We start from the raw sequence: 1,153,433 nt of genomic DNA, 5'->3' as shown, positions 1-1,153,433 counted from the left end.
CAGAGAACCCAGAGAACCCAGAGAACTAGAGACGACTAAAAGAGTCAAAACTGCCTTTCTCATTCATCACTGGACAAAATGATCATCAGGACACATTGTGGACAGCACTTGAGAGACCCCTGTCCCCATATCAACTCAAAACATCTGATATAGGCATCATTATGAAGCAGTGAGGACAGCAACAAAAACTGTGCCTTAAAAATAAAAAATAAAAAATCAATCTCAATGAATGGCTTCTTATTATGATAATGGCTATTCTTCCAAACATCATTCCCATAATATGAAGTCATTCATTGAGATTGATTTTTTTTTTTTAAGGCACAATTTTTGTTGCCAAGATAGCAATCTAGGGTTAAACTAGCTGAATGCATTCATTATATTCATTCATTAGACTTTTTATTGTAAAGCCATAGTGTTTTAAACTGTATCTACAATATACTATAGTACATCATCTGTTAAAGCTATAACACACTTACAGGGGTTGGACAAAACTGGAAGCTGAAACACCTGTCATTTTAGTGTGGGAGGTTTCACGGCTAAATTGGAGCAGCCTGGTGGCCAATCTTCATTAATTGCACATTGCACCAGTAAGAGCAGAGTGTGAAGGTTCAATTAGCAGGATAAGAGCACAGTTTTGCTCAAAATATTCCAAAGCACACAACATTATGAGTGACACACCAGAGTTCAAAAGAGGACTAATTGTTGGTGCACGTCTTGCTGGCACATCTCTGACCAAGATAGCAAGTCTTTGTGATGTATCAAGAGCCACGGTATCCAGGGTAATGTCATCATATCACCGAGAAGGACAAACCACATCCAACAGGATTAACTGTGGACGCTGTAAGAGGAAGCTGTCTGAAAGGGATGTTCGGGTGCTAACCTGGATGTATCCAAAAAACATAAAACCACGGCTGAACAAATCACAGCAGAATTCAATGTGCACCTCAACTCTCCTGTTTCCACCAGAACTGTCCGTCGGGACAATAAATTATTGTGGTCTAAATGTTTATCCTATTAGTAAGAAAGTATGAAAAAAGGCAAAAACAGTTCACAGCAATACAAAATAACCATGTGCTGAACTTTTCCAGAATTCCCAGTGTCCTACCTGCTGTCTGGACGCAACATGTCGGCCCAGTTCCAGTTCCAGCTCATCCCGAAACAGAACCTTTATCACCGCTTTCATTCCTGCACCCAGCCACAGGGAGCCAGCCTCACGATGGCCACTCCACACAAGCGTGCACAGCATGCACACACATACACACACACACTCAAACACACACACGCATACTAAGCCGTTCAGCAGATGGATCTGGAAGCCGCTTTAAGTGATCACATTATGGAGACCGAATGTTTTAACTTCCTTCAGACCACAGACTCCCACTGGAGAGTGGTGAGACAGCATGTTACATGTCCAACACACCACACACACACACACACACACACACATCTCTTTTTGAAAGTTCATAGTTCAAGTAAGTAAGAAATTTGATAGAAATACTAAAAACATATAATACAAAAAAGTGCTATAAGCAATTATTACTTGATAGTTACATAAGTCTCAAGCATCCAGTGCAAAACTAAAGACATAACATAAAGTATATTACAGTATGACTCTATATAGAGTATATCTATACTGATCAACTGCATTCAGAGTCAAAGGAAAACTAAGTGTATAAACCTGATTTTTCCCAGTTTTCAGGCAGGGTACACTCAAACTCAGAAATGAACCCAGCCCTGCAGTAAAACGGATACTTTAGCATCTTGATAGTTAAGCCAGACTAGGCTGAATTACTGTTTTCTCCCTCCGCATGCAGTTTGATGCCAGCGACAGGCAGCTTAGCTTACCATAATTAGAGGAAATCTACAAGCCTGGCTAGCCAGCAAATGCAGCACTGACATCTTACGCCATCTTCAAAATACGAGCAGAGGGAGCAAAACGACAACTTGTTACAGGTTAATAGGAGTAAAACACACTGTGTTTCTTTCTGTGTTACAGATCACTTTCATTTTTATTTAACCACAGACAGTATGACGGCAAGATATTCCATTCCATTTTGTCTGATCAACTTTTAAAATTTTATTTAATATTATAAATCCATTCTTTACTAGAGACCTGGACCCTCTTTTTCTCCAGCCACCCAAGCTTTGCAAAGTATGCAACACCCAGTTTTGCATTGTCTTGTTAAAAGAAAATGCATGGAAGGAAACATTAATTTTGCAATTTTAAAGGGCAACATGACCGACCATGCCTTTTTTTTCTTGCTCTTGCTGATAACAGTGCTCCTGCACTTTATGTTGTCTATTGCTTGTTGTTCTATGTTGCACCATGGTTCCGGAGGAACGTAATTTCATCACACTGTGTACCTGTACTCAGATGTAATGACAATAAAAGCCTCTTGACTTGACTTGAACAGTATGGATGGTCTTTTTGTCTTTGGTTCAAAGAGCACATATTTTGTATTTCTTTCAAAGAAACGTTGACAGCAATTCTCGGAGTGGTTAACATAAGGCTCCTGTAAGTGGAAATGATTGTCAATATAACTTCAAGTAAAAAGTTATTTTGGGTTGGTGTGACTAAGTGGATAACACCACTCCCTGACACTCATGTGAAAGACTGGGAGACTGGGGTTCAATTCCTGTTCTGTGTGACTATGCTGTACTTCACTAATAGAGTGATTGGACTTTTAAGACTCCTAACACTACATTAGCAACTTTCATTTCTGTAATAAAAATAACTTCAGCTAAATGATGTAAACCTAAATGTAAATGTAAATGTAAATGTAAATGCAAAGTAATTTCTTGACCATTTGATGGCACCCACCCTGTCCTGGATGAACCCCTCCAGCACTCACTACAGTTCTATAGGTGAACGATCTGTTCCATTTAAGAGAATGCTGTGCACAACTGTCTGTCGCTTCTAGCCAGTGTGGATTGGTCTGTTGAGTGCTGAGTGTGGAGTATTGATTGTAAAGTTTCCTTGGTTGTTAGAAAGGCACTGTATAAGCATAAAGTCCTGTTCAGCGTGACTATGCTGTGCTGCACTTATAAGAGTTCTTAGGCAAGACTCAAGTCACATGCACATAGAATGTAAATGTAAAGTAATTCATTATCTACTCAATGAAGTTCTTCAGGTTCTTTATTGTCTGTTGCTTCTGGCCAGTGTGTATTATACTGGTTGAGTGCTGAGTGTAGAGTAATGAATGTAAAGCATCCTTGGGTGTTAGAAGGGATGTAAAGGTGTAACGTTCATTCATTCATTTATTTATTTATTTATTCATTCACAAACTCTAGATCTAAATCTAGAGCGTGTCTGTGTCTGTGTGGGTGTAGGTGTGTGTCTATGTGTGTGTGTGAGTCTAGCTTCTTTCAGAAAGGAAACGCACCTGATAAGGCAGTGCCCGTAGTGAATACTGTAGTTCCAGCCGCTGGCACTGCTTCAGGTCGATAGTACAGGGTGTTTGTCTGCAGTTCAATCACAAAGTATTTGGCTCAAGTGTGGAACAGTTCTGGTACAGGATGATACTCCTCCACCAAAATGTTCCCAAAACAGGTGGGTGCAGGAAAAAACAGAAAGCTCTGTGCTTTCTAAGCAAAATGTCACTGAACTGCTGAACTCTGGAAACTGGCTTCCTGAATGTACCATATATATAAAATGCTGACGAAGGGCTGCAAAGCCAAAAATCCGACCTGAGTGACCCTACCTGACTGCAAAAGTGCCAAAGCTTGATCTCTACTAGCAGCTCCGCAAGTTTCAAGTACAGTTGGACCTGATCCAGATACATACAGAAAATATACTTGTGAGATACATACTGAAAATACTACTGTAACAATCCTATCCGGATGGAATTCGTTTTTTAGGGGGACCTCTGTAAAAAAAAATATCCGGACTGCAACTGAAAAAAACACAAGAGGTCCAGTGACTTTTTTGGCTTTCTCAGTCACGTGACATCGCGTTCAGTAGCTTCTCCATTTCCACTCGCTGCTGTGTTTACATGGATCTCCGTGGAAGGAGTATTTTTAGTGCCCTCAGGATACCAAAGACACAGGACACGCCCTAAATCCAGCTGCGCGTTCCACAATTGACAAGTGCACTAAAGATCACTAAAATAGGGACCAATGATTCATCATAGGTGATCTGAAGACTTTCTGAACCAACTGTAAATGCGTCTCAAATTCACTTATCCACTAATCTCCATAAAGTTATGTATCAGTTTCAATCTAAAAAAAAGATTTTATAATGTGTCACTCTCAGGCTGTTTGGTCAGGATGTGAAAAAGATATTAGTTTTTACCTCTTTAATCATAAAACCTAAACAACATATTGATTTGTTTGGCCAAACAAATTTCGGCTTTACATTCAAACTAAATTGAAGCTTCTCAATCGAATCAGCGTTCTTATTCATTCATTTTCTGCTTTTTAACCTCTGTCAACAGCACGAGTGGGTGATTCCAGCATGCCAGATTAAAAATTGATTTAAAGTAATGAAAGAAGAGGAGGAGAATAAAGAAAAGAGAAGAAATACAGCAGAGGGAAATACTGGACACAGTGGGAGGAGGGATGCAAAACCCCCAAACTTTTCTTTAACCTGTTGCTATAATGTGGGATTCACTTTTCTACAATACCAGATCACCTCCCAATATCCAGTTATCAGAGGTGGAAAAAGTACTGAAAAAATGTAATTAAGTAAAAGTACATTTACTTTGTTTAAATTCTACTCAAGTAAAAGTAAAAGTACCCATATAAAAATCTACTCGAGTAAAAGTAAAAAAAGTACTAAATTTAAAATGTACTTTGAGTAAAAGTTACATAGTTACTTTTAATAAATTGATGTAAAAAAAAGTAGAGCAACGCCGGTATGTGTATTTTTTTCCCAGCATTTTATTTTTTACTCAGTAACGGGGAGTTTTCCACTAAATTAGTAAACAAGTAAATTACTTGTGTCAAAATGTACTTGAGTAAAAGTAAAATTACTTATTTTAAAAACTACTTTAAAAATGACAAATTACTCATAAAATCTACTTAATTACAGTAACGTGAGTAAATGTAATTCGTTACTTTCCACCTCTGCCAGTTATACATGGAGCTTTTCTTTCCAAGTCATCAAACCAAGCTGAACTGCTTTTTTGCACCAGGAGTAAAGGCATAAAGTTATCCAAAAGCAGTGTGTAAGACTGGTGCAGGAGAACATGCCAAGATGCATGAAAACTGTGATTAAAAACCAGGGTTATTCCACCAAATATTGATTTCTGAATTCTTAAAACTTTATGAACATGAACTTGTTTTCTTTGCATTGTTTGATTATTTGTCTGAAAGCTCTGCATCTTTTTTATTATTTCAGCCGTTTCTCATTTTCTGCAAATAAATGCTTTAAATAACAATATTTTTATTTGGATTTGAAATGTCCGTAGTTTATAAAATAAAACAACAATGTATATATATAAATAGCAAAATCAGAGCAACTGATTCAGAAATTGAAGTGGTCTCAAGTGTATGCATACTCTATGTGTCAGTATGTGTGTACATATGTGTAACTCTACATACCAATGTGTGTATGGGCATGTGAGCATGGGCATGCTTGTAAGTGTGTCTGTACACGTGCATCTGTGTGTGCGCATGTGCGTTTGCTGCAGTGTGTGAGCAGTGAAGGCATCAGCACTGTGTGTGTGTGTGTGTGTGTGTGTGCGAATGTGTGTGTGTGGGCGAGAGGTGGCAATTACTGAAGATCTACACGCCTTCCAGTAAAGAGTAGAACTACAGAGAACAATCCAAGCACACACACACACATATGCACACAAGTTCACACACACAGCGCAATCCTCAATCATTAGCAACACACTAATAGCACAGACTGCAGCCTCCCAACAAGAGGCATCAGTTACACTGCTGGGCCTTGTGTCAATACGAGTCACTTTCTTAGGATCCACACAGAGTATCAGCACACTAATTACAGTGCATTCTCTCTCTCTCTGTCTCTTTCTCTCTTTCACACACACACACACACACACACACACACACACAAAGACAACATGCCGTCCTCTTGTGTCTTCCCCGGCCAAAGACATCCAAATTGTTACATTGTACTCATCAAGAGGAAGATGGATGATCACAAGCAAGCCGAACTGCTTGAATTTTTGTACCAGGAGTGTAAAGCATAAAGTTCTCCAAAAGCAGTGTGTAAGACTGGTGGAGGAGAACATGATGCCAAGATGCATGAAACTGTGATTAGAAAACCAGGGTTTTTCCATTAAATATTGATTTCTGAACTCTTAAAACTTTATGAACATGAACTTGTTTTCTTCGCATTCATTATTCGAAAGTTCTGCATCATTTTTGTTATTTCAGCCCTTTCTCAATTTCTGCAAATAAATGCTTTATATGACAATAATTTAATTGGAATTTGGGAGACATGTTGTCTGTAGTTTATAGATAAATAAAACAACAATGTTCATTTTACTCAAACAAACACCTATGAATAGCAAAATCAGAGAAACTGATTCAGAAACTGAAGTGGTCTCTTATTTAAAAAAAAAATAATTCCAGAGCTATATGTCATAATTCCATTATGCCTACATCCATCAGCAAACAAGGTTCCAACAGGACAATGCTCATCCACATAATTGATGCCATCTCAAGAGCTTCCCTTGAAGACAGAGATGCGATGCCATTGACAGTTGCATAGACCTATGTCCAAAACTAACCCCTGACCGAAAATGTTTAATGGTATCTGACACGCTATCATCATATGCACATACTGTAAGTTTGCCGGAGCGTATTTCTAAGTAAGTTAAATTATCACTCTCTGCTTTAATCAAGAAGACGAGAGAGAGGGTGCTTTTCATGGCGGGGATTCTGAATTCGGCACAACACTGACAAAACCCACTGAGCAGTAGATGACTTATAAGTGCTCGGGCACGGATTGTTTAAACGCAATGTGAGTGCAGTCTTCCCTAAACAGAGACATCCCATGGTTTAGATTGTACGCTATACTTTATCATATGTACGTAATGTCATAATTCCAATAAGCCTATATCCACCAGCAAACAAGAATGTAAATAGGATAATGCTCATTCACATATCTGATGTCATCTTAAGAGCTAGCCTTGAAGACACAGATGCTATCTATCATTAGCAATACGCTACTAGCACAAACCGCAGTCAATACAAGCCACTTTCTTAGGATCCACACAGTCTATCAGCTCACTAATTACAGTGCATTCTTTTTTTCTCTCTCTCTCTCTTTCTTTCTCCCTCTCTCTTTCTCTCTCTCTCTCTCTCTCTTTCTCTCTCCTATCTCACACAAACATACAATCACACAATATGCAGTCCTCCCAAAACAAAGACCTCCCAATATTTATATTGCATGCTGTGCTTTATCATTTTACGTTATGTCATCAGTCCATTATGCCTGCATCCGTCAGCATTCACTGCTGTTCAATACCAGTCAAAAACTGTCATTTTGCAATAGAAACAAACACCAAACACAAAAGGAAACAGGATAAAGTGAGGCTCTGGACACAACACGTGCCGTGCCTGCGGCATGACAGCAATTAAGGCATTTGCTTGATAATCATCAGAGCAAAAACAACGATCCGCCCACACCTGCAAGACAGGAGATAAACAACGAGCTGTTAGAGCCGAGGCAGATGTTTAAACGAGGAGAACGAGAGGGAATGCTGAATCCTCTGAATCTGGAGCACTTGTTTGTGCCTCTGCACGCTCCACAGGCCTGCTGCTGACGACACGCTGCGTAGTGTCCAGTAATTAACAGAGTTCAGTGTGAGGATGAGTGTTAGAGTGTGTGTGTATGAGTGAGTTTGTGTGAGAGTGTGAGATGGAAAGATATGAACAAGAAAAGGAAAGAGAGAGAGAGCAAGCAAAATGAAAAAAATAATATACACTTTGGGAACACTTTGCCTGTGTAAATACCTACAAGATGTGACTCACTCTAAGACGATGCATATTTAATATACACTTATCAGTCATAACATTAAAACACTCGCAGGTAAAGTGAACAACATTGATTAGCTACTTACTGTATAATGGACCCTGATAGGGGTGGGGGGGGGGGGGGGGGTTGGGATTATACAGCTCTGGAAAAAATTAAGAGAATCAGTTTCTCTGATTTTGCTATTGCAAGCTTTCAGACCTCAAATAATGCGAACAAGAACAAGTTCATATTCATAAAGTTTTAAGAGTCCAGAAATCAATATTTGCTGGAATAAGCCTGGTTTTTAATCACAGTTTTCATGCATCTTGGCATGTTCTCCTCCACCAGTCTTACACACTGCTTTTGGATAACTTTATGCCTGCACTCCCGGTGCAGAAATTAGAGCAGTTCAGCTTGGTTTGATGGCTTGTGATCATCCATCTTCCTCTTGATTATATTCCAGAGGTTTTCAATTTGGTCAAATCAAAAAGAAACTCATTTTTAGGTGGTGTCTTATTTTTTTCCAGAGCTGAACAAAAAAAATACCCTTTTTTAACTCTCTTTTTATGTGATTTAGCTAATAGTGTAGGGTAATGAGCTCTGCAAGTAACAAGAATTTACCAGTGTAAAAAAGTTGGATTACTACTTCAGGAACATCAAAGTGTATTCCTGGTATGAGGAGCAGCTTTTTATAATGACTTGACATTTTCCTGCTCCACACTACTGATAAAAGCCTGTATTGGAAATCCTTTGCCCCAGAGGTGTTTTAAACAGATTAAAGGTCTGAGTGCTGATAAGTGCTGACATTACAAAAAAAGAGGATGAAAGGCTAGAGATGGGGCATTACTGGGTCTCAATTTATATGGACAGTACACTTTAGCGCCGGATAGATTACCTGCCGAAGTTTAAAATCTTATACTATCTGGAAACAGTTAAGCTTAAAATTAGGACCAAAATGAGGGTTAGGTATAGCCTTAAGGCTGTGGATAATTTAGGCCAAAAAGAAACCACAATAACAACAGCCTAGCAACCACCATAGCTACACCCTAGCAACCAACAGCTTAAGTGTAGCACACCTAAGCAAACACTAATGGCTCTATCGTACACCTTGCGCAAGGCGCGTTGCGGTGCTCTTTGCTATCTTACATCCTGTCAACAGTCTATTTTTACAGCCATTAAAAAGTTTAGGAGTTTAGGAACAATTTCCACTGATGGTCGTGAGGTGTGAGGTGAGTTCAGGTACATTTCTGGCATGTTGCTATTTTGGCAGCGGAAAACACAGGTGCGCCACTGACTGAAATGAACCTAGACAACAGTCAATTATCAGTCTGTAGGTGCACCCAGTATGTGTACACCCCTCCTGCTTCTTAAACACACACACGGACACACTGCAGAGCGTAAACCCAATTTTTAACTCAACAATAAACAGAATAGTATCCTCTGCTGAGACACACAAAGCTCCAAGCTGCTAAAATATCAGCACACCAAAGTCAGAGCTCACCTGCCTCTTAAAGGAAATGGCAAGTGACACACTGATTTGTTTATTTCACTTTATGCCCAAAACACAAACATCCTTATGATTAATTAAGAGAATGAATACATGTCTTTTAGATGTTTTGAGCTGCGCAAGGCATTTTTTTTGCACTCTTACGATGCCAAAGACACATTAACATGTCAATTGACTGGGCCTCTATAGATCAATTAAAACAGGGTCCTAAGGGTGTTTCCACACCCTTTTTTGGTGTTTTGGTTTCACACTGCAGTTTAGTAAGAGGACTAAAGAACTTTACTATATCCTGTCATCATCCACTATGTGGGCTGCGTCTCTCTATACTTCATATTAGTTGGCTTGTAGAATGTTAGTTATGTCTGAGTTTGGCGAGTTGCTTTGCCAGGTGTTGTGACAAATTTTAGCTCTTTGTCAGAATCTGACTACCCTTTGCGTACAAGTGTAATATAGAAGATTATTCTCAGATTTCTTTTATTTCTGTTTATAAATAAGGTTCGAACCAAAACCATCTGCAGACAATCAGGACCATGGTTCAGTAGATCCGGACTGAGACCACCTCTTTTGGTTGGACCAAACTCTGGTTCTTTGTTCTGGACCATGGAAGCCCCTTTTACACCTGCTACTTTGTTTCAGACCAAACTGAAAATCCAAAAGTCCAAACAAGGTAGGTGTAAAAGCTACCTAGCAACACCTTAGCAACCACCAAGCAACACCTTTGCAACAGCTATACCATAGCAGCACCTTCTTTGCAACCACTTAGCAATACCTAAGTAGCCAACAGCTATACATAGCAACAATTTAGCAGCCATTTTTAGAAATTGCAATTTTATTAACTGCACCCAACCATCTGACCATAAACATGTGCATCGCATGTGCAATCAACTGCAAAAAAAATGCTGAAGAAAGCATCCAAATAGGACTAAAACCTCTTCTCTCATTCAATAAACACAAACAGAAAAAAAAACAGAAGGAAGAAAGCAGCATCTGGAGGAACATCTCTGACTGCTTCGCCAAGGCTTCTCCACTGTAAACACTGCAGAGGCTCACAATCTGCTCCTTTCAGCCGAGGTGCGAAGCCTTCTACGTACTTATCAGCAATCATATGTGTATGTGTTGTGCATATATTAGGGTGGTGATAATGATGATGCAGCAGTCTTCACTCTTCACAGTCTTCAGCTCTAGCACTCAGCTCTCGTATGGGACTTATACTATTGCCCCCCAGCGAAGATCAGCAAATAACACTCACCTCTGCATTTGTGCTGCTGTCGGCTGCCGACTCCTCCACACTCAGCTCCACATGGCTCTTCTCCATCACCTGCGCAAACACAGAGAACAACACATATCTTTATATAGAAATCTTCTATAAAAATACTGAATGCTGAAAATACAGCTCTGAAAAAAATAAGAGAGCACTTAAAAATTATGAGTTTCTTTGATTTTACCAAGTTAAAAACCTCTGGAATATAATCAAGAGGAAGATGAATAATCACGAGTCATTTCACCAAGCTGAACTGCTTGAACTTTTGCACCAGGAGTTTCATAAAGTTATCCAAAAGCAGTGTGTAAGACTGGTGGAGGAGAACATGCCAAGATGCATAAAAATACTGTGATTAAAAACCAGGTTAATTCCACCAAATATTGATTTCTGAACTCTTAAAACTTGAACTTGTTTTATGTGCATTATTTGAGGTCTGAAAGCTGATAAAGGCATACCTGATTTAGTTTTGTTATGTTATTTCTGGAACGTTGCACACCGTTTACAATTTTACCAAAAAAGTTTAATGAATTAAAACTGTGAATTTATTGGTAACACTTTATTTTAAGGAACACAAATTAGGCGCTTATTAATGCCTTATTATTTGCTTAATAAAGCCTTAATTAGACATTTGTAAATGATTTATTCACTACTTATTAGGCTTTATTCTGTGTAAGTGCTATTGGTGCTTAATTATGGATCTGTGATTGATTAAATATTTAATAAATTATTTTTAGTGTCTAATTAGTGACGAACAGAAGCTCACTTTAGAATATGGTACACATCTTGGTCTATTAGTGAGTTATTAACCCGGTATTAACTCAATAAACTCCAGCACAGCCATAACCGTACCAAACTCACATATAGATCAAACTGCTGCCAATTATAATAACACTAATAACATGTACATTTAGCCCATACTTAAGGCTTAATGATCTGCTTAAAAGGGTGCTAACATAACTGTTTATTGTGCACTATAAGAACTAATACAGCCACTATTAATCATTTCCACATAACAGACCCCACCAATTAAGCACCAATAACACTTACACAGAATAAATATATTAATAAATAATAAATAGTGAATAAATCATTTACTAATGTCTAATTAAGGCTTTATTAAGCAAATAACAAGACATGAATAAGTGCCTAATTTGTGTTCCTTAAAATAAATTGTTACTATTTTTTTTAATAAGTTGAATCAGGTGTCATCTTCATTGTCTTTACTGTCTGTTTGTTAGTAAATGTATTAAACAACATCAAGCTGACTTTAAAATGATTATTTGGCAATCGAGAAATTAATAATCCAAAAATTCTAGTATTCGTTTCAGTAATGAAAATAGTTGTTTGTTGCAGCTCTACTATCCAATGTTGTATCAGTCATAAAGGCAGTGTTTCTGTGTGAAACTAAAACAAAAGTTTAAACCGTTTAATGCCAGGTTAAATGGTTCTTTACTAAATCCTGTAGTTAATTTGGATGAAACTTAAGAAGCTTTAAAAGCTCAAAAAAATGAGATTAAGACTAAAAAAAACTAAAATACGATTACTACAGCAATTTAGTATGGGTTGAAGCAAGTGTGATGATTTACACAGTGTTTCATGGATCTAATGAATGTAGTAGATCCACTGCATAACCAAATATACAAACTCCAGACACTGTCTTGGTTTACTAACTACAACTGTACATTTTAGAAACCATTATCATATAATATAGTGTTTATTAGGTACAGTACTGGAAGCCTGTTGGTCACTGTGACTTAACTAATCTCCTCATTGGTTTTGCATGAGAATAGTAAACACTTGGCTCTGCTACATGACCATAAAGACATCTGACAGGCATAACAATTGAGGAAAAAGCCTGCTGATGTGAGCATGGCAGTTATGGGGACATCGGGAGTGTGGCCTGCCTACAGCATCATTTAAATTTTATTCTGCACCAAGAGGCAGAGTACAGCTTTGCAATGCTAAGTAGTAGGTTTACTAGAATGCACCCGTGGAGGACTCATATTTCCTCTAAATGAATCAGACATGCTTGATGTCTTAACCCTTGTGTGGTGTTCGGGTCTATGGGACCCGTTTTCATTTTTCATCAAATGATACTAAAAAAATATTTTTTCTAACTCAAACTCATTGGCATTGGCTCATTTTTGTGAAAAACATATATCAAAACACATTTTCGATAAACACACACTGTACACCCCCCCCCCCCCCCCCCCTCCTACACATTTATATTACATACAGTATGTTTGGCCAAGGGCTAATAAACATTGCTTCACTTGTAAATTTGAAACTAAACAAATTTTCTACTCATATCTTGAGTTTAATTCATTTTCTTTTACATTTTATTAAAAAACTAATAAAAAAAAGAGTAGCACTTTTTAAAAGAAATGTAACACAAGAAAGGTAAAGGGCAAATATTAACCATGTAAGCTGTTTATATTGCTTGCAATTTAGGTGAAGCAAGCATGTGTAAAGCATTTTAATGTAAAATTGCTTAATTTTGCTGAATTAAATACAAGTAACAAAGTAAACGAGTAACAAAAATATAAACACCACACAAGGGTTAAGGTTACATACAGAGTGTTGAGTTTTAGTCAGTCTTAGGTCCTCAGCAAAACAGTTTCTTCAGCGTATATAGTTTTATTTACATTTTCTCAATTGAAACATGCAAAATTAAATTTATCTTTAATTTATCAAGTGCTGATGTTACATGATTCTGAAATGTGCACCTTATTGTATGGAATGGAGACATGCCTTGTAACATGTTTAATATAAAAAAAAAAAATGAAGATGTAGGTATGGTATGGGCAACACCAAGGCACAGAGGGTTAACATGGTATTTAAGGGGCATCGAGTGGTCCAGCGGTCTAAAGCGCTGCCGCTATGACCTGGAGATCACTTTTTCGAATCCTGGTCATGCAGCTTGCCAGTAGCTGCTGGAGCCCTGGCCTTTCTCTTTTTGGGTGGGTAGATGGCACTCTTTCCCCTCCCCTTATCACTCCAAAGGGTGATGTCGATCAGCACAAGGCATCTGTGAGCTTAAGTATCGAAACCAAGCACGCTGTGATGCTACTCGGCAATGTTACATCAGCAGCAGTTTAAAAAGAGGCGGTGGCTGACTTCACATGTGCTAGTCTTCACCCTTCTTGTGTTTTGGCATCACCATTGATGAGGGATATACAGCTGACTAGCAGCTAAATTGGTGTGAGCTAAATTAGGAGAAAACAGGAAAAAATCAAACTAAACTAAACATGGTATTTAATTAAAATGCTTCTATCCTGTTTATAACCACTTTATAACCATGAACATATCAATTTCTTTCTAAAGGCTGTTTATGTAACAGATTGGAGTCAGGGTCCCAGAATACATATGCCTGATTGACAGCCTGTAAAACTTGCATTTGTGGGATTTCAACAGATTTCCTTTAGTTTTTGACACTGTATGACATACATATGAACAAAAATGCAACATACCAGAAATACATTAGCCACACCTTTGTTTTGGGTAAATTAAATATTGTTGCATTGATTTATTTTCTGCTATCTTGATTTAATTCACTTCCATGCATTTAGTTTTTTTTTAATATATAAAATATTTAGAATATGAGTATTTCTAAGCCATTATCAAAACAACTGCTAGGAAACACATTATGGGTCTGCTGGGACTGATATGCTCATATCTAAACATGAGAAAATAAATAATTTGTGAGATAAATGCTTAGAAATGACTTGCCATGGTGTGATTTGTACAGAACCAAACAGAATTTAGCATCTACAAAAATAAACTAATGCTGGTAAACATTATGCATAATGTATAAAGCAAACTGCACACATGGAACATAAATTTACAGTCATATATATATGAGACCAGACAGCCTTGAACCTGCTCTAACATAACACACACACACACACACACACACACACACACGCTTCTTACATAACATGCCAGGTGATGGCAAGCCATCTTAGCACACGCGTCCACATACAAGCGAATGATTAGGCTTACTCAGGTCACCTGTCTCCTCTGATCTTAGAGCCAGGAACACAACAGACAGGGGCGGGGCAAAGAGGAGCAGAGAGTGACTCCTTATTGGACTGGTGAGCATCAACATACCTGCCCAGGTGACCCCATTCCAGGCCAGCAATCAGCCCTGATCTACTGCTGAGCCACGCTTACTAAACTCATTTGTCGCTCTGGCTCGTGGGCTATTTTTACCCAGCATGCATGGCCTGGTTAACACAGAGCAGACATGCAGACGGCGAGCCCGACCTCCATTAAAAAACCCCGCCATTATAGTCCTCTGACAGGTACAATAATGGGGGTCATTTGGGCCATGGCTTGACCTATTTTTTTAACATAAATAAATTATGTTTTAATAGCCAATCACTACATACAGTGTGTGCCACACATTATATACACACACACATCACTGTCCCACACAACATATTCACACAGTATATTCTTGTTAGGAGTAAAACATATTTCATATTTTTTTACTTTCCATATTACATTTGTTTTTATTCTGCAGAGCAGTACCTACAGCCCTGGAAAAAAATAAAGAGACCATTTCAGTTTTTAAATCAGTTTCTCTGATTTTGCTATTTATAGGTATATATTTGAGTAAAGTGAACATTGTTGTTTTATTCTATAAACTACAGACAACATTTCTCCCAAATTGCAAATAAAAATATTGTCATTAAGAGAATTTATGTGCAGAAAATGAGAAATGGCTGAAATAACAAAAAAATGCAGAGAAGTTTTAAAAGTTCAGAAAGCAATATTTGGTGGAATAAACCTGGTTTTTAATCACAGTTTTCATGCATGTTAGCATGTTCTCCTCCACCAGTCTTACACACTGCTTTTGGATAACTTTATGCCTTTAAATATACTTTAGCTTTTAAATATTGTTAATCACTGTATTTTACGTAGAGACCCAAGGTGCCCATAAAATGCTTTACCTCAGGCTGCCATGCTCTATAGTTTAATACTAAGATCACAGTGGATGCCATACTTTAAAGAAGTCATCAAAAGATGACAAGATACTGTATAATCTTCTGACAGGGAGTGTGAGCTTGTGCTAGAGTGAGCGGTGTGCTCACACAGACCTAGCCCCCCCTAGTGGATGAAAAAAACATGATCTGACACAAATGAGTCAACAAATAATGCTAGAGCTGGGCTTTATAACAATGATATTCCTAACATTTCCTCCATTCAAAGTCATTTTAGCAAAGCTTTCTCTCAATGTAAATCTGTTGCCGCATCATAAGAACGAAGGTTTAGTTACGATGCACTGTAATGAAGGTCCTCAAAAGCCTGAATTAATTAAGCAGCGAAGATCTAAGCTGGTCCTGATAATTAAAGAAGCATCAATATATTTATGACAAGCAAAAAAAAAAAAAACACAGTGACCTACATTAATGTGGGTCTGATCTTACCGTGTTTCAACACTCCTCCATGTATCAAACTAAAACCAGACCTTTTTATAGCTTACTGTCCCATAGGAGACTAATTACATTAATCACGGGAGCACCTCGCTTAATCACAGCTTAAAAAAGCTGTAAAAAGCAGGATGCATCTCAGCTGATAGTAACTATGTTTACATGCACAGCAAAGGGCTAGCCGAATATACTGTAAGTCTCATTTCTAAGAAGCATACAACAGGGTAAGGGGTTTGGACCCTCATATCATATAGTGTAGTTCTTCTTTTAAAATATGCAAAAATCATATGTAAATATTATATGTAGAAATGTACTGGAATTGTGGAGCTCTTTAAAATATCTATATAAGAAATATGCAACACAAACTAGAACAAAACAGGCACAAAAGTTATACTTTTAAGTCACATCATATTGACTACCATAATTTAAGGCACACTATCAATAAACGTCTATTTTCATACATAAGGTGCACTGGATTATAAAGCGCATTATTTGACACTAGTAAGGAACTAGGGTGTCGCCACAGTTTCCTTCTAATTCAGTAAACAAAACTGTAATTCTTAAAAAATAAAACGAGCATTGGATGTTAATCCACACAGATTTTCCCCCTGAAAACTGTTTATTTGGGTGAGTAAAGCGCTTCCGTTTATTAACAGTAAAATTAGATTTCCAGATTTCCACTAAGGCTAGGTGCAGCAATATTATCATTAGCAGCAAACCGATAGCACAAGCCGAGATTAGCGGATAATGCTGCCTGACCATGCTACACTGAGGAAACCTAAGCATTCCAACCAGGAAACCAGGGGGATATTAGCTAGTGATTTTTCCCACGTAGCTTGTTTTAACATGGTAAACGTGCAGGCTACAGTTCAATATACTCGCTTCTTAACACCAAAAGAGCTAACTTATAGCATGGTTAATGCTAATGCTGCTCCAGTGGTGCTAGCCAGGGTTAGCAGCAGACTATGGTCAGATATACTCGCCTTTGAATGACAAAAGAGCTAGCGCTTAGTGCGGTCAGTGGTTAATGCTAATGCTGCTCCAGCAGTGCTTACCAGGGTTAGCAGCAGGCTACAGCCTGATATACTCACCTCTGAACGGATTTATCCATAAAAAGCAAGGCCAATTGTGCTCTCTCGGACTCTCGGGCTGCTGAAGGCAAGCAGCATGATCTGCGATTCGAACCAATGATCCTTGAAGCAACACCACAGTAACTGCCTACATACTACTTAGTAACACCGTAACAACCACCTGAGATTACATAGCAACATTACAGGCACCTAGCCACATAATAATAATAGCATCCACCTAAAGCTGCTATGCAATATGCCTTTCAGTACAGAGAGAGTAAATAAATCCTGTTAAATTGAATCATGTGCAGCACAATTTTATATAAATCACTGTACTATGCATTAAAGTATATGCATATGTTTTTTTAAGAGTCTGGTACTTCTGGTGCATTTCATATCGATATTGACAATAATTATAACATATATCAGGATAGAAATATTTGCCATTTCGTCCAGAACTACATTCAGCTAGTCACACCACAGCAACCACCTAATACATCACAATGCTTAGCAACTATCTGGTTACCATATACCATATATATACCATAACTTATAACTCTAGTAGGTCTAGTAGCCTATTAACTTCTGGGTTTTTTTTACATCGGCAGGCAACAAGCATTTCATCTTGTTTTATATATTTTGTTATATATATTTTATATTGTGTTAACAAAATTAACAGCATACATGCATAATCTTACATGATTAATATTGTAAGTTAACCTATTCTGAAATGCAGACAAACAGGACATACGTCTTATATAATATAAGGTTGAGTAAATGTTGGCCATGCCATCAGAAAGTAGTCTATAAGTGTGCTGTGAGAACAGGCAGTGTTATTTAGCAGTACTGTCAGGTTTACAGATGAAGCCATTTATATTCCTCACAAAGCCTATGCTGCTTCTGTTTCCCTTAATTAGAATGTTGTCTTCCTGCTTTCTGAACATGCATCACTGCCGACAACAGACTCACACACACACACACACACACACAGAGTCTAAAGTCTAAAAGGCTTTAGCATTACCTCAAGAAGCCGACAAGACTATAAATTACCAAAGGTTAAAGGTCACTGTGCTGAATATGTGATGGTGGGAATGAAAGCAGAAGCTGTGAGGATGCAGAAGCTATGGCAGAGACAGGCAGCAGATGACAGAATCTGCTCCCAGCTGCTTCAGGCTGTTGTTGTTCCTCTGGGGTCAGAAGACAAACTCTTGAATGAAAAATTGGACCGTGCAGAAGCATCTTCCCTCTCAACCAGCCTGAACGGCTACAGCTCTAAGAAAAACAGCATCACTGCCGAAGCCACAAACTCAACAATTCCGTATACAATTAAGTATTCAGTATAAAATTACACTTCAGTCAATGCTGATTCATTTCTGTCATTTACTAACAGAAAATAAAAATGAGAAGATAGTGTAAAGGAAGGTTCATTTATTTAGCTACATAGCTTCCAATACTGAAAGCAGATAACAGGATAAAAATGGGGAAATGTATTAAATTAGCCACTTGTCTCTATGACATGATTTTTGATTTTCATTTTTTGAACATCACTACACTACATTACCAATCAATAAAACAGTGAAAGTGTAAACATTGCCTTTTAATATTTATTATAAAAATTATGTTGCTTTTAGCTAATTCAATTTAGCTAGGCCAAATGCCCCACCCATTCAGCTGCTACTCAACTGTATATCTCCCATGACTAGTGATGCCACAGCACTTCCTCCGCTACATGTAATGTAAGCCACCGCCTCTTTTTTTTCAAACTGCTGCTGCGGAGGAAAGTGCAGCGACTTGGTTCCAATACATCAGCTCAAAGACGCCTTGTGCTAAGCGACATCACTCTAGGAGTAATGAGGAGAAAGAGCATCATCTACCCACTCAGAGAGAGCAAGGCCAATTGTGCTTTCTCAGGGCTCCAGCAGTTGATGGCAAGCTGCATAAACAGGATTTAAACCAGCAATCTCCAAATCACAGTGGCAGTGCAGACGCCCATAATTTATTTAAGAGAGTTAAGACCCTTAAAGGCCAACTGTGCTCTATCTCTCGGACTCTGGCTGCTGATGGCAAGGAGCATGGATCATGATTCGAACCGCCAATTCTTTTGAATCATTTAAAAAAGTGCATCAGGGTCAAGAATGTTTTTTATTGGTCATTTTTTTAACTGGCAGCATCTTGTCCAAAAGTGTCAATTCAAACAGACAAGACAAACAAACTCCCTCAAAAATCACATACACATTTAATGCAGGAGAATCCACAAGCATATACTGCAGGACAGGACTGCATTTACAGCATTCTTGGCTAAGTCATGTAGTTCCTGACAGGAACTATGATTGTAGTTCCTGTCACATGACATCTGGCATGTCAGTGTATAAATTACCCTACACTCTTAGATACTTACATACAGTGCAAACAAATGCATATTTACACCTTTTACTGCGGGACATTAGAGTACACTAGCATCTGTGCACATATGAGCCTAACCAATCATTTCCGGGAATTCCAGGGCTGTGAAAGTGTCAGTGTTTCTGGGATTTTGACTCACAGTCACAGTTAATCCCATCTGGATTAATTACCACTTCATTCCCACGAAAAAGTGCATAACTGGAAAGAGCTGCTGTTCTCGATGTATCATCATTTATTCATGTGGAAATGATGTGCACATTTAAATGAAGTACATTTAATGCACTGCTCTCCATCTCTGCACACAGTGAGTCAGACATCTGCATGGCCATATGATGAAATCAAGCATATAGTGAGAGTGTAAAGTAAGTAATGCACAGATAACAGGCTGCAGCTGAATTAGGGTGGATGAACGTAGGCCTGCTGTGGGGATCACAGAGGTGCCTCTGTGCAGCCCCATGAGAACTGCCTCAATCTCCATCTGCTGTATGTGTAATCTGTGTGTACGGACCAGGCCGTATGTGTCGTGTGTTGGGTGCGTTGTGCTCCCTGTTTCTCACCTCTGGCTGTGCGCATGCTGGCTGCGGGTGCGTGGTCGGAGAGTCAGTGGTCGAGTGCTCCCACTGCTCGGCCATGTGGTTTACCTCCTCCAGCTTTTGCTCACAGCTCTTTTGTGTGTTCAACAGGGTCACCTCATAAAACTCCTGGATATCTGTGAAGAGAGAGTGAGAAAGACGATACAGAAAGTAATTTTCTTATTAAAAACGTAATTAAATTAACATACGTACTATGACAAACGTAAGGACTCCTTTATGATCAGTGTTAAATGTGGATATGAATAATATTTCATCCATATTGGTGTATACAGCACTGAAAAAATGAAGAGACCACTTTAGTTTCTGAATCAGTTTCTCTGATTTTGCTATTTATAGGTTTATGTTTGAGTAAAATGAACATTGTTGTTTTATTCTATAAACTACAGACAACATTTCTACCCAATTTCAAATAAATATGTGTCATTTAGAGCATTTATTTCCAGAAAATAAATAATCATAATGGCTGAAATAACAAAAAAGATGTAGAGCTTTAAGACCTCATATAATGCAAAGAAAACAAAGTTCATATTCATAAAGTTTTGAGAGATCAGAAATCAATATTTGGTGGAATAACCCTGGTTTTTAATCACAGTTTTCATGCATTTTGGCATGTTCTCCTCCACCAGTCTTACTCACAGATTTTGGATAACTTTATGCCACTCCTGGCGGAAAAGTTCAAGCAGTTCAGCTGGTTTTTTTTTATTTGATAAAATCCAAGAAACCCATCATTTTTAAGTGGTCTCTTATTTTTCCAGAGCTGTATTTCATGAAAGCTTATCAATACATATGGCACAAATCAATACCACTGGAAATCATGGGTGCCAATATATAGCCAATAGTTCAAACCACAGCTAAACCACACAGTCAACGCCGTAGCTCGATATGTACCTCCCTGGAAATACGCAGTAACTATGCATCGAACCATGCGGACAGTCATAGCTGTGATTGGTCCCCTGGGCCTCGTGTTCCCACCCACACATTCCCGTCTTCTTGGTTTAAACTGCAGAGCGATGCAGAGCCACTGATATGCGCACGCAGAAGTATAAACGTGCTCTGCTGCGTAGTAGGGCACTCTCGCTAGATATGTGTCTATATCTATTCATTCAATAAATTCATAGGTTCGACGCAGAAGTATTCAAAAGCCTTAACACACCACCACCATGCCAGTGTAAAAGCAGGGCTGAGAATGACCCACCACCCAAATTATACCAGCTATCTGGAGGTTCTGTGAGGTCCTGACATTGAAAGACAGATAATAAAGTATGCAGAGAAAGAGAGGAAGTATTGTCTGTAGAACTATAAAGTGCTTTCATGGGGCATTGTCATGGGACACAAGTCCTGACAATAGTTCCTGTATAAAGTGTATAAAGTGCTAAAATAAAGCCTGACCAGACTTATTCTCTAGCATGTTCTTTCTCAAATTTACTGAAATCCTATTTATTCTCTTTGATTATAACCAGTTTAAATAATTAAAGCATGAGATGAAAAAATAGACCCATATATAAAAGTTAATAATAACAATAAATTCATGAAGGAGAACAAAAGACAAGAGAAAGAGAGAGAAAGAGAGAGAGAAAGAGAGAGAGAGAGAGAGAGAGAGAGACAGAGACACTTCCCGTTCCAGTTTTCACACTGCACACTGTTGTACGTAACTGGACTTTCGGATTAACAACCACAATAATCCCCTCACTGGCAACACACCAAATTAAATGCAGGGAATTTGTTAGATTGATTTGTTGGTGTCTGGGAAAAAAAAAAACATTTCTGGTACGGGAGAGAGAGAGAGAGAGAGAGAGAGAGAGAGAGAGAGAGAGAGAGAAAGCACAGAAGCCTGGAGATTGGAGATTTAGCCACAGCAGAGCAGAGCGGCAGATTAATTTGAGCACTTCTGTCAGAAGTGTGATTAGAAATACATTTCTAGCAAGCTCATCCGAGCACTTTCAGCTAACCACATTTACAGTCAGGGAATATAAGCTGCATCACAGCACATACTTCTAACACTCTGGACCACACAGGCTGTTACATTTGTTCCAGTACAAGTCAAAAATGTCTTAACATTTTATATAGACAGAATTGAATTACATTGTTCTTTTTCTATTTGTTTTTATACACTATAGTTTCATTTCTATCTTTTTATTTACTATAAATAAGTGTTAGTATTCTTAATGATCCAGTTCTTATTTTGTTTATTTTTCAGTAGTTTCCATTTACTTTTTTCCATGTACAATAGATGTTTAATTTTTCACATTTAATCACTAGCCTATATTATTTAGGGCTTAAGTTCTGTGTGGTGGGAGTTGGGACAGAGCTAAAATATACCAAAATTCACAGAACTTTAATATCAGTAGTGCTGATAAACATCAGGTTAAATTTCATTTTAAGTGTTTTATTAAATGACATAAAGCATTCAGTATCATGTATTACAATAATTCAGTTTACTAGCTACCTACTTAAAAACGCTCTGTTTTCCACCTGAAAGATATGAGCTGTACAGGGATAGAAAAGTAGCTAATGTTAGCTGATTCAACATAGTTTTAGTATTTGTTTGTTTAACCAAAAAAAACCTTACACCAGTGCTGGGTGGTATACCGGTTCTGTGGAATCAAGAATCTAGAGAAAAATGAGAACACCCCTTTATCTGAGGAGCCCCTGTTGCTGTTCCTTGCATTATGAGTTATTCAGTTCATACATGCTCAAAGTGAACAGTTCACGATTAAAGTTCACAATTTTAATTCTGAACTAGTTCAAAGTTCAGTTAATTTGACTTTTTTCATGAGATATTCAAATAAATACTTTTTTTCACACTATAAGCTAGAAATCACTATATGTTCTCTGAAACTGCTCATTGTAGACATTTGCTCATGACACTGCAATTGTGGGTTTCTTACCAGATGATGAAAATGTTCATAAGGAGAATCAGTGTCTGTCTCCGTGCATCACTTCCACTAGCCATTTTTTTTTTTATTGCAGCGCTTTCTCTCACTCTCGTCATTGGTCTCTCTCTCTCTCTCTGTATCTCTCTGTATCTCTCTCTCTCTCTCTCTCTCTGTGTATCTCTTTCTCTCTCTCTCGCACTCACGCTCCGCGCTCTCCGCGTTGTTGCCAGTATGTTATTAACTAGCCAACGTTCATTTACAGGGATGTCTGCCATTCATGACACATACTGTGAACTAATTCACGTTCAAATTCTTTATTAAAAAATGTGTTGCGTTCAGTTCAACGTTCACGAAAAATGAGCGTGTTCAATGAACAACATTGGATATATATATTTGAATCTAGTACTGTCAAAATGTTTTTCGTGGTGCACTGAAGAATTGCACAGTGCTCAAAGTCATGAAGTGCCTATGTGCATTTGTGTGCAGTCCTGGCATGCAATGGGCCTTAGATTAAATTGTAAAGAATCTCAAACAAATTACATTTTTAACAAATTACAACAAATCTAAAGCCCTCTGCAAAAAATGTTGTAAAAGCAATTTCATTATGTTTTATAAAATTCTGAAGCAACAGCAGGCCACTGCTGAAAAATGGAAAAATGCATGTAGCAGAAACCTTGTATCAAATTTCATATCCACAGAGAATCTGTCTACAAAGCATATTGTGCTACTATGTGTCTGACAGGCTGCTCTAATGAGGGCTTGCATGTCTAAAAGGTGCATAAATCACCACTCTCAAACTCCCCAGCTCCCAACAGCAATGACACTCTTAACTTTGGCAGATTCTGAGTCAGGAAGGCCCAGTCGTTTCTGAGGAGATAAACAATAGAAACTGAGCAGATAAAAAAAAAAATATTGTCAGAAATGCAGCCATATGGTTTAATTTCTTAGTTGCTTTTTTGACTTCCACTTCAGCAGAAATGAAAATAATAAATAAATAAATAAATAAATAATGCACCATGAGCTTTTAATGATTCTCTGCTAACGGAACTATTTATTTCTAACCCATTTAGCATCCCGGTTACTGTAGACTGTAATCTGCCACAGTTCTACTAAGAAAAACACTCAGCAAAGCCCAGAGAACCAGATCCATATTTAAACAAGACAGCAGGCCGGTGCACAGAGCATCTGGAAAGCACTGTTTCGCAATATAAACACAGATGCAAAAAGCGACAGTTATGTTAAGCCACAAAGTCAGCCACCCTGCCTCAAATCCAGGCCCCATATGTCACACCTCCTGTAGGCCCTGCGAGGACACACGCAAAGCTCGGCCTGTGCTGAGACGCGCAGCGACAGAGGTGTCAGTGGGATCAAAAATCTGTGGTTTAGGGAGCAAATAATTCCGGGGCCAGTTCGCATTTCAGTATTTGTTGTGGAAATATGAGAACACAGCCACAGAAACCACAGTTTCTTGCTGTACCCAGGACTGTATTACATGAACAAAACATCCCTGCAGCTCTACTGCAGCATACTGAATTACAATCTATCTTGAAATTAGAAGTGAGAATGGAAGAATTCCAAGAAATTCATAATTTGCTTTGAAGTGATGTTTTGTGTTTTTTAATACAGCAAAAATAACAAGTGCCTGGAAATGCAGAAAAACTTTCAAACTTACTGCCAATAATTATTCTTCTTTAATTCCTTCTTTGGTCACTGAGCTTTTTAGGCTGTGTAGCAGCTATGGTTTAAGCTGAACCAGCCCGCTTGCTAGCTTCCATGCTGCAGCACTGCTCGCATGCTGTTGTGTACCGTACTGGCAACCTCGAGGGTGGAGTTAGCGTTGGGGAATGAGAAGCAGGTGAGGTCAGAGGCCAAAACAAACACAGATACCCATGAAGCACTGCACAATGCAAAAATCTGCCAGCGCTTTAACTCAGCATATTTCCTTAATATAAAAAAAACACATCCTGATCAGTTTATCAATTACTACTGAAAATATAGAGTTCATTGTGAGTGAGGGACGGGGGACACGCCCCCCCAGCTGTCATACATCCAAACTTCCATGTTAAAATATGGTTGTATAAGTAATGTCTGCTGTTGTTTTTCCAATGTTGAAACGATGTTGAAATAAAATTGAATGAAAAATGGTTTTGCAAACATTGAAATTTTAACACTGAATCAACATAATGTCCTCAACCTTCTGCCTTTTAAATGAGCCATTTACGTTTACATTTCATCACAGTACAATAAAAAAAAGAAACGGTTGGGTGGAGGGATGAAAAAGTGATTTTACTTCCATTTGCAGTAATTGCATTTTAAATAAGAGAGAGAATAAAAATAAAATTGTTAATTTTTCATCAAGGCATACAGTTCTTTTTGAGCATCCCAAAATGTGAGCTATGGTTTATTAAAAGTTGAACGTACAACGTTGAAATGAAGTTGCCATATCAATGGTGATGCACTTTTCAAAATTATGCAAATAACTGATGGCTGGAGCCAACAGGAAATATGTGAACAAACTATTGAACAAACAGCATTATGAATACTGAGGAACTCACCAGACAGATCATAGAGTTAACGTTGTGGAGAAGTTTGAAGCTTCTTTAGCACTACTTTTTTTTACACTTTATGTGTAATGTACTATGAAAAGTCAGGTAGACATTGCCTTAGGTTTATGTAGGGTGACCAAACACCCGTATTTCCCAGGACATGTCCGTATTTCATGTCCTGTCAACACTTACAGTAACCGTGAGGTCCTGGTTTACCAAAAATGAAAATATGGTCACCCTAGTTTAGGAAATAGTTATCTGTCCTCTTGCACAAAATTTACTCCTTTTACTCCAGATTATCTGACTCAAATTAGCTCAAATTTGCTGGGACTACAATATGCAAAATACCAAAGCCACAATCAAAAACTGAAAAATGCAACCAAATTAGCTACATAATTCAATCCATTAGAAATGCGTGAGGATTCTGCTTTGGTGAGATGAGAGTAAAGCTGTTTGGAGGTCAGAACCTTATTGCATTTGCAGCAGAACACAAGCAGCCATTCTGCCTTCAACAATATGAGCATGTCTGCAGCCAGAAGCCTGAGCCATCGCAGACAGAGAGAGAAAGACAGAGAGAAAGAGCATTCATTTGCATTTAAATACAGCCCAATGACATCCATCTAGCCGCTTTTCCCGCGAACGCTCGGCTGGTCCAGAAAACTCAGTGTGCAGGATGTGCTTCACATATCAACAGCCAGCAGTAAACACGGGGCTATCACTGTTTACCCGAGACTCTGCGGAAACTTTAATGTGCTACACGAATAAAAGTCCAAGCGTTGTTTACTTTCAATGAACAAACCCAAACTAGAAGAGACAAGCACCAAATGTGACTAGCAAAGACTGCAATTTATGCAAATCCCCTGCTCTTGGAGAATCGTGGGAGATACAATGGTGGTAACAAAATAAATAAATAAATAAATAAATAAATAAATACATAAATAAAAGCAAAGAACACAATAAAAAAAGCTAATTTCAACAAGTACTAAATAACACACTTTCTAGCGCCATTGTGAGCCTGATTCTGACTCAAGCAACAACATTTCTCCATTATAGACAAAGTTCAAAATGTAATTTAAATAATTTCTACTCAACTTACAGTGCAGCAAAACTCCTCTGGTCTCCATGGACATGTTGAGTGGAGTGTGCTCACTGAAGCAGTACAATCCTGCGAGTGTGTATGCAACCGTGTGTGTGTGTGTGTGTGTGTGTGTGTGTGTGTGTGTGTGTGTTTGTGTGCCAGATGCCTGAGCTAGCAGCATGTGAGCAGCCCGCTCTTAATCCTCCCAGAGGCCTCCTGTTCCCTACAATTCAGACAATGACCTTACGCCCGACATGGGCACACACATACACAGCATTGTGCTGATCTTTAGTTCAGATGCTCCATCTGCGGATGCACTTAATATGGTTAGAATGATGAAGCCCTCTTCATTCGTCTTCATCCCCAGGCTCATATAAACACGCATGGGAACTAGAGCGAGGCTGCAACTGGTGCTTCGAATGTCTGTTTAACTCCAAACTTAACTAGACTTATTACCTCAAGGTACAGATGCATGAAGACAGAACCTATTGATAAACTGTCTGGAAATTTCTGCAAAAAAAAACTAATTTAAAGAGATGCAAATAAAATGATTTAGAGAGGTTTGGTGTGAAATGATCCATTCTAGAGAACTTTATTGATTCATAATTGTTTAAAACAGTGGAATAGTAACCTGTAGACATTTGCACATCCGGAAAAAAAGTCTGATCATAGCATAACCTTCTTTTCGTTTGAGTTTATAAACTACCAAAATGTTTTAATGTAAGACTCATAAGTTATGAGCAAAAGGAAAACAAAAGACACCTCAGTTTGAGTTGGCAAATGAATCCCCTTTTAAGATACATAAACCCCCCTAAAATATGCGTCCATTCTAATTGTAAAAACGTTTTGGCATTCCTTTGACTGTTTCAGGCTCAAACTCCAAACATACAAAACATATCTGTAGAATGTGTAAAACTAACGCACCTCTAATGAAGGTAGAACAGTAAAGCCTTCAAACGCAACTAACTGGATTTCCCTCTTGAGAGTGCATCACTCAGCCCTGTACCTTGAGTATCAGGGCATAACAAAGTGAACAAACATCACCACAACCACACAAAACAAAAGCAAACAGAAAAGACCACATTTTACAGTCGAAAAGCTAAAGGAATCTTTTTTTTTTTTTTAAAGCAAGCAGTTCCTTTCAATTTTACAAGCAATTTTAGACATTCCTGCTCTTCCAACCAGTTTATGAGCACTTTCAACCAATGTGTGTCAATGTATTAGAGGGGGCCGGTAGTGGGCTCTAAGTGTATTTCAAGTGGCAGCTCAGAAAATACATCAATTTTACACAGAGTTCCCCATACCCTTGGTGTCTAAAGAGAATTTTTGTCCAACTGTGCTCAACAAGGACTTTTTTTTTGTAATTAACTACACTGAGTGTAAATGAAGATTGATATCAGCCCTGAAGCAAACACTTTAACCAAAAACCATCATAGCACCCCATACCAGTTTAACCATCCTCCAATAATGCAATCCTGCAGTGATCACTATTCACAGCCATGACTAATGATGCCATGGCAGCCACAAAAATGAAAAAAAAAAAAACCTGCACAAAGATCCACCGCTGCACAGCTTAAACTTTAGCAAATGCATCAAACTGCAGATTTGCTTGGTACTAATAATATTGGTCTGAAGAGACAATACGTCCCTGTGGCTGGCTGACTATGGTCACGTCAAAGACAATGAGATCCTTTATGAAAGAAAACACATTAATCTCCATGAAATCATGAGGCTGCGTGCCTTGCGACGTATGCAGCATCCTGCCCAGACCTTTTGTGCTTTGCTAACTGAAAAAAAGCTGCACCAGAACAGCTGCTCAATAAAGAGCAAGCAATCTAATGCAATGCTTTCTAAATGTGGAGTCCAATTTTATTAAAATCCAAACAAAACAAAACAATATAAAATCCCACTGGACATTTTTATTCCTTAACTGTTGCTTCTTTAGCCTGACATTAACTTTCCAACATCTTTTCACCTGTCAGGGTTGTTGCAGATGCAAATGCAAGTAATTTTTTACAAAAAACAGAAAAACACAATAACAAAACAGAAATAAAACGAAATAAAACTAGCTAACCAAACCATAGAAACAATGAAAACACAAAGACTAGGAACTAAGGAAAATCACCAACCCAGCAGACATAGAAACGTATAGGAACCAAAAAAAGAAAATAGGAAACGCTGGGGTATAAATACAGACACAAGGTGGGAAAGGAAACTAGGAACACCTGAAGACAGGTGAGGGGGGGGAGCATTGGAGGAACACAGAGGACCACATGGGGCATGACACAGGCACAGAGGAGGAAAGATAAACAAAAAGAGAGAGACCAGTAAAATCACGGAGACACTTAATTTAATTTAATTCCTAACTGTTTCATGTTCTGGTAAAATTTCCTTGATAACTGATCTACCATTGAACATATTGCAGGGTGAATTCCTATCATTATATAAAGCAATTTGATTGTTATATTGTTGCAGGTGAGAAATATGATTATATAGTACTGTTATCATGTTAAATTTGGCTTTTCTGACAAACAAAATGTTTTTCTTTGCATACAATGAAAATCACTTGCATTTAAGGAACACTGACCAGCTATATGTTTATTACACAATTATACATGTTAAATTTGATAGAAGAACAGAAAGAAATCTGTCATTAATACTGACAAAATACTGTGATATATACAGAAAAAGGTTTGGACACAACTTCTCATTTAAATTTTTTATTTTTGAATTTTTCTACATTGTAAATTAATACTGAATTGATATGAATATAAAGGAACACATAAGAAATCATTTAGTAACTTAAAAGTGTTAAACAAACCAAAATACATTTAGGTGGCTCCTATCTGGGGTTCACTTGAGGTGTCTGGGGTTGGTAATGCTGATAAACTTATCCTGTGCAACAGAGGTGGTCCTTCCTCTTGGGCTTCCTTTCCTGGGGTGGTCCTGATGAGTGCCAGTTTCATCATAACGTTTGATGTTTTTTTTGCTACTGCACTTGAGGGTACTGTCAAAGTTCTGATTGACTCGTATTTCTGAGGATTTTCTTTTACTATCTACTGCAGACAGTGGAGGCTAAAGAACAGTTTCATGTACAGCATCATATACAACTCAGAGAGACCTATAGTATTTCACAAAGAACAAGAAAAAGTGGATTTTAGGTAACCTTTAAATAATGAAAAACTGGTGTTGGATATTGTGTTATTTTAATGTATATTATGTTCATGTTTTGAACAACCCTAGAACAGGAAAGGTTGGGGCATTATGAAATATTCAAAGACATTCAAAGACACTGTGTTTCTTACATTGACTTTTATTTGATTGCAGACTGCACAATCCAAAAATATATATTTATTGTATGTAAAAAAGAAAAAAAATAATATATAAAAGCATGGGAAATGTTTGAAATCTTATTGAAAAACAATGTACCTCAAAGAAAAATTAAAAGTTATTTAATTCAAGAAATCAGGTGGAATGTCTAATCTGAACTCCTGTGATCGCTGATCCTTCAGACAGCACTGCATCAAGGATCATAATTCTAAAATCTTTACCATAACGTCAAACCTATAAAAATTGAATTGCTGTACATGAGATCTAACTCTATTGGAAAATGAATGTCTAAAATGTGAAACTCCTGTTCTAAGATATGTGTGTGTTTGTGTGTGTGTGGTCTAGGCAGGACGGTAATCTCCTGTGTTAGTGGAGGCAGAGTTTACCCAGGGTTAGTATTACAGAGGTGGGCACGGTGAGAGGATTATTCTCCTGGCAAAGATGGGACAGCAGGATGTAGGCCAGCACGCATGCCAAACTCCTCACTGTGTTACAACCTACCAGCACACCCAGTAAAATTGCACCAAAACCAGTGGGAAACATTAAAAGAAAAAATAAATTTATCAACCAAAAATAAGCTTCACAAGCTAATAAACACATTATAAACATTATTATTAATATTAATACTTAATATACTGGACTCTTTTTATCCCAGCAAATTAATCCAGATTAACAACACATTCAGCAACAACTGCTAACAAGAGCCTTCCTAGAAAGTCAGTGCTACTCTAGAATCTGCTTATTTAGGCAAGTGTGATTTGCTAATTGGTTGATTTAAAGAGCTAGACAGCATGCTTCACTATGAACACTGCCAAACATCAGCTAGAGGGCTCCCAATGTTTTTTTGTTTTTGTTTTTTGGAACGTCTTGCACGCCTGAAAAGCAGGAATGAATGTACATTAAATAAATGAAATGACAGTTGACAAAATAAAACATGAAATGTCTTGAATTTTATCTGTCTGTAATTAAATAAAAATCAGAGTAAATGTAAACAACACTGCATTTTTTTCTATATTTTTTATATCATCTTCCAGACTATCCCAACCTCTTCTTGTTTTGCTAGTAATTCTATTTTCATATGCATTGTGCATTTTTCAGGCTGTTACAATTCTATGCTCAATTTGTACAAATAACTAATACACATACATTTAATTTTAAAACTAATTGTCTCATTTGGTAAAGCAAAATGCTTTGATAACCTCAAAAAGCTAGCTCAGCCAATAGGATTGCTGATAACATAAAAACAACACTTAAACCAGACAATGGTGCTGTTTTGGCCAAAACCAAAAACAGAAAAAATTATAATAATAGTAATAATGTCACAGACTAAAGAATGAGAAAACTGATATAAACCTTAATAAACAAACTAGATAAATAAAGCAAAACAGAAACACGGGTAACAATAGCGCAAAACAAGAACAAATAACAAACAAGAGTAGGAATAACTAAATTCCACAGACCAGAACAAAGATTAAACAAAACTAACTAAATACTGGATAAACAGTAGGATCTAACATCAAACATCTGATTAGGAACACAAAGCAAACACACAGCACACATAGCACACAAAAGACTCGAGCAGGAACAGTCAAACAAAGGGGATTATGTACACAAAGAGGGTGAGGAACACCAGGGGAAGGAATCAAGAGGGCGGGTTTAAAAATGAGACAGGAAGGATTACAGATGACAGGGCGGGGCTTAGACAGAGACAAGGCCAAAAACAAAACAGAGCCATTTGCTGAAGGAGCACATGAGGAGAAAATCAAAACAAGAGAACAGAGGACAGGAGCAGGAAGGACCAAAAAAAGGAAAAACACAAAACAGACACAGGCTAAGGTGCAACAAATAATTTGGCCAAAGCCAAATATCGCATACCAAACTTATACAAAACACAGTATACAAAACAAAAGTTTTTCTGAAGGTTTTTATTCATAATTTTCACCACTGAATGAATTACATCACCTTAATGTATGGATTTTCAACAAAAAAAGCCATTAACTATAAAGCTATTGAACACAAAATATTTTTAACATCCCAGCAGACAAACCAACAAAATACGTCTACCTCATATTTAATAGGTTTACCTCAGCAATTTTGATAGCTAGCTACCTCACAAGTCCAATTTGAATCATAAAAGTACCTCAGTAGTGCTGCTTAAGTCACATGTGAGTAAAATGCACACAGAGAAAGGCAGTCTGTCTTTTGATAAACAAAGAAATGCTAAAGCTAAATTAGCATGGCTAGTGTTACTATCCTAGCTCTATACAGCTCATATATTTAAGATGGAAAACAGAGTAAACTGAAAACAAGAATGCTAAGTGAGGCTATTTCATTTATTTCACTTTATTTCATTTAATTTCGGTGTGTGGAGTGTAAAATAAACTTAAAACTGATGTTTTTCGTCTCTTTTCCACACTGTACATAGTAGGAATTTTGCAGTGCTCAGGAGACTAGGGCAGAGGGAGTCGTGGGCCTGCAATATGACACTGCATTATGACTGAATAAATTAATCATTGTTCAGTATAAGTTATTTGGTCTTTTCGCTTTTAAGTTGCCAAATATTTGGTGCATTACTAGATAATATCTTTACTTCCTAAACACATAGCCACACATAGCCCAAACATATATGCACTGAGATAGATTATACTGGGTTCCAACTGCAGTGCATACAGAAGCTGCTGGTTCTCAGGCACATTAAAACTGCCTTAAGGACACTTGTGCATTTCTGCAGCTCCCTCTCCTGGTTTGCCCTGGAGGTCAGTGTAAGTGAGCTACTCTTGAGGAGGCACTCATGTTTTCCTATTCCCTGCTATCAGTTTTAAGAGCGGCCGGATTTCTAAGCCACAAATTCAGCAAAGACGAAGAATGCACAGGACATAGAACGAGAATTTATCCTCTGTGTTTCCAAGGCAACCACAATGTAGAACTGGAAAAAGATTTACATTCGAAATCAACACATCAGCCTAAGCATGATCCTCTGTCTCTCTCTTACACAGAGGCTGAAGTTCAGCAGTTTCTCGGCTCTTATGTAACAGGTGGGTGGAGTGGGCTTGTGGCACTAATCTCAGCTCTTCTCCAGGGAGAGATTATACCAGCTTCTTTTGCTGTCCACCAATTTGCGCACACACACACATACACACACAAACACATACATCACAAACAACCTCCAGCTCGAGCACATTCATAAAACTGTTCCATCTCTGATCTCTGATCCCTCACTCCTCTGCAGACACAGTCCTTAAACTGCATACATATCATACATATATAACTTGCAACAATACAACGAGCAACAAAAACAGCACAGAACCAACTGTTTCGGAAAAAAGATTTAGAAGATCTTGTGAGACTTTCGAATCATCATACACCATCGTTCAAAATGCACAAAAGACATGTACTAATTCTCTTAAATAATCATGAGTGTGTCACTTGCCACACATTCCCTTTAAGAGCCAGGTGAGCTCTGACTTTGGCGCATTCGCATCTTAACAGCGTAGCGCTTTTGTGCACCTCAGCAGAAAATACTGACCTGTGCGTTCACACTGTGAAGGTGCGCCAGCAGCTAATTTAAGGGAAAAGCAATGATATTGTATTTTTTATTCTGTTTGTTGTTAATGTAAAAGTCAGGTTTGCTCAATGCAGCGTGTCTGTGTGTGTGTTTAACTGGCAACCTATGAGTGATTTACTTAGTACTGCTTTTTAATGCCTAGTAACGCTTATTAAAAATGGTTACATAGTAATGCTTATTAATACATTCTTTTAAAATGTGGCAATGTTGTCATGTTGTTACATAAGTGAGTAGGGATGGACATAAGTGCAGAAATATATATTTAATAAAATAAACTAACTAATAAACTAACAAACAAACATGATAAACAAAAGTATTACTGAAAACAAACTGAAAGCAAACGTATAGGGAAACGTAAAACAAAATTAAACAATACAAAAATAACTAAACTATGAAAACTAGACAAGGAATACAAAACTCAAAAAGACTAAACTAGAAAACAGGAACCTAACTACAAGCAGCATGAGACACAAAACAAACCTGACAAGACTACGGACACCAAACAAACCAACAAAAGACTAGACAAAGAAGGCTTGAAACAAAGGGGCTTATATACACGAGGAGGGAACAGGAAACTGGAAACACCTGGGGATCAATCAAGAGGGGGCGGGGTTACAAATAAGACACAAGGTGAGAACACTAATTGCTAGGGCAGGGCTAGGGCAGAGCTAGGGCGGAGACAGGTACAAAAACACAACAGTAGCACATGGCTGGAAACACATGCCAGGAAAACAGAGGGGCAGGAGCGCGAGACACAAAGGGAGAAACACAAGACAGACATGGGCTAAGCTGTGACACATGTCATGTTGACAAACACAGATCTGAGATGTGAGGTCAGATTTGTCAACTCTCATTTAGAAACATTTGGGGACAAAACATTCTGATCTCAGATCAGCTGTTTGCACTTTCCTTGGTGCAGACCTAAATGTGCAAAAAGAATCGTGATTTTTACAAAACCGTGTGACGTAACAAAACCTGTTTTGTGACAGTCACATGGATTTTTTCATTTTGATACAGACTTTGAAGAAATGTATCAACATACTGTGATTCAAACGATTTACTTTGAATCTGAGCTTCGAGTTTGATAGCACTACAAATAGAATTATTTTTGTTTCTCTCGTGTAAAAGAGTTAACACATTACCATTACCAGCAAAAAAATAAACCAATATAAGTGTTGACATTTTATATTGTTCTGCACCTTCTTTACTGGTATGTACACACATTTATTAACACAGTACTTGCACTTATAACCGTAGGGTTTCTTTAAAAAAGATAATGAGTGTAAGTGTGGTTAATCTGAGAAGGTTGGGAACACAATGATACCTGCAACATAATCATTACAGTAGACTACTACTGCTAGGTTAACGTGTTCACTGTTTACCCAGTGAACAGAATTCTGGGTAAGTGCATGAAGGCAGTGGCTAAATCTTAGGGTGTACTTTGTGCATGCATACTGGTAGCCCACAAGATCAACATTATTCTGAGTAGAAAGCAGTTAAGTAATTACATTTCCTGAGGCATTAAAAGTTGATATTTTACAGACAGACCGAGACAACTAACAGAAGACCAGAAGAGTCTTATTCACTGAATATCCTCTATCAAAGAGCCCACATGCGCATTTCCATATTAGAAGTGGTCGCTTTAGATCAGAGAGCTAAATTGCCGACGCTCTTCCACCAAGATGGCTCAAAAGTGACAGGAAAAGTGTTCTGCTTCTCTTGCGTCTGACAAAGCAGCTGTGATGGCCTTCCAGTGCTAACCCCACTTAACGCGCTGGAGCTATCATATGAGCTTTTGGATTTATGACAGGATTCAATTGTGACTGTCTCATAGCGTTCTGGCAAAAATAGCAATTATTGAGCATCATTAAGTGCTGGATGTGGTCTGACTCACAGATTCATTCTCAGATCCTTTTCGAAAAAACTGAAACATTCTGAATCACAGCTTATTAGACAAATGTTTCCAACAGGTCTGTAGCATCCAAGCTCATTTTAGTGTTTGTTCCATTAACTGGGTATTCAAATAAGGCACATAGTTAAAAAGAAGGTTTCAATTGTAAAATTACCACAAAAAAAAAAGCTGCGATGAGAGTGATGATCCTCATTATTAGCATAGTCTGCTTATGATATACAGTAAATTCATAGATTGATGCTTTAAATTCTTGGTCAAATACATACACACATTTTAGTTATATATATATATATATATAGTTTAGCCTGAAGGTTTGTTTTATTATAGTTAAATGTAAAACGTTTAAGCCTAATGCTACTAATCATTGGTCTAAAGCTATACAGTTTAATCTAGTGGATTAAATTTGTGGTTATATTTTATAAATTTGATTGTAATGCTATAAATCCTAGTGTTATACATTTTTGGCTAATGCTATACATTTTAGTCTATTACAATAAATCTGTGGCCTCTCTAAAGCAGGGGTGTCCAAACTTTCTTTTTTGGGGGCCAGAAGGAGAAATATATTTGAAGTCACGGGCCACAGACTCTATAATAAAACAAATAATGAAATATACCACTTTAAGTAATACATTTCCCTGATTACTTCCATTTACACACCATTTTACTTGACTTACTATCTTTATCTATCTTTGACAGTGTTGTGTAAATCGACAATCAATTTTTTCAAATTGATGTTTAATTTCACGATATATAAAACTCCAATTACAGCAACTTTTAGACTCTTTTGCCCGTTTTTCTGCGCTACAACTGAACACTCTCGCCACTTTTAGACTCTTTGGCCTGTTTTTCTGCGCTACAACTGCGCAACCTCTCCACTTTTGGACTCTTTGGTCAGTTTTTTCTGCACTACAATTGCGCACCCTCTCCGCTTTTAGACTCTTTGGCCCGTTTTTCTGCGCTAGAAATGCGCACCCTCTCCGCTTTTAGACTCTTTGGCCCGTTTTTCTGCGCTAGAAATGCGCACTCTCTCTGCTTTTAGACTCTTTGGCCCGTTTTTCTGCACTAGAAATGCGCACTCTCTCCGCTTTTAAACTCTTTGGCCCGTTTTTCTGCGCTTCAACTTCACTCTCTCCGCTTTTAGACTCTTTGGCCCGTTTCTGACACCTAGTGTTCAAACTTTGAATCTCACATTATAAAAACCTGCGTAACAGCGGGCCAACTTTCATTCCATTTCTAAAATACGGGTTGTAGTTTGGACACCCCCTGCTCTAAAGTTTCTCTAAATATGATTCTGATTTTAAAATTTATAAGAAATGTATTAAGCTTCTAGGTCTAACCTCTTAAATGTCTGGTCTAGTGTAGGGGTGCTGAAAAATATAGATATTGCAATATAATTTATGCTTTTTGTTTGCAATACATTAGTCAGTATTGTATTGGAACACATAGGTGTTCTAAACTCTCCCGCAATTTGACATATAAATAGGGTAAACCTGCAGTGAAGAATATTGGTTATTAAATTCTATGAAACTGACAACAGTAAGTCATAATCATAATACCTGGTATTTATTTATTTAAAAGTATTTATCCTCTTCAGTAATTCAGATGCCGTGAAATATTGGAAAGAATTGTCTTTAAATATATCAAGTTAAATTATTGTGATATTGTTCCCATATGCAACATACTGTGAATATATATGTTATTGTGAGACTCACTGTTATTTCTGATGCTACACATGTTAAATCTTAGCCCATATTTCTTGTGTTTCTTTTCTTGGTCCTTTCTGTTCCTGTCTTGTGTTTTTGCTTCTCTTCCTTAGTCTGCTTGTTTTCCTTACCATGTTCTCTGTAGCACATGGTTCTGTTTTGTTTCGCTCTTGTCTCTGCCCAAGCCCTGTCTTGTCATTAATGTTCCCACCTGTGTCATTTGGGACCTAGCCCCCCTCGTTATCTTCCCCAGGTGTTTCTTGACTGTGTGTATATACACCCCATGTTCTTTGTTGTGCTTTTTGACCCAGTGTCGTGCTATGTTCGGTTGTGTTACTGGTTTGTTATCTTTATTTTGTTTGTTTGTTGGTTTGACTTCTCTTTATGTTAGTCCTTGCTTTTCAAGCTGGTTCTTTGTTTTGTAGTCGTATTGTTTCTTTCTTTCTTTGGTTTTTAACGTTTTTCAGTTGAATACTATAAATTCTTGGTAAAATTTTAGGCCATTGTTATAATTTTCAGTCTTACATTGTACATTCTAGGTATAATGCTACACATTATTGCTGTGTTATAAATATATATGATATGACTTGATGTTATAATAATGTTATAATACCATACTATATATACTATACTTTTATATAATGTGTACACTGTTATAAATGGGAAAATAAATATGCACAATATGAAGAAACCTGCTGTCAGTATCTGGTTGCCTAGTTGTATAGAATCTTTGAGGGGCGGATAGGCCAGGTATAGCCTATTTATGGGGGGGGAAATGCAGCATTACATTTTTAGTGTTACTTGAATTCTAAGTGATAAATAGTCAAGTTTTTCCTTGTCTGTTTCCTAAGTTACTTCACAATATTGCAAATGCTAGTGAATGAGTAAAATCTAAACACAGCAAAACTTCCATAAAGTTTTGTGGCAGTGGAGGCAAAGCTCATCAGCTGATTACAGCTCTATAGTAGTGCCTGGAGACCTGCTGACTCAAAACAACTGGATCAGTTGGTGCTCTCACCCCCTGATCATGGCTGTTGTGCTTCTGAGCAAAGCATTAACCTCATTTTTCCTCCAATGTGCTGCACCACAGTCTGGTGGCAGCCTGGATCAGTGGGTAATTTACCCTGCACCCTTTTCCACCAGTGGAAGATGGCTTTCAAAAGAACACTGTATTATTCCAGTAGTTATTGATAGTAGGGCTGTTCAGAGGTCTAGAACAAACTCAGGGAACTTCTGGGCACCCCTTCCCCTGATAATCACAGGTTTAAATACAAGACATAATGGAAGAGGGTGGCACGGCTACTCAAAACACCAGCACACACACGCTGGCCGATGTGCGGATCATGTCCACTAATCACTCGAGCTGCAGCGGCCTCCAGCTGTTCTAATCTTAGAGCTGCGTGAAAAGAAATGGAAGAGGCAGAATTAAGCTGCAGTCACTCACTCGTTTATTTTCTTTAAATAGGATGAGTCGGAGCTGCAGAGTGCAGCCCCGCTCGCTGTGACACGGTGCTCCTGTCAGCCCAATGCCTGCGTTACCATGGAGACCAGCGCAGACTGCACCTCTCCAGTGACTTATCTTTCAGGGTTGTGGCAGGTACACACTGGGGCCAGAGTGTAGTGGTCATCATTTATTGTGGACAAAACCTGAAAATAGGTTAAATGATAAAGTGATAGAATAGCAGAGTGCATAAGTTTAGCCTGACAGCTTTTCATTAGCTGGTATTATTGAAAAACTATGAATAAAACAATAGACCTAATGATGATGTAATGGAGTTGCCTGAAATAACCAAAATCAGAATATATAAAGGTCTCTGATTTCAGAAACTGACAGAAAAACTCCTTTACTAAAGGAGTTCCCCGAGTGTGACTACACAGAAGACCACAGTGTCATCTGCTGGCAGATAGACGACACTGCAGCAACTTGTGCTACAATAAAAAAAAAGTTTCTGAGGATGGTAAGTAACTCTGATGAACATATCCTGTGCAACAGAGGTAACTCTTGGTCTTCCTTTCCTGGGGTGGTCCTGATAAGAGCCAGTTTCATTCAAAGTTCTTAAAAACCAGTTGGCCTGACGTTCATTTCTTAAAGTATTTTTTTATTTTTTTAGATGAGTAATTATTGCGATAATATGGATTAGAACATTAAACAAACAGGGCTATTCACTGTATATCAACTCTATCAACCTCTTCACATCTTTACAACTGATGCTCCCAAACACATTAAGATGACAAGAAATTCAAGTTATTATCTCTTGCAAAGCACAGCTTTAACTGAAAGCCTGAATTCCAGGTGACTCTACCTCATAAAGCTGACTGAGAAAATCCAGCCAAGATGTGCAAAACTGTCATCCAAGCAAGAAGTGCAACTTTGAAAAATCTAAAATATGAACTATATTCTGGTTGTTTACCAATTTTTGGTTTTTAAACAATTGCATGTTTTTTTGTTTTTTTTAATGCTTTAAAAGTTTGAATCATGTTAGTATTAGTAACGCAATGCAGAAGATTTTGAATAAATGAAAAAACACTGAATTTAACATCAAAATCAAATGCAACATTCACTATGGTAGTTAAGAGCTGGTAAGATAGACCCAGATTTCTAGTTTTCCAACCACTTAGCTGAACCTGAGCTGGCATTTTCAGCAGGGTAATTCTGTGCAAATACCAGATAGGTTTCTAGTACATATCTACCAAAGTTAACCCAAAAGAACCCTTAGTGACATATGTGTCACAGACCCTTTAAAAGTTCTGTAAAGTTTTTTACTTAGTTATTTCCGAGTGGTCCTGCGGGCTAAGTGCTGCCACTATGATCAGGAGATCGCTGGTTCGAATCCTGTTCATGTAGCTTACCATCGGCTACCGGAGCCCAGAGAGAGCACAATTGGCCTTGCTCTCTCTGGGTGGGTTGATGGCGCTCTCTCCCCACATCATGATGTTGATCAGCACGATGCATCTGTGAGCTGATGTATTGGAAACCAAGTCACTACTGTATCAGCAGCAGTTTGAAAAGAAGCGGCGGCTGACTTTACATGTGTCGGAGAAGGCATGTGCTAGTCTTTACCCTCCTGGTGTTGGGGCATTACTAGTCATAGGGGGAGTCCTAATGAGTGGGTTTGGTTATTGACCGTGTAAATTCGGGAATAAATAGAAAAGAAAATATAAATAAATTTATTTAAAAAAAAAACTATTGACATGTTTGTGGGTTTGATACCTGCCAGTGTTTGGACCTTTGAGCAAGGCCCTAAACTCTCAAAGCTCTCTGTGTGTCAGCCTGAAGACTGCTCAATGCCCGAGCCACATGCAATCATTTGTGTGTATGTGTGTGTTCACTGCATGGATGGTTTGAAGGTGGAGGTCACATTCCATCAGCCTGAAATACAGTACAAGCAATGTTGATGTCAATATTTATTTAAACAAAGATCTACTGATAATGAGGTCTACATATCTGAGTGTATGTCGTGCTTGATTTGCTGAAAGTTATTTACCATATATTTCTCATATATAAACACACAATTGAGGAGACCTTAATGCTGGATCCAGGAAGGATGTTTCAACTGTCTCAACTGTGCTGAATTTGTCTACCAGTCTATGCTGTATAGCCATACTGTATAGTACTAAAGAAAGTATTATATCAAAAAGGCCGCAATAACATACAAAATCAGCAGAATTCTGGCACCTAGCTCCCTAGCTGACATTCTCCTTATGTTCCACAAGGTGGCAACATTTTCCAAGAAGAATTAAACATCAGTAAACAGTGACTGTGTTAATTAATGGCAGGTCCAGAGCAGGTCAGCACTTTGTGTATGCTAGAGCTCAGGAGGTAAAGGCTTCGTAAGGGAAACTGCTGCTGGTCATAACTGCTGGTCAGCATTCACCTCAAAGCAGTACAGGCCTTTTCTAACATGCTACAATAATATAAAACAGAGCAGGGTGTTAATTAGAGGTTGCCTTGATTTCAGAAATTTAACATTGACACCAAGTGTAATGAGACATATTTGATTAGTGCAATAATATGGGTAAATAGAGAAATAAAAAAACACAATGTACCCTTTCATTATGATGCTAACTTTTTAATAACACATGAAATTACATTGCCTAGTATAAAAGCAAGCAAATAAAAATCAAGGTAAAATGTTCCTACAGTCAGTTAGTAATGTACACGTGTGCATATAATTCATGTATATATTTCATGTTGCATAAAACATGCTATACTATTAAAGTGTTAAACTATTACTTTTATTATAACATACTCACTGATACTGCACCATAAGGGACTGCTACTTGTGAAATAATGATAAGGAGCTGTGTAAAGCTCTCTGTAGGTGAAAGCTTAATGGATAATGATCTTTGTGGGTGATACTAAACTGTAGGCTCATGCCAAATGACCCCATTAGCATTTAAACATCAGAGATCTCACAGATAATAACTCTGACATAACGGCATTGACAACATAAGAGCAGGAATATGTGCCATATTTAATGATACAACAATTATAATTGACCCAAGATCAAGACCATAAAACTTAAACTAAGCTTTTGAATAAAGGGTCCATCATATGGTTCTTCAGTGACGCTAGTTTATATATATATAGCTCTGAAAGACTTCAGTTTTTGAATCAGGTTATCTGATTCTGCTATTTATAGGTGTATGTTTGAGTAAAATGAACATTGCTGTTTTATTCTATAAACTTCAGACAACATTTCTCTCAAATTCCCAAAAACATTTAAAGCATTAATTTGCAGAAAATGAGAAATGGCTGAAATAACAAAAACGTTTTTAGAGTTCAGAAATCAATATTTGGTGGAATAACCCTGTTTTTTCATCACAATTCTCATACATCTTGGCATGTTCTTCCCCACAAGTCTTTCACACTGCTTTTGGATAACTTTAGGTGTGTGTGGTGCAAAATCTCAAACATTTCAGCTTGGTTTGATGGCTCGTGATCATTCATCTTCCTCGATTATATTCCAGAGGTTTTTAATTTGGTAAAATTAAACAAACCCATAATTTTTTAGTGGTTTCTTTTTTTCCAGAGCTGTATATGAAAATTATATATGGATCCCTAAATGGATATCTAAATTGCCCTGGTTCTTTAAAAATCTTGGCTGGCACTTCATAGCAAGTGTCGACTGTCATTAGGAGTCAAATAACACCTTTGTACGATGAGGAATTATTTAAATTTAATCATAACAACCTTTAGGTACAAATGTAATGTAATCAAAAGTGGTACACAAATGACTAAGTTTCTATTCTTGTATTTTAAACATAGTTAAAACAGAGTTACTGCCTCACAAATCAGTCTAAATAGTAGACACATTTTGATTTGATGTTACTTAGCAGTGTTACTTAACAGTGACACTTCTATGGTAGCATGGAGTAATTTACATTAATGCACCTACAAACCAGAGTTCTACTCTCAGTCATGAAGTTCACAAACCACCACTGACCTGAAATCCTTGCCTCAAGTGTCCATTCACCAAACGTCCAGCATCAACAAAACTTCTATCAGGTCACCCAGAGCAAAGAATTATAGTCCAAGTGTCCAATCCAGTCCTCCAGCAAAGGACACAAACTCCATTAAACAAAGGAACCAAACTCCATCCACAAGAACAGCCAAGCAAGGGAACCAGACTAAAAAAGGCCAGAGCAGGAGTGAGTATAGAGAGAGTGAGACAGAGAGAGTGGTGAAGGTAGGAGAGAGGATTCCCACTGTGATGTGAGTTAGAAGTGAGATTATACAAACAAACCGGAAGGCCACCAGATTATTCCAGGTCAGGTAAGAACTGTGTGGCATGCAGGAATCACCACCTCTAATCCCATTCAACCTGCAGCCTAACAAAATCCTCACACACCAGAAGTGTAAATCTCTGCCCTAACAACATTTCAATTTCATTACTCTGTAGTCTGTAGGAAATGATTCAGTGCATCACGAACTTTCAAATGTTCTGGTATGATTCAGATTTATATAAATAAAAAAAACATGGAGCACACGAGCAATGATTTTCACAGTACTGGAATACAGGCAGGTCAACTAATACACCAACTAATCCAGAATGAAAATAAGAGCATTATTTTATTTCAAACTGTTATGAACGATTTTAAATTTCAGAACTGATTCAGATGAATCGCCACCTTCAATATTATGTGTCGTTCATATTTACACCCCCACTACACACAGTGACATACGCTCACTGACACTCACAGGGGACCATATTCATTCATTCACACCCACAGACAAGCTGCCTGGAGTGTTTTGAAAAACACACACACACACACACACACTCACTACTCAAACGAAGCAACATGGCATCACTATGAAGGTTGTGATGCACGGCCCTTTGGTACAAAGTATTCAGCATTCCCACTTGACCAGATTTTCTCACACTGTAAAATGTGATAAGTTGATCTTACCGGTTGCCTTGAAAAAGTTAATCAATTATAACTGTTATTTTCAAGTTAAGTTCACTTTATGCTTGCTATTTAAGTGTACTCAAATCATAGTTAAATCTACACAGTTTAATTAAGTTGTTTCTACTTTAAATAGCCTGTAAATGCAAGTTGGTTTTTTTAAGTGCGTAAAACCCGATAAGTTGACTAAATTCAAAACTTTTGTTGTAACTGATTACCTAATAAATTTTAAGTTCATGTAATATAATTTTTAAGTACAGTGAACATAACAAATACATATATATTTTAAATGAATATTTTCCTGAACTTCTTTTTAGTCTTCTTTCTGGTTTCTTTCAACTATTTTTTTAAATACTGAAAGAAAACAGTAAAGAATTAAAAGTACTGAGAGCACAGCGAGAACACAGAGTTACTGCAGCTCAGTAAATGATGCTTGTTCTTACAGCCAACAACACAAAGACCAAGCATTTAATTATAATATGTGATCTACAAGTTTACCTTACCTAGCTTGGGCGGAATCACTACACACTGTTGGTGAGTGCCAGAAATTGGAGGACACACCCAGTATGCAAATAGATTGTGACAGAATCCAATGGACAAGATGCTGCCAATGGCAACAGACTAAACTCAGTTATTATAAGTTGATTCAACTCAAAGATCTCAGTGTAAGTGTATATGATGTGCCCACGAATGTTCAACTAACTCAAAATAGTTGAGTATTGTTTAGAAATCTCCAATTGTATGTAAAACAGACTAAATTTATTTGAGGTCAAACATATTCTGGGATTACAGTGCACATTTTATAGTTTTTTTATAAAAACAATGAGCATTTCTAACATTCTTGAACAGTCCGTTTTCTAATATTGTACTGCAGCACTGAAGAACAGAGAGCTTTTCTGACTATAGAACTGAAAAACTTTTTATGGTGTTTGGTTCATTAATTACATGCCCTATCACATTCATCACTCTTTGTTAAGAAAGTATGTTAAACTGCACAATTCAAATAGATTTTAGCAAAGAAGCAAAAGAATGAGCTTATGAAGTAACTGGAATAAAGACATAAAATACCACAAATTTTAGCATTAAGAAATATACAGAGGAACACCATTAAGTGGGGCAAACAAAGCTGTTTCGTTCGCCTCCATTATGTTATAGTGAACGGAACTGTAGTGCCAGGTTAAAGGGCACCAAGGAAGAACCAGGTAGAAAAGCCTATTTTTTTTAAGTCTTTTTTTTTAAGTCTTTTTTTTTTACATTCTACAATAGTGAGTTTTTCTGACATTTAACAAATGAAATTTTTATGATAAATGAAGAACATGGGTTCTTAACCTGGGCGTCACCGCCCGCAAGGGGGTCTTGACACACTTCCTGGAGTGTCATGACTGTGATGCTACAGTGTGTGTGTGTGTGTGTGACTAGAGCTCTTGAAGCTCATTAGAGTGCAATTCAAACATTCAAACAATGATAAACAACAACTCGAATAGTCATCTTTTTTACATTTTAGAACTTCTTTTTAAAACCCACATTCTCCATGTCTAGTACTTAATTCTGGATTTCTGATGGAAGCGATATATATCTCTCTTCTTCTTTCTGCTGCTGTCGGGGACAGCCATCCCACGAGAGGAATGATTTAATTACAGTTTAGCAGTAGAGAAAAAAAAGCCCTCCTCGTGGGACGGACTCTCTGTGAAACACGAGCACAGAGCCATGCCTGCACTATTAAAGAGGGCACCGTCCAACCTTGTTCATCTGACAGTGACAAATGGGGCCCATTAAAGATCTCTGTGGAAAGAATTGGCAGACTGTGGTTGGTTTCCCGATTGGGCTGCAATGGCTCTGTATCAAAATGATCCGCATGAACAGGAACGATAATGGATACTTAGCAAATGAGTCTTATAAAGAAGGCCGGCTCTGAAGATAGACATGTCCAGAGTCTGGACTCAAAACTAAAAAAAAATTAGGCAGCTTTCCAGTTACTCACCCACTGCAATGTATAGTTATAATGTGTTCTATCCTGTACAGTGTAGCTCTATTCATCTTGTTATTTTGTAGCTTACCCAGATAGTTTGGGACAAGCCAGGCTGCATTCTTAATGGACAGAAAGAAGTGTAGAGTAGATGGATGGATGGATGGATGAATGGATGGATGGAGTGATAGCTTGATGGATGGATAGATAAAAAGAGAGCAAAGTTTATTAAGAAAACTGTGAACTGGACTACAGGACTGTGTGATTTAATAGTAAATCAAACAAATAAACATTTACACAAAGAGCACTTTATAAAATATTTGAAACAACTTAAAATCTGATTAGTAACTTCACATAACTCTCAACTGCAGCAACACATACTGACCCAAATAATATGTTGATAAGTGTTTCCATGCTGTCAGATCAATGTCAGATGCAATGAACAGTGTAATGCTGACAATTGTGACACTAATAGCTTGTTAATTAAGTTAATTCTGGTGATGGATATGGATTACTACAGCTGGGCAATATATCATAAATATTGATATGTTAAAAACAATCTTATACAAGAATCTATTAAGATTATACTTTCTTAAGGCTTTCATCACACTGTATATGATGTGGCATGATATAATTAGTAAAAAAATAAATAGTTTTAGTCATTTCTCAGCCCAGCATATATAAACCTATATAAACTTTAAATAATGATATAACACACATGTAGCTCACTCAGTAACTTTAACAGGAAGGTCAGAATATATATAAACACATTTACTCTCACTATTACTCATGTTCACTCAAGAGTATATCCTTTTTTAGTCATTGAAATATATGTGTGTAACTTACACTGATTTAATGTGTGTTGACATAGGCTATCCTCCTCTAAAACAAATGTAACAGTATGAATACCAGCTATAGCTATGCTGTTATGGCAGGAATTGTACTAAGAGTTATTAAAGACATTTAATACAAAGTGAGAAAGACAATTTTGTCCAGTATGGGACTGTTTTACCCCCATGGCTCTAATTCATCTGATAATCTGAAACACAGTGCTGTTGAGGGCCAGTAGAATTTGCCTCTGCAAAATCAATTCCCTAACTCAGACCTGAAGCTAAAAGCAATCAAGTGGCAGTGTAGAGAACATGTGCAGCAAATGTCACATGAGCTTCCACACACACATTCATTTAAAGATACATTCAGTCATTTTCATATCGTCACTGTACAATGAAAAACAAGTATCTCAATTTTTGTTGATGTTTAGTTTACAATGCAATTTAAACAGACAAACAGTCCCTAATAGAAACTATTTTAAAATGACCTGAAAGAAACTCTTTTTACATTGACTTCCATTAAAAGTTCAGAAAGTTTTTTCTTTCTCCTGTAAAGTTGCTGTTTTGGAGATACTTCTTTTTCATTGGACAGCAACGATATACACAGTGGCTTCCTGGATTACTGGCATCCATAACCTGAATAAAAAAAAAGTCTATCTTTCCACTGACAACATGTTTTATTCATGCTCATTTGTAGTGGCTAACAAGAAGGACGCTCCCAATAATTCTGGAGGTTAAACAGAGTGCATGTGGCCTACACAGTGATCATGCATAATATTATGGCCTTTATGCATATCATGATGTCCTTGTCTCTACACCCATTATCTATTATTTTCAGCTCCTCTGATCCTATAGTAGCATTTTAGTTCTACACTATATTTACAGACTGTAGTCCTTCTGTTTTTCTCTGCATACTTTATTATCCTCCTTTAACCCTGTTATTTAATGGTCAAAAGCCAGCAGGACTCCCACAGAGCATGTGTGTTTATTTGTGAGCTTTGTGCTGGGATGTGTGGATCAGACAGCAGTGCTGCTATAGTTTTTAAACACCTCAGGGTCCTCAGTGTCATGTGGGCAGCATTCTGTGACCACTGATAAAAGACTAACTGTGCACCAACAGATTCAGAGCTTTTTTATCTGACTTTACATCTATAATGTGGAGCAGCTAGTTAGGAGGTGTCTAATAGAGTGGACAGTGTTTAAAAACTTAAGCAGCACTGCAGTGTCTGATACACTTATACCAGCTCTATACATACTACTAACGCACCACCATCATGTCAGTGTTACTGCAGTGCTGAGAATGATCCACCACATAAATAATACCTGCTGTGTTGTGGTTCTGTGTTGTGCTAACCATTGAAGAACAGGATGAAAGGAGGATAATGACGTATGTAAAGAAAAAAAAACTACAGTACCATGTTTTTTGCACTATAGCATTAGCATTAGCGCCTAAACACTAGCGATTAGTGGCTAATGCCGCCCGACAGTGCTACACTGAGTAACCCTGAGTGCTCTGGTAAGCCAGGTCAATATTAGCTAGAGATTCATCACACATAGCTTGTTTTAACACTATAAAAACGCAGACTACAGTCCAATATACTCCCCTCTGAACGGCGAAAGAGCTAGCGCATTTAGGGACTAATGCCAATGCTGCTCCAGCAGGGCTAGCCGGGGTTAGGAGCAGGCTACAGGCCGATAATACTCACCTCTGAACAGTGAAAGGGCTAGTGCTCAGTGTGGTTAGTTGGCAATGCTAATGCTGCTCCAGTCCAGCAGGGCAAGCCCGGGTTAGCAGCAGGGTACAGGTTCATAATACTCACCTCTAAATGAGGAAAATAGCAGTTAGCTGCTAATGCTAATGCTACTCCAGCCCCTCCTGAATAACTAAACTAAAACTCCTGTATAATTCTGTACTTTAGTGGAGTGGCTTTACTGCTCCTTACAACCTGACTGAAAAAAAATCATACAGAAGGTTAACTGGATTAAAAGTAATTACAGAACTTCAAATTCTTACATTTGACCAGTGTACATGCTAAATATATTTATTCCCTTATACCCACAGCACTTACTCATACAGTAATAGTAAACAGGACAGTCATTTAACCCTGACTCACCACTCTCATGTGTAGGAGCATATGTGTGTGTGTGTGTGTGTGTGTGCATCAGAAAACACTATGTGCATGTGCGCATGTGTATAACAGACTTGTCCAGTGTTAAACAAGTGTACTGTATTCATGTGTCATTGAATGAGCTCTCAAAGCGTAAGTGTGTGTGTGTGTGTGTGTGTGTGGTGAATGGCTTTAGTGGCTAAGCAGCAGCTCCACTTTAGTTGTGATGGGGCTTCATCAGTGCACACCCTGACCAGATTACACTGCCTCTAATGCCTCATAAGATGATTACTGCTATTTCAGGAAGCACTACTGACCCATTATTGTTTAATGGAGCTTTTTTGACAATCAATAAGTACGGGTTCACTGTCAGACAGATCTAGAAAATCTTTAACACAGTTCTAAAGATGCTTCTTTAAAGGTCGATGAGAAGCAACCCAGCTTAAGGAGCCACTTGTTCTCAAAAAGACACAATGTGGTGGCGATACTTCGGACAGTCATACGTCCAGATCAACATGCTGGATTATTCTCTCTTCACCTTAGCACAGTGTAATCTGCCGAACAGATGACAGTCCAAAGAAAATCTTCCAGCAGAATGAATGTGTTACATAAATTAAAGCTTAACACAAGAATCCACAATCAAATCTGTACCACATCAACAACAGAGTAGGATTTGCATTAAACAAGATACAATACTTTTCTTGTAAAACCGATTATCACTCAACAATTGCCACATTCATAGAGATTATTGAGCATTTTATTATAAAGTTCTGATGGTGCTTCAAATGGTTCTTCAAATGTGTTGCTTAGAGAACCATTTAAAGTAGCTTTACACTAGGGGTGTAAGAAAATAATAATGTCGTTTTTGTATTACGATATTTTGTTTTGCAATACTGTACCAATTTTCCAAAACACTGTTTTGGTTTTTAATTCTTAGTTTACATGTAACGATTTATGTCAGATAGGGTTTGCTGGATAGCTTAACATAGTACTCTGTTGTTAGATCCTGATATTATTGCTATAACTGCATTTTTTAAAATTTAAATTAGATTAATTAATATAAACAATATAATCTATTTTTTTCTCAAAAATAGATTAAAACAAATGAAATATGTCACCTTGCTTACAGTATCACAATATTTTGCAATATACTAAATGGAAAGAACTATATCATGATATATATCATGGCTCCAAGTTTTGGCCCTAATTTACACCTGTTCAATTTTTAACTAATATCTAGATTGTATTGTGATAAGATTTTAGTCTGGTAGATAAACGGGTCTCCATTTAGTCAGACTATCAGTTTAGATTGCTGTGCTGGGTGCTTTTGGCTTTAAATGTGTCGTGGAGGCATGAATGCGTTTACACTGCTATAATATGTGGCTCAAATGTGTGTCATACCTCTGGAAGTGGTTTAAGTGATTAGATTTTTATCTGTTTTAAATGAGTCTTGGACGTTTTTACACTTGCATTTTATGTAAATTGGCCTTATCCAGATATAATCCTGCTACTCAATACGAATATAGTGAACAGCTGTCCAGCAAAAAGTCAAAATGCATACAATTGTATTTAATAATGTGCAAAACAAATACAAATCAAATCACTCAAACCACTTCAGGAGATGATCTGATGAGAAACACATCCATTTCTCCAAGACACATTTCACAGCCAAAACCACTCTCCAAATCAAATAAAACACCAGTAATACATGCTGGTTAATGACTGAATTTCCATATTCCATCCTACACATCAATCGTATTTCAGTCTGACTAACCTGAGACGAATTTGGCCACCAAGTGTTGTATGTAAACGAATCATATCAGGATACAATCCAGATACTAGTCACATGACTAGTGCCCAGGTGTAAATGTTGTTTTTTTAAACCTGTACTAAAATCCAATACATTGCAGCACAATAACACTGTATTTTATCCATATGATGTAGAGGCATCAATCTCCATAGGCCATCAACAAAAAAGATCAAGCATTGGAAAATACAGTTCTTAATGTGCAATCTTTATTATATAGTATGTTAATAATCGTTGGCATGTTTTCACATATGTATATCACATATGTTCAGTTACATAATTTAAATATATGTCTACTATATACTGTAACATCTGCTGAAACATTATAGACATTTCATGAGTCATATCAGAAGCGTAATCTCCTTTTTAAAAAACTTTAAGGCCTCTCATATCACAATGCATTAACAGTATTGCAGCTTCCACTGCAGTATATAAGCTTCTGGCATTATCTCTACTTTAATTCCAGAAAGAGTTCCTGAAACATATAGACTATCTTGCAGGCCAGATTTTACAGGTTACCTGCTAAGAATAGTACACATGTATGTATGCACACTTGCACAGCACTCAATCGTATGCATGTAGGCCAGTAGATTTCACACTAACTAAACTAAGCTGGTAGAGAACAGACCTTTACCGCACCTACCAGATGCAGTGATGTTTTTGTGCTTGTTGGATTACTAATATCATGGTTGAATCTTGAATAAAGAGTACAGGAGAAAGAGGCTGAGCCTCTCTGCCCCAATCACAAGACCTGTTAGATAAGAAAGGTCATATCTTTAGGCACTGCCATTCCGGTCCCACCAGAACTGAATGTTTCATTGTTCAAATGAAGCTCATTCTGCACAGGACCAGAGATTACGATAAGGGCTGGAAGTGAGTCATATTCAATTAGAAACTCTAAATGAGTCTGACAGCACAGCGAGGCAGCTTGTCAGAGAAATGACAATAACATTCTCAACTCCAAGGCTTCTCACTGAATAATCAGTCCAGAGACCACTGCTTGCATCTGTGTCTTCAATTTCAAGAAACGGGTCACCTAATTAGTCGTATTTATATAAATGAATCTGTTCTTCTGTCCGCTAAACCAGCAAGTGACATCCCGATGTAGTACCAAAGATCTTGCCCCAGGCTAGGTAAAGGCTTAGCCTGGGTGGAGGAAGCCCCAGCTTGGGAAGAAGTTAGCTAACTAGTTAGCAAGGGCAGTTCTTTAGGGGTATCATTTTTGAGGGCAATTTAGAATTACCCTTATCTCCATGTGAAACCAGAATTTCTGGAGTATACAAACATGGACAGAACATGGCTCAATTCCACAACTCCACTCAGATAGGGAGTATTGTTTGATTAGGTGGTCTATAACTACTGTAGTCTTGTTTGTCCCTTCTGCCCTTTTTATCTTCACATCTTTCAATTTGTAATGACAAATATTTCACTGATCTCCTGTCCGATTCTGTTTTAAACATCTTATTTAAAGCAATTATAAAATCATGGTGGATTGGACAAGGTCAATGTGACAATGTGTTTTTTAGTGTTTGTGGAAATACACTAAGCATGCTTAATTAATACACTACAGGTTGTATTGCTACTTTGGGGGTGGGGCTACACTTGTTTTGTTTTTTATTGTTGTACCATACTCCTACCGAACCATAAGGTCCAAACTGGGTGCTAATTTGTTACTTATTTGCACTAACAAAGTGTTTTAGCTAGCTAATGTCACTCTAAGCCTAACCCTATATACTTTGAAGGAAATTTAGAATTGCTATTATGGTTGGGGACGTAATTACCCATAACCTTTACCAATTTACCTAGCATTAATGAGAGATCACTTATCTATGTAGCTAGTTCTGTTTTTATTCTAGTGGATATATTGCTTTACCCAAGCTGAAGTTTTTTCTGTTCAAACTAAGGCATTTCCCATTCTTGGGCTTGGTGTGGAAAACTGACATATAGATATAAAACTCAGCTGCCTCTTTCTTCTTTTTAGTATAGTAAGTGCATTATTACAACCTTCTAAACTGTCGAAATGTTTGTCTCTACTCAACTGCCATTTACTAGATGTAAAGCTTGGGGAGAGTGGGGAGAGTGATGGTTACAATGTGATGTTATAAATAAGCTAGAAATAATGTGAGTATAAATAATCAATAATACATAAGCTGATGCAGCTGGTCCAGGTAATGAGGGGACTAGGGGTGGGCGATATGGCTCTAATATAATATCGCGATATGTCATGGTATTTTTACGATAACGATATTTTTGGCGATATGACAATTATTAAATAAATTATTTAGAATTTTATTATTGCAATATGATATGGCTAACTAAGATATTAAAAAAAAAGAATTTTATCAGATTTGTCAGATGTCAGTGATCCAGAATGTCATGATACTTGTAATGCACTCCAAATATCTACATATATTCAGGATTAAAGTAAGATAAATGATACCAGACAGATATAATCTGTCTCTAGTAGATATATAATGAGTAATTAGAACAGTGTGAATTTTTCTTTTGCTAAATTAGGTAATTAGGGGTGGGTAATATGGCACGATACTTCAGGGTATAATGACGTTCACGATATTTACATTTTTTGCCGATATTATCACTTTCAATACGATATGGCACACCCCTAGAGGGGACCTTCAAGAACATCTAAATATTCAAGCCAGATGTATAGGATCTGAACTCCCCAGGGGCAGTACTGGGGACCCCCATGCTTGGGCAATGACACAACTTCAACTTCTAATGACTTTATAAAAATAAATTTAACTGAGTCAAACAAATATTCAGGCAAAAGTCTCACAACTGACTAAATAGATTCAACAGTAATCACTGAACATATAGGGCATCATTCCTCATGAGCTTTATCCCAATGAAGGCCTATGAAAGAAAGACTTAGAGAAGCATGTGAAAAAAGACCAGAGACTCGGCACCCTATCTCCTGCCACATCAGCAAGGCTAAAAATAACAGAAGAAAAGCCCAAACCTGCAGAAAGAGCCCATTGCTCCAGAATGAACTAACTGTGCCCAGAGCAAATGTGACAATGGTAAACATAACACTGATAGAATCAATACAGGAATGAGACAATTCTCCCTTCTAACAAACCGAAGAATACGCATTGTTACATAAAGCACTGGATGAAAAACCACACACCAAAATCAATAAGAGAAGCATTAGAGCACTGATCCCATTACGTCCCCTTACCCCATTTCTCCTGAAAACAAAAACACCTCAAAATATTTAAGTGAGTACTTGAATGTAGCATACATGTGTAAAGACTCACCTATAAGAGCCTGAAAGAGGCTGCTCCTGAAGATGCCCACCACTCGCTGAATAGCAGATTTCAGCTGCTGTTCCTCTGGCTTCTTCAGCTTGGAGCAGTAGTCTTCCAGCAACCCTAAAGCTCGGGTCGTATCTGCTAGGACAGACACAACAGTTGAGGATCACTTAGAGGATTAAACATACACAACTAAATAAAGCTGCCAAAAAGGTGTTTTGGGCATTACTGTAAACAAATTACTTCCCTGAATATCCTAACACCCAGGTCTTCACATCTTGACCCCAAATAACCTGCCCATGTGTGGTCTAACTGAGTAGCCCAACTGGTAAACAGAAATGTTTTCCATGTGGCTCTTTATAATAATATTCATAGAAGCATTTTGTCAGACTTTGGCAGAATCAAAATAATCCTTTCTTCGGGCATTAACATTTTTAAAATGGCATTAAATACTCCAGAAAATGTGTCCAGATAGCATTAAGAATTGCCCCAAGCTTGGCTGATCAGCACAAGCCATTGGGATTGGTTCTAATAATGTTTATACTCATCAACAAAAGAGTTGACAAACGAAGCTCAGGACAATCCCATATTATACTCTGCAACTGGTCTGTTGGTAAAAGCAGCTCAGGGCGATTCCTATATTACACTCAGCAACTGGGGTGTTGGCATATGGGCCTATTACTGTATTTTACTTGGCAACCTGGGGTGCTGGCACACAATGAGAGCCATGTGAGTATTTGAGCCAGAACTGGGCCTAGATTTGAACTGGAGCCGGGCTGATGCAGCTCAGCATGTGGTATAAGTGATTTTTGCTATCTGGGTCATGCAGGCATATATTGAACAGATATGCTTTCAGATAATCAAAGAAGCAGCATATTAGTACATTTTAGACATGATTTGTGTTGACTGTGGACAGCTTGGTAGCATGATTTTGTCAGATCTTCGAGGCTCTAAGCAGTTTTTCTACATTTTAGATGGTTGCAAAAAAAAAAATAAAACTTTTTATTGTGTATGGGCCCATCATGGAAGCTCATAGAGATTTCCATTTTCTCTTCCTTTAACTATAACAAATGCAGTCCTGATATTTGAGACAAGGAGTTCATCACCCAACTGAAACCTGACAAGCAGTAAAGTGTGTTGCATGTTAGTCTGCGACATAAGTGCAGCATAACTGAGACCATCTGAGGACACACAGCAACACATTCCATGTTTCAATCCATTTATTCTAACTATACTAACTAGACTGTAGCCTATAATTAATTTATGAACTCCATTACTGCATGTGTATCACATAAATGTAATTATGAGTCCCATAATTGCTCTACAGTACAATTATTCCCTATTACTGAAGTACTGATGATACACTATATGGTCGAAAGTATTGGAACACCTGCTCATTCACTGTTTTTTTTTTTTTTTTTTTTTTTTTTTTACAAAATCAAGGGTTTAAAAAAAAGGGTTTGTTGGAGTAACTGTTCTCACTGTCCAAGAAAGCGCTTTTACTTGATTTTAGAGTATTACTCTGAAGATCTGATAGCAGTCAATGACAAGAGAAACAAGAACATTAGTGAGGTCAAGATGTTGAATGATCATCACCCAATTCCTTCCCCATCACCCTATCACCTATCTGCCATTTGATTTGCACTTCTTCTCTACAGAAACTGGACAAGATGTGTGTGTACAGTATGTGTGCATTTGCACATATGTGTCAGCAATGGGTGTAACTTGAAGTAGATGAATGCATTTATGACAAGGAGAGTCAAAACATTTGGATATTTAGTGCATTTTGATGTCCAAGATATGCTCATTGATGTACAATAAATACCGTTATCTTGCCCAACCAACTAAACATTCCACAAATGTGCTTTACAAATGTGCTTTAAGGTCTAGGAAATGTTAATGACATCAATTTAACGTTTTTCATTTTTGACAGATAATATTTAAAAAGGGATCCATAGCATTAAGACCCGAAGTTGAGTAAAAGCAACCCAGTAACAAGAGACCCTCACCTCTTTTTCTTAAAGGCATTCTTGCTTCTCTAAATCCGTGTGGGACTGCCAACACGCAAACAATCCCGCTTCATCTAAGATTCTCCGGGAGGAAAAAAATGTCCTGTAAAACTGCTAAATCCGTGTCTTACTGGCCATTTAGCTCTCCAGCGCCAGCTTGCAGCATCAAAATCCAAGGGGCCAAAGCAGAGGAGCCGTCATAACAGCAGTGGACGAGGCTTAGAAAAGCAACCTCAGGTGGCTCAGACAAGGGCTCCACATGACTGCTGAGTATCAGCTTTGAGCAAAAGGAACTCATAATCCGATATGCAGGACGATCCACCTGTGTGTGTGTGTGTGTGTGTGCTTGCATGTGTGTGAGTCAGTGTGTGAAAGTGAAGCATACTTGATTAAGGAAAACAGACCATTGTGTTTCCAACCCGCAACTGGGGTGGACTTGGTAAAGGCATAGTAGAGTGTCACACTGCCAGCTTTCACCACGTGTTGGGCAAAGTGCTCGTTCCTTTGTTTAATTTGCTGTTTTTTTTTTTTGTGTTGTATTTTGTTTATAGCACTTCAGCTTTTAAACAGTACTCTTTCATTCTTTCATAATCTCCAACAAACATCCACAAGGCCTCTGGTTTTTCTTTGCTTCGCAAAATGTCTGTAATTTTTAAGGCAGACAAGAGTCCAACACCTCCTCGGTCATACATGCATTATAGCACATAATGAAAAGACATTTAAAATGGAAAGTAGTCACAATTGAAAGCAACATTAGCTAAACACTAACTCCAAGTGCAGGGAGATCAGGACATGTTGGAGTCATTTTTTCTACATGTTTTATTTGATTTAAGACATTTTAACTGACAACTTTAGTATAATACATGAACATAACCTTTGCTGACCTCAATACTGCACATTGCAATATCGCAGCTTTCAGTGTGAATAAGCCTGTGTTTTGCTATTTTGTATATTTAAGCATTTTATATCCTAATTCCAATTTCATTCAAATGTCTGAATATTATTAATGAAATGCAAATCCAAAGTTCTTTGAACTTTTAAAGAGTGGAATAGCATTGTTATTATTATGTTATTATTAGCAGATTCATTAAAGGGTCCTAAAATGACAATAATATCCTTTATTATTTACTGATATTATTGTACTTATTTGCATGACATTATTTTGGGATTAGAAAATGGATTTATGAAAATGATCTGTAATAACTAATAGAAATAGTATTTTTTCTGTACCTCTTATTGAGTTCTTTTTAATGTAAAGTTTAAAATGTAAAGTTTACTAAAGACTTCTAGTTGATTAGCTACATAAGAAGATTACTATAACAGATATCTGAAACAACGTGACATACAGGGCTATGTTTCTACATGGTAAAAATATATAAATATACTATTTTAGCTATATAAAGCTAGTTAAAGCACACAAGTTTCTTGTTGGTCAGCAAAGTAAATTTCATATACTAGCTAGCTAACTAATATTTGTCTATTTGTTTGTCTAGTTTAACTACACAATTTGCTAAATTTGAAAAATAACCAAGCTAAGTTAACTAGTTAGCTAGCTAACTAATATTCTGCAAACAATTAACTAACTACTACTGAATGTCAAGACCTTTTTAGTTAGTAAGCTGGCTACAATAACCCCAAATAATTAATAAACAGCAATAACAGCTGACTTTGTTTGTCTAGGTGTTTGACTACTACAAATTGCTGATCTACTAAATAACCCAGCTCTATCTAACTAGGTTATTTAGTTAGCTAGGTTAGCTAACTAGCTAATAAACAGCAAACTATAATTAACTGAAAAATGTAAAGGCATAAACCATTGGCCACATGGCTTATAGTAGCTAGCTATATAGGTTAGTTATTTATTTAGCTGGCTAATCCAAACTAGGGCTGCAACGATTAGTCGATATGAGCGACAATGTCGATTAATTAAATTTGTCGACTATAAATTTCATTGTTGACTAATTGTTCATTTGTAACAGTCCTGCATTACACAAACTGCTAGGGACAGAAAGGCAATGGGAGATGGGTAAATGTCTGACTCACACAGTTTATACTCAACTCCAAAAGTATCCAAACACAACAGATTACATATTTACTCACTAAATATCTAAACATTTAAATGTATTTTAAATCATATCCAGCTGTTTCCATTGTTCTTAGAGGTGGAGAACATGGCAGAAATAATCGTTGACTAATCGACTAGTAGAATAGAATAGTCCAGTACCAAAATAGTCCAGTACCAAAATAATCATCAGTTGCAGCCCCAATATAAACTATTAACAAGCAGCAATAACAAAATATTTTTTGTGATCAAAGAAAAGAAGCCAACCCTGTATTTTTTAAAGAAATGTATCAGAGTAGACTTTACTCACAGCCTCTGTGGACACTCCAAATTCACTATAGCCTTCATTCTGAGTGTTTATGTATAGAGAGATGTAGAGAGCAGGCTAATTTCAGATAATGTCAGATAACAGCAGTATAGTTAAGCATTATAGCTAACACAGGACAAAAACAGTGGGTTCCCAAGTTAAAACACCCAAAGTACTGCATCGAGCGAGGAGTAAAAAGAGCTTAAAGCCTAAATCTGTATCCCAAAAGCTGAATTATTCACGCATTTTTGCTGTTCCTGGCTAATTCAGCGAGCTTGTCGGTGCGACGCCTGTCGGAAAACACCTGCAAGTTGATGCTCTAGCGGAGTGAAGACGCGTGGCCCTCTGCTCTCCAAAAACGCTCCTCAATTCAAGTCATTCCGAGCAGTTCTCACAAACAAACCACTCTGAAAACGTCCGCTGACTGAGATTCACTTCAGCCGAGTCCCCTCACACTGCTGTCTGTCTGTGGCTGCAGGGCATCATCTATCCCTGTGCAGGCTGCTGTGAGACTCTGGAGCTACGGCGAGTGCAGCAGCTTCAGCAGCAGCAGCAACAGCAGTTTCGCCTTAGCAACCGGAGGGTGGGCCGCAACACGCCCGACCTGATTGACAGAAGCAACCTCCAATGATCTGTGGCCATTCCACTTGCTTGTGCAAAAATTGACCAATCACACGCATCCTTTCCGTTCCTGAGTCTCGCAGGGTGAAGGTTCACGGGAACATGTGGTTAGACATGGCTGCGCTCTGGTCGTGTTTATCAGCGGGGTATTGAGGGAAAGGAGGGTTACAGCGAGCTTTACAGACCTTTACGTTGTGAAGAAACTGCAAGGTAGGTTTAGTGAGAGTATAACGAATCATATCACGGTGTTTTTTTGTAAAGGAGACGAGTTTAAGGCGGAACCTGTGCAGTGTTTTTGGTGTCTGTAACTACGCTGCGTTCTCGCCTCTGTTGTAGGTCATTTGTTTAGGTTGCATTTATGATAAGCGTTTTTATAGTTTGTGTACAAGTAGTCACAATCCAGTATCTGTGTAATGTACTTTAGGTTTGTTTTTATCAGTACAAACTCTTTTTTTCTGCTTAGCTAACTTACTTGGAAGACTCTAAAGTAAGTTACACTTTGCAAAACGTTGTTGGACCGCTTTTAGCTTTGATTTGTTTTTGATTCGCTTCTGCAATGTCACAAGATTTATTTAAATCCAGTGTTACGTTATTTTTTGTCCAGCACATCCCAAATATTCATAATGGAGTTAAGGTTTAGACTCTGTGGCGGCCAATCCATGTGTTCCTCTTTCATAATTCCAGCCTGATAAATCCTGGCATTGTCATCTTGAAATATGAGCGTGCCATCAGGGAAGAAAAAAATCCATTGATTGAATAACCTTGTCTACCCCAGATAATTTGCTTAGTTAAATCCAGGTATAGATTTTATAACAAAAAAAACGTTATAATAAACTTTATAATAATAACACTAATTGTTAATACTATTGTTATTATTAATATTTGTGGGGCTCAAAGGCGTCAAAAGTATTTACATTCATTATTTAGGTAGAAGTATAGCTACTAGGGTTTGAAATACTTCTGTGGAACTTTTTACTCAAGTAAAAATACTGGTTTCAAAACGACTTAAATTATAATAGTAAAAGTAATGTAAGGGCAAAAAATGTTATTAAAGGCAAAAGCTTAGTGCACGTAACCCCATTAGGCTTTGATGTCAGATGTGGATCTCTTGGTATTTTAATCTCAGTCTTCATGAGGTAGGTCACCTGCAATACTTTCTCAGCGTCTTAAAGGAGTTCCTGGAGGTGCTGAACAGCAGTTGCTGCTTTTTCTTTTACGCTGTGAAGCTCCAGTTCATCCCAAATCACCATCTCAGTTCGGTTTAGGTCAGGGGATTGTGTATTCGTACCCATTTTGAGATACTTTGAATTATTATTTTTACTAGACAAATATATTAATGGATCTGTTGATTTTGGGAACTAGAGAATAAAAAAAGTTATGTTACTAAAAATTGTACTGGTAAACATGTAACTGTATGTAAAAGAGTGAATTTTAATTGTAAATCGATAGAAAACATGACTAGTCAATATTACATTACAGATATATCACGATTTTTTTTATAAGTTTACCTGTATTATTGTTAACATTTTATTTTAAAACGGCTTCCCATTGCTTTTATACTAATAGTTTATATCGTGTGTGTGTGTTCAATGTTTGCTCATATGTTGCCAAGTAGCTTATTTCTTCCCTTCTCTTTTTTGTTCCACAGAACACAAAGACACAGACAAAATGTCAGACACAGGTCAATACCAGCTGGTCCCCAGATGTTCCATAATGGAAATGATCGCCAAAAAATTTGAAAAGCTGCCGGAATTTGACAGGTAGCTAGAGACCTGAAATATCATGCTGCTTTAGCTGTTAAATTAAGTGAATTCATAAAAGGTCATTTTACTTAATAGTGAGTCTGTCAAATTAATCGCGTTATCAATTTATTGTACATATGGACATGTGCTTGTTTACTTAAAAATAACAAACTGGGTAAAAAATAAAAAATCACTGTTAAAAATATGAAGCAAATGTTTGCCATTATTTAGTCAAAAATAATTTGCCACAATATTATAAATTATTATATAGGTGCCATACAAAGACAACAATTTTATGGGCCCATTCACCATTTTAAATGAACAAAGAATGTCTTTAGTTTTTTTCTTTGCAGTGTTAATATTCACTTTGCATTTTTTTTCATCAGGAAACTGTTTCTATATGGCCCATTCTATCTTGGTGGTAACGCTGGCCTTGCTGGTTTGATTGCAAATAGTCTTTATCGGCGTGCACTTAACGTCTCCCAAGGACAAGTCACTTCAAGTATTCCTATGGCCGTTATACCTTTTCTAACAACTGTGGCACTATACAACGCAACAGTCAGCAATCCTTTGTTAGCAGGTAAAAAATCTATATATAGAATTTGAAACCATATTATAGTGGTTTTTTTTAATACACTGCTTTCATTGTTACAGGAGACTTAAACTGTCCAACTTGTGTCCTCATTAGAGGGGCTCTGGTGGGTGTAGTTGGTGGTGGTGTTTACCCCATTTTGTTGGCATTACCTGTGAACGCTGGGCTTGCATCCAGGTATGTGTTTGGTCTCTACTACAGTCTGTATTTTTGCAGCAGCACTTTAAATATGAAGCCAACATTAATGCTGTAACACTTACTTAAAATATTTTTTGATTGTGCTTTCAGGTACAAAAGCAGTCCAATGCCTGAAAAGGGAAACATAATAGTCTTCTGGAAAAACCTGACCACACCCATTGTGAGGAAAATGTATGCTGTACTGATACTTCAGACTCTGTTTGGTCTTTACTTGAGTTCAAAAAATTTTGACAGCTATCTGAAGCTTCTAAAAATACCTCTGGATGAGGAGCTTCATGATTAAGCCAAAACCTGGTCTCTAATCTACTGCCAATGGAATCTTCTCAAAGGCAAGCTTTAATCAGTCTGGTAAACAGACCTTAAAATGTATACTAAAAGTGTACACAATAGTTCATGGTTGTAATTACTTTTTTTGTTTGCTGATTGCTGGTTTTTGATATCATATTCCATTAAAAAAGTTCCAACAAATAGTACTTTCTCTGTCCTACATAATACATTAAGCATAATGATAATCTTCAGAGATGGAAATGAGGATTGGCCACCATACCCACAAAGAGAAAGGCTAATAGTACATTTTGTGACTGGTGGCTGTAGAATTACTAGTGATCTGCTGATGCAATCAAAGCTTAAAGCAGCTGCACAACTGTGGCCTGTAATCTTTATTTCCTCGGTTACTTTTCATTCAATATCTGTTTGTTTAGAGAACATTTTATGAACAAATATGGTACACTTAAAAAAAGTGGTGCAAATGTTTAAGTGTATTTATATTGAATGACTTTTCAGTACCTCAGAGAATGAAAAATAGATTTCGGTTACACAATAAAGTGAACTTTCTCAGTATTTCTAAATATTCAAATTAAACAAAGTTGATTCAGAGCACATCCTATACAAAGTTCAAAACCTTTTTTACATCAAATATAATTAAAGCTACATAAATAGAGAATTATGTAAATAATAATGTAATTCTACTTGTAGATAAAAATCCCATAAGAATACAGTCATTTTTAAAGATTCTCTAGAATGGAAAATGCAATGTAGTACATGGATAACACACCATAAACCTTAAACTTTATTGTGTCGTTATTGAAAAAGAAGACTAAAAGCAAGTCATTTTAATTCTTAAAAGTAAGTAACTTTTAATGCAGGGGGGAAATAATAAATGGCACCTAACTCTGAATTAACAACTACACTTTCGAATGGCCAGTCAAAGATGTTTTGTCCAAAATTGCCCATTGGTCAAACTGTAAACAGATACAAAGAATTTAAAATGTACCACTTAAGGGTTGGGGCAATCACTACAGCGGCTGAGGCTTAGAAACCTGTAGGTTACCGTTAGGAACAAGAAGAAACCAACCTGTAGTACAAAAATAGGTTATTTTGTTACTTCCACTGTGACTGAAGCACACACATTCCATACGCAAGGTTTCTCCTTCCTTAACTGCACAACACACAGCAATACAGGGGTGTTTGTGAATCCTTTAAGATTTATAAATCTGAAATGTATAAAAGTAGATAAAGAGAACCATTTTAAACAAGAGCTAGAAATGTTTGACTTGATCATTTATTTATTGAGAAAAATAATGCATAAGCTGCAAAAGTGTGTCACGTGTCAAAGAATATTTGTTTGATTTGTGTGTTCTTCAGACACAAAAAACTCAATCAGCTAGCTAGCAACACCACAAGTGGAGGCTGGTCCAAATTACACCAGTTATTGTGGGTGGTGGATCATGATGTCAATCAAATGAGGAGTTTTAAGGTCACTGGCTTTAAAACTCAAGCGCTCAATTCCCATAAAATTAAAAACGGCGCCACTTCCTGGGCAACGGCGGGAACTGCGCTTTTACAACGAGTACGTATAGTCTTACTGTGTAAGAGTACTGGTGACTGGATGACTAACAAACCTTACTCTTATTTTTTCCCAGTTAGAACAGCAGAGAAAAATGAATTAGTATAATAAAGAAATAAACGATAATGTACTTTGACTTGCTTGATATGTGCAGCCAATAAAATATTATAACAATGGTCTTATATACTGCTAATATTAAAACCCAAATGTGCTGCATTTGTTTATAACTGATTGTTACAACAATCGACAACTGACCAAAATAGATAACTTGAAAGATCAATGAACTATTGAGTTTAATATTTGCAAAATAAATAAATAAATAAAAAAATCTGCTCTTACTACTCAAATACGCAAGCATGCACTTTTAAATAGTTTATAAATAACATTATATTAAATAAAACATTTTGACTGAAAGCTTCTGGGTGGGACAGCTTTAATAAAAACTATTAGTCATTTGGCCAAAGAAAGTTTCAAGAATAAGTGTTTGTTTTAGAATTGCCAGGTCAATCTCCTAACCTTAATCAAATAAAAAATTCATTTAAAATTCTGAAGCAACAGCTCATGGGGAAAAAAGAAAAACTAACATTACAGATGGAGCAGTTACAAAGAAAAAAAGCAAAAAATTTATTCTTGGCGGTGTGATGGAATGTTACTGGAAATGTGTAGAAGCTGTTACTGCTGCACACAAGGGTCATACAAAATATCTCTCTTGCCACTAACAACTATAATATTGGACGACTTTTCTCAATAAATAAATGAGAAAGTATTATATTGCTGTCTAATTTAATTTGACTTGCTTCATTTACTTTTATCCAATCTCTCTTTTACCCGAAATGTAAGCAAATCTATAAAAAAACTGTAAAGGGTTAGCAAAACTTTAACCACCGCAGTATTTCAGGAGTATTAGTTTCTGAAATAAGGCAGACGCATTACCACTCTTTATCCACTTAGAAAAGAGGGGGGATTAGACACTGGCAGAGAATGAAGAAACTGCTGTTTGAAAAGAGAAGAGGAGAATGGTTAACAAAGCAATATACATTACCCAAAAGATTTGATAAAAATATTATTTATTTCCAGATACTGATAATCATGTTTCTCCTGAACAGTCTTTGGATTCTAAACACTCACACAATGCATCTCTTAACAAAACACAAAAGGACAACCTTTCTCAACATTTTTTTTGCTTTATGATAAAGCTGAAATACTTCTGTTACAGTAACTGTACAATCATGTTTGCTGTATTGTTACACAGATACATAAAATGTGGCTTAATTATAAAGAATGGAATAGATCTACATATTAAACTGACTGCAGTGTAATGAAAATACCAGTAAAAGCTTGAACTTACACTCCTTTGTACTACCTTTTTAAATTTAGAAGGCCATGATGCAAGCTGCTGGTCCCGATTCTTCAGCTTTCCCCACAGCAAATCCACTTTAGCATAAAGAAAAATAAGGGGGCTACATGAAAAACATCCTCCAAAAAAATAGTGACATTTCACAAAGGGTTTTTTTTTTCTTTCCTTTTCAACAAAGTGTGAACAAACTACTCTGACGTAATCATTCGGCTACACTGCCGATTGTAACTGCTTCTGTCTAAAACACCCTTTGTGAAACCTCACTTTTTTACATAATTTGAAAACATTTTTCAACAATTACTAATTTGCCCTCTATAGTTTAAACTCAAAGAATCTACCATCCTATGCATTTTCCCAAAATTGACAAAACAAAGACAAAACTTTCTCTCCATCATGTTAAAAAAAAAAGTCTATTTACAAGTTCATTTAGTGCCGTGAACTGGCAGAGATCACTTCAGAACATCAAAGGAGAGATTGATTTCTGAGCAGTCTTCAAGATCTTGATCCTTACCATGGATTCAGGTGGTCATGGTGTTCTGAGACCCACTCATCCCGCAGGGCAGACCAAGCACCTGGAAGAAAACTGTCAACAAGTTTAGCAGTAACTTGCATTAAAAGCAGATCTTAGATTTAATGTATACATGCAATTTAAGTGTCCTTATTCAATCTGCTAACTCAACATTTGACAATTACTGTTGTGATGTCCCTTTGATGTTCATTACATCATGTATTTAGTTCAGTCTCAGCAAATGCTGAAAAAAGTAAGATACTTGACCCTACATTTTATGTGAAGAGCTTGCACTCTCTGCACATTTAGTGCAGAATTCCACAGAGACATGGTCTTTGTCCACGTGCAGACAGATACCGCCTGCTGCATCTTTGTCGTCCACCTTCACTCTCTTCCTTGGCATGGCATAATCGTGGTCGTTCTCATTGGCCTCCTGGAAAAGCGAGGTAGAGAATTTCATGCCGTTCACACCGCTTAATCTGGACAACAGCTGAGCCAACATACTTTCATTGGCCAACACAGCTCTTAAGTACCTAGTCTCATTCTCCAATTCTTCCACTCGCTTGTTAAGGTTGCTGTTCTCCTGCTTCAGAAGTCGGTTCTCTGACGTTAATGATCCCACACGCTGCTCCAAACCATGCAGATACTGTTTCTTCTTTAGACGATTCATTCTTGCTGCCATGGCATTCTTGTTGACTCCACCAGGGGCATCTTGCAGTTTCTGCCTGTGCGCTGAACCTCTGACTTGGGAATTGGGCACGTTAGAAGTCTGCTCCGTAGTGTTGTCAGCACTTAGAATGGGATCTTGCAATCCGACGTCTGGAAATGCCACAAGATCATCGTTGTCTAAAGCCCAGTTGAAATCTGAGTTTAACAGGTCATCCAGTCCCCAGTCATTTGAATCACTTTCTGGAGAGGTTTGTACACTTGTGCCACTTTCAGATGTGACTTTTACAATATGGTCAAATTCCCTCAGAGGACTTGAAAATGAGGTGTCTGTGCTGTTACTGACAACTCTTCCTCTTTTTCTGGTGATCATCGTTGCTTTGTGAGTTGTAGCTACTTGCCCTCTCCACTGAAGGAGGACAGACAATCTGTAAAAAAAAAAAAAGAAAAGAAAAAAAAAAAAAAAAAGTTAGTTATAACTTTATAACTAGAGTTACTTATGGCAAATTGTCTTAGCCTACAATTTTGGCAAAAAACACATAACTGAAATGCACAATTTTACTAGTAGCATTACTTTTATACCAGTACATTGTGCACTGTGGACAAAAATAAAACTACAATCCTACTATAATGTTTACTAGTAAATCAATAACTAAGATATAGCTAGATAAGGTAGCAAGATTAAATGCAAAATAACGGTAGCTAACAAACGAGCTATATTAAGCTACAGCTATATTAACAATATGACGTCTTAACACGTCTAGTCAGAACGAAGATCTGATTAAAAGAGCTAGAGTAATGTAACCTATATATTTCAGACCTAACATCTTAAATGAGAGTAGAATTGTGCCATATTGTATCATACGCAATATGATCGGCAAAAATTGACAATAGAAAACAAATAAAAACATTTATTTTGTTGCAGTAGTACATTCTTGAAATTAATGTAAAGAAAGGTGTTTTATGAACTCGTTTAGAATACCACTATTGCAAAAACATCCTACAATATCGGAATATTTTATATTTATATAAGTAGCAAAACAGTTTTTAGCTAGCTAGTTACAGTAGCTATAATAGGTTAACCAGCCAGCGAAAACCGGGCCTTTTTCAACTGGTCAAAATTTGTTACCAGAAAAATAGTAACTGAAGACGACCAACATTTTGATAACATAAAATTAATAAGAGCCGTATATTAACGTTAACTGCAGAAGAGATGACTAACCATATTTGAGTACTTTTTAGTTTTAAGGCTACATAAGTTGAACAACACATCCAGCGCGCCAAACAGCTCGTCAGACAACGTTAGGTTAGCGCACATAGCCATTTATAGCAAGCTAAGCTAACGTTTAAATGACCAGCCCAATACTAGAGCTAAACACCTGAAACCTACAAAAAACATTTAAACTATCGTAATTCATAATCCAGAAATCGAAACATCAGTCTATACCTACAGAAAACGGAACTTTACACGAAATTATTTAAAACATTCGTCCTGTTAGCCTAGCTAAAAGCTACACGAGTTTAGCAGGCTGTGTAGGCCGCGCGCTCAGCGCCATGATCCGAATGATACAGCACTTTTCCGTAACACGCAGTAGGTTTCGTTAAATAAACAACACTGCGCTTCTTCGCCATTATTATTAAAGTCAGACTTACCGTGCGTGTTTCAGTTAACCGCACATCAGCCTGCAGCTCGCCAAATGCGGTAAATAACGAAGTCTGTTCTGAGGGTAAAGTTTCGTGCGTCTCTCCGGAGCAGCTCCACAAAGTCAACGTAGCGGGAACGCAAAAAACAAAACGGCGCGAGAACTTCACTTCTCGCAGGATTTGGACGACGTGTGAGCAGAGCCCGTGTTCTGCCGAGTTGTGCTACCCCGTGAAATCGTGCTACCCTAGTTCATATTTAAACGTGAAGATGGCAGAAAAGGTCCCATATTTGAAAATGCTCTAAATAGTATATTTGGAAAGACTCAATCAATATATCAGGATACAGTTTAGGGTTATTAGGTGTGATTATAATCCGTATTTTTTCATCGCTCACTTATTTTTACTGTTATTATTCTAAACTGTCATTGACACATTCCTAACACTCAAACAAAAATGGCAAGGTGCTCTGGTTATTTAATACATCCAAGTAGAACAAAATTAACATTAAAAAATAAAAAATGTAGATCCGCGCGTGCGCACTGGTGTGGAGAAGCACATGTCGATGGGTAGCACAACTTGACAGAACACCGCTTCATTGAGAGCCTGTGCATAGTGCCATTTGAAAGGGTATTCTCTAAGGCTATGGAGATGTTATATATAATATAATGCTATATTTGTCCCTTTCCCCATACTGCTCTGCTGCAGTTTATTTTTCCTTCACTTTCCGTTTCATAAGCATTATTGTATTCAGTGTCAGTCTACAACACTTAACTAATAGTATTTCCATGCAAAACATATTTTTATATTCAATAAGACAGAGTGGCAAAAATATTTTGTTTTATACACAGGCGTTCAAGGACTCTGGCCCAGGATTCATTTAATCTGTGATATAACCCTTTGCCCAGCAGGTGCCACTGTTGAGAACGATTCAATGAGGCTTCGGGTAATGAACCTTTTGGTGAACCTTTGGGGCACTGGTAAATGAAACCTCGTTTTGCCTTTACTACCTGTTAATTTAAAACTTTTTAAAGCAGTAGACCATAATGTATGGAAGCCCATTTCCGCCACCTGAAGAAAAAAAAACGTCCTCAACTAAGTCATAATTATGAGACAGAAAAGTCATAATTATGGGATAGTAAGTCATAATTATGAGATAGTAAGTCATAATTATGAGATAAAAAAGTCATAATTATGAGATAGTAAGGCATAATTATGAGATAAAAAAGTAATAATTATGAGATAGTAAGTCATATTTATGAGATAAAAAGTCATCTCATAATTATGACTTAGTATCTCATAATTATGACTTTCTATCTCATAATTATGACTTTCTATCTCATAATTATGACTTAGTATCTCATAATTATGACTTTTTCTCTCATAAATATGACTTATTATCTCATAATTATGACTTTTTTTATCTCATAATTATGACTTACTATCTCATAATTATGACTTAGTATCTCATAATTATGACTTACTATCTCATAATTATGACTTACTATCTCATAATTATGACTTAGTATCTCATAATTATGACTTACTATCTCATAATTATGACTTACTATCTCATAATTATGACTTACTATCCCATAATTATGACTTTTCTATCTCATAATTATGACTTAGTTGAGGACGTTTTTTTTCTTCAGGTGGCGGAAATGGGCTTCCATAATAATGGCTGGGGGCTTCTTATTTAAACATTTGTGCTTTCTCTCCTTCTCACATTTTAAGCTCCCTTTTTCTCTAATACCTAATAGTCTACAAGTGTGCTTGCTGAGCCAAACAAAACTCTTTGTGCTGATTGGTTGGACATGTGTTGGACAGTGGTTTATAAGTCGACCAGCTACATCCAGATTTCTTTTGCCTTTCCATTACTATAACATGACCAGCCAGGGGGGTGAAGAGACCCCTGAGACTAGTATCTTTGTCTCTATGATCTGGTGGGTTGAGGTTTGGGTATGTAGTGCCTAGGCTTTATACATTATAGTGTGGTAGTTAAGTAGTGTTAAGGCTCTTTTCTTTGAGTTTTAGAATTGGATTAATCAGGTGGGAAAATAAGTTCTTATATTTACAAATGGCTATCGAGTTCAAACTAATCTAATAAGTAGTAATTAAGAGTAAATAAAAAAAATCTAATTTCTACATTTACAGTTTAATTTCATTATGAAAATTAATTGCAAATAGTCAAACAGAAAAAAAAACCTTATACATTTTTACATTTGAACCTGGTAGTTCTTTAAATGGTCCATTTCATGATAAATAGCCCAAAACACTGATTTCCATGGAATGACTTCGTAATAGAACACCGTGTTACTTGGACCTGGGTGCAAGTACACAACTACACTGGGAAAATGACTGCACAACGCCAGAGGGAGCCCGCGAGTGAGTCCTCAATTAATGGGGTGACTGGAGATAAATGGCTAAAAACAATTTATACATACATAGTAGTTCACTGCTTGTCTATGGTATTAATTTAATTCTGAAATACATATATACTCGACCTTTTATACAGCAAACTATTTTCTGTGCTGACTGGTGAGCTGCGGTTACAACGGAGTTTAAAAAAAGGTTTAAAATATGTATGCAGTACATCATTTGTACTTTTAAAATGTTTTGTATATAAAATTCTGAAAACTAACTACTTTGCTTGAATGCTCCTCATTAATCCGTTCATTTTTGAATCACTCTGGCTATGATGGCTCTGATGCTGAAACAATCCCAGAAGAGACTGTTTGCATTTATTCTTCACAATGAGTTCTCTTGAGATTCTCTGTTCACAGAGGAACAGACAAGTTTGATTCAGTCAACCAAAACGATTCTGTTGAAATTCTACCACTAAGCTAAAACGGATGCTCTCACTGGTGCGGAAAGTTCCACAATGTCTGAACCTGCAACAAAAAAAAAATAAAATTATTTTCTAAGCATAATCACAGGTGAACCGATTATATCTGAAATGATTTAGTGATGTGAAGCTTTTGATGCCTGTCTCCACGCTGCCATCTAGTGTCCATTTAAGTTTAGTTCATTGGGTTTTTTTTTTCAGATTGTCATGTTTTAACTGGTGTGTTCACAAAAAATAAACCTTATTTACAACACAATGTATCTTTAATGTTTTGAACATGAAGAATAAATATAGTACTGGAGTGATTCTCAACCATATTCATCTTGGGCAAATAAGTGTTTAGTGTCTGTATTGATCTGCCCTGTTGAGTTAAAAAGAATCCATCATCTCTCAAAGAAGCCACATCCTAAAGTAGCCAGAACAATATATGAAATGACTTGGAGCACCTAACATTCCATCTAAAATTGCATATTTAAGCACTGTTGGGAAGCTCATTTGAGTTTTGCTAATTTGAGAATGTTAGAGTTAGAAAAATGTTAACAGAGCACCGTTTCATACTCTACTATGACAGTTAGGAGCCTTAAGCCTAATAACAACAGAAGTCACCAGGCCACTGCTGTGCAGCTAATGCACATATGTTCATAAACTTTCAGTCAGTGCTGCCAACTATATATATATATATATATATATAATTTAGTTTATGTAAATAAATGTATGTATTTATATTTATATAAACTAAAAACATATAACAACATAAACATGATACTACATATATAAACTAAATAATGCTTACACATATATATATATATATATATATATATATATATATATATATATATATATAAACTAGATAATATACATGATATATAAATAATATTTAGAATATCTATAAGTATTTATATATCTATAAACTACATAATACTACATATACTACATAATACAGCTGACTCCTCTGCTGACTCCGCCCTTTTTGCGCTGAAATAAACCGACGCGCAATGAATCTTGGGATACTCTAGGCTGCGAAGGATACACCCAGTGCATCCTTCGTTTCCGAGGAAAAGAAGGCTGCATTCGTACTTTAATTTTGTATGGAAAAATAAATGTCATTATATTAGAAGAGAAGATATGGTTAAAAACTATGAGGAAGGTGGTGTTAAAGTAATTGATTTCAGCTCCATGAATGGTGTTCTAAAACTTAATTGGCTGAGAGCATTTTGTAATGATTCACAGTCTTTCTGGTGTATCATTCCTAATGTTGTTTTTCAGAATGTAGGGGGAATTGATTTTCTCTTAAGATGTGATTTTGACTATAATAAGTTACCCATCAAGCTGTCAGATTTTCATCAACAGGTCCTGCTTTATTGGAAACTCTTGTATAAACATAATTTCACACCACATAATTCTCCTGTCTGGAACAACAGATATATTTTGTTGAACAGAAAATCAGTTTTTTATGAGAACCTGTTTTCGAAAGGAATTTGGGCCATATCACACTTTATGGATGACAATGGGGATATGTTATCGTTCAAAGACTTTTGTTTGAAATTTAATGTTGTTTTTGATGGGAAGAGTTACAACAAATTGATAAATGCTTTCCCAGCTGTTCTTAAATCTATGGTTAAAGAAGATGTGAGTCAACTCTATATAGAAGATACAGACTTTAATAGTGAAAAGATGACTAACAGGTTCATTCGGAGAGTGTTACAGAAAGAGTTGTATCCTGGTCAGGTTAAGCGGCAATATATTGTTAATGACTATGGTCTTGATATAATCTATAAAATTAGAACTAAATATATTTATTTTCCTCTTCCTCCTAAAGTAAAGGAAGTCCATTTTAAAATTCTAAATGACATTTATCCGACTAAGTATTTTATAAAGTCTAGATTTAAATTAGAGACTGATGGATGCATATTCTGCAGTGATGAAGAGGAGGATTTAGATCATCTTTTTTTTCAGTGTCACGTCATCCAAGATTTCTGGTGCAGTTTGTGGGATAGGCTCCACGATCAAGGATTTGATTTGCCAGCTTTGAATTCAAAAATAATCAAATTTGGTAGTTATTCTCAGAACCCCAAGACAGAATTTTTGATAAATAATTTAATTTTATTGGGAAAGTTTTTCATTCATAAATGTAGATTTTTTAAAACTAACCCTAATGTATACCATTTTAAAAATTACCTTAAGAATTTTTTGGAGTCTCTTAATTTAGTTAAAAACAAGTCTGCTGAAAAACTTTGTTTTTTAATTAAAAATGTGATCTGATGTAAATCTCTAAATATATATATATATATATATATATATATATATATATATATATATATATATATATATATATATATATTTTTTTTTTTTTTTTTTTTTTTTTATTATTTTATTTTATTTTATTTATTTTTTTTTTTTGTACACATGTTACTCAACTCGGTGATGCTGATGCCTTGTATTACTATTGGTGCCTTGTTTTTGTTTGTAAGTTGATATTGTAAAATAAAGGGAAAAAAAAAAAAAAAAAGAAGGCTGCATTCGTCGGCCGCATTCGAAGGAGTCTTTGAAATGGGACAGACTAGTCGCACCGCGGTGACGTAATCGGCCTTCAAATGAGTCCTTCGAAGGATGCAGCCCCTGAATTGAGACACAGCAAGTGAGAGCTTACACACCGCTCCACCAACACCGTGCCCTCAGCCGCCGCTGACTGAACCCGCCCCGTATTTACAGATCAGGATGTAAATATAACTGTCTTCAGTGTGACACGAAAGAAATATTGAATTTAACTCACACAGTCTCAGTCAGTCACTCACCTCCTCCACAGTGTCTGCCTCTTTGTAAAAAGCTAAATATCTATTGAACCATTGAACAATTTGTCTATGATAGCTTTAAAAATAAAGAAAACGTAAAAAAAATAATAAAATAAAACAAACAAAAACCCTAAAAAAAAAACGTAAATTAACATTTCTGGCTAACTCCTGCTATTATAATAACATTTAAAAACACGTCAAAAAAACTCATTTATGTGATTCACGTAAAAATGAAGTTACTGTAAAAAGTGACGGCCTATTTAAAAAGCAACAGAAGTTGTTCATTTGTAACATTTCTAACATATTGTGGCGTGGAAGAGGAAGGAAGACCCGTGAGACTGAATGCTCATCAGCTCCTTTTATTGAACCGGCTTGCCACTTACTTACAGTTTTTAACAAGACTAGGAGAGCTAAACCATAAAACCACAGAGTTAAATAGCCCAAAGGCCACCAACCCAGCTGTGTGTCTCCCAGATGGCAGATCCAGAGTGGTGCCCACCCTCTCTGCATAACCCCTCCCAAGGGAGATGCCCCACCCCTGTCATCCTCGCACACAGGAGAACAGAAACATGCCTGCAGGCAGCCACACACACAACCCAGAGCCGCCACAATATTTAGGATGTTTTTTACACACACTTTTCACTCCCACAACCTTAATCCTTTACATCTTAAAAAACACGTATTATGCAAATTAGGTGTTGACGTCATTTAGCGACCCTTAACTGACTGCAGGCCTCATAGCTTAATACTGTAAGCAGGCCAGAGTGAAGCCTTTAGGCTAGAATTCTAATCATCACTACGGCAACAGCATACTGTGATGTCACAGTGGCTGGACGGAATGTTACATAGAATCATCACTATAAAACACAGAGCAGAACAGGGTCAGTTCATTTGGGTCACCGTCCAGTGTAGTGGTAGAAGCTATAACTAAAACTCTGTAGTTTATTGTATAGAGTGTACTGTAGTGTACAGGTGCTGGTCAACGAATTAGAATAATTTGAAATAGTGCAATCATGAAATTCTTTGAATGCATTTTTTGTGCAGAAAGCAAATCAGGTGTTCACCGCACCTGTCCTACTCGTTAGACTAATCACAGAACTCGTTACCTGGAAAAAAAATTTGCTCAGCTGAGCTTTCCAAAAGGCCCATTTAGGCCATTTAACTGTGACACTGTTGTTTTATTGAATTAGAATAATGGAGAAACCGTTTCATTGAATTAGAATAAATGCTCGAATTTTTGTTTTCTGTGAAGAGTGTTCACTGTGCAGTATAAAGTCAGGGTTGAGTAGAATTTCTAAGTTGTAAAATCAATCATGGGTAAGCAGCGCGACCTCTCAACCGGAATAGTGGCTCAAATTCAAGCCCTTCGCCAACAAGGCTTGACCCAAACTAAAATTGCTGAGCAGCTCAGCATCAGCCAGTCTTCCGTCTGCAAAGCTCTCAAGAAAAACTGCAGCAAGCGCACCAACTGTTCCGGCGTCCGAAAAACTTCTGCTTGCGACAACAAGCAGCTGAGAAAGACCGCAGTCAGCAACCGGTTCAAGTCCACTTCCGAGCTCACCGACTTGTGGAACAAGCAGACCGGCGCTGACGTCTCCAGATCAACCACTTACCGTCGTCTGCGCAAACTCGGCTTCAAATCTCGCGTTCCAGCAGTAAAACCGATGCTGAACAAGAAACAAATGGAGAAACGGCTGAAGTGGGCCAAAGAACACGGCGAGTGGACTGCTGAAGACTGGCAGAAGGTGGTCTTCAGTGACTAATCACGCTTCTGCATCTCCTTCGGTGACCAAGGTCCTCGTGTCTGGCGTCGTGGTGGCGAAACCTACAACCACGAGTGCGTGAAAAGATCCGTCAAGTTTCCCCAGAGCGTTATGGTCTGGGGATGCATGTCCGCTCGAGGTGTAGGGAAACTCTGCTTCCTCAAGAAGACTGTCAATGCTGCCGTATATCAAGATGTTCTGGAAACGTTCCTGATTCCGACTGTTGAGGAACAGTTCGGCGAAGAAGACTTCATATTTCAACAGGATCTTGCACCGGCTCATGCGGCAAAGTCGACCAAAGATTGGTTCACTAAAAAACAGCTTGAAGTTTTGGCATGGCGGGCCAACTCGCCTGACCTCAATGTCATTGAAAACCTTTGGGCCATCGTCAAGCGGAAAATTCGCGACAGAAAGCCTACTACGCTGGACCAACTGAAGCAGAACATCGCCACTGCCTGGGAAGCTGTGAGTGCGGAAACTTGCGACAAGCTGGTCAAATCGATGCCACGGAGACTTCAGGCAGTCATACAAGCCAAGGGGGCAGCCACAAAATACTGAGAAAGTGATGATTGTAATTATAATAAAAATTATTCTAATTCAATGAAACGGTTTCTCCATTATTCTAATTCAATAAAACAACAGTGTCACAGTTAAATGGCCTAAATGGGCCTTTTGGAAAGCTCAGCTGAGCAAATTTTTTTCCAGGTAACGAGTTCTGTGATTAGTCTAACGAGTAGGACAGGTGCGGTGAACACCTGATTTGCTTTCTGCACAAAAAATGCATTCAAAGAATTTCATGATTGCACTATTTCAAATTATTCTAATTCGTTGACCAGCACCTGTAGTGTGTAGTGAACACAGTAGAAGACGATGGATCAGCGTTCAGAGCTCGCAGGTGATTCTGTGTTTTTAATGGGTTTTAGAGTCATTAAGTTATAGTAATTAAGTTATAGTCTTAATGACTTAATGAATAAAATGTTTTTTACACTGACTTTTATTGAAAGTTAAGGATTTTGCCATTTTGGACACATAAGCGTGGGTTGTTCATCTACAATGATATACACAGTGCGTCTACAGTTTATTCAGCTAATGTTCAGTAAAATTATATTAATTAATCAGTTAATCACCCTGTACTCAGTCACAAAGCCAGGTCAGTGTAGTGACAAGACCACTGCCCATGAATGATCTAAAGAGGCCTAAAGTCTCTCTGCTTCTCTGTTTTCCACAGAAACCTTTGCCTCCAGTTATGCTGTTGGAGAGCAACTCGGCCAAGGATGCTTTGGCTCGTTCTTAAAGGGAAGACGCATTTCAGACGGCCTGCAGGTTCTGTATCTGTCTAAGATCACAGATTAATGACTGTTATTTCCCTTGTCAATGTTTTAGTTTTAGTAATGTTACTTACTTTTGTCTTTGTTTGTAGGTGGCAGTGAAGATTGTCGCAAAGCAGAAAAGTCACAGATATTTTCAGAACGTATGTGCACCAATAACTAGCAACAACACATGGTGGTCCCACCTTCTTCTCACTGTTCTTCACTGATAGTTCCTCACCATCTAACTCTTTAACTAATTATTTTCCTGTAGTCTGATTGGACCAAAACCATTCCTGCAGAGGTTGCTCTGATGCAGATGGTGAACCAGCCACCCACCTGCCCAAACATCATCCAGCTGATCGAATGGTTTGATGAGCCTGACCATTACATCCTGGTTCTGGAGCTCCCTAACAACTGCAGGGACCTGTGGGGTTACCTTGACCTCTTTGGTGGATCAGTGAAAGAAGACATAGCCCGAAAAATAATGCTTCAGGCAGTACAGGCTGCATCCCAGTGCCTAAAGCAAGGAGTTCTGCATCAGGACATCAAGCTTCAGAACTTTCTCATTAACATGGACACTTCGGAGGTCAAGCTGATTGATTTTGGATGTGCAGACAAGATCAATAGGGCTGAATATGTCTGTTCCTCAGGTGACCGTAGTTTTTAGTAGTTACTTTATTTTTGCAGGCTGTACTTTATATTAAAACACTTACAATAGTGGCTGAATGATAAATAAGTTCAACTGCTCTTTCTTTTCCTTTCACAGAGGAGGATTCACTAAAGAGGAAGTATAAGGCCGGCCCTGCAACAGCATGGGAATTGGGTATACTTCTGTACAGAATGGTGTATGGATGCCGTACTTTTGCAGGAATGCCCCTCTGCAGTATTCTTATGAAACCAAGCTTATCCACCGTTAAGATAAGTGGAAGTATCCTGCAAAACAGCACAATTTTTAAGTTGTGTTTGAAGCTTTTATCTAAGTACGAAAACTTGTACAAAAAAGTTTTACAAAAACTGAAAGCTGAGATTAGAGCTAGAAGAAATGAAACATGAGGGTTTTCAAGATGGCATCTATGTTCCAGACATAGCCAAAAAGATAGTTAGGACCTTACGCATTATGACTCATTACCCTCATTACTTGCAGAGGTATTACATTTCTTAAATGCAAGAGTTTCCTGCGACTTTTGACTCACCATGTAGACATTTATAACGCTGTGTTTTGTTGTAGTTAAACCCCCTATAAAACCTAAAAATTAAACATCTCTTTTTTTATCCAAATATTTTGCACAGCTTGCCACAGTTTGATCAGTTGGTGTCTGCAGTTAAAGGCAGATGAGAGACCGAGCATTGAGGAGATCCTGCAGCATGCCTGGTTTCAATAAAGAATTTCCATCTAACATCAGGTATTCCAGGGAGGAGAATCAGTTAGTCCTAGCCAGTCTAAACCAAATTTTATAATAGAAAAATCGGCTTTACTTGACATTAGTCTTCTAATAGAACTGGCTTTAGCAAAATCCGACGCCTCGGTCGGATTCTGTGTGATGTTGAAATATAACAAACATATTACAAATGGGGAGAAAAAAGGAGAGGAGAAAAGGAGAAGAGAAGAAAAGACTGAAGACTGAAGGAATTGGCTAAAATGGTGTTTTGGTTTTAAAAGCCATTTTAAATAGAGCAAGGCACATTTTTTGGGTCCCACCAGTAGAGCCTTGGTTCCTCCCAAGGTTTCTTCCTCCAAATGTGAGGGAGTTTTTCCTTGCCACTGTCGCTCACTGGGGGTTCTATGTTCTATGTTTCAGGTTTTATGGGCTATATCAATAAATTTGAGTTGATTGGAAGTTACACACAGTTGTTGGTCTTCTTTCAAACCTTTATAACTAGAATGCAGCTGGATTACAAGATTACACTGGATAAGTGTCCAGTGTAATCTTGCAAAAGTCAAAAGACTTTAAAGAGGCTGTGCACACCACTCTGAATAATATGTGATCAACAAATATGGCAGAATAACTTTATAGAAGGGCCAAGGTATTCTGTGAAGAAAACAACATGGATGAAACATCTGAACCCTGAAAAAATCAACCATAAGTAATGTATGGTTTTATTGTGTAAATCCTTGTGTTGACAAAGCACACGGGTGTGTAGATCTTAGAAGAAGGCCCTTTCCTTGAATATCCATTGATCAAATACTGGTATCCAATGACTTTTGGCATGTCAGTGTATAATTTGAATAGATGTGCAAATAATTCAATGTGGTATGTTGTGTTTAGATGTGTACATTACATGACATTACACTACATTACATTTGGCAGACGCTTTTGTCCAAAGCGACTTACAATAGTGAAGTACAAAAGTAATAGAATTTTTAGATATGGCTTAAAGGAGGTCAAAGGGAAATAATGGGATAGAGAAGTGAAGGAGGGGAAAAAGGAAATGAGGTTAGAAGTAGTTAGTGTGTTAGAGGTGTTAAGAGAGTAAGTGCTCTTTGAAGAGCTCTGTCTTCAGGAGTTTCTTAAATATAGTGTACATTTCAACTGCTTAAAATATAACTTCAACCAGCCTAGGATTATAAAACATAGTACATAGATATTAAATAAAAAGTTTGAACTTACATACATTTAACTGATTTAGAAAGATGTACAGCTGATCAGGCATGATTTAATGAACACTGATGAACACTGTACTTTTGATTTATTTTCAAATTATTATATTTTTTGGCCAAATATTGCCTTAAATGGGAAATTTTATTCCTCTTTTTACACAAGGTAAAATTGGTCTGTGGTCTATACAAAACATATTCATGAAGTTCTTTTCACAAAATCACTCTCACATGAAGCAAAGATCTCACCAGCTCTATTCTTGCCAGTTTTAGCCCCTTTCAGAATGAAACATATAAGCTCGGTCACTTTTACGAAAATATGCTATTGTCAGCCACACCATTTATACACTGAGCAGTTACAACACATTCGTGTTTGCTTGTGCTAAATGAGAAAACACAAACAAGCTAGTTCTTGTTAAAGTGTGCTGGACCACAAAACTAATTTTTTTAAAAGTACTTTTGTCTCCTTCATTTGCTGACTTGCCATAGATTCCTAATCCTGTTGTAATGTCTGAGCTTCTCCAAAATGACCACAATGGTGGAGCTTCAATTAATCTAGTGGGTGGGACTGGGTGATGGTGAAGTAAAAACAATTATGAAAATGTACTTTTCTATGGCTTAATTATACAATCATGAAAGACGTTTAAAAATATATTTATTTAACTTAATTACCAGGTAAAGTTTACAGTATTATTTTAGGATGCTTAAGCATATAATTTTAATTGCATTTGTTTTCATAAAATAATCCAAAAATAAGTAGAACATCCTCCTCTGCATCCCCTTAAAAGATCATCAGGTTCATTTAGATAATTAACACCAGAATCAAACCCAGGATTGAGTTGTAAAACTTCTCTAGTTATTGGGCAAAATACAGAAAATATGTTTATTTTACAAGAATAGATGAAATATACATGTTTTCTTATCTAGTGTTAGTATTTAACTTCATCCCAAATTAGGTAGGCTATATCTGTCTGCCTTTCGAACATCCTGCGATTTGGTCAGTCTTTTTTTTTTTTTTTAATAGGTTCAATACTATTTGGACACAGTTCTTGCCATAATCAGCATTCTCAAAGGAATTACATCTTCCACCCATTCATTCTGTGATTCAGTCATTCTTTTCCACAGCCCAGCTTCAGCAGTATTAGAGTCCATCCAGTCCACCTCAGAACCATAACTTTTTCCTGGAAAAAGTCAAACAAAATACAGAACATGTATGAATTTACTACTCGAATATTGTTAGATACAGTCATGGTCAAAAGTCTTGGCCTCCCTGACATTTCTCCCGGAAATGTATTGCAATTACACATTATGTAATACACTTGTTCATATCTTTAGTTTTTATATTTAGTTTAATATTTGAAGGACGTCTTCTCCCAACAGCAAATTTAGGATGTCTGGATGCTTTTTGAAGTATTGTTTGAGGTCACTGTCCTGCTGGAAGACCCATGACCTAAGATGCAAACTCAGCTTTCTGTGCCATATATTGCAATCCAAAAAAAATAAACACTATGGTAATCTTTAGATTTTATGATGCTTTGAACACAGTCAAGGCACCCAGTGCCAGAGGCAGCAAAACACCCCAAAACAACTTTGACCCTTCACCATATTTGACTGTGTTGATGGTACTGTGTTCTTGTCTTAAATTTCAGCTTAAATTTCTTTGGAATTTTATTGTGGCTGCTTATTCGCCATCTGGACAATCCTGCATTTCAACCTTTTATCAATTTTTTCCCTCTGTCCATGTCCATGAAGATTAGCTATATATAGTCCCATGGGCTGTAAACTTCTTGATTATGTTGCTTCCCATTGAAAAATGTTATGCTATTTTTTGTATTTATTTAAGTCCCTAAGACTAAGAGGGTGAAGACTAGTACATGCCTCCTCTAACACATGTAAAGTCAGCTGATACATCAGCTAACAAGTTCATGTCCTGACCATCAGGACCACTGTGCTCTCTCAGAGTCCGGCTGCTGATGCCGAGAAGCATGATGTGGGATTAAAACCAGCAATTCTCAGAGCCTCAGGCCTTTAAGAGACTTAGGCCTCTTGGACGATTCAGAGCACCTAAAATAATGCCATTTAGAGTTTGAATGGAGGCCAGATTTAATATAGTTGTACTAAACCAGTAGTATTGTAGTATAACAATAATGGTCTTATTGACTGTACAATAGCGCACTTCCAGTAAGAACATTAATTCAATAGAATTATAACTATTATAACTGCTTTACACCTAGATGGCTGTATATCTCACCTGTTCCAAGACCGAGCCTCAAGCCCCCTATGAAGTGATTACTGAGCCGGTCATGGTCCCACACAGTGAGCTCCACACAGGCCTCTCTCAGGTCCTCTGGTCTGAGGCCATCATAAACCATGGTGTGATTAAACACTGGGTTTGCCGTCCTTTTCACCACACGAGTCTTTTGCCTACCTTTACGGGCGGTGTCTGGGAGCACTGCACTAAAATACACAAAATGCAAGGGTTGTGAGGAACAATAACTAATTCAGAGATCAACCTGTTTGAATATGCAATGCAAAACAGACATACCACTTGATAAAGGGGTCTATGGTGCCCCTTCTGGCCGGCAGATTCTTACATTCCTTTACCCAGATTTGTACCTCACCATTTTGGGGTGTCTTTTTACCTGCAATCAACAAAACATGTATGTATTTTTGTTTTGAACGCACTTTTAAATCTTTCAATAGATCCATGAATTTTATTGCAGTTGTACTCACAGTACACCCACTGGTTACTTACTTTGAGTTGTCTGTGTAAGGAAACGCAAAGCTACCCTCATCTCCCCACTCAGTTCCAACGTTTGGCTGACATGCTTTGGACTTGACTGGACTGGAACCTGAGAAAAATGAATTAAGAATAAAAGGTGAAATTTAAAATAATAAGTACTATTGATCAATACCATAAAATAACTACTTTCTTTAGGATTTTAATGAAATAAAACAAAGAATCTGCACATCATGTAATGGTTCTAAACTAGGCCTTAGCGATTCTTAAAGACATTTTCACTATATATTATATTATATATTTTTATGCAGAAACGTTTAACCAGTAGCAGCAGAATTGGAAAAAAAAATTAAATATGCTCAAAATGCACTGCACTTACTCGTCCTTTCAGGGCATAGTCCATCATGTGTGAGTTACTGAAGTCCCACTCTGAAAGATCCACATCCACCTCACCAAGAAAGCTGTTCTTTCCAAATGTGTCATTGTGCCACACGGACAGGTTTAAAGTGTGAGATTTCAGATTATCCAATGTTATCTTAAACTGCAGACAAAGCAAAACATTCTGGGTAGTATCAAACTTATGTCGGCCATAAAATAGTAATTTTAAAGTTGATAGCGATAACAAAATTCATGTGGATATGATAAAAAACCTGAAAAAATATTTAATTAATTTTAAGAAAACCCAACTATAACAAAATAAACATTTTATGTAGTTTTCAGACCTTATATACCTTTTAGAAATCTGTAAAATAAATATATATATATATATTTGTAACGTTATGAATAAATCTATTACAATATACAAGTCCAGAATATTTAGTGCATGTATATAATCTGCAAATATAAAGAATTATACAAAATTACCCTCAAAGCTTTACAGAAAACAGCCAAAAAAATACAAAATAGACTTATTTTCAGACAATAGACTGATTTTGAACAATAATATATGACACGCCCATAACTCATACCCTTAAGATTTCATTGTAAGTGGGATTCAGAGTCTTCTTCTTTACTGACGTTTTCCTTTTCCCCAGTTTTTCTTTATCAGGTAAGAGGTAACATTTAACATACCTAAACCATAGAGAGGCAGATACAACACTGGATTAGTACAGCTTAGTTTTAGTACAAGCCTAAATATCCCAACAGTAACACTACTATACTAAACTGAATCAAATTAGCTTGAATGTGGTATACAATATTAGTTATCTGTCTAAAAAAAACATTTCCTTATCTAATTTATATAAAGGTTTTGGGATTCATTTTCACCTTTAAAACAACAATATGGGCAAATTATTTGTGTCATGGATACTGAATTACTTTTCAAGAACATTGCAGGATTATAGTTAAGGATAAGGTAAATGGAAAATGTATGCTGGACTGTATGTATACATGTTGTGTTTCCTCACAGCAGTGCTCTAAAATCTAGTAAACTGCTGTCCCTGGACTATAGAGACAGATACTCCAACAAAAGCAGGATACATTCTTTTCATAAAAAAAAATCCCTTTATAAAAAAAAACAATAAAGGTGTCCCAATACGTTTGTCTATATAATGCAGCACATATCCGGCTAAGCATGTACTAAATCACTTACGGATCAGAACGGTTCCTTTTAGGCTCCGCCACTGCCAGGTCTCTGCACTGGACAATGAAGATGTGGAACTCTGCTAGTTTTTGCACATAGTTAATGGCGAACTGGATGGTCCCCTTGACCTCCACGTTGCCAAAGTCAGTGCCATAAATGCTCATCACACTGCCGCTGACCTTTTATAAATACAACATAAGCAGCATAATAAAACATTAATCACTGAAGTAACAGGACAACTATTACATATTTAAATTATTTATAATATAATAAATATACTTCACACTATACACATTTTTCCAGCTTAATCATTTTTTTTCACTTGCATGCATTTGTCCACTCTGTTAAGGCAAGCTTCATAACAACGTGGACAATTTTAGTGAAAATTGGCATTTGATGAAAACGTGGTTGACCTAGAGTTGCAAACTTTAACTTGAACTTAAATTGTTTGTGGTGATCTTGCTCTTTTTCAAAGATATATTCTATTTTATTTATTTATATTACTTTAATTACTCTGGTATTTAAAAAAATACTAGATAGACAGCTAGTAAAAATCATTCAAATATAAAAAAAACTTTTAGAAAACACCTAAGGAGTGTTATTTAACCTTTAAAAGAACTTCAAGCATCAATGTGGAAAAAAAAATTGTGATTATTTTTCGCACTGGATTATAAGGCGCACTATCAATGAACATCTATTTTCCAGTCTATTTTTCCGCTAAGCTATGTTAGGTTACATAAAAAAAACTGTGATTCTCTTTTTTTCAAATTGCTTCCATTTATTTACAGTAAGCTTTGATTTCTAATATTTTGTCTAAGGCTGGGTGCAGCAGCATTAGCATAAGCAGCAGGCTATAGGCCAATAATGCCGATACTGCTCCAGCCCCGGTGCTGGAGAACTAAACTGAAACTCTTGCATAAGGCTGTACTTCAATGACATTGCTTTAATGCTTCTTAATACCTGACTGGTAAAATTTGTACATAAGGCACACTGGTGAATTTTGGGAAAATTAAAGGATTTTTAGTGTGCCTTATACTTTAAGAATATTTTATAGTTTTACCACTGATTTGCTTTCTTTTAAAATCTTGTTTTATTGTACAGCACTTTGGTCGACACTTGATGTATTTTAAATGTACTTTATAAATAAATTGACTTGACTTGACTTATAGTGCAAAAAATACGGTAAATATTGTATCTGTATGCAGACACAGATGCTGCAGACACAACAGACACGTTACTGTATACTGATACTAACACAAAAAATGAGGTAAGCAAAAACATTTAGTAAAATTAATCATGGCATGCATAGGTGTGTTAACATAAAGAATTAGAAGGCAGAAATAATTAGCTTGTTGGACATGGAGTTAGGAGTGTGTAACACATACAGAATACGGTGCGAGGTCAGAAGAGCTGCTAAGGTTAGTATAGGTGCTGTCTTTCCTCTGTCTTTCAGAGTAGAAACTGTTGACCGAGGTACTGTCGCTTTCTCTGCCACTTCTCTAAAAGACAAAAAGTGCAAGGATGGACCTGAGCAAGAAAGTTTAACACAACAGCGTGCTGCACATGCTGCAATGGCTGCTTGTGGGGTTACAAACATGTTAAATACAGTTAAAGGCATCATTAAACATATTTATGATCAATACACATTATATAACATGTATAACATATATAACACTAACACAAACATGAACATGCTGCCATGCGTTTCACTGACAGTTTATTAGTGGTTTTATAAAATACAGAGTATCACAGTGTTATGTTTTGGAATACTGTATTAAGATAAGAAATATTGTTATAATACTTACAATAAGTGGAGGAGCCTTTATAACAAAGCAAGTTAAATTTAATTTTAATTTAACATATGCAAAACTTTCACTACGTACTGCAACTGAGGTGTGTGTTTACCTGCTGCTGTATGAAGGCTGGCACAGACACACTCAGCATCTTCATCTGCTCTGGGTCTGAAACAGAGGGGCCGGGAACGTGCAGGCCTGCAGACACTGATCCAGGAACAGCAAATACAGTGAGCGCAATAAGACAGATGAGTCAATGTCTTAGATCTATAAGACACTGTCAAAATCTAGCACAGACAGTGGAGATACCTAGTCCAGTAAATGCAGGGTAAGCACTTTTTAATACCCTTAATTTCAGAAGAAACTGTGAATAATTAGCCTTTTAACCTTATATTTGCGAATATAGTTTGTTGTGGGAGAAAAGGAGGGATTGTGAACTCTAGGTGCTTTTAAACTCCCAACCTTGGGGACAGGCATGATACCACTGTACCACTAGAAATGTATGTAGTGGCTGTGAAATTATGGCCTTTAAAATGTCAGGTAGATCTTTTTTTTTAAGATCTTGTTTTTTGCTTTCTTTTGAGACCTTTTTTTCTCTCTTTCTCTCCCCCCCCCCCATTTCTTCCCAATTTACTCAGACAATTACCCAACTCACACATTAGGACTCCCCCTATCACTAGGGATGCCCCAACACCAGGAGGGTAAAGACTAGCATATGCCTCCTCTAATACATGTGAAGTCAGCCACCGCCTCTTTTTTGAAACTGCTGCTGATGCAGCATTGCCAAGTAGCATCACAGCGCGCTCGGAGGAAAGCGCAGCGACTCAGTTCTGATACATCAGCTCACAAACGTCTTGTGCTGATCAACATCATCCTTTGGAGTGATGAGTGATATGGGGAGAGAGTACCATCTACCCACCCAGAGAGAGCAAGGCCAATTGTGCGCTCTCAGGGCTCCTGTAGCCGATGGCAAGCTACATGAACAGGATTTGAACTGGCAATCTCCTGATCATAGCGGCAGCGCTTAGCCTGCTGGACCACTCAGAGCCTCTTTCTCTTTTTTTCATTACCCATTGTTACTGGTTACCCCTCTACAAAGATGCAACAGAGAACTGAGGTTTGACTGGGGTTTTTATGCTGTGTCTCACAGCTGAGCCTGGCCAGTGTTGATAACTGATGGGGATTCTGGGACTTGGAGTTTTGTTTTTAGCTCAGATCCACCAGCTTTTCCACTGCAGCGTCCTGGCCTCTGCTGGTGGTTGGCAGTACACACTGCTTTCTTACACTTTCAGGCTTATTGTTACAATATGCTATACTAAAAAGTAAAAAAAACAAAAAAGATATTTACCATCCTCCACGCTCACTGTTATATCACTCCTTGACTCAATTTTTCGCCTTTCTTCACCTTGTTAAAAAAAATTACATTTGTAAAGTCAATTATGGAATAATGTATGGACAATTTACATATATATTACACATTCTTCAACCTAGATCTAAAACTTTCTTTACATGCTTCTTTAAAAAATATATTTTTACATTTCTAGTACTTATTGAAAAGAGGGCAATTTTAAACTGTTAAACAAATGTAGGGTAAATCCCAGGATTTTATGGTACTCACGTGATGGCAGACTCGCCAGGTTCTCTAAGCTCTTGGATATAGAAATGGGTCTGACATTTGCTTGCTTCAAGACTGCTCTTACAGGACTGGGTTCCACGCTGCCACCTATCAGAATTTACCACAAACAGCATTGCATTACACAATAAAATTGAATTGCAGGAAATATGATTTATTTAAATTTAAGGGTAACTTTACATCTAAAAACCTACTTACTCATGTAAGTATTGCCTGATGGATTCTGAAAAGCTTGATTTGCAGGTTGTGTTTTAAGTAAATGGTTTACAAAATCAAGCAATGTCCCAGCAGAGCTATATTAATTGGGGATTTGCTTAAAATAATTTAGATATGTGTTATATCTGCTACGTGATTATTGTATTTTAACATGTATTTTAATTAAACTATTGACAATTAATTATTATGATAAAGGTAATGTAGGTCTTCTGTCAATGATAAAGTAATGAAATTTCACTTAAAGGGCTATTCATATTTTTTGGTTTAGTTTATTTCTTCACACATACACAGACAAAGTTAGAGAGATGCTGATCATGTAGAAGCAACGTTTTTTATAATTGTATAAATGCATATTGATAATTTAAACAGGACAGAAAAATGAACACACCTAAAGTGACAAACTGAACATCTGGATGACCTCTTCTCTATCTGTCTTCATGAACTCAACAGCTCAAACAGTAACAGACCTTAGGCCTTAAACGCTGGTGTAGAATGTTTCAAGATTTAAACCAATGACCCTAAGGAAGTTTCCAAATTTTACGAAAGTAAAATTGAATGAATCATTGCTTCTACTAATCGGCAAATTGTTAAAGACAGACAAATAAATCAAAGCAATTTTTTGCTGAACTCCGATTGGACCAAGTAAAGAAGTGCTCACAGACTGAACTTGTCCGAGACTGAAGCCAGGCTTCGGGCGAGGCACTCCTAGAGGAATCAAAGGTGATCTCCTCCGACTCAGGCTGGGAGCATCGAGAGGGCGAGCTCTCATTGCTCACCCTACCCTGGAACACCTCAGCAGAACTCTCCCCTAACTCTACTCTCAGCCACTCCTGCTTCTCTGGCTGGTCTGAGCGTGCAGATTTGTTAGTAGACTCAGGCAGGCCCAGGTAATACTGATAACTCAGAGGAATGTAAGATCTGGCTAGACGAATACTTGGATGCAGGTCAATCCACTGCTTTTTATCTCTGATCATGATAGGTGATCCGTCAGTACCTTGATCTGATAACTTTCTGTGGTGTTCAGGTGAGGTCATTTGGTGGGCGGATGTTTGACCATGAGATTTAGGTGAAGAATGAAATGGAGTGATTCCACTTATATTACCTAACTTGGTTCCTCCTGGGGTTTGGAACCTCCCTAGAGATGATGGAGACTGTTGCGAAGTAATAAGCTGGTACTGTGGATTTGGTTCAGATGTCTCTCCTGAAATGGGCATGACATGCTCCTCAGGGTGCTTAGTATGGCTCTTCTTGTCACTGATGGGACCAGAATGATCTATGAGTGACTTCACAGAGGGAAACTCTACACTAGGTCTCTTGTTTTCCAGAAAGTCCACTGGTGTTTTCTCAGTTGGGTTTATATCAATACTAAAGGCTCTCAATGGGGAGCCATTCTTTCTAGACTCTTTGACTGGGTATACATCTCTTGGTGGCACCTTGGGTTGGTTCTTTGGGCTTGTAGTTTTGGACTGAGATGGACTGAGTTGAACTTTGTTGAGGTTTTCATCTGCAGACTGATGATCCTGAACATCAGAGCTGACATTTCTGATGGGGGATAATCGTGGACTGAGCTTCTTGCCTTTTTCTGAAACTGACTTGGGCGGCTTAAATGGAGAAACATGGTCGGGGCTGTGGGACATCCCACGAAGAGGACTCTTCGCACGAACTCTGCCGGGACTTTGCTTTCTCTGACTTTTTTCTATCTTTTCCTTCAAAGAAAGCATAATCTTCTCAGCTTCTCTGGTCAGAGAGGACTTCCTTCTTTTAGGATCTTGCACTGGATCAGGACTAGGAGGTGCCACATTCAGGTGAGTCTCGTTGACACTTTTAGAATTATTGTCTAGAGACTCCACATCACTGATGTCTTGTACATCGTGTACAGCTTGTACACACTCAGTGGTGCTGATAAGTATTTTAGGACCACTTTTCTCTTTCTCCCACAAGGACTTAAGGTTGCTGAAGGTGACAGGTTCTGTGTTCTCCTGAGTTGGGAACTTTCTGATTGATGGCACAGGCGGAAGAATTTCATCCTTCTGTTCTTTCTGTTTAACTGGTGAACTTTGGGACTCCTCTGCTGTTGTCTGGCTCTTACATGGTTCCTGTGGGATCTGATCAATTTCAAAAGTTGGTGATTGTTCCTCATGAGATGGTAAAAAAGAAGAATCAGCTCCTTGTCTGATAATTTTATCTGATTCCAAAGAATCGACATATGTGTACAACATCTCGTCTGGTGCTTCACTGCTCTCAGAAAGGGTTTTTACTGTTGATGGGCTGATAGGAACCTCTGGTGGCTTGAGGTCCATGGCTTTGTTTTCATCTTCACTCATATTAGGCATCTCACTATGATTTGAATCTGTACTTTTTTTGATGCTTAAAATTTTTGGTCCTTTGTTTCCTCGCTCCCAGAAAGATTTCAGGCTGTCAAGTCGATTTGGTGATCTTTCACCTTGGTCTAGACCTTCTTTCTGCTTGGTGATTTCATCGGATTCCTTGTCTAAATTAGCACTGTCTTCTGTTTTTAAAAGTAGTGGACTTGTCTCTTGTTCTGTAACAACATTCAGCTTTAAAGAACTCTGTAAATCTGATATATCATCAGCCTCAGAGTTTGGAGGTGTCTGAGGAAGTTTGGACTCTTGAGAAATTATGTTTTCAGAGTTGGATACCACATCTTCTTGAGTTGCCACATTTTTGGGACTCTCAACTTTTGCCTCCGTTCTTGAAAACAGTGCAAGTAGCCCCCGCCTAGGCTTTGGCGATGGCTTCGCCTTTGCTTCTTCTTGTGTGGGGGATGCAGTGTCTGTGACTTGAGTATCAAGACTCTCAGGAACCTCTTTGTTAGCATCCTCTGGAGAAGCAGGTTTTTCCTTTACTTTGCTGCTGTCTTTAGAAACCCTTCCGAACCACTCAAGTACCTTAACAATGGAGTTGCCTTCCTCCTCTGTTAGCGTATGAGCCTGGCCCTCTGGGCTAAGGTGAATGGCCTTACCTTTCTCCACAGGAGTAGAATAGGGCTTAGGCACCTGCAAGGAATGAGGCTCAGCATGGTTGCCATGATGATCTGTAGAACATATACAGACACATATGAGTAAGATATTTACAAAGAATAGTTATAATAAGAGTGTGGATTCAGGATCAGAGTACTCATAGTTCCCTCTTAAATATCATAAGGAAGAAAAAACTAAAATCCAGGATCAACATAACCTCAAATCATAAAAAATTGGGGCAGTATGGAAAATGCACATAAAAGAAAATACAGTGCTTCTCATATTTACTTTGACTGTTATTTCACTACAGACATTATGAACCTATATTATTTGTCATTTGTAAATATACAGTCATTCCTGCATTTTAGGCCTGAAACACATTCCAAAAAAGTCTGGACAGGGACAATTTAGGTCCAGTTAGTGTTTATAGGTCCCAACACTGTCTGTAAATATTTATTACCCAAATTTTACCAAACAAAACAAAACAATAGTGGTGTACAGGTTGTTCCAATAAATTGTAGATATGGATAGTCTTGTCTCCCTGATGACTTTGTCCCTGATTACTTTGGCTTCTCATGACCACCCAGGACCTATGATAAATATTTTTTCGTCAGAGAACTCTTTTGAAGTTTGAAGATCCTTTGAAGCTGGAGGTCAGTTAACAGCATTAGTCACCCACATCTGAGAAAAATGAGGGTGCTGTGTGGTCATTCATATATTATGTTTATTAAAGCATTGTTGATCCTGGATCTGAAACCCCTTTAGAAACTTGACAAGGTTTCGATATTCTAGTTACAGGACATTCTTGTGAGACCCTATAAAGACTAAACCCTATGAGATTGGTCAACATATGGCTTTGTTTAGCATTCTCGAGCACACAATCAACCCACAGTTAAGCCGACGAAGCAACATCCGAAAAACTCCATCGCTTGGCATCCTTTGTGCCAAAACCTATTTTCTTTTCAAAGAATGGCAATATTATAAATTGGTAAACATGTTGCAGGCCTGAAATGCAGAACTGCTTCAAGTTAACAAATGAAATGAAGATGAAATAAAATACCTTGGGTATTTAAAAATGTCAAACCAAGTAAACCATGTTTCCCATACTGTTCCCAATTTTTCAGATTTGAGTTTTGAGTAAATATAGTATGTTATCTAAAATAATTGTATGGTGTTACAATTAGTAAGCAATTCAAAGTAATTCCTTAAGTAGATTTATATATATGCATTTTCAATTCAGTTTCATACACCAAAATAGATACATGTATCCTTGCAGTGCCAATTTACCAATCACCATTTGTAAGCTTTGGCATCATACATGCATAAGCAATGCTATGCATGTACAGTCAGATTCATAAGTATTTGGACAGTGACACATTTTTTAATTACTTGCATTTGCACATTGAAATTAATCAGTTTAAAATGAAATGACTTTTATTCATTGCATCAACAGTTTAGGAATGTCATTTTCGCACAAGTTCAGAAGTAATATAATTTATCATATTTTTCAGACAACAAAACTCGCTTAAAATACTTTAATGTTTTACAAAAATCAACAGTGCATCTTATAATCCAGTATGTGTTAGTATGAATTTTACCAGTCAGGTTGTAAGGAGCAGTAAAGCCACTCTGTTGAAGTACAACATTATACAGGAGATTCAGTGACATCTCTTCAGTGCTGATGCTGGAGCAGTATTAGCATTAGCCGCTAACCACAACGCTAGCACATTGTTCCTGTTCAGAGGTGAGTATATCGGACTGTAGTCTGCTGTTTACCGTATTAAAGCAAGCTACATGGGATGAACCGCTAGCTAGCGCTGCTAACCCAGCTGGCTAGCGCTGCTGCAAACCGCAGCTGGCTAAGCGCTTGCTAATCTCAGCTAGCCCTCACCCTTGGACAAAATACTGTAATTCTACACTTACTGTAAATAAACGGAAGCACTTTACTCACCCAAATAAACAGTTTTTAGGAGATAAATATGTGTAGATTAACATCCAGTGCTCGTTTTACTTTGAGATAAAAAGTTTTTTTTTAAGAATTACATTTTTGTTTACTAAGGTGCCTCCCCATTAGAAGGGAAACATGGTGACCCCCTTGTTCACTTCAAATGCATTCTTATTAGTGTCGCTTAATGTGCCCTAAAATCTGGTGCGCTTTATAGCCCAAAAATACAATAATGGGAAAAATACAATATTGGGATTCCTGGCTTTCGTTTGTCTTTAATTAGTCACATAGTGGGAAAATGCTCATATAGATTAAGGTCAGGGTTAAACATTGCGGTACTTTTTAAACATTTTAAGGAAAACTACTGTATTAATTAAAGCTAAAAGTATACAATTCAATATTCAGTCTTGATTTCATATCCACAAATGTGGTATACAACATTGTCAAAATTATTTCAAAAACATGTCACTGTCCAAAAACCTACCCAACTGTATGTGTTTTGTAGCATGCACAGGTAAGCTGTTAGTGTGATGAACAGATTTTGGGAGATGGATTGTTAAACTTGTTAACACTGTTAGTTTACCACTGTAGCTGATGTGTCTTGAAAATAGGAAATTAAGCTTTGTTGCAGGTCTTGTTTGGTTTGCACTAATTCACTACTTCATTTACTATGATTACTTGATTTATTTGTAGGTTAATTGGTCTGGTGCTGATTGATTAAATGACTGATCAGTTGATCTGGAAACTGGAAAATGTTTAGTTCCTTACCAAAGGGGATCTGGGTGGTTGACCTACTTGTTGTAAAGGCAGCACTGCCATCACTCCAGCTTCCACTAGCAAGGAACTCACCTACTTTTTCACAGCTCAGAACAGAGGACTCAGGAGGGGTTGAGTCAGGCTTATCTATGGGATTGGGCTGTGTACTGATCTGAGGACCTGGCTGAGACCCCACTAGGCTGTTCTCTGTGTTTTCTGGCAGAGTGCTTGTGTTTGCAGTTTCAGCTGCAAATTTAACCATATCTGGCTCCCCCTCCTGGTTATAGATTGGACTGGCGTCCTGGTCCAGCAGGCCATGCTCACCATGCTCTTTGGTGTCCTGGGCCTCCAGGCTCCCAGTGTCTCTGGCCTGGACAATGGGAGAGAAGCGTACCTGCTTCCTATCTAGACACCCTGACGAGGACAAATCTGAGCTGGGGGACAGAGGTGGGCTGTGGGAGTTGTCTGAGCTTTCAGGGCTAAGAGGAGATGTGGGTTGAGAGCTACAGCTGTTTCGGAGGGAGAGAGAGTCAGTGAAGCTACCGCTGGAGCTGCTGTGCTTCAGAATGCCTCGTGGGGATGGGGACATGTCCTGTCTGGAGACAGGGTCACTGGTGGTGTTCAGCACAGAGTCATGAGAAAAATAGAGCAGCAGCTTCTTTTTTGCCAATTGCCTGGTTGCGCTTGGGGTGCTTTTGGGGGAGTCTGTGTTTTGAGAAGTGTTAAGGGGAACAGCTGATGGAGGCAACTCTGGAAAAAATTAGGAAAACAATAAAAGGGTGGATAATAAAGCAGAGCAAACATAAAGGACACTGAAATAACAAGAGAGGACACTGAAATAAGATGAAATATGAATTCAAATTATGATTGAATTCATATGGATGAGCACAAACAACAGCATGACAAAAGAATTAGATAACATACATTAGATGAGTTTTTGATACACACTGTAAACATCAAACGTCTGTAACTTCTTTGAGTTCGGTGAACATTTGCTGCCAATGTATGTATTATATTAAGAGACTTTTTGAGCGATTGGCAACCTCTTTTCTATTGGCTGCTGTCGCCGTCAATTAGCAAACTTTGTGTGTCCTCCAGTCACTGCCTCACACTGCCACTGAACCTCAGTGTGTAGTCATTCCCCCAGGCAATGTTAGGTAAACTTGTAGTTCATATATATGACTAACTGTTATATGAAATCAAAACCAAAACTGAAAAAAAAAAATCAGTTTTGTTCACCTAATTGTACAATTTGAACTAGAATTATTGTGCAAAGAAACTGATATAAAAAAACTTTTAAGTTCAATTGGCTCAAATGTAGACACAAGAAACTGTATGGTTTTAGAAACAAAAGAATTATTGGATCTATTGGATTTTCCTAATCCCTCAGCATACGATATAAAATGACAGATAGATAGAAAAACACTGACTTACTGAAAGACACAATAAGTATAAGTCAATGGGATGATGCTGAAATGTCCAGTTCATTGGTTGAAATGCCTTTTTATCAGACCGCAGAGAGTTTTTAAACAGTGACTCACTATTTACCAATTTACCAATCAGATTTTCCATGGAAAAACCTGAATAGCGCTTTCATAACAACATCGGCTTCCCTGGAAAATTGGGAGCTGACATTAGCAGATAAACATTCCATCAGTGGACTATGCTGTATAGCCTGGTCATGCATGGCAGCTTAGTGCTTTCGTGCAGAACTACACAGCTGACTATATAATCCCTTCACTACTTGGCAGCTTACACTGCAATTTTCCCACAAAAAACATCAACAGGGACAACCTCACTACTTTTTTCAAGATATGAATGCACTGTTTACATTAATAAGATTTTATAGAATCTAATGGAACTGTATAAGATTGTTCTCAGTTTTGGGTTTTTAGTCAGAGTCAGATTAACAGGGCGAGGTGAAACACGTATCATGCAAAGCTTAACAGGCCATGCTTGAGTTAAACAGCCAACACCGAAAGCCCAGGCGGGGTTCACACGCTGCACTGAATGGAGATCAGTCAATCAGACTTACTGTGTGTGCATGGAAAATGCTTTGACTGCCTGATCTCCGCGTCGTCCACTCCAGTAAAAGCACAACACATTCATTATGTACATGAAAGTATGTATGTATAACCTACAGTGTTTGGGCTTTGGCTCAAACAGTGCAAATTACAAAATCGACAAAATCTGACCATGTGACCTGCAGGATTCATACAACATCTGACACATGTTGCATAGATGGGACCCATGTGAGGTTAAGCTGGTCTATAACACACATGGGTCCCAGTAACAACACATGTATATACCCATTTAGAGCCCATGCCCACCGGAAACACACCTAGTGCTACATAAGTGTGTTGGCTGGGATCATGTCTTAGTAAAGCATTGTTAGCAGTGGATTTGTTGTACCAGAACAAGATGGTTTTGTAGTACTGATGGTTCTGTAATACTGACTGGGTTTGACTTGACCATTTATACAGGATAATACGTAATATTTTATTATTTTGTAATATTTCATATTCTCAAAGATAACCTAAATGTACCCAGATGAAGTTAGTGTAACAGGCACCACACGCAGGTTTTTTTTATATATTATGTAACTATGAGGTCAGAACTAGTTCTTAAACTTATTTTAGTATAGAGTTCTATACATAATACATAAGGCTCCAAGAAAAAAAAACGTACGGTATTAAAAACAATTTCACCACATTTTTTTCAGAAGTTAATAAAGCTAAATGTCTTATGATATTAATAATGTAATTTGTGTATAGCAGAATGGAGTAAAAATAAATTATATTGGACAGACATAATTGTCCTCTGGTAGATGTGCTATGTAAAATAAGAGGCATAAAGAGACAAAATTTCCTTTTTTTTGTCAAGCAAATTGTATCATGACAGTGATGTTTTACTTTGCCTAACAGGATTATTGCTGGTTGTAATGGTAAAAATGTTCTCACAATATTTAAAGACATTTTTACAATATATAATATTTATTCTTAAACTGGACTAATTATGCTCCTTGTAATGAAATGATGGGCCACTGTTCTTTAAACACTGATGACATCCTCGATATGCTTAAAAAAAGTATACTGTAGATATGTATAACAATACAATAAAATATCATTTTACAGCCCACATCTGTGTGAAAACTGCTTGCTGATAATTCTGAAAAATCATATTTTGCAGCCCCACTACTTTAGGACTAATATCACACTAAGTAAGCTTTATATTCAAAAGCTTGCTGATCATTTTTCAGCTGTCCAGATTTATTATGGTCACACTTTATTAATGTAAATCCAACCTATTTCACCTTGGCTCAGATTGAGAAGATTAATACCATATTAAATTATGATTTCATAATGCTTACTTAATACTATAAATCATATAAAGGTGCTACAAATAGTTCTTTCATAATGCCAGCAGAGAACCACTTTTACTGAAATAAACAAAATGTGCACATGTAGCAACTTTACTTTTAAAAAGGTAACACATAAAATACCTATTTTATGCTAAGAAGATTTTGAGAAATGCAGTCTTAAACTGTAGAATCTGAATTTCATAAACGCACACATCTTTATCTAGCAGGTTACGAGTGATAAGTGATTGGTCCTTACCCTGAGCAGGTGTCTGGCCTGACTCAGATGCAGATGTTTGGTCTAATTTTGTAGGTGTTGTGTGTGGTCCTGCAGCTGGCTGCTGTTGCTGTGATGCAGTTATCAGAAGTGTGTCTTTTGGTGTCTGGTTCAAAGTTGCAGGTACCAGGTGGGTCTCCTCAGCTCCGCTGGTCTTTTTTGGAGATCCAGCACTTAAAAGCTTACTGTTGAAAGGGTTCAGTCTAGGCTGCAAAAGCAAAGTAATACGAACAACTTCAGTAATTATACAACTTAAAAAAAATAAAGTTAATGTGTATTGCATTGAAAATGAACCCTAACATGAGTAAATCAAGGTACCTTGATTTGAGGCTGTGCTGTAGGCGAGCATGTGTTTTGTTGAGTTTCTGCCAACTGATAGTGATCCTCTCTATTAAAAAATAAAAATGCATGATTAACATTCATGAGGCACAATGTACAGAGGATATATATACAGCTCTGGAAAAAAAATTGAGACCACTTAAAAATGATGAGTTTCTTTGATTTAACCAAATTGAAAACCTCTGGAATATAATCAAGAGGAAGATGGATGATCACAAGCCATCAAACCAAGCTGAACTGCATGAACTTTTGCACCAGGAGTGGTATAAAATTAGCCAAAAGCAGTGTGCAAAACTGGTGGAGGAGAACATGCCAAGATGAATGGTCCACATGAAACAAAGTAAACTTTTAAGCTGTTTTGAACCATTTTTTGTCTGTACAATAAAAAATGTAAAATAAAATAAATAAATGTCAGTCAATGTTTTTTATTCTGCGGTATACAACTCTGGAAAAAAATAAGAGACCCCTAAAAATAATGAGTTTCTTTGGTTTTACCAAATTGAAAACCTCTGGAATATATACCTATACTTAGCAAAACCAGAGAAACTGATTCAGAAACTAAAGTGGTCTCTTAATTCTTTCCAGAGCTGATTGTTTTGAAATATACAAAAATAGAATTCACTAGACATCAATGATCCAACATGTTCTTTCAAGATTGAAGTTAAATGAATTAAATTGGGCTGATAGAAACTGCCTCATGAAAAAAAGAGAACTGTGGAATTTTTGAAAAAGCTGTAACATGAATTAAGTAATTAAAACTTTAATTTGTGAATATTGTGCATGCCCACATTGCCGATTTGCTTTACTTTTTTTTATTAAATAGGGATATAAGGCTTTGTCCAGGCAGCTATCATATGTAAATATTTGCATATCAGGCAAGCCAAAAGAAGTACATTAGCAAATTGCATCATGTAACTCCTGACATCCACCAAAGCCTGGGAAAGTTCTGCACTTCCCCAGCTGATCTGTAAAGAACAGCTGATCTTCAGCACATATTCCACTCCCCACTGGGGTCCTCACAAGAATTTCCAAACATGAAGAAAACTAAAGGAGATTAAATTCTTTCTCTGTCACATGCCAAATCCGAACCCTGGGAAGGGGCCTTTTATGTGCATTACAGACCTATATACCACGTGACAAAAAATGTAGAAAGACCTTAACGTTTTTCTTGAGTTTTCCTTCGATGAAAATCATGTGACTTTTAGACAGGACATGGATAACAGGGAATTTGAAATATTGTTGGGCTTTTTTGTTAAAATGCCAACATCCTTAGCTTCATTAGTGGCAGGATGTTGTGTCTGTTGGAGTGAAAGGGTGAGGTGCTGAATGATTTTCCAGGGAAACACATTTTGGAGGCACTGTACTTGAATTGTAAAGGAAAGCAAAGAAAAGGAAAAGTGTTTTGGGGTGTAGAATTTTTAAGTGATATCTGGTCAAAGGTAAACTTGGTAAACTTTCCCAATTTAAAATAATGTATAGATAGTATTAGACACCCTGCTGACTATGTAAATATGTCTCATAAACAATGACTGCTGAGGGGCACAAATTTGTTGCAGTCGTTTTGGAAGAGGTGTTAAAAGAGCTGGTCAACCAGAAATAAAAAAACTTACCAGGTTTCGCCACTGTTATGTTTACTACACAACAGAGATTTGGTAAAACAAATAAACAACATTTAATTTAAAATTTTGATTACAGCTTTAGTAACCAGTGTAAAAAGAATGGATGAATTTAATGACAGAAACCGCTGCTTGTGAAAGTATGTTAGCTGGAATGTCTGGACAAGGCACAACAAGAAATAAGACCTGGCAAAACTTTGACTGAGAATTAAAATAGCAAGTGTAACACAAGCTGACAACGCCCTTATTTCTTCCCAGTCTGTTCTCGTATTATTTCTTATTTCCTGTCACACTTGACTACATGGATATACAGACACATATGTATCTGCCTTTGATTTTTAACATGTATATACAGCTCTGGAACAAAATAAGGGACCACTTAAAAATGATGAGTTTCTTTGATTTTACCAAACTGAAAACCTCTGGAATATAATTAAGAGGAAAATGGATGATCACAAGCCATCAAACCAAACTGAACTGCTTGAATCTGAGGCATAAGGTTATCCAAAAGTAGTGTGCAGGGCTGGTGGAGGAGAACATGTCAAGATGCATGAAAACTGTGATTACACCAAATAAAATTTCTAATCTCTTAAAACTTTATGAATATGAACTTGTTTTCTTTGTATTATTTGAGGTCTGAAAGCTCTGCATCTATTTTTGTTATTTCAGCCACTTCTCATTTTCTGCAAATAAAAGCTCTAAATATTTTTATTTGGCATTTGGGAGAAATGTTGTCCGTAGTTTATAGAATAAAACAACAATGTTCATTTTACTCAAACATAAACCTATAAATAGCCAAATCAGAGAAACTGATTCAGAAACTGAAGTGGTCTCTTAATTTTTTTTTTCCAGAGCTGTATACATATGATTTTTTTTTCACTGTACCTGATGATTTGCCTTATGTCACAATTTATTGTATAATGTATGATGAAAGTGTGTAATAAAAAAAACTTTAATTACAAAAGTATACATGTTTTTCTGTTAATTAGTGTGTTAATATATATGTTTTACCTTTTATCACATGATGGGAAGTCTTCTAAAATTCCACAGAGTTCTGGTGGGATAAAGACATCCTTGCTCTTGCTGTTTAAAAAGCTAGGCTTCTCTGGACAGATTTCAGAAAGCTCCACTGTAACACACACCCACACATTCACAAAGAGTCAGAGAGATATAAAGTATGCACACACTCACATACCGAAGCACACAAGCTAAACCAACCATCCAAACAAACGCCACATCAAGAAACCAATGAAGTGCAAGTCTTCACATAAACATTTCAGCAGAGCCACGAAATTAAAACACACTCAGTGGTATCCAACCAGCAGAATACACTCTACTCTCTCCAGAAAGAAACAAAGTTGAGATTTTGTCTTGTTAAACAAACGCAAAATAAGATTAATTAACCCTATAAGCCCTGTATGTAAGCCTACATTTTTCACTTTCATAGTTTTATTGCAGTCATAGCTCCATAGGTCCAACAGTTGAACCCTGAGGGACTTCACAAAATACTAACCAAATAAATAACCAAATAATTAATTTTGTATTTCCTGTAGTTACTGATTTACTGAACGATAAACCTAGGGTATTCAGATTGTTACATATGTTGTTGTAGGCCAAAGATCAACAGCTTTGTTTCAGTAGAATGGCAGCCATAAACTTTGCCTTTCCATGTAAGTAAACATACTACTGCTAATGTAAATGAAACATGACCATGAATCAACCCCTTAAATAAGCAAAAGTCTAATCAGGCACAATAAATGTCGTGCATGCTCTTGGAAGACAATGCAACCTGGCATATGCAACATTATGAAGGGGTATACCTACCAATATCTTCCTTATAAACTTCTCTGTGGTTTTAGTTACATTCATACTACCAATCGTGTAAGTTATTGACAAAATATAGCTAGCTAGTGAAAACTGAACACTTTCATTGATTTTGTAAGTACATAATAAAACACAGAGATAACTAGAAGCTCTAAATATTCATTAATTAGCTAATTTCCAGATGTTTACTTTTGCTGGATCCCACTTCTGTCTTGGAATTCTGTTTCAGATTCTGCTTTGGAATTTCGACATGGAGTCCCCCTCAAAATTCAGACATAAGCCCTATCTGGATGGGATTAGTTTCTCAGGGGTCCTGGGTAATTTTCTCTTTTATAGGGGGTGTTTTGTAATTTAATTTAATTACACTTTGGGCACGCATGTGCCTTGGAGATCCACGTTAACACAATAGCGAGTGGAAATGGAGGAGCTACTGAATAAGATGTCATGTGACCAAGAAAGCAAAAAAAACCTTACTGGTCCTCCTGTTTTTTCAATTGCAGTCCAGATGCAAGAGTTTTATCAATGAATAAAAGTGTGAAATATTTTTCAAAGATGTCCCCCTGAGAAACGAACCCTTTCTGGATAGGGCTATGGTTGAGAGTTTGTTGAAATTCTGAGACTTACGAGGTATGCTCCTCGTTAGTTGCTACTATTGGAAATCATTTTTGTAATTAACATTATAATACACATATATATATATATTTATATATGTATATATATATATATATATATATATATATATATATATATATATATATATATATATATATTTTTTTTTTTTTTTTTTTTTTTTTTTTCCACAGGACATGGAGAATGTTTTGTAAATATTAACTTTTTAAAAAATATTAAGTCAAATAATATGACATACATTACATTAAAGTAATTCATCTAACTTCAATATTGGCTATGCATTACCTATTTACTTATTTAGCAATTGATCTTAACTGAAACTACATGAATGTACTGGTAAAAATATTTGAGAGTGCATTCAAGTAAGGATGGAAGTAAAGGAGGCAGCATGTGACCGTACAATGGCCAGTTTCCCAGCGCTAATGAACTGTCAGTAATAAGAGAATTGGCCGGGTTATCTAACGTGTGAGTCCAGTCAGCTGGCACACTCACGTATGGTCACAGGTTGGCTGTGTCTCATTGAGGCTCTAATGATGTCGGAGCCGTGGATCCTGTCTCTGTGCCGGTTGGACTTGGTCTCGTAAAACCACTCTCCAGTCAGATACTTCAGCTTGCGCTTGTCTCCCTCCGTTTTCTGCAGCTTCCTGTGTTTAGGGACATAAAAAACATGTTTCAACTGATTTGCGGAGTCTTTATCACAGTTTTGGTGTTTGGTGTAAAGAAAGCCATTGTCATAGTGAAGCAACGTACAGATCAAATTACACAGCCTTTTCTAGCCCTGCTCTGCTATTTGTAGGCATTTTAACCCGCACCCCTGTGTTGGCTGAGGAAGAAACCCATTAGATTCACAACAACATGCAAATGAGTGTTTGTTTTAAAAGCATCTAAATCAACATATTGTTCCAATTTAAATTGACCTAATTGGCCTAAATTTACTAAACATAAACATATATAGTGCACTAATACAAATAATGTAAAATATTTGGACAGGATTACTTATTTCTGGCCCTCTAGATCTACCACCTTGGTGAGTTTACATCCCCCCTTAATCTCACATATCTGATCCAGGTTATTAAGGCTTTAAGAGACATGTTGAACATTCTAGACTTAGGTGTGTTGTATCTGAAATCTACATGGTGGTAGATCTTCAGGACCCTTGTGTTCGAATATGGAATATCTATAAGCCATCTATAAGCCATTATTTTGTTCGGTTTCAAGATTCACATGCAGCTTTTTTAAGGAATTGGATAATTTTCAGATTGTTTATGTGACATAATCACATCTTGTTGCACTGCAATTAGTTCACACACATGTTATGTCTGAAATCATCACTAACTTGTCAAATTCTGTTTCCTATACTAGTGCTCTCTAGTGTTCTGGATTATCCTATATAGAGAACACTGAATATGGTACAGTTTTCAAAGACAGATGGAATTCTCCCTCAAACTCCAAGGTGGAAATTCAAGGCGGTGTCTGAGTTGGGCCTCTAAGTTAGACTGTGAGTTAAAATTTTGACTCAAAGTCTCAGTCAAAGTTTTGAGGTGGATTCTAGGTCAGAATTGTGAGATGGGTTACAAATTGGAATTCCAAGTCAGACTCCGAGTTAGATTTCTAAGGTGATCTTGAAAGTTGGACTTCCAAGTTGGACTCCAGGTCTGAATTCTGAGATGGGCTCCAAGTTGGAGTTCCAAATCAGACTACTGGGATTAGATTTTTGAGGTGGTCTCGAAGTTGGAAATTCAAGTCAGACTACAGGTTGAAATTCTGAGATGAGCTCCAAGCTGTAATTCAGAGTCAGACTCCAGGTTAGATTTCTGAGGTGGTCTCAAAGGTGGAATTCAAAGTTGGACTCCAGGTCGGAATTTTTTGGTGGGCTCCAAGTCGGATTTCTAAATTAGACTATGGGTCAGATTTCTGAGGTGGTCTCAAAGTTGGAATTCTAAGTTGGACTCCAGGTCGGAAGTCCGAGATATGCTCCAAGTTGAAATTCCAAATCAGACTCCAGGTTAGATTTCTGAGGTGGTCTCAAAGTTGGAATTCAAAGTTGAACCCAGGTCGGAATTTTGAGGTGGGCTCCAAGTCGGAATTCTAAATCAGAGTACGGGTCAGATTTCTGAGGTGGTCTCAAAGTTGGAATTTCAGGTCAACTCCAGGTTGGAATTCTGAAATGGGCTCCAAGGCCACGATTCCAGGTCAGATTTCTGAGGTTGACGCAGAGTGGAAATTCAGAGTGTTCTCCCAAGGCAGAACTCTGAGTAATAGTTGGATTTTCAGGTCGGACTCCAGTTCAGAGGCAGACTCAGAGCTGAAATTCCAAGTCAGGCTTCAGGTCAGAATTATAGTGTTATAGAATTATCAGGGTCCAGGGCAGACTCAGATTGGGAATTCCATGTCAGATCCCGAGGCAGAATCCTAAGGTGGAAGCCTGAGGCAGACTCCTTATTTGGAAATCTGAGTTGGACAGAAATTGAGCTGGAATTCAAATTGGAGTCTGCCTTGGAATTCAGAGTCTATTTGAGCGCATTGTTTCTGTGATATCACGTACATTGGTTAGTCTGCTTTTCCAATAAGGCAAAATAAAAGGCATCAAGTTAGATCATTAACATATACATATATATATTGGTTTTAAAGGGCCAATAACAAAAAGCACATATTATTCTATATGTAATAACTGCATCCAGTCCGCTCATTGACTCACTTTCTCACTCATTTTGCTTCCCACATGGATGAATGAAGAAAATGCAGTTGTTAAGTATCTGATTCCCGGAGATTAACCTCTAACTTAATAAGGCGATTTTACAGTGACATCTGCACAGAGAAATTCCGTACATTCTTTGCAGTGCAGAACAATTACCCAAGACACAACTTGAACATGAGAACGTTTAAGAAAATTTAACAGTGTGAGGGAATGAGAAACAGAGAGACTGTTTTAGAAAACAAGACTCTACTCGACTTTACACTCCTAAATCCACAAACACTCAGTCCAGAAATCCACAATCCACAGCTAAACTGGAAAGAGCTGAACTGACTTCATGCTTCAGAGGTAAACAACACCAACCATGCAGGTAAAATAGAAAAACAAGGAAGTTCCTAATTTAAATTAGGGAAACGCACACACACGCACAAACATTTGAGTGCAGTTATTTCTAAGCCAAACTTTGGTAAACACAATAATCTTTAAATGCATTACACTGCCAGACACCTAGAAAAAGGCATATGACAATTACAATTAATTGCAATTAATCATCATTACACCACGTTTACATCACATTAGTAGAATTACTTCTGGAAACAAATAACATATGTAGCCAACGAATAATGTGTAAAATTTCAGGATTAATCGTTTCCAAAATAATAACTGAACGCTATAATTCCTGAAAGTTTACACATAATTTTTTTTTATCAAATTAATTACTTTAAGGGTGGCCACAATTAACTACAATTCACTGCTTTAACAGGTGTAATATAGCTTTACTAATAATATGTAATTAAATAACTGAACAATTGCTAAATTAGGTAATGAAATAAATTTACATAAAAATATGTAAAAAGACAACTATATTTTTCACAATATAAAGAATAACAATCTATACCCTCTTCCACTTATAAATATAAATGGAAAGAAATCAGAATATGTCCTTATAAATTTATAAATTGAAATAAAAGTGTATAAAAATGTATTGAAAACTTATCTCTAAGTATCTCTCTTACTTGATTCGCTGCTCCTCTTTTTTTTTCAGCTCGTTATCTCGTTTCAGCACCGTCCTGATCATCTCCTGCTCCTCCTCTGTCAGGTAGCTCAGGTCAATCATGATGCTGGTTGAGTTTTAGGCCCAGGATTCAGATCAGATGGCCAGTCGGTGGCTCTGGTTCTGCATGCAGGTTAATGCTGTTCGCCCACTGCTCTGGGACCAGTCTCCAGAAGGTGATGGTGATTAGATCAGCATCAGATGCAACAGCATCACTTAGGCTGAGGAGCACCCTGGGGGCTGGCGCCGAGTCCTTTTGCGCTGCACATGTGTGTCTGGATGATGTGGAAAATCAAGAGGGACGTCCACCAGCTACAAAACAACACACACAGCAAAGGCTAATATTACAAGCAGCCTGGCAAACATGGCATACTGGTTCCACTGTACTGACTATAAACTATTTCAGCTTTTCCGACTATCACATGAATGAAATTAAAAGCAATGGCCTTTTGAAAGAGCCAGCATCAATCAGCAGCGATAATGTGATGCCGATTTGCAATAACATGCCATTTTCCTTCATATCAGCCATACAACGGGCACTTGTCAGAACGCTCTCATGTCAGACCAAACGGAGCATGTGATGGGCTATTGTCAGCTGACTATCAGAGGATACGGCCTTGGCCGCCTCCGAAGCACCAGAGCCAGACCACTGTGAAAGAGACCTTTTATTCGAAAATTAAATTAAGCCTAATTTAAATTAGGTGCCAGCAAACAACTGGTTCCCATTTTAACAGACTGTTTATATGTGTGTCAGAAGTGAACAGCGAGTATAAGTAAGCCACTCATTGTTAAAAAGACACACCAAAGAAGAACGTCCAAACATATATGACTGAAAAGAAAAACTATAAATCAAGCTGTTTTTAATGTTTTTAATTTTGCGTTTTTTTTCTTTATGTTTGTCCTGAATAAATAAGTCCACACCCAGGACCTATTGGGCAAGGGGCTCGTTATTTCTGGTTTGTTTTCACACACAAGAACCGAATCGGAACTGTGTATTGATTGGGCAATTCAATGCAGCACTTTTCTGTGTGCAGATTCGCAAAACTAATCACAGGGAGCAAGCAGTCCCAAATTCGGGAAAAATGCTAGTGTGAAAATGCCCTAAGACCAACACTTACCAATATATGCATATATATGTATCCACTGATTTAGCATTTTACCTTCACCAATGTTATAAAAACTGTTACATCTAAACTGCTATTTGAAGTTCATTTCCATTCAGTAACAATCAACCAACCCAGCTTGGACACGTCTTCTCATTCAATGCTCGTTCTACTCTGTAGATTAATATTAAAGACTATTTAAACTATGAAAGAATATGGAATTATATAGAAAGGAACTAAGTTTTTTAGCCCACACATTCACCCAATCTAAACCTGACAGGATGGTTTGGGATAAATTGGAGCACAGAGTGAACAAAAAGCAGCCAACACGTGTTCAGCACCTCTGGGAACTCCTTTAAGACCATGGTAATTTAGGCTAATGGTTGAAGAAAAAACACTCCAGGTGACTATGAAACTTGTTACAAATACTGAAATCTTTAACATGAATCTACAATATATAAAATAATACAAATAAAAACGAAAAAAATAAAATAAAATAAAAGAGTTCTGGTGTTTGACTGTTACTGTATATCAGTCTCAAAGGCAACCACTTGTTTCATTCTACTGGGAAAAAAAGCTGGACATTGTCTAACAGATAATGATCATGCATAAAATCTAGGGATGTGATGAGACAAAATGTTTAAAAAATTTAACACTTGACCAAATACCAAATACTGAATGCCGCAGGTTTTCATTAACTTCTTAAAAATCAAAAAAAAATTTGAGTGATTTTTTTTAGTGATTTTCTGGCACATGCTTCTACATAGCCCATGGTTTGCTGCATTTACCGGAGTAAAGAGCCTTTTTATTGCGATTCCATTGCAAATACATGTAAAATACATATATTATATATATATATAAAATACATATATATTTCAAAGTAACAACTGATTCTTTTTTGTTTGTTTGTTTTTTTACTTTCATCCTAATAGAATATTATGTAGATGCATTGCATGTTTTGCATTTTTTTTGTAAAATCTCAATAAATATATATTTAAAAAAAAGATTATTTTTACCTAAAGTCAGAACATCGAATGTGCTTTTTTGCCATTTCAGACGTATATTTTTACCTGCTGTATATTCAGTGCATCCCAAATAAAATCTTACTAAAGTAAAATAATAAGCTGATAATTTTCTTATTTTCTCCATTTAAAACCAAAACAAGGTCTGTTGAGATACTCACTCACAGCTTGGTGCCTGATCCTCTGAGGCCAATTTGAAAGATAAATCAGGTTATAGGGTGAGCAGAGCCAATCACAAAAACATTCATTTGCTTGTTTTAATGACACTTAGCAAAACTGCCTGTACCGCACACCAAAAACAAACAAATTTACAGCAGTTATGTGTTTTTTTATGGAACAAGGCTGCATTCCTGCTCTGAAGGAAGTGTATATATAATCACTGTCCCGTTGCTAATCACGTTTTTCCTGTGATCATTCCCTGATTGACTCACTTCCGTAACCTCAACATGCTGGGCTTGGCAACAGCTGTAATGTAACACAAGCACTTCAGTTATTCCCCTTCTAACCCCATATTACACAAAGCTGTGCTGGTTAGACAGCCCTATATAACAAAATTGGATTAGTCTATTTTAAAAATAAGTTTTGGGTTTAGATAAGCTTGTGATCATTACTAAAAAATAAACATATATGTTTTACATGATAAGAAGGCATAATGGATAAGTGAAAAAACAGAATGCTGTGTATTTAATTGCAAAACAGACAGGTGTTGAATATGCAATGTAGAGCTGGGTGAATAAAAAATAATATATGTGCAATAGTCAATTGTGATTTCCATATTTTTAATTCTTATTCTCTACAATAGCTAAAAAATCTCTTTTTGTATGTAGATGTGCCATAGTAGTAACAAACAGCACAATCTAAAGCGATGAACTATGCAAATTAAATTTCCTTTTACATTTTTTTAATCCAAATGAGTGAAAAAAAACATGCAATCACACTCAAACATGTATGAAACCAATATAAAAACAAATGATCTGCTATTTAGCTATTTTTGAAAAATATCAAACTGCTCTTTTTAATCATACAAATAATTTTTTTTATTGAAGAAAGTGCAGAAATAACCTCCATATATTTAAGTTAAGGAAGAGGACAAAACATATTAGTCATTCCTACATAAAATCTGCTGAGATGCTCTGTGGAATGTTTTATTTGTATAGATGTACGATCTCAATACATATACCATATATACATTTTTTTAAACCAGTCATCAAATGAACTTGATTAATCTCCCAGCCCTAATTACTAATATGTAACAGTTTGGATTGAGGAATTATAAATGCCCACACAACTTCAGAACCTCACTCACAAGATAACACCTCACTATCACTGAGGCTATTTTATGCGCTCTTGGGCCACAGCTATGGATGTTTCCCTAATATTTAAATATTTTGTATTAAGGCTGGACAATATTGGGGATAATTACATTGTAATATAGTTTTTTTCTTATACATATAGTGCAATATTAAAAATAAAGGAATTTTCATCAGATTATATTAGAACTCCTTTGTATTTCTTTTGAATCTAGCAGAAACAAGTTGTAGCATCACGCTTTTATTTAATTTGACCATGTGTGTGAAATTACCTGTTCTGCGATGTGAAGATTGTGCATATGAACATTGCTAGGATGATGCTGAGACAATATATCATGCAGCCCTTATATTACTGCCAAAGGCTTTTACACAGTGCTGCATATTTCTGCACTTCTGCATATGTGCAAAAACACTGAAAACAGCAGAGGCTTGTTGGAAACAAAGCAACCCTACAGTAGCAACCCCTCTATATATAAATTACAACCTTTACATGCATTTTTAACTGTTTTTATTAGTACTAAGATAAGCACACTGAGAATGATCTACATGCCCTGGCAGAGGTTTATGACCAAGAGGTTTAATAGCCGCTGTAGTTTTAACTTGAGCTCTATCTGTTTAAGAAAGGAGTAGGTCCTCTTAGTCAACGCTATGCCTTGCTCTCTTTTTCATTCTCACCATCTGGTTCGCCTGAGTAAAGCACAGCTTCATCAGTCATATCATCATACTCATCATCATCATCAGGCTTGTCAAGTTTGCACATGTTTAATCATCCTGAGGCAGCTACTGCAAAATAGTCCAGCCTTCCTTTGAGATACAACAACAAAGGTGAACCCTTAAATGCCCTAAATCTATACGTTTTTAGAGTAGAAAACCTAATCGTTGTCTACTCATTATTTGTATACTGCAGAAAAAAAGCAGAAAAGTATTCTTAAGTTAAAAAGCCTTAAAAAGTTTAAATAACTGATCAAACGTGTTTTAAATACACAAGTTACATGTCAAAATAAAATAATTATCTTTCTCTAAATACATTAATTGTACAATTACCATAGATAGACCTGACATTCAATTTAAAACTACAGTATCATCTCAAATTTGGATACATACTTTTGCAGTATTTACACACACAAAAAAATCATTCTGCCACGCCCCCAAATGCCTATATCTCAGCTTAGTTTCCATTATGACATCCATTCCTTAATACTTAAAACTACCCAAAAAGATCCAGAAAACCACACTAAATTGTTTTTTCTAGAACATTAAAGAACACAAAATGAAACAAATGACAAAAACACTACTAAAAGTAATATATTTCTCAAAATACTTTAAAATAAACAAATATAATGGTTACAGAAAATGTCTGTAAAAGAACAAACAGTGACTTTCTGGAATAAAGAGTGCTGGAAATTACCACTTTTTTTGAATAATTACTTTTTTCTTCATTTTTTTAAACAAAGCACCTTTAAAAGACTTTTCTGTTGTTTTTTTTACATTATGTCATATGGGGTTTTTATTAACATAATTAACATAATCTATGTCAGTGTTCACTTTTTCTACAGATAATTCAGAATACCTTACACAACTGCTTAAGATGTATGTAGTGTAAATTCCTGCACTTTTTGTATTTCCAAAGTTTTGTAGGATTTTAACTTTCAACAAATTCTTTCTTTACATAATTATGTTGCCCAATTTGTTTCCTTAAAACATTAGTGCAGACAGAATATTAAAAATCCATGTAAAACGGATTATAGAGTGATATAGCTATAGTGTTATAGAAGGTATAGGTTTATAGTTTATATCTTACATAAAATGTATTTAAATAAACTTTTCTTTAAGCAATGCTGAGACACAAGTTTTTTTTTTTTTTTTAATAAAAGTGAAATGGTTTGTTGTAACTGGAAATCACCTACCTGTTGAAACATGACTCCCTGGTCTTGTTAAGGCATGCTGCATATTTGAGAGTGAAAGGCACCAGAATCTTGGAGCAGCCTGAGAAAAGAATAAGTAAACTCTAATCTCCTTAATCTTGTACAACCCAGTAGATTATAGTCGTAAACAGAATTAGAGAGAAAGGGTTACCTTGGGATCTCCCTTGGCTCAGTAAAAGTGACGGACAATGAAAAATAGAAAATAATAGTAATAAAAGAATAAAGGTTATAAAAGAAAAAAAAAGAGTGGGATTGAGCTGAGATTTAATGTATCTCTGATCGCCCCCTGTATTCCCCTGCAGCTTCAGACCGAGCAGCGGTACGGTATTCCTCTGAGCATCAAAAACATCTCTTTTCTTATGAGAAACTTGGAGCTGAGACTCCAGACTCCAGATCAGACACTTCAGGGCGAACTGATCTCAGATCAGCGTTAAAGCGCAGCCTGGCCGTGCCTTCTCTCAGATCCGCCCCTCAGCGCTGATTGGCTCTGCTTTTTAGCGCTGATCTAAGATCAGTGTGCCTCTACCGTGCGACATTTCAAAATAAAGCCCTGACATAAAAAGCAGACAAATAATGACTTTGATTCCACGTACATAGACAAAGAGACTGAAACACAAAAAGACACCAGAGTAGTTATTGAAGTTATACTGTACCATAATTCAATAAGGTAATTAATAGTGTTGAACCAATACTAATACAATATTGGCATTGATGCCAGTACTGGCACTTGGCCACAGTATGGTATTGACAATAGAAAGCGATACAGATACATGCTTGACTAAAGCCAGCAGCATCTTCACGGTGTGGTATTATAATGCTTTCCTGCTTGCACATTTTATTGGATTTTGGAAATGTTTATTCTTTGGACACACTTTCAATTCTGCAGGGTAGATTTTAAATGTATCCAAACTATAAAAAAAAGCATATGGAATTATTTAATAAACGAAAAATGTTAAACAAACATATAACATATTTTAGATTTTAGGACCATCCCCTAAAAAGCAAGACCAAAGCTGCATTTAAAACTGCACCTTATTACAGAAATAGTGCACTGAATAATGTGTCGGTCATGTTGTAGTGCTGTTTAAAATCTCTGGAAAAAAAATAAGAGGCCACTTAAAAACGATGAGTTTCTTTGATTCTACCAAATTGAAAACCTCTGGAGTATAATTAAGAGGAAGATGAATGATCACAAACTATCAAATTAAAATGAACTGCTTGAATTTTTGTACCAGGAGTGGCATAAAGTTATCCAAAAGCAGTGTGTAAGGCTGGTGGTGGAGAACATGCCATGATGCATGAAAACTTTATTCCACCAAATGTTGATTTCTGAACTCTGAAAAATGAATATAAACTTGTTTTTTTTTTGCATTATTTGAGATCTGAAAGCTCTGCATCTATTTTTTTATTTTAACAATTTCTTTTTCTTTTTTTTTGCAAATTAAGGCTCTAAATTGCAGTGTTTTTATTTGGAATTTGGGAGAAATGTTGTCTGTAGTTTATAGAATTAAACAACAGTGTTCATTTTACTCAAACATATACCTATAAATAGCAAAAGCAGATAAACTGATTCAGAAAATGAAGTGGTCTCTTTATTTTTCCCAGAGCTGTATTGCTATATAGTAAAGTTACAAAGGTTGTTGCTTATTTTGTAATTATTGCTGTTTTTTACATTTACGAATGTATTTATTTTTTTATTTATTTGATTTTATCGTATTTGTTGATGTAGATATAGATATGTGAATCTAATGGAAATTTATATATATTTAAAATCCAGTAGTTTAAATGTGTGAGTGTGAGTTGTATTATGGAGGGTGTTGTGTACAGCAGCGCTGCGGACTGCGCTGTTTCCGCTCCGCACAGCTGCTCGTCGTCGCTGGCGGGTCTGGGTCTGGCGGAGCCGCTGCTGCTGCTGCTAAAATAGCGATAGATGTGTTTTACTGCACGACCTCACGATTAAGCGCTACAGGTTCCCGATCGTCTGACGTCCACATTCTCCCTGGATATGGGGGACAAGGCGGGCACGCGGTGAGTGTTGGGTCGCGGGGTCTGTGCTGGACTCTGTCCCTCCCTTTTCCTGTTACTAACACATTAACTAACGTTAGCCAAGTTAGCTAGCCAAGCTAGCGGTCCACACTCAGACACCCTGTTAAAGCTATATGGCTAGTTAGCTGCTAGCTAGCTAACCTAGGTTAGCCAGCTGTTGTGGTATTAGGCCAGCTAACGTAACGTTAACTAACTAGAAATAATGAAACACTAACACTGCACACAGCTGCACAGAGGGTGTGGGTGATTTATTTAAAACCCTGCAGGGTCTGAGTGAGATTTTACCTAGCTAGAGTTAGGTTTTAATGTTAATAATAAGATAATAATAAACATCAGATCCGTTTTAGCTGCTAACATTTTCATATAGCTAGTTAGCTAGGTTAGCACTCAGTCTTAACTACAGACTGCAGGTGAGTCGTGTTGTTCATAATATTATGCAGGTGTGTGCGATAGTAGAATAACGTGTTATATACCTATCTAGCTAAGGATATATATTAAAACATTTATAAATGCAGGGTTTTACCGCGGACACCATCAGCTGTCACTGAAACAGTTAAAGTTCGCCCTTTAAGCAGCGGTTTATTTCTGCCTGTGGGCGTGTTTCTGTCGGTTTAACGTTTAACAGTTCAATTTTCTCACTAAACTTATATTTTTTCTCATCCTGTTTAAAGTTAAAGTTCGCCCTTTAAGCAGCGGTTTATTTCTGCCTGTGGGCGTGTTTCTGTCGGTTTAACGTTTAACAGTTCAATTTTCTCACTAAACTTATATTTTTTCTCATCCTGTAACCTAAATGACCTGTTTACTACTAAGCACCTAAGTTTAAAGCCTAAACTTGTGTTTATTGCCTGTATTCAGCGTGTAATAACGTTATTATTAGCAGTATTACTCCATTAAAAATAATTATAGTAATCACGACAGAATGTTGTGACTAATCACGATTAACCTCTTAATAAGCCAGGATTTTCATCAATTGTCTGCCTGACATTACACTAGTAAATTTCTATTCAAGCAGTACATATAAAGCTTTCATGTTTGATAAGGGACATTACTGAAAAGCGTAATTGTAATATAAAGTATTTAAAAATATATATTTAAGTAAATCTGCTAATGTCAAAAAATAATGAATAAAATCATAAAATTAGCTTTTTCCTGAACTTCATTTCGAAATCAATACAAATCAAACAGTTCATGTCCTCCAAACGTTTAGTTTCATTATGTTTGTCTTTTGTTAAGGTCTATTTTTAAATATGCAGAATTTGGGTTGATTTGGGTAGAAAGAAGACGACAGAATAATGGTATAGTGTGATTTACACCTGAGTAGATTCATTTTTTTCTGTATTATAATTATCTCAGGGTAGCTTAATGCATACTAATATTTTAGGGTAGATTTACTGTTGTAAGTTGTTAGACTTGAGAGAATAGGTATTTCAATTTAGCAAGTGATATATTAAATTGAGTAAGCAGATTGGTAAGATTAGTACTTTTGATTGTAATGTATTTTACTGCATATTAACATCTTACCCCATGCAGCGATGCATGATCACTAGACCTATATAAACCTGCATTTTTGCACTTTGTCATTTGGTTTACATTTAAATTTGTTGTCTTTTTAAAGGGTATTCAAAAAGTCCAGTCCGAATTGCAAGGTAAATTTTACTGCATATTTCCAGTTTTCTTTGAGCATCTGTCTTTATTTCTGTTTGTTATTGTGTTCATAATGCATGAATTAATAATGCACTCTGTGCTCTTTCAGATCACAGTATATTTGGGGAAAAGAGATTTTGTGGATCATTTAGATCAAGTGGACCCTGTCGGTAAGTGTGGTTCACATCTGATTTTATAGACCTCTTAATTTGAGTTTTTGATTAAAATTCTCTTTGTCTTCTCCTTTCCAGATGGGGTCATTCTGGTTGACCCTGAATATCTCAAAGATCGAAAAGGTAAATTGGCACATATTTACATCTAAAAACTGGTTCAGTCATTTGTTATATTTAGATTGAAGCAGCAAAATCACTACAGTTTTTTTTGTTGTATTTTCTTTTGTAATATTTATTTATTTATTTATTTTTAATTTCACCAATACAGCCCAGCCACTGTTCACAATATATAGCAGAGATTTAATGTAGTTGAACTGTTTTTTTTTTTCACAAAGCTACAGTTTGGTTCTCAATTTTACATATTACTTTAAAAGTTACAGACAGCAAATACTTAAAAAAATCTAATCATTTCCACAATTTCTTTGTTTTGTTTGTTTTCTTGTACCGTTTCTAATTCTTGCTTTTCAGAATCCAACATTTAATATATAATATATAAGTGTGCAGAGCAGAGTAGTTCATTCAGTGCAGCTGAGATGCATAAAACTGTATTTGTGAGTGAGGTTTGTGTTTACAGTAGATGATGAGGCAGAACACTGGTATTTAAACCAACTAAAGCTACTCAAACTCTTTCCTGCATCTGTCTAATTTGTCCCTTGAGCCAATCACTGGGTCACCGAAATCGAAGAGCCAACTCCAAGTATTTAGAATTTTGAAGCCATTGGCCAAAATTCGACCTTGACTTCCAGGCATGAATCAACTTGTTTGGCATTGACTGACTGTAATTGCTTGCTTAATTGACAATCTTACTACTGCTTGACAAACATCTCCTCTCTTGTTATTTTTTTCCTCCAGTGTTTGTGACTCTAACCTGTGCCTTCCGCTATGGCCGTGAAGACCTGGATGTTCTTGGTCTTTCTTTCCGGAAAGATCTTTACATATCAACGTTTCAAGCCTTCCCACCCATACAGGAAGAGCGTAAGCCAAACAGTCGCCTTCAGGAGAGACTTTTGAAGAAACTGGGACAGCAGGCTCATCCTTTTCATTTTACTGTAAGTTAAGATAATTGCTTACATAACTTAAGTGTGTTGTTTTGAATACTTATGCTGTTAATGCTGATCAAATGCTGCAATCCATTTATCTCTGAAGTTGGATGTTGGAGCTAAGAATAATGTCATACTTTTGGCTATGAATTACAGCAAATCCAACCAGATTATGGCCCCCATCTTATATATTACTTTATCATAGTGGTGCCAGTTTAGAGACACATCGTGCAGTAATTTTCACATCCAAACACCATTAAAAATGTGCACTTAAAGGATTCAGACAGTACTGTGTGTATGACTTAATGATTTATGATTTAATGACACATATAGATTGAAGTGATAGTTAACTGTAATAAAAACTACTGTTTTTACTACTGTTAATGTGTGGTGCAACCATCTTGCATAATACATTCTGGGTTGATAAGACACTTGCAACTTTCAGAGTAGAGAATCAGAGTTCAGAGTAGATTTGTGGATGCCTTCCAGTTTAAATTTTGTACTTAGGACCCTGGCATTTGAGTTTAAATGGAACACAGCATTATTCTAGAGGCACTGGTAAGCAGCAGTGAAAAAGAGTAATTGTAAATTCTTAAGAATATATTGTACATGTTGAATATTACTGTGTTTCAGATCCCTCAGAACCTGCCATGCTCAGTTACCTTACAGCCTGGTCCTGAAGACACTGGAAAGGTAATTAATTTTACCTTTTATACACTGTTGCATTTTTTACAGGGACTCTGCAAGAATTGTACAGTAACTGATTAAAAAGTGGTTAGTCTGGAACTTGGAGTGATTCAGAACAAGTGTGGCTGTATAAATTGCTGTAAATATCACCTCTCCATTTTTCTGCCATCTGTGCTGACATTAAGATTCCTAAGCTTTCCCTGGGACATGTTGCAGTCCCTAGCTTGATATATTGGTAGATTATGCAGCATGCAGCACTTTATCAGATTGTTTTAGACCTGATGCTTCTTCACCTCACAGCCTTGCACAGGCCTTTACAGAGGTTAATTGTTCAACATGTATGATCTTATCTTATCTGATGGTTTTTAGCTTGGCAGGTCCTCAGCTCACTGGTGTCTATCTCTGTTATACACAGGCCTGTGGGGTAGATTACGAGATCAGAGCTTTCTGTGCCAGGTCTGTGGAGGAGAAGATTCATAAACGGTAAGCTGACTGACACTTTTATTTTTTGGTATATTTAAACTATGTGGGACTGTAACACAAAGGTAATACATATACATACAGCTCTGAAAAAAAATAGAGACCACTTGAAAATTATGAGTTTCTTTGATTTTACTAAATTTAAAACCTCTGGAATATAATCAAGAGGAAGATGGATGATCACAAGCCATCAAACCAAACTGAACTGCTTGAATTTTTGCACCAGGAGTGGTATAAAGTTATCCAAAAGCAGTGTGTAAGACTGGTGGAAGAGAACATGCCAAGATGCATGAAAACTGTGATTAAAAAACATTTTATTTTTCTGCAAATAAATGCTTGATAAATTCCACATTTTTTTAGTAGAAATTTTGGAGAAATGTTGTCCGTAGTTTATAGAGTAAAACAACAATGTTAATTTTACTTAAACATAGTAGTAAAATCAGAGAAACTGATTCAGAAACTGGAGTGGTCTCTTAATTTTTTCCAGAGCTATGTATACTGGCATGGCAAATGTCATGAACTATTGTGTCACATTACTTTCTGCACTGAAGGTTCTTGCTTTGATGTACATTTCTTTCAGGAATTCTGTCCGATTGGTGATTCGTAAGGTCCAGTATGCGCCTGAGAAACCTGGTCCCCAGCCAATGGTGGAGACAACAAGGAGCTTCTTAATGTCTGACCGGTCTCTGCATCTAGAAGCTTCTCTGGACAAAGAGGTGACTGTCAAACTCAATATTTAACGAACACATGAATGTGCTCAACACATTACCATTCAGTACTTTAATTCGTGAAAATACTGGTGTGTCCTGTGTGTACAGCTGTATTATCATGGGGAACCCATAAGTGTGAATGTGCATGTGACCAACAACTCAACCAAGACTGTCAAAAGAGTCAAAATATCAGGTGAGATCTTCTCTATATATATGTTTTTTTTTAATTACTTGTGCCAACAGGCTCAGTTGTAGGATGTGTATATGTGATGTCTATAATAACCGTTCTTTCTTTTTCTCTTCAGTGCGGCAGTATGCTGATATATGTCTGTTCAGCACAGCGCAGTATAAATGTCCGGTGGCTCAGATTGAGGCAGAGTAAGAATCTCTTTTTTTTTTTTTTTTTTTTTTTTTTGTAATTTTTTATCAGTAATATTCAATCAGTAAATAATTCTACAGTGTAGGGCTGCCCAAAATGTTGTTAGGTAATTTCTGCCTTTGTAAAATAATAACTGCACTATGTATGGTTTTGTTATTGCATGCTCTCAGAATCCTGAGATGTTTGAGCAACCTCAAATTCTTGTGGGCACTTAGTATCATCAAGGTGTCCATGTGATCCAACCATTAAATAATTGTGGTCCAAACAATGCAGGCAAATATTTAAACTTGTCATATTACTACTAGTGAAGTCAAAAGGTTAACAGTATGTGTTACATATACTACTACTACTACTACTACTACTAGCACATTAAAATATAATATAATATCGTTATCACTCCAAGATCTCCAAGATACATTTTAATTCACTTTCATCTAATCATAATCAGATTTCTGCAGTTATCTGTTTATTCAAGTGGTCATGTCTGCAGCTTTTAGAAACCATAAAAAAATTAATCTATATTTGGGCCATGTAGATCTAAAACATCAGGATGTTTGAAGTCTACATTACATGGTTCTGTGAGATTATTGACTGGTTGCAAAGTAGAAATCAAATTGTTGTCTGACTCATATAACCCATAATCTTCCCATTATCTGCATGCAAGTGCATGTAAACTCATTGATCAGATTACTGACAAAATCAGATTTTCTGCAGTTATTAGATAATAAAGTACATTTATATACATTCACTGGAAACAGTTTATTCCAAGTCAGCTTGAAGCATTTCTATTGGTCCATTGAACAGGACATTTTGGTACATTTGTAAAGAACAACTGTCAGATTCACATTATTTAAAAACCACCTCTTATCCATTTTATTTTGTTCTGTCAGTGACCAGGTGTCCTCCAGCTCCACGTTCTGTAAGGTGTACACACTCACGCCCACTTTGAACAATAACAGAGAGAAGCGAGGGCTTGCATTAGATGGCAAACTGAAACATGAAGACACCAACCTGGCCTCCAGCACCATGTAAGTGTTTTTTCTTTCTTTCTTTTTTTGTAACTATTTAAAATCTCTTTAAAATAAATACAGAGTGATTTGTACCTGTACACTGACATGCCAAATGTCATGGGACAGGAAATTATGTGACATTCTATTCACATGGACAATTCTAGCCAGATGCCACTGGTCATGATTACGTCTTAATGGTACATACTAGGGGTGGGCAATATGGCACTGAAATAATATCATGGTATTTCATGGTATTTTCACGATAACGATACTCTTGGTGATATACATTTTTGGCTATTTTTCTTGGCGATAATTTTTTTTTCCCCCCCAAGAATTCACTACTGCAGCAAAATGAAAATTTAATTTTACTTTTGTATACACTATGTTATGGCACACTCCTCATTTAGATATTAAAAATATCTGATTTGTAACAAAACCCCTGGTACACACTTGACACTGTTGACAGAGGAATGTCCACAAATGCCTGTACAACTAAGTTGAAGCCAAATGGATAGAACAATCAGGTCTGGCTTGAGCTCTGGTAAAACATGCCGCCTTGCCATGACACTGGCACACTGGCCAGCAGTGTTCAGCCTCACTCACAAGATAACACCTCACAACTTATATTGGTATGGGTGTCCCCAAGCCGCTTGTTACCCTGCTGTTTAAGCAGATTCTTCACAATCAAGTAGCACACTGCTATCCCATGACTTTTGGCATGTCTGTGTGTAATGTAGGAGACTATAGATAGCAACCGGTATTTTTGTCTTACACCTTTTGTTTTTCTGGGCTTTTTTTTTTTGAAGTGTTAAGGAAGGATGTAACAAGGAGGTTCTTGGAGTTCTGGTGTCGTATCGAGTCAAAGTCAAACTCGTTGTCTCCCGCGGAGGGTGAGTCACCAGCTCCTCTGACACACTCCCATCTTCCAAACGCAGTTATACCGTAGCAGGGTGCATTTGCAGTCTGGCATTTACTCTCTCCGCAGGGTCTGGATAACTGTTATTTGAGCTATTACAATTCATGCGTCAGAGGACTTCTGCAAGTACACTTTACATAAATCCATTTTTGATTAGTTATATGATTCATAGCTTTGATCTTTTGTAGCTCGGTGAGCATGCATACACAGAGCAGGGGACTTTCTATCTGGATTTAACTTTATATGTTCTTTACACATTTTTTATTTTAGTTTAAATGACCAATTACAATGTGCGTTTTAATGAGCAATATGTACATAGAGCTCTGTCCTACAGCTTAGACTGTAAGTAGCAGTAGGGAGGTCCACATTCTTCTGTTCATAGTGTAACTATGAATAGTATTGTAACGCCCACATTTGGGTTTGTTTATTTCTATTTATAAAATGCTCTAAAATATATTTGATATATGTGATTTTAGACATAATTTGGAATGTTTTTTTCTGGTATACTGTTTGACCTGGAATATAAAATGGTCCCATTAGTCCTGGAAAATCTGGTATTTACAGGGGGATTTGCATTTTACAGAGAATAATTGCATTTACTATTACTTATAATTATGTGTATAAAACCAGTTTATACTGAGAGCCTTTTAAAATGCTCATTGGGCCTTATTCATGAAACATGAGTAGAATAGATTTGCACTTAAATAGTTCGTAGCCAAAGTGTTTGTAGTCTGAGAACATTTATCAGTACAAGCTAAATTTACATGTGTAAAGTGTGCACAACATCCAAAAAACACTTATTTTACGATACATAGTCCAACCGTCAAATGAAGCCTGGATTATGGTAGGATCATTGCAATGAAATGCTTATGCCTACCCAATTTGCAACCATTGGTACATTTACATTAAAACCTTCTACTAACATGTTTTTATGAAGGTTTCATGAATGAGGCCCAATTTGTGTGTTTGTTGTGTATGGAAGTCTCAAAAAATCTCACCTGTAAAAATCCTCAAATGTTTTCCTTAAAAGAATGGGGACCCTGGTTAGTTTAAATTAGTTTACTATCATGATGCAGAAACTACAGTACCTATTGTATTTTCAATGTTTGCTTGAGTTGTGTTCTCTGTTAAGAGCTATTTTCCTTACTGTAAATTTTATTAGACAGTTACAGTGACAATACAGTGCTATAGTGTGTTTTTAAAAATGATAGTTCTATTTTCCAGCACTGAGTAGGTGGCAGACACTTTCCCCCTATAACCTCCATGTCTTTTTGTAATACTCTTTGGTTGTAGTGGGTCATTTGAGTTTTCACATCATTCTGTTCTCTGCTGGTGTTTCATCTTTTTCTCTGTGTATCTGTTCCCCCTCATCTGTCTGTTAACTCCCCCCTGCGTTGCATCAGGCTTTTAAGCAGCTTACTGGAGAGGTAAATATACATTGTGCATCCACACTGGTTTCCTGATTTGCCTGTCCAGGTTTGCAGTGAAGCTTGCCCTCTTTGCTACTCATCTGTTTGTTGTTTTGTTGGCCTTGCCATAAATTGTGTCCAGATAACCAGCCATGTTTACCCAGCAGATTAGCTGTGCTTTACAGTGCCAACACCAATCTGAATCCTTCTGAATCGACCATTGTTTTGTTTGTGCCTCTCACAGGGACGTCTCAGTGGAGCTGCCCTTTGTTTTAATGCATCCCAAACCCATAGATCTCTCCACCTCTCGACCAGCCTCAGGTATACCTGCACTTACCTGCCTAATGTTCAGAATCGAGTATAGGACACTCACACGGCAAGAGGTTTAGGCTCCGGAGTCTCACCAAGTCCTGCTGGAAAATGAAATGGTTTGGAGAGTCATCGGCTGGTGTTGGTTCACTGTGTTTTATCAAGTCCAAAGTCAGTGCAGTTTTTTTCTGGAAAATCTTACAGCCATCTATGCTTCCCTCTGCGGACAACATTTATTGAGATTTGGATTTCATTTTCCAGCAGGACTTGGCACACTGCCCACACTGCCAAAACTACCAGTTGGGACACAGATTTTTGGGTTTTCGTTGGCTGTAAGCCATAATCATCAAAAATATGATACATGATACAACTGTGTGGGTTAATTAAACACATTTAAACATACAAGCATATTTTCATTTCCAGTGCTTGCATCGGTATTGGTTTCATACATTCAAATAAATAAAGAGCTGTGTTGCACATAAAGGCAACTGTCTATTTAGCACAACGAGTCATGCGTAATTATAGTTTCACATTGCAAATCTGTGATACAAGAGCATCCACCTAGCAACAACATAAAACCACCTGGAGTATGATTGGAACAGCATAGCAACTGCCAGGATGAGGGAGCCACTTTTAACTGTGCAACCCTTCTTGTTTTTTTCTGGAAATTCACTTTTGAGTTAGGATATGACATTTTGGTACAGATGTAGCAGCAACATTTACGGAACACAGCACATGTGCTTACTTAGGACACAGAGAAAAAAATAATTAACTGGCTGATTTTAAATAGTTTGTTTGGCCTAATAATTTGATAATTCTTTTCTTGGTATTCTGAAGCGCTTATGTAGACTAATAACCAGTCTGTGCATAATGGTCTAAATTAACAACCAGTGTGTAGCAACTGCATAGTAGCAAACAGCTACATGGTCCTGGGTTTTATTTATTTGTTTTTAAACCAATTAGATTGAACTTTTTCTCTTAAACAGTTGCAAATAATATGTATAAACTCTGCTCTTTAATTTACAATAATAAATAAATAACGTGTATTATTGTTATGGCTTTTTTACAAAAAAGTGTTCACTGTTTTTGTGAATCTGTTGTATTTTTGTTATATACTTGTTTTGTATTTATATAGTTTTTGTCATATTGACTTTGCCTATTCCATATTAGGACAGGGGAAGTAAGTGGTTTGCAATGGGGAAACTACTATTGAGTAGTGTTTTGGTCTTGAAATGCATTGTACATATTCTGTCTCTGAAACAGCTTATAATGAATGATTGTGAACATATCGTTTAACAGCTGTACCAGAGGTGGATCCTCCTATTGACACTAACCTCATAGAGTTTGAAACAAAGTAAGTTTTCTTTTTCAAGTAAATTAAAATCTTGAAAAGTTAAAAAAAAAACAACTGTATTATACTGAATCCTGATCCTGTTTTAATCATTTATCTGTTTCTCCCTTTATAATAGCAGCTTCGCCCAGGATGATGACCTGGTGTTTGAAGACTTTGCCCGTCTGCGGTTAAAAGGAACCACTGAGGACAAGGATGAGGACTGCTGAGCCATTCCTTCTATCACATGTTCTTTATCCCCCCTTCTATTCGAACCAGAAACTCACAAAATCCACTAACTAGCTAACCCACTCAAATGAACAATATCGCTCATTATCAAACTCTATTCTAAGCTTCATTGCATCATCCCTTTGGTGAAGCAGTATTTTACACACTTCTTGACCGTATTGTTCAGAAGAAAAGAGCACTTTTTTAAAGAGTTGCTGAACATTTTCTACTGTTATAAATGATGACATGAAAATCTGAGGAAAGGTGCTAAATCTTAGAAATCTTTGAAAACGGGGGGGAAAATGCCACAGAAATTTCAAATCTCATCTCATAAGTGAATTGTGAGCTTACGTGCTGCTTCTGCCAACCTTCAGTGGAAAATAAGCAGGTAACAGATTTGGAAAGATGATCCAAATTGAAAGAACCTATGCTATTTTGTTGTTCTGTGATCTTCTAAAGTTGATTATTTTGAAATGCCTTTTTAAAAGCTTAATTTCCATGTGTGTGTAAACATTAGTAAACATTAGTGAAGAGTTCTTGATCACCAGTTATAACAAATAAACATAAGCAGCTGATCATCATTGGGCATCGCGGGCAGAACAGTGTCGTACAGCCTCATCGCCCTTACACAATGTTTTACAAATACAAAGCCTTTTTAAACAGCTAAGCAGTTCCGCATGGTTTAATACTAATGTGACTTTTGTTTGTGTTATCCATGGCATACTCATACTGTATCCAGTCCTCAGGTATACAGGCTCCTTCACTCACTTATCCAATCACTTACATATTCATTCATTCATTTATATCAGTGCTGATATGGAGTGTGCTACGTTGGTGCTGTAAAGACCGTCTATGGCTGTGTTTGCATATGAAGGGTGGTTTTTACATTGCCATTCAGCACCGTCTGGTGTAAATAAAAGTGCTGCTTTTGGTTAAAATGAAAACTTTCTGCCTGATAAATAGAGATTGTCTCAGATTAAAAAGAAGAAAAAGTATAGTCTTCATCTTCATGTTAATACAGGTTTAATAATTGTGAAAAGCATTGTTTTCCATTTACATTTTTTTGAATTTCAGAATTTATTTAATTTTTTTAATAAAATTGAAAATAATCCAACACCTGCCTTCTCTTATTGAATGACACACAAAGTTTTTTTTTGTTTATTTTATTGTACAATACAACTGACAAGAATTATATTTTCACAGTACATTTGCAGTAAAAGTACAGACCTGCTTATGAAGACAAATTCCATACAAGCCAAGACACTATAGCAAAATGCAGGAGATACACATTCTTAATAAACTGAATAGAATTAAATAAATACTCATTCACTTATGTCTGGCAGAGGCTGATCAGCTGAATGTCTCTGTGTGATTCTTGGGCAATTTGTAGCTGCTGCACACTTCTGTCGACAACATCCTCCACTGTGACGTTTTTTAAGTCGACCAGCAAAACGATTCCATCTGACAGGGAAAGAGCACAGATTGCATATTAAACACCTGGATCAATCAGATGAATGACATTAAGTTTATATCTCTTAAAATTAAGATGATTCCTTATGTATAAACATTTGTTACAGTTCTAAATCTTTACGTTTTTTTATAATGCTTAAAATCCTCTCTATAAATGGCTAATTTAAATGTTTAACTTAAAATATTATAAAACACACTGTCTGGAATTGAGGCTTGATTAGGCTTATTCTGCCTTGTTTAGCCTATTATATGGCGAGCCCCTAATCAAAGTTAAAAGGGAAATGTGGTTCAACACTAGGCCTAAACTATAAACTGCTCTTAACTAATTTACACATTTAATAGAGTCTCAGAATCCTTATCAGTTGAAGACTATATGTTCGTTTCAAATAAAAAATATCCATTCAGAACACCAGGGGCGAAACTGCAACTAAACAAACAGTTCCCGTCATGATCCATCTCTAAATGAGCTAGTGTATAATTCAAAATTAAGCTTTTTTTTTTTTTTTTTTTTTTTAATAAATAAATAAATATTAATAATTTAACGTAAATATAAAAAATTGATCTAAAAACAATCTATTTTTAAACAAATGAAAGTTATTTATTTCACTTACTTGAAATAAGCCTTGAAATTTTACTTTCTTTTCTTTCCTTTTCTTTAATTTTATCCGAATTTTCTCCCCAGTTTAGCAACGTCAATTACCCCACCCTCTCAGCTGCACCCCCATATCAGCAGCCATGTCCCAACACCAAGCAGGTGAAGACTGCCACATACTGACACACTCTGATATCTACCTTTCCAGAGAGAGCAAAGCCAAGTGCTCCCTCAGGATTACAAAGAGTTTTATGATCTTCTTTTGGTAGTTGCAGTTCAGAGCTAAAAGCTCAATAGTTTTTCAGAAAATAAGTATTTTTCCAGATTATGAGGCGCACTATCAATAAATATCTATTTTCTGGTCTATTTTCATACATAAAGCACACCTGATTTTAACACGCATTAAGTGACACTAGTAAGAATGCATACTTGAAGTGAACAAGGGTGTCGCCATATTTCCCTTCTATTGAGAAAGCTCTGTGAAGCACCTAACTAAACAAAACTGTAATTCTTTTAAAAAATATATATTTCAAAGTTAAACAAGTGCTGGATATTATCCTACACTGATTTCTCTCCTGAAACCAGTTTATTTTGGTGAGTAAAGCGCTTCAATTTATTTACAGAAAGCTTTGAACAACACGACACGGAACAACCCTGAGTGTTCCGGTAAGCCAGGGTGCTATTTAACCTAGCGGGTCATCCCACGTACCTTGTTTTAACACAGTAAACACGCAGGTTACGGTCCAATATATTCACCTCTGAACAGTGAAAGACCTAGTGCTTAGTGTGGTTAGCGGCTAATGCTAATGCTGCTCCAGCCTTAGTGCTGGAGAAAAACTTTACTTAAACTCATTTATGATGCTAAACTTCATCAGAGTGGCTTTACTGCTCATTACAACCGTACTGGTTGAATTCTTACATAGAGCACATTTTAAATTTTTAGGAAAATTAAAGGATTTTAAGGGCACCTGTTTTTAAAATAAGCGGCTTACATTTAGCTTCTCCTCTACAATTACCGTTATTCTTGGACAGTGTAAAACTAAATTTTAGATGAACTAAAATCTATAAAAACTAAGATATTTACCTCTCTAGAGTAGCATTGTGTTTATTAAGACGCTCCGCCTCTTCTTTCTTCTCTTCTAACCAGCGCTCAAGCAGCTCCTCCCTTTCCTGACGCGTAACCGCTAGATCCTCCTTCAGATTCTTGTGCTCCAGCCTCAATGCTGCCAACTCCTTAGACTGACACTCCAGTTTATACTGATACTCCGACAGATCATCCTTCAGTAAGGACGCTCCTTTAGCCAGCAGAACGGCTTCGCTGCGGAATCGGGCGACTCTACAGCAAATGGGAGACACAATGTAAATCAAAGGAATTGATATTGTGAATAGTGTGAGAATATGTCTGACCTGTGGCTTTACTCACTGTGAGTGACAGTACTGCAGCTCTGCTTCTTTGAGGTAAAGAACACTGGTGAGGTCTGAGACTTTCTGTATCAGCTAGAAAGAGAATTATTTGTCTTTATTATTAACATTTATACAAAAGAACCAAAATGATTCGGCAATGTATGTAGTATTACTTATATTACTTTTATGCTAGAAGTCATAGGATAGCAGTATGTAAACTTGTACATTATTAGCTCAGAGGATGGCTTGGGAATGCCCACACCTAAATAAGTTATGAGGTCTTATCTTGTGAGTGAGGTTGAACATTGACTGGCGCATTCATGGCAAGTCAGCGTGAATTATCAGAGTTTGAGCTAGGCCTAATAGTGGGTGCATTTAATTTCTAAGGTTTTGCCAGCATGTAACATTTTCTCAATCAACAGTGCCATGTGTGTACCATGAATACAAAAATAGAAGGTACTACTATCTACACTGGGAAACACAGTGGGTGGTAATGATTATGATCAGCAGCATCTGGCTAGAATTGTCCATGCAAACAGACAAGTGACACATAGACAGGGTCCTGTATGTAAAAGTCATAGGACATGATACATGTTCCTGTCGCTTGACATGTGGCATGTCAGTGTGAAGCAGTCTGGTATTTTGCTTTTCTTTTTTAGCAATATGTTGAGCACCATCTTTGCTAGAATATGAGTAATATATTCAACAATTTTATATTTTGGGTTATTTTAATTCCTTTTTATGTATTTTACGCAAAAAAATAATAAATCACAAGCTTCTTACCTAACATGTGATCATCAAATTTGATAAATGTTTACAATTAGATATTAAGCTCAGTAAACAAATGTGAAAAACAGTCAAAAACAGCTATATATTTTAGCATAGAATCCTAGTATTCAGAAAACAATGTCACCTATCCCAATTCAAAGGTATTATAAGCTACTAAAAAGCAATAATATTATCAATGATGTGTCAATAAATGATACATATCATACATTATTACTTATATCTTTAAAACAATTTTATATTATAGTATTATGGTTAAAGGTTATAGTTTCCTAATGTACTACTAAACCTGTTTCTATATTTGTGATTCATTCAGTAAGACTATGTTGTAATGTTGTTAAATGCAATACAGAGTTAAATATAAATATGAAATAAAGTTTAATAAAAAGTTTACTTAAGACACTTATAATTTGCTATATTATTTAAAAGTTTTCATGTAGAATTTAAAACATACCTCTTCTCTGTCATGCTGGGCCTCTCTTAACTCCAGACACAGTTTTGGAGGGGCTTCTTCTTCAACCTGCTTTTTTATTCCATTTTGATTTGAACTAAAGAAAAAAAAGGAGAAAAACTAGATGTGAACACTATTCAACATTACCATAATATTTTTTAAAAATAGTGCGCCGCTTCATCATTACAATATCTTCTTTATTTACCTGTTTCTTTCCAAGTCCTCCAATAAACTCACGTGCAGATTTAGCATGTCTTCTAACCTGGACACTAAGAATAAATTAAAAATGTGATTATTTTTCAGTAATACTAATAATTACAATAAAAGGTGTAAAATATTTCATTAAATACAAATTTTAGATCATTGATTAGTCAGTGTTTGGAAGACACTGTCAACCAGCAATTAATTAATTAATTAATTAATTAATCAATTAATAACTGATTCCTTTAAACATTCAGGCTCAGAACTGAATGTTGCACATATTTCAATTGAAATTCAGGGATATATTTATAATAACATTTTTTTTGTGGGTAGTTAATGAGACCTTTTGATTGTCAGTGATTTTCATTTTGTATTTCAATTAGGGCTCTGCTTTGCTAAAATATATGCTACTAAAAGTTTTTTTTCCCCTATATTTTAACACAAAATGTTGAAAATGATTGGAAAAGTGATTATCATTATAACTCTAAATAATTACCAACAAAATATACATATAAAGAATAATACATAAATATTCTTATTTAAACACGTATAAAAACTATATATAGCTTCATTTCAATAATATAAGTTTCTCTGATTTTACTATTTATAGATATACTATGTTTGACCACCACTTTTGAAAAGTTGCTTTATTTCAGAAAATCAGTTCAAAATGGGAAACTCATTTATTATATAGATGTATTACACACAGATTTATCTATTTTAAGTGTTTATTTCTTTTATTGTTGGTAATTACGGCTTACAGCAAATGAAAGCCCAAAAACCAGTTTCCCAGAAAATTAGAATATTATATATGAACTATTTGTACTTTTGGCAGTGTGCCAAGTCCTGCTGGAATATGAAATCTGTATCTCATAAAAGTTGTCAGTAGCAGAGGGAAGCATGAAGTGCTGTAAGATTTTGTGGGAAAACAAAACTGTCCAAAGTCAGTGCAGTGTTTTCCTTAAAAATCTTACAGCATTTTATCTTTCCCTCTGCTGACAACTTTTATGGAGATGCGGATTTCATTTTCCATCAGGACTTGGCACACTGCCAAAAGTACCAGTTGGTTTTATATAATATTCTAATTTTTTGTGATGCTGATTGTTTTTTTTTTATTATCATCAACAATAAATATAACAAAAATAAACACATTTCAAATAGATAATTCTGTGTGCAATACATCTATATAATGTGTGAATTTCGTATATTGACTAAATTGCTGAAATAAACAAAAATTTCAATTATATATATTTTTTTTAAATAATTTTTTTAGATGCACTAGTATTAGTAGAAGAGCCAGTTTGTCTATCTTACCTTTATTAAAGAGTCCAGAGAAGGGCTCTCTCTGTAAACAGTCCCTCTGAAACAGCTTGGCCCGCACGTGACTTTTCCACGGCACCATAATCATAATCTCACACAGCTCCCTGTTTAATTCCCCTTACCACTCTCACGTTATTCCTAAGGAAATCTAAACAGGGCGATCTCCGGACTAACCTGACTCCCTAACGCCTCTTTAAACCCTCAGACTGACTTTACTACTGTAGTTAACTCACAGCACACCTCCCCTCTCCATCCTCGATCTACTGCAGCGGTTTTCGCCTTTTTTTGAAGCGCAAACTGTCCCTCTAGGCTCTCCGTCGCAAGATTGACCACTTCAGTGTATCCAGCTATGTTGTTGCCACAGCTGGTTTATAGCAAGCCTGCCCACTTTCTAGCTTCCCCGTTATATCGTAAAAGGACTGACAACCGCTAGAGGGAGCCCGCGAGGGAGTACAAAATTAATGTAAGTGAATCAAGCTAAACGGCTAAAAACTAAAATAAATAAAATAAAATTAGTAAATAAATACATGTCTGTAATATTCCTTTAATTTTACTACATTTCTTTGCTAAAAGGAAAGAAAACGTACCTGTATGTTTCTATTTTTCAACAGTGAAGGATTTATGGACAAGAGAGCCATGCTAGAGTGAACTAGTTGGACTGGTTGGTGAGCTGATGTGTGTAGATACAGCTTTTAAAAAAAGTTTTAGGACCACACATTTTTTAGTTGTCCAGTAGCAGTGCTGTATTAAACATTCAGGCTACTTTTGTTTTCTTAGCAATGACTTCATTACTGCACTTCACCTGTCAGACCTCTAAATCTTCACTCTCTTTACTGCTGAGACTTTTAGAGACATAGGCTGTGTTCACATTACAAGCCACATTGCCTGACTCCAATTTCTTGACGTTTCACATGCACAAATGTAAGTGATCTGTATCTGGGTGTAATGTGAATTAATCTGTCCCTGTAACGTCTCACATGCGCACATTGATATGTGTATAAACGTCACCTTCTTCACCAACAATTAATAACCTTATATTTGAGAGACAACTTGTAGCTTTATAAAGGGAAATGGATGCTTTAGCAGCTTATATGTGGAGTATCTTTTGCTGGAGTGGAGAGCAAACAGCTTGTCTAAAATACATGCTCGGGTTGAGGAGTAAAAAAAAGCCAGGTGGTGTGCTTTTGCTGTTTTTGCAGCTATAGCTGCACAGCTGCACCAGAATATGTGTGGGTACAAGAGAGAAGCACGTAGCGCATGCGTAAAAGCAAACATTACATACGTTCATATTGCATGTCCATGGATCGGATTCAAATCCAAATTTAGGACCACATATGTAAGTGGCTTAAATCTGATTTGATAAAAAAAAAAAGATCTGAGACAAATCTGATGAGTCACTTGAGTCACTTCAGCCTGGTAATGTGAACATAGCCCAAGCTCTCTTGCTTCATCTGTGATTTCTCTAATGAAAATACTTATATTTTTAAAAGTTGCAATACTAACATTACTTTTTTCAGTTCATTTGTTTTTCTTAAAGGCCCTGGAAGCTTACTGCAAGATTTTGTACACATGATTTTCCGGTTATTTACTGGACTTGAAAAGCCTAAATGGGACATATCCAGAGGGACTTACAAGTATATTCCTGTTGGGCCAATGTAATATTAGGAGTCTTGCCCAAGGACTCTTATTGGTGTAGCACAGCATTCAGTCACCCAGATCTGGAACTGAAACCCAGTCTCCCTCATGATGTGGTGGTTAGGCCACTGGCAGGGATTGGTGCGCCACTGCGCCACACTATCCACCATCCAGAAAAGCAAAAATAATGGTGGGAAAAAATGGGGGTGTTTTAAAACTTTGATTGGTAGTGTGTGCAATGCTGAAACACTTGATATTGTTCTATGTTTCAGTATAAAAATGATTAAACTTTTATTACACTGATAAATTGATTTTGGTCAGCTGTTCCACATAAAACCATTTATTATGGTCTCACTCAGGAGCGCCCTCTAGTGTCTGAAAAAAAAACGGAATTCAAATTATTAAGTGGGTATTCTCCTCTGTAGAGGTTCTTTGTTGCTGTTTTGTTAGCTGGCTGGTTACCTGTAAGGTTTATTTACGAAGCGTTTGTAATAATTATAAGTTCATACAAATTTAATTTTTTGAGTAATTGAGTAAGACAGGAGCTGTTTGGTGCTCAGCTAAAGCTAAAGCTCTGTTTAACACTGGAGTGTGGGGGGCTGTTGCCAGCTAGCTAGGCTAACTGTGCTGATGTAGCGTTTTTTCTTTATCGTTACTTTTTTAAAGGAATATAAGTCGTATCTTAAGCCTATCTAAGATAAATAAAATGGCAAACGACAGACTGAGAGCTCTGGAGGACGTGGAGAAGGAGATCGCCGTCGTTCTTCAGTGTGCAGGTCTGGGTTTCGACACTACTCCTTCAGCTAAAATAAGTGCAAATCCAATCCAGGTGCAAAAAGTAAAAATCCAAACCAGGGTTTTGGACCAACTTCCTGGGCGGCTTTGTGCTGCAGCAGAACTTTACAAGCAGTTGGTACAAAAGCCTGGGTTGGATTTTTACTTTCTGGACCTGGGTTACCCACCTCTACTAACTAGTTAACTAACCTAACAGCCTATTAACCTAACCTAAGGTACTGTGACTATCAGCTTAAACTTTAAATCTTTTGATTTAAATGATCAGTATCCAGCGTTTCTTATTTGGTACATATAATAAATAGTGTGGGTTTATGTATTAAAATCTGTCACCACTTAAATAAAACTACATAACCTTTCTTTATCGATTATTCTTAAACAAACTGTATTGTTAACTCTGTTGATATATTTCTCTGAAAAAAATGAGACCACTTAAAACGACGAGTTTCGAAGATTTGACCAAATCGAAAACCTGTAATATAATCAAGAGAAAGATGTATGATCACAAGCCATCAAACCAAACAGAACTGCTTGAATTTTTGCACCAGGAGTGGCATGAAGTTATCCAAAAGCAGTATGTAAGACTGGTGGAGGAGAACATGCCAAGATGCATGAAAACTGTGATTAAAAACCAGAGCTATTCCACCAAATATATATATAAAAAAAAATTAAAACGTTATGCTCTAAAAGACAATATTTTTATTTGGAATTTGAAAGACATGTTGTCCGTAGTTTATAGAATAAAACAACAATGTTCATTTTATTTAAACATATACCTATAAATAGCAAAATCAGAAAAACTGATTCAGAAACTAAAGTGGTCTCTTAATTTTTTCCAGAGCTGTATGTAAATGATATCTGCTCTGATTGGCTGTGCAGAATTTTGTCATGTTCTAAAAGTAGTCTGAACTGAAGCATTCCTTTTAACTTCATGATAATCGTGTAGATCTTTAAAAAAACAAATGTTATAAATTGTTAGTGTATCAAGTTTATTTGCCACAAATTAAATAGGTTTAGGGGTTGGTGATAATAATCATTTAGTATCAGTAAAACAGTACTATTTTGGACACACCTTCTCATTAATTATTTCTTTATTTATTTTCTACATTGTAGATTAATTGTAAATACACCAAAATAATTAAGGGACACATAATCAGTTTACCAAAAAACAAGCTTATGTGAAAACAATACCAGTTAAACTTTTGGACAATCCTCATTTAATGTTTTTTTTTTATTTCTTTTTCTTTTAATGTATTTTCTACATTGTAGATTAATAGTAAATGCACAAAAAACAATTAAAGGGCACACAATTAATGGATTAATGTGTAACAAACAAAAAAAGTTATTGGTCTCCACAATCCCCTGACCTAAATCTGATCGACTGAGATGGTGATTTGATGATTTTGGATGAGCTGGAGCTTTACAGTGTGAGGGAAAAGCAGCAACTGTTCAGCACCTCCAGGAACTCCTTTAAGATGCTGAGAAAACTTTTCCAGGTGACTTTCCCCTCATAAAGACCAATAGTGTGCAGATCCATCCTCAAAGCTAAATGTGGCTTTTGAAAAGAATCTAACGTATAAAACATTCTGGTTTGTTTAAAACTTTTTCTGTCATTCACAAAATAATTTCCTATGTGTTCCTGTATAGCTTTAACATAATGGTCAATATGAAACGTACAAAGTGAAAAATTATAAAAACAAAGAAAGCACATAGAACGAGAAAAGGTGTATCCAAACATTTGACTGATACTGTATAGCATGACAAATATTTAAGAGTGATATGACTTTTAAACACATTTCTATGTAGTGATTTGGATTTTAACATGTAGGAAATTAAATGAATAGAGGGCACAGTTTTAGAGATGGCTATTTATGATTCTAACACATTTTATTTTTCCCCCTTTATTCAGGAACCATAATACTGGAGCTTTCAAAAGAGAAGCACAATGCAAGTCTCCTGGATCGTCAGCTCAACCAGTTCCAGACTTCCCTTAACAGAGTGGAGAGTGAGCTCAGCTCACAGATCCGCTATCTTACACAGGTTGGTGTTTTAAGCCACTTACATAGATTCATACAAGCAAACGTAATGCTGATAAAACAATTTCAGTAGTCATTTTAATGAATGCATGCTTGAATTTTGATGTTCTATGCTGGAAGAAGGTTATTATAAGGGAAAATGTATGTTGTAAAATGTGTAATGTGTAAGTAGAATTTACACAGTGTTAACCAGGCAGAAAAACAAACCAACAGCCACTTCCCCTTTCTGCCAGACCACTGGTATATATCACCCTACACTGTCTACATTCTACAGTTAGTGGTTTTATTATCTATTGCTCTTACAATTTCTGTAGATGTGATGAGTCACAGATTTTTTTTAACAGTTTACTTAATTTTTTACTTAGTTTTAAAAAAAGTATTCATCTTACCAGCTGTGTATACACAAATATACTTGTTACTTTTAAGCCTTTATTTCCATGCAAAAGAAAATGAACTTGCATTTCACAAAGGAATGTAACACCTTTGTGTGATATCAGCAGTGATACATTGACTAGTTGTGTGAATCACAAGAGACATCAATCCACCACCATTGCAGTTTGTTGACTTTCTCTTTTTCTCTCTAATTTGAGTGTAGGTGGCGACAGGGCAGCCTCATGAAGGCTCGACGTACTCAGCCCGAAAGGACTGTCAGATGGCCCTGAACCGTGCAGAGTATGCCCGCGTAAAACTGGGAGAACTAGGGCGTACCTGCGAGTTAATGCTTGACCCACAGACCTGATTCACTTGCATTAACATTTTAACAACCCAATGGACGGAAGTACTTCAAAACCCCCTGTTTAAGGATGTATTTGACAGTCTTATGAGGAACAAGACTTGGCAGTTTTGACACTATGGTGCTCATCTAGCTGCAATCTGCAAAAAGCACAGCTTGTGTTTCAGGAACGAACTAGCAAAGTAAAGTCTTTGTTTTTTTTTTTCCCCCACCCACAAAACATCTTATCACACTGGTTATCTGACATGTTTTTTTAATAAACAATAAAAGTGAAAAGTGTTGAAACAATGGACCTTTTTATTTCCACTTCACATGTTATTCACAATGCAATCACAATCACAAACAGCACTTTCATAATGTAACAGAAACCACATCAAGTAAACCAACAAGGGAGGAACACAAAATAAATAAAAGTAGTTAATAAATTAGAACATGACATGAACAATGAATCAGTGTATTAAATAGTGCATTAAATAAACACCATTATTAAATAAAGCACATGTATTCTTTTAGTGTATGGCTTATCATTAACTGTGTTTACTGTGGTCCACTCAGTTCAATTATCATTCTTTACTTTTTTTCTTTCACTAGGAATGTATTTCTTTCTCAAAACATGACACTAGTAGTGCTCAGTGGGTTTCAAAAAGACACAGTCACATACATGCATATGAACATAGTAACTGATAACTGAATAACAGTTATTTGATCAGGGCTGGATTTCCCAAAACCATCTTAGCATAAGGATTTTACACGTAGAACAAGAATCACTATCTGTTAAGATGATCTTAAAACCTAGACATTTTTGGGAAATTAGGCCCAAATAATTTGTCTCTGTGTATATATTTGTCAATATTTCTTAAGAGGGTAAGCATAAACTTTCTACTGGAATCACTCCAATATAATAAATAGAATACTAATCCACAGGTCTTCACATTAACCACCTTCAAATAAATAATGATTGGATGATTAGAACACATTCAATTCTATGAACGTGTGTAGCTTATGTGACCATGTACTCCTGACGTTTGTTCAGGCGAACTTGGCACAGAGACACAGCGCCAACACCGACGTAGATGGCCGCAGCAATGAAACAGTTGATGCCTACTTGGTTGTACAGTGCATAAACGTTCTGGGGTGGACTTTTGCTGCAGAAAATAAAACAAACAGGAAAAAAACGATTAGTCAAACGCATCACAGCGTGCTAGTGTTACATGTACCCAGACATATTAAGCACAATTCATCAGCTCATTAATCTAAGGGGTTATATTTAGGGATGCATAATGATATTGGAACTATATTGTATCTGCCTTTTTTTCCCCTCATCAGCCAATTTTTCAAGCTTCAAGCCTTGCTGACATTTATTATAAGCTGGAAAAAGAACAAGTGATGCTGGCTGTGCTACTACAATTGGCTACACTACTTGTTTTTGATTTAAACTCATTTTTATTATTTTTCAGGTTATGCACTTAAGGGTGTGCACTCTCTGCAAATTTTAAATAAATGTGTTTAACAGCACTGGCTCTGGCATCGCCAGATACATACATGTAATATTAGATACGTATATAAAAATGACAATAAATATAAAGATATTGTCTACTCACTCATTTCGGATGTCTTCCTCAGTGAAGGGAACGTCCTCAATCAGCACAGCAGATTTCGAACAAAAGAAGATACCTAGCATTGCCTGGGAAAATTAAAACATTTACAAAATGTTAGTGTATTGGTTCTCATTTCCCATTAAATAATTATTATAACTGTCCAGTATCTAGACCCGTCACAATAAATGCTGTACAATATATTTGCCACTGGTTTTATTTTATTACATTTTATTTATATATTATGCATATATAGTATTTATTATGACTCTTAAACAAGCTCTTATTTCAGAGGATCCAGTGATGCTCATGAGAAAAATTTACACAGAAAAAAAAAACAGGTTTCTTAACATACTTATCACAGAATGTAATAAAGGCGATATTTAAAAAGCTCATTCATTAATTTCTCCCACAGATAAATTCAGCCTAAAAATAGAACACCAAATATGGGCATTGACAACATGACTGCATGATTACAACAGGACTGCAGAGGTCTATATCGGCAAATGCAGTTTAATATTCACCTTATAGCAGTATTATAGCAGTAACGTTAGTGTGTTTTTATTCATTTTTTTATTCAATGTTTAGTCATGTCTGCAAGAATACTGTAAAAATATAAACACCCAGAAATATCTCGACATAGGTTAATATTTTATGGTCATGTCGCCCAGCACTAGTAACCTAGGCTACATTATTCTACAAACTGGACTGAAAAGTAGCTAGCAACCCTGGTTAGCAAGCTAATAATACAGATAGCCTAGGTTAGCGTTCAGCGTTCATTTTAAAGGGTTTTCGATTTTTAAAAAAGCAAATTCCTCTCGCAATCACACAGCGTTAAATAAGCTAAGCTAAGGTTGACGTTATTCAGTTACCCAGTTAAAAGGCAGCTAATGCTAGATAGGCTAACCTACCTACGTTAGCTGGTTATTTAGCTATAGCTTATCACCCTAGCAATGTCACGAAGCCAAGGCGCGCGCTTACCAGCATTATGACTCCCCACACGCTGAGCACAATCCCGCAGGCCGCCAGTTTGGGGCCACAAAACAAAAGAGACGGCATCGTTTCCGAACTGCTGGACCCAGTAAAGACGATGCAGCTTCACAAACGACTGTCAGTCACCGTCCGCTCCAGCAAACGGCTGAAAATGGTCGCAGGCCGCTTCGGCTATCTTCGATTTTCTTCGGCTGGGTTCGTTCTCTGGTTCGTTTTTTCCTCAGGAGCCAATCACAAGCCAACACTTTCTCGCAGTGCATTCCGGGCTATCAGTTTATTGCCCAGTTAAAGATAGTTTATAGGGAGCCTGCCCACTTCTCCACTTTCTATTTGCTAGTCACCTAGCAAATAGTGACCGCTAGGGGGAGCCAAAGAGTGAGCGCTCAATGAATTGGGGTGAATAGAGCTAAACGATTAAAAGTCAAATTAAAAACAGTGTATAATGCATTGTCTTAAGTATTGCTTTATTATACTACTTTGGAAGGTATGCTAAAGTATTGAGCAAAGAAAGCAAAGAATAAAGCAAACGATTTTGGGACAAAAAATTGCAGTATTGAGCAGGGCCGTGCAGAGACCTTCAGAGGGCAGGTGCTTAAAGTCAAAAGGGGGCAAGTTAAACATTACATATGTAGTTGTTTCTAAGCTAGCTAATTCCAAAATTAAGTTAACTGACTATCACAATCTGCATTTTATTTAGCAAACAGTGGGTTTGATCTGTGTGCTTTTATTCGTGTCTTTTTAACCAGCTATTAGACAGCTCCAGAAACAATGTCAGCACAGTTTACATGGATGGATACTGTTACTTTTTTGGTTTAGAAAAATCGTTGAATGTCCAGATTAGTTTTAACCTCAGCTATTTCCAACCCGCTCCAGCAACCTCGATATATGTTACAATACATATCTATGTCAATAAGATGCAAAGGTGGGTTAAATAAGACGCAAAGGTGGATTCAATAAGACGCAAAGGTGGGTCATAAATACAAATATTTGGGTTTTTTTATGCCTTTGCCAACATTATAGAAGTAGACTTGATTATGATAAGATAAACAGTTATTCTCAATTTGTAACAAAAATATAGTTCATGCCATAGAAGATCAAACATTTAAAAACTCAGGTTTTGCTCAATCTCTCCATTTAAACCCTATTCATTTTGGACTTACCCGAGAGCTCCTCTGGTGGCCCCACAAACCTGGAACACGTTCTTAAAGTGGGAAGTCTCCTTTATAGAGGTTCTTTGGTAGCATCTCGTAGCCCTGCTAGCGTTAGCTAGCTTAGCTATAAGTGTTTATGAAATATTGATTAGCTAGATAGACGAGTTTGTAAAAGGAAAACTAGCACATAGCAGTATAACCTGGGCGGGTCTGTGTTTTTAACAGTGAAATTATTATTTATACAGTAGTTTATTTGGTCAGGCAAGCATTATCTTGCTAGCTAAGCTGGGCTAAGGTAATTTAGTAGCTAGTTAGCCAAGCTAGCGGAGTTAACGTTCGCTAGCTAGCGCAGGTTAGCTAGTTGGGTTCAGTAGCTCGGAGTTTTGGGTTTCTGTGTGATTTCTCAGCTTCGCAACCCCTGTAGAATGACTTCGGCTTCCACTAAAGTAAGAAGAGGGGGCTGTGAGGGTTGTGGCAGATGGTATACAGCCAAATTAACTTATATTGTGTAGGTTAGTTAGTTAATATGGTTGTTTAGTTAGTGACTGTATCTGTCTGTCTGTGTGAATTAGGTGGGTGAAATCTTCTCGGCTGCAGGCGCTGCCTTCAGTAAACTGGGGGAACTGACCATGCAGCTGCATCCTGTGGCTGATTCCTCTCCAGCTGGGTGAGAAGAAGTTCATCACCTCTGTTATAACAGTGTAACACATTGAACTAAAGCTGTTTCAGAAAACTGTGTTTAAAAAGTGCTTTGAACTGTAAAACTGCGGGTATTTAGTCTTCTTTAGGGTAGGATTTGTTATGTTTTATTTTTTTATGGAGCTTCTAAGGTTTAAAGAGTCACTAAACCATGTTGAAATGTGTTCCAGTCTTGCTTAAATTTGTATAAACATTTTCTAACCTCATTTAATCATTTTAAAACTCATTTTAAAATGTCTAGTTGTGTTCTTTAGTATGAATGAATGTCATGTGAGCCGTTTTTTGTTGAAAAAAAAGTGCTCAGGTGTTTTTTATTAAGTCCTGCTTAATTTCTGTATAACTGGTCTCTAAAGACAGGATTTCTTCTCTTGCTTATGAATATTCATACATGCATACAATATATAACTTCTGATTGGCTAACAGCACTGCAGCAGAGAAAGCGACCTGACCCACCAGACACAGTCCAAAACTCAAAGGACAAAATGTTTTCAGAGATACAGCCTTAGGTGTAAAGATATTGCACTGAGTGCTGGGTGAAGTTATCCAGCTCTACCCCCTTCTGTGAGAAAAAAATAGGAAAATAATCAATAATGATTGTTTTTTAATTTTTTATTGATATTTGAGTCATGTGCTTTACTGTCTTTTCTACACTTCTTTCCAGAGCTAAATGGACAGAGACTGAAATTGAAATGCTGCGGTCGGCTGTAAGGCGTTTTGGAGATGATTTAAACAATATCAGCTCAGTCATTAAGGAACGAACAGTGTAAGTTTTAACAGGATAACCACACTGAACACTGTCTGACCAAAAAAGGTCACACACTGTAATATATCATTGAACTGCCTTAAGCTTTGATTGTGGCACACATTCGCTGTGGCATTGTTTCAATAAGCTTCTGCAGTGTCACAAGATTTATTTAAATCCAGTGTTGCATTAATTTTTTTTACCAAGATCTTGCATTAATAGTGATAGAATCTGACCGCACAAAGCCTTCTTCAGCACATCCCAAAGATTCTCAATGGGGTTAAGGTCTGGACTCTGTGATGATCAATCCAATGATGATCTCATGCTCTCTTAACCACTCTAACAATTCCAGCCCGATGAATCCTGGCATTATCATCTTGGAATATGGTCGTGCCATCAGGGAAGAAAATAATTAATTGATGGAGTAACCTGGTCTATATTCAGTATATTCAGGTAGTCAGCAGACCTCATTCTTTCAGCACATACTGTTGCTGAACCCAGACTTGACCAACTGCTGCAACTCCAGATCATTTACCCAGGTGGTGACTTTTTTTTTGGCCAGGCAGTGTATTTAGATGACACATTTAATTAGTTGTTTTCACACTTTTACCTTAAGCATTCATTGCAATTTGAAAAAGTACACATTTTCATTTTAAAGTGAATGCCCTATTGTATATTTTTCATGTGTACATCATGCATGGAATGAATGTACCTGTAGTATTTCTTTATACCTACCTAACTTGCCAGTATCTGTTAGTTGGTAGACATCATAAACTTAGTCTTAATTCATTCAGGTCATGCCCTCTGAAGTCATGTTATAACAAAATATTCTTTTCTGTCTTTATGCACAGTGCTCAGATTAAGAGCACAGTGAAGCGGAAGCTCTATGAGGACAACCGTGTTCCCCTCTCAATAGAGCCCCCTAAAAAAACTGTAAAGAAAACTACCGTGGCGGCAACCGCGTCACCAATGGCATCAACCGTTATTTCCGTTCCAACGTCGCAGGTTGTCGTGACATCAGGCCTCCAAAGTGCTACAATCAAGAAAGCAAAAACAGCAGGTGACTAGTGTAAAAAATTCAACTGCATTGATTTCATTTTAACCGAACAGATATTGATTTGACTGTGTGCTGGGTCTCGTCAGATGTTACACTCAGCGCACTAAATGACTCAGATGTCAATAGCGACTTGGTGGCTATTGAAGGACTTGGAGAGGGTTCTACCAAAAGGCCCAACTTTGATCAGGGTAAGACTGCACAAATGTTTCACTGATTGTATGCTAAAAATGATAGAAAATTATTTCACAATATTTTGCACAGGATCAGCTTATACTGAAGTATGATTAAAATTATGATGATATTATTATGTGTGCTACTTATTTCAGCTATACTTTATCATCATATGACTATAAAAAAGAACATACACTATATGGATGAAAGTATTGGGTCACCTGCTCATTTGCTTATTTATTGTTTTTCTTCTGGGATCAATGGTATTGAAAATGAGTATGAGTAATTTCCCTTTACAGTAAACTCTAACTTTATGTTAGAGTGTAGAGCATTGCTGTAAAGTTTTGATTACATTCAGGATGTCAGGATGATCACCACCACACCTCATTCCCAACTATTTTTTGGGGTTTAAATATTCATTAAATATTTTGTTTCTTTCTTCTCCAGAGAGTCTCAGTTTGGATTCCAGTCTCATAATGAACTCTGGTGATTTGCCTCTACTTTCACGATGAACGTCATAAATGGCTTCTTGTCAGGATGGATCAATTCTGCATGTGGATGTACAGATACATATTTACTGCTCTTTTAGTGATGCTCTGATCTTGTCTGTTTCTGCAAGTTTGTACAGTTTGGGATTGTTTTCTCTGCTTGGATTCTCACAAACATGTTTCACATGTCATATTTTGCTAGTTTGGTATCGATTCCTCATGTTACTAGATAAGTCCATTCAAAGTGGAGACAAGGTCTATGCTTATTGGCTAGCTCAATTTAAGCTTATACAGAAGATACCATAGTTTTGTAGTTGTGATTTTTATCATATTTTTAAATGTTTATTTTCTCAGAGATGTGACTGTGTATGTAAATAGTGTGCACATTTACCACTTAAGCATATTACCATACTAACTGGTCATGTAATGATAATCTTTTATCATGTGAACCTTTTTGGAAAAAGTGGACCCTGATGTGTAATTTAGTATCGAATAAAGACCCATTTTTTAAATACAGTATTCTTTTATTGTCATGTTCATCTTTATATACAATGTAATATACATATTCAAATGTGAACAGCACTTCCTATCCACTAGAAATGAGACTTTAGCAGGTGCTGTATGTGATATTCAGAGGGAATGAATATGCCTTTGTTGCCTCTGTTTTATATTACACTTACATAAAAATACATTATCTTCTTTTCTTTGTGGCAACTGGAACATATTTACATCTTGAACACAAGTGGCAAGAACTACAGTCAGCCATATTGTAGAATGTTCTGTGTGCTTAAAAACATTATCTTCATTGAAGGCCTCCCAACTGACATCTCAGCCAAATTTGTAACAATCAAAAATCACTTTAAAGCTCTTCCCTTCTTTCTTCTTTTTTTACAGATTACTTATGATGGTTAAATGGGGCTGTCCTCCCATTTAAATGAGTAATAAAATAAAGAAACAAAAAAGAAATCAAATGAAACACAATATTTGGACTAAATTGTCCAAATTATTTTTGTTCTTCAACTGAAATAATGAAGTATTCCAAGTAAGTCCAGGTTACTAGAGGACACTATCACAGAAATAAATAGACTATTTCTGGCCTTAAAGTAAACCTGCCGTTCTTAAAAAAAGGAAATGGGAGATGAATTAACTGAATAATGAATTAACAGGACCAATGCGTTGGTTGAAATTAAAAAAAGAAACATACAGATCATGGGGAATTACTTCAAAACATAATCAATCCTACTCTGTGGTGTATTTCAGTCTATATTGCACATTCCTCTTGAAGACCCAACATAGGTAAGCATTGATATCAATCTTTGATAAATCGCACTAAACATACTAGAGACTGGAAGTGACAACATATGCAAGTGTCTTTGGAATTACTCAAACAAGGCGTTTCATTGTACCAGCAATAAAGCTTATGGAAGAAAAAAAAAGAAAAACAACATGACAAACTGAAAGTAAAGGCAATTACATTTTTAAAAACTGCTGAAAATGTTCCTTCTTCGCTCGTTGAGCTCATCGGAATCACAACACGATCAACATTTTTTGGACTAAAATTCCGATATAAGTGAAGTGCTGTGGGCACCGTCTGCTGTGCACATCTAGATCCACAACAGCCATACATAGAGTTCTGTTGCATGATTTCTCCAAGCATCATAACGCAAGTCTGTAATGACGTCTGCCATCAAAAATACTGTACATCTGTTAGTTTGTACATTCAATCTCCCCTACTCACACTCAAATAAACCAACAAAACAAAAACGTAAATATGATCCCATTCACGTAACAGCAATGCTGATTAACTCTGATAATGTCCAACACTGTGCAAACAAAATAAAAGACAAAAAAAGATATTCATCAAATTAAACCATGTCTGAAATAAGACATTTTACATAGAAAGGAGAATTATTATTATACATTATACTTTACACATGCAGCTTGTCTTTTTTCTTTTTCACATGGTTTGCAAGCTAAGGGTCACAAGGGTGTGGCTACATAAATGCAGCATTAAAATACATATGGCAAATGCTGGTAAATGCTTTTGGCTTTCATGTGGTGCGAAAATGCTCTGGTCACATGTTCATTTTTTAAAGTGGAATATCTAAGCAAAGTGCTAAAATCATCCTCAATTACGGTACCCATATACTGTGATCTAGAGAACAAGCTGACTCTGGTTTTCAGAGTGAAACCCACTCAGTGTCAGTCCATAAAAGGGTTCTTTTCACACTTCATGTCTTTTTTGTGAAAACAATTATCATAAAATCTTAAATCATAAGAAGAACAATTTAAAACAAGACAAAAGAAAAAACATACACCTTTTTTGTTGTTTTACATACTGAGCATACATATAAACAGCGTTGTGGCCTAAAAAGCCCACTGATCTCAGAATCCTTCAAGCTAGCTGTCTTAACACTGAGTATTTCAAATCTGGATAATTACATTTTGGAAGACCTCTTTGGATCACATCAACTGTTGCAGACATTAAGAACAGATGTTCTGCCACTGCTTAAAAAAATAAAGCAAAAAAGGCAAATAACTGAAACAAAGTCTTGTCTATTTGCACGCTTAAAATAGGCAAATACAAAAAGATATACTTTGTAAGGGCCACAGATCCTTGCCTTGGTGCAAATGAACTATTATACTATTACAAGTTTTATAATGGACAATACCGTGCCAACACTGGCACAATTAAACCTTTTCTCTTCAGCTCTCCTCTTCAAACATATATCCAGCTTTCTTCCATTTTCAAAGGTCCTTTCAGATAAGTTTCTTCAGAAGTTGTGTAGAAGAGAAAAAACCCACACTCCTCCAAAGCACCATGTAGTAATGAAGAACTGACACAGATTTCGGCACAGGGTCACTTACTGAAAGAGGGCTGAAAGCATGAGAAGCAGTGAAGACAGAGACATTGTTTTTTTTACTCTGATAGTCCATTCAACCTCAGTTCCCAGTCCAGGCCTCTAAGGATGGTCTAAGATGGTCTCGCTAAAATGAAAGATGCTGAGTGCGTAAAGCTCAATGTCGTTGGTTTAGATGCTGGGGTGGTGAGAGGTGAAAGGTGGTGGAGGGGAGAGCGAAAGAGGGCTGCTCTGAGGGCTTGAACATATGGGCATAGCTCCTGAGGAAGAGTCCACAGACTGGGAAACACTGTGAAGGGAAACAATACGAAACCTAAGTTCAGACCCAATCCCAGGGGTGTTCCATTCACCCTTTTATTCATAAATGTACAAAGAAAATATATTAAATAACATGTATGATACAAATGCAACAGATAAAGATTAGGCCTAGAAGTTATAAACTATTAATTGAACTCAATGAAAAAAGCCTTACCTGACAGTGCAGCTAGTTATATGGGCAGGATCTGCAACTCCAGCAACAAAGAGCTTCTTTGGTGGGCCATCAGATTCCACTCCACCTGAATGGCAGGTCAAAAGCAACCATAAAAAAAAATACAAGAAACATTAAGACCACCACCCATATATCTACACTCACTGCCCACTGTCAGCTTCACAGATCATATGTTTCTTTGCATACTTTATTAATCTGTGGGGTCCCGACCATTCAAAAACAGGGTGATAAGAAATGATAATCCTACCTTTTCGTTTTAAAGGTGCAACCACCGGCCATCTAACAGCTGGACTCACTGACCCCCTACCAAAAATATGCTATTAGAACAGATGTGTTGTGAACAGATACAGAAGTTCATTTATTACTAGTACAATGACATTTACCCCCGGAACCTTCTTGTTGGACTGGGTGAAGAATTAGGAGTGACACCAGAGTCCTGGGAATGGAATCCCTGAAAAAGAGACAAGGTAGAGGAAGTTATATATCAATTCCTATTTATTACTGTCAATTTATAAGTAAGATTAAAAGGAAATTAAAATAAAATAAAGAGAGCAAAATATCTAACTCACTGGTGACAGATGCTCATGCCAGTGTCCTGCAGGAGGTAAAGGGACTGCAGCTGAGGCACTAGAGAAAAAAAAGATGGGATACTGAATAAATTCGTCACATATCATGCCTGCATATTTTTTAATGTGCATTAATGTAAAATGCAATAAATTACCTTAATCTCTGCAAACTCCCTCTGAGAGTGAGTTCCATATTCTCCATCTATATAGAAAAACATTAATAAGTGCAATCAGTGTTTGTGTACTAAATGCAATTTTAAAGTTTAGACTTAAACATCACCAAAACATCACCACCAAATCAGACTAGCCATCTCTGACTAATAGCAACACTTTATTCTTACCGGACGCCTGTGCTCTGGCCTCTCATTGGGCAAGGAGAACGGGGAAAGAGGGAGGGTCTGTGACAAAAAGCCAAAACAGTGACTTTATCTTTGCAACTGACCATTGGCAACAACAGCTTACTTCAAAGCCTACGTTTCAGATAGCCACTCACCCTAGAAGGGCAGCTTGGGTTTACTGACACACTGCTCCGCCGATACCGAGCTGAGCTGTTAGAGCTGAACACGGTCATCCCATCACTGTTGAAAAGAAAGGTGAAATAAAAATTGTTACATAGTTTTTAAAACGAATTAATGCATACTCTCATACTCTCAGACAACATATGACAGTGGATCTCAATCATGGTCCCTTTTTGACATAGTTTAGTATTTCTCCTGCTTTATGAATGGTTCTTAGGGCAATATTACAGAAAAGTGACTAATTATGGGACATTTAAAGTGGTAACTTTAAAAGATTCAGCTACTGTCTGGAAAAAAAAGGTGTAATACGATCTAATACATCAAGTCGGATATGTGCCATAGGTATTCAACTGGGGAACGATCTGGCCACTGTAAAGGCTGTAATGCAATTTTAATAATAGTATAAAATACACAGAAGGTCTAAAATAAAGCCACAGCCCCCTCAAGCATTTAGATTGCGCTGTTCTCTTGATGTGCATCACACATGCACTTGCAATCCTGTGGAGACCACTTTTGTCCACAAGTTTGTAGACCAGAGCCTGTGGTGTTTACTGAACTCTTTTATGTATGTTCCTCTTTGTACGGTAATAAGGGGGTTATGTGCTTTACACCCAAATATCATACAATTTAGTATGTTGTTATAAACAGACTGTTTCGTGTTAACAGTCTGATCACGCCCTGTGTTGTCACCTACAGAATGGCTGCTCTTTGTTCTTCTTTAACTGAGTTCATTGTTGGGATACAGTTGTAAGAGTTGCAGTCAGTTCTCTTATGCCGACTTAACACCTAACGATTTTCAAACGATTTCACTGATCGTTCAGTGTAAGGTGGTTAGGACTTAAAGTTTTAATCAGTATTTTTCTCGTTCTGGCGCTCCGATAAAATCAACCGTGTTTAATATTATTGTAAGTCTAGAGACTTGGCTCACGCAAGTAGTGACGTAAACAAACAACCAATAGGAGAGCTACGGAAAGCCGCGAGACAAGAATATTTTACGAGACTGTTTACAAACGATTTGAAAAAGAACACATTTTGCAGTTGATATGCCTTATACGGTTCCTACTTTAATATGTACAGTATTTTAAACACAGGTAGCACATTGTATTTAAAGTTATTTTATTTTGCAATACTTTGTCTTATTATGCAGTGTTATTTTTATTACAAACAAGTTTAATAAATACACATTTTGCAAGAATGATGCTCTTCATTGCAATTATTCAATGCAAATGTTGAGCAGTGAAACTGATTCTTTGCTATACAAGGTTGTAGCAAAAAAGGGGGAGGGGGGAGCTTATAGGCAGAGTTGAACACAAAATGTATTCTATTAAAAAATATGAACTAACAATGTGGCAGAAGATAAACTGTTGACGGGAACAAAAGTTATAAGTATCTGATCAATCACAGTATTTATATACACATTAGCTGTAATTTAATATGTAATATGTAACGTATGTGAACTCCATCAGAAGCATAATGGGGAATTATCTCAGTAAGAATATGGTTGCAGTCTTGCAGATAGTGATCCCCAGTCTTTGCTAAATCGTTGTGACAAAATAATCTGTGTCTAGTCCTTAGTTGTGAGAGGGTGTCAGACGTTAGTGTGTTAAAAGTCTTTTCAGAGTCTTTTTAAAGTCGTGTATGGACAGCATTACCTGACATTAGTGATCATGGGGGCGCTGTTGGACCGCCGCAGAGCACCGCCTCCGCCAGCTGCGCCTGCGCACTGGTCCACCTCCATCCTCTCCATGGCTCTTCGGCGAACCCGAGTGTGGCTGGTAGAGGCGGCCGGGCAGAGCGCGCTCTAGTGCGGCTTGAGCCCCAAATCGAACGCGGCGAAAGCCTGACCAGCAGGCCGCACGCCAAACTGTTCGAGCCAATGCAAAGCCGCCCAGAAAAACGCCCCGGCGTTATATCCCGTGGTCTCGACTCTGTCGCATATTTCTGTCCTAAGTGAAAAGCTCTGAACGCGAGAATCAGTTTTAACTCTCGGTAAAACTCCCTATAGACAGACAGCGGGACGCTGGAGTGAAGTTATGGAGCAGCTCCGACAGGTTTAGTGTGAACAGCCGCCAGCACACACACACTCACAGACTGGGTCCAACTAGTTATCCCAGTCACACAAACTTTTCTTTAAACTCTTCACTTCAGCCCCACCGTCCACTTAGAGCGAGAAGAGCTGATAAATACGAGTCGCCACAGTTTGGTGAAAGCCGAGGTTAGCCAGTTAGCTACCTAGCTAGCTATTTTTCAAGTTTACCTGCTACTTTGTAAAACAGCCGGATAACGCCGTTACGCGATCCGTGGCGCAAATCCACGGGAATAAGTTGTCCGGGTGGATGCATTCTTCCCTCGGGCATCACCAGGTTCGCGTTTCAGATCATTCGTGCGAGTCGAGGTAGTCGAGAAGTTTGTCAGTCTTTCATTAATTTTGAAAATAAAAAATATTACCCGCAACCAAATAGTGATAGTCTTTCTGCCTGAATAACAGCACCTCGCTCAGGCCACAGAGGGAACTGCAGGCTGAACTGAGTGCAGTGGACACCTTTGATCTCACAGCCATGTTTCAAGACTGCATGTATGACTGAAACAAATAGAAAATCATTAAAAAGTTACTTTATTTCAGTAATTCAATTCAATGTGAAACTCATATTATATAGATGTATTACACACAGAGTGCTCTATTTTAAGCCTTTATTTATTTTATTGCTGATGATTATGGCGTACAGCCAATGAAAAAACACTTTTGGCAGTGTGCCAAGTCCTGCTGGAAAATGAAATTTGCCTCTCTTTAAAAGATGTCAACAGTGGGAAGCATGAAGTGCTGTAAGATTTTTGAAAAAACACTGCACTGACTTTGGACTTGATATAACACAATGGACCAACACCAGCAGATGGCATGGCTCTCCAAACCATTTTTAACTTAAATAGTATAAATAGTATTTTTCTAACTTCATATATTAAATAATATATAATATAATATAATATATATTATATTAAACTAAAAGTGAGCTGACTAGCATGTATGTAAATTACTTTTCTGAACAAACGATGGCCTGTTGCCTGCATGTTACCTAATAACAGTAAATAGTTCAGTAGAGTTCAGGTTTATTAAAAGTTCATTCCCACAATAAATATGAACATATATGAACATGCTCAGCAGTACATCTATGACTATTAGCTTGTAGGTTTGTGCCAAATGTTCATAAGTAATCATAAGCAATTACCTTTCTTATGCAACACAAATAGTCAAGTGAAATATTGTGGAACTATATAGCTTCTCTGTGGGGAGGACCTCTCGTTTATTATGGTCATTATTTAGTCACAGCAGTTTTGTCGGTATGTACTGGAAGAGTACTAGTAATACATATATGTCAGCACAAAGCGAGGAAAGACGAATGGTTCATCTTTGCTCATACATTACATTCTGTAAATTAGTAACATTGCTTCCTGTATTTATTGACACATTGTTCCAGGTCAGTCTAATCAACAATTTAATTACATCCTATCAGCCACAGGAAACCTGACTCATAGCTAAATGTTTTTTTTTATTTACACTTCTTATTAATGAATTGAAAGTTATAAGTATACACCAATCAACCATCTTATTAAAACAATGTTAAGGGCTAGGATTTATTTGTCAGCAAATGAACAGTCAAGTTGATGAGTTGGAAGTCTAGATGACTGAGTCAGACAATCTACTCTATTAAGAGCATCTCCAAAACAGCAGGTCTTGTGGCATGGTCCCAATATACAGTTTTAGAACATTTCAAAAGGGGTCATTGATGGTCTAGCCTGTCTGTTCTGACCCCATATAAGATTTTCATGGATTGGTCACCAGATCTGAACCCCTTTAAGAAAGACTTTGCACAATGGTCCAAAGTCTTCCAGAATCAATACAGATCTTAGGGAACAAATGGACAAAATAAGTGTTATAACATTGCAGAGGCTTATGGAAATTATGCCATGAAGAATGATTGCTGTAATCAAAGCTAAAGCTTGTCCAATCAACTATAATAATGTGTGAACTGTTTAAATCCAATTCAGTTTGACTGAGTAAACTGCCAGAATGCAATACATATATACATACACACAAAATAATAATTTAGTATCTATATAGCTTTTTAAAAATGGCTTAACGAGTTTACAGGTTTGAATGGAACGGACACATAAAAAAAGAAAATAGAAATGTTACTCTGGTCAGGGTATAATTAAGTAAATTGTTAGCACCCATTTCATACTGGTGTCTAATTTCCCCAAAGATTACGATTAATTCATACATCACAAATCACTACTAATAGAAAAAAATTAGACACCAAATTGTTTTTTGCACCCTTGTCCATTTTTTAAATATATGCTTTTTATTCACGGCATGGTATAATACAGATGGATTCATGTGATCACATATAATTCACATTATGCAACATATTAACTTGTAACCATTTTGCATGTGTAATGTATGTGAGTTTCCTGTAATCAGTATAACTGTAAATAGGGAAAGAGCTTGTTACAGCCCCCATATAGACATTGGATATGAAAATACAATTGCTCTTCTTGAACAGAATAAATATAATGCATAATATTCAAACTCAAGCATGGGCATTTGAAAACTATTTACATTCACAGAGGTAAGTTAGAAAATAAATCTCACTGATAGTAACATCATTTTGGCTTAAACCTGCATGCCAAAAATATTTAATCACTTAATCTAGTTAATCTAGTTGTTAGACTAGTGGTTAAGTGGTGGGTCAGATCTGACAGCATAGCAGACATCTATAGTAACAATTGTAATAATTATTATTATCATAATTGTTAAAATATAATTAGTTTTATTTCAGTCATTATGCCAAATGGTACTGTTTATGTATTATAATGACGACTTGTATTTTTTATTCAGCAGATAAATTCAAAGCGATATAAAGGGGTTCCACATCTGGCCAACTTCTGGTATGTGGGCCACCAGAATATGCCAGATGTGGCCCAGGTTTAAGCCAAATTAATGTTGCTATCAAGGAAAGGTTCCTAAACCTTAGATCCTAAATCTTAGATGTAAAACACTAAGAAAAACATTCATTATCACAGATGCTACATTTTGTAGAGGTACTTTGAACTATTTTTCATGGTTGCATCTTATTTACAAAACCTATTCCTTTGAACTGCCCTTTGTAAGACTATTTAGGAATGGAACTGCTTCAAAGAATTTTTTTTTTGTGTAGGCAGAACCTTTGAGGATTCTGGGTCGTTCTCATGTTTGCGCTTTGCATGACTTTCCCTGTTGTTCTCCCACTTCTCGCTCTTTCTGTCCTCCAAAAATCCTCAACAGCCATCGGGGACGTGTGGAATGACTGCCTCCCGCACATCTGCAGCACGGCATTGCTTTGTCCCCAGTCAGGAAGTAGAGCAGAGCGTTGAGCCAAGAGTTGCAGGATGCTAGGGGTCGGGTGATCTTGTAGCAGACAGAGATGGTTTGCAAGGTTTGGCACCCTGCGTTCCTCTTTTTGAGGATGAGGAACAGTGTTCGGGTGATGTGGAATGGTAGGAAACACAGCGCAAACAGGAAGGTGATGGTGAGGATGGTTTTGATGGATTTACGCCGCCTGCTTAAGTGTGGGCCAAACTGAGAGCTGGCGATGGAAACGGAAGTTCTGTATCTGTCCTCACTGGGACCTGCCTCTGTATCGCCAACATCCTGGACATACGGCTGGGTGTGCAGGGTCTGAAAGATGGTCCTGACCACCTGTGAGTAACACCAGGCAATGATGATGAAGGGAACGAAGAAGCCGAGCAGGTGGAGAACAATTCCGTACGGGACGTAGTCTGAAAATTCACTGTCTGTTGCAACATCAAAGCAGTTCTTATACGTCTCCAATCCTGATCTACTGAGCTTCTGCTTTAACCCTAAATCTGTGTCCCCAAATTCTCCATCTCCATCTTCCTTTGCTCTTGAAACAATGCCAGTTTGGGCAAAGCGGAAGATGGGGCAGGTAAGTAGGAACACCACCACCCACACCATAGCACAAATGCTCTTCACAGCACGCTTGCTCTCCAGAGCAATAGTCCTGATGGGGTGGCAGATGCCCATGTATCGGTGCACAGAGATGCAGGTGAGGAAAAAAATGCTGCAGTAGAGATTGAAGTAGAAAAGGAAGCGCACCAACCTGCACATGAAGTCCCCAAACACCCAGTTGTCATGCATAACATAGCTAGCCACCAGGAGTGGCAGGGACAGACTGTACATCAAGTCAGTAGAGGCCAGGTTGACCATGTAAATTAATGAGGCGTTCCACCGCTGGGCACCGCGGTACGAGCGTAGCAGAACAGTGGAGTTCAGGATGATGCTGAGCAGGAATGTAATCGAGTAACACAGAGGCAGCACCACGTACTTGTAGCCCTCATTGTTGCTACAGTTTAAAAGTTCTGTCAGAGTAGAAGCTGTGTGGTTGTTGGAGACGCTGGAGTTGGTGGCCACAAAAGCACTTTCCATGTCTCTGGAGGAAGCAGAGGTCTTCATTCTCAGCTGAGAAAGAACCTCATCCTAATCCTTATCCTCTTCTCATGGATTCCTGCTTGTGTTCCTTAGTTTGTTGCTCTTCCAAATCCTCAAATGTAGTGAAATCCTTAAATCTTCCCAAGTATGTATAGGCCTATGTTAACCAAAAATACAAACAAGTACAGTATTTAAGTAAATAACTCAGTGTTGGAACTGTAGCTAAGATACCACACCAATTTTAAAGTGTGTCATGCTGTAATGCGTGCTGTTATTAAGTTGCTTTATCCGGTTAAGTATCAGCTTTGTCCTGTCTGTGTTGTATTACCAAAGAAAATTCATGTTGACCAATCTTGGTATTGTGCTGATTCAGCCTTACGTGGTCTATTAACCTTTTAATCAGTAACAAGGCACTCCATTCATCTTTCCCTTTTCTCATTTTTGTATTTTTTTTTCAGCATACATACACCAGAAAGACCTTCGTATGCAGTTTTAGTATGCCAAAGGCAGTAAATTCACTTCAGTGGATTAGGTGAATGGAAAACACCCACTCAGTACTGTGTGAGTGTCTTCACACAAACCTAAGCTAAATGTTAATCGACAACACTGACAAACATTAAGCCACTATCAGAACTTTTGTATTGCGATCTTGTGTATTTCTTCTTCTTTTGGAAATATTTTGACATCTCCTGGCTGATTGGATAGCCTTTGGAATAGAATTGTCTTTGACATGCAAAAATTAATACGTGTCTTATTTATGTAACACATCTAAACACTCAATGTGGCCCTATGCTACAGAGTGTTTGTGACAAGGAGGTTGCTTCTGCAATCCAGTAGTGTGTGTTCCTGCAGGTATGTGTCTGTAAATAATTAATGTCCATTCATTGAGACAGAAATGCTGAGCGGAAACCCAATACAGTGTACAGTACAGTGTGATACCTCTGTAATAATAGAAAACAAGGAACATTATTTTTTTTGATCATTTGAAACAGCATTTAACAACATTCCCCAATAATACACAAGCTTTTGCACACTTATAAGGCTATAGCATACATATATTAACTTGAAATTACTTTAATATGTTACCTGTTAAGAAAAGTGACTATTCACCATTCAGCACAGGTCCAAAGCGTACCATCCATATTTCTGTTCTTTTCATCAAATAAAACCAATCCGAGAAGAATAGGGTAGTAGACAGCTTCCTGTGAACTTGTTCCGTTATTTTCTGATCCCCTGCTGTCTTGCCGACCAGCCTTCACTGTGCTTGGCTGAGCGTCTGAACTGCGTATGGTTGAAAGCTCATGTACAGTAGACGCTGACATGCGCTCCAGCTGTGTGTCAAGTGGAAAGCGGATCTTTGTCAGGTTACAGGTTAGAACATATTGCAGGACACAATGTAAGTTAAGGTTTAACAAGACACCCACAAATGAAGCTTTTAAATAAATGTCTTCGCTGGTATGCAAAAACCTTGCACCTTCAAAATGACATATATAGAGGAGGTGAAAAAAGCCTTCTCAATTTTTAATAGACATCAATGTGAAAATAATTTATTCCAGGTTGTTTTGGAACGTTTCTATAAACAGCCATATTTTTGAACCACCTTGACTATCAGTAACCAAATTAGAGCGTTTAAAACCAACAATCAGCAAAAGCTGGTCTTAAACTAGATTATTCAGAAGGAATTATGGTGTTTACTCTTTGAAATGCATTAAGTTGCCAGTTTATTGGGTAAACATGCCTTGTATATGCAAAGGCTGTTTTATCAGGGACACAATATTAGTTACACAGTCATACTTACCAAGTCAGTCTGGAGACCCAATAATTTGCAGTCTTTCTAATAGTTCTAGTCCAAAACACCAACTTGTAAACCAGTTAACTATTACCTAATGAATTTGAGCATGTTTGTTGGACAACAGCACAGTATCATTTTAAGTGATGTCAACAAAAAAAAAGGACGTCATTACAAGGCTCCAAGTGGCTCAGCATCAGCAGTCGAAGTGATGCTGGTCAGTGCAGCTCTGATGGCTGATGTATCAGAGCTAGGGTTCCAGTGCTTTCCTCCAAGCGTGTTGACAGACTAGTGATGCTGCATTGGCAGAAACTGGAAAAAGAGCACTGGATGACTTTAAATATATCGGAACAGACTTGTGCTTGTCCTTTTCGAAGTATTGCAAGTGATTTGGGGAGCCCTAGTGACCTAGTGAGTGGGGTAATTGGCTTAGCTAAGACAAAAAATGTCATCCTTATCATAAGAACAGGTAAATAAAAAAACATACCAACCTTAATATACTTTTTATATTAAATGGAACTATTTTATATTCCAGGAAAATTGTTAAGGGTCCATATTGGTCCATTTATCATGAAGTCTCCAAACAATATGAAAGTAAGTTGATGTTTTCTAATGGTTTAAAAGGTGTTTTTATGTTTTGAAATGAAAGCAGTGATATTCACAACTGACTCTAATATAATGAGTCTGCAAACAACTTCTATTCAATAATGTTATAATTTTATTCAGTTAATATAAACTTTGTTCATTTTAATAAAAAATAAAAAATACTGTCAAAAAGTGTCAGTAACTAAATTCCCATTTGCAGCTGGCAGATGCTGTAGTATATTCCATGCATTTCATATTCACATGAAGCATAATCAACTGAAAATAAATCACTGATTAATATGTATCACAGTTACCAATCACACATGGATTTTATAGCAGCTTTCAAAGACTTTACAGATAATAAAAACTGACCATAAATGACCAGGCATATTTAATAATGCTGAGCATGCCCGCTTAATACTTAAAGAGCTACTTGTTCACATTCAGAAAAAAAAAAAAAATCCCACAATAAAACTTGTGACTGAAAATAAAAAATAATCTGACCCACTTAATAATAAGCAACATTTGTGTGAGCAACTCGAGACAAACAGGACACTGTGGTTTTAGAGGAGAAGGTGAAGAAATGATCTTATCTAACAACACACTGCAGTTGTCAAACAGGCCCATTTTCCTCTCTAGTCCATTTAGTCAATTTTAGCAGATGACTACTCATGGCCAGACATGAGTCATGATGATGTCATATCCTGTACATCCAGGAGCATGGCGTCCTGCTTTATCCGAAGATTGTCCCGCACCACCAGATGCTTCACTAGTTCTGAGCTCAGATCTGGAAGTTGAAATAAATGCAAATTAATACATTTATAAAACTGTCATGATAAATATTAACCTGTGAATTTTTATAGTATTTTATCAAAAATAAATGAGACTATAATTTATCTAGTGCAGCACATGCAGAAACTTTTTTTTATAGTAATAGCTATTACAATTAGGGATGCACAATGACACCTAAATTGCATACAGAATATTTCCAAATATTTGTGGAAACTTCTCCTATTGAATGCAATTGAAAGTTGCACCTGTTTTAATCCTTGTAAAAAAGTAAAGCCAAAAGAATAGGGCTCTTGGGATAAATATGAACATATTGGCACCATGCCTAATGATAGGTGTGGGCTGAAGCAAACCAGCTTTGAGCTGTGGAGCAGTGGAACTGTGTTCCCTAGAATAATAGTGCTTCATGCAAAACTTTTGATATGAATTGGGGACTTAGGGATGAGGTAGGGTGGTGATCATTCCACATCTTGACATCAAAATGTGACATGTCATGCTTACATTTTGTGTAGGTGAAATGACTCAGAAATGAAGGAAGGGTTGTTGTGCTAAGGACATCATGTCCTTCTGACAAGTACACATGAATCACATAAATGCTACTTTTACACCCCCTAACACATGCATTTGTTGACAAGCTGGTGAAAAAAGGACTGGTAAAGGTAATGTGGACTGACAAATTAGAATAATAAGACTTTTAATAATAAGATTTCGTGCAAATATGACAAGGATTACACAGAATTATGTAGTTCTAAAGAGAAAACTTGTGCGGCTTTGATCAAAGTTACATAGTGCAGGTACAGACATGCTGAGTCTGGAGTAAAAACAACCATTAAAGTGTGCAGTCAGTGTGCAATCAAAATGATTCGGAAGCTGTTATTTAATGTGTTAATGTGATTTTTATTACACTATGTGGATTACTATTCAGTAACTACATGATTAAAAAAGCTTCTGTAATGGTAATCCAAGTAGATAAATGTCAATTTGTACTTTCTTGTACAGTGTTTATGTATTATGTATCTGCACTGGCAAGTCCCACATCAGTGCATCCCTAATTATTCCAACTATTATTTCAATAATAGTATAACAAGTGCTTGCCTGACATTTATGAGACAATGCAGCACTGACTTAAAGGTGAAAGTTATTTAAAACCCATGTATTAAAAAGAAGGCCGTGCTAACCCTGAATGTCTTCGCTGAGGGAAGCACTGAGGGCGTTTAGCTGGAGTACGGAACAGGTCTGCAGGTCACTGCGGCTAAGCATTTTTCTCCGAATGTTCAGGTCACTGCGGGACGGCTGCTGCTAAATCACCAAAACACATCCAAATGATGCATTAAAATACGTGCACAAAGGCCTTAATTACAGTATACTTATATTGAATAATAGCTAGACTGTGGTACAGCTGAGGCCTCCTCTCACCTGCTGCTGCTTCAGTTCAGCCCAAAGCTTATCTCTGAGTTCACTCAGAGCCGCTCTCACTTCCTGCTTCAGGCCCGCACAACAACGCCCACGTCCCGCTGTGTCGCGCGAGCCCTATAGTGAACAAGCAGATTAAAAGATACATCTTAGGACACACAGTACTCCCTGCTGTAGTAAGACCAACTGCAGTGCAAGGCAAGCAACTCGTTTAAACTGCAAATTAACCAGAGCTCTGGCACAGCAAACACCCTACGCCCACCTTTTTGCTGGATGTCCCTTCATCATCTTCTTCCTCGCTGTCACTGTTGTTGACAAAACAAAGCTGCAGATTTTTAGGGCTGGTAAACCTACAGAAGGAGATACAGGAAGCGTGTTGAAGAAGATAAGGTTGTGTTTACAAAACATGCTGTAGTACATTTTTCCACAAATAAATATAACTAAGCAGCAACAGGGTCATTTCGTATTGTAGTCTAGCCTAAATATGCCAGAAAATGTCAAATTGTATTTACTGTATGTTTGTTTAGTTAAATAATGAGAGTTTGGTACATGGAACTGAACGACTGTGACTCTTTAAAAAATCTGCCGTAACCAAAACAGCACTGTAAACAAGCCCAATTCCCACACTCTTGTCGTTTTCACATATTTGGAAACTTGTTGGAAAATGTTCAGAGAATCAGGTCCTGACATTATCCAGAGCTGCCCTTTTACACTTGTAGCTTACAGCTGGAAATCTTCTGTGTTGGACACATTCTCATTACAGGAAATGTTCAGTGTGGTTTAGGCAATGACCCATGGAATGACATGACCCACTCTGAATTCTCCAGAAAATTACTTTCTCATCTCACTCATGGGATCACTCAGACATTATTTCAAAATGTTTTTTAATCAATCACAACAACCACTTACAGTACGTAGGGTGCTTTCACACCTGCCTCGTTTGGTCCGGACTTTCAGACTTTTCAGTTTGGTACGAACCAAAGTAGCAGGTGTGAAAGGGGCCGCGAACCACGGTCCAGATTTTGGTCCGACCAAGAGAGGTGGTCTTGGGCCGGATCTTCTGAACTACGGTCCGGTTCGCCTGCAGTGTGAAAGCGCTTTTCTGGATGGTTCGAACTTTCGGACAGGAAGCTGAGCAGGCGTTCCTCAACAACGGCAGCAGAAGAAGAAAAATAACCGGAAAACAGGAAAAATGAGCCGTGGATACAGTTGCTTCAGGACGAGCATGTTCGTTTGGTGAATCTGAACTAACCTAGAGTACTGTGCCTAAAGTTGCTGCTGTTGCTGGTATAAAAACCACAATAGCAGCAGCACTACTATGGAGACGAAATTAATCTGTTCATTAATTTTATCCTTATCCTAGAAAGGCTTCCCGCCGAATGACGCATGTCCTTCTGAAACCAATCATCGTCAGGTTAAGGAAAACGCATAGATACGTAAGTGATGATGAAAGGATGTAGGAGTATCACACAAAGGCCTTTGGTGCGCTCCCCAAACTGCAGTGTGAAAACAAAATTAAGCGGACCAAATATATACAATGTAACAAACACATGAACCTTGGTTCGGACCACGGTCCGGACTTTCAGATGTGAAAGCACCTTAGATAGCATAGACTATGCTATGCTATGCTGCTCCTGTGAGCCACTGCAGTGCCATGAAGCAGCCAATAAAATGAGAGCTTTTATAACAAGTCCACAATAAAGGAATAACTCAAATTACTAAGTTTCCTCTTGAACTTCAGTGGAACCTTGTAGTACACACAGCCTCCATCAGCGTAAGACACGATGTTTGTTAAACAATGTTCATCTATTTTTGTAAGACTTTGGATGTAATCTAAAATGACAAAGCAGCCATGACACACCGAGATGTAATGAATGGAAATCGGCATCCTCCGAAGCCATCGTCATCTTCCCACTGCTTCCTGAGAGGCGACTGCTGCTTTACGTGAGACCACTGTCCCAGCTCTGACTCTTGTTCCGCTGAACTCTTGGACTAGAATAAAATAATGGACAACAAAGGCATTATAGAACACAATGTTACGGTGGCTTTTAGAGCCTTTCATGTTTCTGATGATCTAAGACGCAGAGAGAGAAAAGGATTTAGAAAAAAAAGAAAAGAAAGCAAAACTACTTTAACACTGCTTTCTGTACACTCTCAAAAGAACACAGCATATCTGACAGGGACTGTCAGATTAAAATTCGGCCTTCGTGATAAACGTCTGGACATATTGCTTTGGATAAATAAGATGACAGTAGCTTTTGTAAAACTGAAGGGTGTAACAAATGTTCCTAGATATTTGCCAGTGATTCCAAAACCTACAAATGAAGTTAGACCTTGAGCTAGGCAATGAACGTACTGCTGTCGGTTACCTACAACTACCACTACTGGAATTTGTGTTAAAAAAAAAACAATTAATTGCACAGATGTTTAAGGTGATTAATGTATCAAAGAAAATTAATGTATCAAATATGTAAATATATACAATACCAGTCAAAAGTTTGAACACACATCTTCTGTGTTTTTTTTTTCGTTTTATGATTTTTAGACTGTAAATGTACAGTTTTTTATTCTAAAACATATGTGTTCCAATAAAGGTACTACAGGTTTTTATTCTAAACATATGTGTTCCAGTAAAGGTACTACAGGTTTTTATTCCAAACAACCAGCAGCACACCTATTTTCACTTTTTAAACAATTGTTCAGTCTCTAAACAACTGATAGCATGTGCTTCTGCTAGGCTACAATATAAAAACCTGCAGCCAGGCTGGCCCTTTGCAATTAAGACTGGACACCCCTGGACTAAGATGCAACAGTACCAGGCAGTTGAATGATCTTTGTCACACCTCTGCTCTTTTCCTCCTCTCTTCCTCCTGTTTTTCAAGCTCTGCTATCCGCAAACTCAGGTCCTCCCAGTGCATGATGGGCAGATCTTGGTCTGGTGTGCTGGGTTCCTGGCCGTGCTGAAGCTGGGTCTCTGTCTTCTCTTTGGGGCCAGAAAGAGCAGGGTCATCAGTTCTATGTTCTTCTTGCCCGTTGCTGTCCGCCTCCTCTTCCATCTGCTGGTTAAAGAGGGGAATATAGTGCGCATCAAAGATGGAGGGCATTCATGTCTGAATGAAATGCTTCACAACATATGATGTGAAGCTGTTTATATTAAAGCAAGCTTGCTAGCTTGACATCAAGCCGGCTGCCAAGAGGACACACAAATCACAGTCTTCTTGCCTGTGTGATAGGAATCACAATGTACACTTGAGCAATTTACATTTGAGAGTAGGGGGGAGGGTAACAAGTCTGTGGAGGTGGACTGCAGAAAAGGATATTCTGCAATGTGGAAACTTCTTAAAGGGCCGGTTTGATGATTTATGTAAAGATTGTTAAAGAGTGTATTAACCCTCAATAACTGTCTGTCTTCTGGCCTTTCAGCACATTTGAAAACGTGATAATAAGGAGATGATCCCATTGTCTTCCTAATTCCCACTCATGAGGACTGACTTCCCCTATTACTATTAATGCCCTCAATACTAGATGGGTGAAGGACAGCACTTGCCTACTCCAATACATGTGAAGCCAGCCACTGTCTCTTTTAGAACGTCTGCTGGTGCAGAATTGAAAACAGTAACGTGCAGCCACCCAGCTCTTAAACATCAGATAACAGACACCTAGGATGTGATGTGGAGAGAGGACCTAACAAACAGGGCATGACCAATTGCACTCTCTTGGACTCTGGCTGCTGATGACAAGCAGCATGATCTGATATTTTAACCGGCAATCCTAGGATCATAGTAAAAAAACAACATATTGGACCTCTTAGATTTGGAACTAGGGCTGCAAAGTGTTTCAGCATCACTGATGTGTACAATAGTCAAAACGTGCAAGATGCACAGTGTCAGGTGAAGTGCCAAACTATATCAAACACATCCTGTTACAACTTTTATGTTGCTGGATAAAAAAATGAAAATTCACACTTTTCTCTATTTTTCATAACAGATTATAACTGCCAAATATAATTTATTTTAATCTTAGACACACAAAATGCACCATTCATATCATCACACACTGAATTGTTATTTTCTGCTGACATCTGATTAAACACTGTGAAAAACCCTGTACTGTGAAATATTGCATACAGCCCTAGTAGGAACAGCAGTGCTTTGATTGGCTGCAATGTATTTTGCCTCATTCAAAGATAAGCCGCTTAAAATATGATAACTGAAAAGCTAAAATGTATTGTTTCGTGATGCAGTGGCATATATGTTAGTATCACAGAAAGCAGTCAAAAGTTTGAATATCATATTGCAGGCAGGCAGCAAGTTATAGGCAGAATGGAGGCAGCATGGTCTTCTTATGAGATTGACATTATCGCTCAATTCCCTCAGTGGTGAGGCAGTTTTATCAAACCTGGTTACAGTTTAGAGTATTTACCGCTCTGCCATTGATAATATAACTTTGGAATGATTTGTAACTTTTTTTAATTGTTGCAAGTAACAATGCAACACAGAAAAAAAAATATCGAAATAAAAGTGTTAAACTCTTTAAGAACATGTAGTGAAGAAAAAGTGGAAGTAAGAGAAAAAAATAATACTTAAGTAGAGCACATCTATGCATATAAGTATATGAATGTAAAAATATAAATATATTTTCTTTTCTGTTCTGGCACCATAGTGGTGGAATGAAATTCCACTGGGTGTCCGAACAACAAGTGTCTTTAAAAGCCAAATATTCTAAGATGACAATGCCAGGATTCATTGGGCTGGATTGTGAAAGAGTGATTCAGGAAGCATGAGATCATCATTTTCACACATGGATTGATTACAACAGAGTCAATCCGGTAACCTCATTGAGAATCTTTGGGATGTGCTGGAGAAGCGCTGCTTTCTGCAGAGGTCAGTCTCAGACATCATCAATGCAATATCTTGGTGAAAAATTAATGCAACACTGGATTGAAATACATTTTGTGACATTGCAAAAGCTTATCGAAACAATGCCACAGTGAATGCATGTAGAAATGAAAGCTAAAGGCAGTCCACCGAAATACAGCTCTTAAAAAAAATAAGAGACCACTTAAAATCACAAGCCATCAAACCATGCTGAACTGCTTGAAGTTTTGCACCAGGAGTGGCTTAAAGGTATCCAAAAGTAGTGTGTAAGACTGGTGGAGGAGAACATGCCAAGATGCATGAACAATGTGATTAAAAAACAGGGTTATTCCACCAAATATTGATTTCTGAACTCTTAAAACTTTATGAATATGATATTGCTTGCTTTGCATTATTTGAGGTCCGAACGTTTATAGAATAGAACAACAATGTTCATTTAACTTAAACATATGCCTATAAATAGCAAAATCAGAGAAACCTTTTTTGGTGGTGACCTTTTTTTTTTTTTTTGACCAGGCAGTGTATGAACAAACTCTTCCAACAAGAGTATAATGTAATATGACACAGCTGTCATGACCTTACATAGAGTTGAAAAATCTTATCATCTGTGATCATGTGAAAAATATTACATATAGAGACAAATATTGCAAAAATGCTTTCGGTTGCCAATTTTTTTTCTGATAATTTCCGAAGTAAAAGATAGCAGTGAGGGGTGTTAGCAGGAGTGATTTGGGCTGTGAACTTCCTTCAGCTCCCAGCACACACACACTCCCACTCTTACACACACACACACACACACTTCCACCCTTACACACACACACCCAGGCAGGGTTCCTCCCTTCAGCTTCAAACAAGAAGAGTTTGAGCTACTTCTGGGATTATATATCTATATTATGACACACAGCCAGCTAATATTCATGTGAACAATAACACTAAACACATTATACACAGCCAATCCCACAAGAGGAGACATTATTTCAACTCTATCCATATATTATCACATTTTAACACAAGATTTGAAGACTACACTACCCCAGTCAGTCTCCACAGGGTTGTGTTTTTCTTTTTCAGGGGCGGATGACAAGCAGGGGAGTTACTTACCTCTTCTCCTCACCGAGAAACTGGTCCTGACATCTCCGGTCCAAATGCCAGGGCACCCCGGAGCTTTTGAACTCACACTGATTAATTAATCAGATATGATTAGGCAGGTTAAAGCGTTCCTCTCCTGAGAGGAAACCCCCCCTCCGTCTTCCACATGCCCCCGCCCGGATACCGCTCCTCAGCCCTGTTTGTTTAGCAGAAACTTCGGGCTGGTGGTCGGACTCTCCGTCAGTGGAAGATCTCCGCGTGGTGTTGAATATTAATCCGAGAACATTCATTAAGAGTCTCTAAACTCTCGCTGCACAGCGGCTGCCTGAGTTTCAGAGGAGAGAGTAGAGAGGGCGGACTAGCTGGGAAGGGTTAAGAAAGTAGGTGTCCAATTTCACAATGTTGGGACATGACGACTCCAGCCAGATGGGAGAACTCACTCCGGAGAGTGTCGCAGTTCACTCTGTTTATGAGGCCATGATGCAGTATCTAAATCATGTAGGAAATCCTGTGGGAAAAATCCAGTCTTTCTAAACAGAAGCTTCATTTCTGTTGACAAACGACTTTTTAGGCTAAATGTTTGGCTTTCATAAAGTGGGGCTTGGCTGATGAATGAATGTTCATATTGAGGTCTATAGAAATGTATTATTATAATCCCACTCTGCACCCTTTATCATAACGTTTTGATGGTCTTTGCGACTGCACTTGAGGTTGCTTTCAAAGTTCTTAACATTTTTCGTATTGACTTTTTTGAGCATTTTTTTCTTTACTTAGATGAGTAGTTCTTGCCATAATATGGATAAGAATATTACTCCAATAGGACTGTTTACTATATACCAACTGTGTCTCTTCTGCACTAACTCTGCTCTCAAATACATTAAGAGGGCAAGAAATTTAGGTAGCTAAAAAAAAAACTTCTTGACAAGTTCAGCACAACTGTTAACTGAAAGCTGAACACTCCAGGTGACTCTAGCTTAAAAAGCTGTCTGAGAAAATTCCAACGTGCAAAGCTGTCATCTAAGCAAGAGGTACCTACTTTGAAGAATCTAAAACATAGAAAATCATATTCTGGTTTATGTTTTGACCTTAATATTAATCTATAATGCAGAACATTTTAAAATAAGGTGTGCCCAAACCGTTGACACTATATATATATATTTATACCAGTGAGCTTGGTATAAATGTATTAAAGGAATAAAAAGAGATATTCAGCTGGTATATACAAAAAATTTACCAGTGTCAGAGGAATACTGTTATCTTTAACACAATGCTGATGTAACACATTTTCACTATTCCCAAATTCTTTATCATTAAAAGCATTTATTGTACACATTTACCAAACCGAACAGGGAGTATTGGGTATAGTGCCTCCATTTGTCAAAAGCAGCCTCAGTTTTTGATTACAGTAATTCAACAAGACATTGAAAACATTCCTTTGAGATTCTGGTCCACATTTGGCATGATTGCATCACACCATTCCTGCAGATTTTGCGGATGTACTTTAATACTTTCAGTCTGTTCTGTTGGATTAAGATCTGGTAACTGGGAAGCGCGTGGAAGAACAGTAAATATAGCAACCGTTTTACCCATAAATCAAACCAGTGGTAAAACTCCTTAATCAGTTTTTACTAAACACTCAAATGCACTTATTATTTCAGATCCGCTCTAGTCATAAAATGATTATAAAGGCCTGTAGTTTTTTATTTATTAGAAAGAAGAGAGTGAAATTTCATGTAAATCAATTGTAAATACAACAAAATAAGATGAAATGAAAAATAGTAAAAGAAAAGGACTTTTAATCAGCTAAACCCTTTATACATTATTATACACTAATGTTAATAGAAACTGCACAATTTTTTAACAGTTTTAGTGTCTTTTTTGGTAAAATAACACCAAAGAAAATCACACTAATTAGTGAAACGTGTAAATATTACATTTGCATTTGAAAAGTCACTCACCATAGTAATGACATTAAATACTTGTGTAATCTATGCACTACCTTAGAGTGTCCTTTTCATTTGTATGAGTAAAAGAATTAATCTTGGCCCTGATACAACTATTCCCAAAGGATTTGCAGAGTCATTTAATATTCATCCTATTCATGGATCTGTTCCCTGTGGTAGTGCGACTTTCCAGTCGTACTGAGAATGTTAAATGTCAAGTTTAATATGACAGTACTTTCTTCACAAAGACAGCATCTCTACAGAAGTAGACTACATGAATGTAGTGGATACTAGAAAGGTCACGATTAGTTAGCTGATGGATGGAACAGCTACAGTCACTTTCTCTTGGTCCTGCGACTTGAACTAAACCTTATATGTCATTGCAGATGGTGTTTACAGAAGCTGCCATTGTGTGGCATCAACAAGTCTGTAGTTCATGTGTTTGTAAGCCTGAGGGCACGCCCGGCGCTGTTTTCCTACTTCTTCATAAAGACGTTGTATAACCGGCTGCAGAGGTGGGAAGCCTGCTGTGGTTGCCAGGTCTAGGTAGTACGCCCACTGTTCTGAGTCCATCTGCAGAAGGTGTTTCACTTGAACGCCCTTCTGTGTCTTCCTCTGTCTCTCTTTTTCAGCTTCTTCTGCCATCACTTTAGATGAGGGCAACTGAACCGTGCCTTCAAGGACTCCAAGTGCAAACTGGACCTGGCGGAGGGAAAGAGCAACAGACATGAACAGACAGAATCTCAGAAAGAGAAATGGCAGTTTACACCTCCCACTAAGTCAAAAGCTACAAAGCTCCTCTGGACGCTTACCTGACAATCGAAATGAGGGAAAGGACAGATGATTTTGCAGATGCCTACAAAGAAGATAGAGGGGAAGGCTGGAGGCAGCAGGTACTTATACAGAGGAGCCACTAGGTGGTGCTCTACCTCCAGGCCAAGCTGTTTGGGGCAGAGGAATGGGTAGTGAAAGTTGTATCCAGTGCAAAGCAGAAGAACTTGAGCTTGGGCCACAGATCCATCCTGGAATTGCAAAGAGCCATTCTCCAAGACCTTCACCACAGGGGCTGCATGCTGGATTTCTGGGGGCAAGGAGGACTGCAGAGCTGGCTTATTATGGCTCAGGGTCACCTACAGATAGAGATGGATTATAAGCAAAGCAAAGAGAAAATAAGTCAGTAGCTGCTTACTGTCAGCATTGCTGACCGCTACACATAGCACAATTTCTATATTATTAAAAAGGTCAACAAATGTAATATTTTTTATTTTCCTGACTGTACAGATATGTAAGCCTTAATATGGGGTTAAAGGCAGTATTATTGCAATATGTTGAATAAACCAATCCTAAACAAAATATGTATTATTAAAAACAGACAAATTTCACTGGTACAAAGTTACTTTTTTTGTTGTGGCACTAAATGTTTTATTTCTCTCAGTAAGAAAAAGCAAGCTAATTATCTAATTTAACTCAGTTCAATAAGTATGTCTAGCATTGGCTGGACTCCAACATTTAATATTTCAGAGACTATTTTAAGGTATACCGGTTTTAAAAGGCTCATATCCTACATTTAATTTATCCTCCTCCTATATATTACACGGCATTATTTATATGCTTTATTTATCCTTTAGAATTTAAAATTCTGTTTTATTACTGTAAGATTCAAATACATAAAAGATCTGATCTAACTGTCTGCCCTGTATTGTTCCCCATACAAACAGCATCTCAGGCTAAAATACTAGTTAAACCTTTAATGTTAATGATAATATCTAAACTGGTAGATATGTGTGGTGACTTCACAAAAACAATGAATTTGGTTCAAAATGTAAAAAATACATAATAATAATAATATTGTCAAAATACTGCATTTAAAAAAAATCTTTTTACATGACATAGGTCCTTTAAGTGCCTTTTTGGCGCGTATTGCATTTTATCTGGCAATAACCGAGCAACCAGAAGATTCATAAAATCAAAATAATAAACTATTTCATAGTACACTCTAAGAAATATAAGTACAGATTTGTACTTAAAAGAGTACAAAGCTTGTCGCTGGGGCTGTACCTTATATTGAGGTACAAAAAAGTACCTTTCAGTGAAAGTCCTTTTTTGTACCCATGGTTTTTGTAGCAGTAAAGATCATAAAGATTATAAACATTATCATCAACTAAATATGGCTCAAAAACTTGATGATACAAAATTGTCTGGCTTTCAAATAAAAAAATGTGCAATTTAAATATATATTGTTCATTAGTACAGTGATGCAGAATACTGAATGTACCCTTTGGCTGGTTAAATGGTACAAATTTGTACTTATTGCTGTTAGAAATGACTTTGTACTTCAGAGGGAACAAATCTGACCCTGTAAAGACCAATATTGTACCTTTGAGGGTACAATTATGAAGAGTGTACCTTCGAGTACAAAAAAGTACTCATGTCGTACCTCTGTTTTTTAGAGTGTACAGACCATGTTCTAGTGTGTGTAGTGTGGGACATGCTTGTTCGGAATGAATGGCATGGGCAATGAACAGTTTCTTTAAAAAACTCTCGCACCTTAGCTTTAGCCTGAATCAGTTCGAGCGAGATATCAACTCCAGATGCTCCAGCACCCAGAACCACGACAGACTGGTGGGCGAATGGCTCTGGAGAGCGATAAGAGTGGCTGTGCATCACCTTTCCTGGAGAAGGACACATGAGGGAGTGAAGAGTGAATGAAGTGAATGAAGGAGCGAGGAAAAAAATCAACAGAGAGAGATATGGTTAGAGTGTACATGAGTAACTGTTTGCACTTTCAGGGTCATGTTTGTTGTTAACACTGAACATTTGCTGCACCTTTAAAATGCTCTATTCCCGGAATGGAGGGCAGGTGGGGCACGGAGTAATGTCTGTGAAAGAGGAAGGAACACATGAGTCATGCCTAGGGGTCTGTTGCTCTTTTCCTTTCGCAGCTTCCTTCACACAATCAGCTGATGAATGGTTTAAACTGCGCTCATTCTTATCCTCGTGGCGAGGCTGAAATCGGTATTTTGTGAGGGGACAATGATTGAGAAAATGAATATAATCCTCTTTTTGGATGATAAAAAGCGAACAATATGGAGAGCAGCTCCACAAAATTGCGCCAAGGGATCAACTTTGGTTTAAGCACAAGTGGCTTTTTCTGCTGTCAGAGAGCAGAAATGGCATTCCTCACCCACTGCAGATGAACACCGAGTCGAATGTCTGTGTGCTGTGCCCTCCGTACATGCCACGCGAAATTACCTCCCACGTCACAGCTCCCCCCTCCTCCGTCTCCATGGAGATGGGCTTCACCTCTTCCACCACGGTGTTGAACTGTCGACGAAAGAGAAGATCGTCACAAGCGCTACTTTATCCTCTAACGAAAAAAAAAATTACTAATACCGTAGGACATGTGCAGGCCACTCCTCATTGGCCCTCAGGCATACCTGATTGGTGGCGTTTTTGGGGGGAATTTTTTCCCCCTACTGTCTCTATGGCAATGCTTTTGGCCAGCGGTCAATGAAGTTTGAAAATGACTGTTGTGAATGAAATGCTTAGGAACACTGTGGTGCAATGTCTTTGTGCCTGGACAGTTATGTCCTGAATACCAAATATGTTCAGGTGATTCATATATATATATATAAAAAAAGACAAGATAGTCTTAATTGTAAGACCTTTAAATGCGGTGTGATGTCATGACTCTCGCAATATCTCTCCAAATACTGCTGAACATCCTGGTGGGATATAAAAGAGGGCAGGTGGGAGTCGAAGGGAAAATCAGGGAACATCATAACCTCCTTAGGCAGGTTCGTTCTAAAAACAGAGAATACACAAAAATATGTATGACTTAAGGTCTACATAAATAAGCAGAGGACATTGACTTCTAGTAGTTTGCTTTAGCTTCAGCCATCTACCATGTTACATGTTATGACTACGCATGTGACAAATAAACATTCCATTTCCATTCCATTCATTGGCACATTTTTCTGCTCATCAGGGGCTTATTATTATTCTGCTATTAATCTAAATTTTAAGTAACTACTATATCATAATAATCTGTTGTTACAAAAGCAGTACATTTTCTCAACATTTAGGTTTAGGCAAGAAAACACCAATATATTTGAAACAGGGACACTCCAGGCGTATTGCGATATTATGTTTAGCAATACTGTATAGATTCTCAAAAAACACAGTATTTATTTATTTATTTTATTTATATTTTTTTCCCATTTTCTTCCCAATTTACACTGTCAATTACCCAACCCACTCATTAGGACTTCCCCTATCACTAATGATGCCCCAACACACCAGGAGAGTGAAGACTCTTTTCCAACTGCTGCTGATAAAACATTGCCAAGTAGCCAGCATGCTCGGAGGAAAAGGCAGCAACTCTGTTCCGATACATCAGCTCACAGACGCCTTGTGCTGAGCGACATCACCCTTTGGATTGATGTGGGGAGAGATTGCCATCTACCCACCCAGAGAGAGCAAGGTCAATTGTGCCAAAATAGCCACATGAACTACATGAACAGGATTCGAACCAGCTATCTCCTGATCATTGTGGCAGCGCTTAGCATACTGGACTACTCGGAGCCCCCACATTATTGATTTTTAAAGACTAGTTCACATGTAAAGATCGATCTTTGTATTGAAATCCTATGGTACGCAGATTTTCTATGTAACAAAAGTAATGGTGTGCTTTCCTAAAATGTGGTCAAATGATATCGCCCTGCTTACAATATGGCAATATATTGAATTGTAACCCTTATATTGTGATATGCACTGTATCGCCCAATTCTTATCCAGTTCCACACACTGCCCCAATGGTAAAAAAAACATTGTTCAGAATCAGTGTCTGCAATGCTCTACCTGAGGTCTCTATACATGCTGCTTTGGACAGGCAGGCCATTGTCGTACGTGCCCACACGTTCCTCATAGAACCACGTGCCACCCACGTGGTCGGTCAGCTCGTACACCACCGGGGGGTCAAACGCTTTGGGTCGAGACAAGATGTGTCGGGCAGCACACAGCCCTGCGGCCCCCGCACCCACCACTGCAACACGGAGCCTCCCCATCTGTGAGAAGAAGAACACTAAGGAGGGGGCGGACACACAAGCAGGAGGACACAGGCGAGGATAAAGTGTAATGACATTCACACACAAAAGCCAAACCGCAGGGGTGACGGAGTGACTCAAATGCAGCAGACCATTTCATGATGTTCTCAGAGGCAGGGAAATAATGTGAATGGCTGCATTCAAAAACCAAACCGCATATGTATGGTTCTGTATGTTGAAGCAGACATTTTGCCTTGGCTTAAAACAAGCAGAAATGGTTTATTGTCTGTTGTTTTATTGTTAAAATTTGCTCTGTTCTGATTCATTGACATGTTTATGAGCTTGGCTTCTGCTAAGAAAACATATTTTTAATGTACAAGTTATTCATAGTAAAATCTAGAAATAGAACTGTCAATGGATCTTCGATGTGTAAGATTGTTATATAAAGGTCACCGTTTTTACTTAAATTATCAAGTAATTATTTTATATATTTTTTATATTTTATTAGAATTTTTTGTGTTATTAATTGATTTTATTTTCACTGAGTGCAGGTCACATGTTTTATATTGGATCTGTGTTGATCAGAACATTGGAACAGATATAAAATATAGCTATATTTTTTGTAATTACAAAAAATAACATACAGAAAATTTTAAAAACATTCTAATTAATTTGCGTTATAACTCTTCATAGACTAAGCACCAACAAATCAAATCTATATTAATTTTACGTAAAAATCCAAGTATAAAATATAACAAATATATGATTAATGTATATATCAGGAGATGGACATTTTTGACCCATGTGTATTCAAAAAGTAGGACAGGATAAAAAATAAAACAAGGATGTACTATAATGAAAAAAAGTTAATTGAGGAAAACCTTAAATACTGAATGAATAGCTTATGTTATTGCAAAGATATGGAAAATTAAAACTCAATTGGGTCACTTTTTATCAATGTTACACATCAAAGGATTAAATTATAAATATAGTTAAATCAGGTGAGCTGAAATTAATTACTACATAAATGTACACAGTGATTAAGTCCATAGAGAAACCAGAGACCAGTGTTAATCTAATCTAGCTAATTTAGATTAATTCATCTGTTAACTTTAGTCTCCCAAACCTTTCAAATTTTTATCTACCCAAAATTGCCAAAAACGCATTCTGACTGACTTTTATTCTATTTCAACGAGTTTTTCTGTCACAAAACACTCTACATAAGACTTTTACTAATATAACCAGCCTTTTTTTAACCTTTGCTTACTTGTCAGGACGAGAAACTGAAAGGTCACCGCAGAAATCGGCTTTTTCCTGTCACGAGTCTGATCCTCTGCAGATCCTGACAACTATATTCGCCATATTGGACCGAGTGCAAAACTAACACAATTTCTACCGTCTCACTAACATGGACTTTGATCGTTAGACCTTCAGTCCTGCAGAAAGGCAGGTTAACAGGCGACACGGTGCATTTTATATCCATTAATCAGTCGTAACTTATTAACTAAGCTGGGGTAGGTTAGTTAACCTAACGTTACATAACAGCAAAATACTAAGTAACTAACGCTAGTTACCTAACTTATAAACAAACCTGTGAACTCGCGCCTCAGTCATCCCTTCTCTAAATGCTCTTCTACAGGAGTGTAAATAGACCCCAGACCCCTCCATACATCTACAGTACAGTAATACAGTCTGACTGGGGTGTTCTAGGGTACTTATATGCATTTTCCTGCCTGAGTTTCCGTCCTCTTTCTCCTTCTTCCTCCTCCTACAGTAGCACTAGCAGCACACAGCGCTGAAACTCGGTCTCTGACACAAGGAGAGTCACTCCCCCAACAGCAGCTTCACAGCTTAACCCTACCTCCACAGTCTGCTCTCCTCCATTACTACAAGAACTAGGGTCTGAGTAACAATTTTACACAGAGTATCTGAAAATGCCATTATCTTACTTCAATAATTAATGAAATACCCAAGCAATATATTCCAACAAACACATAAAAAGTTGTTAAAACGTTGTCTAGTTTCTTACAGCATTACTACAACGTTGTCCACAAGGTTGCACTATTTGTGTTTTTATCAACACGGTTACTTTGTTACAAAATTGCTACAATGTTATCCAAAGATTGCACTTTTTACATTTTTTTTTCACAACGTTGTCTAGTTTCTTACAGCATTCCTTGTCCAAAGGTTGCACTGTTAGTGTTTTATCAACAAAGTTGTCAAAAAGTTATTCAGTGGTTCCACTGTTTGTATCACAGTTTTGTCTACTGTCTTACAACATTGCTACAATGTTATCAGAAGATTGCAATGTTTATGTTTTCATCAATAAAGTTTCATCAAAACGTTTTTTAGTTTATTAGAGCATTACTACAACATGGTCCAAAGGTGGCACTGTTTTTTCTTTATCAACAACACTGTCACGTTTTCTACTGTCTTACAACACTGCTACAATGTTAGCTGAAGTTTGCACTGTTTATGTTTTTATCAAGAAGTTGTTACAACACTGTCAAGTTTTTTACAGTCTTACTACAACACTGTCCACAGGTTGCACTGTTTGTGTTTCATTAACAACATTGTCACAACCTTTTTCATATGGTTGCTACAAGGTTATCAAAAGGATGCACTCTTTATGTTTTTTATCAACAAGTTCTCAAAACGTTGTCCAAAGGTTGCACTGTGTCTGTTTCATCAGCAACATTGTCACAATGTTGTCTACAGTCTTAAACCTTGTCTCACATTGTTGTCTACTGTCTAAACCTTGCCTCAACTTTGTCCAAAAGTTGCACTATTTGTTTCATCAATACATTGTCAAAACGTTGTCTACTTTCTTACAACGTTGCTACAATGTTATCAAAAGTTTGTACTGTTTATGTTTTTATCAAAAAGTTGTTACAACATTGTCTAGTTTCTTACAGCATTACTACAACGTTGACCCAAGATTGCACTGTTTGTTTCATCAGCAACATTGTCAGAATGTTGTTTATTGTCATAAACCTTGCCTCAGCATTGTTTAAAAATTGCTCTGTGTGTTTCATCAACAACATTGTCACAACTTTGTCTGATTTCTTACAGAATTACTACAATGTTGTTCAAAAGTTTGTTTCATAAACATTCTCACAATGGTATCTACTTTTTTACAATGTTGCTACAACGTTATCCAAAGGTTGCACTGTTTATGTTTTTATCGATATGTTGTTACAACATTGTATAGTTTCTTACAGCATTAATACAACCTTATTTACAGGTTGCACTGTTTGTGTTTTTATCAACAAAGTTGTCACAACGTTGTCCAAAAGTGGACATACTCCACCCCAGGGCCACAGTTTAGCATGTCTTAATGTATTGTTCTACTAAATGGGGAGCCACCATTCTCCTTCTCCTTGAGCCAGGCTGTATTTTTTTTTATGTGCAGATGCTGTATATTTTGTGCAGAACATGCTCTGTGTCATCAGACATAGGACGTCCAAACTTGAACTATCTGCTGTGCAAGATAGCAGACATCATTGCTTTTCACACCAGCCCTGTGTTTAGAGATGAAACAGATGACAATGTCACCCTTGTAAAGTCCAAACAATCACTGGTCTGTCACACCTGCAGGTCAGAAACAGAACAGAAAGCGAACCTTCACCTCTTATCAGAGCTGTGTATGGAGGTTGACAAAAGATACAGGGCACGGTGATGGCAGAAGTAGATATAAATGAAAGATAGCATGAATGGAATGTCGGTTTGGATTAGTTCCGCTAATCACATCATCTAGTTCTTGATTATTTAGAAATCTGGGACTATAACAGTTTATTGACTGAGTGTTGACAAAGTGGACTGTTCCAGTGTACGTCATCTACCTTCATAGTGTGGAGTATGTGACGTAAGTGATTTAGCCTTTGATCTGAGTCTGAGATATAGAAAATGAGAGGCGCCAGAGAAAGCACTAAGACCATAGTTGATAAATTAATCACCAAAACGACACATGTTGTAGTTTTTTTTTTGTTAAATTGAACTATATTTTCTGTGAATGCACAATTTCTTTTAAAGTCTTTCATAACCTTTTTAAGGTAAAATGCCCACACACGTCATATACTGAAAATGTGATAGGCCTAATATCTAACCATATGTAATCTAACCATAAGGTAATAAGAAAAAAAAAAAAACAGAGGAAAAAATATTTAGAGTTTGAGTACAACTCAACATGCCTAATGTTTAAACACAGTTCCACATTCCATTACCTTCGAAAAATTGAGAATTTTTTTCTTTCCATTGCTTTTTAGTATATTTTTTTCATTTAAAATTTCTCTCACTTCTTGCTTTGAATATTCCTGTCCATTTTCTTTTTTTGCAACTCTTCAATCTACTTCTTCTCCATCTTCCTCAACTGTTCAGAACACTCTATTCTGTTGTTCTGTTGTCCTCTCATTGTAGGTTGGTGTAGATTTAGCAGCTACATCCAGCATAAATATCATAAAGTTCTTGAAGCTTTCCTACATTCTCTAATTTCTTATATTGGTAATACTTACTAAATTCACATAACAAAAGGAAAATTTGCTATAATTTAATGTCTAATGTTTTTAAGATGGTGCTTGAAAACAGGCTAGCAAACAGTTTAGTACCTCCAAAGTTCCAGCTTTAAGATAAGGACAAAACCTTCCAAACTTCATTGGACGTAACTTTGGAGACATTTTAGAGTATTTCTTTTTGTCCATTTATCATGAAATTATGATTAAAATCTGCAAAAACAAAGACAATAACCACATCCTAGTTACAACTTATGTAGCTTTTCACTTCAAATCAGTCTAAGCTTTAAGTATTAAATTACTCATTTTCAGATTCATTTTAAAAAGCCTCATTATTCAATCTAATAAACATTTTTCACAACTTGAGAAGCGCTTAATCACCAGAAAACAAACTGTTTAATTAAAATAGCCTCAGCTTGTCAATACAGATTGCCAACTTCAGCCAACCTTTATTTATATTTGTCTGCACTGTTAGAAATAGACTAATAGGTTTTTGAAATTTGTTTCACAGAAATGTTAACTGTTCAGGGACATTTAAACCAAAAATGACTCAGTTTTAATAAGCATTAAGTTTAACAGCTTTTCAGTTCCCAAATGAATCAGACCAGTGAGAACAGTGTGCTGTAACTAAAAGGCTTTATGTATGATATATTTGACTGTGGTAAAAAAAACAGCAGTGACTGGCTCTGCTGTTGCTGCAAAATGTTAAAAGCATTTCTCCCAGTTAGTTGTGTCATCTGTTACAATTATTTAAATACAAAGTATTCAGACACACTTAATAACCTGTTCACTGCTTTATGTACATGCTTATTCTTATTATTCCTTATTGTTATATAGTGTTTTTCTAGAATCCAATGAAGCTTATAATGAAGACTCATGATACAATCCTTTTCCTTCAAGAAATACACATACTTGTAAGAACCAACAGCCAGTCGCATATTTTTTTTAACCGGAACCAACCACGCTGACCCAGGATGAAGTGGCACTTAGTATTTGGGTACACAGGCATACACATATTCACACAAACCAGATTAATTTAGACTAACTGTCAGGGTTGCACAGCAAGGGAGATGCGAATACAAGTATTTATTAAACTAAGGAACCAAAATGAACAGAAAAAAAACAGGAAATAAAAAACAGGACTAACTAATAAAACAAGAAATAAACTAAAACTGAGCACATGAAACAAGCAACCTAAACATGGAAACTTCACCTAGATGGGGACTTGAACCCAAGACTCCAGTTCAGAAAAGCAAACATGCTAGCCACCAAGGGTGCATTTAGAAACCCTAAAAATTACCACTTTTTCCTACTGATTCTCCTCTGTGACACCATTTTCCTGCCTATTCAAATTACCAGAGACGAAAGAAGCTGAGAGTATGTTATCCAAGACGGAAGTGTTTTAAAGAGGATATGCTTTGTTTCAGCTGCTTGCAATTATTACAGTATTATTATAAACTGCTCTTCAAAACTTAAAGATTAAAACTAAAAAAAAAAACAATGGCAATAATTACCATCACAGCCTATGCAGGAAGTATCGTCAGATTATACGATTCATTGTATCTTTGTAATGAGCAGGTGTTTAAACATCCACAATTAACGCAATTAAATGGGTGGGACTGCAGTACATTTGCTGTCTCTTTGCAGCAGCTGCGATTGGCTCGGCAGCATTAGGGGGGTGATGAATACGAGCAATATGATTGGCTCAGTTCATCAGTAGTCAACATAATGTTCGAAATAAATAAATTGCCCCATTTCCCAAGTTACTGCTCATCCCTCTGTTCCTCATGCTCATTTCCAAATGTTTCTAGATGCACTCCAAAGCAGGACAGTTGTTTCCCCAGAGTCTTAATAATGAATAATGAATGGCTTCTTACCACAGGCAGATTAACAGCTAAAGAGATATGTCTTGACACTTTCACAAATTCATACTGTGCTGATATATCATCACTCTATTTCTCCAATTCTGACCTGCATTTTATCTGCTACATTATTGCACCCAGACACTTTATACATTGATCGTTGACCTGTTTATTGTTGTCTTGGTAATTCCCTGGTAATGAATGAACAACAATTATTGTTGCTACGAGTCCATTGCACAGTGTCTAGTCTCTGCTGTTTTGTGCTTTTGTCATGCTTTTAGGCTTTCATTGTATTTGTGTAGATTTCAGAGACTCCACTTCCCATGATACACGTTCCACTGTTACCTGCTTACATTCCACCACTCAGAGACAGTTTCCCTGTTCAAAGTGGAATGCCTTCTAAACTCTGTTCACCTGTTAAAACTCATTTACCTGTGTATATATACCCCTCTGTTTTCACTCTTACTTTGAGAATTATTGCCAACATACCCTTGGAGTTGCATACTGAGTGTTATATATTGTTCCTGTTTGTTGCTTTGTTTTGCTGTTTGCCTTTGCTGTTTTGGTTCTTCTCCCTGGTTCTGATTGTTGTACTGGTTTTAAGACTTTTGATTATCATTTACAACTTCACCTCAGTCATGACCATGTCTGGTTTGTTATTTTTCATTTTTCTCTTGTTTATTTGTTTGATTAAACCATCTGTTTAACCAACATTTATATGTGTAAGCGTCGGGTATTTTTGTCAGTTCTGACATCTTTATGGTGAAATAATTACGCTACTGAACAGGGCCTGCATTCCCAAAAGCATTTCAGCACTAAGAACATCTTGACATGAAGAGAGAGTGCTCAGTGTGATGCTTGATTGACTGTCTAAGAATAATCTTAAAATAAAAGCTCTTTCACATTTAATTCAATGAGAAAATGTTACAAATTTCAAAAATCTGCTAATTGTGTTGTGAGTATCGACTGTATGTTTGCTATATTAGTATTCACTCTTTAAATATGCTTGTGTTTGAGATGAAAAGATGGCACAGAGGTTATAGGTGTTGAGGTGTTGAGTTAGGGCTACCTAACTACTTTGTATCAAGTTCTAATAATCTTTGCTCAAGTGTATAATAGCAGCACTTTCAGGAGAAAAAGAGAACCACAATTCCTCCAGCCCAGTTTTAAAGTAATTTGCTTGAGTTAAATTAAATTCTTTTAATGTGACTCCTTTGTATAAGTTTTTTTATGTTCCCCCAAAACAGCCCAAAATTGAAAGAGGCATCATTGAGAAGAGTGGTGGTTTGTATGGTACTGGCCAAGATGACATTGCTGCCATTATGGCTATTTCAAATACATTTACAGGAGCTATAATTATCTTCCTCAAAAAATTTTCAGTGATGGAACAAAACAGAGTGGTTGTTATAACCAAAAAGGAGTTGGTAAGACATGCTTCAAAGAGCAGTCTACATTAAATGACTAACAAACATTTTAAAAACGGGTTATTCTTTCCTAAAGACATGAATGCACCAGCAGTTGTAAAATGAAGTTGTGTTTTTTCTTAACCTACATGGTAAGGTGTGATAAATGCTAAAAAAAAGTAGGAAGGCTGTGAAAAAATTGTGTGAGCAAGGGTGCAATGATAGTTGATAATGAACACAGTCAGATGATGGTGACCTAAGGCCTGAAGCTAAAGCCAGGCAAGATATGGCACAATTTGACTTTTAGTTTATTTTACGGTAAGTAAGTGGGCTGTTGTCAGATAATGATAGACAGTGAAGGTCAAGGGAAAGGAAGAGTAGGTTTTGTGAAGGTGCATCACTGGCTAAAACATGACATATATACATTTATTAGCCTTTAATGCAGAACCTTAAAACCAAATCTTTAAGTCCTGTAATTTGAAAGGTGGGTCCTACATGGATTAGAACATCTCAAATATTCCAAATCAGATTCAGATCTGAGGAATCTGCTTAGACACCGAGCCAACTGCTTGAAATTGTTGGTGGCACTATTCACATGGATGCCAGGAACCCCAGCAGTTTTCACAGCAGATCAGTGCCCAGAGTATCACATTGCCCTTGCCAACTTGGCTTTTTGCCATAGTGCTTCCTCCTGCCATCTCTTCTCCTGGAAAATAACAAACAAACAACTCCAAAAAGGTGGATTTTGTAAAATGTAAAGACAAAGAATGAAATGATTTGCAAATCTATTTTTGAATGATATTGTAAGTAAGTTACAATTTCATGGAAAACATTAATTATTTAGCTTGATGGAAACAATACATCTCAAAAAGTTGGGGTGGGGCAACAGAAGGCTGGAAAAGTAAGTCATACTAAAATAAAACAGCTACAAAAGAAGCAATTTGCAACTACCTCACATGACTGGGTATAAAAAGAACATTTTAGAGAAGCAGAGTCTCTTAGAAGCAAAGATGGAGGTTCACCAATCTGTGAAAAACAAAGACCCGTAGGTTGAGACCATTAAGATAACACCACATCCAGAGTGTGGCCATGAGAGCGTGTGCTCCCAGAAATTACAGGATGACCAATGATCAAAATCTGTGAAAAAAATATATATATTTACATACATTATATGTAAACTGGTCAATAATTCTGAGACAATGGCTCTGAGGAAGGAGCTCTGAGGAAGGTCTTTATGATGCAAGGATCGCTGGTTCAAATTGCAGTCAAAGTCAAAGTCAAAGTGGTTTTTATTGTCATTTCAGCTATATACAGAGTACACAGTGAAACGAAACAACGTTCCTCCAGGGACCATGGTGCACATAAACACAGTGTAGACAGAACAATAGTGCAACAGTACAAAAGTGCAGACAGACAATACAACACAATACAGACAAAGAATAATAAATAACAAGACAGTGTGCAAATTATGCAGTGTGCAAAAAGTGTGCAAAAAGACCAGTGAGGTAGTAATTACCTCTATTACACAGTGCATGCTGCCTGCCATCAGCAGCCAGAGTTTGAGAGATCACAACTGTTCTCTCAGGGGTGGGTTGATGGCATTTCCTCCCTGTATCACTCCTAGTGTGGTGCTGGTCAGCACAGGTGTCTGTTGGCTGTTGTATTGGAGCTGGGGTTGGCACTGTCCTCTGAACACACTGGCTAGCTAATCAGGGTGCATCAGAGCAGTTTGAAAAGTCGTGTTGTCTAGCTTCACCTGTGTCGAAGGAGGGGTGTGCTGGTTATCACCATTTTAGTTTTTGGTTACTTGTGATAGTGGGAGTTTATATGATTGGGAACTGGGTAGTTGACCTTCCAAATTGGGTCACAAATTGTAAAAAATAAAAAAAGGAAATAACAAATAGGGAAATTTAGTAATCTAGCTTTGCTCTAGCAGCTGTGACTCATACTTTACATACTGCAGACTGAATATATTCCCATTATCTGAGATGTATTTGTTGTACCCTTCGTTTCTGATAACTACTAGAATAAAAAAGATTACAGGTACACTTGATCCAGGCTTGTATTAAAAAATTTGTCCTGCTGACATTATCATTACTCGCGCTGTGGCTAAATGTTTATAGGAAACAGTCTGGGGGTGGAAGGCAGATACATAAAGGACAGAGAAGGTAAAGAAGGAGCTGGTAGAGAAGTTGCACATTGAGAACATCCCATTCGCTGTGAGATATGTGAGACACCCTGTTCTAATGGTGTCGTTCATCTTGCCTACAAATCTTTTCATATGTGCTAAAGGTCACTGCTCTTGTAGAACACCCAAATGTGTCAGTTACGTTCAAGTGTTTCTAAAATGTGATTGTTCAGGATGGGCTGCCCTTAAAACCAATTCAACTCTTCTATTTTAAGAGGACAGGACTTCACCTGGATGGCTGATAGACTGCATAGCCCTCCATAGTTCCTTAACCTCAACACCTCATCATACCCACTGCCCTTTATTGTAGGAACAGTGAACTTGTTAGATGAGTCACACATCACAGAGGCCAATTGTAACCTAATTGTGTCCTAATTTCCTATGTAGACATAGAGCTGCCACAGCACAGACTGCTGAATACTTACACTGACTTTTTACAATTTATGCAGAAGGAATCTTATATTTTGATACAGGATTAAAACATAAAGGTGTCTTGTAATCTATTTATATAATTTACATTTTGTGGCAGACATTGTCACGCTGCCAAAAACACACAAATAACAATCACACAGTTTACTAATAGAGGGATAAGGCTTACAAGGACAGTCAGAGACAGGCAGGTTTAGTAACAAAATCACAGCAATAGTAAACAACATACCAGGGAGAGAGCAAGCAAAAGAGGTAATACACGGGTAATCCAAACAATAGAAGAGCTAGGCAAAAAGTCTATTACAAAAATTCGGGTCAGTAAAAAAAACGGTACTAAAGGCAAGGCAAAAGAGTAGTCAAAAATACAAAAAACAAGTCGGTAACAAAAGAACATTAGACAAAAGAAACACAATAGACAAAATACCTGGCGATGAGCTACTGAAAACGAGGGGTAAATATACTAACATGACCAGCTGTGGGCTATCAGAAGCTTGGCGAATTTGAACGCCGTAGCGTTACATGGTCAGCAGAGTCCAGAAGGTCTGGTGCTAGTGCATGCTGGGAATTGGAGTCTTTAGTGTGTGTATCAGAGTTCTAATGGCAGGAAGACTGACAATATCAGGACTGATAGACATAATAAGGGTTTATATTTTATTAATGATCGATATGCATTCAGTTTTGTTTACATTACCTTAAATTATTTCATTTGTATTATGTTTTTCTAACAATATTTTCTGGAAAAATAGAGGTTGTGGGTCTTTGTGCAGAGTCTGACTCAACAATCTAAAGAAGTGTATTATATATATATATATATATATATATATATATATATATATATATATATATGTATGAGAAAAGTAAAAACTCATTTGGAGGAGAAATATATGTGCATTGCATGACTTGGTATCAGCAGTGTTTTGTTTGTTTAATCACTGCGACACTATTAGACTTGTCTCTCGATAGGATTTCATGCTATTTCATTAAGAAGAGTGATGGTTTTATGACAACATTATGGCATAATAATAAATGTCTCAGATAACACTTTCGAAGGCAGTGACTGTCTTCCTCAATGCTACAGTCAGTGGATGGTAGAATCTAAGTGAACTGAGTCTTCATTGACAGAACGCTCTAATGATCTGCTTCAGGCATGTAATGACTGATGTTCAGTGTAAATTCGACCAACACATCAGGGAACTGTTTATTTCCCCTGTAGGCATGTGCGCTGTGCTAGTATACTAGTGTCAAATGTTGTTGCTGTTTGTTCTTAACATACATGACAATGTGTGAGAAATGCTGAAAGTCAGCGTTGAAAGGCTGTGAAAATATTGTCTGTGGCAGGTGGCTACGGAGTCAGCACTGCTAGTGAAGGTTATGACGGACTCTCTCTGGTGGTTTGAGGCCTGAGGGTAAAACCAGGGCGGAAGCTTGGCTTGGAACTTTCATAATTTTACAGAACGCCACGTGCGAGATATATACCCCACTGTGAGCTGCCGCTGGGCAGTTAACTGTGACGATCTGGGTCCAGACAAACTGTGCAGCTTTGTAAAGCTGTATAAAAAGGTACGCCGCGTTCAGAGTATGAATCATTCACAGGAGCCTGGGTCCTTTCAGGCATTTTTATCTAGCGGAATTCTACAACAATGCCACATTAAAGGTTATAGCTTAGCTCTTTAATGCTTTTTCATATGGACAAAATGAAAAATAAATCTAAAGACCTTTTGATTTAAACACCCCTCTGATATTTTGTTCCAAAAATACATAGAAAAGCTGCATTATATAATAGTGAATATACTGCATATTACCTTATATCTAAAATATTCTACATGCCAATAGCAAATATGCTTTATTTGAACCCTAAGGCCACTGTAAATAAGAATGCAGATGTCTTAGCCAGGTATAGTTGTACAGTGGTATGCAAAAGTGGTATGTTGGATTTGAGAATATCTTTCTGATCTGTTTAACTTTTGAAGTCCATTTCACTCTTTGCACTCTTTGCTGGTTAAAAAACATAATCTAATGTAGACTCTAAAATCTGGAAGAACAAGCTACATAGTTATTCTTAACTCCAGATTAATATGTCAAGAGTACTATATCTCAATTTACTCTGTTAGTTGTATTATATTTTTTTAATAATATTCTATAACTAAAATGAAATGCGTTGTATATATCAATATTGTTATTACAATTATAATTACTATTTTGTGTAAAATTCACAACATATCTTTACCTCTTTTAGGCTATTCTTAATCTGTGCTGTAAGTGGCGTCATGATTTCAGACTTACTGCCACTTTTAAAAGCCAATTCAAAGCAAATTTCCAATGCTGATATCCTGTACATCCCTTTAGTTCTAATCTCCACACCTCACTTATAGTCCATTGTTTCTCAACCCTAGTCCTAAAGACCCCTGCTCTGCACATTTTAGTTGTTTTCTGACTTGTTCATGAGCTGATTAGCTGTATTAGCCTGAAGAGCACTGCGGCACCCAGCCCGAATAGAAGTACTGTGAGAATAGTGAGAGTCTGCGACTCATGAGCTATGAGTCAGAGTTTATTGAAAAAGAGATTTCCAGATGAGATTGATTGAAAGGCCAAACTTTTCAATTTGTGTTTCTTTTGACTATGTAACTTACATATTAGCGTCATGAAAGTCACTCAATAATTTATAGGAGCTACTGAACAACAACACAGAGATGGATAGATCTCAGAGATTGAGTCTGAGTCAAAAGTGTAGAAGCACTAAAACATCTGTAGGCCTCTTATTTGTTAGCACTGTTAAGATGAACAGTTTAAGATAAGCTCGATCTTATCACCACTGTGTATTTGGACAGTGTGTGTATATGTGACGTGTATCTCAGTGGCCTGGTACATGCTGTTGAGATGCTGATGAGATCACCCACAATACTTGATGTCTTATGTACAGCTGCAATTGTCCTGTATTTTGACTCATCAGATAGCAGATAGAGAGATAGAAACTTAATAAGTTTTCTAGGTTACATCAACAAGCCAACATGTAAATGAACAATACATTAAACTTTGATAAAAGAAAACTTTTCAAAATGATTCAGAGAAAAAATACTTTTAGCAGAACATCACTGTATAACAAGAAGTACAAAAGAAGACCTAAAGGAAGTTTACAAGCAGACTGTATGAAGTAAACTGTAAAACTGTGAAAATAGTCTGGGCTGTTTAATCTACACCTTTCTCCTGCACTATATATCAATTTGAATTCTGCCAGTATTGCTTGTCTAGCCTTATTTAAACTCAATGATGCAATGAGGATGCTGCCAGTGTACAAACTCACTAGGCCGTTTTCATGTACATTTGATTCAGTTAGTTTTGGTTTCACACTGCAGTTTAGTGAGGGGACTAAATAACTTTACTACATCTTGTTGTCATCAGCTATGTAGGCTGCATTGTTGAGTTGCTTTGCCAGGAGTTGTGATGAATTCTGGCTCTTTAGCATCAGATTCCTTTTATTTCTGTATAAATATGGGTTCATCTACTGTTACAGTAAATGGTAGTCGGATTTCGGCACAACACCAATTATTTTTCCTCCGGTTTGTTTAAAGACTGGCTCAACTTCCTGTAACTATTAAGAAAAGTGATTTCACACTGCAGAAGAACTGTCGTTTAGTAACTAGGAACACCTCCAAATTGGTTGGACACTTCTCTGGTCCTTAGGTCCAGACCGTAGTTCACGATCCCTTTCACACCTTCTTCTTTTGAAAATTCAGGTGTGAAATCACCCTAAAAAGATAACTTCTCACAAATTGTATAGTTGTGGGCTTTTCCAAGCTGTCCCTTGGGGTAATGATCAATTAACATATGTACATACATATCTCATTACTTTTGGCATATCAGTGTCAGTGTACCATCAGAGTCTGAATGTATAAAAGGTTTAGCACATTGAACACTAGGATTATTATACAGGATATAAGATTAATAATCCAAATGCTGAAATTATTGTGAAATATTCTAAACAGTTTTTAGAGTTCAATTTGTGGAGTGCAACAGGGCTCTATGTTAGGGTCTATAAAAATGATGTAAATAAGGCAATATTTAGTTAGTTACAAGAGTGAAGTGTGACACATGGTGTAAGAGCGGATTAGATTAAATTAAACATATCAATTTTGACAAATTTAGTTTTTTATAATAATATATTTTTAGATTCCTTCGCATTAATATTTCTTAACATACATATACAGTGCACAGGCATACCAGTCAATTAACTGCCGAAACCAATCTTGCTAATGTAGTGGGTCAAAACTCTGGAGCAGCGTTATAATGCGGCAGTAAAGCTCCTCTTGCCCTTGTGTTCTTTTGGAGTTCAGAATATCTTAACAAAACAAGAGCTGCAAGATGAGTCATCACATTGTTTCTAAATGTATTTATTTTTTGCTTTGAAGGTGATATATCATTTTCAGTACCTTTAAAAAAAACTGTGACAGCAGATTAAAGACTTTGATGCTGGAATTAGTGATGGTCCCTAGATGCTAATCTTTGATCAAATGTGATTAGCGAGGCAGAGGAGAAATAAAAAACACCTCAAGATTAAGTAGGATTAATGCGAAGCACATATAACAGTATTCTGCCAAACCTGATTAACTCTGGAGAAAATATGAAGCTCTTACTCTGCCTCCCACTGCATGCCATGCTGCTTCAAGTGCTCAGTCATTTGCTGTATTTACAAAGACCTGAAGTGGCTGGAGTAGGCACTGTGTGTAACCCTATTGAACATGACACATGGTATACACAACATATGAGCTCATACTAGCCATTGAATTATGTCAAGGATCTGCATGGAGCGACACTACAGTGCCTGTATTGTGTTTACAGACATTTCTGTATGCATGCAGATTCATGTGACAGATCAGTTTATTTCATATGACTGGTGTAGTATGTGTTGACATGTAAAAGCAAAAGGGTTTATTTTTGTACTCATATATAATGCCTGACATTTTAATTTTTGAAATATATTGTAAATATGCCTCTTTGTGTTGATAAATCTCTCTATATATTTTGAAATATGAACTAGCTTGAGCAGCAAGTCACAGTTTTGCAGAGGAGCCACTCGATGGCAGCATCCAGTCGCCACTGCTGTCTGATGTGTTAATGCACTGTGACAGTCTTTGTGTCGAGCAGCAGGCAGTGGGATGGGGGAGTAGGAGGGGTCCATAATAACAAGACAAATAAGAGGAAAATTGATTTTAGCCATGGTGTATTTGCCAAAGGGAGATAAGAGGAGATGTCAGCTTCTGGAAAATGCGGATAAAACTCTTTGTGGGGGTTCAGGGTTTTTGCATAGTGGGGGAGGGATGGAGAGAAGGCGTTTCGGAGAGGGAGAAAGGTGGCATTCCTTTGTCTCCAAAGCGGAAGGACATGTATGCCACAGCTAGTGGCGAAAAAGTGATAGGTAGCTATATGCACAGCTAGTGGTGGCGTGGGGATGCTGTGGGGAGCGGCGGTGCCGATAAGCGTATCACACAGTGTGTGTGTAAGATACGGTGTTCAAAAAGAGGAAGAAATTGTAGACGCATCAGAAAGGAGTTGCAGTGAGGAAAAGAAAAGAACACATGAAAGTCGCAGAAGGTGCACAAAGGTGTGTGAGAAATGGAGGCAGATTGGGATGAGTGTGAGAAAAGGGAACATATTTTTTTGCGACTAAAGAAGAAAATTGAGCAGAAAGGCTGAAGAAAGACAGAAAGAGAGGAAGAAAGAAAGAAAGAGTGAGGAGGAGGGGTGGAGAGGGAGAAATTGAAAGAGTGCCAGAGTGATTCAAGCCACCCCCCCACCACCACCCCACCTCTTTTGTATTTTACATTCAGTGCGGGTCGCTTCCTGGCACTTCATGGTTTCGACCCAGGCGTATGATGCATCACTCCCAGATGAAGGGGACCTGCTGCTGCCGAGGCTGATAATGATAATAGTTATGATGATAACAATAATAACCAACTTCCCATGTCGCTCCCGCCCGGCCTGCTGCTTACGTGGCAGGAATATCAGCTGCTCCTGCACGCTGTGTGGAGATGCTGTGGTGGCCTGGGGTGTGTATCTGTGTGTGTCTGTGCTTGTATGTGTTGAAAGGAAGGGAGTGTATGTTTTCTGTATGTGAGTATGTGTGTGTATGTGTGTGGCTATATGTGTGTGTGTGTGTTTGTGTGTGTCAATGCGCTTATTTCTATCCCCCACCTACTATTTCCTGTCGATTACAAGCTTGCCTGAGTTTGGCAGCTCGGCCAGCTGTAAGTCCTCCTCTCACATCTGATTACGGATGGTCAGGATCCAGCACGACTCCCCTTTCGGCATAGCTGCGGGCAGATCACTGAGCGTGACAAAAAGCAGACCGAACATTAGTGCACTGGTTAAACTGCAACATCTGAATACCTCCTATAGGCTTTGCGTATGCAAACATACATCGCTGCTCTAAAGCATTCTGCCAGAACTAAAATGATAAACACACACATACATGCGTCGTGAAATTTTTCCACACATTTTTTTACACCCCTCCATCTCTGGTCCAACAGTTCTAAAAGTAGATTTGGGGAAAAAGTCCAAAAGATAGTTTGCGTGGCCCGCAGCTGTTTTTGGATCTGCGCATCATGACTCTGACTCATGCACCGTAATGCTCACGTTCAGCACTATTGTTATTCTACTGACGACTTAAAACACTCGAAACATTCTATTACTACCCATCTCTTTTCCTTTTTCATATTCAGGCATGACTGGTTTGAACATCACTGACAAAAGAAGTAAAAAAGAGTAAAAGATGATGTATCATCTCCACTTTAACTGCGGACGTATCTATACAAACTGATTGAAATAACTCAAAAACCAATAAATCTACATAGATTGACACTGAATTGCATTGATTTTTTACATTGTATTCGCCATTGACCTAACACTGGAAAATCAAACATACTGATCCAAAATTGACTCAACAGCACTCACCGGAATAATTGCTGATCTAATATTTGTTTAATGTTGAACCAATCATTACTCTGCATATGCATGGGGATATTAAATTCAATTAGTAATCAGTAATTATTGACAAAGTATTTACAAATATTTGCAAAAACATCTTTTTAATACTTTCAAGTTAGAAATTAAACAGACACTCTATTCCAGTCACTTACAAAAGGAGGTGAATGCGGTGCTAAAGGAGCGACTTATATTCCTACGTGGCAATATGGGATGATGATTGATCTTCCAATCTTCTAAATGGAGGGCAACTGTGTTATCCACTGCTCTGTTATTTATAGCCTTCCTGTCTGTTCTAAATGGCTATAAGACTTTCTGTTGTCCAGCACAGATTCAATCGACCTGAAGACAATAGCTTTAGCAGGACCCAGCAGCTGCTCAGCTAACTTATTAACTAATGAAGTCGATTTGTTCTAAATAAATTTCACTGCTACTAACACCTACAATTACACACTTGACTAATGTCTAGGGAAAAAAACGTGGCAGTGAAAACATCTGAGAACATTAGCTAATGCTGACATACTTAAAATAATTAATGCTTGAGAATCAATAAAGCATTGCAAAATACTAATATAATGAACAATACTTCCACCTGTATTTCTTTATTTTTCATTATCATGGCAAACAAACAGATATATTAATTCATATTGTTATTAAGTTTCCAATGTTTTAGACCCTATCACAGAGAGATTGCAGATTCGCTCCCTGGTAATACCAGAGCTATCTGTGGCTGGCTGTAGTCATCTGGTAGAGTATAATGGCCCTTCCTCTCCTCCATTACTCAGCATGAATCTAAAAACTATAGGTGTCTGTCACCTGAACAGAAAAGCATTTAGCACAGATTTAGTAGTTACCACTCTCCTTCAAGTGCATTGAACATCAGTGATGTTTTTTAATAGCTTGGCTTGTTTCAAATAACTTCAAAGAGAACACATGATAGCCTTCACCCAACACTGGATACAACAATGGTGTGGTGGGGGAATCCTAAGCACTGGAAAATTACTTAATTTGAGGAAAAATTCCCTTTAAGTACCGTATTTTTTGCACACCAGATTATAAGTCGCATTATGACACACTAGTAAGGAACAGGCGTGTCACCATGTTTTCCTTTTAACTCAGAAGATCTCGCCATTGGTTTAAGTAAACCAAACTGTAATTCTTAAAAAAACATCTCCTTTAAACTCAAAAGTAGTTAGATGTTAATCTACACAGATTTTTCTCTTGAAAACTGTTTATTTGGGTGAGTAAAGCTTTTCCGTTTATTTACAGTAAGCTAAGATTTCCAGATTTCAACTAAGGCATTAGCACTAGCTGTGGTTAGCGGCTAATAAAGCCCAACAGCGCTGCACTGAAGAACCCTCAGTGCCGGTAAGCCAGGGTGATATTAGCTAGCGGTGCTTCCCAAGCTAATGCTGCTTCAGCAGTGCTAGCCAGGGTTGGCAGCAGGCCACGGGCTGGTAATATTCACCTCTGAACGGCAAAAGAGCTTAGAGTAGTTAACGGCCAATACTAAAACTGCTGGAGCACTAAACTGAAACTCCTGTGTAATGCTTTACTAATGGCTTTACTGCTCCTTACAACCTGACTAGTAAAACTCATACATAAGGCACACCAGATTAAAAGGCACACTGGCAATTTTTGGGAAAATCAATGGATTTTAAATGCGGCTTATAGTGCGAAAAATATGATATAGTATAATATTCCTTTGGTGGAGGAATATTTGGATGGCTGTTTTCACCTGAACGTTTTATGTCTTCCATGCATCATGCTGTGTGGGCGATCCTTTTCTTCTCACTTGAGGACGGCCGTAATTTACTAATGTGCATGCACCCTACAACACCCTACAAACACAAAAAGTAGAGAACAACATAAACAAGGTTGAGATTTTTTTCTCTGCTCAAGATACATTTACCTCTCTACATCTTTACAAAGAAATTGATTTTATCTGCTAAATTAATGTTTAAAATGTCAGATTTTTACTTAAGTCTAAATACTTGATTTTTTGCAGTTTAATTAAGCAAATATAACAGTATTATTGCAGTATATTAAAGCATGCAGTATTTGGTAATACAAGTATTTTAAGAACATAATCTGCTATAAGAAATGCATTGATCGAAAAATAAAAGTGTTCAAGGTTCATTATATTGATTTAACATCTATTAACAGATTTTCCTTGTGACAATCTTTTCCACAGAGCCTTTAAGCGTTGCTGAAATGTTTCTTGCATCATCACCATCTGCTTTGCAGAGTCCCCAACACCCCTCTTAGTGTACAATAATTAAAAGCCACATTGTACAAGCAAAATGCTTTTAATTGTTAAAAAGTGGGGTTTTTAGTGTGCACATTTGCCCTCGTACAACAGAGACTTAATTATTGCCTGCAAATGAAGGAATAGATTGAGTGCCATTAGGTATGGGGTGGGAGGCACAGCAGCCATTAGCAATGAGCTAAATTGGGCTGATTTCCATTCAGTGACATAGGAAGAGCCAGAGAAATATGTAAAGTTAGGGACATAGAAAGATAAAGAAGGGGGGAGGGGGGGGGGGGTTCATAAGCAGTGCTTAATAAGACTGTGGCCAAATGAAGGATGCATGAGGCAAATACTAAAGAATAAAATGCTCTGTTAATGAGAGATTGTCATCGTTATTGCTCTGTTTGGCCTTTTAGCGTATCTGCTGAGCGTGTCGCACCGCACCCTCCTTTTCTGATGATAAACATCTCTGTGGGTCTCTTTAATTTATCTACCACTGTGTTAAAAAGGATTAGTTCAGTCTGGCTTCCTTTTGCTATTTTTAAACATGTCAAGAACCCTGCCAGAGCAGTGCACTTGCGTAAACAGTGCCATAAAAAAAGATGGTATCTTGGAGTTATAAGGCCACATTTAGACACATTTAGACCCCTTTCATGAGATGTGACGTTTCAGAACGGCGATGCACGTGCCTGAAATTGCGCCGCCACACAGGCTCCTACACACAATGAGGTCAGCGTTTATAAGCTCAGGAGGGTACGGTGTCTATTGAATGGAGCAGTGTGGCCATTGTTCAGATAAACACAGGGGCTGTTTTTTCTGGACACAGATTAAGCCTAGTCATAGATTTAAAAGGATTTTGTTGTGGAAAATCCCCATTGACGGTTTCAGAGACTGGGCTTAATCTGTATTCGAAAAACTGTCTGCGCTATTGTGTGGCTCGTACGCCGCACATGCAGATTGGGCAAAGCTAATTTGAGCCTCGGCAATGGGCTGAGATGATCGCCTACCAGTCTGCAGCTGCCTTATTACAATAAATAGGTAGCTTTTGTCTGAAGATGGGGATTTGTTAGCTGTGTTCGTTCATTTGCTGTTGCTTGTTTTTTTTTTTGTTAGTGTTCATTTTATGTTGATTTGTATTTGGTTTGTGTTTCTCATGTCCCCCACGTCCCTTTGGGACCTTTAGCCTGTGATGGCTGTGTTAATGTAGGGGACAGCTGGTCTAATTGATTCCTTTATTTTGACCTTTTCCTTTTGAAAGCTTTGTTTCTTCCACACTTTTGACATTTCCCCCTTTTCTGTGTTTATTCTGATACGGCTTTGCGCTCGCATGTGTGTTTGAGGATAGTGATGGCTCTGTGAGCCTTAATCCGAGTTCTGATGCCACTGTTTACATATCTCTCGACGCGTGCAGTGTTAAAGCAGCCATGTTTGTGTGTGCAGGTGCGTGTGTGTGTGTGGAAAAGAGTGATAATGTGTTACTTTCTTCTGAGGCTTTTCTGCTACTCGCTCCTTTTCATCCTCTGAACACTTTAACCTCAGCATTTTTGATGCTTTATATCAAAGCAGCTCAGACAGATGAAAAGGAACAGACATTGTCCATCAGCATGTGTAGGAAAGAAAAGGGGAGAAATGGAAGGCATGGAAATAAATAAATATTATATAATGACTTTTTTTCTGCTTATGGTTTAAACAACATAATTTATTACACGTGATTTGATGTAAAATGTTCAATTCTAGAAAAGCTAACCCAGTCAGAATTGGGAGTAGAAAAAAAAGAAAAAAAAGGGAAAAACTTATAACAGTTACAAATGTGCTGAACTGTAAAAATGAAAAACTTTTTACTGAAAAATTTTACTGAACAGCTCTGCAAGTGAGGAAGCTAAGCTAGTGAGGGTAAGCTAACTAGTAATAAAGTAAAAAAATGGCCCAGCTAATACAAAATAATTCAATATAAAACCTGTAATAACCTTCAATAACCTTCAACACAGTAGAAAAACTGTAATAAAATAAAGAATATATATATTAGATTAGGCAGAGAAACTTTAAAAAGCTAAAACTTAGCCAACATTAAGTTGCTTGTTCAGTTAATAACAATTGTTTTGTGAAAACGTTAGCGTCTAGCTTATTAACTAGCTAGCGTTAGCTAACTAGCTTAATTGACAAGCGTTTTCCTCAAGGCTTTGTAATACCCTGTATTTCGTTATCTAGTTTCTAGTATTACATGAGCTTGCTCACAAATGAACTTAAATTAAGTACCTTTACTGAAGTTAGCTACTTGCTGTTAACAAAGAAAATCTTTAGCTAGGGTATGTCTGCAGTACAGCACTCCAACCTCAGGGGGATGTTTAATTCCTAAGAGTAAATAGAGTTACATTCTGGAGCTTCTAATACAGATTTAAATACTTAAGCCCTTTGAACAAATAACAATATATTAAGCATTTCTCTCTTTTAAGAAGAAATCTGTTATTTTTCTTTACTATTATTAAGTTATTTCATTTTAAATGCCTAATAAAGTCTGAATAAAGCATATTTTAGTTTTTATGTAAAAAAGGTCTAAATGTAAAAAAGAAAAAAAAAGAAGAGTTGGCATGTTTCTCTACAATTAAATATTTAACAACAAACCACTCTTAATATCTCAATGACTGTATATAGGGACAAATATAGAAAAAACAGTAAAAAACACATTATGCTAAATGTTCTTTAATCATTAAAATGCAATTATCAATTTACTGATTCTTTAGAAAACCTAAAAAAGGTGATTCTTCTGTTGTCCTGCTGCTGAAATAAGACTTGCTTTCTATTTCTATCATAAACGAAGAAGACCAGTCTTTCATGATTCATCACGTTGATGATTGTTTTTTATTATTTGTATTTATCGTCACTGTCACGCCAAAACTTCTATCTGCCACAAAAATCCTTAATATTCATTCAAAGTCAGTGTAAAAAGGTTTTTATTCATCTATTCACATTTACATTCAGTTTTGAAAACAGCTGCCAGATTCTAATTACAGCAAGGCATGAATAAAAAAGGCTTTCTTCTGCATGGCAGCACCATTATGTTAAAGGTCTAGTGATGCTTACAACTAAAACACTCTTTTGTTCTTTCAAAACCTCTCTCTCTCTCGCTCAGCCTCTCTCACCTGTCTTTCCTTCACTATTTTCCTGTATCTACCCCCTGCTTCTATCTCAGCCTTTATCAGCCAACCTAAATATAGCTTGAGAAGCGTCCCAATTATGGACCTCTTTATTAACATAAAAAGACAGGATTGCACATGTGTGCGGTGCTCAACCTCCCCCACTGTCCAATCACAAGACAAAACACCACCTTCACACAGTCATGCTGGTGTCAGAGGGGGCCGTAGAACGTGTGTGTTTCGTAGCGAGTGGGCACGCAGTGGCAGAGCAGCAGCACAAATCAGATTTATTGTGAGTGTCACCCATTTTCCTTCCGCCCTCCCTGTCATTTAATGTCAATTTCACATCAATCATTACTTTTGTGTGCCTGTGCTCTCACTCTCTCTTTTGCTCTCTCTCTCCTTTTCCCAATCTGTACCCCTTTGCTCTTTCTCCATTTGTCATCCGCTTCAATCTATCCATCGCTCCATCCGCATCTCTGTCCCTCCACTGCCATTTCTCTTCCTTTTATCAGTCAGTTTGTCAGCTCCTCCATTCATCATGTGCTTATTATTACTGCTCTGTTATGAGCAGCCGGCAACATCCAAACTATTTAGGGTGACGCCGAGCGATCCTTTAGAGCAAAACAAATGGAAGAGCCACTCATGAATCCCGAAATGAGCACACTGCAGAAAAATATGTAGCGTGACGGGGGGTATCAGGTTATCTGACAAGCAGGACAGTAAAGCTATACGGGCACTGCAGGAGTATGTAATAGGCTTTATTATTCACTCCCTCGCCTTTTGGTGGTCTATCTCAAATAATTTCAAAAGGAGAGAAAATGCAGCTTCTCCCGCAGCTGAGGCTGATTACTGGAGCGTTTCAAAGCCATTTGATTGAAAATGAGTGCAACTCGAGCGTGAAAATGGCAAGCTGTTTGTGATGTCACATAAGGCCTGACTCATACTGTAGTTCTGCATTCTGCCTTAGTCCTAAAAATAAATAAATAAAATAAAATATAATACACGGCCGCCGCAGATGTGGCGTGAAGATAGTAGCTCATTTTCACAGTTAGAAAATCCTTTTCGCCTGCAGGTGCTATAAACATCTGACATTTGCATGTGAGTGCCTGACATTTGTTCTGTCACAAAACGAATGACGCTCGGCTGTGCTTTTGGCAACGTTCTCGGCAATCCCCTTCTTTCAGTCTGAATGAAAACAGGAGCCTTGTTCGCTGAGGTAGGTTTCTGTCAGTTTTTTTTTTTTTAACCCGGAGCAGGTCCAGAAGCTCGCCAGCTCAGCCCGGAGGCAGCCATGTTGGAGCTGAAACGAAATGGCGCCACGTTCTGTTTTGCTCTTGTGCTTTTTTGAGAGCTCGCCGCCGCCGCATTGGCCAATCATTGGCACGGCATGCAGCCTCTCTCTGTTCTTTCTGCTTTCCTTGGAATGCTGTTGTTTGCCTAAATTGCTCTCTTCTTGCGCTAGAATCCCGGAACAGAGCGTGCAGCTCACGAAAGGGCGGCTGATTGCAGCTATTGTCTACAGAGTGTGGCTTGCAGGCACTCACGGGATAACTGCTGCTCAAGGAGAATGATGCGGAGAGAAAGAGAGAAAGAAAGAGAGATAGACAGAGTGGAAGAGAAGCAGAAAAGCCTTAAAGAGAGAGAGATTGTGGTGCTAAAACCAGAGTCATTCTGATTGGTAAAACCCTCCAGTGAAACTCAGTGTGAAGTGAGGTTCATTGTTTTATGAATGACACATAATACTCTGTGAATGGCATCGTTTCAAGAGAGGGAACCACGGACAGAATGAGCTATGCTTTTCTGCTACTGTAAACCGGTAGCCCTTTGTAATTGACTTGCAATCAAACTGCTCAGGACATGCACCTTGCCAGCATGATTGACGAAAACAGCACTGCCAAAGGCCAGACTACAGCTAGAATCTATGCAGTAGTTCTACGCCACAGTAGTTCTATGCCACAATGTCAGGGGTGGTGGTTTTTAATGAATGAATAATGTTACATATATTTAACTTTACAGAGAACGCTTTACAGTCCATTTACACTCAGCACTCAAGCGGCAGCCAATTGCCAACCGTCCAACTGGAGCAACTTGGGCCCAGTACAAGGTGCCAATTCATATCTGGGCAAACAGTCATACACACACTCACACACACATACATATTTACACCCACACACCAGGACAATTTAGAGTATCCACTCACCTTTGTTTGGACTGTGGGAGGAACATTGTTAGGAATGCTAACCAATAAGCCACCATGCTGCCTAAAGATTTTGAATCAAGTCTTGTGGATATACAGTTGTGGTCAGATGTTTGAGCAAATGTTCTTCCTGTTAGGAATCATGATTGACTACAGCTGGTATTGTCTCGCTGCAAACATATAAATGGTTTGTTTGACAGCACTAACTGTATGGACTAAAATGCTGTACAATTGGAAAGTCCAAGGGAGACTGGAATTTCTTCTAAAGCCATTTTAAATACTTTAAACTGCAAAGATCATCATTTATTGGAAGGCGTAAAAAGGACAGTAGGAAAACCTCACCTGTCACCCTCAGCTGAGAGAAAAAAAGCTTTTAATGGGCAAAATTATCCAAGAAACACTAAGGGATATGTTTTCCATGATTTTTAAACTGCTGGAACATCGGTGTCCTTGTCTACAGTTTTACAATGCGAAGGTTTGAGAGGCTGCTGTCGACAAAAAAGCCCCAAATATAAGGTATGTTTGGAGGAGAAAAGATCAGATATATAACTCCAAGAACACTATACTAACTGTTAAGAATGGTGGTTGGAGCATCATGCTCCAGGACTGTTATGCTGCCAGTGGAACTGGAACATTTTCTAAAGTAGTAAATGAAATAATAAAGAGAAGAGAGACTACCTCAAAACTATTTTCTTCCAGTATAAAATCAAACCAGCATCTGAACAGTTCAAACTTCCAAGGACAGTCACTCCATGCACACATTATATATATATTTTTTTATTCACGTAATTTAGAAACGTTCTTATCCACAGCCACTAAGAAAAAAAACATGCTTAGTCATTCACTTTAAATATCAACAGAATAGCTAATCGATAGATCACAATTTTTTCTAAAATACTTCCAGAAACGAGTAACACCAGCCCTACTTTTAGTGATAAAATTCCTAGAGTCAGAGCATTGAGATAAACAAACTATGCATAAACCAGTGGAAGAAACAGTAACAGATAGAAGGGATGGGTCTTTAGCTGGCATTTGAAGATAGCAATTAATTCTGCTGTTCAGACACTCAGCTGAAGTAAATTTTACCACCTTGGTGACAGGACAGGGAATAACCTGAATGTTTGTTTTTACGTATCCTAAAAGAAATGGTGGGACAAGCTGAGCCATATTGAAGCCCGAAGAGGTTTAGGTACAGATTGGGTTTTGACCAGTGCCATCAGGTAGGGAGGATCTGGACCATTTTTGGCTTAGTAGGCAGTGCCAATATTTTGATGCAAGCTGACACATGAAACCAGTGAAGGGTACTACATTTTTGGAATACTTCTGCCCTGACAAAAAAATGTAACTATGCTTAAAAGTCTGGTCCATGCCAGGAAACCAATCAAATTTACTTTAAACTCTACCAGTGAGCAATTTTTCAACAATAATTTTGCCAGAAGATTGATGGCTGCCAATATTCTCTAGTCAAGCTGAGTTGCAGGTAGTGACTAAAACTGACTTATTGTTTACAAATCCACAAGTCTACTTTTATCTTCCACAAAGAACATGCTTGGCTCAAGCCCCAGTGGCTTAAAGGATAAGGCACTGGCCACCTAAGCCAGGGTCGATGTTTCAAGTCCCATCTAGGCTGATGATGTAGCAGAATCGCCCATAACCCAGAGGTAGATGGATTAAAACTATCCAATTCTAGATGCAGTATTTATTACATGTTTGGGGTAATGAAGGAGAATGTGACTGAAATTAAAGCCAATACTTGCCAAGGGACAATTAACCAAGTATTGTTGATTTCAGAACCACCCCTTTCTCATCCAAAAATGTAAAATATTGGAGAAAATATTTTTTATGTTTTTTTCCTATTAAATATATGTGTTGTACATTTTTTCTGCCACAGAAAAAGAACAGTTCAATAAAGTTACAGAAACAACCTTTTTACACAGCAGTGAACTTTTTGATAATTGTGGTCGACTGGTGTTGAGTATGTTTGGGGACCACAGGAAATCTCACGATTCATTATTAACACGATTCGTTGTCTACAATAACGATGATATCACGATAGTGTGATTCTCTGATATTCAATATATCATAATTATCTGCGTCATTATATAACATCTGAGTTGCTAAAAATAATAAAATACTCCTAAATAAGCAAATACCCGAAATTACGGATTTATTGGTGTCAGTTTCACAGAATTTGACAACCAATATTTTTCACTGTAGGTTTTCCCTATTATAATTTAATTAGCGCCACCACGTGGATTAATGAAGCAGTAACCTCAGTAACTCAAATTGGGGGGCAAGTCTTCGGGAGTTTAGATCTCCTAAGCTTCAATAAAAATACGATACAATACATCACAATATTAATATTTTGTCCTACCTCTAATTTTGAGAACCTATAGCTCACACAAAGTGATTCAATTAAATATTTCAACAAACAAATTAATTATCTGTATAAATACTTGACAGAGAATTTTATATCTTTTCATGGCAATTTTAACACATCAAGCCATATTATAGCATGAAGAGGAATGATAATGTTATGTATTTTCTGATAAATGCCTCTTAATGAATATGAATAACAAAATAAATAATGTAACAAAAATAATTTAAAGGAAAGAATCTCTACCACAACACTGCATAATATTTATGCACGGGTTTAAACTTCAATCTTAATCAATTATACAATAAGTATATTGCTTTCAAGTAGTGCTGGACGATATGGCCAAAATTTATATCACGATATATTCCATAATTTCGGTCGATACGATATAATTTCGATATCGACATAAATATTTTGAAGGCCTAAGAAAAACTTAAGTCTTTAAAGCCTCCTTTCACAAAAACTATATAATACTTTAGAAATAAAAAATGGTCAAAATAAACCAATGATCACTTTTAATCACTTATAGCAAAATAAAAACATGACATCTCTGTCAAACACAAGCCTATAACCTATATACAGTACAAGCCAAAGGTTTGGACACACCTTCTTATTCAATGCGTCATGAAATGAAAGAGTCATTAAAATAAAGAAAACGCATTGAATAAGAAGGTATGTCCAAACTTTTGGCCTGTACTGTACAGTACATATTACCAATATAAATAACTTTACATTTACAACAGAGGCAAAGCTTCTTATTCTTCCATAAACAAATTTAACAGATCAAAACAAAAGTGCTTCAACCAGGATAAGGACAAAAAGCCTTTATATACATAAAAGGAACATGATATCACAGTCAAATAAGCAAACCTATAGGCTTTTATAACTATAAATAACTTAGATATAACATAAACTACAAAAGTGTTTCAGCCAGAATAAAGAAATTTAGGAGATTCTAAAAGGAGATTTTAGATGCTGACCAGAGCGCGGCCGAGTTTCAGCGTGAGAGATTTTCAGCGCGAGAGATTTCAGCACGAGAGATTTTAAACGCGAGTTTCAGCGCGAGAACTTTTAGATGCTGACCGGAGCGCGGGCGAGTTTCAGCGCGAGAGATTTTCAGCGCGAGAGATTTCAGCACGAGAGATTTTAAACGCGAGTTTCAGCGTTAGAGCTTTTAGATGCTGACCGGAGCGCGGGCGAATTTCAGCGCGAGAGATTTTCAGCGCGAGAGATTTCAGCACGAGAGATTTTAAACGCGAGTTTCAGCGTTAGAGCTTTTAGATGCTGACCGGAGCGCGGGCGAGTTTCAGCGCGAGAGATTTTCAGCGCAAGAGATTTTAGATGCTGACCGGAGCGCGGCCGAGCTTCAGCGCGAGAGATTTCAGCGCGAGAGATTTTAGATGCTGACCGGACCGCGGCCGAGCTTCAGCGCGAGAGATTTTCAGCGCGAGAGATTTTAGATGCTGACCGGACCGCGGCCGAGCTTCAGCGCGAGAGATTTTAGATGCTGACCGGAGCGCGGGCGAGTTTCAGCGCGAGAGATTTTAGATGCTGACCGGACCGCGGCCGAGCTTCAGCGCGAGAGATTTTCAGCGCGAGAGATTTTAGATGCTAACCGGAGCGCGGCCGAGCTTCAGCGCGAGAGCTTTTAGATGCTGACCGGAGCGCGGCCGAGCTTCAGCGCGAGAGATTTTAGATGCTGACCGGAGCGCGGCCGAGTTTCAGCGCGAGAGATTTCAGCGCGAGAGATTTTCAGCGCGAGTTTCAGATTTTAGGGGCCGAACAGAGCGCAGCTGAGCCGTGTTTCTGTAAATAATACATATCGATATGACACAAAAATGATATCACCGTTATTGAAACATTTCTTATCGCGATAAATACCGTTATCGAATTATTGTCCAGGCCTACTTTCAAGACTTTAAAATAATTCTGTTATTATCACAAAATGGGATTTTTTAAACAAAATTAATTCTTGATTTTTCTTATAATCATTAGCATTATTTCTAGTAATCAACTTAGAACCCCGTCTTAGAAATATGTGGTTTAATTTCTGCAAAATAAAGGTGTCAAATCTGTGTCAATGTGCATAGCTAATGGCATATTAGTTCTATTGCCAATCAATTAAAGTCTCTTTCAGATGAAGATCCTGTCATATCTGTCTACAGCATCTCTTTACACATTTGATCTCATGTGGAAGAGAAGATGAAATAATTTGCACATTGGATATTGCTGCCAAGCGGGACAGAATGTTATGTTAATGTTTATGTTAATAGAAACAATTTCATATTTCACTGGCACGCTCAGGGGGAATTTCCATGTTTACAGATGTGAGGGTCTTTGGTCTTTGAACATACGTTATCATATGCTGGCATTAGTGAGAGAGAGAAAGAGAAAGGGCGAATAGAGATAGAGAACACGAGAGATGGAGAGAAAGAGAGAGAGAGAGAAATGTGTGTGTGTGTGTACACTGTATATAAATTGGCAGGTTGTAATTAAATGTGCAGACCTCTCCACTATCTCCTCCTCCAGCCGTGCGCCAGTGACGCACACGCCGGCTGCAGAGAAGTGAGTCATCCAGCCCCGAGGATCACCACCCCTCCCTCTGTCTCTCCAGCCTCCCCACCCGTCCCCCCTTTACCTTTTTTCCCTCCATTCACTCCCCAACACACTCTCCGTGCCTCCAGCCCCTCTTCTCTTTCCTCCACCCTTTTTTTTCTCCCTCAGAACACGTTTTGCCGTGCGCCCAATTTCCTTCCCCCTTTATGCATTCCTCCAGATCGCCCTCTCTCTCACGCTGTCTCTCCCTCTCTCTCACACTCTCTCTCTATCTCTTACTCCTTTCTGCAAATTCTACAACTTGTCCTACATGTGGCTTACACATTCTCTTTTTTCTCTTTCCATTTTTTCTTCGCTTTGCTCTTTGCAAAGCCAAACTGCAGTTTTTCTCCCTCTTTTCAAGACAGACTATTCTGTTTCCATTTCTTTTTCCATTTTTACACTTAAGGAGGGAGCGAAGATGAGTTCTGGAATGCAGAATGGAAAGAGATGGAGGTGGCTTAGATGATGCAGCAGCTTCTCTTATCTTTTCTGAACTTTATACACACACATTCACACAAAAAAAACCCCAGAAAAAAACATAATCTCATTTTTTGTTAAAGAAATGGTTGCAAAAAAATAGTTGCACCCAGAAAGAAGTTTTAGATTGCAATGCTATTTAGAAGGAAGATACAGGTTACCAGGAACAATGAATGAATAATCAAAAATGATTAAGACTGACATGGGAAACTCTTGGTCTTATTTATTGAGTTACACATACACAAGTTGTGTGTAACGCATGTGTAACGCAACACATCAGACATATTGGCATTGAGTTGTAGAGGTTCTTATGAATGGTATTAATGGTGTCCTTTGATAAATCATACCATATGGAGCTTGAATATTCACACAGTTCCTGCAGATTTTGTGGTACAGGGTGGAATGTTGATGACGCGTCTAATAGCATCCCTGGCAATGTGGCTGGCCATGACATAGTACCTGTGTCTTTGAGGCAAGCCCTTGAGATGGCAGCAGTGTGTGGATGAGCATTGTCCTATTGGAATAGCGGTTGTAGGGCCTTGTTAAGAGAACATAAGAAAGTGCTTGTAACGAAGTCCGAAACTGATCTACTTGACATCTTGATATGACTACACACAAAGTTTCATTTCTGTTGGTTAATTCCTTCATTGTGCAACTTCTGGTTTGACGAAGACTGTACAAATGAAAAAAATAAAACAACCCAAAATGATGAAGCAGATGACTTTTCACGCTTCAGCTCACACTCTACTACAACAAACCTGAAAGCTGAAGTGATCGATGGCTCCAAGTTATGGAAAGAAAGGCGAAACAAAAGAAAAAACACAAGTGTGAGACATAATGTAGGATAGAAGTGAAAGAGCTTAGAAGGAGAGACGGCCACGGCTTGCCACAATTGCCAATAGCCCTGAGTCATTATCTGACTCATAATTAATTATTACCTTGGGCTTTGGACAAAGGCTCAACCTGCCAAAGGATGACAGTGATGACAAAAACAAATGAAGCGTGGAGGACAGACAATGCAACAAAGGTGTATCAGAGATCCAGTGACTAGACCCAGGCCCATCTTATCAGTCTGCTGCAGTGGTAAAGGTAGCAGCCTGGAGTGTTTCACTCTCACTCCAGCTTTTAATCATGCTGATATGCTGTTACAGGGGCCATGTATGGCTCTCCGGTCATTTATAGAGCGAGTGGGAAGAGAAGACATTAAATTCATGACTCACGTAATTGTGTGCACCAGCCTGGTCCATTTTTCCCCAAAAAAGAGAAGTTTATCCCCTGCAAAAAAAAAAAGCAATTTAACGCCCAACTTTGCACGGTGATCCAATTAGCTTCATCCAGCATGCAGATGTGCACAGGGGAAATACTCATGTTCTTAAGCTTTTAAACACCCAATAGAAAGCATTTCAAATGAGCACTATAAAGGGAAAATAAGGCATTGTGAAACAGAATCAATTTAGTTGCGAAAACAAAAAAAGCCAGGATGAAATGCAGGGTGGAAAGTTCAGGGTTCAGGCAATTGACCCCATTAAAGCAGAGTGTGTGTTTTGAAAATCTTCTAAACAGAGACTCTCCTGCCAGAGCTCTGACTCATACAGTCCTCCATGGAGCTGGACCGGGAGGTGGAGTGAGGTGGGGTGGTAGACGCAGTCACACAGAGTGTTCTCCTGTCTCTAAACTCTCTGTTCACTCTACTCCTCAGCTATATTATATATATATATATATATATATATATATATATATATATATATATAGGGTCCATCCGCAGAATAACTACACAGTTATTTCAGATAAAAACAAAAACAAGAAAGCAGGCTTTAGTGCTAATAATACACTATTAATGGTGCTAAATCTGACAATTTAAACTTTAAATATAGAATCAAACAACTCATTTTTAGGTGAAGATGGTGAAAAAGACAGAATGAGCAGAGAATTAATATGTTCATAGTCTGTCTGGCCACAAATGGATGTAAGTCACACTCTTTGGAATCTTAAGCCCATCTTAAGAGACACAAGACAGTGACTCTCCACACAGAACTGAGCATTAAAGATGACAGAGTCCAAGACAAATTGTGAAAGGTGAATGCAGCAATCCAAACATTCCATAACAGAAAAAAATCACAATCTATAATCATTAAGTCAACTAGTACTTCATTCCAAAGTTTGAAAGTTTAGAGCAGTTTAGATGCAATGCTACCAGCATATTACTCAGCAGGGTTTGACTAGGTTAGGTTAGCCATGTTGCTATCAGCCGTGGTTAGCGGGGTTGGAGCCACAATGCTACCTGGGACAACAGCCAGGACAACAGCAGGTTTGAAGCAGAGTTGAAACAGGGTTGGAGTGGATTAAGTGCAATGGTAACAGGCAAGGTTGAAGTTGCGATGCTGACAGACATGAAAGCCGGCTCTGAAGTTCTGGAGTGGGTTAGCTGTGATGCTAACAGGCAGATTCTGAAGGGTTGAAGCAGAGACGCTAGCAGACACAGAAGCCTTGAAATTCTTGAGTGGAAAATAAGAAAGAGGGAGAAAGAATCACTTTACACCGCGCTTTTGATGAGGTCTTTAGCCCCACACTCTACAACTATACTAGGTGATGATGAGACATGTTCATCACATATTCTATAGATAAATCATGTGTATATAAAAAATTTGAGCGTGAAGAATATTTAAATTGGAAAATAACTTTTAAATCAAGTGTAAAACTGCGTAGTCCTTAATTTACCCAACATAAATGAGGTTCCAAGAGATACAATGTGCTGTAAGAACCAAAACCAGTGAATGAAAAATTGGGGCTTTTTGATTTAAAGTGTAGGCCATTTGTTTAGTTAATTAGATTATTTGATTGCGCAGCTTTTGTTGTCAACTTTAAAGATGCTGCTCTGCTAGTACAATAGACATGCTTGCTCCATTCTGATGCACCACGTAGCTGTGAGATCAGCTCATCCTTGTGTATTTCTGTCGGCGAGAGAAGGCTGTGGGGTCACAGGGAGGGCTGCAGTGTTCGGACCATTTTATCAAAACATCATCTGAAACAACAAGGTCACTGCTCCACAGAGGACACTGCCCAAACCTCTCAGCACTCAGTCCAGACTTTTAAAAGACTGCCCACCCACAGTCAGCTCAAAAGGACAATTCAATATCGAATTTCGTCATGCTGTGTTTTAGGTATGTGTATTTATTAAACCATAAAATGCAAATTTGCAATAGAAAAAAAAGTAATTTCTTAGCTAGCATATACAGTACTAAGACTCCTTTATGCTTAGTCTTAAATTCAGAAAGCTTCTGGAAGCTTAAGGATGGAATGGAGTGATACCACTGGATATTATGGGGCAGTGAAGTCAATAAACCAAGCAAAACATAACCACTGCCATATAAACTCAATGAAAAAAGATTGCTAATCTAATTGCAGCCAAAGGTCCCATTGACACCTGGCATTATCAGTGACCAGCAGGTATTTCAAGGATGCAGTGTAGTCTAATTATTCAAACCACATTCAGACATGGTCAGATATGTATATGACCACAATATTATAGTAGTGTTAATGCCAAAGCATCCCAAAAGCAATGCTGACCACAGTGCCTCTACACATATATTTGTTGGTCATCTTCACCAAGACAAAAGCAGAATTGCACTGGGCCATCTTCAGTTACAAGCTCCCTTTTGTCTTGTTGGAGATGACAACTACCACTGGTGCACTTTTTCAACAGGATAATGCTCGCTCGCCCACATACTACTACAGTCTCAAGAGCTGCCCTTGATAATACAGATGCTATGCCATTGTCATCTTCATTTTAACTAAACACAAATAGCCTTCAAGGTGACAAAAGGTCAAAAGAATGCACTTCAAACTGTTACTAAACTAAAGGGTAAATCATTAGGCATGGTATTCTGTTTCAGCAATTTCCACCTTTATGTGCCAGCTGTATATATAAAGGTGGCATTTTACACTACTACAACTTAACTTATCTCCATACAGAAGTTTGAATGACCTCAGAGTACGAGTTGCTGAGTTTGCTGAAAATGCCTTTCATCTTGTCCTGAAGTGAGCAGGTCTGTCACGCTAATGTGTAGCCATAATGCTCATTAAAAAACATATTGCCCTAAACCAACGAGCCATCTGCTCTTTTCTGCCATTCTCTGAATGTGACGTTCTTACACAGTCTACTACAAGAGCCACTGTGTTCCCTTCATGTTGTATAACAGTTACACGGCAAACAACAGAGCTGCGGCAGAGCGCTTGACTGACTGGTGCACGAATGACCTCGGAGTGTATGCATTTGTATGAGGCACACCATGGCATGATTTGATGGATTGAATCAGGCAGTGGTAATTAAACGATTAATAGTACTTAGCTCAAGTCAGTTCATCTCCTGTGCTGGCTCCCACAGGGCCCATCATCACGGGAAAATTACACAGATGTTATCTCCCGCCTTGCCTACACACACATACACAGACACACACACACACACAGACACACACAGACAGACAGACACACACAAAATCAGCATATAGAATGAAGACAGTGCACACATACTCAGATGTACCTCATCAGCGACATAGTGAGATAACATAACAGCTGCTGGGGGTAGGATATGTGGTACATTTCCTATGAACTGCAGCAATGAAGGCTGATGTCTGAAAGGTCACATGAGCACATGAGCTGTGTTCAAAAGCATAGGCTGCAGCAGAGGTAGACTGCATGTCTTGCCGCCAATATGTCAGAGCCTGTTTAAAGTGAAGAAAGCTTGGTTTATAGACTAGAAATGCTATAAACATTTACCCTAAGTTAACTGTCCCACAGTTCTTTGCAGATTCTTTTACAATGGGGAGGAAAAAAGGACCATGAAAACAATGGAAAACACAGAATGATTGCATAGATAAAGTGGTTTCAACTGGTTTCTATGTTGTTGCTAGGTGGATGTTATTGCATTGCTGTTGACTGCTAAGGTGCTGCTAGGTGGCCCCTAGATGTTGCTTTGTGGTTGCTAAGGTATTCCTATGTTTTTTCCATTGGTAACCGTTTGGTTGCCAAGCAGTTCCTACGTGTTGCTATGGAAAGGTTTTGGCTGCAAATCTGAGGTTGCTCTGGGGTAAAAGGTGTACAGTACAGTAGATGGGTGCGCAAAAAAGGTAAAAATGGGATCCTAAGGGGAAAAAATGTATAAATACGAGGGTAGTGGGTGAACAAGTGCACATATCCAAAAGCAGCAAACAAGCCAGAATCAGACCAAACAATCTGGAGTTGGAAAGATGAAGATCCATCATAAAAACATTAATAAAAACAATGAAGAAGAAGAATATAAATTAATCATAGTACAAAAACGCATACATACATCACATTTTAATCAGAAGCATAGCAAGCAAAATGTTGGTTCTTGTTGATTATTATTTAACATTGCAGACCTATTAGCTACTTACGATACATACTCAAGCTAGCATACATTCTGTGTAGCAGTGTGGACAAGATGTCTTTATAGGACAGTCTGACCAAGGATCTGCTATAGGCTTCGGAATGCAGCTATGGAATAAACACTGCCATTCCCAATGTCTTGTAATTACATTACATTATACTTTCTATGGTCTTTCTGAACAAATATTTGTACTGTGTTTATAGATATTTAGAATATAGGCAACATACATCATGTATACCAGTGTCTGGCACTATCAATTAAGTTGTTTTTGCTATCTGTTTAAATTACAAACCACATTATTGAATTCAGATTAGTTTTGGCAGATCAAATTACATTCATAAATATAAGTGATCTGTATTTGTCTGTAATGTGCATAAAGCTTGACATGCATGCATGCCCTGATATGCTTATATGTACAGGGAAAATTATGTTAGGAACATATGGCTAAGTTCACATTACCAGGATAAAAAAACTCAAATTTAATTTTTTGCTCAATGTGGCTCAGATCTGATTTTTTTCATGGCTGTGTGAACATGGCAAATCTGATTTTTACAAATCAGATTTGAGTCACTTTCATATGTGGTCCTAAATCGGATACGTATCTGATCCATGGACCTGCAACATGAACGTGAATGGTCAAATCGAAATTCATACAAGTATTTGCTTTTAGGCATTAGCATTAGCGCTACGTGCTTTTCTCTCGTACCCATACCGCTCTTGGTGCAGCTGTGCATATATAGCTGCAAAAACAGCAACAGCAAGCTGCCTGGCCTTTTTTCGCCTCCTCGACCTGAGCATGCCATGTACTTTAGACAAGCTGTTTGCTCTCCACTCAAGCAAAAGATGTTCCACATATGAGATGCTAACGCATCCAATTCACCTTTATAAAGCTATGAGCCGTCTCTTAAATATATCGTTTTTCTGTTGTATAGTTTTTGTTGTTGTAGGTGATCTGCAAAAACACAGCTGCAAACATTAAGCATTTTAACTGCCTTCTTTTGCCTTTACACTACAAATAATAATCTGGTCATATGCGTCCCTAACCACCTCTGAATGTGATGTGAGATGTCTTGTACCCAAATCACACCTGTTATTTGGGCTAGCTTTATATGATTGGATAACCCAAGATGTTAATGCATGTAAATACAAGGTAAGAACAGAATGATTGCCTTTATTTTGATTTGAAACTGACATTAGATTTGACATGTCCACACAGCTCCGAATTAAATCTAAACTGTGTCACATTAGATTCGATAGATTTGAGTCAGCTCAGACTAATAGTGTGAACGTAGCATTTAAACATGCCTTCTCTTGCTACCATATTGGCTGGATTTGCTTTTCATTCATACAGAGGGGCATGGCTGATGGCTGCACTACATTTCAGGGTCTCTGAGCGGGGGAATGGTGACAGAAGGTGGGAGGAGGGAGTCCATCTGGATCTCAGAAATCTTTGCGCTCTCTAAGCGAACATGATTCCACTTTGTAAGTTAACATTCTTCCCTTAGGCGCTTTAGTGCATACTCACACATCATCTCCATTCATCTTCTCTGCTTTTTTTGCCCCTCTCTCTCTCTCTCTCTCTCTCTCTCTCTTACTCACTCACACACATGCGCGCGCGCGTACCCCGTGCGCGCTCACATCCAAATTCGTTCCCCTCCCTCCCTTTGGATGGATCAGAGCCTTGTAAGCTGTGGGTGTCTCGGATGAGTCACATCGGCAAATTACCCAGTTTAAAGCCTCTCTCAAATGACTTCCCTTCCAGTCGGCCGCCGCGCTGATAACCGATAACACTTTTCATTTCCACAAGGACTTTTAGAGGACACTTGTGTGCGCGCGCGCCCGCGTTTTTGGCAACGCGTAGCGTACGTTCACTTGTTCGTTGCACGCGGTTTTTGTGTGTGAGTGTTAGAGTGTATATGTGGGAGAGTGTGTGTGTGTGAGAGAGAGAGAGAGCGAGACAGAGAGAATGAGAGAAAAAAAAAGAAAAAGAGAGAGAGAGCGTGGCTGAGGTGAGCGCGCGCGCTCCAAGTAATTTGTAAGCCACGTGGATAAGAAAAAAATCGTGCACCGCGTCACCGGAGGAAAACCACGCCCACCGTAAAAAAATCATTCCGCTAAGTTTAAATAGAAGTGAATGGGGAATTGCGTGTCCTAAAAAATCCCGTAAAATGTCAATATACTTCAATATTAAACCCTAAGAAATGGCCACATATTTGAGCTACTTATACGAAAAATAACTGGAATCCCTCTGTTTCCCTTTTCAGTACCAAAATTAATGTTGAAAAAAAACACAGACTGACCAGCCGTCTTGTAGCCTACAATTACCACACAAGTCACCACGTTGGCTAAGGTAGTTAGCTAACAAAATCTTACTGCTACACGACACGACACATTCGCTTTGTTTTGTTGCGAGTGAATTTGAGCCCTGTTAAATATATGAGTTTATTAAGGGAGGGAACCTCTAAAGGTCCTTTAATTTAAAAAAAAAGGTTCCTCCACACTTTTAAATTGACACACCCCTAAAATTCGTCAATGAACTTGTACATTTAACACTGTTTTGCTGTTATATTAGCTACATATTATTAGTACTATTATCACTATTAAGGTAGACAATATGACAACATTCTAATGTGTCCACAATATGCTTTTTTACGCATACCAAGATATCATAAGAACACTGACCCAGCTGAACATTTTCAGAAAAAATCACTGTATTCAGCATGGGATAATATTTGAATTGTAGTTTTTAAGGATCTGTCGTTATGCTGATGAATTCTGAATGTCATCAAGAAAAGTATAATGTATTATAAACATGTTTTAAATATAATTATATATTATTTTATCATCTTTCAGGTCTATATTACAAAATACATTTCAAGTAGTCAATAATCCACTCATGGCTATGTGGGTTATGTGGGCAGTTGGAGCATTAGCCTACAGAACCAACATCCCATGAAATTCCTGTAGCTACAGGAAGCCATCCTGTCTGTTAATATATTTTTTCCTTCTCTTTAGCTCCATTTTCAGTTTTGCAATTATGTAAATCATTGAATCAGGTTTTTTTTTGGTCTTATTCGTTGTGCATCCTACTACATTGCTTTGTTTATTGTTAATGTTGTAATGATGATAAATGATACAAAACCTATACTCAACGGAATACCTTTTAAACTGGTTGAACGGCAAATTTGTCTTATATTGCAGTGGTTTTCCGTAACTTTAAGATGCACTTTTAAACCTTAAGAATCTTGTTGTACCTTTTGAGGGTACGTTTGCAACGTTTTAACCTTTTATTTATTTTAAGCAAAAATCTACCTATACAGGAAGCTAGGGAAAAGTGACTTGTTTGAAAAGAAGCAACAAAAAACAGCTTAATAAAATGAAAAGAAAACCACGTATGCTTATGCCTGTCTCATAATTTCACAGCCACTTGCATATCGCCTATTAGTAGCAATTCCCATTCATTTACTGTTAGCAACATTAGTATTTTTGGACTGCACTGTACCTTTAAGACAAACGTGGACCCGCTTGACCCTGTTTTTTTAGACTGTTGTCGCTGACGTATCCAAAGAGGCTTACTGTTTTTTTATGTTTACCACGACACCGAACTGAAACGTGAACTTGGCAACATCACATGGTGAACGTCGCTCCGCAAGCGTCGTTTTGCTCTACCCGCATTCCGCCGTCTCTGCGCACGGATTGGCTACTAGGCCATACTATGAACGGACAGCCAATCGTAGCGTAGGACACCTCCACCACCAGCCAATCACAGCACACAGCAGCGGGGTCTGTCGCAAAACAGGTGTGAAACAAAAGAACACTGGCGATGAAAGAGCGACACGGCAGCGCCCTCTGCCGGCCTTTCAGTTTACAGAGACACCGGGCATCGCATCGAGTACACCGTTCACATCCACAATGCAGCTTCCCGAAATATAAAACCACAGACGGAATTTCACCAGGGAAACGGAATCTTAAATGTGATACGTGTCTAAACATGTCTGCTATAAAAATCTGTTTTAAATTGTGTAGAAAATGTGAAGAGGTAATAAGGGTTATGAGATCATAAATACATCTGTTTTTTCCCCGCATGTGCGTATGATATTAAAACGAGAATGCATTGGTACTTAACTGAATAATAATAATTTTTATCCTTTGATTTGGGCGGGAATTAAATGACCTTAATTTATATGAAATAAAGTAATGACGTGGCACGTGGATAATCACGTAATTTAACCAGGAATAACAGTATTCTATTTGAGTCATGTTGCATGCTGCATGTTGCATATTGTTGCATATTGCTGGACTGATTCATTAAACTTAAAATACATTATACCGTATCACACGGTATTTTGACCCTTTTATGTAATTAAGTTCATATATGTATAGGCTATAGTCTGCAATACACTATATATATATATATATATATATATATATATATATATATATATATATATATATATACACACACAGTATATATAACCAAAAAATATAGTAATGTAAACCACAACACCAACAATGTTATTGTTACAGACATACTGCTTACAGACATATATCTATATATAAGCAGTATGTCTGTATATATATAAATCATATACACAAAAAATAGATTTTTTAGCAGATATTTGGTTTATTTTATACACATATCTACACAGATGTACCTATTGTAATTTGCTGGGTTACTTATTATTGGTTTAGTGTAATCTCTTCACTTGTTCATTTATACAGTTAGTCTATATGCTGTGGCGGCCTTTAAGCTTTAGCGTTTTTTTTAACATCACCAAACGCCTATAGTCTTCAGTGGAGAAAGAGAGAGAGAGAGAGAGAAGGGGTGATTGATCGCAGAGAACCGACGGCTCGCGCTGATATGAATCGGCTCATTAACTCCGAATACGAAGCCCAGAGCTCGGACGTGATCCGTCACTGACGCGTTCAACGCGCGCTCCCAACGCTGACGATACAAGGACTGGTCAGCAGGGCTGCAGGAAGCCAAACAAACACAAACACCCTGTACTGTGTTTTAATACGGGTCATTCTTATAATAGGCTACATTACTGTGACTGTCTTTATCAGACTATATGAAGGGACTTTGTTTTTAGTGATGTACACCACGACACACCATGACGAACACACACACAATGACAAAAACACACACAGACGGACAGTAGACCCTCGTGGCTCTGAACGGAAAAATAAGCATCCACGTGCCGCATGCAGAACTCTCTCAGTGCCCCCTCTTGCGCTGCACGCCCCCCTCCCCGCGTCCGCTTACTGAAAGGCTTCAGCCGGGTCGCCCTGAGCGCGCTGCCGTTAGGGGCTGTGTTTTCAGATCTGCTGCGTTACCGACACACACGCACACACACACCGGCACACACAAAAACACCGACACACACACACACACCTCTCAGTCCGACATTTTGGACATTTTGGGCACTGCCTCGTTTCTGCTGTTGAGAGACGCGACGCTTCAGTCCCCACCCCTCCAAATACACACACACACACACGCACACTCAGTCTCTCTCTTACTCTCACTGGCTAGCTTTCTTCTTACTCACTCTCTGTCTTTCACTCACTCATCCACTCTCATACACTCACTCAGTTACTGTCTCTCTCTCCATCACTCTGTGTCTCACTATCTTTCTTACTCACTTTGTCTCTCACTCTCTCATCCAATCACTCTTTTTCATTCACTCATTCAGCTATTGTCTCTCTCCCTCTCTTTGTGTCTCACTGACTATCTCTCTTTCTTACTCACTTTGTCTCTCAGTCTCATCCACTCACTATTTCTCATTCACTCACTTAGTTATTATCTCTCTCTGTCTCAGTGACAATCTCTCTTTCCTTCTCTCTCTCTCTCTCTCTCTCTTTCTCTCTCACACACACACACACACACACAAACACACGTCCCCGCGTGGGCGCCAAGAGCAGGTTCCACACCATTACGCCCGCGCCGCAGAGGGTGTGTACGCGCGGGTGTAGAGTGGGGGGGGGGGGGGGGGTTGGGTTGTGGAAGGGGGCTTCAGTCGTCCCCACGACGATAATTTGTTTCGTTCATCTCATGGGAGGAGAAAAGAGTCCTTTTATCCTTGCGCTGCGTGTTTTGGCGCTTCCATTAGGCTCCTTTGTACTTCCATGCATTAATGCATGATTGAAGATCTACCTGTTTTGTGGGGGTCCCATAATTGTGCTCTACACACGGTGTGTTCACAGTGCGCGCGCACCGCACTCAGTCTCCTCGAGTGGGACTATTTCAGTGTTTTTGTTTGAATAGTAAGAAGAACAGAACACCGCCTCCACCCCCAGCCACTCACCCGCATACCTGTATCCACGGCGTATGGAGCCAATTAAAGGCCACACGTGTTAGATGATGAAAAGGAGGAGGATGTGCGTGAGTGACCCCCATCACACTCTGCCGTCTGATCTAAAGGAGAAGAAGACCACCGTGTTTTCGGGGTTTGCTGGATGTTAAAGTGGTCTCTCATGCTACAGTACGAAAGCTCATAAGAAAGCGCTCATATGACAACTAAGCTCTTAATGTATTAGAGGACAATTGGCGGGCTTTATAGACCCTTGCACTCTGAAAAATAAAGGTTATTCTTAAGTGTCTTTGATCAATAACATAAAATAATTGCTTTTGTAAGGGACAAATATTTAGCAATATTGCAAGACCCAACTCCAATGAACACGCAGACCTAATGCGGTGCAGTGGTCTTGCTATGTTATGTTAAATTATAGTACTGCTAGACTACAACGGTGTCACTATTATCCAAAGCTAACCAGTTTAGGGGCTACCACAGGAGGGTATACAAACTCCAGGCTAAAAACATACGTTTGTGTCAAATAAACCAAGATTAAAATCTTTACTACCCATTTCTCACTTCCTTTTTTAAAGCAGAGACAGTTATACCGTTTGGATAAATAGAGCTTAATGCCTTAGTTACAATATTATCATTACGGCCGTTTCTAAATATATCTTCTTGTGTTTTTTTGCCTTACCTGACACTATTTTCGCTGCCCAAGTTGCATTCCACTCTGTAAAGCATTTACCAAGATTTTTTTTTCCATTTTATATTTGTACTGGGTTCTGGTTTTTTTTTAAAGATTGGTAGTAAAGTTGTTCAAATCTTAGTTGACACAAATAACGACTGTTGATTTTATTTTAGTGTAAAGCCTGTTACTATTAGCTAAGCTGTTAAGCGTTAGTAACTACATCTTAGTCAAAATGTTTTTTCCCCCAAGAACACAAGAGAAGGTTCCATAGACTTTAAAGTTTTACACTCACTCATCTCTATTACAAGTATGTTTTTTTAGCCTAAGTTGTTACTTTATAACATTACTCAATGTTTTGAAAGCTAGCTCATGTTCATAGCTCTCTTATGTTAGTCTTGCTGAATTTGAGGTCACTTAGAGACTTCCATTAGAACCCCAAACACAACATAATTTTTAGTCTTGCTAAATTAGAAGCCACTTAAGAGGTCCAATAACACCCTCAAACACTGTGCCCTCCCTCAAAGTCGTGAAGGACCGACCTCAAGCAGCTTCAGCAGCGCGCGCTTATTAGCCTACATGACCAGAAACGCGGCTGATTGTACGGCGCCTTCATTAGAAGATCAGAAACATGGCTGATTAGCGCGCGTTCAACTCTACAGGCCCGTGATTGGATCACTAGAGCGCTCTGGTGTTTCGGGAAGCCGCCGTGACGCATGCGGCGATTTCAGAAATCGAAATTAGATTCCTGTAATGATGATGATGGTGATGATGATGTCGTGGCGTGCGGGAGGGGTCTCAATATCTGCGCTGAGACTGATCCAATTAAACGAATCATAAACTGAGATTGGTGAAGGTGATGGGGGGTAGCGGGGGCCCGGATTCTGCGGAGTGCTTTCCAATTAGGTCCAGAATATTTATGTTGAATTCATAACCCCGCACAGGGGGGCAGAGTGGGGGAGGGGGTAATTATCTCTTAAAAGGGGTAATTTAGCGCGCGCTCACAGAACAGGACTAAGGCTGCCAGCAACCATTCCACCCACACCCACCACAACCCTGTTTAGGATGTATGTTGAAAAAAAATTGATCCAGATCATTCCTGACACAGGCAGTAAATAAGTGCATGAGACGCGCGACTGGAAATCGGGGGAGACAAATGGAGCTCGGGGGCAGCGAAGCGTTACGGTGGTCCCAGCCGCCCGACTCCTCTCCTCTTCGCCTGGGATTGAGCAACTACCCCCTCCTGCTTCCAGACACTTCCATCATCGCATTGCATCCAGTTTTCTTCCATCCCGACTAGGTTGATCCAGATTTACGAAGCTCCAAAACGGGAATTTTATGAGGGGGGATTCATTCGGGGGTGATTGGGGGAGGGACGTCGCTTTAAATTCGAGCGGGTTCGTGCCTCGCGGCGCGGCTCTTAATGGAGAGGCCCGTTTCATTCATGCCGTTTCCGTTCATTCATCAGAGCGGCGGAGCGCGAGAGCGACGCACGAAATTCTTATCAATGAAGAGGATGACGTCAAACGCGCCGCGAGGCTTTTTCACCCCGCCTCCTCGCGTCACGTGGTCAGGAGCGCCGGTACATATTGGCGCTGCGCTGTCCGCGGTGCTGAACCGCAAAAAAACAAAAACACGCAAAAACTAGTACAGCATCACGCGCCGCGCGTTCATGTGCAGACCACAAACGACATATTTCACATGTGCCCAAAAAAGCGGAGCGTGAACCAAAGTAGGTGCGCTTTTTCGGGGGGGGAAGAAACTTTTTTTTTCTTCTTCAGTTCTGAATGAAATTAAGGAGCGAGAGCAGCGCTTAAACTTCACGCGTTTTAGACACGAAGAGGCGCTGAGACGGGCTTCAGAGTTCCGGCTGATTTCGTGCGGGATTGCAGGTGAGTGGAAAGCCCATGCTTCTTTAGGTTACAATGTACGCTAACAAAAAAAGGTTAGAAATGCAGAATAATATTACTTAAATCTCACCGAGGCTGAGGTGAAGGTCCTGAGAGTTCTCAGCGGAGGAGCCTTTTTTCCAAGACCAAGACACGGACTAAATAAGAGTAGAAAAAAGAGACTTCAGTGGATCAGCACTGATGTAGAGTGCGCGAATAAAGTCTAAGAAGACCCAGGAAAAAAAGTGGTCTATCTTTGGTGGAACATCTGCAACACCAAAGACTAACAGAAGGACATGAGGCATAGCGAATAAGCATTTTGTTCCATTTTGGATCAAACTTTACAGTCATAATTTCATAGCCGTGAAGAAAAAAAAATCACTCAAATGTAATCATTTGTGCTAATCTCTAAAATGAGTTAAACTGGTGTCTTCCCCATCATCAGTGAAACACAGGACGAGCCATTCACATTGAATATCAATTCAGTTATGCTCTATACTTACCTGATGAAAGGTTCTGAATTTGCTTCAGAATCTGAATCTGAAAACAGCGCAAAAGAGCTGTTTCTGCATTCTGCTGCGGTATTACAGAGAGTATTCTATAGAGTAGAAGTATGATGAACACGCGCGGGCTAGGTGCAGGCTAATCTTAAGGGCAGAGGATGCACGCAATAGTCACACAATATCACCTCTTCTCCAGCTACGGTATAGCGGTAGACGGTAAACTATAACTATAGCTTTGTTGCATTATGCATCTTAGAAAAGTTATTTTCCTAAGAAAAAATGTTCGTTTTAGTGCAGACATAAGAATACTGGACAAGGTAATTAGAAGGCGCACTGCAACATCATCCAGAGATTCGTGATAAACACTGTACCTCGCCGTAGGTGAAATGCTGCAATCGGTTTTGGAATCCGGATGAATTATCATGGTGCTATAACGTGCTTATTATGTTATATGGTTTAAGTAAATGTGCATTTGCATATACATTCGTAGTGTATCATTTTAAAACAGACTTGGATTTTCCCAAAGTATCATAAGATAAGAACATGATTTCTCTTTGTTAATTAAAATAATGTTAACACTTCAATGCTTTAGAAAATGTAGGGTTGGTCTCTCAGACAGACAATTATTAAGCTTATTCTTAAACTACATAACATTTTTTAGTGCAGATTTTAATTTTTTGAGAATGTCAGAATCCTGTGCAGTCCACAATTAGGCTTAATCCTTATCCAGAAAACCGACTTTAAGATCTTAATGATCTTAAAAATACTGTTAATGATTCTCAAATTGCACTTCACTAGAAAACATTTTAAAGTGGTTGTGGGTGTTCACAATTAGAACTCTTCTTGCCATAAAAATTACAAAATTATTGATTTTCTGTTTTATTCTCTTTTGGTGTTCTTGTCTCTTCTAGGTGCTTGCCCTGTCCCCCTCTCCCCCGGCCTATCTGGTCTGCTCTGCATGGTCATGATCTGCTGCCATACTTCCTGCAGTACCTCTGCTCTATTGCTACTCCTGCTCAGCATTGCCCCACAGTTGCCCACTGCTGCCCCACTGCTTACTGAGAGCTCTCTCACTCGCACCAGCAATGAGACCCTTCAGCTGGTGCACCAGGACCTGGCCGTGGCGTATGGAGCAGCCAGAACACACAGGAAAGTGGATAGGGATTTCCAGACCCCCACAGGACAGGGCCATCTCACAGACATGGATTCTGCGAGGGCACTAGCTTCTGTCTTGCTGGAGGCTCTTGACCACCAAACCAGAGATGAGGTGATAGGTGGCCGGTTGGAGACAGAGGAGTATGTGGGGAAGGAGCCTGGGCAGGAGCCGGAGATGTCGAGGGATCAGGATGAAAGCAGGGAAGGAAGGGTAGACGAGGAGAACGTAAAGGTGTTACAATCTGGAGGGACCAAATCTACTGTGGATGAGCAGATGGGAGAAGAAGAAAAGGTAGAATTAACAGAGGCACGACTTTCTGATGAGAATGACACAGGGAACAACGAAAGCACATTTGAGGGAAAGGAAGAGCTTCTGCAGAGCTTACTCAGTAGGAAAACAGAGATTCCACCTCAAATTGCCAGCTCACTTCAGCGTAAAACCAGGGGCTACTTCCAAAACATTGACCTTGGTCTGCAGGACAATGAGATCCTCCCACCTCTAAAGGGTTACAAAGCTTATAACCAGCAACTGGCTCTGGCCACCAAGAAGCTCAAGTGGCAGCAAGAGAATGAGAGAAACCCTTCCCAGCTCGACCGGAACTTCATGGATGATTTTGACTTCATTGAGGAGGAGGAAGAGGTCCTCCCCCGTGAGGAGGAAGAGGCGAGGGCACGAGCTGAGCAGGAAGAGGTGCGGAGGCAGGAGGCAGAGGCACAGGAGGCGCGTGAAGAGGAGCAGAGATTGGCAGACATCGCTTCGGACATGCTTCTGCAGTACATGGGCAGAAAACAGAAAGCAGCCTCTTATATAAAAGACATGAAGAAAGCTTCGTTGTTTAACAATGTGGCTGAGGACAAACGTTCAAATGAAGTAGAGGACAGTGATGATGATGAAATGGACCCAGAGACTATTGACAAGCTGATCGAAATCTCTAGTAAGCTGCACCTACCTGCTGATGATGTGGTTGAGATCATAACAGATGTGGAAGAGAAGAAGAAGAGGAAGGACTCACCTCCCGTCAATGCTCCTCGTTTCCGTCCATTAGTCCCCCTTAAAGCCAAGCAAAGGGCTCCTGTTTATCAATACCCAAAATCCCCAAAGAAATCTGCCCACAAGGTGAACCCATATAAGAAATGGTACAAGGACAAAAGCAAAGCAAAGTTCAACAAGCAGGACTACTGGTTTAAACCACAGAAGCAGTTACTAGCATATCCTTCCTTTCCTTATTACCAGAAGCCATATCGAGCCTATTACCCTGTTTACTTTCCACCTCCCAAACCACGCTTCTACACAAATCCTGCCCTGTCTTTTGATTACAACTTTGGGGGCTCCATGGGTTATGGGTTCAAACCCCCTAAGCGCAGATACAGGGACAGGGCCAAGGTAAGGGAGCGAAACTGGGCACAGGGTGCTCGCCAGCCCCAGAGCCCCTTCCCTTTAGTGGACACAGTAATTTCTAACTACATCCTCCCTCATCCCCGAACTTACCAGACCCTACCTGTGCCCAAACCCCGCTCTCCCCCGAGTGCAGCAGCACCCAACTTCTTTTACCACCCAGACTATGCTTACGATGAGCCAGAGCCAGTGCCAGACAGCGATGATGAGCTGGAGAACTTCATTGAGAAGATTTATTACAACCGCAGGTTGTTTTAGAGACCCGGAGGAAAACCGGTGATATTCTATAGCGATGAAAAAGAGTGAGGAGAACAAAGAGGAAACCCGAGCAACTGACGGGCATGATGTTAGGGGCTGAGAAAGGACTAATTCTATGTTACTTCTCCACTCTTGTTTTTAAAACATTCCAGGTCAGGCCAGAAAGCGATGTTAATGAGGTTATTAACCCTCTATGTGTGTTTGCATTCCGCTCCTCTCGCAGTTTACATTTTCATTTGGTGAGAGAACTTACGGGTGAATTTGTCAGGTTTCATTCAGGTATGGTTTTACTCTTGCATGTCAAAAACATTTTACGTGCCAACTGCAAGAGACCCATGTTTACAGAAAGATTTTCTTTTGTTTTGGTCTAATGTGATTGGTTAATTAATGCGATCTAAATAAAGGTCTAAGCTTGGAGCTGAAATCTTGAATCACTTGGCACTGCAGGGCACATCTTATAGCTTTCTTCTAGTTCTGTAACTACAGTCAAACGAGTATCACTATTGACCCATCTTTTTCATAGGCTCTGTTTAGGTGTGATTATCAATGCTCCTATTGCCTTAATATGGATCTGTTTAACTCATGTGCATGCAGGTCTTGCACCAGAGAAAACAACTTTATGTGAAACAAAAAAAACTAATAGCCACCACAAACAATACTTGAACGAAATTTCTTCCATTTTGTTTAAAGGAATGCAAAATGGTGGGTGTCTTTCATAGATACGTGCCCTGTTATGGTAGTCTTTTGCTATTCTTTTCCCATGCCAATGATTTTCTGTACACTTCACATATCTTTTTCTTATTGTCAAATTTTGAAGGTTTTAAAACACCTTTATTACGATGGTGGGTTACGGGGTTACCTCTAGCATTCTATCAACACACTGTATCTTCTTCTTGAGGGTAAAATGAAAGCTGTATATATTATGTCTATTCTAAAGAAGTTTTAAAAAGTTGTGAGAACTGAACCAAGGTTGAAACGAACGTCTGCACGTCTATCTGTATTTGCATCTTTAAAAAAATCTGAAAAAAAAAAATGTTGGGGAAATTGCCTCTTTGAAAAACTGTGGTTATATAAAAAACACAAAAAAACCCTAAGAAAGAAAACTAATTATGATAAACAAGTGTTTCCACAAGTGAACCAGTCTTGTGAAAGGAATTTGTTGTTGATGTCAACTTCCAGATTGTAAGTTGTACAGTGTCAAATAAACAAGTGTGTGCAATGTGTAAATAACAGCATGTTGATTACTAGTTTTGCTATATGACAGAAATAAAAGCAACTATTTTATTAAAGATCAGTTTTTTTTAAATGCCTTATTGGAGAGCGTTTGATTAGTCATCCAGAATAATGTGCCATTTATCCATTCAAGTGCACTATTTCACATCTTACAAGAATGGACCCTGACTGTAATAGACTGTATTATTTTTCCTTTCACCTGCCCACACAATAGAAAATACAATGGTCAAAATTATAAGTCTCCTACCTTTGCCGTGCTCGCAATATTTCTGAAAGTACATGGCGAACAGTACAGATGTAAACTTAGATCTAAATGTATAGATACGCCAATATTACTCATGAACCGAAAAGCAACAGAATGTTCTATTAAATGAATACGGATTCATAGTGAAGCAGCTAAAACAAAGCTTTGAAGTTATTCGCTGCACTCGATTCACTTGGTCCAAATGAGGCTTTTTATATTCAATCCTGCACTTGTAGACACACACCACATGTCCCCTGTGACTCCATAAATCACATACTATTAAATATAAACCTACACTTTTTGCAACCAATTGACTATTATTGCGCTCAGTGAAATGTGGAGAGATGAAAGAATATATATTTAAGAGTCATTCACATATGCAGAGAAAGGGAGCAAGAGACTGGAATGTAGAAAGGACAATGATGTGACGGGAATAAGTATGGGGACACAACTGGAACCAAAAGAGAGGGGTGGGCTGAGAGAGAGAGAGAGCTGCAGTGATTAATGAGTCACATGATTGACGGGTGAGTCATCTACTGCCATGCACCACTGCAGAACCCCAAGCATTAAGATTTATACTCACACACTGGACACAAACACTCGCACACTCATACACCCTTGCCAGATAAAATGTGTTGTCACCCTAATGTAGGACCCCAAGCAAGTGCGCACTGACAAATATGAAGATACGCACACACACACATGGGCGAGCTTATACCTACGCAACAACCCACCTGCCCCCCAACAGATGCACATGTACACCCACACCCACACACAGTCCACAACTATAAAACCATTTCTGGCATGAAAGACTGCTCTCCAATTAAATGCTGAAGAATCGTTTTGACCTCTGAATAGAGTAATACTGTGCAAATGGACATCTATTGTCATAATGAAGTGTGCATAATATTCATTAATTATGCAACCACCCACTGGGCAAAACCAGTTACATTTGATTTACATTCTTTTAGCGCTCGTGTCATGACACGAAAGCACTTTTACGTAAAGAATTAGTGTTGAAAGTGTACTTCATGGCCTCAAACCTGACTGAAATTCTGACTGTTTAAAAAACCCTACACTCTATGCACCTAAAAGCAACAGTACAGGTGCTTTAAAAGGTTCTATGAGTGAAACACAGCTCTTTGAGAGAGATCTATTAGTGTGAAGAAGCTTTGACCTGGTAAAGAGCATGGTTCTCAAAGAGCCATGTTTCACAAAAAACCAAATCCCATGTGAATCACTGTTGAGCAATGCCAAAGAATAATAATGTTTGGTTCCATAAAGAACCATGTGTTTACTAGATATATGTGAGTCTGAAGATTATTTGAACTTGTAAGGAACATATTCTGAAAGAGCCATGTTTCGCTAAAAAACCCATTGGAATCACTATTGAAAGATACCATAAAATAATGCTAACCCATAACAGAAACATTTGAATCACTATGGTTCTACAAAGAACCATGTTTGCACTATGTGAGAGTCTGAAGAATATCTGAACTTGTGTAGAACATATTCTGAAAGAGCCATGTTTTGCAAAATAAAAACATTGAAATCACTATTAAAAGATGCCATAGATGAATTGCTTTTGTTTCCATAAAGAATCATGTTTGCACTGAACATGTGTGGGTTTGCAAAATATTTGAACCTGGTTCTCAAAGAGCCAAAAAAAAAAAAAAAACAGAAACATTTGGAAGAACCAATTTGGTTCCAGAAAGAACCATGTTTACACTAGAGATGTGTGAGTTAATATATGTGAAAAATATTTAAACTAGTAAAGCACATAGTTCTTAAAGAGCCATGATTTACTACAAAAAACCTATTTGAATTCCTGTTAAGCAATGCCATAGGTTAATTATTTTGGTCCCATTAAGAACTATGTTTGCTCTAGATATGTGTGAGTATGAAGAAAACTTAAACTTGTAAAGAACATGGGTCTTAAAGAGCCATGATTTGCCACAAAGAACAATGTTTATACTAGAGATGTTTGAGTCTGAAAAAAATTTAAACTAGTAAAGAACATAGTTCTCAAAGAGCCATATTTCACTCAAAAAATCCCCATTTAAGTCACTGTGGAGCAATCCCATAGAATAATAATTTTTGGTTCCATAATGAAGCATTTTTATACTAGATATGTGCAAGTCCAAAGAAGATTTGAACTTTTCTCATTGAAAATAAAAACAAGACAACTTTTGAATGACCATTGAAAGGTGGCCCCAAAGAACCATGTTTGTAATAGTTAGATACAGAACATAAAGAACTAGTAAAGAATCTTGGTATCAAAAGCTCTTTACACCCCACATCTTAAAATATGATTCTTAAAGAACAATTAAAACACATAATTTAAATTACTTCATGACTTGAAGACAGAGAAGAATCACTTTTTTCTTTAAAAAATATTTTTGTAATTGAGATCTAGAATCTTGACATCAAATGAAGATCATTAGACCTGAAAGGTTTATGGTTATGAAAGAACCATGTCTTGTCCAAGACCCATCTCAGTTACATTTGAGCGATGTCTTAGATGAATCACTTCTATAAAAATATGTAATAGTGTAATATAGGGGTGTTAACAAGCCTTAAGCACAACAAGCCTTTAGAGAAACCCACTCTATGTTTGTAAAAGAGATGTAATTAAGTGTGTGAATAACCTGTGAACTGGTACAGAACCTTTTTTGTTGGGTTGTTAAATTCACACAGCCCTTTTACAAACATGACCCTTTAAAGGAAACATATTATACCTCTTTTTTACATACGTTAGAACAAATCTATACAAAATGTTTGTGTTCAAGTTCTTTGCAAAAAATCACTCACACATTAAGAGATCTCACCACATGTATTCTTGCCAAGTAAGAACCATGTTTTTAAGACAGGGTGTCAGTCCAAAAAAACTTAATGCTTGAAAGGACTTTCAATTGTTTTAAAGCTTTTTCAATTCTTCAGTTCAAAAAAAAATTCACACTCACAAATCCCTAATTGTTCTGTAGGAAATCAAACGTGTTACTTCCTTGTTACTTCCTTGGCTTTATTTCCAAGTGCTTTAAAAATGGTCATAAGAAACGTTTCATGTTTCAGAAGGTGATTCAAATATTGTTTTGAGTGAAACTTAATACAGATTTTAATGGAGATGTGAAGATTGTTCAGACTTATCAATTGATATTAAGATTCTTTACCAGTTCAAAAGGTTCTTTATCATACTCAAACATCTCTGTTACAAACATGGTTCTCAAAGGGCCACAATTTGTACGAGTGTACGCTTCATGTTTCTCTGCGAAACATCCTCTTGTAAATAAGCTTCCACAACCGCAAAGTTGCCGCAAGCAGCGAAGCAGCTCCAAATTGACTCAATCGAGCTCCAGAAGACCACCAACTTCAGGCAGGGGAGCTGAAGCACCTCTTTCAGCAAGTAAATCAGCTTGAGAAACACAGTACTCCGCTGCACTCTGTCTTTCTCCTCTTTGATGGCATGCAGAAGCCCTTCGGTGAGCCGTGATGAGAAGAGATCTATCAGCGGGCAGAAAGGAAAGTAGTACCATTGAGCCGCTGTCAAAGGATGCTGGTGAGTCATAAGCACTTACATTTGCTCTCGGCCTCCACTGAACATTTCCACTGCAATATGAAAAGAGTCTGTTACATTATGCCAATAATTACTGTAAATGGTGACATAACCATTTAAAGCCTACACAAGCACACACACACACACACACACACATATGTACAAGCACGGCAGTTGTTTTACATGCAAACTGTAGCAAGCCTTCAGGGTACGCAGCGTCTCCACCCATGCCAATTTGTTGTGTTTACTCACTAATCACTCCCTCACAACTACACACAAGGTACACACACAAGCTACACATACACACACATAGGTCTGCACAAAATCAAGCTCACAAAAAACATAGTCTAAGGCAGTGACGGCAGAGGCACAGATACTTCAGATATAAAAACAGACAGATAATTACACTGAGTCATACGCAGTACTGGAAGCAGCTCTGATGATGCACTCCGCCAAGTCAACCAACCAGCACACGACAGCGCTTGGAAACGGCCAAAACACTCTCCACTCAAACTTTCCCAGTGACTAAAGCACATCTTGCGCAGTCCCTATATTTGCCTGATTAGTAATAATTGAGCCAAAGCCTTTGGAGTTCCATGAGATTGCAATAATATCCCCTTGATCCTCTTTTAAGCACCAAACCTTTATGCATGATGATAATTACAGTATAATTATCATCTCTGCTGCCTGTGCAGGAGCTGCTGTTTCTCTGCTTGCCTCTATAGTGTGCGCCGAGCTTCCTTGCTGAGGTAAACAAGTTGTTTTGCAAATTCAGATCAGGCTATTCGCCGTTGCTTTGAACTTTACTGATCTTCTAAACCTGTCATTGCCATCATGCACGATAGCATGCATATGTACAGTATATACATTATGCATCCAAATGTTTGTAAACAACCCTTTTAACGAATGCATTCAGCTTCAGACACAGATGTGCAAATGCACACATAGAAAGCGTGTCTCGTAATTGTAGAGATGTAGTGCCATTAAAAAAAACCTCAATAATAGACTCTCTGGTGCAGATAAACATGAACTTTAAATCACCATGCCTAATGCCAAGAGGCATTGTGTGGGCAAGTGAGCTATAAAGCACCCCAGCACTCTGGAGCAGTGGAACTTTTTCTGCTGGAATGGTGATGCTTCATGCAATATTCTATGGAAAAATTTGGGTTGAGTTTGAGGAATTGAAGTTGAGAGGGAATGTTAGAACATTCTGTCCTTAGTAATGCTAAAAATAAATGCATAATGCAATCAAATACTTACAACAATGACCTGTTCCAAAATCTAGGAGGAAGCTTTCCCTGGAGCGTAGACACTGTTACCCCAACAAAAGCATGGAAACGTTTCTTTGTATCTTTAAAACTTTGTGAGAAAAGTAAATAATCATCTTATCGTTCAGGTGAAGTGAGTGTAAACAGATTTTATTTCAGTTCATTTTGAAGAATTTCTATTGGTTAAATTATCCTGAAGTTTGAAGAACTACTACTTGTTATTAGGAGTATATGGCCCTTCGAATGGAGATTTTTTCGAGGCAAACTCCAAACAGAAGGCTATGAGAATTACTAGAAAAGTGTCACACCTTAGCCTGTGTCTGTCCAGTGTCTTTCCTTTTTTTTGGTTCCTTCCTGCTCCTGTCCTCTGTTCTCTTTTGTTTACTATATGTAAAGAAATGTGTAACATGGAGGAGGAGGCCAGAGGCAAACGCAAGTCAGTTTTATTAGACATTTAGAAACGAACAAAGAACAAAACACTACGGAATAGTATAACAAAAAGGTAACTAAAACAAAACACTATCAACCAGAAAATAAACTAAAAGACTGAAACAAACAAGCCAAAATAACAAATAAAGAAACAAACTACATAAAGCAAACCTGGAAAACTAAAGACAAAAACACAGCATGTCTGAGGCTAAACAAAACATATAAACACGATCTGGACAGAGTAACAGGACACGGAGCATGGGGTATTTATACCTTATACACCTGTGGAGGTAATGAGGAGAGCAGATTTCCAAATGAGACAGGAGGGGTTACAGATGACAAGGCGGGGCTAAGGCGGAGACAAGACCAAAACACAACAGTAGCACATGGCTGGGAAACATGACAGGTAAACAACAGAGTACAGGGAACAGGAGCAGGAAGCAACCAAAAAAGGAAAGACACTGGACAGACACAGGCTAAGGTGTGACACAAAGCACTACCAAAGAAACTCTCAAATCTAAGTATTTTTTCTTTTTGCAAGTTGTAGCTAACTTTCTCATTCCACCTTAAATGATGCAGCAGATGGCAGAGGCTGCATCATTCAAGGTGCAACCAAAAAATAACATAAAATAAAGGCTAATTAAAGCTAATTCTTGGTCCCTATCACAGAGAAATAAGGAATGGACAATAATAATTATTTGCTGTACTACCTGATCTCTTTTTGAAGACATACAATGCCTTAAAAGTGTACTGAATTTTTTTGCGCACCTCTGCTATCACATCAACCCTGCAGGGGATCCTAAAGATTCTTGAAGAGTTGTCTCAACTCTTAGGGAAAAGATTTCACCCTGTCCTCTTTTAACCCTCTTTTAACTGTTCCAGGGGGAAAGATTACACTCGAACAAGTGGCAGTTGTACAGATTAGAAATGGGAGTGGGCCATAGTGTCCTACTGGCTGCACTGCTTGTGGGAAAAAAAAACAATGAATGGACAATATGTAATTATGTAGTAACTCTATTTGGTACATGTGAAGTCAGAGACCAGAGACAACAATGTGTTATATATGTTATAATCGCCATGTATACTCTTAAAAGTGCAATTGGTTTTATATGAATTTTAAAAAAATTAGGAACCTTGATGTTGTAAAGGTTTTTTTTTTACCAATTTAAAAGTTTTTCATGGTTATAACGTACATCTTTAATCCAAACAAGGTTCTCTATGGAACCAAAAGTGGTTCTTCTATGGCACTGCTCAAAGAACCATTTGGTGCACCTTTATTTTTAAGCGTGTATAGCCACAAGTTTTTGTGTTTTTGTCATTGTATCACCGGACAATAAAGACAGTGACGGCCCTGAGCTTTTAGTGTCTACAGTGTGTCAAATCCTGTCAAAAGCTTGGAAAGAATAGCCAAGCATTCACTGAGAGCGGCCATGCCAGCCATGCCTCCTTTATAATGCGGGAAATACACAAAGGAACGGAACATTTAACCAGCTGTAGCTGAGGTTAATGATTCATTTGACAGCTTCCATCGATAACAGCTCGTTTCTAAATGGAACAGGCAAAAAAAAAGTGTCCGGAAGGAATTCTTCATACACTCACACACACACATACACACAGACATGCACAAGCACATGCACTGCAACTCCACCAACATGCCTCTAGCTCACGGCGTGTGCATTTTGCAGCCAAATCATTATCATGGCTGTGTCAGGAACACCTGCAAAAAAGGTTAATAATGAAAACTGTGGAGCAAAGCAACAGCATTACCACTTAATCCACCCTTCCCCACTGATGCTGTTTGTGCCGGAGGCTGCGCTGAAAGGGGGAGAGGAAAAGGTGAAGAGGGTGAGAAATTGATGGAGTGAGAGAGAGAAAAGGGAGGGAGTAAAAGAGAGAATAGAGGTGAAGCTTTGAGTGACTCATCCTGTGTAAGTACGTATCCAACAGCTCCATAAAGTGGTGGGCCACCTCCACACTAATGAGCTCACTGCACAGTCATAAGCACTTATATTCACGCTCGGCCTCCACCGAACATTTCCACTGCTCACAACACACACACAGCACTCACACATACACCTATAAAGGTACTTATGTTCACTCTGCCTTCACTGCATCTATAGCAGCAGAATCTACACTCAGGGTGAGAAATGGTAAAAAGAACCGTATCTGTAAATTAATCAGGGCCCTGATAAGTCTTCGCCGAGGAGCCTCACTGGTGCCTTATTTACCTGAAGCCTGTAACACGTGTGCTACTGAGGAAGATAAACCTAGTTATCTGTCTTTGGTCTTTGTCCCCCTGCAGGGTGGCCCACATTACTGACAAGGTTTGCCAGCCACGGGGCGACACCCGAGCAGGCCTTCGCTTACTCTTTACAGCAAATCTGCTTGTGAGCCATTCAGACTCATCCATTATTGAACGTCCACAGTTTCCGTTTCATGCAAAGCGAGAAGACAGAGAGAAAAACAAACAGCGGGTGCCGCCACCCAGACAGGCACAGTGGTCAGTGGAACGGCGGACAGCATGGAGGACGGCCAGACAGACTGCATGGGGTGAGTAGACGGGTCTAATGATCTAATGATGGTCTTGATCTAATGATTGGCATTTTAAACAAAGCAAGAATGCATGAGGTGCTTTGGCTTGAAACTCTTGCCTGGGTGTAATTTACAGTTGGATCCATTGATAACCTCTCGTTAAGGGGTAAAGTCCTGTAAATGAGATGCTTAAACAGGATATGGACGGTATGCTGTCACAGGGTCGAGAGTTACTTGAAGTGGGCGTTGATTGCACTGATTATCGCAGTTTACAAGACTAAACGAAGGATGTCTCAATTTTGTTTTTAAATTTTCTTTTTTTTTTATTTAACTTTTTTTATTTAAAAATCTAAAAATTGATGTTCATTTTCTTCTAAATTCCACAGTGTACACAATGAGATACAGACAGAAACACAAAGTGTGCCACTCTCTCAGCCTTCCGAGGAGCAGCCCATTATACAACAGGATAATCAAGATCAGGTCAGGGCTCGCTTACAGATCTTAATCTTATGATGCTTGAGTAAAAAAACATCTGTTGCTTAATGATCATACTGTGTTTGCTATGCTATGAACTTTTGCTGGAGGTTTCTCTATAAGCTTGTTTTTCAGTGTTTTACTGTTGGATTGCATTTTTTTTCAGGAAAATCCTAAGAGCTGCAGTGAGAATGAACAAGAAACACATGCTGATCCTGAGCTAGAAGAAAAAAATCAGAAACCTCATGAAGAATCTGAAGAGTATGAAGAAGAGCAAAATCTAGATAGACAACAGGAGGAATGGTTTGAACTAGAAGAACAGCTCCAGTCCTCGTATCTAATGTCAGGCTATGAAGGTGTGCCCACTAACACAAAGGGTATGTACGCATCTCTCTATTAGTATAATGTTACACCATCACATGGCTGTTATTTGCTAATGTTGCCTTGGAAGTAGGTCTTGTGAATTTGATTGATTTATTTAAGCTGAAGATATAAGCTGTATTTTTAACTGCAAACATCCACACTGTTATAGTCCGTGCAGACAAGGAATAATACATTTCTAAGATGTTTAAGAATAACATACTATATGATTAATAACGAGGTGCTGTAGATAATTTGTGCTGAAATTTTTGTTTAGGAATCTCCTCTGAACTCTGCTGGTACTGCATTAAATCCCTTCCGAGTGAAGAACAAAGTTTACCACAGGTACCATCTCTTCAGCTTTTGAAGTATAATGGATTTTATCATAGTAAGCTGATCTGTTTTGTCTTGTATTTATTTTGGTACTGCTTTATCATTCACGGTTGGGTTTCAATGCCCTACCATGACTTCAGTATCTAGTTTCAACCATTTCAGCGAGCTGTAAATTATGTATCTCAAGTCTGCAGTGTATTATACCAAGCACCAGTTCTCAATGTGTCCCCTAGATGGTGTTGTCTTCTTAATATTCTGTTGCAGCTCCAGCTGGAGAATGAGGCTTTAGCCACACTCAATGGTGGTGAGCACTTAAACTACCTTCAGGACCCCAGGCCTCATTTTGGGGTGGCACGCTCCTCGCGCTCTATACCTTTCCCACTGTGGGACAGTGAGCGTCCCAGAGAGATGAAGAGGGATGCAGATGAGGAGGATGCAGATTTTGTTACTAGTTGCCCGCACTGCCATCTGGGGCTTCCACTTGATACATTACGCTGGCATGAGGTACAAAAATAAATGCATAAAAATTGTATGATTTATTTAAAATGTTTATACTCATGGTGTTCCAGGGAAAAAAATACTATAAATTGATAAATGACACTATAAAAAAATGTCTGAAATACAATAAAATCAGATGCACTTCCTATACAGCAGGTTCTCTTCTTAGAAGAATATTCTGTTCTGCAATATTTATGTGCAGTATAAAACTAGTCAATCAGTATAACACTAGTCAATCACATAGAGCTTATTTGATGTATTTAAACAAGTATTTCGTAAAATACTAAAACATTTTCAATCTATTTTGGGTCTATGGTATTTATTTATCAATAAAACAAAATCAAGCCAGTCAATACAATAAAGTTAGATGTTAACCCAAATGAGTTTGTGAAAAATGGCACAACATTTTTCAGTATAGACAATATTATAAAAATATAAGCCATTTTACTCAAGATATATGAGCTCCAGCCAGTGAGGCCTAGAGGCTACAAACAGCAAATATAAAGTACGCTACCAGTGAAAAGGTTTAGAACACTTCCCATGTTTTCCCTTTATTTTTGTCATATATGCTCTTCAGGTACAATCCATAACCAGAAATGGTATCCAGTGTGCAACATTTTTCAGTAAGCTACCAGGGCATTTAGAGAAAATGAACTAAAGACAAAGAAATATTGCACTTAATAAATTTAGTATTGTAAAAAAAAATCTTAGAATATTGGAAAAGTATATTGTAAAAAAATGAAAATCCATATATTGTTTAAAAAAGAGGGGATGATAAGCCGGTATGTAACAATGAAAATAAACTTAACTTTGGAAATGAGTAAAAATAGTCAATTTACAAAGTGTTACTGCAGTCGTTACTGCAGCATTTACACAATACACAACAGAAAACTGTTACAGGAAGAGTCTGGTCTGGCTGACCCACATGCCAACAACACCTTTAGCTCAGCTTAACACTGAACTGAACTTAGTTTTAGTTTCAGCAGTGAAAAGAAGAATTAGAGGTCTGACAGGTGAAGTGCAGTAATAAACTTATTGCTAATAAAGTGAGAAAATGTAAAAAAGCTGGACCACTAAACAATAGATGGGTTCTAAAACGTTTGACTGGTAGTGAAAGTACATAGTGTTTAATGTTCACAAGAACTTGATTAAGTTGATTAAAGATTTATCACACCATTGGATGACTCTAGGGTGTATGCATTATTGTGGATTTAAAGGATCTGCTGTGCTGAAACAACTATTTTTGACCAGGAACACAAAACGAGTTAACAGGAAATGAACCCAACAGGAGGGTTAAGAAATAAAAAGAGAGCAAGGGAGGCTAACTGCACTGACGTGGCCTGCATTAGCAGACGAGCGAACCATTCTGTAAATGTATTAGTCATATTCACAACTATGAAGCTTTCATCATTTAATTGGCTGTTCCGATTATCTTCTCCTATGGGTGTTTGATTTTTCTTTTATCCCTCTCCCTTCACAGGAAAAATGCCTGTCATTTGAAGGCCCGAAAACGGATGCGTGAAATTAAATGTCAAGGGGAAAGAGGTCAGGTTTATGATTTACTGAATTGTTAGATCAGAAGCAAGCCTGTCTGAAGCAAGTAATTTGTGCGGCAATAAGGAGTTCATTTATTTAAAAAAAGGCTGTCAGCTATTGTACAATATTTCCTTCGTAAAACTATTTATAAATTATGTTACAGGATGACGTTTTATTAGCTTTGATAGACAGTATTAGTGCCTAGGTTTGTTAGACTGCATGCTGCATCATTAGTTATATTTAATCTGTTTTCTTTTTTAATTTAGTATATTGTTGACTGCCTTTGAATGGAATGTATAGTAAGACACAGGATTGATGAGATTTAATACTACTAATCTTACCTATAGTTTTGAACACTTTATTAAGATATATTAATGCTAAATGTAAATATCTGTTGTAATGTGCAATGCTGTCAAATAAATGCTTTATTAACTTTGTGATTCAGGAATGACACGTTTGATTTCAGAATAAGTTATTTTTTTTATTGTTTTTTATTATCTTGGATTGATCAATAAAATATTAAAAAATATTACAAAAAAGGGACTGATGGAGCTTGTATTGTTAAAAATAAAATGGTTTAGTAATTTACAATATTCAGAAAAAATAGGAGACCATGTCAGTTTCTGAATCAGTTTCTCTATCAGATTTTGCTATTTATAGGTAGATGTTTCAGTAAAATGAACGTTGTTGCTTTATTCTATAAACTTTGAAAGAAAAATATTGTCATTTAAAGAATTTATCTGCAGAAAATGAGAAATGGCTGAAATCACAAAAAGATGCAGAGCTTTTAGACCTCAAATAATGCAAAGAAAACAAGTTCATTTTCAAAAAGTTTTAAGAGTTCAGAAATTAATGTTTGGTGGAATAACCCTGGTTTTTAATCACAGTTTTCATGCATCTTGGCATGTTCCCCTCTACCAGACTTACTCACTTCCTGGTGCAAAAATTCAAGCAGTTCAGCTTCATCTTACTCTTCAATTAGTTTTCAATTTGTAAATTAGGTAAAATCAAAGAACTCATCATCTTTATGTAGTCTCTGATTTTTTTTTCAGAGCTGTGTATACAGTCATTCATTTTTCCTCCTATTTTTGTCTGTGACTGAAATATAAAAAATGTTAGCCTGATTTGAAGTTTATTAAAGTAATTTAGCCTTTATTTTATTGAGTTAAATTGCAATAGGTAATGTCAGTGAGCTGTCAATACACTGACAACATCAGGATGTTTTTTTGCTTCCATCATTCAGTTACCGAGACCTTGGGTTTAAGAATTAAATACAATTTTGTGGTGATGTGCCCCCCTACTGTGCTGCATGTGGAAAAGAGATCATCAACCGCATTGTATAGCATTTTTACCTTAAAGTAACGACTTAAATATAATTAATGTAGAAAAAATCTACATTTAACACATGTAGAAAAATCTACACTCAACACACTCAACTCAAATCTACTGGTGACCTCCAAGCTGAGGATAAAATCAGGATCTAATGATCAGGTGTGAGTTACACACAAAAGCTACCAGATGAACCAAGTTGACCCTGAGGGACAGAGAATGCTAGCCTTGGTGTGGAGGACGTTGTTGAAGAGAGACGCTTAATCAGTGGAATTGACAAGTATGATGAGACCGATGAGGTGTATTTGAAAAGGGAGGTATTTGAAGAGATAAAGGACAAGAGAAAGAAACAGAGGGCAGAGAGCAGAGTGCAGTTCCAGTATCTCTGGTGCTCATGTGTCAGCTTGATCAAGATCACTGCTAAACTTTGCTAGTGTGCAACTAGAGACACAGGGTAATCTGTAAAGTCAGGGTAAGCTCTTGTTAGGTCTAGGGGCATGTTAGGCCACTGGGCTGCTACTTGGAGGCATTATAAGGGAGTCTATGCCCTTTGACTTTTGGGTCGACAGACTGGGAGGGTTTATATTAACTGCTGACAAAAATCTCTATAAAATGCAAAGTTACGTACATTCTTTTAATAAAAGGACACCATTGTAAAAAGTGCTTTCAGTAGACAAAATTAACAACACAGACCACAGTTTTTTTTATAGAGAAAATTAAGTATACAACAGAATTGACATGGTAATAACTAATAATAAACAGAAGTACATATATACATATATATTTTTTTGTTTTTTAATGATTAACTGTAATTCCACAAATGTTGTTCTAAGTGACAATACGGTGGGCTTTAATTATTTTAGCAAATTTGTCCCACCAAAGTCAAGTACTATTAAAAAAACATGCAGGTTTGTAATTTTTATGTGCCAAACTGTATTTGTGTGAAAATGCCACCTGGATGGAATAAACAATTCCATCACAATCTAGTTTGTTACCCAGCCCACTTGTTGTCTTCCCCAGGTGTTCCTTGTTTCCCCGGCTTTATTAATACCCCATGTTGTCCTTTGGTATGTATATGTAATATGTATATTGTTTGCTATATTTAATCTGTTTGATTGACTTCTGTATTCTATATGACATCTGTTAAAACATCCTTGTATTTTCATCCTGCCTCCAAGTCTAAGTCGTTACACAGCCACTGGAAGTCATAATTATATTGGTGGTAAATCAAATCGACTTTAGAGTATTACAATAATGTTGAGACTGAGATATGTCCCTTGTTTATAATCCTGCAAACATGATGATTCCAAAAAATGCACAGTAGTTTCGTTTTAGTTTTCATTTTAAAGTATAAAATAAGTTTCAACATTTTTAAAACAACATTAAATTAAAATATTTTTGTTACCAAAATCTCCACGTAATATGTGGAATTTTTATATACACTTTGGGAGCTGTTAGGGGTTTTCTTCATTAACATTCTAAATTGTTATTGTAATTTGTATTACTACAGTATGGTTTAATGGTGTGGTATTGCATTATGTATGGTATTAATGGTATTGCAAAGTCCTGTTTTCCGAACACTCACGAAGAGGAGACACAAAAACAGAAGGAGATGCTGAAGGAAACACGTACAGACAGTTCACTGAGACAGAGCTGAAGTGCTCAGCTGTCATTTATCCCTTCTTCTGACTCCATGACAACCAGCGACAAGGCAGACATTAGAAAAGATGTCAAAACAAATTGTAAATCCATCTATCCCTTGTCGCTCAGTCACTGCCTGTCATGTACCGATACATGTACCTGTTTGAGAGCTCTTGCTATTCATGAAAGAAAATAAATAGAATGAATTGAAAAAGTACTTTATATGACTGTCACTTCATAGTAGTTCTGAAATTTGTAAATAAGAATAGCAATATAGCCAAAGAAACTGTATTTGGGGGTTAAAAATATACCAGTATAACAGGAATAATAGTATTTAAAAACTACAAAAATGAAAGTTGGTTGTAAGTGATATGTTAGAAACCACAAAACTCTATGACAACGTCAACAACTACCTACATATTCTAAACATGTGTTGAAATATCACTACTTTTATGAGGTACACTGTGTAAATCCATTCCAAACAGATCATCAGGAAGTAGTTAGGAAGAACACTTGTAGATGCCCAAAAGGACACTTGGAGACACCAAAAAGGACACTTGGAGAAGCCCAAATGGACACTTAGAGACATCCAAATGCAAAAAAAAAGCCAAATAAGGCACTTGGAGTTATACAAAAGGATCACCAAATTGAGGCTAGATGCCAAAAAGGACACTTGGAGAAACCCAAAAAAACACTTGTAGATGCTGATAAGGACACTTGGCGATGCCAAATAGACACATGGAGAGGCCCAAATGGACACTTGGAGAGGCCCAAATGGACACATGGAGATGCCCAAATGGACACTTAGAGACATCCAAAAGGACATATGAAGATTCCAAAAATGACATTTGGAGATGACCAAATGGACTCTAGGATATGCACAAATAGACACTTGAAGATGCCAAAAACACTTGAAGATACCCAAACGGACACTTGTAGATGCCAAATGGACACTTGGAGAGGCCAAGAAGGACACTTGGACACTTGGAGATGCCCAAATGGACAATAGGAGATGCCCAAATTGACACTTGGAGATGCCTAAATGGACATTTGGTGATGCCAAAAAGGACACTTGGAGATGCCCAAACAGACACTTGGAGATGCCAAATGGACACTTGAAGATGCCAAAAAGGACATTTGGAGATGCCCAAACGAACACTCGGAGATGCCAAATGGATACTTGGAGATGCCAAAAAGGACACTTGGTGATGCCAAAAAGGACACTTGGAGATGCTGAAACGGACACTTGGAGATGCCAAAAAGGACACTTGGAGATGCCCAAACAGACACTTGGAGATGCCAAATGGACACTTGAAGATGCAAAAAGGACATTTGGAGATGCCCAAACGAACACTCGGAGATGCCAAATGGATACTTGGAGATGCCAAAAAGGACACTTGGACACTTGGAGATGCCCAAATGGACACTTGGAGATGCCCAAATAGACACTTGGAGATACCCAAACGGACACTTGGAAATGCCAAATGGACACTTGGAGATGCCAAAAAGGACAGTTGGAGATGTCCAAATGGACACTTGGAGATGCCAAATAGACACTTGCAGATGCCCAAATGGACACTTGGAGATTCCAAATGAACAATTGGAGAAGCCAAAAAGTGCACTTGGAAATGCCCAAATGGACACTTGGGGATTCCCAATAGGACAATTGGAGATGCCCAAATGAACACTTGGAGATACCAAAAAGGTCACTTGAAGATGCACAAATGGACACTTGGAGATGCCAAAAAGGTCACTTGGAGATGCCCAAATGGACACTTGGAGATGCCAAATAGAAACTTGGAGATGCCCAAAAGGACACTTGGAGATGCCAAAAAGGACACTTGGAGATACCCAAATGGACACTTGGAGATGCCAAATAGACACTTGCAGATGCCAAAAAGGACACTTGGAGATGCCCAAATGGACACTTGGAGATGCCCAAAAGAACACTTGGAGATGCCCAAAAGGACACTTGGAGATGCCAAAAAGGACACTTGGAGATGCCCAAATGGACATTTAGAGATGCCAAAAAGGACACATGAAAATGCCCAAATGGACACTTGGAGATGCCCAAAAGGACACTTGGTGATGCGAAAAAGGACACTTAGAGATGCCAAAAAGGATAATTGGAGATGCCAAAAAGGACACATGAAAATGCCCAAATGGACACGTGGAGATACCCAAACCGACACTTGGAGATGTCAAAATGGACACTTGGAGATGCCAAATAGACACTTGCAGATGCCCAAATGGACACTTGGAGATTCCAAATGAACATTTGGAGAAGCCAAACAGTGCACTTGGAAATGCCCAAATGGACACTTGGGGATGCCCAAAAGGACACTTGGAGATGCCCAAATGAACACTTGGAGATGCCAAAAAGGACACTTGAAGATGCTCAAATGGACACTTGGAGATGCCAAAAAGGTCACTTGGAGATGCCCAAGATGCCCAATAGGACACTTGGAGATGCCCAAATGGACACTTGGAGATGGCAAAAAGGACACTTGGAGATGTCCAAATGGACACTTGGAGATGCCAAATAGACACTTGGAGATGCCAAATAGACACTTGCAGATGCCCAAATGGACACTTGGAGATTCCAAATGAACATTTGGAGAAGCCAAAAAGTGCACTTGGAAATGCCCAAATGGACACTTGGGGATGCCCAAAAGGACACTTGGAGATGCCCAAATGAACACTTGGAGATGCCAAAAAGGACACTTGAAGATGCTCAAATGGACACTTGGAGATGCCAAAAAGGTCACTTGGAGATGCCCAAACGGACACTTGGAGATGCCAAAAAGGACACTTGGACACTTGGAGATGCCCAAATGGACACTAGGAGATGCCCAAATTGACACTTGGAGATGCCTACATGGACATTTGGAGATACCAAAAAGGACACTTGGGGATGCCCAAAAGGACACTTGAAGATGCCAAATGGACACTTGGAGATGCCCAAAAGGACATTTGGAGATGCCCAAAAGGACACTTGGAGATGCCAAAAAGGACACTTGGAGATGCCCAAATGGACACTTGGAGATGCCAAATAGACACTTGGAGATGCCCAAATGGACATTTGGAGATGCCGAAAAGGGCATTTGGAGATGCCCAATTGGACACTTGGAAATGCCCAAATGGACATTTGGAGATGCCAAAAAGGACACTTGGTTATGCCAAAAAGGACACTTGGAGATGTCCAAAAGGACACTTGTACATGCCCAAAAGGACACTTGGAGATGCCAAAAAGGACATTTGGACATGCCCAAAAGGACACTTGGAGTTGCCAAAAAGGACATTTAGAGATGCCCAAATGGACACTTGGATATGCCAAAAAGGACACTTGAAGATGCCCAAATGGACACTTGGAGATGCCAAAAAGGACACTTGAAGATGCCTAAATGAACACTTGGAGATGCCCAAACGGACACTTGGAGATGCCAAACGGACACTTGGAGATGCCCAAATGGACACTTGGAGATGCAAAAGGGCACACTTGGAGACCTTCAATTGGACACTTCGAGATGCCCAAACTGAGATTTGTATTTAGGCTAGTATTTATTCTACCCAGTTTCCAGTTTTCTGTTAAAGCTAGTTTTTTTATTCTCCTGATGCTCGTTGACCAATCAATTGCTTTATAGCAAACATCATGCCAGCACCTGAAGTGCTTTGTTACAAATTGGGAGATAATACAATTTATGTTTGTATTGTATTGTGAATATTCCAGTGTTTTATTTTTTAATTTTCATTTTTTTAATAGAACTTCTAAATATAATCTTGCTCTGTTTTGATTTATTTATATGTAGGCTATTATTTATTTTAAAAGCCGTTTTTTATTCGCCTAAGGCTGGTTGACCAATCACGTGCTTAAGAACAAGCATCATGCCAGCACGCGACCTGCTGCCATAAAGTCCTGCTATTGGCGGAAAGCACGCTTTTTGTTATTAAGTGGGTTTTAATAAATTAATAAATTAACCGAATCATACATCCTAACCAATGGGCGGCAAGAGTCAGAGGGCTTGTGTTATATTCTGAATGCTGATTGATCAATCACGTGCTTTATAGCAAACATTATGTCAGCACGTGATGCGCTTTGTTATAAATTAGGAAATAGAACAATTGATAAAACCATGTAATGCAGTAAATTGTATTTTTTACTGTGTTGTAAATATTCCAGTGTTTTTTTTTTCAGAAATATTTTATTTGGTTTTCCAAATACACACCAAAGGCATTATATATTGGAATTGAGCAAAAGTGATATAAATGCAAAGAAAGATACACAAATACCAATTGGAAAAGAGAAAAAGAAAAAAAAACACAATAAGACATAGTAACAAAAAAGTTATAATGGAATAGTAAAAAGCCTTCAACTAAAAACTGACGCATACACAGCTTATTTTTTCATTTTAATGGAACTTTTAAATGTGATCTTGCTGTGTTTTTATTTATTTATATGCAGGCTATTGTTTCTTTTATTGTTTTTTTATTCGCCTGATGCTCGCTGACCAATCAGGTGCTTCATAGCGAACATCATGCCAGCACGCGACCTGCTGCTAAAAAGAGCTGCCACTGGCGGAGAGGTCTGTTAGTTATTAAGTGGGTTGAACATATAAACATATGAACAATCCTTAATCCCAACCAATGGACAGAGGAAACGCAGGGTGCGTGTCTTAATATTCATATTTGTGTGGTTTATATTTAGGCTATTATTTATTCTACCTAGTGTCCAGTTTTTTTTCTCCTGGTGCTGGTTGACCAATCACGTGCGGCAGCACGCGATGCGATGTTACAAAAAATAAGATAAAACTATTTCAAATATGAAATGCAATAAATCGTATTTTGTATTGTGTGGTAAACATTCCATTACTTTTAATTATAATCTTGCTGTGTTTTTTATTTATATGTAGACTGTTATTTGTTGTATTTATTTATATGTAAGTTATTTATTTATATGTAGGCTATTATTTATTGGATTTATTTACATGTATACTTTTGTTTATTTTATTAATTTACATGTAGGCTAATATTTATTCTATTCGTTTGTATGTAGGCTATTATTTGTTTTTCTGTTTATTCTCCTGATGCTGGCCGACCAATCACGTGCTTTATAGCAAACATCATGCCAGCACGCGACCTGCTGCTATAAAGAGCTGCCATTGGCGGAGAGCACGCTTTTTGTTATTAAATGAGGTTTGAATAAATTTCTAAATTAACCGAATCCTACATTCTGACCAATGGGCGAGTCGGGAGTCGACGGGCGGCATGACGTGTGTGTTAATATTCATGAAGGCCACACCCCCACGCCCTAGAGTGGTCGGTCAGTGATTGTGCTGGCTGTGTCTCATTGGGCAGGCGAATATAGGTGAATATAAGCGGTGGTGAATTTTAATCTGTTTGTGTGGCTGCGGGCAGAAATTTCTGGAAAAATGTCGTCGTTGTACAGGCCGTTCTCCGTGTCGGACGGGCCGTGTAAAGATGCGGTTTTGAGGCAGGGATGCAGGTCTCAGCAGCAGCAGCAGCATCATCCTGCGGCGCTGACCTCGATTCCGCCGTCATGTCGTCTAGCAGGCATCTTTGGTGGAGCTGAGGCGAGCAAGTGTGCGCCAGTTCACCATCTGTGTGCGGGGCAGAGGAGTTTAGCGGCCGCCGCAGTGGGAGGAAGAAAGCTTACCCATCCGGGAAAGGCTATTCTCGCAGGTAAATCATAGGATAGATGGGTGGATGGGGAGCTAGTTGGCTAGCTAAGCGCTGCTGCTACTTCTATGGTTCACCGCACAACAACAGTGGCGCCTGTGAGACTCAGCAGCAGCACTGGGTCAAATGTCTGTTGTCACATTGAGAAGTGGCGTCAAGGGTATCGCTACAGGCTCTTCTTTAACATTTAACTATACAGTTAAACTCCTCAGTGCTTTTCTTGGTTCCCACTTTTTCCGTTTAACGGACGATATTAACTAGCTATAGCTCAGTTGGCTGGCTAACAGTGACCTGTCCTCGTGTGGTGTTTTAGATAGCAGCAACCCTTAGGTTAGCTAGCCCACCAGCTAACTAGCTTATTGACACCCTGTGGTTATCTGTGTTTATCATGGCGGGACATCCATCCCATCAGCCCCAGGCAGGGGACAGTGACGTTGCAAAAAATACTTGGAAAATAAAGAATAAAAAGTCACAAACACAGTTACAAACAGTCATAACTTGGTCAACACACCCACAGCTACTTAACATGATGAGCCACCCATGATGATAAACCTTACTAGATCATAAACCATAATAATACCTAATCACCAGTACAAGATTACAGTGTATATAGATTAGGTATATGATTTTGTGGTGGACTGCAGTGATCTTAATTGATTGCAATATCTCTTCTCTGTTCAGGTGGGATTGCAGGAGCCATAGAGATCTGCATCACCTTCCCCACGGAGTATGTGAAGACCCAGCTCCAGCTGGATGAAAGGGCCAATCCTCCTCGATACAGAGGGATAGGTGAGGAAAATACAGCCAACGACCAAAAATATAGACTAAAGAATTCATTGAAATATTAAGATAATTAGTCATATTCTCTTACAAAATTATAGTATGCACTTAAAAAATACCTCTTAACATGTAATGGATTATTCATATTTTTACGCTACTACTAGATCGGGCAGGGCGATATTGTAAAAAAAAAAAAAAAAAAAAAGATCTTGATATTCTTCAAATAAACATTCTTCATTACAGTTAGATTACATTTAGATTTTTAGTTCTTGTTTAAGCTGTTGTTTTCTTTAAACTGATTTACATTTTTTATTCATAAATATTAAGCAGTCCCCTTTAACCTTACATGCAGCTTTTATATTACATTACATTTGACACATGCTTTTATTAAAAGTGACTTACACATAATGATGTACATAGAGGACATGGAGGTTCAAGGAAGGAAAAAAAAAAATTAGATCGAGCCTTTAAAAGGCCAAAGGGAATGAAGTTAGAAGTAGTTTGTTAGAGGTGCTCCTTAAAGAGCTCTGTCTTTTGGAGTTTCTTAAAGGTTTCTTAAAGCTTATCACTCATTCATGCATAGCAGACATCCACACTTCTACACACACTACACTACAAAAAAGACATTCATAGAGCACAACATTTTTGGATCTTTGTCCAAAATACTCCCACACTTTAGCGTTTAGCGAGTTTTTAGCCATAGATTCCTTGCTGGAGAATGGCTGTAATCCAAACCGTTGACTTCTGTACATGAATGCAGTTCAGTGGTTGTGCAGTGTTTTTAAGACACTGTTTAGTGTAGTAGGACATTTGTTTTTTCCTTGTTTTCAATCACCTCAAATTATTGCAGTGCATCATTGCACATAATGCAAATAAGCATATTTTTATAATTAGTCTCGTTGATTATACTGCAGAGCTGCAGATTTAACCCAGCCTTGGCTTAAATCACTTTTGTTGACTGAAATGTTGAAAATGTTTTTTTGCTTAGGAGACTGTGTAAGGCTGACTGTGCAGGACCATGGACTAAGAGGTCTATACAGAGGCCTGAGCTCACTTCTCTATGGCTCCATTCCTAAGTCTGCAGTTCGGTAAGAGAATAGACTTGAAATACTTTGAAAAATTATGAATAGGTGGGTCAATACTGAAGTATTAATACCTCATGTCCTGACGTTGCTTTTTTGAGGGTTGGTTATTATCTATGAACATTTATACCAAGAGTTTTAAAACATTTTTTACCAGTGGATTAATGGAATTGAATTTGTAGCAAGTAAATAATTGGAATGAAATAGAAATGCAGTACATTTTACATCCACAATTACATTATTACATTGTTTAGAATATATACTAATAAAACATCCTAATAAATTTTTGTTTTGGTACTGGTATTTAAATAACCTTGTTTTGTTCTGTAATAGATCCACCCACTGAATTTCTTTCTGATCATCTAGTATCTTGCTGTTCCTGCTTGTTTATTTTACCTACATTTATAGATCCTCCATCTGGAAAGGTAAAGAAATTGATGCGGAAGAAAATACCAAATGTCCCTCACAGAGTTCTCAAATTACATATGTTCTATTACATTGTATTATTATTTTTTTTTTACATAAAAACAGTCATCATCTGTGTCATCAAAGAATCTTCCACATTGTATGAATCTGTGTATTCTTCTCCTATGAGCTGATTCTTTTGAAATCCACCAAGCTGTTTTGCTGATCCATATCAAACATTTTTTCCCCTTATTTGTGGTTGTTGATGGCAGGTTTGGCACATTTGAGGTCTTGAGCAACCCAATGCGAGATGATAACGGTCGCCTTGATAACACTCGTAGCTTGCTGTGTGGGTTGGGAGCAGGTGTCACTGAAGCGATAGTAGTAGTCTGCCCAATGGAGACGCTAAAGGTTAGAGACTACACAAACATTCTGTTGGAAATAAACTAGCGTTTAATGAGAAGCAAAGTAATTATTTATGTGACTTTTTTATTGACAGGTGAAGTTAATCCATGACCAGTGCTCTCTTCAGCCACGATACCGGGGCTTCTTCCACGGTGTACGTGAAATCATCCGTGATCAAGGTAGAGTCAGTGTGGAAAAACTATGATATTCTTTCCTTTTGTCAAAGTGTCATTTTTCTTTGGTGATTGTAACAAAAACAAGAAATTAAGTGGATAAATCACCAATCATAATTATCATTCTGGCATGCTGTTTGAAAAGTATGTAGCAGACAGACCATATCTTCTTAATTGGCAGGGGTTCGGGGGACATACCAAGGACTAACTGCTACAGTGTTGAAACAAGGGACCAATCAAGCTATACGCTTTTACGTTATGAACCTTCTACGCAATTGGTACAAAGGTGAGGAGGAGATGCCAAATTACTCATTGGATCAGTGTTAAATTTCATCGCAATATTTAAAATCAACAAAAGCATGCTGTTCTTGGCTTGGTTTCTAGGTGATGACCCCAGTCGAGATATGCATCCGCTAGTCACAGCCGTTTTTGGAGCAACTGCAGGAGCTGCAAGCGTTTTTGGGAACACTCCCCTAGATGTGGTGAAGACCAGGATGCAGGTACATGTCCTGACTGTTGTTAGCATTAATAAAAACAAATTGAGATTGTATTTATCTCAATTTATCCCCCCCCATCAGAGGCTTTTGCTTGGCAGTCATGTAAGACCTTGACTTGGTAATTCTTTTCTATTATAGGGCCTGGAAGCCTATCGCTACAAGAACACTCTAGACTGTGCTTTCCAGATACTGAAGAACGAGGGCCCTCAAGCGTATGGATTTTATCTCCCACAGAGTCTAAACATTCTCAATATCCATTACCCACTTCAGCCCTACAACCTCTAATGTTTTTCCTCCATTCTTCAGGTTCTACAAGGGTACGCTCCCACGGCTAGGCCGGGTGTGTCTGGACGTGGCCATCGTCTTTGTCCTTTACGAGGAGGTTGTGAAGCTCCTGAACCAAGTGTGGAGGACTGACTGAAGAGGGTTAACAGCAGGCTCTAGTGAAAAAGAGGACTATGCAGACCCAGTTGGCTGTGTCACTCATGTGAAGAGCGCAAGTCTTACCCTGACCCCTGGCTGAGAGCACTGGATTATGCAGCCATCTGTGTGTGCATGCTTTACCCAGCAGAGTGAGAGCATGAGAGGGGAGGCAGCAAGAGAATAAATCCTCTCACGTGTGGTGTTTCGATGCACAGTATATTGCTAACCTTTCTGCCTAGCATACGTACGTATCATACAGCTGCACTTATCACTTAATGTAAAACCATGCAAGTGTCTTCACCACCATGCTCTTACTCCCATTTGTCCACTGCTTATGTGGCGAAACCAAAAGATGAGAACCAAGCGCACACAATTCCCCTCCTCCCAATTTACTTGTACTAACATGGCTATGTTTTGTTTTTTATATATATATTTGTTGCACTGAAACATTTTATCAAAGTGTGGAAAACTATTGATAGATGTATATGATGGCTTTTTTTGTACAACTTTAGTGTTTCCCTTCTGTCATTTCCTCCTGAGGCTGGACTTGTGATATGATTCTGCTGTTCAGACTGTCAGTTTTACTAACAGTTTATTCATGGTGAGCTTAACAATGTTTGTCACTTTCCTTCACAAATGCAAGACAGAGAAAACCAAACAAAATAAAATAAAAAAATAAAGCACCAGTGTCAAAATATCTAGTGTGTGAGGTCCTGATTCTAGTGTCAGTAATGCTCAAGCAGACAACACAGCTTGTGTTCACCTTATACTTAAGCCTTTGGATAAGCATAAGCTGCCTAAACTCAGTTATCACCAAAAGCACCACATTAAAATGGTGTGTTGGTGTGTGTATATATACATACACACACAAAGTAGCTTGCAATCGTGTTCATACCCCTTGAACTTTCTCCCTATTTTTCACCTTGCAACCACAAACTTAAATGTATTTTATTGAGATTTTTAAGATTTTTTTTTTTAAAGTAGTAAACCCACTTTTGTGAAGAGGAATAAAAATATACATGATAATAATCTGAAAAGTGTAACATGCAGAAGAAGTATTCAAGCCCCTGTGGGGCCTAAATTAGGAGTTTTGAGATCGATATTAGAAGCTTCATATACTAGAGCAACACTTGGCCTTATATGAGCAGGTTCATTAAGTTCGCTCAGTCTCTGCCTGGGCCTGCGTCAGGCATGTCCCGGGAGGAGACAGGTACATAAGATAAACAGGCCATACTTTGGCCGGGTTCCCAGAAAACCTATAAGACGGTTGGAGAGCGTATCTCTAAATTCGTTGGACGGAAACCAGATGTCCACATAGACCTTAGCTCTCATGGGAAAGAATGTGCTCGTGAAGGTCAGTATTTAAAAAAAAACATACCATGTTGATTTGGCTACGATTAGACCCAATTAAGGGAATGTTGGCATAATGCCATGGCCTTGACTGGAAAAAAACTCCCTAAAGATGATCATATTTGGGAACGATTATGTTCCACTGGAAAATGGTTATATAACAGTAAAAGGTGGAGCCTAAAGCCCCCACCCTCTGTTCACCCAAATACTGTATAAAAGTACGTGTATCCCTTTGTGTTATTAGAAGACTGGATCTTTCTGACTGAACCTGGCTGACTTCAAGACAATAAAAGAACATCTTAGAACTTCGAAGAACTCCGTCTTCTCCTTTTATTAACTCAAGGCACTCGTCTGTTTTTCTCTTCTTTCTGTTGAATTTAAAAGCTTTGTAGTGATGCATGACTAGATAACTTTAAAGAGTCTATTTTAAGCTAGCCCAAGGCTTCCCTTTAAGGGAGGTCTTAAGAGTCGTCAGTTTACGAACAACACCCCCCCACCACCGACATCAATTTGTAGTAACGTCACCTTTCACTGCAATTACAGCTGCAAGTCTCTTGGGGGTATGTCTCTACCAGCTTTGTGCACCTAGAGCCTGAGATTTTGGCTCATTCTTCTTTGCAGAATAGCTCAAGCTCAGCCAGACTAGATAAAGAGTGTCTGTGATGAGCTATTTCCATGTCTTGCCACAGATTGGGATTTAGGTCAGGACTGGGCCATTCTAACACATGCATATTAGATCTAAACCTTTAATATTTTTATGTTTGGGGTCATTGTCTTGCTGAAATGTGAATCTCTTTGCCAGATGATGTTGATAAAGTTCAAGCGGTATGAATATTTTTGCAAGCCACTGTATATTTCAATTCCCCCCCCCCCCTTCACATTATGGGGTTTATTTTGGTACCATAGCATTCATAAAGTCACTTTTCTCTTTTTTATATCCCTAGATTTCGTCGCTGTTACACAATAAACTTGCATCTCCAAAATGTGAAGTTTAGATTACTTTAGCAGAATGTAGAACAATAATTCAAGGGTTTATAATGCACATTATATCAAAAAAGGAAAAACATCAAACGTGAAAAATATAGGCTTCTGTGTCACAGTAACTTATAATAACTAAGCAGAGATTACTTTTCCATTATGACATTTTCTTAGTTTAAGTGTCCCTCTTTAAAAAAAAATAGATATACAAAAATCTATTTCCGTAACATTCTTTTTACTACGAGCTCAGTAAGTTATTCTCAATGAATGAATGGAGGTAATCTTCTCAGCAGCAGAACAGATCCCTGTAAGCTGGGTAGTCTTCGCTGGGGATTAAATAATTACAAGCAGTGTGTGTCTGGAGATTACAGAGGTTGGACCAGGTCTGCTGGCTGCTCCTTTAACTGAGTTACCACAACAAAATTGCATTAAGAAAAGCCAACAACAAGTCATCATGACAGATCTCATGTTTATCTCATGTTTATCTCGTCGTCTGCTGTGGCATGACACTGCCATGTGCGTAAGCACTGCATACGTCCTCTCAGGTGACGCAGTGCATAGGAGAGCACTGTGTGATTAAGTCTCCTCAAACTGACACAGCTGTCCATCATCCTGAGAGGTGGGCCACTGGACAATGAAGGGTACGGGAGTCAGTGAGGCGCCTGATCGGCTGATCAATAGTACGGTAGTAGAGGCTGTCGACTACCTTCTCCATCTGCAGGGTGAAAGAAATAGATAGACCACATGTTTAATCCAGGTGATGTAATACTTGTGCATGCATTAAAAATAAATAAATATATATTAAAAAAAAAGTTACATAACAGTAGGTAGAATCACTTACATCCGTAGACACTTGTCTTTTCCACCACTGGCCACTCGCTGACCATCAGGACTCCAGTCTACTGCAAAAACCTGCCAACACAAAATCACACACAGCATGGTGTTAAGATGTATCTTATGTAAAATAAAAGCCCAGGGTTTCCCAACCAGGGATGTCTAAGTTCTAGAAAGCTAAACATAAATAAAAGTACAGGTTCTCTAACAAAAAAAGTGATTTGAGTAGAAGTTAAATTGTTCTTTAAGCGCAACACTTACATTTTAATATTAATTAATATTAATACTTTGATATTTTACACATATATAGACTACACTACTAAATGGATTTGTAATGGTGGTGCACCATTTATTATTCTTGTTAATTTTCATTATTTACCTTATTACTTTATTACAATATTCAATGAGTTAGTGGGCAGACTTTGATGCAGCCTTTTCGTGAAACATAAGGGGCATAGATGATAGAACTAAATTGTGCAAAAAGTGCAAAACCACAATTTTTCCCAAGAAAACTTTTTTCTTCTTTTTAAATTCCAGTGTTAAAAAAGCAATTGTCTAATAATGTTGAATAAAAAAAAAGTTTGTCAACAATTCTTTAATATTACCTCTGATTTATGATTAACAGATTTTTTACATTTGTCATAAAAGAAAAAAAAAACTATGACAGTGTCTTGAGTTGTGCCATCCCTTAACCCCTCACCTCATCAGCGTGTCCAGGCAGATCCACGTTCAGTTTGCCCGTCTTCACATCCCACACCTTTAGGGTGCTGTCGCTGCTTCCACTCACTAGCAGTCGGCTGTCTGCTGACCAGGCCACTTGGTACACGGCTGCCACATGACCCCGAAGTGAAGTCAGATACCTGTGGTAAAGACAAGAAATGAGAAGAAAAAGGAGCAAGATTTAATAATAAGAAGTGAGAAATGTAAAACACACTACAAAGAAATATTTACCCTCTGAAATTATAGACTTAATGGCTATGGAACGTGAGCGCCCTCTGCAGTATTGTACTGGTAATGCCTATCTGTCTACATAAGCAATTTATGTCAATTGTCAATTTACTTGACAACATTATTGTCGAACAGGGGTACCTAATTGTACACTAACAATTTAGTAATGATACCTTGATATTACTGAAACTCTGATTATCAATCAATACCTATCAAATTATTCCTCAAGCATCAATTGCTACATTCTTTAAAAAAAAACAACCCTACTATCCATTAAAATACCTGATCCTGCATTTCCTGTTGACATCAGCTTGATAATCATATGTGGTATCAGATTGAATAAAGTGCCTCAAATGAAAAATGTATAAAATGATATACAGACAAAAACCAAAAAATGAAAAAAATGAAATCTTATTGTCTTACTTGCCAGTCTTGCCATCCCATATTTTGATGGACTTGTCAAAAGAAGCGCTGGCGAGTAGGCGTGTGTCAGGGGAGAACAACACCTCGTTTACTAGTGCCTGGTGTCCAGTCAAGCGGGCCACAGGCTTCTTTTCTTCTGCCGGATTCCACAGAAACAGCGTGAAATCATCAGAACCAGAGACAAGCCGCTCAGGACCTTCACCCTGTAGATCAGACAAAATTTGCAATGAAACTTCACATTTCTCACATTCAGAAAACGTCTATTAAAAACGTGATGGTAGTGCTGGGTGGTATACCACGGGGTAAACTTGAACCGGTATGTATTTCTCTTACAGCGCCATATCGCTTTTTTAAGGTCTATTGTTTACATTTTTTAGATATTTTTCTGATAATTAAGTCTGATTTCTTCATATATTTTGTAATTTTGTGGGACAAAGTAAACCCAATACTAATACTAAAGCCTTAATTTAAAGCTCCAGTGTTTTATATGTACTCTTCACATTACAGTAACTCACAAACCTATATTAAAGCCCAGTAATGCAAAAATAAATAAATAAATAAATAAATAAAAATAAATAATAATTTAAAAAATTCAAATACCGAGATATACCGTGAAACCATCAGAATTTTGGAAAAAAACTGTAATATGCATTTTGGCCATAGCGCCCAGCACTATGTGATGGATTATTTTTGTTGCAAAGAAACAAACTTAACTGTTCTCATCTACTAGTAAGCACATGTGGCAACGGCCACACAAATACAAACACACATGGCAAGAGGAGAAAGGGAAAGACGATGTCCATGGGGAAAAAAGACTCAAAGGTCTCATTTAATCTTTTTTTTCATTCGTTTTAAAATGTCTAGTTTTGGTCTCTAGGATGAATTAATGCCATGTGAGCTTTTTTTTTGTGAAAAAAGTCCTCTGATATAAAGGTGCTTTAGTCCAGTGGAAGAGTGGGTGGAGGGGAAAAAACTATAGGGCTCTTGATTTTGAACAGGAGTGTAGCAGCAAATTCTGGGTCCTGTTTACTTTAAATGTCTGGGCCCCTAACCATGCCAGTAGACAAAAAAAATCAGGATTTTCATGGGCCCCCGGTGGATTTTTACTTTTTACTAATATAAACAGAACTGTTTTGAACATACACATATATACTTCTATTGTACTTTGCTGGTGGTGTTAGATAGACAAATTCTAACCACTTGTTCATTAGCTCTGAATTACTGGGCAAAGCATATAACACTGATGTGTTATTTGCACAAATAACACAGGAACAAACTGCCATGCTGTTCCTAGCGCTGTTAGCTCCTGTCTGAGGAGACTGTGTCACTGGGTGGTTTTAGCTCTGCCTGTGGGAGGTCATAAGCCGAAGTGGGCAAGGTGAATACTGAATACTAATTCACGAGTTAATGTAGACACAGTGATTTTACAGATTGACTAATTTTTCTGAATAATTTATTTTCTTAGCTACTGCAGACAGTGGAGGTTGAGGAAGAGTTTCATGTGCAGCATCCATATACAACTCAGAGGGACCTACTGTATTTCACAAAGAACAAGTGGATTTTAGCATTAGAACACATTAAATGTTTCTTTAATGCATTTCCACTTGCCTGAGGAAATCCCATCCATGGATTCACATTTTGTTTACACTCATTTAATATGTGTCGAGGTCGAGCTCTGATCTATAAATGTAAATATAGTGATCCAATCATAATTCGATTACAACATGGCTTAAAGAGTCACTTACCCTGACTTTGTTGTATCGCTTAAGAGCTCTCTCCTTGATCTCGTCCACTGTAGGAAAAAATTAATAAATTGTTATTCATGTTACTACTACTACTACTACTAATAACTATAATACTTTGAGTAAACCTCAGTCCTGTACTTGGACACTTGTACATTAAACACAGACATTGTATGACTGTATGAAGATGTTACTGGGTCACTTACATGATCCTGTAAGATCCTGAAGGTTGACTGTAGCAGTGGCTGGCTCAAAGGCTCCGGTGCGAAGGACGTAATCAGTACTCAGGGCCAGCGTGTTCACCCAGTGAGCGTGACCTTGCAAGGTCCGACACTGAACCCCCTAAAACAAGGAAACTTTCATTCAGTAAAAGCGCTCGTCTTAGAACTATTATTTCTTATTATTTTATAGCATACATATTATTAAACAACAGTCATGCTGGTTCTGACAGTATTATTATGTAGGAAGTAAACAAAATTAGAGCTGCAACAATTAGCTGACGAATTCGATTAGTCATCGATGACGTCCGTTATGGGGGGAATAAAGTCAATGCATTAACTACAGAAACACAGGCACTCTCTAAAAACAGATTCATCACGTATTTCAACACTTACAAAAGAAAGCACACAAATGAGTTATTTGCCCTTACATCTTTTGCCCTCCACACTTTTATGGTCCTATCTTGAGAAGAAGTGTATAGGAGGCCGTCTCCACCCCATTTCACGCAGGTGACTGACTGTGTGTGGCCCGTCAGTATCTTATTGCAGCGGCCCAGGACTGTGTCCCATATCCGAACCGAGCAATCTTTAGAGGAGCTGGCCAAGTATCTGCACTCGGGGTTCCTGTGACAGGATGAGAGAGTATATATTATTAGATGTACTCCTTGATAAAAATGGAGAGTGGGAACAGATGGATAAAAAAAAAACCCACTGGCAGCCAGCAGGTGTGAGCTCAGCTGTACTGATACTGCTAGGAATGGGAATTTTAACAAAAACTGGATATATAATGTAAGGAAAAAAAAAAAAAAGATCCAAAAACACAAGTCTAACTCCAGATCAGCGTCTGAGGATACATTCATCCAGATAATTAATGTTAAAGTAACTGAATGTTGAAGTTACTTTTTAAAGGAGTAATCAGTAATCAGATTACGGATTTTAAAGTAACTATGCCATCACTAAAAAGCACAGCCTAAAATCATCAAAGTCCCGTAGGTAATGTATATTCAAGAACTCATAATTGTAGTTGTGTAGCTGCAGGTGTCTCAAATCAGGTGCTAGCATATGGTGGGGGAGATCACCAATCACTATCTTAATATTACTGTACTATATTAAACCACAGCCACAGCACAAAACCATATTAAGTGCAGACATGCGAACCTTTAAAGAACTTTAGAAGTTTATAAGAACAAATCCACTCTACAATATCTCGATGATAAACATTTTTTATTGTTCAAAAATGTGGATAGAAATTTCTTACTAAACATTTTAATGGTACAATATATTTAATTTAATTTAATATTTTTAATTTACTTGAAACAAAAAAAAATCAAATATCAAACAGTGCAGGTATGTTTAAACCATGCTGCCTAGCATCCGTCTTAAGCTTTTAGTAATGGATACTTAAATGTAAACAGAAAAACAAGAATTTTATTTGCAAAATTACATGTATTGTATTAATCATAACTAAAATTACTTTTCTTATGTTGGTACAACCTGTATTGTTGGGAAAAGGACAGTGATAACAGTCTACTGAGATCTGGCAGCGTTTTTTTTTTTCTCTCTTTTCTTATACTGGCAAAAAATATATGCATACTTCAGAACTGTAAAAGTGTACTAGGAGGTCAAAGTCGTTTACACAAAATGCTGGCAGGTATGTAAGTGTTATGGTTGCACAATATTAGAGAAAAAAAAATTACATTTCCACCAGATTTCAAGTCAATTACACAACATATGATATTAATAGTGCACTATGTCTAAAATGAATAGTACTGGGCACATATAACTTGTGAGTAGATACAATGTGGGGAAAAAAGTGAGAAATTTTGTTTTGCGCGAAGTTTTTAATATTTTATTACATTTGCCTAATAAATGACTGCAAATCGTGCGATGTGACTAAAGCACAGGAGCACACTATCTAACACTCTGTCTACAACAAAAGTACTTAGTTGTTTCATTTGAAATTATCGGCATTTAAAAGGGTTTATCATGATTTTGTTGAAGTAACTGTCTCTACTATCCAGGATTAGGGGTGGGCGATATGGCTCTAAAATAATATCACGATATTTCAGGGTATTTTTGCGATAACGATATACTTGGCGATATAGAAAAACTAAATTAATTCATTCATTTCAGGAATATAGTATAACAGTATAACAGAATAATCATAATGTGGCAAAATAAATAATATAGCATAAAATAATATAATGAAGCAAAAAATATTGCACAATATTTAGTGCATGCATATAAACTGCAAACTAAAACAATTATACAATAAATACACCTAAAGTTTCACCATAAATAATAGGCTACTTTTAAGACAGAACAGCCCATATTATCACGATATGGATTTTTAATATCATGATATTTCTGGGTCACGATATTGTATACAATATAATATTGCCCACCCCTAACCAGGATAGCTTTTTTTTTATACAAGATTCTAGATAATTGCAGCACTCATAAAAGAGTTCACAATCAATATGGGCATACAGTGTATAATCTGCACTGACTGTCAGTGACTGAACTCTGCCCTCTAGTGAACTAAACAGTGTAGAGCTCAGACATCTCATGGTTTATTGTTAAACACTTGTAACAAAATGTGCAAAAAGAGAATGAGAACACACATTTAACTTTGTTGGAAATTAATGAAATAATAATTTATTATTATTATTCTATTAATTTGAGCATTTGTATTGGTCCACTTATTGATAAATGGACAGGTTCAAACAATAAACACAAGTTAAAATCTGAAAATTAAAATGATGTGTGCAATTGTCATTATAAATATGCTACTATGTAACATGATACTATAATAAACTAAGTTAAAGTGAGTGTATTTTCATTTTATTTTATATATATACATATATATTTTACAGATACCTACCTAGAATTCAGCAGTCAGGAGCATTATGTAATAGTGATGCTGGAAGATTTGGCAACCGCCTGTAGTGTAGGGAACCGCCTGCCAGGCTATGGAAGCCTATAGTATTGTACTGTTCTCTAATAAAAGAATGATGTCTTGTTTATTATAATATTAATCTGGTCTTTAGTTAATAATGTCAGAACATTGGGATGCAGTGCTGGTGCTGGTCTTAGCGACACAGTGGGGGAATAAAAGACCCACCAGTCCGCAGTAACTTCTCACAGTATGTATTAGTAAATGAGCATGGTATCAGGCCCAATACCAAGATTAGTATCTGTATTCATGCATCTCTACTTAATAGGCATGTCACTTACAAGTGCAGAGGCTCCCAACAAAGCCAAGTGATCCATTTAGTGTGTCCAGTCAGAGCCTTTCCTATCTGCTGTCCTGTGACTGGGTCCCAGAGGAGAATCTACACAGAGAACATGCACACATTAAACAACAGCAGCAGTATTTATTATCTTAAAATGCATCTGTCTATGTGAATGTCTTTGAATACTTACTTGACTGTTCTTGCATCCTGATGCTAACTTCTTGCCATCTGGAGACCAGGCTATGGACAGAACCCAGTGTGTGTGTCCTGAAAGTAGTTTATGGTTATAAATAAATGTACTATACTCATAAATAGCATTCTGCCAGCATCAATGCTTAAAAAAAGACAAGATGTATGACGTAGATGCATATATGGCAGCATTGCAGTACTGTACAATGTTGCTGACCTCTAGCAGTGTGATGAGGAGTCTCTGTGGTTAAGTCCCAGAATCTCACAGTAGTATCTCCAGATCCACTGGCCAGATATCTGAACAATAAAAGTTACAAAGAATAAGCAACAACCCTTCAGGAGCATATAACATAATATTGCTTTCCATTCTAGTTTGAATTTAAAGCACTAAATTCCTCCACATCTTTTCCTCTGTCCAAAGCCCTTAGATAATTCTGTCCAGTGCAGTTTAATTCTGCTCCACTTACTTGCCAGTGGGACTGAAGGCTACAGAGATAACTGCTTCAGTGTGTCCTTGAAGAGAGCTGGTGCAACGGGCCACCGCCCTCACGCGGAACACAGCCTGCGGCTGGTACACCACTGGCAGCACCTGCTCTGTTTCCAGACCCAGAGTCTGCACTGAGGCACCCAGGGATGACACCACCTCCGCATCACGCACAAAGAACAGCAGAGGCACTGGCTCCTCCTAAACCAAAAAGCAGAGACAGAAGAGAGTGGACAACCAAAAACACAACAACAACATGCCAAGGTGGTTTTAAAAGTGTTAGACATTTACACATACACTGGAACACAAAACTTGTGACTACAATGTAATGTAATAGAATCTCTATTGCAGTTACCTTCTGTAGCAGTGCATTGCAGACCAGCTGCAGTTTATCTGGAGTTATGTCCAATGGTACGTCAAAGGGGGATCCAAGAGCTTCACCTCCTTCATTCTGAAACTGGATCAGCATGCGTTCCACGTCCCCACTCATTTCTTAACGTTGGCCACACAGTTTCTTTAAAAACAGAAAAAATATAGAATTGAGTAATGATTGATTGATATTATTAACAAAAATAGTAGCAGAAATTAGCTTGGTTTGTGTTTTAGATTTGACAGCTGGCATATTTTGTGCTATTTTGTGGCCATTGCTGCCATAATATGTGGTCTGCATAAGTCTAAGACGCTTCTGTGTAGTGCTGGCAATGTTGCCAAACTGTATATCATGGTATATTCCTTTATTTTGGTTGATACAATAGAAATCCAATATCAATATGAATATATAGTCTATATCTATAGTGTATGTAATCACGCATTGACAGAGCTGGACAAAAATGGTAAAAACTATTATATCACTATTTTTAAAGTCGTTCACGGTACCCAATTTAACAAAATAAATTGCTATACTACAGTGACTTTTGTTCAGTTTTTGCAGCACATCATACAAGTTAACATGATTTTTGGTTTATATGCACAAGGGGTGTAGTAAAACATAAGTACAAACTTTTGTCAAATAGCCCACCTCCCGTCTCCCCAAGCATTCCAAAATACAGCACTTTTAGCTGATGCTCCCAACAGGCTTACAATGCTAGTGATAGGGGCATTATGTTAGCCATGCAAAGAAATCACTATTTTTACACCATTAACAATCTCAAAATAGATCCACACTTCATTGATAGAATTAGAAGGGCCCTGACGCTAAAAACGAGGCACTGAGAAATCTAAAGGGCAAAACTGCTAAATTAATGCAGTGGAAAGGCACGAATATTACAGAGATATTTTTAGCAAGATACATATTGCCCAGCTTTATTTTGAGAAAAGTAAATGTATGTAAATCGAATCAATGTTAATTAAATAAAGCATCCAAGTGCTTAATTAATAATTAATAATAATTTTAAAATAATAATAATAATAATAATATTAGCAAATAAATGATTTTTATTTTAATGTTTGGGAAAGACCAGTATTTCTACAAAATCATTATATCTACTAAAATCAGGCATGACAGGGCAATATTTCAACAACATTTTAAAAAAAGACCCGAAGCCGTAATATCATTACCTCAATCCAGGTTAACATATATGTGATTTAATAAAAAAGATATTTATGTGGAAATTATTTATAAACACTGCACTGACTTTGGACTTGATATAACACAGTGGGCCAACACCATCAGATGACATGACTGCATTCCATTTGTAAATCAAGGGACTAGAGTCTGGAGGAAGAGTGGAGAGACACACAGTCCAAGCTGCTTGAGGTCTAGTGTGATGTTTCCACCAATCAGTGATGGTTTGGAGAGACATGTCATCTGCTGGTGTTGATCCACTGTGTTACATCAAGGTTTTCATTGGCTGTAAGCCATAATCATCAACAATAAAAGAAATAAGCACTTACAATAGATCACTCTGTGTTTAATACGTCTAACGTATATAACATTAATATGAAGTTGTTTCATATTTTGAACTGAATTAATGAAATAAAGCAACTTTTCAATGATATTTTCATTTTAAGAGATGCACTAGTATACGTTACTAATATCATCTGATTAAAAAATGAATAATAAATAAATACTATCTGGAGCATGTATAACAGTAGTTTTCATAAAGATAAGGAACTTATGTGTTCCTAAAGAGACCTATAGCTACATGGAAGTTCCTGTGTAATAAACGCGTGACTCACAGCGCGTTCAACTACCTGTGAAAAAAGGATGCTGATTTTATTAATAAATAATAATCGAACAAAACAGAAATACCTTATTAACTTTATAACTGATGCGCTTTAGCTCCGGTTGGTCCACACGTGCGGAACCTGATCTGCGGCGCAGGCTGAATGACGAGGCTTTAGGTCGCCACAGAAGAGCTGGTTAATAGCGAGGCGGCCCACTTCCGCACAGAAAATCCCTGCAAACCGCTAGAGGGAGCCCGCGAGCGAGCCCTCAATGACTGAGAGTGAATGGAGCTAAACGGCTAAAAACACAAATTAAACATAGTAACTACTTGACCAGGATATGTCTTACAATTTGAAAAGTAAAATCATATGTTTTCTTAAAAAAACAAAGGAAACGTACCTGTATTTGTTCATTTTAGTACAGCAAACGTGTTTCAGACAATAGATTCGCTAGCATTACTGCTAACGTGAGCTGGTTTAAATTGACTTGAATTGTAGTGATGCATGATAACAAATACAAACTTTTGTCAAATAGCTCACCTCCATTCACCCCAAGAATTCCAAAATTCAGCGCTTTTAGTCAATGCTCTCAACAGACTTAATTTACAATGCTAGTGATAGAGGCATAGAGTTGCCCATTCAAAGAAACCCCTATTTTTACACCATTAACAAGCTCAAAGTAGCTCCTTATTTATTGGTAAAATTTCGAAGGCCCTGACATTTAAAAGGAGACCCTGAGATCTCTGAAAGTGCAAAAATGCAAAATTAATCCATGAATATTACAGATATATTTTCATGCGTTTCCAAAGAAACTCATGAGTTTTTGTTCAGTCAATTTATTGCAACTTAGTTTCAGGCTGGCAGCATCTGGAGAACAACCTGAAGGTGCTGTGTGTATAAACAGGGGTTTTCAATAAACTATATGTGCATTTTCAAGTTCTTAGCGCTTCATTTTAAATGTCCAATCCCTCAGAATACTACCAGTGAATACCACCAGCTACTTTGAACAAAACTAGCATTGTGAGCATTGGCTAAAAGTCCTGTATTTGGGAAAGCTGAGGATAAACGGAGGTGGGCTATTCGATAAAAAGTTTGTACTTATTATCCTGTTTCACCACACCCCAAGTGCATTTCACACTGGATTTCTCCTTCAACAGTCAGTATTTAAAAGTCTTAAAGAGTTAAAAAGAATTTTATCTGGAGAAATTTAAAAACTTTTAAGTTAATCTGCAGTGCTGAAACATTGGATATTGCTCTGTGTTGAGAAAGCAAATTGTAGGCCCAATCCCATTTCTAACCTCTAGCCCTTGTTTTCGAGTAAAAGTGTGAAAGCTTCCCCTTACGAATGGAGAAAACCCTTTAAGAACCTGTAGGCGACTCTGCTGATCATTTTTAATATGAAAATTAATAGACATTTATTAAACTCTAATTTTGCTCAAATGATCCATAGGAACCCATTCATTTTGCGCTCACTCGGGAGCGCACCCTGCCGGTCTTTTCTCGAGTGGGCGTTCTCTGTATTAGACTGTCTGTGGCCCTTATGTCACTGACGGGCGACGGTGGTAAAGTGTAGGGAAGTGAGTGGCGCTGGGAAAGAGGAGAGAAACCGGGGAGTTTATCAACATGGGAGGCAAAAATAAACAGAGGACGAAGGGGAATGTTCGGGTAAGAGGGGCTGAGGGGTTGTTGGTTTGTGGGAGCTGTGTGTTTACTGTTACAGCGGGGTAGTTAGCAGGTTAGCTTTTAGGCTAGTTCAGTTTAACTCACTAAAGAGGACTGACTAAACTCACTAAAACACACTGTACTATAACGTTACATGTAACCATACAGTGTTTTATCACATGTGAATAAAAGTAATTTGTGTTGTTGAATAGTTATATAGCTAGTTATAATAAAACCAGGGTCAGTTGGTCACAAGTCTTGTCAAAGCCTTAGCTACGTCACGTAACTTATAGTAGATAACAAACCTACTGCACTTAATTCTGTACTTTAAAATCTTTACTTCAATCTTTACTTTATTTTTCATATAAAAATAAAATATATGTAACTTTAATCAGGTCAACAGTTTCAGAATGTTATTAAGAACATTAGCACAACTATCAGCTAGTGTGCACAAAGTTAGTTTCGCCAGTGTCTTATTCAGATTTTCGGGTCCACCTTAAAAAGTCGTACCACATTATGAAAAAAATAACTATTAGACTTGGCATTTAAAACATATTTAAGCAATAAAAAATGAGAGGGAGTGCTATAACGTGTAATATTGGCACTGCTGTGTAGGGGTGGGCGATATGGCTCTAAAATAATATCACGATATTTCAGGGTATTTTTGCGCCTGGCAATATTGCCATATACCTGGCAATATAGGAAAACAGAAAAATAATTCATTAATTTCAGGAATATAGTATAACAGTATAACAGTATAATCATAACGTGGCAAAATAAATAATATAGCATAAAATAATATAATGAAGCAAAAAATATTGCAGAATATTTTCATGCATATAAACTGCAAACAAAAAGTATAAACTAAAACCATTATGCAATAAATACACTTAAAGCTTCGCAGTTAGTAATGGACTACTTTTAAGACCATCACTATTATCACGATATGTATTTTTAATATCATGATATTTCTGTGTCACCATATATTGTATACGATATAATATTGCCCACCCCTACTGCTGTGCTGCGGTTGTACATCAGCACAGCAGTGCCAATATTACATGTTATAGCACAATCCTTGAGTGAATTATTGTGATTATACCACATTTCCATTATCACTCGGTTTGGTTATTAACTCTGTGAGTTTACATAGTTTTAATGCTGCTCTGTTTGGGATATCCTCCAGATATTTCACCCCCACCACTACTGCACCTTGTTTCTGTCTCATGTACGTCTATTTGTGTCCCTGCTGTATTGTACACATAGTGTCTCCCATTCTCTTTTATTATATCTATTATCTGTATTTGCTGTAAAATTTGGGAAGGAGAGTAACGTAATTTCAATTCTCTGTATATCCTGTACATATGCACTATTGACAATAAAACTACTTGACTTGACTTGACTGTTTGTAGCTGTGCTGTAGCTGTAAGCACTGCATCGTTGTTAGGTTACCTGTATGAGGCGGAGTAATACATGGAGAGCTTCAGTTACAGTGCATTACTGGCTGATAATGTCACTCATAAAATGCCTCTCAGCCAATCACATTGCAGGGTTGGAACTGGCTGTGGTATTATGAAGAATAAACTGCCTGTTCTGCTTATTTCTAGTTGCCCTAACTCCAGATTATTCAATAATCTGTTGAAGTTGACACCACTCTATAAAAAGAGAACCATTACAATGTGGATAACCTAAAGAACAAGGAATATTACCGTGCCTTTTTTGTACACTTTTTTTTTTAAATGAATCTGGGTCCGACCCTCCCCTGAATTCTGTTCTCTCTGGAGCTTGGGCAGAATCTAAACTCTAAATCCTGCTTACAGAGAACACTGATAGACCTACTGAGAACAAAGAGAGACCAGTCTGGATGCTGTATGTGTCACATTGTCACATCTGTCATTCGCTTGATAATTAAAAATAAATAAATAAATAAATAAATGTAATGAGCGACCCGATATACGATACGATATTCAGTGTCCTGAGTTCCAGGATGTTCTATGTGATTTGTGGGTGTCAGGGAGACGCTATCAACAGGATAGCTAGTCGCTGGAGAAATGGGATGTCTTTAACATTGTATGTTTAAATAGAATATGTATTTTACAAGAGTATAGCTAACACTAACTAACACCTTTTTTTCTTTCCCTGTACATCTCTATATCCCTCTTTTTATAGCCATCCAGCAGTGGCAGAGCAGCTGAATTACTGGCCCGGGAAAGTGGGGTTGTGCCTGGGTTTGTTGGATTTGGGATTTCTACATCCAATGAGCCAGGTTATGTGCCTGCTATCCATGGAGCTGAAGAAATAGACAACATGGTAGATGCAGACTTTCGCTTGGTTTTGAGGAAGCTGTCTAAGAGGGATGCAGTCACAAAACTGAAGGTGATGTCTTCTTTTTCTTTCTTTTTCTTTAAATTCACTCACTGGCATGCAAAAATTTGGCGCACTGCTAACTGCACTATGCACCAGTGTGGGAGGTCTGCATAACCTTTAGGTACCTGAGCAAAAAATTCTAATTGTTGTATAATGATGCTATAAATGATTACAAAGTGCCTGTACTCATTGTGACTGTAAAATTGAAGATGAAACATGATTTTCTTTTTAACATTTTAATGAATATTAGTGTATTCTTTTTTTCATTCATTCATTTTGTAAAAAGCTCCATGCAACAGTAGTTTGGGCATCCCAAGTTATTTGCGCTTTCAGGCCTTAATTAACTTGTTCTGGTTAGGGTTATAGCTTTTTCACGGTCATTATTAGAAAAGCAAATTGTAGGCCCAATCCCGTTTCTAACCTCTAGCCCTTTTTTCGAGTGATGTGTGAAATCTTCCCTTTACGAATGGAGACAACTCTTTAAGAACCTGTAGGCGACTCTGCTGAGCTGATTTGGTAGCTGCGGAGGCCACAGTTAGTCTTCAAAAAGGGGGCAGGTGTTACATTAATTAATTATTACTGACTAAAACTCAAAAAAATATCTAGCTAGCCAGATAGATGTACTACTAACTCTTTTTATGCTGGTTAAGTAGAAAATGGTCATTAAAACATTGAAACTACACCTTATACTATGGTAATACAGTGGTTACCGTATCATATCGGTTTTAACAAGGTAACAAAAATACTTATTCTTTAATTACTTGTGCTGCCATCTTGCCAGTGATTTCTCACAGCCCTCAGTTTGGAGTATGCCTTTGAAAAGCCCTATCACTTCCCCCTCAAGCCTAACAAGAATTGGGACAACTTCCCCCTAGCCATGATCACGCAAAACAGTGGGGTAGGGCTAAGGGGCTAAATGGGATTGGGCCTTAATCTTTACAAACACTCCTTAAGCTGCGTCCCAGAATTGACCAAACTTGTATTCATTTAAAGCTCAACTTGGTAGGATTGAGATTTTGTGCTTGCGGGCTCCCCCTACAGTTGCAGAGTGTAATAAATGTTTCAGGCCGATTTTAGTTTCTCTTTCTCGTTTTCTGGCTTTCACAGACATATTCAGTCTCTTTCCAGCTTCTGCCAGAGTGTCTGTATGTTGTCTGTTTGTAAAGAATGAACCAGTAGTCCTTGTAGAACTGTTAGAACTAAAGGTCGGAAAGCAGCTTGCAGTTCTCGCGAGCGTTGGTCGCGGCCGCCTCGGAAAACTTACAGAGTCTGGTTTGAGCTCAGAGAAGCTCCAACACAGACAAGAGAGCACCACTATTCCTCCTATTACACCTCAATTCAGCGCTGCAGTGAGTTTCAAGCTGTAATTTTACTACTTTAAAAAGATAAAAAATTAAGGAAATCCTACCTAGTGGGGCTTTAAGCAGCTGCATAACCCTCTGTACTTTAAAATAATTGAGACACACAAACAATGCTATAAGATATAAATCTTATCTAAACAAGCCTAATACATTTTGGAATGAAGTCCTATTGGATGTTCAAGCTAAAATATAACATTTTGATTGCAATACAGAAAAGTATGCCTTGAAAAATAGATATATAATTAGATGGAAAGAACACCATGGTTAATGTTTTGTGCCCTAAACATACCTCAAAATCAGCAATATACTACCTCAACAGGTATAAGGTGATGGTTTTCCAAGGCCCTCGCAATCTTTTTTTTAATCTAGAATATATCTAAATATTTTACAACAGTAAATGACCTTACAGCAGAGACGGTAAAACAAACACCAAAATGTTGAGGTTTTCCCCTCTGATCTGCAAACACGCTCAGATATACTGTCACACCCGTAATGGAAGTTATTGACTGCTGTTTCATTGTCTTCTGCTTGCATATGCATATAATCTATAACTCATTCTTTGATATAGATCCCAGTCAGGTACTGTGCTTGTGAGGAGCTTTTCTTACGTTAAGTTGCATGGTTAATGAATAACATTAAGATAATTGTTTTCAAAGTCCTTAGAGAAAAATGAGTCATTCTTTCTATATGTAGTAATCTGAAATGAAAAGACCTATGCCCATTAAAAGGGGCTTATTAAGTAATGTTCCCAGCATGAACAATGAGAAAAACTGTAGCCCTGGACCTAAATGGGCTAATTTAACCTTTACTCATAACTTTATTCATACCTTTTTTCATATGTGAAACTGTTCATGTTTTAAAAAGGTCAGATTTGATAAAATGATTTGTTCTTTTAGGCGGTACAAGAATTCGGCGCTATGTGTCAAGAGCGGGAATCAGACGTAGTAAAAGGTGTTCTTCCCTACTGGCCACGTATCTACTGCAAAATATCAGTGGTAAGAGTTAGATACATATTTATTATGTTTCTGTGCTTTAATGTAAATAATCTTATGGGTTTAAGATCAAGTGTCTTTTGTGTCCGCAGCATAGTAGTTTAGTGTTTTTTATTTATTTTCGCAATGCTGCCTGAATAAATGTTATACTCCTTTTAAATTGTTAAATAACACAACTATATTCTATACTACATTCTGAAGGTTTTAAAGTTTTTTTTTTAATAATTTAGGCATTTCCTTTATTCATTTAACTGTTTAAAAAGCTATATAAAAATGTCAAATAGTTTGAAGAACTCCAAGAACTTCCAAGCATCTCTTTAAGAAACCTTTGTCATCAGTGACATCACAACCTTCGTAATATTTTATATTTTAAAGGGATTGAAGACACTTCTGCTTGATGTTCAGCAATTAATAATATTATTTAACTTAATATTTCTCATATTGTTGCCATACATAGCAAAAGTAAAGGTTTGAGCTGTTGTAAAATATATAATTCAAATATTTAAAATAGAGCCAAAATTTATGTTGAGACTGATGAATTTCTAAAGTATTTGAAAGCACTTTGTAGATTTATGTCAATCAACAATTTGTGGTCTTAGATCCTCTGAAAGCTCTTTTTGGGATGGCATGAGCCACATACATGTATCCTTTTTGTTCAGAGCAAAATTGAAAGGTTTGAGTCATTTTGTTTAGTTAAATTAGCTCTAGTCTACACCTCCAAACTAGCAATACTCAAGGTATGTTAACACTTAGCTTTTATGAGGTTATTGACACATGAGGTTCACATATTTTATTTTTCTTTCTTTATTTCGTGTTTTCTTGCTGTATGATGTTATGTTTAAAATACATACACAATTGTGACCGATAAACTGACTAGTCTTTCGCCATTTTATTATCTGGAGTTAAATACCTAATGCTTCAATTTTATTTTTAAAACCACACGTTATCAAATTACAATATTTGCAAAAATAGTAGGATTGATACATGCATGACAGGAAATATAAACTAATTAAACAGGGAAAATATGGAGTCTTCTAAATAGACCAAATATTCACAAGATTTAAAAGTCACTTTACTTTTTTTAACCATATAGGGTCTAAAAGGCACAATTTTCTGATAATGACCCCTTTCTTAAGATGCCACAGTAGTCAAATATGTATTTCTTTTGTTCACATTTACTTTTGACCCACTGCTCATTTACAATGTGTAACTGTCACATTCATATTTCATTAGGATCACGACCGCCGTGTTCGAGAGGCCACACAGCAGGCGTTCGAGCAGCTGATTCTGAAAGTCAAGCGAAACCTCGCCCCCTACCTGAAAGGTATAATGGGCCACTGGCTCATAGCTCAGTGTGACACATATTCCCCTGCTGCCTCTGCTGCGAGCGTCGCCTTCCAGGCTGCATTTCCTCTCAACAAACAGCCAGAGGCTCTCAGCTTCTGCAGAGATGAAGTGTTGACTGTAAGTCACTTTTGTTATTAAACTCTTAAGGAATAAACTCACACTTCCTTATAGCAAGTGATGGATTGCTCTAACAATGCTCCAGCCCAGCACCGTACACTGACATGCCACAAGTCTTTGGACAGAAACTATGATAGTACTGTGTCCCAGCTAAAGAAGCTACAAGACAATGCACTGACCTGTACTGGGATGTGCATGTGGCTCCTCCCAGAATCATTACCGCTTACTGTGCTGTCCACTGTGAATGGTAATGCTTTCTATGATATTACTGTATATAGCTTGATACGTGATACACTGTGGATTCAGAAATTTGTAGTTCAAGCACAACGTCAGAAATAAAGTGTGCTATCCACTTGCTTCAACTCGAATAATTAACATTTGTCTTGCCATGAGCAACCTCAATCACAAGATAGCACCTCACAACTTATACAGTTATGGGCAATACCAAGCCTTCTTCCTGAGATAAAACTTCAAATTCGATTTACATACTGCAGTCTCATGACTTTTGACATGTTGTGTGTAACTAACATCGCTGTCGCACAAAAAACATGCATTTTAATTTATTATGTTTTTTTTCCTTTTTTGATGTTATTTGAATCTGGCAGTTTTTTTAACAATAGATTTTTTTTTTGTTCTGACTTCCATTAAAAGTTTTAAAGGATGTTGCATTCTCTTATAAATTTGCCATTTTTAATATGTACATTAAATACATGAATAAGTGAAATAAAACAAGTTAAAAAATGTCATTAAATTATACATACAACTTGTGTTTTTCAGGTTCTCCAAGACAATCTTCTGAAAGAAACAGCTGATACTCTCAGCGACCCACAGTGAGTGTCTCTTGGTGGATGTAAAGTTGCTCATTAAAGTGCCATCTGATTCTGTCTCGCAGTTCATTGTTTCTCTGTAATGGTACAATGTTGTACTATTATTGTTTCATTGTAATTTGTGTTCCTGGTTCACTTTTCTGTGTGTGTTTGTTGTATACCTGCAGGAGTGTTACAGAGGAAGAGCGAGAAGCAAAATATGTGCGTCTGCTCACCAGCTCCCTGCTGGCACTGAAGAGACTGCTGACGGCATTACCTCAGACAGATCGGGAGGCTGTGGGCGAAAGGCTTGCTAATGTTATCTCACAGAAGAAATTCTGGAAGTACAGCAAACATAAAACTCCACAGGTGAGCTGGATATCTGCTCTAAACAACCAGTTGTTTTTTCTTAATTGCATTTTTGAGCAATACCAAACTGTTCACAGGTTCTGTAAACTTGGATGGCAATTATACAGTGGCAAGAAATGTGTTTTGGGTCATTGTCCTGTTGCATCACGAGTTTTAGCAGCGATACAGACACTCTCAAACTCTTATTCTGTATAATTGTTTGACACACTGGGGAGTTCACCTTCCCCTTAATGATTGTAAGCCAGGCCCAGATCACAACATTCCCTCCACTACACTTTATGGTAGGGATGATGTTTTGCCAGGTGTAATGCAGCAATAGTTTAATGTTATTGTCATCTGTCAAATGCAAAACATGTAGCCAGTACTAGTGTAGAGTTTCAGTATGCACCATATATTGATTAAGCGTTTTCATGGCGATGAGCACATATGCAATAGTTACATCGCAGGATGTGCGATGTAACCTAAGGCAGTTAAATCAAACACGTCATGTTGCAGTGTTTTGATTCTTGACACAAGAAGTAAATACACAGAGTTGTAATTTTCTAAGTGAACAGCGCTGTCTCTGTGTCTGTGTGAGTGACAGGCTGCTGCCTGAGAAGCACAAGGGGGAGGGGGAGCAGGTGTAAACATGAGGTAACCGCATGGCCTCCACATGGCTGGGTGTGTGCTTCTAAACACAGCAGCCGACAGCCTGTCAAAAGCTGTGCACCTCAGTTTTGCGCAGATATTTCTAGTTACAGACGAAATTGCGCTTTAATCTTAGAAAACTGCTCTTTTTTTAACTTTTAAAGGTCGTTTAAATCGAACACCTAATTAAAAAGACCTGTGTCTGTTGAGTTCCTGAACTGTAAATTCTGCTCTGTGTTTCAGGTCAGAGGGGCATTCTTCGAGGCGGTAGCTGCTCTATGTGAACTTACACCTCATCTTATTCAAGCTGAAGCAGCACAAGCTTGTACTACTGTACTCCTCAGCATTGATGACTCTGACCCTGTGGTCTTGCCACCACTGTGGGAGGCTGTATTGCACATTCTGTCCAGCGTAGAGGTTAGTTTATTTCTTCATGAACCTGTGTGACTGATATTTTACAGTTTAAAGGTAGAGCTGAAGCATGTCCTATGTGAAAACTACTAGCTGCCATAGACTTAAACATGTGCAGTAAATGTTTATACTTGTAAATCTTATCTGCTGATAAACCTTTACAGGCACTGTTGGCATTTGACATCTCTTGTAATTTTTAATGGCAATTACAATATTTATAATACTTATCATATCATGCAGCACTTTGCATAGGCAGTCTATTGAAATTTGAATGCATTTAAACACTGGTATCTTAAGGTAAAAGTGCTACATAATAAAATTTCTACGAAAAAAAAGTGATTCTTTGCTTTAATGTGGGGAAATTACAATATGTGTACTGGTGTGGTAGTGTAATATTACAGGATTTAAAGTTGTACAACAGTCATTCTGTCTGCTTTTACTATTACAAGTCAGTGGAGTGTTGCAATGATTCTGACAGTGTTATATCAAGATAAAAAGGCTATGTAATGTTGTTTTAAAGTGAGAAAATGTCCAAACTGTCTTCAACTCTTCTCCTCTTAAACACTATGTTCTATGCTTACTGTATATTATTAAAATATTTCACTTTAATTGCATTACTAGTGTTTGTTCGTATGCTTGGGTGCTGTTGGGTCACTTGTCAAATCCTTAATGTAAGTTGATGTAAGTAAGGGAATTATTCATTATCACTTTGCATTATCTTACAGGACTGTTGGAAGCATGTAAATGCAAAGAAAGGGGTACTCCCCAAGCTGTGGGTGCTGCTGAAGGAGGGGGGGCGTGGCCTGGCTACTTCACTACACCCCAACTTGCTCCCCTTCATCAGCCAACTGCCGGGAGAGGTCACCGATCCTAAACTGGACTTCTGTAGAACATTCTTCTCTTCCACCATACAAGGGTAATGTAGTTGCATCATTACCCAACAAAACTTTTGAGCTGAATAAATTTAAATAGATAAAATTGTTAAATATGAAAATCTAAAAATATTTCTTTCTAAGGCCTGTGTTGAGTATTGAATTAAAGGTTGATATTTACAAACATCTTGTCATTTTTATTTTTATTTTCTCCAGGTTGTCCAGTGAGCGTGCAGTAGCCAGCCCCTCAGAGTGTGCAGCCATCGTTTTTGCTATCATGGAGTGCCTGCGTTTTCTTCTAATACAAAATGCTGGAGAGGAGCTAGAACATCGCTCCCTACAGACTGCACTTATTACAGAGCATGTAAGTGAGTTTATATAATATATAATATGGGTTACGTTATGCATCTGAGATTTATCTAAAAACATTATATATACAGCTCTGAAAAAATAAGAGACCACTTAAAAATGAGTTTCTTTGATTTTTCCCAATTAAAAACCTTTGGACTGCTTATCCAAAAGCAGAGACTGGTTGAGGAGAATACACCGAAATGCATAAAAACTGTGATTAAAAACCAGGGCTATTCCACCATATATTGATTTATGAACTCGTATAAAAATGTATAAATATTGCTTTCTTTGCGGTCTGAAAGCTCTGCATCTTTTTTGTTACTTCAAATGACAATGTTTTTATTTGGAATTTGGGAGAAATGTTGTATGTAGTTTATAGAACAAAACAACAATTTTCATTTTACTCAAACATAAACCTATAAATAGCAAAATCAGAGAAACTGATTCAAAAACTGTGGTCTCTTATTTATTTTTAATTTTTTTAGAGCTGTACATTTTAAAGTTAGACAATCCCTGTAACTGAACTGAACAGGAATTAAATCATGTAAAAATTGGTTTCTTTTTTTTTCAGATCTTTTCATTAGTTAATTGCCAATTTTATTCCAAAGCATTAAAGCAGCAATATGAAAGAATTGGCATTTCTTGCTCCTAGGCTTTCCTTGCATTACATCTATATATTTAAGTACATTACACACTTACATGCATTTTCGGACAAGCTGAACATTATAGACGTGTCAAGCTCAGAGTGACAACAATATAGAAGTTGTGCAAAAGTTGGGGAGGTGTAATTTTCACTTTAAACAACCCACAAAGTGGGACAGCGTGTTACATGCATTTCTGGACAGGCTGAAAGATACAGGTCTGGCAATTAAAGTAAAATATGTGTGTATACTGATGTGGTAGGGTAATATTACAGGATTTAAAGTTCTTATCACACGCTTTATAGACACTGTATTCTCTGTTACAGTCAGTTCAGTATCACAGTGTTTCTGACACAGGTATTTTAAGATAAAAATGCTACATATTGTTGCTTTAAAGCAGAGAAATTTCCAAACTGTGCTCACCTTTTCTCCTCTTTTGAACTCTATGTTCACAGCTCCTGCCTTTGATAGACACAGCTCTAGCAAGCCCTGCTCTGCAGAGTGGCCCTCTGTTCCCACAGATCACAGAGATGCTGGTCTCGTGGGAGAAGCGTACGACTGGAAGTGAGCCCAACACCTTCCAGAGGCTCCTGGTAGATTTCTGGGATGGTCTGGGCAGGCTTTGTGTACGATATGTAGACCATGAGGAGACAGAACAGGTGGGCCTAGAGGGTGTGGCCTCTCTGCTGCAGATCATGCAGAATCCCTCTGTTCAAGGCAAGCGAAAGAAGAAGGCTGTGAAGATCTGCATTGCGGAGCAGGAGTCAAAAGGACAAGGGGAAGATCCTTCGAGCGGAACTCCAGAAACAGAGCCCTCTGAAAGGCAGGGGAAGCAAGACTCTCCCCTGAGGAGTAGCCACCTGCTGGAACTGGTATGCCAGCTGGCGGAATTGAACATGGTGTATGTGTGCGAGCGCGACTCAGAGAGGCACCTGCGCTTTCTGGCTCTACTGCTGCACGCCTTCCCAAAGCCGCAGGTGTTTCAGGTGCTGGTAAAGTCAGAAGATGGGAAGCCTGAGCTGGGACTGGCGGAAGCGGAGCTGGGCACGCTGTCTGAAAACCCGGCTGTATGCTTCCTCTTACAAAGGGTGGTGGTGTGGCTCCGGCAGGATGACAGAAAGGACACAGACTTCCTGGTGAACATGGTGTTCAGTGTTCTGCAGTGTTGCAGTTCCAAAGCCGAGCAGACTCTCGTTCTCAACCACATCACTGTAAGTCACTTCCAGTACACACTCTTCCTCAGCTGTTTCCCTTTGCTTATTTACTGGTCTGAATAATAATTACTGAAGCACTGAAAACCTGTTTAACTCTATAATGCTTTCCCTCTAGCGCTGGAACGTTTTTTCCAATTAATTCAGTTAAATAGTATTGTTGTTTTAAAAAGATTTTAAGAATATGATAATGAAGATTGTACATCTTTACATATGTAAAATGCCAGAGGGTGTCTCTTAAACATGAAATGGTAGATAGGCTTATGTTTCTGTGGCAGAGATTGTTGTATTTTTCACTTGTCTTTACCTAAAATATAAGGAGGTTATTTTTGCACATTGTTTAATATGAAAGCTGGTTGTCAGGTTGAAGGGAACAAATAGAAAAATGTAACTTTTGTTTTTGACCTTGAAAATAATCTACAAGTTGAAAAAAAAAAAAACATTTTCTTCAATTTTTTCAAAAAATCTAAATCATAACTGAGAATGGCTCATAATTTTACAGAACATTATGATTATATATTTGTACTAGGGATGCACAGTGTTTCCAGAATTACATTGGTGTCAATAATTGCTTTTTTTTGTAAGTCACCAACGTCAGCTGATTTGGCCGATATTTTAAACTACTTTAAAATATTTATTTTATGCTTGAAAAATTACCAAGCAATGCTCACCGCACTACTATAGCTGGTCATCACTCGTTTCATTAGATCTAATATTTTAAATATTAGCCTTTTACTTTAAAAAAGAGAGTTTAAAGCTGTAAGGACCAAGTTATTCTTATTTAGTCTCTGATCAGAATTTTTGTCTTACTGAGTAATGTAAGCACAAGATTATTTTGATCATTGTAGGAATAGTTATCTTTATCAGTCTTACTCAGAATTTTCACCTTATTTTAAAAAGTCACTGGTCAAGTTGTTCTGATTATGGTGTCTAATTTGGGTTGATTTAAGTCTTACTTCACTCATTTTTAGACTTTGTGATCATTTTTGCTTATGTCCCAATTCACTTTTATTTTGTCTAGTTTTAGCCAATGGATTTTTTCCAGTGCACATCAGTGTATTCCTATTTTTTACAGTATTGCCCAGCCCTACTTCCCTCAAACATTCATTTTTTTATTGGTCTATGAATTTAATTGTTAAAAATGCTAAGGTGCTCATACCCCTGTCTCAACATTGGCCCATGTTTTATTTTAAGTAAATGGCTAGACTTCTTCGTCCTAACCTAGCGGGTGCAACATAGCTAAGTATTGCATCAAATGGATCAAACTGACTTCATGAATTCTTACTTTCTGACTTTCTCTCCCTGTAGAGTGACTTGAAATGGGGAGTTATTCTTCAGATTATACAGAAGGTATGTCAACTAACTAGACTGCTGTTATCTTTTTCATAAAACCCTGTGCTGTTGTTTTTTAAAAGATGGAAAGATGTGAAAACACTGACGTTGGCTCTCTTTGCTTGGTTTTCTGGATTTGTGTTTCAGGCGGGTGCTGATGCTGGCTGTTTTGAGTTGTGTGAGGGCTGGCTGAGGGGCTCAGTGCTGGGTGAGCGCTTGGTGTGCCTGGCAGGTGAGCTGTGTGCCGTGGGATTGAAAGGATCGTCTTCGCCCTCCTCCTCCCTCATGAGCCAACACAACCACAGCTGGCCACTCATCAGCTTGGCCCTCTCTCAACAGCACAATAACGGTAAACAATCATACACACGCTGTGTGTGTGGACCTCTCGCACCATAATGCTCAGTGTGATGCTTGCTAGCTAATGGGTACATCTGTTAGTTGAAAGAATTGGCAGTTAGCATTCTCCTCCAAGTGTACTCAGCTGTCCAGTGACTTTGCATTAGTGGCAGTTCCAGAGACATGTTCACGCTTTATAAGACTCGAGACAGTAGAATGCCGTTGCAGCTGTTGTCACTTTTTGTTCACCCACCTCTCTTCTCCTTTCCAGAGCCTCTGATCGGTAAAGTGTATGTGGAGCAGATAATTGAGCGTCTGCATGCGACACTGTCAGAAGCGAAAGACATATCTGATGCTGGAAATATGGAGCCTCTTGTCTCCTTCATCTCCGATGTGGCCTCCAACTTTTTCTCATCTGTAAGAGGATGTCTACTGCTAGCAGCGACTGAGGATCTGCTGCTGACCATCTTTCAGCTGTGTGCTCAAGACCAGACCCTCACACGCCTCTCAGGTACATCTGTTATATAATGAACTCATAAATACATAAAACATAAATACTCGGGGCCACTTTGTGCCATACTGCAACACATGAATAGATATACATTACCTGTCAAAAGATTGGACACAATGTGTTTCTTCATATGTATGTATGTATGTATATATATATATATATATGAAGAAACACATTGTGTCCAAACTTTTGACAGGTACTGTATATCTATTCATACAGTACCTGTATGACCAAGACAGCCAAGAAACCAAGAAAGTCTTTGTTATATATCAAGAGCCACGGTATCCAGGGTAATGTCAGCATACCACCAAAAAGGACGAACCACATCCAACAGGATTAACTGTGGACGCAAGAGAAAGCTGTCTGAAAGGGATATTTGAGTGTTAACCCGGATTGTATCCAAAAACATAAAACCACGACTGATCAAATCACGGCAGAATTCAATGTGCACCTCAACTCTCCTGTGTATATATACTATAGACTTGCGTAATAATTGAGCGTATAAAACGTATAAAACCTAAACCTAAACCTACATTTAAAACAAATTTTCAAGGTTTTTAAACATTCAAAAAAAATTTTTTTGAAGGAAAAAGAACTAGTGTAGTGAATACAGGATTCTAATTTTCAAATACTGGATAAAAAAAGTTCCACCCATTCCTCCTCAGGAATGACTAGTCTTACTCTGTAGCTTTTCAGTGAATATATACATTTCAATGTCCAAAGTTCCTGTCTACTTATACGCTAGTGGTGGTGGTAAATTACCCAGCTATCGTTAGCAGCCTCACTGAAGCTCAGTGATTACCCATTTAGTTACTACAGAAAATATAATCCTTAATGGTCCTTTAAATATTGGCTTTTTTTTTTTTTGGTTTTGTTTGTGTACTTTGTGTTGTTTAGTGTAATAACTAGATAGTAGTTATTCTGAATAACTTGTGTGTATCTGTATGTGTTTGTTTTGCATTTCAGATGCTCTGCTCCAGAAGTTGAAACTTGCCTACACTGCTGGAGTGCATTCATTAGTCACCCAGTTGGGGGCAGGAGTTACGAAGGGGACCTTCCTCCACAGCGCTGCTATCTGGATTAAAAACCAACTTCTCACCTCTCCTCTTAATTTGAAAAGGTGCCAAACACTTCAATATTTTCCGCATTATTCTGTGTATATATATATATTATTATTAATTATTATTATTATTATAATTTCAGATGTGTTGTCTCTAGGAACACTACATTGTCTTATAAGTATTAAAGGCTTTATATTGCAGCAAAGTTGTTCTGTTGTCTTCTGTGTAAGAACTCTCTTTAGTATTATGTAAAAAACCTTTTTACATAGAGAGTAAGGAATATGTTTTGTGTCAAAATTCACATTCATTGTAAGTTTTAAGAGTGGATTGTGATGTAATCCATCACTATAACAATATAATATTATTATGTTGCCCACCCCATCATTTTGATCTGAAGCTGAAGAATAAATCTGTTATCTGCAGTCTGCAGGTTCTGGTCCAGGCGGTGACGTCCTTGGCTGAAACTTTGGCCTCCTCCCAGCGAAATGAGTGTCTGCTGTCACAGTTCATCAACTGTCTCACCCCCACACACAAGGAGTGGGATAGCCTCAGAAAAGCTCTGCCTCCTCAGGTACACTTCATGCATTTACTTATGCACATCTAACATGATTTGGGGCCAATCATAATTTATTTTTGAGTGTGGCAAGTTCAGCTATATGTAAAAAACACCTTAACCCTCTGTGAAACAGTGTACTAAATTACATAGTCTACCAAACCAAATTTTAATTACCATATTTTTCGCACTATAGCGTGCACCGGATTATAAGGTGCACTATCAATAAACATATATATTTTCTGGTCTATTTTCATAAACAATGTTCACTGGATTATAAAACACATTTTAAACGGTACTTGTTAGGAACAGGGGTGTCGCCATGTTTGCTTTCTAATTTAGTAGGTCTGGACGCTGGGTGGCGAGACCTGTTAAGCTAAGCTAAGTAACCAAAACTGTAATTCTTAAAAAAAACATTTTCAGACGAGTCAGACAAGTCAAACCAGCACTGGATATTAATCTACACAAATGTCTCATTAAAACTGTTTATTTGGGTGAGTAAAGCACTTTGAAAGCTTAGATTTCCAGATTTCCACTAAGGCCGGAGCACTAGCATTAGTGGCTAACTGCTAATTCCGCTTAACTGTCACCAAACAGCATTACACTGAGAAATCCTGGGTGCTCCGGTAAGCCAGGGCGATATTATCTAGCGGTTTATCCCACATAGCTTGTTTTAACAAGGTAAATGCGCAGGCTACAGGCCGATAATACTAACTTCTGAAATGCCAAATGGCTAGCAGGGTTAATGGGTAATGCTAATGCTGCTCCAGCAGCACTTGCTAGTGTTAGCAGTAGGGTACAGGCCGATAATACTCATCTCTGAACGGCCAAATAGCTAGCGCTTAGTGGGTAATGCTAATGCTGCTGGAGAACTAAACTGGAAAGCCTGTATAATGCTGTACTTCTTCGAAGTGGCTTTACTGCTCCTTACAACCTGACCGGAAAAAATAATACATAAGACACACCGGATTTAAAGGCGCACTGATGATTTTTGGGAAAACAAATTCGGGACAGTATTTTAACTGTGCCTTATATTGCGAAAAATATGTTTTATACGTAAAAAGAAAGTATAAATGAGCATTAAATGTTTCATGAAATGATTAGGATGACACTGAACATTATACTGTGTATGCAAAATACATTAAACTTTTTTTTTTTTTACTGCTCTGCTAAAATATTTCTTATGAAACGCAGTGGGTAAAGCAGCCCTTGCTCTGTGGGCGTCTCCAAGCAAATGGGGAATACCCCTCCATGGACGTGTGGAAGATGAAGGGCCTGAATCGTCTCCCTGCACATCTGTGTGCCAGTGCTGTGCTGGGGAAAATCATCTTCATCGCAATACCAGCTGAAAACCAGCAGGAGGAGACAGACACCTCAGAACTTCCTGATCTCAGACATACGGGTGAGGCATACAGCCCTGATGCTTTTCCATGCTCCATATGAGGGAAAAAAAACTCGTCTAAGTTAATGAATAAGCTAATGATTGAAACAGTACTAATGAATGAGGAGATGGATGCAGATGATTGAGAAGTGGCTAATGAAAGCAGTTGCAAATGAGCTTTATTGTTGTCTAATGCCTAGAGAAGACATATTCCCAGTGGAGTCTGGGTTTTGTGTGTACACACGTAGTTTTATTTGCACTAAAGTAATTAAGCTTTAATTGAAGTTTGTCTGCATGTTAATAATATATTAGTTTAAATTAAAAACAGCTTGGACATCTGAATCTCGACTTTCTATGTTTTTGTGTTGTACGTAGTTGCAGAAATTCTGTATGCTCTGCAGTGGTGTGAGGAGATGGAGCATTGCCCTGCCGTGGTGTCTGAATATCGCAAAATGCTCCAAGACTGGAACATAGCTGAGAAAACCCATGGCAACAGTTCAGCCAAAGCTGGCGTTCTGGAAACTCTGTTTACAAGGTGAACCCATTCATCTATGCCCAAATTCTAATCTGTTCCAATTCCACAACATTGAATATTTTCTAATTAGTTTGTCCTTAATTACTAATATCCATGTTTAGATGCATGTATGCATGACCTCCCCTGATTGCAAATGTCTTGAATTTGTTTTTAATGAGCGTAATTAATCTGAGATCTCTGCTTCGTTTGAAACTCAGGTCACGAGAAGAGGGTGCCCTCTGGTCACTGACTTTGGCAAGCTTTCTCCAGAATAGCAAACCAGTTGCCAGCGTCGTTAAGAGTCTCTATGGGAACGTAGAGAGGTAAGTGAAGTTTGGAAGAATAAGTGTATTTCCACAGGCTTCTTTGTGTTTTCTCATGGAGAGTATTAAACAAAGTTGGAGGATAATGTACGGTAACATAAACCACTATGTTTAGCTTGTGCTTATTAATGAACATTTTCCATTCATGATAAATAGTCTTTCTTTTTGTGTAGCTTATTTTGGAACTTATTTCAGCTTGTTTTCAGTTATGTTTTTTTTGCACTATACTAAAAATATACAAGTTACTATATACTATAGCATACATAAGATGCTAAATTACCAGAAATGTACTAAAAACACACAAAGTATACTCCCTATAAAGATGCATTTCCAACAGAATAGGACTATTGCCACCATATATAAAACCAGGCATGATTAGAGGGGTATAAAGCTGATCTGTTGAGCAGTGAAACTGTGTTCTCCGGAATTATGGTGCCAATCAAGCCAAAGTCTTTGAGATTAGTTGGGAATTGGGTATGGGGTGAGTGTGTGGTGATCATCCAACTACCTGATTTATGCTCTTGATGCTGAATACAATCAAATCCTCTCAGCAATGCTTTCCTCCATTGGACAGTAGAGACAGACTCTTGATACCAGATGAAACAGTGGCCATGTTTACATGCAGCCTGATAATCCGTTAATCCGTTAATAATACGACTAATACTTCCATATATATTCCTTAGTAAGAATAGATTAGGTCAATTGAAGCCGTTCCAGTTTTTTCTAACTGATTGAACGAGGTGGATAATCCTTTCAATAATTTGGTAAAGAGCTAATAATAGCCATGTAAACACCTGTATCCGATTACATTTTCAATCTGAAAGTTTAAAAACGTTTTCTGCAAATACATGGCAACAGCAACATGCAAAACGACTGGAATAGGGGCTTTTACAGTATGTCTGTCTACAACTTAGTACCAAAAATAATAACAATTTACAATAGCATCCAACTTCACACAGTCCTGCTAAAATTAGCTATTTTATAAACTACAAATTTGGAGATTACACCCAATACATGAGATAAAAATATTTGTGAGAGTAGAATATACTTCATTAGATTCCTTTAATTCAACTTAATGATTGGCAGTTCCTTGTGTCCTGCGATGTATAGATGTTCTCCTCGGGCAGTGAGGTGCTAGTTAAGGAAGCACCATAGAATTCAGTACCACCCACTGCCCTGTCTACTGTGGGTAGTAATGCCTTTTATGTTACGGTATGGCTATGTTATGTATTCCCAGTACACACGTAAATCACCCACTGTGGATCATGGAATGTTAAATGCATTCCATGAGCACACTAGCCAGTGTTCAACCTCACTCTCAATCTAACACCTAGTAAATTATACAGTATATATAGTGTGGATGTTCCCAAGCTGTCCCCTGAGGTAAAACTTCATGATCAATTTACATACTGCTGCCACATTACTTGTTTTTCCATGTCAGTGCAAATATATACAAAAATATATGGATATATATTATAAGATAGCAGCAGTGGTGTCGCATTTAAGATATTCGTAGAATATTCAGTAGAATATGTAAAAGTTGCACTGTGAAAGCAGCACATTTAATAGCATCAGCAGAAAGTGTGGAGAATTGTTCACAGGACTAAACTTCTCTAACTTTCCTGTGGAAATGGTAATCAGCTCCTCAGCAGTGATAAGTTTGAGTCAGTGGTTGCCATCATAGATATCCTATTGCTCAACAGAGATTCACTGTAGCTACAGAAACGTGAATGTGGATGAGGTAGCTGTAGCTCAGCAGTAGAGTGAACTTCCCGAACTCTCAGGTGGAGCAGCTCATCATCAGCAGCAGCAGCAGCAGCAGCCAGATGTCTGCCTCTCAGGATGTGCTAATGTTAAAGCCATTAACATGCCCCAGCAGTGTCTGCTTAAACAAACCACACTGCATGAACAATGACAGCCTGAAAAAACACAACAGCACTGTTAATGTCAGTGTTGTTTCCTCTTCTGTGTGTGTGTATGCCAGTTTCTACCCTCTTACAGAGCAGAGTGTGAACACTGTTCAGGTGCTGTGTCCCTCTCTGGCAACTGAAGAGCGAGAGGCACTGATTGCTCTCTCCATTGCTGAACTGCTCAACTGGCAGGAGAAGGAACAAGACGGTGCCCACAGTAATATTCCCACTTTTCCACTCCACATCCACACACATGCATGTATAAACATTAGAATTGTGTATATTGAAAAAATCCCCATATTTTTTGCAATACTGTATACATTTTTATCATTAGTTTATCATTAGTTTACATGTTAAGACAGTGGTTAATTTTGTGTTGTGTTTAAACCCCATCCACTAGATTTAGATAGCAGTGTTGTTTTCTTTCATTAGATCCCAGTGTTCTGAATGCATAAAAAAATATTTTTTTTTCTATTATTATTTCTATTAGTCACATTTCATAGAAATTAAAGTGTGTTTTATATACTACAATTTTTTTTCTAAAATTTTGATTTTAAACTACTGCAATATATCACCTTGCTTGCAGTTTTGTAATATATTGCGATATATTGAATTGTAACCCTTAAATTGTGGTGTGTATCATATTGCTCCTGACAACACACCTTAATACAAATCATTACTCAGGTTTCAGGTTTTGTGAGTAGGCCTGTCACCATAATAATTATGTTTCTGATTTATTGAGCAATATATTGACATAAACAAATTTTTGTGGATGCTAATTTCGTCCAATATTTTTTCTATTGTGTTTTTTTTTTTGTATACATAAGAACGAACACCACCAGTACTGAAGCCAGTCACACAATGATCCAATAAATTAATTAATTCAAATCATTCACAGCACCTTTATACACACAGAGTGGATTGCGACAAGTTAAGGCGTGCTAATAAAGGCAGACAGCATGAATTGACAGAAAAAAGCATACATCTTTAAAAGGATTTAATTGCGTAATGATTCTGCAATTGCATCAATATATACAAATATTAGGGGTGTAACAAAGCATTGTCGCACGAAGTGCATTTTGGGCACATACGATTCCATGTTCTGTTAATGAAATGCTATGCGGTTGCATTGTTTGCACACCAAAGGTCGCAATTCAAATCCGCTAGTGCAGGGGAAAGAACCAGTGGGCAAAGGGTGAAGGATATGTGAAAAGTAAGATGTTTGAATTTTACATGCAGCCAAATTAAATCCTTTTGTGAATGTCCCCTTAGACAATGATATTTTCACTCTAGATTGCCTAAATAATTAAGTGATTAAAGAGAAATAAAACAGCACAGTAGTTTTTATTTATTTGTCTATAAATTACAATAATATCATTTGTCACATTTATTTCTGGGCAACATATTTTCCACAAAATAAAACATGCATCACAGGCCTATTTGAAATTTTTATATTTCATATGGAAATATCATAACTCTGATTATGTTAACATTTCATGTTAATCACCCTGCAGTCCCACTAAACCACTGTTAAAAAGATGTGCTCTGTTTTGCAGGTGTGTGGGCATGTCTAGCTGTGCTGCACTGCTGTCTGCAGGCTGAGACTCCTGTGGAGGAGGAGATACTGCTGGCAGTAATAGCCACCTTGCTGGAGTGGCGCAACAGCAAAGAAGAGTGGTTCCTTTTTAGCAGGTGTGTTTTTTTTTTTTTTTTTTTTTTTCAATGGTTTATAGACTGCTGCTGTAGTATTATGGTAGTAATTTTTAAATATACAATTTATATTGAATTCTAAATAGCTACGTGTGTTCATAATTATAGATTTTACAAGAATTAGGTATACTGGAAGCATTGTAAGCCATATTACTAAGGAACAGAACTCCACTGGGCCTCCGAGTGGCTCAGCAGACTTGGGACACAGACACTATCGCCCTGAGAATCTTGAGCTTAAATCCCAGGTCATGCATAGCTAAGGATATATTTTTCTAGAAAGTGAGGTAATTAGAGCTGTTTAGAAAGTAAACTAAATGTGATGTGATCTGCCATAAGTCTAGTGGTCTTTGTTTTAGTGGCCGTCAGCAGTCAGTTCAGTTGATAACTTATGAGGATTATTTCATTTTTAAGAAGCATTTCACAAGCATAAACAGCTTGTGTGACGTCTGCCGGCTGGTGTGTTGTGTTGTAGGGCTGCAACGATTAGTCAGTTATAAAAAATTGTAGACTCCAGATGTTCGTTGTCCACTATCGTCAATTAGTAGCACAACACAAGTTACTGGGGACAAAAACACAATGTTATAGACGGGTAACACTCAACTCAGCCTGCGTCTCCAAAAGTGCCCAATCACAACAGATTTCACATTTCCTCACTAAATATCAGCACCTTCCACATTCAAAGGACAATCTTCTGGACATGTTTAGCAGAAATGGCAGAAAAAATCGTTGACTAATCGATTAATCAGAAAAATAATTAGCAAATTAGTCGAATGCTAAAATAATCATTAGTTGCAGCCCTTCTGTGTTGTCATCTGTCTGTCTGTCTGTTTGTCCTCAGTGACCTGGGAAAAGCATCCGCTGCCGAGCTGGCCTTGCCTGTGGAGATGATTCGTTTCCTGTGCTGGATGGTAGACCATTCTCCCACAGTTCTTGGCAGCACTAACTGGGACTTCCTCCTCTGCTCCATGCTGGCTTGGCTGGAGGTGAGGTGTTCTTTGTTAGTAATGAGAAATAGTTCCAGGGTGGTTATAATTTTTTGGCAGTTCTCATGTAGAGCTTTGAGGAAACTAATGTGAAACAGTGTCCTAATGTGTGTGTATGTTTTTTTGGTCTATAGACTGCCAGTGAGTGCAGTGGGGCATTCTGGAATCCCTGGGTGCAGCAGTTTGTGTGTGCAAACTGTGAGCTAATTGTGAGACTTACTGAGTTTTTCACAGCACCACCTGCTGGAGTGGCAGAGCAGCTGCCGCCTGAGCTCAGCACAGAGTGGCAGGAGTTTTTCGTGGAGGGAATCCACTCTCTGCTGCTGCCTCTTTTAGTTAAGATTCCTGGTGAGTTTTTATCCTTATAGATAATCTAGTTTAGTGTCTTTTGCTTTTGAGTGTGATTATAAGGAACAGCAATTCTGGTTTATAGCAATATAGATGCATGCATTTGTTTACATTGTAAGCTGTGAATGTCGTTTAATTTGAAGTGCATCAAATTTGCGCATAAATGTGTAAGACAGAATCTGTAACTGTACGTCTTTGGGCCAATCCCATTTCACCCCTTGCCCCTACAACGGGTGTCCAGATTCTTGTTAGGGGTAAGTGTTAGGGCTACATGGCCCTTCAAGCAGAGATTCTTTAGAGACGCACTCAAAACTGAGGGCTATGAGAATCATTGCCAATAAAAAAAAACACAAATTTGAGTATTTTCCTTGTTCAAAATTTCCAAAACCGCTGTATTACCATAGTTTATTGTATGTGTAATTCAATGTTTTTTAACCATTAGCGTTACAACAAGCATAAAATAAAAATCGCTAGTGGTTTGTCTCAGTAGCTAGCATGCTAGCTAACTTTCCCGTTTCAGTTTAACAACAGAGTGCAACAGAGGCTGCAGCATTTAAGATGGAACCGAAAAATAAAATAAAAGCTAATTTCAGCTCTCCATCACAGAGGAATTAAGGAATGGACAATAATAAGTATTCGCTTTACATTACATCAGCCCAGCAGGGTCGCTTACAGGTTCTTGAAAGGTTGTCCCAATTCTCAGAGGGAGGATTTCACCCCTTCCTTTTGTAACTCTGTTCCAAAGGGAAGGGTTCCACTTTAAAACAATGTGTAGGGGTACAAAAGAGAAATGGGATTTTGCCTTAATTACTAAAGTCTTTAATTATCTCCACAGTGGAGTTCCCTGAGCCAGACGAGCCAGTGTTTCCTCTGGCCGTGGTGGTGGCGGTGGGCGAGGCTCTTGTCTACATCCCTGTCCAGCTGCTCACAAACAACAAACTCCCGGCCCGGTTTGTTGCAGACCAGAAAAGCAGCCTCCCTGATGCCCTTCAAACTCTACTCAACACTCTCGCCCCACTGCTGCTGTTTAAGGCCCGGCCACTGCAGTTAGCTGTCTATCACTTACTGCACAAGTAAGACAGAGGCCTTCTACCATGTGCATTTGGTGGTGGGAGTTTTGAGCCTTATCAGAAGTTTAAAACAGCAAAGGGGTGTAGTAATTTTTTGTGTTTGTTTGTTGTTGATTTTAATACATTTATTAATATGTTTTCCCAGGGTCATGCCTCTACTACCAGAAAGCGACCGTGAAAGTGCCACTGCCAAATCTGAAGATGAAGATGAGGAAGAGCCTTGCCTGTAAGACAGATTTTGATTTTATGACTTAGTTTTGACTGTTATTTTGACATACACATCACATACATGCTGCAATTTTTGGGAAATAACATAATTAGTTTGTTTGTGTTGGCTTTTGAAAGACGTCTGTGGATTTAAGATTCTTATAATGATGTGAAAATCCAGGGAAATCTTACAGGGTCTTAATATTTTATGCATCTGAAAATGAAGCATTAATCAAAGATACGTTAAGCAGTGCATGATGCAAGGAGCAACTGAACAAAAGCAATGAGATGAAAGTAGAAATGTATTCTTCTGTAGGTCCCCTCCAGCAGCGATAATGAGTATTCTCACGGCCACAGAGGAGCTGTTAGAGAATATTCTAGGTGGTGTGCAGGTGGGGGAGTTTGCTGTGGTGCAGCCACTCAGCATGGAGCACTGTTGCATCTTGGGATACCTGCTGGCCTGGAAACTCCTCCTGACCTTCTTCAAGGCTGCACCTTCTCAGGTATGGCACCTGTCGGGCCCAGCATAACTCCGAACAATTAAGCTGATGTGCTCATAGCAGTCGTGTGATAGCAATTAATTGTACATTGATGAAATGTTACCTCAGGTGAGGGCTTGAAAATGCCTAAACCACCAAATATAGGTTGTGAAGTGTTATCTTGTGAGGGAGGTTCTGTTCTAATTGTGGTCTCTCATTCTCTCGTCTTCTGGTTTTGGGACCTGATTATTACAGCTGCGTGTCCAGTACTCCCTGTATTTAAAAAAGACCCGTGCTCTGCATAAGCTGCTGCTTCATCTTTTCCGGCTCATGCCAGAGAACCCAATATTGCCTGGACAGTCCACAGACACAGCCAGCAAGGACCACAAAAGCTACTTCACTGAGAGCTTGCCCCTCTCCCTGCACCGTGAGTACAAACTCTGCTTTTATTTTCTTTTATATCCGGTATTCGATAATCGATAATTCATTAACTTTTCCATTGCATTAAAGGATATAATCAGCAGAAAGATATAAAATATGTTTTGCCAGTTATTTAAGACACTTGGGTCCGATCCTATTTCACCGCTTGGCTTTTAGGTGTCCTGATTCTTGTTAGGCTAGAGGAGGTCTATGAGAATTACTGGCAAAATGGCAGCACAAACAACCAAAGATACCCACTCATTTGAGTATTTTCTATGTAAGAAATATGAAAAACACTATTGCCATAGTTTAATGTGTAGTTTTATGGCTCTTTTCAAGCAATTTTCAAACTTAAATTGTTTGTCTCGGTATGCTTTGACCAACTTCAATGATGCAACAGATGGCTAAGGCTGAAGCATTTAAGGTGGAACGGAAAAAAAATAAATGAAAGTTAGTAAAAGCTAATTTCTGCTCCAGTATATCTGTATTGAGTGCTTGAAGGGTTGTCCCAATTCTTAGGGGGAAGATTTCATCCCCTTTTTTTTTTTAACTCTGTTACAAAGGGAATGGTTACACTCAAAAACAAGGGGTAGGGCTACAAAAGAGAAATTGGTTTGGCCCTTGTACTAATGCATTAGTATTTAATCATGTCTTAGAATTAAAATGCTGATCTAGGATCAGATTCTTTCCTTGCAGTGTGCTATGAATGTAATGAATATAATATGTTGTCTTGTGGCATGTTGTATGTTTGTGTCCTTTCTAACAGAAAACAAAGATTTGCAGTGTGAGGTTCCCCACCTGGCCTGCTCTGTGTACTATGGAGCTTTGAAGGACCTGCCTGCCATGGTACGACTCTGGTGGAACAGTCAGGAGAAGCGAGTGTTCAGTGCCGTGGACAAGTTCACCAGCAAGTTTGTGAGCAGTGTGCTGTCATTGCAGGAGATCTCCTCAGTGCAGTCCAGCACACAGACCTTCGAGAGTATGACGGTGAGCTGCTGCTGAAACCCTGGCAGGTTTTTCCTGTGTTGTGACAGTTGGAATGGTCTGTGTTAAACTCTTGGTAGGGGTTGTGGTGCCAAGACTTGAAGATTCAGAAACACAGAATGCCATTCAACACAGTGTTTCAAACAGAACTCTAGCAGCAGTACTCACTGACTGTTGTTCTGAATAGCTTCTGCCAGCATGAGTTCAGATTTTGACCTTCTTAACCTTTTACTTTACTTGATTATATATAACCTCATGCAAAAAGGAATGACTTTAGAATCAAACCGGCTGTCTGTAATTGTTATAAATGAGATAATGTGTATCTCTGTGTTTTCAGGTAAAGGCACGCTCTACTACACGAGAGGTGATAGCCACATATTCAGTGGATGATATCTTTATCGAGTTGGTGATTCAGCTGCCTCAAAACTACCCTCTGGGCTCAATCACTGTGGAGAGTGGCCGCAGGGTTGGAGTAGCTGTACAACAGTGGCGCAATTGGATGCTTCAGCTGAGCACATACCTTACGCATCAGGTAGGACCACACAAAACATTCTATCAGGACACAACAGATGTTCAGAAGTCTGTAAATGCCATTCATTTTTTAATTAGTGAATTCAGCTTATGATGTGTGTGTATATACAAACAGCTCTGGAAAAAAGTAAGAGACCACTTCAGTTTCTGAATCGGTTTATCTGATTTTGCTATATATAGGTAAATGTTTGAGTAAAATGAACATTGTTGTTTTATCCTATAAACTACAGACAACGTTTCTCCCAAATTCCAAATAAAAATATTGTCATTCAGAGCATTTATTTGCAGAAAATGAGAAATGGCTGAAATAAATAAAAAGATGCAGAGCTTTCAGGCCTCAAATAATGCAAAGAAAGCAAGTTTATATTCATAAAGTTTTAAGAGTTAACCATGGTTTTTAATCACAGTTTTCATGCATCTTGGCATGTTCTCCTCCATCAGTCTTACACGCTGCTTTTGGATAACTTCATGCCACACCTGGTAACTTTATGCCACATCTTTCTTTTTCTTTCTGTATATGTGTTTGTGTATGTATATAGAATGGCAGCATTATGGAAGGACTGTCTCTGTGGAAGAATAACGTGGATAAGCGGTTTGAAGGAGTAGAAGACTGCATGATCTGCTTCTCCGTCATCCACGGATCCAACTATTCACTGCCTAAAAAGGCTTGCCGCACTTGCAAGAAGAAGTTCCATTCAGCTTGCCTGGTGAGTATCACTTGTCTCTTAGATCCTGTTACCTTGATAAAATGCAGCTCATCCAACATACTACAGTGGTTTATGGGTATGTTCATACCTGTAGTTCAGTTTCCTTGGTCTGGACCAAGCAGAAGAATGATGCATTGTTACATTTTGGGATCATACTGACGTTTGTAATCAAGTGAAATTGATTAGGGAAAGATGATATGAGGCCTAATAGATTAGAGGCGTGCACAGGTGGGTCCTGCAATAACTTCTGTAAGAAGTGTTTTAACAACTTCAAATCTAACTGCTGAACCCCTAAACTTATTTAAGGCTTATTAAAACCATGTTTATCTGTTAATCTGTTTATTGCTATGGAAGTAAAGCTTCAAATGTCCCCCACTTGTACACATCTTGACTGAGACAACTACAACTACAACTACTACTAAAATTCAGTGTAGGATGGTGGTATTTGGTTTGGGACACAGCCCTGTTAAACTAAATCATCAAATTGAAGACGTTAAAGCACAGAAATGCAGACAAGTCTGCATAAAGACTTACCTCTACACAACTTTTGCTGTGCAGATTTGCAGTTGCCTTAGGTTTTCCGTCAAATTGAATTACAAAAAGATCTACTCAACTTCAGGATGTCAGGCTGCAAAGAAAGCTGTTTTTATTGCAAGAAAAGGCCCTACCCAGTTCTCAAATCATTGGAGTCAGGTTCCAATCACTTCCATGGCCACAGGTGTATAAAACCAAGCATCTAGACATGCTGACTGCTTCTACAAACATTTATTGAAAGAATGGGGCGCTCTCAGGAGCTCAGTAAATTCCAGTGTGATACTGTGATACAGTTAATCTGTTTATTGCCATGCAAATTAAGCTTCAAATGTCCAAAAACTTTTCTGTGGCAGCATCCCAACTCGTACACATCTTGTACTAGTATTGAAACTTAGTGTAGTGTGGTGGTATGTGGTTTGGGACACAGCCCCGTTAAACTAAAGCATTAAATTGAAGATGTTAAAGCACAGAAATGCCAGCAAGTCTGCAGAAAGACTCACCTCTGCACAACTTTTGCTGTGGTAATGCTTATAACACAGCCATCTTCTAACATCATGGTCTGCATTTGTTTCGTATTGTGGTTATATTTTAAACAAACCAAGTTTTTTAGAATGGACGAAGACCCACGTAGTCAGGTGGCCTTGGATCGCTTGTTTGGTGCATAATAGAGTTTAAATATTAGCGTTCACTTTGCATGAGGATTTGTTATTATTGAACCAAAGCTGACAAGTATAAACACACCCCCCAAGACTTTTCATGTGAAAGTTCGTTGTACTTTCTGTTCTAGTTTGTGCAGTTTTATTTATACAGTGGTTTCAGTAGTTTGTGTATGTAAATTCATTAACCTTAATTTTTTTTGTTTGCTTGTGTTTTTCAGTACAAATGGTTTACATCAAGCAACAAGTCCACATGCCCTCTGTGCAGGGAGACCTTTTTCTGAGACCCACAATCATGGACTGATGGACTGATGGACTAATGAAGTTGTGGATGTAGACAATGATGAAAACCAAAATGAATGAAAATATTTAGCTTCTAGATTTGTACATATAATTTAGTGTAAATTTCTAAACCTCACTCAAGTGTCTGATTTGGAGGAAACACCTTTACCTCCCTGTTCCCCCAGTAGGAATGAGTTTGATGGCCATTTTTTGGATGGTCAGCCATCCACTAGAACCACAGAGGCCAGAAGTTGTGTAAAAAAGACTTATCTTTTCTTCCTTTTTGTGGCGTGGAAGATGCTGCCTTGATCGTCGTCAACATAAAATATTTGACTCCCTTGAAGACAAGTGGCCGTTTTCAGATTTTTAATATCCTTACTTATTTCTGTTTATCATGCTGGTAACTGGCCTTTCAGTGGCCTTTAAATGGCTGGTACCTAATTGCCAAGATTAGTAGTTGCATTACTAGATTGGATGAGCGAAATGAGTTATCTATTATAGCATCCCCGCTGTAAAATAACCTGTATTGTCATTCAAAGGGAACATAGTTTTTTAATGGATAAATCCATGTGCTGGTTTCGACTGAATTAGGCCTGCTTATCAAAATGTATGGCTCTGATATACTGTGGACCTTTCAGTGACTTGTGAAGAACTGGCAATCCTCATTTTTCTTTTGAAATGTTTAAAATTAAAATCGAAATCTGTAGTCAAAAGTAAATTAATCTGTAGACATATTATTTTTTTCTGATTTACAGGCTGTTGATGAAGTTGAAAATGCAAACAAGTTATGTTTCTCCACACTACTAATTAGGACTGCAGAGAATATCACTTCATGCTGCGATTGCTTACTTCTGAAGAAATCTGGTGACAATTCCTAGATTCCTCCAGCATTGCTTTTAAAGTTTTTAAACACTCTGTCAACTCACTGTCCACTTAATTATACACCGCCCTATAAGCTGCTAACAAAGACGCTCTTGGCTGGATTTCTTTAGTTGGTGGACTCTTTTTAGTCCAGCTGTGACACTGAGGTGTTTAAAAACTCCAGCAGCACTGCTGTGTCTGATTCACTTGTATCAGCACAACAACATACACTAACACACTTCTCTCTCATTATTGGCACCAAAGAGAGTCCTAACACCATGCAACAGTGAAAGAAGAGAAGCTTGTGTGATGAAAGCATAGCTAAACAGCGAAAGTATTGCTCAATACTGGCAGAATGCTAAATATTTGATATGGGTTACCATTGAAAAACTGTTTGCCAGGATGGTTTACACTAGGAATGATTATACATTACTGTATTCAGTAGTTTGGAACCCTTGTTATATGTTTAATAACTTTTCGTCCGGGTGAATGGCTCTGATATTCCTAGCCTCTTTACTACTAACTTGTTTACAGGAGTGTGTGTTGTTAAAGATGTGTAACTTTTTTGGTGTCACAAGCAGATTTGCAGTTGCGTTTGGTTTTTCATAAAATTAAATTACTTAAAAGATCTTCTTAATTTCAGGATTTCAGGCTGCAAAGAAAGAGATAAAGCTGTTTTTATTGCAAGGAAAGGCCCTACCCAGTTCTCAAATCATTGAACTCAGGTTCCAATCACTTCCATGGCCACAGGTGTATAAAACAAAGCACCTAGACATGCTGACTGATTCTTCAAAAACTAAAATAATGGATCGCTCTCAGGAACTCAGTGAACTGCAGCGTGGTACTGTGACAGGATGCCACCTGCAACAAGACTAGTCGTAAAATTTCCTCACTACTAAATATTTCACAGCCAACTGTCAGTGATATTATAACAAAGTAGAAGCAACTGGGAACAAAAGCAACTCCGCAACAAAGTGGTGGACCACATAGAATGACAGAGCGGGGTCAGCAGATGCTGAGGCACATAGTGCGCAAAGGTCACCAACTTTTTGCTGTCAATCACTACAAACCTACAGACTTCCTGTGACCTTCATATTAGCTCAAGAACAGTAGAGCGTACACAGTTTAATGGAATGTGTTTCCCAAATGCACTTCCGTAAAAATGGTTAAAAATAAAAAAACACACTCTTAAACCTTGTGGAAAGCCTTTCCAGAACAGTTGAAGTTTTTGTTGATGCAAAGGGTGTGCCAACCTCATATTAAACCCTATAGATTAAGAATGTATTGTCACTCACATTGAGACAGGAATTTAAGTTTTTTTTTTGGTAGTGATTCAGGATTTATGGTTTATTTAGGATCGCTGTTTCTTAATCTACATAACAACACAACATCATATGTAATTACAGTGATTACATGTTTAAGCAGCTTTATCAGCCACTGTATCAGAAGCTTATCGCGACAAAAGAAAAGCTGGTTTGCGTCTTTTTAATTCCCTCACGTCTCCTCTCGCTCTATTTCAGCGAGTGGCAGGCCCGTATGACGGACAGGAATGGGTCCCCCGGAGCGTGAATGACTGGTATTTACTGTAGCATGAAGCACGGAGTTAATACAGCAGCAACGAGAGTGGAGAGATTTAAAGCTCGGCGAGAGATTTCTTCCTTCTTATCTATGATCAAAATCAATAGTGGTAAAGACTACAGTGAGCGTTGGGGAAGCTGGATTGTCAGTAGTCTGAGAATGTATTACATAGAGGAAATGTATTCATCCTCCTTCCACCACAGCTACGCCATTGACTTCACAGTTAATGGTGTGTCGAAAGGCAAGTCAGCGGGAAGAAAAGAGGATGAACAGACAGATGTACTGTAGGTGAGGGGGATGGAGGGAGAGCGAGAAAAGCAAGAAGACACAGTGTCTGGCAATTGTCGAGAAAGTTTTGACTTCACCCAGACGGCGCTCTGTCATAACAAACTTTATTTCCTCTCAGAGGCCTTTTATCAAGTTTAATTTGCCTGGAATGCCAATAGCAATTTCCAGCTTACTGGAAAAGCCTAACTCGGTTGCCATTGGTTCTTGGAAACCTCCCAATTGAGCGAAAGCTGCTGGCGCCAAAAGGTTGTGGTTACTTGGATTCAGGTCTTTTTTTCATTGCTATTTTAGTCACTTGTCTGTGTGAGGGATGAGGGAGACTTTGTTTTTATTTGTGTATTGCTCGTTTGGAAGTCAACAGCCAATTGGATATGATTGTAACTGTTGAGCCTCACTGCTAATTCAGTCAATCATAAAGAGATGTGTTTAAAGATTGTTTAGCGGTTGCATTTGTCATGTTCTTTGGCTCTTTTATAGCCTGTAACTTTGTGTACAGACAGTGTGAATTGCTAAGTCATAAAACCTAAGAAGCATAGGATGTAGTGAAGTAGTGTATTGTTAACCCTAGATGGCAGCATTTCATTGCATCTTTCATCTTTTACTCAGCTCAGTCTGGATTCTACTGAAGAAGAATCTTTTTTTCCCCCCAGTTATCCACAGTTGTCTATCAGTCGTCCACCATGTGGTTCATTAAAACAGTTTTAGTGTTTTTTTTTTTACTAAAACAAGAGCTTCTTACTATAGGATTATAGGAATATAAGAAGTTCTACTTCTGATATAAATTATTTAAGATGGTTTAATGCTGAATCCGGTGCTTTAATGTATGTTTTGGTTAAATCCTGACCTCATGAAACCCTTACAGGATAATGTTACCCCCCATTAGATTACAGAATAAGTCACTTAAAATGAGAAGCCACAAAGCTCTGGTCTAAGTCACCTCCTCCGCTTTCCTCTCGCTGTCTGTGGAAATTGTTCTAATCTTAATGCAATCAGTATTCTCTCAACCGTCTAGGTGTGTGTGTGTGTGTGTGTGTATGTGTGTACGTGCGAGTGAGCAGGGCAGGGGCTGCATGTTCAATTTGCTGCCCGATGCTGCCGAGAGCAGGACTGTGCGCACTCCTAGTTAATATTCAGTCCATCCTGACCCATTTGAGGCGTGCTGCTCTTCGGTGTGTAGTCACGCTCCAGCTCTGCGCTGTAGGCTACTGTTCTGCTCTCTAAATAGCAGCGTGTCAGTGCTATTCCACCAGCACAATGAAAACCAGGCCAGCTGTTCCTCTTTCCAGCCTCCCTGTCTCACTCTCTGCTTCTCATTATCGCCATTAAAGTAGCCAATTTGCATGAGCACCGGTTTGGATGACCCCTAGTGGCGCCAAAGCTTGGCTGTGCTGTTGTTGCTGCTTTCATCTTCCGCAATCTCACCTCCTAGTTAGGTGTGGAAATGTCCTTGTTTGATGACTGGGTCACTGGGAGGGATGCTCCTCTCTCTCGCAGGCTTCCTCATTGTTTGCCAGCTGATGGGAGGAGATTAGAATTTATCCAATCTCATCTGAGAGGCTGTTATTAGGCCTCAGACCTAGCTGGCTAGTCGACTTAATAATTAGGGCAGCTCCAGGAGCTTCAGAAGAATTATGAGCGAGCGGTTCTATCCATGCGTGGATTTTTCCATCATCTGTATTTTTGCTGGTGCAATTCTGACTCGTCTGTGCGTTGTTGTTTCCCGGGACAGCATAGCGCATTCCTTTTGAGACGGAGATGGAGAGGAGAGGAGAGAAGAGAGCGTTCCACACAGCAAAAGAGCTTTCAGCAAGCTCGCGACACTATCAGTATTAAAACTGAATCCAATCTAATCAAAAGAATCTTTCCTGCTTCAGGTTACCTGGCGAAGTTTTCTGGCCGTCATGCCAGCGCCGCCGTGCCCAAACTGACAGACCTGAATGATGATGAGCGCCATTATTGTTACCGCCGCTGCCTTCTCTATTCAAAAATGTGCTCGAAAACTCGCTATCGATCGCACTCCTCTACTGCGCACCATGTATTCAATTTTAGCTGCCACTGCGTTCTGCTGAACAGAGCGTCTCATCTTTCATTGCATAAATCTCATCTGCTATCTCAAGCAGCACATGGTGCCTGTCTCCTCGGGCAGGGCTGATTCGTTTTGCCGGAGTCCGCACAAGCGCCGGGAGAAGAAGAGCACGGGAATTGAAGGCAGGGGCCTGACGGGCTACAATCTCCCCATGCACTTTAGCCTGACTCCTTAGCCACGCTCCCTAACGTCCCTCAGCTGTGAAGCCGGGATGTCTAAATTAAAAAGGAGAGGGCAAAGGAGAGCCCATTCTCCTTGCTTCATGTTGTTTACTCGCTGAGACTGGGCTAGTGGGACATAGACAAAGTACAAATGGAGAGGCCCAGGGAGAGGCTTAGGCCAGTGATTCGTCTCAGCTTCCAAAAAGGGGGCCCATTAATAGCAGCCTTTCGTTTGAACACTCGTTTGTGTCCGAGGAATATGTTCAAGTGGAGAGACTGCCACGAGCAAATGAAGAAAGGGTTTAACAGGGGGAGCAGTTCAGCCCAGGCAACCATGCTGCATCCGCCTTATGCTACGAGCTAGGTCTCTAATAACTACAGCCAGCCAGCCATCTTGGAGAATGAGTAAGTGGTGGGGAGGTCAGGTATTGGGTTAACTTGTGCCTTTTCAGACTTTATTTTTATTTAATCTATATTCATGTCTTCATTTAAGGAGTTGTGTTGTCTCTTTAGTCCAGAGACAGCCAATACACAATGCTTTCTCTGAGATATGTAATGGGAGTCACCAAATCCTTTTCAGATAGATGCTAGTTTAACGTCTATGCAACGTTAACTGCTAAACACGCTTGGAGGAGAATATTAATCGCCAATTCTGTTACACTCTAGACTTTGCAGGAAATGCCCAGAAAATGCAATGCATAAATATTCACACATTTGCTTAATTCCAAAACCTAGGCTACAGTTGAGGTAGTCTTTAGTAGGACCAAGTAGTTTAATGAAACACCTTCTCAGTAGCATACTGGTCATACATAAGGAACAGTCTAACAAGACTCTTCTCTTGCTATTACATTGGAAATCCTGGTAACACTTTATAATACTGTTCCATAGTTAATAGGTAACTAAGCAGTAACTTATTAATAGTGCTGCATTAATACCTAAATATTTTCTATTAACTACCAGGGAGTACTGAATAATTACTCAGTAGATAGTACTGAACTAATGATTATAGTAGTTCACTATTAACTCCACAATAATTACTGAGACTTACATATCTCCCAGAGAACTACTTACTAATTATGTCTCCTTTATAATAACTATTCATTAATTACTGCTTAAATCAACATTAACTACTGAAAACCCTTACATGCCACCTGGGGAACTATAGATCTAAATCAGTCTACACAAACAATTATTCTATCAGTGGTGATATTAAAGTGATATTGAGTGACACCATTTGTAGTAGTAGTAACCTTAATTACCTTATTATCATCATTATCTTCCAAATATTAGCAACATATAGTAAATTACTACAGTGTGTCGTAATCTGCTTAAACCCCAATTTTGAAAGAAAAAAAAACTTTATAACGTAATATTATTACATAGTAGACGTTATTTATGTTCTCCAGAAGACTCTAAGACTGACTGTACTCAATTTTGTTTTAATGGTCACTGCTTTAATTTTCAGCACCAACCTTATAAACGTTCATCTTTAGCCCATACCTGTCAAATTTTTGATTAAAAAATAAGGGATATTTTCCTCTGTCTGCTTAAAGTTGTCCCACCAGCCCAACGTAGGTTCAGTATCCCTTACATTTTAAGACAGGTTTACAAAAAAAAATCTAAAATAACGACATGTGAACCACTTACACACAATTAGATTATCAGAATCTGAAATGTTGCGGACATTCCTACATATGTCATTCTTTTAATACAGCCAAATTAAAAACACTTTTCCAAATATTTTTTTAAAAGTTAAGATTTCATGTCTTTTTGGCATAAATGCACTCTTTTTATAATATATTTTTTATTTATTTAATGGATTTAAAATTGAACAAAGGGTGCACAAATTCTGCAAACTGAATCTTTTGATCACTCCACCCCTGATCAGTTTAGTTAATTTTTTACATTTCTAGTTCAAGCTGTATTTTTTTTTTATCTGTTTAATCTGTGTGTTTTATTTCAGAGACGAGTATTTTTAAGCAGCTATCAGAAAAATCTCATCACAGTTTACATGATTAGCCAACCGTTCCCTTTCTTTTAGAAAAATCGCTGTATATCCAGATATGTTTTAACATCAGCTGCTCCGACTAGCTGCCTGTGGCTTCCCCACACTGACCCTCCTTTGCAAGCTGATTGGCTGTTTCTCCTGAAAGGCGGGACTTTCTCCTTGAACCGGCTGCACGATTGGTTAAGAGACACAGAGCAGTCAGCTCCCTGTCTCCTCAATAATATATAATTTTTTATTTTAATATAATACGGGAAATTTACGGGAAAATACTAATACGGGAGGACAGCGGGAAAGAGGAGTAAAATACGGTAGTTTCCCGGCCAAAACGGGAGACTTGACAGGTATGCTTTAGCCTTGCAGTCTCACAGACTTTAAGTGCGCATTATTAGGGTAATTACGGTAATTCCACAGCGCCGGACCGCTAGCCTCTATCAGTGTGTTTATCCGCTGCTGCAGGTTATTCTATCAGTGGTGATATTAAAGTCAGTGACACCACTTATCATATATTAACCTTACTTACCTTAGTATGCTCAATATCTTCCAAATGTTAGACACACTGAAATGTGCAGTAGTCTGCTTAACCCCCATTTTTGTAATATTCTGTCAGTGTGATACAGGTGTTTATTCTAAACCTGTGCTCTTCTTCAGTCCTCCTGGAGATGTGCTCAGTAGAAGTGATGGCTCACATACAGCTTTACTGTAGGTTGTGTCCTACATCCTTATTCTGGGGGAAATCATGTTTAAATGAATAAATATTTGTGTTAGATAACGGACTAGGCATCCCTGTGTTCTTCATAGATAATTAATAAGGGGTCCCTGTCTTCTTTTTTCGGGAGTTAACAGCAGCACATGGTAACCCATTACTAATGACTGAGGAGTTACTGTGTTCTTCTTTAGGAGTTACTGTAGATCATGTCACAGTATTATAAAGGGAAATATACATTAATAATAATAATAATAATAATAATAATAATAATAACACACATTTAACCTAGTTAACTAACACACACACATTTAACCTAGTTAACTAACACACACATTTAACCTAGTTAACTAACACACACATTTAACCTAGCTAACACAATTAACCTAGCTAACACACACACATTTCCCCTAGCTAACTTAGCTTGCTAACTAACACACATTTAACCTAGCTAACTAACACACACGCATTTAACTTGCTAACACACATATAACCTAGCTAACTAACCCACACATAAAAGTTAACTTAGCTAGCAAACGAACACACATAACCTAGCTAACTAACACACATTTAAACTAGCTAACTAACACACACATAACCTAGTTAACGTAGCCAGTTAACGAACACACACATAACCTAGCTAACTTAGCTGGCTAACGCTAACTACACACACAACTTAGCTAACTTAGCTAGCTAACACACATCCTAAAGCTGGTTAACAACCCACAAAGAGTCCTCCTCTGATCCGGGGGTAAAATAAGCTGGAAAAGATCTCAATATCTTGATTACTAGTTTATTTTCAATCAAATACAGAAATATGAAAGCAGCAGAGTTTCTCTTAATCCTCCTCCAGCAGCAGCAGCAGCGCACAGCAGAGAATTTACACGAAGGACCAGGAGAGCTGCGTCCGCTGTGAAATTACCGTAATTGCCCTAATAATGCGCAGTAAAATAAATCTCTGTGAGATTGCAAACGCTGAAGATGCACTTTTATAAGGCTGATACCTAATATTAAAGCAATGATTGTTACATTATTACTGTCTTACAGTCATTCTTAGAGTCTTAGATGCCTTCTGGAGAACTTTCATCAATGTCTTCTATGCAATAATATTACGTTATAATGTTGTTTTTTTCTTCCAAAAATTGATGGTTAAGCAGAGTAATACACACTGTAGTATTTTACTATATGTTGCTAATATTTGGAAGGAACTGAGGATAATAAGGTAATTAAGGTTACCACTACTACAAATGGTGTCACTTGCTTAATTCAAATATGCCTTCAATTAATATGCATTTAACTCAAATATGCCTGATTTAGATCTATAGTTCCCCAGGTGGGATGTAAGGGTTTTCAGTAATTCATGTTGATTTGAGCAGTAATTAATGAATAGTTATTATAAAGGAGACATAATTAGTAAGTAGTTCTCTGGGAGATATGTAAGTCTCAGTAATTATTGTGGAGTTAATAGTGAACTACTATAATCATTAGTTCAGTACTATCTACTGAGTAATTATTCAGTACTCCCTGGTAGTTAATAGAAAATATTTAGGTGTTAATGCAGCACTATTAATTAGTTACTGCTTAGTTCCTGCTTAGTTACCTATTAACTATGGAACAGTATTATAAAGTGTTACCGAAATCCTTTTTATCTCTATTAATTTAAGATTTTTATGTACAAAGTATTCTACACTTTGGTACAGCCTTCTATACTGTACTGTTGTGGCTGAGAATCTTTGGAAGTTTTTAATGCATCTTAAGACTATTCACAAAATAACAGGCATTGCTATTACTTCCCAAATGTCATGTTTGTTTTTTTAGACTCACATGTCAAATGTTGTGGGACATGTGGTTAAAGACCACTGCACTGCCTGCCTTGTGTGTTGCATGTGGGTCTTCTACGTTGAATACGGATGTGATTTCCTCAAGATTCTGTTGTCAGTTTTAGTCAGACGCTGCTGGTCATGATCATTCTTTTATGAAAAGTTCCCACAAGTATGCACATGACACTCTGGATTAGAAAATGTTAAACGATAAATAAACCGATTTGCATTCCCTGACTTTTGGCATTTTAGTGTATATACCTTATCAATGTAACATGTTCAGCAACCTTTGCATCATGGTTCAGAATGGAATATGTATAGCTTCCTGTTGTCATTGTATAATTATTACTTAAAAGCTGCTCTTAGTTAGATGGACATGTGAATCAGACAAGTAATTACCGGTAAAGAGAAAGAATGAAAAAGAAAAAACAAACAGCTCTGACAACAGTGAGGTAGCAGAGCATGTGAAGGTGAAGGAACATGGTCATTAAGACTCAAAGGCTGCACAGTGAAAGAGAAATGTTATGATAATTCAGCAGATTAATTAGAGGCACTGACACGTAAGTAGTGGTAATTTGTCATGCCACTTCTCTATATGAATAAAATCACATCAATTTATTAGCTATCAGTTTTGTGCACTTAACCACTAATTGACATCTGCTTAATCCGTTGCCAAATAATATTTATTGAGCATTTAATGGATCTATCTATATCGAGTACTCTTTTGGCTTATTAAGAAAGTAATTAATAATATCTTTGCCATTCTTAATGTTTGGTGGTTTCTTCTGCCAAATCAGCATGATGCCTTTAAGAGCAGGAAAGTCATAATCTTTTTTTTTTTTTTTTTTTTTTCCCACATATTCTCCCTAATTTAGATAAGCCAATTTACCCACTAAAAGCATCCCCCAGTAACTTGCAGTACCGCAGTCCCGACAATAAGAGGGTATGGACAGGTGCATGCCTCCTCTGATACATGTGATACAAGTTAGCTGCCCCTTTTTTCAAACTGCTCTTAATGCAGCATTACTAGGAAGCCTATACGCTCTAAGAAAAGTGCCAGAGCTTAAAGTGGAAGTGATTAGTGTAGAGATCATGGCCAATTGTGCTTTCTTGGGCTCCTGGTGCTGATGGCATCATGAGTCTGAATTCAAACACACATTTTCCAGCAAACTGGAAATATTTGTAGAAAGATGGAGCTCAAGGAGACAGGTTGGTGACTTCTAGTTAAGAGGACAAACATTAAACAATGGTTTAATGTACTTAAACTGGACTTATATTTTCCATTGAAAGAAAAATATAGTCTATGACTAAGCCAAATCCTAGTCTGGAACACCAACTCAATTTCCATTGACAATATAGTTCTATAGTTTAGGGCTAGGCTTAAACCCTATGAGTTTGCATTGTTTTCAGATACTTCAATGTTATTCCTCAATATCTTGCCTTTAAACAACCACCATATGCTTCATTTGAGACTAGAAATAAAAGCAGGCCTGCCTGGCAACTTTCCAGCTCAGGGATCGACCAGCTTGAGTCAGAGGTCAGGAAGTTGCCCACGAGCGCTGATCTCGGACTAACCTTTTCTAATTCTGACCACGGTCATTACCGAAGAAAACATTCCTCTGGTCAGGAATGAGCAGCCAAGGGCGAACTCTACCAGCACCACACATTGTTCATTCAGTGCAGACACGTTAGTTTGAATGGAAAGTGAAGCCTGTTTACCCCAGTATGCTAATGGGGTCGTAGCCGGCAGGTCTAAAGATCAGAGAAGCTCAGTAGGGAGCCTGAGCCTGGGGCAAGTGCCTCATGGGGGACCGAGGGGCGAAAATGTCTTACATGACAGTAATGGCTGGAGACTGCTCTTGTACGGTACGATTTATGACACATTGTTTGTCAGAAAGCTATATGCTGTAGAGATCGTAACTCACATTGTAACTCAAATGTTTGGCAAGGCCTAACCAAGAAGTTGCTCTGTCCACTCTTTCCTTCTTGCTTGCTTTCTTTGTTTCTTTCTTTTTAACTATTATGAAAACCCCAAGCACAAAATTAAGAATTGTGACTGCAATCTTAGTGATTAGTTACTGCTTTATACCATTAAGCAAATCCTAATTGCCAATTACTTAGATATATAATCCAGACTACCTTTCAAGAGTTCATTTAGTCGTGCTTTGGAGCATGGTGATTGGGCTTAAATGTCTAAAATGCAAAAATACCGTAGCTGAAATGGTGGGGTCTGTAAAAAGGTCTTTGTCTATGCCTTAAAAAGTTTAGAAGAATGGAACTTTAGAGTAGGAATTTAAGCACTGCCAACATCAGCATCATAGCAGCCTTTGGGAAAACAAAAAAAACCCTAGTGTGAGGCACTGAAAGGGAAGCAGTCTATGTGCTGCCAAGCACCTCTGTAATGATTGGCTCTGGGTTTGTTGATTCATCTTTTTTATATATGTCTATCTTCAAGGGTAAAACTGTCGGGGAAAAAAAAAAACTGTAATAAGGCTTCACAGCTTTACGACTTAAAAGTGGATGTCTCACTTTCACATTCAAACAAGGTCACAGCTGTCAACGTGTGGCGAGGCCTCGCCGTGATATACCGCGGCCCGAAGAAAGCACCATTTCTCATCAGCCCATTGCAATGCTGGGCGTGTGAGCAGGGAGGAGGATCACGATGCCCACTGCGGAGTTAATATCCAGGGTGCTTCGAGCTCTGTCAGAGGCCGACTCGTTGCACTGATAAATGTCTGCCCCAAAACAGCCTTCAAGCTGCGGGATATCCGTCTTTCTAAAAACGTTACCTCCCCACCCATTTTTTTGCTTTTTCCTTGCTGCCTGTACAGTCAAAGCAGAAATCTTTGATTTGCATATGATTTTTTTGATGTGGTGGAAGCCCTAATGCTTTGCTCATGTTTACAAACTAGCTTTCAGAATGGAATATAGCATTTGCTCTACATTAGGTATGGTACTGGGGAAAAAAATGTTTGTATAGAAATATTTTCGCCAGATTTTGGTCCAACATGTCAAAATAAATAACACACTCTGTGTATCCAGTACTGGAGTAGAATTAATAAAAATGGACAGGACAATGGCCAGTCCCTGTGATTAATGTTAATAAAGTCTGTTTTTGTAAAAACATTTTTTAGATGTAAAGCATATGCTTGTTACATTGCTATGAAGTAGAAATATGAGAATGGCTATGCTAACAAAAATGTAGACAAAATGCTCTTAACAACTGACTATAACGTAAGAATGTTGGAGGATGCTAATACACCTAGAATAGCTTGTTAGCTAAATTATCAAATAGATTCCACTGACACAAAGCAAAAATTAGGTTGCTAATTTTGCAATTCTGTCCACTGAAAAAATAATCTGGAATAATATCAAGTGAAATTATCTCATTTTAAAGCAATAAATCTTATTTGTTTTCTCTGATAAGAATTTTTGTCTTACCAAGTATTGTAAGATTATTTTGTTTATTTTAGAAACAACAGCCCTAAAAAAGGATTTTTTACTTGATTCAAGGATTCCTTCAAGGATTTTGAGATAATATTATTTTAAGAAATCTAACAAAAAATTAGCTTAGTCCATTAGCATATGTTTTTGCAAAATATAAGCATATTTGTCTCAATTTGTATATATTCCTTCAAATTCTGGAAAATGGATTTTTGCTGTCTCTCCCCTGAAAAAAATCAAGACTAACATATTGATTTAAATGAATACTTTACAAAAATGTGAATAGCAACAAATCTAGCTTTTTTGTTTTGTTTATACAAAGCTACTTCTCATTTGCTGAATTGCTGAAACTGCATGTGAGTGAGAGAGCCACATTTAGCAGCTTTTAAACAGGCTACTTTCTTCAGAGAAAAGAATTGCAGAAGAGCAGAATCAAGTAAAACTTAGGAAGCTAGCTAGCCAACACCATTATACAAATAACTAATTACCCTTACAGTGTCTTATAGTTTATTATCCAGTAGGTTCGCTAACATTCCCTCGAGATGCCCAGCTACTGGCTAAACTACATCCCCAATCACATTTCTGGTGAAACGGGCTTAGCTTAGCTTAGCTTAGCTTGCTAGTGAGTAGCCAGCTATGCTAACAGCAAACAAGTTCAAGACACAGGTAAGTCAGCAAATAAGTCATTACCCATTATTACCTGCTGTAGCCTCTGTCTTGTGAAAGCCAGAGATTTACTCTTGTACCATCACTGTATTTTTCTTTGCCTTGTTTTCTCCAATAGCATAACAATAACAATAACAACCTTAAGTTGTTGGTGTGTTATATCAAGTGCAAAGGGTTACACAGGTCTCGCAAGAAGCACCTGCAGCTCCACTAAAATTACATAGTAGTGTAACAGCATTCTGATACAGACTGGCACCAATATGAGGTATAATTTCTACATATTTTGCTTTAAAGTACAGTACACTTAGTATTCACACTTCACAGGTTCGACAACAACAATATTAACGAACTGTGAAAAAAAAAAATCTAATAATAATAATAATAATAATAATAATAATAATAATAATAAATCTTCCCAACCCTGCTTTTTGAGATTTCCCTGCTTTGCGCTCTTTTGTTCTCCTGCTGTGCGCTGTGGTGTTAATTGGCTAAATAGTAAGAGCAATGCTAACACTAACTAAAAAAGGGGCATGGAAGGGGAAACATCACTCCCAGAGCTGGGAACCACTGCTGTAAACAAACAAAATGTGCATTAATTAAATGTGAGTGTGAAATGGAAAAAAGAAAAGAGGGGGTGTGCTTTGATTAAACTAAGTCTGCTGATATATGGGTGTGGTGGTAACAGTGAAAGTACTGGTTAACATTAATTTATACAACAATCCACAGTACACTGATATGCCATGGGATGTCAAGGGATAGCAGTATGTATGGTATATTGCTTATAAAATGTTACCTCAGAAGACGTTGTGAGGTGTGGAAACTGAAAAGTGTTCTCATGGAAATGGGACGAGGCATGGTGGTGGGGGTCAGATGGATCAGATATTCAATTTCTGAAGTTATTAAACGTAATCAGTCATTCCTTTGTAATTAAAACCTGGGGAAATAATAATAATATACAATACCTAGTCAAAAGTCGCCAGATGGATTTAACTAAGTAAATGATGTGGGGTTGATGCTGCAGTTGGTCAGGTCTAGATTCAGCAACAGTGTGTGCTGAAAGAATGAGGTCAGCTGACTACCTGAATATACTGAATATAGACCAGATTATTCCATCAATGGATTTTTTTTCTTCCCTGGTGACACGCGCATATTCCAAGATAACAATGCCAGGAGCATTCATGGGGCTGGAATTGTGAAACAGTGATTCAGGGAGCATGAGATCATCATTTTTACACATGGATTGTTCACCACAGAGTCCAGACCTTAACACTATTGAGAATTTTGGAATGTGCTGGAGAAGACTTTGTTCAGAGGTCAGACTCTACCATCATCAATGCTGCTGCAAGATCTTGGTGAAAAATTAATGCAGCAACACTGGATTGAAATAAATATTGTGACATTGCAGAAACTTATCGAAACAATGACACTGCGAATGCGTGCCGCAATCAAAGCTAAAGCCGGTCCAACAAAATATTAGAGTTTGTGAGCTTTTTTATGCTTTGTTCAGAGTCAAGTGTGAATTTGTGAATATGTCTTCACCAGTGTGAATCTGTTTCACTAGGTATACACAGCATTAGAGTCATTCTTTGGTGGTGATAATTATATTAAGCATTTGCTTAATGTTCTGTTCTACTTTGGCCTCTTCGCCTTGTAACCAGGCAGCAATAGCCAACCACTGGTTTTAATATCAGTGCTCATTAACACAACTTTACAGGCCCATGCCCCCTGTCTTTGGCCTCCAGAGCTCCTCTCATAGTCCGCTTGGCTGACGAGAACTCGTGTTCTTCTGGCGTACGCCAGAATGTGGAGGCTTGACAGTTGTTTCTTTGCCCTGGTACGCCTCTCTCCCTAGGCACTAATTACTTTTAACTGAGAGCCATTATGTCATGTCAGAATGGACTCACCTGCAGGTGGCAGGCTTCAAATTCTTTTTCAGGAAAACAGTAATTAAGAGCCCAGGTAGCTGGCCTCAGGATAGGGAATTGAGAATACGGGCCGAGGAGAAAGTAGAAGGGCATGGAAGTTCTGAAGTTAGCTGGAGGAGCATTGAGATTACAACCATTTGAAGAGAAAATTGTCCATAAAAGTCTCTTTTATCGCTGAAGTCAAGATATTACCTGTCCGAGTAATTTCGCATGGCCTGCGTTCTAGAAGGGACGGGACCTGAATGGAGATGAAGTGGAAACCCTGAGATTGATGGAGACAAGACAGGCACAGGCCCACACTGAATGAGAATATGTCACTCACTGTGTTTATTGGGGGGTAGTTATTGAAAAAGGGTGTCAAGCTCCCCCGCTGGATTTACAGTCGATAGCATGACATCCATCTCTCTGCTGGAGGATTTTAGCGGAGTATCAGCTCTGTTGTGTGAGCTCACTTTGTCTTGCCCATTATTTTCAGCCACCGTAGGCTGCCCTGGCAGAGCCCGAGCCATCTGATCACACCGACTTCACTGCGGCACCTTCGAGTCACAGCGGCTGGTGGACGAGATTCTCTGAAAGCCTGGGCTGTCAGGCGTCTCACAGCGACTCCCGCAATTCACAGCCCATATGGTTCAGAAACAGAAAATAATGTGCTCCATGGAGTGAGAAAGAATCGCCTAACTAATTGTTTCTTTTTTTTTGGTGTCAAAAGTCACCATAGTCATAGACTAATTTTTCTAGTTTCACATTGTTAAAGATTAAAGCTAATAAAACAAGTATGTCCATATGCTTGTCACACAATTTTATTTTTAGTTTTTTTTTTTATTAAGATTTTAATTTAAAAAAGAAATGGGTTTTTAAAAATGTTGCAACAAATGGTTCTTTATGTGATGCCATAGAAGAAGCAGTTTTGGTCTCTATTTCAAACATGGCATCTCTCAAACAAACCTTTGAAGCACCAATTACTTCAAAAGTGATAGCTTTTGGCCTAAGGACATAATTACAACTGCACCTGTTAGTCTGGTTGAATCGAACTGATTGGTTCATTTTTACTTGTTTGGGCAGGTGTGAATCCAATAATTGCTCTCAGTTGCAGACCAAAACAATTGCACCAAAACCCTTAAAAGGAGGTGAATTTTGGTCTTGTCCTAACAAACAAACTATAGGTGGCAAAACACCTCAAATTAGCTGAACTTACTGACTTTGCGTGACCTTAATAACATCAATAAACAAATTTACATTTATTGAATTTAGCTGACACACAGTTTTGTGAGTTTGTTGTGTAATTATGACTAAGGAACAATCGTATGCCAGATATGATGTATTAGAATAAGACCTTACTCTTGTCAGTAACTGTAAGTGATTAGGGATGTAGTTTCTCTTCTCTGTGTCAGTAATTAGCTGTTGAATGAATAGCAATAACCACTGACTGTAGGAATGATGGATCCCATTGTTCTTTTCCAGTCTGCAGTAAGAGTATTAAAACAGCAAGTATCATTGTGTCCATTTCACATTTACGGTTTCATGTTTCAGAGCAATTCCAGCTTCTGATTTGATGGTATTCACCACATAATCATTGGCTAGCAGAATCTAGTCATGTTCAAGTAGTCTGCAGGTCTTCAAGCACTGTTGGCAGCAATTACAGCTTCAGATCTTCATGGGCAAGTCTACCAATTTTGCACACTGGCATGAAGATTTATTTCTCTCTGTTTCACTTGACAGCTTTTCTCCTTGGACAATTTACAGACAGCAGTTTAACACTTCACTACAGATTTCAGAGAGAAAAGACTTCTCAAGAATATCCACTTTCTTTTTCCCAGGCCATTCCAACATCTCATCCAGTATATAAAAACCTGTAGTTTCCTGTAGCAGACAGGTGATATTAGATGGTATTTATTTGATATTTAAAGCAGATGAGTTTTCTAGATATTTTCTTTCTTAAGAAAATAAGTTCGATAAGTTCTTTCTTAAAAAGTAATTTATTATTCAGTCTTAACAAGAATGTAAGTGCTATACTCTTTAAAAATATCAAATAAATACCATCTAATATCACCTGTCTGCTACAGGAAACTACAGGTTCCCCAATGGTGGAACAAACTACCTTCCACTACCAGATCAGGAGAATCTCTCGCTATCTTTAAGAAACTCCTGAAGACAGAGCTCTTCAAAGAGCACTTACTCTCTTAAACACCTCTAACACACTAACTACTTCTAACCTCATTTCCTTCTTCCCCTCCTTCACTCCTCTATCCTATTATTCCCCTTTGTCCTCCTTTTATCCCTATCCAAAGATGTTTTACCTTTAAACTTATTTTACATTGTACTCAACTATTGTAAGTCGCTTTGGACAAAAGCGTCTGCCAAATGTAATGTAATGTAATGTAATGTAATGTAATGTAAAAAAACTGCTACAACAGTTTACTTAAGCAATATCAGAAAAGAGTTGTTTTGGTTTCATTAAGACCCAGGCCTGTAATAGAGATGAGATAAAAAGATAAAGATCCCTCTTACAAAGGGTTCTTTTGTTGCGTAAACTGCATACCATACCAATATTATCTCAAGATCTTATCTAATACGTAAACAATTGAAAGTGTATCCCAAGTCATTTGTAACATTTGCAAGAATATATTTTTTATATAATTTACATTTACAATATACTGTACCTTCCATTTGCTTGTAAGGCTTTGCTAAATACACACAATTCAGTAAGTCATGTACTCGAAGAAGAATTGAAAAATGAGTGTAGGTACTGCTACTACTTGGTTATGGTGCTCTAAAACAGGAATAAATGGATGGAAATGCATGCAGAAACGATACAATTTGTTCATTCTACTTTAATCTACTTTAAGATAAGATTTGAATTATGTTAAGGTGGAAGGGGTTTAGGCTTAGGTTGAGGTGTAAGATATGAATTACACAATATTGTCCATTTAGCATTTATATATATATAGAAACTATTGTAAAAATATACATGTCTCGAGAGCAGTAATAATCTATAAAAAAATAGGAACATAGATTTTCTGGGGCTTTAAAGTACTCTCATTTGTTTTCCTAAAAAACTGATAAATATAAAGTTTAACACATATTATAAGTTCTAGACTTCTACTTTCTGGGTGTATAACTTTATCATCTGTCTAGAACATTTTATATTACTACATTCTTGCATAAAATTTTGTTTGCTGCATATTGTTGTTTAAAATGTTAATATATATATATTCTTTTGAATACAGTAGAAGATTTTGAATACAGTATTATGTGTATATTTAAAGTTTTACATCTTGCATATAATTTCTGTAGGCCTCTGACCTTCTGAAGCTTTTGATTTCTAGAGTGACAGTGACTCATCCTGGCTTGATCGCAATCATGTGACGACATTCAGATTGGAGTGTTTCTTGGCCATGTTGTACAGCACTCAACAGAGTATCTATGAGTAGCTGTATGCGTAGCTCACTCCAGAAATACTTGTGCTGTTGGGCAATTTATAGCAGCTGCTTCCGGAGAGGGGGATTAAGTAGAGAATCATATTGGGCTGCTGGTCACAGATAGCAGCCACTGCTGTTTGTAGAGCGTATTTAACTATAGGCTCCGGGGCTTTTAGAACCTCTCTTACCAGTAAACCAGTGAAACATGACACATTGGCACACAGGATCATATCCTGCTGTGTAACAAGAGTATTTTTTGTTTTGCAATATTTCTGATGACATGATAATTGTCTAATTTGATGTTGGTTCTCACAGCTTACTGGAAGAAATTCACTTTCTAAATTAACACCCTCTTTGTGTTTTAAAGCACATAATATACACTACCGGTCATAAGTTTTAGAACACCCCCATTTTTTTCCCCTTTATTTTTGCCATTATAGCTATGTCCAGTCAATAACTAGAAACGGGACAAAATCCAGTGTACAAAATTTGGCAGTAAACTATATACTGTATATTAGTATATTGTAAATGTATATTGTATAAATATTTTTTAAATTCTACACTCAAGTGAGACATTCGAGACAGATTGCATCATGCAAGGGCAGCCACTATTTGACAGTGGTCCGATGCTATTGAGTTTGTCAGGGATTCGTCTAGTCCGTCTAATCCGAGTTGTGTGGAGTGCTGTGTAGCGCTCACAGATTTTATTTGCTCATATGTAAAATATAGATGTGAATTTAGGTCTCTTGGAGAAGTTAGAGGGGGCAGGATGATGGGGAGGGGGTGGGGTTCATTGAGATTTTTCCAACCAATGAAAAAGGAGAAGGGTTTAAAGAGATTTTTCTCTTTGTTTATGAAATGTGTACCAAAATATGCAACTGTCATATTTACTGTCGTTATAGGATTTTTTTAAAAAGGTTTTAAAAGTGACTAAATTACACGTTTTAGCAATATATGAAACAAAATAAAAATAATTTATACAAATATATGTCACTCACATTTTTAGGTAAATAGTTGGTAAAAGTTAGTCAAATAGATTTTACTTAAGCCACAGTTAATCCTAGACCCAGCAGCCTTTATAGAGTTCACTAGCACAGTGGTTTAATTTTTAGGCTCTGTATTAAGTATGGAGGAAATATTGGTTGTCACTTGCTGACTGGACTCAAAATCTTTCTTTCGAGAAGTTTCCACATGCCAGATGGCAGTCAAGCTGCTATCCGAAACATTTGCACTAATTCAGCCCCATGATTTGGAGGAGATAATGATGAGGTCCTGGTAGGATACCGGTGTGTGCGAACGAGAGAGTGCACCTGCTCTGATTGCCACTGAGGTCTTTGCTCTGCAAACATGCAAATGTGATTAACTCGATTAACTCGAAATCCACCCAAAATAGGGCATCTGAACACTAACCACCCATTGCGTTAGCCAGAGATAAAAACAGCTTCATTTAAATGACTAAATTGGATGGTTCCTTAAAAGTGTGCAGCTCTAGAAGAAAAACAACTTACATTGAATAAATAGAACCACAAAAATATACTGTCCTCTATACTGTCAAAACGGGTTTTCTATCTTTTTATCACTAAAGAAGAATGCATGTGTTGAAACTTAATTTGAAGGTTATTTACAGCTCTTTGAATTTTGCTGTACTTGCTGGTGATGCTACTCTAAATTTCTACTAAACTACTCCTTTAACTCCTTTCTTCACACTTGCATTTCTCTCATTTTTTAATAATCTCTTATAAAATCACTGATCTGATTTTTTTTTTTTACTGAACTAAGTGTTTTGTCTAAGGCAATGTTCCACAGAAGACCCTTTGACATTTTTTATAAGAGACTATGTTATGGAATATACTTGCTGTAATGAAATATTAAGACTCCAGTAGTTTTTTTTTTCTTCCTCTATTTGAAAGCTGGTGTGCATGTGCACATAGAAAATATTAAAAGAGGCTTTGTAGCAGAATGTGTCTTGTGCCCATGAGGGCTCTGGTTTTACAAAGAGTTTGAGAGAGTGAAGGAGAAAGAAAGAAATAAGCAGAACACAGAGAGATTTGATAGCGGGAACCCTTCCCCCCTAAAAAAAACAGCTCCAGCTTTTAGTAGCACTGTCACCTTGGCTGTCACGCGACCGGAAAGTGCAGACCCCCCTTAGTCTGGGACGCCTTTTTTTTTTTTTTGCCTACCTGTGCTTGCTGCACCTGGGCTCGCCCGGGCCGGGGGGCTGCCAGAGTGCTCCCCCTTCGCCGGCGTGGAAAAATGCACATTTTAATTGAGTCCCCACTGAGTCACGAGGAAAGGGTTTTTGCCGTCTCCTGCTTTTAACAGATGGCTCACTATTTTTACCCTCACCTGCTGTCATGCTCGGCAGGGCCGGGAGAGCGGCTGCAGTTTAATGGCCTCCCATGGGCCTCGGCTCCTCGACACACACACTCTCACACACCACAGCAGGTTCGAGCCCACCTGGAGGTAGATGCTCACTCTCTCTCCCTAGCTGTGGTGTGTTTAGCGTCTGTGGAAAAGGGGGAAAAAAACAAAACAAAACGGAATGAATCACACGGTGGGCTTTAATTGTAAAAGAGAAACAATCAGCAGGAAACGAGAGGGACGCTTTTTGTGCCTGAGGCAAACTGTGCTGTGGTTAAGACTTACTTAATCCCATATTGGTCTCCCACAAGAGGGGATTCTGAGCACAGGTGGTATGAATACCTATAGAGGTGAACCTGGTATTGGACGGGGCATTCCTGCACTGCAAACAGTGGGATCCTGGCCAGTGAAAAATATAAGATGGCTTTATATTTAGTAAATATGTAGAATAATTATAACTATGAGTGTTATAATGAATATCCACAACTTAATTAAGTAGTCCCACATGTCTTTTTTTATAACACCCACCTAAAATAAATTCTACACACTTTTTTATTCAGAACTAAATTAAATACAACAATATGAAACTTGAAAATGTGTGATTAGCCCTCTATGGTATGGTGGTTTGGTAATTACACCATTTCATATCATACCTTACTTTGTATGTATTTATTTATTTATATATTTTTAATAAATTGTTACAAGGCATATATATACGTTTAATACAATGAGGTGCACATCTGGGTCATAAGTAAAATATGTAGATGTGCAATAATATGTAAAGAAAATACAATTTGCTTGTTTATATTCATACTATATTCTTACATTCTTGTTATAAAACTTACTAAAACAAGGTTTTCTTTCATTTGTTGCCTTATGGCAACATTATGTACATCACTTTTGTCAGGGCCATCATGATAAAGCAGTGGTGATTCAAATAATCAGCTTGTGATTAAAAAATGGTCTGGAAAAATGCTTCCCAAAGAACAAATATCCCAAATAAAAGTGTGATTTTTTTTACCCCTATAAATATAATCCATGCCAAAGAGTGTTAACATATTGTTTTTTTATCAATCAATCAATTTTTTGTGAAGCCTTAAACACGGACAAAACCCTGCAAAAACTGTGAAGAAAAAAAATTGGTTTGTTATATAATAGGATTACTGAAACAAACTCTTGGTATGTATATTTCTCTTACAGTGATCTAAAAATGTGTCTACTGCATTGTTGGGGTGTGTTAATTATGTTTCTAGGACAAAAATAAAGAGTAAAGAGTTACATAATTCTTTTGGCAGAAGTGCAGTTTATCTTGCTAGCAGGATCACAGATTTCAAAGGGTTAAACCGGGCCCCAGCCATGAGGAGACTGAGATAAATCTGCAGATAATGATTATTGTGTCTGGTCAATGCAGTATGCCTCCTGGAACACCTTAGAAAAAGCTTAAAACAGATTACAAATACTGTTACAGGGGTGCATGGGTTTAAACCATAGGATCGTTTTTAAGCCATTAGTTCTTATTCAGAATTAGTCTTTATCTTATGGTGGGGTTCTACAGGGTTCTAAAGTATAGGGCCTATTAAACTGATGATAATTTTAATCAAACTGTTTGATTACTTGTTCTGTTGGGTTAAAGACCAAGCATAAACAAATGAAAGGTATTATGAAAAAAAAATGGCAAATTAAAAGTTGTGATAAAACTTAATTATTATTTATCATTATTATTTTTGTGCATGCAGTGAACTGTCTGAGGCCATCTGGTGTACCACCTTTACGGACCACCAGTGGTGCATGTTCCACAGTTTGAGAATGTCTGTTCTAGACCATTTGCTTGTTTCAAGAAACAATTCCTCAAACTAACCAGATAAGATGCTTATAACAAGAAAATATGTCTAGACATCTCTAAAAAGTTTGCAACAATCTGAAAATGAAAACAATTAGATATGTTAACTAGCTAATTATTAACTATTTTTTTCTCTCTAAGATTTTTTTTTTAAAGCAGCATTATGCTAAGGTAATACTAGTTCTTGGGTATGAGGTATATAGCAAAGATAAAAATGTCAATCCAGAGATACCTACTTGGTTAGGGTTTGGTGTGTGGTGTGGTTATGATGGGTATTTATTATCCCACAATACAATGTGAAACAAAAAAGAAGGAGCTACTCAAAATTAGTATGAAACGGTATAGTAGAATAATGTTTTGTGCATTAACCTGCCAAATAGGCCCTATTAAGCAAGAAATATTAGTATATAGTGCATACACATTGTAGTATTTGTGTGTAGTATGCCATTATGGTGCGACCTTTATATTTTCAATTCCTGGGCTCCTCCTGCAGTCAGGAAATGTACCTTTGTCTAAAGACTCGCTTTACACATGCCTTTCTGGACAAGCTGAGATAATACAGAACCCTTAAATAAAGTGAAACAAGCATGTGGAGTGACATGTTAGAGTAATATAACACAGGAAATTTACGCAAAAATATGTGTTGGATTATGTAGCGTCATGCAAAAACAATCCACATTGTGTTGCTTCAGTTTTTTTTTCTAAACTGTACAGAACACAGCATTCTCATTCAAAACCTGTGAATTTGAACCTTTGAATCTTCATTCGTTTGTATTTCAGTAAAATACAAAGACAGGAACAAAGCAATAAGCTCTGGATGAGAGTTAATAATACCTAGTCGTACATTCGCATTTAAGTTATTTTCCTCTCTTTTCTCTGCCCGAAAATTCCATTAAGTGGAATAAATGAGATGAAAGTGGTACAGTTTCTTGCAGCATTTAATCTTTCTCATGCAGAACTGACAAGAAATGAAGCACAAGTACGAAGCAAAATGAGCCTTTTAATAAAAGTACCTATGATGACATTACCTTCTTCATGTCCACATGCGCCTTTGTGCTGCTGCTTACTCATCTTCTCGTTTTTTTTACACTGATTGACTTTCTCGAGTTTAATGAACTCAGTTTAATGTCAGAATTCCTTCACCAACACTGAGTTAAGAATCTAGGATGGCTTCACTGCTCATCAACAGTACTAAACGCAATAGTATTATTATCGTTTTTATTAGTTTTACTATGGTAACACTTTACTTGGATGGTCCATTTGGTGGCCTCTTTGATGCTCAACTGACCATCAACTAACATTCAACTGCATGTCTATAAAAAGCAAATGAACTAAAAGGTGAAAGTAATTGATGCTCTATTGAATATAACCATACATTCAACTCTAACCCAAATGCTTATCTTAATATTTTAGGATTGGGTTTAGGGTTAGATTTTAAGTTTAGGCTAAGGTTAGGGTAAGGGTTAGGTGTAGGGTTAGATTTTAGGGTTGATTAAGGGTTAAGGTTAGGGTTAGGTGTAGGGTTTGATTTTATGGTTGATTAAGGGTTAAGGTTAGGGTTAGGTGTAGGGTTAGATTTTAGGGTTGATTAAGGGTTAAGGTTAGGGTTAGGTGTAGGGTTTGATTTTATGGTTGATTAAGGGTTAAGGTTAGAGTTAGGTGTAGGGTTAGATTTTAGGGTTGATAAAGGGTTAAGGTTAGGGTTAGGTGTAGGGTTTGTTTTTAATGTTTATTAAGGGTTAAGGTTAGGGTTAGGTGTAGGGTTAGATTTTAGGGTTGATTAATGGTTAAGGTTAGGGTTAGGTGTAGGGTTAGTTTTTAGGGTTGATTAAGGGTTAAGGTTAGGGTTAGGTGTAGGGTTAGATTTTAGGGTTGATTAAGGGTTAAGGTTAGGGTTAGATTTTAGGGTTGATTAAGGGTTAAGGTTAGGGCTAGGTGTAGGGTTAGATTTTAGGATTGATTAAGGGTTAAGGTTAGGGTTAGGTGTAGGGTTAGATTTTAGGATTGATTAAGGGTTAAGGTTAGGGCTAGGTGTAGGGTTAGATTTTAGGATTGATTAAGGGTTAAGGTTAGGGTTAGGTGTAGGGTTAGATTTTAGGATTGATTAAGGGTTAAGGTTAGGGTTAGGTGTAGGGTTAGGTTCTATTTTGTATCATTTACATTCAACAAAGGGTTAAGTTAAGTTTAATGGACATTCAATTCAGTGTCAGTTGAATGTCAGTTGAGCATCAACAAGGCCATAAAATGGACCATCCAAGTAAAGTGTTGCCTAATAATAATAATAACGACTTTGCTAAGGTTAGTCAGTTATTGCAATGCAATGGACATTTTATTTTATTTCAACATTTGAGTGCTTGCATGTATACTCAGTGGTATTAAGGCAGCAAGTACTGTATTTGAGATAGGTAAAATCATCCAGAATAGTGCTGGCTGATGCTGTCATGCCACACCATGCTAACATGAACTGCTGTCAGTCACATTAGACGTTTGACTCCATATTGACTCAATTTATCTGTAAATGGCATTAAACTGTACATTGAAATTTTTTTTTTCTGACTTCTCGTCATGTGTCCTCAACCTGGCAACCTTGCGTGAGCTTTATGTCTGAGGAAGAGAGGGCAGTAGACAACTTTCTCCAGAGGTTTGATTGAAACTGGCCTTCTGTAGTCATTTACACACTTGCTGTCATTTAGTACACATTGTTCCTTTAACAGCATTTACCCTCCACTATATTCCTGAAGTTGAGACAGTTTGACAAGTGCTACTGGAGATGAAGTCGCCACTGTAGTTCTGAGTTTTACGTGGAAAAAAAAGATTAAACTCGGGCCCTGCAGTAAGAGGTGGCATTATCAACTGTGTGACTGGATTACATTTCTCAGTCATAAAAAGAGCACCTCCAAGCTCATTTTCCCCTTTTGACTGTTCGTCAATACCGAGGCTTCAAAGTGGCATAGAGTGTATTGGAGACAAATGGAAATGTATATCAAAGCTCGAGAAAGGCGTACAGAGAATTTCAGCAGGACTCTGAAGGAATACTACGTATTACTTCAACACTGAAACCGAGCTGATGAACTAATAATGGGTGTGTAGTATCTCACATGGGATTACACACTCAATATACCAACACCCTTCAGAACTAACATGTCAGTCAATCAGAAGAGTGCCAATTTACACTCGATATACCAACACTCTCCAGAACAGAGGTGGCAAAATGGGCTGTTGTTTTGGAGTGAAGCAACAGAAGAGCCACTTTCTTTTGGCTTTCTAAAGCAGAAGTTCAAGTGTATTTACCCAGATATACTTTTTTTTTTTTTACTAACTAACTATATAATAATGTTGATATGCAAGTTTTTTTTTTTTTGGTACTGCAACTACACTGCCTGGCCAAAAAAAAAAAAAAAAATCTTGGTAAAACAATTAACGCAACACTGGATTAAAATAAATCTTGTGACATTGCAGAAGCTTATCGAAACCATGTCACAGTGAATGTGTGCCCAAATCAAAGCTAAATAAAGAAAATATTAGCGTGTGGCAACTTTTTTTTTGGCCAGGCAGTTTATACTAATAACTATAATACAAGTAAAATACCAGTTATATACACCAGTTATATACTTCTAGCTCACTTTTTTGCTAAGAAATGCATACTGTTAACTATAAGAGTAGTACTGGTTGAGCATACAACAATATTACAATATTATGTTTTCATGGTAATGTTCTTGCACATATTCTTACAGTTCTAAGTGGTATAAAAACAGGAATTTTCAGAAAATGTTGCAAATATTTGAACAAAGAATATTGAATTAACCAGCTAAAGCAAAACATTCTCTTAATTTTCTTTAGAAAATATTTGCTGGCAAAATACATAGTAAAATACATATTTTTTTTACTTTTTTACAACACAGTCTTGCAGTTTTTAGGGGAATTTAGAATTTGTGTCATGTGGCTGCTCTTCTTTCCTAGGGGCAGTCCTGATGAGAGCCAGTTTCATCATAACTTTTTTGATGGTCTTTGCGACTGCACTTGAAATTTTTCTGATTGACTGACCTTCATTCCTTAAAGTATATATATTTTTTTATTTGATTGAGTATACTTCTCGCCATAATATGGATTAGAACATTACTTAAATAGAGCTATTCACTGTATAGCTACTCTACCTCTTCACAACTTTATAAACTGATGCTCTCAAACACATTAAGAAGCAAGAAATTCAGGTAATTAACTCTTGATGAGTTCAGCACAGCTGTTAACTGAAAGCCTGAATTCCAAGTGAGTCTACCTCATAAAACTGACTGAGAAAATCCAGCCAAGATTTGCTAAACTGTCATCTTATTTAAAAAAAATCGAAAATATAAAACATATTCCTATTTTTTGACTGGTACTGTATATTTATAGCAAAATGTTAAGTAAAGATATTACCCAAATATTTTTAGAGTTGCATGTTTGCTTGTCCGTATATGCCAAGTATACTTGAGTACAATTTTGGTTAGTATATCTCAGACAAGTAAAAGTAAACTAAAAGAAATATACTAATTACATACTAAACTAAACTTTTGCAAAGTAAACATGCTAAATCTTTCTTTTTGAGAGAAATACCATTGCAGTGTCAGTCAGCTGTGATGATAGCAGATTAAAACTAAATTACTGCAGATTTAGAGCAGTTAGGAGCGGTCTCCACAGCACCACCAGTCCCACCAGTTCCTGGCTTCTCTGAAGTGAACCCGACCTCCCTGTCTTTCCATTTGAAAGTGTATTACTGAAGTTAAACAAGGCCTGTTTGCAGATTGTCTGGCTGTGGGTCCCCAGTGCAAGATCTTAATGGCACATCTTTAATACATATTTACAAGGGGCATTGGGAGACTATTAAACAAACATTGCCTCCAGGTGACCTACGTGTCCTCTTTAAATCCGTTGTGATGGGTGTCCGAGCGGTCAGACTGGGGCTGGGCTGGGTGGGGGTTTACGTGAGCGGAGGGACTGAAGACTGATCTGATCCACAAGAGCACCAGGGCTGGTGTGGAATGGTATTCGGAGTGAGAGAGGGAGAGAGAGAGAGAGGGAGAGAGGGAGAAATGATTGATGAGGGCTGCCAGGTGTTGTGTCTGAGTGTATGTGTGTGTGTGTTTTGAATGAGTCTCTCCCTGAGTGCCTCTGCCGGTGCATAAAGCCCCAATCACGAGTTGCCACAGCTGGCAGGACACTTTTTATTACTGCAACAAAAACGTCCCCCCGCAAAAATGGGCAATATCTATATTCACTGTGCTCTCTGTTGTTAAACGCACGGCTTCGTTGCTAATCCTGGGAAATGGTTGCGCAGTAGTTTGGGTAGGTTATAAATAGGCCTTTAAAAGTGTTCTGTTACTTTGTTTTAAGGCACTTACATGCCTCACATTTATTTATAATTAACCTCCACTGCTTTAAACAATCCCCAGTCAACAATCTGTTGTGGGTTTCAGGTGGGCATGGGCTTTAAATTGTAAATTGTAGGTAATGTTTAACATAAACTTGGGCTAATTAAATTAAAACTTGTTTTTATAGGTATATATTCAGGTGAATAAACTTGAAATTTAAATTTGTATTTCTATGACTTAAAAAGTAATAGCAAAGTTTTTTAATTACAGTTCAGAAGCAAACACAAAATTAAGGGTAATAATGAATACTATTAACTTGAATCTAGATTTATTATTTTTTAGTTTTATTAGAATAACTGTAGCTATATGACAAATACTGACAGTATAATAGTATATTGTTGTATCATTATTAGTCATCAGCTCAAAAACATTACTTAAATAACTGGCTTTCACAGCCTACAACATGGAGCTAGACAGTTAATTTTTCTTTTTGACCTGCAAGAGTTTGTGTAGTGTAGCCTGGGGGGAAATGACTACACACTGATGCGGATGGAGCATTAATGACTGAAGGACACGATCAGAATTCAAAATTTCAATAATTGTAATTAAAGCAGGTTATTACAGGTAGATCCAACGCAAAGATCCAATTTGAATCAACAAAACAACCATAAATGTTGATCTAACTCAAAGAAGTTGAGGAATGTTGGAGAATACTAGTTTCACATACAACAGACTACATTATATTATTTGAGTTTACACAAATTTGAAATTTACAGTGTACAACTTACTGTGATAGGGCCATCCACTAGTGGCATCCATATGTGGAGCCCACAAGAAACTGATGTAACCCACTCATGTATACAGGCTTTACATGGGCATGTTATTGGGAACCCCATTCTTCACTTAGAACATCAAACAGATTCAATGATGTGGGTTCTTATGCAATTATTGCAATTGTTGAGAAATACGTCCCTCCTAACCAGTGTATAATGGATCCCTCTCCTGTGACTGGGAGTTTGGCTCGATATTGAAGGAATTTCTTTTATTCTCTAAACCCCTCCTCCTTCTCCTCCTCCTCCTCCTTCTTCTTTCTCTCCTCCTTCCTCTTCGCTCGTCTCCTTGTTGGACGGATCATACAGTCATTAATCAGCCCGTATCAATGGAAGCTCAGAGAAGTTTGCTGAAGCTAAATTTAGGCCATCCATCACCGTGTTCGGATGTTTCATAATAAAAACCTACGTACATTTTTCTTTCTGCCGGCCTTGTCAGGGCCTGATCGGATCCCTTTGTAGAGTTTGGTCCACCCCTAACTGATTAGCCCGCTGAGCGGTGCTGACAGAATAATCGGCTGCTTGCTGTAGATGCTATCGGATCGTGATAGATACCCCCGCTTCTTCAATTAGGCACACAGAGACAGAAAGTACAAAACGGAGCGATGTTTCAATCATCGCAAACCACTCTAATTTGTGGAACTGTAGAGGATACTCCCGCACAAAGAACCGGATCTTCAGTCAAGGTCAGCGAGGTCAGCAGAGACTGCAGAAGCAAGCACACCCTCTACCATGTGGACAAGGTTAACGCTGTTGCATTTGAATTCTGGTTCGGCCCACTTCTCTTTCACTTTCCTCCGAACTGTGAAAGAGATACCCTGTCAGAAGATGATGATCATATACTGCCTCCTCCAGCTTCTCTAAGTGTCATTAATCTCGCTGTCTCTCTCTTTCTATCTCTCTCTCTCTCTCGCTCTTTCTTTCTCGCTTGCCAGCAGATTCCTGACCCTCATCCCTCAGTCCACTCTCACTTCTCAGCGCAAACTGATTTTAACTTCAGCACCGAGGTCAAAGGGTCAGGGTCTTGAATGAGGCTTTGAGTAACAGACAGGACACTTCTGGGTGTGCTTGAACCTTCATGGAAATGCAAGGACACTGCATATTTGATATTTTATAATACGACTGAATAAAAAGTAAGAGTATTAGGATTATCTTATTGTAGACTATGAAAGTCTGTCTAGAATTTCTGAAGCAGTCTGAATTGAGTACTAATGGCTGTATTTACTGTGCTCTCTGTTGTTAAATTCGCTGCTAATCGAAAGAAATGTTTGTGCACTAGTTTGGATAGCTCCTGATTAGATCTTTTTCACAACTATGACTGTAAGTTCCTTTATTCTCTATATTTATTGATCTGTTATGGCCATGTGGATTCTATGACTCATTTTTTCTTAATGTTAAATAGGAATACAAATATGTTCTGTCCGTGCTTTTCATATATTTCGTCTGTATTTGTACACATTCTCTACAGGCTTAAGAAAAACAGACCAAGCAAACATGACCACACTGCCATATGGACACAACAAAGAAACAACTGAGAGCCTGGCAGAAAAAAAAAAAAACTCGTGTCAGAACTTTTTGATTACAACAAGTTTACAACACTGTATGCTATTGTTTTCGTAGTAAGTACATCATACACTTACCCATACCCTGACCTCTAGTGGATGTAAAATTTAAGCTAACTTAAAATATATATAGAAGTACTGTATGTGTTGTATAGCAGTGACAACATTTGAAATGTACCTTAAATGGGCCTCACTGCAGAAAGTCCACTATAAAGTTACAAAACAGTTACTGGCTCGTACGAATGGTTAATAAAAAGCCATTAGTAGTTAAAGGTTCTGTAAATCACATGACAATTCTTCATATCTTTTAAATTCTTTATCCATGTGTAATGAAAGATTCTTTTGAAAAACAATAAAATAGTTTAACACGATTTATTGAAGAACTCTTTTGGGTGGAAGAATAAAGTAGGGTCTATTTTTCAAAATCAGTATTAGAATTCTAAATGCAGCTTTAATTCAGTTCATTAACAAGTAAAATTTGTCATTAGGGTGGTGTCCTCAAGGATATGTCTTCAGTACAGTTACAGTTAAGGGACATGCTGTATTTGGACTATATTCCTTTGCAGTGATTTTTTGTTATTTTTACAGGATACAGCTCGACCTGAAGGATCATATTATAATTTTTGACTGTACATTTCCAGCTGGCATTTTAACATTGAATCAACACTGAATCAACGTTAATGTTATGGTTGAATGAACATTGGATTGTTTCAGTGTCATTCGTTCAACCTTTAATAAAGCATAGCTCACATTCAGGATTCTCAAAATTGTATAGAAGAGGAAAAAATGATGAAAATGTAACAATTAAATTTTTATTCTCTCTCTCTCTCTCTCTCTTTCTGAATATACATCTCTGAGAAGTAGGAACTGTATAACTCCAAACTAAAAGCTTTAATCACTACAAATAGCTAAAAAACTAGAAAATCCTATAGATAAGAGAGGGTTAACTGTAGTAAAGCTTAGTATCAATCTGATAAAACTTTTGATCTCAAAAACACAATAGTAAAACTAATAGAACATGAACATACCCTCAGTTATGGTGAAGAATTGGTGCCAAAATAAAAAACTCACTTTTTTTTTTTCCATTCAACCGTTTTTTTTTTTTATTGTATGGTAATGAAATGTAAAATGCTATTTCAAAAGGCAGAAGGTTAAAATTAAACATTAAAATTAAAATTTCAACATTTGTTCCAATTGTTTCATACACATTGTTATTGATCTAATGTGCATAATCATGCGTAAAACAAAAAACAGTTGTAATTGCAATCATTTTCTTGGAGAAATACTGATTTTAAGAGTGCCAACACCTTCAGCCATGACTGTACAGTATATCAAGCTGCAGCTCTTGTGTGTACTGAATAAAAGAATTATTGTTCTACCTCAGGAGGACAGTTTATCTTTCAGGACCATGATAGAGTACAAAACAACCCATGCAACTGTATTTTATCTATTCAGTAAGAAAATCAATGGAGAGAGCTTTTCTATCCATAGGTGGCAGTAATTTTCCATGAGTGTCTAGGGAGGAATAAAAAATTAGACTTCCCGTTTTTTTAATGGCTCCTGCAAAAGTCTTGTTCAAATTAGTCGCCTATTTCTTCTGAGATAGAAACCCCAACCTACCGTGGCACGCTCTAAAAAACTCAAAGAAGCGTTATTCAGCGTTACAAGCTGCATAATTGCACTTGGAGGAAGGGGTGGATGGGTAGGATGGGAGGTGGGGGGTAATGCTTTCTACATGCAAATGGCAGGCTTCATGCTGAATTTGATGAGGGGTACTTCCACATATTGCCCGCATCCATATGCATGATTGCTCGCATTAAATGGCCTTTGTCTTGAAGTTTAGAAAAGGGAATGAGAATGCAACGTGCTCCATGGAATGACAATATTTATGCATGTAAATTTTGTTCGAGCAAACAGCGCTGCGGGGAAAGCTGACAGTGTTGTAACGCACCTTTTTTTTGCCATCTTGAACACTAAATTTCCCTCCTTTTCCATCTCCTTAACCAAGCTGTCACGGCACGCCAAAGAGAAGCTTCACATAGAGTCATTTGTTCGCAATGAAGTGAGTGCTGGAGCGTGATGAATTAGCGTGGAGTTTGAGAATGGTTTAAATATAGAGGAGAAAAGATGGGAATTCTTCATCTTGTAGACAACACCAAAAAGAAATGGGCACTGAAGAAGAGGAGGGATTGATCATGCTGCTGGTTGGTAATTCCTGCAGCTCTGTCATGAGTCAGTGTCAACGCGGATGATTACTGACATAACGGAAACGAGAGAAAAATGAACGAAAAAAAAAAGAGATGGGCACAGAGATGAGCAAGCATCTAAATTTGGAAAAGCCTTTTTTTATTCCCGGTCCCGGACAATTCAGAGTACTCTAGTATGAAAAGAAGAAGTAAGAAGAATGAAGCTGGAATATATAGTAATGTGTTACCAGGCTCTAGTCAGTTTGAATGAATATATTGGTAAAATGATGATAAAGAAGTGATATAGTGTCAAAATCAATATAAAATTATAGAATATTGTGTCTATAGCATACAGTAGGTATTTAAATTTCATACAAATGTTGTGTAACAAGCATTTTTTCAACATTTCACATTATTACAAACATTGAGGTTGATGTTGATGTTCACTGTCACTGTAAAGTACTTTCTGTATGTTTTAGCAAGTTTTTTATGTGGGGTGGTTATTTTTTTTTGCCGCATTTGTAATGCTGTTTGGTTAAGTTGAACAAAATGTTTAGGTGGTTAAATAACAAAAAAATGTTAAGATTTAAAGATGATTTAAAAAAAATATTTAGACATTTCAATGATTTATTTACAGTATGACGCTTCTTTTCCTCCTGCAACTGTGTCTACCAGTGATCTCCTAGCTCCGGACTCCATTGCCCAGAATGCACCACAAACTGACATCACTCATTTACTCTCTCACATGACACCTCTCAGAGGGAAGTCACCTAAGTTTTGATTTCACTCAAAGATTTCTGTTCACCTCTATATATATATATATATATATATATATACCCCTGCACTTCACTCACTCCCTGCCGAGTATAAGATTTTTCCACTCTGTCATTTTGAGAAAACCCACCTGATTAAGAAAGTTATCTTTGATAATAGTGACATCACAACATTCATATTGTTTTTTTTAAAGGAACTAAAGACACTTGCTGAATATTTAGCAATAAATAATATTAATTACACTTAATAATTCTCATTTTGCCTCCATACTTACTGGTAAATTTTGAGCTCTCCAATCTGTTGTGGAAAAATATTGATGTAATGAAAATTATAATAATAAAAAACTGTTGTGCAGCTTCTCATCATAGGTTGAACACATGCATGTTAGAAAATGTAATATATATATATATATATAACTATTAAGCTTGGAAAAATGTCTGTGTAGTTTGTTCAATTTTCAAAAGTATAAAAATCACAATACATTTTTTGCTATGTTTTGAAAGAATGATTATTCTGATAATGAGTGACAAAAGTAAGGCCATTTTTATGGTCCTTACAAAACATCAAATAAACCTATTTTGGAAAAATTAGTGGAGAATTCCACTTATTTTTTCAAACTTTTCTGTGTATTTTAGTGGCTAAGTCAAAGTCATTTGGAGTGTTTTGATGTGAAATGCTTTATTCTAGGTTCTAAATTACCCTCTCAGAATTGTTCACAGCAGTAGTTTTAGAAACCATATGTCTAACGTATATAATGCCTCTAAAAAGCCGCCTCATAGGAACGTATTACATGTGAAAATGTTACCTTTATCCTGATGCCTGAGAGATTTTGTTTTGCGATATTTTGCCAATCCAGATTACTGATTGCTTCACAGTGGTAGGATGGTGAGACAGCATTGGTTGCATCGTGTAAGATACAAATACTGTATAGCAATTTTATTGTGATCCAAAGCGGTAATAACTTGACATCCATTAAGGTTATCTTAAGGTTATCTTAATAATATGCTAGAACAGTGTCTCAAGTGTCAAACATTATGTTTATAGTAATTTCATATATATATATAATAGTAATTAGAAAGAAAAATGTTCATGGATGTTTTGATTATTTTACTAATGCTGTGAATCATTTGAAACTGAAACACCTGGTTTTAGACCACAATAATTTATTGTGGTGACGGACAGTTCTGGTGGAAACAGGAGAGTTAAGGTGCACATTGAATTCTGCCGTGATTTGAGCAGCCGTGGTTTTATGTTTTTTGGATACAATCCGGGTTAGCACACGAACATCCCTTTCAGACAGCTTCCTCTTGCATCCACAGTTAATCCTGTTGGATGTGGTTGGTCCTTCTTGGTGGTATGCTGACATTACCCTGGATACCATTGCTCTTGATACATCACAGAGACTTGCTGCCTTGGTAACAGATGCGCCAGCAAGATGTGCACCAACAATTTGTCCTCTTTTGAACTCTGGTATGTCACCCATAATGTTGTGTGCATTGCAATATTTTGAGCAAAACTCTTACCCTGCTCTTACCCTGCTAATTGAACCTTCGCACTCTGCTCTTACTGGTGCAATGTGCAATATGTGTGTTGTGAACCGGTGGTTAATATAGCACCTCTTGTGATGTTTCACAGGGTTTTACTCTAGAGCCAATGAAACTGATGTTAATAATAATAATAATAATAATAATAATAATAATAATAATAATAATAATGATAATGATAATTGTAGTTCTGAGAGTAAAAGCTTGAAGTGTAGCGCGTAAAATAAAATAAAAAAAAATGACAATTATGTTCACATAATTTGTACACCTTAAGGGGTGTCTTCAGGAACAATGGGACAATATATCATCTAAAACAATTTTATCATTTGGTATTCTTAGTGCCAAAACATATTATTGCCAAAAAACATATGTTTTCTAAGAAGTAATATCAACATAACAGAGTGGCAAATTCTTTAGTGTCTTAATTGTGTATATATTTGTACAAAAAAAAAAACACTTCTCAAAGTAATAAAGAAGTCAATAGAAGGAAGTAGCTGTGTACAAGAGAAAGTCAGAGGACTGGAAAGCACAGGATAATGTGTGTTGGGAAGGGCATCCAAAATGAGGCATTTTACCCAGCATCCCCTGGGAGGAGAATGACTTCCCCAAAGTGAAGTGCCATTCTGGCTTGCATACTCACCAGCCAGTCAGGATTAGTGTGCAGGTGCTGATAAAGCGAGAGAGAGCGGAAGGACCGACAGTTGAGTGGGTGTAAATGCAGGGCATAGGGCTGAGAGACTGCAGGCCCAGCTCAGCCTCATCACATTTACTCCCATATATACAGTCATCACAACTGGAGGAGCAGTGCAAGTGACAAAAAAGGAACCTAGTTGACTGAATTCTTTATTAATTTATGTAAAGTATTTAAGATGCTCTGATGCTGTTTAGCTGCCAGAGGAAATAATACTTATAATAATGAAAAAGGATGAATAACTTGGATTCTACCTCCCCAAGAAATCCACCTAGAGTCCAAGTTGGAGTCACCACATTTAGAGTCCCCCCTCAGGATGCACCTATGAGTGCTCTTCGTATTTCCACCTCAAAGTCTGCCTTCAAATCCACCTTGGAATTTCGACCATTATTTATGTGTATTTTTAATTCTACAAAACAGAGAAATGGAAGCACTTAGCCACTCTACAGACTGCCAAATACTTCTGACTAACAGTGCTGTTTTCTAATGCGAACAAACTCCCAGCAGTGCCTTTCTCAACTGTTTGCTTTGACAGAATACTTGTATTTTGCTGCTTTATTGAGTTTCATTATGTTCTGTAATGTAAATCCACATTTACAGTGCACTCATGAAAACTGGGACAGTAATTTGAGGCATTTCACCTCGCTGGAAGACAACAACCCACAGCACAGCAGAAACAAAGTGAGGAGTTTGTCGGTGGAAAAGACGTGCAAAAATGTGTGGTTTGATTGAGTCAGTCTCCCAATTTAAATCCAATCAAGCGTGCATTTAACTTCCTGAAGATGAAGCTTTAAGTCAGAAGCCCCTGAAAACAAACACAGGCTAAAAATGGCTACAGCGAAACACTTGACAAAACTCAGCTTGAAATTTCGCCTCTGTGTCTGCTTCAGAATCTGCCTCAGAACTCTCCCTCAAAGTCTGTCTGAGAATTCTACCTCAAAGTCTGTCTCAGAATCTGTCTTAGAATTCTACCTCAAAGTCTGTCTCAGAATTCTACCTCAAAGTCTGTCTCAGAATCTGTCTTAGAATTCTCCCTCAAAGTCTGTCTCAGAATTCTACCTCAAAGTCTGTCTCATAGTCTGTCTCAGATTTCTCAATCAATGTCTGTCTCAGAGTCTGCCTCAGAATTCTCCCTTGGAGTCTGTCTCTGTGTCTGACCCAGAATTCTCCCTCAGATTCTGTCACTGAGTCTGACTTAGAATTCTCCCTCAGATTCTGTCCTAGAATTCTCCTTCAGAGGCCTCTCTCGAAATGTCTCAGAATTCCACCTCAAAGTCCATCTCAGATTTTCTGTGGACTGCCTTGGAATTCTGCCTCTGTGCCTGCCTCATTGACTCTATAAAGATGTTTGTGGAATTCATAAACCAAGCTAATAATATTGCCTCAACTGAAACATTGTGTTTTTTTGCTTTACTGAATGTTGTTTTGTGTTCTGTAATGTGAATCCACGTTTTCAGTGCCCTCATAAAAAACGGGGCATTCCACTGTACAGTCTACTGACTACAACCCAAAGCACAGCAGAAGGAAAGGGAGGACTTTGTCGGTGGAGAAGAAGTGGAAAGTTCTGGTCTGATTGAGTCAGTCTCCCAATTTAAATCCAATCAAGCGTGCATTTTACTTGCTGAAGAAGGAGATTGAGAAGTCAGAAGCCCTTGAAAACAAACAAAAGCAGAAAATGGCTGCAGCGAAACACTTGGCAAAACATGCCAGACGGGGATAATGGGAAAGTGGTGATGTCAGCTGGTTGTGGGCTTGGTGCTGTTATTTATTGCGGGCAGGAAATTGGCAAATACATAGTTTAGTATTGACTATGCTCAGATATATTTTATTTTTAAATGTAAAAATTATATTATAATAATTAAACCACAATGCAAGTTGCATGATAAAGGGCAAGACTCAATGAAAATCCTGCTCACAGAGCACACTGATAGGTCTAGTGATCAGAAAGAAAGACCAATCAGGATGTACATTTCCAGCCACAGAGCACACTGATAGGTCTAGTGATCAGAAAGAAAGACCAATCAGGATGTAAAGGATTTTTGTGTCACACACACACACACTCACGTGTCTCGCTTGATTATTTCTAAGAATATTGTATTTTCAGATTTGCATCTCAGGGAGCCACTATCATAATGCATCACGGGAGTTGCAAGTGGGATGTCTGACTTAAACATGACATAAGAAGGAAGGTAAACTGACCTGAAGGTCATGTTAGTTCAGGATGAGTTCATCCAGGGCCAAAAGCATGTGTATGTGCTGTTGGTGTTGGAGAGGAGGGTGGGGGTGGGTGGGTGTGGTGTGATGTTTGACTGCTGCTGCTGCTGCTGCTAACTGTCTCAGGTTGGACACTTAACGCTGGAGTAACACACATACTGCAACAGGTGTGGAGAGGAAGAGAAGGTGACGAGCAGCTCGTATTTGTACGGATACCATCTGCTCAAAGCTGACACACTATACATAAAAATGTAAAATAAGACACCAGCTCCCCAGCAAAGCTCAAGGTTAGAGAGACAGACACATGCCACATGGAGCCGGCGTGGTTTAATATTAATGATCATGGCTCCGGCGCCCTTTAGGATGTAATGAGTGTGACTTTGTCAAAATGGCATCATTCAGATGGCGGGAAAAAAAAGGTAGTGCTAGATTAAAAGAGAGGAGACTCAGAAAGGGGTCATTAAATTTTGATTTTCTTTTATAGGAAATTTCAGTGAATATGGATTGAACTCGGACCAGTTAATACTTCAAAGAGGTTCATCTGGGGTGGATGGTGGTGCTGCATGTGGAGAGCAGGGTCATTATCAGGATACTGTGCCTTTTGGCATCTCATAACTTTCAAAAAAATGACGTAAGGTTTTTAATTTCTTTTTATTTCATTTTTAAAAATCATTTTAAATGTTAAAATTAATTTTAGACTTCACAGAAATCATATTTTCACAGCTTAATTTCTTCCTTAAGCCAAAATTGTCATTTGATGGAAACATCATTGACCTGGATTTTCAAACCTCAAGACCTCGTTCTGTTTCATAGGTACATTTTAATTGTCTAAATTTATTTCAATTGCTTTGAAATTTTACCAGAACAGGGTGGACAAGTACAGTAGTAAGAATTGTATTATTTTTTGCTGAACATTAACCTTTATTTTCACTCGGGAAAAACCTTGAGGGTGACCCTCATTAACATTGTTGCCGAGCATTTACAACATCAAAGGGATTGATAACATTTAATAATAAATAAAAATAATAAGGAATAAAATAGTACAGAAATACTAAAAGATAAAATAATTACTCATTTTAAATCAACATTTAAAATATATAAGTAAAATATATATGTAAAACGGAAAATTCTTAAATACCTTAAAAACAAATTGACACATAAAAAGTAAAAAAATATATAAAATATAAAATGAGTAAAAAGATCATAGTAGAAGCAAGGTAAAATGTTAAGAATGATAAAAAATATAAAAGTAAATAAACAAAAATAAAAATAATAAAATAAATTAAAAATTAAAATAAGAAAAAGAAACTAATAAAATAAAAATCATTTAAAACAATCACAGGCTTTCTGATGGTGATTAGAAACTTAAAGTTTAAAACATGCAGCAAGTGCCTTCAGTCCCTTAAAAAATAAAAAGTATTTCATTCGCAATTTGGGGCAGCGTTATCCTAAGATGACAGGGTGGACAGGGAATTCTTGGACACTTGTATCAAGTGCTTTAAAGGGGACATATTATACTTTGTTTTCTTCTCAAATTAGAATACAGTAGGTCTATGGTCTACAGGTGCTGGTCAACGAATTAGAATAATTTGAAATAGTGCAATCATGAAATTCTTTGAATGCATTTTTTTGTGCAGAAAGCAAATCAGGTGTTCACCGCACCTGTCCTACTCGTTAGACTAATCACAGAACTCGTTACCTGGAAAAAAATTTGCTCAGCTGAGCTTTCCAAAAGGCCCATTTAGGCCATTTAACTGTGACACTGTTGTTTTATTGAATTAGAATAATGGAGAAACCGTTTCATTGAATTAGAATAATTTTTATTATAATTACAATCATCACTTTCTCAGTATTTTGTGGCTGCCCCCTTGGCTTGTATGACTGCCTGAAGTCTCCGCGGCATCGATTTGACCAGCTTGTCGCAAGTTTCCGCACTCACAGCTTCCCAGGCAGTGGCGATGTTCTGCTTCAGTTGGTCCAGCGTAGTAGGCTTTCTGTCGCGAATTTTCCGCTTGACGATGGCCCAAAGGTTTTCAATGACATTGAGGTCAGGCGAGTTGGCCGGCCATGCCAAAACTTCAAGCTGTTTTTTAGTGAACCAATCTTTGGTCAATTTTGCCGCATGAGCCGGTGCAAGATCCTGCTGAAATATGAAGTCTTCTTCGCCGAACTGTTCCTCAACAGTCGGAATCAGGAACGTTTCCAGAACATCTTGATATACGGCAGCATTGACAGTCTTCTTGAGGAAGCAGAGTTTCCCTACACCTCGAGCGGACATGCATCCCCAGACCATAACGCTCTGGGGAAACTTGACGGATCTTTTCACGCACTCGTGGTTGTAGGTTTCGCCACCACGACGCCAGACACGAGGACCTTGGTCACCGAAGGAGATGCAGAAGCGTGATTCGTCACTGAAGACCACTTTCTGCCAGTCTTCAGCAGTCCACTCGCCGTGTTCTTTGGCCCACTTCAGCCGTTTCTCCATTTGTTTCTTGTTCAGCATCGGTTTTACTGCTGGAACGCGAGATTTGAAGCCGAGTTCACGCAGACGACGGTAAGTGGTTGATCTGGAGACGTCAGCGCCGGTCTGCTTGTTCCACAAGTCGGTGAGCTCGAAAGTGGACTTGAACTGGTTGCTGACTGCGATCTTTCTCAGCTGCTTGTTGTCGCGAGCAGAAGTTTTTCGGACGCCGGAACAGTTGGTGCACTTGCTGCAGTTTTTCTTGAGAGCTTTGCAAACGGAAGACTGGCTGATGCCGAGCTGCTCAGCAATTTTAGTTTGGGTCAAGCCTTGTTGGCGAAGGGCTTGAATTTGAGCCACTATTCCGGTTGAGAGGTCGCGCTGCTTACCCATGATTGATTTTACAACTTAGAAATTCTACTCAACCCTGACTACTAACCTAACCTATACTGCACAGTGAACACTCTTCACAGAAAACAAAAATTCGAGCATTTATTCTAATTCAATGAAACGGTTTCTCCATTATTCTAATTCAATAAAACAACAGTGTCACAGTTAAATGGCCTAAATGGGCCTTTTGGAAAGCTCAGCTGAGCAATTTTTTTTCCAGGTAACGAGTTCTGTGATTAGTCTAACGAGTAGGACAGGTGCGGTGAACACCTGATTTGCTTTCTGCACAAAAAATGCATTCAAAGAATTTCATGATTGCACTATTTCAAATTATTCTAATTCGTTGACCAGCACCTGTATATACAATCAAAAAATGTTCAAGAAGTTGCTTGCAAAAAGACACTTTCACCAAAATATATCTCACAAGCTCTATGCTTGCCAGTTTCGGTCCTTTTAAGAATGAGCTGTTTAAGGGCTCTGCACTTTTATGCAAATAAACTATTGCTGGTTATGCCACACATGCAAAACACAAGTAAGCTATTTCATGCCTATCTACGATAGAAGAACAAAACTCATTATATAAAAGGATTTACAGTATATCTCTCTTATCTGCTTACTTGCCTCGGACAGTAGGTACAGATTCCTCCTTCAAACAAAGTCTGCTGGCCTATCCTGCTTTGTACTGTCACTGATTCACTGTTCTTAACCAGCAGAGCGAAGTGGCCGATTTTTAACTGATCTAGTGGATGGAGCTCTGGTGGTGGCTCAGGGTCGAGGGGGATTGAGTGCAAGGGAAACGTCACAATAATGAAGCACCAGACAGAAAATAGGGGCAGATGAGACACAATTTGAAAAAGAGTTTTGCTAAATATGTCGCCCTTTAGAGTGAAAATTAACATTTCCTATATATTTGTAATGCTGTATTTTTTATATAGTTTGTTTGTTCAGAGTAAATTGTGAATATTGTATTGTTACACATTGTTGAAATATGAAATGTAAACCACTAAGCTGCAGACACAAAAGACGAGTTTTATTGATGTTGACCCAGCAGTATTAGAACAATGCTTTGTACGAGGCGTGAGGCCTTCTGTTGCTTTCTGTTTCCAGTGCTTCTTGTGTGTTACAGCATGTTGCTTTCTGGTACTCGTGTGAATGGAATGCATGTCAGTGTGTTCAAGCACAAGTACAAGTGTGTGTGTGTTGTGTGTGTTTGTGTAGGTACAGTATGTGTGGGAAAGAAGGTGGCTGTGGGCCTAGCTGAAGTGCCAGGTGCTTTGTGTACTTGTGCTTGTGTGTGTGTGCGCACGAGTGTGTGTGTGTGCACGAGTGTGTGTGTGTGTCTGCTGTCAGTTGGAGCTCGGAGTCGTGTCTCAGGTAAAGCTAAAACTCTGGCAGACACTCGACTGCATTATCATAAAAAGCGGAGCCCGGCAGACATGCCACAGGAGACAGCAGTGCTGCAGGTAACAGCCCCACACCAGCCTGCTATTGTGACAAACACAATCTGTGACAGGCAGTGTCGCTGGCAGTTAAACCGTGCTATAGCATATTCAACCGCTGTGGAGTAGATGAGGACATATTCTGGAGGGGACAGTATGTATATAGTATGTGGCACAGTCCTGTGACCACCTGCATAGAAAATATATTAGTGTTAATATTAATAATGCAATCAAAAACTGGAAAAATGTAACACAGACTTATTTAACTCAGCTGGGCAAATAAAAGTCAAAAGAAAGAAGAGTGGCTAAGAAGAGGAATGACCACCGAACGCTGTAACTGATTTCTAAAGTCCCACAGGGCTCTAGTAATTGTTGTCTTCATCCCTGTGTCTGTGTCCATCTGTGCTTCACACCCTGCACATTCCCCAGGTGCACGTCACTATATCAAAACTACAATTTCAAAATATTTATCAGTTTCCTTTTTAATATCCAGCAGGCAACCCAACAACACACCTACATTTACCTCAGCAGTGCTATTCTAACCATGCATTTACTTTTGCAGTGCTTTTCCAGTCATAACTGGACCTTCGTAGCTGCATTTATTTTATCCTAAATAAAGTTAGCAGAAATGCACTAAATCTTTTGGTAAACAGTCTATGTTAGCTAGTTAAGCTAATATTACCATGCTAATATTAAGCTAAAATTAGTGTACTAGCTTATGCACTGCTTATATCTTTCTGCTGGAAAACAGTCAGTTTGTAAAAGGGTAGTTGTGTTATATTGAGCCAGATAAATGGTGTTGAATAACATATTTTCCATTGAACAAAAATTAAAAATAAACTTAAACCTGTTTTTTGTCAACTTAGTGTCACGCCTGGCCCTGTTTCCTGTCTGTCCTCGTGCCTGTGTTGTCCCACGTGACCCGTGCCCCTGTGTTCTGCCTGTGATTTTCCATTACCTCATGTCTCATTTGTAGCTCCACCCCTTCCCCAGGTGTTTCCACTCCCAGTGTGTTTCCTGTTATGTTAAAAAGACTTCCTCTGTTACTTGTCCTCGGTCGGTCTTTGCACTGTCTCCCGTTGTCTGTCCCTATGCGTTTCTCTGTTCTCAGTGTTTTCTTAGCCTTAGCCCGAGTCCCTTGTTCTGTGTTTATCTCTGTTTATTTTCTAGTTCCCTGTTTAGTTTTCTTGTCTACTCCCTTGCCCTGTCTAGTTTAGTTAATTCTTATTATCTCTTGTTTGTTTTATTTATGTTCTCTAGTCTCCCTAGTTTGTTTTGGTTTGTTTCGCTGTTCTTTGTTTACTTGTTTATTTATATTTATTTAATAAATTTCGCCCTACCTGTGTATACGTCCGCCTCCTCGTCTCTCTGCCTGGGTCTAATCCTGACACTTAGGTATTTTTAGTTAGGTATAACTGATTTTGTCTTTGCTAATTTGGTCAAACACCAAAAATGCATTTTTTTTTTTAAATTGGCAAATATTTGGGTATACCTAAAATTTCTGATAGGTTAAATGAATGGTATGTAATAAAAAAAAAATTACTCTGACTATAAATTGTATAACAGTCTATTAGAAGGTCAAATTCGAATGGCTTTTAAATTTGGACACTGTAAAACAAATTAGCTTTTTACAAGCTTTCCCAGAAAATTACAATAAATCACAAGAATACACTGTTTATGAAAATGTTTTGATTTCGTGGGAAAAAATGTGAACTACAGAACAATCTTCTCTGTAGTTTTACACTGATTTATTGTTTTGCCTCATATTTATCATATTTATTTATGTTAAATACAATTTGAAAAGTGTAGGTGTTAAACTGTAACCTACCATTCCATGACTAATGGAAACATAAGATAAAAAAAGAAAACCCCTCTATATCCCAGAGATACTGAGAAGCTGACCAGAGGATATTAGATCTGGCCCCTCTGTTCAGTGTCTAAAACACGTTCAAAAGCTTGTTTTTACTGGTAAATTTTTGGTCTGTTGCTGACATACACCATACTGTGCTGTACCTCATCCACTTTCTATGCTGGTACTGACACTTATGGTCATGTTGTGTTAGATCCTGACAGCATGCACCAGTATTCACATAGTGAAAAGCAGAAGTTTAGTTTATTTCAGTCTGACTAAATCTGCAGTTTCTAAAACAATTTGAGTCAAGAAAACCAAACAGATTATTGTTTTTTCTACTTTCATTACAGCTGTGTTTACAGCAGATAATTATTTCTGGAGCAGAAACGGAAAGTTTTGTGAGGAGTTATATTTTTCACATTTATTTTCTTCAGCTGCAGCGGAGGAATAAACTCAATGCTTGTTGTTTTTTTTCTGAGAAACCTGGACTTGATGAAAGGAAAGAATGGCAGGTTGTTGTTGGAAATGAAAACTGTTTTAATTAAAATCGCTTTCATCTCGCTGTCAGTGATGGACTTAAAAAAAACCCTACAGAGCTGTACAAAAGTTGGACAGTGGAAAACCCAGGTGCGCCACTGATTGACTAAAACCCTGACAACAGTCAACTGTCAGACGTTCATTGCTATTTTGACAACACAGGCATGCCACAAGCTCTCAGAGCACACACAGGATTGCGCAACAGCACATTTACATCAACAATAAACAGTAATAAACATAACATTTCTGTTCCTGTAAATGACCTGCTTGAGTATTTTCACAGAGTAAATGTGCAGGTCAGTTTCCTCTGCTGAAAAGCACAGAAGCGCTGCAGCTTTAAAATACCAATTTGCCAAAATCAGAGAGCACTTCTTGCTTAGATGACAGCTTTGCACACCTTGGCTGGATTTTCTCAGTCAGGCTAATTTATAAGGTAGAGTCACCTGTTATGATCAGCTTTTAGTTAACAGCTGTGCTGAACTTGTCAAGAGTTACTTACTTGAATTTCTTGTCTCTTAATGTGTTTAAGAGCATCGGTTGTAAAGTTGTGAAGTGAAGAGGTAGAGTTAGTATACAGTGAATGGCTCTGTTTGAGTAATGTTCAAATCCATGTTATGACAAGAACTACTCAAATAAGTAACAAAAAATGTATTTACTTTAATACTTTCAGAAATGAAGATCATTCAGTGCAAAAAATGTCAAGAGCTTTGAAATTATCCTCAAGTGCAGTCGCAAGAAGACCATCAAAAATGCAATGATGAAAGTGCCACTCATCAGGTTTGCCTCAGGAAAGAAAGAGCAAGGGCCTCAGGTACCTCAGAGTTCATCAGAATTACCAGCCTTACATAAAAGCACCTAAATGTTTTACAGGTTTGTTTAACACTTTTAAGTTACTACATGATTCCCTATGTGTTCCTTCATAGTCTGGATGACTTTAGTATTAATAAACATATTGAATGAGAAGGTGAATCTCAGCTTTGACTGGTACTGTATACAGCAAAAACAGGAGAGTTGAATTTTCAGAGTTAAACAGCTGAGAGTTGATTTTGATTTTCACTCTCAAAGTGTAATTTTAACTCTTTCAGTGTTAATTGGTGTTCAGTGTTGGAGTTATTTGACAGAGTTGAATATTTCAGTGTTAATCTCACTAAACCCAATAAATACTGGCCAACTTCACAGAGATTTAATTAAACTCCGCCCAGTTAACACGTTATTTGCATAATGGGTGTGTCCCTCAGATCCTAACTTACCATCAGTGTGAAATTTTGCCCACCAGGGCTACTTTCCATTGGATATTGTGTTATATTTTGTTTAATGGTTGTTTGTCTAGCCAATATGTTGTAGGTCATAAGAGCAAGTTACCATCCTTTGTTAAACTGTGATAAAGTGTTAGTAATGCACTAAGAAATACAATAGAAAATTACACGCTAACCTGTCCTGAATAATAATTAAATAATAAAAAGTCATATTATTTGACTAATCTTCTTCTCATTTATATATATATATATATTTTAAACTCTTTTCAGTGTTAGTGTAACAATTTAGGAAGTTAAATAAATACAAATGTGAGTTAAAAAGGAACTCTGGCAAGGTGTTAAATGTTTAACTATTTTGAAAGTGTTGATTTAACTCCAAAAAAGTGTGTACCTATATAAACCTCGAAAAAGTGTTAAAATCAACTCTGTGGGAGTTCATTTAACACTTGCCTTATGTTGACATTTTATGGTAAAGCTGCTTAAAGACTCTGGATATTATTAACGTATATTAATAATTTAATAACACCACTATGTTTTGAATTGTAAAAAACAAAAAATCTCAACTTGACTCAAATTATCAGCGTTTCCAAACCTGCTACCTGCGAAATCTGTTATTTCTTCCTCTTGGTTCAGAAATATCAACAGAAATGACATTTGAAATGCGTGCGGATGCCGGATTTGTGCAGTTTTTTTTTCTTGTCACTTCTTTGTGCTTTTTCGAATCTTCTGAAGCGCTCTGCTTGAGCAGATGGCAGCATGGTTCCATCTGTTGGAAGCTGTTCTGCTTAATGTTTGTTTCTGTGTCTCTGTATAGCTCACAGCCTACACTAGCAGCTTTGGGGAGGACAGTGTGGGCAGCAGTACGCTGAGCACTTCATATGAGACACGTTTCCTCTGGGCATGAGCTGCTGCTGCTGCTGCTCATTCAGCGTTAGACGCGTAATGCTACACAGAATCAGCGCTGCGCTGTGGATTCAGGAAGGGTCAAGTACATTAACATTTTCACGATGCGTCTCTTGTTACAGAAATCGTCTACATGAGTTCAGAAAGATGAAAAAAAATAAAATTATACACGAGTCTCTGTGCTATCAGGCTGACTCATATGTGACTTTCTGACCCCGGCAGCATCACAAATGCCTGGCCAGTGTTTCTGGACTCTTCTTTATAAAATTTATGAAAAAGCGTGAAAAAAGGACAGAAGAAAAATAAGCAGAATTGGCCAGTTTAAAACAACCATTGATTATTCAAGGACTGGGACTGGTGTTAACATTTCCAATGTATTAAAAGGCCCATATATATATATATATATATATATATATATATATATATATACATTGTCTTATGTTTTTGCTTGATGGTCATGGTTTAGGTAAAAAAAGAAAAACCCTTTTAACTCATTTCTACCATCTCTAAACTCTTTAAAAGCTTTACACAGGCTATTTTATCATTTAAAGCTGTGTTTCAAAGCATAGGCTGCAGCCTAGGCTGTGGAACACTATTACAAGCTATGATATTTTATATGTAAATTAGCTTTTTTTTTTAATTGGTTGTTTTGCATTGTATTGTCGAAAAAGCTTTCTTAATAACTTCAATATAAGTTGGTGATGAACTGTACTGATGAACTGCCGAAACATATTAGATTTACACATAAGATTTAACAAAGCAAATACGCAAAAGCCTCCTATTGGATAATTACTACATGAGTGATTATGTTTCCACTGGCAACAAGTTCTTTAACCCTAAGTGATCTGTTGAACAATAATGTGGAAAGACGCATCCTGTGGTCAGGTAAAAGATATGAATATTTTATGTTAATAAGACAGAAATCAATGTTGTTACATTGCAGAAGCTTGTGGAAATGATTCCACGGCAAATGCAAGCTGTAATCAAAGCTAAAGATGCTTCAACCAAATATTAGAGTTTGACGTCCTCTGAGAAAATTACAACCTGAATTACGTACTGTTTTTTGCTGAACTACGGTAATTTTAGTCCTCTGAGTTTGTTCTCCTCGCATTTAATAAAATAGCTATTTGTCCACTACTACATACCGTAATTACACTTTGGGTGCGCGTTTCCACAGAGATTCATGTGAACACAACAGCGAGTGGAAATGGAGGAGTTACTGAACGCGATGTCATGTGACCTAGAAAGCCAAAAAACACACTGGCCCTACTTTTTTTTTAGTTGCAGTCCAGATGCAAGAGTTTTTCTGTCACTGAGTAGAAGTGTGAAATAATTTTCACAGATGTCCCCCTAAGAAACTAAATCCTGTCTGATTAATTGTGACAAAAATGATTGTGGACTAAAAAAATTAGATATGGACTCGTAAATAGCTGAATTACACAACATTAGTAATGCTAACACAATAAACAATAAAAAAATTACACTTTAAACTTTACACATCTTGGGCTGTAAAATAAAAAGTGACTCAGGCCCTTAATTATCTATATTAAAAAATATGTAGACTCTGTAATAAAATAACCAATTTGTCCTTAAATTTGGCATAGCTGGTGAGTCTATTAATTTTCACTTAGTCCTAAAAAATCTTAATATCTGTTGGAAGAGTCTGCTTCAGTGAAAAATGTGCCTCACTGGTAGCTCCATTCATACATTTTAATTAAGAATAAACAGCCCACTAACGTCCAAGGTCGGCTGTCGGAGGCACGAGTTCCTCGGCTGCAGCCCACTGAAAATGCGGGGTCTTCTCGGTAGCGTGGATGAAAATGCACACAGTAAATGGGTTCTTGACATGGATGGCATTCCCATCACTCTCAAAAGCCAGCTGCCCATTTGAGGGAAGGTCACATGTCTGTGCGGTGATTGATGGGACAGGTAAACCTCTCACCCTTCCTTCAACACATCACTCATGTCCTCCAGTACTGACAAAATGCAGAGACTTCTCACTGGAGACCCGGTCTGAGAGGATTAGCAGAAAAAGTAGGATTAATGCACGGTTATTAGTCTTCATTACACTGAAATGAGAACATGACTTGTGAGAATAGGCTAGAAGTAAATCGTGAAAGTCATAGGAAGAATACCCTGTACTTCTGTTTGTTTATTTATTTATTTATTTGCTTGTTTATTAATTACAATATTTGATAATGTTGGTTGCTTATGTATATTGTATTAACATCTTTGCCTATTGTTATTAAATCGCATAGTATTAACAGAATAACATTTTAGGCTCCTTTTTTATAAAGTTAAGTTTTGGGGGACATTCAATTATGGGATATAACTGAAATTCCATCATTTATGCAGATACAGCGCTATCTGATGGCTCAATGCAAGAATAAGGTTACAACTATATTTTTAGTAAGCCAATAATAGGGAGGGTTGATGATGATCCTCAAATACACAGTTGCAAGAAAAATTATGTGAACCTTTTTGGATTCCTTGGATTTCTACATAAATTGGTCAATAAATGTGTTCTGATCTTCATCTAAGTCACAACAATAGACAAACACAGTCTGCTTAAACTAATACCACACAAAAAATTATGTTTGCATGGTTTTATTGAACACAACATGTTAACATTTACAGTGAGGGGTGGAAAAAAGTATGAGAACCCCTAGGCTAATGACTTTTCTTTTTCTTTTTTATAATTTTATTTCTAATTTTTCCCATTTTCTCCCCAATTTACACAACACAGCCAATTACCCAACCCATTCATTAGGACTCCCCCTATCACTAGTGATACCTCAACACACCAGGAGGGTGAAGACTAACACATGCTTCCTCCGATACATGTGAAGTCAGCCACCGCTTCTTTTCGAGCTGCTGCTGATGCAGCATTGCCGAGCAGCCAGCGTGCTTGGAGGAAAGCACAGCGGCTCGGCTCTGGTACATCAGCTCACAGACGCCCTCTTTCCCCCCATCACTCCTATGGAAGCACAAAAGGGCTCTCAGAAGACCTACGCTCAAGAATTGTTGACTTACATTAAGCTGAAAATGGTTACAAAAGTATCTCTAAAAGCCTTGATGTTCATGTGTCCACAATAAGACTGACGGTCTACAAATGGAGAAAGTTCAGCACTGTTGCTGCTCTCTCTAGGCGTGGTGGTCATCCTGTAAAGATGACTGCAAGAGCACAGCGCAAAATTGTCAATGAGGTGAGGAAGAACCCTAGAGTGTCAGCTAAAGACTTACAGAAATCTCTGGCATGTGCTAACTTTTTTGTTGACAAATCTATAATAAGTTCATGGACAGATAAAACCTAAATTGAATTGTTTGGAAGGAATACACAATGCTATGTGTGGAGAAAAAAGGCACAGCACAGCATCATCAAAACCTCATGTCAACTGTAAAACATGGTGGAGGGAGCACCATGGTTTGGGGCTGCTTTGCTGCCTCAGGGCATGGACGGAATGCCGTCATCAACAGAAAAATTACTTCCCAAATTTACCAAGAACATTTGTAGAAAAAATTAAGACCATCTGTCCACCAACTGGTTTTTGCTTCCAAAGGAGGATCAACCAGTTATTAAATCCAAAGGTTCACATATGTTTTTTTACCCTCACTGTGAATGTTAACATGTTGTGTTCAATACAACCATGCAAACATATATAATGTTTTGTGTGGTATTAGTTTAAGCAGACTGTGTTTGTCTATTATTGTGACTTATGAAGATCAAAACACATTTTATGACCAATTTATGCAGAAATCAATGTATTCCCAAAGGGTTCACATATTTTTCTTGCAACTGTATACTGTATAAAATAGGTAACTTTTCACACGCACGTAAAAGTATTAGACATTATTCTGACGTAACATTTCTGTCATCTGACGTCATGACCAACATTCAACCTAAAATTAACGTCTGTTGATGTTGATGGCCAGCTGGGGCATCTACAGGGGTTGGACAATGAAACTGTCATTTTAGTGTGGGAGGATTCATGGCTAAATTGGAGCAGCCTGGTGTTCAATCTTCATTAATTGCACATTGCACCAGTAAGAGCAGAGTGTGAAGGTTCAATCAGCAGGGTAAGAGCACAGTTCTGCTCAAAATAATGCAATGCACACAACATTATGGGTGACATACCAGAGTTCAAAAGAGGACAAATTGTTGGTGCACGTCTTGCTGGCTCATCTGTGACCAGGACAGCAAGTCTTTGTGATGTATCAAGAGACATGGTATCCAGGGTAACGTCAGCGACATAACACCAAGAAGGACGAACCACATCCAACAGGATTAACTGTGGACGCTGTAAGAGGAAGCTGCCTGAAAGGGATGTTCGGGTGCTAACCCGGATTGTATCCAAAAAACCATAAAACCCCGGCTGCCCAAATCACGGCAGAATTCAATGTGCACCTCAACTCTCCTGTTTCCACCAGAACTGTCCGTCGCCATGATAAATTATTGTGGTCTAAAATCAGGTGTTTCAGTTTTATTGTCCAACCCCTGTAGATCTACCTCAGGTAGATGAGATAGCCATTTCCATCAGTCTTTAATACAGGAGAGAAATATCATATCATGCTTGGGTCATTTAACCTCAAGCACAAGAAATACAAGAAAATGTAGGTCATGGACTCTTCAATACCAGACAGTCTGCGTGAAAAAAGTGCGAGCCTACCATATTTACAGTACGCCAGGCCGACACACTGAATCAGCAGCTGCTGCGACTCCGTGGCAGCTGCTAACGAGAGCCAAATGTCTGTAGCACACAACCAGGGCCCCGGAGACACATTATTAAATCTGTGCTTGACCCTGGGATGAGGTGGCTTATGTTGTGGGCTGGGTTGTGTTGTGTTGCATTGAACGGTGCCTCTCGCGGCTCTTGGGTTTGGATGGGATTGCTGTCTCTCGGTGGTTGTGGGTAAGTGTGTGTTGGAATGTGTGTGTTTGTCTCGCCTGACAGGCCTTACCCCGCTGTTGGTGGATGTAGCAATGAGGAAACGTCCCCTCTGGGGATCTCCCAGTGATCACTGCTCTCTACCCTCAGGGCACCTGTCTTGTCGCCCCACAGGGCTCTGCTCTGCTGCGTCTTTTATCACTGAGTCTGTGGATGTGCCTTCAGTCTGCCAGCCATATATCACTCTGGGATTACATTTAACGCCAGCTACAGAGTCAGAGGCAGACAAAAAAGCTGTATTATATTAACCTTTATACAACAGTTAGTTCCGACCTCACAATCTGATTGGTTGAGAAGTGTTCTAGCCGTGCTGATATATGTGATAACATCACGGCCTTCTTACACTAAACTTGTATCACTCCGCCGACACATTGCCGAGTTACGGCGTATACACACAGGACACCCACACCAGCATTAGCTTAGCACAGGCTAGCGCTCAGCCGCAGCATGCTTGCCCGCAGCCCTGGCTCGTCTTTTGTGAAAAAAGGGAAAAAAAATTGTTCGGCTAATACCGTCTGACAGCCAGAACGCTAACCAGCCAGGCTAGGCTAAGCTAAGTTAATGCTGAGCTAAAGCAAGCTACGCTAACCTAACCACAGTCCAGCCGGCTAGCTAAAATCAACATCACCCAGCAAAACAAGCAGAAATGCTCAAAAAATGTGCAGCGTTCACCTGAAGACGACTCCACGGAGCAGGAGAGGAGAGTATTATTATTTCACGGTCCCAACGTTACCATCTTCACTTATTCCCAATTTTGATTTCAAGCTAACTTTCGTGGTGTCAGTCTGTATGAACCATACACCGTTTTGTAGTGTAAGTTTCAGTTCTGTTACAGTTGTGGTGGAACTACTTTTTGGCGGAAGGCACAGTCCATATTAAAGCATATTCAAACTGAATTTCTTAAAGTTCTTTGATTTATTTTCTTTATTCATTTAAAAAAAAAAAACTGTTGTATAAAAGCAATAGAACACTCGAGGAGGGTGTGTTATCACTCGCCTTCGGCTCGTGCCTACGACTGAATCACAGCCGTAATGTTATTCATGATAACACACTCCCTCTCGTGTTCTATTGCTTAAGTAAACAACACAGACTAGAGTAAATAACAATAGGCCTTAATATAAGAGTTAATAAAATAGGCCTTAATATGAATGTGTGTGTATTTTTGTGTGTATGAATGTATGTTGTTTTTCGTAATTGGGCAGCACAGTGGCTTAGTGCTAAGCACTTTCGCCTCCCAGCGCCGGGGGCTTGGGTTCAAGTCCCTATCTGGGTGAAATTTTCTATATTCTCCCCGTGTCCACAGTCCAAAAAACATGGAGATCAAGAAAATTGGATACTTTAACCCTAAGAACCCCTTAAAACCGCACCTTGTGTTCTCAGCTTAATTACTCAGGAATCCCTTCACACATTAACATAATCCATATATGATTAGAAACTTACTCTTTCTAAAAATAGTGATGACATCCCAGTGCGGTAGAGCTAAATCTACAAGAAACCCATTGAGAAAAATCTCCTTCCCCAACCAACATTATTTACCTAGTTTAGTGCTTCAAACATATTTATATGATGTTTCAAACCAAATAATATCAGTAAATGACTCAAGTGTCCACAGAAAAAAGTGTGAAACTACCTGATTTACTCAAACTAAAGATAGGTATGGTGTGCGCACTACTTTATATAGTACTTATTTTACTTGCACATTTTTACTAAGTAGTTATTTTGCACTAAACATTTTTATTTATTTAGACTAAAAAGTTTACATTTTTGTATATATTTTTCTTTGTGTGTCCTGATCTAAATACTGAAAGGCATAGGCTGCTCTGAGTGTCAGGTTTTTAGTATCTACATGTATCCTAGAGGTGTGATTATCAAAAAAAAAAAAAAAATCCACCTGATGCTGTTTCTCCATGTATTTTGTCAAAGTAGTAATAAACCATGTAATGAACTATCATCAATATTCTTATGTTTTCAACTCATATACACTCTAGTCTAACCATTTTTGAAAAGATATTTTAGGTGTAACAAAAAAAAAAAAAAACAGGCACTTGGTAAAATTTTGACCAAAACATGATCAGTTCCTGGAAAATATAACAATTCTGCTTCCTTTTACATTTTAAATGATTATATATTTGAGCAGCTGTATGGCTTCTGGAGTAAAATAGCTTAGGGCTCATGTAGCTGTCGGATATAATTACTGTGTTATAAGACCTGAAAAAGGACCTGACAAAAACGAAAAAAAAAAAAAACACACCAAAACAGGCTAGGGTTTAAAGGGTTAAATTGTCCTGGGTCTACTCCTCAGTGCCTGAAACAGTCCTCCAGGTGGACGGTCATTTCCGGTTAAGAGTATGTTGTGTGTGATTGGCTGCTGCTCCTCACTGGTGTGTGTGTTGTAAATAAGTGCTGAGTGTAAATGATTGTGCGTAAAATGTGATTGTAAAGTGTCCTTGGGTTCCTAGAAAAGAGCTTTATATGGTGTAACATAATATCAAAAATCAGGTATGTCTAATCAGAGTAAAATAGCATTATTATTAAAACTCTAGCACCAACCCTCACTCGTCAACCCCCACCAGAGCCCCACCCTCTAGATCAGTTGAAGAAATGCCATTTCAGACATTTTGCTTAAGAACCTAAGACAGTACACAGCAGGATTAGCCAGCAGACTTTGTCTGAGTGAGGGATCTGTACCTTCTGTTCATGGCAAGGCAGCAGAGTTTTCGAGCGTGAGTGTTTCAATTGCTGTTAAGTATGAACTAGCTCATTAGTATTTTGCAATAACACTAATGTGTGGTAAACTCTTAACAGCTTATTTGCATAAAAGTGACAGAGCCCTTAAACGAGTCATTCTGAAAGGGGCTGAAACTGCCAAGAATAGAGTTGGTGAGATCACTTTTTTTTGAGAGTGGTTTTGTGCAAAGAACTTCATAAACATGTTTTGCAGAACCCATAGACCTATTTTAACTTGTGCAAATGAGGTATAATATGTCCCTGTTAAGATTATTATTATTTAATTAAAGCACTTAAAATAGCTTACGATAGCAAGAAAATGAGGCTGATATACAGTATGGCTATTCTTTTTATTCTAATTTTATTCGAATTATTGCATTTGTATTCTATGATCTTAGCAATATTGTGTACTGATGTCTGTTACGTTTCTAGTTATAAAATTATATATTTTTTATTTGGGAGTTCATAGCTCATTAATACATGGTTACAGGTCACAAGACAGGAAACATGAACTAAACAGGAAACCATATATAATTTCCTTAAAAAAAAAAAAAGCCTTGCTAGTTTAAGCTGGTAGTCCAGCATGGTTCCTGACTACAATCTAGTTAAATATTCTAGTGAACAGTTTTAACAGATGCTTTTTAAGCATTCTTAAGTGTTGTAAGTGCTGTTGGTGCTGTAAATGCTAATGTAACTTTGCTGCTTTCACAATCCAACCTTAAAACAGTCGTGAAACAGTTTACCCACAGCCAGAAGCTGGGGGCCTTATACAATTCTTGCCAACTCTCAGTACTGGGCCTGGTGACCTTTGACTCACGTTGAGCTGCAGAGAGAGGTCCATTCTGTTGGCAGCGCTTTTCTATGAAGATTATTCAGTAAGAGTTGTGTGTGCACAATTGAACATCTGGGTTAGCAATGGGGACGCATTAAAGTAGCTGAATTCATTATTTAGGACAGGTGTAACACAGAGTACTGGGTCACTATCAAACTACTGTGCCTTTTAGCCCTCAAAAGATGTATTTATTTAAACTATTTGACTGTTATATTTGTAAGACTTTAGACCACACATAATTTGCGTATTGCCCCAGCATAAAAACTTTATATTTTAACTATATATTTTGGATTTGTTGACTCTGTTATGGCAAAGTGCATCACAGGGTGGGCAATTCAGTGACAATTACCATTTAAAGAAAACTAATTGTTCTGTTTCAAAAATACATTTCTGATTTTTTTAACTACCTGATATTTTACCATGACATAGTAGAAAATGTAAGCTTTACAGCAGCTAAATTTAGCTAAATTATTTATTAAAATGTCTGAATTATGTAACAAAACTCAAAAATTCAAAATGTTAAGAACACTTTGTGTTATTTAAAAATGTACAGTACCAGTAAAAAGTTTTGGACACACCTTCATTTTAAAGTTTCATTTTTTCATTATTTATATATGTTAAATATTATTTTATATTTTATCCTCAAGTGCAGGTGTAAAGACAATTCAAAGCTTTGCTATGATGAAACTGACTCTCATCAGGACTGAAAAAAAAGGAAGACCAAGAGTTACCTCTGTTAAGTGTTTTGGTATGCTTAAACACTTTCTAAAATCTAAAATACACTTTTTCTTGTTGTTTATTAAATACAATAGATCTCTCTGAGTTGTATATGTATGCTGCACATGAAACTGTTCCTCAACCTCCATTGTCTGCAATAGCATAGAAAAGAAAATGTTCAGAAAAACGAGTCGATCAGAGAGACGGTAGGTGTCTCTGTTAACTTGTGAGTTAACACCTCGGCTCAGGACCGCCCACAGACAGAGCTGAACCCGGGCTTCAGCTGAGCCAAGACTGTTGGCTAAGGATCTTACAGATGTGTTTACATCAGCTAGTTAACATTAGCTAACTAGTAACTAGCAACTATAGAATCAAGTAACTGTAGATTTAAATTGGATCTACATCTTACCGAGATTGATTCTACATTTTACCGAGACCTTAAATATACAATAGGGAAGCAACTCGACAGAACACTGTCAAAGCGGGCGTTGTTCGCATTGTTTTATGATATAAAGTGGACTCTGGGGCTTTGACTTGATGTAACTGCTTAAGTACAGAATCACCAAGTCTGAGGTAAGAGTTTAGTAGCGTTAGTTTAGGTAAAAGAAATGTTATCAATGCTACGAGGAGAGCCTCTGCTCGATGCTGAGAGTCTGACGTTAAGCATTACGTTTAAGGGTTAACGTTACCTAGCCTCAGTGCTATATCTTTACAACTAAGGCTGTATCTCTGAAAACATTTTGTCCTTTAGAGTTTTAGAGCTGTAAAGAGCTGTACAATTGACTGTGGGGGGGAAGTCAGGTAGCGTTCTCTGCTGCAGTGCTGTTAGCCAGTCAGACTATATGTTTGCATGTATTAATATTCATGAGCAACAGCCAAATCCTGTCTTTCTTCAGAGACCAGTAATTCAGTGAACTAAAGCAGGGCTATATAGAAACACCAAAGCACTTTTTTTTTTCACAAAAAAATGGCTCACATGGCATTCATTCATACTAGAGACCAAACACAACATTAAAATGAATTTTAAAACAATGGAATGGGACCTTTACTAGTTTACTAAACTATTCTTTGTGTGTTTCTTCTTAGTCTCAATGATAATCAGTGTTAATTTGCAATTGACTGGTACAGTAATCAAGCAGTAGCGTGAGCAAGTATGAAATAAGACACCAGAAGCCAGCGTTAAATAAACATTGAGATTTTTATTAACATTATAATTGCCTATTTTTGAAAAGCAACAGATACAGAGCTTCGGCAGTCGGCAATGAGCAGGTGGGAGGTACTTTGCAAAATCTCTCCAATTAAATTATGAAACAACTCACTGAGTCATTCCTGAGACGCCAAAAGAAAAAAAAAGAGAGGATGGCAAAAAAAAAAAGAAACGGGAGTCACATGCCCTGTGTAATATGGCGGCCAGTTTCCGACACAAACATTTACTATTCCATTTTGTACACGGATTGCATTTATATAGTGACACAGATACTTTTTATTGTGTGTGATGTTTCTTTTCTTTATTTTTTTTTAAACAAACAGCAGTTCTTGTACGACCTCCTGCCATCAAAACAACGGAGACGGATCGAGCCGGACGGATAAAACTGAGATTTTTTAGTTTTTCACTGAGAATAACTTAGGGTCTTGTTTTTTTTTTTTTTCCAGCATGTGTATATATGTTTAGATATGTATGAAGAACAGTATAAACCCCCAAAAAAAAGCATATTTATTCTTTTTCTGAAGAGAAATAAACAGAAATAAAAAAAAAACAAAGCTAGAAATGGAAATTACTGTATTAGCAGGTCAGTGTAATTTTTTAATTATTGAGCTTTTCATATCAGCCTTTTACAAACAGAATTTCAAGAAAAATGCAATTAAATCTGCTCTTGATATTCAGATTTCTCCATTTGTGTATATAAATTTGATGATATAAATCAACTTGCAAAAAATTGAAAAATCAGAAAATAAAAGACTCATATTTTCATTTTTTTTACAATTATGAGGTGCAGAGATGAAAAAACTAAAATTGGAAAAATTGATGAAAACTTATTTTTTTGTACACTGCACTACATAATAATAATAATAATAATAATAATAATAATAATAATAATAATAATAATAATAATAATAATGAGTTTTTACATCCAATTTTCTATTTTTGCATTTAGCCTCAAACGGTCAGAAAATTAATTTAATAAATGTTACACTGACCTAGCCACAGTAGCTAAATAGCATTTCCATATCATTCTAATCACATCATTTAAATACTGTATCATCTACAGAGGCATCTTGGGAAATGTGTCTTCTTTTCTGTGTTTTTCCCTGTTTAAAGTACGGGAACACTACAGCGAATGTGGAGGGCGTGGCAGAGTGAAATATCTGAGCGTTCAGTAAAAAAAAACAACAACCAAGATTTTACCTCATATGCTAAAAGCTAACTGTGCATCTGTCCAACAGGCCCAACAACAGATTACGCTCGAACCCTGGGATATTTCACTGATTTTTGATCGCCGTGCTCCATCCACATTATCTGCAAGGACCTCGACTGTCCTCAAAGACCTCGAAAAGAAAAACCGTGTCTGTACAATGGTCTGTAGGCCTACACAGAAAACACAGCTAAAATTGTAGCCCTGATAACGTGGTAAACGACGCGAGACAAAAGTGTTCGGTTTGTGACCGATCCATCCGTGTTTAAACCCAAACTAATGTCAGAAAACGACAAAAACGACAGGCCTGAAAATCCGCAGCTGACAGGAGATATCACAAGTCGCTCTTGTTTCTGCAGCCCTGCCTGCACTCGAGAGCACAATGTCATCATGCTCAGTAACGAAGAAGAATTAAAAAAACAAAACAAACCCAGCACCCAAAGAAAGAAATAAATAAAAGGGTATTAAAACACAGGCTGAAAAAAATGAACATTAAAAAATAAAATTGTATATACGGCATTCAGTGTATAAAAGAGATCCAGCACAAAGTGAGAGAGTGAGAAACGGAGAAAGAGCGAGATAAAAAGAGAGAAAGACAAAGAGAGAGAGAGAGAGAGAGAGAGAGACTATTGTACATTGGCATGTCGAGAAAAGTGGAGAGAAAGAGAACGCCAAGGAGCCAAGTCCAGAGAAGGTGCTGCATCAAAACAACATTAACCTCCCACGGCAAACACAAAGGCAACCATGGTGATTAAGAGAAGCTGATTTATGTCTTTACGTCTTTGTTACGAAAATGTACGTTGTTACGAAGTGTCCTTGTCGTAGTCAGAGTGGGAAAAAAAACGGGCATTGTACTACTACACTGGTGTGTTTTCAGTATCACCACTGGTTGTCCTGGTCTAACTGAGAAGAAAGTGGACCATAAAGAGAAAAAGAGCTTTCTTCAGGTTCACAGTCTTGAAAAGCTAAGGATCCAAAAGAGTTCTCTGGAGAAGAACCAGCACTGGTTCCTTAAAGAACCCTCTGCCACTTCTGTGAAAAAAAAAAAAACATTGGATTCTGATAAAACTGCTAAAATGTTCTGTCTGGTCAACTCTATTTCATTTGTTTATATACAGCTCTGGAAAAAAATAAAAGACCACTTAAGATTATCAGTTTCTTTGATTTTACCAAATTGAAAACCTCTGGAATATAATCAAGATAAAGATGGATGAACACAAGCCCTCAAATTAAACTGAACTGCTTGATTTTTTGCACCAGGAGTGGAATAAAGTTATCATCCAAAAGCAGTGTGTAAGACTGGTGGAGGAGAACATGCCAAGATGCATGAAAACTGTGATTAAAAACCAGGGTTATTCCACCAAATATTGATTTCTGAACTCTTAAAACTTTATGAATATGAACTTGTTTTCTTTGCATAATTTGAGGTCTTCATTTTTTTGCAATCTTTTTATAAAAAAATTGTGAGAAATGTTGTTTGTATTTTTTAGAAAATCAGAGAAACTGATTCAGAAACTGAAGTGGTCTCTTATTTTTTTCCAGAGCTGTACTGTACATCCATTCCTTCATTTCAGGCATGAAACACGTTCCGAAAAAAAAAACAAAAAAACTTTTCTGTACATTTGCAAAACAAATTTAGAGCACAAAAAGTTGTATCAGGTATTATTTAGTCCAATTGTTCCAACAAACATCTGTGCACTTGTGTGTCTTGATGAAAAGTATATTCACTCCCCAGACTCTGCCTGGCTTTTGGACTTAAAACAGCTGATAACAGTCTGGATGGTCCTTTGTGTCTTTGGTCTTTTGGCACACAACATCTAAAAAGAGAGCTATAGGAATATTCATTCATCTGATCACAGTACACAGTACTTGAATACACGCCTGTGAGCCCAGATAAGTTGGCGTCACTTTAGAACATGGTTAACATACTGTAAGGCTTCCCTTTTTTTATTGGCCCTTGTCCATGCCGTTGGTTCTATCAGCTATTTATTGGCTGAGAAAATGTTTAATGCTCTATAGAGGGAAAATATGCTTTTACAATACAGGAATTGATGTAGAACATGTCTAGACGAATAAAATTAAGTTGACCAGACTCATACAGCTCTGGGAAAAAAAATAGACCACTTAAAAATGATGAGTTTCTTTGATTTCACCAAATTGAAAACCTCTGGAATATAATCAAGAGGAAGATGGATGATCACAAGCCATCAAACCAAGCTGAACTGCTTGAATTTTTGCACCAGGAGTGCAGGCATAAAGTTATCCAAAAGCAGTGTGTAAGACTGGTGGAGGAGAACATGATGCCAAGATGCATGATAAAAGCTGGGTATTCCACCAAATATTGTCTGATTTTCTGAACATAAAACTTTATGAATATGAACTTGTTTTGGGTTCTTTGCATTATTTGATCTGATCTAAAAGCTCTGCATCTTTTTCTCATTTTCTGCAAATAAATGCTCTAAATGCCCATATTTTTATTTAAAATTTGGGTGAAATGTTGTTTGTAGTTTATAGAATAAAACAACAATGTTCATTTTACTGAAACATATACCTATAAATAGCAAAACCAGAGAAACTGATTCAGAAACTGAAGTGGTCTCTTAAATTTGTCTGTATATTTGAGCTGTATATTCGTCATTTCTGTTGTTACTGCCATTGCTTTGTTTTGTGTTTTATCATTGGAAAGGAATCCAACGGTGGTTTTTCCATGAAATCATTCCAGAGAACCCTTTTCCCCACCAAGAGTGATTCAATACAGCATCTTAACAAGGTGTAAATTACAAGGTGTAGTATGTAGTGTTTTGTGTTTGGATTGTGCACTGGTATTGTCATGATCTCAAGTAGATAAGTAGATAAGTAAATGCCCAACTCTCCTCACGTAGACCCCACGGCTCCCGGCCCCGGCACCCTTCAGTGCTGTCCTGTGATCGGTATATTACATATGGTGGAGTCATGAACGAAGAAAAACTGCCTGCCCACCTGCCTGTATTGTGTTGGACTAATGGTGGAACGCTGGGAATTGAGTAAAAGACATTTCTCCTGCTTTTCTACTCTGCAAATTTAAAGCTTTATCTTCTATCGTTTCCCCAGCATTAATGATTCCGTTTCTACACAAGAGACTGATACGTGGACTGACAGTGAGCTAGCTATCGATTTCTCAGAGAATACCACTGTTAGCTTGAATTCGCTACTTCATTCTTTATTATTATTCACTGGGACCAATAACAGATTAAGGGCTTGTATTAAACGCTAAAATCCCTTCCCTTTTCCCTCCCTCATCCCTCCCTCCCTCCCTTTTAAACACTACCTCAATTTGCAGCATCTACAGTATTATTAGAACTCATAACTGGAATATTCCTCCACCTATTTTCCACCTGATTCATAGCTGACTGTTTATTTATTTATTTTTTTTAATTGAGTGAAATGAAAAAAAAAAGAAAAGAAAGTCATTTACAATAAAACCGCAAATAAAATCATGACATCAAAAGTGTTTTTTTTTCTCCTTTTTACCAAAATGTATTACTTGTACAGTATATACATACTTTTAAATCCAAACAAACGAAAGATATGGAGTGCTTGGTTAAGAAGATAAGAAGAATCCTCAATGACCAAAAACATAAAAAAAAAAAAAAAGAGAATCATTCGTCTTTTAACCAATGTCTAAATAGGCTAATATACAAACTCGATGATGATGATGATGATAAGCGGGATTCCCAAAGTCTAACAACAATTGTCACTAGTTACTACATTTAGCAGATGTATTATACAGCCTTATTAACAAGGGAGCCTATTCATTACAGAAATAGAAAAGAAGAACCAAAAAAAAAAAAGAAGAAGAAGAAGAAGAAGAAAGAAAAAAAGAACCGAAAGAAAGAGACACAAACAAAACAAAAAAAAAATCACTTCCACCATTCATCAGTGTTGAATGAGATGCGCTGACCATAAGATATGTTTTATATTGTATATTGTATTATCTCAGGCATGAACGCTGATATTGGGTTCCTGCTCTAGTTACCAGTTTTAGATTAGTTTTAGTTAACTTTTAGTATTAGTTCTTGAGCTTGTGCTTCTGCGTTAAATCAAATTGAATCGTAAAACCAGCACTAAATGGCAGGGAAGGCCGGGTTCACACTATATACGATTTAAGGGCAAATTTTCCTGTCTTTTTTCCAATTTTGAATGGAAATGGTTGACAAAAGCAAATTGATGTTTTTTTTTTCTCAGTTTCTATGTGTGAATTGCTGAAAGATGCCTTGAAATCCAATAACAAATGTCCAGCAGGTTTGATATCTGGACTAGCCAACAGAATTAAACGGATGACATCAGATCTAGTGTGTTTTCTATTGTGTGTCTTTGTTCCTCCTTGTGAAAGATCTTGTCATTTGTAATGACTAAAACATTCACAATTTAAAAAATATATATATATATATTTATATTTTATTTCTAATTTTTTCCCATTTTCTCCCCAATTTACACGGCCAATTACCCAACCCGCCCATTAGAATCCCCCTATCACTAGTGATGCCCCAACACACCAGGAGGGTGAAGACTAACACATGCTTCCTCCGATACATGTGAAGTCAGCCACCGCTTCTTTTCGAGCTTCTGCTGATGCAGCATTGCCGAGCATCATCACAGCGCGCTTAGAGGAAAGCGCAGCGGCTCGGTTTTGATACATCAGCTCACAGACGCGCTGTGCTGCAGACATCACCCAAGGAGTGATGTGGGGAGAAAGCGCCATCTACCCACCCGGCGGGAACAGAGCCAATTTTGCTCCCTCGGAGCGCCGGCAGCTTGATGGCAAAGCTGCATGAGCGGGGGTTCGAACCTGCAACCTCCCGCTCATTGTGGCAGCGCTTTAGACCACTGGACCACTCGGCGCAAAAAAAAAAATATATATATATAGTGAAGGTACAACTGTTACAATCTGAAATCTAGTGTCATGTAGTGTGAACCCGGCTTTTTTATCATTTGAAACAATTCTGGAATGAATGGATCAAAAGATATTTAATGAAAAGTGTTAATGTTTTAACGTCTTTTGGAACACTTTTGGAACACTTAGTATATAAAAAGGCTTTTTTTATTAAGTATTAAGAATTTCCGACTGATACACGACTGTTAAATATCGTTAACCCTCAACTGTACATTCAGATTCCTCGACAGGGCACGTGTGTACAGTATGTAAACTGCAGAAGGGGCTTCCGTCATGACATATGTTTGTACGTACGTACATATCTTTTCCTCCGCAGACGGACAACAAAGCACAGATTCATGTCGGTGATGTCCTGTAGGGGGACAGTAACAGTGCGGGAATATACAGACTAGACGGGGACATAGCATGTCACACACTGAGGACAGAAAAAAGGTAGTAATACAGTATCATCATCAGCATTATACAAAACGACGTGCCTTCAGCCCCCCGGCCCACTGTCTTCTGCTATCGTGCTCGCTATCGCGCTCGCTATGTTTTTTGGTGTTGAAAATCACACGAACTAAAACACAAGGGAGGAATCAGTAGCTCTACAACTGTTGTCCTATCTCTAAAGGCTTCTCACCCATATCTACATTTCAAGTACATGATCAGACACTGATTTGCGACGAGTGACGAGAGATGAGCGCGAGCTTATCACCCTCACGTCGTCGTATCGTGTAGCAATATTCACTTAAGACTATGGAATGTTTTCTAATAACTCTTCAGCATTTTTTCCGCAGAGGGGCACAGGCCACCTCTTTCACTGTTTCAAGTTCAGCACTTTATTTTAGGTACACCTTAAAACGCATTAAAAATAAAATCAAATAAAATCATATAATAATATCAACCGACAGATGTGACAAAAATGACACTGCCTTTAATGTCGTAAAGCTGAAGATCAACCAAAACACGAAAGTGAAGAATAAAAAAATGAAAAAAAAAAAAAGGCATTTGAGTGAAACTGGAACTGGATGGATGTCTGTATATTTAGGCACTGTGAAGTGATGTCATGTGAAGTGATGTCATGTGATGTGATGTGATGATGTAAGCGATGCGAAGGGGGCGGTGGACTTTCTTCATTGTTGAACTGGGTGGTTTTGGGTCACGTTTTACGCACTTTTACACTTTTTCACTTTTCACTGTTTCGTGTGAGTACATTTTACAGTCACACCGTGGACGCAATAATAGAAAAAAAATAATAATAATAATAAAAAAGCAAAAAAAAAAAAAAAGAAAAAACAAAAAAAGAAAAAGAAAGGCGAACATCTTCAGCAGCTATGCTTTAAGTGATTCGTAAAAAGTGGCAGGTGAGCTGATCTCAGAAGAAAAAAAACCGGAAACACTAAACAGAGGAATGCAAAGGAAAGCGTGAGGAACAGAGTAAATCAGAGTAAAGGATGTAAAGGAGGAGAAGAAGTCTCCACTGCTGCCAGAATACGGTTCCGACGTGGAGACAGAGACAAAGAGAGAGTGAGAGAGACAGACAGAGAGAGAGACAGACAGACAGAGGAGGAGGAGAAGAAGGAGTGAAGAGAGCAGTCTAAATGAAGTATTCCTTCTTTTCTTCTGCGTGCGCGTGGTTCCCGTCGGCGTTGATGATCGCCGTGTCTGCGTCCGGGGCGTCGTCTGCTCCTTTGGCTTCGTTTGTCAAGTACGTGCCTGTGAAAGGTGAAGACAAAAAGAGGTGAAGTCAGTCCTCTGCTGCTGATGTAAGTGAAGGACTAGCTTGCTAGCTGGTTCAGAACTTGGGAGGAGACTGAAGAAGAAGGATTTTGAGAACTTTGGGCTGGATTTGTTAATAAGTGGATTCAGGAAGAAGAGATGAAAGAGCTAAAGGGAGGAGACGGGGGGTGGAGGGTGGAAGGTTGCAGGAGACTTGTCATGAACATGTGAGAAAGGTAGATGAAAAGCTGGGTTCCTCCACCAAAAAGGTCACCATCACATAAGGCTTAAAGCTACTATTTAAGTAGACATTAACTACGAACATTGTCGTATAATTTTGCTGGTAGCTGGTTTCAAATGGTCTAGATGGTTGAAAAGCTGGTCATCCAAGGGAACGTGCAACATGTGAACCAGTTCTTGACCATGCTGTAATCTTGCTGGTCAACCAGTTTGGCCATACTCATCAACAAGCAAAGATAAGCTGACTAGGAGCCACCTTAAAGTGGTATTGTACACTGTCTGGCCAAAAAAAAAAAGAAAGTCTCCACTTGGATTTAAGTAAGTAAATGATGTGGGGATGATGGTTGTTGCTGCAGTTGGTCTGCAGGTCTGGGTTCAGCAACAGTATGTGCTGAAAGAATGAGGTCAGCTGACTACCTGAATATACTGAATATAGACCAGGTTATTCCATCAATAGATTTTTTCTTCCCTGATGGCACGGCCATATTCCAAAATGACAATGTCAGGATTCATGGGGCTGGAAGTGTGAAAGAGTGCAGAGTTCAGGGAGCATGAGATCATCATTTTCACACATGGATTGAGAGAGAGTTCACCACAGAGTCCAGATCTTAACCTCATTGAGAATCTTTGGGATGTGCTGGATGGAGAAGAGCTGCTTTGTGCAGTGGTCAGACTCTACCATCATCAATGCTGCTGCAAGATCTTGGTGAAAAATGAATGCAGCAACACTGGATTGAAATAAATCTTGTGACATTGCAGGAGTTTATTGAAACAATGCCACAGTGAATACTAAAGCTAAAGGTGATAAAATTAAATATTAGAGTGTGAACATTTTATCTTGGTGGCTACTTTTTTTTTGGCCAGGCAATGTATGAAAAATAGTGTACAGCATTTTTTTATAGACTATCATTTTCGCCAGCCTTTTAATTTGAAATAGTCATTTAAACACTTTTGAGTTTAAATTGGAAAATAAAGCACAAATGGAGTTACCTTTATGCCTTGCCAGGTATCGGCCCAGTACGATGATTAGGCAGAGGGTAACGAAGACAACAACTGCCACTACGCCACCAATCAGAGCATGGTCTGGACTATGATTGTGAGCATTGGGATCTGTGGAGGGAGAGAGAGAGGCACAGACAGAGAGAGAGAGAGAGAGAGAGAGAGAGAGAGAGAGAGAGAGGGAAGAGAGAGAGAGAGAGAGAGAGAGAGATGAAGAAAAAAAAAAAAAGCTTGTTATTTTGCAAGTCCCTGCAGAGTACAATATCTCCCAAAAAACACTAGATGTCCAAATAGCTAGAATAGCTAGAGAATATTCAAAGTGGGCATTTTAGGGAAGAGGAATTGAAACACAAACAGCCTAAAAAAAAGTGAATTTATTTAGAAACCCCTGAGGAGCACAGTTCTGAGCATAGCGATAAAGAGTCTGGAAATAAAAGCATGAATATTTAAGTACGGAAATACAAAGGGGAAATATAGTTTTTATTCATTCAGGCTCATTCTTACAACTGCACTGAAGTAGTCTTGGGAGAGTGTATACAGAGAGTGTGTGTCTGTGTGTGTGTTTGCCACCCTGGGCTGGATTAGGAGCTCAGGATTGTAAGGGCTGTGTGAATGTGTGTGTGTTTAGTCTTTAGAATATGAAGTTTTGGTGTTTTTCGCATAATAAGGCGCACTATCGATAAACGTCTATTTTCTGCTCTATTTTCATGCATAAGGTGCACTGGTTTGTAAGGTGCATTATGCAACACTAGTAAGGAACAGGGGTGTTATAATTTAAGTAAATCTAAGCTAATTAAACAAACTGTAATTAAAAGAAATATATATTTCAAATTTAAACGAGTGCTGGATGTTAATCTACACAGACTTCTCTCCTGAAAACAGTTTATTTGGGTGAGTAAAGCGCGTCTGTTTATATACAGTAAGCTTAGATGTCCAGATTTCCTCTAAGGCTGGGTGCAGCAGCATTAGTATAAGCGTAGTTAGCGGCTATTGCTAATGCTGCTCCAGCAGTGCTAGCCAGGGTTAGCAGCAGGCTACAGTCCGATATACTCATCTCTGAACGTCAAAAGAGCTAGCGCTTAGCACTTCACAAAATTAAGTAACGCTAAGCTAACTAAACAAAAATATAATTCTTAAAAAATATATTTTAATTTAAAAGAGTGCTGGATGTAATCTACACATATTTCTCTTTTGAAAATGGTTTATTTGGGTGAGTAAAGCGCGTCTGTTTATATACAGTAAGCTTAGATTTCCAGATTTCCACTAAGGCTGGGTGCAGCAGCAGTAGAATTAGCGGCTAACTGCTTGCATGGTTAGAAGCATGATGCTAATGCTGCTCCAGCAGTGCTAGCCAGGGATAGCAGCAGGCTACAGTCCAAAATTCTCACATCTGAACTGCAAAAGAGCTAGCGGTTAGTACGGTTAGCGACTAATGCTAATACTCCTCAAGCCTTGGTGCTGTAGAAACTTCACTGAAACTCCTCTATAATGCTGTACTTTAGAGTAGTGGCTTTACTGCTCCTTTTTGTTTTGGTAGAATTAAAGGATTTTAAGTGCGCAGAAACACAATTGACAGGGTGAGGAACATTTTCATAGCCCACCAATTTTGAGGTCATTGCTCCTGACTAATAGAGCATGTACACAAACGCACACACACACACATTTTTTCTAATCACCCAGGAATCGCAGCCCAGAACACCTGGACCGTGGAGGCTTATGTAGCAAAACCAGCCCTGCTGTTCATCTAAAACACACATATTATGACTAAACACCCAAAATACTTTCTAAATGAACAGGAAAAGCAGCTCTATCCTCGGCCAGAATGAAGAACGGCCGGCGCTTCTTTACCGCTAGTGCTTTGCCAGCACATCCAATAAAACAGGTGTAGAAGAATCAGCTCAGTGGACCTGAACAGTAGTGAGGGTGAGAAATGAAGGCTGGAAATAAGAGGGTTGATTATCACAGTAGGGGGGTTATTAAAACACATGCAATTCTGAAATTCCACTGATGTAGCTGTGCTAGATTAGTCCTGCTGTCTCACTTTCTGCTGCCTCCTGTCCTGCACTGTCATAACAAAAGCTTCAATTTTAAAAACAATGTCTATTCAATATCTAAAAAAAAAAAAACTATAATGTAACATAAGGGGCTCATATTCTTTACATTCTGTTAAAAACAGCCTACATTTCAGTTTCTGAGACACTTTTCTAACCATACCTTTTTATTCCTTACAATTAATTTGATCTTTTTAGGGGCTCTAGAAATGATAGATAGAGATAGATAGATACTTTATTGATCCCCGAGGGGAAATTCTAGACATCCAGCAGCAGGTATAATACACAAAGTTACAAATTACATACACAAAAGTTACAAAATAAAATATATAAAATATAAAGATAAAAAAAAAACATATAAATACAATCAAATAAAAAAATAGAATGTACAATGTAAAAGTACAGTCTTTAGTGTGTGTGTGTAATATAGAATGGAGGTAGTGCAGCTGAACAATAGACAGTGAACACCAGTTGATGTGCGTAAAGTGAGGATAACTGATGTCAGCATACAGAAAGTGCAAATACACAGTTTATATATATATATATATATATATATATATATATATATATATATATATATATATATATATATATATGCACATCAGATTTAAAAAAGCTAAGTAAGTAAGCAGTGTTAAAAACTGTAATTCCAACTAAAAATGCAGCATTTTGGGCTTTTTAATTGAAATTATGGACATAAGCAGGATAGAAGTGTTGAAGCCCAATCCAGTAGGCTCATTTCTACAGTGATAAAAAGAGAGAAGTAAAAAAGACGGGGAAAATCGAGAAGAGAGAAGAGAGAATGGTTGATAGACCAAGCCCAAAGTTCCAAACTAATGTTTATAAATGAAGCATTTTGACAGTACTACATTAAACTAAAGCCGTCTTGAGACCACAGACAGCCACAGTTGATCACGTGTGGCATTTTACAGAAATATGACTCGACACAGTCTCAACCTCCACACAATCAAAGCAAATATTTGCCATATTTGTGGTGATTTTGAGCGAGTGGAAATGGTCGCAAATCGAAAAATTACGTTTGGGTAACGCTTTTGTAAAACAAACCCCATGTACACGAGTTTCACAGTCCACAATTCATTCTGACCATTAGAATACGAACAAAAAAAATGGCCCTATTTTAGTCATTTATAGCACAGTGGTTCATTGTGGATTACGCAGCTTGATTAAGGGTGTGTTGGTGTGTCTTTGGTATCATGAGGGCTTCTCAAAATGCATAAAAGGCATGTTCTAACTCTCTTAATTAATTAATCATGGGTGTGTTTTGGGTGGAACGAGAAATAAACCAATAAGTGTACCAGTTGCCAGTTGTTGCTTTAAGAGACAGGTGAGCTCTGACTTTGGCACGAGGATTCTGACCTGCATGTTCACACTGTAAAAGTATTTATTTTATTCTTTATTCTTTTTATTGTTGATTTAAAGTCGGGTTTGTGCTCTGCAGTGCATCTGTGTGTGTTTAATCAGAGGCATAGCGCACCTATAGGAATGGACTGTGAACTGTGTTTTTCACCGCCAAGATAGAAACATGCCAGAAATTTACTTGAAACACTTCACTTCCAGAATACCACGCCCATAAGTGTAGCTTTATTTCTAAACTCTGTCTTGCCGATGCTATTGGCGTGAAAAAAATAGATAATTGACTGGATATACGATAAGGTCTCCACACTTTTATTGGTCCAATTCTCATGAAACATAATTGTTCATAATGATGGAAACTTTTTTTTAAATGTGAAACGATACAAAAAGCAACATTTTATTTCTGATCAATACAACCACCAGCTTGCAGCAGATAGCACGTCTCAGCAAAGGCACTTACGGCTGCTTTTAAACGGTCGTTCCCGCTTCTCCATGCTAAACTGCGATATCTCAATAGTGGGTGAGAGAGGGGCCAGTCACCCAGAGCATGTGCTTCAGGGTTTGTCATAATTGGATATCTTCAGCCCTTGCTCTATTTATATCAGTGGCCAATGAGGCCACCGCGATGAGAGCCTTCCCAGGGCAAGTCTATTGACACGGCAAACTCTTTGTAGAGCCCGGAAGATGATAACGATATGAAAGCTAATTTCTACGGGCAGGGAGATTGATACGGGCGAGCGCGGGGCATTTCATTACGCCAGGCTCTGTTTAGGGGAATGGGCTGTTACAGTGGGAAATTCGCCAGTTTAATATATAAACGAGGCCTCAGCCCAGTCTATCTGCAGAGTGTCTGACTGCTTAAACTAATCACAACTCTCCCTCACTGCCGGGTGGTGATTTTGGCTTAGCCAGGAGGAGTTTGGAGTAGCATCGCATCCTTCTTCCTTCAGAACACATTATCTTTTAATAAGGCCTGAGACGGGCCTCTCTATGTGATTTAATATTGGAGCACTGCATGCAAATTCCCCCTTCAATATTTATGCCGCTCTCAGTCCGTAACGCACGACTCCCACATATTTAACAAATTGAACGGGTTCAAACTGCGATGTTTCCGGCGGCGGCGGCTGCCCGCCTGTGGCATGGCCTGGTGCCGGTTTGAATTCGAGCCCCACAGCTGCACCCCTACAAGAGACCAGGCAGGAGCTCCAATCCCACGAATCCTGTGATGTCACATGAATGGGAAAATATTCTGCATTTTTCTCATGTTTTATTCTTTACTTTTTCCTGAAGAACATATAATACTCTGTTTGTGAGTTACATATATTTACATTTTTACATTTATTTACAATATAAATAATTAGCTAAGCCAACTGTCCCACCAATTCAGCTTCTACTGAATCAGTTTATCTGATTTTGCTATTTATAGGTTTATGTAAATATTGATATAATATAATATTGTCATTTGCAGAAAATGAGAAATGGCTGTAAAACTAAAAAGTTGCAGAGTTTTTTTTAGACCTCAAATAATGCAAAGAAAACAAGTTCATATTCATAAAGTTTAAAGAGTTCATAAATCCATATTTGGCTGAATAACCCTGGTTTTTAACTCTGGCTTTTATGCACCAGGAGTGGCATAAAGTTATCCAAAAGCAGTGTGTAAGACTGGTGGAGGAGAACATGCAAAGATGAATGAAAACTATAATTTTTTTTTTCCTTTTTTTTTTTTTTTTTTACCAAATATTGATTTCTGAACTCTTAATGTTTATGAAGATGAACTTGCTTTCAATGTTTATTTTACTCATACATATATATATAAATAGCAAAATCAGAGAAACTGATTCAGAAACTGAAGCGGTCTATTTATTTATATACAACAGCTCTGGAAAAAATTAAGAAGTTAAGTTATTATAAGTTTTGAAAAAAAATTCTTTATAAGGGCCTTTTCCTTATATTGGTTTTCTAAGTGGCTCCTTTTGTCAGGTTTTAATTTTGGCTTCTTTTATAGCTGATTTTGTTTGGTGAGCTTTTTTTAAAATTTATTTCTAATTTTCTCCCCCGTTTTTCTCCCAGTGGTACAGTGGGAGCTGGAACTGTGTCAAGGATTACTGTCATATTAATCTTTAAGGCATTTGAAAGACTGCACTTAAGGGCTGTGGAGAGAAGCGCACGAATAACGGAGAAGTACGGAGAAGTGCCATAAGAAGTGAGCAGACGGCTGCACTAGCTGCACCGTACCTTACTGTAGAGTGGCTCTGAAGAGAAAGTGCTGAGCTGCAGCAGCTTCACCTTCAGAGCACAATAAAACTCCCTCCATTAACATTCAGCGGGGGACGCTCCCAGTCTCCCTCCGGTGAACACGCACAGACTTCTATACACCTTCTGATTCAGGTGACCAATGATGTGTTACCTGATTCAAGGGTATAGGGGAGCACGGTTGGCTGGCCGTGAGAATTACGAGAGACGTCTAGTAAAAACAGCATCCTGTGTCTTTCTAAAAGTCAATGGAAAAAGTCAAATGAATCCTAATGTGCCCGATGGATGTAGAGCAGCTTATATGAAATATCGCGCGCTGTATTTGATAAAGACCTGTATCTGAAAGGAAGCGGCGGTGATTTTCATACATTAGCCTCTATCTGGACGGTGCACCGCAGAATCACTGACTAAACAAATTAGCAAGTAATTGACAAACGCACTGGAATGGAAAGGCCAACTTATTAACTACGTTATGGGTTTAAGTACGAGCTCATTTGGGTTTAATTATGAACTCAGCTGGACATTAAGCTTCTCTTTGCAAGGACATAAAAGCCCCACAGCTCTGCAGATTTACAGTTAAACAGTGTGAATAGAGTGAATAAGTAAATGAGATGGTTCGAGAGAGAAAAAAACAAAAAATAAAAATAAAAAAACATATAATTTAAAATGTAATTCGTTTATATATATATATATATATATATATATATATATATATATATATATATATATATATATATATTAATAATTTAACAGTTTCAAGCCATTTGAAATTTGTATGTTTATATGTTTTTATATATTGTATAATGGACATTTTAGTTTGTTTTTCATTAAATAGGTCAATGAAAGGGCTTTTGGGTTCTTTTACTGCCATATTTGTAGCTGATCTTCCAGGATATGTTAGTCCTCTACAATAATCTACAATTAGATGTTGATTAGATGGAAAATGATACAGTCAGTGTGAAATGATAGGACTACACTGTTGCTTTTGTTAGTCTCATTTACTTTAAGTGAATAAGGTGGATGTACTGTAGTGCCATTACAATAGTTTTAGAATGTACAGCTTAGCTTTATATATATACTGTATTTCCATGCCCCCCCCCCCCCCCCCATTCTTGAAGAATGTACATTAAATGCACAAAAAAAGTAATAAATAAAGTTTTCCTGTGTGTGAATCATCTCTGTATCTACTGCAGTTTTCTTTAAAAACCTACAGAATATTTACAGACTCAACACTTTTCAATAAGTTGTGATAAACTCCATAATTCAAAGCCAGCTCTGCACTCCAGATTACCTCGTAAAAGGTGAAGGTTATTTTTATGGCTGCAGAAGATACACACAAGCAACTCATGAAGTTAAGCAATAAGAAATCGAAGCGTTTTCTTTCCCAAAGCTCCATTACTCAGATTTCCCCAGGAATTGCCGTGTGAATCACAAGGCCCTTTAGCTCTGGATCAATAAAGAACTGCAGGCCTCTATGTGTGCTTTAGTGCTCCTCTCATCCACCTGTCATGTGCCTTCAGCTTCCCTGGCTGTTTTCCAAGCTTGGAGATATTACGCTACACGAGAGTGCTGAGAGATAGGGAGTATGAGCTCCTGCTGCTGAAGCCTTTGGATTTTAGATACAGTACATACTCCACGAGCCGCACCCGGCATCTGCAGTGTGCACTTATACAAATAAAGATATAAATAAATTTGTTTTATATATATATATATATATATATATATATATATATATATATATATATATATATATTATATTAATATATATTTTTTATATATATTTTTTAATCTTATTTAGTTAAATAGTTAAAACTATGGTAAGTTTTCATTATATGTGGCTTTTCCTTGTATTGTTATAGCTGATCTTGTTTGCACAGCGCACTCGGATGAAAGGGCAGCAACTTGGTTCAGATACATCAGCTCACAGATGCCTTGTGATAATCGACATCACCCTTAGAGTGATGAGGGGAAAAAGATCCATCTACCAACCCAGAGAGAGCAAGTCCACTGGCACTTAAGCCCCGACGCATCCCATTCATTTCAATGGAGAGAGCCGCCGCATGTCGCGGTGCATGCGGGGTTGCGCTGCGTTGAGCGCAGCCCCGCCCTCAAATGAATATGGCCGCCATGCTGCGTCCAGCCAATCGGGGAACAGCAGGCTGCGACTTCACACATAGAGGAGCCTCAAACACACAGAACAGGCGCCTTTCAAACACAGAAGAGAGACTAAAAATGGCGGAATATGGATTTTTACAACTATAGATTACAGTGAGGTTTAGTAAAAACTGTAAAATCTTAAACTTATGACTGACTACATCTGTTGCTTGATTTGAAATCAAAAACGTCACGGACACGCCCACGTGCGACTAGCCGAGAGATCTGGCACGGCGACCTGCGTTGAAGAAAAGTGCTAGTGGACGTGCATCGTTAGAGCTCCAGCAGCTGAAGGAAAGCTGCATAACTGGGATTCGAATTGAATTGAATCGAATCGAATCGAATTCGAATTCGCTTTAGACCGCCGGACCACTTGGAAATGATCTTGTAATTGTGACACTGAATTAGTGAAATAGTAAAAAACGAATGAAAAAGATAGTCAGTGCAAAATAGCAGGGCTATTTAAGGAAACATAATATTATTTGGTTTGTTTTATTTATTATATAAGCCTTTTGAAATTGGATTTCTTGACAGCTACTTTTGTTGCAAACTAATAATATATGAGATGCAGTATGCTGCTATTATGTATATCATGCAGATGCACTGCAAAACCTAATGTTCTGGCCAGTTGACTACATATGTGAGTGAGAAATTGTGTAAATCTGCTCTGTCAATCAACTATTCCCTTTAACACAGTTATTGGGGAACTATATAAAAGGAAAACAGACTTTTTACACACTATACATCAGCCATAACATTAGCAACACTGACAGGCAAAGAGAAAACATAGATTATCTGTATCTACAGTGGCACTTTATTTAAACACACACAGGATTAATTAAAATGATTAAATTAGTACACAATTAGTGTTTGGAGCCGAGCAAGACATACTTTTCCCGTATGAAGCTGCAACTGTGCACGATTGGTACCTTGCCTAAAGATACCTCACACTAAAATGTTTAAAGTTCAAGATGATGTATATAAATTATGTGTACCAAACTCTAATTATTCAACTATGGCAAATAAAACACAGTTCCCATTCTAGGGCACCTTTAAGAATATTTTGCTGATATGGATTAGCCATTTTTTTCAGGTTTTAAAAACAAATTATTTATAGGCCAATGGTTTATGGGCAGGATAGAGAGACAGACAGACAGACAAATAGATAGAACCCACAAGGCCTAGAATCAGAGGTGGAAATAATAAAATACAGAAAAATATGGTAAAAGTCATTAAATTGTAAAGAACCACCCCAGCATGTAAACGTACCAATTAAAGATATTTCCTTTAGCTGTGCAACACAGCCAAGAATCAATTCCAAACAATCATTTTTTGAAGACTTCTGCAGAAGAGGCAGGAACTGCGTTAAATAAATTTACCCTGAGCTTAATGCGCTGATTGGATAGTTCAATGCATTAATTATGCCCCACTTTCTGCTGAAATTCTGCTCGTTTGTATCTAATGGGAAATGCTGATAGTTTGCCAAGATGGAAAAAAGGCCTGGGAGAAGCTATTGGTATGCCATCGGAATCTCGGAAGAGCTGTCAGAGGGGAATTTACATCTGAATAAGCGGAGTTCATATGTTGTTTATTCATACGCCGCTGAAAAAAAAACAACAACACAGAAATGCACGTAAAGCAATTTTGCTTAGGTCGGCTTTTATACCTTCCTCGAAAAACATGTGCATGCGCAGAAGCGTGGTACCATGGGGCTGAACTACACACCAGCAGTGGAATCATTTACATGTCAGAGCCTCTGAAGAGCTGATTTTGGACCAAATGTGCGCATGAGGGACCACTCTGGTGGTCCGAGTGGTTTAATTAGATTTTCAACACGAATTACAGCTTCTAATTGCGGTTAGGAAGAAGTGTGTGTGGTCCGATGAGAGGCTGAACGGTCTAAAATATCAAAATGAGCAAATACAGCTCAGCTGGAGACCGCCAAGCGGCGCTAACAGATTAGACAAGACGAGACAACTATAGTCATCATGTCTGTGTTGAAAATATAGAGGAATATATATTTACCATATTTACCAATCCATGCAGTGAGCACACACAGATACAATAGAGTGGTGGGCACTTGCCTAAAATGCTGTTTTTTTTGCAGCAAATGAGTCCTGAGTTCTGACTGACTGACAGACTGCCATGCATTGTGTCTCATTCACCAGGCTAAAACTTTTTTGACAACTAGATCAGCTGAACATTCTCCATTTTGTTCATTTTGGTCGAGAACTTTGATTGAGTACACAGCAGGACTAGTCAGCAGACTTCGTCTGAGGAAGGGATCTGTACCTACTGTCCGTGTCAAGTCAGATGAGAGAGATGCAAGTACTTTCAAATAATGAGTTTTGTGCTTCTGTCACAGTTAAGCATGAACTAGCTTGTTTCTGTTTTGCCATTTAGCACAAGCTAACGCTAACGTGTGGTAAAGTGTAAAGATAGGTCATGGTCAGGAACAGCTTATTTGTGTAAAAGTGACAGAGCCCTTAAACGGCTCATTCTGAAACTGACTGAAACTTGCGAGGATACATCTGGTGAGATCTCTTTATGAGAAAGTTCTAGAAACAGCTCTGGAAAAAATGAAGAGACCACTTCAGTTTCTGAATCAGTTTTTCTGATTTTGCTATTTATATTTATATGTTTGAGTAAAATGAACATTGTTGTTTTATTCTATAAACTACAGACAACATTTCTCCCAAATTCCAAAGAGAAATATTGTCATTTAGAGCATTTACTTGCAGAAAATGAGAAATGGCTGAAGTAACAAAAAAGATTCAGAGCCTTCTGACTTAATGATCAAATAATGCATAGACTACAAGTTCATATTCATATTCAAGAATCAATATTTGGTGAAATAACCCTGTTTTTTATTTACAGATTTAATGCGTCTCGGCATGTTCTCCTCTTACACACTGCTTTTGGATAACTTTATGCCTTTACTCCTGGTGCAAAAATTCAAGCAGTTCAGTTTGGTTTGATGGCTTGTGATCATCCATCTTCCTCTTTATTATATTCCAGAAGTTTTTAAATTTGGAAAAATCAAAGAAACTCATCATTTTTAAGTGGTCTCTCATTTTTTTCCAGAGCTGTATATATAGACTACTGTTTATAGACTAGTGAATGAGTGACTCATTTTAAAGCAAGCTTTACTGCAGCTTATAAACAAGACCAAATTATTTTCTTTCTTCAATTAAAAAAGAGGATGTACAATCCCTTTAACGATAACACAACAAGTGCCAGGGCGAGTGGAGAAGTGACCAGAGACATTACATCATCGCTTTTCAAATTACGCTGTCAATTTCTTAACAGGATCAGGCACTGTAAAACGAAGAGAGCAGAAGGGCTCATTCCAGAGAATTACTTAAAGTGTCTCTTACTATTAAAACATAATGAATGGAGGGGCTATTATTCGTAATTCACGCGCGTCTGCAGAATTTAATGATTTTTCTCTTTCATCCTTCGCCTTATTTTAAACTGTTGCTATAATTCTCGCAGCGATGTGACTTAATGTGATAGATCATCAATAACAACGCTGTCTCGCTGGGTAAGGACCTTTGCATTACATTTTAAATCCCCCCCTGGTGCTCGGGCTCGTTCGGAACGGAGGGCAGGGAAGGCACTCGGCGCCGCTGTCTCAATATTTGACCTGGCCTGGAGGGACACTGCAGCAAACTTTGCCTTATCCCCTCTGTTAAACAAAGCTGCTTTTTGCTGCTGTCCTTTGGCCGAACCTCAGAGGGCCTGTGTTTTTTCTCAAGCACAGCTCTTTTTTCTTCCTTTCTATCAGGAACACTGGAAAAAAATAGAGCTGGATTTGATACGGCTGGAAATAAGCTGTTTTTTGAAGACATTTCTTTTCCAAGTTACTTGGCTTCTTTTCTGTTTTTGTCATAATTATAATTTTTATTTATCGCCTTTTCACCTTAATTTGACAGCAAACTACCTAACCCACTCATTAGCTAGCTCCCCCGCCCCCCCATCACAAGTAATGTGCATGCCTTCTCCGATACATGTGAAGTAGTGCTGGGTGGTATGACAAAAAAAAAATTATATCACAGTATTTCACAGTGTGAAACTTTTTTTTTTTTTTGCCTAACTGGGCTTTTATACAGGTTTGTGATTTAATCTACTATTAGGAGTACACATAATATAAAACAAGGCTTTTAATTAAGACTTTAATTACTTTTGGGTTCACTTTATCCCACAAAATTACAAAATATATGACGAAATTACTCTTTTTTATCAGAAAAACAGATGAAGAATATACTTAAACAATGGACCTTAAAAAAGGGATATGCCAACAACTTTTTTACGGCTTCCTTTTTTATAACTAAACGCTTTGCTGGAGTTTTTAAACACCACAGTCCACTGATGAACTGATGGATTGAGAATAGTCCACCAACCAGAAACATCCAGCCAACATCCAGCCAATAGTGTCCTGTGGGCAGTGTCCTATGACCTCTGATGAAGGACTAGAGGATGACCTACACAAACTGTTCAGCAACAGGTTCAGAGATTCTGTCTCTGACTTTACTTTATCTACAAGGTGGAGCAGCTGTGGGTAGGAGTGTCTAATAGAGTGGGGGACAGTGAGTGGACACAGTGTTTAAAAACTCCACCAGCACTGCTGCATCAGTGTTACTAGCTCTGTGGTGGTCTCTAAACCACTAAAGAATAGGGTAAACTGAGAATAAAAATAAAGTATGCAGAGAAACATGCATAAATACAGACTACAGTCTGTACTTATAGAACCACCAAGTGTCCTATATGCTCAACGAAGCTGTAAAAATGGATAATGTGTGTAGAAACGAGGATGGTCACATGGTCACATGGTCACAATATTGAGAAATTGAGAAATGACCGACATCCACAGAACGAAGGCCAAGCTCATCAAACCACCATGTTCAAACCACACGAGGTGTCCTCAAATCCTCAAGCCTTTATTCCCTGACCACGGCACACAGGAGTTTTTTTGTAAAGCAGCCGGCTGCAGGCCCATGCATATGCAAAAACGCTCACCTGAGCTCCAGAGATAGCTCAGGAAAGCAGAACGAGGTCGGCGGGCGACGTGTAAAGCCCTCGTTGGAGCCACAGAAGCTCTAATTGGATCAACAAGGCTCTCCCATTGTGCCAGCTGCCCAGGAGCAAAGCGCTGGAACTTGTGAAATGGCACTGGGACCATTCCTCATTTGTTTGTGTCTCACTGGGACCGGAGCCCGCGAACGAGGCAGCGTCCAGCCCGCAGCTGTCGGCGCCTTGTCGGCCCATTACGCCCCTGCAGAGCGGCCGTGCTGCGTGCGCCGGGCGTCTGCTGGATGCCTAAAGAATACATATGTTTCTGAATAGCCTGTGCGGGTGCTGGACACTGGCCGCTGTAAGCCTGCTTGGTTTAACACAGGCTGAAAGCGAAAGCGCCGTTATTAAAGTGTTATGCTACATTAGAACTGCTGCATATAAACTGTGAATACATTAAAGCTGCTGCTACTGTGCTTGAACAAGTTCCTCTGCAGCAGGCAGGCCTTCTATTAGAATAATGCAGGGCAATATTTAAGAAAAAAAATTAATAATAATAAAAAAAAAAACTTACCAAAAGTTTGACAACTTGAAAAAGTTTTTTCTTATGGCAAGTTTTGTGGCAATTAAACGGCTCCCGAATTTCTTTTTTTCTGTTTTGTTTTTCCTCCCATTTTTTTTCCCTCCGCCCTATTATTCCAGTCCCCGGCTAATGAACCGTCCCGAGACAAAAGGCATGACCAATCACTGTGTCTTGCCGAAAAGCCTCGGTGGGACGATAACAGCTCGTGGGGTGAGGGGGAGGGGTCCGAGACGGGGCGGACACGCATGCCGATTATAAAAAAAAGTGAGCCGTAAATATTTAAAAAATTCTCCCAAGCCCAAAGTACTTTATTCAACCTTTCAGCTTCATAAGGTCACGGCTAATTTGCAAGCCATAAAAATGCACTTGGCAGATTTAACGGGGGTGGGAGCTACTCTGATGACATCGTCTGGGCCCCGTGCTTCTGTGGGGAAGAGTTATTATGCTCATTAAGCCCCGACTGCCCGCTGCTGAAATCCCCCCATTGATCGCGGCCTCTGAGATGGCCGGCTAATGCATCCGAAGAAATAAGTGCTGTTAACACCCCAGACCTTCCCAGCTACGCGAGCTGCGGTCAGCCGTCCTGCGATGCGAGTAGAAACACTGAGAGAAAATAGCTGTGATTCCATACAGCACTCGAGAGAAAGGTTTAAGCTTTCTGCTTCAAGCTCAGCTGAGCTTCTGCTTCATTTCACAATAGTGAAAAAGAAAGAGATACAGTAGGTTAAAGCTAACTGACGTAGCATTACAGATGTAACAGTCTGTGCATCTGCTGCATCCACTTTCTGAGGTTTTCTAATGTGTTGACAAATACAGGGGTTGGATAATGAAACTGAAACACCTGTCATTTTAGTGTGGGAGGTTTCATGGCTAAATTGGAGCAGTCTGGTGGCCAATCTTCATTAATCACACATTGCACCAGTAAGAGCTGTAAGAGTGTGAAGGTTTAATTAGCAGGGTAAGAGCACAGTTTTGCTCAAAATATTGCAATGCACACAACATTATGGGTGACATACTAGAGGTCAAAAGAGGACAAATTGTTGGTGCACGTCTTGCCGGCACATCTGAGACCAAAACAGCAAGTCTTTGTGATGTATCAAGGGCCACAGTATCCAGGGTAATGTCAGCATACCACCAAGAAGGACCAACCACATCCAACAGGATTAACTGTGGACGCTGTAAGAGGAAGCTGTCTGAAAGGCATGTTCGGGTACTAGCCCGGATTGTATCCAAAAAACATAAAACCACGGCTGCTCAAATTCAATGTGCACCTCAACTCTCCTGTTTCCACGAGAACTGTCCGTCGCCACAATAAATTATTGTGGTCCAAAACCAGGAGTATCAGTTTCATTGTCCAACCTCTGTAAATGGACAGATTTTCAAATAATTACACAGAAGCCAAAGAGGGAACACCAGATGACTTCGGACAAATTATTGACAAACATTTTGGACAATGCCAGTCATCCTCTGCTCAGCATCATCAGCAATCTTCCCAAGTGAGGACCAATAGATTTAAAAACTCCTTTATTCCTCAAGCCATCAGACTGTATAACTCCTCTTTGCAGGGGAGGAGGGGTCACAGGAGGACAGAGAGGGTGGAAAGGAGCAGTAGACTAGACTGATTATTAACCAGATTATGTGCAATAATAATGTGTAATACCTCGTCTGCTGGACTTTTTATATTGTCTATTTTTGTATATCTAAGAAACGTTTTTTTTTTTTTTTAATTATTTGAAAACCTGAACCGAAATGAAGTGTTCTTCGTGGAAGCAAAAGTGGTTCAGTGGGGCAGTTCTTGGACAGGGTATCTCAATGGCACAAGGAAGGAGAGCATTAAATGTAATACTTTTTAACACTACTGAGAGAAACAATTAAGACTCACTTCACATGAATAAAATGTCTAAAAGCACAAAGCTTACAGATTTTTTTTTTCATAGTAAGCTTGTAATTCCCTTAATTTACTGATAAAATAAGAATAAAAAAAACATACTGTTTATTTTGCAAACAAAAAAGGAACTGTTTATTTTCTCATGCATATAATAGCATCCCCGCTAGCTAGTGTAGTAATGAAAGTGAATTACAAGTACACCCCTCTGGGCCATACAAAATAGCATTGGTACTGGATGGAACAAAGATATTTTCTAGATAAAGACCTTTTCTAGATAAACAATTCAATACGTTTTTTAGGTAACTTTTAAACTGCAGATGGATGGAGTCAAACAAAGATAAACTTTATGTTAATTAGTGCATGGGAAAGGACAGGGCAATGTGCAAAAGCTAAAACACAAACAGATTTTTCTGTACACTCTGCAATGGACAGTTAAAGAAAGCACATACTCACTAAAGCACTGCTGTTAAAAGATGCCACTTCTCAAAATATTTGTTGACACATACTGTATACAGCTCAGGAAAAAATTAAGAGAGCACTTCAGTTTCTGGATCAGTTTGTCTAATTTTGCAATTTATATGTATATGTATAAAAAACAAAAAAAAAACTAAAGAAAGTTTGTCATTTAGAGCATTTATTTGCAGAAAATTAGAAAAGTTCATATTAATAAAGTTTTTAAAGTGTTCAGAAACAAATATTAAGTGGAATTACCCTGGTTTCTTGGAATCTTGGCATGTTCTCCTCCTCCAGTCTTACACACTGCTTTTGGATAACTTTATGCCACTCCTGGTGCAAAAATCCAAGCAGTTTAGCTTGAAGGTTTGATGGCTTGTGATCACCCAGCTTCCTCTTGATTATATTCCAGAGGCTTTCAATTTGGTAAAATCTAATTATTTTTTGCCAGAGCTGTATATATAATAAAGGTTATGTAAGGCTACGTGGACAGTGAATACAACTCAAGGTTCTAAAACCATCTAAAACTCCTCAATCCTCATGTTTTGTACTTTCCTGGCCATAAATTATTCTTGCGAGACATGATAAGTCCCTATTTTCTCTGCGTCGCAGTCAGTGAATATGGTCGATAGTTCAGTTGGGTCACGCTGTGAGTAAGTAATCTTATAAACTCCACCCACTGATGTTCTCAGACTGATATCTTCTGCACTCTAAGTTGACGTTTCGCAGTCACATTCTGATTGGCTATCTGCACTGGCGTGGAGCTTCTTTTATCAGTTTAAAAGGAAACACACCTTTGCCAGCAGCTGCTCTGCGTGCCATGACCAAGCCTCATGGAGCTGTATAGCTGCTGGGATTGAAAAAGATGTGTGAAATTAGTAGAACCTGATCTAAAAAAAAACGAAAGTTCCTAAGAGTTTCCTATAAGTTGCTTTTAGGAAGATATACCAATTATGCATCAGTAAAATGTATCAGGCTAGAACAGTTGTCTGTGATTGGTTGGTCGATAGGTTGTTTTGCATGTGAATTAAATAGCTCTTTTGTGTTAAAGAAACAATTGCTATAACAGTCCAATTTTAAACCACATGAGTGATTTCTCATCTGTTCTGGCCCCTCTAAAACTAGTCTGGATCACTTTACCTCACTTAAACTCAAATATTTGCTGCTCGGATAACCCAGCTGCTTGTGGACCACTAAGTATGAACACAAGCACTCGAATGGTGAAAGTATTTGAAATGCCCAACCCTACTTTTAATAGAGATAAAAAAAAAACCTATCTAAGACTAGTTAGCCTTAGCTGAAACTCAGTGATCAGTGATTGAGGATAAAATAATTTTATCCTACTTAGCATCTTGTAGTCTTGTAGTCCTTCTGGGGTCTAAATTGTCTCAGTCAATCAAACACATTGCCATTGACATTGGCATTTACTCTCCTTTACAGGCGTGGTCATGGAGCTTTTTAGAATGATACCAAAACTACCAGCCACAGCACACTGTGTTTGCCTGCTATCGCCTTCCATACCTGACAACCCGGGGGGAGAAAATCAGACAGGAAATGTGCAGAAGCTATGTCTAGAAGCTAATATTATACAGTTAATTCTGACCCCTGCAATGTGATTGGCTAAGAGGCGTTCTATAAGTGCCATTATCAGCCGGTAATGCACTGTAACCGAAACTCTTCACGTATTACTCCACCTAGCAACGATGCAGCGCTTAAAAGGCAAACAGCGCAGCTACAAACAGAGCAGCAATGGAACTTTTTAAACTTGTAGAGTTTTTATAACCAAACAAATGAAACTTCCTCTTCCTTTTCACTCAACATTTTTCAATAAACAGTGATAACGGAACTGTGGTATAATCACACTAATACACAAGAGCGAGTGCTATAACGTGTAATATTGGCACTGCTGTGCCAGGTGCCATAGATTAGCACATTATTCATAATATAAATTAAAAAAAACAACAGAATAATAATGAAAAGAAAGCACTGCACTCAATCGGCAGTGAGTTTGTGAGGAAGAGGAGGAGCAGTTGGAAGGGCAGGAAGGGGTTACTGTACCTTTCTCACCGGTCACTGCAGGGTTGGAGTGCTTGGAGTCTAAGGGGTCTGTGGTGTCTGGGAGGGTGGCTACAGGGGGAGGAGTTGTGGATGGAGAGGGCGTGGTGGGGGCATCTGGTCAATGGATACACAAACCAAACAAATGGACAGACAGGGACACATACAGACAAAACAACAACAAAAGGCAGAAAATGAATTAAAAAATACAACATAAAAGCAATGGCACATACAGTACATGACATACTGTATATCATCACTACCATATCATGCATTTTTATATGGCAGTGATGATATACTTCTTGAATCTTGAATACACCAACAAGGCAAATTAGAAAAATGGAATGGGATTAACATAAACATTCTCAACAGAAATCATAAATGATACACAAACAATTTATTGTAGTTATGTGCACCAATCAGCCTTAACACTAAAACCATGGGTAAAGCATATGAAGTGAATAGCTTTGATTGGTTGGTTACATTGCCATCTGTCAAAAAGCAGGATATTCCGTGGCGTGAAAAAGTATTTGCCCCCTTACGGATTTCTTTTGTTTTTGCATTTTTACATTTTTCAGATCATCACATACACTTTAAAATATCAGACAAATATAACCTGAGTAAATATAAAAAGCATACATTTCATTTATTAAGGGGAAAAAAACTACCAAACCAATTCAATCCACTTTGTGAAACAGTGTTTCCCCCATAAATTAACTGTGATCAATCACACTGTTTGAAAAGCTTAGTTCAATTTCACTACTAACCACAACCAGGCCTGATTACTGCAGGTAGAATCAAGAAATCCCTTAAATAAAACCTGTCTGACAGTCTGGAAAGGTTACAAAGTCATTTCTAAGGCTTTTGGACTCCAGAGAACCACAGTGAGAGCTATTATTCACTAATGAAGAAAACAGGTGAAGAAAACTAATGAAGAAAACTGGCGAACCTTCCTGGAAGTGGCCGGCCGAACGTAATTACTCCAAAAGGGCATGAACAACTAATCCAGGAGGTCACAAAAGAACTCAGAACAACATTTAAAGAACAGATCTCACTTAGGCCTCATTTAAGTTCAGTGTCAATTATTTAATAATAAGAAAGAGACTGGCCAAAAATGGCCTCCATTGGAGTGTTCCAAGGCAAAAAACACTGCAGACCAAAAAGAACACAACTGCCCATCTTACATTTACCATAAAAAGACATCTTAATGATCCCCAGGACTTTGGGTAAATATTCTTTGGACTGCCTTGACAAAAGTGAAACATAATATCAGAAAAAGTACATCATACTGAACTGCTCATTCAGCGGCAGACTGCTGTCCCAGTCCTGCTCCACAGACAGACTCCGAAAGTCTTTTGTCCCTCAGGCCATAAGACTGTTCAACTCCTCTCAGCACAGCAAACTGAAGACTCTGTGACACTTTTTCATTCCGGCAATTCTGGCCACACCATGGACACACAACCATCTATGGACACACTCTCAGTCTTGCTGATGCCAATAACAATATTTTGCACTAGTAGTTCATTCACTAGGTCATCTATCTATCTATCTATCTATCTATCTATCTATCTATCTATCTATCTATCTATCTATCTATCTATCTATCTATCTATCTATCTATCTATCTATCTATCTATCTATCTGAAAACATGGTGGTGCAAAAGCAAAAACAAAAGAAATCTGTAGGGGGCAAATGCATATTAGACAACAAGTGAACAGTCAGTCTTTAGGGGGGTGTTCCTCTTAAGAACTGACTGGCTAGATGGTTGTAATATTAAAGCTGATCAGCGTATATTTTTGCTGTCCAGTGAAAAACAGGTAACTGAATTTTTGTTGATTTTTAGTTTATGCATAATTTGAACACACAAACTGTCTCTTTAATTTAAAATGTTTTACACTGTCTTCCATTGAAATTAAGAAGGTTTTATCTCTCTCTCTTGTAAAGTAGCTGTTTTGGAAATACATGTTTTTGCAATGGACAGCAACGGATAACAATGGTTTTAATTAGAACTTCCTTATGTGCTATCCAATGTCATAACATGCTGGTAAAACAAGACATGGTTAATGGCTGTGGGAAAAAAACAAAGACAGTGTACTGTAGGTATTTGAAATTTACTACCTACCTCACATCACATCACATCACATCACAGTGGACCACATACAACAGCCACACTTAACGTATTGTTTGTTAAGGGTTTGATGATCTCAAATTGTTTAGTTGTACTGGTTTCACTGAATTGGGGAAAACATGGTTTAAAAATGGTGGATAGATGTGTGGGAACAACACTTCACCACTTTCTGTTAGTACAAAACAGGTTGGGATATTAATATTTTCACATACTAACCTCTCATATCAGCACAGACATATTGGACACAATCCGAAATCTAATTTAAATAGATGTACACAAATATCTTGTGAAAAAGTTGTCAAAAGGCTGTTTAAAACTTAGACACTTTCTCTTGTTAACATTTTTTTATTAGATTTGTTCTCATAAAAGAAAAAAGTACCTTCAAAACATTACTCAGATACACGTAACCGAAGCAATGTAGCACCTTCCTACACACCACTGGGCAGAACTTTGGAAGAATGAGTGGCAAGAACAGGCCAAAGTCAGCTTGCGGTCCATCTGCTAGCTGCCATTTGAAAATTCATGAGCAAAGTCACAGCAAAGTTCACGCCAATCAGCTTTAACCGAACACTGCCGCGTGCTGTAACTCAAACCGAGCCGTTCGGGCTCTTTAAAATGGCAGGTCACATTCAAGCTTTCCTTTAATCCCGAATCCACGTCGGCAGCCTGTCTCAGCCGCGCCGTCATTAGAAATGCATAAAGCGTGTTTAGCCCGGCGATAAAGGCTGAGGAGTAAAGTTGGGCTGAGGCTGATAAGGTGAATCAGCGGGCTGCTCTCTCTCTAATGAGCTCAAAGGCACGTGCCCCGCGCTCCTGCTGAAGCCTGTTGAAGCAAAACACCTCAGACACTTCTCGCCTCACACTGTCGCTGCTGCTGCAGCATCTCCTCACACAGGAAGGCGAAGCTGCTGATCTGTTTTCTGTTTTGCCAAATGGAGCCGCTATAGATGAACAGAATGTGTTTATATTGCTTTTATTCTAATAAAACTAGCAGTACAATCATCAACCATGAAACAGCTGAAGCAGGAAAAATGAATAAGTAATAGTTTAAACTTATATGGGTAATATATTGAGCTACACATACACAAGTAATGTGTGGAAAAAAAAATATTAAGAGATTTCAGTTTCTCTGATTTTGCTATTTATACTTATATGTTTGAGTAAAATGAACTTTGTTGTTTTATTCTATAAACTACAGACAACATTTCTCATAAAAACACCAAATAAATTTTTTGTCATTTAGAGCATTTATTTGCAAAAAAATAGAAATGAGAAACGGCTGAAATAACAAAAAAATACAGTGCTTTTATTTGAATGACCTCAAATAATGCAAAAAAAAAAAACATATTCATATTCATAAGGTGTTTTTAGAAAGAGTTCAGAAATCAATATTTGGATGAATAACCCTGTTTTTTAATCGCAGTTTTCATGCAACTTGGCATCATGTTCTCCACCAGTCTTACACACTGCTTTTGGATAACTTTATGCTTTACACTCCTGGTGCAAAAATTCTGACCATCCATCTTCCTCTCGATTATATTGCATAGGTTTTCAACTTGGTAAAATCAAAGAAACTTATCATTTTTTAAAGTGGTATCTTATTTATTTCCAGAGCTGTAAATATATATATATATATATATATATATATATATATATATATATATATATATATATATATATAACATCTTAGCTGAAGAGGTTCCTTTATTTTTTAATAAATGTATTATTTTTTTCCCCATTTTATTACAATTCAGCTATGCTACTCAGCTGTATATCCCCCATCACTGGTGGTGCCCCAAGACTAGAAGTCAGCCACCACCCCTTTTCAAACTGCTGCAGATGCAGTATTGACCAAGTAGCATCACAGTGCGATCTGATACAAAAGCCCACAGATGTCTTGTGCTGATCGATATCACCCTAAGAGTGATGAGGTTAAAGAGCGCCATCTATTCACCCAGAGAGTGCAGGGCCAATTGTGCTCTCTCAGGTCTCTGGCAGCCGATGGCGAGCTGCATGACCTGGTTTCAAACTGGCGCTCTCCAAATCATAGTGAAAGCTCTAAAGAGGTTCCTAATAGTGTCCTGTAAAAATCCATCCAAGCAACAATATGTGGATGAGCCTTCTCTTGCTGAAACAGCGCACCAGAGTGTATGTGCACCAAAGGTACACTGTAACAACCAATTGCTGTATTTTTTTACAGTAAAAAAATCATACAGTAAATCATTGTTTAATGATTTTACATGGTAAAAGTGTAAAAAGCAATGCATCTTGGGATGCCCTATGCAAAAAATAAAACACTTGCAACTTGTATATTTAACTTTAATATTCAAATGAAAAAAAATGAGTGGTTCGATTGAAGATGTTTCCAAAATATCTACTGCTTTGTTAAAGCTTTCCTATTGGTCCCTGATATCTATTTTCATTTGCATAATGGGCATGTCCCCCACACCTAAATTGTTTTTGTATTCAGTTACATCTAAACATCTAAATATTTTACTGTTCATTTTACAGACTATGTCAAGCTATAATTATACATTAATATATTGGTAATCATTTTATTGTGATTTATTGGCAACTAAAGATCATAATCATGTAAAATACATGTGGTTATTGTCAAAAATAATTACAATAGTATAATATTTTATTCATGTTAAAACCTACAGAAAAAAAACATTATTCTGACATTTTCTGTAATTTATTTACAGTATATGACTATTTTTTGTTATGTAATAATATGCTGTTATCCTTCTCCACAGTGAATTACTGTAATTTCGCAATCCTTTATTGGCAACTTTTGGCCTTTAACTTACTATAACATTTACAAGAAACATTTTTACAGTATAAGGCCACTGACTGCAGGTCCTTAATTTAACGTTGGGCTATAAAACTGCCTGTATCACCACCTGATCTGAAAGTGATCTGACAACAAACTGTAAATCGTCACTGAAGATGAGCAGCTGCCATTCTTAGAGTCTATCCATGTCAGTCTGGCACAACTACCCACCAAGATTCATTGCTTTTGCTTGATTCCTTCTGGGTGTATCTATTTATTTGTACGATGAGTTTAATTAAAAATACAGAATGATGATTATTAGGCTGAAGACATCGACAACACTGCCACTTCCATTACTGGCTTTTGTAAGCACTGACCATGGAAAGAGAAGCGCATTCCTTGAAGAGGAAGTCATTATCCTAATCTGTCTCTGGAAAATAAAATGGGCCATTCATAACCTGGCTAGGCGAAACATTTGTTACAGTAAATGTTTCAGTGGTACAACAGCCCATAATTACTACTGGCTTCTGCTAAATAGATGGACTATTTTGGTAGTACGTGATTGAGAATCTCTTGTCCGTGGTTTAATTAAGTATGTAATGCAAACGTATTACTGACTGGCCTCCACTATTCATATGCTGCTAAATAAATGTTAAATATGAAATATTGCTTAAAAAAGGCTGGTAAATGTATTATCATTTTAAAAACATTCTTACTCTTAATCTCACAGTAACTTTACCTCACTTTACATCCAGTATATGTTGAAGTTGAAGTTTTGGAACAACTGCTTATAAATGGCTTCTTCTGAAATCAAGGGTATTCAACAAAGAGTTTATCCATCTCTTGTTGGAGTAACTGTCTCTACTGTCCAGGAAGGCGTTAGCACTAATAGTTTTTGGAGGTAGCTTCACTCCAGAGAACACAGTTCCACTGCTCCACAGCTCAGTCAACCAACAAATTTCAGCACTGGCTTGAATGAGCATCTGCAGCCATGTGAAGCTCTGTAGTTCCATCAAAAGTGGTTGAAGAATAAAGTGCAGTATTTTGTTACCGAAGACATTACCCATTAACTAAAGAATATGATCTAATCAGAAGTCGGCTAATTAGAGAAATATTAATGTTGCATATTTGGCATATAGACAACGACATGAGATTAGAGTGCTTAACACCACTGGCAGAGAGGAGAGCCCTCAGCAAGCTGCTGAACATCATGGACAATGTTCTCTAGAGATGTGACGATCGATTGGCAGTGTATCGGTATCGGCCGATATTCCTATGATTTAGCCGATTCGATTCAGGAGTTTATTGGCAGACTGCTGTCCCAGTCCTGCTCCATGGACAGACTGAGGAGGTCTTTTGTCCCTCAGGCCATAAGACTGTTGAACTCCTCTCAGCACAGCAAACTAAAGACTCTGTGACAATTTTTCATTCTGGCAACTCTGGCCACACCATGGACACACACTTAAGACTGTACTTTTATACTTTATATTTTATTTTATTGTTTTTTAAATATATCGTTATATCTTATCCTTCTTTTGTAACATATCTATCTATCTATCTATCTATCTATCTATCTATCTATCTATCTATCTATCTATCTATCTATCTATCTATCTATCTATCTATCTATACGAGATGTATTTTGGCTGAAAAAGTTCAGTACCTATACACAGCCGATTTCTCGTCTTTTTCATTTGAGATGTGTAATGCAGCCCTGCGATGGATTGGCGGCCTGTCCAGGGTGTATCCTGCCTTCCGCCCGATGCCCCCCCCCCCGCGACCCTTCACGGATTAAGCGGTTGACAATGAGATGAGATGAGATGTGTAATGCAATTCGGTGGAACTGAAGATGCATGGCTTAGTGCAAAACAAAACAGTTTTAATGCATTTACGCTAATCGTGAAAAAATAGTTGCAAGGAATAAATTGACACCAACATCTTGGTGGGTAATTATGCATGTCATAAAGTGACTTAGAACACATCCAGAAGGCCTGTAAAGTCCTAAAATAAAGTTCTACCTTTTCTAAATCCACTCTGCGATGCACTGTTCCAACAAGACAATGCTTGACCGCATACTGCTGCCACCTCAAGGGTTCGCCTTGAAGACACAGATACTGTGCCATGACCAGCTGCATGGCCAGACAAATCCCTGATAGAAAAAGTATGGGCTGCTATGTGAATAATAAGATTGCATGGATTATTGCAGGACACCCTTAGGAACCTCTACAACTTCATGCATGTGCTCCACATGCAAAACACACTACTTCTTTACTTCTTCTACTATGTGTAGCTCAATTAACATGACCAAGAGTTGCCCATATCTAAGTCTAAATATTCAATCATTCATTGCTCCTGGTAAACTCCTGTTTTTTGCAGCTATCTCTTTGACGATGAGGAGTGTGTTTCAGCTCTGCGTAAGTTGGTACACCATCTGGCCTGAAAACGTATCTGCATTCCCCAAATGATTCATACATTATTTGGACCCCTGGAGCCTCATTTATAAAAATCACACTTGAAGAGGCATGCGCTGAAGAGCCTCTCAAATGGATTGAGAGACGGTTCCTTTAGAGAATCATTAGGGGAAATGTTTATAGAAGTTTACAGACCTTCCCATACGCAGATCATTAAATAAAGAGTTGCGAAAATAATTGCACCCAGAAGGAAGTGTGAAATCGGATTGGCAATAGTTACCAGGAACAATAAATGATTAAAAATTTAGACTGATATTCGAAACTACACATATACAGCTCTGGAAAAAAAAACAGAGTTTTTTTGATGTGTTATTAGAGACACTTATTGTATTATGAAGTGGGACAAAATTGCACCCAACAAAATGGCACTAGGCCTTTTTCACACCAGCACTATTTAGTTCGGTTTCATTAATCAGGCGTGAAAACAGTAATCGCACTCGAGTACGGATCAAAAGTACTGGACTGAGACCACATAGAAGAGGGTGGTCTCGGTTCAGTCCCAAACGAACTCTGGAGCAATTCACTTGTGCACTGTAAAATGTGATAAGTTGATCTTACTTAAAAAAATGAGGAAACCGGTTGCCTTGAAAAAGTTAATCAATTATAACTGTTATTTTCAAGTTAAGTTCACTTTATGCTTGCTATTTAAGTGTACTCAAATCATAGTTAAATCTACACAGTTTACTTGAGTTGTTTCTACTTTAAATAGCCTGTAAATGCAAGTTGTTTTTTTTAAGTGTGTAAAACCCGATAAGTTGACTAAATTCAAAACTTGTGTTGTAACCGATTACCTAATAAATTTTAAGTTCATGTAATATAATTTTTAAGTACAGTGAACATAACAAATACATATATATTTTAAATGAATATTTTCCTGAACTTCTTTTTAGTCTTTTTTCTGGTTTTATTCAACTTTTTTTAAAATACTCATAGAAAAGTAGATGAAAGACAACAGTTAAGAATTAAAAGTACTGAGAGCACAGCGAGAACACAGAGTTACTGCAGCTCAGTAAATGATGCTGTTCTACAGCTACAACACAGAGACCAAGCATTTAATCATAATATGTGATCTACAAGTTTACCTAACCTAGCCTGGGAGGAATCACTACACACTGATGGTGAGTGCCAGAAATTGGGGGACACACAAAGTATGCAAATAGATTGTGACAGAAGCCAATGGAAAAGAGGCTGCCAATGGAAACAGACTAAACTCAGTTATTATAAGTAGTTATTATAAGATCTCAGTTTGAATGTTGTGTATATGTGCCCACAAATGTTCAACTAACTCAAAATAGTTTAATATTGTTTAGAAATCTCCAATTTTATGTAAAACAGATTAAATTCATTTGAGTTCAAACTTCTGGGTTTACAGTGTGGTGAGAACGTGATCCGGTCTCGATCCGAGCCAGATACTAAATATAGTCCATTTATTTGAGCTAAACTGCTGATTAGGTGCAGTTTAAACTGACATATTAGCCATATAATGCTAATTAACACAGCTATGAACAAACGCGGTGTCCGTGCACGTGCGTGGGGCGTCTGTGCTGCGTTCACTGCTCACAGCCGCAAGTCCAAACACTGTTTCAGCGTTCGGTGTTAAAGCACAGATACAGTATACGCTCTGGAACACAGAATCTTCTCGTTATATTTATTTTTTCAGTTTATATATTTATATTTACTCCCACGCCAGACAGCTCTGATCAATCAGAGGACACAGGCTGCTCGCGTGGTTTTTTGGTGCGCATTTTGATGCGTTTAGGTTTATGTCTGTATTCAACCAAACCAAACAGAGGGAGAAAACGCTCCAACTAAACGAACTCATCAACTGACTTGAACCAGAGAAACGAACTACAGGTGTGAAAACAACCTAAGAATGGTGTTACGACCCCTGGTCGTATTGTTTTTTCTTTGTATGCCCTCTGTGCTGTTTGTGTTTAGTTTTTGATTGTAGGACCATGATTGGCCACCGGGGGCGCACTCTATAAAAGGGCAAGAGGAAACCTGACCTGGGAGAGACGTTCAGGGCTCCTCCCCTTTCCTGACCTGGAACAACTTCCTGCTCAGACCAACCCGGCACCTCATCATTTTGTATTCTGTGTGTTGCTTTAGTTTTTGCTTCAATATAGATTATTCTTTGGGTAAAGTAGGGGGTGAGTGCCATTTTGTTTTGCTACCTTTTTCTCCTGTTTTGGTGACAGGGATTCAGGGTAGTTTGTGTATTTTGTTTTCTTTATTTTGCAGGTTCAGTTAGTTGTCTTTGTTTGTTAGTTGGTTTTATTTGTTATTTTGGCCTATGCTCACCCCTGAAGTCATATTCCCTTATTTTTATCAATAAATTCATCCTGTTTTAATTAATTGTCAGTGTCTGGTGTTTGGTCTGGCAGAGGGTCTGGGGAGAGAGCCCACTCTCATTTTCTGTTATGGCCTGACCCTAGACCGGGTCGTAACAATGGTTAATTTTGGAATATTTTCTTCGGTAGAATGTAGAATTAGCCACTAATGTCCATCCTTAGAGCTCTCCTCTTGCAGCAGAGTGGAATTCCAAGAACTGACACACTCCAGCAGCAGGATTTTTCAGTGCAGTGAGCGGTGTACCGGCCGTGTGCAACCACATCTGCCCCCTCTATCAGCAGGAGCAGCTGCATGGCAATGGCCAGCAGCACAAAGCGGAAACAGCGTGAAGCCCTTCTCCATCCGTGCTGCCGCCCGCCCGCCTCCTCCGTGGCTCTGCACACTCTCAGTCCTGCAGGCTGCATGGAGAGCAGCTTGGCATGCTGGAGGTGCTCCAAGCCTGACACTTGCTTCCCTGCTCCTCTCTCTCTTTCTGTCTCTCTTTCTCTTTCTATCTTGGAGAGCTTCTGAGGGAGATTTAATGAGCGAGCGGCTCACGCTGTAGAGGTCCGGGCTGGGGACCCATCGAAATGTCAGGCCACTGTAAGGACATGGATAACCAAAGCTTTTAATGATGTTGACGCTACAAAGCTGACAACTTCCTGTAGGGATAATAAGCTAATTGGGTGTCACAAATATAGAGCACCTTGTCGGGATTCATTACTGTCCTTTCAACTGGCACAACAAGTTCCCCCCACTGCCTTTCATCAGTGATTAGCACACACCCCAGTACTGTACAGAAGCTCCTGGCATTCAGAATGTCAGTTTTTTTAATTTTTTTTTTTATCAGTAGGTGCGATCACAGTGTGCAAAGCAATTACGCTTGATCTGTAATTACTTTTGAGTACTTACACATACTGTGACATACTGACAAAAAAATCCAAAAATTCATGGCACAGGCATTAGAGTCCCATCCCATGACTTTCGTCTTGTCCCCTGGAAGTTATAGACCGCTGTGTGGTGTGGCTTGAAATGGTTGAAATTTTCAAATTGTTTGAATTGCATTCCATGATGTATTTCTGGTTCATGCATGACTGGATATGGATCGAGGAATGTTAAAAATGCAACTTCAGATATGATATCCCCCCATCTATCTGGCACCCACTATCAGTGGGCATCCCTGATCATTTCCAATTTCTAAGTTTCCTTTATAAATCATTGCTTGATCTGATCAGCAATTTCAGTTAAATATATCATACAGCAAACAAACACATTTACATGTGTTTAAATTGTAGTTTTGAGTAACAATTTACTTGAATGGTCCATTTTAGATGTATCATAGATGTTAAATTGACATTTAACCTACATTCAGCTGAGTTTCTAATAAATGCAACTTAAGCTTTAAAGCCTTAAATTCAACCCACACCTTAAATATATCCCTAAACCTAGACTTAAAATGTTAAGATTGAGCTTCAGATTAGAGTTAGGTCTAGGGATACATTTAATAGAAAAGCTGCATTTAACAGACATGCAGTTAAATGTTAAATGTTAAATATCAGTTGATCATGTATGAGGTGTCTATAATGAGGCGTCCATAAGTGATACCTAGTTTTGTAAAAACGTATTTTTTTATAATTAAATAGCTAGTTAGTAATTTAAAATTAAATAGCCTTTAGCCAAATGTTTATTTTTCACACTATAAGGTGCACTTATTTAAAATCCTTTAATTTTCCAAAAAATAGCATTAGCAGGCGTAGCATTAGCATTAGCCACTAATTGCTATATCCCATTCAGAGGTGAGTATTATCGGCTTGTACTCTGCTCCTAACCCTGGCTAGTACTGCTGGAGTAGGTTTAGCTGCTAACCGCTATTTCCCCATTCAGAGTCAAGTATTATCAGCCTGTAGCCTGCTCCTAGCGGTTAGCCGCTAAAGCTAGTGCTCCACCTTTAGTGCTGGAAAAATTTGGCAATCTAAGCTTACTGTAAATAAATAGAAGTTCCTTATAGTGTTTTTTAAAATGTGCCTTGTATTCTAGTGCGCCTTATGTTTAAAAATAGACCAGAAAATTGTTCTTCACTGATAGTAAAAATACAGTAAATACTGTAAATAATATCAAGTAAACATATTAAGTCTAATATTTGGAGTCCAACTAAAATTCTGGTAGAGTTTGGAGAAATACTATTAGAGTTGACTAATACAGTGGTTCACAGTAATGTAAACATTTCTGAATCCAGTTTCTACTCTATTAACCACTTGTTGTTCCAGGATTTTTTTGCCCTACTGTTAAAATATAGTAATAACTCATTATGTCAGTTTGCATCGCTTTGCATATATTCACAGATTACTAATCCTTAGTCTGCAATAAAGAAGCCACAGAGAATAAAGGGTTAATAGATAGATTACACAGGTCATTACAGACTGGGTGTGTCTCAATGGCTTGGATTAAGTGCTATGAAGCAGATATGTTTAAATATACAGCCTCTTCCTGGCCACTGAGCTGCGATGTCTCTCTGGCTGCCCGGGTCTGGAGCGGGTCATCAATATTTAGAAAAGTTTTAATGGGTTTTTTGGAGCGCTGGTCTCTATCTAAACTTTCTGTCGTGCTGGCGTTAGATTTAGGTTCTGCAGGGCCACATGAAGGTCACTCTGCAATCGATTGCGGCAGGAAAATGATTAAATCTTAAAGAGATACTGGCGGGGGCGTTAGTGATGTATTTGCTTTACAGACGCTTCAGGTTGGGAAGGCGGGGGCTCCGGGGCGGTTGGATGAAATAGCAGCAGGCACTGGCAGGGAGGTGGTGAAGGCACCTATTTCAGCACATGAGACAGGTGCTTTTTGAAGGCGGTCACACTCTGTTAGCCACGTTAGCATTTCCCGCGCAGCACTCACCGTATACGAACAACTTGTATTCAGCGTGGTTGGTGCCCAGGTGATTGCTGGCTTCGCAGCGGTAGGTGCCGTTGTCTGTTTTGTTTAAGGACGTGAAGGTGAGGTCTCTGCCCTCTATGATCACTCGGTCCAGGTCCGGCAGTTCGCCTCCGTCTTTCGTCCACAGCACTGGGTCTGGCCTGAGACACACATACAGGGGTCATTATCAAAATACTGGGCTTGTTGTTCCTCAATTTATAAAATTTTTTGATGACTATTTATCACATTTACAAGACTTTAGAGCAGTGGTGTGCAGTGCGGCCCTTCTAACCCTTCAAGGGGTGACAATAGGTGCATGTAAATCATTACATAATATTTAATAAGGAAACTATATATATATATATATATATATATATATATATATATATATATATATAGTTATTGTAAACTATAAGCATATATTTTATAAATGAACTTAAATTTATAAAATCCCTTTAAATGCATTTGTCCAGCCTGTCATGGCAAGTTGCACAACAATTTTAGTAGGATGGCACAGCATGCCACAGTGGCTTAGTGTCTAGCATATTTGCCTGCTGGGTGGAGTTTCCATATTTTTCCTGTGTCTGTGTGGGTTTCCTCCCACAGTCCAAAAACATTGAGATCAGGTGAAATGGATACTTTAAATTATGCCGAAAAATTGGATACTTTAAATTTTCCTTGTGTGTATGTGTGTAGGTGTAAGTATGCATGTTTATGTCTCAAAAAATTTGAATATTATATATAAGACCAATTGGTACTTTTGGCAGTGTGGGCAGTGTGCCAAGTCCTGCTGGAAAATGAAATCTGTATATCTATCCGTATAGTCCGTATAGTCTGTGAAAGACTTACGAGGGGTTTCCTTTTAACACGCACTCCAGTTTAAGAAAGTGTCCTTCCAGTGGGAGCGATTTAGAAGGCCTGATCTCAACACGAGGGGCATCTGCAGGAGTGGACAGACATACAAAATTCTATTAGTCTACAGAGACAAACCACATTGTTATACACAGGGTTCATTCAGTTTTCAACCAAGAAATGTCCATGACTATTCCATGACTTTTCCATGACTTCAATGCAAATTTTTTAATGACCATACAATTTTTAAAACATCAGTGCAGACATGGACAATAAAACCAACTAAAAAATCAACTAAAACTATAATAAATAAATTTATTACAGTAGGCCAAAAATGAATTTGATAAAAACATTTACTGAACTAATTCTGAACTAATGTATTGGTTAGCTTAAATAGCTTTTCTCCGTTGATAGATCAAACGAAAGAACAATCAAAGATTTGTAGATGCAAATTTCCATGATTTTTTTCCAAAACTCTTTGGGTATTTTTATTTTTCCCAAACTTTTCCAGGCCTGGAAATATCCATTTTTTAATTTTAAATTCCATGATTCTCCAGGTTTTTCATGACCGTATGAACCCTGTATGCATTATGAACATTATGTTTTGTTAATAAGTGTATATACAAAAGGATGAAGGCGTGATAGCTTGCATTGGTCATTGGTCTTGGTGGGTGTGGTACTCACAGTGCACTTCCAGCACTTCCGTGGCCTGCTGTGAGGTGGAGGGTAGGGCCACATGGTCCACTTTACATGTGTAGGCGACTCCATCGTCGCTCCGGTCCACCTGAAGCTCCAGAGAGCTCCTGACTGTAAACGTCTTTCCACTGGCGTTCACTTCCTTCGCTCCTGTACAAAAAGAGATTCACACACATGCTGTTCATTCTGCCATAAACAGGCTACTAGAGAAATGTTCTATTTGTATTTATTGGTGGTTATTATGTGTGTGGGACTTATGTAAAGGTTGCAAGGTGGTTGCTATGGTGTTGCTAACTGGTTGATAGATGCTATTAGTGCTTATAATGGTTCAAAAGATTGATGAGAAAGTGGTTGCTAGGCTAGTTTTTTGCCTAATGTTGGCAAAAATGTTGCCATGCAGTGCTTATTTTATCCCAGGTGGTTCCCGTGATATTCCAGGTGGTTGCTGTGGCATTGCTAACTGGTTGATAGATAATATTAGTGCTATTAGTCGGTTGAAATGCGGATGATAAGGTGGTTTCTGGGCTAGTTTGTTGCATAAGGTTACATAATATTCCATGTGGTTTATATGGTGTTGCTAAGTGGTTGATAGATGCTATTGGTGCTATGAGTTGGTTGAAAGGTGAATGATAAGGTAGTTGCTAGGCTAGTTTGTTGGCTAATGTTAGGAAGGGTGTTGCCAGGCAGTGCTTATTGTATCAAAGGTGGCTCCTGTGATATTCCAGGTGGTTGCTATGGTGTTAAGTGGTTGATAGATGCTAGTAGTGCTATTAGTTGGTTGAAAGGTAAATGGTAAGGTAGTTGCTAGGCTAGTTTGTCACCTTATATTTGCAAGGGTGTTGCTAGGCAGTGCATATTGTTTTCCAGGTAGTTCCTGTGATATTCCAGGTGGTTTATATGGTGTTACTAATTGATTGATAGATGCTACTAGTGCTATAAGTTGGTTAAAAGGTGGATGATAATGTGGTTGCTAGGCAGGTCTGTTGCCTAATGTTTGAAAGGGTGTTGCCAAGCAATGCTTATTTTATTCCAGGTGGTTCCTGTGACACTCCAGGTGGTTGTTATAGTGTTGTTAAGTGATTGATAGATGCTTTTTGTGCTATAAGTGCATTGAAAGGTGAATAATAAGGTAGTTCCTATGCTAGTTTTTTGACTAATGTTCGGAAAGGTGTTGCCAGGCAGTGCTTATTTTATCCCTGGTGGTTCCTGTGGTATCCCAGGCGATTGCTATGGTGTTGCAAAGTAGTTTCCAGGTGGTGGCTATGGTATACTTCTTTGTTGTTGCTATTGTTGTACTTGGTTGGGCACTATTGTGTTGCAAAGCAGTAACAATGTCATTTCCAGTCATTGCTATGATTGTCCAAGTGGTTGCAATGGTATCCCAGGTGGTTGCAGTGGTGTTGTTGAATTAAAAAATGGAAAAAAAAACTCTTAATAAGATAGATATTAAGGTCACACAGGGTCAGTGTTGGAAGTTGTGGGAGTGGTGGTGTAGTGGTAGAAGTTCTGAAAAGTGGACGCTGCTCTACAGTGGTAGTTTGAATGGAATACATTGGCTAAAGTGAGGAGGCGCATTCATTATTTCTAGGCAGCGACGCACATCGGCACTCCTACAACACTTCAGCAGCTTCCAGCTCAAAACACATCGCTCCTCACGCTGCCTCTTGCCTCTGTGTACAAAACCGGCCGGGAATCAGACCTCACTTTTATCAGCTTCAGAAACCAAGTCTGTGATTTTCCACTGCTGAATAAAGCAAGTCTTCTGTTGAGCAAATTTAGACAGATGTCATTTATTTAAGGGTGAAAAAGACTCGACTCGACATAAAATCTGTTGGTAAAAATCATATAAATCTCTCTTTGTTAAAATTCACACTTTCACATCTCAATAAACATCAGCTTTCAATCCTTTAAAACCAAAACTCTACTTTCTTCCTTTCTTGCTTTCTTACTTTCTTTTGTTACTTTTTTAAATGTTTAATTTATTCAATTCCCTTTCTGTTTGTTCTTTTTTAATCTTTTTTCTTTATGACTTCTTGCTCCTGTTGCTTCTGTTTGTTTTCTTTATTTGAACTTTTTTTCTCTTGTTTATTGCTCCTTTCTTAATTTTGTTTGTTTGTTTTTTGTCTTTTTTCTAGTTTTCTTTTGTTCAGTTTTTTGTCCTTTGTATTTTGTTTTTCCTGCTAGTTTTTTTAAATATTTCTTTGGTTTGTTCATTTTCTGTCTTTCTCGTATTTTTTTTTAACTTTTTATATTTTATTTCTTTCGGACTTCATTCTTTCTTCTCCTTTTTCTTTAGTCTTTATTCCTTTTTTCTGATTCTTTCTGGTATTTTTTCTGTTTTTCGTGCATTGCACTGTTTTATTTATTTATTTCAGTTTAAATGTAAGGTGTGCTTTTCATTCCCTGACATTCTCAATAAACAATCCTTTCAGAGAATGAAATTAAGTTTTTTTGGAAAGCCTGGCTCTGTGACTGAATGAGTAAAACAGGGAATTAACACAAAGACAGAAAAGACTTTAATCTCCTGCAGGAACTCACATTATGAGAGGGCATAAAGTGATTGATTTTCATCCAGCCAGCCTGAATCATTCATCCATCCATCCATCCATCCATCCATCCATTCATTCATCTATTCTCCATCCATTCTCCATAAACCTGCAGCAGCTGTCTGAGCAAAGTTTCTCAACTCTCAGTTCATTAAAGTTCTAATTCCTCCAGTTCATTATTGTCTATGAGATGAAAATATCTGACATGATTACCAAGAATAAGAAATGTTTTCTGTTCATTCATTCATTCATTCATTCATTCATTCATTCATTCAAACTAATATTTAATTGACACTAGTTAAACATTTAACTAATGGCCCAATTCATTATTAATTAACAGTAACAATTGTTGAATAATGTATTAACTATTCTCATTTAATTGCATTATTTACTTGAGACATTACCAAATCATTTAACAGTGTTTATTACTGTCAGACGTACTGTTAATTAATGTACCCATGTTGTAGTGTTACCCATCCATTCATCCATCCATTCATTCATTCTTACTTTCACATTTTCTTGCTTTCATTACTCTTTTCTTTCTTATTCCTTGTATTTGTTTATTTTGTTGCTTTTATTTTTATTTTTTTAAACATTTTTATAGTTCTTTCTATCTTTCTTAATTTTTTGCTTACATCTTGTTTATTTACTTTATTTCTTTATTTTCTTTCTTTCTCTTTTTTCTTTCTTTCTTTTTCTTTCTTTCTTTCTTTCTTTCTTTCTTTCTTTCTTGTTTCCTTTTATTTTTTGCTTACTTCTTATGTATATTTTCTTTCTTTCTTACTTTCTTGTTTTCTTTTTTGCTTACTTCTTCGAATAATTATTTTTTTCCTTCATTATTTTCTTTTATTGTTTTCTTTCATTATTTTCTTATTCTTTCTTAATTTTTTGCTTAGTTCTTGTTTATTTTCTTTCTTTCTCTTTTTTCTTTCTTTCTTTCTTTCTTTCTTTCTTGTTTCCTTTTATTTTTGCTTATTTCCTATGTATATTTTTTTTCTTTCATTGTTTTCTTTCTTTCTTTCTTTCTTTCTTTCTTTCTTTCTTTCTTTCTTTCTTTCTTCAGACCTTCATTTCAGTTCTAATATAAAGCTTTGCTTGACAGGTGATGCCAGAAATACATAATAATTATAATTAATTTTGACGCTTTCCTGATCCATCTCTCCCATCCATCCATACACTGGTAGACAACTGAAAAGTTTCTGAACTATATGTTCTGTAGGTATTTCTCAAACGTCTCCTCAGACAAAGTTCATTTAAGTTCAGATAAAGAGTGAACACAACTCAGTTCAGCTGTTCTCTGCTGGGCCTGTTTGAGGGTTGGAGGATGGAATTTGGAAAATAAAAAATGTCTTCCATTATTTTATATTATCTATCTATCTATCTATCTACCTATCTATCTATCTATCTATCTATCTATCTATCTATCTATCTATCTATCTATCTATCTATCTATCTATCTATCTATCTATCTATCTATCTGTCTGTCTTTCTGTCTGTCTCTTCATCTACCTATCTATTAATCTACCTATCCATCCATCTATCCATCCATCTATCCATCTATCCATCTATCTATCTCTCCATCTATCTATCCATCCATCTATCCATCCATATGTGTGGAATTCATCTGCATAATGGAGTGTGCTGAGCGCTGGCTTTATCTCTGCGTCTCTCTGAGGGGTAGAGAGGGAGATCTGCCAGCAGACAGATTCAAAATTAAGGTCAGCATGTTTTTACATTAATATTTATGAAGGCAAATCAACACAGTGCACACATGCACACACACACACACACGTGCACACACACACACACACACACACACACACACACACACACACACACACACACACACACTCACAGAGCGCACACAGATCTTCATTAAACACACACTGCATGCGTAATTATATTCATAGTGAGACACGATTTCCAGTGAATCAGAGTTCTCTTTAACGCTGCTAATTTCACTTTTAAGGGAATGTGCCTCACTGAGCCTCCGACTGGAAGAGTTTCCTGGCACGGGGAGATAGCTACAGCATACACCAAGACACAGAGCAGCGGGAAAGGTGAAAAAAAGGGGCTAAAGATTAGCATTTAATTTGCTGTGAGCAGATATGAATTTTAATGCTCTTTTCCAAACAGCGAGCGTCTGAATCAACAGGAGGTGGGAAGGTTACGTGCTGATTTGGCCAATTCATCCTCCATTTCACCCATTAAGAGAGAGAGAGAGAGAGAGAAGAGAAAAGTATGTTTCTTACAAAAAAAGTCAGCACCAAGAAGAAATCAACGATCAACCAATAGGAACGTAATAAACCAATTTTGTTGTTTTACCTATTTTAACAGGACAATGCTCGTCCACATACTGCTGATGTCTCATGAGCTTGTGTTAAAGGCTCAGATACTATTCCACGGTCACATCAACAATTTCTTTCTTTCCTTCTTTTTCTTTCTTTCTTTCATCCATCCATCCATTCCACTCTTCAGACCTTCATTTCAGTTCAAATTTACATTTTTTTTTTTCACATTTTCACTTTTCCATATTTTGTCAACTTAAATAGATTTAACTGTAATTTAATGTGAAAGACCAACACAACGTTATTGTGAGTGGAAAGAAAATTATGCATGAATCAAGTTTTTTTTTTTACAAATAATAACTGAAAAGTGTGGTGCGCAAAAGTATTGGTCAATACTTTGTTGAACCACCTTTTGCTGCAATTACAGCTCCCAGTCTTTTAGAGCTTGTCTCCATCAACTTTGCACATCTGGTGAGTGAAATTTTTGTCCATTATTGTTTGCAGAACAGCTCAAGCTCAGTCAGATTAGATGGAGAGCGTTTGTGAACAGCAGGTTTTTTAGATCTTGCCACAAGTTCTTGATTGATAAATCATTCCATTGTAGCTTTGCCTTTATGTTTAGGGTCGTTGGTCTGCTAAAAGGTGAATCTCCGCTCCAGTCTTAAGTCTTTTGCAGACTTCAACAGGTTTTTGAAGCCAAATACAGGAGTGCCCTGTATTTGGCTCCATCCATCTTCCCATCAACTCTGACCAACTTCTCTGTCCCTGCTGAAGAGAATCAGCCCCAAAGCATGATGCTGCCACCACCATGTTTCACAGTGGGGATGGTGTGATGTGCAGTGTTAATTCTCCGCCACACATAGCATTTTTGCATTTTGCCCAAAAAGATTAATTTTATTCTTATCTGACCACAGCACCTTATTCCACATGTTGGCTGTGTCCCCAACATGGCTTCTGGCAAACTGCAAACGGGACTTTTTATAGTTTTCTTTTAACAATGGCTTTCTTCTTGCCACTTCCATGAAGACCACATTTGTGTAGTGCATGACTAATAGTTGTCCCGTGGACAGATTCCCCCACCTGAGCTGTGGATCTCTGCATTTCGTCCAGAGTCACCATGGGCCTTTTGGCTGCATCTCTGATCAGTGCTCTTCTTGTTTGACTTGTAAGTTTAGGTGGACGGTCTTGTCTTGGTAGGTTTACAGTTGTGCCACACTCTTTCCATTTCTGGATAATGGATTGAACAGTGCTCTGTGAGATTCAAAGCTTGGTAAATCTTTTTATAACCTGAGCCTGCTTTAAATGTCTCCACAACCTTATTCCTGACATGTCTGGTGTGTTCTTTCTACTTCATGATGCTGTTTAGTCCCTAATATTCTCTTAACCCACCTCTGAGGCCGCCGTCACAGAGCAGCTGTATTTGTAGTGAGATTAGATTACACACAGGTGGACTCTTTTTAGTTATTAGCAGTCATCTGGCAACTTCTGAATTGTTGTTGTAGCTTTCTTTCTTTCTTTCTTTCTTTCTTTCTTTCTTTCTTTCTTTCTTTCTGTCTTTCTTTCTTTAGTCCATCAATTTTAACTTCAGAAAGTAAAAAAAAAAATCTTTATTTTTGCTGCGAGCAGATTTGAATTTTAATGCTCACTTTTATACAGCGAGCGTCTGAATCAACAGGAGGTGGGAAAGTTATGTCCTGAGCTGGCCATTTCACCCATTAAGAAAGCAGTTATCAGCTTTAGAAACCGAAACAGAAAGTTAACAGCACCCCAGATGCATTTTTTTAAAGTTCCTTCATAATCAGTATTCATTTACAATGTAGGATAAAATAGAAACATTGAATAAAAGAGTGTGTCTAAACTTTGGTGGTAATCACACCTGCGTTTATTGCAAGAGAACTCACGTACAAATCCAACAGGTCAGTGCAGCGTTCTTTAGCCTATATAGGACATGGCAAAAGTCATGGGACAAAAGTAATAATAATGTGTATATACATGTGTATAACACCACATGTCTAACACCATATATGGCTATGCTACTCTTTAATACTATTTAAACCTTTTTATAGCTATTCGGATATTGAAGTATCAGGACCGGGGCTGCCTGCAAAAGAAGCGCTGTATTTCTGTACATGGGTGGTGAAGCGCTGTACTGCAGGAGGTGTGGGTAACAAGGCTTAAGTTGGTTTTAAAAATGGCTCACATGCTTTTTGATGAGCTTTAATCTCCTGCACTCCAGAGAGAGAGAGAGAGAGAGAGAGAGAGAGAGAGAGAGAGAGAGAGAGAGAGAGAGAGAGAGAGAGAGAGTGGGCAGCGTGTGCCACATGAGCCAAAGTGATACAGGATGTGACTGACCGGAACTAATGTGCTATAGGCCTGGATTCCTTCATTTCTCTCTCTTTCTTTCTTTCTCTCTCTCTCTCTCTCTCTCTCTCTCTCTATATTTCTCCACTGGAGTGACTGGGTGAGTTGAGCTTTACTGCAAGGCTCCAGCTCCTTCTGATGCTATGTGTAATGCTATCTGGCTAATCCTTACACACACACACACACACACACATATAAACACACACACACACTGTGTTATAGTGTTGGCTGCCTCCAGCCTCCCAACATCAGTCTGAGATCAGATTTGTGAGTGTGATTGTCTCAGCCAGCCCAGCATTAATAATCCCTTTCTGTCCCCCTGTGTCTTTGTATCTCTCACACAAACACACAACAGTGGTGTAACCTCTATGCATCACTATGCACTGGTTACTCTACTCCTACAATCCTATATTTACTGCCTTAAACAAAAACACAATAAACAGTTACTGACTCTGATTCTGCTTCTCATTTAATAACACAGTAGATTTGTCACTAATTTAATACTCTATAGATCCACATGTTTTTGGACACCCTGAGCCATATCTTATACCATGCACAAGGCGTGTCATGATGCTCATTGCTATCTTACACCCCACCAACAATCTATTTTCATGCCTTGCATCGGTGTCGTTTAAATACGTAGCGACAGTGCTGGATATACCTATGCTGAAATGTGTTCAGGTATAATTCTGGCATATTGCTATCTTGGCAACAGAAAACACATGTGCGACACTGACTGAATTCAACCTAGACAAATGTCAAGAGATGTTCATTTCTAACTTGCAAGAATTATACCTGAACACATGTCTTGGGCCAGTTGTTCTAGATTCAGGGAGATTTTATCTGACTTGCGGGCATCGGGGAGCCTTTACTGATTAGCGGTACACTCCCGCAACTTCTGGGAGACTTGAGAAGCCTGTGTTTGGCCTCTAGAATATTTACCATGAAAGAAACCATGAGCACACACTGTAACAACTGCCTAAATACTTCCACCTTCCAGACTAATAGCTCCCAGCAGCCTTTAGCACCCCGTCACTTCCACGCTACACAGTAGTCGACACTTTCCTGAGGGCCTCTAGCTGCTACAGTTTCCCGTTCCAATGAGCTGTATGTACATACGGCTTAGCTCAACATATGGGGACATACTGCGAGCTTGGGTCCTGTTGATACAGTAAAATAGCGCGCTCCGCTAAACCCTGGGCTGCAAACAGAACCACTCGCTCCTCTCTTTGGCTGACACAGGAGGGATTAGCGCCCATGTTAACGTTAGCGTGTCCGCGCGGCGCTGTGAAGCTGGACTCTGATTCGGCCTCCTGCTGACAGGATGAAAGAGGGAGCTTTAAGCAGTGAGAAGCTGCTAGTGCGCTTAGACTCAGCGCTCGGCTCACTCTCTCTGCTTTCTTTTTCTCTCACTCTATCTATGTCTCTCTCTCTCTCTCTCTCACTCTGGGAAAGTTTATACAACAGCAGCAGTCAAGCTTCAACGGAGTCTTTTTTGGGCGCTCGGGGTGCAGCGGGTGGGGACTGTCACTGAGCTGGAAACGGCCTTCTTATTATTATTCCCTACAATGGAAAATCTGAGACACTATATAGAGCACTATTTAGGAAATGGAAACTTCCGTTCGTTACTAATTTTAGTGCACTATTAAAAGAAACAGATTTATTTCATGGACCCCTAATCACTGTTCAATAGTTTATAACAACAACAGCACTATACAGAGCACTATTATACACTGTAAAAAGGGTTTAAAATAACATTCAGTAGCAGAAAAAAGTTTTGACACACCTTTTCATTCAATTTTTGTTTTGTCATGCAGGCCAAACCAAGGACAGACACTCGCAGATACCAATCGATAGATAAACAAACGATAGAAAATAAAAAAGGGGGGTATATATACTAACAAGACCAGGTGCGAGCAATCAGAAGCTCGGAGAGCGTGAACGCCGCAGAGTCATGTGATCAACAGAGTCTGGAAGGTCTTTTCCCTACATTGTAAATTAATGCTGAAGTCATCCAGACAATTGAGGGAACACATAAGGAATCGTGTAGTAACTTGCTGTTTCTGAGGCTGGTAACTGATGAACTGATGAACTTGGCCTGTGCAATAGAATAACTCCTGCTCTTTCTTTCCTGGGGCGGTCCTGATGAGAGCCAGTTCCATCATACCATTTTTGATGGTCTTTGTGACAGCACTTGAGGATACTTTCAAAGTTCTCGGAATTTCTCAGATGGACTAAACTTCGTTTCTTAAAGTATTTTTTTTAAATTAACTTATTAAAAAAGTAGTTTTTGCCATAATATGGATTAGAACATTAATCTAATTACAACTCTACCTCTTCACAACACAACTGATGCTCTCAAACACAAGAAATTGATAAGATGAGCACAGCTGTTAACCCTTGTGTGGTGTTCGGGTCTGTGGAACCCATTTTCATTTTTCATCAAATGATACAAAAAAATATATTTTTTCTAACTCAAACTCATTGGCATTGGCTTATTTTTTGTGAAAAACATATATCAAAACATTTTCGCTAAACACACACTGTACACCCCCCCCCCCCCCACACACACACACACATTTATATTACATACAGTATGTTTGGCCAAGGGCTAATAAACATTGCTTTATTTGTAAATTTGAAACTAAACAAATTTTCTACTCGTATCTTGAGTTTAATTCATTTTCTTTTACATTTTATTAAAAAACTAATAAAAAAAAGAGTAGCACTTTTTAAAAGAAATGTAACATAAGAAAGGTAAAGGGCAAATATTAACCATGTAAGCTGTTTATATTGCTTGCAATTTAGGTGAAGCAAGCATGTGTAAAGCATTTTAATGTAAAATTGCTTAATTTTGCTGAATTAAATACAAGTAACAAAGTAAACGAGTAACAAAAATATGAACAACACACAAGGGTTAACTAAAAGCCATTCCAGATGACTCTACCTCAAAAAGTTGTCATCTAAGAAAGAGGTGCTACTTTGTTGAATCTAAAACATATCTTTTTTTTTTACACTTTTTGTTTAGTAAATAACTGTATGTTTTTTTTAATAGTTTGAATGACATTAGTATTAATCTACAATGAAGAACATTTAAACATAATAAAAAAATAATAATAAAATGTCCAAACATTTTAGTGTTGACAGTGTATTTATAGAAAGACTATGGGTGTGCAAACATATTTGCCTGCCTAATCTATTCATGCTTTCATCCATATAAAAAGGAAAAGGGTTGAAACAAGCAAAGGATGAAGAGGTTTTCCAAGATACTACTTTACATATTACAATTACATATTACATACTACACATTTATAATACAATTACACTGTAATTCTCTGTATAGAATGGTGCCTTCCCTATACCATAAATGTAATGATACTCCAATTTATACAACAGTTAGTTCCGACCTCACAATCTGATTGGTTGAGAAGTGATCTAGCCGTGATGATATTCGTGATAACATCACGGCCTTCTCACACTAAACCTGTAACACTACGCCTACGCGTTGCCGAGTAACGGCGTTTATACATAGGACACCCGCAGCAGCGTTAGCTTAGCACAGGCTAGCGCTCAGACGCGGCATGCTCGCCCGCAGCCCGCAGCACTGGCTCGTCTTTCGTGGAAAAAAGGGAAAGAAAATCATTTACTGCTGTCTGACAGCCAGAACGCTAACCAGCCAGGCTAGGCTAAGCTAAGTTAATGCTGAGCTAAAGCAAGCTACGCTAACCTAACCACAGTCCAGCCGGCTAGTTAAAACCAACATCACCCAGCAAAACAAGCAGAAATGCTCAAAAAATGTGCAGTTTTCACCTGAAGACGACTCGACGGAGCAGGAGAGGAGAGTATTAGCGTTATTTCACGGTCCTAACGTTTACCATCTTCGCTTATTCCCAATTTTGATTTCAAGCTAACTTTCGTGGTGTTAGTCTGTATGAACCATACACCGTTTTGTAGTTAAGTTTCAGTTCTGTTACAGTTGTTGTGGAACTACTTTTTGGCGGAAGGCACAGTCCATATTAAAGCATATTCATTCTTAATTTCTTAAAGTTCTTTGATTTATTTTCTTTATTCATTTTGTAAAAAAAAAAAAAAACTGTTGTATAAAAGCTATAAAACACTCGAGGTTGAGTGTTATCACGAATAACATCACGGCTGTGATGATCTACTGCACTCGCCTTCAGCTCGTGCCTACGACCGAATCACAGCCCTGATGTTATTCGTGACAACACACTCCCTCTCGTGTTCTATTGCTTAAATATACAATGCACTATGTACTTGAATGCACTACTGTGGGCAAGGGAAATATAATAATGAACAATTATATTTTCTTTCCCTCCCTCCCTCCTCCATAATACAGTGTTTTATTCCCGGCGCATGAGCATCCGGCATGGAAAACGTCTTACGATTTCCAATTCCGATACTGGTGATATTTCCAATACGCTCAGAAAAGCATATTGTCGCACAATTTATCATGGTATTGATTTCATATCATCACACCGCCCACTCCTATGATGAAAGTGCATTGCAACTTTTGTTCAGTACAGGGAAAGAATTGGAGGAAATTGATGCAAATGTGTTTCATAACTCTGAAGAGCTGGAGATCCCTGGAGAAGGTCAGGAGAGGTGGCGCAGGGCTGGTGTGTGTCAGAAAAATGGCATTAAAAACGCGTATGTTTTATTCATCATTCAGCCACAAGCAAGCGGACAGGCAGAATAAAATTTTTAATAGATATCGATTTCGCAGTGTATTAGGAGTGTTTAAATTTGTTTATGAAAGGTTGAACAAATATAAAACTATAAAACACAGGCTGTTTTGTAGTCCACTGGCTTCGGACTTGATAAAACACAGTGGATCAACACCAGCAGATGACAGACATGTCTCTACAAACCATCACTGATCGTCAGTAAATTTTACATTTCATTTGTAAATCAAGGGATGGATCAGAGTCTGTAGGAAGAGTGGAGAGACACACAGTCCAAACTGCTTGAGGTCTAGTGTGAAGTTTCCACCAATCAGTGATGGTTTGGTTGGAGAGACATGTCATCTGCTGGTGTTGATCCACTGTGATTTATTATCAAGTCCAAAATCAGTGCAGAGTTTTCCCGGAAAATCTTACAGCACTTCATGCTTCTTCCCTCTGCTGACAACTTTTATGGAAATGCGGATTTCATTTTCCAGCAGGACTTGGCACACTGCCCACACTGCCAAAAGTAAGTAACTAACAATTGGTCTTATATAATATCCTAATTTTCTGAGATTGATATTTAGGTTTTTTATTGGCTGTAAGCCATGATCATCAACAATAAAAGAAATAAACACTTAAAATAGATCACTCTGTGTTTAATACATCTATATAATATATGAGTTTCACATTTTGAACTGAATTACTGAAATAAATTAACTTTTCAATTATATTCTATTCTTTGGTGGGGATGTACTAGTATATTAATAGCCACGTTCTTGTTTTTAGACTCACTGTCTAGTGAAAGATTTAATGTAATTATAGGACAAGATCTTGTAAAATTACTAATTATGACACTTTTTTAAGAATTAAAATCTGTTAAAAGTGAAGGTTTAATGTAATTATAGGACACGTTCATGTAAAAGGACAGTAATAGTTGTTCATCATAGTACACTTTTTTTTAACAGTCTATCTATCTATCTATCTATCTATCTATCTATCTATCTATCTATCTATCTATCTATCTATCTATCTATCTATCTATCTATAGTAACTATACACACACAAACCAATTTGCCATAAGAATTAAACCACCTCTAATCTCTGTAACATTTTAATTTACATTTAAATTACAGGTATTTATTCTATTGTTTTTTTAAGCACACAGAGAATGTGTGTGTGTGTGTGAGGGAGAGAAAGAGAAAAAGAGAGAGAGAGAAAGAGAGAGAGAGAGAGAGAGATGTGTGATATGATGGTCCTGCTGGATCACTCTGTAATATTTGATCTGGGAAATCTCAGAAGATTTGCTTAGAGTGAGGAAAAAAACAGACTTATTGCTGTGATAGGAACAGATGCAGTGGGAATGCTGCGAAGAGAGAGAGAGAGAGAGAGAGAGAGAGAGAGAGAAAGAGTGTGCTGTCCTAAAACTCAGAGCTGGAGATTTAATAGAAGGCTGAATGCTAAATTCCCAGTCTTTCTCCCACACTGTGATACTATTCCCTGAATGAAGCTCCAAAATAAATGCCTTCATCACACCATGAGTGTTCTGGAGAGGTGCTGAAATCAGTGATGACAGAAGCTGTCACTTCACCCATAGACACACACACACTCGCTCACAAACTCACAAACACACACACTCGCCCGCAGATGCCCAAACAGAAAATCGTCAAGTACAATACAGAGAAAAACACTGCTACTGTGATTTCAGTACTAAATACTGCATGTGCAAATGAAGCCTGTCTTAACCCTGTAAAGCCTGAAAATCATCAAATACTCCCCCGAGAAAATTCCAATTCTTCACTGCTGGAGAGTTTAATTTACCTTCTGTTAGATAAACACTTTCAAACACTATCAATATTAAAAATTCAGCTCAAGAGCAGCTTGTGTTGGTGGCTGCTTTTGGACAGTTTAACCCATAAGAGCCCAGACCCGTTTTTTTTCTTTCTGATTTTTCCCCATTTTTCTCCCAATTTGGATATCCAATTGTCCCACCCCTTTGTGCGTCCCCATCACCGGTGACGCCCGTGACCCTTGGAGGATGCGGAAGAGCACACGCCTCCTCCGACACGTGTGAAGTCAATCACCCCTTTTTTCGAGCTGCTGCGGATGAATCATTGCCTGAGCAGCTAGCGCGCTCGGAGGAAAGCACAGCGGCTAGGTTCCGATTCATCCGCTCACAGACGCCTCGTGCCGCCCAGCGCCACCTTAAGTGTGATGGGAGAGAGCGCCATCTACCCACCCCAGAGGGAGCAGAGCCAATTTTGCTCCCTCTAAGCACCGGCAGCTGATGGCAAAGCTGCATGAGCAGGGGTTCGAACCTGCGACCTCCCGCTCATAGTGGCAGCGCATTAGACCGCTGGACCGAACTGAATATTGATTAAAAAAATAAATCCAAATTGAATCAGATAAATTCAGTGCGCAGCTCATCCTTGTATTGTTCTTATTGTGGGCACTTGGTAGTAAATATTTTAAGATCAAAATGTGTTTACTTTGGTCTATGTTGAACTTGCTATGGTGTAAAAAACAGTAATTTATTTGTATGGGTAACACTATGCCGGGGGTGAATGAAGGTGGGCTATTCGAAAAAAAAATGTTTGTACTCGTTATAATGTTTCATTACACCACAGGTTCATTTCACACTTACGTTCTCCTTTAATTAGCTTGGTCTGCTTGAATTGACCAATCTGTTAAGGCTTAAAGCAGTCTAAAGCACTGCAACCATGATTGAGAGATCGCTGAAATTGTTTAAATCCCAGTCATGCAGCTTGCCATCAGCTGCCGGAGCCCTGAGAGAGAGCACAATTGGTCTTGCTCTCTCTCTGAGTGGGTAGATGGCGCTCTTATCCCTCATCACTCCAAAGGGTGATGTCGATCAGCACTAGACTGTGCGTCTGTGAGCTGATGTATCGGAACCGAGTCGCTGCGCTTTCCTCAGAGTGCGCTGTGATGCTTTTTGGCAATAATGCATCAGCAGCAGCAGTTTAAAAAAGGGGGATATACAGCTGACTAGCAGCTGAAATTGGGGGAAAATAGGAAATAAATAGAAATAAATTAAAACATATTTTTTTTACCACTTAAGAGCATGATTGTGACTTTAAGAAGTTATTTAATTGGTTAGGATGCTTAACATTCCACTGTTAGACATATAATAAGATGTATGATACACTTTGCAACCTGAACATGAACTCACACAAACACACACACTTATAAATATATATATATATATACACAAACACAATGTGTAGACGCAGCCACACAGCCACGGCAGGAAATGACAGTGGCGTCTGATGGAAACTGAGTCAAGCTGAAAGACCAATATCCTTTTGTTTACTCTCGACACTTTAACTGCAGCTCATATGACATCCCTCAGCTTATTATTATTATTATACTGTTTAATTTTTTATCAGCTTTAATGACAGCTGTGCTGTAGTTTTTATTGGCCTATCTAGACCTGCTCTCTCTCTCTCTCTCTCTCTTCTCTTTCGTTCTCTCGCTCTAACTCTACCAATGTCTCTCCGTCTCTCTGTCTCATTGTCTGTCTGTCTCTCCACGCACTCTTCTACTCTTCTTCTGCATATCTGAGATGTTCTCATGTTATTGAATCCATCCATCACTGTTTGGGGATGCATGTGTTCATGATGAAAACGTCCATGGCTGACACCATCCAAACCCCCCCCTGTTCCGCACGGGGACGGCGGAGCGCTCACTGTACGCGCACTCGGATTGACAGCGTGGAGCCGTGTAACACACAGATTTACACGGTGTATCCCGCGCTGAATCTGATTCCAGGCATCTGCTCATAAATCCTGAAATAAAACCAGTCTCGAGTGCATGATGGATGAAATGCTCCTTTGACTCGCAGCGCCGCCGACGCCGCCACCAAAAAAAAAAAAAAAAAAAACGTGTCTAGCGGCTACAGCCATGAATAAAGAACACCCCCCTCAACACCAGAACAACCAGGGGAATTTAAACAGGCACTGAACACTAAAACATATTTTTTTTCATTAACCCTTAGAACCCTACACTCTAAAAAACAGAGGTACGATATGAGTACTTTTTTGCACGCTTCATAATTGTACCCTCAAAGGTATAATATTGGTCTTTACAGGGTCAGATTTGTTCCCTTCGAAGCACAAAGTAATTCCTAACAGCAATAAGTACAGATTTGTACCATTTAACCAGCCAAAGGGTACATTCAGTATTCTGTATCACTGTGCTAATAAACAATATATATTTTTTTTAATTGCACATTTTTTTTAATTTTAAAGCCAGACAATTTTGGATCATCAAGTTTTTGAGCCATATTTAGTTGATGATAATGTTTATAATCTTTATAATCTTTACTGGCACAAAAAAGGTGGGTACAAAAATGACTTTCACTGAAAGGTACTTTTTTGTACCTTAATATAAGGTACAGCCCCAGAGACAAGCTTTGTACCCTTTTAAGTACAAATCTGTACTTGCTTTTCTTAGTGTGTACGGACAGATTTAACATCCAAAATCGCACCTTAAACTTCCTAAAAATAGTGTTTACATCCCAGTGCATAAAGCATCTACAAGAAATACATTGAGAAAAACACCTTAAAAAGTAAGATCTCCTTCAAAGTTCCTTGTTTTATTCTTCCATTATAACTCTATTTATTTGCATGACGTCATCATGGCCACTGATTCCTCAAAGTGTTGAAAAAAAAAGGACCTTCCCTACAACAACAACAACAACAAAAAAAAAAAATGTGCAATTTGCTTTTCCCCAACCAATATTATTTACTTTTAGTGCTTCAAACATATTTATATATTATTTCAAACCAATTAATATCAGTAAATGACCCAAAAAGTGTCCACAGAAAAAGTGTGAAACTACCTGCGTTCAAACTAAAGCTAGGTATGGTGTGCACACTACTTTATATAGTTTTTATTTTACTTGTTATACAATTTTTTTTTCATTTTACTTATTATACAATATTTATATCTAAATATAAATAAAATCTTACTGTGATTATCTTAAATTAACTGTTTTATTTGACATTTGAATATTCACAAAAAAGGTTTTAGAGTTAAGAAGGAAAAATGCTTTTAATCACAATTCATCCCAAGAAATTAGTGTGATTATTTTTTGTTTGTTTAACTGATAAACAGCCGTAATTTCTTTACATTGACTTCAGGTGAAAGTTAAGATGAAATAAAAACATCATCAAAATCAAACACAACACATATTAATTTGCCATGAATGTTTTCACACTGCATAAGTATATTTGGCAAATATGTTAAATTGAGCTTATCAACAGTAATTAGGTCTTTGACCTTCCCGAATGTGTTTTCTCTGTTGGGTTGGGATGTTTGACTTATATAAAAATAATAATACATGTAATTCATTTAATACATGTAATTCACCCATTGTACTTATTAGCAAGCTCCCGCATACACTCTCTTTATTAATAGAGCTTAAAATAAGGTTATATTATATAAATAACCCTTTTTCTACAGTACAGTGTGATGATTGGTGGAGTATTGGAACAAATAAGCTTGAGAACACATCGTCAGCACAGAAGGTCATGCCAGACGCATCGCTGCATTAATTAGCTACGTTCTGATCTGCATATCTGTGTGTGAGCTGTACGCTAGGAAAACTAGCACCAATAAGAAAGAGAATGTTTATATCCAATTAAGAGGCGGAAAATAGCACACGCAGAAGTGAAGGTGAAACGTTTAGCAGATCAGATGTTCTGTCAGGAGCTACACCTGCTTCTGCAGCACACACACCTTTCTACAACCCCCCGACCACAAAGCATGTTTACCACCTCGCAATAATCCCCCGTAATGAGAGCATTTGTCTCATTTTCTGCCTCTCTCAGACCGAACAATTTTTTGTTTTTATCAGCGATCTGAGTCAATACGGGCAGAAAATCAGACCATCAGTTTGTAGCGGGATTTTACCCAAATAAGCTGATTTCCACACCCTCTCATCTACAGCATCAGCAATCCCCTGCTGAAACCTGCGTCCAGAAAATCTCCTGTTTATAACATCACTCCGCTTTTTAGCCTGGATCAAGCCTGACAGCAAACGTCATTTGATCAATTGTTAATTACAGTTAAATGAACAGATGCTTGTCAGCCACGTCTAATCAGATCTCAGCTAAGAGGATCGAGCCAGGCTCCTGAAATAGTCCTTTTGTTTACGTTCCTGTCAAGCTCCCTTCAATCTACTTTAAATTGCATGTTTTTTTGTTGTTGTTGTTTTTTTGAGGCATGGCATTGTTAACACCTTGTTATGCTCTTTTTCCACCAGATTCTTTCCAAGCATTCTATTTTTAGGATTCGAAACGTTGATTAAAAACTCATTATAGGGCGCCGAGTGGTCCAGCGGTCTAAAGCGCTGCCACTATGAGCGGGAGGTCGCAGGATTAAACCCCCGCTCATGCAGCTTTGCCATCAAGCTGCATCAAGCTGCCGGCGCTCAGAGGGAGCAAAATTAGCCCTGCTTCCTCCGAGTGGGTAGATGGCGCTCTCCCTCCCTGCATCACTACTAGGGTGATGTCTGCAGCACAGGGCGTCTGTGAGCTGATGTATCAGAACCAAGTCGCTGCGCTTTCCTGCGAGTGCGCTGTGATGCTACTCGGCAATTCTGCATCAGCAGCAGCTCAAAAAGAAGCGGTGGCTGACTTCATATGTATCTTGTTTTCAATCGATTGAGCGTAAAGCTGTCATGTGACCACTGGATGCTATAGACAGTGTCTCCATATGAGTCCAAAGGGTCAATGTTTCAAAACAATTGAGTATAACTGGTTTGTTATACTTCATTAGTTCATGAATTACTCAAGAATTAATCTAATTGGCTAAGTCAGCCATCTGGTTGCCCAATTTGTATTGTGTTTTTAAGCATATTTTTCTGTCAATATAAAAGAAAAATATTTTAGGCACTGCTGCTTTATCATCCCAGCATCCCATTCCCTATCATTGCACAAAGTCACTCTCGCATAAAGAGCTTTAATCTCACATAATCTCACCAGCTCTATTCTTGCCAGTTTCAATCCCTTTCTGAAAGAGCCGTTTAAGGGCTCCGTCACTTTTATGCAAATAAGCTGTTGCTTGGCACACCATGTATAAGATTAGTGTATTTAGCTTGTGCTAAATGGCAAAATACAAACAAGCTAGATCATGCTTAACTGCAGTAGAAGAACAAAACTGACTTGCTGTGGGCGGTAGATACAGATCCCTCCTTCAGACAAAGTCTGCTGGCTAATCATGCTGCGTTCTGTCTAAGTTCTCAACTGATCTAGCAGGTGGGGCTTTGGCGATGATTGACAGGTGGGGGTTGCCAGGTGCCAGGTTGGTTCTATGCAGGTTTATTTGGATTATTGTGAAGTTACAATAAGGAAGCCAACAAAAACGCTCATAGGAGCCGGTTTATGCCCGTTTTAACTTATTATTCACTTATTTTCTGGTATATTTTGGTTTCCAAATATTTTTGTACATTCTCTACATACAAACATTATATAAAGCTTGTCCAAGCTCGCATTACCACCAGCTATGAAGGAACACATCTGTTAGCGACTTTTCGCATTAGAAGAATAACCGCTAGAAGGACAGTATTAAGTACGAAACAGCGGTCGATATCAAAGTGTGAAATCCTAACAAAGAAGTGAACAATCAGCTTGGTTCTCCTTCATCTCTTAGCCCACTTCCCACTCAACACACGGCCCCTCTCCCCGCTGCTTCTGCCTGCGAGAGACACAATAATCACCCAGCACGGAGAAGCCAGTCTCATCGCTAATTAGAACAGCTGTATTTTTCTGAAGTGCTGCACGGCGCTCAAACAAAGGCAATCAATGCCTCCTGCTTGGAATGCACAGCAGATAGATCCGGACCTGAGTTCTCGGAGACCTCTCGACATGCTGCCATGTTCCAGTTAGCGCACTGCCTCTCACCTGGCCCATTACCACAAACACAGCCCCACGAAAGACACACCGCACGTGGATTATCCCTGCGATCGCACAAAACCTTACAAAAAAATTATACAGTGGCTTGCAAAAGTGTTCATAGCCCTTGAACTTTTTCACATTTTGTCACCTTAAAACCACAAATTCAAATTCTTTTTTTTTTGTTAAAGATTTTTAGTGACAGACCAACACAAATGAGAGTGAAAATGATACATAGATTAAAAATATAATCAAATAAATTGCTGAAAAAAGTGTGCAGTGCAAAAGTCCAGTTCAGCCCCCCCCCTAAATCAATACCTAGTAGAGCCAACTTTCACTGAAATTACCACATTTTTTTGCTGTAAAAAAAGCCCTTCTTATGTCTTTCTTTCAACAGTTTTTTTTCTTCTTGCCACTCTTTCATAAAGGCTGTCACGGTTGACCCAGGCAGGGAGACGAGGAGACGGACGCAAGTGCAGGTAAGGGCGAAATAAATAATTTATTAAATAAATAACAAAGAAACAAAGAAACAAGAAAACACGTAACAAAGATAATAAACCAAAATAAACAGTGAAACAAAATAACATAAACCTAAACAAACAAGAGACACTAGAAATAAACTAACAGGGCTAGGGAAATATATACAAGGGAATAAACAAGAAATAAACAAGAAACAAGGGATTAAAGGCCTCGGCATACTTCATGCGGAGACGACGTTCGCGTGGCTCTAGCGAACAACGTGACGTAATTGCGGAGAAAACGAACTGGCGCGGACGTCGCACAGGGCCTTCGTTCGCCGTGTCGTGCACATGGAAGCTGGGCGAACTCCACGGCCGAAGACACAACGCGACAAAGGCTGTGATTGGTCGTTAAAAAAGAGGCGTGCCAAGAAAACAAACATGGACGATTTTGAAGAAATCTTCTAGGGTATGTTTATACACCTCGAGTATTTCACACGTTGCCATACCGGAGCTTCTTTAGACAGAGCGCGATGGTTTTCCGGTAGTCATGAAACTAAGCGTTACTAACGTAACAGCACCACCTGCAGTTGTGGAGCATGCGAGACAGGCAAAGCGAAGCTGCAGAAAGTATGCCAGCTCGAAAGCTCGCGAAAGCGCGCTAGACTTCGTGCAATGCTCACGAAATTCGTTTCGCTGGAAGTATGCCGAGGCCTTAAGGCTATAGAAGACAAGGAAACACTGAGAGAAGCTATGGAACACTGAGAAAGACAAACAACAGGGGTTAGTGCAAAGACCGACGAGGGACAAGTGGCACAGGGGATCTATTTAAAGAAACAGGAAACACACTAGAATTGGAAACACCTGGGGAAGGTGAGAAACACGTGGTGGAAAACTACTTACAAGAGACACAGAGGAGCACCGGTCACATGGGAATAACACACAGACATGAGACAAGACCAGGGCGTGACAAAGGCCTGTCCTGTCGACAGATTCTCCCACTTGAGCTGTGGATCTCTGCAGCTCCTCCAGAGTGACCATGATCCTCTTAGCTGCTTCTCTGACTCTCTGAGTGTCAGTTTGAGTGAATGGCCATGACTTCCATTTTCCATTTTTGGATGATGGATTGAACAGTGCTCCTTTGGATGCTTAAAGCTTGGGATATGTTTTTTTTTATTTTTTTATAACCTGACTCTGCTTTAAACTTCTCCACAACTTCTCATACTTATCTCTGGTAGATTTTAGTCTGGTAAGCACCTTGGTGTGCATGATGCTGTTTGTTCACTAGCGTTTTTTTCTAACAAACCACTTCACAGGCCTTCACAGAACAGCTGTATTTATACTGAGACGACATTACACACAGTTGTGCTCTATTAACTTATTCAGTGACTTCTGAAGGCACTTGATTGCACTGGATTTCATTTAGAGTAAAGGGGGATATTTACTTTTGCACATCACACTTAAAAAAATTTGAAAGAATGTATCATTTTCATTTCGCTTCGCAATGATGCTTGCTACTTTGTGTTGGTTTATCACTTAGAATCCCTATAAAATACATTTACAAGAAGAGTTGTGGTTGTAAGGTGAGAAAATGTAAAAAAAAAAACAACAACAGTGTTCAAGGGGTATGAATACTTTTGCAAGCCACTGTATATATCTGGAGCAGCAGCTTTGTAGAAGCATTGCACTAGCAAAAAAAAAAAAAAACGAAAAAAAAAAAAACACACATCTCAACATATCTTAATGTATGTTAATGTAGCACGATTTTACACCAGGTAATTATGGACCGTTTCCACCGATCCATTCATCATGAACTGTCCACACAATGTACAGCACAGCTGGTGTTTTGACACGGTTGGGAAGAAAATACGAATACGTTAGAAGATTGAGCTCTGAGAATGGAATATTTCTTTAGATATGCCGAGATAACTGCTCTCTGTTTAGTTATAGTGCACAATATATCACTATATGAACAAAAATATTGGGACAGCTGCTTTATCCATTGTTTTAAAGGAGAACTCCAGTGTAAAATGAACTTTTGCTGTATTAAAACATGATAAAAGTGCTTACCTTTGATGAATAGCATACCTCCCCTCCCCCACAGTGTTCCAAAATCCGGAAATGTTAACAGTTTGTCCAAACACCCTTCAGACTGGGTGACAAGGGGCATAATTTGGACAAACTGTTCAAATTTCTGGATCTTGGAACGCAGAAGTGGGAGAAGGGAGGTGTGCTATTCATCAAAGGTATGTACTTTTTTTTACTAATTTTTTTACTTTTAGTTTTACTTCATCAAAAGTCCAATTTACACCAAACTTCTCCTTTAAAACAATGGATAAAGCAGCTGTCCCAATATTTTGGATCATATAGTGATATATTGTATACTATTACTATACAGAGTGCAATTATATTAGTCCGATTTACACTGGAGTTCTCCTTCAAGGATGTTTACTCTAAAAATTTTATGCAAAAAAGTCTGTTTTACATAAAATTGGATATTTCTAAACAATACTCAAAAATTTTGAGTTAGTTGAACATGTGTGGGCACATATATACAACATTCAAACTGAGATCTTTGAGTTGAACTGACTTATATAACTTAATAACTGAGTTTAGTCTGTTGCCATTGGCAGCTTCTTTTCCATTGGCTTCGGTCACAATCTATTTGCATACTGGGTGTGTCCAACAGTTTCTGACTAACACTCACCATCAGTGTGATCATAATGATTCCCCCTGGGCTACCTTATCAACTTCCCCTTTAGCTGTAATAACTTGATGTTTTAAGTTATGCTAACTTAAGTTTTCATTACCCATTACTTAACTTTTTTAAGGCAACCGGTTTCCTCAAATTTTGTAAGCATATTCAACTTATCCGGGCTTACAGTGTAGTCGATTGTTTTATGTTTAACAGAAGGGGTGTCCACAAACATATTGGGCTCTATTTTAGCGATCTATAGCGCACCGGTCAATTGTGGCAAAAGGCATGTACTAATTCTCTTAATTAATCATAGGCATGTTTTGGGTTTAACATTAAATAAACCAGTGAAATAAAGCAGTGAGCCAGATGTCATTCTCATTAAGAGCCAGGTAAGCTCTGACTTTGGCGCGTTCGTATCTTAACAGCGCTGTGCTTTGTGTGAATCTCAGCAGAGGAGATACACCAGCAGCTCATTTGAGGGAACAGCACTCCTGCATGGCTAAGATTTTGGGTTTGGGCGGCTGACTGTTGACTGTTGTCAGGGTTTTAATCAGTCAGTGGCGCACTGTATTTCCTTCCATCAAGATAGCAATATGCCAGAAATTGACCTGAACACACCTCCCTGTTAGACCACCACACAGATCGGCGTAAATAGATTCCTTAACTCTGACGCTATTTTAACAGTGCCAGGTGTGATTATTCTTTCCACTATTACTGTCGGCTCTGTATGTACTTTATTGCAAAGTATTGCCAACTATTTTCCATTGCATGCTAAGCATTCTCCTGTGTTTGTTTATCAGGTTTGGTTGCTATTGTATTCCTATTGTGTTGGTGTTCCTGTTTACTCTGTGCTTTGTTAGCTACTGTTTCTGCAATGCTGTGCAATGACACTGTATGTGACATTTGTGTAATAGTGAACTGTCACATGGTTGTGTAAAACATTGCATGAAGCCCAGCCCTTCGAAACAGACTGTGTGAATGTCACATAAACAGCTCTGGAAAAAAGTAAGAGAACATTTCAGTTCCTAAACCAGTTTCTCTGATTTTGCTACTTATAGGTATATAGTAACACTGATCAAATTTGTCTCGAATTGCAAATAAAAATATTGTCATTTAGAGCATTTATTTGGTGAAAATGAGAAATGCCTGGAATAACAAAAAAGATCCAGAGCTTTTAAACCTGAAGAAAACTAGTTCATATTCATAATGTTTTAAGAGTTCAATCGATCAATATTGGTGGAATAACCCTGTTTTTTTATCTTGGAATGTTCTCCTCCACCAGTCTTACACACTGCTTTTGGATAACTTTATGCCTTTACTCCTGGTGCAAAGATTCAAGCAGTTCAGCTTGGTGGTTTGTTGGCTTGTGATCATCCATCTTCCTCTTGATTATATTCAAGAGATTTTTAATTTGGTAAAATCAAAGAAACTCATCACTTTTAAGTGGTCTCTTATTTTTTTTTCCAGAGCTGTATGTCACATATACAGGAGGTATGTATACAATAAGGCATTAGATATCTTTATTATTCATAAAAAATATAATATTATTAACTGAACTCATCTGCAGCTCTATACCTTTGACCTCCTTCTCATTCCTGAACCACCGGATGTCTGCGGCAGGCTTGCTGCCCGAGGTCACGCACGTCAGGGTGATGTGGTCGCCTTCCATGGCTGGCTTAGTGAAACCATTTATTTCTGGCTTCTCTGGTACGCCTACAAAAAGAAAGAGAGAGAGAGAGAGAGAGAGAGGAAATACAGAAAAATCCATTAATGCACAACATCAATACCAATTCCATATGACTATTAAATTCCTCCATGTTGCTTGTTGTAAATCTGTATCACAACATATTAAAATAAACTGGCAAATCACTGGAAACTGGACCATTCTTTATTTCACTAAGGGCGTTTTTTTTACACCAGCACTATTTGGTCCGGTTAAAACGAACTCTGGTCCGTTTGTAACTTTAGTGCGGTTCGATTGAGCAGGTGTGAAAACAGTAATCGCATTCGGGAGCGGATCAAAAGAAACGGACCCAGACCTGCTAGAGGAGGTGGTCTCAGTCCGATACCAAACGAACTCTGGAGCGGTTCGCTTGTGGTGAGAACGTGATCTGGTCTCGATCGGATCCAGCTATTAAATATAAGCCATTTATTTGAGCTAAACTGCTGATAAAGCAAGCACAGTTTAAACTGATATATTAGCCAGATAACGCTAATTTCCACAGCTGTGAACAAACACTGTGTCCAGGCACGCGCCGTCTGCGCTGCATTTACTGCTCACAGCCGCGTGACTCTGTTTATTATGTATAAATCTGCGCTGCACGTAGAAACACTGTGTTTGAAAGTGCAGCGTTTCAGCATTCAGTGTTAAAGCACAGATATTTGCGCAAGGAGATTTTATTGTCATTCGCATCACATGTGGTACATGAGGTGGAACAAAATTGTGATCTCACGATCCAGTTTTACACGAAAAGAGCTGTTATTAAAATAGATGTATAGATTAAAAAAAAGAATACTATAAAAAAATAGAATATACAAATAGATAGATAAATACCCCAAAATAATAAAAAAAATAAATAGAGAGTAGAAGGTTCAGCAACATGAAGTACAGAGTGCAAGTGTGCTATAGCAGCATGATAATGTGAATTAGAGCAGTGGAGATAAAGTGTCTCAGTGCAAGTAAAGTGACCATGTTGGTAAACAGTAAACAGTAATTTGTCCTTGGTGTCAGTGCAGTGTGTTGTTAAGTGGAGTTTAAGAGTCTTACAGCTTCCGGAATGAAGCTGTTTCTGAGTCTGGTTGTTTTGCACTTAATGCTCCGCAGCCTCCGGCCTGAGGGGAGTGGGAGAAAAAGTGCGTGTTCTGGATGGGTGGGATCCTTCCTGATGCAGGTGGTCCTTTTCCTGCCCACCCAGACAGAACCAGGCCAATTCTGCTCTCCTGGACTCCTGGTGACAGATGGCTGGGGCATCACTGGGGATTTATCTTGAGATCTCCTAATGATGGAGCCAATGCTGAAGCGGCTATAACGCTGATTTGTGTATTAGATCATGAGAATGCTTGTTGTCTAAAGATGTCTAAATGTGCTCACAGCAAAACAGTGAAATATCAATCAATCAATCAATCAAACTTTATTTTAGGGACATATATGGAGGACAACCCTCATTTTCAATGTAGCCGGCCATTTACAAAATCAGGGATTGACAGGAAAAAGAAAATAATAACTACATTTAGCCATTTTAAAATAACAGATAAAAATAAAAAATATAATACAAATAAATAAATAATGATAATAATAATAAAACTTGGTTTAACTGATAAGAAATTAGTATCAAAAGAAGAAAAGATTAATAAAACAAAAAACAGTTATCTAAAACTAACTTTTACATAATACAATAAAAAAATACAAATAAATAAACGAACTAAAAAAAAATAATAATAAAAATAATAATAGTAATAGTAATAGTAATAAAAGAAAATCAAAATAAATTAAGGTACCACTTTAAAATAAGACTACCTTTATAAAGGGTTTATAAATGGTTTACAATTATTTTATTGATGGTTACTAATTAGGTTGTAAATGACTTAAAAATCATTAATAATCAGTTATAACACATACATAGAAAGGTCAGCAATATAGATGGCTGTGGGTTCACTATTTTAACAACAGGTCATTGTTGCCCTTTCTACGTCTGTGTTATAACTGATTATTGATGATTTTTAAGGCGTTTACAACCTAATTAGTAACATTTATAAACTAATTATAAACCATTTATAAACCCTTTATAAAGGTAGTCTTATTTTAAAGTGGTACCTAAGTTAAAAAGCAATAGTAAAAAAACTATAAAAAAGTAAATAAATAAATAAATGAAGGAGAAGAGAAGTTATAAGAAGAATAAACAAGATTAAGTGAAACAGGTACAGCAAATATATATGCAAATATTTGCAACATATCATTATTCTATGGCAAATTTTTTCTACTTTCTACAGGCACATTGCAATGCTCATTGCTATCATACACCCCACCTTACACGCCTTACAGTCTATTTTCACACCTTGAGCTTGTCTCATTAAATAGCAATGGTGCTTGTGAATATATCTATGTATATATCGATGGGTGTGGTCATCTGAAAGTGTGGTGTGTTCAGGTCAATTTCTGGTGTATTTCTATCTTGGCGGCGGAAAACACAGGTGCACCACTGACCGATTACAACCCTGACAACAGTCAACAATAAACAGTCAGACGTTCATTGACGTTCATTGCGATCTTGGCTACGCAGGTGCGCCGCCATTTGTTACACACACAAGGACATCCAGTAGTGCACAAACCCAACGTTTATATTAACAATAAACGGAATAGAAAATAAAAAATAACATTGCTGTTCTCGTAAATAACCTGCGCTTGCACCTTTATACTGTGAAACAGTAGGTCAGTTTTCTCTTCTGAGAAGTGCAGAAACACTGCACTATTAAAATACCAATCTGCCAAAGTTCAATTCAATTCAATTTAGTCAGAGCACACCTGGTTCTTAAAGGGAATGTGAGGCAAGTAACACGCTTATTGGTTGATTGCATGTTACGCCATGCAAAACAAACCTATTAAAAGAGTAATTAAGAGAATTAATACATACCTTTAGTATGTTTAGTATGTTAGCCAAGCAAGCAATACTTTTCCCATCATTATGATAGCAAAGACACGTTTAAAATGCCTCAAATCAAGCTGCACTGTGCTCATTTGATGTCTCGCCTATAGATCCCTAAAATAGGGTCCTATGTCTGTAAAAATGCAGTTTCTGAAGCTGAGAGTCGTGTGCAGTGTTCTCCTGCACTGCTGCTGCTGCTGAACGTGCAGATATTTTAAATATTTTATCAGTATTCTGCCATCACCTGCTTAAATCCCTCAGTTTTGCCTGAGGTGTTGTCCTCCGCCGAGGTTAATTTGAATGTGGACCTTTTATTCATAGCGGCTGTTTGATCATATTGTAATAGCGTTTCAGAGTAAACCGTTATCTTTGATAAAAATGGAGGTTGTGACACAGAAGAATTTCATTAAACTTATCGTTCTTTTACTTTAACTAAAGATTTATACATGTAAGTAAAGAAACCCTGAGCTTTTCCTTATTGGACGCTTACCTGAGAGCTTCAGGTAATAAATATAAAAAAATCACATCAACAACTCCATTTAAATGCACCAAACACAAACACTGAGAATGAGGGCAGACTTCCAATCTTGGTGGGCTCAATATATCAATATAACGTGCCTTTTGTGGCCACCTTGATGCACAGTTGCATAAGTTTCATATATAAGTATTGTATAACAACACAGTTTTCATGATTTACTCAGAGTGAACCCAATTATTACACACATAGAAGATTATTAACTTTCACTTTAAAGTACTTTTTGTACATTTTATACAGCTTTTTTATGTGGGGTGGTCTTTTCGCCACGTCCAAAGTGCCACTTTTTTCTATAAAATATACTTTTTTTGTCTATAAAAATACCCGTCCACTGTGGTGTCTGGGGATAACCCCACCACATTAGAAAAAGCAATTTTTCACATTAATCACATCACAACCTTCACATGATTTTATTTTTTTTAAAGCAACTGAAGAAACTAGCTGCTACATGTTTATCGATAGTAAATATAATCAATTTTACTTCATATTTCTCCACAGTGCAGGTTGATTTAGGATGTGTCAGTGTGTCTTTGCTATTGTAACGACGGGAAAAGTACATCTTGCGCTTCTCAAAGCGCGCAAAAGGCATGTAATAGTTCTCTTAATTAATCATGGGTGTGTTTTGAGTGTAACGAGAAAAAACAAACCAAAAAATCAGCATGCCACTTTCCATTCCCTTTAAGAACCAGGTGAAATCTGACTTTGGCGGATTGGTATTTTAACGGTGCAGCGCTTCTGCACTTCTCGGCAAAAGAAACAAAAATGATCTGTTAATTTATGCTGTAAAGGTGCGAGAGCTGGTCATTTACAGGAACAGTAATGTAACTTTTATTGCGTATTCTGTTTATTTTTGATGCAAAAGTTGGGTTTGTGCACTGCTGCGTGTCCGTGTGTATGTAATGGGTGGGAGTGTACGCATGCTGAAGGTGTGCAGCGAACCTGCATCATTAAAATAGCAATGAAGTCTGCTGGTTGACTGTTGTCTAGGTACTAATCAGTGGCTAATTAGTCCGTGGCGCCCCTGTGTTTTTCTTTGCCAAGATAGCAATACGCCAGAAATTTACCTGAATACACCTTACTTTTAGACAACCACACCCATCTGCATAGATATTTTCACAAGCACTGTTGCTATTTAAATGACACAGGCCGAAGACATGGCAATACACTGTTAGTGGGGTGTAAGATAGCAATGAGCATCACAACAAGCTTGCCAGGGTGTAAAATTTGGCCCATGGTCTCCAAAATTAGAAAAATAAGTTTTTTACCCCATCACAATAAAATATTACAGTAATTCAAATAATTTTAGAAAACAACATGAACTTTTAGAATTTAACACGTCTGCAACTGTGGATCAACCATGTTTTCATTAAATGACAATTATCACTAAAAATGTCCACCATGCTATGACTGAATGGATGCATAAATTACAGGAAATAATAAGTAATATTCATGATATTATAGTGAAAGGAATAAAAAAAATGTAATTGATACTAAAATTAATCTGATAATAAACCAAAAATGCTATCACTCTTTTTCTCATTTCTCTGTTTCGGTAGCAAACATCATGAAACATCTGAAGAATGTAAGATGTGTGTAGTTGTATGCATTAGACGCAGGGCTCGTCTGTGCATCAGGGGGAAATCAATAGGAAACATTACTTGGAAAAATTAGATATTGGGTGGGTTTTTGATTGAAGAATAGTTGAGATATTGGGCATTCCGCAGAGCATATTGCTCCCAAGGGCACGACAGTGATCGCATTCATCAAAACTGGAGGAAGTCTATGCAGCGTGCATTTAAAATCAACATAGCAAATATGCGGAAAGCTCAGGAAGCATGTTTTGTTAGGTGGTATAAATGTGGATTTACAGGCTTCAGTGATTTTCATTAAAAAACAGAACTGAGACATTATTATAAAACTGGATGGTTTTGACCATAGACTGTGTATTGCTGGACAGAGCATCGTCTCTCAAAAGTGAAGCCACCACAGGTCGGGCGCCCCCTGCTGTTCGGCTGCAGAAAGCTGTGTAACCCCACCCATCCCCATAGGTTTCAATGTTAAAACAGACAACTTTCAATCACGTTTTTTTCTAATATACTGTAATTCTACCTCCATTATTTAAATGCAACAGCTAGTGTAACCTCTGCTTATATTGTTACATTTTTATATAAAACGCTATTTAGCTCTATTCAAAAAGGTGTGGGTGGGACCAATGACTGTATGGGCGGGACCATAGGCTGTGTAAGCTCTGTGGAGGCAGCCCTTAGCAGGGGCGGGTTTATTTAAATGAGTAGGTTGTCTCTCCACAGTCTTTCTCCCTCCTCTGGTCTGTACTGCACATAATAATGTAATAATAATAATTTTTGTTTTAACTGATAAGAAATTAAGATCAAAAGAAGATAAGATTAATCCAAAAACAACAAAATTAAGCTAAAACTAAATTTTACATAATATAATAAAACAAAAATAAAATAAAATAAAATAATAAATTAATAATAATAATAATAATAATAATAATAATAGTAATAATAATAGTAATAATAATACAAGTAAACTAGAGTTACTGCGCAGACTCGGGTATCAGGATCACCAACATGGCGGAAGATTTTGGCTTCATTTTCATTGAATGAATGGGAACGGCGACACGGCGTCCATCTTTTTTACAGCCTCTGGTTTTGACATAAACCTTTTTTTCCAGCAAACTCCATTTTCTTGAACAGTACTTTTAATAAAAAAAATATATTGCTATCAGGATTATATTGTTAAATTGAGTTTACCTTGTAAGTTACAATATTATGTATGATGTAATAAAAAAAATGTGTTAGTAAAAAGATAATAATTACATTTAACCCCAACGTGATTTTTTTTCAAGTGCAATATACTGTACCTGTAAAGACAAGGGACACAAAAATGTATGTTTCCACATTGTGACCCTTATATAAATAAATTGAAAAAATGAACTTGAACCTCCCTACCAGCAAAAAGCTGCAGAGAAAGACTGTGATGTCTTGTATAAATGGTATTGTTTAACTAACCTAACATATAGCTCTGGAATAAAAAAAAACATAAGAGAGCACTTAAAAATGCTGAGTTTCTTTGATTTTACCAAATTGACAACTTCTGGAATATAATCAAGAGGAAGATGGATAATCAAAATCATCAAACCACCAAGCTGAACTGCTTGAATTTTTGCACCAGGAGTAAAGGCATAAAGTTATCCAAAAGCAGTGTGTAAGACTGGTGGAGGATGCTGCCAAGATACACGAAAACTGTGATTAATAACCAGGGTTATTTCAGCAAACATTGATTTCTGAACTCTTTATTAAAACGTTATGAATATGAACTTGTTTTCTTTGCATTATTTGAGGTCTGAAAGCTATGTGTCTTTTTCTGAAAATAAAAGCTCTAAAATTTGAGAGAAATGTTCATTTTACTCAAACTTATACCTATTAATAGCAAAATAGTTTTTTTTTCAGAGCTGTAGATACTTTTTTGAGTATAATGCATCTTTTTTTTTACAGCTGAAACCAACACAAAAAGGCTCAGTACTAACTCTGACCCTCAGGTATTCTGATGAAACAGTATCCCCACTCGCAGTGAGCAATCAGCGAAGCGCTAGCAGAGGTCCGAACTGCAGGCCTGTGATAGGTTTGATTAACGGCGCTGCTCTAATGATCATTGTTAATTGCTGTGAAAAAGGGGATCGGTCTTGTTTTGTGATGCCTGTCTTGCCCTGAAAGCTGTTTTTTTTTATTATTATTATTTTAGAACCCGTCATATGCATAAAAAAATCAGGAGATAATTATAAATGTATAATTTACACTTTTTTTTTCTTCCATCATTAAAACTTAAAAAGAGTAAGTTAATTGTAGCCGTATCTACAATGAGTAATCATTAATGTTGTTCAAGCCTCGCGCACACACACACACACTTACACACACACACTTACACGCTGACACACGTCTCTGTAATGATTTTAATGGCATATGCCAAGTAATTAAAATTAGACTAAGTAATTGGGCACCTAATTAGCTTGGAAATATGAAATTTAGCAATATTTGTGAGCAGCCCCTGCCGACATTAGCGGCGATGTCGCAGAAGGAGCTGCGCGGAAGGAAGTTCGCACGACTTTTGACTGACAAAAGTAAAGAAACGGCCTGATGGAAATACTAATTAAACTGTCTTCTGGGTGGTTTTTCTGTGATAGCCTGCGACCGAGCGAATCTGCTTCATTAAACTCAGATCCCCAGCAACATTAGATTTGCAACGCCCCCACCACTTTATGAGGTAAAAATCTAATTATCTATCAACTCGGCAAAAAAAAAAAAAAAAAAAAAAAGAGAGAGACTAATTTTGCTGGATTCTGTGCTGCAATATTGGTTTCCTGTCAAGCCTTTCATAGGATTCCTGAACTCATTAAAATGGACCAAAAATTCAGCAACAATAAAGCAATATTGCTGTGGCCCTAGGTGTGAAAAATGAGAATTCCTGGCCATGTATAAAAATAGTCTCCAGTAAAGGCTTTCCGCTTCCGTTTTGATTCTTAGTTCAGCCTCAGTATTATAAACATAGCGTTGCTGTCAAATCAAAAGCATATAAAAAAAAAATACCAGCTGCTCTTTTTACTGTGTGAATATTTACAGAATGAAATAATAAACCAATAGAAACTGTTCAAAATATTATAGAATAAAATCTGCTTACATAAACATACAGTAACTGTAACTTTATGCTATGCTATTTTAAGGCAATCTTTACTTTATTTAAGCAATAGAACATGAGAGGGAGTGTGTTATCACGAATAACATCACGGCTGTGATTCGGCCGTAGATCATCACAGCCATGATGTTATTCGTGATAACACTCAACCTCGAGTGTTCTATTGCTTTTATACAACAGTTTTTTTTTTTTTTACAAAATGAATAAAGAAAATAAATTAAAGAACTTTAAGAAATTAAGAATGAATATGCTTTAATATGGACTGAGCCTTCCGCCAAAAAGTAGTTCCACAACAACTGTAACATAACTGAAACTTAACTACAAAACGGTGTATGGTTCATACAGACTAACACCACGAAAGTTAGCTTGAAAGCAAAATTGGGAATAAGCGAAGATGGTAAACGTTAGGACCGTGAAATAACGCTAATACTCTCCTCTCCTGCTCCGTCGAGTCGTCTTCAGGTGAAAACTGCGCATTTTTTGAGCATTTCTGCTTTTTTCTGTTTTGCTGGGTGGTGTTGGTTTTAGCTAGCCGGCTGGACTGTGGTTAGGTTAGCGTAGCTTGCTTTAGCTCAGCATTAGCTTAGCCTAGCCTAGCTGGTTAGCGTTCTGGCTGTCAGACGGCAGTAACCGAGCGATTTTCTTTCCCTTTTTTCCACGGAAGACGAGTCAGCGCTGTGGGCTGCGGGCGAGCGTGCCGCGGCTGAGCGCTAGACTGTGCTAAGCTAACGCTGCTGCGGGTGTCCTGTGTGTATACGCCGTTACTCGGCAACGCACCGGTGGAGTGATACAAGTTTAGTGAGAGAAGGCCGTGATGTTATCACGAATATCATCACGGCTAGAACACTTCTCAACCAATCAGATTGTGAGGTCGGAACTAACTGTTGTATAAATTAATGTTATATTAATCTTTATCTTTACTATCTTTACACTGACATTCCGAAGCTCATGGGATAGCAGTTATCTCTGGGGGTGGCTTGGGAAAGCCCACAACTGTAGATTAACGGTCAAAAGTTTGGACACACCATCACATTCAATGTTTGTTTTTTTTATTTCTGTATTTATGTGTTTCTATTTTTTCTTCTTACCCAGTACAGTCAGGTAGGCCTTGGCTGTTTTCACCGGCATGGTGAAGAGGGAACAGGTGTAGGGGCCTTCATCTGACAGCGTGACCTCGCGAATACTGATGGTCAGCTCCTTCCATGAGGCCCGGACCAGGTCGATCCGGTTATCTCTCAGCGCTGTGGAGGAAGAATAACCACACTGGATTACTAACATGAAGGTCAGATTATACAGAAAGTGTAGAGATTTGAAAAAAAAAAAACACATAAGGATTATTTAATAGTACTCTTATACAGTATGTAGTTCTTTTATTGAATAAAAAGTCTCTGTAAGGGTTCCTGAAGATAAAGTCAAAGGGCTATATTGTAGCGATCTATAGCACACTGGTTAATTGCGTGCATTGCACAGCTTGATTTAGGGTGTGTTGATGTGTTTTTTTTTGTATTGTGAGGGTGCAAAAAAATACGCCTTGTGCAGCTCGAAGCGCGCAAAAGCATGTATGAAGGAACGAAGTTCAACTTATATAGCGCCTTTGTAGAAGCCCAAGGACGCTTTACAATTCACACGTTTTACACACAAGCACATTATTACACATCGATGAGAAACGGCAGCCAATAGCACGCAGCGTACTCTAAACCGGAAACAACCGCCCACCTGGAGGACTGCATCGGGCACTACAGTATTTACCCAGGACAGAGTGCCAATTAGAGCTTAGATTGTCTGCCCAAAAATCGTGTCGGTTCGGGCCGAGATTCCCAACAACTTCCTCGGGCTGGGTCGGGTCGGGCTCTAGAAAATAGTCTGAGATGTAGGCATCTGTTTTCTAATTATATTTTTATTTTTAAATAAAGCTCTGGTGTGATAATCACAATGTTGCTAAGTAACCAATTATTATGTTAACGAAAACAAACCAAATAACGAAAACTGAAAGTGAAAAAAATAATTTATTTATAAGCTCTGTGTTGTGCCGATTCTGTCCGTGAAGCGGGAGTCGGATTCAGCAGGGAGTCGGATTCGGCACAACAGCGGCAGCACGGCAGCACCTCGCGGTCCGCGGTGTTAGTTGAAAGCGCTCGCGCTAGCCGCAAATCCCGACAGAAACACTGAGGGAGCTGCAGAATTATGTATGGGACTAGAATATGAGCACGAGGAGATAAAAGAGAAACAGGAGATACAGTATGTGAGAACCTTTACCTGTGAGTAGCTCATACACCAGAACACGCAAATCTCTCTCTCTCTCTCTCTCTCTCTCTCTCTGTCTCTCTCTCTCTCTCTCTCTCTCCATCTCTCTCCATCTCTCTCCGCGTTTGACTTGCAGCACTGTGTGTAGCTGTTCTTAAAAATCATTTTAATTCAATAATAGTTCTATGCTTCTTTGTTACAGTGTTAATTAACATAATTCTGATCATATTTCGCTCATTCAAACAGCCCCGAAAACAGCCAGTTTATGGGGCGGGTTGGGTCAGGCTCGGGCTCATAATGACAGTTTATGGTTCGGGTTGGGTCGGGCTCGGGCAGAACGTGCACAGGCTCGGGCTGGGTCGGGTCGGATTTTTTGGGCCCGATCTAACCTCTAGTGCCAATCCATATCTGGGCACAGTCATACATATATTTACACACAACAATGTACTAATTATCTTAATTAATCATGGCTGTGTTTTAGGCTTAACGTGAAATAAACCAATCAGTGTGCCAGTTGTCATTCCCTTTAAGAGCCAGGTGAGCTCTGACTTTGGCACGTTTGTATCTTAACAGCGTGGTGCTTTTTTGCGAGTCTCAGCAGAGGATTCTGACCTGCTCGTTCATGCTGTGAAGGTTCGCCAGCAGCTTATTAAAGGTACCAGCAATGTTATTTTATTCTTTATTCTGTTTATCGTCGATGTATAAGCTGGATTTGCGTCCAAGTGAACTTACAGACTATGTTTTTTACACCTGGTACCTTCATGCATCTTGAGAAACACAATCAAATCTGGTTAAAAACTTGCCTCATGAAAATGAAAGTGTAAACACGAGCCAAATTACTAGTCACATTAAGGGCGTTTTAACAATAGCTTTTTCACACATTTTGTTTTGGACCTGGGTGTGCTTTCTCCGCAGGTCCTGTACCCTAACTTGGGTATAAATGCTATCCATGCCCGTGTCCCCATGATTGGTTCCTTTTGTAAGGTGACACTTCCACTTATTGTACAGTGATAGGACAGAAGCACAGGTACTATAATCCTGAAAACATAAAGTATACCTATCCAGATACTCATTAAGTCTCAATAGGTGACCACATCTTGAGCCATCAAGAGTTACGACAGTGTTTCGGTTTAAATGAAAAGGTAAGTACATACAATATGCTATTAAACTGTATATTCACAAAAGCAGTGCTTTATTATATGTCACTATTAAAACACGCACATTATCGTTATTAAGAGACATGATAATGATAGTGTGTGTTTTTGTGTTTTGATAAATGTAAAGAGAATAGTAAATGAGTGCATAAATAATTCGTAAATAAATGAGAAACATAATTGAGGTTTGTTTTGATGTGGCCTTTTCATTATAGAGAAAACAACAGATTAGAATGTAATGTTTTATTGATATAGTGCCTTTCACAAACCCAAGATTGGTTTCCAACAGATCTCTCACACACACACACACACACACACACACAGTGAAGCACACACACACACCCATGCTCTCAAATCATTTAACATCTTAACCAATTAAAGCAATAATTGAATGCACTCACAACTCCTTTCGCAATCAATGCCCATTTAGAAGCCGGAAATCAGAGACTAATGAGGGGAGTTGTAAATAAAACCATAACGCGACGTCAGATAAGCGAACTTTCACTTTCAGCAATTAATCCACGCAGAAATGGGCTGTGCGCGGTAACTACAAGCAGATACAGTTTTCGGAGGATGAAAATCAATGGCGCCTCATGCTGGCTAAATTATTTTATAATGGCTTTCAATCAGAAAGCAAATGAAATATAGATCAGCCCGGTTTTAAATTCAACCATCATTCCAATCAATAGAATGTTTGCAATAAAACTGGATGACAGAGATTTACAATATAATCGCCGGCCCTCCTCCTCATCCTCCTCCTCCCCGTCCATTTAAAAACTACTGACAGTTCAATATTCGGCTTCTGGAGTCTTCTTCAGCGACGCACCGCTCCTACTGTATTCCTGTCTTCAATCAATCCACCCTGAGTGAAAGCTGAACTGTATATTTTGGACATTATTTTCACGTCTGCCCGGGGAGGTCCCGAAAGGTACTATAAAGGCACTATGTCTCCCGAGGCGTCATCAATACTGCTGAAGATGAGGTGAAAGGTTAACGCAGGGGAACGTGGTCCCATAAGACTGTCTTTCATCTTCTGGACAGTAATAGAACAACCCCAGCCAGGAAAGTATCAAAAACACAGAGCGTGTGATATTGACCCTGTGGCAGTATAATTTAATCAGCGTCGCCGAGGTCACCCGTCACGACCTTCTGCTCTACATCAAAACCTCTCGCACATTTCAGGCCTCATTAGCGCCCTGTAACAGCCGGAATATTACTGCCTTTATGGATCCATCTACTCTGCAACCTGAAACACTAAAAGAAGTACCTGGCCATCAGAGAGCTGACCCCACATAAAGACGCAAGACTTGTTTGGTAGAACTTTTGGACTCTTGTCGTTGGACACCAGATGTTAGAGAGTATTTCGGCACAAAAATCATGTGTCTCAATGGAAGTCAATGTATATAAATAAAGAAACACATAAGGAATCATGTAGTAACTTAAATGTGTTTAGCAAAGCGAAGTACTCTTTGAAGCATTTAGGTGCTGGTAACTTGCGGTTTCTAGGGCTGGTAACTTTCAGAGGCTGATGAACTTATCCTGGGCAACAGAGGTAACTCCTGGCTATCCTTTCCTGGGGCGGTCCTGATGAGAGACAGTTTCATCATAACGTTTTTAATTGTCTTTGCAGCTGCACTTGGGGACACTTTCAAAGTTTTTTTTTTTTTTTTTTTTTTTTAAGGGTATTCACTGTATACCAACTCTGGCTCTTCACAACTTTACAACTGATGCTCTCAAACAAACACATTAAGAGGCAAGAAATTCAAGTAATTAACTCTTGACGAGTAGTATCACAGTGCACTTGGAGAAAAACGCAGTGGCTCGGTTCCGGTACATCAGCTCACAGACGCCCTGTGCTGCAGACATCACCCTAGGAGTGATGTGGGGAGAAAGAGCCATCTATCCACCAGGAGGGAGCAGGGCCAATTGTGCTCCCTCTGAGTGTCGGCAGCTTGATGGCAAAGCTGCATGAGCGGGGTTCGAACCTGCGACCTCCTGTTCATAGTATGGAAACGGGCATGCTTTGGGAAAAGCTTTTTTTTTTTTTTTTTTCTCTGTGACACCAACAGAATTGTTGACCTGACTCACTCTGTCTGCAGTGTATGTGATTATATATGTGTTTTATGTTCTGGGCTGTATATGGGGATGGGGTGGAAGGTATGTGTTAAGTTTTTATGCATATATCTATCTATCTATCTATCTATCTATCTATCTATCTATCTATCTATCTATCTATCTATCTATCTATCTATCTATCTGTCTATCTATCTATCTATCGTAGCAGTGCTTTAGACTGCTGGATCACTCGGCGCCCTGCCTCTGGAGTTTTTCTGGTAGAACTTTTCATTTCTGCCAAAAAGGCTCCAAAATAAACCCTGGACTGGATTCTGTGGCACACAGTGAACTTCGTTGGCAACACTACATCAGAGATGCTGAAGAACTGCAACCCTTATTTCCTAGAATCCAGGATTTGCCCTCTCTACCTCCTCCAGCCCCTAAAACTGCACTCAGATCCAGTAGCTTTACTTCATGAAGCTTCACTCCTGCTCTCTACTCTCTCCTCTCTCCTCTCAGACGTGATTAACAATAACGAGCTTCATTACCGGAAGAGAGGCCACTCAACACTCTAATGAAAGAAAACCTGTTGTACATAGTGTTTTTCCATCTCCTTTCCCTCCTCGCTCAAGCAAGCGCAACGCTAATGAAGCTGCAATAAAGGTAACAGTATGGGTGGGCAATAAGCTGTTATGTATTCTGAATGCAGTGAAGAACATAGTGATCTTCATTATGTATAGACTGAAGACTGAACAACTACTTGCACCTTAATAAAGAGAGATTTATATTAGTTAAAGACAGTCTGAGTACAAAGCGTTGGATCATCCATCCATCCATCCATCCATCTATCCATCTTATTATCTGCCCACAATCACAGTGGGTCCAGAACCTACCCAGAACCATTATTATTACAGTGTTCCACACAAAAGCATTCATTCCAAAGTTCACCTACCACAAGTATTTATGAAAGGTAAAGGGAAAGATCCACAGGAGTTACCCGGCGGAAATGGTAATGTTCTGGTAATATGCTAATGCCGTAGTAGTGATGTTGTATAAGGGCAGTTGGCGGCATGTTAACGCTGTGACAGTGACACTCTGCGGTAGGTTGAGTGGCAGGTGCCAATCAGCCAATGTCAGACAGTGTTACTGATGTGGGACAAGCCTGGTAACGTCGTGGTAACATGGTAATGTCGTGGTAATGATGTTGCATGATGAGTCCAGTCAATGGCAATTTACACTGCAATAGTGTTGGGTTTACATGTTGACTTAAATGGGGCCAATTGACTTGTGAAAAGTGTCAGGTGCCAATTAGCCAATGTCAAACAGTTTTACTGATGTGATAAAATCCTGGTTGCCAGTGTGCTAATGTCTTGGTAGTGATGTTGGATGAGTCCAGTCGGTGGCACGTTAACGACAGTGACATTCAGTGGCAGGTTGAGTTACAGGTGCCAGTTAACCAGTAGAAAGTATCAGTCAGCCAGCGGCAGGTTGAGTGGAAGCAAGTACTTTACCAGTCTAATGGGTCACACCCTGCCTCCCAGCACTGCATCATGCACCAGGGAATTCTTTCAAGCATCATGACATTAATTATCCATACTAATGTAACAATGGAATACAGCTATTTACTGTAAATCAAACCTTCAGCATCACTTCTAACCTCACTGTCCCTCAAACCTTCTGAAGTCAAGCCTCAGATCCTCCGTTTCACCAATGCGTCACACGAACACCGACTCCGCTAAATGTCAAGGCAGCCGAATCCATATGTATCGAGGATGACTCGGCGAATGTCATGCTAGCAAAGGTGACCGCTCTTCCATTCCAGCCCATCCGTCAGGATCCTGATCCTACTTATCCCAGCTTTCAGTCCCAGAGCCGCCGCCTGCATCAGCAAGCGGGATAGAACCAGACAAAGGCTTTAGCCAAGTGCCACTCACTCCTGTTACGTCCATAAATGTGGAACAAACAAAGTCTTTACTGCTTTAAACCTGGATCCATGTGTGGCCAGCGGAAGGGATGGATGTACAGAGCAGAAGCCACGATGCAGGAGATACTCCATGGAATACAGCTGGGGAATTAGACTCTGGAGGAGAATTGGAGCATAGACCTTAAAAAGGTTTCTCGAGAAGCAGATCTGTGAGGTTCTGTTATGAGAAATACATTCAAAGTGCACAACATTTCAAAGGAGATCTTCTGAAAGCTAGATTTTCATAATTTCCATCAGTTACTTTATCAGAGATTCTTAAGTTTCTTTCAGCCTTTAGACAACTGCCATCCAATCATATTCACTGATAATGTTTTACAAGAGGGCACGTCTTGACTCATAAACAGTATTTGGTTCTAGAAAAGCCTTTAGCTAATAGTGAACATTTGCATTATGTCGAAGTTTCTTGAAGTTCTGTTATAAGTTCAGTACAGGTTCATCGTGCAGTCTGTGGTTCTGGAAACGTCATGTTGCTTCAGTGTCTATTTGAGGTTGAAATGGCTGAAATAATAATAATAATAAAGCTCTTAAACTTCTATGTAATTGTATTCTATACTATAACAAGAGTTGTTTTCTTCTAGACCTGGCAGGTTGAGTGGCAGGTGCCAGTCGGCCAGTGGCAGGTTGAGTTGCTGTAACAGCTTGCCAAAGGCAGGTTAAGTGGCTGTAACAGGCAGCCAGTGCCAGGTTGAGTGTCAGGTTACATTCAGTGGTAGGTTGAGTTACAGGTGCCAGTTTACCAGTGGAAAGTGTCAGTCAGCCAGTTGAAGGTTAAGTGACAGGTGCCAATCAGCCAATGTTAGACAGAGTGAAAGGTGCCAATCAGCCAATATTAGAGTGAAAGTTGCCATTCAGCCAATGTTGGACAGAGTAAAAAAGGTGCCAAACAGCCAATGTTAGACAGAGTGAAAGGTGCCATTCAGCCAGAGTGACAGGTGACACTCAGTGACAGGTTGAGTTACAGTTGCCAGCTGACCAATGGAAAGTGTCAGTCAGCCAGTTGAAGGTTAATGAAAGGTGCCATTCAGCCAATGTTAGACAAAGTAACAGGTGACACTTAGTCAGTGGCAGGTTGAGTTCCAGGTGCCAGTCGAACAGTGGAAAGTGTCAGTGAGCCAGTGGCGGGTTGAGTGGCAGGTGCCAGTCACCCAGTGGCATATTGAGTAGCATATTGAAATTAGTTTAGAGTGTTTTCATGGCTTTCTCAAGCAGCAGTAAGCATTTCAATGGGACGTAAGTCACATTTTTTTAACTACAACACAATCATCTGGTGACATCACATCCTGTTTTTGTTTATTGCTTATATGCCTCTGGTTTGTACTGTGTTTATATTTCAAACAAACAGGCCACACAAGAATTAATGTAAAAAAAAAACATACCAAGACCCACCTGTTTAGGTGGTCTCAGTCCACTTGTGTTTGATTTGCACCAGAATTTAAAATGCAGCGTTCACACTTCCTCAAACAAACTGCACCAACGAATCAAAGCTGACGAGTGTAAACACACCCGGAAGAAATCTTCCAGACAATTTGCCCTTGAACTATATGGCCGCCCAACCATGAAGCTTTCATTTAACGGATAATCCTGTACATCAGCACATAGCTATCTATTCAGTCTACAGCTCAAATATACAGTACGTCACTTCCATTCCCTCACATTTCGCCCCTCATTACGTTCCGCATTTACGCGCCGGCGCTCCCAGCAGGACAGTGTTTGACATGATATGTATCTTTGCGAGCTCATTGCACTTTCACATTGATGTGGCTGGCAGGCTGGCACTGAGACTGAGGTAATCTGACAGAATCATTTATTCAGTAACAGTGTCATGCCCACCCATGGGAAGCTGTCGCTTAATCCAATGACATTGTTGGCTGCACTGATCTTGCAATATGTATGAGGCGCATCAACACACACACACACATGTACCCTGCACGCGTACCTACTCATACCTACACGCAACGTTCACACACTCAGCCACAAAAGATCCCAAACCTCTCAGTCTCCGGGATGAGAAAACACAGATGCCCTTTGATTAAGAAGACACTGAATCCTAAGCAGGCGGAAAGTGGTGTTAAATCGCTCTCCTGCGGGTCTTGGGCTTTGATAAAGTTTCCTGTGGATTCTGTAAAGTGCCAGTCTGGTTGCACCAAAGCCGATAATTAATGGAGCTTCTCCTCTAATTGCCCGGGAAGGTCATTAGAAACAGAGGCACACAAACCAGGAAATAGAAAGAAGAACTTCATGTGTAAATTAGGACTAATTCGACATTACAATATCTGAAATCTATAGAGCCTCCCAGCTTTTAACTCCCACCTTCAATCTTGCTTTGATAACCAGCATCCTGTCAAACATCGCCACTGCTGTTATGAAAATGTAGAATAGCTGCATTAGTTAGTTAGTTATTGGTTGATCATGCACATGTGGAGTGAAAAAGTAAAAGGAAAAAGACTTATATTTTTGGTCTTGTGGCTATGTTGCTTAAATAGCAAAGATGTACAGGCATGGTGGTCTGGAAGTGAGGTGTATTTAGGTACATTTCTTGTGAATTGCTATCTTGACAGTGGAAAACACAGCTGTTGTCAACAGTCAACCATCAGATGTTCATTGCTATCTTCTATCTTGGGACACAAATGCGTCTATGACTGAGTTAAAACTGAGTCTACACAGCTATGCATCTTTCTGAGTCTAGTTTATACAAGCAAGGTCTGGATATTTTTGATGTAGTGAGACAAATTCAAGAGCCAGTTTGAAAAAGATTAAAATGCAAGATGATATCAAGACTGAGTCTAAAATAGAGGAAAACTAAAGCAAGCTGGACCTGTTTAAGAAACATTTAAGAAAGTTTGTGAAACATCTGTGAAAAATATTTCACCCTTCTACTCAGTGATAAAACTTAAGCATCCGGACTGCGATTGAAAAAAACAGGAGGACCAGTGATTTTTTTGGCTTTCTCGGTCACATGATGTCACGTTCAGTAGCCTTTCCCCCCTTTCCACTTGCTGTTGTTTTTACGTGGATCTCCATGGAAAAGTGCACCCAAAGTCTAATTACGGTGCGTGGCAGTGGACAAATAGCTATTTTATTTAACGTGAGGTGACAAAACGGACAGATGTCAGTCTGGACGGTAATACAATCACCGGAGGACCACAGAGTTCAGCGACAGTAGGAACAACAGTAGGTAATTTAGCCTGTAACTTTTTTAGAGGACGTCTGAGAAAAAACACGTAGATGGTCAAAATTACCCCAGAACCCCCTGAAAACCAATCCTGTCCAGCTAGGCCTTTAGTCTGTAAATTGCATAAAAGAGCCCAGATGGAATCTGAATGAGAACAAGATCAAGTATGAAAGAGATTGAGAACGAGTCAAAACTGAGTCTGAAAAAGTGCAAGCCTACGTCAAGACCAAGCCTGAAACAGATCAAGACGGAGTCAAAGATGAGCTTAAACAAGACTGAGACTGAGTCGAAAATGAGTCTGAATGAGAGTGAGTCTGAGTCAAGACCAAGCCAGAAACAAATCAAGACTAAGTCAAAGATGAGCTTAAACAAGACTGAGACTGAGTCAAAAATTAGCCAGAATGAGAGTGAGTCTGAGTCAAGACCAAGCCTGAAACAAATCAAGGTTAAGTCTAGACAGAGTGTGAAAGAGATTGAGAATGAGACAAAGTTCAAAGTTCTGTCTGAAATAGAGCCAGGCCGAGTCAAGACCCATCAGAGTCAAAGCCAAGCTGGTATAAGATTGAGAATGGATCAAGACTGTGTGTGAATGTGAGATAGCCTGAGTCAAAGTCGAGTCTGAAAGAAAAAGATCAGTAAGAAAAGATACTATGTCAATGTTGGGTCTAAAAGAGACTGAGTCAAGATCGAGACCAAATAAGATCCAAACTAAATCAAAGAAAATGAGACATCTGAGTTCTGAGATCAGGACACGTGCAGAGTGAAGTACAAAAATTACTATTTTAAAATTTAACCAATAGAACAGAATTGATGCTATAGAAAAGTAAAACTCGAGGCTTGTCTTGAGTACTATTTCACGTTAGAGCTGTAGACCACTGAGAAGTTACAGTGAACAGTGAGTCAGATGTTCCATTTGAAACCCTGAATAATGGTCTGTCTCAGATTCAGACGCAAATAAAATGTACTCTGAGTGCGTCATAAAGGAAATGCAAAAGGTTCTCTACTGATTGTAGGCAGGGGAATGACTACACATTGATGGTAATTGAAGGGAGCCAATGGAAAAGTTGTGCTTTAATCTCCAAGGTTGTACTGCCCAAACGTTGGGCATATAAATTCATCAGCAAGGCAAAAATCCCTATTTTTTAAGGGTTATCTTTTCAATCTTTTTTAAAAAATAAGGGTTATTTTGCTGCAGTGCCTTCAAAACATGGACCTTTGTACACTCATTTTGCACTGTACCTTCTTACATCTGTAAATCTGGCCCTTGGAATATCAAGGGCGAGCAGGAAAAGTCTACGGCTCCAACTCCAGCATTCCCAGTCCATCCAGATGGAAGGGAATTGTCGGAAAACCGTGCAAAGCTGACGATGGGCTGATGATAATACATTCTACTCTGGATCTCCACAGCAGGCACACGGGGAGAGTTTTGTCTTGGGTACGGTAATGATAGGGAAAGTGTGGAATTTGACAAGCCATTATCATAAAGTCACACCCATTTTTTTTCTCCCTCATTAACAAATGATGTTCGTTAGGGAAAATAGTGCCATCTATTCACCACTGATTGAACAGCCTTCTAATTATCATGCATAATTATGCTATAAATTATGCTGTGATTGATAAATGAATACAGTCCGCGTAACGGCTCATGAATGAAGTGCTGGGCTTGTGCGGGCGCTCTCCTCGACATGTTTACACGGAGCGCCGGCTCACCTCAGGCACTACTGATACGTTGCAGCCACCTGGATGATGAGGTTGCCGCCAATGTGCATCAGCACACTCGCCACACAGAGACGGTGATCAATAAGGGTCATTGTGGGGACTTGGGCTCGGACAAGTGGGGTTAGCGTCCCTGCTTGAAATTCTTGGGAAAGATGCGCTAGGATTTCTAATAACCAGAGACTGTCTAGACCAGGTCACACCTGAAGGACAGCAACTTTTCACAGCACAGCTTTCTAACTGAGGATGGAACTAACTGATTTCTTCAGTTAGTTCATCTCCTTGTATGGAGGTTACTATCATTGTATGGGCAGAGACACCCATGATTTTACAGCAGAAAATGGTAACAATGTACGGAATTTGCGGCACTTTAGTGTAGATTGTTTGGAAATTGCCATTCTATGGTTGACCAACCTGTGATTGTACCTTTTCTTTCTTTTCCTTAAAGCGAAGTATTGCCAAGAAATACTAACGTTGTGTGCCAAGCACTTTCTTATATTTGCTACTTTGTGCCTCTCTATGGTTGACCAGCTTATAATTACATCATATAATGCCACACATAGGGGCCTACCCTCTGACTCAATCTCCCATAATACACCTCTCCCTGTCTAATGTTCCTTACCACTCAATCAGACAGTATTGTTCCTGCATTCCCTGCTGATTATCACCTCGTGTTAAACTGTTTTCTTACGTTTTAAGCCTTTGCATCAATACCCGCCTCCCAGAGCGAAGTATTGCCAACAAACGCTGACATTAGTGGGCTTTCTTATACCTCTTTTCCACCAATAAAGTGCTGGTGTCGGGGCCGGTGCAGGTCCATGCGAACCTGCAAACCTTTTAAGAACCGGCTTGTGTTTCCACTGCTTTCAGGAGGAGTCACTCACTACGTATGTGAATGTGGGCGTAAACAGAAGTTGGGGATGATTTGAAAACAACATGGCGGAACCCAAGCCCCTTTTGAAACTTTTGCTGCTGTCCTTGGTGGACCACTGTTGATTCATTTTCTTTCATTTAGCTGCTTCTGCCGATTTTAGCAGAGAATGGAGGTGTGGTTTGTATACAACTTTGCATTGGAGACGCTTCAACGCCCGCCCTTTGGCTGCACATGTCACAGGTTCACTGGTTCCGGACCAGCAAGATTGTGGGGCCAGAACAACACTGGCTTTTTTGTCCGAGAACCTGTGATTTTGTGGTGGAAAAGCAAAGAACCGTTCGGGAACTTGGCACCAGCACTGGCCCCATGCCGGTGGAAAAGCACCTTTAGATATATTTGGAAGTACTTGTTGCTTAAACTTGTTTTGCTAGTGGACTGGATGTATGTATAAATGTATGTATAAGACCCCTTTGTTTTTCTTCCTCAGAGCAAAGTATTGCCAACACAAGTTGTCACTATGTACCAAGCATTTTCTTGTGTTTGATCTCCATTTTTCTCCCAGTGTCTTCGACTATCCCATATCTGCCTTATTTGTTACTCTGTCCTTGGTATGCTTTCTTAGCTATCTTTGGAAGTTGCTGTTGCTCAGAGGTATTCTGCTGTGGGCTGGATGTATGCCAGTTTTGGGAGTGAGTCAAGACTGTTGCATAACAGTTTTGAGGTTTTGGGATTGCCCTATTTTTCAGGCCTGTTTTGGTAACGCCGGATGTTTTTTCCAAAATTAGAAAAAACGGTGATTCATAGTTTGTCAGTCCCGTATTTCGAAACTCGCTTTATTTTACTGTGCCAAGAAAGAAAGAAAAATTATTATTTTTTTCATTCTAGGGCATCTTTAAGGTGAGCGTCTAAAAGTAGGGTATCATGCTCACACTACTTTTAACACTCCCCCAACCCACAGGAAGAAACACACATCTAACAACCTAACAGCACACAGTGTGAATGTGTGCTATTTCAGGCGTTAATTTTTCCTACTGTTATCCATCTGAATCATTCCATGTGATACCCATTCAAGCATTTTCTGCTGATGCCAGCCTGGCATTAATACTACTTAATTTGTAAGAGACTTACGAGAAAACAAGAAATTATATATTTTCATTGATATGATAATACATTGATTTTCTTTCAGAAGTATCTGATAGAAATCAAAATCAAAACAGCAAATTTACAGTAAAGAGATAAAACCTTCTTAACTTTCAATGGAAGTCAATGTAAAAATAGTTTATTTCAGGTCATTCTGGAGAATTTCTATTGGGCCATTTATTAAGAAATTATTAAAGAGTGTGAGGGACAGTTAGTCTGTTTAAATGATGTAGTAAACTAAAAATCAACAGAAATTGAGATACTTGCTTTTCACTTAAAAGATACTGAATAGTATGATCTTAATACTATGTTTTATAAAGTACACTCACATGCCACAAGACATGAGATAGCAGTGTGTAGACTGGTTATGGAGTGTTACCTCACCAGCAGAGGGTGGTAATGATTGTGACCGGTGGCTTCTGGCTTTAACTGTCCTTGCAAACAAACTGCAAAGCAATTTGGTCTAAAAACATACAGATTTAATGAAACAAGCCCAGAATACATATGCCACAGACCAGTGCAGCATTATTTAGCTCCTATGGGACACAAAGTCATAGGATATGGGACTAAGATCACATACAGTGCAGTGAAAAAAGTATATGTCCCCTAACATACTTTTGTAAATTCAGATTAAAAATGTTTTATTGCTTTTTATTTTTTTTATCATTTGCGATAACTGGAAATGAGCATGATCAGCCGGTCATGCCAGAGCATCATCGCAAACATACATAGTATTATTATATATTTATCTTAAATTATCACATTTCTTCTTTAAGGCCAAAGCCTTCTCCTTTATTTCACTTGAAAATGTCACGAAAAGAAATGTGGCAACATAAAACACGGTAAAAGACCTGAGTGGCCCCCAGTGTTCCTCCGGTACAGCTCCCCTGTTACTCGTCCACAGTAAAATGCCCCGTGCTGGCCTTGTGCTCTCCTCCTGTCTGCTTTCATAGCTCATGTGAAAGGAGGTTTCTCAAGGCCGCCATGTCTCAGTAACTCTCGCTGACATCTCAGCATCCCCTCCACAGGGGAAAGACGCTGGGCTTTCTCTTCGTACGAGGCTGCCAGTCCAAACAGAGAAATATTGGCTTCGCGTGCCGCACGACACACCTCCCACCCGTCCGGCGTGTTAGCGCGCAGCATTCTCCTGTCTAAAGACAAACGTATTATTTCATCGCCTGCCCTGCAGCCCAGCAGACAGGGAGCAGACTTATGAATACAGAGGCAGGGCGAGGGACATCGGAATGCTGTGTGAAAACACATCTGAGCTTTACTGAACTTTACATGTGCTGCCTTCTAGGTGGGATTGAAGGATTTCTCTTTGCTGCACTTTGACTAAACCACTCCAAAAGCTTCATTTTAATTTGTTTGCTTTTTGAGCCATTCAGAGGTGGAGTTGCTGGTGTGCTTTGGATCATTGTCTTGCTGCAGAACCCAAGTAAGCATGAGCTTAAGGTAACAAACTAGAACTGCATCTGTGCTTATTCCACATGTGGTCTTGGAGCGTTTCTCCTCACTGCAATTTTAATAGAAACTAAGCTTTGACCTGTAGTGTTCATTGGTCATATTCAATTTTAATGATTGTAGCTATTGTATCCAATACAATAGCTTTTTTACCCAATCGTGTGTGGTAAAGAGAGGGAGAGGAAGTGAAAGGCGCTCCCCTCGTGTGCATATTCATGAAGTGCGTGAAAAACAGAGAGGGTTCGGACTGGCCTGTTCTCTACAAAGGCCGATCAGTTTTTAGAGTGATTGGGCAGTTTTTTTTTCCCAACCTGGATGGGATGCGTTCAGTGAGTACGAGAAGAAGCATCATGGCTCCCATCAAAATCATTTAACCTCTGACAACTCTAAAGTTGTCAGAGTAACGAAAGTAACGAAAGTCTTGCCTGCTGTACATTTCGTAATAGACTGATTTTAGCATTGGTGACAAGGGACTAAATGATTGCAAAAGGCATGTTGAGGTGCGTTAATGTGACTTTATACACCTCTGGAAAAAAATAAGACACCACTTAAAAAGTATGAGTTTCTTTGATTTTACCAAATTGAAAACCTCTGGAATATAATCAAGGGGAAGGTGGATGATCACAAGCCATCAAACCAATAGTGGAATAAAGTTGTCCAAAAGCAGTGTGTAAGACTGGTGGAGGAGAACATGCCAAGATGCATGAAAACTGTGATTTAAAACCAGGGTTATTGCACCAAATATTGATTCATGAACTCTTATATATATATATATATTTGAGGTCTGAAAGCTCTGCATCTTTTTTGTCATTTTAGTCATTTCTCATTTTTTTGGAAATAAATGTTCTAAATAACTATTTTTATTTGCAATTTGGGAGAAATCGTGTCCGTAGTTTATACAATAAAACAATGTTAATTTTACTCAAATATATACCTATAAATAACAAAATCAGGGAAACAGATTCAGAAACTGAAGTAGTCTCAGAAGTAGCAGAACACACACTAAATCCCCACCACCAGGGTAAAAGGAGGATTAAGTGTAATATAGTGTAGCGTATGCTGAGAAACATCATCTACAGTAGCTACTGTATATGTCTTTATATACAGTTTCAGCACACAAATCTCCAATAGACTTCCTAAAAAAAAAACATTCTGATGGTAAACCACGGCATCAGCTGAACACCAGGCTGTTTCTGAAGCTGCGGGAGTGTGTGCGGGCGGCGCACCTCTGTTAAAAATGACCTCTGATATGTTAAATTAAATCAGTCACCCTCAGGGCTCGGGAGACAGGGGCCATTATTGTTGCTATAAATGATGTTAGTATTGCTAGAGTAGCGGCGGGGCATCGTTTGGCGGCCATTTGTATTCTGGCTGTGGTGCAGGAGCTCGCCTCTACACGCCATCCCACTGTGCTGCGTGGGTCTTCCTTAGCCCAATATATGTGTGTGTGTGTGTGTGTGTGTGTTGGTGTGCAAAGTGACTGATTGGCAACGTTGTTTAAAGCATAGACTGTATATGAGTAAGAACAGGACGTCCCCATTCACTCTCATTACGGCGTTTTGAAGCCAAAATATGCCCCCCCCCCCCCTTAGGGGAATAAACTTTAGATAAAACAATAGTTTACCTTACATGTTTCGATGCATTATATTGAATAAAACCCTGTTTATATTTAATAGCTAAGTAGAGCATAAATATCTCTTTATTTTATTCAGTGTGAAATATTTTAATACTTTAATGCGTTTCACCGTCATTTTCACCAAACAAGTTACCTAACTTAGCTAACCTGAGTTGGCTAACCTAGTTAACTAGTTAGCTATAGCGTTAAGTACCCAACGCTACGTTAAAAAACTTACCTAGATACTAATATTAGGGAGAAGAACAAAGTATGAATACTAATGAATTAATGGAGGGAAATTATACACTTACCAAAAAAAAAATGCAGAAAACCTTTCCCTGAGAGTCTGTTACAACAGTTAACTGCTGGACAAGCCATTGATTACTTCAGAAATTCAGTCATTTTTAACAGTAAAATCCGAATGTCAGAAAGATCTAACTGTGCGTGTTCACGCTCTCAGGCGACCTGTCAATCAACTCACCCTCAGCTGTCAATCACCACATCGCCACACCCCTTTAAATATCACAAAATAACTCCTATAAAACATATTAACTGTACAGAAAAACACTGGGGGTTATTAACACAGGAGGAGGGCTTGCTGAATGTACAAAACCCAACTTTCAAAAAAAAAGTCCTGGATGTGTAATTCTAGATTAGAGATTTCGCCGTCTCTCATTCAGTTGAATGGAAGTAGGCGGAGTTAAAAGTGGTACTGGAGCCAGCCACCAGAGGGCGTAAGAGATGTAATGTATGCAGCCTACGGTTTAAACATGCCTTTTTCTGCCACTTCACACATGAGCACGTCGTCCACGTATAACCAGATCTGAAGCAGAAAGAGGCATTCACACATTCTTAGGACCACCTCGGACCCCGATGTATGCAAGAACACACACACATACTGTACACACACACACACACACCCACACAAACACACACACACACACACACTGAACCATCCAGCCAGGATAGACGGCAGGTGTTGAGGCTGATACCTCGCCGGGCCAAGTGGAGCTGGCGGGGGAATTTCCTGCACCATTGGCTGAGGTGATGGCATGCCACTAGTGGGATTTGGGTGTCATTCAAAGTGCAGCCTTTGTTACAGCCTTTCAGGGAGGCCTTCAGAGCGAGCGCGCACACACACAAAAAAATACAGCCTCTGGATCATCTAGGCCTCTGGGCACAAACCTGACAGAAAATTGGCCCATTAAAATCTCACTCTGGCCAAGTTATTCTGCCTTTGTTTCCGCAGCTGACGCTACGTGGAGGCCGCGGCGTTCTCCCTGGAGATGGCCGCTCCAGCCCGTAAAGTGACAGTAATATGATGCCCTACACGAGACAGAAGATGTTAAAACCACTGTTTGCTTTCAGATTACATCCCCTAAAGCTGCACAGGCAACGCAAACTGTCTCACAGCACACAGAAGCCCGTTGTCTTTTCCTAACGCTTCTGCTGCTTCTGCTGCTGCTTAGGAGGTCAAGCAGCACTTCACAACGCGAGGTTTCTGTCTGTCTGTCTATGCATGAGTGTATGAGAGTGTGTGTGTGTGTGTGTGTGTGTGTGTGTGAAATGCATTTCTCAGCTCCCTCTAATGACAGTATTTGCTTACGTCTTATTGAGCTAATTGTTAAAAGAGCTCATTTCGCCACAATTTAGTACAATTCATTAATAAAAGTGTATTCCTTACTCAGACACACTCAGGTTACACATTGATGCAAGGGACTGCTTTATTACTAAATACTATACATAGCTTTAATTAAAAAAAATATATAAAATCATTTAAATGATTTATTTGACCATTAAAAAAGAGGATCACCAAGATCATGAGGATTTCCATTGAAAATACCAATGTTTTAAACATTGGCACTCTGCTATTTTGGCCTTGTCTCCTGTCCAGACCTTCAAACTTACATATATTTCTGCTCCAAAAAAAGGTCTATGATAAAAAAAAAAAAAAAAACAACAGAATTTTAATGGTCTACAATAACAAAGCAAGGGTAGACCCATTAAAAATGATGAGCCTCTTTGATTTTACCAAATTGAAAAACTCTATTATTATTAATATATTATTATATTATATATCATTAAGAGGAAGATGGAGGATGATCACAAGACATCAAACCTTCAAGATGAACTGCTTGAACTGCCTGAGGAGTGCAGGCATAAAGTTATCCAAAAGCAGTGTGTAAGACTGGTGGAGGAGAACATGATGCCAAGATGCATGAAAACTGTGATAAAAAAACAGGGTAATTCCAATAAATATTGATTTCTGAACTCTTAAAACTTTATGAATATGAACTTGTTTTCTTTGCATTATTTGAGGTCTGAAAGCTCTGCGTCTTTTTTGTTATGTCAGCCATTTCTCATTTACTGCATTTAAATGCTCTAAAAGGGAATTCTTTTATTTGGAATTTGGAAGAAATGTTGTCTGTAAATTAGAGAATAAAAGAACAATGTTCATTTTACTCAAACATATACGTATAAATAGCAAAATCAGAGAAACTATCCCGCGCGCACAGTTTTTGGGGTTTGAGGGCACTTTAACCACAAAGGGGACATTTAAATGAAAACTAAATAAATAAGAACTAGTTTTCAAACATTTCTTTATCATCTTTAATTTGATTTTTAGTAGGGAAAAAAAATAAGGTATCATATCTGTATATCGCATGCTAAATCAATAATGTAATTATTATGACAGGCCTGCTGCCTGATTCATTGTATTTTTGTTTTGTAGGAGAGTGTTCTGTTATGAATCAATAATGGAAATGCAGGAAAGGCTGCATATCGGATATATCATTATTTGATCAGTGTTATTAGTCTTTGTTTAGTCTTTGCTCTTAATGTCACAGTAAATCTTACAGTATATGTTTTATGAATATGACCTACTGTTGCCTTACAAACAAGAAAACTTTATAAATTATAAACAAGCTCACTTCTAGAGTACAGTTTGTTTATTTAGAATTTATTAGATGCCGTAATGTTCACGTGTAAAAAAAAAAAAATGCAGGTATGAATGTATTAACTCTGTAATGATGTTCAGGGTGTAAAGCCATTTATTCTCTGCAAAGCAAAGCAGCAGCACGCCATCTGAATACGGCTTTTGATTTAATACTGCATATAAAACTCCAACACCCAAGGTAGGCATTATCTAAATAGCTGGTTTTATCTGACTACCTGGGGCATATGTGTGTGTGTGTGTGTGTTTATGAGAGAGTGAATATAGTTCAGATACAGCTCTACAGCATCTGTGTGTATTGCTTTGATATGAAGCATAACTAAACTAGCAAACAAACAAACAAACAAACACAAATCTCCCAGCATCTCGCGGTACCTTTGACAGATGGACTAGCACAGCTTTGCTTCACACCGAGCATGTCCAGAACGTCTAATCAGCTCGATAAGGTTGCAGTCAAAGCAACAGCAAGAAGCCCTGAGACACGCTGATCAAAATACATTCATTAATTAAAAACTGATCTGCCATCGGTTCCCCAAACAACCTTTCAATAGCTAGATCTTAAAGAAATATTATTTTTATCATTAGGATGTATGACAATGGAAGTTTAAAAGACCTTGATATGCACTTGTTTTGTGCAATTTATGATAAAAGACACTGCTTCCAAAAAAAAATGTAAAATTATTGCTTCCTTAGAGAAGACTTTTTGCGAAATGTAATAAAGTGTGAAGAAGCAACACATGCTGAAAACTGATTTTTTTATATATATTTAAAACTATAGTAGTAAAACATATGTTGATGCAATTGTGTGCAAATTGTATCGCCATGCAAAAGAATTGATGAATATCTGCCATTTCAGTCATTTTTGGTTGAGAAGCTTAAACAGTACACAGCAGGATTAGCCAGCAGACTTCTTCTGAGGGAGGGATCTGTGGCAAGGCAGGGTATGTCCACGTCAAATCAGCAGATGAGGCAAATACTTTTAGTACATTCAAATAATGAGTCTTGTGCTACTATTCCTGTTATAGTAAAACATAATTATAGATATTGCACGTCTGATAACATACATTTGTACATTGTACAATATACTGTATATTATGATGCAACATGGGATTGCTACAGTGGACTGTAAATTTGGCATTATATATACAGCTCTGGAAAAAAAAAACAAGAGACCACTTCAGTTTCGGAATCAGTTTCTTAGAATTTGCTATTTTAAGTCATAGGTTTAAGTAAAATAAACATTGTTGTTTTATTCTATAAACTACGGACATTTTAAATAATAAAAATATCGTCATTTAGAGCATTTATTTGCAGAAAATGAGAAATGGCTGAAATGACCAAAAAAGATGCAAAGCTTTTAAACCTCAAATAATGCAAAAAAAAAAAACAAGTTCATAATCATAAAGTTTTAAGAGTTGAGAAATCAATATTTGGTGGAATAACCCTGGTTTTTAATCACAGTTTTCATGCATCTTTGCATGTTCTCCTCCACCAGTCTTACACACTGCTTTTGAATAACATTATGCCTTTACTCCTGGTGCAAAAATTCAAGCAGTTCAGCTTGGTTAGATGGCTGAATACAGTTTAAGAATTGTTTTTTTTTTAGTGTTAAACACACCAACCACACCACCGCAGTGTGGAAACTCGAACCTCACTCCACCCTACAACTAGATCACAGTGATAAAACACCTCCAGCTAATCCTTGTGTGGCAACAGCTATGGGAAAAGTTCTCCCAGCGCACATCCTGAAGCTCTGACGTTAAAGCAGCAGCAGCAGCAGCAGCGGGGGGAAGAAATGAGATACGCTCAGCCCTGAATTTCAACTCCCCCCCCCCCCCCCCCCCAAGTCTAACAATGCCCCAACTAACTTCCCGGGAACTGCATTTGCCTTGGGGAGAGTGAAGAGTGATATTTCTCAGCAGTGTGTACTTTTAGGATAGATAGAGTGAAGAGGAGGAGGAGGAGGAGGAGGAGGAGGAAGAAAAGTAGTGAAGGGGTTGGGGGGGGGGGATCTCTCGCCTCTGTTCCACCTGCAGCTCAGCAGCCGGAGAGGGTGGTAATGAGGACCTGTCGGTACTCGGCATTGCACCTCCACCACATAACGCTGGCAGACAGTAGAAGAGAAAGCGGAGGGAAAAGTATCCTTCCCGTCACTGTATGCTAATCCTGAGCCCCCTTATTACCTTAACCCACCGTACGTTTGAAGCCCTGCCGCTGCCAGCCCGCTATACACACACACACACACTCACACACACACACACACACACACACACACATGCTGAAGTAAGGGGCTGAAGCTACTTCCATTTAGCTGACTGCCGTGAAACGAGCAGGAGAGGAAAAAAAAAACTGTGCTAATAATAATAATAACAATAAAAGAAAAAAGAAAGAATAAAAAAAAGAAGAAGAGAGAGAAAAGTTCGGTAACACCTCCTATGATTACATTTATAATGCATTATACGACATGCAAAATACCTTATAATGACCGTAATAAGCCTGTAATGACTGTATATAAGGCTTTATAATGTATAAAAGCCTTATTTGAGAAATCATTGCTGCATATTATAATGTATTAAACCAAAATATACCAAATAGGTGTTATAGTGCATTACAACACCACATTGTACAATATGTACTTATGAGCTATTATTACAGTCATTATGACATATTATGCATGTCTTATGCCTTTTGAATGCATTTATATAATGCATTATATGACATGCATGTATAATAACCTTATAATAACTGTAATAAGCCTGTATAATAACTCATAAATACCTACAGTGACATTCATAATATTCACATTACAAACTACAAGTGTAAGGGTTTATAAAGAAAGGGCTTATAATGCCTTATGACATCTGTTCATAAGTACATTGTACAATGTAGCGCTGTAATGCAATATGACACAGATTTGGTATAGGTTGGTATAATGCATTATAATATGCAGCTATAATTTTTCTCAAATTAAGCTTTTCTAAAAGTGTGTGACACATTATTAAGCCTTATATACAGTCATTACTGACTTTAAGTGAAGTGTTTTTTTTAAATGCCTTTTCAAATGCCTACAGTGATGCATAGTAAAATTTACTTCACATTTAAAAAGCATATAAAAAACTCACTTCACTTAAAGTCAGTAATGACTGTATATAAGGCTTTATAATGTGTTACACACTTTTTAAAAAAAGCCTAATTTGAGAAATCATTGCTGCATATTATAATGTATTAAAGCAAATAGTGCATTACATTGTACAACACTACCTTGTACAATGTACTTATGAGCTATTATTACAGTCATTATTAGGTATTATGCATGTCATATAATGCATGTCATATAATGCATCCTGTCCTGTCCTGTTTCCCCCTTGTATGTTATTGTATGGATGGGTTGATGGCTAATTTCGCTGGTACTTGTGACCATGTGACAATAAAGGCAATTCTGATTCTGATTCTGATTACGAAGGCATTTATAATGCATCGTGAATACAGTGTTCGTAGGAAGTGTTCCCAAAAGGTCTTCTTCCCTTCACTTCCCCCCCCCACCTCCTTCGTCCTTCACAGGCCGGTGGCGAGGGCTGAGTCTAGCTATAAAACGCAGCCTTAATTCCTTCTGCTTAGCCTCTGGCCCCACTCTGTCCCCAGGCTGCAGGGCACCATGCTTTATGGCTCGGCTGAAAAGCAGGGACGTGTTCGGAATGCTGTGGGATTTACGGCCGGGCCGTGTTTGTTCCCTTTTTTTAAAAGCATAATAAAATGAATATAATATCCAGATGCTTTGCTGCAGCGTATGCAGTCAGTAAAACCTTGGCTGCAGTGTGCACGATTAAAATAAATAAACAGAATAAAGGTGCCACTTCATTATTTACCCAACAAACCTAAAGAACCCTTCATCAACCGATTGTTTTAATTTTTTAAATCTTTTTTTCTACATCGCAAATTAATACTCAAGTCATCCAGTAAGAAAAATAAGTACAGAATTGTACTTAAAAGAGTACCTTATATTGAGGTAAAATATACAGGGGTTGGACCATGAAACCGAAACACCTGTACACATTTTAGTGTGAAAGGTTTCATGGCTAAATTGGACCAGCCTGGTGGCCAATCTTCATTAATTGCACATTGCACCAGTAAGAGCAGAGTGTGAAGGTTCAATTAGCAGCTTAAGAGCACAGCTTTGCTCAAAATATTGCAATGCACACAACATTATGTGCGACATACCAGAGTTCAAAAGAGGACAAATTGTTGGTGCACGTCTTGCTGGCGCATCTGTGACCAAGACAGCAAGTCTTTGTGATGCATCAAGAGCCACGGTATCCAGGGTAATGTCAGCATACCACCAAGAAGGACCAACCACATCCAACAGGATTAACTGTGGACGCTGTAAGAGGAAGCTGTCTGAAAGGGATGTTCGGGTGCTAACCTGGATTGTGTCCAAAAAACATAAAACCACGGCTGCTCAAATCACGGCAGAATTCAATGTGCACCTCAACTCAAAGTTATAAAAGAGGAAACCAAACAGTAACTACCTACCAAATCTGAAGTTCCCCAAAACTTTAAAGAATCATCCCCAACTCAAGTCAGGCATGGCAAATTTCAAATGCACCACAGGCCTGACTAATAGATTTCATAGCAGGAATCGGAGTGCGGCGCCGAGCCGAACAGGGAGATGGATACAGCTGAATAATAAATCCACTGGCCACCAGAGTTTCATATTCACAAGGCTGCTCTGTGATTACATTTGAGCGCTGGTCTGACCTCTCCTCGCGCCGGTCACCCCTGGCGCACATCGGGACGACGGAATCGCGAGAAATATCCCATAACACATTCCAATAAAATCTGCTCCGACTTAGCGAGGAGAGAAGCTTGCTAAGGTGGAAGGTGGTTAGCCTCTAGATCCATACAAACCTATAATAAAAATCCCATCACATCTGAGGAGAATTTCGGGGAAAGCGTAAAATAAGAGCGGATAGGATAAAAATCTATCCGAAAAGCTTAAAGCGCTGTTACTGAAGCATCGGTATCAGATCTGTGCTGTACTGAGAGCGGCTGCTGCAGGAGCTATAAAGAATATTGATGAGATAACAGCATATAAACACATTATATACTGTCTCTTTATATTATTGCAATATGACGCAGTTTTTTCTTAAATATACGAAATATACAGCTCTGGAAAAAAAATAAGAGCCCACTTCAGTTTCTGAATCAGATTCTCTAATTTGATTTTGCTATTTATAGGTATATTATTTGAGTAAAATGAACATTGTTGTTTTATTCTATTACCTACATTTGAATTACAATTTTTTTTCCCAAATTCCTAATAAAATTATTGTCATTTAGAGCATTTATTTGCAGAAAATAAGAAATGTCTGAAATGCAAAGAAAACAAGGTGCATCTTGGCATGTTCTCCTCCACCAGTCTTACACACTGCTTTTGGATTTACACTTTATGTCACTCCTGGTGAAAAATTTCAGAAAGCAGCTCAGCTTGGTTTGATGGCTTGTGATCATCCATCTTCCTCTTGATTATATTTTAGAGGTTTTCAATTTTGTAAAATCAAAGAAACTCGTAATTTTTAAGTAATCTCTTATTTATTTATTTTTTTTACAGAGCGTTTTTTTGGCACTTGAGAAACTGGATATTTCATCTTGGCCATTTCATGTCCACCCACAAATGTGTTCTTTTGCAGCAACAGAATGTTGGCAAAAAAAACTCATTCCACCTCATGAGAAACAGTAGTGTACGAGTCAGTTTGTCCAAACACCTACATTTACAGTTATTATTCATTTGCACATTTCATATGACACTTTATAGGAGAGTGGGAAGTCAAACTGCTAAAATAGACCAGGCTGCACAGTTCTTGTCATCTAATTAGGCTGACCTCTAGTTTAGGTCACAAGACACTATTGTAGTTCAGTAGATATATATATACATATACGTTAACTGATTTTCTAAACTAAACACTAAACAGTCTACTTACAAGAAAAGGCAAAAAAAAAATGTTTGCAAACCCTTTAAAATCTCAAAAAAAAAAAAAAACATCTGTGAGGAAACCCTCATCCAAATCCAATCCAAGTATATTGATAATACATTTTCATCTCTTAACTCTATAACTCTATAACTAATAATTATTCATCTCTTAACTGAGAACAACCATAAAAAGCATTGTGCTCATAGTGCTAGTAGCTAGTATTTGTATTTTAAGCACAATCAATGATTATTAATTAACTTAATTAGGCGCCACAAACATGATCACTGTTTGTTCCAACACGATCCAGAAAGATGGAGTTTCTCATGGTGACAGTATGAGAATGAGATTACTCTTGTTGGCTGTTAAATAAATACGTTGCGTGAGAATAATTATCTGAGGGTTTTTTTTTTATTTTTTTAGAAAATTTAGAATTTAGAAAAAGGTTCCAAAAAAGTATTGTTTGGGTATTGGTACTGAATTCAAAGTATCGTATTGGTATCGGAATTTTAAAAACGATACCCAGCGCTAATCTGCATATTAGGATTAACCCTCCTGTTATGTAGCGGGTCAAATTAAAAGTCAAATTAAAAAACAGTTAAAAATATTTTTTCAAGATATAACACTTCTTCTGATTGCCTTAATTAGTGTAATTATCATATAACCCCCTGCAATAAACAAAAAAAGTTATGTTGTAATGTTATGCAAAGCTATTGTGTCTAATATGTTGGTCTTTTAAAAGTAGTAAAGTAGTGAAACATTAAAAAAAAGTTTGAACATGTCTTTTTTTTGTGGAAAAACGAGTGATTATCCTGATCGAACCACTACCTGTTAGAGGTAAGGAACACCACGAATAATTATTATTTTGGATAATTATTATGTTGGATATTACTTGGATTAATTAAACATGCACCGGATCAAATTGACCCGGGAACACCATTGCTGTTCCTGACAAATGAACATAACAGGAGGGTTAAGATGCTTGGATGGATTATCAACGGACACCATTAGGAACCTCTACAATTCTATGCTGAAACATCTGGCATGTTGCCATGTTACACATGCTTCTGTATGTGTAGCTCAATAAATATGAATACATTTTTTTTTTTGCTCCTGGTAACTTTTATCTTCCTTCTGAATCGTAACTATTTCTTTGACAATGAGTGTGTACAGAAAATCCTAGCGCCTTTATTCAGTCCTACACAGAAGCCTTTGTGCTAAGCATGCTAAACAGAGCGACGGCGAGGGACGAGTGGGGCTAAACAGAGCATTTTAGCCTGCTCACGCACAACAACAGTGGAGAAATGGCCTGCCACTCACCGAGCCTGAACCCAAAAGCGTGGGAGGAATTGTTTCTTAATAAGCAGCACAATACAGGGAGAGGCATAAAAGACAGGCGGTGAAGAGGAAAAGGTGAAAAAAAGGAGATCGAGAAAGAGAGAGAGAGAGAGAGAGAGAGAGAGAGAAAGGAAAAAAGTGAGCGAGAGAGATCCGCTAACACTTAATCACGCAGCGGTCGCAGCCATGAATGTCAACACTGGCTGTGAAATGCATGTAGGCTTTAAACAATTCACATTCGTTGCACATAAACATCTAATACTTACAATAAATATCAAACATGCCCTCCACCCACAGCCAATATTTCATAGAAATACAATACATTATTCATAAACTATTGAACCTTACAGCCTTTTTTTCATGAAAACCCTGCTCCATAAACTTCCCCAGCCATAACAAAACACCAGACGAGCTACTGAGCGATATATGATTCGGAGGTTTATAGCGCAGTGACCCTATACATCACGCGGCGCGACCCTGGCAGCGTTAACTCATTATTGATTAAAAGGATAACAATGGATTTAGGTACAGTAGCAGATTGTCAACACACATTTTATTCTTTAATAACGCCCATCCATCCATATAGTAAGCGTATGTGAACCACTGTGAAGGAAGAATGGGAATGAATGTGGGAGGAGTATCAAAAGCCCAAATCAACAAGCCATCAATTCAGCGCCAACCCACAGCAGGTGTACGGTGCGAGACACGGGAGTGTGTGGGCGCCATGCATTTATCATAATGCGTGGCCTTGAATTTAACGCAAACACATTTTTTTTTCAGATCCCTGCTTGACACAGAAACATGATTCATGCAACTCGAGCAATGAATGTTTCACATTCTTCAGCCTAACGCTACTTCTTTCCCATCCGTAATTGTTTTTCAATAGTCGTAAGCCGTGCTTGTACTGGTATTAGCACTTGCCTGCAGTTTTAAAAAAAAGGAGACGCTCACTGATTAGATTTTAAGATCTTTTAACACTTAACATGGCATCTGTTTACAGATAAAGTCCCACATTTCATTTATAAAAAAAAAAACAAGACAATCAACAAGGTGGTTAAAGCACAAGTGGAGGAGGGTTGCAAATGTTACATCAGGTCAAATCAATCATCAGGTTGTGTAAAGTACCTTAAACAATGACATCTAAGCTGCAGTCACATTAGACATTAACAGTTCAGATTAGTTGCATATTGGCTGAACAAGCCTGGTAAAAACAAGGACACACAGTGTTACTAATGCAAAGCACTCAAAACATAATTTAAGTACTAGTAGCATGTGTATCAATGTTCAGAATCTTTAACCTGCTAAACATGAGCGAATGAGTGAGTTAAAAAAGAGTGAAAGAATGAGTGAGTGAGTGAGTGAGTGAGTGAGGTAAAAACGAGTCACAATCCAGGTCCTTTGCACATGATGCTCCACATCTGGAATGTTTTAGCAACTTGTATGATTTGTATTTGTAGCTTCACTAAGCTAAACAGCTAGGCTAGCAGTTGTAAACTAAGTTGGCTAAATTGCCTAAATGATAAATATGATCCCAAGAGAGCACAATGTTACACATGAATGAAGTTGATTGTAGTAGTGACAAATGAAAAAACAAGAACACACAGTGTTACTGATACAAAGCACCAAAGCTATTTGTGTACTAGTAGTACCGCCTTCTGAAGAATCTTTGGCCTGCTAAACATGAGTGAGTAAGTGAGGTAATATTGTAAGCCACAAACCAGCATTTTTGGGGGTTCCATGGTAATGTTTGCTCAAACCATGATAAGTTCTGTAGCACTAACTGCTACACTGCGCAGCATTTATATGTGGTTCTGTCCTGGTTGTCACAACCATAAAAAAACAGTCTTACTTTTGCATATTAAGAGAGAAATAACAGTAATCAGTGAATTTCTATTTTCTGTTCTATTTTCATAACATGAGGCACAGTTGATTATAAGGCGCATTTTAAGCGGCAATAGTAAGGAATAAGGGAGTCGCCATGTTTCCATTCTAATTCTGCAGGACTCACCACTGGGGGGTGCCTAAGTAACAAAACATTTTCTTTCAAAGTCAAACACTGGAAGTTAATCTGCACAGATTTGTGTCCTGATTATTTACAGTAAGCTTAGATTTCCAATATTTACAACAGCGCAGTTAGCAGCAGCATTTAGCAGCAGCAGTAAGCAGCAGCGCTTAGCGCTAGTAAATGCTGCCCGACAGCATGGTGAAACATGGCGAAACATGGCGACACTGAAGAACCTTAAGTGTTCCGGTAAGCCAGGGCAATATCAACTAGAGGTTTATCCCACACAGCTTGTTTTAACACAGTAAACATGCAGGCTACAGTCTGCTATACTCACCTCTGAACGATACAAGCGCCAAAGCTGTGGCTAGCGGCTAATGCTAATACTGCTCCAGACTCGATGCTGGAGGAAAACTTCACTGAAGCTCCTTTATATCAATCTTTGTACTTCAGCAGAGAGGCTTTAATATTTCTTTGTCCTTATTTAATGTTCCTGCGTCTGTTATGATGGAGATCATGTATTTCCTTTTTTTTTAATGATTTGTGGCACATAACAGAAATTTAGACCTGTTCTCCTTTACAATTAACCATAAACCAGGCAAAGAAACAGTAGCTTAGTACCAATCACTGCAATGGAACAAACTCATTAGACATTGGGGCATAGTATAACTAAAAGTCAACAAGTAAATGTAAGGACTAATTTTAAACTTACTTTTTAAAATCATGTTTATGAATGGTCGGTATCAAATCTTAAATGCAATGTTAAACACAGGTGTCCAATACGATGGACATTACAAAATATTTACTTAAATATTTGATTTTATTAGATAAGAGCCTTGATTTGGGTGCTTTACAGACAGAAAACAGCATTTATTTTTTTCATATATATATATATATATATATATATATATATATATATATATATATATATATATATATATATACTTCCATCACTGGCACATACTTTAAGTGTTGCACTGACGATTTTTGGGAAACTCATTTTGCACTATAGTTTTGCAATATAGGGCAAAAAAAAAAAAAAAAACGCTGATTAGACACACATTAGATACAGTTATGGCAGACTTGGCCGCAGTGATAGACCTCAGATCTTTTGTCTGTCGCTGTGAAGGTCGCTTGCTCAGGTGAAGGAGTCAGAGAGACAGAAAGAGAGAGAAACAGAGTTCAGTGGGGCTTATGGATGTTTGTCTGGCCTGGAAAGCTGGTAGTGCTTTAATCGGGTCAGTGTAATGTGTGTCAGGAGAGGTCAGACAGAAGATCCAGGTTAGCTGCATGAGTAGCTCTCTTTAGCCTGTGCAAAAGACCATGGCTTTATGGAGTGTCAAACCTCTGTTTGTGCTTCTGTCCTTTACAGAGAGCTAAATCTGTTTCTTTGCTGGTAGCTACGGGTCCGGCATAAGTTTTCTATTGGCTTTCAGATTGACTTGTCTTTCTTGAGATTTGTGAGATTTGTCTTTCTTCCATACAATTTGAGTTGGAATTAGTTGTCATTTTTCCTCATAACAATCAGAAGCTAATCTCTGCTGAAGCTACATTCCTGTTTCACATAACGTTGAGAAAGTTGAGGTTGAATAACTGCCAATGAACAAGGCAGATCACACATCAGATCATCTAAAACGTGCCAACTTTGTAGAAAGTACAGCAGTCACTCAACAGCACCTAAGCAAGAACCTGAGGTACCAAAGCAACCACTTAGCAACCATAGCAATCTTTTGGGATACCAAAGAAACTTACTCATTACAACCACCTGGAAATTATAGTGTAAAACCTACCGAGCAACACCATAGCAAGACCGTAGCAACTGCCTTTAAATTGATCCACTTAAGCTGCACAACAATTCTGCGTTTAATTCAAGAGATCCACTGTGCAGAAACATATGGGCTCATCTATGTGTTAGCAACCAAATATATTTCTTAGCTATCTAACCAATATAAAGCTTCAACATGCATTGTTCCACTTTTTTATTTGTTACAGATCTGAATTTCAGGCATAAATGGTTTTCAGGACCTTTAGCATACTCTATATGCCTATCCTTTCTGTAGCTGGGTCTGACCCTGTGTTACTCTAAATACTGGGTTAGTTTTGATGCTAACAGACACAGCAGCTGGCCTCAGCAGTGTTGGAGCGGTTTATCCACAATGCTAACAGCCAGCCTTGACAGGCTTAAAGGGTTAAAGTTAGTTGTTATGCTAACTGTTTTGTTGTTCTGAGCGGGATTACTCAATAACAATTGATGAATGCCTATTATTTAGAAGTTACTCAAAGTAATCACACATTATTTGTTTTTTTTTTTAGGAGAATGAAGTTAAAATCAGTTCTGTCAATTCTTCCTTCCTTTCTTCACCACTGTGTGTGCCTTTTTATTTATGCCTTCAAAACTTACACACACACAGTATACTTGCAAAAGCCTCTCAAGGCTTAATATGAAGGCTACTTTAGGAGAATATGGAAGCAAGGCTAAAAAATCAACAAACTCATACTAATTAACCAAAGCCAGCACCAGTAGGGTTATCTATTGTGTAGTGGATTAACCAGAGGATTTCTTCATTGCTTGGACACAAACACACACTACCCCCACTTTACGGCCTATAAGGAAACTTCGAACCCAGAACACTCTAAAAAAAACCTTGGAGTAATCTTTTTTTCAAACAACCTTAAATTTCAAAATGACATTTACTGACTATTTCTTCACTCAGCCTCGCTCAAGAGCCCTAAATGCGAGTTTAGGGTAAAATTCTGTTTACATTCCTCCAAGTCATAAACCTCGGAGTTAATGTAAACATTTGGAACATTTGCAACACCATCACTAGGACGGGACTGCGGACTTAAGAGAGTGTCAAAACTTAATTAATGCCTTGGAAATTGTTAATTCACCAAATGTTGTACCAATTTAGGGGTTTGTGCCTAGTTATTTCTGCAATCACTTAGAAATAAGATTAATGAAATTAAGAGAAATGTTCTAAGCTTGGGATTCCATTTTTCAACATTGCAGGCTCAAATTCTGTGGGGTGCAGAAAGAACTCCTTCCCCCACCATCGTAAATTCCGACGCCAACCGCTTATCTAAACACAGCAGAGGGAGAGGAATTTCTCACTCAGAAGATTTTGCTTAAAATACATCTATATTGACTATATAAAAAATGTGTTTTATAGAATGTTTACTAAATAATGGTATATGTGTCTGGTATATGGTATATGTGTTTGGATGTGTCCTGATTAAATTCTCCTACACATTCAAGTCTGAATCAACAAGGTTTAACTAGCATTTGATAATTTAGCTTTATTTGGTTATCAGTGGTTTAACCATGTATTTTCTTTTAAGTGATTTAATTGGGTTTAAATAATATCATGACTCTTGATCTCTTTCTGACAGAGTACCATCCATCATTGTATTTCTAAGATTATCTTGAGTATTACAAAACTGTTTGTGGGCAATATATATATATATATTACATTTATTGTGATTCAATTGTAAGATTGTGTTTCCTGAATTTATCATCACAAACTGATATGCTGAAAAATGTATTTTGATCCACTGTTTAGTTGAGTTTTCTTTTGGTTGGGTCTATTAGAAAAATAGACCACTAGCTGATGCATGCTGACCATGTGAGCGAGGGGGGGTTTATGGCCCTTTGTGAATCCCCACCAAAGTTTGAAATTGCTCCTAGACCAATCAAAACACAGACATTTGGGCCACAGGGCCAATCATAGCTCAGGGGCCAAACAGGCCACAGAGACTAATAGTTAAACTGGGCAGACACAGTTCAGTTTCCAGTTGGAGTTTTCCAGTTGAGTTTTGGGAGTTCAGGTCAGAGCAGTTGGAGGACAAGCAGTTAGAGAAGGAGTGGGAGAAGGAGTGGGAGAAGATGAGTTGAGGAAAACAGTTAGAGGAGAGAGGTTAGGGAGCCCAGAGATGGAGAAAGGATAGACTGTTAGTTTAGTCATCTTAAGTTAGTTTTTCTTAGACTAGTGCATTTAATCTTCAAGTATATTAATATTAGCTATCCTAGTTAAAATATCTAAGGTTATTTTACAATCTACGAAGCCAAGCATTATTCCATCTAAGTTTAGCTAAAGTACAGCTGAAAAAGAGATCCGCCAGATCCAACCCAGAAACCTGCGGTCCGGAGGCCACCAGCAAGCCAGCTGAGAGTGGGGATTTACCCTGTGGGTTCTAATGGGGCTCCGTGCTGACACAGGAAGTCAAACTACCCTGCAGACAGGCTCACGTGATCCTTTTTCGGGGTGAAGCAGCAGACGACCAACACAGACGGACGTCACCGAGGCCCACTTCAACACCTCAGAGTAAGGCAGAGCTGGGTTTTAATCTTTCGGCAGATGGTGTTCTGTTGGTCATGGTTTGGGTCGGGTCTTTAATAGAGCGTCTTTAGTATAGATGACTCATTTTGAGTTGCTTGGTTGGAAATAAGAACTGGTTTCGTAGACTTAAAATGCCTTAGACCCTTATTTAGAAATATTCACTTAATAGTTCTATTAATCTTTATTCCTTTCATATCAGCATTATAACGTGTTTGTTCTTTTATTTCTCATTTATTATTCTACACTATGATTTGATATATAATGGCTACATTATGACTTTTTAATGAATTATTTACTCATATCTGTGTGATTTAATAAATACTTTTATTTTACAAAACCTGTCATTTCAGTGTGTTTTTCTGGATAACTTGGTTATGAAAATTTCTGTCACCTGTAGAAACCACACCCTGAGATGTCTTGTGTTATTAATTAATTTGATTAATTAATTTATTAATTAATCTAATTAAATTAATTTAATAACTGGCGCCCAATTAAAAATATTTCAACATCTCAATTAGCACCAGGTATTAAACCACTGAGCCCGCTACAATTGTGAGGACCAGTCTGAGTCTGAAAAAGCTAAAAGCTAATGCTTCTTCAACCGACTTCAATCTCTCTAGCTAGCTAATGGCAAATTATGGGCAAGAGCACTATCACTATATAAGGCTTGGGCATCATTAACAAAACAAAAACAGTCTTGATTTTAATAGTTCTTAGTATTAGTATTACAGTCCTTAGCTATGCTAGGTAAGGCTTTAATAAACCAATAAAAACAGGGCTCATCATCTTTTACCACAGGAAAATCACTGACTACATTACAAAGCTTAAGCTGCAGCTGAGTAAGTAAAACTGACCTATGACCTATCATGACTTATCTTAATAGACTATTGGTCACACAAATGAAACAAGGTCTAACAAGGTTGCTTTTGGCAACTGCAGTGTGAAGTTTGTGAAGAAAAAAACTTGTGTGAGAAAAGACTAATTCTGCTCTGCAGACTTTGTTTTCAATACAGGACCATTGTTTCCATGAGGACCAGGAAGGATACATCAGCTGCGTCCTTCAAACTGCATTCAAATCAAAACATTAGGCTGCATTTCTCAACTTTATATGAAAGTTATTCTCTTTGAAACAGCCCTCTTCTTTGGGAAAGCCTTCAATAACTTCAAGAAACGATATAGAAATGGACAGGAACGCAGTTTGGAAAGCACTTTGTGTGTTTTTTTTCTAAAGAAACATAGTATGGTTGTATGTTACGGGTCTTGTTTACAAAGTTCCTATAGCTTTTGCAAATTCACATTTCACTAAATTGTCAATGGGCAGAGTCGGATGTGGATGAAACACGACTTTAGCCTGACATCAGGGCAAAAGGAAAAGGCCGGAAGTTTATGGACATTTGTTGGGGTTAAAAGCGGCAGCATTTATTTTCCACAGCACTGAGAACAATGGCATCTGCTGAAAGAACTATCTGCTCAGGTGAAAGAGGGGAGCTGTCACTCTCTGCCATGTTTGTTTGCCTTTGTTGTTTGTCGGCATGGGGCTGGCATAAAAAGTAGATGACTAGGCTCTGGGAGAAAAAAAGGAAAAAAAAAGACGCAGATGGCTCGCTGCCGCCAACATTTGCTAACACAATGCTCCCCCTAACCCTTGCAATTACTTTTGCAATATCGTGCTCTGCTGAGCATTTTTAATGAACACATAACAGAAGCAATTAGGTGCATGATGGCATTTTCCTTTTTTAGCGACTAATTAAAGCACAACTTTACATGGTGACCTGGGCCCCCACTGCAGGTGAGCGTCGGATTCTCACGCTCGGTATTGGTGCAGCTTGATGAGGAGGGAAAAGCATGAAATGAAATCGAATGAGACGGAAAGTGGCCACTGAGGGAAGTGTATTGTGGGTCTGCTGATCTCCTGCTGGGATCGTCACTTAGACTCTGAAGACATCCAGTACACTCGCAAAACCCCGAAAACTGTGAGAGATGAGCTAATTAATGGATGAAGAGCAAATGATAATGTGTCATCACAGGGTTGCAGGAGGATTGGGTTAGAGCAACGTGGGCTGGAAAAGCTTGGCATGTCATACGGTGTTGACATTAACATATAACAGTGACAGACATACTATATATACATATATATATGTGTATGTAAGGGATTGGATGCAGGACCATTTGGCGGTAATCCTTTAGATTCAGGTGAGACTTTATTCAAAGGGTGGTTTCATTAGCAGAGTAGCAAATGATTTCTTCTACTAGAGATGGAGGACAATTAGTAGCTACTAAAAAAAGCATCCCTTATACTGAAATGACACTACCTTGTTTGACAGTTAATGTGGTATGCATCGGAGTATTTTTGCCAAAGGATCTTGTTACAGAACTCTGTCTCTACACGACCTTTCTGTCAGTGCTTGGAATCAACTCAAGACATTCTATCATCATAAATTTTCCTGAAATATTTAAATTAAATTAAATTGATCAGGCCACATGTATCCATGAATCTGCCAATCAGTCAAAACTCTAAATACTATATAAATACACTATATAAAAAAACACTGTTCTAAAATCTGTTTGTTTAAATTGATTGCGCAATGACAACGAACCAATCGATTTTTTCCATAGGAATGAAAAGGTGCATTTGAACCACCTAGCAACATCCTAGCAACCACTGAGCAACCTCATAAAAGGGCATGAAATACCATAGTAATCACCTTGCCCCACTGTGGACCCCCTTCTAGTTTCCATGTAAAAAAAAACACCACAGCAATCACCTGAGATACTATAGCAAACCGCTAGCAACCATTTACCACCAGAGCAACCACCTGATATACCATAGCAAACATTTAGGAACACCACATCAATGAATATGGATACCATGGCAACCAATTACCAATTTAACAGCAATCAAACACTGAAATACCAAAATAACCACTTAGCACTTAGCAACCATATATCAATCTTTTGGGAAACCATAGCAACAACTTAGTAATCATTTACAAAGCAATGTCACTTACTAAGGAATAGCAATGCCATAACAACCATCTAGGGGTACCATACCATCCAGCTAGCAACAGCCTAGCAACCACTAAGCAACCTCATAAAAGTGCCTGAAATATATATATATATATATATATATATATATATATATATATATATATATACCCTTCTATTTTTCATGTAACAACACCACAGCAATCACCTGAGATACCATAGCAACCAGCTAGCAACTATTTACCAACTGAACAACCACCTGATATACCAAAGCAAACATTTAGGAACACCACAGCAATGAATATGGATACCATGGTAACCAATTACCAATTTAACAGCAATCAAACACCGGAAGTACCAAAGCAACCACTCAGCACTTAGTAACCATATAGCAATCTCTTGGGATACCATAGCAACGACTTAGTAATAACTCACTAAGCAATATCAATGCCAGAGCAATCATTTGGGGGTACTTAGGAACTTAGGAAAAACACTTAGGAACACCATAGCAACCACCTGGAAAATTATAGTGTAGCAAACACCAAGAAACACCAGGGCAAGACCCTAGATCCACTTCAGCTACACAACCATTCTGCTTTTTTCTGTCCAAAATCATATGAATAATAAATATGTCCTGTTAACACAGACTTTAACTATCCCATTTTCTTTATGAAAAAAAAACTCTTTTAATCCAATAACAAAAAAATGAGCTTTGATTTATAGACGGTGTTGGATGTGTCCCACTGGCTCGGTGAGGTGAGCTGAAGCTGTTAAATAATGCCTAGACGAGCTGTAGAGATCATTTCAAATGCCTGTTTGTAAGGTGAGGACCCTTTTTTTCCTGCTTTGATTGTAAAACAGAACAGCACAGATCCCAATTCCCCAAACCATGAGCGATAGAATAAGGACAGCCTGGAGGACCTCGGGGAGCTTCATCTCTAATTCAGAAAAGCTTTTTTCTAAAGCCTCCGAGAGAAACGTCAAAACCTTTCTTCATCCAGCTAATCATTTCACAGGTTTCAGGTCGTGCTCTCGATGATGCGTCTAAAGGAATAGTCAGAATATTCAGAAAAGAATAACTCTTCTTATGAATCCTGTATTTATGATACATTATAAAACATGCATTACACATTATCCTCACTTATAAGCTCATAAGCATGTACAAAATAATAATAACTCACAAGTACTTATAACAGCATTTCCTCATGTCTTACTGTATCTAGCATTATGTTTTATTAAATTATGATATTAATCTTTTAATCATTCATCAATCTTCCATTTGTTCTTTTATTTTAATTTAAATAGACACTATTGAACATGTAAGTTTAAGTGTAACACCATACCAACCATCCTGGAAACTATAATGTCCGCTTAGCAGCACCATAGGAACCACCAAGCAACCACAAAACAGCTCCATAGCAACCACTTGAATACCATAACAACCACTACACTACTACACTTTGCCAAACCATAACAGCTACCTGAGATATTAATGCAACCACCTAGCAACACCATAGAAGCTATCTGTAACATCTTAGCAACCATTTAGCAAATGAATGGAAGTGGAAACTACTATTACTTTATTTACATTTTAACATATACATATAAAAGAAAAAAAAAACACTATTAAACATTTAAGAATGTGCAACACTAGAACAACAAACCTATGACAACCACAGCATAAGAACCATTTTTAAACGTTTAAACGTACATTTTTCTAAACCACAACAACCATCATTAAATGCCAAAGAAAAACAAGTGCAACACTTTAACAGCCATCTATGAGTCTAAAGCAACCTCCTAGAAACACCAACACCAAGCAACCAGACAGCAATACCATAGCAACCACCTTAAAATGCCATGGCAACAACCTAGCAACTTAGTAACACTACAGCAAACCGCTGCCAGCATCATGAAAACCAGTTGAAATACATTACAACAACCACCAAGCAAGACCAAAGCAATCATCTGGAATACCATAGCAACCACATATTAACAGCCTAGGAATCCACTTTTTCTGCACAACTATTGTTTTATTTCGATTCGACAAGTGCAACACTATCAGAACCACCTGGAACCTACCATAGCAACCACGTACTAACAGTCTAGCAACAGTCTAGCAACTACATGGTCCTGTAAAGTGCTGCATAGAATCCTTAAATTAATAATTAATTTAAAATATGAATATAGTTAATTATCCATTAATAAACATTTGAGAGGAACAAGTACAAGACCATAGGAGCCACCGAGCAACCATGCAGCAATACCATAGCAACAAAACTAGATTCTGTAGCAACCACCTAGCAACTTAGTAACACCAACGCAAACAGCTCAAGCATCATGGGAACATTCTAGGACACAGTCTAGCAACTGCATGGAAATCCTGCATAGAATCCTTAAGCTATTAGTTAATTTAAAAAACGGTTGGAAATAATTGATTCATTTTTTTCAATTGATTGACACCACTATTTTTTTTATACAAGCTTATAGCATTTTAAGCCATTTAAAAGTATGATGTATGAAATATAATGCATTCTAAATGCTTTTATTATATGTTATAAATCCAGGATTAGTAATAGGAATGTTATTGACTATTTTTCTCACACCAAGCTGCAAATTAAAACCTCCGTCAAGGCCAACGTCTCTCAAAGCCCAGCTATTTACTGCACGTCTTCTTTTAAGGCCGGTCCGCCTTCAGCCCCAGAACAAACAGCGGAGACATAGGTAAGCCTTAATCGATACTGTCTCAGGCGCGAGGCTGCGGACGAGACTCATTCAATAAGATTAACAAATAACTCGGCAATGAGGGCCATTATGCACTGAAAACTATAGAACGGATAGCCCGCATCGATCGCCGCAATAACGCCATGTTTTACTTCCGTCTCTCTAATTGCTTTAATACATGTAGAAGGTGTGTGGTCTGCCTCTCGCGCTATCTGTCATCCTCCTCAGAGAAAGTGCGTCAGAAAGCAGTGCTGCTCTTTCCCACCGATGGGCAAAACTAAACTCCCGATGGGAGGATCGAGCCTTTTCCCTTCAATTAATGAATTCATTAAGGTGTGCTACATTCATTATACAGAATGCATGTTGTCTCCTATTATGTACAGTAGTATTATGCAGCATATATAGTGCTTCAATGACTATATTTATGGATATTTGTTTGTTTTAATGCATGCATGCGGATGTCTGTACATGCTAATTACATTGAATGTGTTGCAACAATTAGCTACTGTTAGCTAATTAGCTGAATTTCGTTAAGGGTCTCCATGCTAAAATGGTTTTCCTTCAGAAAGTCTTCCTAGAGAAGTATCAGATATATATTAGGCCTATATTAAGAAAAACAAGTCTCCAAAACAGCAACTTTACAGGAGAGAGAAAAAACCTTCTTATCTTTCAATGGAAGTCAATGTAAAACAGTTTATTTCAGGTAATTTTGATAAATTTTGGTACATTTCTATTGGTCCGTACAGCAAGAAATGTTAACATGCTATTATGGACAGTTGGTTTATTGAAATAATATAGGTATCCAAAAATTGACAAAAATGGAAATACTTTTTTTTTTTTTTTTATTGCACAGTGACGATATACTCTAGCATAAACCACAAATGTGGTGTTATCTGAGGTTTTTTTTATGAATATCAAAAAATGATATTAATAACTGCTGAAAAATAAAATACCCTTGCCCCAGACACAAAGCTCACACAGGTTGCCAGACTGACCCACCATGTCATACCCAGCTATGGTTAGCAAACCTTAATGAAGCTCAGTGATTACCTGTTCAGCAAAACAGGTTTACAATGCTCTTAAGTTCTACTGTTTGCATGCCGTTGTGTTCTATACCTGGCAACCTGAGTGGGGAACTCGGACTGAGGGAATGGGCAGGTGGTATGCATGTTTCAAAGATAAAACACACAAAGATTTCTGTGACATATTGCACAGTTCAAAGAAGGATCATCCTTTAAGTCTAAGAAGTTTTAAGGTATTTTAGAGGGGCACAGTCTATTAGAAGCAATGGCAGGCAACACAAACTAAGTCTAAGACTGTGGAAAAGTTTTCCCAGCCTAAAATTCTGAAGACTTTGGATAACTCACCATCTACACTATATGATATCATCAAAAGATTCAGAACATTGGGAAAAATGTGAATACTGGATGTTGGTGATCTTTGAGCCCTCAGGTGGCAGAGCATTAACTGCTGGAATAACCCGACATAATTACAATAAAATTACACTAAAATAAAAGAATTAAGGCCAATTTATACTTCTATGTGTCGGCACGTACCTTACGCCTTACTCTATGCCATAGCTTGATGCGCACCTCCCTGAATATGTAACAACACCTCACACGACACAGACAGTGTGATTGGTTCACCTTGCCTCATGTTCCCGCCCACAAACTCCCGCCTTTACAGTTTAAACTGCAAAGTGCCACTGATACAGGCACGCAGAAGTATAAATGCATGCCGTTGTGTAGCACACTCTCGCTGGATATGCATAGTCTACAGCGTAGGTTTGACACAGAAGTGTCTTAAAAAGTAGTAAATAACCTTAAAATTTGTGCAAGGCTTCATTCTACTCTTTAAAACTCTTCAACGCTGTAAAAAAGTACACAGCGCTGGACCTCAGCTTCAACTGCCTCTTAAAAACAAAGCCATCTATCAGTCGTTTTTATAATGCTCCACCTCAGAAACAGAAAACGGGGTATTGCTTTAGTGCAAATGAGCTGACCACGCAGACCTCCCTTTCTGAGAGTCCGCAGCAACCTCCGGAAAGGCAAATGAAGGGCCCCCCTGCGACATTACAGCAGCTCTAAATTAGAGTGGTGTGTCCTCCCCCGTCATCACTGGATACTCTCAATAAACAATAACTGCGGCCTCGGTACGTCCCGTTCGCCTCGCGCTCTTTCTCTGTTGGCCAATTTATTCGATATTAAAGCCGGCTCCCACTGAACGAGTTTAATACAATGGCGCGTGATTCATAGGAGCTCGTAATTGTCTGAATAAACAACTTCTGGGATTTATATAGGCGACGTTCATTATCGCAGTGTGTGTTTGTCTTTATTATGAGGTCATAAGGCTCACATCCAGTGCTAGCCACACTGGTTTAATTGAAAGGCGGCCTCTTCCACGTCTACGTCCATGCTGTCCGTATTTGTATCCTTATCCATCTCTGCGTCCGTCTTGGCGGCTTGAGCCCGTGCCGCTGGCCTTGTTCCCAACAGTGAAAGGCCTGAGCCTGAGCTGTGCCTAATCCCCCACCCAGCCTGTACAGTGCTCGCTTTTAATGAAGAGAAATGGCAGAAATCAGCCGTTTGCCTGCCGACAGCGAGCCATATCCAGTCTGTCAAGGGAGCGCCCTGTGTATTTTCGTTTATTCATGTGAAAGGAGGGTTTATTTTACCCGCTGACTTAAGCAGAGATTGGAATAAAAGTCTTACAGGTTGCAAATTCCTTTTTTTCCTCCCTAGCTTGGCACAGCTTTGGGCTTCGGGGATCAGCACACCTGCAAACACGACGACGGAGCTGAGCGTTTCGGCGGCATCAAAAAAAAAAAAAACGAAAAGAAAAAAGGAGAAGAAAAAGAAGAAGGAAAAAGAAAGAGAAAAAATGAAAGAATGAGGCAGAGAATCTTTTTAAGAGTCTGGAGAGAAGAAAGTAAAAAAATACCATAATTTTTTTGCCTATACATCATTTAAATGGCCTATATAAGCCTAGAGGGAGTGGGTGAGGGAAATATATATATATATATATATATATATATGTATGTTTGTGAGTGTCTTCATGTATGTATGTGTGTGTGGTAGCCTCGACTACAGAGATATAATGAAAAGTTCTCCATCCTTTCCCCGTTGCCTCAGGACGGAAAATGAGATGTGCAACCTTTTCAACACCCAACCCAAACCTTCCAGGATCTGATGTTAGGAGTTGATGGCCATGTTGGGGGTGCGAGCGTTGCAAGAATGCTGCAAGACGTTCTGTACGGACTGCATGTTGGGTCATGATAGAGTTATGGCAGTCATATTGGAAATTCGGCCCGGAGAGAAGTCCATATGTGGTGTGAACACCTACAGGTCTTCTGTCTGTAACTGTATCACTGAGGATGAAGCTGTATCCCAGCATGGCATACATGGGATACAGCATGGCTCTCCTTCACCCAGCCCACAGCACCACAGGGCTGGGTTAAATCTTGACACAGTGCGCCATGGGGTCAATCACATATCGACCCACAGTTCCAGAAGAGCATCCTAGTGTATCCCTAGTATCCCTAGATCAAATCTCTGAAAATATTTGCCACAAAGTCCCATTTCCACACTCAGGGTTGACAGGTATAGGCAGCAGCATGCAACAGTGCAACAGTGTGCTGAAGCCATGGAAAGGAGCAAGCTTGCTATGTTTCTGATGAACAAGTAATCACTCAGCTTCAGTAAGGTTGCTTACCTACAAAATTGGGTAATTTAACACCACCACTAGCGTAGAAAGGACGAGAACTGATGTGGATACTGATGTAACAGAAATGGCACTTAGGAAATTGGGAAATTGAGTGGCTATGAGGTTTTAATTTAACTTCACAAAAACATATATAAAGAAGTATTCATTCTGTATTTTTTGGCTTTCTGTATGTTTTAATGCTTGAAGCTCATCTCTAAGTAAACTGGTAAAGTAGTGGTCCAGCAGAGTGGTCCAGCGGGCTAAGTTAAACACTGCCACTATGATCGGGACACAGCTGGTTCGAATCCCTGTCATGCAGCTTGCCATCAGCTGCCAGAGCCCTGAGAGAGCACAACCGGCCTTGCTCTCTCTCTGGGTGGGTAGATGGCACTCTTTACACTCATCACTCCAAAGGGTGATGATGATCAGCACAAGGTGTCTGTGAGCTGCTGTATCGGAACCTTGAGCTGCGCTTTCCTCCGAACGCGGTAATGCTGCATCAGCAGCAGTTCGAAAAGAGGCGGTGGCTGACTTCACATGTGTAGGAGGAGGCGTGTGCTAGTCTTAGCTTGTGGCATCATCAGTGTTGGGGGATATATAGTTGAGTAGCAGCTGAATGGGCCTAGCTAAATTGGGAGAAAAATTATGAATGTAACTTGATTTGTTTCTTAAAATACTGTAAATCTTCTAAAATGCCACCCAAAGTATAGTTTTTAGCATCCAGTAGGGTCTCAGCATGCGTGTATCTTCTCTAAATCTACTAGATATGCATCCCAGGTGGCTCCTAATGAAGCTACTTGGGAGAATGCCAAGACTGTGCCAAGAGAAAGCTGCATATTGAAAACGATAGAAGATAGAAGTCACACTTTCTGGGAAAACTGTGTTCTCCATGTGTTCCTTCATATGTCTTCTACCCGAGCTTGTGTATACGGCCTATCAGACGGTGTTTGTGTGGTTGTTTAGAAAGTGTGCACTCTTGAGGGCTTCTGCTGAGGGCTAATCAGAGTTTGCTGCCAGAGACGCGTGTCTTTAGCTGCTAAATCAGGAGGTGGAATGGGCTAATTACGCACTGTAAGTAGCGGCGTGGCTCCGTGGAGCACGAGTTCACTGACACGGGGCTGTCTCCTGCTTCTGCCACAGCTCTGCTAAAGCTGGGTCTCAGACGCCCTCCCGGCCCCCCGGCCCTCTCTTCCTCTCTTCCTCCCTCCCTCCATCCCTCCATCCTCCACCCCCCTCTCAGCTCTCGCTTTCTATTCCTGCCTGAAAGAACGTGGAGAGCGAAAGTAGAGCAGCAGTAGAAAAATACAATGAGAAGAGAATCCTCTGAGCCTCGGCAGGCCCCGCTCAAATGTTCACTGGCAAGATAAAAGCTGCGACTGCAGGGCAGCCAAAAGCGAGAGCACGCCAGAATCTAATGAAGAGAACAGGAAAGAAATCGTAATGCACTGGTGAGGCAGGTCGGGCAAACAATAGACAGAGAGAGAGAGAGATAGAAAGAAAAGAGAGAGAGCTGGAAGTGTAGCAAGGTGGTAACTGTAGCAGAAGAAGGCTCCTGCATTAGGGCTTATTACGTCTGCGTAATCAGAGTGATTTTGAAGTTAACTCAACTTACCCAGTTTAGTCACTATTGTCAATAACGTAACTGATTAGAGTTAAGTCAAGCTTGGTTTAGTCAAATTTTCTCCAAATTCATGTGGTTACTTCTGCCTTTCAGTTTGGATCAACGACATAACTGATTAGAGTGAGTTACAGATTGAGTTACCTCAAATCGGTGGTTTACTCTCAAGTCCTTCTAACTCACATTGAATACTTCTGTATCTCAGCCTGGTCAATAATTTATCTGCTGTATAGATTTTTTGTTAGTTAACTTGACACATGTTTTAATTTAAGTCACATTTTTATTAAGTCAGTAATGAAACTGATTCGAATTTTACCTATTGTTTGTTACCTAATTTAACTAAACTTAGTTTAGTCTCGAGTTGTTTTTTCTCTAACTCATCTGCTCAAACGTTTGTATCTCAGTTTAGCCAATAAGAGGCGATTCATGCTTTTCAGTTACCTTAGTTTAGTCACTAGTTCTTCTAACTAACTTCTTCTAACATTGTTTACTTACTGCATCTCAATTTGATCAATATCAAGGTCGATTTTAATGTTTTGTTTTTTTTAAAGTTAACTCAACTTAGTTTAGTCATAAGTTCTCCTAATTCGCAGTGTTTCCTTCTGCATCTCAGTTTGTCAAAACCACTGTTGATCTGAATATTTTTTTTATTTTCAGTTAATTTAACTTTAACGTTTAGTCATAAGTTCTTCTAATTCACATTGTTTGGTCAATAACTTAAACGATCAGATTGTTTATTGAGTTAGCTCCACTTAGTTTGGTTAAAATTTATTGTAACTCACATTTTTTTACTTCTGAATCTCAATGTGGTGAATAACATAACTGATCGGAGTGCCTCAATTGGAGTTAACTCAATTTAGATTAGTCACACGTTATTCTAACTTACAATGTTTACTTCTGCATTTCAGTTGCGTTAACTCAGTTAACTTGGTAAGAGTAAAAATAATGTAGTATCTGGAGCAGAAGAAGGCTCTTGCATTAGGGCCTATTACATGCATTTGTGTGTGTGTGTGTGTTTATGAGTTTGTGGAAGTGAATTCCATTATTTGTTAGTTCTGACAGTGGATGAGTCAGTGGGTGCACTTTATAACAAATATAGTGTGTGTGTGTGTGTGTGTGTGTTACTCTAATGTTTCTGTGGACTAGGTTGTGATTGAATTCTCTGAAAGATAATAATGAATCAAGAACAGTCTTTCTTTCTCTCTCTCTCTCTCTCTCTCTCCCTCTCTCTTTCTCTCTCTCTCTCTCTCTCTCTCTCTCTCTCTTCAGTAGGTTACCTGGGACTTGCTATAATTGGTCTCCTCCATTCAACAGTTTCCGTTCCTAATATGGCTTTTATTCATGGGGAATCAGAAAGAGAGGAGATAAAACCTACGACCTACACACACACACACACACACACACACACACACACACACACATTAAGATTCTCAGGTCATCACGCTTCAGAGCCGTCACAGGCCATCAGTCACTTGTCTTCAGTAGCTAAAAATTTGAACATTAATAACGCAGGCATATTCCTACAGGTCTCATTCTCTCTCTCTCTCTCTCTCTCTCTCTCTCTCTCTCTGATTGGTCTAAATCGATGTGGCCAGTTAAACCTCAGCACAGACAGTCAGAGTTCAGATGAGGTCAGACTCAATTTTAAATCCCAAATCTAACAGTTACTGGATCACTGGATGGGAATCAGTTATATACTGAGATCTGTTCAATATTGAAATTGATGATGATGATGATAATGATGGTGATGGTGATTGTTCTGGAATAAATCTAAATAGAATACAACAGTAAGTAAAGTTGTAAAGTTGTGTTTTTTTGAGTTAAATCAACTTAGACACAGGTTATCCGACTGAATTATTTTGCTCAATAATGTAACTGATTAGAGTGTGTTTTTTTTTAGTTAACTCAATTAGTTCAGTCACATTGTCTCCTAACTTTGTTTACTTCTGTATCTTCTGTATCTCGTTCAATAATATACAGTATGTAGCTGATTAGAGTGTTTTTGTTTGTGTGTGAACTCAACTCAGTTTAGTCACAGGTTCTCCTAACTCACATTTTTTAAACTCTGTATCTTGTTTTGGTCAATAATATACAGTATGTAGCTGATTAGAGTGTTTTTTGTGTGTTAATTCAACTTAGTTTAGTCACAGGTTCTTCTAACTCACATTTTTAAAATTCTGTATCTCATTTTGGTCAATAATATACAGTATGTAGCGGATAAGAGTGTTTTTTTGTGTTAACTCAACTTAGTTTAGATTAATTTTTTTACTTCTGCAATCAGTTTCTGTGTTTTTCTGAGTTAACTCAATTAGTTCAGTCATAGATTCTCCAACTTACACTGTAATGCTCAATAATGTAACTGATTAGAGTAACTAACTAACTCACATTGTTTAAATCTAGGTCTCAGTTTTTGTCAATAATGTAACTGATTATGTTGTGTGTTTTTTTTTTAATTAATTCAATTAGTTAAGTTTACTTACACTGTTTTGTTCACTTACACTGGCTACTAACTCGCATTGTTTACTTCAGCTAGTCAGTTTTGGTCAATATGTGACTGATAACCTTGTGTTTTTTTGAGTTAACTCACACTGTTTTGCTCAATAATATCACTGATTAGAGTGATTTATTTTTAGTTTACTTAATTAGTTCAGTCACAATGTCTCCTAACTCACATTGTTTAAATCTAGGTCTCAGTTTTTGTCAATAATGTAACTGATTAAGTTGTGTTTTTTAAATTAACTCAATTAGTTCAGTCACAGGTTCGCCAACTCGCATTGTATTGCTCAATAATTTAACTGATTAGCGTGATTTATTTCACTTACACTGTCTCCTAACTCACATTGTTTACTTTAGCAAGTCAGTTCGGGTCAATAATGTAATTGATTGCATTGTGTTTTTCTGAGTTAACTCAATTAGTTTAACCACACTGTCTCCTAACTCACATTGTTTAATTCGGCAAGTCAGTTTTGGTCAATAATGTAACTGATTATGTTGTGTTTTATGGAGTTAACACAACTTAGTTCAGTCAAAACGTCTGTGCTAACTCACATTGTTTACATCTGCATCTCAGCAAACCTCATCAGAGTGTTTTATGAGTTTTCCTAACACACATTATTTACTTCTGATGCTCAGGTTGGTTGATAATAAAAACAAATAGGCTACTAAAAAGAAGTCATCATATGACAGTCTAGGCTTTGGAACAAAGCTACAGTCCTTCTTGCACACACAAACACACAAACACAAACACACACACACACACACACACACACACACACACACACACACCCATATGCACTCCCTCTACACGACACCAGTAGCCATACTGTGTTATTTTTTATAATGTGCTATTACATGTTGTAAATGAGCTGATTTTTTGGTCCAGTGAGCACATGAAACCTAATGTAAGTGGCTCACAGCAGGCCTACACACACACACACACACACACTTTCCAAGGTGTGCAGAGCAGAAGGAATTGTGGGTATTGACATAGACCTCCTTTTAGCAAAGGCAATTATCAATTCAATCTAGTCTTGAGTCACAGAAATGTGAAGATTATCTATTACTTTCTAAATACATTTGAAATAGCCATTAGCATTATGCAAATACACGGACAAGCCAGAAGACACAGGACAGTTCTAGCCAGACACAGCCGGTCACCATCACCACCACCCACTGCGCTGTCACCTGATCCATCTGTCACGCATTATCAGACCATTCCACCATTCCAATGATAACTCATGTTGCCTTGCTATGAGCATGCAGGCCAGTGTTCAAACTCACTCACAAGATACCACCTCACAACATATTCTAAAAGTTGTAAAGTAACTGGTTACATTTTAGTTGTCTCAGTCACAAGTTCAGTCACAGGTTCTCTGATTCACACTGTGTTGCTCAATAATATCACTCTTTAGAGTCATTTTCTTTTGAGTTAACTCCATTATTTCATTCACAGGTTCTCTGACTCACACTGCTTTGCTCAATAATATAACAAATTAGAATATTTTTTTTGTTAACTCGATTACTTCAGTCATGGGTTCTCTAGCTCACACTCTTTTGCTCAATAATAACATTAATTAGAGTTTTTTTTTTGAGTTAACTCAATTACTTTAGAAACAGGTTCTCTGACTCACACTGTTTTGCTCAATAATATAAATGTTTAGAGAATTTTCTTTTGAGTTAACTCAATTACTTCAGGAACAGGTTCTCTGACTCACACTGTTTTGCTCAATAATATAAATGTTTAGAGAATTTTCTTTTGAGTTAACTCAATTACTTCAGGAACAGGTTCTCTGACTCACACTGTTTTGTTCAATAGTATAACTGTTTTAGATTACTGTTCTTTTGAGTTAAGTCAATTATTTTAGACACATGTTCTCTGACTACTGAGCACTGTTTTGCTCAATAATATAACTAATTAGAGTATTTTTTTAGTTAACTCAATTACTTCAGAAACAGGTTCTCTGACTCCCACCTTTTTGTTCTATAATATAAATGTTTAGATTACTGTTCTTTTGAGTTAAGTCAATTACTTTTGACACATGTTCTCTGACTCACACTGTTTTGCTCAATATTATAACTATTTAGAGTATTTTTTTTAGTTAACTCAATTACTTCAGAAACAGGTTCTCTGACTCACACTGTTTTGTTAAATAATATAGCTGTTTAGATGAATTTTCTTTTGAGTTAACTCAATTACTTTAGACACAAGTTCTCTGACTCACACTGTTTTGCTCAATAATATAACTAATTAGAGTATTTTTTTTAGTTAACTCAATTACTTCAGAAACAGGTTCTCTGACTCACACCTTTTTGTTCAATAATATAAATGTTTAGATTACTGTTCTTTTGAGTTAAGTCAATTACTTTAGACACATGTTCTCTGACTCACACTGTTTTGCTCAATAATATAACTAATTAGAGTATTTTTTTTAGTTAACTCAATTACTTCAGTCACAGGTTCTCTGACTCACACCTTTTTTGCTTAATAATATTAAAGATTAGAGGGATTTTTTTGAGATAACTCAAATCATTTCCGCCCACTGCGCTGTCACATGATCTAGGCTGATCGATTACTCATGCTGCCTTGCTATGAGCATGCAGGCCAGTGTTTAACCTCACTCACAAGATACCACCTCACAACACACAGCACATGTGTGGGGGTTCCCAAGCTTTTTTCCTGAGGTAATACTTCATGATCAGTTACGTAGCAGTATATACTGCTGTCCTATGAAGATGTTTGATCAAGCTGTTCCTGTAAGCACATACAGTATATACAATTTATATTAATAAAAGCAGTAAAGAAATAGCTAAAATACTGATTTAAAAGCACTGTAATTAAGCGGACACTCCTCAGCCTTTATGCTAATTTCCTAGTGCAAAAAAATTTAAAATAAAAGAGCAGGAAAATAAAGTGTGGACTAAAGAACGCACACACTAAACAATAAACAAAAGCAGTGCAGTGTGTAAAGCAGGCTATTGGCTCCTGTTGAAGAGTGTGGAATTATAATTGCTGCTGCAGGAGCCATGCTGTGTGTTGAATAGAGCGGATGGAGCAGTGTTACACTGTTCGCTCTCACCGGGGCCAGCAGAGAGAGAGAGAGAGAGAGAGAGAGAGAGAGAGAGACCCCAGCCACAACATACTCTTATGCAATAACACACACAGTAACATAATACACACATACTGTGTATTATGTGCTGCAGTGGATAACGCCACTCCATGCCAGTGAGTAATTGCATCATCAGGATTACTGGGGTTCAATTCCCGGTCTGGGTGACTGAATGCTGTGCTACACCAATAAGAGTCCATGGGCAAGACTCCTAACATTACATTGGCCCAACTATGTAATTAGAAATAACCTTGTAAGTTGATCTGGATGCAGACAAACCAAGTCTCCCTGAAGCTGCGGGAGTCTCCCGCATTTCGGCAGTGGCTCCCTGATGCCCGCGAGTCACATATAATCTCCCAGAATTCAGAACGAGTGCCCCAAACGCGCACACAGGCGACAGACTTTTTTTCTCTAATCGCGTGTGGGAAGGAGAGAGAGAAAACAGAGAGGGTTCTGATTGGCCTGTTCTCTGCAAAGAGTCTGTGAGACAGCCAATCAGTTTTTAGTGTGGGCGGGCAGTGTTTTTCCCCCCTCCCGGACGGGTTTTCTTCAGTGAGTGAGAGAAAGCAGATCATGGCGGAGTCAGGGAAAGCAGAGGCAGGGCCTTCCAAAAAGAAAAAATATAAAACTCATTTCACCTCTGAGTACTCTAAATTTAATTAAAAAAAAGGAAAATGAATTAAAATAAAAGTAAAGATTTGTTATCCTTTGATGTGTGTGCAAGTTTTTTTTGTTCGTTTATTTTTTGCAGGGGGGGAGGGGGTAACTAAAATGCAGTAAATGTAAATGTACTTTTAATTTAACCCTTTGGCTCCATTCACACTTGGCATTGACATGTATCCTGGCTGATTCAATCATAAGTGGCCAGAAGAAAGTATAGGTGTGAATGGGATACAGTGTAGCTGCATCACCATCACCATCTACTGAGTTAACTGAGCACTCAAGCAAATGTAGGTGTGTGATCTCAGTTTAGGTTGAAGATTTCGTACAAAGAAAGCTGAAAGATTCATTTCCACCAGCGCGGAAATGAACAGGGTTCTAAATATCTTATTTTTTAAATCTTATTTGCTTATTTATTTTATTCAATACGCTTGCAGGAGAACACTAATAATATATATATATAATTCTATGTAATAATTTACAAGATACGAACAACTAAATTAAAACATTTAAATGAGAAGGTGTGTCCAAACTTTTGACTCATACTGTATGCTAGCACTGGCTAGCATTGCTAGGGGGAGGAGGCCATCTATTTCTGCAGCATTAATGATGATCACACTCAGCAATTCCCAACGATGATGCATAAAAAATCGAATTCAGATCAGATCGTATTTTTTCGCACTATAAGGCGCAACTAAAATCCTTTAATTTTCCCAAAAATCGTGAGTGTGCCTTATAATCTGATGCATATTATGTATGAACTTTACCAGTCAGGTTGTAAGAAGCAGTAAAGCCACTCTGCTGAAGTGCAGCGTTATACAGGAGTTTCAGTTTAGTTCTCCAGTATCAATTTTGCAGTATTAGCACTAGCCACTAACCACACTAAGCACTAGTTTTTCTGCCATCCAGAGGTGAGTATTATCGGCCTGTAGCCTGCTGTTAACCCCGGCTAGCACTGCTGGAGCAGCATTAACATTAGCCGCTAACTGTGCTAAGTGCTAGCTCTTTCGCCATTCAGAGACGTGCTTATTGTACTGTAGCCTGCGCGTTTACTATGTTAAAACAAGCTACAAGCTAGCAGTTAGCTGCTAATGCTAATGCTCCAGCCTTATTGCTGGATAAATTTGGGAATCTAAGCTTACAATAGCAATAGTGTAACAAACACCTTCACAAACAATGACTACTGTAGTGAAAGCAGAAGTAGGCATAAAAAAAAATTCCCAGTGTTTCTTACAATCATCACATTTAGCTCTCGCCATTCCTTGCTGCTCCAACACGGGCTTTCGCTGTTTTCCCGTTTGCCGGGCATGAAAAACATACATGTCTGTCTGTAATGGACACAAAATACGAAATAAGACAGTACTATCCTAATATTAAATATCTATATTAAAACAAATCCAATTAACTACAATTTTAATCCTAAAAATGAAAAAAAAAGAAGAATGAGTAAAAATGAGCTTGTATTACTAATTACTAATGTGTTGTATTACTAATGTCTAAGTTGCTCTTTTTTTTTTTGTCCAGTGCAGTGGGCGGGGCTAAGCTTAATTTTTCATTAGCTGGTTTATGATCTATTCTGATAGACAACAGGAACCAATTAGTGTTCAGTAAAAAAAAAAGAGAAAATACATGATGTATGATAAACATTGAATAATGGAAAAAAATTGCATAGTGTGCCTTTAAACACACACACACACACACACACACAAAAACACACACACACATGCACGGACATGCAAAGTATTCCAAAAGCGCAAGAAAATCAGATGACAAGGGACCTCTCTTTCTCTCTCTCTCACACACCCACACACACACACACACAAACACACACTGCTAGACATGCTGTCTGTCCCCTTTTCCCATTTCTCATTTTCACTCCTGCACTGGGTTAAACACACACACACACACACATACAGAAAAAGAGGGAAAAAGAGAGAGAAAGAAAGATAGACAGACAGACAGACAGACACTCGCACCCACACTTCCACTGAGCTAAAACACCTCCTGCCACCTGCTTATGTAACACTTAGCACAATGGAGTGCTTTTCACTTGCAAAAACACACTTTCTCTCTTTCTCTGTCTCTCTCACACACACACACACAAACACACACACAAACATACACTTACAAACACACACTTACAGACACTACACCCTGAGCAGTGGCTGCTAAAAGCGCTGCATTGTTCAGCTCCAGACTGAGGTTGTGGGTGGGCGCTGAGTATAGGACGTGCTGGAAGTACACTGCAGGTCATTTTAATAGAGAAGGGCTGAACAGACCGGCCTTCAGTAAAACAGGCTGAACACCCTGTCAAAGACTGAGTTTATTGGAAAAGATGACCTTAAACTGTCTTTACTCAATTAACTTGTGAATGTCAGAGATATAATAGAGCAGAGAAGTCGTGCATGCTTCTGTAGTACTCAGCACTTGTTAATGTTCTGCCCATATTTACAGGGGTTGGACAATGAAACTGAAACACCTGGTTTTAGACCACAATAATTTATTGTCCCGACGGACAGTTCTTGTGGAAACAGAAGAGTTAAGGTGTACATTGAATTCTGCCGTGATTTGAGCAGCTGTGGTTTTATGTTTTTTGGATACAATCCGGGTTAGCACCCGAACATCCCTTTCAGACAGCTTCCTCTTACAGCGCCCACAGTTAATCCTGTTGGATGTGGTTGGTCCTTCTTGGTGGTACGCTGACATTACCCTGGATACCGTGGCTCTTGATACATCACAAAGACTTGCTGTCTTGGTCACAGATGCGCCAGCAAGACGTGCACCAACAATTTGTCCTCTTTTGAACTCTGGTGTGTCACACATAATGTTGTGTGCATTGCAAATATTTTGAGCAAAACTGTGCTCTTACCCTGCTGATTGAACCTTCACACTCTGCTCTTACTGGTGCAATAATGTGCAATTAATGAAGATTGGCCACCAGGCTGCTCCAATTTAGCCATGAAACCTCCCACACTAAAATGTGTACAGGTGTTTCAGTTTCATTGTCCAACCCCTGTAGCATTAAGCTAAGGTTTTTGTAAAACACAGTTTTGGTTTTATTAAAATACTTAACACAACTCACAAAAGCACATACCCAAACTGCAAAACACCTCATATATCCTACAAAATTAAGAACTGCAACTAAAAGTACTTATAGCTTTAGCAAAATCAAACCAATATTGCCCACATTTTGTGAGTATACAATGTGGAAAAACTGTATTTATAATTTTACTTAGTTTGTAGTTTGTAAATTATCGCTTTTTTTCCTACATTGGGCAGGAAAGTATCACAATTTTAATTCTTTGTATGTTCTGTACACATGCAGTATTGACAATTAAACTACTTGACTTGACTACACCTAGCACTCACTCTTCCTCACTCTCTCACTACCCCCACCCCACCCCCACCCCTCACTCTTCCTCACCCTCTCACTACCCCCACCCCACCCCCACCCCTCACTCTTCCTCCCTCTTCCCCTCTCTGCAGCATCTTCCTGTCTTCCACTGTTATTGTAATATATTCCCACCTGTGGTCTATTTATAGTGCTTACTTCCTGATTGAAATGATAACAATCAACCAGAGAGGTGATTGGACAGGTGGCACACCTATTGTCCAATTAGCTCGTGTTGTGTGATTTTGAATGGCAGTGTTTTGAAAGGGTAAACGTGCTGCTTTACGTCAGATTGGTGTGTGTCATGCAGAGAATCGATTTTCAGTATATTTAAAAAAAATTGCTGTTTTGAATTGCAAAATGTGTATGAAGCAGAAAATGTGTTTAGAGTGTTGGAGACTCTCCGACTATCAGTTGAAATAATTTTGCTACACATTTCATTTTAGTGTGTTAGAAATTTGAAAAAAAAAAAAAAAACTGAAAATAGCATTTCAATACTAGGGATAGGAGCTATTTATTTTAATAAAGGTACTATGATATAAAATGTGACACCTGTTATGTTTCATGTACCCTTTTCATGTTTGTGCCAGGTAGCTTTGATGTGCAGAAGCATTAGCTTACATGAAGTAAGCTCAACTGACATTCAACTAACACTGAATTGAATGTCCATTAAATTTAACTTAACCATATGTTGAATGTAAATGATTCGAAATAGAACCTAACCCTACACCTAACCCTAACCTTAACCCTTAATCAACCATAAAATCAAACCCTACACTTAACCCTAACCTTAACCCTTAATCAACCATAAAATCAAACCCTACACTTAACCCTAACCTTAACCCTTAATCAACCCTAAAATCTAACCCTACACCTAACCCTAACCTTAACCCTTAATCAACCATAAAATCAAATCCTACACCTAACCCTAACCTTAACCCTTAATCAACCCTAAAATCTAACCCTACACCTACCCTAACCTTAACCCTTAATCAACCCTAAAATCTAACCCTACACCTAACCCTAACCTTAACCCTTAATCAAACATAAAATCAAACCCTACACTTAACCCTAACCTTAACCCTTAATCAACCATAAAATCAAACCCTACACCTAACCCTAACCTTAACCCTTAATCAAGCCTAAAATCAAACCCTACACCTAACCCTAACATTAACCCTTAATCAACCCTAAAATCAAACCCTACACTTAACCCTAACCTTAACCCTTAATCAACCCTAAAATCTAACCCTTACCCTAACCTTAACCCTTAATCAACCATAAAATCAAATCCTACACCTAACCCTAACCTTAACCCTTAATCAACCATAAAATCAAACCCTTACCCTAACCTTAACCCTTAATCAACCCTAAAATCTAACCCTACACCTAACCCTAACCTTAACCCTTAATCAACCATAAAATCAAACCCTACACCTAACCCTAACCTTAACCCTTAATCAACCCTAAAATCTAACCCTACACCTAACCCTAACCTTAACCTAAACTTAAAATCTAACCCTAAACCCAATCCTAAAATATTAAGATAAGCATTTGGGTTAGAGTTGAATGTAGGGTTATATTTAATAGATAATCGTTTACTTTCACCTTTTAGTTCATTTGCATTTAATAGGCATGTAGTTGAATGTTACTTGAGTGTCAGTTGAGCATCAAAGAGGCCACCAAATGGACCATCCAAGTAAAGTGTTACCCAAAATATAACCCCATTAATTTATTCCAATTGAAATCAAGGTTAGATCTGGAATGCTGCCCTTTAAAAAAGGCTCTGGGTAGTGTACCTCTTGGTGAGAGATCCTTGATTGCTAGATATGCCTTAGACATGCTTCTGCAATGCACACAAAGCCATTTTTTCCACTTGACAGACTTTGAGAGGGGTGCATCTGCATCATTGGACTGAGAGAAGATATATGGCCATTTCAGTGAATTGCCCATCATCAAGACTAGTCTGTCATCCAGCCACCACTGCCTTTTTTTCTACAGTGGTGTCATGATTGAGAAACCTGGACTGGAAAAATACATTCTACAGCAATAAACCCAGGTTCTGATTGAGATATTTGAGGATGAAGGCTGTGGATCAAAAGTATATATTGCCCCAATCTAGGCAGCCATCACATACAGTGTGATGTAGATGACTGTCAGTCACTCCTAGTAGTGATACGAAGCACTAACAGCATCCAACCGGCGTTTTGAGAAGGATAATGCTCACCCACACAAAGCAAGAGTTTCCCAAGAAGGGCGTCACCAAATTGCAAGACTTCTTTCTAGCCTGCACAGTTACTAGATTTAGCCATTTTAATCATTTATGACATGCCAACTTTGGTAGCCGACTTGTAAAGATCTACAGGCCCAGCTGCAACATATGTGGGCAAACGTGCAGCAGGATCTCATACATATATATGGAACCTCTACACCTTCATGCCCATGCCCAACATTTCTTTTGTTGTTTCCTGGCATCAGTGGGCTGCTGGAACTCGAAATCAGTCACATGATCTTAACTTCTGACGTAAGTTCTGACGTCAACGTGTTGCAATGCTTCTTCATTAACTCGTTAACCAGGTGCAGAGCACTTTGGATGTGAGGAAATCTCCGCTAAGTGCAATCGTTCCAAACACTCCAAAATAGCAGTCACACTTACTGCAATCAACACAGCATAATAAGCCTACTGACGCAAACATGCCTGCATCTACCTTACAACCATTCTGAAGAGAAGGGGATATAACATTGGCACAGAAGAGGTAGGGTCATCTTTGGTCTTTAAAACAGACACTTTACATTAATAAGACCCTGCACTGAAAAAAATGATGCGTAAAATTGACTTAAAAAACTTTTGCAACTTTCTGAATTTGCTTTTTTTAAGTAAATTTAATTTCATGTAAATTTAAGCAACTTCAACTCGGTTTCAAGACTTAAATGTTACATAGAGTAAATAAGTGAACTGAACTTCAGTCAATCCTTTCTTTTAATAAACTTTACTTCATTTATTTTTGCTGAATCAATCCTTTCTTTTAGTAAACTTTACTTAATTTCTGCATACAATATTCGCTAATTACAATTACTTCATTTATATAATATTACTCAAATAATTTGTGATACATAATATATTATAATTCCTGAAATTTTATTATTTTTAGTTAAAACACACATATTACACTGTCTCAACACATAGATGACATATAATACATTATTTTTAGTATAATGAAAAAAAAATGATTACATGCCATCCATGTGTTGAGACAGTGAAACTTGGTCTGTTTACAAAATAAATCTTAGAGATTATGTAAATATTTGAATGTGTGTTTTAACCAAAATAATATATAATTATATTGTATAAATGAAGTAATTGTAATTAGGTAATATTGTATGCAGAAATTAAGTAAAGGTTACTAAAAGAAAGGATTGACTGAAGTTCAGTTCACTTATTTACTCTATGTAACATTTAAGTCTTAAACCGAGTTTAAGTTACTTAAATTTACATCAAATTAAATTTACTTATAAAAAAGCAAATGCAGAAAGTTGCAAAGTAAAATTTATGTATCATTTTTTAATGGCCTTTCAATGGAATCTTTTTTAAATGGACTCTTATTTTCTTACAGAGCTGTATACGTACAGGGGTTGGAGAATGAAACTGAAACACCTGGTTTTAGACCAAAATACTTTCTTGTCCTGACGGACAATTCTGGTGGAATCAGGAGAGTTGAGGTGCACATTGAATTCTGCCGTGATCCTCTTACAGCGTCCACAGTTAATCCTGTTGGATGTGGTTCATCCTTCTTGGTGGTATGCTGACATTACACTAATATGCAATTTAGCCATGAAACCTCCAACACTAAAATGACAGGTGTTTCAGTTTCATTGTCGAAAGGAAGATTTGCATGTTGTCCAACAATTCTTAGGATAGTAAAGCCACATTAACTAAAGCCAACAAGCCTTTGGGAATTGCATATAAATGTCATTTTTGCTCCACAGTCTACAGTTTATTAGTATTACAGTGGAGGTTAATGCTAATAACAACAATAATAAATGGCTTTTTGGTCATCCTCATGCTGTATAGACACATACGCATATGTAAGCAAACCTTCTCCATCCCACAAGGAGGTGTTCAGTCATGCCCCTCACTCTGGGGGAGTGTAATTACAGGGCAGGGTATTAGCAGCTTGATGCCGAGTGCAGAGGTGCACATATGAATTAAACGCCGCTTTAGAAAAAGCTGCAGGCGAGGGTGAAGAGTTCAATGCGCGAAAAGCTCCGCTCTGGCCTTCAGAAATGAAACGCGCCGTCTAGATAAAGCAGACACAGGCACTAGGGAACCAGCTGATGGTCAAATGTGTCCCGTTTCACACAGAGAAAAAGAGAAAAAGAAAAGAAAGAAAACATTAGCTCTGCCACTGAGAGCCCGGCTTTCATCTGAGCACAGACAGCAGACATTAACAAGGATAGATAGGTTATCAAAAGGTTAGGCACTCGCAGGCCTCGCAGGCTGCATACTCCACCATGATGCCTCGACACATAACGATTTATTGACACCTGAACAGATGAATACTCGTTCAATATGTTGCTGTTTAGAATTAGGATTAGTCACATGACATGACAGGAGGAATCTGAGGAGGTTTACCAACACGTCTCAACACGATTGCTTCAGGGTGATTTATTGGAACGAGGCCCGAAACACATTGATCACTCAATGACACATAAAAATCAATAGATCTGATTTTACTAATGAGCTCATCTGTTTAACATTAATGCATCGATTAGAGAAATCAAGTATATACTAACTGACTAACTGAGAAATCTGATATACCTGCTGTAGTAGATGTAATGTGCACAGCCAGTCAAATGTTTCAACACAAAAGATAATCATTTGAATTTCTTGTTTCTTGCCCTTTTAACCCTTGTGTGGTGTTCGGGTGTGTGGGACCCGTTTTCATTTTTCATCAAATGATACAACTCAACTCAAAGATCTAACTCAAACTCATTGGCATTGGCTCATTTTTTTGTGAAAAACATATATCAAAACACATTTTCGAAAAACACACACTGTACACCCCCCCCCCCCCCACACAAACACATTTATATTACATACAGTATGTTTGGCCAAGGGCTAATAAACATTGCTTCTTTTGTAAATTTGAAACTAAACAAATTTTCTACTCACATCTTGAGTTTAATTCATTTTCTTTTACATTTTATTAAAAAACTAATAAAAAAAGAGTAGCACTTTTTTAAAGAAATGTAACATAAGAAAGGTAAAGGGCAAATATTAACCATGTAAGCTGTTTATATTGCTTGCAGTTTAGGTGAAGCGAGCATGTGTAAAGCATTTTAATGTAAAATTGCTTAATTTGGCTGAATTAAATACAAGTAACAAAGTAAACGAGTAACAAAAATATGAACAACACACAAGGGTTAATGTGTGTTGAGAGCATCAGTTGTAATGTGGTGAAGAGGTAGAGTTGGTGGTTATATAGTTAATAGCTCTATTCACTGAGTAATGTTTTAATCCATATTATGGCAAGAACTACTCAACAAGTACTCAACAAGTAAAGAAAGATATACATATATATATATATATATATATATATATATATATATATATATATATATATATATATATATATATATTCTAAGAAATGAAGGTCAATGAATCTGTAAAAGAGCTTCATAAAGACCATTACAAACAGTATGATGAAACTGGCACTCATCAGGACCACTCCAGGAGAGGAAGAACAAGAGTTCTAATAAGTTCATCAGAGTTACCAGCCTTAGAAAGTGGTCTCTTTAACACTATTAGTAACTATAAGTTACTACATGATTCCTTATGTGTTCCTTCATAGTCTGGATGACTTCAGTATTCATTTACAATTCAATTTACTTACAAAATTTTTGACTGGTACTAAACACTGATCTAGAAATTGGATTTAGTGTACAGTATACCAATTCAAACATAAGCTGTTGTACAGTAGGACTGCAAAATTAGCTTAAAACTCTGATAAAAAAAGAGATTTCATGTAATTAGGTTTTTTTTTTTTTTTTTTTTTAGCGCATAATAATAACAAAATCTGACGTAGCCTGTGTGCAGAGCTTGTGTGAAAGTAATGTGGAACCAAATTACGTGGACTTCAAACACAAGATCCACCCATAAACCGTAACAATAAAGCAATAATGCTTATTGCTATCTTACGCCCTGTCAAAAGTCTATTTTCATGCCTTGCAGCTGCGCCGTTAAAATAGCGTTGAGCTCAGGAATAAATCTACACTGACGGTGTGATGATCTGTTCAGGTCAATTTCTCGCCAGCAAAAAAAAAAATGTCACACACTCTAATATTTCGTTGGATCGCCTTTAGCTTTGATTGCAGCACACATTCACTGTGGCATTGTTTCGATAAGCTTCTGCAATTACACAAGATTTATTTAAATCCAGTGTTGCTGCATTAATTTTTCACCAAGATCTTGCAGCAACATTGATGATGGTAGAGTCTGACCACTGCACAAAGCAGCTCTTCTCCATCCAGCACATCCCAAAGATTCTCAATGAGCTTAAGGTCTGGACTCTGTGGTGAACTCTCTCTCAATCCATGTGTGAAAATGATGATCTCACGCTTCCTGAATCACTCTTTCACAATTCCAGCCTCAAGAATCCTGACATTGTTATCTTGGAATATGTCAGTGTTCATTAGGGAAGAAAACATTTATTGGTCCAGGAATAACCTGGTCTATATTCAGTATATTCAGGTAGTCAGCTGACCTCATTCTTTCAGCACATAGTGTTGCTGAACCCAGACCTGCAGACCAACTGCAGCAACAACCATCATCCCCACATCATTTACTTACTTACATCCAGGTGGAGACTTTTTTTTTTGGCCAGTCAGTGTATATCAGTATATATCAGTATCAGTGTATACATAAAAATATGACGAAAATTAAATGTTTTTTTATTGTTTTATTTTACTGATTAATGCACTTCAAGTTGTATAACTCGGTGGATATATTTAATATATGGCTACCACTTTAAAATAAGACTACCTTTATGAAGGGTTTAAAAATGGTTTACAATTAAGTTTATTAATGGTTACTAATTAGGTTGTAAATGCCTTAAAAATCATTATTAATTATTAATAATCAGTTATAACAAATACGTAGAAAGGGCAACAGTATAGATGGCTGTGGGTTCACTATTTGGCAAACAACAGGTCATTGTTGCCATTTCTAAGTGTGTGTTATAACTGATTATTAATGATTTTTAAGGCATTTACAACCTAAGTAATAACCATTAATAAACTAATTGTAAACCATTTATAAACCCTTTATAAAGGTAGTCTTATTATAAAGAGGTACCAATATATGTAACTTAATATCCAAATCTTACTCAACTGTAAATACACAGCTAGAAGAATGCCTCAGCAAAGTCACAGATTATAAACATCAAAACGTACCGCAATCAAGTAGGTAAAATGTAAATGTATTTTTTTATCATTATTATGTATAATTAGTTTATAATTTATAATTAAATTAGTTTAGCAGACAAAAGTAAAGTGCTGCAGTGATGTGCCGTGACTACTAACGCACAGTAGTCCTTGTATAAAGACAAACGAGCACCGAATCCTTCTTGAATGTTTAATTAAAAACAATCAATTAAAATGCAAAAGAGATAAAAAAAAAGAATGAGAAGTTTAATGGCCTTTGGGATTCGTAATGAGTGTTTTGAAGGACTAAATCAAAATGTAATTAAAACAGTTTTTTATTCAAAATATAAATCTTCAAAAAAAAAGCATGCATAATTATGTACAGTATTTAATCAGAATTACTTACAATAGATATTCTCTAACTTTATACAGACCAGCTCTAACACTGCTTTAATGTGTATTAGCTGAGACATTTAATTGGGTATAGAATTTGTATATAATGTAATTATAATGTAATTATGTAATTGCACATAAAGACAGTCAGGTGATATGATATACGTAATTGTGAGTAGACCTGAACAGATTTTCAGACCAAAGGTTGAACAGTGGGCTTTATAATTCAGGGATTTCTCGTAATATTGGCCCGTTTCACAACACACTGCACTACAACTCCCAGCATGCACTGCAATGTACTAGGTGCCACCCCCCTCCCCCAATAAGAGCAGTTACACAAAGTTATTTTTCTGATCCTGTTAGCGACTTATTCCCAAAAAGGGAACAGCAGCAAATTTAATGACTTTTGTACAAATCTACAGCTACTTCCCACAGAGGAGAATCACCCAAACTGCCCATCTCTTTTTCTTTCTTTCTCTCTCTCTCTCTCTCTCTCTCTCTCACACACACTTTCTTGTCACAAACTGATGCCAAAGCAAAGAAAATCTACCAGTTGTCTAGAACATACAGTATATACTGTATATGCAGATGTCTATGTTTTGCTGTTTTACCATATTTTGTATTTACACTGTCCAGTTTGGTTAATTTAGCATAATTATTTAAATCAAATACATTTAACTCAACTTTAAAATAAAATTAACTTAATAAAATAAAAACATTATTTCAGTATCGACCTAAAAATGTGAATTAAAAATCGAATTTGAAATTTGTATAGATTTGAATTAAATCTGATTTGATGAGCTTGAAATGGTGTAATTCACACATTTTAATTTTAACTTAAACTTTTTTGCGTTTTGTATGATCAAAAAATGATCAAATTTAAAAAAATCAGATCCATAATATTGAATTGATTTGAATAAATATGCAGCAGTGTGAGTTTACCCGGACTAAAAAAAATGTATGAGATGTAGATTTGAATGTATGGATCTTTTTTTAATTAAAAAAAAAACTGTACGCTATTTTTAAATGTATATTTTTTCAACAGCAAATTTTACCACAAACAAACAAAAAAATAAAAAAATGATCAAATTAGAATGTATGACATAGTCTGTCAAATATTTGAATTTTGAACATTGAATTTTTAATTCAAATGTATAGAATGCAGATTAAAATACTTTTGACAGTACCAGCCATTAAATGTTTTTCTTTATTCACTTATGTAATTTATTTTCTACATTGTAGATTAATATTGAAGACATGAGAAACATAATATTAAATACATAAAACAAAACAGTTTAGTTTAGTCATACTAAACTACTAAACTAAACAAATTAACTAAATACATTTTTGAGGTCGTTTTCATGTCAGCACTATTTAGGTTAAAACAGACTCTGCTTGTTGCAGGTTTTTTTGGTGGTGGGGGGGGGGGTTGTTTTAGCAGGTGTGAAAACAGTAATCACACTCGGGTCTAGAAGAAAACAATTCTACCAAGACTTATGACAAGTTTTGGAGCAATTTGTTTGTGGTGAGAATGTGATCCAGTTTCAATCCGACCCAACTAGCAAATATACTCCTTCTATTTGAGCTATTTGAGCTAAATTGCTGTTCAGGTGCAGTTTAACCTGATTTATTAGTCAAAGTTAACCTCATAACCATACACTAAAACACAAGGCTGGATGGGGTGTGGATGAATCTATGATGCACCAAAATATATGGTGGAAAAATGCAGAAACTAACCATTGAAAGACTGTTTGAGAAAGTGGGAACAGTCAATGGCTCCATTGTTTTTTTTTTGTTTGTTTTTTTTTTGGGCAGAGTGTAGTAAAGTGAACAGTGAACATTCTCGGTGAGCAGTGTTATGTAGTGCTATGTAGTATCTGTAGGCTAACACATATATTTTCATACACGTCAAGACTAAATAAAAATATCACACCACCCTGCACAAAACTAGCACACCCTCATCAGTGTACACATGAACACACAACACACACACACACACACACACCCAGGTTCACTCTCAAATATACCGCCTATGTCTCTCTCTCTATTTCTGCCTCTCTTTCTCTCTCTCTCTCTCTTATTTATTCCTTTGCTGTGTTTTCTCTCTCTAAGTGTCAGCCACAAAGCAAAGTGGGCCAGTGGCATGATTTATGTTGGGGAGCGCTAACAGATTACATTTGATAAATGAGGTAGGATAGCATCCTCATCCCATTTCTCCAGTCGCCGCTGCCGCCTTTTAAAGCATCTACAAGTCCCAGATTGGATTGTTGCCTTTAGTGCGTTTAAAGATTTTAGATCAGATCACAGCTCTAGAGCATCTACAGACTGCAGAGTGGACCACTGCTTTATTTGCAGGCCTTAGATCAGATGATTATCTATGATTCTAGAGGGTCTGCACGTTTTTAAATAGATATTCTACCTTTAAAAGCATCTACAAACATCTGATCTAATGGCCAATATTTGCACCAGATCACCAGAGTAATGGTCATGTAGAAAATCAGCTTTCTTTACTAATATTTACTATATATATATTTAGTATAGTTTGGACACACCTTCTCATTCAATGTGTTTTTTTTATTTTATTTTCATGACTATTTACATTGTAGATTCACACAAAAGGCATCAAAACTATGAATGACCACATGTGGAGTTTTATGTACTTAAGAAAAAAAAAATACTATCTCATCTACTACTGTCCCAGTCATAAACTAAACAAAAAAAAAAAAAGAAAATTAAATTCAATTAATTTCTAAGGCTGTTTTTACACCAGCACTATTTGATCCGGTTAAAACAGACTCTGGTTCGTTTGCACTCTTGTTGCAGTTCTTCTTTTTTTCTTTTTTAGCAGAAGTGAAAACATAAATCAAGTAATCACACTCAGTATATAAGACCCATTGGTAGTTTTGGCAGTGTGGGCAGTGTGTCAACTCCTGCTGGAAAATGAAATCCACATCTCCATAAAAGTTGTCAGTAGCAGAGGAAAACAGGAAGTGCTGTTAGATTTTCCGGGAAAACAAAACTGCACTGACTTTAGACTTGATAATAAAACACAGTGGATCAACACCAGCAGATGACATGTCTCTCCAAACCATCACTGATCATCAGTAAATTTTACATTTCCTTTGGAAGTCAAGGGAGCAGAGTCTGGAGGAAGAGTGGAGAGACACACAGTCCAAGCTGCTTGAGGTCTAGTGTGAAGTTTCCACCAATCAGTGATGGTATGTTTAAGTTAATTGTACATTTTCTATTTTATTTTACTTATTTTACTCTAGGGTGTAAATATTGTTCTCTGCATACTAGTGGAAACTCGCACCCATTTTTTTTTACACACCTGTACACCTTTGATATGACAATAAATCTGATTTAGTTTTGATCGATTTTTCTTCAGATCAGATCACTGTTCTTGAGGGTTATCAAATTCAATGTGTACGTCTTGAGTTTTCGCAAATATCGGATCACAGTTTAGCAGATTCGTAACAGATTAAGAGATTAATAGTCAAATTAAATCAAATCAAATCTATTTGTATAGCGGCTTTTTACAACTGATGTCACAGAGCAGCTTTACAGAAATGTCATCGTAGGACAGAGAATCAGAAAAATATTATACATAAAAAATACAGAATACAGAACCCTAGCGAGCGCAGAGGCAAGGAAAAAGTCCCTCAGAGCTGCAGGAGGAGACCAAGACTCACATTTAAGGGAAGACCATCCAACCACTGATCAAACAGCTTTAAAATTAATTTAAAAAAAGGCATTATACATCCACACACATCCAGTGATGGGATTAACGGCGTTGAGGGTTACGGGGGCGAGTAACACAAAAGCTGGAGCTATGTATTATAGCTAAGTTTTGGGAGTTGATCCACGCCCTCACTCCTCCCACTTCCTTCCCTATTTAAACCGTCACTTCCTCTCTACCTGCTCGTTGAACAACCTCGCACCCACCTCCTCCCCATCTTCCTCCTTCCTTAATTTTATCCTTTTCCTCATGTTTCTCTTCGTGAGAGGGGGGGCTTCGGCTTCACGCTTCACAGCGAAGCTGCCCCGAACTCCATCCCAAATACTCTGAGTTCGCTCCCCCCTCTTTTCTTCTTCTCTGCCCAGTCAAGGGCATGGGTCAATACTAGCAAATAACGCAATAGTTACTTTTACTGGTAACTAGTTACTACAATAGTGGAGTAACTCAGTTAATATTTTTTTTTAATTACTTTTTTGGAGAAGTAACTAGTAACTATAACCAATTACTTTTTCAAAGTAACGTACCCAACACTGCACATATCTAATATATTCAGTTGTATAGCTCAGAACAAAGATCATTTTCAGGTTAATGGAGCTAATCTTTGTTCTAAATGATTATTGCAAATCAGCAACGCATTTGAACAGCAGAAGCTGACTTGTTTTCCACTCTGGTGTGGGTGTGGCCTAAAAAAATGCACTGAACTGTTTCTATACCCAGCATGCACTAGGCGATTAATGCACGCAGCGTACAACCACTGGGCTTTCTGTTCCAACAACAACCATTCCAAGTTCCAAACATATAATCATCAAGTCTACTTGACTGTACACCACCACATATACAGTATACAGAGGCTCTTCTGGTAGGTCATCTTCAACACAGGTCAAGGTCATCACTGTGCACAGCTTAGCACAGCTCAGCACAGCTCAGCACAGCTCAGTCACACCTCCACCTCCAACATTCTCATGTCAAACCCATGGACTCCTAAAGCTCTAAGCTCAAGGCTCTATGGTCAGTCAGCGATCAGGCCGTACTCCATGTACTCACCTTTCTTGTCCCCGAAGTAGAGGGTCTGCTGTGCCGGGTTTGACCACTGGAGGGAGGTGTTGTCATTATGATCCACGCGGCAGGTCATGTTGGCCGTCCCTCCCTCCGTTACCGTGACATTCTGGACGATGGGGAATTGGCCCTGGGCCCCTTGGAGACAACGACAGAGAGACAAAGCGGACTCGGTTATGATCAGGTGGGCACACAAAAGGGGCTTAGCTTCACACCAGGGCTTTAATTCTGCAGATCAGCGCCTGCTCACAAGTCTACTCCACTCCCTGCGTGACCCTGCGCCTGAAGCCCTGAGCTCTGCATCATTGATGAGATGAGAGCGGGTTGAGGAGAGGACAGCAGGATGTGTGGGTTTTTTTTTTTATATTTTTTTTATGGTCACTGATCAGTGACCATATGGTCACTCTTGTACATCAGGGGGAAATGACTGAACTGAGTAGGACAGATGGAGTAGGATGAGATGAGATGAGGATGCTACTATTAGTACAACTTAAAAAAAAAGAAGTGATGTCTACCCTGTAAACCCATAATTCTGATATCTTTTTTGCTTTAAATGGAATATTTCTAAACATTACTCAACTATTTTGAGTATATTAAGAATATTTGTGGGTACATACACATTAAAACAGAGATCTTTGAGATGAACCAACTTATAATAACTGAGTTTGAGTTTGAGTTCTGACCTTGAGTCTCTTACCATCAGTGTGTATTGATTCCCCCCAAGGCTACTTATAGATCATATCGTCGCTGTCCTATGAAAAACACTTATCTCCATTTTCAGTTTACTACATAATTTGAACAGACAAACTGTCCTATACACTGTGCCAAAATGTCTTGATGAACGGACCAATAGAAACTCTTCAAAATGACCTAAAATAAACTCTTTTTACATTAAGTTCCTTTGAAAGTTTACAAGGTTTTTTCTCTCTCCTGTAAAGTTGCTGTTTTGGAGATAAGTGTTTTTCATTGGACAGCGATGATGTGATTAACTGCCTTTCCTCTGTGTTGTTGTGCTGTCATTTTTTCTCAGCTGCAGTAACTCTGTGTTGGCTGTGCTCTCTATATTGTTCAATAATTTAGCTAAAATAGCTAAAATAGCTCATTCCTGCGAATTAATCATGCATCTAGTTAAGAGTCTATGTTAATTCATTTTTTTCTTTCATTTTTTACTCAGAATTTAGAATTAGTTTAGAATTTTTGGCTACAAAAATAAGTACAATAAACATATGTTCAGTGAAAACAACTTAAAGGAGCATTCAGTAAGAAATAAAAGCTGCAGTTATCCCACTGCTCCCAAAAAAAACCCATCCTGGAGTTGGAGTTACTATTTTACAGGTTCTAGTAATAAACTGCTTAATTTAACAGATAACATATACATCTATATTTCAGCAGCCTACTGTTTTATCTTGTTGAAACATGATCTAGATCTCAGTTATGACGTGCACTCACTGCTCACTACTTCCTTTAGCAGCTAAGGTTTCAGCTCAACCAGCCTTGTTAGCTTGTTAGCTTCCATGCTGCAGCACCACAGGTGGAGACAGAGGTCAAAAATAAACACACATAACGTGATGGACTGTAGGAATGTACTGGCTGAAGCGCTGCTGAAAACTTAGCGTGTTTAATTAATATCTGTTGATACGTCCAGATCATTTTATCATTTACTACTGAAAATATATTCCTTAATGGTCCTTTAATGTAATCATTGCAATAAACTTAAACACATAAGATAGACCGGTAACACTTTCTATGAAGGTCATCTCTATTAGATGCTATAACTACATTCATAACATATTATAATGCAATCATAAGGCATTATAAACATGGCTATAAATATTTATAAAAAAGCATAATCCATTATAGCCATGTTTATTAAGCATTATGACCTGTGATCATAATACATTATAAGCTGTGCTTATAATACATGTGTTAAAATAGTGTATATATATCTCGTTAATAATGTAGTCCCACAATGAAAGTCTGGCACTTTACTTAGTGCGTACAAAGACCTGTTATAATACGTTATAATTGACTATAATTATTATTATGTTCAAGGCAAGAATAATTTATCAGTGGTTGAAAAGATATGTATAGGATTATTTAGGGTGTGTTTATAAGTTGGAAGCTTTTTTAGTCATGATACAGTCTTCAAGCAGGGACTGAGTTTCTTGGTATTGATGTATAACATGTTATAAACACAGCTATTAATGCATTAAATGCATCACAGTTCATGATGCATAATAAACATGGCTATGATGAATTATGCATTTTTATAAATATGTATAGCCATGTTTATAATGCCTTATCAATGCATTATAATGTGTTATGAGTATGTTTATAGAGTCTTATAGAGATGACATTCATAGAAAGTGTTACCGCTAGACCTATTGTGCAATAATTGCTTTAGCTTAAAAAGTTACGTTTCAGGTTCACCGCAATTTTTAAGTGTCGGCTACTTGTGGTTTGTCTGTTAAAAATGAACGTTTGTTCGACTCCATACAGTATTATAAATCACAAAAAAACAGAGTTTTAAAAACTTTGAGGCAACAAAGGACCTCAAATGATTTGAGTAGACATAACTGACTAGAGTTTACTGTCTACATGAAACCTTCAGTTTTGTGAACTTCTGAACTCAACGCAACAACAAGCAGAAAGATGGAGGTCCTAAAGCTTTTGTTTGGTTCATGGAGTTCAGCGTTCTGCTTTAAGAATCTACACCAGACTCTCCCAGACCAGACGTTCAGACCTGAGCTCCAAAGTTCAGCTTTAAGCATTAAGCAATAGCACCACAGTGTAGGAGCAGCTCAGTGGATCACCAAGGGCTCCATACCATGAGCAGGGAAGCTGTGATACGATGCTGTCGTATCCATTTTTAATACGGTGAACTCTGAAGAAAACAAGAAGCATCAGGGAGAAAGAGCATATTGGGAAGGTACTGGGACCAAATCCAGGGTTAACTGAGTAGCTGCCTCTACTGTCCATGTTTTGGAGCATTGCTTCAAACAAGGACTTGAGTGCATTCAGTGACACGACATTCAGAAAAATTAAGATTTTGAATGAACACCAACTTCGATCGTCATCTTACCCAACTCCCAAACTCCAAAACCCAATAGGACTTGATGGAGTTCCTTCAATCCAGAGAAAACAACTCCACAGTTCAGTACTGGATGAATGAATGAAGCCAAGTCTAAACTTTCTATATTATGCATTGTGTCAATGGTGTGTTCATGTTTAGCTGCTCCAGGAATGTCCAATTTATTGGCATTTTTAGCTATTTCTCCTAATTGCAATACTAACTACTAAGTGCTTTAAACCACCTTCATTTCTGCCGCTGTAGTCTGAAAACAATTTAGTTCGGCATTAAAATTAGAATATAAGACAAAAGATCAACATTTTAGCTTTTATTTTCAGGTATTTATATCTTTATCTGACACATATTTTAGAAGATAGCACCTTTTATCTAAACTCATCCATTTTTTTTAGATGGAATCCCAATCAGAGCCAGTGCTCAAATATTGGCCATGGCCAGTACACCCATTAGAATGTAATGAAGAAGAAAGTCGTCACTGGTGTAGTATATAACAGTTGTTGAACAAATAAACCAAGGAATACAAACAGCATTTGATGACAGAAACATTGCTTCTTTTTATACTTTTACTTTTTTCATGCAGATAAAGAAAAACTAAATAATTCAGATTAAGCAGATCTACATGTGCTAAAAAAGTCTGATTGCTAAACTTTCTTTAGATTTCTAGGCCTTAATCCAATCTAAGAATGTATCAAAGTTTGCTGTTTAGCTAAATGACCTCGTCAAAAATATGATAACTGCAGAAATAATGGATCCAGTATCATTGAATGCATGTATAATATAATAATCTAATAAATGAATACACAATTATTGTATTTTTTTGTTTCTTTGCTTATCCCAGCTTAGAAAATAGGGATCAGTCATGGTATTTCTATATCTCTGGAGCAGAAAGGTTAAGGGATTTTACCCAAGAGCACATGAGTAGAATGTTAGTGAACCTGGGTATTGTCTTGGGGGGCTCCGAGTGATTTAGCGGTCTATTATCAGGAGACCACTGGTTTGAATCCTGTTTGTGCAGCTTGCCGTCAGCTGCTGGATCCCTGAGAGAGCACAATTGACCTTTCTCTCTCTCTCTGGGTGGTTAGATGGCGCTCTTTCCCCTCATCACTCCAAAGGGTGATGTCGCTCAGCACAAGGCGCTGTGAGCTGTGAGCTCGGCAATGCTACATCATAAGCAGTTCAAAATAGGCGGTGGATGACTTGCATGTATGCATGTATCAGTGGAGGCATGTGCTAGTCTTCACCCTCCTGGTGTTGGAGCATCGCTAGTGATATGATGAGTCCTAATGAAGGAGTCCTATCAAACTGGTTTTAAGTAAAGCCATGGAAAAAAGCCATAAACAAAAAGAGGCAAATACTAAAACAATAAAACAAACAAAACAAAGGACTAGCTTGAAATGCTAACAAAAGACTAACAAAAACAGAAGTCCAACAAATCAACAAACAAAACAAAGATACGGTACCATCTGGAGAAGATAACGAGGGGGCTGGGTTACCAATGAGAGACAGGTGGGGAACATGAATGACTAATGACAAGGCGGGGCTTGGGCAGAGACAAGAGAGAAACAAAACAGAGCCAAAAGAGTCCAAGAAAAGAAGATACAAGGCAGACGTGGGCTAAGATCATTAAGCAGCAGAATAGTCCAGAACCTTTTTAATTTTCACAGGGAATACTCTTCCACTCTTCCATATTCCATATTTCCATAATTATTCACCATTCCATTTCACTGACCAAGCCTAGAGGAAACCTTAATGGTTGATTTGACTCGATTCCAGAAACTAGAGAAACTGAAGCACCTCCATCCAATATTAAGTCTGACAATATACTGCCATATAAATCGTTTTTTTTCCTAGTAACAGGAAACCCCTCCTAGGTTGGCTGTTGGCTTGATAATTGGAGCCATGCTAAGTGTGTATCTATTTTAGTTAGAGCTTGTTTCTGACAGCGCAGTGCCCTGAAACAGTGTAGTGGTTGTGTGTGGGGAACTGACTGACTCCTAAGTGCCCTTGAGCGAGGCAGTTGGCCTGATATACAGTAGTGCCGAGCAGCACAAGGGGAAGAAAATAAAAATAAGAAGGGAAGGGGGAAAAAAAAAGGCTCAGCCGGAAAAGCGAGCGCATCGAGCAGCCGGCTCCGAGTGTCCAGTAAGCGACTAAATAATGATAAAAACAATCCATCAGGGCCGGTCCCCAGGACACAGCGGCGCGTCGGGTCTTAAAGAGAGAAGTGAGTAAAGCTTTAGCACAGTCAGAAATTATTCACAAAGCGACGTCCTCGCCGGCACCCCGGGCTTGGACATCCCAATAATAAATGACCTTGTGCCGGGGCGGAATGCGGAGAGGGGAGATAATGAAAACGTGTGCATATATAAAGGAGACCCTGGAGAATAAGTGATAGATGAATAATCCATGTGTATTTACAGGGTGGCACTGATGCGCCGCGCACCGTACCTCGGGTTAACAACTCGGCTACAGCCGCCGCAGCCTAACAAGCAGTCAGACGGAGGAAGGAGGAAGACAAAAAAAATCACATAGGGATGATGGATAGAGGACACAAGGAGACCAGAAAGAAAGAAAGAAAGACAGACATAGTGCTTTTCCACCAATATGGTAATGGCACCGTTCCGGTTCGCAAACCTAATTTTGAGTTTATGCCACTGTCATACTATAGTAATCATCGAGCACTACATTATGACGACATCTTTGTTGTGCTGGTACAAATGAATCTAATGCAGCAGTGCTGCTGGGGTTTTTAAACAGCTCTTTGTTCCATTGCTGGAGTAGGAATAGTCCACCAACATCCAACACAACAAAAGTGCATTTGCTGTTTAAGCATCTGTATAAACATGTTTGATAGTTGATGGTTAAATGTAAGTAGTTTCCAGAAAGATTTGCACATTTTGAGTCAGAAAATCTCTATTCAAATCTCAGTGTAATCCAAGACTAGTCTAAATCCCTGTCTGAGAAACCACCACATAGTAGTGTACTAGGTATAGTAGGTACATTAGATCAGTTCTTGTCTAAGATCCCCAACGACCAGATTTGGACAAACCTGGGCTACACTTTTCCCACTTCCATTTCCAGGTTCAGAAATTCTTAATGATAAATTCTTAATTTTAAGCATTTTCTTGTTGCCACATCCACCTCAATCTCTAGGCACTTCATGTCCAGTAAACCGATTTTGCACTTGTACTTCCTCTGCTTTTTTTTTACTTCTTCTCATCTGAGACTAACAGAAACTATATAATTTTTTGAGGTTAAAAAAAAAACACCGCCCACCTTTAAAAAGTGTCGATTTCACTTCAAATGGGTGAATTTGGCCTGTGACACTTGTTTTCAGCAAGTATGAATACGGCTTTATGAAAAGCTTGTCTTCAGTGACATCTGGCTCCGAAGCAATTTCACAGTGCAACTGAGTGCCGTCGAAGCCGACTGGGTTAGGGCATCTTGCCTGTGCTGTAAAAGCCTCGACTGACTGCACTATGCTCCGGTGTCCATCTGTCATGTTTAGAGTCATGCTACAGCACTTTTCTGATTTGATAGAAAGAAAGAACAACTTTAAAGAACTTTAAAGAACTTCTCCATTTTCATTTTAGGGCATTCGTTTTTGCTATTTTTGTCCCTCACGAGGAAAGCTTCTGGTGCTTTTAGTTTTTGATGGACCAAAACCATTCAAAATTAGATTTACACAACCATTTTCTTACCTCTACTTAATTTAATAATTCAATTTAATCTTCAAATGCATTTTATAATGGGTTCTTTAGCATTTCAGACTGATTTTTTCTTTGGCATAACTGAAAAACATGGAACTGACATACCATGAACCCCAAAAACCTCACAAAAGTATGGTATAACCAAAACAGATCTCTAAAATAGGCCAATTTCAAACCCGCTAAACCCTGTTTACCCTTGGCCACTTCATACGACTAGTACCTGGAATTCATCTTGGAGATACTGTAGCTGGATGCATTTGCACTGCTAAAACGTGTTTCCCAAAGTCTTAAAGTGGTTTAATTGTTGTATCTGCTTTAAAGACGTCTTGGGTGTGTTTACATTTGAGACATTTTCATGATATAATCCTGGTTCTCAAGACGCATGAAGTAACCAAATGTAAACAGGGTCCCTGATTGTTGTGTAGCATGTCTTGTCTTGACTCGTTTTATGTATGCTTCTAAACTTGACATTGAGCTGGTCAAATGGTAAAGAATGACAGTGTTGGTGATAGGATGATATGGGGTTGTTGATACTAAAGAGCAGCACTTCACCTGCAGATGCTATTAGTAACAGAGATTGCGGTTGTTACTGATCACAAACCTGAACCTTAAGCTTAAGCAAGCAAATTGGGATTCAGTCTAGGTTAAATGCTAAAATTAGCCAATGCTAGGGTTTGCAAGCTCTCTTCTCTTCTTGTCTAGGGTGCTAGGTTTTTTTGATGCCTTGCAAGCCCCTGACAAATACCTAGCAGGATTAATACTTGGACCAGTTGGTGACTCTGAAATCTGATAGTGTGGAAGTTATTACAGCCAATAAAAGCACAAGATACGGGTGAGATAAAAGGCGAGGGTGGAGTTATTTCTCATCCAAAGGTTTCAACAACCAAACGATTGTGAAAGTCATTAAAAGTGTGTAAATGGCATTAGCTGACTACCAAACTGGAGTGAAGTGGGGACTTATATCTCTCCAGCTTGCTAAAGCTAACACTAGCCAATTCTAGCTTTCTAGCAATTCTAGCAATCTCTTCTCTCCATAATATGTTTCCTTTAAAAAAAACTCACTAACCAGGTTTATACTACACAATTTAAGGGTGGTAATTGATTTTTATCTATGGACCAGTTGGCGACTCTAAATCAGATGGCGTGGAAGTTATTACAGCCAATGAAAGCAAGAGATACGGGTAAGGTGAAAGTCAAAGGTGCAGTTATTTCTGATCCATATGTTATAATAAATGTCAATAAATTAAAGTACATATATCCTTCTTGATCGATATCAGTATACGAAGTGAGTTCGCTGGGTGTACCTTAAATAAATTGGAATTCTGTTTCCTTTGATAATGTTTATTGTATAATAGTTATTTCGTTATTTAGTCCTGAGACAATCTAGCGATTGTGAAAATCATGTAGTGTGTACATGGCATTAGCTGACTGCAAAACTGGAGTGAGATGGGGACTAAAATCTCTTCAGCTTGCTAAAGGTAATACTAGCCAATTCTAGCTTTCTAGCAATTCTAGCATCTCTCCTCTCTATCATGAAGGTTCCTTAAAAAAAAAAACTAGCTTGTTAACCAGGTTCACGCTACACAATTTAAGGTTCCTAATTGATTTTTGATGCCTTGCAAGCCACCGAGAAATATCTAGCAGGTTTAATACCTGGACCAATGTGATGGGCAGTGCTGCACCGCGGACTGCCAGCAGGGGGACTGGTAGACATAGGGGAGGAAATGGTAGAGTGGGATCCCAAATCTCCAACTCCCAGAATCCCCGGCGGTGATTAGTGTCAACCAGCTGCACATGTGCACTATCCTATTTAAACCTCAGTCAAACCAGACCTCACAGTTGCACATTCACTGAGGGGTGACCGGTACTAGGGGGTATAAGAAAAGAAAAGAAAAGAAAAGAAAAGAAAAGAGAATAAAATAAAAGGTGATCTCAAAAAAGGAAAGTGATCTGAAAAGCAAGCATCACAAAAAGAAAATGAAAAGAAAAGAAAAGATAAAGGTGGTCTCGAAAGAAGGAAAGAGATCTGAAAAGAAAGCTACACAGAAATAAAAGAAAATAAAAGAAAATAAAATATCTTGAAAGAGAGCATAAAGAGAGGACTGAGCGGTGCTCAGCCAGTTTTAAGTTTGGTTGTGTTTTAGTTTGGTTTATTTGAAGTTTAAAGCTGTCTTTTGTTGGTACAAGCCATTTTGTGGCATTTCCTTTGTTCTGTTTCCCGCCTTTTTTTCCACACCTCTTGTGGGGGATTTTTTCCCACCCATTCTCCAGTCTCCTTGGAGAAACATTCACTTAAGCACAACACATTTAAAATTATTATCCCAATCCATAACTAAAACTAAATAATACAAAATAGAACTATATCCTTATAAGTATATATATATATATATATATATATATATATATATATATCCATTATATATTCATATCTGCTCTGCACTTGGATCCCACACCTAACCCAACCATAACAACCAGTAGTTGTAAATAGTTGTGTAACATTGATGGAGGCTGATCTGAAGCAGATGCTGCTGTTGCTTGGGAATGGAGGCGAGTGAATCGGAGACGGACCCAGAGAAGAGTCGTTTTCCCCCATGCTGACGGTTCGTTTAGGAGTTTGAGCTTGACTTAATGAGCCTGATGTTAAAGAGCGCTGCTCTGTGTGGGTCATTTCCAGTGCGGATTAAACTCTTTGCACAGAAACAGCAGGTTTAAAAACGGAAGGAGGGAAAAGGGAGAAAAAGAGAGAAATGTATCTATGTTAGTCTAGGTAGGCAGCATGCATTATTCATGTAGGCTCTGCGTGAAGCATGGCCTGCCAGCAAGTGTCTCTCGCTTGCTCCCTCCCTCCATCTCTTTCTCTCTCTCTTTCTCTCTCACTCTCTATACACACTCGTGCCTCCCACTCTTTTTCTCCCTCACTTTGCTACTATCCACCTCCCTCCCTTCCTCTCTCTCTCTCTGTCTCTCTGTCTCGCGGTCTCTCTTGCTTTCTCTCTCTCCTCTGGCTTTCTTATTTTCAGGCTGAACGAGGTGTGCTCCCACAATTATTCACAAATAAGCACATTCAGTATGACGCCATATTTCATATTCACCACTGATAAACAAAGACGGACGGGCAGAAACGAAGCAGCGGTTAGGATGCCTGACACCACACGCACATTAAACTGCATTAAAGCAAGAAAACAAGTGTAATTGGTGACCTATTCACATAAAAAAAAGCAGTCCTGGAGCTACAATACAATGTTTAGTAGTCGTACAACAGAAGAGAAAGCAACTAAAAGACAGAATAAGAAAGAGACAGAGAGAGAGAGGAAGAGAGAGCAAGCCAGATGCTTCAGTGGCAGCTCAGACGATGGTATAATGGTTAGCCATTGTCCTCCAGTAAGTGGCCAATCAGAAGCATCACGGCAACAAACCCCCGTGTGATCAGATCAGTGGGAGTTGGAGGACACAGGTCAGCGCCGCTTCTGTCCGACTGCTGCACACTCATAAATTTGCATTTCAATTTTCTCCCCAGTTAGAAAAAGAGTCATTTCCAATTCACACCCTCTGCGTAGGACTCCCCCTGTCCCATCAAATGGTGCCACCAGTGCTGGGAAAGAGAGAGCACTGGTTATACTGGGGATCTGGTTGTGGCTCTGATTAAGTAGAATTCCCTGTAATGTCATCTGTGGATGAGAACCTAAGAGCACATCAGTTAGTTTTCAGTGTCGAGTCAAGGACAGCATTGGTTGGGTTGGGGATCTAGTGGGAAATCTAGTTGGGTAGATGCCATTTGTGAAATTGGGAATCCAAGGAATGCAATGGTTGGGTTGGGGATCTAGTTGAAAATCTATTTGCGTAGATGCCGTTTGTGAAATTTGAAATCCAAAGACAGCATTGGATGGGTTGGGGATCTAGTCGGAAATCTAGTTGGGTAGATGCCATTTGTGAAATCTGGAATCCAAGGACATCATTGGTTGGGTTGAGGAGCTGGTTGGAAATTTAGTTGGGTAGATGCCATTTGTGAAATTGGAAATCCAAGGACAGCAATGACCTGGTTTGGTAGGATCCCAGTGATACGATGCCACCAGTGATACCAATTCAACAACACGTTAGATCCCTGTAATGCAACATGTGACTAGGAATCCAAGAATGCATCTGCAGGGTTGGATATCTGGTTATGGATCTAGTTGGGATTTGCTTGGAATTCATGAGTGAATTAATTGACTTTGAGATTTGGTTGTAAAATAGCTTTGTGAGTAGGATCCTGTGTAATTGCTGGGAATCCAAGACAGCATTGGTTGGATTGGGTATCTGGTTGGCTATCTAGATGGGTAGGACCTATCCTGATGCCATTCATGGCTGGGAATCTAAGAGTGAATTGGGTGGGAATGGTTGGGCATCTGATTGAGTAGGATTGCCTAGGAATCTAAGAGCAGATCAGTTGGTTTCAGTGTCTAGTCAAGGACAGCACTGATTGAGTTGGGGATCTGGTTGGAAATCTAGTTGGGTAGGACCCCTATTGATGTAATTTGTTGCTGGAAAGCCAGAAAAGCACTGATTGGGTATTTGGTTGGGATCTAGTTGGGTAGGATCCGCTGTGATGTGATGCCAACAGTGAAACCAATTCAAGAGCACATTGGTTGCTTTGGGGATCTGTTTGGGTAAAACACCCTATAATTCCATCTATTGCTAGGAATCCAAGAATACGTTGGTTTTAGTTAGATGTCTGGTAAGTGATCCTTGTTGGAAAGGATCTCATTTGATACCATATTTAGCTGTGAATTCAAGAGTGAATTGGGACTGGCTAGGAGCCCCTGAAGTGCTATCTGTGACTAAGGATTTAAGAGCAAATTGATTGGTTTTGATGTCCACTCAAGAAAGGCATTGGTTGAGTTGTTGAGCTGTGTAGAAATATAGTTGAAAAGGACCCTTATGATGCCATTTGTGGCTGGAAAAGTATTTAGGAAAGCATTGATTGGGTATTTCGTTAGGGATCTGGTTAGGTAAGATCCCCTGTAATGCCATACTGTATGTGGCTTGATTTCCAAGAACACATTGTTTGGGTTGGACATTTGTTAGGGACCTAGTTGAGAAGGATCTCCTTTGATACCATATGCAGCTGGGAATTCAATAGTGAATTGCTTGTAATGGGGATTATTAGGTTGTGGATGTGACTTAGTAAGATTCCTTGTAATCTAAGAGTGAATTAGGATGGTCAGGTATCTGACTGGGTAGGAGCCCATGTAATGCACTAGTGGCATTTCAGAAAGATGCCGTTGGTTGGCTTTTTGATGGCTTTTTGTCTCTCATCCTCCTATTGTTCATAATAGGTATTGTATAATAGGACAAAGCCAAGCTAGTGGATGGGTTCACACTGGAAATTTAATTGACTTAATTGGGGGGAAAATTGGGTGCAAGACATTAAAAAAAAAAAAGGTACCGATATGCATAGCAAATGTAGCTAAGCTTTTTTATGTACAAATGTGACCTCTTTTGGCTTCTTTTTTTTACAGGCAGTACATTATCTCATATGCTATAAGCGATACAGTACGGCTCAACCTCATCATAGTTCTTCAAAAACCTCGTTTTTGTTCTTGTGCTTCTACCTCGCTGACTTGCACGGCTTGAGACTTAAAGAATGGACTGCTGATCCTCGACTGACTTCCAAAAACGCCCCGAGTAATCAGCGGCGAGGCCGGCCGTCGTAATGAAGTAGAAATTTACTCTGCTGTTGCTTTGAGCCGCTGGAGGAAAGCAATTAAACATCACACTGAGTTACTCCAGAGATGGAATAATGGACTGGCGAAGTGCGAGGGCATTAAAGGCCATGCTTTGTGGTCCGTGACTGATCACAAACTTAATACACCGCATTAGACTTACTGTTCTAATTTGCCTGTGCCTATTATTGTGGCGCTGTTCAAAGGAGCAGAATAAAAGCTCAGTCTTTTTTTTTTCCTTTTTTTCACTTCTCCAAAAGGTGGAATAAAAGCTTTTTTCCTCCATCCTGGCTGGAGAAAATTCGAGGGCCCGTTTTCCGGCACTATCTAGGTGACCGCCTTGCACCTCCTGCTGCTGGAACCTTTTGTATACGGCGTTGCGCGAGTATGGTATATTGTAGAAGTGAGCAGGAGGAATGCTGCTCCTCGGAGACCGGGCGCATTGTGGTGATTTGATTAGGACCGGCATGTTCCAGTGTTTGCTTAATTGAGCAGTGAAGTGAGTCCTTCCACCCTTCCCTCCGGCCAGGCCGGGCCTGATTGAGAGGCGCCTCCCTGGGGACCGCTGCTGTCTGACGTGGGCCGTTACACCCCCCTTTTACCTCTGTTTTTCTCTCACTTTCTCTCTCCGTCTCTCCCGCTCTTCCCTCGATCCATCCCTCCCTGTCCATCACCTGCTGTCTCTTCCTCCCTCTTTCTCTCGCTGTCTCTCAGCTCTGCGTGTAAAATTAGCTTCCCTCTCCCCTACGTCCTCAACAACTGTCCCGCAGTGGGAGAGAGAGAGACAGTGGGAAAGAGAGAAAAAAAGGGAGGGAGGAACAGCGAGACAAGACAGCAAGAGAGGGACGAAAAATTGAGAGAGAAACAGCAAGGAGAACAGTGAACAGTATGCCTCCATCACTGCGTTTATTAGCTTATTATTAGCACGTCTCAATGTATTAACTTGCTAATATAAAGTAGTATGTCTGAAGTTGAACAACTGATGTTGTTGAACGCTGCCACAACTCTCTCCACAACTGTAGTTCATCATTCCTGGAATATTTGGAAGCTTTTAATCGTGGACTTGAGTAAACGTGCACTATTAGCTATGATGCTATTGTCGCTAACAAGCTTAACAAAGCTCAAAACAAGTCCATCAATTTTAGAAGTGTTCAGAACTGGACAAACTGCAGAGCTTAAGCAATCACAAACTTACTGTTTAAATTGCCTTTCATAGCTTTCATGAGTCAGAGTCATACATTGTCATAAAATCACATAAGCAAGTCTGTTTTTAAAAATACTGTATTTTTCAGACTATAAAGCACACCTAAAATCCTGATTTTTTTTTTAAAAAATCAACAGTGCACCTTATAATCTGACTGAATTCTACCAGTCAGGCAGTAAAACAACTCCGCTGATGTACAGAGTTATAAGGGTGAGTTTTCAGTCAAGTTTCTCCAGCACTAAGGCTGGGTGCAGCAGCATTAGCATTAGCCGCTAACCGCAGTGCTAGCTCTTTCGCCATTCAGAGGTGAGTATATTGGACCGTAGTGTTTGCCGTGTTAAAAGGAGGCTACGTGGGACAAAATGCTAGCTGATAGCGTCCTGAGTTACCAGAACACTCAGGGTTTCTCAGTCTAGCGCTATTAGGCGGCATTTATGTCCCACTAGTGCTGCTACACCCTGCCTTAACGTTGGCGAACCTTCACTGAAAACTCACCCTTCTTGAATTCTAAGCTTACTGTAAATAAACAGAAGTGCTTTACTCACACAAATAAACTTTTTTCAGGAGAGAAATCTGTGTAGATTAACATCCAGTTTACTTTGAATTTATTTATTTATTTCTTTTTGAAGAATTATAGTTTTGTTAACTTAGGCGCTTCCCCCAGCTTCCCCATTAGAAGGGAAACATGGTCACCCTTGCTCACTTTAATGAAAGGAACCGTTACTAGTGTCCAGTGTGCTCCTTATGTATGAAAATAGACCAGAAAATAGACGTTCATTGATGGATTATATTCAGTGCACCTTATAATCTGGTGAACCTTATAGTCCGAAACATAAGGTACTAAACAAGATGAGGCAGTTTCCATTAAGCTAAATGCACAATTATACACAGAAACCTGCATTAACTGTAAGTTGTACTTTAGCCTTGTAGCTTTAAAGAATCAAACTTTAAACCAGGGTTGGGTGTATATAAGGATAACAAGTGACTTTTTTTTTTACTGAGAGTAAACTTTCTTGGGTTTGGAAGCATATTTCTGGATATGAGTTCCTGAATTGTTGTGCGATTTCACAGGGATTTAACTTTTTTATTTACTCTCAACAACTTACAGTTTTTCTCAATTGGTTTGGTACATTTTTCAGATCAGAATTGAAATTCTCAAAACAGTTCATTCAATCTCCACATCTCTGAGTCACTTTTGCACATCACAATTGCATTTCTCATTGTTTTTGACCTTTTGCAAATGCGTTTGTCATTCACGCTAATGTTCATGTACAATTTTCAGCTGTTTTTTGCGTTATCCATTGCTTGTGTCGTGCTCATCAAAATGTGTTGTACTGATTATCTATGCAATTGTCTTACCCTCCAAAACATTTAGCCTTTAGGTCATTGCCTAGATCATTATATGCAAAAGTTCTGACCAGGTTATCATAATCTCTCAGGCATAATTTATACATTTCTATAAAACTTTGTTGGTAAAAATGGTAAAATCCTGGTCTTACAATGGCTAAAGCTGGTCGCTGAGTGCAGCCAAATATTGGAAGAACAACTGTGTCTTTGATCGTTCAAAAGCATTGCAAGGGAAGATATTCAGTGTAACGCGAATGAAAACATGTGGCCCAACAGAGAGGAGCGTCAGAATGCATAAAAAAGAAAGCACTATAAATCCTTAAGTTGTTTTCTCAGGTAGTTTTGAATGTTTACAGTAAGTGTCTAATTTTGTAGTTTTTTCTTTGTGTTATATATTTTGTATAGAGAGTGCTGCCAAACAGTTGTATGTCTTTCCTGAATTTCTCAATTTTTTGCCAACAATTGGCAGTGCAAACAATACAGTAAACCTGTTACCCTGTAGCTAATTGATTTCATTTTTTAAATAATACAGGAAAAGATGTCTATGAAACTAACGCAACATAATTACAGGATCACCTATAACTAGCCCCTCCCCACCACTAGTGATATAGTAGCTTACATTTAAACACCTTGAAGTGTGGGAATACTGGGAATAATACCACTCTAATGTGGATATATCACCTTCTGAATAATATCTCCAGAGCTTTATAACAGAACAAAACTCTCCATGATATCAATTATCACTTCTTTGACACGCTGGATTTCACTAACTTCACTGCACAGCTATACGTGTTCACACAGATCCACTCGCGTAATTAAACATATGGCGTGGAAAAAAAATTCAACAGTCAAAATCAAAACAGCACATTTTCCACCTTTTCACCTTTCCACACCTTTTACACCCGCAAGCTCCAAACCCTTTGAGGGCACTATGTCATGAATTGTAATTAACTGTAAATAATGGCTCATAGAACGACATGGAAAAGGGATTACTCGGGCAAACCTTACAATACAGAGCGTACAAATGCCATTTGCACAATTTACTGTGCAAAAAGGAAGCCTTTGGATGCCGTTAACCAAAGTCCACACCGGTCAGGCAAGCAGCCAAGACATTCATTGGTCACTCTGGAGGAGCCGCAGAAATCCACAGCTCAAATGGAATGGTCTTCCCACAGTCCCCTCTGGTCAGACAAGCAGCCAAGCAGAGGTGGAAAGTAACTAATTACATTTACTCACATTACTGTAATTGAGTAGTTTTTATGAGTAATTTGTAGTTTTTAAAATAGGTAGTTAATTTTTTACTTAAGTTCATTTTGACACAAGTGATTTACTTTGTTACATTGGAAAACTCCTAGTTACTGAGTTAATAATACAAAAAAAGAGTTTTGTTCTCCATGGCAGCGCAGCTGAACTTCTCCATGCAGTGTTTATTACGGTTAGCGGGAGAGATGCTGAGTGAATCAGCTGTGTAGCCTGCGGTTTGTGCGTGTGGCTCGGGAGAACCGGTGTTCTGTCGAGGTATGCTACCCATCGATATGTGCTTTATTACAGCACTGCGCATGTGCCGACCAACATTCTGTTTTGTTTGTTTTTTTATGTTTTTTTTTAATTGAGCACTTTTTTACTTTTACTCAAAAGTAAAAGTAGATTTTTAGATGGGTACTTTTACTTTTACTTGAGTAGAATTTTAGCAAAGTAAAGGTACTTTTACTTAATTACAATTTTTCAGTACTTTTTCCACCTCTGCAGCCAAGCAACCTAGACACCCATGGTCACTCTGGAGGAGCTGCAGAAATCCACAACTCAGATGCGAGAATCTGTCCACAGGACAACTATAAGTCGTGCATGCCACAAGTCTGGCCTTTATGAAAGAGTCCACTGGAGGTGGATCAGGCTATAATTAGCCAATCGCCAGCCCATTAAAAATGATGTCATAAATAGACAGCTAGGCAGACAGGCAGACAGGTACAAAGACAGAAAGATGGGCATGCAGGTAGACAGTCAGACAGATTGACTGATTGATTGATTGATTGATTGATTGATTGATTGATTGATTTATTGGTAGTCAATTGGGTTCATAGATAGACAGGCACTCAAGACAGACAAACAAACAGACAGACAGATAAACACATGGGTAGGTAGACTGGTAGATTGTTGGGCACAGACATACAGGCAGACAGACTGACGGATTCATAAACAGACAGCTAGACAGACAGGAAGACAGGCGGGCATGCAGTTAGACTGACAGACAAACATGTAGATAGATTGACAGACAGACAGACAGACAGACAGACAGACAGACAGACAGACAGAAAGATAGATAGATAGATAGTTGTTGTTGGGCACAGACATACAAGCAGACAGACTGACGATGCAGGTAGATAGATAGATAGATAGATAGATAGATAGATAGATAGATAGATAGATAGATCTTGTTGTGTATCTTATTTAACTATATCCCTGTGAGTTCTGCAGGTCAGAACGTGAGCACCTGCGGATGGAAACATGACTTCAGGAGTGCCAGGACCGAGGCTGCCAGCCCCGTGCCAAGCTGTGTGTGGCCAGATGTTGGGGCATGGCGTGCCAGGCCCAGAGAGGATAAACAGATGGCACATGGGTAATCTGTCCCATCCGCCCCCTACGGCCCCAACAAATACACTTCCAGACACCTACACCCGCCCGGCCTCGGACAGCTCATTCAGATGTCAGCACGGAGGAACCAAATTGGCACGAGCCGATGTGAGCTTAATAACTTTCTTCTGGTCTCTGAGAGGAGGCGCCACAAGATGCCCTTCTCTACTTTGGAGGAGGCGGGCAGGGGGTAGCTGTGGGCAGCGGGGGCTACCTGTCCTTGATCATTTCTTCCCACAGTGGAGACGGCCCTTCTCCGGGGCGGGGGGGGACAGCGGCGGGGTTGTTAATTAGAACGGCGGGGCTCTCTGCGGCGCGAGGACTCGCACTGAAGACGAAGACGGAGACAATAAGGGGCTGCTGGGGCTTTAATAATGGAATCAGCTTGACTGTTACACAGGCTGATACAGACACTTTCTCTCTTTAAATAAAAGGCTGAATTATTACTGCTAATAAAGCTCCCCCATCTCTTTTTCTCATTTCAGAGAGAGACGTGCCTGCTGTGAAATCAGTTTCCCTTTAAAACGCGGCAAATAGCGGCCCGCTATTCTGATCCCTCAATAAACAAAAGCAAACAACAATATCACTAACTCCATATCTCTAAAAAACACAATGTAGACTATATTTTGTATTAGGGAATTCAGAATTTCAAGAAAGAATTAACCATGGCCACATTTATTCATAAAACAATACTTATAAACTTGAAGGAGTCGTATTATAGCTCTTTTTACTCTTTTTTTTTAAGTTAGAATACAGTATGTCTATGGGCTATACAAACAAAACACGTTCATTTGCACAAAATAACTCATATCACATATCACATAAATAAGAAAAAAGACCTCACCAGCTCTATTTTTTAACAGTTTCAGTCTCTTTAAGAATGAGTCGTTTAAGGGCTCTGTCACTTTTATGCAAATAAGCTGTTGAGCATTTACCACATGTTAGTCTAAGCTTGTGCTAAATGGCAAAATACAAACAGGTTTGTTCATTATTATTCAACTGTGACAGAAGCAGAAAACTCACTATTTAAAAGTGTTGACTTGCCATGGTCAGTAGATACAGATCCCTGCGTCAGACGAAGTCCGCTGGCTAAACCTGCTGGTCTCAACTAGCAGACCAAAATGGTGGGTTTTTTTCAACTGATCTAGACCATCTGTTTTCACACTAAAAACAAACTGAACCACTTTTGGAATATGGACTTCTTTTCATAGTATCTTTCATACATGCTCTTTTGATTTGGAACAAATTGACCAAAGTCAAAGGTCTCATGCTGTCCATTAAAATAACTACTATAGAAATCATTTCAGCCTCAGGAAAACTGGCAGACCCACCACAATATCAGTCCTCGCACAGGCCGCTAATTCATCAGATTAAACTTCTACACCAGGGACTGAAAAATGAGCACGTACTCGTATTCACTAAGGTAATTATCAGTGCAGGCGCAATACAAGCTTTTTATTAGAGGTTTCTAATTGCCAACATCTGCAATATTGCCTGGTTAAGAGTTTTCCCATAATGCAATAGTTTAGTGGAAACAGGCAAACATGCAGGGAGTAATGATTTTTCCGGAGCTCCTTCTATGAATAAATTTAATTACACGCAGGGAGAGCTACATGCTACTCGCAGATACAAGACAGGACACGCACTTTCCAAGATACACTGTAATTTCTGATTTAGCGAAATCTAATTAATTTCAAAACAACAAATGAACTGGCATCAGCAGTTCCACTCTCATTTGCACAATTAGAGCAGTGTGCAGCTGTTCCTGCCACTGTAAACAAACATCAGAATTGAGCAGTTTGTTAATTGTAGCAAGTCTGGCTGTCATTTTGGTATAAGAGGAGGAGCAAGGCAACACCAGATAAATCCCTAACAAGCCAACCTCAGCACAGAATAGACGTCAGCATATAAGCAGCATCATGCACACAAACACACATAAATACACAGTATATATACACAGTATAAACCTACTGTTTTAAGCAATTAACCTTTCATTATAGACAAACCTTCAGCTTTACACCCAAACAAATCAATACTCAACTCAACTTGATTTTTTGTTTCCCAAAAACTCAAAACTTTTCCTAAAATCTTTATAAGTTTTAACTATAATATTCACTCTAAAGGCACAATCAGACTCATTCCCAATGACTCAACTAGGATTCATAACCCGAAACCATAAAACTTAACTCACACACCATTAATTCAACTTTCATTCCAAAGATTCAAATCCGACTCATACATCAAAGACTCTTTATGACTAAACACACACTTACACTAAAGACTGAAGAGTCAACGCAGACTCCTCACCACACCAAAGACTCCTCATGACTTAACTCAGACTCACATACCAAAAACTGAAAACTCAACTCAGACTTACACTAGACTGCAGATTTAACTCAGACTCACACTAAAGACTGCAGATTTAACTTAGACTCACACATCGAATACTAAAGACTCAACTCAGACTCACATGCCAAATAATAAAGACTTAACTCAGACTCACATACCAAAGACTCAAACCTCAACTTGGACTCACACCCCAAGTCCCAAGCCTCAATTTCACACCTCACAATCATTCAAGGCTCAACTTGGACTAACATCCAAACACTTAAGACTCACACTAAAGACTGCAGATTTAACTCAGACTCACACATAAATTACTAAAGACTCAACTCAGACTCACACATCAAATACTAAAGACTTAACTCAGACTCACACATCAAATACTAAAGACTCAACTTAGACCCAAAACTTGTCTCAAACTCACACCCCACAATCATTCATGGCTCAACTTGGACTAACATCCAAACAGTTAATACTCAACTCAGACTCACACTCCAAAGACTCCTTATGACTAAACTCAGACTCACACTCCAAAGACTCCTTATGACTAAACTCTGATTCACACTCCAAAGACTCCTTATGACTAAACTCAGACTCACACTCCAAAGACTCCTTATGACTAAACTCAGGCTCACACTCCAAAGACTCCTTATGACTAAACTCAGACTCACACTCCAAAGACTCCTTATGACTAAACTCAGGCTCACACTCCAAAGACTCCTTATGACTAAACTCAGACTCACACTCCAAAGACTCCTTATGAGTAAACTCAGACTCACACTCCAAAGACTCCTTATGACTAAACTCAGACTCTCACTCCAAAGACTCCTTATGAGTAAACTCAGACTCACATTTCAAAGACTCCTTATGACTAAACTCAGACTTACACTTCAAAGACTGAAGAAAGGCCTCAACATTTAAAAGACTCAAGGCTGCTTTGGCTTTAAAAAATTGAGACTTGATTTGAACCCACAACCCCAAGACTTGAGCCTATCACCCCCTGTCTAACCCCCCGTCCACCCCTTCCCCCAAAAAAGCCCCAAACAAAATACAAATCCAAAGACAGCACAGCTTAACTGGCTGCCCGTGGTGTGCCTGCTTATGGAATGAGTATGAATTATTCATGTTCAGAGAAGATGCAGGTGGTTGGGATTGCTGTAGCACCGGCTTACACACTGATCCCACTATTCATGGGATACTCCGTCACTTCGTTTCAGAAATATAGGTGATGTATATTTTTTTGTCAGAGCTCTAATGAATGCTTGGATGCACTGAAGTCAAATTCAAGTACATACTGAAATCTTACCATTTTTTAAAATGGATGAAGTTCTGCAGAACGCCCTCAAGTCAGCAGAGGAAATATGACTGGCAGAAGCTGGAAGCTGAAAGTGTATGTGTGTGTGTGTGTGTGTGTGTGTGTGTGTGAGTGTGTGTGTGTGATCCTGAGTTTATATATGTGGCTCCATGTGTGTGCCTGCGAAGAGCACCCAGAAATCTCATGCCTGGATCCATCCAAGGGCAGACAGGTCACACTTTTACGAGGCGAGCGAACTTTTCTCCATAAATATTCCATTCTTCAATCTCCTCTGCCTGAGATTAGTGCCCTATTGATTCAGTGTGTAACAATGTGGGAAACGGTAGCAATGAAGTTTTATAGCAGCGGTATGAAGGACGCACCATTGTAATAAAGAGGAAAAGAAAGAGATAGAGCCATAAACCAAGAGTCAAGCTTTCACATATCAATGAAGAAGGTCAGAAACACAAAGAGTCTGGTCAGTTCTGTGACACAATGGTGTCTATGTGAATGTGTACATATAAAGGTTATATGAGGTAAGAAGTTCTTGAGGTACATGAAAGTAGCCGGAAGACCAGAGGACAAATTGATTTGGGAACATAACCAGTCATAAGATTGTAACACTAGTTAATTACAGTAATTAAGATGGATTGAGCACTGTTTGGAAGTATTTTCATTGACTTTTGTTGGCATTTTCATGTCATATATATATATATATATATATATAAAAAACATATATACTGTTTTATAGTAGTAGTTGTCTAAAGGACAGCTTAGTAATGGTCTCCAAGAATGCTCCACTAACTACGTAGCAGATTTGAACTACTGACCAGAAGCTCACAGATAAATTGAATGGATCAGTCAGAAACCAAAAGACACATAAGGTCAAAAAGCCAGAAAAAAGTATTTAAAACTAAACCACAATCCAAGAAGGGCACAACCGATAAGGAGAAACCGTAAGTATGCAGAGCTCGATAACAAACAGGCAAAACACAGAAGGTAATATTCAGCATGCAATGGAAATAGTTGGCAATACTTTGCAAAGAACTAGGGATAACCAGGTACATACCAGGTATAAATACCAGATATTTATACATTGACTAGATAACTATAGGCCAGAGAGCTTGACACAAAAGGCCAATTTATACTTTTATACTTGCGCAGGCGCCCACATTTATATTTATACTTCTGAGTTCATGTGTCCTCACCTCTGAGTCACTCTGCAGTTTAAATTGCAAAGGCGGGAATGTGTTGGCAGCTCAGCGGACCAAACAGATGCTGCTGTCCGTGACCTGCAGTTACATTCCTAGGGAGGTGCACATCGGGCTATGGCATAGGGTCTGCAGCTATGCATAGGATAGGCTTAGACTCCGACGTAGGTTTGACGCAGAAGTAACCGTAACTAGGAATTTTGCTGATATATCCTACAAATTTTGTCCAACTCTTCCAAAACAGGAGTATGTTGGTAACATTAGTGTCTTTACGGACTGCCACAGCTGTACTTGACAACAACTGTAAAAAATAGCCAACGTATGGGGCTCCAAGTGGTCCAGCAGGATAAGTGCATTAAAGCTGCCTGACTATGATTGGGAGATCGCTGGTTTGAATCACGGTTATGTAGCTTGCCTTCAGCTGCCGAAGCCCTGAGAGAGCACAGTTGGCCTTGCTCTCTCTGGGTGGGTAGATGGCACTCTCTCCCCACATCACTCCAATCTGTAACCTGATGTATCGGAAGCGAGTCGCTGTGCTTTCCTCCGAGTGCACTGTGCTGTGATGCTATTGGGTAATGCTACATCAGCAGCAGTTTGAAAAAAGGCGGTGGCTGACTTCACATGTATCGGAGGAGGAATGTGCTAGTCTTCACCCTCCTGGTGTGTTGGGGCATCACTAGTGATAGGGGGAGTCCTAATGAGTGGGTTGGACAGTTGGCCTTGTGAACTGGGGACAAAATAGGATAAAAGTTTTGAATAAATGTATAAAAAAAAAATAAAAATAAAAATAGATTACACTGAAAGGCTCAGTAGCATGACATTTTCAAATTATGTCAATACATTGGGTCTCAGTAATCTAAGCAATAACCAGATCTCTACGCTATTCCTGACTACAAATAGCTCCAAGTAGGACCCAACAGTTACGACTATTAATTGATCATCAAAATAATGTATTTATGTTAGAAGCTCTAGAATTGTAGGATATGTGAACAGAAAATCTCAGGCTGATCAAGCTTCAGCGCTGAGTTACAGTAATTCTTGAAGCCAATATCTAGAGACTTGCAGCCAAGTACAAAAAAAACAAAACAAATAAACATAATGATACACAACAGTATTTTTTCCTGTTACTCAGGCTACCAAAATTAAACCGTGTAGCTCTAGTTGGATCGATATAAATATGGAGTTGAGTGCCGGTGCCAATATCTTTATTAGACTGCAAGTGAGATGAGGGGACGCCTCTTTGGCTCAGTGATCTACAAGACGCCGCCTTTCTCATTACCGAAGCCATGGATTTCCCATAACATCATAGGAGATGCACTGCACCGGACGTGGACCGCTGCAGCAGAGCGGCGCAGCCTTGCGTCTTATCGCTCCCCGTTTAATGCGAAGATAAACAGCCACTGTAGGACGGTACTTTGCTTTACTTTAACGTCCCAGTGAGGATGTTTACCAGAGCTGCGCCACATTCAATGCGGTCAGTGTCAAATGACTCACTTTGTGGATATCAATAAAATAGGTCCATTGTGGAAAGCTGGGGATCGAAGGCAAACTCCTGGATGAATAATACATGTTCTAAAATCGGTCTGGACCATATTAAAGACAGCATAGCTTCCAGAGTAAGGACACTAATGACCACTAAAAGAAGGTTATTACTGATCCTATTGCAAAGAGCCCACAAGCAGGGTTTTCAAGGACATGCTAGCAGCATGTACAGATTGAGTTATCAAGAGCTAGAAACCCTTCTGAGCGCTGTTATTCGAATCTTAATCTAAATCCAGTTACTCAAATCTCATTTCACTTGTTTCTCCGGGAAACCTGCCTGAGACCCTCCAAAAATGAGAGAGGAACAAATGATAGAAAAGCAGAAAAAAAAAAAAAAATCTGCATGGCTTGACTGAAAAAATGGCTAGACTGTTTTCTTTATAATGACAATGCTCAGTTATATGGAACACCTTCATGCTTCCATAAAATAAAAATCTTAGAATTCTTAATCTAAATCCAGTTACTCAAATCTCAATTCATTTGTTTCTCCGGGAAACCTGCCTGAGACCCTCCAAAAATGAGAGTGGAACAAATGATAGAAAAGCAGAAAAAACACCTAAATTTGAATGGCTAGACTGAAAAAAAAACATCTTCATGTTTCCATATCATAGACACCCAATTACACATATTGTTTACTTAAAACTACAGTAATGCTGTGTTCACATTACATTCTTAAATAATAAATCCAGATTTTTTTTACATTTTTTTGCTCGTATTGAATTTAGCCATCTTAATGGTACAAATTCCTAAAATTCCCAAATGCACCTAGACAATTCATGTGACTAGAATCTGTATTGGATTCCAATTAATTTAATCACAAGCATTTACACTTTGAAGAGGGCATATTATACCTCTTTTAAACAAGTTAGAATACAATAAGTCTAAAAGTTCATGAATTTATTTGCAAACAATCACTCTTACATAAAGAGATCTCTTTTATGTAAAGAAGCTATTGCTGGTCACCTGCCATGTTTCCAATGAGTGTTTAACCCATGTTAGTGTTAGCTTGTGCTAAATGGCATAACACAAAGAAGCTAGTTTTTGCTTAACTGCTATAGAAGCACAAAACTTGCCACGGTTCTACCCTGACGTTGCATAGATCCCTCCATCAGATGAAGTCTGCTGGCTAATCCTTCTGTGTACTGTACAGGGTGGTGCGGGATGGTTCTATGCAGGTTTTCTTGGTTTATTGCGATGCCACAAGAAGTGAGCCTTCCAAACGGTAGAGACATAGAAGCATATGATTCCTGACACCAAATTCTTTCAGCTGATTTACAGAAAACAGATGGATGGATTTATTTATTTTGTGCTCTGAGTGTTTATTAAGGTACAAAAACCTGCAAGAAGTGAGTCTTTCGCAATATATCAACTTTTTTTATTTTTAAAATCGTAATGAAAGGCTTTCGTTTTTTTTTTTAGAGAAATGCCATAACACAAGTACATCTGGCTTCCTAAAGAACAATTTAGTGAAAGTTTTTTTTTTTTAAATTAGATTTAAATGAGTTTTAAGAGTGTATTCTCCATGCAGTGATGGAGAAGGTCACAACTTCACCATCACTGTGGGTCTGTAAAGTGTAAGAAGAAAGAGCTTTATATAGTAATATAACAATTAGGGAACTCTTTCTGTTACTAGATAGATCCAGATTTTGATCTAGACAATTCAAAAGCATTGATCTGTTATGTAGCCTGTGTGTAGGACCATTTTTGTACCATTCTGTGACAAGGTTTATGTATTATAATTCAGTGCATAATCAACTCTAAACAAAACAAACTGAATCTGCCATACATTCTCCTAGGACTACTTTATGAATACATTTCTATGCAGTGCAAGGACATATCCAGCTCAATGTTCTTATTTACATGTTGTATATGACCCATGATGCAGTTTCATGCCATCCAAATGAAATAAATGGTATTCAACCATATATCACTAAAGCTATAAAAAATATTTTTTTAATTTGCCTCAGTACCAGAAGTGATACTGGTCTGATTGACCAGGGTGGACATGCTGGTCAAACTGGCTTTGTCTCACTGGTTGTGCTGGTTGCCCAGGGTGGATATGCTAAACAAACAGCTTTTTATGCTGTTCTTGCTGGCATACTGGTTGACCATTATGGTCATGTTGGTCTTGCCAGTCAACCGGCTTGGTCCTGCCCTTTAATCAGCTTGGTCTTGCTAGTCAACCTGATTGGCCTTGCCAATCAATCAACTGGGTCATACTGGTGAACCAGATTGTTCTTGCCAATTAACCAACTTGCTCGTACTGGTAAACCATCTTGGTCAGCTTGGTCTTGCCAATCAATAACTTGGTCATGCTAGTCAATCAGCTTCGTTTTGCCAGTTAATCAGTTTGTTTATGATGGGCAGCCATTGTGATTTTGCCAGTTAACTAGCTTTGTCTTGTTAATCAACCAGCTTGGTCTTGTGGATCAACCAGTTTGGCCATGCCAGTCAACCAGCTTGGTCATGCCAGTCAACCAGCTTTGCCATGCTGGTCAACCAGCTTGGACTTGCCAGTTAATCAACTTGGTCATACTGGTCAACTAGCTTAGTCTTGCAGATCAAACAGATTTGTTTTGCTAGTTAACAAACTTGCTCATGCTGGTCAACCAGTTTGGTCATGCCTGTCAACCAGCTGAGGTCTTGCAAGTCAACCAGCTTGCTCATGCTGGTAAACCATCTTGGGTTGTCATTCAACCAGCTATGTTATGCAGATCAACCAGTTTGGTCATGCCAGTCAACCAGCCTGATCTAGCCAGTCAACCAGACTGGTCATACTGTTTTTCTTAGGTTGATATTGCTTGTAAACCAGCTAAAACCTCAAACTCAGGACACCATACCAGGGTTCCAGGTGGGCATGGGCTTTATATGCGTTTCTACGTGTCTAATCTAGGCCCCATGTGCAGTGTAGAACCAAGATGGGGCCATATTTAACCCCTCCTGGTCCAATCACTGACCATAATGGGGTCAAAAGAAATCAAAACGTAATCCACTTTGATTGAACCTTATTAGTCCAGTTGGGTTGAAATACTATACAAGAAAATGTGACATTTTCAAAAAACCTACATTTAAGCCAAGCACTATTCAGTTCAAAAATCCAAAATCAAATCCATCAAGTCAGAAATCAGACGTCAGACAATCCTGATTCCAATTTCATCAGCTTCACCTGGATAAAACAACACGGAGAACAGCACTGATAAAACATCTAGCCTTGAGAAGTGATATGTTTGGATGCTTGTGTGAAATCCCACATCAGTGTGTTATCAGGACACGCTCAGCACCCACTCATCTGCATCACAGTCTTCACTTATTAGATCAAAGGACCACTTCTGTCCCAGAGAGTGAAAGACACTTTCAGCATCTACTCCTTTTTTTTTTACCACTTTCCTCTTTCGGCATTTTGAAATTCATCGCCTTCCTCCACTTTCAGAAACGTGAGGCTTTTTCTTGTTCCACAGCGGGACCACTCAAGGGTTTGACAGGCTTGTTTCTCAGCCGTCAGTTTTCCAGAAGAAACTTTGCTGTACTGAACAAACCCATCTCCACACTTACCTCGTGGAGACCTGCAGTCTGAGAAGTAAAGCTGGTAAAGAGATCTGCTGGAGAAGCACTTTCTCCAACATCTCAACCAATGCACTACATCCCACACAGCCAATAGAGACTGACTAGTTTGTATATGGAAACTAGTTTCATGCACCGTGACTTTTGCCAAGCTAAAGAACACTGTAGCAACCTGCAGGATATATGTAGGGCCTCTTGCATTGAATATGGATGCAATTTCATCCAGAATCAATTGTTTGATTGCAGACACTGCTGGCCACAACCATTACCATCCAATGTGCTGTCCACTGTGAGTGGCAATGCCTTGCATGATGTATTCTCGATACACACCAGCTTTGGAAATGGACTGTCCAACCCAATTCCAATAATTCACGTTGCTTTGTCATGAGCATGCTGACCACTCTTCTGCCTCACTCAAGATAACACCTCACAACTTATACAGGTGTGCTCATTATCAAGCCATGCCCTAAAGCATCCCAGTGCGTTTGTTTTTGGATGCCTCTTTCATAATCATAAAATATATTTTAGCATTTTAGGTTGCACAAATGTCTGCTGACAAAAATATGCAAATGCATATACACAGATTGTCTAGTCACTGTAGATAAGTGTTGCCAATAGAATAGGACTCTCTGAAGGAGATAAACTGACAGATTCATTGGCACCTAGCATATGGGCTAGAGGGGTATGAACCCTCCCAGCGGCACTGTGCATTGAGCTGTAGAACTGTATTTTATAGAATGATGATGCTTTTTTTTAGTACTTTTGGAAAGAAAGTTGAAGATCATTTGGGATGAGTTGGGAGGACAATGCAATCAAATCCTTCAATCAAATCAATGCTTTGATCCAAAATCCAGTAGAACAAAATACTTCTGATTTCAAAAGTAACAAAGGCTGCTTGTCCACGGCTGCTTATTCAAGGTTTGGCACAGGACTGGGTCTCAGTTTTCTCACCAAGGTAAGATAACCGTAGTTGAAGGCCACAAAATCATTTGGTTGGTGGGCATAATCTGGTTGGCTAGTTCTTGGGTCTACAGTGCTAGCAATGTGGAAAGCTGGTAGCCAGCATGCTAATGCCACAGTAGCAATGTGGGATGAGGTTGGCAGTGATGTGGGATGAGGTTGATAGCTATTGTACTAATGCTGTGGTAGGTAGTGATGCTGGATGACACCTGTAGCCGGCATGCTAGTGATGCAGTAGTGATGTTGGACGTAGCCAGTAGTGATGCTAACTTGCTTACTTTGTGAAATCAGGCCAGAAATGGGATACTGGACACATCCAACAACAGCAACTGTACAATGTGCCCTTGGAAGTGGAGGAGCGACCAATGAACGAGCCAATTTGCGCCATGCCCTGGTCACTTTTCCACTTTTCCATCCACCCTTAATTACACATATATAGCTCAGTAATAAAGCTCGAGTTTGTAAATGTGCCTTATGCATCTTTCCTTAAGTGAAATGCAGAGGGTTATTTTGCTTTATTAGCGCAATAAAGCGAAGAAAATAGGAAGAAGAGGTGGAGTGGCAAGAAGAAGCAATTGAAAAGGAGAGGGGAGGATGGCGGAGAGATAAAAAAAAGAAGGGAGCAGAAGGAGGAAAAGGATGATAAACGGCACAGAAGGCCATGCACAACTCTTGGAAGTGAATTCCAGTCCACTCCCTGGTCTCTGACTGCGAGAGAGGAGAGAGGGAGTGGTGGTGTCTGGCAGGCTTGTAGGAAAGATAAGGGAGCTATCTCAAAACAGTTTATTGGGAATAGTGTCCCCCCATTAATCAAGGAGCAGGGAAGATGGAGGAGCCCACTCACCTTTCGCTTTGTTTTTCGTAGCCGCCGCTGGAATCGTGGCGTGCAAGGAAGGGGGGGAGGGGTGGAGGGAGGGAGGGAGGAAGGAAGGGAGGAACGGGTTAGGGAGACAGGAATGGAAAGAAAGGGAGAGAAAGAGAAAGAAAGCGGAGAAATAGAGAGTCAGAGGAAAAGTGAAGGGAAATAGAAAGAGAGAGAGAGATAAAGAAAAGGAGGAGAAAAGAATTGATTAGACCAAGAGGAATTCAAAATGGCACAGGCACCAGCCATGCACCTAGCATGCTAATTCACCTGTTCTACAACACTGGCTCCTCCTACCAGCCTCGCAAGGGTCTTTAACAAAAGCCAAATAGCGCCGCCAGCCAGGGAGCATTTGCTTTACACTGCGAACTTTTCTGTCCAGAGATAACTATTTCTCTGATTGCATTTAAATGGGTCTGGAGAAAGCTCTCGCATTAGCTCGTTGCTAAGAATTAGCCGAGCATTAGCCGAGCAAGTTCTTCTACAAGCGGAATGCAATGACAGAACAATGACTGTATTTAAGCATGGGCAGCACCAGGTCTCTCAAAAGTAAAAACAAAAAATAAAAATAAAAATAAAAGTGAAGTCACCACAGGTATAGAATCCTGCCTCTGCTGGCTGGTTGATGTATGAGTTATAGCTCCGCCCATCCCCATTTGTTTCAATGACAAAAATAAAAACAATTCCATAAAATGTTTCTTCTGTAAACTTTCCATTTTTCATATCCAGTGTCCTAACAATTCAACCAACAGTTAGGCCCAAATCCCATTTCACACCTTGACCCCTCCCATTTGGGCAAAGAAAGAACCTTGGCAAGATGGCTGTACAAGCGACCAAAAAAACCCATACACATATAGTTTTTATATATAGTATTGTCTTGGTTTCAAGAGAAATACATCACCATTCCATTATTCGAGTTTCATGTAGTTTTATTTTATATTACAGCCATCTCCTTCATAACAAGCATGAACAAAAACACTAAAATTGAGATTGAGAGTACTGAGAGTTCAAGACCAGCTGGTCATGCATATTCCCTATTCTGGTCAGGAGCCAACTGGCAAAAGGTATGTTTTTTCTGGATGACCAGTTGGTCTTGAGCTTGATTCTTTAGCAGGGTAGTAGTACTCTTAATCTCAATAGCTAGCTAGCTGAATTTTCTGTTCCACCTTAAATGGTGCTGCAGTTACACCTGAGGCTGCTGCATTATTTAAGGTGGAATGGGCCAAATTAAACAAGGGATTAAGGGTATGATGCCTACAGAGCACCACTAGTACCCCAATACTTATATAGTTTGACAACTAATTAGGTACTGGAAGGGTTGTCTCATTTCTTAGGGGGAGGATTTTACACTTAAAATAAGGAGTAGGAGTAGATATGAGAAATGGGATTTGGCCTCAGGTTTCCAAATGGTAATATTGGCACATTTTTTTATTACCCCCAGAAATTTTCCCAAGTTTTAAAAAAAGATATTTAGCCATGTCGTAAAAAAAGGGCAGGATTACACTAAGGAACGAAGTGACCGACAGCCTCGGCTGAGAGTTGAAGTCAGCTGCTCAGCTGTCAGGCAAGAGGCTAGTCAATCATATTATTTGTGATTATGTGGAGTACACACACTCTGTACAATTTTTTTCTTAGTTTCATTGTTGTTGGTAAGTCTGATGTTAGCCTTGAATGGGTGATGTTGATCAGCACAAGGCGTCTGTGAGCTGATGTATCGGAACTGAGTCGCTGCGCTTTCCTCAGAGCGTGCTGTGATGCTACTCGGTAATGTTGCAATAGCAGCAGTTTGAAAAAAGGCAGTTGAAACATTACATTTACTGGACAAAAAAAAGGCTAGCTATAGGCTAGGCTACGGTATGAACTACGGTCTGAACTACGGGCAGATCTACCAAAATCTTTAGCTCAACCTCTGGTCTCTACTGCACTCTGGTTGCAAATTCTACAACATGGCCACTTTCGGCTTCATTTCTACAGTCTACATCTACAGCTTCTGCTCTGGAATCTTCAGTATCCTTCGATGCTTCAGTATCATCAAAGGAATCTGTCTTTGCTGAGCAGTCCTATTGTTGTGAGCCGGGTCTGGCGATGCCGTGCCAGATTGCATTTGTGGAGTCCGCGTGCCAGCTGAGGGCTAAAATGAACAGCAATCCTCTGTTGTGCTATTACCTCCTGAATGGCTATTGATCAGACATAACAGCATTCTGGAACAGCTTCCCAATTAGCAATGCAACGCATGCCTCCAGCGCTCTCACAGGGAGATACGACTGAACAAACACCACTCATAATTCTGTCACTCTTCTGACATGTTTTCGTGGACGCCGTCGCCGGCGTGATTCAGTGTTTCTTCTGTAACAGTTTAGCCTTTTTCATTTTCGGGAAGTTTTTAAACGGTTGAAGAAAAAAGAACTGGCACCTATGCTACGATATCAATGAATAATGTGGTAAATATGTAGAATTTTTGTTCATGATGAAAACCCAAAAATCAAAATGTGCCAAGTCCTGCTGGAAAATGAAATCCGCATCTCCATGAAAGTTGAAGGAGGCATGAAGTGCTGTAAGATTTTGCGGGAAAACAAGGCTTTAGAAACTTCACACTAGACCTCAAGTGTGTTTCTCCACTCTTCCTCCAGACTCTGATCCCTTGATTTAAAAAATGAAATGTAAAATTTACTGATGATCAGTGATGGTTTGGAGAAACATGTCATCGGCAGGTGTTGATCCACTGTGTTTTATTATCAAGTGTAAAGTCAGTGCGGGTTTTGTTTTCCCACAAAATCTTACAGCACTTAATGCTTCCGTCTGCTGACAACTTTAATGGAGATGTGGATTTCATTTTCCAGCAGGATTTGGCACACTGCCCACGCTGCCAAAAGTACCAATCTGTCTTATATAATATTCTAATATTCTGAGACACTGCTTTTTGCTTTTGGGTTTTCATTGGCTGTAAGCCATAAACATCAACAATAAAAGAAATAAACACATATATTATTACTGGAATAAAGTAACTTTTCAATGATATTCAATTTTTTTGAGATGCACTTGAGTCTGTGATCGAAGGGATGCACATATTTGTCCGTGTTTAATTAAACACAGTAAACATCATCATACGTCACATCTAATGCTTTGCAGTGACTATTCTCTAATTCTCTAATACTTGCTTTAACCAACACAATGCAATATTACATTACATTACATTACATTTCATTTGGCAGACGCTTTTGTCCAAAGCGACTTACAATAATGAAGTACAAAAGTAATAGGAATTTAGATCACCCATTTTTAGATAGGGCTTAAAGGAGGTCGAAGGGAAATAAAGGGATAGAGAAGTGAAGGAGGGGAAGAAGGAAATGGGGTTAGAAGTAGTTAGCGTGTTAGAGGTGCTAGGAGAGTAAGTGCTCTTTGAAGAGCTCTGTCTTCAGGAGTCTCTTAAAGATAGCGAGAGATTCTCCTGATCTGGTAGTGGAAGGTAGTTTGTTCCACCATTGGGGAACTCTGTATGAGAACAGTCTGGATTGCTTTGTGTGAATGTTTGGCAAAGTGAGGCGATGTTCATAGAAGGAGCGCAGCGGCCGGGAGGTAGCGTAAGCCTTCAGGAGCGAGTGCAGGTAGGAAGGAGCCTGTTCTGTCATCACCTTGTAGGCGATTGTAAGAGTTTAGAATTTGATGCGAGCATCAACTGGTAGCCAGTGGAGCTCAATGAGCAGCGGGGTGACATGTGCCCGTTTTGGTTGGTTGAAGACCAGACGTGCTGCTGCATTCTGGATCATTTGGAGTGGTTTTACTATGCAGGCCGGGAGGCCAGTTAGCAGGGCATTGCAGTAGTCGAGGCGTGAGATGACGACTGCTTGTACCAGGAGTTGGGTGGCCTGTTGCGTCAGAAACTGTCTAATTTTCCTGGTGTTATAAAGCGCGAAGCGGCAGGATCGAGCAACCGAGGCCACATGGTGCGTGAAGGAGAGCTGGTCATCAACCATAACACCCAGGTTCCTAGCAACCTTTGTCGGTGAGAGAGAGAGAGAGTCGATGCTTATAGAGGTTGTGTTGAAAAGATGGTTTTGCTGGTATGACCAGAAGTTCAGTCTTTGAGAGATTTAATTGAAGGTGATGCTCCTTCATCCATGAGGATATGTCAGAGAGACACTGTGATATCCGTGCAGAGATTGAGTTATCTTCAGGTGAGAATGACAGGTATAGCTGGGTGTCATCAGCAAAGCAATGGTAGGAAAAGCCATGTGAGTGGATAACCTGACCAAGAGAGGCAGTGTATATTGAGAAGAGAAGGGGACCCAGTACCGAACCCTGGGGAACCCCAGTGGATAGGGAGTGGGCTGTGGACAGCTGTCCTTGCCACGACACCTTGAACGAGCGCCCAGTGAGGTATGATCTAAACCATGACAGCACATTGTCTGAGATCCCCATGTTTGAAAGTATAGTTAGGAGGAAGTCGTGGTTGACCGTGTCGAAGGCGGCCGAGCGGTCCAGCAGAATGAGCACTGAGGACTGGCCTGCAGCTCTAGCAGTTTTCAAAGCTTCAGTCACAGACAACAGAGAGTGTCCTTTTTTGAATCCAGATTGGTTCTGGTCCAGGAGGTCATTCTGGGAGAGGAAGCCAGAGACCTGATTTAAAACTGCTCTCTCGAGTGTTTTAGAGAGAAAGGGTAGTAGTGAGACCGGTCTGTAGTTATCAACCTGGGCGGGGTTGAGAGAAGGCTTTTTAAGCAGTGGTGTCACATGTGCTTGTTTGAAAGCAGTTGGGAAAACACCAGAAGTTAAAGAGGCATTGATGGTGTGAGTGATAGCCGGAATGATTGCAGGTGCGATGGTTTGTAGTAAGTTTGAGGGAATTGGGTCAAGCGGACACGTAGTAGGACGGCTACGTGTTAGGAGAGCCAGTATCTCGTTCTCAGTGAGAGAAGTGAACGAGGAGAGCGCAACGCCTTCGGTGGAGGGACACCGGGCTGCAGAGCATGTAGTAGGACTGCTACATGTTACATCAGTAAACTGGTTGCTGATAGCTGCCACTTTTCCAGTAAAGAATGATGCAAGTGTTTCAGCAGTAAGGCATGTAGCCGGAGGAGGAGGAAGAGGGTTCAGTAGCGATTTAAAAGTAGCAAATAGTTTCTGGGAGTCTGTGAGGGAGCTGAATTTATTGTGATAAAATTCAGCTTTAGCAGTCGTGATGCTGGCTGAGAAGGAAGCCAGGAGCAGTTGGTAGTTTTTTAGGTCTGCTTGTTTTTGGTTTTTATGCCATTTTCTTTCGGCAGCTCGGAGTTTGGAACGTAGTTCCCTCAGTGAGTTATTTTTTAGCCATGGCTGCGGTTTGCTAGAGCTAATGGCTCGAGATGTAAGAGGACAGAGGACAGAGGTCCATATGCAATGCAAATGTATTTCATTGACACTTAAAGTCTTAAAAGAAAAAAAAAAGGATGCTCTATAAAAGACCATCTGAACATTTTTTTGGAACTGCTCTCCTTACGCTACTTGTCTGTTAGTCCTCTCAACACAGCGTCTATGGCATCAGAATCTAAACACATGGAGAGAGCGAGTGTGGTGCAGAGAAACTCTCCTCACCATGTGGACTGACGTATTGGAGGCATACCAACAGATCCATCAATTTCGTAAACCACAGTGCGTGAAGAATCCCAGCTGATACCAAGGGAGAATTCTCTTTGCTGCTTTTTACTTTACTTTATAACTTGTTTACCAGGAGCAAAGTGAAGAGAAACTATGTAAATATAGGAAGTATTACTATCGTTTTCTACCTTTAAAAGGTAGACTGAATGTATTTTGTCTGCCGTTTCAAAGTAAAAACTACAATTACTACATTTACTGAACCCTTTTAATATCCCAGCAGACATACCAACTATTCATTTACCTTAGTAGTGCCTTTCTAATAATGCATTTCCTTTAGCAAGCTAATTTAGTCATAAATTTACCTCAGTAGTGCTACTACTCGCAGTCACATGAACTGAAATTTGCGCGAAGAAAGGCAAGAAAGGAAGAAAGTTGGGTTTTTCCAGCTCAGCTAATGTTACTATCCTAGCTCTGTACAGCTTTAATCTTCAAAAAAAGGCCAGAAACTGCTTGAGGTGTTTATCTTTCAGCAGTTTGAAGACATTTGCTTTGACCAGTGCACATAAAGATAAGAAAATCTGTGAATTTGTTGTAGAACTGTGGAAAAAAGGAAGAAGAGCACTGCAGAGAAGCAAAAAAGATGAGTGAGATGGGAAAGTGAGGAAAATGAGATGGAGGTGAGAAGATAAGTGCAATGGTACCTAAATTATCCCTGGTTTAGGAGCTCAGCTCCAGGAGAAACCTTTAACTATTATAGAAGCTTCATATTAAATTACTTTTAAAAGGTTCTTCACACTCGCGGATCTTATTCACACCTTATCCTCATTGTGATCTCATTCTCACCACTCTGATCTCATTCTCACCTTAGGCTACACATCATATGGACAAAAGTGATGGGACACCTTCTCATTCTCATTCCCATTGTTTCTTCTGGAATCAAGGGCATTAAAAGGGAGTTTATTCAGTTTTTGGAAGTGTAAATGTCTCTACTGTGCAGTAAAGGGTTTTTAGAAGCAGTGCAGTAAGGATTTGATTGCATTCGGCAACAATTGTGCTTGTTATTACAGACAAACCAAGTCTCCCTGAAGCTGCGGGAGTCCCGTGAGTCACATATAATCTCCCTGAATTCAGAACGAGTGCCCCAAGAGCGCACTGCACACAAACGCGCACACAGGCGACAGACTTTTTTTCTCTAATCGCGTGTGGGAAGGAGAGAGAGAAAACAGAGAGGGTTCTGATTGGCCTGTTCTCTGCAAAGAGTCTGTGAGACAGCCAATCAGTTTTTAGTGTGGGCGGGCAGTGTTTTTCCCCCCTCCCGGACGGGATTTGTTCAGTGAGTGAGAGAAAGCAGATCAAGGCGGAGGCAATATTAATAATTATTGTAATATGATATGAAATGTTTTTGATGTTGTGCAATTTTTTGTGATATTATAACTGTCCAATAAAGGCTTTTTTTCCAAAAAAAAAAAAGGAAAGCAGAGGCAGGGCCTTCCAAAAAGAAAATATACTGAATACTCTAAATTTAATTTAAAAAAAGTAAAAAAAAAATAATATAAAAGTAAAGTTTCGTTATCCTTTGGTGTGTGTGCAAGGTTTTTTTTTTTTTTTTTTTTTTTTTTTCACTGTCATCAGTTATTTGTAAGCCCGCCCCCTCTTGATTGATCCTCAGGTGTTTCTAGTTTCCTGTTCCCTCCTTGTGCATATAAGCCTCTCTGTTTCAGTGTTCAGTGTGGAGTCTTTTGTGTGCTACCTTGCTGTGTATTTGTCAGGTTGGTTTTTGGTTCTTAGTCTTTGTTTAAGTTTAATAATATATCCTAGTCTTGTTTTTTGTGTTTTTGCGTTACCCGTGTTTGTTTTCAGTTTTGGCTTTATTTGTCCTGTTTGTTTAATAAATATTTTTGATATATATCTGCAAAAAAAAAAAAAAGGAAAGACACTGGACAGACACAGACTAAGGTGTGACAGATTGACTGAAGTTCAGTTCCCGTATTTACTCTGTGTAACATTTAAATCTTGAAACCGAGTTGAAGTTACTTAAATTGATCTGAAATTAAATTTACTTTAAAAAAGCAAATCGAGAAAGCTGTGAAACTTTTTTTAAGTAAATGTTACGCACCATTTTTTTCAGTGTGTGTTCTGAGGAGGTTCTGGTTCGCTATCATCTACATCCTGTATAAAAGACTGCAGTTTGTAAAGAAATGTTGCAAGGTTTTGTCGACTTTCCGTTGCGTACTGAGTGTTCATATCCTGTACTTTACTATTGTCCTCTTGTAACAACCTTATTTTTCTGTATATCGTTTTTTGTCTCTCGCCTTGCCCCATTTGATGCATTGTTGGACTGTCTTTTGGCTTTTGGTTACGATTCTAGACTGTTTATACTACTACAATTTCTTTATGTGGTGAGAGTTTTGTTTTCCTGGCTATTCTTGTAATTACTTTTGTTTTTTTGTCTGTTAATAAACCAGTCTTTGCCTTTTACTCGGCTAGCGACTCTCCATCCAGTCTGTCGTTACATGATTGTATTGGAATATGACTGGACTAACAACCCAATCCTTCACAAATGCTTATAGAACTGGGGCTCTACAGTTGGATGCATCCCAACGAACCACAAGGAACTCCAAAAGAAGGGGTCAGTTTAATAAATAATTCAGTTTCCAACCCAGGAACTGATGCTGTTGCTGGAACCTGCAGTAGACTGCCTCACTACTCACTAGGGACTCGGACCTAAAGCCATTTGTGTCAATAGCCGTTGTACAAAGATCTTTACGTACAGCAAAAGTGCTCTGCCTATGGCAAAACCCTTTCCATAACTCATTGTTAACAACGCAGAGTATAGGGAAAGTAAGAGACGAGAAGTGAGGCAAGAGGAGGAAGGGTAAGGAAGGTAAGAAGGAAGAAAAAGGTGGCGAACGAAGGAGGAGGAAGTCAAGGGGGTCCACTTGTACCCTGCAGCGAGAGAGGTGACAAAGTTCCCTGTAGATCATCCTGACACTTTTCCTCTCTCACCTGTAGCTGAGGTTACAGTGAATTATTCAGCACCGCTGCATTATTGATGTGGTGTTAGACTCAGATCAAGGGGCTGGAACCTGCAGTACCACAGGTGACAACTTCCAGCAGCACAAATAACAGCTCCGCACACTACAAACCAGGGCTATGGGAAGCAGCTCGGCATCGTTCTATACGGACGGGATGCTTAGGGATGCATCTGCAGTGCTCCGGTGTCCGCGAATGATTCATCAACTTTGCAGCAACAGGAAACTTTGTAGTTTTGGGGAAAACTTTGGCCTGGCTGAATGTATTCTATCTATCAGCACAAAACTGGGGAGTGCAGGAATGCCAGGCAGGAGAGTTCACGGAGGTGATGGATGTTAGATACCTTCTGCTTCTACACATTCTGCTTGAGGGTGCCCCACAGGTGCTCAATTCTGAAATAAAACTCAAACTGTCACTCTTAGCTTAATGTATTCTACACACTAAGAAAAGTAAGTACAGATTTGTACTTGAAAGTGTACAAAGCTTGTCGCTGGGGCTGTACCTTATAGAGGTACAAAAAAGTACCTTTAGTGAAAGTCCTTTTTTGTACCCATGTTTTTTTGCCATTAAAGAATATAAAGATTATAAACATTATCATCAACTGAAAATAGCTCAAAAGCTTGGTGATCTAAAATTGTCTGGCTTTCAAATAAAAAACTGTGAAATTTAAACATATATTGTTTATTAGTACAGTGATGCAGAATACTGAATGTACCCTTTGGCTGCAGGTTAAATGGTACAAATTTGTACTTTTTGCTGTTAGAAATTACTTTGTACTTCAGAGGGAACAAATCTGAGCCTGTAATGAACAATATTGTACCTTTGAGGTACAATTTTCAGGAGTGTACCTTTGAGTACAAAAAAGTACTCGTATCGTACCTCTATCTTTTAGAGTGTACGTACTGTCTCAAAACTGGGATGCACAGGAATGCATTTCTAAAGTTTCTGAATATTCCAAGATAATCGACTGTATATCTTTTTTTATAAGACGGCACAGAAGCACTATAGAAATGTAACTTTTATGTAACTTATTATCTAGCACTCCCTTAACCCTCCTGTTATGTTCATTTGTCAGGAACAGCAATGGTGTTCCTGAGTTAATTTGACCTGGTGCATGTTTAATTATCCTAAAGATGTCTGAAACCCCCCAAAAATCCTTACAAGCAGTGTAAATAATTGTTTTGCTAACTCCATTGCTAATTATTCTATCAAATATTTAGTGCAATGGTGTTTCTTCCCTCTAACAGGTAGTGGTTCAATTAGGATAATTCATTCATTTTTCATAGAAATGTTTTATTACTTTTGAAGGACCAACATATAAAACAATGATTTTACATAACATTGAAACATAACACTGCAATGTTGTTTTAGCTTAGTTTTTGCAGGGGGTGATTGCAAATATGTGAGATGAGCCATTTTCATATTATATGTTGATTACACTAATAAAGGCAAGTAGAATAAGTCTGTCTGTCTGTCTGTCTATCTGTCTATCTGTCTATCTATCTATCTATCTATCTATCTATCTATCTATCTATCTATCTATCTATCTATCTATCGCCACAAAACTAGGGTGCAGAGAAATGGCAGATAGGAGCTGGATTTTGCATGCCAGCACATCGGATGTACTCAGTGAAGATAAGCTAAATGTCTATTGAAGTCATTTGTAAAATTTCTGAAGCTTCCAAGATCATCAAATCTTTATCTTTTTATGGGACAAAGAACACAGAAGCACTAAAGAAGATAGATAGAGGATGCCCCACAGATGCTCAAGGTCTGAAATGAAAACACAGACTGTCACTCTCAGTTGAGAAGGAGTTGGTTCGGATGGTCAAGAGCAACAAGCTAAGAACCGCCAAGACCCAGACCTGCCGTTGACTGGAAGACCAGAGTCATTGCTTGAAACTGTCAGTGTCAGTGTCTACATTTCTGCAGCTATTTTGGATTGAAGGATCATATAAGGCAAGGGTCAGCAATTAAGTTTGGCTGGGTGCCAGATATTTTCCAAGCCATTACATGGTGGGCCACAAAAAAAAATCTGTTTTGGAAAATTAAGTGTTATGGGATGAAGTGTTATGGGAAAATTAATAATAAACACACCGCTCCTCACGCGGGATCGAACCCGTGTCGTCAGGGTCGCGGTCCAATACACTATCGCTGCCCCGGCTAGCGAATTAGGACACGGCCGGGAAAAAAAAACGCCCTCATAAGGAGATAAGGAGTCCGAGAACAGTCGGAAAATCAAGACCAGGTGGAAGCTAAAGTCGAAAAGCCGAGTGCGACAAAGAAACGGGAGGAATAGTTCAAACAACATCACGGGCCAGATGTTTCATGCTTGCGGGCCACATCTGGCCGACCCCTGATATAAGGCATTAACACTCACAGTGAATGGCAACATTGATAGTGATTGTAATGATTGTGACCAGAGACTTCTGGCTAGAATTGCTTCCAATGGGACATGGCCAAAGTTATGGGACTCAATACTAATTGCTGTCCTGTGACACGTAGGATGGAAGTGTATAACTTACTTATAATATTAGAACCATTTAACATTCCCCTCACTAATAGTGGCCAGGACAAGTAACTTGGTCAAAAATAAAATATATTTTATTGACATTTGATATGTTTTTTTTTTTAATAGTCAAATAAAAATACTAGAGGCACCATTCACTCCAGCTTTGCGCATCTATAAACTGATATTAAGAGGCCCATTCTTCATTGCGAAATGGTTTAAGATCAGCCAGAATATATGGAGAGCATCTATGAACATCAATTTTCAGGTCTTGCCACAGAAGCTCAATGGTATTTAGGTTAAGACTTTGAATGAGCCATTTTAACACATGGATTTTTTTTAGCTCTGTAGCTCTGGCTGTATGTTTAGGGTCATCGTCTTGCTGGAAGGTGAACCTCCTTCCCAGTCTCAAGTCTTTTCCAGCATTCAACAGGTTTTCTTCTGGAAAATCCATCTTCCCATCAACTCTGACCAACTTTCCTGTCCCTGTTGAAGAAAAGCATGCCTGTAGCAGGATGCTGCCACCACCATGTTTCACAGTGGGGATGGTGTGTTTTATTTTGTGTTTTTTTTTTTTTTTCGTTTGCCACTAATAGCACTTTGTAAGGCGACAAAATGTAAAAAGACCACTGGTTGTTACAGTATTTGGACACATGCAATTTATTTTTTTTTTTCTGACAAAAAGAATATGTGCATATCTATGTGTGTGTGTTTGTCTACGCCCACGTGAAAGGTTGTGTCCTGTTGTTTTGTGTGCATGACGCTCAGACATGCACATATCCGCACACACTCCCCAGCGACTCGGGGTATTGTGTCCACTCTGCTTGCTTTGTGGCATCTCTGACGTTGATTCTCCTGCAGCTATCAGAGACGCTTCACTGCTCGCTGACTCAATGTAAGCACTGCTGCTTCACTTAGCAAACAAGAGGACTGCTAAATTTAGCTCCTGCCCCCCTCACACAATGAAGCCCACTGCTCTACAGCAGTGTTCTTCAAAATATTACAGATACTGTAGATATGCATCATGAAAAAAACAGTGCTGGCTAATGCTAATCCTCAGAAAGACGGAATATATACGTAGTTACACTAGTTTACTTTAGTAGTGCTGCAGGGGTCAAGGTAATGCAGGATAATGCTAAAATGCTATTAGGGTAAGTATTAATAAATAAAGAGGAGCCCATGTTGGAAATTGCGATATTGATATTAATAAAGTGAGATAAATTAGGGGAAATATAAAACCAGTTGAAACTTCTCAAAGGTTTTACAGCAGCTTAACTGCACTTATTTGTCCCCAAAAAGTCCTTAGAAGTAGAAAAATGTGGTGCCTGTTTTACTGTGCCTCACTCTGCCTCTAGCCTTGTTATGTCACATGAGCATAGCTGTAGCAGTGTGAAGAGCTCCCTCAAGTGTCATATTGCGATAACATATAAAAAATGTGAAAATATGATTTGTCTTACAGACCTATTAAGCATTTGGGTACATATACTAATTTCTAGGGACGTGACGAGACCCTAGTATCACAAGCGAGACGAGCCACGATACTGGGTTCACGAGAACGAGATAAGACAAGATTTAAACATAAAATTTTAAAGAAAACGTCAAAAATGAAAAATGGCTTGAAAACTAGAGTTTTATTTGACAAAATCATAAAACGCAAACTTAACAGACTGGTTTCTCTCACACATTGATTTTATAAGAAATAGAAATAGTAATAAGAATAAAAAATAAAAATAAAACTTTTCTAGGTCTTATATAGTGCAAACAATAAGTGCAAACCACATCCAGTCATATTAAGACTATGGTTTGTGTTTTTTTCTCCTAAATCTCTTGTAATTTAACTATGCATAACCATAACCAGTCATATTAAGACTATGCTTGAAGTGCAAACAGAGACAGAACATGTTTTTTAATACAGTACAGAGCTAAGGGATTAGTACAGCTGCCTATGAAACAGTCACGTGTAGGATTTACTTACAGTATTTATATATGTTTTGTGTCTTGTTGGTCACTCTGTTACCGTTTATTGTTTCCACTGGAGCCAAAATGCAGCCAGACATACAACTTAAAAAGGGGGTATGCAGCCTATGCGACACATAGGGGCGCTGCACTAAAGGGGGCGCCAAATAAAAGCCACAAAGAGAATGTAGTCGCACTCCTGCTGTTTTTTTTGGGTTGTTGCTGCGAGACAGGTTAAAGCTTGACGAGAAATACTGTCACGTTTTAATCTCGCGAGATCTCGTGCCACGAGATCTCGTCACACCCCTGCTAATTTCACAAGCTTGTGTGTGCCACCGGGAAACGTTGAGCTGTAAACCATTGGATTACCTATTGTTATTGTGGAAACTCTAGTGGTTTAGGAGTATTGCTTTGCTTACTAACTGTAATCTTGTTTGTCCCCCCCTCCTTACTTTTACTGCTGTATATGTTTTTTGTCTGTATTTATTCTATATCTTTCAATGTTCTCACATTTTATTAGAAATGACTGAAAATGATTAACATGTTCAATAACATCTTAATTATCAATATTTATCCATAGTGGATTGGACAGTGACAGTGTGTCAGTGTTTTTTATGTTTTATGTGTATGTGTTTGGAAATACATCATGCTAGCTAAATAGATCAACATAAAAAAAAGCTACTAGTAAGTAAGTAAGTAAGTAAGTATTTATTTATATAGCACTTTTCCAAGCAAAGCTACAAAGTGCTTCACATGCAATACTATACATATAAAATGATAGATCTAGGGATTAGACTACAACTGTTGAAATACATGAAGAAGCATTAAACATGAATGGTTCAATTAGTGGTTATACCTGATTTTTATTTGCATGTATTAAATGAAGCATTTAGTCATTTTAATCCTTTTTACAGACAGTGCCCCCTACGCTCTAATTCCAATAAGTAAGTAAATAATGAACAATAGTCAACAATAATGAAGAAATGAGCATAACAATGATATCTTATGCCTGAAGATATCAGCAGATGCTGTGTTTGCTCCCTGGTGATGCTTTGACAGGGCTGAATGCATCCATTTCATTTCCTGCTTGTTTTGGGGGCTTAAAACATATCCTCAGTAAGTGGAACATATGCTCAGTGGGGCTGAAGTCACGCACCAGACTTAGCTAGCTGGAATCAGCTCACTTTTTTGGCCTTTAAAAGCACAGAGCTGCTTTAGCAGTAGGTCTGGGGGCACCGTCCTGCTGCTAGGTGAAGCACCAACCACTGACTTTCAAAGTGTTCAGTCAGGCAGTACACACTTCAGTACACATTAGGATTTGTGTTGCTATTGAAACTTAAAGGGGTTGGACAATGAACTGAAACACCTGGTTTTAGACCACAATAATTTATTGTGGTGACGGACAGTTCTGGTGGAAACAGGAGAGTTGAGGTGCACATTGAATGAATTCTGTCGTGATTTGATCGGCCGTGGTTTTATGTTTTTTAGATACAATCCGGGTTAGCACCCGAACATCCCTTTCAGACAGCTTCCTCTTACAGCGTCCACAGTTAATCCTGTTGGATGTGGTTGGTCCTTCTTAGTGGTTAATTCTGACATTACTCTGGATATCGTGGCTCTTGATACATCACAAAAATTTGCTGTCTTGGTCACAGATGCGCCAGCAAGACTTTGAACTCTGGTATGTCTCCCATAATGTTGTGTGCATTGCAATATTTTGAGCAAAACTGTGCTCTTACCCTGCTGATTGAACCTTCACACTCTGCTCTTACTGGTGCAATGTGCAATTAATAAGGTTTGGCCACCAGGCTGCTCCACTTTAGCCATGAATCCTCCCACACTAAAATGTGTACAGGTGTTTCAGTTTCATTGTCCAACCCCTGTATATTATGAGTAATTACAAGAGAGTCAGGGTTGTGTAATTGTTAGCCATGCATTAGGATTAGAGTTGACATGAAAGGGAATCATCTTGGCATGTGTCAGGTGGGAGCAATGGAGACGCAGAGTTGAAAGCAATTTCGAGAACTTCTAAGAAAAGTACAATAAAACAAAACAAACAAACAATAAACTAAAAAAAAAAACAATGAGTCAAAAAGTACATAGTGACTGAAAAAAAAAAATACGCAACCTGACTGACGATAAGAAACATACAAGAACCGACAAGGGACACTGAAACTAAGGGACTATATACATGCCTAGAAAAAATTAAGAGACCACTTCAGTTTCTAAATCAGTTTCTCCCTGATTTAGCTATTTATAGGTATATATTTGAGTAAAATTAACCTTGTTGTTTTAGTCTATAAACTACAGACAACATTTCTCCCAAATTCCAAATAGAAATATTGTCATTTAGAGCATTTATTTGCAGAAAATGAGAAATGGCTGAAATAACAAAAAAACATATGCAGAGCTTTCAGACCTCAAATAATGCAAAGAAAACAAGTTTGTATTCATAAAGTTCAGAGTTCAGAAACAAATATTTTGTGGAATAACCCTGGTTTTTAATCACAGTTTTCATGCAGCTTGGCATCATGTTCTCCTCCACCAGTCTTACACACTGCTTTTGGATAACTTTATGTCCCTCAGCCAAACTTAATTGCCTATCCCTGCACTAATATATGTGCCATATATTAGTGTCCGGAAAACAGGAACTTCTTCCTCTATTTACTTTTTTGCTCCTACCCCAGAAACAAATCTTACCAATAAGCAGAAAGGATAGTTTGTTGTGAGGAATTTTGGTGTGCTTGGGTTTTTCCCCCAAAACACAGCTACAGTCCATATGGTACATATTTCATATATCATCATTCTTCAATGAAAAACTTTTTTTTTTTTTATTAAGTTTACTACGTAATTTTAACACACCATCTGTCCCTTACACTGTGTTAACATTTGTTGATGAATGAACCAATGGATATTCTCTAAAACTACCTGAAATAAACTCTTTTTGAGCTGTTTTTTATCTCTCTGTTTTGGAGAAGCATGTTTTTCATTGGACAGCGACAACATAGGGATTAAATGTGATCTAATATGACGTCCTGATATTCAGAAACACAGCCATGTATCGGAATATTTTTTCTTCTGCCTCTGTAATATTCCATCCCCATCCTTTTTCCTCATTTCTCCTTTCCCTTGGCCCTTAAATGTTTGAGCAAACCGACATTAACAAGAAGCACTGTGGGTACAGGGGAAAAAAACACGGGGAAAAGTTATTTTTCTATGCCTTTCAAAGCCTCAGAGGGGGAGCTGAAGCAATAGGGTCTGATTGCTAATATCCTGTTTGTGCTGTTTCACAATGGTAATTTGACAATTTAGTGTAGCTGCAAGCTCTCTGTCTCTCTACCTCTTCGTCCTTCTCTCTCTCCTTCTCTCTCTCTCTCTCTCTCTCTCTCTCTCTCTCTCTCTTTCTTTCTCTCTCTCCGGCTAAGGCAACAGAGTGTGGTGGAAAATAAATAGCATAAAATCAAATGAAATAACATGAAATAAAATCAGGATGAGCCGGCGCTTCAGGCTCATTACCTTCCCGCTCCTGTGGGGGCCTGCAGCCTGGGCTGGATGCTAAATGAGACAATAACAGGCATGCATCACACACACACACACACACACATACAAACAAACAGGCACGGCACACAGCAGGCTCTTCTTGTGAACACAGAGACACACACACACACAGTTACATCCATAAATGCATTTTCAAAAAAAAAAAAAAATAATAAATGAAAGGAATTAAACTTAGTGGGTAGCCTTACCAGACTGTCATGGAGTTATACAATACAGGCACTTGACAGGGCAACATCATGTTAATAAGGTCTTACAGAAAGTATTCCTATGTATATTGTATAGAGTTGCAAGAAAAAAGTATGTGAACCCTTTGGAATTACTTGGATTTCTGCATAAATTGGTCATTAAATGTGTTCTGATCTTTATCTAAGTCACAACAATAGACAAACACAGTCTGCTTAAACTAATACCACACAAACAATATATATGTTTGCTTGGTTTTATTGAACACAACATGTTAACATTCACCGTGATGTGGGGGAAAAAGTATGAGAACCCCTAGACTAATAACTTTTCTAAGAGACAGGATGTGATGAGATTGGATGTGTTGGTTAAAGCTGCCTTGACCTATAAAAACTAAAAACACACACACCAGTTTTGAGTTTGCTGTCCTTAAGAAGCATTGCTTGATGTGAATCATGCTTCTAAGCACAAAAGAGCTCTCAGAAGACCTACGTTCAAGAATTGTTGACTTGCATGAAGCTGGAAAGGGTTACAAAAGTATCTCTAAAAGCCTTGATACTCATGTTCAAGTGTCCACGGTAAGACAGACTACAGGTCTACAAATGGAGAAAGTTCAGCTCTGCTGCTACTCTCCCTAGGCGTGGTCTCCCTAGGCGTGGTCATGTAAAGATGACTGCAAGAGCACAGCACAGAATGATCAATGAGGTGAGGAAGAATCCTAGACTGTCAGCTGAAGATTTACAGAAATCTCTGGCACATGCGTGTGCATCTGAAACATTTTGTTGATAAATCTACAATAAGAGAAACATTAAACAAGAATTGAGGTCATGGAAGGACACCATTGAGGGAAACAAAAACATTGCTGCACATTTGAAGTTTGCAAAAGAGCACCTGGATGTTCCACAGCACTACTAGCAAAATATTCTGTGGACAGATGAAACCAAAATTGAGTTATTTGGAAGAAACACACAATTCTATGTGTGGAGAAAAAAAAGGCACAGCAACACACCATCATCAAAACCTCATCCCAACTGTGAAACATGGTGGAGGGAGCATCATGGTATGGGGCTGCTTTGCTGCCTCCGGGTCTGGACGGATTGCATTCATCCATGGAAAAATTAATTTACCAAGTTTTCCAAGACATTTTTCAGGAAAACTTAACACCATCTGTTCACCAACTAAAGCTCAACAGAGTATGGATGATGCAACAGGACAACGACCCAAAACATAGAAGTAAATCAACAACCGAATGACTTCAACAGAAGAAAATACGCCCTCTTGAGTTCTGGAGTCCTGACCTCAACCCAGTTGAGATGCTGTGGCATCATGACCTCAAGATAGCACATGATTCACACCAGATATCCCAAGAATATTATAGCTGAAATGAAACAGTTTAGTGAAGAGGAATGATCCAAAATTCATCCTGACAGGAAATATTTGGTTTGGTTGAGGTTTTCGCTGCCAAAGGAGGGTCAACCAGTTATTAAATCCAAAGGTTTACATACTTTTTCCACCCTCACTGTGAATGTTAACATTTTGTGTTTAATAAAACCATGCAAACATATATAAATATATTTTTGGTGTGGTATTAGTTTATTAAGCAGACTGTGTTTGTCTATTTTTGTGACGCAGATGAAGATCAGAACACATTTATCTTTAATTTATGCAGAAATCCAAGAAATCCCAAAGGGTTCACATACTTTTTCTTGCAACTGTATGTGAACCATTTCTTGGATTTCTGCATAAATTGGTCATAATTGGTCAAAATATGGACCATTATCTGAGAACATCACATTATCTGAGGACTATTTATCGTATAGCATCGTATAGAAATCAGATAAACCCAACACAGCCTACTGGTGTGGTAATACGGCTGAATTAGGCTGTGTAATGAAATGGGCTGTGTAAAGGCGAACTGAGGCAAAAAAAAAACAAAAAAAAGGAGGCATCTGAGGCAAATGGAGAAATGGAGCTAACGAATTAGCACACGCCCCGCGCTACACAGCGCCTTTGTGTCTGCTGATGATGCGCTTAAAGCTGCTGTTTATTTAGTGCGTCTCCCTCATGAAGCCAGGCTGAGTGTGGAACTGGCTGTTCAATTTAACATGCCGTTCGTAAACACCCCCTCCCTTCTCTTTCTCTTTCTCTCTCTCTCTCTAGCTCTCTCTTGCTGTTTATTTGTGCCTCTTCATCTCAGTGACAGCATCTCTTTCATCCCTTCATGGTAGCCAATGAGAGAACTTAACCTATTTAACCCAGCAAATCCACTAAATACTGTACAATTGGGAAGACAAATAACTGTGCTGACTGGAAATGTAATTTTTTTTGCATTAGAGAACTTAGAAAACTTAGTAAAAGGTGTGTTGTGATGCTTGTTGCGATCTTAAACCCTTTCAACAGTCTAATTCCACGCCTTGCTCTCGCGCTGTTAAAATAGTGTACTGTATTTACACCGATAGGCATTGAGGTTCTGGAAGTGAGGTGTGTTCAGGTAAATATCTGCCGTATTTCTATCTAGGAGGCTGGAAGTACAGGTGCACCACTGACTGATTAAACATAAAAATATTGTAATTTTAAGCATTTATTTGCAGAAATTGAGAAATGGTAGAAACAACAAAACAGTTCAAATTTATAAAGTTCAGAAATCAATATTGAGTGGAGTAACCCTGGTTCTTAATCACAGTTTTCATGCATCTTGGCATCATGTTCTCCTCCACCAGTCTTACACACTGCTTTTGGATAGCTTTAAGCTTGGTTTGATGGCTTGTGATCATCCATCTTCCTCTTAAATATATTCCAGAGGTTTATAATTTGGTAAAATCGACTCAAAAAAGAAACTCATTATTTTTAGTGGTCTCTCAATTTTTTTACAGGACTGTATATGTTTGTATTTGGTCTTGGTACTGTTATGTTATGTTAGGCTAAGCAAGGCAAGGCTAGGTTAGGCTAGGCTAGGCAAGGCTAGGATAGACGGCCAGGGGTCATCTCAGTGCTGTAAACCGGCTAATAGATCATCCTTTCTTTATAAATAGAAGAGTCTAGTGGTGATGTGCTGCTCTCTAGTATCAACAACACCATGTTAACCAGAGGTAACCATCAAGTTTTACCACGAAACAAACACCAATATTTTGAATTAATTGAATGTTTTATTATATTGATGCTGTCAGCTAAACCAAGTCATGTACTGTATATGTATTCTGTCTATTCGCCAATTCAGCAGTTTAGCTCCACCCATCCAGCCAAGACAGCCAAACACAACAGAGGGTTGGAAAATAGTCAGATAGAAAGGAACCTGGTTTCTGTTTTGAATCCATAAACACAAATATGAAAGGATGTCAGCTCTTGAACAACTCCATGTTTTAAGGGGAGTGTGTGATAATGTAGGTGCGCAAGTTAGCATGATGCTAACTGGTGGCAATTGGCTCTTAGGTCTTCAACGCTCCAGGGCAAAACCAAACTAGCTAAAGTGAACTTTAGAACAGACAGCAATCATGAACTAAACCAATGTCCTAAATCCAGTAAAAATATGGCCTCCTCTCTTCTCCTCTCCATCCCAGAAATTGCATTAAATCGTTATAACAACATTGTATATCTCCCGGCACGGAATACAAATGGCACCAGCCCTTTGCGGTCATCTTTAGGTACACTAAAGCTGATTAGTTTGCAGCTAAAGACTTGCTTAATGACTACTTACAGGGATTCTGCCAAAACAAACAGAACGTCACGCTAAGCTTGTAATCACACAATGAAACAGCCACGGAAACCTCAAGCCACCTCAATTAGCCTTCATTGTCTTTTTACAAATGGCTTAACAAACATGAAAAACAGTATGGCGCGGCGGTGAGTAAATTGCAGCAAGCGTTAGGGTGTATTTGTTGTTTTTGTTTGTGTTTAAATAATTTTGTACCACTAAAATGATGAATGCATTTCAAAATCAATCATATCCAGCATTTGCAGGTTTAATTGTTTTTTTTTTTTTCTGTCAAATGTCAATTTCACTCATGACACATGGATCATAAATAAGAAGCAATCAAACGATAAAGCAAAAAAATTAGCTTAAATGCAATGGTAGATTTAGGGCCCTGTTGTACACCCTGTGCAAAATTGTCATTCCATTCCGTTTTTTTTATTTATTTTAAAATGTCTAACTGTGGTCTCTAGTGTGAATGAATCGCATGTGAGCTGATTTTTGCTAAAAAAAAAAAAAAAAAAACCCTGCTCCAGTGATCCGGTATAACGCTGCTTTAGTCCGGTGGAGAGGTAAGAGGGTGCAACGATAAGATTTCAGCTCTTGCTCATGAATATTCATACATGCAAACCTATCGCCTCTGATTGGCTAACAGCACTGCAACACCAGCAAGACGGACAACAGTTAGAAACATTTTAAAATAAATTGTGTAAATTTTTACACTAATAACTAATAAGTCTTTGCAAGGTCATATGCTACTTTACAACATGTGCAATAATGTCCTGCAGTTCAGTGCAGGTCAGCCACTGAACTAGTCTTAGAATCTCTGTAAAACGCAAAATCCACCGGAGATCCTATGCAAACCTATAGTCACTTACACACAGAGGTGGGAAGTTCAGGTCCAGGAAGTGAAAATCCACACCAGGGTTTTGCTGGCTGAGCAGCAGCAGAGCCTTTTCCTGATCGACTCGTTTTTTTCAGAGATTTTCTTTTCTTTTTGCTACTGCAGACAATGTGGGTGGAAGATCAGTTTCATGTGCAGCATGCATATACAACTCAGAGAGACTTGTATTTATATTTCATAAAGAAAAAGAAAAAGGGGATTTTAGTGGAAGGAGACCTTTAACATCACCTATATGTTTGTATTTGGTCTCGGTACTGTTCTAAGTTATGTTAGGCTAGGCTAGGCTAGGCTAGGCTAAGCTAGAGGTAATCTCATTGCTGTAAATCACCTAATAGATCATCCTTTCTTTATTTTCTCCATAAATTAATTATTGCTCTTGTTTGTTTATTGTAAGTTTATTTGTTTGTGTGTCAAACCAACCGATTCCTGGCACATCAACACACAAAAACACACCTTTGCGACCTGTTCATCTGGAACGAACAGTTTCAGTGCTTCTAGAACAAGTGCTTCCCAATTCCTCTCACGTCTTAAAGCTACACACGTATACAAAGACCCAGACATGCTCATGCGATCGCATTCACAGTGTGCATGCATGTTTGTGCATGCATGTTTGTTCACACAGGCATGTAATATGTTTTATGGACGTCCCCATGTGGTCGTCCACTAACACGCTATAGCCTACAGCAGTTTACAGTGCATCCATTAGCCCAGCGGTCTAATGGATAACACATTAGTTTTGTAGCTGGGGATTATGGGGTTGGTGTAGCATAGTGGATAACCACAACATGCTTCCTGTGGTGAACAGGGGTTTGGTTTCCTGGGAGTAGAGCGCTGCTGTGAATATTCGATTGTGTTCAGTAACAGAGCGTTATTAGTGATGTCAGGATGCTGGATGTACAACTTCCAGGCTCCAGACTCGTGTAACTATGGTGATGAAGTGGGCAGGATAATGCTCGCCAGATCTGACCTGAGTCATATTTATGTAACATATGATCATTTTGACGGATCACATCAATGTTTCTCAGCTTGTCCAGGAAAACATGTCTTTTAAAGGTGGCTTAAAGCATGCATACACTTCTTGACTCAAGAAATGCTCATTTCTGATTGGGTTGTTTTGAGCTATATATATATATATATATATATATATATATATATATATATATATATATATATATATATATATATATATATATATATATAAGAAACTTGGCATTAAATGGGTAAATGTATTGAGACACATCCTTATATGTTTGTTTATATGATTATAAGTAAGATTTAGTTGTGTTTCCACTAGTTTTAATGTTATTCACCTACTTTGTGTTGGGTTTCATGATGGAAACATTTTATTGCAAGCTGAAAGACTTTGTTGTCTGCAATTACATGCTTCTATAAGCTATATGGATGCAAACTAAGGAAATCTGCATAGAACCACCCTGGCACCACCCTGTCACCTGTCCCCATCTGAGCCCCATCTGAGCCCCACCCACTAAATCAGTTAAAGAAATGTAATTTTGCCCATGTTGGTTAAGGAACCTCAGACATTACAAAGCAGGATTAGTCAGCAGACTTCGTCTGAGTGAGGGATCTGTACTTACTCTCTGTCACAAATGATAGAGATTATTTGTATAAAGGTGGCAGAGCCCTCAAAGGTCTTATTCTTTAAGGGACTGAAACTGGCAAGAATAGCCATTAAAAAGGTATAATATGTCCAACAAGTTTACAAAGACAAATATAAAAAAAGAAATAAATCAGGTCATAATACAAACAAATATGCATGATAAAGTAAATACATTTTAATTAAGACTGTGAGTTCTACTTGTGCAAACTCTACTTGTATTAACTGTAATAAGTGTTGAATTTATTTATATATTGAGTTATTTTAACAGTGGAACCATATTTAATGCTGCTATTTGATGTTGATATTCCCGACTTCTCAGCTTGTCCAGAAAAACGTGTCTTTTAGTGGTGGCTTAAAGCATGGAATACACTTCTTGACTCTTCTTAAAGAAATATTTACATTTCCGATTGGGTTGTTTTAAGCTTTATATAAAATTAATTTTTGCCTAAAGCTCCTTGGCACTAAATGGACAAACTTTCTTATATGTTTGTTTATATGTTTGTATGCTTGTTGAGATAATTGAGCTTTAGTTGTGGTTCCACTGGTTTTAGTGTTAACTTGTGTATAAAAAGGTATAAAATGTCCCTTTTTTAAAGCATCTGCAAACACACTAAATGATGCCTTCTTTACTTCTTCTCTTTCTCCCCTAATAAAAAGAAACTGATGTGAATTTGCGCCGTTTCAGGAGGACATTCCGCATTCTTTCTGCGCGGATTGATGCAATTTGTTCCTTAATAAACAAACAAAGGCCGTCAGCATGCAAATGGGCTAATAAATCTAATCAAGTGCATTTAAATAAGCTTTTTCCGAGCAATCTTTATTAGATCTCTCCCAATCTGCCCCGTCGTCTCACATAACAAAGAGGCGCCGTTATGTTTGGTTTTCATTTAATCGAGAATATTTGATTTACTCTCCTTAAAGCGATTACTCCGGCTTGTTCATCAGTTAAACAAACAGATGCTCGCAGCTAGCTAGAAAACAGCGGCTTCCGCATGCAGTCCGGGACTCTAGGAAGCAAACATGCAAACACTCCGAGCACATGCTTTAAGGAAATAGGCTGCAATATGAAGCGAGACATCCAGAGGAGAGAGATTTGATATTAGAACTGCAGGGCTGAGCAATCACGACAAAAACAACAATCACGACTTCTCTGATGGAACGCTTCGATTTCAGACATTAATGATTACAGAGAGACGGTGCCTTTCAGCATGTTTACAGCTCACTCTGCAGGAGTGCTTGGGCACGCATAGACAGTTATGATTGGTCAGTACACTTATCAAACACCTCTTACACAAGTAAAATCCACAGTGTTAAAATCAGTGTTAATATGTTTTGACTCGCTAGGTGTTATCCTAACAACCCTCAGTGTTAAACCTTTCTCACGGCTGGTGTTATTTCTTGTTTTCCACAGTGTTCTCAGGATTTACGTTGTTTGCGGGTGTTTAGAGGGTGTGTCTCTGTGTTTATATGTTTAGAAGTGAGATTTAGTTGTGGTTCTACTGGTTTTAGTGTTATTCACCCTCTTTGTGTTGGGCTGCAAGATGGATAAGGGTCTCCACTGGAGAGTATTATGGGGTATTATGAGAGAATAACTGCTTTACTGGCAGTCTTTAATGTCATGTTCTGTACTGTTATAATACAGCTTGCTCATGATAAATAGATAATCTATCCATTATAGTTATGATTTATTATCTCATATAGATTTCCTGCTGTACTGTTACATAAGGGTACATAAGGTATACATAAGTGTGCGCAGTGTTGTGCGTGAACAAGTTCAAAAGAACGCGTTCATTGAACACACTCATTTTTTATGTGAACTTTGAACTGAACGCAACACATTTTTTAATAAAGAATTTAAACGTGAATTAGATCACAGTATGTGTCATGAACGGCAGACATCCCTGTAAATGAACGTTGGCTAGTTAACAACATACTGGCAACAACGCGGAGAGCGCGGAGCAACGGCGCGGAGAGCAACGACGCGGAGAGCGGAGAGCGAGGAGCAATGACGCGCAGAGCAACGATGCGGAGAGAGTAGAGAGCGTAGCAACGACGCGGAGAGAAACGACGCGGAGAGAAACGAGAGCGAGGGTGAGAAAGAGATTATTACTGATTATTATTATTATTATTATTATTATTATTATTATTACTGATTATTACTGTACAAAATATAACCTTATTAGAAATAATTTCACCCAAAAACTTAGAAATACCCACCCAAACCTAAAAACCCTGAGCGAATGTGAATTGGCAAAAATATTTCTTGGTGAAGGAAAAACAGCACCTCTTGCGGCTAAATATGTGGCAACTTGTCACAGCCTGAAGGACAGTGAGTAACTCCCCTAATAAACAACTGTTAATATTATTATACTTGATCATTATAATCACTATAAGTTTTTTATTATTACTATTGTTATAATTATTGTTGTTTTACTATTATCATCATTGTTATTATTATTATTATTGTGATTTTTTTATTATTATTATTATTATTATTTCTTTAATTAATTGATGTTTATGTTTCATCGTTGTTTCACTATAGGTTCGGTTTTGATATTTGTGTGCTTTGGCAACATTGTTTTTTTTTTAAACTGTCATGCTAATAAAGCCCATTTGAATTGAATTGAATTTAATTGAGAGAGAGAGAGAGAGAGAGAGAGAGAGGAGCAATGACGCGGAGCAACGACGCGGAGAGCGATGGCGACAGAGAGAGAGAGAGAGAGAGGAGCAATGACGTGGAGAGCGCGGAGAGCGACGGCGACAGACAGAGAGAGAGAGAGAGAGAGAGAGAGGAGCAATGACGTGGAGAGCGCGGAGAGCGACGGCGACAGAAAGAGAGAGTGAGAGAGAGGAGCAATGACGCGGAGAGCGCGGAGAGCGACGGCGACAGAGAGAGAGAGAGAGAGAGGAGCAATGACGCGGAGAGTGCGCAGAGCGACGGCGACAGAAAGAGAGAGAGAGAGAGGAGCAATGACGCGGAGAGCGCGGAGAGCGACGGCGACAGAGAGAGAGAGAGAGAGAGAGAGGAGCAATGACGCGGAGAGCGCGGAGAGCGACGGCGACAGAAAGAGAGAGTGAGAGAGAGGAGCAATGACGCGGAGAGCGCGGAGAGCGACGGCGACAGAGAGAGAGAGAGAGAGAGAGGAGCAATGACGCGGAGAGCGCGGAGAGCGACGGCGACAGAGAGAGAGAGAGAGAGAGAGAGGAGCAATGACGCGGAGAGCGACGGCGACAGACAGAGAGAGAGAGAGAGAGAGAGAGAGAGAGGAGCAATGACGCGGAGAGTGCGCAGAGCGACGGCGACAGAAAGAGAGAGAGAGAGAGGAGCAATGACGCGGAGAGCGCGGAGAGCGACGGCGACAGAGAGAGAGAGAGAGAGAGAGGAGCAATGACGCGGAGAGCGATGCAACAGACAGAGAGAGAGAGAGAGAGAGAGGAGCAATGACGCGGAGAGCGATGCAACAGACAGAGAGAGAGAGAGAGAGAGAGAGAGAGAGAGAGAGGAGAGCGACGGCGACAGAAAGAGAGAGAGAGAGAGAGCGCGGAGAGCGACGGCGACAGAAAGAGAGAGAGAGAGAGGAGCAATGACGTGGAGAGCGCGGAGAGCGATATAGAGAGATACAGAGAGCAATTTTTTACTTTCTTACAATGTAAAAAAAACAGTTATTATTCATTAGTTAATGGTATAATAATGCAAGTTATTATAAAGAGTGCCACTTTAAATTAGGACTACCTTTATAAAGGGTTTATAAATGCTTTACAATGTGTTTATTTATGGTTACTAATTAGGTTGTAAATCCCTTAAAAATCATTAATAATCAGTTATAACACATACGTAGAAAGGGAAACAATAAAGATGGCTGTGGGTTCACTATTTGGCAAACAACAGGTCATTGTTGCCCTTTCTACGTCTGTGTTATAACTGATTATTAATGATTTTTAAGGCATTTACAACCTAACTAGTAACCATTAATAAACTAATTGTAAAGCATATATAAACCCTTTATAAAGGTAGTCTTATTTTAAAGTGCTACCTTATAAAGTGTTACCCATCATTCTTATATATATTTTTTTTATCAATGTAGCATAACTGAGTCTGAAATGGTAAAGAACCATTTAAAAATGTGTGTAAAAAGACTGCAGCACTAAAAGCCATTAAAAAAATCTGTTAAATGAATTTATAGCAAAACTGAAAAGTCCTGATCACATCTAATTCACTGATCTATTCAGAAATATAATTAATTCCAGTTCTAGACATCTCAGATCCCAAATGAGGCATGTGAGTCCTCAGTGGAGACAGTGAGGGTCAATTATACAGGACTGTGGCTCGAGTCTTAATGACTGGACATTTCAGTTAACAGTGTCTCTGCGATCCAAGCTGAGAGGTGTCTGCTGAGAAAGGTCAGGTCTGAATATCACAGCTCTGCGCACCTCCCTTTTCTCTTTTCATCCATCCACACGTTTCTCCAACACCTGAGGAAACACCTGATTTGGTTTCTTACGTTTCTTTTTTGAAGTTTAGACCTTCCGAGCATAAAATATGTCACCTAAAAGATTATAGAGCAGCATGGAGCTGACAGGTAAAAAGTACATTACCGATTATTTTCAGATGTGGGTTTTTATGTGGTTGAAATTTATGAAAAATTTTATTTAAAAAATGAGCTGTGCAAGGTGTACTTTTCCCGTCGTTAGGATAGCAAAGACACACTAACACGACCTAAATCAAGCTGAACTGTGTGTATACTGTTGATGGCTTACTTAAATATTGCTAAAATAGGGCTAATAAAATGTCTTGTGTGTATAAGCTGCTACTCGGCAATGCGTCCGCGGAGTGATACAGATTTAGTGTGAGAAGGCCTGGCTGTTATCACAAATATCAGCACCGTTAGAACACTTCCCAACCAATCAGATTGTGAGGTCGGAACTATCTGTTGTATAATTAACAATTGTAACAATATGTATCAATTTTGCAGCCCAGATATTGTTCAATCTCTGTACAAATCTAAACTGTAGTAAATAAAATAGTTTGCAATAACTTTAGATGCTACCACACACTGAGAGGCACTTCCTCACTGCCACCATCCAGCTTTAAACTGCATGAAAAACCCCACAGTTCACACACACACACACACACACACACACACACACACACACACACACGCTTCCTGCCCTAAAGACACACAGCGAGCGTGATCTGTGCTCGTGTACTGGCAGCGTTTGGCCATATTTTTCTCTCTCAACAGGAAACAGCAAGTCCCAAAAAGGAGCGTCAAACCTCAGCCTTTAAATATTTAGCCGGTCTCTCTGAGCCCTGCTCCACACTGTTCGCAATCGATGAAAGCCAAGCAGGCCCTGCAGCTCCGTGCCCACCTGGCACCCCCATAAAGCACGGGCCTTTTTACGACGCCTTATGTGTGGCGTGGTACACATTCCAATTTCCAGTAATCTCAGCAGGGATATAGAAATCATGAATCTTTCAAGCGCAAGAAAAACGCAAAGCGGGAGAGGGCAGAATGACAGGTGACGCAAGCCTGACCGTAACTCAGTCACTGTGGAAACGTTTAGTTATATATATTTATATATTTCAGAAGAGGAAAAAAAAAATACTGGAAATGGAAATACTGGAAATGTTATGAGTAAGCTTTTTATATGCTGTATATATGATGAATAAATACAGTGCAAGGACAAATCTACCAATACAGTACATGGCCAGCCATTCACTTCCCAGTCTGTATATACTGTACATACAGTCCTGTGAATATGCTTATCGTTTAGTATAAGCATGCATATTGCATGTAAACTGCAGGACATATGAAGGCTAAAACACAGATAATTTTTTTTTCATCTGTTCATGAGAGTAAGGGTAGACTAAAGCCCTATCAGGGCGGGATTAGTTTCTCCAGGAGACCTGGGGTGATTTTTTTTTCTTTTATGAGGGGTCCACTGTCATTTTATTCTTGTTCAGATTGACCATGTACATGTTTTTTTTTTTTTTTTTCAGACGTCCTCTGAGAAAATTACACGCTAAATTACCTACTGTTGTGCGCTGAATTTTAGTCCCGTCTGGATGGACATCTCTGAGTTTCGTCACCTCACGTTTAATAAAATAGCTATTTGTCCACTGCCACGCACCGTAATTACACTTTGGGCGCGGGTTTCCATGGAGACCCACGTAAACACAATGGCAGGTGGAAATAGGGGGTGTCATATGACCGAAAAAGCCAAAAACTCATTGGTCCTTCTGTTTTTACAATTGCAATTGCAATCCATGCGCAAGAGTTTTATCACTGAGTAGAAGTGTGAAATATTTTTTTTACAGACGTCCCCCTGAGAAACTAATCCCATCCGGATAGGGCTTAACATGCTTGTACCAAGTATCTTGTCTCTATGACCAAACATGGCAACAAGATGAAAGATAGGACACATCAGCAGCAATGCAGCCGAGCGGTAGCAGACCATTTCCCACGGTTGGACCTCGGCTTAACAACCCACCATGAAATGAATCAAGAATCAAGCTCGCCCGTATGTCTTTTAGTGAGATTATCTTCGTTTTTTTCTTTCAGGCTCACAAAACGTTCGCTGTACCAAAGCAGACCGTATTGTACTCCGTCTCATCGGATCTCCAAAAGCGAAGAGTGAAAAGAAGGTTACCATCAAATGGCGGCAACACAGAGCTAATGTCAGTATTTCAATATTTCATAACAAGGCCTGGTCCCTCATTTTCAAACCATTTCTTTTTATTCCTTTCTTTCTTTTTTCCCCACTGTGGTACTTTCGGGGGGGGGAAAAGTTGCTAACAAAGACTTCTGAGCAGGGTTTTGAAGTTTGACGACTCCCGGGGGAGCGCTCTTCCTCGGTGACCGGGGGAAATCGATGGCGATAGGGCAGCGGCGGCACCGTGTGCAGCCTCTGTTTTAATGAGGATAGCACCAGACCCGTGGAGCGAGAGAAAAAGAGAGAGGAAGAGAGAAAAGAGAGAGGATGAGAAAAAGAGAGAAAGTGAAAAGAGGTAGTTGTGGTAGTGGTAAAGGGCTGGGGACGGCAGTTCTAAACGAAGAATCGGACCTAGCTGATGAAGGGGATGTAGACACATGGACACATGGATTTCACATTTCGCATATATTCACCACCGTGGTTGCTAGGCAAAACCAACACATTTAGAAAACTGTATGCACATTTTTTTTTGTTTTTTAATTATCTACAGTTACAAACTACAGGGGTTGGACAATGAAACTGAAACACCTGTTTTAGTTTTGAGGTTTCATGGCTAAATTGAACCAGCCTGGTGGCCAATCTTCATTAATTGCACATTGCACCAGTAAGAGCAGAGTGTGAAGGTTCAATTAGCAGGGTAAGAGCACAGTTCTGCTCAAAATATTGTAATATTGTAATGCACACAGCATACCAACTACATACCATACCAGACATACCAGAGTTTAAAAGAGAACACATTATTGGTGCACGTCTTGCTGGCGCATCTGTGACCAAGACAGCAAGTCTTTGTGATGTATCAAGAGTCACAGTATCCAGGGTAATGTCAGCATACCACCAAGAAGGACCAACCACATCCAACAGGATTAACTGTGGATGCTGTAAGAGGAAGCTGTCTGAAAGGGATGTTCGGGTGCTAACCCGGATTGTATCCAAAAAACATAAAACCACTGCTGACCAAATCACCACATGATTCAATGTGCACCTCAACTCTCCTGTTTCCACCAGAACTGTTGATTGAGAAACTAAATTATTGTGGTCTAAAACCAGGTGTTTCAGTTTCATTGTCCAAACCCGTACTATCATACATTCAAAACCATCCTGGATCATCTGATAAGCAGTTTTAGACAGGCTCCTCCAACAACCTGTTTGTTGGGCTGTTTGGCTACTGTCAGCAACTAGTGTTAGGGGACCCCTTGACAAAGGGCACCAGGCAATTGATTGGTTTGCTTGCCTTATTGCAACAGACCTGGCAACTGTATCGTTTTGCAGAAGCACTACAAACACTCACAGAAAACATTAGATACAAAGAAGAAGAGGGTAAGGATACTGGACTGCCGCCAGAAAATGTAGAGGTTACCTCCCTAACACAAGGATTTCTTACATTAACCCCCATGTCTGAAAAGGTTAAACTGCCTTAAGATACTTTCCTGCATTGTCCATCAGTGCATTCAATTCATAACCACTCATCGTCTGGAGGCCCTAGGCAATTGATTGGTTTGCTTGCCTAGTTGCAACGGACCTAACATTAAATACAAATTTTCAACAAGACAATGCAAAACCACATGCTGCAAACCTTGCAAAGTTTTGGCTACAAAAGAAGAGGCCAAGGATACTGGATTGCCAGAAACCGTAGAGAGTACCTTTTTATTACAAGGAGATTTCTTACATTGACCACCACAACTCAAAAGGTTAAACTGCCTTGAGATGAAGCATGCTTTCCTCTCTCTATTTGGGGCCCTCTTGAGGGAGATTCTGATAACTGCATCGTTTACTTTCCTGTATTGACCATCACAGAGTTTAAACTGGCATTCACACAGTTTGTCGTTGCATTCAATTCATAACCAGTTGTCATCTGGAGGCTCCAGGCCAGCATTGGACCCTAGGCAATTGACTGGATCGCTTGCCTTGTTGGAACGGGCCTGAAAACTGTAGAAACACTACAAACATAGTTTTCCCCACATATTTTTTTAGCAAGACAATGCAAAACCACATGCTGCAAACCTTGCAAAGGCTTGGATCTGGAAGAAGAGGGTAAGGGTACTGGACTGCCAGTAAATGTACAGGTTTCCTCTTTAACACAAGGAGATTTCCTACATCGACCACCACGTCTCAAAAGGTTAAACTGCCTCGAGATTCCAGCATGCTTCCTTCCCTCTATATGTCTCACCCTTCACCAAACAGTGACATCCTGTTCCTCGACATGACTGTGTTTGACATACACAGCCTCTCTCATGTCCAGGAGTGTGCTTTAGCAAACGCTCACTTGCGTCAACTGTTCGTCTGGGGGAGGACGGACGAAGACGTTTAGAATGCGCATGAAAACACAGAGCCTCGGGGGCTCCCAGCGCATTGCTGGAACTGAATTGAGGTCAGCGCCGAGGTCTCACCATCCATCCTGCAACATTGTACATATGGGGATTCAGACATGCAACAACAGCCTCCTTTTAGACTACATTATTTAACACTTCCCCTATATACTGTGCCATTCAGCACAATGGCGCTGCGATGGAAGGCTGCATTCTGTATATGCAACCTTTTATGTTGCATATGTGCACGACCTCTTCCTTCTTGACCTCCTCCTCTTCCTCCACTTCCTCCTCTTCCTCCACTTCCTCCACAAAAGTGGTCTTTCACTTTTTTAAGCAGCACACACAGAAGCTGAACCATTCCATCAGTTGCCAAAGGGTTTGTACTAAATAAACACTTTATAATCCCTTTATAATCTCGTTATCCTGTAACTAAACAAAATGCTAACGTGAAAAGGGAATTATTGTCCTTAGCTCCAAAAATCTGCTATTCACAGATACAACCGGGAACATTCCAGGACAACGAATGTGGTTATGCAGCATGACAATGACCCTAGAGATGGTAAAAGCTTACATTAGGCCAACTAATGTGGTTATCTAGCAAAATGCTGCCTCTAGAAAGGCTTAAAGCTAACCCTAGGCCAAAAAATACTGTTTTTAAGTGTAATGACTCCTTTGAGGATGCTAAAAGCTGACTCAAGGCCAAGCAATAGGGTTTTCCAATGTGAAGACCCCTATAAAGAGGTTAAAAGCTGACATTAGCCTAATAGTATTGGTTACCCAGTACAAGATCACCTCTCAAGGGGCTAATATCTAACTTTAAGCAACTGATAAATGTTTTCAGTGCAAAGATGCCCCTGGAAAAACTAAAAGCTAACTCTAGGTAAAATGATGTGATTATCCAGCATCAAGATTTCTCTAGACACGTTAAAAGGTAACTCCAACTGGCACAATTTGTCAGCACAAGGACACTTCTAGAAGGGCTAAAAGCTAACCATAGACCAAAAGATGTCGTTTTTAGTGCAAAGTTGCTTCTGGAAAGACTAAAAGCTAACTCTAGGACAAAATGATGTGATTATCTGACATAAAGACACTTCTAGACAGGCTAAAAGCTTACTCTAGAAAAAAGGATGTGATTATCCAACATAAAGACACCTCTGGAAAGACTAAAAGCTAACTCTAGGAAAAGTAATATGATTATCCAGCATCAAGACTTCTCTAGACAAGCTAAAAGTTAACTCTAAGCCCACTGACACAATTTTGCAGCACAAGGACACTAAAAGCTAACCATAGAACAACAGATATTGTTTTTTTAGTGCAAAGATGCCTCTGGAGAGGTCAAATGCAAACTCTAGTCCTACTGATATGGTCAATTGACACAAGGCTGCCTCTGGAAAGACTAAAAGCTAACTCTAGGCAAAACGATGTGATTATCAAGCATAAAGACTTCTCTAAACAAGCTTACCATAATTTTTTTAGCACTATGACACGTCTAGAGAGGCTAAAAGCTAATCGTAGACCAACTGGTATTGTTTTTCAGCGCAAAGATGTGATTATCCAGCATTGAGACTTCTCTAGACAGCTTAAAAATGAACTCTAGGCCAACTGATACAATTTTTCAGCACTGGAGAGACTAAATGCTAAGTCCTGTTACCCTTACTCAGCACAGAGTAGTGAGTGTGTATGTGCTGTGCTGGCGTTGCTGTGCTTGGTGCTGTGCGGGTGCTGAGGGAGTAGCCCTAGTTTAATGCAGATGAGGTTCAGCGATGTCCCAGACTTCATTTACTCTTTTAGAGCCCAGCTGGAGACCCGGCAGCTCCGCCGCTGCCTGTCTGCCGCTTTGCGCTCTTTACCCTCTTTCCGCTCTTTCGCTGACGTCTCACATTGTTCCCTATTCTAGAGTTTTAATGAAATGTGGATGGCAGCAGCAGTGGGTGCGTGGCACCAAAGAGCGGGGGGTATATAAACTTTCTTCATTAGAACAATATTTGTAATACAGTAATGAAAGACGACTGCATTAATAACATATTACAGTGTTTTCACTCCCGCCCCCCTTCGCCGGGGAGGAAGTAGCCCCATGCGGTCGGCTGTAATTACAATGAGCTACAGAGCACATAATTGCAACGCTACAATATTTGCTATAACTGCTATTTTAGCCTGTTATCAAGCGAAGGAGAGGAATAACTGCTGCCTGATGACTCACGTTTCCTCTGCATAGGCCGCTGGCAGTTGAAACACAGTATATAAGCATCACTGTACAGCGTTTAGTAAATAATATGAATATCATGAATCAGAAAATACTGTAGGCTTTCAATGGCGAAGCAAGGATGCGGGCGTTTACTGCATATCATAAAAACAAATGATGATAAAAAAGAAAAACAGCATTATGTCTGCTGTCTATTGGCAAGAACCTGGAAATACATATCACAGCAGTGTAAACAGCATTTGTGATTCGATCAATATATTGTAATTAGGGCTGTCAACAGTAAAGCATTAACGCATGTGATTAATTTGAAATCAGTAATCCGCCCAATGCGACCCAGCTATTAAACATACTTCTTTTTAACTGAGCTAAACTTCTGGAAAGGCGCAGTTTAATTTGATATATTAGTCAGATAATATGCTTCTATCAACGAACCCTGTCTCTGCTGCTGCTCCATGCTGTTTTCACATGCAGTAATGTGCAGCGTTCACTGCTCGCACCTGCGCTGCACATCCCATTGAAAAAAACACAACACTGTGTTTAAAATGCTGTCTCTGCTGCTCCATGTTGTGTACACATGCAACAATGCAGAATTTTTTTTGGAGTTCTGTGTTAAAGCAGCTTCACACTGCACAGATATATGTGCTGGAACACAGAATCTTATCACTATATTTACTTTCTTACTTTCGCACCAGACAGCTCTGGCCAATCAGAGAAGAGAATGTTCTCACGTGGTTTATTGGTATTGGTTTTGGTATTTTGGTCTGTTTAGGTTTATGTGAAAACAAACCAAAGAGAGGGAGAAAAAATGCTCCAAATTAAAAAAAAAAAAAAAAACATCACCTGATCCATAGAAACTTTCACAACTACAGATGTGAAAACGCCCTTTTTTACTCAGTAAATTAAGTTCTAACTCATAAATTCTTACAACCAAGCTGAGATGTAAGCAGAGAATTACAAAAAAAGTTTCCTCTATACAGTTTTTAATAGATACTTTATTCCAGCGGCCCACGTCGGCTTTATCTACCCTTAAGCCAGGCGGACACTGTGCGATTTTAGCCCGATTTTAAGCCCGATCTGGTCAGATGCGACTGAATTTCATGATCGGGCCGAATTTTAGCTTGATCATGCGTCGTTTGTCATGCAGTGTGAGAGGGGAAGCGATGTCCGATTAACTGCCCATACGAGCTGCGAATGAGCAGTCGGACGCGACCAGGGATTTTTTGGTCGCTTGTCTCACAGTGTGAGCTATTTTGCGGGCCGATTTCTTAACGTCACGACCTGTTTTCCCAAAAATCTGCACAGTAACTATAAATTATTATTAGTCATATTTATTTCTGTCAGTTATAAGGATTTATATTTATGTTCGGTACACAGACTTATAGCTTAATATAGCAGACACAGGCATTCTACTGTTTAATAATTTCAACAGATGCTTATTCTCAGTCAATAGCTGGAGTTTTTGAAAAGATAAATTAAAAGAGAAAATAACTTTGACAAACATAAATTTATTTTATTTCACTTTGCTATTATATCTGAAAAATAAAGCACATTGTCAGCCTCTGATGCTGCCCGTCAATTATATAAAACTTAAAACATACACAGAAATATAAAGCTATATTTTATTATTCCTTTTTTTTGCCAGGGCAAATTTATTAAAATTATAAATATATTAATTTATTAATTAAAATCTCGTCCAATACTCCAGAATATTAGCCACGCAAAGCCAGCTTAGCGCAGCGCGTGGCATTGCGCGCGGCATTGCGCGCAGAATAACCTCTGTCTTCTAAAATAAACGTTTTAATAAATAAGATCGGAGAAGTGTAGTAAAATTAATGCTATTAAACTTACTAAAGCTAATAAATGTACTGATAATTAATCAAGATAAATCAGACAAAATGCGCTGCGCCTCTCTCTCGCTCTCTTTTTCAGCGCGGAGCTGAATTCAGCGCGAGGCTACAGATAATATAAAACTCAGTTCAGTTGAATAAAAATAAGTAAGTACAAGCCTGTAAGTACAAGCAAAGGACCTGTAAGTAAATATTGTCAAATATAAAGAATAGTTTGAGGTTTTGGTGAGCTGTTTAATGATTTGAAACTGAAACTAACTGAAACTTTGATTATTCTGCAGAAAGCCTGGGTTATTTTAAACGAATTTTTAATGAGTTTATATTTTATATTTTTTATTTATTCATTTTAATTATTTTTCTTCTTTTATTAATCAAATCATTAAATATATATCTTCATAAGATATAATTTTTTTACCTTATGTCAATTTTTATGATCTTTTTAAAAGGTCCTATTTTTCCTTTTTTACGTATATATTTTATTTGTCTATAATAAATGTCAGTTTTTATTTCTATTTTTTATATATTTTTTTAATCCCTTTTAAACTGTTAATGCTCAGCGGCACTGTAAATGAGGGTCACTATCCAGTGTGAATAATCAATTGCTTGTTTAATATTCAGTGTTGCAAAACCAGTTTTTACATAAACAATAAACAGAATAAAAAATAAAATTATTTTATTTTATTTAAGCTGCTGGTGTTTCTTTCGCAGCCTGACGCGCAGTCATTTTTCTATGCGCTCTCCTTCTGTAAAACGGACAACCCGTAGAGTCCACGTCGCCTCAGCCACCTGCGAGTCCATGTACGTCTCTTCCGTGGACTTTCAGCGCACAACAGGGCACAAATAAGCAAAGCTAAGCGCTTTCTTTTGCAAGGCGACATGTTGTGTTGAAGCGAGAGTTTGTACGCAAAGAAAGCTCCGCCTACGGGCTGCGTTTAGACGTGCAGTGTAAGCTCCCCCGTGGCAGCAGGTCAGTCGGACCGTACAGTGTGTGCAGATGAATCGCAGGCATTGTTCATACACGACAAACGATTCAAACGTGCAGTGTGAGCTCTCCAGAACGCATCCGATTACAAAAATCGCACAGTGTCCGCCTGGCTTTAAACATACAAGTATATACTAGTATTTTTAATGATACTACTAATGTAAATATAAATGCACTTTACATTTCTTACATTCATTCTTTTGTATACATTAAATATCTACTATTAAAACTTGTGTCTTAGGAAGAACAAGTACGATTAATCACAGATAATCACAGAATATGGTCACGATTAATCTGATTATTTAAAAAAAAATTGATTAACACCACAAATTGTAATATATCATGATACTGTAAGCAAGACTTTAAATATATATATATATATATATATATATATATATATATATATATATCAAGTAAGAGTATATCTGAGTTAAGAAAAGTTGACTTTTTATGAATATTTATTATACTACAGAACTCTGTCCTCTAGTGGTTTGGGTTTAAATACAACACAAAATGATCCACCGTTTGCCTCCAGTCTTTACATATAAACAATGTTTTTGAGAATGTATACAGTACTGCCAAACATTACACTGTGATTCCTTGATATATCTGTATTTTCACTGCACATATAAAGGTGTGAATAACAATACATATGTCTGTAGTTCTCAGTGTAGCAGCACATTCATAACTGAGGATTTCATTTTACTTTAGTAGCGATATTGTTGTTTTTTTTTTTTTTTTTTCAAAAACATGACAGTCTTCTGCTGGGTTAATTATCACCACGGTTGTGAAATGAAAAGAAAAAGAAAAAAAGAAGATTCCCTATTATACAAATGCCTTAAACTGTTTTTCTTTCAATCGGATAATTATTTCTCTTTCATATTTCATATTTCTGACAAAAGGGATTAGAGTAGGTCATAAACTGTTAATTATCGTATTTGTGTTCATAATTAGAAAATGAAGTTTTGATTTATTATGAATTGAATTAAACTTTCAGCAGGGGGCTGCAGTTGGCATTATAGGGTTTTATGAATTCTGGACAGAGCAAATTTTCTTTCCTTGAGTTTTGAAACACATAAATTTAGTTGAATGCAAAAATAGTTGTCTGTGCTAATATTGATTAATATAACCAAAATTCCAATGAAAATATATATTTAAAAAGATTAAAGAGTGCTGGTGTGTATTTTGTGCTCATTCGTTGTGGGTGTATTTCACTTGTCTTCAAATGGTGCGCACCAAACCTCTATGTTTGTCCCAGAAGTCCACCTGAACATGCACAGTCCCAGTCAAAAGTTTGGACATACCTTACATTCATTGAATTGTATTATTTTTAACGTCATCTAAATTAAGAGGAAAACTATATGGAACTATTTAGTAACCAAAAAAGTGTTAAAGAAAGCAGAATATGTTTTATTGCTTAGATGACAGTTTTGCATATTTTGGCTGGATTTTCTCAGTCAGGCTGATTTATGAGGTAGAGTCACCTGCAATGTGAGCTTTCAGTTAACAGCTGTGCTGAACTTACTAAGAGTTAATTACTAGAATTTCTTGTCCTCTTAATGTGTTTGTTTGAGAGCATCAGTTGTAAAGTTGTAAAGATGGAGAGTTGGTATACAGTGAAAAGCCCTATTTGAATAATGTTCTAATACTTATTATAGCAAGAACTTCTCAACTAAGTAAAAAAAAGAAATTGATTCAAATAACTTTGAAAGTGAGTGCATTCGCCATATTCCATAAAGACCATAAAAAGTTTTGATGAAACTGGGTCTCATCAGGACTGCCCCAGGAAAGGAAGACCAAGAGTTCCTCTGGTGCACAGGATAAGTTCCTCAGAGTTACCAGCCTCAGAAACCACAAGTTATCAGCATCCCAGATAAGAGCACCTAAATGCTTCACAGAATATTTTGCTTTGGTTAAGTTTAAGTTTTTAAGTTACTACATGATTCCTTATATGTGTTTCTCATCTATCTGAAATACTCAGCTGTGCTGATACTGATCTCTAAACATCTAAAAACTCTACATTCACTGCAGCTTTATTCTGAACTCACAGTAACTCCTCAGATTATTAAGGTTTTATTGAGGATTGAAGTGGACACAGATAATTAAGCATTAATACCTGGGGAAGGAGACTGTACCATCTGTTAGTGTCCGTCTCGCTTAGTAAAACACGCCGAGCCACCCCTGATAAAATTACCTCCGCAAACATGGCACAGGACGGTGGCCTGCAGAGTCCATAAAACTAAATGGAAGAGAACTTGCTGAAAGTCCAGATCTGTGCTGCATGATCATTATATTTAACAGGAGATCGATAGATAGATAGATAGATAGATAGATAGATAGATAGATAGATAGATAGATAGATAGATAGATAGATAGATAGATAGATAGATAGATAGACCTTGCGCAGCTTGAAATGCACAAAAGGCATGAACTAATTTCCCTAATTAATCATGGGTGTGTTTTGAGTGTGTCAGTGTGTCAGTAGTCATTCCCTTTAAGAGCCAGGTGAGCTCTGACTTTGGCACATCCGTATCTTAACAGCGAATCACTCTTTTGCCTCTCAGCAGAAGATTTTGACCTGAGCATTCATGCTGTGAAGATACACCAGCAGCTCATTTAAGAAAACAGCAATGTTATTTTATTCTTTATTCTGTTTATTCTTGAGGTAAAAGTCGGATTTGCGCTCTGCGGAGCGCCTGTGTGTGTGTGTTTAACGAGCGGTGGTGTACACAAGCTGGGGGAATGACAGTGAGAGTGAGAGTGTTTAAGAGTGCAAGAACGTGAGAGTGAGAGCGAGAGTATGAGTATGAGAGTGAGTGTAGAGGGGGAGTATAAGAGTGAGAGCGAGTGAGAGTTTAAGAGTGTCAGTATGAAAGTGAAAAAGTAAGAGTGAGATTGGGTGAGAGAGCGTGAGAGCGAGATTATGAGAGTGAGTGTACAGAGGGAGTATGAGAGTGTAAGGGTGTGAGAGAGTGAGACAGCGTAAGAGTCAGAGTTATGAGAGTATGAGCGTAATTGTACAGAGGGAGTATAAGAGTGACAGTGTGAGAGTGTGAGATTATGAGAGTGAGTGTAGAGGGAGAGTATAAGAGTGAGAGTGAGTGAGAATATAAGAGTGACAGTGTGAGAGTATGAGAGTGAGTGTAGAGGGAGAGTATAAGAGTGAGAGTGAGTGAGAGTGTAAGAGTGACAGTATGAGAGTATGAGAGTGAGTGTAGAGGGAGAGTATAAGAGTGAGAGTGAGTGAGAGTGTAAGAGTGACAGTATGAGAGTATGAGAGTGAGTGTAGAGGGGGAGTATAAGAGTGAGAGCGAGTGAGAGTATAAGAGTGACAGTATAAGAGTAAGAGTGAGTGAGAGTATAAGAGTGACAGTATGATTGTGAGAGTGAGTGAGAGTGTAAGAGTGACAGTATGAGAGTATGAGAGTGAGTGTAGAGGGAGATTATAAGAGTGAGAGCGAGTGAGAGTATAAGAGTGACAGTGTGAGAGTGTGAGAGTATGAGAGTGAGTGTAGAGGGAGAGTATAAGAGGGAGAGTATAAGAGTGAGAGCGAGTGAGAGTATAAGAGTGACAGTATGAGAGTATGAGAGTGTGAGAGTGTGCGCGAGTGTGAGTAATTAAGGCAGTGAATGAATGCAGGCTGCTGCTGGGCTGGCTGTGTGAGTGTGAATAGGCAGTGCTGGTGTAATGATGATGGATAGCTGCAAACACAGCTGCTATTTCACATCCTAGAAAGGTCTACAGTGTGCCAGGCTGAGCGTGAGCTGAGCGGGCGTGTGCGAGTGTGTGTAAGACCCGTGGGACTACCCGTTCCTCGGTAAGGGCCCGGCCGGCTGGTTGGCTGGCCGGTGCAGCTCCTGCCTCATCATTTTACGGCAGTGGTCTGTCTCTCCGACGCGGCGTGAGGAATCTGAATGAGCTGGATTCTAATCGCGGACCCTCGTCACTGAGGCTGCTGCTGCTGGATTTTCTCTCGCTTCATCCAGGCTTCTCGAAACGAAACAAACTCAATTAGCATTAAAAAGGCTAGCTCTCGCGCACGCGAGCACAAAAGCGGGCACGAGGGCACGTGACGGATCTGCGTGCCCGGTTAGCGTCCGCGGCTCTGCGGCAGTCGCTCAGACGGTGGCGTGCGGGCCATCTAATGGCTGCGATAACACAGACTCATTACGATGTCATATCCTTCAGGACCGACTTCCTGTCAGAACGAACAAAGCTCCCGCACATGCGGCGCATTGCGAGCCAATCAGGTTCGAGGGAAAGTAAGCGGAGGCCATTTTCGAGTCCCTGGTCGTATAGACAGCTCTTGAGTCTGACTGACAAGGAGAAAAAGAGAGGAAAAAGGCATGGAATATATAATCCGGAATATATTACGCCATGAGCCGTGCCCGGGCCCACATTACTGCTGACACATTTAGATTCAACACTTCACACCGACTCAGTGCATCCAGTTGGCAGAGTATATGACAATGTACTGCCAATTGTACTGTAAGGATATTCTCCAGCACTAAAGCAGATTTTGCTAATGGCACCACTATCGACAGCTGGAGTGCTACGCGGTTCCGCGGCGCCGCTGCGACTGGCGGAAGCACCGCTCGCTGCTCCTGTGATTTGCGACCTAAAAAGAGAAGAAAACGCTTCACGGCAAGCTTCTTCTTCTTCTCCTTTTTGCTCTCTGAAGTAAGCAGAGGCTGAAACAATGCAGGCTAGCAAGTGGCACGCTAATTGCAGGCTTGGTCGGTTGCATGCAAACATAATGGGCCACATAGAGTCTTCAGCTGCTCCGGCAATTAAAGCCTCAGGTTGGAGACACCGCCGGGGAGGAAGACGACAGTGGAAACCAACCCTTGGAGGAGGCAAAACGATGCCTGACAATTTAGCAAGATAATAGTTCCGGCTAACTTTAGCTCCTCCAAACTCGGAGCACCCACACTGCAGCCTTTCTGCAGATACTGGAGATGATTCCAAAAGAAAGTGTAGAGCGAAGTGTAAGATAGGCCTAATTAGGAAGGTGTTAGTAGAGCTAACAGTTATGACAAGACTTTAGGACTAGGGGTGTGTTTAAAAAAATAGATTCTTCGATTTAAATCGATCTTCATTTGAACAATCCGATATCGATTCATATAAACCCAAATTGATCTTTAGAAATAGCCCAGTGTAAAAGGTTTAACTGTTATTTAAGTGATTTGATGTATAAATAGTGAAATTATTATCGTGTTTTGTATGAAGCGCTGTTACTAATTCATATTATTTTCTCCCCAGGGATGAACATGATTACCGGGCCGGGGAAGCGGGGAGCTGAACTCCGGCTGTTTTTTCTCTGAATTTAATAAAGTTTTCTCTCTTTACATTATTCATTATTCATATTCTTGTTGTGTTTTTATTGTCAGTTTGCTTATTATATTTTCATATCTGAACTATTGGTTATGGGTAAATGTCACACTTTTATTTGCAAATAAATAAGAAATGTATGAAGCATGTTATGTTTTTGTTTTATGTAACTAAAATGTCAGTACGTATGTTCATACAGCGCTGTTGAAAACGATGGCTTCCGAAGCTTCGTTAATGTTCTGGAAGCACGTTATGACATTTACGTAAATGGACCGATTTTGAATCAAATCAGGACCTTATGAATCGGAATCGTATCGAACTGGGAAATCAGTGACGAAACCCACCCCTAGTTAGCACATTATAATATTAGAAAACAGAAGACTCATCCCCTCAACGGTCACTGTCATCGTATACTGAATACTGACAAGCTACTGTAATAAAGGGATAAAAGTAATAGGATTGCTGTTCATAGTCATAACCTAGTCATAACATATAACCTAGAGTAAGGAGAACCCCCACAACTCTGTAAGTAATGAGGTGTTATCTTGTGAGCAAGGTTGTTCACTAGACAGCGTGCTCATGGCAAGGCAACCTCAAGCAAGCAAGTCCTGATAGAAGTGCCAGATAAATGGAACAATCTACTCCAAGTTTTGCATTAACCACCATACCTATTCCCAATTCCTTATCTCCGACTCTCAAAGATACTGGATGGAGCACCATCATTGCAGAGGTTCACCATCATAAAACCCACCCTAATGCACAGCTCAATGCTGGTGGGCTTTATACCCCACTATGTCACGCCAAGAATCAGCCATGGTGCCAATAGGTTCATCAGTTGAGGTCCTCAGACATGAAGGTCCCCACCAAACAGTGTCACCTTCCTGTATTCATTTTACTTTCTTTACTTTACTCAATCAACTTTGCACATTTTATTCAACCAAAGAATTTCCCACATTGCAGAGACTGCAGAAAAAGCACTGACATTGAGGAGCTGAGTACAATCTCAACAGTCACAAAGCTAAAAGCGCATGTGTTCATTTTGAGCATTAATGAGGTACATTCTGTCTTGCACATTTCCAAGGCTTGGTGGTTTCAATTCGACAAGTCTAACAAAACAATCTTTTTATGTGTTGGAATTTATTGGCCCCTGGAGAGCTGTGCCACACTGGGCAGATCATATTATCTGTATTTTGTGAGGTTCAACATTGTGCAAGGTCTTGGCACACCGCACTGCACACTGGTTGAACCACTACATGGTGGGGCAGAACTCCCATTAAGGCCAGCACTAAATTTTGTGCATGTTTTCGTTTCCCTAAATACGTATCTCAAACATCGTAGAATGCATCAAACAACTAACCAGATACCCCTCTAGAGAGTATATCGTAAATCCTAGTACATTGAGCATCAGTAAGTAATGAAACTTGGAGTGCTATGGAGACCAAAAACAAGGAAATTGTAATTAAAGAATAATTTCGAACCACACTTTGTAGTTTAAGTCAAATATTGCTCATGAATAAAAAGGAAAAATATAGTGTGAGACTAGGCTACACAAGTTAGAACAGTTAGATTCTAACTGTTGGCTATACATAAAAAACATGTTCTTAAAATTCTTTGCATAGAATCACTCTCACATAAAGAGTCTCAACAGTTGTAATCTTGCCAGTTCATTTTGAGGGCTTAGTCACTTTTAAGCAAATATGCTGTTTTTGGCCACACCATGTTCATGCTAAGCTAAGAGTTTACCACATGTTAGTATGGAAAAACACAAACAAGTTACTTCATGATACTTTGTACTTCATATCTCCCTCATCTGCTGACTTGCCATGGACAGTGGTATAGATCTCTCCTTCAGACAAAGTCTGCTGGCTATTCCTGCTGTGTACTGATTCACAGAAAACTAAATGTTTTTTTTTTTTACATGTTTAGAGTGTTTATATGGGCAGTTAAGGCACAATTGGTAATATAAAAGCTTAAACCTTTTATTCCTCTGTAGAAAATCGTCCTTATAAAATAATACAGTTTATATCTGCATGTTTTAAGACATTTTATTGATTCAGAGTTTCTTATTCCATTAGTTTTTAGTCCATTTTCTTCACACAATGACATTTTGCCACTGGTGTAAAACAAACAAACAAACAAATAAATTACTACAACTACAAGCTTTTAACAGCTACGACATGCAGAACCTTGGAAAGTTAGAAAGTTGGTATAGATTCCTCCCTCAAACAAAGTCTGCTGGCTATTCCTGCTGTGTACTGATATTCACAGAAAATAGATGTTTTTTACATGCTTGGAGTGTTTATAGTGGCGACTGAAACACTATTGAAAATATATAAGCTTAAATCTTTAATCCCTCTGTAATTCAGCTTACATCTGCATGTTTTAGGACATTTTATTGAGTCAGAGTGTCTTATTCCATTAGTCGTCAACAGTGCAAGATTTTGTTCCAAGTAGGAACAATTTAATTTTCTTTTTCTTCACACAATGACATTTTCCCACTGGTGTAAAACAAACAACTGAACAAATAAATAAATTAATAAATAAATAAACAACTACAAGCTTTTGACAGCTATGTCGTGCTAAACCTTAGCCACAGTTGGCTGAGAAGACAAGCTGAGGGAAGAATGCTTGAACTGTCATTGACAGTTGGTATAGATTCCTCCCTCAAACAAAGTCTGCTGGATATTCCTGCTGTTTACTGAGTCAGAGTGTCTTATTCCATTAGTCGTCAACAGCGCAAGATTTTATTCCAAGTAGTTTTGTGGAATTTCATTTTCTTTTTCTTCACACAGTGACATTTTTTCCACTGGTGTAAAACAAACAACAAAACAAATAAATAAATAAATAAATAAATAAACAACTACAAGCTTTTGACAGCTACGGCGTGCTAAACCTTAGCCAAAGTTGGCTGAGAAGACAAGCTGAGGGAGGAATGCTTGAACTGCTTTAACTGCTAAAGAGAAAGGAGATGGTGAAATAGATGCATGGAAAAGAACTGAGCTGAGGGAAAGAAGAAATCAGTGAATTCATCACTATAGCTCTGTAGTCTTGGAGCTACTTGCCCTCATTATCTTTCTCCTGGATGGAAAACACCTCTGACATTTTGATTCTCTGTGTTATACAGGCTGTGGGTAAAATGGAAGACCAGTTATTCTACCAGAGCTACAGCACAGCTACAGTAAATCCCATGCTAATTTAACACTAAATATATATCAGCAGTGGCAGAGTGTTTTCCAATGACAAATTAAACAACAAATAATATAAAAATGGAAATGGAAATACAATAATACAGTTCTAATTGCTTGAAAGCATAAGTATAATTGAATATGAATAATTCTAAGGAAAAAAAAAAACAATCTTATCTTAAGTAGCATCTACGAAGATGTGGCTATGAGCGTATTAAGAGAAGGAAATCATTAATAATTATAAATAACTGGTAATTAGACACAACGTCCTACTTTAAATGTTAATTACCAGTTTGTCTCCATTAAAGCAAAGGAAATGTTCTGCTTAAAGGCCTGTTATTAAGAGGAATGTAGAGCTGGGCAAACAGTAAGTGATGTCTCTGTTAATTGGTTGGTTGGACAAGATTAGATTTAGGGTAAATTTAATTTACAGATTACATTCACAGACATTCACAGAAGAAGAATATAAATCTGAAATGGAAAAAGTCATGGAATATGAGCACAGTGGCTTGATGTAAATGTATTTCATTGAGATTTTAAGTGATAGATCAACGCAAAGTAGCACATACAGTAACACACTGTAAAACATGGTGGTGGCAGCATCATGCTGTGGGGATGCTTTTCTTCAGTAGGGACAGGGAAGCTGGTCGGAGTTATTGGGAAGATGGATGTATGAAGCTAAATAGAAGAGCTAAATTTTCTCCTAGAAAACATGTTGGATGCTGCAAAAGACTTGAAACTCGGAAAGGTGTAGGTGCAGGTGTAATTGCAGCAACAGGTGGTATTGATATAAGGGGGGCTGAATACATTTGCACGTCACACTTTTTAAAAATCCTGTATCATTTTCGTTTCAGTTCACACTTATTAAAAATTCTTATTAAAATACATCTAATCTTGTGTTTGGGGGGTGGGGAGATACGTGTTAAAATCATCAGCTGGGGGGGCGGGTGAGATACGTCTTAAAATCATTTCTGAGGTGCTATCTTGTGAGTGACATTCAAACAAACACTACAAACACTGGCTAGTGTTCTATTGGAGAAGGAGCGAGGCCTGAAAGTGGCTGCCGGATGGATGGATGGATGGATGTTTAACATTCCTTGATTCAGAGTGTATCAAACAGAGGGCATTACCACCACATTGGACAGTGCAGTGGGTGTCAAGGATTGCGAACAACGATATCTGTCCAGAACTGTCCGTGCAAAGAGGAAAGGGATACTCTTGGCAGAAAGACGTATAAAATATATATTGGGACCTTTGATAATGAAGCCATTTGAAGTAAACAGCGTAAACAATGAGTCATGAGTCGTCGTGCCTGCTGGACATATAGTACAGTGTACTGCTTCCACAGCTTCTTTACTGACGACACACACACACACACACACACACACACACATACACACTAACACAACAAAAAAGCTCCAGCAGCACCAGCTCTCCTGGCAGCTGTGGAGAGGAATTTCACTGCTTTTGTAAATGAGATAAATGGAGAGCCTGTGTACCTTGCATCTACATGAAAAGTGAAAATGCAAGAGAGGAAAGGAGCAAAAAATCAAAGAGAGAGAGAAAGAGAGAGCGAGAGAGCGAGGGAGAGTAGCAGGTGGAGAGATGGAGAGGGAGCTGAGAGTGAAACATTCACTGGCTGTGACTACATGGCTGGGTAATTGGTGTTGCTTATATGGCTGTTAGGAAGCTAAACCTGCAACAGTCTGTTGAAATACACAACTGCTGGTGTTTATTGAGGGTAGAGGGGTGTTGTAGCTTTAAGGACTAGATTAGAATAAGTTTATCAGTGTTGATTAAAGACCTGACCTTCCCTCTTTATTACTTAATGCATGCGGACAAAAGTATTCGGACACCTTCTCGTTCGTTTCTTCTTCCAAAATCAAGAGTATTAAAAATATTAAGCTTTTGTTGGAATGTCTGTCTTTGGATTACCTTCCAGAATTGGGTTTATAGTAGATTTTGGAGCATTGCTATGAAGACTTGATTGAATCAAATACTGGATGGAGAACTATAAGCTTCTGCGTTAGTTCTAGCAGGAAACTCCAGTGCTTGTCACTCATAACTCAACCAATCGCCAGCTTACATCTGTCTGCCCTTCTCTGCTTGCAGGAGCTGTTTCATTTTTCCTTCCTTCCTCCCCACCACCTCCAGTTTGGTCACGCCGGCTTCCCAGGGCTTGGCTCCGCCCCTGCCTCCTACATACAGCAGAATCTGCGAGGGTTCCAATGCTGCATACATGGGCTGACAACGGGGCCTACACCAAAGACTAACTTTACATAAATTGTTATCTAATACATTGTTAATACTATCCAAATTAAATCTTCTTTTATTCTTGCATTCTTGCCTCTAGAGTCTTCCTGGTAGAACCAGCATTCCAGAGAGAACACAATTCTAGCTCACACTTGGCATTAGAATTGGCATTTTTCCCAAACAGGTTGATGCTAATCTGCTCAAGAGACCTATTCTATTGGTCATACTCTCTACAGGGACAGGCGTCTAGAAACATTTGGACATGTAGTATAACTCAAGTAGTTCCGGCACCTTGTCTAATGCCAGAATTGGACTAGAAGGTCAGGCAGACAGGGCCACTTTATGGCATTTGGGGTCCCCAAGCAAAATAGCTTGCTGAAGTTCCATATTTTGCCGGCTGCAGGAATGGCAAACCTGGCTGGCTGGCTGACTACTGTAAGCAACTAGTGGGAGTGTCTGCCTTGAGGGGATTCTGATCGGCAATGACCGTCAAAGAATTTAAATTTGACGTTGCATTCAATTCATAACCGTTGTTATCTTGGGTTCCCTGTCAAGCGTAGGGCTCTAGGCAATTGATTGATTTGCTTGCCTTGTTCCCACTTGTCTGAGGGCATATAACTGGCAGATTCCTGACTTTAAAAAATGTTTGTTTCTCTGAATTACAATCAAATCATTGCAGCAATGCTTCAAGATGTAGTAGAAATCCTTCAATGGACAGTAGAAATACTTACTACAGCAAAAGCACGATGAACTCTTTTCGATAGCCTAAAAAAAAGGTGTACCCATGCTTTTGATCATTTACTGAGACATAAATTTGCCATTGGTAACAATAGCTCATGGATAGCACCCCTTTATGAGCATCTTCAAGTCAAAACCCATCGTGTTGAATCCAGTTCAATCCATGCACACCTTTAAAGCTTCAACAAAGGAGAGCTAGTCCGTGCAACGCTTCACTTGACTTTGAAACGCTACAGGTTCTACAGGCTGCTGGGCAGAGGTGGAGGGGGGTGGTCTTTGGCGACATAGCCAGCTGCTTCAGTGCACATAACGCGAGGTGTCAGGAGATATGAGGGGAGCGTGGAGGAGACATGGATTAGGGGTCTAATGAGGGGTGCTGTGTCATGTAAAACACAGAGTAATTGAGAGCGAGAGAAAGGAAAATTTTAATTAAGGTTATAAATCACTCATGTCTGGATCCATTATCATAGCCGTAGCTCTCGCACGTGGGCTCCCTGCCTCTCTGTCCAAAAAAAAAAGCTCAGTCAACACGAGCACAGCGAGAGAAGCTATGCACTGTTGCTCTCCTCAATTCAGAGGCCTCACACAATATAATGGGCAACAGACACTTTAATTCAGGATCGCGGCCGCGGAGAACTAGTCAAGTTTTTGCTCTGTTAATTTTAGGATAGCGAAAAAAACTTACTCGTTTCTTACAGTGTTTTTTTTTCTTTATTTGGCACCAAAGGCGCTTCTATCTCCAACCTCTGGACTACGATACACAGAATGCACCACACACTGTCATCACTCCTGTTCACGATCACATGGCACTGCACACGGCACTAACAGGAAGCCAATCAACTGAATATTTCACCTGTTGCACCCTCTATATATACCCCCTCACTCCACTCGTACAAAACGTTTTCTCTTTCCTGTATTAACTCTCTCGTTTCCGACCTGGTATTTTCCAACCCTGAATTTTTGGTCTACTGCCTAATTGAATATGTTAATATTAATCTACAATATAGTAAATGATACAAACAAAGAACCAATATTAATGAGAATGTACTTTGACTGTACTAATGAAATAGTGGAAAATCAGTGCAAATTAGTGCTAAATTAACATAGAGGTTCTTTATTTCAACAGGATAATGCTTGTCCACATACTGTGGATGTCTTAAGAGCATCTTGTCTTAATGACACAAATACTTTGCCATGGCCGGATCTGTCAAGGGTTAAAAAAACTAGTTCCTGTCACATGGCATGTGGCATGATACTATATGTAACATGTTACCACTTGTCAGAGCCATTGGTTCCAAGGCAGTTATATGCTGTACCAATGGACAGGATGCTAAAAAAATGCAACCACTTATGCAACTTTGAAAATAACTTTTCTGCAGACTAATATTTTTCTCTAAACCTGCATTAAAACCTTATAATCACTTTCTATCTGTGTCTGCAGTATAGAGTAACTGGCTTTATATTACTAAATCATTGCTTCCAAACTTTTGAGTGCTTATGTAGCAAATGACTCAGACAGCTGTCAGTGCAAATGGTTTTCAGCAGTGGCTGATATGCATTAGAGTCTGTTTATTGATATGTAAGAGGCAGTTTACTGTATTTTACACTGCATTTAGTGCCGACTGCTGAGTCAATAGACCTTTAATGGACACCCATCTGCTATGCATTATGCAAAACGGCTGTCATAGGCCTATAAAGTAAAGACGCGTCTACAAGCACTATCGTGACAGACAGACGTCGGGTTTTTAACTGACGACTTATATACCTTTGCTCTGCGGTGCATTAGGGGGGAAACTGAGGAAAAATTTAAAAATGAACCTAATGTGACTGCTGTGCAAGTTAACCATCCAAACCTGGCTCAAGCCTGGCAGGATTACTGGCAGGAATATTAGCACAATTCAGAATGCAGCCTCCCTTTCCCTCCCTCTCCTCTTCTTTCCCCTCCCTCCCCACTGGAGACTCTCTAAATGGGGGTGTGTAGGGGCTGGGGGCTTATGTGGGGGTCCGAGAGTGAGCGCACCGGGCGCTGGCAGGGGACTCGTAGGCTGTCAGGACATTCTAACTGACATTTTGAAGGTCATTAAAATGGAGAACATGAAACAGGGAGCACTTTTCTGTGTGACTTGGCCTTTAGCTGCTGCACAAAGGGCTGCTGTCTCATGGCAACTGCAGATGATATTATGTTCTCTACATTAAAAGTGAGCTTTTCAAATCCAGAGATTTAAGCTGTCGGAAATATCAAAAATAAAAAAAGGAGACAACAATGGCCTGGCGCACTCAGACCGGCCTGCATATTCAGAGAAATATACACACACACACTTGCACGAGCACTGGGCGTATAGCATGTTCCCTTCTCTTATCTTTCCGCTCCACACTCGCTGGCATAAATGTAATTCTAATGCAGACGGGGGCCAGGAATCAAATCCTATTGGTCTGGCCGATGGTGTGTGTGCTGCTCTACGGAATCCACAGTGCCGCAGAATTCTGCTGCATCACATGTAAAACATTTCCACCTCCTCTAAGGTCCTTTCAGTCCATGCTATCTAGGCCTGCAAGACAGGGTTCATCCAGGGCCTCCAATAATATAAAATCTTTCACGCCGCAGAAATGTCCGTGAAAGTCAAATTTGAAATGCGGACTTCTACCTGAGGCCACTGTGGCCCCATTCAACCAAGCCAGCGAAGACTATGAAGTAGAAAGCGAGCAGGAGCAGTTGTTAAAATCCTGCTTAAGCCGTGCAAAACTAGCCCCCGCCAATTCCAGAGGGATGTGCTCAAAACTTACCGTCAATAGTCAGCCCAACAGCCACAAGGAAAGCAGTATACTGTGCCATGTAAATGCACCAGGGGCTCTTCAACGCACCTTGTGGCTCGATCGATTTACAACCATTTCCAGGCCTTCAGAAACTTCCATTGATTTCCCACTTTGTTACAATTATTGGGTATTAGCCGTAGTGCCGTCAGAAGGGGACCGCGGCTTTCCGTGGGTTTCAGAGAGCCGGATGGGCCTGTGGGTGGCGTACAGGAGGCATACGGGAAATGGATGGGAGAACAGGTTCATTTTTTACACCAGGCAGCGCAACGCTGCCATTGCTCAGGATTATGGCAGCCTGACAGCCCCCTGCCTTCACCGAGAGATTGATGCTGTACAGGCTGCTGCAGTCAGAGCCAGAACACTACTGCCTTATCGGCTGGAGAACCAAGCCTTTTCTTATCTGACGGAAGACTCTCGAATAGCTTTTTGTTCAAACAAATTTCTCGCTTTGAATAATTGCAAAGCAGTCGGGGGCTAATTCTTAGCCGCTCGTAGAAGCAGTATCTCTCTGCTGTAAGAAAACCTTATTCCAAAAAGACTTTTATGTCTTGGACCATTTATACTATGATTTGATTTGTCAAGAGTGATAAACAATGAGATGGAGATGTCTGAAATTGCCAGATTGCGGAAAACGGAAAACAGAAAACTGTCCGTAGAGATTACAGGATGTACTCATTTTTTTTTCTTGATGCGATTTGTCTCGTGAACTCCCTTCTCGAGCAGAACTACTCAAGCTGTTTCAATTTCCATCTCCAAAGGCACTGTATGGGGATTATCTGTGTCCTGCAAGACGTGATTGGATTCTTTATCCCCGCGTGATGCAATGATCTCTTCATTTTACACGTTTTCAGAAGTGCCTCAGCCGACAGCAGGACAGCTGCGGCCGGCGCAGCCTGATCACCGCTGACCTACTGACAGGTTGATCAGACGCGCGGCGTGTTGTCCATCAAGCTGGGCAGGAGAGAGAGTGAGTGAGAAAGAGTGATAGAACATGAGAGAAAAAGAGGGACCGAGATAAAGCCCAGGATGCTTCGCAGACGGCAGACTCTACTCCATTCACCACTCTGTAATCTTCTACCGCTATCCCCTGCAGCCCTACAAACTGATATGGCTCTGTACCGAGGTCTGCTTCTGTTGACTACTTGTACAGTCCAGAGGGGGAAAAAAAGGACGAAAGAAAAAGATCTGCTTCCACAGCAGTGCGAGAACTTGAGTCATAGACAAAAGGTTAGTAATTCAGCCCGTGTAATGCTTTCTTCTCCTATCAGAAGAATCAATATGGTGCAATTGGGAAAAAAGCACAAGGTCAAAGCAATCAGCTCCAATCGGCGCATTCACGCCAGCCTGGAACCGAAAAGGGATAAAAAAAAAAAAAAGAAGCCATAAAGAAGTAGGCCAGAAATGCTCAACCCTAATGAGATATTTATTCAAATGCGATTGGCTCGCTTCGCACCCAATCTACTGGAATCCCAACACATGCCCGTACGGGCTCCACGTTCGTCAGGATCTAAGACGGGATGGGGCCAGGAGAGCTCTTGATTAATCGCAGTTGTCGTCTGGTGTCAGCGGTGATGCCGCTGCATTCCGCGGCATTCCCTTTTGATACCTCAGTCGCTGTCGCAGTGACTAATTGCAATTCAAAGCAGACAGGAAACTGATCACCAAAACAATTACCCTGATCGAGCCAATTGTAATGGCTGTAATCATTCGTATTTGCATTCTGATTAAATATGGACGTATGTTTTATGATAAGTTGTCATGTGGCATTTATTTATGATGGAAAACAGCGCAGATTGCATAGCAGTTAGCAGGGTAAGAATGCATGGTGGGTAAGAGAGAGAACACTGTGACTCTCTTCTTTATCAGGTACACCATGTGCGTCTACAGGATAGAAGGAACAACAGCAATTAGGCTGGGACTTAATATACCAAAAATTTTATCAGTTCTGTGCTGAGTGTTACCCTACCCAGATGACAAATGGTAGCCTGGTCAGTGGTGGTCATATGGTGGTCCCTTTCTATTGATGAATAGGAAAATGCGGGAGCAAATTAATTGTAATTATTAATAGAACAAATGTCTACAGTCAGTATTTGGATACCTACAATGTGTCCAAAGGAGTATTTGATCTCAGTGCGGGTATAGCCTCCTAACAGACCTCAACTATAAATACCAATACTCCCTACACATTCCCAAGACCATGTACGAGACCCTCTCCAACAAAGGCTCCTAAACAACCTCATCATCCAGACCACTACGACCTCCATCAAACCTAATACACAAGCCCAAAACACTCAAAAACACTCTTTGGGGGACTGACAACTGACAACCTCCACCCCACAACCCTAAAAAACCCACTCCAGACTAAGGTACACTCCACCAGGGAACAGAACTATGGTTTGAGGCCTTGGAGAACCTGGTGTTTTATACAAACCTTGCGTGCCCACCCTTTAGCCCTTAGCATTGACTTAGAACTAACCATGTCTTCTACAACTGCTAGGAACACTGTGCCGCTGGTAGAAAAGAAACTTGACAGAGACTTGCAACAATAGTGTGTTGGCAGGCATCTGTTTAGTTCTTGTTTTAGATTTGGTTCACCACACTATTTACACTATCCAATGATCACTGGCAGTTCAAAAAGAGGCTGGGCAAGGGGATTGGGATTTTTTGGCCATTCAAATTGGGCAGAAACTGGGAAACTGAAGCAGATAATGTGACAGGCAAGAGATAAAGACCAGCCAAACGATAGTAACCAGGCATATCCATGTCAGTCAGGTCAACCCCAGACCCACAAAAGCTACAGAACACCACTGACCCAGTAGCCCCATGAGGAAGCAGGCCTGGAAGCTGGGGCAGATTTTAACTCCCTTCCTCTCAGCCCTTTGCTCACAATTACTGACACCCAAATCACAGGCTGACGACTGCAAATCCTCTTAACTGATGCTTTTATGTCACATCGTATGATTTCGGCCTGACCCAGTCACTTTGTGTCACTCACAGGCTGTCTTGCCCTGACACAGAGTAAAGAGCAAAGGGAGCAAACCCACTTCCCTTCCCTTCACTGTACAGAGAGATAAGTGGATTTAATGAGAGTGAAAAAGAGCAGTGACCCTGCAGGGGCCTTCACTAGTACACTGTAGAATCATTCTTGGTCATACGTCGGACATCATGAAGAGTTGTGGCACACTGCTGAACTGTTGCCCTTTATCTGAGGTATTTCCACTCTGTTAATGAATGTCTGTGACTTTGAGCGGTCGACTACATAAATAAACTGACTTGCTACTTAAATGTAATTACATAATAATAAATAACATTTACATTTTATTCTGGGTACAAAAGTACCATTGAGGGGCCATCAATATACAAAATAAACATACAAACAATGTGAGACTCTCTCACTTTCTGAGACAAAAAAAGAAATGCAAAAATACAAATCGCAAAATGGGACTTCACTCACAACAATATCTAATCAAATACAATTCATTATATAAAAAAAACATCTAAAACATCTCTTCTACTTATGAACACAAATGTGGTATTGATTTACAATCAGCTTGTTGTAATCAGCTGCACGAGAGAAAAAAGAAAAGAATCCTTTCATATCGAATTACACCATGCTTTTATTGCTGGCGATAGAACTGTGACTTCTTCGAGTGAGAAATTACTGAAGAAAAGAGAGGAAAGGGAGGAAAATGGAAAAAGGGAGGAAGTGTAAGGAAGCGAGGGAGTGAGAGAGTGAGAGAGAGAGACTGAGAAAGAGACAGTGAGAGTGAGGGGAGATGTCTTTCAACCCAAAGTTTGTGTGAGTGATTTAATGGTCCAGAGAGCTGTGCCCAGCAGCAGATGGTGAAGCATTCGCTCTGAATCTCGTTATGCCACCGTGCTATTGTCTGTCTCTCTCTCTCTCTCTCTCTCTCTCTCACTTTCCCCTTTCTCTCTCTCTCTCTTTTTCCCCATCTCTCGCTCTGCCACCTGTCTCGCATTTCGAATGCCGCTCTGGCACCTGGGCACCCCGTTCACTGACATCATCAAAGTGAGTGAAAAGGGGAGGCGGACTTCAGCCTTCCCGCTTTGTAGACGGCCACCGTACAGACAGGGAGTCATCTGCTGCCATATGCTTCAACCCTTCCACACCACGGGTCATTAATGCCACTTTATTAATTATTTAAGTTTAATTAACCTGTCTCTGCGGCTTCTCTGGCCGCAGCCCGAGCCGAGGCTGGCAGAGAGCGCTTAGCCCTGCCAGAAGCTGGTGCTCATTAGAAATGCTAAGCATTGCGAGAGATCAGAGAGAAGGGAGACTCTAATCTTGCCCTAACAACACAACAGACCACGAGGATGTCCAACAAAACTGTTGGACACCGTCCGCGAGACCGGCAGATTGTCACGGGCTCGAGACGTTTCATCTTCTATTATTAGGAAAACACGGAGATAAAAGTTTGTGAAGTGACCTTCTCAAAAAAAAAAAAAAAAAAACGGCTCACGGGAACGTAACTTAACTCAAGGACAAGCTTGTATTATCCTGTCAGTGGATACAGCCATTAGCGCTGTATTAGTGTAATACTATACCTATTAAAGAGTTGTGTACTCCAATTATGTCAAACAAAAAGCCTGCTTAGTCCTATTAAAGGGGGCTCTGAATGGAAAACTGTGAATTCATCTTAGTATAATTACAATAAATGGTGAGAAGAGTACATGGTACTTGGAAGTGACATACTGTGAACCTCAAACATAGTTGTGTCATCCTTAAAAAAGCAAAAACGATACTATACTATAAGTAAAAAATACTACAGTCTTGGCTCATAAACAGTTTCCTAACAGTCTTGGCTCCTGTTGTGGTTCCTGTTGTTGGACAGTGTGGACAGTGAATAAGGGTCCTACCAGTGGGCCACTCACTTTTTTTTTAAGAGTAAGCCACTGCTCATTGTGGTTATTTCTGCCTTATGTCTCTCTCCTCGTTCTAAGACTATGACTGTGCCTTGATACTCCTTGATACTAGCCCCATTGGCACTACAATACACTGATTAAAATGAATATGCATGAAAAAAAAAGGCCACGGGTAAAAAAAAAGTTATAATACAAGTTATATAATAAACCTCATTTATTTTTTTCCAACTGAAAATGAAAACAAAATGTGTATTTGCGTTGTAAATAGGCTTGTTAAACAACATCTGAGAATTTTTAAGCCCAACCAAGAACATACCTAATATTTTTTAATGAATGCTTTCAATGGCAGATAGACTAGAATTCAGGCATATCCCTCACAAGATTCTTCCAGGTCCACGTCCAGGTTCCTTTCAAAGTTTCTTTCTCTTAACATGAGGAACTTTTTCCGTGCAACCTGGACCGTGGCTTTTCACTTGTGGCTTGAACTCAGATGTCTGCAAAGCTGCTTTGAGAATACACCTGCAGTGAAAAGTGCTACACAAATAAATTTGAATTGAATTGAGTTTAATTTCCACAAATTCCCACATCCCCACACACCGCTGCTGGGTGAAAAACCCTCCACATGCACTGACCTTTTGGTGGCCCTCTTCTCAAATGAATATCCACTACAACCTGCTACACAGCGCAGCCTCGTGGGTAATGTAGTCAGAAGGCGACCCTGGCAACCCTCTCCGGCTTCTTCCTCGCATCTAGCATATTCTGGAAGGCGCCGGTCCTAAATACAATTACTGTACACAGCAGAGCGGAGCGGGGAGGATCCGCAGGGACGGCCGGTAAACAAGATGCAGTCAGGGGGCGCGAGAGAACCGTTCTACTGCTACCTAATTTAATTGGCGCAGTCTCCCCGGCCGGCCCCAGGTGACCATTACGTGGAATCCGTGTAGACGATGTGGTTAAAACCGCTGGAGGCTACACAGATTCATCTTATTTCTGTTATTCTCTCCCGACGGACGGCGTTTTCCTCATTTCTATTTCTGTTTTTCTATCTCTCTTTCTCACTGTCGCAAACGACGACTACATTAGGATAGAGAAAGGTTATCTGGCATAGTGGCGAGTTCATGAATGATACAGCAGCAATAAGCAGGGAACACATGCAGGCAGACAAACAGGGCCATGCGGTTCATTCGTAAGAGTGCGGTAGGGGTGGCCAATGTGGCAAAAGACTCTGGTAATTGAATATCATTTCACATACATCATATCACACATCATGAGGTCTGGTAAGTTGCAACAAGTGCAATGCAAATAAACAAGGCAAATTAGACTGTCTTGCACCTTTAGCAAACAGTTGGAACTCAAGGGTTTATAGTTTTTTACACCTAGTTTGTTTGGTCTGGTCTGAAATAGTTAACAAGTTTATAAATTGTACATTCTCTAAACTCAACACCCATTGGTCCAAGCTGTCTAGGGAGGGACCAAGAAAGTAAATAAGGAAAGAAGATTCTACGTTTGGGACTAGTGCGCACATTTGTAAAATTTACACTCTGGATGCTTCAATAATATTCCAACACAACAAACAATGACCTCATCAAATCCAGAGGGACGGAAATGTGAGGGCCCAAGAAGAGTGCCAAGGAATAGTTACTGCGTGATCCATACATTAACCAATGCAGGTACATTTGTAATGTCCAGACATGCAAATCCAATCTTGTCACCCTTGTAAATAATAGTGTGGACAGTAATCTTGACATCTCAACACATCTTTTTTTCTTGGGCAACACTCTTTGTACTGAATCATTTGACTCTTTGACTTCTCTTCATATTCAACCTTTTAGAAGGTAGAAATGGAAGCGAAAACGAAATCCCCATGATTTCCTTCATTGTTGAAGATGCTTTGCAACTGTTTTTGAGCTTTATTAAGGCATCTTTGTTTCTCAGAAAGCTGTACTGCCAATCATTTGCTTTTGTAAAGATGGGTTGGTAGAGAAAAGGCGAGTTGGGGTATTTTCAAGCCCTAAAAGGGGTTGCAGAGACCCCTGCTCTGGAACATCATGCTTCCCAATTGGTCTCTTCAACCTGTAACCAAGGCTTTCTTCCTTGCGAAGCGATAACCCAGCTTTGCGCCTGCATGCAGGGTACGCTCAGCCATAAAGCGATTCTGATTTTGACTCGATCTGACTGCGTCTGCCATTGATTTGCGATGCAGAGGGGGGGATCAGCTGTGTGCCGCAGCCTCTCCCAGGTGACGCACACAGGCCTAGACAGAGTGACCCGGCCGTCACCTCCTGCTAGAGCCTCCACTCTCTGCTGTCCTGTTGGAGCCCACTGCGAGGCCATTCATCCAGCCATCGCAACCTATAATCATCATCTCTGGCTGGTTACAGCCTGTCTAGGTCCAGAATGTGTTTGCTTTATAGCCAAGCTTCCCCTCAGATGACACAGAGAAACACACCGGGGATCCGTTCCGCAGAGCAGCGCAATGTTTTCCTCTAAGCTCCACTTCAGCCTCCGCTCACATCCTAGGCTAAAGGCATGCAGTCTCATACAGGGACATCGCCTGCCTTGGCTTCCAGGGCTTTAGCCCCGAATTATTTTCCAGTAGCCCCGAATCGTTTTATTATTAATGAGGAGACAACTGTGTGAATGGAAAATCTCTTAACGTTAATCAGTCAGTTCAAGGATAAAGTTCCGCCTTTTAGGAGAAACAGCCAATCAGCTTGCTAGTAGGGAATAAATATATATATATATATATATAATTAACTGGGCTGAGCCCCGGATCTTTACATACCCAGGCAACTCCCCTGGTCTTGTATTTACGATATTCCAGCTACGGACGTGGGCCAGCCGGCAAGAGGAACATTAAGACAGCGTCTTGGCGGAGCACGACGCCTTACCTGCTGTTTGTGCCGTTCGGCTCAGCTCTACTGCCTGGGTGTTTACAAGGCGGTTTTCACTTTGCGCCGCAGCGTCCAATTGTCTAGGGAGGGCAGATCTCACTATAATAAACCCCACTGGGCCCTGGGCCAGCAGAGCTGAATTCCCAATCTGGCAATAAGGACAACCTATCAGGAGCATCTGTCGTCTTCCTTGCTATTCAGCATCCTGACTTAAACCCGTCAGAGACGTGTCTATACTCTCATACTCTCATACTCAGGGACGTGTCTATTCTCTCATACTCAGAGACGTGTCTATACTCTCATACTCTCATACTCAGACACGTGTCTATACTCTCATACTCAGAGACGAGTCTATACTCTCATACTCTCATACTCAGAGACATGTCTATTCTCTCATACTCTCATACTCAGAGACGTGTCTATACTCTCATACTCTCATACTCAGAGATGTGTCTATACTCTCATACTCTCATACTCAGGGACGTGTCTATTCTCTCATACTCTCATACTCAGACATGTGTCTATACTCTCATACTCAGAGACGTGTCTATACTCTCATACTCTCATACTCAGATACGTGTCTATACTCTCATACTCTCATACTCAGATACGTGTCTATTCTCTAATACTGTCATACTCAGAGACGTGTCTATACTCTCATACTCAGATACGTGTCTATACTCTCATACTCAGAGACTTATCGAGGCATGTGAATGAGATAATTAAGACGTGGCCACGATTAATTAAGACGTGGGAATGAGGTAACTAAGTTGTGGTCACGACTTATTAAGACATGGGATTGAGATGATTAAGGCACAGGGAAGACTTATTGTGACATAGTAACGAGATAATTAAGTCTTGAGAACAAGATAATTAACCTGTGAGGATGACTTATTAAGACCAGTAAACAAGATAATTAAGAGGATGGGGACAACTTATTAAAATGTGGCAATGAGACAATTAAGGTTTGGGGACGACTTATTGAGACATGGGAACGAAGTAATTAAGTCATGGGAATAAGATAATTAAGTCATGAGGAGGACTTATTAAGATGTGGGAACAATACACAGTAATTAATGTGTAAGGACAACATACTAAGCTGTGGGGGGTGACTTATTAGGCTTGTGAATGAGATAATTAAGTCATGGGGATGACTTATTAAGGCATGGGAAGGAGATAAAGAAGGCACAGGGACGATTCATTAAGGCGTGAATACGAGATAAAGAAGGGGCAGGGACGACTTATTAAGGCGTGAAAACAAGATTATTAAGGTGTGGTCACAACTTAATAAGATAATTAAGTCATGAGGAGGACTTATTAGGATGTGGGAACAATACACAGTAATTAATGTGTAAGGACAACATAATAAGCTGTGGGGGGTGAATTATTTAGGCTTGTGAATGAGATAATTAAGTCATGGGGACGACTTATTAAGGCATGGGAAGGAGATAAAGAAGGCACAGGGACGATTTATTAAGGCGTGAATATGAGATAAAGACGGCGCAGGGACGACTTATTAAGTCATGGAAATAAGATTATTAAGGTGTGGTCACAACTTAATAAGATTTTAAAAGGGATTGATATCACCTTTTGGAGTGAAGTGGGAAGAGAGCGCCATCTACCAACCCGGAGAGAACGCGGCTAATTGTGCTCATTCGGGGCTCCGGCAGCTGACGGCAAGCTGCATGACCGGGATTCGAACCAGCGATCTCCCAATCATAGTAACAGTGCTTCAGAACTCATCTATTCTGAAAGCAGATTTTCATGATTATAGAAGTGTGAGCACAGGTTGTGCCCTGTGCCTCCATTTAGAGCTTTATTTAGGGACATAGGAGACTGGTTTAATCCAGATGAGCACAGTGAAGGCTGTGTGTGTGTGTGTGTGTAGTGTGTGTGTGTAGTGTGTGTGAGAAAAAGCACTATGTGCAGTGACTTCAAGAATCAGCTAAGCATTCATTGGTAGCCATTACTGATATTTATTGACCGCTGTCTGCCTTGACCTTTGACATTAACTGCAGGTTTCGAGCGTCCACACTACCGTAGCTTCCTAAATCACCCAAACACACACACACACACACACACACACACATACAGCCCTCCTCCCACTTTTCCACTAAAAACGTATCCTATGTAATGTTACTGTTTGTTTTAGCTTGTTTTAGCTATTAAAGACACTGGTTTTATTGTTGACAACGTAAAAAAATAGTTATGATGGGACTAGATATAATATGAAAAATATTCCAAAAAAAATATGTTTTGTGTTGTTTTTTTGGCATCATGTTTAATGTGTGTAAAAGCCTTTTCTCAAATGTGAATTCAGTTTCTTTCAGTTTGCTTGTTTTTACATGACTATGATTATGATACAGATGCTTCTGGACAGGATTAGAAAAAATGTAAAACATTCTTACCTGCAGAGTTGAGATGATGATCAGGTCAGATTTAAAAAAACAAAATGGGAAAAATGAGAAAAGAGAAAGAAAAAAAGACAGAGGTTAGAGCTCATTTTACACTAAATCAAACTCTGAATTTGCATTAAAACATAAAAAAATCTCTCCCCATCAACAAAGAGCACAATCTCCCCCCATTCTACAAATCTCCCCCGGTCAACAAATAACGCCACAATCTTTCCCCATCAACAAATAGCATCGCAATATACCCCTTTTCTACAAAAAAGCACCGCAATCTCCACCTGTCAACAAAAAGCGCCGCGATCTCTACTCATTAATAAATAGCGCCACAATCTCCCCCTGTCAACAAATAGCACCGCAATCTCCCCCTGTCAACAAAAAACGCAGCAACCTCTACTCATTAATAAATAGCGCCACAATCTCCCCCTGTCAACAAATAGCACCGCAATCTCCCCCTGTCAACAAAAAACGCAGCAACCTCTACTCATTAATAAATAGCGCTGCAAACTCTCCTCATTAATAAATAGTGCCGCAATCTCTGCCCATTAACAAATAGCATCACAATCTCCCCTTGTCAACAAATAGCGCCGCGATCTCTACGCATTAATAAATAGCGCTGCAAACTCTCCTCATTAATAAATAGTGCCGTGATCTCTCCTCATTAATAAATAGTGCCACAATCTCCCCCTGTCAACAAATAGCGCCACAATCTCGCCCCATTAATAAACAGCGCCGTAATCTCCCCCTGTCAACAAATAGCACCGCAATCTCCCCCTGTCAACAAAAAACGCCGCAACCTCTACTCATTAATAAATAGCGTCGCAATATCTCCCCATTAATAAATAGTGCCGCAATCTCTCCCCATTAACAAATAGCATCACAATCTCCCCTTGTCAACAAATAGAGCCGCAATCTCTACTCATTAATAAATAGTGCTGCAAACTCTCCTCATTAATAAATAGTGCCGTGATCTCTCCTCATTAATAAATAGCGCCACAATCTCTCCTCTATTAATAAATAGTGCTGCAATCTCCCCCTGTCAACAAATAGTGCCGCGATCTCTCCTCATTATTAAATAGCGCCGTAATCCCCCCCTGTCAACAAATAGCACCGCAGTCTCCCCATCAACAAAAAACGCCGCAACCTCTACTCATTAATAAATAGCGTTGCAATATCTCCCCTTTAATAAATAGTGCTGCAATCTCTCCTCATTAAAATAGTGACGCAATCTCTCCCTATTAACAAATAGTATCACAATCTCCCCTTGTCAACAAATAGCGCCGCGATCTCTGCTCATTATTAAATAGCGCCACAAACTCTCCCATTAATATATAGTGTTGCAATATCTCCCCATAAACAAAGAGCGTCGCAATCTCCCCCCTTTCTACAAATAGCGCCGCAATCTATCCCCATTAACAAATAGTACACCCCCCCACAAACTGATCAACCCCAACCAACAACTACACCCACATTATCAAACACACAGAAATTTGTTTTGGCAGGGTGGGCTGTCAATTGGATTTCTTCTGGGCAAACATAAACCAGCAATAATTTGCCCCTCCCATAAACAAACCTATAATTAGTGCTGGGCTGTGAAGACCAAGAAAAAAAAACATAAAGCTTCAGGTAAACAATGTCTCATTTAAGGTGGCGCAAAAAAGTCCAATAAAAAGCTGACAAATAAGAATCCAACCTAATCTATATTTCTTTATGTCGCTGCTTTTCCCAGTACCGCAGGTTACCTAACACAGCTGCTGTTTGTGGATGGTAAAAGCCAACACACACCTCTTTCCATGTGAATGAAGTCTTCCACTATCTTCTGTGCACTGCCAGCCCCGCGGCATTGTTGAGCATCTCAACATGCTTGGAGGGAAAATGGCAAACACTCTATTCTGCTGCACAGCCGGCCAGCTGGCTAACACTTCACACTGGAGAGAGCCGAACCCTGCCATGCTTCTATTCTAAATAAGAGCACAGCCAACTGTGGCTACCGAAGACCCCTGTTTAGGGACGCTGCTTAGAACAGCTGAGGCTAAAACCTGAAAACCAGCTAGAAGACATATCTTGGACTCATTATTTTGGGTAACGTCCAGCTGATTATCTAGCTCTCATCAACAGGGTTAGCTGTGGGATCAGGGGGTGGATGGAGGGTTGGCTAACTGATGATGGGTGGGCTAAGAATAGTTTTATTAAGGTTAATTTCTATTAGGGTAGACCAACTGTGGATTGGAAGAGGTTTGGTTGCGGATGGGAAGATGGTGGGCAGTGGGTGGGAAGATGGTGGGCAGTGGGTGGGTTAAGGGTGGGAAGATGGTGGGCAGTGGGTGGGTTAAGGGTGGGAAGATGGTGGGCAGTGGGTGGGTTAAGGGTGGGAAGATGGTGGGCAGTGCGTGGGTTAAGGGTGGGAAGATGGTGGGCAGTGGGTGGGTTAAGGGTGGGAAGATGGTGGGCAGTGGGTGGGTTAAGGTTGGGAAGATGGTGGGCAGTGGGTGGGTTAAGGGTGGGAAGATGGTGGGCAGTGGGTGGGTTAAGGGTGGGAAGATGGTGGGCATTGGGTGGGTTAAGGGTGGGAAGATGGTGGGCATTGGGTGGGTTAAGGGTGGGAAGATGGTGGGCATTGGGTGGGTTAAGGGTGGGAAGATGGTGGGCATTGGGTGGGTTAAGGGTGGGAAAATGGTGGGCATTGGGTGGGTTAAGGGTGGGAAGATGGTGGGCAGTGGGTGGGTTAAGGGTGGGAAGATGGTGGGCAGTGGGTGGGTTAAGGGTGGGAAGATGGTGGGCAGTGGGTGGGTTACGGGTGGGAAGATGGTGGGCATTGGGTGGGTTAAGGGTGGGAATATGGTGGGCATTGGGTGGGTTAAGGGTGGGAAGATGGTGGGCAGTGGGTGGGTTAAGGGTGGGAAGATGGTGGGCAGTGGGTGGGTTAAGGGTGGGAAGATGGTGGGCAGTGGGTGGGTTAAGGGTGGGAAGATGGTGGGCAGTGGGTGGGTTAAGGGTGGGAAGATGGTGGGCAGTGGGTGGGTTACGGGTGGGAAGATGGTGGGCAGTGGGTGGGTTAAGGGATAAGGGTGGGATGAAAGTGGAAATAGGGTGGGCTAAAGGTTTGAAAGAGGGTGGGCAGCAACTGTCTGAGGCCAGGCAACAACTCTGAACAGCAAGAACAGTGAGGGTGGGCTTACTGAGAGTAGGCTGAGGATAGCTGAGCAAAGCATGGCTGGATTAAGGGTGGGCTGTGGTTAATCTACGTAGGGTTGGGCTGAGAACAGACTGGTTGAGGGTAGAAAGAGAGGGTGAGGGCAGCAGGTGGGCAGCAGGTGGGCTGGCTGAGAGTAGGTAGACTGAGGTGTGGTGAGGATAACTGGGCTAAGGCTGGGTAAGTGTGGTTAAAGGTGGACTATGGGCTTATGATATCTCATGATATTATTTTAGAACCAAAACGCCTACCCCTACTTCTCAGATTTATTCTTTTTTATACAACAATGTAGTCTAGCTACCTTAAAACGGTTGTCTTCTAAACAAAACAAAACAAAACAAAACATTTAGGCCCATTTTCTAGTCCAAATATGAATAATTTTCAATTGTTTGAACAATTACCATAATGTTATTATTACTCTATTTGCGGTTGTGTTTATGAATCTCAAATTCCCAAAGATCTAAACTTACTTTATTAAAGCTGTGCATCATTTCCAGCCTCCGCTGATGCAACCTCCCATAAACGATGTCTACGACAGTGTGATAATGGATAGTATGTGTTACAGATTTATGGGAGAAGGAAGCATATGAGCCTGTGTTTGTGTGTATGAGAGAGAGAGAGAGAGAGAGAGAGAGAGAGAGAGAGAGAAGGGTGTGGTTTGGAGGTGGTGATGTGGAAGCCTTTGATTTCATTCCAGAGAGTGAGTGAGCGAGAGAGAGAGAGACATAGGGATAGACAGAGAGAGAGAGAGAGAGAGCGGCAGGTTGAAAAACAGACAGCGAGAGAGTGAGAGAGCCATAAATACAAAACACAGACCATCCATCATCACTAATCTGTTACTTTGTGCACAGATATCTGTGCAGACATCTAGCAGAAATGTGAAAGTGTGTGTGTGTGTGTGTTGGTATATATGGATGTGTGTGTGTCTACACGCAGCTTTGCACTAACAGCTTGTGGATCTGAAAGTGAAAAGGTCAGGCAGACTGTGTGGGAGCCATCCGCAGAATAAGAGCATTTTGTAGAAAGTGCTGCAGAACGGCTGTTTCCAGCTTCCAGTCTGTCAGATATTCGACAATAACTGAGGAACCTGAGCCAAAATGAAGAAGCTTTCATGTAGGACATGTTGTGTGAGTGTGTGTGTGTGTGTGTGTGTGTGCATGTGCTTAAACAGAGATATTAGGACAGGGCACGGTGTACAGGGCCTGGAGATCTGGCATTAATGTCGCCTACGCTGCCAAAGATACGCCGCTAGATTCCTAGACGGCCAGCAGCAGCTAGAGGCTGTGAGTGCAGAGTGCAGAGCATCACCCTGAAACACACACACATGGCCAAGGGCTCTATCACGAAGCACATACCCCTGAGATAAAGCAAAGAGAGAGAGAGAGAGAGAGAGAGAGAGCAGGATGGATATAGTAGATCCACTTGTAAAGTCACCGTACCTAAGTGCTTTACTGTTGAAAAAAAAAAAAACATGGACTGTTTCCTGACGTAACCCCTTGAGACCCTGCGCCCCATATGGGGACATTTACATTACATTTCTGCTTTTCTGTGCTATGACCTCATATGGAGATGCCGCCCATACCATCTACTCATCACATGACAGCTGATGGAAAACAAGATGACAAGAATCCCAGTCAAAATTTTCTACAGCCAGTCCAGACAGAAACATGAGCCAGGTAAAATATATATATTATATGTTTAAACCTAGTTTAGTTACTTACTGTAGAAAGGTAAAAATTTAGTTTATAGACAAATCTGGTCCTTCTGATCCCAAATGGCAAAAAAAATGGGTAACACTTTATAATAACTTTCATTAATATTTCATTAATATAAATATGAACTGTTTATCAATTGCAGCTCATGTTGCCAATGTGTTTATTAGAATTTACAAATGTGATAGTAACTTTTTAGTTTCTTAAAATGTGAAAAATAACAGTTATTAATCATCAGTTTATGGCATATTAATGAAAGTTATTATACAGTGTTACCAAATTTTGTAAATTAAATTAACTACTATCACAACATGAGGACACTACCTGTGCAAAAACCAGTAGTGGTCCTACTAATCCCAAATAACTAGGAGAAATTAAAAATAAAAAGTCAAGGTCTCAGGAGGTTAACTCCTTAACAGGCAAGTAAGTAAGTAATACAACAAAACCCTTGCATTTTTTACATTCTAAAAACATTAAGGGCTTTGGAGACTCATACAGGACCCTTAGAGAAGCTGCGTGTCCACTCTCCACTTAATCATTTTAGATCAGTAACAGGAATCAAATTCTTAAATTTGAAAATAGACATTAAAAATAGACAACTGCAACGAAATGCAGGTTAGAAAGGTTAGAAACAGCCGAGGTGTCTGAACTCTCACCATTTTTGAAATTAGCCAGATTAACACAATTGAATCTAGTTAGATTCAAATAACAATTTCAAAATCATAGTGAACTGTATTGGCAAGAATATTGTTGTTAACTAACTGCAGATTGTAACTTTGGAAAAACGTGCAGAAAAACACTCCTGGGAGCCATCAATTTCCATAAAAAGCTGGTCATATTACTCTAATATTATCATGTAACTTCACATGGTTCTAGCCTGACTTTCTATTCATAGTTCATTATTTTTTGTGCTTAAATGACTGATTGCTCTTGAATCACTCAGTAAGAAGCAGTTCTTTGACACCATCTTTCCTCCACTGTGACAAAAGGACAGTTCAAAACAGGTCAGAAAAGGTATCAGGTACCAAAATGGTTTCCAAAGGTAGAACATGTAATTATGGCTTAAAAGATCCTTTATGTAAACCTTTTAGGCTCCGAATGCATACAAAGGCAGGATGCAAACAAAGAAACTGAGTCAAACCTGGCATTTTAAGAGAAGGAGGATTCTTCCCTCTGCTGTTTAGCTACTGAACTCTTAATGTTACCCTTTCAAAAGGAATTTTAAAAAAATGCATTGACTCGCTCTAACTGTACCGCTTTCAGTTGAGCCAGTTATTCTAGTTATTATTAATTACATGTAATAAAAGGAGGAAATGGCCAATCATTTCTACAATTGGGCAGCGAATTCAGGAACCCTTTCAGCAGCTAATGTCATTTCCTGAAAGCTTGCTTGCTGATTGATCGCCCACTGGGAACGAACAGCTCACAATACACATTGTTAGGCTTCCAAATTACACCTACTTGCAATGAACTCTCTTGCGCTTATGAGATACTGTAGGTGTCACGTGGTTTGCTTGGAAGGATCCCATCACTGCTTGAGACCAGTGGATCATTTGTGGGTCATACTACCTGCCAAGGGGACAACCTTCTCCAGTTGGCACACTGGCTGATCACCTACTGGGAACGACCATCCCACAATGTGCATTTTGAGCCCTCAGATTGCACCTGTTGGCTATGCACTCCCTTGCACTTCTGGTGTAGGTGTCACATGGTTTGCTTGGACGTATCCCATTACTGCTTTAGACCAGGGGACCATTTGTGGGACAATCATACCAAAGTGGCATCTCCATTGATCTTAGTCTAAAGCATTTACCAGCAGTCTGATTACCCACTGGGAGCAAAGAGCTCAACATACACCTTTTTTGCACTTATGATATAAGTGTCACATGGTTTGCTTGGATGATACCATCACTGAGAATCATTTGTGGGACACACATGCCGAGGTGACTTCTTCACTGCTCTAAATCTTAAGTTTTCCCTTAGTCCACTTTTGCCCACTTTATAGGTTTAGCATCCACAGAGATCAGGGGTCTGGCCCATGTTTTCTCCTGGACTAAGGCTTCAAAATCCCCAGGTCTGCCTGAGGCTTCCTGAGACCCCTGTTCTGTATATGACCCTGTGAGTCTCCAGTCCTGACCAAGGCCTCTAAGCACTCTATCCTGTCTACAGCCTCAGGGTGTTCTGTCTTACCAAAGATACTTACTCAAATCATCTGACTTGTCTATGTCCCCCTGGACTAGCCCAGCTCAAGGCACCACCCAGGCACCAAGAGAGCATTCAGTGCCTCAGGGCCTTCAGAGCCTTTCTCTCAAGGACAAGCCCAGTGCTTTGGAGAGTATGACTGAAGCGACTTGATCTGCTGAAGATCTTTTTCCTGCTCCAAATAAGTCTCTACACCTAAGATAGAGTGGTGGTCCCAAATGGCCCACACTCTGGGACTAACCACATGTTCTTTTGTTCAAACTGGCCACATCACTGTCACTGCCCTACCTGCTCCCCTCGTAAGAGCCCAGTCATTCACAGACTCTTGACGACTCTTTCCTTTTGTATTTGTATTATTTAAGTTGTAGCATCTTCTTGTAGCAACTTGAAAATTGGGCTTGTTTGTAATATAGACATGATCAAACTACACCCGTACTGCACACTTGTACAGTTAAACTGCACATGTCATGGAAGTTACCGTTCGAATCATGAAGATACTTGTCCTTTTGCACCTCCACCTATTGAAATGCTTATCTGTAGCTCTGCACAATTAGAGAATCATCAGTCAAGCTCAATCCAACATGACATCCGTCTATTCTCCTATCCTCCACAGCTATGAACAGGGTGGAGAGAAAGGAGCAGCTTGCTTCCAGCAACTCAGCAAGCAGTCATGCATCCAAAGCTGCTCCTTTCAACAGCATGGGCACTCGCTGCCTCTTTCATCTCTGCTTTCCCCATCATTTCCATTGGCATGGCCATCAGGCCAAGCTGGCAGTGCCAACGTTGGGGCGGCACAGGGGCTTGGGATTTGGCCGGCACCACATTTCTCATCAAGATCCGCAATGCTTCAGCAAGAGGGCAAGGCTAAACTGCCCATTTCCCGCCGCGAGCTGGCGCCAGGGCCAACGCAAAGGGTCTCTGCCGAGTGGAACCGCCGCCAAATGGGGTCCACTAGTGTCCAGATTCAGAGAAAGAGAATGAGGGGCAGGAAAACGAGAGGGGGAAAGACAGAGCACTTGCTTCTGGATAGTAGTTTGGAGTCATGGGGTAGGGGATGGAGAGGTGACTTTTGGGTGTGGAGATCCATCATCAGCGCTGACTAAGCAAATGTGCTGAAAGTATTGTACTGTACTTTATGAAGCAACCTTCCGGGGGCAGACTAATGAATACAATGTGGTTTTGAATCCCTTGTCTCAGATACCTATTTACTTTTTAACTCATGTATATCTACTGACAGTGATTCAGATTAAAATTAGGCTTGGAAGGAGGTAATTTACTGATTGGTGTGGAATATGACAGACCATATGCAGTAGACATAGTCACTTTTTTCCCCTTCACATTGCAGGACCAATCCACAATTCAGGAACAAAAGCAATTAAGTAAATAAATGGAATCTTAACGGCATTTTAGGTCCCAGTAAGAATGGACATCCTTGGGTTTCCCAACATGGTGAGATCAGCATCCATGACTAAGGTGCCATTGAGCATAGCATATAACCCCCGATATCTCTCCAGGTAATGACTCTTCAGTCATTGAAAATGCGGTCAGCCATTGCCTACAGGTTAGAAGAAGGCTTGGGACCAGTAGATCACTGGTATGCGACAGGAATGAAACTCCATATCTTAAGTGAGTCTTTAGTGAAGGAACACATAACTCATGGTGGTTCAAGAACCAGCAACCAGATCTAAGGTACCCTTGAGCAAGGCACATAACCTCCAATTGCTCTCCAGGCACTGACTCTCTAGTCATTAAAAATTGGGTCAGCTGTTGCCTACAGGTTAGAAGAAGGCTTAGGACTGGAAGGTTACTGGGTTGAACCCTTGGACCATCATCCATGACTGAGATGCCCTTGAGCAAGGCACATAACTCCCAAGTGCCTCTTCAGGCTGTGAGGGTTACATAAATGGGGGCAGTCATGGTCTAAATGTTAGAAGCAGATTTCAAGAACTGGAAGGTCATTGACTTGATCACAAAGACCAGCATCCACTGCTTAGGTGCTCTTAATCTAAGAAGAAATCAACTGGCAGGAATGAAACTTGGTAGGTAGTTGTGGAAGACTGTCTCCATATCTTCAGTGAGTAAAGTACCACTTTTGTCTTGGAGGAGATGACCAACAAATCTGTTTGTGGAGGCACTGTGGTCAGCGCCAGGATCAATGGTTTCCAACAAGACAATGCTCATCCATATACTGCTGTCATCTCAAGAGCTCTTCTTGAGGACACATATACTATGCCATAGCCAGGTGCATTACCAGACTTACCCATCACTGACTGACAATAACCAGGACTTTCTTTGGGGTTAAATTAGGTAAAGGTATTGGAGTTACTGCTGTCAGTTTGGTTAGAGGTTTGTTGCCTCATGCCACACTCTTTTTTTCTGTGGTTCAGTCTCTACTGCTGCCTACCTACTGTTGCTGCTGTGTGCTGGTGCTGTGCCTCAGCTCCCTTCACATTCAAATGTGGATTTTTGTGGCACTGTTCCGCTCTGTCGTTTTTTTTTCTATGCTGCTGCAACCCACTCTCCTTCCCCCTGATTGAGTAAACTACTCAAGGATAGAAAAATGTGGAAGCAGCAGAATGCAGCTTGCTCTGTAACAGACTCCACTCATTAGACAGACTTTTAGCTTTAGCTTTAGCTTGGTATGCATTTAAGGCTACTTTCCAAGAACCTAAAAGGCATGGTCAGCAAAAAGTGGTCAGCTAATTGACATGCTCCTTCTGTTACTTCAAATGGTAGTCAATCTGCCAAAACACATTAGCTCCTTTGTTTTGCACTGCAGCCATGAGGTGAGGCTAATGTTGCTAGCAAACAAAGAAATTAGCTCTGTGTTGGAAGATCATACATCCTCTTGGAAAAGTTCTCTTTTTGAGATCTGAAAAACGCAAAATTGTGTAAAAATGAGTTATATGATTTCACGTTAGTTTTACATCAACATTTTCTTATACAGCTTCTTCTGAAGCCCTGCCTTCTTTTTCATCTTGACTGGAGAGTACCTAAATGTACATGTGACTTCATGCAACCATTGACATGGCAATTGATTGCTGCTAACCAATGCACATCTTGGTAGTCACCTGGAATGGCTTTCAGTTAACAGCTGTGCTGAACTTGTCAGTTAATCACTTGAATTTCTTGCCTCTAAATGTGTTTGAGAGCATCACTAAAGATGTGAAGAGGTAGAGTTACAGGTATACAGTGAATTGCGCTATTTGAGTAATGTTCTAATCCATATTATGGCAAGAAATATTCAACTAAGTAAAATAAATTTGAAAGTATCCTCAGGTGCAGTCGCAAAGACCATCACATTTGTAATGTTATGATGAAACTGGCTCTCATCAGGACCACCCCAGGAAACAAAGAGCAAGAGTTACTTCTGTTAGACAGAATAAGTTCATCAGCAACTATTAAATTATATTACTTTTTTTATGTATCCTTTTATTAACACAGAACAAGAATGTAATAATATGGAGGTTTTGCACATTATTGAGGAGGCCCTTGACAGCTAGTTGCCTGCTCTTCCTATAGCAGCTCAGCCCTGGCCTTACACAGTAAAGGATGATGCTATGGAAAGCTCCGCTGCGGCTTTGTGTGCACTGCAGCTTAATAGAGCCACTCGATACAAAGCAGCAAATTGCTGTATGCTTGCTTACCATTCTTCCATCCAAGCTATTCCTATTCTTCTTATTGAATATTGCAGCATAAGAGATCGATATTTCAAACCACTGCGCAAAAGACTTTACTGATTTATATAGTGTAGCATCATGTGACTGCAGTAAACAGCATTCACCAAACGTTTTAAACAATTTCAAACTATTTCACAGGCCATTTACGAACTAAAAACAAAGCGAGGATCTGAGGAGAGTCAGAAGGAATGATTCGTAAAAGCTTAAATGGATGCTGAAAAGACGGAATTATGGATTTTTGAATGGATTTTTACTGCTGGGTGACAAAGCAACGTTTACACGTCTTACAGTAGTTGGGCAGGATGTGAGCAACTGCTGCAGAGGTCCGGTTACACAAGTGCCATACAAATCAAATGACCCTTCCTCCTGAATCATAATATGATTCATTAAATGTCATCGGGCATGTTCAGCACAGCTCCACAAGGAACAGCGGAGGGTAAACTAGCAATTGTTCTTATTAACAACGATTCATTCCGTATCCATCGAGTTAATACATTTCTCAAGACTGATTGGGAAATTATTCCAATTCATATCATTAACAATAGCTGCCGCTACGTTACCTTGGGCAATCGCAAGGCACTCCAAACCCCGAGCAAACAAACACGGCTAGCCTTGCACTCGGCGAGCCGTAAACCGACACGTTCTGTAATTATAACCCCCGAACGATTCGTCGTGGCCTAATTCAATTTCCAACGGTAATACATTTATTAAAGTTTTCCTGGAAGAAAGCCGGAGCCTAAATGAGCGCGCCCGCCACACGCATTAATTCTGATAAATATGAGAGATGCCTCCTTAACTGCCACCATTTCCAAATTATCCATCAAAATGTCTTGTTTTGCCAACCAAAACAAAACAATCATTCATGTCAAAGGGGAAGACTGATGTTGTTTTGTTATCGGAGCAAAAAATGCATTTCGCCAAAGCCAAATCGCAGAACAGGCCGGCGTAATTGCTTTCTTTCCCTCTGTCACCTATTCATTTGCAGCGCAAATTTAATGGCTTTTGTGCACAAACAGTACAAATGGAGGAATTACAAGAGAATCAGGGGAAAAAAAGTCATGGTGCAACAAACAAACAAATAAACAAACTAACTAACTAACTAGCTAATAAAAAGTGATGATTGGGAAGGTGAATCTCTTTAACAGGGATATCATGATCCCAAATGTTAGAGCCAGATAATGGTCAGATAAGTCACCTGTAGTGATAATTTAGAAAAGTTTAAATATTAGGGGCGCCGAGTCGTCCAGCGGTCTAAAGTGCTGCCACTATGATCGGGAGATTGCTGGTTCAAATCCCGGTTATGCAGCTTGCCATCAGCAGCGGGAGCCCTAAGAGAGAGCATAATTTATCTTGCACTCTTTGGGTGGGTAGGAGGCGCTTTTTCCCCTTATTACTACAGCGATGTCAGTTTTGGCTGACCTCACATGTGTCGGAGGAGGAATGTGCTAAAAGTTTCAAATATGGTGACAGTCATTAAAAGTAAATATTTCGATATTTTCAATATTCAGAGCGATTACGAGGACGCAACTGACGTATTCTCAGAGGCATTTGGTTATTTGCACACAGAATTCTTTGCACACATACAGATGCCTTGTGCTGACTGACATCATGATGAGAGAAGATCACTATCTAACAACCCAGAGAGAGCAAGGTCAATTTGCTCTCTCTGCGCTCTGACAGCTGATTGCAAGAAGCATGACCAGGATTCGAACCAGCGATGTCCTGATCATAGCGGCAGCATTTTAGACCTCTGGACCACTTGGCGCAAACTCTCAGGCCATTATCTCACTTATCAGTGATGGTTCTAGTAGTTTGGTTTCTTTTAAGTTAAGATAAACAGGTACCAGTAGGTTTCAGAACTGCTTGGTAGTTCTGTCAGGAGACCCCAATGCTATGTCATCTTACCTTGACCAGTCACCAGTTTTCATCTGTCTTTAAAAGACTTCTAATCACCCCTGCTTTCCTTTTTTCAGAATTGACCAATTAACGTTTCCACTATGTCCTCCCCAATGCCCAGGTTGGTCCAGGTTGGTGCCGTCAACTTGCCTGGAGGTCTGGCTATGCAAGGAGCAGGATATGCAAGGCTCCAGATGCAACAAGATCTGGGCTGATGACAGGCCTATGCCAATGACTTTTGATGAATTATCAAAGACCTTTACATTACATTACATTACATTACATTACATTTGGCAGACGCTTACAAAAGTAATAGAAGTTAAAGGTAAAAACATCTTTAGATAGGGCCTAAAGGAGGTCAAAGGGAAATAATGGGATAAAGGAGTGAAGGAGGGGAAGAAGGAAATGAGGTTAGAAGTAGTTAGTGTTTTAAAGGTGTTAGGAGAGTAAGTGCTCTTTGAAGAGCTCTGTCTTCAGGAGTTTCTTAAAGATAGTGAGAGATTCTCCCGGTACTACATAAAAAGATTTATTTTGTATCCTCCCCTCTGGAATCTCCTGGTAGAACCGAGGTTTCATGCGACGTATCTGTTCTAATGACTTCTCTCCTCTTTCCCATCAAAAGATTATAAGCGACTGAATACAGTCAAATCAAGAAGGCCGACTTTACTCTTGACTCTGTTTAGAACACACCCGAGTGCTGCTCGCTTATGCAAACTTTTACAAGCTGACGGCGAAATAAGTTCCACATGATGAAGTGTGCTGTTTTTAATTACACTGACTAAAGAAGTACTTTTCTATTACAGGCTTTTTAATCTCTCGCCGCTATTGGCGCAGCATGGTTGGACTAGCTTGCATTCAGAGGATATTACATTTGGGTTGGTGTCTCGAAGAAGACAAGGCGCATTAGTGGCAATCAAAACAACATTTCCACGGGCTGCTAGAGGCACTACTTCAAACCCACCTTGTTCAGAAGATTAATCCACAGCTGTTACGTGAGAGCAATCATGGCAAATTAGACAAACACAGACCAAGACGCTTCATCTCCAAACAGGCCACTCCAGAGTGCCTGATTTTACAGAGTGACTCTCGTGCTTGTCATCTTTAATACCTTTATTTTTTTTTTTTGTTATTTTGTTCTTTTGCTCTATTGCATTATCTTTTATTACTGTTATTTGTGTTTCTGACTCACAGCTGAAGAGGAAAAATACGAGAAATCTGCTGCTGTGCTCGAAGCGCCCGTTAGCTGGAGAGGCCTGTTAGCCTCTTGCACGGAATTTGTGTTCCAGACGTGCAACGTCACCATAATTTAGCTTTGCAGACAGAAATCTCCACTCAAACACAACAGCCCGTGATTCATGGCGTTTCGGCAGCGAGAGCAGCTCCTCCAGCCGGATGAAGAGGCCGGATAATGTATTGCAGAAGAGGCAGAACGGATTACTGATGCAACTGATCCAAATGCTAAAAAATATCTTTTCCGCTCTTCTGTCTGTCAGCTGTCTTCACAGATCTGTCTCGAATGGAACTGTGACCGGGATGAGGCGTTCCCAACTCTACTCAAAAATGTTCTTACGGATTGCTGTTGTTTAGTCACTCCCACCCCCCCAAAAAAACCTGCTGACTACCCTCAAAGCCTTTTTGGGTTTGGGTTTTGAGTCTTGGTTCCTTCCAAGGTTTCTTCCTCTTAAAGGGAGTTTTTCCTTGCCACCATGTGGCCACCATTGTTGTGGTGCTGCTCATAAGGACCTGTTTTTCTCTGTAAAGCTGCTTTGTGACAATTTTGGTTGTAAAAAGCGCTATATAAATAAAACTTAATTGAAAGACTTTGGTAACTGGGGGGAAAAAAACTGGGCAAAAATGGTGGAAAACTGTGAAGAAAGAAGCTTCCAGAGGAGAATCTGTAATATATTTTTTTTAAATGTTAGTTTAGCACCACAAAGTCACCATGTAACTTTTACACATGTTGTCACCTGCGTTCACACTAGCAGGTGAAACAGCTACAAGCTACCAACCAATTCCTATGGAAGTACAACTGCAATTTGTAGCCACCGTTTAGTGACTAATCGAGAGACAAATCGAGATCAGATTTTCTGTACTTGATACGATACGGCAACAATCTTAGCTATTTGGACAAGTCAATTCTATGGACCAATCGCTGACACAGAGATCTGAGGTCCCCAGATTCTTCTCTACACTCTAAGAAATATAAGTACAGATTTGTACTTAAAAGAGTACAAAGCTTGTCGCTGGGGCTGTACCTTATATTGAGGCACAAAAAAGTACCTTTCAGTGAAAGTCCTTTTTTGTACCCATGGTTTTTGTGCCAGTAAAGATTATAAACATTATAAACATTATCATCAACTAAATATGGCTCAAAAACTTGATGATACAAAATTGTCTGGCTTTCAAATAAAAAAATGTGCAATTTAAATATATATTGTTCATTAGTACAGTGATGCAGAATACTGAATGTACCCTTTGGCTGGTTAAATGGTACAAATTTGTACTTATTGCTGTTAGAAATGACTTTGTACTTCAGAGGGAACAAATCTGACCCCGTAAAGACCAATATTGTACCTTTGAGGGTACAATTATAAAGAGTGTACCTTCGAGTACAAAAAAGTACTCATATCGTACCTCTGTTTTTTAGAGTGTATAAACTTTTGCTTCCTACTTTACTTTATAGAAAAAAAGGCTTACGACCAGTAAGAAATTACCGTTTAGCTTGATAAGTAGCTTGATAGATTGATATCCAGCGTGCTAACTGGCCAGACTGATACACACCCAAATATGACTGTGTTAGTGGCCTCAAACACATCCACAAAAGACGAACTTGGGTCGATGTAAGATCAGATCTGTTTCAAATGGAACTGTGACCAGGATACGGCGTCCCCAACTTTACTAAAAAAATGTGGTATATGGTATAGTAGGTTAATGTCGTTTATCCACTCCCCCCCCTCCAAACAAGCTTCCTATCAATTGCTACCAAATCAATCTAGAGTATCCTTCATAGCACAATATAAGGGCAAACAAGGCATTTATGAAGTACTATGATAATTGGGTGAAGATGATGGAAAATGAAGCCTCCAGAGCAGAGTTTTGCAGAGTTTTGCAATGTTAGTTTCACATCACAATGACACTATGTTGTTATTTGTGTGTGATGTCACCACAGTATGTGACCAATAGGTTACACAGGACAGTCCTACTGAGAACCTGCACTACTTCAACTGCAGTTTAGTCTTTGTAACGCACCTACTATTTGGCTTATCTTTAATGGCTGTGGTAGTTCTGGATCTTTTCAGAATTTTCAGAATTTTGGTAGAGGCTGGGTAATGTATTGCAGAAGAGCCAGAACAGATTACTGATGCAACAGATCCAAATGCTAAAAAATATATCTTTTCGCTCCTCCGTCTGTCAGCTGTCTACACCTATCTGTCTCAAATGGAGCTGTGAGCAGAACGAGGCGTACCCAACTCTATTCAAAACGTTTCCTTATGGATTCCTGTTGTTATGCAACCCTCCCCACAAAACAACCCACCTACTAAATGAAACCATGATCACCACCACCAAATTAATGCACACATTGCCTGTAGTAAACTGTAGAAAACCTATACAGTATATGAGCAAGCAAGTGAATATAACACAGTGGACCAACACCAGCAGATGACTTGTCTCTCCAGACCATCACTATCAGTGGAGAGACACACAGTCCAAGCTGCTTGAGGTCTAGTGTGAAGTTTCTACAACCACACATCACAGTGATGGTTTGGAGAGACACGTCATCTGCTGGTGTTGATCCACTGTGTTTTATTATCAAGTCTAAAGTCAGTGCAGTTTTGTTTTCCCACAAACTTTTACAGCACTTCATGCTTCCCTCTGCTGCTGACAACTTTTATAGAGATGCAGATTTTCCAGCAGGACTTGGGCACAATGCCCACACTGCCAAAAAGTACCAATTGCTCTTATATATAATATTCTAATATTCTGAGGCACTGACTTTTGATTACTGAAATAAAGTCACTTATGATATTCTATATTCTTTTTTTGAGATGCACCTGTACTGAAGTACTGAAGGCATATCTGTGTGTGTGTGTGTGTGTGTGTGTGTTTCTATGAGTATGAGTGTGATCTTTAAAGCTGTATGCTGAGGCTGAGGGGAGAGGAGCCAGTGGAACAGATGGGGAGGACAGAGGAGAGCCATTTGCTGGGGAAGCAGCCAGGCTCTCCCACCGCGGGCCACATGGAGCAGCCGCTCTAAAGGGGTTCCATCCCTTTCATACATCAAAACATGTCTTTATATAAAGGGCTTATGCATATGCCAGGGCAGAATTAATGCAGATATTTAAGCTACAGGACGTCCGGGTCCGCTCTGCGCTGGGGGAAGGGATCAGGCCAGGTCGTAGCTACGTGTTTATCGGCGTGTTACAGTCTCCGCTGCGCCGGGCCGAGTCTCGCAGAGTCGCACCGGGTCTCGCTGAGTCGCGCCGCTGACAGAAAGCTTTCAGTTCATTCCAGCGCAGATTAATCGCAGCCGTGCCGGCGGAGATTCCACGCGACACCCGAAAAACATCAAGAAATATGGACCCGGCAATCTAAATGAGATCATAAAATATCAAACTGCGGCGAGAGGATATAAGTTTTCCCTTTTCAAAGCAGGCCCTCGTGTTTATCATCCCCGCACAAAGGCCAGTTCTCTCGCTTTTTCTCTCTCTGTCCTTTACTCTCCCTCTCTCTCTCTCTCTCCATCCTGCCCTTGAGGGAAGGAAATTAGCCACAATGATTTACTTGAACTCAAAGCAACATGTCTCTGGGGACATTCCGCCTCTAATGAACTCATTTACCTTGCTTTAATCACAAATTCACAGCTTGGTCTCCGTTCTCCCCCGACACACTCAACAAGTGGCACGGCCCTGATATCCGTTAGCCACTCTTGCTCTTTCGCGCTCTCTCTCTCTCTTTATTTCTCTCTCTCTCCCTCCCGCCGCACTGCGATGTTTGCTGAGCTGGACTTGCGTCTTTTCAATGAGGCTCCGATTAAGCTGCACTTTAAAGCTTATTCCTTTCGCTCGGTGGCATTCATTTGTGTCTCTCTTAATAAGAGGTCTCAGAATCGCACGCTATTCATACTGGTGTTTCTGTCAATGCGTCCGTCAGACCGGCTCCGATCAACGAAGGAATAATTAAGTCATAAAGAGGCTAGAAAAAAGTAACGTTTAGAGCAATTCCACAGAGAAAAAAAAAACATGATTTTAGTTTAGGTATTCTGTAGTATAATGAAATTAAATCAAAGATGCAGGTAATTAAAGAAGCATTATGTCATATTTGAGCTTGAAATAACCGCTTCACAACTTCCTGAAACAGGCAAAATAGCATTTCAAGACTTGCTACTGTTTTCTGGACTCAGCATGCCAGAAACTGCACTATGTAACTTTGGTGAAGTAAAAAGGGAGTTCATATACTCACACTCACTTATGCAGGGAAAAAGTCACTCAGAATGGGAGGAAAATACCTTGTGAGGAATCAAGAATCACTTCCAGTACGAAAAGGTCAATACATTTACCGCTTTTTACTGCAAGTCTATGCTAGACATTGGTTTGTTTTATGATGATGATGCTATGCTGTTGTTTACATGGTTAGTAGACATTTTAATAAGACGTTTTTATATTATTTGATGCATGTAAAAGTGTTGGTCAGATTACTGCCAAAATCGGATTTCGTGCATGTACTGGATTATTAAATGCATGTAATATATTAAAGTCGCTAAACATTGTATAAATATATATATATATATATATATATATATATATATATATATATATATATATATATATGGACTGTAAGATCATCTAAAATCCATTGTTTTGTGTGAATGCACTTTTTGAGTGACATTTTCGACAACATTTTTTTTCACAACATTTATACCATTAAGCCACAAAAACTGTAAAGAATGCTCATGATAGATGTCTTTACCTATAAACCTCTGAAAAATGAATTTGCCAATTCACATAATACACCCTGTGTTGAATGCCAGTCAGTGACATTTCCTTCAGGATAAATTCTAAATTTCCTTCGGGTTAAATAAAGTATCTGTCTGTCTGTCTGTCTGTCTGTCTATCTATCTATCTATCTATCTATCTATCTATCTATCTAAATTTTAAGGAGTATTTCAGCCATGACTGCTTTTTAAATAACGCACAACACAAGGCAAGATCATGCTTTTTTTCTTTTAAAGCACGTCTACAAAGCTACAGATAATGGTATAACATGCTTCCTGAAGAGATGGAGGAATCCTCCCTAATTGATCTCTCTACGAGTGAGCTGCTTAGCCTGGCAGCCTCTTCTCTGCAGTGATGGAGCTGACAGTCATTATCTTGTCTTCACCTTGCAGCGGATGTCAATAACTCTTTACCACCAGCTCACACGTACACTCTCACGTCTGGGGCAGGAAAGACGGGGCGTATCAACCTCAGTCCGGATCCCTCTTCCCTTCATTATCTGGATGATGCAGTCCAGACGTCTAGAGTATTATTAATATTATGATTATTCTAATCTAGCTAAAGGAAATACTTAATCACTGACCAGAGATGGAATTTGTAGAGGGCTGATTGATTTCCCAGCCCTGATCAATGAGGAGACGGAAACGGGACCCTGCCTGTGCCGGCAGATTTCACCGCAGAGATTACCCTGCTTCCGAAGCACTCCAGATCCAGCTACTCAGCTAATTAAAGCAGCATTATGTAAGGTTTACAGTAAACTATATGAATAGTTTTAACATGATCGTGATAGGTCTACTGACTACTGACCTGGAACAGGTCGAATAGAATTGCTATTATTGCTACAGTATTCTGGGCTCAGTCAGAAACTGCACTATGTAACTTTGGTGAAGTGAAAAGGAAGTTCATAAATTCACACTGACATATGCTACACTTTAACTACAGCTTATTCCTTTCACTCTGTGGTTTTTGTTTGTGTCCGGCTTAATGAGCGGTCTCTGAAATGTGCATTATTCATAGTGATGTTAATGTCTCTTAATGTTTCTTAATATTTCTGATCAACCGAGAAATAAATAAAAGGATATAAAGTCATATAAAGTAATGCTTAGAGGAAATCCACAGGAAAATGTTGTTGCAAAATAGCTTTACAAAAATATATTAGCAAAACAACAAGACAAAGAAGACAGAAATATAACACATTAAACTCCCAGAGAGAGTTTTAAAGCGAGAGTGACATGAAAAAAAAAGACCCTTAGATTTTGAGGAAAATACCTTTTGAGGAACCAAGGATCACTTACTGTAAAAGACAGCCAATACATCCAAAAAAAGTGGAATGGGAATTTATAGAAAATCTTTTGAGAAATAAAATCAGAGTTGGCATCACTATAGATCCCATAATCTTTATCGGCACATACTTGAGAATCTGGCATCTATAATGGTGTCAGAAGTGGAAAAATAGTATTGCGGAATCCTTAATAAGCAGGACAGGGACCTTTAGAGACAGTGTTGGGAACCATTGCTCTACAGCCTTGCCTGCATAACCTGTAGATCAAGGGTCGTCAATTAAGCTTGGCCACGGGTCAGATATATTTCAAGCCATTACATGGCGGGCCACAAAAAAAAATCAGTTTTGAAAAATGAAGTGTAATGAGATGGAGTGCTACAGACTAGCAGCTCTCCAGCCCGGAGGGTTGTTGAACCCAATTGCAGAACAGTTGATCTCAAAGAAGGTAAATCCAAGAAAAAAGGAAAAAAAAAAGCACACGGCTCCTCACGCAGGATCAAACCCGTGTCGCCAGAGTCGCGGTCCAATACACTACCACTGCCTTGGCTAGTGAATTGGGACACGGCCAGGAAAAAAACACCCTTTCAAGGAGATAGGGAACCCAAGAACGGGCGGAAATTAAAGTCACGCCAAGCGCTACAGAGAGATGGTGAGGGGAGGGATGTAAACAAAAGCTCACCAGAGAAGCATTTTATTATAATTTTTTTTTTCATTATCGTTCATTATAGTTCAAACTACCTCACAGGCCAGATGTTTCATGCTTGCGGGCCACATCTGGGCTCGGGGCCGCCTATTGCCGACCCCTGATGTAGAGCCTGTTTCACTCATTTGCTGTAAAGTCCTTTTGAGAGAGTTGGACAAATGGACATCAATCAATCATCAGTTACAGTATTTAAGAATAAGGACCATTTCTGAACAGTTCTCAGACAGTCCTAAGCAGAAGTTCTGAAGCTTAATGAAGAGTTCATTGTGATCCTTGTAAACAAGTGTGTTCCAATGAATTGCTTGATTACAAAAAGAAAGCACATGTGTGTCTAAGAGAGAGAGAGAGAGAGAGAGAGAGAGAGAGAAAGAAAGAGAGAAAAGCTGTTAGCTGCTCTGCTAATGTCTTCTGGAGACACATTACAAGAGATAGAATACAAGAATACGCAGCTCCTGCCAGCAGGCCGCAGGAAGACAACTATTTATGGAGCCTAATTCTGGAGTAGCGCCTCGCCAAGAGGAAGCATCAAGAGTGGGATTTAATTTAGCAGGAGGTGGTGTGGGTGAGAGTGTGTGTGTGTGTGTGTGTGTGTGTGTGTGAGCACCCCAGGCCAGGAACGGCTCACCGTGACCTTTCCGCGAGCGCCCGCGACAGAGGTGATAGCGGCGCGCTGCTCTCGCGCTGAGGGGAGATTTCAGTAGCCCACTCTGTTCATATGTCAGCCATCTAGGCGTGAAATTGAATGAAAGCGTGAGTGGATTATCTGGGCAATCCCGCTTAAGCAGCTGGGGATCTTTTTCAAAAACCAAAGTGACTGTCGATTCAGGAACCATACTTGAATTCATAGATTCCCCCGTGAGAGGGAATTTGCCGTTTGTAAATGATCGCAGTGTGGGCTGGAAACGCACGTACCAACGGGATGATTAAACCAGAGCCGGAGCTTCGGGTTTAGGGAATAATGTTTTTCTTTCTCATTGCATATGAGAGCAGGGAAGCAGATACAGAAGGAAAGGAAGAAAAGATGTGGGATTAAAAACAGGAATAGTTCATAGTTTTTTGTTTTCTTAAGATTTATTATTTAATTTTTGCAAGGAGGTTGAAGACTAGCAATTGCTTCCTCCTATACATGTGAAGTCAGCCACCGCCTCGAACTTTTGAATGGCTGCTGATGTACGTAGCGTTGCTGAGTAGCATCACAGTGCACAGTGCATCATACAGCTCACAGATGCCTTGTGCTGATCCACATCACCCTAGGAGTGATAAGAGGAAAGAGCGCCATCTCTCAGGGCTCCGGCAGCTGATGGCAAGCTGCATGACCGGGATTCAAACCATACCATACATTCTCCTGATCATAGTGGCAGCGCTCAGCCTGCTGGACCACTCGGTGCTCATAGAAATAGTTATCAGGTTATCAGTTATCAGGTTAATTGATATTGTTATTGTGATACATGATATCGCGATATCATTAATATAAACTGAACTGAACTGTATGTATCGTACCCTGTTCTGTCTGTTCTACCTAAAAAAAAAATGCTTTATGGAGCACCAAGTTTGGTTTGTACGCATAAAGTCTGCTTAATTGCTACCCTTGTTACCCCATATTTTTTTAAACAAATTTCCAATAATTATTACTTATAAAAAGTCATTTTGCGCTTACATTCTATTTGAAAGAAGAGGCAAAAATAAATATAAACTTTTGTGTTTAGGGTCGTTGTCCTGCTGCAAGACCCACCTTCTTTTGAGATTTAGTTCAGTTGAGGTTTAGTTCAGATGCTAACCACATATTAAACCCAGTCTAAAGTATACAAGTGCCAGAACAGCTCCAGATGTATCTCCTTGACCACATAAATTATACACGATATAAAGTGTGGTATAGATTTGCAGTTATGATTGGCCTGTTCACTGCTGATTGAAGAAATCGTTCAAAAATTCACAGTTCTATCTTAGTACACATTATTACGGTAGCATCACCAGGAAAAAGAAGCAGAAGAAGGCAGGTCTTAGCAAGAAATATCCAGTAATAAGCAGTGGTTTTCTTTCATGAAAAATGGTAGGAGCACTGGTGGAGACACTTATCCGTCCTTTAGCCCAACATCAGCAATAAGCAAACCCAAGCAAAAACCAGAATAAATCCTAAAAAACCCAAAGATAAAAAGGTGACAGCTGAGACCTAGACCTACACCTAGACTCCTACACATCCCTCACAATATTACAGTGTATTTATAGTGTATGTTTATGACAGTACTGTGTGTATTGCACCACAGAGTATTGCATGCTACTACAGTATAAGGCCACAATAAATTTAAAAAAGGTTTATTACAGGCTCCTGTTTTTACGTGGCACCGTAATTAGCCCCCTCTGTTTAGCTTTCATAAAACCCTGTATCTAAACTATATGCCTTTTTTAAAAATGCTAAATCTGTGTACTCGAATTCTTTTCAAAGACACAAACAGTTTGGATTGCTGATGTCTTAAGAGTATGTAATTTCGCCACTCCCCTGTTTCCCAACTGCCAAACGCAGATGCAGGTAATTACTGTACCCCTCGGCTGGCGTGACAAGTGCCATCAGCTGCGTCTCGGAGGAGACACGTTTCAAACGCCTCAATTATACAGACTGACACCTACAAAATTAGTATAATGATATTTGACTATTATACTTCATTGTTTATCTTGATTTCTCCTTTAGTCGCTCGCCGTGGAGGTGTTCCAGTCTCGGCTAATGAGTCGGGGAAGGGGACCGGCACCCGTAAAAGTAAATTGATTTCTCGCGAGGCAAAGTCACGGGAAATAGAAACACAGGTGCGGTGTCTTTCATTTTGAAAGGGGGGTCCGCTCTGTCTGCTCTCACACTGAGATAAACCAGGGCTGCGGCGTAGAAAATGACTTTCCTCTGAAGCACTCAGGGCCTCCTAGTGGAATCCCATATGTTTTTTTAAACGGGAAAAAACACATTTCAGAGGGGAACGACTGCTCATCCTTCCCCTCCGCCGAAATCCACAATAAATGATTGAATAAGCACTCGGGAAAAAAAAAAAAAAAAAAACCTCGGCCGCCGAGCCGACCCTGGATCTCATCATCGCGGCTGTGAATAAGTAGCGGCCATGGTGAGCCGAGTAAGGCATGAGGCAGAAGAAGTGATAGAGACCGTTAGTAGAGAGTGTAGACATTTGGAAAGTGGACATTTGCCATTTCAATAGCGATAGAGCTTATACGGTAAAACATCTTTCTGTACATCATCTTCCTTTAGATAGTAGTTCTGCACTGATTTGATTTGGATTCAAACCCGTTCAGACTCTAGCTGGACTATATCCTATCTCTGTACGGTTCTTAGAAAACGGTTCTCAGAATATAAAGCTCTAGAAAAAATTAAAAGACCACTTCAGCTTCTGAATCCGTTTCTCTGGTTTTGCTATATTTATAAGTATATGTTTGAGTAAAATGGACAACATTTCTCCCAAACTCCAAAGAAAAATATTGTCATTTAGAGCATTTATTTGCAGAAAATGAGAAATGGCTGAAATAACAAAAAAGATGCAGAGCTTTCAGACCTCAAACAATGTAAAGAAAACAAGTTCATATTCATAAAGTTTTAAGTTTTAAGTTTCAATATTTGGTGGAATAACCCTGGCTTTTAATCACAGTTTTCATGCATCTTGGCATGTTCTCCTCCACCACTCTTACACACTGCTTTTGGGTAACTTTATGCTACTCACTCCTGGTGCAAAAATTCAAGCAGTTCAGCTAAATGATTTGATGGCTTGTGATCAACCATCTTTCTATTGATTATATTCCAGAGGTTTCCAATTTGGTAAAAGTAAAGTTTTAGTTTACATTGGTAAATCTATATGGGTATATATAGGTATAACGTATATAAAATATAACATTTAAATTGTATTTCAATGCTCTGTTACTATAATTAGAAAAAAATGAAATATTAGTAAATTACATGGATTACAGGATTAAATAACAAAGTGTTAAATGACATTTAAAGCAACACACTAAATTATTAAAATATATTATATTTTAATAATTTAGTGTTCAAATATATTATATTAAAATATATTTTTATACCTAACGAAGTATACTAGAAGTGTTCTATTTACAAAAGACTGGAACAATAAGCATATTTGTTCCAATCTATTGTAAATAGATTTCATATTTAACATCGATTCTTAGCACGTTCCTAATATACCTGGTGTATAATAGTAATACAGCTATAATACTCATTAAATGTATTATATTTGTACTGTAAGCATATTTTAAATATGTTTTTACATACATGAAGTAGTATTATGTTTAAATGGTGCTTAAGTATATTTGAATAAATAAATAGTTCCATTTTAGTACAGTAGTTAAGTACTTACTTTTGTAAGACATTTTTATACAGTTAAAGTATAATAAGCACAATTTTTTTTTAAAATATACTGATTAATAATATGGCTACAAGAATAGTTCAGTGCACTATAGCATAATAATGCTTAGTATACTACTTTTATCTACTTTTATTTTTCACTAGGGTATGTTTAGCTCAGTGGTAACCTGGTAACCTTTATCTTTAGAATACTATTCTACATTTTTACATTTGCTTCACTGTGCACCTATTTTTGCACCCATATCTTTGACGAGAAACATCATAAATATATAATAATTCCTTTTAAGTCAACCTGGCTAATGGCCTCAAATAGACTCCATGAAAGCCGTCAAAGACACCCGGCTTCTGCGGTCTCCAAGAAGTTTTTCCTAGAAGTTCTACCTAGAAAATCACACACAGCACATTCATATCATTCCTAGATTCAGCTCCAGCCACAGTACTGCTCAACAGCACTTACGCTGTTACTGAGCCCGAGGTACGCCTCCAGTGCCCAGTTACAATTATCGTAATTGTAGCCTCCGGGCCCTTCATCTGCCTGTAGAGTCTTTCTCTGGGGATCTGAGGAACATTACCACTACAAATACAGCAGTAAATCAGTCACCACTCTTCTATACGCTGCAGCTGCTGTCAGAGCAAAACCTCATTTTTTCTAATTTGCGTATGGTTTTGCACCATTTGGAAAATGTTAAAGGTCCTTAGCTTTGGGAATGGATCGACAGAAATGGGAACCACCCGACACGATCTGGAAGAAAAGGCATGTTACATCAAATAATAACCATAAACTTGAAGCCTTATACATATAAATGTATGTAAGCTTGTATGGTCTCTACTATGACAAGACGAGAACTACCAAAAAGAATGAAAAACTTACGTATACTTATGTTATATTATGTGTGATGCGACATAATCTATAGTGCACCTTTAGTATCATGAGGACACAAAAAAATCCATCTTGCATGGCTCGAAACCAATCAGTGGACCAGTCGTCATTCCCTTTAAGAGCCAGGTGAGACCTATTCTTCATTCTGTTTATTGTTGAGTTAAAAGAGGACTAAAGCCTAAAGACCTCAGCAGGTCTTTGCTGAAAACCTCTTGTCGAGACAACAAATTTCGCCTGGACTTGGAAACAATTTGACATAAGCAACATTCTGAGGTGATTTCCAATGTAACTCAAGTCCAAGAGCGTCAGGTCTTATATATATTCTGATCTGTAGAGTTTGTTAGGAGCGAGATCATTAAAAAAAACGAGTATAGGAATATATGCTAACGTGCTAATGAGCAGTACCTGCTGGTGTCTAATAATATTGTATAAAGGAAAGACCAGAAACCAAAAGAGGAGGTCTCAGTCTGGATCAACTGAATCATGGTTGACGTGTGAAAACACTTTTTTGTTATTGGATGGAATTTCGGACCAATTACAGGAAGCTAATGCTGGCTATCATAGCATGTAGTTTTAAACCAGGTTGATGATTCATGTATCTACTGTAGCTGTAGATTAACCCTTATGAATATGAATAGGCATAAAAGGAATCCGAGAGTGTCAGAATTTGGCACAACACCAGAAAACAGAGAAGGCTTCTAGAAAGACAAGAAAACATGCTAATGTCTGAGGTCTACACCCTTCTATGAAACAATCAATGTCAAGTATAGACAAATGCAACTCTTGTACGTAGATGATGATGTCGACAGTACTGAAAGCAAAAGTTATTCTTGCAATCTGAAACTAAAACCAGCTGTACCAAATTTAATTAAAAACAATGTACCAAAAAAACATGAACCATGATTTTGGTCCAGACTTTCAGAACAAGGTCAATACGTGACCTTTGCTAATGCTCTTGTAGCCTCTGAGTTCCATCAAATCCTAATAGAAAGCCTTCCTAGAAACCTAAAGGTTGTTACAACAGGAACCAGTGGACAAACTTCATGGTAAGACCCTTAAGTTGAGAAAAAAAATGTGGATTGTGTTGGTGAAAGCCTTGACTACGAAATCCAAAGCTTAGGGGCTTGTTTATGTCGGCCCTGAAGGAAAGCATTCAGAATCTCTTCTCCAAAACAACATTCTGCTGCGACTACTGATGTAACCCGGGCCCAAGCGCATTGGTCCTTTCGGCTATTCTGACCCTAAGGGGTTGTTAGGGGTGGGAGCATGGAAACCGTGTACAGGGTTATGCAGTTTCCATGCCCATATGTGATAACATGTGCTAACAAGCAGAAAGTGCTGGTTGCTAATGATACTGTACAAGGAAAATTCAAGAACTCTATGACAACTTCACAGTGACAAATCTGTGTAGAGTAAATATACAGATATTATGCAGTATTTGAGGTTGCACCCATTACTGATTAAAGTACGCAAAGCTTATTTAATTACTGTAAAAGCTGCCACTAGAATAGAACAGCCTGGAGCAGAAACAGCATGACATATTGCCACCATGCTTAATGCTAGGCATGGTTTACTTGGGTAAAAAGACCAAAAAGACCCCCCAGCATTGAGCTGTGAAGCAGTGTGTGCGACGGCATTCTATGGAATTATGCATGTTGCTCCATCCAATACTTTTGGGATGATTTTTAGGATTGGAAGAGGAAGTTTTGGTAAGGAATGCTTGGGAATTCTTGTTTGTCGGCTCCTTCTACAGTGTGAAAGTTTGGGAAGCGTAATTTGCACTTTGAGCCACCACTATAGAACACGCTTTTCTGGACAAGCTGAGAAATACAGTTTCCACAGTCAATGTGAAAGAAGCTTGTAGGCTGATGTATTACGGTAAAATTAAAAGAATTTTGCACACATTTAAAAAATCTGACTCTCAAAAGTTCTTTGAAACATTATTCTGTCTGGTTCACTAAAGTTACATAGTGCAGTTATTGACACTTCAAGCCCAGAATACCATGGACAGCAACAGTACTCTCCCTGTTACATTATTATTAAATCAATAGAGCATGACAATGATTTTGAAGCCAATGTTTTAAGCTAAAAATGCTCTATAGTGTTGCTTTAACTGCAAGCAAACTCTACAGTGTAATTAGCCTTTTGAGCCACCGCTATAGAACACACTTTTCTGGACAAGCTGACAAATACAGTATTAACAAATGAAAGTGAAAAAAGCATGTGAACTGATGTGGTTTGGTAAAGTGAAAGAATTTGACACAAATTCAAACATTTTTTACATTATTATTAAGCCAATGGAGTATCAGAATTATTTTGAAGCTGTTGTTTCAAGATAAAAATGCTAAACGTTGCTTTAATTGCAAGCAAACTCTGCAGCAGCAACAAGAGACCACACACACTGTTCTTTAAAGTTCTCTTAAACATTATTCCAACCAGTTCAAGTAAGTTATATAGTTATATATAAGTAAGTTACAGTATGATTTACACTTTACACTGAGCCACCACTATAGAACATGCTTTTCTGGACAAGCTCAGAAATACAGTATCAACAAATGAAAGTTAAAAAAGAACGTGAATTGACATGGAATGGTAAAGTGAAAGAATTTGACACAAATTAAAACATTTTTTTACATTATTATTAAGTCAACGGAGCATCAGAATGATTTTGAAGCCACTATTTTACGCTAAAAATTCTAAAAATGTTGCTTTAATTGCAAGCAAACTCTGCAGCAGCAAGAGACCACACACACGAGCACTAATGATCTTAATTCGGCACGTCTTAAGAGCACGGCTCGCTATCTCTCCAGACGAGGGTCTGACTTCAGCTCATCGACTGTCCTGCTGTAATGAGCTGAGTGGGTCGACTTCCAGCGCTGTTTATTAGCTCTGATAGAATAAGCACCTTCAGGACACCCACTTTCATAAATCAATCTGCAGAAATTGATTGTTTAGTTTCAGATCAACTCCCTCCTTCACACTCGATCTCGGGTGCGCCGCCGCAGACGGCTGCTGGGGATTTCGGTGTGTTTTTAGAGGGCGTCTCTCATCTCTGGCGGGAGACCAATCTCGCGTTCCTCTACAAAGAGACGGGTCCAAAAAAAAAAAAAAAAAACCCAGACAAAATTGGCACTTAGTCTCATCCTAGGTTTCTGAGTAAATTATACTTTTTTTCTCCAAGCTGTTTTAATGAGAACCTTGATTTATCCTGGAAATCGTCCCAAATACGACATTAATTGAAACTCTAATGCTACTGAATTGATGCTTAAAATTATATTAAAAGCAACTGTATTTAAAAAAAGGAGACACATCATGGTGGTGCACTGCCTAGAACCGTCGAATTGTAATATTATGTAGATAAATGAGACTGAATATGATGTCCTGTTGTATTGAGACGTCTTGTCAACTTGTAAAATTGCCTCCAAATTGCTGCTACCATTTGTTTGCATATTGATAGGTATGCCATTCATTCACTCACCACAGAAAAATGAAAAAAGTTCCTAATGCACAATTATCTTACAGTGCTTTATGATGCGGAAATAAAAACCTTACTGATCGATTGCTAATAAGTTAGCTTTTAGAATATCAGTGATACGCTGGCTCATAACAAACGATTTGCCAGTAATTACAGTGTATATAATGGGCTTCAGCCCATTATTTAAAGCTGAAATAAAACTACAGTTGAAAGAAAAGGTAAGTGAACCCTTTGGGATTACTTGGAATACACAACGCAAAAAAAAAAAAAAGACACAGCACAGCATCATCAAAACCTCATCCCAACTGTGAAACATGGTGGAGGGAGCATCATGGTTCGGGGCTGCTTTGCTGCCTCAGGGTCTGGACGGATTGCCGTCATCAACAGAAAAATTAATTCCCAAGTTTACCAAGACATTTTTCAGAAAAAACTTAAGACCATCTGTCCACCAACTGAAGCTCAAGAGAGGATGGATGATGCAACAGGACAACGACCCAAAACATAGAAGTAAATCAACAACTGAACGGCTTCAACAGAAAAAAATACGCCTTCTGGAGAGTCCTGAGCTCGACCTAATTGAGATGCTGTGGCATCATGACCTCAAGAGAGCACATGATTCCCACCAGATATCCCAAGAATATTATAGCTGAACTGAAACAGTTTAGTGAAGAGGAGTGATCCAAAATTCCTCCTGACTGTTGTGCAGGTCTGATCTGCAACTACAGGAAACATTGGTTGAAGTTTTTGCTGCCAAAGGAGGGTCAACCAGTTATTAAATCCAAAGGTTCACATATGTTTTCTCTCCTCGCTGTGAATGTTAACATGTTGTGTTTAATAAAACCATGCAAACATATACTTGTTTTGTGTGGTTTTAGTTTATTCAGTCTGCTGATCCTGCTGACTAATCCTGCTGTGTTCTGTCTGAGATTTTCAAACTAAAATGGCCAAAATTGTGTTTACTTAACTTTTTTCAAAAAAGTGTTTTATATTCTTAAACCATACATAATATTAGAGTAGGAAAACATTTTAATCATTTGGAGTTCCATTCCTACTAAAGAAGTTTCTTCCATGTTGGACTGTTCGCTAACACAATTCTGAAAAGATTTCCACCGGGCTTTTTTTTCTGGGCCCAATCTACGCTCTAAACATCACTATCAACATCTACTTCCTCTGCTGACTTGCTACAGACAGTAGGTACAGATCCCTCACTCAGACGAAGTCTGCTGACTAATCCTGCTGTGTTCTGTCGGAGATTTTCAAACTAAAATGATCAAAATTGTGTTTACTTAACTTTGCTGAGAAAGTATTTTATATTCTTAAACCTTATAAAAACCTTAAAGACCTTATAAAACTTATTGAACCATATATTAGAGTAGAAAAAAGTTTTAATAATTTCAATTCCTAATAAAGAAGTTAATACGTTGTTAACATCATTCTGAACAAATTTTGGTCAGGCTGGATTTTTTTTTTTTTTTGGACCCAATCTAAACTCTAAAAAACAACACTAACAACATCTACTTCCTCTGCCGACTTACCACGGACAGTAGGTACAGATCCCTCACTCAGACGAAGTCTGCTGACTAATCCTGCTGTGTTCTGTCCGAGATTTTCAAACTAAAATGATTAAAATTGTGTTTACTTAATTTTGTTCAGAAATTATTTTATATTCTTAAACCTTATAAAAACATTACAGACCTTATAATCCTTATTAAAACAATATATTAGAGTAGAAGAAAGTTTTAATAATTATAATTCCTAATAAAGAAGTTCTTCTTTACTTCCTCTGCCGACTTACCACGGACAGTGGGTACAGATCCCTCACTCAGACGAAGTCTGCAGACTAATCTTGACTGCTGATTAAAATAACCAAAATGGTGTTTACTCCCAAAGCAACAGATTGCAATTTCCATTTGGCAAACTCAGAACTTCATGAGTTTAAGAGGGTCACTCGAATGCACTGTAAGAGAGAAGACCAAGGTTAAAGACTTCTCTCCACACGGTGCCGAATTTCAGCACTGAGCCCCTTTCTCCAGTTACACACTTAAGCCAGGCAGTAGCCTTCAAATAAGGGCAAACGGCATGTTAAATCTTTAATGCGCATCAACCCTGCAGACCAGAGTAAAGGTCTGAGGTGAATGATCTCAAGGTCTCTGATGATCTCAAGATCTGGTCCAAAAAACCTGCTCCACGAACTGCAGGCCAGAGTGTCCGTCCTCTCCCCGCTAGCTCCCCTTCTCCTGCGTTTAAACCTGAGTCTGCGAGGCTGAGCGGGGGTCTGCGGGGGTGCTGTGGTGCAGGGCAGATCGTTTGAGAGATGATTAAACATGGATTAGCTGCACTCGCTCATTATCTCACACAGAGAGAGAAGAAGAGGAGGAGATGAGGAACAGTCTGGTAGAGGAGATTAGCTTTAACTAGATAAAATAGAGAATCTGAGACTGAATTCAAACTAAAAAGAACTCTCATTAGGCATGGTGCCAATTTGTTCATATATATACAGTATCTTCTCCATAGAGTGTCCTATTCTATTGGCAATATTGCAACTTAAAAGGGTTGAATGTATTCATTGGATGGGAGTGTCCACAAACTTTTGGACACTAAGTGTATAAAATAGTTCTATAACCATATTTTGCATTATTTTTTGCTTTTTGTTTGATTTGATTCAAGCTGCTTGATGCTATGCACCAGCAAATACTAATATATGCAATCTGGATCATTGTTTGTAATGTGAACAAAGCTGTGCCTGAAACAGAACACATGAGCACACTGATATGTTTATGCATGTAGCCTTCAGAGTTGTTTTTATTTGCTTTTCTTTAGGTCGCCTAAAAGCAGTGTGTAAGACTGGTGGAGATTGTAAAAAGACACATACAAATTGTGTCCTATTCTACTGGAAATATTTTTCTACATGGGGCTAGACAAGCTGTATGTGTATATTTGCACATTTGTGTCAGCAATGGGTGCAATATAAAGTAGTTGAATGCATTCATTACGATTACGATTGTGTTCCATTTGTTGTTAATTCGTCACAAAAAAATAAAATTTCATATATTTATGTTCGAAGCCTGAAATGCGGCAATAGGTTGAAAAGTTCAAGGGGGACGAATACTTTTGCAAGGCAGTGTATTTCTCCTTCAATACATTTAAAGCCAGTCATAGTGTATTTTCAAAATGAGATAGCGAGATAGATTTGTATCTATCTTTTGTATCTTTATTATCTTGTGCTTCGTATCATCAAATACTAATATATATAATCTGGATCAATGTTTGTAATGTAAACAAATATGTGCCTAAAACAGAAAGCATTGCATAAACCAATATGTTTATGCATGTTTCCTTCAGAGTTGTTTTTATTTGTTTTCCTTTAGGTCACCTAAAAGCAGTGTGTAAGACTGGTGGAGAGCATAAAAAGACACATAAAAGTTGTCATTAAAAATCAGGGTTATTAAAACAAATATTGATTTTTAAACTATTCCTAAGTTAAAACATTAATATTGATGTTGTCTCTAAATAAATATGAATTTGTTTTCTTTGCATTATTTGAAGTAATTGAAAACACTGTATCTTTTTTTTATTATTAATATTTTTATGCTCTAAATGACAATATTTGTATTTGAAATTTGGGATAAATGTTGGCAGTAGTTTCTAAAACATAACATTTTTTTTTTTTTTTAATCAACCATATATCTATAAACGGTAAAATCAGAGAAACTGCTCATTTTTTTAAGTGGTCTTTTCATTTTTCCCAGAGTTATATGTACGTTTTTAGAACTTTTTTAATTTTTTTTTTCTATTATCAAATGTCGAAGGATCATCATGATCAATCTTTTTTTTGTACTGTATATCCTCCCTCTCCAATGAAAAACAAGTAACTCTCTCTCTCTCTCTTTTTTTTGGTATAGTTTGAACAAACAAATTGTCCCTTAATTTGTGTCAAAATTTCTTGGCTCATAAATGGACCAATAGAAATTCTCAAAATTCCCAAAATGTCTTGTGTTGTTTTTTGTTTGTTTGTTTGTTTTTTTACATTGAATTTAATTGAAATTAAGAAGGTTTTAATTTCCACTGTAAAGTTGCTGTTTTGGAGATTCTTCCTTTTTTTCCATTAAACAGCGATGCAATACTATATTCTACTGTTATCATCACATCCTCAACCATATGCTTACACTATTTCAAAACACCTGCACTTTCCCAGCATGACTGGTTAAGCTAGACAGACAGTGTAAACCTATATAGTAAGTATACATATCTTATGAACCATTTATTTAGCTAATTGGCTAAATAATTAAGTTCAATTAATTAAGGGCCTTAAACCTACAGCAGCCTCTAGGCATGACTGGTAACTCTCTCAGGCTAAGACAGATATATTGTCATTCATTACATTGAAATAAAAAAAAAAATATGACAGTAAAATCAACAACAATATTCCAAAATGAGCTGAAAAAAGAATGTGTGACATTAATGTGAAGGATATAAAGTTAATAAAGCTTTTTTTCTTTAAAGTTTTGCTATGTACCAACACTGATATGTAAATTTTGCCCTGTTTTTAGGTGTAGAATTTCCTGTTGTTGTGCTCTAGGAGTTGCATCACACTCCAAGCACTTCATAATCAAGAGCTCATAAATACAGAGCTACAAAATGCTGCATATGCATCACCACTCCTACTGATTCTGCATGATGAATAGAGTCGCATGTTGAACAGACAAATTGGGTCATCGCGAGTGTAATGAACACAATTACCATATCACAGCAATAAATCTCCACTATGTGTGCGTAAAAAAAATAAAAGCGCGGGGCTACAGGACGTCAAGGAGAAGCTTACCTAATGAGTCCTAGCGTTCTGCAGCACCGGGACTGAGGTGTGACAAATCTGAGGGTAATAGCGGCTCAATTACAGACTGATACATCTGCTGCACCCAGTTCACACACATCCACAAACCACCATTATCACTCAGACAGGAAGTACTCCAGGCCATCAGACAGGAAGAACGGCAGTCATCAGGATCACACCAGTGGAGATTAGCTCCTGACTGACAAACAACCAACACTTCTAGCTACGGGTGTGACGAGACACTCATCTCACAAGACGAGATGAGACGAGACACAATACTGGGTTCAAAATTACAAGACGAGATGAGATTTTAACAATACACACATACAGCTCTGCAAAAAATAAAAAATAAAATAAGAGACCACTTAAAAAAATTATTTTACCAAATTGAAAACCTCTGGAATGTAATCAAGAAGAAGATCAATGATCACAAGCCATCAAACCAAGCTGAACCGCTTGAAGTTTTTGCACCAGGAGTGTAAAGCATACAGTTATCCAAAAGCAGTGTGTAAGACTGGTGGAGGAGAACATGCCAAGATGCATAAAAAAAACTGTGATTAAAAACCCAAATTAGTTATTCCACCAAATATTGATTTCTGAATTCTTAAAACTCTTCATATGAATATGAACTTGTTTTGTTTTCTTTGCATTATTTGAAGTCTAAAAGCTCTGAATCTTTTTTCTGTTTCTCATTTTTTGGGAGAATAATGTTGTCTGTAGTTTATATAATAAAACAACAATGTTCATTTTACTCAAACATATAACTATAAATGGCAAAATCAGAAAAAAACTTATTCAGAAACTGAAGTGGTCTCTTCATTTTTTTCTAGAGCTGTATTTTTTTAATTCAAAATTGAAATATATGATTGAAGACATTTTATTTTGACTAAAATGCAAAATGCACAAAAATGCTAAATTAGGCATGATTAAGGAATTGTGTATGATTTACCCCATGCAATAAAATTAAAAAGAACAGTATGCAACAATTGCAACTGGTTTTACCATAAACCCAAGACTTTTCTTTTCCTGTACTTTTCCCATTGTTACGATAGCAAAGACACACTGATACCCCTTAAATTACGCTGCACAGTGCACAGTTGATGATGCTTTAATATTTTAGCTAATAGACGCCTGTGCTTACATACATTACATTATGAGAGAGAGCGCCATCTTCCTACCCAAGAGAGAGCATGGTCAATTACACTCTCTCTATCTCTCTCTCTCTCTCTCTCTCTCTCTCTCTCTCGGACTCCGGCCGCTGATGCCATGAAGCACGAACCAGGATTCAGACCCAGTTAAAAATAATCTACTATGTGTAAACTTTTTGAGTAATTTGTGCACATCCCTGCACATCTAAACCAAACGTGATATAAGCATCACAAGAACATCACAAGAAAAAGAACCAGATGTCAATCTTCTTTTCCCCTTTAGCTGCAAAACTGCAGGGCTCACTAAGTCCTACGTTCCAGACATAAAGTTGAACCGGGGTGAGCTTATGAATTAGACATCGAGCACTTCAAAGAAAAAGCATGCTTCAGAAATTATTAACTGACCCTAAACCTGCAGATCTTGCAGGTGAACGCTGATGCTTTCCCTGTTCAGCGAAAGTAAAAATGTGAAGCCCTTTATTTGTCTTTAATCTGAACAAAATCGGACGGTGTTCTGGGTTGAGAGTTGGGTTGAAGAGCTGTGGAAGTGGAGTATCTTCAGCACGCTCGGCGTCTGGGGGTCTGCTCTGGTGTGATGAGAGCCATTTAACCGTGGAAAGTTAATGTGAAATGAAAGTAGTGGAGCCCGAAGAGCCTGCAAGAGAAGACCCGTCCACCTGCACCGACCGCCACACAGCGTGAAGCATTATGAACTCCATTTATGGCATCAAACAACGCCAAGCAGGGCCAAGCATTCATCCATACACGTGCACTCACGGGGTTAATTACTGTAGGATCATACATCTACGCTATGTGTGTAGACTTCTTTTGGGTATATTTTGCCCTGTTTTATAAAAAAAAAAACTCTGAGACATTTTTCTCTTTCTCTCAACTCGTCTACAGATAGCCAGTTGATTTTATCCAGTTTATACCAATACTAGACCTTGTAAACAATGGCTCCCAGAAAGTAAGGGTGTGAAAAAAAATGCATATATCAAAATGTCATGATATTTAATAGTATATAGTAGCATTATAGTAGTAAAATGTTATTAAGTACTGTTTAAAAAAGTATTTTCCTAAAAAAAATGCTGTTGCTTGCAAAACAAGAACATAACATCAAATATTTAATGAAGATTTGACAAATCTAATTACAAAAACAAACAGAAAAATAAATGGATGAGACCACTTAAAAACGATGAGTTTCTTTGATTTTACCAAATTGAAAACCTATATATATAATCAAGAAGAAGATCAATGATCACAAGCCATCAAACCAAGCTGAACTGCTTCTTGAATTGTTGCACCAGGAGTAAAGACATAAAGTTATCCAAAAGCAGTGTGTAAGACTGGTGGAGGAGAACATGATGCCAAGATGCATGAAAACTGTGATTAAAAACCAGGGTTATTCCACCAAATATTGATTTCTAAACTCTTAAAGCTTTATGAATATGAACTTGTTTATTTGCATTATTTGCTCTAAATGACAATATAATAATTTTATTTGGAATTTGGGAGAAATGTTGTCTGTAGTTTATAAAACAAAACAACAGTGTTTATTTTACTCAAACATAAACCTATAAACAGCAAAATCAGAGAAACTGATTCAGAAACTGAAGTGGTTGCTACTATGTTATTACTATTGTTAGTGCAATTTTATAACTGTTGCGTTATACATGTTATCACAATGCTGTTTCCACGGTGATAGTAGCCATTTCAATGCAACATTATTACTAAGGTAATATTTAATTTTTTTGCAATGCTGTTACCATGTTATTACTATTGTGTAATGGAAATATTTTTATTGCCATGTTATTACTGTTGTGTTATTACTGTATCATTTTATTGTTATCATATGCTGTTAATATTTTGTTAATATTGTTTATTTTAATGTTTTTGCATGTTCATATTAGCATCGTAGATAGATAGATAGATAGATAGATAGATAGATAGATAGATAGATAGATAGATAGATAGATAGATAGATAGATAATGACATCGCATTTGGTTTGTATTTGGTTTGTAAGTGCTGCATCATTGCTAGGTTACCTGTATGTGGTGGAGAAATACATGGAGAACTTTGGTTACAGTCCATTACCGGCTGATAATGGCACTCATAGAACAGCTCTCAGCCAATCACATTGCAGGGTTGGAACTACATGTAAATCATAACCCTGTTATTGTGATACGTATCTTATCACGATCGCTAAGTTCTTGCCAATACACAGCTCTACCAAAGCGATGACCAATGCTGTCCTGGGCAGAGGGACACTGAGCTACAGTGGGATTTGGCTACACAGTTTCTATCTCTCTCTCTTTCTTTTTATCCCTTCCTCTAACTCTCTAAACAGTATCTCTCTTCCCTACAGTCCAGCCCTGCACTCTCGAGTGTTCTGAGGCTTTTTTTTCTTTTCTTGCTCAGGCAGACGCATTCGAGAGGCTGTCAGAATCTCTGGATGAAGCACTAGAGATCTGAAGTGCGGCGCTATTTGAAAACAAATCCGCCTGCCTTTGTTGGGTCACATTGGCTGGCCAAGAGATTGTTTGATCTGACCAACTTCTCATTTAGTCAAAAGGATGACCGGATGAACCCAGTTAATGGTTAAAGGGCCCGTTTTGTATGAAAGAAGCTCAGAAGTGGATCCCTTCCAGGCCTTCTGGCTGCTTTCAAAGACAGCGTGATCTACTGATGAGCTAATGCGGACAGCAGAGATGAGCATTAGAACAAAAATTAAAGGTGATACACTTCAAGCTGCATGTGGATGCTCCTTCTAATTCTTCTAATCTGCATTTAGCTACTTTTAAGGGGATGTATTACACCTCTTTTACATGAGATACCATAGGTCGGTACCACTTTAAAATTAGATTGTAAATGCTTTAAAAGCCACTGATTAGTACTTACAACATATCAGTCGAAAAGGTAACAGTAATCGAATGTTTGCTTAGTCATTTATTTCAACATTTTAACACTTTAATTTACCGACACAATGCGAGAATATGAGAAACAGGCCTTCAGCGATGTCTCTGGATTCATACGTACGCGTGTGTATATGCGCCGTCTTTCAAAAGCCTTTTTTGTAGCCTTCCAATGGAGATGCGGACGCCAAGGTCAAAGCGTTTTACTTCCAAGAAAACTTTTAACGACTTGAGTTGAAAGGCGCAGAGAACAAACAAAGACAAAAGGAGAAGAAAGGAAGAGAAAAAGACAGAAAAGCCGTGCAGATGGGAAGACAAAAGGCTTTAGATGATGAGTCGCTAAAAGGCAACTTTACATCAGCTGTTTCTTTTTTCTGCTTTTTCTTCGAGTCCCGAACATCTTTTTTCTTACACAGAATAGCAACAGGTGAAATGGATGAAGGCCAAACCTCTTATGCTGGTCGTAATCACAGCTGTATGCAAAAGCGTACGACCACCACAGTGTCGGCTTTGGACGTGTTGTTGGCTGTTTGCTGAACGGGTCAGGGACTTTGAGGTACGCGGCCGCCCGTCCGCCCCTAGACTAAAGCTATAAACCTGGCCAACACGTCGAGCTCGACTACACCTTTCTGTCTGTTACTAAAGCTCTTTCTCCAGCGCCTGTCGATAAATGTGCATTAGAGAAAGAGAGAGAAAGAGAGAGAGCGCGAGAGCTGGGAATGGGCGTAGACTAGATTGCATTATTGACTCGACATAGCTCGACAAAATGGCTGAAGTGTGTGCAGGGCTGCCGTCTGCTACTGATCAGTTCCCTGTTTTGTGGGGCTGAGAATCAAAACTCTATCGATTCGTCTGCCCCCGGTGCTGTGCCTTTTACCTCCAGCACCGGATGCCTCCTAGAAATGTAGCTTTATTAATCCCTGAAGGACCACTCATTGCATAAAGACAAAACCTCAGTCTGGCTCTTAATGGTCTGATGGTGGAGGGAAAAGATGGCAGATTTGTGCTGAGAGAAGTCCAGCGCTGGATCCATATGTCCAAGAGCTGCAGAATACAGATTTTAAAACCATTATCATCATCGGCCATCTGATACAACAAAAGTGTGGGACGTAAGTATTTTACCAATTATTGAATGCTTTATTATTTGCTGTAAACGTCCTCTAAGATCACAGATGTTCTTTTCAGGTCTGGATAAAAGTTAGAAGTAAAAGTAGCACCTCTTACTTGTTTTGTGAGAGTAGTTAGAGTAGAGTTAGTTAACAGCTGTGCTGAACTTGTCAAGAGTTTATTACTTGAATTTCTTGCCTCTTAATGTGTTTGAGAGCATCAGTTGAAAAGTTGTGAAGAGGTAGAGTTACAGGTATACAGCGAACTCAATGCAGTCGTAAAGACCACCAAAAACAATATGAAAATGATGAAACTGGCCCTCATCAGGACTGCCCCAGAAAAAGAGAAGACCCCAAGCTGTTAACTTGGAGTGCAAGTTAAATACATTCACAGAGTATTTTGGTTTGTTGTTGCATGATTCCTTATGTGTTCCTTCATAGTCTGGATGACTTCAGTGTTCATTTACAATGTAGTAAAAAAAAAAAACAAATAAAATAAAATAAAAAAACATTAAATGAGAAGGTGTGTCCAACCATTTGACTGGTACTGTTCATCTTAAGGTGTGTTAAGGAACATTTAAGAAAATGTTCTTAAGTTAACTCATTCTTAAGAATGAAGCGTTTGCAAAAGTGTTGTTACCTGAATAGCCTCTAGGTTACTCTAAGAACCAACAGGTTCCTCCAAAAACTTCTTAATATTTATTCATTGATGCTCTTAGTCGGTCTTGTAATAATTTATTTATTTTATTGTTGATGAATATGGCTTACAGCCAATGAAATCCCAAAAATCAGTGTTTTAAAAAAATTATATTAAGTCCAAAGTCAGTGCAGTGTTTTTTTAAGAGTGTGTGTGCATGTACAGAAAAACCATCAGTTCAGTCTCTGCAGTTGAGGAGTCTGATGGCTTGGGGGTAGAAGCTGTTGCAGAATCTGGTCGTGCTGGACCGGATGCTGCGGTACCTTCTTCCCGAAGGCAGGAGGGAGAACAGTTTGTGTGAGGGATGGGTGGGGTCATTCACAATGCTGGTTGCTTTGCGGATGCTGCGGGTGGTGTAGATGTCCGTGATGGAGGGGAGAGAGACGCCAATGATCCTCTCAGCTGTCCTCACAATACGCTGGAGGGTCTTGCGGTCAGAGACGGTGCAGGTCCCAAACCAGGCAGTGATGCAGTTGCTCAGGATGCTCTCAATGGTCCCTCTATAGAAGAGTGTGAGGATGGGTGGAGGGAGACGGGCCTTTCTCAGCTTCCGGAGGAAGTAGAGACGCTGCTGGGCTTTCTTGGCTGTAGAGCTGGTGTTCAGGGTCCAGGTGAGGTTATCTGCTAAGTGGACACCAAGGAACTTGGTGCTCTTAACAATCTCCACAGAGGACCCGTCAATGTTGAGTGGAGAGTGGGTGTGTTGTGCTCTCCTGAAGTCAACAACCATTTCCTTTGTCTTGTCCACATTCAGGTGAAGGTTGTTGACTGTACACCAGTCTGTCAGCCGCTGCACCTCCTCTCTGTATGCTGACTCGTCGCCTTTGGTGATGAGACCCAGCACGGTTGTATCATCGGCGAACTTGATAAAGCTGTTAGAACTGTGTTTTGCAGCACAGTCATGAGTCAGCAGGGTGAACAGCAGAGGACTCAGGACACTGCCTTGGGGGGGCCCCAGTGTTCAGTGTGATGGTGCTGGAGGTGCTGCCCCCGAACCGGACTGACTGGGGTCTCCACGTCAGAAAGTCCAGGATCCAGTTGCAGAGGGGGGTGTTGAGGCCGAGCAAGCTTAGCTTCCTGATGAGGTTCTGTGGGATGATGGTGTTGAATGCTGAACTGAAGTCTATAAACAGCATTCTGACGTAAGTGTCCTTCTTCTCCAGGTGGGTGAGGGAGAGAAGAAGGGTGGTGGTGATGGCATCGTTCGTGGAGCGATTGGGACGATACGCAAACTGCAGGGGGTCCAGTGAAGAGGGCAGTCGTGTCTTGATGTTCCTCATGACTAGCCTCTCGAAGCACTTCATGATGATGGGTGTAAGTGCAACGGGACGGTAGTCATTGAGGCAGGACACTGTGGACTTCTTCGGCACGGGAGCGATGGTGGTGGACTTGAGGCACGTTGGGACAGTGGCGCTGCACAGGGAGATGTTGAAGATGTCCGTGAGAACATCTGTCAGCTGGTCTGCGCACTCCCTGAGCACTCTGCCGGGGATGTTGTCTGGTCCTGCAGCTTTTCGTGTGTTTGACTCTGCGCAGAGTGTTCCTCACATCCACTGCAGTCAGGCACAACACCTGCTTGTCCGGCTTGGGCATGGTCTTTCTCGCCATCGTGTTGTTTTGTGCCTCAAACCGTGCATAAAAGTTGTTCAGGGCATCAGGGAGGGAGGCATCACGTTCACAGGACGGTGGCATTGTCCTGTAGTTGGTGATTTCCTGGATGCCCTGCCACATACGCCGCGCGTCACCCGTGTCCTTGAAGTGGCTGTGGATTCTCTGGGCGTGTGCACGCTTTGCCTCTCTGATGGCTCTTGACAGGTCGGCTCTCGCTTTCCTCAGGGCCACCTTGTCACCCACTCTGAAGGCGGAGTTGCGGGTCCTCAGCAGCGCACGTACCTCAGCAGTCATCCAAGGCTTCTGGTTTGGGCGTGTAGTGATGGTCTTGGAGACAGTTACATCATCAATACACTTGCTGATGTAGCCAGTGACTGATGCTGCATACTCCTCCAAATCAACAGAATCGCCTTCAGTAGCAGCCTCCCTAAACATGTCCCATGCAGTGCACTCAAAACAGTTCTGAAGGGCAGAGATGGAGCCTGCCGGCCAGGTTTTCACCTGCTTCTGAACTGGTCTGGAGCGTCTGATGAGTGGTGTGTATGTTGGAGTCAGCCAAACGCGCTGGGGATGTTTGTGTAAACAAGATCCAGCGCGCTCGCTCCTCTCGTTGCAAAGTCCACATGTTGATGGAATTTAGGGAGCACTGACTTGAGATTTGCGTGGTTGAAATCTCCGGCGATAATAAACAGTCCGTCTGGGTGTTTGTTCTGCAGATCGCTGATAGACCGATAGAGTTCACACAGAGCCTCTTTAGCATTAGCACCAATGCTAGCGCTGGGTGGGATGTAGACAGCAGCTATTAGCACGGCGGAGAACTCCCGTACTAAATAAAAAGGTCTGCACTTGATTATCAGGAACTCCACCAGCGGAGAGCAGTGTTTGGTGACAGTCACAGCGTTGTTACACCATTCTGTGTTGATGTAAACACACACGCCTCCACCGCGGGTCTTCCCGGATAGAGCCGCGCTCCTATCTGCTCTGAACGCGGTTAGCCCGGCTAGCTGAATGGCACTGTCCGGAATGTTGTCGTTCAGACACGATTCCACAAAAACCAAAGCACAGCAATCTCTGAACTCACGCTGGGTAGTTTGCTGGAGTCGGATGTAGTCCAGTTTATTGTCAAGGGAACAGACGTTTGCCAGAAAGAGCGATGGTATAGCCGGCCGGCTAGGACTAGCCTTTAGCCTCGCGCGGATCCCGGCTCTCTTTCCGTGCTTCCGCTTACGCTCGCATCGCTTGCGATGGCACTTCCGCTGGGCTCCGGCGTCAGGAAACACCGCGGGCTGGCGGCCTGGGTCTCTTAGCAGGCTAAGCTCAAGTAGCGTCTGCAGAACCTCGTCCGGTAGCGTGTTTTCTGGCTGATTTCTCCAGTGTAGCAGGGTCTGGCGGTGGTAGAACATGTGCATGGGTGTTCCGATGCACATATTTGCAGGAAATAAACGGAAAAAACGACAAATAGTAACACAAAAGCACCATTTAACGGACCCGGAGCGGCCGCTGCGTGTTAACGCGCCGCCATCTTGGGCATATCACCAGGTGTGTTCATAATAATTTATTTGGTAACACTTTACTTTTTTGGCCTTGTCCATTTTATGGCCTTGTTGATGCTCAACTGACATTCAACTAACACTGAATTGAATGTCCCTTAAATTTAACGTAATCCTATATTGAATGTAAATAATTCAAAATAGAACCAAACCCTACATCTAACCCTAACCTTAACCCTTAATCAACCCTAAAATCTAACCCTACACCTAACCCTAACATCACCTTAACCCTTAATCAACCATAAAATCAAACCCTACACCTAACCCTAACCTTAACCCTTAATCAACCCTAAAATCTAACCCTACATTAAACCCTAACCTTAACCCTTAATCAACCATAAAATCAAACCCTACACCTAACCCTAACCTCACCTTAACCCTTAATCAACCATAAAATCTAACCCTACACCTAACCCTAACCTTAACCCTTAATCCACCATAAAATCAAACCCTACACCTAACCCTAACCTTAACCCTTAATCAACCATAAAATCAAACCCTACACCTAACCCTAACCTCACCTTAACCCTTAATCAACCATAAAATCTAACCCTACACCTAACCCTAACCCTCACCTTAACCCTTAATCAACCTTAAAATCAAACCCTACACCTAACCCTAACCTTAACCCTTAATCAACCATAAAATCAAACCCTACACCTAACCCTAACCTCACCTTAACCCTTAATCAACCCTAAAATCTAACCCTACACCTAACCCTAACCTCACCTTAACCCTTAATCAACCCTAAAATCTAACCCTACACCTAACCCTAACCTCATCTTAACTCTTAATCAACCATAAAATCTAACCCTACACCTAACCCTAACCCTCACCTTAACCCTTAATCAACCTTAAAATCAAACCCTACACCTAACCCTAACCTTAACCCTTAATCAACCCTAAAATCTAACCCTACACCTAACCCTAACCTCAACTTAACCTAAGCTTAAAATCTAACCCTAAACCCAATCCTAAAATATTAAGATAAGTGTTTGGGTTAGAGTTGAATGTAGGGTTATATTCAATAAAGAAACATTTACTTTCACCTTTTAATTAATTTGCATTTAATAGACATGTAGTTGAATGTTAGTTGAATGTAAGTTGGGCATCAAAGAGGCCACCAAATGGACCATCCAAGTAAAGTGTTACCTTTACAACTAACACAGGAAGTGGATTGTCTCGTTTGATGAATGAATGCATTAGTCAGGTGATGAACCAGCTTTTTAACTCTCTTCCCTCAACTCAACCTCAGCACAGTGTGCTGTGTGAGCGACTGGGCTGAAGCTTCCATTTTCCCTTAATGAAGTCGTGCTGGAGGTGCCGGACTGAAGATGAGCTAAAAGTCAACTCCCAGAGCGCTCCGGGGGGGCGCTGCTCGCTCACCCGCAAACGAGTCTCATTCAGAGCCCGCCGGTCCCAGGAGGAGGGCACCTTATTAATGTCCGCCTGAAGACGCTTCCGGGGCGAGGACACAAAATCAGCAGTGCTTATGAAGACATGAAGCTGGCTAGCTTTTTTAATCATGGCTGCATTTGTAATGAAGCATGAAGAGGGTCCCCTTAAGAGAAGTGCTTGAGCTGGCTTTCCTGATCTTATTCACACTGCATTAAAATCACAGCACTCAGGGGGCAGGGGACTAGTATCCTTTCCCATGATTTTGCCATGTTCCACAGAAGCTAAAGACCACTGGAATGAGCTGCATTAAGTGTGGAAGTGATTTCTGCTGGAGTTGCTTATCTGTACGCATGGACATTTCTAGCCAGATGCTGCTGGTCACGATCATTACCTCCACCTGATGCGCTGTCCACTGTAGGTGGTAATGCTTTTTCTTCTATGACTACCCCATCCAATGAGCATGCTGGCCAGGTGTTCAACAACAGTACTCACCATATAACACCTCACAATTTACACAACTACAACTTCAGAAATTGACTACCCCTTCAATGACCATGCTGGCCAGTGTTCAACAACCTCACTCACCAGATACCACCTCACAACTTACACAACTACAGATTCAGAAATGGATTACCCCATCCAATAAATCACTGATAAAATCTGCTAAAAACTATGAATAAGCTATTAAATTAGTTTGGAGCATTTTAGTCGATAATGCACAAAAAAATAGAGTTTTCAGGTTTTTTTCTGGCTACTGCACTTGCACAGATCTCCATATTGAAAAGAAGGCTTCCCTCTTAGCAATACAATATAATCAATCCTAATTCGCTCATGGCATGACTGACTGGAAAGCTGATTGGCTCATTTTGTTGAAGGGTGGGACTTTATCTGTAAACAGATGCCATGATGAGCGTTAAAAGAAATTTCAGTCGTATATCAAACAGTGACACTCAAGAGGCTGAATCAGTTTCTCTGATTTTGCTATTTATAGGTTTATGTTTGAGTAAAATGAACACTTTTTATTATATAAACTACAAACAACATTTCTCACAAATTACAAATAAAAATATTGTCGTTTAGAGCATTTATTTGCAGAAAATGAGAAATAGCTGAAATAACAAAACAAAGATGGAGAGCTTTCAGATCTCAAACAATGGAAAGAAAACAAGTTCATATTCCTTAGGTTTTAAGAGTTCAGAAATCAATATTTGGTGGAATAACTCTGCTTTTTAATCACAGTTTTCATGCATCTTGGCATGTTCTCCTCCACCAGTCTTACACACTGCTTTTAGATAACTTTATGCCTTTACTCCAGTTCAGCTTGGCTTGATGGCTTGTGATCATCCATCTTCCTCTTGATTATATTGCAAAGAAACTAATTGTTTTTAAGTGGTCTCTTATTTTTTTTCCAAAAAAAAAATTATGACATATTAGACATACTTCAGTGCTTCTTCTATTGGAGGAACGTCATCTACGTATGAAAACCACTAAGATAGCCGAATCTGATCTAAGCATGAAATCTGAATTGTGAGATTAATGAGACCTATAGATGCCTTCAGGAGCTTTTTGGATGTATGAATAATGTAAATCTGATTAGCGCTGCATGAAAACTCAGCAGGATCATCCTCCAGGTCTGTAAATACAATACCAGCCATTATCTGTAATTCCCTCCTCTACATACAGTGATTATCTGCGTGCAGAAGTGAACATGAGTAGATGTGTGTGTGTGTATCTCAGGGGTAACTCGGGCTCGGCTCCTGGCTGGCTCGGGTCCAGCTCCGGCTCGGGGAGCTGCTGACAGAGAGCCGGGCCTGCTGAGTGGAGAGCACTGCTCCCAGCAGGACAAACATTTCAGCACCTTGTCTGTCTGATATTTCACATCTCGCGATCCATACTCGCTCACTGCTCTACTCACACACGCTGTTCAACTCACAAACAGCACAAGGGCCCTGGCTGGGAAGAGGAAGTGGATGAGGGCGTGGGGCTGTGTGTTTTTGGGTTGTGTGTTTTTGGGCTGTGTGTTTTTGGGCTGTGTGTTTTTGAGCTGTGTGTTTTTGGGTTGTGTGTTTTTGGGTTGTGTGTTTTTGGGTTGTGTGTTTTTGGGCTGTGTGTTTTTGGGCTGTGTGTTTTTGGGCTGTGTGTTTTTGGGCTGTGTGTTTTTGGGTTGTGTGTTTTTGGGTTGTGTGTTTTTGGGCTGTGTGTTTTTGGGTTGTGTGTTTTTGGGCTGTGTGTTTTTGGGTTGTGTGTTTTTGGGCTGTGTGTTTTTGGGTTGTGTGTTTTTGGGCTGTGTGTTTTTGAGCTGTGTGTTTTTGGGTTGTGTGTTTTTGGGTTGTGTGATTCTGGGCTGTGTGTTTTTGGTTTGTGTGTTTTTGGGTTGTGTGTTTTTGGGCTGTGTGTTTTTGGGTTGTGTGTTTTTGGGCTGTGTGTTTTTGGGCTGTGTGTTTTTGGGCTGTGTGTTTTTGGGCTGTGTGTTTTTGGGTTGTGTGTTTTTGGTTTGTGTGTTTTTGGGTTGTGTGTTTTTGGGTTGTGTGTTTTTGGGTTGTGTGTTTTTGGGCTGTGTGTTTTTGGGCTGTGTGTTTTTGGGTTGTGTGTTTTTGGGCTGTGTGTTTTTGAGCTGTGTGTTTTTGGGTTGTGTGTTTTTTGGGCTGTGTGTTTTTGGGCTGTGTGTTTTTGGGCTGTGTGTTTTTGGGTTGTGTGTTTTTGGGCTGTGTGTTTTTGAGCTGTGTGTTTTTGGGCTGTGTGTTTTTGAGCTGTGTGTTTTTGGGCTGTGCGATTTTGCTGTGCGATTTTGGGCTGTGAGGATTGGAAAGAAAGTTAAAGATGTGTTAATATGAACTGAAGATAAAATCTCCATTCTTCTGTTTTCTCTTTTACTTTTGTTCTCAAGTCTCACGCCACACACGGTATTTCTCACGTGTGCCATTCCATCGGCTGTATATTATAATGTACTCTCGTTGAGCCAATCAGAATATAGATCGCTCTGTTGTTAGGCAGACCTAGTCAAAGAGGGTGGAGTTTCAGCCAGAACGGCGGCAAATACACTATTATCCGTTATTTATTAGTTGAGGTGGTTGTGGACCCCAAACACTTCTTTTTTTTCACTACATAATCCCAATGTGTTCCTTCATAGTTTATAAATTGCATTAACATTTTTATACACATTTATTGTATTATTATATTGCTTTAGAAAAGTCTCCACTGTACGTCTTGAAACACTTGAAAAACTCATGAGAGAGCAATGAGAGCGCTAAGACTAGAGGGTAACCCAGCAGGAGTTAGAGTCAAAGTTAAAGGCTGATCTCCACAGAACTCAGCAAGTGTACCGCAACAAAAGCTCATTACAGACAGACATGAAAAAGCTCCTGTTTAGCCCGGCTGCTTTAAACTTCACGCCGCCTGGACTCACATATCCGCTTATTGACGGAAAGAAGCCTTTTATGTGATTTAAGTGACATTTCCCGGCCCGGTATTGAAGCCGCAATGATTTGTAGCTCAATATCAAAATTCAGATGAAAAGGTCAACATGAATATTTACTTGCAAACCAGGCCGGTGATAATGCTTACACCACTTCAGTAGGTCACGTCATTCACTTACCGCACTAATGCAACCCAACGCCACCTGCGGGCAACGCTCGACGCCAGTGTGCGGAAACAACAGAGGGCGTTTGATACCAGATGCTGCGTATCTTCGACTACTGTCATATTTCAGACCTGTAGCTGACAGGTATGCGCGTCGCATCATATGCACCCGAAGCGTGCTCCCTCACCGGACTTTCAGACGGGTATGATGAAATCAGTGCAAGGTTTCAGGCAAGTATACATGCTAGATCCCTGCTGTTATCATTCAGAGACAACATGAAAAAAAAAACATTTTACCCCTGCTATAGTCAATAGTACTGAATTACACCAGCCACTGAAGGAGTAATTCAATATTATTAATATATAATTTCAGGGTTCATACATGTTTTAACCAAGAATTTTCATGATCATAACATTCTTATACGATATTATTTTATTATTTTAATGATTTATATGATACTTTTATTAAAATATCAGTGCAGACACAGACAATAAAGCCAAAAATCAACTAAAAGTATAATAAAAACTAATTATAGTAGGTATAAAACAGATCAGATAAAATGTTGACACACAATCATTATAAAAAAATGTGTCAGATCCTGAGAACTCTATTGTGTTGATTTTTTTTTTTTTTTTAGCTCAAAATAGATTTTCTCTCTATCCATAAACTAAAAAAACAAAAATTTGTAGACCAAACTTCCATGACTTTTCCAAAACTTTCTGGGTATTTCTTAACATTTATTTATTTTATTTATTTATTTTATTTATTTCCTTAAACTTATCCAGGCCTAAAATTTGCTATGTTCAAATTTAATTCAATGACTTTTCCAGTTTTTTTTTTATTACAGTACGAACCCTGGTATTTATAGATTAAATAAACAATTTGGCATTAACTTAAAAAAAAGTCGATAAAAAACTGAAAACAAATGTTTTTTTTTTATTTGTACTTTGTCTTTAATTTATTATTTAATTGCAGACAATATTTACCTAAAATATTTCATGTTCTATCTATTCAAATCGATTTTACTTGTTATTATAAATCCTGCATTTCCAGCCAGCAAAAAAAATAAATCCAAAAAAAAATTGTAAAAGTAAAGCATTTTTCACTTTGCAATGCTGCCTTTCTTTCTCACTAATAAGCCTATCACAAAAAGATATTTTTTGAATAATTTATTTCAATGTTTAGTAGCTCAGTGGTCAGCAGATTCACCTCTTGGCACTGGGGTCTTGGGTTCAAGTCCATATCTGGGTGGAGTCTCCATGTTCTCCACATGTTACTGTAACACAAAATATTGCGACATATTCAATTTTAACTCGTATTGTGATACATACATGTCATTTCGTAAAATTCTTGATGCAGGGGAACCAAGTGGCCTGCAGTAAGTGCTGCCACTATGATTGGAACGTCGCTGGTTCAAATCCTGGTCATGCAGCTTGCCATCAGCTGCCGGAGCCCTGAGAGAGCTCAATTGGCTTTGCTCTCTTTGGGTGGGTAGATGGTGCTCTTTTCCCCCATCACTCCTAGGATGTCCACACGAGGCGTCTGTGAGCTGGTGTATTTGAAACGAGTCGCTGCTCTTTCCTCCGAGCGCGCTGTGGCTGACTTCACATGTGTCGGAGGAGGCATGTGCTAGTCTTCACCCTTCTTGTGTTGTGGCATCACTAGTGATAAGGAATATACATCTGAATGGACGGAACAATCGGCTTAGCTAAATTGGATAGAAAAAATGGGACAAATTTTAAACTAAATAACAAAAAAAAAGTTCTTGCCACTACACAGCCCTAATTCTAACATTACAGGACTTTCCTCAGCAACTGTAACCACGCTGCTTAGCTTCCTGCCCTAAATCAGCCAACTAACACACCTCCTCACGTCCCACTGCTGCTTCACACCTGGGAAACGCTTCAGACGCTCTATAGACTTTAACAGCAGGGATGGCGTGGTAATAGAACTCAACTCAAAGCCTTTGTTGGCTAATGGCCGTCTCTGATTGAATCAAAGGGAAGCGGTGAGGAAGGCGCTCAGGCGGGCTGTTGAAGGTACACGTGTCTGCTCAGGGTCAGCCAGAAGGATTCTCCTTAATTGGCACCATTGAAAAGAAGGCCTCATCAGAGAGCGGCAGCATTATTTCCATAGAAACATCTCATCTGTTGCTATAGTTTCCGCTCGGCTTAGGGTTTGTACCTGCAGCGGGGAAAGATACAGAATTGTCTGCTGGGAGATTGTGGGAGAAGAGGATCTGAGAAGTATGGGTAGTGGAACAGAGAGATAACGTATATGGGCACAACTCTTAGTCATTGAATTCAGGGATTTCATTCAGTTCCATTGCTACAGGTCTATAAAATCAAGTTCTGTAACTAGCCTTTTCTGTAATCTGCCTTTACTAACACTAGTGAAAAAAGGGGTGGGGCTAAAGAACTTGCTGTACTGTAATAGGATGACACCACAGAATTAAACAAAAAAAGTTAACTGGTGAAATCTCGTTATTAGAAATGTTCCACCATTAGCTGTGAGTGGAATAAATTGCGTTGTTACAAAGTTTACAGGCTAGGCTGCAGTAAAGGTAGGACAGATCCTCAGTAGGACGAGGACAAAGTGTCCTATAAAGACTCCTTTTTAGTAGCCTATTGGTAGAACTGGTCCTCAGTAGGATGGGGACGGATTGTCCTATGAAGACTCAATCTCAGGGACCTGTTGATAGGATGAGTCCTCAGTAGGATGAGGACAAAGTGTCCTATGAAAACTCCTTCTAAGTGACCTGTTGATAGAACTGGTCCTCAGTAGTACAGACTGCTCTATAAAGACTCCATCTCAGTAGCCTGTTGATAGGAGGGGTCCTCAGTAGGACAAGGACAAAGTGCCCTATGAAGACTCCTTCCTAGTAGCCCATTGTTAGAACTGGTCCTCAGCAGGATGGACTGTCTTATAAAGACTCCATATAAGGAGTAGTAAGGATGGGTCCTCAGTAGCACAGGGATGGACTGTCCTATAAAGACTATCAGATCTCAGTAGCCTGTTGGTAGGACAGGCTGTCCCATGAAGACTTCATATCAGGAGCCTGTTGGTATTAGGGGTCCAAAGTAGGATTGGATGGACTGTCATATGAAGACTATCTCTGGAGTCTGTTGGTATGAGGGGTCCAAAGTAGGATGGGGATGGACTGTCCTATGTAGACTCCATCTCAGGAGCTTGAGGGTAGGATGGGTCCTCAGTAGGACAAGGACAAAGTGCCCTTAGACTCCTGTTGATAGAAATGGTCCTCAGTAAGATGGACTGTGCCATGAAGACTGCTGGTAAGGATGGGTCCTCAGTAGCACGGAGATGGACAGCCCTATGAAGACTCCATCTCCGGAGCTTGATGGTAGGACGGGTCCTCAGTTGGACAAGGACAAAGTGCTCTATTAAGTCTCCTTCTAAGTAACTTGTTGATAGAACTGATCCTCAGTAGTACAGACTGCCCTATAAAGACTCCATCTCAGGAGCCTGTTGGTAGGACAGGTTCTTAGTAGGACAAGGACAGACTGTCCTATAAAGACTCTATCTCAAGAGACCGTTGGTATGAGGGGTCCTCAGTAGGACAGACTGTCCTATAAAGACTCCATCTCTGGAGCTTGACAGTAGGATGGGAATGGACTGTCTTATTGAGACTCTGTCTCTGAGGTCCATTGGTATTAGGGTTCCTCAGTAGGACAGGGACGGACTGTCCTATTGATACTCTATTACAGGATCCTGTTCAGCCTTCTATAATAGTTGCAAAAAGGGGGCTCCAAATTTATGCCAATTGATTTACTCGGCCATTTAAGTTATAAAAGCTCCTATAGGTGTGATGTGTAGGTGTCTTTCTCATTATATGTTTGTTCATGCAGTGGACAAATAAATATATGGAGAGAAAAAAAATATGGAACATGATTTCAAAAGTCTTCAGTAATTCAAAGACACACTTAAAAGAACTGAGAAAGTTTCAGACAAGAATAAAGACGAAAGTGCTTTCAGACCACATTTCAAAAAGTTCGCTTTTTTCCTCAAAGGCATACATTCACTATATATTTTTTTTCAATGACTCAATGGAGCGAAGATGAATCTAGAAGTCATACACTATACGCTTCAGTAAGAAGGCTCAATTATTATCATGTATTTTTTTTCTTTTTTTTTTCTTCTAAAAATCTTGACTGCTTTTCTGCTTGACCCTGAACATAGCAATGCTCAGCTCATGAGCTGCAGGCAACACAAAAGGAAAATAAAATGAAAAGTTCAGTCACAATGTAGGCTTTACGATGTTCAACGATGCTACTATGTTTAAGGGTCGTGGAGGTTAATTGGTTTAGCATGTTTGTCTCAAAGCTAACTATTTATACACTAATCAGAGGCCACCATCAGAGGTTTATGGCAGTATGTGCTAAAACAATGACTGTAGATAAGCATAGACGCCATGGGTCCATTGCCATGTCCATCGGTTCTACAGAAATTGTTCTAGGCCTGTCATGATAACATTTTTTTTTGCTAATTATATTTTGTCCCAGAAATTGTTGCAAAAAACGATATTGTTGCCTTTTTTAGACCATTACTTTGGCACTAATAAAATAATAACATAATATTGTAACAAATGTATTAACCCTTTTAAAGACAATTAACTTTCCATTCCTGTTTTTGGAACCTAAAAAAGTCCTAGCTTGAACCAAACTATGTTACAGTAGGTTCTTCAGTGCGTCCTATATATATATATATACTTACACATTGCAAAGTGTGGAGGCAGGGGAACCACATGTCTGCCCCACAGCGTGACATGCAGCCCCGGCACGCATTGAACCGTCATAAAGACTCTGCCTCTAGAGATATGCTGATGGTGAAGGGAAGGCTGAGGCAACATGAACCTAAGACACTAAAGTTAAGCTTGTTCATGTTTCTTTAAGTTTGTTTTGGGTGTTAATAGAGGGAATTTTTCCTAATAAAGGTGCAGCCATTTTCACGGTCACAATATAAGTGAATTTAGTGCAAACACAAAGGACGGTATCACGATAATTAAAATGATTGAGGTCATGTCCATTTATTGAACGATACGTCGATAATGTAGTTATTGTGACAGGCCTATATTGTTCAGTTTGAAACAGTAGAGTCTGTACTAGAGATGGAGCCAAACATGTGTCTCAGACTGCCTTCATTGAGCTTGCAGTGCAGAAGCAATATGTTTTTTTTTTCCAGTTTTTTCGAATAAGCATTAGGTTTCAACAGTAATAGTGCATAGTTCATATACAGTACCAGTCAAACGTTTGGACACACCTTGATTTCTGCCCATTGGATTACTACTAAAGTCGTGCAAACTATGAACATTAGAACAAAAAGAATCTGTTTTGAGTCTTAGATATGAGATAGAAAGGTTTAGAGTAGATAAATTAGATCTTAAAAGTTTGCCTGTAGAATGTTCCACGACTTTCTTTGAAGCACTGAAGTTCTCTTTGTTCCTTACATCACGTCTGAAAGGACAGCGGCGAAAATAAATAAGGCTAAAAATGGAAATCGATACTTCATCATGAACTAATTAGAAAACAACAAAGCTGGAGGACTGGAAGAGAGATGTGATAGGTCAGAGACCCGACGGAGGATAAAATGTCATTGTTATTCGCGCCGGTATAAGTGAATCATTGCACCTACTTAACTCTGTTCTCCTGTCTCCTGAGTGCAGGATATGGATATGTGCAAATTGTCAGATCTTGCATATGAATAAAATATTACAGCAAGGAAAATTACACTAATCTCTCTCAATGTTTCTGCAAAAAGTAAAAGTAAAATTTATTTATTTATTTTTTTTTGTTGGTAAAGAATCTAAAAGTTCAAAGTTTCTCAAACTCATTCTTCATCTTCTTTGTGTTCTCCCCTCTCCCAGAGCAATCGTGTGTCCCAGACTGCCTTCACTGAGCTTTCAGTGCAGAAGAAATGTGGGCTTTTCCACTAGATACCCAGTTTACCCGTTTATTTAACAGTAAAACTGAAGTTCACATAGTTTTTTTTACACCAATTCAGCTTCTCCACATAATGATTAGAAAGAGCTGCATTTAATGCATGCCCTGCAAATGCTTTTTATACATTACATTACATTATACATTTTATACAGTGTATTTATGCAAGTTCTTACACAAAAAAAGGTTTAAAAAGACCTAGATGTTTGTTTATACTGTATATAAACTATGATAATACATTGAAACCACAGCATTTGAACACTGTTATTGTTGAGTTTGCTGCTTTTGTGTCGAACAAGCTTGAAAAATCAGCTCGATCAAACAGGCCAAACAACACACCGGAAGCTCACATAGTGCTTACAAAAAAGTCAACAGAAAACCCCATAAGATGACCAAAGAGACGACCAATCAGATCAAAAGCGCTGAGCTATTTCAGAGCGAATCCCAGACTCTGACCTATTCTCAACGCACAATGATGTGATTACTTCAGAGTTTGTAAAAGGCAAATTAAACAGTTCTCTATTGATGTTCCACCCAGTGAGTGCAGTCTCATTACATGGCTATTAAGATTCATTCAGAGACAGGGCTTAGAGTAATATCGGAGGGATTAGGCAATGGGATGTGTCACTATGCACCACAGATAATCAACGCACTGAGTCAATGGAAAATTTGGAGTCATTAGTGAAGGTGATCTGTGGGAGCTTTATTTGCCTTTACTCTATTTGAATGTGCCAGTCATGTAGGCCTGGTCACAGATCCCTGTTGAGGATTGAGATGAGGATTTAGCTCAGAAAATGGGCCAAAAAGTCTAAAAGAGGCGAGAGTGTTCAGTTGTAGCGCAGAAAATGGGCCAAAAAGTCTAAAAGAGGCGAGAGTGTTCAGTTGTAGCGCAGAAAATGGGCCAAAGAGTCTAAAAGCTGCCAGAGTGTTCAGTTGTAGTGCAGAAAACGAGCTAAAGAGTCTAAAAGAGGCGAGAGTGTTCAGTTGTAGCGCAGAAAATGGGCCAAAATGTCTAAAAGAGGCGAGAGTGCACAGTTGTAGCACAGAAAACGGGCCAAAGAATCTAAAAGCTGCGAGAGTGTACAGTTGTACCGCAGAAAATGGTCCAAAGAGTTAAAAAGCAGTGAGAGTGTGCAGTTGTAGCACAGAAAAAGAGCCAAAGAGTTAAAAAGCTGTGAGAGTGCACAGTTGTAGTGCAGAAAATGAGCCAAAGAGTCTAAAAGCAGCGAGAGTATTTAGGTGTAGCACTGAAAATGGGCCAAAGAGTCTAAAAGCGTCGAGAGTGCCTAGTTGTAGCAAAGAAAACAGGCCAAAGGGTTTAAAAGTGGTGAGAGTGGGCAGTTGTAGCACAGAAAATGGGCCAAAGAGTCTAAAATCAACAAGAGTGTGCAGTTGTAGTGCAGAAAATGACCCAAAAAGTCTAAAAGCTGCAAGAGTGTTCAGTTGTAGGGCAGAAAATGAGCCCAAAAGTCCAAAAGTGGTGGGAGTGCTCAGTTGCAGCGCAGAAAAAAAATGGGCCAAAGAGTCTAAAAGCTGCGAAAGTGTTCAGTTGTAGTGCAGAAAATGAGCCAAAAAGTCTAAAAGCGACAAGAGTATGTAGTTGTAGCGTGTAAAACGAGCCAAAGAGTCTAAAAGCGGGGAGAGTGTTCAGTTGTAGCACAGAAAATGAGCCAAAAGATCCAAAAGTGGTGAGAGTGCACAGTTGTAGCAAAGGAAACGGGCCAAAGAGTCTAAAAGCTGCGAGAGTGTGCAGTTGTAGTGCAAAAGAAATGTGCCAAAGAGTCTAAAAGAGGAGAGAGTGCGCAGTTGTAGCACAGAAAACGCGCCAAAAGGTCTAAAAGTGGTGAGAGGGCTCAGTTGTAGCGCAGAAAAAAAATGGGCCGTAAAACAGACGTATCCTTTTTTATAGGCATTATTTGTAACATAAATACATAAAGACGTGTGACATGACCAGAAGAACTCCAGAGAAAAGCGACCCGAGACCCCAGAATGATATATTAGGCCATTAAACACTATATTTTGTCCCTTCTCCACTCACAAATGCTCCTGCTTTCAACTTAGAAACAAAATAATACAGACTGCCAATTTAATGTTCCTTAGCTTTTGGAAGAACATGGCTACTCCAAAGAAACGAAAAAATAGACAGCAAACGCAGACAATTTCAGGCATGTTGGGAAAATTAAAATTTTTTAAGAGTTTAAAGGGAAGTGTTTATGTTTAATTTGTCAGGAATCAGTTGCCGTAATAAAGGAGTATATTATTAAGAGACATAATGAAACACTGTCAAAGATAGATAAAGATAGTAACTCAAGTAAAATGATGTGTAAATGATAGTAATCAAGAGAATGTATTATTATAAGTGGTATATTTTATTATTTGTTTTATTACAGAATCTGTGGCCCGTGACTGCACATATTCACAAATCTCAATCTGTGTCTGCACCTCTTAAGAAAAGTTTTCAGTTTTCGTTTGCTCACCGAAAAGAGAGTGCCGAAGGCGAGAAGAAACAATTTATGGCATTTCATTAGCAGCCCCGTTGAGTGATGTGTGTTGTAATAGAACTGTAATGAACGATGGTCCAGCTTCACATCAATAACCACGCAGAGCATGTCATATGAATCAGCCAAATCATCCTCCGTGACACGGCGGCGGGACTTCAAGAGGAACAAGCAATCAGTCCAAAAACCGAGCCAATAGTGTTACTGTCATCACAGCGCCTGAGCCGGAGATATAAGGATGCAGCCGTAATGGCTGAAAACACACGTTAATAACAGCCGCGTTTACATTAACAGGCTGAAGCGAATCAAATCTGATTTCTTTTTGAATTGATGTGACTTAAATGCGACATTTGCAGGGTTGTGTGGATATTTAAAGTCCTATCTTTTCAAATCAATTTGGATACGCATTTGGGGTGCGTTTCCCAAAACATTACTAAGGCTAAGGACTTTGTAACAATCATTTAATTAGCATATTTAAAAACATATTTAAAAACGTGGGCAATTTCAAGGCCTAAATATTTGTAATTATTAAAAAAATGATACCTTACTATTACATATGTGACATAAAAGTGTCAAATACACAATTTATAAACAAGGGGGCTAGGCTTATAGAGGTAATTAGGGACAGGCAGGGTCAATAACAGGAAGGCAGCACAAGTGAACAACAAAACGGGGTGATAAACATGACATGGGGCAAAAAAAGGCAAAAAGAGTAGTCAATATACAAAAATAGGTCAGCAACTGTAAACAAATGATACACTGGGCAAGGCAAGTGAGTAGTAAAAAAAAACAAAAAAAAAAACAAGTTAATAACAATGGCAAAAACCCATAGTAGGAGAGCAAGGCTAACTAGATTTAATACTCAGCGATGAACTAAAGAAAAAGAGGGGTATATATACTAAACAGACCAGGTGTGAGCAATCAGTGAGTCCAGAGCAGGCAGACTGACAGCATCAGAACTGAAAAAAGGGATCTTAAAATTATTATTATATTGTATATTGCAATTATTGTGGGGACAATATTTTGTCCAAACCAAAAAAAAAATACTTGCTGTGGTTTAGATTTAAGGCTTAGATTTCAGTACAAAACATAGCAACAAAAGCATATCTCTCATAGAATCTCACAGAGACAAAAGCATATCTCCCATAGAGTCTCATAGAGACAAAAGCATATCTCTCATAGCGTCTCATAGAGACAAAAGCATATCTCTCATAGAGTCTCATAGAGACAAAAGCATATCTATCATAGAGTCTCATAGAGACAAAAGCATATCTCTCATAGTCTCATAGAGACAAAAGCATATCTCTCATAGAGTCTCATAGAGACAAACGCATATCTCTCATAGAGTCTCATAGAGACAAAAGCATATCTCTCATAGAGTCTCATAGAGACAAACGCATATCTCTCATAGAGTCTCATAGAGACAAAAGCATATCTCCCATAGTGTCTCATAGAGACAAAAGCATATCTCTCATAGAGTCTCATAGAGACAAAAGCATATCTCTCATAGAGTCTCATAGAGACAAAAGCACATCTCTCATAGAGTCTCAAAGAGACAAAAGCATATCTCTCATAGTCTCATAAAGACAAAAGCATATCTCTCATAGAGTCTCATAGAGACAAAAGCATAAACTCTCATAGAGTCTCATAGAGACAAACGCATATCTCTCATAGAGTCTCATAGAGACAAAAGCATATCTCTCATAGAGTCTCATAGAGACAAAAGCATATCTCTCATAGAGTCTCATAAAGACAAAAGCATATCTCTCATAGAGTCTCATAGAGACAAACACATATCTCTCATAGAGTCTCATAAAGACAAAAGCATATCTCTCATAGAGTCTCATAGAGACAAACACATATCTCTCATAGAGTCTCATAGAGACAAATAATATCTCTCGTGCTGCTCAAACGTCTCTCTGAGCTCAGTAATCTCACATGTCTCTTCTTGAGGAACCTTATTTTGCTCAAATGTTGATCATCAATGTCTCACAGATGTTTCTCCCAATCCATTTTTGGAGAAATTGCATTAGACAAAAATGAGACATAAGATACCTGGATGGTCACCCAAATGCAATGTAAGTGAGAGTCCCAAATACGTCTCCCTGAGACATCAAAGATCAGTATTTGAGCAAAAGAATCTTCCTATGGAAAGAAAAGTACATAACCTTGCTATAGGCAGCCATATTTGCCCCAACAGCCACCAATACAAGCCTGTAGGCCTTCAGAAGCACAGTCATTTCCCCCCTACAGCACTGATTAATCTCTGTTTGTGGAAAGAGGTCTTGATGAGGCCATCAAGAACAATAATAAGAGACAAACAATTACAATCCATTACTCTAATGGAGCTCTGGGTAATTATCAGCCTTTGCTTTTTATGTCGTTCTTTTTCGACTGCTCCTGAAAACCTTGTTCCTCTCGGCGCATCTGTTCCGGCGGAGCAGAGGGGAGGACGTCTAGCGTGACGGAGTAAACAGCTCCCAGAGCTTCACAGACGCTAAAACAGCATTACCTTCCCGAGCCCTGCGCTTAGTAAGCCGAGCAGAAACAAAAGAGATCGTAGACGATGCGAGAGAGGCCGTCAGGCAGAGCAGCAGCTTCCTAATGCAGTTTAACCTCCTAACCATCAGAAGATGGAGGGAATTATCTGGAGGAAGGAGGAAGGATGCTGTTTTCATTTCTTTCCAGGCAGGACAGAGCGAGACTGGCTAACTGGCTAGCAACAGATTTTTTTTTTTCTGGCGGTGCTGTTCTACACAGCTCTCCGCAGTGCCTCTAATGGTATGGCGGTATCTAAAAAAAAGCATACCGTTTAAATCCCGCCCCTTTGGAATTATGTATATATAGCACAAATACTGTTTCATATAGTTACAGTCCCAGTCAAAAATTTGGCCATGCCTTCTCATTTAATGTTTTTATTTGATTTTGTAAATTAATACTAAAGTCATACACACAATGAAGGAATGCATAAGGAATCTTGTAGTAAATTTAAAAGTGTTAAAAAAAAACAAATACTTCTGGTAGCTCTGATGAACTGCAACAGAGGAAACTCTTGCTCTTCCTTTGCTGGGGTGTTCCAGTTTCATAATAACGTTTTTGATTGTTTTTACGACTGCATTTGAGGATACTTATACATTTCTTGAAATTTTTCGGATTGACTCACCTTTATTTCTTAACTTTTTTTTTTTATTATTTATTTTTTTTACTTTTTCTGTTTCTTAAACACACTTCCATACATTTGTTCATAGTTAGGATGACTTTAGCGTTAATCTACAATGCAGAACATTTGAAAATAATGAAAAAAACACTGAATTTAACTTTTCACTGGTACTGCATTTATTAATCATTTGTAACATCTTGGTAGGTTAGTAATGAATTGCAGCATTGGTTCAAATACTAAATTAAAAGAGATTAAAAATGGAGCTAATATATGCCGAACTGTTGAACTGTTCACACCAGCCCAACACACTTAAAGATGTGGTCCGGGCCGAGAGATCCTCAAAATCCTCGAAGGGGCAGTGTTTTTTTCACGTCCCCCTGTTCTGCCCATGCTAAAGTAAAATTTCTTGGCCTCCACAGCAAGTGGGAGAAGGTATTTAATTACCAGAAGCAGGAAGGAGGCGGCGAGGCTGAGTCAGAGATGGCTTCTGCTGATCAGAACGTGGTCGTTTCAGAAGGCCCGCTGGCTAACCGTGACCCGGAGGTCAGCCTCCCACTCAGGAGTGAGACAGACACACTTTTTTTTTTTTTTTTTATTAATTGGAAAGATTATTCACCGCGCATCAGATAAGTCATGCCGCACAGTCCTGCCTGTGTAATCGCTCTGCATTACTCATGCACTTAGCACAATAACCAGGATTTGGGCGAGGCCTCAGCGTGAAGTCCTACCTAAAGTAATTTACCAAGGAGCACAATTAGGTTGTAAAGGTATGGATAGAGCTTGTTAACATGCAAATGTGAACAAGATTGGATTAAATATGGTCAGAGGGACCTCGTTGTGTGACGTGCTTAAGCAAACTGTGGTATTATTATGTTTGATCAACCTGTGCTGAGCTACGCTATGTGCAAAACGCACTAATCTTCATTCATTCAAAGCATTAAAAAAAAAAGGCATTGAATGTGTTCAACTGGCTCTGGTGAATAATGTGAGATGCATGCACAGAAAACTAATAACTTCAGCTGTCATGCATAGGTGGTATTTACATTTACTGCACGTAGCTGACACTCTTATCCAGAGCGACTTGCAAAGTTATTCCTATTACAGAGGTGGACCAATGTAGCGTTTGGAGCATCAGTCTAGGGGTGCAATGATAACTCAGCTTAACTGACATTGACTGACATGCTGACTAAAAATGTTTTCCAATAAGTTCCAATCCGCCATTTTGAAATTGGCGTAATTTGAAACTGGAACGCACTACACAAAGAGCAGGAGGCATCAATCATGTGTCTCCAAAATCTGTGTCCAATCACAAGAGATTTACACTAACAACTTTACATATTTTACATGCAAACAATGTTTTCACATTGTTTTTCCATTTTCCAAAACTTTCTGCTATTTTTTTTTTTATATTTTACCAAAACGTATCCAGGCCTGGAAATTGCTACGTTCAAATTCCATGACCATACGAACCCTGATAATAGGTCTATGCTTCTTTAGTGTTGCAATGTTAATGAACCTCAATCTGAATAGGTTTCGCTAATTCGAACATCCCGAAAATGTTTGTTAAAAGCTGAGTTTCAACGCTTTACTTAATAAAAAAAAATGTTTTTAAGGTTTAATGATGGGCTCGGGCAGATTGGGCTGGATATTTTGGGCCTGATTTAAGCTCTAGGATCTAACATACTACACTTCAAACAGCTGGCATATGGAAACCGGACTGCATTCTTACACACACACACACACACACACACAAAGCATTACACTCACATGTCCATTGACATAGCGAAGAGGTAGAAGCACATCTGTCTCACCAGGGGAGCTGAGATCTTCTCTGACTATCTCTCTCTCTCTCTCTCTCTCTCTCTCTCTCTTTCTCTCTCTCTCTCCCCATTAGCCTCCAACTCAAACTGGCCAATTTTAGCTTCCCATTGCCTCGGCTTACAGAGAAAGCAGGAGAAATACCTAATCTGCAGCTAAATATGAAAGAAAAATGAAGCAATTACAGGGTGTCTGTGAGGAGCCTCCTCCCAGCTTTAGCGTGACACATGCGTCACACACACATCTCAGGGGAGGATAATACAGCCAGTTAAGAACACTATTCTCCCTGGCTGTGTTCTGAATAGGGCATACATAATATCCAATTAGAGTTCAGCGCACAGCAACTGCTAATAAATCATACGGCCAGAAAAAGAACCGAAAGAAAGAGCAAAGGGAGGAGAGCGAGGGAGAAAAAAGAAAGAAAGACAGTTTTTAATAAGAAAAGATGCTTCCATGAATATGCAATGTGCAAGAGAGTGACCAACCACAACAGCCGTGTTTATGCAGAGGGTGAGGGTGAGGGCGTGGGTGCGGTCCTTGACTTCAGAGTCTACCTCACCATAACTGGCAATTCTGTTCATTCCAACCAATCAGCCACACTTACCTGCAGAAACAGAAAGAAAGAAAGAAAAAGAGAGGAAACATATTAGATGACAACTTTACACAACAAGCTTTCTGAAAGCTTTCCACAATATACACAAAAAAGTTCGTAGTAGAAAATATGTCTACGTTAATGGATACTAAGATTATGTATTGGCAAGGATTTGCCGTGTCATGTTTTTTCCTGATTTAATGTCAGCTAGTTTATCTTCTAAAAACGTTAGCTTCTTTAGCTAGCTATGCTAACGCCAGGCTGCTGCGTTTTAAAATATAGCATGTCCCAAATGACTCCCTACTCTCTAGGAAGTGCACGAAAGAGACACCTTGGTAACCGTCATGTAGATGTGACAACAACTGCATAGCAACCAATTAGCAACACTTTAGCAACCTCTTGGAATATATATATATATATATATATTTTGAGACTACAAAAACTTTTTTTTAAGTTTTATGAAGAATTTACACACAAATTTGTTCCGCTCATGCTTCAAGTTTAATGCCCAAAGTGTGTAAAAACAGCTTTTTGAGACTACAAATACTTAAATAAACGTTTTTCCAAAGATTTACGCACAAATCCATTCTGCTCGAGCCTTAAGAATGATGCCTACAGCGTGTAAAAACAGAAAAAGGCTGTATTCTGTTGCATTTACAGTGCAGTAGCACACTGTAATAGCCCAAAAAAGGAGATAAAAGACAGAAAAGAGGCCAGATTTCCCCTAAAATTGACTTGTATACAGCCCAATACAAGCATGGCGTGCTGCTCTGTAGTTTAGAAACTGAAATAATCATCAGCTAAAAGACTGTCAGAGTGAAAACCAATCACGTCCATTTGCTTGAAGCCGGAGTGCACCCCGCTGCAGCAGGCAGCCGTTCGGCGCGCTAGCCATTTCATGTCGGCAGTTGTTTGCTTTAGTGCTTTTGTGTTATTCATCATTGTTTTGTCTCAGCAGAACAAGGCAGCGCATTGGAAACCAAAGCATAAACCTCGGGGTATTTTTTTCCGAGAAGGAATCAATTTGTAGGAAAGCACAGGTAAACCCTCCTGTGTTGGACTCCCTCCAACACACACACACACACACAATCACACACACACACACACAGAGTCTGGCCTAAGCTGAGAGGCAGATCTCTGTGAATTGTTGCAAAATGGAAAGCGCAGGTATTGTGCTCTCTGGGGGTTAAGCGTGAGGATGCTCGTGGATTGTGTGTTTTGTTTTGGTGGCCAGTAGTTGGTGCAGCAGTGCCAGGGCTGGGTGTAGGCTGGAAATGTGCTCTCTGTAGTTACTTTTCTTGTCTTCTTTTCTTTTATATAATTAAAAAGAACTTATCAGAGTGAGTTTGCCAAGGACAAGCACAGGTGTTGTAGCACATTTTCCAAAAGAAAAGAAAAGAAATAAATAAATAAAGAGTCTGTCCCAGCTGGCACGCGTTGAACCGGCCTAAAGACTCTGCATCTAGAGATTACATTACATTATATTACATTACATTTGGCAGACGCTTTTGTCCAAAGCGACTTACAATAGTCAAGTACAATGTAAAATAAGTTTAAAGGTAAAACATCTTTGGATAGGGATAAAAGGAGGTCAAAGGGGAATAATAGGATAGAGGAGTGAAGGAGGGGAAGAAGGAAATGAGTTAGTGTGTTAGAGGTGTTAAGAGAGAGTTTCTTAAAGGTAGTGAGAGATTCTCCTGATCTGGTAGTGGAAGGTAGTTTGTTCCACCATTGGGGAACTCTGTATGAGAACAGTCTGGATTGCTTTGTGTGAATGTTTAGCAAAGCGAGGCGACGTTCATTGGAGGAGCGCAGCGGCCGGGAGGTAGCGTAAGCCTTCAGGAGCGAGTGCAGGTAGGAAGGAGCCTGTTCTGTCATCACCTTGTAGGCGATTGTAAGAGCTTTGAATTTGATGCGAGCATCAACTGGTAGCCAGTGGAGCTCAATGAGCAGCGGGGTGACATGTGCCCGTTTTGGCTGGTTGAAGACCAGACGTGCTGCTGCGTTCTGGATCATCTGGAGTGGTTTTACTACACAGGCTGGGAGGCCAGTTAGCAGGGCATTGCAGTAGTCGAGGCGTGAGATGACGACCGCTTGCACCAGGAGTTGGGTGGCCTGTTGCGTCAAGAACGGTCTAATTTTTCGGATGTTATAGAGCGCAAAGCGGCAGGACCGAGCAACTGAGGCCACATGGTGCGTGAAGGAGAGTTGGTCATCAACCAGAACACCCAGGTTCCTAGCAACCTTTGTCGGTGAGAGAGAGAGAGAGTCGATACTTATAGAGAAGTTGTGTTGAAAAGATGGTTTTGCTGGTATAACCAGAAGTTCAGTCTTTGAGAGATTTAATTGAAGGTGATGCGCCTTCATCCATGAGGATATGTCAGAGAGACACTGCGATATCCGTGCAGAGATTGAGTGATCTTCAGGTGAGAACGACAGCTATAGCTGGGTGTCATCAGCAAAGCAATGGTAGGAAAATCCGTGTGAGCGGACAACCTGACCAAGAGAGGTGGTGTATATGGAGAAGAGAAGGGGACCCAGTACCGAACCTTGGGGAACCCCAGTGGATAAGGAGCGGGCTGAGGACAGCTGTCCTTGCCACGACACCTTGAACGAGCGCCCAGTGAGGTATGATCTGAACCATGACAGCACATTGTCTGCGATCCCCATGTTTGAGAGTATAGTTAGGAGGAAGTCATGGTTGACTGTGTCAAATGCGGCCGAGAGGTCCAGCAGAATGAGCACTGAGGACTGTCCTGCAGCTCTGGCAGTTTTCAGTCACAGACAACAGAGCCGTCTCGGTAGAGTGTCCTTTCTTGAACCCAGATTGGTTCTGGTCCAGAAGGTCATTCTGGGAGAGGAAGCCAGAGACCTGATTTAAAACTGCTCTCTCGAGTGTTTTAGAGAGAAAGGGTAGTAGTGAGACCGGTCTGTAGTTATCAACCTGGGCGGGGTTGAGAGAAGGCTTTTTAAGCAGTGGTGTCACATGTGCTTGTTTGAAAGCAGTCAGGAATACACCAGAAGTTAAAGAGGCATTGATGGTGTGAGTGATAGCCGGAATGATTGCAGGTGCGATAGTTTGCACTATTAAGAACTTAAGCACTCATTCACTTTACCAGCCTTAAGCTATATAACATATTTGCACTACTGTTATATACTATTTATACTGTCATCCCATCTCAATCACCATCAATATTGCACTATTGTCTTACGTCTTATGTATGTTTATTGTGTCTTGTTGTATTGTACATATAGTGTCTCCCACTCTTTTATATTTATATCTATTTCTTTTTACTATATTTATATATCTATTTCTCCCCCACCACTACTGCACCTTGTTTTTGTCTCATGTATGTCTATTGTGTCCCTGCTGTATTGTACCCATAGTGTCTCCCATTCTTTCTTTTATTATATCTATTATCTGTACTTGCTGTAAAATTTGGGAAGGAGAGTAACGTAATTTCAATTCTCTGTATGTCCTGTACATATGCAGTATTGACAATAAAACTACTTGACTTGACTTGATATGCTGATGGTGAAGGGAAGGCTGAGGCAACATGAACCTAAGACACTAAAGTTAAGCTTGTTCATGTTTCTTTAAGCTTGTTTTGGGCGTTAATAGAGGGCATTTTTCCTAATAAAGGTGCAGCCATTCCCACGGTCACGATATAAGTGGATTTTGTAAGTGCAAACACAAAGGATGGTATCATGATTATTAAAATGATCGAGATCATGTCCATTTATTGAACGATAAGTCGATAATGTAGTTATTGTGACAGGCCTACTTTTTTGTATTTGTCTATATTTCTTAAAATCTCAATAAAATACATTTTAAAATGTGTGGTTTTAAGGTCACAAAATGTGGAAAAGTCCAAATGGGGTAGGAATATGTTTGCAAGCCACTGCATATGGAGGATAATCTGAAAGTTATACTTTGCAATTATCATACTGTAGAACTGCACCTCTACATCCCTTCTACTTTATAATCATCAGTGAAGATTATTAAACTATCAATATTCTATCAATACTTCTATTTGTTTTACATTATTCTATTCTGTCATAAGAACATCTGCTATATATCGCCCCCTGTGCTTCTTGCAGCGTACTGCAATCAATCAGTTACACTGACCACATACTGTACACATCATATGAACATTAAACAACATGATACATGATGAACTGATTTGTTCTCAGTTTAAACGAGGTGTCAGCTCTTTTCAATAATTAATCAACTCGCTCTGTGTGTGTGTGTGTGTGTGTGTGTGTGTGGGAGTGTGTGTGGGAGTGTATGAGTGTGTGTACCCCTCGTAAGCCCCTCGCTCGCCTCTCTTTTTTTTTTGTAAAAGTGTGATTAATGCTGCCCAGCTCTCTGTCTCTCTCTCTCTCTCTCTCTCTCTCTCTCTCTCTCTTGTTATCACAATTACCTCACCTCATCACAGTGATTACAGGGTAGAGTTCTCTCGCCCCATCAGCACCTATTAAACAACACACACACACACACACACATTTGCACACACATACACACACAAAAAACACCATCCCTTGCTGTGACAGTTTCGTGGCCCAGGCATGGCGAGGATGCTCCCCGGGAGCTTTGGGCTAAAAGCCTGCCTGAGCTGCACCTCGCCTGAGCCCTAATGCCTTTTTCCTTCAATATGTAACGATGCATTAAAGCTTCATGAGGCTGGCAGCTGCGCGGATCAGACTGTGGCATGCCAGCCGGCAGGATGCCCCAGGAAGGACAGGCGCATCTACAGAATGCATTTTTAATGGTTCCCCCAGCGCTCTGCCCTCCACAGCCATGGCAGCGGCAGAGAGAGAGACTGAGAAAGAGCATGAGAGAGAAAAAGAGAGAGGGAAAAAGGAAGGAATGCCAGGCTTCAGGTGGCCTGTAGATTTAAGGCCTAGTCACTTCCACCTCTCTACTAAGAATATTTTTTCCCGTATATACAAGGTTTTGGAAAATGAAACTGAAACACCTGTCATTTTAGTGTGGGAGGTAACATGGCTAAATTGGAGCAGCCTGGTGGCCAATCTTCATTATTTGCACATTATTGCACCAGAAAGAGCAGAGTGTGAAGGTTCAATTAGCAGGGTAAGAGCACATTATGGGTGACATACCAAAAGAGTTCAAAAGAGGATAAATTGTTGGTGCACGTCTTGCTGGCGCATCTGTGACCAAGACAGCAAGTCTTTGTGATGCATCAAGAGCCACGGTATCCAGGATAATGTCAGCGAGATACCACCAAGAAGAACCGACCACATCCAACAGGATTAACTGTGGACGCTGTAAGAGGAAGCTGTCTGAAAGGGATGTTTGGGTGCTAACCCGGATTGTATCCAAAAAACATAAAACCACGGCTGCTCAAATCACGGCAGAATTCAATGTGCACCTCAACTCTCCTGTTTCCACCAGAACTGTCCATCGAGACAATACATTATTGTGGTCTAAAACCAGGTGTTTCAGTTTCATTGTCCAACCCCTGTATCTAGGCAGTGTTACGCCCAGCCACGAGCGGCAGGCTCCCCCTGCAACAGAACACACACTTATCGACATTCCAGTTTATTCCAGTCAAGATTTGCACGAGCCGAGCAATTTCATCACATGAAGAAGAAAAAGAAGAAGCATGAAATATTCAGCACATGCACTTTCTGCAGGTTTAGACTCTTCAGAGTGCTTTAAAAAAAAAAAAGAGCCCAGGACCTGGGCCGGATCACAGAACATGGAGCTTAAGCACGGCCTACACGTCCTGGGAGGTTTGCGAGTCTAAATGCATGGGGGCATGGATCCAAGTAAGGATCTTCATGGGTATACTTAAAAAAAAAAAGCTTTTTCAGATACGAATCTAAATGGGTGAGTGTAACGTCACAAACTGGAATCAGATGCTTGCGGAAGAAATATAGCTGAAACGAAGCAAGCAAAGGTATGAATTGAAGAGCTAAATGTTGCAAAGTATTGCGTTCTTTTTTTCAAAGCTGCACATTGTCTCAAAACAGAGGAAACACTATGTAAATAAATGACAAAACTGCCCTAAAAAATAACTCTCAGTATGTAGCTGGAAAATAAAAGTTGGCAATACTTCGCAATAAGTTTGACAAACACGCTGGTTTAACCCTTGTGTGGTGTTCATATTTTTTGTTACTCGTTTACTTTGTTACTTGTATTTAATTCAGCAAAATTAAGCAATTTTACATTAAAATGCTTTACACATGCTTGAATTGCAAGCAATATAAACAGCTTACATGGTTAATATTTGCCCTTTACCTTTCTTATGTTACATTTCTTTTAAAAAGTGCTACTCTTTTTTTATTAGTTTTTTAATCAAATGTGAAAGAAAATGAATTAAACTCAAGATATGAGTAGAAAAAAATTGTTTAGTTTTAAATTTACAAAAGAAGCAATGTTTATTAGCCCTTGGCCAAACATACTGTATGTAATATAAATGTGTGTGTGGGGTGGGGGGTGGGGGGTGTACAGTGTGTGTTTATCGAAAATGTGTTTTGATATATGTTTTTCACAAAAAAATGAGCCAATGCCAATGAGTTTGAGTTAGAAAAAATATTTTTTGTATCATTTGATGAAAAATGAAAATGGGTCCCACAGACCCGAACACCACACAAGGGTTAAACATACACGTAAATATGCATGAGTCCACAGCTGAAACAAATCAGAACTCAGGTGAAGCTGATCTAGCCATGCAGTGCTGAGTGTTTGGCTCAGTCCCACAGCAGACTGACTGATGAATCTTTATAGGGTGTAAAGTATATGGAACAGCATATGGAATTCTTAAAACTTTATCAATATAATTTGTTTTTCTTTGCATTATTTGAGGCCTTAAAGCTCTGTATCGTTTTTTTGGTATTTCAGCCATTTCTCATTTTTTCTCATGTACATAGGTTTTGTGTTTGGTTCAGTTTGTTCTCTGTAGTTTCTTTCCTTGTTTTCTTTTCTTTTATATAGAACAATTAAAAATAACTTTGCCAAGGACAAGCACAGGTGTTGTAGCACATTTTCTGAAAGAAAGAAATGCTCATTCAAATGGAAAAAGGAAGTAGACCTTATGATGTAAATTTGATCATACCTATACTGACCAACCATACCGTAGAGACGTGTTGGGCCCTATCTTTCACCTATCTGTGTGCAAGGCATGTCGCAATGCTCATTGCTGTCTTACACCCAGTCAACAGCGGTCAGATGAGATCAATCTTGAACTTTCTGGCCTGAATGCAAAGCTCTATATGGGGAGGAAAATTAACACCGCTCATCACCCTGAACACATCATCCCCACTGTGAAAAAATGGTGGCGGCAGCATCATGCGGTAGAGATGCTTTTCTTCAGCAGGGACAGGGAAGCTGGTCAGAGTTAATGGGAAGATGTTTTGAGCTAAATACATAGCAATCCTGGAAGACAACCTGTTGAAAGCAAAAGCAAAAAGACTTGAGGACTGGGTTGAGATTCACAGATTCACCTTCCAGCAAGACGATGACCCTAAACATACAGCCAGAGCTACAGAGTTAAAGTGGAACGGTTTAGATCAGAGAATATTCATGTGTTAGAATTATTTCAGCCATTTCTCATTTTCTGCAAATAAATGCTCTGAATGACAAAATGTTTTATTTGGAATTTGGGAGAAATGTTGTTTGTAGTTTATAGAATAAAACAACAATGTTCATTTTACTCAAACATATACCTATAATAGAAAAATCAGAGAAACTGATTCAGAAACTGAAGTGCTCTCTTAATTTATTCCAGAGCTGTATACACTGGAAGCATTCCACCATACGTCTTGTAAATGATAAACTTGGGTGCCAAAAGTCATGGGACATGCTACACTGACATGCTGGATATGCATGTGTGGCCTATTGAACTGAATATGGATTTGATTACGGCCAAAGTTGCTTTCAATATCTCCTCGCAAGGACAATTCTAGCCAGATGCTGACGGTCATGATCATTACCACCTACTGACACTGTAGATGTAGAGCTAGGAATGTTATATGCCTGTACAACTTCGGAAATGGAAGGTCCCATCCGATTCAAGTAGCCTTGTCATGAGCATGTTGGCTAATATTCCCCCTTTACTTAATAACTTAATATATGACCTCACAGCATATAACAGTGTGTATAACAGTTCCCGAGTCATACCCTGTGCTATATTACCACCCACAGTGGACAGCACCAGTACCAGTGGGTGGTAATGATTGTAGCAATATAAACACAATACTAGCTAATATACTTAACCGTATAATAATGCTCAGCCTCACCAGAACAACTGGGAATATGGATGGTGTTTTGGGAGCTTACAGATTCACACTGGTGAGTCTAGGGAGCAGGGTTTGGATGGCTGGGGAGCACATTAATAGCTTGTGTGAGGAGAAAGGTCTGTGCAGTGGAGTGGGGATGTTGTTCCTGTATGGAAAGCTGCTCTGCATGCTCAAACTGAAAGGCTGCTCCTGCTGCTCTGCCTTGTTTAAAGGGCAACGTTGGATTTTTGGCAAATAAGCTCCTGTATCACTTGTTTGTCATGCAGTAAGTAGATGCAGAGCCTGCTGCCGTTTTTTCCAGCGTATTATATTATTTTGTTTGCATTTTTGTCAAAGGTTACTAATATCTTTGTAATATATCCAATAAAACTAAGTGTATTTTTCACAAGAGATTTCCACAGTCTCTGCATGGAGTTGTAGAGGTTCCTAATGGCGTTCTGCGGTAATTCTTACAGTCACTTTGCTAGTGTTTAGCCTCCCATTCTCTTAGTTTTTAAATTTAAATACAACTATCTATCTATAGATGGGAACTAAAGGAAAATGGGTAACACTTTGTAATAACTTTCATTAATGTAGAATTAACCAATAATTAATAACTATTATTTTTTACATTTTAGGGAACAAGAAACTTCGTAACATATTTTTAAATACTAATAAACACATTGGGAACATTAACTGGAATTGATCAACATTTGTAAGGTCTAATATTTTTATTACTAGTGATTTATTAATGTTGATTATATTCAAAATTCAAATGATGAGCTAAGGATTTTTTTTTTTTTACATTTTTAAATATGAATATCAATTCTGAGCACTAACCTGACATCAAGCCTTCTGGAAGTGAGTTACAGCTTGTATCGCTGGTTGCAAATTTAGGCGATCTTGCCGAGTTTTCTTAATTTACCCTTTGGGGGCTTTTCCACTCGCATGGTGCCGGTGCTGGTCCCAAGTTCCCGAACGGTTCTGTGTGTTTTTACTGCAAAATCACAGATTCTTGGTGGAAAAGAGGTATATGACCTGCTAAAGCTATTTGGCCTACTTTACTGCATTGCTGAGCATGTGTAACATCAGAGAAGAGCTACCGCGTTCCTCCATGTTTTCACCGTCCTCTACGTGAAGCTCTTGCCCCAGGGTTTTTTTCTTCTCGAGGATGAAAATGGTGTTGTTTGGCCACAAAGCAATCAGTGAAGCCTCTGAAGGAAGAGTGCGAGAGGTGGAACAATTACTGTAGGTGGTAGGGGCTCCGAGTGGCCAATTCATCACTGTTTGTCAGCAAACGTGAGAAAAGAAAGGGAGGAAAGTGTTTCGGAGGCTTCTCCCGGCTAAGCGCTGCCTACTCCCCCTCCACGCTCCACCCAGCTGGATGTTTTGGGAGAGGTTAGCGGAGCTGCGTTTTGATTGGTGGAGACAGATAATTAAGCTGTCACCCTGGGTCCTCACTGTGGCATGCTGGGAGAATGACACAGCAGGACCTCCTCATTCCGTACTCACGCAGTTGATGTGGCCTTTTCAGAGTCTCTCTCTCTCTTTCTCTCTCTTTCTCTTCCAATCTTTCTCTCTTTCTCATTCTATCTCTCTCTCTCTCTTCCAGTTACTTCCCTCCCTGACCTTTCTCCTCTGTTCATGGGGATATGACTACATCTATTAGGGTTTTCTTTAATGGTGTCAGGCCCGGTTCCCTCCCCTTTCTCGGAAATGGCAGGTTATCTCTGGCCCTGGGAAGGCAATCTCGGTGGGAAGAATATGTGTAAGAATTTGACTAGACCTTGCTAATATATACTGGATACTATATACTGTAATCTGTATATGGTCTGTCTTGTTTTCATTCCTACAGTATCTGTATTTATGAGTACAAATGTATTCAAAAGCTTCTTTTTAAGTACATGCAGTTTGGTGGCTCTCAGAACACTAAAAAAAACCCTATAGGCTCAAAGTTACACCCTGCGCAAGACTCTTTTTTCATGCCTTGCTCCTGCGTCGTTTAAATAGCAATACAGCTTATTATTATATTTTATTCAAATAAATTATTATTTTATTAGCAATAAAAAAAACAGGTGCCCTACTGACTGAACACAACCAACAACGTCAACAAAAGTCAGATGTTCATTGATATCTTGGCAACGCAGGCACACCACGCGTACACCGTCACTTGTTACATGCCTACAAGGACACACAGCAGTGCAGAAACCCAACTCTTACATCAACAAGCATAATAAGCACAATACAAAATAAAATAACATTGCTGTTCCCATAAAGGAGCATGTCAGTTTCCTCTGCGCTGAGAAGCGCTGGACACGTCCAGATAGCTGCACTGTTAAAATAGCAATATGCCAAAGTGACACACTGATTAGTACATGCCTTTTGCATGTTCCGAGCTGCACAAGGCGTACTTTTCTTGTCGTTACGATAGCAAAGACACACTGACATGCTCTAAAGCAAACTGTGCCGTGCACGGTTGATGGCTCACCTACAGATGTATGACTTGGGGATGTGCCAAAATGATGATATGGTTGGTTCTTCTTGGTGGTATGCTGACATTACCCTGGATACCGTGGCTCTTGTTACATCACAAAGACTTGCTGACTTGGTCACAGATGCGCCAGCAAGATGTGCAACAACAATTTGTCCTCTTTTGAACTCTGGTATGTCACCCATAATGTTGTGTGCATTGCAATATTTTGAGCAAAACTGTGCTCTTACCCTGCTAATTGAACCTTCACACTCTTACAGCTCTTACTGGTGCAATAATGTGCAATTAATGAAGATTGGCCACCAGGCTGCTCCAATTTAGCCATGAAACCTCCCACACTACAATGTGTACAGGTGTTTCAGTTTCATTGTCCAACCCCTGTACAACTTACTACCTACAAGTACAAGCAGTTTAAAGGATGAAAGACAAAGAGGGTATTGGCATTTGGTGGACATCATTTTCACTCATGGATAAGCCAAAATAGTAGGATAAAAGATAAGAAAATGAAACTATTGAATGAGAAAAGAAGTGCAGAAAGTTTTGACTGGTACTGTATATCAGTGGTTGGTAACACTTTACTTGGATGGTCCATTTGATGGCTTTTTTGATGCTCAACTGACATTCAACTAACATTCATCTGAATTTCTTTTAACTGCAACCTAACCATATGTTGAATGTAAATGATTTAAAATAGACCATAACCCTACACCTAACCCTAACCTTAACCTTTAATCAACCCTAAAATCTAACCCTACACCTAACCCTAACCTTAACCCTAACCTAAACTTTTAATCTAACTCTAAACCCAGTGCTAAAATGTTAAGATTAGAGTTTGGGTTAGAGCTGGATGTTGGGTTACATTCAATAGAGAATCATTTACGTTTACCTTTCAGTTCAATTACATTAAATAGAGATGCAGTTGAATGTTAGTTGAATGTCGGTTGAGCATCATCAAATGGACCATCCAAGTAAAGTGTTACCCAGTGGTTTTCTGCTGCACTGGAAATTCCAACACAAAGTAAATTCAAGTGTTTCTAAATGTAAACTCTCCTTATGTACACTCAAGTCGTATAAGCGATAAGCGAGGCAGTCTGAGATCAGCTCCTGTTCGTCCACTGTTTGTCCACAGCGAAGCTTCAACATGCTGAGCTGCTGTTAGGAGCTGCAGAGAGCACTTCATCTCAAATAATATACTTAAAGTGCTTCATACAGCGCCAAGACATATACTTTAACACTGGTTACAAACGTATACGGGCAATATTGACTGAGCATTACAGTATCATAAAAAAAACAAAGAGGGAGGACTTGGACTTGAAGGCAGTGAAGGTGAAGGACTCTGAACTCTGAAGCTGAAATCACAGCCCAGAAAATGGCTGCAGAAAAATAACTACCTTTTGTGCGAAGTGGCCCGGGGCCATAATCTGAGGGCTGCCCTGGGCCGGACGCACTAAAATACGGCCCCCTGCGGAGCGCGGAGTGTGTGAGTGTGAGTGTGTGGGTTAGTCCACCGGCTCTGAAGTGAACCTGAGTGATTGCGTTTGTATGGCGGACACATAACCTTTCCTCTGTTCTATTTCACTACTTTTTCTCGTCTTTTCTCTTCGGCGCTCTGAAAGCGCTGTGTTTGCTGATGTTAAAGACGACCACAATGGCAGACGCTCTATTGAAAAGGAAATGAGTGTCTGAGTTATATGCTGTGGGGTTTATGGCCTGTGTTGCGACGTAACGCCTACATAACCTACGCAAACGTGTCTGGAGACATTATGTGGACGTATTATTTTTGAACATGGTGGCCTCGAGCCCTATGATTTACTTGATGCAGTTGGAACAAGGAAGGAATGACCGAATTACATGAAAATGAAATGAGTCATGAAAACAGATTTCCAATATACGTAAATTATTAGTAGTTATTATTAGTTATTGTGTAGGTATCTTTATCTTCCTTTCATGATGAAATGCTGTAAAGACATAAAGACACCATTGGCGTAGGGACCAGGGTGGATGGGTGGGGCTTTTATTTTGAAAGTGCACAGAAAAATCTCCACCCCCGCCATGAAAAGCACCTCCTCTCAGGAGCGCAGAGATAAAAAATTATCTCCGCTTTTATCAAGACAATGATGGAACAAGGAAGGAATGGCTGAATTATATAAAAATAAAATGAGTCATGAGAAAGAATTATTTAAACTGTGGCATCATCTTTTAATTTTCAGCTTTTTTTTAAGACAGTATGATGTTTATTTTTTTTATAATTTAAGTGAATCCATTTATTCAGGGGTTTTGATTTCATTTTCATTGCCTTTCTATCAATCCTTCCAGCAGTGCTCTTTAAATGTTTTAAATGTTTTTTAACCTTCACTGTAGACCAATTAAACTTACTTACTGCTGTTTTGCTAGTTACACAACGTGAGAAAATTATAATTTGTGAAAAGATATAGGAAAACATCTTTGCAAACTAATTTTAGAGGAAACATTTTTACATTTTAATTAAAATTTCTTTCATTTTAAAACCATGGATTTCTTGCAGGTTCAAATCCTGGGGCATCAGCAGCCAGAGTCCGAGAGAAAGCAATCTGCCATGCTCTTCTGTTGGTGGGTAGACGACGCTGACATTTTACTATGACAGCAGTGATTTAAGCTATCGTATTTTTCGCACTATAAGGGGCACTGGATTAAAGGTGCACTATCAATAAACGTCTATTTTCTGGTCTATTTTATTCGACCATATTATGCAACACTAGTAAGAAACAGGGGTGTTGCCATGTTTTCGTACTAATTAAACTAAGCTAAGTTAAGTAAACAAAACTGTAATTCTTTTTTGTCATTTCCTTTTAAAGTCAAACAAGCGCTGGATATAATTCTACACAGATTATTGGGTGAGTAAAGTGATTTTGTTTATTTACAGTAAGTTTAGATTTCCAGTTTATCACTTATGCCACCCAATAGCGCTATACTGAGGAACCCTGAGTGTTCTGGTAAATCAGGGCGATATTAGCTAGCGGTTCATCCCACATAGCTTGTTTTAACACAGTAAAGGTGCAGACTGCAGTATGACACACTTACATTTGAATGGCAAAAATAGAGCTAGCACTTAGTGTGGTTAGCGGCTAATGCTAATACTGCTCCAGTCTTGGTGCTGGACGAACTTCACTGTACTATTCTTACATATAACACACCGAATTACAAGGTGCACTGACAATGTTTTGGGAAAAATTCTGTGACCAAGACAGCAAGTCTTTGTGATGTATCAAGAGCCAGGGTAATGTCAGCATATTACCAAGAAGGACCAACCATATCATCATTTTGGCACATCCCCAAGTCATAGATCTGTAGGTGAGCCATCAACCGTGCACGGCACAGTTTGCTTTAGAGCATGTCAGTGTGTCTTTGCTATCGTAACGACAGGAAAAGTACGCCTTGTGCAGCTCGGAACATGCAAAAGGCATGTACTAATCAGTGTGTCACTTTGGCATATTGCTATTTTAACAGTGCAGCTATCTGGACGTGACATCCAACAGGATTAACTGTGGACGCTGTAAGAGGAAGCTATCTGAAAGGGATGTTCGGGTGCTAAACCGGATTGTATCCAAAAAACATAAAACCACGGCTGATCAAATCACGGCAGAATTCAATGTGCACCTCAACTCTCCTGTTTCCACCAGAACAGTCCGTCACCACAATAAATTATTGTGGTCTAAAATCAGGTGTTTCAGTTTTTATCGTCCAACCCCTGTATGACTTTGACTTAGCTGCTCATGTTCTTGGACAGGAAGTGTGTGGACTGCGAAGGACTACAGCATATCTGTGGTGTAGCTACTGAGTCACTCCATGTCAGGAGCAGCTCAGCACTGGAGTGTGTAAGACTGGTCAGAGACAGAGGGGTTAATGGGTGTGTTCAGAAGCAAAAAGAAAGGGTTAGACTCTCCTGGGCCACTCTACAGATAACTCTCAGCTCCGTCTCCTGCCTCTGCATTCTAATCAAGCCTTCTCTTTCATGACTTATGGCTCTCTGATCATATCTAACACTCGTACTATCTAACAGAGCGCGAGAGAGAGCGAGAGAGAGCGAGAGAGAGAGAGAGAGAGAGAGAGAGAGAATGTGAAATGTGTTCTTTGTGTTTTTACACAGAATATCTGTGATATTTCATTGCCCCGAGTTTTTTAAGTGCTGTTCCAGCAGATGTGGTTGCCACAGCAACCACGAGAACGAGGAGCCTGGGAGGAGCAAACGTGTGCATGGGAGAGACTTTGTATCTACGAGGGTCCAATGTGTGAAATTTCATGAGAAAAGCTGGGTGAGAAGTATAGTATTTTCTGCACCTGTTAAGGGCGATGAGGTGTCAACACTGTCGTCATGTGATCTAAAAAAAAAAAAATTCATCTATCCAGCGATGCTCCAGAGATGCTCCAGCGAGCCGTGCCAGCCGGCATGCTACATTTATTTTGTTGTGAATGTTTTTGGCAAATTACAAAGAAATTAAATGGAAACATCGTCCCCCAAATGAAACTCCTGGCACGTTATCATACACATCCAATTTGGACAAAAGACAACAGAGCGCAACACACAAAAGCACAGATGGATCTGTTCACTGCTATTTATTTATTCATATATAATTTCACTTTTTAGAAGAGGAGAGCAGAGGAGAAGAGCAGTTATGATAAAGAGGGAGACGAGTAGTAAAGAGTAATAAATAAAGTGAAAAAAAGGCAAAAAGAAATATAAGAAAGTAGGAAAGAGAAAATAAATACAGAAATAGATGAGATGTATTAGAAGAGAACAGTGAAAATACTTATAGGAGAAGAGAAAACAAGAAGAGAGGAGACATGAGAAGAGAAGGGAAGACAAGAGAAGAGACAAAAGCAACATGAGGCAATACAGAAAAGAAAAGAACAAATAAAAAGAGGGAATATAAGACAATATAAGAAAAGGGGAAAAAAGACAAGAAGAAGCGAGAACAGAGAAGAGGAGACAAGGCAAAGCAAGACAAGATAAGACTAAATAGAAAAATAGGAAGAGAAGAGAAAAGAGAAAACAAAAGGAGTTGATCAAAGGAAAAGACAAGATAAACGAAAAGGAGGACAGATGAGAGGAGAAGGAAAGAGACAAGAAGAGAAAAAGGGAAAAGAAGAGCTGCAAACAGATGAGCATTGAACAGAGGAAAAGAGAGATGATGGAGAGAAGACAACACAAGAAAAGGAGGAGAGAGATAAGAAGAAGTAACCAAAATCAATAAGAGAAAAGAAGACAAGAAAAGAAATGTGAAGAGACAATCCGAGACAATATGAGAAAAGAAGAAGACGAAAAGTGAGAAGAGACGAATGCAACATGAGGCAATACAAGAAGAGATGAAATGAGAAGAGGCAATATACGACAGAAGAAGAGAAGAAAATAAAGAGGAGGCAAGAAAAGAGAAGAAGAAACTAGACAGGCAATACAAGATGAGGCTAAATATAAAAGAAAAGAAGAGATAGCAAGAGAAGAGAAGAGACAAGAGAAAAGAAGAGTTAGGAATGGAGCAGAAAAGAGAAAATAAGGGGAGGCGATCAAAGGAGAAGACAAGAGAAAAGAAAAGGAGAAAAGGACACATAAGAGGAGAAGGCAAGAGACAAGAAAATAAGAAAATATCAAAAAAGAAAAAGAGAAGAGACAAGTAGAGAAGAAGAGATGAACAGAGATGAAAGGAACAGAAGATATTCAAACACAGGAGCATTGAAGAGAAGAAAAGAGTAGAGAAAGAGAGAAGACAACACAAAAAGAAGAAAAGAGAGATAAGAAGAAATAACAATAGTCAATATGAGAAGAGAAGTGAAGAGAAAAGAAGAGAAGAAATGTGAAGAGGCAATTCGAGACAATATGAGAAGAGAAGAAAAATGACGAGAGAAGCCGAGAAGAGAGGAAGATATGGATCGTAAGGCATGGCAAAACAAGATAAGACTTAGTAGAAAAGAAAAGAAGAGATAACGAAAGAGAGAGACAAGAGAAGAGTTGAGAAGGGAACAGAAAAGAGAAAATTAAAGGAGGCGATCAAAGGAGAAGACGAGAAACGAAAAGGAGAAGAGGAAAGACAAGAGACAAGAAGAGAAGGAAATGAAGACAAGAAATGTGAAGAGGCAATTCAAGACAATATGAGAAGAGAAGAAAAATGATGAGGGGAAATAAAAAGAGGGAAAAAGTGAAGAGACAAGAGGAGACAAGACAAAAGGGGACATAAGAGGAGAAGATGACATAAGATGAGACGGGATGAGACGAGACGAGACAAGAAGAGTACCGGTTCAGTTTAGGGTGTGAAGGTTTTCAGTTGTTGCTGCTTTGATAAAAGGAGCAGTTTATATCTGAGGACAGTTTATTCTCCTCTCTTCATCGCATAAACACACACACACACACACACACACACACACACACAGACACACACACACACACAGACACACACACACAGACACACACGCACACACACACACACACACACACACACACACACACACACACACACACACACAGAATCACTCTGTATAAGCTGCTGCTCTGTGCTGTAAACTTTGTCCCGCCTAAGCTCATTTTCTTCACACACAGAGCGCACAGTGCAGTTCTCCCACCTCCAGCTGCAGGAACGTTTCACACTCAGTGAGAGACTCTCTGACTCTGGAGGTCTCTCACTCTGGGGGTCTCTCGTGAACCTCCTAGAAGCAAATCCTCCTCAGCGTGTGACACAGTCCACCTCGGAATAAAAAGAGTCTGGGTAATTAAGGAAACCTTTCGCTCCGCACAAATAAACAGCCCCGGATCAATGCTTCCGCGCAGTTCTGCTATTTTTCTGCTCTGTGTTTATGAAAAGCAATTATTCCTGCTAACAAGCACCATTACTAAAATAATGAGCCCACCGCTTGGTCACAAAGTGCACACAGTGCAGGAATCGTGGACCCCCTCAAATTATCTTCTGCAGCTTCAGCTGGAGCTGCTGCCCTCGCACTGCCTGCCTCTCATCTCCCAATTCATGTTTAACTCCATAAACCATCTCAGACAGCTGTCCAATCTCATCAGCTCTCTGCATATACCTCAGGCCAAGAGCACACACACACACACACACACACACACGCAGTTACACTCACAAAAAAAATCTCACCCATAAAGGCGAGAACAGCCGTATCATCCTGCCTGAACTCTGGGAGCCTGCAGTCACACCTGTATCTGTGTCACTTAGAAACACACATACACACACACACAAAAACACACACACAGTGCTGAAAGAAACAGCGTGAGGAGAGAGAGAGAGAGTCATGCTCTGTGACAGACACTAATAGTGTGTGATGGAGCACATTTATTTAAGTCTTTACTGTCACACACACACACACACACACAAACACACACACATAAACACACATTTGTTAACTGCTGCCCCCAAATTTACCCAGTCTTCACTTCACCTCTAATAACAACCCAAGTATGATTATTTTATTTACTACACAAGCTAGGGGCGGCACGGTGGCGTGGTGGGTAGCACCTCCGCCTCACAGCAAGACGGCCTGGGTTCGATTCCCGGCTGGGGCGTCCCGGGTCTTTCTGTGTGGAGTTTGCACGTTCTCCCCGTGTCTGCGTGGGTTTCCTCCGGGTTCTCCGGTTTCCTCCCACAGTCCAAAGACAGCACGTTCAGGCTAATTGGAACTTGATTGAAATTGCCCCTTAGGTGTGAGTGTGTGAGTGAATGTGTCTGTGTGTCTGTCTGTGTCTGTCTGCCTTGCGATGGCTTAGATCGTAGAACCTTGTGATTAGACAGTACCTTTCCTGCCGCGAAATAGCCGACGAGCTGATGTGGCGTTAAACTCGACTACCCAACCCAACCCAACTACACAAGCTATATTAGCCTAATCAGATAATTGTGCTACAGAATGTATTCATCCACTGAGACGATACATCAATGATTTTGAGCCCGGAAAAAAATAAGAGACCACTTGAAAATGATGAGTTTCTTTGATTTTACCAAATAAAAAAAAAGAAACTCTGGAATATAATCAAGAGGAAGATGAATGATCACATGCCATCAAACCATCAAGCTAAACTGCTTGAATTTGTGCAACAGAAGTGGCATAAAGCTATCCAAAAGCAGCGTGTAAGACTGGTGGAGGAGAACATGCCGAGATGCATGAAAACTGTGATTAGAAAAACAGTGTTAATTCACCAAATATTGATTTCTGAACTCTTAAAACTTTATGAATATGAACTTGTTTTTTTTGCATTATTTGAGGTCTGAAAGCTCTGCATCTTTTTTCTCTTTGTTTTGTTATTTTAGTAATTTTCATTTTCTGCAAATAAATGCTCTGAATGACAATATTTTGTTTATTTGGAATTTGGAAGAAATGTTCTCTGTAGTTTATATAATAAAACAACAATGTTCTTTTCACTCAAACATAAACCTATACATAGCAAAATCAAAGAAACTGATTGAGAAACTGAAGTGGTCTTTCAATTTTTTCCAGAGCTGTATAAATATATAATTTGGTTTCATATCAAGTATCATAGTGTATCGATACATGTCATCAAATATTATTGTCATTATCAGACTTAATAAAGTCGCTGCTTTATTACTCCACATAGTGGCGCTACTCAAAGCTTCTCAGTGAAGAATTTTGGTTGTCAAATTCTATGAAACTAAAAACTATAAATTCATGTAATAAATAAATTCATTTATTTAGGAAGAGGCAAGAAGAGAAGAAGAGATGGGTAGAGGTGTAAGTGAACAGAGGAGCATTGAAAAGAAGAAAAGAGAAGATAAGGACAGAAGACAACACAATACAAGAAGAGAAGATAAGAAACAAGAGATAAGAAGTAATAAAAGCCCAAATAAAAAAATGAGAAGAGGCAAATTAAGACAATATAAGAGAAGAAAAACAATGAGACGAGACAAGAGGAGACAAGACTAAACGAGATGAGGAGAAGATGAAATGAAATGAGATGAGATGAGACGAGAAGAGAGAAAAGGCTCAGTTCGGCTAATGAATGGTGTATATAGGGAAGTGTGTATATACTTTCTTTATATACATAAAAAAAAAACGCTAATCAATATTTATTCCAATTTTCCACATTTGTCTTTTTATCTCTGAAATATGTGTTTTTTTCTGACTAAATTCCATGTTCTCAATTAATGTAAATCATAGGACTCTACCTATAGCTAGCATGTTAGCATAGTAGAAAATGCATGCCATCAGACTTTTCTCAAACCTTCTTCCTCAGGCTTTTGAGTTTGAGTAATCCTCAAAGCGATCTTCATCTTCTCAACGTATGAAATGTCACATGCTTTCCAACACTGTATCACGTACTGTAATCTAGGAAAAGGGTGTATTTGAGGTCATTTAGCAATTTGAACCACCTGAGGCCGTGATGTAGGCGTCCATGTGTGGACATTTGTTCTTAGCTTTGAGCGCTAACATCAGAGAGCCAGCCACCCCAGAGAGCCATTGAGCAATCAGCATCTGCAGCGCAAATTTTACCACAAAACTCACTTCCTCCCGACAACACGGCGAGGATGAAAACAGCCATTTTCCCCCCTGGCTCAGATCACTATAATCAAAAGGGCTCAAGAGCTCCTCTCAGGCCTATGATTTTCCCCCATCGCCAAAATACTGCAGCGGGTACAGTACAGTGGTACAGTACCTACTAGCTCCAGCCTACACTAACACACGTCCACACACACCACACACACATACACCAACTCAGTCTCATATAATGATCATGTGAATTGCTCTGGGGAATATAAAAAAATAAAAAAAAGAATAAAAAAATAAATAAAAAAGACCCAGTGACAGACAGTCACAGACCTACACCGGCCACTCGCTACTCGGTTGCATAACAGGCTAACAGGCTGTCTGGCTTGAGGAGAGACATCCAGAAGGATCCGGGGTTAATCTGGAGAACAGCGCAGCAGCTTCCAGAGCCGCTTCCCCGCATAATCCCCCTCTCACATGGACGAAAATTCACTTGTTTTTTATTAAAAAAAAGCCCCAAGAAAAAAAAAACCCAGGCGCGCTAACGTGTGCTAATGCGGCTAACGCAGTGCAGACAGTTAAAAAAGCTAGCTTTTTCTCCCCCATAATGTAATAAATACTAAACCATTCCTTCAAAAATATAATACAAGGGCCATTCCTCCAAATGGTTGACAATTACTTGTTGTGACTCTTCTTTTGTCAACTCTGAATCTATTACTATACAGTACAGGCCAAAAGTCTGACATAAATATTAATAAATTGAACATATAGTCAACATTTTATTTAAAATAAACACTTTTTTGAGAGAAAATCAAAGGAATTAGTCACCTGAGTTTTGGTAACAGGGCTGAGAAGAAATATAACCATTTTCAGCTTAGAAACCTTGCCTGAGATGTTTAAAATAGTTAAATATACAGTACAGGCCAAACGTCTGGACATACCTTCTCTTTTTTCAATGCGTTTTCTTTATTTTCATGACTATTTGCATTGTAGATTCTCACTGAAGCATCAAAACTATGAATGAACACATGTGGAGTTTTATGTACTTAACAAAAAATGAGCTGAACCTCCACAGTCACCGGACCTGAACCCAATCCAGATGGTTTGGGGTGAGCTGGACCGCAGAGTGAAGAAGACAAGGGGCAACAATTGCTAATAAACACCTCTGGGAACTCCTTCCTTCAAGACTGTTGGAAAACCATTTCAGGTGGCCACCTCTTGAAGCTCATTGAGAGAATGATGCCGAGAGTGTGCAAAGCAGTAATCAGAGCAAAGGGTGGCTATTTTGAAGAAACTAGAATATAAAACATGTTTTCAGTCCTTTTTTGTTAATTACATAAAACTCCACATGTGTTCATTCATAGTTTTGATGCCTTCAGTGAGAATCTACAATGCATTGAAAAACGCACTGAAAAAGAGAAGGCATGTCCAAACTTTTGCCCTGTACTTTATATTTAACTATTTTAAACATCTCAGGCAAGGTTTCTAAGCTGAAGATGGTTATATTTCTTCTCAGCCCTGTTACCAAAAATCATGTGACTAATTTCTTTGATTTTCTCTCAAAAAAGTGGTTATTTTAAAGAAAATGTTGACTGTATGTTAAATTAATTGATATTTATGACAAAAAAAATCACTATATATGCATGCACATTGTATTTATCTAAAAGATGCAAAGCTATTTATCTTATCTTATTAGGCAGACCCAAACCCTTAATTGATGAAATTTATTATAATGCAATTTATTAAACAAATAGATAAATGATGAACCAAACAGAATTGGAAAAAGGTGGATTACACTAGCTAATATTCACATTAATAAATCAATAAACCAAAATAATACTCACTCCTGTTACTGGAACTCATTCCTGTTACTGGAACTCATTCCTGTTACTGGAACTCACTCCTGTTACTGGAACTCAATCCTGTTACTGGCTTTCACTCCTGTAACTGGCACTAATTTCTGTGTTATGAGTTATGTTGTGAGTAACAGGATGTAAAGTAACAGGAATGAGTTTTTATTATAGAATTAGCAAAAACATGAACTTAATTTAATTTAATAAAAAATAATGAACTTAATTTAAATTAATTTAGGTAACATGAATGAATGTTGGGGGTGTCAATATCATAAAATATACAGAAAAATAAATGTGGGAACTTAACTTTGGTCTTCTTGTGGTCTTCAGAAGAACCAACTGATGTAACTTCCTGTTGTAGATGTTATAGACTTATATAATGTTCCATATGTTTTAAATGTGGTCATGTTTTATATTAACAAGACTGAGTGAAAACCCAGGGACACATCTAAAATGTGTATTTAAACTTAAATATTATGGATTTATTATAAAACAAATTAATTTTAAAGCATAGATGGGATTTGGAGTCACAAAACAATCTCTGAAGGATTTTAATAATAATGTTTCACGGTAAAGTTTATAGTTAGAGAAACAAATGCTATTTTTTCAGTGTTCTAAGTAGTTTTTATTAATGTTTTTTATTAAATACCTTACTTGCAGTTAGGTCAATGTACAAGACACTATACATAATAATAAAATGTATTTTAACGTTCATTTGTGTGCACATTTATACATGTAATTTCCTGGGGACAGAAATGGCACTCATTCGGCGGAATATGCCACAAAAAGTACTCTACGCTAACAGGATTAGCATTGTTTAATACGTGAACTACAGCAAATCACCGCATAGACATAAAGACAAAGCAAAATGATGCTCCATAACAGCTGCACTCTCCATTAGCCTAGCAATTAGCATCATCCCAAGCTAACAATCCTGACCAGCACAGTGAATTTACTCCCACGGTCACGCTCACTCAGTTCGCTAGCGCTTAAGCTACGTTCGTTTGTCTGCCAGCCAGCGGAAAGTTCAAATCCAGTTCACACAAACAGAGCAACAAAAAAAAAAGAGAGAGAAAAAGCCCCTCAGCTGAAGTCAGATTTAGCCACGGATGCTAATCATGGATGCTAATCTTCCAGCGCAGGGAAGGGAAATATCCCCTCTCTGCTAAGTCTGGCAATTTCACATTAGCGCATGTTAGGAATCTTCATATTCTCACACACACACACACACACACACACACACACACACACACACACACACACACACACACACACAGATAATTCTACCAGGGGATTTGAAACACCTGCACACAGTTAGAGAACTGATGCACTCATTGTTATTTTTTTCTTGCAAGGTTATGGAGGCTGTGTGTGAGTGTGTGTGAGTGCGTGTGTGTGTGTGTGTAAGTGTGTGAGTGTGTGTGTGGTGAGGGAAGAGTATGGCTATGTGTTCAGCTTGTTATCAAGATACAAACAAAAAAATAAAATAAAAACAAAAAGTGTTGTAGGAAAAACAGGGACACAAATAAAAAAAAATAATTAAATTTTAATGGAAGTCAATAGAAAATCAAACTAAAAAAATAATTAACTGTAAATAATTTTGGAGCATTTCTATTGGTCCATTCATCAGGCAATTCTGACAAAATACAGTAACAGTCAAAAGTTTGGACACACTTTAAACACAGTGTTTTTTCATTATTTTAAAACACATGGAAACATATGAAGTTATTTATTACACAAAAAAAGTGTAAAACAAACCAGCATAGGATTTATGTTTTAAATTCTTCAAAGTAGCATATCTTGCTTAGATGACAGCTTTATGAGTCACCTGGAATGGCTTTCAGTTAACAGCTGTGCTTAACTTCTTGTTCAATTTCTTGTCCTCTTAATGTGTTTGAGAGCATCAGTTGTAAAGTTGTGATGAGTTAGAGTTGGTACACAATGAATAACCTTATTTAAGTAATGTTATAATCAAATATTATTCAAATAAATTGACTCAGTAAATTGATTTTAAGAAATGAAGATCAGTCAATCTCAAAAACTTCAAGAACTTTGAAAGTATTCATAACGTTGTTGCAAAGAAAAAAAAATGCTATGATAAAATTGGTTCTCATAGGAACCAGCCCAGGAAAGAAAGAGCAAGAGATACCGCTGTTGCACAGAAACCGCAAGTTAACAGCACCCCAGATCATTTACAATGTCAAAAATAAATAAATAAATAAAAACACTGAATTAGAAGGTATGTGCAAACTACAAGTAATACTGCATGTTGGTAAATGTATAAGAGTGAAATGGGACACAAATAGAGATAAAAATACATAACAATACACACACATACTCACACAGTGTGACTAGCATAGTGTCCCGTGACTTTTGCCATATCATAATGGAAGTCAAAGAAGACGGACAGTTCTGGTGGAAACAGGAGAGTTGAGAGGAAAGTGCACATTGAATTCTGTCGTGATTTGGGCAGCCGTGGTTTTTCTTTTTATGCATCCCTTTCAGACATCTTCCTCTTGCGTCCACAGTTAATCCTGTTGGATGTGGTTGGTCCTTCTTGGTGGTATGCTGACATTACCCTGGATACCGTGGCTCTTGATGCATCACAAAGACTTGCTGTCTTGGTCACAGATGCTCCAGCAAGACGTGCACCAACAATTTGTCCTCTTTTGAACTCTGGTATGTCACACATAATGCTGTGTGCATTGCAATATTTTGAGCAAAACTGTGCTCTTACCCTGCTAATTGAACACTCTTCACACTTTCTGTGCTCTTACTGGTGCAATGTGCAATTAATGAAGATTGGCCACCAGGCTGCTCCAATTTAGCCATGAAACCTCCCACACTAAAATGACAGGTGTTTCAGTTTCATTGTCCAACCCCTGTAATTCCTGCAAGAGTCTCCTACTGTTTCGCACGGACAATTCCAGCCAGACACCGCCGGTCACAGTCATTACCGGGCTCACTCACACGATAACACCTCACAATTTATGAGTTGTATGATCATTGCACATACTGCTCTCTCATCTGTACTAATACATTCTCTGTAATCACAAGCTTTCCCCCGTGAAGTGCGCTTGTGTGTAAGCTGATACGTTTCCCGAGACGCTTCCTCCTGGTGCGGCCGCTCGCTTTTAAACAGCTGTCTGCAGCGATGAGCGTGAGGAAGATGGATGGAGGTTTGCTGGAATCTGTCCGGCAGCCAGAGAAAGCGCAGGCAGCGTCAGAAAGCGCAGAGACAGCAGCTCTCAGCAACACGCTGGCCGGCTGACAGCTACCGGACACTACAACTGTACAGACACACAATAGCGCTCCCGGCCTAGCGGTCACCGGCGCTGGGTGCATGCCAATGCAGACTTACACGCTGTCTCCTCCTGCCTGAGCCCTGCACCTGTCTATACACACCGCGCCTGCCTCTATTCATCTGTCCATCTCTGCTGCTGCATTTACACACTTACCATACACACACACTCTCACACTACTCAGCTGTCTGTGAAACGAAGGTTAAAAAAAAAGGTATGTATTGTGTGTGTGTGTGTATCCAAACAGCTCTGGAAAAAAAATTAAGAGACCAATTTAGTTTCTGAATCAGTTTCTCCAGTTTTGCTATTTATAGGTATATGTTCTTTTATTCTATAAACTACAGACAACTTTTCTCCCAAATTCCAAATAAAAAAATAATCTTTAACATGATTTATTTGCAGAAAATGAGAAATGGCTGAAATAACAAAAATGTAGATGCAGAGCTTTCAGCTTTCAGACCTCAAACACTGCAAAGAAATCTTTATGAACACAAATTCATAAAATTTATATTCAGTTTCAGTTCAGAAATCAATATTTGGTGGAATAACCCTTGTTTTTAATCACAGTTTTCATGCATCTTGTTTTCATGTATCTTGGCATATCCACCTCCACCAGTCTTACACACTGCTTTTGGATAACTTTATGCCTGTACTCCTGGTGCACAAATTCAAGCATCTTCCTCTTGATTATATTCCAGAGGTTTACAATTTGGTAAAAACCAAAGAAAGGGGGGACAATCGCCCCTACCCTTGTGCCTCTAAGCCCTAATGTACTGTCTATAGTGGCAAAAAAAGAGATAAAGTGCCCTATTGGGGAAAAGGTGATAAAGTACCCACTAGGGTAGCCCCTCTTACAATAAATTATACAGTTATGGGGTACCCTTTGGATTACAAAGAACAGGATTCAGCTAGACTTTGAAACATTGTAAAACATTGTTGTTTTAATCTATAAACTACGGACAACATTTCTCCAAAATTCCAAATAAAAATATCGTCATTTAGAGCATTTATTTTTGTTGCAGAAAATGAGAAATGGCTGAAATAACAAAAAAAAAAAAAAAAAAAAAAAGATGCAGAGCAAAGAAAACAAGTTCATATTCATAAAGTGGTAAGAGTTCACAAATCAATATTTGGTGGAATAACCCTGGTTTGTTTTTAATCACAGGTTTCATGCATCTTGGCATGTTCTTCTCCACCAGTCTTACAGACTGCTTTTGGATAACTATATGCCACTGCTGGTGCTTCATGCAGTTCACCTTGGTTTGATGGCTTGTGATCATCAATCTTCCTCATCAAACAGTTACAGGATATTTTTTAGCAGCTAATGATTCATTAAAGCAGTAAAGGAATCATTTAAAGCAGATAATGAGTAATTTGTAGCAGTTACCAAATCAAATTTTGTAGTATTTAAAATAATATTTATAGTAGTATTTAGAGATTCACATATAGTTGTTAGTGAATCATTTGCTGCTGTTTCTGAATTGTGGAATTGTGTGTTCTGGTAAACCCAGAGACTGTAAAAAAAGATGGACGTCGTGTCACTGTTCCCATTCATTCAATGAAAATGAAACCAAAATCTTCCGCCATGTTGGCGATCCTGAAACCCAATTCTGCGCAGTAGAGACAAGAGGAGGGAGAAAGACTGTGGAGAGCAGCCTACTCAATAAACCTGCCCCTGAGGGCTGCCTCGAGGTCACAGGCTGCAGAGCAGAGCGGAGCTGACGGTCTGTTAATGGTTCCGCCCATAACCAGCCCTTTTACAATAACCACACCTTTTTTGAATAGAGCTGAATAACATTTTTAAAAAATAATTCTGTGGGGGTATAAAAATGTAACAATATAAGCAGAGGTTACACTAGCTGTTGCATTTAAATAAAGGAGGCAGAATTACAGTATATTAGAAAAAAACATGATTGAAAGTTGTCTGTTTTGGGATTGAAACCTATGGGGATGGGTTGGGTTACACAGCTTTCTGAAACCGAACAGCAGGGGGCGCCCGACCTGTGGTGGCTTCACTTTTGAGAGACGATGCTCTGTCCAGCTATATACAGTCTATGGGTAAACCCAATGAGCTGCACAGAGCTAGAGCTGCTGACAAGGGAGCTGTGTCTGACTCTACAATAGTAATTGAATTATATCTTTTTTGTAAGAAAAAAATAGGTGTTTAACAACCTGTGAAAAATACATCAGAATGCAGGAAATGGCATTTAATTCATTAAACATAGGAGTCCCTTCACTCAGCACTAGCTTTAGCACAAACTTAGCAAGGATCCGTGCCCTGCTGTGGTGATCAGCAGCTGCTGCAGACTTAGCACTGCGGCTAATGTTCTTCTGACAGAGCTGAAGAAAGCACCTGAGAGTGACCACTTAGCTCAAAATGAGGGAATCTTCAAAGACTCTTGCGTGGCACTGCGCTGTCCCTGTGCCAGGTCTCACACACACTTACACACACACACACACTTACACACACACACATTCACTGACATAGCGGTCGCCAGGTTATGTACAGTATTTGAGAGTGATATCCCCGCTGTGCTGTTGCTGTTTTTCTTTATTAGGCAATTAAAACAGATTATGTTAATGACTGTGTAAAAGAGTGTCATTATCAGCCCGCTCAGTTAATAGCACTTTCCACAATGGCACCGCAGGCCACCTGTAGCCAAGGTTAAGGGCTACGCAAATGTGGCAACACACTTTCTTTGTTTTCCTGAGGCAGGCGAAGGTTGGGAATGTGCGCAGACACATGTGTACAGTCATTAAAAACCGCTATCAGCACCCAAATGGGCTCGTAATTAAAAGGGAGGAAACAATGCAGTGAACAATAAACCCACAGGATCTCACCAACCTGGGTTCCAATGTGTGTATGAAGTCTCAGATAGGAAAAGTGTAATTGATTCAGATATGAAATCTAACAAAAAACACCAGGAGTGCTATGTAAGAGTGGTGCTCGGCATCAGTAGCACTATTATACGTCCTTGTTCCAATCACCCGGCTCTTTAGGTCTGTAGTTATAGCAGGCTATAGTTATATATATATCTCAGTTGCAGAATCATTTATAGCAGTTTGTGAATCATTTCAGTAGATACTGAAACCGCCTGGTTTGGGAACTGCAACACCTCAGACCGCAAGACCCTACAGCAGATAGTGAGGACAGCTGAGAAGATCATCGGAGTCTCCCTTCCCTCATCACCGAGATCTACACCACACGCTGCATCCGCAAAGCCACCAGCATTGTGGATGACCCCACCCATCCCTCACACAAACACTTTGCTCTGATGCCGTCCGGCAGAAGATACAGAAGCATCCGAAACTCCACTACTAGACTCTGCAACAGCTTCATCCACCAGGCAGTCAGACTCCTCAACACACAGAGACAGAGCTGAACCCCACCCCACCCCACCCAACACACTCACACAAACTGAACTGACCCCCCCCCACCCCGCTTTACACACAAAGACTGAACTTCACCCACCCACACACACACTCAGCACACAGAGACTGAAATGTCTTTATTCCTATCAGCAATATTTGCTGCCACTCTCAAAACTATAAACTATAAACTCTCTACCTCAGTAACTGCTGTGATTATATATATGTTCTATATGTTACAGCATTTAAGTAAAGTAAAGCCCCTTGACTTGAACTATAGCAGCGGCTAACCCATTTATAGTAGTTACTGTATAATATATAGCAGTAACTGAATCATTTTTGAAGCTATTGATTCTTTTAAAGCATTCATAGAATAATTTGTAGCAGTTACTGAATCTAATTTATTAAAACATTTAAAGAATCATATATAGTAGTTACTGCATCATGTATGCTGTAACTAATCTGATTATAACAGTTACATCATATGTTTTTTAGCAGCTGGTGAATCATTAACGCAGCAAAATAATAAATTATAACTAATAATGAGTCATTTGTAGCAGCAACTGAATCAAATGCTGCTGTTACTGAATCGTTTATAACAGTTACATAATATTTTTTAGCAGCTAAGAATGCATTAAAGCAGTTAAATCATTTATAGCAGATAATGAGTCATCTGTAGCAGTTACTGAATCAAATGTCGTAGTATTTAAAAAAATCATATATATTAGTATTCAGAGATTTACATATAGTAGTTACTGATCAATTTACTGCTGTTACTAAATCGTTTATAACGATTACATAATATTTTTTTGCTGCTAAGGATGCATTAAAGCAGTAAAAGCATAATTTATAACAGATAATGAGTCATTTGTAGCAGTTACTGAATCAAATGTCGTAGTATTTAAATATATATATATATATATATATATATATATATATATATATATATATATATATATATACTATATATATGAATATATATAGTATATATATATATACTGTTAATAATGAATTGTTTATAGCAGCCATAGACTCATTTATATTAGTTAATGATTCGTTAAAAGCACTTACAGAATCATTTATAGTATTTAAAAAAATAATTTATAGCAGTAAATGAATCACTAGCATCAGTATCTGAATCAAATTTTGGCATATTCAGAGAATCACATATAGTTTTTACCGAAACATTTACTGTTGTTTCTCCATTGTTTACAAACAGCCACAGAATCATTAATAGCAGTTAATGAATCACTGTTTCCCTCTTTTGAAAACATTTATGGAGATGCAGATTTCATTTTCCAGCAGGACCAGGACTTGGTACACTGCCCACACTGCTAAAAGTATCAATTGGTCTTGGTAATTGGTATTCAAATTTTCTGAGACATAGATTTTTTTATTATTATTATTGGCTGTAAGCCATAAATCATCAACAATAAAAGGAATAAACACTTAAAATATATCACTCTGTGTTTTTAGATGCACTTTTATAATTTGTCCTCTTTACAAACATACCAAAGCATGTAAACTAAACTTCAAAAATCAACATTTTCTACAGTCAACAGCTGCTTACTTTTGTTTTTTTTCAGGTGTGGTCACACACACATTCACATTCATGGGTCGCTTCCAAACATGAATAGAAAGTGTCAAGGCACGAGCCTTCTAGGATCAGAGGAGACATTGAGAAAAAAAAAACTCAGGAAAAAAGGCTTGTATTGTGAACTTAGGTGTAAGATCTTTAGGCCCACAAACAGACCCGTGGCCGTATCTGACATGAGCCGCTTAGGGATGAGCCGGGCTCGCCCTGCCGGCGTGAGCGAGCGGCTGATGCAGAACGGAGATGCGGAGCGTCCTCGGCTCCCTCAGATCCGCTTCCCTGCCAAACCAAACCCCCGGCATCAATGCGAAAGGTCAGCCGGCTTGTTCTACCACTATTTATTCCGCCCCGGATCAAGTTACCATGCGGCGCGCCTCTGTAGCCCCCGCGCCTCTCTCGGTCACACTCATATAAGCAGCTTATTTACAAGCGAAAAAAAAAAGACACGCCACTTTTCCCTCCCTTTTCATCTCGCCAACCCCGGCGCGGGGAAGGAGCAGATACCAGGCGCTGTCAGGAGGCTTTTCACCACGCATCTTCTTTATGTTAACCCTTTAAACCCTAGGCTTTTGGTATTGGTGTGTTTTTTCTTTGTTTTTTATTCGTTTTTTTTTTTCTTCAGTTCCTCTTACAGGTCTTATAACACAGTAATTATATCAGACAGACACATGCCATGAGCTATTTTACTCCAGAATCCAAACTGGAGTACTAGCTGCTCAAAAATATAATCATTTAAAATGTAAAAGGAAGCAGAATTGTTATATTTTCCTGGAACTGATCATGTTTTGGTCAAAATATTACCAAGTGCCTGTTTTCTTTTTTTTTTTTTACTTATTTTTGAATGTATAGACTTCTAAGATATATTTTAAAAAATGGTTAGAATAGAGTGTTTATGAGTTAAAAAGCATATTGATGATTTTAAAGTTCATTAAATGGCTTAATAATTATTATTTTGATAAAATACATGGAGGAACAGCATCAGGCAGATTTATTTTTCTTGATAATCAATAATCTCACCTCTAGGATACATGTAGATACTAAAAACCTGATACTCAGAGCAGCCTATGCCTTTCAGTATTTTAATCAGGACACTCCAAGAAAACATATATTATTTATTTAATCTACATAAATAAAAATGTTTAGTGCAAAATAACTACTTAGTAAAAATGTGCAAGTAAAATAAGTACTATATAAAGTAGTGCGCACACCATACCTAGCTTTAGTTTGAGTAAAGCAGGTAGTTTCACACTGTTTCTGTGGACACTTTTGAGTCTTTATTTACTGATATTATGTGGTTTGAAACATCATATAAATATGTTTGAAGCACTAAAGGTAAATTATATTGGCTGGGGAAGGAGATTTTTTTCACTTTTTTAGGTGTTTTTTTTTCTCAATGGGTTTCTTGTAGATTTAGCTTTACCGCACTGGGATGTCATCACTATTTTTATAAAGAGTAAGATTCGCCCTTTCTAACCATATATGTATTATGTTTATGTGTGAAGGGATTCCTGAGTAATTAAGCTGAGAACTCAAGGTGCGATTTTGGATGGGAAATCTGTTCGTAGGGTTCTAAGGGTTCTAAGACAGCAGGAGAAAGCTGAAGGCGAGAAAGCTAAGCCATTCACCGTTGGTCATCATTTTCTTCTTCTTCTTCGGTTTAAGGCCATTACAAGGACACGTGAAGGTCATGGTGCTTTTATAGAGGAGGCTAGAACCTCATCTCAGCTTCAGCTTGAGCTTCTGCATCAACATCATCAGCATCCTCCTCCCCCAGCAGATCCATTCATTCCCTCCCTTTAATCTCGCTCATCGCTGACCACGACCCCAATCTGCAGAGGTCAGGGGTTAATCAGGGTCCTTTGCTTTTATAATTACAGCACTGCCCTGAGCCGACACACCGGCCCAGGTGTATCTTGGAAACGTGAACACACACACACACACGCTCAGGACGCAGATACACATGCAGCATCAGAGAGTCTGACACAAACAACGCCGCTCACAGATATGCAAAGTGCGTTTATCTCCAACTTTTTTTCCTGTGCATTTTGAATTGCAAATGGTTTAATCTGATTAATCTCCTTTTATAGCATGACATTTGTGCAAGTCTGTTTGGGGAAGAAGAACAAAAAAAAAAGGACACAATCCTCCAGAGCCCAAAACTCATTTATATCTACCAAAAGATTCTGAGCTGCTCTATACAGAGTGCTATGCTTCCCTATTAAGGTGGGCACTGATGAGGTAAGACACTGGGATGTTGGACTAGTACAGTACAGAAGTAGGGTCTCTAATTAGTGTTGCAACTTAATTTGTTATGCATGACCCTATGATTTATGTGATGAAGTGGATGCAGACAGAATCGCAGAAGTCGTAAAAAAAACAACAACTTTAAAATGTTTTCAAAATGACTGTAAATTAGATCAAAATCAAAATCAAATTGGAGCAGCCTGGTGACCAATCTTCATTAATTGCACATTATTGCACCAGTAAGAGCAGAGTGTGAAGGTTCAATAAGCAGGGTAAAATATTGCAATGCACACAACATTATGGGTGACGTACCAGAGTTCAAAAGAGGACAAATTGTTGGTGCACGTCTTGCTGGAGCATCTGTGACCAAGACAGCGAGTCTTTGTGATGTATCAAGAGCCACGGTATCCAGGGTAATGTCAGCATACCACCAAGAAGGACGGACCAAATCCAACAGGATTAACTGTGGACACTGTAAGAGGAAGCTGTCTGAAAGGGATGTTCGGGTGCTAACCTGGATTGTATCCAAAAACATAATACCACGGCTGATCGAATCACGGCAGAATTCAATGTGCACCTCAACTCTCCTGTTTCCACCAGAACTGTCCGTCTGGACAATAAATTATTGTGGTCTAAAACTAAAATACATTTTAGTTTCATTGTCTAACCCCTGTGATTATTTCTTTAGCTCCTTAATTTTCTACTGTTCTCCTGTCTTTGTGCAACTAATGACTATATTAATAGTCGAATAATATGCTGATTATTTATTTGATTAGGCAATTAGTCGCAAATATTTTTGCTCATGCCCTCCATTTGTACTTCCTACTGGTGAGGGCAGCTAAACATTTAGGCCCCAAGATCAATTGTGCACTTCATTTTGATAGTTTGACGTACCTATATTAAATAAATAATTACAAAATATATTACAGGAAACATTCACACAGGCTGGACGTTATTTTTTTTAGGAGATTCTAAGGTACTTGTATGCATTTTTTTTTATGTTTTTCTTACATTTCTACAAGGAGATACCTCTCTGAAATGATAGATTGTCTACAAAAAAAAAATATTTTTTTTATTATTAAAATCTGTAGTTATTATTGCATATACCTTAATTTTAATGGACAGAGTGCAGTATCTCCCTAACATTTATCCAGCTAACGTTAGTTTAACCAGTGTTAGTAACGTTCATGAAGGAATGATGCCTCTTTAAACTCACCTCAACAATGACATTTTGAAACAATGAAAATTATTTTTTACAGTTGACGTTGTCGATTGCGCCAACTTATCGCTGGAGCCCTAACCCAAGGTAACTTCTAAGCAACTAAAGGCCTTGTGTTATTGTTTGATTTGCAAATGTTGCTGTTTGAGTTGGGTTCCTACTCTAAAAAACACTGAACAACAACAGCAAACAAAAGGAGACAGACCCTGCTCCTCAAAAAAAAAAAAAAAAAGAAAAGACAAAAGACCAGAAGTCTGTTGGAGCAATGTTCTGTGGATGGATGAGACTAAAACAGATCTTTCTGGCTTTTTTGGTTTAAATGAGAAAGAAGCATTCAACGTTGTGGAAGAATGTGAAGCAGGCAGCTTATTAGAGGAAGCCAACCAACAGTTATTATTATTATTATTATTTTAATTGGTAATAGCTATATATTTTGTATGTGTAATATTGTGACCCTGTAAGAATGAAGGGTACCACTTTAAAAAAAGACTACCTTTATAAAGGGTTTATAAATGGTTTACAATTAGTTTATTAATGGTTACTAATTAGGCTGTAAATGCCTTAAAAATAATTAATAATCAGTTTTAACACACACGTAGAAAGGGCAACAGTGTAGATGGTTGTGGGTTCACTATTTGGCAAACAACAGGTCTACGTACATTTCTACATATGTGTTATAACTGATTATTAACCATTAATAAGCTAATTGTAAACCATGTATTAACCCTTTATAAAGGTAGTCTTATTTTAAAGTGGTACTGAATAAAGTAATTAGAGTTTAATGCTTCCTGTATCTATAAAGAATAAAAAGCCATATTTTGCCATTAAAGCATGAAAGCATCAGGCTGATCTGTAGTCTGCACTGCAGACGATTGTGTTTACATGCCAATATCTTCAATTGCAACCACAAACATGTGCACACACGCACACACACACTCCCACAAAAGTCACGCTCACACAAACGCACATATGGCAACACACACACACGCGCGCGCGCACACACACACGCTCACGCACCACGTCTATAAGCTGCTCTCCAATCTCATTACCACAGCGCACATCATTTGCCCACGGCAAATCAAATGTGGCAGCTCAACTATCTCTTTTCATTTGTCTAATTCATTAGAGGAGTCAGGGGAGGACAAGTCACTATGGCATGACAATGCCTGACTGTACTGATCTAAAACACACCTTCACACACACGTAAACACACACCGCATAGACAGGGGGCGCTAAAGACGAGGAGGAAAATGGCCTTGAGGAAAATGAGGAAAGTTATACAGTAGCAGGTTTACATAGTTTTTGTTTGCTTACTTTGTTCTTCAAGAGTAAGATGGATGATCAGAAGCCATCAAACCAAGCTGAACTGCTTGAATTTCTGCACCAGGAGTAAAGGCATAAAGTTATCCAAAAGCAGTGTGTAAGACTGGTGGAGGAGACCATGCCAAGATGCATGAAAACAGTGATTAAAAACCAGGGTTATTCCACCAAATATTGATTTCTGAATTTTTAAAACTTGATGAATATGAACTTGTTTTCCTTTGCATTATTTGAGGTCAGAAAGCTCTGCATCTTTTTTGTTAATTCATCTATTTCTAATTTTCTGCAAATTATTGAAACTCACAAAATGCAAAACATCTTGTAATGGCGGTCAATAATTTTTTTTTCTGATTATGAATTATAAATGAATGTATGATTTATCACATGCATGCAAAATACAGAACAGCATTCAAATACTGCAGCCGGTTTTACTATTTTATGCCACATTAATCTCGCAAAATTGTACAAGATATCGGTACACCCCTACTAAACTAAGTTATAACTAAGTTATTCTTGTTTAATAAATCATGTAAATTGTTAACATGATAAGTGATTCCAAACATTTGAACTTTATAGGAGTAGCTTAACCCCCTGGAGTCTGAGGCATTGCTACACATGCTAGTAAATGGCTTTACCTGTTAGTAAATGGATTTCATTTCATTAATCTATTTTTTTTAACTAATATCCTCTAAACAGTGACTATTCAAAAACCTACTTTAAAGGTTCTGATATAATGTTAAAAATCACATTGTTAACATTGTTAGTCAATATTTCCTAGCCCCTGAATTTGCCTTGAAAAGTTCAGATTTGATCACACAGCATTAAAAACTAGTTTTATGCAGCTTTAACTACTTTAAAGTAGCTTTAAATGACCAGACAAAAAAGCTTAATACATTAAATAGGTTATAGATCCTCGGCGACACTGACAATACCCATGTTCTGATTCTTCTTCTTTGATTTTTTTTATGACTATACATAGGTATGCATTGTTAGAAAAGTGAATCATGTTTTATCAGATCAGTAGTGGACCTGACTCTACCTGCTCTAAGGCCTTATCTCAGCTCCTCTGGGGTTTCCCAGCTCGAACAAAAAGAGCTGGGAGAAACTTCCAGTGGCAATAAAAGAGCAGTGCGAGCCACCAGGGATGGCTCTGAGTGCAGTATCGCTGACACCCCCTCACTTCAACCGGAGATCCAGACTCGCTCAACTCAGCTCCAAGCACCCTCGGTGGGCCTATGCTGCTGTCTGCCTGGCTGTGAGCACTCCTGGAGGACAGAGCAGAGACATAGCCAGCCTCTCTAATAAACCAGGAAACACAAAGCCAAGGTAGGAGGCTTCCAGCTGTCAGGTGCGAACTTTTGATCCACTATGCGGATGTGCTGTCTGAACTCTTTTGTGGTTTCATTCACAAAATAAAGAAAAAATAAAATAAAATGTTCAAAGAACACCTTGATGTTGTAACCATAGAATGTTTGAATAGACCAAACAATATAGGAGTGAACCAGACAAAATAAACTAGTTTTAAGTGTTTAAGTCTTATAGAAGTCATGTTCTATTAACCAGAAACGTGTCAAGAAAAGGCGTCAATGGCTTAGGGCTCTGAGGCATCTAGGATTGGCCAACACCCTTTAGAAAAATGTACTTTTGTCAGAAGAATTAGCCTTCAAAATCATTTTTAGACTTAACTGACACTGTATACTCTGGACCCAATTCCATCCAGACCATCCAGACTGTTATCAGCAACAAGTTCAAAAGCCAGGTTTTTTTCATGGGTATGTATCGGCCTGGGTCAACAAACTTGATGATACAATGATGACTGTAATAATACAAAAACGTACACCTTAGAGATCTTAAAGCAACATGCAGTATGTCCATACCACCATTTCCAACCAGACAATGCAAAACCACTTATAGTACCAATATATGGTAAGACCCCTTGCAACAAGGCAAGCAAACCAATCAATTGCCAAGGTCCCCGAACTGAACTGGCCTGGTTATGGTCCTTCAGACAATGACTGGTCATGAACTGAATACAATGACAAACTGTGTGAGGGCCCTTTAAATTCAATTCTATAGCGGTTCATGAATCCTGCAGTCAGCAACATGTGACGCTTTAGGTACTTTACCAGGAAGCCAGAAAAGAAAGAAGAGAAAAGAAAAGTAAGAAAAGAATAAAAAAGACAGCAGTAAGTGATAATTTACACTGGATAAATTATGGCTATGTGTCTTGTAGAAAATGTAAATTAGCAGCAGGTAGGCTAGCAACAAACAATATGGTTAATGTGTATTTTAATTAGTTACCTGCCTGGCAGTCAATGCTAGTAACAGACTAGTTAGTACAACCTTTTTTTGGAGTGGGATGATAATATGTCCATTATTCCATTATTCTTGGGGCCCTCAAATGCCTTGAAACAGCCTTGTAAACAGTTAAGGAAATATCAAGAACATGTGCTACAAGAAACAGGTCACTGCCTCCAAAAGGGTTCTTTGAACCTGCAATATCACAGTATTACAGTGTTACAGTCCAGTAGATGTGTAAGTGGAGGCTATCCCCAAACAGTGCTGGACACTGGCTCACCAGGATCACGACTGATGATGCCCAGTGTACAGAGGGATAGAACACTGTTCGGATTCAGTCGTTACCTCTTCTTGGCAGGGCAGCAACAGGCGGTCAGTGCGCTCTGTCAGCTCGCGAGCTCAGAACCTACAGCACTGTTCCACTCCAATGTCCCTGTCACTGCTGAAGCGGCTCTGGAGCACTGGAACTTTTCCAACTATACATCTAAGCCAAGAACCATTTTGGAACTCCTGCTGAAGCAATGGTGGATTGAAGCTAGACAGACAGGGAAAGTATAAGCAAAATAATACAAATACATAAAAAGCTTTTTCAAACAGTTGATTTCAACAGGTGTCTGTAATTCTGATTTGGCATAAAGGCAGCATCCCCAAAAAGGGTTGAGACTTTGAGGTGGGTAAAGGATCTCCAGTTCTCCAGATCTGATGTTTAAAAACAAGGTCGCTCAAGCAAATATTAAAATGAATTAGTTTAGAAGCAACGCAGTGGAAACAGATGACTCAGTATGCCAGATCATTGTTTTCCAAGAAACAATGCTGTGTAAAAATTTCTTGTCAGCTTTGGAAGGCTATGGGTTTCATCTGGAATGAAGGTTATGATTTGGCCCCCTTGTAAATGAAATGCCCCCTATTAGTGTCAATCTGCCATCGGGGTCTGCTCCTCTGCCTGCCGAGTGCATCCCTCTGCAAGAATGCCAGCGCATTTAGCTTACACTGACACACAAAAGTGCTGGGGTCTGGGGGAACGGGGTAACGGGGTCCAGTGCATGGAGCCGAGGCAAGCACACAGAGCTGTAAATCTCAGCCCAGCGGAGCGAGAGGTCGCGTCCCCGGCCTTATTGCCTTCTCCAGGACCTAGCAGCCATTTTGCGGTGCTGTTTACTGGCCGCCGAGCTGTTTAACTGTCTGCTGAAGAAAGCACTCTGAAAGCACAGCCTTTTAAAACAGGTATAAAACACCATTACTTGTCACGCTGAAGGCCAACATCAGCAGCACTGGGTTTAAAGAGGTTAGAGCGTGCTAAGCTAATATTTACGCAGGGTGGCACTGCGGTAAGTGCCAGCTGTGCAGGCCAAAGCCTTTGCTGTAATCTAGAAGGGGGAGGATGGGGTAGGCTTACTCCTCAATATTGAAAATCATTAATCTCATCTTCCACAGTATAAATAATGGGAGACAGCGAACACATTCATTGAGCCATGTCATTGGTCTTAGGAAAACAATGAAGGTTCTAATGAGTGCAGTGACATCGTTGGAGAACAACAGTGAGTAATGTATTGAGCTCGAGCTGTGTCTAGATTGCAAAATCTCCTCTGTATTTGTTATCCCATAGAGCTGAAGTCTAGCAGTTTTCTTCAGGTGTAGAATTTGTAGATAATTATTTAGGGCACCCTACAGCCTGGTAAAATACAAAAAGTTAATGTGGGATTGAATCTGCAAGTGGACAGAAGATGTTTGGAGGGATGTAGGTGCAGGATCTCTGTTGTAAATGTAAACCTCTCCACCACATCCCATGAAAGCATGTAGGGTGAACATGCCGACCACAAAATTTCTTGGAACTCTCCAAAATGCTCTCTTAACCAATGGCACAACTTTTTCCAGTGGCACAGTGCACTCTCCATCACTGTGGGATGTGAAGTCCATAAAGGATGGGAAGCAGTGAAATGTAGCAGGCAATGTTGGTAACTGGAATCTATGGCTTCATTGGGACTTTGCTAGACACAAACCCTACCATTAAGCTCGTCAGGTCAGGCCATATGTTGCCCGTCCTTCTCTCGGGGTCCAATTAGCAACCTTACAAGTCCAGGTGATGCACAATGTCTGGTGTCCCCCATCGCACTCACTTGCAGGGGGCCTTTGGCATCGAATGTGCATATGATTTCTGGTAGAGTTGAGTCGCTTGTCTGTTCGCACAATTCAAGCCAAAAGCTATGTACTGTAGGTGTTGACATATCCCTGGTACCCATGTGATACCCTGGACCAAGGAATGATAAATGCCCACACAACTTCAAAAATAGACTTTATGAAATCTTTGCATCCCAACCATCAATTCTGACCTCAGCCATAAGCTCAAATACAATACAAGTGAAAGTGTGCATTTCCTCACTGATACACTAAACACGCCTAACCATCATCTCCGGAATTTACCGCTGCCCTATTTAGGAATGAGTGACAGTGCCTGTTGCACCAATTAACCGAGATTGAAGAGATCAGGGCTGAGCGTGGAGATGGCTATGACTCTGAGCTAATGCAGAGATGAGTATCACAATTAACATGATTTGTACCGGGCAGCGCTACTTTCACCTTGAGAAATCGGTTTTGACAGGCCCTCGCACACGCCGAGATCAAGCACAGAAAAAGTGAAATAAGTGATGTAATTTATCCAACAGGGCTACATTTGCTCGCTGACCTTTAAACGATAGATCTGTCTGATCCTCCACCTCTCCGCCTCTGATCTATAAGCGCCACGTGACTGCCTGCATGACTGGTCCTATTAGCTGTGCATCATTAATTTTTAATGGAAGTGAACACAGCGAGGTCACACAAAGTCACACGGGAAACAAGTTCCTTTTTTTTTTTTTTAACTCCGGCAACAACCTGCCACGCATATCACTGTCCCGCACTTTTACAGCCCATAGACATCAATCATGTCCGGCAGCTTCAATTATCCACCAAATGGAAACCCATTTCTTTCATCATTTCTGATCTCCACCAGGGAATGATGATTTCATGCAATGAGTGTTGAAGGTGCTAATCGAATATAGAATGAAGCCTATATGGTATGCGGTCTGCGTGCGATGCAAAACGGTCTGGGAAACTTAATTACTATGATGTAAGTTGGATTTTTTTACCCCAGAAAATTTTCATTAAACATCCTTTGCAAAAGGTTTACACACTGGCAGCAGTGGGTTCAATCCCTACTCAGGTCACTGTCTGTGAGGAGTCTTGTAAGGTCTTGCTGTGTCTGTGCAGATTGCCTTCAGGTACTCTGGTCTCTTCCACCTGGTAGGTGAACTGGCCAATCTTGCACCCTATCCAGGGGGTAATTCTGCATTGTGCTCAATAACGGCTCTACCACAACCCTGACAAGGAAGAAGTGGAGGAAGATCCAGGGATCTAGGATTGTGGGTTCAATTCCTGCTCCAGGCATTGTCTTTAAGGAGTTTGTAGTTTGTTCTCCCCGTGTCCAGCCGAGTTTTTTCCGGGTACACACATAGATTCTTGGGCCATGCAGATGTAAGTGGTAATCTAAGCAACTGTGTGTGGTACCCTTCAATGACCTGGCACCTTCTCCAGGGTGTCTTACTGCCTTTGCTAGGGGTTTAGGATCATGGAATCAATTCCTTCTCCAGTCTCTGTCTGCCAAGAGTCTGGTATGTTCTCCAAGTGTTTCTCCTGCCTCCCTAGCAACCTCACCAGTCCAGGTGATGAAAATGTCTGGTGTCTCTTGTTGCACTTACATGCAGGGGGCCTCATGCATTGAATGTGGATATGATTTCTGCAATTATGGCCATATGCTTGCTGGTCACAGTCATTCCCATTTACTGCACTTTCTACTCTGGGGTCGTAGGTGACTTAAAAAGACCAGTCTAAGAAACCTAATTCCTGTGATGCAAGTTTATTAAACATTAAAGTCTAGGGGAATGACAAGGAAGAAGTGGAAAAACTCCAAGGGCCTGAGGTGGTAGGTTCAATTCCTGCTCAGGGCATTGTCCACTAGGAGTTTGGTGAGTTCTATCTATGTTCATATTAGTTTCCTCTGAGTACTCTTCTTAGGAAACATGGTAGGTAAATTGGTCCTGCTAAATTGCCAACTATGTGTGAGTGCAAATATAACCAACTATTTGTGGTATCCTTTGATGGGCTGGTGCCCTCTCCAGGGTGTATTGTTTCCATTGCTTCCAATAATCCTTGGGCCTGGGGTTGTGGGTTCAACTCCAGCTCTGGTCTCGGTCTCTGTAAAGATTTTGGTGTGCTTCCCCCATGTCTACCTGGGTTTACTCTGGATACTCCAGTACCACACATGTAAGGGAATGTAACTGTGTGGTACCCTGTGATCGTTTGGCGCCTTCTGCAGGGCTATGTTCCAGCCTTGCGTATGATGTTTCCAGGCAGGTTTCAGACCTACCATTACCCTGAACAGAAAAAAGTAGATGGATGGATGGGTGGATGGGTGGTGGATTGATAAATGGATCCTTAGCAACCTTTGCATGGATTTAAGATCTGTCTGCTCACTCAAAATTGGCAAAACATGCTCTGGAGAGCAACCAAGCTTTGGAAAGTATAATATTGTGTGATTCTGCCGCAAGGACGCTGGCTGGGGCGTGCACAAAAAAAACAAACTGTCACCGGTTCTTTCAATAGAAAGCATCTAAGGGAATATTACAGTGTTCTGGGTAGGCACTGCCTGCATTGTGCCGGCTGTTTTTGTGGGCTGAACAAAAGCGCAGGTTGATCCCTATGATTCTCAGTTTCCTCCGCCCATATGCCTCGCTGTAGACATGCATTAAGATCCTGTACGGTTCTGACACACAGGCTGTAAGCAGAAATAATGGCCATTTTCTCATGCGTCTGCTCCCGAGCTCCGGGTGTGTGCGTTTGTGTGTCTGTGTGTCTGATAAAATGGGTCACGGCAAGCGATCCCTTCAGCAGCTCTGACAGATTCTCTAATCAGACAAAGCAGTTTTTATATCATATGCTGTGGACAATGTCTATAATTAGAGCACGGCCGCACTACTGCTGCACGTCATGGTCTCGTAGACACGGTCCTAAACGAGCAGGGGCACTGTCGCGTCTACAAAAGGCCATAATCGTCTAGGGGCTGTTATGAAGCTAGAGAGTGCATCTGTCAAGGCATCTGACATGCTGCTATCTTCAATCAGACAACAGCACTGCTAAACATTTGATTAGCTGGGACGTGAGCCCCGCACACACCGCCCACCCTTGTTGTCCACATATCCCAAGGATATGTGTACATATATCGAATTTGAGGCAATTACTGTGTAATTCTGTAGAAATCTCATATTTTACCATAACTAGATGTGAGTTGGTGAATCTGGTGTGATATGATACTATATACAAATAATATACTAGACTCTAACGTACAGGAACTGAACCGAACCAGAAACCAAAAAACTAATGTCATCTTCCATCATGTTCTATATAGGGTATACATGTGGGGTCTCCTGCATTGAATGCTGTTGAATTGTTCTTCAATTCTAACCAGACAACGCCGTTCACGATCATTATCACGCACTGCACTGTCCACTGTGGATGGTATTCCAAAAACTCATGTGACTCTGTAGATCATGGAGTGTTAAATAGCCTCACAACTTCAAGTTTTAGAAGTAGAATGTCCCATCCATCTGGCACTCACTATGCTCAAACTCCACTCACAATATATCACCTCACAACTTAAACAGGTTTGGGAATTCCACACAATTTGTCCTCAGGATTTTAATTTGAAAAAAAAAACAAGCCAAATTTAATTTTAAAATTACAAACACATGACCCACCAGCTGCTACTGTTACCTTTAAAATAAGCAAATCTAAATTGCTAGAATTAGCTTTGTGCATTTGGGGGCTTTGTTGATGACTGCCTACCCTTTGAGACACAATGATCTGAAGATCAGACGAAGAACAAACGTCATTTAAAATGTTCATTAACAAATTTCAATTGTTATAATTTTTTTTAAATACATTTATTTCTAATTTTTGCCCATTTTCTCGCAATTTAGCTAGGCCAATTGTCCCACGCATTCAGCGGTATATCCTCCATCACTGGTGATGCCACAACACAAGGGAAACGAGGGTGAAGACCAGCAAAAGCCTCCTCAGATACATGTGAAGTCAACCACCACCTCTTTTCGAGCTGCTGAAGATGCATCATGGCCGTGTAGCATCATAGCATACTTGGAGGAAAGCGCAGCGACTCGATTCCAGTACATCAGCTCACAGATGCCTTGTGCTGATCGACATCACCCTTTGGAGTGATGAGGGGAAAGAGTGCCATCTACCCAACCAGAGAGAGTAAGGCCAATGGGCTTCCTCAGGGCTCTGGCAGCCGATTCCAACCAGCGATCTCCTGATCATAGTGAGGGTGCTAAGAGTGCTGTACCACTCAATTTTATTATGAACTTTTTTATCATATATAGTAACTATTAATTACTTTATATTCTATTAGTCAGACTACGATCATACATACTTTATAACAATATACAACAATATATGGTATATAATAATGCTAAATAATTGCGCAAAACGCAATATCTCAGTGCAATATCTGCAGGAAACTAACAAAATCCAGCCCAAACTGCTGCATAAGCTGTTGGGTTATAGAAGCATGAGGAACGATGGGGTATGGCTTGGGACCAAGCGGATAGGTAATTCCTACTTTATCACAGTCTGGCTGTCCATCCATCACTGGACTGCTCTAAACAGATTCAGTGCTTTAACAACCGCAGCCTGATAGCAGCAGCAGCAGCAGCAGAGGATTCCAGAGATAGCAGACTTTTCTGTTGCACACTGAGATATCCACACCGGAAAAAAGGCAAAAAAAAACCCAAAAAAACATGGAGCATTCCTGTATAAACCTTCAAAACAATGACTGCATGACTCATCAGGCCAGGACCGTACAGAGGTAACTCCGCCAGGATTATACGCCTGTCTCTTTCTGCTGTTGCTACAGGAGTCGGGTACTATTGCTAAGGATTGCGACTAAGAGAATAAGGAAGGGTACGGCAGTTGCGTTTGGATGATATGGTTATTATTTGCAGTGTGTGTGAGATAAAGCTGATCATTTTGATGCATCGTATTCTGAGGCTTATCTCATTTATCAGGATTTAGAAGTCTGTCTCAAACAAGTGTGTTGGTTACTCGGTCTTTGCACTGTCCTCTTAAATCCTCTTAGTCCTCTTAAATATAGGTTACAAGTCCCGTATATCTATTTTCTACAATTGAGATTTTTGTCAAAATATTACAGGATTATTCAGCCTAAAACTAACATAATGTAACTTGACGTAACTTAACATTTTATCTACCAAAAGTGTCTTATTCCTCTGGCACTAAAGTTTTTGCCAATGCAATAAGACACTTTTAGTCAATAAACTCACTGGAAATTACAGATAATTCAAACTGTTCAATAAAAGCAAGATAAACTCTTGTTTTTAATACTGCTAATTTCAAAAGAAAAAATGAATGAGTGGGTGTCCCAATACTTTTTTTCCATATACAGTAGATCAACATAAACAATAAATATACACTGGCTTAAGAAACTGAGTGGGTACTTAAAACAGCCCAAGGTCAGAGATCCTTCATCAACAAAAGTTGATGTGAGTCATCTGGACTAAAAGAAAGAGAGAGAGCTTTAATTTCCTTTCTGATGATGGTATGGCTAGGCAGCTTGTGTGTGTGTGTGTGTGTGTGTGTGTGTGTGTGTGTGTGCGGATGGGTGTGTATGCTTCTGAAAGCTGCTTCTGCCCTGCTGTGCAACTCAGGGATGAAGCACCTGAGTCCTAATCCACATCAAACATCCAAGGAGGAAGGCCTAGCCGCTCAGCACTAAGCTTAGTGAAAACCTGTCTGTCTTTCTTCCAGCTCCCAATCCTAGGAAGGCCTGCCAAGGAGGTGCAGGGAGCGGTACAAGAGCCATACTGATAGAAGAAGACTCGAGTCGAGGAGAAGAAACAGGCAGCAAAGTTGGCTACATCCAAGAAAAAAGGGGTCTCAAGTTCTGGATGAAAGTAAAATTAAATGGGCTTTTGGCACTGCGTATAATGTCGGGTGTGGGCTAGAGGGGTATAAAGCCCCTTAGCAATGAACTGTGGAGCAGTAGAACTGTGTTCTCTGGAATGATGGTGCTCCATCCAATAGTTCTTGGAATAGCTGAGGAGTTGGGGGGTTAAGGTGGGGTGGTGGAAGGCCTACTAGAAGTTGCAGGGTGCAGCATTAGAGCCATTAGAAGCCAAATTAGAGCATGCTAGAAGAAGACAGATGTCTCGAAAAAGAAATGAATAGCAGCAAATTTAATTTAAGCTACATCCAAGAAAAAAAGGACATGAAATTAAGTAAAAAGAGGGGTCAACAAGGTTGATGAAAAATAAGATTCCCAGCAAATGGAACAGTAAAGTCAAGGTGAAAGTAAAAATAAAAGTGTCTATAGGCAGATATATATTCATACATGTATGCAACAGTATCCAACAGAGTTCATTACAAATAAACTGGTCCCCCTACCCACAATTCATCATTACTTTAACTTAGGTTGAGCAGCATAAGTGTGGCCTGGGAGTTAAAGACCTCTTTTCAATGCAGCGCCAAATGTTCACTGCAATTCCAAGGAGATGTTCTTTTTCCATTTGCTGTGTTTCTAAACCAGGACAAGTGTATGCATACATTGCTGTCCTCAGCTGTGTCCTGTCTTAAATTTGCACCTTGATTCTACAAAGGCAGCAAAAATGGTCTCTGCCATTGTACGTACTGTAAACATGAAGACCCTGTGAGATGAAGATCTTGCGCCAATGTGGAGCCAATCAGTGGCTCTTGATCTGTGGATCAATGTCCTCTTCCATGAAGTGGTTCTGTAATCCCAACTATTGTCAGTTTACTATGCTTACCAAGCATTACTTAGGGTTAGTTCCCCAGTCTATATTTGGCTCTCAGTTTGAAATCTCCATTTAAAATGCTGTTTAATCCAAGACTAGGCCTAATCCCTGTCTGGGAAACTGCCCCTCAGTGCCAAACTGTGTCTGTGTGGAAAAGCCACCAGAACAGGTACCCTCCATGCTTAGGAGGAATTACCATTCAGGAAAAGAAGACGATCGAGGATGGTCGTTTGAGGACATTTACAAGACAGTTGCTAAAATGTAAACCCACCTTTTTCTTAATAAGAGACCAAGATAAAGTGCACAGAGATTACATTTTAAACAATGGTTGATTTGTACAACTCACAAAAGTACATTTGGCCCTGAGAGGAAGAGTTGGGCTATTCTTGATATACTGGTTTCAAGTGGCAAAGCTGATGCACATGAATAAAATAAAACAAATAGCCCTTACTAGACCTTCAATAGAACTTTTTCAAGACTGTGGCTCCTCATGAGACTCCTTCAAGGCGTCTCATGACGTCTAAAGTGAAGGATGTGTATCCAAACTATTGACTGGTTCTGCAGATACGTAAGAATCAGGATATGAGTCTTCCCTCCCAGACGGAGGTGTTGTAACTCAATCTACGATGACCCAAGCATCTGTCCAGAGGCCTCAGACGTACGAGAGGACAGCCAATATGAGAGCCGGGCAACTCGGGCAACACAAGAACCCCCCCTTTAATTAAGGATTTCGCTCTAACATGGGACAGATGTCAGCCCGCTCACACACAGAGAACTCAATCAATTACCAGGCAGCGCCTCCCGCCACTGAACATCATCAATTTCCTATTATGACATGCCACATTGCTGTCAATCAAAAACAGATTGCCTCCTGGAATCAGGTACCTTGGCAGAGGCGCACCTTTCATTTCCTCCCTCTACCTCGGTCTGTCGGATTGCTCAACTTCAACAATATCCTTCTCACATATCCTTTTACCTGCCTGTATCTGGGTGTCATCGGTAATTGAAGCTGCATTACAAGGCAGGACCCCCCCCATCCCCTGCACGCACCTCCCCCCACAACTGTGGCTCCTACTCCCCTAGCCGCCCCACGTAAGCACCAGGCTGAGTTATTGCACTGGAATCCCTGTGGACCGTTTCAAATGAAAGCTCTATATCTTTCTATGTCACCGCGAACCGGGAGCAGATTTTTTGCTCCACGCCACATGGCGTTGAGACGGGGGCAGCGGAGCCGCAACTAGCCATCACTCTTTCTCTCCAGCGTCCACTCCCAGGGGACTGGCTGTCTGGCCCAGGCCGTACCACCTTGGGCCTGGAATAAACCACAGATATATTGGTGAGGCTAAAGATGCCATTATAATATTAATCTGTGGACCTAGGGATTTGAATTTGCTCCAACAGGCTCCCATACCTTACCTAAAAAAAAATTTATGACTAAGGGTGTTTTTCTACCTGCATGTTTTAATCCAGTTAATCTGCCTTGAATATGCCTTGAATATGGTTCATTTGGGCAGATGAAAATGCTATAATCCCACTGTGCAGTGTGGACCAAAACAACTGAAACTAGAATTGCGAGAGGAAATGGTCTCCCTGATCCCAAAAACAAACTCTGAAGCAGTTCACTTACAAAAAAAGAATGAGATCTGACCTCAATCCAAAACACTTATTAGTTGCCCTCTGCACATTTAACAGGGTTCATACAGTTTTTATCTAAGAAATTTCCATGACGTATTCATGCCATCCAGGCAATTTTTCACGACCATACAATTGTTAAAACATCAGTGCAGACTTGGATGTAAAAAACAACAACAACTATAATTAAAATTGATTACACTAGGCCTGAAATTTAAATAATTTCTTTAAGCAATGTTGACACACAATCTTCAATATTAAAGTGTATGTCAAATCTTGAGAGCTCAATCGTGTAGGGTTTAATTACTGAAAAAAATCTGAGCTGATGTATTTGTTAGCTTAAAACAGCTTTTCTCTGTTGATAGATCAAAAAAATCATGACTTAATCATGTTAAAACAGAGCTCTATCTTATTACAAAGCTTATCTTTATTAGTATACACACAGCCACATCAGAATATTATGACTACGTATACAATACTGGAACGTTGCTATATTGGGATTACCACACCATAACTTTCTATAAAATATATATAGCATTAAAAAAAACAGATGCCTACATCACAGACTATTTTCTTGAGCCCAACTCGACCCGGCCCAAGGAAAGTGGTGGGAAATCTCGTTGGGTCTCAGGTTGGGTTCGGGCAGAGAATCTACGCTTTAACACACTCGTGTCTGGTGGTTCACAAATGTTTGATTTCTCTGGAACCAATCAGACTCTACTTCTAGAAAGGAGCTCGCTTTGTCTCGCTTTCGTCGCTCATGGAAGCCGGAACCGATAGCGCTCTTTCCTTTGACGTGTGGGCAACAGGGGCGGGACGGGGGCCTCTTAAAGAGACACGCTCCATCGGCATGGCAGGCGTGAAGAGCTGTCATTAGCTCTAAATACACAGCATCATTTACAGGCAGCCATAAACAGCGCTGCCTAATCAAATGGAAATGAGGGCTTCCTGCGGAGGCCAGTGTCACGCTGACAGTGACAAGGGGAAATTTTTGAGGAGCGATACCCAGGAGGCTCAGTGTGTCACCGTGCATATTCTCCCCCTGTAATTAAGAAATCAGCCCATCCACATACTGCTCTTTGAAATGATCTCGGGGGACGGAGAAATGAAGATTAATCACTGTGGCGAATCGATGATGCCGCAAACGCATTGCTAAGTTTAACTTTGATGTGTTAGATCAGTATGCGAGGCTCACTGCTGGGAAAAAAATAAAATAAAATAAAATAAACTCCAAAACTCCAAAGCGTCCAAAAGCAGGTATCTGTTTTAACTTTTATATATTAAAAAATATATAATTTACCTCCAAATCAATATGCTCAGCCACCTCTGCACTAATGAGGGGTAATGGATCATCCAACATGTTCCACCGAAATGTGACTGTTTCGGCTTTGGCTATTTTGTCAACAGAATTGGATCCACACAGCTTTTTTTATTTTATTAACAAAGCTACATCCCTTCCCTGCTTCCCTTTCATGGATACCGCACACTGACTGCAGTGCTTGGCAGCGATCAGGCAGGTAACAGCCTCGTTGCTCTGAGCTGCTACTATTATCCCACAAACAGCAGCTAGGCATGATATTGTAGGGGCTTTACTCCACTGCCAGGCAGGGGAGGGGACCCAAAGCAATGCCCTGATGAAATCTCATAGAAAAGCTTAGGATTTATCCACTTAGACCTCCCCCTCCCCCCCAATTCCAGGCAATAAGCAGCCCTAACACAAGAGCTGTCTTCAGGGCCAGACAAAGAAACAAAATTATTCTCCTCTGACACAATAAGACCAACACTCTCTAGTAAATAACAGGCATCAGACATCTCCCTCTCTCTCTCTCTCTCTTTTGCTTTTCCAGCTTCCCTGTCAATGGACTACACTTGTCATTGTATGTCATAAAAGATAAAAAGAAATGGAGAGGGGAAAAAAGAAACCCAAGTTATACCAAGAAAAAAGAAAAATCTCTTTTTCCAAAGAAACAATACAAAAAAAAAAAACTTCAATACTTTTGCACCATGGAAACATAGATTGCTCACTATTATTATATACTACAGCTAACGGTGCATTGCATTTTTTTAGTCCAGCCGCAAGACTAAGTCTCAAGAGTCTCAAAACCATTACCAAACTTTAGAAAGGACTCGCTAAAACGCCAGCAGCATTACTCAAAAAGGTACAATTGTCTTTCCGCAGTTAAACAGAATTCTTTTTTGGAGAATTACAAAATACTAAATGTGCACATAACCTGTCTCATTCTTTTTTTGTAAGTGAACTGCTTCAGAGTTTGTTTTTGGGATCAGACAGAGACCATTTCCTCTCGCAAAATTCTAGTTTCAGTTGTTTTGGTCCACACCGCACAGTGAGATTATTGCATTTTCATCTGCCCAAATGAACCATATTCAACGCATATTCAAGGCAGATTAACTGGATTAAAATATGCAGGTAGAAAAACATCTTTAGTCACAAAATAATTTTAGGAAAGGTATGGGAGCCTGTTGGAGCAAATTCAAATCCCAAGGTCCACAGATTAATATTATAATGGCATCTTTAGCCTCGCCAATATATCTGTGTATGTATGTGAAGGTACCTGCAATTTCAAAAATGTTCATTAAGACTTAAATTTAAATCTGATACAAGAACAACACATTCTGCTGTACAATATGATCCTCTTCTAATGAGAATGCATTAAATAATAAATGTACCTATTTTACTTTCTATTGTGTACTATTCATTATTATTGATAATAATAGCTACTTAATTTTGTAGCCTAGCTTTGAAAATTCTAAACTAATGGAAGGCTAATGTTAGCCATTTCCAAGCTAACTAGCTAATAAAAGAGAGAGTGAAAGAGAGAGAGAGAGATCAAGCCTGCACACACAGTCAGGGAGAGCTAGCCAGGAGGCTAATCTGTAAATTACCTTCTCAGCTGAAAGTAGTTGACAAACGAATTAACTGCTTCCTCAACCACGGCAGTTATATGTAGCTAGCTAGCTAACTTAGCTAGCTACAGTCTTGGTGTACTGTACTAACGTATACATGAGCTAATTCCTTGCTGATAGTTTGCTTTGTTGCTGAAACAGATTAATAAGCCTAATTAATAACTGTAGCCGCTATGATGTTTTGTGGCTCAGATCTAGAGAAATGTGCTGGCTAACATTTCCTCAAAGCCCATGATGTAGCTAATCAGCTAGCTAGCTAACCAACTAGCAGCTGCTGTATAAGTTTGATTTGTGTATGTAGCTAAAGTTTTTGTATATTTTGTGGATGTAATTATCTAGCTAGCTGACTGCACAGACAGTCAGGGAGGTAAATTATCATAATTGTGATTTTGTTACAGTGCTAGCCAGAATGCTAATTCCTAAATTACCTTATGTTATGTAGCTAATCAGCTAGCTAGCTAACATCTATCAACTGCAGTATTCAACTTGATTTGTGGCTGTAGCTGATGTTTTTTTAAAGTTCATTTTGTGAATTTCATTTTTTAGCTAGCTACTTGTAGTTCATGATTATGTTTATTTTTTTTCTGGATGTTATTATCATAATTAGCATTCTGGCTATCTCTGTAACAAATTTAAAATTTTATTAATTTAGCTTCCTGACTGTTAGCTGTGCAGTCAGCTAGCTAATTTATATATTTTTTTATTTTGTTAGCCAGAAAAAAAACACTGCTACAGTTATTAGCTATCTGTTTCAGCAACAAAGCAAACTCACAGCTTCAGTAAACTAGCAAGGGATACGCTAATTTAAAGATTAGTAAAGTACAATTAAATTAAGGCATTATAATAGCAGTTTAGCTATCTAGCTGACCAATCCTATTATAAAAACCAATGTGCCTCAGTGTACTTTACTAATCTTTAAATTAGCTTGTCCATTGCTAGTTTACTGAAGCTATAAGTGTGTTTTGTTGCTGAAACAGATGGCTGTAGCCGTTTTGTCTGGCTAACATTTCCACATAGAATGTGACATAATCAGCTAGCTAGCTAACCACCTAGCTGCTGCAGTATTAGTTTATTTGTTTATTTTTAACTTTTATGTCATTTTTGTTTGTGATTATTTTGTGGATGCAATTATTTTGCAATTATCTTACTAAAGCTGGCAGTTTGTGTTGTCGCTGAAATAGATAGCTGATAACTGTAGCTGTTATGTTGACTTCTGGATCAGAATAAGAGAAATGTGCTGAAAACATCTTGAAAACATGCATAAAATTCATCCATAAGAAGAGAGAGCAGAGTTTGCATCAGCGGTTTGATGTATATTAGCGCATATTATGGTTTCTCATTGTGTGAAGCTAATGTGTGCTACCTGCGGATGAAAAAATGCATCCCGTCGAGAGGCGTTCGACTCTCAGTTTTATAGCATGAAGAACCATCAATAGAAACCATATGCGGTTCTTCTATAGTATCGTCCCCAAAGTACCCTGTTTGCCACCTGTATTTTCAGCAGCGCAGCTATCACAGTGAGAAATCTAAAACGATGGCAGCCATTGTGCTTCAAAGGGTAAACCCAGGACAACTAACTCTGGCAGCCTGAAGCTCCTCATCTTTAGCTCTGACAAAACACCGCAAGCCGCCTCCCATGGAGCACCCCTCAACTCTTCCAGTTAATGAAGTCCTCCACAGTGCCACCACCTGCCTAGTTGGTCTCCTCAAAGAATTTCTTCAGCTCTTACAGAGGAAGAAGTGTAAACAGGTACATTGTGCTATTTTGTGATTAACATTTTCTCTAGAGGAGACCTGCGAAGATTGAAAGAATTCACAATAAAGTAAAAAGCGCAATGCATGCATAAACAGGAGGATCTCTGAAGCTCCACCTGTCCCTGTGTAACCTCGCAGTGCATTTCTATTACGGGCCGGAGTGAGCTGAGGTGAGACTGCTTAAGCAAACCCAACTGCGCACACAAAAAACACATTCCCAGAACAGGTAATTATTAGTGAGCAATGAGACACCTATTGTAGATTGTAAAAGAGAAGGGAGGGTGGCATCTGCATTTGCATTCTGTGTAGTACTGGATTATCCAGCTATTAGAAACAGTACATTCTGTACATTTTTTCTGATTTGTTGAAAAAGACCCAAACACAGTGACCCTAACACAACGAGAGAGATCCTAAAACTAGAGTCCTTCAAGGTTTTATGCATTGCTGGAAAAGGGGTCTTGCAACACCTAAGGGTCAGATAAAGTACTTATTAACAAGCTACAGAAAAAAGAGTAGAGTAAAAAAGAGTAAAAAGAGTAGAACCCTGTGAATGGGCAGAAGCCTGTAAAAGAGTAGAAGCCTGTGGCTGGGCAGAAGCCTGTGAATTGGCAGAAATCTGTGGCTGTGCAGAAGCCTGTGAATGGGCAGAAGCCTATGACTATGCAGAAGCCTGTGAATGAACAGAAGCCTGTGGCTGGGCAGAAGCTTATGCTGGGCAGAAGCCAGTGAATGGGCAGAAGCCTGTGGCTGGGCAGAAGCCTCTGGCTGGGCAGAAGCCTATGGCTGTGCAAAAGCCTGTGAATGAGCAGAAGCCTGTGGCTGGGCAGAAGCCTGTGGCTGGGCAGAAGCTTATGCTTGGCAGAAGCCTGTGAATGGGCAGAAGCCTCTGGCTGGGCAGAAGCCTATGAATGGGCAGAAGTCTAAGAATGGGCATTAGACTGTGAATTGGCCTAAGCCTGTGAATAAGCAGATGCCTGTGAACGGGCAGAAGCCTGTGGTTAGCCAGACACCAGCGATTACAATCACTGACTACACAGCTTTGGAAATGGAATGTCACATTCATTTGACATTGTCTATCAGGCCTCCCTTTAACTCAAGCTTGAACATGCTGGCCAGTGTTCAACCTCACTCACAAGATAACACCTTACAATTTATACAGATGAGGGTGTCCCTGGTATCTTGCGACTTTGAGATATCATGTAAATAAGTATACGTTTTTTACATACATTTATAACACTAAATACAGTTAAAGACATACAGTACATATCAAAAAGGACATGGGTGACATTGAAAAGCTTTTTCAAACACCAGAAAACTTTTTTTTAATGATTTCTCATTAAGTTATGGTATTATAGATTTTTTTCAGACCTCTGATTATCAGTCTCAAAGCCTGATAAAGTCTCTCTTTATAATAAATCTAATATATTAATTAGCAGTTATAATTTGTTCATTTTCCCTACATTATTTGGTGCCTACACTGAAGGTCCCCAGCCTTTACTCAGCATTTATGTGAAGTCCTCCACAATACTACGCTACTATAGCATCTAATTTAACTGCCCTCTCTCTCTCTCGCTCTCTCTCTTTCTCTCTCTCTCTCTCTCTCTCTCTCTCTCTCTCTCTCTCCTTGAGACAGAGAAAGCACATTCATCTGAGGCTAGTGAGAGAGGACAGACTATTCAGAGGCTCTGCCTCCACAACCGCCCACCTAATATACCTGACAAACACTTTTTATCTTAAAGTCCCACAGAAGCCGCAGCTTATTATGCATGCTGTAGTATCCAACAGGCTTTATTGTTACTCAGGCTGTGGGATGAAACTTGCCTATCAACTAGCACCATTTATGCACATTAAAAAATTACAAGAAAAAAAAAACATTACAAGATCATCCTAATGTATATATGATTTGGTTCTACACAGACCTGTGTAGAGGCCCATTGTTCTGGACCACCACAGAGAAGCTATTATTTGGGTGGTGGGCACTGCATTCTTAGCACTGCAGTGACACTGACATGGCGATGGTGTGGTAGTGTTGGCTGTGCTGGTATGAGTGGGTATGTCACAGCAGTGCTGCTGAGAAGAATCAACCAACCAGAAATATCCAGCCAGCAGTGTCCTGTGAGCACTAAAGGAGGACTAGATAAAAGATGACACAAACTGTGCAGCAACAGATGAGCTTCTGTCTTCTTTTTGTGAGGGTCCAGTGAGGTCTTGATCTTTGAAGAACATTATAAAGAAGCCTTTGAATGAGCAGAAACTTGTGACTGGGCAAAAGCCTGTGGATGGGCATAAACCTGTGAAAGGGCAGAAGCCTGTGGCTGAGCACAAACCTGAGAATGGGCACAAGCTTGTGAAAGTGCAGAAGCCTGTGGCTGGGCACAAACCTGAGAATGGGCATAAGCCTGTGAAAGTGCAGAAGCCTGTGGCTGGCCACAAACCTGAGAATGGGCATAAGCCTGTGAAAGTGCAGAAGCCTGTGGCTGGGCAAACACTTGTGGATCGGCAGAAGCCTGTGGATGGGCATAGGCCTGAGGATGGGTATAAACCCGTGCCTGGGCAGAGACTGTAAGTGCACAGAAACCTGATGTCTGAGCAGAAGCCTTTGAGTGGGCATAAGCCTATGAATAGGCGTAAGACTGTGCCAGGCAGGGGGCTGGGTAGAAGTCTATGATTAGGCATAAGCCTGTAGCTGAGCAAAAACCTGTGAATAGGTAGAAGCCTGTAAATGGGCAGAAGCCAGTAAGTGTGCAGAAACCTGTGAATGAGCAGAGGCCTGTGCCTGGGTAAAGGCCTGAGCAGAAGTCTGTGAATGGGCATAAACCTGTGAGTGGGCATAAGCCTATGAATGGGCATAAGCCTGAGTCAGGCAGGGGTCTGAACAGAAGCCTGCGAATGGGCATAAGCCTATAAATGGGCACAAGCCTGTGAGTGGGCATAAGCCTATGAATGGGCAGAAGCCTGTAACAGGCAGTGGCCTGGGCAGAAGCCTGTGAGTGGGCAGAAGCCTGTGAGTGGACAGAAGCCTGTGAGTGGGCAGAAGCCTAAGAATGGGCAGATGCCTGTGAGTGGGCATAAATCTATAAATGGGCATAAGCCCAGGCAGGGGCCTGGACAGAAGCCTGTGATTGAGCAGAAATCTGTGAATAAAAAGCAATCAGTACTTGGGCAAAAGCCTGACCCTGTGCAAAAGCCTGTTAATTGACAGAAGCCCATGGAAAAAGAGCAGAAACAAGGAGGTGATCATAACATGTCTGGACTGTGTATATATTTGATTTATTTTTGGTTTTAGATCAGCTGTAGATCACCAACCCACATTCCTTCATAGCATCAGACTCTAAACAACGGGTAATATATGAGACGTCCTCCATCAAAGCTGAATCACAAGCTGCGTGGAGCGTAGCTAATGCTGCCTATTTCAAAAAACAGTATTCTGTGGCAGGAAGGCACCCAGTGATGTCCAAATCAAATGCTGGTATTGAAAAAGGATGCCTGCTGTGATGCATCTGTCTGGCCAGATTCTGGAGGCCAAACAGATGTATTCTTTGTTGCCTTACAATTCCTATAATCATGTGAGAATGTGTGTCAGGAAAAGAGCAGTGGTGGGGAGACATCGGTTTGTGTACAGTTTAAACGGCTGCACTTTAAGAAGACCTTTTGCAGAGTAAACACTGACCCAAGACACTGACAGTACGTGCATTCAGTATATGCTGAAGTCACTCAGTTGACTTTGTTTAAAAACTTTGATTTTAAAAACCTACCAAACAAGATAGGTGTAAAAGAGAGAGGTAAAATTGTTCTTCACACATCTTCTGTTCTACAACGGAAGATGACCAAAAGAGATACCATATAAAAACAAGAAGAATAGTACAATGACATTCCAAACATCATGGGATAGCAATATGTACGCTGATTAAAATGTTAGCTTAGGGGATGGTTTGACAAAACCCAAAACTTTATAAGTTGTGAGGTGTTATCTTGTGCATGAGGCTGGACAGCATGCTCATGACAAAGATAAAAAAGACTAGAGTGAGCACTGACTGCCAGTCAATGCCAGATGAATGGGTGTACCAGGATTACATGATAGAAGGCTTTACCACTCACAGTAGACAGTGCAATAGGTGGAAATGATTGTAATTGCCCGAGGCTCAACATATATATGCCACAGGTCGGTGCAGCATTTTGTAGCTTCTCTGGGACATGGCGAAAGTCATGGTATAAAATCCCATGATGCCAACTGTACTCTCTTGGGGCTGATGGCGAGCTGCATGATCAGGATTCGAATCAGCTCTCTCCCAATCATAGTGGCAGCGCTTAGCCCACTGGACCTGCATATTATGGCTGGGCATTGCAAACCATCTCATACAAAGTAAATGATATCCATTTTCCTAAACACCCTAACAACCAGCTGGAATACTCTAGCAACCATCTATCAACACCCCCCCCTTTTGGATAACATAGCATGAAGTTTGGCATGTCAGTATATTTTGTACAATTAATGTCTTCTACTTCTATAGCCATACCATTTAGAACTTTTAGTTTAATCCAGAGCCTTCTGGGTCACTCCAGTCCACCCTCCTTTTTTTTAACCAATGCCTGGAAAGGTACGAACAGGCAGTCAGTGCATCCATCCAGTGTATGGGTTCAGACCAGGAACGGCGTCCCGGTCTAACAGCCCGATCACCACGGAAGCGTCTCGATCTTTCCCGGCGCTCCCGGCTGTGCAGAACACAGCTGACACCCAGGTGGTGAGAAATATGGCATCCCTGGCACAGTTCGAGCCCCAGTCTCCTCTCACTGCCTCCAACTCTGCTCCTCCTCTCCCGTCTCCCGTCCCAAGGAGCGTCCCAAGGTCACAGCGGGGGCGCCGGGCTCCACGTCTCAGCGCATCAGCGGAGATGCTTAGCGATGTGTCTCTGGCCCGAGACGCTGGGCATGTGTCTCTGCACATTACAGAAGGCATCCGCACGCATCACAACAGCTAAAGACTACTGAAGGGTGTGCGGTAATTATTACTAACCCGCTGTATTTTTAGCTGATAATTAGCCACTATTCCTACAGAGAGAACAGCATGCTTGTTATCTATCAAGGCGGAAAAGACAGAGACTGACAGAGAGAGACAGAGATGCGTTGCCAGCTTTGAAAATAAACTTCTTGAAAGTGCTTTATTCAAATATATTTGTGGCGTGATTGTGTTTATGTCCCTTGCGTCCACTGCAACATTTGTAGGGTTTATATAGTATAATTCATATACATATGTTCGCATTAAAATTCATAAAAAAAGGTTGCATTGAAGTTTCTTTGCCTGTATTTATCAATTAAATTATAAAAGACATACTAAGGTTTACTTAAAACAACAAGCTAAAATGTACTGAATCCTTCCAGATATTGTAAAAAAAAAAAACATTACAAATATGGTATCATGATATCCATGTTTTTTTTTTACTAATTTTCTCCCATTTGTCTCCCCAAATTTATTTATTTATTTCTGTAGCTTTTCATCAATTACTATATGGTGATTTTACTAAGAAATATGAAGATGAACTCGATCAAAGAACTAGTGACTTTTTTTCTGGTATATTCTGTGTATCGCCAACTGTAAACTATGAAAAAGCAGGTGTAAGATGGTGATAAATCAAATTCAAATACTTGCTAATGTAATTTTTAAACAAATTAAGGCTGAAATTAAGAGACTGAGAACCATAGATCAAAGTCATATATATATAAAAAAACATCCTTGGACAATCTTGAGTATTTAATTTTTAGTATTTTAGTAGTATTAGTATTAATGTAAAAAGGGTTTGATATGTATGTGGTGTAATTTTCTTATGTAATTGATCATTGTGTTTTTTGTACTGAGTATGTGAAATGTGATTATGTAATGCTTCCAGAAATACTTAATAAAGTTTCTTTAAAAAAAAAAAAGCCATCTATCCACCCATCTGTCCACCCAGAGAGCGAGGCCAATTGTGCTGCTCCTTTAGGGCTAGTAGCCCCTAGCAACACCACTGCAACCCCTTTTGGATAACATAGCAACACCATAGTAACCACCTACAGTACCTACACTCTATCAATCACTTGAGATACCATAGAAACCATGACACAACACCATAATAAACAGCTTGCAATCACTTACAGACTGCATACTGCAGACTGATTCCACACTGGGCTTGCCAATGATGATGTAGGTAGTGTACCTCTTGGTGAGAGATCTTGGTGGGAGATCGTTGACTGCTAGACATGCCTTTACAACACATTTAAAGGACATTTTGACCAGCCGACAGATTTTAGGAGAGGGTGATTCATCAAAAATCCTGGATGCCACCACAGCATGTTACAGTATGTTTTCTACAGTCATTGTTCATATTATGTACTGTTTATTCATCCACAAGGCTTTTCTGTAGCTAAACGTTTAAACATTCCTGGCCAGGGTTTTGGTGGGGTTGGAGCTTAGGCCTACCTGGAATGCTACCATTGGGCGCAAGCCAGGGATAACCTCTAGACAGTGCGTTGGTTCATCGCCGGATTCCGCAAACACCAATTTATTCACACCTAAGAACAATTTAGCAAAGCCAATTCACCTGCTATGAGCAATTTCTGGAAGGAAATTGGTGTAAAACAAAATACCCAAAGGGAACCGCACGTGGACACGCTACCTGCTGCGCCACCGTGCCGCCCAACGTTTAAAGAGATTATCACAGTAACCAGACAGCCCCTCTAATAACACGAGATTTAATTACTGTTCTTCACTCCTGGCGCGGTGTCTAAAAACCTGATCCAGCATCTGTGTTAAATAATAACATCATTTCAACTTCACGCTCGCGTGCATGTACGTGCGCGTGTTTCTCTTTGCGACGGTGCTGCACGTTCTTATCACTGGCAGTTGCTCCGAACATCTGTGTGGGCAGATGCATGCTCATCATGTCTGCCAATGAGAGGAGGCTAAATAGAGCGGAGGTATCAGGTACACACGGACAGGTAATGCAAACAAACAAAGCAAAGCTGGCTGAAATTTCATGGAGACTAAGGGCCAAGTTCGTAGACCCAAAAGTACCAATGTTCATGTATTTATATTTGTATTTCGCTTAGCGTTGGTTGCACAATGCAGTTCAGTGACTGAGTGCAATGTGTAAAGCGTTGCTACACTCTCGTCTACGTCTACATTGGCTGCGTCACTATACTTCACCATGCCTTTCAAGGTGTTGTGCTGAATTATGCCTCTTTGCCAGAATTTGCGTAACAGATTCTCATCAGTTTCCTTTTATTTATTTGTATAAATACAGGTTAATCTACAGTTACAGTAGATACAGAAATCACAGGGTCAAGTTTGAAGAGAAGTGAACGAAGTGAACATGACATAAAAATAAATGTACTATGAAAGAGAGAAGAAAAGCTGCTGTGGGAAAAAAATTGGAGAAATGGAGAGAAAGAGAGAGAAAGAAAGCTGTTTGGAGAGAAAGAAGAGAAAATTAAGAGAACAAATCTATTTTGAAAGAGAGAAGGAAAGGAGCTGAACAAGTGGGAAAAAGAATTAGGAGATGTAGAGAAAAGAGAAAGAAGGAAAGCTGTTGAACAAGAAAAAGACAGACAAAGAGAGAAACGGATAAAGACAAAGACAAAGAAAGAGAGGTATGTGTGGGCATTTAGCATTCCTCGAACCTCAGCGTCACATAGTATGTACTGGGATTATATCATAGAAGGCATTACCACCTCCAGTGGACAGCACAGTGGGTGGTAGTGATGACTATGGTGTCTGTGGGACTAGAAGTGTCCGTGGGAACAGATAGACAATCCCAGTAAAACATTTAGTGCAGGAGCCACTACACACAGCTCTTTTTAAGTTCCATGTGATGTATCCCATGACTTTTGGCATGTTAGTGTAATGGTGATAAATGATAAATGACCTCTCATCAGATGTATGTACTGTTCACCCAGAACTGTCTGGTGGATTTGCACTCCCATATAATAAGGTGGATGTTATCAAATGCTTTTAAATCTGATTGAGTTAAATCTTTAAATTTTGCTTGATTTGATGACACTCCTAATGTTTGAGCGAGAGTGAGCGAGAGAGCAAAAGAGAGCGAGAGAGTGTAAGAGAGAGAGAGAGAGAGAGAATGTAAATATGAATGTGATAAGAGAGCAGCTAATTATTGAAAACAGAGTGAGCAGTGTTGAAGGGCATGACTCCCCTCTGCAAGCGTGTCTGTGTATATGTGTGTGTGTGTGTGTCTGTGTATATATGTGTGTGTGTGTGTGTGTGTGTGTTAAACTCTGATAAGCACTCCCTGGCTGCATTAATATGCCTCACACTCATAAAACAGACAGAGAGCTCAAACAGAGGTCAGGACGAGTCTTTCCATCCCAGCCACTTCCATACACACACACACACACACACACACACACACAGACACACACGCTGGGGGGAGCACCTGACTCTCTTTTGATCCGAAACCAATCATTACTGCTCCAGGTAGAGCCTAACAGTAGGAGAACACCACCTTTAGCCTCATAGCTAACAGCCATCATTACGACGCTCTAACAGAGGCCCAGGGATGCTAAGAGGTCAGACAGACAGTGTGCTGAGATTCCTAGTATATGTGCATGCACACAATCACACATACACTCACACACAAAAGTCATGGGACTCCCATGACTTTTGTCTGTTTCCATGGAGGCTAAAGAACCCTATATTTACCTGTGAAATATATGAAATGGTTGCCTCTTGCATTACATGTGTGCTGCTTGTCTGTTCAATTGGACAATTCTAATCAAATACTGCCCGTCACGATCATTTCCACCCACTGCGCTGTCTACTGGGGGTAGTAATTCCTTTTTACAATACATTTTTTTACATTACATTACATTAGGCAGACGCTTTTGTTCAAAGCGACTTACAATAGTGAAGAACAAAAGTAATAGAAGTTAAAGGTAAAAACATCTTTAGATAGGGCCTAAAGGAGGTCAAAGGGAAATAATGGGATAGAGGAATGAAGGAGAGGAAGAAGGAAATGAGGTTAGAAGTAGTTAGTGTGTTAGAGGTGTTAGGAGAGTAAGTGTAAGTCTTTGAAGAGCTCAGTCTTCAGGAGTTTCTAAAAGATAGCAAGAGATTCTCCTGATCTGATATACAGTATGCAGTATACCCGGCAAATATGTGACACCACTTGTGGCAAGACACTGTGTTCAAACTTACTCACAAGATAACACCTCACAACATATACAGGTGTGGGCCTTCCAAAGCCATTATCTGAAGCAACATTTCAAATGATCAATTTGCTGTACAAACTGCTGTTCCTTAACTTATAGCATTGCCATTGTATGTAGGCACAGCAATACAAGAGTATTAACAAAATAAAATTAGATTTAAACCATTTCTTTAGAATTTTTAGAAATCGGTTACAAATCGATTTGTGAAAAAATCGATTTTTTTTTTAGCTTGCTACCTAATAAGAACAGACAAACTGTCCCTTACACTGTGCCAAGATTTATTGATGAACTCTTCAAAATGATCTGAAATAAACTCTTTTTACATTGACTTCCATTAAAGGTTACAAAGGTTTTTTCTCTCTCCTGTAAAGTTGCTGTTTTGGAGTTACTTGTTTTTCATTGGACAGCAACAATATATCCAATTGCCTCGTACGCACTAACACTATATATATATATATATATATATATATATATATATATATATATATATATATAGTGTTAGTGCGTACGAGGCAATTGGATATATTGTTGCTGTCCAATGAAAAACAAGTAACTCCAAAACAGCAACTTTATATATAGTGTTAGTGCGTACGAGGCAATTATAATGCAGCCTTTGTTTCCTAGTGAACATAATGATCAAGGTTGTTGTCTACAAGTCTTCTTCAGGGTTTTGGGGTCTAGCAAGGTGGACTTTCGACATGGTAGCAGCATGTGGACTAGAGGTTAGATCGGGCCCAAAAAATCCGACCCGACCCAGCCCGAGCCCGTTCTGCCCAAGCCCGACCCAACCCGAACCATGAACTGTCATTATGAGCCAGAGCCAGACCCGACTCGCCCCATAAACTGGCTGTTTTCAGGCTGTTTGAATGGGCGAAATATGATCAGAATTATGTTAATTAACACTGTAACTTAGAAGCATAGAACTATTATTGAATTAAAATGATTTTTAAGAACAGCTACACACAGTGCTGCAAGTCAAACGCGGAGGAGTTCACGTGCGAGAGAAAGAGAGAGAGAGAGAGACAGAGAGAGAGAGAGAGAGAGAGAGAGAGATTTGCGTGTTCTGGTGTATGAGCTACTCACAGGTAAAGGTTTTCTTTTATCTCCTCCTGCTCATATTCTAGTCCCATACATAATTTTGTAGCTCCCTCAGTGTTTTGTTGTATTTTGCGGCTAGCGCGAGCGCTTACAACTAACACCGCGGACCGCGAGGTGTCGCCGTGCGGCCGCTGTTGTGCCGAATCCAACTCTCTGCTAAATCCGACTCCCGCTTCGCGGACAGAATCGGCACAACACCCCCAGCTGTACAACTGCGGGAGTGAAAACAGCTCTTATAAATATATTAGTTTAGTTTCACTTTCAGTTTTCGTTATTTGCTTCGCTTCCGTTAACAATAATAATTGGTTACTTAGCAACATTGTGATGATCACACCAGAGCTTTATTTAAAAATAAAAATATAATTAAAAAACAGATGCCTACATCTCCGACTATTTTCAGGAGCCCGATCCGACCCGGCCTGAGGAATGTGGTGGTAAATCTCGGCCCGAACTGACCCGATTTCAGGTTGTCAGGTCGGGTTCGGGCAGAGAATCTAAGCTCTAATGTGGACCAGCATTGTCCTGGTGCACTATCTTTAGAAAATGTTTTTATTAACGTAATATTGGGCTGTTTAAGTGCCTGTAACCAAGGAGACCAAAGGTCTTCCAAACCATGACACCAGGCTGTCTAGATGTGCGACACAAATAACACCCGCCATCTCTACAGTGTGAATACAACACAATATGGATGTGTCCTTTTCACAATGTCAATAACCCTGTTTTAAAATCCGGTTTCTTTCAGAAATGCACCATCCAAACGATACATCGTCTCAGCTGTGCTCCTGACTGTCCTTAATTCCTCTTTTTCTCCTTTCGGCGACGTTCAAAGCCGCCCCTCTCCGCCCAGGCGCAGCAGTGAGAGAGAGCCGAGCACACATAATTGTTCACAAATCTGACTTGCGCTTGAGTTTGTTTGCCTAACCCGCAGTGTTTAGTGTGTGTTGTAGTGTGGATCCCCAGAAAATCTGTCCACGCTTTGGCAGCCGCCCCGGAGCAAGCATCTGTCAAAACAAATGCTTCTTGTGTTGGCAATAAATAAATGAAAGAATAAATGAATAAATGAACGGATAATCCTGGGAGGAAGAGATGGAGCAACAATCAAATGAGAAAAAGTCATCCGGTGTCAACGTCGAGTCAAGCTATAGATTAAATTATAAATAGCAAGACTGATGAGAATATAGGCGAACTGCAGGCTTAGAAAACCGGAATGAATAAACAATGAGTTAAATAACACCATCTGCACTTATTATGACAGAAACACGGAGAGATTTCCATTTATTGCATATCATTAGGCCAAGGGAATAGTCACATGTACGTGTACCACAGCAGTGTAGGAAGCACACTCAGGGAATTAGTGGAAGAAAACGGCACATACTGTGCATATATAATATATAGTATAACATAATATAAGTCTGTAAATAAAATATTAAAATAAAGTACGCATGGAAAGCATATATGTTAAAGAAAATATGAATATTTCGTATTCAAAGCTTCACACAGATAGATAGCTTATGTGAGTTAATGTGACACACAAAGCTTAATAGGTAAATAAGCCAAAAATTAATAGATTTCAGAGCCAAGTTTGGGCAATATGGCATTTTATTCAGGCAACATTTTTTCAGTAATATAATGATACTTAAAGTACTTTAATATTTTATTTTTATGATAAGTAGTGTGCATCTGTCACGCCTGGTGCTCTACCTGCAGACTACGTAGTCTCCGGACTACGATACCCAGGATACACCACACCCTGTAGGACTGAATTCTAAACACCAGCTCACTGGCCTATACAAACCCCTCACTCCTCTTGCTCTTCACCTGTTGTTGAGTCTTGTTGGGTGCTCGGTTAGTACATAGAAGGCTTGCATATGCCAAAAGTCATGGGACAGGCAGTATTTAAACTGATCATGGAGTGTTGTCTGAGAGGACGGCTTGGGAACACCCACACCTGTCTCTTTCCAAGTTGTGAGGTGTTATCTTGTGAGAGAGGCTAAAAACTGGTCAGTGTGCTTATGTCAAGGTGATGTGAATTATCGAAGTCTGAGCGAAGGTTGATAGTGGGTGCGGAATGATGGGTGCACATCCCATTCTTGGGTGTAGATTAGGGCTGCAACTAATGATTTTGGTAGTCGACTAATCTAGCGATTATTTTTTCGATTAGTCAACTAGTAAACGATTATTTCTGCCATGTCCTCCATCTTTCAAAAGGATAGAAACAGCTGAACATGAGATATAAAAGGTATTTAAATGTCTAGATGTTGTTAAAATATAGAAATTACTGATATTTAGTGAGTACATTTGTAAGCTGTTGTGTTTGGGAACTTTTGGAGACACAGACACAGAAGTTGAGTGTGAACTTTTTTTTATTTTGCTTCTGTCCCCAGCACTTTGTGTAATGCAGTACTGTAACAACTTAACGATTAGTCGACAATGATATTTGTAGTCGACAATTGTCGATTAAATTGACTAATCGTTGCAGCCCTAGTGTAGATCCCTCGATCTTCAGTGTCACGTGTTCTGGGAATACACCATAAAAGAATTCACCACCCACCGTAGACAGTACAGTGGGTTGTAATCATCATGACCGGTGGCATCTGGCTAGAATTGTCCGTGCAAATATACAAGCGAGTCCATATTCAGTGCAGGAGTCCCCACACATATCCCACAGGTCAGTACATAGTTCTTCTTCAGCTTCTAAAGGACGTGGCAAAAGTTGTAGGACACTATAATAGCTGGCATGCCAGTGAGGTCAGATTAATAATACAAGGCTTGAGTGTCCAACATGCCCAACTTCGCTACCTCACCGATTCCAGTAGAGCTGTACTGAAATGTAAATAGTCTGGAATGAGATGCAGTTCCCTCAGCAAGATCAGAGCACTTTCTTCCTTCAAACGCTCTTTCAGGAGCAACTTAAAGCATATTACTGTCTCTGTGAATAAAGCATTAGGCTAACACGGGCTGTGCTTTACAGTGCCGGACGACTTTCATTCATTAGCCAGTTTGTGAGTGGATCCTCTTTTCATCCTGGATGATATATCCCAAAATACATAGGTTACTTCCATTAATCTGTCCGTCAAATGCATCGTTTGAAGTCGTCTTGCCAGGTGAATTACCATTTCACACTTCGGTGGGCAGATATCGGAACTGTTTTGACTCTGAAGCGTCGGAAAAAAAAAACCTGAGGGTAACTGCACTATTTACACATGCCACACGAAAACATTCACTTATAAAAACATCATTGCTACTAGACCAATTGGTACTTTTGGCAGTGGGGACTGTGTGCCAAGTCCTGCTGGAAAATGAAATCCGCATCTCCATAAAAGTTGTCAGTAGAGGAAAGCATGAAGTGCTGTTAGATTTTCTAGAAAAACACTGCACTGACTTTGGACTTGATAATATAACACAGTGGATCAACACCAGCAGATGACATGTCTCTCCAAACCATCACTGATCATTTTTCATTTCATTTGTAAATCAAGGGAGCAGAGTCTGGAGGAAGAGTGGAGAGACACACAGTGCAAACTGCTTGAGGTCTAGTGTTAAGTTTCCACAATCAGTGATGGTTTGGAGAGACATGTCATCTGCTGGTGTTAGATACACCTCTTCTCTTCTCATTCAATGTCTTTTTTTCCTTTGTAGTTTAATATCAAAGACATTAAAGTTAAACAGGAACATAATATGTTTTATATGTTTTTTTAATTCTTCGAAGCAGTCACATTTAGGTTTGAGGACAGATCTACACACTCTTGGTATTTTAATCTCAGTGTTTTTATGAGGTAGAGTCACCTGGAATAGTTTTCTCAGCTTCTTATAGGTGAGAAGTTCCTGAAAGTGCTGAACAACTGTTTTTCCCTCACGCTGAGAAGCTCCAGGTCATCCCAAATCTCCCCAAATTACCATCTCAATTGATCAGGTTTAGATCAGGGGATTGTGGAAGGCTAACAGTCTTTTATTGTTCACTAAATAACTCCATATGTGTCCCATATTACTTGTTTCCATGTCTTTAATATACATCTACAATACAGAAAATAAGTTAAATAAAGAAATAACGAAAAACATTGAATGAGAAGGTGTGTCCAAACTTTTGATTGGTATTGTGTATATATTTTTTTCTTGTACATATATTTGTCTAACGGCATCTAATCTCCCGCTTATCCTTTTTTTATTGTCGCAGTGATTGGGACATTTTCAGTTATACAACGCATTCATTTTTATCAACAGAATGAAAAGGCCATCTTTTGTCGGATCTGTGCTTTCTGTTCTGTAAACATAACAAGTTTGTTTCAGTCTGAATAAGAAATAAGAATGAGAAACCAGCAGAAAGTCTCAGTTCTGAGGCTAAATGGTGAAAACTGTGGCAGGTACGAACCGTTCCTTTGCTCCTGTGTGTTCAGGTCATCGTGACCCTGATGGCACACTGCACGTTATTTCTGGAGAGGGTTTGCCTAGCTGAATGCAGAGGTAGAGCATTCATAATAGAGGGGCGACAGGGCCTTGGATCATTTGAATAAAAAAATTCAAACAAAAAAAAACCCTGCACTCATCTCTTCCGCCTCTCAATCCTCATTTACAAAACCCCTTATTTGAATGCTCAACATTAGAGGTGACTCACCTAGATGGCTAATTAACAAAATGCTTTGAAAGTCTGCAATATGTTCGTAATACCCCCGCTACGAGTGGATCCTAATAAGAAATGAACAGAAAGCGGTGCGCCTTGATTGGACTGCCTGCTGAGGACACTCTGCAGAGAGAGTACAGCAAAAAAACACAAGAAGAAGAAGAACCCTTCTGCTTTCAACCAGACAGTACCAGAGGTGCAAAAACTGAACTTGTAAACTCGCACTGCCCTTATCTTTGCTGAACTCCGCATGTTTACTGCTGGAGACTCGGCCTGAGCCTGACCCGACCTTACGTGAACCACATGGCAACACGCTGTCGGAAAATTCGCTGGACGCCCACGGGTCCGGCATCCTCACAAAGAAACGCAGCGACTCAGGACCTGCAAAGTCTTCCCTAACAAGCTCTAATAACATACTCCTCCACTTCATGCACTCAGACAGGCATTGTTATAAAGTTAACACTGTCATTGTGTTGGGAACCTTCGTAACCTTGTTATTTGCCGGAGCCGAATCTAATACGCTTTGCTGTCAGCTCTTCGGCATTCGGTCAGCCCGCAGTGACAAACACATGCAGGTTGCTGAGGATGAGCACACTTCTGACAACAAATCAATGCTCGGCACTGAACGAACACTCCGAGATTTCCTTCGCGATGATCCCGTTACAGAGTGACGGCGTGTCAGCGCAAAGTAGAGAAGACAACCTACTTCAACAGCCTGGTGATCGCCAGAGCGGGGAAAGTAGAAGGGGGTGCTTACCTGCAAGATAAAAGAGAGAAAGAAAAGAGAGAGAGAGAGAAAGATGAGCGTGAGTGAAGGAAGGCAATCGGCACAATCAATTCAAATCATCCTACGAGAGCAGAGTGAGAGATGACGGAGGTGACGGCGAGTTGTTGCGGCTCTGACACCGCCTGTAATGGATATTTAATCAGTTTACTTCAGTGTGATCGGGCTGGCCGGTCTCCTCCCTTTCCAATTAGATGCCCATCGCCCTTTCCTCCCTCAGTCTCCTTCAATACGCCAGCGCTGAATAGTCGTTTGATACATCGCAAAACAATTAGGGGGAAATTAATTGCCGTAATGGTTTCCCCCGGCCGGGGAGGGAGGAGGCGGAGGCGCATTAATAAACGCCGGGCCCCTGAGAGGGCGGCCCCCGTGCTGCTCTGAAGGAGAGAGGTCACTAGCTCCTTCGCCTTGCACTCATTCGTCTCGTCCGCGGCCTAGACTCTGGTCCAGCGGGACAGCTACACACATCTGGTTGAGGTGGCAACACGGAGGCGGCACACAGCTGCTCGCTGACTAAGACTGATGTGGGTAGCTGTGGAAGTCATGTAAAGGTCAAGCCTGGGACACTGAGTCTGGGGTAAAAGCACAAAAGGTATGGTCAAGATTAGTGGCTGGGAGTTTCTTGTGGTGCTGAGCTCTGAGCTCTGTACAGTAAACTTTTTTCACACCTGAAAGGCTGGACCAGAGTAGGAACCAAGGTTTTATGGTTTAGTTACTCTGTACTAACTTCTGGCGCTCTAAATTCTTTCTGTTCTGGACAGTGATTGCTTTTTGGAAGGATATACATAAAATGGTGGTGTGTTATCAGTCAGCTGTGAGATGCCTTTCCAGGTGTTATTCTAAATCCTGCTTTCATGCAGAACCTGATATATGTACCTATTTTGAGTACATGTGTTACACAGAAGAATCATCATAACAGATTATCTTTAGATTCCTTTTTGTTCTGTTTATGTATAAAGACTACAGTGTAATCAGTTCTACCCATACTGCTGCCAGATTTCATTCCAGACTACACCAGTTATTTTTCTTCTTCTATTGTTTAAACCTGTGATGACTGCCCGTCTCAACTTCCTGCAGTTGGTTTGAAAAACTAAACCAGCCAACAAAGGGTTTACACATTGCAAATGGTTTATCAAACCGTTGTGTATCTGATCTGGACTGAGACCATCTCTTTTGGTTGGAACAAATTTTGGTCCTTTGGTCCAGACTGTGGTTTGTGGCATTTTTCACACAAAAAAACTAAAAGTCTAAAAGTCCAGGCCAAATAAGGGAGGTGTACAAGCACCCTTACTGAACTTACAAATAAACCTACTCACACTCTAGCATTTCTAATACAAATGGTCTTAATGTAAATTGGTTAGATTGACTTGTGCATCAATGTGTAAGCAAATGTGTCAATAGGAGGCTGACATTCACATTAGAGCTTCAACCCCTGCTATTCTGGAAGCCCTGACCTCAATTGTGCTCAAACAATCGAGTTATAATTACTTAATGTCCCACAATTAGTTATCACTTAATCCAGGCATTGGTGTTTTTTCAATAAATATTAATAGAAAAAGAGAGAGAGTTTATTCTTGCTGTTGTATTCATTTCTGTGTATCAGCTTGCAGACTTTCCAGACTGCCAATCCATAAAACAAATTTGATATTTGACCAAGAATTGGGTATTTTGAATGATCTAGTATGCTATATGGCTTAAGTAATGCGACACCTGCTTATTTATTGTTTATTCTGCTTTTGTTGGGAGTAACTGATTTAGTCTAATCTTACATTAATAAACAATAATGTTGGTGAGGTTTGGATGTTTTTTGATGATCATCCCACATCATCCCAGACTCTCTATAACTCTCCAATTCCAAAAATACTAGCTAGAGCACCATCATTCAGAAAGTCATATTCTATTGTTAATACTGACAAGATAACACCTCACAACTTCAGGTCAGGTATACAGGTGTGGACATTACTAGTGTGCCTCTACTAAATAACTCATTCATTATCATTATTTACATTATGTACATTTTGCAGTCACATGACTTTTGCCATATCATTGTAAATAAGGCTGATTAAAAGCAAGGTACGCAAGGTACAGAATGTTAAATTCAATTAAAACGCTGATCTATGAGCAGTGTTTAACTTTGATTCATTAATTAAATAGAGTAAGTAAATTGGCCTGGCCTGACACACAGCTGATCCTAAATCAGCACCCCTGAGTATCCTGAAACAAATGACCCTCTGTTCAATCAGATACGCTGAAATACAACTTACACACATGTTGCTATTGATCGTCTAAGAGTAACAAAGGCCCACCCAAGCCCACGACACACACAAATCCCGCTCAGACAAAAGCAGTCGATAAAACGTCACTAGACAAGACCTCAGGTCTCTCGAGGCCCTTCTGCGGGAAGGTATTCATTATGGGATGTTGAGCAGTTAAGTCATGGTCCCTGGCTTTGAGGCATTTATGAGCCTAATAATGCAATAAAGCCTCGGCGGTGCGCCTTAGCTGCAGTCTCCTCGGCACGCCCGGTTCAAGTACGGGGAATTAGCTGTGTGATGAGTGAGATTGCTTCTCCATTCAGCCTCCCTCACACCTCATTTGGTGACTTTTCACACCTGGTGTATCGGGGGATGGTAATAAATGTACTGATGGTTGAAGTCATCTTGAAAATGACAATCATTTCATCTCCTCCAGAGGACTGCTTAAAAAAAGAAAGAAAAAAAAAAAAACGCTTTCCTCCTTTTCACCCATGGTTGGATCACATTAAGAGGAAATGATTGCTAAAAATGATTTTCTCTCCCAACTCATAACAACTCTGTGTTCCGAACAAAAAACACTCGAACAGGGTGGTTGTTTTGGATTTATGAGTCATGGAAAAAACGTTAATTGGTGTGGAATCCTGATGCAAAACAATTTCCGAGCTTTTCCACTGCACGGTACGTGCACTACTGAACTCTACTCGACAACTTTTCTCACATTTCACTATAAAAAAAAGGAGATTGCATTTCATACAAATGCGATATCTCGCCCAATCCAATTGTACCAACATGATCCTCTACATTGCCTGAGCAAGCAATTTATTATTACACAATATAACTTATTTATAAAGCTTCTGCACATGCATACTTAACCACATAGAGTAATTCAGAGACTTGCACACAATGGGCTTTGAACAGCACTCTCTCATGTGAATTCTGAAATTTTCTATTATGAAATTCTCCTGGCATTTTCTATTCTTGCATTCTTGGGTGTATCCCCACCTTCTCTTTACTCCCTATCTAATTATAGCCATTCCCCAAGGCTATCTCGACTTCCTGGCCATTGTGTTTTAGGTTATAAGAGCAAGTTACCATTTTTGATGCTTCTGAGTGTGACTGAGTGCTACAACAAATGTTGACACATTTTACTGTTATGCTGCATTGACTGTGTTGAATATAGAGTGATGATTCTCTTTGGTCCATGTTTACACACTGTAGTCCATAGTCAGATTGCTTAGAACCATGAGACCAGGTACTAAGAAAGTACCCAATTCCAAGTACCATATGCAAAAAATGCCCAATTAAAAAGGCAAAAAATGCAATGTTGAGTCAAGTAGTGTAATTACCCTGCAATGGAAAAGCATCACCCTCTCACATATCATATACTTTACAAAAATTGCTCTTGAGAAAACCAACAATTGGACAGATTTTTAGGGAGATCTCTCTAAACTGGCCCTAAAGGACCCCCATAAATCCAGATTTTTTCAAATCAAAACCAAAAGTAAGTACGGTTTTATGACATTTTTCCACACATTGGGTACCAAAAGGTTCAATCACACACAAAAAAACTCTCTTTTCAAATCTTTCCATTTCCTAATGACCGTTATTACAAGGAAATGGGATTAAATTGATCCTGGATTAGTACTTCCACTCTTGGACGCAACATCTGGGAGTTCAACTTCGCTGAGAGCCGATAAGTGTTGGCACACCGAGAGATAGAAACGCTTCAAAGTTAAAAACGTCCCTTGGCTGCAATAAATGTGAGTACTTTATCTGTTAGCTAAAGAGCAGCTGATGCTCATGTGAGATTTGCACATCTTCATTTGATTTTTTTTTTAAAGAAGCATATCAAAGAAACATAGAAAAACAGTCTTTTTTGTTTCTGACAGTCAAGCTTGAATTGCAATAGTTGAATTTTTTTTCAGACAAATTAAACCAAGTTAAACTACATAATTCCCATTCTGAGCATCCGAGGATCAAGGGATGACATGAGGGCCAGCTCGGCAAACTGAGAAACAGCTAATTAGATAAGCATTCTGTTCATCACCACGAGAATTATTGACATGGATTTCACTGGCAGTGATGATATTGATTAGCGTTAGCTACACATTGGGATCAGTCGTCTCTCGCGCTGTCTGCTACTGGATGGGTTTTGTAATTCTTCAGTGTGCAAGGTCATGTCTTCAGTCTTCTCCGATTGTCTGCTTAGAAGCGGCTGTATTTCATTCAATCACACGTTTCTGCTGCCGTTGAGTATTACTGCAGCTCTTGACAGGATGCGTGCTGAATGTAAGCCTGTATCTGTTCACTTTTCTCCAACAATTCACTGAAACTTTCACTTGCTTTCATTCCATTTCATCACTTGTTAATTCATTTCTACCTCAGCCCTCAATAAGATCTTATGCAAATCTGTACATATATGACTATAATGCAAGTGCAAAACAAGAACGGAAAGAGTAACATAACAAGGAGCTTCCATCCACTGGTGTCACTGTTTTTTTTAAAGTGCATACATCCAGTTCGCCATGTACTCGAAGAAGAGTTGAGAAAACAGTGACACTACAGCTACCCTCATACTGCTTTTTTTCCATTAGGTTTAGGTTGAGATGTAGGTTAAGTTTAGGGTTGGGTTAAGATGTAGATTAAGTTCAGGTTTAGTTCAAGATGTAGGTAAATTTAGGTTTAGTTCAGTGTGCAGTAGATTAAGTTTAGCTTTAATTAATGATGTAGGTTAGATTTAAGGTAAAGTCAAGCTATAGGTTAAGCTTGAGCTGTAGTTTAAGTTCAGGTGTAGTTCAAGGTGCAGTAGGTTAAGTTTAGCTTTAGGTTGAGATGTAGGTTAGGTTTAGGGTAAAGTTAAGCTGTAGGTTTAGTTCAAGATGTAGTTGGATAAATTTAGGTTTAGTTCAGTGTGCAGCAGGTTAAGTTTAGCTTTAGTTTATGAGTAGGTTAGGTTTAAGGTAAAGTCGAGCTATAGGTTAAGCTTAGGTTTAGTTCAAGGTGTAGTTGGTTATGTTTAGGTTTAGTTCAAGGTGTAGCAGATTAAGTTTAACTTTAGGTTGAGATGTAGGTTAGGTTTAAGGTAGGGTTAAGCTGTAGGTTAAGCTTAGGATTAGTTCAAGGTATAGTTGGTTAAGTTTAGGTTTAGTTCAAGGTGTAGTAGGTTACATTTAACTTTAGATTGAGCTGTAGTTTAAGTTCAGGTGTAGTTCAAGGTGCAGTAGGTTAAGTTTAGCTTTAGGTTGTGATGTAGGTTAGGTTTAAGGTAAAGTTAAGCTGTAGGTTTAGTTCAGGTTTAGTTCAAGATGTAGTTGGATAAGTTTAGGTTTAGTTTTGTGTGCAGCAGGTTAAGTTTAGCTTTAGTTTGTGAGTAGGTTAGGTTTAAGGTAAAGTCGAGCTATAGGTTAAGTTCAGGTGTAGTTTAAGGTGCAGTAGGTTAATTTTAGCTTTAGGTTGAGATGTAGCTTAGGTTTAAGGTAAGTTAAGCTGTAGGTTTAGTTCAAGTTTAGTTCAAGGTGTAGTTGGTTAAGTTTAGGTTTAGTTCAAAGTGTAGCAGGTTAAGTTTAGCTTTAGGTTGAGATGTTGGTTAGGTTTAAGGTAAGGTTAAGCTGTAGGTTAAGTTTAGGTTTAGTTGGTAGAGTTTAGCTTTAGTTGATTGAAGGTGCAGTAGGTTAAGTTTAGCTTTAGGTTGAGCTGTAGGTTAAGTTTAGGATAAGGTTGAGCTGTAGGTTAGGTTTAGGTTTACTTCAAGGTGTAGTGGGTAGAGTTTAGCTTTAGTTGATTGAAGGAGTAGTTGGTTAAGTTTAGCTTTAGGTTGAGGTGTAGGTTAAGTTTAGGGTTAAGTTGAGGTGTAGGTTAAGTTTAGGATAAGGTTGAGCTGTAGGTTAGGTTCAGGTTTACTTCAAGGTGTAGTAGGTAAAGTTTAGCTTTAGTTGATTGAGGGTGTAGTTGGTTAAGCTTAGATTTAGGTTCAGGTGTAGGTTTAATTTAGGTTTAGGTTTAGTTTGTGTGCTAAAGATAGGTGGAGATGGGTGTGGTCCAATTTGAATGCACGTTTAGCCTTATAGTGTAGAAAATGCTCTGTCCGAGCGCTGTCCGGTGCTGAAATTAGGAAGCCTACTCTGAAGGTAAAGGCTGCAAAAAGAGGATACTGGAGTGACTGCAGAGGAATCACCTTTCAGTGACCCATTTTTGTAAATAAGGAGTCAGGGTGAAGCACCTATTTAAAGTGTGAAGAATTTCCACGTGATGTAAAGCTTCTATGCAAATAAAAGCTTTTCTAAAGCAGACGAATGCAGAAAAGTGCCAGGTTTAACTACAGCGAGTCCAGGCTTTGTGGAGGAGAGGCAGGTTGAAGTGCAGTTTAATGGCTTGCTGAATGGCTCTCTGTGTTGTGATGCTGTGATGAGGGTGCTGGAGAGGACACATAAGGAGCTCTAATGGCCCGAGACACAGCCAAGCCCACGCCTCTCCTCCATCTGCAGACTCAAGCGCTCCTGCTCTGCCTATTTCTCTCTCCCTCTGTCTACAGCAGGGATATTTAACCAACTCTGAAGAGCCATAGTCCAGAAAACAAAACAACAACAAAAAAAAGTTTGCTGTTCAAACATCTCCAACATCTCAAAAGTACTTGATTGGGCACAGGTCAGGACTGCAGGACGTTCGGGGCCATGCATTTGCAATGTGTGCATTACATTACATTACATTACATTACATTTGGCAGACGCTTTTGTCCAAAGCGACTTACAATAGTCAAGTACAAAAGTAATAGAAGTTAAAGATAAAACATTTTTAGATAGGGCTTAAAGGAGGTCGAAGGGAAGTAAGGGGATAGAGAAGTGAAGGAGGGGAAGAAGGAAATGAGGTTAGAAGTAGTTAGTGTGTTAGAGGTGTTAGGAGAGTAAGAGCTCTTTGAAGAGCTCTGTCTTCAGGAGTTTCTTAAAGATAGAAAGAGATTCTCCTGATCTGGTAGTGGAAGGTAGTTTGTTCCACCATTGGGGAACTCTGTATGAGAACAGTCTGGATTGCTTTGTGTGAGTGTTTGTTTGGTAAAGCGAGGCAACGTTCATTGGAGGAGCGAAGCGGCCAGGAGGTAGCGTAAGCCTTCAGGAGCGAGTGCAGGTAGGAAGGAGCTGTTCTGTCATCACTGATTGTAGGCGATTGTAAGAGCTTTGAAATTGAGGCGAGCATCAACTGGTAGCAAATAGAGCTCAATGAGCAGTGGGGTTACATGTGCCCGTTTTGGCTGGTTGAAGATCAGACGTGCTGCTGCATTCTGTATCATTTGGAGTGGTTTTACTACAAAGGCAGGGAGGCCAGTTAGCAGTAGCATTGCAGTAGTTGAGGCGTGAGATGACGACTGCTGGTACCAGGAGTTGGGTGGCCTGTTGCGTCAGAAACTGTCTAATTTTTCTGATGTTATAAAGCGCGAAGCGGCAGGATCGAGCAACTGAGGCCACATGGTGCGTGAAGGAGAGGCATGTGCAGTATGTGGCTTTGCATTGTCTTGATGAAAAATGAATGAAGCATTGCATGAAGATCCATCCCAGATGTCTCTGAGCCGTGAAAAGTCAGCGCCACTTCTGAAAATGGTTAACATGGTTAAAAAGCAGCATTTTTAACCAATACAAACTCTGCATTGTATTGCTTGAGAAAGGTTTGCCAAACTATTCCCTTGTCTATGTGTTTCTACCTGTGTAGCCATTGTTGAACCACAGTTCTTCGTGCCGTCTGAGGGATTGTAGATTACATGTGTTCAGCAATCGTTTATTAACATTATGCAAAGAAGAAGAAGAAATATGTGAATTATTTTTTAATTGTTCTTTGAGGAACATTTTTTTCAAGCAATTCGATCATTGGGCCCTATTTTAGAAATACTTTAGCGAGTCGTCAACCACTCACTACGCAGCTTAACTTAAGGAGTGTCAGTAAATCTTTGCTATCGCAACGATGGGAAAAGTACACCTTGTGCTGCTCGAAAAAATCGCAAATGGCATCGACTACTTTGCTTTTAATTCATGATGAGTCTAAAACCAATAAAAAAACCAAATAACCCAATCAGTGTGTCACTTGCCATTTTCTTGTGTCAGTGTCAGGTACGCTCTGATTTTGGCGCGTTGCTATTTCAGGGGTGCAGCTACTTGGATGTTTCCAACTCTTCCAACTGACACGCTCATTCATTCTATTTATTGTCTATGTAAAAGATTGCAAAGCTGCAAACAGGCACGTACTATGGGTTGTGCGAGGGTGTACACACGTTGCGGATGCGCCTATGTTGACAATGCACTGCCAATATAGCAATGAACATTTGAGAGTTGACTCTCTTGATCTGTCTAGGTTGTATTTAGTCAGTGGCACACTGATCGTAATTCGCCAGAAATTTACCTGAACACAGATCATTTAGAGAACACCACGCCCATTGGCGTAGATATATTCACAAGCGCTTTTGCTATTTAAACAACACAGGCAGAAAGCATGAAAACAGACTGTGTGTAATAGACAATTACAGCATGCCTTTATTGACAAACTACAAACTGGAGATCTTTTTGCAATGTTTTACCTCCCCAATCCTCTTGGGGAGCCTTTCATGGATTCTGCTTTTGAACCAAATCACAATTATTGTACAATGTTAGCCTAATTTCTAGCTCTAAACCCAGGGATCATACATGTTTTAACCAATACATTTCCATGGTTTTTGTATATATATATAACCTACATATAATATATGGAACCCTTCCTATATTTCCAAGAGCGTAGGTGTGCCATTTCTTGCCATTGCAAGAAAATCAGCAAAATATGCTGGACCCTCGACCTCTAGGACTGTCTTGTCTATAGGCTGCATTCCTCTCCCCTCCCCTTTGCTTTTCCACCACCTTACATCCATCTCTCCTCCCCAGGGGGCGGTGGGAGCTGCAGAGCGCTATCCACAAGCAGAAAGTTTTGATCACTTTAAGCTCTGAAGGAGCTCAAAACCCTTTCGGCCATGCCTGTGTGCTAACCGACCAGAAGCTGCGGGCAGTGGACCGACTCTGCGGCCTCCTGTGGAGCTGAGCCAAAGCTTCACTCACAAGTGTGAGCAGACATTCCCTCAAAGGGCGGTCTCACTGTCTGCCTTTTACACAGTCTTTCTGAGCAGTGTTTGTCCATTTGCCCAGCCTGCTATGAGTCTGTCTGGCTGGTATTTTGTTTACAGTGTAGTCTCCTGTTTGTTTTTCTGTATGTGCAGCATATTTAGAGGAACGGTTATTCAGTAACTCATAGTACTTCTGCAGTTCACCAAGACATGTTGGATCAATGTGCCTGGAGTGAAGAGTCCCATGATTTTTAAAGAAGGTGGCACTGATCTATGGTATGGTATATACAGCTCTGGAAAAAAATATGAGACCACTTCAGTTTCTGAATCAGTTTCTCTGATTTTGCTATTTATAGGTATATGTTTTAGTAAAGTGAACTTTGTTGTTTTATTCTATTAAGTATGGACAACATTTCTCCCAAATTCCCCCCAAAATATTGTTATTTAGAGCATTTATTTGCAGAAAATGAGAAATGGCTGAAATAACAATTAAAGATGCAGATCTTTCAGACCTCAAATAGTGCAAAGAAAACAAATTCATATTCATAAAGTTTTAAGAGTTCAGAAATCAAAATTTGGTAGAATTACCCTGGTTTTAATCACAGTTTTCATGCATCTTGGCATGTGCTCCTCCACCAGTCTTACACACTGCTTTTGGATAACTTTATGCCTTTACTCCTGGTGCACAAATGCAAGCAGTTCAACTTGGTTTGATGGCTTGTGATCATCCATCTTCCTCTTGATTATATTCCAGAGGTTTTCAATTTGGTAAAATAAAAAAAAACGTATCATTTTTAAGTGTTTTTTTCCAGAGCTGTATGTGTGGGGACCCCTGACCCATTGACTGTGGCATGATTGATGAAGCCGGAGTTGCATGCCTGAGTTTGCAAGGACAATTCTAACCAGACACCGCCGGTCACGATCTTTACCACCCACTGCCCTCTAAGGATATGTTGTGTCTCCCTCTGGTTCTTCTACACTAAACTTGCAAATGTTTGTGGACACTCCTCTTAATGAATGCATCCAGTTCTGTGACCTGAATTTACATCCACTGCTGACACAGATGAGGAAATGCACATACACAGATGCAGCATGTCTAGTCATTGACAAGCAGTACTGCCATTTGAATAGGGCCTTTTGAAGCAAGTACACATGAACCTACTGTATTGGCACAAATTTAGGTCCATCCAATACCTTCTGGATTGGATGAGTTTGAGAGTTTTGGATGAGGTTTAGTGGAGATCAACCATAATCCTAATCCTCCCCTTCCAACCCTTACCACCTACCTTTTACAACTACTTTTACCACTTAAGACAATCAAACCATCAAGGTGTGTTCCAAGACCTAATAGAAAGCCTTATTCCTTATGAAACACTGAAGAGTTGAATGGACGAGTGTCTCAATACTTTTTTTGGCCCATCTAGTCTATTTTTCTTGGATGCCTTTAAGTTCTTGCCTATAGTTCAGACTCAAAAAGTCCTAAAAAGCACAATTAAGTCTGCATTAGATGCAAGTTTCACAGTGGATGAGAGTGGAATAAGTGTAACTCTGTGGGTGTTGGTGAAAGTACAGGGGTTGGACAATGAAACTGAAACACCTGTCATTTTAGTGTGGGAGGTTTCATGGCTAAATTGGAGCCGCCTTGTGGCCAATCTTCATTAATTGCTCATTGCACCAGTAAGAGCAGAGTGTGAAGCACTTAGCAGTTCAATTAGCAGCGTAAGAGCACAGTTTTGCTCAAAATATTGCAATGCACAACATTATGGGTGACACACCAGAGTTCAAAAGAGGACAAATTGTTGGTGCACGTCTTGCTGGCGCATCTGTGACCAAGACAGCGAGTCTTTGTGATGTATCAGGAGCCACAGTATCCAGGGTAATGTCAGCATCCATACCACCAAGAAGGACCAACCACATCCAACAGGATTAACTGTGAATGCAAGAGGAAGGTGTCTGAAAGGGATGTTCGGGTGCTAACCCGGATTGTATCCAAAAAACATAAAACCACGGCTGCCCAAATCACGGCAGAATTCAATGTGCACCTCAACTCTCCTGTTTCCACCAGAACAGTCCGTCAGGTCAATAAATTATTGTGGTCTAAAACCAGGTGTTTCAGTTTCATTGTCCAACCCCTGTAGCTTCCCTTTTTTCTGGAAAACAGAACATAGAAGGTCTTACTCTAATGGAATGGTGCAATGTGTTCCACCTTGAAAACGAGGTTACTGCTACTGACACTTAAGACAGTGATCAAAAGTCCCTTGAAACAATGTACCATCTTTTTGATCACCAAAACTCCTGACGAACTGGCAATCACTCTGCAGGAGAGCCGTCAGAAAATAGGGCTAATCTAAACTCCGTCATAGTAGTCCTCATAGATTTCCCTAGAGTACTCCTTCTTCTTCTTCTTCATCATCTTCTCTTCTCTCTCTTATTTTTTTTTTACAGATGACAGCTTGATTGGACATGACGTGAATGGCAGGCCGCTGAGCATGCGTGAATAAATGGATATTAATGACTGTGATCTTGCTGGCGACATCTCAGCTACTTCCAAATCTGTTTACTTTTTCGGGGTGCCATTTCAAACAGTAAATGAGAGGGAAAAGATCACAGAGATGCTGTTGCCTCATCCCATTTCATTTCGAATTCAACCCCCCCTCCATTCCCAAGTGTCAGAATGATCACTGAAATTGAGAAAGATGGCTGCTACATTCATGTACTGTACGTCTCATCTGAATCAAAGTAAGCATTTAGACATTTTCGTTAATAGTCTGGAATAGTTTTGACACTCCAAGTGGAGAAAAGTTTCACATTCATGCATGATAGCAGCTTTCAGTGAATATTAATCATTAAGCAGCACACATACGGTACCAGTCAAAAGTGTGGACACACCTTCTTATTCAGTGTGTTTATAATTTTTTCTTACATTACAAATAAATATAAAAGTCATCCAGTCTATGTAGGAACACATAAGAATCACGTAGTAACTTAAAAAGTGTTAAACAAAGCAAAATACTCTGTGAAGCATTTAGCTCTAATGAACTTATTCTGTGCAACGGTGGTAAGTCTTGTTCTTCCTTTCTTAGGGGGATCCTGATGAGAGCCAGTTTTATTCTAATGTTTTAGAGGGTTTTTGAAACTCCACTAGAGGATATTTTCTAAAGTTCTTGAATTGTTTTCTGCTGAATTGATTGTCTGACCTTCACTTCCTAAACTTCCCAAACATATTTTTCTTAACTTAGCTGAGTAGTTCTTGCCATAATATGGATTATGACATTATTTAAATAGGGCTTTTTACTGTATACCAACTCTACCTCTTCACACTTTACAACTGATGCTCTCAAACACATTAAGAGGCAAGAAATTAAAGTAATTAACTTTTGACAAGTTCAGCACAGCTGTTAACTCTGTTAACTGAAAGCCATTCCAGGTGACTCTACCTCATAAAACTGACTAAGAAAATGCAGCCAAGAGGAGGTGCTACTTTGAATAAAATCTAAAATGCACTTTTTTGTTGACTAACGAATTCCCTTATGCCTTTCTTCACAGTTTGGATGACCTTAATATTAAATGACAATGCAGAACATTTGAAAATAATGAAATGGTACTGTATATACATGTTGTAAAGGAAGTCGAAGCCTTTTTATTGCTGCTGGACGTAATTTCAACAGTCAACTCCTACCGCAAAATCTACAGGAACTAAACATTTGAGCACCATGGTTTGGATTATCGCAGGATAACTCCATGATGAGATGTCTGAGATGCATTACACTCGTCTACATATTTAATGAATGTGTAACTCAATAAATATGATCAATATTAGAGTTCTTGTCTTGATGAGGAGTGTATATTGCAAATGAAAAAAAACAAACAAAAAAAAAAACAGTATAAACCCCCTGCCAAATGCAATGAAACCGCAACATACTGTCGGTGACGCCAAGCCACCACTGCACCAGTGCTGCAAGAAAATCCAACAAAGACTTTCTCACACTTTCTCACACTTTCACTCACTTTCTCTCACACTTTGTAAGAAAAAATAATCTATCCCAGATCCGCCAGGCTCGGCGTGACTCCGCAGGGCAAGCCGTGAATCCCAGCAGAGTGAAAGAACACGGAAGAGACAAGGAGCTTTCTTCGCTTTCTTTTTTTTCCGAGGGAACTTTTTTGGGAGACGAAAGCCGCTCACATCCTGACAGCAGCTATCCGCTAAGCCAGGCTCGTCTCCCTAGACACAGTTGCCATGCCAACAAACCGGAACACACTGACCTTGCACCTCTGTTTACATCCACCAATTAAAAGTAAATTGAAGAGCTTGGTTTGGCAGCGGCGCCGAGAGCTGAGTGTGCAGGACCGGGGGCTCGGAGGAAATAAGAATACATTAAACACAGGTAAAACGGGATTAAAATAATAGTTTGAAGAGTTTAAAAGCAGTTGATAAGGCATAAATACTGCAGCAGCAGCATCAGTGACTGTAAATTGCAGAGCGCAGGCCAGAACATTTAAACGCTGTTTGATCAGCTGATGTCTGGGGACTGACTTATGAAGCAGGATTTAGTGTTCTGCCAGATAACTTTGAACTTGAGCTCGAGCTAACGCTGGATTTTCTCACAGTTTGGTGTCTTACTTTATACTGGGATGCATCACCATACAGCAACGTGTGATGGAGCACAACCTGTTCTGGTGGGATTGGGCAGGTTTGGTTTGGGAACTGGATCATAATGAACTCTTAGATCAAGGGCTTCTTATCAATTAGGGCTAGACTTCAATAATCTGCACAGGGCACCAGCCAATATAGAGCCAATAAAGAGAATAAAGACTAATCAGATACCCCTGTCAAGAGTGATACATCTTTGAGTAAATACAGTGAGTAGCTTTTAGCACAGCAACACTGCAGAGCTAATAATATCTTCCTTTCACACAAAACAGAAAGTGGCTCAGGCCACAATCAACCATGCCCAAAAGTACAAGAGCAGCAGTAAAATAAATCTAAATCTAAAATAATGGATGAACAGCGGTTGTGTTTTCGGTTGTGTTTAGACTTTGAGCTCCAGTGCTGATGTGTACAGGAAGTCTGTACAACTTTTCCCACAGATTCACATAATTTTTAATGAGGTAAACACAAAGTACATTATAAAATCAAGTCAAAAGGTCAATTAAACTGAAAGAAGCTCTGCGATCACTGATTGGTCCATCTCTAGTTTGACAAGTAAAGTTGAGACATTTAATCCCAAGAACACTGTATAAGCTGTTAAACATGGTGGTGGCAGCATCATTTGCTGCTGGTAAAACTGTTCCATTGCTTAAAGTGGATGCAAAAATGTAGACGTTTGACTCCCTCAGAATTCTAGGGCTTAACCTCAAACTATCAACTGAACCTTAAAAACTCAGACACAATTAACTGTTTCTAAAGGAAAACTGCTCCTAACACATATCAAATGTGATTGTGAAACAGATAAAGCATGGAAGATAAAGTAAATTTGCCTGTAAAGGGTAATGTGGCATCTTTCTCTGCTCTTTTGGAACGTTCTGCGATCAAAATTGGTTGCAAAAACACTGTTTGGTCCATCTTTTGTTTGGAAGAGTAATCCTGGCTCAATACTTATCCCTTAATAACACTGGACCAGCTGTTAAGCATGGTGGTGGCAGCATCATTTGCTGCTGGTAAAACTGGTACATTGCACAAAGTGTATGGAAAAATTAGGAATGAAAATGTGAAATTTGAAAATTCTTCAGAGGTCCTTCAACCATCATATAGAATATATACCTGAAACTTGGAAACAACTGAGTGTTCCTACAGAACAGTGACCCGAAACACATCAAAGTCCTGACTTTAAAAGCCAATTTATACTTTTGCGTCGAACCTTTGCCGCAGTCTACGGGCTGCAGCATACCCTACACTGCAGTTTGACGGGAACCTCCCTGGAAATGTAACTAGGGTCACGCGACGTGGAAAGCCGCAGCTGCGATTGGTCTGCCGGGCGTATCAGCTGCTGATACGCGCACGCAAAAGTATAAACAAGCTCCATTGTCTAGCGCACTCTCGTTGGATATGCGTAGGCTAAGGCATAGTATAAATTGGGCTTAACTCTGTATCTTAAATACTGTAGACAGGTTATATAACACCAGATAAAGACTGCTCAGCAGGTTTAACACAGCAGAACCACAGTAAATTCACTAGTTTTTCACTAGAGTTTACATGCACACATGCATACAGACATACACACACAAACGAACACCTGATGCCCCCCTCTCTGGGGTAATCCATCTTAAACTTCAGGAGGTCTGAAGGCAATCACAGCAGACAGTGGCGGCTGTTCCAGAAGTCCTGACCAGCGTGTGTAAATCTCTCTGTCAGGGGGCACTGCGGGAGCCCATCAATCTCCCTCAGCCGCCATCCAAACGGAACATCATCACATCACAGCAAAGGACACATAAATCAACATGCTGTAATGATCACTTTGGAAAGAGGACACATTTTCACTCAGTCAGGGCGGAAGCCAAGCCACGGACCACTGAACTCGCACTAACTGTGTGTGTTTATGTGTGTGTGTGTGTGTCTGAGATAGAGAGACATAGACAGAAAGAGTGAATGAGACAGAGACAGAGACACAACTGCCAGCTTCTATTCTAAACACTGGTTAACGTAAAAAAAAAGGGAAAGTTGCGTATTTTGGGCTAACTACAAATTGTAAAAAACGACAAAACTGGAGATGAAAAAACTTTTTTAAAAGTTCAGTTAAGTCAGTGCAAAACGATTTTATTTCAGGGTATTTTGTGCCATTTATACTGGTCGAATTACGAATTACAAGGGCAGCTGCTGTGTTTAAATTTTTTTGCAAATTTTGGAGCATTTCTTTTTGTCCATTAATCAAGAATTCTTACACAACTTGAGAGGGCAGCTGCTGTGTTTAAAGGACTAGCAAACTAAAAATCGACAGGTTTTATTTCAGGTCATTTTGGAGCTTTTCTATTGGTCCATTTATCATGCAATTTGGACACAATATAAAGGATAGCATTTTTATCTGGTTTAATGAAGTATATACATGCTACTGAAGTATGTATTTTTATCAACAAATGTTACCTCTGTAAAGGGAACGGTTTGGGAATGCCCACCCCTGTATATGTTGTGAGGTGTTCTTTATTGTTCAGTGAAAGCCAATGTACACACATTTGGGTAACACTTTACTTGGATGGTCCATTTGATGGCCTTTTTGATGCTCAACTTACATTCAACTAACATTCAACTGCATGTCTATTAAATGCAAATGAACTAAAAGGTGAAAGTAATTTATGCTCTATTGAATATAACCATACATTCAACTCTAACCCAAATGCTTATCTTAATATTTTAGGATTGGGTTTAGGGTTAGATTTTAAGCTTAGGCTAAGGTTAGAGTTAGGGTTAGGTGTAGGGTTAGATTTTAGGGTTGATTAAGGGTTAAGGTTAGGGTTAGGTGTAGGGTTAGATTTTATGGTTGATTAAGGGTTAAGGTTAGGGTTAGGTGTAGGGTTTGATTTTAGGGTTGATTAAGGGTTAAGGTTAGGGTTAGGTGTAGGGTTTGATTTTAGGGTTGATTAAGGGTTAAGGTTAGGGTTAGGTGTAGGGTTAGATTTTATGGTTGATTAAGGATTAAGGTTAGGGTTAGGTGTAGGGTTTGATTTTAGGGTTGATTAAGGGTTAAGGTTAGGGTTAGGTGTAGGGTTAGATTTTAGGGTTGATTAAGGGTTAAGGTTAGGGTTAGGTGTAGGGTTAGATTTTAGGGTTGATTAAGGGTTAAGGTTAGGGTTAGGTGTAGGGTTAGATTTTAGGGTTGATTAAGGGTTAAGGTTAGGGTTAGGTGTAGGGTTAGATTTTAGGGTTGATTAAGGGTTAAGGTTAGGGTTAGGTGTAGGGTTAGATTTTAGGGTTGATTAAGGGTTAAGGTTAGGGTTAGGTGTAGGGTTAGATTTTAGGGTTGATTAAGGGTTAAGGTTAGGGTTAGGTGTAGGGTTAGGTTCTATTTTGAATCATTTCAGTGTTAGTTGAATGTCAGTTGAGCATCAACAAGGCCATAAAATGGACCATCCAAGTAAAGGCTTACCAACATTTGATTTCATTTTGAAACATTTCTATTGGTCCATTCATCATGAAATTTTGAAACAAATTGGTAGGGCAACTGCAATGTTTAAATAATGTATCAAATTTAAAAAACAACAAAACTGAAGAGGAATGAGATCAATGCAAATTTATTTTATTTCAGGTCATTTTGGAGCATTTCTATTGGTCCAGTTATCATGATTTTTTTTAAGAAATTAAAAGGGCAGTTTAAATGATGTAGCAAACTAATACTCAATCAACAAAACTGAATAAGGAAAAACTTCTATTTCAGGTCATTTTGAACCTAAAATTGTACCTTTATGTCAGGTAGTTCTAGAGCATTCTTCCACAAATTTAGAGGGCAGCATCCTTTAAAGGATGTAGCAAACTAAAAACTCAATTTTTTTTACATACAGTGAAAGGTACTGCAAAAAAAAAGGTAATTTTAAAGTCCAATAAAGTCCATTCATCATGACATTTTGACACAATGTGAAGAATATAATATTATTTTTGCATGCAATTAAGATGTTGTTCTGTTCTAATAGATCAGGTGAATTTTTTTTTTTGGGGGGGGGGGTTTGTGCACATTTATTCATCCATCCATCTATCCACCTACCCACCTATGCATCCATGCGTCGGCCTAGTTGCTTAGTTTTGTATCAGGCTAGTAGATAAACAGTGCAGTGGAATGCTATAGTTTCTCATTTGGTTGAGTGGAACTTTTGTATATTGTATATTGTATAAAACTTGCACAACCTTTCCTTTACAATAAAAAAATCTAAAAAAAAAAAAAAGGCAATCTGTGATCTTAGCTTGAATAGCATTGTTTAAAAATGTTCTTAAATAATTCATTTTTAAGATTAATAGCTAAAAAGTAAACTTTTAAGGGTTTTAAGGGGTCCAAATTGAGCTAAGTGAAATACAGTAAAAGAGCCCAGAAGAATAAAGGTAATGTTCTGGCTCAATCCAAACAGAGCAGACAACCTTTCAGACAGATCTCTTCCCTGCTCTCCTCTGTTCTGCCCCATTTTTAACAATATAGTGGAGCTGTAATTTGCGGTTTCAGGTGTTGTGTTTGTGTGTGTATGTGTCTCAGTGGGTGTGTGTGTGTGTGTGTGTGTACACTCCTGACCAGTCCGTCCTTGGCTGGAAGGTCTCCACTGCTCATTATCCAACCACAGGGTTGCACTTATAGTTACAACACTCTCTGGGAACACTGGAGTCCAGCAGGAAGCTCTAATATAATCAAACACACACACACGCTTGCACAACAGCAAACAGAGGACCAATGCAAACTCCAGCAGATAACCTACATTCCTGGGTCATTACACCTGCACTGTGTACTGTGTGTGTCGTACGACGGCAGACACTGTAAACCCATCCGCTCCACCACTTCCAAAGATTGCAGATGCTGCTGCTGCTTGAGCCCGGTTTCACTGACCTCCACTAGGAATCCAGGACCACCAAGGTCTTCCCGATGCTTTTTGATCACACACACACACAGAGTGAGGACCGTCCAGCAACAGGGCCTCACCGATCGCAATTAACCCTGGAGTCAAACTTCTGATTTAATTCCAGCTCCAGGGTGGACCTCAGCTCCACGTGAAGCAATAGTGCACATAAATCTGTCTCAATCAGGTCCGACAAGGGCGCAATATTTCAGCACACAGGGCTAAGTGAGGAGCAGAATGAAAAGGAGAGAAAGCCAGAGAGCCGGAGAGCCGGAGAGCCAGAGCGAGGCCTTGCCCACACTAAAATGAAACCGTCTGAAAACAACATTTTCACGTCAAAAATTGTTTGACTCCATATGTAAATACATATTTGGAGGAATTACGATGTGTTGACGTATCTGGTTGATACGTCAAAAGGGAGAATTGAAGAGTAACTGTTTATTTTACCTTGAGTGTATTGACAAATATCTTTCAGTTATGATTACTTATCTTAGTATCTATAATTACATAATCATCGTGTGAAACCTTGTATTTTATATGGATTAACCAATACTCACCTTGTATTTGATCATTTTTATTACTCACAGTGTATTTTATACACATTTATATAGAAGATTAACCAATACTCACAATACATATTATTTACACATATAGATAAACATTGTTTGATCAGGCATGTGACTAACACAGACTTTATTATGACAAATTAACCCACATGATACATAAGGCATTTACTAACACATAGGGTCTATTGTATGGCGGTCTAACCACGCGCTACTAACACATTAATATATAATATATGGAATCCATTGTGTGACGTGTGTAGTTTATGCTTGAAGCATTTCGTTCACTGCATGTCTCTGACTAACGGCCATCAATCATCAGCTAGTGCACTCTGTATGAACTAAATTGATACAAAGGAGGCTTCGGGACGAACAGTGCGGCCTTTCTCTCTGTGCGTGCAAAGTCCTTCACCTACCAAAGCGGGAGGACGCGCGCACATAGGGAGTGCGACACTGTCTAATTACTGAAACAATGTCACACTGTCTGACTGGACCCAGTCAATTCTTAAAACAATACCACACTGTCCGGCTGGACACAATCAAGGCCAAACACTAGTGGTCCGGTCAGACCTGTGAAACTTGAACACTAACACGTGAAAATATGCATACTAACATGAGATTATTTTAGCAACGCCTCATCAGCAGGTTTCACGCCATTTGGGGTATAAACATGGAGTCAGATCCGAGGGGGGTCAGAACTTATGCTGGGACGGCTGTTAGACGGTCTTTCATGTGTGGGTTCTCCTGAATATTCAGTGCTTTGTAATAAATACTTGGTTTGCTTTCAACTTCACTCCACCTGTCTGCGACTCTCTATCAAACGAACACGTAGGGGAGTTGTACCCCGGACGAGAGGTGGGTGTTGACCCACCTTTCATTTTCTTTTCTACAACACTCCTCATAGAAAATGTGTTACCCGAGTTTGTTTCTGCAATACAGCTTCTTCCTGCTGTCGTTTGTTGTGTCTGCTGTTCTGTTGTAAAGGGGTAAACATAAAATGAATCGGGTCTTATTTATTGTGTATTTGTAGAAGCCAGGATCGAATGACAGTCAAGGACATAGGACAAACATCTCCTAAAAAAAAAAAAAATAAAATAAAAAAAACCTCTTAACCTTCCCATACAATAGATAACAACAATTGTATAGATGTGCCTGTCTGGCTGTGGACAGCATTTTTTCTTAAATGGGCAAACATTTCATTTTTTTATGGTAGATGGAAAGCTTAAACCTAAAAAATGAATTCTGTGTTATTGTGAAAAAAGTAAGTTTTCGAACATGTTGGGAAGTAAAACAGTTATATAACTATTAATAAAGAGAGCTGCACAGTATTATAAGGTATTATAAATTATGATATGATATCGTGAAATTTTTTGTCATCTGACATAATTCAACCTGGTGGCAAGCTAGGATAATATGAATTAGAACATCAAGTAACAAAATCAAGTAATTAACCCCCTTATCTTTTACAGGAACAGCAATATTATATAAACTGCAAAATTATATAAAGTTAAATTCAATCATTGTTTTCAGCTTAAGGAATGAAGTATTTAGACTATTTAATTTTGAAGTAAACTTTGATAAATCATGTACACTCTTGTGTCTCAACTTTGGGAAAGAAAACAATCATTTCTGTTTAATTTCTGTCATTCATAGCCTCTATTATTCAATGTGCTCAATGTGATCTGAACAATAGAATGATTCATTTTCATTATCCAGTCTGACAGACAAGGTTTTAAAGTAATTATCCTGTCTTTTCACATTCTGAAAGGTCAAATATAACTTGGAATTTAACAGAATTTTATGTATTTAATTTAAATCATGCATACACTTTTTTTTTTAAGCAGAATCATTGGAACAAGGCAGGAACGCACCCTGGACTAATGTAATGTAATTCTTCGTTTGATGCAGGAACGTTGGAACAGAACCATGTTCCTGTTGATCTACAGTTTGTACATCTGGATGAGGTCATCCAGGTGTGAATGTAAAACACACTGCACTGGATTCAGCTGGGAATCGGACCAGTATGTAAAGGTGGATGTCCGTGTGTGCATTCTGCTCATGCTCAACATGTAGTCAGTTGGGCCAGGTGTTTAATTTATTCCTGTGATTAAGATTTAATGTGGAGGGATTTGCAGCCCACATCCCAGCAGTGTGTAATGTCAGCATGGTGTTCAGACAAAGCCTGATTATCCGCACAAACCGCACATCTGCATCAGGCCCAGCTTGAGCGGCCCACCACATGCAGACTGAGGACCATCACTGGCCCAGAACATCTCTAGTATAATTCACACACCAGCCCTTTAATGATCTAAACCTGGAGTCAATTATTCCAAAACTGCTAAAATGACCTTCCAGTGAGACACTGATGGTAGTTGGCCACCACCTTTAACTCATTCAAGCAGTGCAACATCGCAACCACCTTTAGCAACCACTTGGCAATACCAAAGGAACCACCCAGAGGTTGTATACCATTGCGAACTCCTAAATATACTTTAGCAACCACCTGGAATTATATAGAACCCACTTAGCAACCACTAAGCAACACCACAGCAACCACTTGGAAAACCACATCAACCCCCCAATCAACACCATAGCATCCATCTAGAAACTACTTATTTACTCTAACTTATTAAACACTGCAACCAACTAGCATATATTAGAAACCACTCAATAGTCTCCTATCAACACCATACCTACTGCACTTAAAAACACTAGTTATTTTTAAAGCAGCAGTCCCTAAGATTTTTCTTTAAAATTGAAAACAGTAGGGGACAAAATATTACTGTATTTTAGTGTCAGTATCTTGGCATGAACATACCTGCAACATCCAGTATATTCACTCAAATATGGTCTGGTAGGTTTGTTGGATATTTTATTTAAATTTGAAATGACAATTGACGATATTTCATTAATGAACAAAAACAGATTTTTCACACAGCAATAAAACATCTGAATAAAAAGAAAAAGAAAAAACTTCCATATTGTTGCTTTAAAATGTTAAATGCAAAAAAGTTACGTATTTAACATGTAAATCAGTTCACCCTCTATTGCAATAGAAAAAACATTATCACCTGAGATGCCCAAACTTGTAAGCCACTGTATATGTTCATCTACAGTATCTGGCCAGTATCAGACAAGTTTTACATATCGTCACTGTCCAGTGAAAAACAAATCTCCAAAACAGCAACTTTACAAGAAAGAGAAAAAACCTTGTAAACTTTTAATAGGAGTCAATGTAAAAAGAGTTCATTTCAGGTAATTCTGAAAAGTTTCTATTGGTCCGTTAATCAAGAAATGTTGGCACAGTGTAAGTAACAGGCACAGTTATAGGACAGCGACAATATAAGAATTTGGATCTTTGAGCTTTTTTTTTTTGAGCTTGATTTTGGTGTTAGTTCTTTTGTGACAGTATCAGACACGTACAAAGTACTAGAAAAACTGATCTGAATAAAGTACTTTATCAAAAAAGTAGAAGTTTTCTTTAAGCTCTAGTGTATTCATTTTTTTTACTTGAGTATTGCAAGTTGTTTACTGTAAAATGTACTACTAAAATGCGGTAACATTAAAAGTAAAAGTACATTAAAATGAAAAATGAAAAAAAGTATAAGTAGGAATCAGAATAATACTCCAGTAGCTACAGATACCATATTTTAGTACAGTAGTGAAGTAGTTCTACTTTCTTGCTATACATCTGTGCACAGTATATATAATACATCAACTGCTTTATTGTTCACTTCTTTAAATAAACAATATATCCATTAATTCTAATCACAAAGGTTTCAGTCTGACTGTTTTAGATATCATACTTGTGTAAATATGGCTAAAAGATCCCGCCCACAGAAAACTGCATCGCTACACAAAACGAAAGTCTTACAAAGTCACTATATAAAGTAAAATAAACACAGCAGACAGCTTAAAGAAAGTCCTCAGTGTGATATAATAAAAAAGTAGCATCCAGTCTACTGTCAAAAACAAAAGTGCGCAACTCAGCTTTCTGAAAATTGTATTTGTTGACACCGCTGACGAAGGCGAGCACAGGTAATTACAGAAACAAATGATTTTAGCTGCACATCCCGCCTTTTCCCAGCCTCCAGCCTTCGCTGGATGAGCGCGAAATGTAAAGGAGAAAAAAGGGAAAGAGAAAAAGCAATAAACTCATGAATAACTCTTAGCGTAATGTCCTCCGCTGGAAAACAAATTATTTACTCAGCTTTTTGTGTCATGGGCTTGAATAAACGCTTGCAGTTTATTAAGATAAATGCAGATCAGTAAAGGAAAATAAATATTGAAAAGGCCAGTGCAGCATATATCTTAGGAGAAGATGGCATGCTGTAATTAGCTGCTTCTTGTTGCATTTTACTTGTGTTTTCTGGTTTGCTCTAGGAGTCCAGGGCCACATCTGTCCTAGACTAAATCAATGAGATGAGTAAACATTCTTCAATTATCATTACAACCCAATAACCTCAAGTTTAGCCCAGAAATACACAATCTAGGAGTGTATTAATCATGTTTTGGTCAATTAATAAGAGGTACTGATTTGATATTTGGGCTTCTTGAACTTTATGCTGTTTAGACCATCCACTGAGAGAGCTCTCCAAATGTTTTTGTCCCCAGAAAAACATACATTTTTCTTCAAGTGCACATCCTGTTTCCCTGGGTTACATGCATGTTGCTAGAATATATTAGTTGTTTGGTTTGCTTTCTATACTAAAGCTTTCTGTTCATATTCTAGATTCATTTTATCTGTATTTGTGTATATTCTCTGAACGGAAGAGCGCACTGGAAATAAAAATGTCTTCCATACTTCCATACATACACTGTATTTGGAGTTCGGTATCAAAAAAAAAGAAAAAAAAAAGCTTAGGGTTGTATAAAACACATAGAAACATAGAACAGAACAGAAATCAATAGGGTTAGGTCTATTTTCACACCTTCCACCTGTGCCTTTAAATAGAATCAGTACTTGTGAATATATCTACGCTGATGGATGTGGTGGTTTCAAAATGAGGTGTTTTTTTTTGTTTAGGTAAATTTCTTCCGTATTTGCAATGGAAAACACAGGTGCGCCACTAACTGAAAAAAAATCTAGACAGACATCAACAATCACACGTTCATTGCTATCTCAGCAGAGAATCGTCAACAGGCATGCCCCCCAACCTGCTTACTGGCTCTTAAAGGGAATGAAAAGTGACATGCTGCGGTTTATTGTACATAAATGATGACTAATTAAGAAAACTAGTACATGATTTTTGTGTGTTTTGAGCTGTGCAAGTTGTACTTTTCCCGTCGTTATGATAGCAAAGACACACTGATGCCCCAAAACAGGATGCATAGTGTGCGTTTGACGGATCGCCAATAGATTCCTAAAATATGGCCCAATGTGCGTGGATATGTCGTGGATGTGCTGTGGTGGATAAAACAAGGACAAATAGAGGAAAAATCATTGCATTTGTAAACAGGATAGTTGACTAGAAAAAAAAACATGCCGTACAAAACAACTTGGCTGTTGCTTTAACAAAACTGGAAGCTTGTGTTTGCAGTGGATTTTTGAATGCAACTACTGTACGTGCAAAACCCATTCTGTATAACTTGAAGCATGTGTTTTGGGTCTAAGAAACCTTGACCAAAGACTCTTATTGGTGTAGAGCTGCATAGTCACTCAGACAAGGAAATTGAACCACAGTCTTTTACACAGTGTGGCATCTTGCTGGCGAGTTGTGGTATTATCCGTTTGGCCACACCAACCATAGTCAATGTCCTAAAAATATTTTCGGTAAACATGATGCAGTTACTCAAAAAATTGCCTTCTTTTTTGCCTGCTAGTGTGGAGATTCTTTTCTTATAGATATGACTAAATGGGGACAAAACTGTTGCTATTTCTCAAAAATCTCTCTCTCGGTCTCCGAGTGGTCCAGCGGGCTAAGCGCTGCCACTATGATCGCGAGATTGCTGATTCGAATCCTGGTCATGTAGTTTGCCGTCAGCAGCCAGAGCCCTGAGAGAGCACAACTGGCCTTGCTCTCTTTGGGTGGGTAGATGTCGCTCTCCAACCTCATCACTCCAAAGGGTGATGTCGATCAGCACAAGGCGTCTGTGAGCTGATGTATTGGAACCGAGTCGCTGCGCTTTCCTCGGAACGCGCTGTGATGATACTCGGCAATGCTACGTCAACAGCAGTTTGAAAAGAGGCGGTGGCTGACTTCACATGTATCGGAGGAAGCATGTGTCAGTCTTCACACTCCTGGTGTTGGGGCATCACTAGTGATAGGGGGAGTTTTAATGAGTGGGTTGGGTAATTGGCCTTGTAAATTGGAGAGAAATTGGAGACAAAATTAGAAATTAATTTAGAAAGGGAACATGAACAATAAAATAAAGTAAAATAAAATCTCTCTCTCTCTCTCTCTCACCTGAAAAAGGCCATCAAGTTTCTGTTTCTGCATGGCTAGTGAGCCACTGTGCTCAGTGGGTTTCGCGATTGAAATCAGGGCACGGGTTCAGTCCCCTTTGCCCCGACTCCTGTTCCTTCTAAGGGGCCACAGGAGCACTTTGTGGCAGCTGGCACAGATTTCTGCCACATGCCACCTCTCCTCTTTGACACAGCTGACAAAACGGCTGAAGAAAGAGACGACAGCAGGAGGATTTCACCTTAAGAAAGAGGTTTAAGTGAGTTGGCCCACACACAAACTTGGGTGAACATCAACGCTGTACTGTCTGCTTGATTTGGCTGCCTGTTTTCGACTCTGTTCAGGTGCTTATATCATTTTTGAGCTGCTGCAAATACTCAAGCTGTTCTCTTGTACTTTTAAGACGAGTTGGGGAGTTGGTTGGGGGGGTAGGTTGGGAAGTCATCATCTAATATCCTGAACATGCGCAATGATCTTATTTCTAAATGTAACAAACTGCCCCTAGCAAACTTGTTTTTTTGGTGCACAACATCATTAAACAAAACTTGATACTATATGTAGTGTGCATACTGCATAACTTGACATATATATTTTCAGCATGTACTTTTTTTTAAGTATGTTTCCAGATGTGTGACATATGGACTATATATGTGAGTTCATAGCCTTGAGAATGAGAGTGACAGACAGGGACATTGAATCGGCAAAGCCTCTCTCCAGGGCATTCCTAAGATTACCTTAAAGATATTGGGCCCTATCATACAACCTGTGCGGATGGATCTTTTACCCCATGAACAGTCTATTTCCCTAATAAACAATGGAGTTTACTAATATATACACTTTGAAGAGTGTTACTAAATTTCTGGTCTATTGCTAGCTTGCCGATGAAAAACACAGGTGCGCCACTGACTGATTTAAACCCTAAGAACAGACACCCGTCAGACGTCCACTTCTATCTTGGCACGCTCAATGCACATAGACTCTAGCTCGTTACACACAAATAAAAACACTGTTCCTGTAAATGGCCTGCTCACATACAGGGGTTGGACAATGAAACTGAAACACATGTCATTTTAGTGTGGGAGCAGCCTGGTGGCCAATCTTCATTAATTGCACATTGCATCAGTAAAAGCAGAGTGTGAAGGTTCAATTAGCAGGGTAAGAGCACAGTTTTGCTCAAAATATTGCAATGCACACAACATTATGGGTGACATACCAGAGTTCAAAAGAGGACAAATTGTTGGTGCACGTCTTGCTGGCATATCAGTGACCAAGACAGCAAGTCTTTGTGATGTATCAAGAGCCACGGTAACCAGGGTAATGTCAGCGAGATACCACCTAGAAGGACCAACCACATCCAACAGGATTAACTGTGGACCCTGTAAGAGGAAGCTGTCTGAAAGGGATGTTCGGGTGCTAGCCTGGATTGTATCCAAAAAACATAAAACCACGGCTGCTCACATCACGGCAGAATTCAATGTGCACCTCAACTCTCCTGTTTCCACCAGAACAGTCCGTCAGGACAATACATTATTCGGGTCTAAAACCAGGTGTTTCAGTTTCATTGTCCAACCCCTGTACCTCACTTAGAGCTGCACCATTAAAATAATAACGGCTCATAACGGCTCTTAAAGGAAATAGGAAATAAAGAGCTGATTGTTTTTTTCTCGTCATGCTAAAAAAAAAACACACCCATTAAACATCTTAACAGCAGGGAATCACTGATAAACAGCAAACTGCAAACTGTTCTGCGTACTATACTAGATAGTATCCAGTATGTGGCTAAAAGGACCATTGTGTATTATGTAACCTACTGTACAGAATCACACGACTTCCACCAATCGGTTGCGTTTATATACTGTATGCTGACATCACACTGAGATAATAATGGAAAGCAAAATATCAAAAAGTAACCAGCGGCTGCATATCATGGAATATCTGGCTAGATGAACACGTCATCAGTGTATATTCACTATGTAAGATATTCACAGTAGTATTTTCTTCTAGTTTTATACCCAATCAGCTTGTTAGAAGTGAGAATGTGCTGTAGGCAGCTTCAGACAAAGACGGGGACAAAAATATTGACACTTAAGCATGGCGAGGGATATTGTATGGATGTTCCAGTACGATGGGGAATTGCAGATTGTCTCTGAAGTCGGGTATGAAAGCGAATATGAGCCTGCTCTGTGGTTTGACACCGAAAACCCAGCGAAAGACGACTCCGGCCCAGAGCTGGAGCGGAGGAGAGGCAGAAATCAAACGTTACTCTACAGAGCAAAGAGGAAAAGCTTGGAGAACAACAATAACCAGTGCACATGGTTACGCAGAGGCCGGGGAGTCCCTCACGGCCAGAGACAGGGCACGGCCGAGGCACAATTAATATTTAAAGGAGATCAGCCTTGCTATGGGGAGTAAACAGAAACTGAAGTAAGTGTGTTGAAGTGTGTGTGTGTGTGTGTGTGTGTGTGTTTGCTCTGGCCAATCCCAGTGGAGAGTCCAAAGGCTCCAGACTGTGTGAACTGGAGTGACTGTGAAGCCTTTCGCTGTCAAACTTGGAGACACCAGAGTAAGGGAAGAGCTGAGTGTGCTAAGAAGATCGAGTGAGTGAGCAAAAAAGAGAGAGAGAGAGAGAGAGAGAGAGAGAGAAAGAGAGAAAGAGAGAGTCATTCCGAGGCTATACTGGGTTGTATATATATATATATATATTAAGCAATACGAGAGCAGACAAATTAAATCAATCACACTAGGGGTGGGCGATATGGCCCTAAAATAACATCACGATATTTCATGGTATTTTTTTACGATACAAAAAAATTATTGGCAAAAAAAAATTCAAGAGCACACTACTGCCAAAAAATTAAGATTTATTTTTGCATACAATATGATATGGCACACCTCTAGCTGAGATATTAAAAAATACAAGAATTTTATCAGATTTGTAACAGGAGACAATGAACCAGAATGTCATGATAGTAACGCACTTCAAATATCTCCATATACTCAGAACTGAACTTAAATTATAAATAATGAGAACTGAGAACAGTGAGAATTTTTCTTTAGCTAAAAACAGCAAAATAAGTAGTGCCCTGATGTGATAATTAGGGGTTAATTATACAGCACAATACTTCAGGGTATAATATAGTTTACTGTGTTAAAAAATGTTGGTAATACGATATGGCACACCCCTAAATCAAACCCAATCAAATGGAAAGCACTAAAAACCCTACTACCTCACTGGACTCTATTGCACACTGTGAAATAGAGGTAATTACTACCTCACTGGTCTTTTTTGCACACTGCATAATTTGCACACTGTCTTGTTATTTATTATTCTTAGTCTGTATTGTGTTGTATTGTCTGTCTGCACTTTTGTACTGTTGCATTATTGTTCTGTCTACACTGTGTTTATGTGCACCATGGTCCCTGGAGGAACGTTGTTTCGTTTCACTGTGTACTCTGTATATAGCTGAAATGACAATAAAAACCACTTTGACTTTGACTTTGATCAATTCAATCATTTAACATTATTAATAGGAATGCACCGATCACATTTCGTATTTTGCCAATACCGAGTCCGGATCCGATACTTCGGCGAAGCAGTAAGAAAAAAAAAAAAAAAAAAAAAAAAAGGAATAAACAGATTCAAGTTGTCTGTTATTTTTTTATTATTATTTTAATGTTTAATTATTATTGAAACAACGGAATTATAAAAAAAAATCATCACAAAATAAACAAGAACTAAATAGACATTTAAATATAAATGTTTCCACTTAATTATGCATCTTTTCTTAAATTAACCCCCCCCCCCCCAAAAAAAAACAATACTAACACATTAATAATACTGTAGTGTGGTTTAGTCCTGGCAGACTAGATTTAGATCAGTCTTAGGTAGTTTTTGAAGCCTTTCCAATTAGAAAACTTAGTTGCCGAGTTACTGAGTATAATAAGTAACTTAATAAGAGGTTTAAAAACAGGACATCAACACTAGTGTAACTACATATATACAGCTCTGGAATAAAAATAAGAGACCACTTAAAAATGATGAATTTACCACATTGAAAACCTCTGGAATGTAATCAAGAGGAAGTTGGATGATCTCAAGCTATCAAACCAAGCTGAACTGCTTGAATTGTTGCACCAGGAGTGGCATAAAGTTATCCAAAAGCAGTGTGTAAGACTGGTGGAGGACAACATGCCAAGATGCATGAAAACTGTGATTAAAAACCAGGGTTATTCCACCAAATATTGATTTCTGAACTCTTAAAACTCTTTATGAATATGAACTTGTTTTCTTTGCATTATTTGAGGTCTGAAAGCTCTGCATTTTCTTTTGTTATTTTAGCCATTTCTCATTTTCTGCAAATAAATGCTCTTAATGACAATATTTTTATTTGGAATTTGGGAGAAATGTTGTCTGCAGTTTATAGAATAAAACAACAGTATTCATTTTACTCAAACATACACCTTTAACTGATTCAGAACCTGAAGGGGTCTCTTATTTTTTTCCAGAGCTGTACATATATACCGGATTCCGATCCTGTAAAAAATGACATAATTGACCTCGATTTTCCGTCCACATCATCGGATTGGGAACATCCCTAATAATAAACAATATGTCCAAATATTTGTGAACACCCCTATTAATTAATGCATTTATCTCAGCTAATTTAAGTTGCACCTATTGCCGACACATATGTGCAAATGCATACAACCCCCCCCCCCCCCACACACACACACAGACAGCTTGTGTTGTCCTGTAGTAGTGTCTGTAGAGGAGTATTTTCAATAGAATATAACGGACTCTGTAAAATAGAGCTGATAAACATGAACATCATCAGAAGATCAGGAACATCCTGTTTGCTGGTTTAATAAGCACATAATTAATAGTAATTAATACAGTCCAAGGTCAGTGATTTTCTTTCAACACCAGTTGATGTGAGTCATGCGGACTAAAGGAAAGAGAGAGAAAGAGAGAGAGAGAGAGATTTCATTTCCTTTCTGATGAAAGAGGAGGATAAGCTGGACATGCAGGCTGACCTGTCCATGAACACCAATGACCTCAGCAGTGAATAGTCCATATGTATATATATATATATATATATGGTGTGTGTATATATATATATATATATATATATATATATATATATATATATATATATATATATATATATACCAAACCTTGACTTTGCAAACATTAAATTTTACAGATAAAGGAAACTCTTCTTACATTTCAAATTAAGTCAATGTTAAAATATTTGGACTATTTCTTCTAGACCATTCTTTATAAAATTTAAATACATTTTTGATACAAAGAAACCAGACCCAAAACTGAAAAAAATTATATATTTCTTTTACATGTACCACATTGTCACATTAAATGGCATTTGTGAACTCTGTAACTCTTGTGTTGTAGCTCCAGAGAAAGGCTTGTCCGTGTGATTCTATTATTCTTTGTGGAACACTTGCCTGAAATTATTATTATTACTTATTGTTTTTTTTTTTAAATCTCATTCCTAAATTGATTCAAATGCATTACATATATATATATATATATATATATATATATATATATATATATATATATATATATATATATGTATATATATATATATATATATATATATATATATATATATATATATATATATATATATATATATATAAATTAAGTATAAGCTTTTTTATTACCATTTTGATGCAGACTGGATATGCAGGATTATATTTATTTAGGTATTTCTTTCTTAATTTATTTTTTAGCCCATTACTAGCCCTGTTATTCGGAATGACATAATTATTAGGTCTGACATAAAAATATTCTTCTTCTTCTTCTTATAATAAAAAAATATAATAACAACAATAATAATAATAATAATAATAATAATAATAATAATAATAATAATAATAATAACAATAATAATAATAAATATTATTATTATTGTTATTAGTATTGTTATTATTATTATTATTATTATTATTATTATTATTAGTTTATTTGTATTTTTTATCTTATTAATAACCATATTTTTGAAATGTGTTGTAGACCTTCAAAATTCCTTTTTTTCATATTTTTCTTTCTTTCTTTTTTTTATTCATTACTAAACAAGTGTCTTTAGGCCTGAAGTAAATTATTATTATTATTATTATTATTATTATTATTATTATTATTATTATTATTATTATTATTTATTTATTTATTTTTATTTATTTATTTTTTGTACACTTTTTAATCTTATTACTAGCAGTATTTTTGGAATGTGTTGTAGGCCTTCAAAATTCCTTTTTTCATATTTTTCTTTCTTTCTTTCTTTTTTTTTTATCTCATTACTAGTGCCTTTAGACCTGAAATACAGGATTATTATTATTATTATTATTATTATTATTATTATTATTATTACCTTTCCTTAAGGGAAAAAGCCAACACTCCCACACCATCAAAAATATTACATTTCAGTCTCCACCAAGAGCTATATACACACAAACTGCTGAGGATAGAGTTTCTAATCAGCAGTAGTAGTGCAGCAGCAGCAGCAGTAGTGGTAAAGTGTTAGGGAACACACACTGCTGCCATGTTTCATCTGACGTTTACCTCCGTGACCGTGCTGACGCTGTGTGCCCACACACACAGCACGCTGTGGACTGAGACTCGGGGCAGCCGCTCACGTGCAGCATGAGCTGTCCCTGTGTGTGTGTGTGTGTGTGTGTGTGTGTGTGTGTGTGTGTGTGTGTGTGTGACGTACACAGGAGCTGACTCAGCCTAATGTGAGCAGGCAGGCAGGTGGGGAAAGAGAGCAAGAAAGAAAGAGACAGAGAGGGAGAATCAAAGGAAGTAGAACTATACCCATCTGCTTGCTTCTCTCTCTCTCTCTCTCTCTCCTTCTGTCCGTCTCTCTCTGTGTCTCAGACCGAAGCGTGGAGAATACAGATCACCTCATCACACACGGCGGCAGCTGTCCCGCAGTTCTACGTATGCTATCTCGCTGTAAGCTGACCACACACACATATGGATTCATAACACTGTGCACATGCCTCAGCCTCTCTGATCCATTCTCATACACACACACACACACACACACACGCACACACACACAACCTCAGGTAACACCTCTACACAGTAAACCCACAATTAGTCTGAAATTAAACAGATTAAGGGGTCTATTACACACCCTGTGTTGAAATGTTTATTGCCATCTTTCACCCTGGCAAAAAGTATTTTCACGCCTTAAAATAGTGTCAGACATTAGGAATATATCTACACTGAAGGGCGTGGAGGTCTGGAACTGAAGTGTGTTCAGGTAAATTTCTGGCGTGTTTCTTTTATCCTGGCGGCAGGAAATACAGGTGCACCACTGACTGATTAAAACCTTGACAACAGTCAACAGTCAGCCACCCAATCCTATTTTAGCCATGCAGCAGCATCCTACGCATTGCATGTGCTCAGAACATGTACATCTCCGCTTGTTACAAACACACACACACACACACACACAAGCATGTTGAACTTCAACAATAAAAAATAAAATAACCCTGCCGTTCCTTTAAATGAGCTGCTGGTGTACTTTCACAGCGTGAACACGCAGATCAATTTCCTCCGCTGAGACGCGCTAAAGTGCCACGCTGTTAAGATACGAACGCGCCAAAGTCAGAGCTCACCTGATTTTTAACCCCTTAACAGGCCAGGATTTTTGTCAATTTTCTGCCTGACATTATACCCCTAAATCTTTAATATTTCTATTCAAGCATTACATAAAAAGCTTTTATGTTTGATAAGGAACGTTACTGAAAATCATAACTGTAATTATAATATATAGTATAGGAATGTAGTCAAGTAAATCTGCAACTTTCAAAATACAATGAAAAAATCATAAAATTTGGCTCTTTTCTGGATTTCATTTCAAAATCATTACAAATCCTGAATACAAACCAACCAGTTAGTGTCCTCCAAACCTTTAGTTTCGTTTTGTTTGTCTAGTTTTTACATCTATTGTCAAACATGCAGAATTTGGGTTGATTCCCGTTACTGATCTGAAATTATTAAGTGCAGTAGAGAGAAAACAGACTGAGTGTAATACTCAGATATACTCAGACAGATTCAGTGCAGATGCAGCACAAAGAAAAATGTATTAAACAGAATAGAAATAAATACAAAAACGGGGAAGTCAGACTAAAAAATGAGGTCAACGGGAGCAAACAACAGCCAGAGAGCAATAGCACAAACCAGAGTGAGGGACAGTCCAAAGTTCATACACAGGGAGGCACAATACAGGCGTAATCCAAAAATCAGAAACGGTAACAACAGTCCAGGTAATACACAGAGATCCAAAAACAGAGAGATGGCAAGAATCAGAATCGAGGTATAACAGTCAGGGAGTCAAAACCAGAAGATCAAAAAAAGGAAATATAGGAATACGCTATGTAATGAGGGCTAACCAATCACGGTAATTCAGGTAATCAATATTCACGGCTTCTGGGTGGTGGCAGGTGATCAGGTGAGTGCGTGATGTCAGAGTGTGGTGTGTTCTGCGAAGTGTAGTTGGGAGACTGGAGATTGTCTGCAGCGCTGAAGAGAGACAGGAGCGCTTTCAGCACCAGACCTGACACATAGGGCAGAGTGTAAATAAGTCATTTTACTGCAGAGAATAAGGGTTTTGTATCACCTACACCTGTAGCCTGTATACAGATCAAGGCATGTTAATAGGTTAAAAGGAATGACAACTAACACACTCAAGCTGCGTAAGATGTATTTTTTGGAGCTCTCACAATACAAAAGACACACCGACACACCCTTAAATCCAGCTGCACGATCCGCAATTGGCTGGTGCTCTATAGATCAGTAAAATAGGGCCCTGAGTCTGCTTTGTAAATTTGGATATTTCCAAACAGTACTCAACTATCTTCTGTTAAATGAATATTTGTGGGCACATATACATTCAAACGAAGATCTTCGAGTTGAATCATCAGAGATTAGTCTGTTCCCATTGACCGCTTCTTTTTTTTTTTTTTTTCATTGGCTTCTGGCACAAAAATCTATTTGCATACTGGGTGTGTATCTCTTCTTTTGGTCTCCAGAATGTCCCATGTTTGCCCTCTAGCTGCCCCGTGGAACTCTGCCAAACACTGCCTCTCAGCTGCCAATCAGCAGCTCAGCTTCAATCGCTCGCCCGGGTGTCCGTGCGGCAGGTGAGAGAGGGCATCTCAGGCTCGGGGCGGCCCGGCAGGTGGACCGGACCCGAGTGCTAAACAGCAGCGATAAGTAAAAGAAATGTTCCGGTTCCTCCATGAGCACTTAGCGCCGGCGGTGTGTGTTCTGTCTGCAGGCTCCCCGTCCACACAGCAGAGCTCCTCAGTGGAACAGTGTGTGCTGTCACTGCATGTTTAGTAGAGGAGAGAGTATGTATGTAGACAGGCTCGCGTTCTAAACATAGAGCTGTCCGTTTTCCCCACAGCCACCCAGCCACTGCAGCGTCTGGAACTGGAGGAGAACGCTGGAGGAACTGATGGAAGGAACAAGAAAAAAAAAAACAGACAAGCCTAGTGTAGAGATTTCCTGGATGACCATTGGCTGAATAGAATGGAATAGATAAAAAAAGGCATTTTAGAAACAGGGATGCTATTTATTAGCCTGGTTAAGGACTCAAGCCTTGCTCATAGCCTTAAGATATAGGGCCGTATTGTAGAAATCTATAGCGCACCAGTCAATTGTGTATCACGCAGCTTGATTTAGGGTGTGTCAATGTGTTTTTGGTATTGTGGGGGCACAAAAAGCATGTCTTGTGCAGCAAAAGGCATATACTAATTATCTTTATAAATCATAGGTGTGTTTTGGGCGTAACGAGAAATAAACCAATCAATGTGCCACTTGCTATTCCTTTTAAGACTCAGGTGTGCTCTGACTTTGGCGCGTTCGCATCTTAACAGTGCAGCACTTTGCGCATCTCAGCAGAGGAAACTGCCCCTTTCAAGCTGTGAAGCTCACTTAAGGGAACAGCATTGTTCATTGTTATTTTATTCTTTATTCTGTTGTTCTATTGTTGAGTTAAAAGCTGGGTTTGCATCCATATGTGTGTGTAACAAGTGAGCACTACTGCATAGCTAAGATAGTTATGGGCTCTGAGTGTTGACTGTTGTCAGGGTTTTAATCAGTCATTGGCACACCTGTATTTCCAGCCACCAAGATAAAAGAAACATGCCAGATATTTGCCTGAACATACTTCACTTCCAGATCACCACACCCATCAGTGTAGATATATTTATAATCTCTGATGCTATGTTAACAGTGCGGGCTCAAGGTGGTAAAATAGATTGTTTGACGAAGTGTAAGATAGCAATAATCATCGCAACACATCTTGCACAGAATGTACAGAAGGGTCCATTAACCCTGTAATTACTAGTTCATAGATGTAAATGGCCCTGATCAACATGGCTTGACTAACACTGGAGTATTGATGATGGGCAAGGTCAGCAGTTGGTGAGGTTGTGATGCTAATGCTACATTAGGACAATGATGCTAATCCCAGAGCAGCAATGCTGGGTTGAAATGCTTACAGGGATGCTAGAGATACTGTAGTGGACTAGACCAGTAGTTAGTAGTGCTAATGTTGCTAATGTTACTGCTGTTACAGATGAATGAAGAACAAGAACCAAACTGAAAGAAGTTCGAATCCCATTCATGTAGCTTGCCATCGGCTACTGGAGACCTGGGAAAGCACAATTGGCCTTGCTCTGTCTGGGTGGGTAGATGGTGCTCTTTCCCCTCATCACTCTGAAGGGTGATGTCGCTCAGCAAAAGGCATCTGTGAGCTGGTGTATCGGAACCGAGTCGCTGCGCTTTCCTCCTAACACGATGTGATGCTACTCGGCAATGATGCATCAGCAGCAGTTTAAAAAAAGAGGTGGTAGCTGACTTCACATATATTGAAGGAGGTATGTGCTAGTCTTCACGCTCCTGGGGTTGGGGCATCACTAGCGATAGGGGGAGTCCTAATTAGTGGGTTGGGTAATTGGCCTTGTAAATTGGGGAGAAAATGGGATAAATATAAGAAAATAAAACAATAAAAACAAACAAAAAAAAATAGAAATACAGTGATGAGATTTCTTACTATTGTTAAAGACAATCAGCGGACTTGAATCTCTAGCTTCTGACTGATGCACTGGATTAAATGAGCTCAAAACAGAAAGGAGATAGTGAGCCTTTAACAAATGCTAAATCTTCAATCCCTAGAGACAAACACAGACCCTCACAAACCCTGAACTACACACTCCTGCAGGAGACCTGTACTGATATTATTTGCTAGGCTGGGAAATTACTTTTCTAAATGGCAGAATTTAAATGTTTTGCTCATCGTTACGCATCATTTAATGATTTTGTAATATTTTCTTGATTTATTTTTTATCAGGAAATATTCACACGCTTAATATACAGTAATTTAAACAGTAATTTGCAGAGCTTGGCTTATTGAGATCTAACGTGTTTCTTCATACAGTATTTTTTTTTATATATAAAATGTGTGAAGATGCAGATTCAGCAGTTAAAAACAGTCCTCTAATAATATTGCATATTTCACTTCTAGCTTAATGCCTGGCAATATTATTATAAAGTAGCAGAAGTCTGCAATATGCAAATCATCTGTGCTGAATGCTGTAAGCATCCCACCCACAATTTAAGCCAAGAAAAGTTAGTGCAAGTAAATAATAATCAAAAAAAGATATATGCAACATTCTGCACTTTTATAGGTCTCTATTATAAGTTGATATATATTAATTATTTTATCACGTTTTAATTTTTTTTTAAATCGAATATTTACTAATTAAGTTGCAACTGAATTATTCAATTACTATTTAACTACTTAACTATTCAGTAAGCATTAATTATTCCGTATCTACTACATGATTTAGTACCTGTGAATCATTTAAATCAATATAATTATTCAGTACATACTAATTATTTAACAAGAACTAGTTTTTACGTGTCTGCTAAGTATTTAATAAGTACTAATTATTCAATAGCTACAAATTATTTAGCACCTGCTAATGATTAATGAGAATTGTCCTGCTGAAATAGCGCACTGGAGTGTGCACTCAGAAAAAGGAAGGGCCACACAGGTGAAATCAATACTCAGGTGATTGTGGTCTGGTAGGTGTTATGTGATCAGACATGTGAGGGAGTGAATGGGTGAAGTGTGTGTGTGTGGTGCATTCTGGGCAATGGAGTCTGGAGCTCCTTCAGCATTAGGTGTGACACTATTTTATTTTGGAGGAAAACAAAAAAAATTATCCAAATTATCCAAAAAAATGGCTAGTAATTTAGCTTCTACTAAGTATTAGTACTCATAAATACAAATAATTCACAACATACAATGAAACCATTGTTATATAACATGTCATTTTAAGCATGTGGTCCATATTCTTTTGAATTGAAGGCCTTTTCTATGTTGAAAGATATTTCTTAAGCCTTACCTCTTCATTTGAAGCACTAATTTAATGTGTTCAGACCACTTTTAGGTGGACCTGATGTGCTCATCAGTTTTTTTTTGTTCTTAATTGTAGCTTAGGTATAGCTACACACTGTTTTTAAAAGCAAAAGTGGTCCACACCTCCAAACACTGAAATAAATGAGAAACTAATTTAAAATGTTACTTTTATGGGCGCTGAGTGGTTCAGTGGGCTAAGCGCTGCCACTATGATCGGGAGATCATTCGAATGCTGATTCGAATCCCGGTCATGCAGCTTGCCATCAGCTGCCGGAGCCCTAATAGAGCACAATTGGCCTTGCTCTTTTTGGGGGAATAGACAGCGCTCTTTCCACTCATCACTCCAAAGGGTGATGTCGATCAGCTCAAGGCGTCTGTGAGCTGATGTATCGGAACTGATCGCTGCGCTTTCCTCCGAGTGCGCTGTGATGCTACTCGGCAATGCTGCATCAGCAGCAGCTCGAAAAGAGGTTCTTATATCTAGTCCTCTTTGTGTTGTGGCATCACCAGTGATGATGGGGGATATACAACTGGCTAGCAGCTGATTGTATGGGAAACTCAGCCTTGCTAAATTAGGGGGAAAAATGGGACAAATTTTGAAATATATATATATATATATATATATATATATATATATTTTTTTTAAACTTTACATTTAACTTTGATTTGACTAAGAACACTGATGTAATTCTGGATGTCTCACACCGTCCTACCCCCTCCCATTCCAGAGCATGGGAACTGGGATGCTCTTGCCCAAATTATCTCCTCATCTAAATGCCTGTGGTCTGGCAGCTTTGAACCTCTGACATGATGTGGCGATGGGAGGCCTGAACTGCTCCCCTCCAGCCTTCCCCTCTCTGACACCCAGCTCCAGCCCACCGCCCGGCCCACTGGCACCCAGCTCAATCAATTCCCGAGCTGCACAACATTGGCAAATAAAACATGCTGCAATTATGTAGCGATGGCAAAATTGTGATTTTCATATGTGCAATCTCCAAACGGCACTGCCAGTGATTACTGAACTATTCTGATTAATGCAGCCAGACTGTCTTTCACTGTCTCTAACTCTCTATCTCTGGAGCTAGATTTCTGTCCGTGCACGTCTCTTTAAAAAAGACTAGTTTTGAGATGAGTAAAATTCTTTACTGAAGAAAAGTATGTAATACATTCCAATAGAACTGCATACAGCCACAGGTCTGCCTGGTATAGAAATTTTATGTTATATGAAGCTTCTTTCAAAAGATTCTTCACAGCCCACGCGTCTCATTTATAACAGTACAACAGTACAAAAGTGCTTCTGTAAAGAATCCTCCACTGAAATGTTTTTTTTTTTCTTTTCTTCAGGAATTGAAACAGGTTTTTCTCTGGCATAGTTACATTGAATTACAAGAACTTTATTCATCACTTTTATTTTGTTTTCAAAGGTGTACGGTTTGCTCCCTGCCGAACAAGATTGACTATCTCCGGCTCCAGCGGACATCCCAGCGCGAGTTCAGAGACTGCTGTGTGTTCGTTTTCACGGAGACGTGGTTAACGAACTCCATCCCGGACTCCGCGATTGAGGTGAGCGGCATGCCAGCCTCTCCGGCAAGGTACGTGGGGGTTCGTACAGAGCAGAGCCCCGCCCCCACTACGGCTACTCTGATCATATCACTGTCATGCTCATCCCAGCAAACAGACAGCTCATCAGACGTGCCAAATCAGAGAAGAAGCAAGTTACAACCTGGCCTCCAGGAGCCATCTCTGCTCTTCAGGACTGTTTTGAGCACACTGACTGGGACATGTTCAGAGAAGCTGCTACTTCTGATGACTCCATCAACCTGGAGGAGTACACAGACTCAGTGACTGGCTACATCAGCAAGTGCATTGAGGATGTTACTGTCTCCAAAACCATCACATCCCGCCCCAACCAGAAGCCGTGGATGACTGCAGAGGTGCGTGTGCTGCTGAGATCCCGAGACAAGGCCTTTAAGTCAGGGGACAGGGCTGGCCTCCGAAAAGCTAGAGCCAAGCTCTCCCGGGGGATCAGAGAGGCAAAGCGCACCTACGCAAAGAAAATCCACGCCCACTTCCAGGACACTACTGACACTCGGCGCATGTGGCAGGGCATCCAGACCATCACCAACTACAAGTCACCCTCCCCCTGCTTGTAACAGTGATGCCTCCCTTCCAGATGCACTGAACTCCTTCTACGCAAGGGTCAAAGCACAGAACTACACGACAGCAAGGAAGACTACACCTCCTCCAAACGACCAGGTACTGTGCCTGTCCTCAGCTGATGTGCGGAAAACTCTACTCAGAGTCAACCCACGGAAAGCCCCAGGACCAGACAGCATACCTGGCAGAGTGCTCAGAGGATGTGCAGAACAACTCACAGATGTTCTCAGGAAATTTTCAACATCTCTCTGAGTACTGCAATCGTGCCGACGTGCTTCAAGATGACCACCATCGTCCCTGTGCCGAAGAAGTCTCAAGTGTCCTGCCTTAATGACTACCGTCCCATTGCACTTACTCCCATCATCATGAAGTGCTTTGAGAAGCTGGTCATGAGGCACATCAAAAACCAGCTCCCGTCCTCACTGGACCCTCTAAAGTTTGCGTATCGTCCAAACAGATCAACAGACGATGCCATCTCTACTGCGCTCCACCTGGCTCTCACCCACCTGGACAACAAAGACTGCTATGTTCGAATGCTGTTCATCGACTTCAGTTCAGCATTCAACACCATCATCCCTCAGCATCTGATCAGAAAACTGAGCTTGCTGGGCCTGAACTCCTCCCTCTGCAACTGGGTTTTAGACTTCCTGACTGAGAGACCACAATCAGTCAGGATTGGAAACAACACCTCCAGCACCACCATACTGAGCACCGGCGCCCCCCAGGGCTGTGTGCTCAGCCCACTGCTGTTCACTCTGCTGACTCATGACTGTACTGCAAAGTACAGCTCAAACCACATCATCAAGTTCGCTGATGACACAACTGTAGTTGGCCTCATCAGCAAGAACGACGAGTCAGCATACAGAGAGGAGGTGCAGTGGCTGACGGACTGGTGCAGAACCAACAACCTATCTCTTAACGTGGATAAAACCAAGGAGATGGTTGTTGACTTCAGGAGAGCTCCAGGTGTCCACCACCCGCTGAACATCAACGGCTCTGCTGTGGAAATTGTGGATAACACCAAGTTCCTCAGTGTTCACATTGCAGAGAACCTCACCTGGTCCCTCAACACCAGCTCCATAACCAAGAAAGCCCAGCAGCGCCTCTACTTCCTGCGGAGACTGAGGAAAGCACATCTCCCACCCCCCATCCTCACCATGTTCTACAGAGGCACTGTAGAAAGCATCCTGAGCACCTGCATTACCGTCTGGTTTGGGAATTGCAACACCTCAGACCGCAAGACCCTACAGCGGATAGTGCGGACAGCTGAGAAAATCATCGGAGTCTCTCTTCCCTCCACCGCCGAGATCTACACCACACGCTGCATCCGCAAAGCCACCAGCATTGTGGACGACCCCACCCATCCCTCACACGGACTCTTCGGTCTGATGCCGTCCGGCAGAAGATACAGGAGCATCCGAGCCTCCACTACTAGACTCTGCAACAGCTTCATCCACCAGGCAGTCAGACTTCTCAACGCACAGAGACAGAACTGAACACCCCACCCCACCCACCACTCACCCAACACACTCACACAAAACTAAACTGTACACCCCCCCCACCTTTACACTCACAAGAACTGAACTTCACCCACACACACACCCAGTCAGCACACAGAGGCTGACATGACTTTATTTGCTGCACTCTTAAAAACTATAAACTCTACCTCAGTAACTGCTGTGATTATATATGTTCTATATGTTACAGTATGTCACACATCTCTGCACCTTATCCCCACTATACACTTTATTATACCGTATCGGTACTGCACTGTCCTGTCTTTAAATTGTCTCGTCCTTTGTATTTATTGTATTTATTGTTATTTAGTGTTATAATTTTATAATTTTATGTTGCACTGTTGTCACTCCTGCACTTTATGTTGTCTATTGCTTGTTGTTCTATGTTGCACCATGGTTCCGGAGGAACGTAATTTCATCACACTGTGTACCTGTACTCAGATGTAATGACAATAAAAGCCTCTTGACTTGACTTGACTTGACTTCTTCTTTGTGTTTAGTTGAGTTGCATATTTTGAATCTTGAATTTCAGTTGGTTTAAATCCAGCACCAGTTGATTTTTTCCTTTTTTTCTGTTTTTTTTGTTAGTTCTTTTTATCCAAACTAGATACCAATGAAAATATGTATTATAACTGCAGCGGCCATTTGATAAACAAGCAACACATAAGGAGGTGTTTCTCCAATTAAACCAATTTAAAATGACTTTATAATAATATTTTAAGCATTATAAAGATTTCCAGTATTTATGTTAATGCGTAGCTAACCAGTGAATAGAGCAGGAGACAAATTATAGGGACTGGTTGTTGTGTATAAGTAGTACTAGTGGTGGAACACATAACAACATATTGCTGTTAATCACAAAAGTATTCTCTGATTAACTGTGATTAATCACAATTGTTCTTCTTAAGACGCAAGCAAAAACCAATGACTTGTTGTACAGTGGTGTGAAAAAGCCTCAAGACAGATTTCTTTCGTTTATCAAACAAACTTTAATTTAACTTTAATGGTAAATATAAAAAGCACTTTTTAAATGATAATTGTACATAATAAAGGAAAAAAAACTACCCAAACCAATCTAGCCCTGTGTGAAAAAGTTTTAATGTTTGACCCTAAACCTAAAAACCTGGTTGTACTACACTTGGCGGCAACAACTGCGCTCAAGCTTTACCGATAACTGGCAATGAGTCTTTCACAATTCTGTGGAGGAATTTTGGCTCCACCATTGTTCAAAGAATTGTTTTAATTCTGCCACTTTGAAAGGTTTTCAAGCTTGTCAACAGCCTGTTTAAGATCATAACACAGCATCTCAATCAGACTTTGCCTAGGCCACTTCATAACCTTCATTTTTCATAACCTACTTTTCCTTAGTAGAGAAGTTTATTCACCTCAAACTCAGTCTTTTTTTTTGCACAGATATTTCCAGTTACAGCTGAATTCACACTTTTAATTCCAGAAAAAAACAGTCTTATTTGCTTTTTAAAACGCCATTTAAATTCCTGATAAGATTTTTTTTCAATATCATGCAGCCCTATACTGTATGCCATATTGTTTAAAAAATAAAAGCCTTTTAACATCATTCATTTGTCACAGCATGACTTTTTGTTTTTATTAATTTTTTCAAAAACCTTAACATTTCTACATTTTATAAATGTGCAAAAACCAGATGGATAACTGGTCACCAGTTCAAGGTCAGTAAACAGATCATTCTGGAAATAAAAGAAAGCAGAGCTCATCTTCTCTACAACAGCAACACGTAGCACCTGCAATCAAACCTGACCCGGGTTAAAAACATTACCCTTTGAGTCACTCTCAAACAACCTGTGTGTGCGCGTTACAGTGTGTGTGTTAGAGTGTGTGTCTGTGTGTAGAAATAATGAAGATTTTGACAGGTACGGACGTGTGAGGGACCAGAGGCTAGTGTCCGTGTGGAGCAGAGAGAGAGAGAGAGTGTGTGTGGATCAGGGCAGAAAGAGACAATCTGTTCCGCTTGCGATCTGCGAACAGTCCTCCTCTACTGCTGTCAGCACAATGTCACCCACACCACGGCACACGGCCTGCCTCGTCCACTCCGCCGGCAATGTCACCCGCGTCACAATGTGCTGTTAGCACCCGCGGACGGACAGCAGACATGTTAACAGAGCTCAGGACAGGGTGGCGGCGCAGACGTAGCCTATTCTGACTAACCTTGCTCATCATCGCTACTGCGATTCCAAACTTCGGAGAGGAAACATCATTGTTATAGTATTTATAGGTCCCTTTTAGCGATCTGTAGGTGAGCCATCAATCGTGCACAGTGCAGCTTGATTTAGGGCGTGTCAGTGTGTCTTTGCTATCGTAACGACAGGAAAAGTACACTGGGGTACATTGTGTGACTGGAAACATGCAAAAGGCATGTACTAATTCTCTTAATAATAATCACAGATGTGTTTTTTTTTTTTTTTTGGACATAACATAAAATCAAACCAATTAGTGTTTCACTTGCCATTCATTGCCTTTAAGAGCCAGATGTGCTATGACTTTGGCAGATAGCTATTTCAATGACGCAGCGCTTCTTTGCTTCTTATGCTGTGAAGGTGGGCAAGCAGCTCATATACATGAACAGCAATATTATATTATTCTTAATTCTTGTTTATTGTTGATGTTAAAGTTGGGTTAGTGCACTGCTGTGCATTCTTCTGTGGGTAACAAGCAGGGGTGTACACTAGGGCTGCAACTAATGATTATTTTGGTAGTCGACTAATCTGATGATTATTTTTTCGATTAGTCGATTAGTCAACAATTATTTCTGCCATGTCCTTCATCTCTAAAAACAATAGAAAAAGCTGAACATGAGATTTTAAAAGGCATTTAATTGTCTAAATGTTGTTTAAATGTGGAAAGTATTGATATTTAGTGAGTAATTATGTCATCTGTTGTGTTTGGGCACTTCTGGAGACACAGACTAAGTTGAGCGTAACCTGTGTGAGTGATTAATTTACCCGTCCCACATTGCACTTCTGTCCCCAGCATTGTGCGTAATGCAATTCTGTTACAAATTAACGATTAACAACAATAAAATTTGTAGTAGACAAATTTAAGTAATCAACAGTGTTGATTATATTGACTAATTTTTGGAGCCCTAGTGTACACGCCGTGTGCACTCTAGCAACGCCTGCATTGCCAAGATAGCAAAGAATGTCTGCCTGTTGACTGTTGTCAGGGTTCAAATCAGTCAGGGGTGCACATGTGTTTTCCACTGCCAAGATAGCAACAGGCCAAAAATGTACCTGAACACACCTCATTTCCAGACCAGTGTAGATATATTAACAAGCACAGTCGCTTTTTGAACAAAACAGGAGCAAGATGCCAAAATAGGAAAAATAGTTTGTCGAGTGAAAGATAGCAATAAGCATTAAGACACGCCTTGCACAAGATGTAAGATAAGGACCTTACATTATGTTAATATGTTTTTATAGTGTTAGATTGATGGAATAACCTGGTCTATATTCAGTATATTCAGGTAGTCAGCTGACCTCATTCTTTCAGCACATACTGTTGCTAAACCTAAACCTGTAGACCAACTACAGCATCAACCATCATCCCCACATCATAAATCCAGGTGTATGTGCAACACAACAAGGCTAAAATCTCAGCATGCAGTTGTAGAGGTTCCTACTGGTGTCCTTTTGGATGAGCAATGTCTTGTTAAAATAAAGCAGAGTGGCAGAGAGGCTTCTTTCAGTGCCGTGTCCTGCTTTTGTCTTGTCGTAGACAATATTTCCTTACACCTCTCATGTAAATCATGTTGGACCATTTTGATTGATCCAAATAAAAAGAAGCAGCTATTTTGAAACGGTACGAAAAACGAGTAAAGTATATGTTTGTTTCATGACAACAAGACACGCGAAGACACGTGAAAACGACTGATACCAACAACCCCGTAACCGAGAAACAAAGGAAGCGACTCAATCCAAACAGTGTTTTCAGTGTCTTTGATATACAGCCTGAAGCACAAACAAAACCGTGTAGACACACACACACACACACACACACATCGAGAACGAGTGAGAGTGGCCATCCATCACACTGCGGCGGAGAAGAGAGAGAGAGAGAGGAAAGAATGGGGTGGCACGCACACTCCAGCACCACATTACCATTCAGACTGGGAGAGCTTTATGGAAATGACCACTGTGATGGCATCACTCCACTAAAGCTGGGCCTCTTACTGTGTAGAATCCCACTGAGCTCTGAATGGCAAATATATACACACACACACACACACACACACACACATAGAGAGTAATCACTCTATTAGAAAGTCTACAGTGTGTGGCCCTGGCCTACTTCTGTCCATTGTTGAGTTGAGTATAAATGTAATAACCAGTTATTAGCTCTACTTCCAGAGAGTTGTGTCACTACGACGCTCAATCAATACTTTATTAGGTTCATTAGCTTATTTTTTTTAACCCTTGTGTGGTGTTCGGGTCTGTGGGACCCGTTTTCATTTTTCATCAAATGATACAAAAATATATACAGTATTTTTTCTAACTCAAACTCACTGGCATTGGCTTATTTTTTGTGAAAAACATATATCAAAACACATTTTCGATAAACACACACTGTACACCCTCCCCCCCCCCCCCCCCACACACACACATTTATATCACATACAGTATGTTTGACCAAGGGCTAATAAACATTGCTTCATTTGTAAATTTGAAACTAAACAAATGTTCTACTCATATCTTGAGTTTAATTCATTTTCTTTTACATTTTATTAAAAAACTAATAAAAAAAGAGTAGCACTTTTTAAAAGAAATGTAACATAAGAAAGGTAAAGGGCAAATATTAACCATGTAAGCTGTTTATATTGCTTGCAATTTAGGTGAAGCAAGCATGTGTAAAGCATTTTAATGTAAAATTGCTTAATTTTGCTGAATTAAATACAAGTAACAAAGTAAACGAGTAACAAAAATATGAACAACACACAAGGGTTAATCATAGTGAAGTGTGGTGTAAAATGGGGTAAAATGAGCCAGTGGGTAAGTGGAACTACCATCTGTATCTAGGCAACAGTATATTATTTTTGCCATTTTTCCCACATTTACAGTCGTTTGCATTTTTTTTTTTTTTGTTCATATTGTTGACAGATATATAGATAGAGATACCAGAGGTAACTCTTGTTTCTCCTTTCCTGGGGTGGTCCTGATGAGAGCCAGTTTTATCATACCATTTGTCATGGACTTTTTTTTTTCTGTGACTGCATTTGAGAATACTTTTAAAGTTCTTTCCATTTTTCAGATTATCTGACCTTCATTCCTTAAAGCACATTTTTTCTTTATTTAGTTGAGTATTTCTTGCCATATTATGGATTAAAACATTATTCAAATAGGGATATTCACTGTAGACTGGAAGATATTCCACGTGACTCTACCTCATAAAGCTGACTGAGAAAATCCAGCCAATATATGCAAATCTGTCATCTAAGCAAGAGGTGCTACTTTGATTAATCTAAAATATAAAACATTCTTTTTTGTTGACTAAATTATTCTATATATTTCTACAATGCAGGCATTTTGGCCAAAATCACAATACATTTCTTGATTCTGGCTGCACAATATATCCTCGGAGCTTTGTTAATTCTAAAACGTTGTAAATATAAATGTAAAAATATTGTAAAAAATGATGAGTTTACTTTTGACTTTACCAAATTGAAAACCTCTGGAATATAATCAGGAAGATGGATGCTCATCAAGCCATCAAACCAAACTGAACTGCTTGATTTTTTGCACCAGAAGTAAAGCCATAAAGTTATTCAAAAGCAGTGTGTAAGACTGGTGGAGGACAACATGCCAAGATGCATGAAAACTGTGATTAAAAACCAGGGTTATTTTACCAAATATAGATTTCTGAACCCTTTAAACTTAATGAATATGAACTTGTTTTCTTTGCATTATTTGAGGTCTGAAAGCTCTGCATCTTTTTTTGTTATGTCGGCCATTTCTCATTTTCTGCAAATAAATGCTCTGAATGGCATTTTTTTTTCTGTCTGTAGTTTATAGAATAAAACAACAATGTTCATTTTATTTTACAAACATATACCTATAAATAACTACTGCAGTGGTCTCAAAGAGAACAGACAGAGATAACTCTTGATCTTCCACACCTTCATATGATTGGGCAATCCTTATGAGGGCCAGTTTCAACATACTGTTTTTTAATGTATTAATGAATTAACTAAAGGAGAAGGTATATATATATATATATATATATATATATTCATCATATTTACATGCCAATAAAAATACTATTCAACCACTTATCTTCTCTCCACACCTGAACACTCGACCAGAGAGAACAGACCAGACACAGAGACAGACACAGACACATGGCGTCTGGCTTTACAGCAAAAAGCAGATACAAAACAAAACAAAAAAAAAACACACACCGTGCCCCCAGGTCCACACTTAGAGGCCATTTGATTGATTGCAGCAAATGGTAAAGTGGAGCTGTGTAGCTAGCACTGTGATGTCGCCACACAAACCACACACATGAGCATTATAGACACCTTCAGCGGGAACGGTACACAGGTTTCCAGCTCAGTGCATCCACCCCCCCACCCACACACACACACCCACACACACACACACACACACACACACATATATATATATATATACACACACAGTGTGCTTTCCAGCTCAACAGACTGCAAGCTTATTGATGTTGGTGTGTGTCAGAGGGGAGTGCTGCACACACACACACACACACACATGCACATACACACACTAATACTCAAACTGTCCTCTTCTTTTCAAGATGCCAGGCTAATAAAAGCTCTTCATTTGGCCACATTTTATTCTCGGGGACATTTCGTCTAAATGCTCCTCTATTAAGATGTTAAATATTCATGCTGAACACCAGGCCAGGCTCTTCATCCAAGTCAGGATTTGGACCCCGATCGCTGGGCCTCGCTGTCCTCTCCAGAGACCACTGCTGTTTGGTTTACCACCAGTTCAGCCCTCTAATGGGGGCTAATCAAATCCTTCATCTGTCTGATTGAGCATTAATAAGTCCCTCATTCTGGACATTAGCTCATCAAGGCCATTCACTCTCTTGTACTGTGACTGCACTGTGAGAAGCTCTGTCTATGGCTCAGAATGTACGCTATTACATAACGCAGACAGACAGAAAGACAGACAGACAGACAGAGAGATGAACAGAGAGGAAAATGTGTCATCCACAGCCCTGATATAAAGCCTCTGAGATAAATGGAACACAGCATTAGTTGGCAATACTTTGCATCCTTTTTTTTTTCTCTCTGCCATTTTTACATGTTTTTTACAGTGCATAATAATCTATAATATTGTGTAGTACTCACATTCTGTTTTTTTATGCTTCCATTTACAGCTTCCTCTTCACTACATAATGATTGGAGATGAATGTTTTCAGTGGCTTGCATCTACTTTCTATTTAGATAGTTTAAGAAAGCGCACAACATCATACATCACTCAGAATTACAATCACCCGGATTCACTTTATCCCAAAGCTTATTTCGGGTGTGTCGTACCAATCCGCACATATGGTAGGTTAGTTATGTGATTGAATCCATATTTCAGTATTAATAAAAGACAGTCTATCTTCTAAACCCAACACTAGTGGTGAGACAAGTGCTGATTAAAAAACACAGGTTTACTGAAAACACAGATCCCAATGGGAATGGTGTACAAAGTACAGCAAGTAAATAAAAGGGCAGCAGTAAATAAAAACATAGAGCCAAAACCAGTGGCGGTACATGGTATGACAAGCAGGAGTAAAAGGGATAAGGCAAGAGAGAAGTCAAAGAGGAAAGCAAGATCAGTAATGGTAAATCCACAACAAAACTAGAGAGCTAGACAAGAGAGTAAACAAAGAGAGGAATAGGGTTGATAACAAGAAGTCAAGAAAGCAAGGAAAGCGTGTCATAACAGAGCTAGAAAACTAGATAATACTCGCAAAGGAAACAGAGGGCAATTTATACCGGTGTGGGAAATTAACAATCAGAAGGTGGGCGAGGCTGAACGCTCCAGTGTCACGTGTTCAGCTGAGTCATTGTAGTCCATGTGCTGAGAATGCTGGGAAATGGAGTCTTTAAAAGCACAATTATCCTGAACGGACAGACTGACAGCGTCAGGACTGACAACTAGAGACCCGTACATTGCTAAATAAAACTGCTACTGTGTCACCAAGCTCTGTAAACTTTGCAATGTGATTAATTGGATTAAAGGACAAATGAGCACAATGAAAGACAGACAGACAGACAGATCAGAATGCTCTTTGTTTCATACTCTCTGAAACAAAATGTGCAAGTGAGTCTGAGTCAATGTCCTGATTTCTGGCAGACTGTAAATGATCTGTGAGCATTCATAGAGCTGCTACCAATATGTGTAGAATCCCGTAAGTTCCTGGAGAGGTGGGGTGTCTAACTTATGACAATATTTTTCACAGTGTTCAAACAAGAGAAACAGGTTTTTGGCAAATGACTAATCTTTAAAAGAACGTATCTATAATTTTAGTTCATTATTATTGAAAACAGTTATTTTATTAAACTTTATTAAACCTATTAGAGTTTAATTCCCCCATCCATTTAAGCATCTGTCTATCCATTTTTTAACAAATATCTCCCTCTAAAAGCTCCTGCACCTGTATCCTGTAGTGCAGGAGGGACCACAGCGACTGTTCATGTTCATTGTGACACCCATTGCGCTCTAACCAGCCATGAAGGTGCTGCATGAAATCTGTCACCTCGGCAATACATGACCCCAAGCAGAAAATTAGGAAGAGTCTTCACTTTCCCCAAGGGTGAAAGTCATCTGGACACATTTTATTGGCTTACATGCAGCATTTTGCCCAGAGATAGCAGCTGCAGTGCAGCCTCTGTGGGTGCTGTGGGTGCTCGGTACTCAGGGCCTACAACATCCAACCTCTGAGGTACATGAAATGCAGCATTAGTTGGCAATACTTTGCATACTTAATAGTTTTTTTCATTGCCATTTTTACATGTATTACAATTATAACACTGATGTGTAAAATACTGGTGTTTAATAGTCTATAACAGTGTTTATAACAGAGTAATATTCAAGTTATGTAATATTATGCTTACATTTACAGTTTCCTTTTACTACATAATGATTGGAGAAACGGTCTCAGTACTGTTCATCTACTGGACATAGAATGTCATCACCGCTTCTTTCTTTCAAATGTTTTAGAGAGTGAAAAACATCATACACCAGTCAGAACTACACTTAACAGGATTCCCTTTGAGAAATCAATCAAGACAGAACACCGCTATAATTCTATGGATTTTTTTTTAAAACATTAAAAAACATATTTTTGCAAACAATATGATACAGAACACTCCTAGTTACTTTTTGAATGATTAATTGGAACGTAATTACATCTGGAGTTAATCTGGAATCATTCCAAGCTTTGATTTTCAATCCATGAGGTAAATGAAACGCAGCATCAGTTGGCAATACTTTGCATACTTTGCGTTTTTTCACTGCCATTTTGACATTTACGTATTAGTATTTTTCACTGCCATTTTTACATACAATACAGTGTGTAATCTTCAAGTTTTATGATATTATGCTTCCCCTTTACTACATGATGATTTCAGTGGCTTGCATCAACTGTATATATTGAGCTCCAGTGGACAGTAGCAATACAAGACCAGCAATTACATATTACTACAATTACTGTAATAGTCTTACGGTCCCACGCAAAGTGCTCTCAGATGAGTGAAGTGCAATAACACCCAACAAAACCAAACACTAATATTACAGACTGAGCTCGGCTCATCAGTCAGTACTGCAATATGCACCGTATGATTCACGCCACACTTCCGCATTCTCCTCACGTGAGCCGGCTGTGTATTCTTATTGAGTCAATTCTGCTTTATTGATCTTATGAAAGGCACAACAACAGCCTCGCCCTCCACACGATGCCGACAGGTCAAGCGGCCATTTCCCTAAGCGCAGGAACACCAAGCGAGCAAATAAGCGCTGTTCCTGTATAGATCATTACACCTCGCAGATCAATACGCAGTTTTCACGCCACACTCCAACAGAACAAGCTGCACGCCTCATAACCTGCAGAACATCATCTACTCAAACGCATTAGCAAACAAATTACGCCCCGGCCATGGATTTAACAGTCTGTTCATTTATTAATGTGTAGATACAGTGCTAGTCGAAAGCTCGGACCCATGCTCCTCAAATTAGTTTTAATTAGCATGTATAACAATATTAAGAGAAAATGAGAAAAATTGCAGAGAAAATGTACTAAAAATCTTCAAGACATTGCGCAAATGCTGTTATCTTCCTTTTTTAGCCAGTGGAAAATACTTTTAGGAGTTACTAAAATATACTAAAGCATGTTGTTTGTGTAACTACCTGAACAGTTCTTTGATTGTGTTTTATTTCCTCTGATACAACCGCTTATAATACTGCTATACTGTTTATTATAGTGACTGATAATGAATTTTAATGTAAGGCCCAACCCCATTTCTCCCCTTGGCTCTACTACTTAAGGCCAATTTATACTAGTACTGGTAGTTTGTCTCAGTAGCTTACTAGCTAGCTAACTTTTCTATTCCACCTTAAATGGTGCAACAGATAACAGAGACTGCAGCATTTATGGTGGAAGGAAAAGCTAAAATAAAAGCTCATTTCAGCTCCCCATTACAGAGGAATTAAGGAATGAAAAATTAATTAAATTAATTGCTGGCTTTCTGAAGACATACGACGCTCAGCTAGGTTTCTGAACTTTAGCGCTTCACTGCTAAAGTCATTTATTTATTTATTAAGAAAAATCCAATATCCAATATTACATATCTGTGAGTGGCAAAAGTATGTGAACCTTTGCTTTCAGTTTCATTTGGATTAAGTTCAAGTTTTTCATTACCTTTATTCTTCTTGAACCATTCTTTGGTAGAACGACTTGTGCGCTTAGGGTCATTGTCTTTCTCCATGACCCACCTTCTCTTGAGATTTAGCTCATTTTTAGTCCATATTTTCCATTTGAATTCTGAGCTATTATTGTATAATTCTTTGTTCCATCAATTAAGGCAAGCAAAACAGTGTAATGTAGTAAAACAGGCTTTTGCAAGTCACAAATATGTAATATTTGTAATAATTCCCCTTAATAAAAAACTTACCAAGTACAATATTTTTTGTCACATTTTTATGGGGTTCTTTTTAGGACTTTTATGACTGGCGTAAAAATCTGATGATGTTTTAGGTCATATTTATGCAGAAATATAGAACTGTCATGATAGAGCAGGTCTCAGACACACGCAGATGCAAATCAAAACATACTTCATTAAATAAAGTATTAGAATAATGTCAAAACACGGCAAGGCAATATTAGAGGGAAGGCAAAAATCAAGGTCGATAATATAAAGCAAGATCAAAACGAGAGAGTAAAACGTGACTAAGAGCAAATGAGTCCCTTTTATAGGGCTAGTACTCAGGTGACCTGCTTTCTGGAAGTGGCATGTGCTGTGTCATGTGATCATGGGGTTGAGTGTGATGACAGTGTGTGGTGCATCCTGGGCAATGTAGTCCAGAGGCTGCAGATGACAGGCAGAGCTGAGAGTGGGAGAGATGAGAGTGCTTTTACAAACTTTCATGCACCACTGTATTGTTTTTAGCCTGGCTGGATATACAGACAAACTGAACTAAGTGTTTTGGCTGTTTTAGTCCATGTTTAGGCCATGTTTTTTTCATAATCTGGATGTGTATGTTGGGAAACGAGAGCAGTAGCTGTTATGAAACCTAAACTGCACTGTAAATTTAAGTCTAAAGCATGGCACGAAGCAGCCAACCATTCACCAGGGGGAAAATGTGCTAAAGTAAACAGCTAAAAATACGCCGTGGAAATCTGAAAGTTGTTGTGAGCTTCTCTTCATCTGGTTGAAGTCAAGGCAGGGTTGAGGCCAGCGACCAGCGACCGCACTCCGCATCACGTTCCAGACCACGGCGACTTTTTCCCTCCGAACAAACCAGCACCCTGCGACCACAGCTCCGCCTCGCTCCACCAGAGCTGCTTTGATCTTCATTAGAATTCCATCTGGCCCACATCTGCATGTCTTTAGAGGAGAAGTGAAAGACATATTAACGCGATATACGAGCGCGCTGGGCACTCTGACTCTAGCCACCGAATGTTTTCGCATTACACTGACTGGATCAGGGCTTTTATTTGTTCTTGTGATATTGGGTAAAAAGCCACACGCACATACACACACACACACACACACACACAGATCCAGCCATTACTGCCTGTCATCTGTATTCCGCGTGGCTCTGTGAGCTGAGCAGAAGTAGCTCCGCCTGACTGGTGGCTAACAGAGCGCTCAGACAGACCATCCAGAAAGCTGGCTGCTGTGCGCTCAGACCAGCTAACAGTATCAGCAGGGCAGCGCAGGGGAAGCGCAGAGGACAACACAATAACAGCCACAGAAAGAGAGAGAAAATGACAAGAGAAAAAGAGGAGAAGAAAAACAAATTCCATCTTTTATTCGCTCTATCAATGAACGTAGGTTTTCTGGTCTATTTTCTATTTCATACATAAGGCGCATTGGATTATAAGGCACATTAAGCAAAACAGGCTTTTGCAAGTCACAAATACGTGATGTTGGATCATTTTCCTTAAACTAAATAAATCCCCAAGTATAATATTTTTTGTCACATTTTTTAAATAGGGTTCCTTTTAGGACTGATGACGTTTTAGGTCATATTTATGCAGAAATATAGAACTGTGATGATAGAGCAGGTCTCAGACACGCGCAGATGCAAATCAAAATATACTTTATTAAATCAAATATAAGAAAAAAGGTCAAAATATGGCAAGGCAATATCAGAGGTCAGGCAAAAATCAAGGTCGATAATATAAAGCACGAGTAAAAAGAGACTAAGAGCAAATGAGTCCTTTTTTTAGGGCTAGTATTCAGGTGACCTGCTTCCTGGAAGTGTCAAGTGCTGTGTAACATGATCGGGTTGAGTGTGATGTCAGTGTGTGGTGCATCCTGGGCAATGTAGTAGATGTAATGAAGAGTGATGTAGAAAAAAAAAAGGAGGAGAAAAACAAATACCATCTTTTTCGTCTGTTTTCTGGTCTATTTTCATGCAAAAAAAAGCACCGGATTATAAGGCGCAATAAGCTACACTAGTAAGGATGCCTACATCGAAGTGAGCAAGGGTTTCGCCATGTTTTCCCTTCTAATGGGGAAGCTGGGGGAAGCGCCTAAGTAAACAAAACTGTAATTCTTAACAAAATAAAAAGACATAACTTTTTAAAGTCAAACCAGATTTCTCTTCTGAAAACTTTGTTTATTTGTTTGAGTAAAACGCTTTTTTTTATTTACAGTAAGCTTAGATTATCAATATTTTGTCTAAGGGTGAGTTTTCAAGTTTCAAAGTTTCTCCAGCACTAAGGCTGGGAGCTGCAGTATTAATATTAGCAGCTAACTGCAGCACTAGCGGGCTGTAAATGCCGCTCGATGGTGCTAGACTGAGGAACCCTGAGTGTTCCTGTAACCCAAGCTGTTATCAGCTAGTGGTTTGTCACAAGTAGCTTGTTTTAATACGGTAAACACGCAGACTACAGTCCAATATGCTCACCTCTGAACGGAGAAAGAGCAAGCGCTATGTTAGCGGTAGTGGCTAATGCTAATGCTGCTGCACCCAGCCTTAGTGCTGGAGAAACTTCCCTAAAAAAGCTCATTCTTATAATGCTGTACTTTAGTGGAGTGGCTTTATTGCTCCTTAATACAAGGTGCACTGTAGATTTTTCAGAAAAATTAAAGGATTTTAAGTGCACCTTATAGTCCGAAAAGTGTTTGACAGACCACAAAAACCTCAAGGAAAACCCAAAAAGTCAGTGTCTCAGAAAATTGGAATATTATATAAGACCAATTGGTACTTTTGGCAGTGTGGGCAGTGTGCCAAGTCCTGCTGGAAAATGAAATTCGCATCTCCATAAAAGTTGTCAGCAGAAGAAAGCATGAAGTGCTGTTAGATTTTCTAGGAAAACACTACAGTCACTTTGGACTTCTGAACACCAGCAGATGACATGTCTCTCTAAACCATCACTGATTGGTGGAAACTTCACACTAGACCTCAAGCAGTTTGGACTGTTTGTCTCTCCACTCTTCCTCCAGACTCTGATGCCTTAATTTCCAAATTAAATGTAAAATTTACTGATAACCAGTGTTGTTTTGGAGAGTTTTTAGTAGAATGAAACTTTGTATGACACTCTGAAATCTGCTTGTCCATCATAAGATCATCAAGAAACAAAACAATAAAATAAAATAAATCAAGAATAAAGAGTAATATTATAATTAATCTGTCAAAATTAGGTTTAAACCTTCTTTAACAAGATATATTCATCAGTCATGCTCTCCTCAATGACCTCGGTGCACCACAGTACCTCCAGTGTGTCAGAATAATACCCTGTTTTTCCATGAGAGTGGCCACAATATACTCATGTTCATAAGCTTGAGGAAGAGCAATACCTCACCACTTCTATAAATAAAGGTGACGAAAAAGTACTTGAGGTAAAGCCACAGAGGAACCACTTCTGATTTCCCAGAACAGACATTATTTTTAAGAGTTCAGGTTTTACGAGTACACTTTCACTTCCAGTGGTAAAGTTAGCTGCCTGTCCTGTTTTCAAAACCTTTATTTTCTTCATATTTCCTTTTTTTCTGTTCTAGTCTCTTTTTTGGTCTTTTCTATCCATTTATTCATCCATCCATCCATCTAGGGCACATGTTCAGCACATCTGTGTATTCATACAGTACCACCACCAAAAAGACAACTATACCATTGCATTAAGGACAACTCAACAAAAAAAAAGATGAGTTAAAATCAAATCAAGTTACAATAATAACACAGAGAGTAGATCAAGTCAAATCAATGTCAAGAATGAGAACAGACTAATCCAAAATAATGTCAGAATAAACCATGACCAAGTCAAAATCCTGTCAAAATAAACTATGACCAAGTCACAACAATGTCTTGGCTGAGACAGAGCAAGTAAAAATAATGTCAAGACAAAGTCAAAACAATGTCAAAATTGAGTAGCAACAGAAAAAAGGCCAATTCAAAATCATGCTAAAACCAAGAGAAAGAAAAAAAAACAGTCACAACAGTGCCAAAACAAAGACAAGAGCAAGTCAAAGCCAGACATATGTCCAGACATAAACCAGATCAAATCAGAATATTGTCCAAGACAATACAAGACAAGTCCAAGTCAATGTAATGTCAAGGTAGAAATCAGATCAAATCAAAATATTGTACAAGACAAGATAAGAGCAAGTCAAAACAATGTCCAGGCAGAAACTAGAATAAATAAAAATATTATCCAAGACAAGACCAAGTAAAAACAAATAACAGACAGTACCCAGATCAAATTAAAATATTGTCCAAGACAATACAAGACAAGACCAAGTCAAAACAAGTTCCAGACAGTAACCAAATCAAATAAAATATTGTCCCAGAAAGACAAGACAAGACCAAGTCAATATAATGTCCAGGCAGAAACCAGATCAAATCGAAATATTGTCCAAGACAAGAAAGGACAAGAGCAAGTTTAAACAATGTCTAAACATTAACCTGATGAAATCTAAATATTGTCCAACACAAGACAAGATAAGACCAAGTCAAAACTAATTACAGACAGCAACCAGATCAAATTAAAATATTGTCCAAGACAAGACAAGACAGGAAAAGAGCAAGTTAAAACAATGTCCAGACAGAAACCAGATCAAATCAAAATATTGTCCAAGACAAGACAAGATAAGACCAAGTCAAAACAAGTTCCACACATAAACCAGATCAAATCAAAATATTGTCCAAGACAAGACCAAACCAAATCAATGTAATGTCAAGGCAGAAACAAGACCAAGCCAAAAAACTGCCCAGGAAGAGACAAGACCTGGTCAAAATGATGTGGGTCAGGACACACCAATGTCAAAATAATGTTTAGTCTGAGACATATTATGTCAAAATAATGATGAGAAGAGATACTGTAAAGTTTAAGTAATGTCATAGTCAGAATAGGGCAAAAAACAGTCAAAACAATGCCAAAGCCCAGACAAAACAATGATCAAGGCCATGCATCCATTCATTTACCATTTAAAGATCTTAGTCTCAAGATCAAGACCAGACTCAAGCTCTACATAGAACCATGCATTCAGGCCAATAAGCATTTAGGAACCATTACTTTTTATCAGTCAGTAAAGCTTCTCAGTCTCATTGCCACCAACTGCCTCAGTGTCCTTCCTCCATTTAAAGGGAGTGGATTGTGCAGGAATGAATCAGCGCTCAGATTAATATCTGACGTTTCGGGGAGAGAGGATCAGTGTTGTGTAAAGGAGAATGGCTGTTTGCGAGCTGTAACTGTCAGAGGAAAGTGAGAATAAAACATGCAGGACTGCATATCATCATGATATACAGGCTCGGCTGTGATAAAGCTGGTATGGTGTTGCTGTTGCTTTATTTTGCCTTGTTTTAAAGTGTGAAAGTGTGTGAGGGTGTGGGTGTGCTGTGTGTGTTGGACTGAGCATTACTGTATATCATTGCTGTCCAATGAAAAACGTGGAAAACAATTCAAACCCTTCATTTTTTTTTTTTTTTTTTTTTTTTTTTTGCTATAAGCCATTCAGAGGTGTATTTCTTTGTGTGATTTGGATCATTGTCCTGCTGCAGAAGCTTAAGGTCACGAACAACACATGGCCGGACATCCTCCTTTAGAGTTTTCTGGTAAACAACAGAATTCCTGGTTCCATCTATTGCAGGAAGTTGTCCAGGTCCTAAAGCAGCAAAGCAGCCCCAGACCATCATACTACCACCACCACGTTTTACATTCAGTATGATGTTCTTTTTCTGAAATTATGTGTTAGGTTTACACCAGATGTAATGGGACACACACCTTCCAAAAAGTTCCACTTTTGACACATCAGTGCAAAGAATATAAACCCAAAGTCCTGAGAATCATTAAAAATCATTCTTCTACAGGACTGGTGGTAATCAGGCCTGGTTGTGGTTAGTTATAAAAAATGTAACTCTTTTTTTTTCTTTGATAAATAAAATCATAATTTAAAAAGTGCTTTTTGTATTTACTCGGGTTATAGTTGTCTGATATTAAACTTTGCTTGATAATCTGAAAATGTAAGTATGACAAAAATGCGAAAACAAAAGAAATCTGTAAGGGGGCAAATACTTTTCACTTGACTGAGCATTACTGTATATCACTGCTGTCCAATGAAAAACGTGGAAGCCACCCTAAAACCTTCAGTTTGGTTTTTTGTTTGTTTGATTTTAAGGCATTCAGAGGTGTATTTCTTTGAGTGCTTTGGATCATTGTCCTGCTGCAGAACCCAAGTACGCCTGAGCTTGAGGTCACGAACATCAGATGGCCGGACATTCTCCATCAGGATTTTCTGGAAGAGAGCAGAATTTCTGGTTATATCTCTTACAGGAAGTTGTCCGGGCCCTGATGTGGCAAAGCAGCTCCAGACAATCCCACTACCACCACCATGTTTTACATTCAGTTCACACATCTAAAGAATATTTACCAAAATGATATTTACCCAAAGTCCTGAGGATCATTAAAAATCCTTCTTCTACAGGTCTGGCGGTAATCAGGCCTGGTTGTGGTTAGTAGTAAAATTTAACTCTTTTTTTCCTTTAATAAATGAAATTATCATTTTAAAAAAGTGCTTTTTAGATTTACTCAGATTATATTTGTCAATTTATATATTTAACTTTGTTTAATAATATGAAAATTTTAGTATGACAAAAAAGCAAAAACAAAAAAAAAATCTTTAAGGGGGCAAATACTTTTTCATGCCACTGTACCTATGATTTAACTAGATGATGCAAAGGTGCAAAAAGATACAAAAAAAAAAAACACCCCACAAGGCTTAAGGCGAATTGCACCAATCCACGTGAATTACTTCAGTTTAAGGCAGTTCCCTGGCCTTTTGAAGCTGTTTATAACTCTAACAAGCTGGCAAACGGTCTAGCATTAACCACCTCTCAGCATGTAAATTAGCACACTCCAGCAGCAGACCTGACAAAACTGCAAATGGTCTGATTGTAACCAAACGGAGGTTCGGAGAATGGAATAATATCGCACGCAACGGCCCTGCGAGCGAATAATTACCCAGACGCAGACAAAAGCACAGAGGGCGGGCAGTGGTAGAGAGAGGGCCGAGCGGCGTTATGGACGGCATCGATCGAAGCCTTTAATGCTGATTAACTGCCCGACACAGGCCCTGTGGCCAGGGCTAATTAGCTCACGTTAGCTGAGTCAGAGCAACGCCACTCAGCGCGATAAAACTACGACAGCTCCGACAATTACACACAGCAATTGCACATGTGATTCCTGCCCCGGCAACAATGCAGGGGTCAGTGAAGGCACGGCATCAGGCGCATTAAACAGAGAGAGTTATGAAGAGAAGTGGACTGATATGATTGACCTGGAGATTGATGAGGCCCTTGTACAACCTTGTTGATTAATAAATTCTGCACAGATCGAGAGTGCGGTGACCTGGGGTGCTTTTATAACATTTCATATAACACATTATAACAATGACTGTAAAAATCATGGACACCATGGTTCCTTTCCTTTATATTTGAATAGAAATAGAAATGAAGACGCCAAAGACAAGTTTCTTGCTATAGTCTGCACAGTAGAGCTTTTCTTTTTTTTTAATTTCTCATTTCCTACTTCTCCCAGAGCAAGTGTCTCAGCCTGCCTTCATTGAGTTTACAACACAGGCTAAGGCCCAAATTCAGATTCACCCCTCTGTTTTGCTCGTGCATGCCAAGGGGTAGAGGTGAAGGAATATGGCTTGTTAGCCCTTCAAATGAAGAGGTATGAAATTCACTGGTGATGGCGATGAAGATGGCGGAACAAGCAACCAAAGAATCCCACAAATTTGAGTATTTTCTTTGTTAAAAGTGACTATTAGTGATTATAGCACTATATTTCCACAGATTAATGTGTATTTTAAATTTTTTGTATGCCTGAATTCTTCTCAACCAGCAAAAACAATTTGCTAGTAGTTTGTCTCACTAGCTCTAGCTAGCTAGCTAACTTTCCCGTTCCACCTTAAATGGTGGAAATGAAACAGACGACAGGGGCTGCAGCATTTAAGGCAGAACAGAAAGATACAATAAAATTAAAGCTAATCAAAAGTTAACTAGTTACCAGCAGCTAGATTACTTGAACTTCAAGGGTGCTTAAAGGGTTGTCCCAGTTCTTAGGGGGAGGCTTTCACCCCTTCCCCTTATAACTCTGTTCCAATGGTAGGGGTTATACTCGTAAAGAAGGGATGGGCTAAGTGGTAGGACCAAGGGGTGAAATGGAATGGGATTGGGCCTAAAACACCAAAAATAAGGCTTAAGATTTGTCCACTGGATTCCCAGATGTTCCAGTAAGTTTAATATTTCAATGGTAAATAGTCAATTTTTTTAATGTATTTTATTTAAGTACATAAACACTATATTTATACACTATATTTTCATCAAATTACACAATAGCAGAGCTCAGCTCTGTTCTCTCTCTCTTTCTCTCACATATGGAGATGGGCGGTGGAACACATCATACTGCAATTAGCCCGAATAGGCATTAATTACTGTGTCACCACGCACTTCAATATACCAAGCAATATATTGTAAAAGCCAAAAAAAATACTGTGATATATGACGGCCTGCCTTTACACCAGTTACAGGTTACTTTTTATGTCGGGCTGTATTTCTACATGTACATTTCAACTTGTAGAATAAATTGCTAATATTTTCAATGTTTTACTTTACCAAATCTTAACTCATCACTGCTATACTGCAGTCTCCCCACATTCTCCACCAATTGTGGCCATTAGCTTAGAGATACACACACACAAACACCTTTGCAAGTAAAACAGACGTGTCTATTTTATAAAGAGGTGAATAAATTCTTCACACCTTCTTCTACACCTTCATACAGTTTTCTTTACCTCTAAGCATTTAAGTCTTTACTATTGTCTTTGCTTTTGCTCGTGTCTTTGGCTAGTGAGGGTCAGTCTTTACCCATTCTATGAAATGGTCAACTGGACAATGCACCAATATTCTCTCTTGTGGAAGTTTTGGATGTATGAGGCTGCACATTTTAAAGCTTAGCGACTGGATTAGTAGCAGTAGCAGCTGGTGCTAAAGGTGTCTTTGCGTAACTGGTACTGGCGCTGATATAACTGGTGGAAGAACTGAAACAGACTGTGGAGAACTGGAACTGAACCTCTGTCATTCTGAACAGACTATTAATATCATAAAGCTCTTGGTAAAAATAAGACTTTCCTGTTTCATTTCCAAGTTTTAATGTTTAGTTATACATCTTACAGTCTCATGTAAGTAAAACTAGTCAGTTTTAAACTATTTTCATGCCATGTGGCACTCGTTTGCACAGTGCAATATGGCTTTCGCAACATGCTAGAGCCTATGTTTGCCCATGGACTGCACACTGTTTGGTCTGTGACCGGCAGCAATAAGTCTGGGCAAGCTCCAGCTGTTACATCATCAAACCAGTCTACGGGCTGAAGAGCTGCTTCTGTGGTGCAGTGTAAACTCCAGCCCTGCAACCTGAGTTCGAGCCCCAGCTGTGCCACCCGTCGTCCGCGGCCGCGGTGCCCTGAAAGTTAATTGGCCGTGTTCTCGCCGGGTGGATAGAATGGCATGGTGCTCCACTCGGGCGCTGCAGAGCAACACAGCCAATCACTGAGTGTACTCGGCGGCAGAATCAAGCGGTTAGACTACAGCCCATGGCCGTTAGCTCGGAAAGATGCGATGTCCGGTTTAGGGCGCATTGGCAGAAAAAGCATGCTTACAAACCATTGCACCCCGCGGACCGGAGGCACAGGCAGAGGCAGAGGCAGAGGCAGTGTTGCATGCTTGAACCAGTTCTGACTAAATTGGAAGGAAAACTAACAAACATAGAATAAAACTGGCTGAGAATCACTCAACAGGCTGTTGTTCCGAGCCACGTGGGCTTATGCTTGCTGATTTTAGCGCAGAGGCAATTTGAAAAGCAATCTCTGTCACTTTCCATTGTAACAGTCAGATGGTATAATTAACTGGGTTTCTTTTGGGAGCGCACCGCCGCTGGAAGTCATGCTTTATGAAAACAGACGCAAAAATAGATTTCTAAATCCGGACAAATACGAAGCAGACACCGGGTTATGCCAAACCACACTGACTGCCCCCAGACTTAATATCCTCTATATGACAGAACGTCTCCAGTTCTGTCGGGGGGGGCAGGGGGATGTGGGGGGGTGGGGTGGTGGTGATGAGTCACCGAAACGAAGTTAATCAGAGCATCTCACTGTTTTTGAGAAAATTCACGTTGAACGCATTAGGAACGTCTTCTCCAATTAGATCAAGACAAGATCCTTCAGAATCTCCTGAACCTCCCTATGGCACCTGAGCTAGTAGCATGTCCCTTGTAGGGCTGCAACTAATGATTATTTTTGTAGTCGACTAATCTGCCGATTATTTTTCCTATTAATCGATTAGTCGACGATTATTTCTGCCATGCCCTCCCTCTCTGCTTGCTGTGGATTTGGCTTCACGGCTTCTGTTTCTAGCTTTCACTATTGGTTTGAAATGATAGAGACAGCTGAATGTGGGATTTAATGTCCTTCAAATGTCCAGAACATTGTCCTTTGAATGTGGAAGGTGCTGATATTTAGTGAGGAAATGTGAAATCTGTTGTGATTGGGCACTTTTGGAGATGCAGGCAGATTTAAGTGTTAACCATCTATAACATTGTGTTTTTGTCCCTAGTAATTTGTGTAGTGCTACTAACTGATGATCAGTCAACAACGAACATTTGGAGTAGACAAATTTTTATAATCGACATTGTCGATTATATCGCCTAATCGTTGCAGCCCTAGTCCCATGACTTTTGTTCTATAGGGTATGCCTGTGCAGTCTCATACGGACAATTTCGCATACACAGTTATAGCCAGACACAGCTGGTCACGATAATTGCTGGTCACTAGGGTTGTGTGATTTGACTACAAAACTTATACCTTGATATGCGTAAGAGAAATGATGATATACAGTACTGTATATATACAATACAGTTGGATAAAACTCTTGATAAAGGTGTATTAGTGTGAGTTCAGATGGTACGCAGTGATAAGACACAGTAGATAAGAAACTGATGTCTTGTGGTCATTATCCTGTGGTCAGTGTCCTGTGGATAGCTTCCTGTGGTCAGCGTCTTATGGTCAGCGTCCTGTGATCAGCATCCTGTGGTCAGTGCCCATTGATCAGCGTCCTGTAGTCAGTGTCCTGTGGTCAGTGTCCTGTAGTCAGTGCCCTGTGGTCATTGTCCTGAAGTCAGAATCTTGTGGTCAGCGTCCTGTGATCAGCGTCATGTGGTCAGCGTCCTGTAGTCAGTGTCCTGTGGTCAGTGTCCTGTAGTCAGTGCCCTGTGGTCATTGTCCTGTAGTCAGAAACTTGTGGTCAGCATCCTGTGGTCAGTGCCCTGTGATCAGCATCCTGTAGTCAGTGTCCTGTGGTCAGTGTCCTGTGGTCATTGTAATGTAGTCAGAATCATGTGGTCAGCGTCCTGTGGTCAGTGTGCTTAGGTCACAGTCCTGTGGCTATCGCCCTGTGGTCAGTGTCCTGTGGTCAGCATCCTGCAATCAGTGTCTTGTGATCAGTGTCTTGTGGTCATTGTCCTGTAGTCAGCAACTTGTAATCAGTGTCCTGTGGTCAGCACCCTATGGTCAGTGTCCTGTGATCAGTGTCCTGTGGTCAGCATCTTATAGTCAATCTCCTGTCATCAGCGCCCTACGGTCAGCGTCCTGTGATCAGTGTCCTGTGGTCAGCATTTTGTGGTCAGCATCTTGTGCTCAGTGTTTTGTTGTCAGTGTCCTGTGGTCAGCATCCTGTGATTAGTGTCCTGTGGCCAGCGTCCTGTGGTCAGTGAGTGTCCTGTAGCCTCTGATTAAGGACTAGAGGATAACAAACACAAACTGTGCAGCAAGAAATTAGAAAAGAGCTTCTATCTACAACATCTTTACATCTACATCTAAGTAGAGCAGTAGAGCAGCTAGGTAGGAGTATTTTATATAGACAGACAGTAAGTAAACACAGTGTTTAAAAACTCCAGCAGCACTGCTGTGTCTGATGCACTTATACCAGCACAACTCGCACTGTTAAACACACCACCACAATAACACAGTGCCTGCTCTGTGGTGGTCCTGTAGTGTCCTGATCATTGAAGAACTTGAAGAAAAGGGTGAAAGTAGGCTTACAAAGTGATCCAATGGACAACAAGTATAGGAACAAAGACGCTGTTTAATGCTGATGTAATTGCTAATGGATGTAGTATAAGGTGTAGAATCCACAGTTCTTTAGTATACACCTGTTTTTTTTCTGCACTAGACGTGAAAAATACTAATTACTGTAATCAATGCTGAATTAATTCACAGTTTTGTTATTATTAGAGATAGCTGTGACAACTATGGTGTAAATCAGACGTATAACAGATAAACATGCCATAAACATGTTCTTTCATATTTAAAGGGCACATACTATGTAAAAAAAAAAAAAAAAAAAAAAAAACTTTTTGCATTTTTCTTTTGTTTTCTCCACTTGGGTCTCGACTGCCCCTATAAACTTTCGAAAAAAAAAAAAAAAAAAATCCATCCATCCTTCTGTTCTCTGTGAATTAGTTGTGAAAGAGTCATTTGAACTAAATGCTTCTATCAGACGTTTGATTGGCTCCCCTATTTTGATGTTACACTAAGGAAGTGTGCATAGAGCCACCATGGCACTACCGCTCACCCTTCATCCTAAACAAGAGCCCCACCCACTAGATTAGTTCCACTAACTCCACTTCGTCCGGCTGGTTTTACAAGCACCGTGACTTCGTCTGAGGGAGGAATCTATACCAACAGAAGAGGGAGATCAAATCACGAGTTTTGTGCTTCTATTGCAGTTAAGCATGAACTAGCATTACCACTAAGAGGTATAATATGTCCCCGTTAATGCAAATAAAACACTGAGTACACAATTACTGAATAATAGTGCAGAATAGTGAAAATAATAGACTGCAGTGATGCTTAGCTCTAGGCTCTAGTGTATGGTGTTGTTGAACATGAACAGTTTTGAAAAGAGATGAGGATGAGGATGTTCTTCCAGCAGGGAGAGGGAAAGAGAATGAAGGTCATGGTTCAGGGGGTGTAGTGCCCTCCGAGAGAGGGAGAGAGAGAGATGGAGAGAGCATGTGTGTGTGTGTATGAAGAGTTTGAGCATGCCCTGTTGCTCCTTTTGTCCTCTCATCCATCACGTCTCACCCGGCAGCCCTGCACTCTAATGAAGCCATGGGAGCAGAGACATACACCCACACATTCTTCCACACAAACAAACACAAACACACACACACACACTCACAGAGGACCACGTGGTCTCATAACACACACATACACACTCACTCACTCACTCACTCACACTTTCAGACCTCCACCATACCTCTCGCTCACCCTGTTCCTCGGTGCACGGCAGCCACAAGCCCACTAAAGAGAATGTACCAAAAGAAAAGAAAATGAAAAAAAAAAAACAGAAAAGAAAAGAAAAGAAAGAAAAAACAAGGGAGGGGGGAATCCGGTTCCTTTCTTCTGTAAGTAAGGCCGGCCAGATCCGCTTCAGAGGAATAAAAGCCTTTGGTTTGGGCTTCGTGTCAAGCCCGAGCCCACGGCAAAGCCCCAGAGAAGGCTACATTTCTGAGTAACATGAGCTGACTCACCACGCTATCACTGCCAACTCTGCATTTACAGTGTGGTCTTACACACACACACACACACACTCTCGCACACACACACACATATGCACTGCAATCCCTCTCCTACCATATCATCACAGACCCTCGCTCTTGCCCCACTGTGGTTAAAGAACATTCATGGAAAAGCATCACTCACATCCAACTCTTCCATCTCTCTGACCATATAAGAAAACAGAAAGCTCTGCAGTACCGATCTTTCATTTCACATATATAAAACCCTCTCATTTCAGAGCTTTCAATTTCGATTCGATTCGTTTAGAAAAATCTGCACCATTTCGCCCTTAACCTAAATGTATTCAGACAACTGGAACATGTATTTTATTTATAAACTAAACTGAAAAAATTGGACATGAATAGTTTCTCAGAGGACCAGTGAGTTTTTAAGAGTTTAGTAGCTCCTCCATTTCCACTCGCTGTTGTTTTAACATGGATCTCCGTGGAAACGCGCACCCAAAGTGTAATTATGGTGCGTGGCACTGGACAAATAGCTATTTTATTAAACACAAGGTGACGAAACTCAGAGATGTGTGTCCGGACAGGACTAAAATTACCTCGTGACCACAGAGTTCAGTGAAAACCAGTAGCGAAAAACTAATTTCAGCTGGTGATTTTCTCAGAGAATGTCTGAGAAAAACACGTACATGGTCGTTCCAAACAGGAGTAAAATCACAGAGGACCCCCTTATACAAGGAAAAATGACCTCAGGACTCCCTGAGGCACTAATCCCATCCGGCGATATTTCACACTTTTACTCAGTGATAAAACTCTTGCATTCGCACTGCAATTGAAAAAAAAAACAAAAAAAACAGGAGGACCAGTGTGTTTTTAGGCTTTCTCGGCCACATGACATCTCGTTTAGTAGCACCTCCATTTCCACTCACGGTTGTTTTAACATGGATCTCCGTGGAAATCACAGAGGACCCCTCCATAAAAGAGAAAATTACCCCAGGACCCCCTGAGAAACTAATCCCATCCCGATAGGGCTTACGACAAAAGTCCTTTTCATACGGAATTCCACACAAAAACTATTGTTGTTTAGTAGAATGTTTTCTACTAATGTTACAGTTAACAGTTTTAGACTGTTTAACATTTTTAAATGTTCCTGTTCGTCGCTGCAATCTCACTTATGAGACAATGTATTTTTTTGTTGTTTTGGAAATGTTGCTTTTAACTGCTGGGAATATTCTATATGAGAATGTTAACACAATAAACATTCCTAGAATGTTCAATCTCTCAAGTTGGCACATTTTTTATTTAATGTTTTTTAAATGTTCTGGTTACGTTGCTGCAATCTTTCTTGTGTCAATTTATAAATGCTTTTAACATTTCCATAATGTTAGAATTCATCCAGCTGGGTAGGTTTTTTATGTAAGAAACGTTCTAACAATGTTGTGTTGCAAACCATTGTTACGGTATGTCACGCTTAACACACTTAATGTCAGAACATTCTTAGAACCTTATTTCTGTGACGTTACAGGCTAACCTTCCAAGAACATTTTCTAAATGTTGCTAAACTAAGAATGTCACAATAAGAGTCCTGCACATTAGATCAGTTGAAGAAATGCCATTTTGGTTCAGAAAGCAGACTTCGTCTGAGGAAGGGATCTGTACCTACAGTCCCTCGTAAGTCAGCAGATGAGCGAGATGTTATAACTTTCAAATAATGAGTTTTGTGCTTCTATCACAGTTAAGCATGAACTAGCTTGTTTTTGGGTTTTCCCATGAAGCACAAGCTAACACTAATATGTGGGACATGTCTTATTTGCATAAAAAGTGACATTTTGAAAGAGACTTAAACTGGCAAGATTACAGCTGGGGAGTATATTTATGTGTGAGAGTACTTCATAAACATGTTTTGTTTGTATTGTTGCCCATAGACCTACAATACTCAATGTAAAAAGAGGTAGAATACACTCTCTTTAAAGCTAAACAAACTGCAACCAGAACTCTCCACTGTGCCGAACTGACCATTCATCCCATCCCGACTCCATTAAGTAATTACGACTGCGATTTCAGAAAGCGCATGTATACGGATGTGCTTATTAAAGAGATAAAAACAGCCGTAGTAATGGGCTGTTCGAAGGCCTGCATCAACAATGTGATGGTGCCTTGGGCATACTCACTGGGCATCTTTCTGAGGATACTGGATGCTGGTTATTTATCAACAGTCCTCGTCCTTCTCTCTCTCTCTCTCTCTCTATCTCTCTCTCTCTCTTTCTCTCTCTGTCTGTCTGTCTTTCATCTTTCTCCTCCCTCTCTCATTTGCAGTCCTGCTAGCGACGCACACTCGTGCCCCGCATTAGCCTCGCCGTCGCCAGCTCACTGAAACCTGATACTGAGAAAGAAAATAATGGAAGAAAAGAAATCAGACGGGTTTTAATTATCAACACCACACGTTCTTGCATGCTGCGCACCTCTTTCACTGTTCTCTGGTGAGTAGCAGAGAAAAGTGAGAGAGAGAAAAAGAGAAAAAAGGAGAGCGAACGAGGGAAGAAAACAGTAGTTACTAATTTGCACGTTCAGAAATCACTCTCTGGGGGTCGCGTGTTCCTCGGTTTTCGTCACGTTTGCTGGTGCCAGAGTGACGACGCGAGTTTTTCTTTCCCACTCATTGAATTCAAGAATTCAATGCTAATTTTCTTCTTCAAATGTAGTGGCTTCATTAACATTCATCACACCAATCACTCTTTCGTTGTTTTTTTTTTTTTTCTCGCTCTTCTCTTGCCCCATTCTTTTCTCCCCTCCCTTGAGGTGGAAGCACTTTAAGTCAGGGGTCGTCTCTTTGTGGCGGCCGAGGCGGCGGCTCTCCATGAATGTTTTATCCTCTTCATGGCATATTCATGAGCCTGATTACAAACAGCCCGTTAGCCATGCCTCTGCAGCCATGCACTCACTGGGTCAGCAACACGCTAGGTTCTCTCGACTGCCACAACAAGACAGTCCATCTACGCTGCCCGAGAGCTCTTTCCTTCCTTCTAGAAGAGTCCTTTCTACAGGCATGACAGTGCATTCCAGTCTGGAGGGTCAAATGACTGCAATTCAGCGTTTTCCGTAGTTTTAACCTGCCTGATTCCACTCGTTAATGCGTAAAATTTAAGATGCCGTCTAGCAAATGCCGTCTAGCAAAATATCCTGGAGCATCCCAGGCTCCCTTACCAGCAGACTCTGCAACAGCTTCTTCCCTCAGACCATCAGACTTCTCAACACACAACATCATACCTATCAGCAACAGTTGCTGCTAATTCAATATCCCACTAAGTACTGTATAATATATGTTCTACCTCAGTAACTGCTGCTGTGATCATGTATGACCTATATTATACAACATGTTACATATCTTGGTACCTTTTCCTCGCCAAACACTTTTAGGTGCGCTCTTAAGCAATTCAAAACAGATGAAAAAACAAAGTCATTGATAATCTTTTAGTCAGGAAAAGGTTACAAAGTAATTTCTAAGACTTTAAGATCCCACTGAACAGCTATCACAGAGACAGCTATTATTCACAAATGGAGAAAACATGGAACACAGGTTAACCTTCCCAGGAGTGACCGGATGACCGCAATTAATCCAAAAGGGCATGGAAAACTCATCCAAGAGGTCACAAAAGAATCCAGAACTGCAGGTCTCACTTGCCTCAGTTATTGACACTGTTAATGATTCAATTAATAAATATCAGTATGACAAAAAAGTAAAAACAAAAGAGCCAGGCAAATACTTTTTCCTTCCACTGTATATGAAATACTGCACATGTGTGTTTAAGTTCATTTTTATGCTTGGTATATATTTATTTTTAATATTGGTATATTTACTGTTAATGGACTTTAAGCCTTTATGCTCTGTGGCTTTTATTACACCCCAAGAATTGCTTCAACAGCTACATGCAATTTAATGAATGCAAACATATATAATAAAGTTATAACAGAGGGTTCAAGCACCAAATTATTCTCTTTCCTCTGAAAAAGCAGTTGTGCAGCCTAAACCATAAATTATACAGACATGAAACTTGGTAGGTAGATGTAGGATCAAGCTGCTTGAGGTCTAGTGCGAAGTTTCTACAATCAGTGATGGTTTGGAGAGTAGTGTCATCTGCTGGTGTTGATCCACTGTGTTTTATAAGTCCAGAGTTGCATGCTCCCCCCTGCCGACAACTTTTATGGAGATGCGGATTTCATTTTTCAGCAGGCTTTGGCACACTGCCCACACTGCCAAAAGTACCAATAGGTCTTGATATATTATGATATTAATATTCTAATTTTCTGAGACACTGATTTTTGGGTTTTTATTAGCAGTAAGCCATAATAATTACTAATAAAAGAAATAGATCACTCTGTGTTTAATACATTTATATAATATATGTTTTACACATTTAGAACTTAATTACTGAAATAAAGTAACTTTACATTTGTAATCACATTTTTTTAAATGCACTTTAGTAAGTCTATATATTTGAGCCAACCCAGTAATAAACACAATATTTTAACACACACACACATCCACATAGCAGTGTGCAATCCCACAGCCAGTTCACCAGTGTGTATCTGTCCAGTGCTGGGAGCAGGTGATGAGGGTGAGGGGCTTTACACAGGCAGTCTTTAATAGACAGAGCGGGAGTCAGGGGAAGAGGTCATACCAATACGACTGCAGACTGATAAGCTTTATCTCTGTCAAACTCTCATTACTGCCTCAATTCTGCAGCACAAACCTGCTGGCTAGCTGCAGACACACCCAACACACACACACCCAACACACACACACTCAGAAATACTTTCTTCACATTTCACTCTCTCACTTACTGTGGAGGTCAAATCATAGTGTCATTGGTCCACTAAGGTTTGCACACTGTCCAGACCCTCTCCCTCTCTCTCTCCCACACACACACAAACACACACACACACACACACTCAGACATACTTTCTTCACATTTCACTCTCTCCAGACCCTCTCCCTCTCTCTCTCTCTCTCCCACACACACACACAGACACACACACACACACAAGGGTCATAAACAGCCCTTCAGGGCAGTCCAGGTCCTCTACTTTGGGGTATTGATTAGTGTGAAGTGTGAAGGGCACTCTTGCTGTATTTAACAAGAATGATTCCGCTAGACCAGAGCTACATTTATAATAGTAATAAAACAGTTATAAAAATAATACCAATACATTTGAAAACGTGAAAGAAATATTATAGATAATTTTAAATAAAATTATGTCAAAGCTGGGTATCCTAAACCTTCGATTAACAATAATTTGATTTGAATTTATTCAGAATATGCTGTTGTGTATGCCTATTACTTAAATATAAAGACAAAATCAATATGTATCAGTAAGGCAGTATGTCAAAGCAAAATAGAAAATGACAAAATTACCTTTATGTAATCCACTGCATACTATTATTGTTAAATCTTAATACAAATAGACACTCATATTATGATTACGTCCTTGTTTCTACACCCATTATCAACTACTCTCAGTCCAAGAGTAACAATAAGGTGTTTAAAAACTCCAGCAGCACTGCTGTGTCTGATCCACTCGTACCATCAAAACCATTCAGTGTCACTGCAGTGCTAGGAATAATGACCCTCCACTCAAATAATACCTAATCTATGGGGTCTCGGTGGGGGATTTAGGACTACAGTCTGTAATTATAGAACTACAAAGTACTCCCACTACATGATCAGTGCAATTGCACATTCTCACCAGAGAGGTGTCTAAATGCAAATCTTCAAAACTCACAGACAGTCGCTTTAAGCATGTTTTTGAAATAAATGCAATTATAGTACCCCTCTATACAAGCATATACGAGTATTGTATCAGCTCCCCCCTCCCCCAGCATTCCAGAATATGCAGCTTGATGTCAGAGACAAGAAGACACGGTCAGGTCACCGGCACTCTCTGACCTCAGCAGCCTGAATGTTTTAGAGCTGCGTGTGTGCGTGTGTGTGTGGGGGCGATCTGACACTGTGATGTTGGAGTGTGTGAGTGTGTGAGTGTGTATGTTTGTGTGTGTGTGTGTGTGTCATACCTGTCAAGTTTTAGATTTAAAAATAAGGGATATTTTCCTCTGTCCGCTTAAAGCCGTCCCACCAGCCCAACGTAGGTTCAGTATCCCTTACATTTTAAAACAGGTTTACAAAAAATCCAAAATAACCACATGTGAACCACTTACACACAATTAGATTATCAGAATCTGAAATGTTGTGGACATTCCTACATATGTCATTCTTTTAATACAGCCAAATTAAAAACCCTTTTCTATATCTTTTTTTTTATTTAAGATTTCATGTCTTTTTTGTAATAAATGCACTCTTTTATATGATATATTTTTTATTTATTTAATGGATTTAAAATTGAACAAAGAGTGCACAAATTCTGCAAAATGACTGTAGGTGACCTAAAAATGGTATTATGAGCTTTTACTAAAAGGACATGGACCAGATATATTCCATCAGTAAAAATTAGTCCTAAGGGGCCTACACAATTAATAATTTTTAATTAATACTTCTTTCTTTTGATCACTCCACCCCTGATCAGTTCAGTTAATGTCGGTCCTCTCCACATTTCTAGTTAAACTGAGTCACAAGCTGTAATTTTTTTATTTTAAGAGGTTTAATCTGTGTGTTTTATTTCGGAGTATTTTTAAGCAGCTATCAGAAAAATCTCATCACAGTTTCCATGATTAGACTACCGTTACCTTTCTTTTAGAAAAATCGCTGCATGTATGTTTTAACATCAGCTGCTCCGACGAGCTGCCTGAACTCACAGCGAGGAGGGGCGGGGCATCCCCACACTGACCCTCCTTGCAAGCTGATTGGCTGTTTCTCCTGAAAGGCGGGACTTTCTCCTTGAACCGGCTCCACGATTGGTTAAGAGACACAGAGCGGTCAGTGCCCTGTATCCTCAATAATATATATAATTTTATTTTAATATAATACGGGAAATTTACGGGAAAATACTAATACGGGAGGACGGCGGGAAAGAGGAGTAAAATACGGTAGTTTCCCGGCCAAAACGGGAGACTTGACAGGTATGGTGTGTGTTTGTCGGCCTGGAGGCCTATGGTAATCAATGCTGATGAATAGGAGGGGAAAACGTGCGCTCTCTGCCTGAATATAAAGTTCCCATTATCTGCCTCAACATATTCACTATATCACTGAGACAGAGCTGATGGAGGCTACACTCCACTGCACTGCCCTCAGACACAGAGAGAGAGAGAGAGAGAGAGAGAGAGAGAGAGAGAGAGAGAGAGAGAGAGAGAGAGAGAAGGGAAGAGTGAAGGATAGAAAAGAGAATGAAGGAAAAGGACAGAGAAGAAAAGAGAGGAAAAGAAAAGGAATAGGAGAGTGGAAGAATGGAAGAGTGAGAGAGAGAGAGAGAGAGAGAGAGAGAGAGAGATGAGGAAATAAAGGAATGGGGAAAAAGAGAGAGACTGTGTGAGAAAGAAAGCGAGAGAAGGAAGAGTGAAAATAAAAATGGAATGAAGGAAAAGGGCAGAGATGAAAAAAAGAAAAGAAAAGGAATATGAGAGTGAAATGAAAGAAAGAATGAAAGAGAGAGAGAGGAGGAAGTAAAGGAATAGGGAAAAAGATAGAGAGAAAAAGAGAGAACAAGAGAGAGATAGAGCAAGAGAGAGAGAGAGAGGAGGAAGTAAAGGAATGGGGAAAGAGAGAGAGAGAGAGGAGGAAGTAAAGGAATGGGGAAAAAGAGAGAGAGATACAAAGAGAGAGAGACAAAGAGAGAGAGAGAGGCAACTAAAGGAATTGATGAAAAGAGAGAGACAGACGACGGAGAGATAAATCAAGAAAGAAGGGAAAAGTAAAGAAGAAAAAAAATGGGTGTGAGCGAAAGAGAGAAAGAGAAGAGGATAATAAGAATAAGAGAGAAAGTAATATTGGTTTCAAAGAAAGGTATTTAAAAGTGAGAAAGAGAATCTGAGAAAGGGTGAGAGAGAGAGAAAGAGACCAGCAGAAAGACTGATAGTAAATTATGATGCAGCAGGAACGAGTAACTCACTACAGGAGACCTCTGAATGTGGTTTGTCACCATTCATCTTTCACTCACCTAGAAAAGAGAGAGAGAGAGAGAAAGAAGAACAGGGTAAGTGATAGAATACACCTTTTCACACCTCATCTACACACTGATGAATCCTATTACAGCATCAACCCATCTGAGACAGAAACTAGTAGTATTGTGTCTCATAACTCGAATTGAATTGAATATGGTCACTTATGTCTTAATGCATGGACAATAATAGCCAGACACCACCGGTCACGATCATTGAGTCAATCCACCTTAACTCGAAATATGCTGATAGTTGGGCGTATATCTTAACTATTCATTTTTGAGTACATGTTTGATCTAATCGGGTTCTGTGATTCCAAATTTCTGAGGTATTTAAGTTATGATGACTTAATTGATTCCAGCAGTAGGACATTTCAAAAATATATAGCTGAGATATTTTGAGTTAGTGTGATGTAATCAGGTTATGTGATCCCACATCCCACAGGTTAAGTAATCCCCAATGATAACTTTACTGATTCAAGTAGTAGGGCAGTTCGATTTTACATTGTTTTCATTAAAAATAGTGCATTACCATATTTTCTGCACTACATGGCGCACTGGATTATGAGGCGCACCATTAATAAACTTCTATTTTCTGTTTATAAGGCGCATTATGTGACACTAGTAAGGAACAGGGGTGTCGCCATGTTTTCCTTCTAATTTCCTTTAGATTTCCAGATTTGCAATAAGGCTGGGCGCTAGCACCTGCCACGGTTAGCGGTTAATGCTGCCCGACAGCGCTACACTGAGGAAACCTGAGTGTTCCGGTAAACCAGGGCGATATTAGCTAGTGGTTTGTACCACGTAGCCTGGTTTAACACGGTAAACGTGCAGGCTACAGGGCGATAAAACTCACCTCTGAATGGAATGTGGAAAGAGATAGCGCTTAGCGCAGTTAGAGACTAATGCTAATGCTGCTCCAGCAGTGCTAGCCGGAGTTAGCAGCAGGTTACTGGCCAATAACACTCACCTCTGAACGGTAAAAGGGCTAGCGCTTAGTGTGATTAGGGACTAAAGCTAAAACTGCTCCAGCCTTGGTGCTGGAGAAACTTCACTAAAACTCCTTTATAAGGCTGTACTTACTGCTCCTTACAACCTGACTAGTAGAATTCCTTCACATATGGTGCTTGGTTGATTATTGGGAAAATTAAAATTTAATTGTGCCTTATAGTGAGAAAAATACGGTACTTCAACTAAAACTTAAATACACTTTTTTTACAGTGTAATCCCAGCCAAGCACAGCGACCTGTTCAAACGCATCAGTGTCATGATTGACCAGCCAATAAAGCATACCTCATACCTAATTACTGTTCAAGCAGCTAATGCCTGAGAGCTCAGTCACTCAAAGCAGCACAGCCACTCAACGTGCTGAAACTTCAGCGCTGGGAAATGATTACAGCTATGAGGCAACACGCAGAATAATTTGTCTTTCGTTGTAATTTTTCACCCCTCTCCGAAAGCAGGAATTTGAAACAACTTCACTGGAACAAGGCCCTCCAGTGAGGAGCTTTTTCATCAGGGAATGTTTGTGCTGTTGGCAGAAATGTGCCTCTGCCATTTAATAACATTTCATAGTATATTAAGGGAACAGATTTGAAGCGGAGCAATAAGCAGTGTGTAATTGTTTACACTGCGCTAAGAATTTATTTTTTCTTTCCTCCTTTATTTATTTATTTATTTCATTCTCGCCGAGGCCGGCTTCAGAGGCGTGAATCACACGCGGTCGCGTTCGAGTGGACTACAAAGCACTTCAATCTCGCAGTCACGCAACGGAAACGGGATATATTAGAGATCTGAGCGCGCGGGTCGCGACTTCCGTCTGCGGCGAGCTGTTTCTTATTACTGCTAAACTATATTTTTACACTTTGCTTAATAGACTGACTGATGAAGAACACAAGGAAAGCGGCATGGAGAACTGATTGAGACGGTGACGGGAACGAGCGCTAACTTGAGGATTCAACGCATTCATAGCAATTTGCTGCAAATGCAAGACAGAATTGACATGCTTACCATGGAGAAACTATGCTTTAAAGGCCCATTAAAGACCCAATAAAAGAACATTTTATTGACACTTGACTGGGATTAGGCAAGTACACCATAATGCCAAAAGCCTTCGCTCTCCCATTCAAATCATTTGAACTCAGTTTCCAATAAGTTCAATAGCCACAGGTATACAGAATAAAACCAGGCACATAGACATGCACCTAGAATGGGTTTCCACGGCCGAGCAGCTACTGCATCCAAGCCTCACATCACCAGAGATTTAAAGTAGAAGTACTAAAATGCATTTTTTATGCATTCATTACAATTACAAAAATGTTCCCAATCATTCCAAACTCATATAATTCAGATCAAATCAATCGATCTGATAAAAAGAAGGCGCTGCTCCCATCCTGCCTTTTGCTCTATTGCCTGCCCGCAATTATATTATATTTAAACGTTTGACTTCTTTCTGTAATAACTACATAACAACACTGTACTTTTAATTTCAGTACTTGAGTAGTACATTCCGGTACTTAAGTACAAAAATGTTGAACACTTTAGTACTTCCACTTAAATGTGGAGCTTAAAGAACACTTAAAGGAACTTCTAGTCGTCATTTTTCGATAGAGAACTTTTTTTAGTATTTTTAATTACTCAAGTATGGGTTTTAAATACTTCATGAAACATCATAAAGCACAAGTCAGGGAAGCAGATACATTTTGCAATATTGTGTATACTAGGGATGGGCGAAATGGCCCTAAAATAATATCACGGAATTTCACGGTATTTTCGCGATAACGATACTCTTGGAGATATGACAGAACACTGATTTTTTTTTTTAAATATATATTTCAAGAATACACTACTGCAAAAAAATTAAATTACATTTTATTATTGCATATGATACTATATGGCACACCCCCTAAATGATATATTAAAAATACAAGAATTTTATCAGATTTGAAGCAGAAGTCAATGATCCAGAATGTCATGATACTAATAATAATGCACTCCAAATATCTTCATATATCCAGGACTGAAGTAAAATAAATTATACTATTGTTGATTGTTTGCAATATTATTGCGCACAATACAATATGGCACACCACATATACCTCTAGGGGTGGGCAATATTATATCGTATACAATATATCGTGACACAGAAATATCATGATATTAAAAATCCATATCGTGATAATAGGGCTGTTCTGTCTTAAAAGTAGTCTATTATTTACTGTGAAGCTTTCGGTGTATTTATTGTATAATTGTTTTAGTTTGCAGTTTATATGCATGCACTAAATATTCTGCAATATTATTTGCTGCATTATATTATTTTATGCAATATTATTTATTTTGCCACATTATGATTATGCTGTTATACTATTATACTATATTCCTGAAATTAATTAATTAATTTTCTGTTTTCCTATATCGCCAAGTATATCGTTATCGCAAAAATACCCTGACATATCGTGATATTATTTTAGAGCCATATCGCCCACCCTTATATACCACATGTATACCACTTTAAATGCCAAAAGTCATGAGATATCCCTATGTAAATTGACCAAGAAGTGTTAAATCCGTATGAAGACAGCAAATGTTTGCCTGATATGTGTCCTCAGTGCAACATATGAAACATTTGTGCCATATTCCAATTTTCTACTGTAGTAAGAAGAAAAATGATGAATGTTACCAATTGTTTTAACATCTCCTTCCTCCATCCTAGACTACAATAAACCCCTTTTTCCATTTATAAGGGCCATCAAATAGAGGGTCTTTCTAACATTAAACCATCTTGTTGTCACCTACATAAGTGGTCTATATCACCCATCATAGTCATTGTGATCTGATCTGAGCTTCTCCCTCACCTCAAACACTTCATATAAAGATCTCTATCTCCAGCCTGACCTGAAATCACCTGACCCCTTTCATACAGCAGACAAATGTTTATTGCCCCTCCAAATGGAGAGTCTCTGTGATGTGGAGTGACGTATAGTGTAGATGTTGCCTCTGGGGTCTTAATTAATAAAATAAAAATCACCAAATAGAATGTCTAAAAATACTGCATTAACATCTGTAGCCAGAAATGCTTGCCTGCACTCATGGACAATTCTAGCCAGATGCTGCCGGTCACAATCATTACCACTCTTTTTGTGCTGCCCACCAGTGGTAATGCCTTCTATGTGATGTAATGTATTCCTTGCCATATAAGCATACTAGCCAATATTCAGCCTAACTCAGATAACACGATAACACCTCACAACTTACACCTGTGTGGACGTTTCCAAGCCATACCCTAAGGTTATCTTCATGATCTATTGTGCATACTCACATACAGCTTACATACCAATATGCTGTTAAAAAACTAACAACATACAGTTTAAGAGACCATTTTACTTTCTGAACCAGTATCTCTGATTTTGCCATTTATATCAAATGTTTGAGTAAGAAGAACATAGTTCTGTTATTCTAAAAACTACAGACAACATTTCTACCAAATTCCAAATAAAAATATTGTCATTTAGAGCATTTATTTGCAGAAAATGAGAAATGGCTGAAGTAAGAAAAGAAAAAAAAAAATCAGACCTCAAATAATGCAAAGAAAACAAGTTCATATTGATAAAATTTTAAGAGTTCAGAAATCAATATTTGGTGGAATAACACAGGTTTTTAATTACAGTTTTCATGCATCTTGGCATCATGTTCTCCTCCACCAGTCTTACACACTGCTTTTGGATAACTTTATGCCACACCTGGTGCAAAAATTCAAGCAGTTCAGATTGGTTGGTTTGTTGGCTTGTGATCATTGATCTTCCTCTTGATTATATTCTAGAGGTTTTCAATAAGGTAAAATCAAACTCTTTTTTTAAGTGGCCTCTTAGAACTAGGCACAAATGACTATATCAGTCTTAAAGGCAAAGTAAAAAACAGGGCAAAAACAGGGATTAACAAGAGGTCGGGGTATGATCTTCACTGGTACACAGACCAGATAAAACATTAAGAAACAGTAAGAAAAATGTATGAAAATTCTGCGGACCCTTTAAATTTGTTGGCCAGTCGAAGCCATGCCGGTGCCCTCTGCCCCCCGCAGAGCCGCTGGCAACCTGCCGAGCCAAGCATCTCCACCCTCCAGCTCACACTCATTAACAAACGAGCCTCCAGTACCCTCTCTTATACCTCTCGCGCCCCCCCCCCCCCCGAACCTGTCATGTTATTTGCCCGCTCCAGCGTCAGCCTCTTTACACCTTCAATGAGGCTGCTTTGCACACTCATACTTGATTAGAGGACTTTGGGCAGCACCCCACAAGGCTGCTCATGGGGGTCCTCAGACCCCCTGCCAAGAGCCCGCGTACACACACTTTTGCCTTTCTTGGCTTTCATTTTAATTTCAGACAGAGGACAGAGATGTTACTAAAGAACTAGCAGTTTCCTTTCCTTTTCAACACAACTACGTTAAAGAGTATCCACCCTCCACATCATCAGAGGGTCTACCACCCTCTCAGCATGTGTGAAAAACGCATGTATGGAGGCGGGGCTTAGTGTGGAGGTGGAAGGGTTGAACCAATCAGCCAATCAGGAACTTTATTGCTTAATTTGTTGCTGCAGCAACAGAAAAACAGTGGGAGCAACAGCAATACTATACTGAGGCTGACAGAAATTACATTAAGCAGGAAAGGCCCTTCAAATCAAATCTAATTAAATCAAAATCTACTTTGTCAAAAACAAATCAAATACAAAATCTAGCCCTTGGCGAGGCTGGTTAAGCAGCAAAGCTTGTGCTGTTGTTGGTACTTGTAGGCCTGATCTGAGGAAGCCTGAGAAAGCAAAAGCTGGGGAGGCAAGCAGGTTTCCATACAAGGCTAAGAGCTAACCCTTGCTAAACCGCGTTACAATCTCTTCAATAAGGACATAATAGACGCGGTAATAACATTTACAACAATACAAGTACGATCACAAGGCTCTTGTTACAGTAGTTTGTTTACTCAGAGTGTTTTCTCCCTCAGCTTGGTTTGTTTTCACACAGGCACAACCATAAACACACTAAAATGTCCCAACAAATCATGTTGACTGGTCACAGCTGTCTGGTTTGTGAGCAAGAAGGTACAGTAAATATAGCAAGAAGGTCCTGTGTTTCAGGCCAGCACATAAAATTTGCTGATGGGATTTCAAAGTGTTTTTACAGTGTTTTTTTTTTTTTATGGGAGGTCCACGCGGTAAGCATTATCTGGGTAATGAATCAGTTTTAACTGCACCTGAACAGCTGACTAGCTCAAATTAGCTCAATCCCTAGCTCAGTCCCATTGTTTGACTGCTTCTATGATACTGACTTCTTACACACTGTAGGTAAAGACCAGGATTGTGGTCCTCCATAATGTTTCGTTACTTTTGTATCCTCAGTTTACAGAACAAGAAGGCGAGAAATTTGGTGATAATCAGCTACAAGCTTTTTTGGCTTTTTCAAATACAAATTTTAAAGGAAAACTTAAGTGTAAAATGGACTTTTGGTGTAGCAAAACATGATAAAAAGTAGCTCCACACCTCCTTGATGGAATAGGCAGGCTGTGCGGAATCTATGTATATATGTCTGTCATTATCAGTTCAGTGATGGCGGCGCTCTGAGCTGAAGCTAGCGTTATGGAATGCAAACAGAGGTTTTTAATAAGCTTCTTGTGCACTTTTTTAAGTTATTAATGCCTCGTTTTAAATGTCAGGGCTCTTCGGATTCTAGCAAGGAGGTGTGGAGCTACTTTGAGCTGGATAACGGTGGATAAAGGCGATTTACTAGGGGAAAATTATGCCCTGTGTGACCCAGTCTGAAGGGTGTTTGGACAAACTGTTAAAAGTTCTGGATCTCGGAACGCTGCGGGAGAACGGAGGTGTGCTATTCATCAAACTTTTTATCATGTTTTACTACACCAAAAGTCCATTTTACACAAGAGTTATTTGGTAGATCCCATGAATTGAATACTGGATGTGTACTGAAAAACTGAATGAAATTTGAGCACATGCAAAGTACAACAGATTAACAAACTATTTAATTTAATTGGGTTTAATTAGCAACAGTACTGTATCTACAGGGACGGTGTAAATAATGTTCAGGACATTATTTAAAGCATCCCAGCGGAAATGGCCAGACGTCCCTTCAAAGGCAAGTTGGGCGTAATTTATTCCACTGACCGATGGCTGGAGCATTCTGAGATTGGCATATAGTCATTTGGGCACTCCAGGAAGCCACATCATTTCCATAAATCTCCTCGTGCGCTGGAGAGGGCAAATTATGGGACACTCGGTGCGTGTGATGCTGACCCGTGTCAGGTGGCCCGGCGTGTACATGCTGCCATCGCTGCATTAGCCAAGCATTTATTCAGACGTGTCAATAAGAGTGGCGGGCGACGGATTGATGACCAGAAGCGGCGCTCGCTCGATTAAACACTGTACATAATTAAGGCCCCTGACACCGGAGGCCCGTCCTCGCCTGAGGGGACGTAATGCGTTTGGCCAGGTCAAAAAAAGCCGCAAGGTTACGACTCGGCCATGACATTAACGTGTTTACTCGGGAGAAATGGACGGATGTCTTCGCTAATGGCCTCTAGGCTGCAAGAAACGGAGCGGGGGTTAAGTTCACGTAGACGGGAAGAGCTCCGCTAAGCTGCGGCGATGGCGCTAGTGGTGGATGTGGTACTTTGGCCCAAAATGTTCCAATGGGCTGGCTGAGAGGCTGCAGTCATTAGACTGCCATGCTGCTGATCACAGCAAATGACCCTTAGCTTCACTTTACTTTTTACTTCAGCCCAAGGTCCATTAGCCCGGCATTCTGCTCCTCCATTACCCCCTGATCAGCCTCTCCCTCACTGCCCTTTACTCCACCACTCACAGCCAGAGCCACAGCAAAGCGCAGCAGGGCTGCATGCATACCCAACGCTTACTAACAGTGCTTCCAACAATACGACAATATGTTTCCTCCGAAAAGCAGAAAAAAACTTCAGATATCTCAGGAAATGCAATAATACGGTCACGGTTCCGTAGAGCACAGGTTCATAGTAACCCCATCAGAGTAGTAAAGCAGTAGGGCTGCATGATACTGTTCAGAAAATCCAAAATTGAGATATTTTTAATTCTGTGAAATGTATTCTGATATGTATATATATATATATATATATATATGATATGTATGATAATACTGTATTATTAACGCACTCTGTATATTGAAGATTAGACCAAAAATGAAGACACGAGGGACTATAAGGAGATTTTAGGAAGCCAAATTCTGCAAACTACAAACTTCCACAAACTACAGTAATCAGAGCATACCTCTTTAGCAGAAAAAAATGATAGTCACAACAAAAACTGTCCTTTGTTTTGCATACGATGATAACGGCTGAAATATGCACCCACAGAAAAAAAAAAGATATTTCAGCATCCATTAAAACTGATTGATGATGCATTACCATTACAATGACTGACATAAACATCTAGTGCATTAGCATTACAGCGACTGGCAGTTTAGCACAATGAGTCTTCACTGAGGAAGAATACATCAAAAGGAACAGCTGACTTTTTTAAAAATCTAATTGTTTCGCATTTGTATTCAACAGTGTGTGAATATGAAACCTGACTGTGAGATAAAATCTGCATAGAAATGCTTCCAGCTACTAGCAAATCATGTATAGTTCTGAAACAGTACTGAAAAGAACACTCTGGGCTTTTTTGTTATATCTTCATGTAAGGAACAGACGGATTTATCAATGTATTCAAGGCAAGCTCTTGAGAGCTTGAGGCAGCAGCATGTGGATGAGCATTGTCCTGTTGCACTGTTATCTGCTGGTGTTGTTTTACTGAATTATATCAAGTCCAAAGTCAGTGCAGTGTTTTCTGGGAAAATCTTACAGCACTTCATCCTTCCCTCTGTTGATAACTTTTATCGAGAGACGGATTTCATTTTCCAGCAGGACTTGGCACACAGGACCTGCCCACACTGCCAAAAGTACCAATTGGTCTTATATCAAATTCTAATTTTCTGAGATACTGATTTTCGGGTTTTCATTAGCTGTATGCCAAACACTCAGGACCTTTTTATACCTTCACCTAAGGAGCCACTGGTTGCAGGACCTTATTAATGGACAGTAACAATAAGCAAAAGTGCACCTGACGTGCAGCTTCCTGACATACAATAATTTAATACAAATAATGATAAAAAGTTTTTTAACCAAGTAATATTTTGGTAATATTTCGCAACTACAGGTTTCCTTCCCTTACAGCTTTACAGATAACAGCACCATGCTTAGGCTCACATTCATATTAAACCCAATCCTTCATAATAAAAGTCTTTACAGAACAGAACATACCAGAACATACGCAGTGCAAGAAGTATAATAATATTCCATGTCTATATCGCTTATGTAACAGCGAATAGCTGTCTCACAGCTACAGTCTTTAACGGAAAGACAGCCTCAAGTCTTTTTTTTTTTTTTTTCATTCCGCTCGTTTGAAATGGAGCTACGGCGCAGATAAGAAACACGCTCCTGACATCAGAAGGTGTCATGTCATACATGTGCAAAAGGTTCAGACACTTGAAGATGTGCGAAAAGATCATATCTAATCAGCTGCTTTTCAAGGCACTGGCATGGACAGCTGTGTACGCGAGTGTGTAGAAGTGTGCGGACGCGTGCGGATGTGTGCGTGCGCCCCGCTCGTTCCTGTGGGGGCTGCCTTTTGTGCTGCTTATTTTTATGATTTCTTTTTTTTTTTCCGGAGCTGCTTTGAGTGCCGTACAGCCGAAGCTCGCTGCCTCGCCGTGTCAGCTTCAGCGCGCTGCACAAAAGCAATCCCCCAAGTAAAGAAAATATCAAAAATAATTGCATCCCTGAAACCATTTTTGATGTTCTTCAGAACACATGCCCACACACACACACACACACACAGAAACATACACAAACGCACATGACGAACAACAACACAAAAAAAAAAAAGAAATAGCACTCTTTGTGTTGCTTTCAATTTGAGGTGCTATTTTCTCCTCCTGAAATTCCTTATATAATAATGGTGAGTGTGACCGAGGCCATCCTTGGGGCTTCAGCTGAATGGCTGACTGTTTGAAGTCTAGAAAGGATCTTAGAAAAGGAAGAAGCCCTCTATCTTTCTCCCCCCCCCCCCCCATCACCTCCATCCAGAGAGAGCTGAAGCCAGGGAGTAAACACACATGGAGACTTCTGAGGTGGTCAGTGATGGGAATAACAGCATTGAAATAAACTTTACTAACGTTACTAGCGCTGTTACTTTTTTCAGCAAGGAGTAATCTAACGAATTACTCTGAGTGTCATTATAACGTCGTTGCCATTTCCGACATCCCGTTACTGCATGTTACTTTAGCCGCTCAATAAACTTTTTTTTTTTAACTTCGTGCATACAGACAAAGAAGCAAGTGTGTTTGTGTGTGTGTGTGGTGTGTGTGAGTCACAAGAGATGAATGCCTAAGCAATGATTGGCTAATGTATAGTATGCTTACGTCATCAGCCAATCAGAGAAAATAGGTGGGTGGGTGTTTAGAGCGCATGCACAGCGCATAGCGAGAGATGGCGAGTGAGGAGGACTCCAGTGGCAAAACAGCCTTTTCCAGATGGAAATACCGAAACAGACTATTTCAAACTCACTGAGGTCAAAGGTAAATATGTGCACGTCGAGTTCACATTATGTCCCCGAACCAAAAACCTCTATGCAGGTACTTGTCTTTGCTGTAGTGTACTCTATTCATCTGGCTTACCAAACACGCTCTGAAAATGTGGGGGACAGGGGGTGGGAGGGTGGGTGTTACGGAGTAACACAAAAGTAACGCAATAGTTACTTCTACTGGTAACTAGTTATTTTTATAGTGGAGCAACTCAGTTAGTAACTCAGTTACATTTTTGGAGAAGTAACTAGTAACTATAACTAATTACTTTTTTAAAGTAACGTGCCCAACACTGGTGGCGGTAGCTGCTAAAAGTCAGTTAGAATATTTAACAATTAACAGATAGATAGATAGATACTTTATTTATCCCGAAGGAAATTTAGGCATCCAGCAGCAACAACACAATACAATAAGAAACATACTCAGACAAATCAAAACACAGAAGAATAGAAAATATATAAGGCTATAAAAAAAACCTAACTATACAAGGTAAGGATCTATCTGTAAACGGAGCAGTGCAGTAGATGTTGCTAATGGTCATAAATAATTAAATAATTAACAGAGTAAAGTGCAATGACATCGATTACGAAAGTGACTGATGTGACATAGAAATATAATATAATATAAGTATGCATACGTTACAAGACAGTTCTAAAAAGAGAATGTGAAAATGTGAATACCCAATCATGAGTAAGGTATACTTAAATGTAAGCGAGGTTGGGGAAGTGTTAATATAAATAATTAAGTTGTTGAATAATGTCCAAGTGGTGTGCCTGGATTAAACTCAGTCGTCAGCAGCATCCCGTCCCCGATGGGAGGAGTTAAAGAGTCTGATGGCTCTCGGAATGAAGGATTTTCTGAGTCTGTCTGTTGTGCAGCTCTGTGACAGCAGTCTGCCACTGAACACATTCCTCTGCTTCATGATGGTGGTGTGAAGTGGGTGACTATCATTGTTCATGATAGAAAGCAGTTTATCCAAAGTCCTTCTCTCAGCTATTGTAACCAGAGAGTCCAGCTCCATTCCAACCACTGCCCCGGCCCTCCTGACCAGCTTGTCCAGCTGTGATGCATCTCTCCTCTTCATGTTGCCTCCCCAGCACACCACAGCGTAGAAGAGAATGCTGGCCACGATTGATTGGTAGAACATCTGCAGAAGGACGGACTGGATGTGCTGACAATCTGTGAGAGGGAGACCTGAGTAGCACTCAGAAGAGGTAGGGAGGTGTCCAGTGGGGCAGAGGCTGATGTTGCTGAGATAGCAGGACAGACAGAAGCAGGTGAGGATGAAACAGGGCAATCAAACCGGTTATAGAAGAGATTGAGTTCGTTCGCTCTCTCCACACCACCAGCTGTTGCACTATCACTCTTTGGCTTGCACCCTGTGATTGTCCTCATACCGTCCCAAACTTCCTTCATGTTGTTAACTTGTAACTTCTGCTCAACCTTCTTCCTGTAGGTCTCCTTAGCCTCCTTTAAGCAGGACTTGAGTTCACGCTGAATATTCTTCAACTCCTCCTGGTTCTTGTCTTTAAAGGCCATCTTCTTTTTGTTTAAGAGGTCCTTTACGTCGCTTGTAATCCAGGGCTTGTTGTTGGCAAAGCAGCGAACAGTTCTTACAGGAACCACAATGTCCATGCAAAAGTTCAGATAGTCAGTTGTGCAGTCTGCTACCGCCTCAATGTCCTCACCGTGAGAGTCCTGAAGCACACTCCAGTCTGTGGATGCAAAGCAGTCCTTCAGGGTCTCCTCTGCCTCCTGAGACCACTTCCTGAAGGAGCGTGTTGTGGTTGGTTGCCTCATCACACAGGGTTTGTAATGAGGCTTCAGGAAAAGCAGATTGTGATCAGATTTTCCAAGTGGGGGCAGTGGGATGGCGGTGTACGCATCACTGATGTTAGCATACAGGAGGTCAATTGTCCTGTTTTTTCTGGTGGGACAGTCCACATACTGGGTAAAAGAAGTCAGTGTGGAGTCCAGCGTGATGTGGTTGAAGTCACCAGAGAGAGCGACAAAAGCATCTGGGTGTTGTGTCTGGAGCCTGGCGATGGTCGCGTGTATGACGTCACACGCAGCCTCCGCGTCCGCTCGGGGGGGCACGTACACACAAACAACAATGGCGAGTGAGAACTCCCGCGGGACGTAATATGGTCTTAAACTCACTGCGAGCAGTTCAACATCCCGGCAGCAGATATTCTCTTTAACGGTCACATGGCCATGATTACACCATCTGTTGTTAATGAGGATAGCGAGCCCACCGCCCTTAGATTTGCCGCTCCGCACGCTGTCTCTGTCCGCTCTCACAGTGACGAATCCGGGGATGTTTACATTAGCGTCGGGGATGCTAGCGGTTAGCCAAGTCTCAATGAAGCAGAAGAGACTGCACTCCCGGTAGGTCCTCTGGTTTCTCACTAACGCTGCAAGCTCGTCTGTCTTGTTGGCCAGCGAGTTCACGTTCCCCATCACCACTGCTGGAATACAGGGCTTGTATCTCCAGCGGTTTTCCCGTTGTTTAGCCTTTAGCTTAGCTACGGCTTTACAGCCCCTGGAGCATCGCTTAAGCTCCGTCGGAATGGGGTGCCTCGCGCCGGCACGGCTCTTTGTTCTGAGCGCGAGAAGTTCTTCCCTCGAGTAAACAAAGTTTCTGCAGCCCATGTGCAGAGTTTGGCGATCCGTATCCATGGGATACATATTAACACACACTACAGCGTAGTAAGAGATGAAAAAAGAAAGTAAACAGTGAAAAAAGTTCACTTAAGGTGAAACGCTACACGGAGCTGCTGGAAGGCTGCCGCTCTCGTCAGCGCCGGAAACTCGAATGAGCGCCGGAAACTCGAATGAGTTTCAGTTAACAGTTGTACAGTACAGTACAGTACAGTACAAATAAAAAATACAGCTCTAGATATTAGTATCATTGATTAGCTTAGGCTATGGTTTGTTTTCCGAAGCTTGCTTCTAAATTTAAAGTTTGAACTGGAGCTACAAGTCTAAATTTGTTAGCAAATAACCAAAATTAGCTAATTTATTAATCTAAAACTGCATACAGTTTCAGTTTAATTACCTGAAAACTGTTGCATAGTGTGCCTTTAATAGATGTTTAATGCTGCATTTGATTTACCTCAGAAATCAGTTGTCAGAACTGGAAGTGTTGTCTCATACACAAGTATATAATAATTATAAGTTTCATAATTCAGATATTTGCATTTTATTTTAAAACATTACCAAAAAAAAGCTAAAGACTGTGGACTTGGTTTGACAGTACTAAGTGTATTTAGTGAGACATAAATAGATATAAGCACTAATAAACTGTGTAATACTACTTTTTTTTACTATTGCTTTTATTATTAGGCTATTGTGTTATTGTACTACAGCATATGTGGTATAGCCATCTTGAAATTTAAACTCTCTGCTGGTGAGGCTCTTCCTACTTTACAAGCAGGAATTCCTTTAGATTAAATTTCCAAATAAAACAAAGCGATGCTCATTGCTATCGTATACCCTGTCAGAGTTTGAGAATATATCTACACTGATGGCGGTAGTGGTCTGGAAGTGAGTGGATGTGTTCAGGTACATTTCTGGCATGTTTCTATCTTGGTGGTGGGAAATACAGGTGCGCCACTGACTGATTAAAACCCTGACAGAAGTCATCCTATTTTAGCCATGCAGGACCGCATTGCATGTTGCACACTGATATAAAGGTGCTGCAGCTCACAAATCTAGCTTATACATCAACAATAAACAACAAAATAACATTGATGTTTCCTTAAATGAGCTGCTGGCGCATCTTTAATGTGTAAACGTGCAGGTCAGTTTCCTCTGCTGAGATGCTCAAAAGCGTTGCACTGCACATTTCGACCAGTGCAAGGCGTATTTTTTTTTTGTGCTCTCATGCAACCAAGAACACACCGACACACACTAAATCAAGCTATGCAACAATGCACAATCAATTTGTTGGTGCACTATACATTGCTAAAATAGGGCCCTAGGGCATACAGTCAGGTGCGGAGCAGCAACTTTCCCATTTTTGTCTTGTTTTCACTTCATAATCTAAACACACAAACTATCCTTTACACTGTGTGAACATATCTTGAGGAATGGACCAATAGAAAATCTATTCTATTTATTTTTTTACACGTGTAAAAGTCCTAATCTAATCTTAGCTGCAGAGTTACAGATGGGGCAATCCATTAAAGCAGGTGCAATTTGACATCACAGCTGAAAGTGTGCAGCCAACTTAAAACTTATCCAGCTCTCATTGCTGAAACATGGATAGTAGTCTTGCCAAGTAGTGCTCCAGTAGACCTGCAGCCTCGAAACACTCTAAAGCTGTACTTGTAACATCTGCTGCTACAGCCGCGTCGGGGAAGCCTGTGGATATTGAGAGTGCGCCGGCCAGCATGCGGCATGAGCTGGATGCATTATAAACTATATAAGCCGTGTTCGTTCTGCAGGAGGTCTGCATTTAACAGCTGGACTGGAGAACTGAAGCCAGGATCAAGCCAACATGCACATACTACCTGCATGCACTTATGCACACACACACATATATTTATATATGTGTGTATATATATATATATATATATATATATATATATATATATATGTTAGAGGGTGTCACGATTTCGATATTTTATCGAAATCGATCGAAATTATGTCATGGTCTCGAGCCTCGAAGTCAAAAAGAGGATTGACGCGCGCTACCAAATGGCGCAGCATGCTATGCAAATGGCGCAGCGCACTGTAGTCACATTGTGACTGCTCAAATAGCAGCCCTTTCTCCAGAGAATGTGGACATTCTCATCTTCTTAAAGAAAAACTAAAAAAAATATGTAAAAATAACAGTTGTTTTGACTAGCCTCAAATATGTTAATAGTTTTGGTACCTTTGGTATCTTTCTCTCAGATAAAGTTAACAATATATCTTTGTTAAAGAAAAAAAACTTGTCATTCTCAAGTCTTATTTTTCATGTTTTACTGTTATAGTAGGATAGAGTTCAGTTTGTTAAGGCTCTAATTGTGCTATTATTTTGTACATCACTGTTCCTGTAATTTTTTATTATTTATTTTGTTATATTGCACATCTGCTGTTATTAGAGTGCACACTGCTGCTACCAAAAAAAGCCACTAGATGGCATTACATATATATCTTAATTAAATGATTTAAATTTGACCATTAGTGCCTACTGTGGTGTATTACAGATCACTTGTATCACTTTGCATCACTTATATCAAGCCCACCTTTTGAAATAAGCCTCTCTACTGTAAAAAAAAAAAAAAAAAAAAAAGAAAATTGAGAATTGAATCGAATCGTGACCCTAGAATCGGAAATAAAATCGAATCGAGGATTTAGAGAATCGTGACACCCCTAATATATATATATATATATATATATATTGCTGAAACAGATGTGCAAACGCACAAACACAGCTTGTCCAGTCTATATATAAACACTGTCAGTAGAATAGAACTCTCTAAACCTATTGGCTACTTGTCTAATGCTAGGCATGGGCTAAGGGCTAGAGGAGTATGAAGCCCCCACAGCATTGAGCTTAAGGACACGGTTTACACATGCATTTCTGGACAAGCTGCGTGATACAGAATTGTCACTAAAAGAGTGAAACAATCATGTGGACAGGTGGTAGAGTAATATAGTATAATACAGAAGGGTTTTACATGCATACGATATATCTTATGTTAAAGCAGCAAGCCCTTAGGTTTTTTTTGTATTATTTTATTAAAAGCAGCAAAACTACTTGGGAGTTGGACGGGGACAAAATACTATTAAATTAATAATATACATGTCCTGGCATGACAATCCTTACAACTAATCTAATATATCCATTCTATATACAGAGTGATCTGGTAGTTTTTTTGGATGTCATTTTTTTTAATGTTTTGACTGTATTCATATGTGTTTCGAATTTGAGAAAACAATAAATACTCAATAAACAAATACTCGAAATTAATATGCATTAACATTAACCTGCATTAAAGGTACTCTTTTGTATGCTCTGTGCAATTACATATTTTCACCAGAGAGGTCTCTAAGAAAAGGTAAAGACTCAAAAGACTCTTAACTTATAGACTTTCAGTTTAAATATGACTTACGCCGCATTGTTCCGGTCTTGTGAGTCCTAAAACAATCAGGTATTGGATTATTGGTAATTGGATACTTTAAATTGATGCTCCAGGTGTACAGTTGTTTCCGGTTGAGAGTATGCTGTGTGCTGTGATTGGCTGATGCTTCTTACTGGTGGGTGTGTGGATGAGTGCTGAGTGTATGTGATTGTGTGTAGGCATACTTGGGTGCCTATAAATGAAAAAAGTTGCTATATAAGTGTAATTAAAAATAAGTAAGTAAGAACTCCTCCCTTCTTCACCAGAGTTACATAGTGCAAGAGTTACATTAAGCGGCATAAATTGCAGCTTAAGAGAAGTTTTTTTTATTCTAGGTTCCTGACTGAATACAGCCTTCAGGCAGAGAGCAAGCAGTCCGGTGAAGGTGCTGTAGAGACAAGCAATGGACACACATGGGTAGCTCTGCACCACACACACACACACACACACACACAGCAGTGAGAGTGATTTAGGAGCTTGTTTGGGGCAACACTTGGTTTCAGTGAGTCACCCAAAATGGTGGCGAGGGAGGCGGCAGTGGCGGCGGCTGCTGCAGGCAGTGGCAGTGGCAGGTGTACACACTAAGCTCAGTAATTATTTCCCTTTATCTGACCTGCGCCATTTAAATGAATTCTCATTCAGTTTGTCTATCTCTGCCAGCCTGATAGACTCCTCCACTCGCCTTAATTATGCCTTCACCCCCCACTGTTTACTGAATGACTCTCTCTCTGATTCTCTAAGGTGAAGAACACTCACACTGACACACACACATACACACATACACACATGCGCACACATACACACACACACACACATGCGCGCACACACACACACACACACACACACACACACACACCTGCGCACAGTACAGCAAGCTTCACTCACGAGAGATTAAATATGACAGCCCAGACAGGGCTGTGGCACCAGAAGAAGCTAGAGGAAAACCTCCTCTGCCATAGCTGTGTATTTCACAGACACACACACACACACTGCAGAGTTAGTGTAGAAAAGTATGACACGTCATATTTTTTAAATGGCCTCAAATTCATCCTCATTTTCCATCAAATGGCTTCTCAGTTCACTCATCACTGTCACACCCAACAAGTCCCATACACAACACCTTCAGCTTCTCACGCGTACAACACCTGTCCAAAACTGTCCAAATATTTACTGTAATCATTTACTCTAATTCTATTATCTGAATAGAACATCTGCCAAGCTATTTTCCCAGTGAACACTGGACATTTTAAACCACCAGTGAGCGCTGCCGCTATGATTCGAGAATCGCTTGTTGCATCAGCAGCCAGAGTCTGAGAGAGCATAATTGGCCTCGCTCTCTCTGGTGGGTCCATGGTGCTCTCTTGCCTCATTACTATTCATACTGTGATGTGACGTTGGTCAGCACAGGCATCTGTTGGCTGATGTATCAGAGCTGGGTCATTGTGCTTTCCTCTAAGGATGCTTGCTACCCTGGATGCTTACTTCAGATACATGCATGAGGATGCAAGCGCTAGGCTTTACTTTCCTAGTGTTGAGGGAGCATTACTAGTGATTACTAGGGATAGGGGAAGGACTAATAAGTGGGTTAGGTAATTGACCTTCCAAATTAGGAAGAAATTTGGGATGAAATTAGAAAAAAAGAGGTTATATTTTGGTTAGACTTAAAACACTAATAGTCCAAAATTGACCAAATATTTACTGTAATCACTGAAATATGAAGACTCAAAAAATGGCTATTTTTTGATGTTACCCTTGAAGACCCTTTGTAGCCTCTTAATATTAAGGTTGTACAATGCGATTACATTGAATCATGAGATGCCCTGTGATTGCACTGTGTATCGAGTAATGTTCAATGCCGGCACTACTGTTAAAATGGAATGAAACGTCTCATCCATCGATCTGGAGCCCAATTTATCAGGCCTTACTCAAACACAATCCATAACTCAACAGTGTTCAACTAAAACACGATTGTTGCTAATACACAGCACTACAACTGTTAGATCGCTTTTTAATCAATAACATTTTAATCAAGCTGGTTGGAAGGAGGAGACGGTGAGAGAGGGACAATGACAGTGTCAGGGGAAAAAAAGAAATAGTGAGAGAATGAGTTAAAAAGGGTTGAATAAGTAAAAGTAAAAGAGAAACAGAAAGAGAAAGAAAGAGAGAGATTGAGGTCAGTCTTCCATATAACTGACCTTGACCAACGAGGCAGGCCGTGAGTGTTCCACAGTGAAGGAGCGTTCCATTAATAACAGGCAGTGGGAGAGAGCGAGAGAAAGAGAGAGAGAGAGAGAGAGAGAGTGAGAGAAAAAAAAACAGAAGTGTGAGAGTATACTGTATGTGTGAGAGGGAAAGTAAGGGATGGGTGGAGGGATGGAGCCACTGCGCAAGTGTATAAGCAACATCTGTCTGAAAGGATTCAATCAGTTCCAGTGAATGGATCACTCAGTCTGCAAGGGAGTGAGGCACACCAGAGAGAGAGAGAGAGAGAGAGAGAGAGAGAGAGAGAGAGAAAGAGAGAGAGAGAGTGAGGGCTAGAGAGGCGCAGGGTGACAGCAGGTGGAGAGCAGATCAATGGCTGAATGAAAGAAATGGCTCATCTTCCCTCCACGGCCCGCTGTGTCACACATCGCTCCTCTCTCCCCGCTCTAATTAATCTAATCACATCCTGCAGGAGAGAGAGCGAGTGTGAGATAGAGAGAGAAAGAGAGAGAGAGAGAGACTGAGAGAGAGGGAGAGAGAGGTAGAGCTCATTTGTCCTCACACCTTTCACACCCATGCACTCCCTCAACGCTGTCACCCACATGACCTGGTAGTAGGGTGGGGGCTTGCTAGTGAATTATTCATTAACACTGCACCCCTGCACCCCTGGGTGACGGGATCTCAACATTCTCAACTTTACCCTTGACCAGTTCACCATTCATCTCCATTATTCACCTCCACCATTCATGTTTAGCACCAAAACAAGGAAAGAAAAGGGGAGACCCAGTGATTTGACTGGACTTACAATTTAGTGCAGACTAATAATAATTTTTAATTAATGTTAGCTTGACTAAAGCAGCATCTTAGCATAGTATAGCTACACAGATAATGTATTTAAGTTAGATTAAAGCAGTAGCTTAGTATTTCAGTTAAACTAAAGCAGAAGTTTAGCATAGTCTAGCTAAACTGAGAAAGTATTTAAACTAGATTAAAGCCAAAGCTTAGCTAGCATAGTCTAGCTAAACTGGGGAATTATTTTAGCTAGACTAAAGCAGCATTTTAGCATAGTCTAGCTAAACTGGGGAATTATTTTAGCTAGACTAAAGCTGCATCTTAGCATAGTCTAGCTAAACTGGGGAATCATTTTAGCTAGATTAAAGCAGAAGTTAAGCTAGCATAGTCTAGCTAAAGTAAGGAAGTATTTTAGCTAGACTAAAGCAGAAATGTAGCATAGTCTAGCTACACTGATGTATTTAAGTTGTATTTTAGCTAGACTAAAGCAGTTATCTTAGCATAGTGTAGCTAAACTAGGCAATTATTTAAGATAGATTGAAGTAGAAGCTTAGCATAGTCTAGCTAAACTGAGAAAGTATTTTAGCTAGGCTAAAGCAGCCATTTAGCATAGTCTAGCTAATCTGAGGAAGTATTTTAGGTAGACTAAAGAAGTAGTTTAGCACAGTGTAGCTAAACTAGGCAAGTATTTAAGATAGATTGAAGTAGAAGCTTAGCATAGTCTAGCTAAACTGAGAAAGTATTTTAGCTAGGCTAAAGCAGCCATTTAGCATAGTCTAGCTAATCTGAGGAAGTATTTTAGGTAGACTAAAGAAGTAGTTTAGCACAGTGTAGCTAAACTAGGCAATTATTTAAAATAGATTAAAGTAGAAGCTTAGCATAGTCTATCTGATCTTAGGAAGTATTTTAGCTAGGCTAAAGCAGCAGTTTAGCATAGTCTAGCTAATCTGAGGAAGTATTTTAGGTAGACTAAAGAAGTAGCTTAGCACAGTGTAGCTAAACTAGGCAAGTATTTAAGAAAGATTAAAGTAGAAGCTTAACATAGTCTAGCTAATCTTAGGAAGAATTTTAGCTAGGCTAAAGCAGCAGTTTAGCATAGTCTAACTAAATTAGGCAAGTATTTAAGATGGACTAAGCCAGAAGTTTAGCATAATGTAGCTAAACTGAGAAAATATTTAAGACAGACTAAAGCAGAAGCTTAGCATAGTCTAGCTAAACTGAGGAAGTATTTTAGCTAAACTGAAGCAGTAGTTTAGCATAGTCTAGCTAAACTGAGGAAGTATTTTAGCTAAACTGAAGCAGTAGTTTAGCATAGTCTAGCTAAACTGAGGAAGTTTTTTAGCTAAACTGAAGCAGTAGTTTAGCATAGTCTAGCTAAACTGAGGAAGTTTTTTAGCTAAACTGAAGCAGTAATTTAGCATAGTCTAGCTAAACTGAGGAAGTTTTTTAGCTAAATTAAAGCAGTACTTTAGCATAGTCTAGCTACACTGAGGAAGTATTTTAGCTAGAATGAAGCAGTAGTTTAGCATAGTCTACCTACACCAGGGATGGGCAACTGGCGGCCCGGGGGCCGCACACGGCCCTTGTCATCACTCAGTGCGGCCCGCGAATAGATCAAAAATAATTTCATAATTTCATAATTAAAAAAAAAACAAAAAAACAAAACGTAATTCTACTTTTGACCGCTAGAGGGCGCTGCCAAACAACCACGAAAATTGACATTGACATCCAGTCCATTGTGAGCCAGCAGGCCAAACCACAGCTCTCTCATTAGCTTCAATAAATGTTGGGCCTCTGTGGTCTAGTTTTCCGCTATTATTGAATGAGCTATTTGCAATCAGTTTTTAAATCTTTTTTGTTCTTTGTTATAAATGAGTTCAAATGCCTTTTGCACTTTTATAAGCAAATGTTTTGTCCTTGTTGCTTATGAAGGACTTGTTATAATGAACTTATTTTACACAGAGGAACTACTGTATTTGCAATCAGTTTTTTAAGCAAACTTTTTGTTCTTTGATATGAAGGACTTCCTTTTTGCACTTTTTTTAAGCAAACGGTTTGTCTTTTGCCGTATTAAAATGCATTAATATGCAGAAAATAGTTGTTGATAAATGTTGGTGCTGTAAACATACAGATATAAATTCATATAAAATTTGTTCTTATTGAAAATCATTTGTAGCGTTTTTCATATTCAATTATTTGAAGTGCGAGGTCATGTGGCCCTCCAATGGTCATGCTGAAAAAAATGTGGCCCTCTCCATCATGGAAGTTGCCCATCCCTGACCTACACTGAGGAAGTATTTTAGCTAGAATTAAGCAGTAGTTTAGCATAGTCTAGCTAAACTGAGGAAGTATTTTAGCTAGAATGAAGCAGTAGTTTAGCATAGTCTAGCTAAACTGAGGAAGTATTTTAGCTAAACTGAAGCAGTAGTTTAGGATGGTCTAGCTAATCTGAGGTAGAATTGTAGCTAGACTGAAGTAATTTAGTAGCTTAGCATAGTTTAGCTAATCAATGAAGTATTTAAGATAGACTGAAGCAGTATTCTAGCATAATGAAGCATTTTCTTTAGCATGCTTCTTTATTTACTCTGTACTACAGAGTAAATATAACCTACTGTACTAAAACTCACTCATCAGCTAAATTTACACTGCTGCCTTGTTCAGTGTTGTAAAGGACATAATGTATTGAAGATGAAGAAATCCTCCCCTTTACTGATATTGCCTTCAGTTGCCTTCAAAATATGTCAATTGTGTTTAAACACCAGTCAAAAGTTTGGACTCATCTCATCATTCTATGTTTTTTTTTTTTATATTTCTTTATTTCATTTATTTTCTACATTGTAAATTAATATTAAATATGATAGACACACATATAAAATTATTTAGTAAACAAAAAAGCACCTCAAGACTAACTATTCCAGGTGACTCTCCCTCATGAAGACACTGAGATTAAAATACATAAAATACATTATAAAACTTATTTTGGTTTGTTTATCACTTTTTGTTGACAAAACGATGCAGCATGTGCTCATAGATAGATAGAGATAGATAGATAATTTATTGATCCCCGAGGGGAAATTCTAGACATCCAGCAGCAGGTATAATACACAAAGTTACAAACTGAATACACAAAGTTACAAACTGAATACACAAAGTTACAAAAAATATATATATAAAAAATATAAAGATAAAGATATATATAAATACAAGTATAGCTTACATGTATAGCTTTAATGCTTTAATATTAAATTTAGAATGTAAAAAATCATAAAAAGTCAGAAAACTTTTTATGATAATTAAAAGTAGTAATAACTGAAGAACTACAAAAACTGTCAACAAACCGGTATGACAACATTCACAATGGGTCACATCTGCATTTGGTATCAACCTGCCTAAAAAAATTAATCACCACATGCTTGCCTCATTCTGTAAGTTCTTAGGCATCCTCAAACAGGTCTGCTTATGTTATTTCCAATTTTTTCAACTTTATCACATACTGCCATCCTTACCACAGATAAAACCATCATTAACACAACCATTTAAATGGCTGAATTTTATATGTCCGCTTTTTCATTGATATGTCTTTATAAATAGGAATATCCTACCTCGTTTAAACCAGCACCTGATCTCTCCAGACCCACATACCCATCTCTCCATATTACATTAACTGCCTGTGGGCTTAAGTGGTTTGACATTGCCTATTTCCAAACATTTCACTCCACTCTTTCAAAAGCAAACTAAACACGTCTGAATGAATGATGAATTTCTGACCTGCTGATGAGACGGCCTCAGGCACAACTAGCAAAACCGCAATGGCTGAAAGATGTTCTTTTCTATCCAACTAATCTACATCATCTGCTATTTAATGTGGTATGAGTCACTCTGCTGAAATATTATGCTACTTCATTCAAAAACACCATTCCATTTTCCTCTTTTTGGTCAAATTCATCCTGCTGGGAGGTCAATCATTATAATGCAACTCGAGTGGCCTTCTAAAGGAGTACATGCTTTAATACTGCATATTCACAGTCACCAATCTTTTTAAGTAAACTTAAACAGTATTAATAAAAAGATTATACAGTGTTTTTGGGAATCAATACATTATTACAAAACATACAATCAAAGACACAATACACTGATATATTGTAATTATCTTACATCATATAGGTAGGTTTTGTTCCTCTTCCTTTTATTAGGTTTTGAAATGTATGTCCTGATCTCTAGTATAGTCTATTCATACTCCACCACAAGACATTTTCAGAAGACATGAACCATCAGCTGAGGTAAGATTTTGCTTTTAGGTTGGAATTAACCACTTTTGACACCAATCTTTGCATGTAAATTTAAACAATATTAATATGAAAGTGATGTATTTTTTTGGAGAATCGAAAAACAATGTTACAAAACATAATGTCATGATTCGTCATTTTCTTACACTCCTAGTAAGTGTGGACCAACAGAAACACTTCAACATCTCTTTTAGAGATGTTTTCACCTATTGCAGTTTGGCTGTCAGATCCTCAGAACGCTTTAAAAACAATTCTATTTTTTTTTTACGTTCTTAACAAAAAAATATTTAAGAGACTCATACACCAATTATATAAGAGACTCCAGTTTAGTACCAGAACAACAAGACAACTGTATGCACCATACTTGTGCTGGCCTCTGTCTTTAATCTATCTGTGCAGTGAACACACATCTACACACTGGTGAGTACCTTCAGAAGACATACACATTGATTTGATGAGAACCTGTGCCCAGGGAGCAGTGAGGGTTCAAAGGCCCAACAGTGGTGGCCCACCAAACCTGGATATCGAACCCACAACCTTGTCGATGATGGACCAGTGCTTCTGAGCCACCACTTCCTACAGATGACCAGTTGTTTTAGAGATGCTTACATAAAACCAGCTTCAAGAACACATCCACCGTCCTCCACTGACGTAAGTGATTGCGTCTGAAATCTTCTTAAGCCGTCTTGATCGATGATCTAACAGAGATGCTAGAAGGCATCAAAGGAAGCAGCAGCTGGCTGTTAATGTAATCATGGCCTATCTTCTCTACATCTATCCCTGTTTCCTTTCCCTAGGTTCTGAACGCCACGCCCCCCCCTCCACCAGACCACCACTGGCTGACTGAATCATCTTCCTACTCAACACAGCTCCTGAAAACACATCAGTTAGCCTGTCTCCTCGCACTCAGAGCAAGTGAAGAGCACATTACCCCACCTCCAATCAGTGGCCCGCGACTATCTGCTCGAATGAATAAATAAACGAGCATAAAGCAGGCAGATTAAACATAAATGACACAGAACAGAGAACAAGCTGGAGCCCAATTACAGCTCGCCCGCAGACACATGGAGAGACTTCACACAACAGCGCAATAAACAGCCAGCTCCCCCCATCCGCCGCTCGGCTGGTTAAATATAGCGCCTCTCCCCTCTGGCCCTGCCACAGCCAGCCAGGCTCGTCACGTCAGAACAGAGGTGCTGCTATTACCCAGCCATGAGGGAGGCTGATATCAAGGGTGTGCCCTCAGGTACAACAGAGCACGTACGCAAAAACAAATAGCGTTTGGTGGCAATCACTCACGACCAAGTGGGTCCACGGCAAAGTGAGACGTGAATGAGGGAAGGAGTTCTCTGGCTGTGTCTTTCTTTCTCTTGGAATTTTTTTTTGTTTCTCACAGTTCCCGTGAGAGAAAGCAAGGCACGTCTGCTTTACGGCACAATGCCGCTCATTCATTTACACCTTTTAGTTGCCGGCACAACCAGCCAGTCCTGGCCCTGCTATCTTGGCGTGCTTTTAGATACCCAAAGACTGCTATGCTTTGGCTAGTATCATGGGCTAATGCTTCCTAACTGAACTGTGACATCATATTCACAGCAATTTGCACAAATTTTACTGTGGCTGGAACAATGTTAGTAGTAGAGTAGTAGTGGTTCTAAGTTTTCACATAATATACCCATGTTGGGCCTGCATAGGTAGCTCTAATGACCCCACATGGGTATATTATTATTGCAGTTAATGATAGGACCAGTAGGGGTTAAACATGGTCCCCATCATGGTTGTACCCTGCACATGAGGCCCTAGATGAGGCCAATGTGAGATTGAAGTGGGCTGTAATAGGGCTCAACTGGGTCCCAGTAAAACTACTACATAGCCCATGCCCACCCGGAACCCACCTACTGTCCCAGCAAACAATTTATGTTATAAAAAAAAAACATATAGCAAAGTTTTTTTTTATATTATGGGACACTAATTAAAAGGAATATTGTGACCTATTATTATTAACATCCAGAAAACTTACCAGAATTAACGTTCTAAGAATGTTAAATGTAAACATTCAGAATGTGTTCTACTAAGCAAAAATTTTTAGCTAAGGTTGCCCACATTCCACCGTTCTGAGCCCCACATGTGAATCTTGGCTGGGTTGTCTGAAAGGGGTCTAGGTTTTGGTCCTATCATCAGAAGAACTTTAGGTTTGATCTTATCTAATCTGACAGCTAATGAAATGGTTGTAAACTGATGTAATAGAACTGGCATTTAGTGTTCTTCTTCAAGCATGTTTAGCTTCTCAGTGCCATTGTTTTAATGTTCATAAGGAGGTTGGTCAAAAAGAAGCTTTTTGCTACTTTTCAACATGTTCAACAGGAACCATGTACTACTGATCTGTACAGTAAATGGACGTCTCATTTCTTTCAGCAGAAACAAAGCATCCAGCTATAGCACAACAAGAAGACCTGTCCTCTGATACCTGGAAGAGCGAGAGTGGGAGAGAGAAACCGAGCCCTCTGTGGGAAGTGAGGCTTTTAAAGCAAAACGAGTGGACAGACGAGCGGTCAAGCAGAAACGTGAACCAAGCCATATTTACACTGCTATTCCGTTATGGGTAGACAAGTCATAAGGGAGAAGGCTGGCGGAAACGAAGGCACGGAGGCAGTAAGGCAGAGGGAGCGCTTGGCTCACTTTTGGTACACGGCTGAGAGAGAAGAAGCTACAACTTTAATCAGGCCTGAAATGTTAAACTGAACCCAAAAGCAGCAAGGCAAATTCTACGCAGGTCTGACCCGACCCACACAATCCAGATTCAAATCCAAACCTGACTAACAACTGGCAACAATCCTGACCTTAATGTTATGGAACTTCCTTACAAACACTGACATACATTTGAAGATAACCTGAAGGACACCTGAAGATGCCCAAATTGACACTTAAAGATAACCTAAAGGACACTTGAAGATGCCCAAATTGACACTTGGAGATAACCTAAAGGACACTTAAAGATGCCCAAATTGACACTTGGAGATAACCTAAAGGACACTTAAAGATGCCCAAATTGACACTCGTAAATAACCTAAAGGACATTTGAAGATGCTCAAATTGACACTTGGAGATAACCTAAAGGACACTTGAAGATGCCTAAAGGACACTTAAAGATACCCAAATTGACACTCGTAAATAACCTAAAGGACACTTGAAGACGCCTAAAGGACACTTGAAGATGCCCAAATTGACACTTGGAGATAACCTAAAGGACACTTGAAGATGCCTAAAGGACACTTAAAGATACCCAAATTGACACTAGTAAATAACCTAAAGGACACTTGAAGACGCCTAAAGGACACTTGAAGATGCCTAAATTGGCACTTGGAGATAACCTAAAGTACACTTGGTGATTCCCAAATGGACACTTAGAGATAAGCAAAAAGACAATTGGAGTTGGCCAAATGGACAAATGAAGATGCCCAAAAGGACACTTGGTGATGCACAAAAGTACACTTGAAGATGCCCAAATGGACACTTAAGGATAACCAAAAGGACACATGGAGATGCTCAAGAGGACACATGGGGATTTTATTTTACAGGTTATTTTATTATTAAACAATTAGCTTAGTTAGTTAATCTAACTAGCTTGACCAGCTAATGATAATAACTCTATATTATTTTACATATTCTGGATCCTTTGTGACTGAAAGAGTTAACACTATCAGAAAAGAAAAAACACCAAGATGTGGTCACATGTGATTCTACATTCCAGACTGATGTGGCTTGTAGAAATGAGTAGCTAATAATCTTGATAATAAGTGGAATAATGAGATCCTTTGCATGAGGGTGATTATCTTTAATTGCTTTGTGTAGCTCTCCTACGGTTGTATGGAAAAACTGTAATTAGTGGGACGATTGCTTAGTCATGTAAGCGGTTCATCATGTAAAGACATGTAAAGACATGGTAATTACTGTATGATTAACAAACAAGATAAGAGATTCTTATCTGCATTAAATTTGATACATAGTTCAGTGCTTGATGACAGTTTGCCAAAAAAATGTATTAATCTAACTTTTTACTTTTTTGACATGCTAGACTAAAACAATTTCCCAAGAAATTAGGACAAACATATTACCATTATTTTATAGAAACTTTTATTATACAAAAGGCCCACTTAGCCTATGCAGAGTGGTGGACTGTACTGGAAATTAGGGCTGAGCATTTATTTTAATCAATTTATTAAAAAAAAATATTATAAATTAGTCTAAGAACCTCTTAACCAGAATAATCAACATGATCTTGTTGTTTTATCCTTTTTCTAAAGTTCTGTTAATACTTTTGTCTGTGCATAGTGTGTTCCTGCACTGCCCCCTTAAAACATATTGTAACTATCCAGTGAAAAAGTATCTCTATTTTTGTTGATTTTTAGTTTACACTTTGTCAAAATTTCGTGACAAATGAGCCAAAAGAAATTCCCCAAAATGACCTGAAATAAACTCTTTCTACATTGACTTCCATTAAAAATTAAAAGGGGTTTGTAGCACTCCTGTAAAGTAGCTCTTTTGAATAAACTTTTTTTTACATTGGAAAGCAACAATATGGAGCGAAAGTTTGTAACCCCAGGGAGCCAAGCTTCCTCAGGGGGAATTCTGATTCGGGAATTCCAATCTCTGGAATTGAACCAGCGAGTTCTGCAGCTAAATCTAATCTTTAGGCCACAGCTTTTAAACAATTAAAACACTTCAGATCATCTAAAATTTCTTTCACACCTGGATTAAACTTAGATCAAGGTAATGTGTAAATGCACCAAAGATACAATTAAAACGGATAGAAAAAAATTAGGGAATATCAGATTTTTTCATTAAAAAAAAAGTGCTTAAATGGAAATTAAGTGAAAAATAATTCATAATAGTCAATTTCCATTACCATTGTGCAGCACCAAAGGGAGCTGTTCACACTGCAGACTGTGAACACGTGACACAACTGGGCTGGAGGCAGAGCGAGGCAGAGTGACACACTAAACTACTTCTTAACCTGGGAAAAATGAGGGCGGACAAGCCACCTTCAAAGAGCTTGAGCACGTTTCACATCGATATTGAAATTGCATTTTTGGTCCACATAGTACAATCCAAGTGCTGATATCAAAATCAAAGCTCATCAGAAATCAGGACACCCCTAATCCACATAGCAGAGCATTAGGCAGAGCTCTGTTGCTTGGCCCTCAGAAACCAATTCAAGGAATATCCAAACACCTTCCCAGTGGGATCTGTTACTGCAGAGGGGGCAAAAGCTACTCCCTGGGCTGCAGCAATCGTCACTCGAGCGAACTCACTTAACGCTGTTCTGTTCAACGACTTCAACAAACAGCAAACTCACCTCCAGCTCAAAGCCCAGACTGCAGTGAGGAGTTTAGAGGGCTGGAATAAGGAGGCGCCCTCCTAAAGTCTGGTGCACCCACAGAGTAGCTGGAGTGGATTTCGGGAGCATGGGGCCCAGTAATAGATTATAATCCACTAAAATATTCAGCACAGGAGGCAGCGCGAGAGGACAGAATGCATTATGCATCAGTTCAAAAACTGCCTGGTGCGCACCAGCGCCGCCACAAAATACCGACAGTCAGTCTCCAGGGAGACCCAAAATCCACAGTTTAAATCCCCCCCCCCACCCCACACACAGACACCCAGGGGTTACGAGAACTGATTTGAACACAAACATAACATCTCTCACAATAGAAAAATACATACATTTAATTTAGTTTTTTTTATATATAAATATTATATACATATACACAGCTCTGGAAAACAATTAAGAGACCAACTTCAGTATATTGTCATTTAGAGCATTTGTTTGCAGAAAATGAGAAATGGCTGAAATGACAAAAAAAGAGCTTTTAGACCTCAAATAATGCAAAGAAAACATAAACAAGTCCATATTCAAAATGTTTTAAGTTCAGAAATCAATATTTGGTGAAATAACCCTGGTTTTTAATCACAAAAACCATGCATCTTGGCATCATGTTCTCCTCCACCAGTCTTACACACTGCTTTTGGATAACTTCATGCCACTCCTAGTGCAAAAATTTGAGCAGTTCAGTTTGGTTTGATGGCTTGTAATCATTCATCTCCCTCTTGATTATATTCCAGAGGTTTACAATTTGGTAAAATCAAATAATTTTTTTTCCAGAGCTGTAAATATATTTTAGTATAAGGTAAAAAAAAAATATCACTATCTAAAAAAGGTTTTAGATCATCAAAAAAATACATTTTTAGTCAAAGACAACACAAGTAAACACAAAATGCAAACAAAATTAAACACACTTTTGTATGCTCTCTGTGTGAGAGAGAGAGGCTAGCTGTGGTTTTGCTGGTCGGTGGGTTGGTTTGTGTGTTAAGTTATATTAAAGGCAAGGTGCTAGAGTAGTACTGTGTATCAGCTAATTAATACAAACTATACTTAGTTTTGAGTAGCTTTCAGGTTTTAGCTATTTAACTTAGACTAGATGATGGAGAATGCAGATGTGGGAGGATTATTTGCCAACGGTTTTATCTTGTTATCTGCTGAAAAGATGTTTAAAATGAGAGTTTAAACACATCTGTCCCCTTTATACAGTATTAGTTTGTGTGTCTGATTTGAATCTAAATTATTCAGTTTCTTCCGAATTTAACTTTCCTTAAATTGATTTAGATTTTTCACAGAGGGGGTGGTTGGGCTGGTTTGTTGGGTACCTCTGATCCTCTGATAGATACACCCCTTTGTACGCCTCTTTATTAACAACCAATCACAGGTGCTGTTGCATAGAGTCTTTATCTGTAGAATTTGACCAGCTTCCATGTATGAGAAATGGAAATCGATTAAACCCTACATTGTTCGGTTTATACTCAATTGTCTCGCATTGTTTGCCAAAGCCAATGCCGCCAAATGGCTGAACTATGTCTCTATACCCTTGATTCACCCTTGAAGATACAATGCATAAGTAGGTGTCCCAAAACTTTTGTCCATTGCATAAGCTGAACAAAACGATACACAGAAGAAAAAAAGTTTCAATTTTTTTGCTTAGTTTTTTTCTGTTTAGTTGTTTTCCTTAGTTCCGGTTTTTCCACAGTTAAGATGCTGAAAGAACCAACGAGGGTCTTGAGTTATCATTACTGGATGGAGAGCTTATTTCCCTGCTTTCTCCCTGATGTCGGATGACGAGTGAACTTCATAAGGATCAAAGTCTCGTCGAGGAGAATGCATTTCCCATTTTATCAAATCCGTCATCGACGTGAGGTAAAAGCAATTTCCTCCCCCACAACATGATTACCTCTCATGGGATTAAAAGAGCCAGGCAATGAGATGTTGACGCATTGGATGGAGCTGCAATAAAGCTTCTTTCCTATATATATATATATAACTGCTCCACCTTGTAGATATAAACTCAGAGACAGAAGCTCTCACAGTTTGTTTGTATTGGTCATCTTCTTATCCTTCATTTCATCAGTGCTCACAGGATGGAAGCAACCCACAAGACTGGTCTATGGCTGGACTATTCTCAGTCCAGCAGTGACACTGAGGTGTTTAAAAACTCCAGCAGCACAGCTTCATCTAATCCACCAGCACTCTATCACCATGTCAGTGCTGTGGAGGATCCACCACACTAATAATACCTGTTCTGTGGTGATCTATCCTGTGGGGTCCTGACCATTGAGGAAATGGGTAAAGGAGGAAAATAAAGTATGCAGAAGAGAGTCAGCTACAGTCAGGGTCTACTGTAAAAGATGTAAAATATCAGTTTATTACATTATAACATTGTTTTTGTCTTGCATGCTCATCTGTTGTTACTAGGTTTTGGTGAGTAATATTTGAAGATGATATTCCGGTCAGAGTTTTTTTTTTTTTTAACTATTTCTTAGTGCATTTACTGCAATGATTTTGGTCATTGCCATGTTGCATGGTCCACCTTTACTTCAGGTTTAGTTTTTAGACAAATGATCACAAATTTTCTTCAAAAGTTGTGTTTAAACCCCAACCACTTGTTCTGATTGGATAAAAATAAAACTTTTCCTTTTATTCAGATTTTATAAACGAATGTATTTTTTAAAGTATGGCTAAAATTTGTATTTGTATTTAAAATGTTGCAATGATACATATTGTATCACCAGGTTCTTGCCAATACTCAGCCCTACTTTCCAATGCTGATTTTACAGGGATTCTAACTTTATAGATTTTCTATAAAGGAAGTTATCCAGTTTCACAACACTATGTTAAAGGTAAATAGCTGGTGTATAGTCTAGTGGTCAGCTAGACGCTGTGGATAGTGGATAGCTACCCAACTCTCCTTACAATTCTCACCCTGGCCTGAAGTGCAGTGCACTCTCAGACAACACTAAAGCCAGGAAAACAGATCTATGGCAAGAAAGCCCCACTGACCTCGCAGCTTGCTTCTGTTTTCCTTGTCCTACACTAGTGAGGGAACACAAGGGTATCAAGTGTTTTCTGACTGTAAAGCCCACTGGGTAATGCACTTGTCCTTTGTTCTCCTTTCCTCCAAGTGTGGTGTAAATGGAGAGGCTGCCTAGCTCACCATTTAGCTTTTGACTGTGAAATAGAGGAGCAGGAAATAGCAACAATTTAACCCTTCAACATTAAGAATGGTGTATGGCTAATTTGATTTTAAATGCTCTCATATTAAATATCAGTGTTAGTTATCAATTGTTGAAAACCTTACACTGATGTGCCAAATAGGAAATAAGTATTGCGTCCCATTACTTTTGCCACATGCCAAGAATATAAACGAAAGAATGCTGCACTGACCTGCAGTATAAATACGTGGGGGTAAAATGCTTTGGGTCATTGTCATGTTGCACGATCCACCTCTAATTCATCTTTAGTTTTTGAACAGATGATCTTACAACTTTTCCAATTACACACAATCAAGAAAGCAAAGCAAGAATGTTTTTTTCACATTCATAATTCACAACTGATAAGAGCACAAATGTTTGTATATTCGATGTGTGTGCCCTTAACATACAGGAGTTAACTTAGACCTGTACAAAAACTCGGGCGCACAAAAAAAAAATCTGTTTTTGGAAAATGAAGTGTACAGACTAGTAGCTCTCCAGCCTAGAGGATTGTTCAACCCAATTGCAGAACAGTTGAATTTAAAGCAGGTGAACCCAAGAAGAAAGGACAAAAATAAATAAATAAACACATGCCTCCTCACGCGGGATGTCCTCAGGGTCACAGTCTAATACACTACTGCTGCCCCGGCTAGTGAATTGGGACACGACTAGGACAAAAAAACGCCCTTATAAGGAGAAAGGGCAGAAAAATGAGAACAGGTGGAAACTAAAGTCATGCTGAGCACGACAGAGAGACGGAGAGGGAAGGAATGTAAAGAAAAGCTCGCCAGAGAAGTTCATTATCGTTCATTATAGTTCAAACAACCTCATGGGGCCAGATGTTTTGGAAAATGAAGTGTAATGGGATGAAGTGCTATGGACTAGTAGCTCTCCAGCCTAGAGGGTTGTTGAACCCAATTGCAGAACAGATTAATTCAAAGCAGGTGAACCCAAGAAAAAAGGAAAAATATATAAATAAATGAACACACCGCTCCTCACGCGGGATCGAACCCATGTCATCAGAGTCGCAGTCCAATACACTATCACTGCCCCAGCTAGTGAATTGGGACACAGCTGGGAAAATACACCCTTATAAGGAGATAGGTAGTCCATAAAAGGACGGAAAACCGAGAATGGGCGGAAACTAAAGTCACGCTAAACGCAACAGGGGGACAGGTTAGTCATACTGGAGTACAGATTCCTATATTGAATGTCTAAAAACTACAAGGCTGATTTTTATTCCACGCCTGCTACATTAAAAAACTGAGCAGAAGTAGAGGAAGCTACAGTAGCTCTGTCGGTACCTGCCTGTAAGAAGAAAAAAAAAAACGAAAGAATGAAAGAAAGCAATGCCGGCTCGTTGCTCCAAGGTCGAGGCAGTGAGACGGCCACCACCTCATCTCCACTTCAAAATTACATTTTCCCTGCCTCCACTCTCCCCAGCTCATAGTGCAGCCCTGACCTGCAGAGATGGAACCCCGTAATCGTGTGTCTGGATCAGCAGCGCGGGCCAGCACAGAGCGAGCGAGAGGCCACAGAGGCAGAGAATATCAGCCCGGTACGGGGGAGCCGACTGACCCTTCACATCCCAAGAGAAAGTGGCTCAGCCCTTAGTGCAGAGCATGTTCAAGACACAGGCCAGGGGCTACTATATCGCGAGACAGTGAGAAAATGGTCTGTGTGTACCAAAGGCTTTTACTCACTCTGCCTCTCTCTTTTAATTCCCGCTCTGTGTTCACACTGTGCTGCTCCATCTTGCTGCAATAACACCTTCAATTCATGAATTCAGACTTACAATTACACGGGTTGGACAATGAAACTGAAACACCTGGTTTTGGAGCACAATAATTTATTGTGGTGACGGACAGTTCTGGTGGAAACAGGAGAGTTGAGGTGCACATTGAATTCTGCTGTGATTTGATCAGCCGTGGTTTTATGTTTTTTGGATACAATCTGGGTTAGCACCCGAACATCCCTTTCAGACAGCTTCCAATGTGTCCACAGTTAATCCTGTTGAATGTGGTTGGTCCTTCTTGGTGATATGCTGACATTACCCTGGATACCGTGGCCCTTGATACATCACAAAGACTTGTTGTCTTGGTCACAGATGCTTCAGCAAGACGTGCATCAACAATTTGTCCTCTTTTGAACTCTGGTATGTCACTGGTAATGCTGTGTGCATTGCAATATTTTTGAGCAAAACTGTGCTCTTACCCTGCTAATTGAACCTGAATGTGCAATTAAATCAGATTGGCCACCAGGCTGCTCCAATTTAGCCATGAAACCTCCCACACTAAAATGACAGGTTGTTCAGTTTCATTGTCCAACCCCTGTACATTCTGCACACTTACATTCTACATTACATTACATTCTCATCAACACACACCGGTAAGAAGCAGCAGCCAATTGCACACAGCATACTACCAACCGGAAACTACCATCCACCTGGAGAAGCTGGTTTAGCACAGAGTGCACAGCAACTCCATACATATACACCATTCAAGTTAGAGTATCCAAACTTGAAACCCACGCAGACATGGGTAGAACACAGGGAAACGTCACCCAGATGCCCAGATGGGGACTTGAACCCAGGACCCTAGAACTGGAAGGCAAACATGCTAACCACTAAGCCACCGTACAGCCTGCTTTATGATTCCTATTCATTTTTATTGAATTCACACAATTGACATGCAGCATATTACCACGTAATAACTGCCACAATTCCCAACAACTGTAGGCAGGCCTTGAACTACAGTTAAGGTAAGGCAAGGCAAGGCTGACATTAACTGAGGCAATTGAGATTTGCAGTTCTTTAAATGTGGTTCTGGGTTCTTTTGTGACCTCCTGGATGAGTTGCCCATGCCCTTTTTCAAACATTCTCGTCAGCCGGCCACTCCTTGGAAGGTTCACCAGTGTTTCATGTTTTCTCCATTTGTGAACATTAGCTCTCACTGTGGTCTGCTGGAGCCCCAAGGTCTTAGAAATGACTTTTCCAACCTTTTCCAGACTGACAGGACTTCATACAGGGTTCTATTTTTTGGGCCTATAAAATTGATGTTTATAATGACAGAATTGTAAATACATGAGGGAAGAACTGAAGTGGAATAACTGAACTGCCATTCAGGCCTTTGACTACTCTAGCAAAATACAGTGAGAAAATAAGGTAAAAAATGTCTATTTTTTGTTTGGAGTGCCACAGGGTTCTATTTTGGAGCCTATGAAATTGATGCTTATTACCACAATACATAAAAGAGCTGGACTACTTTCTGGGGCTCTATCAAGGAGATGGAGAAGCCACTCATTCTTATGTTCAATTCATGAATTCAGACTTACCTACAGTATATCATCAGTGAAGACTGCCATACAGTCCTGAGGATAAACTATGAATAATATTTCTGCAGATGTACTTTATCTATGTCTTAAGGCAGTGCTACTATCCTCAGCAAAGCCATAAAGGCTGAAGCTATAAGTGTAAAAAAAAAGTCCATTGAACAACAGTGTCAGTTGTACCGGCTATGTCTGTTTGGTACAAAAGAATGAGGTGAGGTTTGAAGGAATGTGGCCTGGATTCTGCAATAAAATGGCTGGTGCTTTGGGAATTTATCTACAGAAAGTGCTCTGTAGTCCAGTCACAGATGTGCTCCTAGGGCTGTGTATTGGAAGAACTTTGTAGTTGGGTACATTATAGTTATTTTTACATTCAACGCAAAAATAATAATTGGCCATATGTCTTTCTACAACATACAGCGCATCTCAAAAACGCAGTAATATCCTGTTACACCTTTTAATAATGCAGTTATAAGTTAAGGAAAATGATTTGACTCTGGACAGACTATTACATCCTCACAACTGTTAAGCCTGGGGGTGGGAGTATCTAGCAAATTCAAATTCTCCTCCTTAATAAATGGTGCAAAAGTTACAGAAGAGAAGCACACTCTGAGCTCACCATGTAAAATAAACTTGCAAATGGTTAAATCTCTACAGTTAGGCCTGTCATGGTAATTACATTATTGATGGTACAATATAGTCATGATGGTTTCTTCTTCATCATATAGTTTCTTCTTCATATATATTAGCCATGCTTGAAGTCATGCTTCAATAACTGACCAATACTTTAATAACTGTTACTCCATACAGAGAGTGTGCACTGCAATAGGTGAAAAAAACTATATATTTCCTAAACTATGGTTAAATAAAAATATGTTGTCTTTAAAAAGTGTATACTTGCTTTGTTATGCTATTCCATATTATTGTTATGTCAGTGAAATTATTTAAAGTCATTTAAAAAGTCTTAAAATGAAAAAATAATAAAATTGTTTATCGCAGTCATTTCTGGGAAGAAATGTCGTCCATAAAAAATCCTGCAGTGACAGGCCTAGTTTATTACACACGTATATACAGCTCTGGATAAAAAATAAGAGACCACTTAAAAATGATGAGTTTCTTTGATTTTACCAAATTCGAATTATATTGGAATATAATCAAGAGGAAGATGGATGATCACAAGCCATGAAACCAAGCCGAACTGCTTGATTTTTTTGCACCAGGAGTGACATGCATACAGTTGTCCAAAAGCAGTGTGTAAGTCTGGTGGAGGAGAACATGGCAAGATGCACAAAAAACTGTGATTAAAAACCAGGGTTATTCCACCAAATATTTGTTTCTGACCTCTTAAAACTTTATGAATATGAACTTGTTTTCTTTGCATTATTTGAGGTCTGAAAGCTCTGCATCTTTTTTCTTGTTTTTTTTTTCCTGTTATTTCTCATTTTCTGCAAACAAATGCTCTAAATGACAACATTTTTATTTGGAACTTGCTAAATAAATATAAAAAAAACTGATTCAGGAAATGAAGTGGCCTCTTATTTTTTTTCCCCTGAGCTGTATAGTATGTACTGTATATTATAGTTATAACATTGTAATAATCTATGCTGTACAAAGCATTGAAATGAGCAGACAATGTGAATCTTCTAAACAGGAAAAATACTTCATCTCCAGCATCTATTTTCTAATGTTTCTGAGCGGGTTAGCATCCCATAAATAACACGAACATGTGATTGTGACTACATAGGCTTGATTTCACCAGAACTGAATTTCTCCAGAATCACACTGGCTGCGTGATTAATGGACCCGGAATAAAACATAATTTCGAGCTTAAATCGGCAGGGTGGGCAAAAGCCAAGCAGAGGCGAGCGTCTCGGCAGAGGGACGGAAGAATCCTGCTGTTAGAGGACCGAAAAAAAAGAACAGGGACAGCATTCTTTTATCTGGGCCACCATGTCTGTGGGCATTACGTCGCCGCACATTAGTGGCACCACAGGCGAGCTTACCAGACCACGATTGTAGCTCTGAGCTCCAGATATTTCAAATGAAAGAGGGATAAATCTCGGCGCAGATAGAGAAAGCGAGAGGAGGCTCCAGCGCTTGAGGATTTCACTGCAGTAAATGATACAGATCAGTATTGGATTATGGGAAATCGCTGGTTTCAGCATCATGTGAGCGCAGGTGTTTACACGTGTGAGAGAGAAAAAGCTTAAGAATGGGCAAGACCGCATTATTATAATACAGTACGTCATGAAAAAAAACAACAACAGGATCATTTTTGTCCTGTTCATGTCACATATTGTACTAGTACTCATACATACATAACAACATTCTAAAAAACAGAGGTACGATATGAGTACTTTTTTGTACTCAAAGGTCTTCATAATTGTACCCTCAAGGGTACAGTATTGGTCTTTACGGGGTCAGATTTGTTCCCTCTGAAGCACAAAGTAATTTCTAACAGCAATGAGTACAGATTTGTACCATTTAACCAGCCAAAGGGTACATTCAGTATTCTGTATCACTGTACTAATAAACAATATATATTTAAATTGCACATGTTTTATTTGAGAGCCAGACAATTTTGGATCATCAAGTTTTTGAGCCATATTTAGTTGGTGATAATGTTTATAATCTTTATAATCTTTACTGGCACAAAAACTATGGGTACAAAAAAGGACTTTCACTGAAAGGTACTTTTTTTTACCTCAGTATAAGGTACAGCCCCAGCGACAAGCTTTGTCCTCTTTTAAGTACAAATCTGTACTTACTTTTCTTAGTGTGCAGGGTCATATTATATTGTATTGAGTATAATAATACATAAGCATTCTCTGACCTAGCAATGTCTAACCGTTAAATAAGTCATCAAATTATAGATTAAGGGAATCAAGGTCAAGGCCAAACTGAGCTTCCCCATCTAATGAATGCATTCAGCTACTTTAAGATACATGCAATGCTGACACAGATGTGCAAACGCACACAAACATAACACAGATCGCAGGCTAGTGACTGTAAAGAAGTATTGCCAATAGTATAGCGCTCTCTGGAGCAGATAAACATCCTATTAAACATTCTTTTTAGACTGCTTCCAGAAGAAGCAATGAACGATCAGGTGTCCCGATACATTTGTCCATGTAGTGTATTATAACATTATTTATTTACGTATTAATTATTTATCCAGTGTCTTGCTGAATTAATGTTATGCAATTCTTCATTAAATTCATTTAAACTAGTGGTGCCAATCGATACAAAAAAATTATAATCAGATTTACTGCAACAGAATTCTTTGATTAATTGCAATTCATCGCATTTGTCATTCCCCTAAAGACTTAGCCTTTAATAATGACTATTTAAATGTAAATAAAAGAACCTATGTTAGACACGTCCAAAAAATGATAATAACGTACGTTAGTGGTGTAGCCATAAATGGCTCAAGATTAATTGCATTAATCACAACACTATTATTTATTAATCATAATCATAATCACGATCTACCTTCTGAAATAGGCAGTAGTGTTACACTGTTATATTGATAACTTTGCCATGTGATTAACTGGCTTGAAAAAAAAAAAACATTGGGGTTGCTTGTTTTTATTTCAGAACATCCTCTAAACTGTTAAACCTGGGGGTGGCAGTATCAGGTTTTGGAGTTTCCCTGATTTCAGAACATCCTCTAAACTGCTAAGCCCGTGGTGGTAGTTTTATTGTATTCTATATTGTCTGTGTTTAAAAAGGCTGTACTGTTTTTACTGACTAGTAATCTGTAGAGTATGAATAATGTGACAGAGCAAATATAGTCAAAAGGTTATGCATATAAATGATTATTTGGATTGCCATGATTACAGTATTTTTTAGACTATATGGTGCATTAATATTCTTTACTGTTCCCAAAAATCGACAGGGTGCAATAAAATCTGGTGTACCTAATGTGTGTATGAATTGTACCAGTCAGGTATTAAGGAACGGTAAAGCCACTCTGCTGAAGTACAACGTTATAAGTCTATAGGTGAGTTTTCGGTGAAGTTTCTCCAGCACTAAGGTGTTCAGCGGCTAATGCTAATGCTGCTGCTGCTGCTGCTCCCAGCCTTAGTGCTGGAGAAACTTTACTGAAAACGTACCCTTAGTCAAAATATTGGAAATCTAAGCTTACTGAAAATAAACGGAAGCGATTCACTCACCCAAATAAACATAGTTTTCAGGAGAGAAATCTGTGTAGATTAAAATCCATTTCACTTTCACTTTCATGTAGGCATCCTTACTAGTGTCGCTTAATGCGCCTTATAACCCGGTGCGCCTTATGTATGAAAATAGACCAGAAAATAGACGTTCGTTGATAGTATGCCTTATAACCTGGTGCGCTTTATGTATATAGAACCCTTATCTATAGAAGATCTTTTGTTTTTTGTAGTTTTAATAATACATTAATACATTTCATTAAGAAGCAATTTTCTCCTTTTTTAATTGTAATACTAAAAACAAATACTAAATTCAGATTGTATCATTTTTCTGTTGAAATAATAATGATAAAAAAAGTACAAACTGCATATAACAGTGCCATGGCAACCGCAGGAACCGCCGACAGCATAGAAAAGCAACAACTATTCGTACATCCTCTTCACGGACAGCTCTCAATGCAAAGCATCTCACTGATAATGAAATGAGTCAGACGGGGCCCCGGCCGAGAGCTATAGGCCGCTACAGAAAGAGAGTTTATCCATCAAGTGTACGGCCAATCTAGCGGCATTAAAGAGGCCAAGGCTGAACGCGGGCCTGGATCAGCTCTGATGATTCCGGCTGATAAATCACAGCACAAACGTAGTGCGAGAGAGTCCAGCGCCGCAGCCAAGCTCCCGGTGCAGCCCCCGCCGCCGCCGCTGGCACCACGCCCGCGTGCAAATGTTTGCCGATAGCGCCGGGGGAATGTTTCAGCACCAGCAGCATATCGATTACTCATTTTTCATGGCAATGGGCGTCGTAATTAGCGTCGACGAGCGAGCGAGCGGCGAGACGGACGGGGGCCCGGGATGATGCATGGATGGCAGGAACCGCTCGGACGTGTAGATAATGGAATCAATTTCACACGACACACACAGTCACTTCATTGAGATCCCAATTGACAGCCTGCAGGCTTCCAGTTATAACCCCTCATGCGGCAATGCCTATTAAATCCCACCTGTGGAAACAGCACAGCTCAACAGCCTGCAGTACTGGAGTTATGGTCTATCTGACCAAAGTGAAAGATTTTCTATAATATACTCTAAAATATCTTTCATATAAGCATTAAAAATACATGGCTGGGGATCTAAACATCCAAGTCGCCACTAGAGGCAACTACAGTTATTGATTATGAGCAATAACTAAACAGGATTCAGTTTGAGATTAACTTCAACCATGAGTATGAGGGTGGGAGTATCGTGGTTTGGGTTTGCCTTGGTTACAGAATACATGGTTGGGGGCCTAAACATCTAAGTTGCCACTAAAGACAACTACAGTTACTGATTAAGAACAATATCTAAACAGGATTCGGTGTGAGATTAACTTCCTCGTCAACTGTTAAGCATGGGGGTGGGAGTATCGTGGTTTGGGTTTGCCTTGGTTACAGAATACATGGTTGGGGGCCGAAACATCTAAGTAAAAACTAGAGACAACGTCAGCTATTGATTATGAGCCATAACTAAACAGGATTTGATTTAAGGTTAACTTCAACCTCAACTGTTAACCATGGAGGTGGGAGTATCGTGGTTTGGGTTTGCCTTGGTTACAGAATACATGGTTGTGGGCCGAAACATCTAAGTAAAAACTAGAGACAACTTCTGCTATTGATTATGAGCCATAACTAAACAGGATTCGGTTTGAGATTAACTTCCACGTCAACTGTTAAGCATGGGGGTGGGAGTATCCTGGTTTGGGTCTGGCCTTGGTTCCAGGATACACAGTTGGGGGCCTAAACATCTAAGTAAAAACTAGAGATAGCTTCAGCTATTGATTATGAGCCATAACTAAACAGGATTTGATTTAAGATTAACTTCAACCTCAACTGTTAACCATGGGGGTGGGAGTATCGTGATTTGGGTTTGCCTTGGTTCCAGAATACATGGTTGTGGGCCTAAACATCTAAGTTGCCACTAAAGACAACTACAGTTACTGATTAAGAACAATATCTAAACAGGATTCGGTTTGAGATTAACTTCCACGTCAACTGTTAAGCATGGGGGTGGGAGTATCCTGGTTTGGGTCTGGCCTTGGAGCCATGATACACAGTTGGGGGCCTAAACTTCTAAGTAAAAACTAGATACAACTACAGTTATTGATTAGGAACAATAACTGAACAGGATTCGATTTGAGATTAACTTCAACGTCAACTGTTAGGCATGGAGGTGGGAGTTCCCTAGTTTGGGTCTGCCTTAGTTCCAGAATACATGGTTCGGGGCCTAAACGTCTAAGTAACAACTAGAGACAACTTCAGCTATTGATTAAGACATAATTTAAAATTGTTCAATTTGAGATTCATGAATTCATGAAGGAACTTCAACTTCAACTGTTAAGCATGGGAGTGGTTGCATCACGGTTTGGGTCTGCCTTGGTTCCAGGATTGAGGAGCGATTGACCTGATTGTACCAAGAACATTTACAGTGTAGTGAAGCGCAGTATGATCTATGTGACGAAAGTGAACAATTTTCTATACAGTAAATCATTCATACAAGCATTAAAAATACATGATTGGGGATTTTAACATCTTAACTTGCCACTAGAGAAAACTATAGTTATGAATTATGAACAATAACTAAACAGGATTTGATTTGAGAAACATGAATTCATAAAGGAACTTCAACTTCAACTGTTAAGCATGGGGGTGGTAGTGTCATGGTTTGGGACTGCCTTGGTTCCAGAATTAAAGGTCTATTGACCTGATTGGAGCACTGAAAATTTTAGCATGTATGAACTAATGCTTAACCATGTTTGGGTCTTCAAAGTCTACAAAGAAACAGCGCAACTCAATGGCCTGCAATACAGTAGTGCAGTGCGGTATGAAAGTAGAAAAAACATTTTCTATAAATCTGTTATACGAGCATTAAAAATAAATGGTTGGTGGCCTAAACATCCAGGTTGCTAGGGACTGGAATTATTGATTATGATAAAGGTAGCAAAACTGGATTCGATACTGTCTGCACAAAAATCGTCAGATTTCAGCACCACGGACAGCGCTGTAAAAAACAACACCTTTTGGAAAAGACATGATAACAGTAAACGATAACGTTGTCTACGGACTGGTAATCTGACACGACGTGTACGGCGGCTTACGGCCGTTATTTAGCCGAGGGAATCTGTGCATACGCCAGTGTGAAAGGGCAACTCCTACACGGAGCAAGAGGCTACTAATTGCCTTCAGATAAACTGATGCACCACTTCGAGCTCCATCGTTCTTTTCCCACACTCGCGATTGATTCCCCGTGCATACGTGGACGCCTGACATTTAGCGCGAGCTGTTTGCAGAATATTGACTGTCTAGCTAGAGGAGTGGGTAATTTCATTTCCATTGATCAGGCGTTACTGCAAAATTGCGACTACACCTCCGATGAGAATAGAAGTTGATTTTCAGCCACGTATTAAGCATTAAAAGTAAACCCTGCGGAATACACCTTCCCACAATAGCAATTACGTCTCGGCTAATGTACATGAAAAGGGCATTCGCGTGACTCAGAAGCATGAGCTGAAGCTGCTGCGCATATATAGAGCTGGTAAAAAGTACGTGAGTGAATCGAATAAGAAATATTACACCCACTCCATTCATTTGTCAGTCTGTCTTCGCGCTGATTAAATTCTAATATTTGATGATAAAATGCCCTCAACCCAACCTGAACTGTACATGACCGGATTGATCTGAAGGTCAGACTGGCTATATATAAACCACCAATAAGTGAGCTGGTGAGTTAGGTAGGCAGTGGTGGCTTGCTACAAACAGTAGTTGGGTTATTGATCACAGGGTTGTGGGTTCGATACCTGCATTTGCTAATCTGCTATTGTTGGGCCCTTGAGAAAGGCCCTTATGGCTTTTTTATCCAGGGGGCTGTAGCATGACATAGATGACCTTGAGAATGGAGAGCAATATGAAAAAATGAGAAATTACATATGAGTTACCTTTTACATTAAAAAGCAGGCATGCCATGCTATAGAAATGCTTTTTATCGAGGTTACACAATATTTTGTATATATACAAATTTTGTATATTTACAATACTGTATCAACGTAAAGATATATACAGATCTGAGAAAAAATTAAACCACGGACGACATCGCTCCCAAATTCCAAATAAAAATATTGTCATTTAGAGCATTTATTTGCAGAAAAGAAGAAATGGCTGAAATAACAAAAAAAAAGATGCAGAGCTTTCAGACCTCAAACAATGAAAAGAAAACAAGTTTATATTCACAAAGTTTTAAGAGTTCAGAAATCAATATTTGGAGGAATAACCCTGTTTTTTTTTTAACACATTTTTTGTATGCATCTTTGCATGTTCTCCTCCACCAGTCTTACACACTGCTTTTGGATAACTTTATAACAAGCAGTTTGGATAACAAGCAGTTCAGCTTAGTTTGATGGCTTGTGATCATCCATCTTCCTGGTTATATTCCAGAGGTTTTCATTTAGGTAAAATCAAAAAAAGAAACTCATCATTTTTTAAGTGGTCTCTTTTTTACTAGAGCTATATTGTTTGTGATTGTCATGCTGTGACTTATAATTAAAAAGAGAGTTATTTTTAAAAAAAAACCTAAGGTTATTTGTAATATGCTGATTTTCCATTTATGATGCGCTGAGTTTTATTGGATTGGATTGGATAGGGCATTAGGAAAGTTTGCGAAACCAGCTACTTCAGCCAATCAGAGACAGTTCCTATGTTCTCACTCACCTGACCATTAGATCCCACTCTCTCGCATCTGTTAAGATTACGTATTCATTATATTCCTGTCTGTTTTCACTCTGTCTCTTGCCAACCTTTCTATTGTTTAAATTGCTATAATTGACATCAGTTTCATTGATCCTAAAATAGAACCCTGAGGGACTCCACAAAATACGCTAAACCAACTAGCCCAAGGAGTTAATACAAACTATAACATGGCTACAATCAGCTTATTCAACGTATATAACTAAACAACAATATCCTGAAAGTTTTTTTTTTAAGACATGAAAAAAAAGATGTATAATAAAGTACAACTAACACAGCAATGATTTTGTAATTCGCTGCAATTTCGCTCCAGCAAATTAGGTCTTAGTGTCACAGACAGTTTCACAGACTACATCTTTTCCCTATAGATGGCAGAAGAAATTTGGGCTGGCGTGTCCCTATAGGTTCAGATGTCCGTGGTTTTCAGCACACTTTCGTCATATCAAGTCCAGGCTGCCTAAGGCGAATCACAGGCCTCGCATGAAAAAAAAAAAAAAAAAAAAAACTTTTTTCAGCCTTGCTGTCCTTGCTTGCCCTTCAGATACTTCAAGTACCTCCAGAAGGCTTGGTGCCAGGCCTATCAGTTTCTTACAAGAGGTAACATAAGAGGGATCTAATTCTCCACAGGGCTCGAAGGGCGATGTAACTCGGTTTTTATTTAAAGCAGAGATCATATCGTTATTTAAGTTTAAATTTGGTCATTGAGACTAAGCCTTTATCGCTATGAACGGAAACTGCTCTAACATGTTTTTGAGTCTTAACAAATGCAAGTTTTAAATATTTTATGTTGCATTCAAGTGTTGACATGAATAAAGAGAAAGTGTCTTTATTTGGAGGCAAAAAACTACAACCCTAAAGTTATTTATAACATGCTGATTATCCATTTGAAATGCTGATTTTTACAGAATGGATTAGGGCAAAACCTGCTTCTTCAGACAATCAGAGACCGTTCTTACATTCCCACTCACCTGAGTATTAGATTGCACTCACCTGTTAAGCTTATCTATACAGTATATACAGTATAGAGTCTCTTTCCACTCTGTCTTTGCAAAGTATTGCCAATTTTTCTGACCGATCTGCTGTTTTTTGCCTGTTACAGATCATTTGCAACTGTGCTTTCTGTTTCTGTTTCTACTGTGTCTCCTGTATCTCTGCCTTAACGTATTTGTTGGTTTAGGCTTCTGCTTAATGATCTACGATTATTTTGATCCAAATCTGATTTGGTCATTCCAGCTTTATTACTCTGATCTTATTGCAGATATTAATAAAAATCGTTTATTAAATCTAATTTTACTCAAACGTTTGGAACAAATATGGATTAACTTCTAAAAACAGACATTTAACATCATTTTAGTCAAATCTGAGCAAATTTTCCAATCGCCCCTCTAGCCAAGATCCTACCTCTCCTTGAAAATAAACACTATGCATAATGGTCACTTTATTCAGAAGCATGATTTAACCCTTCACCCTCACATTTCCATCCAGCCAACGGGACCTCAGTCAGCGGCTCTTAAATGCAACGTTGAGGTCAGCTCTCAAACTGAAGTCAAATGCTAATGTTAAAAGAGCTCTGCATGTGCACGGCCAAGCCTTGAAAGGCCTTCAAAAATAAAGCTCCAGTGCTTTGAAAAAAAAAAAGGCTGCATGTAAAATTCATGATGAAATTAAAGAGCCTAATTCACTGTGGAGTTCATATTAGGGAAAGTTAAAGGGAAAATAAAATAGGCTGCCTATGAAATATAGAACCGCGGCCTTTAAATTGGAAATGATCCAATTTTAAAAGTATTATCTTGCAAGCTAATGATGCAAATGTGAGTACACACACACACACACACAGATATCCATACACATACATAAACACTCATCCATTCTAAGCGAGTTTTTGAATATCAAGCCCCACTGTTATACTCCAGAGAATCATTGATTTATGTATTTTTTTCATCCTCATTACATTTATTGCCGTATAATTTGCATTATAGACGAGTAAAAGATTGCACCGGCTTCTTTTTTTTAATTTGCCTTCCTTTACAACAATTGCTAATGAGGGCAAAGCAGAGCAAAAAGTCAATTGTTTTGTTCCGTCTTTAGTGGTGAGATTAAGGCGAATCTTGGCACCGCTGTGTTCTTATCGATCGATAAAAATTTCTCCCGCTAATGCCGGACACTGCAGCCGATGAAGTGTGAGCACTGGGCTTTAGACAAATGAGGTTCGAACGTCAACAAGCGGACATCTTTCAAAGCTCTGAGGAGCCTTCCTCCTCCTCCTCCTCCTCCTCATCCTCCTCCTCTTCCCACACTAAAGAAACAAAGAGACTCGGCTTTACTGCTTTAGACAAAAGACTTGCAATATCTAGCTCTTCTCTAATCGAGACCCTATTTCTGAAATCTTTTTCACCTACAGCTCAGCAGAAATGTTAGATTTTTTTATTTGTAGGGGCGTAAGAAAATTTTAATACTGTATATCAATGTGTCACAAAATTCTGTTTTGCAATACAGTATTGATTTCTTTTTTTTTAGTATATGTTCTCATAGTGTGACTTAAGACTCAAGTGTATTTTTAATTTAGGAGTGAAAAACTACAACCCTGTTATTTGTAGCATCCTGATTTTTTTTATTTTTTACTGGATGGATTTACTGGATGGATTAGGATCATCAATAATAAAAAAAACTGCTCCCTCCACTCAACTGTTAGCTTAAAAGCTAAATATACTGTATATTTAGTCTGTATATTTCCACTCTATCTTTGCAAAGTATTGCCAACCTTTCTTTGCCAACAATTTCTTAAATTCACATAGTACTACAGATAGTGATTTTTTTTTTTTAATTGCATAGTATTTTGGGGGATTTTTTGGGGGGAATTAATGAAAGGAATGGAAGGAAGGAATGTTAGCAGTTAAAAAAGTGGTATAAAACACTATAATAATGTATGTTAATATGATTGTATTATTAAATGAGAAAAAACACATACATCTGTAAAAGATTATAGAGTAACAATAAGGGAAACAATGGGAAAATTGCTAATATAAATTTCTATATTTTTGTTACAATGATAAGCTATGCTAGGCTAGGCTAGGCTAGGCTACACCAACATAGTCAAAGAGCCAGACAGATTTTATTGCTATCAATAAATCAAAAGCAGGAAAATATATCCTCTGAATTGCCAGGCTAAGGAGATTTTATTGCTAGATATACAGTAAGTGTTTAGCTGTTAGCATTTTAGCCCAATGCAACAGAAGCCTTCCTGCCTCAAAATCCTGTCTAAGTAAACAGCATTTCTTATGTTTTCTTACTTCACAGCCATAATAAACACTGAACTTTCTTAAATGCAACAGTTTTAAGGGGTTAAACTAAAGATTTATTCTGATGGATGAAGATGGATTCGAATAAACTTCCTACTGAAGCTAAGAACAGTTTGCTTTAGCTTTTGTACTGAAAATGAGCTATAATTAGCTAGCTTAGCTGTTTAACTGAACTGTTTAGCTCAGAAGCTAAATATACTGTATATACCTGTCTTTATTCCACTCTGTCTTTCTTATATCTCACTTAGAAGACGGTAGAGTGATGAAGATCTATATATCCAAATCAAAACAAGGAAAATATATATAATTTTTATTGCCAGATATACAGTAAATGTTTAGCTGTTAGCATTTTAGCCCAATGCAACAAAAGCCTTTCTGCCTCAGAATCCTGCCTAATTAAACAGCATTTCTTATGTTGTCTTACATTACAGCCATAATAAACACTGAACTTTCTTAAATGCAACAGTTTTAAGGGGTTAAACTAAAGATTTATTCTGATGGATGAAGATGGATTCGAATAAACTTCCTACTGAAGCTAAGAACAGTTTGCTTTAGCTTTTGTACTGAAAATGAGCTATATTTAGCTAGCTTAGCTGTTTAGCAAACAAAGAAAAACGCATTTTCAGCGCAGCTTCCCAAAACACATGAGGGAAAACCTCCTTTTGAACATAAATCTCCAAAGTTCATTTAACCAGAACATTAAGAGAAAAACAGAGCAAATTCTGAACAAAAACATTCCCTTCAAGTCATCATTCGTCCTACTGTGCGTCTCCTCCCTCCGCTCTGAACTCAGCCTGCCAAGTTCACAAACTCCACAACTAGCTCTGAACACTGCTGTCAGATTCCCTGCAGCGCTGCGTCGCTATACGGCGCCGCAAAAACAAAAGGAGTGGGAGACGCACTCCTCCATGGCGAAGATTTAGAACACTGGGCTGGAGCGCTCATCAACTAAGCTACGCTAATTTGCTCATTTGCATAAAATATTGAGAAGCGAAAGCAGTCGGCGAGCGCTCTGAAAATGACGCCATTTAAATGCATCAATTGGAAATGCAAATAGGGAAAAAGCTTTCATTTGTGCCTTCCATTCCGTTTCTTTTCTTTTCTTTTTTTTTTGCTCAAAACTCGTGGCATGATTCACGGGCACCCGAGTGGGCTGTTTACATTTCAGTGGGCTGTTAGAGAACGAAATAATCCTGATCACTTTCCAAAATGCAGATGAAAAAGTTAGCAGCTGAGCTGAGCTTCTGCTAAGCTCTAAAAAAGGCAACAAGTACCAGTGATAATATTGGTGATAAAGTACTGTATTTTTTGCACTATAAGGCGCACTTTCAATAAACGTCTAGTTTTCTGGTCTATTTTCATATATAAGGGTGACTGGATTTATTTATTTATTTATTTATTTATTTATTTACTGGATCCCCATTAGCTTGGGCAGATGCCCTGCTATTCTTCCTGGGGTCCTGCCGAAAATAATAACAATGATAACAATAATAATAACAATAACAACTACAACAGTAAAACACAATGCCTATAGGAATAACAATAAATAATTATATCAAAGTTATATCAAATCCACCTACAAAGTCTTAAACAAGAAAAGAACACACCATATATAAAAAGTAGACATTGTCACAGAAAATAAACCTTCCCCAAATACTTCTTTACACATGTTTTGAAGGTGATCTTAGAATTTGTTTCAGTTATAAAAGTCGGAATCTTGTTCCATGCAATGATTGCTCTATATTGAACTGTACGTTGAAAGGAATTTGTATTAGCCCTGGGTACAACATGAGTTGCATTATGCATGACACTAGTAAGGAACAGGATGTCGCCATGTTTTCATTCTAACTCAGCAATGTAAAGCTGTAAAGCTTTTCTTTTAAAATCAAATGAGCGCTGGATGTTAATCTACACAGATTTCTCTCCTGAAAACTGTTCATTTGGGTGAGTAAAGCTCTTCACACGCAGGCTACAGTCCGATATACACATCTCTGAACAGAGAAAGAGCTAGCATGGTTAGCAGGTAATGGTAATACTGCTCCAGCAGTGCTAGCCGTGGGTCTCGGTGCTGGAGAACTAAACTGAAACTCCTGTATAAAGCTGTTCTTCATCAGAGTGGCTTTACTGCTCCTTACAACCTGACTGCAAAAATTCATACATTAGGCGCACCAGATGTTAAGGCGCACTGACGTTTTTGGGGAAAACTTAAAAGATTTTAGTGCACCTTATAGTGCGAAAAATACTGAGATAAAGTACTGTAAGTACATGTACGCAGGTGCTTAGAAGAGGCTACATAAGGCTATGTTCAATTCAACAATTTAAAAGCATTTTTTTCACCTAATCTTAGCATATTAGTGCAACCTACTTTATATTAGACACACTTGTGCAAAAGAGCAGGGCTTCACATGAAGTTTTAGTTTAATCAGTGCCAGCATCATCACCAGCATGTAATGCTGATTATGACAAAGAATGTTTTTGCTGTAAAAAGGGCATTTTATTCGGCCACATACATTTTTCTATTTATGTCTCTAGTTTCTTTAAACTTCTTCCAAACTTCTTCAAACACATTTTATTTTGCAATGTTGTAATTGGCACTTTGAGCCATTCTACAGGACATGCATTTCTGGACAAGCTGAGAAATACAAAACTGTTACTAAAAAAGTGATGACATGTAGATGGAATAAGTGAAGTAATATTACAGGATTTTAAACAAAAATTATGTTTTATAGTTTTCTTGCATGTTTCCACAATGTTGAAAAGTGGAAAATAAACACAACTTTAAAGCATTTTAAAGTGACAATTTGCATGTTTTAGAGACTTGGGGATTTAGAGACCTCTCTGATGAGAATGTGTAATTGCACAGAGCACATAGAAGAGCACTTTTAATAAAGGTTACTGTAGATAAATTGCAGTGTAAAATTTATGTTTATAGAGCAACGGTTTAAAACTGTTTATTTTACCATATCTTATCATTTTAGTGCAACCTATTTTATGTCTGACACATGTGGAAAAAAACAGGGCTTCACATGAAGTTTCGGTTTCATCACAACCAGCATGTGGTTATGACCAATAATGTGTTTGCTGTAAAAAAAAGTGCATGTTATTTGGCCACACACACTTTTTTATTTGTGTCTCAGGTTTCCTTAAACTTAAACATTTTTTTAAACCTCATTTTAAGCAGTTACTTTAAAGCAGTTATTTTAAAGCAGTTACTTTAAAGCAGTTATTTTAAAGCAGTTACTTTAAAGCAGTTATTTTAAAGCAGTTATTTTAAGCAGTTATTTTAAAGCAGTTATTTTAAAGCAGTTATTTTAAAGCAGTTATTTTAAGCAGTTACTTTAAAGCAGTTATTTTAAAGCAGTTATTTAAAGCAGTTATTTTAAAGCAGTTATTTTAAAGCAGTTATTTTAAAGCAGTTATTTTAAGCAGTTATTTTAAAGCAGTTATTTTAAGCAGTTACTTTAAAGCAGTTATTTTAAAGCAGTTATTTTAAAGCAGTTATTTTAAAGCAGTTATTTTAAGCAGTTATTTTAAGCAGTTATTTTAAAGCAGTTATTTTAAGCAGTTATTTTAAGCAGTTATTTTAAGCAGTTATTTTAAAGCAGTTATTTTAAAGCAGTTATTTTAAGCAGTTACTTTAAAGCAGTTATTTTAAAGCAGTTATTTTAAAGCAGTTATTTTAAAGCGACAATTCGTATGTTTTAGAGACTTGGGGATTTAGAGACCTCTCTGTTGAGAATGTGCAATTGCACACAGCATGTGGAAGAGCACTTTTTATTGCAGGTTACTGTAGATAAATTGCAGTGTGAAATTATGTGCTTCTATGTATATTGTTATGTTAATTTTATGAAATGTGTTATGTGTGAAATATTATCAACATTTAGACAAACCTACCAGACCACTCTGCTTTTAAAATATATGTTTAATGTAGCAGGGATGGTCATACCAGGACACGAATACTATTAATTATGACCGTTTGTCCTCTCCCATCTCAGGAATAATTCTGCTTTCAATTTCAAAGATTTTGAATTGAAAATCCTTAGGGACGGCTGCTTTAAGGTAAAAATACTACACACGGTTTCCTGCCTCAGTGTGCATGCGATTACTATAACACAGTTAAGTATGATGCATAGTGGAGTTTGTAAAAAGATCTGGAAATCCCAAGCAATTCAAAAAAATAGCAAACCGGGGACCCTTGCAACACAAAGCCTTGTATTACACAAACCATTGCAAGGATTACAGCGAAATAAAAAAAAATAATTATAAAAATAAAAAGTGTAATCTAAAGGATGGGGCCTGTAATTAGTCTGTCAACGCCGAATGAATTCATATGATTGCATAAGCAAAGCATCGTGTAATAGCTAAATGAGTGTCAGAAAAAGAGAAAACACGTTATGTAATGACTGCTTTTTCTCTCTTTCTCTCTCTCTCTCTTTCTTTCTTTCTCTCTCTGTATACTCGCACGACCCTAATGTCTCTTGGATAGCTAGAAAAGTGCCGGTGGTTAAAGACTTGACAGCAGACACCAACACCCATTCAATTCGACAGTAAGGCGTGCATCCTCATCTCGTCACTGTTATTATTAATCTGCTCGCTGCAGAGAGCTGCCAATTAAACCATTTAAATTGCAGGCTTATTGTTCAGATATCAAACTTAGCATATCAAGCTTTGTTTCATATTTTCTGTTCCAGTTTCATCTATTCTTCTAATGAATCAGTAACTACTACTATGAAACTAAGACTTCAGCAATGCTGAGAAAAAGCTGGGTAATATAGCATCTTAAACTGGACTCACAATGACCCAATTTACACATGGTTATTGGTCACACATGCATTTAGAAAATCAGAACTATATCTGGATAAGATCAAGTGTGAACAGACCAAACAAATTCAAATCTGATATCTCAAACAAACCACTAGCAGTGTGATAAAACAATAATTCAACAATCCATACTCCTCCCAGTACAACCAAAACACTATAGTATAGTACTTGCAAATCACAATTCATATTTGAATTCATATCTGTGAATTTTCTTTCACATTCATTTTCTTTCAAGATTCCCCTGAGAAAACTGACACAGACACAGTAAGAACATGGAAACTCCGCCCAGACAGGGACTTGAACCCAAGACCCCATTGCTGAAGGTGAGCATGCTAACCTACAAGCCACCATGCTACCCACAATTGTCGCAATTGAAATATACAGTTACAAACACAAATCTAATCACTCAAACCACTTCAGGAGGTTATCTACAAAGCATTTGAGGTACATGTAAATGCAGTGTAAATGCATCCATCTCTATAACGCAAATTTAACAACCCAAATCTCCTAACAGCACAACTGAAACTCAAGTAATAATAGCTGTGCAACCACAGAATTTGGATTTACAGCTGCGCTGCACGTCCTATTTAAAAAACACTGTGCAATCTGCGCACATGAGTTATTGGTGCACATTTTGGTGGGTTTAGGTTTATGCCTGTGTGAAACCAAACAAAACAGAGGGAGAAAACAGTTCCAAGTACATTTTTGAATCGATTGACACCACTAATAAATATACAGAACAACCTGTGACGAAGATGGGGCCGACAATACAATAGACAACACTACCAAGTGTAAATGTGGCTAAAATCTTTGACCATGATGCAATCCAGATATTGACCAGACGTAAACACGGTAAAATAGAGCTTTGTATTAAGTTGAATGTGCTTTTTGTACCTATGTATAGTTATGTACAGGGGTGGGACAATGAAACTGAAACACCTGGTTTTAGACCACAATAATTAATTGTCCCGACGGACAGTTCTGGTGGAAACAGGAGAATTAAGGTGCACATTGAATTCTGCCGTGATTTGTGCAGCCGTGGTTTTATGTTTTTTGGATACAATCCGGGTTGGCACCCGAACATCCCTTTCAGACAGCTTCCTCTTGCATCCACAGTTAATCCTGTTGGATGTGGTTGGTCCTTCTTGGTGGTATGCTGACATTACCCTGGATACCGTGGCTCTTGATACATCACAAAGTCTTGCTGTCTTGGTCACAGATGCTCCAGCAAGACGTGCTCCAACAATTTGTCCTCTTTTGAACTTTGGTATGTCACCCATAATGGGTGCATTGCAATATTTTGAGCAAAATCTCCCACACTAAAATTAAAGGTGTTTCAGTTTCATTGTACAAACCCTGTATATGTCCATTTGGCTAAAAGTAGATAAAAGTAGATGTGTTATATGTGGAGAATTCAACTGAGCAGTTTAACAGGATCTCTGTAACTTTCTCTCTGATGACCAGAGAGTGGTCTACACTCTGTACCCCTGTGAGGGAGGCTGGAGCCAGGCTTAAATGAGTGACAGACGGCAGCCCAGTGAATCGCTGCACTGCTCTCACCAGGACTCTGGGGAGCGTCTCTAAACTGCCACTCCTCATAGACACACTCTCACAAACACACACACACACACACACACTAGTGCACTCGGGCCCAGTCCATAAGGAGCCCCAGCTGCACAAAGTCTCAGGGTCGTGACCCCTGGCCTCCATTCTGACAGCAACAACAAGCTATATGCACTCTACCCCTCCGGTTGTGCCAGCTAAACCCTGGGCACTCAGGCGTACGACACAGCCCACATCTGTGGAGAGAGAGAGCAGAGCCAAAAGACCTGCCCCATCCTAAACACAATGTTCTATATATAAACCATATGAACCACAGTATATGAACAAAAAAAATGGGACACAAAATCCAGAGTAAAACACAGTTTATGCTGCTTTTGTTAGAGTAACTGCCTCTACAGTCCAAAGAAAAGGCTTTCTACTAGAAGTTACATGGTCAGCACACAGACCCAACTCATCCCCAACTCATATCAAAGGTTTCAGATAGAGAACCATCAATCCAAGATGGCAAAATGGCTCTGCAAGTACTGCATGTGTCTTTTCTTTTTGGACACAGCTCCAGAGGTCTGGGGTTGTGGGTTCAGTTCCTGAGTATCGTGATACTGATACCCTTGGTGATATGACAAAACACAGAAATAAAAATAAAAAAAATTCAAGAATACAGTACTGCAACAAAATTTTATTTTTGCATACGATATAATATGGATATGGCACCCCCCCTTACTGAGATATTAAAAAATACAAGAATTTTGTAACAGAAGTCAATGATGCACAATGTCATGACATCTCCATATATCCAGGAATAAAGTAAAATAAATTATACTAGACAGATATTATACTACTAGACTGTCTCTAGTAGATATGTAATGGGAAAAAAGAACAGTGTGAATTTGTCTTTTGCTAAAAAGAGCAAAAAAAGTAGTATCCTGATGTGATGAATAGGGGTGGGTGATATGGCACGATATTTCAGGGTATAATATCGTTCACGATATTAAAAAATGTTGGCGATATTATTGCGTACGATACGATATGAAACACCCCTACTGGGTACTTTGGTTTTCTAGAGCCTCCCAAAAGTAGATACAGTCGATAAACTGGTACTGACTGGAACCATGTCCTAGTAAGCCCTTGGCCAGGAAGAAGCGAATAAAAAGGATGCATGCATAAAAGGATAGAACATTTAGCATATTAGGTGTTTTGCATTTAAGGATCGCTCCATTTAGCAGTTCCAGAGCTCCACAGCCCAATCCTGGAAGTTCCAATCGGTTCATGTTTATCTGCTCCAGAGATTCCAATTCTACTGGCAATACTCAAGACTCTACAGTGACTTTACAGAGCATTCGTTGGAAGGGGGGTCTACCAATATGTCCACCAACATTTGGGTATATAGGGCATGTATGTGTTGTTTACATGATCAGTCACATTTCGATTTTTTTAAATAAATCTCTATACTGTTAAATATTGGAAACTGGAAACCGTGGTCCGGCAAGAAAAGAAGAAACAAAATCTGGCCTGACCAAAAGAGGTGGTCTTGGTCTAGGACAACTGAACCATGGTCCAGTTCGTTCACAGCGCAGAATCACTTTTCTAAATCATTTGGTCTTTTGGACCAACTACAGGAAGTTAAGGCAAGCTACAGTCCTTCATTAAACAACAGAAGAAGAAAAAGAACCATAGTTGTGTCGAAATCTGACTCAACTTCATATTCATACGCACCACTGTCCTATAAATTCACTCTTATTAACTCTAATACATGTATAATCTGTTGCACTCATTGTGCTGCATAGTGCACATCCATAGCAGGGAGCTGAATTCTGGTAGGAAGGCAGAATTTGGCCAAACTAACCTGACCAGATGCCATTGCCTACAATAGAACAAACACACAATCTTTGTTTCAGACTCCTTGTTTCAGGTGTAACAATGCTCTTAGTCTAGTCCCCATAATAAAGCAATTGAATATTTCTTTTTGTTAAATTTTGAGTGTGTGTGAAGAGACAGTGTGATGCAGAGCACAAGTGAGAGTGAGAAGCAGAAGACGGATACAAAATCAATGACAAACTCTTACAGCAAGGTCAACAGGATATGCCTCTTCCTGACTCATTGCCTGCCTTGGGACAGTAATAGTGTTATTCAGGCTTCGTAAGGCCAAGAGTCTCTGAACACCTCAGGCTTTCTTACAAGCATTCAGAATAAAACCCGTGCATTATAAACCGACTGTTAGATCTGTAAAACCACACTAATATTAGCACTGTAATGGTTTCTACCTTTTATAGAGTAAAAGAGTTTGTACTTTGAACACTATGGGCCCTATCTTACACCATACAAGATAGCATTATGATGCTCATTGCTATCTTATACCCTGCCAACAGTCTTTTTTCACACCTTGTGCCTGCGCCGTTTAAATAGCGCCTGACATTATGAATATGGAAGTGGAATTATGAATACTGGAAATGAAGTGTGTTCAGGTAAATTTCTGGCGTATTGCTATCTAGGCAAAGTAAAAAAAACACAAGTGCGCCACTGACTGATTAAAACCCTGACAATAGTCAGCATTGCTGTTCCCATAAATGACCACAGCGTGAAAAGGCATGAAAAAGCAGAACAGTTTCCTCTGCCTAGAAGCGCATGAGAGCTGCGCTGTTAAAATACCAATCTGCCAAAGTCAGAGAGCACCTGGTTCTTAAATGGGAATGGCAAGTGGCATGCTGACTTGTTTATTTCATGTCTAAAACACACCCCTTATTAATTAATAAAATTAAAAAGTAGTCTCCAGAAACTTTTGTGTTTTATATTACAGCATTAGATCAACATTAAAATTTGATTAATATTTTTAAAATGGCTACATTGAAGAAAATGGTGCTGAGCTCTCTATTAAAAGTGTCATTTCCCTAGAAACCATTTAGCCAATAGATTGTGAGTGAAAGTGAGAAAGAGCCAAAATTTGAAAACCTGTCTTTTTCCCTGCCCACTCCTCCACCAACTTAAAATAATCTAAAACAAGAGTATCAGAGAACGTTTTTCACAAAAAAACAGCTCATTTATTCCTTTATTCATACCAGAAACCACCACAAATTAATGAACAGACCGTGAAATTAGCTCTTTAAATGCTTTAATTATTAATTAGTTAATTAATTAGTTGCATCAAAGCCCTGCTATTTAAGCAGTTTACGCTGTTGACCAGCTTAGCTCTGGATCAACAAATTGTGCAAATGTTTTTGCTTGAATTTAATGGTTTATCTGGTCTAAAAGCAACAACAAAACCAACCTGACCAGGCTAGACAACCAATATGACCATGGTTTGTTCATGGTTTAACCATAAAACCTGTCTACAGAAACTATAAGCACTCCAATACATCAGTTATCAGATGCCAGATGCTTATCAGTATCACACAGGTTGTCACACAGCTGTGTTCGCTCAGACTTTGGCTGCTGATGCAGCAAGCAGCATGAATAATGGATAATAATGTTGAGAAATCAATTAAGCCATTAGATTTTTTATTTTTTTTTTAAGTCCTAACCATAGCCACAACTAAATAATCTGCAAGTGTATTATCACTACACGTTGTTCCCTTTAATCAAATTACTACGATTCAATTTTCGGCCATATTGCCAGACCTTGCCGAAGGACTTTGCCCGGTGTTGTAAACAACATGAAAGAGCTCAGACTGAGAGACCCTAGCCAAGATGAATTAAAGAGGTCCATTAGTGCACCGTGGGCTTCATGGCGAAGGCCACAGGCTAGCCTTTGTCTGGCCCGAGCTCCAGCCGAGCCCACCCCAACCCCCACGCCCACCCCCCTAACGCAGCTTTCATCAGCCACCCCAGCCTCAGTCATACAATTTTAATTCATAATCAGGCAAAAGTAGGTCAGCTGACAAACATGCCACATCTGCTCCCATCAGCGGCAGACGTGATTCTTTTAGCATGAATGTTTCAGCAGCATTTAGCCAGTGGTGCCGCGCTCCGGAGCCGCCGAGCCCTCGGAGAGACCGGGGGACGACCGACGCTTCATTTACTGCCACGCCATACGCAGATGTGGCTGGCTCAGGGAGGGGAGGCAAATTAGCGGCCAGTGGAAAAGAAGAAAAGAGAGAAGGAGAACAAAAGGGGGAACTAAACTAACTGCCCTCTGATAGGAGGATAATGACAGTGTTTACTTGTTCCCAATATAGAGCAAATCCACCCCGTCGTTTAACTATGTTGTTAAAAAGACGTTTAAAGGACGTTAAAAAGACGTAACTTTGTTTGGATATGAAGACTTACAGTTGTGTTTTCCATTATTCAAAAAAAAAAAAATTATAAACGTCTTTTAAACCATTTAGGAAGAAAAAATTCACTTCTGATTAAATATTTATGTAGATAATACAGTAAATCCTCAATTAAACGTCTTTTCAACAATTTGTATAAAAGATGTCTTCTCAATTTTTACTTTTAACCAAATCTTTATGTAGAAAATACAGTAAGTCCTCACATAAACATATTTTCAACAATTCCCATAAAAGTAATCTTTTAAACGTTTACTTATAACCAAATGTAGACATATGAAGTAATTTCTCACATAAACCTTCTTTACACCATTCAGAGAAAAAAAACATCTCTTTAATGTTTACTTCCAACCAAATCTTCATGTATTAAATACAGTAAGTTCTCACATACACATCTTTTCAAGCATTAGAAAACGTTGTCTTTTCAATGTTTACCAAATCTATATGTAGAAAATAAGTCCACTCTTTTCCTCTCTTAAATAAAGTAAAACAAACCTATACAAAACATTAAGTCCTCACTTTGTACATCTTTTTAACCATTCGAAAAAGACGTCTTTTCAACTTTTGCTTCGAAATACAACTATACATATGACATAAGTCCTTCCATAAATGTCTTTTTCACTTTCACTTTCAAACAAATCTACACTAAGAAACCATCTTTTTACCATTAGAACAACACGTCTTTTTAATGTTTACTTCCAACCAAATCTATACTTGAGAAATAAGTCCTCACAGGAACATCGTTTCAACCATTTCAATACACATCTTTCAGTTTTACATTCCAACCAAAATAGAACGTATTTTCAACCAACAGCACTGTCATTTGTTCATTTGTCTCTTTAATGACATATTGGTGGGTGGAAACAAGCTAGCATAAATAAGAGCACGGTTCAGCAGAACTGTAAGTGAATATATAAAGCAGTTTCCTCACAGAGTCAAAAAACCCACTCTAATACCCTACATTCCCTCAGTCCTGTCTAATGTAGCAGAACACACCGACCCGACACACCGGCCGGCCGAGCGAGCGAGCGAGGGGTCATCTCCTGCCACACAGCTAACAGAGAGAGAGAGAGAAAGAGAGAGGAGAAAAGAGAGCAAAAGAGCGAGAAGGAGTAAAAAAAGAGTCCAGAGTGACACAGAGAGACAGAGTACGCAAAGAGAACAACAGTGTGTAAGAGACTAAAAGAAAGTAAAAGAGACAGAGAGAGGGGGACAGAAACAGAGAGATAATATAAGACAGGAAAAGAGTGGAAGAGAGATAAAAGGGGAAAAAAAGGAAGAGAGAGGGGGTGAGAAAGGATGAGACAAAAGTTTAAAGAAGAAGGAGAGAGAAAATAACAGACAGGAAAGATACAGAAAAGAAAAATACAAAACTAGAGAAGACATGAGAGAACAAAATAATGATAGTAAAGCAAGTCTGAGAACAAGAGAGAAAAAAGAGAATGAAAGAAACTCAGGCAGGAAAAGTGAGAGAATTTGAGACATTGAGACAGGAAAAGAGAGAGGCAGAGTTTAAGACATCAAAACAGGAAAAGAAAGATACTTTGAGACAATGAGACAGGAAAAGAGAGAGCGTTTAAGAGATTGAGACAGGAAAAGAGAGAGAGTTTAAGACATTGAGACAGGAAAAGAGAGAGAGTTTAAGACATTGAGACAGGAAAAGAGAGATTTTGAGGTGTAAGGAAAGAGAAAAAGAAATAGAAAGAGAAATAAAGTGTATGATAGAAAAAGAAAAAGTGAGCAAGACAAGAGAAAGATATGATCAGCAGCGAGAAAAAGAGAAAAAGAGCACAAAGGTGTCAGAAACCTTGAGAGAGGATAGAGAAAAACATTAAGACAGAGAGAGATGTTGAGAAATGAAAAGAAAGAGGGAGACAGAGAGAAATACAGATGAAGGAAAAGGGAGAGAAAGTAAAGAGAGATAAATGAAAAGCAGAAAGAAAAGTAAAATAGTAAAAATAAAAAGTGGGAAAGCTTAAGACAAAAAAGAGAAAAAGACATTAAGACAAATAGAGACAGTGAGAACGAGAGAGACAGACGGTGAGAGTGAGGAGAAAGAAATGAGAAACAGAGAGAAGCAGAAGTAAAGAGAGATGTCGACATATTAAAGAGGGAGAGAGAGAGAGAACACTGAAACAGAAATAAAGACAGAGGAAAAGAGAAAGTGTGAGAGGGAAGAGAGAGAAATTAGAAACAGAGAAAATAAGAAGTAAAGAGAGAGAGATGTTGACATCAAACGAGAGAGAGAGACAGAGAAAGTGGGGAAGACTAAAAGAGAAATAAGGACAGAGGAAAAGAGAAAGGGTAAGTAAGTGAGGAGAGAGAAATGAGAAACAGAGAAGCAAAGAGAAGTAAAGAGAGAGAGAGAGAAAGAGAGAGAGAGAGAAAGATGGTGACAAGAGAAAGTGTGAGAAGGGGAAGAGAGAGAAATGAGAAACAGAGAAGCAGAAGTAAAGAGAGAGAGAGAGATGGTGACATACTAAGAGAGAGAGAGAGAGAGAGAGAGAGAGAGAGAGTGAGAGAAAGAGGGAGAAAGGGGAAGACACTGAAACAGAAACAAGGACAGAATAAAAGAGAAAGAAAAAGAGAGAGAGAGAGTGAAAGAGAGAAATTTGTGCATTTCCTTGTGGATCCAGAGTAATTACTCCCGGCTCCCCGGAGACGCATCTCTACATCAGCACACGCCATGGCTTGACATGCACAGCAGGCAGCGAGGGTCCCAGAGGGGGGAAACGACACACAACAACAACAATATCCAATAACAAAGCTCATGAACAATAACAAAAGATGGCCAATCATGAAGCCCATCCCTAATAACCGCGGGCGTCAGGCCGGAGCTCCCGCGCTACGTCTGACGTGCGGTGGCAGCGCTGCAGAGCGGAGTGTAAACGGGCGGTGTAGCGTTACAGCAGAGATACGCCTGTCAGTGCTTTCACACCACATCCTCCACCCCTTACTCCAACCACACTCCGCCTTAATGCACATGATAACCCACCTCCGGTACCCCCGCCCCCCCTCCACCCGTCCCTGCGGCTCCATCACCAATAACACACATAAATATGGGTTCAATTCCAGTGACCACAGCCAAGCTTTAACAAACACTGCTTTCTTCAGCAGACTGACAGAAACAATAAGCAGAAGAGCGCACACACACACACACACACACACACACAGTATTAAACACATTGGTTGCTGACACTTTATATATATACATAAATTATTTAATGAAACACAAACGCTTTATTCATCATTTTACAGTATTTAATTGTATGAAACAGAATGCCATTCAGTTATTTTAGCATTGGATTTACTTTAGTAATGATAACGATTTTAAAAATGTATATAAAGTAATAATAGACTCAACAGAATTACATAAAAAGTTGGGACACCATGGGACGGACAGCACTACATCAAGAACCGTCATTCAAAAATGCTAAAAAAATATTTCCTGTGCAAAACATAAGCCTTATATTAACCATGTTAACAAGTGGCATCAACTTCTTTGGGCTCAAATGCATCTATGATGGACCATCATTTAGTAAAACTGTGTATCGTAATCCGGAAAATGATTAAACTATTTCAGAAAATAAATGAAAGAAATGCATGTTGAATGCTCTGAACCAAAAGCAAAAATTTCAAAAGCCAACGCCTGTCCTGGTATGAGGTTGTATCAGTACACTTCGTGAAAGAAAAAGCAATCTACAATGTGATAGCAGCATTAATGCTGAAAAACAACGACTTTTTAAATCTTTTTCAGGAATGATTTGCATTTATTCAACAAGACAATACAATGCAAACCCACATGCTGCCCCTCCCAGCTTGTCCAAAAATGCATGTGCTGTATTTTAGGGACTATAAGGACACCGGGTTATAAGGCGCACTGTCAATGAACGTCTATTTTCTGGTCTACTTTCGTACACAAGACACACTGGATTATGAGGCTCATTTTAAAGCGACAATAGTAAGGAATAAGGGTGTTGCCATGTTTCCCTTCCAATGGTGAATCTGGGGGAAGCGCCTAAGTAAAGGAATAAACTGTAATAAAATGTAGGAATTCTTAATAATGTAGTCTTAACTCGCGTCAATTAATAATTAGATAAGGTATTATTTAGGCATTTAACAATGTTTATTACTATATTAAGTTATTGGTAATTGTGGCCCTTATTGTAAAGTTGTATTTAAAAAAATCTGTAGTTTTCCCCTTTAGAAAATGTGTGGCTGTTTTGTTATTTCCTTTTTGTAAAACACACATCCACACAAAATAAAGTCCTCTACAGTCTCTCTGATTTTGTAGAGGGTTAAAAAGCGTATATTAAGGTTAATCACCCTGAAATGCACACCCATACCCAACCAAAACACACACACACGCAGCAGTGCAACAGATTTCACAGTATCACTGACAGTCACCTGCTACCATACACACACACACACAAGCACACAAAGCAATGTGATTATTGACTATTCACACTCACGGAAGCACAAAGAGATCAAGAGATGGCATCAAGGTTCATTACAGAGCCATTTAGGCCGAGCGAACGGACGAGCAAATGATACGTAATTTACTGCCACTTCTCGCTCCGCCGCCTCTTAAAGGAGTGTGAAAATGTACGTGTTCTGCTTCCCTCTGCTGCAGAGCGTGAACGCAGGTCAGAGCAGAGGGTATAGATATTCAAACATGTTGTCTGCCATCCCACCGACTGCTAAACGCTAGCAAGGTCTGAGAGTCCTAAATTAATGCAAAAAAAAAATCTGTATCTTGTTCATTTGCACTATAATTTGCAGGTTTTAGATCTATTTCTACTACTAATAGTTTCTGAAAAAGTGTAGTGTAGTCTTTTGGCAGAAAATTCATCATTCGGCAGAAAATTGCAAAAAAAAAAAAAAAAAAAAAAATTAATAAATTGCATTTATTTATTTATATTTATTCATAATATTTATCTATTATTGTTTTGTCACAAAGAAAAAATAAAGTATTTTAGGGGTTTTAAACAATATTGTGCTTTTTTAGTTTGTGTACTAAACTATTACAAATATAGCAAAAAAATACAAATTACTCAATTACAGTAACTTGAGTAAATGTAATTCATTACTTTCCACCTCTGCAAAAAACACTAATGCCACTCATTTCCAACTGTAAGCCTAAAGAAAAGCCTAATTATGTCGTCCTCCTGCAATCTTTCAGCTAAAGGTGGACAAGTTTGGGTTCTGGGTTGTGCATTTTAAATCTTTTTCAGGAATGGTTTGCATTTTTTCAACAAGACAATACAATGCAAACCCACATGCTGCCCCTTCCAGCTTGTCCAGAAATGCATGTGCTGTATTTTACTAGGGCTGGACCCGAATATTCGGGTATTCGGATATTCGTTCGTTGAGTAGGTATTCGGTTTTTAATTTTGGTATTCGGATATTCGTTTTTTTTCTCCTTTCCAGAGTTCCACCTCACTCTAACCACTTCTGTTTTCGCGGGTCCCGTCAGAATATCTTGCGCGCGGGACAGAACTGAACTGTTATTGGCTGGAGCGGGAGTTTAATCCAGACGATGCGGGAGCAAATTAATAAATAGTTAAGAAAACTGTAATAATTGTAAAAAAAAAAAACCTAAAGAAAACTCTCAACGCGCAGGATGGACCGACACACACGCACACACCGATGGTGTAAAATAATTTCTAAGCAAACGAAATATTTAATATTGAGCTTATAGCCCAAGTGCAAAAATACAAAATCAGTAATACGGCTATGCCCTGCACAATCCTTAAACCGAAATAGACCAAGTACAATAACGTCATTAACAATGACTTTCCTCTACTCTAATATAATTTAACATGGTTTAAAAATATAAAATAATTTCTAAACAAACGAAATATTTAATATTGAGCTTATAGCCCAAGTGCAAAAATACAAAATCAGTAATATGCCCTGCACAATCCTTTAACCGAAATAGACCAAGTACAGTTTACAATGACTGTCCTCTAATATAATTAACAATGTTTAAGAATATAAAATACTTCCTGAACAAACGTTTTTGTTTGTTTGTTTTTTTAAGCAAATAGCCTAAGTGTGAAAACACAAACAGCAATTTACTGGGCTGGCTTGCGCAGCGGAGAAACCGTGCAGCAGCAGCCTCGGTGTGGGGCAGCAGAAATTCCGGGATGAAAACACAAAGAAATCTGGGCTAAAAACACAGAAAAAATATCGGGTGAAAACACAAAAATCCGGGATAAAAACACCAAAAATCCGGGGTGAATATGTCTCGTCGGTCAGAGCAAATGGAACATTTTTCAGTGGATTAAAGGGGCCGTGATTTGCTTTTTTTTATTTATTTTTTTTACCTCTTTTTTTTTAAACGAATATTCGAATATTCGCTTCGAATCAGTGCCGAATATCCGGAGCTCAAAAAACGCTATTCGGGCCAGCCCTATATTTTACGGACTATAAGGACACCGGGTTATAAGGCGCACTGTCAATGAACGTCTATTTTCTGGTCTACTTTCATACACAAGACACACTGTGCTGGATCCCGGCCCCCTGCCCGCAGGCCCTGTGGGCCTCCCTGCATGCACTGGGGCCGAGAGCGGTGGGCTGTTGCTGTCGCTCGGCCTGCTGGAGAGTTGCTCTTGACAATGGAACACGGCGGCCAAAGCACTCCAGAGTAGCAGGACAGCAACAGAGCCAATTTTGTTTTCCGCAGCAAAACAAGTTATGTAAAAAGCAGCCAAACAGCCAGCACTTCAGCTCACAACTGCCTTGCAATTACCACAGGTCTACGTGCATCTCCAGAGAGAGTGTGTGTGTGTGTAAAAGTGTGTGTGTGTGTGTGTTTCTGGGGCACCCTGTTATGTAAAGAGTGGCGCTTCCGAGTTCAGCAGTTTGAAAAGTAAACAGCCACGAATTCTCCACCCCACTGCTCCGCCATTAACACTTCTTAATGGATGGAACAAAACAATTATGGCAGCTCTCTATGACAGCGTTCAGGATTATGAGCTGTAATTAGGAAAATAAAAATGACTCTGTTCATCGCACATTCTGCACTCGGAGTGGGGACAGGTTAGTCAACTCCAAATGAATTCTGATTCCGAAAATAAACACCCAACACCACGCAGACGCAGTGCCAAGACAGAGTCCCGGCCTGACGCTGACAGCTGGTTGGAGAAATGATTACATTCTGTGGTAGATGCAGTAATGGAATGTGAAAGCTTATTACCACAAGTTAGCACTGTGCTAACACAATACGAACGCTTACAAAAAAAATAACACAAGTGCATCAACCCCTATTGAGTCCAAGAATTAACCAAACATTCTAAGAAGTCTAATTTTCTTCAGAGTTTTTGATGGTTAAAATTCAATGGTTAAAAGATACTGTACAGTATAGTACTAGGGACGTCAAACTAATGTCCGTAAGCTTTGGGATTGAGGGCCCTCTCTGGTGAGAATGAGTAATTGCACAGAGCATACGGAAGAATCATTTTATTAAACTGGGCGGGTGTGATGCGATCTCAATTCCAGGTTCCAGGTTATGTTCAGTCACAGAGAGAAAGAGAGAGAGAGAGAGAGAGAGAGAGAGAGAGAGAGAGAGAGAGAAAGAGAGAGAGCACGCTCAGTCAGAAACTTCACTTCAACTACACACTTTTTTTTACACTGTTTTTACTATGAGTGAATGAGCTACTGAGCTCTGACTTTCCCCTTCTGAAGTCTCCATTGCTCCACCAGCTGCTCGCGTTTCAGTAACTTCAGTAACTACAAAACCAGATCAGAAATAGTTGAAATGGTATGCACAATGCCAATAAAATACAAATACATTGTGTTTCTAACATTTACTTTGAGTTTAATTATAAATAAGTCTTAATAAACATCCATTCCTGTATATCAGGCCTGCAACACATTCCAAAAAAAAGGTTTAGACAGGGAGATAAAAGGCTGGAAAAATAACAAAAGTGGTACTAATAAAAACAATAAAAACACAGCTAGGAGCAATTTACAAGTAACTCCCATGGCTGGGCATAAAAATAGGTGTGTTGAGAGTTTATAAAGAGTATCTTAGAAGCAAAGATGGGAGAAGGTCTAAAAACTGCAGAACAATTTCAGAAAAAAAAGATAATTAGCATAAAATTGTGAGGACTTTGAACATCCCAACATCTACAGTACATTATATTATCAATAGATTTAGAGAAACTGAAGTAATCCCTGTGTAAAAGGGACAAGACAGACAATAATGGATGCTGATGATCTTCAGGCCATTGGGTGGCAATGCTTTAAATGCATGATTGCATTGCACACAAGTCGAAGTTGCATCATGCAAGGAAGAAGCCATGTGTCAACACCCTTCCTTCTGGAAACGTCACTATGTTCTCTGGGCCACCACTCATTTAAAATGAATCAAATCCTTCCATTTTTAAAGGTTTTATTGATTTTCGGACGTGTTCCTAAACCCATGCATGCAATGATCTCCAGATGTTCTGTGCTTTCACTTGTTTACCTAATAATGGCAGCAGTGGCCATTTTTAAGGCTGCATTGCTTGCTTTTTTGCTTTTTTATTTATTTTGAGCAGAAGATATACAATACAGCTACTCAAAAAGGAGTGGGAAGAAGAAAACTTATTTAAACCCACCCCTTTCTTCAAAATTAACATAACTTACATAGCTTACATAGCCACTTCCCATCGACTCACATTAGATGAATCTTAACAACAGAGAAAATTAAATTTACAAATACTTAGAATCCTCTAACCTAGATACCAACAGCGATAGTAAAGAAAGTTCTAATACTATACACAAGCAGCCCTCATACCAACAATGGTAAGAGGGCAACCATACTAGTTACAGTAACAAAGAAAAAAAGAACAAAACAAACATACAAAGCACATACCAACAGTGATAAGAGAACAACAAAACATGCAATGGTAAGGAAAGGAAACAATCATAATAAACAGATACCCACAATAACTTTTTTTTTAAGTCCCAATCACTCTATACTGATCCCAAACCATCTTTTTATAATGTAACTTAAATTTATGAATACTTTGGCATTGCTTGTGTTTGGAGTCCAGGCTATTCCATAATTTAACTCCACATACAGACGCACAAAATTTGCATTAACGGTACAATCTTGCCTGACTGGCTACCTTTGTACATTTAGAGTTTCTTTGGAGACTTCGGAGATCAGTCAACATTTATTGTTGAATTGATGTGAAAAACACTGAGATGAGATTCAACCTGATTTTCATTCAGTTCATTCAATAAGTTTGACTTTAAAAGTGCTCTTTGGAGAGCTCCAGCGCAGCAGCAGAAACCGAACAAAAAATGTTCCCAAAAGATGTATTCGAGCCCAGCGTAGTAGCCGTGATGCTTTAATTCGTTCACAGTTGGTTTTATTTTCCTCCACCTGTACGGCATGAAAGCTGCAACCTTGAGCATCTCGCATAAATAGAGGCAAATAAAAAATAGACTCGTCTCTCTGAAGGGGAGAGCTCCTTTCACTCACGAGGGTTCTTCAATGTGTCTGGCTCTTGTTCCGGCCTTGAGGAAGCCTTGATATAGGCGGCTGATGAGGCTCTCGTGGTTCAGGCACTCTTGGGCTGCTTATGTGCTGCACAATTCTTCATGCATAGCTCTAGAGACTGAAGAGGAGGAGGAGGAGGAGGAGGATGAGGATGCACAGGAACGGGACACTCTACAGAATTCAGCTAATGCGCATTGTGAGTGTACTGCTAGTTCATATTCTGAATCACTGTAAAATTATCCCTAAAACTTTGATACAAACTAAAAAAAAAAAGCTCAATTTAACCATTAAAGCAGCAGTCCTTAAGCACTGTTCTATTATGAATGAAAAAATAGTAGAAAAGAGTTCCGGAGTGGGGAGAGGAAAAAATATTATAATAAATGGCATCAGTGTGCTTCTGCTACTCTATTATCACAGCTGTTTATTGCTAAGATGAGCAGAGGAATTAGCAGGTCAGTAGATACAGTGGATGACAATGTAAAACTCAAATATTGTCAATATACACTGTATATATAATAGCAATAGAAAAATAATAAACATAATTATGTTGGACTAAGATTGAAGATAGGGAGGGGAAAAAATGTAAAACACAAAACAAATAGATAATTGTAGTTTAAGCAGAAGAAACCTTTTGATATTGTCGATAATATCTGACCATATATTAACTGTTTTACCTAAAGCTCCCTGAAGCCAAGTGCATGATTGTTCGTGAATAACAATTGACAATAGTACTGGGAATTCTGGGAAGTAGGTGATATAGGAAGAATGGGGTCAATCCAAATCATCAAATTTACACCTGGGCCCTTAACGTACACCAAGGTGCAAGGCTCGTCGTGATGCTCATTGCTATCTTATACGCCGTCAACAGTCTATTTTCACGCTTGTGCCCGCGCCATCAAAATAGCGTTTAGTAGAGGAATATATCTACACTGATGGGCGTGGTGGTCTGGAAGTGTGGTGTGTTCTAGTAAATTTCTGGCATGTTTCATTTTTTGGGGGTGGAAAACACAGGTGCTCCACTGACTGAAATGAACCTAGACAACAGTCAATCATCACAGTCCATTCCTATAGGTGCGCCATGCACACTGCAGAGCGCAAACCCGACTTTTAACTCAACAATAAACAGAATAAAAAATAAAATAACACTACTGTTCCCTTAAATGAGCTGGTGGTGTAGATTCACAGCATGAACACGCAGGTCAGTATATCCTCTGCTAAGACGCACAAAGCTCTGCGCTGTTAAGATAGGAATGTGCCAAAGTCAGAGTGCACCTGGCTCTTAAAGGGAATGGCAAGAGACAAACTGATTGGTTTTTTTAATGAGTTTCGAGCTGCGCAAGGCATATTTTTTGCGCCTTCAGGATACCAAAGACACACCGACACGCCCTAAATCCAGTTACGCAAATCTGCAATTCACCAGTTTGCTATGTATCGCTAAAACAGGCCCCCTGGTGTCTTTATGTGACTATCTGGATTTTATTCCAGGATTTGAGTCACATGTATTTACACTTGGTAGTCAAATGTGTCTCCAGTAATTCAGACTGGAATACAATTGCTGTGTGGAACAAAATAAGGAAATTTGTTTGCTGTGTTTTTAGAGTGTACTAGGAGGAGTTTTGATTGTTAAATGAATCTTAGAGAGACGGATGTGTCTACACTGCTACTACATGTGCCTGAAATGCATCTCAGACCCCCTCTTAAAGGAAGATTTACCATTCTAGCTCAAAGCAAAAGTCCCCAGTAAAGTTTTCAGTAAAGAGTGTCTGCGATTCTACAGCCTCCTCCAGCATTATGCTATGCTGATGCCACGGTCCCTGCAACTCGCAAAACATCATTATCGTAATTACATACGGCAGTTTTCCGGCAACAGGGATTAAAACCTGCACAACGTTTTGAATAAAGATTCTCCACTGAAAAGAACTATAGTAAAGTCTAAAGCATGGCTTAATCCTTAATCCTGGAAAAGCAGCCCATTATTACTCAAACTTGGCACCTCTGAATTCTTTTATATTTATTTTTTTTTTATTTTTGGTCAAAAATGAGCAATAAAACATGTAACAATTTTGCTATTGAGAAAAACTTTTTACACAACGCTAACTTTTGATAAATTGTGTTATCATGATCAGTGCTCAATCAGGGCATTCAAAAGTCTCATGCATTAGGCGTGAGACACACATTTGTAGTACTTGACACGAAGCAGGTACACGCCACACTTTGTATCTCTCACGCACAGAAATGACTAGAACAATTTTCCGTAAAAAAAAAAAAACGGAATCTGAAGAAGATTCTTTCACACTAGTCAATAAAAAAAAAAAATGAAATGTAGCTACCAAATAGCCAATCAAAAATAGCATTGTTGTATTCGGGTAAAATTTACGTGATCCCGCCAATACCTTTCCAAAGATGGTGATGCAGACTAACACACATTGGATGATGCAGGAGTTCCATATTCGACGAGTAGCCTACAGTACAGTATATCAGACTACAGTCATCTCATTATTTGATTTTGGTCTTTCCCAATTGGAGGCATTCAAGCATTTGAGCAGACTGTTTCAGTGCATGCCACAGAATCTTAATCATACTTTGATGAGCCCACTCCAAAACCTCCATTTTGTTTTCGTTTTAAGCCATTAAGAAGTGAACTTGTTTGTGCACTTTGGGTCATTGTCCTGCTGCAGAACCCAAGTACGCCTGAACTTGAGGTAACAAACTGATGGCCGGACAATCTCCTTCAGGATTGTCTGGTAAAGAGCAGAATTCCTGGTTAATTTATACTTCCGCCCACTTTGTTGAAAAAACATTAAACTAAATGAAACAACAGCTGTACAGTTGCATTGAACTATATAGGAAATTATTTTTCTATGGTATTATTAAAAGGATCTCTGTTTAAAAACAGGGCACAGTGGCTAAGTGGTTAGCACATTCGCTTTACAGCACTGGGGTCTTGGGTTCAAGTCCATATCTGGGTGTAGCTTCCATGTGCTCCCTGTGTCTGCGTGGGTTTCCTTCGAGGTCCCAGTTTCCTCCCACAGTCCAAAAAAACATGGAGTTCAGGTATGTATGTAGGTTTGTGTGTGTGTGTGTAAATGTATATGTATGACTGTGTGCCCAGATATGGAGTGGCACTCTGTCCTTGGTAAATGCTGTAGTGCCCAGTGCAGTCCTCCAGGTGGACTGTCGTTTCCGGTTGAGAATATGTCGCTTGTCACCGGTGTGTGAATGAGTGCTGAGTTTGAGTGGTTGAGTGTAATACGTGTAAATCAGTGGTGTGCAGTGAGGCCCTTCTAACCCTTCAGAGAAGGGGTGACAGTAAATGCATGTAAATAATTACATATTTTTTTATCAGGAAGTATATAATATAATTATTGTAAGTGTAAGCATATATTTTATAAATTAAGTAAAATAAAAAAACAGCAACTAATTCAAAGCATTAGTCTGTGTTTTTTAGTTGCTACAGGACTCTTATCTGACTGACAGCGGTTTTAACCAATCAAAGCTTTTTAAAATGGCTTCTGCTCGCGTGTCTGCCTGGACCCTTCTCCTGATTTTGAGAAGGGTATAGTAATTATAGTAAGTCTGTTAGCAAAGTCATAGGACAATCTAACCAATCAGATTCATGGTTTTCACAGCGGGGGCGGGTCCATGGCTGCCTAGCCCCTTCTCTGCGCTCGGATGAAGGAGTTACGCTAGGTGCGTTGATTAGTCGTAAAACGGAGAGCACATTCTGGATTATTAAATATTTAGCTAACTATCATGGAAATATGACAGATATTGTGTCATATTACATTAAAAAGCCTTTTTAAAGTCTGCCCTTCAACGTGAAACTAAATAATAGGCTGCCTGACTGGTGAGTTTTATGTGTACCTAATGTTTTGGCTGCTCTGGCGTCCTGTATAGGCATACAAATGAGTGATCTTTGTTGATTGGTTGTACTTTAGGTTGTACTGTAGGCAAATTAAGCATTTATTGTTGAGTCTAGTGTATATTTTTGTAGTTTGTCGCTGTATTTGTGGGCTGTTAATGTGTATTAAGTTCATATAACTCAGTCAAGACAGAGAATATATAGTTATTGTAGTATTTATCAATGTGTTGGTCAGGCGGGGGTCTGGGCGGGTGGTTGCAGAAGGGGTACCTACTATATTCACTGCACGCCACTATATAAGGCGCTATATAAGTTGAACTTCATTCATTTATTAATTCAAGTTACATATTGCACTTGTATTCACAGTTATAACATACATGCACTAAATTTACTTTTACACCTTTACAAATTAATTTCTTTTTATGCTATTTTCAAATGTAATTGCAGCAGTTTCAACATGTACAAAGTTGCCATTTGCTATTATTCGTTTAATTCCGTTAATTTCCTCTAAAAAAGAAATAAAAGAAGAAATAAAACGGAATGTGGCAAAAAAATAAAGGGCCCTATGTAAGTCAGTTAATGTCTATTCATGATCTAGGTGTAAAAACGTAAATGACGTGTTCAGTCTCACAGCAAGTCACCGCCAGTGTGAAGGGATTTCTGTAATAAGAGATACTACCCAGCAGCTAGAGCCTTCCTTCACACAGGCCCACAGCCAGAAAGCAGCCCCAGCTAGAGCGTCTCACATGGCTGCATTGGTGATTCATGCACCGTGTTTAAAATAATTATATGCCCCACTTGCAGAGGCTGTTCAGAAGCTGCAGAGATAAACAAGACAATGTTGCACAGGCTCATAAACCTACACACACACACACACACTTAGAAGACGGCTCCTACTGCTGCTGTCACAGGCTCTGTGTGTATGTGTGTGTGAATATATTGTTATTTCCTATGTTTTTTGATGATTTCACACCGTTTAAAAATGCCAACTCATACCCATTCATTATATTCATTATACAATGTTAATAAACTGCCATAAACTGCATGCACAGTCTTAATGCTATTAGTCTGAGGACAGTTAGACACTTCAGCTCAAGGGATGGCTTTGGGACTGGGAGCACCTATGTATGTATAGGTTGTGAGGTGTTTTCTTGTGAGTAAGGATAAACACTTGCCAACATGCTCATGGCAAGGCAGTGTAAACTATTGTCGATGGAAATGATCATGACCATGAATGTCTGGCTAGAATTGTCCACACCAACAACTAAAACAATTTCCAAAATTTCCCCTCGGGGATCAATAAAGTATCTATCTGTCTGTCTGTCTGTCTGTCTGTCTGTCTGTCTATCTATCTATCTAAGCAACTAAGACATTGTGTTCAAACAATCCGTGCCTGAGCGGGTTTTACATCATTACCTACTGCTCAGTGGGCTTGCTGTGTTGTGCCGAATTCAGCACCCCCGCCATGAAAAGCACCTTCTCTCACAAGTGCATACGCACCATCTTCTTGACAAAACCTTAGATAATTTGCACCGAAAATCATGGTTATCTCATTCATGGTTACATACATAGTGACATATTGTTTTTTTTCTGGCGGGGTGCTGAATTTGGCACAACACCACCATGTTTGTTTACAGGAATGTTGGCAATCATAGGACATGAACCTATTTCCTGTTTCATGAGTTTAGGCATGTCACTTCATTATGAGTGTGCCCACACTAGGCAATCCGTGCTCGTTTGACTAGTGTGATAGCTGAACCGTCTTGAAGTGGTGGTCCAGAGCATGGTTCACTTGGACTTGAGCACGGTACGCATGCAGTGTGAGCACTATCCGTGCCTGAACATGGAACAAGATAAGGTCAGTGACCCAACGTTCCTGTAAAAAAACACTGTGGTGCCAAATTCAGCACCCACCAAAAAATGCTATGTCGCTATGTGTGTAACCATTATTTAATTTTTTTCAAGAAGATAGTGCGTATGTGCTCCAGAGAGGGTGCTTTTCATGGCGGGGGTGCTGAATCGGCGAGTCCTCTGAGCAATTCGTAATGATGTAAGCATGCTCAGGCACGGATTGTTTAAACGCAGTGTGAGTGCAGGCCACCAGGGGAGCGATGAGGGGGCAGAACTGTGCTCAAGTATAATTCAACCAAACCGTGCTTAGTGAGAGTACAACCTGAAAGTGTACAGCCTAACAATGACACAACAATTCCGTTCACTGGCCAGACACCTGCTTCCACAAACTCTACGGACTTCGTTTCCCACAATCCACAGTCCACTAAACTAAACCTTCTGTTTAAAAACACAACCAGATATACAGATATCAGATCATCAGATATACTTCAGTTCCTACATTCCCCCAGTCACCTGAATATTAGATTTCACTAACCTGATAATATTTAAGCTTGAGCATATATCTGTCTGTTTGCATTCTATCTTGGCAAAGTATTGCCAACCAAACCATGCTTAGTGTGAGTACAGCCTAATGGTGAACAGTCTGACAACTACAGAACAATTACCTTCACAGGCCTAATACCTGTGAAGGTAATTTCCCACAATCCACTAAACCCTCTATCATGTGTTTATTCAGATATACTCTAGTTCCTACATTCCCCCAGTCACCTGACTATTAGATTCCACTAACCTGTTAATAATTAAGCTTGAGTCTATAGTAGTATAGTATGTATCTATACATCTGTTTGCATTCTATCTTGGCGAAGTATTGCCAACTATTCCATTGCATACTGTATTTCCATCTCCTGTGTTTTGCCTGTCTGTTATAGATCATTATTCCTTGCAGTTCCTCTTTCTTTAGCCTAGACCCTCATGGTTCATGGTTTCCTTGCTTTTGATGCTGCTCTGTCTTTTTGCATGTCTGTTTTAGCTGCTGTAGCTTTGCTACTAATTGTGATGTTTGCTTCTCATTGTGCGTCTATCTGATTTGATTGTGATTAAACCTTATTTAAACCTTATTTAAGCTTGATTTGGCATGTATAGAAGATATTATATACCCAATGTCAGCACTTAGGGCCAATGAAAGCATGTTCTGTGACATTGCTGCTGCATAAGAATGAAAAAACTAACCAAAAAAACAACCAAAAAAAAAACAACCGTTATTCTTATTCTATAGACGTATAATTAAGAAACACAGAGTTTAGATCTGACAGTATATAAATGCACTTTGCAAAATACATACAGTATATATGACTGCATTAAAAAAACAAACAATAAAGCAACTGGCAGTCAAGCACTGGCCCTGTCAAGCTCTGTGTCATTTCACCAGCGAATGAGTTGATCTCGGTGATCTCATGCAGTAAGCTGGGATTAGCATTCACGCCCATTGTTTTTTGAAAGACACATGATGATGATTAAATTAGATGGTGCATTTGTGAGTGTCACACTGGTAAAAAACAAAAAGAAAGAAATCAGGGCATTCACTTTAACAGCTGAGGTAAATCCACAAGACAATTTTAAATCCCTGGCAATTACAGTGAAGTCGTTCTGCATCAGTCTGCTCTCGTCTCGGAGAGAAAGCCGAGGCACAGGGCCGCACGAGTCGCATTAAAAGTCTTTAAAAAGGCTTAAAGTAATCTGACACTACTATTAGTGTTGTTATGAAAGAGCTAAGTTTTGGGAGGAGGAACATGCCTGAAGATGATCACAAGCCATCACACCAAGCACACCAAGAACTGCTTAAATTTTTGCACCAGTAGTGTAAAGCAAAAAGTTATCCAAAAGCAGTGTGTAAGACTGCTGGAGGAGAACAAGATTCCAAGATGCATGAAAATGCAGGTGATTACAAACCAGTGTTAGTTTACCAAATATTGATTTCTGAATTCTTAAAACTTTATGAATATGAACCAGTTATCTTTGCATTATTTGAGGTCTGAAAGCTCTGCATCTTTTTTTTTTCTTTTTCTTATTTCAGCCATTTCTTATTTTATGTAAATAAATTCTCTAAATGACAATATTTTTATTTGGAATTTGGGAGAAATGTTGTCTGTAGTTTCTAGAATAAAACAACAATGTTCATTTTACGGATTCAGAAATTCAGGTCTCTTAATTGTTTTTCCAGAGCTGTATATCATAATATACAGTAGCCGTCAAAAGTTTGGACAAACCTTCAATTCAGTGTTTTCCATTATCATTTTCAAATGTTCTACATTATATAAATGCACAAATATTCTCTACATCCAAAGTCATCTAAATTATATATAAAAAAAAAACATTTGGAATTATTTAATAAACTAAAAGTTTACATTCTTTAAAGTAGCACCTCTTGCTCTTTCAGTTAACAGCTGTGCATTTTTTCTTTTGTTTTTGAAAGTACTCTCGAGTGCAGTCGAAACTGGCCCTCATCAGGACTGCCCCCAGGAAAGACCAAGAGTTACACCAGGTTCATCAGAGTTACAACCAGCATCACAAAACCGAGTTACCAAGTCAGCAGAACCCCAGATAAGCACCACCTATTTGGTTTGTTTAATACTTTTAAGTTATGGCATGATTCCTTATGTGTTCCTTCATAGTCTGAATGTCTTATGTATTTATTTACAATGTAGGAAAAAAGAGAAACTTGATTGATTGATTGATTGATTAATCGATTGATTGATTGATTGATTGATTCATTGAATTTATTTAATGATTCAAATAATTGAGGATTAAAACACAAAGCACTAAGGCTTATTTCCATTGTGGTCCATCGGTACTACCCACAAACACAAAACTCCAACATAAAACATGAAACATAAATGGAAGTTATTTGTATTTATTGTATTTTGTATTTTGAGGTAACCTAAAAAACCTGGTCTGAGGCAAATGTGGGATGATTCAGGCTTTAAGTGTGCACAATGCTAATTATTCTCAATGGTAATTGTTGGCGACATTAGCCAGATTAGCCTTGTAGCTCCGTACAAAAAAAAAACTTCAGACAACAAATATCACCCAATTTGGAAGAGTGCTAAGCTGTCAGAACAGCAGGTAAGACATATTGTGACTGAAACTGAGCAGAGAGGTACGGAGGAGTGGGAACCTGAGCTGAAGTGATAGACAGTGACGGCGCAGCGCTAGCATGTCCTGCTCTGACCTCAGTCTCGGAGTTGTGCAAGATGAAAGCCACCCGCCAACTTCTTCCCTCACTGATTACTAATTTATACCTCCGCCTGAAAGCCTTCCAGTGTTACCGCAAGCCCACAAGCCCAACCAAGCAACCAAAAAAAATTAAATAAAATAAAAATCAAACCGGCTTTACTCAGCACCAAAAGAAATAAAAGAAACGGCTTGTCTCTGTTTCTGCTTTTGTTTGGGGTTGACAGTTTCCCCCAGTCTTGTTCCGCACCCACTTAAATGTCACGAGCTGATTTGGCAGTGCTGAGGGGAATCGGTAAAGGGACTTTCTGAAGTAGCTGCTCTGTAACAATGGCGGCGAAATTTTCACGGCAAATTTCAGCCGCTAAAAAAACGTCGGCCACAGCCGTCTCCTCGCGGCTCAGCCGCCGGCCGCGGGAGGAAGCAGGTGCCGCTCGTGTTTGAGTGGAGACGCTCTAATCTACCCGATGTGCACTCGAGGACAGCCTAGCAGGAGCCCCGCAGAGCGGCGGAGAGCCGGCGAAGGAGGGAGGAAAGTGACAGCTGTGAGAGTTTACCCCTGTTAAATTTGCAAATGTCTGCTTTATATACGTGTCCTCAGGTCTAAAAGATCGTGGCAGTCGCCTACTTTGTAACATGACCAAACGGGCCTTGAAAGAAGAAGCTATGTAGCTCTTCACGCTGCTGCACTTTACTACAGAATGATTCACTACTGACTAAAGAGTCTATGGATATTTTTATTTTTATATTTTTTTAACACTTGTAATTTATGATTCCTTATTTATTCATTCATAGTCTTTTGACTGGTAGAGAATATTGCAGAACAACAAAATAAATAAAAAAAAATCCAATATTTTAAGTCTATGTCAAAGACTGTCTAAAGCCCTATCTGGACAGGATTAGTTTCTTAGGAGGATGTCTGTAAAAAAAACAAATTCACACTTCTACTCAGTGATAAAACTCTTGCATCCGGACTGCAATTTTTTGGCTTTCTTGGTCACATGACATCGCGTTCAGTAGCTCCTCCATTTCCACTCGCTGTTGTGTTTTTACATGGATCGCCGTGGAAACGTGGTGCGCCCAAAGTGTAAGTACGGTGCGTGGCAGTGGACAAAACTCGAAGATGTGAGTCCAGATGGTAGTAAAATTACTGGAGGACCACGGAGATCAGCGAAAAACAGTAGATAATTCAGCCTATAATTTTCTCAGACCTGATCTAAGGCAACTATGTGATAATTCAATCAATCAATCAATCTACCTTTATTTTTATTTGGGAAAAACATTGAGGGTGACCCTCATTTATAATGTTGCCAAGCATTTACAGGCATCAAAGGGATTGAAAACATTTAATAATAATAGAAATAATAAGGAATAAAATAGTAAATTATAAATAATAGAAGTACTAACTTAAATCAACATTTAATATATATATATATATATATATATATATATATATATATATATATATATATGCAAAAACACATTGACACATAAAAAGTATGTGTCAATAATATCTTTTTATTTATTTAATAAATATTAAATCAATAAAAAGATAATAGTACAAGTAAAGTAAAATTTTAAGAATGATGAGAAATGATAAAATTAATAATAGAACTAAGAACATTACAATGAAAATATAAAACATTAGAATAAAAAAATAGAAAGTAAAAATAAATAAAATAAACTACAAAATATAACCTAAAATAAAAAACTAATTTAAAACACTCGCAGGCTTTCTGATGGTGATTAGAAACTGAAAGTTTAAAAAAGTCAGGCTTAAAGTGTGCACAATGCTAATTATTCTCAAAGGTAATGTCCTCTTGTTACATGTTAGCGACATTAGCCAGATTAGCCTCGTAGCTAAACTTCAGACAACACGTATCATCATCCCTTTTGGAAGACTGCCAAGTTCTCAAAGCAGCAGATAAGACATTTAAACATATTGTGACAGAAACTGAGCAGAGAATTATGAAGACGTTCAAGTTCTTACATGGGATTGATTTTCCACAGTTATTTACCATACAGTCGGTTTCTGATCTACCACACTTCTCAACACACGTCAACACGGTACCATTCCCCAAACATGACACTCCATTCACAAACAACAGAGTAAAAGCCAGCTTTCCTAATCCGGTTACATGGTGGTAATCAGATGGTGCTTTACTGATGTGAAGAGAGACTGGGGGACCCCTGCTGAGATCCTGGACGAGACACCATAGCGGAAGAGAGTGACAGGACCTATGGTTGCTTGACAATGCTAACGACGAAGCTATCAACATGTCAGTAGATTCTAGTCGAACCAAAGCAATCAAAATCTCTCACGCAGAAACTGTAGTAAAATGTAGGGCAAACGGGGGGAAAAACATGTCTCTTGGCTAAAAAGTGTCAATTAGCCTCCCCATCCTCAAACCCACACAAAGTTTTTTTTTCTAGTCACTGAAAATCTCTTTTAACTCAATTGGAACTGAGTTGCTACCAAACATTTTTCTAGTTTCTCTGCTGTTGTAGCATAGCTAATCAAACTGATAATGAATACTGATAATATCAGCTTGACATAATGGCACCATTTTAAAATAAGACTACCTTTATAAAGGGTTTATGAAGGGTTTATTATTGAGTTTATTAATGGTTATTAAAAAAACAGTAATAAGCAGTTAATAAATATATTAAATAATATATTAATATATTATATTAAATAATAAATACAGCACATTAATAGAAATGTCAACACTGAGCTGTAAAACTTGCAAATCTGATTCCACAATCATTTCTACTGTCAACCCTCAGATCTTCCTAAATACTGATCTTACTTTGTGTTCTCCTTAAACCTGTCATTAAAAATATATTTATTTATAAGTATTTTTAACTATTTACTATAAATTAAATGACTAAGCAATCAACGGATCACTGTTGCCTTTTCAATGTGTGTTGTAACTGCTTATAAAATGATTTTTTAAAGCATTTACAACCTAATCAATAATAATTAATAAACTCATTTATAAACTCATTTATAAACCCTTTATAATGGTAGTCTTATTTTAAAGTATTACCAATATGACACCCATATTATACAGCATACATACAATTCCCAATATCACTGGAGGTTTTATTTAAAAACGACCACAATACAATATCTAATTAGCTGAAATAAATGTGTTATTTTTTGCAAAGGCCAGGGACTTTTTTTATTCAATAAAACTACACTGTACCATATAGTGTTTAATTTATTGTTTATTAATTCCCCTTGCTTAATTCCCCTGTCAAATATTTTATATGCTAGTTTGAGACAAGCCAAAAACGTATGTATGGCTTTTCGGGAAGAAAAATACAAGAAAGTAGAAAATTCAGAAAACTTTGAGCTGAATTTCAGCTAGATTTTGCTTGTTGTAGAAAGGGAGCTTGTTGTAGAATCATGTTAACCCACGATATCAAATGATACTATTATTCTTCGACACTTGATATGTGACAATACAGTTCTCTACGATACTTCACGGCATCTTTGCAGTGTTACTGAATATGATAAAATACTTTTAAATAAGCAGGTTTATCTCTTCATTTAAATAGCACCCTTATGTAATAAAGCAGTTGAATTGGGGTGGGGGGTGGGGGGGGATGGGGGGCAAGCGTTAGAAAGTATAAAAGCCTATACAGTATGCTTTAAAAAAATAATATTATTATTTGACTTCACGTATCAATAGAAAACAATTTAGAAACAATACAATTTATTGCAATATTGATATATTGTCCAACCCCTAATGTCTGTAAGCTAACATGAACTGCTTACTGTAGTCTGTAGCGCTGCTTAGCCGAACTGATAAACTACTAATTGCTAATTCACGTTATGTTTAGTGTATATTTCTGAACTTTATATTTTCTGCTACTTTGCTAACATATTATGGTATATGTGTCATATACATGTGATCTCCCAGACCATAATAAATTGAAGAGAAACACACATTATTTCTATTTCTATGCATCTAGCTAACTTGAGTATAGCTAAATTTCTATGCATGCTATGGATCGATCATCATGGAACAGCCATTAAAAAGAAGCATGATCGAGTCCAAATGTGGAGATGCAGATTTCATTTTCCAGCAGGACTTGGCACACTGCCCACACTGCCAAAAGTATCAATTGCTCTTCTATAATATTCTAGTTTTCTGAGACACTGATGATTTTTGGGTTTTCATTAATTAATGTCATAATCATCAACAATAAAATAAATAAATGCTTAAAATATATCACTCTGTGTTTAATGCATCTATTTAATATATGAGTTTCGCTGAGTTTTCACCATTTAGAATTTTTCAATGATATTCTATTTTTTTGAGATAGCACCAGTATGTATATATTGGCACCACTTTAAAATAAGACTACATTTATAAAGGGTTTATAAATTGTTAATAATTCGTTTATTTATGGTTACTAATTAGGTTGTAAATACCTTAAAAATCATTAATAATCAGTTATAACATATACATAAAAAGTGCAACAATGACCTGTTGTTTGCCAAATAGTGAACCCATAGCCATCTATATTTTTTCCCCTTTCTACGTATGTGTTATAACTGATTATTAATGATTTTTAAGGCATTTACAACCTATTTAGTAACCATTAATAAACTAATTATAAACTATTTATAAACCCTTTATAAAGGTAGTCTTATTTTAAAGTGGTACCTATATATTACATTTTATTCCACTAAATAAGAAAGAGATTCAAATTCTAAACTTTATTTTGACAGTCCTCACCATACAGAGACCTCGTGTACTTTTTTCCTCCACACTGAGATCAAAAGCGCAGTTATAGCGGGCGTAATTGTGCTGCGTTGCGTGCATTTTGACACTGTGGTGAAAGAAAAATACACAGAGAAGCCTCTTTGATCAAAAATAACCGTTCTGTACGTCCCTATCTGTCCTGTTTCACTACAGAATCAATTTCAGAGAGAGCTTGCTCTGTGGATAATGGGGCTATAAAAATGCAGATACTGTGTTTGCTGGAAAATATGCAAAGCACCAGTGTTTGCTAAATTAGCTCTACATTCATATTAATATTCCTGGAGCATATGCTTTTATATTGGGAGAAGAATGAAGTCCAGTGGCCAAATACCCTTGATGAATTTCAATTAGCCTACCTGCTATCTTCTCAACACATGTGCCTGCACACACACCCACACACACACACACTCACACACACACACACACATACAACACACAACATTACACACAGCATTGGCTCCTAGCGATGCGATTTGAAGAGGAAACAGAAGAACAGCTAAGGTTTGTAGGATTCTCCACTCTGTCCGCAAAAGCAGGATTGTGAAAGTCAAAGCGCAGTATTGGGAAAGTCAGGAGTCAAAGTCAGGTGTGTGATGGTGATCCCAAGCCTTGAGCAGGTGGCAGATAGTCGGTGTGTGTCGCTGAATAATGTATGGCCAGAAGTGGAGGAGCGCAGACCTCTGGTGATACATGCAGAATGCACAGCTCCAGGCTGAAGGTTCCTCCACCAGTGTGAAGGACAACATATAACACACTTTTTTTTGAGGGACATGCAACATGCATGCATGCAGCATTTCGTTGCTGTCCAATGAAAAACAAGGATCTTCCTTTTTGTCGATTTTTAGTTCGCAACATAATTTTGACAGACAAACTACCAGTACCCAGTGGGTCAAAATTTTATAAGGAATGAACCAACAGAAATTATTCAAATTTAGCTGAAATAAACTCTTTATACATTGACTTCCACTGGACGCTACACATGTTTCATCTCCTGTAAAGTTCTTCTTTTTAAGACATTTGTTTTTCATTGGATAGTGAAGATTTGGAAAAAATAATGGAAGGACCTAAGCCTAGGCCATATCCACACGACTCTGGATATTTTTAAAAACTAAGGTTTTTGTCACCGTTTTTAAAAGTCTTAAAAATCTTCGTCCACATGAGCAGAGTTTTCAAAAATATCCCAGCCAATTAACATTCACACAGAAACGCCATACTACTGAAAAAGGCTGAAATGAACCAGGATTTTCTAGATATTCTAACGTTTTCTCGCCACACCTAAGCAACAATTACTTAATTTTCAAAATTGTCCCACCAGGGGCTTGTTCGTCCAGGCCTGGTCCAAAATCTCCATTTCCGGTAAGGTTTGTACCTCCGGACAGGAGGTTTTCGGTGCATTTGGTGCATGTGAGAGTTACACTAAATTAAGCTGTAAACATGTTATTAATCTGCAAATCACAGTGAGAACAGAAACAGTGCAGGTGCTGTTCATGTTTTATGCTCATTCTAAACAGGCTAAGCTTATTTAAACAAAATGCAGAAATGCGCAGACTCGCTGTGTGATTTCAGCGTTTTCAGAAAGCTCCGTTTTCCCCGTCCACACCGTGTAGAGCTATCAAAAACCTCCACTTTGAAAAGTGTTTTCGAAAAAGCTCCATTTTCCATTTCCATTTTTCTCAGTTTTTAAAAATATCCAGATTCGTGTGGGTGGGGGCCTAACTGGTCACACTTTTTTTTTTCTTATTGTACCTACATACGGACTTCATAACACATTCATAAGCTATGATGATTACAATGATATAATTGCGTTTATAGAACATTATTTGAATATTTCTGAACAGAACACAAAGAAATACTTCGCATGACAAAAAAATTTATTGTTTTGAGATTGTATTAATACGGCATGCATGATCATGTTGATTGCAATGCATGATTGGCTTATTGCAAACAATTGAATGTTCATAACATTTCCACATTTTTTCCATTATTTTTGGGGGTTTAAATTTCCTGCCTCTGCTTCCACCAGCACAAAACCACGAATCACGCTACCACGAATCACGCTACCACGAATCACGGCTGCGGACGAAACCTGAGGTAACTCTTGCATAATCAGCTAATCAACGATCTTCAAAACAAACAGCGCAGTCGACTCGGAATGGAGTCGAGTCCGTCTGAAACGCAACCAGTCAGATAAAAAAAAGATCAGCCTCTTTATGCTGCATCGGTAGCTTGGGAACCGTGTGTATTTTCATCATCTCTGAGTTGGGCTTGGGCTAAGCAACAGCTTGGATTGCACATTGAGTCCTTTGAGGCCTGCTGCTCTTTTGAATGCCTCTCTGCAGGGCTTTTCTTTCTTTCCTTTTTTTTTTCGTTGCCTTCTTTTGTCTTTAAATACCTTTCCCTCGGAAACTCGCTGCACTGGAGTTTGAAACACAGTAAACAGTACAGTTTTTTTTTGCACGGTCAACCTTTGACTCTGCGGCGTTCCGTCCTAAGCCGAGGCGCATTAGTCATAGAGGAGGGTGCTCGTGCACACTTCTCCACAGCCATCTGCCTGCAGAACAGCACACTTTACTAATGAGGGTGGAACCGGATGACTGCATAACTTAACTTTGGGGCTGCATATATTAGTTCCTCCTCTGCGATGCGCAGAGTGTGTATGTGTGTGCATGTGTTTTTTTTTTTTAGTGTGCATATTCTCAGACGATCTACTTAAGATTCATCCCCATCCACCGCGGGCCTCGTGAAAATCGCTAGGGCGCTGTGGTCTTACCTGAGGTCCGATTAAACCCTTGTGAATGAAGAGAAGCGGTTTAAACATATTCTCTCCGTCTGCGAGGCCAGTCGGGGAGCAAACAATTAAGATGCATTAGGCGCTCGACCAGCTTCCTCCGAACACAGCAACGCACTTTCTGGTAAGCCTTCACAATATTATGGCAGGGAGTAGATATGAATAGGAGCGAGCGAGGGGGGTTAAAGCACTCGCTGAAAGCTTTTTATCTCATAGACATTGATCAAATGAATCCCAGCGCCTTTGTTTAGCCTCCTGGAGAGCGGCGAGGTTTAGCCAGCTTTTGGTGATCGCTGAATGATGACACCCTATCACAGAGCAGGCGTTCTGAAATGAACATCCCTGTAAAGTCGTCTCTTGGCGTAGTCGGCAGGAGACAACAAAGAAGAGGTGACTTTTAAAGATCTGCAGAAGAAAAAACAAAACAAAAAAAAAGGCTAAATTTAGTTTAAAGGCGCTGTTTAAAGAGCCCAGGTCCTACATTTTCCCTGCACTAGACACAAGATCTTTATTTAGATAAAGTATATTTTGTCATAATTCATAATTCATACATTTATATACTACAGTATGGACAAAAGTTATTATTTTTAAGTTTATTTTTTTTGACTATCCATCATCAGTCATCATAATTCCTCCCAAAACTATATGTATACTGAGCATAAATCGAGGGTTTTGTCCAAATTTTGCTGCAGTATCTGTCTTTAAATTCTTCTATGACATATTTTAAATAGTAATATTTTGGAACCTTCTATAAAGTGCATTGATTGAACTGATCGAATTCAACCAGAGCAAGAGCATTAGTATGGTCAAGTATTAATATGTCATAATTAGTTCTGCATCACAAATGCCAATTGTGACCAACTGTGACACTCTTTTAAAAAATAAAAGTGTCAAAATGAGGTCTTGGAGTGATGCAACATATGTGGTCCTTTGACACACTGAACCCTAAGTTTGTTAATCAGTTGTCAGACTTCATGCAGCAACATTGTTCGTTTATGCTGTTACTGTTTAGTTAAGAACTTTTTTGTTGTTGTTGTTGTTGTGGTGTCCCTCAGGGCCCTGTTTTAGGGTTTATGAAGTTGACGCAAATTGTGGTAGTAATGTAGTTCTGATAGAGTTTAAGGGGTTAAAGATTTAAAAAACAGCTGATGTAAAGGTTATTCATTTTCACATCTTAATTACTGCCGATTGGCTGCCCTGTATTGTGTTGTATATATATATATATATATTTTTTTTTTTTTTTATTTTTTTTTTTTAATTCCGGCTCAAAGCTTGTCTCTTAGCTTGAATGTGTAAGAATGTGTGAATGTGTAGGTAAACTGCTTTAGGTTGGAAGGCACTGAAAATGTTAACAGGTTGGATTTTGTGAATTCAAAAGCTACTTTTCCAGTGTGCATTTCATTTTGAAAGAGTCCTGATGTCCTCTATTAAAACTTTGTCAGTATGTTTATAGCCCTTAAACATAAGCATGTGCATAAGGTAAGGTATGTAAACGTAAATGTTATTTTTTCACCTGATCATGTGATTAAAAAACTGACAAATTACAAACAGCCACATATTGAGTTTCTGCCAACCTTAGATTTATTGGATGCAATCTGTTATAGGCTGCTCTATAAGGGACACAAGTTTCTGTATCATTTCACCTCTGCTGTTTGCATCCAGGCAATTTCCCTGTTACACATTAAAATGACTTGAATTAAAACCAATCTGCTACAAATCCTATTTTTACACCGGTGCAGCAATCTGCCAATGTGAAAAACGCTGCCCATGCGTGCGAGGAGTGTGAGTGTGAGCGTGAGCACGTGTGTGTGTGCCTTATATATAAGAAATGCATTTTTTTTTTCTTTCTTTCTTTCTGTTCTGTAAATAAGGTTTACTCATGCAGATACAGACAGATGGGAAGACAGACAGAACAGAAGAGTCGCATGAGCAAAAAGTGAGACAGGTGGAATGTAGATAATGGCTTTCTATTGGGTACTGTATGTACAGTATTTTCCATCTGTCTTACATACAGATAAAGCCAGAATGCAGGGAGTACTGTTTCCTACACATATATTTTTTACTACACATGGCAACAACTCCTTTAGCTCAGCTTAACATTGGACTAATTTCCTATTCGGATAAGATTAGTTTCTCAGGGGAAGTCCTGGGGTAATTTTCTCTGATTTATGGGGGTTCTCTGTTATCCCTTCCAGACGTCCTCTGAGAAAATTACAGGTTGAATTACATACTGTTTTTTCGCTGAACTTTGTGGTCCTCCGGTAATTTTATTCCCATCCAGAAGCACATCTCTAAGTTTTGTCATCTCATGTTTAATAAAATAGCTATTTGTCCACTGCCACTCGCCATAATTACACTTTGGGCATGCATTCCCACGGAGATCCATGTAAGAACAACAGCGAGTGGAAATAGAGGAGCTAATGAATGCGATGTCATGTGACCAAGAAAGCCAAAAAACTCACTGGTCCTCCTGTTTTTTCAATTGCAGTCCGGACGCAAGCGTTTTACCCTGAGACACTAATCCTGTCTGGATAGGGCATTTGTCTTTAGTTTCAGCAGTGAATTCAGAAAACACTTAAAGACAGAGTCTGACAGGTTAATGGAATTAATCGTAACAGTACTCTGTAATGAATTCTGATTAATCGCAAGTTAAAATGATGTCACTGTCCAAGACAGTAATCACGCAAAAACAGGAGGATGCGAGTCAGTTAAAGTCAATTTTAAAAGATTTCAAATATTTTGAAGCTTTTTTTCTGGTCTGTCAATCACAAAATGTATGGGATCTACCCTCAGTCTAAGTTCCTGTGATCTGTTCCACAACATTATCACTAATCTGAAACTGTCTGTGTCTGTTTAGTCAACTGAGCACAATGGAGTGGGTGTCTGCAGTTCTGGTGTTCTGGTTTTCATTTCTGATTATGAACAGAGGCCACGTCACGGAAAGTCATTCCCGGTTACGCAAGTACAGAACATATGTACATGTGGGCAAGTGCAAACTGCCACAGACAACATGAGGCATCGGCAATTTGATGGAAGGCAGTCATCAGTTGGTCTTAGTTGATGCCAGATTCTCAATGTTGGTTCAGCGCATTAATGCCTTCATGGATGTTCTTGGATGTATGGAGGAGCTTTTACACCAACATTGTTTGGTCTGAACCAAAACATTAAGTATGAAAGGTGCGGAAAACCACGTTCCAGACCTTGTTTGTCCAGTGAAAGCAATTTTCTAGATGTTTCAGGCTTTTTGACCAATTACAGAAAGTTGCGGCAGGCTATCATCAATCGCTTAACCATTTAACAAAGGCAGAAAAAGAACCAGTGCTGTGCCAAAATTCATCTCCCATTCATTGTGACTCCTGCATCTACTGTAACGGTAGATTAACCCTTCTATCTAAAACAGAAATAAAATGAATCCAATGGAAATATTTTATACTTATTCTGGAATTGTGTTGTGGCAGGAAAGCAGAATTTGGCACAACACCATATAAACTCCCCAAACTGAATACATTCTGCAAACCAGCCAATGTAAAGTTGTAAAGTATAGGGAGATGAAGCCCAAGTAGGTGATGACAAAGGGACGTTAAAAATCTCTTTAGTGCACTCGCTAAACTGGAGTGTGAAACCAAACACAATAGGATCAAATATATTAAATGTATAAACATATGCATGAACCTTGGTCCAGATTTTAGACCAGACTGTCATCTGTCAAAATGGCCTTAATCTGGGGCCACTCTGAGTGGTACAGTGCACTAAGTCGCTGCCACTATGGCAGAAGGATTGCCTGTTCGAATCCAACCCATCATGCTGCTTCCCATCAGCATCCAGAGTCCGAAAAAGCACATTTGGCCTTGTTCTCTATGGGTGGGTAGGTGGCATGCTGTGGCATTCTGGGGCCACTCTGAGTGGTACATTCTACTAAGGTGCTACCACTATGACAAGAGGATCACCGGTTCAAATCTAATCCATCTTGCTGCTCGCCATCAGCAGCCAGAGTCTGAGAGAGCACATTTGCCTTGCTTTCTCTGGGTGGGTAGATGGCACGCTATGGCATTCTGAGGCCACTTTGGTGGCACTCTGAGTGGTACAGGGCACTAAGACTCTAAGAAGAAGGTTTGCCGGTTCAAATTCAACTCACAATGCCGCTTGCCATCAGCAGCCAGAGTCAGAGAGAGCACATTTGGCCTGGCTCTCTCTGGGTGGGTAGATGGCACACTCTCACCATATTAGAGGAACTGAAGGAAACAGGTAAATCAAGTCGAAGAAACCTTGAGAAAACTCAAAAGAGAACTTTCTTCTTCTCAAAACCTGCCTCAGATGATGCATCTCTACAAATCTCCCCCAGCCGCCGAGACAATCCATATCATTTCACTGCCGGCAGTCAGCAGACTAAGAGAATATGAACTTGGACAAAGAGTTAAGACATCGCGCAACGGAATCATATTTGTGTCAGGGTTCAAAACGAGTCTAAAATGATTGTGTTATTCTCCGCATAGCTCTCGACTGGCCTTTGTCTGGAAGCCGCATCTCGCCACTTACGCTACCAGGATACCTCTGCCTATTGTGCGATAAATCGAAAAAGCAAAATGTCATCTTTTGCTTTTAGGTGAAAAGAAGAGGCATTTCAGCAGAAGAATCAGAAATGAAGGATATAAATGCGTGACATGTTTCAGTCGCTTTCCCAAAGGTCCTCCAATAAAAGAGGACAAGGACAGAGTGTATCCAGTGACCTTTTATCTAAAGGTCCAAGCCATTGAGGCACAAGGGAACAAAGGCAAGAGAAACACACTCCCACATAGACACACCGCACAGCCTATGTATCGAGCCGTAATGACCCTCCCATGGCAGCCTATTGTGAATCTGCACAAAGGCAGTTACCAGATGCTTTTTCCCCCCTTGTCTTTTCTTTTCCTTTTTTACAACTCTTTCACCAGACTTTTACCATCTGTTGCTTCAAGCTACTGACATTTTCTACACCAGAGACCCCCCTGCCCCCTAAGGTCCTTCATCAGATTTTGTTTAGAGTGCTAAACTAAAAGCCAGCCCTGAGTAAAGCCCATTAAAGGCTCTATACCTAACCTTAACCCATTCTGGGGTCATCCATAAATTCCGGCAGATGGAATGCCTCCACATTCATTGTGCTTTGGCACCAATTCCCACTCAATGCCTTCAATAGGCCCTCAGGGCCAGAGCAAGGCCAGCTGTAAGGGCCATCGATTAGGATGCAGATAAGCTTATCTCTGACTTGCTTGAGGAGTCGGACAATCTCTCAAGAGAGAGGAAAAAAGAAGAGGAAAGAAGATACACATTGTCTTGATCAGTGGCATCAAACTTATGCTTATGTTTTATAAAGGAAAAATTATGGGTATCTGTTGAGCAGAATACTAATCACAGTGTCCTCCCACTCATAAGCTTATGAATGATGGTTAACATTGTATTTCTTGCACTATTGCCTACAGCTTTTTTAGTTATTATCACCGGTTCATGGCATCCCCCAGGGTTCTACTTCAGGGTTTATAAAATTGATGGTAATAATTGTGGCCCAATACTCAATGTTGGAGCTCTGCATTCTGTTGGAGGATCCGATTGCATTCTGGCCTTGATGTTTTTTGTCAGATCATAAAGGTCACTCCAGTTCATCCTAAATTTATTGGATGGAGCTCCAATCCTGGAGACAATGCCCGCTACCCAACCCACAACTGACCTTGACCTCAGCGACCTTAGACTCACATGTGGTGCTGCTTCAGGGAATTCCAATTTAATGGCAGAGCTATTCTATTAAAACAGAGCAATTGAAAGCAAGCCTGGGCCAGTTCAATCACTCAAAGAGGTGTCTGGAGGCATCCATTGACTATAAATAATATTGGGTCCCATGACATTTGCATGTCCCAAGGAAGCTAAGGAACACTGTACTGACCTGTGGAATATACAGCTTTGGTAAAAAAAAGACCACTTCAGTTTTGAATAAAAAACAAATCTCTGATTTTGCCATTTATAGGTATATATTGGAGTAAAATGAACATGAGGGTTTATTCTATAAACTACAGACAACATTTCTACCAAATTCAAAATAAAAATATTGTCATTTAGAGCATTTATTTGCAGAAAGTGAGAACAAGATGCAGAGCTTTCAGACCTCAAAAAATGCAAAGAGAACAAGTTAATATTCAAAACGTTTTAAAAGTTCAGAAATCAATATTTGGTGGAATAACCTTGGTTTTTAATCACAGTTTTCATGCATCTCAGCATGCATTCTCCTCCACCAGTCTTACACACTGCTTTTGGTTAATTTTAAGCCACGCCTGGTGCAAAAAATCAAGCAGTTCTGCTTGGTTTGATGGCTTGTGATCATCCATCTTCCTCTTGATTGGTAAAATCAAAGAAACTCATCATTTTTAAGTGGTTTCTTTTTTTTCCAGAGCTGTATGCGTGTGTGCTCGCTTATCCATTCGAATGGACAATTCTAGCCAGATGCTGCTGGTCATGATCAGTACCACTGACTGCACTGTGGTCCACTGTGGGTGACAATTCCCTGTATGCTAATAAGATGTAATGTCAGTACATATGTGGATTACACTGTGGATTGATAAACACTGCTGGGCAGTGTTCAAGTTCACATACAAGATAGCACCTCACAGCGTATACAGGTATAGGCATTCCCAAGCCCTGTCATCTCCAGTCTTCATATCCTTTTCTGCAACTGACACCGAGCCTGAACCAAGAGTCAAGTGTCACCAACAGACACAAGGCTATCAAAATCCTTCAGTAAGGTAGAGAGAGGCAGAGCAGCTATTGAAGAATGTCAGATACTCTGTTAGTGAACCTCCCAGAGGTCTTTGCTTCAGTGCTGCATCACAGCTCAACAACTAGAGCAGAAAAAAAGCCCTTGCCCCAAGTCAAAAGTCCTGGTGAAGAGAAGAGAGGGGAAAAAGTTTCTCCAGCAGACGTCTCCGAACGTAACTCAGAAGGTCAAGCAAGCAGCATGACAGCTCAAAACTCGTTCTTTCTGCATGACATCTGAGGTCAGCCTTCTCTTTCTCGGCAACTCAGAAATAGCTCAGACATAACATGATAGCATTAAGATCAATGCAACAAAAAAAAATCAATGAAACAGCAATATCAGTAGACTACAACTCACAAACAAAACAAGTGAATGTTGCTTTGTTTTCCCTGTAGAAACTGAACCACTTTAAATTGTATTAAAGCATATGAAACATACAGTAGATTTATAGTTTAATAGACTAATACAGCTCTGGAAAAAAAATAAGAGACCACTTCAGTGTCTGAATTAGTTTTTTTGATTTTGCTATTTATATATATATATGTTTAAGTAAAATGAACATTGTTGTTTTATTCTAGAAACTACAGACAACATTTCTCTCAAATTCCAAATAAAAATATTGTCATTTAGAGCATTTATTTGCAGAAAATGGGAAATGGCTGAAATAACAAAAAAAAGTTTATATTCATAAAGTTTTAAGAGCTCAGAAATCAATAATTAGTGGAATAACCCTGGTTTTTAATCACAGTTTTCATGCATCTTGCCATGCTCTCCTCCACTAGTCTTACACACTGCTTTTGGATAACCTTATGCCTGCACTCCTGGTTCAGCTTGGTTTTATGGTTTGTGATCATCCAGCTTCCTCTTGATTACTGATTATATTCCAGTGGTCTCTATCTAAACACATGCCTAACCATATTGTTTAATCACTGTAGGTAGAAAAAAAAGACAGAAGGAGTAAAAATAATATGATACTTAAAGAATCAGAGGAGGTTTGAGTTTTAACCAGTGCAGTCATGACTGGATTACCGACTGGGCCAATGGGGCCAGTGCCCAGGGACCGTTAAGGTCTGGGGGCCCCAGGGGGCCTTGGCCCAAAAAATATATATATTTTTAGAGGACCCTGGTTATAAAAGCACCTACCAGGGGGCCCTACAGAAGGGAAAGGCATACCATTAGAGGGCCCTGGATTACGTGGGCCCCTGCTGTGGGTTACTATGGTTCACAGACATTTTGTTGCAAATATGTGATTCAGGCTCTTACTTAGTGTTTCTGAATTTGTATTGTTTCACAATTATTATGTTCAATTTTTCTTAAGTGCAGAGACACAAATTCATTTAGCAATTATTTAATTTTAAGACAAGCAATTTGTCTGATGAATGCTATTTTTGACACCAATTAAATTGAGTGAATGTGGCCGAGGGTGTGATTTCACTTATGTGAAAACAACAAGCCATTTGACTAGTTTTTATCTTTGCCCAGGGGCCCAGACTATTCTTAATTCCTCCATGAGTGCAATTCAGCATTAACCTTGTTCAACACATCCTCCAACGCTCCCCAATCCCAGCTCGTCCAGTGCTGCCACTGCTGAAACCGTTGCTGGTTACCTGAAGTAGGTCTCATTTGGAGCACCATCCCAAGCACCACAAGCCAATGTGACCAAGGTCAAGGTAAGTCAATCAAGCTAACATACATCTACAACATTTAAAACAAGCTAATGCTACATAAACCAAGGGGTTGTTTGAGGAGGAATAGACTCCCTGGTAGTCCTAGAACTAATCTAAAACATCATCTAAGTAGAATCGGTACCACTTTAAAATAAGACTACCTTTATAAAGGGTTTATAAATGGTTTACAATTAGTTTATTAATGGTTACTAATTAGGTTGTAAATGCCTTAAAAATCATTAATAATCAGTTATAACACAGACGTAGAAAGGGCAACAATGACTTAATGTTTGTCAAATAGTGAACCCACAACAATCTATATGGTTGCCCTTTCTACGTATGTGTATATTAATAAACTAATTGTAAACCATTTATAAACCCTTTATAAAGGTAGTCTTATTTTAAAGTGGTACCGTAGAATCTGACTAAAATCACTGGGAACCATCCACCCCATTCTTATCCTAGATATTCACTTCAATTTTAAAGTTGAAAACTTGGAAACCCAATGTTCTTGTGGAACTCAAGTCACTGTAGCACTGATGCTACCATAGACAAAACCCGAAATGACGGATTCTACTAGCTTTATTCTCCACTCAAACCTACTCCCTCTGTCTCTCTCTGGATTGCCTTTTAAGGCCTATTAAAGTCTATTAAAAGAGTTCGCACGAAGAGAATAGACACCCTTCAGCTTTATTAGGAGGCACCAGAGAGAAGCTGCAATTAGATTCCTTTTAAAATGGCTTTTTCATGGGTGGGATGGTGCTTTTAGGGCCTGAATCCCACAGGGCCATTTATCAAACTCAGCATATTGTGCACAGCACATTACAACCCTCCGTATAGTTCTAATGAAATTACTCTGCCCTTAATTTGCTTACCAGGCAATCCGAGCCACGGCAGCTTCTGCGATGATCAAAGATCGTTTGAGCAAAACAAGTGGGTGGGGGAGACTTTTTTATAATTTTTTTTTCCTTCGAGAGTTTCTCTAAAGCTGTAAACAAGGGAGAGGGAAACTTCAAGAGAGGACGGTGGCAGTGCCAAAAAACGAAAAAAAAAGAAAAAAAAGGTCCCTGGCTCAGAAATAATCGTCGCTTAATTCCACTGAGCTCCAATTTCAGAGTGTTCAAACAGCTCCTGAGGGCAGGTAAAGATAAAAAAAAAAACCAGTGTGCAGGAAGAGCTGTCAAAGGGAGAGATTGCAAATGGGTCTCAGTCTTTATCTGGGCCTTGGTCAGAGCTGATAGAGTCAGACAATTGACTCTGAAGAGGGGGGAATTAATTGTGGACGGGGCTAGACGCTGTCTCTAGACCCCGCTCTGATCTAAGAGTATAGAAGTGAAAGGTCAGAGAAAGATGGTATTAACTCAACCCCTTCAACACACACACATATTTTACCCCACCCCCTCACCTCAACCACCCCAAAATATCTCCACACAATTGGCAGAAAGTATAAAAGAAATATATAAAAAAATTGTATGGGAAGAGGAAGACAGGCTAATATACAGATGAAGAGACATGAGTCAAATAAGTTACAAGAGGCAGTGAAGTCGAAGGCGTTCTGGTCAAGATGGATGGATGGATGGATGGATGGAAGGATAGATAGATAGATTTGCCATGTCGCACAGAAGCTGAATGATACAGCTTTGAAAAAAAATTAAGAGACCACTTCAGTTTCTGAATCAGTTTCTCTAATTTTGCTATTTATAGGTATGTGTTTAAGTAAAATGAACATTGTTATTTTATCCTATAAACGACAGACAGCGTTTCTCCCAAATTCCAAATAGAAATATTGTCATTTAGAGAAATGAGAAATGGCTGAAATAACAAAAAAGGGTTCAGAAATCAATATTTGGTGCAATAACCCTGGTTTTTAATCACAGTTTTCATGCATCTTGGCATGTTCTCCTCCACCAGTCTTACACACTGCTTTTGGATAACTTTATGCCTTTACTCCTGCTGCAAAAAGTCAAGCAGTTCAGTTTGGTTTGATGGCTTGAGATCATCCATCTTCCTCTTGATTATATTCCAGAGGTTTTCAATTTGGTAAAATCAAAGAAACTCATAATTTTTAAACGGTCTCTTATTTTTTTTGAGAGCTGTACATCACTTCTCTGTATATGAGTCTCTCAGAGGCTGTTAACATGGACAATTCTTGCCAGAAGTCGCCGGCCCCTATCATTACACCCACTACATTACCGTTCATAGTGGGTGGGAAAAACAGCTCTTGAACCAATCAGAGACAGCTTTATGGCTGATATTTCTGCCTCATCAGATATATATATATATATATATATATATATATATATATATTTTTTATAATGTGCATAAGGTAAGACACTATATCAAAGATGTCACAGCAATCTTAGCCACTTACAATTGGTTGGAAATACTCAGTCAAAGTCAATTTAAAGGGGAAAAAAAGCTAAATCTAAAAACAAGAAACAAAACAAACACTTTTTCACAGTGGAACTTTATTCCAAGCTTGTTTTTTCGGCGCATCTCATCCATTAAAGCGGATCAAATCTTCGCTAGCCAATGTGCTGCGCGTGCAATTTCAAAGTGTTGCTCATCTCCATAAACAATGCTCTACACTATTCCAGCATCAGAGAAAAGTGAGCAGTCAGAACTGCTTGTATGAATTTGCTCCACTCCTACATTTTTTATGAGGCATTTTTTGGTGCAGTGAAACGGCTTTGCTAGTGCTCGTATCACTGGCGTTTTGCTGTATTTCTGACGATAAGCGACTGATTCTGGGCATTAAATGCATGAAACCACGACCACCGTCAAGCGCTTCTTGCACGAGCGCCGTCAGGCAGGGGGATAATTTTGTTTGTGTGCCGTTTGATTGCACCATTTTGGCTGTAATGGCACACTAATTGACTAAAATAGCAAAACCTGGCCTGTTTTGTACAGGAAAATTGCAGTGATTGGTAAACTTTCCAGGCCTTTACAAGCCTAAAGCACAGCGAGGATGGGATTTTACTCTCTCTGACTGCTTAGAGATGGAGAAATAAAAGAGAACATGTTGCTTTTGCTTGATTTGTGTGGGTCATTATCAGAATTCTGTGCCTTCTGGCCCTCAAAACTAAAAAAAATTTTTTTTGACTATTTATCATATTTATAAGACTCCAGCTTCATTACTCTTTAATTCCTGTGATGTATGCATCCACTCTTTCATTGTAAGCTGTACAATGATTGGGATATTTTTACAAGAATTGACATTTGATGAAAAAGAGGATAGATAGGGAGCCCCCAAGAACGGGGGGAAACTAAAATCACGCCAAGCGAGACCGAGAGACTGAGAGGGAAGGAATGTAAACAAAAGCTCGTCAGAGAAGCATTTTATTTATTTTTCATTATCATTCATTATAGTTCAAATGTATGTTTCATGCGAGCCCTGACCTAAATCAAGCTGCGCAATCCACAATTGGCCGGTGTGCTTTAGATCGTTAAAATAGGACACTATGAATATTGTGATATCACTAATGTTAAAGGTTCTTTCCTTAAAGGGACAATTCCTCTATCTCTGCAATAATGTTCTCATTAAGAGAAAATTGTATAAAAGGTGTTATACAGGGTTTGGACAATGAAACGGAAACACCTGGTTTAAGATCACAATAATTTATTGTCCCGACGGCCAGTTCTGGTGAAAACAGGAGAGTTGAGGTGCACATTGAATTCTGCCGTGATTTGATCAGCCGTGGTTTTATGTTTTTTTTTTATACAATCCGGGTTAGCACCCGAACATCCCTTTCACACAGCTTCCTATTACAGCGTCCACAGTTAATCCTGTTGGATGTGGTTGGTGCTTCTTGGTGGTATGCTGACATTACCCTGGATACCGTGGCTCCTAATGCATCACAAAGACTTGCTGTCTTGGTCACAGATGCACCAGAAGGACGTGCACCAACAATTTGTCCTCTTTTGAACTCTGGTATGTCGCCCATAATGTTGTGTGCATTGCAATATTTTGAGTAAAACTGTGCTCTTACCCTGCTAATTGAACCTTCACACTCTTCATGCTCTTACTGGTGCAATGAGCAATTAACAAAGACTGGCCACAAGGCTGCTCCAATTTAGCCATGAAATCTCCCACACTAAAATGACAAGTGTTTCAGTTTTATTGTCTAACCCCTGTATGTATTATATGTAATTTTGATATTGAACCATATGTGTAACTTCTTAGAATTCATTTAATTTGGAACTTTTAGCATTTAAACAGTTAAAACACGTCCAAAAGTGCGCGCAGGAGGAGCACAACAGCAAATACTCAAATACTCAAGTCCAGCTGTCTAAGCACTGCAGTTAAGTGCACCCAGTTTCTACAAGATAAAGTGTTGAGTCTCATTGTTTGTGCTGTAATTTCTGTGATTTAGCACTTGAGGACGGGGAAGGAGAAGAGGTTGAGGTAATGAATTGGCTCTGTGGATGAGGATAAGGGGAATAGTAAATCGGTGCGGTGGAATGGGATCAGGGAATATTGAGTAGGTGTATTTGGGCCCTCACCGTCCGTGAGCTTCCAACCGAGCCACATTACTTTACCAGCGCAAGCTCACACAGCGAGCATCCCAGCAGCTCAAGCAGAGCCAGAGAAGCTGCTCATCCCTCAGGGCTACAAGAGACCCTGGCATGTATATCTGCGCTGCTGTGTGTTTCAGAGCTGCACGATATGGGATGTATTACCATAATGGGAGTATAGTGCTATGTAATGAAGTTATATTTCTGTATAATAGGCAGAGATTAAGCATATTGTATTAAGCATAATTGCTCTAGCAAAAAAAAAAATCAATCAAAATTTGCTTTGCTTGATTAGTCTGTTTTGATTAATTGCCATTTTGTTTTTTGTTTTTTTTTTCATTTTGACAGTGATAATTTAAGACAATGCAATGTCTTTTACAGCACATACTGACATGCTGACTGGTAATTTGAACTGTATATTTTTCACACTATTAGGTGCGCCAGATTTTAAGGCGCACTATCAATAAACGTCTATTTTCTTGTCTATTTTCATACATAAGGCGGCAGTAGTATAAGGCACATTAAGCGACACTAGGAAGGAAAATGGGTGTCGCCATGTTTTCCTTCTAATTCAGCTGCTGGAGAACTAAACCGAACTAAACTACATGCGCCTCATAGCATGTAGCTTGCCATCAGCTGCCGGAGCCCTGAGAGAGCACAATTGGAGAGCCTTGCTCCCTCTGGGTGGGAAATGACTCCAAAAGGTGATGTGAGGTCAATTAGTACAAGGCATCTGTGAGCTGATGTATCAGAACCAAGTCGCTGCGCTTTCCACCAAACGCACTGTGATGCTACTCGCCAATGCTGCATCAACAGCAGTTTGAAAAGAGGTGGTGGCTGGCTTCACATGTATCGGAGGAGGCATGTGCTGGCCTTCACACTTCTGGTGTGTTGGGGCATCACTAGCGGGAGAGTGGGGGAGTGCTCAAACACAGAAAATCTACAGTAATTTACTAATATACGCATTGCCATGAGCTCACTAGCCAGTTTTCAACCTCACCCACAAGAGTAGAATGGTGTTCCATGAGTTTCAGTCCATTTGATGAACACTTCACCTGAACCCTCAGGTTCATCATTCAGAACGCTGAACACACAGCACACAGTAAAGAATGACTGGTTTCAGAGCTCATTTGCATACTGCAGCCTCCTGCAATTTCTGCATTGCAAATGCCAATATTTCGCTAACAGTTAACAAACAGTGTACTGAGCCGTGATTGGGTATTATGCGTGTGCGCTGCCAGTGTCTGTGTTTATATATGTGCGTAGGAAGGGAGATGACAGACAAAGGGACAAAGCGAGCGAGAGCTGACAATAGAAACCAGTTCGCGCTGAGAAATGGGCCCACAGTAAAGGCATTTTGTTGGAGGAACCCGTTGGCAACCTGCATTTGGTGTGAAGTCAGCTAACAATTGAAGAACTGTTTGGAAAATCACGCTAAGAGAGAACTGTAATCGCAAGGTGATGCACAATGAGCGTTTTACAGGATACTGGCTTGTAATATACACAGACTTTCCCAGAAGATACCAGGAAGTTGCTCTATTCCAACAGTACAACGCTCGCCCTCATACTGCTGCTGTCTCAAGAGCTTGACTTCAAGCCACATCGCCTAGATCAGAGACTGTAAAAAAGATGGATGCCGTGTTGCCGTTCCCATTCATTCAATGAAAATGAAGCCAAAATCTTCCGCCATGTTGGCGATTCTGATACCCGAGACCAGCGGAAGGAGAAAGACTGTGGAGAGACAGCCTACTCATTTGAATAAACCCGCCCCTGCTAAGGGCTGCCTGAACAGAGCTATACACAGTCTATGGTCCCACCCATACAGTCAATGGTCCCACCCAGGCTAGGTGTAACCCAGCCCTTTTACAATAACCACACCTTTTTGAATAGAGCTGAGTAACGTTTTAAAAACCGAATTCTGTGGGGATATAAAAATTTAACAATATAAGCAGAGGTTACACTAGCTGCTGCATTTAAATAATGGAGGTAGAATTACAGTATACTGGGAGAGACGATGCTCTGTCCAGCTATACACAGTCTATGGCCTAGATCTATCCCTGATAGAAAATGTATGGCACACTCCATCCCTACTAATACTACTACACCTAAATAAACATAAATATTCAAGCCGCATGGGATTGGATGCATTATCACAGCATGCCATTAGAATCCTTTACAATAATATGTCGCATTACGACATCTAGCATGTTGCGTTACATATGAATTACAGTGAAATAATGTCATCCAGGTACAGAAAAGTCTAGGCCCCGCCTGCCCTGAGGGCAGACCTTTACCATAAAGAACAAATAGCAGGGTCCAGCTGACCTGAAACACAGCTCTGGAAACTTCAATTTCTAAATCAGTTTCTCTGATTTTGCTATTTATAGATATACGTTTGAGTAAAATTAACCTTGTTGTTTTATTCTATAAACTACGGACATAATTTCTCCCAAATTCCAAATAAAAATATTGTTATTTGCAGAAAATGAGAAAAGGCTGAAATGACAAAAAAAGATGCAGAGATTTCAGACCTCAAATAGTGCAAAGAAATTATACATATGTACAGTACATAGTATGTATGAGTATGTCTCCTCATAGTACGGAGTTTTTTTGGCAGGAATGCCCTCTCTCCTTGCATCCATCCATCTCTGATTTGTTGTTTCAGGGTTGTTCCCCGCTTGTAGTGTAGCAGCTTGGGTGGCAGTTTTCACGAGATTAGTGGCAATTCAGTTTGGAGAGGCACAGGATTTTATTTTTTTATTATAATATAATACGGGAAAATTATGGAAAAATACTAATATGGGAGGACGGCGGGAAAGAGGGGTAAATTACAGTATTTTCCCGGCCAAAACAGGACACTTGACAGGTTTGGTTTTAGGGGGTCTAGAAACAGCTACTGCCTACTAAAATGTATCCAGTGAAAGTCCAACGGGGTGCAGTAGTAGTGAAAGAAAGCTCTACCTGGGGGGCAGAATAGTGGGTTCCCACTACAGTGATGTTTTAGGGGGTTCCACTGCAAGAATTAGGCATCATTCATCTACAGTTAGCTAGGGGGTAAAGAGTGCAGGGGCTGCAGCACCACCAACCAATAAAAGAGTAAGTTGCTGGTTGCAGTGCAGTCACGTACCCGCGCGCTCCGAGGCCAGTCTCGGCGGGCCAGAACGAGCAAAAGAGCGGCAGCGGCGGCAGCTACCCCGGTGTCACGCTCGGCTCAATTTAGCCGGACGTGACTCACATGAGTGTGAGAGAAGTGAGGCCTTGATTAAATCTAACCCGGCGCATGCCGCCGCCACAGAGACGGCAATGAAGAACACGGCGTCCGGGCCCCGCACTCATTTCAGCTGGATTAGCTCTAACCTGACCGCCCTGGAGAGGTGATGACTCTGCTTCTCATTCACGGGTCATTAGGTTAACAGGGCTCCAGCCAGGGCGAGCATTTCAGACATGCACATATACAGTAAATATATTACAAATATAGAGTCAAAAGTTTGGGTACCCTTGAAATTAAAAAATAAAAAAAAAACATGAAAAGGCATAAACACATTATCTGTAGCTAATAATAATAGTATAGTAATAGTAATTGTAACCTGTGCAAAAGTTCAGGTCAGGTCAGGATCTGTAACATTCCCTTTGACAGAAATCACAACATCCAAGCTCATTCAAGCTTTTTCTAGTCAAAAAACTGAGAAAAAAAAAAAACAAATATATATATATATATATAATTTGGTTAAACTTTTGCATATTATGTTTGTTGTACACAAGATAGTGAGTGACAGCAAATCATCGCTGTCTAATGAAAAACAAGTATCTCCAAAACAGCAACTGGAGACAGGAGAGAGAAAAAAACTTCTAAACTTTCAATGGAAGTCAATGTAAAAACAAAAAAAAAGAGTTAATTTCAGGTCATTTTGAATGAGTTTCTATTTCTGTTATTATATATGTGCATTGGATTGTGGTTGCATTTAGAGAAGTATAAACATATACCATTCCGACACCCTACTGATTCAAATGCATATATCTATTACACATGCACACATCATGTCACATTCCAGCAAGAACATAGCCGACATATTTAGCCTAGTATGAAGATGATCCGTGCGGAGACTCAAGACAACTCGAGAGGAATATCTTGAGAGAGAAAGGTTTAATTTTAGTTTTTAATATTTTTGCATTGTACTAAAATACATACATTTTCTATTGGCAGAAACAGGGAGCCTAGTGCCTGCCCTCCTTTTACTTTTATACTTATAGTAGTTTTAAAACCAGTACCTTTACCTAAATAAAAAGCTTGAGTTGATACCTCGGCTTCTACAGAAGTATTTTAAACCCTAGTATCTATATTCTACCTATAGAGTAATGAATGTGAATTCTTTTGACATCTTTGTTTGGAACACACTCTGCTACATAGTATACATCACTGGATCTACCACATTCTATTCTATTAAATCAAATCCAAACAATGCTACATTTTTAACTTTTTACCGCATCACTGCCAAGCTGCTCTTACCTTAGCTCTTACCGACAGTGTTCACAGCTAACTTAGCGTAGAATCCACTACCACAAGAGGCTCGCACGCTATTTACACCTGACGTTAAAACACCCCGCACTCCGATTCCGAACGCCGCGGGGTTTCGCTAGGCAGGTGTAAACAATCAAAGAGACACATTTATATCTTATCAGGATCACACCGAGGGAGCGCAGTCTTGCTGAGGCCCAGCTCTATGTGTAAATGCACTCGGCTTTCCCGAGCCCCTCTTTTTTGACAGCTTGTAGCAGGAGATACACGCGTGGTTGTGCCTGATAATAGCTGTGCAGATACGTGCTGCTGCTTCATCTGTAGATACATAGAATAGAAGAGTTGTGAGAAACAGAGCATTGACAATGATGGAAATTGATCTGCTATATGTGTGTGTGGGCTGTGCTTCACAATACCTGCAGTAACAAACCCTGTATTATATAAGAAAAAACACGTCAGTGTCAGTTAAGCTTCTGTTTCAGAAGAATCCAAGTTTTTTTTAATGTGTACTCTACCGCTCAAAAGTTTTAAAACACCTCTATTTTTCAGTTGTTCAGTAGTAGTGGTGCATTTTTTATTTTCTCATCTCATAGCAATGATTTTATTACAGCACTTCACCTGTCAGAACTCTATCATTTCTCTTCACTGCTGAAACAACTGAAACATCAGTGCGCCAGTTGTCATTTCCTCTTTAAGAGTCGGGTGAGCTCTGACTTTTGCGCATTTCGGCAGAGGAAAACTGACCTTAGCGTTCATGCCGTGAAGGTGCACTAGCAGCTCATTTATGAGAACAGCCATGTTATTTTATTCAGTTTTCTGTTTATTGTTGTTGCAAAAGCTGGATTTGTGCACTGCAGTGTGTTTAATTGTGTGTACTGATGCTCCTGGATGGCTAAGATACAATGGGGTGGCTGACTGTTGACTGTTTTTTAGGGTTTTAATCAGTCAGTGGCGCACCTTTATATTCCATCATCGAAACAGAAACACACCAGAACTTTACCTGGACACACCTCACTTCCAAATCATAAGTCAATCAGTGTAGATTTATTCCGAAAGCATGAAAGGAGTGTAAATTGAACAGCGAGGATGAGCATCGCAAGGGTGACTTTTAATAGTTACAGAATTGTGTTACGTGTTTTTGTGTCTTTTTTTATTATTATTTGGATAAAAATCTGAATTTTCTAATTTCTTTTAAGCTAAAGTTATGAGGAAGAGAAACATGTCTAAATTCCCTCCTCCCTTTCCCAAATAGAAATGCCATCTCTACATTGTTCACATGCTCACAATCAAGCATTTGCCAGCCAAATTAAATATCATATTTTTTAATAGATAAATGTTATTTTCTTTGTTTGTCTTTGTTTGAATTCATTCACCTCATGTGGGTTTGCAATGTATATACAGTATGTATGCATGTGTGTATTCAGGTATTCATGTGTTGTGTTGAAGTACTGTATAAGTCCTGCTGACTGTACACAATCAAGTGTCAAGTTCAGTTTAGTTCAGCTCAGCTAGCTCTCATTGGTAGACGGTCTATGACGGTCTATGTTAATGGTACCATTAACATTACCATTTATTCGATTCACAAGAGAATCAAAATCCATCCCATACAACGGGATACTAAGTCATATAATGCTTCTTTCATGCCCTTTCATTAACAATTCTGTGTCTCTCAGCTTGTCCAGAAAAGCATTTAAGGTGCATGGATCGTAAATGTTAAATATGTTAAAAATGTTCAATATTTAGGATTCATGCACCTTACATGCTTTTCTGGACAAGCTGGGAGACACATAATTGTCAGTAAAAGGCAAAGAAGCATGTGCACTTATGTGTCTTATATTCATGTGACTTATCGATGGGTTCTGCTGGGTAACGCTTGGTTCTTGGAAGCATTGTCCTGCCTGTTTCACCAAAGTTACATAGTGCAGCAACAACAGCAGTGATAATCACCCGCGTACATCATCAAAAGGATCATCACAATGATCTTTAGAGCTATAAAGCTGTAAATAAATGCTACATAACGTTACTTTAAGTACTCAAAGGTTTAGTTTGCTTGGGTTTTCTGCCTCTGAAGGAACAGAAGGAAGAGAATTCGGATCAGGGAGCATGTCCTGAATCAGCCTTCAGTAGCACAAACTCCTCAGTTCCTCAAAGTGACCTTGGCCTGTGAGTGTGCTCCGTTGCCTCGCAGTGAGGCGGGGGAGGGAGGGGGTTGGGGTGTTGTTGGGGGGGGGGGGGGTGCGTGTTGATCAGCATGCAGAGAGATCTACTGAGCCGCATAAATGAGATTTGGTTTGCTCATTAAAGCACTTCTGCTCTTCAGACCGCACCACTCCGATCAAAGAGACACGGAGAGAGAGAGAGAGAGAGAGAGAGAGAGAAACCGCCCACGCCCCGACACTGCTGCTCACAGGCTGAGCATGCTCACAATACGGGGATATAAGATGGATTGGCTCCCCCCCCCCCCTCACCCTCACTTATTCTCTACTATTAAAGATATAGTGGGTAGATAGAGGTTGGCATCACAAGCACCCACACAATTTAAGTACAAGTACCTGGATGAGTGTGTCTCTTGGGTGACAAAACTAACTTATAATGTAAATAAAACTTAGATTTATTCATTTAGCATCACAGAAAAAGTATGTGAACCCTTCGGGAATAACTTGGATTTCTGCATAAATTGGTCATTAAATGTGTTCTGATCTTCATCCACCTCACAACAATAGACAGACAGCGTCTGCTTAAACCAATACAACGCAAAAAATGACATGTTTGCATGGTTTTAATTGAACACAACATCTTAACCTTCAGAGTGAGGAGGGGAAAAAGTATGTGAAAAGATATCTCAATTATTGTTCCACCTCTAATTTTCCTAACATTACATTAGTTAGTGTTTAGTGCTCAGAACTCCAATTTTATCAGTATAAACATCAGTTTCATTGGCCCTAAAGTAAAACCCTGTGGAACGCCACAAGATACGATATATCAACCAACAATCACCAACAGCCATAAATACAGTATATCCTAATTTTAAAGTTAACTAATTCTGTCAAGTGCATATGGTACATATAGTATATATAGTATACAGTATAGCTATACTTGTATCTTGGCATGTTCTCCTCCACCAGTCTTACACACTGCTTTTGGATAACTTTATGCCTTTACTCCTGGTGCAAAAATTCAAGCAGTTCAGCTTGGTGGTTTGATGGCTTGTGATCATCCATCTTTCTCTTGATTATATTCCAGAGGTTTTCTATTTGGTAAAATCAAAGAAACTCATCATTTTTAAGTGGTCTCTTATTTTTTTCCAGAGCTGTATATGCTGTATATACGTCATATAAGAGTGTGCCGTAATCGCAGTGCCGGTACCGCGTCAGCCGGAATTGATTTGTTTAACTGATAACAGTCCAATTACGCTTGTTTAAGTTATGCCTAGCAGCTCGCCGCTTGATAAGCGCGAGTGCTCGTAAACACTCGCATGAATGAGCAGCAGCAATGGGGAACGTGCACTATGCTCTCCGCTCGCTGCCTCCCTATTAGTCTTTCATGCAAAGAAAATGAGCTTCCATTTATAGGCTATACATAAAAAGACCTTTTTCATCAGTGGGAATCTTCTTCAGTAAATAAGTTACAGAGTGAGGGAGCAGAGCAGATCTAGGCTATAGATTCTTCTTTTTCATCTTGCATTCTATTGCTGCTGCTGCCCCCCAACCAAATTTACTCCCCTTGGATTACACCAGTAGTTCTTTACACCAGTAACTTTATATCTGAGTTTAGTGTTTGACCTGCTAGCCCTTGTACAGGGGTTGGATAATGAAACTGAAACACCTGGTTTTAGACCACAATAATCTATTGTCCCGACAGACAGTTCTGGTGGAAACAGGAGAGTTGAGGTGCACATTGAATTCTGCTGTGATTTGGGCAGCCGTGGTTTTATGTTTTTTGGATACAATCTGGGTTAGCACCCGAACATCCCTTTCAGACAGCTTCCTCTTACAGCGTCCACAGTTAATCCTGTTGGATGTGGTTGGTCCTTCTTGGTGGTATGCTGACATTACCCTGGATACCGTGGCTCTTGATACATCACAAAGACTTGCTGTCTTCGTCACAGATGCGCCAGCATTTTTTTTTTTTTTTTACAGTTTAGGTCTTCAAGACAAGTAAACAGTTACTGGATAGTGGAAGTTAGCCTGGGGGGAAAGACTGCACAGTGATGAAGAGTGAGTAGGGGAATACACACCCAGTATGCAAATAGATGGAGGCAAGGAGAAAAAAATAGGAAAGGTGTCAGATTTATTGATTAATCTTGCACTGCCCAAACATTCATTTACAACCATGACCCAAAAAAGCCAATGTCATTGGCCAATAAAATTAGTTGTGAACATGGCAATTAGTACACTGTTAACTCATACGTTTTTGAACTAAAATGATTTAAGTCTGTTTTACATAAAATTGGATATTTCTAAACAATACTCAACTATTTTGAGTTAGTTGAACATTTGTGGGCACAATAAACAATTAAACTGAGATCTTTGAGTTGAAACAACTTATAATAACTGAGTTTAGTCTGTTGCCATTGGCAGCTTCTTTTCCATTGGCTTTTGTCACAATCTATTTGCATACTGGGTGTGTCCATCAGTTTCTGACACTCACTATCAGTGTGTAGTGATTCCCCCTGAGCTACCTTACAAATAAATCAAGTTGCCCCTTTAGTTGTAACAACTTGATGTTTTAATTTATGCTAACTCAAGTTTTCATTCCCCATTATTTAACTTTTTTAAAGGAATTCAACTAAAAAATTTGAGCAAAGTGGCTGCTTTAAAAAAGTTAAGTAAACTCAACTTATCCGGGCTTATAGTGTAGTAATCAGACCGTCTGCAATTAGAATTAGTTTGCGTCTGCAAGAAATAACTTATTTGGGTTGAAAAACTGTATTTTCATTTGTCGGAGACCCAGTCTCCAGGCCTTTTCTCCAGGCCTTTTCCGCCCACTTCCCCCTGCTAATCCCTTGCACGCCGGGGGTGGAGGGACTCCTAAACTCCTAAAGCCCTGAACTTCAAGGTTGCCAGAGGCCTCTTAACACTTTGCACAAAACAAAAGACCATTACATTGGTTACCCTCATGTGTCACACTAAGGTTAGGGTCAGTAAAGCAGGTTAGGATGGACCCTGGTGAGTGTCGTAGTGCTGGACAGATGACATGAAGACGGGATGATGGTATAAAAGAAGCAGGAGAGTTAAAGCCTAATCAAGAGTTCATAGCGGAGCATAAAGGGCCCCCCGATTCTTTACGCATGCACGCATCACAATGCGGTGCAGCATGCTCTCTCGCCGTCGGCCCGGCAACCAAAGCCGCTTCGAAGGAAATTCGCAAGGAGCTCGAGCGAGGCGAGGGTTTACCGCCATTGCTGTAGATTTCAAAGAGCTCGCAGTAGATAGTAAAGAGCAATGTAAAGAGGTGGACAAAATAACGGAAACTCAATAACACTTTACTTGGATGGTCCATTTGATGATGCTCAACTAACTGACGTTCAACTAACATTCAACTGCATGTTCATTAAATGGAATTGAACTGAAAAGTGAAAGTAAATTATTCTTTATTGAACGTAACCCAACATCCAGCTCTAACCCAAACACTAATCTTAACATTTTAGCATTGGGTTTAGAGTTAGATTTAAAGTTTAGGTTAGGGTTAAGGTTAGGGTTAGGTATAGGGTTAGATTTTAGGGTTGATTAAGGGTTAAGGTTAGGGTTAGGTGTAGGATTAGATTTGAGGGTTGATTAATAGTTAGGGTTAGGTGTACTATTAGATTTTAGGGTTAATTAAGGGTTAGGGTTAGGTGTACTATTAGATTTTAGGGTTGATTAGGGGTTAAGATTATGGTTAATGCATATGATTAAGTTGCACTTATTAGACATTCAGTTGAATGTTAGTTGAATGTCAGTTGAGCATCAACAAGGCCATCAAATGGACCATCCAAGTAAATTGTTGCCGGAAACTCCACATAAAACGTTTCAAGCAACTAGTGCTTGAGGCTCGTTGAGGCTCGGTCCACCAGCCAAAAATATCCACTGTTCCTGTGGACAGGAACTGACCCCTGATGTTGGTGTCACTGCTGTGGTGAGAATTGTCCACCACCCATGTAATATGCATGTGATATCCGGTGAGTGAGTGGTCTGGAGATTTTGATTCTACTGATGAATGTTACTGCTACTCTTACTCCACCAGTTTTAGTGGAACCTTCTAAACGTCATATCTACGGCATCAACAGAGGGTGTTGCAGCACTGCTGCAAACAAATGTTCCTGGTTCTGGAAGCTACTGTTGTTGGTGGAAACTCGGCAAACCGGTTCAAAATTTGGGTTACCATCCAGAGCGATGTTGGTTCCACGTTGGTGGAAAACGCTACATTAGTTGTACCTGATAAAATGGCTAATGAGTATGAATCCAAGTGGTGTTTTACTTATTTTTACCCAAACTATAGAAGCACTTTGGAGTTGATATGAACCCTTTAGAGAAAGTTAAATTTCACTTCAGATCCTGACCAATCACCACCTTTTTACCACCTATCTTTAAAAGAAAGCAACATACACACTTACTCTTCTGATTACAGATACTGAAGTCTTGTAATTCCCGTCCTACCTGCCCACCACCTCCATGTTGCTCCCACCCATTTGCATCAGAGGATAAAAATACTGTAGTTACAACGCTGCCTTCAAGTCTACCTCAGAAGTATATACTTATGATTTATGAGACTTGCGACATGAAATATTTTCAATAACTTCAAGACTTGAGGGCAGCAGACCCTAGCTTTCATATACACCTATATATATATATATATATATATATATATATATATAGTTACAGTGTTGTATGCCTCTGTACTAAATGAACTACATTAGCTTCATTAGCCTTGTAGCCCCAGTGCAAAGCTAGAGAACCAAACCGAATAAATGTCTTGGCTGATAGACACGCAGCAGCTTAGCACAGATAACCGACATCGTGACATTATGTAGACACAAAAACGCCAAAGCCTGCAATCTGCACACACCAAACAACCCGAGCAAAATGCCACATAAAGCTAGCGTTCTTTCCCCTCCCTCCTTCTTCTTCTTCTTCTTCTTTTTTTTCTCTCGCTCTGCAGGAGCAGGGAGCTCATAAGGAACATGAACCCGTCTGTTCTCCTCAACTAATGCCCTGGAGGAAGGAATCGCAGCTTTCAGCTCCAAATGAAATTAACTGCCTGCAAAAGTTAATGCCGAGACGCAAAGAAGGAGAGAGGGCGAGAGAGAGGGCGAGAGAGAGAGAATTTAAATGGGAATTCAATAGTTGAGATGTATGTGCCTCCAGTCTCTGCAAGATTTCCCCTCCGCCGTGCTCATTTTCGCGTTTTCAATTATTTAGGACCAAAAGAGATGCTCTTAATTCACGGAAGGGCAATTTAAACGCCTCGACCTATTGGATATTTCATTCAAATTGATCGCGCAGGTGAATGTGAGATATTTAGCTAATGACTGCACCTGAAACGCCCTGGACAGGTAATGGATCAGAGGGGGAGGCGCTGAGCTTTTCTCATGGCTGCTCTTCAGAGAAGTGCTACCAGAAGTTTATTTACCAGGTCAAGCTTCTCTCTTTCTCCAGCTCTGCGGCCTAACAGTAATTCAATGCAAGCTGTATGTTGACAATAAAGGCCTCAAAATCAGCCATGGGATCATTTTAATGCAGATGGGATATTTAATTCTTTCTAATACTTTCAAACCTAAGAATCTAAAAGCGGAGAGGGTGCGCAGTTTTAGCGCAGAAAAAAGGGCCAAAGAGTCTAAAACCTGAGAGAGTGTGCAGTTGTAGCGCAGAAAAACGGGCGAAAGAGTCTAAAAGCGGAGAGGGTGAAGTTCTAGCGCAGAAAAAAAGGGCCAAAGAGTCTAAAACCTGAGAGAGTGCGCAGTTGTAGCGCAGAAAAACGGGCCAAAGAGTCTAAAACCTGAGAGAGTGCGCAGTTTTAGCACAGAAAAATGGGCCAAAGAGTCTAAAACCTGAGAGAGTGCGCAGTTGTAGTGCAGAAAAACGGGCCAAAGAGTCTAAAACCTGAGAGAGTGCGCAGTTTTAGCGCAGAAAAATGGGCCAAAGAGTCTAAAACCTGAGAGAGTGCGCAGTTGTAGCGCAGAAAAACGGGCCAAAGAGTCTAAAAGTTGCCATGATTAAGGAGTTTAATATTAAGAGACATCATGAAATGAAACATCAATTTGAAAAATCTTAGTTTACACAACACTGTCAAAGATAAAGATAGTAAGTCAAGTAAAATGGTGTGTAAATGAAATAATCAGGAAAATGTATTATTAAAAGTGGTACATTTCATTATTTGTTTTATTATTTAGTCTGTGGCCCGTGACTTCAAATATATTTCTCCTACTGGCCAACAACAAATAAAGTTTGGACACCCCTGAACTAGAGGCGCTGCGGAGCGCTGTGTAGAAGCACACAGTGTAGAACAGCACTGGCAAACAAGCACACTGGGACAGCTCGCTAGATAATAACACTAGCCAGTTACCATAACAAGCAGCAGGTGATAAAACTCCCTAAAATTTGATGATACGAGGTGAGCAGTAAGTATAGTCTTGTTTAAATATATTAATACTGCAGCTTGAAGGATGATTGTAATGCAAACTGAACTGAATGTATTTGTTAACTGGAGAAAGAAGGGAACTGTGGCTGATTTTAATACTGTAATGCTTGAACTTAATAATGGCTTGAACTATTTTTTAAATAGTTTTGTAAAAAAAAAAAATAATAATAAAGTGTAAAAGTTGTAGGCTTATCTCTTTTTAAGGTCTATTGTTTACATTCTTTAGCTGTTTTTCTGCTAATAAAGTCTGATTTCCAGGTATATTGTGTAATTTTGTGGAACAAAATAAACCCAATAGTAATCAAAGCCTTAATTAAAAGTGTTTTTTTGCTAAGTGTTTTACATTACATGTAATCCTAACCATACAGTAAGTCACAGACCTATATAAAAGACCGGCCATGCAAAAAAAAAAAAAAATATATATATATATATATATATATATATATAAATAAATAATAATACAAAAAATAACGTGATATATTGTGAAACCATCAGAATCTTAAAAAATACTTTTAGTATTTTAGTACTGATTGAAACACACAGCAATGCATATAAATAAAACTTTGCTCAAAGTTTGCTACCAATTTCCCCCGGCATAAAAAAATACATCTCAAAAAATCTCAAAAGCAACTATCACAGTCTTGCATGCGGGAATTTAATAAGAGTAAATACTCTATTTACTGAAATGCAGCAATGCAGCAGTGGGATAACGAGTTATGAATCATTCATGGATTGATCCACAGTCTCAATGATGGATTGATTCGTACAGAACTGCTCAGCTGTGAATTTAACAATTGCTACAGCGGCCTCGGACATGACAAGATTTAACTGCCTGCGCTGAAAGATCCCATTTAAAGCCTCTTATGTTCCCCGGGCTCTAATGCAGCTCACTAATAGCATACATAGTTTTATCAGCCAAACATCTGTTGGCGAGTGCTTTCTCTCTCTCTCTCTCTCTCCCCTTTTCTCACTCATTCCCTTACTCACTCACTAGCCTACTCAATCACAGCCGTACTCTCTCGCTCTCTTTCTTTGTTAATTCTCTTGCTCACTACACCTGGATATTGGACCTGAACTGTGTATGTGGGTGAGTGTGCAAAGGACAGTTAGGCTGACACCTCAAAACTGAATGTCCAGTATGTAGCATGTAATGCAGAAGTCAGCGCCTAAGCAGCAGAGATGAGGCCGGAGGACACATAGAAAACAGTAGTAATCAATAAATGATTTAACTTAATCAGTTAGAAACAGTTGCTGAGGAACCGCTTAACTGACCTTTGCACAGTATGTATGGGTGGGATTTTGGGGATATAAGGTCTTGCAAATGTAAGGATCATTGAACTTCTTCTACTGAAACTCTGTCTGAGTGGAAGGGGTTCCCAGAGCTCTGTTGTAATAAATTGCTAATTTGCTGAATATCTAAGTATCCTGTCTCTCTATCAACTCTACTTTGGGCTTCCATCAAAAGAATCAAGGGGAACGCACTGGAGCAGTTGAGGGTAGTGCTGATTTTCCCAACAACCCCTCGCTTTTTTTTTCGCTCTCTTATTCCTTTGCTCATCACACAGTCGCGCTTTATTCCCTTGCTCACTCCCTTGTTAAATCACAAGGCTTGCTTCCTTACTGAGCATTCACTTACTTCTATCCTTGCTCACTCCCTTACTAAATCACCCTCACACATTCACTCACTTACACCCCAGTTTACTCCTAAATTCCCTCATGCATTCAATCTCTTCAATCTTCATTCACTTTCACGCCTCCTCCCTTTTTAAAGATTCTTTTAAATTCCCTTATTCACTTATTCACTTCATGTACCGACCCCCTTTGCTCGCTCACTCATTTCCTCGCTTTTATTCACTTATTCAATTGATCATAAAGTTTTTTTTTCCCACACTTATGCCCCAACCTCACTTACTCCTAAACTAACTTCTACACCTCATGCATTTTTTACCTTTCAGTTCCTCGCTATTTCCAACCAACACATTACGCATACTTCCTTACTCACCCCTCACTCACACTTCCACTGATTCCCTTGTTCCCTGTTTTTGCCACAAAAAATGTCTGTCTCAATGCCTTCCTCACTTTTCTCCTCTTTGCTTACTACCTCCCTTACTTTTCTACCTCTTTTTAATCACCCCTTGCTCATTCGCTCCTTTGATCAATCCTGTTTACTCCATTTACAATTCCTGCCTCATTCAACTGCTCACTCGTTCACTTCCTCACTTCATCTCACTGCTTTTCTTAATCTTTACAGCGTCCCTTACATCCTTTCTTTCGAAGATGTAACTCATCATCATTCCCTCTCTCACTTAAAGGGATTTTTTTTTTAAGTTTTCACACCAGCACTATTTGGTTCAGTTTTGGTGAGGTTGATTGAGCAGGTGTGAAAACAGTAATCACACTCGGGTGTGGACTAAAACAACCAGATTGAGACCAGCTAGAGGAACTCTGGAGCAGTTCGCTTGCGGTAGGAACATGATCCAGTCTCGATCTCGATCCCAGATATCAAATATACTCCTTTTATTTGAGCTAAACTGCTGATACGGTGCAGTTTAATCTGATATTTTAATCTGATATATTAGCCAGATAACGCTACTTAACACATCTATGAACAAACACCGTTCCTGCTGCTCCATGCTGTTTACACACTAAGTGCGGAATGTGCTGTGTTCACTGCTCGCAGCTGCACAACTCCAATTAATACATTTGTGCTGCACATCCTGTTTAAAAACACACCACACAGTGCAAAGATATACATGCTGGAACACAGAATCTTCTTGCTATATTTACTTTTTTTATCCCGTACCAGACATCTCTGACCAATCAGAATAAACAGCGGGATTGCGTGGTTTATCGGTGCACATTTTGGTGCGTTTAGCTTTGTGCCTGTGTGAAACCAAACCAAACAGAGGGAGAAAACTCTCTTAATAAACAAACTCATCAACTTTTCTGGATTATAGAAACCAACCACAGGTGTGAAAACCCCCAAAGACTCATAGAGTTGTGGAGCAATGCATCAAAAAAGAAATGCCCAAAGCCTTACCAGTTAATTCAACCTAAGCAGGACAAACTCTTTTCTTTAACACCTTTTTTTTTTTTTCAGAAGAAAAGCGAATCAGCAGACACCCCAGCACACACCCCAGTTGTCGTTCTAATACATTTGTCTATACACTGCAGTGCACATAAAAACGACATACACTGATGACATTCGTATGGGTCACTCAACTGCTGCAGAGTTGCAGACTTTCTTGCTTACTTGCTCAAATCCTTTCCTCCCACTTTTTTCCTCATAGCCTCTTTACTTCCTTATTCACTTCCTCTCTGATTCTACGCTCTTCCCCTGCTCTGCTTCCTCCGGACACTATAAGTAACAGCGTCTGTAACGGCATGCTGTGTCTCCTCACCGCTAGGCTTGTTGCCTGGTGTACGGTGTACAGATGAGAGGCTGATAAATGTGCTGCTCTCTGTGTGCTGGCCTGCCTCCCTGCTGGCCTCCTGCCTTGCTCCATTTTATTCGTTTCTGCCCCTCACGCATAACACTGACCCTCATCAGACCAGAGGTCTGGCTGTTTCGGCTGTAGCGCCACTACCGCCACTTTCGCCATGGTGGTGGGCTACTGTGCGCCCCCCTATACCACTATCCCACCTACCCAACTGTAACGCCATGTGATTGGGTGTGTGAGGAAAGTTGTGCTTCATTGATTTCCCTTAAGGCAGTTCCGACTGCTAATAGAAAGGATGCCAAGCCAGTCAGCCATCCAGCCAGCACCGGTGGCAACAGATAGCTATAATTTAACCCTTATCATCTGCCCAGCCGAACGCTCGCCCGGCAACAAACAATTTCTGCTCTCTATCTCGACTCAATTTCGCCTGTCTGTCCATTTCTCATCCCTTTCCTGGTTGTTGCCCCCATCCGTCCTCCCTTTCGTTCCATCATTGTCCATCCGTCTGCCTCCCTCTCCGCCTCTTTGTCTCCGCTCACTTAATCCAGCTACGAGGAATAATCTGCACTTTATGCGCCGATGTTTCCTGCTCCGACATGCGAGCTCGATTACTAGGGAGTTCTTCATCCTATGGCACAGTTTAACCTGATATATTAGCCAGATAATGCTAATTGCCACATCTATGAACAAACACTGTTCCTGCTGCTCCATGCTGTTTACACACTAAGAGCAGTATGTACTGTGTTCACTGCTTGCAGATGCACAACTCCAATTAATACAACTGCGCTGCATCTTCTCGCTATATATATTCCTTCCTCCCGTACCAGAACGTCCTCCCTTTCGTTTCATCATTGTCCCTCAGTCTGCCTCCCTGTCCGCCTCTTTGTCTCCGTCTCTCTCACCCCCTCTCGCCGCAGCTACAAGGAATAATCTGCACTTTATGCGCCGATGTTTCCTGCTCCGACATGCGAGCTCGATTACTAGGCCTGAGCTGCTGAGTCACACGGCCGTCCCGAAAAAATTAATTGAGGGTCCTGTTTATTGCCCCGGCGAGGGAATTCTTCATCCTCGGCCCGGCCGATTGATTGCACCGGCCTGTGACTAACAGCTTTTCCACTTGATCCATTTTTTATTCATTCGGTCTCTCGCCGCTCCCGCTCTCTCGCTCGCTCGCTCGCTCTCGTATGCCTCGCCTGCGTTATCTCCTCCTCTCACTTTCACTCCCTCCGCGAGAGCGTATTGATTTACTGTGCTAATGCTTTCATTATGCACAATTAAATATCAAAGGGAAAGCAGCCTTTATGTCTCGTCATTAAAAACAAATGACCATTCGCCGGGGCCTATTTTTAGAGCTGGCTGCACTTCTCGCGCGAGCTGAACGACCAGTGAGCGCTCGAAAAAAGAAAAAAAAGCAATCGCGCACGTTTAGGGACGTGATTTAGGCCTCTGAGTACCACAGCGCCTGGCCGGCTGCCTCGCACCTTGTGCTTAAAGATTCGAGCTGGTGACCATAAGGTCGGCTGGTCCCGAGACGGGCAGGGAGAGGACTGAAGCCAGAAGCAGCTAAAGTGTTTTGTGGGGTCGCCATCCTGAGCTGGCAGCAGCTGTTTGCCCAATTTATACACACTGAAAAAAAATTAGTAAAATTTACTTTAAAAAAGTTTCGCAACTTTCTTCATTTGCTTTTTTTAAGTAAGTTTAATTTCAGATAAATTTAAGTAATTTCAACTCGGTTTAAGACTTAAATGTTACATAGAGTAAATAAGTGAACTGAACTTCAGTCAATCCTTTCTTTTAGTAACATTTACTTAATTTATTGTTCCTGAACCAATCCTTTCTTTCAGTAACCTTTACTTAATTTCTGCATACAATATTACCTAATTACAATTACTTAATTTATACAATATTACTCAAATTATTTATGATAGTTTATGAAAGTTGAAGACGATGTTTACATTACAGAAGAACATCTGTACAGCTGTGCAAAGAAGCTAAGAGCAAGTGAGCCTATTGTAAATGCAGTCAGCACAGTTCAGGGAGTGAGGTTTGGAGACTCAGAGGTGTCCACTGTGGTTAAGGAGTGCTACAGCTCTGGGGAAGAAGCTGTTAGCATGTGCTGTTGTGCTGGTTTTGATTGGTTCTTCAATGGTTCTTCGTTGGCTCATTCACTCAAAGAACCCTTTAAATTTCCCTTTTATCTTTTATATGTTCAGACTCTTTGTATCTAATGAATAACATGGTCTGATTCTTATAGTGCTTTTACTGACACAGTGTTGCAAAGTTGTAAAAGCTAGAAGAAACATCAGCCACATTTCTACAAATTCCAAACTCCAGCCAGCCTGGCAATCAACTTCGCTTGATGAAACTGCTGAAGACGTGCTGATTGTTGTCAGTCAAGTGGAGTCTAGATGAAGGCATGCATTCCAACCATCGACGAACAAAACAAAGCGAAGAGCCTGAAATTATCTCGCCTTAATGCACGAATGTATTCAATAACCGGGATCCAATAAAAGCGCGTGTCGGAAACCAAAGCAACGACAACGGCAGACGCAGAAGTGCTTCTAAATAACACGCGGAAACGCAAATTCAGCTGTACACTCTCATAAAGCTTCTACTCTGAGAACTCTGCAGACGCTCCAGTTTTTTTAAGCTTAGATTTGTGTGTTGACGTTTCCTAAAGAGCATTAACCTCTGCGGCGTCAAAAGCAGTGGAGATGCCGTGTGCTGACTGTAACACTGCTGGGATTTAGAAGCTAAAGCGACAGCAGGCAGCATGTGAAGAAGGGATGAAGTGTGCATCTGTGCAAGAAATGATCTACAAGTAAGAGAAATCGCCTTAGATTTAGATAACTCATATATCACATCTCATATACGTATTTCTCATTCTGAAAAAGTTGAAAGAGATGTAAAAATATGAGATATGACTCAACTGACTGATTCTGGGCGTTTATATCTGTTGAGTATACGTGATCTACGTTTACGTAATCAATACTTCTTTATTAAATAAGTAAAATCAGTTAAGCTGCTGGATGAACAGAACAAATCTATACTATAGCATACCATGGAGTTCACAGAGAATTTATTATCTCAGCGATCTATAGGCGGGCCGCCAACCAGAAATCGCGTAGCTTGATTTAGTGTTAGTGTTAGTGTGTCTTTGCTATCATAACGACAGAAAAAGTATGCCTTAAGCGACTCAAAACGCACAAAAAGCATGTAGTAATTCTTTTCATTAATCATAGGTGTGTTTTAGGAATGTGTAATGTGAAATAAACCAATCAGGGTTTCACCTTACATTCCTTTTAGGAGCCAATCGCGCTATGGCTTTGGCGCATTGCTATTTCAGGGGTGCAGCTTCCTGGATGTGTCCAATACTTCTCAAGTAGAGGAAACTGACTCGCTCATTCTGTTTATTGGTGAGGTAAAGGTTTTTCCATTGATGCTTGATGGTTGTTTGTTTTAGTCAGTAGAGCACCTGTGTTTTCAGTTACGAAGATGTCAATATACCAAAAATTTACCTGAACACATCTCACTTCAAGACCACTATGCCCATCAGCTCTGGAAAAAATAAAGTGACCACTTAAAGATGATGAGTTTCTTTGTTTTCACCATATTTAAAACCTCAGGAATATAATCAAGAGGAAGATGGATGATCACAAGCCATCAAACCAAGTTGAAGTGCTTGAATTTTTGCACCAGGAGTAAAGGCATAAAGTTATCCAAAAGCAGTGTGTAAGACTGGTGGAGGAGAACATGCCAAGATGCATGAAAACTGTGATTAAAAATAGGGTTATTCCACCAAATTTTCATTTCTGAACTCTTAAAACTTGAATGAATATGAACTTGTTTTCTTTGCATTATTTGAGGTCTAAAAGCTCTGCATCTTTATTTTTGTTATTTCTCATTTTCTGCAAATAAATGCTCTAAATGACAATATTTTTATTTGGAATTTGGAAGAAATGTTGTCCGTAGTTTATAGAATAAAACAACAATGTTCATCTTACTTAAACATATACCTATAAATAGCAAAATCAGAGAAACTGACTCAGAAACTGAAGTGGTCTCTTAATTGAATTGTTTCCAGAGCTGTATATACACAAGCACTGTTGCAATTTAAACTAATCTCTAGTTTTGACATTTTGTGTTCTCAGTGTTCTACACAATTTGAACCTGGCAGTTATTGTGTAGATTGTCATGTTCAGTGGACAAATAGAAAAAGAAATGCAGCGTCCATCAAGCCTCATGTTCATGCCTACACATGCTCACCTTCATGATTAAACTGAGAGTAATGCAGGCACACTAATGCACAAGTATAAATGCTCACAATGGCGTAGACCATTTGAACAGACTACAACACACTGTGACACTGTTTGCTAATTTGACGGAGAAGCGTCATTTAGCCTTTGGTGTTTTAAATTATGGTGGTTGCACACTGGGCGTGCCACACCCACCGCACAGCCCCCTACAGATTTAAAATCACTAAAATCACAGAATCACGGTAGTGTGATATCATCGTTATTATGGGAAATTAATCATGATAATATCACTTTTTGAGTTGCCCTTCCTAGTCAAAAGATAACGAATGTTCGTTTCTAATATTTGGTAGTTACATATTTAAAATCTTGAAACTAAACCTTGCATAGTGTCTATGCACATATTACCGTCACAGCACTGGTATGGGGAAATGTTGCAAAGTTTTTAATTTCTGAACTGCACACACACACCCCATAACCTTTCCACAAACACCCACGCTACTCATACACGCATTCGCCCACGCATGCACAATAATCGCTGCTGAGATCTGCTGAAATCTCCGCTCTCGCGCTTTTTTTTTTTTTTTTTCATTTCAAAACCGGCCCTCTGTGTCTCTGTTGTTCTGATGTAGAAAGCTGGGCAACTGCAATCGCTGAAGAACGAATCATGCAAAGCAGCCACAGCAACTGCGGCAACAGAAGCAACAACAACAGCAGCGGCAAAAGCAGCGGCATCGTCCAGGCGTGCACAAACAGCGTTCGGTTCGGCACTTTCTCTCTTTTTTTGTTTTAGAGGCCAGATCAATCAAATCTGCACTGGGCGAATAGCGCGCGAGAGGTACACATGCTTTCTCATTAGCTCTGTGATATGTGGCCAAGTCTCTGGCAGAGAAGGCCTTCATTACCCGCTCGCTCGCTCGTGGCTCGCTCGGACCTTTCACGTCCAATCATCAGCGCGGCCTAAAAATCATCATTTAGCGGCCGGCTAATGATACGCTGTCTGTGTGCGGCGAGCGGAGTTGGAGCCCACACCTCCAAAAAAATGCTTTAAACTCAACAAACCCAATTCTCTTTCTTATAATTCTTATAGCACTCTCTTACAGTCTTGTGAAAAAAAAAGAATAAAAGAATAAAAAAGAAAAAGAATACACACACACACAAAGTGTGCGCACACTATCAGAGCTCTTTCAGCAATGCATCCAGCACCCAAACTCTCTCTAATTGCCTTTGCATAAACTTTTCAAACTGCCTCAAAAATTGGTTTCCCATCGCAGACGGGTCACACGCGCTCGGCTAAAGATCAGTTGACATCCATTAAACCGGTTTCTTCAAAGATGTTGATGCTGATGATTTCTCGTTTAACTGAGGCGATAAAAAAAAAGAAAATACTGCTTAGCTCGTTCATTATCTCACCCAGCTAGTGCTTTCTCTATCTCTCCCTCTCTTTCATATCCATAGCGGATTAGTCGTGTCAGGCCTACTACAGTACAGAGCCCTCTTTAAAAGCTGGCAGCCTGTTCCATCTCCAAGCCTGAAGAAAGGCCAGAGAGGCGAACTCTCGATTGCCGCCTCGGCTGCCGCCGCCGAGTCGAAAGCCGAAAGCCGAAAAAAGAACAGGCGGAGGTCAGAGCGCCGCAGAGGAGCTGCCGGAATCCTGAATTCCGGCACGGCTGAAACGGATCCGTCGACCTCGGCCTCGCCAGACCCATCAGCTTCCCTTATCTGTGCTCATTAACCAGAGCACAGGGCAGGTCCGCATGTGCGAGGGAATGCTAAGCTCTTCATAAACAGGCAATTAAGGAGACGCGCCGACGTCCCGCCGAGGCTAAACTTCACCGAGAAGCACCTCCAGTACGCTTAACCCAATCATCGCCGTCAATTACAGCGCCTCATTGCTTTATGCCAACGTGTGATCGCTCATAACGAATGTGCTGCGTATTCTTACTACAGTTTGAAATAATGAAATGTTCGTGTGAGCTACATAACGTTACTGAAGATCCTCATTTTTTTATGTGGTTGGGTTCAAATATATATCCATCCCATCCCATCCATCCATCCATTCTATCCATCCATCCAACCATCCATCCATCCATCCATTCTATCCATCTATCCCATCCATCCATCCATGCATCCATCCATCTATCCATCCATTCTATCCATCTATCCCATCCATCCATCCATTTTATCCATCTATCCCATCCATCCATCCATCCATCTATACCATCCATCCATCTATACCATCCATGAAAAACAGGCATCTCCATTTTTAGTTTATTTTTAATTTAATGATGCTACATACTGTAGTTTAAACACATAACCTGTCCCTTACACTGTCTCAAACTTTCTTGATGAACGGACCAATAGAAATGAATGAAAGTGACCTGAAATAAACTCTTTTTACATTGACTTCTATTCTGTAAAGTTGCTATCATTGTAACTTGTACCTGATTAATCGTAATGAATCATAGAATATTGTTGTGATTAATTCAAGTTCAATACAATTTTTACTCAATTTGTTTTTAATTGACACCACATAATCATAAAAATGATTTAAATTGATTTGCTGATCCTACATTTTATATATATATATATATATTGTTTTAGAAACATTCTACTTTCTACAACACATTAAGAGCTAACTGCTTCTTTTTCCACAACATACTAAATTTGGAATGACTTTCTACTCTATTTTGTATGTTCTATAACTAGGCATTTTTCTTATTATATTATGTATTTATATATTATATATTATATACATATTTATATTTTGTAGTGTTGGTCTTTGTCGATCCTGTCTGTGTACTTGTTACTGTTAATGTTTGTCTATGTCCATTTATGTCTATGTGCATCTTATCAATGTCTGATAACCTTAACTTTAGGTTATCCTCCATATGTAGCTTTATATTTGGGAATATTCGTGGTGGGAGGGAAGCAATGAGGACCTACTTGGATCTTTTTTTCTTTCTTTCTTTCTTTCTTTTTTTTCTTTTCTTTCCTTTTTTTTTTGCTTAAAAAAAGCAAATAAAAGTGCACAAAATGTGTAAATAAAAAAGATATGGTCCCCGTAAGGGGAGGGGGTGGTGAGGCCAATGGATTGTGGCCCGGGATTAGAAAAAAATATAGTTTTAATCTTCCTATGTAATCAAACTTTATAAAACAATTTTAACACAAAGTTCCCAGGCTACATCTTTTTAGTCAAAATTCTGAACCCATACTTGTTATCAAATGAAGCACAATCAGACCACCACCACACACACACACACAACCACACTTTTCATGAATTGGGGTACCCAAGAAGAACAGATGGTGAAAGGTCATTCCAGACCCTTGGATTAGTTAGGTTTAGCATGAGTATATGAGTGTGTGTGTGTTTGTGTGTGTGTGTGTGTGTGCGTGTGTACGTGCACACATGCATGTGACAGTGAGTGTGTGAAGGTCTGGCCACATGGTGTTATTTTTAGTATTTTCGTTTTACAAAAGCATTAAGTCAGACTGGAATATGTAACACCTAACCCAACATATTCATATACTGACCTCACAGATGCTGAGGGGTCTAAGACTTTGTGTAGATCAGCCCTAATGCTTAAATCCAAACTGTATCCAATGACTCGGAAATCCTGACCTAAATTTACTATGACAGTTGCCCTGCCGTGACCTACAAACCCGACGGGGAGGGGGCATTTTTCACCCTGTTGGTGTTGGGTTGGAAGGTGGATAAGGGTCTCCATGTGTAAACCACCATTTTACCAGAGAACTTCTGCTTATTTGCCTCGATACTCGATATACAGCTCTGGAAAAAAAATAAAAGACCACTTAAAAATGATGAGTTTCTTTAATTTTACCAAATTGAAAACCTCTGGAATATAATCAAAAGGAATATAAATGATCACAAGCCATCCAACAAAGCTGAACTGCTTAATTGTTTTCACCAGGAATGCAGGCGTAAAGTTATCCAAAAGCAGTGTGTAAGACTGGTGGAGGAGAACATTTCAAAATGCATGAAAACTGTTATTAAAAACCAGGGTTATTCCACCAAATATTGATTTCTGAACTGTTTTTCATTATTCTGAAAGGTCTGCATCTTTTTTGTTATTTCGGCAATTTCTATTTTCTGCAAACAAATGCTCTAAATGACAATATTTTTATTTGAAATTTGGGAGAAATGTTGTCTTTAGCTTATAGAATAAAACAACAATGTTTATTTTACTCAAACATATATCGTTAAATAGCAAAATCAGAGAAAATGATTCAAAAACTGAAGTGGTCTCTTAATTTTTTTCCAGAGCTGTGATGTCTATAGTGTTACCTGAAAATGTCGTCAAAAAAGTATTGTAGTATTCATCTATATTCACTCATATATACCCATAAATAAACTTCTACTCAAATTTTAATCCAATTAAAAATCCTCCACAGGAAACACATTTTTAATTTTAGGGTAAAAATTTGGCTTAAATTGGAAACAATCAGAAATAACGTATAAAATGTGCCACCATTTTTCTCCATGATACATTTTATTATATGTATATAATTGTATGTACGCATTGTTTGAAGGTTAAATAAACACAACTTGCTATGAAACACAGGGTCTGTTCACACACTTATTTCACACGTGTGTTTCCAGTTGATGTTTTTTTAAGGAAATAGTTAAACCAACAACATTCAAAACCGGCCTGCATGTACTCGCATTGTTTACAGTACAAAATCGCATGACTGGCGTTCACTGTTCACAAAGCAAAACAGAGAGATCAAAATAAAAACATTCACCATCATCTAACTGTGGATTGTGTTTAAGATGTGCGTTTAAATATCATCCAATTCTGATCCTAACTGATTATTTTAACTTTATTTTAAATTTTAGGACAATAAAACTTAACCTTAAACTTGTTCTATTAATATTAACACAGATATATTGGTACCACTTTAAAATAAGACTACCTTTATAAAGGGTTTATAAATAGTTTACAATTAGTTTATTAATGGCTACTAATTAGGTTGTAAATGTCTTAAAAATCATTAATAATCAGTTATAACACATACGTAGAAAGGGCAGCAATGACCTGTTGTTTGCCAAATAGTGAACACACAGCCATCTGTATTGTTGCCCTTTCTACATATGTGTTATAACTGATTATTGACGATTTTAAGGCATTTACAACCTAATTAGTAACCATTAATAAACTAATTGAAAACCATTTATAAACCCTTTATAAAGGTAGTCTTATTTTAAAGTGGTACCAATATATTTAATACTCAAATTCACTGGTTTACTCTACATCCAGGAAAAGTTGTATTTTAGAATTATATGGATACAGTACACCTACATAGTGTATTGTGCCTTTTATTATATATTTTTTTGTTAGAAATTAAAGAAACTACATACCATATTAAGTTAAAAATTTTGAATTTTGACCTACGTTTTAGTTTTTTCGTCTTTTTTTTTTATTCTTCCCATCAAATTAAATTTACACACTTGGCATGGACAATTCTAGCCAGACTCCACAGGTCACGATCATTATTACCCACTGCACTGCTGTTCACTCTGGGTGGTAATGCCTTTAATGACATATATTCCTTGTACACTGTGGATGAAGGAATGTCCATTAAGCTACCATTAAATCTTTTCACATTTTATTTATTTTATATGCATTTTATCCCTTCCTCACACGCATTTAACATAAAAAATATTAGTTCACCCAGCGCTGTTTTTATTGCGTTCTATTGCGAAAAATATTTTTTTATCCACTTATAACATGGAATTAATAAACATGGAACACTGCTGAACCTTCCCAGAAGTGGCCAGCCAACCGAAATTACTCCAAAAGGGCATGGACAACTCATCTAGGAGGTCACAACAGAACCCAAAACAACATTTAAAGTAATTCTGAGCACAGACATGCCGGCAGAAACAGCTTATCTGTTAAATGCTTAAATCTGCCTGTTTGCAATACCTGGATTAGTTTGTTGAATGTTTGGTATTAGAACCTTTTTTTACCTCCCTTACCAAACACATGCTCTATTTTAGCTTAATTATACTGTATGTTAATCTGTTCTGTAAATAAAAAAAAACACTACTTAGGGACAGTTTAATAAAAATGTAGCATTTATTTATAGTTTTCACTTGGAAGCTGAGCATTGTGTAAAGACTTACATGTAGCAGCAACAGAGTCTCTCAAACAGAGGCAGCTGTACCAATGAGCTCTGATATAGGGGAGTTTCCCGCCTTCGGAGTGGGAGATACCACTCTTGAAGCTAGAGCAGGGGGGTATTATACTGGTGTCTTGTTTGTTTCTAGTTGATTATAACTGGGAATTGAGTTAATTGGTCTTTATGTAGATCTATATATATCTATATATATATATATATCTATATATATATATATATATATATATATATATATATTAGGCCTGTCACGATAAGATTTTTTTGTAGCTGATATATCGTCCCAGAAATTATTTCAATACATGATATTTTTGTCATTTTAAGACTATCAATTGTCACTGACATAATGATGACAGAATAGCATACAAAAACAGTTATACACTTTTTAAAAGACAACAGAATTTGAATCAATAATTTATTATAATTAGTTTGGAAATTAAATACTTTTTCTTCACTTACTGCAGTCCACACTGTGTGTACGTAGTCACAGTAATTGAAGTATGATTGGCTAAAATACTGTTCACTGTTATATATGTGTGAACAAACATACAAATAAACACAATAGACGATATTATTTAGGTCATGTTCATTTATTGCACGATAAATCGATATTGCAATTATTGTGACGGGCCTAATATATATATATATATATAGTGTATCCTAACAATGATGTCACAAAAAGTATTGTAAGGTTATATTCACCAATAAACACCCATAAATACACGTCTGTTCAAAATCTGTTACAAATTCTCCACATTGAGCAAACCTTTAAATTTACGGCAAAATTTTGACTTGAATTGGAAACAATCAGAGATAACGCATAAAATGTGCCATCGTTTTTGTTCATGTCACATCTTATTAGCATATCGTGTAGATTATAAGCAGGGATCCTTAAAAAGTGGTATATATCTGTATGTATGCCTTAATTGAAGGTTAAATAAACACACATGAAAAATTCTGATTCTGAGGACCCTGAGGATGTCTCATCCATCTCACAACCCAACAACTCGCACCACCTTCCCGTATACCTGCTGTCCTGTATCCAGTGTTTAACCTCACTCACAAGATAACACCATACACAGGTACAGGTGTTCTCAAGCTGTTACCCTGAGATAACACTTCATGATTAATTTAAGCACCGCTATCCCATGACTTCCAGCGTCTCAAGCTGGAGACCACGAGACCTGGATTATCCGAGTCTGGGTTTTATGCAGTGCGGTAACATTTTTTTCCACCGGCCAACCGCTTTCGACAGCAACTACCAGTCGCGAGACGTCAGAAGTGTAAGTAAAAAAGAGCGGCGAGCTGAAGGCCACTAACTCAATTCTGAGTGACTGAATTAGATCACCCATGAGGCGCTGAGCGCAGCGGAGCTGGGAAGATGACTGGATTAGTTGGGGGTTTGGAGCCCAATCATGACCAATCTTAATCACTTATGAAAGCCACTTCATGCGGCTACACGCATATAAGCACCAGTTCTGTCCATTCAGATCTTTCTCAGCTCATTCAGCAGCGCCGTCTCGCCCGCTCGCAGCTGAGACACAGCCAGACGCAGAAACGAGGAGAATAATATACAAATCAAGCCACAGAGCAGAATTATCAGTAATTGGAGGGCTTTTAAAGAAATAACAGTGGTGTCTCATCCACAGGCTGAAAAAAAATGGCGATGGCGGGGATGCGATTAAATCCATAAATGTGTTTGCAAGGGCGAAAAAATTGTCACCTTTATAGCAGTGTAAATGCTACAGTGCCACATCAATGCAACGCTTGTGAAAAAGAGCAAAAAATTAATAAATATATAAATAAATAATAAATACAGAATACAGAAATGAATGTTGGCTATAATGTACTATATTTGTACAACTAATAAGATAAGAAATGTGAGGAAGAAAGAAAGAACGTAAGAAAGGAAGCTTCACGATTTAAAGTATATATGTATATACTTTTTTAGGTTGGGCATCTTAATTTCAGGTCAAATATAAAGGTCAGCATAGGCATGTCAATATCGATTTATCGTACAATAAATGAACATGAACTCAACAATTTTTGATAATCGTGATATTGTCTATTGTGTTTATTTGTATGTTTGTTCACGTATATAACAGTGAACAGTATTTTAGCCAGTCATGCTTCAATAACTGTGACTCCATACACACAGTGTAGACTAAAGTAGGTGAAGAAATAAGTATATAATTCCCTAACTAGTTATAATAAACGATTAATTATATGTTTGCTGTCTTTAAAAGGTGTATAATTGCTTTTTTTTGCTATTTGGTTATCATTGTTTCAGTGGCATTTAATAGTCTTAAAAAATACAAAAATATCGTGTATCACAATAATTTCTGGGACAATATATCGTGCACAAAAAATTCTAATCGTGGCAGGCCTAGGTCAGCAAATTCGAAAGATTTCAAAAACTCTAAAAAAGTATCAAAAATGTTATGATGAAACTGGCTCTCATCAGGACCATGCCAGGAAAAGAAAAATAAGGCCCGATCCATTTTCTAATTTGTACCCCTTCCCCTGGGAACATAATTACAAAAGAGAGAGGTGCTGAAAGGATTAGGAGATTAGGAGATCGCTGGTTTAAATCCCTGTCATGCAGCTTGCCATCAGCTGCCGGAGCCCCGAGAGAACGCAATTGGCCATGCTCTCTCTAGGTGGGTAGATGGCGCTCTTTTCCCTCTTTATTCCAAAGGGTGATGTCGATCAGCACAAGGCGTCTGTGAGCTGATGTATCGGAACTGAATCGCTGCGCTTTCCTCCAAGTGCACTACGATGATACTTGGCAATGCAACATCAACAACAGTTTAAAAACAGGCAATGGCTAGTCTTCTTGCACTAGTCTTCCTTCCACCCTCCTGGTGAAGTGATGGGGGGGGGGTCCTAATGAGTGGGTGGGATATTCGGCATCTCTAAAAATAAAATATGCATTTTACCTCCAATATTAGGTAAAATAAACATATGTGATGACGTTTTGTGATAAACTAAGCTCCACTAAGCCACGCAAAGCTTTTCTTTAGCACCTAATCAATACCTCAAGCCTGCACTCGGGCCCCCGCGCGTACTGTGCGATGGATCAGTAATATGGAGGAGTTAAACAGATGGCATGTGGGGGGCTTCTGTCAACACAACACTGACTGCACTCAGGAGTTATCTATCCACGCATTCACAGAGTACACTTACTGAAGGGCTGATTAGACTTCATTATTCCTAGCTACAGAGCTGCTCATGGTTCTTGCGTGTCACTCATAAGTTTTTGTTGACTTTAAGAGGGTTTGGCAACAGGGGTGTGACGAGATATCGTGCCGCGAGAGAAAAAAAAAACAGTTTAATGTGGACTTTTTAAGACGGATCTGGCAACACAGTAGCAGCGAGTGTGAGAGCAGCTCTCAGCAGAAGAGGAAAATGGGCGGACCGCGGTCCGGACCCAAACGTTGTCCAATGCGGACCCAAACCGATAAACTACTGAGAAGGATTTAATTGTGCGGCGCAGTAAACTCAAAGACCAATCACGTGTGGGGTAAGATCACCAAACGCTCTCTTCAGTCAATCAGATCTGTGCAGACGCAGTAAGGAAATAAACAAATAAATAAATAAATAAATAAACACACCGCTCCTCACGCGGGGTCGAACCCGTGTTGTCAGGGTCGCGGTACCGCGTCCGTGAAAAAACGCCTTTATAAGGAGGGAGCCCGAGAACGGGTGGAAAAACGAGAACGGGCGGAAACTAGTCACGCCGAGCGCGACAGAGAGACAGGGGATAAATGTAAACAAAATCTGTCCAGAGAGGCATTTCTTCTTCTTCTTCTATATTTTTACATCATTCAGTTCAAACAACCCTACAGGATATAGCACTTAATTATTTAATATAATTAAATACCCCTGATATAGAAGCTGCTTCTGCTACTTTTAAGTTGTACGTCTGGCTGCATTTTGGCTCCAGTGGAAACAATAAACGGTAACAGAGTGACCAACAAGACACACACCATATGTAAATACTGTAAGTAAATCCTACACGTGACTGTTTCATAGGCAGTTGTACTAACCCCTTAGCTCTGTACTGTTTTAAAAAAATGTTCTGTCTCTGTTTGCACTTCAAGCATAGTCTTAATATGACTGGTTATGGTTATGCATAGTTAAATTACAAGAGATTTAGGAGAAAAAAAAACACAAACCCTAGGCTTAATATGACTGGTTGTGGTTTGCACTTATTGTTTGCACTATATAAGACCTAGAAAAGTTGTATTTTTCTTTTTTATTCTTATTTCTATTTCTTATAGAATCAATGTGTGAGAGAAACCAGTCTGTTAAGTTTGCGGTATATGATTTTGTCCAAAGAAAAAAGAAAAAAAAAAAGTTTTCTTTAAAATTTTATTTTTGAATCTCGTCTCGTCTCGTTATCGTGAACCCAATATCGTGTCTCATCTCGTCTCGTGGTATTAGTGTCTCGTCACACCCCTATTTGGCAACCCCACAAACTTGAAATTTGCTAAATCTGTGTTTCTGCTGTTAGCCTGTGCTGCTATAATGCGAGATATCAATGAAATATCTTCATTTATCAGGAGAATTTACAGTACTCTCTGCTGGGTACATACAGTATTTACCATCCACCACCATCTTTGTCATCTTCCTCTCCTTCATATTCACATATTTCACTTAGCACTGCCCATGAGGTTTCAGCTCTTGTGGGAGTTGATGCTACATTAGCTTCCGAATTAGCATCAAGGGAAATGCTATTAAACATGCTCATGCCCAAACACACTTCTTATCCTATAAATAAAGTCATTGTCAAAGCATTTCTCATGTGTTATCTTACTTCACTCGATTGTTATTAAGATAAAATGATGCTAACTACCAAGCAGATTAGCTTTAGAGGATTGTATTAGCTGCAGTTTGAATGCTAACTTGTTTACGTTTGTGGACATTAATTATATGATTAAAAAGCTGTTTTTTTTTTAACAGTCATTTTTCGTTAGTAAAGCCAATGATGACATTAGCAAGTCAATTTGACAGCAGTCTGAATGATTTAATGTTTACCTACCTTGCAAAATTCAATATAGCACTTTAATATAACCTTTAATAACTCCATTCCATATATCACTTTAATATAACCGTATAAAATGGTGGGGAAAAGAAACAAAAGTATAAATAAAATATATGCCATTTGTACACAAGTTAATGTTAACATTGAATCATTTCATATTCATATGAGCAGCATATTATTCACAGGACTATGAACAATGACAGTGATCTTAAAAGCTACACTTTTAAAATATTCAAGGGATAATTAACAACAAAAGCAGTTACTGTAATGTTCGCACTATAAGGCGCACTGGAATGTAAGGTTGCATCATGAGACACTAGTAAGGAACAGGGGTGTTGCCATGTTTTGCTTTTAATTCAGCAGGTCTCGCCACTGGGTGGTGGTGGGGTAACTAAAGAAAAGCTAAGCTGAGTAAACAAAACTGTAATTCTTAAAAAAAAAACATATTTTTTTAAAGAAACTATTTTCTTTTAAAGAAAGAAAAGGCTTAATCTACACAGATTTCTCTCTATATGGGTGAGTAAAGTGCTTTCATCTATTTACAGTAAGCTGTAGGATTTCCAGATTTTAACTAAGGCTGGGTGCAGCAGCATTACTATTAGTCGGAGTTAGCAGCAGGCTACAGCCAAATAACCACTTCACAGAGTGGTTTTACTGCTCTTTACAACCTGAATGGTAGAATTCATACATAAGGCACACCGGATTTCAAAGCCCACTGACAATTTTTGAGAAAATTAAAGAATTTTAAGTGCGCCTTTTAGTGTGAAACATACAGTACATATATGTGACCATAAGTGACCATAAGCTTAAGACTGGACTAAGTCTCAGAATTAGAGGTCTGACAGGTGAAGTGCAGTGATAGAGTCATTTTTAAGTCATTTTAAGGCAACTAAAAAATAGGGGTGTTTTAAACCTTTTGACCAGTAGTGTAAATGGCTTTAAAAAATTCTTGTTCACATTACATTACATTACATTTAGCAGACGCTTTTAAGTAAAGTACAAAAGTAATAGAAGTCAAAGGAGAAAAACACCTTTAGACAGGGCCTAAAGCAGGTCAAAGGGAAGTAGTGGGATAGAGGAGTGCAGGAGGGGAAGAAGGAAATGAGGTTAGAAGTAGTTAGTGTGTTAGAGGTGTTAAGAGTGTGTTTAAAGTGTAATTGTTTAATAACTAGTATGTATACTGTATATCTCTATTTAGGCCTTCACCACATCTACCACACTCAGAAAGCTTGCCCACTCTTCTTTATTACAAATCTTTTCTCCACTGCTCTTTAAAAAAAAAGTGAGAAAACATTACAGTCATCCCAGTCATTAGCAATCTAAACATGTCTTCATGCTAATTTCCAATAATTATTAGCACAGAAATATGGTTGTCTGCCCAGTGGGCCTGTTGTAGCTGCAGCCACTGTAATAGAGCATCTCTTACCATCTGTTATTAGATCATTGCTGAGTGTGATAGGTTCTGCTCTGAGCTTTTCTAATCCATTTCTACTCAAACTTCTAAAACACGTACAGGAAATGGACTCACTCTCACACTCGCTCTTTCCCTCTCTCTGTCTTTTTACGCCATTCCGCTCGCCAAAACTAGCACAAAACAGCTCTCACGAGTGCCCTTAACCTTAAGCCCCTCACCACAGACACAAATTTCCACACCGAATTTTTGAACTGACAGGGCAGGAAGTGTATTTTTGGGCTTTTTTTTGAGTACACTCCAATTTTAACAGAACAGTGAAACCCAGAAAATGGTGTAGTAACTGGTGGCCCAGCTGCTCTTCACATGGAAGACTTGATATGATTTGATTTTCCACAAGGCAAATCATACAGCGATATGAAAATAAGAGGCCATAGTTAAAGAGCCACTAATCCCTAAATCATATATATATATATTTTTTTTTCAATTAATAGCTCAAATGTGTTCCTTTGAAGCAATGAAACATACCAGTCCTGCTTAAAAAAACGTACAAACCTTTTCATTTTCTAACCTTTAAAAAAACGCTTTTACTGTTGTACTTTCTGCCTCTGCAGCGCCCTCTCAGGTTCAAAAGTGCTATAGGTGAGGATGATGTTTCTGTGCACTTTGGTACGCAGACACTCAGAATAAACAAATCAATCAATCAATCAATCAATCAATAATACCACCCCCGGCTGACACCCAACCATCAGCTCTCCCTCCTGCCCTGCCTCTAAACCCATACATCACCCAGTGCCCCTGCCAAACTACACCTTCCCTCCACATTTTTTTAGCCTTTTTTTACTATTTAAGCTGACACAATATTGACACTTTAAGATTCTAATCTAGGGAGCTTTGAGTGATCCAGGGCTGAGGACTAAGGCACTGTTACTATGATCAGGAGATCGCTGGTTCAAATCCCGGTCATGCAGCTTGCCATCAGCTGCGGAAGAGAGTAAAAGAGCACAATTTGCCTTGCTCTCTCTCTCTCTCTCTCTCTCTGGGTGGGTAGATGGTGCTCTCACCTCATCATCACTACAAAGGGTAATGTTGATTAGCACAAGGCATCTTCACATGTATCGGAGGAGGCATGTGCTGGTCTTCATCCTCCTAGTGTTGGGGCATTACTTGTGATAGGGGGAGTACAGCTGAGAGGGTGGGATAATCAGAATAGCTAAATTAGGGAGAAAAACGGAATAAAATAAAAAAAAAAGTCTCTACTCTGAACACTACATTGCTGATTAAACATCTAGTGAATCTGGACAAATGGAAGTAACCCTAATAAAAATTGATGCATTGAATGTACTGGAATGACTTTATTATGAAAACATTATATTATAATAATTCTATCTACATAATTATTGTCCACAGTAAGATTAAAAAATTTGCTGCAATATATTTAAATACATGTAAATGACATACAAATTCAAATCGAGTACACTCAATTTCTGAATGCCATAGGATAGAAGTATGTAAATTTATCATGTGGACGTGTCACTAAAGGGGATGGATTGGGAATGCCAACATCTGTATAGTTATACCACACACAGTGTGACGGATGGTGCAACGTAATACTACTTATAGAAGAACGACTTTTGGTTCCATATTGAAGTTCCTTAAAGATATTGGTGTGGTGTGTGGAGAGCCTATAAACTGGTTAAAAACTGGTAAGAAACCTTTTTACTTTTTACGAGTGAAGTAGAGCTGTAAGGTGAATCGCATTTTATCGTTATTGCGATATCAGTTTTCACGATAAACACACCGAAAGAGCTGTAATAACTTCTAAAATGATAAAATAACAGCAAATTCACACTGTATTACATGCGTTGTGCAACAGAGGGCTCTCCTTATGCTGTAGACTGCAATCACATGACATTACTAGACTGGAGGCAGAGGCAGGCAGAGCAAGGTAAAGCGATGCAGAGGTACAAACCTACTGGAGTTTAAACTATTTAAACTAATATAGGTTTTAATGTTTCACATTTCACATCGTTATCAGGATATTTAACATGTGTTTAACCACACATTGCCTTTTTATCCATAACATACAGCTCTGGAAAAAAATAAAGAGACCACTTCAGTTTTTGAATCAGTTTCTCTGATTTTTCTATTTATAGGTATGTGTTTGAGTAAAATGAACGTTGTTATTTTATTCTATAAACTACAGACAACATTTGTCACAAATTCCAAATACAAATATTGTAATTTAGAGCATTTATTTGCAGAAAATGAGAAATGGCTGAAATAACAAAAACAAAAAAGATTTAGAGCTTTCAGACCTCAAATAATGCAAAGAAAACAAGTTCATATTCATAAAGTTTTAAGAGTTCAGAAATCAATATTTGCTGGAATAACCCTGGTTTTTAATCACAGTTTTCATGCACCTTGGCATGTTCTCCTCCACCAGTCTTACACACTGCTTTTGGATAACTTTATGTCAGTCCTGGTGCAAAAATTTAAGCAGTTCAGCTTGGTGGTTTGATGGCTTGTGATCATCCATCTTCCTCTTGATTATATTCCAGAGGTTTTTAATTAGGTAAAACCAAAGAAACTCATCATTTTTAAATGGCGGAGTTTCTTTAGACCATTAAAAGGTTGTTTTCAATCATAAATGTATTTCTACCATTTGATGCAGCATGTTGCCTAATGCTTTAATGCTGTATTTGTCAATTATGCACCATGGAAAAATGAAATACAGGAGGATACCTTGATAAATGCACAGTGTGGACATATCAGACAGCTCTTCTTTGGCTTTTTATATGTATATATATTACTGTAAAAAACAGACATTTGAGGGCACCAAGAGTTTATTACTCGCACAGCACACGGATAACTCTTAGAGGAAGCTTACTGTGAGCTTCCATCTTTATCGACACTACATGAATGCAGTGAGGAGGGAAGTAGGAGTAAGAGTAGGAGTTTGAGTGGGAGTAGGAGTTCCGAGTTGTCAGGAATACACAATCATGCAGCAGTCAATGCTCTGTTTCCTGGCTCCATGTCCACTGGCTGTGCAGAGTAGGATAAGGTGCAGCATGTTAAATTCCCTCCCACACACTGAGCTCTGGCTGCAAATGCTCTGTGGAATACTCCTGACCTCCTGCAAACAGGTAGCGAGGGATTTCTGATAGCTCAAGCTGCCGGTGCTCAGAGGGAGCACAATTGGCGCTCTCTCCCAAACATCACTTCTACGGTGATGTTTGCAGCACAGGGCGTCTGTGAGCTGATGTATCAGAACCGAGTCGCTGCGCTGGCTGCTCGGCAACGCTGCATCAGCAGCAGCTTGAAAAGAAGCGGTGGCTGGCTTCACATGTATCGGAGGAAGCATGTGTTAATCTTCACCTTCCTGGTGTGTTGGGACATTACTAGTGATAGGGGGAGTCCTAATGAGTGGGTTGGGTAATTGGCCATGTAAATTGGGGAGAAAATGTATAAAAAAAAAAAATTAAAAAAAATGTTTTCTATCTGTCTGTCTTCTTCTCTGTCTGTCTTTTGGATTCTCACCGCAGTTAAAGGGTCAATGACTACGTTCACATTACTACGCTGAAGTGACTTTTTTTTTTTTTTCAAATCAGATTTGAATCACTTTCACATGTGGTCCAAAATCAGATACAGAACCGATCCACATGAATGTGAACGGTCAAATCGGAATTCATGCGTCTTTTTGCTTTTACGCATGCGCTACGTGCTTTTCTCTCGTACCCACACATCTCTTTGCGCAGCTGTGCAGCAAAAATAGCTGCATAAAAATCTGCAAAAACAGCAAAAGCAAACCGTCGGTCGTTTTTCACCTCCTCGACCTGAGCATGTACCTGTAGCATCGAGCAGAAGATGCTCCACATATGAGCTGATAACGCATCCATTTCCCTTTATAAAGCTACGAGTCGTCTCTCAAATATGAGTTTTTTTTTACACCTATCAATGTGAGCTTGTGAGGCGCTTCAGGGACAGATTCGTTCACATTACACACAGACACAGGTAACTCACATTTGTGAATATCTTTATAGAAGCCTAGTTTTCCTTATGCTGGAAAATAGTCTGAAAATAAACGCAAAAAAGATTATTTGTGACTTTCAAAGCAAATGGTTAATATTTTTTTATTTATTTTTTATTTATTTTTGCTGTGTTGCTAAATCAGGACCAGGATGTGCACTGCATCTCATAATATGTATGTGGCAGTTGATGTTGCCAGAGGTGTCTAACTAACATGCTACCTCATGAACTTGCTAGCCAACATGCTAAACTGCGAAACAAAGCATACTAACTAAATGTGAAATGATGCTTAGCAATGCTGCATATGCATGTTACATTTGTTTAAAATCCTAAAAAAAATTTAGTGAACTGCCTCTGTCCACATGCTTCTTTAACTTCTTTAACCTTTAGTGAAATAGTTCTGTATCTCTCAGCTTGTCCAGAAATGCATGTGACTCAAAGCGCAAATCGCAATTCTGTAATAACATCACAGTTCATGCGTAAATATTGTATAAAAGAATGAAAATGTAACGTTCTATAGAACGTTTAACTTCAGTAACATTAGGACTTTTAACCCTGTACATATACACATGCAAAGTGACACATATCAAGTAATTAAGTAACTTTATAATCACACAGCTTGTCTGACGTCACTCGGTATATTTGGTACTCTACATGTTTTGTCACCTTCTTGTAAAGCAGTCGCTTGTGTCAGGAAACATATGGTATACCAATTAAAAACATAATTATGCAACAGCATGTTGATAAAAAAACACCTTGAAAGAAAGCAGGTATAGATAGTTATGTGCTGTAATTGCACTATTTATTCTATATCATCTTGGAAGTGAAGTTTCACTGGCGGTATGAAGCAGTGGTGTAGTAATGGACAGTAATGGTCTTGTGTAGGAGTTGTAGGCGCTCTGGCTTCAAGATGTGACTGTGAGTAAGCAGGGCTGATCGTGTGTCTGTTAATAAGCCTGGAAACGAGTGGGAGTGTGTGTACGCCTGTGTTTTTCTGGGCGTGTGTGTGTGTGTGTGCGTATGCACGCTTTGGCAGGTGCACAGTGTCCAGAGCTTCTGATTAATTGATTGTTTACTGTATTTGCAGGTGTTAAATTCCATCTAGTGGGGGCAGATGGCCTAACGAAACCCTGGCTGCACACACCATGTGGAGAGAGAGAGAGAGAGAGAGAGAGAGAGAAAAAAAAAAGCAAAGAGAATGGAAGAGACACAAAATACCTCACACTACGGCAATGACATCACCAGTCCCAGGAGGATGACACTTTCTGCTAGAACAAGTGTTGTATGATGATGAGATAGACCCCAGTTTAATAACCTGGATCAAAAATAGACAATATTCCAGCTGCATAGAGTATGATTGGGCGGTGGAGTGGGAGGGGGGGGGGGGGCGGTGGGGTGACCAGTGAAGGTCCTTGCATGCCCTTTAGGTGTTGAATTGAAGGGGGACAAGGGTTTCCACCAGAGGGCCATCATCATTTTATAAGAGCCACTACTGCACCCCTAGTGATGCTACACTATGATAAATGACCCCAAAACTTACAGTACTTACAAACATCTCGCCATCTATCAAGTAAAATAACAGAATAATTAAAAAAGAAAAAGGATAGAAAATGTATTTACGCCCTTTAACTTATTGACTTTCGAACTTCTCTTCTGCAGCATGTAGTCAATCACAAAAAAATGATATAAATCACTTGTTTTTTCACCATTAATGTACCTGAATACATATCTAGTATTTGGAGCGCACAGATAATGCTTTGTAAACAAATACAAATACACTAAATATATTGAAACAAACAGACAATGCACTACTTATTGATGCTTCACTTATAATTCACTCATTTTACAGATTTTAGAGACAATTCTTAGTATTTTTCTGTGGAATTTAGCTATATTTAGTGATGTGACCTGGTTTGATGAAACTAATTTCAGAAGGTAGGTTAGCAGAGGTAGCCAGATGTGGTTAGCGCAAGTAAATACCGCCTGGCAGCGCTATCAGATAGCGGTTCATCCCATGTAGCTTGTTTTACATGTTATGACTACAGTGCAATATACTCTCCTCTGACAAACAGAACCCCTACCAGTACAACCAAAACTCCTCCCAGTACAACTGAAATTGCAACACAGTTGATAAATTTGTCTATTCTGTCCAAATTCAGCAGCATAATTCTAAATATATAAATCTTAATAACCAGAGACACTATTGACTACCACTTGTCAATTAATGTGGTTAAAATCGTAACAGAATACAGTCCAGATACTAATTACATGAAGTGAGCAGGTGTAAACAGATTCTTAGCTTAGCTAGTACTATAACCTAGTTTCTGGCCAGCAGATTTTCTGTTGTTTTCTACTGTCTACAGGTGCAGCAGACAAACTTTAAGTAAGAAAATTCTGCGGTATTCCTTTAATGTCTGCATTTTGTATCCTAGAATTGCTGTCTTGCATAACGATTAGATCATCAGTATTCAAACTAGGCCCTTTCAGTCTGTAGAATGACTGAAAACACACTGAAAACACAATGTGGAAAAAACTCCACGCTCTCACAAGCAGCACTGTCATTGTTTACAAACGGCTTTCTTTCCGATCCCTCCGTCCAAGAGTGTGTGAGGAAGAATTTAGAACTGTTTGTTGCATCATCGCTTAATGATCTCTTCAATCTGACTGTGGATGGCACTGGGGCTCACATTAGCCAGCAGCAATATTGGGCTTTTGGAGTCTGCTGTTCATGTGTTCAACCTTTGAACAGCGCATCGGCATCCAATGGTGGAAGAGCGGTGAGTTGCTGGAGAGGCGGTGACAGTCAATAGCAGTAGAGGCTGACAGATTTCTACAGTATAGATAATCTTTGATGCTGGAGAAGGAAGTCCACAGCTGTAATTTGTAGCTTGGGGTTTTTTGAGAAGCTTATTGTATGTTGTTTGGTGGAGCATTTTTAATATCTTGGTGTTTGGTTGGGAAGTGGATAAGGGTCTCCTCCAGTGAGCCACCACTTTATACGAGAACCATTGCTTGTTTAGTGGTTCTCTTGTTCTAAAATAAGTAGCACTCTGATTAAATTTACCAATGTTAGAACTTACATACAATATCTGCTGAATCTGAATTTAGAACTGTTTGTCATATCGTCACTTAATGATCTCTTCAATCTTCAAGTTGGGTCCTGCTTTCATGTGTCCAAACCTTTAAACAGCGCCTCAGCATCCAATGGTGTCGATGGTGAACCATTGCCTTTTTGGTGCTTTTCCTTTTCTAAATAAAGGTGCATTTTGATGAAATGCAATGTCAAAAATTTATTTGGGCACTTTAATTTACCAATGTCAGAACTTGTCACATACAGTATCTGGTGAGTCTGAATTTAGAACTGTTTGTCATATTGTCAATTAATGATCTCTTTAATTCTTGAATTAAGTCGGGTCTTGCGTAAGTCAGTAGCAATATTGGGCTTTTGGAGTAAAAATATAAAAAATAAAAAAAGGTTTAATTTGTCTCCTGCTTTCATGTGTCCAACCTTTGAACAGCACATCGGCATCCAATGGTGGAAGAGCGGTGAGTTGGCAGAGAGGTGGTGACAGTCAATAGCAGAGGCTTACAGATTTCTATAGGTAATCTGTGGCGCTGGAGAAGCCTGCAGCTGTTATTTCAGGCCGTTTGATTTACTGACCCAACCCGCTGTCTGCCTCCGGCACTGGCTGGCCGCCGCCGCGCGCATTTGTTTCCATCGCACGCCCGCTTTCATCCAGCTTCGTCAATAAACTTGATTGATTGCCCAATCGTGTTGCGAGCCCCTGCAAGCAGGTATTGCCTTTTCTGAAAGATCGCGTTACTTTTGGGGAAATCGAAAAAGGAGGACGGGAAAAAAAAAATAATAAAGCAGATTATTTGCAAGAGAAGACGACTAATTTCCCATGAAATCCAAATTAAAACGGCAGTGGAAGTGAAGACAATGGCGGCCAGGGATGAGCTAGACCATGCAATAACTGTTCTCTTTCAGGTCCAGTGCATCTAAGACCTTCTCTCGGTCTCATTTTCTTCTCAAGGCCGAGTCCTTCGGTAGACGGGACCTGATATCATCCACGCTGTCACACAGTTGCTTTTGTTTTTGCCTCTTTACGCGGCTGCGGCTCATGAAAGGCCTCAAAGCCTGCCTACCTACACACTCGTGCGAGACTACGGGCCCGTGAAAAGGAATAGACTCAGCTCGAGGCTCTAAACGAAAGACCTTGTCCTTCAAACGCCGATATAAAAACCCAGCCATGTTTGTGAGACTTGTATGGATCTACCTTTCATATCGCAGCTAATCTTTTGATGTCTCGCTAAACCCACAGAGACTTTCCAACAGTGTCTTTTTTTCACACTGGAGCTTCAGTGAGATTTGCACACACACATAGATACACACACTATGGGTAAAGCCATAAAGCTTCACAAACAACACAAACAATTTTTAAATAGTCTGAAAGCAAAGGAAAGAAACCAATGTAAGTAAAGCTCTTCCATTTATTTATTTATTTATTTATTCATTCAATGGAATCTAGTCAATTCCAATGAAAACCAACCACCATACATTTATATATAAAGCTTAAGTCAGGTGTAGTCTGAGAGAAAACAAGGCTTTAAAAAAGTGATCCTATAAACTAGACATGGAGAGACTCATCTCTAGCATTGATTCAACTATCATCACCAAATCACCTTTTTCAGACTTGGTAGTGCATCATCAAGCAGTGCTTCTGTGACATTCTGCATTTCAACTATGTTTCAACTGACGTTCTATGCAGAACTGGACTGAAGAGTTCACAGTGTCAATAGCTGTGTTTGCTTATTCTGCTGTATGTGGAAAAAATATCCAATACAGGTTTTAATGTGGTTCTGAAAAGAGAGGACATTCATGAAGTCTGTATCACTATTTTTCAGTTAAATGAGGAACTGTCTGTCCTGTGACCTTACGCAAAACTGCAGCAACTGCACCTTTTTCCATTATAAATAAGCGTGCAATAACACCCCTGTTCCAAAGATAACTCCATTTGGCTGTTTCTGTAATATAACATTTGAATGCAAACAAATGGTGGGGCTCAGAATTTGGCTATGACAAGATATCACACATCGGGAGCATCCTAGGGAGTATCTGCAAAGTTTGCCTAGTTCGTTATGGTAGTCATCAGTACAGACATGGTGTCCAGTGTTTGCTTCTCTAGACAGGAAAGGCACCATGAATGTCTAAGACTGGTGGAGGAGAACATGCCAAGATGCATGAAAACTGTAATTAAAAAAACAGGTTATTCCACCAAATATTGATTTCTGAACTCTTAAAACTTTATGAACATGATTTTTTTTTTTTTTTTTGCAATATTTGAGGTCTGAAGGCTCTGCATATATTTTTTTTATTTCAGACATTTCTCATTTTCTGCATATAAATGCTCTAAATGACCATATTTTTGTTTGGAATTTGGGAGAAATGTTGTCTGTAGTTTATAGAATAAAACAACAATATTAATTTTACTCAAACACATATCTATATAGCAAAAACAGAGAAACTGATTCAGAAATTTAAGTGGTCTCTTATTTTTTTCCCAGAGCTGTATATTTAACTTTAGGGCATCTTAAGTCTAGCTAGCTACTGAGACAAACTACTAGCGATTTTTTAAAGCTTGTTGTGGATAAGAAATCCATAAAACATTGAAAACCACACATTAAATTATGGTAATATATAATCATAATTTGTGGCTGTCTTTGGTCGCTTGTGCTTGTGCCATCTTGCCAGTGATTCTCATAGACCTCTGTTTTTTCCGGTTATAAATAGCGTTCATGAAGCTGTAAACAGTATTTCATGAAAACAGTCATATAGGCTGGTTCTGCCTGACCAAACCTGATGGCATTTCATCCTATGAAGTGTTATAACAACTGGCACCTGATGGAATAAGCATGTAATACACCTACATCACACTGTATAAGTTTTTATATAGATTTATGTCAACTGTCAAAGGCTTAAGGGACGTGGTGCAGGTTTCGTCCCTTCTAGCATAAGCTCTGTGCAGACCACTGGTGCACTGTGTAGTGGATGACAGTGAATCCACCACAGCCCTCCACTACCCCCACCCCCCCATTTCCCTTGAAGTGGTCTCAGCGCTGATACCTCCACCTACTTTCTGTTTTAACTTTCCCTAACACCTGGAAGAACAAAAGAGGGCCTTTGATCACGGGAAATCCTCTCCGATCACAGCAGCGCCTCCACAGCTCCACTGCGCTCCCACCCGAGGGTGAGCGAGAGGCTCGGGATCCAGATGCTCTGAAGAGGGAGAGCGAGAGAGAGAGAGAGAGAGAGAGAGAGACAGAAAGAGAGAGAGAGAGACTTAGGAGAGATACAGATTGAGAGAAAGGGAGACAGAGTGATGTAGAAGCAGGAGAGAGAGAGAGAGAGAGTAACCAAGAGAGGGGAAAGGAGAAATGAGGACAAAGCCAAAGAGAGAGAGAGGGAGATACAGAAGGAAAAGGAGAGAGACAGAGAGAGAAAGAAAGAGAGAGAGAGAGAGAGGCTGAAGAGAAATACAGATAGAGAGAAAAGAAGACAGAGATGTACAAGCAAGAGAGAATGTGTAAGAGAGAGAGAAAGACAAAGAAAGATTGATTCAAAGAGACTGAGTGATTCAGAGAGAGAGATTCAGAGATAGAGAAAGAGAGAGAGAGTAACTGAGGGGAAAGGAGAAATAAGGACAAAGCCAGAGAGCAAAAGTAGGAGATTCAGAGGGAAAAGAAGAGAGCCAGAGAGAGAGATAGTCGAGCAGGAGGGACAAAGAGAGAGAAAGTAACAAGAGAAAGAGAAAGAGAAAGTGAAAAGAGAGAGAGGCTGAAGAGAGATACAGATAGAGTGATGGGTAAGCAAGAGCGAAAGAGTAAATGAAAGAGGGGAAAGGAGAAATAAGGACAAAGCCAGTGAGCAAGCTTGGGAGATGCAGAGCAAGAGATGAAGAGAGAGCCAGAGAGCGCGAGAGTAAATAAGGGGAAAGGAGAAATAAGGACAAAGCATGTAAACAAGAGTGCAAGAGAAAGAGATATAGAAAAAAGCAATATATATAGAGAGAGAAGGGAAAAGAAGAGAAAAATGAGAAGTAAATGACAGGAGAGAAATAGAGGGATGGGCCAGAGAGAGAGAAAGAGAGAGAAAATGACGGCAGGACTGTGGGAGATAAAGAGAGAAAAGGAAGAGAACAGAGAGAGAGTGAACATGAGTGAAAGAGAGAGAGGAACTGTATTTGGGGGCAGAACACAGGCATCGGCCTATTGGCTGACTGGACTGAGGTAACGCTACGTTAGCGATGTTGGACAGTGACCATAGCTGATGTGCTAACAGTGCAGTAGGAATTATGGGAGTGGCCTGGAAGCCAGTGTGCTAACACCGCAGTAGTGATAATGAAGTGTCTAGACCTCTATAAGTATAGAGGTGTTGTCTTGTGTGTTACTATCTGTCTGCCTGCCACTGACTCTAATTCTCCAGAAAGAGACTCCATTTCCCCTGATGCACCTGCACTCTGTGTTCTGGCTCGCCGTGCTACTGATTGCTCACACCTCGACTCACTTGTATAAATAGCCCCTGCTTTTACCTACTCCTTGCCCAGTATTGAACCTTTTTTTACATAGCTCGTCTACCTCATGTTTTTTTTTGTGGTTTTGACCATTTGACCACTACTGTTTTGTTTAGCCCTTTGTTTTGTTAGTGATGTGGGGCAGTGCCCATACCTGATGTGCTAGCAGTATAGTGGGGATTATGGGTATGGCCTGGTAACCAGTGTGCTAACACTGCAGTAGTGATGGTAGAAGATGCCTGTAGCTACAGTAAAACATCAGTTTGGTTCTCCAGTTTGCATTTTATTAGTATGGAGGTTTTGTGCATGGAAGTTAGCACTTGGGGAAAAAGACCAGACAAATCCAAAAACGGATGGCTTTGTGATTTTCATGAAAAAGAAATTGTAACTGGGGTCTGGACTGGACTGGAGAAGGGTCATATAGTTGTGAACAGGAAGTGTTATACTGGTATCCCCCCCCAGCTGAAGCCCAGTGAAAAGGGTCTTTTGCCTGCCTGTGAAATAAACACCCAACAGAAGCTCACCAGAGTCAGCAGCTACGACACACACCGCGCCTCTCCATTTCTCACCTGTCTGATTGCATTCACCTGTCCCAATGCTTACCTGCACACACTCACACACACACACACACACACACACACACGTATACACACACACGTATACACACACGGATCTCACGCTCCGAGACTGACGAAGACAGAAGACCACCGATGAAGAAAAAGCTATTACCTCCTTCCGCACCCACACACACACAAATACACACACACACACACACACACACACATGCATGGACGCTCGCAGGCACTTACGGAGCTCCGAAGAAGCAGATGCTCTTCGGCCCGTACTCTCAAATCTACCTTCACATTCGTTCTCGCTCTACTTACCGAGAACAGAGTGTCATCCTCCTCACGTGAAGAAGGGGAGTCTGCTGAATTTGGTTACTCGTTTCCATAATACTGTTCTAGAGAAATCGGCCAGTGCTGTGTAAACAGTGATGAAGAGCCAGCAGGGAAGAGCTCAACGGCACTGAAGAGCCACTAAGGAATCGTTTGATGGGTTTTTGGTTTGGTGCTGTTAAATACCTTATTATTATTATTTAAAAATGTATTAATTAATTAATAATAATAAAAAAAAAATAGATTTAATGGTATTCTTGAACGATACAAAAAAAACAGAGAGAACAGAACAGCTTTGACACAGCCCCCAGCTTGGAAATGTCCAGACCTGTATACATTATGAGGTGTTATCTTGTGTGTGAGGCCGAGTGTCAGTCCTATTATTAACTGTCTGCCAGCCACTGACTCTAATTCTCCATAAGGAGACTCCATTTCCCATGATCCACCTGCGCTCAAACCAATCCTCCGGACCTGTTCCGGCTTGCCGTGCTACCGATTGCTCACACCTGGATGCACTTGTATAAATAGCCCCTGCTTTTACCTATTCCTTGCCCAGTATTAAATCTATTTTACAGTACATATTTTTTCTTCCTTGTGTTTTTGACCTTTTAACCTAACTTTTAACCTCTGCTGAGACACGCAGAGTGCAGCAATGTTACAATATCAATGCGCCAAAGTCAGAGCGCAACTACCTCTTAAAGCGTTTATTTCATATTACGCACAAAACACACTTACGATTAATTAGTACATGCCTTTTGCGAGTTTTGAGTTACACACGGCGCATTTGTTGCGCTACAATAGGGCCCTAAGAGGTTCAAAAAAAAAGCTGATGAATGAGCCAATTTTGCTCAGCCCTATAGAACCACATACATTAAATGGAGCTATTTTTGTGTCCCATGACTTTTACACTGTAATGTCCCACCTCTCTGGCATCCACTATCAGGCCTCACTTGATCTCCAGTAATTTACATTGCCTTGCTATTAACACACTAACCACCACACAACTTAAACCGTCTTACCCTAAGGAGGTCACAATTCAGGATCAATTCCATGACTTTTTGGCATATGACTTTGAAATATATATTCTATACTACTAAATAAGGGTTTATTTGAGTCTCAGCATTTATTCTATATTTTTTTTCTCTATAGATATTGAACAGTACTATGCTTATTAATGCGGAACACAAGGGTTTGACTAAATGTTTATGCAGCAACAGTGTCTAACTAACTGATTCTTAATTTGTTTTGCTCCTGGTGATTATCCTGCCGAGTTTTATTGCAGCCCTAATCATATCCACCTGATTCATACGCTGAAAGCTTGATTAACTGAATCAGGTGTGTTTTCATTATTTACAAACTCGGGGGAGCTTTTGAGTAATTAAAAACTGGTCAATGCAGGGGGGTACAGGCAGCTGAGACTGTAAAGCTTGTTTCTTTTGCATTTAATACAGTGTATATCACCGCTGGCTATTATTGATAGAAATATAAGAAAGTCTTCTTCAGGTGTCCTAGATTTTATACACCCCCCAAACTCATTCTTTAGCCTTATTATTCAGGTATTAATCCTGTCAATTAATATTGTCTACCAATTACGAAGCATATACACAGTATTATGAAACTAATAAGTAGTTATGACAGTGAAGTTGGATGTAGGTCCAAATTTGTGCCCTTACAGAACATTTTAGCCTACTGGTCTGGATATGGCATGCAAATACCTCCATAACATTTGAAGACATTTTAACAATTAGGGCTGCACAACATATCGTTTCGGCATCAGCATCGCAATGTGGGTACAGTATGTGCAATAGTCACATCGCAGGATGAGCAACGTCATGTCAATGTCAAAAGGAAAATTCACACTGTTCTCATGTCTAAATAAATCTAAATCTACTAGAGACAGATTAAATTGAACTATTATCATTTATTTTACTTACTTACATTTATTTGATTACAACAGTATTTTTTAGTATCATGACTCAATCATGACTCGTTTTGGATCATTGCCTTCAGTTACAATCTGCTGGAAATCTCTGTAATTTTTTAATATCTCAATATACAGTACCAGTCAACAGTTTGGACACACCTTCTCATTCAATGTTTTTCTTTATTTCTAAATTTTTCTACAGATTAATGCTAAATACACCAAAACAATTAAGGGACACATATGGAATTACATAGTAAACTGTAAAAAAAAAAAAGTGTTTGCCTACCCACAGATAGGTGATTTGGGATGAGCTGGAGCCTAACGCCGATAAACTATTGTTAAGAACCGCCAGGAACTCATTGAAGATGCCGAAAAAAACGATTTAATGTGAAAAAATACCAAGAGTGTGAAGATCCATCCTCAAATATAAATGTGGCTACTTTCCATATAAAAAATACATGTGAAACATATTCTCGTTAGTTTAACAATTTATGTCTACAAAATAATCCGGCATTTGTTCCTGTATAGCTTTAACCTTTCAATATTAACCCTTTTAGACCTTTCATATGTGCCAGTGTTGAAAAAATATTAATAAATAATTGCACAACTAAAATAAGTAACTTTTTTTAAGTCTATCGGATTGGAAGCCTATGCTTAACATTATTATTTTAGATTTGATATTGACCTTTTTGTTCCCAAGCCATCCCTAAACACTAAAATAAACAGGAAAAAGTTACGTATGTATGTAGATTACATACAGTTAGTAAAAATTAGCACATTGATTTGCCTCTTTGGCTCTAGTGCTGTTTTTTGTTTGTTTGTTTGTTTGTTTGTTTGTTTTTTCAGTGCAGTGGGGGGGCTAAGCTACTGTTTTGCTACTGTTTTCGTATAAACCTTTTAATTGGCTCATTTTATAGTCTATTCTGATTAAAAACAGGTCTCAATCAGTGTTTTGACATTTGAAAAATAAGAAAATACATGATGTCCATTGGAATGGACACAGGTTCTAAAAGGGTTTACAATAAACTCTACAATGAAAAAATCATAAAAAGAAAGAAAACACATTGAATAGGTAGAGGTGTGTCCAAACTTTTGACTGGTACTGTATATCGCAATGCCAGTTTTCACCAACATTGTGCAGCCCCACTCACAAAACACTATACAATATCGACGTATTTATTATTCCTGACGTTTGATTGACACAAAACATATGATGTTTCCACAATTAACTCTTTCACGAGAATACAAGTAAGTTCTTTATTCTTTTAATTGTCAGTTGTGTCATTGTGTGTTGTATTTTTGTATTTGTATTTCAAGAGACTTTCTGCCTCTTGCCAGGCTGCCATTGTAAATAAGAAAGTGTTCTTAATGTCTTGCCTGGTTACATAAAGAATAATAAAAATAATAAAAAATAATCTGTCTGTCCACCTGTCTGTGTGTAATGGTCTGTCCAAAGCTCTTTCAGCACAAGAAAAGCTGCTGTTCTAGATTACAGAGACAAATATTACTAGAATATATTACAAATATTGTTTCAGCTCTTCGTCATCTGTGGAGAACAGTGTGGGAAATCAGCTGGGAAACAAGTTCAGATCATGTATCTTAATATTTTTTGATTAATTATCTTTTTTTTTGCACGTTTTTTTAATAAAGCGCTGGAACCTCATGACTTCTAATTATTGTATTCATTGGAGCTGAATAATATAAAGTGTTAAATGTTAAAATCAATTAAAATAGATCAAAATAACAGGAAGGCAAAGCGTGCATTTTTTTTATAGGAGGTTTTGGCTGTGTTTCAGAGAGACTTTATTCAGGTGTTATAAGAAGACAAATCGGCATATAGATTTATTGATGAATCACAACTAGTCTAGTCTAGTATCTGTGTCCCATGACTTTTGGCATGTCCTTCGGAAAATAAAAAATATATTTGTGGGTCCTTTCTTATTAAATGTGGATGTGATTTCTGCTGGCACGGACAATTCTAGCCAGACACTGCCGGTCATGATCATTACCTACCAACCACTGTGCTGTTCACTGAGGGTGGTAATGCTTTTTTGTCATGTATTTCCGGTTCACACTTGACACTGTGGATCAAAAAAAAAACTAAATTGACCATAAAATTCCGAAATTCTTCGGAAAGCATCTGGTGCAATTTTTTTTTAGGCCTTGCTTAAACTTCATTGATAATTGACAATGCCTTGCCACAACCTCACTGGCTACATTTACATACAGCCTAATGATCCGTTAATGCGGATCCAGAATAGAGCACGTCCATGCAAACATCTCAATCAGAATAGAGAAGTCCGATTGAGGCCATTCCGAAACGAGGTGGATAATCCTTTATATAATCATTTACATCCTTGTAAACACCTGTACTCGATTACATCCCCGAACGGGAATGTTTGAGTAGATACTGCGCATAAACACTACTCCTCACTTTTATCCACTGGTTCCTAATCATGGGCGGAGGGACTGGCATCCAGCTCACTTTGCCGCTGAAGACATGGAGGACATAAGCTCTCCGTCTCGCCCCTTCTTTATCAAGAAAATGTGAATTAGGTTGTTCCAGAGACTGTAAAAAAAAAGATGGACGCCGTGTCGCCGTTCCCATTCATTCAATGAAAATGAAGCCAAAATCTTCCGCCATGTTGGCGATCCTGATACCTGAGTCTGCGCAGTAGAGACCAGAGGAGGGAGAAAGACTGTGGATAGCAGCCTACTCATTTAAATAACCCCGCCCCTGAAGGCTGCCTCGCGGTCACAGACTGCAGAGCAGGGCGGAGCGGAGCTGACGGTCTGTTATTGGTCCCGCCCATAACCAGCCCTTTTACAATAACCACACCTTTTTTGAATAGAGCTGAATAACGTTTTAAAAACCGAGTTCTGTGGGGATATAAAAATTTGACAATATAAGCAGAGGTTACACTAGCTGTTGCATTTAAATAATGGAGGTAGAATTACAGTATATTAGAAAAAAACGTGATTGAATGTTGTTCTGTTTTGCCATTGAAACCTATGGGGGTGGGTGGGGTTATACAGCTTTCTGCAGCCGAACAGCAGGGGGCGCCCGACCTGTGGTGGCTTCACTTTTGAGAGACGATGCTCTGTCCAGCTATATACAGTCTATGGGTTGTTCTAAGTCCACCATAATTTTAAAGCTGTTAAAGAAACAAACACGCCAACTGCAAATTAAAAAAAAAAAAACAGTTAGCCGGTTGCTGTTGCTCTTCTCACGCTGGCTGACATCACGTGATGCTCATTGTCGTTGTCATGGTAACGATACTACACATGCGCGTCGTGTTGGATCAGATTACTTGTAGCATTCATATAAACGGAGAGTTTACGCATACTATTTAGGAAAGTGTACATATAAACACATTAGTAAGACGCTTCATGGACGAAATTTTGATTTAAGATGTGGGGGGGGGGTGGCAGGGGTCACAAATGGCTTGAGATCCATTTGACAGCTGCGGCGCAATTTTCGCGCTTGATCGTGACATTGGCTTTTAACCGTAAACCAAAAATGACGTCCGTGGTCAGGTTCTAGATTTGGAATAAATTAATTCGGATTGGAGGAAAGCTTTGCATGTGAAAACATAGCCACTGTTCAACACAAGATAACACCTCATTATGTATACAAGTTTGGGCATTCCCAAGACATCCTCTGAGGTAAAATTTCAAGATAAATTTGCATACTGCTATTCTATGATGTTTGGCATGCCAGTATAAGTATAAGTGAAAAACAGACCGAGAAAAACATATTATAACATACTGTATTTATTTAGTGTAATTTATCGCAATAGCGATACAAACATCAACATATCGAACATATGCTCATCATTTGCTCCCAATATCCTTTAGATAACGCCCACTACACTACACTAAACTACACTACACTACACTACACTATACTACACACTACACTACACTAAACTACACTACACTACACTACACTATACTACACACTACACTACACTAAACTACACTACACTAAACTACACTAAACTACACTATACTACACACTACACTACACTAAACTACACTACACTACACTAAACTACACTACACTATACTACACACTACACTAAACTACACTAAACTACACTACACTATACTACACACTACACTACACTAAACTACACTACACACTAAACTACACTACACTAAACTACACTACACGCTACACTAAACTACACTACACACTACACTATACTACACACTACACTATACTACACACTACACTATACTACACACTACACTATACTACAGACTACACTAAACTACACTGCACACTACAGTAAACTACACTACACACTACACTATACTACACACTACACTACACTATACTACACACTACACTATACTATACACTACACACTACACTACACTATACTACACTGTAAAAAAAAACTAGTTTTTACAGGAAAACGCTGGCAGCTGTGGTTACCAGAGTTTTCCTGTTAAAATTACAGACGATAAGTAAATAACTCTACTGAATTACTAAATTACAATAATAATCTGTCAAGTTTACACAAATTAAATGTTAATTTTGCATAGCAGTGTTCTACATAAAAATACCCTTTCCTATATTTTTTACCTCTAACAAATGTCTTTACTACAACACTACACTACACTCTACACTACACTATACACTACACTACACAGCCACCTTACGCAATAAGATAAAGCAACCTCATGAAGCATTCTAGGACACGCCACTTCTTGTCCATCACGGTGCCCCCCCCCCCCACGCCTGCCACATGCTCTTCATATAAACTCCATATTCAGCAGCTGCCAGCTGCAGGCGTAGCAGTAGGAGCAGTGGGTGTGGTCGCCCAGGCAGCTCCTGAATATTTTATTAGAGAGGAGGGTCTTTCCGTACCGCCGCTTCAGTAATGAGCGCGTGAATGGCAGCTGGCGTCCGCTGGCCGGCGTGGCTGAACGCTGTGCTGAGATTAAATATGAAATGCTTGGTCATGGATGAGAAGCATGTGTGGAATCACAACACACAGTTTGCCAGTCATAATCCTTATTTGGCCAGCCAGCAGAACTGAACTTCAGCCAGTCCCCAGCCTTTGTTTGCTGTAATGTGGCCTGGCGCTGCTTGTTTACCATGCAGATGAGGCACGGCTACTGTAGGCTACTGGACTGCCGTGGCTTCCAGCTTTGCAAAAAACTGCTCATATTATTAGGACAGTGGTTTTAATCCCTGTCCAAGGATGTTTCTGAACGTCTTGAAGGTTTTCCATGATCCAGGACCCAAGACGCTCTGGATTCCTTACACTTTCAGACCTGAGTTATTTCCAGTGTTACAAAAAGAAAGAATGCTGTTATCTGTATGTAATTCACAAAAAAAAGAAGACTCAAATAAATCTAAATAACTAATATACAGCTCTGAGAAAACAAATAAGAGACCACCTAAAAATGATGAGTTTCTTTGATTTTACCAAATTCAAAAACCTCTGGAATATAATCAAGAGGAAGATGGATGATCACAAGCCATCAAACCACTATGCTGAACTGCTTGAATTTTTGCACCAGGAGTGGCATAAAGTTATTCAAAAGCAGTGTGTAAGACTGGTGGAGGAGAACATGCCAAGATGCATTAAAACTACTATAATTAAAAACCAGAGTCATTCCACCAAATATAGATTTCTTCTTCTTTTTTTTTTGTTATTTCAGCCATTTCTCATTTTCTGCAAATAAATGCGCTAAATGACAATATTGTTATTTGGAATTTGGGAGAAACATTGTCTGTAGTTTATAGAATAAAACAACAATGTTTATTTTACTCAAACATAAACCTATAAATAGAAAAATCTGAGAAACTGATTCAGAAACTGAAGCGATCTCTATTTGAAGGGGTTAAATAAATATTCAGACCAATTTTAACGTACAGTTTGACTATGATGTACTACATATTTAAGTTACGGCTACTATATGGCATTACCTAAGGAATACCCATAAGTACCCGTTCAACCGATTCCAGACCTGACACCCAAACACACACACACACTCACACACACCGCACAGTGCTTACAGCACCACCCATCTCACTACCCACCCTCTCCCTTCATCCCTCTCTCTCTTTGCCAGTCTGGGCTGTGGGTTGCCTGGTTGGTGTGCTTGCCCCGCGTGGCTGCCACAGCCACAGCCACAGCCACCTCCCATCACCCCTTCCCATGGAGACAGCCTGATTTACGGGCATGGAGAAGGCTCCAGGAGATCAATACATCGCTCCAGCTCCAGCCACACCGGCAACTCATTAAAAGCTCCTGCCTTGAGGAATGTGCTTAATTATCTCTCATTATTAATGGAGCACTTCGGCAAAAGGGAGCATCAACATGCAGTCATCCAGGTATTATGTCAAAAGGGGGCTTGGACGTGCACACACACACACCACACACACACACATACAGAGACACACACACATTTGCATGTGCATATACTCCCCCCTCCCTCCCTTTACCCCTTCTATCTCTCTCTCTCTCTCTCACATACACACTCTCTCACACACTCACACTCACACACACACACACACATTAGTCATTTTTCATGCACCGCCGGTGTGTGTCCAGAGCACACAGGCGCTGATAGAGCTGTAAGGCGAGCTGTTTGATGTGTAAACAGGTTATGAGGGCAGGGTCATGTTGACACTGATCTGAAGGAGACACGAGGCGAGGGACTGACGACTGGCTGCTCTCGCGCATCTCAAGTGCACGAGGCTAATCAGACCAGATAAATGCTCAATTGCAGACGTGCCTTTTTTTTTTTTTTACTTATCTCAGCATCATGCTTATATATGTGTGTGTGTGTATATGTGTGAGTGTGTATGGAGTGTCTGAGTGTGAGTGTGTGATGGGTGGGGAGCAGGGCGGTTCCTCCTAGTTCGGACGCAGCTCGGACGCGCTGAGAAGAACGCATGCCGTGCGCACACACGCGAGCTTGCGTGCGCGCGAGAGAGAGAGAACAACCCCATGCACAGACCTGCAAAAGTGCAAACCAAAGGCCAGAGCGTGCATGCATATACACATATATGTATATATATACGTATATATACATATATATACGTATATATATACATATATGTGTGCACTTGCACACATATTGGCAGGCGCTCGCGTGCACAAGCAGGGAAACGAAGGGATGCACACAAGTGAGTTTAGGAATAGAGCATCACATCACGTGCATTCGTTATAATATTGGTAATAATGGATTAATACTATTAATATTATGGACTATTATGGATGTAATAAGAATTAATAAGTGTGTGTGTGTGTGTGTGTTGGGAGGGGGGGGGGGGGGGGGGGGGGTAAAAGGTGCTAAAAATGCTGTGAAGACCCCAACACTCAGGAGAAAGCAGCAAACCCCACCGTGCACCAGTGTGCGAAGTGTGTGAAATCCCGAACGCAGCAGTCTGAGATTTTCCTAACATCAGCATTAAACTCTTAACTGTTGCAGTTTAGCTAAGGTGGGCTTCAGGACCCTCCGGGTAGAGAGCTAGACAAGAGCAACAGTGTGGGATTTGAGGAGGATAGGCAGGACTTAGGTTGAGATGAATATATGATGACCACCATGACCCTCCCTATATATGTATCTATACCTACTGTTTCTATATATGAAGATAGATAGATAGATAGATAGATAGATAGATAGATAGATAGATAGATAGATAGATAGATAGATACTTACTAAAGCTGCACAAAATCATTAAAAAACTGACATTGCGATATTTGATCATTTGTATTCTGCAATAATCCATGTCACATCATATATTGTTTTACAGATGACCCTAAGATGAATGATACATTCGGATATAGCATGATATCTATCGATATCTGGCAGATATGTCATGAAAAATGAGATCAATGTGAATTTTCCTTTTGTATCAAATTGCAGCAAGTTAGCAATTAGCCTAATATTTATGTTTTAATTTGTATGTATTAATTTCCTAATACATGCGTATAAGGTATATGCACGGATGTGCATAGGTATGTATGTATGTATGTATAGATGCATGCATGCACCTGTATGTATATATATATATAATATATGCAAGCAATGGAATTGAATAGAGGCTATTATAGCATGCACGAGCTAAAATGACCAAACCAAAGCAAAGTTTCAAAGCAAGCTGCTGCATGCACCACTGCTCCTCAGATGCTCTGTTTTTCCTTCAGCTCTGCTCTTCCTTCAGCTCTGCTCTGGCGTGCATGCCTTGCTTGCAATGCAAAGCAAAGCAAAGGCAGCACTGGTGTGGCTGCGCGCAGTCAGCACAGGCTTGGACACAGCACGGGCTATTCGCAACCTGTGTTTATTGTATTTAGTAAACGCGTATGCGTGCTGTATGTAGGCTATGCACGTGCAGTAGTGTACCCTATTTAAAATATAAACACTGTGTTTGCACCATTGCATCCGTCCACGCAGAGAGGGTCTACAAAACACAGCTTACACCCCTCGACCACCCTATAACTCCATAACAGCCTCGTGAAGACTGACTACTGGTCTCGAGCAAAACAAGAAATCAGCAAAAAAATAAAGCAGAAAGTGTCATCGCAGCGCGAGCCCTCCCGCACGTTGATGCACGGACAGCTTTCCCCGCGTGCCAGTCCCGTCCCGCACAGGACTGGCGGCGGCGATGATGTTTCGACAGCTTTCCCGCACGCCAGCGAGCGCGCGCGAGCCACGCAAAAGCTGTCTGACTGCCCATCGTGCGTGAAATCTGTCGAAGCGTCATCGTTCTTAGTCGTAATCGAGTCGTACCTTTCAGCAGGATCCCGCACATGCTGTACAGGGCGAACAGAACGCGCTGCTTCACGATCATCCCGCCGTCCTCCGTGTTGAAGATGATGATGTTGTTTCTGCTCTTCTTCTTCTTGTTTGTTTGTTGTTGTTTGTTGAAGATGATGATGATGATAATGACGGTAACGCTGTATTTACGCTGTTATTCTCTGTTATCCACGTGAGAATAAGACGCTTTCCTCCTCCGGTCCTCCAAGAAATAAAGCAGCAGCAAGCAGCGCGTGTCCTCGCTTTACGCTCAAGTCCCGGGATCCCACTCGTTCAGGCGGCCGGAGCGCGAGGCTTCTCGCAGCGCTGTGTGGGGGGGAAGAGTGCGGCGCTCGCGCCCGCCGGTCTCGTGGCGGCGCGAGCGAGGGAAGCCCCGCCCCCGTTCGAGCGGCAGCCAATAAGGAGGCGGCTTGAGGTCTGCGCGGTTCTGGATGCTGAGAAAAAAAAGGAATGGGCGATTATAGAGTGTATGATGGAGTTCATGGTGAAACGATGTTACTGATGTTATTGACGATGTTAGTTATATATTGACACTGTATATATTTAGAAAAAAAATATATTTTAAGCCCTTCAGAACTAAATTATTATGTTACAGTGATGGAAAAATACTAATATAAAATACAGCTTTGGAAAAAAATTAGAGACCACTTCAGTTTCTGAATCAGTATATGTTAATGTGTGAGTAATATACATTGTTATTTTGTTTTATAAACGACATACAACATATTAATTTAGAGTAATTTAGAGCGTTTATTTACTCTTAAAATGAGAATTGGCTTAAATAACAAAAAAAGTTCTTCCAGACCTCAAATAATGCAAAAAAAAAACAAGTTCATATTCCTAAACATTTACGAGTTCAGAAATCAAAATTTGGTGGAATAACCCTGGATTTTAAAAACAGTTTTTATGCATCTTCTCATATTCTCCTCCACCAGTCTTTCACACTGCATTTGGATAACTTTATCACTATTAAATTCCCAGGATAAGGTAGCTTTGGGCAACAGACAACACAAAGATGGTAAGTAAGGGAAAGGCCAATATGCAAATATATGGTGCCAGGAGCCTATGGAAAGCAGTATGAACCAAAAAAAATGAAGACAGGGCATTAACATGTGTAATATACTAAAAGTTGATTGAAATCACATTTTTTTCAGTTTGAAGTTCTTTGAACTCATTTTATTGAGTTGTACTGGACAGTAAGTTCACTCAACTTGATATTAGATCTTCTGACTAAAAAACGCCTGTTTAACATTTTTATTTCACAAAGCATCCCTGAACAGTAAAATATTGAAAACTCCATAAAAAGTGTTCTAACTCTCATTCAATTTGTAAAAATGAACTCTTAAATACTTTGTTCCATAGTGCTCTATAGTGGTGCCATATTCTAATGTTTGAGTTGCTGTGGGCGGGGCTATGTGCGGGGCTGTTATATTTCAATGGCTTGCATACATATTTATTGGCTGGTTCATAATCTATTCTGATGGAGAACAGGTCTCAAATAGTGTTCAGTCTTTAAAAACGTTTCTTAAAAAAAGGAAATACACTATGTCCATTGTGACAAATGCAGAGTCTGAAAGGGTTAAGTAATAATTAAAAAAATATATATTTTGTTCCAAAATTATTTACTTTTCTATGATTCCTTATGAAATAAAAAAATTCGGAACTTTTATGTTATGCAATGTCGAAGCAACTGCCATATTTAGAGAAAAATAAATAAATTAAATAATTATTTTTTGCTATTCCTCCACTAACACACAAGCTATTAATATATAGTAGAAAATAATACAACACAAATTAAAGACTTTAAAAGGCAACTGAATGAAAAACAATTAATACATTAGAAATAGTTGTTTAAGAAATGGACATAAATGCTTCAAGTGAGCCACAGACAGACAGAGAGACAGACAGATAGATAGACTTTATACACCTTTTCCCATTATAATAACACAAAAGTATCATAAGAAAAAATGTAACACAAACAAAATAAATTAAACAATAATAACCAATATGAATTAAAATACTGTTATAAAACATAAAACTACTATTTCTTTTTGCATATCAGGCATATTTATATATAATCTACCCTTTTTTAGTAGTTTTTGTTAAGTGTAAAATGTTTTAATTTATTACTGCAACTATACACGTAAAAAAAAAACATTTATTTGGATTCATTTTATTTAAAGGTTTCCATCAACTAATAATCTCCTGTATCTCCCTGATACAAACAACATAACATTACAAATGTTTTGGGAAACGCATCTTAGATTTGTAGTAGTGTTGGCTGAAATTCTGAAGGTCTTTATGAAAAAGCTGCATCTGATATAAAAAGTCAAATGAACACACACGTATCAATTGCTGTGGTATTGATCTAAATCTGCCTGATGAATGCTGGTGTGTAAAATACGATATCGCACCTGTTCTGATCAATACTCATTTATTTGTTGTGAACTTCAGGTCTGAAATGTTCCGAATGCTGCGAGGCTGGAGCATCTGTGGTTCTGTGGAGAAAGAAAGGTGGGTTATTAATGACAGCATGGAGTCATGCTAGGTAGAAGGAGTGAATGGAGTGAAGGTGTATTTTGTAGGGAAGTGCACAGGTGTGATCAATATTCTGGTGATTGACTTTCTGGTTGTTCTGCATGCAGTGTTATATGTTAACGTGAGGGAGTGATGTCAGTGTAAGGTGCATTCTGGTTATCATAATCTGGAGGCTGGAGATCATTGGTAGACCTGAGTGTGGGAGGGACAGGAGCACCTCATGCTGATCAGGCTATTTGCATTTTGTGTCCTCTCATCTCTCACTCACCATCAGTGTGTAGTCATTCTCCACAGGCTGCCCTCTCTTAGGATTTCTGTGTGTTGTGCAGTAATTAATCTCTTGGTCTCAGTGTTGAAAGCTTGAAGAGCAAGTTGTTGTTTTCTATGCTGTTCATTGTGACTACATGCTGTCTGGGTACAGTTCCTTTTATTTGCATTGCTGCAATGCTTATATGACTGACAAAAAGACAACAATGCAAAACTTGTTCTTAATAAGGTTTTTAAGGCTGCTAAATGAAAAGTAATATATTTTCTCAACTAATGTTGTTAAGTTTTTGGTCAAAAGTTGGTGTAACCCATTCATTTGTGTTGTAAAATGTACAAATTGTAGTTGAACCCTAGTTGAGGCCAAGCCAACTACTCTGTAAACCCATACGTTATTTGAACTCAAATGATTTAAGTCTGTTTTACATAAAATTGGATATTTCTAAACAATACTCAACTGTTTTGAGTTAGTTGAACATTTGTGGGCACATATGAACATTCAAACTGAGATCTTTCAGTTGAACCATCTTATAATACCTGAGTTTAGTCTGTTGTCATTGGCAGCTTCTTTTCCATTGGCTTCTGTCACAATCTATTTGCATACTGGGTGTGTCTAACAGTTTCTGACTAACACTTACCATCAGTGTGTAGTGATTCCCCCGGGGCTACCTTACAAATAAAGTTCTTGGTTTATTTGTAATAACTTGCTTTGTTCATTCTCAGTTATTTAAAACATTGAAGAAAACAGTCTGTCTTAGAAAATTAAGTACGCTTGTCTTATCTGGTCTTGCAGTATAACAAAAATAAATAAAAGTTAAATCAAGTTCACCTTTAGTTGTAATAACTTGATGTTCTAATGTTGATGTGCTAGCTTAAGTTTTCATTACGCTCTACTTAACTTTTTTAAGGCAACCGATTTCCTCAACTTTTTAAAGTAAACTCAACTTATCCAGGTTTACAGTGTACTCTGCACTACTCCACATGCTCAGTTTGACTCTTTAGTTAAATGGGGTCTACTGAGCAATTATGCAGGGGTTTGATGTTGGGCGTGTCCTCCCACCTCTCACTCACCATCAGTGTGAAGTCATTCTCCACAGGCTGCCTTCTCTTGGGATTTCTGTTTATGTTGCATGAAAGCAAAATGTTTGTACTCAGTGTTGAGAGCTGTAAGAGCAAGTTGCTGTGTGTTGAATTGTTCTGTGTGAATATGGTCTGACCTGATCCAGCTGGTCATGTTTGATGTTTGGTAATGATTGACAAAAAGACACATACTTAACAACCACAATTACTCTGTTCTCATAAAGTGTGTGTTTAAGTTTGTGATACCCAAGATTTGAAGTTTAAATGAACAAAAAATGTTTAACTTAAAAAAGTTGAAGTTGGCCTTCAAAACTCAAAAATGTAGTGCACTAAGTTGCCTTGAAATTTTGAGTGTTCTCAACTTTTTAATTTTCACAGTGTGGGGAGGTGAACAGGTGTGATCAATATTCTGGTGATTGACCTCCTAGTAGTGCTGCATGCAGTGTCATATAATTGTCAGTGATGTCAGTGTGAGGTGCATTCTGGGTCAGTTTTATTGGAATTTAACATCTGAAATTCTTCTTGGGTCCACTCTGTTTAGAAAAAGGCACACATGTATGTAGTATCTGACCACACATTATGACATTAGGTGCGATAATAATATAATAATAAATCCCTGATTGAAAAGAAAAGTGTAGAGGTCTTTATACAGCGCACACTTACACACATACCTACTCAGTCATATACTGTACATCAAATGTTAAAATTTGCATAATTATCCTTTCATGTCCTAATGAATATAATTACGGAATGTGAATGGATATAATTATTAGAGGTGATTGCGGATCAGCCCTCTTTATACAGGCCCTGACTCCTTCTTCATGTTCCATCTTACCGGATTGAGCTTCCTATATTCCGAAAAGTGAGCAGAAGGAGAAAGAAAAGAGTTTAAATCCTGACATTTGTCGGCTAGGGGACCTTCACGCTGTGTGTGTATGTAATGGTACTGTCAGGGCAGGCCATCTTTGGCTGAGTGGGTTTATATGTGACGAGATTAAAATAGATTTCATAAACTCTAAAGTGCTCTATTACACTTTCACATTACAAGCTGTTTACCCTTTTATGAACTTTGAAGGAAGTACACTTCAAGAGGGTAATAGCACAGAGCTACAAGATACCGCTGCGTCTGCACCCCCTCTCCCCCTCCCTTAGGAAAAAAAAAAATAAAAGATTTAATTTTCTGTACACACTCTGAAAATAGTGTGTCTTTTGCTAGGATAGTTAATCATAGAAAAACATAACAATATTCCAATGGAATATTTTATTTTTTAAAGTGAGAATACCTGAGTTTTGTATTTGGGGATTTAGAGACCCCTCTGGTGAGAATGTGTAATTGCACAGATAGATAGATAGATAGATAGATAGATAGATAGATAGATAGATAGATAGATAGATAGATAGATAGATAGATAGATAGATAGATAGATAGATAGATAGATAGATAGATAGATAGATAGATAGATAGATACTTTATTGATCCCTGAGGGGAAATTCTACACATCCAGCAGCAGGTATGTATAATACACAAAGTTACAAAAGGACAAACTATAACGACACATATAAATACAATAAAAAAAAAAGAATGTACAGTGTATAAGTACAGTCTTTAGTGTGTGTGTGTGTGTGTGTGTGTGTGTGTGTGTAATGGAGAATGGAGGTAGTGCAGTTGAACACAATAGAACACAATAGATAGATAAAAAGATCATGTGGAAGAGCACCTTTAATACAGGCTAATATCAGATAAGTCAATCTTTAATCATTACTGTGTGATTAAATGAATTTGTTGTTTTTATACAAAACATTCTGAAATTACTGTAGAGAACAATAACATCCTAAAAAGTTCAGAATGAACACTATGAACTCTAAAATGTAATTCTGATGACTTCAGCCAATACTTAAATAAATATCTTGATAAAGTTAAAAAAAAAGGTAAAAAAAAAATGAGTTATATGAATTTGGCTGGATTTTTATTTTCTTTTTTGGTTAATTGAGTTGTAGTGACATAACAAATGTAAGTGTTGTTTCAACACACTTTCTTGACTAACCCAAACTAAATATATTCCATTAAACACTAAAATACAAAAGCCATTTTCTGGCAACCTAATTTTCTCATCCATCTGAGTTCTCCTGCTTGGTCATGTCGGATCACTCTAGAGAAGTAGAGTGGCTCCACTATAGGCACCAGTTTTAAGTATGTGAGGGATGAGCTGTGAGACCAAAGCACTGAACACAGTTAATCATGCTGTCAAATATTTGTGTTGTTTGACTTTATTAAGACAACTTCAGCAAATAGAGAAGGTTGAGAATATATATCATATGAGCAAATTGACTAGCAGTTTTTGGTAATGATAGGCTACACTAAAAAACTAAACTTAAAATATGGTGATTTTTAGGTCAGCTAAACAAGAAATATCAAGTTGCATCATAAACTATAGTAAACTAATTACATCAACTAACTTTATTAAGTTTCTTGTTAAAAGTTGGTCTAATTAAATCATTTGAGTTGCAAAATTCGCAAATTGTTTCTAGTTGAACTCTAGTTGAGGCCAAGCCAACTACTCTGCACTACTGCACATGCTCAGTTTTAAGCTTTAGTTACACAGGGTCTACTGAGCAATTAAGCAGGGCTTTTCACCTGATGTTGATCATGCTATTTGCATATTGGGCGTGTCCTCCCATCTCTGACTCACCATCAGTGTGTAGTCATTCTTCACAGATGGCCTTCTCTTGGGATTCACTGTTGAAAGTCGTAAGAGTAAGTTATTATATTGAGTGTTGTTGCGTGTGGTATAGGCTGTATCCTGACTGAGTCCAGCTGGTCATATCTACAGTATTGCAATACTTGTTGCAAGACTCACAATAAGACACGTTATTAATAGTCATGATTTCTCAATTGTTAATTTGCATTAACTGAAACAAATTGTTGTGTTGTGCTTATCTTTTGAGTTTGCTATATGTAAACTGTATTTTTGTGCAGTTAATATAAAAATATTTTTTGATGGTGACAGTTGTTAAGTACATGTTATTTAAAAATGCTTTCTACTGTAACTGAAAAACTAATTCACTATACTTAAAATATATTTTTTGGATCAATGTAATTCTACAAGAAGTTTACTCAACTCAGAAAGTCTATTGCAAACCATTGCATAGATTTTTTTAGATTTAGAGACCCCTCTGGTGAGAATATGTAATTGCACAGAGCATGTGAAAAAGCACTATTAATGCAGGGTAATATCAAAGAAGGCAATCTTTATTCATTACTGTGTGATTAAATTATTTTAGTGTCCTAAAAAAATTATGGATACACTTTCTCATTCAACACACACACACACACACACACACAGACAATATTAATATAATATTAATATTAACAAACAGAGTAAAGTTACCGGCTTCAACCTGAAAATTCTTGTTGAGCTTTTTGTTACTACACGTATCAATGCTCTTTCTACAGTGTTGTTTCATACAGCTTTCCCATAGGCTCCTGGCACCATATATTTGCATATTGGGTGTGGCCTTTCCCTTACTTACCATCTTTGTGTTGTCTGTTGCCCAAAGCTACCCTAATCTGGGCATGCGCTCGAGTAACGTATGTGTTGATTTCCAGGTTTCAGTGTTGTACGCTGTAAGAACAAGATACCTTTATGCTATGTTTTTAGTTCTCACAGTATGTTGTTTGGTAGTTACAGTCTTAAGTTGTTGGTAGTTCTTTAAAAATAGCCCAAATTTGGTGCAAATACTATTATGTTTCACACTCCTTGAATAAACAAGTGAGCTAATTGAACTACTGTTGTGTGAACAAACCTCAGTTAAATTGAATAAATCTTAATTGAGCCAAATAACAGTTCTACAGTGTTGGTTCATACAGCTTTCCTATAGGCTCTTAGCACCATATTTTTGCATATTGGGTGTGGCCTCCCCCTTACTTACCATCTCTACCTAGTGATCACAGTATGTTGTTTTGAAGCTACGTAGTTCAGTGTTATGTTGTCAGTATTAGTAGTTCTGTAAAAAATATGCTGAATTTGTCTGAAGTAATTTACATATATATATGTATATATATATAATAACCTAGATTATTTAAGTCCACAATACTTGAAAAAAAGTCAGTTGAGTTAAACTAGTGTTGTGTGAACAAAACTCAGTTAAGTTGAATAAACTTAAAACTGTATATTTTACAACATGACTGAATCAAAGAAAAGTGATAACTTGACTGAATTAAGCTGAGCCAATATATATATATATATATATATATATATATATATATATATATATATATATATATATATATATATATATATATATATATAATTATTTTTTTCAGGGTTGCAGTTTCTGATGCTGGTGACAACAGAAGTAACTCTTGGTTTTCCTTTCCTGGGGCAGTCCTGATTAGTGCCAGTTTTATCATGATGCTTGATATTCTGTTGTGACTGCACTTAAGGATAATTTCTTAAAGGAAAAGTTCTTGAAATGTTTCAGATTGACTAAGTTTAATTTCTTTTTATTCATTTTTTCCTTTAATTGGTTGAGTAGTTCTTGTCATAATATGGATTAGAACATTACTCTTTAAATAGGGCTATTCACTGTATACCAGTAACTCTACCTCTTCACAACGTTACAACTGATGCTCTCAAACACATTGGACACAAGTGGACGTTCAAGTAATTAACTCTTCAGTTCAACACAGCTTTCGTGTTCCAGAAATATACGTCTCAGAACGTAGGCTATACGTGAACTGTGGGTGATAGTGAACTGTGGTTGGCTAGAATTGTCTGTGCTAACAAAAAAATTCAGGAAGCCCTCTACGTATATCCCACATGCTCTAAAAAGTAATTCTGTGTTTTAGTCAGGAGAACTAATATTACTAAATTAAGTAAACTTACCAACAAGTACAACTCAATAAAATGAGTTCAGAGAACTTTAACCTAAAACAAACTTTTAAATGTTTGTTGAGACAATGAAAAAATGTGATCTCAGCCAACTATTAGTTACCACACGTATCAAGCAGGTCATATCTAAATTCTTGCAATACTTGCATATACAAAAATATGACTGATAATAAGACAGATAAGTAATAGTCATGAATTCTCAGTTAACAACTTATGTTAAAAAAAAAAAAAAAAAAAAAAAAAAAATATATATATATATATTGTGCTCATTATGTGAGTTTGCTTTATGTAAACTTATTTTTTGTGCAGTTAATATAAAAATATCTGTTGATGGTGCCAGCTATTAAGTTCATGTTATTTTAAAGTGTTTTCTACTGTAATTAAAAAAACTAATTCACCATACTTAAAATACTTTTTTGGATTAATGTAATTCTAAAAGACGTTGGCACAACTCTATAAAAGTCTATTGCAAGCCATTGCATTCATTTTTTTATTTTTTGTTGACCTAGGGCTTTTTTTTTAAGAGTTTAAATTAGGAAGATTTTGGGATTTAAAGACCCCTCTGGTGAGAATGTGTAATTGAAAAAATGTGAGACAATGAAAAAATGTGATTTCAACCAACTTTTAGTTACTACACGTGTCAATGCTCTTTCTACAGTGTTGATTCATACTGCTTTCCATTAAGGCTCTTGGCACCATATATTTGCATATTGGGTGTGGCCTCTCCCTTACTTACCATCTTTGTGTTTTCTGTTGCCCAAAGCTACCTTATCCTAGGCCTGCAGTGATGTAACATATATGTTAATTGCCAGGCTTTAGTGTTGAATGCTGTAAGAGCAAGTTACCTTTGTTGTGTTTTCTTAGTGATCACAGTGTTTTGTCTTGGAGCTGCAGAATTTGCTCTTTACAGAGCGAATATGTTGGGAATATCTGTTTGTACACACACATATATATGTATATATATATATATATATATATATATGTGTGTATATTGAATAAACTAAATTATTTAAGACTGCAGAACTTGAAAAAAACTGTTAAATTATTGTTGTGTGAACAAAACTCAGTTAAGTTGAATAAACATAACTGATTTAAGTTCTCATCTAGCTTTGACTCAGTTAAGTTGAATAAACTTAAATTTGTATGTATTTACAACTTAACTGAGTCAAATCTAATTGATAACTTGACTGAATTAAGTTGAATGAACTTAAAATGTTATGTATTCACAACTAAACTGAGTCAAAGCAAAATGATGACTTGACTGAGTTAAGTTCAGCCAATATATATATATTTTTACAGAGCTCTTTTGCTTCTATGTGACATGACAAAAGTCATGGAACACAATATTTACAGGCATAAGAACCTGTATCTAATATTAAATTTCCAATTTACCTGTTTACAGCTTATTTACACTCACATTCTCTCTCCATTACATTCATGGTTCGTCAGTGTTATTTTCACAAGTGGATTTCTCTCTATAATATTATTTCTAATTTTCTAACATATTATGTCCTCATTTAGGAAAAAACATACTAGTTAACAAAGGCTGAAATTGAACTGAACAAGTTTATTGAAGTTTATCTCTCTTATTACCTGAGGGACTCTTTCTACAGTGCTGATTCATACAGCTTTCCCATAGGCCTCTGGCACCATGTATTTGAATACTGGGTGTGGCCTCTCCCTTACTTACCATCTTTGTGTTGTCTTTTTCCCAAATCTACCTTATCCTAAACATGCGTTAGTGAAGTATGTGTGCTAATTGCTCGATCTAAGAGTTGTAGGCTGTAAGAGTAAGTTACCTTTATGCTGTGTTTCTAGTTTCTACAGTATGTTGGTTTGGCTCTTCAGATTTCACTCTTGTGCTGCTTTTGTGTTATGCTTTTTGTATGTTATCTACTAAATATGTTGAAGAAGGCTCTGTATATATATATATATATAATATATTTAAAAGCTTTAATTAATGTTGGTGTGTGAACAAACTTGCCTCAGTTGAGTTGAATAAACTATGATTGAAGTTATCATTTTTTTTTATTTATTTATACAGCTTTCTTATAGGCTCCTGGTACCAAATATTTGCTAATTGGGTGTGGCTTAGTCCTTACATACCATCTTTGTGTGTTGCCTAAAGCTACCTTATCCTAGGCATGCATTAGTGTGATATATGTGTTGATTGCTAGGTTTCAGTGTTGAAGGCTGTAAACTCAACTTACCTTTATACTGTGTCCATAGTTCTCATAGTATGTTGGCAAGTCATAAACTCAGAAACTAATTTAAGTTGTCATCTAGCTTTGACTCAGTTAAGTTGAATAAACATGAAATGTCATTTTTACAGCTTAACTGAGTCAAAGAAAAATGATTGTTTGAGTGATTTAAGTTGAATGAACATGTTTTGTCAGATTTCTCTCTTTAATATTAATTCTAATATTAATTCTAATAAATCATATTCTCATTTAGGAAAAAACACACTAGTTAAGGCTGAAATTAAACTAAAGTTTATTAAAGTCTCTCTTCTTACCTGATGGACTCTAATCCGTTCATCCCACCCACAGTGAAAATGGACAGCACATTAATCATGTAACTAATGGGAGATACGTAGAGGAGGCATGCATGCACAAAGGAGCTTTAATAAGGTCTTTAAAAAAATATATGAGGTAGACGAGGTAAACTCGGGCAAATTCATTCTAATGCACTGAAAAACAAGGCCCAAAACTACAGATTTCACAATACAGGATCAAGAGAAGCACAGAAAGTGCACAAAGAAATTCTGGGAACACCAAAAACTTCAGTTGAGCAGACATTTTGGATCAATAGCTGCAATCCCACCAGAAACAATGTGGGATCCCTGCTTAAAAAAAAAAAATCCAGCTCATGACTCACTTCTAGGGTGATGTCAATCAGCACAAGGCGTCTGTGACCTGATGTATCGAAACCAAGTCACTGCACTTTCCTCTAAATACTCTGGTTTCTCTGCCGTCATCTCATGAGCTTGTCTTGAAGACACTACAGATACTATGCCATGGCCAGCTGCATCACCAGACCTATCCCCGATTGATAATTAGTGGGATGCTACTGGATGCACTGGATATACTGGATCAACACTTTACCCTTTAAGCTGCATGGGATATTTTTTGCAGGACAGCATTAAAAGCCTCTTTAACTCCATGTTGTATTTCTTTGTGCATTTTTAATTTTTCCTTGCTATTTGGGATTAGTAGGACCTAATAAGTATCATTACTAAACTTTGTCTTTGTACAGAAAGTCTCTTTATATGGGGATCGTAGTTTATATTAAGATTTAAAAATGATCCTTGAGCCAAGTAGTCAGTAGTTTAAGTAAATAAACCAGTTTCAAACACGAAATTGATGAGAATTTTTACTTGGCACATGTTGTTTAAACCGGCTGTAGAAACTTTTGACTAGGTTTCCCGCCTTCTTGTTTTCAATCGATTGACTGTAATGTTGTCATGTGGCCACTAGATTTATATATTTCCACTACTGGATTCAATTATTTTACAATAAAAAAAATATCCTTGAGCCAATTAGTGCCAAAACTAAATTTTAGCTTTCTAAAGTAAGTAAACCAGTTTCAAACATCACAAAACTGGGGATTCCTGCCTTATTGTTTTCAATCAGTTGACTGTGATATTGTCAAGTGACCCCTAGATTTATATATTACCACTACTATAATAATAATAATTTTAACATTTAAAAAAAACAAATCAGAAAGACCCAAATTTTAGCTTTCTGGAGTAGGTAAATAAACCAGTTTTAAACATAAATTTGATGAGAATTTTTACCAGGCCCATATTTCAGTCTGGACTGGCTGTAGAAACTTTTGACTGGGATTCTCGCATTCTTGCTTTCAATCGACTGTAATGTTGTCATGTGACCACTAGATTTATTTATTACCACTACTAGATTAGTTTATTTTAACATTTAAAAAAATGATCCTTGAGCCAATTAGTCCAAAAACAAAAGTTTAGCTTTCTGGAGTAGGTAAATAAACCAGTTTTATACATAAAATTGATGAGAAATTTTACTTGGCCCATGTTTCTATCTGGACTGGCTGTAGAAACTTTTAACTGGGATTCTCGCCTTCTTGCTTTCAATCAATTAACTGTAATGTCGTCATGTGACCACTAAATGTGTATATTACCACAACTAGATTCCCTTATTTTAACATTTGAAAAAAATGTTTCTTGCCATTTGGGACCAGAAAGACCCAAATAGTCCAAAAACTCAATTTTACCTTTCTATAGTAAATTAATAAACCAGTTTCAAACATGAAGTTTCTACTGGCTGTAGAAACTTTTGACTGGGATTTCCGCCCTCGTGTTTTCAATCAGTTGACTGCTTGAATGCTGTCACATGACCACTCAATGGTCTGGAGAGTGTCGCCATATGAAGCCAAAGGGTCAACGTTTTCAAATATTAGATATATTTAAGGATCATAGTGCAGAGAAGCAGAAATGTAATGTCCCTATATGAGGACACATATGAATTATTATTATTCATTGTTTCTGGAAACCTCTATCTCCCTTACAAATAGCACTGCAACCTAACATTCCAACACTTCCTTCTGGGTGAAACTATATATTTCCTTCACTAGATCTTTGATGGTGAGTGTATTTCTTGAATCTTAAACTCCTAAAAGTGTCAAAAAAAAGAAATTACATGTCTTTCGACGTACAAGTGAATAAATAACTCCAGGGGATGTTTTGCCCCAGAGGGCGATTCACCCATCATTTCTCTAGCAGGGCAGAAGTTTTGATGGAATCACACAAAAAAAAAGTCTATTTCCCCCCAAACTCCACTATGGAGAAGCGAATCTCTGATTTTATTATTTATTTAAAAAGCTGTTCCTCTTCCCTTCCTGTAGGCAAAGATAAGTTAGATGGCTGAGGAGCAATGCAACTCCAACTGAACCTGAATCCAGGACATCCTCGTCACACATGCTTATCTAAAAGCCAGGCTTTAATTTATCTGTCTGGGTGCCATCTGAGAAAAGCACATACTGGTCTATGGTTTTGATTTTTTTTTTTTATTAATATGAAAACAAATGAACCTGTTAGAAATCAATGAAACAACTTAAATTTCTGAACTTTATCATATTTATTTATTTTTAAATATCTTTATTTCCACAAGCACACAAGATACTAGCTACGTCGTCTCATTAGAAAGTGGTATACAGCTGAAAGCAAAAGAAAAGCCAGTTCAGGTTCCACATTATGGCTTGATCACCATAAATTTTAGCCAACATAAAGTCATTCTCTTTATAATTTTATTTAAAATTATTCCCATTTTCTCCCCAATTTACACAGCCAATTACCCAACCCACTCATTAGGACTCCCCCTATCACTAGTGATGCCCCAACACACCAGGAGGGTGAAGACTAACACATGCTTCCTCCGATACATGTGAAGTCAGCCACCGCTTCTTTTCGAGCTGCTGCTGATGCAGCATTACCGAGCAGCCAGCGCGCTTGAAGGAAAGCACATCAGCTCACAGACGCTCTGTGTTGCAGACATCACCATAGGAGTGATGTGGGCAGAGAGCACCATCTACCCACCCAGAGGGAGCAGGGTCAATTTTGCTCCCTCTAACGCTGGCAGCTTGATGGCAAAGCTTCATGAGCGGGGGTTCGAACCTGTGACCTCACGCTGATAGTGGCAGCGCTTTAGACAAAAGTCATTCTCAACAGAAGATAAAGGGTTAATTTGCTCTTACATCCTTAGAACTGGAACCAGACAATCAAGCGTTACATAACATAATCATGTACAATATAGCGTGATCCTAAGATAAGGTAGCTCAGGGGAAATGACTACACATGGACGGTGAGTGTCATTGACAGGAGGACATGAGCAGCATGCAAATACGTGGTGGCAGGAGCCAATAAGAACGTTGCACTGCTTGTGTTGTTTGGTTTTGTTTTGCCGCTGACCCGAACAGTATGGATTCTCTAATCATACTTTATCAAACAAAACAATTTCTTTCTCAAAACAAAATAGTTTATTTGGAACATAAGATACTATATTATATAAGTAAAGTTTGTGGGCAAATTAATTGGTATAACAAAAATTTAAGTATAAAATTAAAGTAAAAATTAAAAGTCTAGTTTAGTTGTAATAACTTGTTGTTGTTTTAATTTTTTGATGCATAAATCTTTACAGTAAATTCAACTTATCTGGGCTTATAGTATTGTGCCCAAGCACAGTTGCCAGAATAAGGCAAAAAATCATGTTTTTTTCTGCATGAATGAGCAAAGCTCGACAAACTTTAAATGTTTTAAAGGCCCATTGCTTTTAAAGACCCAGAAAGGCTTTTAAAGACCCAGAAAGACCCAAATAGTTAAAAACTAAATTTTAGCTTTCTAAAGTAGGTAAATAAACCAGTTTTAAACATAAAATTGATGAGAATTTTTACTTGGCACGTGTTTTTGTCTGGCTTGGCTGTAGAAACTTTTGACTGGGATTCTCGCCTTCTTGTTTTCAATCAATTGACTGTAATGTTGTCAAGTGACCCCTAGATTTATATATTTCCACTACTATATTAATTTCTTTTAACATTTGAAAACATTATATTTGCCATTTGGGATCAGAAAGACCCAAATAGTCAGAAAACTCAATTTTAGCTTTCTACAGTAAAATAAACTGGAGTCTGGACTGGCTTTAGAAACATTTGACTGCTTTAAATGTTTGTGTAAGATTCAATCAGTGATTTAAAATATAGATTTTAAAATAGGCATTTGACCTTCAGCTTTGAGTAGATAGAAGATAGAAGCCAAGCAAACATATGTATATGTATATATAACAACATACTGGACTGTTTGGACTTTGGTCTTTTCTAATCATGCCGTAATATTATATTGTACACTGTTTTTTCTCTGGAAAGACAGCATGATGAGCATTGGGAGAATTCTCTTTTCATCTGAAGTTTCCTGTGAGCTGTAAGCTGTGAACTCCCTCTGGGCATAACATGGTTTAATAAATGTTTCTTTAGCATTGAGTGTTAACTGCTTATTAACACTGACCTACCAGCTCTGAAATGTGTTTAAATTAAACTATAGTCATTAGCTGATTAAACAAACACACTTCCATACCAATATCTAATAATTATTAACACTGAAGTGTGGTTGTCTGCCCAGTGGGCCTGTTCTAGCTGTTCTAGCTGTTCTAGCTGTTCTAGTGGTAGTCACTGTAATGGTGCATCTTTTACCATCTGGTATTGGATCATTGCTGTGACAGCTTTATCACTTTTGCCTGAGCTTCCTCTTACATTACTACTGCTTACAACCTTCTGAATAAAAAAGGAGAAAAAAGCTGTGGAGAGTTTTCTTTTAAGAACTGAATATGGTAGTTAAAGAATAATGTACAGTACCAGTCAAAAGTTTGACCACCCTAATTTTTTTACTTTTTTTAAGAATTATTCAGATTGTTTCTCTAATGCGCTTGTGCAGATTTTTTCTCTGCATAAGTTCTCATTACGCTCAACATGTCATCTGTTTAGAAATGAAGTCCTGTCCTTCAACAAAATTTATTTTGTATATATATATATATATTTTTTTTAAAGTAGCACCTTTTGCTTAGAAAGCAGTTTAGCACAACTTGGCTGGATTTTCTCATTCAGCATTATGAGATAAAGTCACTTGAAATGATCAGCTTTCAGTTAACAGCTGTGATGAACTTATTAAGAATTTATTACTTAAATTTCTTGCCTCTTAATGTGTTTGTTTGAGAGCATCAGATGTAAAGTTGTGAAGAGGTAGGGTAAGAGCACAGTTTTGCTTAAAATATTGCAATGCACACAACATTATGGGAGACATACCAGAGTTCAAAAGAGGACAAATTGTTGTTGCACATCTTGCTGGCGCATCTGTGACCAAGACAGCAAGTATTGGTGATCTATCAAGAAAGGTATCCACGGTATCCAGGATAATGTCAGCATACCACCAAGAAGGACCAACCACATCCAACAGGATTAACTGTGGACAATGTAAGAGGAAGCTGTCTGAAAGGGATGTTTGGGTGCTAACCCGGATTGTATCGAAAAAACATAAAACCACAGCTGCTCAGATCATGGCAGAATTCAATGTGCACCACAACTCTCCTGTTTCCACCAGAACTGTCCGTCACCACAATAAATTATTGCGGTCTAAAACCAGGTGTTTCAGTTTCATTGTCCAACCCTTGTAAAGCAAATATACGACAAGCTGGATCCGGCCAATATATAATCACACTGAGCAACGCAAAACACAAAATCTTGTTCTTGCACATATATAAATCCAAAAAGAAGGCAGCAGCAGCAGCCTGTGGAGAATGACTACACACTGATGGTGAATGAGAGATGGGAGCACACGCCCAATATGCAAATAGCATGATTCTCTCTCTCTCTCTCTCTCTCTCTCTGTTTGTTTTCCATTCATAATTTCTGCACTGAATACATTTGGAGGAGTTTTATAACACTCCAGGAATATCTCCCCCCCCATAGAGACTTCATGCTCTTATGGTATCACCGCTCCACCCTGATGAACACAGATGTGACAGGGACTAAGTGTGTGCTCCAGGAAGCACCGCTGCCATGTGTGAGAGCACGCTGCGATGGCACTTCCCCAAGGAGCACAGCACACTCCAACAATGTACCAACAAAGGAAGAGTGTTGAGTCTTAAAGACCCTGTGCAATAACAGCTGCAAATATAGATATTATTGTGGCTTTTTTTCAATAACACTTAAACCTAGTTGTGTAATTACATAATTTAAATACTTAGTTACATACTGTTCATAGAGTAACATACCTGTCAAGTTTTGGATTTAAAAATAAGGGAAATTTTGACAGGAATGCATTCTTTTGTGTTATATATATGTTTTTATTTAATGGATTTGAAATTGAACAAAGGGTGCACAAATTCTGCAAAATGACTGTTGGTGACCAAAAAAAATGGTATTGTGTTATCCACTACATCTTCTAGATAACTAGTTACTTGATCAGGCACATTAGGGCAGGTTGAAACATTATATATATATAGATTTTTCTCAAACCCTGACCATCTATCTAGCTAATTTAAGTTGCCTGTTGCGCAAAGTTACCTTATACTAGACATGCAAAAGCGTTATGTTTTTCTTGATGTCCAGCTTTCAGTGTTGTAGGCTGTAAGAGCAATTTACCTTAGTTCTGTGTTCTTGTTTGTCACAATATGTAGTATCATGCTGTCAGTATTTGGTAGTTCTATATAAATATGTTAAGTATTCTGAGAATACCTATACATATACTAAATAAACTGAATTATGTAAGATTATGTTGAGCTAATTAAACTATTGTTGTGTGAACAAAACAGTCTCAGTTAAGTTGTCAGTTACTTAAAATATTATATATTTACAACTTAACTGAGTCAAATCAAAATGATGATTTTTAATTGACTGAGTTAAGTTGATCAAATTAATATTTTCATTCTACATTTTTATCAAAATTATTCAGATTGTAGTGTTTTAGCAACTAATTACAACACATTTTTTAGTTGGCAAGTCTTGCATGCATTTTTCAATTACCTCGACTGAATACGTTAAGTTCAGCCAACTTAAAGCTAACATTTAAGACTTGTTGGGTCAACTTAATTATGTAAGTGCAGAGAACAAATGAGCCATACAGTTGTGCTAACTTAAAAAGGGCCAGGAAATGAGTTGCTTAATGATTTTAAGTTGGAGTGACTTCAGTTTTTTACAGTGCAATGTAGGAAAACAATACAAAAATGAAAACACTAAAAACACTGAAAGTGTGTCCAAATTGGTTATTACAACACATGCTATTATTTTCTACCCTAAACTCTACACTGTAAAAATAAACAAGTTAAGAAAACTCAAAATATTAAGGCAACTTACTGCACTACATTTTTGACTCAGTCTTTTAAGTTTTGAAAAAAAAAAAAAAAAAACATGCAGTTGTGCCAAACAAAAATCTATAGCCCAGTTCATATGTATTAAAACTTTAAATATTAAATCTCACCGACTTAAAAATGTAATTTGTGTCTTTTGTTGGCCTGGTTTAAATTCTACAAAATGTGTATTGCAAGTTTTGCTGACCATCCTTTAGGACCAACTAAAAAAACAAGTTGCACCAATAAAATGTTTCATATGAATTAAAATCATTTAGTGGGTACAGAGCAATACTTTTGTTAATTCAACATAGAAACTGGGTAATTGGAATTTATGATAAAGTTATGTAAAACTGTTGCAATTAATGCAAAAGTAACCAGACAGACTTGGCAACACAGAATATAGTAACCTGCTCTTAGAAGCTTCAACACTGAGACCAGGCAGTTACTATTATATAACAAATATGCAAATTCCAAGAGAAGGCAGCTTGTGGAGAATGCTTACACACTGATGGTGAGTGAGAGGTAGAAGGACACGCCCAATATGCAAATAGTGTGATTAACGTTGCTCCATAGACCCCAATCAAATAAAGGGTCAAACTGAGCATGTGCAGAGTAGTTGGCATGGCCTCAACTAGGGTTAGCTACAATATGTAAATTTTGCCAACACAGATTATTTATTTGGACCAACTTTTATTTTTCTTTTATTATTATTTTTTTTTATTTCAGATTTCTCCCCATTTTCTCGCATTTTGGATATCCAATTGTCCCACCCCTTTGTGCGTCCCCATCACCGGTGACGCCCGTGACCCTTGGAGGATGCGGACGAGCACACGCCTCCTCCGACACGTGTGAAGTCAATCACCCCTTTTTTCGAGCTGCTGCGGATGAATCATCGCCTGAGCAGCATCACAGCGCGCTCGGAGGAAAGCACAGCGGCTAGGTTCCGATTCATCCGCTCACAGACGCCTCGTGCCGTCCAGCGCCACCTTAAGTGATGTGGGGAGAGAGCGCCATCTAGCCACCCCAGAGGGAGCAGAGCCAATTTTGCTCCCTCTAAGCACCGTGGACCAACTTTTAACAAGAAACTTAATAAAGTAAGATGGGGTGATCAGTTTGCTATATTTTAGGGTGCAATTCAATATTTCTCATTTAGCTTACTTACAAATCACATTAAGCAGAACAATTTTAAGTTTTGTTTTTACAGTGTATCAACCCTGTTTTAAAAGTTTGTTGCTAACAATTGTTAAAAGTTGCTAAATGCTTGTTCAACAGTATCAGCTTTGCATCTGTGAGCATCCGTGCAGCTGCAGTGCGCTCTTTAAAAAACGACTAAAGCGCAGAAAACGCCCTGAATCGCTCCCTTAAGAGAGCTGGAACACACAAATGTATCAAATTGTAATCAACATTCCAGTTTGTCTCGAATAGGTTTTGCCTGAAATGCCACCATAACGCTAATTCATGAAGAAGTGGGCACCTATTTAATCACTCTCCTGCTGGTAGCGCTGCTATTATAATTGTGTTTTTAAGCCATGCCAAATGCCTCAAAACAATTCTTTGGAGCAATTTGGCAGAAAAGGTGCTGGACAGAGAGACGGTTATCTTTCTGAGCTCAATGGAGGATGATTGGTCGCAGTGGAGGGAAAAAAATAAAAAATCACGTACGCAAGTTGATGACGACGAACAAGAGGAGGAAATGAAAGAGGCTAAATGGCGTTAGGCGGAACGAGTGAAGGGTTTAATGGAGAGCAAGTTGCTGGCTGTCCAGGACCGGGCTGAGCAGCTCTCAGAAGGATAAGTGGCCACTCGTTGGTGCGCGTGTACGTTGGGTGGAAGTGAGGAGCAGCTGTTTCTACTGGCTGTTAGACTTGGGCTTGGGCTTGGGTTTGGTACAGTCAGACATTCTTTGTTTTTTTTTTTTTTGTTTTTTTTCATTTCTTTGCTTTGCTGCGATTTCTCTGAGAATCTGTGAGAATCATTTTTATGGGTGGATTCTTCACACTATAAACTCATACATTGTTTGAACTCAAATGATTTTACATAAAATGGGATATTTCTAAACAAAACTTAAATATTTTGAGTTAGTTGAACATTTGTGGGCACATATACTGTTCATTCAAACTGGGATCTTTAAATTGATCCAACGTATAATAACTGAGTTTAATCTGTTGTCATTGGCAGCTTCTTTTCCATTGGCTTCTGTCAAAATCTATTTGCATACTGGGTGTGTCCAACAGTTTCTGACTAACACTCACCATCAGTGTGTAGTGATTCCCCCCGGGTTACCTTAGAAATAAATCAAGTTCACCTTTCTTTGTAATAACTTGATGTTTTAATTCATGCTAATTTAAGTTTTTGTTCGCCATTACTTACATTTTTTTTAAACAAAACTCAGCTTTTCTGGTCTTACAATACAATAAAAAAGTTAAATCAACTTCCCCTTTGGTTGAAATAATTTGATGTTCTAAGTTATGTTAATGTAAGTTTTCATTACCCATTACTTAACTTATTAAAGCAACTGGTTTCCTCAATTTTTTAAAGCAAATTCATCTTATCTGAGCTTACAGTGCACTTCCCCTGGATTCTCCATTTTTTTTGTTTGTTTTTTATTTAACTCTGCACAGGAAGAACTGGAACTGGAGCACTCTGCAAATAAATATTGCATCAAATCCACAGTGTGCAATATCTATACCTGAGATGTAAGCCTCACGAAACCAAAAGCCTTCCAAAAGCTAAAGCCGCATGAATATGAATGTGAATATGAATATGCGAGTTATTGTGCAGAACCGGTGCAGACGAGTGCGCCTCAGTGGCTTCATGGTGCCGGGTCAGATGATATGGCTCAAAGCCCTTCATTTCCCGCCGTTTGATGGAAATGTCCTCTCCAAAACGAATATGCAATATCCAAAACGAAAGCAATCAATCTGTTCCTCCCTTTATCCCATTGTTTAGACTCCAGGATGATGCCGGCAGGGCACGCATGAGCGATAATGTGAGCCCATTTGTGGCGAGAGAGGCCATCCTCCATATTTAACGAGCCAGCCTTGTTTCCAAGCACCAAAGTGACCTGCCAAGCAAATGGAACATAGCTAGAATGGCTAAACAGGCCCAAAGTTATCGCTCTCCAAACGGCAAAGCCGTCCAATCCGCCTGACACCTGCAGCCTGTTCCAGATCGTGGCCGGATTCCGCAAAATTGCAAATGTGCTTTTCTGCCCTGCGCCGACGCTTTATACCAATTACCGCTGTAATGACTAAATACCAAATTCCTCCAATCCTCTATACCAACTGACCTTTCCAAGCTCTGGACACATATGCAGTCTGTTTCAGCAACAGTAGTGATTAAGTTGGGCAGGCTTTATAGAAAGCTATCAAAAATTCACACTCACTCAATTTAATGAGAAACTGCAGCCGCCATCTCTCTAACACAGAATTACACACTTCAGACCACTACACTGTAAACAGCATTAGAGGAGGATACATCGTTTTTTTTATGTATGAGTTTATGGGTTTAAAATGCAATGATGCCAATGATGCCGGAAACGCATAAAAGTTAATTTAAAAAACATTATAAATCAAATACATATCTCACACTACATTTATGTATTCTGATGAAAACATATATATATACACTGTAAAATTGCTGAAATTTAACAGACGATTTTCTGAAGCATTTTCAAATTTTAAAGGCAGTTTTAAAGGTATTACCCAGTTTTTATAAAAAAAAAAAAACAGGTGGTGTGGCTGTTGAGGCATGGTATAATTCCTCACGCTCACGTTTTTTAATTTTATTCACCCCCATTTCTTACATAAGTACACTGTAAAAAGTTCACATCCCCTCTTTCTCAAATAACATTATTGATCTTTACATATTTCATAATACTCTAATAATTTAATTCATGTCATTTTTATAAAGTTCTAATTTTGTATGAATACACTACACTGTATTAAACTACTACTTAAGATCTTAGGTCCCAATGTAGCACCATATTAATCCATGCATCTTCCCGATTGGTTCCTTTTATCATTTGTTTGCATAATGGACATGTCCTCCACCATTAACTCGCCATTAGTGTGCAGCATTGCCCACCAGGGCTACCTTCTTTTGGGTGTTCAAAGATGTGTTTTACAATATTAAATTGTCTGAATGTTGTGTTGTGTGTTATAAAGACATACGGATGTTGTTTTTGTGGTGGAGTGTGACTTCAGGCTGGCTTTATTACGGTACTGTAGTGAAAATCTACATATAAATATCTGTCTCTGGAAAAAATAAGAGACCACTTAAACATGGTGAGTTTCTTTTAATTTTACTAAATTGAAAACCTCTGGAATATAATCAAAAGGAAGATGTATGATCACAAGCCATCAAACCAAACTGAACTGCTTGAATTTTTGCACCAGGAGTAAAGCAGCATAAAGTTTTCCAAAAGCAGTGTGTAAGACTGGTGGAGGAAAACATGCCAAGTTGCATGAAAGCTAGGGATTGCACCAAATATTGATTCTGAACTCTTAAAACTTAATAAATATGAACTTGTTTTCTTTGCATTATTTGAGGTCTGAAAGCTCTGCATCTTTTTTTTATTTCAGCCATTTCTCATTTTCTGCAAATAAATGCTCTGAATGACAATACGTTTATTTGGAATTTGGGAGGAATGTTGTCTGCAGTTTATAGAACAAAACAATGTTAATTTTACTCAAACATAAACCTATAAATAGCAAAATCAGAGAAACTGATTTAAAAACTTTTTAATTAAAAAAAGCTGTATGTCAGTTTTGACTGAGTGAGCAAAGGCAAGCCATATTTAATGGGAAATTATGACATGTGTGCCAACAATTATTTGACTCTTTTTCATGCTGTTGAAACATTACCCCTGGGAAAGAAGCTCTTGTTGGCAAGACTACACATTGATGGTGAATTAGTGGTGAGGCGAGAACACACCCATAATATAACCCATTGTTATATTAACTTTTAGTATTTAACATTACTATGCCCTTTTATGTCTGTACAATTCATCGACATTAGGTAAATAAATGAGTTTTCAAATGAAATCAACTTATCACAGCTTTTACAGAGTACTTCTCTAGCCATGCTTTGTCCAGAGGGTCCTGTTCTATAATACAGACACTAAACAAGCTGTATATATTTGTGTATACATTATATATATATATATATATATATATATATATATATATTTTTTTTTTTTTTTACATCTGTGTCAGCAATAGGTGCAACATATAAAGTATATCTGAATGCATTCATCAGAAGGGATCTTTGGAAACATTTGCAGGAATTTACAATTTGTGTAAATTGCAGGAAAGGGGTTGCCTAATGTTGCTTTAATGTTCCAACCATTTCATCCCATTATCCTGTGATGCACATGCACATACCGATGTCCACCACGGCGCGGTACGAGAGTTAGACGAGGTCTATCATACTCTGAGTCATACTCTAAGCCCTCTTCTGAGTGTACTTGTGCGGCGGGTGAAAATAGGGCCTCGGCTGTTCACAGATGGGGGCTCTGAGAAGTGGTAGCAGAGAAATGACCGCTAACCCTTCATTTTCTGAACATCTAGCGTGGATGTTACACTCGGTTTAACATCCCGGCTGGTCGGGGTGAGTTTCATCCAATTCCGCGGCGGCGGCCGTCTCTCGCTGCCGTTTTTATCTGTGGCTTAAATGCCAGCCTGTCCACCATATCGTCCCCTAAATGAGCTTTCTGTGCTGTAGAACCATGGCAGTTCTAGTCTGCTGCCTCTCTCTCTCTTTCTCTGTACCTGTGAGCAGTGGCAGCACAATGGGTAAAATTGCTCTTCCACCCACCTCTCGGCCCCGCTTCATCCTCCCGCGGCGGGACGTACACAGCCCTGTAATTTCGGCTCTCAGGCATAAAATGGGCGTGCATCTGTCGAACTGCGTATCTATCAGGAAAAAAGCCCCGTGTATAGCTTCGTTTAAAGCCTACAAGAATTTACGCAACGTGACACGGCAGATTTCCACCAGCTCTAAACAGCCCTCAGCTCTCACCTTCTGGCGGAAGCGTCTTTACTTCTGATTAATTAGCAGTTTCCACTTTTTAAAAAGCCCTTGCTCAGCATCATGAGTCGACACAACTTACAGATTTTCTCCCACAGCTCTGGAAAAAATGAACAGACCACGTCAGTCTCTGAATCAGTTTCTCTGACGTTTGAGTAAAATAAACATTGTTGTTTTATTCCATAAACTACGAACAACCGACAGACAACCTTTCTCCCAAATTTCAAATAAAAATATTGTCATTTAAAACTTTTATTTGCAAATGAGAAAAGGATGCAGAGCTTTCAGACCTCAAATAATGCAAAAAAAAAAAACAAGTTTATATTCATAAAGTTTTAAGAGTTTAGAATATCAATCAATATTAGCTGGAATAAGCCTGGTTTCTAATCACAGTTTTCATGCATCTCGGCATGTTCTCCTCCACCAGTCTTACACACTGCTTTTGGATATCTTTATGCTGCTTTACTCCTGGTGCAAAAATTCAAGCAGTTCAGCTTGGTTGATGGCTTGTAATCATCCATCTTCCTCTTGATTATATTACAGAGGTTTTCATTTTGGTAAAATCAAAGAAACTCATGGTTGGCTTAACAACTCAACGCTGGTTGACCAACATGACCAAGCATTAACCCAAACTGAATGCAAAATAATATAACCTTTCCAGTATCCTAACCTCTCTCAATTGACCATTGTGTATGTTTACAACTAAGCAGTGCTGAGTTACATACATTACAGTCAGTCTCCAACATTTATATAAGATTTCTTAGTATCTTACACCATTGTGATCAACATCTTTACTATTGGCCCCTGACATCCTGTATTTGCATAATGGATGTGTCTGTGCACCTCTAACTTACCGTCAGTGTGGATTCTTGCCTACCAGAGCTACTTTCTCTTGGGTAGTTAGTTGTGTTCCTGCTTTTGCTTGATTCTTGGTATGTTAGGGTATTTAAGTTTATTTAGGTGGTCCCAAATAGAAAAGCTAGGCGTAGCTTTCTGGTTTTGGGATCCTTTTGTTCCACAAATGTTAATGGTTTCAAAAGTTACAAATTAGAAGTAAGAACTGTGGAAAAAACAGTTGCAATGCTTTGCATCTGTTTTAAGGGGAACTAAACCCTCTGATTTTTGCTGACTCCAGACTACTTTGGAAAATTCTAACGATGAAAGGGGTTGTTAAGGAAAGGCAATGGGGTGATGCATGGGTTTAGGGGTGGGAGCTGATTGGCTGAGCTGCAGCAGAAGCAGCAGCAGTGTGTCTCTGATAGCCGTGAAAGTAAAGTACACAGAAACATCTTTCTCACCTATAGAACAGTTGAAGCTGTGAGGGCGCTGCAAAGGCAGAATTTACCACAATAAAAGCCTTTTTCAAAGTTTAAAAAATGTTTATAAAATTTTAAGCAGGACTGGTGTGTTTCATTATTTCAAAGGAACACATTTCAGCTGTTATTGGAAAATGGTTTAGTGCAGGGGTGTCCAAACTTTTTTTGTTGGGGGCCAGAAGGAGAAATACATTTGAAGTCACGGGCCACACAATAAAACAAATAATGAATATACCACTTTAAATAATACATTTTTCCTGATTATTTCATTTACACACCATTTTACTTGACTAACTATCTTTATCTTTGACAGTGTTGTGTAAACTAAGATTTTTCAAATTGATGTTTAATTTCATGATGTCTCTTAATATTAAACTCCTTAATTACAGCAACTTTTAGACTCTTTGGCCCGTTTTTCTGCGCTAGAAATGCGCACTCTCTCCGCTTTTAGACTCTTTGGCCCGATTTTCTGCGCTAGAAATGCCCACTCTCTCCGCTTTTAGACTCTTTGCCCCGTTTTTTTGCGCTAGAAATGCGCACCCTATGCGACTCTTTGGCCCGTTTCTGACACCTAGCGTCCAAACTTTGAATCTCACATTATAAAAACCTGCTTAACAGCGGGCCAACTTTCATTCTATTTCTAAAATACCTTGCGGGCCGCTCCAAAAAAGGAAACGGGGCGCAAATGGCCCGCAGGCCGTAGTTTGGACACCCCTATTTTAGGGTTTAGTGGTTCTTTAAAGGTGAAAAAAAGGAAAACTTAGGAGGAACCCTTTCACATTGGCTCCTGGCAACGTCTATTTGCATATCGGGCGTGTCCTCTCACCTCTTACTCACCATTAGGGTGTAATCATTCTCAACAGGCTCCCTTACCACCTCATGAGTCTAAATATGTGTTACATACTAGTTGATTGCCTAGTGACAGAAGGATTGGCAGGGTATGGGGCTGATTTTGGACAAGTTGCTGTAACAGATGGAACCAAAAATTCTACTGTTTGTTAGACAATCCTGAAAGAGAATGCCTGGTCATCTCTTTGTAACCTCAAGCTCAAGTGTACTTGGGTTCTGCAGCAGGACAATGATCCATTAAGTCACAACCAATCAGGGCCGCCGCTCTGCATACGCAGACAACGCAGCCAGCGTTAGGCCTCAACCATTTTGCAGTTGCAGGGAGCCAAATTGACTGAGAATGAAATGTGTTGAAATTATGACATTATTAAATTTAAAACCCAATGTGAATTATTTATGATACGCTCATCTTTTTTGTCTTTAAACATTGCATGGGGCACCTACTCTACTACTTAAAAGCGGCACGTTATTATTTTTGTGCATAATATAATGCCCCCACCCCTATTGCCTGAAATGGCACGGCTCGGTTTGCTCTGTTGGTTGTTGCCAGATGTGACATTTTCCAGTCAAATAAATAATCAAAAAATGCATGGAGGCGCTAAATCTTGCGCATGTTTAACCATTTTTAAAGTGTATGTGGCCATTCTATACAAAAACTTGTCCAGTGCAATATATAGCTCCCTGACCAGTTATGCTTAGGGCCTCCAAAACCTTAGCAGCGGCCCTGCAACCAATAAAAAAAAAAAAAAAAAGAAAGTCTAAATGGAAATGAAAGGTTTAGAAGTGGCCTAGTCAAAATCTAATTAAGATGTTGTGGATGATCTTAAACAGGCTGTTTTTGCTCAAAAACCCTCCTAAACCCTGTCTAAATTAAAGAAGAATGGACCAAAATTCCTCCACAGAGATATGAAAGACTCCTTGCCAGTTATCCGTAAAGCTTGAATGCAGTTGTTAACAGCAAGAGTAAAAAAAGTACAACCAAGTTATTAGGCTTAGGGAGCAAACACTTTTTCCACGGGGCCATGTTGGTTTGGATGGTATTTTCTCCTTTAATGTATAAATATATATCATATATTTATAGTCATATGAAAAAGTTTGGGCACCCCTATTAATCTTAATCATTTTCAGTTCTAAATATTTGAGTGTTTGGAACAGCCATTTCAGTTTGATATATCTAATAACTGATGGACACAGTAATATTGCAGGATTGAAATGAGGTTTATTGTACTAACAGAAATGTGCAATATGCATTAAACCAAAATTTGACAAAAGTATGGGCACAAGTTTATCATTTTATTGATTTGATACTCCCAACTACTTTTTACTGACTTACTGAAGCACAAAATTGGTTTGGTAACCTCATTGAGCTTTGAACTTCATAGCCAGGTGTATCCAATCATGATAAAAGGTATTTAAGGTGGCCAATTGCAAGTTGTTCTCCTATTTGAATCTCCTCTGAAGAGTTTTTTGTGCACAATGGGTATTTATCTTGATCTCCACATAAGCATCTCCCTCCCACAAGATCTCAGGCATGTCTTTAGGGAGGCAGGAGGATATACATTGCCCGCAATTGGTGCCCACATTGGTTCTTCAACCATTAGGTGGTCTTTAAAAGCTGTCACGCACTCTCTCCACGGGTTCTTCTCCCCTAGAGTATCCACAGTCCTCCCGCCTCTTGCTGCTGCTGTTTCTGTTTCTGCTTCTGCTTCCACCGCTCAAGAATAATAAGCAGCGAGCGGATTGGATTCTACCGGCACAGTCCGCCTATAGAGACATATACATTGCTGAAAATTCCACATAATCACATGATGTTTCATAATGGGGTGTCGGTTATGGAAATTCTAACACACTCTGCTCCACGCTGCATGATGTCCCTGCTAGGAGAGGCGGATTACATTAGGCTGAAATTGTCTTTGGAGCTCTTGTTGAGGAAGTCCTGCTCTATAATGAGTCTATTTTTAGTCAAACCTGCTCCAGTAATGGGGTGGATTAGGGGAGGAAATCTGTTATCAAAGGCCTAGCCCGCTTTGAAAAACTCTAGGATGGGGGAGAAAAAAACATAGAAGAAGAATTTGTGAAGAAGAAAAAAAATAACAGCCAAATTATGCGAGTGATCTAAAAAAAATAAATAAATAAATAAATAAATAAAAATAATAATAAAAAAACCTGTTTTAAAGTGGTCAGGTAAAGTAAATACAATATATTTCTAAAACAGGTAGGAACATAAAAGAAGAAAATCTCAATTATACAACAAAGCAAAAGCAAAAAACACAATGTTCCAAAAAAACAGCTCATTCCTTTTATATTTTATGTAACTGTTTTATGCTTCCCAACTTTTGTTGTGCCTCAGATTTAAAATTAGGTTACCATTACTACACTGAATAAAAAAAATGTATTGGCTCAATTTAACTCAAGTCAAGTCATCATAGAAGTACAGTTGTTTTAAGGAATTTAGCTTATTTCATATATATTTGTGTTCTTTTATATACATTTTATTAAAGTTTTTTTTTTACAAGTCAATTTACAAGAAAACAGCACATACAAAATATTTCAGTCATGTTCCATCATCACATCCTTGTTACATACAATAATAAAAGTGACAAATAAAATACAGTTTATAGTTTTATAATCTTTTCTTTTACAAAATTAGAAGCATTTTAAAATAAAACAAATGTATTTCTAACATCATTAAAATATTTTTTCAGAATATTTTCTTCTTTGTTTAATATCAACCAGAGCTTGTTTTAAAACACAGAGACCTGGAATTAAGCAATTATCCATAGCAATTTTACAGCAAGTTTTCCACATTATTTTTTTTTAGGACACGTCAGGCTGTCTACATTGTAGTTCCACTTTAGCAGTCTTATCTTTGTGTTCTTAACATTTTTTTTTGAACTGCTAATAGTGACAGCAAACTCCAAGCCAACATACTGTGATCACTAAGAACAGAGAATAAAGGTAAGTTGCTCTTACAGCCTACAACACTGTGACCTGAAAGACAACACACATATTACACTAGTTCATGTCTAGGATAAGGTAGCTTGTGGCAACAGACAACACAAAGATGGTAAGTAGGGGAGAGGCCACACCCAATATGCAAATATATGGTGTCAGAAGCCTATAGGAAAGCTGTATGAACCAAAACTGTCAAAACGGACATTGATACGTGTAGTAACTAAAAGTTTGTTGAAATCACATTTTGTTCATTGGCTTAAGAAGCATTTTTAAGTTTTCAGGTTGAAGTTCTATAAACTCATTTTATTGAGTTGTACTGACCGGTAAGTTCACTCAACTAGATTATATTATTTCTCCTGACTAAACCACAAGATCACTTTTTAGAGTGTATAACAAAGCAAAGCAAAAACATGATGTTCCAAAAAACAGATTATTCATTTAATGTAACTGTTTTATGTTTAACACTGTAAAACCTGTTAAGTTGACTAAAGTCAAAACATTTGTTGTAACCGATTACCCTCATAAATTTTAAGTTCATGTAATATAATTTTTTATTTCAGTGAACCTAATAAATACATATATACATACATATTTAAAATTATTATTTACTGAACTTATATTTAGCCTTCTTTCTGGTTTCGTTCAACTATTTTTTTAAATACTCATAGAAAAGTAGATGAAAGAAAACAGTAAAGAATTAAAAGTACTGAGAGCACAGTGAGAACACAGAGTTTTTTTCTTTCGAAAAAAGTTTTATTGTCACCTTTACATTTTTTTTTAAAAACCAAGTGAACATTTTTACAATTTACATACATTTAAAACAATACATTCATGAAATTAAAACAAGCCTTTTTTTCATTTCCTTTTTTTAAAAATCCTTTTCACATAGTTCATTAAAACCACATTTTCCCCTCCCCATGTATTTTTTATTAAACTCCATTAAAATTCATAATAAAACAAAACAAATGAAATCGAGTAAAATAAAATACATGATAAAACATCTCTTCTCACAACACTGACAACTTTTTTTGTGTGTTTTTGACATTGTCCTTTTTTTTTTTTTTTTGCGTGTGTGTGTGTGTGTGTGTACGTGTTTTGGGAATAAAAGGGTCCATGTCCGTGTGGTTAAAAGGTTCATGCTGAAAAGGTATAAAAGGAATTGTAATAGTCCGTAAAAACGAGTAAAATTGTCCTTTGTGCAGAACCGGGGTGAGCCCCTATCAAGCAGGCACCACCCCACTCCTCAGAAGAACGCCGCTGTCGTTTCTGGGCTCAGAGGAGATCCCCCCCTGTGCCCGCTGCTCCTTTTACTGTGTCCGTATTACCGGGGTGCATCTACGGGAGCCAGGAGCCGTGGTGGTCTGGACCCCCCTGCGTGAGACCCCGGCCCCCTCCTCCGAATGTCGCCGTGCGGTGTCCCCTGCAGCGAAGATGTAACCAGCGCCGACAGTGCGTGCAGGGGCACCGTCACGCGCTTCCCCACCAGCAGGTTGCGGGAGGTCCAAATGGCGGCCTTGACGTGGTTCAGGGTGGACCAGAGCGCTGCAAAGTCGGCTGCTGGTATCTTGTCGAGGCCCTGGCCCACCCCGTTTACCGCTACCCGGTAAACCGTCGGCAGGACCTCCCCTGCTGGCAGGCACGGGCATTGCAGGGGGCCGGTTAAGGCCCACAGGTCCCTCGCCACGCTGCACTCCCAGAGCACGTGCCGCACGGTCTCGGGCTCGCCACACCCGGGCCGCGGGCAGATGGGGTTCGTTGCCATGCCCCGGGAATGCATCACGGCCCTGACCGGGAGGATCTCATGGGCAGCCATCCACGACAGGTCCTTATGCTTGTTCTGAAGAGCGGGGTGGGCGGCGTTCCTCCAAACTTGTCTGGCCTCACCGAGTGTGAGGCCGGGAACTGGGCTCACCTCCTCCCGGTCCTGCACAAGAGAGACAAGACACTTGGCATTAGTTAAAACGGTGACATCTTCTTTTTCTAAAACATACTTGTTTAAAAACTTCCTGATAAAATCATATTCTTTTGGCAGATTAAAAGACACAGGTGTTCTAAGATCTGGGCTTAAAATCTTGAGGCGTTGCAAGTACGACCCCATCCAGAACCTCGCCATCACTGCTGTCTTGTTTTGTCTGGAGGGGTCTGTCGCATACTTTACGTGCAAAGCAGCGAACTTGCTCCCTAAAAACAGGTGGGGGTCTGGGAGTCCCTTCCCTCCGTTTTCCGGTCTTTTCTTCACCTCGGCCCTCCTCAGTCTCTCCCACTTGGACCCCCACAGAAAATAAAAGATCGCCCGGTCCAGACCTAAAAGAAATTGTCTCGGGGGACTAAAAACAGAACACAATAGTAACAGCAAGGGTAAAATCACAGCTTTAATAATTAAAATCTTGCCCTCTATTGTCAACTGTCTTAGTCCCCAAAATCCCAAATGCTGTCTAACTCTACCTAAAGCGTCAGTCCAGTTGCCCCGTCCACCACCCTCTTTGTCGAATTTGAGTCCTAAAATTTTAATATCAGTTACTTTAAAAACAACGTCCAGGTCAGTTGGTATGTTCCCTCTAGGCCCAAAGAGCTGGGCCTCGGACTTGCTCCTATTGAGCTTAGCGCCCGAGGCCCTTCCAAACCAGTCAGTCACGTCCAATGCTCTTTGGACCGATAAAAAGTCAGAACATAAAAGCGTGACGTCGTCCATAAAAAGTGTGCAGGTCGCCGTCAGTCCACCTGGCAAGTCTAGTCCTTTGATCCATTTATCCTTTCTCAAGATCTGCGCCAACGGCTCTATACATGCCACGTACAGAAGCGGAGATAACGAACACCCTTGGCGGACGCCAGAGCGTACACTGATCGCTTTTGTGAGGTGCCCGTTTACACGAATTTTGCTGCTGATGTCTTTATAAAGCAGCTCCACCCACTTAATAAACCTCCCTGGGAACCCCATTTTTTGCAGTACCTGGAACAGGTACTGGTGCGAGACCCGATCAAAGGCTTTCTCAAAATCTAAATTTAGAACTATCAGTCGGATGTTTCTGTCTCTCGCAAAACAGATGGCGTCTCTAACCAACACTAGGCTGTCTGTGATCTTCCTTCCGGGCACGGCGCAGGCTTGATCCGGGTGGATCACGTCCTCTAAAACCAAAGACATACGTCTGGATAAAATCTTACTAAAAAGTTTACAATCACAGTTTAAAAGGGTTATCGGTCGCCAGTTTCTTAAGTCGGTCTTGTCGCCCTTCTTATAAAGTAAACTAACTATACCTACTCTAAAACTGTCTGGAAGTCGGTCGAAGTTCTCAAATTCTTTAAAAACCGTCAAGATGTCAGTTGATAAAATGTCCCAAAAGGTCAAATAAAATTCCACGGGGAGTCCATCCTCTCCCGGGCACTTACCTTTTTTAAAACCTTTAAGACATTTAAAAGCTTCTTCACCTGTAAAAACTTTTGTTAAAACATCCTGACCGCTTATGTTTTTATCTAAAAAACTTAAAACTTCGTTCATTGTTTTGGGTTGTACACTTTTTTCTCTAAATAGTTCTTCATAAAATTCTTCTGTTGCCTTTAAAATCCCTCCCGTTGTTTTTTCCTCCCTCCCATCTTTTGTTATATTTACAATCCCTCCCCCCCTTGATAAAATCTTCTTAAAAAAATACCTTGTGCACTTCTCCCCTTCTTCCACTTCCTGCTCCCGACTTCTTAAAATAGTTGCTTTACTTTTAATTTCATTTAAAACCGACATTTCCCTTTTCACCTCTGTAACTTCCTCACTAAAATCTATGCCATTTGATAAAAGGTTAAAATACCGTTGTAGTCTCTTTTGCAGCCCCAACATGCGCCGTCTGTCTTTGTTTTTCCTCTCTTTTCCTATTTTCTTAAAAAAAGTCTTGGTCCTTTGTTTAACCATCTCCCACCACTGTGCCCGTGAATCGTAGCAGTCTTGGAGGGTCTGCCAGAGACTGTACTGCTCCCTGTAACTCCTAACTATCTCTTTATCTTGTAACAGGGAGCAGTTCAGTCTCCACAGCCCTCCCCCTACAGTCGCACCGGTGGGGAAAGACAGGGTGCAGGAGAGCATAAGGTGGTCAGAAAAGAACATGGGGGATAATGTAGCATCGCTTGGCGGGCAGTCTCTCGTAAAAATGTAGTCGATGCGGGAGGCGCGGGCGCAATCACCACTAAACCAGGTGAAGCCCTCCTCCCCTGGATGCATTGTTTTAAAACAGTCGACTAATTTAAAATCCTTAACTAACCCTTGTAATAAAAACGATGTCTTATCTAGTTTAAAATCATCCCCCTTCCCTTTCCTATCTTTCCTAGTTAAAACACAGTTAAAATCCCCTCCCACTACTAAAGGTACCCTCCCTAGCATGTGGGGCTGCAGGTCCTCTAAAAGGTCGTACCTGTCATTTTTATCATTAAAACCATAAATATTTAAAATGTTGAAGTCCGTCCCTAGAAAAGTCAGGTTTGCTAAAAGAGCCCGTCCGTCTCTCACCACTGTGCTGCCCTTCACCAAGATATGGGGGTTTTTAATTAAAATGGCAACGCCGTCTGCTCTGTTGTAGTGTGATCCGCTCCAGAGAGAGGGACCCGCAGCCCATCGCTGCTCCCAATCTCTGTATGATTTCATAAACGGCAAAGCACACTCTTGTAATAAAAACACATCTGACTTTATATCTTTTAAAAAGGACAAGACGCTCTCTGCTCTAGTGGCGGCTCTCACACTTCTAACATTGATAGTTGAGATGGTAAGAGCCATGAGCATTTATGGTTTTAAAACAGGTACTTCATTTAAAAGAGACTACTGAAATAAAACAGGTTAAAAGGCATTTTAAAAGTTACTTAAAGTAACTGTGACACCTGCTCTTCCTTTATCTCCATTAATCTGGAGAGAGGAGGTGAGCTGGTGCCTCTTGCCTCTGGTTCCCCACAGTCACATGCTGTGGGGGCCTTGGGCGTCGATGATGTTAGCTTAAACTGGAGAAAAGAAACTTCATTTGGAGAACCAGCGGGCCACAGCCGGTTCAGGTCTTCTGAGGAAGAACTACCTGAACCCCGTGCGGCCCTCTGTTTCTTCTCCGTCAATATAGACAGAGGAGACTCTGCAGCTCTTTTCCCCACCTGGGCGTTTGGGAGGGAGCCGGTTGACTCACCCCCGCTGGAGGCCACTACACCTTCCTCCACCGTTACCATGGAGGAGTTGGTTTCCTCCTCCTCCTGCTCCACCACCATTTTGTCACCTTGTTCTGGCTGGAGGGGTGTGGCCTCCAGTTCCTGCTGTGACTCTGCCTGGTTGTTAGCCCCGCCCTCTGCAACATGGCCATTCCCTGAGGCCGGCTGGAGATTTGAATCTCCCGCCAAAACCTCAGGGACCGCCCCTTCCTCCTCCACTTCCTTCTCTCTCTCCTGCTCCTCTTGGCCATGCTGCCTGGCAGCCATTTTATTAGCCTTTAGCTTGTTGGCAAAAGATTTGGGGCAATCTCTGTAGAGATGGGAATTTTCACCACAAAGATTGCACCTTCTGCCATTGGGACACTCCTCATAAGTGTGCCCAATTTCTCTACACTTCCCACAAACAATTTCTGCACATGCCTCTGCAAGGTGCCCAAACTTTCCGCACTTGCGGCATAGTTTGGGCATGCCTTGGTAAAAGATGTAACCGCGATTTTCCCCCAACACTATCATGGACGGTATCTGTCTCAGGCCTAGGTAACTGCTCGGGTCTTCCCATTGTTTAATGGGAACTCGCCACGAGCAGTTCCAAATGCCGTCCTCATCCAGAACCTTGATAGGTGGGCTTTTAACGGTACAGAATCTAGCCAGCCATGTAACAATGTCTTCTCCAGTCACAGTTTCATTAAACATTCTGACAATCACCACTTTATGTGAATTATCAGAAAGTTTTTCAACCTTGAACATGGAGAACTGGTCCTTAACATTTTCAAAACGAGTCCAGAAATCTTTTAACAGGGAAGCAGAGCGGAAGCTAACGTCAAAACCTTTGTTTCCAGGCAGAGTCATTAAACAGTTCAAGTCAGCAGGTGTGAAGGCGAGGGCACCTTGAATTAGCTTCCTGGAGAAGTCCAGACGGGACATCCCCAAGAGCTTACCCTCCACCTCTCTGAATAATAGGCGCACGCTGTGGTGCCTCCGCATGCCGGCACGAGCAGCCGACATGCTGAGAGGCACCTGGTGGCCTTAGCTCCAGTAAAAACTAAAACAATAAATACAATAAATAAGTAAAATTCTAAAACAAGTAAAAGGGATTGTACTTACCTTAGGGTGTTGGGGTTTTCCCCCTTCAGCCAAGATGGAACGAAAGCCGTCAGACGAAAACCCCAATGAGCCCCAGACGAAGCAGGATCCGAGCCTACTGCCTAAGGCTCTTTCTCACCGAACAGGGACAAGTACAATCTTCTCTCAGGCGGCAAGGACCAGGGTCACAAAGACCAAGATCTCGCACCACCAGAGAGTCGACCGCTGTCTTAGCCAAAAGGCCGAGAAGCGAGAAGTGAGAACACAGAGTTACTGCAGCTCAGTAAATGATGCTCATTCCACAGCTACAACACAGAGACCAAGTATTCAACTATAACCTACATATTTATCTAAGGTAGCCCCGGGGGAATCACTACACACTGATGGTGAGTGTTAGTCAGAAACTGATGGACACACCCAGTATGCAAATAGATTGTGACAGAAGCCAATGGAAAAGAAGCTGCCAATGACAACAGACTAAAGTCAGTTATTATATGTTGATTCAACTCAAAGATCTCAGTTTAAGTGTTTATGTGCCCACAAATGTTCAACTCAAAATAGTTGAGTATTGTTTAGAAATCTCCAATTTTATGTAAAACAGACTTAATTTATTTTAGTTCAAACAACTTCTGGGTTTACAGTGTATAGAAATTATACACTATTTGGGTGCAGCTGGAAGCTCCTGCATTACTGCAATACTTTTATGATTGTCAGATAGGTAATAAACATGAGTTTTCACTTGCTAACTTCTTGCAGCAAAAAAGTGTTGTGCTTAAAATATGTTTTTTAATGTAATTCTACAAGAAGTTTACAATTTAGAAAATCTATTGCAAACCGTTGCGTTTTTTTTTCCGTTAATGCACGGCTTTATTTTTTAGTGTACTTTTGATTTTTTTTTTTTTTTTTTCGAGTTGACTGACCATTTCTTAAAGTAATTTCCTTTTTTTCTTAGGTATTTGAACGTTACTCAAATAGAGATATTCACTGTAAATCTCACCAAATCTAACTCTTCACTTTACACTTTTACAACTGATGCTCTCAAACACATTAAGAGGGTAAGAAATTAGTTCAGGCACAGCTGCTAACTGAAAGCCTGTCAGGGTGTGACCAAATGCAAGGCAAGGATGCACAATAAGGAGTCAAAACCCTTCATTTTATTGACTTAGCATTGAAGAATTTTTTTTTACAAACTGCTGGTTTAGAAAGCAACCTCCACCATCATGACAAGCAAGACCATGAAAATACATTCCCCACACAATGCAAACAGTGCCCCTTTTAAAAGAATGGCTCAGTCTATTTTAAACAGCAAGGGTAATCATTTTTTTTGGCATATCATTTTAAACTATTATTTTTAACTGGACAAAATTATATATTCAATTAGCAACATAAACAACCATACAAACAACACGTTAGCCCTAAATATTAAATACAAACAATATTGTCTAGCAATTCAGTTCTCTGTTAAGACACTGGTTTACCCCCTAAAAGGGTACCAGATGGTAAATTCCATTACCCATAATTCACAGCATGTCTATAAAGACTTGCTCAATAGGCACATACCTCCATTAAACCACCGCTACTGACCCACGCAGCAGACATGGCTCCTGGAAAATAGTACTGGTGAGCTCATTAAAAATTTTAAAACTGTCCCATTCTATGGACTGACTCTTCATTTACTAGTGTGCACCCCTAGCATTGAACAGTTTCAAAGATGTTTACTACAGATCACAAAATTAGAATATGAACGGTAGTTTTAACCTTTTAATACAATAAACAATTGAATAGGGATGTTAATAGTTTAACAGCAAGTTTAGGGTAATCTTAAAAACAGAGAACTATGGCTCAAATAGTATTTAACATTGTAAAATAAGAACTTGTGGTCAGCAGGTTAAAATTAAGCTATAAACATGGTTGGGACCCAGGCATCCACCCAACTCATGTTTATACATACCATATGTGGGGACCTTAGTGAGCCATCACAAAGCCATTCCAAGTGATTTTACTCAATATTAACTCAGTACACAGAGAAACACATTAAGAGGGTAAGAAATGAGTTAATAAAGTACTGAACTCTTGACAAGTTCAGGCACAGCTGTTAACTGAAAGCCATTCCAAGTGATTTTACTCAATATTAACTCAGTACACAGAGAAACACATTAAGAGGATAAGAAATGAGATAATAAAGTAATGAACTCTTGACAAGTGCAGGCACAGCTGTTAACTGAAAGCCTGATTTTACTACATATTAACTCAGTACACAGAGGTCACACCCCAGAGTCACAGTCAGAAGCACGAACCCGACTCCGGTCGTGAGCTTAGACCCTCGGCCCCTTAAGAGAAACCCTCAACGGCAGGGCTATATCCCTTCATGTCATGATATCTGCGCATGTCATACAATGGAGTCTTATGCTGATCCCTCACGCAATCCAGCCTGAGCCCTCCGAGCAGTCTCCTCAAGAATGGAGAGGCCGTTTGGGTGCCATTGTCGTGGGAGTGTGGCCTAGGCCTGCTGAATAAAGAGCTCTTTCTCCGAGCGCGTGTGAAACGCGATAAACCTCTGAAGATGAGGTGACGATCCTTGAAGGTTAAACACACCATAGAGTCACAGAGAACTACCAAACCTTCTCTGTCTCTCGGCTCCCGGCGGGGAGCGACAATAAAAACGTCGCTTTCACTGCGTTTTTTCTTTTCTTTTTTTTTTTCATCTTTGCACTCATGAGTCAGCAAGTACTCTCTGTCTCTCTCTCTTTCTTTTTTTTTTGCAACTATCCCCATTTTACTCTTTATTCTCTCTCTCTCTCTCTCTTTCTCTTATAGTCTTTCCTATCTCTCTCTCTCTCGCTCGCTCTTTTTTTTTTTTGCTCGTTCTGCTGAAGGCTGCATGGTCGATCAATTCTCAAGGCACAGGAGGGCCATTAATTCCCCATGGCCCAGTGAAAGGACACATCATTCATCCGTCAGCGTGAGGAGGGGAATTGATGTTTTTACAGTCTCTGATCACTTTGCTAACTTTGCTAAAAAGAAAATGTCCCAGCAGGACGCCGCTACATTTTATGCCCAATTTTCCCCCGAGCGCTCGGACCGCCGGCGAAGTCTCACCTAATGCACTGAAGGGAACCTTTTCACTCCTCACAATGGGGGAAAACCAGTTAATCTGGGGCGAGGCAGCCTGAGAGTTATTTTCTTACCGATTTTTTTTTACTTACGCTACTATTTATGACGGCTATGAAACATTTCTTTGCTTGAACAGGTTTTTTTTTTGTTGCAGCAAAATGAGAGATTTATCAGTTATCTCTCTCGCATCGATCCCAGCTGATGGAGGGAGTGGGGAGTGGGAGGAGGCAGGAAGAGGACAGCAGGTGTGTTATGGCCCGTGTTCCTGTAGAGTTGTAGAACTTATATAGATAAAATGGCCAATACTGTACACTGTAAAAAGAAACTACACTTAAAATTGTTCTATTTGCATATTGGGCGTGTCCCCCCACCTCTCACTAACCATCAGTGTGAAGTTATTCTCCACAGGCTGCCTTCCTTCTCTTGGGCTTTATTGTAAAACAGTGTTGTAAAACAGTTAACTTCATGACATCAGTCTTTAAGGTGAAATTTTTTTGCGTAATTGTTCAGTAAACCCCATTTACCTGAGGAATCTAAATGAGTATTTGCAATAGAAGAAAGTACTTGGCTTGGTCTCAACTAAAGTTTGTACTTTTTGGGAAACAACTGATTTAGTTACGCCAACTTTAACAGTTTTCTATAGTTTGTGGTGCAATTCAATATTTCTTGTTCAGTCTATTAATTACCTTATAGATAACACTTTTAAGTTTTGTTTTTAGAGTAGTCTGTCATTACCAAAAATGTATGTATTAATCTTGTTGATTTGCTTATTTATGTTTTCTCAATCTTCACTGTTGTCCCTATAATGTCAGTTTTGCTAAAGTTGTCTTAATAAAGTCAAACAATGTCAATATTCAACAGTATGATCAACTTTAATCAACTTTGATCACCCAGCTCATCCCTCATATACTTAAAACTTCACTATTTCTCTACTTCTCTAGAATGAAATCCAACATGTTTAAGTGGGCGAGAAAATTTAGATGATTGGGAATATTAATTTGTCCAATACAGATAATTAAGGTGCCAAATAGTAACTTTTGTATTTTAGTGTTTAGTGGAATATATTTAGTCTGGGCTAGTCAGGAAAGTGTGTTGAAACAACACTGTAAACAATAAATGACAATAAAAATCCTGCCAAATTCCTATAACTTATTTTTTTATTTTAAGTATTGGCTAAAAGCCATCAGAATTGTTTTTTAGAGTGTATGCTTACTGTGACTTTTTATTTTATTTTAACAGGGTCTACTGAGCAATTATGCAGGGGTGTTAAGCTGATCATGCTATTTTCATATTGGGTGTGTCCTCCCACCTCTCACTCACCATCAGTGTGTAATCATTCTCCACAGGCTGCCTTCTTTCGGGTTTTATACTTTTGTATGATAATTAACTGCTTGACTGCAGTGGTGAATGCTTTAAAACCTGTTTGCTGTATTTTTGTGCTCTGTATGATTATATATTTGTTGGATACTTGGAGTGTTTACATGGAGTACTTAATATTTGAAGCTCTTACACATATGAAAAGTGAATTATTGGAACAACTTGTGGTAGTTTTCTATGAATATCTAAAAGGTGAGTTGGCTTTAAAACTCAAAAGTTGTACAGATGGGCATCTAAAGTAATTTTGACATTTAAATGCTCACATATGTATTTAGAAGTCCACAATTAGATGGGTTATTGTTATCAAGAGATTAGAAGTAATTAGAAGTGATCCAGACTAGTGCTAGCTAATGCTGTCATGCTACAACATGCTAATGTGAACTGCTATCAGTTCCAACAGTTTGACTCTATTTTGACCCAATTTAGGCACAATTGCGACTATGGCTACATTCACATTACATGCCACATTGCTCAAAATCCGAATTTTTGCTCAGATCTGATTTGGCTGATCTTGATGGTTCACTTTCACAAATGTAAGTGACCTGTATCTGTGTGTAATGTGAACGTATCTGTCCCTGAAACGCCTCACATGTATAAACGTCGCCTTCTCCACCAACAACAAACAAACGTCATATTTGAGATACGGCTCATAGCTTTATAAAGGGAAATTGATGCTTTAGCAGCTCATATGTGGAGCAGCATCTTTTGCTGGAGTGGAGAGTAAACAGCAAACAGCTTGTCTGAAGTTCATGCTGGTCAAAGAGGTGAAAAAAGGGCAGGCTGTTTGCTTTTGCTGCACCAAGAGATGTGTGGATATGAGAGAGAATCATGTAGCCCATGTGTAAAAGCAAAAAAATAAAAAATAAATAAATAAATAATAATAATCTGATTTGACCGTTCACATTCATGCCGCATGTCCATGGAACGGATATGTATCCGATTTAGAACCACATATGGAAGCGGCTCAGATCTGATTTGAAAAAAAAAAAGGATTTGGCAAGTTCACACAGCCATGAAAAAAAATCAGATCAGAATCACTTTAAGCAAAAAATCAGATTTGAGTCACTTTAGACTGGTAATGTGAACGTAGCCTAAAAAGAACACATTGTTCTTTTAACATTGCCAAATGAGTTGTGCTGTAAATAGATTCATATGCATCGGCAGTTAAAAATAATTAAAGTAAGCCTTTTTTGCCCAGACACACACTAATAAATATTATGTTATTAACCATATTTGTCAACCAAAACACTTCCCAGAACAGTGACGGCCTCCTGGACCGCCGCCACTTCCCAGAAGCATCTCTGCTCCCCAGGTCAACTCCTGACATGAGTTCCTTCTTCATGAGTTTCATTTGGCAGCTTCCTTTGCTGGCCTTTGTGCCAAGCTAGTTAGCGTTGCCTCATCACCATCTCACTGCAGCACTCGGATGTTCTACAGCTCATGTTGTTCAAGATGCTCACGACTGCTACAAGAGGCTAACTGTTCTGAACAGCCGTCTTCTTGTAAACACTGACCGCGGGTGCAGAGAAATTAGAAGCACTGGGCAGAAACGTCACTTTTGAGGTGCCAGCTATCTTTTGAATAAAACAGGAAAAAAGACAACCATTTAGATGATTGGCTGTTATATACAGTTGCACAGTTGCAAGAAAAAGAATGTGAACCCTTTGGGAATAACTTGGATTTCTGCATAAATTGGTCATTAAATGTGTTCCGATCTTCATCTAAGTCACAACAATAGACAAACATAAAAAATATATTTTTTCATGGTTTTATTGAACACAACATGTTAACATTCACAGTGAGGGGGGAAAAGTATATGAGCCCCTAGGCTAATGACTTTTCTAAGAGCTAATTGGAGACAGGATGTGATGAGATTGGATGTGTTGGTTAAAGCTGCACTGCCCTATAAAAAAAAAGTTTTGAGTTTGCTGTTCTTAAGAAGCACAAAAGAGCTCTCAGAAGACCTAAATTCAAGAATCGGTGACTTGCATGAAGCTGAAAAGGGTTACAAATGTGTCTCTAAAAGCCTTGATCTTCATGTTCATGTGTCCACGGTAAGACAGACTACAGGTCTACAAATGGAGAAAGTTCAACACTGTTGCTACTCTCCCTAGGCGTGGTCTCCCTAGACGTGGTTGTCCTGTAAAGATGACTGCAAGAGCACAGCACAGAATGATCAATGAGGTGAGGAAGAATCCTAAAGCGTCAGCTAAAGACTTATAGAAATCTCTGGCACATATTTGTGCATCTGGAACATTTTTGTTGATAAATCTACAATAAGGAAAACATTAAACAAGAATGGAGTTCACAGGAGGACACCACGGAGGAAACCGCTGCTGTCCCAAATAAAAACATTGCTGCACGTTTAAAGGTTGCAAAAGAGCACCTGGATGTTCCACAGCAGTGCTTGCTAAATATACTGTGGACAGATGAAACGATTATTGAGTTATTTGGAAGGAACGCACAATGCTATGTGTGGAGAAAAAAGGCACAGCAACACACCATCATCAAAACCTCATCCCAACTGTGAAACATGGTGGAGGGAGCATCATGGTTTGGGGCTGCTTTGCTGCCTCAGGGTCTGGACGGATTGCCGTAATCAACGGAAAAATTAATTCCCAAGTTTACCAAGACATTTTTCAGGAAAACTTAAGACCATCTGTCCACCAACTGAAGCTCAACAGAGGATGGATGATGCAACAGGACAACGACCCAAAACATAGAAGTCAATCAACAACCGATTGGCTTCAACAGAAAAAAATACGCCTTCTGGAGAATCCTGACCTCAACCCTTTTGAGATGCTGTGGCATCATGACCTCAAGAGAGCACATGATTCACACCAGATATCCCAAGAATATTATAGCTGAACTGAAACAGTTTAGTGAAGAGGAGTGATCCAAAATTCCTCCTGAATGTTGTGCAGGTCTGATCTGCAACTACAGGAAATGTTTGGTTCAGGTTTTTGCTGCCAAAGGAGGATCAACCAGTTATTAAATCCAAAGGTTCACATACTCCCCCCCCCCTCTCTGTGAATGTTAACATGTTGTGTTTAATAAAACCATGCAAACATGTAATTTTTTGGGTGGCATTAGTTTAATGTGTGTCTACTGTTGTGATGTAGATAAGGATCAGAACACATTTAATGACCAATTTATGCAGAAATCTAACTGCATTCATGGCTAGGCTAGCGCTAGCACACAATAATTTGGTATGTCAAATTAGGGTTTATGCAAGACCAAATGTGTTTTTCCTAAATTTGACCTCTGATTAATCCAAAATGCTACAGTAATATAACTTCATATTTACCTTGTTAATAGTATAGAAAGGCTCCTTTAATAATTGAATTGCTAGTTTTATAGGACTCCACAGACACATCACAATGTGCAGATCAGTCTATCAATAATACCGCCCCCTAATGATGTCCAACCATCTGGGTTTCACCACTATCAGAGGCACACTGCTGCTGCTGCAGCTCAGCCAATCAGCTCTCCCTCCTGCCCTGCCTCTAAACCCATACATCATCCAGTGCCCCTCCCAAACTACCCCTCCCGTTTTTTAGCCTTTTTTTCAAATCTGAGCTGAGGGTGGAGTCAGCGAAAATCTGGGGGTTTTGTGCCCCTTTATCATGCTTTGCATAATTTAATTTTAAATGTGTCAATATTACGATTGCTATTATCGTAATGACTTTTCATTATGAGCGCTCAGATTCATATGCAGTGGTCTGTGAGCAGCTGGGTTATCAGAGAAGTGAGTGTTGGAGATAAAGGAGGTAAAGTGATCCAGACTAGTACTGGCTAATGTCGTCATGCTACAACCATTTTTGGGCACAATTGTGTGTTATTTTTGTCAGGGCCAGACAGGAAGGAGACTGGTGCAGATACAATAAAATAACTTTTATTAAAGTTATAGAGTAAACAGGGGTAGTCAACAGAAACAGGGTCAATACCAAAAATGCACAGTGTAGAGAAACCATACCATAAACGGAGGACAGTCCAGAGTTCATACACGGAAAGGCAGTATCACAGGTTAGGCAAAAATCCAAAGTACAATAAACAGTCCAGGTCATACACGGTAATCCAACACAAGGGAGCAGGCAAAAATCAAAGTCGGTAGAAAACAAAAACAGGATCATACACGGAAAATAGCAAGGGCAAGAGAAACGCTTTGTATTGTAGGATTTACCAAACAGATACTCGGCGAGGTGTGAGTGTGAGCATGGTCCTTAAATACACTGAGTAATCAGTACTCGGGACTTCCTGGTGGCGTCATGTGACGTGTCATGTGATCGGGAGTGTGTGTTGTGTCATGGAGTGGTGCGTTCTGGGTATTGTAGTTGTTACTGTGAGAATCGCAGATAGAGCTGGATGTGGGAGACACAGACGTGCTTTCAGCACCAGACATGACAGTACCCTCCCCCTGAGGGCCCGGAGCGGAGGCAGAACGGGGCCGACCCCGGCGACGACCACCCGGCGGACAGGGAGTACCGGCGGGAGGTGCAGGTGTCGGAGCGGAGGTGCCAGACAGACGGGGCTCACCAGAGCGAGAAACCCGACGAGTTGGAGCAGAGGAGGTCGGAGGACGCTTGGGACGTCCACGGGGCCTAGGAGCAGGCTTACCAGGAAAACGAGCATGAAACTCCACGAGCAAGGCAGGATCCAGCACGTCTTTGGCAGCCACCCAACAACGCTCCTCCGGACCATACCCCTCCCAATCGATAAGGTATTGGAGCACACCCCCACGTCTGCGTGAATCCAGCACCTCCCGGACAGCATACGTGGACGACCCCTCCCCCTCCACAGCCGCGGGTGGAACATCAGCCGGTGCAGCGTCAGCGAGCGGACCCGGGACCATAGGCTTGAGGAGAGATACATGAAAAGAATTATTAATACGATACTGAGGGGGTAACTCCACCTTGTAAGTAACTTCATTAATACGTGACAAAATCTTAAGCGGACCAATAAACTTAGGCAGGAGTTTTCTACAACTACCCTCAAACCTAAAGTCCCGGGTAGAAAGCCACACCCGATCTCCTGGTTGGTAGTCTGGGCTGTCACCACGGTGCTTGTCAGCACGCTCCTTGTACACACGCAGTACCTCAGAGACTTTACGATGCGTGTCTTCCCACACCTGCTCACTGCGCTTCATCCATTCATCCACAGCCGGCACATCAGTGGACACCGCTGTCCAGGGAGCTAGAGGAGGCTGAAAACCCAGAACACACTGAAAGGGGGTGAGGCCAGAGGTAGTATTAACCAGGGAGTTTTGTGCAATTTCAGCCCAAACGAGGTATTGTGACCAATCGGTGGGATGTTTGAAGCAGTATGTGCGGAGGAATTTCCCGAGTTCCTGATTAACCCTCTCACATTGACCATTACATGTAGGGTGGAAACCAGAAGTGAGACTGACATGTACACCGAGATGTTCAAAAAATGCCTTCCACACACGAGAGGTAAATTGAGGACCACGGTCAGACAAAATATCTTCGGGGATACCAAAGTGTCTAAATACATGCATATAAATAGCTTGAGCAGTTTGGAAGGCAGTAGGCAGAGCTGGGAATGGAATAAATTTAACCCCTCTAGAGAAACGATCAACAACAGTAAGAACTGTAGTATAACCCTCAGATACAGGCAGATCAGTGACAAAATCAACAGCAATATGCGACCAAGGTCTCTCAGGTACAGGGAGAGGTAGTAGCTTACCGGCTGGAAGGGTTTTAGGTGTTTTACATTGCGCACAAACCGAGCAGGAGGTAACGAATGAGTGAACATCAGCACGCATAGAATTCCACCAGTAACGGGCAGAGAGTAATTGTAACGTGCGTGTGACACCAGGATGACCAGAGGTTAAAGCGGAATGAGCCCAGGTAATGAGCCTGTCTCGAAACTGGACGGGTACGAACGTTTTACCCTGAGGACAGTCCTCAGAATCGGGCTGATTAGCGTTACTTTGGCGAATCTGATCGTCTAACTCCCATTGAATGGCTGCGATCTGAACAGAGGGAGGAAGAATGCGTTCAGCCTCCTGGGGCTGGGATGCGCTGTCCACAGTGCTGTAAACCCTGGACAGCGCATCAGCTTTAGTGTTACGGTTTCCCGGACGGAACGAGATCGAGAAGTTAAATCGAGAGAAGAAAAGAGACCAACGTGCTTGTCTCGGATTAAGTCGTTTAGCCGTGCGGAGGTATTCCAAATTCTTGTGATCAGTATACACAGTAAACGGATGAACGGACCCCTCCAGCCAGTGACGCCATTCTTCTAGAGCTAATTTCACAGCAAGAAGTTCCCTATCCCCTATCCCATAGTTACGCTCCGCAGGGGAAAGCTTGCGTGAGAAGAAGGCTACAGGAAACAATTTGGGTGGCGACCCACTACGCTGAGAGAGAACCGCGCCAACACCCGATTCGGAAGCGTCCACTTCCACTACGAAGGGCAACTCGGGATTAGGGTGCCTAAGTACAGGGGCTGAAACGAACGCAGCTTTCAGCTCACAGAAAGCGCGATCCGCTTCGGTTGACCACTTCAGGATTTTAGCAGCCCCTTTAGTGAGGGCAGTAAGGGGCGCAGCAATGGAGCTAAAGTTACGGATGAACCGCCTATAAAAATTAGCGAAGCCAAGGAATCGCTGGAGTTCTTTAATGGTCTGGGGCACAGGCCAATTAGTAACGGCAGTCACTTTCTCATCGTCCATCAGGACACCAGAGGAACTGATAACATAGCCGAGAAATGTGACCCTTTGCGTGTGGAACTCACATTTCTCGGCTTTGGCAAACAGGCTATGTTCTCTCAGGCGTTGGAGAACTTGGCGGACATGCTGTATGTGTGTGGGGAGATCTGGGGAATAGATAAGGATGTCGTCTATAAAAAGGACAACAGAGTGATTAATTAGGTCACGAAATATGTCGTTCATAAAGGACTGGAATATGGCTGGGGCGTTAGCAAGACCGTAACTCATGACCAGGTATTCATAGTGGCCGTTGGTGGTGGAAAACGCTGTTTTCCATTCGTCACCCTCCCTGATGCGAATGAGGTTATAAGCACTACGGAGATCGAGTTTGGTGAAGTACACGGCATTACGTAACTGTTCTAATGCTGCTGGGATTAACGGGAGCGGGTAAGCGAACTTTTTGGTAATGTCGTTTAAGCCTCTGTAATCTATGCAGGGTCTCAAACCCCCATCCTTCTTCTTCACGAAGAAGAAACCGGAACCAACAGGGGATTTGGATGGGCGGATGAAACCTTGCGCCAGAGCTTCACTAACATACTCTTCCATAGCCTTCTCCTCATCACGAGACAATGGGTACACACGAGCTTTGGGCAGTACAGAACCTTCTATTAAATCAATAGAGCAATCATAGGGGCGATGCGGAGGTAACTCGGTAGCTTTAGATTTACTAAACACATCAGAAAAATCATAGTACTCGGAGGGAATAGCAGGGGTATCTACAGAATTAGGGCTTTCAACAGAGGTAGATTGCAAAGAGAGTGAATTTAAAGATAAACAGTTCTCACGACAGAAAGGAGACCAGGCAGTGATGTCTCCCAGGCTCCATGAAATGACGGGGTCGTGTGTCTTTAGCCATGGCGCTCCCAAAACCAGTGGATGTTCCGTGCGTGGGAGCACATAGAGAGAGAGCTGTTCCACATGTAGAAAGCTGGCCTGAAGGGTGAGAGGAAGAGTCTGCTGGGTCACAGGTTTGGAGCGTACAGTCTTTCCATCAATGGCATGGATGGGGATAGGCCTAGGGAGATCCTTCGTGGGTATGGCGTACTCCTCCACCAGATCCAGGCTGATAAAGTTCCCCTCCGACCCAGAATCTACAAGCGCTGAGACACAAAACACATCCGTTGGAGTGGTGATAATAACAGGCAACACGAAACATTTTTCTTTAAGTTCAGAAACAGGGGTACATACCACGTTAGCGCGTGGAGTACACTCCACGCGCTGTCCCAGAGCAGACGCTTGAGCAGAATTGGGCCGGAGTTCACAGTTAGCCCTCAGATGACCTGGACCACCACAATAGAGGCACAGGTGAAGGCGTATGCGACGCTGCCTCTCAGCGACGGATAGTCTGGATCGTGTGATGTCCATGGGCTCAGGGCTGGGTGCAGGCGCAAATTCCGGAACTGGATTCCCGGACTGGAGTAGTGCAGGGCGAACCGCAGGAGTGTGGCTAACAGCTTTGGGCTTACGGGAAAGGAGCTGATCCAGACGGATAGACAGAGCGATCAGCTGATCCAGGGTGAGTGAGTCGTCCTTGCATGCAAGTTCTCTTTGAATCTCAGGGTTAAGTCCGTGTCGAAACATGGAGATGAGAGCAGGGTCGTTCCAACCGCTGCTAGCGGCTAACGTACGGAACTCCAGAGCAAAGGCTGCCACAGATAGTTTACCTTGCTTCAAGGTAATCAGAAGCTCTCCACTAGATTGCCCATAGCGTGTATGATCAAAAACGCTGCGAAAAATAGACAAAAAAGTGTCGTAGCTGGATTCAGAAATGTTCTCCCAAATAGCTGTAGCCCAGTCCAAAGCCTTGCCAGACAGTCGAGAAATTATAAACCCGATTTTAGCTTTATCAGAAGCAGGAGGTGAGTTGCTAAAAAACACGGAGCACTGGAGCAGAAACCCATTACATTTCTCGGTGTTTCCGTCATAGACTTCGGGTTTACACACAGCGAAAAAGGGAGTAGTGGTTTTGTTAGGGCTGGCTACAGGACTAACCACTGGGCTAGGGTTCTGGGTGGACAAACCCCGGAGGTGACTCATAATCTCGGCTAGCTGCTGCTGTTGGTTAACCTGGTGGCGTGCTAGCTCGTCAACAGCTTGGGTCACACCAGCGAGCGTTTGCTGGTGCTGACCTAAAAGCCGACCCTGGTTAGCCAAACCAGACTTAATAGACTCTGTATCCGCAGTCTCTGTCATTAGGGCCGAGTATCTTGTCAGGGCCAGACAGGAAGGAGACTGGTGCAGATACAATAAAATAACTTTTATTAAAGTTATAGAGTAAACAGGGGTAGTCAACAGAAACAGGGTCAATACCAAAAATGCACAGTGTAGAGAAACCATACCATAAACGGAGGACAGTCCAGAGTTCATACACGGAAAGGCAGTATCACAGGTTAGGCAAAAATCCAAAGTACAATAAACAGTCCAGGTCATACACGGTAATCCAACACAAGGGAGCAGGCAAAAATCAAAGTCGGTAGAAAACAAAAACAGGATCATACACGGAAAATAGCAAGGGCAAGAGAAACGCTTTGTATTGTAGGATTTACCAAACAGATACTCGGCGAGGTGTGAGTGTGAGCATGGTCCTTAAATACACTGAGTAATCAGTACTCGGGACTTCCTGGTGGCGTCATGTGACGTGTCATGTGATCGGGAGTGTGTGTTGTGTCATGGAGTGGTGCGTTCTGGGTATTGTAGTTGTTACTGTGAGAATCGCAGATAGAGCTGGATGTGGGAGACACAGACGTGCTTTCAGCACCAGACATGACAATTTTCCTTGTCTTAATTTTTGTTAGTAACGACTATTAAACTTTGTTTTGTTATATGTTTATGCTTGAGTTGTATCCCTGTTTATGTAAAACCTACATAATCGCCTACAAGGTGATGACTGAACAGCTCCTTCCTACCTGCACTGATCACTCCTGAAGACTTACGCTACCTCCCGCCCGCTGCGCTCCTCCAATGAACGTCGCCTCGCTTTATCAAACATTCACACAGCAATCCAGACTGTTCTCCCAGACAGAGTTCCCCAATGGTGGAACAAACTACCTTCTACTACCAGATCAGGAGAATCTCTCGCTATCTTTAAGAGACTCCTGAAGACAGAGCTCTTCAAAGAGCACTTACTCTCCTAACACCTCTAACTAACTAACTACTTTTAACCTCATTTCCTTCTTCCCCTCCTTCACTCCTCTATCCCATTATTTCCCTTTGACCTCCTTTAGGCCCTACATAAAGATGTTTTTACCTTCTATTATTTTGTACTTCACTATTGTAAGTCACTTTGGACAAAAGCGTCTGCCAAATGCAATGTAATATAAAGCACTTCAAATTTGCCAATGGGTGTAAAAGTTGCTATATCAATAAAATAATTTGGCTTTCTTACAGCATGCTAATGTAAATTACTATCAGTAAAAACAGAGAAAGAGACAGACTACATCTGTTTATATAACAGTGCTGAGTTACAATCTGCAGATTTGCTGTGTCTGTTGGCATCTCTGCTCCAATCCTGCAAAACCCAGCTGTTAGCCTTGTGGCTATCCTGATCTAAAGAAGTACTCTACGAATATTGATAATTTTTTTAATGCATAAAAGATTATAGTAATATTATTTTAAGTGCATTTGCGGGGCTTAGAATAGACACTTACAAATTATAAAAATAACGGCCCGTGTTTGCGTGAGTGTGGTGGATGTTGGTGTGTGTGTGGCTTCTTTTTCTTGCAACTGTATGCATGGCTAGGCTAGCGCTAGCACACAATAATTTGGTATGTCAAATTAGGGTTTATGCAAAACCCACATGCAAAAATGTGTTTTTCCTAAATTTGACCTCCGATTAATCCAAAATGCTACAGTAATATAACTTCATATTTATATTGTTAATCGTATAGAAAGGCTCCTTTAATAATTTAAACCACTATCAGAAGCACACTGCTGCTGCTGCAACTTAGCCAATCAGCTCTCCCTCCAGCCCAGCCTCTAAACCCATACATCACCCAGTGCCCCTCCCAAACTCCCCCTCCCGTTTTTTAGTCTTGTTTCCAATTTGAGCTGAGGGTGGAGTCAGCAAAAATCTGGCGGTTTTGTATTAGTAATATTATTTTAAGTGGATTTGTGGGGCTTAGAATAGACACTTACAAATTATAAAAATAACGACCCGTGTTTGCGTGAGTGTGGTGGATGTTTGCGTGAGTGTGGTGGATGTTGGTGTGTGTGTGTGTGTGTGTGGCTGCTGCTCCTGTTAATGCTCCTTCAGAGAGGACATGCAGAGTTTACACTGCAAATCCTCCGCTGCTTTCTGCTGAGTGTGTGAGAGCCCAGAAGAAGATAATTGGCTTGATGTGATGAAAGATGCTGACGTGATCACAGAACAAAAATGGATATGTTCCTGGACTGATACAAAACAAGCTGGACAGATGAAACCTTCCAGAGTTTGGGAGGCAGGGGGTCATGATCACTGATCAGATCTTTTTATATCAACTGGATGCTTCTATTACCAGTAAAACATTCATTATAGGTGCATTTTAAAAAAATCTCAGCACACCAGTGGTTCTCCAAAGCATAAAGAAATTATGTGAAAAATGTTGATTATTTCAATAGTGTAGCGTCACCAGCGGAGCCCTTGTAAAAGAAAAGTGTATTATATTTTTCAAGTATACTTAACATGAAAAATGACATACTTTTTCAAAAAAAAAAAAGTACTCAAATACACACTAAATATACTATTCTGAAACAACTTATGTATGCAACTTATGTATATTTCAGTTGTAAATAAGCAATAATTAAATACAACATAAAAATTTTGAATTGTGCGTTTGAGTGTGTTTTTTTTTTCGTACAACTTCTACGAAATTTAAGCAGATGTAAGTTTTTTTAAAACACCTTTTTAATACACTTGAAGTAAATTGTAAATATAATTTACCAAGCACATATTGTGTACATCTTAAAGCTCCACTAGGTAGGATTGAGATTTTGTGCTCGTGGGCTCCCCCTACAGTTGCAGAGTGTAATAAATGTTTCAGGCGGATTAGTTTCTCTTTCTCGTTTTCCGGCTTTCACAGACATATTCGTTCTCTTTCCAGCTTCTGCCAGAGTGTATGTATGTTAGTTTGTAAAGAATGAACCAGAAGTCCTTGTATAACTGTTAGAACTAAAGGTCGGAAAGCAGGTCGCAGTTCTCGCGAGCGTTGGTCGCGGCCATTTTGGAAAACTTACAGAGTCTGGTTTGAGCTCAGAGGAGCTCCAGCACAGACACGAGAGCACCGCTATTCCTCCTGTTACACCTCAATGCAGCGCTGCAGTGAGTTTCAAGCTGTAATCTTACTACTTTAAAAAGATAAAAAATCAAGAAAATCCTACCTAGTGCTGCTTTAATGTTACTGGAAAAAATACACTTAAGTGCACTTTAACCCTTTGAACCCTAGGCTGTTTTGGTGTGTTTTTTCTTAATTTTTTTTTTTTTCAGTTCGTCTTTCAAGTCTTATAACACAGTAATTATATCAGACAGACACATACCCTGATCTCTTTTACTCCAGAAGCCATACGGCTGCTCAAAAAACGAATCATTCAAGGAAGCAGAATTCTTATATTTTCCTGGAACTGATCATGTGTTGGACAAAATTTTACCAAGCGTCTGTTTTTTTTTTTTTTTTTACTTAATTTTGAATCTATCGACTTTAAATATATTCACACCTAAGATATATTTTCCAAAATGGTTAGACTAGAGTGTTTATGAGTTGAAAGCATAAGAATATTGATGATGCCTTATTATTATTTTGACAAAATGCATGGAGAAACAGCATCAGGCGGAGTTATTTGTCTTGATAATCAATAATCTCACCTCTAGGATACATGTAGATACTAAAAACCTGACACTCAGAGCAGCCTATACCTTTCAGTATTTTAATCAGCACACACAAAGAAAACATATATATACAAAAATGTAAACTTTTTAGTCTAAATAAATAAAATGTTTAGTGCAAAATAATCACTTAGTAAAAATGTGCAAGTAAAATAAAACCTATATAAAGTAGTGCGCACACCATACCTAGCTTTAGTTTGAGTAAAGCAGGCAGTTTCACACTTTTTCTGTGGACACTTTTGAGTCTTTATTCACTGATATTATTTGGTTTGAAACATCATATAAATATGTGTGAAGCACTAAAGGTAAATAATATTGGTTGGGGAAGGAGATCTCACTACTTTTTTAGGTGACTTTCTCAATGGGTTTCTTGTAGATTTAGCTTTACCGCACTGGGGTATGATCACTATTTTTAGAAAGAGGAAGTTTCGCCCTTTCTAACCATACTGTATATGGATTATGTTTATGTTTGAAGGGATTCCTGAGTAATTAAGCTGAGAACTCAAGGTGCGATTTTGGATGGAAAATTGGTCGGTAGGGTTCCAAGGGTTAAGCAATGCTTAATGTCACTATATATATATTTTTTTCTATCAACACTATGTATAATTTAAAGCATGGCTTAAAAATACCTTTTATGGAAATACAGAGAAAGTATATTTAAAGTGTTTTTTTTTTCTAAAGTATATTAAATTAAAAATGCACCAAATTGAAACATACTTTTAATGCACTTAAGTACTGTATACTTCCTTTTCACAAGAGTGGAGTAACAAAGCCAGGTCATAATCCCATTAACTAACTTTATTTTCAAATGGGTGCTTCCCTGGCAGAGCTCTTATCCACCCTGCACCCCAACACCAGGAAAGTGAATAAGACCCCATGAGTGGAGCCACCAACACAGCTTAAATAAAACAAATAAAAACATTACAAAAACATATAACCTTTCTTAACACAATATAAAACCCTCTATTTACCACAATTCTTATCCACAATACAATAGCGTTTGTGGGCAAGTGAGCAAGGGTTAAAGATCTTTTACCAAGTCTACCAACCGACTAGACGATTGGGTCAGAACATCTCTCAGAAAATCAATGAAGGACAAATACTGAACCAAGGACCAGGATCATCATGGGTGTCTGAGGCTTATTTGTAGGAATTGAGAGAACAAAGGATAGATAGTCTGGTCCAATCCCACGCAAGAAAAGCTACTGATGTACAAATGGAAAAAAGTCTTCTGGAGTCTTACAGGCCTACATAATATTAGGCAGGCAGTTATAATGTTATGGCCATCAGAGAAATTTTTAAAGCTCATATTTGATTTTTTGTGGAATTTCATCATTTTTTTCCATTAGATCCACTTATGTTGTTTATGTGGGTGTACTGTACTAAAACAGTCATTATTCATTTTCTACATTATTATTTCCCCAAGCTCTCTTTCTCGCTTATTTATGCCTGAAAAAAAAAACAGAGTTTATATAACAGACTGATATAAAACAAATACACTTTTTGGACACTATGAAGGAATGGAATGGAATGGAATGGAATGGAATGGAATGGAATGGAATAGATAGATAGATAGATAGATAGATAGATAGATAGATAGATAGATAGATAGATAGATAGATAGATAGATAGATAGATAGATAGAATTTTCGTTTGCAGTGGGAACTGAAGAATACTAGGTTCTTCAGCGCAAACTGTGACCACTTCTGTTCACCGCTACATTCTTGACGGTTCCATTAAAACTAGTTTAAATTTGTGTGGCTTCGCTAAAAATCAGAGTGCTTTTGGTGGAAAAGCCCTAAGTGAGAGCTACTCTTCCTAAATAAAAATAACATGGAATATGGCCAGCCTTCCTAGGAGTGACCAGCCTACCGAAATTACTCCAAAATGTCATGGACAACTCAGCCAGTAAGTCCCAAAGGAATCCAAAACAACCCACCTCACAATTGACCAATAACATCTTGATGATCCCCAGGACTGTTTCCTACAGATGTTAAAGGGAAGCAGCCTTCTCTGGAAATAAAGCCGGCTCTGTCTCTTTCTTCTTTACAGGGTGTCTGTGTTCACTCGGTCCAGGTTGTCTTCCAACTGCAGTCCAAGGTACTTTCGAAGGTCCTGACCATCTCCACATCAACCCCTTCAATGGAGACAAGCTGCTGTCTTAGATGTGTTGAGCTGCAGTTGATTCCGTTGGCACCATGCAACTAAATCATTCACCTTCCATCTCTTGTACTCGCCTTCAACTGCCTGTCCAACATTTACGCACCCAACGATGACAGTGTCATCCAAGTATTTCTGAAGATGACATGTCTCAGAGTTGTCAGAGTTGGAACTAATCTACAGGGACTAGACAGATACTTAGCTTTACAAATATCAATACTTACCAATGAGAATAGCAGATTTCCTTGCCTCCAATGTGCAGAGTGTAATAATCTGGTGAAAACGAACTCCGAGAATGGGCAATACGTACTTGATAAAGAGTAGTATCACATGGAATTCTAAGAACGTTATTTATCTTTTACAATGTCCATGTTCTATGGGATATGTATGTAAGACAACAAAAAGAAAGATTATCAGAACATAAAAGATGCATCAGAAGGAAGGACTTAAATTCACCAGTAGCCAAACATTTTATAGAGTTAAACCATAATGTTCAAGACCTGAGATGCATTGAAATTGAAACAGTTTTACTTGGTAGAAGAGGTGGAAATGTTAATAATAAGATTTTAAAAAGGGAAGCTTTTTGGATTCATACTTTGGGTACTATGTGACCAAGAGTGTTGAATGATGAATTTAATCCTACTTGTTTTTTTTTAAATAGATCATTTTTGATATGTCTTGTAAATGTTTGTATATAAATTTCTTCTGACAACTTTAGTGTGTTATTGTCAGTTGAGGCTTGGAGCATCATGTGAGAGTCATGTGACGTGTCATGTGAGTATTTGAGATCATGTGTTTGTACTGAATGTATAGGGTGTTAAGGACGGCATGAGCCGAAACATGTCTGCTTTAGAATAAAAAGAGATTTAAGCAGCAAAACTATTGCTTCTCAATGAGTGCGGGCTTCCGTGTCCCATAAATAGCAGATTTTTTACCATCTCCTTACCTTTTCATTGCTCCCAGACATCCGAGTTTTTATCTTATCTCATACCAGACCACATATACCTGGAAAAGGCCCACCAGCAAGGTCAGGTCTCATTAATCTGGAAGCAGCACAATGTAAACACAAGACGTTCACACGAACCCTGAGTAGGGCCCTGAGTACGGCCAGCTCCATCCATCACAAAGCTCTCCTCAGTCCTGCACCTGCACGCCTAATCGCCATTAGTGGGGGGCTGAGGATCTAAATGTTTAATGGCACATTAGAGTCCCGGCGCGACGGATGTGCTGAGGAAGGCACTTTCGCCCTAGGCCAGCTCAGAGCGAGGGATTCAGGGTCGGAGGATCTGAATTTGAGGAGAGTTTGCTTTACAAGTCAATACTAGCGTCACTGTTGCCTTGCCCTTTTTGACTTGCTCTCCCTTCTTTGGTCCCTTCGGCTTTTCTTTAGTCTGTCTGCTTGGGAAGAGCGAGAGAAGTGAATTGGTACAATGGTCACCACTTCACCACATTTTCGATGTAGATACTGTACCAAGAAGAAAAGAAAAGCAAGCCTAATATGGGACACACTTTACACATGCATGTCTGGACAAGCTGAGTGATACAGAATCAGACTTCATTCATGGTCAACTCCTTTTAAAGGACAGCATTAAAAAAGCTTGACTATTCTCAACAAGTTCTTGACAAATCATTGTTTTGTGCAATGACAATAAAGAAATTCAATTCAATTAAGTTTCGAGGGGTTCCTCTTGAGTTCTCTTTGAGCATTGCCAGTGCAGAGCTTTGCGAGAGACTCAGAGAGACAGTGTCAGTGGGGAGTCCATCCCAAGATTACGGCAGAGAAATAAGGCCTGACCTCCATGTGATATCCTTTTTATGCTGTTCTTATAACACCAGGGGAACATGAGAGCTTTAAAATGAAATTCATTCATTCTTACACAGCCCTGAAACAAAAGCCCAAGAGTTGCGGCGCTGACCTTTAAGATTCGAGAATAAATGGGTTATGCTTCAGCCATAAAAAAAGGAATTTGACTTGCAGTCGTCTTCCGACATCCAGAAACGCAGTTATGCCAAGTAACTCAATGTTTTCAGTGGGTTTTTATTTATGATGTAGGCCTATAACCTGTAGCTTGTGAGATTACTAGCTTACAGCATGCCAGGAAGCAGCCCACAGTGCAAATAAAGCAGTAGAGATGCAGGGTTTTCTGACGGATCATCGACATTAGTGTTAATGATCTATGTTTAGTACCGTGCGGTTGCTGCAGGCTATGCAATCTAGCATGTTGACAGAGCTGTACCTGTGGCCCAGGGTCTATTTCCCCACAGCATGTAGGATTGAAGAAGTGGAGCACCTGCAGTTAAAAGGGCCCGCAGGCCACGGACCATTGTGCAGCTAATTAAGGGACAGACAATCACTATGGCAAAGCCAGAGGCTAAGAGGACATCCCCGGTGTACCCAAATCCTCTGCACATTTACCCTAAAATACTAATGAATTTGACTGGAAGCTCATCGCAGGCATGATACGGTGAATAAACATTCACAAAATGGCAAGGAAAAGATAGTGTCAGGGCCAGCCAGGGAAAAAATACTTTTCAGAGGCTTTTCGGAAAGGCACAATCAAAAACTGTGCTCAAAAATAGGCAGGGTAAAAAACGTAAGACAGGAAACATACTGTACCAAGGGTAGTGGGACATTCCACGTCAGAACATGGCAAGGCAGAATCAGAGGGCAAGGCAAATACACTAGGTAGATACACCTGTCCAACTGCACATTAACGCAAATGTCAAATAAGCCAATCACATGGCAGCAACTCAATGCCTTTAGGCATATAGACATGGCCAAGGCGATCTGCTGCAGTCCAATCCGAGCATCAGAATGGGGAACAAAGGTGATTTAAGTGATTTTGAATGTGGCATGGTTGTTAGGTTGTTGATGCCAGTTTATTTCAGAAACTGCTGATCTACTGGGATTTTCACGTACAACCATCTCTAGAGTTTATACAGAGAATGGTCAGAAAATTAGAAAATATCCAGTGAGCGGATGCAGTTCTGTGGGCGAAAATGCCTTGTTGATGCCAGAGGTCAAAAGAAGACGGCCAGACTGGTTCAAACTGATAAAACGGCAGCAGTAACTCAAAAAATAACCACTCGTTACAACCGAGGTCTGCAGAAGAAGAGCATCCGTGAACGCACAACATGGCAAAAACCTTGAGGAGGATGGGCTACAGAAGCAGAAGACCACACCGGGTGCCACTCCTGTCAGCTAAGAACAGGAAACTGAGGCTACAATTCGCACAGGTTAAGCAAAAAGACTGGAAAAACGTTACCTGGTCTGATGGGTCTGTGGTTTCTTGAACACGACAATGAGTTCACTGTACTCAAATTGCCTCCACAGTCACCAGATCTCAATCCAGTAGAGCACCTTTGGGATGTGGTGGAACGGGAGATTCGCATCAAGGACGTGCAGCCGACAGATCTGCAGCAACTGCGTGATGCTATCATGTCAACATGGACTAGGCTCTCTGAAGAATGTTTCCAGTAGTACCTTGTTGAATCCATGCCATGAAGGATTGAGGCAGTTCTGAAGGCAAAAGTGGGTCCAACCCGGTACTAGCACCCGGTACTGGCCGGTGAATGTATATCATGATAGAAAGAGAAACTGGTAAAAGAAACGCTTTTTTGTAAGTGAACAGACGGAACCGGATCAAATACTCGGAAAGGAGTGTGTGCAGGCCTTATAGGAAGGAGGGGGATGTTGGCTAGTAGTTTAAGTTCATCTGATCCGAAACTTTTACTCACAAGAAAAAAAGGATGCCAAAAAGTTCTAAATCTTCTGAACTGTGTATAAGATAGCACTGTCTTACTGAGAATACAAAACCTTCCTGGAAGGCGATGTTGCCTGGATGGGAACCTACTGTATATTGTTCTAAAAACCTTATATATATATACTGTTGAGATCCAATAGCCCCATTTCAGATATGTAAGCTGCCCATGCTATAGGTACTAATGCAACCCAATTTGAATTAATTTGACCACAGAACAGTTTTTATTTTACCTATCTATCTATCTATCTATCTATCTACCTATCTATCTATCTATCTATCTATCTATCTATCTATCTATCTATCTATCTATCTATCGAGAAGCATTGTTTGCTGCATTCAGGGTTTTTTTTTTAATTCCCTTTTTTAAGTTTCTTTGTTTTTTGAGTTTTATGTTGAGAAACACTTCTTTTTTTTACCAGAGATTTTTAGACAGAGATTTTGGCAGATGGGTGAACCTCTTTCCATTTTTCTGTTCTGAGAGAATCTGTGTCTCCCTAAAATACTCTTTTCATACAAAGCCATGTGAGTTAGTTCCTTCAGCTACTGTACTGTGATCATTTCATTTTGATTTTATTTACATTTTTTTTGTACATTTTTTTTACAACATCCCAACAATATTTAGAATTTTGGTTGTACTTTACATTCGGTATAGTGCTGTTTATTCTATATTTTCTTCCTGTCTTCCTGCTCAGAAGTAGAAATAAGTACCTTCTCTGTGTAGCCCTTGAACTGTGTTGTACTCGTTCGCTATTTTCCATGTTTTACTCCATTAATGGCCTCTGATCGCAGTCATTGCCGATACGTCACACTTATTTTCTTCCTCCAGCCCCAGATTAAAGGAGATAGAGAAGTAAACGGATAATAATAGCAGTCTTAATACTGTGGCAATTTCTACAGAGGATTTCGTGCAGGTCTTGATGAACCTGCGGTGTTGCCATGGCAATACATACCCCCTGTGGTTAAACACACTCACTCACTTACGCATTCACTCACACATTCACAGAGAGAAAGAGAGAGCGGGAAAAAGAGAGAGAGAGAGAATATAAGAATGAGTGAGGGAGCTGGAGCAGGGAGAGTTTTTTGGGCGGCAGCAGCAGCAGCAGGGGTAAAGTCAGCCCTCAAAGTCAGCCAGAGACTGAGAGGAGGTGAAAATTGATGCCCTTATCCCTTGTTGAGCTTGAACCGGGCGTACAGCTTAAAACTCACATCAGTGTTCTAATCGCACTTTTACACATAAACCAACCAGTTTACCAGTTTACATTATTTTTAAACCAACCTCACTGTAGCTGTTGTGTAGTTGTTCTTTTTTTTTAACTAAACATTCTATTTATACATTTATACATTTATGACGCAACAAATATAGCACATTAGATCAGTTATTATTAAAAGTACTACAGAACTGCATCCAGTCTGCTTAGAGTTTGAAGTTGAGTCAATCTCCAAACTTAAACACTATAGAGCAGCGATTTCCAACTGGTGGGTCGGGACCCAAAAGTGGGTCTTGGGCACATTCTGGGCAAGTTTTAAAAAAATAAATCCATTATTATTATTTTTTTAATTAAATATAAATCATGCTTATCTGATTTTGTACTTGTCTTTTATGTTGGGAATAAAAGAGACAGAGAGAGTTTTTTACTAATCTACTCTGAATGCAGAGATATGCAAAGAAGTGAAGCGACAGTGAAGTGACATATCAAATTTTGTTTTGTTTGGCCTTATTTATTTTGCACAGTTTTGATACTTATATTTTCTTATATTAACTTTTTTACATGTAGTTGTCATATTCTTCCTAAATGTCTTTCAAAAAAACTCATGAATTTACTTGTGTTTAAATGGGTTTTTGAATTCTATTTTTCAAAAAAAAAAAAAAAAAATTAATTGTTTGGTTTGTATTCTATAAAAGTGGGCCTTGACTTGACCATGATTAAGATATAATTCATAATTCAGCAAGATATAACCTAACATGAAAGAAAACCCTGCCAAACTACAAAAAACATGAGAAATATAAGATTTTAGATGAGTCTCCAACTTCCAAACTTAAAAGGCTGCTCCAATTTAGTCATGAAGCCTCCCACACTAAAATGACAGGTGTTTCAGTTTCATTGTCCAACCCCTGAACATCAGCTATAGGGAATGCATGACATGTGCTGTATGTGTGTGTATGTGTCTGTGTGTAAGGCAGGGAAAGAGAGAGAGATAAAAAGAGAGAGAGAAAGAGAGAGAGATAATGTTAGCACAGGAAGTAAAATGAAAGGTTCACCACGGGTTGTGTCAGTCAAAAATAAAGAGGGGGAGCTGAAGGCAGACTGGGCTGTGTCACTGGTGGCAGCACACTTTGAGAGGCACCATCTCATTATCTCTTTAGGTTTCAGAGTACCGTCCTCTATCTCCATCTAAGCTGTCCATCTCCATCTGACCTTCTGCACTGCTGCTGTTCCCACACAGTTCAGCACTCAGTGCAACCGGGCACTTCTATAGTCACCTCAAGGCCGAGCCCTGTGAGAATGAAGTCACTGTGCGCAAACCAAGCTACGCTGCAGTAAATCATGTGGCGCTTCTCCTCCAGGTTGTCTAATTCACCCTGGCATTGGCTGTAGAACACTTTGGGTCCTACTGTACACCACGCGCAAGGGTATATTTTGGATAAATGAGAAAACAATAGTGTGAAATATTTAGATATTTTATATACTATATACAACATACACTCCCCTTCAAAAGTATTGTAACAGTGAGACCAATTTGTTTATGTAATGGGTTGGGAGCAGTAGCTCTCCAGCCCAGAAGGTTTTAGAACCCAAGTGCAGAGCAGTAGATCTCAAAGCAGGTAAACCCAAGAGAAAGGAAAATAATAATAATAATAATAATAATAATAATAATAATAATAATAATAATAATAATAATAATAATAATATATAATCGTTAATATATATTAATAGGATATATAATAATATTATAAATATATAAATCTTATTAATAAACCCCGCTCCACGCAGGGATTGAACCCAGGCTGTCGCGGTCGCAGTGCAATGCTCTAACCACTGCACCAGCGAGCAGATTGGGACACAGCTGCTTTAATTGCCACTTAAAGAGCCTCTGCCAAAAGGGGCGGAGCAACGAAAATAGGCGGAGAGTGAAAACGGGTGGAAAACAAAAGCCACGCCTAGCGTGCGTGAGAGTGAGGGGGAGAAAATGTAAACAAGGATTGCCGGAAGCGGAGCTACCTCTTATGAAATGAGGTGAAGGAGTAACTGAACAAAAGGGCTTCCAAAGAAAACAAAACTGAACTGAGGTGATTGTGGATTTAACACTGCTCCACCAGAGAGGAGAGGAACAGGGCGGGAGAGAGAAGGTGAGCGAACCGCGTGGCCTTGCGGCTGTTTACACACACACACACACACACACACACAAAGACTCGAGAGGAGTCCAAACTCGAAAGAGAAAAGGGATAGAGGAAAATACTTTGGTGGGAGGAGCACGCCATCGATGCTGAACAATACTCTCTCTAAAGGTGAAGAAGGAAAACGGCACTTGCCGTGGATAGAGCAGGGAGGAAAAGAAAGAGCCGAGGCTCACTCGAGAAACCGGCATAGATTCACTCTGAGAAGCGTCAAAGATCCAGCGCCGAGTGGCTGGTTGGCATTGCTTATAAGGTGTTCAAAGCAGGTGTTGGCAATTAGCCAATTAACCCTCGGCGCTGGCCTGGCGTGCCCTCTGTTGCCCCGGAGGGTGCCTGGGTCGGCCACCAGCCCTTACAGTTTAAGGGCTTCACATTGAGCTTTAGACACCTCAATGTGATACACATTTCAAAAAATCCTCCTCCAGAGGCCAGAAGTGAAGGTGTCACAATCTCATGGTCGCAAAACTTGTATGAACAAAAGTACAAAGGCTTCACCAGAAGATGCAAACCACTAATTAGAAGAAAAGAATAGGAAGGCAAGGCTGGAATTTGCAAAGAAGTACAGAGACAAAGGTTTCTGGACTGATGAGACAAAGATTATCCTTTACAAATGTGACGGAAAGGCTAAGGTTTGGAGATAACGCTTTACGCCCACACCGATAAAATAGCGTCAGAGCTGTTGAATATGTCCACGCTGATGTAGGTGGTGGTCTGGAAGTGAAGTGTGTTCAGGTAAATATCTGCCATGTTTCTATCTTGGCAGCAGGATATACAGGTGCGCCACTGACTGATTAAAACCCTGACAACAGTCAGCAGTCAGCCGCTCAATCCTTAGCCCAATCTTAGCCATGCGGGAGCAGTGAAGCTATTTCAAGACAACATATTGTGACCACTAAGTTCACAGAACAAAGATAATTTGCTCTTACAGCCTACAACACTGATGCCTGGCAACTCTCCAACATGTACAATATTAATATATAAGGTATAGGTATAAAAATAAGGAAGCTTTGGGCAACAGACAATTCAAATGGGAAAGCTATATGAACCAACACTGATGAAAGACCCTTGGCACATGGTTTGCGAATCAGAACAATGCCAGTGTCATGGTGGTGGAAAAGCGATATCTGTGGAAATAGGTGGTTTGGGATGCTAAAAAACTATTTTTGGCTAGTAGAATATCTTCTGAAAGTTACAGTATCATGCTGAAAAGGTTCTTATAGACTTTTCAAAGTGTTGCTAAACGTTCCTACACTCTAAAAAGTGATTCTGTGTTTTAGTTACAAGAACTAATATAATCAAGTTGTGAAAACTTACCCGCCAGTAGAACTCAATAAAATGAGTTTAGGAAACTCATTAAAAGAATAAAAAAATATGGATTTCAACAAACTTTTAATATACAACACAAACAAATTCGCCACGTTTCTACTAACAAAAGTAGGTTCCGGAACCAAGAACCTTCGTTCGCAGTGGAAACCGAAGAATCTCTTTTTAGAGTGTAGGAACGTTTAGCAACAATTTAAAAAGTCTCTAAGTACCTCCTAAAAACTGGACAGATTGAACGTTTTATGAATGTTACTGTTTCTGTTATTGTTGGGTAGCATCCCAAAGCACCCATTTGCACTGCTGTGGAACAGTTACCATTACCATTATGATTCGCAAGCCTAATTTTGAACCGTTGCCATGTTTCCACCAACAAAAGTAGGTTCTGGAACCAGGAACCTTCGTTTGCAGTGGAAACCGAAGAATAGCAGGTCCTTCAGAGCAAACCGTGACGACATCTGTGGGCACTTCTGTTCACCACTGTTCGTGGTGCAACATCCCTCCGTTGATGACGTGCGACGTGACGGTTTGAGGGTTCCTCTAAAACTGGTGGAAACACAGGCTGGTTTGCTAATCCTGATTGGAACTGGTTCAAGAATCAGAGCTCTTGTTGGTGAAAAAAGCGCTAAGATTAAGCTGAATTTAGACTTCTCGATCTGATTCCTTGATGCAGATTTTTAGTAACAAGGATTGTATTATAAATTCAAACATTATTTATTACTGGATTTGTTAGAACAGATCTCATTTGCTCACCCTGGAGAACCTCCCTGTTCTTTTCTCCCTGTTTTGAACGAGGCTATTTAGCTTTGCGGTTCATCCCTTTGTCCTGCTTGCCACCGACACACTGCAGAGGCTGTAAATTATCCTGCTTTCTTTTGCTCCCTGGGCTCCTCTAAGTGCTATCCACCTGGAAACACATATGAAGGCCTGCACACAGGCTCATAAACTTTTACATGCTTTCATCATGAGAGCGCTTCTAATGGTGTTTTATTGATGAGCACTGTGAGCTGTGGCTTTAATAGCTGGGCTGCTTCATGCTTTATGAGATCCTGCCTTCTGTCACATAACAGAGGACAGGCATAATGCAATTCATCATTCAAAATCAGATTCAGCATTCAGCTTCATTTAGCGAACAGAAGTGTTCACATGACCAAACGCTGTCACTGCTGTGTTCTAGCCAGTTGCATTCAAATGTGTGGTGCTCTGGGTGGTCTACACTGTAAGCCCAGATAAGTTGAATTTACTTAAAAAATTTGAGGAAACCAGTTGCCTTAAAAAAAGTTAAGTAAAGGGGAATCAAAACTCAAGTTGGCTTAACTTAGAACATCAAATTATTACAACTAAAGGGGACGTTGATTTAACTTTTTTATTTTTTTATACTGGAAGACCAGATAAGTTGAGCTTACTTAACTTTTTTAAGGCAGCCAACTTTTTAAGGCTCAATTTTTTAAGTAATGGGGAATGAAAACTTGAGTTAACATACATTAAAACATCAAGTTATTACAACTAAAGGGGAACTTGATTTATTTCTAAGGTAACCCGGGGGGAATCACTACACACTGATGGTGAGTGTCTGTCAGAAACTGTTGGACACACCCAGTATGCAAATAGATTGTGACAGAGGCAAATGGAAAAGAAGCTGCCAATGGTAACAGACTAAACTCAGTTATTATAAGTTGGTTCAACTCAAAGATCTCCGTTTGAATGTATATATGCACCCACAAATGTTCAACTAACTCAAAATAGTTGAGTAATGTTTAGAAATATCCAATTTTATGTAAAAAAGACTTAAATCATTCGAGTTCAAACAACGTATGTGTTTACAGTGTACAGTGACATGCCTGTGTAAAGAACTTGCCTGTGAGGGAATGGGTTAGGAAGGTCCACCACTGTATCAGCAGTTTTGAGGTGCTATCTTGTGAGTAAGGTTCAAGTGAACTGAACTCTGGCCAGCATGCTCATGGCAAGGGCGAATGAATTATCAAATGAGTTCCCAGCGATTCCTCGTTACACAGTGTGTCCACATGTGTAGGTCTTCTAAGAATCCATCAGAGAAGGCATAACCAGAGACATTACAAAGCATTTAAGGCCCCAAGCAAAATGGAAATCTTAATTTCTCTTCTTTCTTGTCTGACGTCCTATTGGATAACTCCACTTATAAGGGTTCATATTTTGCCAGCTTCAAAGTTGTCATTGTATATCTAATGGTATATTACCAGTCATTGTCCAGCTTGGGTCCCCAGGCAATTGATTGGTTTGCTTGCCTTGTTGTAACGGTCCTGGGCATTACCACCCACAGTAAACAGTGCAGTGGGTGGTAATGATTGTGACTGGCAGCCTCTGGCTGGAATTGTCCATGCAATTTCCCTGTTGTGAGGTCTTATCTTGTGATTAAGGTTCAATAACAACATTTCCGTCTGATGCATGTAGCTCGGGAATTTATCATTCCTCAATCTATAGTGTGCAAACCTAATGTGTGTAGGTCTACCGTGTACAGCTCTGGAAAAAAATAAGAGTCTACTTAAAAATGATGAGTTTCTTTGATTTTACCAAACTGAAAACGTCTGGAACATAATTATGAGGAAGATGGATGATCACAAGCCATCAAACCAAGCTGAACTGCTTGAATTTTTTGCACCAGGAGTAAAGGCTGGGAGTTATCCAAAAGCAGCGTGTAAGACTGGTGGAGGAGAACATGCCAAGATGCATGAAAACTGTGATAAAAAAACAGGGTTATTGCATCCAATATTGATTTCTGCACTCTTAAAACTTTATGAATATGAACTTGTTTTCTTTGCATTATTTGAGGTCTGAAAGCTCTGACACTCACAAAGGATATCACATAGATGCATGGGCAATACTGATTGCATGGACAACTTTAGCCAGATGCCACCAGTCACAATCATTACCACCAATTGCGTTCTCCACAGTGGGCGGTAATGTCTATATAGTAGGTATACGCACTTTGTGTCCACACTCTGGATTCTAGTTCCTGTTCCTGTCATTAAATGCAGAGCCCTCAAAAGCCTGACCAAACATGGTCATATCAAAGTCAGTGCAGTGCTTATCCTGGACTGGGTTACGTCCCCCTAAAGTTTAAATGAGAGAAAGCCTTATCCACGCCGTCGTCTCCCATGGGCACGGGAAATAATTACAGCCGATCGAATGCTCACAGGTCTTTTTGTTTTGTCCGGTGACGACATTAAGAGGATAAATGCCCATGATGTAAGTCAATGTCACTTCATGAGACAGCATTCCACCCTGCTCCCCAGAGAAGCGAGAGAGAGGGCTTTGGCAAGGACAGGGCCCGGGGTGAAGGCATCTTTCCTCGATAATACCGGCTATTCCCTTAGGTAGCCGCAGTCTGAATAGAGAATGATCGGCTTCAACACAGCGGAAAAGAGTTTTTTTCTGCCCTTTAAATCTCTTACACAAACGGAATACTCATTTTTATTTTTCGTATAAATGTCATCGAGACATCGGGCAAACAAAGACATTTTCCTACAAACGCAGTTATGTGTCTGAATCTGCCGGTGTCATTGCGAATCCAATCCCACCATCGGAATTCGCCCCCCCCCCCACTCCCCCCCACCCCCCAAAAAAAAATGCGACTGCAGTCCCGTCTGAACATCTGCTGCGACATCCCTCAGTTTTCCCCAGTGTTTGAGGCGATGTGACACATTTCCCGGCATATTAGTGCCGTGTTTCCCCCCGTAAATACTTCATGTGCCTGCACTGAGGTGCCCATCCATTATTAATGGCCCAGCTTATTCATGCACTTTAATCCTACAAGGCCACTTTAGAAACAAAATATGCCTGGCAGATTGCTGTTTGATCTGCCCTTTGGAAGACGGATCAAATTTGGACTAGTTCACATTAGTGAGAGCAGTCAACACATTTTAGCCACCGCGTCAAGATCCGGCAGGACGGCACATGGCTGTAAACACTGCAATCACCAGAAAAAAAGATATATACAGATACAGAAATAGTATTTGTCATCGGGGAGATCGGAGCTATCGCCGAGGCTTCACAATGTTGCTGCTTAACATACTGTAGATGTAAAGCAGCAATCTTTATATAGATGACATAGTCATTTCTACACCCTGTGCAGTTGATTATTGAAGCTGTGAAGTCATTTTACATTCCTCGATTCACAGTGTAGATCCACATGTTCAGGCATATCAGGAACGTCGCTAATATACCACTGAAGCACAGTGGGCACTAATGATCGTGACTGGCAGAATCTGGCTAGAATCGTCTGTGCGATAATATGGGATAGTATAGTTTTGTTGATATTGGAGAGACATCACATCACACATCACCTCCAGACGGATCACATGGATGATCACAGATGTAAAAGCGAAAAACAGATTCAATCAAAACTCATCTCTGATCTACAATAAAAAGCAACTTTCACGGTATGTAACGAAGCAAGAGCGCCCAAAACAGATATAAGTAGAGTTAAACAACAAATCCAAAAGGGACTAAGCGGAGACAGAAGGGCGGTAAACAGAAGAAGTATCAAAAACAGGCAAAAACACAGGCTATAACTCTCAGCATGCAACAGAAAGTTGGCAATACTTTGCAAAGAGAGTGCAAACAGACTGGTATATACAGTATACAGAGGCTTAATGGCTAAAACATGTGAGAGTAATCTAATAAAGAGTTGGCTGGGAATGTGGGGACTGTCTCTGATTGGCTGAAATAGACACATAAAGCAAAGGAAGGTTCATTGGCAGGTGGATTGTTGGAAATCCACACGGATTGTGGGAGTCCAAATGGTTCTTGGAATCAGACCCATCTCTGACATACAATGGAAAGCAAATGTAAGTTGACTGGGAATGTGGGAACTGTCTCTGATTGGCTGTAACAGACAAGGAAGGTTCAATGGCAGGTGGATTGTAGGAAATGGAGTCCAAATGGTTCTTGGAAACAGACTGGATACCTGAGAGGATTTTTACTGGTATATACAGTATCCAGAGGCTTCATGGCTAAAAAAATGTGAGTCAATCTAATAATGAGTAGAGTGGGAATGTGAGAACTCTCTCTGATTGGTTGAAGAAAGACACATACAGTAATAGAAAGAAGGGGGATTGTGGGAAATGTTTCCAAATGGTTCTTGTAAACAATAAGAAGTCCTGAGGGCATTTAGGATTAAAACGATTGTGTTGTCTTTTACATTTTTCCTAGGTTTCATCCAATTATTTTGTCATTTATGTAATATAACAAAACGTATGCAACTACATTATGTACATTTATGTATAGCAGTAAAAAATATAGACTAGAGGGTTAACCACTAAAGACCACATGTCTGAGTATCTGTTTTGCATGGACGTGAACTTCAATCCACGTGAAAACTTAAATGTTATGCCAAAAGAACAATTACGAGTTGAAAGGCACGGCAGTAATGAAGGTGTCAGATGTCCACTTTCATGGAAATGTGAATCACGTCGTGCAAGTTTTCAATTACTTTTGACAAACTCTCCTGTGATTAGGCGATGTTGTGATCCCCCGCACCGCCGATGTAATGCGATAAAGCTTCAGACCCACAATTACTGCCGCCATAACTTCAATCTGCACGTTCCCCGCGTGTCGCATTGCCCTGGAGCTTTGACAGCGCGGCCCATCCCTTTCAATTAAAGCACATTAAAGGCAGGAATTCCACTCTCCCTCGCCCCGGGGAGAGCGAGTGGTCCTCTATCTCCTGTTCTACGCGGGGTCTTAATTACCTGAGATAATTATTTTCTACACTGGAGCAATTAATGTCATTTCTTTGGGGGTTCGCTGTAGAGAGGAGGATTCTGGAGCATTAAAGTATGTCCTGAGTGAGACGTGATTGCCTTTACATCACAATTCCGCGAGAGGTTCACAGGACAGAGGCGTGACATTCTCACGAGCCAGGATTCCTGTATAAGCCAATTTATGCTTTTGTGCTGACTTATGCTTATGATGTTCCCTGCACCATAGCCTGAAGCAGGGGCGTCGCCTGGCCTGGTCAGTTAGCTTAACTTTTAGAATTAGCTAGCTTAGATAGATAGTCAAGGTTTGAGAAAAAAAAAAAAAAAAAAAAAAAATATATATATATATATATATATATATATATATATATATATATATATATATATATATATATATATATATATATATATATATGTTTAACCTGCCCTGATGTACCTGATCAGCCAATAACTATTTTATTTTCTAACTGTTTTTTTTTAATTTAGGATTGCAGGACTTTAAGCTATACTTAACTAAAATGTATTTAGCTAACCAGTTAGCTAGGAGCTGGATGTTGTGGATTGCAAGAATTTTATACATAATACATTAATAATACATTATTATGTATTATTATTATTATTAGAATTTAGTAGTATACTTAGTTTAAATGAGTTTATTAACCCTGGTCTCTGGTCTCTGTTAATAAACAGACCACCAAAACCCTGACCCTATGTATATATGCGCTGGTAGAACGACTTCGGAACTTATGTACTGGGTCATTGTCATGCTGCATGATCCTCAAAGCCCCCCCCCCCCCCTTGAGATTCAGTTCATGGACAGTTCAGCTGACAGTGTCCTAATCAATAAAGGCAAAACAGGCCCAAACCACGATACTACCACCACCATGTTTTACCTGCCAGTTATGTACTGTTAATTTATGGGACATTTTTTTACACTGTTGGGATTACTTGGGATTTCTGCATAAATTGGTCATTAAATGTGTTCTGAATGGCTTTAACAGAATAAATTCTGAAACTCCTTCTGGAGAGTCCTGACCTCAATCCAGTTGAGAGCCAATTGAGATGCTGAGGCATGACCTCAAGAGAGCACATGATTCACACCAGATATCCCAAGAATATTATAGCTGAACTGAAATAGTTTTGTGAAAAAGGAATGGTCCAAAATTACTCATGACTTCTGTGCAGGTCTGATCTGCAACTACCGGAACATGTGGATATTGCAGGTTGTTGCTGCCAAAGGAGGGTCAACCAGTTATAAAATCGAAAGGTTCACATACTTTTTCCACCCTCGCTGTGAATGTTAACATGTTTTGTTCAATAAAACCATGCAAACATATAATTTGTTTGTGTGGTATTAGTTTAAGCAGACTGTGTTTGTCTATTGTTGTGACGTAGATGAAGATCAGAACAAATTTAATAACAATTTTTTTGCAGAAATCCAAGTAATGCTGACTTATCACTGCCTTAGTTCCCACACTTTACTCCTGTTTGTTTCCCTACGATGATCGCCATGAGCCAGATTAGGCTTATCAACAGTGTTCTTAAGTCTCACGCTTTGAGGGTGTGACACACGCACCTCAGCGAGTTTACACGCTCACACGCCACATGTGGTATTTCTCACGCTTGCCAATCCATCGGCTGTATATTATAACATACTCTCGGTGAGCCAATCAGAATATAGCTCGCTCTGTTGTTAGGCAGACCTAGTCAAAGAGGGTGGAGTTTCAGCCAGAGTGTCAGGCGCGAAGAACTGTCCGATTCGAAAGTTCTGAAACACACGTCGGTGAACAACTGAAGGAGAACAGCGCGCATCCAACCCCCCCCATCCAACTGAAGAAGAACTGCGCGCACCCACCACCATCACCCAACCCCCCAAACCCCCCAAACTTTAAAACTAGAGAGCCCTGTTTATCAATCAAAAATCACACTCTGCGCAGTGTTAAATTGGCTCCGCCAGCCACAGAAGAGGAGGGCTAAGGCCTAATAAAGTCAGGAAAAGCTTCAGTTTCCTCTCTTACTGCAGTGTGAAAAGATGGAGCCTCTCTCACGTCGTCGTCGCTTGGCACTGCCAGTGCTGGATAAACTGTGCTCTCTCTCTCTCTTTTTATTTTTTTAATAGCTGAGAGAGCTGTACTCTTAATGATGTCAGAGGAATTGTAAAAGGGATGAGTGGGATCAATGTCAAAAGCTTGAATAAATGGACACATAATGTGGAGGAAAGGAGAGGTGTTCCCCGCTGTGTATACTCACAGTGTGTGTGCAGAGACCCATCAGGAACAGCTGCTGCTGGGCTTTCACTCACACACAGGTGCCAGCACAAAGCGAGAATACACTGTTTTCTCTCTTTCTCTCTCTCTCCCTCTCTCTCTCTCTCTGTCTGTCTCTCTCGCTGTGACTCTCTCGCTCTCGTTCTGGGTTGGCTGTGTGCATTAAATCTCCGCTTTTATCAAATTAAGGGGTCAAAAAAGAGTGATTTAGAGAGAGATGACAAACAAATTACTACAGTTCCCTCAGGAACCTTGCGATAGATAGATAGATAAAAGAAGAATCTCCACATAATGGAGAGAAAAAAAATGTCCTACTCATTAAAGCTCCAGGGAAGTAGGAGTAAGTAGGCTAATTTTGCTCTTGAAATGCATACAGTAGATGTTATTGGTGGCACCGGTACACCACACATCATGTGACAGGACCTACTGTAGTAAGTATCATGTCTACTGTCTACATTGCATGTGTGGCCTCCTGTGGTGAATCTGTTAAAATTAAAATTCCAACCTTTGCACAACCGTTTAGCATTAAACGTTTTTGTCAACATTGTTTCAACCTTGAAACAACAACAGACATTACTTGTGTGCCAGGTGGAAAGCTACCTGGTTCCATTGAACCACCTCAAAACCACCACCATCATACTGAACTTGAGTCTGTAGCATTAAATCAGTCAGCCGCGGAAGCCATCACTCCCTGCCGAAGATATGATACGCACAGAGCACCAGCCGTATCTGGTCTCAGCCTCTGGTTCTTTAGTTAACCTAATCCACAAGTGACGTCCGCACCGATTCAGAGCCCCCCTTAAAGTCCTGCTGGGCGTGTTCTCCCAGACCAAACAACAGGCAGGTCACCTTTGAAAGCAGCACTAGCACTGAACTCCCATTGCCTCTAATACCCATCCCCACACCGCGATCAAGGGGCATATTTTATAGGGCTTCAGAAATACCGCGTGTCATTAATATGCACACAAGGGAGAGGCACCAAATGTCATGCACACAAATCCAGTCCATTCATCCTCTGGGTCCCTGCAAGCGGAGGCATGCACAAAAAAAGAAGACATTGAAAAATACACACACACATACACACACTTAGTTGCACAAACACACTCACTCGGGGCCTACAGTGAACGTCTGTGAAATTCCAACAGGAATTTTGATTCTGATAATAGGCTCAGCAGGAGGAATTTCTTCTGGGACGCAAAAGCGCTTGGTAGCGTCAAGAAAAAAAAATTGCACGTCGAGTCGTTACAGTCTGCCACTTCCCCCTCCCATCACCAACCCCCCAACCCCTCCAAAACTTCAGAAGTCATTCATCCCCCAGATCCTGATTTGGAATAACGAGCCGGTCAGCATTCGCTAAGGGAGAAGGGGATTTGCCAGCAATGCAGGAGAGCACTAGGGGAGATGGCATTTACAATTCATGACAATTTCTTCTTCTTTCTCTCTTCCCCCCCCCCCCTCTCTTCCACTGCTGGCACCACGAAGCTCTAGCGGTTTTATTTTGTTCACTTTCAATCTGAAAGTCTGGCAGGATTAGCCTATCCCCCAACTCCTCCAATAACCTTGTCTGCCATTCCGCCTCCGCGGCCGCATCTCTCGAGGCCTGAATCCTGAATCCCTTCCTTAAGTAACAGTAATCCATTTCCAATCATCCCACTGACTACAATTTTAATCAGGCAATCAGCATTCCGTCATGTGGCACGACCAACCTTGAGTAATCCCCATTGGTTTATATGCACTATACATTCTAAACATATCCCAGTTTAGAAGATTTGCCACTTCTTCTAGAAGTTGCAAGAGAATCCGCCGCTTCCCGAGCAAGCTTTTTTCTTTTTTGCAAAAGAAAAAAAATGAAAGAATAAGCGAGAATATTACCATGTTTGTCACGCTTGTTTTGAGCTTTTGAGAAAGCAGCCAATCCTCTAAAAGAAAAAAAGGAAGAAAAAAAAACAGAAAAGAAAAGAAAAGAAGAGGAAAAGAAAGCGCCATGTAAGACTTGCAGTAATACCGCCGAATCAAAATTGAATGAGCGGAAACCCGAGCCCTGGTCAACTAAAGCTCTTCAAACTCCAGAATTCATCCGTCCTTTTATTTCTCCCCATTCTTCTTTAGACAAGAATTCATTTAACGCAGTTGAGACCGGTGTAAACAAGGCTTGCGGGCAACAATTGAAGTGTCAATCCCCAAAGACAGCAGCATTTCATCCCATTATATCAGAAATACAAACATGATTACAGTAACAAAGAGAGGATTACAGCACAATGAGGCGGAGGGAGGAAAAGTGACATGGTTTGAACTGACAAAGAGAAGAGGAGCAAGAGGAAGAGGAACACGCTGTATTGGAAGTGTGAAGGCATCAATTGTTCGACTCAATAAGATTTGATGGAGGAAAAAAAAAAAAGAGCAGATTGATTTGCTGTGTTCTCAGACTCTCCGGGCCTATTGGGCTGCGCCGCCGTACGGCCGGCCGTCACGAAGGTGCTGAGCTTTATTGCCGTCCACCGAAGGCTAATGTTCGGCATTCTAATCCCCTCTCCGGATGAAAACGAGCTCACAGCGCCGAGATGAGGTCATGAGCGACGGTCACTCTGGGAACAGAGCTTTAGGAGCTTTAGGATTACAACAATATTTTTTTTCAAGCAATAACAGAGCAGCAAATTTCATATTCCCGTAAATATCTAAGGGTTTTATTGTATTTACCACACATCAGGGGGTCTTAGTCACTCTGTTCGTTTTTTTTTTATGGTTTTTTTTTTCCTTGTCGCAAATATTACCCTCCACAGCATGGACGCAATTAACCTGTATGTCAGCTCAGAGGCCTCGGAAGCCTCGGAGGGGAGTTCTGGCCTTGTGATTCATATACCAATAACTTCACCAAATAAGCCACTGTAATAATTCATTCATCTAATTAAATATAACTAGGGCAATGCTAATATGTACGTATATTAATTAACAAAATAGCATTTTGTTTGGAAAAGCGCTGAAACACAGTGAGAGTTCAAGTACAGTTCAGCCTGTGCACTTAGAGATGAACCCAAATATTGTTTCTTTTTTAAAGACCTTAAAGATTATTATTATTAATTAATCTGGATAGGAAATGATACAAAACACAAATACGGCTTATTATTGTTTCTATTATAGTTAGACCATTGACTGTGTATAGCTGGACAGAGCATCGTCTCTCAAAAGTGAAGCCACCACAGGTCGGGCGCCCCCTGCTGTTCGGTTTCAGAAAGCTGTGTAACTCCACCCATCCCCATAGGTTTCAATGGCAAAACAGACAACTTTCAATCACGTTTTTTTCTAATATACTGAAATTTTACCTCCTTTATTTAAATGCAGCAGCTAGTGTAACATCTGCTTATATTGTCAATTTTTATATCCCCACAGAATTCATTTTTTAAAACGTTATTCAGCTCTATTCAAAAAAGGTGTGGTTATTGTAAAAGGGCTGGTTATGGGCGGGACCAATAACAGACCGTCAGCTCCGCTCCGCTCTGCAGCCTGTGACCTCGAGGCAGCCCTCAGGGGCGGGGTTATTTAAATGAGTAGGCTGCTCTCCACAGTTTTTCTATAGTGCATTTAGGGGCGTGTCGGCGTGTCTTTGGTATCGTGAGGGTGCAAAAAATACGGCTTGCGAAGCTCAAAACAGCGCAAAAGGCATGTACTAATTCTCTTAATTAATCATGGGTGTTTTTTTTTTAGGTGTAATGTGAAATACTGTAAACCAATCAGTGTGCTGGTCACCATTCCCTTTAAGAGTCAGGTGAGCTCTGACTTTGGCGCGTTTGTATCTTAGCAGCGCGGGGCTTTTGTGTGTCTCAGCAGAAACAGATACCGACCTGCGTGTTCACGCTGTGAAGTCACGCCAGCAGCTCATTTAAGGGAACATCAATGCTATTTTATTCTTTATTCTGTTTATTGGTGAGTCAGGTGTGTGTTCTTCAGCGTGTGTTTTAACGAGTGGGGGTGTACGCACGCTGGAAGCGCCTAGAGAAATGGATTCTAATGATTGACTGTTGACTGCGTTCATTTCAGTCAGTGGCGCACTTGTGTTTTCCGCTCCCAAGATAACAATATGCCTCAAATGTACCTGAACACACCCCACTTCCAGACCACCATGCCCATCAGTGTAGATATATAGATATATAGTGTAAGATTGGAAAAGTGAATGACACGCCTTGTGCAGGGTGTAAGATAGAGCCCTAGGTCTCACTATTCTCACAAACCCAGCTCTAAAAAGAGCTGAAAAAAATATCAACCTGTGGGAAAAGAGTCTGTCGTCTAAGCTTTCCTACTTAGGCCAGAGCTAACCTGATCAGGTACAGCTGGGGAATAAAGCGGGAATAAAAAGAAACTCCAGCGCAACCAGCGGAAACCTGAGCGCCGAGGATTCCTTTAACAGCTAAAGGAGTTTAACTAATTATAGGGGCTAATTAACCTTATTAATTTCAAATCTTGTAAGGAGTAATTGAAAGAGTGAGCCCAGCAGGTGTTCTATTTCTCTCTCTTTCTCTCGCTCTCTCTCTATCTCGTTCATTCACTCGTTTCTTGCTCGTTTTTTTTTTTTTTTTTTATTCCTCCTCTGACTTTCACACCTTATCAGTTTGTTCCGCCTCCACCCAGAAATCTTCCCCTGTCTCGAGTCCTCTGGGCACTGGCTGCAGCGTTCTCTGTCTGTGTGATACAGTATATGCCAGCGGCAGAATGTGATGCTTTGAAAATTGATGCTGCTGTAGACTCTGCTGTAGCTCTGTCTGTCTGTCTGTCTCTCTCTTTCACTCTCTCTCCCTCTCTCTCCCTCTCTCTGTCTCTGTCTCTCTCTTTCACTCTCTCTGTCTCTCGCTCATTTCTCAATGCATCTCATTTTTGTGTTTTTATGTGTCTTTAGGAAGAGAATCTCTTCCCTGACTTTAAAGCACAACGCCTGGGCTCAGATGTTAAATCAGAGAGAACAGAGGAGCCACAGTCACTGTGGGGAGATGGAGTTTGCATACAGTGATCCGCAGCTGCTGAAACCTTCTCTTGTTACGGGATTGCGAAGTCTAGCGCAGACACCGTGCCCCAAGGTCTCGGCTGTCATTTATCATCATGAATGCGCATTATTTAAAAGCCGAAGACACGAGCTGTCTTGATACTGAGGCCTAGCTGTCACTGTCATTGAACCTACCTAGCTCTTATTAATAATTCTTACCTCTACCTCTGTTTTTCTGCACTGCCATTCTTTTGCCTCTCACGTGTTTGTCTAACCCCCCCCCCCCAGCAGTTGTGATGATGTTCTTGTGTATCGTACCCAGTATAATAGCAATAGAAAAAATACAGCTCTGGAAAAAAATTATAATAATAATAATAAGAGAGCACTTAAAAATGATGAGTTTCTTTGATTTTACCAAATTGAAAACCTCTGGAATATAATCAAGAGGAAGATGGATGATCACAAGCCATCAAACAAACCAAGCTGAATTCAACTACTTGAATTTTTGCAACCCAGGAGTAGTGGCATAAAGTTATCCAAAAGCAGTGTGTAAGACTGGTGGAGGAGAACATGCCAAGATGCATGAAAACTGTGATTAAAAATCAGGGTTATTCCACCAAATATTGATTCTGAACTCTTAAAACTTTATAAATATGAACTTGTTTTCTTTGCATTATTTGAGGTCTGAAAGCAGCTCTGCATCTTTTTTTGTTATTTCAGCCATTTCTCATTTTCTGCAAATAAATGCTCTAAATGACAATATTTTTCATTTGTAACTTAGAAAGAATGTTGTTTGTAGTTTATAGAATAAAACAACAATGTTCATTTTACTCAAACATAAACCTAAAATAAATAGCAAAATCAGAGAAACTGAAACTGGAGATCAGAAACTGGAGTGGGCTCCTCATTTTTATCAGAGCTGTGTAACAGATGAACACAGTGATGTTTGAGAAGTGGAATGAAGTTTATAGGATTTACAGAAAGTGTGCTAATAATAATTCTTTAAACAAAATTAGGCAGGTGCAAAAATGTGGGCACCCCAACAGAAAAATCAATCAATATTTACTAGATCCTCCTTTTGCAGAAATAACAGCTTCTATAAAACTCTTTAGATAGCTTCCTATCAGAGTCTGGATTCTGGTTGTAGGTATTTTGGACCATTCTTCTTTTCAAAACATCTCCAGTTTCTCTGTTTTGCTATTTATAGGTTTATGTTTGAGTAAAATGAACATTTTTGTTTTATTCTATAAACTACATACAACATTTCTCCCAAATTCCAAATAAAAATATTGTCATTTAGAGCATTTATTTGCAGAAAATGAGAAATGGCTGACATATAAAATAAAATGCAGGGCTAAAGTTCATGTTCATAACGTTTTAAGAGTTCAGAAATCAATATTTGGTGGAATAACCCTGTTTTTTAATCACGGTTTTCATGCATCTTGGCATGTTCTCCTCCACCAGTCTTACACACTGCTTTTGGATAACTTTTTGCCTTTACTCCTGGCTATATTCCAGAGGTTTTCAATTGGGTAAAATCAAAGAAACTCATCATTTGTAAGTGGTCTCTTATTTGTTTCCAGAGCTGTATGTTCTGCCCTTAGATAAGAACAACTGAAAGAACTAATTCAAAGCCCAATATTGCCATGACTTTCATTTAATCGATTAATGCACAGTTTGTAAACTTTCGACCATTAGCTACAGTGCTATAAATCTACTGTGCTCTTGCTAACTGGGGGAGCTGTGCAAGCATTACACCCAGTAGCACATACTCTTAAATAGAAGTGTAGATGGAGATATAGCCATTAAAAAAAAGAAGGGAGGGGAAAACTATAGTGGCATTCTATTTGCTTTCTGAAAGACCTCTCTCTAGCATTTTTAAGTGCCTAACAAACTGTATAGCATAGGCACTCTGTGCCGCACTGCAGAGATATGCAGTATATCCCATTTTGTACTTCTGCAGGAGCCACTTACCTCCTAGAGCACTGCACGAAATTGCTCTCCAAGGTTTCCAGCAGCCCATTTAGGGTCTGTGTGCACTCGGTGATGAGAGCAGTCCTGGGAGCTGCTCAGCTCACCGCCCTGCCTCCCTCCTTCACACAATCTCCATTATACAAACAGCATGAGTAGATAAGACACTGCCAGATTGGCCATGATGAACCCTGCACTTCTACACCTCCCGTTTTTGCTTAAATATTGTTGCCGCTCTTTCTCTGACGTAGCTTAGAAAGAGAAGCATGGTGACTAGTCAGGGGAAGTGCCTGCTTTTATTACTGAGGAGGATGAGTCTCTGGAATGCAGTATATGGTTAAATTCTACCCCTACATGGTTCGAATAGTTAAATGCATGTGTTATTAGATTCAGAGTTGAAACAAGATTAAAAAATATGTTTAATTTGGAAGAGTTACAACAAGCAAATGGCACCTATTCTGTGGAATGGCCCATATATAATCTATATATATTTTTTTGTCTGTTTTGAATTTGCAACAGGCAGGGATGAGACAAGTACAGATAAATTGAAGAGGCTTTATTAGAAAAAGGACAATCCAAAAGTGTGGTTTAAAACAGAGAGGTTCAAAAATTAAAATACAAAAGCTTAGGGTAACCAACATAACCAGAAAAGTGAGACCATCCAGGTTGAAACACAGCAAGGCAGTAGTATCAGAGGACTAGGCAAAAAAATGTAGTAAGCTAATAAGAAAAGGTCATACACAGAATAAACAAAACACAAGTAAGATAAATGTTTGGTGTTGAAAAACGGGACCAATCAAATACTCAGCAGTAAGTGAGTGAGTGAAGTACAAAGTGAGGTGAAGAGGTGAAATCAATACTCAGGTGATTGTTGTCTGGGAGGTGTCAAATGACCAGTCATGTGAACAAGGAGTGAACAAGTGATGCCAGTGTGTCTGGTGCATTCTGGGCAGTGTCCAGAGTCCAGAGCGGGGAGATCACTGGTAGACATGGGTGCAGTAACAGTAATATACACATACTTTTTTCTTTTTAATTTTTAACTTTTGGTTACATATTTTGAAACCTAATTTTAGAAGCAATATAGGTTAAGAACACTTGATCTAGCCTATAATATGATAAAAAATAGAGTACTACTAGTAAAAGGGAATATTCTAGTACTACTGTACTAACAACAATAATCTGATCACTGCCATTCATTAATCTTGTCCCAATGTTAGATAAGACATATCAAATCTGTGCGTTCTGGGTGTGTGTTTTTTTTTTTGTTTGTTTGTTTGTTTGTTTGTTTGTTTTGTGAGCAGCATTAAACTTTCGACCACTCTGACTGACTGCACAGTATTGTTGTCACAAACAGCTCCCTGCCATCAGTAGAAGAGATTCATCCCTCATCCCCAGTTTGGTCGATTGGGACTCTGCTGATTAGATAATGTGACTCAGTCACTCAAAGGACATTTCACTCCCTATCAGCGATCATCCCCAGTATCCCCTCTGCACTGGGATTTGTGCAGAATGGAAATTGCTCCAAACATCACAAATTAATCCCATCTCATTAGCCATGGTAATGTTATCATTAAACGAGGGTAATCAAAATTAATCTGGAAAATGCAGGGGCAATAATGAGATTCATTTGAATATATAAATGTTATCACACAAATATTAATTGCGTAATTCATTAGGGAGCTCTGACGGAGTTGAATTGTATGTGATTCAGAGAAACACAGTGGCAACCGAACATGACTGGCTCTACGGTCAAGCCATCGGAATCAAGCACAAGATCCCTGAATAGCTCTACTGAGAAACAGCAGCTGATATAATCAGATCTAAATGATCTACGGCTCATATAATAGTAGAGGTCTATGTAATTTGAGTGTCATTTGAGAGTGAAAACTACCATTAAGATCAAGTTATCTGAGATATTTCTGAGGAGATGTAAAATGTGTAAAATAATCCACTGGCATGAGGAAGGCGAAAGTCAAAGGGAAAATGGATTAGGGGGCAGTTTTTAACACTAGAGGCTGAATGAAAAAAGGTTTAAAGATGAGTTTTAGGGTTAGAATTAGGGTTCAAAAAGGCTCAAAGACTATACAGTCCAGAATCCAGACCTCAAGAACATGCAGTTACTGTATGTTTTAGGCAAAAATGCTCTACTCTTGGTGAGAGACCAATGACCTCTAGACATGCTTCTACGACACTTAAAGACTTTCAAATTTTGCCCAGTTGACTTATTTCAGTGGATTGAGAGAAGTAAAATGGACGATTCAACAAATTACCCAAAATCTAAGCAAAAATGCTGTCAGAGGCTACTTTTGGGAAGCGTACCTCTTGGTGAGACACCAATGACTTCTAGACATGCGTCTACGACAGTTAAAGACCTTCAAATTTTGCCCATTTGACAAATTTCATTGGACTAAGAGAAGCAGAATGGATGTTTCAACAAATTACCCAACATCTACGCCATCTATCAGTCAGCAAACATTGCTTTCATTCTTTTTAGGCTTCAAAAAAGCTCAAAGACTATACACTCCAGAATTCCGATCTCCAGAATGCTGAATGTACACTAACTTTCAAACTAAAACGCATGCAATTACTGTATGTTTCAGGCAAAAATGCTCTCAGAGGCTACTTTTGGGTAGTGTACCTCTTGGTGAGAGACCAATGACTACTAGACATAAATCAATGACACTTAAAGACTTTCAAATTTTGCCCAGTTGACGAATTTCATTGGATTGAGAGAAGCAGGATGCATGTTTCGACAAATTACCCAACATCTACGCCATCTGTCAGTCAGCAAACATTGCTTTCATTCTTTTTAGGGTTCAAAAAGGCTCAAAGACTATCCACTCCAGAATCCAGACCTCAAGAACACTGAATATACATTAACTTACAAACTAAAACGCATGCAGTTACTGCATGTTTCAGGCAAAAATGCTCTCAGAGGCTACTTTTGGGTAGTGTACCTCTTGGTGAGAGACCACTGACTGATAAAAATTGATTCTATGACACTTAAAGACCTTCAAATTTTGCCCAGTTGACAAAATTCATTGGATTAAGAGAAGCAGAATGGACATTTTCACATCTATGCCAAACATCTACGCCCTCCTTCAGTAAGAAAACATTGCTTTCATTCTTTTTAGGGTTCAAAAAGGCTTAAAGACTATCCACTCCAGAATCCAGACCTCAAGAACACTGAATATACATTAACCTGCAAACTACAATGCATGCAGCTCTTGGTGAGAGACCAATGACTTCTAGAAATGCTTCTACGATACATATTTTGCCTATTTGACAAATTTCATTGGATTAAGAGAAGCAGAATGGACGTTTTGACAAATGACCCAACATCTACGCCCTCCTTGAGTCAGAAAACATGATGTTCATTTGCATTGTTGTCAAAAACAAGAAAATTTAACTCTACTACTATCTACTGGAACATTGTCATCTTTAGTGATGAATCCAAGTTCTGGTGATCTTGGAGTTGGGGTTTGAGTTTGAGTTTGGCGGCATTGTGGTGATGCTTTAACCCTACCTTTGCTGGAGAGAGACACAGAGTGCCCTAACTACTGGTGTGAGGAACTAGTGAACCATTGCATACATCATTCCAAATATAATCAAATATCATCACACCCAAGTGGGACCTGTATGGAACCCAGAAAAGATTTATCCATTGGTTTTACATTGGCCCATCATTTAGAAGTCATGGATGGGAACCCCAGAAGGGTTAAACATGGACCCCATCTGCATCATTCACTTCACATGGGGTCCAGATTGGGCTCAGGTGCGACTATGTTGGGCTGTAATGATGGCGCTCATTTGGAAAGCCCAACATGTACTGACCCACTCAAAGCTCATGCCCACCTGGAACCTTCCTAGCCCATCTTCCACTCATGTGAGCCCCACATAATTTTGTTAGACTTGTTCAGTCTGGGTTCTGTACAGTATCTCTCAGCATGTGCAGAAACGCATGTAAAATACTTGTCCTTTAGAGTTGTCTCTTGAACTGTGAATTCCATTTCCTGTCTGTAGGGGGAGCCCAGAAGCAAGACCATCAATACCATTAGAGGTCTATGTAATTTGAGAGTCATTTGAGAGTGAAAACTACCATTAAGATTGACTAGTTTGAGATATTTCTGAGGGGATTTAGTATAAAATAATCCACTGGCATGAGGAAGGGGAATGTCAAAGAAAAAAAAGGGAATGGACGGTAGTTTTTAACACTAGATTCTGCATGTAAGATGGTTTAAATATGAGTTTTAGGGTTAGGGTTCAAAAAAGGCTCAAAATGAGGAAGGAGGAAAGAACATTTAAAACCCAAACTGCCGGTCCTGCTGCTGGGGTTCTCAAACTGTCCACTACAGAATCCAGACCTCAAGAATGCTGAAAATACTCTAACTTACAAAGTAAAACTAAAAAACTCAAAAGCCAATGCCCACCTGGAACCTTCCCAGCCAACTTCCACCCACATAAACGTGTTTGACTGGGTAACTTTTTACTCGTTCAGTTCTGGGTTCTGTACAATATCTCTCAGCATGTCCAAAAATGCATGTAAAAAGCGTGTCCTTTAGTGATGAAAAGTCTTGAAGTGCAAATTTCATTTTCTGTCTGTAGAGGGAGCCCAGGAGCAAGACCAACAACACCAACTCTTCATAACTCTGCTCTTAGAAAAGAACACAGAAGCACCGATGCACAGAAGGGTTGGTGTAAACAGAATGGTGGATTTAAAGCAAGGACATTTTAGTTTGAACCTCATCTGTTGGAGTAAATGGTACACTGTGGGTACAATCTAGTGTCATTAAGTATTGATGTGCAAACCATGCTACAAATCCTAACTGCTCCTTCAGCTCCCCTGTTGACATGCTGTAGAACTCAGCTGTTAAGAAACATTCACTTCTCTTTTAGATCACTAAAAGAGTATCAGTCCCAGTGCAGTGGGATGTTTTGGATAGATCTTTTCTGGTGCAGAAGCAAGAAGTACAGAAGATGGGTAACGCTTTATTGGATGGTCCGTTTGATGATGCTCAATTGACATTCAACTAACATTCAACTGCATGTCTATTAAATGGAATTGAACTAAAAGTGAAAGTAAATTATTCTGTATTGAATGTAACCCAACATCCAACTCTAACCCAAACTCTAATCTTAACATTTTAGCATTGGGTTTAGGGTTAGATTAAAAGTTTAGGTTAGGGTTTAGTGTAGTGTTAGATTTTAGGGTTGATTAATAGTTAGGGTTAGGTGTAGGGTTAGATTTTAGGGTTGAGTAATAGTTAGGGTTAGGTGTAGGGTTAGATTTTAGGGTTGATTAATAGTTAGGGTTAGGTGTAGGGTTAGATTTTAGGGTTGATTAATAGTTAGGGTTAGGTGTAGGGTTAGATTTTAGGGTTGATTAATAGTTAGGGTTAGGTGTAGGGTTAGATTTTAGGGTTGATTAATAGTTAGGGTTAGGTGTAGGGTTAGATTTTAGGGTTGATTAATAGTTAGGGTTAGGTGTAGGGTTAGATTTTAGGGTTGATTAATAGTTAGGGTTAGGTGTAGGGTTAGATTTTAGTGTTGATTAATAGTTAGGGTTAGGTGTAGGGTTAGATTTTAGTGTTGATTAAGGGTTTTTGAAGATATGAAGACGAAATCCGGATGGTCAATAGAACTTATAGCCTTCTTTCTGGAAATATACTGTACGAAACGATACGATACCATAGAAACACCTTAGCAACCACCTAGCAACACCTTAGCAACCACCCCAGATACCAAAGCAACACCTTAGCAACCACCTAGTAACCACTTAGCAACACCATAGCAACCACCTAGCAACCATTAGCAACACCATAGCAACCACCCCAGGTACCATAGCAACACCTTAGCAACCACCTTGCAACACCTTAGCAACCACCTTGAATGCCATAGCAACACCTTAGCAATCACCTAGCAACACCCTAGCAACCACCCCAGATACCATAAAAACACCTTAGCAACCACCTAGCAACACCTTAGCAACCACTTAGCAACACCATAGCAACCACCTCAGATACCATAGCAACACCTTAGCAACCACCTAGCAACACCTTAGCAACCACTTAGCAACACCATAGCAACCACCATGGATACCATAGCAACACCTTACCTAACCTTTGACTATGGTGGTACTGTAGACCACTTACATAAATGAATGTGAACCCTCAAGATAGCCATATCGGATCTAAGCAAAAATCAGACGGAATTAACAGTAATACAAATGTAACCCAACAGTAATTTTAAATGGATAATAACTCATAATGATAAGGAATAAGTATGTGAACAAGATGAGCAGATTCTTGTAGCCCTTAAAGCCTACAGCGCCCAAGCAAAGAGCAATTTTATATTCATATTTTTAATATGAATCTCTGCAGCTTCCTTGAATCAGTCTGACTAGATTAAAATCAGAATTAGAAAATCTCTTCATGTACAGATTTATTTTCATTTAAAAGTTTAATGATGTGACATCCTGGAGAACAGCACGTTTTAAATAGGCTAGCTTTTAATATTACATGATCATAACCATACATTCCATGCATGCTTTCTCTCTCTCTCTCTCTCTCTCTCTCTCTCTCTCTCTCTCTCTCTCTCTCTCACTAATTAGCATTCCTAATATAAACCTACCTCTCTCTCTCCTTCTCTCTTATCTTCCTCTTTCACTTCCTTATTTTTTCTTTCTCTCCATTTCCCTCTCTACTGTTCTTTTCTGTCTTTTTGTCTGGTCTTATTCTTTCTCTATCTCTCAATGCACCACAATCACTCTATCTCTCCCTATCGTCCTCTGTCCCATCTTTTCTCTATCCTTTACTCCTTCTTTTCCTCTGATCTCTTTATCTCATCAGTGTTCTCTCCCTTCGTAGATTCATATTTAAAAACAGTTCTCTCTCTTTCCTTCGTTCTTTTTTTTTTAGCTCCCCAGTCTAGTTGTATCTCTCTGTTTCTTTCTTTCTTTCTGTTGTCTTTTTCTTGATTGGTAACTCATCCCTTTTCTCCTCTTTTTATGCTTGTTTTTTTTTTTCTGCTTCTCTACTTTTATCTTTTGTCCCTGATTCTCTCTCTCAAACTCTCTCTCTCTCTACCTATTAATGTATATTTCATTCATTTCTTTTCCCGTATTTTCTCACTTTAACTTTCTTTTTCATCTATCTCTTTTTCTTTTTTCACACTTTTTTGTTTAACTCCCTATCTCTCTCCACTTATCCTCTTCTCTTTCACCTCTTTATCCTCTGTTCTGTGTTTCTCACTCCTTTTTTCAGTTCCTTTTCTATCTCATTTTCACTCTCCCTTTCTTTCATTCTCTCTTGCTTTCTTCTTTTTCCTCTCTATCATCAACATTTTTGTTATTCAGTCTATTTCTCTCTCTAAATTTCTCTTTCTGTCTGTCTCTCGCCCTCTTTATTCTAATTGTCTTCTTTCTATCTATATGTTCTTTCTCTCGCTCTATCTCTCTTCTCTTTTTTCCTTCTTCTTGCTTGCTTCTTTTTCATCTCTCTCATCTTCCTCACCCCCTCGTCTTTTCTCACTCTCTCCCGTCCTCCTTTTTCCTCCTCTTTTCTCATTCTCCTTATTGCTTCTTTTTTTCTTTTTGCCTTCTCTCACTTCTTGTTTTCTTGTTAGCATTTTTCTTTCTGTCTCTCGCTGCCTCATTTTTATTATTCAGTCTTAGTTCTCTCACTCTCTCTTTCTCTCTGTTTTCTTGTGCACCCTTTTTCTTGTTAACATCTCTCTCCCTCTTTCTCCTCTCTATTTTCTCATGTTCCCTTTTTCTTGCTCACTTCTTCTCTTTCTCTCTTTTCTCCTTTCTATTCTCATTTTCTCATGTTCCCTTTTTCTTGCTTTTCTCTCCCTCTTCTTTTTTTAATTTCCTTGTTTTTCCTTTCTCTCTCTATCTCTCTCTCTCTCTCTCTCTCTCTCTCTCTCTCTCACTAATTAGCATTCCTAATATAAACCTACCTCTCTCTCTCCTTCTCTCTTATCTTCCTCTTTCACTTCCTTATTTTTTCTTTCTCTCCATTTCCCTCTCTACTGTTCTTTTCTGTCTTTTTGTCTGGTCTTATTCTTTCTCTATCTCTCAATGCACCACAATCACTCTATCTCTCCCTATCGTCCTCTGTCCCATCTTTTCTCTATCCTTTACTCCTTCTTTTCCTCTGATCTCTTTATCTCATCAGTGTTCTCTCCCTTCGTAGATTCATATTTAAAAACAGTTCTCTCTCTTTCCTTCGTTCTTTTTTTTTAGCTCCCCAGTCTAGTTTTATCTCTCTGTTTCTTTCTTTCTTTCTGTTGTCTTTTTCTTGATTGGTAACTCATCCCTTTTCTCCTCTTTTTATGCTTGTTTTTCTTTCTGCTTCTCTACTTTTATCTTTTGTCCCTGATTCTCTCTCTCAAACTCTCTCTCTCTCTACCTATTAATGTATATTTCATTCATTTCTTTTCCCGTATTTTCTCACTTTAACTTTCTTTTTCATCTATCTCTTTTTCTTTTTTCACACTTTTTTGTTTAACTCCCTATCTCTCTCCACTTATCCTCTTCTCTTTCACCTCTTCATCCTCTGTTCTGTGTTTCTCACTCCTTTTTTCAGTTCCTTTTCTATCTCATTTTCACTCTCCCTTTCTTTCATTCTCTCTTGCTTTCTTCTTCTTCCTCTCTATCCTCAACATTTTTGTTATTCAGTCTATTTCTCTCTCTAAATTTCTCTTTCTGTCTGTCTCTCGCCCTCTTTATTCTAATTGTCTTCTTTCTATCTATATGTTCTTTCTCTCGCTCTATCTCTCTTCTCTTTTTTCCTTCTTCTTGCTTGCTTCTTTTTCATCTCTCTCATCTTCCTCACCCCCTCGTCTTTTCTCACTCTCTCCCGTCCTCCTTTTTCCTCCTCTTTTCTCATTCTCCTGCTTGCTTCTTTTTTTTTTGCCTTCTCTCACTTCTTGTTTTCTTGTTAGCATTTTTCTTTCTGTCTCTCGCTGCCTCATTTTTATTATTCAGTCTTAGTTCTCTCACTCTCTCTTTCTCTCTGTTTTCTTGTGCACCCTTTTTCTTGTTAACATCTCTCTCCCTCTTTCTCCTCTCTATTTTCTCGTGTTCCCTTTTTCTTGCTCACTTCTTCTCTTTCTCTCTTTTCTCCTTTCTATTTTCATTTTCTCGTGTTCCCTTTTTCTTGCTTTTCTCTCCCTCTTTCTCCTCTCTATCTTCACGTGTTCCATTTTTTTCTTACTCACTTCTTCTCTCTCTCTTTCTCCTCTCTATTTTCTCGTGTTCCCTTTTTCTTGCTCACTTCTTCTCTTTCTCTCTTTTCTCCTTTCTATTTTCATTTTCTCGTGTTCGCTTTTTCTTGCTTTTCTCTCCCTCTTTCTCCTCTCTATCTTCACGTGTTCCATTTTTTTCTTACTCGCTTCTTCTTCTCTCTCTCTTTCTTCTATCTGTTTTCTCGTGTTCCCTTTTTCTTGCTCGCTTCTTCTCTCTTTCTCCTCTCTATTTTCTTGTGTTTACCTTTTTTTCTTTCTCACTTCTTCTCTCTCTCTTCCTCTTCTCTATCTTCACGTGTTCCCTTTTTTTCTTACTCGCTTCTTCTCTCTCTCTTTCTTCTCTCTATTTTTATGTTTTCCGTTTTTCTTGCTCGCTTCTTCTCTCTCTTTCTCTTCTCTTATTTATCATTTTCCTTTTTTCTTTCTCTATACTTCTCACTCTCTCTCTATTTTCTTGTTTTCTTTTTTCTATTTTTTTTCTCTCTCTCTCTTGATTTTCTCATTTTCCTTTTTTCTCTTTTTTGCTCATTTATTTTATCTTTCTCTCTCTGTCTTGATTTTCTTGTTTTCCCCTTTTCTCTTTTTTTGCTCAATACTTTTATCTCTCTCTCTTTTTTTAATTTCCTTGTTTTTCCTTTCTCTCTCTCTCTCTCTCTCTCTCTCTCTCTATTTCTCTGTCCTAATCCAAATAACTCTTACCTCCCTGTTCTCTCTCATTATAATAATAGCTGTAGTGTTTTTACAGGCTGAGCTCTATCTAATGTAATAAGTGCTTTATTCACAGTTCTGCGGTGCTGGATGAGATTTTTTGCTGTGAATGATAAGCAGACCATAATAACGTTTAGTCACCTCTGAATAAAGGCAGGCGGGCTCTTAATTGCGGGATTAAGTAAATTGTGTTTTGTATTAAATTTTAAATCCCCGCGCTGAAATTAATCTGGTTTGCAAATTGAACTTTCTCCTATTCTGTCACAGTCTGGCACAGATGTGTTGGAGGAAGAGAGAGAAAGAAGTGTAATAAAAATGAGAATGAAGTGAAGATGAGATGAGGATCATTAACATACTGAAACTAAACACATCCAGCCAGCAATCTCATCCCACACACTCCACATCACTGTGCTGGGAGGAGGGGTGGTGGTGGGGTAGGGTAGGGTGGGGTGTTATGGAGAGAGGAATAGGGGGGGGGGGGGGGGGCTCTGGAGCTCTGGACAAGTAACATTTATGCAATGAGAGAAACATTCCATGAAAGATATTCCCACAGAATCAGATAAAAGTGTCCTGTATCCTGCAGGTGCGGAGAAAAACAACAGCCCGAGCCCGCGGAGCTGACGCTAATTCCCACGACTTATAAAAATTCAGATATTGGCTTCATCTAAAAAACAACAGAACCCCTCCTGCAGTATCGCAATGTCCTGCAATGCCAAGAAAAGAGGAAACAGTCCCTGTGCTGATCCGCCTCGTACACAAACAAAATAAAGCAGATAAAACCTCAGGAGCAGTCACAAACACAAGCTGAATTACAGCTAATGATTATGATTATACACTATAAACAGATACGGAATGTGTGACTGGAATAAACAGAATTCTCAAATAGTTTCAACAGTGAATGAAAAAAAAAAATGACCGAATTACTGAAATAACTACACTAACGAAGTGCAGGTTCACATATACCGATCAACACGGTTGTTTTAGTGGTAATTCAGATAGCTTTATTTCTATTTTTTCTAATCTACATTTACAAAAACAGTACAACAAATGCAACCTCAAACATCCATGATTCCAAACATCAACCCTACAAAAAACGTACAGACGACAGAAGTGCATTTTTACAAAGACACAAATATATTTCTTACATTTTTGTACTGATTTACAGGGAGCTCAAGCCTGCCATGTGCTCGAAGAAGAAATGAGAACACAGTGTCACTACAGCAATCTTCATTATGCTTTTCTCTGTTATGGAGCCTCACGTTTTTTAGGTTGAGGTGTAGGTTAATTTTAGGTTTAGGTTAAGATGGTTGAGTTTAGGGTTGCGTTGAGGTTTAAGTTAAATTTAGGTTTGGGTTGAGGTTTATTTAAATTTAGGGTTGGGTTGAGGTTTAGGTTAAGTTAAGGGTTGGTTTGAGGTTTAGGGTTGTGTTTAGGTTTAGGTGTAGATTCAATTCAGGGTTGGGTTAGGGTTTAGGTTGAATTTAGGGTTCGGTTGAGGTGTAGGTTAAGTTTAGGTTTTGGTTGAGGTGTAGTTTAAGTGTAGGTTTAGACTGAGATTTAGGTTGAGTTAAGGTTTAGATTGAGGCGTAGGTTAAGTTTAGGGTTGCAATGAGGCTTAGGTCAAATTTAGGGTTGGGTTGAGGTTTAGGTCAAATTTAAGGTTGGGTTTAAGTTTAGGGTAAGTTTAGGGTCGGGTTGGGGTTTAGGTTGAGTTTAGGGTTGGGTTGAGGTTTAGGTTGAGTTTAGGTTTAAATTGAGGTGTAGGTTAGGTTTAGGTTATTGTATAGGTTAAGTTTAGGGATGGGTTGCGGTTTAGGTTGAGTTTAGGGTTGGGTTGAGGTTTAGGTTGAGTTTAGGGTTGGGTTGAGGTTTAGGTTGAGTTTAGGGTTGGGTTGAGGTTGAGGTTGAGTTTACGGTTGGGTTGAGGTTTAGGTTGAGTTTAGTGTTGGGCTGAGGTTTAGGTTGAGGTTTAGGTTGATTTTAGGGTTGGGTTGAGGTTTAGGTTGAGTTTAGGGTTGGGTTGAGGTTTAGGTTGAGTTTAGGGTTGGGTTGAGGTTTAGGTTGAGGTTTAGGTTGAGTTTAGGGTGGGGTTGAGGTTGAGGTTGAGTTTAGGGTTGGGTTGAGGTTTAGGTTGAGTTTAGGTTTAAATTGAGGTGAAGGTTAGGTTTAGGTTAGGTAATTGTATAGGTTAAGTTTAGGGTTGGGTTGAGGTTTATGTTGAGTTAAGGGCTGGTTTGGGTTGAGGTTTAGGTTGAGTTTAGGGTTGGATTGAGGTTTAGGTTGAGTTTAGGGTTGGGTTGAGGTTTAGGTTGAGTTTTGGGTTGGGTTGAGGTTTAGGTTGAGTTTAGGGTTTGGTTGAGGTTTAGGTTGAGTTTAGGGTTGGGTTGAGGTTTATGTTGAGTTAAGGGCTGGTTTGGGTTGAGGTTTAGGTTGAGTTTAGAGTGGGGTTGAGGTTTAGGTTGAGTTTAGGGTTGGGTGGGGTAGAGGTTTAGGTTGAGTTTAGGGTTGGGTTGAGGTTTAGGTTGAGTTTAGGGTTTGGTTGAGGTTTAGGTTGAGTTTAGGGTTGGGTTGAGGTTTAGGTTGGGTTAAGGGCTGGTTTGGGTTGAGGTTTAGGTTGAGTTTAGGGTTGGGTTGAGGTTTAGGTTGAGTTAAGGGCTGGTTTGGGTTGAGGTTTAGGTTGAGTTTAGAGTGGGGTTGAGGTTTAGGTTGAGTTAAGGGTTGGGCGGGGTAGAGGTTTAGGTTGAGTTTAGGGTTGGGTTGAGGTTTAGGTTGAGTTTAGGGTTGGGTTGAGTTTAGGGTTGGGTTTAGGGTTAGGTTGAGGTTTAGGTTGAGTTTAGGGTTGGGTTTAGGTGCATATTGAGATTAGGTTTAGGGTGGATAACTGTAGTGTAAAATAAGTCATGGATTTAGTCTTTTCTCCAGTAGTTGTTTATGGGATGTTCTTCATACGTAACTGTGGGATTCCTCTGAGAAAATCACATGGTGGGTGAACTGACTGTGCCAACTGCCGCTAGCTGTGTGAGTGAATAGGTGTGTGTGGTACCTGGAGAGGGACTGGCACCCTGTCCATGGGGTATTTCTGCCTTGTGCCCAATTATCCAGGGAGGCCTTGGACAGGTTTTATTTAGAAACATCTACAAAAGGTTTTCTACCATTGTGAAAAACCTCTTATACAAGCAAAAGACCAAATAACCAAGACTAATCCAAATAGTTCGTTTATGAACATTATTTATTTATTATTTTGTACAAGTAGAACAAAGCAAATGTATTGGAACTTACCACTCCCTTTCTTATTTACAGTTATTCTACTTTTTTATTGCAGTCTCTCACTCTTTCCTGCTTCTACTTCCTTTTTTAATCTCCTTCCCTCAGTATCTTTCTCTTTCTCTCTTTCTATTTCTGTCTTTTTCTGCCTCTAACTCTCTTTTACGCATATCTCCCTATTTCTTTATTCCTTCACTCATTTTCCTTTATTCTCTTTTTGATTCTCTCTCTTTCTACTCTCATCTCTTTCTCTTTCATTCTACCCCTTCTCACCTTTTTGGCTTAATTTCCTCTAATTTTTTTTAATTCTACATTCTTTCCTTTCGTCTGTCTTCCACCCAGCTACTCTCTCTCTCTCTCTCTCACTCACTCACTCACTATCTTTCTGCCTCTATTTTTGCCCTTTATTCAACCTCTTTCTCCCCTCTGTATCTCTCTCTCCTTCTCTTCTCTTCTCTTTGATTTGACTCTTTTTTATTCTATCGTCTCTTTTTTTCCTATACCTCTCTTACCATTTCTACCTTTTTTTCCATTTTCCAATTAGCTTATCGCTCTCCTTATCACTCTCTCTCTGTCTTTCCCTCTTGCTCATCTTTTTTACTTTCATTCTACCCCTTCTCTCTGTCTCCCTATCTGTATTACTGTATTGTACCTCTTTATTTTTCTTTTTCAGTATATTTTCCTCTCTTTATATTTTTCTCTTTCTCTTTTCTCTCTCGCTTTCATTCTACCCCTTTTCACTTTTTGGTATTTTATGCCTCTCTTTAATTCTATATTCTAACTGTTTTCCTATTTGCTCTCTCTTTTTTTGTATCTCTTGCTCATGTCTTTCGCTTCCATTCTACCCCTTCTCAATTTTTTGCTTTTTAGTTAATTCCTCTATTTCATTCTGAATTCTACTCTTTTCCATCTTCCCATTAGCTTCTCTCTCTCTCTCTCTCTTTCTTGCTAATCTCTTTCGCTTCCATTCTACCCCTTCTCACTTTTTTGCCTATATCTCTCTTTCATTTTGGATTCTACCCTTCTCCCCATCTTGCAATTAGCTTCTCTCTCTCTCTCTCTCTCTCTCTCTCTCTCTCTCTCTCTATATATATATATATATATATCTTTCTCATCTCTTTCACTTTCATTATACCCCTTCTCACTTTTTAGCTTTTTTAGCTAATTCCTCTATTTCATTCTGGACTCTACCCTTTTCCATCTTCCAATTAGCTTCTCTCTCTCTCTCACTCTCTCTCGGGTCTCCCCTGAATGAACCACATGCGGATGAATTCCCCCAAACGCATCCAGCCATCTGCTGCCTCCCCAAACCCCACGCCAGCTCTGCCAACCCAGCCTGTCGCTTTCCATCCACAGCAGATCTGCTGCCATCCTCACCCACACACACACACACACACTCGCAAGCCCACACACGCACAAACACACAGACTCATGGAAAACATACACATGCTCTACCGCATACAGAACACACACACATTCAATCACAGACAACCACATATACACACACACAGACCCAAACACACCCCACACACATGAATATATTGTCTGGGGTTGCTGTCACACAGATGCTGCACATTCTTCTCTAATTAGACTCATGAAAATGTCACAAAACACCACTTTTACAATATGCAAACAGTGCTGAACACATTCCTCACTGTTTATCTGAGACCTTGTTTGTCTGTTTTGTCAGCCTCTGTGTCATTAATCACTTCTGCTCCGGAGATTATTCAGAAAGTTGCTCCCATCACAGTTGCCCTGGTCCTGTAATTAGCATATCTTCATCATAACTAAAAATGAACCGGTGACAGAGAAGATGAACAGCCGTGAACATTCCAAACATTTAAAAACAGCTTTAAAAATGCTTTCATTTTCATTTGTGAAATTCCAGTGCTTTCATTATCTAAATCTTATCTGTAATGATCTTTTATTGGGTTATTTTTAGAATATGGGGCCCTTTTGGGCCAAAATATACATTTAATTGCTTATTCAACATATTTAAAAGACATCAGAATACACACAATGTACGTTTCCAACCTTAATCGCTTTCTATTTTCATTTACATGAATTTATTAAATGCCAACTGTTGACAAAGCTAACCAGTTTTAGTAATTGGCATTCAGTAATTGGTAATTGGCATTTGATTAAATACAGTTGGCCTAGAGTTAATGGTAAACGTATTCTGTTTCCAAGATACATTTATTTAATCACTAATTTACTTCCAAGATACATATACTTAATATGACACATGTTAAGTGAAATTAATACTATTAAAGGTTGAACATTTAATAATATGTTAATAAAGTGTATAATAATAATAATAATAATAATAATAATAATAATAATAATAATAATATGATAATGTGATATTCATTTTCTTGAAAACAAAATACATTATCATCATTGTCCAATTAAATAACAAGATCTTCGTTTTTGTCGATTTTTAGTTTACTTTTTTTTATTGCACAAGTAAGATCAAATTACAGTATGTTATGCTTGAAGCCATCAGAGACATTAACATATTTAAATGGCTGTTGATCAGTCACAATTCTCTTGGTTCTCCAAGAAACTAATAGAACATTCCATTTTTTTTTAACTATGTTAAATTGTCCAAAATGACCTGAAATAAAACCTTTACCATTAACTTGAATTTTGTTCTCTCTACTTTAAAGTTCTGTTTTGGAGATACTTGTTTTTAAATGGACAGCATTGGATGATATAACGTTGTGATGTCACTAATGTCAAAGGTTCCTTTCTTAAAGGGGCAGGGTTATCCCAAGATGACAGAGTAAATCTTGACAAAGACATGCCATTTAGCTGTATGTCCCCTATCACTAGTGATGCCCTGAAAATACTACAAACAATTAAAAAGAAGAAATTAATTTAATAATAGTTTAAATAATTAAGTAGAAGAAGTTCATTTAATAATTGTTTAAGACATTTAATCTGAATATTTGATTTCTTTTTTTTAAGACTTTTATTGTGAAAAGAGATTTTTTTTGTTGTTGTTATACATTGTTGTTAATGTACTGAAAAATAATATATATTTTTCAGTAGTCATTAATGTAATGTATGGTTAGTTTTGGTCTAAAAGCTCTGTAAACGTTAATCTGAATTAGTTCTAAATATCTAAGCTCAAACTGTAAATAATTGTCAGAACCGTCCAGTAGGGGGAGCACCCACACGGTTAGCCCTCATTCAGTTTAATACAAGAGTGAGGAAACCACTTCTCTGTGTGGGCTGATGTTTCTCTCCCCCTTTTTCTGGTAAAAAACTGATAAAAACACGGGTTTTAGAACAAAAATGTATAGTTAATGAGTTTATTTGATTGTTTTGCTGTTCTTACATTGTTTTTATGGTTATTTAGTGTGGTTTTTGCTCAGTGGAGACTAGCTGAGAGCTAGCTAGCTAGATCGCTAACTGTACTGTATTAGCTCCCATGGAAAACACAGTGTGGTCAATGCAGCAAGTGTTCAATTAATGTGTGTGCATAAAATGGAGTAATTATTGCCCAAAATGGTTCTAATTGTAAATTGTAAATTAATTAATTACTTGTAAATGTTGTAACTCATTCAGTTTAATACAAGAGTGAGGAAACCACTTCTCTGTGTGGGCTGATGTTTCTCTCCCCCTTTTTCAGGGGTTCTACAACACCAGGAAGGTGAAGACTAGCACATGCCTCGTCCGATACATGTGAAGTCAGACTCCGCCTCTTTTCAAACTGCTGCTGATATAGCATCGGAGGAAAGCGCAGTGACCCCGCTCTGATTTGCATATTTGCATACTGGGTGTGTCCTCCAGTTTCTGACACTCACCATGAGTGTGTAGTCATTCCCCTCAGGGCTACTTTAGGAAAACTTGTAGATCATATATTATGCTTATATTTTGCCTCAAATTTGACCTTTTCCAGATTTATAGTGTGAATTTTTTTTAATTAATAAAATGGGATAAAAAAAAAAGAAGAAGAAATCATCATATTTTTTTATTTGGAACACAGGAAAGTAGAATTGTTGGGCAAATTAATTGCTATAGCAAAAATAAAAAAAAAAGTTAAATCAACTTCCCTTTTAGTTGTGATAACTTGATGTTTTAATGTATGCTAACTCAAGTTTAAATTCCCCATTATTTAAAAAATATTTAGCAAACCGGTTGCCTTAAAAAAGTTCAGTAAACTCAACTTATCCAGTCTTACAGTATAACAAAAATAAAAAAAAAGTAAAATCAACTTCCCCTTTTATTTGTAATAACTGGATGTTTTAAGTTATGCTAACTCAAGATTTCATTCCCCATTACTTAACTTTTTTAAGGCAACCGGTTTCCTTTAATATTTTAAGTAAATTCAACTTTTCCGGGCTGACAGTGCAGAGAGAGCAAGGCCAACTGTGCTCTCTCGGACTCTGGCTGCTGATATCGAAGCAACATGATCATGAAGTTTTGAACCAGAGATCTCCTGATCCAATCGGCAGCATCCTAGGACCACTTGGAGCCCAATAGCTTAATATTTTTTTTTTGAATTCTTGAAAAAATGTACTTAAAAATGTGTTATTTAACCACTTAAAAATAATTATTTAATTTAATCAGGCAGCACTGAGGACAAAAAAGTGGCAAAAAAGTCAATTCCACATCAAAGAAAACTGTAAAAAATTGTACATTTATAAAGTTCTTTATAAAGAAGCTTAACATTCCTCTATGTTTGTAATAATGTGGTCTGTCTAAATATTAAATATTGTATTGTTAAACCCTGTTTATTTTAAATTAAAGCAACTATGCTCTGGACACAAAATGCATGTAATGTTAACGATGACTCTATTATCTATTAAAAACTTTATTGCTGCGGAGCTTCAGCATGAGAAATACTGTGTAACTGCTCTGTTCATGCACTGCTCATCTGGCCTTTAAAATCAATATAACAAGCAAGATTCCCTTCAACCTAATTCAGACACATAATGAGTGTGTTTACATGCACTTAATAATCTGATAACTGCACAATATTAGATTTAGCAAGTAATCTGATCAAGCTGTTTACATGCACTTTGCTAATGAGATAATAAAAAACTCTGGGTTTAGATGAGTCAGGAAATAATCTGATTTCTACTTTGCAAGCAGCCAATAAGCTCACAGAATGACATAAACATACACATATACTTCAAATCTTCTGCCGCGGCTTTTTGGGAACATAGGCTTTTTTTTGGTATGGTTTCTAATAGAAGAAGAACTGCCTTTTTTTTTTACAGTTTCTCTGTATTGCCTGTAAACATTGAAGAAAAGCTTTTTTATTTTGTAAATGAGTGTCTGTCCTTATGGCTGGAAAAAAACTGTAAGAAAACAGTGTAAGCATATACAGTCATGGTTAAAAGTGTTGGCATCCCCAGTGTTTTTCCAGAAAATGAAGTATTTCTCCCAGAAAATTATGGCAATTACAAATGTTTTGCTTTAACCCTTGTGTGGTGTTCGGGTCTGTGGGACCCGTTTTCATTTTTCATCAAATGATACAAAAAAAATATTTTTTCTAACTCAAACTCATTGGCATTGGCTCATTTTTTGTGAAAAACATATATCAAAACACATTTTCAATAACACACACTGTACACCCCCCCCCCCCCCCCCCACCCACACCCACACACACACATTTACATTATATACAGTTTGTTTGGCCAAGGGCTAATAAACATTGCTTCATTTGTAAATTTGAAACTAAACAAATTTTCTACTCATATCTTGAGTTTAATTCACTTTCTTTTACACTTTATTAAAAAACTAATTAAAAAAGAGTAGCACTTTTTAAAAGAAATGTAACATAAGAAAGGTAAAGGGCAAATATTAACCATGTAAGCTGTTTTTATATTGCTTGCAATTTAGGTGAAGCAAGCATGTGCAAAGCATTTTAATGTAAAATTGCTTAATTTTGCTGAATTAAATACAAGTAACAAAGTAAACGAGTAACAAAAATATGAACAACACACAAGGGTTAGAAATGTACTGAAACAACACAAATGTAACAATACTGACTGAAAGTAGTCGTAACACAAGCGGAAATCAAGGTAAAACGCAAGAAAAAAGGGGTAAATAAATGGAAATACAATCTGAAAGAGAACGCTCAGTATGTCACTGGATAAACAGTGACAATACCTCACGGAAATGAATACAAACAAACAGGTTTATATAAACATACAAATTAGTAACAGCTGAAATCATTCCTAGAATTCCGGGGATGATAAACGTGAGAAAGTGCAGTGATTGGCTGAGTCCAAACATGTGATATTATCAGATGCATGCTGGGGATTTTAGTTCAAAAGGGCTAGCCGAAAATCGAGGTCAAACACGAGAAAAAAGGGTCCATACACTGAAATACAAACAAAAAGACAATGCTCGGTATGTCGCTGGATAAAAAGTGGCAATACTTCGCAAAAAACAATACAAACAAACAGGTTTATATAGACTAACAAATTAGTAACAGCTGAAAACAATTCTAGAATCCCGGAGATAATGAACATGAAAAAAGTGCAGCGATTGGCTGAGTCAACATAATGATATAGTGATATTGTCAGATGCATGCTGGGGATTGTAGTTCTGGAGCGGCACATGTTCATTGATGAGAAGGGGAAAGACTTAGGCAGAGTTAGGAACTACAGTGTTTGTATCAGCTGTGAAAACAAAAAAAAAAAAAAAACACAAAAAAGCCCAAATTGATATAATTTCATGTAAAATTCCAAAAAAAAGGAAAGAAAAAAAATTGCCACCGTTAATGTAAAATTTGGTTACACATACTTTAGAAAAAATGACTGAAATCAATTACTTCCTATCGTCAACAACCATCAACAAGCTTCCTGTTCAAACCCAACGTAACTGTAACTAAGCTAACTCTATCTAATATCCTAACTTATAACTTATAAACCTTAACCTACACCTTAATTTACGCTTAAACCTACAGAAAACATTACCCTAACCATAGTTAAATGTAGTTAATTGTAATTCCTACTGATTCTCCATATATTTTGAATTATTCCTTTCTTTTTAGAAGGTCCAAAAACATTTCTTCCAACATTTGGTGTGGTGGTCTGGAAGTGAGGTGTGTTTTGTTAAATTTTTGGTGTGTTTCTATCTTGGCAGCGCAAGACACAGGTGCACCACTGACTTATTAAAACCCCCACAACAGTCAATAGTCACTCGTCCATACCATATATCTTCTTAGCTATGTGTGAATCCAGCCCTTAGATCAACAATAAACAGAATAAAGAGACGTGCAAAAGCACAGCGCAGAGCTGTTAAGATCCCAACACGCCAAAGATAGAGCACATCTGGCTCTTAAAGGGAATGACAACTGAAACACTGAAGAGAATTAAGATTTCATGCCTTTTTTACGCACGCTGCGCAAGGAGTATTTTTTTTGTGACCGTGACCTTATGATACCAAAGACACACCAACACACCCTACATCAAGTTGCATGATACGAAAAAGATGTCTCGCTCATAGAATGATTGCTAAAATAGGGCCCATTATCTCTCAGTGCTGTATTTTTTTGTTTATCAATTCTTCTTCAAGTACAAGTAAAAAACTAGGTTGTGTGAATTAATTTTGGTATTTGAAACCATCAACTTGGATAATGGATTTTCTTACGTGAGATCATGTTGTTGTGATCTTAATGTTCACTGCCATACATACAACACCACATAAAATAAAAATTTTAAAAAAGTTCAATGGATGACCCAATAAAAAAGCAGAAAAATGGAAATTGGAATTGGAAAGTCAGGTAATCCTTAACAGATAATGTCCAAACAAAACAAAAAATAAAGCTGTTGGAAGTTTAATCTTTGGTCCACCCATTCCTGAGACATGTGAGCACCTGATTTAAACACACAAACACAAAAATATACATCAGGTAAATTACACCCATAAAATATGTTGCTCTCTATCACAAACGTTGGCTGAAAATCACACAAACACATAAAACATAGATGGGCAGCGGGAATCAACCATAACATTAATAATGTCAGTGAGCATCCTGAAGCTACCCAGAGTCCCATGCAGCTCAGACAGCAGCAACACAATAAAAAAAATCACATGACAAAATTGTGTGGGTGAAAAACACCTGGCATTTGCGTTCTAGGGTTAAAAAAGCAACTCAGGCAAAGTGTAAATTCCTTGTAAGGTCTACTGCTAGAATTTCAGTGGTAATAAAATGTGATTTTTTTTTCAGATATGCTTACACTTGTGTGTATGTGTGCTGTGTGCCAGTAGTTTATGAAAACTAAGGCATGCACTGCTGAAATGTCTCATTAGGATAAACAGGATGCTTGCCAACATTCTGTAAAGCTTTTAGAATCTCGCCAATATAAGTACGGCACACGTAGCTTGGTGGCGTATTGTGGGCGTAGCTAGAACGGGTCAGATCATTTATGTGCGTCAGTGCTGCTCTTTCCACACGGGCTTCTTCTGCAGCGCGGTGGAGGTTTTTGTGAACTGGATTAAAGTGTATCAAACCCACTTCTGTGGCTCAGTTTCTGGCCGACTCCCTGCGTCCTAATTAATCCCCAATGAACCGGCCGACTGGTGGGCAGCAGGAGAGGAGGCTGTGGGGCTCCAGCAGGGGCCCTCTGCTGCTCCAGATGGAGGCAGGGTGGAGGGGCCCCAGGGGGCAGTGGCATGTCCACGGGGTCCCAGGAGGCCAACACCACATGGGCATTGCCCCCCCGTTCCCCCCACCCCTCTCACCCCCGTGCTCCCGGACTTCGCACCAGCCAACACGCCTATGAACTCTCACCAGCAACAAATGTCAAGCTCCATATCCGTGATCCTGATCCAAAGCGCCATGTCATCCATACAAACAGCTCGGCCAGCCAGTGCCAAGAGGCCAACACATGGCCTCCTGACTGACCACGTCATCAGGGACTTATCTGTATATAGAAACAGAAAAAAATATACCATAAATATACAGAAATATCTGTACATAGTTACTATAACATGGGATTTGGCCCATTTTTCTGTACATTAATTAGAAGAAGAAAGCTACAATCATAAACTGTATGTGCCACAGTACAAACACACAATGGTAAAATAAGACACTAAAATGACAGGAGTTTAAGATCTGAAAAAATTATATAAAAGTTATATTAAAAATTGATTTAACCAAATTGAAAACCTCTGGAATATAATCAAGAGGAAGATGGATGATCACAAGCCATCAAACCAAGTTTTGCAACCCAGGAGTGTGTAGCATAAAGTTGTCCAAAAGCAGTATGTAAGACTGGTGGAGGAGAACATGCCAAGATGCATGAAAAAGGTGATTAAAATCAGGGTTATTCCACCAAATATTGATTTCTAAACTCTTAAAACTTTATGAATATGAACTTGTTTTCTTTTATATTACAGGTCTGAAAGCTCTGCATCTTTTTTGTTATTTCAGCCATTTCTCTTTTTCTGCAAATAAATGCTCTAAATGACAATATTTTTATTTGGGATTTGGGGAAAACGTTGCCCGTAAACCAACACAAAATAGCATATAATTGTGAAGTGGAACAAAAATGATACATGGTTTTCAATTTTTTAATCAAATAAAAATCAATGCAATAAAAAAAGTGTGACATGCAAAAGTATTTCACCTCCCATATCGATACTTAGTAGATTTATCTTTGGCAGCTATTACACATGCATATATTTTGGAGTATGTTTCTACCCGCTTTGCGCATTTAGAGACTGAGATTTTTGCTCATTCTTCCTCTTTGAAAAATGTCTCAAGCTCAGTCAGGTTGGATGGAGAGCATCTGTGAACACCAGTTGTATGTTTAGGGTCATCGTTTGCAGCTTCTAACAGGTTTTCATGACTTTCTTGACATGACTTCTGGCAAACTGCAAATGGCACTTCTTACGTCTTTCTTTCAGCAATGGTTTTCTTTTTGCCACTCTTCCATAAAGGCCAGATTTGTGGAGTGCACAACATAAAATTATCTTGTGTACAGATTCTCTCACTTTTAATTGATTACAATTTGTAAACCATATACACTGTAAACAATGATTTTTTGACTTTGTAAATTTAATCAAGTGTATTTAAGTAATATCTACAAGAATAATCTGGTACAGTCTTGTTTCTTAAGAATTTCATATATAATTATATGCACTACTGGGTGTTTCTTTGTAATTGTTTGTCGTCAAATACATTTGTACATTTCAGTATAAATGCCAAAGTAAAATGTACAACGTTTTTGTAATTCTTTCTTTTTGTGAGAAGCAAAACTGAAAACCATATATTTGCATATTGGGTGTGGCCTCTCCCTTACTTACCATCTTTTTGTTGTCTGTTGCCCAAAGCTACCTTATCCTAGTCGTGCAGTAATTATAATATATATGTTGATTGCCAGGCCTCAGTGTTGTAGAGCTGTAAGAGCAGATTAACTTTATTCTGTGTTCCTACTGATCACAGTAAGCTGGCTTTGAGCTACAGAGTTCTCTCTTTACAGAGTTCACTCTTTACTGAGTTTACTCCTATACTCATCCAGTATTATACTGTCAGTATTAGCAGTTAAATAATAATATACTAATTATATTTAGAATACCTATGGTTAACTTAAAATGAAGGTATGTGAATAAATAAATAAAAAATTAGACTAAACAGATTGTTTTAAAAAGGAAAGTTGAACACTTAAGTTGTTTTAACTCACTGCTATTTAGTACTATTTAGTAAACCATAAAAGCCATGGGAGAATGTGGCGCTGCATTGTTGTAGTAAAATCTCCTAAGATACACTGAGTAAAATCTAATTGAATATTGAGTTGTTGCAAAGTAACATTTACTGAAAAAATTTTAGTTAAATACACTTAGAATTATGAGTGAATATTGCTTGAATACATGCTCTTAAATGTACTTGCTGTTTTTACGTGTAAAAGGTTTCCTAACTTTTTTAAGTAAATCATACTCCAATTTTTTTTTCAGTGTATCATTTTCGTTCCACTTCACAATTATGTGCTACTTTGTATTGGTTGATCACTTAAAATCTCAAAAAGAAAAAAAAAATACGTTTGTGGTTGTAAGGTGTCAAAATGTGAAAAAGTTCAGAGGGATATGAATAGTTTTGCAAGCTGCACTGTATCCTGCAATGTCTAATGCAATGTTCTTTAGCCTCCATGGGACATGATACTAGTTCTTGTACCAGGACTTTTGGTATGTTGGTGCAACTGCACCATATCATCTAGAGCTCATTAACCTTTATCTTTTTCTCTTACAAAAAGTAAAATCTTTTACAGCATTTTACTCGCTTCAAACTCTTTATACAAAAACTGCATTATTTCAAACACAGATAAATCTTTTTTGTGTGTGTGTGTTTAAGAAATCCTTTTTGGATTTCAACCTCACTGAATGTCTTTGCGAACATTTGAAAATGAGAAAAGACAAATCGTACTGGGAAATTACAGCATCCTCACTAAGCTCCAAAAGAGAGAAAAAAAAAAACTGGCAGACTAGAACTTGAGCTGAGATTAAAGCAAATGTTGAACACATTAAAAGTAGACATTTGTCTTCCAGTAAATATTGGCAAAGAATGGCTTTTAATTATGTTTTAATAAAATGTAATTAGATTTGTCCGTATCTGAGGAAAATAGAACAATCTTTTTCACTGTACAAACATAACGTAGATGCAGAAATGTACTGTATTTATGCGCCTGTATGAAGTTAACAGTCATAGCAGGTATTTATGGGGTACTTATGGGGTCTCTCTGGACTGACCATAACACTTGTCCATGTGTCCATTTCAAACAATGTATCCATTACTGCCCACATATTTCTATGTGTTCTTTACATTGACATGGATGTTAAGAGCAATACACTTGTTATTCAATGGTCTGGACCCTACAAAACCTCCACAGAGCAGGTGCAGTATTATTTGGATGATGGGTCATGGGACACGGTGGTTGTCACGTCCTGGCCTTGTCTCATGTCTCTGTGTGTTTTCCACACGTGACCTGTGCCCCTCTGTGTCTCCTGTCTCAGTAGTTTTCCACCACGTGTCTCATTTGTAGCTCCGCCACTTCCCCAGGTGTTTCCACTTCTAGTGTGTTTCATGTTAGTATAAATAGCCCTCCTCTGTCTCTTGTCCTTCATGGGTCTTTGCACCTTCACCTGTCGTTCGTCTCTCTCTGTTTCTAAGCTTATCTCAGTGTTTCCTTGTCTCCTATAGCCTTTCACGCCCTAAAGTTACCTGAACACACAACTCTTCCAGACTAATATATTCCTAAACTCCAATGGTATTTTACCGACTCATGCACAAGACGTGAAAATATACTGTTGACGGGGTGTAAGATAGCAAAGAGCATTGCGATGCACCTTTAGTATGTGGTCTATGCTCTACTGTTTTGTATTGTATTCTGTTTTTTAATTAAATTGTTTAAATTTTACTCTATGGTTTTGGAATGGTACTTGAATGTATATTAAGAAAGTAAACCGTACAATATATCTAAGCCAAAATCCATTTGCTAACTTTTATTTAGAAGAGTGTATGTATGCTCTATAAGTGCGAGTAATGGACCTGCATGGTCTTCGCTGATGCTCTTAGTAAAACACATTTTTACAGGCACTTCAGCATCCTCTGAGGATAACAGCATTAGCCCTCTGGAACAGAAAGTGAATTCAGGTACAGATCTGTGCCATTCAGAAAAATACTGCGCATAATTGGGAAAATTACATCAGCCTTTATTTGGAGGATTAATATGAGGGAAAGTAATGAAGTCTATTTCGAAAATTACAGATGGAAACACTGCAGAGGTCAGTGGTTTCAACTAGACCGGATCTGAAGAGCTCTGTGGAGAGACTTCCGTGGCAAGCTTTCAAAAATGGCAAGGCATGTTGTTTTCATCCTGCAGAAACATCCATAACTGCTGAGATGATGCATGAAATGCTTTGCCTTTATGATGGTTTAAATATGATACTTACTGGGATCTAAATAAAAATATTTTACATAATTATTTTAAGTCTAGATCAAGACTTTTAGTAGTTGAGTCTGAGTCAAGATCAAGAATTTTAGTGGTCAAGTCTGAGTCATGTCCAAGACTTTTAGTAGTCAAGTCCAAGGCAAGACCAAGACTTCTAGTAGTTAAGTCGGAGTCAAGACCAAGACTTTTAGTAGTTGAGTCCAAGTCAAGGTCAAGAATTTTAGTAGTTGAGTCCAAGGCAAGACCAAGAGTTCTAGTAGGTAAGTGGGAGTCAAGTCCAAGACTTTTAGTTGTTGAGTCTGAGTCAAGTCCAGGACCTTTAGTAGTCAAGTCTGAGTCTAGATCAAAAATTTTAGTAGTCAAGTCTGAGTCAAAACCAAGACTTTTAGCAGTTGAGTCCAAGTCAAGACCAAGATTTTTAGTAGTTGAGTCTGAGTCAAGATCAAGAATTTTAGGGGTCAAGTCTGAGTCGTGTCCAAGACTTTTAGTAGTCGAGTCCAAGGCAAGACCAAGAATTCTAGTAGTTAAGTCAGAGTCAAGTCTAAGACTTTTAGTTGTTGAGTCTGAGTCAAGTCCAGGACCTTTAGTAGTCAAGTCAGAGTCAACCCCAAGAATTTTAGTAGTTGAGTCCAAGTTAAGGTCAAGAATTTTAGTAGTCAAGTCTGAGTCAAGTCCAAGACTTTTAGTAGTTGAGTCCAAGTCAAGGTCAAGAATTTTAGTAGTCAAGTCCGAGTCACGACCAAGACTTTCAGTAATCAAGTCTGAGTCAAGTCCAAGACTTTCAGTAGTCAAGTCTGAGTCAAGTCCAAGACTTTCAGTAGTCGATCTGAATCAGGTCCAATACTTTTATTGGTCAAATGTGAGTCATGTCCAAGTAGTTGAGTCCGAGGAAAGACCAAGAGTTCTAGTAGTTAAGTCAGAGTCAAGTCCAAGACTTTTAGTTGTTGAGACTGAGTCAAGTCCAAGACTTTTAGTAGTCAAGTCTGAGTCAAGTCCAAGACTTTTAGTAGTTGAGTCTGAGTCAAGATCAAGAATTTTAGTAGTTGAGTACGATTGCACACAGCTAATCATACATCTAAAACACACTCAAAGACATTTCATACAGTTGATAGACTTTGAGAGGGGTGCATCATTGGACTGAGAGAATCAGGATGGTTATTTTAACAACTTACCTGCCATCTAGGCCATCCATCTTTGTTTTCAGTGGTGTTATGAACCTAAAACTTGGAGTGCTACAAACGGGAACCACATTGTCTTAAGTGATTAATCCAATTTGGGATCTAACAACAGTAAAAAGCCTTGCGCTAATCGATTCACTCCTTTTTTGTTGTAGATTGACACACTGCCCCAACTTCTAGAGTAGTGATCTGGAAAGCCATCGTGTACAACAGTCAGTAACCCCTAGTAGTGAATCGAGGGACACTAACAACTAATTCAGTAATACAAGACAATACAAGACCTATATGTCTCCACCAAACTGCAACACTTCGGAAAGCAGATGACCCTGCAGTCCACTCTTCACAGCATTGGCTGTATGGCTGTATTCTCTGTGTGCCTCAGTTTCTAAATTAATTGACAAAAAAACAATACCCTGCACTCATTTACATGTGATAACTGGGAAACCCTCTGCTTCATAAGAAAAGCAGCGGGCTGCTGTCCTTGGTGCTGAACCGCTTTCCCAGCTTCAGTGCTGTAGTTTTGGACAGCAGAAACAGAGCAGCTCAGGGGTGGAAGCTAATCAGCCGGCACGGCTGGTTGCTGCTAATTTGGCACAGCTGAATCCACTCAGCTCCCTGACTGACTCAGCCAGTGCTGTAGTCAAGAGCCGAGTCCGAGTCAAGACCAAGACCTGGACATGTGGAGTCCCACACAGTAAAATCCACAGTGTTAAAATCACAGTGTAAACATGTTTTAACTCTCTGGGAATTTGTCTAACAATACACAGTGTTAGTGTTATTATTCAGAGTTAAAATTCAACTGTAACAGGCTCCGCCTCTTTATTCTGCTGTGTGTGTGTGTGTGTGGTTTAGCTTAGTTGTGGTGGTTCCTCTGGTTGGTTCCTGATTGGTTCCTCTTGATGTTGGGTTGGATGGTGGATAAGGGTCTCCATCCAAGAGTCATTGTGTTATTATGGGAGAACCACTGCTTTTTGGCAGTTTTTAATGGTCTCTCTTGTTCTAAATAAAGCTTAGATAGTATAAAAAGGTAATTTATTCTGTGATATAGCTCACATTTTATAATGTTTTATAGATACTCTGGTATATATCTGGTAAGTTTTTGGGTGAAAGTCAGAAAATATACAAAAATAAATTTAAACCAACTTTTAAAAAAATATCAACGATTGTTGTTTTACCCTGTTTTATAACACTACGGTGTTGAATTAACTCTAAAATATTAACACTGATGAGAGTTACATAGGGTTAATATATGATTCCGTACGGTAAAATTTTTACTCTTGTGGTAGAGTTATTTTAACACTATAGTGAGTGGGACCATATGTTATCTAGGAGAGTGTTAAATTAAATTCTTACAGAGTTAATTTGACACTGTCAGTTTTGCTGTGCAGTTTTATTAGTCAAGACCAAGACTTTTAGTAGTTGAGCCAGAATCAAGACCAAGACCTTTAGTAGTCAAGTCCAATAATTTTAGAAGTCAAGTCTGAGTCTAGATAAGAATTCTAGTAGTTGAGTCTGAATCAAGTCCAAACTTTTAGTAGTCAATGTGAGTCAAGACCAAGACTTTTAGTAGTCAAGTCGGAATCAAGAACAAGTCTTTTAGTAGTTAAGTCCGAGTCAAGACCAATAATTTTAGTAGTTGAGTTCATATGAAGACCAAAAATTTTAGTAGTTGAATCCAAGTCAAGACCAAGAATTTTAGTAGTTAAGTCCATATCAAGACCAAGAATTTTAGTAGTTGAATCCAAGTCAAGGCCAAGACTTTTAGTAGTTGAGTCTGAGTCAAAACCAAGAATTTTAGTAGTTGAGTCTGAGTCAAGACCAATAATTTTAGTAGTTGAGTCCATATCAAGACCAATAATTTTAGTAGTTGAGTCTGAGTCAAGACCAATAATTTTAGTAGTTGAGTCCATATCAAGACCAAGAATTTTAGTGCTTGAGTCCATATCAAGGACAAGAATTTTAGTAGTTGAATCTGAGTCAAGACAAAGAATTTTAGTAGTTGAGTCCATATCAAGACCAAGAATTTTAGTGGTTGAGTCCATATCAAGACCAAGAATTTTAGTACTTGAGTATGAGTTAAGACCAAGAATTTTAATAGTTGAATCTGAGTCAAGACCAAGACCAATTTTTCTAAAATGCTTTTTTATACCCAATCATGAATCATGTAAGTTAGTTGCAGATTGCTTCTACTGCAGCTTTTTTTTATTAGTATCATTTTCAGCCTTTTGTTTCCCTGTGCCACTTTTTTTGTTGAGATGCATTGCTTACACTCTATGAGTTCTATGAATAAGATATTTTTATATACATAAAGACTATGCATAAATGAGAACAGCCATATATGGCTCTTTTTTAGTCTCAATAAGTTCTAAAAAACTTTTTTTGAACTTCACATCAGAGAACAAATTGAGAAAGACTGTACTAGTGATGTCTCCTGAGCATCTTTCACACATGTATAGAATCAATCTCCAAAAGTCACTACAGAGGCATGACTCTGTCCTTCAATCACTCCATTCACCACAGCTCAACCACCTCAGACTCAAACACCCACATCTCACAACCGGTAGGTTCACTAACACACCTGCTTCAGCCTCACAAAAGAAAAGTCTGACCAAACAGGGAATTTAGAACCAGCTTTAGTAGTAGCTGGAGTTTAATATGGTAGATTTCTGCATTGAGTTCCATCTGAAGCCTGAGAAAACCGTATTTCATCTGAAGTTCAGCTCAGAAGACAGAGAGCGGCTGTATAATAGAGGAACACAGTCTACAAGGTCAGCTTATGAATGGAAAGTGATTTTTCCTCAGAACACAGAGCTCTCTTTCCAGCAGAAAAAGCAGTTAGCTCAGTTCTTACAGGCTGCCAGTCTGGATCTGATGCTGGTTCAAGAGTTTGAATTAAAGCTCTGAAGAATTCCTTTTCTACCTTAAATAAGCCAGCGATAAAAACTTCTTTTATTGTGAAATGAAAAATTGGATAGTAAGAAGTACTGTAAGAAAACTGACTTGGCATAGTGACACATTATGCCCTTGTGTACACCCTACGTAAGGCGCATAGCAAGGCTCATTGCTACCTTAAACCCTGTCAACAGTCTATTTTTATGCCTTACACTTGTGCTTGTTAAAATAACGTCAGAGTTTAGGAATAAATCTACACTGATGGGCATAGTGGTCTGGAAGTAAGGTGTGTTCAGGTAAATTTCTGGTGTGTTTCTATCTTGGGAGTGGGAAACACATGTACGCCACTGACTGATTAAAACCCTGACAACAGTCAGCGGCCCAACTTTTACCTCAACAATAAACAGAATAAAGAATAAAATAAAATTGCTGTTCCCTTAAATGAGCGGCTGGCATACCTTCACAGAGTGAACACACAGGTCAGTATCCTCTGCTGAGACGCACAAAAGTGCCGCGCTGTTAAAATACTATCGTGCCAAAGCTGGAGCTCACCTGGCTCTTAAAGGGAATGGAGACTGGTCACACAGTGGAGACTGGTTTATTTCACGTGTACACCCAAAACACACCCATAATTAATTAGAAAAATTAGTACCTTTTTTTGCGAGTTTTGAACTACACAAGGTGTATTTTTTTCCTTGCCCACGATACCAAAAACACACAGACACGCCCTAAATCAAGCTGCGCGATGCACAGTTGACCTGTGGGATCTAGATTTACCAGTGATCTAACCATCTTAACTTGAAGGTTAATGTAAAACGAGTTTATTTGAGGTAATTTTAGAGAATTTCTGTTGATCCAATCATGAAGAAACCTAGACACAGTGGAAGGAAAAAAGGAACTGTGTGTGTTCAAATTATGTAGTAAACAAAAATCTACAAAAATTGCTATTCCTATTTTTCATTGGCCAGAGACAATATGCACATGTATCATATAAAAAGCTTAAAATCATATATGGTTAAATACGGTTTACACTGTATATAGTATACTTTTGAATATGTTGCTTTAAGGCTAACATACAGCTCTGGGAAAAAATAAGAGCCCACTTCAGTTTCTGAATCAGTTTCTCTGATTTTGCTATTTATAGGTATATCTTTGAGTAAAATAAACATTGTAATTTATTCTATAAACTACAGACAACATTTCTTGCAAATTCCAAATAAAAATATTATCATTTAGAGCGTTTATTTGCAGGAAATGAGAAATGACTGAAATAACAAAAAAAGGATAGCTTTCCAAACCCCAAACAATGCACCCCAAACAAAGTTTAGATTCATAAAGTTTAAAATCAACATTAGTGGAATAACTCTGGTTTTTAATCCCAGTTTTCATACATCTTGGCATGTTCTCCTCCACCAGTCTTACACACTGCTTTTGGATAACTTTATGCCTTTACTCCTGGTGCAAAAATTCAAGCAGTTCAGTTTGGTTTGATGGCTTGAGATCATCCATCTTCCTCTTGATTATATTCCAGAGGTTTTCAATTTGGTAAAATCAAAAAAGTTCATTATGTTTAAGTGGTCTTTTTTTTTTCCAGAGCTTTCACTTTTTGACATAATGTAAGTCTTGATATTGTTCACATTGTGTCCAAAAATCATAATGAATGGAGCAATGGAATTACTTCAAAAATTATTTAGGGTAAAATCTTTTTACATTGATTTGTGAATAAAGAATAACATGGTTAAGATGTTACTAACATGCATTTACACCGGTTAGCCTATTGTGCATCTGCTTAGACTGGAAATTTAATTCCTTGTTTTTTTTGTTTTTTTTGCAAATGTACTTATTGTGCAGCAGTTATTACTGGTTAACCAACTTATTGAGAACTTGATGGCAGCAACACACCTCAAATCAATCAAAATTGGGACAGGGCAACACAAGTTGGAAGAGGGATGGAAATGTAAGTGATACTAATATTAAAACTACTAATAGTAATAAGAAATTTAAATCTAATTCAAATGGCTGGGCATTAAAGAGAATTTTTGACATGCAGGATCTCTTAGAAGCAAAGATGGACAGATGTTTGCCAATCTGAGTATCCCACCATCTACAATGCATACTGTAATATCATCAAAAAAGACTCTGGAGATAATCTGGAGAAATCCTGTGTGTAAGAGATAAGGGAGGAGCTTAATAATGAATGCTGGTGATCTTTGGGTCCTCAGGCAGCACAGCATTTCTGTAATAGTGGAAGGAACTTTGGTTGTTGACTCGTCTGTCTTTGGTTGTTGACACACTTTTACACTTTTACACACTTTCACCTTCTGAAGTGGTTTACGTGACCAAATTTGTTTGTTTTTCTGTTTTAAATGAACTTTGGGTGCATTTTCTTCTCTTCTTTTATAGTTTTAAGTTTGCTTTGCCTTGTACACATATACAGTACCATAAAAAATATTTGAACCTTTTGGAATTTCACAGTTTTCAGCATAAATTTTCATAAAATGTGATATGATCTTTGTCTAAGTTAAGGATATGGACACATCTAATGTGCCTAAAACAGTAACACAAAGAAAAGTATGATTTTGCAGGTCTTGCAGGTGCTTTATTGAACATACTCATTCTACAGTTAAAGTGGAAGTGGAAAAATTAAATGACCATTGACACCAATTGTATCAATGCCAAATGTATCCAAAAAACAGGAAATTCCAAAGGTTTCACATTTGTTTTCTTGCCACTGTATAATTCAGATACTTCAGCCACATAAAGGGACCAGGTGTGAACAGGATAAAACTGATTCTTTCTTAATGGAAACTCCTCTTGGTACCTTGTTGTTATTTTTTAAGGAACATAAAGCACATCCAGCCAGTGACTGCAGGTAGAATAATGAAAATACAGAAGGTAGAGTCTTGCGAAAGAAAGCTCGATTCTTCTCCGAGAACATCTCTCAGCGACTTAGTCAAATAGAGAGTGCATAATGCATTGTAATTGCGGTTCCTCGCTATTCAGCAGAGCCCTTGGGAAAGTGGATTAGATGCAGTGGCTCCCGCATTTGCCTCTAGTAGCGCCATAAAGACCCTATCTTCGGATGATTATATTAGGTAAAAATCCCTTTACGTATAAGGCTTCCAGATAGGGCAGGCTTTTCATTAAAAACCTGTGAATGGAGATAAAATAAAACCATATTTCCACAATCTCAGCTAATTTTAAGCTCCCCGTTGTACTCCTTTGGCACTGCTGTTAAAAATAAATACTGTATCGCAAAAGGTAAAAATAGTTCTTGAAAGAGTTGATCAAAAGGGAATTATAAAAGCATGAATTTAAATGCCACAATATACAGTGCATCATTTATGATACCATACAAATTTAATCAGGAAACAAAATGAGTGAGAGAGGTAAACTTTAATAAGTTATGAGGATGATAATGATGATGATGATGGGGAACATGCGTTTTAAAGTTGATAATGCTTCAGGAGGCTCGACTACCGGAGATTTACAAACACATTTAATAGAGGATGCACCACATGCATTTTCCACAGGTCTGTGTACAGTTCTTTAGCTTTCATGGAATACTATGTCAAAAATCATGGGATAAGATACTAATTGGATATGTGTAGCAGCTACCCGCTATCTGCTATGCTACCTCCCCCCATTCCATTAGCTACAGTACAGTACAGTGTTTGGGCAGCCGTGGTTTTATGTTTTTGGATACAATCCGGGTTAGCACCCAAACATCCCTTTCAGACAGCTTCCTCTTACAGCGTCCACAGTTAATCCTGTTGGATGTGGTTGGTCCTTCTTGGTGATATGCTGACATTACCCTGGATACCGTGGCTCTTGATACATCACAAAGACTTGCTGTCTTGGTCATAGATGTGCAGCAAGATGTGCACCAACAATTTGTCCTCTTTTGAACTCTGGTATGTCTCCCATAATGTTGTGTGCATTGCAATATTTTGAGTAAAACTGTGCTCTTACCCTACTAACTGAACCTTCACACTCTGCTCTTACTGGTGCGGTAATGTGCAATTAATGAAGATTGAAGACCACCAGGCTGCTCCAATTTAGCCATGAAACCTCCTACACTAAAATGACAGGTGTTTCAGTTTCATTGTACAAACCCTGTACCTGCACATCCAGACAACATGCTTCAAGGTCATTCAGCTCAGATTTAGATAAGGTACACGAGTCTGGAGTTCTCACCTTGTCTCTGTTCTTTTCTCTCCGTTTCTGTATTCACCTTCTATTCAACTTCCAAACAATTAAAGTCAGCATCGTCTGCGGACATGCCGGGCACCTTGCTTCCTTGACTAAAAAGGACACACACTAACAAATGACGCCGGAGCCCAGAGCGTGACGGAGGACACCTGTTTCCGTGGCTTCCTCAGCCTCTCCTCGTCTCCGCGCCTCGGCGAGCGCTCTCCCGCTTCAGGTGCTCTTTCTCCCGGAGGAGATGGATGGCCCGGCGCCAAATGCCACACGTCCTGCATGCTGTCTGCGCTGGCTGAGTGTCCGCCAGGCCAGCCGCCAGACCACACACTGCATGCTCCTCATACCAAGCCAAGCCAGCGGGATTCAGTTTAAAAGACAAAAGGTGTGGGAGGCAACTATGCGTTCCATTCTGCAGAGAGAAAAACCTCAGGTGTTGAATCGACAAGAATGATGTTCATTTCTGTGCTGCCTGGATTTCAAAAAACACTGTAGGAGTTTAGATGTTGCTGTGTAACATCTTTAGAATCTTCAGAGCGTCATCAATTTGAAAAATCACATAAAATACTGCACGATTTTTGGATATTTTTTTGTTACAGAAGAAGGAAAAGTCAAGGAAATGAGAGTGACCTATTTTAAGCTATTTTAAACCATTCCTTCTGGTTAATTCCAATGACTATAAAAAAAAACATGGATGCTGTGATTTCATAATTTCCTTATGTTCTATAGAAAAAAAGGGCAAACTGTCCACCATGTTCAAATTATCAGCTATATTCTGCACAGTAAAAGTACCATATTTGGCAGACACGCCCCCTTTTTCCAGACCTGCACGCTCATACAGCCTTCATGGAGTTTACAGCACAGTTTAAAGCACAACCAGAGGCAAAAAATGTAAAAAAATTAATCTAATGAACAGACATGACACGGCACCATGCAGTTTTAGTAACACAAAATTACACTGTGCCAACCAATGACACTGGTGTGTCAATGGGGTTTAAGACAAAGACATACTTGAAAAATAGTTTAGAAATTATAGTATTTTTTACACTATAAGGCACACTCAAAATATTTTAATTTTCCCAAAAAACATCAGCGGGCCTTTTAATCCGGTGCGTATTAAGTATGAATTTTACAAGTTAGGTTGTAAGGAGCAGCAAAGCCACTCCACTGAAGTACAGCGATATACAGGAGTTTCAGTTTAGTTCTCCAGCACTGAGGCTGAAGCATTATTAGCATTAGCTGCTAACCAAGCTAGGCGCTAGTTCTTTTGCTGTTCAGAGGTAAATATTATCGACCTGTAGCCTGCTGCTAACCCCGGCAACCTAAGCTTATATCACCCTGGCTTACCAGAAATCTCAGGGTTCCTCAGTGTAGCGCTGTTGGCTGACACTGGCGGCTAACTGTGGCTAGCACTAGCAGTTTTTTGCTAATGCTAATGCTGCTGCACCCAGCCTTAGTGTAAATCTGGAAATCTAAGCTTACTGCAAATAAATGGAAGTGCTTTACTCACCCAAAGAAACAATTTTTTTTCAGGAAAGAAATCTGCGTAGATTAACATCCAGCACTCGTTTGACTTGGTGAGGAAGTGTTTTTTTTTTTTTTTAGAATTACAATTTGGTTAATTTAGCTTAGCTTTCCTTTAGCTTTGCTTTTTCTTAGCTATGCCTGCTGAATTAGAAGGAAAACATGGCCACACCCCTGTTCCTTACTAGTGTCACTTAATTCGCCTTATAATCCGGTGCGCCTTATTTTTGAAAATAGACAAGAAAATGTCTTTGTTGTTCACTGATATTTGATGTTCATTGATAGTGTGCTTCATAACTCGGTGCGCCTTATAGTTTGTAAAATACGGTTGTGTCTGAGTTTGTGTGTGTGTTACCCTCTGGCACTCTCCATTTAGATGTGTTGTGATAGACCTGTGTCAGACCTGCCACACTCTGATGATGTTTCACATTCTCTGTGCTCCATGAATCCAAACTAATTCCATCTTTTTACTTTTCCTGTGTTAATGAACGCTCAACTGTCCAGCCTGATGGAACTAATAATGGATGTTCACTGTGCTAGTCCACTGTTCTAGCTACTGCTAAATGCAGCTACTGCTAAATTTGCTCAATCTGCATCAAACAATGGTTCTACCTTCCATTATCTACTGTCATTTTAGTTTAGGGAAAGATTGCTGTGTTGCTGGGTATTCAGTCTGTTAAATGTTACTTTTAGACAAGGACTGAGAATTTTATTTTTTTGTACTTTTTGCCTAAATTAAAGCAATTCAATGGAATATTCTCTAAGTGCTATAGGTTTTTCAGGTCTCCATGGAATTTTCTACTGCACCACTGAATGTACGTTGTTTTACCCAGTGATGCCGGAGGGGCCGCAGAGTGCTCCCACTTGAGTTAAGTCCCAGTAATGAGTCAATACCGTCATGCAAATTGCAGGCCGAGGAACACAGTAAAAGCGTCTGATGCACTGGTGCTTGACCGTCTGGAAGCAAAGGAGTGCCTACCAGTCTGATTAGCATTCAAGGTGTTTAATGCACACAGCATGCAAGATTTATCTCTCTTCTCCCAGGACCCAACTCCCCCGGCCTGGTCTCATCATCTTAACAGGGAAAGCCAACAACAGGCTCTTCAAAAAAAAAAAAAAAAGATTCTTTGACTCAAAGAGATGCCATTCCGGTTCTCCATGTATAAAATCACATTAAACATGAATGCATTGCAAATGAAGGGCAAGGCCGTCTAATTGTTTGGACACCATCCTGAATTATGGAAGCCTCTGTCAGATTAAGTGGGGATGATTTGACTTTGAATAATTCATACAGTAAGAGTATGCCTGAATTAGAGAAGTGTTAACGTCAAAGACAATACCCGAGGAATGGATTTAATGCTGGAATGGTGAGTGTGAAATATTAAAAATAGTGAAATGTGTCTGGCAGTTCATTAAAAGAACCCTCTCTCTCTCTCTCTCTCTTTTTTTTTGTTAAAGGAATAAAAGTGTTCTGAAGAACAAAGGAACTGGCTCTTATTCAGAACTTTATATGTGAACAGACTGGAAAAAAAACATCAAAATAAAGTATTTCTGGACCATTTCCACTGATCTACTCATCATGTACTGGAATAAGAATAAAGCAAATCTGTAGAACTACAAAACAAAAACAGGCAAACAAACAAAACACAGGCAAAACCCCAAAGAAACCACAAATTACTACAGATTTTTAAGTAGAGAAAACATTCACAGATGCCACCTTTTCCAAAGATATACAGTGGCGTGAAAAAGTAATTGCCCCCTTACATATTTCTTCAGTTTTTGCAATGTTTGTCTTCAGATTATCAAATAAACTTTAAATGATGGTTTTATTTAATAAGGGAAAAATATCCAAACCAATCTAGCTCTGTTTGAAAAAAGTATTTGCCTCCCCATAAATTAACTGTGATTAATCACACTTTTTTGAAAGCTGAGTTCAATTTCACTACTAACCACAACAAGGTCTGAAATTCAAAAACAGAAGACAAACAAAAACAAGGTCATTGATTATCTATAAGTCTAAAAAAGGTAATAAAGTAATTTCTAAAGCTTTGGGACTCCAGCGAATCACAGTGAGAGCTAATATTCACACATGCAGAAAACATAGAACACTGCTGAACCTTCCCAGGAGTGACCGACCTACAAAATTCATCCAAAAGGGCATGGACAACTCATCTAGGAGGTCACAGAAGAACCCAGAGCATCATTTAATGAACTGCAGGTCTCACTAGCCTCAGATAAGGGCAGTGTTAATGATTTAATAATAAGATAGAGACTGGTTAAAAGGTTAAAGTGTATCCATGGTAGAATTCCAAAGCAAAAACACTAATAAATAAAATTATCACTTTAAAAATGTTTTACGCAGGTTATCTTTGTCTGGCATTGAAGTTTGTTTGGTAGAATAACCCTGATTTTTGATCACAGTTTTCATCACATGCATCTTGGCATGTTCTCCTCCGCCAGTCTTACACACTGCTTTTGGATATCTTCATGCCACCACTCCTGGTGCAAAAATTCAAGCAGTTCAGCTATGTTTGATGGCTTGTGATCATCCATCTTCCTCTTGATTATATTTCAGAGCTTTTCAATTTGGTAAAATCAAAGAAACTTATAATTTTTAAGTGGTTTCTAATTTTTTTTCCCCCAGAGCTGTATGTACATAAAAATCTACAGGAAGAGAAGGGAGTACACAGAGAAAGGACAACTTTCTTACAGTAGGAGGAGGACAGGTTGAACTGTGCAATCATAAGGAACACCCTAAGATAATTGTTTAAGGCTATTTAAAGTATAAAGTATGAAGCCATTTTTCACCCTGCAAGTAACTGGAAAGTAAAAACAACTAGTAAGACATGTGTTTATTGGTCACTGAGTAAAGTGGCAGCTATTACATTTTACCGTACAGCCCAGAGAATGAACACATATGGGCGGTTCAGAATTTTTCCACATCATTTCATTCAATGTATCCATTTCTGTTTCTAGCACAGCTGTTTAGTGGAGAACGAATGCGAGTCGATACTTTCTTCCAGACATACTCCGACAAAGACTTCCATTCAGACTCAAGTTTGGGAGGACACTGTCCGCTGTGTTGCTATTTATCAACCTGTCACCCAGTAGAAATCAAATTTCCCCTGAAGGTACCGTGAAATTACAGAGCCCCCCCCCCCCCCCCCCTCCCGCCGGCCTCCCCTTCAGACCTGCAGTATAAATATCACAACTTAAGCCTCTTGAGCTGCCTGGCCTGTGCGCCAGATGACATTTCGACCAGGCCTTCTGTTTCTCTCCTCTCCAGGACAAACTCTGAGGGTCATTCAGCCATATTGCCCTAAGCTTACTTTCCTAAACAAGCAATTCTCCATTTGTTTGTTCTGTCAAAACCCAGTTAAAGACCCTCAGGACTGCTTTAGCTTTGTAGTGCCGATGTATCGCACTGTAAGAGAGTGAAAGAAGAAGATTCACGATGATATGCTCGGAGGATATGAATGAAATGCATCATTTTAATAGCACACTTTACACTCTTTTTTATAATATAATGGTTCCTGGATGCACTGTAAAAAACAAAACTTAAAATTGTTCTGCTTAATGTGATTTTTTAAGTCAGCTGAATGAGAAATATTGAATCGCACCCTAAAATATAGCAAACTGATCACCCCAACTTACTTTATTACGTTTCTTGTTAAAAGTTGGTCCAAATAAATAATCTGTGTTGGCAAAATTTACTTATTGTAGTTAACCCTAGTTGAGGCCATGCCCACTACTCTGCACATGCTCAGTTTGACCCTTTATTTGATTGGGGTCTATGGAGCAATGTTAATCACACTATTTGCATATTGGGCGTGTCCTTCCACCTCTCACTCACCATCAGTGTGTAAGCATTCTCCACAAGCTGCCTTCTCTTGGAATTTGCATATTTGTTATATAATAGTAACTACCTGGTCTCAGTGTTGAAGCTCGTGAGAGAAGGTTACTGTATTCTGTGTTGCCAAGTCAGTTTGGTTATATTTGCATTAATTGCAATAGTTTTACATAACAGACAATAAGGTGGATATGTGATAGTCATAAATTCCAATTACCCAGTTGCTATGTTAAATTAACAAAAGTATAATTTAACCCACTAATAGATTTTGTTTTGTGTAAAACATTTTATTGGCGCAAATTATTTTTTTGGTTGGTCCTAAAGGATGGTCAGCAAAACTTGCAATACACATTTTGTAGAATTTAAACCAGGCCAACAAAAGACACAAATTACATTTTTAAGTCGGTGAGATTTAATATTTAAAGTTTTAATACATATGATCTGGGCTAAAGATTTCTGGTTGGCACAACTGCATGTTTTTTTTTTTTTTTTTTTTTAAACGTAAAAGACTGAGTTGGTCTCTAAACTCAAAAATGTAGTGCAGTAAGTTGCCTTAATATTTTGAGTTTTCTTAACTTTTTTATTTTTGCAGTGTGGTTCTTGGCCTTTTTATGTGTGTATGGGTGTTCAAACTCTACAGTATGTGTTGGACGATCTTCTTCACCATTTGAAACTGTTCTGAATGATAGCACTTCATGATCTCATGCATAACTAGAAATGTAAGGAATGGTTGTGTAGATTATGTGGACCCTATGTCCTTGCAGTTGCCAGGCTAGTGTGAAACTAGCCTGTTTTCGTCAGGTGGTTGCATGATGTTGCTCAGTGGTATTTATGGTATTTATGTGATGGCTATGGTGGTGATCAAGGGTTGCTACACTGTAAGCCCGGATAAAAATCTGAGGAAACTGGTTGCCTTAAAAAAGTTAAGTAATGGGGAATAAAAACTTAAGTTAGCATAACTTAGAAGATCAAGTTATTACAGCTAAAGGGGAAGTTGATTTAACTTTTTTATTTTTGTTATACTGTAAGGCCAGATAATTTAAGCTTACTTAACTTTTTTTTAAAGCAGCTGGTTGGCTCTTGTTTTTTTTAAGTAATGGGGAATAAAACCTTGAGTTAACATAAATTAAAACATCAAGTTATTACAACTAAAGGAGAACTTGATTTATTTCTAAGGTAGACCAGGGGGAATCACTACACACTGATGGTGAGTGTTAGTCAGAAACTATTAGACACACCCAGTATGCAAATTGATTGTGACAGAAGCCAATGGAAAAGAAGCTGCCAATGACATCAGACTGAACGCAGTTATTATAATTATTAAGTTGGTGAAAAGACTGAAAGATCTCAGTTTGAATGTATATATGTGCCCACAAATGTTCAACTAACTCAAAATAGTTGAGTTAATGTTTAGAAATATCCACTTTTATATAAAAACAGACTTAAATCATTTGAGCTCAAGCAACATATGGGTTTACAGTGTAGGTATAGGGTTTCTGTAGAGTTCCAAAGTTGTTGTGATGGTGTTGCTAAGTGGTTGCTATGGTGGTTGCTGTGGTGTTATATTGTTCGGTGGTGGCTATGGCTCTGCTAAATAGTTGCAGTTGGTGTTTTTTTTCAGTTTTTTTTTTTTCAAGTGGTTACTGCATGATTGTTATGGTATTGCAAGGTGAATGCTATGGTATTACACAGCAAAAAAAAATAATAATACAAAAATATAAAATATATGTAAATTGAGATGTATATGCCTAAATCAAGCAAAACAATCTTCCAATGGGGTGAGCAAATGTTTCTTACACTGTAAAAGATTTTTTGACTTTGTAAATTTAATTAAATGTATTTAAGTACTATCTAAGTACTATTTAAGAATAATCTGGTACAGTCTAGTTAGTTAAGAATTTCATATATAATTATATGCACTACTGGGTGTTTCTTTGTAATTGTTTGTTGTCAAATACATTTGTAAATTTCAGTCTAAATGCCAAAGTAAAATGTACAACGTTTTTGTAATTCTTTCTTTTTGTGAGAAGCAAAACTGAAAACCATATATTTGCATATTAGGTGTGGCCTCTCCCTTACTTACCATCTTTGTGTTGTCTGTTGCCCAAACCTACCTTATCCTAGTCGTGCAGTAATTATAATATATATGTTGATTGGCAGGCCTCAGTGTTGTAGAGCTGTAAGAGCACATTAACTTTATTCTGTGTTCCTACTGATCACAGTATGCTGGCTTTGAGCTACAGAGTTCACTCTTTCCTGAGTTTACTCCTATACTGCTCCAGTATTATACTGTCAGTATTGGCAGTTAAATAATAATATACTAAATATGTTGTGAATACCTATGGTTAACTTAAAATTAACTTATGTGAATATTACTAAAGTTTTATTAACTTGAAAATGTGTGTTAAAATAAAGATGAATTGTTAGTTTATTTGACTAAACAGATCATTTTTAAAAAGGACAAATCGAACACTTAAGTTGTTTTAACTCACTGCTATTTAGTACTATTTAGTAAACCATAAAAGCCATGGGAGAATGTGGTGCTGCATTGTTGTAGTAAAATCTCCTAAGATACACTGAGTAAAATCTAATTGAATACTGAATTACTGCAAAGCATTAACTGAAAAATCTGTAGTTAAGTACACTTAGAATTATGATTGAATATTACTTGAATATATGCTCTTAAATTTACTTGCTGTTTTTACGTGAAAAAGGTTTCCTAACTTTTTTTAAGGAAATCATACTCCAGTTTTTTTTCAGTGTAGTAAGATTTCTTAAAATAAGCAATCACAAAGTCTCAAAATGAAGTGAAGTAAGGATTAAATCAAGCAAAATCCCTTATTTTGTGGCATAAATTTGTACACTAGATGTTTGTGCTTATTTTAAGTTCAAATTACTTAAAATAAGGTGAGTAAGATCATTATTCCTAAAAATAAGTTAAACTCTTAAACATACAATGCTTAGTAAGACCAAAACAATAAAAGAGTACGTTTTTTTGCCTTGAAATTAAATAATTTCATTTGCGAATATTGAGTTTTTTTTTGCAGTGTACTACGATGTGTAATAGATGAATGCTTTGGTGTTGCTATGTGCTTGCAATGTCATTACTAGGTGGTTGTAATGTTTTTTGCTAAGGTTGTGCTAAGTGGTTGCTAAATTGTTAATAGATGGCTGTTATATTGTCGATAAGTGGTTGCTTTGGTGTTGCCTATTGCCTATGTTGCAATAGTATCCAAGGTGGATGCTATGGTGTTTCGGGTGGTTGCTGGGGTGTTACTGTTGGTAGTGTTTGCTGTGGTACGTACAGTACATGTATAAGAAATGTGCACCTATTACTAAATTGTACTTAAACCATTTTTAAGGGCAAAAAAAATTAAGATAATAAAGAAATATGCATAAATAATGTGTGATCAAACAGCTGTTTACAAACCCTGTATACAAAATGACTATTTAACTCTATCTGGCTCTCTAGTTTTATTAAAACCTGAGGATTGCTAGTCCTTAAATACATGCAAAGCAATACAAACTGGCTGAGCTGCTCCTAAGTTATAACAGTGATAAGAATAAGTTCTTCTATTTTCCCAAGAAGTCTTTAGGCATCTACTTTTTTATTGTTCCTCAATAACAGTTTAATAGCAGACTCAGTATTTGACTTAATCAACAGGTTCAGCTGCCAGAACAGCTAAAAAAAAAAAAGTGCACTTTTCTTTTACAGTAGACAACTTCAACACAGGAGCATGTCTATTGGCTTTAGAAAGGTCTGGACACTGGCAGGACCCAACACACAGAAAATGGAGTGAAATTATGCACTTGGATAAAGTCAACTTGGAGCGGTGATGAGAAAGCCACCAGTATTTCCATATTTATTAGCCTCTAATCTCATTCTCTCATTTGAATGCCTGTTTGAGACCTGACATTGCAAAAGCTCTAATCAAAAATTCATTTCTGTCTCCTGCATAACAAACACTCATTCTTTTCTTGTGTTTTCTCTTTCTTTGTTAGTGTAAAAGCTGTAAGTTGCATATTTCTTTCAGAGGAATTGTTTTTGTTGATAATACACCACTGTTCGATAGCACACAGACATAGCTGTGATATCTTAAAATCCATGTCCTTGTCCTGACCCTTGTCAACCTCCATGTTTTTTCCCCTTCTTTGTTTGTTGCAGATGGCTTTCATGTCTCCACCCATGTTTTCAGTGCTCCTACCTGTGTTCATTTGTAGCCCAGGCCCTCATTATCTGCCCCTAGGTGTTTCCTGTTCCCTCCATGTGTATTTAAGCCCCTGTGTTTTCAGTGTTAGGTTGTCTGGTCTTGTGCGTTTTTTAACATCAATCAGGTTGCTGTTTCTTCATTTTCTGTTGTGTTCTTGTTTAGAGTTTAGTTTTTGTTTATTGTTTGTTTGTCTCTGCAGTTTAAACCGAAAGTGTCAGGTAGGGTGCGGGAAGAACGAGGAGGCAGACGCAAACGCAAACTACACACAAATTTATTAACAAAAATAAACACAAAATAAACATAAACTTAACAAGAAAACAGAACTGAGCATAAACAGAAAAACACGAGGACCACTAACAGATCAACACGAGAGAAGGGAACACGGACTATAAATAGTGGGGGACACACACAGGAAACAGGAAACACCTGGGACTAAGGGGTGGAGCTACAAATGAACACAGGTGAGTGGAAAACTACTGAGACAGGAGACACAGAGGAGCACAGGTCACGTGGGGATATAACACAGACATAAGACAGGGCCAGAAAAGGTAAATAAACACAGAAACATGAGAATAGACAGGGACCACGTGACAGAAAGGCGGGAATATGTGGGAGGGGACGCCAGGCCTGTCGGACCAATCTCAGCTGTGGCTGTCCATGTTGCGCGATGCGTGGTTACAGTTCCAGAGTGGAGCTATGGCATAGGCTACACAGCGCCACCTAGGCTACGTGTAGGTTCGACTCATAAGTATAAATTGAGCTTAAGGAGTTCAAACCTTCTTTAAATAAAAAAATAATAATATTTGAGAAAACCTTGAGTACCTTAAATATCTTTAATCATTTAAGCTTAAATAATGAATTTAGCCTTGATATTGATCGTACTTTGAGTTGATATAACTTAAGGAGCAGCTGTCCAGTCCTGGACTTGTTTGTAAATTTTACTTCATTAAAATTATACTCAAGTGATCTATTAATTACATGAAGTGCTTCCTTAACTTGTAGCAATGTAACATGGGGCAATTGCTACATGTTACTAATAAAGCTGCAACTGACTGTAAATTGTTTTTTTCTGTTCATGATTTTCTGTTCGGTTCAGAAAATGTCATAAATCACGTCATAAAACAGTATTTTCGTATCGCTAACAATGTGGCTTTTTTCTCGATTTTGAACAAAGGGTGTAGCCATGTTTTTCTGACGTAATCGAAGTATGGTTCCCCACGCAGGACAAATGCAGTGTCATTATACACCACTGGGAGCCGCTGAATCCCATAGGCAGAGTGCAGAAAATATTAGACAAAATATATGTAAAATATATGTAAATTTAAATTTATATGATTAAATTAAATTAATAAAACAATCTTCCAATATGGTTAGCAAATGTTTCTTAAATGTTTAAGCAAATGTCTCCAATAGGTGGCACAGGCAAAGATGCAGTCCACAGTGGTTTGAAAATATTTTAAGAGTTGTTATTATTAAAATAAAAAGGCTCAGGTGTACATATTTCCAGGTAATATAGGGTATTTTACGCAGAAAGTAAAGTGGCTGGTAATAGGGGACCCTTATAAATCAGCAGGTCTTGCCACTTAAAAAAATAAAGAATTCAGATTCAGTATAACTTGACTTTTGACTTTTTGTACTTATTTGAAGTACAAATTACTTAAAATAAGGTGAGTAAGATCATTATTCCTAAAATAAGTTAAACTCTTAAACATACAATGCTTAGTAAGACCAAAAAAATAAAAAAGTATGTTTTTTTGCCTTGAAATTAAATAATTTCATTTGCGAATATTGAGGGGTTTTTTTTGCAGTGTACTAGGTTGTGTAATAGATGATTGTTCTGGTGTTATTAAGTGGTTGCTATGGTGTTGCCAAGTGGTTGCAATGTAATTACTAGGTGGTTGTAATGTTTTTGCTAAGGTTGTGCTAAGTGGTTGCTAAATATATGTTGCTAAATATATGTAAACTGAGATTTATATGATTAAATTAACAAAACAATCTTCCAATAGGGTTAGCAAATGTTTCTTAAATGTTTAAGCAAATGTCTCCAATAGGTGGCGCAGGCAAAGACGCAGTCCACAGTGATTTGAAAATATGTTAAGAGTTGTTATTATTAAAATAAAAAGGCTCAGGTGTACATATTTTCCAGGTAATATAGGGTATTTTAAGCAGAAAGTAAAGTGGCTGGTAATAGGGGACGCTTCTAAATCAGCAGGTCTTGCCACTTAAAAAAAAAGTGCTGGATGTTAATCTACACAGATTGCCCTCATGAAAACTGTTTATTTGGGTAAGTAAAGCACTTGCATTCATTTACAGTAAGATTAGATTTCCAATATTTTGTCTAACATGGCCGATATGTGGGGCCATCACGCTATGTGTTTCTGAGAAAGCGATGAGTTGAGTGAGTTAGGTGTTTCTACAAGTTGTTGTTTCTACTAGTTTGTTTTCTACTGTGTTTCCTTGTGGGTGTTTTGGGAGCAACCATTCATTCACAATGTATGTGCATTCCTAGGAGGTATTGACGGAGTAGGGAGTGCCATTGTGGATTGCGTGTAGAGCGTGTAGAGACTTGTGTGTGTGTGTTAAGTGTGTGTGTGTTATATTTAGACCGGTCTCAACCCATCAGCAGCAGTTTCCAGGCATTCTCAAGACCTTCGGGACCTAATTAGATAGCAACCTATCTGATGACAAAAAAGACACTGTTTGCTTCTATTCCTCTCTGTGTCTGATTGCCAGGGCGAGGTTTAATAAGACTGCGCAGAGTCTGGCATCTAAGCTGTGTTCCATCTCTCCGGGCAGAGTGATTCCACTGACCCTCTACTGCATGTGTCGACACACTGTGTTGGACTTTTGCGGACTCTGATGAATTCAGCCAGGGGAGGCTTGTCTTCCACTGTTGGGAGGACTCTGACCTTTCATTTGATGCATGTACACCCCTTCTGTGTTTGCGACCAATTCAAATGAACGGAATCCGCTTCTTAAAAAGAAAAACAAAACAAAGTTTACTTTTTTTCCTCCAAAATCTGCATATCAAACACATTTTTATTGAAAACATATCTACACAAATATTCCTGCAGCTGGCATAGATATTTCTGAAGTGCGAACTCAAGGAAAGAGAGAAAATACCTTGTTATACACAGTACCAGTCGAAGGTTTGGACACACCTCTTTGTTTTCAGTGTGTTTTCTTTCTTTTTTTTATGATTTTTTACATTGTAAAAAGTTTTAAACAAACCAGAACATGCTTTATAAGTATCTTTAGATTCTTCTATGTAGCCACATTTAGCTTTGAGGTCAGATCTCAGTGTCTTCATGAGGGAAAGTCACCTGGAATGGTTTTCTCAGCATTTTGAAGGTGAAAAGTTCCTGGAGGTGCTGAACAACAATAGTTGCAGCTTTTTCTTCATAATTTCAAGCCCTTACACGTTTTTTACTGTTTACAGCATCACTCCATTCATTATGTGTCCCTTCGTTGTGTCCATGTCTTTTATATTAATCTACAACGTCGGAAATAAATGAAATACAGAAGGAAAAACAAGAAGAAACGAGATGATGTGTCCAAACTTTTGACTGGTACTGTATAGATAATATTACTGCTCTTGCATAATTACTAGGGGTGACCAATCATTGTACCTGATGGCTCCCCAGATCATCACACCAGCGGTTGGGGCTCGAACCCCAAACAGAACCTGGATTCGTCACTAAAGATCATGAAGATGATTCCAGTCTATAGCAATCCAGGTTTGATGATTGTTGACTGTAGGATGGATTTAAAGGTGGACAGTTCATCAAATGGCCATCATATTGTACTTCTCTCAGTACAATGATGAGCCCATTTTAAAGTCTGAAGTTTGAACAAAATTTGAGATTGTTGACTTATTTGTGTGCATCATATAGCCATGTCTAAGATTCAACAATCTCTCACCAAGAGGTACACTACCCAAAGATACCCATGCAGATTCTAAGAGTCTTTATTTAAGGCAACAGAGGCAACGACCCTTTTTCTAATAAGACCACACCTTGTGATAATTTATTGTACATATCTTCCTAGAACACATAGGAATATATACTGAATATGCTGAGTGTTACAGCATTCAACAAGGGTACAATACATTTTTGGTTAATTAAGTTGACTCAAGAGAAAGCAGGTGATGTTTAAAATTAATTCGGGATAGTTCAGTCGGTAGCCAGTGTAACTAAAGATTGAATGGATGGATTTGAGCAGATATTAGATATAATAGAAGATAATTATTGCAGCTTAAAGAACTGGACATTTTTATTAGTTAGGAATATAACTGGAAAGGATGTTTCAAAAGTCTAGACAGGCCAATATAAAAGTCTAGACCATCTTTCATAGTCAAGCTCTTTCAGCATCGGCAGCATAGTCAGAAAGTACACCAAGGAACAAGTTCAGGTTTCAAAGAATGTGATTTGGTCCAACACAAAAGATTTTCTCAGATCTTATTAATATTCTTAATAACAAAAAAAAAAAAAAATAACAGACAACCTTGAGTGTCTCAGTATTTTGTATAGGAGACCTGTTTACCTTGATGATACAGTTTAATTAAGTTTTTCATCTTTATATTCACTTTTATGTTTCTTTAAATCATCTAAATTAACGGCATATCAATATCCGCTGATGTAAGGCTTAGATGGAGCTGCTCGTCCATGGAAACACTATTACTATTATACTGTTCGGTTTCAGAAAGCTGTGTAACCCCACCCATCCCCATAGGGTTCAATGACAAAACAGACAACTTTTAATCATGTTTTTTTCTAATAAACTATAATTCTACCTCCATTATTTAAATGCAACAGCTAGCGTAACCTCTGCTTATATTGTCAAATTTTTATATCCCCACAGAATTGGTTTTTAAAAACGTTATTCAGCTCTATTCAAAAAAGGTGTGGTTATTGTAAAAGGGCTGGTTATGGGCGGGACCAATACCAGACCGTCAGCTCCGCTCCGCTCTGCAGCCTGTGACCTCGAGGCAGCCTTCAGGGATAGGTTATGTAAATGAGTAGGCTGTCTCTTCACAGTCTTTCTCCCTCCTCTGGTCTCTACTGCGCAGACTTGGGTATCAGGATCGCCAACATGGCGGAAGATTTTGGCTTCATTTTCATTGAATGAAAGGGAACGGCGACACGGCGTCCATCTTTTTTTACAGTCTCTGGGTGAGACAATACTTTTGGAAATATAGTTCTACTATTACAATTCTGGAAGCAAATGGGTTTGTTGAAATATTTAATGTTGGACAAAAACCCATGTATACTATAAGGAGGTTGATAGAAACAGTCTTTTCTAGATAATGATAGATGAAGTCTTGGACTTCATTGGAGTCTATGGTAGAACTTATGTTGCGCTTTCATTTCCAACAGCTCCCAACTATTCTTTACTTCTGTCCAGAAACCAAAGTTCTCAATGGTGGAAGTCTGGCGATTGGCCATGGCATCATTTGCATGATATTGAGCGTTGTCTTCTTGATTTATGTTGTACTTTGGAGATTACTGACCATCCAAAGAGTCTATCATAGATCCCTCCAAACACAACTAAAACACCACTGACACAACTAAAACACCACTTTATGCACATCAACTGGTGTTCACTGTCTATTGTTCAACTGCACTACCTCCATTCTACATTACACACACACTAAAGACTGTACTTTTACATTCTATTTTTTATTTGATTGTATTTATATGTATCTTTATATCTTTATATTTTATATTTTTCATTTTGCAACTTTGTGTATTATATCTGCTGCTGGATGTCTAGAATTTCCCCTCAGGGATCAATAAAGTATCTATCTATCTATCTATCTATCTATCTAGCTATCTATCTAAAACTGATGCAAAATCTTGAGCAAAACTGTTTGCCAGCCTAAATTGCTCTTATAACATACCCATCAGAAGCAGGAAAGACATTCAAAACAAGGCACAGAGAAGTGTATTAAAAAGGACCGTGCACACATAAAGTACCTTCAGGTAGGGTGCTGCCATTTTGTAAAATAAACTTCTTCTGCATTTTCAAAGATGTCAGGGCCCTCAGAATTCTACTAATGATGTGCGAAGATACTTTGAGCTTGTTAATAGTGTACAAACAGCAATTTTTTTTGTCCATTTGCAATGCTATGCCCCTATCGCAAGCATTGTAAGCCTGTTGGGAGCATCGGCTAAAAACGTTGTATTCCATAATGTTGAGGGCAAACTGAGATGGGCTATTGGACAAAAGGTTAGTACTCATCTTCATGTTTCATTACACCACAAGTCCATTTCACACTGGATTTCTCCTTTAACTCCTCATGAAATGTCGATTTTCAGCATTAGTTCTGGGTTCTGTGTGATTATTAGTCCCTGGGCTACGCTAATACATCTGCTGGTTCCTCGCTGCACAATCAACGCACTGCCTACAGGCTTAGTGATTCAGCAGATCTGAACAGATCTAATGCAGACGGCAAGGCTGTCCCTGTTCACGAGTCACTGATAGCACATGATGAAAACCACACGGGAATGTTTCAGCACTGCACCATCTGTGAAAGAGGATATAGAATGGAGTCGATGTGAACCTGTAGCAGCAGTGGCTTTGATCTTCTCCAGCACAGAGTCAGCAGAAGACATCTGCAAAGGTGGGTGTTTGAGGAACATTTGAGGCACATTAACACCTGTTATCACATATGTAACTCTTGTTTTGTTTTCACTGTGCAATGCATGTGTTTTATATTGTATGTATACTTAACGATAAAGTAATCAACACAAAAACAAACCTACCGTATTTTTCAGAGTATAAGGCGCACTGGATTATAAGGCGCACCATCAATGAAGGTCTATGTACTGGTTCATTTTCATACATAAGGCAAGGCATAAGTGAGCAAGGGTGTCGCCATGTTTCCATTCTAATGGGGAAGCGCCTAAGTGAACAAAACTGTAATTCTTAAAATAAAACATTTTATTTAAAAAACAAACGAGTGCTGGATGTTAATCTACACAGATTTCTCTCCTAAAAAAAAAATTATTTGGGTGAGTAAAGCGCTTCTGTTTACTTATCGTAAGTTTAAATCTCCAATATTTTGTTCTAAGGTATGTTTTTAGCACTAAGGCTTGGGGCAGCAGCATTAGCATTAGCCGCTAACTGAAACGTCTAATTAGACTGAGGTATCTTGAGTTTTCTGGTAAATCAGGACGGTATCAGCTAGCGGTTCATGCCCAGGAGTTTGTTTTATTACAGTAAACAGGCAGTCTATAGTCCAATATACTCGCCTCTGAATGACAAAAGAGCTAGAGCTGCGGATAGCGGCTAATGCTAATGCTGCTGCACCCAGCCTTAGTGCCGGAGAAATTTCAATGAAAACTCACCCTCATAACGCTGTACCTCTCAGTCTCTGTACTTAATGCCTGACTGGTAGAATTCAAACATAAGGTGCACCAAATTATTAGGCACACTGTTGATTTTTGGGAAAATTAAAGGATTGTAAGTGTGGTTTATAATACAAAAAATATGCTATGTTATGTTCAGATACAGAAATTAACTGGCAGCAGTTTCATTTCAAGCTATAGGTTATTTTAACTTTATATTGAATACTGAAAATGTCTGTAAAACTGGTGTGCTAAAATGCTAGTTTTGCTATTAAAAACAATCTATAGGATCTACTTAATAAATCTGATTTAAAACTTTCCTGTAGTGAATTCCTTCTGTGTAATACATTTTATGATGTATACCTGGTACACACATGACACTGTAGATCAGAAACATTAAATGTTTCATTTATAAATGAAACAACGTTGAATATAGAATGTCCCACCCATCTGGCTCCCACTCTCAGGCCTCATTTGAACTATGACACTTTATGCCACATTGCTATAATGAGCATGCTGGCCAGTGTTCAGCATCACTCACAAGATAACACCTCACAACCCCTGATCCCTGGTAACACTTCACAATCAGTTTACGTTAGACTGCTGCTGGACTTTTGGCAGTATCTTTTTTTTTTCCTTAGCAAACTGTAAAGCTTTGATGTAGATCACAAGACTTGTTAAACTTGTAAAAGTTAAAAGTGGTTTCTCTGTTGTTTAATTAGATTCACTACAGTAGGACGACCACTAAGAAGGACAATAGAAGAACGATTAAGAAGAACGAATGTGAGAGAGAGAGAGACGGAGGGTGAAAGGCAAAGAGAGACAGAGAGACACTGACCGAAAGCCCCAGAGAGGTCCTGGTGTTTCCGTCCACTCAGTTTGAGCCAATGACCCTCCAGCGTGGAGGGCACAGCACACAGATGGCTCCTCTCTCTGGCTGGACGTCCATCCCGAGGACGAGTGTGGGCCAGACTCGGGCCGGGCGTGGTGCTAGCAGGGCCCATATGGCTGAAAGGGCACCCTGCCCTGCCTCTCCCCCTCGCCCTCACTCTGCCCTCCACACCACCTTCCACCTTCTGCAGCCTCCCTCCACCACGCCTGGCACCGAAACCCCACACAATGCACTCATCAAGTGAGTGCCACACAAAACCCCACCATCATCTGCTGGCAGCCTTTCATTATCACTCCACTAATAAGCAACAGATACTGTAAATTAATGCTAATTGGCTGCAATACAGTTGGGAACGTACAGTGCAACTGTAACAACTAGTCTCGGGTTTTTTGTGTTGTGTCAATTACTGTGGAAAAACTCTACCTTAAACCTCGTTTAAAGCAGAACTCCGGTGTAAAATGGCCTTTGGGCGTATGAAAATGTGATAAAAAGTACTTACATTTATTGAACAGCCCTCCTCTGTTCTCTCTCAGCTTTCTGAGATCCTGTATTTTGTGCACTTTGCCCAAACAAGCTTGAGTGAGAGAATGAGTGAGACTGGGCATGTCTTGCCCCTGCTGATAAATCGCTTTTTTCACTTCATTGGAAGAATCCGGAGAGCTCTAACATTTAAAACGAAGCAATTGGAACTTTAAAACACAACAAGAAGTTTATTAAAAGCCATTATTTATATGCCATAGCTTAGGTAAATCTCCGGGCGCCGCCATCTTAAATTTAAATAACAATGAATCAACCGTCGAGCACCGATCCCAAAATCCCATCACCTAGCTCAATCTCACTTACAAGATAACACCTCACAGCTTCATCAATCTCCTTACTTGATGATAAACAAAATAAAATAAAATAGATCAGACACTGGGTCTTGCCACAAGACTTCCACTACTATATAAAAGGGCTCAGAGAGGCTAATATTCTGGGTAGTGAACCTCTTGGTGAAAGAGCACTGACCATCTAGACATGTTTCTACAATGCACTTGAAGACATTTGCATCATTGGACTTACAGAAGCAGGATGGTTGTTTTGAAGATCTCCTCTTCATAGTGCTTTAACTAATTAGCATGAATTTACAGTATCTGCTGTCATGGCTTTCAACTGTCATTTTTCAGCAGGATAATGTTCGTCCACACAGTTCCTATAGCTTGCCCAGTTACCAGATTTAGTGCCAATTACACAATTACTGGTGGTGTACCTCTTGGTGAGCGATCACTAACCCTCTAGACATACCTCTAGACATGTGTTTACAATGGACTTGAAGACATTTTCCGCAGTTGACAGACTTTTTTTGGACTGAGAGAAGCAGGATGGTTGTTTTGAAAACCTGCCCATCATCTAGACCGCCCATCAGTCAGCTACCATTGCCTTTTTTTGCAGTGTTGTCGTGAACGTTTAAGAACGAAGCCAAATCATAACTGTACAACCATCCTGCACTTAGACTTATTACACCATTTGCTCTTATTTTTCTTCCATTTTTCTCCTATTCAGCTGTATATTCTCTATCACAAGTGATGCCACAACACATGGAGGGTGAAGACTAGCACATGCCTCTTCCGACACGTGTGAACTCAGCCACCGCCCCTTTTCCAACTGCTGCTGATGTAGCATTGCTGAGTAGCATAATTTCCTCCATCACTTGGAGGAAAGCGCAGCGACCGATTCCGATTCGACTCGATAGCAGCTTACAGACGCCTTATGCTGATTGACATCACCCTAAGAGTGATGAGGGCAAAGAGTGCCATCTACCCATTCAGAGTTATCCAAGGCCAATTTTGCTCTCTCAGGGCTCCAGCAGCTGATGACAAGCTGCATGACCATGATTCGCCTTCCCTATAACACGTTTTTACCTTGCAGTTATGTCAGAAAGAAACTGTGTAATTTTATAAGCAAACATATTAACTGTTAATTGACTGTACAATAATTGTGGCTGCTTATCCACAACGGCCAGACTCACTTTTAATTAGCTGTAATTTTCCTTGTCATTACACACTAATAACAAAGAAGAAGAAGCCAATGACTTGTGCAGGCCTTGTGCGTATAATAAACAGGAGCATGGCATTAGCATAATCTGTACAGTGCACTTACATAATGCTACAAGAGCCGGGTGATGTAATCTGCGAGTGAAGCGCTTATGCTTTCACACGATCTGGGGAGAGTTTGCGTATTCGGAGAGATAAAACGAGCGCAGAACAGCAGCCCACTCTCGCTAGCTTCAGCCACCCTCTCCTCGTTTGCCTCTCCATCTCCATCTCTATCTTGCTTAGGCATGAACACAGACACACATATACACACACACACACACACACATAGACACATACACACACCGCCTCCTCTCTGGCTTATGTAAAGCTCGCTGCAGAAGAAGAGGGTGGGTGCCTATTGTAACACATTGTCTCTTTTACAGCAGCTATGCTCTACTCAAACAGAGGCAGGACTGAACTGCAGAGCAGGAGAACTGTAAGCAGTAATGATGGTTGGCTGCAACATATACAATGTATACACAGCCCGAGTCTTTCCCCACTAACTTCAACTAAAAATTCTAAAACAACTGTTGGATCTAAGACTTGTGTGGAAGGACAGGTGTGCCTTTACTCCTACACAAACCAGAACCCTGTTCTTCACCCTGTTACCTCTCCTTCTTTTGGCTGCTCTCCATAAAGAAGCATGAGTTATATACTGTAGATTGTACTGCTGCAAGAACTGCACTCAAATAATCCAGTGATTCAGAGCTACAGTGGTGTAAAATCACTCTTCATGATTTTTTTATTTTTCTGTTTCAAAAATGTTTCAGATCATCAAACACATATAAATATTAGTCAAAGACAAACCTCTCCCCCAGTTAAAACATAACTTAACTGTTGTTTATCACACCTGAGCTCAATTTCTCTAGCCATATACACTCCTGATTACTGCCGAACACGTTCTCAATCAAGACATGACTTAAATAAGACCTGCCTGACAAAGCCAACAAGACCAAAAGATACTCAAAATCTAGACATCATGCAGATATTTTCCAAAGAAATTCAGGAACAAATGAGAAAAAAAGTATTTGAGATCTATCAGTCCAAACAAAAGGTGTATAAAGCCGTTTGTAAAGTTTTGGGAATCTGTGGGAGCGAAACACAGTGAAAGCCAATATCCACCAACGGTACAAATGTGGAACAGTGGTGAACCTGCCCAGGAGTGGCCGGCCGACCAAAATTACCCCAAAAGTGAAGCGACTACTCATTTAAGAGGTCACAAATAACACCAAAACCACATCCAAAGAACTGCAGGTCTCACTTGCCTCAGTTAAGGTCAGCGTTCATGACTACATAAGAAACCATAAGAAAGAGACTGCCAAGAAAAGTGCCAAGACAAAACCCACTGCTGAGCAGAAAAGAACATTTAAAGCTCATCTCAATTTTGCCAGAAAACATCTTGATGATCCCCAAGACTTTTGAGAAAATACTCTGTGGACTGACAAGACAAATGTTGAACATTTTGGAAGATGTGTGTCCTATTACATCTGGCGTAAAAGAGCATCATACAGTAAAACATGGTGGTGGTAGTGTGATGGTCTAGATCTGGGGCTGCTTTGCTGCTTCAGGACCTGAAGACTTGCTGTGATAAATGGAATCATGAATTCCGCTGTTAACCAAAAAATCCTGAAGGAAAATCTGTTCCGGCACATCTGTTCATGACCTCAAGCTGAAACGAACTTGGGTTCTGCAGCAGGACAATGATCCAAAACACACCAGCATATCAGCCTCCATGTGCTCTGCTGTGTTCTTCTATGTCTCCGCCCCTTTCTGGTGCCTTTACCTGCTAGTGCTTTCATCTGTAGCCCCACCCCCTCATTACCTTTCCCCAGGTGTTCCCTGTTTCCTTTCCTGCCCTGTATGTGTATTTATAGCCATGTGTTTCCTGTGTCAGTTAATTTATGTTTTTTTTTTGTTTGCATCTGTTCAGGTTGCGTCTACGTTTCTATTTGTACCCAGAGTTCCTGTTTTTGGATTATTATTGTTTGTTTGTTTGTTTGTATGTTTCTTTCTTTGTTGTAAATAAATATTACTCGCATTTTCGTTCTCTCCGTTTTTCGTCCACCTCTCTTTGCTGCACCTGACAATTTTAATCCTGATATGTAACATATTACAGTCACAGCTTATGATGCATTGTAATCACTGTATATTTATAATTATAATTCATAATGCACAATAAACATGACTATAGTAAGTTACATATTGTTAGAAATATGTATAACTATGCTTATTATGCCTCACAAATGCATTATAATATGTTATGAATATGTTTATAGAGTCTAATAAACATACCACTTGTTACCAAATTAATACAGTAATTTTAATGAAGTAAAATGAAATGCTATGTTGCTATGTTAGTCACAGAAAGAAACTGCTGGGTGAAAAAAAGCAACCTGCCTCAAAAAAAAAAAAAAAAAAATCAGCAGCAAAAAGTCAAAGCTCTCTGACAGCGAGAACTGACCACTCAAGCAGGACGTTTGCTAAAACCGGCGCACAAATTACCCCCGAATTCAATTTACACCTCCTTGACCTGGTCTCCACCGAAAGAGAGCGTCATTAGCTGCACAAAGCACTTAGCAGAGCACTTCAAACCACAGCAAATATGCATAACTTGTTTTAATGAGCACAAAGGGTTGGCTTTCAGGTATGTTTGTTTATTTGTGTTTGTTTGGTTGTTTACAAATTAATTCATTAACTGTTCCTTGGTGAAAGCTAATGGAAGCCTATAGCTCTTTGTTTTCCCAGCTCTAGTTTAACCTGATATTCCTATAGAAGACAACGCATGGAGGCTGAATGCTGCCTCTTTAGTGATTAACGTATCCTTAACACTATAAGGCGCAAATAAAATCTTAAATTTTATTACACATAATCCGGTGCTACTTATGTATGAATTGTACCAGCCAGGTTGTAAGGAGCAGTATTAACATTAGCCGCTAACCGTGCTAAATGCTAGCTCTTTTGCCATTTAGAGGTGAGTATTATCGGCCTATAGCCTGCTGCTTAACCCGGCTAGCACTGCTGGAGCAGCATTAGCATTAGCCTCTAACTGCGCAAAGCGCTAGCTCTTTCGCCATTCAGAGGTGAGTATATCGGAGCAGTGGCGCAAATAGGGGCTATGCAGCCTATGCGACGCATAGGGGCGCCAAATCAAAGGCCCAAATCAATTTGCGGAGTGCGGTTGGAAAGTAATGACAGGACGCTGATGATTTTAAAACGCACACGTACATGACTGGGATTCTAACCAGCAATTCGTCACTGTGTTATCAGAACATCTATGTAACATTATCTACTCTGCAAAAAAAACGTAAATTGGCAAAATATATGTAAATTGAGACGTAAATGCATAAATTAGGCAAAAATAATCTGCCAAATGGGGTGATTTCATAAAATGTCACAAAATGAGTAAAATAAGACTTGACTGGTGACTTTTTGTGCTTCTTTTGATTTTAAAATAATTAAAATAAGGTGAAAATTCTAAGCAAGATTGAATAAGATCATTATTCTTAAAATCAGTAAAACAGTCATACACGTACAATGCCTAATAAGACAACAATAAATACAATTTATTGCCTTGAAATTAGATAATTTCACTTGCTCCGATATATATTTTTTTGCAGTGCACCAAATGAGAAAGAGTCTACAGAATAACTGTAGTAATTTTAAAGCTTTCTTCACAAGCTGGTCCTCAAACAGCCATGCACTGCCTCCATTTTATCTCATGGAGCTATTTGCCATTTAGTACATATTATTTAATGATTCTGGGATCGTTAAGAAGTAAATTCACCGAACTTCAAAGCAGCACCTCCATGGCATAAGGCTGATAAATAATTCACAAAGGCAAACAAAAAAACAAACATTGATCTTGGAGAGAGTTAGGAGAAAGGAAAGTATTGGATGCTTTACCTCATTAAACGCTAGCAACTGTATATCATTAGGGGAAGGCGAGCAGGAGCGATAAAATTAAGGCTGTGATAGACATCATCACTGAGACTGATCATAGGCGAAGGCGCGAGCTTATAAAGAGGAGATGCTGCTACCTCATTATACTTAATTACAGTAAATTGTGGGAAATAGAGTATCATTATTACTGTTGAAGAGCGGAGTGGTTTTTGCCTACTGGACATTTTTTGCTCTCTGGAACTGGTTTAAACTCTTTTTTTTTTACATGATTTTAAGCTATTTTCAAGAATTTAACACATGACACTAGAACATGTAAGCAATAAGGCTTTCTTTGACCTATAAAAATGTTCAAATAATTCTTCTATCCAGCTGTTGCAGGTTATGGACATGCTGATTGGTTTATATGTACAGACTTTGTAAAGACATTAACTAAACATAGCAAAGTCAGTTTAGTTGGATAAAGAAATCAAACTTATCCGGTGTGGACAATATATGCGCAAAACTGTTTTAATTGGTTTAAGGAAACAATATTGGCCCTATTTTAGTGATCTATAGGTGCAGCTTGGTTTAAGGCATGTCAGTATGTTGTTGCTGTCATAAAGACGGGAAAAGTTTGTCTTGTATGCCTTGAAATGCAGCAAATGGCAAGTACTAATTCTCTTGATCAATCATAAGTGTAGATATTGTGACTGCCCCTTTGGAAATAGGGGCATGGCCACCCTGAACCAATTGTTCAGTAGCACAGAGATATGCAAAAACACGGGAAGTAAATTAGCTTAAAAACAAATTTATTATGGTAAAAATGCCCTCCACTACACCCAAAAAAACTCAAATAAATATACTTAACAGACCAGTGAGGGTCTAGTTGCTTAGTTTTTTAAAGTTGTTGGAACCATTTTGGGTTTTTATGCAAGTTCCAGCTGGCTGCCTAATCAGTCCAATGCATGCCAGCTGGGACAGACCGGGGCTGCAGGTCATGCCGTGAAAATAGACTGTTGGCAGGGTGAAAGATATCATTGAGCATTGTGATGTACCTTGTACAGGGTGTAAGACCTGGCCACTTTGACTTTGAGCTTTGGCCAAAAAAAAAGGAAGCTATTTTCATGTAGAGGAAACCCAATTCACTTTTTTTAAAACCTCCTGCTCATGATCAAATACATTTCCTTTAAAGCCTTTAAAGCTGTGTATTTTTGGGGTAGGATTATCTCTCTTTTTCCAAAAAAAAAAAAAAAAAAACTACCAGTAAAACAATTCCAATTCAGTGCAACATCCACCCCTAATTACGTCTTTCACACAGCACCATCTGACAGGCCTAGAAGAAGAGAGACGAAGCGCTTGATCAGAAGCCTCTCTCTGTTCTCGCTCATCTCTCTTGGCATGAATATACTGTATTTGTTTCTTTTCTCAGAGTCTTGCCTTTCTTTGACCTTGTGAGCTTCATAGGATCATAGAAGAAAAGACGAGCGTACTTCAAAGGATCTCTGAGCCTTCAAACGTGGAGGTGAAGTTTACCAAGCCCAGAACAAGCTGACACTCTGTTCACCTCGCTGTGAACGGTATGCACACTTCCATGGTGTCATTTCTGTCTGTTTATTTTGCACATGCATTACAATAATTGAAGACAATCACGGCAAATGGGCGCTAATGACCGACTGCATGGAAGCTGCAACTAAACATTGGAATTGTTTTGTGATTTTTAAAGACGCCGCTTTGATCAGTCAACCTGTAGAGGTCAAATACATGGAGACTAATTTAAACAGCTCTTTTCACTTTTTACAGTAATAAAAAATATCTCACCATACATTAATTTAGGCTAAAGGCTAAAACTTTGCCTTTTTTGAACACAGTATACTCCTGCCTTTCCAATGTCCTTCAATGTTTTCCATTACATTGTAACCTGTTTATTAGTTCCAGGTTGTCATACTCATGATGAAATAAAATATACCCTTGCTGACACCACTGCAAACATCTTAACATCTGTCAACTGGGCAAAATAACTTTGTAGATTGTATTGTAGAGGCATATCTAGCAGTCAATCACCTCTCCCCAAGAGGAACACTACCCAAATCTAGCCTCTGAGGGCATTTTCATAGGGCATTTTTTATGTCCTCATGTGGCACACCATGTTCTACAGTTGAAGTACCCATACACTGCAACGTCTATGATGAATCTTGGAAACTATAGTACGTAAGCAAGTAAATCAATACTAGAGGATGTAATCATAAGCAGCTGTTGACATACTGGTAACGTATTACTCTAAACTAATATTTTTTAGTAAAAAGTAATCTAACATGTTACTATTCCTTTTTTTGTCACTTTCCTTAGTAAAAAGACTTGTCGAAGTATTGTCGCTTTATAGCTGGTATATATTTAAGTCAATTGAACATTGCTGTTTCATTCTGTAAACTACGGACAGCATTTCTCCCAAATTCCAAATAAAAATATTGTCATTTAGAGCATGTATTTGCAGAAAATAAGAAATGGCTGAAATAACAAAACATACCTCAAATAATGCAAAGAAAACAAGTTCATATTCATAAAGTTTTAAGAGTTCAGAAATCAATATTTGTTTTTAATCACAGTTTTCATGCATCTTGGCATGTTCTTCTCCACCAGTCTTACACACTGCTTTTGGATAACTTTATGTCACTCCTGGGGAAAAGGTCAAGCAGTTCAGCTTGGTTGGTTGGCTTGTGATCATCCATCTTCCTCTTGATTATATTCCAGAGGTTTTCAATTTGGTAAAATAAAAGAAAAAAAAGGAAAGGAAAAAAGTATATTAAGGTTGGTTGTTCACTCTGTGCTGGCGATAAAGTGTTACCTAGCTTTAAAAACACAATGTAAAATACAAAAAAACGCTTGGAGTCGCAGCGGCAACTGTAGCAAAGCTTCTAGTAAAGTGAGTTTTGGCAGCTCTGTCTCGGTGTGTTAAGGAGACTGACTGCCTGGTGGATGAAGCTGTTGCAGAGTCTGGTAGTGGAGGCTCGGATGCTCCAGTATCTTCTGCCAGACAGCATCAGAGCGAAGAGTCCGTGTGAGGGATGGGTGGGTGGTAGTGACTGGGGGAAGTTCATATGAATGGGGATTCCAAATTGAGGAGAAAGCTTTGTTTTCATTGCTGGAATGAACGTAAGAGCTGAACGCCGGCTGTAGCCGGGCCCTGCACGGCTGTCCGAGCACCAGAAACTGCACATGCTCAGAGCACTGCAAACAGTCAGCATGGTAAAGGCCACCCCTCTACGCTCTTCTGCACTGCCCTTTCAAACAGGTGCCACAAAGGTGTCTGCAAACACAAATCAATTACATACTTCTTGATGGAGAACTGTGACATTTGCATTGGAAGGCAGTCAGTCACTCCAAATGCCATTACTCTTACCATGACAGCCAAACGCTAAGACATGATGATTTGGGGAACAAACACGCGCTGTGCAATAGCGCCTTAATGAGATGAAGTGCGAGCTGCCCGGAAAGTCTAGTTTAAATAACAACACCCCTCGCTCCTCTGTGATTACGCTCCTTTTCCTATATTTCTGCCAATATTGCTTCCCTTTATTTCAGCCAATATTTCTCACAATTGGACCGGTTTATGTGGTTCAAGCAGACGATTAGAATAAGAATTTTGTTGGAGAGATTGCTTCTCATTTGATATCCCCCCCAGCAATGTATTTGTATGTATTTACTCAGCATCCTGTGATAATGCCTCTCGTGGTTTGTCTGCTAAAATTGAAAATGCTCTAAACTTTGATAGAATACATTAACTTAAAATAATGGGCTTCCAAAAGTAGTAATACTGTACTACAAAGCTTATTGCTTTCTTGGAATTGATCATCCATTTTAGATATATTGAAGATATCTTTGTGCATGTCTGGCGGCAGATTACTGTACATAAACTCGAGCCAATCTACTTCCTACATTCAGATGATTATTTTCGTTGTTGTTGTTCTTGTTGTTTTCTCTCTATTACTATTCCATTATTTTAAGGCTAATTCATTGAGCTGAATTTATTCTGAAGTGATTCCCAAGTGGACCTTGACTTGGATTTGATTTAGTAAACACAACTTTCAGAACTGCACAAATTCTAAACTATAACAAACCACAGGTTCCCCAAACACAGGTTCTCCAAACACAGGTTCATTGGTCATCGCTGCCATTATGCCAGAGGTAAAGGGGTTGGACAATGAAACTGAAACACCTGTCATTTTAGTGTGGGAAGTTTCATGGCTAAATTGGAGAAGCCTGGTGGCCAATCTTCATTATTTGCACATTGCACCAGTAAGAGCAGGGTGTGAAGGTTCAATTAGCAGGGTAAGAGCACAGTTTATTGCAATGCACACAACATTATGGGTTCAAAAGAGGACAAATTGCTGGTGCGTCTGTGACCAAGCAAGTCTTTGTGGTGTATCAAGAGCTTTGGTGTCCAGGCTAATGTCAGCATACCACCAAGTAGGACGAGGAACATCCAACAGGATTAACTGTGGATGTAATAGGAAACTGTCTGAAAGGGATGCTCGGGTGCTAACCCGGATTGTATCCAAAAAACATAAAACCACGGCTGCTCAAATCACACCAGAATTCAATGTGCACCTCAACTCTCCTGTTTCCATCAGAACTGTCCGTCGCCACAATATATTATTGTGGTCCAAAACCAGGTATTTCAGTTTCATTTTCCATTGTCACTCTATTACAATCTGTCACAACACAAAGAAGTCTTGGCGACGTTGCTGCGTTTTTTGACACTGTAGTTTGCACCATATCTTCAAGCTCTACTCTTCTTTTTTCACAAGTACTGAACCTGTTACACAAGGAAATAAACCGAAAGCAAATGTAGCGCAGAGCTCCTCTGTGTTAATGTTTCAGTGCTGTTATAAATAATGTTCCCAGTGCTGTCAACAGCCATTAGCATTTAGCTAACAATACGCCACGTTATTAATAGATTTATTACTAAATCGACCTGAATGTTTATGAATAAAAATCATCAGGTCTGATGGATGCTGGGTAATCGTTTCCTCTCCCATAAGCACTCTGCAGGGCAGAAAGGCACAGACAGACAATCGCATGCTAATGCACCAAATTGCTTTAGCAGGCGCAGTCAGACATTAGGGTCCTGTTTTTTGTTTTTTTTTCGTTGTTTTTTTTTTCTTTGCTGGGCTAACAGTGCGTTTTCCCACATATATCATCTCCTAATTAGGAAGAACTGACACATCAGGAAAATAATGCATTCTATTTATAACGCTCTGCACGGAACAACAGAAGAGAACGCGGCACGGTTAGAATTCAGCGGCAGCTTCTGGAGTATGCATAGTTAGCAAAGAGCTATAAGTAGCGTAACTGCATTGGTTGTGTAAGGTTTAGCATTTAATTGGATTGGAGGAGGTAATTGGATTGTTACATCGGGACGGCGTGAAAATGTAGTAAGACGCTTCACATTGACTGTGTATGTTGTTCATATTTATTTTTGCTTTGAGTGAATATGACTCATATGTTGCTAGTGAAAGATCCTGAATGGTTCTTGGCTTGGACACGGGTTTCTAGGAAAAGGCCCAATCCTTTTCAACAGGACTCTAAAGAAAAGGAAAATGTAGCCAAAATATGATCTTTTACATCATATGTGACACATGTGTGTTGTGTGTCTGGCTGTGTAAACAGCAAAAACACACTGAGCCCTATTTTAGCAATCTATAGTGCACTGGTCAATTGTGCATCGAGCAGCTTGATTTAGGTCATGCCGGTGTGTCTTTGGTTTGTGAAGGCGCGAAAAAATACGCCTTAAACAGCTCGAAACATGCAAAAGTGTGTTTTGGGCATAACATTAAATAAACTAATCAACAAGTGTGTCAATTGTCATTCCCTTTAAGAACCAGGTGCACTCTGACTTTGGCACGTTGGTATCTTAACAAAGCAGCATTTTGGAGTGTCTCAGTCTGTTTATTATTAATGTAAAAGATGGATTTGCAGGCAGCATGGCTAAGATAGGTTTGGGTGGCTGACTGTCGACTGTCAGGCTTTTAATCAGTCAGTGGCGCACCTGTATTTTCTTGCTGCGAGGATAGAAACACGCCAGAAATTTACCTGAACACACCATACTGTCAGACCACCACACCCATCAGCATAGATATATTCATAAACTCTCGCGACATGCCTTGTGCAGGGTGTACAATAGGGCTGATCAAATCCGATCATTTATTATAATTATTTTAATTCCCATTTTTATCTATAATATTAGAAGGTTTGTATTTACAAGATAACACCTCACAACTCATACAGTGTGAGTGTTCCCAAGATACCTCGTTGCCCTAGGTAATGCAACTTTACCATCAATTCACTGCAATCCCATGACTTTTATCAGTGTATTTTAGTTTGTGCACTATAGACATGCATGTACAATCAGTCAAAACTGGTTTCACAGTCTTCAAGCATCCAGCTGAAACTCTGCAAGATTTCTAGAGAGAGACTAATTACTATAGAAGCTTTACATTGTGTTTTAAAAATATCACATTCACTCAGTCTCTCTTTCTCAAGTCTACCTCATTAAAGGCTTCCTATAAAAGGAAACCGTGTTCATCTTGACATACAAGAATAATGAGAGTTCAATACCTGGAAGTGACTTGCTGTGAAACTTAAACACTGTTCTATCTATTTAGTAAAAGCATTTACAGCATATTAAATATGTTTCTACCAGAAAGATCTTTCGAGGCACAGGTTCAACAAAAATACAAATTTATTCTTAAAAATTGTATAGATTGTATAGATAACAACTGTGGTATAGGCCTTGTGGTCAGCCCAGGTCTTGTAACATCTGAATCAAGGTTATAAAAGTTTTATATTGTTTATTATAGTTTAGTTTTATATGGTTTTGACTTGTTTTCCTTCAATTCAGTTTTAGTTCATTTTTAGAGCAAAATTGCTAGTTTTATTTCAGTTCAAGTATTAGTTTTTTTTTTTTTTTTTTTTTTGGGGGGGGGGGGGTATTTGTAAGGTGCAGAATTCAGCTTTTATCATAATAACTAGAAAAAGACATACAAACACAGATAACTCTAACAATTAAAAGTAATGGAGCCCTATCATACACACTGTGCAAGGCGTGTCCTGATGCTCGTTGCTATCTTACCGTCTGAGTTTAGGAATGTACTGACAATGATGGGTGTGGTGGTCGTGTTTCTGTCTTGGTGGTGGGAAATACAGGGGCACCACTGACTGATTAGAACCCTGACAACAGTCAACACTCAGCCACCCAATCACATCTTAGCCAAGCCCAGCGCATGTACACCTCAGCACTCATTACACACATACAAATCCAGCTTTTACATCAACAGTAACAGAATAAAGAATAAATAAAAAACTTTGAAGGCATACCTTAACAGCACTTAACGTGCAGGTCAGTTTCTTCTGCTGAGACACGCAAAAGCGTCACACTGTTAAGATTTCAACGCGCCAAAGTCAGAGTGCACCTGACTCCTAAAGGAAATGACAACTGGCACACTGATTTATTATTTGGTTTATTTCACGTTAACCCAAAACACACCCATGATTAAGTAAAGAAACTAGTACACTGCTTTTGCACCCTCATGACATCGAAGACACACAGACACGCCTTAAATCAAGCTGCGCGATACGCTATAGATCCTTAAAATAGGGCCTACCATCTTTTCTTTTTAGAAATTACAGATAAAACCAGAGAGCAGTAAATACTGTTTCCTACACCTTCCTACCACCTGGCTGACCCACATGGGAACAGCACCTTCAGCTTGATTTAACATTGTACTAAGTCTCTAAGTTTCAGCAGTAAAGAGAGTGAATAATTAAGAGGTCTGACAGTTAAAGTACTGCAATAAAGCCATTGATTTCTCCATTGCTTTCTTATTTAGATAAGAAAATAAGAAAATCAACTTGTCTGAGCCATACAGCCTTGCTACTGTACTGCTAAAAAATAGGGATGTTCTAAAACGTATGAACGGTAGTATATACAGTGCCACATATACTGTTGTTTGCTTGTCGTCAAAACAGCTGCGACCCACCAAGGCACTGAATCCAGCATAAAAGAGAGAAAAAGCCTTGAGAAATGTGTGTGTGAGAGAGAGATAAAGCAAAACTATAGACACATGAAGAGACAGTCAAATAAACTGAACAAAAAGTCTGCCTCTGAACCTCTGGAAATTAAATACAAGAAAAGAAAAAATCAGCTGTTAAGGATTCTATATCTGAGACCAGTTTTTTTGGGAAAGGCAAAAAGAAAAGGAAACGTACAAGTACAAGAAATGTACAATAATATGCTACAGATGTTTAGAAGCAAAATAATAGCCATTTTTAAATATTAATGACTCATTTACATAAGCCCAAGATAACATCCTTTTTAATTTATTTGTTGATTATTACATTCATTATTCGGTGGATAAATTACAGTTAAATTGCAGATTGCGTCTCAGAAACATGCTATCTCAGACCATCAGCAGCCTTTCTCTTTCTCTGCTGCTAATTGACATTCTAAAGCGTATTTTCTGAAATGAAATCAAAGCGAGAATAACAATGTACTCAGACATTATTGTGATGCATGATAATTGGACAGAGTAATGTGGAAACTCAAACAAATGTTGGGGCCAGAATTCACAGCCCTCTGTAATTTCACACACACGTGGGATATGTGACCCGATATAATTCAAATTAAATGTGGAACTTTTCATGATAAAGGCCCTGGGGGAGACCTTTGTTATGTTTAATAGTATGCTTAATTTGTGTAGCACAATTTTCTTTTATGTACAACATGCCCCTTAAATCCTCATTTAATACTGAAATAGGAGTACAAAGCAGGAGATTCTGTGAGTAATTGTATATGAATGTACAGTATTGTGAAAAGTATTTGCCCCTCACAGAGTTTTTTTTATCTTTTTTTTTCATCTTTTTTGTCATACTTACATTTTTCAGATTATTAAAGCAAATTTAATATCAGAAAAAAAGCTTTTAAAGCTATAGGTTTAATCTCAGAACTCTGAATATTGCTGGAGCTTAGCTTGTTAGTTAGCCTGCTAGCTAGCCTAGCTATATGCGTAAAGCAGCAAATTCAAACAGCCTGTTAAAGCACACAATTTACATTGTATGAAAAGAAAAATCTGTCAAAGCAGTAGAGAATTCATATTTCATAATTTCTCAGATAACAGTACATGTTGACTACTTTATTTATCTTTTTTTTCTGATTTAACTAATGTCAGTTTATCTAACCAAGCTAAGCTAACAAACAATCAGCATGCTAGCTAGCTAGTTAGCTAAAGGATAACTGCCAAACTACTAATTAGCTAGTTTACTTGCTAGCTTACTAGCAAGAATCCTTTTTGTTTGTCAGTGATACATAAGTTTAGCTTAGCTAAACTGACATTAGTTAAAGCAAGATAAGTAAGCTAACAAGCTAAGCTCCAGCAAAATGCCAAAATAGCCCACCATTAGCTTGATGCTAACATAACATGCAAATCATTAATAAAATTATACTTTTTTTGTATCAAGAGAAAAAAAAATATCCAAACAAACCTGGTCCTGTGAGAAAAAGTAATTGTCCATCATGAATTGACTGTGATTAACAATGTTTTTTTTGGAAGTTGCACTAGCCACAACCAACCATGCCAGTGTCAGGAATTCACTTAAATAGCACAACAGGAAGCAGGATAAAAGACCTCAAAAACCAATGAGAAAAGATGAGAAAACAAAGTTATTAACATTTATCAGTCTGGAAAAGCTAAGGATTCTAAGGATTTGGGACTCCAACCCCTGGTGAAAAAAAACATATACTTAATTGTACTTAAAACATATTGAGAAATGTCAAAGTATGCTGTAAATATACTAACAGATTTATGTACTTACTTAAAATGTATTAAAAGTACATTAATATTATGCTTTCATCAAATGTTTGAAAGTTACATTTTTAGCTTAATGTAATTCAGTTTACTTCTAAAATACTTATTTCCAAATATATTTGTGTACATTTTAACAAAGTGTGTTAAAAGCAACTGTTACAGTAGTTCACTTAAAGTATAATGTATCGTATATATATATATATATATATATATATATATATATATATATATATATATATATATATAGGTACTACATTAATATAACAGTTGTATTATAAAATGTATTTCAGTGCACTGTAATTATAATTAGGAAAAAAAATAAATATTAGTAAATAATAGGATACAATGTTAAATAACACTTAAATGTCAAATAAAAAATTAAAAGTAAAATTGTAACACGCTAAAAAATGTAGTACAGTATATTAAATTAAAATGTATTTTTACACCCAACGAAGTATACTAGAAGTATGGTACTTACAGGAACAAGAAGCATATTTGTACTCTAATATAAATATATTTAACATCAATTCTTAATACATTCTTAATATACCTGCTGTATAATAGTGATACATTTGTAATACTCATTAAATGTATTATAACTTTACTTTGTGTAAAATATGGGATTACATACATGAAGTAGTATGTTTAAATATTACTTAAATATATTTAAAAAAGTTCAATTTCAGTACAGTTAAGTACACAAGTAGCACAATTTAAGTAAGACTTTTGTACTATTTTTATACCATTTAAGTATTAATATATATTTTTTCCCATTTTAGCATTCTTTAAATGTACTGATTAATAATCAGTAATAATAATTACAAGAACACTTTAGTGCACTTTAGCATAATAATTCTTAGTATACTTTAATCTACCTTTTTTGAATAGGGACAGACCACAAATTCACAAATGAAAAAACAACTATTCACAAATGAAAAAAACTAAACAAAATGAAACAGTGGTGAACCTTACCAGGAGTGACCAGCCTGTGACCTATGACTGTGCAGGATCTACAGGTCAAGCTGCAACATCTGTGGTTAGATGTGCTGCAGGATGGCATATTGAACCTGTATACCTCCAGACTTCTGTGCAGACATAGCTTAGGGAAATTTAAAGCCTTTCCTCAGTTAAGGTTCATCTCAGGCCAAAGATCCCAAGACATAAAGACTTATTTTTTTTTTATATCAAAAGAAAAAAGGCTGCAAAACTTTAGCTAACTAAAAGTTATCGTACGCACAGTATGCATTCATTAGTCATTTTTTTTTCTTTCTGTTTTTTTCCTCCTCTAGATCCTTAAAGAAGTGCAGATGTGTAGATATTAAAACAAGCTGGGGTTGATAATGAGGACAGAAATCTCAATTAAGGCACAGGGACACTGGGGCCCACTGGAGATCAAAACACCATGATGGCACTTTTAATGATGGCGACATTTGACCTCTAAGAACGAAGAGCTTTGGGCAGAACAGCCCTCTCAGCAGTGCACAGTGCGCCGCAGACATTACAGCCACCACCTGCGGAGAAGAAGGACCCTGGCAGGGAAACATACGTAACAGTGAAAGAGAAGCAACTGTGGATTATTTTACTTTACTTACAACGCATCCAGCTGACTTTTTATAGACATTTATAGGCTGTTTAGAAAAAAAAAACTGCACTGTGTAATTAGACTAGTCTCAGATATGATAATTAACTCATTGATTGTGCAGGAAGCAAGCAGTAAAATAGCCATTTGTTTGACTATTCTTTACTATGAGAAATTAATTTAAAGATAGTACAGAATGCAGTAAAGTGACTGGCCAACAGGGGGCACTGAGGAGAGTTTTTAGATACAGATAAAGAGAAAAATGCATTGTAGGGAGTTTTGTACTGAGTAGAGCACTTGTAGTAGTATAAAACTAGTAGTCTGTGTGGTAGAGTGTCCCATTTCTCATTTCAGCATGTGATCTTTAAAGTTAATTTTGTGCAAAAAGTTTTTCACTAAATAATAAAATCTGCAAACAGTTTTTGCTTTCATTTTTGTGTTTTTGCATGTTTTTTGTGCATTTTTGGGGCTAAATTCTTTTGCTTCTGGAATCTCTCGTTTGTTTCTGCTTCCTTTTTTTGCTTATGCTGAATTTTGACATAGTTTTTTTCTGGAGGATGGGGCTTAGAAAGAGGTGTTCTCCATAGATATCCATTGGCCACATGATTTTAGACTGACAGATACACTGAAACCTATGTCTGGGGCTTAGCCACGCTCATCCCACCAACAATATCCCAAATAATCGAAAAATAATATTAGAATAACAAAGTAACCAAGTATCTTTAAAAAAATATACGTCTGATACATATATTTTCTATTTGTATAATTATAACAAACATTTTTATTTTGATTTCTTACATTTTTGTATAAAACTTTTGGCACACAATTAACTTTATAGTGATTTTAGTGATATACTAGTGCATCTGAAAAAATGGAAAAAATATCATTGATAAAGTACTTTATTTGAGTAGTTCAGTTCCAAATGTGAAACCCAAATATAGATGTATTACACACAGAGTGATCTATTTTAAGTGTTTGTTTATTTTATTGTTGATGATTATGGCTCACAGCTAATGAAAAAACAAAAATGTCAGAAAATTTAAATATTATATAAGACCAATTGGTACTTTTGGTAGTGTGGGCAGTGTGCCAAGTCCTGCTGTAAAATGAAATCCACATCTCCGTAGCAGTTGTCAGCCAAAGGAAGAATACAGTGGTGTAAAATTTTCTAGGAAAACACTCGATAATAACACAGTGGACCAACACCAGCAGATGACATGGCTCTACAAACCATCACTGATTGTAGAAACTTCACACTAGACCTCGAGCAGTCTTCATCCAGACTCTGGTCTCTTGATTTACAAATGAAATGTAAAATTTACTGATGGTCAGTGATGGTTTGGAGAGACATGTCATCTGCTGGTGTTGGTCCACTGTGTTCTATCAAAACCAAAGTTTCTCATGCTTCCCTCTGCTGACAACTTTTATGTAGATGCAGATTTCATTTTTCAGCAGGACTTGGCACACTGCCCACACAGACACACTGTAATATTCTCATTTTCTGAGAGACTGATTTTGGATTTTTATTGGCTGACATTTTTTTTTAAGCCTGGCAGCTGCTGATATCTTGATGTTTCCTGTTTGTTGATGTAGCATGAGCTGAATTAGCTGTTCTGTGTGTAACACAGTGTGCGTGTACAAATGTTTTTAAAATGCCGAACAGCTGTCGTAGACATTGGGAAACGCGGTGGAGCTCGTTTCATTAATCATTTAATCAGCGAAAGACATCCCTGGGGCAAACCCTCCCAGAGCAGGTAGGAGTTGTAGCGGCGCAACAGCGAGGCTGTGGTGGTAACCCAACAGCAAGGCTAGGCTGGAAGACCTCCTTCTTTGATGTCCTCATAAATGTCAGGGAGCCAAAAGGGGTTAATAAATATTTAAGATGATCTTTAGAATCTTTGAACTGGTGTGTTGGCTCAGGCTTCCCAGTCCCACATTATTGCGCCAGACTCTTTGGCCCTGTCAGGCTGAAACTTTTCTCTTTTTTTTTTGTATGGCCATCTCTGCTTTGAACAAGGGAACATGGACTCCTGCCTGCCCATTCGCCTTTACTGATCTGAGGAAGGGGTCACATCTGAGAGAGCTCGGCTCCGAGACGAGACCATCCCAGAGGAATACAAAGCCACTCAGTGTGGTATCTGCTCTGTCGATTGCAGCTATGAGGTCATTCATCATCGTAGTAAAGGATCCAGACGCTCTTCACGTGCGACGCTATCGATATGGCTGGAGGAACAAAAAATAATTGCAAAGATGCGTTCAATGAGAAAAGTCAGCAAATTACTTGTAATGTAATTACATGTCCATTATCCCCTGTCTGCTTACAGGAAGGAAATAAGGGTGTTAGTTAAAATGGTCCATTTGCTTTAATGTATTTATGGAGACCGTTTGGTTTAAACTGCTTGTTACAGCAGGCCAAATAAATTCCATATTTGAAATGATTTTTGATAAAAGTTAGGATTGAATGCTAAGAAATGTGGTGAAATGTTGACCACACTTTGGCCATGAAGTGGAGACAATAAGTATTTGACACACTCACGATTTTTAACGTTTTTTCCACTAACAAAAAATACAGAAATGAATTATTATTTTTTTTTAATTATTTATTTTTAAAATAATTATTGCAATTTTGATATAATAGAAAAAAACAGAACTTGGTGGTACAGAATTTTTTTGTGTGGTACAGAAATTATAGGAGTCAGAAGACGTTTTCTGTAGTTTTTGACCAAGTTTGCACACACTGCAGAAGATATTTAGGCCAATTCCTTCATATAGATCTTCTCCAATTCTTTTTAAGCCAAGCTGTAGCTTTAGTTTTATCTCCATTCAAAGATTTACTATTGAATTCAGGTCTGGAGACTGACTAAGCCACACCAGTGCCTTAAAATGCTTCTTACTGAGCCACTCATTTGTTGCGCTGGATGTGTGTTTCGGGTCATTGTCATGCTGGAAGACCCAGCCACGATCCTCCTGAGGGAAGGAGGTTGTTGATTTCTGTGAAAACCTGTGAAATTGTCATTTTCTTTAACACTTTGTGTTATACTTCTTTTATTATACAGATGTAATTATGAGTCATCCATTCTGTATGCAGTAGAAATTCTGTCAAGCACAATGATGTGATTTTATGGGAGATTACTATGTTGATTCCACGCTCCTTCTTTTCTCATGCTATGAAGTTTTTTTTACGACAGTAAAAACTAAAAGAGATGACAGCTATAAATACAGCTCTAGAAAAAAAATAAGAGACAACTTCAGTTTCTGATTCGGTTTCTCTAATCTTGCTATTTATAGGTATATGTTTGAGCAAAATGAACATTGTTGTTTTATTCTATAGACTACGGACAACATTTCTCCCAAATTCCAATTAAAAATGTTGTCATTTTGTTGAGCATTTATTTGCAGAAAATTAGAAAAAAATGCAGAGCTTTTAGACCTCAAATAATGCAAAAAAAGTTCATGCTGTTGTCACAAGTTTTAAGAGTTCAGAAATCTATATTTGGTGGAATAACCCTGGTTTTTAATCACAGTTTTCATGCATCTTGGCATCATGTTCTCCTCCACCAGTCTTACACACTGCTTTTGGATAACTTTATGCCTTTACTCCTGGTGCAAAAATTCAAGCAGTTCAGCTTGGTTTGATGTCTTGTGATCCTTCATCTTCCTCTTGTTTATATTCCAGAGGTTTTCAATATGGTAAATTTAAAGAAACTCACCATTTTTAATTGGTCTTTTATTTTTCACTGAGCTGTATATGATTCAACTCCTCCACTGACTGCTGATGTGACACTCAAGCGTCCAAAGAAATATTGTGTTGAAAACTCCTGGAGAAGCAGACTTTCTGCTGGAGTGAACACATCAAAACTGCCTTTATAACAAGTTTATTTATGAGTTCATACCACAGTAAGCAGCGTTTGACTCAATTAGACCCCCACGAAAAGTTTCTGAAGTTCCTCTAATGTCAACTTTCTTTTTGAAGAGCCTTCTCATTGGTCGAATGCGAGAGACAGGCTACAGTGGGGAAAACAACATCTATCCAGGTCAGACCGACAGCAGTCTCAGCGTATGGCGTTCCTTTGAGTTTGTCCAAATAGAGTGTGTCTTTGTGCTTCATGTGCCTGCTCTCCCCTCAGAGTCTCGGAGGTTCTCATGTCAGTTCTAGAAGTTTCTTCTGAACTGTGACATTGAGGAGCCTTTTATGCCCCTTTTATAATACATGATTCTCCCCACAAAGTTCATACGCGCTCCCAATGATCTGATGATGTTGTGGAGTCGTTCAGGGGCTTGGTTTGATTAAAGAGCCACTAAACCCTAAACCATATTTTTTCCATTTATTGCTGAAATGTGTCCCTTTGAAGTATTAAAACATACCAGTCCTGCTTATTTTTTTTATAAACATTGCCTTTCATTTAAAAATAATTTTAATTGCGGTCATTTCTGCTTCTGCAGCGCCCTCACAGGTTCAACTGTGTGGGTGTGGGTGATGTGTCTTTGTACTTTGGTACGCAGACACTCAGAATATCCAAAATCAATCAATCAACAACCTGCCCCCCTGCTGACATCCAACCATCTCACTGCTATCAGATGCACACTACTGCTGCTGCAGCTCAGCCAATCAGCTCTTCCTCCTGCCCTGCCTCTAAACCCATACATCACCCACTGCCCCTCCCATTTCTTTAGCCTTTTATAGAATTAAAGTAAGTCAGTAAAAGTGAAGTGAAGTCAGTAAAAATTAGGGGGTTTAGTGCCTAATTAAATTGTACGTTAAATTGTACATTAAAATGTATACGTGTCCACAAATGTTTACTTAACTGAAAATAATTGAGCAATGTTTAAAAATATCCAATTGTTCCGCAAAACAGACTTTGAGGAACATTAAGGATTATATTTTCTGTAGTAACTCATGACATAACCAGAACTATCATCAGATATAAAGGAAACATGCTGCGTTTAAGCAGAGACAGCTTATGTTAGCAAAGATTAAGCCAGTATTTTCTTATTTGAACTTTAGAGTACATCACAGTAATCTTAGTGTGTTTTAGCATCCAAACCTGCCCACTGCCTGCACATTCCCCCAGTCCCATTTCCTCACCCCAGGTTGGCAGGTATAGGACACTACAGCACACAAACAGTGTGATGCAGGCATGGAAACGGGTAAGCTGGCTATTTTTTTTGAACAGGTATTCACTGAGCTTCAGTATGGTTTGTTAACCATAGATATCACCACTACGCTACCACTAGTGTAGTAGGGATGTACATTTTGGACATTGCAAACGCATATATATATATACACTGGTAAGATACAGAGTAAGACTCGTCATTGCTTGCTAGTTTCTGTCAATCTGGCAACCCGTGTTAACAGCGTACTTGCAGCTATTTATTTGCAAACAACTGTATGCTTGGTAGTAAAATCAGAAAACTGTAAAAGCGATTTTTAGTTTCCTGCAGAATGTGGCTGCAACATCACCTGATTATAACATAACTGATCCAGTTCATTAAGCACAGCAAAGTCTCCTCTGTCGAATTAATACCTGCAGTGTTGCATTAACACCAGCAGTGTTCATTTAATCCCAGCAAGACGTGAATAAATATTCATGTTCAATAAGTCTTCATACAAAGCCTAGGATTTTGCTATAAGGTTATGAGGATCATCTGGATATTACAGCAGTTTTTCTCAGTCCCTAGGAACCACTGCATTACCCAGTTTGTTTCCCCAGCTCTAACACATGATTTAACTCATTAGCTGATGATGAAACCCCTCAAGCCTGGAATCAATTGTGTAAGAGCATGGACCCACACATCCGATGCAGTGCAAGGGCCGCAATGATTGGGACCGAAATCCACTTACCTAAGCATCCAGCGCCATTAACAACCCCAATATCAGATTTTTAAAAACAGCCTTGACCGTAATGATCTCCAGAGCAATCTGAAGCGTAGACTTTCTTTAAAAAAAAAAAAAAAACTAATGTAATGATGTTCTTTTTTTCTCTGTGCTCAATATTCTTTTTTGTCCGGCACTTTTATACTGTTTTGAAGATAAAATCAAGGTCTAAAACAGGCAACTATAATGAATAACAATTACTTATTTCCTGCTCTGCGGAAAGAGGAAGCCTCAGGCATGGAGCATTTGACTTATTTTATACACCCTCTGTGTTGGGTATTGAAATTGATCCATTCTTATGCCTTTCATCGGTTGTTGAATCAGTTAATTATACCAAATCCAAACATTATGTTGTGAAAGAATGTAAAGGAGATGATGGTTGGTTGGTGTTTGTTTCAAAATCAATTGTACTCAACTGGCCAAAAAAAAAAAAAAAAGTTGCCACCTGGATTTAAGTAAGTAAATGATGTGGGGTTGATGCTGCAGTTGGTCTGGGTTCAGCAACAGTATGTGCTGAAAGAATGAGGTCAGCTGACTACCTGAATATACTGAATATAGACCAGGTTATTCCATCAATGGATTTTTTCTTCCCTGATGACACGGGCATATTCCAAGATGACAATGCCAGGAGGATTCATGATGCTGGAATTGTGAAAGAGTGATTCAGGGAGCATGAGATCATCATTTTCACACATGGATTGAGAGAGTTCACCACAGAGTCCAGACCTTAACCTCATTGAGAATCTTTGGGATGTGCTGGATGGAGAAGAGCTGCTTTGTGCAGTGGTCAGACTCTACCATCATCAATGCTGCTGCAAGATCTTGGTGAAGAATTAATGCAACACTGGATTGAAATAAATCTTTTGACATTGCAGAAGCTTATCGAAACAATGCCACAGTGAATATTTGCTGCAATCAAAGATTTTTAGCCAGGCAGTGTATTTGAATGAGTTATTCTGCCATTCTCAAGGCACTCATCCATTTTTCAACAAGACTATGCAAGTTCACATGCTGCAAATAATAGAATAAGAAGATGCAGCTCTTGTGCAGTGGCGTGCAGTGAATATAGTGGGTCACCCTTCTGCAACCACCCCCATACCCCCCTCACCCGGCCGACCGACACATTGATAAATATTACAATAACTACATATTCTCTGTCTTTACTTATATTAAGTAATATTAACTTAATACAAATCAACAGCCCACAAATACAGCTACAAACAACAAAAGTATACAATGGACCCAACAATAAATGCTTAATTTGCCTACAAGTACAGTCGTTCAACAAAGATCACTCATTTGTATGTCTACAGTACAGCAGAGCAGCCAAACCATTAAGTACACACAAAAACTCACCAGTCAGGTGGCCTGTTATTGCGATTTAGTTGCACGTTGAAGGACCGCCTTTAAAAAGGCTTTTTAATATAATATGACACAATATCTGTCTGATTTACCATCGCAATTCAGTGATAGTTAGCTAACTATTAAACTAATCCAGCATGAGCGCCGTTTATGACTAAACATCGCATAACACCTTCAGCACAGCGCTGAGAAGGGGTTAGACAGCCATGGCCCCGCCCCCGGAGTGAAAATCATGAATCTGATTGGTTAGACTGTCTTTCGATTTTGCTAATAGATTAATTATTACACCCTTCTCAAAATCATGAGTTATTATCATAGGTTAAAACCGCTGTCAGTCAAATAAGAGTCCTGTAGCAACTAAAAAACACAGACTAATGCTTTGAATTAGTTGCTGTTTTTTATTTTAGTTCATTTATAAATTGAATTCTTACACTTACAGTAACTATGTTATTATTATGTAATTATTTACATGCATTTATTGTTCTCTGAAGGGATAGAAGGTCCTCACTGCACACCACTGAGAGAATGTGTAGATAATTTTAATATACCAAAGAAAACATAAAACATGTGACAAAGACAACCCTCATACTGCTGCTCTCCTTAAGACATGTTTCTAGGAAGAACAAATGAAGGACAAAATGACAGCTGAATCGCTTCAGTGCTTGGTATTCTCAATACCAAAGTACAGTACCAGTCAAAAGTGTGGACACTCCTTCTCATTAAATGTTTGTTTTTTTTGTTTGTTTTTTTCCTATATTGTAAATGAATACTGAAGTCATCCAGACTATAAAGGAACCACTCAGTAACTTAAACGTGTTAAACAAACCAAAAAACTCTGTGAAGCATTTAGATTGGGCTATTATCTGGTGTGATGTAAACTTGTGATCCCTGAGGCTGGTAACTCTGATGCACTTACAGACATCCCAAGTTGCAAAAGTTGATTTCAGGGAGGTTACCCTAAAGAAAAAAAAAAAAAAAAAAACACTTGCACACACACCAAAGGATAACGAAACTGAAATGAACTGAGTTTTATTTTTTATTTTTTTGGAAGGCCCTGCCTCTGCTTTCCTTTATTTTGGGGTGGGGTGGGGGCTTTATATAACAAAAATTGACAGTTACAATATCACAAAAAATTGCACAACATCAAAAACATTTCATATCACATTACAATAATTATTTATATTGCCTCCGCCATGATCTGCTTTCTCTCACTCACTGAACAAATCCCGTCCGGGAGGGGGGAAAAACACTGCCCGCCCACACTAAAAACTGATTGGCTGTCTCACAGACTCTTTGCAGAGAACAGGCCAATCAGAACCCTCTCTGTTTTCTCTCTCTCCTTCCCACACGCGATTAGAGAAAAAAAGTCTGTGGCCTGTGTGCACGTTTGGGGCACTCGTTCTGAATTCCGGGAGATTATATGTGACTCGCAGGCATCAGCTTACTGGAGACAGGAAAACTGTTTTCTAAGCAAGATATGTTACTTTGTTGAATTTAAAATATACAACACATTCTGGTTTGTTTAACACTTTTATGTTTGCTAAATAATTGCACGTTTTCATAGATTAGATGATGTTAGACATTAAAAAACAAAAACAAAATGAAACACCTTTAGTTCACTGGTACTGTACAGTATATTTAAAGTGTTATGAGAATGAATTGCGGCATAAAAATGGCTACTTGCTTTATAACATGAAATATCTTGGGTTCATATTCTGTGCGTACTGCAGTGAAATAAAAGCCTAACGCTCTGTCATGGTAAGCACAGAATTGCAGACACGTGCAGATACTGATAAAACAATACGTTTATTATAAAAATAAACAGATGTAAGACGTGGTTGATACAGAAAATGGGTAATCACCAGAAACCAGAGCAATGTAGACAAAACCATACCATAAACGAGAGACAGTCCAGAGTTCATACACAAGATATCCAATGTCAGAGGTAATTCAAGACGCAGTAGTGAAAACACAGTCCAGGTAATACACAAGCAATCCAATATCAGAGGCAAAGGCAATAATCGGCATCGAGAAAACAAAAGCAAGGTCATACACAAGATAAACTGAGACAAGAGATAAAGTAACGCTTTGTAAAGGGGAGAACCTGCAATACACGGCGTGGGTGTTTGTGTGGAGTGCTCTTATATAGTGCCAGTAATCAGTATTCGGGACTTCCTGGAGGAAGCAGGTGAGGTGTCACGTGATCAGGTGAGTGCGTGATGTCAGCGGGTGGTGCATTCTGGGTAATGTAGTTGTTGACCTGAGAACCTCCATTAGAGCTGGGTGTGGAAGGGACAGAGGAGCTAACAGCACCAGACGTGACACGCTCCTCCATGGTCCTAATCCTAACTTTGGTTCTAACAGTGAGAAACATAGACTGGATATTGCATTGAGGATATAGGATATCCTTGTTCATCCTGTTTGGTAAAAGGTCTTTTTCTGTTGCCAGATAAAGTTGCTGCATCAATTATTCTAATTAAAGAAACACAAGAAAAGCAGAGTTGAAAAAAAAAAGGTACAGTGTAACACCTTACAGCAATTTACTGTTATTTACTGTAATTACTCCAATGCGTTTTTCCAGTTCACATTAAAGTTACTGATTTAAAGGGAAATTACATTACTTGTGGTACCCTAAGAGAACAACACTGCATACTGTATGTGTGATGCAATTAAATCATCCATTTCCTCTATATCCTGTAGATTATGCATGCCTGACTTAATCATTTATGCATACATACTGTATATGCTACCTGCACAGCTGACTGCCTTGTTGACTGTAGATTTGATTTGCTACAGGGAAAGTGCTGTAATCTCAGCAAGTAACCTGTCAAATGATAGCTTAATGATGTTTAATGATAGAGATTTATACATTTGACCATGGTATAACATCTGTGTCCTCAAGGCAAGCTTTTGAGATGGCAGCAGTATGTGGACGAGCATTGTTCTGTTGGAATAGCACATTCACAATAAGTAATTCCATTGGTTATAGGACTTTATCAAAGAAATGCTGTGGTTTCAAAGTGCATGTGATGAAAATCAAAGGTGATTTGCCATCATACATATTTGATTGCACCCCACCGCATGACAACAGTCTAACACAGGGATTTGTTGTTCATTTTCACCAAGAAAAAAAAAAAATCTCTTTGGGTCGCACAGCCATCTGCCAATGGTGCTGGCACTAACAATATGACTGATGGAGGGCTTCATTGTTTGCTGAGTGACTGCAATCTTTGCTCGTGGGTCACTTTACTCGTGTTAGACACTTTTTTGATTCTTCTTGTTCGTCTTCTTGTCGTGTTTATGTTTCAAGACTGACTTGACACGCAATATATCAATATCAAGTTGCGTTCCTGTCTGTTGATGTCATAATTAAGCAGGTCTCAGACATACACAGATGCAAATCAACATACCAGTTCAGAGATCAAACGTGGCAAGGCAATATTTTAGAAGGCGGCACAGATCAAGGTCAATAAATACAAAAAAAAAGTCAAAACGAGAAAGTAACACAAGCAATAGGATAAACAGTTGTATAAGAATAAACCATCAATACTCAGCACCAGCTGAGAACAAATGAGCCCCCTTTTATAGGGCTAAACCATGTGGCTAGAACTCAGGTGATCTACTTCCTGGAAGTGTCATGTGCTATGTCGTGCGATCGGGATTGGGTGTTATGTCTGTATGTGGTGCATCCATTTATTTAGTAGGTTTTTGTAGCATTTACAACATAGGCTGAATATATTGAGTTGTTTTGCTCATTTCAATAATATCAAAAGTAAGAATTTAGAAGTGCGTGTGGTCTTTTTAAACAGCTGAAAATGAATGTGGTGGTATCTGCCAGAAGCACAGGTTTTATTACTACATACCTACATTCCTGCATACCTACGGAGAAGATACCAGCGGTACTCTGTGTGTCTCAAGGCCATCTTCCACATACATTACACACCCACACACACACACACACACAAATGAATTTGATTAGCAGGCATGAATTTGGCCTCAATTCCGAATCTTTCACATTCTTGGTCTACAAGGGACTTTTTTGAACTTTTGAAACATCCCTCTGCTTCAGACGCGTATTTTAAATCTGCAGACTCCTGATCATTTTTCAGCGCTGATATACTTCGAATCTCATCTGCTCTGTGGGCCAGAAGGTCAAGGATGTTTTCAGTGAAAGGAAAAAACAATGCTTTAGAAATTAGAGCAAATAATCTTCAGTGAGTTTTGCTCAGCACTGTGCAGAATGTGCACATGATGCAAGGCCTTGTTTTTTGCGCTGATGAGGAGCGAGACATATTACACAGTGTGAGGAGGGTATTCAGAACCATGCTATTGCGCTGTTGTATCTGTTTCACTTTCATGTGAAAGCATAGACTGTATATAGCTGGACAGAGCATCATCTCTCAAAAGTGAAGCCACCACAGGTCGGGCGCCCCCTGCTGTTCGGTTGCAGAAAGCTGTGTAACCCCACCCATCCCCATTGGTTTCAAAGGCAAAACAGACAACTCTCAATCACGTTTTTTTCCAATATACTGTAATTCTACCTCCTTTATTTAAATGCAACAGCTAGTGTAACCTCTGCTTATATTGTCAAATTTTTATATCCCCACAGAATTTGTTTTTTAAAACATTATTCAGCTCTATTCAAAAAGGTGTGGTTATTGTAAAAGGGCTGGGTTACCCCTAGTTGGGGTGGGACCAATGACTGAATGGGTGGGACCATAGACTGTATAGCTCCGTGGAGGCAGCCCTTAGTAGGGGCGGGTTTATTCAGATGAGTAGGCTGTCTCTCCACAGTCTTTCTCCCTCCTCTGGTCTCTACTGCACAGACCTGGGTTTCAGGATCAGTTTCAGATTTTGGCTTCATTTTCATTGAATGAATGTGAACAGTGACACGGCGTCCATCTTTTTTACAGTCTCTGTGTGAAAGTCAATCAATGGCCTCATGATAAATTACTGATTCATTGCTATCTTAACCCCAACCAACAGTCTGTTGCTCGTTTAAGTAGCAACAGTGCTTGTGAATTTATATACGCCACATGCGCCATTCATATACGAGTGTGGTGGTCTGGAAATGAGGTGTGTTCAGGTACATTTTTGGGTGTATTGCTATCTTGGCAACAGAAAACCCAGGTGCGCTACTGACTGAAAACAACCTTGACAGACTTTAACTGGCAGATGTTTATTGCTATCTTGGCAACACCGGCAAGCTTTTCAAGCACAATACATGTACACTCCCAACTTTAACATCAACGAAAAAACAGAATCCAAAAAAAAAAAATAATAATATTGCTGTTCTCATAAATGCTCCTCTGCTCAGAAGTGTTGGACACATCCAGATAGCTGTGCCGTTAAAATGCCAATCCGCCAAAGTCAGAGCCTATCTGGATCTTAAAGGGAATGTGAGGCAAGTGACAAGCTGATTGGTTTATTGCACGTTACGCCCAAAACTCACCCATAATTATTATTAAGAGAATTTATAAATGCCTTTTGTGCTACTCAGGAAAAGGCTTACTTTTCCCGTTGTTACGATAGCAAAGGCACATTGACAGACACGCCAGTAAACTGCTATTTTTTAAGAGAACTACTGTTTGTTGGGCAGTCTTTCACTTAATTTCCCAACTATTCTAAATGTAATGTAAAAAGTTTGCTTAGTATAAACATGTAATTTATTTGCAGTATGGCTAAATTACTTTGTAGTTTCTTAATTGTTTTTAAGTCTTGTACTGCAGTATCTGCCATGTTCATTTAATTTTATTAGTGCTGCATGTTTCTACTATTTCCCATAGATATTTTGATAAGTTCCTATTTTATTATTAGGTTTTGAGAAAATATTAAGGTGTAAATTAATAAATAATTCAAAAAAGTATAATATAAAAGAAATTAAATTAATAAAAATGTGTTAACACCAGTAAGTGTTAAAGGGAGAAAATAAATGACTCCATATGGTGTTGAATTAAAGGAGAACTCCAGTGTAAAATGAACTTTTGCTGTAGTAAAACCTGATAAAAAGTTCTTACTTTTGATGAATAGCACACCTCCGTTCCCCCACAGCGTTCCGGGATCCAGAAATGTTAATAGTTTGTCCAAACACCCTTTAGACTGGGTGACAAGGGGCATAAATTGACCTGATAAATCGCTTTTTCCACCGTTATCCAGCTCAAAGTAGCTCCACACATCCTTGCTAGAATCCGGAGAGCTCTGACATTTAAAACGAGGCATTAATAACTTGTCAGTGCTCTCCTGATTCTAGCAAGGAGGTGTGGAGCTACTTTGAGCTGGATAACAGTAGAAAAAGTGAATTTTGAGGGCAATTTGTGCCCCGTGTCTCCCAGTCTGAAAGGTGTTTGGACAAACTTGTAAAATTTCTGGATCTCAGAACGCTGCGGGAGAACGGAGGTGTGCTATTCATCAAAGGTAAGCAAGTTTTATCATGTTTTACTACAACAAAAGTACATTTTACACCGGAGTTCTCCTTTAACTCCTTTTTTACACTCTAGTAAGTGTAACCAGTGGTGCAGTGTTAAAGTAAACTCTTTCAGAGTTAATATAATATTTTATAATACTTTTACTGGGTACAATGACAACTTTCAAAAAAGTTTACTTCATGCCAAAAAAAAAAGGGCAGCCATATGTGTAGGTGGAAAGTATTTTGTGTTGTTCCAGTGAAAATGTTTTTTTTTTTTTTTTGCAGCGGCAATCCATTCCTTTTAACCTCAGCAGACAGACATGAAACAGAGCTGCAATCAGATTTTAAACAAGAGCTTTTTTCAAAAGACCCACCATGCATTCCACATCCGGACACGTTTGGCCTTTGTGCAGCGGCTGGCCGCTAATGAGGCCTGAATTCATGCTCCGCAGAGTTTTTGTGATATTTTTTGTGTTGTGGTCACAAAAGTTCAGGCGTGATATCCGTCGTCTTGCCCCGTAAGGCGAGAAATAACACAATAGTTTGTGTGTCTCACTGAAGAAATGTAATGGATGTATTGCTAAGGGGACCAAGCCTTTACTAACTGTGTTTGGGCACCAAAAATGTCACGAATCAAGAACGTCAAGCAGTGCAATCCTCTCTCACTTAGATGCGGTGCTGCGTTTCAGGTTGTAAAAAAAATACAGTGGTGTGAAAAAGCATTTGCCCCCTTTATAATTTCTTATTTTTGGACGTTTGTCACTGTTAAATGTTTAAGATCATCAAACAAATGTAAATATAAGTTAAAGACGACACAAGTAAACACAAAGTGCCGTTTTTAAATAAAAGTTTGTATTATTAAAGGAGAGAAAAATCTGAAAAAAACCCTACATGGCCGCATGTGAAAAAGCGTTTGCTCTTCCAGTTAAAACATAACTTCTTAACTGTGGTTTATCACACCTGAGTTCCATAATTTCTCTAGCCATACTCATGTCTGATTACTGCCAAATCTCCTCTCAATCAAGAAATCACTTGCCTGTTAAAGGGAAGTAGACCAAAAGATACTCAAAAGCTTTACATCATGCCAATATCCAAAGAAATTCAGGAAAAAATGAGAAAGAAAGTAACTGAGAACCATCAGTCTGGAAAAAAAGGTTATAAAGCCATTTCTAAAGTTTTGGGACTCCAGCGAACCACAGTGAGAGCTGTTATCCACAATTGGCAACAACATGGAACAGTGGTGAACCTTCCCAGGAGTGTCTGGCTAACCAAAACTACCCCAAGAGTGTAGCGACGGCTCATCCAAGAGGTCACAAAAGACCACCATAACAACATCGTCTAAAGAACTGCAGGTCTCACTTGCCTCAATTAAGGTCAGTGTTCATGAATCCATTAGAAACCATAAGAAAGAGACTGGGCAAATATGGCTTGCATGGCAGAGTGCCAAAATGAAAACCTCTGTTGAGCAAAAAGAACATCAAGGCTTGTCTCAATTTTGCCAGAAAACATCTTGATGATCCCCAAGACGTTTGGAAAAATACTCTGTGGACTAAAGAGACAAAAGTTGGAATTTTTTGGAAGGTGTGTGTCCCCTTACATTTGGTGTAAAAGAACCTACATACTTTATACCTACAGTAAAACATGGTGGTGGTAGTGTGATGATGGTCTGGGGCTGTTTTGCTACTTCAGGACCTGAAGGACTTGCTGTGATATATGGAATCATGAATTCCGCTGTCTATTAAAAAATCCTGAAAAAGAATCTGTTCCGGTCATCTGTTTGTGAACTTAAGCTCAAACGAACTTGGGCTCTGCAGCAGGACAGTGATCCAAAACACACCAGCAAGTTCACCTCTGAATGGCTGCAGGAAAAAAAAAAAACAAAGTGAAGACTTTGGAGTGGCCTTACCTGAATACTATTATACCCTAATATTTACACTAAATGACTTAATTCCCTCGGATACACTATAAAAGTAAGCACTATAAAACTGTAGACATGAAACACACATCTATAAAACACTGCTACAAGTGGTGACAATTTTATGGCACATTTGACACCTGAGAATGTCTGTTTGTTTTACAAAGGCATGCTGGGAAGAAGTGAAAGCAAACAACAGTAAAACACCACCCTGAAAGCAGCTGGACATTTCTGTCTTTCTTTTACTCTCTTTTATTGTCTAGTTCTCTCTGTCATTTACCCAGCAGGCCAGACACAGGTACTGTATGTTAAGAGTAGATAGCAGTTAGCTACGTCTGTACTCACACGCAACACAAGATACTGCTTATACTAAATCACTGGTTTACACTGATGTAGACATCCCATCCTGCAAAAGCTTGTTTCAGCTATTCTATTATAATTCTATTATAATTATCACAAGTCCACAAGGAGTTTAGCCTCAAAGGTTTTGGACACAGCTTAAATTTAGTGTTTTTCATTATTTTAAAATGTTTCACATTGTAGATTAATGCTAAATTCATCCAAATTCTGAAGAAAAACATATGGAATTATTTAGTAAATAAGTTAAAAAAAGGTAAAATACACCAGAATATTTATTTTAATTTATTTTACATCTGGCTCAGATGTAAAATCCACATCTTGGATAGATTTTCTTAGTCAGCTTTGTGAGGTAGAGTCATCTGGAATTTCAGGCTTTCAGTTAACAGCTGTGCTGAACTCATCAAGAGTTAATTACTTTAATTTCTTGTCCTCTTATTGTGTGTTTGAGAGCATCAGTTGTAAAGTTGTGAAGAGGTAGAGTTACAGGTATACAGTGAATATCCCTATTTGAGTAATGTTCTAATCCAGATTATGGCAAGAACTAGAAGAAAAATGCTCAAAATAAAAGATAATACTTAAAACTAAGAAATAAAAAAATTCTTTAAGTGCATCAAAAATGGTACGATGAATGAATGTGTGTGAAAGTGGCTCTATGATTGGTCTATGTGTCTCTTAAAAGCTAGCGGCCCAATGCATTGAAGTGGGGTAATGCTGAGTGTGTGTGTGTGTGTGTGTGTGTGTGTGTGTGTGTGTGTGTGTGTGTGCGTGTGTAGGCCTCTCTCTATTACTGCAGTGGAAAAGAAGGAGGGATCTTGTGAGCTTGAGATAAAGCAGTCAATGCAGGCAGATGATACACATCCTGTCTCATTCATTCAAACGCTCAGACCTACCAGAGCCAGACATCCTCCCTTTCAAACTATCACACAAACACACAGCCTACACACGACCTCAGAACTGCGAGGTCATGCCCAGCTCTGTATCCAAACACATTTATATACAGAACCAGGATACATTTTACTTCTTTCATATAACACGCTTCTGACATGTTGTGACAGTTAAATGAAAGGTACTGTACAGTTAAAGGACATATACGTATGTACAAACTTATATAGGTGATTATAACGCATCTTCAGATATTACAGAATAGAATCAAGAGAAATTTGTATGTATGAGACTAAATGATCATTTTAGCATTGTGTAACAATGTTTATTAAATATAGATAATATCTGATGCATATGCACAAATTACTGACAAATTACTGAGAATGTTACAAAGCAGCCAGTGTCATTTAATTATGTTTACATGTGATTTCAGTAATTCAGTTCAAATGTGAAACTCATTTATTATATAGATGATTTACACACAGAGTGATCTATTTAAGCCTTTATTTCTTTTATTCTTTTATTCTTTTATAAACCCAAAGAAAATTAGAAATTAGAATATTACATAAGACCAATTAGTACTTTTGGCAGCGTGGGCAGTGTGCCAAGTCCTGCTGGAAAATGAAATCCACATCTCCTTTAAAGTTGTCAGTAGCAGAGGGAAGCATTAAGTGCTTATTTAAGATTTTGTGGGAAAACAAAACTGCACTGACTTTAGACTTGATAATAAAACACAGTGGATCAACACCAGCAGATGACATGGATCTCTAAACCATCACTGATCATCAGTAAATTTTGCATTTTATTTAGAAAAATCAAGGGAGCAGAGTCTGGAGGAAGAGTGGAGAGACACACAGTCCAAACTGCTTGAGGTCTAGTGTGAAGTTTCCACAATTAATAATGATTTCGAGACAACATGGCTCAAGTATTTATTATGTATTTCACAGCAAGTAACAGAAAATTTTTCAAACATTTTACAATATCAGTAATTGACTATGGAGAAAGATTATAGGATGCTTCTGAAAAAAACTTAAAATAAGTTGGTAACAATATATACTTTAAAATTTTTTTCCCTTTCTTTACACAAATAATTGGTATTTTATATGCTCAGAGTTTTTATTGTAATGTACCTACATTACAGTTGTGAGCAAACCAGAACTTTGCTCTTCTAGTCTACATTCATTCATTTATTTTTTAATTATTATTATAATTTTTTTTTTTTTTAATTAACCCCTCCATAAAGTGTATAATGCAGGGGAAAGTACACCTGGTAAGCAAGAGCCCACACTGATGGTGAGGTAGGGGTGGTGAAAACATGCCCATTATGCAAATTAATGATGTCACGGGCAAATAAGGAAGGTCCATTTTTGTGAAGTCTATTAAAGGGGCACTAAACTCCATGATTTTTGCTGACTCCACGCTCAAATTTGAAAAAGGCTAAAAATGGGAGGGGAAGATTGTGAGGGGCACTGGGTGATGTATGGGTTTAGAAGCAGGGAAAAACAAAGTACACAGACCACATCATCTTCACCTATAGCACAGTTGAACTTGAAAGGGCACTGCAGAGGCAGAAATGACTACAATAAAAGGGTTTTTTGAGGATTAGGAAATGTTTTTACAAGTTTTAAGCAGGACTGGTATGTTTTAATACTTTAAATCAACACAATATACCTATTAATAGAAAAAAAAATATGGTTTTGGGTTTAGTAGCACTTTAATCGGTAACGTTTTGGAAGCTTCTTCATGGGATTTTATGTTTTGCCTTGTGTTTATTCTCACAACACATCAGTAACTTTCTGGATATTGCCTTTTTTCTCTCAAATGTTACAGTTATTTACAGGCACCAGCTGGTTTTATAAGGCATCCCAAGATGCTTTTCATTCTACAGTTTTACAACAGAACATTGTTATCTTTCAGTAAAACCAAAAGTTTTGTTCTTTACTTTTTTTTTTTTTTTTTTTTTTTTTTTTTAGTTCACTAGACCAAATGTTTTGCCATCCATCGTATCTTCATCATGTCAATAACAGTGTCAGTTATGTCAGGTAAAGATGAGCCCAGTGTCTTGAATTCTTGTCCATTTTAGACTACTCTTCCCCTGGCAGGGTGCAGCTACATTTCAGCTACAGTGTGTGATTTTATATTCCAGCAACTCACCTGCTGTTCCAGACAGAGACCAGGGACTGAAGTCTAGTGGTTTTGCTGGTCAGTCAAAATGCTGTAAGGTTTCATCGCTGGACACTTCAGGTTTAGACGTGAGCATCCACCAGTTATCAGTTTGGAACGTGTCAATGTTGTTCGAACATGAGCGAAAAAGTTATTGGTGGAAGAGCAGGATTAAACAGACTGAGACTGGTGCTGTGCTCACCTGACAGGACTGAGTGTGTCAGGCTAAAGTCTGCACATCTGTTTTGATGAGAAAAATGATTTAAAAAGGGTTGTATCCTAAAACTGTGTACTCATAAAATAAATACATGACAAGCTCAAATAGTTAATTAAACCAGTTTTTCTACATGATACATCACAAATTTCCCAATAAAGCATTGTAAAGTTAAAGCCTTTGCAAAGAAGTTTAATGCAACATCACTGCAGAGAGGGAAACAGCAGACCTGGCAGCAAAAAACACTTAAATTAAAACACCATCATTGCAAAACAGACAGACAATCTTTAGACACAATAAATTCGAATAGGAAAGTACCCCTGGTAAGCAAGAGTCCACAATAATGGTAAGTTGGTGAGGGACACACCCATTATGATAATAAATAATCTCAAGAGCCAATAGGAAAAACTTTTGTGTAACATTCTAAGAAATGCTAGATTTTTAGTTGGTCTTTTCTGTTCAACTTAGGTAATATTTATCCACAACACAAATTTAAGGAACAGCAATAGAATTCTACAGTCAACTTGACTACTGTTTACTCAATCCAATGTATCAATCCAAAAGTTCAAAGATATAAAGACTGCTCATATCCTGATCTAACTTCTAATGTACCAATTTTCTGATGAGATGATAATAGATAAAAAGACAGCCAGTAAATGTTAATCAAGTAATTAATGATTTTATGCTCTTGTGCTACACCATAAAACAAGTAACTCTCGCCAACTTAAAGATTTCTAGTAAGCCATTGCACCTATTTTTTTTTTTTCGTTTGTTTAGTTGGTCTAATTTAAGTTCTGTGAGATGCATATTTTAAGCTCTGTTGACAAACCTCAAATTTTAGTCCAATTAAAGAAAATGAATTGGACTAAATTAAAATTAAAAGTTGCGTTAATGATATAATATTATCTGTAAGTTGGTGCAACTAAATATTTTGCACTGTGTCAGCTAAAAAATGCATTTTGTGTTGTTAGTTGGCAACATAGACTCCCACTGAACAACACAAAACAGAGCAATTTGCTCTTGCAGCTTTTAATATTGAAACCAGTCAGCTAACTGCTATTCCAAACATATACAGAGCTCATGAGAAGGCAGCCTGTGAGGAATGATTACACACTGATGGTAAGTGAGAGCTGGGAGGACATGGTGAAAACCCCTGCATAATTGCTCAGTAGACCCTGTTTAACTAAAGAGTCAAACTGAGCATGTGCAGTAGTGCAGAGTAGTTGGCTTGGCATCAACTAGGGTTCAACTACAATTTGTATATTTTGCCAACATAGATTATTTAGTTGGGCCAAATATTAACAAGAAACTTATTACTGTTGGTTGAGGTAATTAGTTTGCTACAGTTTATGTTGCAATTTAATATTTCTTGTGCACACAGTTCAAGTTGCTTGAGGTCTAGTGTAAAGTTTACACAATCAGTGATGGTTTGGAGAGACACATCATCTGCTGGTGTTGGTCCACTGTGTTACATCAAGTCTAAAGTCAGTGCAGTGTTTTTTTTTCCCCGGAAAATCTTACACCACTTCATGTTTCCCTCTGCTGACAACTTTTATGGAGATGTGGATATGGTTTCATTTTCCAACAGGATTTTCCAACACACTGCCAAAAGTACCAACTGGTCTGATATAGTTAATATTCTACATTTCTAAAACACAGATTTTGGGGTTTTCATTGGCTGTAAGCCATAAACCTCAATAAAACAAATAAACGCTTAAAATATAAATAAAGTGAAAGAAAGTAACTTTTCAATGATAATTCAATTTTTTTGTTTTTTTAGATTTTAGTTGTACTAGTATATCTGCGATGATCTCACCATGTGCCAAAAAGGGGATGTATAATATACTTAAGGTACATCAGTAACCCAAGACGTGCGTGAGAGTAAAACTCTTTTAAGCTTGTGCTTGAAGAGGATGTTCCTACTTTGTTCTTACTTTATTTTTTTTCTGGAACTCTGAGAGCTCTCCCCCCCCCTAAATTATCAGCTATTAGACTAAATATTCTTCTTTTGTTATTCTTTCCAAACACAGTAATAAAGAGCCCTTCATTTTCTAACTAGGCAAGGCCTTCTAAAAATGGCTCAAGTACTGGATTATAAACACACTTCACATTTACATGCACAGCCTTGGAAAGCACAGTAAATTAAACTGATATCAGTGGTGTGCAATGAGGCCCTTCTAACCCTTCAGAGAAGGGGTGACAATAATTACATGTAAATAATTACATAATTTTTAATCAGGAAATATTTATCATAAGCTATTGTAAGTGTAAGATTTTATTTTAGAAACTTGCCCCACATGACTGCTTGGACCCTTCTCCTGATTTTGAGAAGGGTGTGGTAATTAGTCTATTAGCAAAGTCGAAGGACAGTCTAACCAATCAGATTCATTATTTTCACTCCGGGGGCGGGGTGTTACGCGCTGCTTAGTAAGAAACGGAGCTCATGCTGGATTAATTCAATAGTTAGCTGACTATCACTGAATTGCGGCTGCAAATGAGACAGATTTTGTGTTATATTATATTAAAAGGCCTTTTTGAAGGCTGTCCCTCAATGTGAAACTAATGCACAATAATAGGCCACCTGACTGGTGAGTTTTTGTGTGTACTTAATGTTTTGGCTGCTTTGGTGTACTGTAGACATACAAATGAGTGATCTTTGTTGAACGGTTGTACTTGTAGACAAATTATTTTAAAATTTATTGTTGGGTCTATTGTATACTTATGTAGTTTGTAACTGTATTTATGGGCTGTATTTATTGATGTGTAGTAAGTTAATATAACTAAGTCAAGACAGAGAATATGTAGTTATTGTAATATTTATCTATGTGTTGGTCGGCCGGCGGCGGGTTGGGGGGGTTTGGGGGGGTATGGGGAGGTGGTTGCAGAAGGGGTACCCACTATATTCACTGCACGCCACTGACTGATATTAATCTTCTTGGCTCATACACATATATGGGTACTTTTTATATTTATTCTTAAATCATTTTTGTAACATTAATTTGATTAAAAAAGGAACATTTTATTCTGACACAACACTCATTCATTCAATCACATTGAACACACTGTAGTTTCTGAGATTGCAGAGCAGCATTAACGATTTTGATGGATGATGAATAGCTGGGTGAACAAATTGCGGATGTGCCAATCACAAACACAGCCAAAAATTTCAGCTTCTCAGGACAGAGTGTACCGAAGCTTGTGGCAACCTGTTTTACATAAGGAAGGCAAAATTCAGTTTAAAAGACAGTCAGGCATTTTAGCAAGACAAAAATCATTCAGTAGAGCTGTGTACATAATATGTTAAATCATGGGCAACAAATCAATTGTGTCTAAGCTTGATTTCTAGGACCCATACTTTTATTTCAAACTTAACACTAACATTAGCTGTAAGATCCCACACTGTAAGCCCAGATAAGTTGAATTTACTTTAAAAAGTTAAGTAACGGGTAATGAAAACTTAGGTAAGCAAAACTTAGAACATCAAGTTATTACAGCTAAAAATGAAATGACTTTAACTTCTTATTTAGTTATACTGTAAGACCAGATAAGTTGAGGTTGACTTGTTCAATTTTTTTAAGCAATGTGGAATAAAAACTGCAGTTAGCATAAATTAAAACATCAAGTCGTTATACCAAAGGCACGAAAGAAAAACTTGATTTGTTTCTAAGGTACACCAGAGGGGGAATCACTACACACTGGTGGTGAGTGTTAGTCAGAAACTGTTGGACACACCCAGTATGCAAATAGATTGTGACAGAAGCCAATGGAAAAGAAGCTGCCAGATGCAACAGACTAAACTCAGTTATTATAAGTTGGTTCAACTCAAAGATCTCTGTTTAAATATACAGTATATGTGCCCACAGATGTTCAACTAACTCAAAATAGTTGAGTAATGTTTAGAAATCTCCAATTTTATTTAAAACAGACTCATTTGAGTTCAAACAACTTTTGGGTTTACAGTGCAGATGTATTTCAGTGATCCAAGGATAGAAACCACTTAAACCACTAAAAACATAACATAAGACAACATAAAATTACCAGTTACTGAGCTTAGCTGATGTATGGTAAACTTAACTGAGCTCAAAACTTGAGCGTTGGCACCAGCAACTTAAAGTAAAACATTTTGTGGTAGGCTAGTTCTTAAGGGCTTTTCACACTTTCTTACGTTTCACTCATTTTCAAAAATAGGCCTAAAAAGTATAAATTGAAACTTACAGGACATTCTAGATTTAGGTGTATAGTTCACATCTGTTATTGTGATAGAGCAAATAGGTCATTTTTTAAATAAATAATAATATGTTGAAAACCCAGAAAATGTATTTTTTCTATGTGCCATTTTTAAACTAGATCATGTTTAGAACGGAGATAAGACAAAAATGATAGAAACGATCAGATATTTTAATAATTTTTGATAAGCAGAGTTGACTGATGAGTCAAATACTTCCTTAACATTAATGTACTTACAATTATACAACACTGAAACCAATTATTTAATAACTCAACCTTTTGCTTTGACTCAGCAAAGTTGTAAATATGTACAATTTGAAGTTCACTAATGCATGCCTACATGTTAAAAAGGGATTAATTAATGAATTTGCTTCATGTGGTAACAAGCAAATGAACTAGTTTTATTGAACTTAAAAATGTACTTTCAATGTACAATTATTTCAGTCAAATTACTTTTTTGAGTCGGGCAAATTTTCTTCAATTGCTTGTTGAATTGAAGCAAAAAAAAAAAAATAAAAATGGTGAAAGTTTTTAAAGTGTAGCATAAGGTGACTTTGGGAAACAGACAACTCAAAGATGGTAAGTAAGGGAGAGGCCACAAACAATATGCAAATATATGGTGCGAGGAGCATCATGGGAATGCTATATAAACCAACACTGATGAAACAATTGGTTGAAATCCCACTTTTTTTTTTCATTGGCTCACCAAGCATTTTTAAGTTTTCAGGTTGAAGTTCTCTGAACTCATTTTGTTGAGTTGTACTGACAGGTAAGTTTACTTAACTTGATAATATTAGTTCTCCTGACTAAATCAAATATATCAAACAAAATCAATATATATGTTGTGAAACAAATATTGGTTTACCTATGAACTCTTTTTTAGAAAATTGTATTTTATAGTTTTCTTGGTAATGGTACAACAACACACAAATACCAAAAAATGAAACAAAAACAAAACACTATTGCTCTTCTTTATTATTGCCGACTCCATGCCCTGTATCTTATTATGCCTATTTTCTGTACATTATCTCTGCATTCGGGAAGAATACTATAACATTTGCTACATAACAGAGTGGAGCAGTGGGTGTTTTATTTCTTTTCAGCTCAGATGACACAGTTATCAACAAATGCTACACTGGGTTTCTGTTATCTGTGTAGAAAAGAATGTTCAGAGAAACAAATCAATTCTGCAGCCAAGTGCCAAAACAGGGACAGCAAAGGTATGAGCAAAAGGATAAGATATGAAAATGAATATAATGCTCCCTCTGGTGGAGGGGACGCAGCTCTTCGTCACGCAGAGAGAGAGAGAGAGAGAGAGAGAGAGAGAGAGAGAGAGAGAGAGAGAGAGAGAGAGAGAGAGAGAGAGAGAGAGAGAGAGAGAGAGAGAGAGAGAGAGAGAGAGAGAGAGAGAGAGAGAGAGAGAGAGAGAGAGAGAGAGAGAGAGATTACATTCTGAAAAGTGATTTTGTGTTTTAGTCAGAAGAATAAATATATAACTAATATCAAGTTGACTGAACTTGCCATTCAGTACAACTCAGTTGGTTCATACAGCAGGTAGTGTTGGTTTATGCAGCTTTCCTATAGGCTCCTGGCACCATATATTTGCATATTGGGTGTGGCCTCTCCCTTACTTACCATCTTTGTGTTGTCTGTTGCCCAAAGCTTCCTTATACTAGGCATGCAATAATGAGATATAAGTATTGTTTGATTGGCTATAAGAGCAAGTTAACTTCATTTAGTGTTTTTGGTTATTCCTTCTTGTGCTGGCAGTTCTTTAAAACATTACATATATATATATATATATATATATATGTAAAAGCATACATATACATACCCAAACATATATATATATATATATATATATATATATATATATATTTAAATAAACTATGTTCTTTAAGCCTTAAAAAAAACTGATAAGTTAAACTATTGTGCTGTGTGAACAATTTTTTTTTTTTTTTAGTGCACAGGCTGTGAGAGCCGCCTCTTTAGTATCAGAATTCTGGTAGGGGGGGTAATTTACATATTCCAGAGAGTTCCTGTTTAACGGGCTCCTGTGCAGTTCCTTTGGAGTCCTGTGAGCCTACCATAGTTTCACATCCTGCACTCGAGACAGCAACAACTACCACTAATTGACTAATTGTTCATGACATTAAGTGTATGACCCAAGGGACAATTTTTTTTTTTTTTTTTTTTTTTAACCATTTTTTTCTAATGCACTGAAAAAAGGGTATTTATTGGCTCAACTTAAATCAGTCATCATTTTGCAGTTTTAAGTTTATTTAACTTAACTCAGGCAAGCTAACATTTTGATTTGACTGAGTTAAGTTGTAAATATATCAAATTCAAAGTTAGATGACAACTTAAATCAGTTAAGCTTACTCAACTGAACTAAGTTTTATTCACACAACAATAAATTTAATTAACGCAATTGTTTTTTTCTTTATATGTATATGTGTGTATATGTATATATATATATATATATATATATATACATATACACACATACACACATTCAGCACAGTTTAAAAGAACTGCCAATACTGACAGCAGAACACTGGGGAATATAAGAGTAAAGTTTTCAGCTCCAAACCAACATACTGCGACAATCAGGGACACAGAGCAAATATATATATTAACACTAAAGCCTGGCAATCAATATATGCATCACACTAATGCATGCCTAGAATAAGGTAGCTTTTGGCAACAATCAACACAAAGATGGTAAGTAAGGGAGAAGCCACACCCAGTGTGCAAATATATGGTGCCAGGAGCCTATGGGAAATCTGTATGAATCAACACTGTAGAAAGAGCATTGATACGTGTAGCAACTAAAAGTTGGTTGAAATCACATTTTTTCATTGTCTCAACAAAAAAAATTAAGTTTCCAGGTAGAATTTTTTCTGATTGTATTGAGTTGTACTGACCGATAATTTCACTCAACTTGATATTACTAGTTCTTCTGACTTAAACACAAAATCACTTTTTAGTTTAACAGCACAGACTTATTACAAGATTTATCAATAAAAGGGTTTTAATAGAGACCTGGGTACAAGTAGAACTTTGAGACAGAGCCGGACCACCACATAGGCAAAAGCCCTCCACCCTGTCCTTTTGGGCATTTCCATGTGTCTTTTTCTGAATCTGCAAGTGTGCTTTTGGGCATCTCCAAGTGTCCTATTGGCATCTCCGAGTGTCCTTTTTAGGGATCTCCAAGTGTCTTTTTGGGCATCTCCAAATACTCTTTTGGGAATCTGCAAGTGTCCTTTTGGGGATATCCAGGTGTCTTTTTTGGCACCTCCGGGTTTCCTTTTGGCATCTCCAAGTGTCCTTTTGAGCATCTCCAAGTGTCATTTTTGGCATCTCCAAGTGTCCTTTTTGGCATCTCCAAGTGTCCTTTTTGGCATCTCCAAGTGTCTTTTTGGGCACCTACAAGTGTCCTTTGGGCATCTCCAAGTGTCCTTTTTGGCATCTCCAAGTGTCCTTTTGGGGATATCCAAGTGTCCTGTTGGGCATCTCCAAGTGTCATTTTTGGCATCTCCAAGTGTCCTTTTTGGCATCTCCAAGTGTCCTTTTTGGCATCTCCAAGTGTCTTTTTGGGCACCTACAAGTGTCCTTTGGGCATCTCCAAGTGTCCTTTTTGGCATCTCCAAGTGTCCTTTTGGGGATCTCCAAGTGTCCTTTGGGGATATCCAAGTGTCTTTTTGGCATCTCAAAGTGTTTTTTAGAGCATCTCCAAATGCCCTTTTGGGTATCTCCAAGTGTCCTTTTGGGCATCTCCAAGTGTCCTTTTGGGCATCTCCAAGTGTCTTTTTTGGGCATCTCCAAGGATCCTTTTGGGGATCTCCATGTGTCCTTTTGGCATCTCCAAGTGTGCTTTTGGGCATCTCCAAGTGTCTTTTTAGGTATCTCAAAGTGTCCTTTTGGGCATCTCCAAATGTCTTTTTGGGCATCTCCGAATGCCCTTTTGGGCATCTTCAAGTGCCCGTTTGGCATCTCCAAGTGTCCTTTTGGGCATCTCCAAGTGTCCTTTTGGGCATCTCCAAATGCCCGTTTGAGTACCTCCAAGTGTCCTTTTGGGGATCTCCATGTGTCCTTTAGGCACCTCCAAGTGTCCTTTTGGGCATCTCCAAGTGTAATTTTTGGCATCTCCAAGTGTCTTTTTGGGCATCTCCGAATGCCCTTTTGGGCATCTTCAAGTGCCCCTTTGGCATCTCCAAGTGTCCTTTTGGGCATCTCCAAATGCCCTTTTGGGTATCTCCAAGTGTCCTTTTGGGGATCTCCATGTGTCTTTTTGGTATCTCCAAGTGTCCTTTTGGGCATCTTCAAGTGTCCGTTTGGCATCTCCAAGTGTCCTTTTGGGCATCTCCAAGTGTCCTTTTGGGCATCTTCAAGTGTCCGTTTGGCATCTCCAAGTGTCCTTTTGGGCATCTCCAAATGCCTTTTTGGGTATCTCCAAGTGTCCTTTTGGGCATCTCCAAGTGTCTTTTTTAGGCACCTCCAAGTGTCCTTTTTGGCATCTCCAAGTGTCTTTTTGGGCATCTCCGAATGCCCTTTTGGGCATCTTCAAGTGCCCGTTTGGCATCTCCAAGTGTCCTTTTGGGCATCTCCAAGTGTCCTTTTGGGCATCTCCAAATGCCCTTTTGGGTATCTCCAAGTGTCCTTTGGGGGATCTCCATGTGTCCTTTTGGCATCTCCAAGTGTCCTTTTGGGCATCTCCAAGTGTCCTTTTTGGCATCTCCAAGTGTCCTTTTGAGCATCTCCAAGTGTCATTTTTGGCATCTCCAAGTGTCCTTTTTGGCATCTCCAAGTGTCCTTTTTGGCATCTCCAAGTGTCTTTTTGGGCACCTACAAGTGTCCTTTGGGCATCTCCAAGTGTCCTTTTTGGCATCTCCAAGTGTCCTTTTGGGGATATCCAAGTGTCCTGTTGGGCATCTCCAAGTGTCTTTTTGGCATCTCCAGATGTCTTTTTTGGCACCTCCGGGTTTCCTTTTGGCATCTCCTAGTGTCTTTTTGGCATCTCCAGATGTCTTTTTTGGCACCTCCGGGTTTCCTTTTGGCATCTCCTAGTGTTCTTTTGGGATCTCCAAGTGTCCTTTTGGGGATCTCCATGTGTCCTTTTGGCATCTCCAAGTGTCCTTTTGGGCATCTCCAAGTGTCCTTTTGGGCATCTCCAAATGCCTTTTTGGGTATCTCCAAGTGTCCTTTTGGGCATCTCCAAGTGTCCTTTTTGGCATCTCCAAGTGTCCTTTTGGGCATCTCCAAGTGTCCTTTTTGGCATCTCCAAGTGTCTTTTTGGGCATCTCCAAGTGTCCTTTGGGCATCTCCAAGTGTCCTTTTTGGCATCTCCAAGTGTCCTTTTGGGCATCTCCAAGTGTCTTTTTTAGGCACCTCCAAGTGTCCTTTTGGGCATCTCCAAGTGTCCTTTTTGGCATCTCCAAGTGTCTTTTTGGGCATCTCCAAGTGTCCTTTGGGCATCTCCAAGTGTCCTTTTTGGCATCTCCAAGTGTCCTTTTTGGGCATATCCAAGTGTCCTGTTGGGCATCTCCAAGTGTCCTGTTGGGCATCTCCAAGTGTCCTTTTTGGCATCTCCAGGTGTCTTTTTTGGCACCTCCGGGTTTTCTTTTGGGCATCTCCAGGTGTCTTTTTTGGCACCTCCGGGTTTCCTTTTGGCATCTCCAAGTGTCCTTTTGGGGATCTCCAAGTGTCCTTTGGGGATATCCAAGTGTCTTTTTGGCATCTCAAAGTGTTTTTTAGAGCATCTCCAAATGCCCTTTTGGGTATCTCCAAGTGTCCTTTTGGGCATCTCCAAGTGTCCTTTTGGGCATCTCCAAGTGTCTTTTTTGGGCATCTCCAATGATCCTTTTGGGGATCTCCATGTGTCCTTTTGGCATCTCCATGTGTCCTTTTGGCATCTCCAAGTGTGCTTTTGGGCATCTTCAAGTGTCCGTTTGGCATCTCCAAGTGTCCTTTTGGGCATCTCCAAATGCCTTTTTGGGTATCTCCAAGTGTCCTTTTGGGCATCTCCAAGTGTCCTTTTTGGCATCTCCAAGTGTCCTTTTGGGCATTTCCAAGTGTCTTTTTTAGGCACCTCCAAGTGTCCTTTTGGGCATCTCCAAGTGTCCTTTTTGGCATCTCCAAGTGTCTTTTTGGGCATCTCCAAGTGTCCTTTGGGCATCTCCAAGTGTCCTTTTTGGCATCTCCAAGTGTCCTTTTTGGGCATATCCAAGTGTCCTGTTGGGCATCTCCAAGTGTCCTGTTGGGCATCTCCAAGTGTCCTTTTTGGCATCTCCAGGTGTCTTTTTTGGCACCTCCGGGTTTCCTTTTGGGCATCTCCAGGTGTCTTTTTTGGCACCTCCGGGTTTCCTTTTGGCATCTCCAAGTGTCCTTTTGGGGATCTCCAAGTGTCCTTTGGGGATATCCAAGTGTCCATTTGGGTATCTCCAAGTGTCCTTTGGGGATATCCAAGTGTCTTTTTGGCATCTCAAAGTGTTTTTTAGAGCATCTCCAAATGCCCTTTTGGGTATCTCCAAGTGTCCTTTTGGGCATCTCCAAGTGTCCTTTTGGGCATCTCCAAGTGTCTTTTATGGGCATCTCCAATGATCCTTTTGGGGATCTCCATGTGTCCTTTTGGCATCTCCATGTGTCCTTTTGGCATCTCCAAGTGTGCTTTTGGGCATCTCCAAGTGTCTTTTTAGGCATCTCAAAGTGTCCTTTTGGGTATCTCCAAGTGTCTTTTTGGGCATCTCCGAATGCCCTTTTGGGCATCTTCAAGTGCCCGTTTGGCATCTCCAAGTGTCCTTTTGGGCATCTCCAAGTGTCCTTTTGGGCATCTCCAAATGCCCTTTTGGGTATCTCCAAGTGTCCTTTTGGGCATCTCCAAGTGTCCTTTTGGCATCTCCAAGTGTCCTTTTTGGGCATCTCCAAGTGTCTTTTTTGGCACCTCCAAGTGTCTTTTTGGGCATCTCCAAATGCCCTCTTGGGGATCTCCAAGGGTCCTTTTTGGCATCTCCAAGTGTCCTTTTGGGCATTTCCAAGTGTTTTTTCGGGCATCTCCAAGTGTCCTTTTGGGCACCTCCAAATGTTATTTTGGGCATCTCCAAGTGTCTTTTTGGGCATCTCCAAATACTCTTTTGGAGATCTCCAAGTGTCCTTTTTGGCATCTCCAAGTGTCCTTTTTGGCATCTCCAAGTGTCCTTTTTGGGCATCTCGAAGTGTCCTTTTGGGCATCTCCAAGTGTCTATTTGGGCATCTCCAAGTGTCCTTTTGGGCATCTCTAAGTGTCCTTTTTGGGCACCTCCAAGTGTCCTTTTTGGGCACCTATAAGTGTCCTTTTGGGCACCTCCAAGTGTCTTTTTGGGCATCTCCAAGTGTCCTTTTGGACATTTCCAAATACCCTTTTGAGCATCTCTAAATGCCCTTTTGGGTATCTCCAAGTGTCCTATTTGGCACCTCCAAGTGTCGTTTTGGGCATCTCCAAATGCCCTTTTGGGTATCTCCAAGTGTCCTTATGGCATCTCCAAGTGTCCTTTTGGGCATCTCCAAGTGTCGTTTTGGGCATCTCCAAATGCCCTTTTGGGAATCTCCAAATCTTGGCTGTATTTTCTCAGTCAGCTTAATCAGACTATGAGATTAGAGTCACCTGGAATGTTTTTCAATTAACAGCTGCGCTGAACTTGTGAAGAGTTAATAAATATAATTTCTTGTCCTCTTAATGTGTTTGAGAGCATCAGTTGTAAAGCTGTGAAAAGGTAGAGTTGATATACACTGAATAACTCTATTTAAGTAATGTTCTAATCTATATTATGGCAAACACTACTCAACTAAATAAAGAAAAATATACTTTAAGAAATGAAGGTTGGAAAATACGAAACATTTCGAGACCTTTTATTCTCAAGCATCCTCAAGTGCAGCTGCAAAGACCATCAAAAACGTTATGATGAAACTGGCTCTCATCAGGATCATCCCAGAAAAGGTCAACCAAGAGCACAATCACCAGAGTTAACAAGCAACCAAGGTAAGAGCCACCTAAATGTTTTATATTGTAATTTGCTTTGTTTAACACTTCCACAATAAACCATAAAGACTTTGAATGAGACAGTGTGTACAAACTTTCAACTGGTACTGTATATACTGTTTAAAATATGTATATAAAAAATAAAATGGTTCCTTGTTCAAGATTCAGAATGAAAAAAAGCAACATAAAATCACTGTAAGGCTGTAAGATAGTCAAAAGCTGTTCATAACCTTTGTCAGTTGCAGTTGATATGCCTAAATTGGTTATAGTATGGGGAAATTGCCTGGTTATTGCTGTCTGGGAAGTGTAATCATTGTATAATACAACAGATATCTAAAAAAACAACACTTCAAAAGTAAGTACAGCTGCAGTTCATACCCCCTCCACCTCTTCTGATCCCACTGCCCTTGATTTCGGTCTACAATTCAATTAATGTGTGCTGTTTTTCTAGTACAGAATGAGTGATCCGGCTGCACCCCGGCAAAAAAAAGTGTAAAACGAAGTAATTACGCATTGCGTTTGAACTTATTTGGGTTATTCCGAGGCCTTTGCCTCCTCCAGCGAAAAGATTTGCTCAGCATTAGCTGGGCCTGCTGGCGGATGCCTGCTAAAGATCAGTGATGTTGGTGAGCTTCTGTAGATATTGGCAATCTTATTATGTTAGACCGCCTCAGGGCCAAGGCTGCCGTGGCACAGGATCAAAACGGGCCTCAGCGTTATTGAAGAAATGCTTTGTCTCCATCAGCAGGATCTGCGAGAAACACGCGTCCGTCTGTCGGAGACAGCACAGCGACCCTACTGTGGAGCTCAGGCGGCGGGCGTGATTTACTGCTGCCTCCTGCTTCAGCACCCAGCGCAAGCAAGATCCCATTAGCATGGCTGCCTCTATTTGCATACCGATTAGAGGGAGAGAGCTCACTGGTCAGAGGATCCAGTCAGAAACGGCTGCGAGGAATTAGCGGCCCTCTGCTATTTAGCGACTCGTGCATACGGAATTCCTTGCGTGTGCACACACACACACACACAGACACAGGATATAGACACACACGCACATCATTTTAATATCTTAGATGATGAGAACAACACTATAGAGAAGGAGTTCATTTACAAAGCTCATGCAAGTCTTCACATTTATGAGCTGTCCAGATGCTTTTATATTCATGTCCAAGATAGTTCTAATAGTTAATCTAATAGAGTAAAACAAAGTGTTGTAATCAAGACCAAGACCGGGATATGTCAAGTCCCAGTCAAGACTGTTAGATACAGGGTTTGTACAGTCATGAAAAACCTGGAAAAACCATCGCTAGCTTTAGTTCTCTCCCCGGTAACATTAGTATTTTAGCTAGCTTGTCACTAAGGTTAGCTAGCCCATCGCTAGCTTTAGTTCTCTCCCCGATAACGTTAGTGTGTTAGTTAACTTGTCACTAAGGTTAGCTAGCTCGTCACTAGCTTTTTTTCTCTCTCCGGTAACATTAGTATTTTAGCTAGCTTGTCAAAAGGTTAACTAGCTTGTCAATAGGGTTAGCTAGCTCATCACTAGTTTTAGTTCTCTCCCCGGTAACAATAGTGTTAGCAAGCTTGTGGCTAAAGTTAGCTAGCTTGTGGTTAATGTTAGCTAGCTCATCACTAGCTTTAGTTCTCTCCCCAGTAACAATAGTGTGTTAGCAAACTTGTTGCTAAGGTTAGCTAACTCAACGTTAAGTTTAGCTAGCTTATCGCTAGCTTTAGTTCTCTCCCCGATAACGTTAGTGTGTTAGTTAACTTGTCACTAAGGTTAGCTAGCTCGTCAACAGCTTTTTTTCTCTCCCCGGTAACAGTAGTGTGTTAGCAAGCTTGTGGCTAAGGTTAGCTAGCTTGTGGTTAATGTTAGCTAGCTCATTGCTAACTTTAGTTCTCTCCCCAGTAACATTAGTGTGTTAGCTAGCTTGTTGCTAAGGTGCTCTCCCCGATAACATTAGTATGTTAGCTCATGTTAGCTCAGTAGTTTGTACTCATCTCTCCTTTTTTTCTAAATGTCTGAAAAAATGTATCGTGGTCCGTGAGCTCTCTGTTATTGAAATGTGGCAAAATTTACATTGTGCTGAGTGATTCTATTTTTGGGAGATCCTGCATGCAAATTCACAAAGATTCACTTAACCAAAGAGTGTAACTTCAGCGAGCCAGTGAAAAAGAGCACATTTAACTTAACATCAGACTATTAAAAAAAAATAAAAAAAAGTTTTCATTGATTAGATACTGAACGGAAATGGGAGTAGCTTGTTTTTCGCTGTAAGCCAATCTGTGTGCAGATTTTAGACACACACAAAAAAAGGACTGATTTGGTCTGAATAAATTGTGGATGTTCAGTAATGATAGAACATGATCTTGAGACAGAGACCAGACTTGAGTACTACAACATTAATAAAAATGTATTATCATTGCTAGTGCTGTCAAAATGTAGTGATTCTATTGTGTGTTCATGTGTTCTTTTTCACTTTGGGAAAATGTTTCACAATAAATTGTGTGTTTAAAAAGAATTTTCACTCACTGAGAAAAGTATAATGCACTTAGAGTTTTGAAAAAGGGAGATCTCAAGTAGATACATAAATCGTTATAGTTGCATACTGTGATCACTAGGAACACAGAATAAAGCTAATGTGCTCTTACAGCTCTACAACACTGAGGCCTGGCAATCAACATATATATTATAATTACTGCACGACTAGGATAAGGTAGCTTTGGGCAACAGACAACACAAAGATGGTAAGTACGGGAGAGGCCACACCCAATATGCAAATATATGGTTTTCAGTTTTGCTTCTCACAAAAAGAAAGAATTATAAAAACGTTGTACATTTTAATTTTGGCATTTAGACTGAAATTTACAAATGTATTTGACGACAGACAATTACAAAGAAACACCCAGTAGTGCATATAATTATATATGAAATTCTTAAGAAACAAGACTGTACTAGATTATTCTTGTAGATAGTACTTAAATACACTTGATTAATTTTTTTTACAGTGTATAGCAACTGAAAAACGCAGAGTAATGCTTTGAATTAGTTGATTTTTTAATTTTAGTTAATTAATGAAATATATGCTTACAATTTACAATAACTATAATATATATTTCCTGATTTAATATATATATATATATATATATATATATTTATATATGAGACCACTTAAAAATGAAAAAAATTGAAACACACTGGAAAATAATCTAAAGGAACTGAAGCTGAATTTTTGCACTAGGAGTGACATAAAGTTATCCAAAAGCAGTGTGTAAGACTGGTGGAGGAGAACATGCCAAGATGCATGAAAACTGTGATTAAAAAGCAGGGTTATTGCTCCAAATATTGATTTCTGAACTCTGTAACACTTTATAATAACTTTCATTAATATACCATTTACGTATGATTAATAACACACACTTTTCACAGTTTAGGAAACTAAAAAGTTGCTATCACATTTTTAAATACTGAACGCATTGGCAACATGAACTGCAATTGTTGAACATTTGTCAGGTTTGAAATTCGTATTTACCAGCAATTTATTAATGTTCAAATTCTGATGAGCTAATAATTTGCTAACATTTTTAATATTAATTTGCATGCTGATAAATAAGTGTCATGTGTGAGCATTTGTTAATATTCAAATTCTGATGAACTACTGCTTTGTTCACATCTACTGATCATTAGTTCAAAATATATTAATAAAAGTTATTATAAAGTGTTACCCTGAACTCTTTAAACTTTATGAATATGAACTTGTTTTCTTTGCATCATTTGAGGTCTGAAAGTTGTGCATATTTTTGTTATTTCAGCCATTTCTTAGCTGTATATATAATTAGTACATGCCTGTTGAGCCTGTTGATATCTAAGGCAAACCGACACTCACTAAACCAAGCTGCATGATTGGCAATTGATCGGTTCGCTATAGATAGATAAAATAGCAATAAAATAGAGATAAAATAAGACCCTTGGTCTTCCCTTCTGGATGTGTTCTCGTGAGTGTGGTCAGTTAGAGTTGGGGTTATTTGTTTGCATGTGCCGGGGTGGGCTCCTTTCAAGCCTCTCCAGGGAGGATGCAGTGTTTTCAGCACGGACGTGACACTCGAGGTCAGCCCGCAGCTCCAAACTGGCCTTTTGATAGCACCTCACAGCCCATAACAGCCCAGGCAGCCAGCAGATCTAGAGCCCTTTCATACCGTCTCACTGCGAGCCTACCCAGAGAATTCAATACACTGCTGTCTACTTCTCCACTGCTGCATCTCACCAGGGAAAATCAGGCAGATTTTTTTTTTTTCAAAGCTTTGTGCTTTGTGAGCATCTTCTTTATACATTCATAACTCACTCTATTGCTTCTCATGAGAAAATTCAGAACTACAGTATCTTCCCAGTCTCCCAACACTTCACTTCAAGGTTACTGATATAAACCGAGTACAGATCACAGGGGCAGAGGATGTTGAGTTTACTCTTTATTTAAAAAAGTAAGTTGCATTATATTTTAATTGTACTAATGGATCATTTATAGTAACAATTGGATTATGAAGCCTTAAAAAATTAATAAATACATAATAAATAATTACTTATTCATTAGGTTAACCCATGTTACATCATCAAATGTTTGTGGTGGTTAAAGGGCCAGAAAGTTATGAAGTCATTTAGTTTTTTAAATGAATCCAGAAAAGTATACTATAAAACACTTTAAAACTAACATTTAACAAGAAAATATTTTACATTTCAGACATTCTTGATAAATATCCAATTATATTTATTATATATTTACAGTATTGAGTAATGGAGTACACAGCAAAAAGTGTAGTGTTCCCAAAGAGTTGATTATATTTCTTTTTAAAGCTCTCACTAATGAAATTAACACTTAGTAACCCCGCCAATAACACTGCACTGACTTACATGTTTTAGTCTTTCAATATTATTAATTTTACTCCCTTTATTGTAAAGCTTATATTGAAAAGAGTAAAAAATGAATTAGAAGAAGATGTATTGCTTTATAAATCAATGTAACTAATTTCTGCTTACTCAGTTGAAGGTTAGCTTCTGTTTTTGTTTCTTAATAAAGAATAAAAGAATAAATTTCCTTTCTGCCAGTCAATTATTCAATAAGTATAATAATAATAATAAGTGTCTACATACCAAAGTACACGGACACATCATGAAAAGTTATAGAATTTGAATATGTACAGTAATTGCACAAATGCGATAAATTCCAATATTTAATTAAACAAATGTTACACCATGTTGTATTTCAATATACCACTAGTTTACGTGCATTGAACAAATTATGAAAATTGCATTCACTCACATTCAGCAAATTATAGAATTCCTATTGATAAATACACAACTGTAAGTTATAACATTTTGATATGTAATTAAATAAAGTTAGTGAAATAATTTGCATATATATTTTTTATTCATAATTACACAAATGTCACAACTAGTGGAATTAAAATGTGATTACACTAAGCAAACAAATTAAGGTATTTCTATTGGTAATTACACAAATTTTCAAGTTTCAGAATTCACATACGTAATTATACAACATTTCTCCCAAATTCCAAACAGAAATATTGTCATTTAGAGTTTTTTTTTTTTTTTTTTTTTTTTGCAGAAAAGGAGAAATTGGAAAAGGAAATGGTCAAATTAACAAAAACAATGCAGAGCTTTCAGACCTCAGATAATGCAAAGAAAATGAGTTCATATTCATAAAGTTTTAAGAGTTCAGAATCAATATTTGGTGAACTGTTTTTAAATCACAGTTATTATGCATCTTGGCATGTTCTCCTCCACCAGTCTTGCACACTGCTTTTGGATAACTTTGTGCCACTCCTGATGCAAAAATTCAAGCAGATCAGCTTGGTTTGATGGCTTGTGATCACAAAAAATCAGTATCCTTAACAGTAAAGCTTTTGCCCAAATCATCCTGAAGAAAGAACACAATCTTGTTAAACAGTTTCACACAGGCTACAGTGCTGTACGTCTGCGGAACAGCCCGAGGACGCCCCAGTGGCTCTGCTGAAACCACTAGCATGCTCTGATTCAGTTCTGAGCGAGCCTTTTGACACAGGGCTGTAACACTGACTGCTCGCCAATGTGTACAATACAGTATATCTTCTCCCTTACTTACTTCCTGCAGACAAAATGAAGAAACGTTATTATAGCTGCAGGCAAAATGAGATAGAGTCATGGCATCACAATATATATAGGCTCATTTTGTAACTGTCAGTTGCATTGAACTCAGAGAGGCAGTAAGATTTATTGAATAGATGCTGGAGATATATGACAAAAGGGAGGCAATATATCCGTTTTTTCCTCTCCCCTTTCTCTCCCTCTCTTCCGCTCTCTCTCTCTTTCTTTTTTTTTCTCATTCTCGTTGCACCATGCTACTTTATCTCACCAGCATGCAAAAGGACATCTGCCAATATGAAGATAAATAAAAAAAGAAAATAAAGAAAAATATCCTACATTAGTCCATATGTGGTTTTATGTGTTAAAAACATCTACAGTTTATTTTGCACAGTGTCACCTGGCATGGCATTATTAAAAGGGACAAGTCTAAAATTGTCATTAACAAAACAGTCCAGGTGGGCAACAGGAGGCAAAGGCACAAAAAAGGGGACATATCAACAGTAGTCAGGCATGTTAGGGCCATTCACAGAGACAGAGAGTAAAAAAAAAAAGACAATGATAAACGTTTTGTAGAGATGGGTGAACTGCAAACAATACTCAGTAATGATCACATAAAAACAGAGGGTTTATACATATAGAGCAAGGAACAGATGAGGGCAATCAGAAATCAGGTGATCTGGGTAAAGAAGTTTGTTGCATTTGGCTATGTTCTTCATTAGGACATAGTGTTACAACTTTTTTGTCATTTGGCATTTTACAAATGATATTTGCAAAACAACTGTGGTGGTGATCATCTATCATGTTGACGTCAGTCACAAACTCTCTCGTTAGAGGATGCAATAAAACCTTTACAGAGTTGTTTGGTCATAATTCTGCTTTATGCTCTATTTTTATCATTCATTTTTTTCACACATATATATATATATATATATATATATATATATATATATATATATATATTTTTTTTTTTTTTTTTTTTAATGCTTGCTTGTTTTCTCCTTGAGAGAATTCATCCCACCACTGCTCACCTCCCTGCCAGCACAGGCTGAGTAAAGCACAGTTCTGCTGAACGTATGATGCAGGCAAGGATGCTTTGTGGAAGCACTGCGCTACACGCCCACAAAGGACATCTGCCCGCATTTATTGCCCATATTACACTCTGGCAGATACAATCTTATTTAAAGTGGAATGCATATGTATTGTGTGGAGGTGTTGTGTCTATAAATTCTATTCTGCCTCAGCGTGAAGCGTAACCACATCAAATTCATGACAACGTTTCCGGAGATTGAGGCCGGAGCACTTCACAGGCACGGCGCCGGCCTTGTGGGCATCACATAAGGGTAGGCCAGCCGTGATGCACGCGGCTATAAAAGCTCGCATGCCCGTCTCTGCAGACAGTGCTTTCTTTTTTTCCAGCGTAACGTCTCTGCACTACAACCACAAATCATGACCGAGTGAGGGGTGAGAGCAAGGTCTCTCTCCTCACGCCTGCAGAGGATTTACCAAAAACGTTGAGGCAGAAACATAAAATTTGTGCTTTTTTAAACTTTTTTTTTTGTCTTATTCAAGTCTGGAAATGCTTTTACTGCTATTTTATTGCACATTCTTACACATCACAGTATGCGGCACAGAAGCTGTGACCCCAAGTGGCTGTCACTAATGCCTTAGTTTTGGTTTCTATGCTTTTTTTTCTCCTTTCACCCTTCTGCACTTGTGTTTCTCTGTTTGTTTACCTTTTCCTTCCGTTCATGTTCCTCCACGTGCCCCTGTCTGTGTTTATTTGTAACTCCGCCCCCTTTTTACCTGTCTTCAGGTGTTTCCCGTTTCCTGTTTGGTCCATGTGTATTTATACTTTGTGTGTTTTTGCTCTCCTTTGTCGGTTCTTGTACTTCTTTTCATCTGTTAGGTTGATGTTTTTTTAGTTCCATGTTCTCAGTGTTTTTTTTGTTTTTCCTGCTCTTTGTTTGTTTTCTTTTTGTTTTGTTTTGTTGTTTAAAAAAATAATCACATTTGCATCCTCTCCAGTGCTACACCCTGACAATAAGAAGAATAATCACTTTTTAATTAATATTTATTTGTATTAAAGGGAAAAAAAAAAAAAAAATTTAGTGCCCCCTAAACCTAATAATTAGTTTTTTTTCCACCCAGCTTTACCGATAACTGGCAACAAGTCTTTCACATTTCTGTGGAGGAATTTTGTTCCACTCTTCTTTACAGAATTGTAATTCAGACACAGACAGATTTTCAAGCTTGTAAACAGCCTGTTTAAGATCATGTCACAGCATCTCAATCAGACTTTGACTAGGTCACTCCAAAACCTTCATTTTGTTTTTTCAGTTTGAGTGATTTGGGTCATTGTCCTGCTACAGAACCCAAGTACTCCTGAGCTTGAACGAACAAGGTCACAAACAGATGGCCGGATATTCTCCTTCAGGATTGTCTGGTGAACAGCAGAATTCCTGGCTCCATTTTTTAGTTAAAACACACATTAAAATATTTACATAATCTCAAATATTTATTTTGTAAACAACACATGGATGGCATGTAATACATTCTTTTTAGTATACTATAGTATATAGTATACTATAGTATATAGTATAGTATAGTGTAATATGTGTTTTAATTAAACATATTTAAATTTCAGGAATTATAATATATTATCATACATTATTTGAGTAATATTTATAAATTATGTAATTGTAATTAGGTAATATTGCATGCAGAAATCAAGTAAAGTTTACTAAAATAAAGGATTGATTTAGCAAAAATAAATAAGGTAAAGTTTAATAAAAGAAAGGATTGACTGAAGTTCACTTATTTACTCTATGTAACATTTAAGACTTAAACCAGAGTTGAAGTTACTTAAATTTATCGGAAATTAAATTTACTTAAAAAAGGCGAATGCAGAAAATTGCGAAACTTTTTTTAAGTAAATTTTACGCATCACTTTTTTCAGTGTACAACAGAACATTGTTAAACAGTTATATTAATTTTACAGCATAAAAATACAGAAATTGCTTACAGTGAGAGTATTATTGATACGTATTTGCTTTTTTACTGTAGTATGGCATTTTTTCTCTTGTTTTACTGTATGTCTTTCTGTGCCAGATGTTTTACAACACTGTTGGGTTGGTATCAAAGAGGGTCTTCGTAAGAGAGCTGAAGGGATTTGAGCAGCAGCAGTGCGTTCGTTGGTCAGGTTTGTTCCAGAGAAACACCCACTCCTCTCTCCTCCCCTCTACCTCTTCTTAACTTTACACCACCACTGTTTTCATAAGATCATTCATTTCCCTTCTTCCTTCCCTCAAATCCCAAAACATTTCAAAGGAGAGGACGATGGAGGACCACTGCAGAAACTTCTCTCGGCCTGACCTCAACAGATTCCTTCAGCTGGACCCCTACATAAAACCCTATGAAGGAGACATTCAGAGAAGGTACAGCCTGGGTTCAGTTGATGATAAAGTAGATGAATTGCTTACTGAATTAATCTGCTCAGCAAATGTGTGTGCATGGTGTTGCATATTACAGGAGGATGTAATTGTTTTTCTTTGCTATTAAATAGGTTAGATAAATTCTAAAATGTATGCATTTTTACACATTATGCATTCTACAGTATATGCAGTATGCATTATTGTTTGTGGGTTTTAATCACAGTTATTAATTGAGTAAATTGGCAAATTTATTACTGTGCTCTGTTATAGTCAGCAAGATAAACTGCATTTTTGGGGTTTGACTCTGAGCCAACTGAAACTTTTGCTACTTTAAAATGACAGTTCTTTAAAAAAGGTATGAAAACAGTTTATGAAAGAGTTGATTAATTAAGCAATAATACACAAGGGGTTAGTGCTATAATGTGTCTTATTGGCACTGCTGTAATGCGTTCGAAGATTAGCACAGCAGTGCCAATATTACACACTATAGCACAAACCTCGAGTATATTATTGCAAATATAACACATTTCCATCATCGCTGTTTATTTAAAGATTTTGAGTTAAACAGAAAAAAAAAAATACAATCAGATTTGCTAAAAACACTCCGCCAGTTAAAATAGTTCCATTGCTGCTCTGTTTGTAGCTGCACTGTAAGCTCTGCATTATCGGCCATTTTAGTCAATATTGTGGAAATCTAAGCGCACTGTAAATAAACCAAAGCGCTTTACTCACCCAAATAAATGTTTTTCAAGAGAGAAATCTGTGTAGATTAAAGTCCAGCACTCATTTTACTGAAAAAAAAAGTTTTTTTTAAGAATTAAAGCGACAAGACCTACGGAATTACAAGAGTCCACCTTACATTTAGCTTAAAGTACCTTATATTAACTAGAAAATATATACACTTAAGCTTTTATTTTAATAATAATAACTCCTAACCTGATATTGGTGGCTGATAATGTGTGTAACAATGCGTATTTTCGAATCACTGGGATTATTAATTTGTGGGACAGTGTCTTTGGCTACACTGCCTGTTGAAGACCGGTGTTGGTGTTCCTGCGCTGTGCCTCTATGGGACCTAGTGCCTCCCAATGGTGTTATTGACATTGCATTTGGTTTGTATTTGGCTTGTAAGCGCTGCATCGTTGTTAGGTTTCCTGTATGTTGCGGAGTAATGGAAGCATGGAGAGCTTCGGTTACAGTGCATTATCGGCTGATAACGTCACTCATAAAACGCCTCTCCGCCAATCACATTGCAGGGTCAGAACTATATACTAACTGTGGTATAATGGTTATTAATTAGGTTGTTCATACTTTGACATTACCTACTTTACTTTTCCGTTTCCATCAGTAAACATTAACATATCTGTTAAATTCTTATTCATTTAATTGCTCAGATTAATTATTTATCCAGTAATCATAATGTGTTGTAGGCTAATGTTGACTGATGGAAAAGACAAAGGAAAAAGACTATCTAGAAAGATCTAATGTTTTAAACATTTTAAATAGACGCGGAGTCACTATTTGGCAAATGACAGGTCGCTTTCTGAGTTGCCCTTTCTGAGTGTGTTGTAACATAATATCAATGTTTTTTTACATTAATTTATTTACAAACGAATTAATAACCATTAATAAACTCTTAAATTAAAGAAACTCTACATAAAGCAGCCTTTTTTATTTTAAAGTACTTTAGATATTCAGAAAAAGGCAAAACTCTGATTGGATTTGGACAGGTTCACTACTGTAGCAGCAAAAATCAAAGCATGCTGCTACCACCACCATGCTTAGCAGTTGGTAAAACATGTACAGCAGATAGTAGGCAGCTTCAAGCTCATGATACGTGATAATCCAAGCCTTCTTTATGAGCTTGGCTCAAAATAGTCCGAATAACCGACTTGCATTTAACCCTTGTGTGGTGTTCGGGTCTGTGGGACCCGTTTTCATTTTTCATCAAATGATACAAAAAAAATATATATTTTTTCTAACTCCAACTCATTGGCATTGGCTTATTTTTTGTGAAAAACATATATCAAAACACATTTTTGATAAACACACACTGGCCCCCCCCCAGGTCCCCCCCCCCCCCTCCCCCCCCCCCCCGGCACACACATTTATATTACATACAGTATGTTTGGCCAAGGGCTAATAAACATTGCTTTATTTGTAAATTTGAAACTAAACAAATTTTCTACTCATATCTTGAGTTAAATTCATTTTCTTTTACATTGCCCAAAAGCCTGGGAAATGTCTCTTTTTATGTCTTATAATCAGACCACACCTGTACTCATTTACACACCTGCCTTAGACGTAATTTTTTCCCAATCTAATTGACACGATTAGCATGGCTTCACAGTAACAGAATGTAATCTTCTTCCTGGAGATAATGAGAAACACTGTTTACTGTGCATTATGCACTAGAGCTATGAACAAGGAAACAGTTGTGCCTGAATCTCAGGAGGAAAACAGATTGTCATTTTCTACGCACCTGCTAATTCAAGGTGATCCTTTTTTTCATTCGTCAGTGTTGATTTAGTCCCAGATGTAACTATTGAAAAATGGATGACATGGAGATTAAACACTGATGTTCTATGTTGATAAGATTGTTGGGCACAGCAGCAGATTTTTCCCAAGTGGAGGAAACAAGGCGCAGCGTGTTTTGAAAAGCAATCAGTTAGTAATGGGCTGTTGACTTGACTCCTTAAACTCAAGGGTTATTATTCAGTTGTTAATTTTTTACGCTGATTATTCACTGCTATGAATTTTTCAGCTATGAAACTAATATGCAAATCGTGGAGGAGATGGAGTTTGACTTACTTCCGTAATGTTTATGGGGTGGATGCAAATGGACTTCATTTCTGTTATAACAGAAAAAAAAATAATGTGGGGATTTCTTATGAGAAATACATAATTTAACTGTAAATATCCCAGAGGCAAAAAAATAAATAAATATCCACATACTTAAAAACTCCTAAAACTGGACATTGGTTTGATGAACAGTTCTAGGAAAAGCCTTTAATCAGTATAGAAGTTAGAGCTTATCAGCACTTTGGGCCTAGCATGGCATGTTAGACGTGCAGTTAAGTAAGTCATGCTGGCCAAGGTTGTAGGTTCAAGTCCCACCTGAGATAAAGGCTGTTGGGCATTGCTCCAGGTTGAATCTTAGAAATGAATCTTATAAATTTGCCAATATTGCAAATGACGAGCACTGTATTATATATTTTGTGTATAGCTTAGTGGCTTACACCACAGCTGTACAAACTCAACCAGAGCACCGTGCTATTTTAAAATAGGCAAGACTCACAGTTCTATATATAAACTATACATAAACTATAAGTTACAGCAAAGGTCAGTGTTTGCTTCTGTGTTCAATCTACATCTCTGGAAAAAATTAAGAGACCACTTAAAAATGATGAGTTCTTTGTTTTTACCAAATTGAAAACCCCTGGAATATAATCAGAAAAAAGTTGGATGATCACAAGCCATCAAACCAAGCTGAGCTGCTTAAATTTTTCACACTAGAAGTGGCATAAAGTTATCCAAAAGCAGTGTGTAAGACTGGTGGAGGAGAACATGCCAAGATGCATGAAACCTATGATTAAAAACCAGGGTTATTGCACCGAATATTGATTTCTAAACTCTTAAAACTTTATGAATATGAATTTGTTTTATTTGCATTATTTTTTAGGACTGAAAGCTCTGCATCTTTTTTTTGTTATTTTAGCCAAAACACTGTATAAGAGCGTGACTGCCACTGTAGCAGAGTAGTAACTTCTTTCTAAAGCCTTCAGCACTAAAGCCAGGCAAACAAATTTTAATCTATCTTTTATGTTGGCAGATAGAGGAAGGTAGCCTGGGGGAAACAATGTACAGTGAAGGTAAAAGGGGGGGTGGGGGGGGGGGGGGGCACACATGATGCAAGTTAATGGTCCTAGGAGCCAATAGGAAATGTGAGAGATTCACTTATTAAGTTTGCAGTGCCCGAACATAAGTCATGACCATACCTGAAAAGGCACTGTTAAACCGTAAACTGTTAGTTGCCAATGAACTTAGTTGTGGGCGTGGCCATGCCAGATCATACCTTGCGTGCAGATGTTTGAGAACAAATGAATCCTAGCTGGCCACCAACGTCAATAAATGTTAATTTTAGGTTTATTTATTGGTCATGACATCAGATGACAAAAAATTTACGTCAGGATAACATCTAATACTCAAATCTCATTTATTTGGGTTAAAAAAAAAAAACATATTCTTTATGTAAAACCATTTTATCAGTGCTCTTTTTTGTGGATGGTTATACGGATTCTCACATTGAAATTTGATTTATTGCATAGTCTCAACACTGCAGAAGGTCTTGCTTAGTAAGTGAAAGTCCTGGACGTGTGGGGGGAAAGTACTGCATGCTGCTGGGGTGCAAGCGGCTAACTCTAGCTGCCATGACTCGCAGGCAGCTTTCCTGATTATTAATGCTCATATGGATAAGCTGGCGGAGGGCAGGCAGACGGGCCCTGTCGCTGGGTCTGATGGACGGAGAGCTGCTAATTGGACGGAGCTGGTGGAAGCATGGCGCGATAGCTGTCTTCAGGACAGGACTGGGGCTTGGCAGCTCTCCTCTGTGCCACCAGCTAGTCGTCATACCTTGTTAAAATTCACTTTAATGTCTGGAGCCTGCTGCTTCCTTCATCCCACACACACACACACACACACACACACACACACACTCATGCACAACTCCGAAACGGCACTTGGATAGGTGTGTATGAGGCTGCGAGGCGAGGTGTGAATGTAAAGTCAGGAGAAAATTGTCACATGGGAACCCTTGGGGTAGACTATTTGACAGTAAACTTGAGCCTTCTCCGTGTTCTGTATGCAAATGGCCTCCAAACTTATGATACTTACCCGTGATATAGCAGAAAGTGCTGTGTGAATGTTTCAAAAAGCTTTCTCACAGTGACAGCAGCAAAATCAGCAGCCTATTTTATATGAGCTGTTACCCGCTGTTTTCCGGAGGTGGAACTCCATGCCATTCAGGTGCTTTATAGCAGGCTTTAACAGTGGGGAGTTTATATAGGATTCAGATTTAAAGCTGGACTGAAAAGTGTTCAGTGTAAATTTAGACAGTTTGCCTTAAATCAAATGTAGTTGATCAGTAAAGACATATTTGGTGTCCACAGCTTTTTTTTTTTTTACACAAATGAATCACGTCTAATCAAATTTGGGCACAACCTCTTCCTGTTATTCACTGATTTTACAGAGCCTCATGATGTATTAGCATTAGCAATGTGCATTTTTCCACAAAACGTTATTGAACCAGTTCCATTCGGGAACTTGGGCGATCCAGCCCACACTCTAAAAAACAGAGGTACGATATGAGTACTTTTTTGTACTCAAATGTACACTCTTCATAATTGTACCCTCAAAGGTACAGTATTGGTCTTTACAGGGTCAGATTTGTTCCCTCTGAAGCACAAAGTCTTTCCTAACAGCAATAAGTACAAATTTGTACCATTTAACCAGCCAAAAGGTACAATCAGTATTCTGTATCACTGTGCTAATAAACAATATATATTTTAATTGCACCTTTTTTATTTGAAAGCCAGACAATTTTGGACTATCAAGTTTTTCAGCCATATTTAGTTGATGATAATGTTTATAATCGTTATAATCTTTACTGCCACAAAAACCATGGGTACAAAAAGGACTTTCACTGAAAGGTACTTTTTTGTACCTCAATATAAGGTACAGCCCCAGAGACAAGCTTTGTACTCTTTTAAGTACAAATCTGTACTTACTTTTCTTAGTGTGCACGTTTTCTCAAGTTTTAGTGGCACAATCAAAACCTCACATCATATGTCATCAACAGAGGGCCTTGCACAGTGGTGGTGAACAGACAGGCCCACAGAAGTCATCATTTTTTGTGCTAAAAACCTAATATTCCTCCGTTCCTACTGTGAACAAACATTCCTAGTCCTGGAACCTTCTTTTGTTGGTGGAAACACGGCGAACGGTTCAAAATTACGTTTGCAAACCAGAATGGTGACCATTCCACATCTGGTGGAAAATCGCTAGCAGCACGTTTCCTTTTCAAGCTGTGGAATATGGAGCTAGTGTTTATTTCCTCCATCAACGCTCTCAATGATTTTTGTCCCTCTCCCAAAATTACAGTAAAGTACATGCAATCATTTAATGTTTTTTTTTTTATCAGTATTAATCACTGAATATTTTTGGGATTAATACAATACATTTTTAAGCGTTCGACAAAACCAATATACATGTCGTTTAATTTTGGCAATCCAACATTGATTATTGTATTTACATTTAAATGTCCATTATTAAAAGCTTAAAAGATGAAGAAAAAGAAAATATCTGAGTAACTGTTTTAATTGATTGACACCACTAGTGGAAACACAGCGCTAATGTAGCTAACCAGCAATAGAAGCTTATAAATCATTAATTAACTCTGTGCAAACTTCCTAAATGATCGTAAACTTCCCTTAAATAAGGTCATGGTCACAAAATGTGATTGTAAGGTTTATTTTAATAAATATAGACGTAATAGACATTTTATTATTGCAAAAAAAAAAATTAATTCTATACTTCCACCATGTCTAAACTTCAAAACTTCTACAGATATCAAAAGTCACTGGGCATGTCATTATAATGTAAATAACCTTACTTTATTTTGAATCTGGTTAGTCAAACTTGCAAATCTTTAGTATTAATAATAGTGTATAATAGTCATACTATAGATTTGCAAGTTTGACTAACCAGAGACCCGTTTAACTACCCATTTTGACGGTAAACGAGGTTAAAATCCATTTAAAGTACAATCCATTTACTTGTCACATACAGTACCATACCATAGCAGGGGTAAACAGGGTTCGTGAGTCAGGGCCACTACAGAGAAGGTGTTATTTGAGTGAGTGAGTGAGTGAGTGAGTGAGTGGATCATTCTCAGATCGGACACAGCAGTGCTGCTGGAGTTTTTGAACACTGGTCTTTATCCTGTCTTTACTCTATCAATTGCAGTGCAATATAACAGAATTGGCAGTTAGTGTTCTCCTCCAAGCGTGTTGAACTGCCCAGTAACATTGCAACATTGCATTACCAATAGTTACCAATAGAAACATAGCAGTAGGTTGATTTTATATGACTTGGAGAAACCACAGATGTTCACGCTTTGTTGAGGGAGTCTTAGACAGTGGATAAGAAAAATTACTGGGGAGGAAATTAGAAGGAGAAAGTTGTGAAAGTTGAGCTAGCATTTATTTCCTCCATCAACGCTCTCAATGATTTTTGTCCCTCTCCCAAAAATACAGTAAAGTACATGCAATCATTTAATGTTTTTTTTATCAGTATTAATGACTGAATATTTTTGTGATTAATACAACACATTTTTAAGCGTTTGACACTACCAATATACATGTCGTAAAATGTTGGCAATCCAACATTGATTATTGTATTTACATTTAAATGTCCATTATTAAAAGCTTAAAAGACTTAAGGAGAAGAAAAGAAAAAATCTGAGTAACTGTTTTAATTGATTGACACCACTAGTGGAAACACAGTGTGAATGTAGCCAACAAGCAATTGAAGCTTATAAATCATACTTCCACCATGTTGAACTGCCCAGTAACATTGCAACATTGCATTACCAATAGTTACCAATAGAAACATAGCAGTAGGTTGACTTTATATGACTTGGAGAAACCACAGATGTTCAGCCTTTGTTAAAGGAGTCCTAGACAGTGGATAATAAAAAGAACTAGGAAGGAAATTAGAAGGAGAAAGTTGTGAAAGTCAGATTTTTTTTCTCTGCAAACTTTCTCGCTTTGAACACTTTTCATATATGTTTACATGTGTAGTAAATGAAGTGGTGTCTGTGCTTTTTAATAGAAGGAGATGCTGCCATTAACTTGCTCCGTCTAGCTAAGCCTGCACTGTGGGATAATTGAACGGAACAGAGCGTCATTCTGTTCTGACAGCTAATATACAGTGCATAAGCTCACTCAGCTAACAATAGACTATTTTGATGTTGAAATGAAACACTTTTTTTTATCTCTTTAGTCTTCCACTTCAGTTAAGTTGCTCGTCAGTCAGCGAGTTAGAGGAGATACCTTATTTGTCTCTCATTAGTGAAGAAGTAGCGGTAAGAGAGACGCTTTGTAGATGGTGTACTGGCAACAGAGATGATTTTAGGAGCTCCTTTATTCAGAACAGTGTCTTTGAGGACTTTCTTCTTCCTCTTTTACAGTTTTGATTAGGTAAGAGAGAGACAGTGCCTGGAATGATATTCTACTTCAGGTCAAGCAGCAGTCACTGTGAGATGGTAGAAACATTAAAAGCATTAGAACATACATAAGGCGCACCGGATTGTAAGGCGCATTATGTGACACTAGTAAGGAACAGGGGTGTCGCCATGTTTTCCTTCTAATTCAGCAGGTCTCGCCGCTGCGTGGTGTTAAGTAAAATTAGGTAAAGCTAAGATAAGTAAACAAAACTGTAATTCTTAAAAAAAAGTCAAACAAGTGCTGGATTTTAATCTACACAGATTTCTCTCCTGAAAACTGTCTATTTGGACTAGTAAAGCGCTTCCATTTATTTACAGTAAGCTTAGATTTGCAAATTTCCACTTGCACAGCACCATTTGCATTAGCTGCTGACTGCCTGACAGCGCCACACTGAGGAACCCTGAGTGTTTCGGTAAGCGAGCTCTGTGGTTAGCAGCTAATGCTAATGCTGCTCCAGCAGTGCTAGTTAGCAGCAGGCTACAGGCTGATAATACTCACCTCTAAACATCAAAATGCTACCGCTTAGAGTGGTTAGTGGCTAATGCCAATACTGCTTCAGTCTCATGTCTTGGTGCTGGAAAACTAAACTGAAACTTAGCGGAGTGGCTTTACTGCTCCTTACAACCTGACTGGTAAAATTCATACATAAGGCGCACCAGATTTTAAGGCGCACTGATGATTTTTGGGAAAATTTAAGGATTTTAAGTGCACCTTGCATGAAAAACATGGTACATTTGTTCGTCCCTAATGAGCATATAGGTAAGTTAAATTATCTCATTTCAATGCAATACATCTTATTATTAATCTTCTTTTAGGAATAATATGTCTTACTTAAAATACTCACCTTATTTTAAGTCATTTGAAGTCAAAATAAGCACAAAAAGTCACCAGTCTCAAAAAGTTATTTTGATTCTTGTGTCCAAATTTAAACCAAAAAGGATTTTTGAGACTTTGTAATTTTTTAAGACTTTCAGAAATCTTACTTAGAAAAACGTGTTCATCCCATTGGCAGATTTGTTGGCTTATTGTAAGCATATACATCTTAATTTACATCTAGGGCCCTATTTTAGTGATTTATAGTACAGCGGTCAATTGCAGATCATACAGCTGGATTTTGGGCATGTCGGTGTGTTTTTGGTATCGTGAGGATGCAACAAATATGCCTTGCATGGCTCAAAATGCGCAAAAGGCATAAACTAGTTCTCTTAATCAATCATGGGTGTGTTTCAGGCGAGACATCGTTACCTTTAGGAGGTAGGTGCACTTTGACTTTGGCGCGTTGGTATCTTAACAGCGAGGCTGTATTCAGAGAAGCAGATTAGAGGACTACAGTCAGTAATTAGAGAAGAACTACAAGTGCTTGAAAGGACATTGTTCCTTTATGCTGCATCTTGGATGCATTGGATGCACTGTACGCTGTCTAGATTGCGTCTATTCAAACCAAGTTATATTTATGGATATTTATAGTGTGGACATCATACCTCTACACCACTGTACCATGTTTATGCTCGTAAATGGAAGGGAATTTGTTTTGCAAGGATTTGACTTTGGTGAAAGGCTGCAGAAGATACAAACAGAAAATGAAATGCATAATAATATAAGCACATTTAAATTATATCATAATTGAGAATAGTACCAGCATGCACAGACAGTTATATACTGAAGTTATGAAGGACATACCTCTGATAAAACAAAATGCTTTGATTAACTGTTTTCATTTTGGATAACTTTCTTATTATTGACTCACTCTTCCGTTTCTGAAAGGTTATGGTACAATATTTGTGGAGGCTTGCAAGGCCAGACACCTGCCAGGAGTGGTTTGGTCCCTAATGGGTCTTATCTTTCACTACCCAGATCAGAGTCCATTTCCCAAAAGCTCCGCAGTGTTAAAAGTGTCTGGACTCTGGGGGGAGCGTGGTTAAATTGATCGACTTCAGGAACATGGCCCAGTAACTTTGTGCTTTCAGAAAATCAGGTCCCAGTGGCTTACTGTTGAACTTTTGTGCTTGATTGTAGGGTTCCTTTATGCGGAGGTGGTGGATTTTTTCCTTTTCATATCTGACATTTTAATTTCCTTATGATTTTAGGCAGTTTAATATGAGGAAGAAAAATGTCTCTTTTCCTCATATTCACTGACCCATTCCTAACATTCCTCCATTTTTACATTAGCTGTAGCTCTTCATTATCTTTCTGTACTGTTGTTTTTCTTCCGTTATTTGTTTGTGCTGTTCTGGTTGACCAGAGGAGGATGGGTTCCTCTTACTGAGTCTTCCCAAGGTTTCTTCCTCTCAGTATGAGGGAGTTTCTCCTTGCCACTGTTGGGACTGTCACCGTGGTGTTTATTCATAAAAGTCTTGAACCTGTATCCCTGTAAATATGCTTTGTTACAACATTATTTTGTAAAAAGCACTATATGAAAAGACTTGAATTGAATCTCAAAAATTCTGTGTGTACAATTAGACAGAATCTACCCTCATATACCCTCAATGCATTTCATTAATTAGTCAATTAATTTGTTTTCATTTATGTTCAGATAAGGTGAGATAAACCAAAATGGCCCAAATGAAAGGTAACATATCAGATATGTTTGTGATGAAAATGTGTACAATTTTGCTGTATACAAAAGTATACTCACATTTTTTTATAGTCTTTAATTCATTACTTTATTTATTTATATTGAATTATATTCAGAAAAAATATGGGTCAGCTTAAAGGAAAGGTAATACAGTATATCAGATACAGGCATTAATGCGGTAAGCAATACAGAAAATTGAGGTCCTGAGAAGTCAGTGTAAAGCCAGTGTTTCCAAGTCATTTTTGGGGGCATTCCTATTGGTCCATTCTTTGTGAAAGTTGCATATAATGTGAAGGGCAACATCCAGATTAGAATTTTGTCAAAATAAGAAAAATGACCCAAAATTGAAAACAGTAATAATATATATCATATATTATTAAAATATATCATGCATATATCTCTAATATACACTGACATTGCAGGAATTGGTATATTGTCCAATGACTTTTTCCATGTCCCAAAAAAGCTAAAGATAATGTTTCACAGACCTGCAGACCGGAGCCGTTTGTCTGTTTGCATGGACAGTTCTTGCCAGACACCACTAGTCACAATCATCACCACACACTGTGCTGTCTACTGTGAGTGGCACTCATTTCTATGATGTATTTCCAGTTCACATAAATGTTCACTGCAGCTTTGGTAATAAAATATCCAATACTTCAGGTGTGGGTGTTCCTGAGCTGTCCTCTGAGGTACGGCTTCATGATCAGTTTAAAGTACACACTGTCTGCTATCTCATGACTTTTGGCATGACTTTATTGGCAATATACAGTATATTTACGTACCTACATACATTTTCAAATGTATGCCAAGTCAGTCATGCTATATCATTGCTGTCCAATGAAAATATGTATCTCCAAAACAGCAACCTTACAGCAGAGAGTTAAAAACTTCTTAACTTTCGATGGAAGTCAATGTAAAAACAGTTTATTTCAGGTTATTTTGGAGAATTTCTATTGGTCTATTCCTCAGGGAAAAATGGAAATGCTTGTTTTTCATTGGACAGCGATGATATAGTTTCTGTATAAATATATAAATATATGCAAATGGCTCTTCCTGCAGGCCTCATAAGCAAACATGATATTTCACCGAGCCATTTCGCCAAGCGAGCCCCTCCAGTCCTGAGCTGCTTCAATTAATATCCCCTTATTAACATGCCGTTCCTCAGCCATTGTTTTTTGATAAGGTCCATTTCTATTCCAGAATGCCAGCGCAGAACACACAGCTTTAATGGGGTGGAAAAAAAATGAAATAATTTTATTTATAGTATACATTTGAATAAGATGGCACAAGCCAATTAGGTCCATTGTGCTTTGGTGCATTTCATCAGGAATGCACAAATGGGCTGCTTCCTAAGCCCACCGTACACATGTGAAACTTTTTTTTTTTTTTTTTCATTAAAACTTCAAAACGTGCGGTGAGGCGTTGTGTCCGGGGCCCCGGTTGGGGAATAGCTGATAAGATGGTCCAGCTAATATTCATGAGCTGCTTGGTTAGCATGCACAGGTAGCTGTGTTACTAAATCAATATGCTTGCTGCTGACATTTATTGGGGCTTCTGGTGGGCGCTGGTTATTGTTGTTTTTAATTGGCACCGCGCTGCCTCTGAAGTTTTAGATGAGTAGGTTATGTGGGCCTGATGAAAACAAGCTCAAACTGCGGGGAGGGAAAGTAGACGTGGTGCTCTTGTTGCAGCCTGGTATCAAGAAGAATGTGTGCATATGTGAGGAAAACACCATTTAAACAATGTCTACTAAATATAGTACGATTCTTGTACATATTCACAAATTACTGACGCAAATGCCGACAACCAGAAATAAAAAGCATTAGAGCAAAATATATATTTTTTACAAGCAACCAGTTTATTTTTATTAACCTACACCTCAATCTAAACCTAAACTTAACCTATTACCTCTCAACCTGAACCAAAAACCCAACCTACTCCTCAATCTAAACCTAAACCCAACCTAATACTAAAACTGAACCTCAACCTAAACCTGAACCAATAGTTCAACCTAAACATAAGCTTAACCTACACCTTAGCCTAAACTCAAACTTAACTTATTACCCTTTATCATAAACCCAAACTTAACCTACTCCCCACCCTTAACCCAAACTTAACCTACTACATTTTAACATAAACCCAAACTTAACCTACTATACCCATCAACCTAAGCTTATTCTACTCCTCAATCTAAACCCAAACTTAACCTACCACCCTTTAACCTAAATCTAAACTTAACCTACTACCCATCAACCTAAACTTAATCTACACCTCATCCTAAACTTACACTTAAACTAATACTCCACAATCAAAACCCAAACTTAACCTACTACCCTTCAGTTGAACATAACATAACCCACATCTAAACTTAAACCTAAACTAAACATAGACCCTATCCTATACCCAAACTTAACCTACTACCCCTCAGTCGAAACCTAAACTTAACCTTCACCCACGGCTTAAACCTAAACTAAACATACATTTGATTCTAAACCCTTAATTCTTAACCTACAACCCCTCAATTGAAACCTAAACTTAACCTACCACCCATAAATTGAATCCTAAACTTAAATTACTACCTCTCAATTGAAACCCACACCTAAACCCAAACCTAAACTAAACATAGACCTCATTCTAAATCCAAACTAAACCTATCACCCCTCAATTAAAACCTAAACTTAATCTTAACCCACACCTCAAACCTAAACTAAACATAGACTTAATTCTAAACCCAAACTTAACCTACAACCCATCAATTGAAATCTAAGCACAGCCCACACCTAAACCCAAATCTAAACTAAACATAGACCTCATCCTAAACGTACACTTAACCTAATACTCCACAATCAAAACCCAAACTTAACCTACTACCTTTCAGTTGAAACCTAAACATAACCCACATCTAAACTTAAACCTAAACTAAACATAGACCCTATCCTAAACCCAAACTTAACCTACTACCCCTCAGTCGAAACCTAAACTTAACCTTCACCCACACCCACAATCTACAGCAGCTCAACCTAAACCTGAAACTAACCTTCTACCCCTAAACTTAAACATAAACCTAATCTACAGCAGCTCAACCTAAACCTGAATCTAACCTTCTACCCCTAAACTTAAACATAAACTTAATCTACAGCAGCTCAACCTAAACCTGAAACTAACCTTCTACCCCTAAACTTAAACATAAACCTAATCTACAGCAGCTCAACCTAAACCTGAAACTAACCTTCTACCCCTAAACTTAAACATAAACTTAATCTACAGCAGCTCAACCTAAATCTGAAACTAACCTTCTACCCCTAAACTTAAACATAAACCTAATCTACAGCAGCTCAACCTAAACCTGAAACTAACCTTCTACCCCTAAACTTAAACATAAACTTAATCTACAGCCGCTCAACCTAAACCTGAAACTAACCTTCTACCCCTAAACTTAAACATAAACTTAATCTACAGCAGCTCAACCTAAACCTGAAACTAACCTTCTACCTCTAAACTTAAACCTAAACCTAATCTACAGCAGCTCAACCTAAACCTGAAACTAACCTTCTACCCCTAAACTTAAACATAAACTTAATCTACAGCAGCTCAACCTAAACCTGAAACTAACCTTCTACCCCTAAACTTAAACATAAACTTAATCTACAGCAGCTCAACCTAAACCTGAAACTAACCTTCTACCTCTAAACTTAAACATAAACGTAATCTACAGCAGCTCAACCTAAACCTGAAACTAACCTTCTACCTCTAAACTTAAACCTAAACCTAACCAACTGCACTGCTGTAAACTTACTGTGGATTTAAACCAGGTTCATAGTGATACTAATAATTGTCAAATATTTTTAAATACTTATACTTAAAGAATCTACTTAATACATTTGAAGCAACAGTTTGCACTCAGTCACTTTGTTTGGGAAGAGTTCATCTTATATTTTTTATAAAAACTGCCTAAATTGAACAGCTGAGACACAGTAGACAAATCAGGTAACATCGACATAACTTTTCTAATTGCCATCATTTATTTGCATAATGGATAAATCATTTCCACAGCTGTCACTTACCATCAGTGTGTAGTCTGGCCCACCAGGGCTACCTTCCCTTGGGTATTAAGTTATCATTTTTATAATGGTGAACTGCCTGGCCAAAGTCTTGTAGACCATAAGAACAAGTTACCATTTTTGTGTTGCAGAAATAAATGTTTGTTCCATTATAGTATGTAACAATTACCTTTTTTTTACATAACAGGTAATCAGTAATCTGTATGAGATTACATTTTAATCATAAATGTCCTGTTTACAGTGGAATATGCCCTGCAGATAATTTTAAATAAGTTTATCGGACTGTAGAATGCTTTTTTAACATTTGAGCAATATAGAAAATTACTGCAGTGTTTTTTCAATAACTTTACAGCAGTTTCTCACAGCGAGTGATTCGTCCCTCAGTGTCTGCTCAAAAATGTCACCCTGAGACTCCCTCTCCCTCTCCGTCATGTGGAAGTGTGATGTTCCTCCTCTCCTCCGATGTTCCAGCTAAAGTCCCTGCAGCCGGAGCCGGAGCTGAGGATCATTAGGTGGCTCTGCTGTGACACTTCCTTCTCCCAGACCTGTTCTGCATTAATTCAGTTTAACTCTAGATTGTAGTCCACTGTTTCAGACCGCCCCTTCCTGGCTTTTCTCCTGAGGCTCCAGTATAATGTGTAATGAAGCTAGCTGGGGAAAGTTTTTTTTACTATTATTTTATTTTACCATTGGGGGGAAAAAAAAGACGGGCCTGGAGAAGGATAACTACTCGGATAATGAGATCCCTGTCAGAAGATTCTCCCTGAACGCTTCTTCCCCTGCTTCTTAATCATATGAGTGCTACGTTTTATAGAGCGGCGTATTATATGAAGAGTGCTCTGCATTAGCTCTCTCGCTCTGCAGCCTTAACCCCTTAAACACAGAGGAACAGCCGACAGGTCTAGACCTTCCTTTCCCATTCTTATAAAAACATATCATTCATATGATAAGACTGTGGAGCTCTGCAATATACTGTATGATCGTGGATTGTCTGCCTGACGTTACACCACTAAATCTTAAGAATTTCTATTCAAGCGTTACATAAAAAGCTTTCATGTGTAATAAGGAACATTATTTTTTTTATGAAAAACATTATTTTAACAGTAATAGAAAAATGTATATATATATTTAAGTAAATCTTCTAATGTCAAAATATAATGAATAAAATCATAAAATTGGCTCTTTCCTGAAGTTCATTTTAAAATCAATATTTTCCTGAATACAAATAAAACAGTTTATGTCATTCCTGTTACTGATCTGGAATTACACTATTAAGTGGAGTAGAGAGTGAACAGGCAGCTTCTCCAAATGTTCTGTAGGAGATTTCAATTTTTCAGAATGTAAATATGTTATATTACTGCAGAAAAAAAAGTTTTTTTTGTATCACCTACACCTGTAACCTGTATATGGGACGAAGCATTTTAAGGGGTTGAGTTAAGTATAAATAGAGATAAAAGGTTGCCTTGATTTGATTTGCTTTGGTTATATCATCAATTATCCTTCAAATATTATGGTCAGGTGAATAAAGCTGAATTGTATTAATTCTTCTTTTTTATTTAATTTACCTAAAATATAGATATAAAGAAGAAAATGCTAGCATGTAGCCAAAACATGGTTAGCATAGAAAATGATGCTTGCTCTTACAGCCTACGATATTACGACCAAGTGGCTTATCAATATACATGATTTACAAGTCTACAGTGCTGTAAAAAAGCCTTTGACGCTTTTTTATTATCATGTTTACGTCTTTCAGATTAGCAAACATACAGTATTTTAATATCTGATAAATGTGCCCTAAGTGAAGGGTTTCTTGAGCATGAAGGTCCTGTTTAAGATCATACCACAACAGCTTAATCTGTCTGTTCCAGTCTGACACCAATAATAGTGCCAGAACCGCTGATAATTAGTCAAATGATCTTAAAGAAACTGGCGAGTGAACTTTGCTGACATGTTTAATTAACAATAAATAAAATTACTTTCTGGAGGCTTTAATTGCTGGGATCATATTGACCCAGATAACTAATGGTGTTATAAATTTAAGGATAACAGGAGGGTTATTACGGCCTGCAATTCTTTAAATGTTGTTCTGGGTTCTTTTGTGACCTCCTGGATGAGTTGTCCATGCCCTTTTGGAGTAATATCAGTAGGTTGATTGATTACTCCAGGGAAGGTTCACCAGTGTTCACACAGGCAACACAAAGTTAGCAGCTCAGAAAACTATGCTTGCAAGTTTTTACCTATGGTAGCCTGGGGGAATGACTACACACTGACAGTGAGTGTCAAAAAAAAACTGGAAGGGTATTCAAAGGTTATCTGATATTCTGTCCCTATAAGTCTCTCTTCCCTCTCAGTTCTGTCAGTTGCTGTACCTGCAGAGCTCACAGCTCATGAATAAACTTTAACATGGTAGCACTTCATGCTGAGTTAGGATAAAATATGTGTTTGAGGGGAAATTGCTGTGGTTTTGGCTCTTAGCTTAAGCACTATACCTGTAACTGGCTCTGCAAGAAGCCGCTGCTGTGACTGCAAGGTTGTGCTAGATCACCTGCTGCATGCACACATGCATGCCCAGACACACACACATGGTGAACCACACACGGAGGATTAGCATAAGGTAGTAAGCGTGAAAATTGGAGGTGTGTTGGTGTGCTGGCCTGCTCATGTGACATTAGCCTCTGCTGCCTGAATGGACCTAACGTTTTAATCCTCATGAAACATGACAGCTTTTACACACAGCCCTGTAGTTACTGCAGTAGATTGTAGCTGATTAACCCATAATTGTTACAGTTACAGTAATTTTGCTATGATATTTAAATAATTGTAATGTAATTAGTGTGTAATTATTTAAAGATAATATTTAGCAGCATGATACAATTAAATAAATGACTATTAAAAGTAATTGTTTTGAACAATATATTAGAAAGACACTAATATCTCTTCATTTTAGGGGGTTAATACGTAATTACATTATTAATGCAGTACAGTGGTAATTCAATATTTAAAAAGAAAAATGTCATTAATTTGTATTACTTATTAAGCTTTATTGTACATTCATTACGTACTTCATTGTTATAGATAGGCTTATATTATTATATAAGCTTTGTATATTTTTTAAATAAGTAATATAACTATTAGGTAATTGCTAATTACGTAAATGCTGAAATACATTTTAATAATAATGCAAACTTCCAGTAGTTACTTTTAGTTATGATATATTACAAATACACAAGTAAATTACATAAATAAAGTACATAAATTAAATTAAGTACATAGTCTTAAAACGTAACTCTACATTTATTTCACAAACAAATTAAGGCATTATTATGCCATTAATGCTATTTAATGATATCAATTAAAAGCAATATGTAATTAGTAATTAAGCTTTGCATGTCACGAAGTGACCCAGGCAGGGAGACGAGGAAAGCGGACACAAGTGCAGGTAAGGACTAAATAAATAATAATTTAATAAATAAATAACAACTAAGCAAAGAAACTAGGAACGAGTAACACTAAACAAAGAAACACAAATAACCAATAACCAAAACAAACGAGCGATAATAATAAACAAACCAAACAGGGCAGGGAAATGTAAACAAGGGAATAAACTAATAAACACAAAGCAGGGGTATATACAAGGAACTAGGGAACACGGAAATAAACAAGAAACTAGAAACATTAAACAAGAGATAAACAAAGGACAAGGGCTAAAGCTAAGAAAACGAGGGCTAGGCTAGAAAACACGAGAATGACAAAACAACAGAGGAAGGTGCAAAGACCGACGGAGGACAAGGTGGCAGAGGAGGGCTATTTATAGTAACATAAAACACACTAGAATTGGAAACACCTGGGGAAGGGGCGGAGCTACAAATGAGAAACACATGGTGGAAATCTACTGACAGGAGACACAGAGAGGCACAGGTCACGTGGGGAAGACACACAGAGACATGAGACAGGGCTAAGACGTGACATTGCAACATTGTGAAAAAGGTGTTAATTTATAAAAGTAAATGCATAATATCATTTAAATAATATAGTAAACTTGATTGTAAATGCCTAAATAGTTATTACATGAGGACATTAATAAATAAACTTTTCAATGTTATAATTAGTACAAGTTAATAAACATTTTCCCAAACCATTGTGAATTTATTAAAAGTAATTTTACATATATTTTGTTATTAACTTATTAGAAAGGTTATAAAAATAACCCCTTCTGACATTAAACACACATTTTATAAATGCACTGACTAATTACTTAAATGGACACAAATTTGAAAAGTTTGAACATATTTTATTTAAAAATGTTCTTCATTGTAGATTAATACTAAAGTCATCTATGAAGAACTATGAAAAAACTATGAAGAAAAGGATATGGAATTCCTCAGTAAACAAGGGAAAAAGTGTTAAACAAACCAGAATATGTTTTATATTTTCGATTCTATTTGAGTAATGTTTTAATCCATATTATGGCAAAAACTACAAAAAAAACTAAGTAAATGTAAAGAACGTACGGTTGGTCTGCAAATTTTAGAAACTTTGAAAGTATCCTCAAGTGCAGTCACAAAAGCCATCAAAAACTTTACGATGAAACTGGCTCTTATCAGGACTGCCAAGAGTATTAAGGGAAAAATGTAAATGGTAAGACAGAAAAGATGGTCAGTACACAGAAGAAGCAAAACTGGCTGTCTGAGAACAATGACAATCACAGAGTATAAATAGGGCTGAAAACAGGTAAAGGCAATCAGAAATCAGGTGACTTAGACCAAAGGTAGTGCTCTGTGATCAGTGGTCACATAAGTAATTGCATAAATTGCTTATATTACTACTTTTAATTCATGTAGGAAACAGCAGCATTTTGTAACAAATTCATTACATTCATTTTTATTGTACATTTTGAAGTTTTAATAAACTGTTGCATTTTATTCACTGTTTTATCTTTTTGTTGTTGTTGTTGTTGTTGTTGTTAATTGAATAAAAAAAAACATTGTATAATTTCTGTTTTCCACTAACCAACCAACTCGTAAATGATAACAATTCATATTATCACCACATTAAATTAAACATGTGGCAACAATTATGTCTGCACTTACTGTATGTCTACAGGATTCTTTGCTTATTTTTAATAAACACAAATATACAGGGGTTGGACAATGAAACTGAAACACCTGTCATTTTAGTGTGGGATTTTAGGTTTCGTGGTTAAATTGGAGCAGCCTGGTGGCCAATCTTCATTAATCACACACTGCACCAGTAAGAGCAGAGTGTGAAGGTTCAGTTAGCAGGGTAAGAGCACAGTTTTGCTCAAAATATTGCAATGCACACAACATTATGGGTGACATACCAGGGTTCAAAAAGGGGACAAATTGTTGGTGTCTTTGTGATGCATCAAGAGCCACGGTATCCAGGGTAACGTCAGCACACCACCAAGAAGTAGGAACCACATCCAACAGGATTAACTGTGGACGCTGTACGAGGAAGCTGTCTGAAAGGGATGTTCGGGTGCTAACCCGGATTGTATCCAAAAAAATAAATCCACGGCTGACCAAATCACGGCAGAATTTAATGTGCACCTCAACTCTCCTGTTTCCACCAGAACCGTCCATGGCCACAATAAATTATTGTGGTCTAAAACCAGGTGTTTCAGGTTCATTGTCCAACCTCTTTACAAAATAGAACCAAATGACACTAAACTCATACTTTGCGACTTAAGATATGTCTATCTATATTTTCTTAAATTAATGCAATATAATAAAAAGATACTATGTATTGCTGGCTGTTTACACTAATTCACTAATTAATTTATATTTATTTATGAATGTAAAAAATAAGACAGAGCGCTGTTTGTGTGAATAATAGTAGTAGAGCTGTGTTGTTGATTTTATTTGAGATGTCAGTAGGTGATGTTGGCGCTGTCAGGCAGATTCACCCAGCAGAGCAGCTTTTAATATAACTGAATCTGAATCACCTCCCGATGAAACGAGCACCTTTCAGCAGCGACTGAAAGTCAGCGGTCTAACGGGGCCGAGCTGTGGAAGACACGGCGCTGGAGATTGGGCGGACGTGTTTTTGCGGAATCCGCTGCGTTTATGTTATTAGGACCTGTTACGGGCGCGTGCGCGGGGTTCAGGCCTCGGAGGAAAGCAGGTGGTTTTAAAAGCTCATGTTGTTGCCAGGTTTGTAATGGAGGTGCATGTTCAGCTTATTTCCCTGTCATGTAGCTCACACCGGGGCCGTTCTGTCGCCGTGCTCGTTCCAAGGCTGCAGTCTGCTGCTGGGCTAGACCCATGCTGGAGCGGAGTCAGAGGAAGTTGTGCAAGCTGTTTGTTTTTTCCCTTTTTTCATCCCCCCCTCAAAAAAAAGAAAGAGTATTTACTGCTTAGATGTGATCTTCCAAAATAAAGCCAAACAGCAGTACTTGGAAGTTGAGCGAGGGCAGATATTGTGTTTTGCGTGGTGCAGGGTAGGGTAGAAACAGGATATTACTGGATGATGATGACGCCAGGCGTGTCAGTGAGGGGCGGGGATGGGTATGTTGTAGCGAGTGCAGTCGGCAGTCGTGTCCCTCCTGTCTGGGCTCTGGTTCAGATCTCGTCTTGGGCCTCCCGGAGACCGTGGCTATAATCACTTCATCTCCGTCTCAGGTGAACGCACAGCGGATGAGTTCATGTCCTTCCTTTGTACTGAGTTACAGAAAGACAGGTAGACTAGGACAAATCCACACTTCACACACTTAGAAAAGCATAAAAAAACCAAAGCATTAAAGAAGCACTAAAATAATAACAATAACATGTTATGGTAATGGGATAACATGTAGATAGTATGCAAACTGATTTTGAAATGCCTCCTCAGAGGACCACACCTGTATAATTTCAATCAATTAATCAACCTTTATTTTCACTCGGGGAAAACATTGAGGGCGACCCTAATTTACAATGCCGCCAAACATTTTCAGTTTAAAAGGGGAATGGAAATTATTTTTTTATATGCAAATAGAAATAATAAGGAACAAAATAGTCAAAAACAATAAATAAATAAAAGAAATACAGCACTCATCAGGACTGACAGTATAACAGTATAAAGGGAAAAACGTAAACGATAAGACAGGACAAAAGGTCAATACACAGAATACCACTTGCTAAAAAAACTGACTGAGAACAATAACAATCACAGGGTATAAATAGGGCTGATAACAGGTGCAAGCAATTAGAAATCAGGTGACTTGGTGGAGGAGGAGTTGTTAGAGGCAGGTGTAGGCAGAACATGAGGGCTGTATTTGACATGTATCGACAGTAATCTGACAGTATTCACTTAAGTAAATGTATAAAATGCTTATATTACTTTAAATTTATGTAGGAAATGGCAGTATTTTGGAATAAGTCAATTTCATTTTTATTGTACATTTTGAAGATTTAATAAAATGTTGCACTTCATTCATTTTTTTTCTTTTTTGTTGTTGATTGAATGAAAAATGAAAAAAAAAGTGTGAAAAGAGAGCGCTGTTTGTGTGAAAAAGAAAAACATTTTTCTCATTTGGAGTATTTTTGCTCTAAAATTAAAAGCTAAAATTCTAAAGCAAGAAAGTAAACCACAGCTAAGCAGTGCAGAGGCTAAATCAACAGAACCAGAAAGGGACTTAAACCAAAAAATTAGCATGACTGGTAAAACTGGAGCTAAGTAAAAGTGGGTTCCTTGGTCAGCAGGAACAGTATAACTCAAATAAGTCTAAATTCTGCAAACTTTTATAGCTTTTTAAAGCTACAAAGCAACACTGGCAGCAAAGCTCATAAACAGCAGTGTTTGTTCTGACTCCAGACAGACCAGGTCAGGGTTACTGTCTCTCTGACAGGTTCTGTCCTGCCTGAGAGAGGCCATCTTCCTCTCCATCCTTTCTCCTCCTCTTCTGTACACACAATAACAGTTTCTCACTTTAGAAATACATGTATACGCCACCATGACAGCGCTGACCCTCACACCCAGCAGGAATAGAAATGAAAGAGTACAGCATTCACATGTACAGAGTGAAGGAATCAGGTGACCTCCAGTGACCTTTACACAGCTGCAGCAATCACTTCACCTACTGCCTCACTCTGACCAACGCTTCTCTTTTCCTCTCTTTTTTCTACTCTTCTTTTCTTCTCTTCTCCTCTCTTTTTTCTACTTTTCTCTTCTCTTGTTATTCTTCTCTACTCTTCTCTTCTTCTCTTTTTCTCTACTCTTCTTTTCTCTTCTCTTCTTCTTCTCTTCCTCTTCTCTTCTCTTCTCCTCTCTTTTTTCTACTTTCTTTTCTCCTCTTTTGTCTCCTTTTCTCTTCTCTTTTTCTCCTCTTCTCTTCTCTTCTTTTTTCTCCTCTTCCCTTCTCCTCTCTTTTTTCTACTTTTCTCTTCTCTTCTTCTTCTCTACTCTTCTCTTCTTCTTCTCTACTCTTCTCCTATTTTTCTCTACTCTTCTCTTATCCATTCTTCACTTCTCCTCTTTTTTTGTCTTCTCTTATCCTCTCTTTTCTTCTCCTCTTCTCTTCTCCTCTTTTTTTCTACATTTCTCTTCTCTTCTTCTTCTCTACTCTTCCCTTCTTCTTCTTCTTCTTCTTCTCTATTCTTCTCCTCTTTTTCTCTTCTCTCTTTGTTCTACTTTTCTCTTCTTCTTCTCTACTCTTCTCTTTTTCTCTTCTCTTCTCCTCTCTTTTCTTCTCCTCTTTTTTCTTCTCTACTCTTCTTTTCTCTTCCCTTATCTTCTCCTCTATTTTCCTCTCCTCTTCTTCTCTACTCTTCTCTTATCCTCTCTTCGCTTCACCTCTTTTTCTCTTCTCTTATCCTCTCTTCGCTTCACCTCTTTTTCTCTTCTCTTATCCTCTCTTTTCTTCTCCTGCTGTTCTCTACTCTTCTTTTCTCTTATTTCCCTTCTCTATTTTCTTCGCCTTCTATTCTCGTTTCTTCTCTTCTTTACACTTTTCTATCCTTTCCTTTGTTCTTGTCTCAACTTATCTTATTTCATCTCTTTTCATCTTATCTTATCTCATCTCTTCAATTCTCTATTCTCTTCTGGCAATTTCTTGTCTTGTTTCGTCTTTTGTCTTATCTCCTCTCTCTTCTCTTCTTTTCTCCTTTCATTTTCTTACCTCTATTCTCATGCTCTCTGCTTTTTTCTCTTCTCTGCTCTACTTTTCTCTTTTTATACCATATTATTATTTTTGCCTCTCCTATTCCTTTTTTCCATCTTTTATCTCTTTTTCCCTCATGTGCTGTCGTCTTTAAGCTAATCTTTGATTACATCGTTCCTTCTCCTCTGCCAGTTTCTCTTCTCTTCTTTCTTTTTTTCTTTCCATTTGCAAGTTTTCTTTCTCTTTTTTTCTCCATTTTAGTCTAACATATTTACTTTGAATTTTCCTCTCTTCTCTGCACTGCAGTTCTCGTTTTCTCCCTTTTCCCTGCACATTCTTATTTTCTCTTCTTATCTTTTCTTTTCTCTAATTTAGTTTTCTGTTGTCTTTTTCCCTCTGTTCTCTGCACTTCTTCTGTCTTTTCCAGCACTTTTCTTATTTTCTTTTTTTCTCTTCTTTAAGGTCTTCTTATCTCTTTTCTTCTCGTCTCTTATGTTTCTTATCTATTTTCTTCTCTTTTCCTAGGTGCTTTCTCTTCTCTTCCCCTCTCCTCTTCTGTCTTCTTATCTCTTAGATCATCTTCTTATCTTCTCTTAGATCATCTCTTCTCTTATCTTCTCTTAGGGCTTCTCTTCTCCCATTTTCTCTTCTCTTTTTCTCTTCACTTCTCTTCTCTTCGGTCTTCTCTCCTTTTCTCTTATGTCTTTCCTTTTCTTCTCTCCTGCCTTCTCTCCTCTATTCTTATGTCTTTTCTTCCCTTCTCTTCTATTCTCTTCTCTTCTGCCTTCTCTCCTCTACACTTATGTCTTTCCTTCTCTTCTCTTCTGCCTTCTCTCCTCTACTCTTATGTCTTTCCTTCTCTTCTCTTCTCTTCTGCCTTCTCTCCTCTACTCTTATGTCTTTCCTTCTCTTCTCCCATATTTTCTTCTCTTCGGTCTTATCTTCTTTTCGGTCTTCTCTTCTCTTCTCTTCTCTTCTCTTCTCTTCTCTTCTCTTCTCTTCTCTTCTCTTCTCTGGTTCCAGTGCTGTAGTTTATCAGTGATGTAAGATATCAGACAGGTGTGTGAGTGTGTGGAGTGGAGGAGTGGAGGGAGGACGGGTGTGTTTGAAGTGATGAAGACTGCTTTGGGGACTTGTTAATAGCGGCGTGGGTCTGCCAGAGGCGGCAAGGAGAGGAGGGTTGTGTTTGCGTGTGTGTGTGTGTGTGTGTGTGTGTGTGTGCGTGTATTCGGTGCGACAAAAGTGCTGAATCATGATGAGTCAGCACAGCCTAAAGCTGCGAGCGCATGAGAATGGGGCTCTTTTAACAATCCCCTGTGCGGCCGCCCGCCCGCCCACCAGCGCTTCCTGCCCAGTCAAGTGCTCACAGGCTCCGGTGGAATCTCCTCGGATGGCCAGAATTGAGCGGTCAAGTGGAACATCTCTGCCAGTGAGCTTCTTAAGCCAACCCTCCTGGGCCCCGGCAGAGCTGGACTGTACCGGAGCATTCTGCATTCACTACAGACTGGTATTCTCAATGTGAAAACGTGTGAAAAGAGAGATAAAAATGCAGGATTACTTCACGTTCTTATTGGATTGTGTTGCTAGAAGTGTGACCATAGATAAACATATTTATTGGCAGGTCCAACACTAAAGAACGAGAATGAGTGCAGGAGCATTATTTTTTGGTATCATAATATATTGATTTAAAGTAATTACATCCTATGTTATGACCAGTGGTGGATGCTGGTCTTTCAAGGAGAGGAAGCTCAATTTTGGCCTACATCTTAAAATGTGTCAGTTCATTTATATGTAAATTCTACATTCCTTGAGATGATTTCATCATCTGTACCAGGACATCTAAACAGTACCAGGACATCTAAAAATACCTGTTACTTTTCCACCTTTTGTACCAAATTAATCTGAGGAGTTGATCTGCCCTGCTGTTTAAGTTTTTCTTCGTAAGGAAGACTACGAAATGGCTTCGCCAAAATCTGGTCCACAACATTAAAACCGTCTGCCATTATGTGCAGTTTATAGCTAGGGACTGGCACGATGCTAGTGTGAAGTGTGTCCGCCATGAGTGCTTTGTGACGATGAAGGGGCTCAGCAGCACCCGCTGGACAGAAATTGTGATAGAAGTCAAAAAAAGTGATAGAAGTAAGTCTCCAAACTCAAGCAGCTACAAAAAAACACCAGAAATAGAAGCTCGATTTGTCGCTAGTCATTTTTAAGCAAAGAAAAGGAAAGTCTCCGGTTCAACTCAGAACAGAGTGAAAATAAAATGCTCCCAGCACGGATGTTTACACTAAAAGTTCGCTGATTCGCTCATTTCGCTGTCAATCAAAAAGAGATCCGGCCTCAGACAGATCATCCAATTAGAGCAATCGCCTCTGGTTACGACATACTGTATCTGTTGAGGACCAGCCAAAAGTTTTACCTTACCTTCTCATTTAATGTTTTTTTTTTTTTTATACATTGTAAATGAATACTGAAATCATCCAGACTATGATGGAACACACAATGAACCATGTAATAAATTAAAAGTGTTAAACAAACCATAATACTCAATGAAGCATTTAGTTAGGCTCTTATCTGGGGGCTGTTAACTTGTAGTTTCTGAGGCTGGTAACAGAGGCAACTCTTGCTCTACCTTTCCATGAGTGGTCCTGATGAGAGCCAGTTCCATAATTTTTTCCAACATTTTTGACGGTCTTGAATTAGGGTCTTGGACAAGGTAGCTTTCATGTGTTGGTCCTGGCCAATTTTGGCTTGATCTTCTTTTGTTTTCCCATGCAGTGCTCAGCAAGGGGGCGCACTGACCAGTTTCTCTTCTAAGATCTGGGGAACTGCCGGTCGTGCCGGAGTGCTGGACGGGGCTGCGGTCAACTCTGAGCTTGATTAAGCTGTCCCTCGGACGCCACGGGGGTCGCATTCTCTCTGCTAAAGCCCTGCTCTGCTGACTCAGAGCTTTGAGGAAAGAAACTCTGGATTTTGTGAGGCTTTTTTTTTGGTTTCCTTTTCTTTCTTTTTTTTAGAAAGCACATCATGCTCTGCAGTAACCCCCTCCTCCCATCCCTGGATTTGATTGAATGTTTTTTTTATCTTTGTCGTGTTTGGAGTTGTTTCCTGTTATTCTCTGACAGGCTGACACGAGTTTCTCTCCGCTTAACGTTAATACGAAAAGACACGTGCGGATGTGCAAATTGTCACATGGGTAAATTGGATGAGCTGTCTGTTAGGGGATACTTGTTAAGTTTGTGTTTTGTTGTATTCTCTCTCTCTCCATTGCACTCTCTCGTTCTTCCTCTCGCGCTCTCTCTCTCTCTCTCTCTCCATGTCATTGGCACATCTTTTGATTAAGAACAGCGTTTTTGAGAGGGCACTTGACGGCGCCCATCTCGCCCTGTTGTTCAGGCTTTAATGAGCTCTTTAAGCTCTCAGCCGAGCCCCAATGAGCTGCTCCCTTCAGTAATTACTCTTATCACTGGCAAAGACACATGCACACACTCTCTTACTCACACACACACACACATACATACATATACACACACACATACATAGAAGCAGACAGAGGGTGCTGGGTATTTTTATTCACCACCATGCGCAGCAGGTGGGCGTGCTGTACATTTCAGTATGCGTTGAAACAATGACAGTGCTATACGCTCATTTCAGACGCCACTCTTTTAGCCCCATTATCTGCACTACGCGAACGAGATGAATGGGCTTGGCAGCGATGGCGGGCTCGCAGCTTTGTGAAAGGCTACATCTGAATCTGCGCGAAAGAGTGTCAATTTGCTGTTTCGTTAAGACAAAAAAAAGTGAAAGAGAGAGAAAGAAAGAGAGAGAGAGAGAGAGGAGAGTGGATGAAGGTAAATACACTGACATATTGAATATTGTTTCCTGTTGTCTTCTCCCATTAAGAAGAAACCATCTAAGGGGCCTCCTCGAATCATTGTGCTGCTTCAGCATCAGCACCAATTGACATTTCTCCTCTGTACATCAGTAGATGGCGCTCTCTCTCCCCACATCACTCCTAGTGTGATGTCAGTTAGCACAGGCATCTATTAGCTGACCTATTAAAGCTGGGGATCTGGTGCTTCCCTCCGAGCACGCTGACATCACAGCTGGTAACTGGCTTTGCGTGTATTGGAGAAGGTATCTGCTGTTCTTGGGTGTATATTGTCGCTGTCCTATGAAAAACACTTATCTCCATTTTTGACGATTTTTAGTTTACTACATAATTTGAACAGATAAGCTGTTCCTTACACTGTACCAAAATGTCTCGAAGAACGGACCAATAGAAACTCTTCAAAATGACCTAAAATAAACTCTTTTTACATTGACTTCCATTGAAAGTTTACAAGTTTTTTTCTCTCTCCTGTAAAGTTGCTGTTTTGGAGATAAATGTTTTTTATTGGACAGTGACGATATGAACAAGGAGTTGGTAATTGACAATCCAAAAATTGTGGTAAAATTTTAAAAGAACTATAAATAAACTTGGTATTAGGCCTGCACGATTCTGGAAAAAAATTGCATTGCAAATGTTCTTTTTTTCTATTATATATATCGCGATTTTAAACAATGGGAGTAACAATGCAGGGCCCATGACATCACCATCCCTGCCCCCATCCATGCACCATCTTGCGTCCGGGCCGATCGAGAGCTGAGTCAGCACCGAGCACTCAAGACCCGAGGATAACAGCAAAACAACAGTAATCTGCCCTTCAATCAGGCATTTAAATGGCTTTTTAAAAGGTAAATAAGAAAGTTTTTCTGAGATTAAAAGCGTAAATTTAACTGTAACTGGAAATATCTGCGCTGCTAAACTGTGCTGGACTGAGGAGCACAGCTTCCGACACGTGCATTTACAAGCACGTGCCCAACCATGTGGATGGAGGCCATGCGGATACCTCGTGTTTACTCCCATTTTCTCAACAGTAAAATAAAGTTAATTACATTCAGAAAACTTTATGGGCTTTGAAGACTCCTACAGGACACTTGAAGATTCCGTCTGTCCATTTCTACTCTCTCTAGACTTAATATTTTTAGGTCAGTTAGAGAAATCCACTCCAAAACTCTGCACATCTTTAAATAGACACAGAATCTACAAAAAACATAATACAGTGAAAGAGTTGGAGGACTGTTTGATTTTTATTCACAAAAATTTTTAAATGTTGAAAAGTTTAACAATGCAAATTCCCAAATTCTCTCATTCTCTTACTCAGTTTGTTTAATTGAACACACTAATTATCCCTTTCACTGTCTTTATTTGTATTACATTACTGTTGCTGTCTCTCACTCTTTCTTTCTCCTTTGTCATTCTTTCTCACTCTGTCTCGAAAAAACACACTTCCTCTCACCTACACACTCCCTTACTTTTATTCTCTGATTAGTTCTCTAACTATATTTCTTTCTCTCTCTCTCTCTCTCTCTCTCTCTCTCTCTCTCTCTCTCTCTCTCTCTCTCTTTTTCTCTGTCACTCACACACACATGTATACACACATACAACCTCTATCTCAAGAGGCATTAAGTGACGAGGTGTAAACAGGGTCTCTCTGTCTTCCCCCTTTTTGTTTTCCTTCCTTATTACCTTTCTCACTTTATACAGCTAATTCTCTCTTTCTTTCTCTCTCTCCCTTCCTCTCTCTCTCTCTCTCTCTCTCTCTCTCTCTCTCTCTCTGCGCATGCGTGAGCGTGAGTGCTGGAGGAAGCGGAGGGTGTGTGTGAGAGCGCTTGGCGTTTTGCCGACCTTTTTGTTGTTGTTAAGTTTCGTTTTCGTTTTGATTGAGTGGATTGTTTGAGTGTGTGAGTGAGTTTATCTGCGTGTGTGTGTGGTGTAGCGGTGTGGTGTGTGCGCGCGCTGCTGAGCGCGGGTGTGAGTGTGTGTGTGAGTGTGTGTGTGGCGTGAGCGTGGTATGGCCTGGTCTGCGGCTGCTCGGAGGAGCTCTGCGGCTCCAAGGAGTTCGCCGTTTGAGCAGCTCTCCAGGCAGAATGGAGTAAAGTTCGCCTGTAAGGCGAGTATAGAGAGCTGCTGTCTGGCTGTTGGAGAAAGTGTGGGACATGAAAACGTGCTGTCAGCGTCCCGCATGAACAACTCCATGGTCATGTTTTTAAACACTGTGGAAAGAGCGAACGACCTGATCAGTAAGGGAGTACTTATAAACGGTCAGCTCTTCCCGGTGCTGCCCCTCAGTACCCCCGCGAGGAAGGTGATACTGTCTAACGTCCCCCCGTTCATTAAAGACGAGCTACTCGTCCGTGAGCTTTCCCGCTATGGCAAGGTGGTCTCATCCGTGAAAAGACTTAGTCTCGGACTCAAATCACCTCTTTTAAAGCACCTGGTGTCTTTCAGAAGGATGGTTTTAATGACTTTGAAGGATGGGGAGGATCTGGATCTGATTCTCAAGCTAAAGGTGGATGAGTTCGATTACACTGTTTACGTGTCCACTGATACGGACATCAAGTGTTTTTGGTGCGGACAAGCGGGTCATCTGGTGCGAGCCTGCCCGGAGAAGGCTAACGCAAGCTCAGATGTTCCCGCGGGTGCTGAGCGCGAGCGGCCGGGTCCCGCTGCTGCGGAGCCCGCGGTGGCCGTTCCCCCTGCGGCGGC

At 38.9% G+C, this 1,153,433-nt stretch overlaps 20 protein-coding genes and 1 long non-coding RNA gene across 70 annotated transcripts in view; 9 read left to right on the top strand and 12 right to left on the bottom strand.

Annotated features, from left to right (window-relative positions):
* Positions 1-58,568, bottom strand: part of dlg2 (discs, large homolog 2 (Drosophila)) — a 440,002-nt gene extending 381,434 nt beyond the window's left edge. For 7 of the 23 annotated variants that reach the window (XM_049468836.1, XM_049468844.1, XM_022681333.2 and 4 more), the window contains exons 1-4: positions 55,607-58,567; positions 53,604-53,735; positions 20,161-20,312; positions 10,684-10,752 (exon numbers count right to left, since the gene is read on the bottom strand). In XM_049468836.1, coding sequence (XP_049324793.1) covers positions 10,684-10,752; positions 20,161-20,312; positions 53,604-53,735; positions 55,607-55,625 — 372 coding nt within the window. In that variant the 5' untranslated portion in view covers positions 55,626-58,567. Of the gene's footprint in view, positions 1-10,683; positions 10,753-20,160; positions 20,313-26,714; positions 26,813-53,603; positions 53,736-55,606 lie in introns of those variants that run through there. The other 16 variants (XM_049468833.1, XM_049468837.1, XM_049468835.1 and 13 more) reach the window with 6 other exon arrangements.
* LOC125784865 (uncharacterized) lies at positions 38,083-43,581 on the bottom strand. The gene is made up of 2 exons (XR_007427461.1): positions 42,654-43,581; positions 38,083-40,576 (listed from the first exon to the last, which is right to left on the bottom strand). It is a non-coding gene; the product is annotated as an uncharacterized LOC125784865 (long non-coding RNA).
* A 47-nt stretch (positions 58,569-58,615) lies between the features above and the next one.
* tmem126a (transmembrane protein 126A) lies at positions 58,616-61,542 on the top strand. Its single transcript, XM_007236223.4, has 5 exons — positions 58,616-58,806; positions 60,245-60,356; positions 60,725-60,918; positions 60,993-61,107; positions 61,219-61,542. Exons 2-5 carry the CDS (start codon positions 60,265-60,267, stop codon positions 61,409-61,411), a joined length of 594 nt encoding a protein of 197 aa, XP_007236285.3. The 5' UTR covers positions 58,616-58,806; positions 60,245-60,264; the 3' UTR covers positions 61,412-61,542.
* Positions 61,543-64,024: 2,482 nt separating this feature from the next.
* On the bottom strand, positions 64,025-67,312 carry crebzf (CREB/ATF bZIP transcription factor). Its single transcript, XM_007236222.4, has 4 exons — positions 67,159-67,312; positions 65,112-65,933; positions 64,843-64,914; positions 64,025-64,408 (listed from the first exon to the last, which is right to left on the bottom strand). Exons 2-4 carry the CDS (start codon positions 65,876-65,878, stop codon positions 64,348-64,350), a joined length of 900 nt encoding a protein of 299 aa, XP_007236284.2. The 5' UTR covers positions 65,879-65,933; positions 67,159-67,312; the 3' UTR covers positions 64,025-64,347.
* Positions 67,313-75,389: 8,077 nt separating this feature from the next.
* Positions 75,390-77,083, top strand: LOC111194986 (serine/threonine-protein kinase pim-2-like). The gene is made up of 5 exons (XM_049468862.1): positions 75,390-75,444; positions 75,778-75,872; positions 75,970-76,020; positions 76,131-76,509; positions 76,626-77,083. Exons 1-5 carry the CDS (start codon positions 75,420-75,422, stop codon positions 76,910-76,912), a joined length of 837 nt encoding a protein of 278 aa, XP_049324819.1. The 5' UTR covers positions 75,390-75,419; the 3' UTR covers positions 76,913-77,083.
* A 2,010-nt stretch (positions 77,084-79,093) lies between these two features.
* sytl2a (synaptotagmin-like 2a) lies at positions 79,094-109,680 on the bottom strand. Of its 13 annotated transcripts, none has more exons than XM_049468825.1 (20): positions 109,406-109,679; positions 109,237-109,315; positions 103,857-104,206; positions 100,638-100,789; positions 98,703-98,820; positions 96,055-96,124; positions 95,719-95,944; positions 92,114-92,851; positions 87,078-89,474; positions 86,189-86,293; positions 85,919-85,975; positions 84,683-84,777; positions 84,163-84,276; positions 82,787-82,956; positions 82,164-82,266; positions 81,575-81,736; positions 81,211-81,307; positions 81,001-81,097; positions 80,707-80,912; positions 79,094-79,636 (listed from the first exon to the last, which is right to left on the bottom strand). In XM_049468825.1, exons 3-20 carry the CDS (start codon positions 103,955-103,957, stop codon positions 79,488-79,490), a joined length of 5,157 nt encoding a protein of 1,718 aa, XP_049324782.1. In that variant the 5' UTR covers positions 103,958-104,206; positions 109,237-109,315; positions 109,406-109,679; the 3' UTR covers positions 79,094-79,487. The 13 variants fall into 13 exon arrangements, with proteins under 13 accessions (XP_049324782.1, XP_049324786.1, XP_049324783.1 ...); XM_049468829.1 differs by having other exon boundaries at positions 87,522-89,474; XM_049468826.1 differs by having other exon boundaries at positions 92,141-92,851.
* A 1,418-nt stretch (positions 109,681-111,098) lies between these two features.
* arrb2a (arrestin, beta 2a) lies at positions 111,099-122,729 on the top strand. Of its 4 annotated transcripts, none has more exons than XM_049468858.1 (16): positions 111,099-111,282; positions 112,916-112,946; positions 113,054-113,114; positions 113,196-113,240; positions 113,970-114,166; positions 114,791-114,850; positions 115,260-115,327; positions 115,905-116,040; positions 116,143-116,227; positions 116,340-116,412; positions 117,304-117,441; positions 118,230-118,313; positions 119,743-119,766; positions 119,993-120,069; positions 121,357-121,411; positions 121,530-122,729. In XM_049468858.1, exons 1-16 carry the CDS (start codon positions 111,260-111,262, stop codon positions 121,615-121,617), a joined length of 1,245 nt encoding a protein of 414 aa, XP_049324815.1. In that variant the 5' UTR covers positions 111,099-111,259; the 3' UTR covers positions 121,618-122,729. The 4 variants fall into 4 exon arrangements, with proteins under 4 accessions (XP_049324815.1, XP_049324814.1, XP_049324818.1 ...); XM_049468857.1 differs by having other exon boundaries at positions 111,100-111,282; positions 121,527-122,729; XM_049468861.1 differs by lacking the exon at positions 119,743-119,766 and having other exon boundaries at positions 111,100-111,282.
* A 37-nt stretch (positions 122,730-122,766) lies between these two features.
* Positions 122,767-128,231, bottom strand: si:ch1073-143l10.2 (uncharacterized protein LOC565165 homolog). Its single transcript, XM_007236228.4, has 6 exons — positions 127,834-128,231; positions 126,524-126,587; positions 126,322-126,415; positions 125,101-125,174; positions 124,762-125,013; positions 122,767-123,076 (listed from the first exon to the last, which is right to left on the bottom strand). The coding sequence occupies exons 1-6, from the start codon at positions 127,925-127,927 to the stop codon at positions 122,938-122,940; spliced, it is 717 nt and encodes a 238-aa protein (XP_007236290.3). The 5' UTR covers positions 127,928-128,231; the 3' UTR covers positions 122,767-122,937.
* A 1,623-nt stretch (positions 128,232-129,854) lies between these two features.
* Positions 129,855-133,323, top strand: med11 (mediator complex subunit 11). The gene is made up of 3 exons (XM_007236210.3): positions 129,855-130,250; positions 132,176-132,306; positions 132,898-133,323. The coding sequence occupies exons 1-3, from the start codon at positions 130,181-130,183 to the stop codon at positions 133,039-133,041; spliced, it is 345 nt and encodes a 114-aa protein (XP_007236272.1). The 5' UTR covers positions 129,855-130,180; the 3' UTR covers positions 133,042-133,323.
* Positions 133,315-135,829, bottom strand: rnasekb (ribonuclease, RNase K b). Its single transcript, XM_007236211.4, has 3 exons — positions 135,612-135,829; positions 134,637-134,719; positions 133,315-134,180 (listed from the first exon to the last, which is right to left on the bottom strand). Exons 1-3 carry the CDS (start codon positions 135,687-135,689, stop codon positions 134,036-134,038), a joined length of 306 nt encoding a protein of 101 aa, XP_007236273.2. The 5' UTR covers positions 135,690-135,829; the 3' UTR covers positions 133,315-134,035.
* Positions 135,830-136,844: 1,015 nt separating this feature from the next.
* c20h17orf49 (chromosome 20 C17orf49 homolog) lies at positions 136,845-140,447 on the top strand. The gene is made up of 6 exons (XM_007236212.4): positions 136,845-137,220; positions 137,347-137,441; positions 138,135-138,236; positions 139,067-139,275; positions 139,359-139,460; positions 139,891-140,447. The coding sequence occupies exons 1-6, from the start codon at positions 137,200-137,202 to the stop codon at positions 139,953-139,955; spliced, it is 594 nt and encodes a 197-aa protein (XP_007236274.2). The 5' UTR covers positions 136,845-137,199; the 3' UTR covers positions 139,956-140,447.
* On the bottom strand, positions 140,435-146,867 carry LOC103026857 (P2R1A-PPP2R2A-interacting phosphatase regulator 1). Its single transcript, XM_007236209.4, has 9 exons — positions 146,019-146,867; positions 144,342-144,426; positions 144,190-144,246; positions 144,004-144,050; positions 143,852-143,909; positions 143,666-143,733; positions 143,530-143,585; positions 143,265-143,349; positions 140,435-143,081 (listed from the first exon to the last, which is right to left on the bottom strand). Exons 1-9 carry the CDS (start codon positions 146,111-146,113, stop codon positions 142,964-142,966), a joined length of 669 nt encoding a protein of 222 aa, XP_007236271.2. The 5' UTR covers positions 146,114-146,867; the 3' UTR covers positions 140,435-142,963.
* Positions 146,868-147,360: 493 nt separating this feature from the next.
* Positions 147,361-152,262, bottom strand: LOC103026363 (P2Y purinoceptor 3). The gene is made up of 2 exons (XM_007236207.4): positions 151,937-152,262; positions 147,361-151,007 (listed from the first exon to the last, which is right to left on the bottom strand). Exon 2 carries the CDS (start codon positions 150,872-150,874, stop codon positions 149,609-149,611), a length of 1,266 nt encoding a protein of 421 aa, XP_007236269.2. The 5' UTR covers positions 150,875-151,007; positions 151,937-152,262; the 3' UTR covers positions 147,361-149,608.
* A 1,072-nt stretch (positions 152,263-153,334) lies between these two features.
* On the bottom strand, positions 153,335-161,836 carry im:7136398 (schwannomin-interacting protein 1). 3 transcript variants are annotated; one of them, XM_007236206.4, is made up of 7 exons: positions 161,405-161,836; positions 158,270-158,485; positions 157,288-157,418; positions 155,689-155,776; positions 155,430-155,543; positions 155,192-155,309; positions 153,335-154,011 (listed from the first exon to the last, which is right to left on the bottom strand). In XM_007236206.4, exons 2-7 carry the CDS (start codon positions 158,480-158,482, stop codon positions 153,911-153,913), a joined length of 765 nt encoding a protein of 254 aa, XP_007236268.3. In that variant the 5' UTR covers positions 158,483-158,485; positions 161,405-161,836; the 3' UTR covers positions 153,335-153,910. The 3 variants fall into 3 exon arrangements, with proteins under 3 accessions (XP_007236268.3, XP_007236267.3, XP_007236266.3); XM_007236205.4 differs by having other exon boundaries at positions 155,192-155,312; positions 158,270-158,482; positions 161,405-161,833; XM_007236204.4 differs by having other exon boundaries at positions 155,192-155,312; positions 161,405-161,829.
* An 856-nt stretch (positions 161,837-162,692) lies between these two features.
* LOC103024073 (uncharacterized) lies at positions 162,693-200,485 on the bottom strand. 6 transcript variants are annotated; one of them, XM_049468657.1, is made up of 10 exons: positions 200,006-200,484; positions 187,487-187,589; positions 184,960-185,092; positions 168,196-168,401; positions 167,001-167,139; positions 166,520-166,659; positions 166,162-166,214; positions 165,883-166,007; positions 164,148-164,465; positions 162,693-164,037 (listed from the first exon to the last, which is right to left on the bottom strand). In XM_049468657.1, the coding sequence occupies exons 4-10, from the start codon at positions 168,399-168,401 to the stop codon at positions 163,729-163,731; spliced, it is 1,290 nt and encodes a 429-aa protein (XP_049324614.1). In that variant the 5' UTR covers positions 184,960-185,092; positions 187,487-187,589; positions 200,006-200,484; the 3' UTR covers positions 162,693-163,728. The 6 variants fall into 6 exon arrangements, with proteins under 6 accessions (XP_049324614.1, XP_007236259.3, XP_007236260.3 ...); XM_007236197.4 differs by lacking the exons at positions 184,960-185,092; positions 187,487-187,589 and having other exon boundaries at positions 200,006-200,485; XM_007236198.4 differs by lacking the exons at positions 184,960-185,092; positions 187,487-187,589; positions 200,006-200,484 and adding an exon at positions 169,648-170,194 and having other exon boundaries at positions 168,196-168,418.
* A 12,289-nt stretch (positions 200,486-212,774) lies between these two features.
* Positions 212,775-217,663, top strand: si:dkey-175g6.2 (uncharacterized). The gene is made up of 2 exons (XM_049469089.1): positions 212,775-213,065; positions 214,477-217,663. Exon 2 carries the CDS (start codon positions 214,524-214,526, stop codon positions 216,372-216,374), a length of 1,851 nt encoding a protein of 616 aa, XP_049325046.1. The 5' UTR covers positions 212,775-213,065; positions 214,477-214,523; the 3' UTR covers positions 216,375-217,663.
* A 7,502-nt stretch (positions 217,664-225,165) lies between these two features.
* Positions 225,166-229,271, top strand: LOC103031551 (uncharacterized). The gene is made up of 6 exons (XM_015602137.3): positions 225,166-225,651; positions 226,020-226,113; positions 226,274-226,484; positions 226,745-226,812; positions 227,065-227,304; positions 228,779-229,271. Exons 1-6 carry the CDS (start codon positions 225,623-225,625, stop codon positions 228,818-228,820), a joined length of 684 nt encoding a protein of 227 aa, XP_015457623.3. The 5' UTR covers positions 225,166-225,622; the 3' UTR covers positions 228,821-229,271.
* Positions 229,272-237,097: 7,826 nt separating this feature from the next.
* Positions 237,098-241,963, top strand: slc25a1a (solute carrier family 25 member 1a). The gene is made up of 9 exons (XM_007241490.4): positions 237,098-237,504; positions 238,183-238,290; positions 239,270-239,369; positions 240,041-240,179; positions 240,268-240,352; positions 240,528-240,632; positions 240,731-240,846; positions 240,982-241,055; positions 241,150-241,963. The coding sequence occupies exons 1-9, from the start codon at positions 237,234-237,236 to the stop codon at positions 241,262-241,264; spliced, it is 1,113 nt and encodes a 370-aa protein (XP_007241552.3). The 5' UTR covers positions 237,098-237,233; the 3' UTR covers positions 241,265-241,963.
* On the bottom strand, positions 241,781-254,023 carry nle1 (notchless homolog 1 (Drosophila)). Its single transcript, XM_007241491.4, has 13 exons — positions 253,920-254,023; positions 252,024-252,182; positions 251,652-251,869; positions 251,402-251,481; positions 251,186-251,262; positions 250,997-251,094; positions 248,191-248,383; positions 247,748-247,883; positions 247,545-247,591; positions 245,800-246,002; positions 245,129-245,288; positions 244,436-244,506; positions 241,781-244,309 (listed from the first exon to the last, which is right to left on the bottom strand). The coding sequence occupies exons 2-13, from the start codon at positions 252,156-252,158 to the stop codon at positions 244,297-244,299; spliced, it is 1,431 nt and encodes a 476-aa protein (XP_007241553.2). The 5' UTR covers positions 252,159-252,182; positions 253,920-254,023; the 3' UTR covers positions 241,781-244,296.
* Positions 254,024-255,282: 1,259 nt separating this feature from the next.
* ltn1 (listerin E3 ubiquitin protein ligase 1) lies at positions 255,283-284,518 on the top strand. Of its 2 annotated transcripts, none has more exons than XM_007241494.4 (30): positions 255,283-255,499; positions 257,666-257,872; positions 260,121-260,219; positions 261,450-261,680; positions 262,458-262,510; positions 262,675-262,855; positions 263,726-263,899; positions 264,619-264,809; positions 264,982-265,129; positions 266,213-266,968; positions 268,277-268,318; positions 268,448-268,649; positions 268,908-269,147; positions 270,114-270,267; positions 270,632-270,779; positions 271,956-272,163; positions 272,518-272,677; positions 272,875-272,979; positions 274,964-275,097; positions 276,446-276,581; positions 277,438-277,582; positions 277,717-277,930; positions 278,766-279,003; positions 279,146-279,226; positions 279,524-279,710; positions 279,942-280,113; positions 280,873-281,093; positions 281,428-281,622; positions 282,161-282,328; positions 283,740-284,518. In XM_007241494.4, exons 1-30 carry the CDS (start codon positions 255,458-255,460, stop codon positions 283,800-283,802), a joined length of 5,295 nt encoding a protein of 1,764 aa, XP_007241556.3. In that variant the 5' UTR covers positions 255,283-255,457; the 3' UTR covers positions 283,803-284,518. The 2 variants fall into 2 exon arrangements, with proteins under 2 accessions (XP_007241556.3, XP_007241555.3); XM_007241493.4 differs by having other exon boundaries at positions 255,284-255,499; positions 274,964-275,106.
* A 56,830-nt stretch (positions 284,519-341,348) lies between these two features.
* cadm2a (cell adhesion molecule 2a) lies at positions 341,349-933,814 on the bottom strand. 5 transcript variants are annotated; one of them, XM_007252477.3, is made up of 11 exons: positions 933,476-933,814; positions 512,033-512,059; positions 482,584-482,733; positions 416,374-416,526; positions 406,949-407,104; positions 382,431-382,592; positions 381,744-381,834; positions 380,877-381,055; positions 368,284-368,397; positions 350,448-350,567; positions 341,349-349,214 (listed from the first exon to the last, which is right to left on the bottom strand). In XM_007252477.3, the coding sequence occupies exons 1-11, from the start codon at positions 933,534-933,536 to the stop codon at positions 349,096-349,098; spliced, it is 1,332 nt and encodes a 443-aa protein (XP_007252539.2). In that variant the 5' UTR covers positions 933,537-933,814; the 3' UTR covers positions 341,349-349,095. The 5 variants fall into 5 exon arrangements, with proteins under 5 accessions (XP_007252539.2, XP_007252540.2, XP_007252542.2 ...); XM_007252478.3 differs by having other exon boundaries at positions 406,967-407,104; XM_007252480.3 differs by lacking the exon at positions 368,284-368,397.
* Between the last annotated feature and the right edge of the window lie 219,619 nt (positions 933,815-1,153,433).

This window comes from Astyanax mexicanus, chromosome 20 (assembly GCF_023375975.1).
Source record: "Astyanax mexicanus isolate ESR-SI-001 chromosome 20, AstMex3_surface, whole genome shotgun sequence".
Lineage (NCBI taxonomy): Eukaryota > Metazoa > Chordata > Actinopteri > Characiformes > Acestrorhamphidae > Astyanax > Astyanax mexicanus.
This window is presented reverse-complemented; position numbering and strand designations above follow the sequence as displayed.

Bases quoted from the DNA above. Each gene is read 5' to 3' on its own strand.
- crebzf (XM_007236222.4), bottom strand. From the start codon at position 65,878: ATGATCACCAGAAAAAGAGGAAGAGTTGTCAGTAACAGCACAGACACC. The intron at 64,915-65,111 runs GTAGGGTCAAGT...ACTTGTTGACAG, and splicing joins GCAAGCTCTTCACATAAAAT to TTTTCTTCCAGGTGCTTGGT. The intron at 64,409-64,842 runs GTAAGGATCAAG...TTTATGCTAAAG, and splicing joins CATGACCACCTGAATCCATG to TGGATTTGCTGTGGGGAAAG.
- LOC103031551 (XM_015602137.3), top strand. From the start codon at position 225,623: ATGGAGGACGGCCAGACAGACTGCATGGG. The intron at 226,114-226,273 runs GTCAGGGCTCGC...ATTTTTTTTCAG, and splicing joins AACAGGATAATCAAGATCAG to GAAAATCCTAAGAGCTGCAG. The intron at 226,485-226,744 runs GTATGTACGCAT...ATTTTTGTTTAG, and splicing joins TGTGCCCACTAACACAAAGG to GAATCTCCTCTGAACTCTGC.
- cadm2a (XM_007252477.3), bottom strand. From the start codon at position 933,536: ATGATCGTGAAGCAGCGCGTTCTGTTCGCCCTGTACAGCATGTGCGGG. The intron at 512,060-933,475 runs GTACGACTCGAT...CCACGATTCCAG, and splicing joins GTGCGGGATCCTGCTGAAAG to CGGCGGCTACGAAAAACAAA. The intron at 381,056-381,743 runs GTAAGTCTTTCA...TGTGTGTCTCAG, and splicing joins GTGTTAAAAGGAAACCCCTC to GCCAGACCCAGTGCTGTGGA.
- im:7136398 (XM_007236205.4), bottom strand. From the start codon at position 158,482: ATGGAAGAGGAGGCGGACAGCAACGGGCAAGAAGAACATAGAACTGAT. The intron at 155,777-157,287 runs GTGTGTCATGGC...CTCCTTCTGTAG, and splicing joins TTTCCATTCATTACATCTCG to GTTTACCAGCCCTAAAAATC. The intron at 155,313-155,429 runs GTGAGAGGAGGC...TTGGTGATTTAG, and splicing joins CTGAACTGAAGCAGCAGCAG to CAGCAGCCGTCCCGCAGTGA.
- med11 (XM_007236210.3), top strand. From the start codon at position 130,181: ATGGCAAACGACAGACTGAGAGCTCTGGAGGACGTGGAGAAGGAGATC. The intron at 130,251-132,175 runs GTCTGGGTTTCG...CCCTTTATTCAG, and splicing joins CGTCGTTCTTCAGTGTGCAG to GAACCATAATACTGGAGCTT. The intron at 132,307-132,897 runs GTTGGTGTTTTA...ATTTGAGTGTAG, and splicing joins AGATCCGCTATCTTACACAG to GTGGCGACAGGGCAGCCTCA.
- LOC103026857 (XM_007236209.4), bottom strand. From the start codon at position 146,113: ATGGAGAGGATGGAGGTGGACCAGTGCGCAGGCGCAGCTGGCGGAGGC. The intron at 144,247-144,341 runs GTGAGTGGCTAT...TTTTTGTCACAG, and splicing joins ACCCAAGCTGCCCTTCTAGG to ACCCTCCCTCTTTCCCCGTT. The intron at 143,350-143,529 runs GTAGGATTATCA...CCTGCCATTCAG, and splicing joins TGCACCTTTAAAACGAAAAG to GTGGAGTGGAATCTGATGGC.
- sytl2a (XM_049468825.1), bottom strand. From the start codon at position 103,957: ATGATTGACCTGAGCTACCTGACAGAGGAGGAGCAGGAGATGATCAGG. The intron at 92,852-95,718 runs GTAAGGACCAAT...AATTTTTTCCAG, and splicing joins AGGCCAGACACCTGCTCAGG to AGTTGCCTCCATCAGCTGTT. The intron at 84,277-84,682 runs GTAAACACACAC...TTTGTCTTTTAG, and splicing joins CAGCCTTCATACAGCAGCAG to AGAAGTGGCAGAGAAAGCGA.
- LOC103024073 (XM_007236197.4), bottom strand. From the start codon at position 200,032: ATGGACCAGGCTGGTGCACACAATTAC. The intron at 166,008-166,161 runs GTGCAGCAAATG...GTCCTTCTCCAG, and splicing joins GGGAATAGAGCATTTTAAAG to GAAAGGTGATGCACAGCCAC. The intron at 164,038-164,147 runs GTAAGCGTCCAG...TCCCTCCGCCAG, and splicing joins TCCCTCATTTCGATTGTCAG to GTCCAGTTTGCACTTGGAGT.
- si:ch1073-143l10.2 (XM_007236228.4), bottom strand. From the start codon at position 127,927: ATGATTATGGTGCCGTGGAAAAGTCACGTGCGGGCCAAGCTGTTTCAG. The intron at 126,416-126,523 runs GTAAATAAAGAA...TTTTTTCTTTAG, and splicing joins GAGGACTTGGAAAGAAACAG to TTCAAATCAAAATGGAATAA. The intron at 125,014-125,100 runs GTGAGTAAAGCC...CATTTGCTGTAG, and splicing joins CTGCAGTACTGTCACTCACA to AGTCGCCCGATTCCGCAGCG.
- arrb2a (XM_049468857.1), top strand. From the start codon at position 111,260: ATGGGGGACAAGGCGGGCACGCG. The intron at 116,413-117,303 runs GTAAGAATCTCT...TTGTTCTGTCAG, and splicing joins GTGGCTCAGATTGAGGCAGA to TGACCAGGTGTCCTCCAGCT. The intron at 119,767-119,992 runs GTAAATATACAT...TGCCTCTCACAG, and splicing joins TTAAGCAGCTTACTGGAGAG to GGACGTCTCAGTGGAGCTGC.
- LOC103026363 (XM_007236207.4), bottom strand. From the start codon at position 150,874: ATGAAGACCTCTGCTTCCTCCAGAGACATGGAAAGTGCTTTTGTGGCC.
- si:dkey-175g6.2 (XM_049469089.1), top strand. From the start codon at position 214,524: ATGGTCATGATCTGCTGCCATACTTCCTGCAGTACCTCTGCTCTATTG.
- c20h17orf49 (XM_007236212.4), top strand. From the start codon at position 137,200: ATGACTTCGGCTTCCACTAAA. The intron at 137,221-137,346 runs GTAAGAAGAGGG...TGTGTGAATTAG, and splicing joins TGACTTCGGCTTCCACTAAA to GTGGGTGAAATCTTCTCGGC. The intron at 138,237-139,066 runs GTAAGTTTTAAC...CTTTATGCACAG, and splicing joins GTCATTAAGGAACGAACAGT to TGCTCAGATTAAGAGCACAG.
- rnasekb (XM_007236211.4), bottom strand. From the start codon at position 135,689: ATGCCGTCTCTTTTGTTTTGTGGCCCCAAACTGGCGGCCTGCGGGATT. The intron at 134,720-135,611 runs GTAAGCGCGCGC...TAATTTTCCCAG, and splicing joins TGTGGGGAGTCATAATGCTG to GCAATGCTAGGTATCTTCTT. The intron at 134,181-134,636 runs GTGAGTAGACAA...TATTTTCTGCAG, and splicing joins GAGGAAGACATCCGAAATGA to CAAAAGTCCACCCCAGAACG.
- LOC111194986 (XM_049468862.1), top strand. From the start codon at position 75,420: ATGGATCAGCGTTCAGAGCTCGCAG. The intron at 75,873-75,969 runs GTTCTGTATCTG...CTTTGTTTGTAG, and splicing joins GCATTTCAGACGGCCTGCAG to GTGGCAGTGAAGATTGTCGC. The intron at 76,021-76,130 runs GTATGTGCACCA...ATTTTCCTGTAG, and splicing joins GTCACAGATATTTTCAGAAC to TCTGATTGGACCAAAACCAT.
- tmem126a (XM_007236223.4), top strand. From the start codon at position 60,265: ATGTCAGACACAGGTCAATACCAGCTGGTCCCCAGATGTTCCATAATG. The intron at 60,357-60,724 runs GTAGCTAGAGAC...TTTTTTCATCAG, and splicing joins AAGCTGCCGGAATTTGACAG to GAAACTGTTTCTATATGGCC. The intron at 61,108-61,218 runs GTATGTGTTTGG...TTGTGCTTTCAG, and splicing joins AACGCTGGGCTTGCATCCAG to GTACAAAAGCAGTCCAATGC.
- ltn1 (XM_007241493.4), top strand. From the start codon at position 255,458: ATGGGAGGCAAAAATAAACAGAGGACGAAGGGGAATGTTCGG. The intron at 268,319-268,447 runs GTATGTCAACTA...TTTGTGTTTCAG, and splicing joins TTCTTCAGATTATACAGAAG to GCGGGTGCTGATGCTGGCTG. The intron at 276,582-277,437 runs GTGTGTTTTTTT...GTTTGTCCTCAG, and splicing joins GAGTGGTTCCTTTTTAGCAG to TGACCTGGGAAAAGCATCCG.
- slc25a1a (XM_007241490.4), top strand. From the start codon at position 237,234: ATGTCGTCGTTGTACAGGCCGTTCTCCGTGTCGGACGGGCCGTGTAAA. The intron at 240,180-240,267 runs GTTAGAGACTAC...TTTTATTGACAG, and splicing joins GCCCAATGGAGACGCTAAAG to GTGAAGTTAATCCATGACCA. The intron at 240,847-240,981 runs GTACATGTCCTG...TTTCTATTATAG, and splicing joins TGGTGAAGACCAGGATGCAG to GGCCTGGAAGCCTATCGCTA.
- nle1 (XM_007241491.4), bottom strand. From the start codon at position 252,158: ATGAGTGGGGACGTGGAACGCATGCTGATCCAGTTTCAGAATGAAGGA. The intron at 251,482-251,651 runs GTAAGTGGAGCA...TTTATTGTTCAG, and splicing joins GCCTTCAGTCCCACTGGCAA to ATATCTGGCCAGTGGATCTG. The intron at 248,384-250,996 runs GTAAGTGACATG...ATCCTGTCACAG, and splicing joins TGTTGGGAGCCTCTGCACTT to GAACCCCGAGTGCAGATACT.